Genomic DNA, 1,012,719 nt, shown 5'->3' with positions numbered 1-1,012,719 from the left:
CCTGGTTTTTAAAATTTCACATGTTGCTGTAACCAGGCGATTTCAAAACCCAGAAAACTGAAGTACATACCATACAGTCATAAGAAGTTTGGGGGCTTTTTTGGTTTTTATGTTTTTGGTGGTTTTTTGTGTGTGTGTGTTTTTTTTTTTTTTTTTGTAGTGTGGGGAGTGGGGAGGAGGAAAAGGGAGAAATCGTGCTTGTTTTGGTTTGGGGAAGTCTTTTTGGATAAATATTGAGAATATTTATAGTATTCTGTAATTATGTGACATTTGTTGTGTGAGGGGAGACCAGAGTAGCTGTTGCACATAAATTGACTCTCTTAATATTGAAGCATATTTAAACAGTTGTTTGAAGCACAGCTAGAAATTAATGGTGATACTTCTAACAGCATTTTGATGTTATAAATATTACTTTGTTTATCAAGAGAAAAATTCCAGTAGTAGCTTGCGTTATAAAATTAATTGATTTATTATGTTTCTGTATAATTTTATTGAAATTGCTTTTGTTTTGTGGTGAATATAATATAGTGGCAACAATTTTGAGGAATCTTTAAAGCTGTTTGGAAGAGATGGCCAACCTTTGGCTAGATTTTTACTAGAATTTTGAAAAAAGAAAGTGTATAAATATGTTTTCAGTTAAATTAGTCTTGAGGAAGAATAGTTATTATATGAGTTTTAAGGGTCTTGATAAATGTTGGGACCTATTCTAAAACTCATGAGGTTCCTCACTGATCAATACTCTTGCATTGTATTTTATTTCTCAAAATAATGAAATTTTTATGGAAAAGCTCAATTAGTGGAATCTTTTATTCAATATTCCCTTACTCTTCTTTCTTCCTTCCTTCTTTCTTTCCTTTCTTCCTTCCCTCCCTCCTTCCTTCCTAGTTGTTTCATTTTTTGAGGAAAGAAGCTTCCTTAATAATATAGTTTCTACAGAGCTTTCTTACTTATTTTTCTAATAATGGATATAACAGTGTGATAAAGTTTAAATGCTCCGTGAGCAAAACTCTTATCAAACAACTGAAGAAATACACTGCTGATTAACCTTTTCCTTGGTCTTGAATTGTCTCCAGCATATTTGCTAGTGACTCTAAACCATTAATGGATCTTATTAGTATAAACACATGCCTGTGTGGTTATCAACAGTGTTGTATTATTGTCACATTTATTTACATTTTTGGTCAAAAATATAAACATGCGTGTGTGAAGCAGTCTGTTTTATAGAGTGAGCATATATGTAATCATTTTCATGTAATTGAAAATGTGCTGTGTGTTGCATTTTATTCTCATGTCGACTTTTCTACTATGTATACACCGATTGTCTCGGTGCCTTTTTCCTTTTGTATAATTGTATTACGTACAGAAATTGCTGACCTCTGTGAAAACAGTGTAAAAAAAGTTAAAATTATTATTCCAATGAGATTTTAATGGCAGTTTAATTTTCCAGAGAATAAATTTTGTGTGGGTTAAAAGTTATTTTTCTTCACCTTTATGTAAAAATCTGTTTACGTTTTAGTACTCACATGGAATGGGTAAACATCTGACTTCATTGATGATGATACATAAACATCAGTCCTAATTCTTGTCATTGACAAATAAATGTTAATATGACTGCTACACAAAATAAAATAATGTCAATTACATAAGGAAATATCAAATGGATATATGTACATGTTATTTAGATCTTGGGTTTGAAAAGAATCTCATCTAAATGTGCTATAAAATATTACTCTCAAAAGGTTTGGGTCATATTATTTTCTTTAATTGTAAGTCAAATCTGGCTTCCAAAGAAAATAGACTTACAAATGCAAACATTTAAAAATATTCTCCTTTAAAGTTCATATAAATCACAAATTAAACTAAATAGCTTTAAAATGATCTCAGTATCTTCAGCTGGAATATGAACTGTTACCTAGTTTGTTCTTTAACTTAATGTGAATTTGTTGTCATTCATATCAGTATTGATATCCTGTTTAACAAAATAATTTTCTCTTTGCCAATAGTAGTTTGTTGATTTTTAATTCTTTTTCATTAGATAGTTGTATTGTTTCCCTAAGACCTGGAGTTTAGATATTTTTCATATTTCATTACCTTGTCCATTTTACTTCCAGCAACAAAGATTTATAACAACAGACTTAACAAGTACTATTTTGCATATGAAAAAGAATTTAAACGTTTGGTGCTCTAAAACTGAAAGAAATTAAAGTTGCTGCATCATCTAATCTCTGATTGTCTTTGAATCCTTAGTTCTATAAATTATCCAGAGCCTTTTTTAGTTAACATTTTTAAAGAGGGGAATGCCAGTGCCCAATTGGTCTGGTTGAGTTTTTTTTTTTTTTCTCCTTTTTGTAAAGTTGTCTCTACTGAAATATAATGAAAACATGAAACACTTCTGCTCAGAATAAATGGGTTCATAATGTAATCTCCAATCTACAATTTAAGGAATTTGTATCCTTTCCCAGTACTCACTGCTGAATTCTTCCCCCGCTCTCAAACATTTTGAGCTTCTATTATTAAGACATTTAGGCTGGGCACAGTGGCTCATGCCTGTAATCCCAGCACTTTGGGAGGCTGAGACGGGCAGATCACAAGGTCAGGAGTTCAAGATCAGCCTGGCCAACATGGTGAAGCCCCATCTCTACTAAGTAAACATGAAAAATTCATCGGGCGTGGTGGTGCATGCTTGTAGTCCCAGCTACTCTGGAGGCTGAGGCAGGAGAATTCCTTGAACCTGGCAGGCGGAGGTTGCAGTGAGCCAAGATCACGCCACTGCACTGCAGCCTGGGTGACAAAGCAAGACTCTGTCTCAAAAAAAAAAAAAAAAAAAAGACATTTAAGGTTAAAAAAGCCAAAAGTAACAGATTTGCTTGAGTGTTGACAAAATTTTTTTTCTGAATTGTAAGCAATGTCTTACTTAGGGACAATTTATTATTTAATACTTTGAAAAACTTTATTTTCATTTGGGTCTTTCAGAGAATTACAATTAATATAAAGTGAAATGCCAGCAAAAAATTGGCACATCTGCATTCTTGCTAATAAATCATGAAATTATCATTTTCTGTTGTTATAAATGGATTTAGTAGTTATTCATTATAACAGGTTACTATATTTAAGGTATGTTTTTGTTTGTTTTTCTCTTTTTTAAACCAAAACCTCACCAAACATTATATTTTAATTGCAAATTGATTGTAACTCCTTTGATCTCCAATATGCAAAATAATATTTAAGCCAACTTTTTCTTTCCATAGATTATCAAAATATTTCATGATATTTCCCATTTGAAAATAAAGTCATTCCCAATTTTAAAATAAATGGTCTCAGTAAAGATATAGGATATTTTATTAGTAATTTACAATGAATTATAAAAATACACTACATGTTTTTATGAAATTAAGTGCCAAATAAATGGGGCAAATTATGTGAGGATCTCATAAACTTATATTGATTAGTAAGAGAAAAAAATGAAAACATCTACTCAGCATAAAGAAAATATATCTAAAGGAAAACCTTCCAAAGAATACTTTTAATATGTGGTAGCAACTGCCAATTCTTCACCAGAACCCATGTATTTCTCTTTCTTGTTCATATGGCTAGCTTACTATTTCTAATGCCTTCCCTTGAGATTAGGCATGGCCATGTGACTGAGTTCTAGCCAACTGAATACAACCAGAGATGATGTGTACCAATTTCTAGGAGGTTTTTTTTTTTTTTGAGACAGAGTCTTGCTCTTTTGCCCAGGCTGGGGTGCAGTGGCACAATCACAGCTCACTACAGCTTTGATGTCCCAAACTCAAGCAATCGTCCCACCTCAACCTCCCCAGTAGCTGGGACTACAGGTGCATGCCACCACACTTGGCTAATATTTTTATTTTTTGTAGAGACAGGGTCTCACTATGGTGCCCAGGCTGGTCCTGACCTCAGGGGCTCAAACTATCCACCTGCGTTGGCCTCCCAAAGTGTTGGGATTGCAGGTGTGAGCCACCACGCCCAGCCCGGGAGGCTTTTTAAGAATCAAATATGGCCAGGCATGGTGGCATATACCTGTAGCCCCAGTTACGTGGGAGGCTGAGGCAGGAGGATCATCTGAACCCAGGATATGGAGGTTGCAATGAGCCAAGATTGTGCCATTGCACTCCAGCCTAGGCAACAAAGGGCGTTCCTGTCTCAAACAAAAAAAAAAAAAAAGGAATCAAATATGCCTTTTCCGTGCATTCTTTCACTTTCCACTGGCTGGACACAGAGAAAACTGAAAGCTTTCAGGAATGGCAAAGCCCCAAGTTGGAGAGATTCTGGGTCACTGAGTCACCTCACAGAAAACAGACAACCAGGTATGTATACCTTGGAATGACAGCATAAATAAGGGAAAAAAAAAAAACTTCTATTATTCTTGAGCCATTACTTATTTTGGAGTACATTTGTTACTATAAACAACCGAAACTAAAAAACTATTGATACCTTCCAGTGGAGTTCTGTGAGAATGAAAACCTGAAATATTTTACATTAACTTAGCAGGCAGGCAGCGAGTGGTGAGGAGATAGATACAGCAGCTTGGAAACCTGTAGCCGTATTTTTGCAGTGGCAAAGCATGGATAAACCAGTTGCCTGTATAATGAAGGTGGTCAGTGCAACTACCAAAAGTGTAGTTCAGGGGAAATGGATGGAAAGAGCCAGAGTAGCGGTGCGTTTGAGATTTTCCTTGCTAAAATGTATTATGAGAAAGCAGTAAACTCAGGCAGGAGTTCCGTGGCTCTCACGGAGAGATTGAAGGGAATGGAAAAGAGCCCTGAGATTAACTGCCTTGGGGTTGGAAAAGTCTGCTGCTTCTGGATTCCCAAGCATTAAGATAGAAAATTGAAAAAAGTGTTGAATAGAAAAAGCCCATTGAGACTGCTCAACCAAACACAGGGACTCAACCTCATGGCAAATATCAGAATTGTTTTAGTGTTCCCTCCTGTTTCAGAGGAACTCCAGGCCAACTTTCATCCTCATGAAGCAAGCTATGAAAGTTGTGTGGCCTCCAAGAAGGAAACAGTTCTCAATATCTGCTTCAAATGAAACCATAGCATGTAACAGTCTTCGGACTCCTCAGAAGTCAGAGCAGGGGATCACTGAGAATAATGAACAACAGAGTTCCTCTTAGAAAATAGATAGAGCCTAACAAAAAACTGCCCCTAGGCCAGGCGTGGCAGCTCACGCCTATAATCCCAACACTTTGGGAGGGTGGGGCAGAGGGATGCCAGGAGTTAGAGACTAGCCTGGCCAACAAAGGGAGACCCAATCTCTACCAATAAATAAATAAATAAGTCGGGCGTGGTGGCACACGCCTATAGTCCCAGCTACTCAGGAGGTTGAGGTGGGAGGATCATTTGAACCCAGGAGCTCGAAGCTGCAGTGAGCTATGCTCATATCACTGCACTCTTGCCCTCCGGCCTGGTTGACAGAGCAAGACCCTGTCTCTAAAAAAAACAGGAAACAGAAATAAACATTTAAAAACTGCCTCTGCTGAGAGAATTGGGGGCCGGGGTTTCACTGCTGTGAATCAATGACTGCTATGTTTCTCATTCTTCCCTTTTTCAAATGGGAATTTTTAATGGCAGTTATCTTCTTCCTGCTCTGCATTATGTGTTTAGTGGAAGTTGGAGGGGCAGATATCTTTAAATTCCCAGGTCATTGGACTTGATGGAAAGGAGAGTGTATCACCAGAGATAGAGGACTTGGAGAAGACTGCAATAACTGGATGGGACTTTAGGTGGTCTTCTTTAGGGAGAAAGTAAGCTATTTAACTAAACCTTTGTTCTCTTCCTGGACACATGCTAGACTACATTTCCCAGCCTCTCTTGCAAGTATCTGTGGTTATGGGACTGAGTCCTAGCCAACTGGAATGTGAGTGGAAGTGGTATGTACCATTTCTAGGCCCAGTGCCTCCATGGTCTCTCTCCCCATGCATTAGCTGGTTACAGAAGATGGCTAATATACTAAGGGATGGTGAAGCCACAGATGAAAGGAGCCTGGGTCCTTGATTCACTGCTTGGAGGTCATCACCCATCAACCAGTAATATCTTCAGAGTGTTACATGAGAAAGAAAAACTTCCACTGTGTATTTGAGCTGTTATTCATTTGGGGTCTATTTTATCCCTGCAGCACTAGCATACACTGATAAGTAAACTCACAGTAACTGAGGAAAATGCTAGATAGCACTGTAGCAGAAAAACAGAAGTTCCAAACAATATTTGGAAAGGCAAGGTCTAACACCTAATTGTTGGGGGCAAAAATCAAAGAGTAAGATAAGTCTCCAGAACACTGCCTGCCAGCAGTACTGGAAGGAGTTATTTTAGGAATGGATTGTAAGGCTTTTGGAGAGATTCAAAATGCCTAACTCTCCAACTTCATCAAACTACAAGAAATGAGTTTAACTGTGACCCAAGGGATGAAATGAAGTGATAGGTAGAAAGCCAGAGGAACAACTAAAACCTGAGCATCAAACCTACAGACATAACTGAAGCAATAAGAATGTTGGAGGAACACATTTGTAGGGTGAAGAGAGAAAGAACCCAAGCAGTGACCAGAGTTAAGGCAAGGACACCAGAAATGTCATGAGGGGCAAATGAAAACCATATTGTCAAATCCCTTGAATCCAGACTAGAGACTTGAATAGTTAACCCCATAAGGTTTAGAGTAGAAGAGTAATTTTAAGAAGGCCAGTTTAATAGGGGTAAGAATCAGAAAGAGATCCATTGGAAGCTTTTTTTTTTTTTTAAGATGAGGTCTCACTCTGTCGCCAGGCTGGAGTGCAGTGGCGCAATCTCAGTGCAACCTCTGCCTCGTGGGTTCAAGTGATTCTCCTGCCTCAGCCTCCCAAGTAGCTGGGGTGACAGGTGCCCGCCACCACGCCTGGCTAATTTTTGTATTTTTAGTAGAGACGGGGTTTCAGCACGTTGGCCAGGCTGGTCTCAAACTCCTGACCTCAGGTGATCCACCTGCCTCAGCTTCCCAAAGTGCTAAGATTATGGGTGTAAGCCACCGCACCTGGCCGGAAGCTATTTTTTTAAAATCAGATGTTTAAAATCATAGGTGATTAGATATAAGGTAATACTAGTAACCTAGATCATGTGAATAGAGAATTTTTTTTCTTTAATGAGATGAGTGAGAGAGACATTGAAAAGGAAGCATTCTGAGAATTGATGACCAATTCAGTGAGGAGTCATGCAAAGCACTGGAATGACCAAGTCACAGGAATCAAGAGCTGACATCCTCTCATTAGAATATACATTCCCCAATGGCAGAAACTTTTCACAACTGTGTGCCCCGTGCCTGAACAGTATCTAGGGCATAAAATGAATGAATATTAATGAATCTTTATTTCTGATGGAGTTTGGGACATTGGGAAGTTTGAGGGGGCTTGAGAGTTTTTTTTGGGGGGGTGTCTTTTTAGGCAGCTATTTGTTTTAATTGAATAGAATCAGCCAAGAATAGATTATATTTAATGTGCATTATTTGCCAAAGCAATAAAAATATACAAATACACTAGAGAAATATAGTCAATAATACCTGAAATGAAAAGAATACTTGTTCAACAAAAAGAAGTTGATTTATGAAACCCCATTTCCTCTGTGATTTCTGGCTCATTAATTGATTTTTAAAAAAACCTCTATTTCTGACATTGCTATAACTGTTAATAGGGAAACAATACTAAGCTGACACCAAGCTTTTTTTTTCAATAAACTTCATTTTAGAACAGTGGTAGATTTACAGAAAAATTCAGATGATACTACAGAGAGTTCCCATACACCATGCACCCAGATCCCCCTATTAATAACATCTTACACTGGTACATTTTTTACAACTAATATCCAATTTGCTTCATTATAATTAAATGAGATCCCTGGTTTAATCAGATTTTCTTAGTCCTCTCTCCTTGCTTATCTAATGCCCTATTGCTGTTCCAGGATCCTGTTTAGGATCTCACACTGCGTTTATTTATATGTCTCCTTAGGCTTCTCGTGACTATGACAGTTTCTCAAACACTCCTTGTTTTTGACGACCTTGACAGTTTTGAGGAGGACTGGACAGGTATTTTGTAGACTGTCCCTTAACTGGGATTTCTCTGATGTTTTTGGTTTACAAACCTATTTTCCCATCTGGAAATATTACTCTGCTCAGCATGGAGTTATGAGTTTTAAATGGGTTGACCGAGGCAAGTTATCCAACACTTAATAAGTGTTCATGTAATTTTATTTTCATCTTTTCATGATTAATGAAAGGACACTCATTATCTTTGGCATAAACAGTCACTTCATATGCTGGGGGGGCATTATTAAATCAACCATCTTTTTTCTAAATAATATTAATACCTTTAATACATTTTATTTTCCAGATTTCCTATTCTCTAGATCCTTTCTAACTAGCTTGACATCCCTTAATCCATGAAATCTGAGCCTCTATTCACTTATTTATCAAGGGTTCAAACACAATAAGGGCTTACAATATGGTTTTACATTTTATACCACTTATCTTACTTTTTATTTTTTAGTCACGAAACAAGTATAAAGATTCTATTTTAATTATTTATAAACTGTCAAACAAAACTTATTCACCCTGTATTACTTTGATAATTATTTCTAACCACTGGGTAATATTTTGCTACAGTAGCTCTTAAACTGTACAATACAGATGATTTTTGTTCACCCAAGATAGTTTCAGTCTTTATAGGATGTTACTATATGTTGCGTACCATACATGCACATAGATATCCAGAGATTTTGAAAGCAAGAAAAAATATGTTAAACTTCAGTGAAGATATTTTTTAAATGAGTCATAAACAGTATCCTATAATCTTTATTATGAATGTCAATTTTTTTCAAGCTTACAGGTAATTGGATTTCAAATTAAATTGTGTTTGTGTGTGAGTAAAATCTTTCTAGAAATCTTCATACTTTTCAGAGGATTTTAAACATTTATACTATCAGTTTTGTGATTTTTAAAAATTTGCCTCTTCTGTAAGAGTAAAATATTAAACAAAACCACTGTTGCTCGGGCTTGAATTTACTTAGCAAATAGTTTTCAATGCCTACTATGTGTTAGAGACTGTATTTGGCTTAGGGCTATAAATACAAATGAGATATAGTTTTTTCCCAAATGAAGCATGTGATCTGGTAGAGGAAGACAGACCTGAAAACAAAACAAGGCCAAAAAAATTGTAAATATTCAATGATATAAGTTCGCAAATGGTCCAAGGGCTCACAAATGTCATGGGGTTGGTTCTTCTTGGGGTAGGGGGTTGCATCAAAAAGGATTCAACAAGAATTTAATACCTGAATACAGTGTAGAAAAACGAGTACTGTACATATTTTCTAGGGAACTGGGATGAGGGAAATAGCACATGAACACAGGAATGGAGATACAAGGCCAAGTGCTTCTTGATGAGTACTGCAAGTCATTAGTCATGGCTGGAGCATAGTATGTGAGGACAGTAGGGTGAAAGATAATGCTGTAGACACAGGCAGAGAACAGAGCAGAGGGGACTTTGTTTGCCTTGCAAAAAATCTCACATTTATCAGTAGACAAGAGAGAACCCCTGAAGAGTTTTAAGCCAGACAGTAACATGATGAGATTTTAATTTTATTAAGACCATTCTTGCAGCAATTTCGAAGATAGATTGGAGCAAAAGGAAAAAGTGGAAGCAGTTGGCCTATAAAGAGGCCATTGCAGTCATCTAGGTGAGAAATGTTTGAGGGCTCAAACTAAGGTAGTCGCAGAGGGAATGTAGAAAAGGAGAAAGAAAAAATACTCAAGGAGGCCGGGCGCAGTGGCTTATGCCTGTAATCCCAGCACTTAGGGAAGGCCAAGGCAGGCAGATCACTTGAGGTCAGGAGTTCGAGACCAGCTTGGCCAACATAGTGAAACCCTGTCTCTACTAAAAATACAAAGATTAGCCAGGCGTGGTGGCTTACGCCTGTAGTCCCAGCTACTCAGGAGGCCAGGGCAGGAGAATTGCTTGAACCCAGGAGGCAGAGGCTGTAGTGAGCTGAGATCGAGCCATTGCACTCCAGCCTGTGCCACAGAACAAGATTCTATCTCAGAAAAAAAAAAAAAAATACTCAAGAAGACTAAACAGGCCTTGATGACTGACTAGTTGTGGAGGATTAGAGAAAGGGAGATGTCTAGGAAGATGCTGTTTCTGGCTTGGCCAGTGGCATAGAGGATGTTGCTGTCTACTAAGAGAGGAAGAATAGGGTGAGTTTCTCTGAAGGAAGAGATACTGATTCAGTTTCCCTGTGGTGATATCCCAAAGATTTCTAATAGGTCGTTGCATATGCAGGTCCAAAGCTCAGAAGAAAAACCTGAATGAAAGGTATGGATTTAGAATTTATCAAATTTCAAATCGGTTGGAGTCTAGATAAATGGGATTTGTTATATGCTGATGGCATATAGTTTAACCAATATATGTTACATAGATGAACATTTAAAAAATCATTTCAGGTCATACTAAACCCAATGAGAAGATGGCATAGCAGACTCCAGCACTCCTACCACTCATTAACAAGGACTATTATAAAATAATTAGAAGAGATTTCAAATAAATAAATAAATAGAATGTAAAGAGCCACCATAATGAATGTTATACTTACTCTAGTTGCTGTTTAATCATTATGAAACAGCAATTTAATCATTATTGGGAACTAGTTCTTTTTCTTTCTTTGTTTTTTGTTTGTTTTTGTTTTTGTAACTAGTTTCTACCACTGATGTTTCACGAATGTTAGATGGACAGTAACTACTAAATAAATAATGAAAATTTGGTCCGGCGCAGTGGCTCACGCCTGTAATCCCAACACTTTGGGAGGCCAAGGCAGGTGGATCACAAGGTCAGGAGATTAAGACCATCCTGGCTAACACGGTGAAACCCCAGCTCTACTAAAAATACAAAACATTAGCCGGGCATGGTGGCGGGTGCCTGTAGTCCCAGCTACTCGGGAGGCTGAGGCAGGAGAATGGCGGGAACCCGGGAGGCGGAGCTTGCAGTGAGCCGAGATCACGCCGCTGCACTGCAGCCTGGGTGACAGAGTGAGACTCCGTCTCAAAAAAAAAAAAAAAGAAAGAAAAAAATTTATGCGCTACTTAAAGTAAAAGCTTGAACCATATCAAACAATAAAACTGATTTTAGAAACAAATATTTATACATTGCATTGAGTGTTGTACTTTGGTGGTCTTAAAACATGGTATGCTATTCATCTATTTAAACAATACTGCCTAATTCAAAACATTTTGGAAACATATTATTTTGGTATTATTTTCAGAGCCCATCTAGCAGTCATGTAAGAAAAACATCCCAATGATTTATAGTCAAAACTCATTTTTGACAAAAATCAGTACTTTTTTCTCTTTAAACTTTTTATTATGGGAAATTTAAAACATCTACAAGATAAACAGAATAGAATAATGAACTTTCATGTACTACTCACCGAACTTGAGTAGTTAACTAACATTTTGTCATTCTTGTATGATCTATAGCTTCATGTACTCTCCATCCCCACTTAATTTTTATTACTTTTAAAAAGTTTTAAGGTAAACTTTTTTAATATACTCTTATATACCTTATGTTGAAATGCACAAATGTTACCTGCACAATATTGACAAACAGATGCACCTTTGTGAGCCACACCTCTATTATAGACCATTTTCGTCTACCAAGAACGTTTCCTTACATTATTTCTTAGTCATTTGCACCCAAGGCAATCATGGGTCCATGTATTCATTTAGATTAACTTTGCTTATTCTAGAACTTCAAATAAATGGAAACATACCATGTGTACTCTTTGTTCCCAGCTTCTTTTGCTAAGCTTAGGATCTTTAGATTCATCCATGTTGTTGCATTTACCAATACTTCATTCCTTTATATGACTGAGTTTCATTGTATGTATATATCACAATTTGTTTTCCATTCTCCTTGTCCCAGTTTTCTATTGCTGCACCACAAAGCATCCCAAACGAACTGGCTTTGAAAAAGTGACAATCACATATCTCGCTCATGAATCAGCACTTTGTGTATGGCATAGCAGGGGCAGCTTTTCTCTGTTCTGCATGGCATCCCCAGGGTGGCACAAAGGCTGAAGGTGACTTGATGGTCAGAGGCAGGAATCATCCAAAGACTCACTCATGTACCTGGTGGTTGATGCTGGCTGTCAGCTGGAACCTTAGCTGGAGCCTATGCACATGGCTGCTTGGATACCTCACAGTCTGAAGCTGGGCCCCAAGAATAAGATCTCAAGAGAGCAAGGCAATTGTAGGTGGCATTTTTATGACCTATCTTCAGAAGTCACAAAGCATTACTTTCTTCATAATCTGTTGGCCAACACAGTCACAGAGTTCTATCCAGGTTCAGAGGAATAGAGCAGAGACTCCATGACTCCGTGAGAGGGGTGTCAATGTCACATTCTAAGAACACACGGGATAACACATGGTGGCTGTCTTTGGATAATGCTGTCTGCCATAGTCTCCCTTCTGGCCACAAGAGTTCACATCTCTCCCACATACAAAATACACTCAACTCTCTCTTCCAAGAGCCCTAAGTCTCTTACCATTATGGTAATAACACACAGTCCAGGATCTCCTCATGTCATTTAGGTCTGAGTATGGATGAGACTCCGTGGGAGCAGCTCCTGCATTCAGTTCCTTCAGTAGCATTCTGAAGAGTTGTGAACCAGAGAGAAGTTACATGCTTGACACACACCCAACAGACAACAAGAGAACAGGCAGAGGATAACCACTGTAAACCCTACTGCTCAAAAAGATGTCCACTCCTTGGGATTTCTTCCTTTTGATAAAACGTAGCTCATGTTTGCAACTAATGCATTTTATCAGACTACTCTCTGCTGCAGAAGTTTGGGGATCCAATGAATTCTTTTATTTTTGTACTGTCTTCGTTCCTTTCAGTCCAGGCAATCTACTTTTTCTTTTCTTTAAACCTTGTGAGCTTTGTGTGTATTAATTTCCAATCCACCCTATTAGAGAAAAGCCATACCCACAAATCTCTTTAAGAGAAGTCCTACTCTACCTAGAGATATCTATGAGACTGCTATGGGACAACTCTTTCAAGATCTTTAGACGCACCATTTTTTAGCAGGGAAGACCTGTGAGGCATTTCCTTAAGATCCTTAGAAGAACTTCTGTCTATCTGAAAAGGCATATAAAATACCACCTTATGGCTAGGTACAGTGGCGCATGCCTGTAATCCCAGTACTTTGGGAGGCCAAGACAGGAGGATGGCTTGAGCCCAGGAGTTCAAGACCAGCCTTGGCAACAGTGAGACCCCATCTCTACCAAAAAAAAAAAAAAAATTAATTAGCTGGTCCTGGTGACATGTGCCTATAGTCTCAGCTACTTCCTTGAGCCTGGGAGGCCGAGGCTACAGTGAACCATGGTTGTACCACTGCACTCCAGCCTGGGCAACAGAGTGAGACCCTATCTCAAAAAAAAACATTTTTTTTAACACCACTTGAAGTCTTTCTGAGTTCTTAACAAAAGGATTTCCAGTCATGCCCTTGGCTTTATATGTAGACATATTTCTGCAACACTATTGATTGGCTGTAAGCCATTTCTTAATTCAAGCATCATTTACCATCTGGAGAGGCGGGAAATGAGAAAACATGTAATTTTCGTACCCAGCAAGTCCTGGCTCCTTATATTTAACTGTTCTTTCTCTTATCTCTTTTCTAATGCATTGCCAGTGAGAAGTCAGGTGACATTTTCAATATTCTACCTACAAATCTTCTTAACTAGATTATTGTCTGCATTCGGGACATTTCCTATTTTCCATATTACTGCAGGTGACTTTAGGGACAATTCTCCACCACTATAAAATGAAGGTCTTTTTCCCTGCAGCTTCCAATAACATTTTCCTTACTTTCTCTTCGGTCCTCACTGACAGCCTCCTCAAGGTCCTTTAAGCCCCTGCTAACACTTTATCTCCTCAAGGCCCTTCCAGCTTTGCCTACTATCCAGTCCCAAAGCCAATGCCACATGTTTTAGGTTTTTTTTTTTGGCAGCATCCCATCTCCAGGTACCAAAATCTGTTCCAATTGTCTATTTCTGAGTGGCAAATCTTCCCACACTTAGTGGCTTAAAAAACCAACAGTCATTTATTTTACTCACAAATCTGCAATTAGGCAGAGCTTGACAGAGACACTTCATCTCTGCTCAATGCAGCATCAACTGAAATAATTCACAGGCTGGAAATGACTCCACAGATAGGCTTTGACGTCATCTGAAGGCTCACTTACCTGTCTGGGGGTCAACAAAGGTTGTCATCTGGGACACCGAGGCATGAACTCTCCTGGTTAGTTTCCTTGCAGCACAGTGGCTAGATTTCAGGAACAAGCATCCCAAGAGAATAAGACAGAAGTGTGTGGCATCTGTACGACCCAGCCTCGTTAAGTCTCAAAGTGACGCTTCCTCCATTCTTGGTCGATTGACACAGTCACAAAGATCTGCCTAAGCACAAGTAGAGGGAATATAGATGTGATATAAGGTGGTGGCCATCTTAGAGAAATGAAATCTGCCATAGTCGTGTTGCTATTACTTAGTTTTAACCTGTATCTTATTTATAAGTCTAGGATATTTTTATATTTCTGATGATCAAACCCATTTTTAAGGTGCCAGGATTGAGATATTGAGAATGCATGGAAGCTTTCAATTCCAAAAGAGTTTTTAAAATATTTTCAACAAAACCATCATCATTGCAAGTACTGTTTGAATCTATATGCAATTCTAATTATCAGCCCTTTATCACAGATTATTTATACATGTAGTTGAATGCATTGTCTACTCTGAATGTAAACTACAATGATTAGATTATCACTATCAAGGAGAATTAAATTTGGCTGGCAAGAGATAGACTAATTTCCCAAGCTCTTCAACACCTGACAACAATCTTATAAAACATTATGAGACCTTTGGTATCGTTAATTATTAGCATGCCTGATTCTTATTTTCCCACTAGCACATTTCTGTGAAGAAAATTAACTCCTATATATTTTTTGTGAATATAACCCAAGAGCATATAACAGTCTAATTGTATGCCTAATTATTTCAAGTTGTCTTTTAAAAGTTGGTCCTAAGGATCTCTTTTGCTAAACCCTGTATCCAAAGGAGACCAGAATTGACACAGACTTTTAAGAAAACCCCTAGGCCACGTGCGGTAGCTCATACCTGTAATCCCAGCACTTTGGGAGGCCGAGGCAGGCAGATCACTTGAACTCAGGAGTTCAAGACCAACCTGGGAAACATGGGAAAACCCCATCTCTACCAAAAATACAAAAATTAGCCGGGCATGATGGTGCGTGCCTGTAGTCCCAGCTACTCAGGAGGCTGAGATGGGAGGATCACTGGAGCCCAGGAAGTTGAGCCTGCAGTGATCCTGGATCACACCACTATACTCCAGCCTGGGTGACATAGTGAGATCCTGTCTCAAAAAAACAAACAAACAACGAAACCTCCTGAGAAATATTTAATATATAATCTTCCCTGCTATATTTGAGACACCCAATTGTATCAGGAATATTCCATAGATATGGAAAGATGTTTCTTTTGAAACGTTCTAACTATAAATAAACTATCAATTACTGAGTATATACATTCTTGTCACAGCACTAACTGCCCCCCCCACCCCCCGCCATTTATGGGGGAAAGGCAAAAAAAAAATTATATACATATAAAGTCAGTCATAATCATTTAATGTCATGGGTTGGGATCAACTGGAAGAGAATAATCTCATTTGCTAAGAGTGCATGGCACACTGGCTATAGAAGAAAAATGAGCATAGAGAGGTAAATGCCAAGGCAGCTTACAGATATTCTGGAGCACTGTACTCAGCCTGAATTGGGCTTTTGATTTCAATGTAAGAGAAGGAGAGTGAGTCACTAAAAAACTTCCCACTCAAAGGTGATTTGTAAGTAATGAGTTATGTATTAGTGATAAATTAGCAGGTTTTACTTAGATGTCTCTTTACATGCTTACTGTACAGGTATAACATTTTAAATCATGTCAGTAACACAGGTTCAACTTTTAAAATAGATATTGAAAGAAAAAATTGCACAATTGCATGTCAAATAAACGTGCCTAGAATGAGCCTTCAGCTGGGACCATGTGGCTATTATCAGGGCTTCACCGCCATCCAGTGTCAGTCTACCCCAATTACAGAAGGAAGGAAACAATATTTTGAATACTGCATTTGCAAATATAATCATAGAAAGGTTCATAGATACTTTTTTTTAGAAAATAGTTTATGATTTTAAAGAAAAAAATGACAGAAGAATTTTTTCTTATTTATATCACGTGAGGCATCCTCAGCCTCCCCTCCTAGCTTTATCTTGGGTTTTGTTTGTTTGTTTTTCGTTTTTGAAATAGAGTCTCATTCTTTCGCCAAGGCTGGAGTGCAGTGCCACAATCTCGGCTCACTGCTACCTCTGCCTCCTGGGTTCAAGCGATTCTTTTGCCTCAGCCTCCCAAGTAGCTGGGATTACAGGCGTGGGCCACCACGCCTGGCTAATTTTTGTATTTTTAGTGGAGACAGGGTTTTGCCATGTTGCCCAGGCTGGTCTCGAACTCCTGACCTCAGGTGATCCACCCACCTCAGCCTCCCAAAGTGCTGGGATTACAGGCGTGATCCACCACTCCTGGCCTTCCCTCCTAGCTTTAAACATTAACCTATTCTTCAAAGTCAAATGATCTTCTCTTGTCATTGAACTTTCCTTGACTCTATTTTGTTACTGGGATCATTTTCTAGTTAAGAAACTTTCTTTCACAGTGTATAAATTATCAGTAGTCCATAGGAAATCTTAAAAGGTGAAAATGGACTTGATTATTCATGTTATTCAAAGATTTTAGTCTTTTTTCTTGGAATCCATGAATGGATGGCCATCTGGCCTTCTAGTTCCCACTACAAACACAATCACTTTTTTCCCAGTAAAGTCATTGCTGATTCCCTCTTGATTTTGATTTTGTTCTAAATGGGTCTTTCTTTGACAACCACAGAGTGAAATGTCTTGAAGGGGAAATTGCTCCATATGGTAGTATTGAAATAAAATTCCTGCCAAATTGGATTGATTGGAGGAGCTCTGGATGCAGCAATATTAATATTAAGTGAAAAATGCATATTTCATAAAAACCTTTGGGTGAAATAATACACGAATCACAGAGATATATTTCAAGATGTCAAATGGGAGTTCATGGTATGAAAATAAAATACTAACTAAAGTAATGCCAGGTGCAATAGAAATGAGAGAAATGTACCTAGATCTTGAGGTACAGAAAAGACAAAACTATCATTTGGATAAAACAGGGTTTTTAGTCTTTTTCTTGAAACCCATTAGTGGATAGTCATTGCCTTCTCATTGCCACTATACACATGCTTTGTTCCCAATAAAGCTATTTCTGATTCTGTCTTTGAATTTGATTTTGTTGTTGACAGAAACAGAGTGAAATGTCTCAAATAGCATTTGGGAGGTTAGGGGGTGAATGGAGAGAAAGGAAAAGGACTCATGCTTCCCTGTTCTCATATTGGTGGTTCTCAAACTTTGAAATGTTTAGGAATTATCTGGGGAGGGAAGCATAGTACAAATACGAATTTTTCAGGCCTTATCCTCACAGATGCATTCTAAGGCACCCCAAATACCAATTAGATTTACCCCTATGGCCCACTGAGTAACTCAAGACTGGATATATGTATCAGTTTTTCTCAACATTGCAGAAATACCCTTCCTGGTTCCTCCCTCTGAAAATGCCACTCTACATGTTTCTTCTGAAATAGCCTACGCTTGTGGCCAAATACTGATGTCATGTAGAAACTTAAGGTGCAGAATCTAACTCTCAAACATCTTCAGGCTTTGAATGAATGTGTGGCCCTGGAGGTCTAAAAACTGTTATGTTGGCTGAGCGCAGTGGCTCATGCCTGTAATCCCAGCACTTTGGGAGGAGAATTCCTCTTGATCTGAAGACCATGAAATGAAGACGCAAGTTATCTTCCTTGTCTATAAACCCAATATCCAGTAGTGACACAGGGATAGGGTAACTGCAATCAACACAGCCATTCAAAAAAGGGGAGGACAGAATCAAAGGTTCATAGCAGCCACTAGTCTGTAATATTTATGAAACCCAACCAGACCTATATCAATAGTTCCTTTGCTCTGAAGCCATTTCCTACTTTGATAATATTTTTCGAAAGAGATGGGGCTGGTGACTTTTATTTTCAAATGAATAAGTTCTTCCTTCTTAATATATCCTATAAATTCTCAAAAAGTGAACAGTTCCATCTTTAATTTTTTCTCACTTCTCATATTTTACTGTATAAATAATAAAATTATTAGAAAAAGCCAAGTAGCACTTTCAGCATTCTGCCTGAAAATCTATTTAGCAAGATCCTCAAGATCTTTCTTTACCTCATTACTCCAAGCAACAGTTTGGCTAACTGTTCTGCTGGGACATATCTCACATGGCTGTCAGGCCTCTGAGCCCAAGCTAAGCCATCATATCCCCTGTGACCTGCACATGTACATCCAGATGGCCTGAAGCAATGGAAGATCCACAAAAGATGTGAAAATAGCCTTAACTGATGACATTCTACCATTGTGATTTGTTCGTGTCCCACCCTAACTGATACATATATTCTCCCCCGCCCTTAAGAAGGTAATTTGTAATATTCTCCCCCCACTTAAGAAGGTACTTTGTAATATTCTCCCCCCCCCTCCACCCTTAAGAAGGTACTTTGTAATATTCTTCCCTGCTCTTAAGAATGTACTTATCCCAAACCTATAAGAACTAATGATAATCCCACCACCCTTTGCTGACTCTCTTTTCGGACTCAGCCTGCCTGCACCCAGGTGAAATAAATAGCCTTATTGCTCACACAAAGCCTGTTTGGTGGTCTCTTCACACGGACACGCGTGACATTTGGTGCTGAAGACCTGGGTCAGAGGGACTCCTTCGGGAGACATGTCCCCGGTCCTCACCCTCACTCTGTGAAGACATCCACCTATGACCTCGGGTCCTCAGACCAACCAGCCCAAGGAACATCTCACCAATTTCTAATCGGGTAAGCGGTCTTTTCACTCTCTTCTCCAGCCTCTCTCACTACCCTTCAATCTCCCTGTCCTTCCAATTCCAGTTATTTCCTCTGTAGTAGAGACAAAGGAGACACATTTTATCCGTGGACCTAAAACTCTGGCACTGGTCACAGACTCGGGAAGACAGTCTTCCCTTGGTGTTTAATCACTGTGGGGATGCCTGCCTGATTATTCACCCACATTCCATTGGTGTCTGATCACCGCAGGGACGCCTGCCTTGGTCATTCACCCACATTCCCCTGGTGGCAAGTCAATTGTTGGGATGCCTTCTTTGGCTGCTCACCCACATTGCAGCCCAGGGCTGCTCCCCACCCCCCTTCTCCGTGTCTCTACCCTTCTCTTTAAGCTTGCCTCCTTCACTATGGGCAACCTTCCACCCTCCATTCCTCCTTCAAAACCTCTTCAACTCACACCTGACCTAAAACCTAAATGTGTTATTTTCTTCTGCAATACTGCTTGGCCCCAGTACAAACTCGACAGTAGTTCCGAGTGGCCACAGAATGGCACTTTCGATTTGTCTATTCTACAAGACCTAGATAATTTTTGTCAAAAAAATGGGCAAACGGTCTGAGGTGCCTGACGTCCAGGCATTGTTTTACACATCGGTCCCTTCCTAATCTTTGCTCCCAATGCGACTCATCCCAAATCTTTCTTCTTTCTTTCCTGTCTGTTCCTTCAGTCTCCACCCCAAGCTCTGAGTCCTTTGAATCCTCCTTTTCTATGAACCCATCTGACCTCTCCCCTCCTCCCCAGGCTGCTCCTCGCCAGGCCAAGCCAGGTCCCAATTTTTCCTCAGCCTCTGCTCCCCCACCCTATAATCCTTCTATCACCTCCCCTCCTCACACCCAGTCTGGGGTACTGTTTTGTTCCATGACTAGCCCTCCCCCACCTGCCCAACAATTTCCTCTTAAAGAGGTGGCTGGAGCTAAAGGCATAGTCAAGGTTAATGCTCCTTTTTCTTTAGCTGACCTCTTCCAAATCAGTTAGCATTTAGGCTCTTTTTCATTAAATATAAAAACCCAGCCCATTTCATGGCCCGTTTAGCAACAACCCTTAGATGCTTTACCGCCCTAGGCCCAGAGGGGCCAGAAGGTTGTCTTATTCTCAATATGCATTTTATTACCCAACCTGCTCCCGACATTAAAAAAAAAGCTCCAAAAATTAGATTCCACCCTCAAACCCCACAACAGGACTTAATTAACCTCGCCTCAAGGTGTACAATAATAGAGTAGAGGCAGCCAAGTAGCAATGTATTTCTGAGTTGCAATTCCTTGCCTCCACTGTGACACAAACCCCAGCCACATCTCCAGCACACAAGAACTTCAAAATGCCTAAGCTGCAGCAGTCAAGCATTCTTTCAGAACCTCCTCCATCAGAATCTTGCTTCAAGTGCCAGAAATCTGGCCACTGGGCCAAAGAATGCCCACAGCACAGGATTCCTCCTAAGCTGTGCCCTGTCTGTGTGGGCCTCCACTGGAGGTTGGACTGTCTGACTCACATCGCCACTGCTCCTAAAGCCCCTGGAGCCCCAATCCAGTGCTCATTGGCCGACTCCTTCCCAGATCTCCTCGGCTTAACAGCTGAAGACTGGCGCTGCCCAATCGCCTCAGAAGTCCCCTGGACCATCACGGACACCGAGCTTCGGGTAACTCTTACAGTGGAGGGTAAGTCCATACCCTGTTTAATCAATACGGGGGCTACCCACTCCACATTACCTTCTTTTCAAGGGCCTGTTTCCCTTGCCCCCATAACTGCTGTGAGTATTGACAGCCAAGCTTCAAAACCCCTTAAAACTCCCCGACTCTGGTGCCAACTTGGACAACATTCTTTTATGCACTCTTTTTTAGTTATCCCCACCTGCCCAGTTCCCTTATTAGGCCGAGACATTTTAACCAAATTATCTGCTTCCCTGATTATTCCTGGACTACAGCCACATCTCATTGCCACCCTTCTTCCCAACCCAAAGTCTTCTTTGCATCTTCCTCTCGTATCCCCTGACCTTAACCCACAAGTATGGGACACCTCCACTCCCTCTCTGGCAACTGATCACACACCCATTACTATCCCATTAATACCTAATCACCCTTATCCTGGTCAACACCAGTATCCCATCCCACAAAAAGCCTGTTATCACTCACCTGCTACAGCATGGGCTTCTAAAACCTATAAACTCTCCTTACAGTTCTCCCATTTTACCTGTTCAAAAACCAGACAAGTCATACATGCTAGTTCAGGATCTGTGCCTTATCAACCAAATTGTTTTTCCTATCCACCCTGTGGTGCCCAACCTGTATACTCTTTTCTACTCAATACCTTCCTCCACAACTCACTATTCCATTCTTGGTCTTAAAGATGCTTTTTTCACTATTCCCCCACACCCCTTGTCCCAACCTCTCTTTGCTTTTACCTGGACTGACCCTGACACCCATCAGTCCCAGCAGCTTGCCTGGGCTGTACTGCTGCAAGGCTTCATGGACAGCCCCCATTACTTCAGTCAAGCCCAAATTTCTTCCTCATCCATTACCTATATCAGCATAATTCTTCATGAAAACAAATGTGCTCTCCCTGCTGTTCATGACCGACTGATCTCTGAAACCCCAACCCCTTCTACAAAACAACAACTCCTTCTCTTCCTGGGCATGGTTGGGTACTTTCTCCTTTGGATACCTGGTTTTGCCATCCTAACAAAACTGTATATAAACTTACAAAAGGAAACCTAGCTGACCCCATAGATCCTAAATCCTTTCCCCACTCCTCTTTCCATTCCTTAAAAACAGCCCTAGAAGCTGCTCCCACACTAACTGTCCCTAACTCATCCCAACCCTTTTCATTACACACAGCCAAAGTACAGGGCTGTGTGGTCAAAATTCTTACTCAAGAGCCAGGACTGCACCCTGTAGCCTTTCTGTCCAAACAACTTGACCTTACTGTTTTAGGTTGGCCATCATGTCTCTGTGGGGTGGCCACCGCCACCCTAATACTTTTAGAGGCCCTTAAAATCAAAAACTAAGCTCAACTCACACTCTACAGTTCTCATAACTTCCAAAATCTATTTTCTTCCTCACACCTGACACATATACTTTCTGCTCCCTGGCTCTTTCAGCTGACTCACCCTTTGTTGAGTTTCCCACAGTTACCATTGTTCCTGACCCGGAATTCAATCCAGCCTCCCACATTATTCCTGATACCACACCTGACCCCCATGATTTTATCTCTCTGATACACCTGGCATTCACTCCATTTCCCCATATTTCCTTCTTTCCTGTTCCTCACCCTGATCACACCTGGTTTATTGATGGTAGTTCCACCAGGCCTAATTGCCACACACCAGCAAAGGCAGGCTGTGCTATAGTATCTTCCACATCTATCATTGAGGCTACCACTCTGCCCGACTCCGCTACCTCTCAGAAAGCTGAACTCATTGCCTTAACTCGAACCCTCACTCTTGCAAAGGAATTACGCATCAATATTTATACTGACTCTAAATATGCCTTCCATATCCTGCACCACCATGCTGTTATATGGGCTGAAAGAGGTTTCCTCACTATGCAAGGGTCCTCCATCATTAATGCCTCTTTAATAAAAACTCTTCTCAGGGCCGCTTTACTTCCAAAGGAAGGTGGAGTCATTCACTGCAAGGGCCACCAAAAGGCATCAGATCCCATTGCTCAGGGCAACGCTTATGCTGATAAGGTAGCTAAAGAAGCAGCTAGCATTCCAGCTTCTGTCCCTCATGGCCAGTTTTTCTCCTTCTCATTGGTCACTCCCACCTACTCTCCCATTGAAACTTCCACCTATCAATCTCTTCCCACACAAGGCAAATGGTTCTTGGACCAAGGAAAATATCTCCTTCCAGCCTCACAGGCCCATTCCATTCTATCATCATTTCATAACCTCTTCCATGTAGGTTACAAGCTGCTAGCCTGCCTCTTAGAACCTCTCATTTCCTTTCCATCATGGAAATCTATCCTCAAGGAAATCACTTCTCAGTGTTCCATCTGCTATTCTACTACTCCTCAGGGATTGTTCAGGCCCCCTCCCTTCCCTACACATCAAGCTTGGGGATTTTCACCTGCCCAGGACTGGCAAATTGGCTTTACTCACATGCCCTGGGTCAGGAAACTAAAATACCTCTTGGTCCAGGTAGACACTGTCACTGGATGGGTAGAGGCCTTTCCCATGGGGTCTGAGAAGGCCACCACGGTCATTTCTTCCCTTCTGTCAGACATAATTCCTCAGTTTGGCCTGCCCACCTCTACACAGTCTGATAACGGACCAGCTTTTATTAGTCAAATCACCCAAGCAGTTTCTCAGGCTCTTGGTATTCAGTGGAAACTTCATACTCCTTACCGTCCTCAATCTTCAGGAAAGGTAGAATGGACTTATGGTCTTTTAAAGACACACCTCACCAAGCTCAGCCTCCAACTTAAAAAGGGCTGGACAGTACTTTTACCTCTTGCCCTTCTCAGAATTAGAGCCTGTCCTCGAGGTCCTACAGGATACAGTCCATTTGAACTTCTATATGGACGCACTTTCTTGCTCAGCCCCAACCTCATCCCAGACACTAGCCCTCTAGGTGACTATCTTCCAGTCCTCCAGCAGGCTAGACAGGAAATTTTCCGGGCTGCTAAACTTCTCTTGCCTACTCCAGATTCCCAGCCATATGAAGACACCCTAGCTAGACGATCAGTTCTTGTTAAGAATCTGACCCCTCAAACTCTACAACCTCAATGGACCAGACCCTACTTAGTCATCTATAGTACCCCAACTGCTGTCCCCCTGCAGGACCCTCCCCATTGGGTTCACCATTCCAGAATAAAGCTGTGTCTGTTGGACAGCCAGCCTGATATCTCCTCTTCCTCCTGGAAGTCACAAGTACTTTCCTCTACTTCCCTTAAACTCACTCGCATTTCTGAAGAACAATAATAACCCTTATGAGCCTAATATATCCCTTCATTCCATTAGGTCTATCCATCCTTACCCTACTCTTTGGAACAGGGCTTTACGCAGTCACCCCCACTTGGACTGTGCCCCAAAAACTTGTCATCCCTACTATATTCTGTCTAATCATACTCCTATTCACCATTCTCAACTACACATAAATGACCTGCTCTTGTTTACACTGCCAGTTTACATTGTTTCTCCAAGCCATCACAGCTGATATCTCCTGGTGCTATCCCCAAACTGCCACTCTTGACTCCCTCTTGGAGTGGATAGATTATCTTTGCTGACAGGGCACTCTCCAATACTTCCACCCTGATGAGGTTCTATTCTTTACTTTTATACTCACTCTTATTCTCACTCCCATTCTTATGCCCCTCTCTACTTCTCCCTAATTACCTCCAGCATACTATCAATCTTACCCACTCTCTCCTCACTGCCCCCAATCCCTCTCTAGCAAAGAGTTGTTGGCTATGCATTTCCCTTTCTTCCTGCTCTTACACAGCCATCCCCGCTCTACAGGCCAGCTGGGCTACCTCTCCCATCTCCCTGCACCTCAGAACCTCCTTTAATAGCCCTCATCTTTACCAGCCTGAGGAATTTCTTTAGTTTCTAGACAAATTTGGTGAGAAGTCCCCAGACATTTCACACCAAAAAGCTGCCACACTTCTCTGCATCTACTTACGGCACTGTTCTCCTTATGTCAATTCCACCCCCCCATATTTGTACCCCTAACCACAGAAACAACTATCCCTGTTGCCTCCCCTTTATGCATCTCCCGACAACAGCCTACTGAAATCCCTTTAGGCAACCTTCCACTATCCAAATGTTCCTTTACTCTTTATCACCAGAAGCCAGCCACACACATTACCAAACGGATGGGAGCATTCCAGCTTCCCATTACTGATAAGCCCTCTATCATTACTGACAAACTAAAAAACATTGGCAGTCACTATTGTTTAGGAAGACACCTACCCTGCATCTCACTCCATCCTTGGCTACCCTCCCCCTGCTCATCTGAATCTCCTAGCCCCACCTCTTGCTTGCTTATACCCAGCCCCATGAATAACAGTGAAAGTTTACTTGTAGATGCTATGCGCTTTCTCATACACCAAGGAAAGAGAACCTCTCCCTCTACGCAGTTGCACCATCAATCCCCATTACAACCTCTAACGGCTGCTGCCCTTGCTGGATCTCTAGGATTTTGGGTGCAGGATTCCTCTTTCAGTACACCCTCTCACTTTTTCACTTTACATTTCCAGTTCTGCCTGACACAAGGTCTCTTCTTTTTATGTGGCTCTTCCACCTACATGTGCCTACCTGCCAACTGGACGGGCACAGGTACTGTAGTCTTCCTTGCCCTGAAAATCCAGTTTGCAGGTGGGAATGAACAACTGCCTGTCCCCCTCATGGCACCAACATGACAAAAAAGAGTCATCCCACTAATCCCTTTACTTGTGGGCCTAGGACTTTCTGCCTCCACTATTGCACTTGGAACTGGAATAGCAGGCATCTCAACCTCCGTCACAACATTCCACAGCCTCTCTAATGACTTCTCTGCTAGCATTACAGACATATCATAACAAACTTTATCTGTTCTCCAAGCCCAGGTTGACTCTTTAGCTGCAGTTGTCCTCCAGAACTGCTGAGTCCTCGATTTACTCACTGCTGAAAAAGGAGGATTCTGTATATTTTTAAATGAAGAGTGTTGTTTTTACCTAAATCAATCTGGCCTGGTATATGACAACATAAAAAAACTCATGGATAGAGCCCCAAAACTCACCAACCAAGCAAACAATAATGTTGAACCCCCTTGGACACTCTCTAATTGGACATCCTGGGTACTCCCAATTCTTAGTCCTTTAATACCTATTTTTCTCCTTCTCTTATTCAGACCTTGTGTCTTTCATTTAGTTTCTCAATTCACGCAAAACCACATTCAGGCCATCACCAATAATTCTATATGTCAAATGCCCCTTCTAACAACCCCACAATATCACCCCTTACCCAAAATCTTCCTTCAGCTTAATCTCTCCCACTCTAGGTTCCCACACCACACCTAATCCCACTCGAAGCAGCCCTGCAAAACATCGCCCATTATCTCTCCATACCACCCCACCCAAAATTTTCCCTGCCCCAACACTTCAACACTATTTTATGTTATTTTTCTTATTAATATAAGAAGACAGGAATGTCAGTCCTCTGAGCCCAAGCTAAGCCATCATATCTCCTGTGACCTGCACACATAAATCTAGATGGCCTGAAGCAATTGAAGATCCACAAAAGAAGTGAAAATAGCCTTAACTGATGACATTCCACCATTGTGATTTGTTCTTGTCCCACCCTAACTGATACATATATTCTCCCCCACCCTTAAGAAGGTACTTTGTAATATTCTTCCCCGCCCTTAAGAATGTACTTATCCCAAACCTATAAGAACTAATGACAATCCCACCACCCTTTGCTGACTCTCTTTTCGGACTCAGCCTGCCTGCACCCAGGTGAAATAAACAGCCCTGTTGCTCACACAAAGCCTGTTTGGTGGTCTCTTCACACAGACGCACATGACAATGCCCTTTCTTCCAGCCTCTGATTTCCTTACTGTCCTCTAAGGCGTCACTCATAAGGCCATTACAGATTTCACAAATAGTCTTCTTAAGGCCTAGTTTCCACCTGCTACCTAGTCCCCAAACCAATATCGTATGTTTTAAATTTTCTTAAGATTGCACCCCACTCTTGGCACCAAATTCTGTTCCAGTTATCTGCCCTGTGTAAATAACTACTCAAAACAACATTTTTTTTTCCCTCATAAATCCGTGGATCTGGAATTCAGGCATTGCACAATGGAGATGGTTCACCTCTGCCCCGCAATGTCTGGGGCCTCAACTGTTATGACTTGAATGGCTGGGTGCTAGAACAGGAAATGAGCTATATTGAGGTTTCCAATAGTATGGTCCTTATTGGGGGAACCCACCCCCAATATTTCAACATAGGTTCTTTCTATTTTCCATAAGTGTCAGCTGGCTGAGAAATAAAGATAAAGAGTACAAAGAGAGGAATTTTACAGCTGGGCTGCCAGGGGTGACATCACATATCAGTAGGACTGTGATGCCTGCCTGAGTCTCAGACCAGTGCAGTTTTATTAAGGGCTTCAAAAGGGGAGGGGGTGTAAAACAGGGAGTAGGTACAAAGATCACATGCTTCAAAGGCAAAAAGCAGAACAAAGATCACATGCTTCTGAGGGAAAAGGACAAAAGGCAAAACAGAACTACTGATAAGGGTCTATGTTCAGCTGCGCATGTATTGTCATGATAAACAACAGAAAACAGGGTTTGAGAGCAGACAACCGGTCTGACCACAAATGTACCAGGGTGGAGTTTTTCCCTACCCTAATAAGCCTGAGGGTACTGCAGGAGACCAGGGTGTATCTCAGTCCTTATCTCAACCGCGTTAGACAGACAATCCCAGAGCAGCCGTTTATAGACCTACCCCCAGGAATGCATTCCTTTCCCAGGGTATTAATATTAATATTCCTTGCTAGGAAAAGAATTTAGCAATATCTCTCTTACTTGCATGTCCATTTATAGGCTCTCTGCAAGAAGAAAAATATGGCTCTTTTTGCCCGACCCTGCAGGCCGTCAGACCTTATGGTTGTCTTCCCTTGTTCCCTAAAAATCGCTGTTACAGTCTGTTCTTTTTCAAGGTGCACTGATTTCATATTGTTCAAACACACATTTTACAATCAATTTGTACAATTAACACAATTACCACAGTGGTCCTGAGGTGACATACATTCTCAGCTTACAAAGATAACAGGATTAAGAGATTAAAGTAAAGACAGGCATAAGAAATTATATAAGTATTATTTGTGAACTGATAAATGTCCATGACATTTTCATAATTCATGTTCCCCTGCTACTGCTCCAGCTGGTCCCTCCATTCAGGGTCCCTGACTTCCTGCAACAGGTCTTCAAGGTAGTCAGACTTTAAATTGGTAGCTCAGGGCTCCAAGAATGAGTGTAACCAGGGGCCTGGGCAGAAGCTGCAAAACTTCTTATGATTTAGCTTCAGAAGTCCTAGACTGTCACTTCTGCCACATTCTGTTTGTCAGACAAGTTACCATAGCCAGCCCAGATTCAAACGGAGTAAAATTAGACTTCATCTCTTAATGAGAGAAGTAGCAAAGAATTTGCAACCATCTTTAATTGATCATAAAGGATATTGTAGATAGCAAGAATTGGTTTGCTCCACATCAATTTCAACTTAATTTTATTACTGCAGAGGTGAGAAAGTTTCTTTTAACCTAAAGCTTCTTTAACCTAAAGCTAAAAGCTGTATTTCCTCCACTGTCTTGCAGTTGGGTTTAGAGGTGTGAACCAAGTTTAGTAAGTGGAGAGACAAGGCGTGGGGCATCTCCTTTTCTGGTATACAACATTGCAGAGAGAGACAGAGGTTCTACAGTTTGCATCTGAAATAGCAGTATGCTATTTAGTGCTATGCAGTGGTGGGCAGAATTCTAAGATGACCTCTAAGATCTCATTTCCCTGGTGTACACACCGTATCCCAGTTATTGAATAAGACACTAATCTAGGTGCTGCTGTGAAGCGTGTTGCAGAAGTAATTGAAGTCCTTCTTCAGTTGCCTTTAAGTTATGGATATTATCCTGTGTAAGCCTGACATGATAATCAGGTGAGTCCCTAAGAGAAGTCAGAGAGACACTCTCCTGCTGACCTTGAAGGAACAAACTGCCTTGTTGTGGCAGGGAATGGCAGGAAGCCTCTAGAGCTGAGAACAGCTCAGGTTGACAGCCAGCAATCAAGCAGGAGCCTCAACCCTACAACTGCAAGGAGCTGAACTCTGCCAACAGCCAGGGAGCTTGGAAGAGGACCTCGAGCCACAGATGAGATTATTGTCCCAGATGACTCCTTGATTTCAGCCTGGTGAGACCCTGACCAGAGAACCCAGTTGAGCTGTGCCTTGACTTGACAAATGGGTGTTGTTTTAAGCCACAAAGTTTGTGATACTTTGTTACATAGCGTTTTAGTCTGCTAAAGCTGCAATAACAAAATATCTTAGCCTGGGTAACTTATAGACAACAGAAATTTATTTCTCACAGTTCTGGAGTCTGGTAAATCCAAATCAAGGTACTGAGAACATTTGGTGAGGGCCTGAATCCTAAAGGATGGCACCTTCTCACTGCATCCTTACATGGTAGAAGGAGCCAACTAGCTCTCTGGGGTCTCTTTTATAAGGGCACTAGTCCCATTCATGCAGGGAGAGCCTTCATGAGTTAATCACCTCCCAGGAGGCTTCTCATACCATCACATTGAGGATAAAGTTTCAATATATAAATTTTGAAGAGATTAAAAACATTCAAACCATAGTAAATAGCAACAGAAAACTAATACAGGCAGCATTGCAGTTTGGCTGGTAGCTTCTTGATTGTCACAATGCAGAGTGATTCTAGAGTCAAAAAACGTAGCACAAAAGATTCCTGATTCTACAATTTCTAGACCATGGCAGAGGCTGGAGGTCCAATGGCAGCAAGTTTGTGGTGCATTTTGTAGTCATTCCTAAACTAGCCTAGAGTTTTTTTCAAGCACTCAAAAGCAACAACAGGTTCTGTTTTCTGCATTTGACTAGTAGAGTTTTGTTTGAACCCACAAGGCAGACTCAGCACCAAGACCTAAAGTTTAACGGAAGGGCTATTGTTTCCTACAGCTGGCAAAGAAATTCATCCCGGGCCAATTTTCCTTGATGCTTGATCCCATCTCGGGGCAAATGTATCTATGTAATTATGAACTGAAAGATCTGTACCATTAAAGACTTATTCTTCAGAGCACAAGCTACTTCGCTGTAGGAAACTGTCTCAGAATAGCAAAACAGAGAGTATTCTAGCTTTCATCACATCAGCTATTGATGACCACGTGATCAATGGATTCAGTGACACAAAGACACTGACAGGGTTCTACTGAATTCAGCCAACAACCGATGATATTGGAAGAGGGCATCAGGTGGGTAATAGGTATAAAGTGAAACTTCCAGAAGGACCTGGTCATTCTCCCTCTACATACAGATAAGTACTAGTTGCAGATATATATATATATACTCTTAAGAATTTTCAAGAATATTTAGAGAATAGAGTCCTCATCAAAGATTTAGATGGTGTCAAAGACCTCAAACAGAGATGAGTCAGACCTCTTTGATCCTTCTGGGCTGGCTCAAAATGTGGCAGAAAGGTACATACAGGTTCTGGTACCTGATGGAGGATTGATGAGTGGAACCTGCACATGAAGGTTCTATGTGTTATTAATCTTGTTTACTATGGATAAAGTGTGTAAAATACATGGATGAGCATCTGGCGTATGGTAAGTTTTAAGTAAATATTAGGTTTTTAAAAAATCCTTTTTACTAAAGTAACTATGTACATGTAAAACTTTGCTAAATTTTGTAAATAATTACAATTAAAAGATGTGGTTTCTACTTTCAATGAGTTTCTAAACCAACAGATAAACATTTAAAATGGTTATTTCCTAAATAGTTAATGAATTAGAGACAGAAAACGCAAAAAAAAAAAAGTAACACCTTTTGTTTTAAAGAGATCTTCTTACTAAGACAATGGGATATTGATTTTAAAAAGAAAGATCTACTGCTATAATATGATTACATTACTTGGAACATAATTTTTTTTTTTTTTTGAGATGGAGTCTCAATCTGTCTCCCAGGTTGGAGTGCAGTGGCGCGATCTCGGCTCACTGCAACCTCTGCCTCCTGGGTTCAAGTGATTCTCCTGCCTCAGCTGCCCGAGTGGCTGGGATTACAGGTGCCCACCACAATGTTCAGCTAATTTTGTATTTTTAGTAGAGACGGGCTTTCACCATGTTGGCCAGGCTTGTCTCGAACGCCTGACCTCAGGTGATCCACCTGCCTCGACCTCCCAAAGTGCTAGGATTACAGGCGTGAGCCACTGCGCCCGACCGAACATAATTTTTTTTATATTGCAACACCAAACAATAGCACATAGTATGGTAGCAAATGGAAAGTGAAATGGGTGATCGAGCATAATCAAGAAAATAATTTAAACCATAGGAATGGTGAAGTAGATAGAGCTACACATTCAGTTTTATATTTGAATTCTTTCAACTTTGCAAAATTTCTCTCAAATATATTCAGACACAAGGTGTCAGCACAACCTTGAGCTCAGTTAATTCTCATCAGAATATCCAGATAATCAGGTAAGGAAGATTTGATCTAAAGATGGCAATGTAGCTTTGTTTCTCTCTTGTACTAGGCGTTCTGCTTGGTTATTTAGTACTGATGATTTTTAAATGCTCTAATATAAACTCCAAGGGGTGCTCAAACAATATTAAGGCAAAGCACAAAACCACAGGAAAGCAATAAAATGTATCTAATGGGATTATGTAATAAATCATATAGATTTTACATAAACAATTTATATGGCAATAAACCCCTAATATGATTATGAAAAATGTGTAAAGTTTACTATTGTTTGTTTCATGCCTAATTAGAGGTCATGCATCTCAGACTATTAACAATAGAAAGCCATTTCTACAATTACATGTAATCATTAACAGGCACCTGCTCAGGCTCAAGCAGAATCCAATAAACTGTTTCCACTGTTAATGAATATATTTTCTAGATTTCCACTTCTTATCACAGGTGTTTCATTTATTTGTGTTCCTCCACTAACTGACTTTCAGAATATTACTCTGTCCACAGTGCTTGGGAATAAATCAGGACATTACATAATGATAAAAAGGTCAATTCACCCAAAAGACATAATAGTCCTAAATGTGTATGCACTCAAAGCTGAATCTTTCTTCCTCGGTTTTTTCATAAATTTGCTAGATCCGAGTATGTACATCTTTAAGCCTTCTGATAAATCATGCTATAATGCCCTCCAGAAAGGTTACACTAATTTGTACCCCAGCCGGGATATGTGAAAAAAGCCTCCTCTCTTCATTTTCATCAAAACCAGATGACCATTCCATCTAAAATAGTTTTTAGATGTGGTTTTGCTTCTTTCCTATTTCTCCTACTAATGGCAACTATAAAAGCATAGGGATTTAAAAAATATAAATTTTCATACCTGCTTTCAATAACAAATGAGTTATGATGCTATTTATATGTAAACCTAGTGCTTCAAAATGCTTAAGAATGGTTCAAAGGCTTTATTTGAAATTTGATATGGAATGGTCATTTTACACAAACCTGTGTGTATGTGTACGTGTGTGTGAGACAGTGCCAAGATAAGTAAATTCTCCTCTAGTAACATTTGTGTACATCTTTATCACTAAATTGTCACATTATCATTATTTTTTTGATACAAGTCTTGCTCTGCTGCTTAGCCCGGAGGGCAGTGGTGCACTCACCTCTCGCTGCAGCCTCGACCTCCCAGGCTCAAGGGATCCTCTCACCTCAGCCTGTCAAATAGCTAAGACTACAGGCATGCGCCACCATGCCTGGCTAATTATTTTTGTTTATTTTTTGTAGATATGGGTCTCCCTATGTTGCCCAGGCTGGTCACAAACTCCTGGCCTCAAGAGATCCTTTGGCCTCTCAAAGTGCTGAGATTACGGGTGTGAGCCACTAAGCCTGGCCCATTTTTAATCAAGTTTTGCCTCATAGATTGTGACCCTCCTTAATGGCAGGGATTTTGTTTGGATTTTTGTTTGGCATGTTTTTTACTATCAGGGGATTACAGAGTCTCGTATAATAACCACTCAATAAATGTTTGGGGGAAGGAAGGCTGAGAGGAAGGAAGACATGAAGGAAGGAAATATAAACTTGATCCTTATCCAAATAGCACAAATTCCAATTCACGTAATCATGTTAAAGATGGTTAACTGTATTCACTGTTTTTAAAAATTAATTTGTTGGCTTCTAAATCAATTGACTATATTAAAAGTCTGAAGGCTGGGCATGGTAGCTCACTACTGTAATCCCAGCACTTTGGGAGGCCAAAGAGTTTGAGACCAGCCTGGGCAACAAGGGAAAACTCCATCTCTACAAAAAAAAATACAAAAATCAGCAGGGCGTAGTTGTGCACCCCTGTAGTCCCAGCTACTCAGGAGTCTAAGGCAGAAGAATTGCTTGAACCCAGGAGGCGGAGGTTGCGGTGAGCTGAGATTGCACCTCTGTACTCAAATATCCTCTTTTGTCGAAATTTTTTGTAAACTCCAGTGGATAGTCTGCATTTCATATTAGTGAAAGAGTTTGGGCTGGTCGACAATGCCAGAATGCTCTGTGTGAACAACCTCAACCCATGTATAAGCGAGTTACATCTCTTTCTTTCCTGCTTAATTACAGAATTGGGTTTTATTTTGTTAAAATGAAGGTAAATTTTTCATTACAATTAGAATTTTATATTTGTGGAAAACACTTGTAAAAGCGAATCTAATGAGGATTCCATTAGCCTGAAACTTCTATTTAACCAGAACTTTGCTAGGCTGCTCACAGTAATGACTTTATAAAGTATGCAGTGTTTTGAAATGCATTCTGAATTATCAAGGATTTAATTATATGTAATATAGGTTTAGACATTGTTTTCAAGTAATTTAAAAATTGATGGTGCATTAAGAATCAGCAATGGTTTTAGAGCTATTGTTGATTTTAGAGATTATCAAATTCAAATGCATCGTTGTGCACATGAGAAAACTGAGGCCCCAGGCAGGTGGACTTATCCAGAGTCACACTAGTTAATGTCACAGTGGAGCTGGAACCCAGGTCTACTGAATCCCAGCCAAACACTATATCCATTGATTGCACAGATTGACTAACAAACCCCTTCTTTTTTTTCTTTCAATTGACCTTAATTCCTCACTTAGAGAATAGAGTTTTTCTGTAATAATATAAAAAACAAAAATAGGTCAAATGGCCAATTGCATAAAAGACATAGAGATCTGTCTCTATGATGAGGAAAAACTGAGTTAATTGCCTAAAGTCTGAATATTTTGAAATCAAATCTTTCAGAATAAACTCTTCAGTCTAGGATCTGCCTTACCCTTTTATAGCTGTAGGTTTGGCACAGTGCTGGCATCTGCTACCTACTTGTTAGCTAACAATGAAGAATGATGAGAATTAACAAGAAGCAACTTGGTCCTCATTCTTCCCACCCTTCATGATCAAGTTGAGCATCTTTATCTCATTAATATCTGACTGTGAAATCCCTTGACACCTGAAAAGACTGGCAATTTATTTATAAGGATATGGTACCTGATTGTGAAGCTTTCTGCCGGCAGAGATTTTTCAAAGATTTATCTTTCTCCTGGAGTAAATATCATATTTTTAATTATTCATAGTGTTTCTCCTGTTTTACCACAAGCTACCTCAGAGGACAGAAGTGCATTAAGACTCTTCTGTTACTATAAGAGTATGAAGTGTGAATAGAATATATATTTTTTAGCATTTCATCATTATTCTGGGCAAATAAAATTAAACATGATTTGCAAGTGCTGCCATCAGTAACAACAAAAGGTGTAAAGTGATGTAACAGAATTTATACTGTATGCACACCAGAAAACGTAAATGAAAAATGCTCATAGTTGATGTGGAAACCGAAAAGATATATTCTTAACAGCTATATTAGCGAGGTAAAAATGTGAGCATGCCTATAAATATGACCAGAAAAGCTTTATTTAGATTTGTGCTAAAGGAATACTCCACAATTTTGAGAGTCTTCTATACAAGCTAAATTTGGTGAGCTGCCTTTTCTCATACTGAATCCTTAATAATTAGCCAAAGGAAGAGAAACTTTCCCCATATTTTTAGGTTAGCTTAGGTTATTATCTTATAAGTGCTAATGTCAAAAGTGGCCCTATTGGCTTTTCTTTCAGGCTCATTGAGATATAATTTGCACATAGTAGAATTCATCACTTTTTAGTGTAAAATCCTATGAGCTTCAACGCGTACAGTCATAACCATCACTACAATCAGGATATGGAACAGCTTTCTCTACCCAAAAGTCTCATGCACCTTGGTTTTCAACTTCTTGCCCTGCTTTTAATCCCCAGTAGCCATCAATCTTTTTTCTTTGGTTTTGCGTTTTTGAGAATGTCATATAAATGGAATAAAACAATATATAACTTTTTGGCTCTGGGTTCTTTCACTTTGCATAATGTGTTTGTGATTCATCTATTTATGTTTATTAGTAAATCTTTTTTTTTTTTTTCAGACAGAATGTCACTCTGTCGCCAGTCTGTAGCGCAGTGGCACGATCTCGGCTTACTGCAACCTCTGCCTCCCAGGTTCAAGAGATTCTGTTGCCTCAGTCTCCCGAATAGCTGGGACTACAGTCGCACACCACCATGCCCAGCTAATTTTTGTATTTTTAGTGGAGATGGGGTTTCACCATGTTGGCTAGGATGATCTCGATCTCTTGACCTCGTGATCCGCCCACCTCGGCCTCCCAAAGTGCTGGGACTACAGGCATGAGCCACAGCGCCCAGCCAATCTGTTCCTTTTTATTGCTGAGTAGCATCCCCAGTTTATATACCCACTCAGCAACTGACAGGCATTGGTTTTGTTTCCAGTTTTTGGTGATTATAAATAAAACAACTAGAAACATTGATGTACAGTTTTCTGTGTTAACATAAGTTTTTATTTCTCTTGGATAAACCATCTAAGAGTGAGATTTTTGAGTTATATGGTAACTTATGTTTAACTTTATTAGAAAATTCCAACCTGTTTTCCAAAGGGGCTATAACATTTTGCATTCCCACCAAACACATAAAACGTTAAGTTGCTTTGCATTTTCATCAGCACTTGATATGGAAAGTTGTTTTTGTTATTTTTTTTAAAGTAAGCCATTCTAATAGATGCAGTGGTAACACATTATGATTTTAATTTGCATTTCCCTAATGTCCAATAATGCTTAGCATCTTTTAATGTGCTTATTTGCCATCTGTATATGATCTTTGGTGTAGTGTATGTTCAAATTTTTGCCATTTTCTTATTGGGTTATTTGGTTCTTTCTTTTTTTTGACAGAGTCTCACTCTATTGCTCAGGCTGGAGTGCAGTGGCACGATCTTAGCTCACTGCAACCTCCACCTCCCAGGTTCAAATGATTCTCCTGCCTCAGCCTCCCCAGTAGCTGGGATTACAGGCACTCACCACCATGCCCAGCTAATTTTTTTTTAAATATATTTTAGTAGAGATGGGCTTTCACAATGATGGCCAGCCTGGTCTTGAACTCCTGACCTCAAGTAATCCACCTGCCTTGGCTTCCCAAAGTACTGGGATTACAGGCCTGAGCTGCCACACCCAGCCTATTTGTTTCTTTATTATTGAGGGTTTTTTAAAAGAATTATTTCGATATGTAATGTGGTTACCAGTTCTTTAGGAGATATGTGTTTTGCAAATATTTAATTGCAGACTATGGCTTTCTTTTCCCTTCCTCAACAGTGTTTATGAAGAGCAGTGTTTTTAGTTTCTGTAAAGTTTTTTGCATATGAGTGTCCAATAGTTCTCACACCATTTTGTGAAAAGGCTGTTATTTCTCCATTAAATTGCCTTTGCACTGTCATCAAAATACAAATGACCACATAAGAATGGATCTGTTTCTGGTCTCTCTGTTCATTTCCATTGATCTACATGTTCACCAAATACCACACTGTCTTTTTTTTTTTTTTTTTTTTTTTTGAGACAGAGTCTCGCTCTGTCGCCCAGGCTGGAGTGCAGTGGCGCGATCTCGGCTCACTGCAAGCTCCACCTCCCAGGTTCACGCCATTCTCCTGCCTCAGCCTCCCGAGTAGCTGAGACTGCAGGTGCCTGCCACAATGCCCGCCTAATTTTTTTGTATTTTTAGTAGAGACAGGGTTTCACCGTGTTAGCCAGGATGGTCTCGATCTCCTGACCTCATGATCCGCCTGCCATGGCCTCCCAAAGTGCCAGGATTACAGGCGTCAGCCACCGCGCCCGGCCAATACCACACTGTCTTAATTGCTATGACTTGACAGTAAGTTTTGAAGTCAGATAGTATGAATCCTCTAACTTTGTTATGTTAGTCAATACCAAGTGGTGGAAATGTGGGTAAAATGGAGAATGCATGACCAACCTATAAACATTCAAATTTAATCTTTAAAACTTTGTGGGTTGGGTGTGACGGCTCACCCCTGTAATCCCAGCACTTTGGGAGGCTGAGGCGGGTGGATAACCTGAGGTCAGGAGTTCAAGACCAGCCTGACCAACATGGTGAAACCCTGTGTCTACTAAAAAAGAAAAAAAAAGCGGAGCACGGTGGCGCATGCCTGTAGTCCTAGCTACTCAGGCGGCTGAGCCAGGAGAATCACTTGAACCCAAGATGCAGAGGTTGCAGTGAGACGAGATCGTGCCACTGTACTTCAGCCTGGGCGACAGAGTGAGACTCTGTCTCAAAAAAAAAAAAAAAAATAGAGAAGGAAAAAAGAAATGTAATCCCCTTGTCTATGTCAGAGGAGGGGCCTGGGGGTAGGTGATTGGATCATGGAGACAGGCTTCCCCCTTGCTGTTCTCATGTCAGTGAGTGAGTTCTCATGACATCTGATGGTTTAAAAGTGTGGCACTTCCCTCTTCTCTCTCTCTCCTGCTGTCGTGTAAGACATGCTTGGCTCCCCTTTGCCTTCCACCATGATTGTAGGTTTCTTGAGGCCTCCCCAGCCATGTGCAACTGTGAGTCAATTAAACCTCTTTCTTTATAAATTACCCAGTCTCAGGTAATTCTTTATAGCAGTGTGAAAACAGACTAATACACAGAGGCACTTTACAAATGCCCTTTAAGAAAGAAATCATAGTTCCCCTAAAATTCTCTCCAACTTTATGAACCTCTCCATTGCTTACTGATGCTTGCTTAGTTGAGGAAAAAGACTTTAAATTCACATTCAGATATGAGGTTTAAATGCAATGAGGCTGTTTCTGAAAAAGTTAAACATAAACTTACCATATGACCCAGCATCCACTCCTGGATATTTATTCAAGAAAAATGAAAATATGTGCCCACACAAAGACTCACACACCAATGCTCATAGCAGCATTATTTGTAATAGTCAAAAAGTGGAAGCAACCCAAATGTCCATCAACTATCATTTGTTTATCATTTGGACAGATGAAATGTGGTATATCCACAATAGAATACTATTCAGCAATTAAAGGAATGAGCAGAAACTGCTACAACATCTCAGGAATAATTGTGCTAAGTGAAAGGAGCCAGATACAAAATGTTACATACTGTATGATTTCATTTATCCTACAAAGACAAATCTAGGCCGGAAATGGTGGCTCACACCTGTAATCCCAGCACTTTTGGAGGCCCAGGCAGGTGGATTGCCCAGGAGTTTGAAAGTAGCCTGGGCAACGTGGTAAAACTTGTCTCCACAAAAAAATAGAAAAATTAGCCAGGCGTGGTGGTATGCATCTGTAGTGTCCCAACTACTCAGGAGGCTGAGGTGGGAGGATCACCTGAACCCAGGGAGGTCAAGGCTGTAGTGAGCTGTGATCCCGTCTCTGTACTCCAGCTTGGGTGACAGAATGAGACCCTGAAGCAAGCAAGCAAGAGAGAGAGAGAGGGAGGGAGAGAAGGAGGGAGGGAGGGAGGAAGGAAGGAAAAGAAGGAAGGAAGGAAGGAGAGAGAAAGAAGAAAGAAAGAAAAGAAAAGAAAGAAAAAAAAGAAAAAGAAAGACAAAGAAAGAAAGAGAAAGAAAGAAAAAGAAAGAAAAAAGAAAGCAAAGAAGAAAGAAAGAAAGAAAGAAAGAGAAAGAAAGATCTATAGAGACAAAAAGTTAGTAGTTGTCCGGGGCTGAAGGTGGGAACATGAATATACTGTAAATCAGCATGAGGAAATTTATTGGGTTGAGGAAAATATTCTAAAACTGGATTATGGGGATGGTTGTATAACTCAATAAACATGAAAAGTCATTGAACTGTATTCTTTAAATGGGTGAATTTTATGATATGTAAATTATACCTCAATAAAATTTTAAAAATTCAAGTGCCTGGTTGAGGTAACAGTGCAGTGTGAATGAATTTCAAGTACACTACAATTATTCTCTCTCTAAACTAATATAAATGGTTAGTTATAGAGTTTACCCTCTAGGGCTCGGGGAGAAGACAAGGATAGCAGAAGGGACTGGAGTGAGTGTGGGAGGAAAATGGAGGGACAGAGGGGCAAGGCAGCCTTGCAGAGATATTAAGAACTTGGATAGCCAGATCTTGGTTCCTATGCTGGCTCTACCACTTACTAACAGGTCAAGTGAGCAGATATTAATCTTCTTTTAATGTCTATTACCTCTCTGTGAAATGGTGTCTCTCATAGCACACTGTGAAAAAAACAGAGATAATTTATGTAAAGTACTTAGCATAGTGCCAGGGCCATAAAAATAATTTTAAGTGACCTATTATTATTTAAAATAGCAGTTTTTTAAATAAAAGACAAAACTGCAAGGTGCCACTAATTTGCATGGGTATTCCTTATTTACCCTCAACTGGGAAGAAAGAGATTGATCTTTATCCTTCACAACCCAAAGTGCAAGCCTAGATATTATCCAGAGTTTCCTTCCACCCATCCGGAGTTCCTCTGGGGCTATGATCTCACAAGTACACCACTACTGTATAGCAGCGCATCCTTGAAATAACTCCCTTAGAAAAACACTCCATTTTACATTTCATCGGGCACTTTGCCAACAAGAATAAGACGTTTTGCTTAATAAACAAATAACAAAGACTATATCCAACCAGATAAGAACGTAAACAAACATACTCTTCCACTATCAGTCGTCACCAGGGGACTCTATGGTCATAAAAACTTACTGTCACTCATGATGTATTGGGAGGCCGAGGCGGGCGGATCACGAGGTCAGATGATCGAGACCATCCTGGCTAACACGGTGAAACCCCGTCTCTACTAAAAATACAAAAAATTAGCTGGGCGTGGTGGTGGGCGCCTGTAGTCCCACCTACTCGGGAGGCTGAGGCGGGAGAATGGCGTGAACCCGGGAGGCGGAGCTTGCAGTGCGCTGAGATCGCGCCACTGCACTCCAGCCTGGGCGACAGAGGGAGCTCCGTCTCAGAAAAAAAAAAAAAAAAAAGATTGGTATCTACTGCGCCAAAGGCTGAAGGCTGTGCCACATCAAAGACCCTTCCTTACAAGACCGACAGACCTCCCTGGCCCAGCCCAGGAGATTCTTTTTGTTTTGTTAAAGCAAACTAAATATGGCCTGAGAAGACTCCGTATCTCTATATTTGAGTCCTTGCGGATGAACTGTAACCTAGCTTAATAGACAAAATTGAAAACCTAACTTAGGAGTATGTGCCTGTTAACAAGAGCTAAGTCTTGGCCAATCCCAGCGGCCATACTTCAACCATTCATTCACCGCTGAGTGTTCACACTGTGTTCAAATAAGGCAAACGTCAAGCTGTAACCAATCTAGCCATTCTGTACCTCACTTCCAATTTCTGTATGTCATTTCCCTTTTTTTGTCTATTAATCTTCTTCCACCACGTGGCCATGCTGGATTCTCTGTGAATCTGCTGTGATTCTGGGGGCTGACTGATTCCTGAATTGTTCATTGCTCAATTAAACTCCTTTAAATTTAATTCGGCTGAAATTTTTCTTTTATCAGCCTTAATCACTCTCCCTAGACTGGTACGTTAACCCTTTTTCCTATCTTTTCTCTTGATATTAGGAGTTACTTTGTTTGTAAAAGGTTACATCTATAACATTTCTTTTTTTGGTAGAGACAGGGTTTCACCATGTTGCCCAGGGTGGTCTCAAATTCCTGAGGTCAAGCAATCCACCCGCCTCAGCCTCCCAAAGTGCTGGGATTACAGACGTGGGCCACGGTGCCCAGCCAAACCTATAACATTTCTATATTGATTCAGTGTACTACTATGTATGGTTTACAATACTGACTGGCTTGCAGAGTGTCTTGAGCCTGTGTGCCCGCAGCTCTGACTACTAGATGAATGAGAAGTACTTAAAAAAATTGCCTTCTTAGAAACTGGTGACTTTTGTACTTAAAATAACATCAATGAAAATCTAACATTATAAAAAGACAATGAAGGTGGGTAGACCTGGTTTCCCCTAATAAGGTAATGAGGCCTACCATTAACCAAGTAGAGAAGGCCTGCTGGGGCCTTTCTCAAGGATCTAGGGGTGTCTTCACCCTAGCCTTGCACCTCCAGAATCTTCCTCCTTCTCCTCCTCCATACGTCAGCTAAGTGCCATCCACTTCTCTCCAGGAACAGGGACATTAATCTATCACACTCCAAGAACCCCAAAATAAAAGCCTCAGAAGGAGGTTTTCCTTTGATCTTCTCTTGTCCTCTTGCCTTTCGGTTCCATTCTCCCCTGAACCTAGCCGTAAAGCTGGAATCCCTCTTCCCCAAGGTAGGTCGTAGAAACCAGAACCCCTCTTCCCCAAAGCTAGCCATAAAACCTAAATATATTACTCAGTTTTCCCTCCATCTTTCTATGTAAAGACTGACCAGAAAGAAATTATCTGACCTACCTTGTTTGACTATAGGTCATAAGACCCCATTCTAGAGAGGATCTGCCCCACACGCAGGAGGAGGAATGCCTGCTCAGGGAGATCCAGAAGAATCTAGACAGACAGGCCTTGTTGGGTTTCCCCAATCAGTCTATTAGCATTAGATCAGACCCTTTTTGTCCAGTCATATTTCTACATGGCGGTTCATACTTTGTGAAATCTAAGCATACCCATGGACAATTTCCTCTGTATCTTTGGGTCTTTAATCTGAAGACCCCCATGTATTCATGTTAAATAAATGTGTACACCTTTTCTCCTATTAATCAGTCTGCCTCATATCAGTAATTTTCAGTGCACCCCCCCCCCACCCCCCAACCAGGGGACCAAGGCCTTGGCGCCTACATCGCCAAGCCTTGGTTTTGATAAGTGAAGAGAAGGTTTGACATTTTCTCCCTCAACAAAGCCTGGCTTTCCAGACTGTTCTCTCATTCAGGATGCCAAAATAAAATAAAAATTGACAGTCAGAACTGAGCAATGACTGTTGTTCTAGCTGGTATCTACCATCTCTATAAAGCAATGAAATATTGATTCAGTGAGTGAAGGCAATGGAGCTTTAAGAAAAATCTTAAACTGCATTGGCTTAAATTTTTAAAAATTATTATATTTGTTACAAATGTACAAAAATTAATTTTAAATAAGAATTAAGGAATTTTAAATTATTTCCCACTACTGGTAAGAGAGAAGAGAAAGACATTTTCATACATTGTGTTCACACACTGCTTGTGTTTGCATAAATTTACTAAGTATACTCAAAGGTCCAAGTAGATGTGTGCTTTAACTTGTAACCTGCTCCTCTCTGCTCACCTCTACCTAACCCCTTCCTCTCTTTTCCTGAAAATTAAAAGAAGTGACAATAGAAAGCAATTTCCTCAACATGGAGAATTTTTGAGAAAGAAGAAATCAATGAGCTGTTTTCTCCTCTCTAAATAAGTTAGATTATAAACAGATTTGGACATATCAAGGGCATAACTTTCTCTTTCCAACTATTATGTTTTGAGATTTAGGATAGCTTATCTATTGCATTTATATCAATCAATATGTTGTTATGAAATTTAGAGATTCCTTTTAAAGTTGGCAATCTTGGTAGTTTTTTTTAACCTATTAATTCAGTGAATTTCTAACTTACTGTAAATGTTGATGCTTAAGGTCTTAAAGGTCTACATTTATATAGAATATCTTGATTCCAATTTTCTGTTGTTCTAGCAGAAGCTTTGCATTTGGAAAATGTTGCATTTCCATCTAGATCTACCCTACAGGCCTAGTGGAAGAAATTTTTTCCTGTCATACCTCTTACAATGAAATTTTAAGAAGCAAAAAAGGGGAGGCTTCTGATTAAATATGACAGATTGAATACACACGTTTGCCTCCATTTCCTTCCACAACCTCACTAACATGAAAGTAAAAAGATTACCTAAAAGATGTAAACCCATAAAGGCAATGACAAAGAAAGAAGAGATGACAGTACAACATGATAGAATGTATAGATGCATACATGAGTGGGAAGTTACTAGATAAGAGAAAGCTGAAACTTTAAGCTGACCGTAAGGCAAAGGGAGGTGGTCTAGAAACAAGACAATTGATTTTACGGAATCCAGAAAAGCTCAAAAATCATAGGCATCACATATCTCAACGTGCTGATCAGGTGGGGCTAAAAACAGAAGGGCAGGGCCAGGCACAGTGGCTCACGCCTGTAATCCTAGCACTTTGGGAAGCCAAGGCAGGCGGATCACCTCAGGTCAGGGGTTTGAGACCAGCCTGGCCAACATGGTGAAACCCCATCTCTACGAAAAATACAAAAATTAGCTGGGCAAGGCCCGGCGCGGTTGTTCATGCCTGTAATCCTAGCACTTTGGGAGGCCAAGGTGGGCAGATTGCCTGAGCTCAGGAGATCGAGACCAGCCTGGGCAGCATGGCAAAACCCCACCTCTACTAAAACTACAAAAAATTAGCCAGGCATAGTGGTGTGCACCTGTAGTCCCAGCTACTCAGGAGGCTGAGGCAGGAGAATGGCTTGAACCTGGGAGGCAGAGGTTGCAGTGAGCCAAGATCATGCCACAGTACTCCAGCCTGGGAGACAGAGCAAGACTCTGTCTCAAAATAAATAAACAAATAAATACAAACAGGATAGGGTAAATCTATATAGGAAATAGAATCCCCAGATCCCCTCTTTCACTCCAAATAATGACTACCCTTTTCCCACCCCAGTATAAGACTGGATTGCTCTCTGAAGAAGCTGCACCATAATGGCTCAGGTCATAGGACATCAGGAAGTGGAAGAAAGGGATATCATACTAAAAATGAAAATCTACATATGAAAGGTGAGAATCTCGTTGCCCTTTTTGACATAGCTCTCAAGAATGCTGGCATGCAGGCTGATACTAATATAGGAGTTAAAAATAAATTATTTAGGCAGATAGTGAGTGTACAGGAGTCCTCGGTAAGTCTTTTCTCTTAATAAAAAGCAGCCCCCAAACCATTTCTTTTCTAACAGAAACCTGCCTGAAAAGCCAAGTTGCAAGCATAAATAAGCAAGCTGGAAGCTTGCATAGACGAATGCCAGCAGCTATACTAAAAGCCAGGTACACCCAATATGGCAATTCCCCCTCCCTTCTCTTGGTCACCATGCATGTGGGTGTCGTGGAGCTGGCCACGTAAAAAAACCCATTTACATAATAAAAGATTAAGGTGGGATGGCCAGTTTCTTCTTGGGCTATGTAAATGGCACATCTGGTCAAACCAATCCCCTGGGCCCTATATAAATCAGATATCACCTCCTCAAGCCTCCCTATATAACCTACTGCTTCCTGCCAAGGGTGGGGTTTTCCATTCAGAGCCCTTCCTCTGCATAGGGGAGCTGTTGTCTTCTTTCCTGCCTGTTAAACTTTCTGCTCGTTAACCCACTCTATGTGCGTGTGTCCGTGTCATTAATCCTCTCGACACGAGATGATGAACCTCGGGTATTTCCCCAGACAACAAAGCTGCTTTGATACCTCCAAGTGGTTTGGAAGATGTCTGTCTGGGTCAGTTGACCAACCCAAGAGGAAAGATTCACAGACACTCACGTCGGAGGGCACTATGACGCTGTCCAGCCCAGCCACCCTGTGATGGTGGTCATCACTCCAAAAGGCCCCACCACTCACACAAATGTTCCATCCAACTTTTTAGTGCCTCACTTTGAAATTAAATATGCAATAATGGAGAAAGATTGTGAAATAAAATTAAGTTAATCTCCTGGGGGGGAAAAAAGACAGAGATGGAAAATGGGAGATAAAATTTAGAAAATTAGAGAACCATTGTAGACTATCCATATAATAGGAATTCCAGAAAGAATGAGTAGGGAAAATGAAGGGATGGTGTTTTTAAAGAAATAATTCAAGGGAATGTCCTAAATCCAGTGACATAAGTTTTCAGATTATGCCCAGCACGACACCAAGACACATATGAAAACCATGCCAAGACACATCATGAAATTTTAGAACCCCTAAAATAAAGAGAAGACCCTAAAAGCCTTGAATTTTTTTGTAAAAATATCATGTACAATGGATTAGAACTCCGATTAGCATCAAATTACTCAATACCTAACAATGGAAACTAGAAAAAAATTAACAGTATTCAAGATTCTGAGGGAAATTATTTTCAACCCAGAATTGTCTACCTGGCCAAGCATTCAATTAAACAAAGGGATAGAATAAAGACATTTTCAGATGTGCAAAATATATCAGTGAGACTCCAGTTAGTATTCTGATACAGGGAAAATTTAATATGAAGAATTATTACTTAGGAAAAAAATGATTTTTTGAGAGAGGGTCTCACTCTGTTTCCCAAGCTGCAATGCAGTGGTGGGATCACAGGTCACTGCAGCCTCGACCTCCCAGGCTCAAGTGATCCTCCCACCTCAGCCTCCCAAGTAGCTGGGACTACAGTCATGAGCCACTGCACCTGGCTAATTTTTTTATTTTTTGTCGAGATGGGGTCTCACTATGTTGGGCAGGCTGGCCTCAAACTTCTGAGCTCAAGTGATCCTCTCACCTTGGCCTCCCAAAGGAGGCTGGAACTACAGGCATGAATCACCATGCTCAGCTAGTAAAAGATGATTAATTACTAAAAGATGTAAAATAAAGCCCTAAAGAAGACAGGAATACCAACTGTAGGGAATGACTACTTCCTTTAAGGCTGAGGCAAAGTACCCATAATCAAGGAAGAAATAAGCTCAGGGGCCTGTAAAGGCTGAGATTCAGACCTCATTGTAGAGGGTGTGGCTGAGGCCCATGTAATAGTGGAGAAGTTCACTGGGGTACCCTGGACCAAAGCTAGTCCATAGGAAGCTGTCCACTGGGGTGTGCCAACAACAGCCAGTGTGCAGGAGGCCACCCGCTAAAGGAAGCTAGGGCTGGCTCATGAGAAGTAGCCTGCTGGAGAGCTGGAGGAACTTACTGGAAGTTGAGTGGAGAAACTTGTTTGAAGGCAAGTGCCACTGAGCCCCCTGCACATCTGTTGCAACTGCACATGAGAACTTGGAAGAGAAGCCCTTTTATCTGCCATGCCTTGCAGTGTTTTTCCAGGGCCCTCTGTTGACAAAGCCTAACATTGCTCCAGCTGGCAAAGGAGAAATGTTTATAGGGTCCAGTATCATAAAGAAGCACAATAGAGCTGAGATGCAATAAATTAATAACTGGTACACAAAGTCTCAGAAAATCTACTTCCTTTGTGCCTTTCCCTGGAAAGTGACTCAAAAATGATCCACCAAAAGGAAGTAAACTAGGAAAGAATAATATATGAGATCCAAGAAACAAGAGATAGAGGATCCCAAGAACGAGGAAAAGTGAATCCCAGGATGATGACAATGGAAGATCCAGGATGACAGTGGACGCAGCAGGACTAGTGAGCAACCAGTATCTCTGACTGGAGCAAGAAAAGAGATGACTCCAGGAGGGATGACTCAAAAGAGACTGTGTGTGTGTGTATGTGTGTGTGTGTGTGTGTGTGTGTGTGTGTGTGTGTGCGTGTCTGTGCAGAAGGAAGAAATGGAGTAGGGAGGAGGAGGAGGGAAAAGAAGAAAGAGCAGGAGAAATAAAAAAGGAAGAAAAGAAAAAAGAATATGTTTGAACACATTGAAAGGAGTTTTATGCTCTATCAGTGAATTAATGATAGATATACAGAAAATTAAGTGAACAAGAAACGGACAATTATTAATCCCAGATGAAAAAAAGGTTTTACAAAAAAAATGTATAATTGTAGTTCACTACATGTCTCGTTGTGAAAAATATTTACACAGTCTTAAAAATTCAATGAATATTCAACTGATCAAAAATCATGATACAACTATATTAGGAAGATGAAGTGAGAATAGGAGAAGAATCGGGAGGTATAAGAGAACGGAAGCCTCATCTTACCTAGCAGGAAGACAATAATAGATGATAACCAACATGTAAAAATATAAGAAAGTAACATTACAAAAATGTTATTTAAAAACATGAAGGTGACTACCAAAAGAAAGACCAAAATGTGTCCTACATGGTAGTTTCTGGATAGCAGTAATTGAGGGTAAGGTGAAGTGGGATGGAAATTGTTGGTTTAAGTTATAAGAATTATAGAATTTAAACATTTTTAACTATGCATATGGATATCTTCAATAAAAATTGAGGAAAAAATAAGAAGAGAATTTATTTCTTAAGTTTGAATTGGAACTTAGGTCTGCGTTAAACACATTTCTTTAATTTATTTCAATGAAAGATTGGTCCAAGGGCATACTTCCCTGCTTTGGACATATTCTCAGAAGCATAAAGTCTTTGGCAGTAAGGATGCTCCCCCCAAATTATGTGAGGAGCAAAACCACAGTGCGCCAGGGGGAGTGAGAAACTACAGTGTAAGCATGGCCTGTCTCTAGAGGAGTCAATTTTATCCAAGGCTAATCGTGGAAAGCTTCTTTTCTTGTCTTAGAAAACATATCAGGCCAGGTGCTGTGGTGCATGCCTGTAATCCCAGCATTTTGGGAGTTTGAGGTGGATGGATCGCTTGAGCCCAAGAGTTCAAGACCAGCCTGGCCAACCTGGTGAAACCCTGTCTCTACCAAAACAAACTAACAAACAAACAAACAAAAGAAAACCAAAAATTAGCTGGGAGTGGTGGTGCATGCCTGTAGTCCCAGCTACTCCAGAGGCTAAGGTGGGAGGATTGCTTGAGCCTGGGGAGGTCGAGGCTGCAGTGAGCCATGATCATGCCACAGCACTCCAGCCTGGGCAACAGAGTGAGACTCTGTCAAAAAAAAAAAAAAGAAGGAAGGAAGGAAGGAAGGAAGGAAAGAAAGAAAGAAAGAAAGAAAGAAAGAAAGAAAGAAAGAAAGAAAGAAAGAGAAAGGAAAGACAAGGAAGAAAGAAAGAAAGAAACAAAGAAAGAAAGAAAGAAGGAAAGAAAGAAAGAAAGAAAGAAAGAAAGAAAGAAAGAAAGCAAGCAAGCGAGAAAGAAAGAAAGAAAGAAAGAAAGAGAAAGGAAAGACAAGGAAGAAAGAAAGAAAGAAACAAAGAAAGAAAGAAGGAAAGAAAGAAAGAAAGAAAGAAAGAAAGAAAAAGAAAAGAAAAAAGAAAAAGATAAAAAAGGAAAAAGAAAACAAAACATATCTAGGCTATGGAAGACAGTGGGGCTTTAAAGAAGGAAAGAAATTTGGATTAATTTTGCTGCTAAGTTAATGGTTACACTGACATCAGAACTTTTCAGATGTTGCTTCCTCTCAAGAAGTGCAAGCCCCTCTAGCTTTTCACAGGTATATTACCTTCCAATTCGGTTCCTCAAGTATGTATGGAACACTTAATGTATGTGTTATGGGTTGAATTGTGCTCCCCCAATATTTATATGTTAAAGTCCCAACCCCCAGTGTCTCAGAATGTGACCTTCTTTAGAAATAAGTTCACGGCAGATATAATTAGTTAAGATGAAGTCTTCAGGACGGACCCTAATTCAAAAATACTGGTGTCTTTACAAAAAGGGAAAATTTGGACACACACACACAGACAATGCCATGGGAAGCTGAAGGCAAAGATGAAGGCAGAGATGGAGATGATGCTTCTACAAGCCAAGGAACACCAGGGATCGCCTGCAAACCACTGGAAACTAAGGGAATGGTGGGGAACAGCCTCTTTCTCACAGTCCTCGGAAGAAACCAACCCTGCCAACACCTTGATCTCAGGCTTCTAACTTCCAGAACTATGAAACAATACATTTCTGTTATTTAAGCCACCTAGTTTGTAGTACTTCATTATAGCAACCCCAGAAAACTAATACGGTGTTTAATGTGCTTTTTCTATTAAGTGGTGGTCTAGTCCCCAGATTTTCTTTTTGTTGTAAATATTATCCAGAGAGTCAATGTAGTTATAAATATCTTCTCAACATATTTATATCATCAATTGAATTAAATTCTTCTTTTAAGCTACATTTGTATAGTTATGAATGAAAAGTTTTTGGGGGAGATAGCAGAGAAAGAAAATGTGATTACTGATTTCTTTAGACTGAATAAATAAATTTACTTTTCTGTCAGAGGGTGGAAGGGATAAGACTAAGACTTTCCAGTTGCATTCCTTATTTGATTTTCTAACTAATTCAAGTCCTTTCAGTTTAGATTTCGTTTGTGTGTTTTCTTAAAAGATGAGTCAATGTACATAGTTGTGTATACATTCCTTAGGATCTATATACTGTAAGGCAAGAACGTTTCCATTTAAAATGTTCCTTGCAGTAAGGCCCAGTGGCTCACGCCTGTAATCACAGCACTTTGGGAGGCTGAGGTGGGCAGATTACTTGAGGCCAGGAGTTCGAGACCAACCTGGCCAACATGGTGAAACCTCACTTCTACTAAAAATAGAGAAATTAGCCAGGTGTAGTGGTGCTCATCTGTGATCCCAGCTACTTGGGAGGCTAAGGTATGAGAATCACTTGAACCTGGGAGGCAGAGATTGCAGTGAGTTGAGATCATGCCACTGTACTCCAACCTGGGCAATAGAGTGAGACTGTCTCAAAAAATGACAAGAAAAAGACAAAAAAGTAAATTGTTCCCTGCTGGCAAACTGAGGGTCTGAACTAGACGACACTGTCCTAAAACCTATGTATTACACAGAAGTTCAATTGATTTAGGGATCTGTAAAAACAAATAGCATTGACAATTTTTACCTAACACAGATGTTTTAATCAATGGTGTGTATGTGTCTTGATGCACAATTAACCACAAATGTCTCCAGAAGATACATGCTATTTCAATGTGCACATTGGGAGTATCTCTAGAATAAGGACCTGAAAAAGTCCTATTGTTCTTCATCTTGTTAAGAACTTCAATTCTGGCACTTTATGCATTCATAGTAGAATTGAGAATCGTGATATAGCTATGCTGACAATTCAAGTTAAAAACACATTTTCTTTGATTATCTAGATGTTGCAGGCAAATGTAAGAACTTATTAGCATGAATTATTATCCAGAGAATTGGCTCAATTTTCCATTTCACTTTGCTCATGTAAGCATGGTCTAAATCATTGAGTGAGAAATATTCTTAGCAATGAACTGCATTTAAAACTCTGGTAAAAAGTCATTTTTATCTAATGGCCAAATGTAACAAATATAATAACAGTGATTTCTTATACTTATAGGGTTGACACTGGTGAGATGTCACCATCAAGGGATTTGATGGAGATTACAAAATTTAGAACTCATGGGTCCTAGTTCAGTGTTCTTTCCACTACTGCAAGGTTCTTTTTTTTTTTTTTTTTTTTTGAGACAGGGAGTGCAGAGGTGCCATCAAAATTCATTGCAGCCTCGGCCTTCTGGGCTCAAGCGATCCTCCTACCTCAGCCTCCCAAGTAGCTGGGACTACAGGCACACAACACCACTCCTGGCTAATTTTTTTAAATTAATTTTTTGTAGACACGGGGTCTCACTTTGTTGCCCAGGCTGTACTTCAGGGGTTCTTAGCCTTTTATGTGCCATGAGCCTCCTTAGGAATTGGCAGAAGCATTTGGACACCTTCTTAGAAAAATGTTTTCAAATGTATTTCTAAAACATCATGGGATTATAAAGAAAACCGATTATATTCAAATGTAATTATCAAAATATTTTAAAATTTGTGACACTGTAGTACCTGTGCCTCTTTATTAACATATTAAATATCAAGATACAGTAGCAAATCTAATAAATGTCATAATTTCAAAGTAGTGACAAGTATAAACAATAATTCAAGGTGTTTATGACAATTGTGACGTGCAAATAACTGTGATTTCTGTTGGTAACAAAGTCACTGATATTGCTACATATAAGACATTGGGAGTTACCAGTAACCAGTAATCCAAACAGGATGTGGCATTAGAGTTTTGAATTCAGATAATTATTTAATTAATTAACTAATTTTTTTGAGACAGAGTCTCACTCTGTTGCCCAGGCTGGAGTGCAGTGGCATGATGTTGGGTCACTGCAGCCTCAGCCTCCCAGGTTCAAGTGCTTCTCCTGCCTCAGCCTCCAGAGTAGCTCGGATTACAGGCATGTGCCACCATGCCCAGCTAATTTTTGTATTCTTACTAGAGACAGGGTTTTACCTGGTCTCGAACTCCTGGCCTCAGGTGATCCCCCTGCCTTGGCCTCCCAAAGTGCTGGGATTACAGGTGTGAGCCACTGCCCCTGGCCGAGATAATTATTTAATCAGTTGTTGGGTTCTTATGAATGAGACTAAGACCTTGGAGTAGCTCGACATTAAACCAGGTGCAGGGGCAGAGGGGTGCTGTCATCGAAAGGTCTAAAACCCAATCTGAGTTATATGCATCCCAGAGCCAGGAAAGCTCTATAAGTTATATTGCAATGACATTCATTCATTCAACAATTACCTTCTGGGAACCACGAACTGAGTGGACACTTCCTCAGCAACTTGGTCCTGTCTTCTGATATTCGAAAGCCAGTCATCAAAAATCCAGAGATCAATGGGAAACAAAATTGTATTAATTTGAGAAAAAGCTATTCATCTTGATTGGATTGGGTTTCAAGACAGGAACATATATCTTACATCTTGCCATTCCCCTGGTTCTCTCAGTAATCTTGGCCCATTCCCTTTTGTGTGTGTGTGCCAAAATATTTTTATAGACTTTATGTTTTTAGAACAGTTTTAAGTTGACAGAAAAATTGAGAAGATAATACAGAGGGTTCTCTTACCCCCTACACTCAATTTTCCTTATTATTATTATCTTACATTAGTATGGCACATTTGTTACACTTAATGAACTAATATTTATACATTATGATTAAAGTCCTTACTTTATCCAGATTTTTTAGTTTTAGCCGAGTGTCTTTTTTTCTGTCCCAGGGATGCTACATTACTGTCGTCCTGCCTCCTTAGACTCTTAGACTTGTTTTGACTGTGACAATTTCTCAGATTTTCCTTGTTTTTTTTTGACCTTGACTGTTCGAAGGAGGACTGGTCAGGTATTTTGTAGAATGTCTCTCAATTGGGATTTGTGTGACGTTTTTGTCATGATTAGACTGAAGTTATGGGTTTTGGGGAGGACTATCGCAGAAGTAAGTTTCTATTTTCAAGACCTCATATCAAGCATACAAGCTATCAACTTGAGTGTGGATGATGACCTTAAGTTATCACTGTTGATGATCAAGTGACTGAGGTAGTGTTTGTCTGGACCCCCTGCAAATTCACTTTTTACATTTATGTAATTAACTATTAAAGAGAAAATAATTCTCACTACACATGATAACCTCATCCTTTACAGAATCATAGGTCTAGAAGAGATTTTGACAGATTAGTTGGTCCAGTCTCTTGTCCCTGTATTCAAGCCACCCTGCACAGGTGAGTTTGTGGTAGGCCTATTTTTAAAGATAGAAAGTGGCTGGGCATGGTAGCTCATGCCTGTAATCTTAACACTTTGGGAGGCTGAGGCAGGCAGATCACTCGAGCCCAGGAGTTTGAGACCAGTGTGGGCAACATAGTGAAACCCCGTCTCTACAAAAAATACAAAAATTGGCCGGGTGAGGTGGAGTGTAACTGTGGTCCTAGATACTCAGGAGACTGAAGTGGGAGGATGACCTCAGCCCAGGAGGTCAAGTCTGCGATGAGCTGTGATTGAGCCACTGCACTCCAGCCTGGGTGACAGTGAGACTCTGTCTCAAAATAATAATAATAAATATAGAAAGGGAAAGGGACTCCACAGTGAAAGAATTCTGAACTCTTGACAAATGAGGTTCTCTGGCTCAATCAATCAATAAATACGCAATGTAGAGTGTTGGAACCATATGCAAGCTGCTTAGATATATGTGTAACTCCAAGGCACTTATACCATCTTAAATCATTTCTGAAACAAGGTGGTGTATGAGTGAAGATACAAATAATTGAAAAAAAGGCAGTGTAACACAGTGGGAATCGGTATGAAAAAAAGTGCGGTTATAAACACAGTTTTTGGATTCATAAGGTCTAAATTTACATTCCAGGTCCACTGAATGAAGGCATGCCACTTTAGATAAGTCACTAAGGCCTTTCTAAGCCTCAGTCTCCTTAGCTATAAAATGGGGATAATCGTACCCATTATTAAAAGTTGTGCAAGTCAAATAACATATCGAAAGCATCTGGCACATAGTAGGTCCTCAATACATTGTAGCTATTGTTATTAAACAGGGAATAATTATATGACCCTGTAATCATTATATTACATGGTATCATAATAGTTACATGGCACTGTAAATTAAATGGAGTGTGTTTTAGGAGGGCTTTCTGCTGAAGGAGTACACACTGTGGATCTTTCTCCTTAGTTTTCTTCCTGCTTCCCAGCTTCCTCCACTCCCTACTTTCTTCCTTGTTTGGTCTCGGATTTCATTACCTCCTCCCTGTTCTCTTAGTGGCTGATGCCTTCAAACCATTCCCCACTGCCAAGCCCTTTTGTTACACTGGCATTTGTCAAGCAGCTGAGTTTCTTAGTGACTGATAAGAACCACTTCTCCCCCAGGTAGTCAGGGAGAGGCAGCGAGCTGGCAAGAGTGGAGAAAATGTTTCTGTGTGCAGGACTTGGATTCCTGCGTTTGTGTGTTTTGTTTTAAGTGGTTGCTTTGCTGATCCTATTACTGTAAAGGGTAATGATATTTGGGAATGAAAGTCTATGAATAAGTAATGATAATAGAAGTAAGACCCAGAACTGTGGGATAGAAACCTGTGTTAAAAATAGTCTGTCATTTTCCACTCTGCCTACTAAGCCTTTTCCTAGACTGAAAGACACAGATCATGCTTCCACGAGCTGAGCCAACACAGCATGGCAGGAGTAAATCCACAACCCAAAGAAACCGTACTCCTGAGCAAAGCAACTTTCTGTTGTGGTCAAAGCTCATCCACTGGGTTTCTCTGATGGAGGCAATGAAACTTTTCCCCTCAAAGCCTGGTAACCTGAGTTAAAAATGTAAAATGTATTGATTTGAGAGTGGAAACTACAAAATGAGAACACATTAGGCTTTGCTCTGAGAACTTTATGGTTCTTGAGACAGTTATTCTTAGTTATTTGATTCAATTAAAACGCAGATATAAGCAAGGTGAACTATAAGGAAATATGATAAGAGACTTTAGCTCAGGATGAAAGTGTAAACCATAGCATCAGAGGCATCATGCATACCATTATCTAGAAGGCTGGTCAAACTGAGGTCCTGCAGCAGCCTCAGCACAAATGGCTGCCGAACCTCAATTCTAGTGAACTAAGAGAAAACAGACAGTGAGGCAAGCAAGGACTTTGTACTCAGAATATTCTGCAGTTCAGGAAGTCCAGATCCTAGGAGTGCAAGCCAAGACATTACAACTGATGTGAGGAATTGCTCTGGTGCCAATCGTGGCTCAGATTTATTGCTTTAATGGCTAAGGTCACAGGCTAAGGCATTCTCCAGATTCTGCTGTTGAATACAGACACTACCGCCCCTCCTGTCTCCCCACCATCAAACACCAGGAGTCTGGTAGGGCAGAACTGCACAAATGGGAAACACCCATCAAATGCAGCAGGAATATTAACTTCACTAGGAAGCCTTTGTATGCCATTACTTTAGAAAGGATTCCTTGTTAGTCCTACCATTAAACAATTAAATTGTCAGAGATGAATTCTGTGCATGTGTGTGCAGAGCTTGCCTGTGTGTGCAGGATGTGTAATTTCCCACTCAGGTGATGTCTGCTGCAGGTTGTCTTTCTCTCTCTTTCTCTCTCTCTCTCTCTCTCTGTCCCTCTCCCACCCCAATTGTGTGCTTTTCCCTTTACATTGTTGAAAATAAATACATCTTCCTGATGGTATAAGCAGTTTTTGTTATGAACTTTGATATGCCTACACATTCTATACTACACAGAAAGTAGTAATATAAAATGAAATGTTCAAAAATTAATTTGTCTCCAGGTATTTCTCTGCCAGAACATGATTCCTTAGTTCCCCTCTCCTGACACTAGTTATTGATACAGTCAGTTTACTCTACATGCATTCTAAACATGGATGTTATATCAAAAAACTCTAAACCAAGTCAAGGCTAATGCCTACAAATAGGAAGAATGATGAGCAAATGCTGTGTCCCTTATATTTTCATCCTAATTAGGAATTTATGCCTTCATAATACTGGCTTACTTATCCTAGTTCCCTATTGTAAAATGTCTGACCTAGGAAAATCAATGCTTGTGACAAGTACACACATTTCACTTAAACCCAGTAATAATTATTTTAGTCAAGAAAAAGCACACTACCTAAAATAAATTTAATTATATTTAATTCATATAATTAGGGCCACACTTAAATCTCTATACTTTCTTATATAGCTCACATTTTTACTTAATTGGAATATATTCTTGACCTTGTCAATTACCAAAACTTTTCTTTGAGGTTCCATAATCTTTTAAAAATGCTAAAAACAAAATAGACTAGCTATACACTAAGATGAAAAGACTTTTAGAAATTCCATATGTATAAAGTGACAGGGCCAGGTGCAGTGGCTCACATCTGTAATCCCAATTCTTCGGGAGTCCAAGGGGGTAGGATTACTCGAGGCCAGGAGTTTAAGGTTACAATGAGCTGTGATCCCACAGTTACATTCCAGCCCAGGTGACAGAGTGAGACCCTGTCTCTAAAAAAATTAAAATAATTAATAATTAATAATTAAAAAAAATAAGGTGAAGAGTAAGCTTAAGAAAATACTCCAATATCTGCAAATCCTCCAGCTCCTAAGAAAACCATGTTGGATTAATTCTCTATGTGCTGGTGCAATTATTAGTCACTTAATAAATGCTCCTTGATTGTGATGACATCGCAGCATCACGAATATATCCCGTGAACGAATATTAAGCCTCATAAAATGTTTAGCCTATCTTTTTTATAACGATGTACAGAAGGGGCAAATAGAGAAGGAAATGAGTCTTGAAATCAGATTATGAGTAGCTTCAGTTTCTCTCCAGACTGCCCGTTTTTTGGATCTCGTTTTCTTTGGCTTATGATATGGTTTGAATATGCCCCCACTCTGAATCTTATGATGAAATGCGACTCTCAATGTTGGGAGTGGGGCAGATTCCTCATGAATGACTTGGTGCCATCCTCATGGTAAAGAGTGAGTTCTCAGTCTGTGAATTCATGTGAGAGTTAGTTATTTAAAAGAGCCTGGCACCCCTCCCCTCTCTCTTGTTTCCTTTCTCTCTATGTGATACAGTTTCCTCCTTTGCCTTCTACCATGATTGTAAGCTCCCTGGGGCCCTCACCAGAAGCAGATGCTGGCACCATGCTTCCTGTATAGCCTGCAGAACTGTGCGCCAAATAAACCTCTCTTCTTCATAAGTTTACCCAGCCACAGGTATCCTTTCATAGCAACACAAACAGACGAACACAGCTTATATCTGTTAGATGTTAGAATGACATCTCTTTACAAATTATTGGTATGGGCCAGGTGTGGTGGCTAGTACCTGTAATCCCAGCACTTTGGACCAGCACTTTGGGAGCGGGAGGATCACTGGAAGCCAGGAGTTTGAGACCAGCCTGGGAAACAAAGCAAGACCTTCATCTTTACAAAAAATAAAAATGTAGCCAGGAGTTGTGGTGTGTGTGTGTGTGTAGTCCCAGCTACTCAGGAGCCTGAGGTGGGAGGATTGCTTGAGCCAAGGAGTTCAAAGCTGCAGTGAGTTTTGCTCACTCTATTGCACTCCAACCTGGGCAATAGAGTGACACCCTATTTCTAATTTTTTTCAATTAAAAAAGGATTGATATGTTTACTGAAACCACTCCTATCTATTTACTAATATAGGTTTTCCAAAATATTACCTTGAGCAAGGGACTCTCTCTCTATACATATACATACATATATAAATATAGAGTGATTTCCATTCAGAAATAATACTCATTAGCTTCTATTACATCTGAAATCATGTCATTAGTTATTAATTGCTTTGATTAAAGTTTTTGTAGCATTATGAGACACCTATTAAAATACAAATGTCCCTGAGAGAGATAACACTCCAAGCTCACTGTCAATGATTTACAACTTTTCAAGAATTATTGCAGGATTATTTATGAAATATCAAATCTCTTTCCATCTGTGATGACAAATAAGTAAATTCAGCCACATGAGGAAGTCCAGCACATAACTACTTCTGTGTCATGGTATCAGGGCAGTTAGAAGGGACTGCCTGCTACCCAAACTCCACCATCCCTTCTCAAATTTTTTATTTTAAATTTTAGCCAAAAGGGTCTTTGTATACTATTAAATACAGATATTTCTGAAAGAAGTAAGTCACACATTAAGCCCAAAATGTTATTTTTTTCATCTCTGAACAAATGTATTTATCAGATTCTTCAAGATGCTGACCGAAACCCTTTACTGTTTAATTCTCTGAAATGTCTTCAATAATTTTATGAAGTCCTAAAACTTCAACCTTTATGTTTATTGAAATAATCACAATTTTTTGTAATTTGCTCTCATATTATGTCCACACCTAGACTGGAATATTCAGCTAACTAGTGGACATCCCTGTTTACACTTCATACTCAAAATACCCAGAACCAACACATGCTATTCTCTTCATACCTGCTTCTCATTTGTTACAGGTTTCCTTAGCCACACAGTAGTAGTAACGTCACTCAAGTAGTAATGTCGGAGTCATCTTTCCTTCTTCTCTTCCCCACAGTCACTGATTACATCCTGAGGATTCCAACTCAGTGATACCTTGCACTTGAAGGGGCTCTCATTCAGAGGCCCCCTATCTCATGCAGACCTTCACTTTTCCTCCCTAGACTGCCAATAGAGCTTCTTACTCACAATTCCCAGCACCGCTCCCCACTGCACGTTACTCTTCCTAAAGCTTAGCTTCAATCATATCACCCTCCAGTTTGAAAACTTTAATGTTTCCCATTGCTTATTAAATTCAGATCAAACTCATCTTGCTTTTCAGTGTATATTATGATACACTGAATTATGTATATTCATAATACAATATTAATAGCATAATATATTATGATACACTGTATTATGTAATATCATACACAATATTATGATACACTATATTATGATACACTTTTACTTTCATGTACCCACTAGTAAAACCGGAACACTCACTCCTCTCAAAGATTCCCTTTGCTTTCCAGCCTACGTGCCTTTCCTCAAATTGTTTCCTCCACATTTCACCCATTTCCTATTTCCAGCCATTGAGAGCTACCTATCTTCAAGGTCAACTTCAGGTTTTACTTTCTTCACTACGTCTTTCTGGCTCTCCCAGCTGGATGTGATCATCTCATCGTGGAACTCCCATGGCCACTGCTGTGCCCCGACTTACTAAATAGTGCCATCATGCCTATGCTTGCCTTATGCTACTCACTGTATTGACAACCCATAAGTCTAGGAATAGTGTCTTATTAATCTCTACTTTACCTGCAGTGCCTAGATCTATTCTTGCATGTAAAATGCACATAATTATTGAAGTATTTTTGAATGAGTTTTGAAGGAGGATAAGAAAGAAAGTGGAGGAACTCTGAAAGGGTAGCTATGCCAAGAAATGATATCCTAGGCTCCTGGAGAGCAATTTTACACACTTTGTCATCTTGATAAGACTGTAGCTTAGCACAAGCATCTTGGCAATGAAGAAAATCTGTGTTGGGGGCAAGACAGGCTGGTCCAGAGCACCAGCATCCACATGGATAAAATCTAGTACTGGGACTCTCAGGCAGGGAGGGCAGCATGAAACCACTGGGTCCCGGGAATCTTGGTAGTATCTTCAGGTCCTGGAAAGCTGCGGGGCAGATGGCAGCTCTAGGCCAGAGGATTCTGGGAGGCAAATGAGGTAGTAAAACTAACTGCCTGTTTAACCATTCTACATACACTAGATTAGACTAGCACTATTTTAGCCTTGTTTGGGTTCTGTATATACGTGAAACTGTCAGTCAGTTGTTCAATCAATCATTATATATTTATTGAGTGCTTTCAGTATGCCAAGTACTTGCACTGTGCTAGGTGCTGAAGATGCGGGGGCTAACAAAAAAGACAAAAATCTCTCCCCTTATGGACATTACTTTCTAGTGGAAGAAGAGAAGTGATACACTGAACACATGCATAACAGATTAGAAGGTGATCTTTATTTTATCCTCTGGATGAAAATCAAGCAGGCTATAAAGGTGAAGTGTTAGAATTTCAAGCATAGTGGTCAGGGCTTATTAAAAAGATGATACTTGAGCTGGGATGTGGAAGAGGTGAACATGTATCTGTGCAGCTATCTGAGGAAAGAGCACAAAAGGAAGAGGGAATAGCCAGTGCAAATGTCCTGAGGAGAGCAAGGCTGGCTGTTAGAGGAACAGAAAGGAGGCCAGAGTGGCTGGAGTTGTTGGAGGCAGAGTGAGATCAGAGAAATAAAGAGAGACTTCTAGTCTTTGCAAGCTATTACAAGAACATGGCTTTTATTTTGAATGGGGAGCTCTAGGAAGAGCCTTGGCAAAAATTGACACCATTGCTGTTGACCTGAGATTGAACTAGAAAGAGGGCCAAAGATGTAAGCAGGAAGACCAGTTAGGAGGCCATTGTCATATCCTAGGCAGAAGATCATGATGAAAGCGTGGACCAGAATGGTGGTGGTAGAGATAATGAGAAGTGATTGGAGTCAAGAAATTTTTTTTTTTTTTTTTGAGATGGAGTCTCGCTCTGTCACCCATGCTGGAGTGCAGTGGCGCGATCTTGGCTCACTGCGACCTCCGCCTCCCAGGTTCAAGGGATTCTCCTGACTCAGCCTCCCAAGTAGCTGGGACAACGGGCGCATGCCACCACGCCTGACTACTTTTTTTTTGTACTTTTAGTAGAGAGGGGGTTTCATCATGTTAGCCAGGATGGTCTCAATCTCCTGACCTCGTGATTCACCCCCCTCAGTCTCCCAAAGTGCTGGGATTACAGGCATGAGCAACCGCGCCTGGCCGAGTCAAGAAAAAATTTAAAGGTAGCCTCTCAAGGACTTTCTGATATATTAGATAAAGGAGATGAAGTAAAAAAAATCAATGATGACTCTAAGGATTTTTGTCAGAGCAAGTAGAAAAATACTGTTGTTTATTGATAGAGACTATTAAAGGTGGCATAGGTTGGGGAAGCAGAGATAATAGGGGTTGAGTTTTGGGTCTGTAAAGCTTGTGATACCCATTAGGCATCTACACGGAGTCTGGAAGTCAGGAGAGAGTCTGGGCTACAGATATGAATTTGGGAGTCATCAGAATATAGAGAGTTTTGAAGGGAAGAGACTAGATGAGATCCACAAGAGAGTGGCTGTAGAGAAGAGACAAGGTGCAAGGACTGAGCTTGAGGCAACCCAACATCCAGAGGTCCTAGATAAGAGGGGGAACCAGCAAAGGAGACTGAGAGGAACAACCAGTGAGGCAGGAGGCAAATCAGGTGGATGTGTTGTCCCAGGAGCCAAGATAAAGGCGTTTAAAGGAGGAGGGAGTGGGCAACTGGGTCAAATGCTGCTTAAGGGTCAAGTTAGATGCAAAATGGTCTTTGGATTTAACAACGTGGAGGTCATTGGTGACATTGACCAGAACAGTTTCATTGGTGTGATCGGATAAGAAAGCCTCAGTGGAAAAGGTTTGAGAATAGAAGAGGAATTGGGTGCAGATGCTTCTTTTTGCCATTAAAAAAAATGGTTTTTTTTTTTATTGTTGTTGTTTGTTTTTTTGACGGATTCTTGCCCTGTTGCACCCAGGCTGGAGTGCAGTGGTGCGATCTCGGCTCACTGCAACCTCTGCCTCCTGGGTTCAAGCTATTCTCCTGCCTCAGCCTCCTGAGTAGCTGGGATTACAGGCGCCTGCCACCATGCTAGGCTAATTTTTTTGTATTTTTAGTAGAGGCGGGGTTTCGCTGTGTTGGTCAGGCTGGTCTCAAACTCCTGACCTCAGGTGATCCACCCGCCTTGGCCTCCCAAAGTGCTGGGATTATAGGCGTGAGCCACCGTACCCAGCCAAAAATGGTCTATTTTTTTTAAGCCAGTAATTTTAACTTTCAATTAATCCAAATGGGTATTGTGTCCACAACAATCTGAATAAGTCAAATTTTACTTGTGAAATCTCCCTATCAGACAAATGACAAAAAGGTTTTGTGAAATGGGTTTCAGCAATTTTAAGTCTGAAAGTCTCTTTGTTAAACAAAGGAAAACAACCACTGCCTTCAGTAAATTTGCAGCTCAAAGTATTGTAAGTTTTATAATCAAACTTCTATTTGGAGCTTCTCACACACACACACACACATACACACACACACCCCCCAAAATGATGACATCATAGTTCTCAATTAAATATTGTACCTCATTATAAATAACATTTACTCATTCCAAATTTTTCATTATTGATTTATAGTTGGTTCTTTTTTCATGCCATAGCTACCACATACTCACCTTAAATTTGTAATGAGGTTTCTCATTCCAAAGACATTTGTCTGCCTCTTGTACTTGTAGACACAGGTTCACGCTGTCAACAGTTGGGTATTGAATCTCAAAAAACATTAAGCTTAGGATTAAAGGTAGGGCAGGGAAAGCTGTCAGTAAACCATGCTAACCTAATGTATCTGAGGAGGACAGGGTCTAGTTCATACTCAGAACTGCAAGGATGCTGTGAAGTACAATGATTTGATACTTGTGATACCATTTTGTTGTAACATTAAAGCCAAGAGTCTTCTCCACCCAAGGGCAATGCCAGTTTCCCAGAAGGCTCATTTCTCCGAGCCAAAGCTCCAAAGATACCAGTGCACCCATGCTGATAACTTAGTCTCATGTTATTTCTCAATTTTATGCTTAATTTGCTCCTTTTGATTTTATGTATTTTCACACAGCCAAGTGTACATGGGGATTTCCCCATAGTCCTTTAAATGCTATAAAACTTTAATATAGGGAGATAAAAACCATAATAAGCCATGCCTCCAAACCCTCACATTTAGTTCTTTGAGTTTGACAATAACCAGTTTTAGATTATTTGGAAATTTGGACTTCTACGTACTTGCACTGCTTTAAATGCCCTTGTGCCTTTCCTAACCCTCCTCTCCCACCCAGATGAAAATTATACTCTACTCTTAACCTGGACATGCAACTTCCATTGACTGCACAAAATGGCATCTTTACAATTCTTAAATTATCATCATAATGGCCTACATCATGCATGAGCCAATGCAATTTAATATGGTTCAGAATAAAGCCAAGATGGATGCCCAATTCCCAATTTTCGGCATGCAACCCTGGAATGCCTTTTGGAAAAAATGAAATAATGCTCTTGGTAGGCTGTTGGGTTCATCTGTTTTAAGCATAATTGCCATCTCTCAGCTTCCTAATACCCTTAAAACCTCTGAGAGTCTTTAATGTACAAAGTTCAACAAAAACACCTTCAAAACAGATTAGTTCTAATTATGTTTAATATTGGTTTGCTGCTTTATTGAATAATCTACATTTGCTTTTAAAAAAAGGAAATTCACTTAACTGCATGTCAGTCACCCAAGTTTTAAGTGTACAAATGAAATGGAAAACATTTATTACACAAATTTAATTACAATTCTAAGAAATAAACATGCAAATTAGATAGAGTTCAATTTGCAGATGCTAATCCTCATCCTTGATCTTGTTCCTTCCTCCCTTGATTTTCAGTCTGTGCGTCTTCTTGATTCCTAGGGAGCCAGGCAGCCAGAGATTTGGTTTTTCACAGTCGGAGGATCACTGTTTTAAAGAAGTGTTATATTTAGCACATCTGGTATAGTGGCAGTAAACAAACATTATAGTCTTTGTAACACTTTTGTGCAGGTGCCTTCTCCCGATTTTATTAGGTCTATGCCTTCCAAGCCTCTGCCTTCATTACACTTGAAATGACCCATCTCGACTACGGAGGGGTCCCTAGACAGAAGTTATGAATTAATGATTTTAAAAAATAAACTCTGAGGCCACTATAGGAGAAAATTACTATTTGCAAAATATTCTGATTCCAAGGCTTAAATTACAATCTCTTGAGCAAGGACAATCTCTTGTATTACTTTTTATTTCCTGGAGGTTTTCCCTGGAGGCTCCCCACCCAGAAAGAGTTGCCAATTCAAGTTGCAGCAGGACCAAGGTTGCTTTTTTTTTTTTTTTTTTTTTTTAAATACGTACGCAGCTCAGGAGGGAAACGGGCGGGGGCGGGCGGCTAGGGAGAATAACTGTTTGGTCCTGCAAAGACATCTGTTTCTCATCTCCGTTTGCTGTGGCAAAGGAGAAGAAAGTCTTTTGCAAAGGGTGGGAAAGGCACAGATTTTTTTTTTAATCACACGTACACACAACAACAACAAAACTAAACCAAATTTAAAAAGACAAGATATCTCGGAAGGTTGCAGAGTGAATACATTATTCGGCTGGAGCCGAGCCCCCAGGGCTAGGGCGGGAGCCCGAGAGCGCGTGGGGTCTGGGCTGCGGGCTGGAGCTGGGCCCGCGTGTCCCCGGGCACCGGGAGGGGAGGGGAGGAGAAGGAGGAGGGAGGGCGGGAAGGAGGGAAGGAGGCAGGGGGCGGGCTGGGGTGGGGGTGCGGGAAAGGCGCCCCGTGTGCAGCCTGAGGAGCGGCGGCGGCGGCGGGAGCAGAGGGAGGGAGGGAGAGCGGGCGCGCTTGTCATGTTCCCTCTCTCACCCTGGGGGCATCCTGCAGAACCTCTCCTCGGAAATCCACGGGGAAATGGCAAACAGGATTGACGGGTTTCACACGCTCCTCGCTAGACAGAGCCGCTCATTACCATAACCGTCTGCAGCGACGGCGGCGCAGCGCCCCAGTCGCGGCGGCGGGACCTGCCGGGACCCTTGCCCGCCGCGCACCCGCAGTCACCGCCGAGCGGGCGGCCGGGCCGGGACCCGCGAGTGTGCACCGGCGGCTGGGCTGGCGCCGAGCCCAGAGCGGACCAGCAGCAGCTCAAGCGCTGCGGCCGCCGCCTCCCCGCTGACCCCGCGGTAAGAGCCGGGCTGGGCGCGGGCCGCGGGGGCGGGAGGGCCGGGCCGGGTGGAGGGCGAGGGCCCCCCGGGGCTCCTGCCCTCGCAGACGGGCACCCACGCGGCCTCCCGCGCGCCCTCTTGGCACCAGAGCTGTGCCGAGGTCACCGAGTGGACTCGCAGCGGCCGGAGCGGAGTCGGGGCGGCGTGGGGGCCAAGGCACAGCTGGGCGCGGAGGCGGCGCGGGCTTTTCCCTGGGCTTGCGTGCGCCGCGGCGCCTTCACCAGGGCGGGAACCGCCGCCTCCTCTAGGGCTGCTTGGGCTGCCACCCGCGCGCACCGAGACAACTCCAGGGGCGGGTGGGGTCAGAAGCTCTGGTGAGACCTCATGGTCCTCCGTGGCCGCTTAGTCCCTCATCGTAGGGGAAGGGGTTAAGTAGGAGGGGTGCCCCCAGGTCCGGATGCCGCGGCGCTTGGCAGGTGGGGAGAGAGGGATTGTGGATGTCAGGAGCGCGCGTTTGCAAGAAAAAGGAATTGATGCAGTAGCTGACACCTTCTGTCCCCCGCCACCTCCGCCCCCGCACCCTCCTCCCAGGCAGCAGAGCCGCGCTGCGGGCGGCGGCGGCTCCTCTGTCCTCAGCTCACCTCCCCGGCGGGCTGAGGCTGCTGCCCGCCTGGTCCACGCCTCCGCCTCTCTCTTCCCTTCCTCCCCTCCCGCCTCTTCGGCCCTAGCAACTTTCCGAGTGCCCAGCTGTGGTCGCAGAAGCAGGGAATAGGCGTCCTCGCCGCCAGGTCCCACGGGCGCAGGGCGCTCCCGCAACCGCGGGCTTCCAGCGGGTTTGGCCGGCAAGGGAGGGAGGGAAGGCCGGGCCGACATCTGCTGCGGGCTGGAGCGCGGGGGCCCGGGCCAGCCCCGCCAGAGCCCTGCCAGCCGCTGTGAGTCATTTCCTTGGAATCCTACCTTTGGTGTTTATTTCCCTTAGAAGGAAACTTGGTTTAAAAAAAAAAAAAAAGGATAAGACATAAAGAATAATAATAGCTCTTATTCTTCAGAAGAGGCACACGGCTGCGGCACCGTAGAAAGACAACTTGCCTTTGTTCCCGGACACTTGGGGTGTTGTTTACTTTCTCCTGCGGCCAGCGGCCGACCGGGCGCTGCTGGCTACCCGGGGAGGGGCTGAGGGCTGCGGCACCGACACCCCGGGGGTGTGTCTGTGCGGGAGCCAGGATGTGGTTGGTGGCTGCCGCCCGCCTTAAAGAGGTCGGCCCTCCAAACCTCGGACGCCACCCCCGCAACCGCCACACACACACACACCTTGGGCACCAGGGCTCGGGCATCGGAGCACCCCTTCGTGCTCTTTAGGCCCAGCACCTGCAGCCCCAACCACAGGACCCAGCTTCAAGCTCTTGGCCTCGCGGGGCTGCAGCTGAGAAATGTACTTCCCAGGGCAGACAGGTGTACTGCAGGAACGGCAGAAAAGCGACGTCTGTTTGTTTAGAAGGGTTGAAGGATTTTGTTCCGCCCATCCAGTCCCTTCCACTACCACCACCAGGAGCCGGACAAGCTATTGAGATCATTTGGGGACAATGTGGAGGTCAGGGGCTTGATGCCATTTAAGACTGGCAGCATCGATCGGGGGTGGAAATAGCCCTTTACTTCCCTGCTTTCCAGTGCTGGAATCAGACTGCTAACTGCTATAATGATCTTAATCAAATGCTCTCCAATTTTCAATGACAGATGGAAGAAGAGGTGAGCAAAGAACGACCTGGAGCCCCTTGTTAGATTCAAGGTGCCGCTGAATTCATAGCTACCCTGTTTTGTGTGCCAGCCACTCCTATTAGCATCATAATTGCTTCCAGGAAAGAACAAGCCCAACTCATCTGGAAAAAAACAAATTGTATAGAAATGCCTGGTAACTTTACTACGAACATTTGCTGGAAAAGCTTGGCATTCTAGCCTTCAGTCTTCTGGGGATGCTGGAAGTGTCATTCCACTACATCCACCTGGGTGTCAAAACGGACATTCAGGAGCCTGAGGATGAAGGGTTAGGGCTTTTTTTTTTCTTATCTTTTAAACCCATGCATAGACAAAACACACTCTAACACCCTCCTGTTGAATCCATCACCTCTGATCTTGGAAAATAAATTTTGCCATAATGTATATCCTTTTCTTTATTTAATATTAATAGAACATGAATTTGTGGACTTGAACTGCTGACGTCAGTAGCAGAATTATAAATCTTATCAGAGAATTATGACAGTTTAGATCTCTATATATAATACGAAGAAAGATTCACGTTAAGCATTTGTGCTTAACGCTGCCCTGTCCAATTTTTCGTGAACATTCAACTTGCCTTCTTAATTTGTTAACATCCAGTGTAAGTTTTAAATAGACTAGGAAGACTCAATTGCAAAATCTCCTCCCCGCTCCCAAATAATCCCAACTCATTCATGTTTTATTCAGATTTACATAAATCACTTGCAGAACTCAGCCTCTCTAGTTTAGGGTTTTGTGTGTAACAGTTCTCAATTTAAAAAAGAAAAACTTAGTAAAATTAGATATTGTGAACAAAATAATAGCCAAGATAAATACTGTTATGCCATGTTTCAAGTTCACGTGCATAATAGGATCTCATATGCCGGAAATAATACTAACAAATAGAAACACTGAAATTCCTCACAACCAAAAAAGCTACTACCAAAAAGGTATTAAAATATAAACAAACTCTGACAAACATAAAACAGCACAGGGCCCATATAATGTCCTATTAAACAAAAGTAATTGCTGCCAGGAGCCTGCAAATGTTTTTCTTTCTTAAGGGGCATGAGTTTGACAACCTGCTTTTGTTTACATGAAATAAAAGTCTGCATAGGCAAAAGGCTTGCATCTTATTCCCATGATCTAACACAAAAGTGAGTGTAAACTTCAAACTAGAAAATGTTGATTCTCTCAATAAGAAAGGGCTGCTGACTGTTGAAAAGCTGTAATTCATGTGCTCTTGGCAATAGTATTTCCTGATATGATTGTCTCTTAGAATAGGTGAAGAAACTGGACCATTTCATGAGAGTCTTCCAGGGAATAAATCATCATGAAGTTTGATACCCTACTTGGATGAGGAGTTTGAGAAATGTTAGACAGAAGGACTTAATTTGTTAAATCAATGTAGGCTAAATTTCTTTGTTGATGACTCAAAGAGAAAAATAAATGACATGTCCCATCATTTCTTTATAAAGATTTAATCGAACCTTTCTTTTGCCCACTTGTTTTAAGGTTTACTAATAAGTCCTTACTGATGTCTCTTTGGAGGGCATCTTAAAAGAGAACAGGGAGGTGTTGTAGCAGCCCAAACCAGCTGAGTCCTAATTCTCTCCACTGACCTGTACACCTTCCTTGTCTGTCAAAAGATCTTGCTTCATTATTCAGTGTGGTTGGGACAGAATTTGAGACCTCAGAGCGAAGACTGGGTGAAAGGTAGAGTCATTGCTGCCAAGAGCTGCTCTTTTAGCCAGAAGGACATTGTCACTTTAATTATGCTATTTCACCTTACCCTGGTGTTTTTCCTCTTTTTCCTTGGAAGTGGACCCTTGTTATAGCATGTAGGTAATAATAGTCTCCCACGAGACAATGGTAGATTCACTCTTTCCCAGAAACATTACAAGCTGTATAATTTGGAAAAGAAAGCAAGAACTGGGCCCTTAGTTTATATTTGAAAGACAATCAATCTTCAGAAAGCCTGACATCACTTGTGTGACAGTTCTTGAAACCACAGAATGAGATAGTGGGGGCTTGGGTCTCCTAAAGGGATTGGCAGTTAAGGAGGCACTGAGGTTGCGCTACTGTCACCACTGGTCTATGGCTGCTAGGTCTTTTTACCTTCATATCAGACTCTCCTCTCCCTTGAAATTACTCTTGACCCTGCCTTGAGACCTGCAAAGGGCCAAGTGAAGACACAGAGCCCCCTTGAAAGCGGCCTCACTGCCTGAGCTATCGAGGGGCCCAGGAAGCCTCACAGAGCAGAGAGGCTCCCACCTCCCTGCAGGCCCAAGGGAGAAGGGCGTGAACTGGAGAGAAGGGCAGTGATGTGTTGCCTCTTGGAAAGTTCCTGCTCTGTGTCTGGGCTTTGCAGTGTAAAGAGTTGTTGGCTGCCTCTGGCCCCTGAGCCTGGCTCCTGTTTAATATTCTGCCTGCTCCGTTGATGTTGTGCTTGGCTCCTGTGGGACTGCAACTCACGGCTTGAAACTGGAGCCAATTTTCTGTCTTCATCTCGCAGTGTTTTGACTGGAGGCAGATCCAGTTCAGGCCGATCAGGGCTGGTGGAAACAACTACCAAGTGTCTCTCTGTCTGCTTTGCTTTGGGAGAAGAAAGTGAAGGGAGCCCCAGCATGTTGTAGAGGAACTGGCCTGCGGAAACAAGAGGAGGAGGGTGCAGGGGGCAGCGGAACAGACTGAACCTCAGAGCATCAGTTGGAATTACGGTGGATATTTCTGCTTCCCCTGCCCTTTTCTTTTGATTGATTAGTGGATTTCATCAAAGGAGACTCCCGGGGGATTGACTAGAAAATTGATTTTGCCTTATTAATAGAAAGGAAGCGCAAGGGTTTTGGCTTCTTAGCAGTACATTTTCTTTGGAAGGTCAGGAGGAAAATGTGTTTAGGAGGCAAAGCAGCTGTCTAGAAGAGGGCTGAAGGGAATCTGAGAACAATAAGAAATGGGGTTTTAAAGATCCGCCCATGAAATGCAGATTGCTGAACACAGAGGCTGAGCTAATAGCAGCTAGAGAGTTTGCTGAGGTTTTCTTTGAAAAAATAATAAAATGTTTCAGGGTAAAGGGGAGGGCCGAGAAGTAAAAGTTTCCCAAAGCAAAGAAATGAAGATGCCAAGGCCGTCCCTTGGCTTGCTCTTGATTAGGGCTGTTTTCTTCATTCTTGTTTTTTTTTTTTTTTTCTTTTCAGATCTGAGGCTGTCAGAGATGACTCTGGTTCTGTCCATGAATAGATTCTGCGAGCCCATTGTCTCGGAAGGAGCTGCTGAAATTGCAGGGTACCAAACACTATGGGAGGCTGACAGCTACGGAGGCCCAAGCCCCCCAGGGCCAGCACAAGCTCCTTTGCAGGGAGACCGGGGAGCTGGTCCCCCACTGGCAGGTATTGCCCTTGACCTGCGCCCATCCCCCCCACCCCTCGCTGCCCTTTGCAGCCAGCCTGGTGGACAGGAGGTGGTGTCTGGGGTGCCCCTCTGAGCCAGGAGAGCTAAAGCTCCAGGGACTTCCCGGGCTGCCTGTGCGCCTCTCATAAGTGAGTCCAGAGCTCCAGAGAGAGGACCAGAGGTGATATTTAAATTGCATTCAAACCTGTGTCTACCCATGCTGCTTTTTGAATATAAGTCATGTGTCTGTATTTTTAAGAGGGCCAAACCAGATATTGAAACTCTCAGTTTGGGTTTTGGTTTTCTACCCTGTGGAACTGTATGGTTCTCTCACAACTATGAAAGCTCTGGTGGGCTCAACAATGACACCTTTATCCCATGAGATATAAAGGAATCTGCACTTTGGGCCAGCAGCTATGAGCTTCTTTTCTTTGTTAACCCATTTATGCCCAGTGTTCCATTATTGGAACGGTAAGCTTGTGGAACTTATTTATATCCTACTGCTCAAGGTCATCGCCAAGGTCTGACTTTTCAAACACAAAAAAATTTGCAACCTATGGCATAAATGGGTAAAGCACACAATTGGTTTTAGGATTGTAGGAAAAAAATTTAAAGCCAAGAATATAGAAGTATGTTCTTCCTGATTCTTTCTTCTTATAGTTTAAGTTCCTTTGGATTTTTGTGCAGTATTAGCTATTTTTAAAAGAAACTAAAATATAAAACAAGTACTCAATGAAGTCTGTTTTGCTAAAAAAGATGAAAAACTGTGGTCTTCATGGTTGGCATACTACATTTTGGAGAGTGAAAAGGACATTAGTTACCCAAAATTTTAATTCAAATTTTAAAAATTTGAATTTTGTATTTTGAAAAAAAGGAATGCTATAATCCCAATGTACAGATAACCATTTGTTCACTAACCTAAAGCCAATAAGATTTCAAAGTTGTTTGGTTATCAGTGGTTACAGTTAAAGATGTATACATCTTTAACAGTGGTGCTCTGTTGTCATGAATTTAATTAAACAATTTAAATAAATACTAATATATTTTAGAGAAATTACACTCCTCCCCTTTATGAATGTTGCAGTTTCCTTTTGCATAGAATTAAGATTCTGCATATTTATTAAATGCTAAAATATGTGATTTTCCTCTATAATTGCCTAGAAATCTTTTCCTAGCCTGGGTCACAGGATTCCATATGATAGCAACTATTAAGACAAATGTTTATTTTTAATCACCACATGTACAGACAACTATGTAGCCAAGTTATCCTCTAGAAGGAAAGGAAACGAAAGTATTTTGTTTGGAGAACCTCTGGCAAACCGCATGTCATTTGTCATATCTGATTTATTACCACAGGATCACATTACAGGGGAATTTCAAATCCTATAACAACATCCAAGATCACATACTTTAAGAGGAAGTATGTGGAAGAAGAGGATTTTCACCCACCACTCAGCAGCTGTAGCCATAAAGTATGTTTTTTTAATAGTCATTATTTTTATTAAGAGTTTAAGATACTTAGTAACAGTTGCTTGATCCACTTCCAGGAATTAAATTGTTTCACCCAAGCAATGAAAATGAGCCACTTCTCAGTGGAGCCTCATTAATCGTTGTCGCTTTTTTGGGTCCTGTGTTATTTTTCACAAATACTTGAAGAAAAAGCTGGCAAGAGCTATTCTACCCAGAAATGTCAAAATTATGTAATCCAAGGATTTTTTTTTAACGTATGACTTAATATTTCTCAGACTGTGTTTCGGGTTATGGTTCTTCCGCACTTTTGTGTGTGGGGAATGCACTTGTTCTTTCCTGTCGTGTTCTCCCCAGTCTGAGTTCTGGCTCCTGCAGCCAATGCTACTTCCGTGTGTGTCCACATGGGGGTGGTTACACAGGGCTTTTCCTGACCTCTTATGGGTAGACTCATCATCCTTGAATGTGTGTATACAAGTAGAAATATGCACTTCACTGGACATGGGTTACATATAAGTTTGCTGAAACATGGACTTCATTTCCAGGAAAAGACCAAAGCTAACTTTTTTGTAGGTATAGTTAAAAAAAAAAAACAAGATGGGGAAATTGCATACAATTATGAATCTGGGCATCTAAGCTTTTGAAATATCAGTTCATTTTCCTTTAGAGTTACCTTCCTTCAATAACTATCTGCTGATTTAATCAAAGCAGGTATAAGCGCAGACCATAGTTGTCTGAAATGCAGAGAGGATTTTCAATTCATCTCCCTCTCTGTCTCCTTTTGCCTTCCCCCTCTGCCACCTCATCGTTTAGATGTTGCTTTTACCTTGCTCATGAAAAGACAGCAGAATGCATTGGTAGGTACTGGGCTTTTCCCTGCATGTGTAGTCCCTGCCTTTGGTCAGTGTGGGCTGGTTTAGTTCACAGCTCCTCAGGTTATGGTGCCAGTTTGCTTTTTTGATGGCCTGGAATAACTGGTCCCCAGGACACAAGCAGTTTATTTCCTTTTTAGTTTCTGTGTTGTGGTTGTAGCAGTTTCCCAGTTGCTACTGGATTTGCACCAACCATCACATAGTGGTAGTGTCACACAGCTCAGGAGTGAGCCCTCTCATTTCCTCTCGGCATCTCGTCTCCCACTCAGCTCCACAAGGAAGCCTACTTTGGTCCTTCAACTGACACATTCTGTCAGGGTCTGAGCCTCATTCATTAGTGTGTCCTCTTATCAAGCAAGGATAATTGCAAGTATGAAACCCAAAGGATTGAAAGAGGGACAGCATTAAAAGCCAAATCTCATGCTCCTTGTTGGCTAGACCAGGGTTTGAAGTATATTCATTATGACTTGCATTTTGGCATCATTTTAAAAACATGTATTGATGTACAATATATGAGTTATGTGTCTGTGTGTGTGTATTTGTATAGACACACATAAAAAAGTACAGGTATCACAGTACAGCTTGATGAATTTCATGAGGTCATGGTTAGTTACATACCCATGTAACTAACATCCAGGTGGAGAACCAAAACATAACTAGCAACCAGAATCTTCCTTCTGCCGGCTTCTAACACTACCCCTCGCCCCGCTCACCCCAACTCTGAAAGTACCTCCTCTCCTGACTTCTAATAGCTTAGATTAGTTTTGTGTTTCAGCATCTTCCTTACTGGGCCATAATAGATCAAACCACCTGAACTGTCCCTCCTGGGGTCTGCACTGTGGCTCGATTCCCTAGTGCTTGACCACACCAGTGAGTCAGGAAGTGGGTGGGTGCTCCAGCCAAGTGAGGAAAGGGAATATCAGCAGAATGGGGGACAGCCTCTCTAAATTAACCCTGCGGAACAAGACCACAACATGCCCAGACCCAGACAGTGCCAAGAAAGAAGTATGCTATGATGATGTTTTCATATAGTCCATTTTCTAAGCTTTCTCTCTTCCTTTTTCTGTTTTTTTTTTTTTTTTTTGGTTTGTAGACCATCTCAATTTTTGAGGAACGAGCCCACATCCTTTATATGTCCTTAGAAAAGCTAAAGTTTATCGATGATCCTGAAGTGTACCTCCGAAGATCTGTCCTTATAAACAATTTGATGAAAAGGATCCATGGAGAAATTATCATGCAGAATAACTGGTGCTTCCCTGCCTGCTCTTTCAATGGCACCTCTGCCCAAGAGTGGTTTATGGCTCAAGACTGCCCTTACCGAAAACGACCCCGGATGGCCAAAGAGGAATGTGAAAAGTTTCATGCCTGCTGCTTTTACCAAGAATGTGGTGGCCACTACCTAAATTTACCCCTTTCTGTCAATGCTAATGTTGGAAGTGCCTCCACTGCTGCCTCCTCTCCCTCCGCCTCTTCTTCCTCCTCATCTTCCTCCTCATCTTCCTCTTCCTCTCCCCCTTTGCCTTTACCGAGTTGTTCCCACCAGGTGGATTTTGATGTAGGTAGTGCATCTATTTACAAGAGTGATGGCCAGATACCTGCCAATGAAATCTTTGTCACTAATGTCAGATCACTTGGTGTTCAGGAAAAGGCCAAATTAAATGATGAGAAAGCAAATAATGACACCAACAGAGATGGCGGCCCCCTCAGCCATGAACCTGTGGGAAATGACCTTGCTTTTGAGTGCAAAGGCCAATTTTATGATTATTTTGAGACCGGATATAATGAAAGAAACAATGTAAATGAATCTTGGAAAAAGTCCTTACGGAAAAAGGAGGCTTCACCACCAAGTAACAAACTGTGCTGCAGCAAAGGAAGTAAAATATGAGCCATCTTCTCACTGAACTTTGAAGCATGCACAGCATGATCAGTTAGCTCTCATAAATTTTATTTTGAATGGATTTTGTAGTTTTGTACAACAGATAAAATTATGCCATGAACATGCCGTGTCGTTTTAATGCCTGGAGAGCAGATTGCGTAAAACATCTGTATAGCAGGCATCAGCGAGCTTCTTATAAATGTGGTGATTTTTACCAAGGAAACGATTGACTTAATGCTTAAAAGTATATCATAGTTTTCTTACGGAAAAGATCAGTAGATTAGATTGGGGGACAATGTGCCCTTGCAATATTTCCATTGCCCCCCAAGGAGCCTGTCCCTAGCTAAGAAATTTCTACATGTTTGCCAGTTAATTAGGGAGTTATTTGGTAAGCAAATCAATATAACCAGCAAAGATACCTGCTTCTTCTATATGATACAATATTTTTTTTAAATAAAAGACTGAAGACAGGGAGCTAGATGAAATGGCTTAATGGTGCTGTTAAGTATTTGTACCTAACAGTCTTGTGTGACAGATGAAAATAGGATGTAACATAATGAAACACACCTGTCTAGGGGCGGCAATCAACAGTCTTACACAGAGAGGGTATTCCCTGCAAGTTTCTGGCTTGCCTGTGATGGGTGATGAGGCTTTTAGAGAGGTGTTATACAGGGCGATTTTTGGTGCCTTACTTTATCTTAATTTTTGCCAATGTGAAAATTAAGGATAAATCAGAGTTACAGCAGGGATTTAACAAACAGGACAAAAAAAAAAAAAACAGGGTGGATCAATATGGTTTGGAAACTGTTAACTTTGAACTATTGTGTTCAGCTTTTGATTCGACATCTCTGTTCTTTATTTTTGATGCCCAATTGCTTTTGGATTCGGCGTTTTTTCAATAGGGATGGAGGAAATGAGAGAGAGAGCTGTTAGAAAGCAGCACGGGCTGCTCGAGCTTTTCTATGGCAACTGTGTGTTGCTGGGGTTGGGGTTTTCTGGGTTTTGGGTTGTTTTGTTTTGTTTTCTTGTCCAATGAAGTTCACGAACCAGTGGCATGCATTATACTTTTCTCTGTTTTGCATCATTTCACTTGTTGAGATTATAAAAGCATGTGGGTTTTTATATATGAACTTTGCTGTGGATTAAGAAGCACAATGTTAATAAATGATGTGGTGATCAATAAGGTTTCTCTTAAAGAATGTAAAGACTTTAGTTTTTTGAAAGTTATTTTGGAGAACTGGGACTTAATCTATAATAGTTACTATGTATTTGGTCTACATTTTCCAAATAATATCTTTAACTTGTACATTTGAAAAGTGTTCAGAGTGGCCCTCCTACCATCCTTCCTTCCACTCCAGCCAACTCTTCCTGCTAAACTGTATTCCAGTTTCCAAGTTTACTAATTGACTTGGGCCTGTTCAAATAATACTTCACAGAAACCAAATGCCAAACGGAGGAAATAAGTAAGCCCTCCCAGTTTCTCCAAGATAAAGCTTTTTTTATTATTGCTATTAATATTAAATATAGGTCTCATTCATACAGTGTATGAGTAGGATCCTTTGGACAATTGTCCACAAAGACCAATTTTTAAAACATTTTCTTGTGTTATAGTTAAATAGTCTAGTAATGTTTTGTCCTTTATTTTCAATATTTGATAAACATTTGATGTTCAAAACTTAGCTAATAGATGCTTGTATATGAATGTGTTGTAATAAAGTGAGGTTTTCTTGATATATATTTATTAAGATGATAAAAATTCATTAAGATTTTTTTAAATTTTAATGGCTATTGGCTATGTTTCTCTTTTCCATTATTCTCTCTCCTTTAAAAAACTCAAAACATCTAGAAACTGTAGTGGATAGTGGCCACACAGGAGTTTTCTAAATTAAAGAGTATTTTAAAATGCCAATCTGACAGGTGTTTTAGAATGATCCTAGTTGGTAAGTTTAAGTTTCTATTGATTAAGAAGCACAATGTTAATAGATGATGTGGTGATCAATAAGGTTATGTCTGAAAGAATGTAAAGATTTTCCTTTCTGGAGTGTCTCTGAAAATAATTGTATAACACGAAGCCATAAATACTGAATCTTAGCTGATTGCATTATGAAATGTCAAACTGTGAAGATGACCCATATGTAAAACAGTTATAACAGCTACAGATTATTGCTAGTAGCATTCCATACAATTCTGTATTAATGTTCTTAGGAGCTAATATTTGATAAAGGGGAAAGCTAGTTAAAAACTAATTAATTTGTCAAATGTAGCATTCTTTTGAGTGTAATATCTCATGGAGATTTAAATGTGAACGAAAGGACTTATCCTTCTGCTTTTTAAAAGCCCCAGCATTACTAGATAGTGTTTTTCTTGATGGCCAAAGCTGTAAAATGACAAAGTTAGTGATTTTCAGCAGCACTCACCTGAGCTGTGAGCACCTGCACCTGTTCGGTAGAACCCACTAGAATCACTTCTCTGCAAGATAAGTGATGCCTTTGAATCCAGCAGCATAAAAATCTGTTCTTTTTAGTCATCAAGTTTTTGTTTCCAGGATATTTCTAGCATTGCAAAAAAAAATTTCTTCACCAAATACTAATTCCTAAACACCCATCCAAACTACAAAAATTCTCTTGTTAGTAGGCGAGAGTGCTAGGACTTCCTGTGTTCACCTCCCATGCACCCAGCATTGTCTTTTGTGCATGAGATATTCCAATAGATTTTCCTAGAGTGGCCAGGACACCCTTCATAGTAAGTTACATCTCTTAACTGGATTCTATAGTTTTATCTCGAGCAACTTGGAAAAGCTAAGACATCCTCCACCCACACTGCTATCTACGCGCCTGGAAGCCGCACCTTCTCTCATTGCTGTGCTCTGCTTTAAGGAAAACCTGATATGACAGAATCAAGACTATTAAAAGATATATGAGGGGAAATCTTCATTTAAGAAAGTTGCCTTGCTCCCCAAGAGTGCCTTTAATTGCTATTCCCCTAGGCATCTGGGTGCATATCATTAATGAAATCATTAACCTTTGTCTCTGGTCCTTCCTTTCTAAAAACGGCAGATTATAGAAGGTGGTCTGGCAAAGGGATTTTCAAAGGGCAAAAGTCTCATCATCATCTTTCCACTCAAAATCCTATTATTCTACACTTCACTTTGCAGGGGTCCTAGGGACAGGATTGCAGGGACAGGGGACATGGGAGGAAGACAGAAAAATTCAAAACCAGCAGATGCCACTACCTGGCAATGAATTGAAAATTAGGGGAAAGCATCTTTGGCATGACCTTTTATTAAGACAACAGAAATTTAGAACATTTTACATGCTTCTTTGTTAAATGGTGAAGCAAGTGAATGAAGTATTTATTTTTAGAGCTCATAGTTAACTCCATCAAGACATGGCTACCCACCCCTCCAGTTATGAACTTGTATTACAGCTCCACTTGGTGACTTCCTTTCTGTGTATCAGGAGCAGAGCAGAGGACAACTTGTAGAAGACATGACCATTAAGAGACATCAACTTCGCAACAAATATAAGACAAGGATACAAGGATTCCTATGTGATGCAGCTAGGTTTTTATATCCTTCTAACAAATGGTGAGCAGGAGACTTTTTTGGAAATAATTAGTTGTGAAATTCCATTTTTCTGACAGCCCCTTAAATTTGAAGTTATTTCATTTGCAGTTAAGGTTATCACATCCCTGCCAATTTTACTAGATTTTTTCAGAGACAAGCATTCAGCATGGCATTAGTAATGATGGTTTAAACTAGGTGCAGAACTGTCCCATGAAGAGAAGAATGATATCAGTATTTAAATAATAAAAGAAGAGACAATGTATGGTTTGTAGCAATTCATTTTAAGATTGCTGTATTTTGATTTTGTGGTTTAAAATAAATGCATTAAGGATCTTTTAAGTTACTACAAGATGCCTCTCCGTTGCTTTCTTAGCTATAGTGCCTAAGCAAGGTATATTCTCTTGACATGGCTAAAATGTCTCAATTCTATGTGATACAGCTACACGACCTGGGGTGAAAGAGTTACTAGTTTGGAGATTATTTCCCAGCCTTGGGTACCTGCCATATTTGAGCTGGGAGAACTCACTTAGGAAAAGCACTTGCAAAGATGTAAGTTATGAACACTTGAATCTCGCATCCTGCCATAAAGTGCATCAGCAAGTGAGTTTAATAAAACATGCTGTTTAAAATAGTCTGTAATTTCCTGTTTCTGCATTTCCCTTCAGTATCTGTGACAGGCTGAAGAACGATGACTAAACGAAGGGAATTTACACAAGCTAGTCTGGTGGTGTTTGCAAACCATCGCCATGAGCTTCATCTTCTTTGGTAAACAATCCGCTGGTGGGCTGTCTATGGTTGGTTTCTTTTCTTTGTTGTTGATCCAATTTGTTAACTTTGAAAATGCAAACTACTTATTCACAGTGTGGAAACACCTGCTTTTGACCACAATGAAACTGATAGAATGTATAGGGATGTATTAGTTGTTTCTCATGAAATTTCTTATATTTCTCAACCCCATTTCTATGACTCTTCTCTTGATTTAAAAATATGAAAATCTAATAAAATCTTGTGGGGAGGACCTACATATAAAAGAACTTGCAGAGATGTAAGTTATGATCTTGCTTTCTGCCAAGATCTCCAAGACAATAGGCAAATATCAGAACTTTGGGGGAAAGGGATCTAACGTACCCTAGTCTTGTGCTGTGCAGACCAGCCTGGCCTTCGGCAGGCATTACCTCTATCCAGATCTTTCCATGGAAGCAGCTGAGTCCAGGCATCAGGCATGTGATTCTCCACTGCCTCCTCTGGTCAGCACACACATGAACCCATCTTTGATACTTCTAGACACAGTGCTTTTTCTTCAGATACCCTCTAAAGTGACTGCAATGAACTAAGCTCAGATGTGGTAAGACCCTGGTATCCTCTCAGTCAAGAGATGAGTAGATGTCTCTGAAATACACTTGGCACAGCACTCAGATATCTATACCATCTTCAAAACTCATAACATCCCTGTGTGCACAATAAGCAAAAGATAGAGAATGACAGGCTATGCAAGGGATTTGGGCAAAAGGTTGGGGAGTTGATCTCTGGTCCAGTATACTGAAGGAAATCTGAGAAATACAGTGCTCCCTGTACACTGCAGAGTGAATCCACTCTCTTTAAGGAAAAGTCTAAAGACTGCAAGAGAAAGAAGACAGAACTTTTTGTTTCTTTGTCAAACCTCTTTAGGAAAACAGAAAAAAACATTTCAGGGACTAAAGGATTGTTTTAAATGTTTTTGCAGGAAGAGAGAAATGGCTTGTCTGCCCTTTCTGGAGCTGGGAGGGGTTCTCCTTGTTCTCCATGTCCTTAGATGCTGTGCTTTTCAATAAACCCACCAAACTGTATTTGTGAACAGTTATGGTCATTAGCCCAAGGAATCTCTCCTGTTCAGTTTAGGCATAGAGGTTGTGGGTTTCTCACAAGACTGGAGTATAGAAGAGGGTTAAGAGTAGGGGGTTTGGAGTTAGGCTGCCTGGATGAAAATCTCAGCTCTGCCAGGGTAGCTGTGCAAGCTTGGCCTTGGCCAACAAGCCACTTTACCTCCTAGTGCCTCAGTTTACTCATCTGTAAAATGGAGCAGCACACATTATCCACCTCACCAGGTTGTCAGGATTAAAGGTTTTAATATCAGGGAAGTGACTCAACATTGCCTGGGTGTACATTATGGGTTTGCAGTGAATAAGCCTCCATGACTTCTCCATTACTGTCCTTGAATGCCCTGCAAGTGGAACCCAACCGTGCCAGGTCCTCCTTTTGGTGGAAAGTATTCAGCCTCTTTGGTTCTGTACAGCAAGCTTGAAGTTAAACAGGGGGATGGTATGAAACCTGGGGTCCCAGGGCCCTTAGCTATGAAAATCGTCATTGGTGACTTTGAGATATGTTTAGTATTTAAAATACCAAATCATAAAATCTTCTGAAAGTGGTTGCACAGGCTAACCCCACATCAGATTTCCTTACCTTTGGCTGGAATTAAATCAGCTCCAGGCTGTCACAAACTGAGAAGAAACTCTGACTGGGAAAACGAAGGCATTATCCTTAATAAATACAATTTGTTTGTCAGACAGAATCTTTCAGAACATTGGCTATGTGAAGGGAATAAGAGGTGTCCCTTACAAATGGAAAGATTAAAAACCACTAACCTCTGACTCATCTCTAGGATTTGCCAAAGTTCAAGTTTATTTAGTTGTTGTATCAAATAATTTTCTTAAACCTAGCTTTTACTCAGAAAAAGTATAGTATTAAGTTAGGAAAAAAAGGGGGGGCAGGCACGGCAGCTCATGCCTGCTGGTAATCCTAGCACTTTGGGAGGCCAAGGCGGATGGATCACTTGAGGTTAAGAGTTCAAGACCGGCCTGGTCAACATGGTGAAACCCCGTGTCTACTAAAAATACAAAAGTTAGCCGGGCCTGTGTGGTGGGGGGTGCCTTTAATCCCAGCTACTCGGGAGGCCAAGGTAGGAGAATTGCTTGAACCTCAGAGGCAGAGGTTGCAGTGAGCCTAGATTGATCCACTGCATCCAGCCTGGATGAGGAAGTGAGACTCTGTCTCCAAAAAAAAAAAAAAAAAAGGCAGGAGGGGGGCAGGGGAGATAATTTAGACCAAACGCTATTCCTTGTGCTCCTGTACCTGATAATTTTGGAGGCCAAAGCAGAATTGTCTGGATAACCATAACCAAGGACACAGCCTATTATAAAATAACTGGGATACAGTTTCCATGTATAAGGTCAACTAGAGGTTGGTTATCCCTGTTTCAAATTCTTATCCCTTCTGTTTTGCCAGTAAACTCAGAAACCAACTGATAATTTCAAAATAGAATTCCATTTACAAAATTACATTCTGTCTCTCTATTTTTGAAGAGTATATATTTTTCCCTAAGGTGAGGTTCATTTGTAGTAGGCTTGCTGATGGGTAGGTCCTGAAATGAGAACAAAACTGAACCATATGGCTTGAGAATGAGAAATGGGCAACAGAGTATAATGAGAGCAAATGCAATGTTGTACCATGGGGTTCCCAGGACTTCTCTGCAAGAGGCTCCCCTCCTATCTGACTGGGCTATGATCTCATGATTGGCAACATTAGTTGCCATTTGAGCCAGCTGAGAGAGGCAGTGGGAAGCCAGGACACCTCAGCCTGCCCAGGGAGGTCTAGGCTGGCCATCTCTAAACCTTTGCCCTCTCGGAGTTTGGAAAACCGGCAGCTGGAGTAGATATTTTTATTTTCCAATCAGTAGAATTTTAACCAGTTAAGATGATCAATTAGAATTCTCAACCAGCCCAATCTTGACCTAGCTGGTTTTAGGCAAGATGACTTAATGCACAAGGGACATCTCTATCTAGAGATGGTATTGGTCCCTGCACAGAAAGAACTCTTAAAGAAATTCTGGAGCCATTTATCTGGGTGTTTTAAGTGATGAATAAAGAAATACATACTAGGAAGAATCCTGGCATGGAATTTGTACGAATTAATTGATTTCTAACACTTGTTCTTATTATAGATCCAACAAAGCTTACCTCAATCTTTTAAAAATGTCCTGTTAGGCCAGGCGCGATGGTGCACACCTTAATCCCAGCACTTTGGGAGGCCAAGGCAGGAGGATCGCTTGAAACCGGGAGGTGAGGGTTGCAGTGAGCCTGCAGTCCCAGCCGCTCTGGAGGCTGAGGCATGAGAATCGCTTGAACCCCAGAAGCAGAGGTTGCAGTGAGCTGAGATTGTGCCACTGCACTATAGCCTGGGTGACAGAGCAAAGAGCAAGAATCTGTCCAAAAAATAAATAAATAAATAAATAAATAAATAAATAAATAAATAAATAGAAGAAGAAAGCAAAAAGAAAGAAAGAAGAAGAAAAAGAAAAAGAAATCATAACTCTTCATTTATTTGCTTAGAGTCAATCTATTGTATTGATTTCTGGTCAAATGACTGCTGTTTCTTAACCATAAGATTATAACCAACTTAGTAGTGAGGACTAGATTAGGAGTTAGGAAACAGATTCTTGCCCAGGTTTGCCACTCACTAGCTGTCTAACCATGAACAAGCCCCTTCACTTCTCTGGATCTTGATTTTCCATCTGTCAAATGATGAGGCTGGATTCAAAGGGCCTCTAAAAGATTGTTCCCTTCTAACCCTCTTTTCTGATTCTAACAATTCCTGATTCTAACAATCAGGGATCTTTCTGAAGATGTTCACTTGAGTTTTCTGCATGTCACCCTTTCCTTTCCTTCCCCAGAATGCCTTTTTTCCCTCCCAGTGAAACTGAGAAACTGCTTCTGGATCTTTCTTTAAGAATACATCTCTGAGTTTTCCTGTCCCAAATGATTGTTTTCTGCATATGGCGGCTAATCTATTGTCTTCTGTAATATACATTCCTCCAGATAGGCCATGCTTCCCCGTTCTCACTGCAGTTCCTCTGCCCCTCCCCCTGGAGTGCTCCTGCCCCCGCCTCCTTTAGCCGATTAGCTCCACACACCCGGAGCCAGCCAGGCACAACGCGGCTCCCCCTGGCACAAGGCTGTCCTCGCCTTCAAGCAACCAGCCTGCCTGCACCATGCAGGCAGGAGATCCGTGAACCCTCTTCTCTCTCATTCTTATGCGTAATAAAATAGCGGACTTTCCCCCTTCTTTTTATGAAGACAGTTCTTGCAGTTGTGACTATAACTGTTTTTTTTTTTAAATACCAGCCAAGATTATGGTCCCATAACCCAATTAGTGTCATTTGGTTGTGGTCCAAGGGCTTCCCCTGCACGAGTTTTAATTTGGGGATCCCCGGAGGCTGCACTCCGCATCTGTAGCCGGCCTGTTCTTCCTCTCCCCTTATTTGCTCGAGGTTTATGGGAGGATTAGCTGTGTGGTCTGGGAGGCGGCTGCTTCTCTTTCATCCTCATGGCTCTCGAGCCGCGGAGGAGCCTTTTACTTTTCATCAAGCCCTGGCACCTGGAGGGCGGGCAGCCCGAGCGACTGGAATGAATCAGAGGATGCCCTGCAGGCCCCGGGGGGCGCGGCCCTGCAGGCCCCGGGGGGCGCGGCCCTGCAAGCATGGGGGAGGGGAGGACGAGGGAAAGGCTGCTTGCTTATTGGGCTGCTCAGCACCCGGCCAGACTGTGCTGTGCTGGGACGGCGAGGGGGTGGTGAGGAGGGCAGCCGCAGTGTGAGGTGGCCCCCCCCGCCCCGCCCCCACTCCCTGGCTGGCGAGGGCTGGCAAGGGCTCCGGGCGCTCATTGTGCAGGCAGCTGGCACCAGCTGGGAAGGGGAATTAGCATAACAAAGAGCCGGAGCGAGCGCGGCGCGGCCCGGCGGGGGCTCTGCCGAGCGCCCCGGGCTCGGAGAAGGCGCGCTGTCAGCGGCTGTGGCGCGCTCGGGCCTCCTGGCCTGAGACCCTCGGAGCGGCGGGGCCCGGCCCCCAGCGGGCGCGCTCTGTCTGGGTTCCGGCCGCAGGACTCGCCCGGAGAATGCAGTGGGTGTGGGTGTGTCCGGGACAGCGTGAGTGGGCGTGGGTGTGTGTGTTCGGGTGAGTGTGGGTGCCCGTGTGTCCAAGCGTGCGTGTAACCGTGTCCCTGGGCGTGGGAATGCGGGTGTGAAGGGGTCACCTGCACACGGGTGGGGACCCGCCAGCCCTCTTCCCTTCCGCCCCAGGTAGGCCTCTTTGTTTATTTCTTTCCGGAGACCGCGGTGGTTCTTCAATCACCAGTTCTCAATCCTGATTGCACCTCGGAGCCCCCTTCGGGAGGTTTTACAAAACCCTCAGGCCTGAGCCCTACCCCAGAGGCTCGCGATGTATAGGACTCTGCTGAGGCCCCCAGCGGATGTTTCTTCAAACGTCCGCGTGGATTCCGACATGCGGCGTGGTTGGGAACCGCCGGGTACCCACTCCCACTGTCCCCAGCCCTGCTGCCGACCCTGGACGCCAGCGAGCGCCAAGGAGACCGGGGCCGGCTTGGCCTCGGGTTTAGGGCCTGGAAGCTTATCCTTCGCCTTCACTGGTTGAGGTCAAGTGCACATTCCCCCGACACTAGCGCTGGGTCTTAGGCTACCGACTGGGCAACCTCACCTCCATTATTGCATCTAAGCCTTACAGCAGCCCCGTGGGAAAAAAGCTGTCGTGAAACGAAGCTCAGTTGAGTGTCACAAAGGGTCACAAAGCTAGGTATTCGACCCACCGAATTGGAGTCCAGGGCTATGGGACTCCAAAGTCCACGTTCTTTCCACTGTAATATTTAAAAATAAAAATTAAACAACTAAATCAAAAACCACCGCTGCTTTTCAAGTGCTGCCAAGACCTCAAGCTGACCAGGTCCCTGGAAAAACCCTGGGAGGACTCTGGAGGAGGCGGGGTTAGGGTGTAGCAAGACTCCTGACCCCAGAAGGTAGATACGGCCTAGACGACGTCACTAGAAAATGCCCGGGGCGTCTTCTCTCCAGCAACCTTCTGCACCGCCTTCCACCTGGGTAGTCTCCCTCCCCGTCCCGGCCCTTCCAGGCTCCAGCTCCCCACCCCCTCCCTACAGGAAGGAAATGTGACAGCACAAGCCGTTCGCCGTCACCCAGGAGCTGTCAGCAGCTGCGCAGCCCGGGGCGGGAGAGAGCACCGCGGTCAGAGACCCGGGGACCCAGGGACCCGGGGACCGGGGAGCTGCACCACCGCGTTCCGGGCCCCGCGCCTGGGCTTCGCCTCGCTGCACCGCGCCTGCTTGCTCCTAGCGGGAGCCTAGAGTCTCCGAGTCTCCTCAGCAGCTTCGCGACAGGAGTCTCTTGCCTCAGCTGCCTGAGCAGTCCTCCTGGAGAGGGAGGAGAGGAGGATGAAATGAGCTCTGGGCTCTGCTAGCCCCAGACTCCCCCATTACCCAGAGGTGTGGGTTTCCACGAGTGCAGGCTCCATCCAGCGCCTTAGCATCACAAAGCTCCAGAGGGCCCTGGGCTTCTGAGGCCACCCAGGCCCACCAACCCTTCTCACAGCAGGGGAGATAAAGGTCCAGGGAGGTGAGGTGACTGGAGGTTTCATGGTCTCCTGACTGCCTGCCCAGCTTTACTCTGGCTGCACCAGACCCTTTAACAGGCAAACCTGTCAGTTCTTACTTACCGGGGACATTTTCTACAGAGAGAACCTCAGTGCTGGGGAAAGGAGCAACTATAGGCTTGCAGGCAGCATCTGCCCACAAGGTGCCCTGGAGAGAGGGAGAAGTTGGAAACCCTGGGCCCCCAGCCTGAGCACTACCCAGTTTGAGTTTCTGGGGCCCGATGGGGCTGGTGGTGGCTGCTGTTGTTATTATTAAGAGCTCAGAATTCTCGTAGGTTCTAACAACTGTGTTCATTCTCAATAAATGGTTTCTTAATAATCGTTTTAATTAGCAAAAAGGCTGTCTTATTAAAGGTAATTAAAGGCAATTTGGGAACCTTATTTTCATACAATCATAAAATTAGAGAAACAAGAGGCAGCAGAAATGGGAAAAGTCTCAGCTTTTCTGCAGAGGGGGCAGGGAGGAGCTGGGGAGACCCTACCTCCAAGCCAGGCATGCAGAATGCCAGTGCCCAAGGGGGTGGACTGGAGCTCCTAGATTTGGGTGTGGCCTCAGGCAGTGCTGGGGACCAACTGCTGAGAGGGATACTCTGTTCACATCCTCCAACTGGAGTCTCAGAGTCACCTGAACTACTCCCTCTGCTCTCACACAATTAGTCAATTCTCTCCCTCTGGCTATCTTTACATTGAAAAAGAAGGTGCTACTATTGCACCTCTGCCATTGCACCTGGCAGCCATAACCTAGGTGGTTTAGCATCCATCAGGTGCCTTAGCATCACCAAGCTCCACAGGGGCCCAGGCTTCTGAGCACCCAGGGTTATCTACCCTTCTCACAGCAGGGGAGATTAAGGTCCACCAAGGTGAAGTCCACAGCCTCAGCCCTGCCCAGGGTGCCCCCTAAGTCCCCGAGCATTTCCACTCCATCCATTCTGTAGCTGATCATCCTAAATCACCAGGCAAACAGGAATACTTTACCTCCCAGGTTTGACTTTCAATGCCCTCCAGACCTCAGCCCAGGCTACATGCCCAGCCCCACCTTCTGCTCCCTGGGGTGAACCTTCTGCTCCAGCCACTTCTGTCCTCTCAATGTCCTCTCCTGCTGACCTGCAACTTTTCACCTCCCAGCCTTCACTCCTGCTTTTCCCTTAGCCTGGGATAACCTCTCCATGCCCCCACTTATACAAAGAGTAACTTGCCCTCAAGGCCACTTCAAGGTCCACATTTTGTGTGAAGCCTTTCCAGGGCTACTATAGGTCTGTTCTGTGACACATAAAATGTAATATCCCCCCTCTCTAGAATTACTTTTCAACTAGAATCATAGTTTTGGGGGAGATTTTTTTTTTGGAAGGCATTATAAAGTAGAAATTAAACATGGGCTTTGGAATCAGAGAGCTTAGTTACAATCCTGGCTTCCTATAACTTTATGACCTTGAGTAAATGTCTTGACTTCTGTAAGCGCAGGTTTCTTCATGAGTAAAATGTGGCTAACTATACCCATAACTAAGTTATTGGGATGGTGTATGTAAGTCACTTTACATAATGCCAAGCACACAATATGAATAGCTCTGGGACCCTTGTCCTTGTTGATGTGGGGGAATAGCTTAGAGTGACAATTTGTTGTTGTATGAGCAAGTCCTCCAGAAAAAGAGAGCACCCAGTCAAAGGATAGATTCCGTGGCTATCTGAATTTCCACTGCACTCATCCCTAGGGGTTCTAGTGCCTCAGTACGCACCCCCATTCCTTCTCTCCAGGGTCCCTTCCAAATCCTAGGAAGGGGCTTTACCCTCGGGTCCATGGGATAGTGGTTTATGGGCACATACTTACTGTAAGTGTCTAGTGTCAGAACTCTACACAAGAAAGACACTAAACATGGGGTTAGCTCCTTGCCTTCTTGTTTTAAGTTTCCCAGTCTCCATCCTCAGTAGACCTCCCTGTAAACAACCCATTCTGGCAGGAATCTAACAGTCTAAAGGGCTCTCCAGTAAATTCTACCATAACACCAGGAATTCTTGCCTGTCCTTAAAAATGCAGCTTTGTGCATACATAGATTTTTTTGTACAGCAGGCTTTGTCCCTCTCCTTATCTGTTGCTTAGGCCATGGGACAGTGGGTGGCCACGAATCTGCAGGGGGCTCCCCTTCTGTCCTTCCCTGAACATCCTCTGGATGAAACAACCATAGCAAAACTGACCTGAGAGGAAGAGCAATGAGCCCATGCATGAAATACTAGTGTTTAGCTGCCTAGTCTCAAAGCAATTGTTTAAGTAGGGGCCTCAGCCATGCTAATAGCTATTATCATAGGACCTTATGTCTATTAATGTCTCCTCAGCCGAAGGAAATGCAAACTTATGACATTCTGATTGTGATAAGCAGCACACTTTCACCTACGAGGGGCTGTAATCGAAGCAGAAGTGCCTCACAAATTAACTAGCAGTCCCCCACACATCAAGCACAGAATATACTTTCTCTATCATAGGTAAGAAAGGGACTTATTTCTCGTCCTGGAGCATCAGTGGCTGTGTCAGCCCCACCACAGCTTCTGATGGGACTGGAGCTACACTGACATGTATGATTAAAGCTCCATGTTATACCGCAGTGGCTGAGTTTTCAAGGAGATGGAGGAAACCTCACAGGACCCCTGGGGCAGAACACAACACTGCTCCTCAGAACATTCCTTTTAAAAAAGTTGTCATGAAATCCAATTAACCAGCTGGAAGGCCATCGTGGGCAGGCCTCCTCAGGGTTAATAAATAATAGAATATGCCCTACATTGGAAGGGGCATCTCTCTTTTCTAAGCTTGCAGGCTGTGACAAGGGCTCCTGGCAGGAAGAAACATGTACTACCACCACGTCCTGGTCCCTAAAACTTCGGTGAGTCCAGCAGTGAAGGTCCCCTAGACAGATGCCCAGAGTCCTGGGGGTACCTTCCCCCTCCCCTACACCGTAAGCCACAAATTCATCAACCCAGCCCCAGGTATGAGGGAATGAGGGGCCCTGTCTTGAGAGAACAGAGCATTAGAATGGGGTCAGGAGCTTTAGTTCTAGCTCCCGGTCAGTCTCATTGTCAGGCAAGCTGTTCACAGGCTCCTGTTCCCAGCTGAACAAGACTGATGGTAGAGAAGACTTCAAAGTGGGCACAGCAGGCTCTCTCTCACTGGTCCCCTCTCCGTGGCTGATCCCCCTGTGGGGAACACTTTACTTCTGTTAGACCAGCACTGCTCAATAAAAATACAATGCGAATCATGAATGTCATTTTCAATTTTCTAGTAGTCACATTAAAAAAAAAAGTTCGTTAAAAAAACAGTGACATTAATTTTAATAATAAAGGCTGGGCGTGGTGGCTCACACCTGTAATCGTGGCACTTTGGGAGGCTGAGGCTGGAGAATCACTTGAGCCCAGGAGTTCGAGACCAAACTGGGCAACACAGGGAGATCTTGTCTCTACTAAAAATTAAAAATTAGCCAGGTGTGGCGTTGCACATCTGTAGTTCCAGCTACTCAAGGAGGCTAAGCAGGGAGGATCTTTTGAGCCCAGGAGGTCGAGGCTGCAGTGAGTTATGATTATACCACTGCACTTTTTAAAAAAAAATTTTTTTTAATAGAGACAAGGTCTCACTATGTTCCCCAAGCTGGTCTTGAACTCCTGGACTCAAGCAATCCTCTCGCCTCAGCCTCCCAAAGTGCTGGAATTATAGGCATGAGCCACCACACCCAGTCCCTTAATTTTTAAAAAATAAAAAAAAGTTTTAAATTATAAAACATTTAAATAATATATTTTATTTAACCCAAATATACACAAATTATTGTCATTTTAACATGTAATCAATATAAACATTTTGACTGAGATATTTTACATTCTTTTTTGTCTTGTACTAAGTCTGAAATCTGGTGTCTAGTTTACAATGACAACACATATCAATTCGGACAAGACACATTTCAATGCTCAATAGGCCACATACTGCTAGTGGCTACCATATTGGGCAAGTCAAGGCCTGGATCTCCGTGATCCCTTGTACAGGGAATCATGCAGCTCCCATCTGGCTCACAACCACATCCCCTCTCCTCTGGGCCCTCTGGGCACCATGTTCTTGCTTCTTGGGGACCCTTAGCCCATCCCCCTAGTTCACTCCCAGGGACTGCTCAGTGAAAACTCCCCGGCACCAGAGGGTCAACATTTTGGGGCTGGCCGGCTCTGGTCTACACCCTCCAGCATCATCCCCAAGGCCCAGAGAGGGTTGTGTGGGGCTATCCTAGAGTGGCAGAGTCAAGGACAGGGGAGGCAGGTTGGGGGAGAGGAGGAGTTGCAGACAGTAGCTCCAGTAGTTTCTGGAGTGGTGAGGGCTTTAGTTAGAAGCAGACTGAGGAGCCTTTAATCCTCTCTGTTACCAGAGAGGAAAATGTGGGTGGCAAGTAAAGTCTTGTCAGGGAAAATACTGGCAGGAAGGTGAGCCACATGCCCGAGTAATCGCCGACTCCACCGCTCTCCTTTGATGTAGCACCTCGGTGCCATGCAGGCCAGGCCAGGCCTATGACAGACAGGCCCTTCCTGGGCGATTGCAACTGTGTGTGTATGTGTGTGAGTGTGTATCCTGGCTCCTTCTCAAGCTGCAGATGCCTGTCTCTGCATGCCCTCAATCTGACAGCATCCCAAGGGGAGTGAGTCCTAGGTTCATGCTTTCTGAACCTCACATTTAGACACGTGGCCTAAGAAATTAGGAGTGTCACGGAGTGGACCACAGGCTGGGACAGATGATACTGTACTCACCATGCCCGTCCTACTTCCTTGACTGCTGTCTGCTACCTTGTGGGATAGCAGTGGATGAATGAGCACGTGACTGTTCCAGACAGTGGGCAGGCTCGGTCAGCATGCTGAGTAGAAGAGGGCGCTGCAGACAGCAAAGAGCTCCAGTGGAAGTGCTGTTTATGGGCCTGGAACAGTGGAACAGGATGAAGCCTCAATAAGGTCCCATGGGAGGGTGACAGTCACCCATTTGTAAGAGACAACATTACCGGGGTCCAGTTCTCAGGCCCTTGTGTGGTACCAGGAACTCTGCCAGCTCTAGCCTGATGTTGCCACAATCCCTCAGGCTTTAGAAAGAGGAAGGGAGCTGGCTGATTGATCACTCTTATACAACACTTTACAGTTTACAAAAAACTTTCACCTCTATTACAGTGTAATTCTCCCAACAATTCTATAGTGTTGGCAGGACAGGTATTGTTACCCTTATTTTATAGGTGAGAAAACTGTGGCTCAATGAAGGGAAACACTCTTTCCAGGGGCAGAGCCAAGATCAGCAGGCAGGCTTTTTCACAGAGCTCTCCAGAATCATTGCTCAAGCTGACCTTAGTGCAGGGCTCTTATAACTCGGGGGTCATAGATCCCTTTGGGAGTCTGATTAAAAAAAAAAAAGCTTTGAATCCTCTTACTGAATAATGGATTTTAAACAGTCCATGACCCCCTTGAAATTTTATAGAAAATATTGTCTGTACAGTTTTTAGAGGGAGGGACTGGGGATGAAGGAAAAAGATCAGATTTTTTTTTTCAAGAGTCTTGCTCTGTTGCCCAGGCTGGAGTGCAGTGGCATGATCTCAGCTCACCACAGCCTCTGCTTCCTGGATTCAAGTGATTCTTCTGCCTCAGCCTCCCGAGTAGCTGGGATCACAGGCTGCGCCGTCACGCCCAGCTAATTTTTATATTCTTAGTAGAGATGGGGTTTTGCCATGTTGGCTAGGCTGGTCTCAAACTCCTGACCTCAAGCAGTCCACCTGCCTCGGCCTTCCAAAGTGCTGGGATTACAGGTGTGTGCCACTGCACCTGGCCAAAGATTAGATTTTTTTTTTCTAGTCAGAGTCTCACTTTGTCACCTGGACTGGAGTACAGTGGAGTGATCTCAGCTCACTGCAACCTCTGCCTCCTGGGTTCCAGCAATTCTCTTGCTTCAGCCTCCCAAGCAGCTGGGACTACAGGTGCACACTGCCAGTCCCAGCTAATTTTATTTATTTATTTTTTTGTATTTTAGTAGAGACAGGGTTTCACCATGTTGCCCAGTCTGGTCTCGAACTCCTGAGCTCAGGCAATCTGCCTGCCTCCGCCTCCCAAAGTGCTAGGATTACAGGCGTGAGCCCCCCAACGTGGCCCAAAGATCAGATTTTTAAGGAAGTCTATGACACCCAAAAGGTTAAGAATTTGTGATCTAGACCAACCTCTTCATTTGACAGATGAGGTAAATGAAGCCGAAAGACGGCCAGTGATTTGCCCAGGACTAGCCTCAGAGCAGAAGTGGGACTTGAAATCTGAGTCAGTCTGCCCTTTCACTATACACCAATTATAATGAGGTTTACAGATGCCTGAGCTGCTCCTGGCTCCAGGGAGCCCTAGCTTGGGAAACACCAAGCCCCTACACAATGAGATCCAGATTAAGAATGGATGTGTCATCCCAGCTCCACCGCTAGCCAGCTGCATAACTATCCCGCACTCTCTGCACATCATTTTACCTTCCAGAGTAGCATTTTATCTTCCAGAGAGAAGCATTCCCTGACCTCCCTACTTCTGAGGAACAGTATGAGGAAGCAAGGACATGAAATGTGATGGAGCTCCAGAGATGGGGCAGGGGAGGGGAGGAAGAGGGAAGAACAGAAGACAGCAAGTGGTTGTTCAAAGAGGCTGGGGCTGGGCACTGGATAGATGGGATGGTTTTGTTTTATGCAGCCGTTTCATCCTCTGGGGCTAAATTTCCCCATCCCTCACACTGTAGGTAACGAGTCTCCTCAAACTTTGCCCTTGCATCCTCTGAATTGATCAGGGTCCTTCTTTATAAAACAAAGCAAATATAAAAACCTGGAATCCTCCCCATCTGGTTTAAGCATGAGGGGATTTAGTAAGGATATTAAGAGGGCTGAAAAACAGACTAGAGTCTGAGCTTCCAGGATGACTCCCAGAGCCACACTGCAGATCTGGCTGCCAGGGGAGCAGCTGCCTCCGTTAGGAGCAGGAAGTTGCCAGTTCTAACCCATTCTGTGCCTGCTGTGATCTGGTGCCAGCAAAAAGGGAGGACCCCTTCCTGCCATGTCCCTGTCCCTAGGTAACTCTGTTCAGAGACAAAGGTTAGCTCAGATTGGTGCGACTAGCACCCCTAGCAGCAAAGGAAATGAAAAAATAAGGGCAGTTTTATTTTGTTTTAGTTTTCTTTGGAAAGGTAGGATGCATCCTTGAAAGACTATCAAAATATCAAGAGGGTGTTGAAAACATTTGGGCAGCCATGAATACGTCTATGATAGTGCCCCTTGAGATGCTGGGGACATAGTCCCAGGAGACTTGCTATAACAACTGTATTTTGAGGTCTCTCATTTTAACTTAATTTTTTTTGAGACAGTGTCTCACTCTGTTACCCAGGCTGGAGTGCAGTGGTGTGATCATGGCTCACTGCAGCCTGGACCTTCTAGGCTCAAGCAATCCTCCCACCTCAGCCTCCCAAGTAGCTGGGACTGCAGGCATATGCCACGACACCCGGCTAATTTTAAAAAATTTTTTGTAGAGATGGGGTTTCACAATGTTACCCAGGCTGGTTTCAAACTCCCAGTCTTAAGGGATCCTCCTGCCTCAGCCCCCTAAAGTGCTGGGATTACAGGCCCCACACCTGGCCTAATTTCAACAAATTTTTAAAAAATTCATTGACTTCTGTATTATATGTGTATATATCTCTTATCTATCTAGAAATATATATATACATACACACATATACTATTTATAAGCACACATTGTATACATACATGTTTTATTTACCATAATAATCACATTTCTCTAAAAATCAAGTAGAATTGGGGTGTTGAGGAGAATATTTGAAGCTAATCCTTCAGTTTCTCATAACCCTCAGCTACACACACACACACAGGCCCTTAAAGATCTTAGAAGGAAGGGAGGCTAAATGTCCTGGTTTATCTGGAACAGGCCTGGTTTATGCCTATGGGCCCAGCATAATGATTAATAACACACCTACCGTCTCCAAAGTCCTCATTTAAATGATAAATTATATAGTCATCTTAATCTTGGGGGACACCTGACAGTCCCTGGCTTCTGGGATGTGCTGACAGAAACGAAATTGCAACCTGACCCAGCCAGCCCTTGGGGAAAACTAGGTGGTCAGCTGATTTATCTTTATTTTCCTATTTTGAGAGGTCAGACCTCCAGGCCCTACCTCACCACCCCCAGCCAGTTGAACTGAGACCTCTGGGGACATGGGCTCCTAAGTCCTGTCCCCTAAGAATCAAGAATGCACAATCACAGATGCTCACACACAGGCTACGGTCCTAGCCAAGCCACAGCCATCTTATTGCTCAAAACTTTCCTCCTCTAGGAACCATCCCTAACACTGATCCACTGTAAATATAAGTCCTTTAGTATATGATGTCCCCACATTGCATAAAACTCACTGAACCTGCTTACATGCCAATTCTGTATGAGTTTGATTATTTCGTTTACTACAGTCCTGCCTTTCCCACCAGACTAGGGATCCCAGGGTTAGGGGCTATCTACTAGGTATCCCCAAGTGCAGGATTGAGTTCTTCCCCCATCAAACTAGGGGTCTCTAATGGCAGGAACCAGTCTCCCCTATCAGATGAAGCTCCCAAGGACAGGAGTCCTGTAACCTGGAAGACAATCGTGTCATCTTCTCTTTACTTCTGCCTTTGCCTTCAGTGCCCAACTTAGGTCCAAGGGAAAGTGTAGGTATGGATCTTGTTCTCCTAACTACCCCGCACCTGGGCTGGGTGAAGGGGTGAGATTTGTTCCTGTGACTCCCTTTCAAAGCAGTTCTGATTTTTCCAGTCTGCCTGGGCCTCCAGGCTGCAGAGCGGACTGACTCGTGCTTAATGAAGCGCATTCTCCATCTGTGGTCTGCCCCTCCTGGCAGCTCCAGCTGCCTGGGGCCTGGCTTTAGGGGAAGCAGTAAAGAAGTTCCCTCATCTCAGGCTGCCCCCCACTACAGACACACCAAGGGATCCACTCCCCCAGGCCAGCCCCACCCCACCCATGTTAGGCTAATGAGATCCAGACCCCACACCAGAGCTGTCCTGATTGGGTTGACCTATTTAATTAAAACAGCAGCTTCCAAAAACGGAGGTTCTGCTCCAAGGCTCTGCCCCTGGCCTCAAAGACAGACTCTGGCTGTCTCTGGCCAGCTTGGACTTTGGCACTTCTTCTCAGACCCTGACTTTCTTCTCTCCCTCCCTCCTTCCTTCTCCTCATTTTTCCAACATCTGTGTCCAGAAAGGAAGAAAAACCGTGTTTGGACTGGCCTCCTTCCATCCGTCATTTTTTTCCACTTTCAAACGTCTTGTCTAAAGCAGAGTCAGTTACATAAACATTCCACCTCTTTCCATAAATTGGCCGCAGTTACCGAACAATAGCGTTACTGTGCAGGGGAAGAGGGAGCTCAAGGCCACACCCCACAAGTGCTGGTCCCCCAGCCAAATAGAACCAGAGACTCATTCTTTGAAAGAACCAAAGAGGAAATCCAGAATCTTCAGGCAAGACCTTTTCTGTTGTGCTTGGAGTGGTTCCTTTACCAAAGCCCCTCTCTGCTCTGCCCTCCCGGCAGCCATCTTCCATCTCTTAACTTCAAGCTGTTTGAACGGATGCCCAATTTCTGCTTTTTCCTTAACTGCCTGACAGTGTGTGTCACTGTGTGTCCCTGTCCTGAGGGCAGAGTGTGTGGATGATGGAGTTGGTGGTGGTGGTGATGTGTGCCTGTGTGTGTGTGCGTGTGTGTGTATGTGTGTCTTTTGGCAAGATTTGTGGAGGCACGCCCTCAAGATTTTGTTGCCTTTTCTTAAATAGAAACAGTTAGACCTCACTAATTCAGACCAGTTGGAGAAAAGTCCACAGGGGAAAAAAGTCTGACTTAACAGAACACAGTTCTTCTTAGGCCGTCTCCCTTCTCCCAAGTGCATCCAGTTACTGGAACTGGACTAACCACATTGGCAGATACAGTTTTGCCAGACTTGCTCCATGAATAGGTAAAGACCACTTTTTCCATTATCTTGAGTACCTAATTAAATGTGTGGGCCACTCAAGGTGTGAAAATGCGTTTTTTTTTCTTTTCATAGTAGGTCACATATCTTCAACACTTACATAGTACTTGTCATTGGCTTAGTGAACTGTCTTCTTAGCCAGACTGTATGCTCTTTAAGGACAAGTTCTATATCTGAATCCATTCACTAGCCAGTGCCTATTGTAGCTCCAAGCACATAGTAAGTGTGCAAAATAAATGTTGAATAATGGATGGATGGATGGATAAATGGATGGATAGATGAAATTAGTGAAGTGGGAATAGAGGGGTGGAGAAAGAGCCTTGGCAGGGGAAGTTTGAAGGAAGCTTCTATTGACCTCCTTCTGATGAGGAGCAGAAGTAGCAGAGAGCGATGTTAGAGCAAGAGCAAGTAACTGACAGCATTGCCATCAGCTCTCACAGCAAGTGGCAGGAGATGGGGGAGGCAGAGATGGTTGGAGCTGGGGCTGGGGAAGTGAGTGGTAAAGCAGGAGTAGGAAGGCTATGATTGAATGGGGTTGGTGGGAAGATGTAATTGTGTGAATGGGTCTATGAGCAGCTCTGGTGCTAGAGGCAGATGTGGGTGTGGTAAAAAGAGATTGCTATGGGTAAACTAAGTTGAAAAGGTGCTGTATCAGTTAAGCTGCTTTTGGCTGCAAGTAATAGAAAATTTAGTTCAGTTGGCTTATACTAGTCATTCTCAACTGGGGGCAATTTTACTCCTCAGGGGACATTTCACAAGGTCTGAAGACATTTGTGGTTGTCAAAACTGGGATGTGGGTGACGGTCATACTGGTATCTAGTGGGTAGTGGCCAGTGATGCTTCTCAACATACCGCAATGCACAGGACCACACATAATGCACAGCTGCCCACAACAAAGTATTATGTGGCCCAAAGTGTCAGTGGTGATGTTGAGAAACCCTGGCTTAAACCAATAAGAAACAATTTATTGTTCCATACAATAAGCAGTTTCAAGGGTGGTCATTTCATGTGTTCATTGAGGAGGTGGGTTCTCCCCACCAGGAGCCTTTGCCTCTGCCATGTATTCGGCCTTTGTTCCCTCAGGGCCACAAGAGACTACAGTGGCTCCAAGTATCACATCCTCACCCAAGAACATCTTCCTGTCCCTTTATAAAACTCAAATTCCTTTCATGTCTCACTAGCCTTGTGTTCCATGCCTATTCCTCAATCAATCCTGGGCGAGGGGATTGCCATGATTAATTTAATTGACATCCCTCACCCCTATCCTCACACTGACACTGGGGTGTGGAATGTGAAACATGAAGAAAATTTATATTCTGTTAAAAAGAAAATGTATCTTCTGGAGAAAGAAGAGGGTGCTGTGTGGTTTAAAAAGAAAATGTATCTTCTGGAGAAAGAAGAGGGTGCTGTGTGGTTCACAACAGGCTCTCCCCAGTGTATTGGGTTCATGAAACTGAGAAATGCGGCCCTGGGCCTCAAGGCTGGAACTTGCTGCTCTGTTACTCACTTTGGATTCACACCTTCGTTCATTCATTCCATAAGCAATAGATATTTACGGAATGCCTGTGCGTGGTGTAAGGGACATAACAGACATGTGGTTCCTGCCGACCTGGAGCTTTCAGTCTTGTAAGGGAGACACTAATCAAATAGTCTCATGGATGATGTGCAATTAAAGACAGAGACAGGCTGGGATTTAAAAGCACAGGGAGCAGTGACAGTATATTACAGAAGACATTACAAAGAAGGTGAGGGAGAGTCAGGAAGGGTTTCCTTGGTTGAGCTAAGATCTGAAGAATGCATGAAAATTAGCTTGGTAAGAGACAGGGGACAGAAGAGATTTCCCGAGAATAGTAACCATGTCTGCACATCCCTCTGTGGGGAGAAGCTCAGTGCAATCCAGGAACTGTCGCAGTGGAGTGCAGAGCAGAGATCCAGGGGAGGACAGCAGGGATTTTGAGAGGTTAGGCAAGGGCCGAATCTCGTAGGGTTTGCTCATGTTAAGGATTTTTGTCTTGGTCCTACGAGCAAGGAAAATTCATTCAGGTGTGCCAAACAAGGATCTTTTTTTTTTTAAGTGTTTAAAGTTTATAATTCCTAGTAGGAAAACATTATCTGAACGAATACCCTAATGGCAAACCACTGTACATGCTTCAGCTGCATTGGGGGAGAGGGGTAGGGATTATCTTCAAAGCACCCCAGCTCTCTTGATGAGAAGGTCAGAGATACGCTGGTTTGTATCATTGCGACATCCATAAGGTGATGTAGGTTGCTTTCCCTTCAGCAAGGGCTTTATTTATCAGAAGGGCATTATGCTTGACCTCCAAATTTGGCTGACAATTTACTGATAAGATTCATAAACTTTGGGTTGTTCTGGTATTGTGACATATTTGCTAGGTGCTGAGCCACATCCTGGAAGGCTGCCATAACTTCTGGATCCTGCATGGCTGCAAGAACCTCTGGATGACCAAGAATTTCATTGATTCCAGGCATTCTGGCCATTCATTCCAGGCATGCCCCCTCCCATTCCAGGCATTCCTCCGGGAAAATTACCAGGCATTCCCCCAGGAAAGCCACCTGGAAAAGAGCCATACTGAGCTCCTGACTGTTGTCTGGCTTCTTCCTCCCTCTGGGCTCTCTCATGCTCTTCTCGAGCCTTCTTAACTCTTTCTATTCTTTCTTTGATCTCTCACTCTTCACGTTTTCGCTCATACTTTCTCCAGTGTTCTGCAATTGTCTGTGCCCTAGGTTGAACTTCTTTTAGCATTGCACTAACATCTTCATCATAATCCAATTTACAGGCAAGAGCTAGATCATGGGCTGCTTCTTCTCAGTGGCCTAGAAGTCTGTGTGCTTTCCCGCCGGGCGCGGTGGCTCACGCCTGTAATCCCAGCACTTAGGGAGGCCGAGATGGGCGGATCACGAGGTCAGGAGATCGAGACCATCCTGGCTAACATGGTGAAACCCCGTCTCTACTTAAAATACAAAAAAATTAGCCGGGCTTGGTGGCCGGCGCCTGTAGTCCCAGCTACTTGGGAGGCTGAGGCAGGAGAATGGCATGAACCCGAGAGGCCGAGGTTGCAGTGAGCAGAGATTGCGCCACTGCACTCCAGCCTGGGCGACAGAGCGAGACTCTGTCTCAAAAAACAAAACAAAACAAAACAAAAAACAAAGAAATTAGCCCGGGGTGATGGCGGCCGCCTGTAGTCTCAGCTATTCCGGAGGCTCAGGCAGGAGAATGGCGTGAACCCGGGAGGTGGAGCTTGCAGTGAGTCGAGATTTCGCCACTGCACTCCAGCCTGGGCTACAGAGCAAGACTCCGTCTCAAAAAAAAAAAAGAAGAAGAAGAAGTTTGTGTGCTTTCCCTCGCCACTGTAAGGCTGAGCTGAATCGGGATTTATTTCAATGGCTCTGTCACAGTCTCAGATGGCAGCATTTGGCTTCTGTAATTTGACGAAGACACTGGCCCTCTTGGCATACAAAATGGCCAAGCAAGGATTCAGCTTGATGGCATCTGTGAATAAGTCAATGGCTTTCTGCAGTTTACCATCATTTAGGGCTCAATAGCAGCCACTTTCTTATCATTTGCCTGATCCATCATCTCCTCTGTTATCTCTGCATTTTCATCTCCCATTTCTTGAGGGGCAGCAGTGTCTGGTTCAATCGCACCTTCATTATCAATTTCTAGATCACTTTCCTCACTTGATGGTTCGTCTGCCTTTAAATCTTCCTCCACCTTCTTACTATCAGGTTTTTCTTCCTTAGTATTTTCTTCTGATTTAGCTTTCTAGTAGCAGGTGGTACTTTACCCGCCATGCTCTCCACCCACTCTCTCAGGAAGCGCATTTCCTTGGTGTATGGAACACTCGGATCCTGTTTACACATTTTCACAAAGGCCCGAAGTTCATTCACTTTGTGGGGGTCCGTGGTCCGGAGGCGGTCGGCGAAGCTGAGGGGCTGCAGCCCGGTTCCAGGCTCTGGCTCCGCGTGACCCCGCAGAAAGGGGCTTTTTTTTTTCTTTTTTTTGAAACAGAGTCTGCTCTATCACTCAGGCTGGAGTGCAATGGTGCGATCTCGGCTCACTGCAGCCTCCGCCTCCTGGGTTCAAGAGTTTCTCCTGCGTCAGCCTCCCGAGTAGCTGGGATTACAGGCACAGGCCACCACGCCCAGCTAATTTCCAAATAAGGATCATTTTGATTGCAGTGTGAAGAACAAAGTGGAGAGAAGCAGGCTAGATTTGGGAAGACAAGAAACTACTGCGGGGTGCAAGCAGGTGAGGTGTGATGGTGGGTTGGATCAGGGCGAAGGTGGGAATGTAGAGAGGTTGTGAGATTTAAGATACATTTGGCCAGACACCGTGGCTCAGGCCTGGAGTCCCAGTACTTCGGGAGGCCAAGGCAGGTAGACTGCTTGAGGCCAGGAGTTCGAGACCAGCCTGGCCAACATGGCAAAACCCTGTCTCTACTAAAAATACAAAAATTAGCCAGGTGTGGTGGCACGTGCTGTAATCCCAGCTCCTCAGGAGGCTGAGGCAGGAGAATTGCTTGAACCTGGGAGGTGAAGATTGCAGTGAGCTGAGATCATGCCACTGCACTCCAGCCTGGGAGACAGAGCAAGACTCTGTCTCAAAAAAAAAAAAAAAAGAGAGAGACATTTAAAAGGTAAAATTGACCAAATTTATTGATGGATTTCTTGTGGACCAGTGGGGAAAAGAAAGGGTTAAGGACGGATTCCTAAATTTCTGGATTCAGAAAATGGTTGGAAGGTAGAGCCATTTATTAAGAAAGAAAACAGTGGAAAAGGATCAGACCTCTGGGAAAATTAGAGTTCAGTTTTCGTCGTGGTGAGATCACAGCTCCCTTGAGACATCCAAGTGGAGATGCTGAGCAGGCAATTCGATATATGGATCCAGAGATCAAAGGAGAAGACTGCGTTGGAAATATACATTTAGAGAATATCGGCATACAGATGGTATAGTGGGTGTCTATCACCAAGTAACAAATTACCTCAACACTTGGTGACTTCAAACAACAGCCATTTATTATCTCTTACTGTTTTGTTGTATTGAGACTTTGGACAGTGCATGGAGGGGATGACTTTGTTCTACAGTGTCTGAGGTCTCAGCTGGGAGACTCAATGGCTGGGACCTGAAACTATATATATATTTTTCTTTCTTTTATTTTATTTATTTATTTATTTATTTATTTATTTATTTATTTATTTATTTTTTTGAGACAGAGTCTCGCTCTGTCGCCCAGGCTGGAGTGCAGTGGTGCGATCTTGGCTCACTGCAAGCTCCACCTCCTGGGTTCAAGTGATTGGTTCTTCAGCCTCAGCCTCCCAAGTAGCTGGGACTACAGGTGCCCGCCAGCATACCCAGCTAATTTTTTGTGTTTTTAGTAGAGACGGGGTTTCACCATATTGGCCAGGCTGGTCTTGAACTCCTGACCTCGTGATCTGCCCACCTTGGCCTCCTGAAGTGCTGGCATTACAGGCATGAGCCACCACGCCTGGCCTATATGATATTAATGTTGGCTGCTGGCTGAGAGCTTAGCTAGAGTCGTTGGCTGCCAACACCCACATATGGCCTCTCTACGTGGCCTGGGCTTCCTCAGCACAGGATGGATTGCTTCTAAAATCAAGAAACCCAAGAGAGAGATCCAAGTGGAAACTGAATTCTTCATATGACCTAACCTCCAAATTCATACAGCGTTACTTCCATTTGACCAAAGAAGTCATAAGCTGCCAGGAAGATTCAAGGGGAGGAAACTTAGACCCTACTTCTTGGTGGAAGAGTGTCAGTTATGTTTTAAGAAGAGTATGTGGGATGGGATAAATATATAGGTGTGACCATTCTTGGACAATACTATGAGCCACAGATGGTGGTAACAAATAAGGTGTCCCAAACAAAAACAATATGGATGAGAAGAGGAGAGTGCCTAGGATGGAGATTTGGAGTTATCTTACATGATAAAGAAGAAGAGTCTAAAAAAAAAAAGGCAGAGAAGAAGCAGACAGGGAGTAGAAGGAAAACCAGAGAGCATGGCGTCGCAGAAGCCACGGAAAGAAAGTTCACTCATTTATTCACTGAGTATTTATCAGGCACCTACTGTATTTATCAGGCACTTATACCAGACTGTTCTAGGTTCTGGGACTGTACTAATGAATGCAAAATTCCTTGACTTCATGATTATTACATTCTAGAAGGGAACTATCCAGTTAGTTGAAGACTGAAAAAAAAATGTGCCTTGGACATAGTCACTTGAAGGTCAATGGTGATCTTCATGAAAATGGCTTTTATAAGAAATGGGGACCAAGCATGATGGCTCATGCCTATAATCCCAGCACTTTGGGAGGCTGAGGCAGGAGGATTGCTTGAGCCCAGGAGTTTGAGATCAGTCTGGGCAACATAGCAAGACCACATCTCTATAAAAAGTAACAAAAAATTAGCCAGGCATGGTGACGTGTGCCTGTGGTCCCAGCTAGTTGGGAGGCTGAAGCAGGAGGATAGCTTGAGTCTTGGAGGTCGAGGCCATAGTGAGCAGAGATCATGCCACTGCACTCCAGCCTGGATGACAAAGTGAGACCCTGTCTCAAAAAAAGAAAAGAAAATAAATGGAACAGAAGCCAGATTGGGTGGGTTAAGGAATCAATTGGAGATGGGGAGTATAAAAAATGGATTGGGGAGGTAAAGGCAGCTATGGGGCTCTGAGGATAAAGATAAAACCCCTGACAGGGCATTTCCGCTTCTCTGTAGCATGTCCTATTATCAGGCTGCATTGGAAGGGGCTGAAGCCCCACTGTGACTGGCAAGGGACCCACATCATTTTTTTCTGCACTCCGCTCGGCATTGTTCAGGAGTAACCAAGAATGTGCTGCCTTGTGCAGTTCCAGCCTCCAACCCTTAGTCACAGCTCTGTCATCTCCCGCACCTTCATGGATTGTTTCCTGGATTGTTTCTTTGTTGCTGCTAAACTCCGTCCTGAGCTTGCAGCCCAGATTCTAGCCACATTGATCTCCTCACAAGCTATGCCTGAACTCCCCTCCTTCCTTCTATCTATCCCTTTCACTATTTGAGTTCACTTCAAAACTCCTTCTCCGTGAAGAAGGACCCACGCCAGCCCTCATGGATGCTCTTACCCACTGAAGGCTGCACTGAGCTCAGCTCTGCACCATGCACGGTTCTGGCTGGCCTGTGATGTTTGCGTCTTAATCTCCCACACCACAGGTAACTTATTTGAAAGCAGACCAGGGTGGAGATGTTTCCTATGTCTTTACAGTGTCCCCGAGGCAAGCTCGATATTGGACTAAGTAAATAGCAGGGGCCCAATATCTGTTGCATCTGTTGAATGACTTGATGCAGAGCCTACCTGAGCCCTCCCACACTTGCCCCAGACGACCTGCTCTGTGAGCCTGTAGCAGTAGCTGAATACAGGATAGGAATGGCGGCTGCTTTTCTCAAGACTCTGCTTGCAGAGCTCCTGGGGAATAAACAGCAGGAGAGGCCCTCTCTCTACTCAAGAATCTGAGTTCAATCTGGGGATAGAGGAAGAGGATTATAGTTCCCCATCCCCATAAGCACCCCCAGATAAATCAAAGAGAACACACCAGCCCACAGCAGTAGCTGAACAAGCCCATTTAGGTATGGCAAATAGATACAGAATAAAAGACTGACTGAGGCAGGATGATCTTCTCTGGTAGAGTTTTATCCAAGTGAAAGGTCTTAAGCTTGATGTGGGAGACATACAAATGCCACTTGTTAGCCGTACCACCTTGTACAAATCACATAAACCCCTCTGAGCCTCCGTTTTCCAACCTTTTTTTTTAGAAACTGAGTCTTGCTGTGTTACCTTGGCTGGACTACAGTGGTGGACTCACTGCAGCCTCAAAATCCTAGGCTAAAGGGATCCTCCTGCTCAGCCTCCTGAGTCACTGGATTACAGACATGAGCCACCATGTCCAGCTCCCAAGTTTTCTAATCTTTAAAATTGGAATAATAATACCCACCACAGGCTGGACATGGCGGCTCACACCTGTAATCCCAGCACTTTGGGAGGCTGAGGAGAGAGGATTGCTTGAGCCCAGGAGTTTGAGATCAGCCTAGGGAACAAAGCGAGACTCTGTCTCTACAAATAATAATAATAATAATAATAATAATAATAATACCTACCACATAGAATTGCTAGGAGAAGTAAATGAGATAATGTACAGTTGGTCCTGTTAGTTGTGACCTCTGTATTTGCAAATTTGCCTACTCACAAGAATGTATTTGTAACCCTCAAATCAATATTTACAGTGTTTTTGGGGTCATTTGCAGACATGCACAGAGCAGCAGAAATTCAAATCACGTTCCCAGCTGAGGCTGGATAAGGCATGCTCTTCCTTCTTCTTTCAGCCCTCATGCTGTAAACAAATGCCCTTTTTGCAGTCTATTTAGTGCCATGGTTTTGGCATTTTTTGTGCTTTTTCTTGGTGATTTCACTGTCTAAAATGGTCCCCAAGCATAGTGCTGAAGTGGTGTCTCCTGCTCCTAAGCACAAGAAGACTGTGATGAGATTTACTGAGAAAAGAAGTCTGTTAGATAAGCTTTGTTCAGGCCGAAATGATAGTGTTGTGGGCTATGAGTTCAATGTTAATGAATCAATGATACATACTTCATATAAGCTCATAAAACAAGGCTATGTATTGATTGGTTAATGAAAATGTTCTGACCAGAGGTTCGAGGTCTGCAGTGATTTTGTAGGGCGTAAGTACCCTAAGTAATGAGAATGGACAGTATGTAGAAGTGCATGGTGTAGACGAGAAGTATATAGTGCATGGTGTAGACGAGAAGTATATAGTGCATGGTGTAGACGAGACGCATTCAGAAGTGCTGACTCCTGAACTTGGTGAGAAGATGGCAGAAAGCACTCCAAGCAGTTTCTTGCCATGGTTGTTTGTGCTTTGCCAGGAATTTGGATCCTGTAAGAGTCAAACAATTTTTGCTCGTAAGTTTCTGTCCCTTTGCATCCATTGAGGTACAGAGTTAAAAAAAAAAAGTTTCTGTCTTATTTCTCTTGTATCCTGTGGGCGACTCATGTTTCTGCCCCAGACAGGGAGCTTAGGCAGGGGCTCAGGCTCCAAAAGGACTATGTCTCTTGCCTTCTTTGTGTTTTCTACCCTCCTTCTTGTTTGACACCCAGAGGCCCCAACTATCTTGTGTTTCAGTGGTTACTTTCACTGTGGTTCGTCCTGGGGTGGGTGGAGGAGCAAAAGCCCTGTGTGGATCCCCGTTCCCCTGCAGGGTGACAGAGAAGTCTCTAAGCCCCGGCCGTGGGGGAAAATATGGGGGCGGGGGAAGGGGGACCCTGACCACCAGCTTTCCCCCCATAGGAAAGGCCCTCCCCTATTGGGCTACTGTCTTTTCCCAGGTGGGGACGAAAGCAGCAAGAACTAAGAAGAAGGACTAGAGGTTTTCTCCACACATGGGTCTGATTAGACTCTCATTCCTGAGGCTCTCTGGGCTTGAACACTTTCTCTCCAGGAAGCCAGACAGCCAGTTAGAGAAAATCTGCAAACCTGCACTGAGGCCAGGCTTCAGGAGGCAGCCCCGGGTGGGATGGAAGGGATGGGAGGGCTGTGGGCACTTGATCTTTATCACAGCCCTCAGCCTCCCGGCCTCCTGCCAGCTCCCATAGCCCCTGGCCAGGATCCTCCAAGAATTCAGAGCCTGAGGATTGTGTTACCTTCTGAATTCCATTAGCACAGGCCAGCTGGGGGCGGGGATGGGGGCTGGCTAGGGCTTACCTGAGGAGTCGTTTGGTGCCAAGCAGGCGCCTTGGGTCACTTGTTTCTGCCTTTCCAGCTTTGATTCCCCCTTTGCCTTCATTCTCTCACGTTCTCTGCAGGGAAGGACATGAATTGTGTATATGTTAATATAAACAAAAAAAGATAGGGGTTTTTCAGATGTTCATAGGGAAGAGAAGTTAACGATGATACTAATAATAGCAAAACTGTGTGCCAGACACTGTTCTAATTGCTTATATGTATACAGTCCTGCATTGCTTAACAAAGGGAATATGTTCTGAGAAATGTGTCATTAGGCGATTTCATTGTTAGGCGATTTCACCATTGTGTAAACGTCATAGAGTGTACTTGCACAAACCTAGACAGTAGAGCCTACTACACACCTAGGGTGCATGGTATAGCCTATCTCTCTTAGCCTACAAACCTGTACAGAATGTTACTGTACTGAATACCATAGGCAATTGTAACATAGGCAATGGTAAGCTCTAGAATGCCACAGGCAATTGTAAGTGTTTTTTGTATGTAAACTTATCTAAACATAGAAAAGGCATAGTAAAACTACAGTATAAAAGATAAATGATGGTAGACTTGTATAGGGTACTCACTGTGAAAGGAGCTTGCAGGACTGGAAGTTGCTCTGGGTGAGTCAGTGAACGAGTGGTGAGTGAATGTGAGGGCCTAAGACTGTGCACTACTGTAGACTTTATAAGCACTGTACACCTAGGTTGCAATAAATTTATAAACAATATTTTTCTTTCATCAATAACAAATTAACCTTAGCTTACTGTAACTTTTTTACCTAATAAACTTTGAAAAATTTTAAAACCTTTTTGACTCCTTTGTATTAACACTTAGCTTAAAACACACATTGTACGGCTATACAAAAATTTTTCTTTGTATATTTCTTTCCTTATGTCGTTATTCTATATGCTTTTTTCTATTTTTATATAACTTTTTTGTTAAAAACTAAAACACAAACATACACATTAGCCTAGGTCTACACAGGGTCAAGAACCACCTCCATATCTTGTCCAACTGGAAAGTTTTTTGTTTTTGTTTTTTTTGTTTGTTTGTTTTTTGAGACAGAGTTTTGCCCTGTTGCCCAGGCTGGAGTGCAGTGGTGTGACCTCAGCTCACTGCAACCTCTGCCTCCCAGGCTCAGGCAATCCTCCCACATCAACCTCCCAAGTAGCTGGGACTACAGGCCTGTGCCACCACACTGGCCTAATTTTTGTGTAATTTGTAGAGATAGGTGTCTCACCATGTTGCTCAGGCTGGTCTCGAATTCCTGGGCTCAAACAATCCACCCACCTTGGCCTCCCAAAGTGCTAGGATTATAGGCATGAGCCACCACGCCCGGCCCCATTGGAAGGTGTTTGGGGGCAATAGTTGTCTCCTGTGATAACAATGCCTTCTTCTGTAATATCTCCTGAAGGACCTCCCTAAGGCTGTTTTACAGTTAGCTATTTTAAAATAAGTATAAGGTGCATACTCTAAAATAATGATAAATAGTATCGTAAATACATAAACCAGTAACATAGTTGTTTATTATCATTATCAGTTATTATGTATTGTACATAGTTGTGTGCTTTTATACTAGTAGGTTTGTTTACACCAGCACATGAGTAATGCATTGCGCTACAATGTTACATCGGCTACCATGTCACTAAGTGATAGGAATTTTTCATCTCCATTATAATCTTATGGGACTACCCTCATATATGTGGGTGGGTCATATGTCCTTGACCAAAACATCATTCTTTATGTGGTGCATGACTCTATTAGCACATTTAAAAATCAAAATATCTCTATTTTACAGATGAGGAGATTGAGGCAGAACTGTGTTGGACTACAGTTTCTTCATAACCTTAAAGAAGTTAGACAAAATGAATCTAAAGTAACTTCTGGCAGAGCGCGGCCGAATGATCTCCGCTCACTGCAATGCTAGGCTCATGCCTGTAATCCTAGCACTTTGGGAGGCTTAGGCAGGCGGATCACTTGAGCCCAGGAGTTCAAGAGAGCCCAGGAGTTTGAGACCAGCCTGGGCAACATGGCGAAACCCCATCTCTACCAAAAACACAAAGATTAGCCAGCCATGATGGCGAATGCCTGTAGTCCCAACTACTTGGGAGGCTGAGGTGAAAGGATTGCTTGAGTCTGGGAGGCGGGTATTGCAGTGAGCTGAGATGGCACCACTGCACTCCAGACTGGACAACAGAGCCAGATCCTGTCTCAAAAAAAAAAAAAAAAAGAGTAACTTTCATGTTCATTTTTCATTTGTTTTTCTTTTTCTTGGTCTCTTTCCGTAACAAGAAGGAGGAAAAGGAAACAGAAAGAAGAATTTATTTAATCTTTACTACACTGGGCTCTATAACAAGGGCAGCAAACTGTGTTTTCAAGAGCCAGAAAGTAAATATTTTAGGCTTTGTGATCCATACAATGTCTGTCATAACTATTCAGCTCTGTCATTGTAGCACCAAAGCAGCCAGATACAATATGTGGACCAGCCTGTGTAGCTGTACTTCAATAAAGCTTCACTTAACTAAACAGGCAGAGGGCTGGATTTGGCCCTCTGACCTATTGCTTTATAAGATTACCCAGGCAGGGGTCCTGCCCTCAGAAAGCTCACCTTCTGCTCCAGGCTTCACTGTGAGATATATGAAGGTGACTGACATATTCCATTTGTTCGTGCAAAACTACATATACATGTGGACACACACACATGCTCATACACACATGCACATAGTGTTCCCCAGCTTTACATGTATTTACACACACCACAGGCCTCTTTTACGCATTGCCTGGTGGTTTACATCTCCAAAAGGAATAGTACTGCTGGGCATTCACGATGTTCTAAGCCCTATGATCAGTGATTTTCATGTTTTCTCAGGTCACCCTTCCCACAGTTTCGTCCATAGGAATTATGGTCCCTGTATTAGCTTTTGAGGGCTACCATAACAGAGTACCACAAACTGGGTGGATTAAACAACAGAAATGTATTTTCTCACAATTCTGGAGGCTAGAAGCTTGAGAACAAGTTGTCAGTAGGAGCCAGGCGTGGTGGCTCATACCTGTAATTCCAGCACTTTGGGAGGCGAAGGCGGGGAAATCATTTGAGCCCAGGAATTCGAGACCAGCCTGGGCAGCAAAGTGAGACCCTGCCTCTACAAAAACATTTTAAAAATTGTCTGGGTGTGGTGGTCTGCACCTGTAGTCCCAGCTACTTGGGAGGCTGAGGTGGGAGGATCACTTGAGCCCAGGAGTTTGAGGCCACAGTGAGCTACGATCACACCACTGTATTCCAGCCTGGGCAACAGAGTGAAACTCCATCTTAAAATAACTAACTAAACAAGGCTGGGTGCGTGGCTCATGCCTGTAATTCCAGCACTTTGAAAGGCTGAGGTGGGTGAATTCACTTGAGCCCAGGAGTTCAAGACCAGCCTGGCAAACATGGTGAAAACCCATCTCTCCTAAAAATACAAAAATTAGGCCAGTGTGGTTGCACACGCCTGTAGTTCCAGCTACTTGGGAGGCTGAGGCAGGAGGATCACTTGATCCTGGGAGGCAGAGGTTGCAGTGATCTGATGGAGTGAGACCCTGTCTCAATAAATATAAATAAATTAATTAATTAATTAATGGTGTCAGCAGGGTTGGATTCTCCTGAGGTCTCTCTTCTTGGCTTGTGGATGGCCTTCTCCTCTTTGTGTCTTCATATGGTTTTCTCTCTCTGTGTCTGCTACGGTCTGAATGTTTGTGTTCCCCCAAAATTCATGTTCCTATCCTAATCCCCAGTGTGATGGTATTAGGATGTAGGGCTTTTAGGAGGTGATTAAGTCATGAGGGCAGAGCCCTCGTGAATGGAATTAGTTCCCTTATACAAGAAACCCCATCCCTTCCACCATATGAGGACACAGCAAGAAGGTGCCATCTATGGTGAAAGGGACCTCACCGGACACTGAATTTTCTGGAGACTTGATCATGGACTTCCTACCCTCCAGAACTGTGAGAAATAAATATTTGGTCTCGATAAGCCACCTAGCTTGTGGTATTTTGTTATAGCAGCCCAAACGGACTGAGACAGTGTCTGTGTCCTAATCTCCTTTTCTTCTAAGGACACCTGTCATGTTGCATTAGGGCCTACCCATATGATCTCATCTTAAATGACCCTTTTAAAGACGCTGTCTCCAAATGGTGCCATTCTAAGGTACTGGGGGACAGGGCCATAACACATAAATTTCTGGGGGATACAAGTCAACCCACAACAATCCCATTTACAGAAAAGATAACAGAAAAGACACTGAGAGGCCAAGTAATTGGCCCATGGTCACACAGCAATTTGATTGCCTGACTTCAAAGCCCATGTTGCTGCATGTATTAGTAGTTCATTCCTGTTTATTGTTGAGTAGTATTCTATTGGATGCATACATTATGTTTTCTTCTTATGCATTAATTTTTTTAATTTTTTTTATTTTTTGGAGATGGAGTTTCATTCTTGTCATCCAGGCTGGAGTGCAATGGTCTGATCTCAGCTCACTGCAACCTCTGCCTCCCAGGTTCAAGCAATTCTCCTGCCTCAGCCTCCCAAGTACCTGGGATTACAGGTATGCACCACCACATCCGGATAATTTTTGTATCATTAGTAGAGATGGGGTTTCACCATGTAGGCCAGGCTGGTCTTGAACTCCTGACCTCAGGTGATCCACCCGCCTCAGCCTCCCAAAGTGCTGGGATTACTTGTGTGCACCACCTCACGCCCAGCCATGCATTTTTAAATTGATGAACATTTGTGTTATTTCCAGACTATTAGGAATAAAGTCACTGTGAGCATTATTATACCAGTCTTTTTGTGGCTATAACTCTAATTTCTCTTGCCTAAATACCTAGGAGTCTAATTGCTGAGTGATAGAATAGGTGAAACATTTAACTTTGTGAGAAACTGCCAAACAGTTTTCCAAAGTGCTTATTCTATTTTCACTTTTATCAGCAATGTATGAGATATCTGGTTGTTCCTTGTCATCATCAACATGGAGTTGTTTTTCCCTTTGCTATTGAGTTGTAGGAGTTCGTGTGTGTGTGTGTGTGTGTGTGTGTGTGTGTGTGTTTGTGTGTGTGTGTGATCCTTTGTTGAAGAGATTGATTTCCGGTATGATGATTTGGGAAGCTCCAGTGAAAATGATGAAAATCACTTTTTTAAAACCCCAAACACTTAAAGGCTCTGGAAACATGCCTAAGGGCATACAGCAAATGAAGAAATATCTATTAAAGAAAATCTACAAATATCTGGTAAGAAAAATGATAATCTATTGTATATGAACAACTGTTTCTTTGTAGAAATTGACAAGCGAATTCTCAAATTCATAAGGATTTGCAGAGGACCCAGAATAGCTATAACAATCTTGAGAAAGAATCTTGGCTGGGTGTGGTGGCTCACACCTGTAATCCCAGCACTTTGAGAGACTGAGGTGGGCGGGTCAAAAAAAAAAATACAGGTCACAAAGACTTTGCTGCTAAAACAGGCTGTGGTAAAGAAGCCAGGCAAAACCCACCAAAACCAAGAGGGCAATAAAAGTGACCTCTGGTTGTCCTCATTGCTCATTATACGCTAATTATAATGCATTTTAATGCTAAAAGACACTCCTCCCAGCACCATAACAGTTTACAAATGCCATGGCAACATCAGGAAGTTACCCTATATGGTCTAAAAAGGGTAGAAACCTTCAGTTTTGGGACTTGCCTACCCCTTTCCCTGAAAACTCATGAATAATCCACCCCTTGTTTAGCATATAATCAAGAAATAACCATAAAAATAGCCAACCAGCAGCTCTCAGGGCTTCTCTGCCTATGGAGTAGCCATTCTTTATTCCTTTACTTTCCTAATCAACTTGCTTTCACTTTACTCTATGGATTTGCCTCAAATTGTTTCTTGCACAAGATCCAAGAATGCTCTCTTGGGGTCTAGATTGGGACCCCTTTCCTGTAACACAGGAAGAGTGCTCTCCCCTCTCTCTGTGGGACGAGGGCCCGCTGAGTACTGTTCCTAGAGGGAGGTAAGGAAACAAAGGATTTTCCTTAGGGAAATGGCCCAAACATCTTGTGGGCCATAACCAAATGTTGCTAAGTACACTCTGATGGTACTTACAGAACCTGATACAGGGTTTCACTAGCTAAGGAATTATTTTGGTTCCACCCATAGTGGAAACAATAGAAGTAACCCTGTTGTGATTGGCAGTCCCAAGGGGGCCTTGTGTCTTTGGATGGAATATATAGATGGCTCTTTGCTGACCAGAGTTCATCATAATGGGTAGGGGAAGGGCTGAGTGCATAAGACTGGCGTTGGTTGAGTCTTTGAACCAGTAAAATGGCTCCCTTTAGATGTGGGAGCCTGACAACCAAAATTAGTGACTGAAGCATAAGTTTCAAATCATCAAGGTTTATTAAGCCAGCTTGAGGGTGCGCCCAGGAAAAATGAGAGTCACAGACACATCTGCAGCTCTTTTTTTCCAAAGAGGTTCTCAGGAGGTTTGATATTTATACATTTTCCTTAAAAAAGGAATGGGAGCAGTGAGAGGAATGACTACATATTTGTCAGACTTTAGTTAGTGCCCAGGAAATCTACATTTTACATAATAAAAGGTGAACATTTGAAGAGAAGAGGAATAGGGGAAGCAGATGTCTCAGAGAAGGGTGTCTTTGTTCTATACCTGGGAAGATAAGTTAGTCATTGACATTATCAGTGTGGAGTCTTTTGAAAGAGCTGGTTTCTGTGTAGCCCTTAGGGAAGAAAGCCTAATGGCAGTTATCAAGGGAGCAGATGTAATGAGGTATGTCCAACCTTCTATAGCATCATGGCCAGGACTTAGCTTCCAAGGTTTCTCTGGGGTCCCCTTGGCCAAGAGGGGATCACTTCAGTCAGCTAGGGCCTTGGAATTTTATTTTTTATTTCTCAGGTCTCAGTAAGGCAACCTGGGGAAGAGTCATTCCCCACCTGGGGATTCCTGAAGACACATGTTAGATATAAATGAGGCTTGGTGAGAAGGGGGGATGACAGGAGTCTTGGGGACCTGCCTGGTATCATCTTTCCTACTCTGAACTTGTCTGTGTGAGGAAGCACCCAAGGACCAACACGGAGATGATATCTGCCTTTAGGTCCCTCAGCCCAGATCCACGGTGGAGGCAGAATTAATTAAGGTGTGAGTTGGTGACTCCCTCCCCGCATTTCCCCATCATCCTGTCTCTCCTTTGCCCAAGACAAAGCCCTCTTTTAAAGGCTAGGAGCTTCTGCTACTATGAGAATGTGAGAGGAGAAAGGAAGAAACCAGTCAGGCAGGCAGTTAGGGTGGGTCCTCAGTTAAATTCTTTCAAACAAAAGAACAGCCTGAAAAATCAAGCTGCAGGCACAGATAAGGAAATTTGCACAGGGGGTCATGCCTAAGACATTCCCACAGCTGCACAGATAAGAGCAACTGCACAGGTGACTTGCCCAGATGTGCTTGCAATGGAAAATTCCGTCCTTTAACACATATGCATAAGGGGAACAAAACAATATGGAGTAACTCAAGCTAAGAGCTCCCATGCGCATTAGGAGAATGAGGTGGAGCTACCAGAAATTTGTGCCTTATGTACATGAGAGGCCTAGCCCTTATCGGTTTCTTATAAAAGGCTTTGTATTCAACTATAAAAATGGCAACCCATTCGGGACCCCTCTCTGCTGTGGAGAGCTTTCTTCTTTCGCTTATTAAACTTTCACTCCAACTTCATCCTTTGTGTTCATGCTCCTTAATTCTCTTGGTTGTGAGACAAAGAACTTGGGGTGATACCTCACAATGAGAGACTGCTACATTGTGGTATATTGCTGAGACTGTAACAAAAGCAGCCTTTGCTTACTACATATTTCATCAAGAGGAACTTACGTATTTATTATAAGGTTTTTACTTTTAAGGACTGAATCCCAGTATCATGTCTCTGCTCAGTGCTACAGGAAAGCAAGTGGCATCCAGGCAGAGCCTGTGGAGATCTATCACTGTGGGGCCAATTTAACCTGCAGTAAAGAGGCTTGTGCATTTGAGCTTTATAGTAACAGCCTTCAAATGCTAGTTCCACGTCCATGGAACACAAATGACCATGTGTCTGAGAAAGAGTTTGGGCATGCAATGTAGCAGCTTCATGTGAGGAATTGTATTTGTCAAACTAAGGCAGCCTAAACTGTTGGAACTTATGCTTGATTTAAGGGAGTTGATGATGTAGGCAGGGGAGACAACCCAGAGAGTTCATCTGCAGTCCACAGACCTCCTAAAGAATCCATAAGTGGAGCTCTGTCTCAATATAATTGGTTTCCTAGGTAATCCTATACATTTTATCTTATGTATTTAAAGACACTATTCAGAGAAGGGGTCCATAGGCTTTACTAGTTTGTCAAAGTCATCTATGGCACCAAAAAGACTCAAAGAATAAGAACCTAGTACCTCTCTCTCCTTTCTCCTCTCTTTTCTCTTTTCTTTTCTCCATCTCCTTTCTCAGTTTTTATAGCAGGGCAATTATAAGACAAAAAAGCCCGCTGTTACTAACACTGATCCCTCTTCACAGCATACTTTTGATATGTTTGTTTAAAAATCTACATTCCTATCAGGAGAGGAGTGGGGAAAGACAAAGGAGATGACCTAATTTTTAGTTTCTAGTGAGGAAGGGATCCATTGTGTGGTTTATTTATACCCAGTTCCCTCCAGAAAAGCGTTGGGACAAATATAAACATTTCAACATATGTAAACCTATGTTTTAGGCATTAAACAGCAGGAGAGAGAGCAGGGAGTGATCCTGGGGTGCTTGCACAGACCTTGCTCAGCTGTGGAAATCAGCATTAGCATTTGGCTCTATTCCAAAAAGCTCCTTCATCACCTTCAGAGCATATCTCAGAATCTAATAATAATTTAAGTGAGTATTTTTGTCAAACTTTAAAAGCTTGGCACTTTCTGTCCTTTAATATCTTCCCTCAGAAAAGGTAAGCTGCTTAATAAGTCTCAATGACAATGGATGGAATCATTAATCAAGAGGAAGAAAGTTTTTTTTAATAGTCATTTGACTTAATTCATCTTAATTTGTCTCCAAAATATTTTCCTAGAGAGGAATTGGACAATTCAAGTCTTTTTTGGTCATCAGCATTGATAAAAGGCTTTGGTCCTCAGGTAGTAGTGGGGTCATTGCAGGAAAGTTCCAGCTTCCAATTCTTTATGTAGTTTGGTTTTTTTGAATGTTGGTCAAAAACAAGATGGTGCAACTTTATCAGACGTTTTCAGAAATCATTAGGAATAAAAATTCCATTACGATCCCAAAATATGTATTAGTCCTATAGCAGACACAATTCATTGCCCACTCCCCATAGTCATTTTTCCTTCCCTTTCCCTCCATTCCTTTCCCTGGGCACATGACTACCCAGCTAAAGACCACATTTCCAGCCTCTTTTGCAGCACGAGATGGACACATAACTAAGTCTTGGCCACCGAGATGTGAGCAGAAGTGGTACGTGTACTTTCTAGGTATTCCTTTAGCAAAAGAATGTGTCCACTCTCACCTTTCCTCCCTTCCCATGAGCTGGAAGGTAGGAGTTATGGCAGGAGCTGGAGTAGACTGGGAGGTGAAGCCACATGCTGAGAATGGCATGGCAACAAGGTAGAAGAAAGCTGTCTGTCCTACAAGATAGAAGAAGCCTAGATCTCCAACACTACAGAACCACCATACCAACCCTGAACCATCTACTCATTCTTTTATGTAAGAGAAATATGCTTTGTTAGAGACACCATTATTTTGGCCTTTGGTATAGTAGCTAAATCTGTACCCTAACCCATGTTGGTCTCAGTCACACTTCTTACTCCTAGTTACTCTTATTCTCTTCTGGGCTCCATTTCATTTTGCTGGCCAACCTCTGACATTTTGCTATCATGATCCATTGCCAAAGCTGTTGCAGGTGAGCGGGGAGTACCTGGGCCAGCGGTGCAGGGGTAAAATAATTTACCAAGACAGTTGTAGACAAAAACAAAAGGCAGATTTATTAGAGAAAGTAGGAAAATACATTGCAAGGAGTCAATGGGCAGCCAGCAGAAGAGAAGCTAACCGCCAGGAAACAGGCTTGCTGGAGATTCTATAGAAGAGTGTTTATGCTGTCTGTTGAAGAGGGCTTTGTGCAGTTCTGATAACACCAAGGTTGCAGTGAGCTATAATAGCTTGCAGGTGTCTGGTGATAGTTGGATGCAGGAAGATTGTGAGTTATTTGTGCAGGAGGGCTATGTGTCCTGGACCATGAAGAAAGGAAGACTTGTAGTTTATCTGCTTTCTTTTTTTTTTTTTTCTTTGAGATGGAGCCTTGCTCTGTTGCCCAGGCTGGAGTGTAGTGGCATGATCTCAGCTCACTGCAACCTCTGCCTCCCAGGTTCAAGCAATTCTCCTGTCTCAGCCTCCTGAGTAGCTGGGATTACAGGCACACACCATGACGCCTGGCTGATTTTTGTATTTTTAGTAGAGACGGGGTTCACCATATTGGCCAGACTGGTCTCGAACTCCTGACCTCAGGTGATCCATCCGCCTCGGCCTCCCGAAGTGCTGGAATTACAGGTGTGAGCCACCACACCCGGCCGTTTATCTGCTTTCTCTCTTTGCTTTCCCTTGGTCCTGCCAGCCTAACTCTGTTTCTCTAATTAGGTCTCCACAAAAGCTTCCTCAGTCACTCGCCCTTCCTGCAGCTAATATGACTTCCTCATCCAATCACCACTCCACATCTCATTCTCAATGCTGCACCATGGCCTACCTCTAGATAATCCGTGATCTCTAACTTCTGCAAAGGATTCATAGAGATAAAGCAACAAAAGTTGCCAATATTTATTTTAACACTTAACACATGCCAGTTTCTATTCTAAACTAATTATGTATTAATGTAATGTCTAAACTAATTACATCTCATTTTAACCTTTCACCAGCCCTTCAAGGTAAGTAGTTTTATTCCCTCCATTTTGAAGATGAGGAATCTGAGGCACAGACAGGTGAGGGGATGCCCTTCCCACTCATCCTGACAGCAGTTCTGACTCCAGAAACCCTAAACAGAGACAAGCAAGATCAGAAAAGTCCGTGAACGAGGCAGGTGAATTGCTAGAGGCCAGGAGTTTGAGAGCAGCCTGTGCAACATAATAACACCATGTTTCCACAATAAAGTTAAAAACTAGCCTGGCATGGTGGGCACGCCTGTAGTCCCAGCTACTCAGGAGGCTGAGGTTGGGAGGATCCCCTGAGCCCAGCAGTTTGGAGCTATCGTGAGCTGTAATCACACCGCTGCACTCCAGCCTGAGTGACCCTGTCTCAGAAACAACAAAAGAAGAAAAGAGAGAAGGAAGGAAGGAAGGAATAAAGGAAGGAATAAAGGAAGGAAGGAAGGACAGACGGGAGGGAGGGAGGGAGGGAAGAGAGGAAGAAAGAAAAGTCCTTGGGGTCACTGAAGAGTATGACGGCCAGGCTATCTATGACCAGTGGCAGCTGCTGGGTGGTGGAGACAGGCTGAGCAGTTTTGGGGGACTCCTGCATCTCTGGTTCTCAAGAAACGGCACAACTTTTGTTGGGGTTCTGCTCTCTCTCCCTTGCTCCCAAACACACAGAATTCTATGGTTGTTTTAAATGGTGTTCTCCCCAGTGATTCCCTCAGAATCCTCCAATTCCTATCCTTGGGCTCTCTCTTATTTTTTATTTTTTCCTTTGTCAAGCTTTCTGCTTACTTAGAACCACATAATAGCAGAAAGCAACTTACCAAGCCAGACCCCAGAGAGCCCTACAAGTTGGAACTGGGTCTCTCCTCTCAGCCTGGGGACAACTGTGTCTCTCTTCCCCATTAGGCACACTGACCGACTGAAAGATATTCAGTATGGTCACAGAGAAGGCAATCTGGAGTAAAAGATGCTTATTTAAAATGGAAAATTCTTCCTCTCTCATCCTTCCTTTTTTCTACTGAAAATGTCTCTCTGTCCCTTGCTCCCTCTGGCAGCTTCAGCAAGGATGATGTGTGATCACATGTTAATTGAGTTGTAATTCCTCCTCCTGTTAAAGTGGGTAGTTAATTGTTCATGGGAAAATTTAATGCTGTTGTACTAGGGATGTCACAGAGAGTTCTTCCTTCTTCACACCAGTACGTAGTCCATGCTACATGTCAGCTGTATTGTCATTATCCTGCCAAATAGATGAAAGGATTGCAGTGGTTACGGTCAATTGGCACTCAGCATCTAGTCCGCCTTCCCAGGTAGCATTTCCTGTTTGATTTACAGAGGCTGGTAAACTAAACTCTTCATTTCTCAGACTACCTTGCAGCTAGGTTTCTAGAAGAGAATTAGATTCTCCCAATTAGATGTGCCTGACCCAAGTGAGACAAAGGCTCTCTTCCTGCAGCTTTGACTATTAAGTATCTACTGGAGAACCAAGCAGCTAAGCTTGTCCTACCTCAGGGTCTTGCTCAGAGCCATCTCTGGAACCAGCAGCAAGCATGGCTGTACAGACATTATGTTTCTCAATAGCAGATTTCCAGTGCTCTGTCACCAGCCTTGTAGGTATCAGGGGCAATGATGTGGTGGTAGCAGATGCCTGAATCCAGCTATGGCTATGGCCACATGGATTTTTAATTCATCAGCTTCAGATTTACCCACCTTGGTAGCAGCTCCCCTATTGGGCCAGTTCTGGTGTGCTGTTCTGAAAGTTGTTCTAGGAGGCACAGTCTGGGGTCGGCTGCTTCAGCCCTGGCAATAATCTTTCAGGCGTCTAATTCCTGATACTACATAATCTTTTTCTTTAAAATTGGTATAATGGGTTCTGTTTCCTATACCTGAACGCTTTTAAAACGGGGGGGTTTTGGAAGTACAAACAGCTGAGAGCCATGAGAAAAATTCTAGCATTTGGCTATGGAAAGGGGACAGTCATAGTACTGTTCTTTTTATGCCTATTTGTATTACAAGTTGGTCAGAGGGCTTAGATTTAAAGCTTGTCCTAGGAAAGTTTCATTCATTTAGTCATTCAACAAACCTTTATTTTCTACCAGGAACGATACTAGGCACTGTGGCCAAATAAAGAATAAACCAAAACCGTGCTCTCCAGGTGCTTAGAGCAAACATCCAAAGTAAAATTAAAGGCAGCTTGGAAGAAGCATCTTAATCAAAGTTTGGGAATAAGACCAAATTTAGATTAAATTGTGATTGATGACAGTTAAAATTACCCAATTCTGTAGAGCTGTTCCCCTTAAATTCTTTTTGGAGCTGACATAAGTCAGTAGATAAATATCCCTGCCTATGTGTTTCATTGAAATGCTTTTTCCCTGAGCATCTTCCCCAAGTGGAGTGTTTGTTTCATATGCATTAGCAAAAAATTATATTTTTCATTTAAAAAATATCTAGAAATGTTATTCTAAACTAGAACTGAGGTACAACACACATACTGTGGTTTGGAATGTGATATTAAGGAATCTATCACCAGCTCGGCACAGAGCATTCCAACTCTGGGAAAAATACAGCATCCTAAATGACGAATTTGCCAGTGGCACCCTTATTGACCAATTATTAGGTTGGTACAAATGTAATTGCGGTTTTTGTCATTAAAAGTAATGGCAGGCTGGGCGCAGCGGATCATGCCTGTAATCCTATGACTTTGGGAGGCTGAGGTGGCCAGATCACCTGAGGTCAGGAGTTCAAGACCAGCCTGGCCAACATGGTGAAACCCCGTCTCTACTAAAAAATACAAAAATCAGCCGGTGGTGGTGTGGTTGTTGATGCCTGTAATCCCAGCTACTCGGGAGGCTGAGGCAGGAAGAATTGCTTGAACCCGGGAGGCAGAGGTTGCAGTGAACCAAGGTCACACCACTGCACTCCAGCCTGGGTGACAATGAGACTCTGTCTCAAAAAAAAAAAAAAAAAAAAAAAAAAAAGGGAAAAACTGCAATTACTTTTGCACCAACCTAATATATTGAGTGTTTATTTTAACCTCTTTAAAACAAAAACATAACTCTTCATTTTCTTCCCCAAACATTTGTTTCCATGAGGGCAAGGACCTTTTCTATTTTGTTCACTGCTGTATCTCCAGCAACTAAAATAGACTCTTGCACATAGCTGGGCTCGATCAATATTATTTGAACGTTGAATATATCTTTTTAAAAGATTTTCTGGGCTGGGCACGGTGGCTCACGCCTGTAATCTCAGCACTTTGGGAAGCCAAGGCAGGTGGATCATGAGATCAGGATATCTACAGCAGCCTGGCCAACATGGTGAAACCCTGTTTCTACTAAAAATACAAAAATTAGCTGGGCATGGTGGCAGGTGTCTGTAATCCCAGCTACTTGGGAGGCTGAGGCAGGAGAATCGCTTGAACCCGGGAGGCAAAGGTTGCAGTGAGCCACGATTGTGCCCTTGCACTTCAGCCTGGGAGACAAGAGTGAGACTTCATCTCAAAAAAAAAAAAAAAAAAAGATATTTTCTGGGCCAAGCACAGCGGCTCATGTCTGTAATCCCAGCATTTTGGGAGGCTGGGGCAGGAGGATTCCTTGAGGCCAGGCGTTTGAGACCAGCCTGAGCAACATAGTAAGACCCCCATCTCTACAAATTTTTTTTTTTAAATTAACCAGGCATGTTGGCCTGTGCCTGTAGCCCTAGCTACTCAAGAGGCTGAGGCAGGAGGATAGCTTGAGCACAGTGGTTCAAGGTTATAGTGAGCTATGATTGCACCACTGCCCTCCATCCAGCCTGAGTGACACAGCAAGACTCTGTCTCTAAAAAATAAAAAAAGATCCTTCTGGCTAATGTGTGAAGGATAGGCTATGGGGTGCAAGATGGCAAGCAAGGTGGCTACAGTAATCCAGGTGGGCAGGTGAGAGATGGTGGTGGCTTGGATTAAGGGTCTTTGGTGGAAGTGATAAGAAGTAGTCTGATTTGGGATCTCCTTAGAATGGAAACCAGTCAAGACCTGCCAATGGATAGGCTATGGAGTGTGAGAAAAAAAAAGGAATCAAGAATGACTCCTAAATCTACTGCTAGAGCAATTGGAGGAATCACGGTCCATTTACCGGAACTCTCGGCATAGGGACAGCCCAGGCAGCAGCCTAGGCAGGTGTGTACATGGCCTGTTCAAGGAAGAGCAAGGAGGCCAGTGAGCAGTGAGCCAGAACAGGCAGGAGCTGAGGTCAGAGAGGTGTTTGGCACAGATCATGAGGATCTTGTCAAGGAAGGTGAAGACAGTTGATGTTGTTCTGAGTGATGGGAAGCTCTTGGAGGTACAAACTGCAAGTGTTCTAACACATGATCACATTTGCATTTTTAAAGGTGACTCGGGCTACTTGTGTAGAAAATCGACCACAGAAATGAAGAAATAAAAATGGAGAGACTGGTTAGAGCTATAGCAGGGGAGCAGGTAAGAGACAGTGGTGGCTTGGACCAGGTTGGTGGCTGGGGTGGGGATGAGACCAGTGAGATCATGTCTGCTTCTGAAACATGCCAAGCCCATTCCCTCCTCCTGGACCCTTCCCTGGTTGTTCCTACTAACTGGGCTGCGCTTCACTCACTATTCCACCTCATGCAGGTCTCTCTCCAATTATCACCTCCTCAGAGGTCTTCCCTGAGGAAGATCCCCTTTAACATCGTGCCTGGTGCCTCCTCTCTCACTCCCCTTTCTTTGCTTTATTTTACTCATACTCTGTGTCATCCACTGTTTTTATATTTTACCGATGTATTTTTATCATCAACTTCCCCCATAAAAAGGTCAACTCCATCAGGACAGAGGCTTTGTTGTACCCACTGCTGCATCACCAGCCTCTAGGTCCGTGTCTGCAAACAGGTATTTCTTGAATATAAACGAAGCACTTAGGTAGGTGCTGGGAAGATTTTCTTTATATGACAAAGGGTTTCATATGCAAATATTCAGTGTAAATGTGACTAAAGGACAGGGAATATTCAAACTATGTTAAGGAACATGCTATGTTAGGGAACTTTCTACACAGGAAAACTTTTTTTTTTTGGAGACAGGGTCTCACTCTGTCACCCAGGCTAGAGTGCAGTGGTGCGATCATGGCTCGCTGCAGCCTCCACCTCCAGGGCTCAAGTGATCCTCCTGCCTCAGCCTCCTGAGTACTGGGATTACAGGCATGCACCACCATGCCCAGCTAATTTTGTTCATTTTTTATAGAGACAATGTCTCACTATGTTGCCTAGGCTGGTCTCAAACTCCTGGCCTCAAGCGATTCTCCCACTTTGGCATCCCAAAGTGCTGGAATTACAGGCATGAGCCACTGGGCCCAGCATACACAGGGGAACTTCTCATTGACATACAGTCAACAGGTGAGGGGCATAGCAGCAGGTCGATTCTTATGTATGTGAGTACTCTCTTGCACCAAGATAGAGGTCTAAATGAAAAAAATTTAGTTATTTTTAATAAAAATGCCTGGTTCATATTTAAAAAAATAGAACTTCTGGGGGGTGTAATTCCTGTTAAAAAAAAAAAAAGTAGCACGTATTCACAATACAGATCTTTACACAAACACATGCATTGAGCAAATACATGTTATCTTATTATTTTTGAATGCAGTCTTTTCTCCCCATTTCCTTTTCTATGGTCAGCCCTCGCCCCATTTTCTTCCCACCATAACACCTTGAATATGGAGTATACATTTTTTTTTATGTAATTCTGTATAGAATATATACCTATACACATACCCAGGGGAATGCTGTTTATTGTTTTACAATGTGGGATCATTTATACATCTTTTCTCTCCTCATCTCAACACCACCTCATAGAAACTCCTCCAAGCTATCTGGCATACTCTGATTTTCCATGTTCATTGGTTACATACTATGCCATGGTGTGGACGTGTAATAATGTGTTCAGCTTTTCCCTCTTGGAAGGCAACCCTCTGTTTCCTGGCTTTTGCTCCAATGAACTATGCCATAACACCCATCTTTGAAATGTACAGTTTCAGAGCAGGAGGTGAAGTTGGATGCTCTTTCATTCAATCCCACAGTTAAGATAAATAAGGATCAGAAAAGTAAAAGAACATGCCCAAGGTCACACACCTATTTGCTTGGTGCTTTGTAAAAATTTGAATAGCTATTATTTCACATGCTCTTCACAAGCAGGGCAAGTATTATCAGGTCAACTTTAAAAGTGGAGAAACTGAAGTCAAAGAGACCAATTGCTTTGATTTTATTGCCAGTGAGGGCTAAAGCTAGGGCTTAAAGCCAGGACTTCTGATTCCTGATCCCCAGTAGCTTCTTCCACTCCTACGTTGATGGAAACCATTAACTCAAAACTTCTACAGGGCAGCCTTCTGTTAATATATTCTAGACATCAACTGTACACCAAGCCTGAAAAAAAAAAGTTTCGTTAAGAGAATGACACAGTGTGGATTTACCCATAATTCACAGCATACTTTCCTTACCTATTAGAATAAATGATAGTTGAGGTTGTTAAAACAGTCTTTAAAATTAAATAGATTAAATTGTGAGTGCTGGCTCTGCCAGTAACTCTGCAACCTTCAGCAGATTACCCAGCATCCCTAAAACCCAGTTTCCTCATCTATAACCAAGGATATAATTGTACTGCACCTACCTTCTCAGGTATTGTTAAGATTAGATGCCACAGGTGTAAGAGCAGATAGGATAGTAGGATCTTGATAAAGATTAGCTATTATTTTGGATGCTGTAATTCTTAGGTCTCACCCAACTGAACCGGTAGATATCTTTGATATCTTTCCTTCTTCACTCTTGTCTAGGACAGGGAAAGCCTTTCTTATCTGCGGGTCCAGGGCAGTTCGATATCCTTGCTGGTTACTTTGTTATTTCTTCATAAGTGTAGGGTTACAGCGGGAAAGACCTTGAGAGTTGTCTCTTTTAGCATTGTACATTGGCTAAAGTGGAGGGGAATCTGTCCCCAAAAATGGCAGAGTGGGAATATTCTGACCCTTCTGAGCATGGCTGACAGTGTGAGCCATGGAGAATGATGACATTTTTCAGCAACAGAACTGTCAATGGATGTGTTACAGCTATTTTAGTGCCTTCTCCCCTCCTGGAGAAAAGCCATTTTCAAGCCCGTTGCTTGCAATGCATTAAGTGATGAAATACAGATAACAAATTGTGCATTTGTTTGGCTTCATGCTTATTACACCCCCGGTTCTGGAAAGCATTGCACTTAGCCCCTTAATAATCCCTCTCCTGAGATCAATTACTAGGATTTATCTGGTTCCTCGAGCATAAAAGTGTTTTATTGTTTTTACTTTTGCTCCAAGTGAAGTGTGAGTGGGTAGGCCAGGTTAAAAGGGACTGTCCCAGGCGAGAATATGAAGCTGGGATCATTGGCCCTGCTTTTACTGTCTACCAGGTCCTCATGACCAGGAAAGGGGGGAATATTTGGAAGCCACTTCCCTGGGGAGGCACCAGGTCCAGATGTCCTCATCTCTGGCTATTTGCACGTACATAGAACACAGGTCTGCAGGTGCCTAGGAAGGTGGGTGCTGCTCCAGGGGAGAAGCTGGAAAGCAGAACCAAGTTACCATCTCAGACCAAATCGTTTTTCCTCTAGAGTTTCACTGTAATCCAAACCAGTTGAACATTTGAGAAGAACTGGGTACCATGAAAAGGGGTAATGGAATTAGCTTTCATGTTTTTCCAGGACTCTAAACCATATTTCCTGTCACAACTGTACATTATTAATACAAGGCATCTGTTAGCGCAGAACTGCCTGAAAATGTGCACCCAAAAACCTTACATCTGGTTTCAATAATTTATTTCTGACATTTGTAGTTGGTGGTGGTGGGGAGTTGGGGGAGGATGGGAAAAAGGGGGGAATTAAAGCAAGATGTTGCCTTTAACCCATCAGAAGCTCCTGTTGGAGCCGAAAGCTGGAGTTCTTAACGTGGTTTCTGCATTAGGTAATATAATTATATTAATTTAGCAGCAAATAGCAAGACTCCAGGCCTGGTGGGTGTGGGTGCCCGCTCGCTTTTATCCTGCCTTCTCTGGCTGCAGCAATTAGCTTCCTCTTGCGAAGGGGATTAGGAGGACCACCCCCCAGCGGCGGGGGTTGGGGGGCTCTCGCAGAGCTGTCAGGTGTCATTCGGCTTACCCAGCCCCCCCACCACTCCCCGCCCCTGCAATTAACTCCCTCTCCCGCTTTGCCAGCCCCTCACCCGCACAGAGACAAAGAGGCCTGTTCCCGAGGTGTCCGACCTCCTGCCCCCTTGGCGGGCCCCGCCCGGGTTCCTCCAGCAGGAATCGCCCCAGGCGCTGGGAGCCAGAGCTGGCCGGGTCTGACACCCGCCCCAGACTTTCCACGATCAGGTTTCAGCTCGACTAACGAGGGGGAAAGAAAGAACGAGCGACTTCCGCGGGCCGGAGCCGCGCGGGGGCCCGGGGGAAACGCCGGCCTGGTCTGGGTGGGAGGGGACGCGAAGAGGCTCCGGGCTCGGCCAGTGTCTGCCCCGGGACTGGGCCCTGGGACTACGCGGGGCACAGGTGTCCCAGGAGGGGGCGCCCTGACTTGACGCGAACGGGCCACCTGTCCCTCCCACGCCTGCGCTGCCACCCGCCCTGCTCCGCCATCGCCTCCTCCAAAGCTCCCCGGATCCTCCGAGGCGTCGTCGTCCGAGTTGTTCTGCGGGAGGAACGTCTGCTAAAGCCGGTCCTCGAGCCCCCCCGCCTCAGGAGGGGCAGCGCCCGGATTGTCTTAAGTACAACACTTGCCAAAAGGGGCTCTTTGGGATTTGGGACTTTTTTGCCTAAGCAACAGACGTACCTTTCCAGACTCACCAACTTAGAAACACAGGTTTTCTGTTTGTTTCATTATTAGACTTTCAAAGATCATCATGTCCCACAGCCTCCTCCTTTTCCAGATGAGGGGACTGAAAATCAGAAAGATTTTGCCTTTTGCTCAAGGTCACACAGCTCAAGTTCACTGGGCGGCTGGGACTAGAGGGTCCGAATATTCTGCAGCTATGATATGAAAAAAATAAGTTTGGCTGGAGGGTGGAGGGCATCCAGGTCTGTCCTGGCCAGCCGGCGGGGAGGCTCAGCCCAGAGTTCAGATTTTCCTGGAGCCAGTCCACCAGCGGTCAGGCCACATGTGAGTAATAAAGAATTGAGTGTTGTGTACTTTAGGCTGGTCTCCCTCTTCCTGGCCCCCTTCCCCGGCCTTAACTTCCTTTTGGAGTCCCTACTGACTTCTGGGTGTCCACCATGGGCCCTGTTGGAAAAATTTCAGCTCCATCCCAGAATAAAAGGAATGAAAACCTGGGGAAAGGAGCCAAGAAGGAAAAGCCACAAATACGCATCTGGCCGAGGCAGAGGGAGCAGCTCCAAGAGCCTGCAGAAATGCACTGTGACTGCTGTTTGCAGAGGTTCAGCTGCCAGAGGCTCGGATGCCCTCCTGGGTCCTGCTCCTGAGAAATCAGAGCAGGCAAGAGAGAAGACACATGTTCCCCACCAAATTTTTCCTGCCGCCAAGTCCTTCAGGTTTCTGCAGACCATGGGGAAGAGCAAGAACTATGGAGTCAGACAAGAGGTAGCTGGAATTCCAACTCCCCAACCCATTAGATGGGGCCTTGAGTAAGTGACTCAACCTCTCTAAGCCTCAGTTTCTTTGCCTGTTACATGAGGGGAACAACAGGACCATTATGAGGACTTATATAACGTGTACTATATAAAGCACTTAACACAGTTCTTGTACCTAGGGCTACATTGTAACTTTTGTGGGTTTTAGGCATTTTGGCCTTTGTGGCCATGAGCCCTTCATCAAAAACAAAAATTAAAAAATACAAAAATATTTTATGGCTGCATTTGTATAAAGATGAACATAATAATATTATGTAGTAAAGCATTTTTTTTTTGAAATGGAGTCTTGCTCTGTGGCCCAGGCTGGAGTGCAGTGGCACGATCTTGGCTCACTGAAACCTCTGCCCACTGGGTTCAAGCGATTCTTCTGCCTCAGCCTCCTGAGTAGCTGGGATTACAGGCACCTGCCACCATGCCTGGCTAATTTTTGTATTTTTTGTAGAGACGGGGTTTCACCATGTTGGCCAGGCTGCTCTCGAACTCCTGGCCTCAAGTGATCTACCCGCCTTGGCTTCCCAAAGTGCTGGGATTACAGGCCTGAGCCACCGTGCCCGGCCAGTACTAAAGCATTTCTTGATCTAAAAATATTATATATTGTTTTGTTTCTAGAAAGAAATTAAAACATTTCCATGGGCCCCCAAAAGCACTGTGGGCCCTCGGCACTGTGCCTAATGAATGTCAGCCCTGCTTGTCTCCCAGCTCAGGATCTGCTTTTAGGGTAGCCCAAACAAAGACACAGGGGCATGTCTATGACGTGTGAGGAGCCACAGCAAAGAGACAACTGAGAGAAGAGTGTAATGAGTGAGGGTGGGGGGAAGGAGGAGAGAAATAGCTTTCATAAACTCAGCCTCCTCCCAATCCTCTCGCCATCACATGGGGTTGCTGTTGTAGCCCTCCCTGCAGGATCTGTCAGGACTGTGCTTCCCATACGTCAGGTCTGCCCTCTGCACCATCAGCCCTCTATCTCCACTCCCTCTGCTCATACCCAGGTAGGTAGGTAGTGTAACGCCCACCTTCCTCTATAGGCCCCTCTCAGTAGTTCCTCTTCACAGAAGGGCATTTATCCTGCCAGGATTCTAGTCCCTCTTGCCAAGGGGAGATCCCAGGCTTTGGGGCAACACTGCCCTAGCCTCCTGAGCCCCACATGTGGAATATCTGGCCATGCCTTCCCACCCACTTTTCTCCTCAGGGCAGGCCCACCTCCGGGGTACTTTTCAACTGCAGAGAGCCTCAGAAAGAGAGTGGGCATGAGAGAAAAAGGCGCTCTCCTGCATGATATTAGCTTTTCTTCCATCTGAAGTCACAAGGCTGGGTCATACTCAGTCCCTGGGGGCACATAGCTCTTAGGATTCGCTCCTAGCTACCAGGCAACTGGCAGAGACTAAACAGCTTATGTTTCTAAGAGGGAGTGGCTGGTGTTTATCAAAGACTGATGTGTGGGCTCCAGCAGCCTCTCCAGACAGTGGCTGAGGCCTGTCCTGAGCTCTGGGAAAGCAGGAAGTCCCCGGCTGGGCTGGGGCTTGCTGGCTTTGCAGGAGCACTGGCAGGATCTGAGGAAAGCATTCCTCACAAATGTCTCCTTCAGAGGCTGGTGGATTCCTTAACAGCTAATTAGTGAGAAGTCGCTACCATGATGGGGGCTGACCTAGGCCTTCCTCCACCTCCTCCTTGGGGTCGAGACCCCAGGAGAGACCAGCAATGCTTTACTATGGCCGTATTTCCTCCCTGACGTCAATGCTTTCTTTAGGAATCATCTCTTCAGTTTAAGCCTTTTCTCAGAAACCAGCTTTTCTCTGACAAGTTTGCAGCTCAAAAGGAACTGGCTCCTCTTACTGTTGAAATCAGGCACATCTGGAAGCAGTAAACTTTTCAGCAGGCTGAAGGGGAAGAAAAGATGTCTTGTAGGGGACAGATTCACCTCTGGGACTAATTATTCTTTATATTTCACCTGTCACATTTACTATCTTCGTCAGAGCAAAGAGACAATAAGTGATCTCATTAAATCCCAGAAAGATGCTTCTCCCCTTCAAGGAGAACCTCTCAACACCCTGTCCTCTGACAAGGGCCATGTCACTGAGGTTGGCACAGGGGCCTGGGAATCAGGGATGGGTGGGGCAGAGGCACTTCCAAATGCTTTTCTTCATTTGAATATAGTGTCTGTGTTTTCTATTGCTGGAAATATCCTTGTGGGTCTGAAATCAAAGTCTTCTCTGGCCACATTCTCCCCAGACGTAGGCTCCCTTTGGAAAGACAGAAATGAGAGGGGATCGGTCGTGGGTTTAAAAAAAATCATTTTGGGGGAATTCTAAACCAGCTCTTCTTCTCCCTTCTTCCTATCAAAAACTCATCCTGTGGCTGGGCTGCGTTGGCTCACACCTGTAATCCCAGCACTTTCGGAGGCTGACGCAAGAGGATTGCTTGAGCTCAGGAGTTCAAGACTAGCCTGGGCAACATGGTGAAACCCTGTCTCTCCAAAAAATACAAAAATTAGCCAGTAGTCTGAACTACTTGGGAGGCTGAAGTGGGAGGATGGCTTGAGCCTAGGAGGTTGAGGCTGCAGTGAGCCGAGATTGTACCACTGCACTCCAGACTGGGTGACAGAGTGAGACCCTGTCTCAAAAACAAACAAATGAAACATCCTGGTAAAAAGACCAGAGAAGACACTGAGTCAGATTCTTCCAGGGCTGGGTGACAGTTGTATGAAACCCCTATTAACCCCAGTGAGTAAGGCACCAAGTTCAAGAGGCTGAAGATGAGACCCAGAGCCAGCAAATGAGACATGGGGTTTTATTAGAGGCTTCCATACAGGGGAACATCGGGCTGGACAACATAATCGAGTGGCCTAGTGGCAGTGGGCGGGGCAGGAAAACTGCAATGGCCTCCAAATCTCATGCAGTTTGTATCGCATTTTCACTTAACACCCTCCCCCTAACAGCTTTCACCCAGCAGACTTCATTTAGCCCCAAAACTCAGGGCCTCAATCCCCTGTACCACCATGTCCCATAGGATGGGCCAGGGACTCAGATGTTCTGCATAGACAAGGAATGAATCTCCTGGTTGGCTACTCCCAGATTCCCTAGCTCAGAACACACATTCTGGTGCATCTGCCATACAGGGTCATTCTGAGGATATGCTAAACTTAATGCTGACAGGTGCGTTTACCCAACAATGACCCTCCACAAAGCCATCGCTGTGATACCAGGGTTCAGGAGTTGCTGTCACTTCCTTTCCCAACCACATAAATGAGCAGCTCAGACAGGGCCCCAGCATCTGATTGATTGTCTTCCCAATCCACACCTTTTAACCCTTCAAACAGATACACTCAAGTCAAGGGGATGAGTGTAGGGTGAGAAATTCTCTCCCTCTTGTCAGATGTTGGCCTGAGGTGGCCCAGAAGGGTCTGAACCGCATCTTCTGAAGGGTGCCTGGTGTCTTTCAGGTCTTCCTTACTTAAAATGTGCTTGACAAAATTAGCATCACTTGAAATCTCCTTCAAAAGTACACAGTCTCCTAATCCTTTCCTGCCCCACATCCCAGGCATTTTAACAAGACCTCCAGGTGACTTGTATGAATGCTGTAGAATGAGAAGTTGTGTTCTAGATCAGTAGTTCTCAGTAATTGGCTTGGCTCAGAATCACTGGCAAGGCTTGTTAACATGTTGACTGCAGGACCCTGCCCCAGAGTTTCTGATTCCAAAGGTCCAGCATGGCTGAGAATGTACATTTTTAATAAGTTCCCATGTGGTGCAGGTGGTGCTGATCCAGGGATAACACCAACATGGTTCCCAAGCCTAATTGCATAACAAGGAATTATGTTTAAAAATACAGATTCCTGGGCTCCACTTAAGAAATTCAAAGGTCTTATAATCTAATAACAGGGTTTTCACAACAAAGTACATTTATATAGCACTTTACAGTTTACAAAATGCTTTTGTCAGAGGCTTTTGAACCAGAGCAACTCCATCTTGAATAGGAGTTGGGTAAAATGAGGCTGAGATCTACTCGGCTGCATTCCCAGAGAGTTAAGGCATTCTAAGTCACAGGATGAGATAGGAGGTCAGCACAAGATATAGGTCATACAGACTTTGTTGATAAAACAGGCTGCAGTAAAGAAGCCAGTTAAAACCCACCAAAACCAAGATGGTGACAAGAGTGACCTCTGGTTGTCCTCACTGCTACACTCCCACCCATGCCATGACAGTTTACAAATGCCATGGCAACATCAGGAGGTTACCCTATATGGTCTAAAGGGAGGCATGAATAATCCACCCCTTGTTTAGCATATCATCAAGAAATAACCATAAAAATGGTTAACCAGCAGCCCTCAGGGCTGCTCTGCCTGTGGAGTAGCCATTCTTTTATTCCTTTACTTTCCTGATAAACTTGCTTTCACTTTTTTCTGTGGACTTACCTCAAATTCTTTCTTGCATGAGATCCAAGAACCCTCTCTTGGGGTCTGGATCAGGACTCCTTTCCAGTAATGAAATGAGAGAGTTCCCTGACCCCTTTGCAGGATGTGAAATAGGGGTGTGGCTCATTTATTCGGCCCCCCCAAATACTCAAATCCCTTAAGGTAGCGGGAGCATGCAGGTGAGCAGGTGCAGGAGCTGGGGTGAGCGCTTTTGGGCTCCAGCCCCACAGCAGCGTCAGGGGTGTTAAAATGCTGTTTTAGCCCTGCCATATGGGGATGACTTAATTGTTAAACAGCTGAGTGAAGGGTCAGTATGACAGCCTTTTTGGCTTCCTGCATCCAGTGCATCCCGAATTCTTGTCCAGTGTCCAGGAAGAATCAGGTCACACAGACTTGAAGGATGGTGAATGCGGGGATTTTATTGAGTGATAGAGGTGGCACTCAGTGGGATGAGCTGGGGAGGGGATGGAATGGGAAGATGATCTTCCCCTGGAGTTTAGGCATCCTGCCGCCAGTCTCCTCTCCAACTGCTCCCAGCTGAGCTCTCGACATTCAAACGCTTTGTCTGTTCTCCCCTTCTCTGCTGTGCTGCTCTGCTGCTCTTCTGCTTGTGGAGCCTGGCATTTGAGGTTTTTAAGGGTACAGAATGGGGGATGTAGTGGGCCATGGTGGTTTTGGAAAACACTTGGGCAGGAGGTCAGGGATAACTGTTCTCATTTAGGGCCATGGTTTCCAGGCTTGAGGGTGGGGCCTTTGCCGGGTAACCACCCTCTTCTACCCAGTATTTCCCTGCCTCCTGTCTGTATCAGTAACACTTTTATAAGCAATATTCCATTTACTCTTTGGAATGAAGAATCTTCTTACAAATAAGGAGGAAGCTCAGGTTCTGAGAGGTTAAGCAATTTATCTAATATTTCTTAGTGAGTAAGCCAAGATTTGAACCCAAGAATTCCAAAGCCACAACCTAAACTTTTCCATCTCATCACAGCCTGTTACAAAATCATTGTAAAGACTGAGTCTATTTTAAGTATTTTTAGTTTCATGATCACATTTGAGATAACTGTTCATAGGATTTTTCAGAGGCAGTTTTATGGTTTTGTGGAAACTGGTTAATGAACAGATAAGACTGTTTTGTACAAAGCAACATCTATTCCCATGCTGGTAATATCCTTGGGTACTTAGAAGCATGCCAAATAGATTGAACGTGCCTTCTCTGGTCTTAACTACCCTTTCAATTACCTTTTTTTTTTTTAAAACAGGTTAAAAAAAAAAGTAAAAAGACCCAACCCTTTCTTCAAAGGTCAAACTGATCAAGTTTTGATTTAGCTGAGCCTGAATCAATGAGTTTACTGTGTGTGCAGACTCCCAGTCCACATCACTGCCATACTGCCCAACTAAGCTTTTTCAGTCAAAGAAAAGGCATCTGCTTGCATTGTAAGTACTAGTTGTTGATGACAAAAAAAAAAAAACATTGTATGCCTCAGGCCATATCTATGAAAAAAAAAAAAGAAAAACTCTTCCCTGAATCTGTCCTCAGATCCTTTTTAAATGCAAGTTGAGACGAGAGGTTTCCAAGCTGGCTGGGACGAAGAACAATGCCCTGTAGCTGTGGGTGTGGGAGTGGGTGCGGCTTGTCATCCGGCAGCTTTTGAAGAGGTGTCAAAAAAAGGCCATTTTGAAATAAGTGCTCCAGTTACCTAAAAGAGGGCAGCGCCTAGGTCAGAAATGTCCAGAGGTCTCCTTGAAAAAAGAAAAGGGGAGAAAACAGCCTTCCTAGCTGGGAAGCAGAGCTGATATTCTCCCATGCATGAACCCCTTTCCCAGAGGTGTTTCTGGGAGCACCGAAATCAAATTACAAAACCATTTTCTGCCTCACAATTACTCAGTTTTTTTTTCTTTCTTTCTTTTTTGAAATAGGGTCTAACTCTGTCACCCAGGCTGGAGTGCAGTGGCGTGATCTTGGCTCACCGCAGCCTGCACCTCCAGGGCTCAAGCGATCCTCCCACCTCAGCCTCCCAAGTAGCTGGGACCACAGGCACATGCCATTACGCCTGGCTACTTTTTGTATTTTTGGTAGAGATGGGGTTTTACCATGTTGGCCAGGCTAGTCTTGAACTCCGGGGCTTAAGTGATCCCCTTGCCTTGGCCCCCCAGAGTGCTGGGAGTATGGGCGTGAGCCACCATGCCTGGCCTTAGTTGGGGTTTTAACTGGCAAAACTTTCTTCTTTCAAAGTCCAGTGCTCGACTGATTTTCTCCTTTCCTCCCTGTCTGGCAGGGATGGCAGTGGGGAAGTTGAGGTGCTGCAGAAGAGTGAGCCGAGGGTGCCTGTGTCTTAGATCACATGCCATAACCAGGAAATATTTTTAGAAATCCAGAAAAAAAAAATCTCCTGGGCGAATGGTGTCGATTTTGTGCTGTTTGGGGAAAGTGGCTCATCAGAGTAAATGCCTCTCTCTCTGATGCCTTAAGTATCCTCCCTGCCTCAGATGAGCAGGTTATTAAGGTAATGTTACCCTTTATTGCTGAAAAGCAGTGTAAATAGACACCCAGACTACAGAGATTACCTGCTTTCAAACTGCAGAAATGAGACACTTTCTCCTACAATTTCCGTTTTCACCAAATAGCATACCCTATTTACTTGGGGGAAATAGTCGCCTTCTTATAATGACCACACCCATTTGCTCAGATGGAAGAAGCTGGCAAAGTAAGTGCTGTTATTATCTGGGCAAATCTTTGAGAGTTTTCTTCCTCATCCTGTGTTGTTCTGCTGTGAGCTTACTGCCTTCCCTTCATTCAGTCACATGCAGAAGGTACTGCCCCTTCTGCTCCCCACAAGGGTCAAGGAACTCCCAGTCCTAGGATAGAGGGTGTCTCTTGACTGATGGGGATAGGGGTAGGGGTGAGAATCATTTCAGGACCATCTGATACTGACAGAGGAGACCCAGCCTGCTGCCCTTGGAGAGCTCTCAGCTGATGAAGGCACAGCCCTGACATGAGGAAATTTACACACACACATGCACGCATAGACACATACATATATACATTTACACATGTACGTATGTGCACATATATACACATACATTTCCACCAAATATATATTAATATATTTTTTCTCGGAACACATAGGGAAAAGTAGCATTTGGTGAATAACACTGAGACTGAGAGACAGCATAATTAGTATTCATTGACCCAAACTATGGAGTTAGTGCTGGGGAAAAGAGATCTTAAAAGGAGGGGGTGTCCCTCCATGTAGAGTGAGTCAGTGTGACCTAGGTATACTCCGAGTGCTTAATATTAGCCTAGGAAAGAATAGCAGAGACTCCGCCTGCTGCTTCCCGACAGGGATTTCTTTATAACCAAAGCACAATAGCTTTACCCAGCCCACTGTAACAGGATAAACAAGTTTGATGTAACTTCCAAATCTATTTTCTATTGTAAGTTCGTTTATTGAATAAAATAGCAATTCAACATGTTTGCAAATCATGGTGCTGTTAGATGCCAACGCTGGCAGAGATTCATGTGTTTACTGTACAGCTCGCCCAGTTAGGCTCTGCTACTCAGCAGAGCAGCAATGTGGAATTCCAAACAGCTGCAAGTAGTAAGTGGAAAGCGATTTTTGCTAATCATCCAGGAGGTTATGTGGCATGGTGGAAACTGGTTCCAGACAACAACTTGCGTGTAGAGTCAGGACTTGGAAGCAGCTTCTGGATATTTGCTTTTTGGACTGATACAAAGTAAGAGCGAAGCGGTGACGTGATCTTGCACACTTGCATTTAGTATTCTCTAAATGTGAACCTGAATTTGTTTTACATTAGAAAACCCCTTTTCAACAGTTTTTGGGCCTGGTTCCCAGCATCTGAAGAAAATGCACAAAAGCAAAGATGTGGTCCACTTATGGGGGAAAATGGGAAAGCTACCTCCTCATGCTTCTCCAAAGGATTTAAACATTCTTCTGAGGATGTGTGTGGTTTTTTAAAATCTATGTTGAATGTAGAATTAACTTATATCCATTCAGCCAGAGAAAAGTTGATCTTGGTTTCTCAGTAAAAGCACATTTTCAAGATATCGATGTGGAATCAGGGGCTTTGGTGGTGGTCTACCAAGAAGTGAGTATCCCTGCCCAAGTTGGCCACTCTAAAACTCAAGATTTCCTAGGTCTACCATCACCTTTTGCCGTGCAATGATCCCCAGCCCTGTTCCTCCCTGTCCTGGCTAGAGTTTAGAATGGGCTTTGGAAGCCCAAGCTAGAGGTTGCATTTCTCTCCCATCAAGAATGGGAAATGAAGACCCTCTGCTGCTGCTTTTTATCTGCAGCTAGAGCACTAAGAACATGGCCTCAAAGCTGGCTGCCAGGTACACAAGTAGCCAGGATCTCTGCTAGGTCCCTTCTGTCCTGGTCTTTGGCATCCAAGGTAGACCTAGCCTGTGTTCCAGCCGCCTAGCTGGTTGCCGCCAGCTCAATTTCCCAGGACTTGGGCCTAATCCTGGTCTCACGCCTCACATGGAGCTGGCTGGTTCCTGTTAGCATTTCAGTCTACCCCTAATGGCGAGCATCGTTGCTGCCAAGAACTCATGAAACTGGATTCCCATTTGGCCCCTTCTGATCAGACTCTTCTGGACCACTTTGCCTGCTTGGAAACAGGCGGCAGTTATGCCACGTCCCTTGGACTTGTCTATGGCTGCTCAGGGAAGGGCTGTGTCTGGTCCGTATGTTCTGATTCATGATATCCCCTCCCCCGAGCCTGTAGTGCAACTGGCTTCAATCTGCAATTCTAGGTAATGCTAACCCCTCTTTTGGAATAGCTCCTTATAGCTATGATCTGTGCTGAATGAAATAATCTTATCAAGTGCAGAGGCTTTCAGAGAATGTTATCTACCTTTCAAAGTAAAGTTCTCAAGAACATTCTAGAAGATCACATGTTTTGTTTTTTCTCCACAGCCTAGCTCAAGGAATAGGAGATTTGATAGATTTATGACAAGGCCTTTTTCAAATGCATTGATCTGGCTAGCTTTGGTCCTCAAAAGAATGTTCTGCCCTGGAGCAGGCCGGTCTTATCAGACACAGCTACACAAATGGGTTGGTTCTTGCAAACGGTCCAACTGACCATAGAGAAAAATAATTAGCCAAGTCTTTAGTTATGCCTCAGAGTGTACTTTTTTTTTTTTTTTTTTTTTTAAGATAGGTTCTCACTCCTGTCGCCCAGGCTGGAGTGCAGTGGCACAATCTGGGCCCACTGCAGCCTCGACCTCCCGGGCTCAGGTGATTCTCCCACCTCAGCCTTCACAGGTGCAGGCCACCATGCTCGGCTAATTTTTTGTAATCTTTTTAGTAGAGATGGGGTTTTGCTATGTTCCCCAGGCTAGTCTCGAACTCCTGGACTCAGGCGACCCACACGCCTCCACCCGCTAAAGTGCTGGAATTACAGGCATGAGCCACCGTGTCCGGCCTCAGAGTGTACTTTTACTGAAGCTATTTTCAGTGGGCACTGTTGGGGTCACACTGGTGTTAGGTGAGAGTGAGCCATGTGCCAGCCTCTGTCCCTGGCCCACAGAGTCACCTTGATAGCTGTGCGCTGCCACAGGGACTGCTGCAGCCTCAGGATGGTCTATGCTGTGGGGAGGGCCTGCAGGACCGGGGTCTTTCTGACCTGGAATGAATGTAGAGCATAGGTGGACCTATTTCCTGCTGCCAGATTTAAGAAGTTTGCCACAGAAAATGAGGCCTGGGACTTTGTCAGGAAATCTGCAAGCCCAGAAGTTTCAGAAGGGCAGAAAAATAAACATGTACAAGAATCACAAATGAAAGCCAGCAAGGGACTCTGTGAGCCACTGAATGGAGATGGAGATGAAAGTGCAGAGTCTTGTGCAAAGCCTGTGAAGCAAATCACAAAGCCGGCGCCTCGAGTGAGCAGAGACATTTTCTTACATCGGAGGCTTTGTCGTCGTCTACACTGATGGCTGCTGCTCCAGTAATGGGTGGAGGAGAGCACTAGTGGGAACTGACATTTACTGGGGGCCAGGCCATCCTTTAAATGTAGGCATTAGACTTCCTGGGTGACAGACAAACCAAAGAGCAGAAAATCATGCAGCCTGCAACACCATTGAACAAGCAAAGGCTGAAAACATCAATAAATTGGTTCTGTACACAGATAGTATGTTTGCTATAAATGGTATAACTAACTGGGTTCAAGGTAGGAAGAAGAACAGGTGGAAGACAAGTACAGGGAAAGAGGTGACGAACAAAGAGGACTTTGTAGCACTGGAGAAGCTCAGTCAAGGCATGGACATTCAGTGGATACTTGTTCCTGGTCATCCAGGGTTTATTGGCAATGAAGAAGCTGATAGATTAGCAAGAGGAGCTAAACATTCTGAAGACTAAGCAAAGTGACTTTATTACTTGGGAAAAGTTGAGCCAGTGGCAGTTTTGCTACTTTTGCTTACTGGTACGGAAAAGAGACTGCAGGCTGGACCATTGCAGTGGATGGGCAGATGTGGCTTTCACACTGAATCATGGTGGCACGGTGGCATTCTGTGATACATTTTGATAAAAAGTGGTTAAATATATAATAAATTGAACATCTCTGAGATTTAAGAATTATATGAGATTTCAGCATTATGCTTACTAGGTTTGACACTTTTCTTGCTTATTTTATTGCAATCTGGTTTAAAATGCTACAGGTTTGATTTTTTTTTTTTTTTTTTTGAGATGGAGTCTTGCTCTGTTGTCCAGGCTGGAATGCAGTGGCACAATCTCAGCTCACTGCAACCTCCGCCTACCTCGGCCTCTCAAGTAGCTGGGACTACAGCCATGCGCCACCACGCCTGACTAATTTTTGTATTTTTAGTAGAGATGGGGTTTTACCATGTTGGCCAGACTGGTCTCAAACTCCTGACCTCAAGTGATCCACCCACCTCAGCCTCCCAAAGTGCTGGGGTTATAGGTGTGAGCCACCGCGCCTGGCCCACAGCTTTGATTTTGATATGAAATCAAAAAAACATTGGTTAAAAGATGCAGGTCAGAAGTCTTGAAATATTCTGAAAGCATACATTTGTCTTCCAGTTCACAGACTTGAGTCTCCTGCTTTTACAGGTCACTTGTGCCTGTGGGCACATTAGAGACAGATGCAGCCCAGGGCCTGGGCGGGCTGCTCAGCAGAGAGGATGTGAGCTGGTCTCAGCCTCACGTGCCTGCCTGCTGGGCACTGACATAATAGGTGAAGCCTGCACACAGGCGACCCTGGCTGCTAGGCCACTCTCTAGGAACAGTTACAACTTGTAAAGACCAAGATGAATACATAAATCTTTCCAAAATTTCTTTGGCTCTTTTTTAGAAAACTGTGCACACTTAAAAAAAAGTTTGACATGATCATATATTTAGTTTTAAACCTTTTTATCATAAAATAAAAACACACAGGAAGACAGACACACAGACACAGACACAGACACAGACACAGACACACACACACACACACATGCTATTTTCGTTGGGACTTCTGCCTAGAAGAAAATCCTTATTGATCTGTATGTTATGAAGGCTAGTGGCATTCAAAACTGTTAGCCGCATTCAGACAATTTTTATTTATTAATGGAACCTTAATTTTTAAAAACATCCCTTATTATTATTTTTTTCTTTTTCTTTTTCTTTTTTTTTTTTTTTTGAGATGGAGTCTTGCTCTGTTGCCCAGGCTGGAGTGCAGTGGCATAATTTTGGCTCACTGAAACCTCTGCCTCCCAGGTTCAAGCGATTCTCCTGCCTCAGCCTCCAGAGTAGCTGGGATTATAGATGTGCGCCACCATGTCCAGCTAATTTTTGTACTTTTAGTAGTGGGATTTCACCATGTTGGCCAGGCAAACTCCTGGCCTCATGTGATCCATCCGCCTCAGCCTCCCATAGTGCTGGGATTACAGGCGTGAGCCACCGCGCCTGGCCAAAACCTCCCTTTTTAAAAAACCAGTAATAATCTGTTAATCTAAATGCATACAGAAACACAACTTATAAGTTGGCCATTTTTTTCTTGCTATGGAAAATTAGATAACAACTACTGAACAAGCTCACAGATAGTAACTTGGAAATATACTTAAAACAGAGGTACATATGATCGTTTACTACTATTTTTCTTATTTCCAATAGATAGAATCACTATAAATGTCCCACATTAAGATTTGTGTTCGTTCATTTCTGGTGTGTCCAAAAGGAATAAAACAGTATTCCCAAACATTTAATATTTTAATTGTTTTGTTATTTTCAATGGGTTTTAGAAATAAATCACTTACTCTGGCCTCATCCATTAGTAAAAACTTATTACTGCTTCAAATCATCTTTTGGCTAGATTGTATATACAAATAAATATGTAATTCACTGAAAATCTACTCAGTACATGTTGCCAGGCTTAGTCAAGGGAGCCCTAAAGCAGAGGTGTTTGAGACCTCTCCATTAAGCTATGAAGACCTTTTTGTTAGTTACAAAACTCCTCTTACTGTAGGTAAAATAGGTGAAATAGTGGCTGAGGTTGAGTCGGTGGTAGAAGGCCCAGACCTGCTGTGAGCCACTCCTCCAGTCTCAAGGGTCTCCTCAGTATACCTAGACTACTATGAAGCACAGTTTGAAAACATGGCCTATTAGATGAGGTGTAATTCCAACCTTAGTGTTTCTTGGGTACCGAAGTGGGTCACCTTAGTAGTAGTAACCCATGCCAGGCACCGTGGTGGACACCTGTAATCCCAGCACTTTGGGAGGCTGAAATGGGTGAATCTCTTGAGTCTAGGAGTTTGAGACCAGCCTGGGTAACATGGCAAAACCTCATCTCTACAAAAAATACAAAATTAAAAAAAATAGTAATAACCCAAGTTTTATTGACTCTTCTTACCACATGCTGAACTAGGACCTTCTATTTGTTTCAACAAAGTTCTATCCAGACTTCACAGAGGATGTCTCACATGTCCTTATGAATGGTGACCATGTTATTATAGTCAACACACAGATTCCTCTAGGCTCATCCCTCTTCTCTGGCCTCAGCCCCATCCAAGTTTGCTGTCCACAAAACCTCTTGAGATGACTCTCCATTGCCCTAGCTTCTGGCCACCACAATCAGAATTTCAACATCCAAGCCAACTAAATCCAGAGGCCAAAGTTTCTAATCCACGAGGGCCAGAACAGCACTATGTCCTGGCCCATCTGTCCGGCAACCTGTGTCATGCGGGTCCCTCAGGAAAGTAAGAATGATACTCTTGCCTCAGGCCTCACTGAGTCCCTCACAAAGACCAATAGTATAGCTTTAGCTCACAGCCCCTTTTCTACCAGGCTCAGACACCAAACTGAGGTGCCAGGTATGGAACAAATCCCACTTTGGCCTTTCATTTTTACCTCCAACCCGATGGCCACTAAACCTCCTCCCTTCTGTTTCTACTCCATATAGCAAACCTACAAACTGACTATTCTTGTCCACCCACCAGTTTAGGTCCATTCTCTGACATGTTTAAATCTTAATTTGGGCTTAAAGTGGAATTAATTCATCAGATGACATTATTCTAAACAAGTTTGATATCAGCTGCCTTGTTTTCCTTAGGTTGACACCATTGACTTCTTTATGCCGTGGCTCTGAGCCCAGCCCTGGGGTGCCATGAGCTTAGATGGAGAGATTTGCTCAGGACATGAGACAGCTTCAGCACATGCACCAATATCTTTGGCCCTTGGAATGAATGTGTTATCCAAAGGGCAGCTACTGTCTTTAATAGATTTCCTGGAAAATTACGAAGAAAAACAAACAAACAAACAAACCACAAAAGCTATTTCCTGATTTTTCCAGCAACTCTGACTAGTTTTGAGTAGGTTGTTTTTATTATTTCTTCCTTTGGGGAACAAATTAAAGTTGTGTGTTTATTTCTGCAACATTGAGAAACACAAAAGAAAGTCTCCCAAAAGGATGATCCTCTTTCCCATTGCAGATATTTGCCAACAACCACATGAAAAGGAAAAATATGCTTGAAGACAATGCATTATGCAACAGATTTGCCTTATAATATTACTTATAATTCCAATTCTATTTTAAATTCATTTAAGGTGTGACTCCCCCCTCCCCTGCACCATCCAAAGTCATTTAAAGACCTAGGTGGGCTGGGCATGGTGGCTAATGCCTGTAATCCCAGCACTTTGGGAGGCCAAGGTGGGTGGATTGCTTGAACCCCGGAGTTTGAGACTAGCCTGGGCAACCTGGGGACAAACCCTGTCTCTATAAAGATGATAAAATTAGCCAGGTATGGCATGCACCTGTAGTATCAGCTACTCAGGAGGCTAAGGTGGGTGAATTACTTGAGCCCAAGAGGTCAAGGCTTCTGCTAGCCGAGATTGCGCCACTATAATCCAGCCTGGGCAACAGAATGAGACCTTGTCTCAAAAAACAAACAAACAAACAAAAAACCCAAAAAAAACCTAGATGATAAATAAATAATCATACTGATAACAGCCTCTCATATTACCAGAGAGAACACGATTCTAATAAAAGCCAGTCATGACCACACTCAACATCTAGGATGCGGAAAAACTGTTGTGTTCTTTTCCCATTGGCTCTCCTTTTGGTCATACGAAGACAGCTTTAGGGCATTTGGAAGGCCCATCTTGAGAACTTCTCAAGGCTGGTTTTAGTTAGTGGCACTTAGAGTACAACATTTTTAGATTTTTCCAAGAGGACCATCTCTAAGCAATCTTTCGCCTGCCAATAGCAACAGCATCTCATAACCACGATGTGCTACTGTGCTCAAAGAATGCTTCCCTCTTCAAGGTAACAAAAGAATAGAACAAAGGCAGTTGAAGGAACTGAGACATATAAATGTATTGGTTTCCTACAGCTGCAGTAACAAAGTACCAAAAACTTGGTAGCTTAAAACAACAGAAATTTATTCTCTCACAGTTCTGGAGTCACACGTCCAAAATCAAGGTGCTAGCAGAGTTTGTTCTTTCTGGAGGCACTGAGGGGAAAGCTGTTCCATGCCTCTCTCCTGGCTTCTAGTGGCTGCAGGCAATCCTTGGGGTTCCTTGGTTTGTAGATATATCACCCCAATCCCTGTCTTCACATTGTCTTCTTCTCCATGTGTCTTCTTCCTCCCGTCTTCTCCCTTCCCTTTCCCTCCCCTCTCCTCTTCTCCCCTCCCTTCCTCTCCTTTCCTTTCCTCTCCTCTTCACTCCTCTTCTTCTCAAGACACTTGCCATTGGATATAGGCTGATCCTAATAAAACATAATTTCATCTCAATATCCTTAATTAATTACCTCTGCAGAGATCCTTTTTAAAAATAAGGGGATTCGAGACCAGCCTGGGCAACATGGTGAAACCCCATCTCTACAAAAAACACAAAAAATTAGCCAGGTGTGGTGGCATGCACCTATAGTCCCAGCTACCCAGGAGGCTGTGGTGGGAGAATCACCTGAGCCTAGGAGGTTGAGGCTGCAGTGAGCCATGATTGTGCCACTGCACTCCAGCCTGGGTGACAGAGTGAGACCCTGTCTCAGACAAATAAATAAATAAATAACATTTAAAAATAAATGTAAAAGTAAGGGCATATTCACAGATTCTGTATCTTTTTTAGGAAAGGGATGGTGGCACCATTCAACCACCATAACATGTAAAGGTAGGTCAAGTAAATCCAAGTGAAAAAGGCAACAAACATGTCTATAATCCTTTAAGAAGAGATAAAATGACTGGAATTCTGAACTGGAGATCAAGATATTGAGTTACACAGTCTTAGTTCTGTCAATGGTGACTCTGGGGTACTGGGCAAGACCTTCTCCTTTGCAGGCCTGGTTTCTGCATTTATAAAATGAGAGGATGGATTAAATTAGTTTGAAAGTATGTTCCAGCTCTGGTGTTCCATGATTCCATATGAACACCCATTCTCCTAGTTCTCACATGTGCTTATGTGCACACATGGGTGCAAGTCATACCCCACCCTCTTGCAGATCAAGCCAGCCACCTCCCAAACCCAAATGTGATTTCCACACTGAATCTATAATCTATGCTTTCTCATGTGGGGCATCTGGGAGCTGGCTTCCATTGTGTCATGTTTGACTTGGCTGGAGAAATAAATTTGGCAGTGCTTAGAAATGCCACACCTTTATATTATGAGTTTTTCCACAATCTTCTTGGTGTCCAGGACTTGTGATCACTTTTCTTTCTTATTTTCCAATTGCGTATTTCAGCCTGTGGTCTTCAGCCTGCCCACCGCTTTTTCTGCCGCAGGAGCGGCCCCCGTCTCAGATGATTGTCCTGGCACTGGCAGATGACCTAAGTAGGTAATAAACAGATAAAGAAGAGAGACTTGGAAATTCCATGGCATCACTTCTTATGGAACTTTTGATGGTAAAATGACCACATGCCGGAAATCACACTGCAACTCTACTCCAGAAAATCTGTGTGGCATCTAATTTTGGTGGATTAACTGAGTCTTACTATCCCATGCTTCATGTGAGGGCTGTACAAAGGAAGGGTATAGTCATGGAATCGTAGAATGACAGAGCTGGAGAAACTGTACACTTTTTTTTCTATGTATAGTGTATATGCATTTTTCTACTTAGGTTCCATGAGGGTACAGAGTGTTGTTCACAGCTCTCTCCTCAGCACCTAGCCCAGGGTGTGGCAGGTAGTAGGAACTCGTCAAATTTCTGATTATGAATGAAAATGAATGCAAATCAGATTCTTAGAAGAATTCAGATCTCATGCAACCTTCTCCTTTCTGATTCATTTTCAGTAGCCAGAAACATTAGTAGGCTAACACTTCAGTTTCTCTGCTAAATAACTGATGAACTAAAAAGGACTAAAAATATCAAGAGAATTCTCCTATAAGGAGGAGCTCTGCACTCCTTCCACTGTGGGCATTAAGGATAGCCCTTCAACTTACCTGCTTTGTAAATTGAGGCATTTTTAACATTGGGTTTTCTTAAACTTCTGTCTCTGCCTCCCCATTCTCCCCACTGGGCACCTCCCCACCCCTGCCCCCCCACCCCTGCCACGTGCGCGCGCGCAAACACACACACACACACACACACACACACACACACACACACACACACACAGTGGCGGGAGGGGGTGTCTCATCTCTCTTTGCCACCAGCCTGGCACCTATGGAAACAAACAAGGTCTTGTGCAGCCACCTAGTGGTGTCTCTTCACCCCTGCAGTTCCCCATGGCTTCTAAAGGAAATAACAGAGGGCACTGGGAGGCACTGAGATACTTTGAAGACAGCCCACTTCTCAAGGCATCTGGGACCGCACCCAGAGGTGAGCCAGAGGGAAAAAAGGAGAGCGAGCTCAGGGCGTGCCCGGCTCCGGCCGCTGCCTCACTTCCTCGAGGGTCAGCGGCCAAAGGCGGTGGGCGTGAGGCCAGACGACCCTGCACCACCCGAAGGAAGTGATGTCATGGTCTCCTTCTCCGACAAGCCTTTGACACGGAGGGCGGGGGCGGGGGGATAGGAATGAGTGCCAGGGTGGGACAGACAGCCCTTGTTCCATGGGAAACGTCAGGCTTTGAGAGACTTTTTTCATAAACATGCCTTGCCTCAGTTTTGAACCCTCCATTGGAGTTCCTTTACAGAATTGTCCCTTGAGAACAATAAACTGTTGTGATTGCGGAGGACACAGAAAAGGGTCAGCCAAGCAGTGATCAGAGAACAGGGCAGGCAGAACTCAACAGCCACTGGGCAATGGGGTTTAAATGAAGAGCCATAACATTGAACGAGGCTCCTAGGAGCTCCTAAGGACTCTGGAACCTTTCCACGGGGTCTTCAACCTTCACAGGTCCGGGGGTGCTGAGCCCAAGAAAGAGATGGAAGTCAAAGACCAGCACGATCAGACACACACCTTTCTTCTCATTCCATACACCACCCTGCAGTACCACCGTGACTGCTACCATCCCGCGAGCACCTTGCCTTTGAGGATTTGACCAGTTTTCATCCAAGTAGTAATGTATCCGATGTCCACTGGCTCCTTCCTTTACCCACGGACAGTTCTGTGTAAGCCTTTCTCATCTGCCTACAACGTCTGCCTATAAATTATTAGGTTTCTCCATTTAAAATAAACGGAACTTTCCCTCAAGCCTGCGATCCATACTCACCCACACCCACACTCCTCACGGGTGTCTCCAAAGAGCAGTTTATTCTGACCACTCTGTTCTGACCCCATTCCCATCTGGCTTCTGTCCTAACCATGACGGAAATTGCCCTTTTGGAGGTTGCTCATGACTTTCTAGTTGCCAAATCCAAAGGCTTCATTAATAATAACATGTCAGTTTTGATATTTTATACAGTCACAGCTCCTGGTGTTCGAAGATGTAACTTAATTTTCCTAGAACTGACCTCAAATCATTAACTCAACCTCCAATGTCTGTGGTCTTCCTAATTCAAGATAAATCCAGCCCTTTCTGTTTTTTATCTTTTGTTTTACAGAGATGGAATTTTGCTCTGTCACCCAGGCGGGAGTGCAGTGGCACGATCATAGCTCACTGTAGCCTCCTGGGCACAAAGGATCCTCCTGCCTCAGCCTCCCGAGTAGTTGGGATTACAGATGTATGCCACCACACTTGGATAATTTTAAAATTTTTTTTGTAGAGACAGGAGTCTCGCTTTGTTGCCCAGACTGCTCTCAAACTCCTCGGCTCAAGCAATCCTCCCACCTCAGCCTCCCAAGTGCTGGGGACTACAGGTGTGAGCCACCGCACCCGGCGCCCATTCTGTTTTTATTTTGATTTTAAATTTTTATTTTCATCTAACTTGTTTTTGAAATGTACCATCAGACCCATTCTGATTTTTTTTCTTTTTTTTGAGGCGGGCTCTTGCTCTGTCACCCATGCTAGAGTACAGTGGCTTGATCTCAGCTCACTGTAACCTCTGCCTCCTGGGCTCAAACAATTATCCCTCCTAAGCCTCCCGAGTAGCTGAGACTACAGGCACACACCACAAAACCTGGCTAATTTTTTGTATTTTTAGTAGAGACAGGGTTTCGGCATGTTGCCCAGGCTGGTCTTGAAGTCCTGGACTCTAGCAATCCACTCACCTCAGCCTCCCAAAGTGCTGGGGTTAAAGGTGTGAGCCACCACACCCAGCCCCATTCTGTTTTAAAACAGAATTAAAACATAGCCTTTGAGTAGCGAATCAGAAGTTCCCTCCCCTTATTCCCCGACATTTTTTCAGTCTCTGTAGCTGCAGGGGGCATGTGTCCGTGGGGCAGGGTTCATGCATCATGTTGGTGTGAGGAGAAAAGCAGCGTCTGGCCCATCATGACATTCTGTCTACAACAGTTTCCACTGATTGGTAACTCTTGCAACTTGGTCTCATTGTCCTGAGCCAGCACTAGTTTCTGATGGCCAAGTTTCCACTGTCACCTCCCTTTGCCTACATCCTTATAGTCCAGACTGCAGCTCCTTTGGATCCTTTTGGCTTGTCCAGGGCCTCTTCTGCGTCCCTTTTGGTGGCCATAGAAACTTTTCAGATTTTTCCCCAGCCTCGCCAAGATGCAAGGGGTTTCTGTGTGGCCACCCTAGATCATGGCTGCTCTGTTCTTCTGATGCCATTCTGGTTGTGGAAATTCTCCCAGGAACTATGATTCTCCCTGGTACATTCTGAGAGGAGAGACACATGTGTCCTCTGCTATGGAGAGTCTCTGGTGATGTACGAATTTCTTTGACTATGACTATAACAGAAAATGCATTTTACATCACGGCTGAGCACACGTACACATCACACATGAAACAACAACTTCACCAAACAACATTGCCATTACCTGGCAACAAACTCTGGGATTTCCTAGTCCATTGTATTCTCTTTCTTTTAATGCTGGTTTTATCCCGATAAACCAATTTTATGATGCAAGAGGTCTCAGCCCACAGTTTAAAAAATATTGCCTTGATAGTGGGTTTACTTGGTTCAGAGGGTGGGCTCTGGGCTCCATACCAAAACTTAGGAAGCAGCTACACACTTGTTTTGTTCTTTCTCAAAATGCACAGCTTTCAGAATCAAAGAAAGTCCTGCCTCTCAAGCTGTTGTCTCTACTATGGGTTTAAAATAAATCCATTCAGACATTCAACAGATTTTTTTCTTCTCAGCTTTATCTACTTTCTGTCTGAGAACAATGTGTATGGAATATGACAGAATGATAAAGAAAAGAGTAATGGTTATAAAGAAGCACAAGGGAAAAAAACCTCAGTTAACATTCCCAAATACACCTGTAATCCCAGCACTTTGGGAGGCCGAGGTAGGTGGATCATTTGAAGTCAGGAGTTGGAGATCAACCTGGCCAGCATAGTGAAACCCCATTTCTACTAAAAATACAAAAATTAGCCGGGCATGGTGGGAGATACCTGTAATCCTGGCTACTTGGGAGGCTGAGGCATGAGAATCACTTGAACCCGGGAGGTGGAGGTTGCAGTGAGCTGAGATTGCACCAGTGCACTCCAGCCTGGGCAACAGAGCAAGACTTAGTCTCAAAAAAAAATAAATAAATAAATAAATAAAAAATAAAAAACCAAGCATTACATATCCTGTTAGTAATAGTAACTAATTATGATTCAGTATGTATTATGGGCCAGGCATGATGCTTAGCATTTAATGTTTATTATTTCAGTTAATCCTTATACCATCCCTATGATATGGTACAAATAGTATCCCCATTTTATAAAAAGGAAGTTAAGGCTAACCTAAATTTGACTGTTTCTCTGCCCTTTACATTCAGAGACCATTTCTCATGTCTGTTAGTTTCTTTGTTCTAGCCCTACCTCTATAAAATTAGGGATGAAAACTAGACCGTCTCTCTCAGCTCAGAAAGAGTCCAGCAACCTTTCAAAGGCAAGGCTGCTTTCCACTAAGTTGGAAAAGTGATGGTCTTGCTGCACAGGCCTGCAGCTTGACCTGCACCCATCCCTCCTGCTGCTCTTAGCCATTCTCCATCTAGGGCTTTCTACGGCCTAAAACTCAAGATCATCTTCTTCCAACCAGAAGGGATTAGGAGTCCTTCCTTCTTATTAGCAACCTGCAGATCCTCATAGGAAATGACCACGATAACTTCCCTTTATCTTTTCTAAAACCCACATCTATAAAAGGTAGAAAGATGTCTCAAGAATGCAAACAAAACATAACTATAAACTTGAATTTTCTTCTTTGATTTGGTGAGTTCCTTCTTTATCCAGCAAATATTAATATTTATTGAAGATGTACTAGGCACAGTTCTAGGTGCTACTGGAGATCTGGTGATGAACAAGACAGATCAAATTCTTCCCCTTCTGAAATTTACACTCTATAGGGGCTGGTTTCTGGGGAGTGCAGACACTGACTGGAGGTTTTCAGCTTTCTTTTAAGTCACACTTCCTAGTAAGAAATGTGTCTTGCACAGCAGTGTAGTATATTCCTTCTCCCTTCTGCCCCCACACAATAGAATCAAAGTTTTGTAGAACACTTGCTCTTATTAAATATAAAAACTAAAAACATAAAGTTAATATTGCCTTATTAATACTTGAATGCAGCCAGGTGTGGCGACTCACATCTGTAATCCCACTACTGTGGGAGGCTAAGTCAGGCGGATTGCTTGAGCCAAGGAGTTTGACACCAGCCTGGGCAGCATAATGAGATCCTGTCTCTAAAAAAAATTGAAAAAGGTTAGCCAGGCTTGGTGGCATGTGTCTGTGGTCCCAGCTACTCAGGTGGTTGAGGTAGGAGGAGTGCTTGAATCTGGGAGGTTAAGGCTGTGGTGAGGTATGATGGTGCTACTGCACTCCAGCCTGGGCGACAGAGTGAGACCTCATCTCAAAACCAAAAAACAAAAAACTTGAATGCAACATAAGAAAAATTTCCCAAATAAGAAATACAGAAACAAGAGTCAGGCAAGACTGTATTTAATGCACTAGGAGTACTTGTCTGCTTCTAAGTTTATTCCAGTCCAGAACATACAAGGATAATTCTCACTGTGCATACATTCACGCACCTGTTTCTCTCCTTTGTTTTAATTGATTTTAAAAGTTGGAAATCCTTGTTCATACAAATAGGTAATTGTGAATGGTGATAATAAAGATGCATTCTTTTTGCCTAGGAATGGAGATTCTTCTTTAATCTTACCCTACAATTATGATTCATTTAACGTCTTGTGATTACTCTTTCGTGCAAACGTAGAACTGAGCTGCAGTAATTCATTCACCTCTTTTGGGCACCAAGTTTAGGTCAATTATTGATTCAGGGTTCTGAAAAGAAAATGAGTCTTTCATTTGAAAACTTTTATCTTGTGTTTATAATTTATCATCTGGAAAATCATGATTGCATCTGGAAAATCACTCCAAGTTTGAAACTGAGGAGTGAAATATAACGATCTCCCTAATTTTATTTCCATCATACTGACTTTACTAATAATACCATTTTCAATATGTTGTAACAATATGAGGAAAAAATAGGTGCTAGGGTGATTGCTTTTAAGTCTTGCTTGCCATAACAAAATGTCTTTGGAATCCTGGATGTGTTGGACTTGCTGAATTATATTGTTGTTTTCTCCCTGAAATTATACATTTAAGTTCATTTTAAAAAATCAATAACCTCCGTTAAATATACCAGTTAAAAATGGCAAATATTGTCTTTGAAAATGAGATTGCTTGCCAAATGAGATTGCTTTCCAACTAGAAAAATGTGACTGTCATTTCTGAGTTTATTCATCCTGCTTAATACTTTCCCTTACGTGGTTATCCGTAGGATAACCAATGAATTTCAGTGAGCTTCAGTGTGAGAGTATGGTTCATTCAAATCTCACCAAAACACATCAAAATTTTGGCTATTGATGAGCTCTCTTTAATACATTTAACAACCTTCATGATGTTTTCCAATACTTCTATGAGATTTAGCAGAATTACTTCAAGAGATGGCACATTTCTATTGATTCTGATTTCTAAACACAACGGTCATGAATAGTTTTTACAAATATTTTAATGGCTTTGCTGCTTTCTAGCCATATCAGCTGGCCCTGTCACTCATAATTCCATTATTACATTTTATTTTATTTTTAAATATAAATTAAAATAATTGAATTTATTATTTTCTTTTAGAGATGGAGACTCCCTATGTTGTCCAAGCTGGAGTGCGGTGCTATTCTCAGACATGATCATAGCATATGCTATGTCCTTGAACTCCTGGACTCAAATGATCCTCTCTCCTCAGTTACCCAAGTAGCTGGGACTAAAGGTGCTGCCATCATGCCTGGCTCTATTTTTCCATTTTAGTAGATATTGATGAACAAAGTATTTTTCCACTTTTGTAAATATATACAATCCATTGTGTGTGAGGTTAAATTTAAACAACACAAACACCCCCACACACTCACACGCATCTTGTTGTTTTGCATACACGAGAGGAGTTTAACAACTTGCAGTATCTGTGCTGTTTCGGGGATGGATCTCAAGCTCTATACTGGATTTTAACCACATGAGAAGCATGGCTCTAGAAGGTTCTGCAGTAGTACAGATTTGACTAGAAATACTACTATCCCAAAGAATTGTACATTTCAATGTATTAGCTGATTTGGTATTAAAATCATATTCATCATAGCTATTTGTATTAGAGAATAATTTCTATTTTTTTATTTTGAAAGACTGATTTTTTAAAAGTTGTTTCATTTTGAATTAGCATAGGTACATAATAGTTGTATATATTTATGGGGTACATGTGATACTTTGATACAGGTATGCAATGTGTAATAATCACATTAGGGCAATTGGAGTATCCATCCTCTCAAGCACTTATCATTTCTTTATGTTAGGAACATTCCAATTCTACTCTTTTAGTTATTTTAAAGTAGACAATAAATTATGTTAACTATAGTCACCCTATTGTGCTGCCATATACTAGATCTTATTCATTTTATCTAACTGTATTTTTGTACCCATTAACCATTTCCACTTTATCACCCTATCCTTGCTATCCTTCCCAGTCTCCGGTAGCCATAATTGTACCCACTAATCTCCCTGAGTTCAATTTTTTTTTTTTTTGCTCACATTTATGAGTGAGAACATGAGATATTTGTCTTTCTGCCCCTGGCATACTGCACTTAACATAATGTCCCTCAGTTCTATCTGTGTTGGTACAAATGGCAGGATTTCATTCTTTTTAATGGTTGAATAATATTCCATTGTCTGTATGTGCCACTTTTTTTTATCCATTCATTCGTTGATGGACTCTTAGGTTGATTCCATATCTTGGCTATTGTGAATAGAACTTCATTAAACATGGGAGTGCAGATATCTCTTTGATATACTGATTTCCTTTCTATTGGATATATACCCAGCAGTAGGACTGTGGGATCATATGATAGTTTCATTTTTCATATTTTGAGGAACCTCCATAGTGTTTTCTATAGTGGTTTTACCAATTTACATTTCCACCAAGAGCGCACAAGGATTTCCCTTTCTCCACATCCTTACTAGCTTTCATTATTGCCCGTCTTTTGGTTAAATGCCAATTTAATTGGGGTGAGATAATATTTCATTGTAGTTTTCATTTGCATTTCTCCAATGATTTGATATTGAGCATTTTTCCTGTACCTGTTTGCCATTTGTATGTCTTCTTTTGAGAAATGTCTATTCAGATCTTTTACCCATTTTTAAATTGGATTATTTGTTTGTTTGTTTTTTCCTATTGAGTTGTTGGAGCTCCTTATATATTGTGGTTACCCTTTGTCAGATGGGTAGTTTGCAAATATTTCCTCCCATTCTGTGGCTCGTCACTTCACTTTGTTGATTTTTTCCTTTGATGTGCAGAAGCTTTTTAGCCTGATGTGATCCCAGTTGTCCATTTTTGCTTCGGTTGTTTGTGCTTCTGAGGTCTTACTCAAGAAATCTTTGCCCAGACCAATGCTCTGGATAGTTAGAAGAATAATTTTTCAACAACTGTGTGAGAGCCATTTTCTCTTTTGTCCAACCATATGTAACTAAGTCTCGTTAACAGTTTATAGAACAGGCCAGGCGCGGTGGCTCATACCTGTAATCATCACACTTTGGGAGGCCGAGACGGGTGAATCACTTGAGGTCAGGAGTCCAAACCAGCCTCGTCAACATGGTGAAACCCCCTCTGTACTAAAAACACACAAAAAAATTAGCCGGGCATGGTGGTGGGCACCTGTAATCCCAGCTACTTGGGAGGCTGAGGCAGGAGAATCTCTTGAACCTGGGAGGTGGAGGTTGCAGTGAGCCAAGATTGTGCCACTGCACTCCAGCCTGGGACACAGATTGAGTCTCCACCTCAAAAAAACAAAACAAAACAAAACAAACAAACAAAAAATAGTTAATAGAACAACAGAGAAATTGTGCCAGTAATTGTTTGTCCTTTGTTTTCTTTTAAAAATGTTTGAAGGGCTTGTTAATAAGTCCAGCATGCTGTGCTTCCAAGTGTCCTTCTAGTTTTGAAGGTGTCATTACAAATAATATATTGGGGTTTGTCACTTTTGTTGGATTTTATGCACTGAAAATTTTTTTTAAATAATCCATCTTATAAAGCTGTGAATTCTTTTTCTTTTTAAAAGACATCTCAAATGAAGTTGAAGCTAACTAATTAGAATCAATAATTTTCTCAACCTTGTCATTATTTACAGTTCTAGGTTGAACTTGGGCATTTCTCTAATTTTTCCTTCATCATTCTTTTCTAACAAGGAGAAATCCTGTTAAAGGGAAATTCATGCTAATTTAACAAAATATACATTTGATGCAAACCTGAGAGATATCTCACTTGACAATGTTCTTTCAGAAAAATGCTTTACAATGAATTCTGACTAATGTTAACATAAAATATAAACAGCTAATTATCTTATAAAGATGATGGGCATATTCATATCGTATATCAGAAAATCAAATGAGATGTTTGTTTTTAGAAGGTAGAATGACTTGTACTAGCCAACTGATATTCATCGTAGTCTTTTTTTTTTTTTCTTTTTTTTGAGACAGGGTCTCACTCCATCACCCAGGCTGGAGTGCAGTGGTGCGATATTGGCTCACTGCAATTTTCAACTCCCAGATTCAAGTGATTCTCCTGCCTTAACCTCCCAAGTAGCTGGGATTACAGGTGTGTACCACCATGTCTGGCTAATATATATATTTTTTTGGTAGAGATGGGGTTTCACCATGTTGGTCAGGTTGGTCTTGAACTCCTGGCCTCAAGTGATCCACCTGCCTTGGCCTCTGTAAATTTTGGGATTACAGGCGTGAGCCATTGTGCTTGGCCCATCATAGTATTTTATTAGCTTTCTTAATCTTGCTCATAGCAATTGGATGCAGTATTTCTTACAGTGTTCACAATTCCTAATAAAAGTCCAGTGATGTGTTCTCATGTTTTCTATTTTATTCTAATTGTTTATTATACTCTATTTCATTTTGTTAAAAAATAAGTAAAAAAAAAATTAAATGTAGCTGTCACCCATTAAGTTTATTTTATAACCTACTAGGGTATTATGTCTTCCAAATAGTCTGAATAATGCTGACATAAATAATAAATATATAAACAAATGAGAGAAGTTCAGAGAGTGGTAAGTGCTATAGGAAAATGGAAAAAGAATAATGTGATAGAAGAGAGAGTGACTGGGCAGAGATTAATTTTGCCAGGGATTGAATTTACCCTAGATAGGAAGGGTTCTTGGAGGAGATGATAATGAGTTGCACTCTGCATAGTTTAGGGTACTGATATGAGTCTGTTCTTCAGCATTTATGAGTAGTTTGAACTATATCATTTTAATTGTACTTCTGATTTGCCTGTTGTTTTGTGTATATCTGGTGAATCCCCAGCTAGACTGCAACTTCCTGCAGGAGAAGTCTTTTTTCCCTTTTTATAAAATCTTCCCCAGTACTCAGTTTTGTGCTGTGTGTAAAGTTGTGCTAGACAAATGCTAGTTCAATGTTGATTATTGAAAATCACAATAAACCAGGGTGGACATTCTTATAGGTGGAGCAGACAAAAGCCTATGCCAGGTGGTCAGGGTTGGGTAGATCCTTGAATCCTTCAAAATAGCTCGTGATTGCTCCTTGAGTGTGAATCTTCGTAATTAGAAATTCACTCCTTTGTCTTAAAGCCTTTATCAATGAAGTCTTAGCAACCATTTATGCCTCTGTTGAATGAGTATAATTGTATGGCTGAGTCACGGCTGAACTTAAAAGGAGGATTGGCCTGGTTAATCCCTCCTAAGCACCAGTTTTGCTGTCTGGAGAGTTGCTACCAGGTACTCAGGTCTGCCTGTCTGGATGGGAGGCCCCAGTGGAATACTTAGATTCCACTAACTGAGAGAGTCAGAGAGAAAACACACCCAGTGCAGGTGCCTGATTAATGACTTATGATTAAAATAATAGTATAGAGAGGAACTGACCATTAATTACTCACATTTACATACTAATTTTGGTATTTTTGCTTTCAAGGAAATACAATACCAAGGCACAAATTGGTTCCCTCCTTTAAACCTCAATTATCATAATTTTGCTCTATTTACTCTATTTCTGGTTTGCTTCTCAACTCCAGGGAGGACTCTCCTTGGCTTTGCTTGTAGTCAGAACTGAAGCGTTTCAAGCCAAGGCATGTCCAGTCACGTCTCGCCTCAGGGCTGGCTGCTCCGGCTCCAAGTCGGGAAGATCCAGAGGCCTTACTTCTCCAAGACAAGCAGAGATCCTCAACGTTCAGACACCTCTGCCCGTGTGTGAAGCATTAACGGTGGGGGAGAATCTCCCTCTTCTCCCTCTCCTCCCATCTACACTCTCCCCAACCCAACTTTTCTCCTGGTGTTTAGACTTTGACTTTGGTTTCCTCCATTGATCTTATTTCTCATTTCCAAAAGGAACTTAGTTTCCTACTATCCATTCCTTTTACTCCAATCTCTGGCATTTAAAAGATGTTTATGCTTTTTAACAAGTGGTATTGGGAAAGTTGGATCACCATACGCAAAAGATTGCAGCTGGACCCTTACCTAACACCAAATACAAAAATTAACTTGAAATAGATGAAACCCCTAATCATAAGAATTAAAATTATAAAATTTTCAGAGGAAAATATAGGAAAAAACTTCATGACATTGGTTTCTTGGATATGACATTAAAAATACCAGCAACTGGCCAGGCATGATGGCTCATGCCTGTAATCTCAGCACTTTGAGAGGCCAAGGTGGGAGGATCACTTGAGCTCAGTAGTTCGAGACCAGCCTGGGCACCATAGTGAGGCCTTCTCTCTACTAAAGATAAAAACGGCCGGGCATGGTTGCTCATGCCCATAATCCCAGCACTTTGGGAGCCCGAGGTGGGCGGATCACAAGGTCAGGAGTTCGAGACCAGCCTAACCAACATGGTGAAACCCCATCTCTACTAAAAATACAAAAATTAGCCAGGCGTGGTGATGTGTGCCTGTAATCTCAGCTACTTGGGAGGCTGAGGCAGGAGCATTGCTTGAACCCAGGAGGCGGAGGTTGTGGTGAGCTGAGATCGTGCCATTGCACTCCAGCCTGGGCAATAAGAGCAAAACTCTGTCTCAAAAAAAAAAAAAAAAAAAAGATAAAAACAATTAGCTGGGCATGGTGGCACATTCTGATAGTCCCAGCTACTTGGGAGGCTAAGGCACGAGGATCACTTGAGCCCTGGAGACGGAGGCTGCAGTGAGCTATGAATGTGCCATTGCATTACAGCCTTGGTGACAGAGTGAGGCCCTGTTTCAAAAAACAAAATAAAAACATAAACAAAAAACCAGCAACAAAAGAAAAAATAGTTAAATTAGACTTCACCAAAACTAAAATGTCTGTGCATCAAGGGACACAATCAGCAGAGTGAAAAGACAAGCCACAGGATGAGAGAACGTATTTGCAAATCATATATTTGATGAGGGATTAATATCCAGAATGTACAAAGAACTCCTACAACTTAACAAGAAAACAAACAATACGATTTTAAAAATGGGCATAGGACTTGACTAGACAGTTCTCCAGAGAAGGTATGTAAATGACCAATAAGCATATGAAAAGATGATCAACATCACTAATCATTAGGGAAATGTAAATTAAAACTACAAGGAGATACTATCTCATACTGATTAGAATGGCTAGTATAAAAACACATCAAAAAATAACAAGTGTTGGTGAGGATATGGAGAAATTGCACTGCTGATGGGAATGTAAAATGGCACAGCCTCTGTGGAAAATAGTATGGCAATTCTTCGTAAAATTAAAAACAGAATTACCATATGATTCAGCAATTTCACTTCTGGGTATATACTCAAAAGAATCGAATGCAGGGTCTTAAAGAGATGTTTGTATATCCGTGTTCATGGCAGCATTATTCACAACAGCCAAAAGAAGAAAGCAACTCAAGAGTCCATAGATAGATAAATGGAAAAAATGTGTGACATACATACAATGGAATATTATCAGTTTTAAAAAGGAAGGAAATTCTGACGTGTTGGCTTAAAAAATCACACATTTTTTATACATTTAGAAAGGAGACTTTATTTCTTATAAAGGGTTACATCCTGCAGGGTGGCCATCTGACAGGCTGAGAAGTGTAGCCTCTGGTTTTTTAAAGCCATTCAGCCACTCTTATGTCTTTTGATTGGAGAATTTAGTTCATTTACATTCGGTGTTATAATTGATAAGTAAGGACTTACTCCTGCCATTTTGTTATTTGTTTCTGGTTGTTTTGTGGTCTTCTCTTCCTTCTTTCCTTCCTGTCTTCCTTTTAGTGAAGGTGATTTTCTCTGGTGGTTATGTTTTAATTTCTTACTTTTTATTTTGTATGTATCTTTTGTATGTTTTTGATTCGAGGTTACCATGAGGCTTGAAAATTATATCTTATAACCCATTATTTTAAACTGATTACAACTTAACACTGAGTGCGTAAACAAGCAAGCAAAGAGAAAACTAATGAAAACTCTACATTTTAACTTGCTTACCCCACTTTTTAACTTTTTTGTTGTTTCTATCTTATTGTATTGTTTATGTCTTGAAAAGTTGTGGTAACTATTATTTTTAATTGCTTCCTCTTTTAGTCTTTTTACTCAAGATATGAGTAGTTTACACACCACAATTACTGTTAAAATATTCTGTGTTTTTCTGTGTATGTACTATTACCAGTGAGTTCTGCACCTTCAGATGATTTCTTATTGCTCATTAACGTCCTTTTCTTTCAGATTGAAGAACTCCCTTTGGCATTTCTTGTACAGAGCTGGTGTTGATGAAATCCTTCAGCTTTTGTTTGTCTGGAAAAGTCTTTATTTCTTTTATGTTTGAAGGATGTGGCTCACTGAATAGACTATTCTAAGATAATTTTTTTTTCCTTCAGCACTTTAAACATGACATGCCACTCTCTCTTGGCCTGTAAGGTTTCCCCTGAAAAGACTGCTGCCAGACGTATTGGTGCTCCATTGTATGGCATTTTTTTTTTTTTTTGAGACATAGTCTCATTCTGTTGCCCAGGCTGGAGTGATGCAATCTCAGCTCACTGCAACCTCTGCCAACCAGGTTTAAGTGATTCTCTTGCCTCAGCCTCCCGAGTAGCTGGGATTACAGGCACCCACTACCACACCTGGCTAATTTTGTATTTTTAGTAGAGACAGGGTTTCACCATGTTGGTCAGGCTAGTCTCAAACTCCTGACCTCAGGTGATCCACCTACCTCAGCCTCCCAAAGTGTTGGGATTACAGGCATGAGCCACTGTGCCCGGCCAGGAACCTTTCTTTATCCTTGAGCCTTGGGAGTTTGATTATTTAATGTCTTGAGGTAGTCTTATTTACGTTAAATCTGCTTGGTGTTTTATAACCTTCTTCTACTTGGATATTGATATATTTCTCTAGGTTTGGGAAGTTCTCTGTTATTATCCCTTTGAATAAACTTTCTACCCCTATCTCTTTCTCAACCTCCTCTTTAAGGCCAATAACTCTCAGATTTGCCTTTTGAGGCTATTTTCTAGATCTTGTAGGTGTACTTCATTTTTTAAAATTATTTTTTCTTTTTTCTCCTCCCACTGTGTATTTTCAAATAGCCTGCCTTCAAGCTCACTAATTCTTTCTTCTACTTGATCAATTCTGCTATTAAAGGATTCAGATGCATTCTTCAGCATATCAATTGTATTTTTCAGCTCCAGAATTTAGGGCTTAATTCTTTTCAATTATTTCAATTGCTTCATTAAATTTACCTGATAGGATTCTGAATTCCATCTCATGTTTTCTTGAATTTCATTGAGTTTCTTCAAAAGAGCTATTTTGAATTCTCTGTCTGAAAGGTCACTCTGGGATTGATGCCTTATTTAGTTTGTTTGGTGATGTCATGTTTTCCTGGATGGTCTTGATGCTTGTGAATGTGTGTCAGTGTCTGGGCATTGAAGAGTTAGGTACTTATTGTAGTCTTCACAGGGTGGGCTTGTTTGTATTCATCCTTCTTGGGAAGGCTTTCCAGGTATTCAAAGGGACTTGGGTGTTGTGATTTTAGTTTTGGGTCACTGCCATCATATCTGCATTAGAGGGCACCCCAAGCCCAGGAATGCTACGGCTCTTGCAGACTCAGAGGTACCACCTTAGTGGTCTTGCATAAGATCTGAAAGAATCTTTCCCCAGCTGCTGCTGTAGGATGAGGGAGGGGTAGCGTCTGCAGTTCAAGACTGTCTTCTCTATGCTTTTCAGTGCCTCTTTCAGTGATATGAAGTTAAAACTTGGTACTGCAATGGCCCACTTGATCTTTGGTTCTTATTAAGGTGTTTTTTGTTGATAGCTGTTCATTTTGTTGTTCTTGAAGGGAGGACAATTGGTGGAGGCTTCTATTTGGCCATCTTGCCCCACCTCCCTTAGATTTTGATAAATTTTAAGAGTTTTCATACTGCCAAATTGCTTACCCAACTAAACATTGTGTGTGAGTGCTATCACATAGCACCCATGCGAGGCTGTAATGTTATTTATTAATTTTTTGCCAACTTAATATGTGAAAATTGTGTTTTTTTTTTTTTTTTTTGAGACGGGGTCTTGCTCAGTCACCCAGGCTGGAGTGCAGTGGCACGATCTCGGCTCACTGCAACCTCTGCCTCCCGGGTTCACGCCATTCTCCTGCCTCAGCCTCCCGAGTAGCTGGAACTACAGACACCCGCCACGATGCCCGGCTAATTTTGTTTTTGTATTTTTAGTAGAGACGGGGTTTCACCACATTAGCCAGGATGGTCTTGATCTCCTGACTTTGTGATCCACCCGCCTTGGCCTCCCAAAGTGCTGGGATTACAGGCGTGAGCCACCATGCCTGGCCATGTTCTTGTTTTACTATGCATTTCATTGAGCTTTTTGCAATATATTTTTGTTTCCTAATTTTATTTCCCTCCTCCTTTTTCTAGTGGGTTGTCTATAAATGTGTCTTGCTCATCTATAATTGATTTCTAATGTTTTCTTATTGATTGTATTAACTCTATATATAATTTTAAAATTAACACTTTGCAAATTTCTTGCAAATATCCCAGTCTATTGCTTATCTTTAAATTTTGGCTATTATGGCCAAGCGTGGTGGCTCACACCTGTAATCCCAGCACTTTGGGAGGCTGAGGCAGGTGCATCACTTGAGGCCAGGAGTTCGAGACCAGCCTGGCCAACAAGGCAAAACCCTGTCTCTACTAAATAGCCAGGTGTGGTGGCTGGTGCTTGCCTGTAATCCCAGACACTCAGGTGGCTAAGGCACGAGAATTGCTTGAATCTGCAGTGAGCTGAGATCATGCCACTGTGCTCAGCCTGGGTGACAGAGTGAGACTGTCTCTAATATATATATATATACATATATATACACATATATATATACATATATATACATATATATACACATATATATACATATATATACATATATACATATATATACATATATACATATATATACATATATACATATATATACATATATACATATATATACATATATACACATATATACATATATACATATATATACATATATACACATATATACATATATACATATATATACATATATACACATATATACATATATACATACATATATATACATATATACATACATATATACATATATACACATATATATACATATATACACATATATATACATATATACACACACATATATATATATATACACACACACACACACACATACATTTTGGCTATTTTTATTTGATGTTTCTGATTGCCTGTGTTTAAATCTGCCTTTATCTCCTTTGTGTTCGCTGGTGAATTTAAAGTGCATATATAGATAGGGGTTAAGTGTAAATCACACTGAACCTATATTAACAACAGCATCTTTTAGAAATAATATAGGAGCTGTTATCACATCCCTGTCCCTGAGTTTGACACTACCTGAGTTGAGTTCTTATTCTGTCACTCCCTCTGCCAAACCCTTGGATCTAGAGTTGACAGATAAAATACCCAGTTAAGTTTGATTTTCAGATACCCAGGATGTAAATTTGAATTTCAGATATACAACTTTTTTTTTTTTTTTTTTGGTAGAGATGGAGTTTCATCATGTTGGCCAGGCTGGTCTTGAACTCCTGGATTCAAGTTATCTGCTCACCTTGACCTCCCAAAGTGCTGGGATTACAAGCTTCCTGTAAGTACTTAAAAAAAATAAGTATATCCCAAATATTGCATGGGTCATAGTGATACTAAAAAGTTACATATTGTTCACCTGAAATTATTTACTTATTTTTTTGAGACAGAGTCCGGCTCAGTCACCCAGGTTGGAGTGCAGTGGTGCGATCTGAGCTCACTGCAACCTCTGCCGCCCGGGTTCAAGCGATTCTCGTGCCTCAGCCTCCCAAGTGGCTGGGATTACAGGTGCAGGCCACCACACCCGGCTAATTTTTGTATTTTTAGTAGAGACGGGGTTTCACCATGTTGGCCAGGCTGGTCTCAAACTCCTGGCCTCAAGTGATCCTCCTGCTACGGCTCCTAAAGTGCTGAGATTACAGGCGTGGGCCACCGCGCCCAGCCTGAAATTCAATTTTAATTGAGTATGCTGTATTTTTATTTGCTAAATCTGGCACTCCTATTTGGGGCTAGTTTACTAACACCTGCTTACTGAACACCATCCAGTACCAGGTTTTGGGGTGAGTGGGTTGGGGGGAAGCAGAAAGAAAAGATAGCTCCAGCTCTTGGAGAGTTCATACTCTGGTTTCCTGGAGAATTCTACAATCATTAAAATAATCCTCTCGACCATTACAATGACTGCTAGATGAAATTTCTGAGAACACAGCTTCCGAGTTTCCCTGCTGCCTAGGGCAGAGTTATCCACCTTCACCTTATCATAGAACCACCTGAGATGCCCCTGCCATGGACAGTCTGATGCATTTGGTTTGGGGAGGGATCCAGAAGCCCGAGGTTTTAATGAGAGCCAGGTGATTCTGCTGAGATAAGTCCGGAGAACTCTGGCAAGCCTGTCTCTTGGCTCAGGCTTGGAGGCCTCCGAGCAGCAACATCGTCCCAATTATACCCCGTTGGCGCATCTTCAGATCTTCCACTCTTTTCACAACGCAATCAAAATCTTCGTACCCATTTTGCAGTAGTGAGCTCTGTAAGTTGCTTTACAATTCATAAAGTTTATTCTATTTGATCTTCACTCTAATTTACTAAGAAAAGCAGGGAAGTCTATTTCTGTTTTACAGAGGTGTACAGGGAGGCTCACAGGGGCTAAGTTCACACAGGAAGCCCTCGAAGCTGCCAGGGCTGCAAAGCCCACCCTCTTTCCACCGCACCGAACGACCTCCTTTCGCCTACAAAACGTAGGTGGGGACCACTGGTGTTGGAATGACGGCCCACCTCGAGTTTCAGGTGACTTCCACTCTGCAATTAACTTGCAGGCAGCCCCAGACCTGCAATGAACACACGGGTGGGGGAGAGATATGCACGCCACGGTCAGTGGGAACCAACAGCCGAGGGGTGAGCGGGGCTAGGGGCCCCGGGCCGCCGGCGGGGCAAACGCGGTTCAGAAACGCAGGCCGCGCTCTGGCCCGCCCCCTGCAGCAGCACGGCCTGCTCGCCATCGCCCCGGGAACGCCGCGGGTTCCCGAGTCCGGGCGCGGAGGGCGCGCGGGCACGGCGGCAGGGGCGTGCTCGGAGGACGCGCGCTGCGCTGCTCCTCCAAAGGGCAGCTCCGGGGGAAAGAGGGTGGCGTCCCGGGGAAGCCTGCAGCCGCCGCCGATGTCGCTGGGACTCGGAAGTGCCGAAAGAGGGGTGTTGGGAACTCGCGGCGCGCGTGAACGTTGCCGTCGCCGCCGCCCGGGACAGCCCGGAGGTTGGTAACTGGTGACCATAGGGGGTCCTGGGGAGGTTAGATGCTGAATTTTCTGCGTCAGTTTACTCTGTTAAAAAAAAAAAAAAAATGCACAAAACGCTTTCCGTTTCCTACCCAAGTTCCCGTGTGCGCGCCCGAGGGCGGGACAGAGGAAGTTCCCGGTCGGGCGAAGAAGACAAAAGCGGCGGGGGCCGCGCGCGCAGTGCGCCCGGGCAAAGGCTGGGATCTAGGCGCCGGGACAAGTCCGCGCACGGCCCTGCCCGCGTCCTCTCTCCTTGGCTTCGTCCCCAGCTTCCGGCACTGCTGCGGGGAGTTGCGAACTCTGGTCCTCTTGGCAGTATCGGCGGTGCGCCTGCCTGCCTGCTGTGACTCCAGGGACTCTAAAGTTAGAGACTGCCTTTGCGTTCTATCTTCAGGACTCAGTTTCCTTCCTCTGTTCTGAGTCTAACCTTCAGGTGGCAGGTCTTTATGCGGAAAAACCCTCCCGCTAATCCTCACCAGAGGTACTTTACGGGTAGCATTGGTGTTAAGAAATGTGCTGCTACCTGTGTACGTTGCTCTTGGATCAGGGTTGTAGGGCTAGGGCATTTGGCATCCTCAGAGGTTTGCATTACGTGAGAGTGAGACATTGCTTCTCTCTTTCTGTTTTTGTTGTTGTTTGTGTTTTTGAGGCGGAGTTTCGCTCTGGTCGCCCAGGCTGGAGTGCAATGGCACAATCTCAGCTCACTGCAACCTCAGCATCCCGGTTTCAAGCGATTCTCCAGCCTTGCCTCCTGCGTAGTTGGGATTACAGGCATGCGCCACCACGCCCACCTAATTTTGTATTTTTAGTAGAGACGAGGGTCTCACCATGTTGGCCAGGCTGGTCTCGAATTCCTGACCTCAGGTGATCTGCCCGCCTCGGCCTCCCAAAGTGCTGGGATTACAGGCGTGAGCCACCGTGCCTGGCATCTCATTCATTCTCAGAGCTAAGGACCTATTTCAATGTGATTAAGTGCTATGGGAATGCAAGGAGAGGAGAGGGAAGGCTTCATTGAAGAGGCGGTAGTTCATTGAAGGAGACTTTGAGGAATGATTTTTTTCCCTTTTCATTCCTCATGTTCCATTTTCCCTGTGATTTTTCTCCCTCCTTTCTCGTTGCCAGTCAGTCCCTAATTGTGATTAAGTGTTTGATAAGGACAGCTCTGACCTGAGAGATTCAATTAATGTTAATTTAAGGAGACTGTGTGCTTATTAGGTGCTTTAGATACATTATTTCTAAACCTTACAGTAACTGGGAAAGATAAGTGTTGTTATCTCTTTTCACAGTAGGATAGAGAAAGCCTTGGAGGGGAGCCAAAGCCACAAACTAGTACATGTCAGAGCCGGGTTTTGGACTCCTCTTTTGGATCAACGCCTGTGCTTTATCTACTGTTTACTTTGCCCCCTCCTTGGAAGTAGGTTAGATGGATGAACTTAGGGTGAAAGTCAATTCTTTGGAGGGAGCAGCCATTTTTGTGGGTGGCCAGATGTTGGTGGGAGCTCTGTAGGTAGCATCAGGAACTTGCGAGCATGGGCCTTACCTGCACCCCCTGCTTCCAGCTCAGGACCTGGCCCAGGGGGAATGTTCCCTAAAGCAGTGGTCCCCAACCTTTTTGGCACCAAGGACCGGTTTCATGGAAAATAATTTTTTCATGGACTGGGGGAGGGGGGATGGTGTTGGGATAATTCAAGCACGTTACATTTATTTTATTTATTTGTTTTGAGACAGAGTCTCGCTGGGTCACCCAGGCTGGAGTGCAGTGGCACGATACTGGCTCACTGCAACCTCCACCTCTGGGGATCAAGCAATTCTCGTGCCTCAGCCTCCAGAGTAGCTTACAGGCATGCGACACCACATCTGGCTAATTTTTGTATTTTTAGTAGAGACAGGATTTCACCATGTCAACCAGGCTGGTCTCAAATTCCTGAGCTGGAACTCCTGAGCTCAAGCCATCCTCTCCCTGGCCTCCCAAAGTGCTGGGATTACAGGTGTGAATCACCGTGCCCCACCTGCATTACATTTATTGTGGACTTTATTTCTATTATTATTACATTGTAATATGAATACAACTCACCATAGAGTAGAATCAGTGGGACCCCTGAGCTTGTTTTCCTGCAACTAGGCAGTCCCATTTGGGGGGCTGTTGGTAGACATTGACACCCAAAGTGTGTTTGCTTATGTCCAGCCTACTTCATAGTCTCATTTTGGTTGCTGTCACTGCAGAAGACCCTGCTTCACAAAGATAGGATGTTGGAAATGGAAGCAGGCTTTTCGGTGCTTTTGTGGCAATTTCAGGATATCTTGCCTTGACTTTAATCCAGAATGTATGGATATTTGAAGTTGTCTTAAACATACTTCTAGGGCCCGGTCATTTGCTATCTCAAACAGTTGGTCCTCTTCTAGCATGGACAAAGTCGATTCACCTGGCTTATTCACAAATGGGTCTAGGATCCTTCCCAGTTGGGGTGTCTTTTGTAGTTGGGAAGTAATGCTCAAACTCTTTTGAAAGCTGAGATAGGTGATCATGCACCAGCTGGGAGAGAGAAGGCCCTGGCTTAGTCTCTTTCAAAATCTCTGCTAATGTTTGAAACGTGTCAGAAATCCCAGTGTTCACTTGTCGCCGCAATAATTCCAGTTTGGTTTTGAGTGCAGCCACTTATCTGCTGACTTGAACACAGTTCTCCCCTGGAGGGACAGATGGAGTTCATTGAGGAGATAAGCAAGTAAGCAAGTTTTGCAACCCCTTCTATGAAATGTGCTGCCAGTGGTGACTACTTTTCTAGAAGAAATCTCTGGAGTGGCCCTCATAACTCAAACTCCGGCCAGTGATCTATCTTTAGAAAGCCATCCCACTTCTGTGTATAAAAGATGTGTGTGCTCTCTATCCATCTCACAGAGCTGTGTGAACAGATGTGAGTTAAGAGCATGTACTTTAATGTGGTTGATAATTTTAATCACATCCTGCAAAATGTTGTTAAGTTCAGGTGACATTTTTTGGCTAGCCAACACTTCTCTATGGATGTCACAGTGCATAGACTCACATTCAGAAGTGACCTCTTTGACCCGAGTAGTGAAACCAGTCGTAGCAGTTGCTCTGCCCAAGCACATACTGCCCAAAATGACCAATTCGGTTTTTCTGATAGGTAATCATTCAAAGACTTGAATAGTTGTGCAGCTGTGGTGTTGGTTAGCAACAGAAGTGCAAGTGACATATCCTCGTGCACCTAACATCCTCATGTATATCCTCCTGAAAACTGTATCACACAAAAACAAGCATTGTTGCCTTGTCAACACTGGTAGACTAGTCAACCCGGATTGCGTACCGCAGTGACTCATTAATCCTCTCTAACAATTGTGCCTCAATATCCGCTGCTATTTCAATTCGTCTAGTTTACTCTTCACCAATAGTAAAGGGCTTCTTAGCTTTAGCAATACGGTTAGCCACTAAGAATGATACTCTCATTGCAGACACATTTGATGAAATGGTAGCCTTCAATAATTGCTTCTGTTCTTTGTGCTTATGTTTTTTCTTTTGAAAAACTCCAAAGCCTTGTCTTTCAATGCAGGGTGCTTGGTCTCCATGTGGTGAAGCAGTTTTGAAGGTTTCATGGCTTCGTTGGATAGCCAGTAGCCACATGTTACACAAAGTGGGCTTGGAGAATGTGAGTCACCTGTTGCAATGAACCTGTAATTTGAGTATGATTTCTGGTATTTTCTTTTAAATGCAGCTTTCTTTTTGTTGGCAGTCTTACAGTCTTCTGTCTCATCATTGGGTCTTCCCCCTTTTCAAAGAAGCTTACCAGTGATGTTTGTTTTTTACTCATTTCGGCTAGGGTTAGCTTGTGGGCTTACCAAAACTGTGACTGAGACAAATGTGCAGTGCAGGAAACAGGCACACCTGGAAGTGGTAAATAATGGGCGGGCCATGAGTGGACTAAAATAAGTGTCGGATTCTGACTGAAAGCCTGCCCACAGATGCAGCTGTACAATGGAAGTACATCAACTCACTTGCCACTATAAAGCCTGCCACCAGGCAGCATTAAGCTACTTGTTACTTGACACTCACTGATAGGATTTTGATATGAGTCTGCAAGCAATTGATTTATTATGGTCTCTGTGTAGTCATACCTCCCTCTTAATGCTAATTTGTATTTGCAGCCACTCCCCAGTGCTAGCATCACTTGTAGTCCCAACTACTTGGGAGGCTGGGGAGGAAGGATCGCTTGAGCCCAGGTGGTCAAGGCTGCAGTGAGCTATGATCAGGCCACTGCACACTAGCCTGCATGACAGAGTGAGACCCTGTCTCTTAAAAAATAATAATAAAATGAAAAAACTAAAAAAGCTCCAAATGTATGAGTATATGTACTTCTTTATCAATGCAGTAAGTAACAAAATTCAGTGCAGTAGCAAGTAACTCCTGTAATTTCAAAGTAGTGATGCCCATGTAAATGGTATTTTGTAGTATTTTCAAAGGCTACACAGTAGTATGAAAGTATCTGACTTTTATTGGTGACATTCATCAGAGCTGCTTTTACTACTAAGATTTTTTTTTTTTTTTCTGAGACAGCGTCTCACTATGTCACACAGGATGGAGTGCAGTGGCATGATCTCGGCTCACTGCAACCTTCGCCTTCCGAGTTCAAGCAATTCTCATGCCTCACCCACCCCAGTAGCTGGGATTACAGATGTTCACCACCGTGCCTGACTAATTTTGTAGTTTTAGTAGAGACAGGGTTTCGCCATGTTGGCCAGGCTGGTCTTGAACTCCTGGCTTGAAGTGATCTGCCCACCTTGGCCTCCCAAAGTGCTGGAATTACAGGTGTGAGCCATTACATCTGGCTGGAACTGCTCTTACTACTGTGAGTCGTTGTCCACATCTATAATCCAATGAAATGCTAATTTTCAGCCAGAAATTCATGAAAATAAAGATATTTGAGCTCATGTCCCCCTGAATTCTCTCTATGGACACCTTGGGAGTGGAGGGCTGGGGATCCTGGGTTACATACAACCCTACTTAGTGGTTGTTTTTCATCTAAGTACTTGCTGGCCACTTTAGCGTATCACTTTTTTTTTTTTTTTTTTTTTTTTTTTTTTTTTGAGAAAGGGTCTTGCTGTGTTTCTCAGGCTGGATCACAGCTCACTGCAGCCTCAACTTCCCAGGCTCCCACCTCAGCCTGCTGAGCAGCTGGGGCTACTGGCATGCAACACCATTCCTGGCTAATTTTTGTATTTTTAGCAGAGAAGGGATTTCGCCATGTTGCCCAGGCTGGTCTCAGACTCCTGGGCTCAAGTCATCTGCCCACCTCAGCCTCCCAAAATGGTGGGATTACAGGCATGAGCCACCACACCTGGCCTGTTAGTGCATTACTGATAGCAGTTTCCTTCTCCTTCAGTTAGTTTTCCCCTTAGCCCGGGTTCACAGTTGTTTCTGTTTGATGAAAGCTTTTGAGAGGGGATTGCTGGATTGTGTATATAATCTACGTGCCCTGCTCCTTCTGTGGGTAATATGGTTGGAGAATATTCCTGAAATAGTGGATGTATGTCATGTAGTGTATACACCCTACCTTTTTATTTTTTTTATTTTTTATTTTTTTTTGCGAATAGAAATGAACCTTAGTGGTAGATGATGTTATTAGTGTCAGGGAAGAAAAATGAGCTACTATCACATATCCCACAGACAGAAGCTCTTAAGATGTTATGAACAATTTCATGGTAATACATTTGAAAATTCAGATGAAATTGACAAGTTTTTCCAATAAAATATATTACCAAAGACACAAAAACTAGAAAAAATGAGTAGTCCTATATCTACCAAAAACATTGAATTTGTAGTTAAAAACCTTTCCATAGCAAAATTTTCAGGCCCAGATGGCTTTACTAGTGAAACTTCCAAACATTTAAGAAAATTAAAGAGGAACCACTTTCCAGTTGCATTTATGAGGCCAGCACAATCTTGTTACTAAAAATTGATAAGGATATTACAAGAAAATTATAGGCCAAATGCTCATAAAGACAGACACATAAGTCTTAAATATGGTAAGTCAAATCTAGCAATCTATAAAAAGGATAATAAATCATGACCAAGTTGGATTTATTTCAGGAATGTAAACTTTGGCTAACACTACGAAAGTCAACAAATGCAATTTAACTCCATACATGAAATAAAGGAGAAAAAGTATTTGATACGACTCAGCACCCATTCATCATGAAAAAAAAAAAACCCTCTTTTCAAGCTGGAGCATTGAGAGAAATTAGATTTAAAATAACAGAGGGTAAGGTATTCCTCTGCAAATCTATAGATTCGGTCCAATCCCAATCAAAATCCCGGCAAATTTTTTCTTCAAAAATAGGTGATAAGCTGATTGTAAATTTATTTGGAAATTCTAGACAGTCTTAAGAGCAAAACTGGAGGACCTAAGCTACTAGATCCATATGTAGTCATGTCAGTGTGGTATTGCATAAAGCTACACAGATTATGGAACTGAGTAAAGAATCCATAAACAGGCTTATACATCTGTGGTCTTTTGATTTATGACAGAGGCAACACTGCAGGGCAGTGGAGAGAAGATGCTCTTCTCAGTAGATGACACTGGGTCGATTGACTGTCCACATGGACAAAATGAATCTAGATCATGTACCTCATCTCATATACAAAAATTAATCAAGATAGCAACATACACCTAAATGTGAACGCTAAAACAAAGCACCTGGAAGAAAGCAAAGTAAAATATCTTTATGACCTAGGGACAAGGTTTCTTGAATAGGCCACAAAAAGCACTAATTGGTACAGTGATAAGAATGAACAAATTATTGCCTCACATAACAACATGGATGAATCTTGTGACACAAAGCTGAGCAAAACCAAGATAGATGTAAACGAGTAAATGCAATGTGATTCCATTGATGTAAAGTTCAAAACCAGACAACTAAATAAACCATGGTGGTAGAGGTTAGGCTAGTGGTCATCTTTGATGGAGTTAGTGACTAGGAAAGGGCAGAAGGGGCTTCTGAGGCATTCTTTTGTTTTTTGGAGACAGGATCTCGCTCTGTCACCCAGGCGGGAGTGCAGTGGTGTGATCTCAGCTCACTGCAACCTCCCTGACCTGGGCTCAAGCGATCCTGTCACTGCAGCCCACCTGAGTAGCTGGGACTACAGGCATGCACCACCATGCCTGGCTAATTTTTTTTTTTTTTTTTTTTTAAGAGACAGGGTCTTACCATGTTGCCCAGGCTAGTCTTGAACCCCTAGGCTCAAGCAGTCTACCCATCTCCTCCTCTCAAAGTGCTAGAATTACAGATGTGAGCCACTGCCTCTGGCCTGGCATGCAGTTTTTATCTCAGTGACAATTACTTGGTAATTACATAAGGCTTTCCACTTCTTGAAAGCCCTAAGGGCTGGGCATGATGGCTCATTCCTGTAATCCCAGCACTTTGGGAGGCTGAGGAGGGAGGATCACTTGAGGCCAGGAGTTTGAGATCAGCCTGGCCAACATAGCAAGATCCTGTCTCTAAACAAGACTAAAAAATTAGCAGGGTGTGGTGATGTGAGCCTGCAATCCCAGCTACTCCTGAAGCTAAGGCAGGAGGATCTCTTGAGCCCAGGAATTTGAGGCTGCAATGAGCTATGATCATGCCATGCACTGTAGTCTGGGTGACAGAGTGAGACCCTGTTTAAGAAAAAAATAAAAAATAAGAAAAAGGAAGCCTTAAGGTTTTTTCTTCATTTAAGTATATTTTAATAAAGTTTACTTAAAATCTTGTAAAAAGTTAGGTTCATTCTGATGCTCCCAGGCTGGGGAGTGTAAGATGTGGTGGGCACGAGCCTTGCTGATTAAAAAGGCTTAAAATAGGTTGAGAATTTTCAGGGGAAAGAATGCAATATCACATCAGTAGCTTTTTTTTGAATTAGGGACTTATGTAATTGACTCCCTTTTGCCAATCTTTAATGGCAGAGATCTGGCTTGAGGGAATTTCATATAAAAAGACTTAGAGTTATGTTTGATTATAAGATTGATATCAGTGTGAGGGGGACATTAGAAAAGCTAAGGGAGTATTAAGTAGAAATTTTTGTTTTCAGATTTAATTTTCTTCCAATTTAAGTTTTGAAAGTTTATGACCACTGGATTAAAAAACAATCTGTTTTCTATAAATCCTTTCAGTTAGGTACTTTCCTCCCATAAGGCCATGAACTAACTGAGGGCAGGGATGGCATATGAGTTTCCTATTAAACCTGTACTAAATTAACACAAATTCAGTGGCTTCAAAAAACACACATTTATTACCTTATGGTTCTGGATGTCAGAAGTCCAAAATGGGTCAGCAGGGTTCATTTGCTCTGAAGGTTCTAGGGAAGAATCTTTTTGTTGTCGTTGCCTTTTCCAGCCTCTAGATGCCTCTTAGATTCCTTCATCCAGGAGCCCCTCCTCCATCTTCCAAGCACACCACTCTAACCTCTGCCTCCATCATCACCTCACGTTTCTTCTGTCTCTGACCCTTCCGCTTCCCTCCTGTAAGGAACCTTGTGATTACTTTGGGCCCACCCAGATAATCCAGGCTAATCTCTCAATCAAAAGATCCTTAATCACATTGGCAAAATCCCTTTTGCTGTGTAAGGCAACATATTCACGGTTCCAGGGATGAGGACATGGACACTTCTAGGGGACCCATCTTTGGTGGACCCCACAGAGGGGATCTTTCTGTTTTGTCTTCACAAAGAGCACAGTTCCTGGTTGTCAGTAGACGTTCATTCGTATTTGTTGAATGAAGACATGGGTCTAAGATTTCATTATTTGAGTGCAGTTTCTGAAAGAAAAGTGATGGTCTTGTCCTCCTCTCACTGACACAACTGGAGCTTTGGATTCAGTTTTAGGTAAATGTACTATACAGAGTCAACTGACAGAAAGGCAGAGGATCTGGGTACAGGCATGGTGGCTCATGTTTGTAATCCCAGCACTTTGGGAGGTGCAGGTGGGAAGATCACTTGAGCCCAGGAGTTCAAGACCAGCCTGGGCAACATAGTGAGACCCCCCCCCCCCCCATTTAAAAAAAATGGGTGTAGTGGCTCTTTTCTATAGTCCCAGCTACTCGGGAGGCTGAGATGGAAGGATTGCTTGAGCCTGGGAAGTTGAGGCTGCAGTAAGCCAAGATTGTGCCACTGCATTCCAGCCTGAACAACAGAGAGTGAGACCTTGTTTCAGAAAGGAACCTGGAACCAAGTCATTGAAGTAATGGTTGAAGGAATCATAGATGTCGGTCTGGAAGAGGGTTTGGATGGAGTAGATGGCATTAATTATCTTTAAACATTTGAACGAGTATTATTGGAAAGAATAAAAAAGCCTTTTTAAGCATACTCAATAATAGTAATAGCATTAAAAACAACAAAAATAAGCATTTCAGAGTTTACTATGCCTAAGGCACTGTTTTATCATTTTATAAATTCACTTAATCCTCATATCAATCTTCTGAGGTTCGCTATTACTGTGTTTTACAGATAAGGAAATTGAGGCTCAGAGAGGTTGTGCACCTTGTCCTGGGTCACACAACCATGAAGCAGCAAAGCTGGAATTCGATCTTTGGCATTCTGACTCCAGAGCCACCCCTGAAACCATATCACACTATGCTGTCTCCATGCCTTTAGTTCCAGAAGGTAGAAGAGGACTGGTGGCAGAAGAAATCCACCCCTGTATTTTTTTAGAAATCTGTATTTTTTAGAAATACGGGGTAGATTTCAAGGAAAAACACAACAATCAGAACTGCTAGCCAGGCACAGTGGTGTGCACCTGGGAGGCTGAGGCAGGAGGATCACTTGAGCCCAGGAGTTAGAGCTGTTTGGAGCTGCAGTGAGCTATGATCACGCCACTGCATTCCAGCCTGGGTGACAGAGTGGGACCCTGTCTCAAAACAAAAACAACAACAAAAGCAAGAACTGCTTAGGAACAGAGTTTCTCTGCCTTGTAATGTTACTGGAAATGGTCAAGTAGGCTGTCATAAAAGGAATTCCCAAACTGGCTGGAGATGAGACCAAATGGCAATAGAGACCCCACTGATTTTGAAATTCTGATTTGGGAACATATTTTTTTTCCATTACATATATAAGAAGGTAGGGAAGGACCTTTGTGACATTTTATGTAATAAAGATCCATTGTGAAAGGTAGCTTTTCAACTAATTTCCCAGATTTTATTGATTAGTAACTATTTATAATATACCTGGTGTGCTAGATGTGTGCCCACCCCTTTCTAAGGTACCCTTGCTGCTCCTCCCATAAAGAAGTATGGTCTGTTTTCTCCTCCTCCTTGAATCTGGGCTGGTCTTTGGACTTGCTTTGACCAATAAGGTATTCTGTGAACTCTGGAGCCTGGTCCTTAAGGGATGTTGCACCTCTTGCCTCTGTTCTTTTGGAACCCTGAAACCCCACTGCTGTGAAAAAGCGAAGTCTAGCCTACCAGAGGAGGAGCCCTGGCCTGGGGGAGAAGGGAGGTGACTTGTGTGAGCTGGCGCCAAATGCCAGACATGTGCATGAGGTCATCATGGCCCCCTCCAGCCCCAGTGGAGTTGTGTGATGACAGAAGTCACATGAGTGACCTCAGGAGGGACATGAACAGAACTGTCCAGAATGCCATCCCACAAAATCCTTAAAAATAATAAATGTTCATTATTCTAAGGCATCACATGTTGTGATGGTTTCTTATGCAGCAATACATAACTGATACATAATATGTTGGTGTGGGTGTGGAAGTAGTGGGTATATATTTTAAACTATTCTGTAATTAGACTTTTTTCCCCACTCCAGTGCACCTCTTCCAGTCTATCTAGTCATTCTTCTGTGTTGGTGAAACCTTTCTGCGTTTGGAGAAGTGTTTCCTCTTAGTATTATGTGGGTTGAAGAATAAGTCTTTGTAAGACTCTTAAATGGGGACAGGGCACAGTGGTCCACGCCTGTAATTCCAGCAGTTTGGGAGGCTGCGGCGGGAGGATCACTCGAGGCCAGGAGCTCAAGACCAGCCTGGGCAACATGGCAAAACCCAGTCTCTACTAAAAACACAAAAATTAGTGGGGCAACACACTCCGACCTGGGGGATAGAGCAAGACTCTGTCTCAGAGAAAAAAAAAAAAAAAAAAAAAAAAAGACTCAAGTGGGGTTTAGAGAGAATTGTGATATGGGAATCTGGACTTGGTGGTTTTCTTGGAGAAAATCATGTAATTTAGAGTCTACAAAATGGGGTTCAGTTTCATGAAAATTGGACCCTGGAAAAGGCAAAAGTCTCATACCACTTTTTCCGAATATGCTAGAATATCGCACTACTATTTCATTTTCTTTAAAGCCGTTGTCATTTCAGTGGGCATGTGCTTCTTTCACTTTTATTACTTGTGGTTTCCAGAGTGCTCATTTGTTCCTGAATTTAGAGCTATTTCAATTTTACTCTTATCTCTGCGTAACTGCTGACTTTCCCCTCTTATTTCCAAGGTAAATCGGTTAGGTTTAGTTTGCCTTTTTCAGTAAATCTTTTAAGGAAGGTATGTGAGTTAGATGTTTCCTGTGTATTTTGATTACATTTTATTGATTTAAATTTTTTTATCAGAGAGTGTCTAACGTTGTGCATAATGTTTAAAAATTCTATTACATTTAGACCACTTGTATTATCTTCTAGCTTTCCTAATGGGTTGATTTCATTATAGATTTTGGAAAAAATGAATCCAGTACACTCTGTAAGAATAGTGAGGTGGCTGAGGGAAGGCTCTGGAGTTAGACTTAGTGGGTATGAATCTAAGCTTTGCCGCTTATCAGCTGTGTGATTTGGGGCGGGTTTACTTATCCTTTCTGGGCCTTGGTTTCCTCTTGTGTTAAGTGAGGTTATCAGAAGCACCAACCTCAAAGGTTTGTTATGAAGATTAAGTGAGATAATACTTGTAAAGTGCCTTTTCAGCATAGGAAATCTGTAAATAGTACTTGTTATAGTACAGCTATTACTAAAGCATAAGAAAACTCAGTAGAGGGAAATCTTCATTTAGGACATTAAGCAGTGAGTCAGTAGAAGTGACGATGGTGATGCTGGTGTGGAGGGATTGTTAGCTTAATGATGAGAGCTGTCTTGTTAAAGTCCTCTGGTGCATGTGAGTATTGGGTTATAGCCCATTTAGTGCTTGATATCAAGATTTAAAAGCAGAAAAAATTTAAAATGGAAATGTTGGAATCCATTAGTTGCCTGCATCAGAAGTAAAGCTGAAGTACTTCTGAAATGATATTGGAAGTTGCTGGGGGAAAAGCATCTTGCAGCCGTTATGTTTATGTATGTTTCAGGCTTTGGCAAGGTGTGCTGTACTTTTCTTCCAAGATCAAGGAACAGGATTTCTGCCTGTATGACAGTGGGGGTTGGGAATTTTGGTTCTAATTTTTGCTCCATTGCTGGCTTCTCTGTCCATGGGTAGATCACTGCTTCTTCCTGAGCAGGATTCTGATTCCTGAAAGGGACCTAAAAACTTAGCCCTCCTGAGAGGATCCGAGTAGATGGCATCTTTGAAAGCAGGTGGAGTGTTAAATTCCAAAGTAAATGCAAATGCAAGTGGCTCCAGTAAAGAAAAAGTTCTGTGAGCTGAGGGATTCTTGCCATTTTACAGCTAAGATTTTATTCTGTGGCCCTCTTGAGTTCTATAATTCCCAGATAAATATATTTTTTGAAATATTCAACCTTGGGGTGTTTGTACCCAATTTGGAGGTGGAGAAAGCTCCCTATTACTCCAGTCTGAATTCCTTCCCTCTGATTCCAGGGAAAACTTTGCTATGATTTCCTTTAACATCTAGTATTAAATGCACGTTCTACCGCTTTGTCCTCACTTGCCTCAAAATTCACACTCTTTTCAACAACATTTAGCTTCAAGATCCTGTTGTCTTACAGCTTTGGAGTTGCTGTTTTATCTTCTTCAGCTTCCTCTTTTTTCTCCCTACCAGCTTCTGGACTATTTTGATGCCAAGGACAACTCAATTTTTCCCCATCTGTGTGGCTTGGTTCCAGCACTCTCTCCACTTTCACTAAGGGCCTAAATCATCAACCTACCTACCTCTTGGGTCTACCACAGCATCAAGGGGCTGCTTTGTAGAGCTTCATTCGAATAATTTTATGTACTGGCTTGCAAGCCTGAGGTTTCTGCAGGAAATAAAATTTAAACATGAAATCGTATGTTTTAAGACTCCTTACCACTTGGCTCCTGTTCTCCCTTCCCTGAACCATCCACACTTTCTCTTCTTTACAGTTCCGACCAGTATTCCCACACCGGGGAAGTGTTCTTAGACACATCTCACCATCACACATCCCTACAACCCTCCTTCACTATCACATATCAATAGTGCAATCTCATTTGTGTAGATTAATCAGGTAGACTGCTACTTAAACACAGGCTGTGTCCCTATAGATTGGCTGTTTTCTATAGAAATGATGCTGTAAGTGGTGATGACTTTTCTAGGCTATCTCACAGCTACCCACTTAGCTGATAATGTTGGTGCAGGACTGACTGCATGAAAACAGAAAAGAAACATCACTTACACATTTGAGTAAGAACCTCCTTGATTTCAGCCTGATTGCTCTGCCTAAAGAGGGACATGCGTGTTTAGAGTATGAGAAATGGAAACTTGGTAATTTTCTGAGAGAGTTTTTGGGAACCTCTAAGGGCCTGGACATTTTAAAAAGGTTCCAGTTATATTCCCAAATATACAGTTTTCCTTTTCCTTTACATTGTGTCATAAATCCCTTAAGACATATCTACTCTGATTTACTTTCTGGCTGCACAGCTGAAATAAACAGGGAAAACGAAGTAGGGAAATAATTTTCCTAAGATAAGTGGGCGAGTGTTGAAGGCCGAAAGAATGAGGGTCGTGATCAACTCAGTATACCACTGGAGACTATATGAGTAAACAGCAAACTGTTTCTCATGAAAGCAGGTTGTTGGCAAACTGACAAACTGTGTCTGCCTCCCAGAAAGAATGCTGGGGGGCAGTCACCACCCAGGCACAGTGTTTCTTGTGATTAGGCAAATCTGAAGCCTGTTAGCAATAACGTGAACCTGTGATCAATCAAGCAGCTGACCAGTCGTTACCTCCTCCTCCCTGCTCTTTCTACCTAATAAAAACAAAGGGCTGTAGAAGCTCTAGGTTGCTGCCTTTGCTCCCTAGAAGCAGGGAGCTCTCTTCTTCACCTGGCCCCTTCCTTTAAAATAGTTACTTTTGTTTTAAGTTTTCATTTCTGCCTTCGTCCTCCTTCCTTCAGTCTCCTATTGACTGTCTCAAGTAGTAACAGTAGTGACTGTCGTAGTGACAGTCTCAAATAGTAACCATTGCAGTCAGCTACAGGCGAGAGTTGAAAAGAGAGTGTGTGAGGAAGAAAGCTCTGTTAAGGAGGATGGGTGAGTGTCTGTGTGGTGGTGGTGTTTCGAGGTGGCATTCGTGTAATGGAGAGGTGAAAATGAAAGTGGAAACTACTTCCTGTCATTCCCATGGGAGTAGCAGAGGAGGTAGGTGGTGAGGAAGAGGCACCGGGCTGAAAGCCTGCAGGTGGCCCCCGGGATAGTTTGCTTGCTGTCCAGGGTGGCTTTGGATTGGGTGTCAGAAGAGGAATGAGACATTAACGAAATCCCTGGGGATGCCAACTTCCTGAAAGAGGTCCAGATGCACGTAGGATGGGCATACCCCAGGAAGGTCAGCCAGATTTCTTTGATTCAGGGAGAAAATCAGGGTCAGGGCTTAGGTAGGCTCCTGATGAATGAAATTCACTAACTAGTAACTACTAATGTTTGTTGAGTGCTTATTCACTGCCAGGCCCTGGGCTAAGCATTTTACATTTAACCCCTTCAACAACCCTATAAGAAAACATCTGGGAGGCCGTTATCTACCCGTTTCCTTAACCAATAAATGACACAGCCTGGGACTCTCCCCGCACCAGCCCACCCCTCCTCGCCGAACCCCACAGGTGGGTTTGGTGCCAGAATGTATCACTGTGCTGTCAGGTGGAGACTATTTGGTTCAATTCCTAAATTTTGGGGGTGAGGGGACAGCTAGTTTCCCTGCTTAGTTACCTGGTGTTTTGCCGCTAGCTACTATGTATCTCTGTGTATATGTCTACAAAACATAGAGCATTGTTGAAACTATGTTATTGTTTCATTGAAACTATGTTATTGTTTCATTGAAACTATGTTATTGTTTCATTGAAACTATGTTATTGTTTCCTTATACCACTGAGTAGAAGAAAATGGAGTTTCTGCTGGGGCCACTGTCTGTGGAGTTTGCACATTCTCGCTATGTCTGCAGGGGTTTTCTCTGGGTACTCGGTTTCCTCCCACATCCCACAGCTGTGCCCATTAGGTGACTTGGTGTGTCTAAATGGTCCCAGTGTGTGAATGTAACTGAGTGCCCTATTAAGTTTTTCTGTGATGGCATCAAATGCCTGTTGATGCTCATCAGTCCAAGGCAGGGGGCTCTGAATCTAGTCCCTTTTAAAGGCCTCATAAAGTGGCTTAGCCATCAACCCCAAATTTGGAATTCAAATTCAGCAAAAGCCAGACATTCCTAGGAATCCCTGCAATTGCCTCCCATTTTGGGGAGCCTTTGGGGCTACTGTTATCTGCTTTCAGTAGGGTCTTTAGGCTCCTTCAGCCTGAAGTCGAGGTTCCAGAGACTAGACCTTGAAATAGTACAGGCACCTGTGAAAATCTCCCCTACCAGGAGATGGCTTCGAGGGTACAGTTAATTTACAACCCAGCTGAGCCCCGGATGTTGCCAGCCCGTTCACAAGATGGAGCAACAATTCAAGACGAGTCATCAGAACAAGTCATGCCGGCCTGCACTGCCTCACCCCATGCCGCAACTTGCTTCCCCTTCTTAAACCTTTGCACTTTGCTTGGAAATTTGAAGTGGTTCCATTAAGGCAAGAGTCTAGACCGTCTTCCCCATTGCTAGCTTTGGTCTGTAATAAAGTCACTTTCTTTCTACCATACCTCTATCTTGCTAATTTGTTTTGCAAGTGGTGAGCAGCTGAACCTGTGTTTGGTAACGAGTGTGGGGGTGTGAGTATGAGTGGGTTCTGCACTGGGATGGCATCCTGTCCAGGGCTGGTTCCTGCCTTGCATCCTGAGCTGCTGGAATGGGCTCAGCTACCAGAGACCCTAAATTGGAACAAGTGGCGTGGAAAATGAATGAATGAATACAAATTAATAAAAATTTGTAAAGTCTATGATAATCATACAAATGCATGACAAAAAAAATGTAGTATGAAAGCGCTCAGTGAGCCCACCCTAATTGTAAATGTTTTGAACTGCATGGTGGCAGGACGTGCTCCTTATAATTTTTGCTTTGCAAACATTTTATTCCTTGGTTTAACCCACCACCACTACAACTGCCATCACTTGCTGATTCATCAAACTTGGGTAAATGATGATCTTACCTGTGCTTATTAATCTTGAAGTGTATGTGTATAGCTCTTGTTTATTTCAGTGTTTACTATTAGAAGTGTTTTGGTCTTTATTTAGATGTTTGATGTTTTTGTGACCAGAAATATGCAGTAGGAACTTACTTTTTGCTTATATCAATTAGCCTATTGTAAAATTAGTAGCATTATACATTGTTTTGTTTAAAGTTACAATTTCCAAGACCCTACCGGTGATGTTCAGTAAGGACTCACTGTACAATCTAGCTAAGAGCAGCACTAAGCTGGGTGCAGTGGCTCACGCCTGTAATCCTAGCACTTTGGGAGGCCACGGTGGGCGGATCTCCTGAGCTTAGGAGTTTGAGACCAACCTGGGCAACAACAACAATAAAAAACTAGCCTGGCATTGTGGTGCGTGCCTGTAATCCCAGCTACTCAGGAGGCTGAGGCAGGAGAATTGTTTGAGCCTGGGAAGTTGAGGCTGCAGCAAGCTGAGATCATGCCACTGCACTCCTGCTTGGGCAACAGAGCAAGACCCTGTCTCCAGGAAGAAAAAAAAAAAAAAAAGTAGCACCAAAATGAAAAATTATTAAACTGAATTTTCTAGTTCCCTGAGGATTAAATCCTTAATGCAGGAGGATTGTCTCAGATAGAATGTCCCTGAAAAGCAACTAATGGCAGGCCTTCTAAAACTTTCATTCAGTTTACAAGATCATTTGTGTTCAAATTTCAGTCGCCCATTTAGGAGATCAGCTTTTTGCTAATCAGATTCTTCATGAAGCAAAGAGGTCATCCGATGTAATACCAACATCTTTTGACAGGCGAGACATTAAATTATAAGCCAAGAAGTTAAAATTACCTTCCACTAAAGGGAAGACTACCAAATTCCTGAAAAGTTCCAGAAAGGAGTCTTGTTATTCTAAAGATGAAAGTATTTAAAAGTAAATTGTGAATAGAAATGGATAAAGCTAGAAGCAGTTCTGAAAAATAGTAAGGAACTTGAGAAAGTGTTGTTGAAATACTAGGGCTTAGGCTTGTGTTTTAAAGCATGAATGATTGCTTCTGGATCTCTTAGGTTGCAGGAAAAGTCCAGACCAAACTTTCTGGGTGACTTTTAGGTAACGAAATGGGGCACTCTGGGTGCAAGACTGCTTATTTCTGAAATCGTGGTTTATCAAGGCTGAAGTTTATTTCCCTTCCTGCTCTGTCTCCCAGTGGTCTGAAGAAAGGAGTTTGTGTGTGCGGCAGATTCTAAGCCAGGCTCTAAGTCTGAGTAACTGTACACTGGCATTAATGGGATTGGCCATGGCAGAGTGGAGGGGCAGGGGCCTGGGTCCAAAGACTTGGCTTTGAGCCTTGGCTCAGTTATTCACTTATTTGTTTACTCATTTATTTAGACAAAAATTGTACATATTTATGGTGTACAATGTGATGTCTAGCTATACATTGTGAGATGATTAAATCAAGGTAATTAACATACCCATCACCTTACCTGCTTATCATTTTATGGTGAGAACATTTAAGATCTACTCTTAGCACTTTTCAAGAATATAATACATTATTGTTAACTATAATCACCATGCTGTATAATAGATCCTCAGAATTTATTCATCCTGTCCAACATCTTTTAACCAACATCTTCCCCACTTCCCCCCCAGCCCCTGGCAACCACTTCTGTGAGTTTGACTTTTTTAGGTTTCACATATAAGTGAGATCATGCAGTATTTGCTTTTTTGCTCTGGCTCAGTTATTTCTGGCTCTGTGACCTCATCACATTTGTCATCTATAAAATGCCTACCTCCCCGTTCCACTTCCACCTACTTCACCAGGCTGTTGTGAAAACAAAATGAGATAATGTGTGAATTCTGGGGTTTGGCATGACTGTCACATGTTAGAAGTACTTGGTGGGGTTGGTGGGGGGGTGCTGCTTAAAATTTTGCTCTTATTTTGGCATCCACAATGAGACATACTTGAGAGGTTTAAATAAAGGCCATAAATGGGTTTAAATTTAGTGAACTCTTTGTTACTTGGAACATTTGGAATCATTTAATTTGCCGAATTTTAGGACCTAACTTTCCTATACCTTCCCTATTACTTAGAATATAGTCATGGCTGCCATGATGGAGAGATCTAGAATAGGAGAGGCTTAAACAACCTAGAAATGCATTTCTCTTTCCTGTAACAGTCTAGATCTAAGTAGTCTGGGGCACTTTGGGGCTTGGGGGTGGTACATGGATTTGGGGACTGAGAGGCCTCTGTCTTGTCCGTGTGGCTTTCACCTCTTCATCCACGAAGGCTGTTCCAATTCTGTTCAACAGGAAAGGGAGGGAAAGAAAGAGATGGCCACAGCCATGTCCCTTCACTCACACCCTTTTGAATGGAGCTATTCAGGTGTCCACACTTAGCTACAGTGTAGTGTTGGTGTCCAGAGGAAATTTTAATTGATGTGTAAGAAGAGAGACTGAATTCTGAAAAGGGGTAGTGAGGGGCGGTGGGTAACAAGCAGTGTCTGTCACAGATGCCTGTGATTATGTCACTAACTGCCCTTTAAGAAATGTACAGATGAGGCCTGGCACAGTGGCTTGTGCCTATAAACCCAGCTACTCAGGAGGCTGAGGTGGGAGGATCACTTGAGGCCAGGAAATCAAGATCAACCTGGGCAACATAGACCCTGTCTCCAAAAATACATAAATAAAGTGCATAGATGCATGGCAGACAGACAGGTTTATAGTATTCCATTATGATAATCAACTACAGGATGGCACTTGATTTCTTATATATATTTTTTGAGGCAAGGTCTCACTCTGTCACCCAGGCTGGAGTGCAGCGCAACCTCAGCCTCTTGGATTCAAGCAATTCTCCTGCCTCAGCCTCCTGAGTAGCTGGGATTACAGGCGAGCGCCACCACACCTGGCTAATTCTTTTATTTTTAGTAGAGATGGGTTTTGCCGTGTTGGCCAGGCTGGTCTTGAACTCCTGGCCCCAAGTGATCCACCTGCCTTGGCCTCCCGAAGTGATGGGGTAACAGATGTGTGCCACCATGCCCAGCTGATTTTAAGTTTTTATTTTAGTATTACTTTTAGAGAGGGGATCTGGCTATGTTGCCCAGGCTGGTCTCGAACTCCTGGCCTCAAGTGATCCTCCCATCTTGGCCTCCCAAAGTGTTAGGATTACAGGCATGAGCCACCATGCCTGGCCTATAGTATGATACTTGAAAGGGACAACAAGAATGGTGAACCTGTTGATTTAGAGGTTTATATACTGTTTGTGCTTTTCAGACTTTTTGAAGCCATTTATTATTCACAGAGCACCTGGTAGTCCCTTCTTGCTACATCCCAGGCACTGTGCTAGGGGCTGGTGAGTCAGAGATCATAGTCCCTGCTATCTGAGGGTCCACTCCACAGAAGAGACAGGCATATTATGCAATGGGTAGAGAACTGTCTGATGTATACTCTGATGGGAGACTGTGGGAACTCCTAGGAAAAGACCTGACCCCTTTGACAGGCAGGATGCATGTGTGTGGTGTATGTGTGCGTGTGTGTGTGTGTGTGTGTTGGATGCAGGATGGAGTAAGGTCACAGGGAGGAGGAAGCTTGATTGGGGTTATGTCTGTATCACCTTGAATAGTGATGGGTCTCCGGGAGTGTGAACTAACTGAATTGATGTTTAGATGCTGTTCTCTAGTGTCATGTTCATGGCTTAATGTTTTGTCTCTGTTTCTCAGAAACTCTCAGCGTAGGCATCGGGAACCTTCGTGCCAAGGAGCCATGCTGCCCCGATGGGAACTGGCACTTTACCTACTTGCCTCACTAGGCTTCCACTTCTATTCCTTCTATGAAGTTTACAAAGTCTCCAGAGGTAAGGCCCCAAGCTTTTCAGACCTCCTATCAAACAAGGAAACTCCTGTCAAAAAAAGGAGCAGAGGTGGAAGATTCAAGAAGATGATCCAATAGTGTCAAGATGATGTGGGCCTTGATTTGCTTCCCCCTGTCTTGGATAGTTTGAATCAGTGACCTGAGTCCATTGAGTTTTCTACCCTAATCCTAGGTCTTTTTAGGTGATGCTGTGGCTTGTCTTCTATAATTGTTGGGTTTGATTCAAAGGCTATTGAAGGCCGTGGAGGGGATTTGCATTCAGAATTCAAAGTAAGCTCTTAAATTTCTCTTTCATCATTACTCCTCTGAGACATATTAGACCTGGGCTCGTTTTGTCTCCGTGTTCTGTCATTTTTAGTGTTGCCTTTGTCTGAGTGTTGGAGATAAATCATCATCAGGTCACATTCCAGCCCAAAGGAAGGTGAATGGGGGCCCTCCTTTATTTTAGCGGCAGTTTGGCAAGGAGCACTAGTCACTCCTGCTCACACCCAGTTGGCCAGCACTGAGTCCCACGGGCACAGCTGGGAGGCTGGGAAATAGTCTTTAGCTTGGTGGCTATGTGCTACCTAAAACTACTTTTTTTCTTTTTTTTTTTTTTTTTTTTTTTTTTGAGACCTAGTTTTGCTCTTGTCGTCCAGGCTAGAGTGCAATGGCACCATCTCGGCTCACTGCAACCTCTGCCTTCTGGATTCAACAATTGTCCTACCTCAGCCTCCTGAGTAGCTGAGATTTCAGACGCCCACCACCACGCCTGGCTAATTTTTGTATTTTTAGTAGAGACGTGGTTTCACCATGTTGGCCAGGCTGATCTCAAACTCCTGACCTCAGGTGATCCTCCTGCCTCAGCCTCCCAAAGTGCTGGGATTACAGGCGTGAGCCACTGCACCCTGTAGCTGGGACTACAGGAGTGTACCACCATGCCTGGCTTTAAAACTACTTTTAAAAAATAAAGTATATTGAAAATAGGAGGTGTCTATTCTTACACCAATACCATAATGTCTTGATTACCGTAGCTTTACACTAAGTCTTGAAGTTGGATAGAAGTCTTCTAACTGTTATTTGTGTTGTCTATTCTGGGTCTTTTGCCTGTCTGTATAAACTTTAGAGTCAATTTGTTGATATCTACAAAATAACTTTAGCCATAAAATAAAGATGTTTATAGCAGCTTTATTCATAATTGCTAAAAATTGGAAGCAATCAAGATGTCCTTAAGCAGGCAAATGGATTAATAAACTGTGGTACATTCGGACAATGGAATTTGCCAGGATTTTCACTGTGGTTGCATTGAATCTATAGATTCAGTTGGGAAGAACTGACCTCTTGACAATATTGAGTCTTCCTATCCGTGAATATGGACTATTTCTCCATTTATTTAGTTCTTTGATTTCTTTCATGAGAGTTTTATTGTTTTCCTGATATAGATCTTATACATATTTTGTTAGAGTTATAGCTCAGTATTTCATTTTTTGGGTGACAATGTAAATGATATTGTTTTAAATTTCAAATTCTACTTATTTCATTGCTGATATATAGGAAAGCAATTGATTTTGGTATAGAATCTTGTTATTATAGCTTATTAATTCCAGGAGTTTTTCTGTCAGTTCTTTCAGATTTTCTACATAGGTAATCATGGCATCTGCAAAGATGATTTTATTTCTTCCTTCTCAATCTTATATACCTTTTCTTTTTTGTTGTTGTTGTATTGCATTAATTAGGGTTTCCAGTACAATGTTGAAAAAGAGATGAGAGGGCATATCCTTGCCTTATTCCTAATTTAACTGGGGAAACTTCTAGTTTCTCACCATTAAGTATGACATTAGCTGTGGGTTTTTTGTGGATGCTTTTTATCTAGTTAAGGAAGTTCCCCTCTATTCCTGGTTTTCTGAGAGCTTTTGTTATGAATGACTGTATTAGTTAGGGTTCTCCAGGGAAATAGAATCAATAGGCTACATATAGATATAAAGGGAGATTTATTACAAGGAATTGGCCCACACAATTATAGAGGCTGAGAATTTCCATGATCTTCTGTCTGCACCTGTGAAAGCCAGTGGTGCAATTCAGTTCAAGTCCAAAGGCCTGAGAACTGGAGTAGCCTATGATGTAAATCCCAATCTGAGGGCAGGAGAGGATGAGCCGAGATGGTCTAGCTCAAGCAGTAGCCAGAAATAAGAGTGAATTCTTCCTTCCTCCTCCTTTTGTTCTATTTAGACCCCCAATGGATTGGATGGTGCCCACCTGCATTAAAGAGGGCAATCTACTGTATCTGATTCAAATGCCTATCTTGTCAAGAAACACCCTCACAGACACCTAGAAATAGTGTTTAATCTGGGCACTCTTTGGCCTGGTCAAGTTGACACATAGCACTAACCAACACAATGGATGTTGGATTTTGTCAAGTGTTCTTTCTGCATCTCTTGATCAGTTTATTCTTCTTTAGCCTGGTGATGTGTTGGATTACATGATTTTTGTGCTCTGTGAGATTTTGACTTTAATATACCTGGACTGGACTCAGCTGGCATTTCTCCTGTTTCATGTATTGTCAGCTAGGGCTGCAGTCATCTGGTGGCTCGATTGGGCTCACTCATCCAGGGTGGCTCTCTCACGTGGCTGGCAGTTGGTGCTGGCTTTCAGCTGAGAGCTCAGCTGGGGACTGTCAAGTGGAGTACTATGGTCCTCTCTAAATGGTTTCATGTGGCTTACATTTCTTACATTTATAACAGGGCAGCTGGGTTCCAGCTGTTGCACGTGCAACCTGGGAAGTTATACAGGTCACTTCTGCCTCATTTATTGGTCAAAGCAAATCACAGGGCCAGTCCAGATTGAAGGGAAGGAAAGACTGCACCTTTTTACAGGTGGAGCAGCATGTAGAGGAAGAGTCTGATGGAGCCACCTCTGGAGTTTCTCTCTTCTATAATGGGTGTTATACTTCTTTACTCACATGAGGACACTGAGGCTCAAAAGTATTACTTGTCCAAGGTCATATATTTAATAATAGAAATAATAGAGCTGAAGCTTAAACCTAAGACTTTACAACTCTACTTCTTGTGTTGTGATAGCTTCTGGGAACGGGGCGAGGGGTTCCTTTGTGGATAGTACAAAACTTTTCTGCACCTTAACCTGTCCAGATGCTGTCATGCTGTGCGTCATGCTGACCACCTCCTAGCCTGAACTTCTTTAATCCTTAATGCCTTTCCTTTTATTGTCAGTGCTGAAGTGTTTCTCAGGCCATTCCCAAGAAATATCTTCCTCAAATGCTTTTTCCAGTTTAGCTCACAGAGCCAGATCCCCATGCCATGCCTAAGTATGTTCAACTGATGCAATGTTGAGCCTTCTTGGTTCCTCATCTCACTTTCTAATTCAGGAAAAAGTGCTACTTACCCACATTGTAGAAGTAGGTCACTGGAAAAATCGTCTTTACTCTGAACTTTTTTAGGGCATTCGTGTCTGGAGCAAACGTGCTGCCTAGGATAGACTAGAGGCTCCAAGTGTATTTGTTCAGTGAAATGTCTCTGGTGGGCATCTGCATGGCTACTCTCCTTGGGCACAGAGCAGGCATCTCATTCACTGCTGTCTCTATCAGCAGTAGTGGGGTTGTCACGTGGTTGGGGACAGAAGACTGATTTTAACAGCCTTAGTCAAATGGAATCTCTCAGCAAATCCACAGCAGGGACTCAACAGAATACCCCTTCTTCCCCCGGACTCTACCGAATTAGAATATCTTGAAGTCATATGGAAATATTGGGGTGGTGATAGTGATCCGCTATGCTGGCTGACCTCGCCCCTGGTGCTCTGCAGTACTGTGGCTAATCCACACTTGTTGCATTAGGTTGGTGCCTTATGGTTTAGTAGACATAAAACTTTTTGTCTCTGTTTACTTTTTTTTTTTTTTAATAAGAGATGGAGTCTTGCTCTGTCACCCAGGCTGGGGTGCAGTGGCGCAATCTCGGCTCACTGCAACCTCTGCCTCCCAGGTTCAAGCAATTCTTCTGTCTTAGCCTCCTGAGTAGCTGGGACTACAGGTGCATGCCACCATGCCTGGCTAATTTTTGTATTTTTAGTACAGACAGGGTTTTACCATGTTAGCCAAGCTGGTCTCGAATTCCTGACCTGGGGTAATCCACTCCCTTCAGCCTCTCAAAGTGCTGGGATTATAGGCATGAGCCACAACCCCCGGCCCCTCTCTGTTTACATTTAATGTGAAAATGCAATGTACCCTGCATCAGAAGGCTTGTGTGATAGGCCTTGAACGAATTGATGCCTCTGCCTGAAAGGATGCTGTATATTTTTCTGGCCATGTCAATTTAATGCAATATTCAGAATAAAAACTATTGAATTCCCATCATTGAAAATCCTGGTGATAGAAGGAAGTCACCTGTTTTTTTTTTTTTTTTTTTTTTAAAAAAAGCACCTGGGAGGGGAAGTCTTTGACTACTTCAGTTTACCACCTATTCGTTCTTAATTAAATGTTTTATTTCTTCTTGTACCCATTTTGACATTTTATAGCTTTCTAGGAAATCTATATACTTCATGTAGGTTTTCAGTTTGATTAGTATATTGTGGTTCTTAACTCTTACTTAAAAATTTTTTGGTGTTTCATTATTTTATATTTTATCTGCTTCATCTTCACTCCCTTCATTTCCTCTTTCCACTTCTCCCTCCCTTCTATTTTTTCTTTCTTTGATCAACGGCGCCAGAGATCTTATTAATCTTTTCAGCATTTGGCTTTATTTTCTCAGTTGTTTCTTTTTGTTTTCTAACTCATTGATTTTTGCCCTTATCTCATTATTTCCTTCCTTATTGTTTCTTTAGGTTTGGTCTGTTCCTTTTTATTTCAGTGTCATGAGTTGAATGCTTAGCTCATTTACTTTGTAAAGAATGTGTTTGGATTGTTGATTGTTTTTCTCAGAAAGATTTCTAGAAGAGGAGTTATAGAGTAAAACCACACAACCATTTTTCAGGTGCTTAATAGATGTACCCAGGCTGCTCTCAGGAAGGCTGTGCCAATTAACGCTTCCAAAGGAGGAGATCCATTTTTCTGTACTACTCTCAGCAAGTTGAGTGCTCTTCAATCCATCTCAAGTGTATTTTAGTATATGATGTGATATTTTTTCACAAATAGATAACTACACATTATGTCTTTTTTTTTTTTTTTGAGACAGAATCTTGCTTTGTTACCCAGGCTGGAGTGCAGTGGCACGATCTCTGCTCACTGTAACCTCTGCCTCCTGGATTCAAGCAATTCTCATGCCTCTGCTTCCCGAGTAGCTGGGATTACAGGTGTGTACCACCACACCCTGCTAATTTTTGTATTTTTAGTAAAGACAGGGTTTCGCCATGTTAGTCAGGCTGGTCTCAAACTCCTTGGCCACCCAAAGTGCTGGGATTACTGGTGATTATGATAATTATGATGCAATCTTGATCATGTACTGAATTCTTTTGTTAAAATTTAAAATTTATTTTTATTTTTTATTTTATAAAAAGACGAGATCTCTCTATGTTGCTCAGACTGGTCTCAAACTCCTGGACTCAAGCGAGCTTCCTGCCTCGGCCTCCCAAAGTGCTGAGATTACATACATGAACAAGGGTGCCTAGCCTCACATATTAAATTCTTATATTCTGTTTAATTGATTTCTCAATCAATTCTTACATCAATACTGTGCCGTTTTAATTATTTTTGATTTACAAAATGCCTAAGTATCTGGAGTAAGTTATTAGTTATTGGTTCTTCGTTTTCAGATCTTTCTTAGGCTATTCTTACTGGCTTATTCTTCTAGATATATATTTGAAATTGGCTACTTTCAAAAAATCATTAGGGTTTTAATTAGAATTGTAATAAACGTATACATTAATTTATAAATAATTGATATTTTTATAATGTGTCTTTCTATCCAATAATATATTTTTTCTTTGCTTATTCAAAATCTTTCATCACTTCCCTTAATGTTTGTGGTTGTCTTCATAATAGATTCTGCTAAAACTTAAGATTATTTCTGAGTCTTTTCCTTTCTCCTTTTGTGATTGGGATATTTTACAAATTTTCTAGCTGATTATTTCTGATCTACACTAAAGGTATTTATTTTGGTTTATGTATTTTATATTTCAGCAATTTATTGAATTCTCTTATGTTCCATTGGCTTGCTTTTCCTTGTTCTTCTATTTAGATAATACCATCCACAGATAATAATAGTAGTTTTGCTTCATTTGTTTTTGCTTTGCTAGGACATCTAGAACAATACAATAGTTGAATGTTAACCTGTTTTAATTCTGACTTTAATGGAAATCTCTGTATAGTGAAAGGTTGAACAAGCTTTACTTACTTGTTTTTAAAAACTCATGTTAAGGAATCCTAGCCCCTTTAAATTGGCAATAAGTGTTGAATTTTATTTGTTTTTAAAGTACCTATTCCTTTTTTGACCTATTGATACTATATTTTAAAGTCATCAGTTTTCCAAAGGCAAACCATACGGATTCATTCCTATTACAAACCTACCATGGCCATGGTATTTTTAAACATACTGCTTTTTTTCCCTAGGGTTAAAAAATATATGGATTTCTAAGTGAGAGTTGTTGGCCTGTAATTTTGTTTTGTCTCATCCCCAAATTTCAATCTTGATATTCTGTTAGCTTTATAAAACAACTGGAGAGGATTCCATTTTAAAAAATATTATGGAACTGTTAAAGTAGTATATGAAATGTCTGCATCAGTGTCTGATGTTATTCACTTCTAAGTTTGTCTAGGCATGAAGTCTCTTTGGGAGTAGATTCATTGAAAACTTTTCAGTACCTTTCAGGGTTATTGGTATGTTTTCATTCTTAAGTCAGTTTGAGCAATTCATATTTTTCTATTTCATTATTATTATTTTTGAGACAGTGTCTCATTCTGTTGCTCAGGCTGGAGTGTAGTGGCTCAGTCCTAGCTCGCTGCAAACTCAAGTGCTTGGGCTCAAGTGATCCTCCAACCTCAGCCTCCTAAGTAGCTAGGACTACAGGCACACAGTACCACACTTGCACACTTGCTTGGCTATTTTTTTTTTTTTTTGGAGACAGGGTCTTGCTATGTTGCCCAGGCTGGTCTTAAACCCCTGGCCTCAAGCCAAATCCCAAAGTCCTGGGATTATGGCATGAGCCACTATGCCTGGCCTGTGAAAATTATTTTCTAATGAAAAGCAGCTACCCTAGAACCTTCTGATTTTGCAGAGCCCAGGCACATCTTCTTTTATGAAGCAGCTATGTTCCTGAAAAGTTGCATATTAATGATGTTTTTATAAATGAAATTGTGCTTCCCGTTGATTTGCGTTTTCATGTCACAGGCTTTTTTTTTCATTTTTTTAATATTCAGTGATATATCTGTAGTTAATGTTTCTTTAAATAAACTCTAGCACCGGGAAGCCCTCATATTTAAAAAGCTTTTGCTTTTTATGGTGCGAAGTATTTATTTGAATCACTACTCCCTATTTCTTTGTTTTTATATAGTTGTTCTTAAAGTGGGATACAGCTAGTATAGCGGAACACATTCACCTTCTACCTTTTGTTTATTTCTTTATAAACCTGTGGCCTTCATTATTACTAAGCTCAATTTGTGAAGAAAGGATACAGAAGCTCATTTATAGATTAGTTCTTTCTTTTACATTCTTCATGCAACATGCTAACCTCTTATGGGTCATGGGCTTTGTTAGGAAGTAATTTTTCCCACTGACTTCTGTGATTAGAGGAACGTGGTTGCAAGATGATCAGTAACTCTGGAGAACCCAGTCCAGGGTGGGAAAACAAAGGCCACTGGTCCTGTCCTTGAACAGGTGTCCTTGCTCTTGGAACCAGGTGAGCTGACTGAGTATGTCTGGGGCCACCAGGGGCCCTTCAGTTTACAAGGCTTTGTGAAAAGACCCAATTGAACTTCTCCTGTAGGAGCTGGGAACTGAACAGCCTGTCTTGAAGCATTAACAGTGAGTGTTGTAGAACAGCCAAGGCTCCAAACATTCTGTTTGGTGATGCTTCACATTATATTTGGCTGTGGTTTCCATTGTTATCTATGGCCAGGGTCTTAGGAAACAGTTGAATCACTGTCTTCCAATTGGAATGGATCCCAAGTCTTGTAGCCTATCCCTTCCTCCTTGCACTGGCATTTTCCTCCGGGGTTAACACTGGTCCTTCAGGTAGGTGTTGGGGGTTCAGGAGCACTACCTCAAAACATGGCACCTTGGCATTTGAGAAAACAGCAGAAGCAGGAAAGTTACTCCCAACCTTTCTCCCCTGAAGCAGGTCATAAAACTCTCATGTGAGAGGTGCCTTCTCTATACACAAAAGAAGGGAACATCCTTATCTCAGAAGATGAAGGATCACACAGAAGAAATAGGTCTTGCTAAGTTCCCGTCAGTTTATTACCATTAGAACATACTCACTTTATCCAAATCTATTTCTCCACGACTGTCCAATCTTCATCAAACCTAGCATTAAAATATACAAATTTGGCTGGGTACGGTGGCTCACGCCTATAATCCCAGCGCTTTGGGAGGCCGAGGCGGGTGGATAATGAGGTCAGGAGATTAAGACCATCCTGGCTAACACGATGAAACCCCGTCTCTACTAAAAATACAAAAATTAGCCGGGTGTGGTGGTGGGCGCCTGTAGTCCCAGCTACTTGGGAGGCTGAGGCAGGAGAATGGCGTGAACCTGGGAGGTGGAGCTTGCAGTGAGCCGAGTTCGCACCACTGCACTCCAGCCTGGGCGACAGAGTGAGACTCCATCTCAAAAAATAAAATAAAATAAAATTTAGCCATTTCTTAGTCGTCATTTCCTTACTAAGGCTCCTGTATCATGTGAAACTTACATTAAATACATTTGTATGCTCTTCTCTTGTTAATGTGCCTTTTGTTATAGGGGCCTCAGTCATGAACCTAAGAAAGTTGGAGGAAAAATATTTTTTTATCCTTACATAGGAGAGTGTTGGCTTCCAGGTAATCTGCTTTCTTAAGACTTCTAATAAGCCTCCCACAATGACATGGGGCAGAGCCTAGGCTAGAGGGCATTTGTGGGCAAGCCCTAGTGTTAGACTCCACAGCTCCTCATTCCTTATGTTTCTCAGCTGGTACTCCATGTCAGACCCCTGAACATGCACAGAGCTTATGGCTTACTCTTGGCTTGAGAGTTTCCATTTCAGTCCAGGCTGCTTCTACTTCTCCCAGAAGCTCTAAAGTTTTCCATGCAAATTACGCACCTGGTGGTCTGCCCCTGCAGACTCAGAATTTCTCAGGTGAGTGGCAGATGAGCAGCCCCATTTGGGAGTTTTGAAGCACATTTACGCAGTGTCTCCTTTTACATCCTTTGACATATCTGATTTGCTTTTCCTTGGGTTATTTCTAAATCACTTTTTTATTCCTCAAGTGGAAATTGGAAGAGGAAAGAAGGAGCCCCTAGGCCTCCAGAGTGTCATGAAAAGCCACCCCATTTCTGTAGGATAATCTGCAGAAGAATATTTGAGAGTTGCTTAGCGCTAAATTCTCCTATCATTAGAAGCCCGTCTTTTCTGTGCCCCCTTCCCATTCTCAATGACTACCACAGTCTATTGTACTCATGGCTTCCTGGAGAAATAATCAGTAGGAGCTGATTGGAGTTTTGCCAATGCATAGAAACAGCGGGGCACGTGCCCCATGACTGGGTGTGCTGCTCCCTGGCAGTGGCTTGTGTCAGACTAGGGTGTGTGTGTGTATGTGTTTTCTTCTGATTATTGCCCTCTTACTGCACACAGCCCAGAATTAATTTCCCATCAAAATGCTGAGAGTGAAAAGGGGTAGGTTAGTTAGAGGTTTTAAGTAAATGGTTTACCACCACAGCTCATTGGCAGCGATTAAAATGCAAATCCTCTCACTCGGTAGGTAGGATGGAGCTTTGATGTATCCTTTTGTGGAAGGGAAGAATCAACAGCTGACATGGTAATCAGGACTCATCAGCAGAAATTGCTTCATTTCTATGCTCTCAGGCAGTTTTGTGGAGCACTGAATTTGGGGAAATAGAACCAGGGCACTGGAAGAAAGAGCAGGTTCTGCCAGACAGTCCTGTGTGATGGGGAGAGAATTCCCAGGCACAGAAGGCTTCTTTTCTGTTTGTTGCAGCCTCTTGCTTGACTGTATTTGACTTAGGATAAAAACTCCAGTTCTGCTCAAAGAATGAAGGTCTGAGGTCCCTCCCTAAGAATAAAACTGCCTGTGCCAAAATTATAAATATAACTGCCTTTGTAGGGCTAACAAATTAGTCATAAAATTAGAAATTATGGCTTAGGAGTTATGTAGCTAGAGGCCACAAGATTCTAAACCATCCCAATTGCTCCTAGGGATAACATCACTGTTGTAAAACCTAAGATTGGTGCTTGAGATATTTTGCAGACTTTGTACTGGAGAGATCAGCTGGTGCCACCCAGATCGATGAACTGGCTCATTTGATCTTGCGGCTCCCACTCAGGAACCAACTCAGCACAGCAGGACAGCTTTGACTCCCTGTGATTTCATCTCCGACCTGACCAATCAGCCCTGGCCCTCTACCTGCCAAATTATCCTTAAAAAACCCCAGTCTCACAAGGTCAGGAGTTCGAGACCAGCCTGACCAACATGGGGTTTTAGTAGAAACCCCGTCTCTACTAAAAATACAAAAATTAGCTGGGCATAGTGGTGCACACCTGTAATCCCAGCCACTTGAGAGTCTGAGGCAGAAGAATCACTTGCACCCAGGAGGTGGAGGTTGTAGTGAGCCAAGATCGCACCACTGTACTCCAACCTAGGCGACAGAGCGAGACTTCTGGGAAAAAACAAAAAAAAACCCAGTCTCCGAATTTTCGGGAGACTGATTTTGGTAATAATAAAACTCCCATCTGACATTTAGGCAGCTCTGTGTGAATTAAATTTCTCTATTGCAATTCCTCTGTCTTGGTAAATCTGCTGTATCTGGGCAGTGGGCCGAATGAACCCAAAGGGCAGTTACCAGAAGATATAATCAGAAATTCTGAGGGTTACTACAGCTTGTGGAAAGATGTCCTGCCACAGGTTCTCCTGTATCAACTACATTCTGCAGCTGGGATTTTCAGCTAACTTAAGACAATTTGAAAACAGTGAGTTCCGAACAGGTCATGAATGGATTTAAGTTACAATTTAAAATTTATGTCAGGGAGCATTTGTGTCAAGAAATGAGACAAAGGTGATTTATATGAATTCTCCAAAACATGAGGAAAGGTTGTTTTTGTGGGTTTTTTTGTTTTGTTTTGTTTTGTTTTGATATGAAGTTTCGCTCTTGTTGCCCAGGCTGGAGTGCAATGGTATGATCTAGGCTCACCACAACTTCTGCCTCCTGGGTTCAAGCGATTCTCCTGCCTCAGCCTCCCGAGTAGCTGGGATTACAGGCGCCTGCCATCACGCCCAGCTAATTTTGTATTTTTAGTAGAGAATGGAGTTTTTCCATGTTGGCCACGCTGGTCTTGAACTCCTGACCTCAGGTGATCTGCCCGCCTTGGCCTCCCAAAGTGCTGGGATTACAGGAGTGAGCTACCGCGCCTGGCCGAGGACAGATTTTTGGTCTAGAGCTATGCTGTCCAATATTGTACTCGTGGGCCACATCTGGATAGGGAGCATTTGAAATGTGGCCAGGCCAAATTGAGGTGTGCTATAGAGATGACATGTAAATAGGATTATAAAGAATTAGAAAAAGGGAATGTAAAATAACTCATATAACTGTTTAATATTGATTTTATATTGAAATACAATTTTGGATATATTGGAATAAATAATTAACTTCACTTTTTTTTTTTTTTTTTTAACTTTGTGGCTATTAGAAACTTTAAAATTTTAAGTGTGGTTCGTGTTCTATTTCTGTTGGACAGCACTAGGCAAGATTTCATTATAATTCTCTTGTCTGCTATGGGGTTCCTTTCTCCCACTAGAGGGAGATATGTTCCAGCCTCAGGAAATCTGAGGCTAGCGTGTAAATGCCACTGCTTTTGAATGAACTCTTAAAGAAGCACCAAAAAAAAGAGCTTAAGTTTTTGCTTTGTTTTAATCCCGTGTAACTCTGATGTTTCTAAAGGTTGCAGTTTGTGTGAAAGTGAAGCCAAAACAGAAGCGGGAAGAGGCAGAAAGTTTTTCTACCCTCTTTGCCTTAATGAATTCAGAGGTTTCTGTTACTTCTTTGTTGGATCACAGTAACTTGTCATTTGTTTGCCAATTGTTCCTTTGGACTTGAGTCTGTGTGTCTGTGTACAGTGCAACACGCAAATAGGTGCGTGCACGCACACACAATGGTCTTGCGTGCAGCTGTCACAGAGAGGACCAGTGCCCTACTGCAATCACACACCTCCATGGCACACCCAGATCACTTGGATTGCACTGTGGCTGGGGCTCCTGGAGGTGTGCGGTGTGTACCCTGGGCCGGTGTGCAAGCCCCTCTCTTTTCTGTTGTTCCTAAATGTTGCCTGTGGTCTGATGCTTGGCTTGCTGTTTGCATCTAGTGTGTGTGAATCTGCCCCTTGATCCTACTCTGAAACCAGCATTATTTCATGATTATATTTTAGTGACAGCACTCTCTCCTGGGTTTCCTTCTGGAGAGCTCCTTTTTGGTTTCTTGAGGTTTTTATACTTTTGTTGATCTGATATGCATTAATATTTCCCCGTTCTTGTCTATGTACTCTTTGTCCTTTTTTGGGGGGGAATCTCAGCCATTCTGGTGGTTTTGTCCCACCCTTATACTGAGAACTTGTAAGTCTTTATCTCCAGCTTAGAGCATTCCTTTGAGCTCCACCCGCATCCATGCAGTTGCCTACAGGACATCGCACAGACCTCAGCATCGGCTCCCACAGCATTCCTTCCTGCATCATGGCACTGATCAGCACTATCATAGTTTCTTATTCTGTGTTTGTCTATCTTCCCCAGTATACAGTAAGCCCCAGGAAGACAAAAGCCACGCCAGTCTGGTTCCATTTCATTGCTAGTATCTTGTACTGTGTCTGGTTACTGTACATCCTCAAGAAGTGTTTGCAGATTTTATTTTATCTTTTGTTTCAAATCAACTGTATTGTTTACTTACAAACATGCTCATTACCATTATATGACTATTTTATTATATTTTGTTAGCATTATATCATACCGGATCCAATCACCATAGTTTTGTGGCATAGTCTGTGTCAAAATTTTTTTTTTTTTCTTTTCTTTTTTGAGATGGAGTCTTGCTCTTGTTGCCCAAGCTGGAGTGCAATGGCATAATCTTGGCTCACTGCAACCTCTGCCTTCCAGTTGCAGCAATTCTCCTGCCTCATTCTCCTGACCATGCCACCACACCTGGCTAATTTTTGTATTTTTAGTAGAGATGGGGTTTCACCACATTGATCAGGCTGGTCTCAAACTCCTGAACTTGTAATCTGCCCGTCTTGGCCTCCCAAAGTGTTGGGATTACAGGCGTGAGCCACCATGCCCGGCCCAAAATTTCTAACAGCGTGTGCACATGGGCCATTTGCAGTAACCCTTCCCATGTTTTCCTGTGTTGGAAACTCTTCTCCCTTGCTCTCTCCTTTTGTGACCCTTATTTCAAGCCAAGTTTCCATCAGTGGCTCTACATATTTCCAGGAACGTAGGTCACAGAACACTGGAAAGCAAGGTCAAGGAGTGTGGTATGTTTCCGTGCCTGCAGCTTAGTCCACTGGCTGCTTTTCCAGGACATAGTCCAATTCTTTCAGTGCTTCAGCTCTTCAGCCAGCCCAGTTTTGTTTAGATTTGTGACTAACGAAGACTTTTTTTTTTTTTTTGGTCAGAACACGAAGAGGAGCTGGACCAGGAATTTGAGCTGGAGACTGACACTTTATTTGGAGGATTAAAGAAGGTACAAAGTGGATGAATAATAAATCTCAGTTTTCAAACCTGATTTCAATATTTCACATCACATTTGTATTTGGAGTCGATCCAGGTATCGGATTCAGCAGCAATCTGGAATGAAGCACCCTTTCTGCCGTAAAGGTGTGAGTGTGCTGTGTTGGGGAAGGCGTTCCCAGGGTCTCTATGTTCTTGTCCCCTGTTCTCTTCTGAAGATACCAGAAATGTGACTAACCTTATCAGTTAGGACAGTTTTCACTTTTGTAAAGCTCAGAAACTTCCTACTTGACCTCGCCAGATCCATCAGAATCACATGCGGCCCCTGGACGCTCCTATACCAACTGCCGGCAGCTGCAGGAACATCTTCCTTCCGGCCTCTGAGTGTCCCTGGCTGTCCATGCTGCTGCAGAGCATGCTGGGAATTCACATCCCTCGTCCCTCTGGTAGGGCGGTGCCAGGCGGCTGGCTCGCTTGTCTTCAGCAGCAGCTCATTTTGTCTACTTTGGTAGCAGGCAGAGTGGCCACTGTTCTTTCACATACCCATGTCTTTCTAGATGTGACCAGTAGCACTTCTGTGCTAGAGTATATATTCTGGGTAGGTACCAGACCCTTCTCTTCCAGTTGAGAGATGCCTGACTACTTTTTTTCTCCCACCAGAACCCCTGTCCCTTTTAGGCTGGGGTTCTTCTCATTCTTCTCCATTCAGTTTCTCAGGACCCCATTTCAGCTACGACTTGGACTGTAGGGGGTCCAGGGCCCAGGTCATGGAGGGGGCTTCAGGTCAAGGCTAATTATGGGCTGTATATTTGTTTTCTAAGTATTTTTATATGTTTTTAAAATGTTATCAGAGCGTTCTGTTTTGTTTTGTTTTCTATTTTTACTTTATGTAATATACCAAATAGATTACAGATTCAATCAGCCTTTTGTGGGCTGGCTTGGGACATAAAAGACACCTTGCATTCCAGGTTCTGAACACTCTGCTTGCAAATGAACTTTTGCAAGACAGTTCATTTCCAAGTTGGGTACTGCCTGTACTAATATTTTTCTATTGAAAGTTGCAGATCTTGCTTGAATTGTAACAAATGTAGCTCAATTTCCATTTTGATTTGCTAGGGTAGCCTGTTCCTTTCTCCCAGCTCTGTGCAGAGCCATATGTAAGATACAAGGCCATGTTTGTCTGGAACTGAGAAGAGCATCCTGCCCTGCATGGGGTGCCATTCTTGGCTTTTGTCGCTCTACCCACCAGATGCTTCCATGAAAACTTAGATGTAAATTGAATTTTCATCCATGGCATCCATTTCTAGATGTTTCTTATTTAAATAAGCCCTTTTTAGGATTGTTAATAAGAATGTAATGTGGGTAGTATTGTGCCCACTTCAGAGATGAGGAAATCTGGGAAGCTTTGTCACAAAGTGGAATTTAAGATGAAATAGGAGGTAGCCTTTCTGAGTGTCTCGGATCTACTCTTTATGAATGTAACACTAGCGGATGTCTTACAGCAGAAAAAAAGATGATTTTTTTTTCCTTTTAGAGTTAAAATTCAAGCATTTTAGATAATATTGGAAATATAGAATTATTTGCCAGGGCAAAAATAAGCAGACACATTTGAAAGACTTTTAGCTGCAGAGGAACAATGGTGAGGCAGCGTGAGAAAGTGAACACAGGGTCAGGCCCCAACAAGTTTTGGAGCTGCCACAGATTTCATTATCAAGGGCAGGCTCAGCCCAGCCATGCGTTGCTACTTCTAGACAAAGCGGCTTTGTCTTCACTGACTTCCCGGCTCCTGTCACTTCACTGGGTCAAGCCCAGCTGCTTGACTCCCTGCAGAGGCTCCAGAGTCCTGCAGAGATGACCCCTTCTCAGTGCTCTTCATAACAGGTCTGGGGTCGGGAGTGTTGTTGCTCAGGCCAATTCTGCCTTCACAGAAGAGTCCACGTGGCACAGACACACACACTCTGGGAGCTCCAAGGATTCCGTCTTTTGCCATCCTGACAAATCTGTCCATCCCTCTGTCTGACTATCCATTCATCTACCAGTGTTCTGAGCACCTCTCATCTTCTCATCTCTCTACTTCTCATCACCTTGCATGTGGGGTGGGTGGTTTGGAGCCCTATAATTTATGGAGGAAATGGGTCCTGGTGAATATCCGGCAGAGGAAGGACATTGATATGGGTCCCTAGGATCAAGATACTCCTTGCTGAATATTTCTTTTCTCAGAGGCTATAGGAAGTGGCAAGCACATGCTATTTTGGTCCAAATTCTAATCAAAAGAAGATATTAGGTGTGACTAGAAATCATGACCTTTAGAAGAAAGCTTATGTTTTCTGACCAGCCTATCCCTTGAATGTTAGTCTGCAGCTGGGTTGGTAAACCTCAGTACTGCGGACAGTTTTTTTTTTTTTTTTTTTTTTTGGAGACAGAGTCTCCCTCCGTTGCCCAGGCTGGAGTGCAGTGGCGTGATCTTGGCTCACTGCAACCTCTGCCTCCTGGGTTCAAGTGATCCTCCCGCCTCAGCTTCCTGAGTAGCTAGGATTACAGGCACCTGCAACCACATCCAGCTAATTTTTTTTATTTTTAGTAGAGATGGGGTTTTGCCATATTAGCCATGCTGGTCTCCAACTCCCGACCTCAGGTGATCCACCTGCATTGGCCTCCCAAAATACTGGGATTACAGGTGTGGGCCACCATGCCTGGCTGACATTTTATTTTGTTGAGATAGGGTCTCGCTCTGTAACCCAGGCTGGAGTGCAGTGGCACAATCTTGGCTCACTGCAACCTCCATCTCTCAGGTTCAAACAATTCTCTTGCCTCAGTCTCTTGAGTAGCTGGGATTATAGGCACACACCACCATGCCTGGCCAATTTTTGTATTTTTAATAGAGATGGGGTTTCACCACGTTGGCTAGGCTGGTCTCAAACTCCTGACCTCAAGTGATCCACCTGCCTCAGCCTCTCAAAGTGCTGGCATTAGAATCATGAGCCACCATGCCTGGCCACATTTTATTAAAAAAAAATTTTTTTTGAAGAGATGTGATCCTGCTCTGTCACCCAGGCTGGAGTACAGTGGTTGTAATAATAGCTCACTGGAGACTTGAACTCCTGGGCTCAAACAATCCTTCTGCCTCAGCCTCTTGAGTAGCTGGGACTACAGACATGCACCACCATACCTGGCTGATTTTTAATATTTTGTAGAGATGGGGTCTCACTATATTACCCAGGCTGGTCTTGAACTCCTAGCCTCAGCCTTCCAAAGCACTGGGGTTACAGGTGTGAGCTATGCTGCCTGGCCACTACTGACATTCTAGATTAGATGGCTGTTGTGGTGAGCTGCTCTGGACGTTGTACAATGCTTAGCAGAGTCCCTGGACTGTACCTAGTAGATGCTAGCAGCATTTCCTGCCCTAAGCCTTAACAATTTTAAAAAGTGGGCTGGGTGTGGTGGCTCACTCCTGTAATCCCAGCACTTTGGAAGGCTAAGACCAGCGATCATTGAGGTCAGGAGTAGCCTGGCCAACATGATGAAACCCCATGTCTGCTAAAAATACAAAAATTACAGCCAGGTGTGTGCCTGTAATCCCAGCTACTCCAGGGACTGAGACACGAGAATTGCTTGAACCCGGGAGGTGGAGGTTGTAGTGAGCAGGGATCGTGCCACTGCACTCTGCGCTCCAGCCTGGGTGTCAGAGTGAGACCTTGTCTCTAAAAATAAAATCAAAAACAAGAAACAATTTAGAAAGTCTCCATGCATTGCCAAATGCCCCCAGGAGGCAAAAATCACCCCCTTTTAAGAGCAGCTGGTCTATAGCAATATTTAAGGGCTCTTAAATGACCACTCCCTTGGTCATGCCAATTTGCCATTCTTACCTTTACTCATCCTGTTCCTCTTCTGGACTGGGGCTCACGCCTTCCCTGTCCGGCCCTCACTCAGACTTCAGATCTTAGCTGGCTCCCTGTCACGGAAGCATTGCCTGAAGCTCAAGCTGGGCTTGGTGCTCATAGTTCCTGACACTTCCCTGCCTCTCTCTTTACTTCCTTCCACAAATATAGCTTTCAATGAGAGTGTCTGTGCTCAAGTCCATATGGAGTGCTGGGGACAGTGGTGAGCCAGACAGAAAACGTTCCTATGCTAGTTTCTCCTAATAGGGACAGGCTGACCGCAAACAAATGAACAATGGCCACAGATTGAGCTAAATGACATGAAGGCAGTAAACAGGGTGATAGGATAGCACTCTTTTGGATGAAATTGTGTACCCTATTATGACAAATTTATTTGTAGAATTTTATTTGATGTTGTCCTTTCTCACTTAGATTGTGGGTCCCACAAAAGCAGGGCTGGGATTTAATCATTTCTGTATCTTCAATGCCTGGAGCAGAGTCAGTGAGTATTTTATTGAATTTAACTGCAGGCAAGAGTGAAGTGCCAGGTTGCAGCATGGAGGTGTGAAATACATTGGTCCTACGTGCCTCTAGATAGCCATGTAGGTAAGTGGGCTAAGTGGGACAGTGTGTAGAGTCAGAGTAGGGAGACACCATTCTGGGCACAAAAAATCACAGACTGCTTCTGGGAGAAGGGGGCTGACCTTCACCTGAGCTCCAGAGAATGGGTAGGATTTGGCAAGATCATCAGTAGAGGAGATGCTGTTCCAGTGGTGTTGCTATGGGTAGAAAAGGGAAGAATGTATTAGGGAAATGGTGAGTCAAAGTGAAGCTTCACCTAGGGCAGTGAAAGGGAGCTGGACCTGACTGTAGTCCTCCAATTTTTGATGATGTTCAGGTTTGGAGGATTACAGCCCCAATCAAGAATGCTTTTGAGCTTTGTCATTTCTTTGAGGGTAACGCTGATTGCACTTGCCAAGACAACAGAAGTGGTGTGGGTGCTTGCGTAGGTGCGGCTGTCAAGGGCTGTTCAGACTCCATATGCTTTGGTTTTTGCATCCTTTTTTGTAATGTTTGCTCTTCCAGGCTGTCAGGGTAAAAGCCCCTCCCCCACCCCCACCCCCTGCAGGCTCCAGTGTGCTGTGCTAGAATGGGGTGAACCCAGCCTTGCTGGGTTCTGGGGTGATCTGTCGTTGTATTTGCCAGTCCCTTTTTCTTTCTTCTTGCTGGTCTTCTCTCTAGTGATGCCAGGGAGATAGGGGAAATATTTCAGCGCCCACGTTGCTTGCTCGATGAAGTAAACATGTTTCTAGACAGTAGCATCTGAACCAAACTGATACAAATGAAGTTCTATGTCAGGTATATTGTCATTCATTTTTTTCCTTTAATTTAGGATTCAAGATCATAAATACTTGGCATAATGGAAAGAGCACAGGTTTGGAGTTGGATGGGCTTAAGTTCAAATTTGGCTTTGCTACATCTGAGAAAATAATTTACCTCCTTTTTAAAAAAATGTATGCATTTTTTTGAGACAGGCTGAAGTACAGTGGCATGATCTTGGCTCACTGTAACCTCTGCCTCCCAGGTTCAAGTGATTCTCTTGCCTCAGCCTCCTGAGTAGCTGGGGTTACAGGCGTGTGCCACCACACTCAGCTAGGTTTTGTATTTTTAGTAGAGATGTGTTTCGCCATGTCTGGTCTTCAACTCCTGGCCTTAAGTGATCCACCTATCTCAGCCTTCCAAAGTGCTGGGATTACAGGCATGAGCCACTGTGCCTGGCCTCATTTACCTCCTTTTAGCCTCAGTTTTATTACCTGCAACATGGGAATACAAGGTTATGGAGAAAGAGGTGATGGACAGAAAACACCCAGCATGCTTGTACTTAGTACAGAATAGATGCACAATACCTGTTATTGTGGTTATTGTTACTTTTTTCTTCCATGGATGAATAATTCCTTCCTTTAGCATTAAGAATTACTGATTCTTGGTCAGGCACATTGGCTCACGCCTGTAATCCCAGCACTTTGGGAGGCCGAGGTGGGCGGATCACCTGAGGTCAGGAGTCCACGACCAGTCTGGCCAACATGGTGAAACTCCGTCTCTACTAAAAATACAAAAATTAGCTGGGTGTGGTGGCGGGTGCCTATAATCCCAACTACTTGGGAGGCTGAGGCAGGAGAATCGCTTGAACCCGGGAGGCAGAGGTTGCAGTGAGCTGAGCCTGCACCATTGCACTCCAGCCTGGGCAACAAGAGTGAAATTCTGTCTCCAAAAAAAAAAAAAAAATTGCTGATTCTCCCTCTGTAGCAAGGAGGTAATGTTCTACAGAGAGACATTTACATGTAGAGGGGGACTGCTGTTGAAAGGAGCTCTCAAAATCCTAATGCATTATGAAGAGTGTTACAAGTAATCAATTCTGTTCTTTCCTGAGGACACATTTTCCCATGACAGGTTTCTGAAATTGGGGCAGACCTCTAAATAAGCTGTTCTTTCAGAAGTAAAATCAGAGAGGACTTTCCATTGCCTGTGAGGAGGCTTAGGAAGAAGAGACAGAGGCAGACAGGGGAGCTTGAATACGAATGACTATGAACATAGAGAAAGAGGTACTTCTATAAAGACACAGTTCTTAGCTACTCATGCTTTGCCCATGAAGATTTTTAAGATTTGGCTTATTTATAAATGCCTCTGCATTTTAATACTTCAGGAAAACAACATTCCATTTTGACTCATTTAACACATGAGTTAAATGTGCACCTGCTGTGTAAGCAGCTTCCAGGCCACGTGCCAGGGATGCTGTGACATTCCAGGCTCAGTCTCTGTCGTAAGTGGGCTCTGAAGTTTGGGGGAAGGTGATGATGTGACAGTGAGCTGGTGGTGCAACAGCCACTGGGGCTTGTAGAGACAGAGGGTGCAGAGAACCCCAGCGGCAGGGACTGAAGGGAGGTGATGGCTGGGAGACGGGAAAGGTAGGTGAAGGGAATAGCATGCCTGACGACCTGGATTTGAGTGAAATAAATTTGGCTTGGCTAGAAGGTTGAGTTGTGAGGAGGGCAAATGACTCAAGACAGGCAGGGGATAGATCGTAAAGGCCATGAAGTGCCATATGCGGAGTCTGGACTTTATCCAGAGGGCAGTGGTCAGTCATTGAAGGGTTTCAGGTGTCATGTCTTCTGTGGACTCTTTCTGGAGCCCTCTGACTGATTTTCCTGCCTTGCCCTGTCTCTCTCTCCTTTCTCTTCTCTCTCTGCAAACACATATACACACACACACTCTTGATCTGTTAGTTTTGCAGAGCTAAACCCTTGATTCTACCTTCACCTTATTTTCTCCTAGCTTCTTCAATGACTTTTTTTTTTTTTCCCTGCATGCAGAGTCTCACTGCATTGAAGTGCAGTGCATGATCAATGACGCCATTGGAGAAGAGTGCAGTTGCATGATCTTGGCTCACTGCAACCTCTGCCTCCTGGGTTCAAGCGATTCTCCTGCCTCAGCCTCCCAAGTACCTGGGATTACAGGTGCCCATCACCATGCCTGGCTAATTTTTGTATTTTTAGTAGAGATGGAGTTTCACTATATTGGCCAGGCTGGTCTTGAACTCCTGACCTCATGATCCACCCATCTTGGCCTCTCAAAGTGCTGGGATTACAGGTGTGAGCCACTGCATCTGGCCTTCAAGGACCTTTTTAATGAAACAAATAATATTTCCCATGAACTACTAGATAGAAGAGAGAGAGAACAGAGCAGGGTACCTGGTGGCTAAAAATTAATAAGCAAATTTGATGTTTATCCATTCACATTGCAGATGCTATTTTTTTTTTTTTTTGGAGACGGAGTCTCACTCTGTCACCCAGGCTGGAGTGCAGTGACGTGATCTCGGCTCACTGCAACCTCCGCCTCCCGGGTTCAAGCGATTCTCTTGCCTCAGCCTCCCGAGTAGCTGGGACTACAGGCATGTGCCACCACGCCCAGCTAAGTTTTTGTATTTGTAGTAGAGACGGGGTTTCACCGCATTAGCTAGGATGGTCTTGATCTCCTGACCTCGTGATCCACCAGCCTTGGCCTCCCAAAGTGCTGGGATTACAGGCATGAGCCACCACACCTGGCTGCAGATCCTATTTTTACGTAAGGCAGAGAGCTACAATTCCTATTCCTGTTCTCACCAGGAAATCACTAACATCTCACATTTTTCCTACCTGTCCGCAAATTTACATGTCAGGAAGAAAATCTAGCATGGATGAGACTAGACAAAAGGTCATGTACTGATGGGTAAAGAGCCGGCATTCTTTGTGTTCACAAGAAGGAAGCAAACCTGACCTTCCATCACCAATCATGGGTTTCTTTTTTTTCTTATTTATTTTTTTGAGACAGAGTCTCACTCTATTGCCTGTGTTAGAGTGCAGTGGCACAGCCATGGTTCACTGTAACCTCTGCCTCCCAAGTTCAAGCAATTCTCGTGCCTCAGCCTCCCAAGTAGCAGGGCCTACAGGCATGTGCCACCATACTTGGCTAACTTTTTGTATTTTTAGTAGAGACAGGTTTTCAACATGCTGGCTAGGCTGGCCTCAAACTCCTGGCCTCAAATGATCCACCTGCCTTGGCCTCCCGAAGTGCTGGGATTACAGGTGTGAGCCACCCCGCCTGGCCTAATCCATGGGTTTCTTGCCCCTGACATTTTGGAGACTCTTCAACCCACATTCTTTGTCTGGAGGGGCTGGCATGGAACACAGGAATCTGTCTCTGCTAAGCAAGCCTCTCTGGGAAGGGGAAAAACTGTATAAAATCCAGTTTTCTGTTAAGACGGGCTGAACATTCACTCACACAGCCAAATCACTTATTAATCTGCTCCCATCAGATGGAGGGAAGCAGAGAGATGACAGACATGCTGGAATAATCTTTGAGGGGCTGCGGCTTAATGAAAATGAGTTAAGGCCTAACCTCTGTAAACTCACCAGAGTTTACACACATGAAACAAAGCAAACGTTTCCAAGAGATCAATGTTCCTTTATAAGAAGTCCCCAACCCCAGTGGGCATATTCACCTCAATTCAGCAAACATTATCAAGAGTCTACTAATGTTTGAGGGAGTTCGATGCAAAGATGAAGACATACCCACTGTTGAGAATGGTGAGAAATTTCTCAGTCACAAACCAGTCAGCTTACAAGTCAGTGCTTACTGCCTGCTTTCTGATCTGGGTTGTGATAATGCTGTGGGTTAAGGAATTAAGAGGCATTATTTCTCTACTCAACAAGTTTATACTCTATTTGAGAATTCCAGGAGGACACCCCTAGCTTTAATATGGCTGATGTGTGAAGTATTTAACAAGGGCCAGAGCTGTACACAGCCAGGACAATTGGCCCTGCTCGTGGGTCCTGCTTGAAAGCTGGCCCTGGCATGCCATTTAACAAAGTGTTTCCATATGTATGATTGTCCCTGGTCAGTGTAGCCAAAAATTGCTGGGAGGATTTCTAGCCTTGGAATGATCAGAGAAGACTCTCTGGAATAGGTGGATTGGAGCTGAGTCTTGAATAGAAGTACTATGTTTTGAACTGACCCAAGCCTATTTTGTTGTTTAACAAAAATAAAGTTCTTTGGTTTTACTCTTGGTAACTTCTGTCACTTGGAGGTGGACAGGAGTTAAATGTCTTCTCTCCCACAACCTTGCCACCAAGTGGTATGTTAAACAGTGAAGGTGTCTAACTGAATTCTCCTACAAGTACAAACATTCATTAGGTAGGGAAGTTCAAAACCATCATTGAACTTGTTCCTGAAAGCTTGTGAAGCCTCTATTGTCTGTCTTTAGGTACTCCCAACAAGCATCTTGCATGAAAGTTCCTTCTGAGGCTGGTGCAGTTCTATTCTGCTGGCTGAAGCAGTTACCCTTCTAGTCTGATTAGAGGATAGAGCCTTATTAAAGCAAAGGACACCGACCAAGAGAGTGTTAGACTTTCAGTGCTTTGGGTGCTGGGCTCAAGGGAGGTGTTTTTTTTTGTTTTTTTGTTTTTTTTTTTTGTTGTTGTTGTTTTTGTTTTTTTTTTTTTGTTTTTTTTAGATAGGGTCTCTTTCTTGGCCAGGCTGGAGTGTAGTGGTGCCAGCTCCCATAGCCCCCAGAATAGCTGGGACTGTGAGCATGTGCCACCATATCCAGCTAAGTTTTAAAATTTTTATACAGACAGGGTCTTGCTTTGTTGCCCAGGCTTGTCTCAAACTCCCGGCCTTAAGCAGTCCTCCTGTCTTGGCCCCCCAAACTTTTAGGATTACAGGTGTGAGCCACCACACCCAGACTGATTGATTTATTTTTTAAAGAACAGGGTCTTGCTCTGTCATCCAGGCTGGAGTGCAGTGGCATGATCATAGCTCACAGTAACCTCTAACTCCTGGGCTCAAGTGATCCTTCTGGCTCAGCCTCCCAAAGTGTTGGGATTACAGGCGTGAGCCACTGTACCTGGCCTCAAGGGATTCTTACATACATGCTTCATTATTACAAGGGTATCAGAGCCTGAGAAAAATTTTAATCCATCACATATTGAGCACCACGCTTTTTCATTACTGAAATATTTATTTCTAACATTCCTTATGCTAGTAAACTTTCAGGTGCAGCTTTAGGTACCATGTTGGAATTATTTGAATTGTAGTCATGTCTGGGAGTAGATTTCTGATTAGAATCCTTCAAATGCTAACTCACTCTTTCTGGACTCCTCATTTGGAAACTTTCAATGTTAAGAACTGTCCTTAGAGGTGGATTAAAGTTAATTTACACACAAACATGGAAGTGCTGTAACAGGATTCAGACGTATATAAGTGCCATAACAAGACTCAGAGAGAAAGGGGGACGGGATTATTCCAGCCTAGGGCAGGTTGAATAGTGGCGGGATCTGAAATTTGGGGGGAGGTATGGGGAAGTGGGAAGGAGGGAAAACATTTCCTTCTCTCAGTACATTTCCTAAAAGTGGTGCCTGTCAGCATTCTTAAAAAGGTTATTACCTTTTAAAATCATGACATGACAGTTGATAAGCCTTTGTTAAAAAGAAATTAAGCAGCAGCAGCAAGGTAAGAGCGAGATCACAGGGGCACGTGGGAGAAGATGTAAAGTGGGGTGTCTTTGTGTGGGGAACTGACTGATGCCACTTTCAGGGATGACAATAGCTGCCGAAAAGTTAGAGATGGATGAAGGTTTGTTATTCCATCATGATTTTGCTCCCAGGTTTAATGAAAGCAAAGCTCAGGTCAAATTCTATCTGGCATGTGTACGTTTATTAAACACTTACTAGGCAAGCAGTGGAAACCAGTTTACACCAAGCTGATCAGTGGAATTGATGGAGTCCTTTAAGGAGCTTGCATCACCACCTTGCATTGAATTTCTTACTAGGTAGATAGATAATAGAATATTATCTAGAGAAGGATGGATTTGGGGCTTTTTTGCAGATAGGCAACCAGAAATTCTCCCAACTATGTGGCTGAATTTAGGATCTTAAAGGCCATCACTTAAGGGGGAGTCTCCAAATTGTCTAAGCCAGTCTGTGTCTCCAATGTTAATGTTGCTAATTAGCAAGTCAGATGTCACCAGGGGAAGTTACACAGACTCCTATTATGCAAGTATTCAGACCTTTGACATGGAAAACAAGAGTTAACTGTCCTTGAAAGTTCTGTTGCACAATGTTTAAACAAACAGCAACAATAAATCACTTACGCCTAAAACTGCACCACGATGTTTTTCTCTTGAAGTCTTTCTTTATAAAACATGATCTGCCTCGCCAGGGCGAGGCTTGCAAAAAATTAGCTTACAACTGATTTGTTTCTCTCCACGGAAATCTTTAGTAAAAGGCGAAAGATTTATTCGATTTGAAGAGAAAGCAGTGAATGCTGGAAGTTAGTTCAACTCATTGTTGTAGTAACCACAACTCCTAGTACGCCGATGGTGCCTACAGTTCGCACAAAAAGAATTACTGCCTACAGTTTGCACAAAAAGAATTCTTTAATCTTCCCATAGTTAGAAATGCTGAGTCAAAAGAAATATTCTTTTAAGCTTTAAATAATTTACTATGTGCAGGGTACTATGGGTATGCAAATGAGATGTTGAGTCATCACCTTGAGATTCCACACCTTGTTATTCACCGGGTGCCTTTGGTGCTACCACTAGGGGGCGAAGTAGAGGACATGCTAGCTGAGTTCTAAATCCCATCCTGGGTTAACCGTGGAAACTCGTTTTAGCCCTTTTTCTATAATGGGACTTGGAGTACGATTTGTTATCTTTAGCATCATCTTATTTTGAAACAATTACACATTTACAGGAAGTTGCAGCAATAGTACAGAGAGGCCTTGTGTACCTCTACCCAGCTTCCCCAGTGGGGAATTTTTTTTTTTTTTAATCCCTTACTTTTAATTTTAGATTCCAGGGGTACATGTGCAAGTTTATTACCTGGGTATATTGTGTGACGCTGAGGTTGAGGGTATGAATGATCTTGTCACCCAGGTACTGAGCACAGTACCCAGTAGTTGGTTTTTCAGCCCTTGCCAGTCCTCCCTCCCACCCCCCAGCAGTTCCTGGTGTCTGTTGTTGCTAACAGGAGGACCTGATGGTTAGCTCCCCAGTGGGGAATCTTCCATAGTGAACTCAAACCCAGGAACTTGACATTAGTACAACCCACAGACTTTAATCAGATTTCACCTGTTTTGCAAGCACTTACTTGTGTATATGTATATAGTTATATGCGGTTTTATCACATGTGTAGATTCATGTAAACACCGACGTGACAAAGATACAGAACCTTGAAGAGCTACTCTGTGCTGCCTCTTTGATGGCCATACTCACCCTCCTCCTCTTCATCTCTAATCCCTGAAAAACCACAATGCTTTTAAATATATATGTATATGTGTATGTGTATATACACATACACATTTAGGATTCTTATATCTTATTGGTGAGAAGATATTTTTATCATTCTGCAATGACCCTTTTTGACCCTGGTGATTTTCTTTCTCTGAAGTCTACTTTATCTGCCATTGGTAGAGCCACTCCCACTTTCTTTTGATTCATGTATGTATGCCATATCCTTTTTCATCTTTTAACTTTCCACCTCCCCATTTCATTATATTTAAAGTGAATTCCTGTGGACAGTCCAGAGTTGGGTCTTTTTTCTAGCAATCCATTCTGCCAAGCTCTGTCTTTCAATTGCTGTGTATAATTTGATTGGGGTTTATTCAGCTTCTTGAATTTGTAGGTTTATGCTTTTTGCCAAATTTGGGGATTTTTTTTTGCCATTATTTCTTTGAACATATTTTTAACCTCATATTTTTTCTTCTTCTGGAAAATTTAATGACACCAATGTCAGATCTTCTGTTCTTATATCAAGGGTCTCTGAGGCTGTATTTTTTCAGTCAGTTTTCTCTCTCTTGTTCAGATTGGGTGATTTTTATTGACCTATCCTTAGGTTCAATAATTAAAAAAAAAAAAATCTCACTCTGTCATCCAGGCTGGAGTGCAGTGGTGCAATCTTGGCTCACTGCAATCTCTGCCTCCCGGGTTCAAATGATTCTTCTCAGCCTCCCAAGAAGCTGGGATTACAGGCATGTGCCACCATGCCCAGCTAATTTTTTTTTTTTTTTTTTTTTGTATTTTTACTAGATAGGGGGTTTTGCCATATCGGCCAGGCTGGTCTGGAACTCCTGGCCTCAAGTGATCCACCTGCCTCGGCCTCCCAAAGTTCTGGGATTACAGGCATGAGCCACCACGCCCGGCTCAATAATTCTTTCTTATGTAATCTACTTTTGCTATTAAGCCCATCTAGTAAGTTATATTAAGTATAATATTGCATTAATGTAAATGTTAATATTTATATCAACATTTACTTAATACTTAATTTAGTTTTGCTTATTGTCATTCCTTAGGCCCTGAGCTCTCTAGCCAGTCTGCTCTTTTCACCATTCACAATCTCCTTACATTTGTTTCATATGTTACATCCAAGGGTTTTAGCTGTTGTTAGTGGAGGGATAGGGATAAATGTGTGTACTATATCTTGTCTGAAAGCAGACGTCTCTGTGTTGTAGCTTGTGTTTTAAAGTAAGTCTTAGGCATCATAAATAAGATGAGTTATTTTAGTAATACACAAATACATTTCTGAAGAAAGATGGTGGAAGCAATGGACTGTGGGGGAAGGATGGGGCAGTGTGCCATGAGGATGTGGTGAGCCTTGGTCTCGTTCTTCTCTGTCTCTATTCCCAGTCTCCCAGGCCCCTGGGCTGCCTGTGATGGCTGGTGGGTTCAGGGGTGCTCTGGGTGGGGAGGTGTCTTTTGGACAGCTTGGGCAGCTAATGGGCAAAGGGGACAGATGTGAAGATGTATGGGAGAACTCCAACATAGCTCTGCTCACCTGTTTCCCTGGTCTTTCAGGCAGTGTGTAAAGTAGAAAGGTGGTAGCTGGGATTATGGAGGGTTCCCTTCTTCTTCCCCTATTTAGATGGCAAAAATGTTAGTTCTCCCTTTTTCTCTCTGAGATCACACTTTCTTTAATTGGCCTTCTGCCCTGGGGGCCTCCAACATTTTGGGACTCCATGTGGAGTTCCAGTTTGCTATGTCTGCCCACTGCAGAGATGTTCTGTACAAATCAGTTTTCTTGCATATGTGAAGACTTCCTAAGTATAAAGTAAGTTCTTTGAGTGTGAGGATCATTTTAGGGGCTGTGGCCCCCAACAGGCTGGGGATCTTTTTTCCTTCCACATTATTGTGACTCACTTTGTCTTTTTGATATTCTGGGAAAGTGACACTAATGGTATGTGTGATTTATTAGCATAGTTTGAAGCTGAGGAATCATGATTCTGTGTAATTTGTTCTCTAGTCATCTCATTCTATTACATTTTTTTCATGATCTCCAATTTGTTTATCACCTTTTTTCATTGTTTATAGCTCTTTTTTCCATATACTGTATAGAAAATAGTGTTTTTCCAATTTGAGAGATGTGGGGAAAATAATACAGTTTTGTGCCTTCAACTTCACCCTGAAACTTAATGTTTCTTTTTAAGCATTTGATTCCTCTTTTGCTGGCTTTAGGAGGAAAGGAAAGGTGGGAATATGGCATAGACAGAGCAGGGAGACAGAATCTATTCAAGTTAAACCGAATAGACTCTGCAGTCTTGCTCTCCTGCATAATCCAAAGTGACTTCTGAGAAACAGGTCGGTAGGTAGAGTTGTGACCAGAGGATGTTACTGAGTTTAGGTTGGCAGTTGGGCTGAAGATACGCAAAATAACTTACCCATGTTAATTAGGTCCTCTTGATGTAATTAAACCCTCTTAAGAGGCTTTCTCTTTTCTTCTCCCACAAAACACCTCCCCTTTACCATTTTACACTGGACCAATTTGCCTGGCTTCTGTGGTGAGGGGCAATGAAGAGGCTGGGAATGGTACACAGTAGAACAGGGCAGCCTGTGCCTGTCCTGTTGGCAGCATCCCTGCCCTTGCAAGCATCTTCACCTATGCAGGAGGGTGAAGATGTTTCAGTAGGGACTTTGTTATTTACAGAAAAAAAGGTTTTATTAGTGGAAGCATTTTATCTTTAAGAAAGTATTGATTGAGAGAGAGTGTTGTTGTCTCTGGAAATTGTAAGCAGTAAAATGATTTAGTTCAAATTCTTTTAGAAATAGAAAAGCAGCTGTTGAAGGAAAAAGAAAACTCTTCCAATAATTGCTCAATGAATCATTAGCCTGAGTTCATTCGGAGAGCAGTGCCTCTTTTGTGCAGAATTCTTACAAAATTAGTCTCCTTTTGTGTTTCTTGTCTGGAGATTTACGGGCCATTAAGGTCAGTTTGCTGCCTTTGAATGTGCAGGGAAACATTTATGATTTCAAGAACCTTGTAAAGGTTTTCCCTGATCTCAGATAAGTCTTACTCAGTGTAATTAGATATTATATATGGTCTCAAAGTAAACAATAAGCAAATAATGCTATTTAGGAAATAGGTACACAAACATGTATAGTATTTCTGTAGTATTTTATTTTTACAACTTGCTAGATATGAGGATAAGGAAAATAGTAAATATATTCAGCTCTATACTGTTTTCTCTGAAGGAAAAAGAGGTATAATAATGAAAAATATAAACTGGTTGGTAAGGTAGGTCATTTCCTTGTTTTTCTTTAAAAGTTAATATACAATAGTATAAATTTTTGGAGTACATGTGATAGTTTGATACCTCTATACAATGTGTAATGATTAAATAAAAGTAATTGGGATATCCATCACCTGAAACATTTATCTTTTTTTTTTTTGCATAGAGAACATTACATATCTTTTGGTTTTGAAATACATAAATGCATTTGTGACTGTATTCTAACAAACAGTCACTGCCATCATTACCTAGTTCTTGAGCATTCATTGGGTTGACCTAGCTGGTGTTTTCTTCCATTTCATTTTCCTCCATTGAATAGACTTATTTGAGACTAGTGTTCTTCAAAGTGAACTGTTTTCATAATGCTTTTGTTATAAAGCTGGAGCTGGATTCCAATCAGAGGAGACATTTCTTCCATAGTATGTTAGTCATGGTTCCATTGCGGACAACAGAATCTATTGCAGTTATTTTAAAAAGAGAATTATTGCAGGGATTTAAAGACATTTGAGAATGATAGAAAGACCTGTAGGGGCAGGCACTAAGTGAGCTACCAGAAACAGTTCCAAGAGCCACTGTACACAACATCTGCTGCCACATAGCTCCTTGCTTGAGAACCTAGGGCTCTGGTGCCACATCTGACAGCTTCAGCATCTCTGAACTGACTGGACCCCAGAATCTCCAGCATGGCTGCTGCAGAACAGCCAAAGGGTCTCTGCCACCATTTTCTTCAGAAGTCTCACTGACCATACATTGTTTCTTTACTCTGAGAGTCATAGTGTTTGTATTTGTTCATGAGAAGCTCAGCCATTTTTAGACCTGCCAGCTACAGGGAATTCTGGGATATGTAGTTTTCAACCTTCTAACCTGTAATGTGTAGGAAGTCATGCTAGAGAGGAGTAAATAGTCATGGTTGAGTTAATCGGCAGTACCTGCTGTACAAGCAGATGTTTTCTTCTTAGGAAAAGGTTAAGATGGTTGCTTTCCTGAATGCTGAAGTTCCTTTTTGTTAACCATGGGCTCACTTCTTTTCAGTCCACAGTCTCTAGAACTTTCTTCTTTCCTTCTTTTGGACTGGGTTTGGGATCTTGAACAGCTGAACTCTTATATTTTAACTATGAGTGCTTCTAACTGTTTCAGGATATGCAGCTAGAAAACTCCTGGAGTTGTGTTTCTGGGCCTATCAAAGTAAAATCGAGTTTGTTGTTTGTTCGTTTATTTACATATTTACTGAACAAACAAGGACATAGTACTTCATACATTCCTGGCTGTATTCCAAGTGTTCTCCATACTTTAGTTTATGTGTTTCTTATAAATATGAAATGGGTCCTCTATTGTAATGCTACTGTACTTTGGCCATGGCTTGAGAGTCAGTAATTGATTTTTCGGAGAGTGGGCCTTGAGTTGGTCAGGATAATTTGCAGAGAAGATCATCCACTGGAACTATTCTGTGAGCTTATATTTTCTCCCTACCTGGGGTTATAAAGGCATTCTAGGGCAGATACCAGATTCTCCACTTTTGATATCTCTTCTCCCCCTTTCCCAGTAGACTGTGCTGATACCAGGTTCCTAAAAATAGTTTGACTCATTGTATAATCATTCAAATTTTTCAAATTTTTATTGAGTATCTAATATATTCTGTTTATTGAAGAATACAATGCTTAATATATATGTAGACCCTGTCAGAAAGGAGCTCACAGTCTAGTGGAGAGACAGCTCAGTAACCTGTAATTAAAGCACAATGGGGACTGGGTCTGGTGGCTCATGCCTATAATCCCAGCACTTTGGGAGGCTGAGGAGGGTGGATCACTTGCAGTCAGGAGTTCAAGATTAGCCTGGCCAATGTGGTGAAACCCTGTCTCTACTAAAAATACAAAAATTAGTTGGGCATGGCAGTGTGCACCTGTAATTCCAACTTCTTGGGAGCTGAAGCAGGAGAATCACTTGAACTCAGGAGGCGGAGGTTGCAGTGAGCCGAGATCATGCCACTGCACTCCAGCCTGGGCGACAGAACAAGACTCTGTCTCAAAAAAGAAATAAAATAAAATAAAATAAAATTTTAAAAAGCACAATGGGATAAGTTGCTTTGATACAGGTAACCATAGTGGCATATTGTGGGAGCATAGGCAAGGGACACCGAGTCCAGGCTGAATGGATGGACTAGTAAAGGCTTCCTGGGAGAAGGCTTGCCTGAGCTGAGACCTGAAAGGTATGTCCTCATTCACATGGTTTTTCCAAATAGAGGGAGCAAAGTGTGGGAGGCCCAGCTGCATGAATGTGGTGCTGTGGGGTCAGAGGGGTCAATGCAGTTGTAATGTGGGATGGTGGGGGCAGTGAAGGTTAGGTACGACGATGGAAGGGTGGACAGGGGGACAGGGCCATTTTATGAAGAACTGCATGAGTCTCACTGAGAAGTTTCTCTGGAATGCTAAGGGGAGCACATGAAGAATATTAAGTGGGGGAAATAACATGATCAAATATGCTCTTAAAAATATTACTTTGGTGCTGTGTAGGGAGCATGGAATGGAAGGAATAAGGCTAAATGGGTAGAAGTGAGTAGAGAACAGTTTGCGGAATTGAAGTAGGTCTAGCATATAGTACCGGGAGGAAAACGATTTTGCAGTAACTCCAAGACTTTCCTGGATAACAAAGCCTAGTTGATATGCTGTGATTGAGTATATGAAGCAGCATATACTAGATGCTTAATAAAATTTATTGAAAGATTTGAATGATTATGCAGTGGGTCATTTAAAAAAAATTTTTACTTTTATTTTTTTGAGACAGAGTCTTGCTCTGTTACCTAGGTTGGAGTGCAGTGACATGATCTCAGTTCACTGCAACCTCCACCTCCCAGGTTCAAGTGATTTTCATGTCTCAGCCTCCCGAGTAGCTGAGATTGTAAGTATGCGCCAGCACTCCCAGCTAATATTTGTATTTTTAGTAGAGACGGGGTTTCACCATGTTGGCCAGGCTGGTCTCGAGCTCCTGGCCTCAAGCTATCCACCCACCTTAGCTTTCCAAAGTGCTGGGATTACGGGCATGAGCTACTGCACCCGGCCTCAAATCATTTTTAAGGCTTACCCATGGCCTTTCTTAGACTCTGCTTCATTTGTAGATGTAAACTTCTGAGCTGATAGCAAACTATCTGCAAATACCATCCATAGACATAATAAAACAGTGCTCCTGACCCATCTCACTAGGAGATAAACAGTGGAACTGTTCAGCAGGTCATGGACTGATTACAAAAAAAATCCAAAAAGACTCCAAAAACAGTGGGACCAGGGATCTGGTTTGAAGAACTAGTGGACTGAGCTAACTGATGTGGCTACAGGGTGAATTTCTCTCATTCACTTAGGGCGTCTCGGTGAGTGCCTTGGCACTTGGCTTGGTACTTTACATTTTAGTCTATTGACCAGGCCTTATTAGCTATGCGTTTGTGTTGTTTTCAGCTGGAGAATAGTCCTCAGTTTTCTGGGGAATGCAAGAGAAAGCACAGAACCAAAATTTTAGCCATCTCTTGTGATAACAACACAGTACTCCAGCTAAGAGGCTGAGAGTGAGTTGTGATCTGGCAAGGTTTAAGGGCAATGAGAATTCAAGGCTAGGAGGAGGAAAGATTTACTCAGTGGTGAGTTGCTAGGGCAAGTCCTCACTTGCCAGGAATTTTTTCTTGTAACTTTCTTCCCTAGTGACATAGGGGTGTGAGAAGAGGGGACGACCCCTTCTCCACGGGTGGGTGACAAGCACTTTCTTAGTATTTCTTTCCTTTAGCCTAGAAAATAATTGTCTTTCCCATTTTCTGAAAGGAATCTTAGACATTGTGCTAGTGGAGCCCTTCATTTTACACACAAGGAAATTCAATCCCAGATAGTTAAGTGTCTTTTCCAAGTTTAAACAGAGGGAGAAATGTGACAAGTACTAGACAGGCTGATTTTTTGGCTCCGTTCCTGCTCCTCGCCATTTTAAAGGCTTACTGAATGTTGGGCATCTAGGAGACAGATTTAAGTCAAGGTTCTTGCTCTCAGAGAGATCCATTTTTCCCTCCAGAGAGAAAATACATGAATAAAAGTGATATAATAAATATGCCATAATAGAAGTTCTAGAATTGAGATGTGGATGATGGAGTAGGGAGTGCAATGAGGTCCACCTGGGAGGTAGGGATGGGAAAGCTTCACTCTGGAGCTGACATTTGAATTGCACCATTTAGTGAGTATTTTGTGCATGTCACTGGGCTGGCTTTGTGGTTACGGGGCATAAATGAGGTGCACTCTAGGTTGGAGATTGCCTAGTCAGATAGTGTTGTGGGGCAAAGGGGTGGGAAGGGCAGAAAGTCCAGGTACAGGGACAAGCATGAGTAGAAACATCTCAGAAAAGGGTTTCCTCCTTGGCTTCAGACAGGCCTAGGTTTGAAACCCGGCTCTGCCCCTTACTAGGTTTGGACAAATAATCTGCTTTCTCTGACCTCCAGTTAACTCATTTGTAACACGGAGTTAAAAATCAGAACTACTCAAAAAAGAAAAAAGAAAAAGTGAGCTTCAGGCCGGGCATGGTGGCTTATGCCTGTAATCCCAGCACTTTGGGAGGCTGAGGCTGGTGGATCTCTTGAGGTCAGGAGTTCGAGACCAGCCTGGCCAATGTGGTGAAACCCCGTATCTACTAAAACTACAAAAATTAGCCAGGTGTGGTGGTATGTACCTGTAGTCCCAGCTACTTGGGAGGCTGAGGCACGAGAATCACTTGAGCCTGGGAGGCAGAGATTGCAGTGAGCCGAGGTTGTGCCATTGCACTCCGGCCTGGGCAGCAGAGCGAGACTGTCTCAAAAAGAGCTTCAAATCACTGACGAAATAAAAAGAAAAAACCCCAGAACTTATTTATTTCAACTACGTGACATTCTGGAAAAAGTAAAATATGGAGACAGTAAAAAGATCATTGTTTGCCAGGGATTGAGGGGAGCAGGGTCAGGGTGGGAGGGATGAAGAGGTAGAGTACAGAGGATTTTTAGGGCAGTGAAACTGTTTCATATGATATGATAATGGTGGATATGTGTTTTTATACATTTGTCCAAACCCATAGAATATGCAACATCAAGAGTGAACCCAAATGTAAACTATGGACTTTGGGGTATCAATGTAGGTTCACCAGTTGGAACAAATATATTACTGTGGTGGGAGATGCTGATGGAGAGGGGTTAAGGGGTCTATGGGAACTCTCTGTACATTGTGCTTAATTCTTCTGTGAACTGAAAACTCTCTAAAAGATAAGGTCTATTAAACAAATTGAGCTACTTTAAAGATTGTTATGAGGTTGTAATTAGAAAACACATACTCGAATGTTCATCAGTGACTGGGAAGAAAAGACAGGTCTGTCAGTTTCACTGACATATGAAGTTGAGTTGCAGCACTGTTACCCCTCTCGTTCTGCAGTGGGTTTTTGGTGTGTCTTCATTGTGGGGTGTGGTGGTCTTGGTGCTGGGGGTCTTCCTATTTAGACTTTGAGCTCCTCATGGTGCCTAGAGCAGAACTCCGCTGTGGGTAGGAAAAGAGGCAGTTACAAACACTAGGCCCAGACCCTTTCCTTTGTTAAGAAGGGAAAAAGTGTTTTGCTAGGAAGTTAGAGTTACTATTTAAGAAACCCAGAACAATCGTGTCTCTCAGAGTCCTTAGTATTGCCTGGTAGCAGAATGCAAGCCTCAGAATAAACAACCACATTTGTTAACTTGTTCAGTGAATTCCGAAGTCTGGGTGCCCAGAGCTTTGAACGGTGAACAGGAGGATGACTGCTCTGTTGGTGAGTGTGAGGTAGCAGCTTCGGAGTATGTGCCCTCCCTGCCTGGGAATGGTACGGGGCGGGCTGAGCTGTTAAGGATTCTGTGAGTTTATGAACATTCAGCTGTAGGAAGGCATAATCAGTCATGTAGATTGGTCCCCAGGCTGGTAGTATCACATCACCTGGAAGCTTGTTAGAAATATAGGATCCCAGGCCCCACCCTTGATTGACTGCATCAGAATCTGCATTTTAGCAAGATGCATAGGTGGCTTGTGTCCACCTTGAGGTTGGATGTGCGTGACTTCTCCTTGGAGTACAGCCTCCCTGCTTCCATGGAGAAGCCTGCCTAGTTCTGCCTGGCTGAGATTTAGCTCCAGTTTATATCTGACCCCCTTAGAGTGCCAAAGAAGAGGTTCCTAATTGACTAATAACCATGGAGTCAAGAAAGAAAATGGGGGAAGGGACAGAACATGATGTTGTTCCTGATTTCAGGCTTTCATGTTTGCCTTGAAATGTGTGACTGAGCTCAGAGTCTATAAAGTTTTTGCTTCAAGAAGCAGTGAGTCAATATTTTTCTTACCCAAATCATTAAACATCATCTTGACCTATTCATTGGCCCAGCTTTTCTGTTTGGTCATTTCCCTTAGGTAACTTTTTTAAATAGGGAAGAATAGACATGAGAGAGACATTTTTATTTCCTTTAAATGAATGTTTTCTGTAATAATTAGCGGTGAAAGGCCATGTGTAATTTTTGTTGATGGGATTTTACCAGCAGAGTTTTCAGGAGTCCTGGACTTGCTGGTGGAACAGAAAGTCTTATATGTTTTGTTGTATTATATCCTTTTTTCCCCCCTAAAAAATTAAACTTGGAGAAGTTTCGAGGCATAGGTAAGTTTGGGGTCATGAATTCTAAATGTAATTCTAAGTGTTCAAGAATGTTGTATTTAAAAAGCTCAAATTTTTTTTTTTTTTTTCTTTTTGAGTTTGTATTAAAAAAGTGTCTTGGCTTTTGGTGTCTTTTAGCTGTATCCCTGTTATAAAAGTGGTATTTTACCAGCATGGCCTCATCACATGACCTTTGAACTTATTTACATTTGTTTAGTTAATTGACTCTTGGCTAATTTGGAAATCTCTAGATGGGGAAATAAGCTGTGGATCAGGGATCAGGAGCCAGGTTAAAGCTTTGAGTTCTCTGCTGTGCTGCCTGGCTATGTGTTTGTGGGCATGTCCCAGACTCTGGTGTAGTCATCTCTAAATGGAAGCAATTCAACTACATACATGATTTCCAGCAAGGGACAGGGGCTTTATGAGCAGGTCATGTATCAGGATCTGGGGTGTGGGGAGCGTGTGTAATTTGAGAATGCGCAGTATTGTATTTCCTTATTTGAAGAAATGGGAAAACTTTTTTAAAATGAGTGGCACAAAGTAAAGCATGATACAGTCTTGGCTGGTGGTTTACAAGGGATGGGAAGGAAGCACATGGGTCTAGCAGTTAGTAGTGGGTACTGCTGTTTAATGAGTACTGTGTGCTGTTACACACTTTTAATGTACATATGCTCTTATTTAAGCCTCAAAAATCCCTGTAAGGTAAGCACTATTGTCATATGAAGAAACAGAACAGAAAGGTTAAGAATCATGTTCAAGGTCATCACAGCAAGTGTGTGAGTAGATCTGGGCTCTGGACCCAAACCAAGCCTCCAGTCTTAGCTACCTTGCGCTCATAGTCTGTTATGAATCAAGATCAATTTTATGTGTATCCTACCTTTTGCAAAAAAGAGTTTTATTTGTGTGCAACTTGTATGACATTACCCCACAATCTTAGGTACACCAAAAAAATCACACTTTTCTTCAAATCCAATTAAGAGAGGCTTCAAGTTCCACTTGCAGAGATTGGTGAGGAGTTCAATATCAGTGGTCATTGCAGGAGTCCTTTTCCAGGCACACATTTTGCTTAGAAAATTCTGAGACCTCAAATCCCCCTCCATCCTGGTAGTGCTGAGCTGTTCACTGGCCAAGCCTGCATTGCCTGTTTCAGGGTGACCGATGACAGTGTGCATCTCTCCACGCTCCTCTTGGCCTCCGTGGTCCTTTCTGGGGCTCCTGAGGCCATGACTTTGAGGTGCTGGTTCCTAAGCATCCACATGTCCACTCTTGTCAGAGGTTCCTACCTTCTCCTCCTGGGGAGCTTCATAGATGTGGAACCTGGTACTGATGCAGACACAGAATGCCACATGGACACAGAGCTTCTTGGGAAGGGAAGTGTACCTTTCATTCCTTCATTATAAATTTATATGAAATTAGTTAATTTCTCTGACAAATTATTCTGTCTGTAAATGGCAACAAGACTCAGAATGACTGACTTTAAGCCATTTTATTAGTGTCCAGTTTACATTTCTCTGAAAATATCTAGTTGTCTAAACTGGGATAGCCTCAATTCATTACTTGTACTATCCCTGTGAACTTGGGTAAATGAATTGAGTTCCTTAAGTCTCTGTTTCATGTTTTGCAAAATGGAAATAATAGTAGTATCTATAGTATAGAGGGCCCTGGGAGATCAGCTGTAACAAAGACACTAGGTTGTAGAAAGTCCGAGGTGCATTTGGGGAATGGCAATGGCAATCATTCTGTTAGGTTGGTGCAAAAGTAATTGCAGTTTTTGCCATTACTAATAGCAAGCTGGAGGGGAGTGTACAGGTGGATGGGGAAAGGCTAGAAGTGTGTAACTCCTGTTTTACAGAGTTTGGACTCACACTGGCCTTCTTTCCAGTTTTATTAACTGGAGTTTGTGTTCTGACTCAGACGTGTACTGAAATCCCTCTGATAAACTATTTTGTCCTATTTAGGATGCGACTGACTTTGAGTGGAGCTTCTGGATGGAATGGGGGAAGCAGTGGCTGGTGTGGCTTCTCGTTGGCCACATGGTAGTGTCTCAAATGGCCACACTGCTGGCAAGAAAGGTATGATTATATGTGTTGTTACCTTTTAAGTGTGTTTTTCCTTTGCTTCTTGTGAAGAAAGAGTCCAAGCTAGGAATCGGAAGACATGGATATTAGCACTGGGAGCCTGGAAAAAATGATAAAGTTGTTAACAATCAATATAACATTTAAGATAAAAGTTCGTAGTTCATATCCTGCACTTGCTTTCTCCAGCTTATTTTCAGGCATTGAATATAAAGGTTGTAGTGTAAAACTAACCATGGAGGGTGGTGGTGGTCTTTAAGATCACTTCTAATCAAATGATCAGAAAGTTGCCTGTGATTGAGAATCTAGATGAGTTCACTTGCAAATTCAGAAGAAAGTTGATGATTTACTTAAGAAGTGGGAATAATTTTAAAGTCAGGTAGTTTATGCTGCTGTCACTGTTTTAGATGGGAAGTCCGGTAGCATTTTGCTCTTGCCTTGGGCTGGCTTAGAGAATGAGAGATTCTTCAAAGTGGTTATTTGAAAACTACTTTTATATGAGGCAGGATCGAGACCCTCTTCACAGGTCTAGCTACCAAGGGACCTGATATACTGCCAGGAGGATCTTTCTGTCACCTGGGGGCCAGGGTATTGCCCAGAGGCCTCTGATAAATACTTCTTGCTTGCTATAGATTCCTGATGGAGGAAAAAGTCTGTGCTTGGAAATTTACCGAATAAAAGCAAGACACAACCAAAACCTGATTTGGAAGTCAACCTAGGAAAAATGTTTTGATTCTCAGAGGTTCCCGCAGGTGATAAAACTGAAGTAGAAGAGAAACAGAAACCTCTGGAGATTGAGACCAGAAAGTGAGATGCAGAAACTGGATGTCCTGTGGTTAGAGATGCGCACCTAACTTGGGCCAGTTTCTGACTCTTTCTTGAAAATTGGTGTTTCCTGGGCTTGCTCCTCACCCTGGAAGATAGGAAATCCCAACAGCATATTAACTTCTTCTTGAATATGATACTGATTTTTTTTTTGTACTCAAGTGGCTGCTGAACTGGCAAAATCCAAAATATTAGATGTTGTCAGATCTGAGTATATTTTAAAATTTCATTTAACTTTGTGAGCAGACCTAATAATAATTTTTTTTGCTCCTAAGCTAGTAATAAATATATCTACCTCAGCCCTCATTAATGGTTTTCTTTTCTCCCACAAATTTCTGTTTAGTTTTTTTCTTCCCAAGAATTCAAAATTTCTGGAAATTTAACATTTTAATTCATAACAAAGTTTTCCCACCCATGTGTAAATGACTTATTACCATAAGTCTCAGTTTTCCCGTATGTAAAATAAATAGCTTCATACCTGTTTTTCTTTACCTCTGTGAGGGGAAGATTATGTACTTTGAGGATTGTACTAAGTTAATTGCGTAGTGGAAGAGTGCTAGACATTGTATTACTCATGTTTGGTCCTTGGTTCGATTAGCTTTCTAACCTGAGCAAAGGTTTTCACTGCATCTTCATTTATGGTCTTAGTGCATTTTTGTTGCTTATAACAGAATACATAAAACTGAGTAATTTTATAAAGAAAATGAACTTATTTAGTAATTTATGAAGAAAAGGAATTTATACAGTTATGGAGGCTGGGAAGTCATAAAACTGAGTAATTTTATAAAGAAAATGAACTTATTTAGTAATTTATGAAGAAAAGGAATTTATACAGTTATGGAGGCTGGGAAGTCCAAATCACCACATCTGGTGAGGGCCTTCTTGCTGACATTGCGGCAATCCTGAGGCAGTGCAGGAGATCACGTGGTGAGCATGATAGCTCAGGTCTCTTTTCCTCTTCTTATAAAGCCACCAGTCCCACTCCCGTGATAACTCATTAATTCATGATATGGTTTGGCTCTGTGTCCCTACCCAAATCTCATGTCGAATTGTAATCCCCATGTCTTGCAGGAGGAGCCTGGTGGGAGGTGACTGAATCACGGGGGCAGACTTCCCCCTTATTGTTCTCCTGATAGAGTTCTTATGAGATCTCGTTGTTTGAAAGTCTAGCACTCCCCACTTTGCTCATTCTCTTTTCTGCTCTGCCATGGTAAGATATGTTTGCTTCCCCTTTGCCTTCTGGCATGATTGTAAGTTTCCTGAGGCCTTCCAGTCATGCTTCCTGTTAAGTCTGTGGAAGTGTGAGTTAATTAAACCTCTTCTTCATAACTTACCTAGTCTCAGGTAGTTCTTTATAGCAGTGTGTAAACAGAGTAATACAACTGATGAATGAATTAATCCATTAATGAGGGCAGAGCTCTCATGATCCAATTGCCTCTTAAAGGCTGCACCTCACAATATTGCCACATTGGGGATTAAATTTCAGCACCAGTTTTGGAGGGGACAAACATTCAAACCATAGCAGTTGTCCTCTGTAAAATAGGATCAATAAGATAGTATTAGTTTTTTTTCTCCCTTTAAAATATGATGAGCTTCATTGGTTAGACATTTCATCCTTAAAAGTAAAGATGAAACATGGAAAAGTGGGACAAAGAGAAAGCATAAAAGAAATGGTTGAAGTAAGTTTAAATATGTCAATCATTACAATCAACATAAGTGGATTCTCAAAAAAGATGAAGATTGTCAGACTAGATGAAAAAAAGAAAGAGAAATAGAGGAAAACAAAAACCAAAACAGAGCTCAGAGAGGCTCTTCTTAGCTAGATATCCTTAAAACAGAAGGACACATAATTTGAAAGTAAAAGGTATGAAAAGATATTCCAGGCAAATATTAAACCCCCTCTCCCTCTGACAAACTACTGGTGCAGTTTTATTAATAGCAGCAAAGAGCATTACTAGTGACAAAGAGGGCTGCTGTTTAATAATAAAGAATTCGTTTCTTATTAGGAAGATATTAAAACTCTAAGTTTATTTGCTTCAAAATATATAAAGCAAAAAGTGATCATAAACATAAAGATAGATAGGTCTATTATTGTAGGGAGAGATTTTTTTTCTTTCAGTAGTTTTCGGGGTACAGGTGGTTTTTGGTTACATGGATAAATTCTTCAGTGGTGATTTATGAAATTTTAGTGTACCTGTCACCCAAGCAATGTATACTGTAGCCAGTATGTAGTCTTTTATTCCTCACCCCCACAACCTTTCCCTCCAAAGCCTCAAAGTCCATTATACCTTCTTATGCCTTTGTGTCTTCATAGCTTACCTCCTACTCATAAGTGAGAACATAGGATATTTGGTTTTCCATTCCTGAGTTACTTCACTTAGAACAATGGCCTCCAGCTCCAACCAAGTTGCTGCAAAAGACATTATTTCATTCCTCTTTATGACTGAGTAGTATTCCATGGTGTATATATACCACATTATCTTTATCCACTCATTGGTTGATGGGCACTTAGATTGGTTCCATATCTTTGCAATTGCAAATTATGCTGCTATAAACATGCAAGTGCATGTGCCTTTTTCATATAATGACTTCTTTTCCTTTGGGTAGATACCCAGTAGTGGGATTGCTGGATCAAATGGTAGTTCTACTTTTAGTTCCTTAAGGAATTCCTATACTGTTTTCTATAGTGGTTGTACTAATTTACACTTCTACCAGTAGTGTGAAAGTGTTCCCTTTTTACCACATTTACACCAACATCTATTGTTTTTTGACTTTTAATTATGGATTAATAATTATGGAAATTAAGTTGAAAAGCAATAAAAACAAGATCTACTTTTGTCAAACTAGAAAGTATACATATACTTATCTCACAATAATTTTCAAGATGAATTAAGGAGTTAAAATGAAAATCAAAAGTATTAAACTTTTAGAAAATATGACATAGAATATTGATGTTGGCACAGACAGAGATTTTTTTATACAAGACACAAAAAGTGCAAATTATAGAGGAAAACACTGATAAATTTAACTACGCTAAAATTAAAAACTTTTTATCTAATGACACAATAGAAAAGTGGAAAGGCAAGTCACTAGTGGAGAAGTAATTTGCAAACTGACAAAGGATTGGCATATGGAATAAAGAAATTTCATAAAAAAGACAAAATCACTCAATAGAAAAATGGTACAAGATATGAAGAGGAATTTGTAGAAGAGGAAACATAAATGATGAATAAACATATGAAAAAATGTTAAATTCATTAGTAATCAAAGAAATGCATCTTAAAACTACAATAAGATAACATTCTATGCTTTCTAGTTTGGCAAAAACAAAACAAAAATCCCCTGATGATATCAGTGTTAGCTGCCTGAACTCATACAGAAAGGGTGTTGAATATATATTTGTATAACTACTTAGTAACACATTATATAGGAAAGCCAAAGAGGGGCCTACCCTACAGCCACCAGTGCAATGTGATTTTTTTTTCCCCCTTTACAGACAGGATCTCATTGTGTTGCCCAGGCTGGAGTGCAGTGGTGTAATCATGGCTCACTGTAACCTCCAACTCCTGGGTTCAAGCAATCCTCCTGCCTCAGCTCCTGAGTAGTTTGGGCTACAGGCTGTGACACCACACCTGGCTAATTTTAAAAACTTTTTGTAGAGACGAGATCTTGCTGTATTGCCCAGACTGGTGTTAAACTCTTGGCCTCAAGTGATCCTCCCATTTCAGCATCCCAAAGTGCTGGGATTACAGGCATGAGCTACTGCACCTGGCCAGATATTTCATATATTTTTAACTGAACACATGGAAGAATGAAATGATGGGCAGAAGGAAAGGTGGGAGTTGCCCTGGGGACACTGTGTTTTTCATCTGTCCTCCCCACGTCTCTGGGCCATACACATCAGGACCCACATGGCCTCCTTTGATGGGTCTCCTTTGCCTCTCACCCTTGTTCTTGTTCCTCCTTGTTTGCTTCCTGTAGATCAGTGTTTCTTAAATTTTTTTCAGTATTGTCCCCAAGGTACCTTTCTAGATAATTTTTTTCCCTGATCATCTCTCCTCCTCTGTGAAATTTTAATACTACAGATATCCTGTTTATATCTCTTCACGTACTGTGCGTATGTCTGTGCTTTATGCATAAGGAGTAAGGTTTTCTTGCCCCCGATAACTGACAAGTAACCTAAAACTTAGATAAAATATAGTACTAATCTTCTACAAATGTTAAATTATTAAAAAAATAATATAGATAGAGTCTTGCTGGTCTCAAACTCCTAGCTTCAAGCGATCCTCCCACCTCTGCTTTACAAAGTGCTGGGATAACAGGTGTGAGCCACCATGCCCAGTCATTACTAATTTTAATTTCCATTCTATCCTTAGGTCTAGCCTACAAAATCTGCCCCACCCCACCTGGTTTAGAGGAGATACAACCCTTGCTGAGAATGCATGATTGAGATTAATAACCTGTTCCTGATTAGATGCCCCTCCCTCTTTCCAAACTTCCTCCACATTCAGCTCCTGTTTTGCACCTGACATTGGCAGAAATCTAGCTATATTAGGATATAGATGTCCCTTCATTTTATTTGCTTGTACCTTTGAGTTCTTGCTTCTCCTCTCGTGGGAGGCAGTATTTGGTGTGGTTGAGAGCACTAGGGTCAATCCCTGCATTGGCCACTCTTAAGCTGTGTAACCTTAAACAAGTTCCTGAATATCTCTAAGGCCGCTTCCACAGTTGTGCAAGCAGGATGGCACTGCTGGCTTCGTGGAGTTGTGGAGAGGGTCTGATAATTAAATGTTTTTCAGAGTTATGCTTGCACATGAGGACAGCCCAATAGATGGTGTCTGCTGCTGTCATCTGCTGGCATTTGCTCCTGGGAGCAGTTTATGGTGTTCAAGAATGGAGGTGACCGTCTTGAGATTCCAAAATCCTCAAGGGCATAGGCCATGTCTAGCATCCGTACCAATGTTCCCATACTGATGGTCTTTTCAAGCTTGTCTTGGGTCCTGGGGGAAAGGATTGAGAAACACAGCCCCTTCCCTTGGGGAGTCACAGTTGAGTGGGAAGTTAGGAAAGCAAATACTGCTCACTCTTCTGTACCTGATGTTGTTGGCTGGGCACGTTACTATGGGAGAAGGTGTAGGTCTCACCTGCCGTTCTGGTCTCAGAGCAGGCCTCCGAGAAGGTGGCTTTTGAGCTGTGGCTTGAAGGAAATGGAGTTTACTTATTTCAGCTTTCTGCATCTTGTTACCAGGCAGGGGTGGACAGGTGGACTAGGCTTCTTCTCTGCAGAGCACATCTTATCCAATATCAGTAGGAGGTATTCCTTTGCATTTTTCTTGGAATGAGGCAGAGTGAGCACTGAATCATCTCCCTCTGTATGTGCCTCTCTCATCCTCTGGGTGACCACGGGTTTGATTTGTGAGACAGCTGGTGGGCCGGGTTCTGCCTGTGGCTGGGGCACAGTGCTTTCTTTGTCTGAGTTTGCTTGGCCCTTACATAAGTATGAACCACAGCGTTGGCCTCATTAGCTCTCTGCTTTCACCACCTGGACTAAGTGTTCCAGATGGCCTTAATTCGGATAGTTGTTTTTGGTACTTACTCAGAGTGGAAGATTTAGGCTGCAGTTGTCCTTTTTTTTTCTCCCCATTCTCTGAGGCATCCTAAACTATAGGCAACACTATGCAGGGACAGGCTTTAGCAATTCTTGCTGTTGTAGCCTTAAGCCCTGAAGGATTCTAGCCTCCTCCTTTATCTACTATCTAATCGCATCTCTTCCTTGGCTCATTCCACCTCCTCCCATGGAGAGGTGACAGGTTATTTTTATTTTCAAAAGCATGATCTATCTTTTTTTTTTTTTTTTTGCCATGGTAAGAAATAAAACTTTCCACTGAGTTCCTTGGCTCAGTTAAACACCCTTTCCCTGGATAAGGCTCTCTCTTTGGGTTTTGGTGAGACTTCATCAGGAGCCAGTGCCCCTGGAGGGAAGGCTGAATCATGGCTTTCAGCTTTGGCTGTGCATTTGTTATGATTGGATTGGATGTCGCGGGTCAGACAGTTGCCTCCTTTCATGAACGCCAACTGTGGCCTCACCACCACCTGAGACATTGTGTTCTCTGCCCTCAGAACCAAAAAATACCCCCCTGTGAACTTTTTGAGAAGACTGGCCTGGTGTAGGGTTGAGGGTGGGTGCTGTTGCTAACCACAGAGCCGGGTTCTCACTGTGCCTCTGACGGGAGAACCCACATCATTAGCAATTGACTGACAGGCTGAGCTCATCAGGCGCAGGATATGGAAAGGGCTGAGAAGCCTGACCCATGGTGCTGAGTGAGATGAGTTAACCAACCTCTGGAAGGCTGCAGGGAGCAGGGTTCTTTTCCAGGACAGTCCCAGATCTATCCACTGAATAGAAATCTCATGTGCTAATGGTTTTCCTGGAATCAGCCCCTTCTACCTCCATCAGTGCATGTCTAAGGAGGGATGAAATTCCTTTTACATGGGCCTGCTGGCCTTTGCTCCCAGGAAATGGGATGCAGTTGTTCAGACTCTGGGATGGGGATGGGTGGGTTGTATTTTTCTGTTTGGGGAGATTATATATACATATGTATGTATATATATAATATATATATATTTCAGTAGCAGCTGCTATTGATTATGTAGTATGTAATAAATTATGTCATACATAAGATTGATTGATTCCCTTTATTACTTTCTGAATAATGCTCCCATTGAGTGGTTTCTTGGCAGATGTGCAAAAAGAATTAATAGGCAGGGATGTCTGATAATGTTGCCAACAGGAATTCTGACCAAGGCTCTACACTTTCACTCCTCCCTACAGAGGTAAACTCTAACGAGGGAACCCACCAGGCACACCCTATTATCACTTGGCACCCTTGGCACAGAATGAGCTGAAGTAGAAACAGATGGTGTGAGAAGGGGCATTGTCTGGCAGTTTTTCCTGACTCCTTATGAAGAAGGTTAAGAGTATGGATTTCAAAAGAAAGGAGGGCAAATCTGTAGTCTTTTCTTAAGGGCACTGATTCCATCCTTGGAGCTCTGCCAGCTCAACTGGTTATTCTCCCGGGAGACTCTGCTGGGGTGATGGATAGAAGCCTCTATAACAGGTATCCACTTTCCTGGATTGGTACCTGTGCCCCATCAGTTGTTAACTATTGGAGATTTCCCCCAACAGAAGTGGAGTTAAGAGATGCTGTGAGTGGCAAACAGGTAATAGGCAGTGAGATGTGAAATGTCTCTCTTCCATTCTACCTACATTAGCAAAACAGCCATTGTTTATAAGGGGTTAAGTAGGACAAGTAGAGACTTTGGAAGACAGTAGGTTTTCATATTATTGGGTTCCAAAGTCCACATTTTAGTGGTATTTTCTTGTTTTTTCTTAGTCATGATCTCAAGGTTAAATCCCAAGACTTGGGAAAGCATATCCATCTACCCAGCTATCCATCCATGCAACTATTCTCTCCATCCTTCCATCCAATAGTTATGAAACACTTGATATATGCTAGGCACTGTGCTAGATTCTGGGCTTACATTACTGTAATCTAAACAAGGCAGGAGTTTAGCCTATTAAGGAGACTATCAAGTAGAGTCAGACCCCATTTTGAGAGTGGTTCAGTGTAGACTCAGGGAGCAGAGGGGAAGGATGCCTGCTTAAGTCAGCCAGGGTTAGTAAGATCTATGTCTCATCAAAAAGGCCATAGCGTTCAGTCTGGCTTTGTCTCCACTGCTGTAAAAATAGAGTATACTTTCTTATTTTTCATCAGCCTTTTAAACACTTCCCCTCTTCCCTGGCTTTCTGTTTCATCTCCTATTAGAAATGGAAGAACCTGGAATAAAGACCATTAAGGGAGGGTTAGAGTAGTTCCGGTGGGGCTGTCATCCTGTGCTCCAGCAAGCTCATCTCAAGCTTCAGGTCACTCATGCTTTGATACCTTTTCAAAGAGCATGATAAATTCAAATTAAAACCACAATGAGATGTCATTACACACTTACCAGAATGGCTTAGATAGAACATAGTAACAGCACCAAATGCTGGCAAGGATGTGAATAAACTGGATCACACATGCATTGCTGGCAGGAAAGTATAATGCTACAGCCATGCTGGAAAACTGTTTTATAGTTTATTACAGAACTAAATATGCAACTACCTTGCACCCCAGCAAGTGTGATCTTGGGCATTTATCCCAGAGAAATGAAAACTTATTTTTACACAAAAATCTATGCATGTATGTTTGCATAAGTTTTATTTGTAATAGCCCCAAATTGCAAACAGCCTAGATAGCCTCCAGTAGGTAAATGGCTAACAAGCTGTGGTATGTCCACATCATGGAACACTACTCAGCAATGAAAAGGAGCAAACCATTGATACAGCAACTTGGATGAATCTGCAGGAAATTACGCTGAGTGAAAAAAGCCAATCTTTGAAATGGAGAAGAGGTTACTGGTTGTCAGGATTAGGGATAGGGGTGATCAGAGGAGTGGGAAGGAGGTAAATGAGGTATAAAATGGCAACACAAGGAATCCTTGTGGTGATGGAGCTGTTCTGCATTTTTACCATGGTAGATACCAAACCTATACGTGTGATAAAATTGTATAGAACTAAACACACACATAAATTAATACAAGTGAAACTAGAGAAATCTGAATAAGTTTGGTGCATTGCAGCAACATCAATATCCTGGTTATGATATTTGTAGTTTTAAAAAATGTGCCATAGGAAGAAACTGGGTAAAGTATACAAGGGATGTCTCTTGTATGTATATGTGAATACAGCTATCTCAAAAATCTGAGAAAGAACATTACATAAAAGTTGTATGCAATTGGAATCTGTAAATCAGAAACATCACAATCCAACATTGAGGCCATGTTTTACTTACACACTTTATGTGATCAGTGTGATTCTTTGTGTCTTCTTTCAAGTAACAAGTAATTTCCCAATCATCTTCATAATTTGAACCTTGTAATTTAAATGAATTGGGCTATTTTGGTGTTTAGGTGGGTTTTTAAACTTGAGTTTGACGTACAGTACGTGTGTGACCAAATCTTGTATGTCTGCTCTTATTACCCTGAGAACTTGGAGAAAAAAATCTGAAAGCCTTTCTAGTGATGAGTCAGAAGTGTTGTTTTGGAACAAAATGCAACACATTTTTTTTTTTAATTTTTGAAAAGTTAAAAAAATTCTGGCCTGGTTGATGTCAGAAGCTTAATACTGATAGTTAAGCATTTTTACTTAAGAGAGAAAAAAGGTTGATAAATACATAAGCACATTTGGAGTAGAGATGGATGGGACAGGGCTATCCTTAGGCCTTTGCTTATGAAACTGGCCTTTGAAATGCTTAGAAAAAGCTCTTCTGCTGCCCAAAGAAGCAGGCCGTCCATGCTGCTGCTCACCCTGCTGGGCCATGTCACCCTTTTATCCTAGAACCCTCTTCATAGTGCTTGAGATCTAGGTATGTGCATGGGAGGGATCGTGGTTGGGCAGCTGTGCCCTAAGGGCTGCCTCTATAATGGGGACTGCCCTGCCATGATGCCAGTTGGATTGCAAGACATGGGAGGCTGATTCTGCTCTAGCAGGATTTTATTTACTTGTTGGTTTGTTACTTATTTTGAGATGGAGTTTTACTCTTGTCTCTCAGGCTGGAGCGCAATGGTGCGATCTTGGCTCACTGTAACCTCTGCCTCCCAGGTTCAAGCGATTCTCCTCTTGCAGGATTTTAATGGTGTTTGGGGGATAGGATTCATTCCAATAGCATTTTTATAGACAAAGTATGAAAATCAACATTTTAGTGGGATTCTAATCTATACAACAGTTTCGCATAGGTGATTCTTTTTGCGTTATTCACGTCTTTTCATTGCCTGTGCATCATGAATGTATATAGTAGAGTTGCTTCTACTTGGGGAGAATCAATGGGTAATATTAAGATGGGTAGAGAACATGAGGCTCATGTGAGAGCGTGTCCTGTGATGTCTTAGAACAGTATTAAGTGTCGTCTGCCTGTACTGTTTGGCAGTAGGGAAAGAGTGGGGGATGAATATGGGACAAATTTGTCTGCCCCAAGGTGGCTTTGGAGACCACTGTTAAATTCATCATAGTCTCTCAAGTAAATGGGGTTTACACAGCACTATCAAGTATTTCCTGAAGCTTCTTTCAGCATTTTCCAAGTTGAAGCAGCTTCAGTCTGTGGTAAGTTCCCAAACGAATCCCAGCAAACAGGCTTTTTCCAAAGGGATCAAATAGCACTTAATAAAAACATAACTGTGTCTATGTATGTAGCCACACATGCACAAAAAAGAATTCCATTGGTAAATGCTGTAGGTCATGTTGGAAAAGAACCCCCTTTTTTTCATTTGTTAAAACTACCTCTTAAAATAGTCTTTGGCGATGTATTCCTTATAATTGGACTCTGCCCAGAGGTGAGGGTTTGAAGCAAATTTATGTGGCTGTTTTCTGTGGGTAGTAGGATGGAAAAATAGTAAAAATGAACTTCACATTTCTCTGGTTTTCTTGGAACTTAAAAATGGCTGATCTAGTCTCATATTTAAAATGTTCTCTTGAGCTAGAGTATAGGTTTGGGAAAGAATGGTAGGTAGGCAATATTTTGAAAGAGTTAGCATCAAAGCAAAGCACGGGATTTGCAATTTACACTCCACACCTGTCTTGCCCTGAAAAAAGTCTTTGTTTCCACGAGACGACCTAAGTTCAGGCACTTCTCACTTTTCAATTCGATGGTTCCTGGGATCCACATTTTAAAATGCATGCCCGTGAGACATCACATTTCCCTATGGGAATAACAACTGTATTTGTAGAGTCCTTCCTGTGTATCCACCCCATGAAGGAGATACTGTTATTATTCCAGTTTTGTTTTGTTTTTGAGATGGAGTCTTGCTCTGTTGCCCAGGCTGGAGTGCAATGGTGTGATCTCGGCTCACAGCAACCTCTGCCTCCCGAGTTCCAGGGATTCTCCTGCCTCAGCCTCCCGGGTAGTTGGGATTACAGTCACCTACCATACTTGGCTGATTTTTGTATTTTTAGTAGAGATGGGGTTTTGCCATGTTGGTCAGGCTGGTCTTGAACTCCTGACCTCAGGTGATGCACCTGCCTCGGCCTCCCAAAGTGCTGGGATATCCCAGTTTTATATATGAAGAAATGAATCCACAGAGATGGAGTCATTTGCCTCAGGTCACACAGGTAGTTATGAGACACAGGCATTTGAATTTAGGCAGTTAGACTTCAAAGCTTGAATCATTAAACCACAATGATACCTTGCGTCTCAAAGTTAAAACATTGTGGTTTTTAAGGATTTCCCCATCAGGTCTGACCAAGGTTATATCATAAAGCAAAGACATGTTAATTCATCTATTCATTCAATGTGATAACTATAAATTAGTTGATGATTAGATAAAAATCTGTGATTCTCCTAAAATGGGAATAAATGTATCAAACAGGTAGACTATGCAAAGTCTTCAATAGCTCATAAAGCAGGTAAGATTCAATTTTTCTATGACATAAATTTGACTAATCAATATGCAAAAAATCAAAAATGTAAAAAAAACCTACATATTTAAAATCTCTGGCTTAGACTTTGAAAAGTCTTTTGTGGTTTGGATGGCCCAGTTTTCTTAATAGGTCTTCCTAGAAATGTGTACTAATACTTTCTCTCACCTTCACTTCTGAAGGATGGTGTATGTAGGATGTGGTCCAGTTGGCATTTTTCCAGCTGTCTTCTGGCTTCCATGTGTCTGTTGAAAAGTCAATCCAGTATCTTATTGTTGTGTGACCCAGGGGTCTGGGTGGCTTTAGTTGAAGGCAGGAGAGTGGTTGCTTCTGGGTGGAGCTGATGGGACTCTGGGGGTTAATGTGGAAAGTCCCTCTGAATCTTGTTTGTCTGTGTTGTACCAAAATTCCCAGGGCGGTGATAAGAGTTTCTTTATTGGGTAATTAAACGTGATCCTCTTACATGTAGAACCTTCAATATCACTTCCATGAGCTCACTTCTCTTTATTTTCCTCCCTCCCCTCTTCCTCCCTGTCTCTCTCTGGATGGGCCCCACCATTTGCAGCACAGACCCTGGATTCTCATGCTCTATGGGATGTGGGCCTGCTGGTGTGTGCTGGGGACCCGTGGTGTGGCCATGGTTTTGCTCCATACCACCATCTCTTTCTGCGTGGCCCAGTTCCGGTCTCAGCTCCTGACGTGGCTCTGTTCTCTCCTCCTCCTCTCCACACTGAGGCTGCAGGGTGTGGAGGAAGTTAAGGTAAGTGTTTTCCTGTTACCATTGGGAATCCAGAGAAGGCCCCTTTGGCTTTGCCTTGATCCCAGTAGACACCTTGGTTTTCAGACAAGAGATGATTGTAGAACCGTGATGGGGCTCCCCATAGTGGCCGTACAGGGTTGCTACAAGTGAACCCTACTGGTGCATTCTGCAATCCTATCATTCCTGGCTGTGTTTTAGCCCTGTGAGATTGCCCAGGGCTGGCCCTGTACCATCTCTCCCAGTTTAGGTGGGCATGTGCGGTGCCAGATGTCACAGGGCCAGAGGGTCAGGAACAAAGAGAGAAGACACAAACAGATGATTTACTAAAAAACATCTGGAGAGTGCCCTACAATTTATAGGGAACGCACACATCACTCAACTCATCTGATGGCCACAATGGCCCTGTGGTGGTAAGTCAGGTCTTTTTCTTCTTCCTAGTTGATGGAACAGATTTATTTATTCATTTATAGAGACGGAGTCTTGCTCTGTCACCCAGGGCTGAAGTGCAGTGGTGCGATCTTGGTTCACTGCAACCTCCGCCTCCTGGGTTCAAGCGATTCTCGTGCCTCAGTCAACCGAGTAGGTGGGATTATAGGTACCTGCCACCATACCCAGTTAATTTTTGTATTTTTAGTAGAGATGGGGTTTCACCATGTTGGCCGGGCTGGCCTCAAACTCCTGGCTTCCTGTGATCTGCCCACCTTGGCCTCCCCAAAGTGCTGGGATAACAGGTATAAGCCATTGTGCCCGGCCAGGAACAGATTTATTATCTACTCATGTGACCCAGTGGAAGCTCTTTCAATTTAGGTAGTGAAAACAAAGTGTTTAGCCCCGAAGGGCACAGACCAAGCTTTCATTTCTGTAAACCCAGAGGCATTTTGACAGACTCAACCACCTATCCGTTGTTGGTGCTAATAGAGGAGGACACTGGGCTCAAATCACACTTCTTTAGGGCTTTTGTTTGCATTAGTAAAATCTTATTTTATAGGCACTTACCTTTTAGCTTTATTTTTTTTCTCAGTCACGATAACAGTGCATTTTTACTTTATGAGTGCACATCAGACTTGACCCAGAGAATTGGTGGATGACAGAGAGACTGCCTTCTGAGTTGAGTTTGCTGTGCCTTGCTGAGGCGATTGCACCTATCAGCAAATTCTTCTTGTACTGCATTTTCTGATTTCTGTTGTGTGTTCTCTGATCATCTCCTGGGCAGTGGCTAGCATCCCCTGGACAGCTCTGGACTATCTGTTTCTGTCTTTGGTAACTGGAGTGACCTAGCCCTGCTTATGCAATTGAAGCTTAGGTCCCTCAGGCTATCTCAGGCCCCCTCAGGCTGTGTGAGGTTCCTTCTCTCACTTGTCTGTTGAATACACCCTTTACATGTTCAAGTTGGAGCTGCCAAGGTCTGTGGCTGCAGGGGAGTAAAGGCAGAGTCTGTGTGGAACTCTCAACCATCCAGAAGTGGGAGCTTTCTTTTAAGGAGAAATGCAGGGCAAGAAGAACACAAGTCCAAGACCCCAGCTCCAGGGTCTGATTCTGGGCACTCAGCTTCAGAGCCCTTCACTTTTGGGATCAGTTGACTCTGAGAACAGCCAGCCTGAGAGATGCGCAGCTTGGAAAACATCGGGGGTCATATGCCCAGGGCAGGACCATTGATGTTTCCCACCTTCATCGACCTTCTCCTTCCTAGCCCGGTTCCCAAACACTGCCCAACTGGCAGGAGCTGTTTTTTTGAGTCAGGCCAATCTGCTTACCTTTCCCTTTACACATTTACATATGTTTATGCTGTCTCTTGGAACCAACCTTCTCATCCTCCCTGTCCACCGGATTCTCTTTCAAAGTACGGCTTAGACCTCAGTCTCTAAAGGTAAGAAATGAAAGAGGGCCACAGAAAAACAGATCAGTTAGTGTCCCATACTGCTCTGAGAGCTGCTGGCTCTTACAAACTGGGAAACAATAAAACAGTAGCATGTAAGTGACCAGGTGTCACCTAGAGCTTTGGGGACACTGCACACACCTATCCCTTCCTCTAACCCCCTAGGATCTCCATAGGCACATTCAAAATCTTGGGCAGTGTTGGGTATTCTTTCTTCAATCACTGTGGGACTGGAACTCCTGTGGTATCTTTTTTTATTCATTCATTCAGTCACTCATTCATTGATCCAGGTGACAGCACTTAGCATTCATGTGCCCTGCATCAACACAGTGATGAGAAGGAACATGATGGGAAATGTGAGATGGATGACCTGGTTCCTAGTCTCTTCTATTCCCCGTCTCTTCCTGCTCTGAAGCTGGAGCAGTCATTTAACCTCTGAGCCTCAATCTCATCATTTGGAAAACAGAAGTAATAAATCCTCTTCCTTCCTCATGGGATTGTTCTGAGAGTCAAACAGGATAATCTATGTTAAGTGATTTTGTGAAAATTGTAGCATTTTGAAAGTTCAAGTATTTTTTGCTGTTTTTAGTCTACCTTAATTTTTCTCACTCTCATTAATGATGTGGGGCTAGTATTTTAAGCACGTATGTCAAAATCTGGACTTATGAGAGTATATCAGATAATCACTCCATTTTAATGAAGATACTTCCCAGAATGATTAGGCAACCATTTAAGCAAGTGTGCTTAAAAACAGATTTACAGTAAAAATAAAAACAAGCTCATACCTAACCTTTTGGGGACCTGGCAAGTGTACAAACAGAATCTAATTCCATTTATCATTTATTTGGGGACAATTAGCATCAGTTATGGATGTTGGAGGTGAATAAATATTCGTTCTGCAAATTTTACAGTGATTTGAAAAACACTGAGGAAGGAGATCATGTGATTAGAAACTAGCTGGGTTTCCATGCTTTTGCACATGTGGTTCTCCTGATACGATTATCCTCTTTCCCCTTGGTGGCTGCTAAAGTCTTGTACAAGAAGTAGGAACTCTGTTCAGTCGTTGGTTTTTCTGTGTACAGCTTTAAGAGACCCTGATGGATCAAATTAATTACTTTCTCCTTTGACCCAAGTTCTATTTCTCGTATGTATTTCCATAAATAGTTTTTCTCACTAAAGGTATTTTTGGAAAACATGGAAAATGTAGAAAAATATAGAAATTAGAAAATACTTCATAATTTTACTCCCTGATATTAACATTTTATTGTATTTCCTTCTCATTTTTTGTTCCATGCATATTTTTGCACAGGTTATTTCTTGTTTCATGCTCTATTGGAATTGCATTTTTACACATCTACATCCTGTATGAGAATTTAACATATTGAGGGGAGGGACTTTTTTTTTTTTTTTTAAATATTTGTCTGTAAAGCTTATTTGACAAATGCTACTCAACTAAATGTAGAGCCAAACTGATAACAAAAGAGCAAAATGAAAAATACATTGAAGACAGAAATCCCATGGGACATTTTAAGCCCCTCTTTGTTATCTGAATTGTTGAAGAAGCTGTCAAAGTATCCACTGGATGTAGCTAATCTGCACCTTATGCCCTGGATGTATCTGATACATGCCTAACTGGGAAAACCTTCGTTATGTTGTGTCAGACCTAATGCTAAGTTAACATTAGAGATGTCCTTTTTCCTACTGCTCATTAACTGCTTGCTTTGATTACCAATGAGATTTACCTGGTGTTCATTGGTTCTCGACTGCCTTTTATGGCACAGCTGCTCTGCCTGAACAAGAAATCGTCTTCCCAGAGCCCCCTGGGATTCTCAGATGGTGGTGGCCCTGCTGGCCAGTACCTGCAGTGGGACTGGACGATGTCCCTGCTGGCCGCTCAAAGGTTGTTCTCTCCTTTTGATTTTGTAGAGAAGGTGGTACAAGACAGAAAACGAGTACTACCTGCTGCAGTTCACGCTGACGGTTCGCTGCCTCTACTACACCAGCTTCAGCCTGGAGCTCTGCTGGCAGCAGCTGCCTGCTGCATCAACCTCCTACTCCTTTCCCTGGATGCTGGCCTATGTCTTTTATTATCCAGTCTTACACAATGGTCCCATCCTCAGCTTCTCGGAGTTCATCAAACAGGTAGAGCCCGCTGGGGATGGGATTGGGATTCTATAGCTTAAGCCTTTGTCGCTGTTGCTCTGGTCTTCTCTGACTCTTGAGTCATTTTGTTCAGAGGTGCCCACAGATTTACTATTAGTAATACATACTATTAGTTCTCATGAGGTTTTTTGTAATAGATGAAATACATATGAGAAATGAGCCTTTAAAATAAAGTTTGACCCATCAGATATGTCAGCTCTAGGGGGTCCCACCTTGATTTTCAGTGAACTCTGGCAACCAGGATTAATGAGTGAGGCATCACAAGGAGTTTGGGAGTTGGTATCCACTGTGGCAAAGTCCCAAGGAAAGAAAAAAATTTGATTATGATGCTATTACTTGAAGGAATAGAAAAGGAAACTGTCTGAGCTGTTGCTTGGCAAATAGTATGTTTCCTTTTATATTCACAAGCTGCTTAAGAAATAGTCCTGCCATAGCCTGGGAGCTGTTCAGGGTGACCTAGATGTGAAAACAGCGTGGAGTTGAAGTAAGTTCGAAGGCAGTGGTGTGTGTTCACGTCTGGATCCCCCTTTGTGCCCAGGCCCCCGCCTGCCTTCCTCGGACGGCATCCTTGTCTGAAATGCCATGGTAAGCTACCTTTGTTGTTCCCCCCTACATCACTTTTCCCCCTTGTTTAGAACTTTCTTTTTTTTCTGCCTCCTCAACTTACCTCTAGTTTCATGGAACATAATTGCTATGTTAATTCACCTAAGGAATTAGTAATTGACAATGCCCAAAACTGTGTTCTCAAGGGATATTCTATCCCTCACCAACAAAACAATCCTCATAGAGGAGAGAATAACATGTACATGCATACACAGACATGCACGCACACGCAGAACACATACCCACGCATACGCACACACCTGGAAGGGCAGGGCAAGCAGCAGTGTTGCACATTTCTGGGCAGCAACATGAAAGTTGCTCCCTGAAAAAGGAGGGTTCTTAGAAATCTTATTTTGTCCTCAAAGTTCCACTGAATTATGCATTGTATTCAAGAATATATTTTTGCATTATAACAATAACATAATGTTCTAAAATTTCCAGTGAAAGTATGTAACTTTTTATATCTCTAGAAATCTGTAAGTGAAATTGATATTCTAGACAGATATGTTTAGTCTATGGTTTCTCATACCTTGGTTTGAGATCGTTCTTTTGTCATGAAGGAATTTAAAATCTGCATTTGAAATTGTGTTTAAAATTATTGTGTAAAAGAGATGGTTTAATGATGGCAGCTGATCTAACTCAATGATTTGCAAAGTGTGGTTCCTGGACCAGCAGCGTCAGTATCGCCAGATAGCTTGTTAGAAATACAAATTCTCAGGTCCTCTCCAACCTCCTGAATCAGAACCTCTAGGGATAAAGCCCAGGAAGGTGGTTTAACAGGCCCTCCAGGAGGAGGGTGGGAGTAAAGGTAGGGTGGGCACAGCATAGGGTGGGTTCCTCTCTTTTACAATCTCCTTACCTTTGTGAACTTTTGAATTATTCTCAGTTTGCCAGCCAATAACTTTTGGACCAAACATCCACACACAGACACCCCTCTCCTGAGGATGGCTGGTAATTTTCAGAGAAACATAAACTAAATCCATTAGAAGGAAACAGATTATTTTCCTAACTTCCTCCTGTATATAAGCTTTGCCCTGTATGCTCTGTACTTTGTTATTATGCAAAATAATTGTTTCTGTTATTTCTCATCTCCTTTTTCTTCTTTTTTTTTTTGAGACAGAGTCTTACTCTGTCACCCAGGCTGGAGTGCAGTGGTGTAATCTCAGCTTACTGCAACCTCCACCTCCTGGGTTCAAGTGATTCCCGTGTCTGAGCCTCCTGAGTAGCTGGATTACAGGCATGCACCAGCAAGTCCAGCTAATTTTTTGTATTTTTAGTAGAGACCGGGTTTTGCTATGTTTCCCAGGCTTGTCTCTAACTCCTGAGGTCAGGCAATCTGCCCTCAGCCTCCCAAAGTGCTAGGATTACAGGCTTGAGCCTGGCCTCCCTTTTCAAATTGTGCCTTTTAGGGTCTAGTAAGAATATTAGAGGCCTCTAGCAGGGTCCTGTGTCACACAGAGGCAAGCTTTAAGATTATCTTCCACCTAAATCCTTAGCCAAGGGTTCTCATTCTCTTGAGTCTCATTCTGGGGAAGTGCAGGGGCAGGTTGCTTCCTATAGGGGCCAGGTATAGACACTCTGGGTTTTATCCATGTCTTTTCCTTCCCTCTCTCTCTCTTCTTTTTTAACCCCTTCTAAAACAATAGCAATTGCTGACAGCAGGGAACTCGAAAGGGCAAATTAAAACCTCTGTGTTTGGGGGAGTATTCATAGAATAGTCATTCTAGAAAAGGATAAATGTTCAGTAAGATATAGGGCAAATTTAAAAAGCCAGGAGGTTTCTGCACTTGCTGAAGGTGGCTGTGGGAAACTTCCCTTCTGTGGGGAAGGGGGCTTTAAAGGGGGAGGGGGTTAAACCAAAAAGCTTATCTTGCGGTGAAAGGGTTCTTTCAGAGAAGCCAAAAAGGAAAAGGCTGGGAGGTGGGGAAAGAAAGCTAGTTGGAAGAACTAGTAAGTAAGATTTGCTCTGAATGAATGCTTGAATGAATGCATGCATGAAATGCCTTCAGCTATAAGGATTGGAAGTATTGAAATGCATGGTTCTTAGACTGGCAGGTCAATGCATAAAAATAACGTAGAGCAGGAGAATGACGCTGCACCACCAGGGGGCAGCAGTGCCCCATTGTGGAAAGCAACCCCAGCGGGAAATCTTCACCCAGTATCTGCAAACTCCAAAAGATCAAATGACAATGTTAGTTTTAGGCATACCCCTGGAGAATGTGTCTTCCACCCAATTTACATACACAAAATGAGGGAGGTATAGAAGAGTTGTCTTCTGCAATGTAAAGCATGTGAAATTTGCATAATTAGTCACGAACAGGTAAAAATTTGCCTCTGTGCCTTAACTTGAAGGCTATTTCTGGTGGCATTTAGAGTTTTAGGAACATGGGCCTGATTTGTTTTTCTCTCACGTTTCTGTGGAACTCGGATACCAAGTCAGCGGTGAGACAGGGATCCTGGGGGACTTAGGGAAGGGAAGGACATGGTGTTTACTTGCTTAGCCTGGAGCCTGGGGCCACTACGTCTTGAAGAGGTTGACTGGTGTGGTGTGGGCACTGGGGAGAAGAGCAGCCTTAGGGTGGTGGGCCAGGGACTCTTCCTTGCTGGGCACTGTGCTCTCCCACCTTAGAGAAGCCAGTGGTCAAATAGGGAATTTGGCATGGAGGTTGAGAGCAAAGGTCCTGGAGCCCACCCTCCAGGGTTTGAATCCCTGCTGTGCTTCGGCTTGAGTGTGCTTGTTGAGTTACTTACCTTTACTTATGCCTCAGTCTTCTTATCAGTGAAATGGGAAGAATAATAGTGCCTCCCTCAGGATTGCTGTGAGGATTAAATGATTGTGTATAGGTAATGTGGTTTGACAGGTTAATACTATAAAGTGTTAATTCTTACTCTTATTATTACTATTATTTGAGACAGAGTCTGGCTCAGTTGCCCAAGCTGGAGTGCAGTGGCACAACTTTAGCTCATCGCAACCTCCATCTCCTGGTATCAAGTGATTCTTGTGCCTCAGCCTCCCAAGTAGCTGGAATTATAGGCGTGCACCACCACACCCGGCTAATTTTTGTATTTTTAGTAGAGACGGGGTTTCACCATGTTGGCCAGGCTGGTCTTGAACTCCCGACCTCAGGTGATCCACCCGCCTCGGCCTCCTAAAGTGCTGGGGTTACAGGTGTGAGCCACCATGCTCGGCCTCTTACTTTTATTATTGTGATGATTGGCCAGAAAGCAAGTGTAATTCTAGGGTAGTTTAGGTCAGAAGTGAGACCCTGGGTATCCAGTCTGGTGGGCAGGCACAGCAGCAGGGGACTCTGGGCCATGGCCATGCTTGGGCTCAGAAGAGGCCAGTGTGCTGGTTCCATCTATTTGAAGAGAGACCCAGGCAGTTGCTGCAGGAAAGGGATGGGGGCAGTCCAAGAGTTGCTGGGACTGGCAAGAGCTGTGCAAGGCAGTCAATGTCCCAGAAGCTTTGTTTAGTACTTGGCATGGGCTCTGGTTCTAGAGAGCACCTGGAATCATGCTAATTGTAATAAAATATACTAGGTGATCATTTAGTCTGAGCCAGGCTTTATACGTTCTAACTTAAAATGTTTGAGATGGTCTCACTCTGACACCCAGGTTGGAGTGCAATGGTGCAATCATAGCTCACTGTAGCTTTGGCCTCCCGAGTTCAAGTGATCCTCCCACCTCAGCCTCCTGAGTAGCTAGGACTATAGGTATGCATCACCACACCTGGCTAATTTTTTAAAAATACTTTTCTAGAGATGAGGTCTTGCTATGTTGCCCAGGCTGGTCTCAAACTCCTGGCCTCAAGTGATCCTCTTGCTTCGGCCTCCCAAAGTGCTGGGATTACAGGCACATACCGTTGTGCCTGGCCATTCTAGCTTGTTTAATCCTCACAACCTATGAGAGAGATACTGTCATGACCACTTTACAGACAGGGAAACAGAGGCAAAGAGAGGCTATTACAATGTAGATAGAGTGAAGGGAATCAAGACATGAGCCTTGTTGCGCTGACTTGGTGTGTGAGAGGAGTTAGCGGGGAATGGAGTGTGGCCTAGTGGACATGAAGGTCTGGAGACTCAAGCAGGCTGAACCAAGTACCAGCCTTGGTGGCAGCAACACCTGCAGGCCCCACTTGCTGTTCTGGGAGAGCTCACTGGATGTCGCTGGCCTTGGTCTGGATGGCTAGGGGGTGGGAGTAATGTGGGTCTGATTAGGGAATGATTTGTTAGGAGTAGGGGTATGGTCTGTGACCAGTATAAAGGAATACAACAACTGCCACAAGGCTTCCTAGACCCAAGCAGAGAGAAGCTAATAAGTTAGTGGCCCAGGTGGCCCAGTTGAATATCTGCCTCTGGGGAGGGCTTTTGTTTGGTGCTCACAAACATATGTATTATTCGTGTGTGAAGAAAAAGAACCTTTCATCTTTGAGAACTGTCATCTTTAATCATCAGAATATATTTGGAAGAAAGAGAAAGGCATAGCTATTGCTTTTTATGCAATTTGCATGAAATTAGGTTTTAAAGTATAATGCATTTTGAAATGCACTTTGCAGATGAGTTAATGTGTATTTTTTAGTGATGCCTGAACTTCACAATTTCCATGGTGGCAGTTTCCAGTGGTCTAAAGGTTTGGCAGTCCCCTAGGTTTGAAATGTCTTAAATGAAATACTTTGCATGCAGGCAAGAGAGCCGCCCTGCACATTAGATGAGCTATATATGGTCTGTCTGTTCTTCCTGCTGGGTCGACAAGGGACAAATCAGAATTTGGATTTTTTTTTTTGAGACAGAGTCTCGCTCTGTCACCCAGGATGGAGTGCAGTGCTGCGATCTCGGCTCACTGCAACCTCCGCCTCCTGGGTTCACGTCATTCTCCTGCCTCAGCCTCCCGAATAGCTGGGACTACAGGTGCCCACCACCACACCCAGCTAATTTTTTTGTATTTTTTAGTAGAGACGAGGTTTCACCGTGTTAGCCAGAATGGTCTCGATCTCCGGACCTTGTGATCCACCCGCCTTGGCCTCCCAAAGTGCTGGGATTGCAGGCGTGAGCCACCATGCCCGGCCGGATTTTTTAAACAAAAGACAGTCAACTAGATTGCAGATGTAAATGGACTGTAATAATGATATGACTCTAAAGAAAGATGAAAAACCTTTTGTTTTTTTTTTTTTAAATAAAAGCAAATAGAATGAAAGTTGGATTGTTTTTCTTTTGCCGTGTTGTTTATTTGTAAATTTTTTTTTTTTTTTAAGATGGAGTCTCACTCTTCACCCAGGCTAGAGTGCAGTGGCTCGATCTTGGCTCACTGCAACCTCCACCTCCCAGGTTCAAGCGATTCTCCTGCCTCAGCCTCCCGAGTAGCTGGGATTACAGGCACCTGCCACCACGCCCAGCTAATTTTGTATTTTTAGTAGAGACAGGGTTTGACCCTGTTGGCCAGGCTGGTCTTGAACTCCTGACCTCAAGTGATCCGCCCGCCTTGGCCTCCCTAAGTGCTGGGATTACAGGCATGAGCCACCATGCCTGGCTTATTTGTGCAATTAATAAACATTTCTGTTGCTTGGAGCAGGGAGGCAGTTAGCACCAGAAAAGGATTGTTGCAGAGAAAAGTCTAGCCCTTTTGGTCCTGTAGTGACATGTAGTTATGCCTTATTAAATCTGGTAGGGAAGTTTTAGCTTGTGAAAAGTAGGTAAGTCATTATTAAGAAGCCAATGCATGACAAAATGTACCTCATGATTTTTCTTAATTACAGATATTTGTGTCATTTTAGAATGCACATGTTTGAGGAGGGAAAGGAGGCCTTTGAATTCACCTGGAAACATGATTGCCTGGAGCTGAGAGGTGATTGGGTGTCAGTGATATTTTCTTGATTATCTTGGGGGCTGTTGGTTCTGGCCTCCTCCTGGCTCCCTTCCAGTCCAGCTGCTACCTCTCCACTCCCTGGGATGGGGCTCCATACCAAATGCTGCTTGGAGGCCCGAGGTACAGTCCTGACCTTCAGGGAACCTGAACTTCCGGTAGGTTATGCTGAAGAGCCTGTAGACCATATGCACAGTTGGCTTATTTAGAAACTGTAGACATTTGTCTGTGTGAAGATTATCTGCTGTCAACACTGCTTTTGAAGCCATTATCACATTCAGCTAGAAGACTTGCTTCTCTCCAAGAGTTTGAGCAGGTTGGGCACAGTGATTTACACCTGTAATCCCAGTGCTTTGGGAGGCTGAGGTAGGAGGATCACTTGAGGCCAGGAGTTCGAGACCAGCCTGGGCAACATGGTGAAACTCAGCTCTACAAAAAATAAAAAAAATCAGCCAGGCGTGGTGGTACATGCCTGTAGTCCCAGCTACGGGGGAGGCTGAGGCAGGAGGGATCGCTTGAGCCAAGGCTACCATGAGGTAGGGTCACATCATTGCATTCTAGCCTGGGCAATAGAGTGACACCCTGTGTCATAAAGAAAAGAGTCTGGGTGCCAGGAAAGACCTGTCCATTGGTCTAGAGTGATTTTGCTGCCTCTACATGTCTTACATGCCTCTACATGCCTCTACATGTCTTAACCTTGGTGTGAACTCCTCTAGCCTCTACAGACTAATGGATAGTATGTATCTTAGTCCATTCAGACTGCTATAACAAAATACCATAAACTGGATGGCTTCTGAGCATCAGAAATTTATTTCTCACAGTCTAGAGGCTGGGAAGTCCAAGATCAAGACACTGCCAGATTTGATGTCTTGTAAGGGCCTGCTTCCTGGTTCACAGGATGGTACCTGTCACTGTGTGCTTTTGTGGTGGAAGGGGTCTAACTCTTTGGTGTCTCTTTTATAAGGGTGCTATTCCCAACCATGAAGAATGCCCTCATGACCTAATTACTTCCTAAAGGCACCATCTCCTAGTACCATTACCTTGGGGGTTAGGATTTCAACATAGGAATTTTTGGAGGGATGTAAACATTCAATTAATAATATTTTGCCCCTGCACCCTGAAAATTAATGGCCTCCTTACATGCAAAATACACTCATTCCATCCTAATAGCCCCAATAGTATTAACTTGTTCCAGCACCAACTCAAGTGTCTGAAATCCAAAGTCTCATTTAAATATCATCTAAGTCAGATGTGTGTGATACTCAAGGTATGATTCATCCTTATGCAAATTCCCCTTCAGCTGTGAGCCTGTGAAATCAAGCTCTGTACACCCAAATCCAATGGTGAGATGGGCATAGGATGGACACTCCAATTCCAAAAGGTAGAAATTGGAAAGAAGAAAGGAGTAAAAGCTCCTGAGGAAGTCCAAAACTTTAAGGCTCAGGAATCATCATTTTTGGCTCATTACTCTGCCCTCCAGGCCCACTAGGGTGGAGGTTTCACCTCTCAGACACACTGGGGTGCCTCTGGACACATGGTGGTGGGGAGCGGGTTGCGCCTCCTGCGGATCACCCAGGTCAGAATCTTGAGCTGGTGGCTCTACTGGTCTGGGGTCATGAGAGCAGTGCCACCCTCATGGCTCTGCTGGGCCCTGCCTCTGTGCAGTTCTTTGTATGGGCCCCATGGCTCTCTAGGCATTGTTAGAAATCTAGGTGGAGGCAGCCACACCCCCTCACAGCTTTTCTGGTTGCAGTGCCAACTACACTGCACTGGGGCCCACAGGAGCCACCCTTGGGGCAGCCAAGGAGTGTGGTGATGGGGAGTGGGGAGCAGAGCCCACAATGTGAGGCAGGACTGGGCAGTGACAGCCCCTCCTTTGCATCTGCAATTGCTTTGTCCCCCAGGCCTTTGCACTCTGGCCTGTGATGATGGTGGCAGCAGAGAGGGTCAAAATATTCACAATATTATAATGTTACATTACTTTTTCTCTGACTGAAAATAACCAATTTTAATTGTAAAACATAACTAAAATCTCACCATCCAAAGATTACCACTGTTGACATTTGGTGTATATCTTTCCAGCCTTTCATTATTTTATGCACATTGAACAAAAATAGTTTTCATGACTGAATTCTCTTTGTGATCACTCTTCCATTGTCTTGGACAGGAGGTCCTGGCTTCTGTTTAAACAGCTGACTAACCTTATCAGGTGGTTGTCTGGCCACATTCTTGATGTTCTCTCCTGAACAGGCTTTCTCATTCTTGATAGTATGGAAAGGCTGAGAGTTTTCCAAATCTTTAAGTTCTGCTTCCCTTTTGATTAACAATTTTGTCTTTAAATCACTTTTCTCCTCTGCTGTTTTACTATAAACAGTCAAGAGGAGCCAAGTTGCACCTTCAACACTTTGCTTAGAAATGGCTTTAGCTAAATACCCAATTTCATTACTCACAAATTCTGCCTTCCACAAAACACTAGGATACGAACACAATTCAGCCAAGTTCTTTGCTAGTTCATAACAGGATTGCTTTTCATTCAGTTTTCAATATCATGTTTCTCTTGTCTAAGAAATCATCAGATTGGCCTTTACCATGCATATTTCCACCAACATTCTGTTCACTACTGCTCAGCTATTCTTTAAGAATATTGAGGCTTTCTCTGCAGCTCTTCTCCTTTCCTTCTGAGCCCTCGCCAAAATTTCCCTTAAAGATCCACTTACAGCAATGTATACTTCTTAAAGCATGCACCTCCAAACTCTTCCAGCTTCTATCCATTACCCCTTCCACACTACTTGCATATTTTTGGGTATTTTGTTACAGCAGCACTCCCACTCTTGGTACTGATTTTCTGCCGTAGTCCATTTGAGCTGCTGTAACAAAATACTATAAACTGGTTGGCTTATAAGCCACATAAATGTATTGCTCACAGTTCTGGAGTCTGGGAATTCCATGATCAGTGAGTTGGCAGATTCAGTGTCTGGTGAGGGCCCACTTCCTTGTTCATAGATTGGCACCTTCTCACTGTCTTCACATGGTAGAAGGAACTAGCTAACTCTCTGAGGTTTCCTTGATGACAGCACTAATCCTAATCATGAAGGGTCTGCTCTCATGACCTAATCACTTCTCAAAGGCCCCACCTCCTAGTACCGTCTCCTTGGGGGTTAGGATTTCAACATATGAATTTTAGTGGGCACAAACATGCAGACCATAGCAGTGTGTTTGTAATCATGTCTTCTTTTGCTAGTGGTTATTAGGTCAAAATGAACTTGCTTTGGAGAGCTGGAAAAGGGTTGAAAATGAACCGAGAAGAACTCAGTACATAGCTACAAAAAAAATCTAAGAGTGAAGGGGGAAGGAAAGGAGAAATAAAAATTAGTCTAGCATAAAACATGGAGAAGAATACTCACTCATAGAGGATGCTGGGCTTCCTGGCAGAAGTTCTGATGCCAGGCATTTGGAGAAGCAGGATGAAGAAACAGAGGGGTCTTGAGTACATTTGCCTCTCTAACAGAGAGGGCCCAAATATTCACAACATTGTAAGGTCACATTACTTTTTCTCTGATTTAAAAAAGAACCAATTTGGCTGGGTGTGATGGCTCACACCTGTAATCCTAGCGCTTTGGGAGGCCGAGGTGGGCGGATCACTGGAGGTCAGGAGTTTGAGACCAGCCTGGCCAATGTGGAGAAACCCCGTCTCTACTACGAATACAAAAAATAGCCAGGTGTGGTGGTACATGCCTGTAATTCCAGCTACTTGGGAGGCTAAGGCACAGAAATCGCTTGAACCCAGGGAGGCAGAGGTTGGGGTGAGCTGAGATTGTGCCACTGCACTCCAGCCTGGGTGACAGAGTGAAACTCTGTCTTAAAAAAAAATTTTTTTTAATTGTCAAAAATAACTAAACTCTCACCATCCAAAGATGACCACTTTTGACATTTGGTGTATATCTTTCCAGCTTTGGATTATTTTATGCACATTGAATAAAAGTAGTTTTCATGACTATATAATGTTGAGGTACACACATGCATTTAACCAATACCCTAGTGCTGGACATTTGGGTTATTTCCTTTTAACTTCTCGTTTATTAAAACAAACGTGAATGATCTGGCATGTAGGTGTTTCTGCACTGAGGATTTAGTGATTGACTGGCTTGTAACAGATCTGCTGCCATAGACTTCGTAGGGTCTCTCAGAGCATGCATGCTTGAGGTAAGGATTCAAATGAAAACCATCCTCAGTTTATGCCCAGAAAGGGGTCTGCCTGGGGTCACTAGTGCATCTGTAATTGCAGTTAGGTCTGATCAATACAAGTCTGCAAATACCCAAGGATACCCAATCTTGCTTCTTGGAGAACTCAAATTCTGCTTCCTGTGAACACTAACCAGATGAATTCTCCAAAGCAATTACTGTTGTTTCTTAACAGTGCAGATTGGTATGGCTGCATAAAATATCTTCCTGAAGTGAACTGAGGGAAACAAAAGGCAAAAGGGAAATTCCTGTTGTACCAATTTTTTCCTTTTTTTTTTGAGACAGAGTCTCTCTCTGTCACCCAGGGTGGAGCGCAGTGGTATAGTCTCAGCTCATTGCAATTTCTGCCTCCCGGGTTAAAATGATTCTCCTGCCTCAGCCTCCTGGGTAGCTGGGATTACAGGTGTCTGCCACCACATTCAGCTAATTTTTGTATTTTTAATAGAGACAGGGTTTCACCATGTCGGCCAGGCTGGTCTCGAACTGCTGACCTCAGGTAATCCACCTGCCTCCACCTCCCAAGGTACTGGGATTATAGATGTGAGCCACCGTCCCCGGCCTAATTTACATTTTAAAAGTTAAACCAACAAGCTTTTCTGGGCATAGTTAACCAAGCAGATGGCAAAAGGGAGAAAGCTGTTTGTGCAGATGATTGTAATGCCAATGAGCCGACCAAAATTTCTTAGCCTGGCTTCTTGTTGCGGGAGGACAGTTTGAGAGGCTGGAAGAATGTATGTTAGAAAATGGAATAAAAATAAATCCCCTGCCGTGTAGCTCTCTCTTCCCCGCTGGGGGCAGTGCCTGCCACTCTCCTGGCTGCAGAGGGTCCCACAGCACCCTGATGATGGAGGAGAGAGAAGCTAAGGAGGTACCTCACGGAATGGGCCTTTATGTCATGAGCCCTGATAGTCAAATGCTAAATCAAGCTCATTTCCTCTACCGGCTAATGTGTGCAGATGCAGCTTGACATTTAGCATTAGTCTGTCCTCTGCATTTCAAGGGAGCTTTCAGTCTCATAAAATCTTGTCATTGTGAGATCCAGAAAACTTACTGTTCTCTCTAGTTTTTCTGTATTTATATTTGTTTAGTGGTATAAGGCTGAATGAAATTGAATTCACTTCAAATTTTCCAGCATGTTTATGAATTCTAGAATCTACGTGTTTTAAGTTACTGTGCATCTCTAAACAACAGGCAGTGAGGTGAGACCACAGAACTGGGCTTTAAAAAGTTTCATCTGTGTTGTCCACTGTATTGAGTATGCCCTCAGTAGCGTCTATCTGTATCTATGAATAATCAAAACATCCCTCTCTTGCCTTTGGTGTTTGGCTCTGAGCTGTCTCCTAATGCTGCCCTGTAGCTGGTTGTCAGCGATGCCACATGGGAAGGATGGGAAGACACACATGGAGGCGGTTAATGATAGACATTAACTACCAAGTATCCAGTGCTTCTTGTATGCCAGTTACTGTACTTAGTACTTCACATACTTCATCATATTTAATCACCACAACAATGTTTTTTACTTTAGGAGGAAACCCAGACTCGGAAAGGTTAAGTAACTTGCTCAGGATCACACAGCTGTGTAGTTTGTGGTAGAATTTGATCTTGATCCTCTGACTCTAAAGTCCATTTTTTAAAGAAGAAAATTCCTTTTACAATAATATCAAAAAGAACAAAATATTTAGGACTAACTTTAATCAAAGAAGTACAAGACTTGTACAGTGAGCACTACACACATTGCTGAAAGAAATTTAAAGAAGACCTGATAAATGGAAAAACAGCCCGAGTTTATGGAGTGAAACTCAATATTGTTTTGATGGCAAAACTACCCAAAGTGACTTATTTTACTTTTGTTTTGTTTTGTTTTGTTTTGCTTTGTTTTTTAGACAGAGTCTTGCTCTGTCTCCCAGGCTAGAGTACAGTGGTGTGATCTTGGCTCACTGCAGCCTCCGCCTCCCAGGTTCAAGCAATTCTCCTGCCTCAGCCTCTTGAGTAGCTGGGATTACAGGCATGTGCCACCCCATGCCCAGCTAGTTTTTGTAGTTTTAGTAGAGATGGGGTTTCACCATATTGGATAGGCTGGTCTTGAACTCCTGACCTCAGGTGATCTGCCCACCTGGGCCTCCCAAAGTCCTGGGATTCTAGGTGTGAGCCACCATGCCCCACCTTATTTTACATTTTCTAAAGTCTGTATTCTTAACTGTTATGCTCTGCTGCCTACTAAGCAAGAGACTTGTTCCACATACTGTCTACCATGTTTTAAAAAACAACTTAGGGTGAAATGACATGCCCACACATCATTTTCCCTTGCTCTCAGCCCATCTTTTTTTCTTTCTCTTCTACCAGTCCTGTGTCTCTTGTTGACTGGGACCTGCTTTTGCCAGCCTCAGACATGAGTAGGTGATGGAGGAATTCAGGCAGGGTGGCACCTGTAGCCCAAAACTCCAAATTCCCAGTGGGGAAAATACACTGAGTGCTGCCCTCCCCGCTTGGGTTTTTCCAGGGCTGATGCTGGAGTGGAGGGATCAGTGTAGAACGTGTCTTTGGTTCTTGGCACTAGGCTAGCTTGTTGACCCCCAACCCCCATTCTTATTTTGAGACAAGTGTTCAAGCTGAAATATGATTCTTCCAACCAAGAACATTGAGTGTTCCTAAGACAAACCAAACCAACCCTCTGTCAGCTGGCATAGCAATAATATTTTTGGGAAGTTTATGAAAAATCTTATCTAAGGGACTGTTTTAGAAATCAAGGCACCATCTAATGACCTCTTTTGTTTCCACTTTAGATGCAGCAGCAGGAGCATGACTCCCTGAAGGCCAGCCTGTGTGTCCTGGCCCTGGGGCTGGGCCGCCTTCTTTGCTGGTGGTGGCTGGCGGAGCTGATGGCTCACCTGATGTACATGCATGCCATCTACAGCAGCATCCCCCTCCTGGAGACTGTCTCTTGTTGGACCTTAGGTAATTGTGGGAATCACCAACCGTGGGATGAGCCCCAATAGTCCAACAGTTAGCATCAGAGTGGAGCTGGAGTGGGGGTGAGCAGGGGTGCAGGTGCCCAGAGCAAACCCTCTTTATTATTATTTTTTAACCGACTCCTCTTGTGGCCAAGATTGTGCATGTGAGAAGTGGTTGACGTAGCTGACGGAACTGAGGGCTGTGCTTGTAGTCTGGGGACCAAGAATGGTGGCATTCTTCTCTGTAATGGGATCCTACTGACCTTAGCTGGGTCCACATCTTCACAGCATGGCCAATATTGTGTTTAGCAGTAGAAGGCAGGAGTTGCTGGGGGCAGCTTTGAGTTCATTCTAAGAGAGAATGCTCCAAGATTGAGTTGTTCCACAGTCTTCCTTGTTCTTTGTGCATAAGGTATTAAAGAATATGAGGCTGGGTGTGGTGGCTTATGTCTGTAATCCAAGCACTTTGGGCGGCTGAAGCAGGCAGATCACTTGAGGTCAGGAGTTTGAGACCAGCCTGGCCAAGATGGTGAAATCATGTCTCTACTAAAAATACAAAAATTAGCTGGGTGTGGTGAGAGACACCTGTAATCCCAGCTACTCGAGAGGCTGAGGCAGGAGAATCACTTGAATCTGGGAGGCAGAGGTTGCAGTAAGCCAAGATCATGCCACCACACTTCAGCCTGGGTGACAAAGCATGACTCTGTCTCAAAAAAAGAATGAGTTTCAGGATCACACAGCCATAGGTTTGAGTTTCAGCTTCACCAATGACTGGTGGGTAACCTTGGCAGTTTACTTAACCTCTCGGTTCCAGTACCCTCATCTGTAAAATAGGGAGACTTAGCTTTGTGGAATAATAGGAGGATATTAGGCAGCGCTGCACATTGAGGGTGTACCTCGTACACTGTCTGGGGGATAGAATAAATGGCATGTGTGTATTTCCCTCTGTAGATCCCCTTTCCTTATCTACCCTTTCCTGTGTGTCTGCCAGGGAGGTGGCATGGAAGTCTTACTTCCTCAGCAGGGCTAGTCTCCAGTATAGGATTTGTCTGTGGAGAAACCACTGTTATTTTATTCCTCTGGCCAAAACAGCAGAGCCCATGCCCTTTTCTGAATAAAATCTCTTCACTTCCTTGTTCTCTCTCCTTTTGAGGACTACCGCAGTGGCTGTCTTCTGCCTGTGCTCTGACCTCCAGCCTGTAGCTCCAATAACTGTGTGATCCTCCAGGCAGATCAAGCTGTTCCCTGCTGAGGGCAAGAGTACAAGCCCAACTCCTTCTTTATATGTTTAACATTTCATAGATCTTCTTAAACAAATCTTGATTGTTCTTGGTATCACACGTACTTAATCAGAATGTTTCCAAGGAAGAAACCTTTAAGATTGAAAAAATGCTAAGCTAGTTTAATGATAGTCTCTTTCTTCCAAACAAAATTTTTTATAGTTTGGAGTTGCTAATATTGTAAAGTTTTAATGATACAATTAGACAAACAGAATATGATTAAATGATAGCTTATACTAAGTCAGATCCCAGTTGTACGGGATACAAACTAAGGGACTGTTTCAGCTTGAGGGTTTTTAAACTAAAAGTAATGGAAGACACAACTCAAAATGGGGCTTAAACAATAAGGAAGTTATTCCATATAACAATGGTACTTAAGATCAGCACTAGGGGTAGTAAATTATGTGACTCTGATGTCACCAACACACCTTTTGTGTGTCCACCATTCAGCTTAAGAACTAACCAGAATCGTAGAAGCCCTTAGTTTGTACTCCTAATCCCATCAGCCTCTATTACCCTCTCTGAAAAGATAACCTGAATATTGTATTTATCCTTTTCTTCTTTTTCTTTGTACTTTTACCACAGTTAAATCCTTAAAATTGCATATGTTAATACCTCTTCGTATGAATAGATTCATGCTTGTTATGTATGTTCTGTGACTTGGTTTTCTTGTTTAACATTATGTTTTTGAGAAGCATTCATGTTAAGACATGTAACTAGGTAGCACTTATTTTCGCCGCTGTATAGCATTCCAGTGTATTCATATACAAGAAGTTATTTGTCCATTCTACATATACGAGGACACTTGAGTTTTTTACAGGGTTTTGCTATTCCATATAATGCCATTTCTGTGTCTCTTGGAGCTCATGTGTAAGGGTTTCCCTGTAGGGCCATAACTTTCAAACTCTTTGGCACATTACCCACAGTAAGAAATACATTTTGCCCTAATGCTAAATGACGAGTTGATGGGTTCAGCCCACCAGCATGGCACATGTATACATATGTAACTAACCTGCACATTGTGCACATGTACCCTAAAACTTAAAATATAATAATAATAAAATTAAAAAAAAAACAAAAAAAACCAAAGAAATACATTTTGCATTACAGGTGTGTGCATGAGTGTATGCATGTCTGTGTGTGTGTGTAAACTCTCACAAAGCCATGCTTTACCTTGAACCACCTGCAATGAATACTGACTGATATTTTCGGTTCCATATTATTCTATTTTAAAATATTGGAATATTTTAAAATATTCGAATCTCTGAATTGGGTGAGTCACTATCCAGAGTTTGTCAAACATTGCTCAAATATATATGTATTCTGAAATAACTATTGTGGGTAGTATATTTGTTCAGATTTATAAGAAAAATTATTTTTTAATTTGGCGAAACCAATTTATGCTCTTCTCGGCAGTGTGTTTCCATTGTTTGAAATTCTCACCGACACTTGATACTACTCAAAGCAATTTATAGATTTAATACAATCCCTATCAAAGTACCAGTGACATTCTTCACAGAAATAGAATAAAAAACCCCTAAAATTTGTGTGGAACCACAAAAGATCCTGAATAGCCAAAGCAATCTGAGCAAAAAGAAGAAAGCTGGAGTCAGAACACTGCCAGACCTCAAAATATACTACAAAACTGTAGTAACCAAAACATCATGGTACTGGCATAAAAACAGGCACATAGATCAATATAAAAAAATAGAGAACCCAGAAATTCACATATCTTTTAATTTTGAAAATCTGGTGGGTGTGAATTTTATCTCATAGTTTTAATTTGCCTTTCCTTGGTTACTAATAAGTTTGAGCATCTTTTCATCGGCTTAAAGGACTTTGGTATATCATTTCATAATTATTTTTGAGACAGTCCCACTCTGTCACCCAGGCTGAAGTACAGTGGGGCGATCTCAACTCACTGCAACCTCCACCTCCTGAGTTGAAGCAATTCTATGCCTCAGCCTCCCAAGTAGCTGGGATTACAGGCATGCACCACCATGCCCAGCTAATTTTTGTATTTTTAGTAGAGACGGGGTTTCACCATGTTGGCCAGGCTGGTCTTGAACTCCTGACCTCAAGTGATCCACCCACCTCGGCCTCCCAAATTGCTGGGATTACAGCTATGAGCCACTGTGCCTGGCCTGGTATATAATTTCTAATGAAATAACTGTTAACTTTTGCCTATTTTTCTAATGGGATTTCTGTCTTTTTCTTGTGGATTCATAAAATTTATATTATTTAAAAAAAGTCGTATGTGTAGTTGCAAATATTGACATCTTTTGGTTTGTGGTTTGACTTCTAATGTTTTTATGTTGTTTTTTGACAGCATAAAAGGCTTTATTTTAATGTAGTTGCATTTAGTCATTTTTATTTATCATTTTTACTTTTTTGGGTCTTTCAAAAATAATTATCTCCTACTCCAAGATGATAAAAATATTCTCCATTTTCTTCTAAAGCTTTTAAAGTTAAAAAAAATCTTTAGTTATTGTGTACATTTGCATCATAGACTGATAAAATATAAACCATCCAAAATAATTTTTTAAATTGACAAATAATAATTGTACATACTCATGGGGTACGTAGTGATGTTTTGATACATACAATGTATGGTGATCAGATCAGGGTAATTAGCATATCCATCATCACAAATAGTTATCATTTCTTTGTGTTGGGAACATTCAGTATTTTCCTTCTAGCTATTTGAAACTATGTAATATATTATTAACTCTAGTCATCCTACAGTACTATAGAACACTAGAACTTATTCTACCTATTGTAATTTTGTATCTTTTAACAAATCTCTCCCTATCCCTCCCTTTCCAGCTTCTAGTAGTTTCTCTTCTGTTTTTTCACTTCTGTATGAACATTTATTAGCTTCCACCTATGAGTGAGAACATGTGGTGTTAACTTTCTGTTTCTAGCTTATTTCACTTAACAGAATGTCCCCCAGTTCCATCTTTGTTGCCTCAAACAACAAAATTTCATTCTTTTTTATGGTGGCATGGTATTCCATAGTGTAAAAATACCACATTTTCTTTTTTATCTTTTTTTTTGAGACGGAGTCTTGCTCCATCGCCCAGGCTGGAGTGCAGTGGCATGACCTTGGCTTACTGCAACCTCTGCCTCTTGGTTTCAAGTGTTCTCTTACCTCAGCCTCCTGAGTAGCTGGGATTACAGGTGCCCGCCACCACACCTGGTTAATTTTTATATTTTTAGTAGAGACGGGGTTTCACCACGTTGGCCAGGCTGGTCTCGAACTCCTGACCTAAAGTGATCTGCCCACCTCAGCCTCCCAAAGTGCTGGGATTATAGGCAGGAGCCACCACACCCAGCTTTAAATACCACATTTTCTTTATCCATTTATCTGTTGTTGGACACCTAGGTTGATTACATATCTTGGCTGTTGTGAATAGTGCTACAGTAAACATGGGGTGTAGATGTCTCTTGAATATAATGATCTCCTTTTCGTTGGATAAATTCACAGTAGTGGGATTGCTGGATCATATGATAGTTCTATTTGTAGTTTTTTGAAGGACTTCCATACTGTTCCCCATAGTGGCTATACTAGTTTGCATTCCCACCAACAATGTGTAAGAATTCGCTTTTCTCTTCATCCTCATTACCATTTGTTATTTTTTTGGCCACTTTCATAATAGTCATCCTAACTCTGGGGTGAGATGATATCCCATTGTGGTTCTGATTTGCATTTCCCTCATGATTAGTGATATTGAGCTTTTCACATATTTATTGAACATTTCTTTTGAGGAAATATCTGTTCAGATCATTAGCCCATTTTTAAATCAGATTGTTTTGTTTGCTGTTGAGATGTCTGAGTTCCTTGTATATTCTGGATATTAATCACCTGTTGGATAAGTAGTTTGCAAATATTTTCTCCTATTCTGTAAGTTGTCTTTTCACTCTGTTGTTTCCTTTTCTTTGCAGAAGCTTTTTAGTTTGATATATCCCATTTGTTAATTTTTGCTTTTGTTGCCTGTGCTTTAGAAGTCTTATTTATAAAATCTTTCCCTGACCAATGTCCTGACGGATTCTCCTAATGCTTTCTTCTAGTATTTTTATTGCTTCAGGTATACACATAGGTCTTTGATCCATTCTGAGGGTGAGAGGTGGGGGTCTGGTTCCATTCTTCTGCATACGGGTATCCAGTTTTCTCAGTACCATTTGTTGAACAGATTGTCCTTTCCTTAATGAGTGTTTTTGGCATCTTTGTCAAAAATCAGTTGGCTGTAGATATGTGGATTAATATCTGGGTTCTCTATTCTTTTATATTGATCTACATGCCTGTTTCTATGCATGTACCATGCTGTTTTGGTTACTACAGTTTTGTAGTATATTTTGAGGTCTGGCAGTGTTCTGACTCCAGCTTTGTTCTTTTTGCTCAGAATTGCTTTGGCTAGTCAGGATCTTTTGTGGTTCCACACAATTTTTAGGTTTTTTTCTTCTATTTCTGTGAAGAATGTTACTGGTATTTTGATAGGAATTGTATTAAATCTATCAATTGCTTTGAGTAGTATTGTCATTTTAACAATATTCTTTCAATCCACGAGCATGGGATGTTTTTCCATTTCTTTGTATCCTCTTCAGTGTTCGTATTTCTTTTGTCAACTTTTTGCAGTTTTCCTTGTGAAGGTCTTCACCTCCTTAGTTAAATTTACTGCTAGTTATTTTACATTTTTTTAGCTATTAGAAATGGGATTGCCTTCTTGATTTCTTTAGTTCACTTTTGGTGTATAGAAATGATACTGATTTTTGTATAATTGTACCCTGCAACTTTACTGAATTTGTTTATCAATTCAAATAGTTTTTTTGGTAGAGTCTTTAGGTTTTTCTTTTTTTTTTTTTAACTCTCTATGTTCAGGGGTACATGTGCAGGTTTATTACATAGGTAAATTTGTGCCATGGGTTTTTTTTTGTACAGATTATTTCATCACCCAGCTATTAAGCTGAGTACTCATTAGTTATTTTTCCTGGTCTTTTCCCTCCTCCCACCCTCCACCCCATGATAGGCCCCAGTGCATGTTGTTCCCTTCTATGCCTCCAGCTCCAACCATGTCCCTGCAAAGGACATGATATTGTTCTTTTTTATGGCTGCATAGTATTCCATGGTGTATATGTACCACATTTTCTTTATCCAGGCTATCACTGATGGGCATTTAGGTTGATTCCATGTTTTTGCTATTGTGAATTGTGTTGTAATGAACATACGCGAGTGTGTCTTTGTAACAGCACTATTTATATTCCTCTCAGTATATACCCAGTAATGGGATTGCTGGGTCAAATGGTATTTCTGTCTTTAGGTCTTTCAGGAATTGCCACACTGTCTTCTATAATGGTTGAACTAATTTACACTCTTACCAACAGTGTATAAGTGTTCCTTTTTCTCCACAACCTGGCCAGCATCTGTTATTTTTGGACTTTTTAATAACAGCCATTCTGACTGGTATGAGATGGGATCTCATTGTGGTTTTGATTTGCATTTCTCTAATGAGCAGTGATGCTGAGCTTTTTTTTTCCCACATGATTGTTGGCCACATGTATGTCTTCTTTTGGAAAGTCTGTTTATGTCCTTTGCCCATTACTTAATGAGATTGTTTATTTTTTTCTTGTACATTTAAGTTCTTTGAGATGCTAGACATTAGACCTTTGTCAGATGCATAGTTTGCAAAAATTTTCTCCCATTTTGTAGGTTGTCTGTTTACTCTGTTGATAGTTTTGCTGTGCAGAAGCTCTTTAATTAGATCCCATTTGTCAATTTTGCTTTTGTTGCAATTGCTTTTGTCCTCTTCGTCATGAAGTCTTTGTCCATGCCTGTGTCCCAAGTGGTATTGCCTAGATTGTCTTCCAGGATTTTTATAGTTTTGGGTTTTACATTTTACATTTATGTCTTTAATCGATCTTGGGTTAATTTTTGTATGTGCTATAAAGAAGGGGTCCAGTTTTAGTCTTCTGCATGTGGCTAGCCGGTTACCCAGCACCATTTATTGAGTAGGGAATTATTTCCCTATTGCTTGTTTTTGCCAGGTGTGTTGAAGTTCATATAGTTGTACATGTGTGGCCTTATTTCTGGGTTCTCTATTCTGTTTTGTCAGTCTATGTGTCGGTTTCTGTATCAGTATCATGCTGTTTTGGTTACTATAGCCCTTTAGTGTTGTTTGAAGTTGGGTAGCGTGATGCCTCCAGCTTTGTTCTTTTTGCTTAGGATTGCCTTGGATATATGGGCTCTTTGGTTCCATATGAATTTTAAAATAATTTTTTTCTAGTTCTGTGAAGAATGTCAATGGTAGTTTAATAGGAACAGCATTGAACCTATAAATTGCTTTGAGCAGTATGGCCATTTTCACAATATTGATTCTTCCCATCCATGAGCATGGAATGTTCTTCCATTCGTTTTGTATCATCTCTGGTTTCTTTGAGCAGTGGGTTGTAGTTATACTTGTAGCTATCTTTCACTTCCCTAGTTAGCTGCATTGCTAGGTATTTTATTCTTTTTGTGGCAATTGTGAATGGTAGTTTGTTGCTGATTTGGCTCTCAGCTTGACTGTTGTTGGTATATAGGTATGCTAGCGATTTTTGCACATTGATTTTGTATCCTGAGACTTTGCTGAAGTTGTTTATCAGCTTATGAAGCTTTTGGGCTGAGACGATGGCATTTTCTCAACATGGATCATGTCACCTATAAACAGGGGTAGTTTTACTTCTTCTCTTCCAATTTGGATACACTTTATTTCTTTCTCTTGCCTGATTGCCCCAGCCAGAACTTCCAATACTGTGTTGAATAGGAGTGGTAAGAGAGGGCATCCTTATCTTGTACCAGTTTTCAAGGGGAATGCTTCCAGCATTCGCCTATTCAGTATGATGTTGGCTGTGGGTTTGTCATAGATGGCTTTTATTATTTTGAGGTATGTTCCTTTAATACCTAGTTTATTGAGAGTGTTTAACCATGAATGGATGTTGTATTTTATTGAAAGCTTTTTCTGCATCTATTGAGATAATCATGTGGTTTTTGTCTTTAGTTCTGTTTTTGTAATGAATTACATTTATTGATTTGCATATGTTGAATCAACCTTGCATCCCAGGGATAAAGCCTACTTGATTGTGGTGGATAAGCTTTTTAGTGTGGTGGTGGATTCAGTTTGCCAGTATTTTGTTGAGTATTTTTGCATTGATGTGCACAAGGATATTGGCCTGAAGTTTTCTTTTGTTGTGTCTCTGCCAGGTTTTGGTATCAGGATGATGCTGGCCTCATAGAATGAATTAGGTAGGAATCTCTCCTTCTCAATTTTTTGGAATAGTTTCAGTAGGAATGGTGCCAGCTCTTTTTTGTACATCTGGTAGAATTCAGCTGTGAATCCATCTGGTCCTGGGCTTTTTTTGGTTGGTAAGTTATTTATTACTGCCTCAATTTCAGAGCTTCTTATTGGTCTGTTCAGGAATTCAGTTCTTTTCCTGGTTCAGTCTTCGGAGGGTGTATGTGTCCTGGAAATGTTAACTTTCTTCTAGATTTTCTAGTTTGACATATTAATAATATTCTCTGATGGTTGTTTGTAATTCTGTGGGGTCAGTGTTAATATCCCCCTTGTTTCTTATTGTGTTCATTTGAATCTTCTCTCTTTATTAGTCTAGTTAGTGGTCTATTTTATTAATTTTTTTTAAAACCAATTCCTGGATTCACTGACGTTTCAAGTCTCTAATCCTTTCAGTTCAGCTCTGATTTTGTTTATTTCTTGTCTTCTGCTAGCTTTGGGATTGGTTTGTTCTTGGTTCTCTAGTTCTTTTAGTTTTGATGTTAGGTTATTAACTTGAGATCTTTCTAACTTTTTGTTGTAGGTGTTTAGTGCTATAACTTTCCCTCTTAACATTGCCTTAGCCGTGTCCCAGAGACTCTGGTATGTTGTATTTTTATTCTGGTTAGTTTGAAAGAACTTGCTAATTTTTGCCTTAATTTCATCATTTACCCAAAAGTCATTCAGGAGCAGGTCATTCAATTTCCATGTAATTATATGGTTTTGAGTGAATTTCTTAGCCTTGATTAGTAATTTGATAGTGCTGTGGTCCAAGAGACTATGTTATGATTTCAGTTCTTTTGCATTTGCTGAGGAGTGTTTTCTGATTATGTGATCGATTTTAGAGTATGTGCCATGTGATGATGAGAAGAATGTATATTCTGTTGTTTTTGGGCGGAAAGTTCTGCAGATATCTATCAGGTCCATTTGATCTAGTGCTGAGTTCAGGTCCTAAATGTCTTTAATTTTCTGTCTAGATGATCTGTCTAATATTGTCAGTGGTGTGTTAAAGTCTCCCATTATTGTGGGGGAGTCTAAGTCTCTCTGAAAGTCTCTAAGAACTTGTTTTATGAATCTGGGTGCTCCTGTGTTGGGTGCGTATATATTTAGGGCAGTTAGATTTTCTTGCTGAGTTGAATCCTTTACCATAATGTAATGCCTTTCATTGTCTTTTTTGAACTTCGTTGGTTTAAAGTCTGTTTTGTCAGAAATTAGGATTACAATTCCTGCTTTTTTCTGTTTTTCATTTCCGTCCATCCACAGTTTTGCAGTGGAAGCATTGTATTGTCTATCCAGAGATCAGTACTGATAAACTCTCAATACTTGTCCTTCCACATCATTTTTTTCCTATAGTTCTTTATACACACATTTATGTTTTCCCCCAAATGAGCTTATACTCTCTCTCTCTATATATATATAATTTTGTAGTCTAAGATTCATTTTACTTAAATGATCTCTATCCTTTCACATTACTAAATTTTCATTCTTGTTTGATACCCAGACAGTAATCAAATTTTACTAAGGTCCTTTATATCTGCTTTGGCCAAGCTGGTATCCAATCTAGGACTACACATTGGATAGGAACATCCATCTAGTTGTTTTGTTCCTTAAGACTGTCTTATTTAGCACCATCCCTTTTTATGATACCAGCTTGTTGAAGGGACCAGGCCAGTTATCTTACAGAATGGTCTATCACCTGGCTTCTTATAATGTCATTTAGCATATTCCTTTATCCCTTCTGTTTCCTATAAACTAAAAGTTAAATCAAAAACCTTCATGGGCCAGGTGTGGTGGCTCATGCCTATAATCCCAGCACTTTGGGAGGCTAAGGCGAGTGGATGGCTTGAGTCCAGGAGTTTGAGACCAGCCTGGGCAAGATGGCAAAACCCCATCTCTACAGAAAATACAAAAATTAGCCGGGGTGGTAGTGCGTGCCAGTAGTGCCAGCTACTCAGGAGGCTGAGATGGGTGAATCACTTGAGCCCAGGAGGTCAAGGCTGTGGTGAGCTATGATCACACCACTGCACTCTAGCAGCCTGGGCAACAGAGTGAGACTCTGTCCCTCGCTTCCCCTCTGCACCCCTCACGCTCCGGCAAAAGACAAAGCTTCATAGATTAAAGAGGTTAATTATTTTTAGCTACAATACCTATCATATCACCTATGAAGTCATAAGATGATACTTAAACTTTTCCCCAATTCTTATGAGAAATTTTAAATATCTAGAATGTTTGAAGGAATTATAAAAAAACACAATGGATCTACCATGTAGATCCAACAGTTGTTAATTTTTGCCCCCGAGTAACATTCTCCTACCTAACTACAATTACATATCACACTTGATAATAGTACTTTTCTAATATCTAATATCTAGTCTATCTTCACATTTTCCTAGTTGTCTCCAAATATATTTTAAAGCTCTTTTGTTAACCCAGAATCAGCCAAATGCATCATTTGGTTTCATGTCTATTAGTCTACTTCGATCTAGAATAGTTCAACCATGTTTTAAAATGATATGACTTTTTGAGGAGTCCAGACCTATTGTCTTATAGAATGTCCCACACACTGGATTTGACTTTTTAAAATTGCGTTATTCTTAAATTTGTTCTTCTATCCCGTCTGTTTCTGTAAACTGAAAGTTAGATCTAGATCCTCTAGAGTCCTGATTTAATAAAACAATTTTTTTTGCAAAAATAACTTCATATAGAATGCCGTATGCTGCATATTGTATCTGTGGGATGCGTATAATGTCAGGTGGTCCCCTCTGTTTGCATTGCTAAGTCAAATCACTTGCGTATGGTGGTGGTGCCAGATCTCTCCCTTGTAAAGGTACATTTATCCCTTTGCAGTTAGCAAGCAACATGTGAGGTGTTAATCCAGTGCTATCTGAATATCTTCTTCCCCAATAACCTGGAAAATAGTGAATAGTTTTAGCATTTTTTGGTGAAACTTGCTTGAATCAGTTTTTTGAGTGGGAGTTTGAAATGCTTATTTTCCAAATCTATCATTATGCTTGCATTTGATAGCTGGCATTCTTCTGTAAAGAAGACTTTTCCATCATAAACTGGAGCTGAATACAGTTTCTCATAAAAAGCCGGGGCAAATGTGTAATCATTCCTCTTTAAACATCATTTTATAGAATAAGGAGTTCAGTGAAATATTCTCCTTCAATAGTAGTGTCAAATAATTTTATATTTTACAATTAATTCAATGTAGTAATTTTTCTTTTGGATGCTAAACTTGTTCCAAATTTGGTCAAGCTAGCTTCTGTGTTCTCTTGATGAGCCTTTATTTGCCTCTGTTTCCTTAGTTTCTGGAACTGAAAGATATCCCAGTGCTCACCTTATATTTTCCTTAGCCCTGTATTGGAATCAGCCAAATCTTCAAAGGAGGCTTGATTCCTTTTAGTGGGGGGATTATATTTAGGAGCCAAGATCCGAGTCTGTCCATTACTACAGGGGTGTTATTGTTCGGAGGCCTGAACATTTCCAGTGAGTAGACCTGGGGAATATGGTTTTATAAAAACATGAGTTTTATAAAATGTGAGTTCATACTGAGATTTTAAATTCAGATTTAACATTACTATGTTTTTTCTTAGCAACTTTGATTTTATACTTGTACCTTTTCTCTATATTAATGAAGATCATAGTTTCTAACTACATGAGCGTGTTATTTGTGGTGACACTATGAGTAGTTTCAAAATTATAATGCTCAACATTTTGACAAAAAATCACTGAATGACATTTAAGAATCATTTCAGTTCTTTTTTCTCTTAGGGTGGAGGTATACTGAGTGCTCTGTATTCAAAAGCCATTTGAAATAATGCTTTTTAATGTGTGTTCATATTACTGATTTGATATTTGGTTAAATTCTTCTAATTTTGAATTTGCTTTTTGTCTTTTTGATTTATCAGTCCATTTTTTATATTTACAAGTTCTCTTTGATGCTTTTTTTGTATCTGTGAGGTCTTATAGTTTCTTTTCCTTGCATATTCTTTCAAGTTTACTTATGTTTTCAAACATGATAAACATATTTATCTTACATTCTATAGCTGGCAGTTCTACATCTGCAATCTTTGTTAGTCTGATTATCCATTTTACTTCTGTCAGTTCTCACCCGTATTTTGGGATGTTTGATTGTGAGCCCATGTTAATTGCTGCTCTGTCCTTGGGAATTCTTTGGTCTCTGTGTTTGGAATACATTCATTCAGAGAATATTTAGGTTTATTTCTGCCAGGTGCTTGGAGTTATTACCAACGTGGTGCTGCTTAAATTTCTGGCTTGGGGTTTTGAGGGGACACACAGGCAGTGGGAATTTTGGGCTTTGGAAATCTGGATTTATGTGGGCTGTCATTCTAACCTCCTATGTGTATGGGCTCCCAGGACTGCCACCTGTCCCCACATGTGGCTTGTGAAAAGCAAAGCCTAGGTCTTTGCAGCCTGGCAGGTTCTACCAGGGTAAAGACATGCACGACCGCTTGCCCATTTTTCTGCTCTTGCTTTATATATATATTTTTGGTCTCCAAGGACTTTTCCAAACAGCTCAAGTATATATTTGAAAAAGATGCTTTCACATATTTCATTTAGCATTTCTTAGGTGTTCTCCATTGGCATGATTTTCAAGATGGGACAGTCTGTTATATTGCCAGAAATGGAAATTCCACTATACCTGTTTTTAAGAAGGAAGAAATCTCACAAGAAGCATCTCCAGCAGCTTCCCCCTTTATGTACCTTGTGGCCATAACTGCATCATCTGGGTCATATGGCCACATTATAATCATCCCATGATTAGTTGTAACCAGGAATTTCTTCCGGGTTACTATGGGGAAGAGGTTGGACACGGGAATGAAATTCCCTTTCCAATGGCAAGGACTGGGGGAAGAGAGTTGTTTGGGAAGCAGCCAGTACTTTGTATTAGAGCAACTACTTCTGAATACAAAGTAGCAGTGTAGTGTTTCAAATTGGAAAATTTGAAAAGTAATATAATAGGCAGCCAAGAAAATAGAAGATTTAAATGTTATAATTGTTCTATTCCACTCTTAAAACAATTAATTTGAGGCTTATGATTTGTAGAGTGACCAGATATCCCATTTTGCAGTCCTATTCTATATCTGTTTTCCTGATATCATTATTAATAGTTCCTTTCATTCTCAAAAGTGTCCCTGAAAAGTGAGCATCCATGGATTTTGGTATCTAGGGGTTCTGGGAACCAATTTCCCAGGGATGCGACTGGAGCTCAGGAGTGAGATTGGCGATGGAGACAGGTACGTGGGAACTGTTGCACACATGTGATAACTGAGGCCACAAGAGTAAAAGGACGTCCTTGAAAAATGTGTAGAATGAGAATAAAGGAGGGACAAGTATAGAACTTTAGAGAATGTTAAAATTTAAGAGGTGAGCCGGAAAAGAGGAGTCAGTAACGAATGAGAAGGAATATTAATAAACAAAGGAGGAAGCCAATGGTTTTGTGAAGGTTGCAAGAAGAAAGCTCAGTTTATCGGAGGTTAAAAAGAGGCTGCGTAAGAGGGGATTTAAGAGAGTCTTTCATTTTGGCAAATGGGAGGTCATAATTGACTTTGGTCATGGTTGATGTTGTTCATTTTGGGGTACTAAAGACCAGGGCTACAGAATAAATCAAAGGTGAAAAAATAGAGGCAGAAGCTAATATGCTGCTTTAGTTGTGTTAAATGATGACTTAACTGCCACGTAGTCTCAGATGGCCTTGCTGTCACATAGCCCAGTGGGTCCTGACTGCATCTTTTTACCTTCTGGTGGACCTGCCATTTCCAGTCTGCTCCTCAGGGTCTCCGTCTCTCCAGGCTGCCATGATGTGGAGTATAGCATGGCAAACATCCCCTTTCTTTCCAGCACATGGGCACCTTCAGCTTCAAGGTTTTGGTGCTAATCCTTCTTGAGATGTTTCAGAAAGATAAAATAAGCATAAGGGGGTTATAAGGTTTGCAGAAGGCATGTGAGCTTTGGGCCCTGGTGGCAGCCTCTGATTTCCTTCTGAACTAATACAGAGATACTGTAATTTTTTTATTCTGTCACTTTTAACCTCTCGATGGCAGGGCTCTCCTTCCACGATGGCCCTTTTTTCCATCCAAAAGTTGCAGTTAAGTGTGAGACAGCAGCACAGACAGTAAAAGATGGCTCTTTGTCTTACATGGAAGAAGATATACAACAGATCCTTCATCTCTAAATCTCAGGACTGGGTAACATTCTACCCTGTCCAGGAATGACCCCCTCTGAACACCCCAAGCTGAGTGAGAGCTGCTTTAGAGATGCGCCTATACCACTGCCTCTGGGGTCTTTCTCCTGCAGCACTCACAGCACAGGTGCTTAATGAGTACTTCAAGTGCAGGTTCAGGTGAAGTAAAATTTCACAGGGACTCTGCCTGGCAGTTGACATCAGATTGGTGTTAGTGTGAGCAGCCAGATATCCAGATGAGTGATTGATGCAAGATTTTGCATAAGGCAGCAAAGGGAAATCATGCATTGTACATTATTGTTCCAAAAAGGGATCGCTGCAAAGTTAACAGAAATAGAGAATATAAATAGAGGTTGTTTCTCGTGGGATTGATTTGATGTGGTTAATCAAAGGAGAGAGATATTCACATACTCCATGGAAGGTGTTCAATCCTCTCCTGGTGGGGGTGGAAAAAAACAGTGGTGGCTGCTTGTCTGTCAGGGCTCCGTTGCTACTCCCTGGGATTGAGAGGACATTGGGAGCTCCATGGCAACAGGGTGACATTTGTTTTTCTTTCATTTCCCTTAATCCTCTCCTGGAGATATCAAAGTAAAATTTTCTTCCCATTTATTTTTCTCTCTTTTCAGGGTGATGTTGATGATGATTATTAATTTTAACCTTCTTCTTCAATTTCTAGTGAGGGTTAGAGCTGCTGTAATCAGGCTCTCAGGTGGAGGCCAGGTTCCAGGAAGATCTTCTTCCTGAGCACTGCCTGGGCAGGGCATTGGGCTGTGGATGTTGTCCACACCAGCGTTGTACCAGTCTACATGGGGTTACCTCTGCCCCCACTGTCTCTGGCCCAGCATCTGCATTAGACATATCTTACTGGAAGGATAGAACTTTAGAGAACACTAATATTTGACAGGTAGATAGAAAAAGAGGGCCATCAATGAATCAGAAGGAATATTAATTAATGAGGAAGTAAACAAGTGTCTTGTGAAGGTTTAAAACAGAAGAAGGTGCACAATTTATCAGAAGTTGAAGAGAGGCCAAGTAAGAGGGGACTGAAGAAAGTCTGTTTCAGTTTTGGCAAATGAGTCATGATTGACTGTGGTCATGGTTGCCACTGTTCATTCTGGGGAATATAGACCAGGGTTGAAGAATAATCAGACGTGAGAAAATAGACGTAGTTTGGGGGAAATTTTAAATGTTTCTGCTTTCAGTAACTAAAAGCAATCAGAAACTAGTGGGAAATGTGATAGTGATTATAGCTTTCTGAAGGCCAGTGGGAGGCTGAATTCTCTTAATATGCAGGAATGTTCAGGAAGAGGGTACTGAGCAGCTCCTTTCCATGTCTGCCGAGTTCAAACAAGGTTTAAGTTTAAGCAAGGAAATGTTATTAGATATAGTCCTCAAGTGGTATACCACAGACTGAACACCTTCAGGAAGACACACACTATCTCTTATACAGCTGAAAATACACACATCTCTTTCCCCAAGTAACTATTCAAGTCCAGGCTCTCAGTGGGCTCAAGGGAGTGTCCACATCTCCTGGAATTTGGCCATAATGTTAATATCCTACAACTGTGGGCTCAGTTGTAGAGTTAGCTACCATTGACACACTTTATATTAAATAGAAGGGGAAAGAGATGGGAATGAAGAGAAATATTAGTTAAAATTTACATGTAAATGCATTACACAGCAAATAAGAAAATACAGGTAATTGTTTAGAGCTAATTTTTATGTTTTTCATTAAGAAAACTTTTTAACTTTTAAAACATATATGATGTACATATTTTGGGGGTATATGTGATAATTTGATACATTCATATAATCAGAGTAATTGAGATCTCCATTACCTTATTTACCTTTTTAAATACTAGGAACATTTGAATTATTTTCTTGCTGTTTTGAAACATACAATCAATTAATGTTAACTATAGTTACCCTGTTGATCTATTGAACAGTAAGTCTTCTGTCTTCTAAGTGTGTATGTGTACCCATTAATCAATCTCTTTTCATCCTCCCCTCCTGCTTACCCTTCCCAGCCTCTGGTAAATCACCAATCTACTCTATCTTGATGAGATTTACTTTTATATCTCTGACATGTGAGTGAGAACATGCAATGTTTACCTTTTTGTGCTTGGCTTATTTCACTTAACATAATGACCTCCAGTTCCATTCATGTTTCTATAAATGACAGAATTTCATTCTTTTATGGCTGAATAATATTCCACTGTGTATATATTTCAATTTTTTAACTCCATTCATTCATTAATGGACATTTAGGTTGATTTCATATTTTGGTTATTGTGAATAATGCTGCAGTAAACATGGGGAGTACAGATATTGCTTTGACATGTTGATTTCATATTTTGGTTATTGTGAATAATGCTGCAGTAAACATGGGGAGTACAGATATTGCTTTGACATGTTGATTTCCTTTCTATGGGTTGTATATCCAGTAGTGGAATTGCTGGATCATATGGTGGTTCTATTTTTGTTTTTTGGGAGGAGTTTTTATACTGTTTTTCATAGTGGCTGTAGTAGTTTACATTCCCACCAACAGTGTATGAGGTTTCCCCTTTCTTTACATCTTCACCAGCATCTGTTATTTTTTTTGATAAAAGCCATCCTAACTGGGGTGAGACGATATCTCATTGTGGCTTTGATTTGCATTTCTGTAATGATTAGTTATGTTGAACACTTTTTCATATATTTTTTGGCCATTTGTATGTCATTTTTTGAGAAATGTCTTTTAGATCTTTTGTCCATTTTTAAATTGGATTCTTTCTTTTTTTTGCTGTCGAGTTGTTTGAGCTCCTTGTATATTCTGGTTATTAATCTTTTGTTAGATAGTCTGTAAATATTTTCTCCCATTCTGTGGGATGTCTCTTCACTTTGTTGATTGTTTCTTTTGCTGTGCAGAAACTTTTTAGCTTGATATAATCCATTTATCTATTTTTCCTTTTGTTGCCTGTGGTTTTGAGGCCTTGCCTAGAATCTTTGCCCAGACCAGTGTCCTGGAGTGTTTTCCTCTAGCAGTTTCATAGTTGCAGGTCTTGGATGTAAGTCTTTAGTGTGGTTTGAATTAATTTTTGTATATGGTGAGAGATAGAGGTCTAATTTGGTTCTTCTGCATGTGGTTATCCAGTTTTCCCAGCACCATTTATTGAAGAGAGTGCCCTTTGCCTATTGTATGTTCTTGGCACCCTTGCTGAAAATGAGTTCACTGTGTATGCATGGATTTGTATCTGGGTTCTCTATCCTATTGCATTGATCTGTATGTCTTTTTTTTAATGCCAGTATCATGATTGATTTGGTTTCTATAGCTTTGCAGTATATTTTGAAGTCAGATAGTGTGATGCCTTCAACTTCGTTCTTTTTGCTCAGGGTTGCTTTGGCTATTTGGGGTCTTCTGTAGTTCCATATGAGTTTTGGGATTGTTTTTTCTATTTCTGTGAAGACTGTCATTGGTATTTTGATGGGGATATAGCAATTTCTGTGCCTGATCAGGAGGTTTGTGACTTTCCCCTTCATTCTGTGTTCTTTTTGTCTTCGGTTAGTACTTCTGCTGTTGGGGTTCTTAACTCTGGTGTGATCCAAAATTTGATTCTTCACAGGTCTAAGCTATTGCAAGTCCTGCTGTTGTCTTCCATTAACCAGTAGACATGGCAACACTAGGTGATACCCCACAAAATCCCCTAAGTTTCATTTATATCCTCCTGCCTCCATTGTGTAGGAGTAACTCAATTTCCTTTTGGCAGTAAGGGTTAGGCCTCCCAGCTTGTACTGTAACTCCTCTTTCACTTGTTCTCCTAGTTCCATGAGGAACCCCAAATGGCTGGGTGATAGGTTTTGATTTGATAGAATCATTGTTTTGTCCCCTGGTGGAAGCACTTCTTTGCTGTGTGGTAAGACCTCTAACCAAGCACATCACAGAGTTTCAGGGATGGGAAGAGGATATCTTAGGAGTAGGTTAAGAGGTGTAATAGTGAGGTGCCACTCCCTCTTCCACTCTTTGAATACTGACTCTACATATTTAGGTTATGGGTAAGAGCACCATATGGAGTTTGCTGGCTCAGAGCACATTCTGTATCCCGTGGGATAGAATCTCAACATCACATGATGATGTATATGGGAACCTTTGATAGACTATTCTGTAAGGCTAACTGCTTTCGAACAATGGGATAAGACTAGTGAATCCCATAGCCCATCATCTGACTTCATTTGCTACAAAGTGAGGTCATTAGACAAAAGTGATGTTATATCTGATAACATGACAGTGACTAAGATGGTCAATATGTCCATGGATGGTGAAACTGGCAGACACGTTGGTGAATTTGGAAAGCAGATTCACATCGAGAATAAGGAACGACTCTCTAGCCCCTCCAAAACAGAAGAGGTCTAGTGTAATCAGCCTGATACCAGAATATGGAAGGTCATAGAAAACCGGCAAATTAGGGACTCAGCTCTGCTAGTAGCCAGGTTAATCTTGGTGAGAGGCTGTCCACATTGTTGATCCTGTGCAAAGCTTTCATTGCTGCCATTGCAGCTACTTTGGTGATGAGCCGATTAGGATGGCTGTGGAAAAAGGTTGGCTGATGTGCACAGGCCATGCCACCTTGTTATTTAGACTGCTGGGCCCTTTTGCTGAGTATTTACATGGGTCACAAATATCTCCACTGGGCTCATTTTGAGGTGTTCATTTATATGCCTCTTTACTGATTTTAAACATCTCCTTATTAACATTTATCCAATAGAATTCCTTCTACAATCCTAACTATCCCAGGAAACTATTGGACACTCCCATGAATCAGTTTTAGATTCTTACAGACAAATTGGCCAATGGCATGTACTACTTGAAATTCCACCCACTGTGAGGCTTTTTCCTTGTTTGCTGTCCTTTGGGGCCATCTCACATGTAAGGTTGCAGCTGTTCATTTCCAGCAGATTCCATCATATCTTGGGCAGTCATCAGCGAACAGAGCTGTTTCCCCTCCTCTACCAAGTCCTCTTGGGGCCTTAGGTGTGGGATGAGAGAAGGGTAGCCATATAGCAGGAGTCAGCATATTGGGAGGAAGAGTTCTCTTTTCCTGCAACTTAATTGTGACCTCAGGATTCTCCGTGTTTGTGTGTGTGTGTGTGTATACACATGTGTATGTATCCATTGATAATGGAATGCTTCCTGATATTTTGGCTAGGTGGATCAGATAACTCTAGTTGATAATGGACCACTCAGGTAACATGGTTCTTTGGTGTCCTGTGGTCAGGGATAGCTCACCTGGTGAATGAATTAGAGTGGCATGCACAGTTACGTATATATCACCTCCAAATTCCGAAGAGGTCTACCAAAGCTGTGCCTCTTTCTTATGGATGAGTGGCATAAGGTAGACCAACTTGTCCTTTACTTGTATCTTGAACTCCCAGAAACTGCTCTGAAGTGATATACCCATGTATATATATGTATGTTTATTTCTGATATGCTCATACTTATTAAGGCATCTGGTATACCTGCCACTCCTAATTTTGTAGGTCCTATTGGCATGCTCTGTTCATGATTTTTCTTATGGTTATTTGGCTCTCTATTTTAGGGTCTTTAGATCTGTGAACTGACTCAGGTCTGGAAATTGGGTAAATGATCATGGTGGCTTAAGTTAAGCCTTGTTCACTAAAACTAGATTATTTGCCAGTTATATAATGACAATAAAAATAACAATAGTGGAAATGATAGCTAGCATATATTGAGCACTTAATCTGTGCCAAACACTGCTTTAAGAGCTTTATATTGGCCTATGTAATTCTCACAGCAGCCCTATGAGCAGATAGAATCGCATCGCTATTTTACAGTGAGGAAATGGAGACACAGAGAGGTTCAACTTGAGTATCTGTCTGTCTAAGGTCTATGGTCCTCATGATCAGTTGCCCTTTTCCAAAAATCCCAGTGAATCAGAGCATCTGACCGCCAGGAAGGCCATGTGGCTTACTGTGGTCATCATGCACACGTCACCTTGGGGTTAAGTGGCATTATTTAGTCTATTACTTAAGGGGTTTGGTGTCCGCATTGAAATAAAGAATTTCGTTGTCTCTTAACAGCATCCTCAGCCCGCAGAGAATGGCCTTGGCAACACATTTCTGAGATGCTTGTGCTCCCCTCACTAATGTATTTATTTCTCAAATTCTCAGTGAAAGGAGTGTCTTCTGAGCTCTCTTGGGGGCATAATTAGGGAGTGGGCTAGCAGGTCACACATGATAAATCCACTCGGACATTCTTATCTCCTGAAATCATTCTATTACTTCCTCTCTTGACTTCCCAAAGAATTTCTGGCATCTCAGCCCCATACATATAGGCAGCTGTGGTGTCTGGGTTTCCAAACTCATACAGTCAGCTCCACTCCCAGCTGCTGCAGCTGGCATGTGGAATCCTGACTTGCTGGTAAGTGTGCTCATATTGATCATTCCACCCCATCTATTTAGTCTTCTTCCCTCCATCTAGATTCCTCAGAATCCATTCCCACGTAAATAGGTCAGAGTTTTGCTAATGTAAAGTAGAAAAACCTTGTGGTTCTTTTGGAGTGAAAGCCTTGTAATAGGCCCCTTGGGGCATGCTGGGGCTCATTTCTAGACAGTGAGGCGTGATGAGCAGGAGAGATGAAGAAAATCTGCTTCTCTTGGAAAGTAATTCCTTCATGAGGCTTCAATAAAAGGGTCTTCAGGTAAGGCCAGATCAGCCTCATCTGAAAGCCTTACACAGGGAAAAAGGGGCTGTCGCTGCTGGCAAGTGATGTTCCCTGAGGTTTGGGGACTTGGGCTTTTCTTAATCACCTTAAATCTCTGTTTTAGTTTTTAGGAGTTTCACTCTTTGTAGATTGGTAGCCCAGTCTATAGATACCTTGCAAGGGTGAGAATTCAGCTGACATTGTAATTTAATAAAGCTAAGGATAAAACTTCTGGGGTTTTTTGTTTATTGAGCCCGCTGACTAGAAGAGATAAGAGACGGTTTTTAGCAGAGGCCGAGAAGGTCCCTGGGTTTCAGTCCATACCCTAAGCTGAGAATTTAGGAATTGGAGCCTGTCATTCTCCTCTTACTCTCATTCTTTACGCTCTGCTTGGCAGCCTACACCATATTTCTTGGAATTAAAGACATCATGCCCTTAGTAGTTGTAAGTTGGGTTACCCAGGGAGGCTAGTTTGTAGGTGTTTATTAGGGTGTTCTCTTGAGATTAATTCCTGTGGGAGGAAAGGGGTGGAAGGAGGGCCTGACAGAGGGAGGAGCCAACTGTGACGCAGTCTTCATGGAAGCTCCAGTCAATTCTGTAGGGAGTTCTGCAGGTTGGGTAATTCTTTGGAGTGGCCCCAAGCAGAGTGAGGAGGCTAAGCCTTTCTACCCCCATGGCAATCAGTCCTTGGATGTAGCCCGCCCCAGAAAGGCTTGGGCGAGGTAGCTTTCCTGAGTGGACGCAATCCCCAGTGGAGGTAATCCCCAGCTGAGAGTTTCTGCTGGTCACTTCCCATCAGCTGGGACATTGAGTCCTTCATTGCTTAAGGAAATCTGGGCAGTGCATCCTAGTATTCCCCATAATAGTGTTTTGTGGAATTGTCTACTCGGTCACCCAGTCTTGGCTTCAATGGTTGCTTCTTTCCAGGTGACTCTAGACAGTAATTTGTTGAACAATTTCAACACTGTGTACCTGGAGCTTCCAGACTCTCACTGTTGATTAGTAGCTGGATTTTCACTGCCTTCAGCTCCAAAGCATCAAGACAGCCAAATCTCGGTTCCCTAGTTTTTCCTGAGTGTCTGATGCTGACAGGTACTGAGTATCAGTTTCTTGAACCTATCAGTTTCTTCCTTGGAAGTAGGAGAAACCAACTTTGGATGATTTATGCAGAAAATAAGATTCATTAAAAGGAAAATGAGTAGCTCATAGAATCACAGGGCTCTGAACTCAGAGGACTGAATCCAGGCTATGCAGCCAGGACTCAAACCCCACAATATACCACAGTCTGTGAGGATGCCACCCCCTCCTAGTGTAACTTGAACTAGCCACTGCGCGCTGCCACTAATGTCACTGCCACTAGAGTGTGCTTGTCTAGTGGACAGGGCCTATTCAAAGTGCAGAGGAACCTGCGGGGACTGTGTGATGTGGATGGAGGGTAAGGAATGAGGAACAGGAGAGGGACTGTGGTCAAGTTTCACAAATGCCCATGTTGATTTTAGACAGCAGCAGCTTGTTGAATGGCTTGAGAATCTGAGTTGCAAATGAGGCCTCATGGGAGTTACATAGGAAATCTGAAGCCTGCTGGGCCCAGAGGGCCAGAAAACTCAGTAATTGTTTTTATAGAGGTGCTGGTTGAATGTCAAGTGTCTTTGCCAAAAGAGACCTTGCTCGCTTTTCCAATCAATCTTTCTCTGCACCCTCTGGCTGTCAAGTAGTTACCTAAGTGAGTTTTTTGGTGGTTATTCTACAAAAATGATACTTTTTCAAATTATTTGCATTTTAATGTCAGTGAAAGTCAAGCTTGTCTTTAGATTTTGACAAGGATAGCCCCATGGCTCACCGAAGATATTAGTTCAAATTGTTCTTTTTAATAGTATAGTGATAATAGTAATATATTTTCATCACCATGAAAGTGGAAATGATTGGTAGTTGGAAGAAGTATTTGTTCATTGACATCTTCTCAAATTTGTAATTAAGAGCAACAAATAATCTGCTAAACATTTTAACACGCAATAAATATATATATATAAACAGATATACACATGTAAACATGTGTATATGTATATATATGTACATACACACACACACACACACACACATTTTTTCATAGAGACTGGGTGTCACTATTTTGCCCAGGCTGGCCTCAAACTCCTGGATTTGAGCAATCCTTCCACCTCAGCCTCCCAAAGTGCTGAGATTACAGACGTGAACCACCATGCCCAGCCGATATATAACACACAAACGAGGTTTTTTTGTTTTTCTTTCTCCTGAGACAGAGTCTCACTCTGTTGCCCAGGCTGGAGTGCAATGGCACGATCTCGGCTCACTGCAACCTCCGTCTCCTGGGTTCAAGCGATTCTCCTGCCTTAGCCTCCTGAGTAGATGGGATTACAGGTATGCACCATCACACCCAGCTAATTTTTGTATTTTTAGTAGAGACGGGGTTTCACCATGTTGGTCAGGCTGGTCTTGAACTCCTGACTGTGTGATCTGCCTGCCTTGGCCTCCCAAAGTGCTGGGATTACAGGCATGAGCTACTGTGCCCAACCAACACACAAACGAGTTTTAAACAGTGGTCACTTGTTGACTAGTGAAAATAGTGCAGAGAATATAAAATAGAATTGTGCTAGTATCTCTCCCTAGCCCCCTCTGCCTTTACTATTTGCCTTCTGCATTTTGTCCAGATAATCTACAAGGATTTGCAAGCCCTGTGTTCTTTACAGACTACTTTCTTTTTTTCCTTTTAAAAGGTCACCTTGGCTTCAGAGCTTTCAACCTACTTTGAAAGCTTACTATATTATGAACTTTTCCTCATGTGGTGAAATGATCTTTTAAATTTCATTCTTTTAGAGTATATTTTTTACTAGTTTTAAGGTATTCCTTTCTATGGCTTTACTATAATTTAGTTAACCAATTCTCTGTTGTTGATTATTTAAAATTTTGCCTCATTATAAATAAGGCTTTAGTGAACATATTTACATAACCCTTTTAAAATTCACCTGGGATGATTTCCTCAGGGTAATTTCCTAGGTCAAAGGCTTTTGCAAATCATTGCCAAACCAGACTTTAGGGAGGGTAGTGTCATTTTTCTTTCTTGACATCAGCAGTGTTTGAGAGAGGTGGTTGGTGGTGGACTGATTTTTTGTTAATGCAATTGGTTTCTATTTAGAAGGCTAGACATCTCCTGCCACCCGCCCCACCCTTCTCTATTTTGTGGATTCTCCTTCCCTGCTATCCTCTTAGGGTGCTCGTGAACATTCCTTTGCTCTTGGACAGTTACAGGCTCTGTCTTTTTTTTTTTAATTCGTGTAAGTTTTAGGGTACATGTGCACAACGTGCAGGTTAGTTACATACGTATGCATGTGCCATGTTGGTGTGCTGCATCCATTAACTCATCATTTAACATTAGGTATATCTCCTAATGCTATCCCTCCCCCAGGCTCTATCTTTGAGTATGGAGCAAGCTGCAGTCAGGGGCCATCTAAGCAGCCAACTGTGGGAAGAGCGCAAAGGGCGGAGCCTGTGGGAGATTCTCTTGTCGGGTGGGCGAGGTGTGGAACTCTGGCCTCGTCCCCAGCCTTTTGGAACTGAGCTTTCCCAAAAGACAACTGGGGCCTCACGGGAGCCTTACAGGGCTTCTTGGAGGTCGGATTGCCTGAATATTGAGGTTATGAACCTACCGCTTATATATATGAGTTTTTAGATAGCACAAACTTTTCTTCTTGCAAGATTATTGTTTGAAGTCTTTCAAATATGTTCTTCCTGCTTATGGAAAAAATACCATATTAACCAAGATACCAATCACTGGATGCTAGGAATAATGGGACGATCAGGACTTCGGGATTGTGGGGTGTAAAACTTGCTCTACAATGGTGTGACCTTGTTAAAAAGCAGAATGTTTCTGCAGTTGTGTGCTGGCTTTTCATTGAGCTTAGAATAAAGCCAGTCTGATCCTCCTTAACAAAACACCATGTGGTCCGGCACCTGCCACCGTGACCCATCTCCTCCCACCCTTGCCCCGGCCTCTGTGCTCCCGCACTGTGGGCTTCCTGCTCATCTTCAGAAAGAGCAAGCATGGTGCCACCGCAGGGTGCTTTTATGAGCTGTTCCTTCATGTTAGAATGCTCTTGCCTTTCGTCATCATATGACTTCCTGTCATTCCCATCTCTGCTTAAATGTCATTGCCCCAAAGAAGCTGTCCTTGGTGACTCAAAGAGAAACAGACAACCAGCGTTCTACATCACCAGATTTTTTTCTGTGCGTAGGACTCATTGCCATCTGAAATTTTCCTCGTTTGTCTGCCTTCCATCCCAGAGTCTATGTTCCATGGACGTAGGAACCTTAGTGAACTTGTTTGTCATGGTGTCCCCACTGCCTAAAACAATAGATAGCTAATAATTGACACTCCATAAATATTTGTTGAATATATGAGTAGTGCAGTTGGTCAGGCTAAACCCCTTTATAGGTTGTTAAAAGCAAGTATCCTCAATAGACTCATTTGGGGTCTGAAGATCTGAGCTTTAATCTTAACCCCATATCCACTAATTCTGTGACATTGTAAAAACCACTTATCATCTCTGAATCTCAGTGTCCTTACCTGTAAAATAAGAATCATAGTACTTACACAGAGAACCTCATATGGTGGTTGAGAGGAATAGCTGTGACAGTAGATGTGCAAGCTATCTGTAAGCTTTTCAACAAATGGACATTATCTCTACCGGTTTATTAGAAGTAATTACAGGAGACTACCATAGGGTGCTTCCAAAGCTTGGAAAAAGAGAAAATACAGCCCACTACAGAGAGAAGACTTTTATATCAGTGCACGATGGATTAGAAACATGTATTTTGGTGCGCACTTGATTGAGGATAATTTAATTGGAGGCTTTAATCATACCCTTGGGAAGATTCTGCTGATCAGAAAGGGAGTTGGTTTAGTCAGAATTAGACAAGGAAACATCCAAAAGGCAAATCCTGACAATTCCCAGTCAAGCATTGGCTGAGGAAAGATGTCCTGGTTCAGCAATTTGCTTTGTCATGTCAAGTGGCAGAATATCCCTGTGGAGCAGACAGGTGCCTCCAGCTTTCAGAGCTTGAAGTCACTGAAGATCCAGGTTCTTGAACCAGGGCCAGTGACCTGGCCCTGATTTCTTTCTCACCAAGCTCTCTGAGTGCATAATTTGACTTCTCATGTGGCTGACTTAGAGAAGATACGAGGCCCCACATTCTGGTAATATAGATCTGTCTCTATGAGCCGGGTTAATGTGTGTCTACCCCTAGACACAGATCTGTCTCAGGGTGCTGACAGATGAGGCTCCTGACCCACAAAGCGGAGGACCCAGACCCTGGCTGAGGTGACTGTCAGTGTACAGCCACCTTGAAGGGGATGTGGCTGGGTGACCAGCTGCCTCGATCAGGGACTCCCACTCGGTAGCATAACTTTCCATCTGCAATGTGGTGATACTTTAATTTGACAGTTTATTTGGTTAGTTTTTTTTTTTTTTTTGAGATGAAGTCTTGCTCTGTCACTCAGCCTGTAATGCAGTAGCTCGATCTCAGTGCTCACTGCAGCCTCTGCCTTCCTGGTTCAAGTGATTCTCCTGGCTCAGCTGCCTGAGTAGCTGGGACTGCAGGCGCCTGCCACCATGCCCGGCTAATTTTTGTATTTTTAGTAGAGACGGGGTTTCACCATGTTGGCCAGGCTGGTCTTGAACTCCTGACCTCAGGTGATCTGCCCACCTCAGTCTCCCAAAGTGTTGGGATTACAGACGTGAGCCACTGCACCCAGCAATTAAGAGATTCTTGAATGTAATTGGTATTTTGTGTGTGCATATGAGGGTTTATCAGTCTTAGTGAATAGTTTAGAGTAGACATACTAGAAGGGGCCAGGAGGTGGCAGTAAAAGATAGCTAGTCATTTAAGCAATTCAGATTAGACCAAATTAGCCTAATATTCAGCCTCTCCAGGGCAATTTACAAAGTATTGAGATTGGAGGAGGCAGGATGGGTGTTGCTTCTAGACCAGAGAGAGAGAGTCTACCAAAGTAGCCGTTCTCATCCCAGCTTTCATGATTTCCCTGAATCTTACTTTAAACTGTTTTTCATTAAATTTTCCTGTGAAATTAAAAATATTCTCAACTTACTCTAGTTTTCAGATTTTATGTAGAACATATTTTTATATATAGGCTGTAGGTTGGATTGTCAGTGGATTTCAGCAGTGAGGGTCTCCCAGCCCCTTAATTTCTAGATAAGGTGGACCTGACTCTCTATTCCCTAGATGGAGCGGGGCTCAGTGCTGTCCTGAGACATTTACTCCTGCGCCGCTTCTGTCCCTCACCTCGTGCGTACATGGAATTGGTTCTGTTTGGGGATCATATCACTGTCCCCACTGAACATCACCCTGGCTGTCATGTGGCATTTGGCTATTTTTCTTAATTTGTACACACACACCATGCATGACACACACAACCACCAACAAAAATCTATTTAGATGCAGCATGTGTTAGAGGACTTTAATAAAGGTTTGGGAGACAATTCCACAAGCAGCTTAAAATTGGTGGTTGGACCCCCCGGGTCCCTCTGCCATGTCTGAAACTCAGACTCTGGCCTCTGCCCATGCTGTTCTGTCTTCTCTGTCTAGCTCCTTTTTCTGCCTTTTACCCCCTTAGGAACAAAGCTCATCCTTTACTTTTTTTTTTTTTTTTTTCTAAACAGACCAATCTTTCCAAAACACAAAATAAATCATATAATTTTCTTATTTGATTTCCCAGGTCTTCCTCTATAAAGTTGTGCTTCGTAGCTGATGAGTGTGACCCTTTCTGATCATGCCTTTCCCGTCGCTGAAGTTGTGTCACCATTCCTGTCTACACTTTTTCCTCCCCAGCTGCGCTGGATGGTTCATTTCTTCATGCTTTGTCTATGCCATTGCTTCAGGTTTTCTTTACCTAGTTAATTCCTCTAAAACATCTCACTTCTGAGCTGCTTCCCCTGAGTCCTCAGGTTTAGAGGGAGCCTCCCTCTGCTCCTTCATGACTGTAATGAATTACTTTTCATTGGGAGAGAGAAGCTGAGTGTTCCAGTCCTAAACTGTCACTAATTTTGTGACACAGGGCATATTAAGGGAGGCTAGACGGGCTAGATGATTGTGAGTTATTTAAGTACTGACCTTCCTCAAATGTAACTGTGATCATTGAAAAAGTGATGGTCATTTAATTCACATCAGTTCATCAAAGTTTCATTAGGTCTCCATAAAGAAATTTCTACTCGCTAATTCGCTCTCTAAATGTTGGGTGCCAGGTGCTGTGTGGGGCCACAGGGACAGAGAGGAAGTGGAGATTTCCAGAGGGAGGATGCATCCACAGTTCTGGAATTCGGGGGAAATATCAAAGTTAGCGATACGTATTTGGGATTCAACAGTGAGAATATGGGCTTGGCGTGGTGGCTCACCCCTGTTATCCCTGTACTTTGGGAGGCCGAGGTGGGTGGATCACAAGGTCAGGAGTTCAAAGCCAGCCTGGCCAACATGGTGAACCCCATCTCTACTAAAACTACAAAAATTAGCAGGGCATGATGGTGGACGCCTGTAATTCCAGCTACTTGGGAGGCTGAGGGAGGAGAATTGCTTCAACCTGGGAGGCAGAGGTTGCAGTGAGCCAAGATCGTGCCACTGCACTCCAGCCTGGGTGACAGAGCAAGACTGTGTCTCAGGTGGGGGGTGGGAAACAGTGAGAATATGGCCATTAAAGCTATTGGGAAGGGTGCCAACTGGGGAAAATGTATGGAAGATCTGCATAGATCACTGGAGCCTTGGATACATCCTGCTTTTCAAACATTTCTTCTGTGAAAGGGAAGATGTTCTGAGTGCAACTTTCCTATTCTGAAGGATTAAAAAATTATTTTGTATCTTATTTCTTTTTTTTAATTTTTTTTGAGATGGAGTCTTGCTCTGTTGCCCAGGCTGTAGTGCAGTGGCATGAGCTACCGCACCTGGCCATATCTTTTATAATTGGTACATTGTAAATCATTTTTTTTTTTACATACCCCAAGGACTGTGACAATAGCAGAGGGCACATTTTATAATGAATCTACATATTAAATAAATATATAGATAAAATGTACAAACAGCTTTCCCCTGGAATGCTAGCAAATTTGAAAATTAGCTGAGGATTTATCTTTTGAGGGAGCTTTGATAACGGGCAGTAACGTTTTTTCTCTTCTACTTCCTACACTATGGGATAGGGTGGTGTTAAGTTTTGTTAAAAGTGCGGGCAGATCACGAGGTCAGGAGATCGAGACCATCCTGGCTAACACGGTGAAACCCCGTCTCTACTAAAAATACAAAAACAAAAATTAGCCGGGCGTGGTGGTGGGCGCCTGTAGTCCCAGCTACTTGGGAGGCTGAGGCAGGAGAATGGTGTGAACCCGGGAGGTGGAGCTTGCAGTGAGCCGAGATCATGTCACTGTGCTCCAGCCTGGGCAACAGAGCGAGACTCCATCTCCAAAAAAAAAAAAAAAAAAAAAGTTGTTTGTAGCACTATTTGTGGAAGTATTTTTAGCAGAACTCCGCAGAGAAGCTTGGAGCTTGGTTTCTCTGGTAGGGAGTATTAGATTGGGTCTGGGTGACCGCTGATCTTTGCTCTCAGACTAGCAGAGCATTGTTTCTTCACAGTTAAGTTGTGCTTATCAAAATGATAGCAGTCTTTAGCTAATAAAATGAAAGGTCACTTCTGTGGCACAAGATTTCTCTTTGAAATTCCCTGCATGTTCTCTTTTTGGATAACTCAGTGATGAATGTCAGAATGAATTTGGAACATTACCTTTGAAATTCTGCCACAGAACAAACTGAGCGAGAAAGGTGACTTTTTTCTTTTCTATACCTGAAAATCAGAAAATATTAATGAAATTAGTATTTGGAAAATTAAAACAACAGAAAGGTAATTTCTATTTTTCCAAGAAAACTGCTATTTACACTTTGAAATATCTTTTTATATTTATATTTATTTATTTAGAGACAGGGTTTCACCCTGTTACCTAGGCTGAGGTGCAGTGGTACGATCATAGCTAACTACACCCTTGAACTCTTGGGATCAGGTGATCCTCCCACCTCAGCCTCTCAAGTAGCTATGACTGTGGGCATGCATTACCGTGCCTGGCTAATTTTTAAATTTTTTATAGAGACATGGTTTTGCTATGTTGCCCAGGCTGGTCTCCAACTCTTGGTCTCCAGTGATCTTCCTGGCTCAGCCTCCCAAAACATGATATATCTTTTAAAAAATGGGAAAACAAAGTAGGGTATGGAACTTGTAACCTAGATCTCTAAAACTTGACTGGGCATACTTTTCTAGTACTTGTTTTATATAGAGATTTCAGATCTCTGGCTCAGATACTAAACAGAATCTTTCAAGGAGAGGCTAGGATTCTCTGTGATTATTATCCCAGAAGGTGTTTAGGACCAGATAAATTTCAGAAGTGCTGTTGTAATTGCTAAAGATCACCATGGGGCATCTTGTTATAGAAAGATATTCTTCTTCATAGGCTGCCAATTCCCAGCGATCTAAGGACTGATAAGCTAATTCATTATTCTGATCCTTGGCATTCTCCCCCTTCTCCCTCCCATAATTCGCCTCTCCATTTTTCTATTTTTCATGCTTTCTATGCACAAAGGCTGAGCAAGGAGGTGGGATTGTGCTGAGATAAGCCCATTTTGCTCATTGCCCCCTGCACATGCATTCAATTGGTGGTGAGGAGGAAGTTGAATATTCAGGGTTCAGGTGGGGGCTCTCAATGCCTCCCCTTTTAGAATATTGCATTCTGGAAAATTAAAAGCATAAATGTAGAATTAACCCTAATGTATTCATCACCCAGGTTCAACAATTATCAACTCCTGGCCAGTTTTCTTTCATCTGTACTCTCTCCCATATCGTTTTGAAGCAAATCCCAGATATCTTATTATCTATGAATATTTCAGTAGTATCTCTAAAAGATAAGAACTGTTATATTCTTTTGAACTTCAGAATCTTCTAAGAAAACAGAACATGACAGAGTGGAGCTATACCCTAACTAGGCAGAGCCTAGGATTAAGGGGAGCAAAGACAGTGACTTGAGTTTTTTCTTTAAAAGAGCTCAAAAAAGTAACGTTTCTTCAATTCATTATTGAATGGTGCTTCTCTATGGTAAATCCATGGTAAATCCAGGTATATGAGTTTATGGGAGAAAAGAGAGCTTTAGCAAGGGATTTGAGAGTGAGCGAGGAGATAGAAAAGTGAAAATAATTGAAAGTTGGTTGTTCTTGCATGGCAAAGTTTATAATATAGCTTTGTGGAATGTACATTAGAGTCCTTTTTGAAAGACTTAATTGTTCACTGATTGGAGATTAAAAACCTGTCTAAGTGTAAGTAATCAGAGTTTTTTAGCTCAGTGTTTAAGTACCAACTGTTGTTGAAATAACGCCTGTGCACCTATCTAAATGGTAATGAAATGCCAGCAAAGTTATCCATTTGCTTTTTCTCATTCTACAACATAACAGTGAGAGGAAAGGGATAAGACATTTGACATCTGATCTTTGTTTTGAAAGCTGGGGAGACAAACATATATCAGTTAGCATAAGATTCCTTTCTTTTTCCACTCTTTTGAGGCATTAAACATTCTAAGGTTTGTTAAGATACAGTAGAAAAAATTTTCATAAATTTTCTCCTTGGATTAGAATCCTAAGGTTATTTAAAATTAATGCAGTGTGAACCTAAAGCTACTCTGGGATTTACTACTCTGGAACTTGACTGTTCAATTACAGATATTCTATGTAGTGTGAAGATAATTTCATGCTGCATGCTTGCAGAATGGAAGAGATGCCTGCTTGATGTGCTGTTATAAATATATACTGAAATGTAGCAAGTTGCAGCACAGTTATTTAAAATACCCCCTATTCCGTGCCTTCCCTTTCCCCCTTTCTCTCCTTCCCCCATAGTCCCTTCAGAATACCATGATCTTTGTTCATTCTTTACTAACTCATTATTGTGCTGAGGTAACTTGGTGTACGGACAACTTCTTAGATGCCGAAAATACTTGTATGTTTCTTTTAAGCCAAGTTGACATATGGAAATCTGAATTTGTTGGATACTTTGAGGGGGTAATCATTTACTTTCTAAAGGGATTCTTTACTTTTTTGAAGGATTTGCAATAGAATCCTTTAATTAGTAGTTAATTTCCAATTCAGTCTACACATAGATTTTACAGAGCACTTCTTTTAGGCAAAGTGAGTGATGGACTGTATTAGTTTGTTTTCACGCAGCTGATAAAGACATACCCGAAACTGGCAATAAAAAGAGGTTTAATTGGACTTACAGTTTCACATGGCTGGGGAGGCCTCAGAATCACAGAGGGAGGTGAAAGGTACTTCTTACATGGCGGTGACGAGAGAAATGAGGAAGAAGCAAAAGCAGAAACCCCTGTTAAACCCATCAGATCTTGTGAGACTTACTATCATTAAACCCATCAGATCTTGTGAGACTTACTATCATGAGAATAGCATGGGAAAGACTGGCCCCCATGATTCATTTACCTCCCCCCGGGTTCCTCCTGCAACACATGGGAATTCTGGGAGATACAATTTAAGTTGAGATTTGGGTGGGGACACAGCCAAACCATATCATGGACTCTGCCTGAAAATGTGCTTTTTAGAATTTTCAGGACATTTTGCCCTGTGTAAAGCTCCCTTCGGCCGGGCACGGTGACTCACGCCTGTAATCCCAGCACTTCGGGAGGCCGAGGTGGGCAGATCACAAGGTCAGGAGATTGAGACCATCCTGGTGAACATGGTGAAACCCTGTCTCTACTAAAAATACAAAAAAATTAGCCAGGCGTGGTGGTGGGTGCCTGTAGTCCCAGTTACTTGAGAAGCTGAGGCAGGAGAAGGGCATGAACCTGGGAGGTGGAGCTTGCAGTGAGCCGAGATCATGCCACTGCACTCCAGTCTGGGCGACAGAATGAGACTCTGTCTCAAAAAAAAAAAAAAAAAAAAAAAGCTCCCTTCTTGTCCCACATTATTTCATTAAGTCTTGCCTGGCTATGTGTGTAGAGTATTACTTTGCTTCTGCTGTGTGGGATCTTCTTCCCTGCATTTCTTGAATCAAGTACAAGATGTCAGCAGGTGATATCCTGAGGAACAAGATGGGCAAATAGGATTTAATATTCTACCTAGGTAAATTGTCTCCTCCAGCAACACGTCTTTCCTTTAAAGAGGGACATTTTGGTGGTTTGAGCCCGTTAAGAAGCAATTTTCCAAAACCAAATTTTTCCATGTCTAACATGTTCAAAGAATAGTCACTCTGGGAAGTCAACTCTCTCTTGGGTTTCCAAGTTAATAACCACTCATTGTGACCTTGAAAGGATCAGTTTGGTGTTAAAGAAAAAGAAGAAACAGTTACCTGGGAGAGTGTTAGTTCATGGTTGCCCAGTGTAGAGCCCTTTCTACAGATCACTGGCTCCTCTCATTTAAGGACAAAGCAAGGGAGGCTGATGGGAGGCCAGGAGGCAATTTGCGTGCAGCTGTTGAAGCTCTTTTTGGGGCTGACTCTTGACCTTGACCGAGACCACCTCTGGGAGCAGCTGAAAGGCTTCCCGAGATTGATGGTCCTTGGCACACTAAGTGCCTGTCTTCTTGTCCCTGTCTTTCACGTCACCTGCCCTTTATAGCAGAAAAAGGTATCTCTCATTCTGTCTGTGCTTCTTTGACCTGGTATTAGTTAGCTTGAAACAACTCAAAGAGCAAATCTGTTCATCTGGAGTTGCTCACCACAACACACCACCCCCTCATTTGATCTCAAATACCTTTGCATACACTGTGCTCCTTGAGGCTGGATTTTCTGAGGACCTTTAGAGCTCGTTCCCTGTGTTTTTTTGGTTTGTTGCTTTGTTTCCTGCTTGAAATAATCTCTGTCAGCTCCCTTTAACAACTCCCTGGTCAGCTTCACACAGGCTCTGTTCCACGTCTGGCCTCAGTTGTGTGTGAATCTAGTAAACGTGGTGACTTGGAGACAGCTGACCCCATTCAAGTTCTGACCCTGCCACTTGTGTGTGATCTTAGGCAAATTTTGTAACCTTTCTGTGCCCAGTAATAGTAGTTCTCACCACAGAGAGAACGGAGCAAACACTGGTTTCTCCATCCTTAGTTTAATAAATAAAATATTACGACATAGTTGAAACCTGATTGGGTTCCCTCCTGATTGTGTTTCCCACCCTGCCCCTAAATGGCAGCCACTATCCTGAATTTGATATTTTTATTCTTCTGTATCTGTTTATGCTTTTACTGTTTGTGTGATTATTGTTTTACATGGATATTGGTAAATAATAAGGCCCATGAGAGACGAGATGGAACTGTCTGAGAAGCCACGCGTGAAGGGTGTGTAGATCCCACTTTAGCAATTGTAGGTAGAGGAGAGTGCAAAGCTCTGCCATAGCTCTCATCAGGAGAGCACCAGGTTTTGGCTTTGTCCCCTTCTGTTTGGCTGCTGTCGCTCCAGGCCTGTTGATGGACCCAAGGAGCACAGCCTGGCCTCTTTGTATTGTTTTGTGCCTTCACGCAGAAAGGAATTATGCAGCCAGAAGTTTATAGCCCCAAATCACTCTCTAATCCACTCGAGTCTGTTCTTGCTTCATTTTACCAACATCTGCTTTGTTCGTTTCTAGTTTTAGGGATGTGATTAATGTTCCTCCAGCTTCTGACTCGTTGCCTTTTTCCCCCTTTCTGTCTCCCCTCTCTCCCTGGTTTGGTCTTACTTACTCTGAATACTCAGTGTTTGCATTTCCTGGAAGCAGCCCTAAAGCCTCTTCTGTGAACTGCTCACCAGCCAGATGCAGCGGGTTCCTGGGACCACCCCCTTTTTGAGCACCAGAGGGTCAACTACCGGGTGTGCATGGCCTTGCCATCAACATGCACAACCAATTGTTTAGAGCATATTATTGCTGTACTCTGAGTAGGGGATTTTGTGATATAGACCGTGCACAGGCAGGTAGATTACATGTGTCTGTCCCTCTTGGTCAGAGATTCAGCTTAGGATCTCCTAGTGGATGAGTCTGAGCTACTGGTTTCTGACCATTTGTCCTTCAGCAGGCCAGTGACACTGTTGAGCTCAGAAGTGGGGATACTAGCTTCTCCCTGGTGGGGCTGCTTCTAGCTCTAGAGGTTTAGGTTGAATTGAAATGACACCAGTTGCTGTAGTCATTCATTACCAGAATTCAATGCTAGAGATGACTGAATTCCTTTTGCTTCTTTGGCCCCTCTGGCCGGTCAAGCTTCACATGAGGTGTCCCTGGTACCTCTCCCCCACATGCTGCTCTTCCTTCTGGGCTGTAGCACTTGCTGCTCTGGAGTATGTGGCAGCTGTTCCTCAGTTCTGCCCATGACCTCACTCCCTTCCCCCACCAGTCACATTTACTGACTTCGGTTTTCTGGGTGCTGATCCATCTCCTCCTGACCAAGCACATTACAGAACTCCTGTGGGGCAATAGCTACCTTTTGTTCAGTGTGTCTGCAGAGCCATCATGATGACTCTGAGCACTGGTGGGTTGACCACCTCAGGACATTAGTTTCTCTTCCTCCTTCACCCCCGGCTGGGAGAGAAAATCTCCAAGTCTCTGTTGTAGCACTTCCACCTTATGTTGAGGTTCCTGGTCTGTATTATTCTTGATTCGTCTTTATATTTCCAGTACTTACCCCACATCTTATATATGAGAGGTTCTTATAAATAACCTCATATGAGAAAAAACTTATTAAAAAAAAGTCTAAGCTTCTTGAAGCTACAAAGCTTTAATCACAAAAAAAAGTTAAGCAAAATCTAGAGTAGGTTTGATGTGGACAAAGTAAAAGTTATTAGAGGGACTTGGAACAGAAAATGTCCAGATGAGAGGTCAGGCCACGGACTGACACAGGGGCACAAGCTGTGGTACACGCAGATAGAGCATGCTTCCTGAAGCTGAGGGAATTGGGAGCCAGTGCCTGACACACACGATGAGATTCGGAAGGCAGGGGTCAAACATGCAAAGATGGCAGCTCTGCAGCCAGCCCACAGAGCTAAGGGGCACCTCTCTCCAATCCTAGCAAACGCTGGCACAAGACACAACTGGATTCTTTCTGTTGCTCATGAATTTTCATGAGGCAGTTGGTGAGTTGTTCTCCAGGTCTGTGGGGGAATTAACAATTCAAAAGGTGATCTCATACTACTCAGACCCTTGTGTTTACCCCCGGGAAGATCTTCTGATCATTAACAAGGTTCACTGGACATGCTACTCTGTGTTGTGTGCCTGTTGCTTGGAGGTCCTGATGTTCAGCCATGTGGGGATGGGCTTTGGGCATCCTGTAATCTGGTAGACAATATCAGCAAGTACAAAAAGACCTGTAAGGTAATGAGTGGTAGAAATGTTAGTTGCACTTCCTCATGTGTGATACAGATAATAGAATACTAGAATTGAAATCATATGATTCAATCAATCATATGATTCAATCAATCATATGATTCAATCATATGATTCAATCAGTCATATGATTTCAAGTAAAACATTTTTTAAAAATCTAAAAATTTATATATAGAGAAGGTACTTTTGGAAGCATGGCTTTTGGAGAAGATGCCATTGATTTTGGAGACAAGAGACCTGGGTTAAAGTCCCAAGTGTGGATTGACTCTGAGGCTTGTGAAGTTCACTTAATCCTAATCAATCTTTGCTTTCTAATATGATATATGGGGGCAATACTTGTGGGATAGGGTGGTAAAAATTAACAGTGGGATAATATACATGAAAGTGCATTCATTCTTTCATTCCATTCATTTGTTCAGCAAATACTCATTGCTCATTTTGTGTTATGTGCCAGGCACTGGTTGGTGCTAAGGAGATGAAATTAAAGAAGAAAGCTGTGATCTTTGCCCTTCAGATCTTATAGATAACTAGACTATACAGAAAGCTGAACCACATTATGTACTTGGAAAGTACCATGTGACTATTTTAGCTGGGGCAGTTAGAAAAACTTTAAGAAATATGGCACTTAGATGGGTAATGGCACTTTAAGGGTAGCTCTACCCTTAAGGGTAGAGTTTTGACAGACAAAATGGAGGAAGGGGACCTCTAGGTAGAGAAATTGAGTGTGAGCAAAGAGGAAGTGAAGGGAATAATTGGATAAAATGAGTGGTTCAATGAGGACAGGAATGTCAGGGCAGGAAAAATAGATTGGGCCTGGCCTTGGCTTCTCCTTCCCATTCCCTCCACCTTTCAGCATGAGATTTTTAGCCACTCATTTGTGGAATAGAGCCGAGAGGAGGGTGATCAGCCACATGGGATCCAATCACTAACTTCTTCATTTTTAGTTAAAATTATGACAAGGCAAGATTAAACACAAAGAAGGGCTGGGTAGGTATGTATGTCAATCTGGGAAGGACTAAATTCTAGGGGAGCTAGTTGGGATCTTTTCTCTAGCCCTCTTAGAAGTCTTGTAGAATTTGACATTCATCTCCTTTTGTCTTGAAAATCTGTGCCATTTATAGTTTTCAGGGGGAGAAGGTAAATTCTGTTTTTGATGAGCTGAGTTTCAAGATGGCCCGATTGGAAGTGGCCCGTTGTTAGGCAGAATTAACTACACATTTTGTAACTTCAAGGCAGTAGCTAACCTAGTGCTAGGAATTCTTTCTCTCCTTTTTACCAATGTTCTTGATACTGGGAATACAAGGTCCCAAACCTACAGAAGACTCGTTGATTTGGTGGCAGGTCTGAACTTCAGTAGAGATTTAAAAATCCTCAGAGCTGACTGTATACACGTCCCAGAAGTACTGTGATACAGTTCGTCTTCCTACTGCGGTAAAAAGTGAATTATTCATTCAGTTACTTCTTAAGGAAATGCTTATCAAACATCAACCATATGGCAGATATTAAGTGCTGGGAATGCAAGAGGTATAAGACACCACTCCTGATCTTAAGGAACCTACGGTCTTAAGCTATACACACATGTGTACAACTGTGGTCTGATAGGATAAGGACAGACAGATCATAAGAAGGAAGTATGATGAGAGAGGACAGATCATAAGGGAGTATGATGAGAGCCCAAGAGGAAGCAGGGTGGCTGCATAGCTGACCTCTTCACCCCCTTCAAGTTTTTGCTCAAATGTCCTCATTTTGATGAAGACCACCCCAACTCTCCTTTTAAAAAGGGCAGCATCTGCCACCTCAGCACTTCTGAGCTCCCTCACCCTGTTCTACAGTTTTGCTTTTTCCATTGCGTTTATTGTCCTCTGTCCCAGTTGGCTGTTGCTGAATAACAAACCATCTACAAACTTACTAGCTTAAAACAATGATTGCCTCTGTCTCCCTGTTCTGTTGGTTGACTGTACTTGGCTGGTTAGTTCTTGCTTGGGATCTCTCCTATAGTTGCAGTCAGACATCAGCCAGGGTTGCCATCTTTCAAAGGTGTAACTGGGCAGGATGTCCAAGAGGTTTTCTCGCATGGCTGGCCATTGAGGCTGCTGTCAGCTGGGAGCTCAGCTGATGCTGTTCACCAGAACATCTTCATGTGGCCACTCTGTGTGGCTTGGGCTTCTTTATATGACAACTGGGTTCTAAGAGATAGTGTTCAAAGATTGAGCATTCCAAGGGGTAGGAAGTGGAAGGTGCCAGGCCAATGGCAGACCACCCTTGGAATTAGGACAGCATCACTTCTTCTATATCTATTGGTCCTAGGACCTGCCCAGATTTACTCTTGCTGGGGGAGTGGCAAGGTCACATTGCAGAAGACCATATGGGATGAAAGATACAGTTGCCGCCATTGTTGGGAAGTCATTCTGTCATACTTCCTAAGTTAATATAAAGTTTATTTTTATGCCTATTTTTTGTTGACTCTTGCTAGGGTATAAGCCCCATGAAAGCAGGTGTACCCACTGATGCATTCCAAGCACCTAGAACCATGCTTGGCACGTATGTACACAATGAATGTTTGTTAAATGTTCAATGAATGGTGTCTGTTCCTCTGTGTTTAGGTTGTTGCCTGTCCTCGGTGTGTGGGTATTAATCTCATTCCTAATTTACATTCTTTTCTCTTTTAACAGACTGTAACACTCTATAAGGGCTGTTAGCATGCCTTTTTATTCACCACCATATTGCTCAGTGCCTGGCAAGGAGCTGATGTTCAATAACTGTATGTTAAGTGAATGAGATGAGACCATATTTGAGCTGGGATCTGAAGGATACATAGTATTTTGCCAAGAAAAGAAGGAGAGGTAGAGCACAAAGGCAGAAGAAAATACTGTGTGGCAAAAGAGAAGGATAAATGAGACTGCAGTGAAACTATGAGTCCCCTGAAGCTAGGTCCCACCCGATTTGACCTCTAGTCTATTTCTCATGGGACATAACTGGTGATTCCATTTGTCATACCCTCTGCACATGCTTGTTGAATGAATGAATGTCAAAGGAGTGTGTAATACATGAACTCATATATGGCTTTTTTTGTGGGGGAAGCAGTTGGGTTAGATAAAATCAATCATAACTCTTGCTAATTGAGAAAATCTTATACATACAAACCCAGAAATATTTGTTAAAGTATTGAAAAATAGTAAAATGTAATATTTTTGAGCATAACAAAAGCTAGTTCAATTTGTCACATAACTTGCAATCAGAGTAGAGTCATTTATAGTCTTATGTTGCCTTCCTGCCCATTGTATGCCCAAGAGAATGCAGCAAAATATTTAGGGTCAACCGTGAAACTTAGACCAAATCTTAAAATGGAAAGAGACTGATTTTTAGGTCAAGGGGAAAGAAGAATGAGCCATGCATTTTTCTTTTTTCTTTTTTGAGACAGAGTCTCACCCTGTCACCAGGCTGGAGTGCAGTGGCACGATCTTGGCTCGCTGCAATCTCTGCCTCCCAGGTTCAAGCGATTCCCCTGCCTCAGCCTCCTGAGTAGCTGGGACTATAAGCATGCACCACCATGCCCGACAAATTTTTTGTGTTTACTTAGTAGAGATGGGGCTTCACCATGTTGGCCAGGATGGTCTTGATCTCCTGGCCTCGTGATCTGCCTGCCTCAGCCTCCCAAAGTGCTGGGACTACAGGCGTGAGCTACCGTGCCTGGCTGAGCCATGCATTTTTCAAAGGGGATAATGAAAATCAACAGCAAGACAGCAGAGTAGTGAAATCCACGGTACAAACACAATTTTTAAAGAAAATTAACACAAATTATTATTTGTAATTTAATCTTTAAATTTAATAATGCTTTAAAAATCTTGTGTCTTTTCTATAAGCTTATAAACCAGATATTAAAATTTCAAGGAAAAAAATCTATTTAAGCCTTTCATATCTTAAGCCGTAAGAAATATTCAGTGACAGGAAAATAGAGCACTTGTATGACTTCTTGTGCTTTCCATTCACGTAGCGGTTTAAAAAAAACCCAAAATCAAGCCCAATTACCTTATCTTTAATTATATTTAGCAGTAGAGTTTATTAAACGTCTATGCAAAATCAATCTTTTCCTTCGCCCAGTTCTGTATGAAAGTACTAACAAATAGTGAATATTTTGTGCAAATAGTGACTCATAAAAATGTAGACTCAGCCATAGATTTTAATTTATATGCCTTGGATCTGACAACTGTACAAAAATAATGTGAAAAATAAAGCAATACTTGAGACATGAAGCAACCCATTTTTCCTGATCTGGCATCCTGTTGGCAGGGAGAAGTCTGTGGTGCTTCATATACACAACAGCTTGGCACGGCCTTAACCATGCATAGTCTTCCATAGGTCCATTGATGACTTCAGTTCTTCAGGTGGATCATTTTCAGCTCTGGAAGCATTGTGCCCTTTAATCAGTCATTCTTACTTTTATGTCCTGCCATCTCTAGTTGTGGAATTTTTCTGGCTAGAGCCTAGTGGTTCATTTTGCATGAGTTGCGAGCCTCCCTCATTGCCATCTCAGCCAGTGAAACTGATTTATCACCCAGAGTGATCACATGCCCTTCAAGTATTTTATGATAGTATTGCTACGACATATGTCTGACTTCTTGCTGAATGTGTGGTGTATACCTATATTCACATGTGTGTATATTCACACACACACACATATCAGATTTTTTCCTGACTCTTTATCAGGCACGTCCAAGAATGCTGAAAGTTTATTCCTAGCCCTTCCAGCAGGTATGACTGTAGTCTGATTTCCAAAAGTCTGAAGAACCTGTTTGATAACTTCTGAATGGGAACAAGACGCAGCGGTTCCTGGGGGTTTCTCCTTGTAGGATGTATGGCTTTCACATTTGAACCACCATCTGCCATCACCCAAACTGTATATTCAGAAAGTGGCTTATGTTTTTCCTCTGGCACCAGGGTTACCATTTATAGCCACACACTCGATAATGGTGACATTCTTTCAAAGATCCTAGTGTAGCATCAAGGAGGTCAGACAGTGGTATTTTCTGCTAGTACCTCTCTGAAGCTTGGTTATTTCCTTCAGAATATCCCAGAAGATAACCTGGTCTGCCACATCGACATGTCCTGCAGTAATTTTCTGCACAGTGGGGCGGGCAATCTTGAGGTGAGAGAGCATGTGGCCATTTATCGTCTTCCCTGGAGGTTCCTTCTAGGCTTGGCCTGTGGCCTTCTTGTGGGCACTGCTGTGGCAGACCCACTGCCTCCTTACCCCACTAGACCTCAGGCCTTCATGTGAGTTTTCCTTTTTTTTTTTTTTTTTTTAAAGAGCTTTATTGGAAGATAGCTCACATACCATAAAATCCACCCATTTAAAGTGTACAGTTCAGTGACTTTTAGTATATCCACAGATATGATTCACCTATCACCACCACCAGTTTTAGAATAGTTTCATTGCCTTCAAAAGAAACCCCACCTTTTATTCATTGCTGCCCTCTCTCCCCAAGAAACCACTAATCTACTTTGTCTCTATAGATTTCCCTATTCTGGGCTTTCATATGAATGGAATAATACAATATGTGGTATTTTGTGACTGGCTTGTTTCACTTAGCTTCATGTTTTCAGGGTTCATCCACATTTGGCATTTATCAGTATTTCATTCCTTTTTATGGTCTATTGTATGGACAGACCACATTGTGTCCATCCATGCATCTGTTGACAGATGTTTAGGTGGTCTCCTCTTTTGGCTATTGTGAATAATGCTGCTGTGTACATTGGGGTACAAGTTTTTGTGTGAACATATGTTTTGTGTGAACATTTCATTTCTCTTGGTTATATAACAAGGAGTGGAATTGCTGGATCATATGTAACTCTGCTTAATCATTTGGGGAACCACCAGACTGTTTTCCAAAGCAGCTGCCTCGCTCTACACTCCCAGCAGCTGTGCCTGGTGGTTCCAGTTTCTCCAGATCTTCATCAACACTTGCTGATCTGACTTTTCGATTCTAGTTATCCTAATGGGTGCAGACTCATGTAGATTTTCTTTTTTAACTGTTAAATTTTGTGGGTGCATGGTAGATGTGTATATGTATGAGGTGTGTGAGATACAGCAAACAGGCATACGATGCATAATAATTGATACAGGCATTCAGTGTGTAATAATCACATCAGGGTAAATAGGGTATCCGTTACCTCAAGCATTTATCTTTTGTGTTACGAATAACCCAATTGTATTCTTCTAGTTATTTTAAAATGTGTATTTAATTATTGACTAAAGTTACCCTGTTATTCGGTCAAATACTAGAACTTATTCTTTTTTTTTGTACCCATTATCATGTAGGTTTTAAAAGATTTTGGGAAGGATTTTCCCCTTCGTAATAGTTTTTTAATGCAATGTACACATTTTGGGCATTCTCTTTCCTAGCATCTGTAAAAGCATGACTCCTAAGAGGTCCTCTTGCTTGTCACAATAATGAAATTTCATTGTTTGTTAACCAAAAAATTTCATTGAATGAAACCAATGTGGGATACTTTAGTGAAATGTGTGAGTTGAAGGGAGGAAGGAGTGTGGGGAGAAGCGGGGCAGTTGGCATAGCTGCTGGGGTGTTGGTCTCCTCCAGGAAACTGCTGTGATTCTCTTCCACGTGTCTGACTGGTCTGTTTGCCTTTCAGGAGGACTGGCGTTAGCCCAGGTGCTCTTTTTCTACGTGAAGTACTTGGTGCTCTTTGGCGTGCCCGCTCTGCTCATGCGCCTGGATGGACTCACTCCACCCGCCCTCCCTCGCTGCGTGAGCACCATGTTCAGTTTCACCGGGATGTGGAGGTCAGGCGCTGGAATTGCTAAAGTTGGTCAGGCATGTCCAGTGGGAGGAGCATGGCTGGGCCGGCCTCAAAGGGTTCGGGCTACTATCCTCTCCCTGTGTCTCACTCAAGCTGCATTTGGCATCCATTTCTTCATCCTACTAACAGGATGACTAATCCATGCTTTCTGGGTCTCTCACAATTATGATTAGTCTGTGTAGATAGGTGAGATAAGAAAGTTTCTTTCTGAGTCTGTGTACCGATGCACAAAGGGTTATGTTTGAAGTGGTTTCTTACTAACCTGGGAAAGGCTACTGTATCTTGATTTTTTAAATTGCTTTCTCTTTTTCTTGAAAATGACATCAGTGTATGTGAGACTGTTAAGAAAAATAGACTCAGGATAGGAGGTTAGGCCAGAGTTGCAGTATACTATTTACTAAATCTAAGTTTCATTTTTCTTATCTCTTAAACAGTAGTAAAGATAATCTCTGTCTCCAGGAGTTGTTTTGAAGATTAAATAACCTAATGCATGTAGAGCAGGTGGTATATAATAGATGTTTACAAATGTTAGTTTTAACACTTGTGTTATTCCTATGCTCTGTGGACATGATAGATACTTTTTTCTGAAATTTTCTTTCTTTTCTAGATTTTGACCCATAGTCTTATGGTTGGTGTGGAGTCTCTTTTCCTTAGTGCCCCTGCCATTTCAGATTGTTGTTTTCTACGTGATGGACTTGTTGCTGTGTTCCTCTTATCGCTTCCAGAGTGTAACAAGTGACAGGATTGAGTTTGCAATTGAAAACCTAATGGAAGAACCTCAGGGTCAGCACTGGCACAACCATGGGAGTCAGTGCATTATTCATGTGGCTCATTCCTTTTTATTTTTTAATTTTTGAGACAAGTTCTCACTATGTTTCCCAGGCTAGTCTCAAACTCTGGGCTGGATCCTTCCGCCTCAGCCCCCCAGTAGTTGGGATCACAGGCTTATTCATTCTTAAATTTCATCTCTATAGGCAAAAAAAACCAAGACACAGGTAGGGGAAGAGCTCAATAAATACTGCCATATCTAATGTTGCCATTCAAAAGGAGGTAGGTAGCACTCAACATCCTGATTTTTCATAGTAACTTATTACAGATGCTGAATTTATCAAAGCCTCTCTAAATACATTTAATTTTGGTCTAGTTTGCTTCTTGGAGTAAGAAATTTCATGTGGTTATTGCAAGGAATTGCAAGGAATGAATTGCAAGGAATTGCAAGGAATGAATTGCAAGGAATCGCAAGGAATTGAAAGGAATTGCAATTGCAAGGAATTCAAGGAAGGAATTGCAAGGTTTCTTTTTGAAAGAAACCCTTCAAAAGGTGGGGTTTCTTTTGAAGGCAATGGCATTGCAAGGAATGTTGAGTAGTTACTCTGATTTGTCCTTACTTCATCAAATATCACACGTTGCCCTGTTTTCATGGCAAGATTGCGGAATGTTGGCAAAGAGGTGCTCTCTAATTAGAAGGCCAGGGAGTGTTTTTTGTTGAAAATGTGACCCTGGTTGGAAGGCTCTGTTAACTTTTGATTTACTCATCAAAGTCACTTACTGAGTCAATGGGTTGGGACCCAGCATGATTTGGGAACATGTCACAAGTGTCTGGTGTGAATCTTGCACAGTCCCTCTGCCTACTCAGTGTGAATGCTTGTACTCTTGCATTTCTTGGGAAGCACATACCCCTAAAAGGCTTCTCCCATATTGGCTGGCATGATAAAACCATAACTCCCTGGCACACATGCTGGTTTCTGGGTCCATGTCCATAAATACCAACCCACTGTGTCACCAGAGGCAGTTTCGGCAGTTGACTATATTTCATATTCAAAATGATTGTCTTGTCCTTTATTTTAATAATTTTTTTTTTGTCCAAGGAAGACCTTCAGTTCTATATCAACCACAGAGGTGGAGAGAACATGTCTGTCAAGACCTTTGTCACTGTCTTGATTAGAACTAGACTCATATAGTTGAGACCCCAGGCTGCTGAAAGTCTCTCCTCTCCCTCATTTAAGATAAATGTGGACAAAAGAGTAGTAATGAAAAGGTAATCTGAGGAGGAAGCTCTGGGGTGACCCCTTGGAATGATGTCATTCTAAAAAGAGGTGTTTCTGAGGGCATGTGACAAAGTAACAAAGAGGGCCTTTCCTGGGAGTGACCTAGACTTTTATCCTAGCTTCTTTAGCATGCATAGGTGTAGGTTTTCCACTCCACATTTTTAGGTTTCTTGAAGGATTTTCCAGGCTACTAATTATACTTAGAAACACACAGGTCTTTGTACAGAATGGCCATTCCATACTAAGTAGTTACATTTAGGTATGGAGATGAACTTTTTCTGAGGCAGTGTACAATGTAAGACTCAGAAGTAGTTTTTTAATTGAAAAAAATAGAATAACAATTAGAGTGTCTCTTTTGTGTGATTTGCAGATGCTCCTTTACTAGTAGGAGGAGGTTGACCATGTTTCATGTTCAGTATCTGGTGGCATAACCCTGACACTGGTCCTGGTCTCATTCTCTAACTTTTCTCTTTAAGAATGCTTGTTAAAGGAAACTAGGTTTTGAATTTGTAATTTCTATTAACAGCTAACCTTACTTTTTCTGGGCCATCTGCTGAAGTATTGCTGCAGACAGGGAATGGCTCTCTTCCTAGGTTTAGGTTTGAGACAAATTTAATCATGAGCAGATGTGAATGCTGGTGATGCAAATTATTCTGCTGGGTCATGTCAGCTACTCACATGGTGACATAAAGGGCACGGTGGATGGGAAGTGGAGGGAAGAAATGTAAAAACAATCTCCAGAGATGACTTAATGCTTACCTGAACTTCTCAAAGATCTACGCTGAATGAGGTTTAGAACTGCTGATAGAGGAATATTTAGCCCCCCCCTCCATTTTAATGGAGCCATACCCTCCTGAACACCGTGTTGACTGATTGCATCATCTTTCAGCCTACTTAGCATTGAGAGACTTGAAGTCAGCAGCCTGCCGTATCAGAGGAATATGAGCTCTACATCGTAGAACAGATAAAATTGGCCATTACCAGAGAGAAAATCTTCCTTGCCATGCTAGTTCAAATTGACTGTGAAAAATTGCAATTCACCAAGAAGGCCCAAACCTGAAAGTTAGAACCTGATGGGTTTGTTTTTCTTTCCTCTTAAATCTTCTTTTTCATATAATTTCTGCTCAGATTATTTACAGATATAACAAGACTCCAAGGAGTACGTGTATTCCCGCTTGCATGATTTTTCTGGGGTCTTATGGACCTGAGAAATTGATAATTTTCTGCTTAATTTTTGGATTTCACGTTTTAATTTAGATGGGCTGAGATCTGTAATGAGCGTTTTTTGCCAGGAGTCATTAAAGATGACGTTGCATGTCTAAGACTCCAAATTAGAGATCTGATCCTATTTTCGTGATTTGATTTCTAGCTATGGAAGCAAAGCGATAGAATTTCCCATGGTGGCTGGTGAGTTGTGGGTCAGTTTCAATTATTTCAGGAATCCTGCACAGCTTGCCCTCTGCATTTCTTGAATTATGATGCTTTCAGGTGTTCAGAGGCAAACTCATGCATCATTGCTTATCCCAGGGGGATCTGCGTGCTGTTGGTGGCTGCTAGACCTTAATATACAGGAGTATCTTTAGGCTGAGAATGAGGAGGAATCTGAGCACCTTCTTTTAGTGAGGCATTGGTTGCATGGGCTTTTAGGTCAACAGAATAATTTAGGTCCCTAGGTAGAGAGTTGGTCCAGCATGTTAGATGATAAATCAGCTCTACAAACTGCTGGCTTTGCATTAGTACTGCCTTTGAATCATGCTTAACCACCAGTTGCAGGGCAGGATGGTGGTCCTGGAGTTGGTGAAGTATATTATCATGTCTACTGGGATTGTTGGGTAGAAGGCTGGAATAGGGTGAGCATAAAGAAGAAAAGGTCAAATAGGTGCTGTTAATAAAATACTGCTTTTTTTTGGCAGCAGTCTAGTGACTAAGCACTGGCTACCTACTAGTTATGTGACTTTGGACAAATAATTTAAATTCTCTGGGCCAATCTTTTAATCTCTGAGGAGAATACTACTACTTTGCCTCATAGGGGTCCTATGAGGATTGAGCGAGCCTGGCGTATAGTAGGTCCTCAGGAAGTGGTAGTTTCTTAGTACTTTTTTTTTGCTTGAAAATCAAACAAAGCCAGAGGTGACTGAGAGGTCCTCCTGCTAATGGGCCGGGTAGGGAGGAAGTGAGCAGTGATGGGACTGGCTGATGAAAGGCTCAATTTCAGCTCTGCACCAGAGATGTGATGATTCAGAGATAGAGACTATGGTAGAAGCAGTATGGGCTGGACCTTCAGAGGAGGGGCCTTGGTCTTGTCATTTTTGTCTGTTTCCTTATGTGAGAGGAGGACTGAGGTGTTAGATGAAAACTAGGAACAGCATCTTGTCACTAGATGATGCCTGTGTTCCCCTCTACTTGTCTGTTAGCCCCAGCCACATTGAAGGGAGATGACCACCAGGATCCCTGTGCTAAAGTACATCCACCCCCACAAATCTCCTTATTCCTCAGTTTCTTGAGGCATTAAAATGGGGCTGATCATAGTACTCATCTCACTGGATTGTTGTAAGGGTTAGGTAAGATCATGTACTAAAGCACTGGATACACTGCAGGCATGCTGCAGAGATACCAAAATATAAATGATTAACTGATCATTACATAATTATATAAATAATGATTAATAATCATTACAAATAGAGTAAAATTTATGCCATTTGTTCGTTTGTGGTTTTATTTATGAGACAGTGTCTCGCTGTGTCACCCAGGCTGGAATGCAGTTTTGTGATTATAGCTCATAGCGGCCTCTACCTCCTGGGCTCAGGTGATCCTCCTGCCTCAGCTTCCCAAGTAGCTGTGACCACAGGCACACACCACCATACACAGCCAATTTTTTTTTTTTTAAAGTTCTGGGATACATATGCTGAATGTGCAGGTTTGTTATATAGGTATACATGTACCATGGTGGTTTGCTGCAACTATCAACCCGACATCTAGGTTTTAAGCTTCGCATGCATTAGGTATTTGTCCTAATGCACTCCCTCCCCTTTCCCCCCCACACCTGGCTAATTTTTAAATTTTTTGTAGAGGAAGGGTCTCTACTGTTTTGGCCAGACTGGTCTTGAACTCCTGGCCTCAAGCAATCCTCTCACCTTGGCCTCCCAAAGTGCTGGGATTACAGGCATGAGACACTGTGCCCAGACCCACCATTTGTTTGTTTTTTAATTTCTCATAAAAGAAAGACCTGATAGGGTGCTAAGTGTTGAAGTAGATGGAAGGTAGAAGAGGTAAGTGACAAAAGGTGAAAGACGGATTTCAAATTAGACACATGGGAGTCCCCTGAATCTGCCCCAGTATGACCTCTCCCTCACCGCTCACAGAGCTCTTATTCATTCATATAGCTTTGCAAACAGTTTCCAGCCACTAGACATTGATGTTACCTCACATTTTAGGTACCTACCTTAGTCAACCCCCCTCTCTCATAGTCCCATCTCAAACTCAAAAGATATTTTCTTTCTTGTAACATTCATATTTTAAAATCCCCTTACCTTTTCCTTCAAACATAGACTTCCATAGATCAAAGTGGAAAGGAACTATCAAGTTAAAGCAAATTTTACGAACCATCATTATGTTTCGCTTCCTGGATTTATTTTTGCTTCACAGATAGTGTGTCCTGTTCTCCATTTTCTCCCTGTGTGGAAGATTTTTTTTGGGTGCCTTTACTATTGACAAGCTCTTGGATGACTTTTAGAGTAAGAAGCAATCTGATGTAAGAAGCACCAGACATTTTCAGATGGAAGATGTTGATCACCAGTCACCAGAACATAGTGTTTGAGGCCACAGATCTAGAGCCTGAACTGCCTGGGTTTGAATCCTGGCTCCACTGCTTATTAGCTGATGACCTCTCTGTGCCTTCGTTTCCTTCTCTGTAAGATGGAGATACTATAAAGGGTATCCAATTCCTAATGGAGCTGGAACCCTGTACCTTTCATGGTAATAGTCACACTCTACTTGGTTGCAACCCATCAGCATAAAGCCCTTTGAAGGCAGTGATCATGTCTTATTCTTGTTTAATGCTGTAACCCTAGCACCCTCCTCAGTGCCCAGCATTCAGTGGAAAGCTCTGCTGAATGGACAGGTGGTCACTCTTCTGAAATTTTGATCACCAGGTCTTAAGAGCAAGATTTCCAAGTATTTAGGTCTGGCAGCTGGGCGGCTTCTCTCTGCAGCATGTGGTGACATGTGGCTGTAGGTGTACTGTACCATGACTGCTGTTGATACTTCACTGTCATCTCCCTGTTTTTCTCATTAAGTATTAATACATGACATGCCAACATATCACATCTGCCGCAATTTCTTTGAGAATGGCTTTGCCTTGTAAGGAATCTAGAAAGAAGAGTGTTTGCCTTTCTTACTTCATGACTGTCATTATTTTATCAGATATTGTGCCACATCCTAGATAAGAGATGAGGGAGAAAGTTACAAATGTAAAGGAAGAAAAAGGGATTCCGTTCAGACTTGGCTAGGAGAGAGGAGTTTGGCAACTGTTTATCTTTGGGGATAGGATTTTTCTGAGGGGGCTGCTGAAAGGAGATATCCTAATGCCTTACAGAGGAAGATGAGGAACTGGATGCAAGGCTGGGAGAGAAGCCCTTCTAAAACACATCCTCAGAATAGCCCAAACTCTAATAATAATAATCGTAATAATAACAGCAATAGCAGCAGCAGCAGCGCAAAGAACACATAATGCTTACGTTCTGCCAGGACAGTTATTTTTAAACAATGTTTTAAATTCATTTAAAATAACATTAAGCCCATTAGATGTTAATATAACATTTTTTTCTGAAAAAGTAACTGTTTTCCAATATCACATAATTTAGTGAGAAGTTTTTTTGTGGGTTTAAACAAAATTCTCCTAGCAATTTTCAGTGCATTGTTGTTTACTTTAGTCACCATATTATATGACAGATCTCTTGAATTTACTCCTTCTAAGTGAAATTTTGTATCCTATGAAGTAGTTACTATAATTACAGATAATCTGGGGAAATGGACAAATATTAAGAACAAGTCTAATTCATCTAAAATATTCACCACCTTTGGAAAGTAAAATTATCTGATCCTGTAATAAGATCAGATAACATCTCAAAATCAATTAGAAGGTACTTGAGCTATTACAGCTTTGAAAAATGTCTGTCCCTGTGTTTGTGCATGCACACACACTCAAGTATAATTTATTCAGAAAAAAAATCCTCCCACACGGCTTGTTCCCACTTCTGCAAGGACAGTTCTAATTTCTTATATATATTCAATGTATTTAATCTTTACAAAACCCCTGTGAAGTAGATACTATTATTTTTGCCACTCTACAGATGATGAAACTGAGGCATAGAGAAGTTGAGTAACTCTCCTCAGATCACACAGCAAGTGAGTGGTGGAGCTGCGATTTGAATCCAAGCACATGGCTCTTGAGTCTGTGCTCTTGATCACTCCCTTTTACTGTCTCTATAGTGAAATGGAACTGAAGCAGATTTCTCCTTCATGGTCTGGAGTGTGGGGCTTGTGGGACAGGATCTGGAATATCGGGGTACCTGAGAAGGACTATGGCTTACATACTGACCCCTAGAAAGGGAAATGGTTCAGGGAGTGATGGGAGGGGTTCAGTCTGTGTCACAGTTGATGAAAATAAACTCTGTAAAATATTTAAAGAGGTTTATTCTGAGCCAAATATGAATGACCAACACCCAAGACACAGTCTCAAGAGGTCCTGAGAACCTGTGTTCATTAGGTTATAGCTTGGTTTTATACCTCAAGGAGATATAACACATCAATGAATGCACATGAGTTATACATTGGTTTGGTCTGGAAAGGCAGGACAACTTGAAGTGGGGGCTTACAGGTCACAGGTGGATTTCAAGATTTTCTGATTAACAATTGGGAAAAGAGTTATTATCTAAAGACCTAGAATTGATAGAAAGGAATGTCTGGGTTAAGAGAAGGGGTTATAGAGACCAAGGTTCTTATTATGTAGATGAAGTGGCTGCTCTTAGAGGCAATAGATGGCAAATATTTCCTCTTCAGACCTTTAAGAGGTGCTCAACTCTCATCCAATCTCTTCAAGATCAGAAAAGGACCTGGAAAGGGAAGGGGATTTTCTACAGAATGTAAATTTCCCCTGCAAGAGACAGCTTTGCAGGGTCATTTCAAAATATGTCAAAGAGATATTTTAGGATAAAATACTTTAATTTCTTTCAGGGCCTGCTATCTGTCATGTAATGCTTACTAGAGTCAGGTTGGAATTTGGTATCTTGTTGCCACAAAGCGTCTGTTTTGTCTTAAGAACTCTGTTTTAAGGTTAATGCTGGTCAGTTGTGCCTGAATTTTGAAGGGAAGAGAGTATAATGAGGCATGTTCAACCCCTTCTTCCCATGATGGCCTGAACTAGTTTTTCAGGTCTACTTTTGAATCCCCTTAGCCAAGAGGAGGGGTCCATTCAGTTGGTTGGGGGGCTCAGAGTTTTTTTTCGGTTTACAGCACCGAGGGGGAAGGGATGGGGAGAAAGGAAGTCACCAGTTTAACCTGAGTCACTGACTGGGTGAATGGTGTGGGGCCACTGGGGGCTTCTGTTCTTACCTTACATCCTTGTGTTACAAAGAGCAATCCAGAAACAGCTGCCCTGATGGAGGAAGGAAGTGGAGGCTTTACCTACTGCCCACAAAGACTTAACTTGACTTAATTTCTCCTGCCGGTGTCTCCTCCTGCATCTCCTTTCCCACGGCCACCTTGATGACTGTCCTCTTCTTCTCTTCCTTTATCTCAGTTCATGCTGGGTCAGGTCCTCCTTGCTAATGAAAAAAGAGAATTGTCTGTCCTACATCTGCTGGTCTTCAAGCTTCTGGGTCTGCTAGCTCTACCTTATTTCTAATTCAGACATCCCTTCAGCAAAGTCATGTTGGTTTTTGCCCCACCTCAGTTCTGAGGACTGAGTGCAACCTTCTGTTTCTCTTAAATATTTACAGAATATTTGGATATGTCAATTTCACATTTATATGCAATTAAGTCTCATTCTTTTCCTGTATAATTTCTGCCTTTAGTCATCAGCTGAGAATGTCTTTCTACACTCCATCTAAAATTTATTTTTACATAGGGCAGAAATTCCTAATTTGGGGATCCACAAGCCACTGAATCAGTTTTTCTTTAGCTTTTAGAAAGACTACCCCCAATAGAATCCCTGCCTCCTAGCATGGGGGCTGACACATAGTAGGCACTTAACAAACCGATATTTTCTAAGTGAAAGAATGCATGATCCTTCAGTATTCCCACTCCTTTGAGGAAGAGATAAATAATAATTATTTTCTGAGACAGGCTCTCGCTCTGTTGCCCAGGCTAGAGTGCAGTGGTGCCATCACGGCTCACTGCAACCGCCACCTTCTGGGCTCAGGTGGTCTGCCTGCCTCAGCCGCCTGAGTAGCTGGGACTATAGATGTGCACCACCATGCTTGGCAAATTGAATTTTTGAAATATAGGTTTAACTTAATTTTGTATTTCCAGTGGTTAACCTACCAGCCTAAGTGCCTTTATGGTGATCATAAAATACTGTCTTTTGCCATAGTCTGTATTTCCTATGTTGACCTGAGACTTTCTGGGCCCATCCTCCAGCAGCATGCATTCCAGGTTCTGTGTTTCTTTAAAATGTAAATGTTGCCATTTTTGTGTGTATTGAAAGACTCAGCATTAGAATCCAAGAAGGAGGTTGTGTTTCTTTATTGAGTCTAGTGGATAAGAGTGAGTCTGAAGAGGAGGGAAAGGTGGTGAACTTGCCTGGTTGGAGTCCAGACTTCTTTTCTTCCTAACTTGGCCTCACCTCAGGTGTTTTTTTTTGTCTGTTTTTTTGTTTGTTTGTTTGTTTGTTTGTTTTTGAGACAGGGTCTTGCTCTGTCACTAAGGTTGGAGTGCAGTGGCTCAATCAGGGATTACTGCAGCCTCAACTTCCCAGGCTTAAGTGATCATCCTGCCTCAGTCCCCCAAGTAGTTGGGACTACAGGTGTGGGCCACCACACCTAGCTATTTTTTTTTGTTTTTTTAAATTTTAGTAGAGATGAGGTCTCGCTATGTTGCCCACACTGGTCTCGAACTCCTGAGTGCAAGCGATCCACCTGCCTTAGCCTCCCAAAGTGTTGGGATTACAGGTGTGAGCCACTGTGCCGAGCTTACCCCAGTTCTTATTAACTAGGCAGACCCTTTTGAGTCCTGGCCAGGCCCTGGTAAGGCTGTGTACTTTGTGGTAGGCTTACCTTGCCATCCATCATGCTGTACCTTATCCTGGTTTTCTGGCCTTCGTCCCTCTACCTTTAATGCAGGAACTTCTGGATCTCTTCTTGCACAGGGGTTGCTGAGGAAGACTTAGCAGTGCCAGCCAAGCCCCCTCCTTCACTCTGCCTAACTACATTTATTGTGATATGATCACCCTGTGTTTTTGTGGGATGCATCTTGCAAGAGTGGTTTATCAGAGTCCTAACCAGGAAGTAAAGCCAGAGACTCTCTGATTGGGTTTTTACCTCCACCTACATGACAGACTTCCCTTTCAGGATGCCATGGGGTGACCTGAGGGCAGGGGAAGCTAGAACATGGGACTGAATAATTTCATCCACTTCTTTCTCTTTCTTTTTCTTCCCATGGTTCACTGTGTCACAAGGGATTGGTTTTTTGTTTCCTCTTCCTATTATCTCTTGATGACATATTCTTCTTTAGGGAAGGAAGCCTTGTGGCCCAGCCCTTGTAGGGCGAATGGCGTATTCTTTTTGTAATATGGAGGAAAATAAGTTTTGACTCATTAGATTTGATTCTGAATTTGTGAGCAGCCAGACAACCACTAGGAATGAGGGATTGCTGAGAACAAAATTCATTGTTTTAGTTTAAAAAAAAAATCCCTGTTAGGATTAACTTATTTATTCTTGTGTAATTATATTGTTAAGTAAGGATTTAGATATTATCATCAATGAGAATCAGAGACACTGATATGTCCCAGATCACAGAGCTGGTATGTGCTAACTGCATTTAAATCCTAATCCTCTTAATAAGGTTTTGAACCATAAGTGTGTTTGCTCATAGAGGAGCATGTGAAAATTTGCATATTCTGTAGCACTGTGGGTGAATAGGTTTTTTCTTCCTGTTATACCAAGAAGAAAGGCAGAAGTTTTCTTATCCTTTTTGTGAGTCCTGAGATTGCAGACGATTACAGCTACAGACAACATTTGTTTTGTGTTGCTATGCAGACCTACTGTCATCTTTATTCTAATCCACCTGTCTGTACAGACATTCAAAGACTTTCTCTTGGTATACTAACAAATTCTCTCATACTGTCCAACTGCTTACCTAATGAATAAGATGAATACTTTGTCTTCTGCTAAGAACCATAAACTGTAATTACCTGCAGGGTAAAAGTTAAGACAAATTCTCTGGTTGTCATGCTTGCAAACAATGCTTTATTCTTTAGCATGGTGTATAAGCCTGGCTCCAACCTTCTATTAGAAATTCCTCTCACTCACCTTACTGGCAGTAGTGCAGAACAAGTCTTCATTCCTCAGTCCAGCCTGTGCAGCTCTCTTACAAACCTCCATGACTTGGGTGCTGGCTTTTTAGTACCATAGGGCACACTCTCTGGACCCTTCTTATATCAGGCAAAATACCACTGAACTTCCAGAGGCCAGGGACTGCTATACCTTACTGTTTTGTATTTGATATTTTGCTTTAACACAGCCAGTGTTTTGGTATTTAGCAAGAGCCTTGCATTAGATTCTTGGTGTCCTAAGTAAGATCTGAGGAACAGCCACATTAGTTTCTCCTGGGAGCTTGTCAGAAATTCAGGATCTTGGCTGCCAACTAAAACCCATGGAATCAGAATCTGCTTTTCAGCAAGATCTCCTATGAACAGTGTATGCATATTAACATTTGAGAGTCACTGGGCCAGATGACTTCTCAGGACTTCTCCTCCCTGACATGCCACGGCTCCATAGACTGCCTGGATGATGGCCATGAGTAACTGTAAATATGTTTGAATATTCAATATCTTACATTCACATGGATCACAGGGACCAGGACCCTGAAGAACTTAAATGGGAGTTTTTACTGACTTTACCAGGGGATGGGACCACAAAAGGACTGAAGAGACAGGTGACAACAAACTTGTTGACCAGCTCTAAGGCAGGGAGGGTGCTGGAGGGCAGCTCTTTGGAGGAGGTAAGGAATCAGGGAAGCTCGACTTACAGGTGCTCAAACTATATAAAGGCAACTGATCTACAGCCACAAAAACTTGGGAAAAATGAGTTGCCCCATTTGTTGTCACAGGATGCATTTGACCTCCAATTCGTTTTCCTATATATGACTTCTCCCCTTCTCTGCCTTCTTCCCACTGTTTCCCTAGAGTTGCTTTTTGTATGTAAGAAGCCCACAGGGGAGGGACTCTGCCATTCAGGAAGAAATGCCCGGTTCCTGGTTTCTGGCCGAGTCCTGTAGGCATCCTTCTGTGGATTTTGGAGGATTGCCCACCTGATGTCCACTGCAGGAAGGGATCTAGTTTCCTGTGAGACTATTTACATAGGAGAGCTGACCTACCAGACTTCTGGAAAGCATCATCAGGGGCATGGCCTTACTGTTGAAATAGAGATGACAAGTTCAAGTAGGCATTCCATTTCTGGGAAATTTGCTAGCTGCAGGCTACAGAGGATTTGCTAAGAAGTTAATTAAAATATACATCATGGGTATCCTACAGGTGGCGCCTGGGTTGTGATTAGTGAGTGATTGGGGAGGCAGTCAGGCAAGGTTGCTTCCTGCATTATTTTAATCGAGGTTCTTCAGCTGGGAGTGGGGAACAGGGTTGTCATTAGGAGACTAAGGGAAATGGACTTGCAGAGGCTTGGTAATGGGGGCAGTAGCTCAGATCTTATGACACATTGTCATCATAATGTAAATCTGCAAATAATACTTGTCTAGTTGGTGGCTGACTTAATTGGTAGCAGTAATTGTCATAGCAATATATTTCCAAGATTCCTTGTATTTATGTCGCAGTTGGGATTAGGTACCCTTCTTGCAGTCTGGTTTTAATGAGAAAACTGAGAGCTAAGATCTTAGGTTCCCCAGGATTTCTCAACTGAGCTCCTACTACAGAGTGGGATGTGGTATATTTGAGACAGATGTATTTCCTCCTGAGTTGTGTGGTCACTCACTCCAATAGGATTGATCCAGAGGGAAATTCAAGGGACTGGTTTTATATGTTATGTTTTTTGTGTGTTTCATTTTCTATTAGATAGCAGATTTAATTTTCCAAAAGTTTTTAGCGAGATCATTTGCCAATATTTGCCTTTGGCTCAATCATGATCATCTAAAATGCGGCCTAGGTGCCTTCCTTCCTCAAGGTTGTTGGTTGTGAGAGTCCTATCAGTAGAACCAAGAAACTGGACCAGCCCCTTTCCTGGTTTGAGTAAAGACTTCAATTAGAGTTATATGTGGAATTTGGCTGTAGTCATTGGCTATTGGGATGGTGAAATAGGAAGGTGAGGGGCTGAATCTCTGGAATCTAAGAAAATCTTTAGCAGCCTAAGGGTTCTAGGTCTCTTGCCTGTGCTTCAGAGGAGAGGGAAGGATGTTAGGTGAGGTGGAGAGTGATTCTCTCCCACTCTGTGAAAGCATCTTCCTAGTGGAGACTTGACCACAAGGGACTCTTCGGCCCTTTTCCAGCATAATGTAGGCAGAAAGGAATTTTCCTTATGACAAGTAGGGACAGGACCTGCCCTCAAGAAATCTATGCAGGCTGTTCTTGTGTTAGTTTGTCATATATGCACCTCAAAAGTGCCATTTATCCAGTCTTAGATGGATACTCTGGAACTGTTGGGCCCGAGGAATGTGTCATGAAATGTTTTTCTGGTGCTGGGAAGCATTTTTCTGGACCCCTTTCCTCCATGATGAGAGAGAAGCATCTGGGAGAGGGTTTGCAGAGTGGTGGCATCTGTGTCATGCCATCTGACCCGTGTGGGCTTAAAGTGTGATCTCTTGGCTGTGTACTCTGACCACTGAGTGGCTGGTGGAGGTGCCAGCAGCAGGAGTAGCAAACAGTTTGTCAGCTGTTCCCAGGCAAGTTTTATCAGCATCACACTGAACAGAGTGTCCCCTATCGTATGACCTTTCCCCAGATTATTCTGTAACTTCATATTTGATTCTTGGATGGTCTAGATTATTCTCATCAATACTTCGCTTACAGACTATTTAGACTTGTTGTAGAGCCTCTCAGAATGAATTGTACCTGAAAGTCCAAATTCTCTTTGGTCAAGGAGTATTTATTGAGCACCTACTATGGGCCAACCATTGACAAATGTATATGATACAGAGCTGAATAGAGGAGTCCCTGCCCTCAGGGAGTTAATACTGACAAGTAATGTGTCACAAGACAGGCGTGACCATCACTGAGTCTCCATAGCCCCTGAATGTTTAAAAACATTTCCACATCTATTGTCTCATTTGTTGGTTCAATAGATTAGTCGGAGAAGGCCTTGTTTTTGTCATCTCCATTTTATTGATGAGAAAAATAAAAGCTTAGGTTAAATGATTTGCCCAGAGAGGAGAGTGGCAGACCTGAGACAACACCATGTCATCTCCCAATAGCATGTCCTAGTTTACTTGATGTTGGTTTCTGTAACAGTTTACCAGTGATTAGCTTTAAACTGTCATGTCTTTAAAATGTAAATATTGTGGTCAGTGGATACCTTGAAAACTAAATGAAATTACACTAATTCCCTGAAAATAAGTGAAATAAATTGTTTTGTTTGAATAATTGTACGTCACTTTGACGTAAAGTTGTTGGAAAAGCAGAGCAATATTTTAATTCATTTAAAAAGCATTTAAGGGAGTTATGTAATGATGTAGTCTAGAGAATAGAGCATGAGCTTTGGAGTCCAGCAGACTCGGAGTCACATCCTGTCCTTACTAGTTCTGTCACCTCGGTCAAGGTACTTAACTTATCTAAGCCTTAGTTTCTCTACCTGTTAATGGGCTAATGATGCCTACCTGCTGGGGTGAAGGTGAGAATTTAATCTTTCTGTATAAATTAAGGTTCATGTTCTGTTTGTTACTGGACATTCAGGCATTAAAGGTGTGTGTGTGTATGTGTGTCTTTTGACTAAACTGACACAATATGAATTACATAGCTATTGGAAGTTCATTTGGGGTAGAACAAGGTGTAGTCACCCTCCAGGGATACTGACACCAAGGTCCAAAGTGTGCTGGAGGTGAATCAGGATTGAGAGAGACCTCACCTCTGTACTGAAATCCCACAGACAGACTGCAAGCTGAGGAGTCAAAGTTGAGCCAGCGATTAACCCATTTATGCCTGAGGTTGCAATTTTTTGAATATTTGCAATCAGACCTCGGCGATGACATTGAGCAGTAGGATATAAGTAACTCCCACATCCTTCGTGTTCCAGTAATGGAACACTAGGCATAAATAGTTGCCAGGGAAGACATGGAGCTGCAGCTGTTGATATGTAATGAAGCTGCTGCTTACATGGGCAACTCTATGGAGCTTATTCCAGGAGGCACAACGCCAGGGATTTTAGTTACTAAGGATTAATGCAAATATGATGGTGCTTGGCACCCCCCATTTCTGTTTGGAGCCCGTTACATCCTGCACCCCTTGCTGTCTTGCACTTTCCATCTACAGTCTGCCTCTAGAAACCTGGCAGCTGTCTACCTGGGTTCAGCTTCAGAGCCTGCAGGTAAACTTTGTTCCCCATCCAGCCTCTGCTTGCCTTTAGGCTCAGCTGACCTCTCCCTGATAGCTCCCCTCCAGGAGAGAGTTCCCACCTTATTCCTTTATTTTCCTGGATACACTCATGTGGGACTTTTCCTCTAGGAAGCCACTTGTCAGATCTCTGCTTCAGGGGAGGCTGTGACTCCATCCATCTATCCATTCACTGATCGAACAAATATTTGTTGAGTGCCTATTATGTGTCAGCAACTGTGCTTTGTGCTGGGGATATAGTAGTGAACAAAACAGGCAAAAGCACATACGCTCACATAGCTTACTCTCCAGCTGGTAAGACAGATAATTAACAAACCTAATAAATAAGCGAATGATATGGTGTGTTAGGATGTGATAAATGCTATGGCAAAAATAGAGCAGGATGAGGAGGGGGACTTGGAGTTCTGGGGGAAGGGTTGCAGTATACAGTTAATATCACTTTACAAACACTGAATTAGTGACCACTGGGCCGTTGCTTCTAGGGGAAATACAGGGTTAGGTTCCTGCTAGCCTCTGGTTACAACCTTCTCATCAACTGATAATACGTAACTTTGTTTTTTTTTAGTGTTTCTGCTTAAAGATGCCTTCTTTACCATATGTAGTCAATTTATTCACATTGAACTCATGGCCAACAGCACCATAACTTGTGCTTGAATAAAACTTTTCTAACACTTGTGTTTTCTCCATAAGGCTCATCACAGCCTTCCAGTACTTAGCAATGCTAGACAGCACTTCATTACTGTGCTTGGGGGTCACTTTTAGCAATGAAATCGCCAAAAACACAAAAATGTGAAAAACATGGCACTAAATAGGTGGCAGAAAGGATACTCCTAGTATGAGAGCTAAAGCATGGAGGCGGCATGGGCCTTGTCGGATCTCACCCAGCTGAGGTCCTCAGCAGCACTTCACACCTCATTGGGTGATGTACATATTTTGCTGCACAGAACTTGTCTGTGAATGGCCACAAAAGTGCCTCAAGTATTGATTTTAAGGTTACAAATAAATTTTAGTGAGGTGAATTTGCAAATACACAATTTGTGAATAACGAGGATTGAGTGTCAATGAATGATCAGCATAGGCCTCATTGAGAAGGTGATATCTGATGAAGACTTGGAGGAGATTATGGGAGTCTTGTGGGTATTTGGAGAAGTGTTCCAGGAAGAAGGTGCAGCCAGTGCCAGAAGTGTGCCCAAAGTGCTCAAGGAATAGCAAGAAGGCCAGTGTGGCTGTCATGGAATATGGAGTGAGCAGGAGAGTGGCAGGAGACGAGGGTGGGGGAGTGGACTTTGTAAGCGATAGTGCATCCTGTGGTTTGTATCTGAGTTAGATGGGGAGATGTGGAAGGGTTTTGAGCTAAGAAGTTTTACAGCACTGTACTGTGTTGAGGCAGAAGCGGTAAACCAGTTAAGAGAGTGCTGGCAGTAATCTATAGCCAAGCCTAGATGTCATCATCTGCTCACCACTAAAAAGAACTCTTCTGTACCTCCTGGTCCCCAAATCATTCCCAGATCACACATAGAGCACAGTTCTTAGAACTCAGCCACCTTTTTGGAGCATCTCAAGGAGAGTTAAACTGTGGGATTACAGTACCTGCTGCTGCTGGTGCCTATCTGAAAATGTGCTGCCACTTGAAACTGAACTAATTGAAGCTTTAGTTTCTCTAACGCAATTTTGCACTTTGCATTATTAGCCTTACACGTTCAAATTATTTTAAACACAGGGTGCCAGTAATTAGATAGAAGAATACTCCCTTCATTGTTTGTCTGGATAAAAGATACGTATGCTTCCTTGCTAAGTTTCAGCTTTCTTTTTTACAACCATGATCCCAGCCCTTGAAAGCCACATCTCATTCACCTTTACTGGGAAGGGGAATGTGGCTAAATAGATTGCCTGCATGAAGATATTTGTATCGAAGTAGAGAGTGGAAATAATTCATGTCACGTTGCTGTACTGCTATAATGAATACAGAATATACTTTAGGTAATGCATTATTAAAGGCATGCACAGCAGAGCTTCCGTGTATACAGTTTGAATGTGAGCTTATTAGCATTTCAGGTTGATACCTCTTTAAGATTTAATTAGATTCCAGGCTTCAATCAGTTTATTAAATGAATTTCTCGCTGCTTAAAAGGTGTAATGTGTTCATGACAGTAGCTTTTCATCACTCTCTTCTCATTTCCTCATGCACTCAAGCAAATCTCAGCTTCTGTCTTGGATTCAAAGCCAGAGATTATTTTCCAAAGATACTATGCTGTATAAACGTAGCCTCTTTTGTGCTTGGGGATATTGGGGCTTTGGGGAGAGTTATTTTTTATCCACACTGTCTGACATGAATGCACTTCTTGTAGATTTACCACCAGTAAATGTAACTAATGCATAATAATAGCACTATCTTCTGTTTCAATGGCCCTTTGTCACTGTGACTCTTTCTACTATTCTTTTGGCACAAAATTCACAAACTTTTATTTCTGTTGCCATGGGGAGAGTGTTGGGACTATTCAAATAGTGGGAAATTAAATGAAATACATCAAATCATAGTAGTGATTTGCAAGACAAGCTAGGGAGCTAGACCATAAAGTGCGTAATTTCATGATGTTCTGCATTTGTTTAGAAGAGTAGAGAGAACACTTCTCTGAGCCCAGCAAGCGTCCTAACCTTGCCTCTGTCATTGCCTGCATGCAAACCCTTAAGTCAGTCCCTGGCTATGATTGCCTTATCTCTGAAGTGGGGCCCCTGGTATCTTGTCATTGGAAGGCAGGGGAGAGGTCTGATCTAGTTCCAGCAGTTTCTTCCAGCTTTAGGTTCTGTGTATTTGTGGGGTAAGGGAGGGTGATGTGAAAATAGATTAGTTTCTATTTATGTCTAATAGCTATCATCTAAATAAATAAAGCCTAAAATGCAAAGTGGAAGAAGTGATATAATTTATTTGATGTATTTTTAATTTGTGAATGAACTAGGGCCTCAGATTAACGTCAGTTGTGTCCAGCTCAGCTAAGGAAGTTATTTTTATTATATGGACTGTTTATCTCCTCATGGGTTACATTTTTGAAAGTTCAGTTGGAAAGGAGATTAAAGACCCATCAACCAAGGTAGAATAATGTAAGTATAAATCCATTTCTATACTATAAATCTTTCTATAAGGATAAATCGATATTTGCCACAGAGCAAAAGCTGTGGTCAAAATGCTGTGAATTCACAATTCAGGGAAAAAAATACTAGTTAAGAAGCAGAGCCCAGAGGCAAAATGGGATTGTGACTGATTGACCGGCTCAACTTCAAGGACAATGCTGGTTTTATTTTTGCAAGCCTCAACATGGGCTAGGTTATGTAAGAGGCCTGTGAAATCTTAAAAACTGATTTTCCACCTGCAGATTATTCATGTAAGGAATGCTAAACCCTATTATTAACCCCAAGACTGATTTCTCACAGAGAATAGAGTGGAAAAATGCCTGACTGACATGTAGTTGGAGTTCTAGGATCTTCTTTAATCTGGAAAATGTCCGCAGCCTTTTTTTGTCTTTTATGACATTACAGAGTATAGTTCTCCCTTATTTAATAGAACACTCATAATTTTGAAGTATCCTAATGATGAGATTGATATTATGCATTCTGGGCAGGAATACTACATAAGAAGTGTTATATCCTTGTCAGGGTATGTCATCTGGAGGGACACCATGTCCAACTCTGCCCATTAGAGATGTTAATTTTCATCATCCTGAAGAATGAATTTTGTCCGATTTATCCGCTGTTACCATAGCTACTTTTTTTTTTTTTTTTTGGCCTTGCAGCTAATAAGCAATATATGGAAGACACTTGAAGACCATGCAAATACTCTGCTCTTTGTCAAAATGTCCCCCTAGACTTAGTGTTATGGGTTATTTTTGCATGAGCCAGTTTCACCCTGATGGTTGCAGAATGATTTTCTGACTTTGGCACTTACCAGTGGCACTAGGCATTCTTTTGAAAACATGAGCTCCTTCCCCCAATTTGTTTCTATATTTATTTTCTATATGGATGCACCACTTCCTGTGTTTCAGCAGTTTACAATTCATTACTTAGTTATGTATTTATTTTTTGGTGCTCACATTGTCTCAGTCTTAGCCAATGGGAGCCCCATCAACCTGCTTCTCTGTCCTTGGACATGCCCAAAGGGGATTTGAGAAGGATACCTTATATTAATAAACTCTGCCATGCCAATCACCTTTTTTCCCTCTGTGGTCCCTAAAGTATCCATACATAAATTTGGGGTCATTGCTGGCTATGTGCAGAGTAAGATGAGGTATGGGCTAGAGGTTCATGGGGTCTCTTTGCTCCTCACTGAGCCCAAACTTGAACCTCAGTGTCTTGCCTCATGTTGAGTGGCTACCAGAAGAACAAGAGAGAGAAGACAGTACATGAGAATATGAATGAGGAAAGAGAAAGAACAGAGCTCAGGCCTCCCCTTCCCCCATGCAGGAGTGGGCTCAAGACCTAGATGGGAGTGAGAATAAGAACACATCTATATACCTGACTTTTTAACATGCCAACTCCTCCTCCTAGGGTATGCAGCACACAGTGCTACAGTCTGATCACTCTGAGGCAAGTCCTCCTCTCTGTAGACTCAGGGTCAGCCGCAATAGACTTCTTCACTAGTCAGCCCTGGTCAGAGCTATAGCCTTCTTTCTTGTTCTTCATATTTGCTTAAGAACAGGACCCATTTCATCTCTTCCTTGGGTGCTTCCAGCAGAACTGACACACGGACCTCTCTCCCACCAGCAACTCCTCAGGTCCTGGGGCTGATTGGATCATGAGGTCTCTATATCAGTCAATTTTCACACCTGAAACTGGGTAAATTATAAAGAAAAAGAGGTTTAAGGATGTACAGTTCCACATGGCTGGGGAGGCCCCACAATCATGGTGGAAGGTAAAGAGGAGGAAGTCACATCTTAAATGGATGGCAGCAGACAAAGAGAGAATGAGAACCAAGCAAAACAGCCTCCCCTTATCAAACCGTCAGATCTCGTGAGACTCAGTCACCACCGTAAGAACAGTATGGGGGAAACTGCCCTCATGATTCAATTTTCTCCCACCGGGTCCCTCCCACAATACATGGGAATTATGGGAGTACTGAGATTTGGGTGGAGACACAGCTAAACCATTTCAGTCTCAGACTGTATGCCCTGTGTTGTCTTGTGTTTCCAAAGGGCATCTGATAGATTGTAATATTGGGCCTCAATTTCCTTTAAGCTAAGAGAAGGAATAAGATTAGGATCTTTAAGATCGTCTTCAACTTCAAAACTCTCTAATTCTGAAAATTGAGGCAGGAATTATACGTGCTTGAATTAGTATTCTCACATATTTGCCCTTACTCATCATCCTAAAGTTCTGCTATTGTGTCTAGCAAAATGGGCACTTTTCATGGGTTTTCTTCTTTAATAACTTCTTACTACTCCCCTAAATGATCCCTTTTGATAGAAGTGTAATCAGGATGTTAATTAATATATTTGCTAGCTATAATATAAGGACGTAAAAACAAAGTATTCTCACAAAAAGGAAATGAATTTGTGTAACAGCGTAGTAAAGGGCATATTTTTGAATTCCTCCTAAGACTACATTAAGCGAATGCTTACCCATAATGAAGCCACTCCAATCAGCTTCTCATTTCTTCTTCATTCATTCTGAAGGATTGTTCTTGAGCTGCTGAAAGTGCTATTCACATTATTAATAATTAGAGCTTTTGTCTAGATGCTGGGTCCCCTTTTCAAGTATTCTGACCATCTGCAGCTCTGTGTACTTACCTGCTAGCCACAGGTAGAACTGATCAAGCATGTGTTCTTTTGAGTGGACAGAGTCCACACCCAGACCTTCAGTGTGGGGGAAGCACGTGTTTCCTATACATCAGGCTAACTTCTAAGGTGGTTTATTAATAAGGGACTTGCCCCCAGTATTGACAGTTCATGTCCAATAGTACCTTTTCTATAGTTTGTATACTTACAAAGTCAGGGGCTTCTAAAAACTCAAGAATCAAGAGCATTCATCTCAGGAATCACTGTCATCTAAAATCAAGCCTCTTGATTATCTTCTTATTGGCTTGGGCAATGGGCAGGTAAGTGTCCTCTCCCCTCTGTCATTAAATCCTGCACAGGCTGCCAGCCTAAAGGAAAGCTTGATTTGCTGATTATACTGTGGCTTTGAAAGCTGCTTCTGCTCTCTGAAGAATGTGAAAAGGAGGGATAATGAAGTCCCCAGTCACTCTCAACTTAGAGCCATATAATTATTTTAAATTGTTTTCATTGTCTGTTCTTCATATCTGTGCTGTGGTTTTTCAGATTTCACTCCTAAGATGTCCAGATCTTGATGCAGAGGCGTAGGCAGTAGGAGAGGACGGGCAGGAATGAGTGTTGCCAGGCCATGCATCTGTGTGGCTGTGCAAAGAGCTTGGGATTAGCTCAGACAGCAGAGCAGTAGATATGTGGACAGAGTGAGGAGCTCAGGAGCAAAGGTGAGGACAAAGGGGTTGCAGAACCATGAGGATGTGGTTTAAGGGAGGCCATTCTCAGAATAAGTCAATACTCAAAAATAATGAAAAGTAAGAGGTTTTTTTTTTTTTTTAGCTATGGAAGAGCATAAACATGGTCTCCTGCAGAGCCCCACAATACCTACTTGAGCTCCTCCATGGACTTCACAGAGAATGGTCTTCAGAGGTATCCAGTTGAAAGACTAGGGTTATTAGTATTCTGAAGGGAAGTTCACAGTGGTTGCTACAGAGTCCCATTCTCTTCCAAATTTGTTTTGACAGCCAGGAAGCATGTGCATGTTTTAATATGTGTTTCTGGTATGACACTGAGAGGTATGGATAATGAATGGCTTGGAAGAATGATCCAGAGATGCTGGTGAAGGGGTTCAGAAGATGTTGCTCCAAAATATGCCACTTTGGCATATTATTTTGAGCTAAAAGAAACTGAGAACCAGCCAACATAGGAAATGTTCTTTTACCTTTCCCTCAGCTGCCTAAAATAAAGTATAAATTTTCCCTTTTATAAAGGAAATTTACATTTATGAAGGAAATGCTCATTAATGTTCATTAGTAAAGGCATCTGTAGCAGGAAGAAAGCTACCAAGAGACAGCTTTTATCACCTAAGGGACTTTAATCTGCATACCAAGGCAACCTTTATTCACCATCCATTTCCTCTTCTCACCTACCCATAATTTGCCTTCACCACCCCTCAGAAGCCCCAAACCCCTATTCTTTTCTGTAGCTCAGATGATACATTAGTTTCAATCATCTGGCTGCTTCCTCGTGGGATTCCCATGCATCTGTATGTAATTAAAATTATTTTTCCTCTGTTAATCTGTCTTATGTCAATTTGTAGACCAAAGATCCGGAAGGGTGGAAGGAAGCAATTTTTTTTTTCCCTCTACACTGGAGAATTTGATGCACAGCACAGCAATTTATAACACAGAAGGAAAATCTATAAAGGTCACCTGGCTCTTCTTTCCCCTGCATATCTGCATCACAGATTCCCTCATCTCCTTCAAGTCTTGACTCACATATCACCTTCAAAGTGAGGCTTACCTGGCCCATTCTGTTTAAAACTTCAACTGACATCCCCACTCACCCCCTCACTCTCCACTTTTTCTTTTTACTTTTTGCTGTAGCACTTGGCCATCCCCTAACACATGATATGCTCTAGTTATTTATTATACACATAATGGGGGTGAATTGTTGATTGTCTGCCTTTCCCTGTTGGAACAGAAGTTCCATGAGAATGAAGATGTTTTCCCGTTTTATTCACTGATGTACACCAACAGCCCAAACAATGCCTAGCACCCAGTAGCTGTTCAATGATTATTCATTCGATGAATGAATGAATGAAATAAGAGGTAAAACATGGCCAGGCATGGTGGCCAATGCCTATAATCCTAGCACTTTGGGAGGCCGAGGTGGGAAGATTGCTTGAGCCCGGAAGTTTGAGACCAGCCTGGGCAATATAGTGAGACCTTGTCTCTACAGAAAATTTAAAAATGAGTAGAGCTTGGTGGTACACACCTGTAGTCCTAGCTACTCAGGAGGCTGAGGTGGGAGGATCATTTGAGCCCCTGAGGCAGAGATCGCAGTGAGCCAACTGTGGCACTGCACTCCAGCCTGGACAACAGAGTGAGACCTTGTTTCACAAAAAGAAAAATAAGGTAAAACATTCACAGACATAGCAAAGAAGCCAAAATGGGGACCTGGAGGGAACTCATTCTCCGGTTTGGCTTAAGTGAGAAAGGAACTTTCCATACTAAAAAGTGGACAACAGAAGCAGTGCTTTGCTGAATGGTTCATGACAAATTCTGTTAATTGAAAAGTCTTAAGTAACGTTCTTTCTACCTGTATGTGTTCATTCAAGATTCCAGCTCATTGACACAAAGTCATTATTTTGATATCATTCATTTAGGGTACAACTTTATTTAAATGCAGTGCAAGTTATTTCTTTAAAATGTGCTGATTTGTAAAATATTGTGTTGTTAGTAAATAGTTCTCTGCTGTCCCTAAAGAGATAGTAGCGGGCAGGGATCAGGGAGTGGGGAGATTAAACTGGAGGGAAGAGAGCTGAAGAAAGTAACTGGAGACAGGGCTAAGCTGGGATTCTTCAGGAGGAGTGACGGAAAAGTCATTCTGAGGCTGTCAGCTTAATGCCATAATTGCCTGACATAATTTAATACATAAATGCTGAATAAACACCAATTAAAGCCTTCATGAGAGAGAAGCAGGCTAATCCAAGGATCTTACTTTGGGCACCTTGACTTGTGCTCATAATTGTCCCCACGTTGTTATTATTTTTGCAGCCTCCTCCAAGTAGCTTGTCAGTTCCCCTTGACCAGGGCCTCTTTTGGTCATGTTCTCTTTCTATTCTATAACAACTGGCATTTGGTGTTGTCCTGGTAACCATCAACTTCTATGTTTGCATTTCTTATTTGGAGCTTGAAAAGCTGAGGTTGTAGGTTAGGCTTCCTACATGCTGACCATCTGTGAATCTGGGAAAACTGCCCATGACCTTCTTAAGCAGAGCACATACCTTTGGATACATGCCTTTAGTGAAAGAGGAGCTCAGGAGAATCTGCAGATGCTCACCCTATATCACTTCCAGGTATGCATCCCCCACAGCCCACAGTCCCAGTCCTTTTGTGAAGGCCATAACAACATTTATGATTATTTCAGATCAGTTGAGTGGGCTTGTCTGTAGGAGGCATAGTCCTCAATGTCTCTTTTACATCTTAACATAGAGCAGCTATTAACTGCTGAGATATAGAAGGAAGCAAAGAATTTAGTGAGCCCATTTGAGTTAAAAAAAAAAAAAAAGTAACTGTAAAATTCCTCAATTGTTTTTAGATCTGTTAACCAGTACCATGGCCTCTGGATTAGCCCAAGTTTGGCATCTGAGCTTTGCTCCCTGATGTCTGATGAAGTGGTCTGGACTCCAGGCTCATAGGCTGCCAAGGCCTTCAAGTCATGGAGTGGGACCAAGTAATGGTGTAGAAGAGGGGAGAGAAAGAGGCTTGTTAAATCAGGGAATAACTCTGGCCTTTAACACATTCTAAAGAGAGGAAAGATATCTCTGAGCATCTCATACATTTCTGCCACCAGCATATCTTCTCTACCGGAAATAATGACCACACGTGGATATGAATGGAGTGATGTCTCTACTGATTTCCTTGGTTCTCCCCATTTGAAGTTGAAATGACCTACTTAGACTTGGTTCCTGGGAGAATTCTCTAGGGGAGAGGGACAGGAAAGCTGAAGCTCAAAAATCAAACCTCAACATTTTCATGTTCACCCAAGAGGTGATATTGATATTCTGGCCAAATCAAACACCTTAGCAAACTTCCCAGGTTTGAAATCCCCATGTGTCCTCAGGCAAATGAGATTACTGAGATTATTAATCAAAACTAATGTTTTCACAAAGTCAACGAAAGACATACCTGCTGACCTGATGGTGGCATCACACCAGAACTTGAAATTGAAGCCTGTGGCATTTAACCTGGGTGTCATGTCTTACTTTTTGTCAAATGTAAACTCACTAATAGGAAAAGAGACTTTCACTCAAGTGAAAGTTTTCTGCTAAGAAAAACATTCCAAAGTAGAGATTTTTACTTTTCAAGTAGAAAAATGTTTCAACTGTGAAATTGCAAAAACATTCTTTTACACCAGAAGACAAAAATAACACATTGTAAGGAGCATAGGAAAAAAATCCATATGGAAAAAGTTGAAACAGCCAATATGTGTTTAAGAGTCTCCATTATGCAGCCATCTCACATAAACTGTCTGAAGACACCATTTTTGTGAGACACACACACACACACAGAGAGAGAGAGAGAGAGAGAGTGTGTGTGTGTGTGTGTGTGTGTGTCTGCTGGATTGAAATTGGGAAGAAATGGTGGAGGGGCAGTGATTTATGTGCTGCTAAGTCCTCTGAGACCCTAGTCGGTGTGGTTCAAGCCTGATTCAGGCTTCTCAAGCTGAGCTTTGCAGGCCCATCACCATCTCTTGGAACTGGCCTCCCACCTCACTCTTGAGCCCTCTCCCTCTGTGCTGTCACAAATGCTGAGTGAAATTTTTCTAGAAGATAAATAAGTCTCTATCCAGTCATTGCTCTGCCTAACACCGGTGGCTCCCTAGTGCCTTAGGATAAACTGCAAACTCCTATGAGGAGCAAGTTCAGAGAGCTGGTGGGAAGGCAGTGGTTACGACTATGAGCCGTGAAACTGTGCTTCCTGGGTTAGGACCTTGTTAATCTACTTACCAGCGGAGAACCCTTGGGCAAGTTATTATTTCTTTGGTTTTCAGCTTCTTCATCTGTAAAAGTGGGATAATAGTACTTGACAGTGTTGTTGAGAGGATGAAATGAGTTCTAACACATACTAAACACCTAATAAAGATTCACTTTTATTGTGATTACTTATATTCTGCTCCCAGTTTGCTTCTGCCCCTATTCTTCAGTCACACCCAGCTACTTGCAGAGCTCTTCCCTACCGGCATTCACCTAACGGACCATATTTCTTTCTGTCTGTATTTAGCTTTTTTGTTTGTTTGTTTGTTTGTTTGAGATGGAGTCTCACTCTGTCATCCAGGGTGGAGTGCAGTGGCCCGATCTCAGCTCACTGCAACCTCCACCTCCTGGGTTCAAGCAATTCTCCTGTCTCAGCCTCCCAAGTAGCTGGGACTACAGACGCACACCACCATGCTTGGCTAATTTTTGTATTTTAAGTAGAGACAGGATTTTACCATGTTGGCCAGACTGATCTTGAACTCCTGACCTCAGGCAATCTGCCTGCCTCGGCCTCCCAAAGTGCTGGGATTACGGGTGTGAGCCACTGCACCTGGCCCTGTATTTAGTTCCTATAAGCTACTTTCTCTGCCTAGAAAGTCATCACACACACGTACCCACCTGCATCCTCTACATCCATCTTATACATCCTCCTACTAACTCTTCCTTAACCTTCAAAGTTCAGCTTAGGTCAAGACTCTTTTACTCTGAACAGCCTACCAGATATCACTCTATCTTAGAGGCTCCTGTAGCTCCAGTTCATCTTTCTCTCCTACCATTTATGACACAGCACAATAATGGTCTGTTTACTTGTAGTTCTTCTCCCAGTAAACATTCCCTCACTCCCCTAGCCCCATGAAAGAGGGATTGTATCTTGATCATTTCTATATATCTCCTACCTGTATATTGTGTGCTCATAAATGCTGCATGCATGAGTGGATGGTTAGATGGGGGGAGGCATGGATGAGTGAAGGCAATTTGAGAGATACTACCAAAGTAGAATGTGTCTAACGTGGTTGTAATGGTTAGGGGTTTGGAAACCTATTTGATTAAGAAATAGGTCAAATATTTCAGAAATACCCATGCTCTGTGAAAGAAGGCATGGGTAGGAGAGGGTTTAAAGAGCTGTCTTTGGATATATAAATGGCTACAGTTTACATTTACTTACTCTGTATTGTTTAACATGGCAGAACCATGACCAAGACTGAGATGAAAGATACAGGCCAGTCTCAGCTCAAAATAAGGAATATAATTTTAATAAAGGGATTTCATTTTAGTAGCAACTGGCTAGGTTATAGCAAAACTCTGCACCAAAAGAAAGCTAGACTAAATGGTCTCTGAATTCTACTCTGTGCATTAGTTTTTGTCTTCTTCCTGTCAGTGGATGGGTTCAGATGCCAAATGTCTTATCAGCCTTTTGGGATCTCATTTCTTAGAGGGCTACTGGACTCCAATCCTTAAATAGTTCCCTTTTCCCTTTTCAGCCTGTGCACCCTCATTTTTCTACAAATGCCTTCAAAGTTTACAAAATATCAGCAGTTGAAAGGATCAAGTACTTTGATTCTAGTTCAGCCAACCATCTGGATATTTGGTTTCCTTTATGACACCCTACACAGTGCTAAGTTGGCAACTTTTAGTCATCCAAGCAGAGACAGTAAAAAAGCAGGGAGATCTATGGGTCTTATGGTAGTCAAGATTTTCCAGAGAAACAGAATCAATAGGTTGCACTCACATGTATGTATGTGCATGTATATATACATACATATTTATATATATTCATTTTAAATAATTGGCAAATTCAAACTCTGCAGGGCAGGCTGGCAGACTGAAGAGCCAGGGAAGAGTTGATGTTCTACTTTTGAATCAAAGGTAGTCTGCGGACAGAATTACTTCCTCCTTGGGGTCCTCGGTCTTTTCTCTTAAGGCCTTCAACTGATTGAATAAGGCCCACCCACATTATGGAGGGTAATCTGCTTTATTCCAGGTCTACTGATTTAAATGTTCATCATATTTTGAAAATACCTTACCTGCAACATTTATACTGGTGTTTGACCAAACAACTGGTACCATAGCCTAGACTAGTTGACACATAAAATTAATCATCCCAGGTCTGGAGTATGAGAGAGAGGTCAAAGCTAGAAATACAAATTTGGGAGTCTTGAGCATATAGGTAGCAGTTAAAATGTTGAGACTGGGTGCGGAGGTTGCCAAAATGATCTAGTGAAGGGAAACGTCTCAAGGCGGCCCATTTGGTTACAGTCATAATTGAGCTGAAATCCACCCGAAAACCCTGTTTTCTGGTTCATTACTTACCCATATTAAACTTACCGGTTCCTTGCGTCACCACCTCAAATGGTATTCTTTCACATCCCCGCCTCAGCCTGGTTGTTATCATCAGACATGTCTTTCTTTGTCAATCTGTCTTTAAAGTAGGCACTTGAAATTGAGGCTGACCTTCCAGATGTGGTCTGATGAACACAAGACATGCTCAATTCTTTTGTTCTTCTATTGAAGCAGGTAAATATTGGAATTTGGTTGGAGGGAGGTGGGTTAGAATACTGTTGATTCATTGAGCTCACTCTTGGCTTAAAGGCTAAATCCCAATCTGCTTCTGCAACATCACCTTGCCTCTATCCTACATGTGCAGTGCTTTGTAGTCCATAGTAAAGACTTGGGCTGCTCCTCTGAGTGAAGTGGGGAACAATTGTAGCATTAAGTAGAGGAGTGATGTGTCTTGGGTCTTTAAAGGATCATTCTGGCTGCTTTGTTGAGAATGGCTTTTTGGGAGCAAGGGGAACCTTTTAGGAGGCTATTGAAGTGGAAGTGGTGAGAAGTCATCAGATTCTGGATATATCTCAAAGTAGAGCTAACAGGCTCTGCTGATGGGATTGGATGTCAGGGTTACAGAGTCAAATATGACTGCAGGGTTTTTAGCCTCAGCCGCTGGCAGGATGGAGTTGCCATCAACTGAGATAGGGAAGGCTACCGGAGGAGGAGATGCAAGTGGGGAGATCAGGAGTTCAGTTTGAAATAGCTTTTTTTTTTTTTTTTTTTTTTTTTAAGACAGAGTTTGCTCTTTTTTCCCAGGCTGGAGTGCAGTCTTGGCTCACTGCAACCTCTGCCTCCCAGGTTCAAGTGATTCTCCTGCCTCAGCCTTCCGAGTAGATGGGATTACAGGTGTGTGCACCAACATGCCTGGCTAATTTTTTGTTTTTGGTAGAGACAGGGTTTCACCATGTTGGCCAGGCTGGTCTCAAACTCCTGACCTCAGGCGATCTGCCTGCCTCTGCTCCCAAAGTGCTGGGATTCCAGGCATGAGCCACTGTGCCCGGCGTGAAATTGCTTTTTGACATCCGAGTAGAGTTATTTAAAAAGTAAGGAGATGTATGGCTCTGGACTGCAGGAGAGAGCCCTGAGCTGGAACTCCCAATTTGGGAGTCTTTAGCACAGGTAGCACTTAAAACCCAGAGACTGGGTGGTACGACTGCCAAGGGCATGAGTACACAGAGGAGAGAAGAGGACCAAGGACCAATGAGCCCTGTCTCTCCAGCAGTGAGAGGCTGGAATCAGCAAAGGCACCTGAGAAGGAGCAGCCAGTGAGTTACCAGGAAAACCAAGAGAATGTGGGGTCCTAGGGACTCAGTGAAAATCAAGGAGGATATCTATGTAATAGATTACAAAGTTTATATATAGTATAGAATATTTTATACATCTATAATATATAATACATGCTTAATATATATTTTTCATAAAGATTTTATATAAATTATAATATATTACAAAATTTGTATAATAGAAGACTTCTGGGGAAATACAGCAAAGGTGGCTTAGTGGAAAGGGCACCAGGAATCAGAAGGCCTGAGGGCTGGGCTCAGTTCTGTTGGTCTTAGTTCTTTAACTTTAGGCGTGTTAAATAGCCTTTTTCAAGCAACATTTTTGACTCATCGGGAAAGTAGAGATTTTAATCCTTTCTTTACTCTCAGTTATTGCAAGAATCAATTGAAGTAATAGATATGGATATGGTTTGTTAGCAGTAAAGATCCTGTCCTCCCTCCTTCTCCCTCTTTCTCTATGTATGTATAAATGTATGTATAGAAGGAATTCCAGATGTTTGTTATAACTAATGCCTATTGGACCATTCAGATTATGACCTATTGTAGGTCATAATCATTTTAGTGGGTTTCAGGCAACGTTTGAAAATGGAATAAGACCAAACGTGGTGGCTCACGCCTGTAATCCCAGTGCTTTGGGTGGCCGAGGCGGGCAGATCGCCTGAGGTCAGGAGTTCAAGACCAGCCTGGCCAACATGGTGAAACTCCATCGCTGCTAAAAATACAAAAGCCAGATGGGTATGGTGGTGCATGCCTGTAATCCCAGCTACTTGGGAGTCTGAAGCAGGAGGAGAATCACTTGAACCTAGGAGGCAGAGGTTGCAGTGGGCAACAGAGTCAAACTCTGTCTCAAAAAAAAAAAAAAAAAAAAAAAAAAAAGAAAATGGAGTAGAAAATATCAGTATTCATGGGTTAGAAAGAGTAAAGTTTTTTTTTTTAATCTTTTTAGTTATATATACTTGCGTTAGTTATCAAATTACCCCCACACTTAGTAGTTTAAAACAATAAGCATTTGTTATTTAGAGGGGTGAGGTATCTGTGAGCTGCTTAGCTGGGTGGTTTGATTCAGGTGGAAGACAAGCTGTCAGCCAGGGCTGCAGTCATCTGAAGGCCTCGCTGGGCTGATCCTCTTCCAGGCCTATGCCTGTGGCTGTTGGCAGGAGGCCTCAGCGTCTCACCACATAGGCCTTTCCTTCGGGCTACTCATGACATCTTTGCTGGTTTCTACCAGAACGCATGACCTAAGACAGAACAAGAGAGTGCCCCCAAGACAGAAGATGCAGTATCAGATCAAAAGTAAGAATATCAGATCAAAAGTAATCAACTCTGATTCTCTTCTCTTCTGTTAGTCACATCTAGCGATCCTGTTACTGCGTGAGAGGGACTTTACAAGAGTGTAAAGGTTGGGAGGTGGGGATTGTCCAGGGCCGTCATGGAGACTGGCCATCACAACTTCTATAACTGGGTTGAGTTATAAGATACATCTTTAAATGTGGGTCATGTGAGAAAGTGTTTAAGAAACACTGCTGTACAGTGTCTAATACTGTGCACCATTAGGCAGAGGTGTACATTAGCTAGCAGAAGCCCATTTAGGAAGCTCTGCTGTTGATGCTCTCTACACCCATGGTTAATTACCTGTGACTTTAAGATCGTGAATATGAACACCAGTGATTTTTACAGTGAAGCAAGATAATGGAAGTCTTACTGGGCTATGGGGGACTGTTTGTCCTTAACTAAATTGAGCCTGTACTAATGTCCTTTCAGGATCCTTCTGTCTGATTTCTGTAGTTCTATACCTTTTACCTATCTGGTCATCTGCCAAGTATATCTGCTGGTGGTGGGATCTCACTTCAAATCTGTGGCCATATTTTATGTACAACTGTGTGGCTTGTTTCTTACAGAATATGTTACAGGGGTTTGTGATAGCAGTTATACTTTTAGCTGATCTTTCTGCCTGTTTATGCTTCTTATGAGTGTGGTCTGAGTAATGAGCTTATGGGAAATTCTACCTGGAGATAAATGGGGTATAATTAAACTTTTATATTTTGAGAATAGGGATTATTAGAAACATAAAGGTATGCCCTACTTAAAGGAATCTTGTAGAATAATTACAGACATGATTTGTGTAATATAATTTGATATATTCCCTGGTGTGAAAACAAATCTGTTTTAGCTCTCCTAGCCAATATTTTTTGTGTTGACTAGTGTAAATGACTGAAAAATAACAAATTATTTTTGAAGTGCTAATAGATCCTAAGCAGGCTAGAAGTCTCTAGTTAAACAGTTAAAAGACCAGTAGAAAACACAACACAAAGTAAAAACATATGGCCTCGGGTTCTTAACTTGAAACTGTGGCAGTTTCAAACTGGAGTCATTTCTTGATATAAAGCGAGCCCTACTATTTAATTGGAAAGGAACTATTCTACAAGAAAGTTTCTTGGTTTGATGTTGACTGTTTGCTCTTCAACACACTCCTACTACTTGTCAGCCCTGCAGCCACAGGTCTTCTCTGGCTTAAGATTTTACACCTGAGGGCTTCTCTCCATCTTCCAGTCACAGTGGAGGTTTGGAGGATGTGCTGTTTTCAGTGGGCTCGCAGGTCTGTAGAGGCCCATTTGTTCTCGAAGAGTTGCTGCTGCTAGAATGCTGGGCTGACTCTAATTTTTTTTTTTTTTTTGAGACAGAGTCTGGCTCTGTTGCCCAGGCTGGAGTGCAGTGGTGCAATCTCGACTCACTGCAACCTCCACCTCCCTGGTTCAAGCAATTCTCCTGCCTCAGCCTCCAGAGTAGCTGGGACTACAGGCACGCACCATCACGCCCAGCTAATTTTTATATTTTTAGTAGAGGCTAATGTTGGCCAGGACGGTCTCGATCTCTTGACCTTGTGATCCGCCCGCCTTGGCCTCCCAAAATGCTGGGATTACAGGCGTGAGCCTCCGAGCCCGGCCATAATTTTTTATTTATGTATCAGTTGACCCCCTAAGCTATCAGCTTCTGTGGTCAGGGACTGTCCATCCCTGTACCTGACAGCATTTGGCTCATGGGAGAAGCTCAGTAAATGTAAAGAAATTACATTTTTTATTCTCTTGCATGGATTTATGTTCAGAAGAACAAGGTTTGGGGTACAATATGCAAATGATACTACTTTTCTTAGTGTTTCTATTAAATGTAGTAAATTTTAATTTTCCTCGAAGTACGTGAAACTTAAAAATTTAAATGTTGAGACAACAATATGATTCTTATTTCTTGAATTAAGATTGATTTTTAAAAATCTATTAAAAATCCCTGTAGCATTTTTGGTAACATTCAGTGGGAGAGGAATTTAGTTTTTATAACACAGATAGGGACCACTGGTAGCTTGAGTGAGCAGGTTGAGAACCACTCAGCTAGAGAACACTGAAGGCCCCTTTATGTTCTCACCTGTGCATATCCCTGAAGACCTGGCAACATTATCAGTCAGCTTTATGAAGTGACATCTTCTCTGTCCGGAATGCTGTCTGAGCAATGGGTGGCGACTGAAGGTGTTGTAGGCCTGGCCCACTCACCCGGCTTTAGTATTAATTATAACTAGGAAAAACAAAAGCAACTGTTGGCATAGTGGATTATGAAAGGCCAGGCACTCTTTTATATGTATTGCTTCCTTGCCTTGCAGTCTGTTTTTTTTTTTTTTTTTTTTTTTTTTTTTGAGACGGAGTCTCGCTCTGTGGCCACGCTAGAGTCAGTGGCGCGATCTCAGCTCACTGCAACCTCCATCTCCTGGGTTCAAGTGATTCTCCTGCCTCAGCCTCCTGAGTATCTGGGATTATAGGTGCCCACAACCATGCCTGGCTAATTTTTGTATTTTTGGTAGAGACCAGGTTTCACCATGTTGGCCAGGATGGTCTCAATCTCTTGACCTCATGATCTGCCCGCCTCAGCCTTTCAGAGTGCTGGGATTACAGGCATGAACCACCACACCCAGCCCTTGCAGTTTATTTTTATTTTTCCTTGCAGCCTCTGCTGTGCAAATCAGCCTATGCCCTGCTTAGTCCTGAGAAGACCATCTGTATCACACTGCCTTGAACCTCAAGCCTCAAGCTGTGACAGAGCCCTGCAGAACTCCATCCTCATCCGTGTCCCTCTGGTCTCTGCTTCCCATTCCCCACACCTGCCTATGCTGCATTGTGACGTTGACAGTTCACAAATTGTGGCTCCTTAATTTTTTTCTTCTGGACTTCAATAAAAATAATTTGATGGAAAGCTATGGAAGTGGCCGGGTGTCATGGCTCACGCCTGTAATCCCAACACTTTGGGAGGCCAAGGTGGGCAGATCACTTGAGGCCAGGAATTCAAGACCAGCCTGGCCAACATGGTGAAACCCCATCTCTACTAAAAATACAAAAAAATTAGCTGGGCATGGTGGTGCATGCCTTTAGTCCCAGCTACTCGGGAGGCTGAAGCATGAGAATCCTTGGAACCCAGGAGTTGGGGGTTGCAGTGGGCTGGGATTGTGCCACTGCACTCCAACCTGGGTGACAAAGAGAGACTCTCTCTCTCAAAAAAAAAAAAAAATTATGGAAGGGAAAATAGCCATATTCACTTAGATTAGTTCGGCCACTTAAGTGAAAGAGATGCCCAAGGAGACACTTAGACATTTTGCTGGTAATTAGTAAGCCTAGGAGAGGCGGCTGCAAAGAGTGGGAGAGCTTGTTGTTTTAAAACCCTGAAACTCTACTAATATCTTAGTCAAGTAGGGAATAAATAATCAAATGGGAATTCTTAAAGCTCCAGTATATCATGAGCATGAGAATAAAACTGAGAAAGGAAAGGACACAAATTAGAATGAGAATGATAATAAAGTCAAATATATTTTCAAAATTTGTAAGTATCATTTTTAGATATAATGACTGTTGTCTTTTGAGTCCTGGTTATGGCAAAAAGTCTTTTGTTTCAATATAAAAGGAGGGAAAGCCTGTGTACCTCGTTCCAGTTAAGCAACTTTTCAAAGCAGTTGGCTTTGGGTTACGAACAGGGGCAAGGCCAAATGTTCAACTATTCTGAGAGGTGAAACTAGATCCTTGAAGGGATCATGTGATGTCTACTTTTCAAACCATAATGAACAGATTCATCAAACACATGTCATGAATAATCAGTTGTTGTGATGATGTATTCACAAACTGTGAAGGGTAGAATGAGGTTTTAATAAGATGACCGATTATAAAAATATACATGCAGGAAGATGCTCAGCTTTTAAGATTGTATTAATAATAGCCTTATATTAGTTTTGTGTTGAATTCTTGTGACCTGCTGGCACCTTTTTGGTAAGTATTGACTTGTTTAATTACCCAGCTCCCAGAAGTCAACCCTTAGAAGCCTAACCTAATTTCTTTTGTTTCCTGAAGCTCTGGGTATCTTGGGTGCAGTTTACTCTATAAGCAGATGCTGAATCCGGTGTCTGTACGTAATTTTTGGGGCATCATGGAGAGGAGGTTATATAAGTCATATATCCTTGTTCTCTGTTTGGGGATACTCAGTAGTGTGGTTGTCAAGGGCAACCTGGGCAGAAAGATCAGCAGGGCTCTGTGGTTCCATTAGGGATGTAGACTTCTCTCCTCTTAATCTTGCTGCTTTTGGTTGCCTTCTGGGCATCATTACTGAAGTGCTACTTGGAAGAAAGAAGAGAACATTTGTCACCATCTCCTGTGGCCCTGGAGCCAGCTCCCCTTATCAGTCACCAACTCAAGTGATGTTCTGTGGGGACTGTTGCCAGTTGGCTTCCACAGTGAGGATCCTAAACACTATGGAATTGACATATTACCTGGGAAGTACCTCCCACACCAGGCTGTCCAACTTCTTGTTCTTCAAAGCCCAGCTAGAGCATCAGCTCCTCTGGGAAGCCCTTCCTGCACGCCTCTCCTGCCCTCCCCCATGCTGGTAAAATGTAAACACCAGCTCAAGAGCTCTCACAGCACCTCATGCTTATCTCTTCTTTGGCATTTGTCCCTTTGTTCTGGATTCATTGCATCACTTATATTTCCTCCACCAGACTGAATGCTGGAGGACCACACTCTGCTTTGTTCAGTTTTATTTTTCTAGCCTCTAATGCCATGCCTGGCACATAGCAGGCACTTTAAATATTCATTAAATGGATTTCTTTGCCATTCTTATTTTGGCCCATAGACTCTGTTGCCCCAACCTCTGCCCTTTGCAGATGCTTGAAATCTCCTGGCACATCTGTTTCTGTCCTGTCTCCTCCCCGTTCTCCCTTTTGCCCCAGCAGCTTTGCCCTGTTTCATCGGTTGCATTGGAGTTTGGGCAGGAAAATAGAAACCACTCAAGATATTTTGGGTGGCAAGGATTAACTACAGGGAAGTGGAGGCACACAAAATTCGTAGAGGGGTGGTGGAGTGGAGGGTTGGAAGGCTGTTGGAAGCTGCTGCTGCTGATCTTGGCTGCCTGCAGCACCAAAGTGGGGTCTCAAGAGTCCCTCACTGCAGAAGCAGCTAACGAAACCCATGTCTGCAATCTGCTGACGTCCACAGTCCTGTCCCCAGCTGCTCCTGGGGAAAAATGGCTTTTCTTGCTTTTTTCCCTTCAGTTCTTATGAGAGTGCCTCTCATTGGGAGAACTGAATCAGAAGTCAGCTGAAAAGGGAATCTGGAAAGTGCTAGTTTATAGGCATTTCACCTCTGAGGTACAGGCCAGTGCTTAGAAGGAAGGAATATCCACACACAAAAACTGCCACATCAAGAACACTGCCTTGCTTCATCCGAGACCTTCTCCCTGAGCTGCCCACCCCCACCCTTTTTTTAAAACAAAGCTCTGCCCATCTTATTGGATGCTTTAATTTTGTTAATATGTGGGAACCCTCATCCTTAGTCCTATTCCAGCAATTAGCAACCCCTCTGCCTATATTTTAGGTCTCCTCTATTCTTCTTAAGAGTTAAATCTTTCCGGCCAGGCACGGTGGCTCACGCCTGTAATCCCAGCAGTTTGGGAGGCCGAGGCAGGTGGATCACGAGGTCAGGAGATAGAGACCATCCTGGCTAACACAGTAAAACCCCATTTCTACTAAAAATACAAAAAATTAGCCGGGAGTGGTGGTGGGCGCCTGTAGTCCCAGCTACTTGGGAGGCTGAGGCAGGAGAATGGCGTGAACCCGGGAGGCAGAGCTTGCAGTGAGGCGAGATTGCGTCACTGCCCTCCAGCCTGGGCAAAAGAGCAAGACTCTGTCTCAAAAAAAAAAAAAAAAAAAAGAAATCTTTCCTAGTCCAGAAATTATAAGCATAATCTTTTGAAAAGTATATCTCATTTAATTTATAGTACATATGTCATTTGAAAATCGCTGAATTTTTAGTGAGGCAATCTGAGTTTAAGTTAAAATCAGGTCCCTTATTGGCCGCGTAATTGTAGGAAAATCATTGAATCATGCATTCATGCATTTACATATTTATCAGGCTTGTACTAAGTGCTAAGAGCCAGGCTCTGTGAGGTACCATTGGCTGTTAAATGCCTGTAATATACAGGCCCTATTTTCCTTATAGTTTGTTAAGAAATGTTTGTGATGATGCTTTGTAAATTTAAAGTTCTACTGAAGTACTAATTATTATTTTCTTAATAGACAACAACTTATAAATTCATGTTTGGAATTACTTTAACAGAATTTATTGTAGTTATAATAGGTCAGCAAAGTGGTATCATGGTCATATTAAGGCACAACACCTGGAGTGAATCAGCCTCAATTTTTTTTTCTTTCTTGCTGTCTATATACTCAAGATTTAATTTGGCTTATACTGTATACTCAATATACTGTCTATATACTGAAGATTTTTTTTTTTTGAGACGGTCTCCCTCTGTCACCCAGGCTGGAGTGCAGTGGCACAATCCTGGCCCACTGCAACCTCCTGGGTTCAGGTGATTCTCATGCCTCAGCCTCCCGAGTAGCTAGGACTACAGGCATGTGCCATGACACCCAGCTAATTTTTGTATTTTTGGTAGAGACAGGGTTTTGCCATGTTGGCCAGGCTGGTCTCAAACTCCTGGCCTAAAGTGATTTGTCCACTTTGGCCTCCCAAAGTGCTGGGATTACAGGCATGAGCCACTATGTATTCAATATTTAATTTTACTTAGCCTGACTGCCTTGCACATGCTCCTAGCAAGGCAGGGATGAGGTTTAATTGTCCTACTAGAACAGGACACAGTAGGTGAGAGGTAAGTCCCCAAAGGAAGCCAGGCTTTCCCTCAGAACCAACAAGCAAACAAGCAAAACCAACAAATGCCCACATGTAACTCCTATCTACTTTTCTCTCATCTGATGACTTTGCTTTATACTCTTGAAAATTTTCTCTCCACCAAATCACTGCCATTTGCATTCATCTTCTTCTAAATCTTCTGTACCTATCACCTGGTACAATGGAAGACTTTCCCCCAGACGAACAAACACCAACCTTGTTTGTTTCATCTTTGTTTGGTGACTATGGTTCCTCTTCTCCTTCAGGACATAACTCTTCCTCATTAGAGTTATCCACACCGGGTAGTGTCCTCCTCTCCTTTTCATCCTCTCTTCACTTGGCTCTAGTCTGGCTTCCATTTCCACCACTCAATGAAGCTACTCCTCAAAGTTGCCAGTGACCTTTCATTTGGCAAATGTGTCCAATAGACATTTTTACATGAAGAGATAAAAAGCAAGATGAATTTAGACCCTTATGCTCACCCCACGCACAAAAATTAACTCAAAGTAGATCATGAACTTTAAGTGCTAAACTATGAAACTTTTAGAAGAAAACATAGAAAATTTTCAAGATCTTGGGTTAAGCAAAGATGTCTTAGATATAACACCAAAAGCATGATCCACAATAAGAAAAACATCAATCAATTGGATTTTTGAAATTCAAAACTTTTGTGCTTCAAAGACATTTTCAGAAAATGAAAAGATAAGCTATAGGTTGAGAGAAGATATTTGCAAATTACACATCCAATAAAGGACTTGTTTCCAGAATACTCACAAGGGTAGGAACTTTTCTTGTTCACTGCTGTATCCTAAGCATCTCTTGTAGCTCTATTGAGCATCTAGAAGGTACTCGATAAATATTTCCTGGATAATTATAGCATTAATATAGTTTGGAGAATACTCTGTTAGGATTCTTAGTGACATCTAAGGAGGAGAGAAAACAATCTTGATAATTTGTAGAATGTTTTTGAAGCATTTGTACCTACTACATTTATTCCCTTTTCTGCTCTTGGTATCATTGTATCCATGCCACAGTTAAGAAAACAGAACCATGGAGGGATTAACTTTTTGCCTGTGGTCAAATGCTGTTACGTGGTAGAGCCAGAATCCAGATCTCGAATTTCTAATTCTACATTCAGTGCATCATGATTTCCACTGCTGTTGGGGAGATGTCTTCACTCCTGAGCTGATGATGCCTGGAACTGGTGCCTTCTCACCTTTCCTTCAGCAGTGTGAAATGCCCAGATCTCAAGCTTGTGGGCTATTTTCACAGACCCTCCTTCCTGATGATCTGATGGCAGACACACTTGTCTGATCCATAAGAGCATGTCATGTGGTAACTCAGGACTGTTTTCACCGTGTTTGTTCTGAGGAGTTTGTTCTCCCAGGGCTTGTTTTCTACTTTTCCATCAGACCTTGGTATTTCACAAAACGTGTTTGACTGCCAACTGGGATCATGCTAGTCTAAGTGTCTAAGTTTATTTTCACTTCACTTCTCACTATGTTCCCGGCGTAGCTTTTTATTCTTTTTTTTTTTTTTTTTTTTTTGAGATGGAGTCTTCCTCTGTTGCCTAGGCTGGAGTGCAGTGGTGCGATCTCGACTCCAACAACCACCTCCTGGGTTCAAGCGATTGTCCTGCCTCAGTCTCCCAAGTAGCTGGGATTACTGGTGCCCACCACTACACCCGGCTAATTTTTGTATTTTTAGTAGAGACGGGGTTTCACCATGTTGGCCAGGCTGTTCTTGAACTCCTGACCTCAGGTGATTCACCCGCCTCGGCCTCCCAAAGTGCTGGGATTACAGGCACGAACCACCACGCCTGGCCCAGCTTTTTATTCTTGACTGTGAGCAGGTTGAGACGTAGGTTAACAGATGGAGCTGAAGATGGTATGATATGGTGCCAGTTACTATGTGATGTCATCAGGAAGCCTATTCTAAGAATTGTGCCTCAGGCATCCTTAGAAAATAAAGATGTTGCTTGAGACTGAGAGGAGGGCAGCATTGGGACACTTTGAACAAAAAGCTGGGGTCTAGGGGGCCTGGTCGATCAGCCTCAGCTCTGCTGTTTGTTGTATTTCAATTATTTCATATTCCTTATTCTCTGCTTCCGAATTAGTCAAGTGAGGAGGAGGTTAGGGCAGATACGCTTTCAGGTCTTGTCTGCTCTCCAAAATTGGGTTAGGTAGGCCAGCTGGAACTAATCAGGGCTTCTTGAGTCTAGGTGTAAACTTTATCACCCTAGCGATGTGCTTTGGTTTTTGCCCCCAGCTGTGCAAATTAGTTCTCAAACTTCCCAGACAGGAATGTAAAGGTTGAACTCAGGCAGCCTATTAATAGGATAAACAAGTGTAGTGATAAAAGACTGAAGATTGCAAATGGAAGAGGTGGAGGCAAGGATTGACAGCTAAATTTTGGTACATTGTCTACATGCTGCCCTGCCTGTGTCATGCTAAGTGGCCATGACAACAGTGGTTCTAAAACATACCTCAGTTGTATGGTATTTGCCACTCCTGGCCATAGTCTGTTGCTGTTTTTATCCCTAGCTCCCACACAGCCGAGATTAGTCTGGGAGGAAGGACAGTACCCCAAAGGGCAGGCAGCCTGTTAGAGCAGAACAAGTCCTGGAACTGGCCATGGCTTCTGGTCTGAGTTCTGCCATGGACATGGTGTGTGGGCCCCACCCCTCCTCCGTCAAAGGAGCAGTTCTAAGCTAGGTGATATATAAACCTCTGTGCTCTGTGAGTAAGCATATGGGCAGCACCACTTTGTCAGGCCCAACAAGCCTAATTTTGATGCACTGTGAGGCTCTAATGAGTACAGCAGTCATAATCATCATAAATAAACCACCAGGGCTGCCACGGATGTGTTAGCCCAGGCACAGTCTACTAATTTGCTGATGGTAATCAGACAGGAGCTGCTGCTGTGGGAGGGAGCATTCATACTTAGAGATGCTGCCTGAAAGTGCCTGAAACACGAACTTGGAAGCTTGAGGCTTAAAGGAATCTTAAAGGTCATCCATTCCAGTTTTTTTTATCTCAAGCTGAAATCTGCCTCCCCATGGCTGCTATCAGTTGATGTGCAGACAGCAAAACTTGCATATGATACACACAAGATTTTCTGTTTTTAATTTCTGGAAGGAGCTAAGAATAATATGTACAGGATCCATGTTCCTTATGTCTCCTCATGAGGAAATCCTGGTTTTCTGTGGGCTGGTTAGTTGTGAGACTATTTCCTTAAAAGGTGATGAGAATGATTGTGCTACAGTTTGATCACTATCTTATTTCAGAAAAGAACCCCTATTTTTATCTGTGGGTATTTATTTTATGCACTTACATAAAATAATCAGTGTATTAAATAACTACTTTTGAACCTCTTCTATCTGCAGTGTATGATGCTAAGTGCCAGAGCAGACGGAAGCATTGGTACCTTATTACAGGCCTATCATTCACACATTGCTTCACTCAACGACATTTATTGCTTTCCGGCAGGCTCTGGTTCTTGCCCTTATGAAGTTTTTGGTCTGTTGTGGGAGAGAATGATTGATTAGTTATCAATCACACTGCATTGAAATTATTGTTGACTTTGCCATCCCTTTAGGCTCTATTCTCCCTGAAGCAGAGGTTATGTGCTGTGCATTACTGAATTTCCAGTATCTAGCACAGAATGGGCACATAGTAAATATTTGTTAAATGAGTCTGTGGTTGAATATATGAAGGAAAAAGCACAGACATTGGTGTCTGCTCTGAGCTAGATCCTGATTCAGCATTTACTAGCCATGAGACTGGGAATAAAGACACAAGCCTTCATAAAATAGGACCTATTTCACAGGGTTGTGGTGAAGATTAAAAATTTAGAATATACAGAGTGCTTAGCCCAGTGTTTGGCATATACTTCTAAGAAAACAATGTGTATTCTTTTCCTACTGTAGCTCCTTAAGGTGCTTTTTCCAACTGTATACAACAACTAAAGAAAACATATGTTTTTTTTCTTTTTCTTTTTCTTTTGTTTTTTTTTTCTGTTTTTGAGACGGAGTCTCACTTTGTCGCCCAGGCTGGAGTGCAGTGGTGCAATCTCAGCTCAGTGTAACCTCCACCTCCCAGGTTCAAGTGATTCTCCTGCCTCAGCCTGCCTAGCAGCGGAGATTAGAGGCGCCTACCACCACACCTGGCTAATTTTTGTATTTTTAGTAGAAACAGGGTTTCACCATTTTAGCCGGGCTGGTGTTAAACTCTTGACCTTATGATCTACCTGCCTTGGCCTCCCAAAGTGCTGGGATTACAGGCCTGAGCCACTGCACCTGGCCATGAGAATATATTTCCAGAGTTCTTTGGATTGCTAGTGTTTTGAAATTAAAGATGGCCCACAGGGGAGGCCCCACCCCTGAATTCTGTGGAAGGAGCATGAGTTAGGTTTACCATGGTAAAGAGGAAATCCATACTGTACATTTTAAAATCACTGATGGAGTAAATTTCAAATATTCTCATGACAAAAAATTTGAGGTGATGGATATGTTAATTAGCTTGATTTAATCATTCCACATTATGTTCAAAAATCATAGCATGGCCGGGCATGGTGGCTCACACCTGTAATCCCAGCACTTTGGGAGGCCGAGGCGAGTTGATCACGAGGTCAGGAGATCAAGACCATTCTGGCTCACACGGTGAAACCCCATCTCTACTAAAAATACAAAAAATTAGCCGGGTATGGTGGCGTGCACCTGTAATCCCAGCTTCTTGGGAGGCTGAGGCAGGAGAATTGCCTGAACCTGGGAGATGGAGGTTGCAGCGAGCTGAGATCATGCCACTGCACTCCAGCCTGGGTGTCAGAGTGAGACTCCTTCTCAAAAAAAAAAAAAAAAAAATCCTAGCATCACTTTGTACCCCATAAATATATACAACTATAATTTGTCAATATGTAATGATAATAAAAGAATGAACTCATGATTCTAAAGAAGCTGCAAAAGCCCACAAATTCTGGTAACATGGGGCTAGACCTCTGGTTGGGTAGACCACAGTTTTCTTTTGGATAGAGTCACTTTCTCATATGAGACTTAAAATTATTAAGGTAATGATGAAATAACTAATTTTTAAAATATCACATAAATTTAAATAACACTTTATAGTTTTAAATATGTTTGGTTTATTTTTTTCTAATGGGAACAGGATGAAAGGCATATACATTCTTTAAGCCAAACCTTTAGCGTCGTATCAAATATGTTGCCTGACTTATTGGTGGTGGAGTTGGTAAGATTAAGATAATGGCTCTTATGAAGAGCAGCTTTATGAACCACTTCATTCTTCCAGACAGTAAGATAGCTATCATTGGTTTTATCATGTGGTCTTGATTTTCATTTTATATGTGTTCACTCATTTACAGCTCAAAAACAAAATATATGAGGAAAAACTAATCCGAGTTATAGAAATTAGATTCTGATTTTAGGGTGCACTGTTACTTTCTCTCTATACACAAAAAACATGAACTTGTTTGTTTTTCTTTTGCAAAGAGTGTGCTTTTTATCTTTCATTTTTAAAATGTTGAAATAATCTTAAACTCACAAACATTAGAAGCACAGTACATGTAACATTTTCCCCCTGAATTATTTGAGATTAGGTTGTGGACATGAAGCATCATCACCCTGAGTACTTCAGCATATGCTTCTAAGGACACTTTCCTATGTACTAGGTTGGTGCAAAAGTAATTGCGGGTTTTGTCATTACTTTCAATGGCAAAGACCACATGCAATTACTTTTGCACCAACTGAATAACTGCAATATGCAGATTGAATATCACTTACTTGAAATGCTGGGTACCAGAAATCAGTGTTTTGGATTTCGAGCTTTACAGATTTTGGAATATTTGCAGTTATACTAGTTGAGCATCTCAAATTTAAAAATCCAAAATCTGAAGGTGCTCTCATGAGCATTTTTATGAGTGTCTCATTGGTGCTCAAAAAGTTTTAGATTTTGGAGCATTTCAGATTTCAGATTTTTGGATTTGGGATACTCAGCCCTCTAATAACAAAACTCAGGAAGTTAAGGTTGGTGCATTCCTACCATTTATTCCTCAAAACCAAGGTACTGTTCCCTAGGGGGGGTCTTCTGGCTAATGGAGACTCTCTGGGCTCAGGTGTTAGTTTTACCCCTAACTAACAATCACTTAACCTCTCTATGCTTCTGTTTCTTCCTCTGTGGTGCAGATGATAATACTATCTATCTACCTCATAGGGTTATTGCAAAAATGATTGTATGTGTGTAGAATGGACGAGTGCCTGGCACATGCTAAGCACTGTGTGTGTGTGTTGGCTTTTACTATTAACATCCCCCCTTCTCCACTCTGTGTGCGCTGCACTGTGCCTGCATGGTGAGAAACTATAACCCTTTACTCTCCACTAGCCTCGCCTGCCTTTCTCACATGATCCAAGGAAGGTGAGAGGCAGCATTAAATTAAAGCTTGTGTATGTTCTACCCATATCTTGTAGTCATTGCAAAGGCTCTTATATTTACAGGTGATTTTTAAAAAACCTGCTCTTTGTCCCACCTCTGGAGCTAGAATTAGTTCTCAGATACATTCATCCTTTCATGCATTGGGTGTCTATACAGAATTGTCATTGGGAAGTATTTTCAAAGCCCTAAGATGTGCTTTGCAATGGAAATCTTTCAGGGCTGTAAGAATGGATAATTTCCTGGCTATTAGTTGAATAAGAAAGACATATTTTGCCTTTCAGAGATTGTTATATTTTATAATGCAAAAATGGTTTTGAATATATTTAGTTTTTAAATATTCAGTAGGTGGTGTGCTAAAGCTTAGTGTCCTTAGCTAGGTCTCATGTTACAAGTAGAGGAGGAGATGGGAGAGGGAATTGGTTTGGCTGGCCACCGTTTCTATGAGGAAGGGCACCTGGAAATGGAAAGAAATGAATTGACTACCACATCACCCCCGGAGGCCATGGCTAGGTTGAATGAGAATGATGGTGTTGGCAAGAGTTGGGTGAACCTTATTTTTTTAAAACTGATAGCCATCCAGACACAAAAGCACAAATACTGTATGACTCTGCTTATGTGAACTTCCATCACTTTCCAGAGCTTGGCTAGCTGAGACGGAGGAGGTGGGTGGCACCTGGGGAGAAGAAGCAGGTGGGCTTCCCTGGAGCAGGGCAGCCATGCTGGGAGAAGCAGAAATGAGGTGGAAGTGGGAAGACGTCAGCTTTGAACATGAACCATCATTTTCAATTAGTAATAATGAAAGGCAGTGAGAACCCTGCTTTTAGCAGGGTGCTTGGGAAGAGCAAGTAATTCGTGCATTTAGGGTTCATTTTGATTTCCAGCTTTTTTTCTACTGGCTGTCAGCTCTGGGCATACCAGTACCTGCCTCACCAGCATGTATATGTGAGCACAAAACATAGTACTTGCCACATTCTAAACAATAAATATAATTTCTCATTATTAGGTTTTTCATTACTGTTTCAGTGCCTTCCTCCGACCCCACTATATACTGCGGATCTCTGTGATTTCTTCCATGTCTGCTTTGTCCTGTGATTCCCGGAATAGAGTCTGTTGGTCTCTGTCGCTAATGTAATTGAAAAGGCTCTACAAGCTTTGGATGAGTGAAGGAAGCTGAAATCTTTGTTTTAATCTACACATACTTCTACCTCCCATATTATAGATCTGGCAACCTTAAAATTGCTGTCTGTGGTGTGGATATTTATTTATGGGGCTGAACAAAGTAGCCTTGGTTTTGGTTGAGAGAAGGGATCATTTCTATTTTTAAAAAATTTGTGTTAAATATAATTTTAGGAAGAACTTAGCATCTTATCCAGGTCAGTGTAAAATCAAATGAAACACATCAGCTCTCCCTACAGGTAGAGCTCTCCTTAGAGAAGAGCTCTGTGCAGAAGACTTATGAATAAATGGAATTTACATATCTCGAATCCCGTTTTTCCTGAATTATGTAATTATTTTAGGTCAGTGATGTAGTAAATGAGGTCTGTCATGTTTTGGCTTTGAGTTTCTTTATTCTCACCTATGCTGTGTCCATTGTCTGTAAACAGATACTTAAGCACATAAAATAATCTTGTCATTTAAAGGTGTCCCACAGGGAATCTTAGTGTCAGTAATCACCTGTCATATGTCAGGTGGCGAGGTACCAGGCATGATGGGATGTTCCAGGGATGAGTCAAGGGTGTCGCCGGAAGCTAGGGACAGGCAGGGTCTGGACAGTCAGACCCCCCTTGAGGGTGAATTCCTGTGTCCATTACCTCTTGTCTGAAAGGGACAGAATTAACTCAGGCCCTACTCAGTCAGATGGCCAACCCAAGAGGCAAGACTGGTTGGGTGGGATGCAACCACCACCCTTTAGGTGTTGGGCGCAGTGATTCTGCCTGGGGGACTATATCATCGTGATTCTGGCTGCCTGGTCTTTTTTTTTTTTTTTTTTTTTGAGATGGAATCTCACTCTGTCACCCAGGCTGGAGTGCAGTGGCGCTATCTCGGCTCACTGCAAGCTCCACCTCCTGGGTTCACGCCATTCTCCTGCCTCAGCCTCCCGAGTAAGTGGGACTTCACTGGCCACCTGGTCTTCTTACTCACAGTCCGACCCAAAGGGAGAGAAGGGCACTGGCTACATGATCAGAGGTTCAGGAGGAACAAGCATGCTAGTTAGAGAAACCAAGGCAGTGTCGTTTATATGGACTGTACCAGTTTGATGGTGTCAGGAAAAGGCCGTGACTTAAAGGGTCTGCCATACCCCAGCGCTATGCCTGGTGTGAGGCTCAAGCACAAAGTCAGGCTCCCCGGCTAGTGCATGGAGTTGCACCTCTTCCAATCCCCTGCTCAGGGCAGACCCAGAGATGGGACAGGGTTGTTCTCTCAGGTGGAAAGCTCCAGGACTACAACTAGGTGGGGCTTGGAAGGCCAAGGTTGACCCTCCACTCACTGCCACACCAGCCTCTCCCTGCCCCACCCCCCCTCACCTTCTTCCCTTTGGCTAGTGTGGTGTTGGGCTTTTGAAACATATTTTGGGCTGAGTGCAGTGGCTCACACCTGTAATCCCAGCACTTTGGAAGGCTGAGGTGGGAGGATTGCTTGAGCCCATGAGTTTGAGACCACCCTGGGCAATATAGACCATGTCTCTACTAAAAAAAATTAAATATTAGCCAGGCGTGGTGATGCACACCTGTAGTCACAGCTACTCTGGGGGCTGAGGTGGAAGGATTGGTTTAACCCAGGGGGTTGAGGCTACAGTAAATGTGATTGCACCGCTGCACTTCAGCCTGGGTGACAAAGCAAGACCTTGTCTCAAGAAAAAAAAAAAAAACCCGTATATATATATGTGTGTGTGTGTATATACATATATATTTTAAGTGAACATCTGAGACACGAATGTTACAAACACACTCATATATTGGAAAAGTGGAAGGTACGTGGGAGATCTACTCTCATGGCCTGTATTTCTAGAGAGAGCTTACACTTGCTGAGACACTTACGCTACTAGAGAGCAGTGTTTCTGCACCAGAATCTCCTGGAGATCTTGTTAAGTTTAATTGCTGGGCTCCTTCCCCAGAATTTTGGAATTGGTATGTCTGAGGTGGGGCCTGAGAAGCTGCGATTCCAACAAGTTCCCAGGAATGCTGCTGCTCCAGCAGCCACATCTTGAGAACTACTGTGGTAGAGCAATCCATTTAGTCATACTATGAATTTAAATTATAAATATAGTTGTCTACTCTACCATTAATTTAAATATCTTTTATTGATATGCTTGTCTATGTCTCTTTTGAACAGGTATTTTGATGTTGGACTGCATAATTTCTTAATCAGGTAAGCCAATAATTTTTATTTTAGATAACATTGAATAGCATGTCTATTATGAAAGACTGAAATGGAAAATCCTTGTTAAGTATCTTGATAAATAATGGCACTTATATATATACTTGTCAAGAAAACATTGCCAACACTATGGTTTTTTCTGTTTCCCAGAATCACACGATTAAACAATTAAAGAAATCAATGTTTAAAGAGGCTTATTTCTCAAGTGATAGTTACCTAAGATCTTGACAAGTATAATTCCAACTACTAGGCTGCTGGGAAAACTAATTGAAAAATTAGGAGTGCCAGCTTGTATTCAGACGTTAAACAACCCCCTTAACCAATTTTCCCTCCACTGAATTTAATCTTTTTAAGTGGAATCTTCCAGTTGCTTTATAGTTGTGAAGATACAACCTTGTTCATAATTGAAAGAGATTACAGATGGCAGTTTATATCCTAGTTTATTAATGATTTTTACCAGAGTTGGCTTATGGGACATATTAATTTCAAATAGCTGTTAAATCTAACAGAGGTTAAATGGAAATAGACCAGCATATTAATCGTAGTTTTAAGAATATGCATATTTTGTCTGCTATCAACTTTGCTGTGTTTTCTAAATGTATTAATATTGAGCATGTATTACTCTAATACTGGTAAATAATGATCATTAAAATGCTTGTCAGAAATATTGAGGGAAGCAGAAATGGTTGCCGAAAGACTGCAGGCTAAAGATGACAAGGAAACCAGAAATTATGTAGAGCGATTTGCTTTCTTCAGGTATGCATCTCTAAATGCTAGTTAATTCTGACTAATAGCCTGATAATGAACAGTCTGTAGACTCCATGTGATTTTTGGGTAAGTGTTATGGTGGTTCTGTTCTGTACAATGCATGGCCATCTCCCTATTGGTAAGATGCTCTTTGAGAGGAAGTGTACATAATTGACATCACCTTTATCCCCACCAAAAACCACATTTCCTCCACACTGGATATGGTGATGTTCTGAGTGAGGCCATGCATACCTTGTCCTCTTTGACCTCTTTTCCAAGGCTCATCCAAGTCTGCACAATGAAATCTCCTTGGCCTCCCCCATACTCAAGGAATAAGGATGGTCCTGGCTTTCTCCAGGATCCAGACACAGATAGTAATGTGTGAACTGCTATCTTCGACACAGCAAGGATAAATACATTTTAGCAGGAGGGACAAAGAACCAGCAGTCATGGGAAAGCAGGCATGAACATTCCATATTTGAACTGATCAGAAGAATCTGTCTGGATGTATTAATACTTCAGGGAGTAGTTCGAGTTTTTTATTTAATGTCTTTGGTGCTTTGTACAACTCCCATTGTACTGTTCCCTTAATGCCTTGTAGTGGATGCAAGTTTGTACTCTTCTTATTTTTTCTAGTAAATTTCTTGAGGTCAGCGATCATGTCTTAGTCACCTATCAATGATTAGATTCAGAAACTTGTATAGGATCAACCTTCAACAAACATTAGGGCTAGGAGGGAATGAATGAGATGAGACAGAAAGGACAAGGGGGGTGAGGCAGGTTGAGAAAAAGCTGTACAGTCATTTATTCAGCAAATAACTTAAGCCTACCATGTCCACTTACTTGGATATGTCTGGGAATGCTGTCACTTGCAAAAACAGACATTTGATTTGAAGCTTTCCATGTGTTTATCCCTTGCCAGGCCTGTAGTTAGAGAGAGCAGGGATCTGCCTTTGCGATCCCTCTTCTCTTTCCTTCTTCTGGGCTCCAACCATTCCTCCTATGTTGGGTCTGGAGGAATGAGAGGCAGTGGTCAAGTGTCTCTAATGTGACTGAGACTGGGATCCCCTTGCTCTGGCAGGAGGCCCTTCTGGGCAGATGCTGGAAGATGCTCTAACTGGTCACCTTAACCAGTGTTCTGTGAAGCAGGCAGAACTGGGAGGGTAAGGCTTCTCTCTACCTTGCCGTGCTGTATTCTGTGTTTCCTTTCCCTCATTCCGGTAGGGGGCAGAGTAAATCAGCAGGTTTATTGCTTATCCAACTAGGGAATGAGAAGTCAGTTTTGCAGGCATCCCTAGCCTCTGGGAGTAGATCTCTTCCTCTTCCATCACATGACAGTGCGCCCCAATAAGCAAACAACTTAATGACTCCAAGGAGTCCCTTCATCTTTCCTCTTCCCAGCTTGGGAGTAAGGAGTAGGGGTGTTGAAGACGGTGGCTGGGAGCAGAGTCAGTTCTCCATCTCACAGTAATCCCAGAATGGGGTGGATCTTACCTCTTTATTTGTAGCTTTCTTCAGAAAGTGAGTATTTTCAGGCCAGGCATGGTGGCTCACGCCTGTAATCCCAGCACTTTGGGAGGCTGAGGCAGGTGGATCATGAGGTCAGGAGATCGAGACCATCCTGGCTAACATGGTGAAACCCTGTCTCTACTAAAAATACAAAAAATTAGCCGGGCATGGTGGCGGGCTCCTGTAGTCCCAGCTACTCGGGAGGCTGAGGCAGGAGAATGGCATGAACCCGGGAGGCAGAGCTTGCAGTGAGCTGAGATAGCGCCACTGCACTCCAGCCTGGGCGATACAGCGAGACTCCGTCTCAAAAAAAAAAAAAAAAAAAAAAAAGTATTTTCAGCCAGGTGCAGTGGCTCATGCCTGTAATCCCAGCACTTTGGGAGGCCAAGGCAGGCAGATCACTTGAAGCCAGGAGTTCAAGGCCAGCCTGGGCAATATGAAAAAAAAATACTGCCTCTACTAAAAATACAAAAATTAGCCAGGCGTGGTGACACACACCTGTAATCACAGCTACTTGGGTGGCTTAGGCATGAGGATCACTTGAACCCAGAAGGCCAAAGCTGCAGTGAGCCGAGATGGGACCACTATACTCCAGCCTGGGTGACAGAGTAACACTCTGTCTCAAAAGAAAAAGAAAAAGAAAAAAAAAAGGTATTTTCTGCACCCAGCTTGGGAGGGAAGTCAAACCTGATGGGGCCCAGCACCATTTATGACTGGACACCTTAGTAAGAACTGTTTCACTGGGACAGTGACCCTGAGGCTAGGTTGAAGAGGGTGGGGTTAGCAGTGAGGGAATGGCAGCAGCAGCTCCTTTAAGAAGATAAGCTGTGAAGGGGAGGAAAGAAAGACAGGGCAGCTGGTGGAGAGGGCGGGTAGAGTGGGTATTTTTTTCTTTTTAATGGGATGAACTCTTGTATTTAGCCACCAGAAGGTCTTAAGTGCCCTTTAGACTTAGAGAAAGCAGTTTCATTTAGGTGGAGAGAAGTAGAGCCTGATTCCTCGGGGGAGTGAGCAGTCCCTTAGTAACCTCAGACAGCAATGGCATTTTCTTGTAAATATGTCATTAGAGAAAACCTTAGAGGGTTGGAAGAGTGAGAGGGATGGTACTTAAGGAATCCTTCTCGCTCTATAATGGACAAGAGAAGAAAACATACTTCCCTTTGTAAAAGAGCAAATATGGGAGAAATTGTCATACGTTCCCCACACCCCCTCAAGATTAAGTACATTTATTAGCTCCAACAAGCTCTTAATGTGCAGTTTGGTTTGTCAGGCTGTATTGAATGCTTAGTGTTTGGCATAAAAAAAAAAAAGCTGCAGCATGCCTGAAATTAATCAGCTGCATCTTTTAAATTGATGGAAGTCATGTCGACTTCTCTGGAATGACGTAAATTTCCACAAAGCCAAGAGCCCTATCTTTGATCTCAGACTAGGCATTTGCAAGGAGGGACATGCTTCCTTTTAAGCCTTGGAGTGCTCCACTGAGCCATGGGGGCAGGAAAGAGCTGTCACATTTAATGAAATGTGGGCACTTTTGATATTAGCGTTTTGTGATGACTGTGGGAAAATTCAGTGAGCCCAGTCCTGCATCTTATAGAAATCATAGACAGAAGCAGCAATCACAACTCACCTAGGGATGGCCTCAGAAGAAGCCTACTGGCTGGAGTTCTTAATGTGACACCGCACACGAAATGGTGACCAACCTGCAGAAAGAGATTACAGAATAAAAATCTCTGTTTCATTATAGATAACAGGGTGGCTTGTTTAAATTTAGCTTAGTTTAGCTTTGGCAAGAAAGTAAGTGATTTTGGTTTGATTCTTGCTGACTGAGGCATTTTTCTTTTCTTTTTCTTTCTTCTTTTATCTTTGAATAGATATGGGGTTTTGCCATGTTTCCCAGACTGGTCTTGAACTCATGAGCTCAAGCGATCCTCCTGCAGTGCTGGGATTACAGGTGTGAGCTACTGCACCTGGCCAGCACTTTTCATCTTACTCTGAATTGTAGCCAGCACTGTCTCTTTTAAGACAAAGGTGTACATGTGGTCTCACTTATATGTGGAATCTAAAAAAATTGAACTCATGGAAACAGTAGAATGGTAGCTACCAAGGTCTGGGAGTAGGGACTGAAGAAATGTCAAGGAATACACAATTTCAGTTAGAGAGGAGAAGGAAGTTCAAGAGCTCTATTGTATCATAGGGTGACAATAGCTAATAATGATGTATTCTTGAAAATTGCTAAGACAGGAGATTTTAGGCTTTCTCACCACAAAAAGATAAGTATATGAAGAAATGCATGTGTTAATTAGCTTGATTTAACCATTTCACAATGTAAAAGTATTTCAAAACATGTTGTATACCATAAATATATACAATTTTTGTCAGTTAAAAAATAATATTTTAAAAACGATGAATGATACTTGTTTTGTTGCCTCCCCCACCTCTGACTGCTCCTATCTGACCTCCTCAGGTGGGGCAGTAGTTTTCAGCAGGATAACATCATGAGCAGGATAACATCGTGACTTTAAAAAAAATTGACACACTGTATTTATATTTATGGGGTACAATTTGATGTTTTGATGTTTATATGTTGTATAATGATCAAATCAGGTTAGTTAGCATATGGGTCATCTCATACATTTATTATTTGTGGTGAGAACATCCAAAAGCCTCTCTTCTAACTATTTGGTAATATACAATACCTTACTGTTAACCATTGTCACTCTACTGTGTAATTGGACACCAGAACTTTACTCTTCCTATCTAATTGAAACTTTGTACCCCTTTACCAGCCTCTCCCTATCCTCCCTTCTCTACCCCATCTATGGTAACCACTGTTTTATTCTCTGTTACTGTGTTATGAATTTTTTTAAGCTTCCACATATCAGTGAGATCATGTGGTATTTGTCTTAGTTTGTCTGGATCTTCTCAGTTAACATGACGTCCTCCAGATCAATCCATGTTGTCACAAATAACAGGATTTCATTCTTTTTTATGGCTGCATAGTATTCCATTGAGTTGCCAAAATCAAATAAAATATAGAGATGAATCTCTAAATTTAAAACATTTTATTTGGCCCCAGGCATGGTGGCTCGCACCTGTAATCCCAGCACTTTGGGAGGCCGAATCGGGTAGATCACTTGAGGCCAGGAGTTTGAGACCAGCCTGGCCAACATGGCAAAATCCCATCTCTACTGAAAATACAAATATTAGCCGGGTATGGTAGTGCACGCCTATAATCCTAGCTACTTGGGAGGCTGAGGCATGAGAATCTTTTGAACCTGGGAGGCGGAGGTTGCAGTGAGCTGAGATCATACTACTGCACTCCAGCCCTGGGTGACAGAGCAAGACACCGTCTCAAAAACAAACATTTGGGAAGCAAGAAGTTTCAATTCAGGGCATACATACAGACCAGGTGGTCTTCGGTATGTCCAGAGAACAAATAGAAAGTTGGGAGTTTTATTAGAAAGAGAAATGTTATGTATTGTTTTGAAAGAAAGCTCATTGGCACTAGAGAGGCTTTTGAGAGATGGTAAGCTCTGATTGGTGACTGATGATGGTAAATAAAACCAGTGTTAGCGTCTTGGGAGGTCATTTCAGCAGCTACTAGGTAAAACTGGTCTTAGGGCTACAGCAGGCTGTTTTAGCACCTGAGCTTGTGGAACATTTAACTCTTGGAGCAGGTGCTATGTGTCCCTAGTGCTTTTCTTCCTTGGCCCCTCAACTCTGATTTAGTCGGGTATGACAAGAGTGACCCAATTTGTATAATTAACTTTCACAGTGTGTATATGCCACATTTTCTCTATCTGTGCATCTGTTGTTGGACACTTGAGTTGATTCCATCTCTTGGCTGTTGTCAATAGTGCTGCAGTAAACATGGGATTGCAGATATTTCTTCAATATACTGATGTTCTTTCCTCTGGACATATACCCAATAGTGGTATTGCAGGATCATACAGTAGTTTGGTTCTTAATTTTTTGAGGAACCTCCAAACTGTTTTCCAAAGTGGCTGTACTAATTTACATTGTCACCAACAGTGTGCAATGTTAAGGGTTCCTTTATCTGCACATCCTTGCCAACAATTTTCTTTGCATTTTTTTTTTGAGGCAGGGTCTCCCTCTGTCACCCAGGCTGGAGTGCAGTGGCATGATCATGGCTCACTGCAGCCTCAACCTCCTGGACTCAAGCAATCCGCCTACCTTAGCCTCCAGGTAGCTGGGGCTACAGGCATATACCACCATGCCCAGCAATTTTTTTGTTTTTTGGTAGAGGCAGGGTCCTACTGTGTTGTCCAGGCTGCTTTTGAACTCCTGAGCTCAAGCGATTCTCCTGCCTTGGCCTCCCAAAGTGATGGGGTTAAAGGTGTGAGCCACCACACTTGGCTTTTTTTTTTTTTTTGTCTTTTTGGTAATAGCTATTCCAACTGGGGTGGGGTGGTATCTCATTGTGGTTTTGATTTGCATTTCCATGATGATGGGTGATGTTGAGTATCTTTTCATATACCTCTTGGCCATTTGTATATCTTCTTTTGGTAAATGTCTATTAAAGTCTTCAGCTCATTTTAAAACCCTTTGTTTTTTTGTTTTTGGTTTTTTTGAGACAGAGTCTCACTCTATCGCCCAGACTGGGGTGCAATGGCGTGATCTCAGCTCACTGTAACCTCCGCCTCCTGGGTTCAAGTGATTCTCCTGCCTCAGCCTCCTGAGTAGCTGGGATTACAGGCACCCACCACCACGCCCTGCTAATTTTTTGTATTTTTAGTAGAGACAGGGTTTCACTGTGTTGGCCAGGCTGGTCTCGAACTCCTGACCTCGTGATCCACCCACCTCAGCCTCCCAAAGTGCTGGGATTATAGGCACGAGCCACTGCGCCTGACCCATTCTGTCTTTTAATTGGGGAATTTAATCCATTTACATTCAGGATTACTATTGATAAGTAAGGACTTACTCCTGCCATTTTGTTAATTGTTTTTCAGTGGTTTTGTAGATTTTTTTTCCTTTTTTCCTCTCATTTTTTTTCGCTCTGGTTTGGTGGTTTTCTGTGTTGCCAAGCTTTGTTTGTTTTTTATCTTTCTTATTTGTGTATCTGCTGTAATTTCTTTGTGGTTACTATGGGACTAACAAAAAGAGTGCTGTAGTTATAATAGAATTTTTAAAGCTGATAACAACTTAACTTTGGACATATGACTTTTAAAGGAGTACCTGATACCATCCTCCTCCCAGTGTCTCTGAAACATTAAATTTGTGAATTTATAATTTTTATTGCTCTTTAAGTTACAGATTTAAAATCAGAAAAGTATTCACCTGAATTTTGTTTTCTATATTATTTATATGTATCTCTTTAATTAATTTCAAATACATATTTTGAATAAGAATCTAGCTTTTAAAAAAATAGCAAGATAAATTTTCTTTATCATCACTTTTCGTATTTACTCCAGAGACCATGTGTGAGTTCATCAGAGCCACTACTTTTGTCCTAAGGAGAATGTCTTGATATCCTCTCAGGACTAGTGGACATGCAAAGTACGGAAATCATTCCACTGATACTTCTTAGGCAAATAGAACAAGGCAGTGAACCTCTGGCATGGCCCTGAAGCTATTTGAGAAGATCTCTGGAGATCTTAATGTAGTCCTTAATATAGTCCTTAGAAGATAATTTTTTCCACAAATAGATTTTGCATATTAGAATGGTGTTCAATATAGCACATATTCAGTTCATACAAATGCCAACATTTATATGAAATAGTGTGTGCCCTTTTGAAGCATGATTTTGTTCTGATGAGAGAGAAGGTAGAACATGACAGCTGTTCACTGCTTGTAGTGTCTTTTACTCTTCTGGAGGTTGGTGCAGGTTTTCCATGAAGTCTCAAATATCTTTGAATGGCCAGAAGGGCAGCAAATTTCTGCAGTATGGGAGTTGGTGGCTCACTGAATTCTGAAGTGATTATAAATGATATTACCTGCTTTTGGGTTTTCCTTGTTGATACCCTATACCTGACCCTTTCATAAAATTAGCCCTACAGCAGAACAGAATTATTATTTGGGCTAAAAATCATTGGCATTTTGAGTTTTGTGAATGACAGGGTAATTTTTAGCTTTCTTTATATTGGATACCACAAGTCTATCACCACATTTGCTGTAGTTAATTGTAGCATTCCTGGTATTGATGAAGAAGTCTGCTCACCATCATCTGAAGTGTTTCTTGGATGGTGTGGTGTCTGAAATGTTAAAAAAATATGCCTTGTCTCTTTAAGAAGCAAGGTGGTCAAATGAAGGATTAATTGAGGCTTACCCACTCCCTCTGAGAAGGAAGAGAGCTGGAGATGAGCCACTCTTTTTTTGGTGTCCCCTTAGGACCGTTTAGACCTTTTTGGGCTCTGAACTGCACTGGAAACAGAAGTTAAGGAGAGAGGTGCACATTTGATCCTGGAAGTAAGACCCAGATGGTAATGGGAAGTTAATTAGCATCTGTATTCAGTCTTGCAGTTTAGAACCAGCTAAAACACATGCATGTTCTCTGTCCACCAGGAAAGAAAGATGAAGCCGTTATGTATGTATTTTTAAACACAGAGGCGATAACTCAGAGGCAAAAATACTTGCTTTGTTATGTAGGATTTTAAACTTTGTATTTTGTAAATGTAACATAAAGGTTGATTTCTGTTTAAACAGTTTTTAATAGTGATATAAAAAGTGAATGACCTTATTAAAACACTGCTTCCACCTGAGGTGAGTCTAAAGTGTGTGTCTTTGCTGCCCTAATTAGGCATTGTCGATCATCTTTTAGTGGCATCCAGAGGTGAGAAATGACACCTGGGAGGAGTCCCTAGGTCTCTTTTATCCCTGCCTGATGAAAACTCATCTCCTTTGAAGTGACTGCAGTATCAGTTTCTTTTAAACTTTTCTTTGATTCCACCAGAAAGAAGCTAAGGATCTGTGTGGTGTTCTTGTACTAAAGTGTTTTAAATAAAAAGTGAAGAACATGTAAGTGAAGAGACCCGGGTAACCAAAATAGGCCCCAAAGAGGCAATTAATGAAAATGCAGGCAGAGTGCTGGAGAGAAGTTCACTGGCTCCCATGGGGCTGGGTCCCCCCTTCCATCGTTGCTCCTGCACCCAGTCATTTTCCAAATTGCACTGGCTTTGTCGTCTTAACATCTCTCACATCCACCCCTTCCTTTCTGTTTCTGGAGGAAAAGAATAAGACGCACCGTTGTCTGTGAACTGGGCTTCTTATCTCACAGAGCTGTGATGAGGTTTAATAGTATATGCTAATCACTCAGCCCTGTGCCTGGAAATGATGGAAACTCAAGGCTAGTTTTATCTCCTTGCCCCCCACCCCCTAATCCCACTATACCTCTGGAATCAGAGTAACAGGATTCGAATCCTGGCACGCTCTCTTTCTACCCATAACTTTAGATAACTCACGAAACCTTTCTAAGACCTTGACTACTTATCTGTAAATTGGAAATCACAATTTCTGGCTCAAGAAATTGCTTGCCAGGCTTGAATGGGATGAAGTGTGTCAAAAGTGTTTTAGGGGCCATAACACTCCATGCAGATGTTAGTTATTACTCTGGTCATCATTTTCTTTCCGACCAGATTGTCCGAGCCTCTTCCCAGTCCCCTCACCTTTCATGGCTTTTCTTTGACTTTGCTTATGGCCATCCATCAGTCTCACAGAAACCCAGCCCTGATGCTTCCCCTCCCTCCTCAGAACCAGACTTTATACAACCCCGTGTCCTGGGCCCACCACAGTGGGTCTTCAGGCTACCTTTCCATCTCATCTCACCATTATTCCCCTTGTGCCACTGCCACTTGGGACCAAATGCTGTTTTTTGCCCCTACCTCACCATCTCCTAGCATCTTTGTTCCCTATATCAGAAGTGCCTGAGCTTCTCCCATTAGTGCATATCCAAATCCCACCCATCTCAGTCCATCTCAGATGCTGCCTGCTCTGTGCAGCCTTCCTCTCTCTACCTCGATAACACTGCCTCCCAAGCCTCCTGGATCCTGGGAATCTTCCTGGATGCTTTAGATCCCCAAGCTCTACTTCTGGGGATTGGGCTAAGTGGATTTGGGTAGAGTCCAGGAATCAGTATAATTGTGAATCACTCCCAGTGACTCTGATGCTCAGGGGACTTTGGGACCCCTGCTTTAAATATAGCTTGTGTGTGTGTGTGTGTGTGTGCGCGCGCACACACGCGCGCATGTGTGTTGCAGCCCCCTCCCAGGTAGTGAGCAGGGTCTGACTCATCTGGATCTTCTGCGTAGTACCCCACAATGTCTAATGTCTAGAGGGCTCCTAAACATGTTTAGAAAAACTTTATTTTCAAAAATGTAAAAGGACTTAGTAACCGTCTAATTTTCTTTTCATTTAACCCGTTTATTTTTATACCAAATTAAGTGCCCTAAGTACTATTCGAGGTGCCAGGATCAAAGCAGTAACAAGATAGACAATGTCCCTGCCCTCTCTTAGCTCACATCCCAGTGAGTAAATGAGAAAACAAGTAAGCAGTGTGTGATGACATGGGTGAGCATGGAGGACATTAGCTAAATGAAATCAAATGCTCACAGAAGAACGAGAACTGCATGAATCCACTTTTATGAGGTATCTAAAATAAACTCATGGAAGCAAAAACAAAAATGGAATGATGGTTGCCGGGGGTGGGGGAAGGGAGAGTTGCTAATGGGGTATAAAGTTTCAGGTAGGCAAGATGCATAAGCTCTGGAGATCCACTGTACAGCGTGTGCCTGTAGTTATCAGTACTGTATGGTGTACTTAAAAACCTGTTAACAGGTTAGATCTCACATTAAGTGTTTCTACAATAAAATTTTTTTAAATGGAAGAACAAAAAGAACCCAAGTAAGCAAGCACTGTCATTCCCTTGATGTGATGGAGGGTGCAGGTGTGAGTGCCGTGTTTGAAGGGCTGGGCAGGAAGGCCGTTTTTAAGGCCGCGGGCAACACAGAGATGAGTGAGGAGGAAGGGGTCACCAGGGAAAGGGCGAGGGCTGGACTGTTCAAGCCAGAGGGAAGTGCAAGCCCCCCGCCCCTGAGTTGCAAAGGAACTTGCTTGAGGAACAGAAGGGGAGCCTGGGGCTGGCCAGTAGAGGAGCAAGGAGTCCCTCCCTGAGGCTGGAGGAAGAGGGAACAGCCAGACTGTGATGAAGATTGGGCTCCATTTTGAATGTGATAGGAGCCCTTGAAGGGTTTTAAGTAGGGGAGTGACAGGATCTGATTTACATTTTCAAAAGTCACTCTGACAGACTTAGGTGGGAATCTAGAGAAATTGGGATTTTTGAACCTCAACCATGACTGCGCTTCTGCACCATGAACTGGAGCCTGCAGGTCCAGGTCTGTCCTGCTACTCGGGGGTTTCTCAAACAGACAGCTGTTGTAAAAGCTTCTCTGTGTTGAGCAACAATAGACCTAAAATACCTCTTAATTTCTTTCTGCATGCCTGGTGTGTTCTAAAATATGTAATTATGCACGTGAACATTAACTTGGAGGCAGTTAAGTGAGGGTGGGTTGTGGCAGTAGGCTTTCTCCAGAAGCATGGGCAGCTGAGTGGAGTTGGGGTCAGGGCTAGGAAATGTACTTGGGATAGAGGTTTGCAGTTTTCCCAGGGTGACAAGTACCCATCTTGTCTTCTGGCCACTCAGCAAACCAGGGCTTTGGCTCCTTCACTGGTTCATCTCTCTTGCTTGGCCATTAGTTAGTGAGGTCTCTGAAGGCCTAGTTCTTAGCCCTCAGCACCCTTGTGTTGATGCCCATTCCCCTTGGATGTCAGCCCCTCTTAGGACACAGAGACCCTCTAAATCCACAAGGCTGGCTCATTCTCTGGGGCTGCCAGTGAAATCTGTCACATAATGTGTTGGTGAGTCCTCCCATTTCTTGTCAAAAATTAAATCCCCTTCCAGGCTTTACCCATCACAGTCAAGTCAATGTCCAAGACAACATTCCTCATCCTCCAGATGCAAACACTTGGGGTGCTTTGGAGTCCTTTGCTTTTATGTTCACAGAATGTTAGAATGGAAGGGCCTTGACGATTATGTTCCACATTTCACTAATATTTCATTTTTAGAAGATTTCTCAGATTCACTCCTAACCCTGATCTTGCTGTTACCACTTTTGAGGAAAAACTTGTTAGAATTGTTTGTCTTCCTAGCTGTGCTATATTTGAATTTATTAATGAGAAAATCCAGATTTAAAAAGAAAAAACTAAGAGAAACTCTCAATGCTTGAGAATTGAGATGCATAATTTAGTTCCCACCATATATAGCTTTATCAATACAGATGTTCCTGTGAATAAATGTATCTCTTACAAAAAATTAAAAAGAGCCCCTGGTGACTTACTCGGGATATTTGCAATGTAGAGACATAGTTTTAAATGTAAAAAGCTCTGAGTCAGCGATGTTGCTTAGAAAGATGGGCTGTGAGATCCATGGTCTTAGGCCACTGCAGATGGGTTATTTACTCGACCGGCCATTTGTTAAGTGTTGTCGCTGCCTTCTTTTGAATTCTTTTCCTAATGCGTGGGCGATCTTTCTGCCTTATGCGGTTGCTGCATCTGGTAGAAGCCATAAATGTTTTTTTCTTCCTTGCAGGAAGAGTCTCAGATCCCTTGTGCCTGAGATTAGATTCCAAAGAAAATGGGAGGTGGGAAGAGGTGGGACCTGGAATGCATTCTGGTGAGTGTGGTAGTGGTGACACCCAGCTTGGAGGGGCAGAGGTTCTGGGGTGGAGTCCTACGCGCAGCACTGGAGACGGGGAGCCCCTTTCCCTGAGTCCAGTGGCAGACATGGTTGAGTCCCCACTGGAGCAGTGGTGGTGTAATTTGTCAACAGTTCCTGACTGTATCACCTCTGAGCCTGGCTCTCAGGCCATGTCAGAGATTGTGCAAACTGCCTAACCTTCCTTAATAAACGAACCAGAGTGGGTTCTGTTTTTTTGTTTTTTTGTTTTTTTTTTGCCACTGAGATAACTAATATACTTACCTGATGGACATTGGAGATGCCTAGCTCAACAGGGGGAGTGCATGATCTTTAGTTAGCTTTGCCTATGAGCTGCGTCAGTTCCACATACCAGAATTAAACAAAATTAGAGCTATTTTTGCATCAGTAACAGAAGCAGCCTGTGGAATGGAAAAGGCATTGGATCAGATGCAGAAGACCAACACTCTAGACTGCTGTACCTCTCTTGCTGCAATGGTTTTGTGTGAGTCGCTTCTGTTTGGGCCTTAGTTTTCTTATTTGTGAGATGAGAGAATTATACCAGATAAACTCTAAGGTCTCTTCCAATCTCAACAGCCTCTGCTAAGCAGCCTTGCTGTTTCTAATATTAGAGAGCAGCTTCTGTTGTCTAGATATGTGCCAGCCAATACAGTAGCTATTAATCACTCATGGCTATTTAAATTTAAACTACTGAAATTCCATAAAACTACTGTGATGTTGTGATATAATATGAAATATATATTTGGTCTCTGCCTCCCAGTTTCCAGCACAGAGCTCCTAAAACACTTAGATGGGGACACTAGGATAATATTTTGTTCTGATACTTGATCTTTGACCCCAGTTCCTGATGCAGAGTTCTTAAATCCCTCGGAATTTCCTGAGTGATGAGAGCATCTTTTGTTCTAATGAGACAACTCTTGGTGGGCTTTTGGATAGCATCAGGATGGGGGCTGGGTGCCAGGGTAACCAACCATTTGATAAGACGATTGGAACTTTTAGCCCCACCCTTATCACCACCTTCCAAGAATGAAGAGGCTCCTTCATTCTCTTCTTTCCTTTAGTGCATGTGTCTAGGCTGGCTCAGCACCCAGCTCAGACTCCCCTGGGAGCGTCAGGTGCTCCCTTGCAGCATGCTGTGTGGTCTCTCGTGGTTTTGCAGCTCAGGCTCCCATGGCTGATTGCCTGGGTTTGTGTGCTGGATGCATTACTCTTGACCATGTGACCAGCTTAACAGCTCCATGCTTCACTTTCCTTATCTGTAAAATGAAGATTAATAGTAATACCTATTTCACAGGAGGTTTTCGAGGACCAAATAACATAGTACACTTACAGTGCTTAGAATAGTGCTCAGCAGTAATACAATGGCTGTTAGCCATCACCATTATCAGCATCATAAATTTCCTGGCTATCTTGTCATTCTTTGGGATCTTAGCAGACTGAGTGGCAACACCTTTAAAAAAATAAATAAGGGAAATGAGTGATTCTGCTTTTGCTTAAGGTTTGGCGATTCACAAGCTCCCTGAGGGCCAGAATCGTGGGGCTTGCTTTCTACTGCAATTTCCTTTGAGCACGTGGCAGAGGATGGTGCGCCAACAGGGTGGCCCTAATGAGTGGAGTTGCCATAGGCCAAACCCAGGCCATCTCTAGTATGTACTAGCCATGTGACTTTATTAGCAAATATTTAATAGCACTGCTTCAGTTTCCCCATCTGTGAAATGGAGACATTGTCACCTTTGAGAGAAAAGTCAGATACTTTGAAACTCTGAGTTATGTCAAGCAAATAAATAAACAAATGGGTGAAGTCAATCACTCTAAACGCATGAACCCATTCATTTGTACATCAGATGATTTTTAGCATCTACCATGGGCAAGAAACCCTACTTGTTCTTGGAACACAGCAGTGAGCAAAAAGACATGCAATTCCTACCCTCTGGGAGCTTATTATGCTTTAGGAGCAGAGAGGTGTTCATCAGGTGATCATATGCATATCTGCATAAGTATAACAACCAGTAATGCCGAGAGAGAGAGACACATGCTCCTACAAGTGTGTGTCACAATGCACCAGACCCAGGGGTGGTGCAGGGGCTGGTCATGGGGAAGGTTCTCCCAAGATCTTTGGGGTGGAAGGTGGAGGGAAAAGCATATCAAACCCCTGAGGTAGAAGGAGCAGGGTGCATCATAGAGGAAAAAGAGAAAGAAAGTTCTTGTGTTCCGGGCACTAAGAGTGATGGGCACAGTGAGGCTGGTAGATTGTCCATGGCTAGGCCATGTAAGGCCTTGAATGCCATTTTAAAGATCAAAGTCAGTTTTAGGTGCTAAGCAATAGCCTGGAAATGAATGACTAAGGAGTTTCCTGGGGAAATGTAACTGTAGCTAAAAATTATGTATACAAATGTATCCTAGCATGTCTAAAGTTCTCATTCAGATGATGTAATTAACATATTGAAGGGAGAAACTTTCACTAGAAAATGCATAGTATAGCCTATTAATTAATATGCTAAAGTGGAAGGATCTGTTGTGAGGAATATTATCACTAATCTGTTACCAGTCATAATACCAATGTTTGCAATGATGTACATTTTTATATTAATTAGGGTAGATTCGTTTGCATTCAGATACCCTTTCCTGAAAGAGAAAAATGTGATAGTACCATCAGGGATCTGGAAATCGGGCATACCCTGCTGTCTGTAGAGATCTGTGATGCACCTATGTCCTGGTTTATCAGCAAGTCAAAATCCCCACGTGCTCATACGAATTGTTACCCCCTGGGATACCATCCATTGATAAGTGCAGCCTTGGAACCTTGGGGATAGTTTCAGATGTTGATCAACATATAAGCTCAAATTTTGTTAGAAAATGGGTGCCGGGTGTGGTGGCTAAGGCTGGGCGTGGTGGCTCACGCTGGTAATCCCAGCACTTCGGGAGGCCAAGGCAGGCAGATCACCTGAGGTCAGGAGTTCGAGACCAGCCTAGCCAAGATAGTGAAACCCCATTTCTACTGAAAAAACAAAAATTAGCCAGGTGTGGTGGCACACGCCTGTAATCCCAGCTGCTTGGGAGGTTGAGGCACGAGAATTGCTTGAATCCAGGAGGTAGAGGTTGCAGTGAGCAGAGATGGTGCCACTGCACTCCAGCCTGGGCAACAGAATGAGACTTCATCTCAAAAAAACAAAGGAAAAAAAAAAAAAGAAAACGGGGATATTTGTTGTTAAGCTGATGTACATCAGACAGAACACTGAATTAAGCAAGCTATGAGGAGCAGGGATATCAACGTGGTACTGAGAGATCAGTATTTATTGTGACTTGTGTAAAATTTAATCCCTACTCTAGCTATGTGGTACCTTTTGAACATTCTTCTGGCTTTTAGGGAATTTCTAGCCTTATGTACTCTGCCTCCTCAAAGTACAAGTCAAAAAGTCACTCTCTGGGCCTCCCTTGCAGCTAGTACCCCAGTGTATCCCAGGCCCAGCTTCTCAGGGACATCAAAGGGGTAACTGGGATTCAGAAGAGCATCGTGGGAATGACAGGGCCTCCCACAGAACTGTTTCTAGCAAGGATGGCAGAGAGACATGCAGCTTTCCCTGCAGCATAAACAGGGTTCTGCACCACAGGCGTCTGCTGTACATGCCACAGTGCTGCCGGCGGTGTCACCAGAAGCGGAGTGAACTGGAGGGGCCTCAGGGAGCAATGGTCTCCCAGCCTGATTTGCTGGCCCACCCAGGTATTCTGTGAGTACATGTCCTTTAATAAATTCCTTTTCTGCTTAGTTAGAGTCTGTTGTTTGCAACTAAAAACTGAGTTATATATCAGACTATATAAATAAGCATGGTAAAGGCAGTAATTCATTCTGTTCTCACAGCGACTCAGTGTTGAAGAGGGACCATGTGAGTCTTGAGGTAACTGGATAAAGTTTAATCCTTTGGTTGTGCTGCCAGTTCAAATGTTTCTGCTATGATGCAGGGTATACAAACTTGGAAAAGCTCAGGTTATGTAAAATTGCACACAAAAATCATAGGATTTATGGGAAAAATAGAGTTGAGTAAATCACTCAAAACCTATGCAACTTTGTCCAGAGCACCAAGAAAAACAGTAACCGTCCTAATAAGGATCTTAGTACATTTGAAATGTCATGTTGAATTCCTAGGAAATACATATTCTAGTAAGTACATATCAGCCTTTACCTGAAAAGGTGAGGGTAATATGACTAAAGGGGTATAAACAAGGGTTGGGGCTGTCAGGGCTAATTTGCTATGAATCATAATATTAATACCAATGTTTGCAATAATGTGCATATTTGCATTAATTAGAGGAGATTCATTTGCATTCAAATACGCTTTCCTGAATGAGAAAAATGTGTGACAGTACCAGCAGGGACTTGGAAATCAGGCATAACCTGCAGCCTGTGGGAATGAGGAGTACTGAATAAGGAGTTATTAACGGAGCAACTTGTTCTGGAGACAAAGGCAGGGAGAGATGGAGAAGCATTTGCAGACTTTGCACGGACTTGAGTGATGTCTGAGATAGATGGCTCTGGATCCTTGTTCTGGGTTGTTCTTTTACACAAGAGCCTAGGAGAACTGGATGGGCCCTATGTGCTTCTAAGACAGCGTGTTGACCGAACTAAGCCAATAGGAAAAAGAGGCAGGATTAATGGGTATCTGGTACAATAATCTAGTCAGTTCTGTTAGTGAATTCTATGTTCAGATGCTCAAAGTATTGACAGGCTAAGAAAAAAAAATGCATATAAATAGTCACAATTTCTATTTTATAAGGATATTATTTTCCTGTTTACCAATTAGTCATATCAATTAATGACAAGGATACATTCTGAGAAATGCATTGTTAGGCAATTTCATCATTGTGCAACATCGTAAAGTGTACTTCCACATACCTATATGGTATAGCCTACTGCACACATAGGCTATATGGTGGAGCCTCTTGCTCCTAGGCTACAAACCTGTGCACTGTGTTACTGTACTGAATACTACAGGCAGTTGTAATATGACGTAGGTACTCACGTATCTAAACATAGAAGAGGTACAGTAAAAATACAGTATTATAATCTTATGAGACCACTATCATATATGCAGTCTGTTGTTGACTGAATCATTATGTAATGCATGACTGTACATGTGAACTATGGTAATTAAAGTGTGAGTGTGTGTTATAGAACAGTCTGTATTTGAAAGTGCTGTGTAAACCTGAAAAGCTGGTGGACCTCTGGCCTGTAAATAAAGGGACTGTGGGTTTCAGATAGTCTCTAACATTGTTGGAGAGGACGAGGAAGAAGATGAACCCAGGCAGAGGACTAGAATCTCTTGTCAATACAGGCTGCAGAGAGGTGGAATAGCTTAACAGTTAGAAGTGTAAGTTGTGGAATTAAACCACCTGGGTTTGAATCCCTACTCTACTGCATACTAAATCTGAGCCTCGGTTTTTTCATTTGTAAGTTGGAAATGATAAATTTGCTAATGTATGTGAAATACTTAGGACAGTTCCCTAAGTTGTTATCTCTTATCTGTCCATCAGTCCACAATACCATCTGTTTCAAGGCTAAGGAGAGAAAACCCATATGAAAATGCCTCTCACAGGGTCTAAAACTTAGTAGGCACTCAGTACATATTTGTGGAATTTGAATCTGATAAGAAATATCGACATAACTGTAACTAACACTGTTTCTTTTCCTGTCACCAAGTCTATGTGAAAAGCTTGCTTAGTGGCAAGGGTGGGATAATCTTTATTGACAGGACAGATACAAGAGCATATTCTACACCAACAGGCGATGATTCCTGGGTACTTGCAAGCAACATGTGATCCCAGGGGGAAGGTCCGACCTTCAAAATGTATGTGGACTAGAAAGAAAGAGCAGCCTGGTTTCAGCTGTGAAAAGGCCATTTAAAATAAAAACACTTTAGAATCTGAAAGCCCATAGCATCTGTTTCTAATTGAAAGGTTATTTGCAGACAATGTGTTTTTCATAGAGTGACATTTATATGTGTTTATTAATATACTGAGTCTATTACAGTGAAATCCATTTTGGAAATGGAAATAGATTTTTGAACATTTTAATCAATTTTTAAGCAAAATAATGAACTGGAAAACATTTAGCTGAGAAAGTGCATCTGATTACACAGGCCAATTTTTCAGTTGTAATAAAATGCAGATATGTATTGTTTCTCCCTGTGCTACTGAGAGGAGGTTCCTTATTTTATCTCTGGACTCTATAACATTTTTCACTTTCATCTGATGCTTCAGAGGCCCAAGATTCCAGTCCTGGCTTTTCCATTTATTTCATGGCCTTAGGAAAGTCACTTCCCATTTCTGGACATCAGCTACTCATTGGTAAAAACACCTTATGATTTAAAAGGTCTCTTCTAGCCCTAAACTTATATAACTGTAGAATTCTGTGACTCGACTAAAGCAGATTCCTATAAGCAACTGAGCAATCCAAGAACCATGACATTCTCCAGACCCCATATTGGAGTTTTAGATACTGGATTTTATGTTTCCGTCAGCACCATGTACAGAGCTCCTACCATATGCAGGATACTCTTAAGGCCAGTGATGAGACAGAAAGGTAAGCAACTACCTGAGTTTTCTGTGGTCTTGTTGGAGAGGGAAAACAAACATTTATGACATAATTAGAATGATTAAACCAGTTAGAAATGCCAGAGCACACACTTTTGATAATTGTAGAATACAAAAGGAAGAAAGAGTCCTAGGGGGCAATGTGGAGAAAGGGACACATTCTTAAGGACAATATTTATAATTGAAAAAGGAGACTTGGGTTCATATTCTATTTACTGAGCCAAATCTGCACTACCTATTTTCTTTCCATGTAGGTTTTCTGGAATATACCTTAGTTGAGTCTTGCTCTCTCACTAGATTTGTGAGCATCTTGGAAACCTCTCCTTGTTTTTTGGTGTGAAATCCCTGTGGCATCTAGCATGGCACTTTGTTCAATATAAATGTCTTGAATGGTGGAACACCCCTGATCCTCACCTTCCAGCCCTATCATTGCTCACTGGCACCTGAATTTGGATATCGCCAGGAGTGATAATTGGGTGAGATGGAGGTGAATGGCACAGAAAAACTGGCTCTTTTGTTGGTAGCTCTGCTGTTTTAGAAGTACAGATGGCAGCTGGCTGCTTCAGAAGACAGCATCTTTGGGGACTGTCAACTCCAAGGGAAATGGGTATGCCTGAGAAAACTGCATCCCCAGATGCTGCTCTTGGGCTTATGTCTGGAGATGGTCTTTTCATGACTAAATATGTTTGTAATCACCTCTGAGACTCACAGACAACCTGCAGCTTTCTGTCTGTAAGAGCTTCTCCATCCTATCCTTGATGCATCTTGCTGGAGCAGGCAGGAGAGTGGCAGCATTTGTATATAGTGCACCCACAGGTGTATTTTCAGAGGGAGAAAATCAAGCTATGTCATCATTTCTTTAAATTGGGAATCTTTAAACGGGTTCTGTAGTCCTGCCAAGGAAGCTACTGGTTAAACTGAGATTTAGGGATTTCCAGTGATTTTGATCTTCCTGGCTTTCTCTCTAATAAAGAAATCAAAGATTGATAATTTAGTCTTACAAACTTTTAAAAATTTCTGAGAAATGAATCCTGACTCCAAGAACAAAAAAGGCCCGGCTTGAATGAGTTTGTGCAGGCACCTGGCGGCTTGGTGATGCAGAATACTCACGGGTCCCCAAACTCACTGTGGAAGACGGCGTTAGGCAGGAGGCTGGAAGAGAACGTGGATGGGGAGCCAGTGGGGGAAATGAGGAGTCTCAGGCTACTGTATAGAGTGGAAGGACATGTTTCCATACTGGCTAGCTGCCATGCACTGGGGTAATTGTACCTTCCCCCCGCCCCGCCCCCAAGTGTTCTCCTAGGTGCTGTTCTGGGCACTGCTGAGCAGGCACCTATGGTCTGTGAGGGGCATCCATTCTTTTCCTGGCTCTGATGGCTCACGTGGAGCCTGTTGAGTTTTCTTTTCAAACTTGATACTGTGTCACTGCACTGCTACCATGGTGGATTTGTACACTCCTGTTATATTTAACTTTGGCTACCTGAGGATGTGGGAGATGATTATTCACACTACACGGTGTAAAGATTTATACATATTTTTTTCCATAGGGTTTTGTTACATTTTGTTTATTTCATTAATGCTTTTTTTATATAACAATCCCCCCCCACCCACGTCCTGTACATGTACAGAAATACAGGTGGAGTACCCCTTATCTGAAATGCTTGGGACTAGAAGTGTTGAATTTTAAATTTTTTCAGAATTTGGAATATTTGCATATACATAATGAGATGTCTAGGGGATGGTACTGAAGTCTAAACATGAAATTCATTTATGTTTAATGTATACCTTATATACATAGCCTGAAGGTAATTTTATACCATATTTTAAATAATTTTGTGCATGAAACAAAGTGTTGACTGCATTTGGACAGTGGCCTGACACATGAGACCACGTGTGGCATTTTCTACTTGTGGCATCATAACAGAGCTCAAATGTTTCAAATTTTAGAGTTTTGAATTGTGGATTTTCTGTAATAGAATTCCCAGAGAAAGGTCAAATATATAGGGTCTAGATTTACCCATCACATTAGTGCTAAGATACCTATAGAATTGTACCTCCTGTGTCTAACTTTCTGGCCTTCAACAAGGACCTTCTGGATTGGGTTGATCTCTCTTTGCCTTCAATGGGAGTACTGCTAGCAGGATGCACTGCTGAAGTCATTCCTTGTTAGAGGGTTGGCTTTGCATCCACATTTTCTTAACCAGGCTTCCTGACCAGCCTCTGGCTTTTTGTAGGATTGTTTTGCTATGTTGAGCACCAGGGAGGAGCACAGAGGCCTCTCTGGGGCAAAGACAATGAATCCCAGCCCTGAGGAAGGCCACTGTTATGCATGGAGCTCTGGGTTATAGGACCTCCATTGCCAGCACTACTTCTACCTGGCCATGTGAACATGCCCATATCAGGCTCCAGTTCCTCGTCTGCCAAATAGAAGACAGTGACTATGTAACAGGGTTTTGTGAAGATTGGGTTAGATGATTTATGTGGAAGAACTTGGTGGTACTGTACAGTATTGTAAGGTTGATTACTAGCCTGTTGCTCTAACCTAATGAGTTGTAATACTGTGGGGGAAGGGGACTGGGAAACATTGTATGTTTGTGTGTGTGTGTGTGTGTGGTAAAATAATATAAATAATCTGTCTTTCATAGTTGATGATTCTCTGGACATTAGCTAGAATCCCTTTGGATGGGGGAGAAAGATCAGTAGGAGGGGGTAGACCAGTCCGCTTGGTGTGCAAATAGCTCTGTTCACACATCAGATGTCAGATTGGCTTGGCCTTTTATGACAGAAGCTACTTTGAGCGACACTCTTGCTGGTGTGTGTTTGTGTGTGTGTGCATGCGTGCATGCATGCGTGCATCCCTTGTTGTGCTGTATCTGCATAGAAAATATAGCAAAGGTTTTGATTGAAAATTTGGGGGTGGGGAAGACTCCTTGTGAATAGCACATCAACAAATAAACACACCCACGAAATAAACAGTGTTCCAAACCAAACCCACTACAACACAAACATGCAAATATGCTAAAAGCTGTGTAACCAATAGCATGGCCCCCTTAGCTCTGAATTACAGAACCTGGAAGAGCAGCTTGCGGATGCTCAAGATTCTAGTAATTATTCAACTAGCAGCCAGCTCCATAACTCTCAGCCGCTCCTGGGGAGATTAGGGCATATGCATATCAAGTCCAGCTCCGAGCTGTCGCTGGCCATCAGAGTGCTAATGACCAACTGATTTGGCTGCCTCAATGTGGTGGAATTCCTTTTGAAAGTATTTTCTTTTTAATTGGGGAAAATACGTTTAGAGCTTTAGTAAGCACCTCATCGCTGAAGCCGCTGCCGTAAAATATATAAATAGCCTATGTGAAAGTTCTGGGACATTTGTATGAATTTAGCCCATTCTAGCACACAGAGCTTTACCATCCTTCATCCACCTAACCTAGAGTCTCTGATGCCTGTTGTTCCCTGAGGTCTCATAGCTACTGCTGGTATTTTGAGAATGAGTTTCAGAGCATCTTTTCAGTACTGAACTTTCTTTGTCTGAACAGAATGCAGCCAGTTCCCTCCAGTTTCCTGCTGGGGAACCCAGCTGTCTGCTGTTTTCATGTGTGTCCAGCCCAGGCATGCTGGGCTCAGCACCACATTACTGCTTGTGGACTGAAGACTTTACAGCCTCTGCCTGTTAGTGATTGTATCTCTCCTCTGCTGTATCATTTACAGTGGAGGTGGAAGAACAATATGGGAGAATCTGTCTTTTCTTGAGTTGGAGAAGGATTTGTGTCTCCTAATCAGCAGAAAGTTAATGTAACTGGGGCATTCAGATAATGAATAGGGTGCTAATACAGGTGATCGGGGGAGTAGCAAAGACACCCCTCAGATAATTCCCCCATGGGGCTTCTCTTTGAGTTGGACCTTTGCCATACAGCAGGATTTGGCGATGTTGGCACTGTTGACATTTTGGACTCGTTAATTCTTTGTTGTGGGAGCTCTCCTGTGTACTTAGATGTTTAACGGCGTCTCGGGCCTCTGTCTGCTAAGTGTCAGTAGCATCCCCCAGAAATGACAATAAAAAATATCACCAGATAGTGCCAACTAGCCCTGGGGTGTGGAGAGAGAGGGGAATTGCACTTGGTTGAAACCACTGTTAAAGATAAAATGTCATGTCGGGTTTTGAACTGTACCTAAAAGAAGGTGTAAAAAAAAAAAGGTGGCTATAGGGCTTCAAGTTTGAAATAATGTCTATTGCCTCTGATACATCCTCACCCAACTGCCACTGTAATGTAATGTCTAGAAAACACTGAGAAAAGATGAACAAAATAAACACTGAAAAGTAGGGCTGGACTTCAGTCTGTTGTCAGAATCAATGAGAAATTTCTCTTACTTTGGCACAGAAAGCTCACTTGTCTGAAAATGCTGTCAGTGGCTTGTGCATGCTGTGCTACGAAGTCCCTCACCCTTCTTCTGCTGTCTGCCTGTCCCACCAGTTCAGAAACATAGACTGTTCCAAGCAGAAAGGTGGGCTGCCCTTCCTTGTACAAATACAGTGTCATTGTTGCATTCCGTCCCAGCGCAATTATTGTATCCCTCTTCTCACTTCATATACACCCCCCTTTCCACACCAATGTGGAGACTCCAATAATAATAAAATGAGTAGACAGGAAGTGGGGAACACCGGATTGGGCCATCAGGGTTCATTTCTGTGTTCCGTCTTCCGTCTTCTGCAGGTCAGCTGCAGTAGGTGAAAATGGAGACAGGAAGGGCCCTGCTGACACATTGGGAAGGGCCATTTTAATGTGTCATGTTGGTTAATTGATCAGACAAGCAACGAACGGGCTAGAGGAAAATGTACCCTGAAGGAAGAAGCGGGATATCAGAGAATACCTGTTGGAAACTTGAAATTGGACTAGGGACTGGCACCTCGTTTTGTTCTTTGAGTGTGTTGCTTGAGGAGATTTGACTGTTGTTTAAGGAGAAACAGAACAAAGTGAAAAGCAATAAACTGTTTCCTTTACCCTTTTCAATTGAAAGAAGAACAGTTTGAGAAACTCGAGTCATTTGAAGTTCTCCTTTATTAATTTTATAGAGAATTTTATGATTCTGGGTTTTATTGTTGTTATTGGTAATTGGATGATATAAAAATTTTTCAGTGATTTTGTCTTCTTGCTAATTAGAAATAGTGATGAAAGTATCTTTTTGTATTACAAGGCTTTTTTTCCCTTTAAACAATTGTACACATTTTGTATTTTTTTTTTGCTTTTCTCCATACAGACTTTTATGAGAATGGATTCATTGTATCCCATAATTTGCTATTATAGTATGTAATGAAAATGAGATATTCATCATTGAAAATCACAGCAAAAGGCAATGTATTCCTCATTGATAGATAGCAGTTGTTGATAAATGCTAAATATGAATACATTTTACTTCATCTAAGGATTTATGTAGAGAAAATAAATAATATTTAGCCACTGAAAAAAGTTTCCACTTTAATGTAAGGGACTCATCACTCCAAGTCTCAGAGGAAAAGCAGGCCTGTGAGATGATTTATTATAAATATAAAAAACAGGAAAAATATTTTAAAACTTTAGTCTCATGTGGCATATATGAAATAAGAGTAATAATCCTTAAATAGAGGATAAGAAGGGAAGAAAAATGGAGTTAAGGGAAATAAGAAAGCATTTCTGGAAAAACAAGGATGCAATCACATAATTAAAGTTCTCTTTGGAGAATATGAAGATCAAAACTGATACTTGAAAATACTCCTATGAGGAAGACAGTCTTGAGATCGTCTTCCACATTGTAGAAAAGGAGATACAAATATTGAGAGAAAATAGTAAATACTAGAGATAACTGTAAAACCTGAACAATGAGAGCAGAAGCATTAAAAAGGACAACATAAAGAAGAAGCTGTCCTGGATTTAAAAGGACTAACCATATTACAAGCAAAATACATAGTAGAAGGGGCTGGGCACAGTGGCTAATGCCTGTAATCCCAGCACTTTGGGAGGCCGAGGCAGGTGAATCACCTGAGGTCAGGAGTTTGAGACCAGCCTGGCCAACATGGTGAAACCCCGTCTCTACCAAAAATACAAAAATTAGCCGAGTGGGGTGGTGGACTCCTGTAATCCCAGCTATTCAGGAGGCTGAGGCAGGAGAATTGCTTGAACCTGGGAGGCAGAGGCTATAGTGAGCCAAGATTGCACCACTGCACTCCAGCCTGGGTGACAGAGGAGGACCCTGTCTGGAAAAAAAAAAATCACAGAAAGAGAGCCATGTGGAGGCACATTCTGCTGTAATTTTTGAATTATGGAACAAAAGAAAAAGGTACACAAGGATCCACACAAGAGACAAGGGTTACTTAGGAAGAGAAAAAAGGTGTAGGACATCTGCCTGGCAACACCTCAGGCCAAAAAACAGTGGAACAAGGCCTATTGAGTACTGAGAGGGAAAGACTATGATTCAAGAATTTTATATCCAGTTAAATTGTTTTAGTGTTTGAAGCCAACTGAACGACTTCTCTAAAAATGCTTTAGGGTGCCTGCCCTGGACAAGCCCTCTTCTCACAGAATAGTCTTGACCTGGAAGGACCTATGGAGTAGGAAGGCCTTTAAGCCCAGGTGGCCTTGCCATCTCCTGCTAAAGTGGTAGGAGTAGGAGTGGCCATCCCTCAGAAGTAACCTGCGATTTAAGATCTGGTAAACAGGGATGCGGTGGGCCAGCTAGATTCTTCTTCGAGGATTTTGGGATAGAGAAAATGTTGCAGTTGGTTTTGAGGACTCGAGGTAGAGAGTCACAGAGATGGGAGTGTTGTCAGCAGCTCCCCAGTCTGGCAATGTGTAAACTGGTATTGCAGAGGGCCAGAAGCTACGAGGAGGCGGGGATGCTGAGTGGGGTCAGAGAGGAGCAGAGAAGCCACACACAGAGACAGGGCAGCTGTTTCAGTGCCTTTTTTGTGCTCACGAAGCCCTGTCATCCTTTGAATTTTGTCCTGTGTCCTTCCAGTAAATCCTCCTGGATATGAGAGTGTGTATCTGTTCCTTCCACTCAAGAAAAGTTCTTCCTACAAGGGCATTCTCAGATCATCAAGGGCTTATGAAGCATGCCACCTGGCAACCTTTAATTGAAAACATTGCTTGAAGTACACTAAAAATTATAAATCAAATAATAAAGAAGTGCGAAGGGATTGGATTGCTCTGTGGGACTCTCAGTAGGCTTAATACCTAATTTCTGCCTAAAGTCCTGAGGAGACTGGTCACCCAATAGCCACCCTGATGACTTGGTTACTCTAGTGACATAGAAGATGGCCGAGGGCTTGGTATTTCTTTTCACAATATCATCTGGATGAAACTAAAAAGTAAAGAATGTTGTTAGGGATTGTGATTCTCAATTTAGGCAAGAATCCTGTAATCTGACATAAAAGATGTTCCACAACAGCCTTTCTCCCAGGTAGCATTTATCATCAGAATTATAATTGCAGTTTAATATAATGACAACAATGTAGCAAATATGAACATTCATACAATGTTGCCTTGAGAGAAAACTGGGGAAAAAAATACCAAAATATTATGTGGTTTTTTTTGGTGGTAGTAAATAGGAGATTTTTTCCCTCTTACACACACACACACACACGCACACACATGCACACACACTCACACATGCTCTCTCTCTCTAACTCACCCTCATAGACATACACATAGTGTGTATAAAAATATATATATATATAAAACACACACTATGTGTATGTTTGCTTCAATGAGTAGTTACTGATTTCTTTTTTTTTTAAGACGTGAGGTCTTGCTACATTGTCCAAGTTGGAGTGCAGTGGCTATTCACAGGTGCAATAATAGCACACTACAGCTTAGAACTCCTGGGCTCAAGTTATCCTCCCCTGCTTAGGTTCCCAAGTAGCTGGAACTACAGGTGTGCCTCACCACACCCAGCTTAATTTTATATTTAAATAAAGTATTGCTTTATTTAATTTTTTTTTTTTGAGACACAGTGTATCGCTCTGTTGCCCAGGCTGGAGTGCGGTGGTGCGATCTTGGCTCACTGCAACCTCCGCCTCCTGGGTCCAAGAAATTATCCTGCCTCAGCCTCCTGAGTAGCTGCGACTACAGGCACATGCCGCCATGCCTGGCTAATTTTTTGTATTTTAGTAGAGACGAGGTTTCACCCTGTTGCCCAGGCTGGTTTTGAACTCCTGAGCTCAGGCAATACGCCTGCCTCGGCCTCTCAAAGTGCAAGGATTACAGGCATGAGCCACTGCGTCTAGCCAAGTATTGCTTTTTAAATGAAAAAATATAAGCTTTATATTAAAAAAAAATAGAGACAATACTGAGCAATGTTTCTGAATGAAACCACAATAATGACTTACTAAGAACATCCTGTGCGTGGAGTATCATGTTTAGCCACTTGACCAGCATTGCGTCCCCAAATCTTCCTGTGAATCCAATAGAGTGTGGGGTTTTGCCATTTTCTAAATGAGGAGAAACAAGCTCTTTGAGGGTAAAGGCTTAACAAAGTCTCACAGGCAGACATAAAGCTTGACTGCTCTAGAAAAGAATACCAGCCAGCTGCAGTGGCTCACGCCTGTAATCCTAGCACTTTGGGAGGCTGAGGCAGCAGATCACTTGAGGTCAGGAGTTTGAGACTAGCCTGGCCAACATGATGAAACCCCGTCTCTACTAAAAATACAAAAATTAGCTGGGTGTGGTGGCGCGTGCCTGTAACCCAGCTCCTTAGGAGGGTAAGGCAGGAGAATCACTTGAACCCGGGAGGCGGAGTCTGCAGTGAGCTGAGATTGTGCCACTGCACTACAGCCTGGGTGACAGAGTGAGACTCCATCTCAAAAAACAAACAAAAAACAAAACAACAGAAAGAAAAGAATACCTACATTCACAGGGAACTTTAGAGGTTTAGGTGGAATGTCAGCATCCCCCCGGTCTCCTGGTCTGAATGACTCAGCTGAGGGCCTGGGAAGGATTTGCTGTCCGCCCAGTGCCCTAGGCCAACAGTGTGAGTGTGGCCTCTCCCTTGGAGAATGTTTCTGCACTGGCCAGGGAGTTCATCAGCATCAGCGCTTATTCCAGGGAGTGTCTGTGACAAGTGTCTGAATGGGAGATAACTGGCCAGTTGGTGGATTCATCTCCTCCTTCCTTCTGCTTTCTCTTTTCCTCTCCCTTGATGTCCCTTTGGCTGTTTTCCCCATCTCCAACCCTGCTTTTTGAATGGCAAAGGAAAGTGAAATTCAAACTGTTTCAAGATGAGAGACAGGAAGTTGTCACTATTGACAGACGACAACCTACGTATCCTTATAGGTCTTGATTACTCTTTCTCTATCTGCCTGCCTCTCCCACCTCTGGGCAGGGAATAAATAGGTAGGGGTGGGAGGTTGGCCTCCAACTGCCCAAATTTCTTGCTGTCACCTAAACTGTTACCCCTGGCTTAACAGGGACATGGTCATCCCTCTGGTGTATTTCAAAACACATTTTGATTTCTTTACAATTCAGCAAATGCCTTAGTTTCTTTTCCTGTTTCTGTCATATCAGTGTTAGGTTTAGGAAATAAGTAAAATTTGGACAGTTTTTGCCGCATCAGTGTTTTAGTAAAAAAAAAATATATATATATTGGTTGGATGCAGTGGCTTGCCCCTGTAATCCCAGCACTTTGGGAGGCTGAGTTGGGAGGACTGCTTGAGGCCAGGAGTTGAAGACTGGCCTGGGCAATATAGTGAGACTCCATCTCTATAAAATAAAATAAAATATTAGCCAATCATGGTGGTGTGCACCTGTAGTTCCAGCCACTCAGGAGGCTGAGGTGGGAGGATCACTTGAGCCCAGGAGCTCAAGGCTGTAGTGAGCTAGGATCAACCACTGCACTCCAGTCTGGTTGACAGAGTGAGACCCTGTCTCTGAAAAAACAAAAATAAAATAATATTGTCTTAAATCATATTAAGTATACATGTTGTATATATATTATACATATATGGATATATTTATGTGTACGTATATATTTTGATTGTTTGATTGTTTTACATTTGCAAAAGGTTTAGGGGCTGATCTCAGAGCTGTTTGCCAACAGAGGTAGATTAATATGGCACCGTTGTTCGCAGACAGGCATCATGGGGAGAACTGCATTTGCTTCATTGTAATGACCACAGTTAAGCAAAGCTTTTGATTTTCTTTTTCTAAAGCCTTTATGGAATGTTAGTCCTGCCAAGAAAGAGAAAGCACATTTAGTGAGTTTGTAATCAGGAGCTGATGGAATAGCCTTTAAAAAAGCAGACATTTTTAAAAAAAGAAATTCAGCTAATTTCATAAATGTGGGTTAACAGGGGCAGGGAAGTTAGGGGAGGATATAGGAAGGGTAAATTTCATCAGTAGGATGGTTTGGCATGCTTTCTCTGAATTTTTTTTCCTCTAATTTTTCTCTGAAAAATTAATAATGCTCCAAGGTGTTTTTCTTTTTTTTCTTCTTTTTCTGTGAAAAATTAAGGGAATTGTTCAAATAATCTCTCTTCACTCTTTAAAAACTCATGTCTGGCTGAGCTTGGTGACTTGCACCTGTAATCCCAGCATTCTGAGAGGCTGAGCCAAGAGAATTGCTTGAAGCCAGTAGTTTGAGACCAGGAGTTCAAGCCTGCAGTGAGCTGTGATTGTGCCACTGCACTCCAGTCTGGGCCAAAGAGTGAGACCCTGCCTCAACCCTCCCCACCCCTTCAAAAGACTTCATGTGTTTTGAATTTTAATTTTTCCAAATTTTTCTTTGAATTCATTTTTGGGGCTCTCATTGTTTCTTCATAGGACCCTTCCAAAGGCCTTCCTGCTATGCTCTGTATTATTGCCTACATTCTTTTGCCTCTAAGTCCATCCTTTCCATGAACTCCTTACCTTAACAGAGCATGGATGAGAGTCTAGCAACATCCTCAGAAACCTTGGTAGCTCCTCTCTGCCCATAGGGATAAATTCATCGAGGCCTCATATCCAATCCCAGCTCACCTTTCCAGCCGTATTTTTCTACACTCACTGTCTCCACCTTCCACATAATCTAGACAGCTGAAGCAGTTCTTGGTCCCAGAACACACTGTTGACTTTTCTCTTCTCTGCTCTTGGGTTGCAGGTGGCCTGTGAGCTGTCTGTAAGATCCAAGATCTGTCTATTTCGGGGTCTTTGGCCCTCTCAAACACTAGACCCTAAGAAAAGACTCTTTATTTTCTGCAACTGATGGAGAAGGAAATGGTATGCACTGCCCGTGCCCTCTATTCACCCACTGCTGGTCCTGAGGTGTGGGAATCTCTCAAGCTCTAGGCATCGCCACTGGGAGGGGATGTAGCTGGTGATATGTACAGTTTTAGTGACTTTTGACTATATGGATTCCTGTCAAGGGACCTTGTCAAGTATCTTTACCTAGAGAAAGTTAGAAGGGTTTAATAAGGCTCCAGGGTGTTTTGTTTTTTTTCTTTTCTTTCTTTCTTTCGTTTTTTTTTTTTTTTTTTTTTTTTTTGACACAGTTTTGCTCTTGTTGCCCAAGCGGGAATGCAAGGGCATGATCTCAGCTCACTGCAACCTCTGCCTCCCGGGTTCAAGGAATTCTCCTGCCTCAGCCTCCCGAGTAGCTGGGATTACAGGCATGCGCCACCATGCCTAGCTAATTTTTGTATTTTTAGTAGAAACAAGGTTTCATCATGTTGGCCTGGCTGGTCTCGAACTCCTGACTTCAGGTGATCCGCCCTCCTCAGCCTCCCAAAATGCTGGGATTATAGGCATGAGCCACCATGCCCAGCCCAGGGTGTTTTTCAGAGAAGATCTACCGGGTATTCCTAATCTAGTTCATACATGGGTTTGGTTCTCTTATCGGTGTCCTTCTGCTCCCAATTCATTCAAAACATTCATGATCTTTTCTCAATATCTTATCTCTTCAGTAGTTGTTATGTCAGTAAATGGTGCCTTCACTTCTTCCATTACATGCACCAGATGGCAGGAGTTATCTCTGATACCTCCTTCGTCCTCACCCCTAAATTCCCAAGTCTGTCGATTCTACATACCTATGTCTCCCAAATGTTCCCACTGTCTCTAAATATCCATGGCTACTGTCACCTCATACCTGGGCGACTGAAGTAGTTTCCCATCTAGTCAACATCCACATGTTCTCTTCCTCCTACCCGTTCTCCATATTGTAATGAGAATGGCTTTAAAAAAAAAAAAACCACACAATTCTGATCAAGGTACCCTTTGCTTAAAATACTCCAGTGATTCCCAATGCTTTGAAGATTTTAAGGCAAAATTCTTAAACTGAACTATAAAACTCTCCTTGTTCAGGCCTCTTCTCTTACCTCTCGTACCTCTGCAACCTCATCATGCATTAGGCATCCCTCCCTCTTAGCATTCAGCCTCATGAGTTTTCTTTTGGTCCCTTGGATGCCCATTTTCTCTTGCTGCCACAAGGCATTTGCACAAGCTATTCCATCTGCTTGGAATAGTATCCTTCTCTCACTTGCTTAATAAGCTTTCCCTTCACAACTCAATTTAGTCATGACTTCTTTTTTTTCCTTTTTTTTTTTTTTGAGATCAGAGTCACACTCTGTTGCCCAGACTGGAGTGCAGTGGCACAGTCTTGGCTCACTGCAACCTCCACCTCCTGGGCTCAAGTGATTCTCCTGCCTCAGCCTCCTAAGTAGCTAGGATTACAGGTATGTGCCACTATGCTTAGCTAATTTTTGTATTTTTTGTAGAGATGGGGTTTCACCACATTGTCCAGGCTGGCCTCAAACTCCTGGGAACAAGAGATCCACCCACCTTGGCCTCCAAAAGTGTTGGGATTACAGGCGTGAGCCACTGCACCAGGCCTTAGTCATCACTTCTTCCGGAGACCTTCTCTCATCTCTAAGTAAAATTGTGTTGTTTCTCCCTGAATAGTATGTTTTATCTCTCCAGAGCTTCGTGACAGCTTTTCATTTATTTCTGAAATGATTTGGCTGCTTTTCTTCCCTGTTGGACTGTAAGCTCCATTAAAGCAGGGACCATGTATAATTTTGCTTATGTCACCAACACTTAGCACAACACCTGGCACTTAATAGGTTCCTTTAACTATTTGTTGAAGGTCATGAGGAAGGGCATTTACTTTGTTCATGCTATTTTCATACTACAGCTTTTTTCCTCCTTCTACTTAACAGTTAGTCTAAGCATCCCTTTAGGTGACACTATGCTGTTTCTCACCAGCCAGAATTAATTACTCTGTGCTTCAGCTGGTCAATTCAGCTAACATTCTCTCAGTGTCTACTACATGCCAGGCAACACACTAGGCCTTGGAGACATAAAACTGGGAAAGACATTGTCCCTGATACAAAGTGGCCCATAGTTTACCTGAATGTGATGTATTTGAATGCCATACTAGGAATCTGAATAAAGTGATGGGAAAATACAGAAGCAGGACCATCCACTTGGCCTGAGGAAGCCACGAAACATTTCAGGGAACGTGATCCAGGGGCTGGACTTGAAGGTTGGCATGTGATTCCACCAGGCGTGGCAGATGGAGGAGAAGGGAACTGCTGAGGAGGAAGCAGCTGGCACAGAGGTGCAGAGGTGGAAGATGAGTGCATGCTTGGAAAGATGGTGGTCCAGTGTGGCTGGGATGGTTAGGTCCACCGGGAGGTAAGAGGAGACACTGGGTTGTGGAGAGGCCAGGAAGGTGGGACCTTATCCTGTCTGGCATGAGGAACCTCCACATGGCTTTAAGCATGGGCTTAACAGCATCAGATTTCATTTTTAAAATGATAACTCAGCATTTGTGTGGAGAGGGTGTGGCAGCTGGTGGTGGTGAGGATGGAGGCACAGAGAAAAGCAAGGCAGTGGTTGCAGCGACCTGGGCTATGAAGGAGCAGGGCCTGAAGCTTCACCGTGAAAGTGGGAATGGGGAGGGTGGGATGATTTGAGAGAAGGCTTCAAAGTCCAAGCGACAGACTTGATAATGAAGCCTGGGTGGGGAAGAATGTGGGGAGAGTGGAGACAGAACAGCTTGGGGTTTTTGGTCGGGTGAAGTGACAGATTGTGATGAACTGGGGCCATCACCAGGGCCTCTCTGGACCCTTTCAAATGGTCTCAGATGGCGTTAGTGGGTAGGAGATGGGCTGAAATAGAATAGAGAGAATTAACAGGTTAGGCCAGGCATGGTGGCTCATGCCTGTAATCCCAGCACTTTGGGAGGGCGAGGTGGGTGGATCTCCTGAGGTTAGGAGTTCGAGACCAGTCTGACCAACATGGTGGAACCCCGTTGCTACTAAAAATACAAAATTATCTGGGTGTGGTGGCGAGCGCCTGTAATCCCAGCTACTCAGGAGGCTGAGGCAGGAGAATTGCTTGAACCCGGGAGGCAGAGGTTGTGGTGAGCTGAGATCGTGCCATTGCACTCCAGCCTGGGCAACAAGAGCAAAACTCCATCTCAAAAAATTTAATGGGTTACAAGACAAAAACTTTTTGATTCATAATTTGGATAGAACTCGAGCAGAAATTTAAGTTGGTTCTCCATGAAGAAGGAAATCACTGGACTTGTTAATGGTATTAATAGAAAATTACAGAAGCATATGGAATCCTGTTAAGAAAGTAGATCCTGGTCCCTCAGTAGTAGTCATCCTGGTTGTGATGAGGGCATATTTATTTTATCTGCATATTAAGGCAGGTCCCAAAGGGCCTCTATTTTGCAGTTTTCCAATAATCTAGTTACTGTTTAGTCTCTAAAACATATTGGACACCATTTTGTGCATAACACTGAGTTGGGAGCTGTGAGGAAGATGATTAAATGAATCATGAAAATCTCATTTCTTCCAAAGGCTCTGGGAATTCAGACTTCCAAGTTTCCCTCCAAATAGCTTTAATTTATGCATTTGACCAAGTCCTCCTGTGACTCCAGAACCTCACCCAAGGACCTATTTCTGTCTGCCTGTACTGAATCTGGAGTATCTGAGCAGATGTGTTACCCCAGCCAGGTGGACATCTTAAGCGTGTGTGTACACAGCAGAGCAGATTAACTTTGGAACAATGAATGGCATTAAAAAGTCAAAACAGAACAATTTTCATGTAGGGTGGGTATAAACAACTGTATAATAAGGTGGTGTTTATAGGAAACAGTCCAAGGAGGTCTTGGGGAAAACTCTGAGATAATTGCATGATTTCCTCTCTTATTTCATACTCTACTATACTCACTGACCCAGCAGTGATGGACTGTCCTCAGAGTCGCCATTGTCTTATGGAACATTTCTGTTCTGCTGTCAGTGCTCACTGTGGGCACCAAGGCAGAGGAAAATTGGGGAAAGCACCGAAGAACACCTAGGAAAAGGGCCAGACCCAATTACCAAGGCTGAGCCAACAACTGTCTGGTCTGACCTTGGCCTATGTTAATGTCCTGGACAAGGCCCAGTGCTTTAAGGGTGCTTTGTTGGAGGTGATACAAGGACTAACTAAAACAGTAGCTGCTTTAAAATGTTGTATCCCCAGAGCCTACAAGACCTGGAAAATAGTAGGTGTTTAATAAGTGTTTGTAAGTTGTTCAAATGAATTAATGAAGAACAAATTGTTGAATGGATGAATCAGGTTCCAAGCCACAGATCTGGAGTAGGAACCAGGGGACTTAGGGGAGCTCATGAGGCAGGTGGTAAAGAAGGTGGGGACAGGCACCCAGATGTGGCTTGATGCTCCTGCTGTGCCAGGGCTCTGGCCCTCCTTGGTGCATGGAGAATTAGGTAACAGGCTAGTTACCTAATTATTTGATTCATAATTTGATTAGAACTTGCGCAGAAATTTAAGTTGGATCTCCGTGAAGAAGGAAATCACTGGACTTGTTAATGGTATTAATAGAAAACTACAGAAGCATATGGAATTCCTGTTAAGAAAGTAGATCCCGGCCCCTCAGCAGTAGTCACGCTGGTTGTGATGAGGGCATATTTATTTTATCTGCCTATTAAGGCAGGTCCCAAAGTGCCTGTATTTGGCATTATTCCAATTGCTGTTACCTAATGCCTAATAGACCCTGCTCACTGGGGGAAAAGTATTCTGAAGTTTACTGCCAGGCTCATGGGTTCAGCCAGGGCAGGGCTTCTCAGATGGCAGTGCACTGCAGCAGTTCTTAAGAACATGGATTCTGGAGCCTGGCTCCCAGCTTCCATTCTTGGCTCTGCCACTTACTACTTTGGGCAAGTTGCCTAATCTCTCTGTGCCTCAGTTTGCTCACCTGTAAAATTGGGATAATAACGGCATTTACCTTGTAGGGTTGTTGTGAGGATCAAATGGCATAACACATGTAAAGCTCTAAGGTAGGCATGATTGTTGTTTTTGTTATTTGTAATTGTTGTTATTACTGTGGGTGAGGAAAGAATGATCAGATGTTGTCTGTTTTTCAGTTTAGGTTTCTACAATGAAGGGTTGGTATTGAGCCATTGGCAATAAAGCCTTTTAGGAAATGCATTTTGTCAGTTACCTATGAAGGATGGATTGGCAGAGTGTGGTATTGTGGGGAGGTTTATATTCAGAGTCCATGGTTCTCTGAAGTCCAGGGTAAGCTGGCAGGACTTCCTGAATTCCTGAAATTGTAAGAAGAAGAGTGTGCAAAGGGGTGAGAATCCATAGTTCTAGTCAATCAGTGCTCAAAGGCCATTTGATGGGAAGACATCCATATGCCTGCAGGGTCTGGTAATAAGGAGACCTGAGTTTTAGGTTCACCATTTACTTGGAAGAGTTGTGGGCAATTTAGACTTCATTTTTTCCTCTTCGTAAAGTGAGCAGAATAATACATCTCTGTTTACCATATGGCATTATGATAGGATAAAAATAAAGAAGCTGGGTACAGTGGTGTACGCCTGTAGTCCCAGCTACTTGGGAAGCTGTGGTAGGAGGATGGCTTGAGCCTGGGAGTTTAAGGCCAGCCCTGGGCAACATAGCAAGAACCCATCTCAAAGCAGTTTGAGAAGATTAAGATATCCATAAATAGAATAAATTCTGTTGTTCAGTTGAATCATACTACTCACTTGCATTCTGCCTTTCTAAAAAAACAGAGTTGTCATCTATCCTGGGACACATGTGCCAAGGGCTCATCAGAGCCACAGAAGAGAATGGTTACTGTCTCTACTCGCCCCCTTATCCACTATCCTCCCCAGGCACCATGCTGATTTTCAACTGCAAGCCTTTGTGCTGTTTCCTGAAGTATTTGTTCTTTCTACTTCTGATCATCTAAACTCCACTCCTCCTTTCATGCCTAGCTTATGTCTCACCTCTTCCCTAAAGCTGTTTGATTATTCCAGCCACACAGACTTCTCTCTTTTCTGAAATCTGCAGATCAGCACTGACTTATTCTTCAGCTGGCTGAGATTTCTAACTCCTTTGTAAATGCCTTGGGTATAAGAGTCATGGTTAGTTAATATATGTACATCCAAAAGCACATGAAAGAGAAGAAATCTGTCTGTACAGTAGAAAAAGCAGAATGGAGAATGGCTCCTTCTCTCTGCCTTTTACCCTGTGTGTGTCCTTGGGTAAGTTATTTAAACTCTTTTGAACTTCAGTTTCCTCCACTGTAAAATGGTGATAATACCTACTTCAGGACTGCTGTGCAGCTTAAATGATATGAAGCTGTGAGCATGGTAACGAGCACATAGTAGGTATTCAGTTAATGTTGTTTTGACCCCCTTCTCTCCTGCAGGGGAAGCCTAGGGATGAGGGAGAGAGGTGGAAAGGAGATACTGTTAACCCCACCAAAACTCAACATTGAATTATCAGTGGCTTGCCTAATCTACAGAAGTGATGCCTTTTTTGTTTTTGAGACAGAGTCTCACTCTGTTGCCCAGGCTGGAGTGCAGTGGCATGATCTCAGCCCACTGCACCCTCTGCCTCCTGGGTTCAAGTGATTCTCCTGCCTCAGCCTCCCAAGTAGCTGGGACTATAGGCATACGCTACCACCTCCAGATAATTTGTATTTTTAGTAGAGACAGGGTTTCACCATGTTGGCCAGGCTGGTCTTGAACTCTTGACCTTAAGTGATCCACCCACCTTGGCCTCCCAAAGCTCTTAGGATTATAGGCATGAGCGACCACTCCTGGCCCACAAGTGATGACTTTTTAAACAGGAGTGAGAACTTCTCCTAAAGACTGACACAGAGCTAAAGGACAAAGGGGATATAAGAATCCTGACATTAGCTAGAGTCTGAGTTTCAATAGTAAGTTAGCCCAGATCTGTGGGTTTTTATAAAAGAACTCCATGTGGCTGGAATAATCAAATGTCTTGGCTCTTCTCTGAAGCCCAGGGTTCCTTGTAGGATGTGATATGTACTCCAGCGACCGAATTAAAGTGCCTTCAGAGGTTCTTAGTGCAGCCCGCTGCAAAGCCCAGGGAGAGAGGGGATGTCCCAGCGGCGAGCAAAAGCAGAATCCTTAGCACCCCCGACACATGGGGAACTGGAAGGTGGGGACCAGTGTGACTCATCACAGTTCTGAAGATTCTGCACCATTTAGAGACAGTGCAGATTTAGCAATTATTCTGAAAACTCTACCCTGCTAGAAGATTGGTAGGTTTATTTTTGTTTTTTAAATTGTGTTTCTGAGTAACCCCCTAGGACAGCCTGCTGGGCTGTTGGCTCCAGAGACCAGGCAACAATGACTTTAAAGTGATTAATGCTCTCCCCCTTCATTATTCAAGATAAAACTTTATCATCACAAGGAACTACTTAATCAAAATGACAGGAATCTTCTCAGTTATATGAAATTTATTGGAACGGTTCTTTTTTAATCTCAAGTCATAAAACCATTTTAAGCTGTAAATGTCTTAGCAACATTAATGAACGATTTATTGAAGGGAAAACAAATTGGATTATCAGCTCCCAGCCTGCTTTGGTAACCCAGGTACTTTACAGAAGCTTTTGCCTTTGTAAATAGACGTGCAAGCCTTGCAGAGAGGCAGAGCTCCTGAAAAGTTCTGTGATGTTGAAGTCTTGGAAAGTGAACCCAAGATTTTTATTCACCTTCAAGGCCATCTCATTTGTGCCTCAGTGATGATTTTCTGCCAAGTGGCTAAAATAGAATCAGATTGGAACATGAGCTTTCCTTACTGACCATCAGCTACAATACAATGCTAGGAGTTGAGTTTCCTTTCTTTGTGCTTCATAATCTATGACCCGCAGAGTGCTGCAGTTGCTTCGTCTCCAGCATTATTGATTGGCTTGAGGGTGGCTTTCTCCCCATTTGTATTCCTGGTGACAGCTCTAACATTTTGTGTCTATGGATAAACAGACTTGTGGAGAGCGAGGATTATACGCAGGGAAGCAGATGGCAGGAATACATTTTGAGAAAGCTGCTCGGGGCAATGGAATTTTCCAGGTAGATTCTTCAGGGACTCACACAACTTTCAGAGGGCTCTGGGAGAAAGCTTGCATCTTTGACAAATAATCAGTGCTTTGCTTGTTTAAAATGTAGGTAACTTACATGTCCGATTTGTGTCCTTCTGAGATGCTGTTCTTGAAAACCTCTGGCCTGTGCCTTGTGCCTGGCTGAGATGGTGGAAATACGGGAAATGGACTTGGAGATGGAAATTTGTGAACAGGTAGTTCACTGGCAAGTGCTCGTGGGATGGACAACTTTGAAGGAATTAGGCAAACAAGATTAAGCAAGGGGAAACTTGGACTGCTGGGCAGTTGTGGCAGAGGCATCACCTAGTTGGCCCCATGTTGCTCTTGAATTGAGACACCCTTCACAGTTGTCCTGCCTTGAGTCAAGGGAACTGGATGTTTATAACCTTCTCCCTCTTGACCAGTTATTGATGTGGGCTGCCTCCAGGAAGGGGCCATGTCAGTGGGTGAGGCAGCTCTCTTGGACTAAAAGCAATTCCTGGAGAGGGCTCAGCTGCCAGGAGAGCAAATGGGGCTACCCTTGGTTTGCCTGGTGATTATGTATTAATGGACCTCTTCATTCTCTTTGAGAAACCTTCCTTGGCTTTCTACCCTCACAGAATGATCCCTGCCCTCCTTTGAGTCTGACCTCTGTGTTCTTGTAGCTGTCTCTCTCTTTGCTGGTCTGTGAGGGCAGGGAGCAGGTCTCCTTCATCTCACATCCCCAGCCTTTAGTGCAGTGCCTGTGTTGAAGAGTTAAATGTCTTTATTCCCCCATTCAGGTGACTCTACCCCATCTTTGCCTGTTCCACTCCATCTCTCTGTCCTAAGATGTCAGCATCTTCTTGATGTCATTCCAACCCAAGGGCCTTTAAGGGGAGAGGAAGTTGGGAGATGGAACCTATGTCTTGGATCCAGTGGCTCCACTGCTGCCCAGAAAGAGGGGACCAAGGCTGGCTTCCTGGCCCACAGCAAGAACAGCCAAGTCCTGTGATAGTGGACCCCAAGCTGAATTTTCAGAGTGTGTCCATTTGCTCTTCTTCAGCTGTCAACTTGGCTCCCCACTTCATACCCTGCCTTTAGAGGCTTTGAAAGGGTTGGGGTCAGAGAGGCTACAGAGCTTCCCTAGACTCAGGAGCCTTCCAGATGGAGGGGAGGACATTCTTCTGCTGAGGCCTTTCTAGGATCATGGGGAAGATAGACATACACATTGGAAGGCAGAAGAGAAACTTCAGAAACATGAGTGAAGTGCAGAGTAATAAGACCTAAATTTACCCATATGGGTATCGGAGTTACAGTTCACCTAGCAATGGGGTTTCATAGCCTCCTGAAGGTTTCAATCCTAGCCCTGCTCAGTGCCCGCAGGGCATCAGACAGTACTCTCCTCTGAGGCCAGAGTGAAACATCTTGGTGTTCAGGGCTGGCTTAGACCCCTGCAGTGTGAGCTTCCCAAATCATTTATCCGTGGACCTCAGCCTCTTTCCCTAGAAATGGGGATATAGGCTCAGAGCTGCTCAGACCAGCCAGGGCTCTGCCTCCTCCTCTCCCTCTCTCCCTCTTCCCACCTCTTCCTCTCCGTGTATGGTTTGCTGGGCTGTGGCTCCACCCTGAGCGTATCCACTTCATTACTCTCCAGCTGCCTTCCACTTCTGCCTGGGGCTGACATATTACTAGAAATGGCCCTGAAATTGTTCTCTTCCCTGATAAAATATTCATCACTGGGATCTGTATTTTTATTGCGAACTTAAAGTGGACAGGCTACATTTCTGTTGTCATACATCATGGGCATGCAAAGCCTGCAGTGAGCAAGTGGAACCGGGGCTGCTGGGTTATGAACACTGCATGTGGAGGGGCAGGGAGGGGATGCATTTTAAGAAAGAGAGTAATAATACTGGTGATGATGATAAACCAGATAGGTTAATGATTTTAGCATGAAGGCGCACATTATTATAATTGTATAATGAAAGTTTTGTTCACTGCTGCATCCTCAGTGCCCCTTGTAATGTCTGTCATCGTGCTAGGGGTTCAAAAATATTTGTTGAGCTAATTACTTTCAGGAAAACTCTGACTCTCTCTTAATTCAGCTAGGGTTGTAACCTCAGTTTGCTGCTTTGTCCTGGCTTTTGAAGATGAACTTTGGTGGGATGCAGTACTCTGAGGACTAAGGGAGTTTTGCCCTTTGGTGCCGGTCAGAGCTCAGTGCGGGGTTTGTGCCTTGAAGGTTGAGATTTGGGTTTGGAGACAAAGGCACCTTTCTCTACCCAGAGACCAGGCCACCCTCCCTGTGTGTGATTTGTGGGTGTGAGTCCGTGGAGGTGCTGTGAAAATGTGCATGAGTGTGCAATGTGTGGGAATATACTAGCGAGGAGGCGGGGAGGTTTCAGCTTAAGCCCGTAAAAGTGCTAAGATCCTTTGAATGAGAAGGTGCCATCTCTAAACCAGGAAAGTGGGGTTTCCTTGACTTCCTCTCTTTTGTGATGGATTTATGTGGCACCATCTAGTCTTTCTCAAGGTGTGCCTTATGATTCACTGGAGATCTGAGGGTCAGGAGAGAGATGGAGGCACTGAAAGAGAGGGTGCCATCTAGCAATCTGCCCTCAAACCATTTGGCAAGGCTGGAATACACAAGGTTTGTGTTTGTTGAGTGGGTCCCCTGGAAGATGATTGGGCGTGAGCCATCCTGCTGGTGTTTTCTCTTCTTCCTACCTCTGTCTCCTGAAAGAAGGCTGCCCACCAGATAAAGGGGGTCCCAGAAGCAAGAGGCTGTATATTGGGCCTCCCGTGATAGAGGCCAGAGGAAGGAAAGAATATGTTGAATTTAAGTGGGATATTTCACACCCAGGGACTTGAAGGGGGATCCCCTCAAGGAACCAACAAAAGTTTTCCACAAAATCCTGGCATTTAGAAACATTTGCCACAAAGAGAAACTAACAACCAACCAATTTGAAGAAGCAGAAACAGCCTACAGAAAGAGGCTACCTCCTTGCCATAAGCACTCACTTCAGAAGACCCCTCTGCTGCCCGTAGTTCTACTCACCCTGACCCCTCGCTGTGACACCAGGGTGAAGCCCAGATCAGCAGGAAGAGAAAGCGTCAGCCTCCAGAACCGCTTCTCTGCAAGCTGAGAGAACAAGCAACAGATCTCGCCAGTGCTGGGGACAGGAAGAATTTTAAGTCGTGCATAAGACTGGAATTGTGAGGTGAACAAGACTGGGAAGTCCTGGAATTGGGCCCTAGTCCTGTTAAGGGAGTTGCTGCCCATCAGTGGGAGTCTGTGGAGAGTGGGCATGACATAGAATAGTTGGGGGCAATTAGGAAATTGTGAGAAGAAGAGATTCTCTGGACTTATATTTTCAGAGAGGAGTTTGTGCTATTTCAAAGCAGCCAGCCTTTGACACACTGTCCCTCATAACTATTAGATAACAGGCTGGAACCTATTGGGTATTACCAACAAACCATTGAATTAATGGCTGAAGCCCATATATATTGGTTGACAGACATCCGGGACAGAAATGGTGCCCATCAAACCCTCTTAGAAGCCTAGTGGTAAATTCTGCACTGGTGGCCTCATTAGTATGCATGTGTTGGACTCCAGTCAGATCAGGGCTGGGAAGTGTTATTAAGCCCTGTGAGGAGAAGTGGGCCAGCTGAGCCTGATTAGTATTGATTGGAATTTCTTCCTACCAATACATTTGCTTATTAATGTCGATGTTTGGAGGCCCTGTTTTTGAAAGCATAGCCATGTTTGTTCTTTTCTCTTTCACATGTCCTTCCCCAATTTTTTTAAGACAATTTTCATTTGAAAAAGTATTTTGTGAGGAGCCAGAACATTAATGTACAGGGAGTTTAGTCTATATTGTCATTTCTTTTCTTTTTCTCCCCTTCTTGTGGTCTTTTTCTCGTTTAGTCTCCAGCAGCAAGGGACATGGAGGGCGTGTAAATTGCAGCCCTACCAGCCTCCTCCCATATTGTCTTATGTTGCCTGACCTCTGGAGAGAGTTTTCCCTCAAGTGGTATCTTTCCCCTGATTTTCTTAAAGATTCAAACAAACAGAACCTTCCATCATTTGAGTCCATTCTTGTGAAAAGGTCAGTTCTCCCAGGGCAAGGGCTATGTCTCTTCTGTTTATCACTACGTCCTCTAGCTGTGGTCAGTCCTCAGATATTTGTTAGGTGCATGAATATATGATATAAATGCACACATGTCCACCCTGGTTCCCACTGCTCCCTGCTGCTCACCTGAACCCCAGAGGGCTGCCCTCCCTGCTGATCTGCCAACCCGTACTGCCTCCTTTCCTCTCATCGCCTTTGGGCCTCCAAACATCCTTCCTCCTGCTGATACACAAATATACCATCCTTTGGGCCCAGAGTGGCCTCCAAGAGGGGAGCTGATATGACAGCTTCACTCTCTTGCCATGTTTGATTGATTGCAGTTTGGCAGATGTTGTTGATTAGCTCTTTGAGTTGGAGACTGGTACTGATGAGATCAAGATGATAGAATTTAACTTCATATAATTTGCCCAAGAATAACAACTCATGGACCACAGATTTCACCCCTAACCTAGCCAGCCACTCATGAATGGGTGTGATTTGTTCTGGTAAAGTAAGGATATAAGAGTCAGCATAATCCAATACCACTGGAAAAACAGCTCAAAGCCACTGACCCCCTGAAGGGCTAGATAGCAGTTTCCTCTTTTAAATGAAGGACAGTGTAGGATTGTGGCTATAGAAATAGGGGATGGGACCCAGATGTGAGGCTTCCTGCAGACAGTGCTGATTGTCACCCACACTCACAGCAGGGCTGAAGATCAGCCCTTCCCCCTGAATGAGCTGGAGGAGCATGGGGAGGACCCAGTGGCGCCAAAGGCTCACAGGTGAGAAAGTGACCCTAGGAGGGAGACAGAATGTGGCTGGGACCAACTTTGAGCAATGAATGAAATGCATTAAGGTATGAAATGCATATGTTATTAACCAACACTTGCTGAACTGCTGGATATGTGATAGAGAAAGAATGTCTTCATTGTGAGTGGAGGACCCATAATAAATGCCCCCATGAACCTCAAAGTGTCCTTGGAAGGCAGATGAGTCCAAGATAAGCCAATCCCCTCCACTGCTTTCCAACTCCTGAAACCCCTGGTTTAGAGAGTTGAAATTTTGGAAACTTCCCCAGCCTGACGATCAGAACTTAAGTTGCACTTGTACACGAATGTCTCCTGTTTGGGTGGTGAATCAGGCCAGTTACTTGTTGGCTACTGTATTAGTCTGTTTTCACACTGCTGATAAAACATGCCTGAGACTGGGAATAAAAAGAGGTGTAATCGGACTTACAGTTCCACATGGCTGGGGAGGCCTCAGAATCATGGCGGGTGGTGAAAGGCACTTCTTACATGGCGGCAGCAAGCAAAAATGAGGAAGAAGCAAAAGCGGAAACCCCTGATAAACTATCAGATCTCATGAGACTTATTCACTATCACGAGAACAGCAAAGGAAAGACCAGGCCCTGTGATTCAATTATTTCCCACTGGATCCCTCCCACAACATGTGGGAATTCTGGGAGATACAATTCAAGTTGAAATTTGGGTGGGAACACAGCCAAACCATATCACCTGTCAAGGAAGAAGTGGGCAAGGCACTTGGCTGGTTATGTGGGTGGCCAGGAGTATGTGGGTGGAGCAGGCCAGAAGACACTGTCCACATGGGTATTTGGGCTCATTTCCTAGAGGGTCAGAAGAGCATTCTTCCTACTTGGCCTTCAGTGGTATCCTGGAAAAGTGGCTACACTTTAAAAAGAACAGGATCCCTAGGGATTTTTCCTTCCACTTGAGCAGTGAGAATGATTCAACCTTGTATTTGAGGATAATGCTGAATTGTGAGTTCCTTGGTGGCAGAGAGTTTTTCGTTACTCAGGTTTGAATTTCCCATAACACCTAACACAGAGCCTTCTGCCAGAAGATACCCAGCAAATGGTGGGTGGATAAAAAGCCAAGTGAATAGAAAACGTGTTTCACAAAACCTAGTGGTCTCAGTGTCCCTCATAGTTCCAGAAGGAATCAGGATAGTGGGAGCTTTAAAATGAAGGCTGGTAACTCTTTTGCAAAGAAGTGCTGCAGTAGAGTTCTCCTACCTGGCTAAGGTAAGAGGGGCACCCTGTGCTTCTTTCTCTTGTTACTTTATTTAGAAAGAAAGGATGCAGTTGTCCCTAAGAACAGATGCTGGCCGCCTGCCAGGACTTGCCTTTGGGTCTTATCTGTTTGTGTTGGCTTGAGCAGTTTGTAATGATTGTAGAGGGAGCATAAGGGGGAAGGGATAGGGAAGAATAAATATGCTTTCCAGGGGCAGGAAATTGATGAGGTAACTTTTTTCTTGCTGCTTTCTGGTCCATTTTGAGGGGCTCCTGGTAGACAGAGCTTACAGGCTTTGGTGAAGTGAGGAAGAGAAACATTTTATTTCCAAATGGGTAAACAGTCTCTGCCATTTTCTTTGAACCTCCAAAATAGCTCTATAGGAAAAAGGCTGTTGAGCCATTCAGAATTTTGCCAGTTATTCTTGAGGCCAGGCATGCATGGGTTGGGGTCATGTGGCTGGGATGATGGGGCATCCTTGGGAAATGTGCAAAGAGAAATTAAAAAGGAAGGTGTGGGGCTGTCTTGGGTCACCTTAGTGCTAATGATGAGGTCCTGTCTGGAGTAGTGAGGAGACTGTGCTTCTGAAGTTTCTGTTTATTTCATAGTGATATCAATTAGTGACTCATGGAATTAGATGGTATCTAACTTGGTAGAATCCCCTTCAGTCAGTTCATTGTCAGTTGATAGAAATTTGCTGAGCGTTTGTTATGTGCTTGGCATTCCCATAGATATCACAGAGCATGAAGACTTATAAGGCAGAATCCGTATGCCTAGGAAGTTTCAGCCTAGTTCAGATTATAGTCAGGCTGTAGCCTCTTATTGTGCTTTATTGTATTTTTAAAATAGTAGTCTAAAAGTATTTACCTATTCATTTGCTTTTCTGTTTAAGTCTTCCCCTACTAGAATATTTCATGAGGGCAGGGACCTTCTCTGTACTCGTCATGATTTTAAATAAACAGTTTAATGGCCCACAGTAGGTACTCAGTAAATATCTGTTGAATAAATGGAGTGGATAAGTGCTACAGGAGAGGTTAGTTGGTAAAGGTTGATGTGAAGCAGGATATAGTAGCAAATCTAGTTTTAAATTCCATTCAGCATTTATTATTCAGCACCCCTTATAGATAGATCATAGCTCACTTTGCAGATTAGCGCTGATGATTGGAAGTGGTGGAGCTAGGATTTGCACACAGGATTGTCTGACTCCTAAACCTTCATCTTTCCACCATACAATGCTGCCATTCACAAAAATGGCCAGGTTTTCCCACCAAATGTCCTGGAGACCATAGGTCAGAGACAGAAATCCAGATCTGGTCTCTGTGTGCTCAGAACAGGATTTTATTGTGACAATATGCTGGCTGCTCTATGGATGAGTGACTTACACACAGATGTGGTGGTTCCTTCTTTTGACCATCCAGTCATTGATGTCACCCAGGAAAGTGTAGGTATTTTTTTGTGTGTGACATTATTGAAACAAAGTGTATCAGACTCTATTATCTGAGAAATTATGGCAATTCCTTCCCAAAGACATTTCTAATGAGGTTGAAAGCCTGCTCAGTCAGGTAATTTGGGAGCAGCTCTCTCTGGTAGTGCCAGGGGATTGGAGGCTTTCATCCACTGTAATCGTAGAAGGCCCTTTAAGCCCTGGGATCCTGTGTCTTTCTCCTGAGTTGGCTGCCTCTTAGCTCTGTCACTTGGTAAAGTTTTCCTGTGTGCTCCTTTCCCACGAACTCTTAGGATCACATGAAAACCCTCAGTACTGAGGCATTCAGTCCTCCAGTTTCTCTCTTGTACCCTTCTAAGGACTAGGCCTGACCTTTGAATTGGTATTTAGTTCCTAAAGATGGTCCTTTATTTCTTTGCTTATTATTTCTTAGAATTGTGAACAAAAACAAGGAAAAGAACACGGTGAGAATATGTGTGACTTCCTCAGAGTCAAAGGTTTTTTTTCCCCCACTTAAAAACAATGGGAATGTCCATACCTCACCTCTCTCATGCTTTGTTGGTTTTCCCCAAGTTGTTCTGAGACTTGCTTATAGTGGGAAGTTATTCCCTGAGGAGACCTCTGGCTTCTTGGGGGCTCACCCTGCCCAGGGCACTTACCTGTAAGTTAAAAAGAACCTTGTAAAGGGATGACAGCTATGACATCATTCAAGATAAACAGAAGAGGCTGGCCAAGGTGGCTCATACCTGTGGTCCCAGCACTTTGGGAGGCTGAGGCAGGAGAATTGCTTGAATCCAGCAGCTCAAGACCAGCCTGGGCAACATAGACCCCATCTCTACCAAAAAAAAAAAAAAAAAAAGCCAGGTGTGATGGCAGCACCTGTAGTCCCAGTTACTCAGAATGCTGAGGCAAGAGGATGGATCACTTGAGATCAGGAGTTTGAGGCTACAGTGAGCTATGATCATGCCACTGCACTGCAGCCTGGGTGACAAAGTGAGACCCTGTGTCTTAAAAAAAAAAAAAAAAACAGAGTAGAATGTGGTGGATCGTTTTTTTCCTCTTTCTTTTTGACTTTAAAGACATTTCAGATTAAGAAATGTCAAGTCCTGAGCTGCACTGACCATGGAGAGTGAAGGAAGCTAATGATCACTGAGGCCAGTATCTATGAGGTTCTTTGATACATCTTTTCTCAAAGAAAGAAGGGGAAGATGTGGTGAAAATGGTCATCTCCTTTCCAGGTTTAAAACAGAATCCTTTGCCCCGTTCCAGTTTCTAGCTGAGGTGTGGGGTAAGTCCCATGGAACTAGGTGATTTATTCACTGGCCTGTACCCTTGACTTTCATCATGGCCTTGAGGTGATCTTGGGCCACTTGTTTGGACAGAGGGAAGGCCCTTTGGTTTCATCATAAAGAGTCTGTAGGATTAAAAGTCTGAGAACTTTTGAAAATAAATCTATTCATAGTGTTTAAATATGAGCAGGGTACTTAACCATTCTGCACCTCATTTTGCATAAATGTTGTATAAATAAGTCTAAATGAAGAGGTTGGGCAAAGAGAGTTAGCACGGCATGGTGACAGGATGCCAGTTTCAGAGATAGATGTGAGTCTAAATCTGTTTCCTCATCTAGAAAATGGGGGTTTTCTACCTCATATCATAGGTTTACATGTGGCAAGTGCCCAGCCATCTGCCTGGTGCCTAGAAGGTGCTCAGTAAGTGTTCATTCTTACCCTTGTTTTACTGCTACTCTGTATGCTACTCACATTACCTTAAACTGCTGTCATTTTCTCTTTTTTCTGCATTTATTTTATTTCTAATTGACAAATAATAATTGTATATATTTATGGGGTACAATGTGATGTTTTGATATATGTACACATTGTGAAGTAATTGTCAAAGTAATTAACATATTTGTTGCCTCACGTACTTATCATTTTTTTGTGGTGAGAACATTTAAAATCAGTTCTTCTGGCTGTCACTCTCAATGTTTGTTTTGTCTGTCAGGCAGAGGATACACTCCCTGAAGGTGGGGACTGTGTCTCTGGCATCTTCATTTTCCTCAATGTGTCCAGCACAGTGCCTGACACTTGATAGTCACTTACTAACTCCTTGCAGTGCATAGTGGCTGCTCATAGTAGATGTTGAGTTAAATGAATGAATGAATATGATGGAGACTAACCAAATACAATGTAAACTTACACCCTGTTGTATCAACCACTACAGAGCACTGGTGTCATGGGCACTGATGAAACCTTAATTATGAGATTACAACTTATAGATATCATTCAATAAACCAGCTCAGTTTTAAGTAGCTGTTGAACACTTAGGAGATAGAGAGTTGACTGCTGTTTCAAGAGCACCCTTTAGTGTAAACAATATTAGCAGCACAAATCATACAAGCACTAATTAGAGAAGGTAATTGGAAAGGATATATATTTTTCTAATCTGCATCGTTGACGTTGGGGGCTTCCACTTAAACAACACATTAAGGAATATCACACTCATGAAAAAAAGAGTATTTACCAGAAAGTCTTTTCAATCCAATCACCAAGGGCCAAGGGGTGGGGGGTGGGTAAAGAATTTTGAATCTGCTGCAGATGTCCTGAGGCCGTTCATGATTTGGAGAGAGGAGCGGGGCTCCTTGCTTGCTCTATCCTTTTGCTTCTTTGAGATGTTTCTTTCTGCTGAGGTGCGTCTTTGTCATAGCTAACATCCAACATCTATTGAGTGCTTGCTGTATGCCAGGCATGTTTCGAGCTCTTTGTGTTCAGTGTCTTGGTTAAGCTTTATGATATTCCTGTGGTGGGTTTTTTTTCTTTTTTTTTTTTTTTTATTATACTTTAAGTTTTAGGGTACATGTGCACAACGTGCAGGTTAGTTACATATGTATACACGTGCCATGTTGGTGTGCTGCATCCAGTAACTCGTCATTTAGCATTAGGTATATCTCCAAATGCTATCCCTCCCCCCTCCCCCCACCCCACAACAGGCCCCAGTGTGTGATGTTCCCCTTCCTGTGTCCATGTGTTCTCATTGTTCAATTCCCACCTATGAGTGAGAACATGCGGTGTTTGGTTTTTTTGTCCTTGCGATAGTTTGCTGAAAATGATGGTTTCCAGCTTCATCCATGTCCCTACAAAGGTGGGTTTTAGTGCCTCCACTAAGGATCAGGAGCCTGAGGCTCAGAATGGATAAACTTGGCTCAGAGCCTCGCAACTAGTAAGTGAAGGTAGGATTAGAATCCAAGGGTGAATCCATGCCTTAACCACTATACTTTGAGGCCTCTCCTTGGTTTTAATGCTTCTGGGTCAAGTGATTCCGCCTGTGGCAAGTACCTAGAGGGAATACAGAAGGGTACTGGGCATGTGGGATATAGATTCTGGAACAGATGAGGTCTCAGCCCTGTGGGGTCCAAATATAGCTAAGAAAATGAATCAGCTGAGCAACTGTATAATTATCCAAAGTGTAAGAATTTAGAAATAGCAGAAAAGATCATGTTAGGGGCTGGGGATCATAATTTGGGTTTGGAAGATGGATGATGTTAATCTGAGATGGCTTCCAGAAGGAGCCTAAAGGTGAAATCAGAGTAGAGCGGGGTGGAAGGCAGTTTGTGGGATAGTGGGCGGAAAGCACGATGGGGAGGGTTCTTCAACACTGCGGTGGAGTGAAGTCCAGGGAGAGCCTCTTCAGATCCCCTTCACAAGGGCACTCTTGCACAGTGATTCCTGGAGGCTGATCATGGGAGAGCAGGGAGTTGGGAACCACTTCTTATCTATTCAGTGGTGCTCTCAGCAACTGTATGACAGATCCAACCCTCAGCATAGGTGTGAAGGAGAGAATTTGGTTTTGATACTTCTCTGATATTTTCCCCTCAGCCCATTGTTATTCTTTTCCATAACCTCATATTGGGTCTTCACCATGCCAAGTTACTTGGGCTGGCCTCCTCCAGGGTGTACCCCTCACTTCAGCTCTTTTCTCTTCCTCCTTGCCTTCCAATTCATTTGGAAGATATTTCTTGAGCATGTACTGTATGTTAGCATCAGTGTATTATTAGCCTCAGTGAGTGGTTGACTAGCTGGTTAATGTGATAGATGAACTCATACTACATTGTTTTTGTTTGTTTGTTTGTTTGTTTTGAGATGGAGTCTCATTCTGTCATCCAGGCTGGAGTGCAGTGGTGCAATCTCAGCTCACAGCAACCTCTGCCTCCTGGGTTCAAGTGATTCTCCTGCCTCAGCCTCCTGAGTAGCTGGGGTTACAGGAACGTACCACCACGCCCAGCTATTTTTTTTTTTTTGTGTGTATTTTTAGTAGAGATGGGGTTTCACCATGCTGGCCAGGCTGATTTGGAACTCCTGACCTCAGGTGATCCGCCCACCTCAGCCTCCCAAAGTGCTGGGATTACAGGCATGAGCCACCGCGCCTGGCTTCACTATATTGTTAATGTGCTGATGTGGTCTCTCAGTGTGAGCACGTAGAAGTTAAGAGACAGAACCATGAGTGGTTGCTGATACTTTTAGAACTAGGCAGAGAATAAGTAGCCTGAGAGGGAGCATGAGGAGCAGTGGCTCTAAAGATGAAAACAGAGAGCTCCATTGGAGCCACAGAAGCAAAAATGTGAACAAGGAAAGTCACGTGAAAGGATGCTCGTGATTAGATGAACAGAACAGTTTCCTAAAGTGGAATGTATGCCATCCTATTCTTATAAGAAGTATGTGTCTATGTGTATTTATAGAAAAATGTCATAGAGGACATACACAAAAAGGTCATTGGTAGTTCTGGATTTTAAAAAATACTTCTAAAGGTAAGGAGTACAGTAGTGGTAAGACATAAAGCAGAAATTATCTAAAGAGGAAAGTGGAGGGCACTGTCAATGCACAATGTAATAGATAGGACAAATAAGAGAGAGACACAGATGTAGCCATTGGCTGTGACAATATGGAGGTCTTTGATGACCTTGACAAAAGCTGATGGAATGGGGAGGGGAGGGGAGGGGCAGAAGTCAGACTGCAACAGGTTCAGGAAGAAATGGGATGGGGGGGCACTTAGAGAGTGTGTGTAGACTGCTCTTTCAAGGACCTTAAATACCTGCTTTAAAAAAAAGCCATTAGGATTGAGGCTGGAAGAAGTTGTGGATGAAAGAAAGACATTTATGAAATGGGAAAGACTGGAGTGCATCTTTAGGTTAAGGAAAGAACCAGTCAGATAAGTTGGATAGAGATACTGGGGATGGAGGTGGGAAGGGGAAGCATGGTTCCTCAGGAGGCAGAAGGAGATGGAGCTAACAAGCAGAGTTAGCCTTAGTCGTGGAAAGGACATCTCTTTTACTATGGGAGAAGGGACAAATCGTGAATGGACATGTGCTGATGGCCATAAAGACGATGTATATGGTTAAGGAAGAAGGAGAGGGTGCTCATATGATGGTCTTGACTTTCTCAGAAAAAAGTGGTAGACGCAAGCTCTGCTGTGAGTTAAGTCTGCCCTGAAACAAATGTCACCACAGGCATCCTCAGTATTAGGTTGGAGGTAAGCTCTTAGTCTGATCTGGCATGTTCCTGTACATCTCTGATGTGTAGCACAGTATCAGCATGTAGTAGATGCTTAGAAAATATTTGGTGATGATGCAAATAAATGGTTAGGAAAAGACTGTGGCATTCCTAGTCTGTTCTTCATTATTCCTGTCGCTCCATGAATTCTCCTTCTATTTCTGGCTCCATAATACCAGAGGAACACAAACAAGGAAATATCTAAAAAAACAGAAACGATGACAGTGAGAGAATTTGGAATCACAAAGAATGGACAAAGAAGCTGAGAATCTGTAGCAGGCAAAAGCAAGCTTTTGGAGAGAGCCGAAAGCCCTTGTCAGCTATTTTGCAGGCTGCCAGTTGGTGGGTTGGTACTTGCTCTGTGTTTCTTTGAAGAGGAGAGTCAGGACCAAGCAGTGAAAAGCACCAGGAAGCATGTTTTCTTCAACCTAAGTTGTCTAAAAGTAGAAAGACTGTTTGACAAGCTGAGATCTCCTGGCCGCTAAGAGTGTGGAGGTATAGGCTGGATGGCTCTTGGTGTGGGTGTAGCTCAGGGGTCTCTGGGCAAGATGGCCTCTTGGATCCCTTCTAGCTCTAGTGTCCTCTGTGCCAACTATAGGGGGTCATTCTTGGCCTCTGGACTTCGTGCTGTGCTGTCATCAGGAGTTTCTACCAGATTTGAGTAGAAATGCACTGAATTTTTTTTATCACCTCATAGTTAGTTGGATACTTTATCTAGATCTGCCATGCTTTGCTGCTACAATGATGATTTAGGTTCACAGACATGACCCTGAACACTTAAAGTTGCCAAAAATTATCAAACGAAATAGGGTGGAAAGCCCAGAACATGATGATTGACATTTACTAGGGGCTCAGTAGATATTAAAAAGCTAGAAAATATTAAACATTGTCTTTTTAGTGTTAAGCATATAGGTTATCTATATTCAATATTTGTAGTAATCACGGGGAAACAACTTCGTCTAGTGATGATATGGACAGGAGACAGGGAAATACTGGGCAGAAGAGGGTGGTTCCCCAGCAAAGGCCCCATCCTCAAGCCTGGATACCCATGACCCTAAATGAGAACAGGCATTCTTGTTTTTGTACCCAAAAGTTGCCTTTGCAACCATTGCACCCCTATCCTGTACCCATATAAACCCCAAACCCCAGGCTCCATAAGCAGATGAGGAGACAAGGAGATGAGACAGAGATGAGCTGATGAATGGCAGAACAGCATGGCAGAGAAGGGGAGAAGAGAAGGAATGTCTGAATGCTGAGAGGAGTTCAGCTGGTGATGATCAGAGGGGAGATCGGCCGCTAGATGGCCAGACTCCAGGGGAAGACCATCTTTCCACTCCATTCCCCTTCCAGCTCCCTATCCATCCCACTGAGAGCCACCTCCACCACTCAGTAAAACCCCTGCATTCATCCTTCAAGTCTGTGTGTGACCCAGTTCTTCAGGGATGCTGGACAAGAGCTCGGGATACAGAAAGCTGTCATACTGGCCCCCTGCCCTTGCAAAAAGGAAGAGGGTCCACTGAGCTGGTTAACACTTAAGCCATTCACAGATGGCAAGGCTAAAAGAGTGCACTGTAACACATGCCCATTTGGGCTTTGTGAGTCGCAGCCTCCCACCTCTTGATGCTTCTTTGGGGCTGGAGCCCAGGGATGCTTGCTCCAGCTCCTGCACATCTCTGTCTCTGTGCTCCGCCTCCAATAAGGGGTTAGAGCAATGGTGGCAACCAAACAGAGGATGCACATCCCTGTTGCACATCCTGCGAGGGGTGTCAGGGAACTCTACCATTTCATCAAGAAGAGTGCACATTTTGAAATCAGACAAACCCAAGTCTCAGTTTCTCCTCCACCATTAGCTGTGTAGCTTTCTTACTCTTAGACATTTCAGATCAAAGAGAACATGCATCACTGTAATTTTCACTGGTGGATGAAAAGTTCTGCTCTTTGATGCAACATGGGACAAACTGACCAGTTCCTCAGGTAGGGAAGTAAGTAACCTCTCTGAGCTTTATTTTCCTCATCTGGAAATTAAGGGAGGTGGAAATTTCCCAGAGTAGTTTCATAAATTGAGTAATACCTGTAAAATGTTCAGCGCAGTACCTGGTTCACAGTGAGAAGTCTTTATTTATCTCTTTTCTTTATTTATCAAAATATTTAACTCAATGGAAATCCTTTTCTGATTATCAGTATTGTCCCTAATACACTATTGTTTATATACTGTCAGTATAGTGATCATTTGTTTTACATTATTTCTCCATTCCTTTCCATCCCCTTTGCCTTTTTAGATCATCATGTACAATCCTATGAGGTGAGCTGGGCATAGATTACAAATTTATGTCCTAGATGGAGATGCTGTGGCCCAGCATAGGTCACAGCTGTTAGGGTTATAGAGATGGAGAGAGAGCCTTGCTTATACCCCGGGACCTGCTTGCTGAGCTAGCCTCATTCTTGGGGGACAACTAACATCCAGATTTTATAGCTGGGTGCCCTTGGTTCTCAGGTAACTTGTTAAGTGTGAAATTATGAAATATATATTTGATCTTCCTCCCAGTTTCCTGACATACAACTCCTAAAATCCTTAGAATCTCTAAAGTTATGTGTCTTTTTGAATGTTAAGGAGTTGACTGGTGGCTGGCAGCCCCTTAGTAGCTTCAGGATGAGGCTCATCACTAGAAAGACCAATGCCTGATGAGACAGATGGGACTTTCAGCCCCATCCCTCAACCTCAGGGAATGGGAGAGTGGCTGAAGGTTAAGCTGATCACCAATTATTTAATCAATCATTCCTACATAATGAAGTCTCCATAGAAGTCCAAAAGGACAGAGTAATGATGAACTTCCAGATAGCTAAACATGTGAAGGCTCTTGGAGGGTGGTACACCCGGGGAGGGCATGTAAGTTCTGAGCCCCTTCCACCATATTTCGCTTTATGCATCTCTTCATCTCTATCTTTTGTGATAATCTTTGTAATAACAATTTAGGGTAGATGTAAGTAAGTTTCCCTGAGTCCTATGAGCTGCTCTAGCAAATTAATCAAACCCAAGGAGGGAGGGTCGTGGGAGCCTCAATTTATGGCTGGTTATGTTACCGATGGAGGGTGTCCAGGTTGTTGGCATTTTGAACAAAGAATTGGGCAAAATGCACAAAGCAAGGAAAGAATGAAGCAACAAAAGCTGAGATTTATTGAAAATGAAAGTATCCTCTACGGGGTAGGAACAGACCCAAGCATAGGGGCTCAAGAGCCCCATTAAGAGAATTTTCTGGGGTTTAAATACCCTCTAGAGGTTTCCATTGGTTACTTGGCTTATGCTCTATGTAAATGAACAGGATCAAGTAAAGTTACAAAGTCATTTACTCAGTGTAGGCCCTGTGCAAATGGAGAGGCTATTTCCTGTCATAGCTGAAGTGTTTCCATTTGATTTAGTTCTAGGAAGTCAGCATGAATCAGCCTTATTTTCCTGACCTCCAGACCCTATGCTCCTGCCCCAGTTGGTCAAAAGCACAGGTAAAACAACTTGGGGCCTGTGATTGGCATCAGAAGTGGGACTCAGTTTTGTGGGGGACAAGTCCCCAACCTGTGTGATCTGACCCTATCTCCAGGTAGATAGTATCAGAATTAAAGTGAGTTAGAGGACACCTAGCTCATGTCACTCCAGAATTGCTTGCTTGCTTGGTATGTGGGAGAAAACCCCCATACATGAGGTGTCAGAAGTATAGCAGCAGAGGCCGGGCACGATGGCTCATGCCTGTAATCCCATCACTTTGGGAGGCCGAGGCGGGCAGATCACCTGAGGTCAGGAGTTTGAGACCAGCCTGGCCAACATGGCAAAACCCCATCTCTACTAAAAATACAAAAATTAGCCGGGTGCAGTGGCGGGCACCTGTAACCCCAGCGACTCAGGAGGCTGAGGCAAGAGAATCGCTTGAACCCAGGAGGCGGAGGTTGCAGTAAGCCGAGATTGTGCCACTGCACTCTAGCTCGGGTGACAGAGCCAGAGTCTGTCTCGAAAAAAAAAAAAAAAAAGCATATAGCAGCAGAATCTGAGTTTGTGTTTTCCACTCATTGAGAAAGGCTCATTTCATTTCTTTATAATGTACCTACAAGTCTTTTTGTAGTCTACCTTTTGGATTTTCCATTGTAATGTACAATTACATTTTTTAAATTTGTCAACTTTTAGGATTTTTTTCCTTGATTCAGGAAGGCAAGGATAATCATTTACCTCTGACACTGACTTTGCAAGAGCTTGTCAGTGATATTAGCGATACATTGGGATTGATGTCAGGTAGCCAGTAGAGACAAAATTCAAACCATCTCCTGCTTTGTATATCCACTTCTTTATCTCAGATGTGGCTTTCTCTATGAACCTGTCCCTGGGAGCCACCCCTCAGAATCAACCCCTTCATCCCCCAGCACATGCAAGTTGCCTGTAGCTCCAGGCTGCATTTATTTCATTCTGCTTCAATTTGTTTTTTTTTAACTGTACCTTTAGATGTTTAACATACCTCTAGACTGTCTGCCCCAGGCAAGCACAGATGTTTCAATCCCTCTTTATATTATTCCTATGCCTAGCCTGTAGTTGGTACTCAGCCTATTTTTTATAGGCACATTCCTTTCACAAACACAAATACACACAAAAATGATTGGGGAGCCAAGAGAGGCTTGGTTTGATTCCAGTGGACAGTCACTATACAGTTTATGTGATACCAGGTTATATAGGTGGAACCCTGAGCCACCATTAGAGTTTATGTGCTTTGTTCCTAGAAACTTGCACCCTGAAAGGGAGACATTTTACCTTAGCACTGTGAGAAGGGAGTAATGATCTCTAGCCCACATTCTGCTCTGGAATTACACCCCTAGGAAGTATTTGAGCTCATCCAGAGCCATGGGAGGGGGCTCGGTCCTTTGCCAAGTCCCATGCCCTGCCCAGACCATGATCCTGGGAGATGTCTTACTCCCAAGGGGACTTTGGATGAGGGTCCTCTAGAGAGCTGTGCAGCCCTGTGAGGCTCAGCAGAGACCCTGGTGCAAGCTTTAAGAGTGGTGTTGCGCATGACAATGTACAGTGTAGCCCCTGGGAACTAGGGACTCCTGGAGGGTGTGAGAGATGCTGGAAGGAACACGGAGGACTCTGCAGCTGTGCCAGAGGCAGCCATGTGCCCAGGGGCTGGTGCTGCTGAGGAAGACAGCGAGCCACAGACCCACCACCCAGGAGTGCGTGTGGAGTGGAGCAGAAGGATAGGCATCAGGCTAAAAAGACCTTTGCGCTGATGAAAGTTGGGGGTCACCCTTGGCATACATTCTAACATAGAGACTTTTCATTCTCCAAGCAGGCTCCTCACTGAGGAGCTATAATAGTGTGATTTGAAGTGACTGAGCTGCAGGAGAAGTCACTTAAGGCAGTGCTGTCAAGTCATAAGGTGACGCAGCAGGAAAGTGGTGCTAACTAGATGGGCTAGGAATGTTGGCCCCACAGGTGAACTCTGAAGAGTAGCTTGGTTGCCCTGATCAGTCCAGCCCATTCTTACCCCATAAGAGGGGTAAGTGTTAAAGCCCACAGCTTTACCTTAACCCCCGTGCTTTGCAGCATGGACAGTCAGCCTTCTCTCCTGGCCTTCTCATTTAGGTAAATAGGGAATGTTCTTGAAGGAGGCTCTCCCAATCTCCTGGCCTCGGCCATCGAATTGAAAAAGGGTCTGCTTCTTAACCTCTGAAAATAAACTGTCTGATCTGTGCTACCTAAGGCAAAGATGGCGAGCTCTGGATCAGCTACTTCTGCCCTTCACCTTGTCTTTGGGCATGAACCAGATACATAGCATCTCCTCCATGCCTTTCCCTTTCTTGTCAGGAAAGCTAATGATGTTGGAGACCCAGACCTGCTGATTTGGTTACTGGCCGTTAGATTCAAGTCAACACATGCAGCCTGGGTAAATGAGGCTCTACAGGCATGCGGGCGCTTGGAGGGCATCTCTTTGTTCTTTGGCTCCATGAAATGGCTTTGCTTGGCAGCTGCCCCTTGCCTGCAATTTCTCCTGTCATGGTCTTGGAAGGCAGGATCATGGTGTGGGTGGGAAGAGCTTGGAACAGCACATCTTTCATTTGGACCCAGCTGCTTCTCTGTATCCCCACACTCAGGACCTGGCTTCTCTCTGCAGCAACATTAGCTGCCTATACTGGGGAGTGACTAATAACTCATCTTCTCTGCCTGCCTTTCTCAGGGGTAAGGTAAAGTCAAGCTCAGTACTCTCCGAGCCATGAAACTTCTTTTCTCATCTTGACTCCACTTGAGAGGGAGCCTTCCAAGCAAGTGAAATGCCATCAGTACGGTGCACTTCTTTCCCCAACCCTTGGGAAGTGGCTGTTTCCTAGCCTGGATCACTATGTTAATATCCAGATCTACAGCTGACATCTTTGGATTTCTTATGACTTTATTGCATGAACAGAAGCATTTTTAATCTACAGAAGACTCTGCCTTGTGTGACACACATTTAATGTCATCCTTAGACTGCCTCTATCTGTAAAATGCCAGCTCTTAAAATATTAATCTCTAATGTGCACTCAAGAGTTTACTCAATTACCATGGGATTTTTCAAATAAGCATCATCATTCCCGCAGCCCTGACTGCATTAAGAGAAAAATGCTTACCGGCCCATTGTTTCCTGAGCATGGGATGATGGTCTTGCTTTGTTTCCGTAAATGTTACACTGGCACGGCTGTGTTGGCTACTGCAGATTTATTGTCATTCATGCCCAAGCTCAAGCATTATCAGTTTTCCCTTCCAGTGCCAAACTTTAAAAGGTGCCGTCTCTGATAGGGATCGTGAATCATAATTATGGTAAATGAGAGGCAGTTGAAACTGTTCTGTCAAAGCTGATTTGTCAGAGTGCGGATTTCAGTCCGGAGAGGGAGCAGCCTCCTCATTACCACCAGCAGTCATTCCACTTTGATTATTTTTTGAAAATCACATCAGTTTCAAAGACCTTTATTTTCCTTCCCCCTGAAGACAATCTTGAGTGTCAGTGTTTTGTGAGGGGTACCCATATAATACGTGCTGGCATTTTCTCCCACTTTTATCCCTTTCTGGGTATTGAAACCCACCTGTGGCCACCTTAGATGACCATTTTCATTTCCAGTGTGTATTTAAGAAAGCCCAGGATACAATAGAAATGTGCTACTAGGAAATAGTTTGTTACCTTGAGTCAAGATTCATCTCAGGCTTCCTACAAGTAACCTCCTTGGGCTGGGTTTTGTGGCTCATGCCTGTAATCCCAGTGACTTGGGAGGCCAAGGTGGGAGGATTGCTTGAGGCCAGGAGTTTGAAACCAGCCTGGGCAACATAGTGAGACCTGGTTTCTAAAATATAAAAAAAGAAATGTAGCCGGGCATGGTGGTGTGTACTCGCAGTCCCAGCTACTCAGAAGGCTGGGGTGGGAGGATCCCTTGAGCCCAAGAGTTTGAGGCTGTAGTGAGCCATGATTGCACCAGTACATTCCAGCTTGGGCAACAGAGTGAGACCCCCCCACTCAAACTCTCCCCTGTGCATTTTGCAGTTGCCTGTGCGTTTTAATTTTGGTTAAAAGACCAGAGTTAACTTCATGGCAGCAGAGGGGTAGGGAAAATGGGGAACTCAAAAGCATAAGCTAATATTTCAGGAGCTCTGTGTTCTGAAATCCAATTAGGGAAGACAGATCCCCTCTGCTTTGATAGAAACCAGTAGCAAACAGTACACTACTGTGATATTTTGTAACTCTTCAAGAGCATTTATGCTTATGTCCCAAATGTTCTGAGACCTTTATAGACCTTTCGAGAGGCCTCATTCCCTGGTTCTTTCCTAGCCCTTGAGCTGTTCCCAGTTGTAAATCAAAAACCAGGAAAGTGACTGCCACTGAAATCTGTGACCCTGACTCACTCATCCCTACATCTGCTCTGCCCTGCTTTGTGCTCTAAGGTGCTTTTCAAGGGTCCTGACCCCACGTTACTCTTTTTGTGACCCTTGAACACACTGGAATTGAAGTGATGTGCCTGGCTAAGGAAGAGGTATTGTCGGGAAGGTTAACCCAAGTAATCCAGCAAAGGCCAACTCTCGTTGGCCTCCTGGACCCCATCCCCTCGCAGATATCAGATACTGACAGGCCCAGCCATGGTTTTATTTGAGGCTTTTAAAGGTAAGGTCACATATGTTAAATATCACAACTTGAGTACTTTAATTTTAAAAACATGTAACCCTGGAGTTTTGCTTTGTGGTTAAATCTCCCTTTTCTTTCGGTAGTTCCAGCAGCTTTCTTGGAGAGGTTGGCATTGGCATGTGTCCCCCCATCAGTCCCCGCCAGCTGTCCCTTTTGCTCAGGGTATCTCCTGTTGGTATCTGTGATTTAGTCTGACTTTGTAAATATTCCCTCCAAACCCCACAGCACTTTAGAGGAGAACACAGTGGCAGCAGACATAAACAATGACACTTACTTATGAAGCCACAGTTTCTAGCTGGAGAATCGTCTTTTGTTTACAGGGAGTGACAGTCAAAAGAAGAGGCAAAAGAGATGAATCAGGGAAATGAGAGGGATGAAGGAAAGAGCAGGAGACAAAGGAAATTCGCCAGGATTTATTGAGCATCCTCGTGAATTTGGAGTCTAAATTAGACTCTGGTGGAGTAAGAAGGGAAATGTTATAATTCTGTGTTGCAGATATTGATGTAAGGTGAGGAATCCTGCATGCTGTCAGGCCTGGTGAGGTAGCTCGGAAGTACTAAAGAGCAGCTTATCAGCAAGTTGAAAGAGATCATCTAGATTGAGATGAATGCATGAATCTTAAAGAGGTAAAGAATCAAAGGGTGAGATTGGCTGGGGAAATTTTCCTGGAAGTGAATGTTAAACCCATTTTGAAAGATCAAATGTTGGAAAAGACTGGCCAGGAGCCTTCTGTGGTTGGGGGATGGGATGGCATGATTACAAGGCCCAGGTTTGGGCAGGAATGAAGTTAATGACTGGGGTGGAGAATCTATTTTGGAGACTGATAAGACGAAATTAGTGGCATAAGAGGCAGCTGGAGAATGACGTCGAAGAAGCCAAACTGATGGGTTTAATTTAGGCCATAACACAATGGGAATCCACTGCAAGTGGGACCCCCTGAAGGTAGGGACTTGCCCACCCTTATTAGACTAAATACTTCCTGACAACAAAGAACTTGCCTTTTCTTTTCCTTTATATTACCCTCGTCAGCTGTTGATTTTTGTTTTTGCTGACTGACCAACCGACCAGACTTTGTGTGTGCAGTACTGGGTTGCTTTGAAAACCTAGAATATACACCTATCAGGGCCAAGGGCCATGGGCCTGGCCTCTGAGGCCCTCTCCATGCTTTTGCTGCCACAAAAGCATTACACCACAAACCCAGATGAGGGATGAAATGCTTCGGGAACCAGCTAGGCATTTCTTTATTGCACTTGTCCTCAGAGCACTTTCTTCTAGAGACTCCAAGGCGTTGTACCAGCACAGTAACCTTTAAGTTGTACAAGTTTATTTTATAGTGAACATTTTCCTAACAGCCATGATAAATGAGTTTGAAGATTAGGACCGGCAGGAGTGGCACTGAATAGGATGTGAGTGAGAGGCAGGGATGGAAAGGAAACATCCAGGAGAAACCCATAGTTCACATGCTGATTAGAGGAGGTGTATGTCCAGGATGGTGGTAATTTTGATCCCTGGATTTGGGATCTGCTGATGGAGCAAAGGTTGGGAAATGCCTTAGGGGCAAGCGACAGTGGGCTCTTTCCCCTACCTCTTCTCCTCCTAACTCTGTGGTGGGAGAAATCATGCATCCCTTCATCATATGGACATCCTTATTTGCCCCTTTACTTCTGGCTTTTAGTACCCCCTACCCTGCCCCCACCTTTTCCTCTGGCCTAGGGAAGCTTATAAATGCTTTTAGCATCGTCTTGGGAGAAAGGTGGGAAGACAGGCAGGCAGCCAGAAAATCTTGGTTATTAAACTGAGGCTTCAAGGACCTTTTTATTAGCAATTAGACTCAGCTCTGCAGCACTAAAGAGTGTAAATTCCCACTCTGTCTCCTTTGCTCAAACCTCCAAAGAATCTGTTTTATGTGGTGTTTATTTATAACCCAGAATAGACCTGGGCCTGGGAGCCCTGGGGATGCTGAGGCTTCAATGTGCTCTCAAGCAGAAGAAGAGGGTTAGAAACCCCAGGGAGGGAAACAGTACATACCCCTTTCTGGTGTACACCTCCCCTGGGCCTTGGCGTGTCCCTGTTTGTGACTGAGAGCTAGTTTTGATGCATGACGTCTTAAAAAGTGCTTTTGGTGCTTTGCTTTGCTTGTTTGTTTGCAGTCTCTGGTGTGAAGATTGTAATACCACAAAGACACATGTGTCATCAGGACTTCGATCTTCCAGGACATCATTAGATCACTTAAACTGATAAAATGTGTAAACCTGTATAAGGACTTTCTTTAGACAGTTAGTTACTGCAGTAACTCATTATAAGAAAAGGATTTGGTCAGGTGACTTTTCTACTTGGCAGATAAAGGGGGAACCTGAGGGGAAGGGTGACAGTTATTTGATGGCAAAATGTTGGAGATAGACAGAAGTGTAGTAGGTACTGCCTTACCCTGACACACCCACATGCCCTCTGTAGGCTTCTCTGCAGCCAGTGTTAGGTGTGTGGAGAACAGCTGGCTGTCATCTGAATTAAGCATAATCAACAGGTATATGTGGGTGTTGAATCCATAGCTTTGACCCCTTAGCACTAAGTGACCTGGATCTGATGGTGACATTTTTAGGACTAATGGTTTTAAGTAAAGAACATCCCTGAGAAAGCAGTTCAGTGTTCTTGGTGTCTTCAAATGCTGATGAAAGATATAGGAATGCTACTCATTATGATAATGGCTTTTTAAAACCCCAGCTTTATTGGAGTGTAACTGATACACAAAAACTGCACATATTAATGTGTACAATTTGATGAGTTTGGACATTTGCGTGCACCCATGAAACCATCAACATAAAGTAATAAGCATATCCATCACCTCCAAAAGTTTCCCTGTACCCCTTTGGGGTGTGTGTGTGCGCGTGTTAAGAACACTTAACATAATGAGAACACATGGACACAGGAAGGGGAACATCACACACCGGGGACTGTTGTGGGGTGGGGGGAGGGGGGAGGGATAGCATTAGGAGATATACCTAATGCTAAATGACGAGTTAATGGGTGCAGCACACCAACATGGCATATGTTTACATATGTAACAAGCCTGCACGTTGTGCACATGTACCCTAAAACTTAAAGTATAATAATAATAACATTTAAAAAAAAAAGAAAAAAAGAACACTTAACGTGATTTTCCTTGAATGAAGTATGCTGCTGCTGGCCCATTATTAGTAAGTATAAACCTTTCATGTGTATGCAGTGTTAAAATCTCCAAAGCACTATCCATGGGCACAGCATATCTTTCCTTTTTTGTGTGTTTACTTTCTTTCATCAATGTTTTATGGTTTTCAATGTACAAATCTTTGGCCTTCTTGGCTAAATTTATTCCTAAGTATTTTATTCTTTGTCATTCTATTTTATTCTTTTTTTTGTTCTTTTAAAAAATGATATTTTTTCTTAATTTTCTTTTTGGATCATTTATTGTTTACAGGAAAGCAACTGATTTTTATGTTACTTTTGTATCCTCCAATTTTACTGAATTTGTTTAACGGGTTTTTTTTTGCAGTCTTTAGGGTTTTTTACTTATAAGACCATGTCGTCTGTAAACAGACATAATGTTATTTCTTCCTTTCCAATTCATATGCCTTTTATTTATTTTTCTTGTCTGATTACTCTGGCTAGTATTTCCAATACTATGTTGAAAAGATGTGGTGAGAGTGGGCATTCTTGCTTGTTTCTGATCTTAGCAAAAAGACTTTCAGTTTTTCAATGTCAAACATGTTAGCTGTGGCTTGTCATATATGGACTTTATTGTATTGAAATAAATTTATTCCGTACCTAGTGTGTTGGGAGTTTTTATCATAAAAGTTTAATTTTGCCAAATGCTTTTTCTCCATGTGTTAAGATGATAACCAAGGCTTTTGTCCTTCATTCTGTTAATGTGATGTATCATGCTAATTGATTTGTGTAAGTTGAGACATCCTTGCACCTTAGGGGTAGATCCCAGTTAAACATGATGAACGATTCTTTCAACGTACTGTTGAATTTGGTTTGCTAGTATTTTGTTGAGTATTCTTGCATCTATGTGCATCAGGGATATTGGCCTGTAGGATTTTTTTTTTTTTTTTTTTTGAGATGGAGTCTCACTCTGTCACCCAGGCTGGAGTACAGTAGTGCAATCTCAGCTCACTGCAACCTTGCCTCCTGAGTTCAAGCAATTCTCCTGTCTCAGTCTTACAAACAGTGGGATTACAGGCATGCACCACCACGCTGGGCTAATTTTTGTATTTTTAGTCGAGACAGGGTTTCACCATGTTGGCCAGGCTGGTCTTGAACTCCTGACCCCATGTGATCTGCCTGCCTCAGCCTCTCAAAGTTCTGGGATTACAGATGTGAGCCACTGTGCCCAGTTGGCCTGTAATTTTTTAATGATGTCTTTGTCTGGCTTTGGTATAGGGTAATCATGGCCTCATAAAATGAGTTTGGAAGTGTTCTTTTTCTTCAGTTCTTTTGACGAGTTGGAGAAGGATTGGTGTTACTTTTTCTTTAAATTTTTGGTAGAATCCACCAGTGAAGACATCAGGTCCTGGACTTTTCTTTGTTGTGAGGTTTTTAATTACTGATTCATTCTCTTTGTTATTAGTCTGTTTAGATTTTCCTGATTCATTCTTGGTAGGTTGTATGTTTCAAGATATATGTGAAAAGATGCTCAATATCACCAGTCATCATGGAAATGAAAATCAAAATCACAATGAGATATCACTTCATATGTGTTAGGATGGCTATTATTTTCTAGAAAAAAAAGATAACAGATGTTGGTGAGGATGTGGAAAAATAGAACTCTTGTACATTGTTGGTACAGCCACTATGGAAAACAGTATGGAGATTCCTTAAAAAAATAAAAAAGAGCTACTACTATGTGATTCAGTGATCACACTTCTGAGTATACAAAATAATTGAAATCAGTATCTAGAAGAGATATCTATACTTCCATATTCATTTCAGCATTATTCACAACAGCCAAGATACAGAAATAACCTAAATATCTATTGATATATGAATTGATAAAGAAAATGTGGTATATACATACAATGTAATATTATTCAGCCTCAAAAAAGAAGAAATTCCTGCCAGTTGCAACATCGTGAATGAACATGGAGAATATTCTATTCAGTGAGATAAGCCTGTAACAGAAGGACAAATACTGTATGATTCCAGTTATATACATAAGGCTATGAAGGCGAAATAAGCCCATAACAGAAAGAGAAATACTGTATGATTTCACTTATATGAGGGATCTAAAAATAGTCAAACTCCACATGTATGTAGATGTTTACTGTAGCACTATTCACAATAGCAAAGACATGGAATCAACCTAAAAGCCCATCAATGGCAGATTGGATAAAGAAAATGTGGTACATATCCACCATGGAATACTGCGCAGCCATGGAAAACAATGAGATCATGTCCTTTGCAAGAACATGGATGGAGCTGGAGGCCATTATCTTTAGCAGAAACAGAAAACCACACACTGCATGTTCTCACTTATAAGTGGGAGCTAAAAGATAAGGACACATGGACACACAGAGGGGAATGACAGACACCGGAGATGGAGGGTGGGAGGAGGGAGAGAATCAGGAAAAATAACTAATGGATACTAGGCTTAATACATAGGTGATGAAATTATCTGTATAACAAACCCCTGTGACATGAGTTTACCTATATAACAACCAGCACATGTACCCCTAAACTTAAAGGTTAAAAAATAGTCAAACTCATAGAAGCGAATAATAGAATGGTGGTTGCCAGGTGCTGGGGGTGAGAGGAAGGGGGTCTTGCTAATCAATGGGTATAAAATATTAGTTATGCAAGATGAAGAATTTCTAGAGATCCACTGGCTAGCATTGTGCCTATAGTTAACGATACTGTATTATATACTTAAACAATTGTTAGCAGTGTAGATTTCATACTGTGTTCTTGCCATGATTTAAAAAAAATCTCCAGAGTCTATATATTGTCTCATCTGATCTTCACAGCAACTCATACTCAAAGAAGGTTTTAGTGCTGCTAGTGCATACTAAGTATGTATACTTAAGCTGAGCAGGTTTACTTGACAAGTTCGAGGTTACAGAAGTTGGTGAGTGGCAGAGCAGGGCCAAGGTCACATCTTCTAGCTCTCAAGTACTGCGCTCTTTCTTGTCCCACACTTCGCCACTGTTGCTGCTTGGGCTGTTTTCTAGCGGCAAATGTGCTTGGACTGAGCCATTCAGACTCTCTCAGCCTCTCTTTCTGTGAGAAAGAGAGCTTTTGTGAAGCCAGAGTTTGGGTTTTGAACTATGAAGGTGTGGTTGAATCTTTCTCTAAGATGGAAGCTACAAGCTTCGGTTCATCAGCACAGTACTTCAACTCACTGAACTACCTACCAGCTTTATGGAGCGAAAAGAAAGATTATTTTTTTAAATGTTGGCATCTAATTACATTTACCTAGAAGTTGAAGTGTAGGCTAAATATAGCTTGAATTTAATTTCTATTTTATAAACCCTACAATGTTCTGTTGCCAAAGAGGGCATAGAATGTTTAATAGATAATTTTCAGAATTGCATATGAAGCTTATGTACAGCATCTTTTAGTAAAGGAGCTGAGAATTAGCCCAGCTCAAAATATTTTCCCTGCTTTGAAAATAGACTCCTCTTAGCCTTATGGAGGATGACAAAGCCTGCGGTTGCCCATTAACCAACTGCTGGTTATTACTTATTAAAATGCTGTTATTATCTCTACTGGACAGAAAGATATTAAAAGCAAATTATATTCCTTTTTGTGTACATCTTCCTTTGAAAACTTTTTTTTCTTTCTTTAAAAAAAAAGGGGGATACGTGTACAGAACGTGCAGGTTTGTTACATAGGTATACGTGTGCCATGGTGGTTTGCTGCACCTATTGACCTGTCCTCTAAGTTCCCTCCCCCCACCCCCCACCCCCCAGCAGACCCTGGTATGTGTTGTGCCCCTCTCTGTGTCCACGTGTCTCATTGTTCAATTCCCACTTATGAGTGAGAACATGCGGTGTTTGGTTTTCTGTTCCTGTGTTAGTTTGCTGAGGATGATGGTTTCCAGCTTCATCCATGTCCCTGCAAAGGGCATGATCTCATTCCTTTATATGTCTGCATAGTATTCCACACATTTTCTTCATCCAGTCTATCATTGATGGGCATTTGGGTTGGTTCCAAGTCTTTGCTATTGTGAATAGTGCTGCAAAAAACATATGTGTGCATGTGTCTTTATAGTAGAATGATTTATATTCCTTTGGTTACATACCCAGTAATGGAATTGCTGGGTCAAATGGTATTTCTGGTTCTAGATCCTCGAAGAATTGCCATACTGTCTTCCACAATGGTTGAACTAATTTACATTCCCACCAATAGTGTGAAAGCATTCCTCTTTCTCCACAGCCTCATCAGCATCTATTGTTTCCTGACTTTTTAATAATCACCATTCTGACTGGTGTGAGATGGTATCTCACTGTGGTTTTGATTTGCATTTCTCTGATGCTGAGTGATGTTGAGCTTTCTTTCATATGTTTATTGGTCACATAAATGTCTTCTTTTGAGAAGTGTCTGTTCATATCCTTTTCCCACTTTTTGATGGGATTATTTGTTTTTTTCTTATAAATACATTTAAGTTCCTTGTAAATTCTGGATATTAGACCTTTGTCAGATGGGTAGATTGTGAAAACTTTTTATAAGTAGATATGTAGCTTCCCTTCTGAGAACTACCTAGAAGATGGAGATTTGGCTGGAGGGTCATCACTGGCTATGAGAAAGAACACTAAAATGTGGGCCAAGGCCAAAGCTAGAGCCAGGGTTCGGTCAGGGGAGCTACTGCCCATGAGAGTTGGGCTCAAGACAGCACAGCCAGCTCTGTAGAGAAACCTGAGCAGGGGCTGGTCTCAGGGCCCAGATGGAGCCAAGGTGAGGTCACCTCACCACCAGTGTAACATGGACAAAAGTCTTGCCTTTCCTAGCCACTAAAGGCTCTGTTCTTTAAAGGACTAGTACTTTTACTTTGGGTGGTAAATCTCTTAGGGTTGGAGTAGTTCCAGAGGTATGGTGACACATACTTTTGACTTTAGTAGGGTAATTAGGATTACAAAGTGTGGAGAAACTTCAGCATCTTTCAATGGTCTGTATTCTTTAGGAATAGGTGTCTCCCAAAGTCTCCCAGTACCTGGTACATGACCTTATAATCAATCATCCTTTCATTTCTGTTGCTTATAATGGGTCCATGACAATGGTGACAATTTTTAACAAGTTTAAAAGCTATTCGAGGCTATCAGCAGTAAATGGAAATTATGTTACGTATATAAGTACTGTTGACTAGTAGCTGCGTAACATACACACGCATACACATACACACATCACATATCTAGTGCTGTCTGAATGAATCTTACAATTGAGTTAAAATGACACCCATAATAGACACATTTTGGTAAAAAGCTGTTCAATCAGTGGAATAGACAGTACACACAGTAGGTTCCTGGGTTAAATTGCAAGTTGGAAAATGCAAAAGAGACTTCCTGGAGTTGGAAAATCAACTGGATTTTGTAGACTGAGTAGGTGTTGGAAAATCAGGGAGGATGGAGCAGTGTCTTCTAGATGTGAAAATGGTATGACCAAAGGCACGGAGCTGTCAAATCCTCTTTTATTCAGGATTTTAGGATTTGTCACCAGAGCCAAGTGGGGAGAAGGGAAATAAGGGTGGAAAGTTAAGGTGGAGCTAGAGTAGGATGTCAGCAACTGCCTGCCCCAGGCCGGCCGAGGAATGGGTAAGTGATTACAGGAAACCAGCAAGCCCACCTCGGCTCAGTGCAGGAAACAGTAGTAAAAGCCACATCTGTCAGTGTCTAGTGCTTCATCTTCATACCTTGTTGGGGTCTGGGATTAGTCTGTCATAGAGTTAAGTGATAATGTAGCAAGCCAAGGAGCTATTGTATAGGTCCTTGGAAAAAAGAAGTGTTGCGATTTTAAGATTAATGCGTTTACCACATGGATTGTTACCACCCCTGTCTCCCACTGTAGGGCATATATTTGTGTTGTTTTTCATAGTAGGTATGAGGGAGCTAGATGTTTTCTTCTCCCTTTGTGTACCTCTACTCAGCATCACCCTAGCCACCAACTTTTTATGCCCCACTTCTGACACAGGCAGACGTCTGCAGGATGTCAGGGAGTTGAGATAGCAGGTGTTATCTCTGCTTGTGGGACAGAGGGCAACTACTTAGTCTGTTCAAAAGCGGAAGTTATACCTCCTGTCTTCTGACACTGAACAGTGGCTAACAGAGCTCACTGGCTCAAATCCCTTTGTAAATTGTAATCATTATTCTCTTGAGCAAGAATTCTTTCCTAGAAAGGACATTTTTCAGTTAATAAAACATCAGTGGATGTTTCTGTGGAGACTGCTTTGAAGATTTGGTTAAACAAGAAATATATCAGCGAAAGCACCCAGCCCTGGGGGTTCTGGAACCACAACATTCTAGGAGCAGATTTTGCCTCTCCTGTATAAAATAGGCCTAGTTATTTCCTTGGAGGGTTGTTTTAATGATTAGAAATAGTATGCATAAAGCACCTGGTGCATGGGCACTCGGTAAAGGGTAGAAGTCATCAATACTGTCTACTATTTATATAGATTCCTCCTCCCGAGTTGGGGGTTTGCTATGGTGCATTGATTCAGTGAGATGCTTTTAAATTAAGAAGGTGGCTGCAGCATTTTCTGTAAGCAGTGACCACATGAAGCCGGCCAGGCAGAGGCAGGCTTCGTGAAGACTCAACCTGACATAGTCACTGACGAGAAGCTATCTTTTTAGTTTTGCTTTGCTGAGAAGGTGGTGCTGATTTCTTTCTTCCATTGGGAAATCAATTTACTGTGCAGCAAATCTTAGTAAGCAGTTTCATACTATTGCTTTTCTAAAAAAAGAGACATGTTTCTGTTTTTATTAATCGTAGAACTGACAGAAGATGGTAGAATTTGTAAAAGAAAATAACCTGTTTGCTCTCCTTTTTACCACACGTACTGTCTTCTATAAATTAGGAATAAAGAAGGGATTTTTATCTTCCAGTCTTGAAGCTATACCCTCTTCTGGTTTGAAACAAACAGCCTCATGTCCTTGGAGACCTGCCATATATGAATTTCTGGAATAAAAAGAATTTTCAGAGATTTTTGTCGGCTGTCATTTTGAAGGCAAAGTAACAGCCATGGTTCCAGGAGATGCCCAAAATAGCTGGGCATGTAATTTTGGGGCTAGATGCTTCCTGATCACAAGCTTGAAACATGTCCTCCTTGGAGTTGAATCTAAGATCAAGTACCATTGGTGTGGAGAATGAGAGGTTTGTGTGCTATGGTTTTCTGACATATACAGTGCAGCTAATTTTTTTTTTTTTTTTTTTTTTGTGATGGAGTCTCACTCTGTTGCCCAGGCTGGAGGGCAGTGGTGCTTACTGCAACCTCCGCCTCCCAGGTTCAAGCAATTCTCCAGGCTAAGCCTCCCGAGTAGCTGAGACTATAGGTGTGCACCACCACGCCTGGCTAATTTTTGTATTTTTAGTAGAGACAGGGTTCACCATGTTGGCCAGGCTGGTCTCGAACTCCTGACCTCAAGTGACCCCCCAGCCTCGGCCTCCCAAAGTGCTGGGATTACAGGCGTGAGCCACTGTCCCCAGCTGCAGCTCACTTTTATATAGTGAGATACAATTTAAAAAAAAAATCTCTTCTCTTGGGTGAAGAGAGCATTTGATAATCTGTTTTATAAAACAGCCATCTGTACAGTTTTCTTAAAGAGAAGTCGTTCTTCATCCTTTTGCAATAGGTTTGATTACCCTATTTTATTTTTACATACAACACTGGTTATGTAAAGTTAGGGGCAGCCTCGTGATGGGCCAGCGGTTACCTCTATGCAGGTAGGAGGCAGCGAATTGTGGCCCATTTTTTGCCTCTGCTGAGTATTCTACACCAATGACCAAGCAGCCTCTGGGGGGCAGCAGAACACCGGATAAGATTACTGTACCCTGGGCTGTCAGGCTTTTCTGACTTGTCATCCAACCCCTCGTTTGTGTCCTTGGCTTAGTGCCCAACCTTCTCTTTGCCTAGCAAAACTCATCCTCTTGGCCTTGACAGAATGAGAGCCTTCGCCCTTCAGCCTCCTTTGCCCCACTGTCTTCACTCACACCCTTCTCCCCTGCACTCTGGAACCTTTCTGGTCTACTTTGTACCATGTCACATAGCTTAATGATGGGAATTGTTTGCTATTGTTTCACAAGCAGGTTTGCCCATCCTTATAGCAAGAACAAAGTCATGTCTGTTTCCCATAATGCCAGGAATTCCCTGAAGGCCTAAAGACATGCTCAACAGCAGGTGGAATATCCGTTAATCTGTAGTGAGTGCTTGATGCCTATTTGCTAATTTGATTGTCAAGATGGTCCTGTTTTTGCACAAAGGAAAGTATTGGCTTTGCTTTACTTATTTCTGAAACTGCTACATTCTCACATGCCTTCCAGTTTAATTGTTCCTGATTGGGGTGAAATATAGAGGACTTTAAAAATTAGCCCAGGGTTGTAATGGAAGCAGTAAGTTGGCTGTACAGATGCAGATTTGCATCTTCGTCTTTCTCCTTCCCAGCTGTGTACCTTGGGCAAATTAATTTCTCAACCTCAGTTTCCTCACCCATTAAATGGGATTATCTAAGGTGATCAAATAATTTATTATCTAAACTGGAAACTGGAGCACATTTGAGAGTGGAGGATGTTAAAGAAAAACCAGAGATAGGTAGTAGTTGAAGCAGTAAAAAAAAATTATTTGGGAACTGTTGTAATAGGGGAAAAGAGACCTCAGTATGGAACTGGACTCTTTTTTTTTTTTTTTTTTTTTTTTTTTTTTTTGAGACGGAGTCTTGCTCTGTCACCCAGGCTGGAGTGCAGTGGCATGTTTTCAGCTCACTGCAACCTCCACCTCCTCCTCCCGGGTTCAAATGATTCTTCTGCCTCAGCCTTCCAAGTAGCTGGGACTACAGGCCCACACCACCATGACTGGCTGATTTTTGTATTTTTGGTCGAGACAGGGTTGTGCCATGTTAGCCAGGCTAGTCTCGAACTCCTGACCTCAGGTGATCCACCCGCCTCAGCCTCTCAAAATGCTGGGATTACAGGCAAGAGCCACTGCACCCAGCCAGAACTGGGCTTAATTCTGAATACAGCTTGGATAAGGGGGATATAGCCAAGGAGCAAGGTGGGGGTCATTGAGTGGAATATTAAGAGGAAACATTGGGAAATAGGGGGATTCTGGCTAAACAGACCTAACAGGATTCCTCCTGAAGGCAGCCAGGGTGATCAGACACCAAGAGTAGGTGATGAAGAATTTGGCCAGATGATGGAGCATGATCAGATACTGCAGGTGGGGGGTTTGTTCTAAACTGACTTAGCAGGATTCTTGCTACAATAAAGATGGACACCAAGGTTGAGGCCTAGAGAGCTTAGAGGAGCTTGACTAAAGTTTAGTCAAGGAGAGTCTTTGTCCAGTGGCACAGTTTTATCATATAGTCTTTTAAAAGATTTATTGCCTGATAAGTTGTTTTTATTTTTAGCCTGCCTACCTATACAGTTGTTCTATTAAGCAGGTATAGTGACTCATACCTGTAATCCTTGCACTTTGGGAGGCTGAGGCAGGAGGATCACTTGAGGCTAGGAGTTCGAGACCAGCCTAGGCAACTTTTATATCACCTCTACAAAAAAAGTTTTAAATTAGCTGGGTGTGGTGGTGCATGCCTATAGTCCCAGTTACCTGGGGGGGCTAAAGTGGGAGGATTATCTGAGTTCAGGAGTTTGAGGTTGTGGTAAGCTATGACTGCACCACTCTACTCCTGCCTGGGTAACATCTAGAGATGCTATCTCTAAAAATAAAATAGTCCTGTTGAAAACATTTTGAATAGAACAATTTCCTCTCAGAAAATTTTATTTCCTCCTCAAAAACGAGTTTGATCTCCTCCCCCAAATTAATATATAAACAGGACAAATGCTAAATTGTTTAAAATGCTGGGGCAGTAGGTATAAACTATACATATGGTGCTTTAAAGAATCAAACAAAGTGGTACATGTAAGTGTCTAGTACTTGGAACATACTGTGTATTCAGAAAAGGATTTTTTCATTTTCCCTCCTGGAGGAAGGTTGGACAAAGAAGCACTGATCAGCAATAAAGGCCTATGGGCTTTTTAAAAAGGCTATTGCAAGAAGGGTATGCTCCTAGCTTTCCAGGTCCTAACAGCTCAAGGTGTGAGTTTTGTCCAACTCAAGCAGGAAAATACTGATTGAAGAACATAGTACTGTCTCTACGTACTCAGGCAGCTGTCTCGGCAACGGAGAACATACCCAGGGGACAGCTATGCATTTTGTCTGGTACTTTGGCTGCCCTGTGAGCACAGAGCCCTTTTCTTTATTGTGAATTCACGACTGCTTCTGGGCAACCTGCCTAGAAAGCTGGGGAACCGTCTCTGGCACCCATCTGCTGCACCCAGCTCCTGCCTGTTTAGGAACGTGATCTTACCAATTGCATTTAAATAATGAGTTTACCATAAACTTGATAGTTTGAGCTATAAAATCCACACTTGCTGTATTAGTCCATTTTCATACTGCTATGAAGAAATACCCAAGATTGGGTAATTTATAAAGAAAAAACAGTTTAATGGATTCACAGTTCCACATGGCTGGGGAGGCCTCACAATCATGGCAGAAGGTGAAGGAGAAGCAAAGGCACATCTTACATGGCGCCAGGCCAGAGAGCATGTGCAGTGGAACTGCCCTTTATACAACCATCAGATCTTGTGTGAGACTTATTCGCTATCACAAGAACAGCATAGGAAAAACCCACCCCCATGATTCAATTACCTCACACTGGGTCCCTCCCATGACACGTGGGGATTATGGGAGCTACAATTCAAGATGAGATTTGGGTGGGGTCACAGCCAAACCATATCACCTGCCTTGAAGGTTGCTGGCCTCATGTAGCCAGAAGCTTAACTGCCATTCTGTGATTGGATTTCCAGGGTTGGGCCCATCCCTTTCAGAAACTCTAAATTCATGACTTCTTGCCCTGCCTCTTGTAAGTGCTATTTTGCTCTAGTAATGAGAGCTCTTGAGCCTGTGTGTTCATTTAACCTAACACCCTGCAGAGCTGAGGCTTGGGTTTTCGCCAACTCCTTGTGGGATGGAGAATCCAAGGAATCTGGCCTCCTGGAAGTGAGGAAGGATCTGCATATGTGAACAGCAGTATGTGACAGGAGAGTCAAGCTGGGGAGCAGATAGAGTTGCAGGGCAGCCGTCTGTATGACTCCTAACAGCCTCTTCTTTCTCTAGGTATGTGTACATTCCAGTGGGCGGGTCCCAGCATGGCCTGCTGGGGACACTGTTTTCCACGGCGATGACATTTGCATTTGTGAGCTACTGGCATGGCGGCTACGACTACCTCTGGTGCTGGGCAGCGCTCAACTGGCTGGGAGTCACTGTGGAGAATGGAGTCTGGAGGCTGGTGGAGACTCCCTGCATCCAGGACAGTCTGGTGAGCAGGATCCTTGCTCCTGTGTTAGGGGACAGTGGAACTAGGCAGATCAGGTTTATTAGGGATGGGGCCATCAGATTCCGTGCCCCCACTATGGGCCCTTTCTACTAGGTTGGTTCAAAGTCCATATGCCTAGAGGCAAGACAGCTGGAAAAGAAGCTTCTGTAGTGCATATATGTGTGTTTGTGCATGGGTGTGTGTGTGTATATATAACTATAAAAAATGTATTATGTAAAAATTAGAACATTTAAACAAGAAAATAACCTCTCAACAGAAACCATGTTAAGATCCATTCTTCTAAATTTTTTCCATGTGTATATACAAACAGACATATGTATATAACATTAAAACAAATGCTATTACAGAGAGATGATTGTATCGGGACCACCTTTTTAAGTCACTGAGTCCATACCTAACCACCCTTTTTAATGGCTACATAGAATTCCCTTATGTGGATATGCCATAATTTATTTTAGTCTCCTATTATTAGTAATCATATTATTCTAAAGATTTTTTGCAACTATCAACTGTATTAAGATTAATATCATAACCAGGATGAATTCTCATAAGTGAAATTTCCAGGTTCAAGGTTTTTCTCATCTTTAATGTTCATTATGTATATTGCTTATTAACTCTTAACTGCCCTGTAGACAAAAGTACACTAATTTGTATTTCTACCAATGGTGCATAAGAATGACCTTGCTAATACTGAGTATAACTGGAATTTTAAATCCTTGATAGGTGTTGTATATAGTAGTATAAAAAACAGCTAAGGTTTTTAAGAAGCAGTTCAACTTTACAGGAAAATGATTTGGAAAATCAATTAAGCATTTCTCTTTACACATATATTTTAAGTGATTTTAAACTATAGGCATAGCTTTTATCTTGCGAATGTGGTATATGATATATTACAATCTTGTAGGAAATCATCAGTTCTGAAGATGTAGCAATATTCCTCTAACCCCGAAAAAAGTAGCTAAAAAGAAATGTGCTGGCATCAGTGTTCATGGCAGGCAATCACACACAGAAAATTTGAAAAATGATTAATGTGGCTAAATTCCACCCAGTATGAATAACTAAAGCAAATGCACTTTAAAAAGCCCTGTCAAAACAGATACATTTACATATGTTTTTATAAAGATAGCCATAGTACAAGTGGACAGTTATTTCAATAAAAACTGAAATAAACCGAGTAGTCAAACAACACATTGGAGGGGATTTAAATATGCTCATGTATGTATAAAGATAAATATTTTTCCAGCCATCAGCAGGAAAGAAATGCCAGTGGATTCTAACAGAAAATGGTATTTCAGTGAAAGCCATGGCTATGTAACACACAGGAAAACCAAAAAGGATGGTATCATAAAGATTTTAATCTTCATCCTCAAATCTGAGCATTCTGCTCCAAAGCCTGAAAACACAGTTACCACCTTTGAAAGTCAGAAGGTTCTTTTCAGCCCAGTCTGTAGCCCTGCAACACATTTCTGTGCTCTTTCATGAAGCAACTAACATTAACCTTGAACTTAATGTTAAGCAGTGCTCTGTGGCCTTTGAGCCATAGCTTATGCTAGTAATAATTTTAGAAATCTAAAACATTAGAGTAACCCAACTCTGCCATGTAGCCTGTGACCTGTTCATTTTGGTTCAAAATAAATCAAGGCATCAAGCACACTTACTCACAGGATGAAGCTCTTGCCTGTCTACCTTGCTCCATCACACCTTGCTCCAGGACTCACTCATTCACCTCACTTGACCTTCCATCTACAATTCAGGTACCTTGGTACACAGTAATTTTTGATATGCATTTTTTTGGCAAAATATTTGTCTTATATGTTGCAAATATGATGTTTGGCTTGCATAGTTATTGAGCAAGAATATATGAAACCTATTTTTATCACCTACAAGCCTGGTAGGCAGTTACAGCTATTTAGACGATGCACTCCTTGAGTACATGGCCAGGTTCCCATTACTCTGTTTATCCCCATTGTCTGAGTGAGCCTCAGTGTTAAATCAGTGCACAATTAGTGCTTTCATATCAGGTCGATTCTTTAGTTCTTCCTCCACTTGCCCAGACACAGAGTCTTCCTCCAGTACCCTGTTTCTTATGTAGTTCCACACAACATCCAAATGCACACAATTTTTTGAGTAAACTATTTCCCCACTTAGGTTACCCTTCTTCCCTCTCTTTCCATGAATCAATTTCCTGTTCTTCTGTCAAAATCCAAATGAAGATTTACTGGCTTTGTGAGTTAATTCTGCATGCCCCTCACATCCTCAGTATTATTCAGAGTTCTCCAGAGAAACAGATCAATAGGATGTGTGTGTGTTTTGGTAGGGGGATAGGGATGATGGTAAAGAAATTTAGTATACAGAATTAGACCATGTGATTTTGTAGCCTGAGAAATTCAGACCCAGGAGAGCTGATGGTGTAAGTTCCAGTCCAAAAAAAAAAAAAAAAAAAAAAAAAAGGCAAGAGAAGACCGGTGTCCTAGCTCAAAGACAGTCAGGCTTGAAGACAGAAAAAAATATTGTGTTAGCTTTCTATTCTATTCAGAACTTCAGCAGATTGGATGAGGCCCACTCACATTGGGGAGGGAAATCTGCTTTATTCAGTCTACTGATTCAAATGTTAATCTCATCCAGAAACACCTTCACCAGAACACCCATGAATAATAAATACTTAAGTGAATATTTGGGCCCAGTCAGGTTTACAAATAAAATTAACCATCACACCCTTTCTTCATGGTGTATATCCTTCATCTGTTTTATTAAGATAGATTAGCAGATCTCTAAATAACAAAAATTATTTTTTCTTTGTCATATCTTCTTTACAAAAAATGTTTGTGGGTACATAGTAGGTGTTTGTATTTATGGGGTACATGAGATATTTTGATACAGGCATGCAATGTTTAATTATCACATGGGGGTAAATGGGGTATCCATCATCTCAAGCATCTATCCTTTCTTTGCGTTACAACCAATCCAATTATACTCTTCCAGTCAGTTTTAAATATATAATAATTGTTGACTGCAGTCACCTTGTTGTGCTACCAAATACTACATCTTATTCTATATAACTATATTTTTGTGCTCATTAACCATCCTTCCCCCCAGCTACCCTTCCAAGCCTCTGGTCATCATCCTTTTACTCTCTGTCTCCACAAGTTCAGTTGTTTTAATTTTTAACTCCCACAAACAAGTGAGAACAGGTGAAGTTTGTCTTTCTGTGTCTGGCTTATTTCCCTTAATTACTCCCAGTTCCATCCATGTTGTTGCAAAAGATAGGCCCTCATCCCTTTTTGAGGCTGAATAATACTCCATTGTGTATATGTACCACATTGTCTTTATTTGTCTTTTGATGGACACTCAGGTTGCTTCCAAATCTTGGCTATTGTGAATAGTACTACAGTAAACATGGGAGTGCAAATATCTCTTTAATTTACCGATTTCCTTTCTTTTGAGTATATCCCAAGCCATAGGACTGCTGAATCATATGATAATTCTGTTTTTAGTTTTTTGAGGAACCTGTGAACTGTTTTCCATACCGTGGTCTTGTACTAATTTACATTCCCACCAACAGTGTACAATGATGCCCTTTTCTCCACATCCTTACCAGCTTTTTAGATAAAAGCCATTTTAACTGGGGACAGATAATATCTTATTGTAGTTTTGATTTGAATTTTTCTGACTTTAGTGTTGAACACTTTTTCATATACCCGTTTGCCATTCATATATCATCTTTTTAGAAATGTCTATTCAGATCTTTGCCCATTTCTTAATCAGATTATTAGGTTTTTTTCCCTGTAGAGTTGTTTGAGCTCCTTATATATCCCGGTTATTAATCCCTTGTCAGATGGACAGTTGACAGATATTTTCTCCCATTCTGTGGGTTGTCTCTTCACTTTGTTGATTGTTTCCTTTACTGTGCAAAAAACTTTTAACTTGATGTGATCCCATTTGTCTATTTTTGCTTGGTTGCCTGTGCCTATGGGGTATTACTAAAGAATTATTTGCTAACTCCAGTGTCCTGGCAAGTTTCTCCTGTGTTTTCTTTTAGTAGTTTCATATTGTGAGACCTTAATTTAAGTCTGTAGTTCATTTTGATTTGATTTTTTTTAATATGGTGAGAGATAGGGGTCTAGTTTCATTCTTCTTTATATGGATATCCAGTTTTCCCAGCACCATTTTTTGAAGAGATTGTCCTTCCCCCAGCGTACGTTCTTGGCACTTTTGTTGAAAATGAGTTGACTGTTGATGTGTGGATTTGTTCCTGGGTTCTCTATTCTGTTCCACTGATCTATGTGTCTGTTTTTGCCCAATACTTCACTATTTTGGTTACTAGAGCTTTGTCGTATATTTTGAAGTTAAGTAATGTGATTCCTCCAGTTTTGTAATTTTTCCTCAGAATAGCTTTGGCTATTCTGTGTCTTTTGTGGTTCCATATAAGTTTTAGGATTTTTTTTTAAATTTCTGTGAAGAATGTCCTTAGTATTTTGATAGAGATTGCATTGAATCTGTAGATTACTTTAGGTAATATGGATGTTTTAACAATATTGATTATTTCAATCCATGAACATGGAATATCTTTCCATTTTTTGTGTCCTCTTTGATTTCTTTCGTCAGTGTTTTATAGTTTTCGTTGTGGAGATATTTCACTTCTTTGGTTAACTCCTAGGTATTTAATTTTATTCATAGCTATTATAATTGGGATTACTTTCTTGATTTCTTTCTCTTAGTCTGGCTAAAGGCTTGTCAATTATATGCATCTTTTCAAAAAACCAACTTTTCTTTTTTTTTTAATTATACTTTAAGTTCTAGGGTGCATATGCACAAGGTGCAGGTTTGTTACATATGTATACATGTGCCATGTTGGTGTGCTGCACCCATTAACTCGTCATTTACATTAGGTATATCTCCTAATGCTATCCCTCCCCCCTTCCCCCACCCCACGACAGACATGGGTGTGTGATGTTTCCCTTCCTGTATCCAAGTGTTCTCATTGTTCATTTCCCACCTATGAGTGAGAACATGCGGTGTTTGGAAAAAACCAACTTTTCATTTCATTGATTTTTGTATTTTCATTGTTTCAGTTTTATGTATTTCTTCTCTGATCTTTGTTTCCTTTGTTCTAATTTTGGGTTTGTTTTGCTCTTTTCTAATTCTTTAAGGTGCATCATTAGGTTATTTTTAGTTTTTCTACCTTTCTGATGTAGGTGCCTGTAGCTATAACTTTCCTCTTAGTACTTCTTTTGCTATATCCCATCAGTTTTGGCATGTTGTGTATCCATTATCATTTGTTTCAAGGAGTTTTTCAATTTTGTAAGTTCTTCATTGACCCTCTGTCATTCAGGAGCATATTGGTTAATTTCCCTGTGTTTGTATAGTTTCCAAAATTCCTCTTGTTATTGAATTCTGCTTTTATTCCATTGTTCAGAGAAGATAGTGGATATCATTTCATTTTTAAAAATGTTTTAAGACTTATTTTGTGGCCTAACATATGGTCTATCCTTGATAATGATCCATACGTGGAGGAGAAGAATGTGTATTCTGCAGCCATTGGATGAAATGTTCTGTAAATGTCGATTAGGTCCATTTGACCTGTGCTGCAGGTTAAAGCTGATGTTTCTTTGTTGATTTTCTGTTTGGATGATCTAATTCTGAAAGTGGGGTGTGTAATTTCTTCAGCTGTTATTGGGGTATCTCTCTTTAGCTCTAATAATATTTGCTTTATACATCTGGGTGCTCCAATATTGGTTGCATATGTTATTTACAACTGTTATATCTTCTTGCTGAATTGATCCCTTTATCATTATATAATGATGATATGTATCTTTGTCTCTTTTTATAGTTTTTGTCTTGAAATCTATTTTGTCTGATTTAAGTATAGCTGCTGATGTTCTTTTTTGGTTTCCATTGGCATGGAATATCTTTTTCCATTTCTTTACTTTCAGTCTATGTGTCTTTATAGGTTAAGTGTGTTTCTTGTAGCCAACGGATCATGGGGTCCTGTTTTTTAATCTATTCAGCCACTCTGTCTTTTGATTGGAGAGTTTAGTCTATTTACATTCAATGTTATTATTTATACATAAGGACTCCCTCTTGCCAGTTTACTATTTGTTTTCTGTTTTATAGTCTTCTCCTTCTTTCCTTCCTTTCTGTCTTTTAGTGAAAGTGATTTTCTCTGGTGGTGTGTTTTAATTTGTTGCTTTTTGTGTATCTGCAGTGTGTTTTTTGATTTGAAATTACCACAAGGCTTGCAAATAATCTTATCACCCATTATTTTAAACTGACATCTTAACACTAATTGCATAAACAAATTAATAAGCAAAGAGAAAACTAATAAAAACTCTACACTTTAACTTTGTTTGCACTGCTTTTAACTTTTTGTTGTTTTTGTTTATGTCTCATTGTACTATCTATGTCTTTAAAAGTTGTTGTTGTTATTTGTTTGTGTTTTAGTCTTTCTACTCAATATATGAGTAGTTTGTAGGCCACAATTACATTGTTATAGTATTCTGTATTTTCCTGTGTACTTGATATTGCCAATGAGTTCTGCACCTTCAGATGATTTCTTACTCCTTATTAACATCCTTTTCTTTCAGATTGAAGAACTGCCCTTGGCATTTCTTGTTCTGGTGTTGATGAAATTCCTCAGCTTGTTTGTCTGGGCAAGTCTTTATTTCTCCTTCATGTTTGAAGGACATTTTTGCTGAATATACTATTTTAGGATAAAAGTTTTTTTCCTTCAGCACTTTATGTCTTGCTACCCTCCCCTGAACTGTAAGGTTTCCATTGAAAAATCTTCTGCCAGATGTGTTGGAGCTCCAGTGTATGTTATTTGTTTCTTTGCTCTCGTTGCTTTTCAGATTCTTTTTTTTAAATTAATTTATTTAAGTTGGTACATGTGCACAACGTGCAGGTTTTTTACATATGTATACATGTGCCATGTTGGTGTGCTGCATGCATTAACTCATCACTTAGCATTAGGTATATCTCCTAATGCTATTCCTCCCCACTCCCCCGACCCCACAACAGGCCCCAGTGTGTGATGTTCCCCTTCCTGTGTCCAAGTGTTCTCATTGTTCAATTCCCACCTATGAGTGAGAACATGCGGTGTTTGGTTTTTTGTCGTTGTGATGGTTTGCTGAGAATGATGGTTTCCAGCTTCATCCATGTCCCTACAAAGGACATGAACTCTTCATTTTTTATGGCTGCATAGTATTCCATGGTGTATATGTGCCACATTTTCCTAATCCAGTCTATCATTGTTGGACATTTGGGTTGGTTCCAAGTTTTTGCTATTGTGAATAGTGCCGCAATAAACATACATGTGCATGTGTCTTTATAGCAGCATGACTTATAATCCTTTGGGTATATACCCAGTAATGGGATGGCTGGGTCAAATGGTTTTTCTAGTTCCGGATCCCTGAGGAATCGCCACACTGACTTCCACAATGGTTGAACTAGTTTACAGTCCCACCATCAGTGTAAAAGTGTTCCTATTTCTCCACATCCTGTCCAGCACCTGTTGTTTCCTGACTTTTTAATGATTGCCATTCTAACTGGTGTGAGATGGTATCTCATTGTGGTTTTGATTTGCATTTCTCTGATGGCCAGTGATGATGAGCATTTTTTCATGTGTCTTTTGGCTGCATAAATGTCTTCTTTTGAGAAGTGTCTGTTCATATCCTTCGCCCACTTTTTGATGGGGTTGTTTGTTTTTGTCTTGTAAATTTGTTTGAGTTCATTGTAGATTCTGGATACTAGCCCTTTGTCAGATGAGTAGATTGCAAAAATTTTCTCCCATTCTGTAGGTTGCCTGTTCACTCTGATGGTAGTTTCTTTTGCTGTGCAGAAGCTCTTTAGTTTAATTAGATCCCATTTGTCAATTTTGGCTTTCGTTGCCATTGCTTTTGGTGTTTTAGACATGAAGTCCTTGCCCATGCCTATGTCCTGAATGGTATTGCCTAGGTTTTTCTTCTAGGGTTTTTATGGTTTTAGGTCTAACATTTAAGTCTTTAATCCATCTTGAATTAATGTTTGTATAAGGTGTAAGGAAGGGATCCAGTTTCAGCTTTCTACATATGGCTAGCCAGTTTTCCCAGCACCATTTATTAAATAGGGAATCGTTTCCCCATTTCTTGTTCAGATTCTTTATTAATACTTGACTTTGGGAGTTTGGTTATCTTGAGGTAGTCTTATTTGGGTTAAATCTATTTGATGTTCAGTAACCTTCCTGTACTTGAATACTGATATCATTCTCTAGTTTGGGGAAGTTCTCTGATATCATCTCTTTGGAAAAATGTTCTACCCCTGTCTTTTCCTTTCTTTACCTCCCTTTTAAGGCCAGTAACTCTTAGATTTGCCTTTTCGAGGCTATTTTCTAGATCTTATAGGCATGCTTCATTCTCTTATATTCTATCTCCTCTGACTGTATTTTCATATAGCTCATCTTCAAGTGTGCTAATTCTTTCTTCTGCTTGATCAATTCTGCTAAGAGACTCTGAGGCATTCTTCAGTATGTCAGTTGCATTTTTCATCTTCAGAATTCCTGCTTGATTCTTTTTAATTATTTCAGTGTCTGTTAAATTTATCTGATAGGAGTTTGAATTCCTTCTCTGTTTTGTCTTGAACTTCATTTAGTTTCCTCAAAGTAGCTATTTTGAATTCTCTGCCTGAAAGGTCGCATATCTTTGTGTCTCAGTGATTTACTCCTCGTGCCTTCTTTAGTTCGTTCAGTGAGGTCATATTTTCATGGATGGTTGTCATGCTTGTGGATGGTGCATTGGTATTTGGCCACTGAAGAGTTAGGTATTTATTGTAGTCTTCACAGTTTGGGCTTCTTTGTGCCTATCCTTCTTGGGAAGGCTTTCCAGGTATTTGAAGGGACTTGGGCATTGTGATCTAAGTTTTTGGTTGCTCTAACTGTATTTGCATTACGGGGCACCCCATGTCCAGTAATACTGTGGGTCTTGCAGAGTCATAGAAGTACTACCTTGGTTATCTTAGAGAAGATCCAGAAGAATTATCTGGATTGTCAGGTAAAGACTCTTGTTCTCTTCCCTTACTTTCTCCCAGACAAATGGAGTCTGTGTGCTAAACTGCCTAGAGCTGGAGGTGGAGTGACACAAAAACTCCTGTGGGCCACCACTACTGGGACTGCACTGGGTCAGACCTGAAGCCAGCACAGTACTGGGTCTTGCCCATGACCTACAATAACTACTGCCTGGCTACCATCTATGTTTGCTCAAGGCCCTAGCGTTCTATAATCAGCAGGTGGCAAAGGCAGCCAGACTTGTATCCTTCCCTTCAGGGTTATGGGTTCCTCCTGGTCCTGGGTGGGTCCTAAGATGCCATCCAGGAGCCAGGTCCTGGAGTTGGAAACCTTAGGAATCTACATGATACATTATTCTACTACAGCTGAGCTGGCACCCAGGCTGCAGTACAAAGTCCCTGCCACTCTTCCTTCTCCTTTCCACAAGCAGAGGAGTCTTTTCCCTTGGCTACCACCACCCCAGGCTTGTGGCAAGTACTACTTGGCTATTGCCAGTGTTCATTCAGGGTCCAAGGGCTCTTCATTCAGCTTGTGATGAATGCTGCCAAGCCTGGGTCCTTCCTTTCGGGACAGTAGGCTCCCTTCTGGTCCACGACAGGTACAGAAATGTCTGAGCCAAAACCTGGAACTGGGGACCCCAAGAGCCTACTCGGTGCTCTACTCCACTGTGGGTGAGCTGATACCTTGGCTGCAAAACAAAGTCCTCTTTCCTCTTCCCTCTTCTTTTTTCAAGCAGAAGGAGTTCCCCATAGCTACCACAACAGGGAATGTGCTATGTCATGCCTGAAGCCAGCAAGTCTCTGAGTCATACCAAAAGCCCACAGCAAGCACTGCCTGGCTACCACTGTTGATTATTCAGGGCCTAAGGGCTCTTTTGTCAACAGGTGATTTATTTTGTCAGGACTGCATCCTTCCCTTCAAAGCAGTGGGTTCCCTTTTGGCCCAGGGTGTGTCTAGAAATGTTGTCTGGGAGGTAGGGGTTGGGATGGGGGCCTCAAAACTCTGCCTGGCCCCCTATCTTACTGTGGCTGAGCACGTATCCAAATTGCAAGACAAAGTTGTCTTTACTCTTCTGTCTCCTCTTCTCAAGCAGAAGTTTGGAAGGAATCTGTCTTGGAGCTGTGAGCTATGCTGCCTGGGGTTGGGGGAGGGGTGATGCAAGCACTCCCTTGGATGCTCTGGCTGGTGACTCACTAGGTCACGTGTCCCCGAAATCAACTGGCTTGAAGTTGAGCGAAGTATGGGGACTTGCTCAGGAATCAGTCCTTGTTGCCTAGACTGCCTTTCAAGTTTATTTATGACCTTAGAGCCCCTTAGCCCTTGGGGACAAGTGTTGCTGGAATCTAAGTTCTGACCACTGGGATGGATGCTTCCCCTCTGACTAGGGCTGTTCTAAGTGTCCCCTCCACGAGCACTGGGCTGAGTTCTGCCCAGCTTTCTGCTGTGACAGGGCAGCCCTGAGTTCCAGTGCCAAGTCCCACAGTCACTGTGATCTTTCTCCCCCAAGTGTACAAGTTGTCACTCCATGTGGCTGCTGTTGGAGGATGGAGGAGAGGTGGCATTGCAATTTAAGACTGTCTTTCCTACCCTCTGCAGAGCCACTTTCAGTGATACAAAGTTAAAACCAGGTACTGTGATTGCTCATCCAATTTTTGGTTCTTATAAAGGTGGGTTTTTATGTGTAGCTAGTTATTTAATTGGGTGTTTCTGCAGGGAGAATGATTGGTGAAGGCTTCTATTTGGCCATCTTGCTTCACCTCCCACTTCTTTCATATCTCCATCTTCAACCCCAAGGCCTTATTTGGGGATCAAAATATAGAAGAATTCTATTTCTTGGTGTTGGTAGACTGAGAGCTGAACATTCACGCAAATACTTGTCAGAGCTGAGTGCTGTAAATAGGAAGCCCTCTGATCGTCTACAACAGGGTTGTCTGATAGAACTCCTGTGGTGACAGAAATGTTAATTGCACTGTCCAGTACAGTAGCTACTAGCCCCACTGAGCACTTGAATGTGGCTAGTGCCTATTTACATTCTGTATTCTAAATATATTTAATTTTAACTAGTTTAGATCCCAATATCTCCCATATGGCTAATGGCTAACATTTTAAACAGTGCAGCTCTAGAACATACCCCCACTTCTAGAAAACATTAAAGGTTAAAGGCATATAGTGTGTCTGACCCTGCTGTTATTTGGAATGATCTTCATTAATGCTCTTGGCACCTCATATATACAACTGGCTGCTGAACCTCTTGACTTGGAAATCTACCAGGTTTCTCAGACTTTGCACGTGTAATATGGAGCTCGCGACCCCCTGCCTCCCAGTAATTCCAGCATACTCTCTTTCCCCAAATGACACCACCATCTATCTAGCTACTCAAGGCTAAAGCCATTATGTTATCCTTTGTACCTCTCTCCCCCTCAGATTGATCTGCATATACTGTACATTCTACCTCCTAAGTAGATCTCGAATTTTTTTGTTTGTTTCTATTTCTACTGAAATCCTAATCCAAGCTGCTCTCATTTCTTTCCTGGTCTACCAAATAGCTTCTAAGTAATCCCCTGCTTCCACTTCCTCCCCCTTCCATTTATTATCCTCATAGTCCTGAGTGATATTTCTCCATAAAAACCTAACCATGTTGCTGTCTTTTAAATCCTATAGTGACTCCCATTGTCTTAGAACCAGGTCCACAACATTTAAGATGACCTATGACACCCTATCTGATCTTTCACTTACTGCCTCTTCCCACTCCTCCCCCCTCACCTCTCTGTTCTTCTTTCTGTTCATTACATACCTGATCCCTCTAGCCTCAGCTCCCCAACACAGGTACTTCCATCCCCTAGGATGCTCTCTTTCCTTCCCCTCCACCCCTATTCATCCTTCAGATTTCGGCTCAAATGATATCTAGTTTGGAAACCCTTCACTGGCCCTCCTAACTCAATTAGATCCCATTTGATAATTTATTTTGGGTACCTTGTATATGTTCTCTTCTGCTATATTTATCACAGTTGAAATGAAATTTTTGACATAATTTATTCCCTCACTGAACTGTAAGCCTCATAAGGTCAGAAATACTGTATTCTTGACCCTTATCCCGATTCCTGGCGCAGTGCCTTTTTGAATAAAAGAAAGAATGAATGATATTTTCTGACTTCACTCACTGAGGGAGTTTAAGATGAAATAGGCTTAGGCAGCAACATGAAGAATATAGATTGAATACTGAAAAAAAACTAAAACTGAGAGTTATTGAGTATTGGGGGACTATCTTACTAAGCAGCAGCATAGATACAAATAGGTCTAGCGATGGCAAAATGCTGTTATAATGCTCAGTGCACAAAATATATATACAGGAAAGAATGGGGTAAGGAGGAATTAGTCTTCCTGGTAGCCTGCTGCTTTATGAGAGGAGGGATTGTTGGTTGTGACTCACTGAGGCACAGAGCTGTAGGAAGCTAACAAAAGGCATTTTCACAAAGCACCCAAGCTGGGTGGACATAGAGGAGTTACTGCTGGAGCACTATGCTTTTTCTCTGTACAAGTACTCTCCAGGGAGTGAGGATTTCTGTTTAGCATTGAAATATTTTAATCAGAGGAAACATTTTGAAGTGACACCACTTCATGCCAATTCTCAGTTTGATCTCTCCTTTGAAGGAAGCCTCCTTCAGGCTGCTTGTCGATTATTCCTACCCAAAGAAGAGTCTATATCTCAAATAGTTCACCTACTCCCACCCCTGATTTCCATTTCATTGAATAATTTAAATACGTTCTTCTCTCCCAGCCTTGCCTCTGCCTCTTTGCCCCAAGAGTGTCCTGCTGAGCTGATTTATATCCTTTCTGAAGCAGTAAAATTTCTATTTATACACTTAATTGAGGAAACATGCCTCCAGTGAAAACCACCGAGAATCAGTCTGATGGTCATGGCAGGGATTTGATGTTCTGGGGCATCAGAGAGAACCCAAAGACTCTGTGGTGGTGGTAATTCAATGTATTGGCCATGTTGATTAGTTTGATTTTGAAGATAGAGAATTCCGAATTGGGTTTAAGAAATCAACCAATTTAAAAGTATTGTTGATTGTAAATTGATCAATGTGATCCAAACTATGGTTATTTGATTCTGTGGAATCCTAACTCACCGCTTGGCAAGACATACATATCTAGTTGGCCTGATTAGAAAACCTTTTCGCTAGGGGTCAGTAGTCCAAGCCCCAACTAAGCCTCTGAGGGAGTATAAAGCAAATTTGAGAAGAGCTGTGGCATTTGATAATGGCTCATGGCCTTCTATTCCTCCTCCATTTGGATTTCTTTCAACAAATTGAAATCAAGCACTTACTGGACATAAGCCATTTTCTCCAGAAAATGGTACCCTTTCTCGACAGAGCCCACTTAGGCATAGTCAACGTGGCTATTCATTTCTTAACTTACTCATTTAGGAAAAAAATTCTCTGCACCTTATGTAGAAGACACTTTGCACATTACTGAAGGACTCTAAACTGAATAAGACATGATCCCTGCCATGAATGAAGGTGTCTTGCCTGGCCTCCTATCACAGTACTCACATTATGATGACTGCTTTGGATTAAAGACATAATAAAACCATGAAATGGGAGCTTCTCTCTATGAAGAGCTAAGAGATCTATAAGACAAATGAACTTGCCTTTATAAACATAATAAAATACTGATTGACCTAGTCTTCCCAGGCATTGCTTAGAAGAAAGGCCCAGGCTAGAGATAGAAATTTGGGAGCATATAGATGATATTTTGGAGCCATGAGAATATTGGAGACTCAGAGAGAGAGAGAGAGTATGTGTATGAGAGTGTGTGTGTGTGTGTGTGTGCACGCACACGCATGCAAAGAGAAGAAAAGGCAGCCAAGGAACACCAATATTGAGAAGTTGGATCGAGGGGGAGCTGAGGAGGAGGAAAATCTAGAGGGTGATTTCACAGAAACCAAGAAGAGGGGAGATTTCATGGAGAGGAAGTGGTCCACGGTGGTGATGCTACTCAGGGGTCGAGTAAAATGAGAGTGCTGGCAGTGAGAAAAGAAAGCTGTGAGAGTTCATCCCTGCCCACCAGGGGCTTATGATCCAGATGGAGAGGTGAGATGTGCACAGACCAGTTGAGGACCACTGTAAAGCATTACGTGCGAGTGGCCAGAATGAGGCACAGAGGCAGCTGATGTTCATGGTGGTCAGTGTGAGCTAAGCTTTTGGGAAAGGTTCATTAAAGAGCCAAGGCTTGAATAGCACACTGGAGAATCAACAGTAGGATTTGGCTAGGGTCAGGAGGGAGAAGAAGACTAGCATTGCAGGCTGGGAGAACAGTGCATGTGCTACCTGAAGTCAGGCATGGGCATTCTGTATCCAGGTCACGAGGCTGCCAAGACAAATGGAAGAAGGGCAGTTAGAGAGGCCACATGGTTCCCATATAAAGGGATTTGAATGCCATGCTTAGAAATTTAGGAACAGAAACCACTTAACCAAACAGGAGAGCATTAAATTAACATATTAATCCCACACATCAAATTAGCCTGTTGTGCCAGCTTATTAGTGCTCACCCAGGCCTCTGGGTCTGGAAAAAGCAATGCGTGTTGTTATGAACGGTGTGTTCCTTGGTGGATTACGACCCATTGGCACCCCCACAGCATTGTCTCCCACTCCTAAGGATCATTAGCAATGCAGGAAACACACTATGCAATTCACTGGTTATACATTTTCTTCTCTGTGGGAATTGGAAGCCTGAATCTTAACCTCTCTGGTCTAAGAGGTAGAATTCTGAAAATAATTCCATGTTAGTTCAAATATGTTTAGTATGGCGAAAGCATTTTCAAGGGTTCTTTTTAACTTTCCATGACTGAGTCAGCTATCTGACAGATAGAAGGCTTTGAAATAGAACCCATTTTCAGTTATTCCTGGACTGATGAGCGCCAGGACTGGCCAGTGCTTGGCCTTCTGCTGCCTTTGCTCGGCTGCTCAGTTTCTTCTGGAGTAAGACAGGTGTCCTGCTCCAATCATCGGCTGCTATCATGGCATTCTTATACCTTCTCCCTGCTTAATGCATACTCTCACCTGAGAAACCATAATCTCAGGAACGAGTACTGAGCCAAAGATGAGATCCACAGTGTGAATGTAAATCGTTAAAACTGGCTTTTCTCAGTGGTTTGTGGAGTTTGATTCTTCATCTGTGAGTCTCTGGTCTCTGTTTCTGCAGCACAGATGAATGGTGGTTGCTCTAATCGCAGTCTAGTGCCTAGCAGCTTTCCATAGATGAACTTGGGAAAAATAAATAATCTTAGTATGTATATGTTGAAGATTTGGCTGTGTCTTTCCAATTCTGGGTATCTTTTTCTCCCTTAAATCCAAATTACCCACTGGAGGTGACAAAGCTTGAATTTCCAGTGTTCCTGTTACTGATGGAAAGAAAAATAGCCCCCTTGTTTCTTCCTAAAATAATATGCACATACTCACTGCAATATATTTTTACAATGTATATTTATATATGTACATATGCTGTGACTATATGTGTGCAACGTGTGTGTGTGCATGCACATGGACTGATTTTTAAAGATCTAAGGCAGAGATGTGCAGGACTTCCAAAATAAAATTCTTCTAAAGTATCTCACATTCCTTCGAAGACCTAGAAATAAACTCTGCTTTAAAAAGCCTTTCGAGCAGCTGCTGGCCTTGTTAGAGATAAGCTGGGTTGGTATCAATATACTTGTGATTACAGACATGTATTGAAACACAATTTAAGTTGGATCTTGCTTTTTCTTCTGGTGTCAAACTTGTAGTTTACCTAATAGGCTGGAGTAATTGCTGGAACAGACACTGACTGTCTGCGGAAGGGTGGGAAGCAAGGGTATAATATAAAAGGTGAAGTTCATCCATCAAACTGACTGCAGCTATTAACAGTGATGTTAAGATAGTTTTTTTGTTTTGTTTTGTTTTGTTTTGAGACAGAGTCTCACTAGCCTGGAGTGCAGTGGTGCAATCTAGGCTCACTGCAACCTCCACCTGCCAGGTTCAAGTGAAGCTTCTGCTTCAGCCTCTCGAGTAGTTGGGACTACAGGTGCATGCCACCAAGCCCAGCTATTTTTTTTTTTTTTTTTTTTTGTATTTTTAGTAGAGACAGGGTTTCACCATGTTAGCCAGGATGGTCTCGATCTCCTGACCTCATGATCTGCCCACCTCGGCCTCCCAAAGTGCTGGGATTACAGGCCTGAGTCACTGCGCCCAGCCTAAAATAGTTTTATTAAGAGGGAATATGTTCTTGACATATTAGTTTTAAATGATCACCAAAGAATGATAGATTTAATAAAACCTTATTTTTATTTAAAAATACACATAAACAGAAAAGTATGTGAAAGGTTATATACTAAAATAATTGTGGTGGTTAACTCTTACTGGTGGTATTATTTGTGATACATAGTTTCTTATTTTTGCTTATTTATATTTTCAACTTTTGCTACAGTAAATGCATACTGTTGTCTAACTAAAAATTATTGAGAGAGAGGTGAGCAGGACAGATTCACCCTAGGGAGGTTTTGATTAGCTGATCCTGGATGCTTGATTTATGTTAAAAATTGAAAGTTAGATGTAGTGGCTCATACCTATAATCCCAACAGTTTGAGGGGCCAAGGTGGGAGAATCCTTTGAGGCCAGGAGTTCGACACCAGCCTGGGAGACACAGTGAGACCTCCTTGCTACAAAAACAAATAAAAATCAGCCTGTTGTGATAGCATGTGCCTGTTGTCCCAGCTACTCAGGAGACTGAGGCAGAAGATCGCTTGAGGCCAGGAGTTCTGTGCTATAGCACGCTGTGATTGTACTTGGCAAATAGCTACTGTGCTCCAGCCTGGGCAAGACTCAACAACAACAACAACAACAAAGAAATTGAAAGTTAGAGTTGTCATTCTCCAGAACAAACTAGGGCTGTTGTAGTTGCCACCCTTTGCCAAAGAGGAAATGGTACCAGATACTGTACAAGAATCTTTCACATTTGTTATTTGATGTAACCACTGTAGCAAACCTCCAGGGTAGGTGTTACTACCTCCAGTGTTACAGATGTTACAGATAGGGAAACTGGAGACTGGGGAAGGTAAATAATTTATCTCAGAACACAGTTAGTTAAATGAAGGAGGGAGTCAAACCCAGTTATACATGATCTAAGCTTCCTGGATTTCAGACTAGAAGAATCTTCTTTTTGATAAACCCCTCCTACTTAGATCATCCCATTCACTTCATGTCTCTTTGCTGCTTATGCATACTGGGCATTGGACTGATTAATATTCCAGCCCTCAGTACTTGGACAACATGGGTTTCGATTGTGTCTCCTCTCAACCTGTTTATTAAATAACTACTCTGAAAAATTGGTCCAACTAAAAAGGGAATGTTCACAGAAGGAATTTTACCACATTATCTCATGTGATGTTAACAGTAGCCTTATAGGCGTGTATTATCATTATTCCCATTTTACCAGGAGAAAAACTGAAACCTGAAAGTTTAAGTAAGATACGTCCATGGCTCACACATCAAGTATGAATGCAATAAGTAAATAAATAAGCAAACAAGCAGCCTCCATTCATCCCATTCTTGGGTCCCTTTCCCCAGCAACAGCAACGTTCAGTTCTGTTAGTTGTTTGTGATTTTTACTTCTTTCCAAAGTGTACACTAATTTTATTAATTTCTTCATTTATGCTTTTTTTTTCCTCCTTTTTTGAGGCAGAGTTTTGCTCTTGTTGCCCAGGCTGGAGTGCAGTGGCTTGATCTTAGCTCACTGCAACCTCCACCTCCTGGGTTCAAGCGATTCTCCTGCCTCAGCCTCCTGAGTAGCTGGGACTACAGGTATGTGCCACCACACCTGGCTAATTTTTTTTTATTTTCAGTAGAGATGGAATTTCACTATGTTGGCCAGGCTGGTCTCGAACTCCTGACCTCAGGTCAGGTCCACCTGCCTTGGCCTCCCAAAGTGCTGGTATTACAGGCATGAGCCACCGCACCCAGCCTATTTCTTCATTTATGAATTGTAACTATTAACTGCTTTCTTCATGAAATGTTAGCATCTTAAACCTACTCCCTATTTTTCCTCCTAATATAATAACTCCATTTTTTTTGTTGTTAATTCAGCACTCAGCACACCATGGTAAGTGTGGCTCACTGCCAAACTGTTTAATATAAGTACATTTCCTTTCTTACACAACTGTTTCCTCCACTTAAGTGAAGAATTGCCTTGCCATTTTTTTCTTTCATTAGTTTACTGTCCCTCCTTCTTCCCAGATTCTCCAATAGAACTAGAAAATCCCTCAGATAGAATTTTCCACATGGTCAGAGGTATCTGCTCATCTGTCTATTCTCTTCCTTTCCTGGAGAATCTCTCTTGAAGCCCTTCCATCCTCTTTTCCTACCTGACTCACTGCTCTTTAGTTGCTCTGTTTAGCTGTTGCACTGATGCTTCCCTTCTCCTCTCTCCTTTAACAAATCCCTGTTTCTTTGTGCTGGGTCTTGTTTTTTCTTTTTCTCCCTTGATTTGGTGGAGCACATCCTTTAGTAGCTTTTTAAGAAAAAGGCCATAGGAGATAGTTTTTTGAGACCTTGTATTTTCAAAAATGTCTTATTTTTACTCTCACACTTGATTGATTAGGCACTGGATCTCAGGTTGAAAAGTAATTTGTCCTAAGAATTTTGAAGATATTATCTGTCTTTTAGCTTTTAGCTTTTCTGTTGAGAAATGCCATCTTCATTATTGTATGTATTCTGTTTTTTGCTCTGGAAGCATTACTGCGAACATCTTTGGTATATATCTAAAATTTTACTGTGCCCGTTGTCTCTGCCTTTAAATTCTCTTTGATACAATTTATCTGTGAAAGAACTTTTATCCTGGGGGTGAAGGAGGAAGAGGGAAACCTCGTGCTCTATATGTTTATTACCCAGATTTTTAACTAATCTTCCTGTTTTTTTCTTCTTCATGGGTTACTCTTGCCATCTGTGGTACCTGGTGCCTCTATGCCTGGACCTTATGGGTGTTTGGTGTATAAATGGCTTTCATCTCTTTAGCTTCTAGTATTCGGGTATCTCAAATCTGCTAAATCTTTAATCTGCTCTAATTAAAATGGGTTGACTTTGCTCACCCTGCTCTTCATTTTTTATCTGTGGATGTATATCCTTTTCAAATGTTTACTTGCATTTTAATGAGGCTTGTGAAGGCATCAGAGATGTTTATGTTGTTTAATTGGATATCGCTAGAGGAGTTTTGTGTCCTATCACTTGGTGAATCATTCTTAGATTTTAAAATATTAAGGTTACTTAAAAAGGAGGCCTTGCTTTAAGCTGTTGTTTTTGTGGTTTAACAGAGTATAGCTGAGGCCACAGCTGTCACATCCTAGGCTTATTCAGTAGTCCCAAGGGACCTAAGTGTAGCCTGGAGAGGGAGGCCCCCAGTACCATGAGCAGCTATCACTTGGGTGTGATGGTCGACAGACTTTCATCTTCCCACCCATGTGCCTTGACTCTTTATGCTCAAGGGAGATGGCCAGGGTCTAAGGTCATTTAGTGGAAAGATTCCTAGGTTTTCTTTTCTTTTTTTTCCCCCCGTTACTTCTTTTTAACTTAATGAAGTCATTCACGACCATATGCTTTAAAAAATATATATAGAGAGAGATGAGGCTGAAAGTCCTCGGGGATACCCACCCCCCAACAACCACACCCTGCTCATTTTCCTCCCCAAGAGGTAACCATTATTATCAGTTCAAATGTAGTCTCCCATACCTTTGCTGCTTTGTGTTTGTGTGGTTTGAGAAATATTCTAAAATTTGCACTTCTTTTCATCCTCACTGATATGTTGTGAAGATGACTCTATGATAGTATATGCAGATCTGTGTAATCAGGAATGATATGGATGGTATGGATATATAATTTAGCCATTCTCCTGTTGAAAATTCAGGTTTCTTCTATTTTTTTCTCTTGCAAATAATGCATCTGCAGTGAAGACTCCATTTTGAGCTTCCTTGTACATGTGTGTACGTGGTTCTTTAGGGCAGTTACCAAGAACAAAACAGGATAGAGGAGTTGGCAAACTAAGGTCCATGAGCCAGATTTGGTCAACTGATTGTTTTTGTATGGCTTGCAGTTATGAATCATTTTTACATTTTAAAATTGTATTATTGAATACTCTATGTTTTCCTCAGTTATTTAAAAGATCACCTTTAATATATAGTAAGTATCAAAATAGACTTGGATTCATTTTTTGGCTATCTATTCTATTGCATTGATCTAGTTGATTATTCCAGTTTTAAATACTAGAGTTTTAAATTGTGTCCTGATTTCTGCTAGGGAAGGCCCCTACCTTTTCTGGCATTTTTTCAGAATTGCATTGGCTGGTTTTGCCTGTTGACTCTTCTGTCTGAATCTTAGAACTGGTGAAGTTCCCCAAAACTCTGTTTGGTATTATTATTGGAATTTGTGAGATATGCATTTAATTGTAGTATGATTTGAGTAGAGTTAACATTGTCTTAGTCCATTTGTGCTGCTGTAATGAAATACCTGAGACAGGGTAATTTATGAAGAACAGAAATTTATTTCCTAGAGTCCTGGAGGCTGGGAGTCAGAGATCAAGACACTGGCCATTTAAGTGTCTGGTGAGGGCCCAGTCTCTCCCTCCAAGATGGCATCTTGTTGCTGCATCCTCCAGAGGGGACAAAACTGAATTGACTCACAGTTCAACATGGCTGGGGAGGCCTCAGGAAACTTACAATCATGGCGGAAGGTGAAGGGGATGCAAGGCACCTTCTTCACAAGGCTAAAAGAGGAAGTGCCAAGCGAAGGGGGAAGAGCCCCTTATAAAACCATCAGAGCTCATGAAAACCCACTATCATGTGAACAGCATGGGGGAAACTAACCCCATGACTCAATGACCTCCACCTGGTCTCTTCTTTGACACGTGGTGTTTATGGGGATTACAATTCAAGATGAGATTTGTGTGGGGACACAAAGCCTAACAATATCACTATGGTTGTGCTTTTTCAAACTTTCTGCTCCTTTTATTCAAAATTTAGGTAATTTATATTTGCTAGATAATTTACCTTTTTAAGCTATGTCTGCAAATATATTGTTATATAATCTCCAAAGATTTAAAAATTTTCTATATATCTTCTTATTTATTTTGCCTAATTTTCTTAATTGATAAAAATTGCTAAAGTTTACTCATTTTGTTTTTCCTTAAATAAAAACTTTTGGTTTGAATGAGTGAAATTTTTAAAAACGTAATGGTGTGTTAATTCTTGCAAATTGTTGATATTCATTATTTTATTGCAATGTTATCAGTGAGCATAGTTTTTATGGTAACTTTCTTTCTTTATGTTTTCAACTTTTAAGTTTAGGGGTACATGTGCAGGATGTGCAGATTTATTATATAGGTAGATGTGTGCCATGGTGGTATGCTGCACAGATCATCTCATCACCTAGGTATTAAGCCTAGCATCCATTAGCTGTTCTTCCTGATGCTTTCCCTCTCCCTAGCCCCTCAACAGGCCCCATTGTGTGTTGTTCCCCACCATGGGTCCATGTGTTCTCATCATTCAGCTCCCACTTATAAGTGAGAACATGAGGTGCTTGGTTTTCTCTTCCTGCATTAGTTTGCTGAGGATAATGGCTTTCAACTCCATCCATGTCCCTTCAAAGGATGTGATCTTATTTCTTTTTTTGGCTACATAGTATTTCATGGTGTATATATACCACATTTTTCTTTGTCCAATCTATCATTGATGGGCGTTTAGATTGACTCCATGTCTTTGCTATTGTGAGTAGTGCTGCAGTGAACATACGTGTGCAAGTATCTTTATAATAGAATGATTTATATTCCCTTGGGTATATACCCAGTAATGGGATTCCTGGGCCAAATGGTATTTCTGCTTCTAGGTCTTTGAGGAATTGCCACAGTGTCTTTCACATTGGTTGAGTTAACTTACACTCCCACCAACAGTGTAAAAGTGTTTTGTTTTGTTTTGTTTTCTCTGCCACCTTGCCAGCATTTGCTCTTTTGACTTTTTTATAATTGCCATTCTGACTGGCATGAGATGCTATCTCGTTGTGGTTTTGATTTGCATTTCTCTAATGATCAGTGATGTTGAGCTTTTTAAAAATATGTTGGCCACATGTGTGTCTTCTTTTGAGAATTGTCTTTCATGTCCTTTCCCTACTTTTTAATGGGGTTGCTTGTTTTTCTCTTGTAGATTTATTTAAGTTCCTCATAGATGCTGGATAGTAGACCTTTGTCATATGGATAGATTGCAAATATTTACTCACATTCTGTAAGTTGTCTGTTCACTCTGATAGTTTATTTTGCTGTGCAGAAGCTCTTTAGTTTAATTAGATGCCATTTGTCAATTTTTGCTTTTGTTGCAATTGCTTTTGGGGATTTTGTCATGAAATCTTTGCCTGTACCTATGTCCTGAATAGTATTGCCTAGATTTTCTTCTAGGGTTTTTATAGTTTTGGATTTTATATTTAAGTCTTTAATCCATCTTGAATTAATTTTTTATATGGTATAAGGAAGAGGTCCAGTTTCAATTTTCTGCATGTGGCTAGCCAGTTCTCCCAGCACCATTTTTTAAATAGGGAATTGTTTCCCCATTGCTTGTTTTTGTCAGGTTTGTTGGAGATCAGATGGTTATAGGTATGCGGTCTCATTTCTGGGTTCTTTATTCTGTTCTATCAGTCTCTGTGTCTGTTCTTGTACCAGACGCATAGTTTTGGTTATTGTAGCCTTGTACTATAGTTTGAAGTCAGGTAGCCTGATGCCTCCAGACTTGTTCTTTTTGCTTAGGATTTGCCTTGGCTATTTGGGCTCTTTTTTGGTTCCATATGAATTTTAAAATAGTTTTTTCTAATTCTGTGAATGATGTCAATGATAGTTTAATGGGAATAACACTGAATCTATGAATTACTTTGGGCAGTATGGCCATTTTCACGATATTGATTATACCTATCCATGAGCATGGAATGTTCTTCCACTTGTGTCCTCACTGATTTATTTGAGCAGTAGTTTGTAGTTCTCCTTGAAGAGGTCCTTCACTTCCCTTGTTAGCTGTATTCCTAGGTATTTTTTTCTTTTTGTAGCAATCGTTAGTGGGAGTTAATTCATGATTTAGCCCTCTGCTTGCCTGTTGTTGGTGTATAGGAATGCTAGGGATTTTTGCACATTATTTTTATATGCTGAGACTTTGCTGAAGTTGCTTATCAGCTTAAGTAGCTTTTGGGCTGAGATGATGGGGTTTTCTAAAGATAGGATCATGTCATTTCCAAAGATAATTTGACTTCCTCTCTTCCTATTTGAATGCGCTTTATTTATTTCTCTTGCCTGATTGCCCTGGCCAGAGCTACCAATACTATGTTGAATAGGAATGGTGAGAGAGAGCATCCTTGTCTAGTGCTGGTTTTCAAGAGGAGCAGTTTCTGCTTTTGCCCATTTAGTATGATGTTGGCTATGGGTTTGTCATATATCACTCTTATATTTTGAGGTATGTTTCTTCAATACCTAGTTTATTGAGAGTTTTTAACGAGGAGGGATGTTGAATTTTCTCGAAGGCCTTTTCTGCATCTATTGTGATAATCATGTGGTTTTTTGTCTTTAGTTCTGTTTATGTGATGAATCACCTTTATTGATTTGCGTATGTGGAACCAACTTTGCATCCCAGGGATGAAGCCAACTTGATTGTGGTGCATAAGCTTTTTGACGTGCTGCTGGATTTGGTTTGCTGGTATTTTATTGAGGATTTTTACATCAATGTTCATCAAGGATATTGACCTGAAGTGTTCTTTTTTTGTTGTATCTCTGCCATGTTTTGACATCAGGATGACGCTGGCCTTCATGATAGCTTCTTAGAATGTATTTAGGCTCCTTTCCTGGTTTAATACATGTTGAGTTTGATTATGGCCCACCTGCGTTTGAAAACTGCATGTATTCACTCTTCCATATATCTATTGGCAAAGGCCTGTTAATGTTTTTATTGTGATGAAGTATACTTAACATATAATTTGCCATTTTAACCACATTTGGGTATACAATTAAGGGGTATTAAAAACATTCGTATTGTTTTACAACCATCACCACCCTCAATCTCCAGAACTTTTTCATCATCCTAATCTGAAACCTCTCATCCTTTCCTCTTTCAGTCCCTAGTAGCCACTATTCTACTTTCTGTCTCTATATATTTGACTGTTTTAGGTATCTTATATAAATGCAACCATACAATGTTTGTCTGTTTGTGTCTGGCTTATTTCACTTAGCATAATGTCTTCAAAGTTCATTCATGTTGTGGCATACATCAAAACTTCTTTCCTTTTTAAGGCTAAAATGCCATTTTATGTATATATTACTCTGTTTACTCACTCATCCATTGATAGACATTTGGGTTGTTTCCACCTTTTGCCTGTTGTGAATAATACTGCTGTGTACACTGGTGTACAAATATCTGTTTGAGTCCCTTTCAACTCTTTTTTGTATATACCTAGAAATGAAATTGCTGGATCATATGGCAATTTTGTGTTTAATTTTTTGAGAAACCTATGTACTGTTTTCCACAGTGGCTCTACCATTTTACATTCTCACCAGCAATACATAGGGCTTAAGATTTCTTCATGTTCTCATCAACACGTGTTATTTTGTTTTTGATATAGCCACCTTAGAAGGTGTGAAGTGATATCTCATGGTTTTGATTTGCATTTCCTTTATGGTGTTTTTGTGCTTACTGGCCATTTGTATATCTTCTTTGGATAAATGTATATTCAAATTCTTTGTCCATTTTTAAAATTGGATTTTTTTGGTTGTTGTGTTGTAGGAGTTCTTGATATATTCTGGATATTAAGCTCTTATCAATATGTGATTGCAGATCTTTTCTCCCATTCCTGGGTTGTCTTTTTACTCTGTTAATAGTATCATTTGATGCATAAAAGTTAATTTGGTAAGGTCAAGTTTATCTCTTTTTACTTTTGTTGACGGTGCTTTTTGTGTCATAGCCAAGAAATCATTGCTAAATCCAATGTCATGAAGGTCTCCCCCTGTTTTCTTTTAAGAGTTTTATAGTTTTAGTTCTTCTTTTTAGATATTTGAACCCTTTTGAGTTAATTTTTGTATATGGTATAAGGGTCCAGTTTCATTCTTTTGCATGTGTATATCCAGTTTTTCCAGAACCATTTGTTGGAAAAACTGTTCTTTCCTCATTAAATGCTCTTTCTGCCCTTGTTGAGAATCATTTGGCCTTGTTGAAAACTATTTAACCGTATATAAGGGTTTATTTCTGGTCTCTCTATTCTATTCCATTGGTCTATATGTTTATCTTTATGTCAGTACCACACAGTTTTGATTATTGTAGCTTTAAGTGTTAAAATCAGGAAGTTTGTGTCCTGCAACTTTGTTCTGCTTTTTCAAGGTTGTTTTGGCCAGTTGGGGCCATTTGAGATCTCAGGTGAATTTTAGGATGGGGTTTTCTATTTTTCCAAAGAATGTCATTGGGATTTTGATAGGGATTATATTGGACCTGTGGATCACTTTGGGTAGTATTGTTATTTTAACAATATTCTTCCCAACTGGGTGCAGTGGCTCATGCCTATAATTCCAGCACTTTGTGAGGCTGAGGTGGGAGGACCACTTGAGCCCAGGAGTTTGAGACCTGCCTGGGCAGCATAGTGAGACTTTGACTCTACAAAAAAGCAAACAATTAGCCAATTGCAATTAGCCACACCTGTGGTCCCAGCTTCTTAGGAGGCTGAGGTGGGAGGATTGCTTGAGCCCAGGAAGTCTAAGCTGCAGTGAGTCATGATTGTGCCACTGCACTCCAGCCTGGAGACAGAGTGAGACCCTGCCTCAAAAAAAAAAAAAAAAAATTCCTCTCATCTATGAACGTGGGATATCTTTGTATTTATGTCTTCTTTCAGCGTTGTTTTGTAGTTTCATTATACAAATTTTTTGCCTCCCTAGTTTAGTTTATTCCTAAGTATTTTATTCTTTTTGATTCCATTATAAATAGAATTGCTTTCTTAATTTCCTTTTCAGGTTGCTCATTGTTAGTACATAGAGATACACAACTGTTTTTTTGCACATTGATTTTTGTATCCTGCAACTTTGCTGAATTTGTTTAAATTTTTGGTAGAATTTTTAGGGTTTTGTACATGTAATCTGTGAACAGAAATCATTTTACTTCTTTCTTTCTCATTTGGATGCTCGGTCTATTGTTTTCCTTTAAAAAAATTTTTTAATATATATTTATTATACTTTACATTCTAGGATACATGTGCACAATGTGCAGGTTTGTTACATATGTATACATGTGCCATGTTGGTGTGCTGCACCCATTAACTCATCATTTACATTAGGTATATCTCCTAATGCTATCCCTCCCCCCTCCCCCCACCCCACAACAGGCCCTAGTGTGTGATGTTCCCTTTCCTGTGTCCAAGTGTTCTCATTGTTCAATTCCCACCTATGAGTGAGAACATGCGGTGTTTGGTTTTTTGTCCTTGTGATAGTTTGCTGAGAATGATGGTTTCCAGCTTCATCCATGTCCCTAAAAAGGACATGAACTCATCCTTTTTTATGGCTGCATAGTATTCCATGGTGTATATGTGCCACATTTTCTTAATCCAGTCTATCGTTGTTGGACATTTGGGTTGGTTCCAAGTCTTTGCTATTGTGAATAGTGCCGCAATAAACATATGTGTGCATGTGTCTTTATAGCAGCATGATTTATATTCCTTTGGGTATATGCCTAGTAATGGGATGGCTGGGTCAAATGGTATTTCCAGTTCTAGATCCCTGAGGAATCACCACACTGTCTTCCACAATGGTTGAACTAGTTTAGGTCCCACCAACAGTGTAATAGTGTTCCTATTTCTCCACATCCTGTCCAGCACCTGTTGTTTCCTGACTTTTTAATGATTGCCATTCTAACTGGTGTGAGATGATATCTCATTGTGGTTTTCATTTGCATTTCTCTGATGGCCAGTGATGGTGAGCATTTTTTCATGTGTCTTTTGGCTGCATTAAATGTCTTCTTTTGAGAAGTGTCTGTTCATATCCTTTGCCCACTTTTTGATGGGGTTGTTTTTTTATTGTAAATTTGTTTGAGTTCTTGTAAATTTAAGGATTTCTCTGCATTGGTTATTCTAGTTAGCCATTCGTCTAATCTTTTTTCAATGTTTTTAACTTCTTTGCGATGGGTTCGAACTTCCTCCTTTAGCTCGGAGAAGTTTGATCGTCTGAAGCCTTCTTCTCTCAACTCGTCAAATTCATTCTCCGTCCAGCTTTGTTCCATTGCTGGTGAGGAGCTGCATTCCTTTGAAGGAGGAGAGGCACTCTGATTTTTAGAATTTTCAGTTTTTTTGTTCTGTTTTTTCCCCATCTTTGTGGTTTTATCTACCTTTGGTCTTTGATGTTGGTGACGTACAGATGGGGTTTTGGTGTGGATGTCCTTTCTGTTTGTTAGTTTTCCTTCTAACAGTCAGGACCCTCAGCTGCAGGTCTGTTGGAGTTTGCTGGAGGTCCACTCCAGACTCTGTTTGCCTAGGTGTTAGCAGCGGAGGCTGCAGAACAGCGAATATTGCTGAACAGCAAATGTTGCTGCCTGATCGTTTCTCTGGAGGTTTCATCTCAGAGGGGTACCTGGCCGTGTGAGGTGTCAGTCTGCCCCTACTGGGGGGTGCCTCCCAGTTAGGCTACTCGGGGGTCAGGGACCCACTTGAGGAGGCAGTCTGTCTGTTCTCAGATCTCAAGCTGCGTGCTGGGAGAACCACTACTCTCTTCAAAGCTCAGTTGGAAATGCAGAAATCACCTGTCTTCTGCTATACTCACGCTGGGAGCTGTAGACTGGAGCTGTTCCTATTCGGCCATCTTGGAACGGCCCCCCACTTTAAAAATTTTTAAATGACACACAAAGATGTATTGTGCAAAACATATTTTGAAATGTGTATACCTGTGGAATGGCTTAATTAAGCAAATTAACATGCACTACCTCACTTATTTTCTGTGGTGACAACACTTAAAATCTACTCTCTTAGTGATTTTCAAGAATATGATATATTGTTATTAACTATATAGTCACTGTGTTGTACAATAGATTACTTCAACTTATTCCTCCTATCTAATTGAAATTTTGAATCCTTTGACCAGCCAACATCTCTCCAACCCCCCCTTTTCCCCCAGGGCCTATTAATTTTTATGCAGATATTTTATATTTTTTATTTTGCTCTGTTCGATGTCATTTTCTGGGGAGATTTGCTAAATCTCCTACTACACTTGTGGATCCCAGTTACTTTTAAAAATGCCAGTGTCATTGTAAGCCATATGTTCTTGAAGACATATGGCATTTGAAATCGACAGTTGGTATCTGCCAACCATTGTTAGTGGGATACATGCACGACATATTTGTTGAACAAACATTTCTTGAAAATCCACTTTGTGTATGGCACTCAAGAGGCAAAGATCTTGAAGGTTGCAGTTGAGAGAAGGGAATCCGCACTGCCACACAGATATGAAGTTGTGTAATGTAGTAGGAGCATGAAGATGTTCAATTAGAGAAACGTATGTGAATTCTTGCACTGCACTTACCGGTATATAATTCAGGTAAGTTACTTAATCTCTCTGCTCTTCTAGTTCTTCATTTGTAAAATATGAATAGTTTTTACCTACTTTACAGTATAAGTAAAGCTGCTCACACAGTGAATTTTTTGCATCACAAGCTGTATTTATCTAAAACATAGATTGATATTGTCTAGCCCATGGGTTATAGAAACACAGAAATTGGGTGACTGACTTTGCTAGGATTGGGATGATCTACATTTATCAAATGTCAATTGTGAATTAGGTAAATGAAGAGCCTCAGCATGTCCTGGGCAACACAGGTAGAAGGTGGAAATATAGAACCTAAACCTAAGTTGGGCTGGTCCAAAGCTGTTGCTCTCCTGAGCTGACATTAAGCTGGGGCTTGAAGAATAAGGAAGATGCATTCAAACTAGAGAGAACAGCTTTTGCTAAGTCACAGAAATATGGAAGCCCATGTTATGTTTGTGGAACACTGAAGACAGCCATGTCATTGATAAAAAGTGGTGAGAGTTAAGATTAGGAAATAAAATGGGATCCAGTTTAAAATGCCTTCCCATTTTGGATTTCAGTCTCTAAGCAGTGAAGAAATATCAAAGCATTTTGCAGAGTAGAGACACATAATGTGCTTGATGAAGTAGAGAGAGGAAGTCTAGAGTATGACCTGTCAGTTGAAATTGAGGCTTCTGGAAAACTTGAAGCAGAGATATGCAGACTGGAGGTGGAGCCATGGCAGTGGAAAAGTAAGAACTCAGGGTAAGGCAGTACTATTGCTCAATCTGGAACTTTTAGCAGGAACCCAGGCACCCCAAACATGGCTTAAGTTCTCTAACTAGACAGAGCCAGTTGTTTCCTTAGTTATTTGAAAGTGCTCTGAAATTCTTGCATGTACTGCATGGATTTAAATGCTAAACTTTGGCCTCTGCAGTTTTTAAACTAAGCTGGACATCTAAACTATGAGGAAGGTAACTTGTCCAATTAAACAAATCTGGCTTTGCCTTCATTGCTGCAGGTATTTGATTCTCTCTCAGGAGTATGCACACAGAGTTCGGAAAATATAACTGCATTGACCTGATGTTGTTTGAAGTCTGTACACTTGAAGGAAGGAGGAGGTATTGCTTTCAAAGGCTCTTCATGTATTCATTCAGCTTGGATATAGGGTGGGATAGAACATTAAGGAACTCAGGAGATTCTGTAACTTATTTAGGGCAAAGAGCGAGATGGGTGATAGCTAATCATTGAGCACACGTAGGATATGCGTGGTTCTTGGATGCTGCATAGTTGAGAAACGGTCCTGCCCTATCCTTGAGGAACCTACTATGCTGGTAGGAACATGAAAGAGGGGAAACTGGTGAAACACAGACTTCTAGCTGAAAATGACTGAATATTTTGAGAAGGGGAAACATGTCCTACAGGTTGGCACAGAGATGGGACATGGGCCTTGGAATGACTTTGGAATCTGAGTCCTCCTGACTTTCAGTGTGTCACTGTGGCCGTTCTTCTCTTTCTTGAGAGTTATAATTGTGTCTCTTGTTGTCTCTGGCCTCATCTTTACAGTCTCTGGGGTGTTCACCCCTCATTTGCTCTCTCACCGACCCCTCCCTTGCCATTGCCTTTTTCATCCTCTCTTACCTTGTGGTTAGCATTTTTATTAGAAAATGGAAAACTTCAGTGATTATATGGAAGAACTGTGTCCAGCTGCTCAAACCCACCCAGTTTCTGTTTTTAGCTTCTCCACCACTTAAAAATAAGCAGCATCAGGTCCCACTTGCCAAGCCTTTGTCACAGTCTCCAGCAGCCATTCCTCCGGCCATCTGCTCCTCCAGATGCTCAGCCTGTCCCCACCTCCTGTCTCAGCCCCACATATAGCCCCTCTGTGGATGAGTGAGGGGCTGGCAAGCCCACAGCCTCCAGCCCGACTGTGTCATCTGCCTCCCTTCCCCATGTATGTTCCTAGTTTTGCTTTTGACCCACATTCCTACAGCCCCCCATCCCCGGCTTGTTTGCCCCCACCAATCCTGTGATTTCCAGGGAAAGGATGCTGCCTGGAAAAGAGGGATGAGTTGCCATGGAGATTTGAATATACACAGGAAGCCACGGACACCTCACACCTGGAAGTACAAACGAGTTTGACATAAGTTTAGTTTAGCCCTAAGGTTTGGTTGGTTTGGGTTGCAGTCCTTCCCTTTGGAAGTCAGTGTCTTAGACGGAAGTTTAAAGCCAAGTGTTGCCATAGCTGAGTGTTGTCGTGACATTCCTCAATCTCATCTCAGTCTCTTGGATCACAGGCAAACTACTCAGAGGAATTGGAGGTCTGCCCTAGGCCAGTGTTCTGAGGGGCTTGCTGTAACCAGGCCAAAAGTCTAGCACCTGCCCTTGCACCTGAAGAGTGGGTATATTCACATTCACAGGGAGAGAAACTGCCCCGACCCACCCCTCTGTCATGTACCGTAGAGACCATGTGGAGAACTGGTCACCCCTGCCTGAGAACAAAGTGATTCTAATGTGCCCCACCTCCCATTCTTCCTCTTTCTTCTGGATTTCAGGAGTGTCAGGGGAGGAAGCTTGGAATTGGTGGCTACACCTTGCCTGTCTGTGGCCGGGGGCACAGGAGGCTCCTCCTCACTCTCCATGTGATGCCACATGGTGGGCAGGATAGGAGGGGCCTAGTGGTTGAATACTGTGAAGGAACATTCCCTGGCCTGGGATGCATTTCTCTGGGTCCCAGAGGAAAGGGGGTGCATTTTTGGCATTACTCCTAATGCCCCCATAGACCAAGCAAGAACCCTGCTCTGTGACGAATGTAGGGGAGAACAATTTGTCCTTTCTCAACAGGGCTCTGCTGACCTTTTGGGCAGGATGGCTCCGTCCTGCACATTGCAGTGTGCTTATTATCCCTGGCCCCTGCCCACCAAATGCCACATTGCCTTGTAGTCATTGAGACAACCAAACATGCCCAGCAACTTTTCAAACATCTCCTGGGGTATAGTGCCACTCTCATTTTTTTGCTGCCAGGAAATCAGATTGCTACAGACTAATCTACACTCTGAGAAGAGACCAGGACCAGACCAGAACTCTCTTTTATCCTGATAAATTCCTATTAATGAAAATCAAATTCTATTTGTCCATTATTGCCTTAGCTGATGAACTTGGCAACTCTCTTTGTCATACCTGATGGCTTTTCACTGTCTTCTGATATTCCCCCATTTCGTTTATAATTCTTCAACATGAATTCTCTTGTCAAGGGAGTTTTCAAGTATCTAAGCCATGAGGATGGTGACTTAACACATGAGGCATGCCTCCCACTCAGTGAGGCTTGCATCCCGGTGATGAAGGACCACAGGGGTAATCGCTGTAGGACTATGGAAAGGAGAGTGTAAGAGAAAAAGCCTTTAAAATGGAGGCTTTGGCCCTGTGGCCCTAGAGATTCCGAAAGTTAGATTTATTGATGTAGCTGGCTGGTCAAAGGGAATATACCCTCTAATTTTGTCCATATGACCTGTTTCCTCCTGGGAACTTACCCCTAGAGCTCCTATAAACCAGTAGCTGAGCCAGGAGGTTCCCAAGGTGGAGAGAGAGATCCCTGATGTCAAAGCCATCACCTTCCAAAATGTCCAGAGAATGCAAAGAGGAGAGATGGATTGCAGCTGAGATTCCTGTCCCCTTTGCTGTTAGTTATTACCCTCTTGTGGATGAACCTGACAGATCCCACCCCCTTTTCCTTTCCTGTAGCCCATCATTCTTTTTCCCCACTGTTTCACTGTGAAAAGGAACAATGCTCTGTTCATTTAGCTGCTTAGTGGCATGGCTAGTTTTGTCAGAGGATGAGGCTGTTGGATAAAATTAGGTTTTTGGATTCCTTGATCATCGTCTATTTTGTCTCCTACCCACTCACCCTGGGGGATAATCAAGAATTGCCTATGGGCATCTTGATTTCTCCTTTAAATCCTTTTAGTTTGATTCTAACAGGCTGTGCTTTAACATTCTTGCTTATTTAATTTTTTTTTAATTTCTAAATTTTTAAAAAACATTTATAAAAATTGAATTGTAGTCATTCATTTCAGATTTTAGCTGCCCCCCCCCCTCCTTCCTATCTCTGAGATCAGCAGCTCCTTCACAGTTGGTATGATTTTGACTTTTTTTTTTTTTTTCTAAGTAGATAAGGAATTTATGGAACCATGTAGCTTAGAATATGGGGGTAATCACAGAATCAAAGGAAGCACGGTGGGAGCTGGGGCCTCAGGGCTGGACAGAGGAGTCCTATGCCTCCAATACACGCTGTCTGTTCTTACCTCCCTTGGCCCTCAGCTCCTCCTCCTGCTGTGTCCAGTCCTTACCCTGCCCCAAGTATCAGCTCCACAGTCCTGCTTAGCAGCCCCATGCAAAGAGAGTCTTCCTCTCTCAGTACCTCTGTTGATTATTTAATAATTGTAATCACTTCCCACAAAAGAAGAGCCACTTAGCTTAACAAGTTATGTGCACTCTCGGTAGTTGATGTTAACAAAGGAAAAATCACACAGGGCCTTTGTGTTCCCTTCTCAGGTTGTGAGGCTGGGGGAGACTGATGGGGTTAGAACAGAAGTGGTGGAGTGTCAGACTCAGTGGATCCCTTAGGAATCAAATGTCTTGTTAGTAACTGCAGTATCTGGAGAGAATTACTTGGACGCATTTATGTCAATTAAGACAATTCATATTTTCTTAATCCATTTTGGATCTTCCTCTGTCTCCCAACTTCCTCTCACCCTGCCTCCCTAGTTACTGCTAATTGAGTCAGTAATACCCAGAAAATATCTTCCTCTGCTTTAGAATGCAGAAAGTGGTAGATTAATGTCCCATTATTCTCAGAGGTGAAGAGTGGTGAATAATAAGCCTGCTCCTTCCCCATTTCTCTCTCATTAACAGTTTTCACACCATGTAGTTATCTCTTACCAGGTCTTGTCTGACAAGTGTCCTCTTGTACGTGCCTGTGGCCTCCTAGAGCAGGGGCAAGACTAGAGGTAATCTTGCCTGGTGGCCTCTAAGTAGAGACACCCTACATCACTGGAGAGCATTCCAGAACAACCATGATCGGGCAGACATCTCACTGTCCACTGCACAGCTTCTCTGTGAGCAGGCTACACTTGCATCTGGCAGCAGTAAAAGCACGTTCCACAGTGATGTTGGAGCAGAGAGCCGTGGGTGGGGAGATGGGGTGACAGAGGGTAGCAGCCAGATCTGAGAGTTAAGAACAGACCCTGGGGCTGGCAGGAGAGAACAGGAGGAGTCAGAAATTCATTTCTCTAGATGGAGAGGACACTGACCATGATTCCAAAGCAGTCACAGGAGATTCACAGCAGGGCCGCATAATAAGTAAGCCTCTTGCTGAAGACTCGCCCTCCAATTTAGTCCTTTTTGCCTGTCATGAATTGCATCGGCTGCTGTCATTGAGTCATTCCGAGTTCTGTTTGTAATTGGAATGCAGCTGAAATTAGGGTGCACATGACCCTAGAGATGTGTGGGTTTCTGGAGGATATTCAGGAAATATCTCCAGACCCTTTGCTCCCTCTTTCTCTGTGTCTGTGGATTAGGCGGAGGTGCTTATCAGATACCCTGGGCCCCTGCATGTCCAGCTGCTGTGCTGTACCTGGTTCTCATTCTGAACACACGGTTCCTTGGGGTGGTCCCCGTGCATGTGCTGATAGGGCTCGCACACTCCAGCACGGCGACCTCACTCGGAGGGGCTCCCAGAACAGTCAGGATAAAGGCCTTGTTTGCTTTATGAAATCCCTGGGAAAATCTTAAAAGGAGAAGTGCAATAAAGAGCTAGGAAGGACAAGTGGAATTCTTTATTGTGATGCTGTAAAACATCCCTCCAGCCTTGAGTATTTCAGGCACGCCGATACACTTCATCCTCAGTGCCGACGTGTGCCACGGGTGAAGTGTGGGCCTGAGCTCTGATTCCAGCAGTAGGCTCGGCTCACACTGATTGTCCTACACTCTTATTATGAGATTGCTCTTAATAGCATGTCAGGTTTAGGGGGTGGTTGGATGGCTTCCCAGAGTCAGTGTAACTGGCCCAGAGGATCATGCTGATCTTGACCTAATTCCATGGAGCTATGTATACTAGTTATCACAGACAGCAGTTTGAAGTTCTTGCACCTGTAGGTTTACATGCAGAAAGCAAGTGGAGGTGGGAGGGCTGCTAAATCCTAACTGGCGTCAGTGCTTGTATTCCACATGTCAGAGGGAAGCCCTCGCATTTTGTTCCACCTCAAAGAAACAACTTGGGGTATGTCACTTCTTTCCTTAGGGTGGAATGAACATGGTGCAAGAGTACAGTTTTGTTTTGTTTCGAGACACGATCTTGTTCTGTCACCCAGACTTGGAGTCCTGTGGTGTGATCATGGCTCACTGCAGCCTCGAACTCCTGGGCTGAAGCAATCCTCCCACCTTAGCCTCCCGAGTAGCTGGGACTACAGGCATATGCCACCATGCCCAGCTAATTTTTAAATTGTTTTTGTAGAGATGGTATATCACTATGTTGCCTAGGCTGGTCTTGAACTCCTGGGCCCAAGTGATCCTCCCACCTTGGCCTCCCAAACTGTGAGATTATAGGCATGAGCCGCCACGCCCAGACAGGAATTGAAGTTTTGAGAGCTGTTTAAATAATGACCTGGTTTGGGCTCTGTGGGGAGGCATCCTGGGCTGGTGACAGAGAAAGCTGGATGGTGTCTTAGCCCCATTTTTTCCACCCTTGTCATGAGATGCTTTCTTGCCATTTTTCCCGTAGGCCCGATACTTCTCCCCACAAGCTCGCCGTCGATTCCACGCTGCCCTTGCTTCTTGTTCCACCTCGATGCTGATCCTGTCCAACCTGGTATTTCTTGGGGGCAATGAGGTTGGGAAAACCTACTGGAATAGGATCTTCATACAAGGTAAGTTGCTTGACAGTGCTGTTTTCAGTCAGTTTCTTGTTTTCCATGTATGCGGATGGGATCATACATGGGATGGATGGGATTTGGGGGAAGTCATTCATTGTTATGTTCATGGTATGTGACCTCTAAAGTACCAGCCAGGAATAATTTCCCAAGTTTGGCTATGACTTTAAGTGTCCCCTGTTTTTGAGGTACCCCATATCTCCTGTATGTGATACTTGTTTAACACCAAAAGGTATTATTCCAACTCTCCCAAAGTGTATATTCCCTTCCATTACACTATGTTTCCAATTATTTGATATTTCTTAATCTTTCCTACTGCTGTGGTTGAATATTCCCTTCAAAACTCATGTTGAAACTTAATCCCCAATTGGCATTATTAAGAGATGAGGCCTTTAAGAGGTGATTGGATCATGAGGGGTCTGCCCTCATGAATGGATTAACCCATTCATGGATTAATGGGTTATTATGGAAGTGGGACTGGTGACTTTACAAGAAGAGGAAGAAAGACCTGAGATAGGATGCTCAGCCTCCTCATCACGTGATGCCCTGTGCTACCTGGGGACTCTACAGAGAGTTCCCACCAGCAAGGTCTTCACCGGATGCAGCCCCTTGAGCTTGGACTTCTCAGCTTCCGTAGCTGTAAGAAATAAATTCCATTTCTTTATAAATTATACAGTTTTAGATATTCTGTTATAATCAACAGACAACAAAGACACCTACTGTCTGTGGGTCCTAGCCTGCAATATACTGCAAAATCTAACCTTGTTTTGTTTATTGCTCTGAACGTCCTACTAGGAATCTGCCCTAGAAGCTTCCTTGTGCTCTCCTGAAGCTGTGGGCATGGCATCTGTGTTTGCCACAGCTCTTGGTTGTGGGTATTTTTGTGTGAATACTAGGGGCCAACCTTATGTTTAATATGCATTAAATAGATAATCTGAATATCCAAAGCAAAACCATACTTGCAGCATGTAAACTGCTACTATGTGGGAGTTGTCAAAATATTCTATTAATAATTGATCGTTGTTTATTTATGGTCACCATTTCCCTTGGGCTGGGACTGAGTTACATCATATCTATAAGAGAATTGGGAGATTTGGAACTACTCATGGTACATACTACTATAGCCAACTTGCTGCATCTTAAAAGAGAAGATCCCTGCTCTGCTCCCTGCCCAGTGACACAGTCTTGTGCTTTTGCTTTGGGAAGCTTTGCCAAGTGGTGATGACATAACTCTGCACAGCTGGCCCATTATCTCCACATCTGGGTCCCTGAGGAGGCAGCAGTGCTTTTGCGGCAGCTCTTTTCACACCAGAAATAACAGCAACACAGCTGCAGTATTCCAGAATGGCAGACCATGGGCCTAAACTCTGGCAGCCTTCGGTGAGCCAGGCTCAAAGGGCCAAGAGAGAGTCCTATTCTACTTTAATCTTGTCACTAAAAGACCCTTCTTTGATCTTGTTTTCTGTGCGATGTTTTAGCTGATAGTTCCTGAAAAGACCACGTACTTTCTAAGCGAAAGCTGTCCTTTAATAAAGATGAGAGATAATAGGGTATTATGGATCTAAAGATAAAGGTGGGTTACAGCATCCTTTACTTTTCTTGGCTCCTCTCACAGAACCTAGCACAATGATAAGAACATTGTGACTTGAGGGGGGGCGGAAAGTGCTGACTTGCTTTGTTTGTCACATAATGAGGAGGCTCTGATTTTCGCTTCCCTAAATCAAATGCATTGGATGTTTGCTACTTGCGAGGCACTGAGAACACAGAGATGAAAAAGGAAGCTCACACGAATGTGAGTGCCAAACACACAAAAATGTGCAGTAGATTCAGGGAATTGCTCTGCTGGATGTATGAGTGAGTTACTGGAGGTCACAGGATAGAGTAGCTGACTTTCCACAGAAGATAGGCTTTTCAGAAGAGGTGGCATTTGAATTGAAGTAATAATTTAGTAGGAGTTTGCTAGGTAGAAAAGGCAGGCATATCAGGGAAATTAACACTGGCTGCTTTGTGTGAAACTCCAAAATCTTAGTAATTTCTCACCATAGAAGTTTGTTTCTCTGACAGTTCAATACAAATCCAGTGGCTTTTTCTAAGCAGTGACTCCAGGACCTAGAATCTTTGTTTTGATTCTCCACTGTCTTGTCCTGGCATCATGGAGGGGAAGAGAACATGAGACTGGTGCACCAGGTGCTCAAACATATGACATTTCTGCTTACATGTCATTGGCCAGAGCCAGTCATATGACCAACCCAAGTACAGGGCAGGGGTGTGTAGGGAAGCATGCAGATATCAGTGTGCACCAGCTATCTATGGCACAGCAGGAGAGGCACATGGGCCTGGTCAGAAATGCCCAAGAGGCAGTTGGAAATATGAGTTGGAGAAGATGGTGGGACCAGTGATTGAGATGTGTGGGGGTCAAGGGCGTAAAGATTGTGTGTGAGGCCAGGGGAGTAGACACAATTAACCACAGAGCTGTGTAGAATGAGAAGAGAACAGGTGGGAGAAACCCCAGGAAATGCTGGTATTGAAGGGGGCAGAGAGAAAGGCAGGAAGATCAAAGTGTGACTTGCCTGACATCCTATGGAGTTAACCTCAGTCACATGGGATTGGGCTCTGAAAACCTGGTCTGCTGCTGCCTCATGGGACCAGCTATGGTCTATGACTGAACGCACTATTTGTGTCCTCCTTGGACTCAGGTGCCACAGCCCTGGGAACTCTGATTCTATAAAAGTGGAGGGCTCTGTGGAATCATCTCTCTTCTGGGTTCTGAGGCCAGAGAAGCTCAGCTTACAAGGCTTTTTCTATGTCAGTGATTGTCCAAATGAGCCTGTTTGCATCTCTGCTGGTCCATCCCATGGGCCTCCTGAGTCAGGGAATGTCTGCTGGGGTTTTGGCAGTTGCCGCTTCGTCTATTCCTTGCTGTGGGTTTTTGTCCCTGTAGGATTGGGTTTAGATATCTCTTGGAGGAAAGTGAACCAGATGGTGCCCAATCTCCCATCCTGGAGAACTCTGGATTTCATTTCATAACTAATTTGACTTGATAGAAGATTAATATGAATATTCATGTTTTGGTGAAAAAAAATAATGAGTCTATACGATGCTCCCTCAGTCTCTGCTGGGGGTGTTCATATATGAGCTTTCTAAAATTAAAAAAATCTGAATTCTGAAACTCATCTGACCCCAGAAAGTTTAGTTAAGGGATTGTCAAACTGTATATGGAGTTGTTGACAAATGTGCACCTTTGACAGCCTTGTAGTCTTGGCATCTTCCCTGGGACACATGATCAGTTCCTGTTGCTCCAGAGCCCATCTTTACACACTGAGGAAATAGAGTGAAGCAAGTGAGAATGCTGACTTTAGGGATGGAGAGCATTTAAGCTCAGTGTCTAGATTTCCAGGTTTAAGGGAAAGGTGGCCCTTCCCTCTGCACCTTGATGGGTTGGGACCTGCTGCAGCAAGAGGGAGGAACCACTGACACCACATTCCTCTAACAGGTCTCACCTCAGAGTCCTGGAAGAGCAGGAAGGGGCAGACGGGTGTCTAGGAGATAGGGATTATTGAGGAGATTTGCAGACACCTCACAGCTAATAGGGTGTGGATACACATGTGTCTTAAAAGATACACCTCGTTGTTTCCCAGGGAGCCCTCTCCTGGCATCACTGATGTGCCTAGAAGTATCTCATGATTCGCCTGGAAAAGTTGTCTTAAAATTGGTATCTTCCTGTCACCAGTTCACTTGAATTTAGCCATAGATTTGTTTGCTCTAAACTACAAAGTTTATTTTAGTGATTTCCATGAAAATGTTTGTCCTGGTCTCTGTGGGTCATATGGGTGACATGAGGCTGTAAAACCAGACCCTTCCCTTTCTGTTGTGCACCTGCCCTGCTGTCTAAAGAGTGGAAGACAGAGTCTGAAGGCAAGGGATAGAAATGCTCAGTGGCAGACCTAGGGCTCTGGTAATGTGTCATCCACAAAACAGTTTTGGTCAGGAAGTGTTACCTCTGCTGCTGAGGTTGAAGAAGTAGTGTTCAGTTTATTCAGCAGAAAATAAGGAATCTATGTTTTTGCTTTAAAAAAACTCCAAATTTTTACTATTGAAGTTTACTTCAAGCTGCTTGAGGAATATGCATATCTAGGGCTCACAAACTTTATTTAAAAGACTTAGCTGGTCCATGGATCTGAGAAGGATATGGCTGGAGATTTGGTCCAAATGCTGTTCTAGGAGGAACTCTGCTGTGTCATGCTTTGCAGAGACCAATGCAGGTTGCTTTTTACAAGCCCTTTGGCTCTCAGAAGCACTTGTTAATAGAAGGAGCTTTCTCATGCCTACCATAAATCTTTGACATTGAAGCATAATATCTTCAACAAGCAGCTGAATAGAGCTCTGTAATTCAAAGGTATCAATGAGTTGTAACTCCAGATCAGCAAGGCCAGTCCCCATAAACCAGCTGTGACCTAAGCATCTTGGCAGTGATCTCTCCACCGTCCTGGGGTAATGAGGAGAAAAAGTATTCAAGGGGGGTGTTTATACACTGGGAATATATCTGGCCTTGAGAGGGCGGAGAGCCTTATAATGTTTGTATGGGTGCAGAATGGTGCTTCTTCTGAAAAGTCTGCCTGCTTTTGTCCAGGGAAGCCATGGACTTTGTTTAAAAAAAAGAAAAAAAAGGAAAACCAAAACATTTCCCAAGTGGTGGGGCCTGGATCAGTGGGGTGATCCAGTGATAATGTTGCAGTGACAAGAGCTTGGTAGAGATGTGGCATCCACCAAACATTGCCCTGTCTGATGCCTCATTACACACACACACCTGTACACACATGCACACGTACACACATGGATGTTTGTTTTTCCTTCTATTATCTGATCTATTTTGGCAAGCTCTGCCTTAACACTTAGCTCCTGGAGTGACCCCATGCCAAGGCAAGGAGAATTTGGTTCTTTTTCCCTCTAGATTGCAGTGAGAGAGGAGCTGGTAATTTTCTTATGCAGGTCCCCATATTTTCTTGCTATTTCTAGCTGAGAGAAGAGAAAGTATATTTTCTCCCTGATTACTAGCTTGTCTGAGCAGTTTATTTGTCTCCTAACTCAAATGGTTCTGGACAGGCATTTTATTTAAAGCTGAACTGGAGTATTGCACTAGAGATTCTGGAGGGTTGTGATTAAATAGAAACTCATTCCCATCATATCTTCTTAAATTCTTGGGATTAAAAATTTCATTTCTGATGAAAGAGGACAGAGGGCAGGTGTCGGTGTCTCAGAGGCCATCCTTTCTGATGACTTTGTTTCACGGTCTTTCCTAGCCCTTCCCTCTAAGTGGAGTTTTCACTGCTATCATTGATTGTGTCTCTGCCTCACTGGATCCTCTGAGAGTTCTAGAAGAGTTTGAGAAGCAGGTGCTTCCTGTGCATCATACCTAAGGGTGATGAGGTTGACATGTAGATGTAGGTTAGACAGTCTATCCGTGTTTACATCATTGGTCCATTTATGACCATTCTTGGAATCTGAATGTCAAGACTTGCAGAAGCCTTGGTTTCTTTACTGTATGCCACATGGCCAGCCAGAGGCCTTGGGCATTAGTTTTCCTACAAGTAATTCCAGCCAAGTCAACCAGGCATAGAATGTGAGGAATAGTGAGTGAAAGTCCTTATTCAGAAGTGCACCTGGGGTTATGTTAAAGCTGAAACAAATTCTAAAACACCCAGGAAGGGCTTTCAACCAGAGAACACTTAAATCTTTTGTGCTAGGTTATGGAAACTTTTTCCTGCTAATCAGAGTTTCCAGGGCACTGAACCCTGACCACTTGCTGTGTTGCCACATTGGTTCCCTATGGCTACTGTAACAAGTTATTACAAACTTGTTGGCTTAAAACAACACAAGTTTATTTTTCTTACAGTTGCGAAGACCAGAAGTTTGAAATCAGTCTCACTGGGCTAAAGTCAAGGTGTTGGCAAGGCTGGTTCCTTCTGGAGGCTATAGGGGAGAAGCTGTTTCCTTACCTTTTCCAATTTATAGAGATGGGTTTCTTTTGGCTCATGCCTTCCTTCCTTCCTTCCTCTATCTTCAAAGCCAGCAGTGTAGCATCTTCAAACCATGTTTCTTCATCTCTCTGCTCCTGTCACACATATCTGCCTCTTGTCTTGCTGTCTCCTCCTGTTTCGGTTTTTTTTTTTTGAGACGGAGTCTCTGTCACCCAGGTTGGAGTGCAGTGGCATGATCTCGGCTCACTGCAACCTCCGCCTCCGGAGTTCAAGGTATTCTCCTGCTTCAGCCTCCCGAGTAGCTGGGATTACAGGTGCGTACAACCACACCCGGCTAATTTTTGTATATTTAGTAGAGACGGGGTTTCACCATGTTCGTCAGGCTGGTCTTGAACTCCTGACCTCATGATCTGCCCACCTCAGCCTCCCGAAGTGCTAGGATTACAGGAGTGAGCCACCGCGCCTGGCCTCCTCCTCTGTCTTTCTTATAATGACCTTTATCATTCCATTGGGCCTGCCCGGATAGTCCAGAGTAATCTCCCATCTCAAAATCTCTCATTTTGATCACCTTAGCAAGGTCCCTATTGCTGTGTGAGGTGACTTTGACAGGTCTGGGGGCTTAGAGGGTGGGCATCTCTAGAGGAGCCGTTACTCAGCCTACCGCAGCATGCTGACATGGGCAATTGCTATGGTGCAGAACACCCCTTGGTGACACCACTACCATAGCTTCTTTCTGAAGAGATTTGGTTATAATAGCAATTTGGATGTGCCACTAGCCTCCTTAAAATGTGAATCTCCCTGTCAAAAGAAATAATACTTAAATTTCACAGAAGGACACAAGTGAGATTTGTTATCTTCAGGGAATTTCAAGGGTGGTGTTGAGGACTGCTGCAGTTTTGCCTGCTCAGTGTTTGTTTCCCATTCTTTGGTAACAGCCCCCTGCTTTTCCTTTGGGAACAGATCTCTCCCACCCGCTCTCAATCTGTGTGATTCAGGTGGGGCACACCCCATATCTAAGATCTGCAAGCAACATGCGACCCAGGACTTGCCAGGCAGTAGGGTCCATCTCCCTGTGTGATACAATTCCAGAGCTTTTGCTGGAACTATTGGGAAGCAGAAGCAATCTCTCCTTTGGAGTGTGGAGTTGTCAGGATGCAGAGCTGGAGCTGCTGAGCCCTCTCGTCTTCCTAGTGGACAGCCATGGAGGCAGGGGGCCAGCTCAGAGGAAGGCAGAGCTGCAGGATGGAAACTGAAGCCATATAATTTTGAGCCCCTAGATCGAGGAATGCCTGAAGCCAACATATCTTTGTATTTTTCTGTTACAGGAGGTTTATTTTTATTTTTTTTACTCAATCCATGTTGGGAGACAGCATTCCAGGGCTTTCCTATGTTTCTGCATTTCTTACAAACAGAGGTACTGGCTACCTTTGTTCCCAACTATTTTTCCTGGAATGTTTGTATAGAAAACACCTCCGAATTGTCCAGCTACTAAGCAGCAATATCAGGCGAGATTATAAGCCCTTTGACTCCAAATCCTACTCTTCTCTCTCTGCTCTGTGAGGCCTAAATCATGACAGGCAACCACTGTTTACACCATGAACCATCCCTGGGTGTCACTATCAGAGACAGTCTAAAGTGCCTGGTTAATTGTTCTGATTCTTAGTACTTCTCCGCTGAGCATGCTGGGAGGGTGACAAGAGTCAGACCTTCCAGCCTCTGGGGCTGATAGACCAGCCTGAGGCCTGCTAGCTGGATTGGCACTGACCAGTCTACACACCTACAACTCTTTATCCCAAGCCTGCTCAGTTGGTCAAGGACTCTGGCTTCCCTCTTTAGATTTACTCTGACATTGCATTAGATTGCTCCCAAGCCCTGTTTCCAGTGTAATTACTCTTTTCCAGACCAAGAAAGCAGTGGAAAGAGGAAATCATTTTGTTTTGGCACACAATTTCAAAGACCAGGGAAACAGAATTATCTCAGGGTGGCTGTCATAAGAGCTGAGGGCCTGTGACTGTCACATGTATGGGCGGCGCTGGAAATGCAACAAAGGACAACAGCATGGCTGGCTGTGGTTCTTGTCTTTGCAGTGAAGATCAGAAAGTGGAATCCAGGGGACCTTTTCCTTGCCTCAGGAATTCTTTCTGGCATGATGGTCATTTATCTTGAGTGTAATTAAGGCACTCAAATCTTTCAGTTAATATTCAACAAATGAGAGTGAAGACTATACAAAAAAACTTTTCATTATCTTGAAACAAAGACAGAAAAAAGCAAATCCTGTTTTGTCAGCACCTGTTTGGTATCATGTAAGATTGTTGAAGGGTCAGAGCTTCCAGCTGACACCTGTCAATTGGGCCTAGTTGGGCCATTTTTCTCTGTACTAACCTAACTCTCCCAGCTGCCGGTGGCTGCCCTGATCACATTAGCTGCTGCTGTGGAGTATTCTCTCTAAGGGGAAGCTACTGAAAGGGGAAAGCATGGAAAAGAGTGTGTTACAGATGAATTGTGCCCAGCTGATGAAGTCCTAACCACCAGTACCTCAAAATGTGACCTTATTTGGAAATAGGGTCTTTATAGAAGTGATAATGAAGCAGCATCATTGTCTGGGGTAAATACCCGAGGTTTGTCATCTCATAGCAAGGAAATCGAGTATGCGGACACACAAGAAGTGGGTTTAGGAGTGGAGGTTTAATAGGCAAAAGAAAGAGAAAAGGGAACAGCTCTCTGTCTTGAGGAGGTGATGTCTGATTTACATAGGACCCAAAGATTGGTTGGACCAGGTGTGACGTTTACATGGCATGAGGAAGCTAGCCTGGCTGGTGCCATGTCACCTGCTCATTACTGTACGCATGGTTGGCAAAGAAAAGGGAAGATGGAGCCGCCATTTTGGACATGCCTACTCCCCCCATAGCCTCTTTCCTATTGGCACAACTGCTGGCATTCAAACTGCCATGCCAGCTTCCAGCTTGCTTGTCTATGTCTGCAGTTAGATTTTACAAGCTGCTCTTTGTTAGAAAATGGTTTGGGGGCTGCTTTTCATTAAAAGGAAAACCTTACCGAGGACTTCCTCACTATCTGCCTAAATAATTTCTTCTTACTTCCTATATCAGTAAGTTAAAAATGAGATTATTAGGGTAGACTCTGGTGTCCTTATAAAAAGGGGAACTTTGGATACAGAGATAGACATGCACAGAGGAAGATAATGTAAAACCACAGGGACCCAGGCGGCCATGGGGAGATGGAGGCAGGGATTGGAGTGATGCTGCCACAAACAAAGGAACACCTGGAGCCACCAAAAGCTGGGAAGAACAAGGAAGGCTCCTCCCCTCCAGGTGTTGAGGGGAGCCTGTCCCTGCTGGCTCCTTGATTTCAGATTTCTAGCCTCCGTAACTAACAGACACTAAATTTCTGTGGTTCTAAGCCACCTGGTTGGTAGTATTTGGTTCTGGCTGCCCTAGGGAATGAATATAGGGAGGATTCTGTTGTGTGGAGTATGAAGTTGGGGTAGGGAGAGGTACTGAGATGGGCTGCCAGTGACTCTTCCTCACTGTAGGAAACAGTTCATGAGTCCAGCAGCTGGAGGGCCAGAAACACCCACTTCAAATGTTCAGGTCCACATGATGGTTAGACTTTGCTGTCTGGGCATGGGCCGTAGGACAGACATTCCAACAGTGTGAAGTGAGGATGGGAGTAGTCAAATGCCCGGTCACAGCAATGTCACATGGTTATCCAGAGGCACAGTGAAGGCCCTGGGAGGTGAGAAGCAAGGAAAGCCAGCCTTCTGGTTCCTGGAGAGCCATTGTCTTTCACAGGTGATCCAGGTCAGGCAAGAGCAGGGATGTGGTAGGTGAAGGCAGGTGAGCAGAAACACGGCCCCACAGTGAGTGTCCCGGATGCACCAATAAGCCACTTTTAAAACAAAGCCAAACTTCCATCCCCCACCTGACTTCATATTTATCTTCTCCTCTTCTGCCCTTCTCTAACCCCTGACATTGATTATACAGGAAGCAGCAGATAGGAATAACTAGCCTGGCAGTGTATGTCACCCTGTGTCAGGCTGGCAGATTGAGGCTTCCGGGCAGGGCAGGCAGAGCTGATACTCCACTTGAGAGCCGCCCTGCATCCCACCAACCCAGGGCCAAAGCCTTTGTCCCCTGGGCGCTTGCTGGCGCATGTGCCCGCAGAGCCTCTCTGCGCCCTTTTGTTCTCCTCTGGCTATTGTAGCGTGCCAGCTGCTGACCACTCTTGCCCAGAGAAGGAGGCAGCTGCTAATTTTAGCCCTACTTAGGTCTCCAGACAGCACATCTCAGGACTTAAAAAAAAATATTTTTTGGTTACATTTTTACATGACCTTGGGAAACAAAAAATTGGGAAGACTTCACCTGATATCAGTAAAATGAAAAGGGAAATTTAACCTTTTGTTTTAAAAAAGTTATTGTATTTCTTTGCTGTTAGAAATCTCCTGGGGCCGGGGGCAATGTCTAAGAGAGTTAACTTGTAACCTGTGGCTTTTAGTGGGGTAAGAAGACAGACAACTGAGCGCTAAGCCACGGGATAGAACATTCTGCCCAGAGAGCACTAGGAAGATGTTTCTGGCCTGCTTGGGGGAGGCCAAGCCACCCTGTTGATGACAAGGGAATGTGGATTTTTGCTTGGTAAACCTGATTTCCGTTTTTCCCCGTTGTTTACATGTTGGGTAGATGGGACCACTCTCATTTGTCTTGGTTCCAAGCTGGGTCGCCTCAGTGAGAAGGCCTTTGAAACACATCTGTTGAGTCATGCACAGCAGGGAGCCATTTGTGTTCTGAGGGTTGTCAATCATAGAAAATCTGAAAAATACCAGACAACATAATGGCACAGCAGCCAAACCATGCCTGGACATTTTCTGGTCACACAGGTCTGTCTGTGGAGCTGTGCTTTTTCTCAGACAGTCATTGGGTTTCTTTTTAATAAGCTAGAAGAAACCAGCTAAGTTTTAACTTAACAAAATTGTTCCTGATCTTGTTGTTTTTCTATTTGTGTTCACAGTTATCCATAACTTACTTTAGTCATATTTGAAGCTAACCTCTTGATTACTTTTCTCGCTTTATGACCGCGCTTTAAGATTGCTGGAGGGTTGGCTCATGACTTTTGGATTGCAATACAAAATTTCTATCAGCCAGGGCTTTACTAAGAAAAGCAAAAGTACATGGCAAGGAAATAAGCAATGTGGGAAGCATCTCAGCTTATCTGAGGCAGGAGAAAGAGGGACAGTGGTCAGCTGAGTCTGGGTGCAAGGCTAAGTTATTTTTACAGAGAATACTGCTAGAAGGAGAGGGTTTTGGGGACATAGTGCTTTGATATATGCATTGGGCACAAAAAGGTGAATGGCTCAGGGATGCACCAATAAGCTGATTTTAAAACAAAGCCAAACTTCTAGCTATCACTTGCCTTAATATCTGTCTTAATTTTGTCTTCTGGGTGAGAAAGTCACCATAGAGGAGGTGACATCAGAGGTGGGCTTAATGGATGAGTAAGTACCGGACTCGGGGGATGGGGCACAGCCTGTACAAAGGTATGGAGGTATAAATCATATATTCAGGAACTGCAAGCATCTTGGGATCATAGCCAGAGAGGATGCAAGGTGTGATATTGATGAGTAAGCTGTTTGCACCAACAAACACCAGGAAGGTAACCTGAGGATCAGAGAAGCCCATACATGCCATGCTGAGATGTGTGCACTTCATCCTTAGTAGGCTGAGAGAGGCAGGAACTACAAGGATTTTTGCAAGAGAGTGACATGATTTTCATTTTTGAAAGATCTATCTAGAGGTCATGTGAAGGGGAGCAGTACTAGGCTCAGGGTGATCAGGAGGAGGTGGTGGGAAAGATGATGAGGCTGTCAGCTATGGCTGTGGTGCATCAAAGGACAGAAAAGATGGAAGAAGAAATCTTCAGAGTTCTCCCAGGGAGAATTTTAGGGAATCAGTTAAGTCTTCATAATTTGTACAATAATGGTTTTGGTACCTCTGAGATGGGCAAAAATACTTGAGGTTTATCCTTTTTATTTGGTAGCTCATTATAGATTAATTTCTGAAGTTTGGAGAAAGAATGGTCACTCCAGATTTCCCCTCTGTTTCTTTGGTTTTGCCCCTAGAATTTGAAAGGATACGCAAGTGCCAAGGAGAATGTCAAAACAAAGAGGGGACGCTTTGCGGAGATGAGCCACTTATTCCACGTACTACCTGAATGAATACTTTTTCCAAGGCTAAGTTCGTTCTGGAAGGGGGGTGCCTTTTATAGAAAGTGTTTGTTCTCTGCAGATATTTTACAGATATTTCAGGTTCGTCTTTTGTTTCCTTAAACATCAATAAGCATAGCTGCTTTGTAAACTATGTTTGATACTTTAAATATTTTAAATCTGTATGAATCTGTGTCTGCTGTGTTCTTGTACTGCTGGGTTTTACCCCTAACTTCTCTTTCCTTGGATACTTGGTTATCTTTGTCTATGTGCTGCCCATTGTCTTGCTTAATTACATGTGAGGTATTCCTGAGGCCTAGTGTGAAGGTATCTTCCTCCAGACAAAATTTGCGCTTGTATCTGCCAGACCAATAGGGCTGACCCAATAGTTACATTTCCTTAGGGAGGGATTCACTTCCCTCCCCTTCTCCTTTGGAGGTGGGAACTAGGTTTACTTCTGGTTCACCCTTAACCTGAGGATGATTATGATTATTTTCTGGGCCCCAGCTTAATGTGTTTTTGAGGTCCACCTGTTAGACTTATTGCTTTTGTCAGGCTCTGGGATTTTTCTTCTGCTATCTTATCCCAAAGGCTGCAGCACAGTCTGGACAGACAGATGTCTTCAGGAAAAAAACAACTTTAAGAACTTTCTTTGCCTCCTTTGGTTCTCATTTTCTCTTAAATTTTGGCCTGGTTATTCCTTACTGTCTTTCCGGAATGTTGCTAGCTGTTTGGGGAAAAAATTAAAATATTTATCTGACAATTTTAGAATTCTATTTTCTCCCAGTGGTAGTATTGGTACAAATAATATACCTACCATTGCCGGAAACAGAAGTCTTAGATTCTACAGAAATCCTGCTTTTCTTCTGAGTCAACCATCCCAATTGAAACATCTAAGGAATGACAATATGCTTCAAATATAAATAGGAAGTGTTAGGTAAATGCCTTATTAGTGAATTCATATTGAATTGCTAAGAGAAGTTAGGTGTGTCTGAGATATCCCCTGATTTCTGAGGGCTGTTACAGAGACAGCGTAGGATGGTAGTGGAGGACTCTGGAGTCAGACACAATTGAGCCACTTTACTAGTATGGGAACCTGGACAAGGGACCTAACCTCTCTACTACTCAAATTCCCACCTGTAAATTGAGAAAAACACCTACCTCATAGGGGGTTGTAGAGATTAAATAAGATAATAAATATAACCTTTCACAGTTCCTGGCATGTGATGACCCCCTACTAATGGTAGTTTGTTATTGGTACTGGTATTATATTAACATTATTCTGCCACATGGCCCCATTTTTCTTCTATCAAAATAATTTGGTGGATATGTACATGCAAAAGAATGAAGTTGGATCCATACCTCACATCATATACAAAAGTTAACTCAAAATGGATCAAAGACCAAAATGTAAGAGCCAAAACTATAAAACTCTTAAAAGAAGATAAATCTTCATGACTTTGGATTAAATAATAATTTCTCAGATATGACACCAAAGATACAAGTAACAGAAGAAAAAATAGATCAATTGGGTGTCATCAAAACTAAAAACTTTGGTGCTTCAAAGGACAACATCAAGAAAACGAAAATACATCCAGAATATGAGAAATTTTTGCAAATCATATAATGATGAGAAACTTGTATCTAGAATATATAACTCAATGATAAAAAAGACAAATCACCCAATTAAAAATGGGCAGCTGGGCGTGGTGGCTCACACCTGTAATCCCAGAACTTTGGGAGGCCGAGGCAGGAGGATAATGAGGTCAAGAGATCGAGACGATCCTGGCCAACATGGTGAAACCCCGTCTCCCCTAAAAATACAAAAATTAGCTGGGCGTGGGGGCACACGCCTGTAGTCCCAGCTACTCGGGAGGCTGAGGCAGGAGAATCACTTGAACCCAGGAGGCAGAGGTTGCAGTGAGCCGAGATTGTGCCTCTGCACTCCAGTCTGGCAACAGAGTGAGAGTCCGTCTCAAAAAAAAAAAAAGGGCGGGGGGCAAAGGACCTGAATAGATATGTATGCAAAGAAGATCTACAAATGATTAATAAGCACATGAAAAGACATTCAGCATCGTTAGACTTCAGGAAAATGCACATTAAAACCGCAATAAGATACTACTTCACAGCTACTCAGATGGCTATAATAACAAAAAATGGAAAATAACAACTGTTGGTGAGGATGTGGAGAAATTGGAACCTTTACTGCTGATGGGAGTGTAAAATGGAAAACAGTTTGGGCTGAAGTCTGGTTGTTTCTTAAAAAGTTAAACATAGAGTTACTATATGACATAGCAATTCTACTCCTGTATATGTGCCCAAGAAAGATGAAAACTTATGTTCACACAACACTTGTGTGTGAATTTTCATACCAGCATTCTGTGTAATAGCCAAAAAGTAGAAACAATCCAAATATCTGTCAAATGATATGTGGCATATCCATACAATGGAGTATTATTCAGCAATAAAGAGAAATGAAGTACCGATTTATGCTACAACATGGATGAACCTTGGAAACACGGTAAATGAAAGAAGCCAATCACAAAGGACCACATGTTGTTGATTCTATTTATAAAATGTCCAGAATAGGCAAATCTATAGAGACACAAATAGAATAGTAGTTGTCTGGAACTGGGAGGGATAGGGATTTGTAGGGTGATAGCTAATGGGCATGGGTTTCTTTTTAGGGGATAATGAAATATTCTAAAATTGAATATGGGGCTTGGTATGGTTGCCTATGCCCATAATCTTAGCACTTTGGCAGGTTGAGACAGGAAGATCACTTCCCTTGAGTCCAGGATTTCGAGACCAGCTTAAGCAACATAGACCCTGTATTTACAAAAAAAAAAAAAAAAAATTCTTTTAAATAGCCAGGTGTGGTGGCATGTGCCTGTAGTCCCAGCTTCTCTGGAGGCTGAGGTGGGAGGATTGCTTGAGCCCGGGAGGCCAAGGTTGCAGTGAGCTATGATCACACCACTGCACCCCAGCCTGGGTGAGAGAGTGAGACCCTCCCTCAAAAATAAAATACTTAAAAATTAAAAACAAAAATGATTGTGGTGATGGTTCAACAACTCTGTTAATATACTATGAGCCACTGAATTGTGTTCTTTAAATTGGTGATTTATGTGATATGCAAATCATATCTCAATAAGCTGTTAAAAACAGTTTAAGGTTAAAAGATAATTGATCCAATATGGCCCTATCTGCTCCGTCCATCTGTCTATTTGTCTTCCCATCCATTTTATCCATTCATCCATGCACCCAACAGCCTGTCCACTCTTCCTTCCTTCAACCCATTCATTTGTCCATTTACCTTTCCTTCTGTCCTCCCATCTCATCCCATGCCATTTTGCCTTCCTCCCTCACTCTGTGAATCCAAAACAAACAAACAAACAAAAAAAAAAAAACAAAAAAAAAACTTGATTTGCTGCTCATCTGCTAAAGTTTAGTCTGTACTAGTCATCATGTAAGTCTCTGCTTTTCATCATGCTAGTTTGGCATTTCCAGTGTCCTTGTGACTTGCCACTTAGCATAAGATGAGTTTTCCAAGCTCTCCAGAGGAAATGCTCTTTATCAATCCATCCAGTAAACAGATGGATGCGTAGATGTGGGGAGTTTGATACATAGCCAGCGGCTTGCTGAAATGGCAGGAACATCCAGGTCGTATCTCACCTGAGAGAAGTCCTCAAAATGGTGTGCAGAAAATTTGGGGTTTGTTGTTTGCTATGACATCTCAGTGTTAAATGTGCGTGACACTCACTCTTTCCTCCTTTCAGTGGCGCAGTGCAGGTTTGATGCCTGGTAGCTGCATTCCCCATTATTAACACAATGTTGAGTGATTTCAAGGTTGACCTGGTTCAAAACAACTTTCTTAATGAGACCGTTCCCCTTTGTGTCATCGTTAGTATGATGTCAGTTCTTCCCTTGCCCAACCTCCAGTACAGTTGTTTCCTAACTTTATTGCCCATCAGACTCCCTGGAAAGATTATTTAAAATGCGGAGTCCTGAGCTCCTGTCTCTAAGAGATTCTGATTCAGTGGGTCTAGGGTAGCATCCAGGAACCAGTGTTTTAAGGAGCACCCCTAGTGACTCTTGATTGGAATGCTCCTTGTACTACCCTGAGATACTCTACCATAATTGATCTGTTAATGCCAGCATTAGTTAACAGTATGGGAGACTTCTAATTTCCCTTCTAATGCCTGGCTAGTGCTCATGTCTTCAAGCCTGGAAGTGTTAATCCATGGCTAAGAAGAAGCCATTACTATTCTGTGTGTCTCCGACTGAGTTAGTGGGTAGATTATAGTGCTTTGAGAGTTTTGAAGGTGGCAAGAACTCAGCAGCCCTAGGCAACTCTCATATATCCAGTGATGTAGATACTACAAACGAACTTATCCAAATAATCAGAGCCTGGGGTTAGAAACATACTGTTTGATATTAGATTTTTGCCCTTCTTCATTTTTCTTGGCTTAATAAGAAAACTTGGCTTTTTGGAGACAAGAGGGAGTGGCCTTATGAAGAGAATTGTTTGGGGCTAAGGGGTGAAATGAGATGTTAGCTGTAATGAAAACTCTTCTCTGACCACAGAATACTGAGTTCTGACTCCAGTAAGCTGAGTATTGGGCTTTAAAATGCCTCTAGATCTGCACATAACTCAAGATGCTATGTGGACACTTTTTTTTTTTCTGATGAAGGTATAAACCCATCAGAACACTAAATTCCTCACCATCAAAATGTCTTTGCCAAAGCCCTAACATGGAACTGTATTCAAAACATGCATGTGTGTAACCCCCCCACTCCCCCCCCAACTGCCCCCCACACACGCACCCCTTTAGGCTAATGTTAGCCAGCTTTGTTATTTGGGATTTTGAAGTACAAACAAGGAAATGGGAGGCTTAAACTAAATTTCAGCTGGACCTGAGGGAGAAAATACTGCAATAGCATCTTGCCTTACGTGGACACGATTATGGTTTGCAAAGCACATTTATTTGCATTATAGTCCTATGATATAGATTGAACTAGAATTCAAGTTAAATGACCTGCCAAACCCACCTAGGTAGTAAATGGCAGAGCTGATTTTTGAGCCCATGTCATCTAGCTGCTGCTTCAGTGCTATTTTCACTACATCACACTACTAAGAAAATGCTGGGGTTTTACGAGTTATCTGGCTGGATTTAATAACTGAAAGGAACCTTACCTTGTTCTTTAGGGTACGAATGATGAGCTACTGAATACTGTATGAAAAGAACTGTGTAAGTGTTTGTGACATGGTGTCAGTGATTAGTGTATGTGTTTTCGGGAAGAATTGAATGTCCATATAGTGGGGCAGGAAAATCTCAGCACTTGTCTTCCTATTAGTATCTCTTTTAGGAAGACTCCCAGGAACACATAACACACATATAGTAAAAAGCACAAGTGTTAAATGTGCCGAATGATCAGTTTTTAAAATTGAAGACACATGTTTAGTCAGTACCCAGCATCCTGGAAGTTACTCCTTGTGATCCCTTTTAGTTATAATCCCCTTTAGAGTAACCAATATCCTGTTGTCTATTAGGTTGGTACACAAGTAATTGCAGCTTTTGCCATTAATTTTAATAGCAAAAACAGCAATTACTTGTGCACCAACCTAATAACAATATAGATTAAATTTTGCCTACGTTTGAACTTTATTTAAATAGAATAATAAGGTACTAGCGGTTCTGCTATAATGCTTGTTTCGAAAATGCAGATTTCCATTATGATTGATGCATTAGAGAACAATTCAAGCATAACGCAATTTAGCGTTTGCTTATATGCAATTTTGTCCTCAAGAAATCCTAAGTGAATGCAGAAAACTTCACTCAGCGAAACTGAGCCCAGTAGGGACACACAGCATGCACATACGCGTACCTCATATATCTACCAGCCACCTGGGTTGATTGTGTTATGAGACACACCCATCCATATCTAGTGTTACACATTCCATCCAATCGTAGGCAATGCTGCTTCTGCCATGTCACAATAACTTGCAAGCTGCAACCCTTCTTACACCCTCTTTCACAAGCAAACTTCAGGTCTTTTTCAACATAAAATGCTATTTATTCTAGTATGTATGCAGTTCTTAACAATTTTACATGTGTAAAACTGTGCTTCCATTTTTGTTAGATTTCTGTATTTTTTTAAATTTGTCACTGCCAAAGTTTTGAATGTTTTGTTCCTAACGCTGTCTTTCTCATAAGCCCTATGATTTTAGTTGCATGCGTTTGCATATTGCGTTATTTTGAGGAACACATCCATCACATTAAAGCAGAAGGGACTGTATTTCTCTTTTGTGTCTGGCTCCTTTTGAGATTATGTTTGAAAGATTTATCGTTGTTATGTGTAGCAATAGTTCATTCATTTTCATTGCTGTACAGTATTTCGTTGTGTGAACATACCACAATTCATGTATCTATTCAACTGATGATGGACTTGTAGATTTTAGATTGAGACTGTTAAAAACCTTGTACATATTTCTGTTGAGTATATACTCAGGAAATTGCTGGGTCTTATAATATGTGTATGTTCAGCTTCAGTAGAAGTGACCAGTTTTCCAATGGGGTTGCACCAATTTATTGTCTCACAAGAGTGCATGAGGAACCTAGTGGCCTCGAATCTTTTCCAAAACTTGTAACTGTCTTTTTAATTTTAGCTATTCTGATAGGTGTGTTTGGCATCTCATCATGATTTTAATTTGCATTTCCTTGATGACTAAAGTTTAAGTATCTTTGCAATGTTTATTAGCCATTTGTATACTCTTTTCTGTGAAATGTCTTTAGAAGTCTTTTGGCCATTTAAAAATAATTGAGTTGATTGGCTTTTTCTTCTCGATTTATAGGCATATATTCTGGGTAAGAATTTTTTGTTGGTTTTATATGTTGTAAATATGTTCTCCCACTCTGTGGCTTCCATTTTTTACTCTTTTAATGATGTTTTCTGAGGGACAAGGTTTTTACTTTTCAAGTCCTATTTATCAGTGAGTTCCTTCATTGTTAGTACTTTCTATGTTCTGGTTAGGAAATACTTGCTTACCCCAAGCTCATGAAGATATTGCTCTATGTTATCTTCTATTAGTAGAAGCTTTACTTTTTTACTTTCCCTATTTACATCTACAATATGTTTAGTATTAATTTTGTGTATAATGTGAGATAGGGATCAATTTTTTTGGGTCTGTTTGGATATTTAATTGACCCAGCAACATTCATTGAAAAAACCATTGTATCCCCCACAGATGTGTACTACAGCCTTTGTCATAAATCAAATGTCCATGGTCTGTTTGCCTCTTGCTGGGCCAATACTGCAGTATCTTAAATCTTGTTGCTGTGAATGTAATTCCTTAATCTTCATTCTTCAAAATTGTCTTGGATACACTTAAATTTTTTACTTCGGAAACATCTTGTCAGTTTCTACAAAAAAATTTAACTTGGTTGGCTTTAGATTGGAATTACATTGAATGTGTATATAAATTTGTTAAGAATTGACATCTCTACAATATTGGTACATTCCTTGATTTATTTAGGCAACAAATATAAAACTCATAGTCAGTGTTAGTCTTTGGTTAATCACAAATGAAATGATTATTTATATAGGTGGGGAAGTAGCTTATGTATTCCAAAATGTTCTGGAACATACCATGCGTCCAGAGGGTGAATCACTCCTTCCTCTTTTGTAAGGCATCATGGTAATCATGTCATTTGAAGTTGGAGATAGAGAGATGGAGGAGATCATGATTTAGCACTGGTCAATGAATCTTTTGCAGATTTTGTGTGAACAACCTGGCTGCAGAGAGTGGCATTTGCGTTGTCTTTCAGTAGCTTCATTTTTTTATTTTTTTAACCACCAGACAACTTTGTTGGAAGAGAAAAAGGAACATCTTATTCAATTTAATGAACAGAATTTAAATACAAAAGAGCTAATTGCAGAAGCATCTGGAAACATTACACAGATGAGCCAGTGGTGTTTAGAGGTGGTGGAAAATGATATATTCATATGCCAAGAATTAAGATGTGATATTTTTGAAATTTTTATTTTATGGAGAAATTTCTTTTTTTTTCTGTTTTAAGACCTGTAGCTTAAAAGATGGATATTCTGAAGAATTATTTAGAAATTTGGAGGTCCTCTGGCCCACCTCTCTCCCAAAGCAGCACACTGATTCCAGTATACTTTGCAGAAGCCATAGAATTGTAGACAGTTAGATCCAAAAAGATGTTGGAGGAGAGACTCTGGCCTAACCCTCCCATTTTGGAAAAGACACTGAGGTCTAGAGAGGTAACATTACTTGTATACAACCAGGACTAGAGGCCAAGTCTCCTGACTCTCAGACCAATGCTCATTTCAAGAGTTCAGCATTTCTCAAAGTATTCTCAAAGTATAATCCAAAGAAATAGTAATCATTTTGGGAGAGTGAAGTGCTTCATCTAAGAAGAAGTAGCCTTGGGCTGGATGCTTTGACTCATGCCTGTTAATCCCAGCACTTTGGGAGGCCAACGCGGGCGGATCACCTGAGGTCAGGAGTTCGAGACCAGCCTGGCCAACATGGCGAAATCCCGTCTCTACTAAAAATACAAAAATTAGCTAGGTGTGGTGGTGGGTGCCCGTAATCCCAGCTACTTGGGAGTCTGAGGCAGGATAATTGCTTGAACGTGGGAGGCAGAGGTTGTGGGAAGCTGAGATCATGCCACTGCACTCCAGCCTGAGTGACAAAGCAAGACTCCGTCTCAAAAAAAAAAAAAAAAAAGTAATAGTAGTCTTGGGAGAGTGGAGTGATCAATCTAAAAGGGGATCCTTGGCAAAATTAGTTTGGGAACTTTTGCATATCATGTCTTCTTTTGGAAATTTATGGTATACATTGGCACTTTTGCCATATAGTAAGAAGAGTTATTTAATTTTAATTCGGTCTTTTCTAAACATTTAACCATGGACCACTTTTTGCACAGAACAACTTGTTATAAGACCTGGGGCACTCTGGGAAACCTGCAGTAGGTGATGTGGGTCTGCCTGACAGCCTTTGCCGCTGGTAAGGGCTCTCCTTGTAACTTCCACTTACTGTGCATGGCTGTGTCCTTTGGAGTGGTCATTTGGAGGTAGGGTTTCTCTCACATTTACTAATTGCACTTGCCTGGGCCTTTAATATATTTAAAGTTAATATATTTAGTTAATATATTTAGTCCTCACAAAATTTTCTAGAAAGGTGGTTAGTATAATCTCTGCTTTGTAGATGAGGAAACAAAGAATCCAAGAGGTTACACAACTTGTTCAAGGCCACCCAGCCTAGCGGACAGGACACGTCACACCTAGCTGCCTCACTACCAGATACTACCTTCCTTATTATGGAGACACCACCATTTGTCGCTGTACTTTTTAAGAAATCCACTTTATTTAGGTATATATATTTTTTTGAGACGGAGTCTCGCTCTGTCGCCCAGGCTGAAGTTCGGTGGCACGATCTCAGCTCACTGCAAGCTCTGCCTCCCGGGTTCACGCCATTCTCCTGCCTCAGCCTCCTGAGTAGCTGGGACTACAGGCGCCCGCCACCACACCTTGCTAATTTTTTGTATTTTTTAGTAGAGATGGCGTTTCACCATGTTAGCCAGGAAGGTATAATTTTTATACAGTAAAATGCAGTCCCTTTATCGCAAGTACTGGATAGTATTCAACACATTTTGACAAGTTGATATACCTGTGCAGTTGCTGCCACCATCAAGCTATGAAACAATTAACATGGTTGGGTTCGCACTGCGAGGTGTATGCTTTCTTTCTCAGTTCTGTCCTCAAAGCTTTTGCTGTATTGCTGTGGGTCTGCTTTGTGCCACTCAAGGTTTAGTCTGGGACTCGATCATGCTTGAAATGTTAGTTCAGTTGCCCAGGCCTTCCTGATATCAGTTTGGGTCCCTCCTGTGCTGCTGAAGCCTGCATCTGAGACTTGTGGGGGTTCATGCACTGGAAACCCCTTACCCAGCTCACTCTCTTTCAGGGTTCCCTATACACTCTCCAGCCCACAGGGCCCCCTTTTTTGGATCACTTTGGCCAGAAAGATCAGATTTCCATCAGGAGTTTAGCCTCCCTGTTGCTGCTTCACCCTGCAGTTCTGCAACTGGGACCTGCCCTCCCAGCTCAGCTGAGAGATAAAAGAGGAAAAAGATAATGGGAAACTCACCCCCGTGCTTCAGCAAGTTTTGAGTCCTCCAAAATCTGCTGACTGCATTTGCTTTTTTGAGTACTCTGGTGGTTGCTTTGTATACTTTGCACGGAGTTTTTCATGTAAGTAATGGGAGATCATAGTGGAACCAGAAGTCTCTATTTACTTTTAAATATGTTTGATTTTTGTTACAAGAGACTTCTAAGCAGCTGGACTTTAAGGCCTATTTTTAAAAACTCCTGAGAATAAAAGGGACTATGCATATTATTATACTAAAGCAGAAAAAAATATTTACAAACTCCTAGCCTGAACCTCTTGCGCTGGCAGGATAAGTTCCTGTTTTCTAATCTCCAAAGGAATGAATGAATGTTCTCACCACTGTGTGCTCTATTCTAATCCTTTTAGGCCTAATGAAGAGGCTGTGAACATATCCCTGAGCCCTAGGATTAAAAGTCAAGACAAAAGCCCATAAGACAAGAAGACACTGAATCCTATTTCTTGCTTTTATGAAAATTACAATATCTCTTGGAAAGAAAAACTGTGTTTCTTTTGCCAATATTTTTTATCACACTAAGGAAAATTTGAAAATAACAGAAATGGAAGAAAATAACCTATAATCCCATAACCCAGAAATAATCACTGCTAACATTTTCTCTTTGCTTACAGATCTTGCAGAAATACATCTTTATATTCTGTTTACAATTTTATTACAGTATTAACCATGGAGTATAAAAATGATTATGAACTGAAACTCTAGATATTTTATATACAAATCTTCTCATTGTATATTTAAAATAATTCTGAGAAATTAATGGCTAGTTGGCAATAAATGAAGATCTGTAATTTGTTCATTATTTTAAAATAAAAAACATTAGCATCCCCAGCTATTCCAATTTTGAGTAAAATTATTCACTCAAATCTTTAAAGAAAAAAGAGATGCAAGTAATAGATGATTTCTTCCCACTGTATTAGCCTCCTTGAACTGCTGTGGCAAAGACCACAAACTAGAGAGTTTAGGTAACAGAAATTTATTCTCTCCCAGTTCTGGAGGCTTGAAGTCCATAATCCAAGCGTCAGAAGCGCATTCTCTCTTCGAGACTTGGTAGAATCCTGCCTTGACTCTCCCTTGCGCTTTTCATGTTCCTTGGATTGTAGCTACATCACTCCTATCTGTCTCCTGTCTGTCTTTTCTTCTGATGAGGACACCAGTCTTAATTAGTTTTAGGGCCTATCTTCATTGAATGTGACCTCATTTAACTTCATTACATCTGCAAAGATCCCACTTCCAAATCATTACATTCTGAGGTACTAAGAGTGATGACTTCTACATACCTTTCGGGGGACACAATTCAACCCATAAGACCTATTATTTGGTCCTTTTCCCCATTCCACTGGGGCCATTTTTCCTCCAGCCAGGATGCCTATCTCTCCACTGTAACCAGCAGAGCTGCCTCAGACAGAAATGTCATATGGCACGTTAGGGGGAGTTGCCTTATGCGGTACCCTGGCCGCCATCCTCCCTGCTTCCCACCGCCCCCAGCCGTGTAAACCTGTCCACTCCTTTTCTACCCCCACCCCTTATCCTGATATCTCTGGCAAGGAGTTAGAACCTTGCCAGAGCAAGGGCAAGGAGAGCTGAGGGCATCTTTCTGGTTTTCACAAGAACAAAAAGCCGAGGGTAAATGTGAAACTATGTGGAGGAAACAGATTTCTTTTCTTAAATTTCCAGATTCAGAAACAATTATTGAACATCTGTTATGTCTGGGCACTGGGCCAGTTTCCTTTAATCTGCATAAAATCATTTACTTAAAATGCTATACAACTTTTATTGCTGAGGAGACAGTTTTAGCTAGGTCAAGTCACATAGTAGGTACATTTCAGAGTGGGGCTTTAAATCTGCAATGGCAGCCTGAAAGTAGAAAAATTGTAGTAAAGAGTCTGGCTCCGTTTTTGGTGCTTAACTACTGACAGCTTTCAAGCCCCACCCCTCCGTTTTCTTGTGTCCCACCTCTGGGTAAGCCTGTAAGAAAACAGACCTGGCCCTTTCCTGGGTGCTGGCAGGAAGTTCAAACCAAGCAAACCCAACCACTGGTCTGACCCTCACCACAGTTACAACCAAAGCCACTTGCCTTTGCCTTTGTTTAAGCTGGTTTGGAATGGCTTGGATCTCTGCTATCTCCAGAAAGCCACATTATATGAGTAATAACCTTTTCAGACCCTCCTGGTGCAGTATGATGTAATCAGTCTCAATGTCTGAGCCAATTTTGCATGGAGAATCTGTGTAACATCCACAGATAAAAGTAAGGAAATTGAGTGCTGCCTCACTGATCCTCAGAGGCCTAGTATGAACATATAGTCAGCATACGTTCAGCTGATGGAGACTTGAAGCCATGCATTTATTGTTGAGGTCCTTTCTCCCCAGCAGTGTACTTGGTGAGGACAGTGATGGAGACAAGGTTCTTTCCATCTTTGCAGTATTTGTTTCTTCTCTTCTGCTGTTGCACAGCTCTGAGTTCTTTACTCATTGGTGGAGGTCTTAAATTTTTTCCTCCGTATCCAATCTGCTTATTCAGTGCTATTTGCTTATTATCCCAAGACCCTAAATTTATATACACTTACTGTTAAAGCCCCACAAGCTGATTGATTATGCACAACACGCATTCTCCAGAACATGCATTTTCCAGCAGTTACTGTTTTCCCCCAGGTGAAGATTTATTTGTCCTATAGAGAAATGAGTGGCTGTATGTATGCAAGTGTGTTACTACGTAATGCAGGATTAATTTGAAAATTGCATGGAGGTCTGAATGTGCATTATGCAAAATGCAAAAGCTGGTTGTATTATGAGCATTTGAGTTAACATGCCTGCATACAGAAATGTTCAGGGAATTTGTGGTTCAGTTCAAGTGACACCAGGATTGAGCCTTTTAAAAACAGACCATTCCCAGAATAATGATTCTATAATTTATTCAGAGTCAGACATCTAGTACTGCTGAATTTTGTGTTAAATAACCCAATTGGTATATATGAAAATAGCTTCCAGTAATTCAAATCCTTGGAATCAGCCCAACTGTATAATCTTGGCCTCGGCAAATACTTAAAGAGGGTAGAGGGGATGTTTAGCATACATTTGGCTATATATTCAACTCTGATAAGTAATAGAGGGGAATTATTCTCAGATACCTGGCTGTCTTCAGATGGTGTTTGGAATCTCATTCTGGCTCCCCTCTGACCACTCAGCACACCCAGGATCCCCTTTTACTTTCTTTGTCTAAGTGAGCTAGGAATAGAGACTCATTTTCATGATTTTTCTAAGCATGGCATAATTGCTACGGGAAATTGGCATGGCTTCACAAAATAAGCCGTGGCTTCACATTGGCTCCTAAAGAGTAAGCTGGAGAGGCCTGAGTGGGTCAGACCAAGGTAACCCTGGCACAGTGCTGGTCACACAGAATACAGCAGTGATTGGTAGTGTTGGGACCTAACATCACCATGACTGACACAGACCTATATGACCCTCAGATAGCAGAGTAATGCAGTATTGCTCCCAGTGTGAGGATGGGCTGCCTGCAGCCATGACACTGTTCACACTGTGTCTCCCTAAAGGTTTTATGTCATCTCTGGCAGGAGCCACATGGAGATCAGAGTCAAGAATGACCTTGACCTGTGCTATGTGTTGTCAACTCTCATGTCCCACTTATGGATAATGGGAAAGCAGAATGTTGGAGTGTTGGGTTTGGGGATCCTGGTCAGCCTGACAGAAATCATGCTACCAACAGAGCCAACAATGCTGAAGGGGTCATAGGTTTATAGGGCAGCAGCTTCTTTGGAAGTTAAAAACAATAAAACCACAAGGCACTTATGCAAGGAGAGTATCTTCAGGGTTTGTGTCTCCATACCTGCATAGGCTACTTATATCATTTAGCATCAGAAATGTGCTCGTTCAGTGACAAGTGTTAGGCTTCAGGAAAGCTTTTTGGATTTATAGTTGTGAGATGTCAAAGAACATTCTGTCAGAGTTTTTCCCCTGCCTCCCCAGTAGAAAGGGAAAGAAACCTGTTCATCTTGCCTATATGGCATGATGCTGAGGACGGGGATATTGAACATGACTCGGAAACAGCTCAAGTTTGCTGCTTGAGATTTGGGTTTTTCATTATTTCCCATTCTTGAATCCTGTTGAATAAATAGAGAATCAGATGGCTCCTATTCTCATAATGGTTTTGTGAGTAGGGATTGATAATCCTGGTTTTAAAGATGAGAAAACAAGAGGCTCAGAGAAGTTGGTGTACAGAGCTAACAAGTGATGGAGCTCAGGACTCCTGAGTCCAAGAGCAGGGCTCTTTTCTGTGGCTGGGAGTTCTGGCTCCTAAAACTGGCCCCAACTATGGAGGATAGGACATCTTACTCCTTCTTCTTTGTGTTTCTGAATCCTAGAGAGTGTGCTGAAATAGAATTTTCAAAAATTCATTTGTAAAGGTCACCCTTAAAAAGGGTTGAACTATAGGTGCATTCTCGGGAGCATAGTCTGATTATTTTTTCTTTTCATTAAAAGAGCAAACATAATACAAGGGCCTTTTGTTTGCAGCTTTGGAATTTAGCCAATTATAAATACATTTAAGGGGATTCGGATCCAACTCAAGCTCTTAATCAGAGCATTTGGAAGCTCTTGGATAGAAGGTATATTTAATCTCTTTCTAGGTCAGCTGGATATCCCTGCATAGCTATTAGTTTAGACAAGACAAGCTTTGGAGCCCTTCTTTGCTTATAATGTGTTGTGGGGGTGATGTTTGGGAGTGAGCTAGAGGCACATGGGCCTGAGGCAGGCCTATAATTTATGAATTTATTTGCTTCATGGCGTACTCCTTCCTTAGTTTGTCCATGAGGGGCAAATATAATTTTTAACATATTCTCATATTATAAATTTAGTAAGGGAAAGAGAAGACTCATCAGCTATATGAAATTTCACTTTTTAAATATATTGGAAAGCTGTAGATAATTGCCAGGAGCCACACAATCTCATCCCTAGGGGGAGAGAGGAACCAGCTCAGAATGGAGCCTGGAGTAATTGTGACTCTGATCACAGGAGAAAGAGAACACTTGGTAAGAATTCCTCTAGTTGAATCTCCATAAAGGCTGAAACCCCCAAAGTTCTGGGTCTGTCTTCTGTGCATGGCAAATGCCCCTACTCATCTCTCCAGACTCAGCAGAATTATTGCCTCTCCACAGGGGCAGTGATCAGCCTCTGGTCTACAGTTGGGAGTTAGATGATATATCTATCAAGATCCAGTCTGGAAAACAGAGACTATACTAGGTATTTAAGCAGCAGGGATTTAATATGGGGAATTACACAAGTATTAGAAAGCTGAAAGAGCAAAAAGGGACACTGAGGCATCCCAGATATAAGTAACTGTAGAAAGCAGTTACTGTCACTAGGGTTGGGAAACACAAGGGAAGAAGTGCATCACTAGAATCTAAGATCTCAGAGAAGAGGCCCCTGGCAGCTGTGCTTAGGCCTCTGAAGGGTACCCTGCGGCTTATGATGGAACCTCAGAGCAGGGGGACTGCGCAGCCAGCTCTCAGACCCCAAGGGAGGTGAGTGCTGCTGAGGTTGAGAGTGTCAGTAGAAGCTGGAGGCTGGACCCACTGCTGCCTTCTAGGGCTGGAGGGACATTGACAAGAACTGGAAACAGGAAGGAAGTTCAGTTGTCCTCTTCTCCTGCTACACTGCAATAGGAATTGCTCAGAATTGAGATGCAAAACACACATAGTCATAGGGCCTAGACCATCCCAGAGAGGATCATGGAAAACCTGGGCATCCCAGTAAGTAAAGCAGCCCTGGTGGCCTCTAGGCCAGGGCTTGGTTGTCAGTAAGGACAACCCAGGAAAGGGGCTAATGGAGCTGGAGATGGGGGCCCACAGGAGCCCTGAGTCCTGACCTTGAGAGGCCCAGAAATGGTGTGGCTGAGGCTAATTCATCATCCGTCCTGACTGACTCTGAACTGAAGGAAAGCCTAGCTGTCAAGAGCTGGAGGAAGTAATTGGAATAGATGCTGGATACACATCAGCCACTCTATCATGACATTTCCAAGAGAGAAGTCTCAATGAGAAAAGCCTTGCCCACCCCAAGTAGTATTAAATGGGTGGGTGGATGGGATGGATAGATGGAATAGAGGGGATTGGAAGAGAGAGAACAGGGAGTAGAGACAGGAATAAAGGAAGGAAAGAAAGAAAGAATGGAGGAATCAAAACAAATTCTTATCTCTAGCTCTCTAGCCGAAGGGTCTTAAGAGTGAAAATAGAAGTAGCATACAGCCTTTCCTGTAGGTGGTGGCTCACTATGAACCCCTTGCAGAGATTATGATGCCAGTAGTAAGGAAGTTGGTTTTGATTTCCTCGCTTAATAAAGATTCAGAAACAGTGAAATTTGTGCTGCTACAGAGGGCAGAACCCGGGGCCCACTGTGTTCTTTGAGCACAGAGCCCAGCGTGTGAGCACCTGGAGATATCAGGGTGCCTGGCCATTGTAAACTGCTCCCAGCCAAGCAGGCAGTCCCAGGCCTGGCCCTGCCTATGGAGGGACCCGCAACTCAGTGCCCTTGCCTGTGCCCTCCAAGGGGGCTGCAGAACACCCTTCAGGCTGGTGCAGTATTAACTGCCTCACTCCTGTAGATCTATAAGAAAAAGGCAGCATCCTGTAAGAAGAATGGGGAAAGGGTGCAGAGAGTTCTCAGAAAAAGGAAATGCAAATGTCTCTGAAGCAAATGAGAAGACACTCAACCTCACTCTGCAAAAGAGAAATGCAAATTGAAAGTAGGACAAGGTACTACACCAGGTTGGCATAGATCAAAAGGTTTTACCTCATAGATTCCTGTAGAAGGATAAAGTGCCAGCTCCTCTAGAGAGAGCAGTTTGGCAGTATCTCTCAAAAGTGACCCGGCAGTTCCACTTCTAGGACTTTGACATCCAGACATAATTTCACACATGTGAAATGAAATATACAAGGATATCCATTGTAATAGCAAAAGATTGGAATGGACATAAATGTCCACTGGAGGCCACCAGGTGAATCACTTATGGTATATCCATTCTGCAGAATTCTTCTAAGCCATTAGAAAGATCAAAACAGCTTTATACATACATACATGGGACAATTCCCAAGATATAGAACCTTAAAAAATAGGAAGGAACAGTGTGTGTAGTATTTAAGTTCAAAAACAATACATATTTTAGAATGAAAAGTCAACTACCAGCTGGGTGCAGTGGCTCACACCTGTAATCCCAGCACTTTGGGAGGCTGAGGCCGGCAGATAGCTTGAGCCCAGGAGTTTGAGACCAGCCTTGGGAACATGATGAAACCCTTTCTCTAAAAAAATATACAAAAATTATCTGGGTGTGATGGTGCATCCCTGTGCTCCCAGCTACTTGGGAGAGAGGGGTGCTGAGGTGGGAGAATTGCTTGAGCCTAAGAAGTTGAGGCTGTAGTGAGCTGAGATCGCACCACTGCACTCCAGCCTGGGTGACAGAGCGAGACCCTGTCTCAAAAAAAAAAAAAAAGTTAAATACCATTTAATGTGTATGTTTCTGTGTACATACAATATTTCTGGGAGGATAAACAAGGAAATGGGAACAGGAGATGCCTATAGGGGGAGGAACTGAGGGATTAGACAGAGGAGTGAGGGGAGATTTCCTTTTCCCTGCCTACCCTTTGGTACCTTTTGTATTTTATATTGTGCATTATCTGGTCAAAAAGAAAGAGATTAAATTTTTTGAAAAAAGTCTTAGTCATGCTGGAGGCCAGAGCAGCTGAGGTGCTGGGGCAGGAGCTGGAGGGCAGGCCTTCTGCTTGTTGAGGGAGGGTCTTCATGGAGGATGGAAACCACCAGAAGGTGTGCCTGTGACAGTGGAATAGTGTGACGGGAATAGTGTGACAGTGGAATAGTGTGACAGTGGAATAGTGTGACGGGAATAGTGTGACAGTGGAATAGTTTGACAGTGGAATAGTGTGATGGGAATAGTGTGACAGTGGAATAGTGTGACGGGAATACTGTGACGGGAATAGTGTGACAGTGGAATAGTTTGACAGTGGAATAGTGTGACGGGAATAGTGTGACAGTGGAATAGTGTGACGGGAATAGTGTGACAGTGGAATAGTGTGAAAGTGGAATACTGTGACAGTGGAATAGTGTGACAGTGGAATAGTGTGACAGTGGAATAGTGTGATGGGAATAGTGTGACAGTGGAATAGTGTGACAGGGGAATAGTCTGACAGTGGAATAGTGTGACAGTGGAATAGTTTGACGGGAATAATGTGACAGTAGAATAGCGTGAAAGTGGAATAGTGTGACAGTGGAATAGTGTGACAGGGATAGTGTGATGGGAATAGTGTGACAGTGGAATAGTGTGAAAGTGGAATAGTGTGACAGTGGAATAGTGTGATAGTGGAATAGTGTGACGGGAACAGTGTGACAGGGGAATAGTGTGACAGTGGAATAGTGTGATGGGAATAGAGTGACAGTGGAGTAGTGTGAAAGTGGAATAGTGTGACGGGAACAGTGTGACAGTGGAATAGTGTGAAAGTGGAATAGTGTGACAGTGGAATAGAGTGACAGTGGAACAGTGTGACCGGAACAGTGTGACAGGGGAATAGTGTGATGGGAATAGTGTGACAGTGGGATAGTGTGACAGTGGAATAGTGTGACGGGAAAGGTGTGACAGGGGAATAGTGTGACAGTGGAATAGTGTGATGGGAATAGTGTGACAGTGAAATAGTGTGAAAGTGGAATAGTGTGACGGGAACAGTGTGATGGGAACAGTGTGACGGGAATAGTGTGACAGTGGAATAGTGTGAAAGTGGAATAGTGTGGCAGTGGAACAGTGTAACAGTGGAACAGTGTGATGGGAACAGTGTGATGGGAATAGTGTGATGGGAATAGTGTGACAGTGGAATAGTGTGACGGGAATAGTGTGACAGTGGAATAGTGTGACGGGAACAGTGTGACGGGAATAGTGTGACAGTGGAATAGTGTGAAAGTGGAATAGTGTGACAGTGGAACAGTGACGGGAACAGTGTGATGGGAATAGTGTGATGGGAATAGTGTGACAGTGGAATAGTGTGATGGGAATAGTGTGACAGTGGAATAGTGTGATGGGAACAGTGTGACGGGAATAGTGTGATGGGAATAGTGTGACGGGAATAGTGTGACAGTGGAATAGTGTGACGGGAACAATGTGTCGGGAATAGTGTGACAGCGGAATAGTGTGACAGGGGAATAGTGTGATGGGAATAGTGTGACAGTGGAATAGTGTGACGGGAACAATGTGTCGGGAATAGTGTGACAGCGGAATAGTGTGACAGCGGAATAGTGTGACGGGAATAGTGTGATGGTGGAATAGTGTGATGGTGGAATAGTGTGACGGTGGAATAGTGTGACGGGAATAGTGTTACAGGGGAATAGTGTGACAGCAGAATAGGGTGATGGGAATAGTGTGACGGTGGAATAGTGTGACAGCAGAATAGTGTGATGACGGAATAGTGTGATGGGAGTATTGTTACAGTGGAATAATAGTGAGCCATGGTTGGCCTTTCCCTTCATGCACTGGCGACCAATAGAATCAAGGCAGTCCCCATTTCCACATGTCCTTAGCCCTGTCTGTTCCTGTGTCCTCTCCACCGGCTCTCAGTGTTCTAGAACCCACACCATGAATGCCTGGGTCCCTCCCTCCTCTAAACTGTAGCTCTCCAAGGGCAGAAGCCAGTTCTGTCATCCCACGTGCCCTGGCTCTTGGCATAGTGCCCAGCACACAGAAAAGGCATAATAAATGTTGAATGAATCATTCATTAACATCAGGAAACACCCTGGGGTTCTGATTTATTGTTTTACATCAGATTCTTTTCTCCCTACCCCAACTGAAAGGCAGCCTTTTAATCGCTGGTATCCCAGCACTTAGCCTACTGCTCTGTATATAGTAGGAGCTCAATAAGTGTTGAATGATGAGAGTCGCATGATGGTTAGTTTATCTTCAGATCAGATTGTTCCCAGCCAAATGGCAAGAACAGAGCCATATCTTCCCCATGGAATGAGTACAGTGCAGCCCCTAGGAAGGAGGTGGGAGGCTCTGCAATGGGAAGGGTTCCAACAGCCTAGGTCAGTACTCCTCCCAAGGGTGATGTCAGAGATGTACCAGGGGCACAGGGAGGGTATTGTCACAGTTCCTTCTTTGGACATCACCTCAAGCTCCAGTTTTTGGGACACAGATGGGAAGAAATTCAGATCCAAGCCATAGGGCTGACCCTTGTAGGCACTACCCCATCACTTTAGAGGAATCAGAGAAAGCCCATTGAAGGAGGCTGGTTCCACGTCCCGAACTGACCCAAAACCAAAGAAGCATCTGGAAACTCTGCAAGGACTCCATCATGTAAATATTGTGCTCTGAGGTCACAAACATAACCAGCCAGAAGCTGCGGCAGCTGAGGGCCCTTCCCCGGAGGCCAACAATTAACCCCATGTAAAGATTACCAGGAAGAGAATAAATAGCTGGGAAAAGTTTCCCAAAGGATCCCAGCCTCCCTGCCACTCCAGCTGCCTGAACAGAAAGCATGGAGGAGGCAGGGAGGGTGCTAATGCCTCATTAGTGATTGTCGCAATCACTGAGATCCTGGCTGTCTTGACTGGCTTCTCCTCTGATCCACGTCAATGGCGCCCTGTTCTGTCTCCTCTGACCCTGTAGACAATTGGTTACTGGTGTTTGATTCTGAGCAGATCAGCCAGTGAAGAGGAAATGCTTCCCTGTGAGCTCCTGCAAAGTGTAGGAAATTTAGGCAGCCCAGTGAGCAGGGCTGCTGCGAGAGGGACTCTTGCTGGGGGTGCAGGGGATACCCATCCCAGCCTGGGCTCGGAGCACCCACCAGGACTTGCCTGTTGTCCCGGGCAGACCTGCCGTTGATTGTGGCAACAGAGGTTCCCTCAGAGCAGGGTCTGTAAGGCACAAAAACGTCTTTCTCTGTAACCGAAGTGGAAAAAATGTATCTGAGTCACTTTATACGTTAGGTAAATATCCTCATGAGCACGTCATTTAAAAATTTGCCATTTCCCCTGATGTTTCCACAGTTTGCTAGAACACTGCCTTCTGCTCCAGTTACAGACAAATGCCCCTCCTCTCCCTGCTTCTGCAGTGGTCTTTTAGCTTATTCCTTGGACTGACTTTCTGGGGGGAGGGAAGGATGATTTGAAGACCTATATTTTATAGGACTGTAACCTCTTAGAATTACAAGGGACCTTTGTAGGGGTCATCTGGTCCCGCCTTCTCTCAGAGGCAGATATCTGCAATGGATGCCTTCCTAACAGCTTCCCAAACTTCCCAGATGCTGAGTGATTCCAAACAAAGATGCCCACTTTCTGTTCGGAGGCTCTAAATGTTATATGTTCCTTTTGACAGTAGCCAAAATCCATCTCCTGTCACTTCCATCCATTGGTCCTGGTTCTGCCTTCTGGAGTGACACAGACTGAGTCCATTTCCCTTTCCAGGTGACCTCATGGTCTTTTTCTAGGCTACACTTTTATTTATCTTCATGTCCCCATGTGGAGCCCTTCTAGATCTCCCACAGAAGAGCCCTTCTAGACCTACATAGAGGAAGTGGCTTCTGTGTGACAGTGTCACTTGTATGGCATGGCACCTGGAGCCAGTCAGCCTAGCTGGAGTACACAGTCACGCATGTGCTTTCTCTTACCCTCAGGCTGAGCACACATACCCCCCCATCCCCCTGCCCTTTGAGCCTCTTGTTTCCCATGTGGCCTGAGATGACAGCAGCAGTGACCATGGCTCCTCTCCAGGGCCAGGCAGCCGTGCTCATCCCCTGCTCCCCAATGGCTCCATAGCCTTATGCTCCTGCAGGGGAAGTGGGTCACGCCAGGAAGAGCAGCTATAGCGTGAGACAGCCCAGTGCCTCTCCGCTCACCGTCAGCAGAGAACCCTTGGTTGCCAGGGTTTCCACGTGGGTTTCATGGAGGAAGGGTAGAGATGTGGGGTCTTCTGTATTCCTTTTCTCTGCCCTGAACAGTGATATAAGAGCCCTTGCCCCATCCCCAGGCAGCTCTCCTGCTTCTTTAGCAGAGAGGGCCCCAGACTCCCTGACATCCCAGTGGGCCTCTCCCTGTGCTGCCTCTTCCTGGTGCCCAGGACCCCCTAAATGCCCTATGCTTCCAAGGCATGGCAAACTGCTTCCCCTCCAGGGGCTGGCTGCAGGGGGAGATGTGGACAGCGCCACCACTGTAGCATCTCTGAGCTTGGATGCCTCTACCTGTGTTCCCCACACCCCTTCTTGTACAGGACCTAGGAGATGAGATGCCTTTTCCAAATATCATTTGTAAGTGTTGGAGCCACATTTTTTTCCAAACTAATATCACACTGTTCTGTGCTCCAGTCAAGTTCTTTTTGAAGAAGGTAGCTCAGGTGGTTAAAATGAGCACTAGTGAGACCAAATCTATGGCCTCAGGATCCTTCACGAGAAATGGCTCCACAGCCACCTACTGCACCACAGGCACAGCCTGGCCTGCTCTTAGGCAGGAGGAGCAGGGGAGACAGTGGGGATGCCTCTGGACAACCTAGTCCACTCCTGGATGAAGAGCAGCAGCTGCTGCTGGAAGATTATGCACAGAAAAACTCTTGCTCCACAATACCTCCAGCTTTCAACCATTCCCAATCTTCAGTGTGTTGATGAGCAAAATAGACTGCAGACACAGTAGGAGCATGGAGGTGAGAACAAAGGCATCTTTGACAGGCAGGAACATTTCCTTCCCCTTCCAGAGCAGTGGCTGGCAATCCTAGCTCATCATTGCTTCTGAGAGCTCTGGGAAGAGCTGCTGTGGCCATGGCTGCTGCCCCTGGGAACTTGGCTTTATCATTCTGTTCTTTGCTCAGAAATTCAAGTCAAGTAATTTAGAATTCTTTATCCAACAACTGCTCTAGGAAAAGAACATGTCAGAAGCATTTGCTGACATCACCTTTGAGATGTTCATGTAGTTTAGGCATCACTCTCTTTCCTTTCCCTTTCAGCTCTTTATGGCATTTTCATTTGGTGGTGGTAGAAGAGTGGGTGTGTGGAGTGCATTCCTGCCCTTCCCTCCCTTGGTAAGTCCAGGTGTTTAGGGCCAGTGTGTGCCAGATGCCTCTTCTCCCAGGCACTTCCACAAGTGTAGAGGATGCCTAGACTGTGGGCACTTCCGTCAATTGACTGTGTTGCACAGGCTTGGAAAACGAGGGCCAAATGTACACAGAGGTTGTGGTCTTGATGAGAGGTTTTGCCACAACTATTATTTTTAATGGCCTGAAGCTTGGATCTGGCAGTCTTATGAATGGGTACTCTGAAGTCAACAACCCTGTGTTCCTTCAGTCTCGTCTTTGTTTATTCATTGACCATTTTACCATGCATGCCCTGGTTCTAGGGACGTAGGAAGAAAGAAGGCAAGTTCATAGGCTCTCAGACCAGGTTCTACCTCCCATCAAAGGAGGAATCTCCTCCCTTATGTTGCGGCCCACATGCTGTCCTGCTCCTGCCCAAGGAAGCTCAGTCTCTTGAGCTTTCATTGGGTGTCCAATGGCCCAAGTGTCCCTTTTCCTCCCGGCGTCTCCTCTTTCCTCCCAGCCCTGCCCCTGAGGGTGCTCAGACCTCTTGACATCACTCTTCTAAAGTAGACTTTTATATATTTGCAGCAACTATCTTCTCTTCTGCAGAGTCTTATCATTCCCAGGTAGATATAAGTTCTTCCATCAACTGCTACTTCCATATCATGTTCCCTCACTTCTGCCACTCCATATTTGTATAGTTGGATTAAAAAACAAAATCTGAGTTCAAGTCCTGGATATCCTTGTTAACCTTCTGTCTCGTTGATCTGTCTAATATTGACATTGGGGTGTTCTGCACCAAGCAGACCTAATAGACATCTACAGAACTCTCTACCCCAAATCAACAGAATATACATTCTTCTCAGCACCACACTGCAATTATTCCAAAACTGACCACATAGTTGGAAGTGAAGCACTCCTCAGCAAATGTAAAAGAACAGAAATCACAACAAACTGTCTCTCAGACCACAGTGCAATCAAATCAGAACTCAGGATTAAGAAACTCACTCAAAACTGCACAACTACATGGAAACTGAACAATCTGCTCCCGATTGACTACTGGGTAAATAACGAAATGAAGGCAGAAACAAAGATGTTCTTTGAAACCAGCGAGAACAAAGACACAACGTACCAGAATCTCTGGGACACATGTAAAGCAGTGTATAGAGGGAAATTTATAGCACTAAATGCCCACAAGAGAAAGCAGGAAAGATCTAAAATCGACATCCTAACATCACAATTAAAAGAACTAGAGAAGCAAGAGCAAACACATTCAAAAGCTAGCAGAAGGCAAGAAATAACTAAGATCAGAGCAGAACTGAAGGAGATAGAGACACAAAAAACCCTTCAAAAAATCAATGAATCCAGGAGATGGTTTTTTGAAAAGATCAACAAAATTGATAGGCCACTAGCAAGACTAACAAAGAAGAAAACAGAAGAATCAAATAGATGCAATAACAAATGATGAAGGGGATATCACCACTGATTCCACAGAAATATAAACTACCATCAGAGAATACTATAAGCACCTCTATGCAAATAAACTAGAAAATCTAGAAGAAATAGATAAATTCCTGACACATACACTCTCCCAAGACTAAACCAGGAAGAAGTTGAATCTCTGAATAGACCAATAACTGGCTCTGAAATTGAGGCAATAATTAATAGCCTCCCAACCAAAAATGTCCAGGACCAGACAGATTCACCAGAGGTACAAAGAGGAGCTGGTACCATACCTTCTGAAACTTTTCCAATCAATAGAAAACGAGGGAATCCTCCCTAACTCATTTTATGAGGCCAGCATCATCCTGATATCAAAGCCTGGCAGAGACACAACAAAAAAAGAGAATTTTAGACCAATATCCCTGATGAACATTGATTTGAAAATCCCCAAGAAAATACTGGCAAACCAAATCCAGCAGCACATCAAAAAGCTTCTCCACCACGATCAAGTCGGCTTCATCCCTGGGATGCAAGGCTGGTTCAGCATATGCAAATCAATAAATGTAATCCATCTCATAAACAGAACCAAAGACAAAAACCACATGATTATCTCAATAGATGCAGAAAAGGCCTTTGACAAAATTCAACAGCCCTTCATGCCAAAAACTCTCAATAAACTAGGTATTTGATGGAATGTATTTCAAAATAATAAGAGCTATTTATGACAAACCCACCACCAATATCATACTGAATGGGCAAAAACTGGAAGCATTTCCTTTGAAAACTGGCACAAGACAGGGATGCTCTCTGTCACCACTCCTATTCAACATAGTGTTGGAAGTTCTGGCCAGGGCAATCAGGAGAAAGAAATAAAGGGTATTCAATTAGGAAAAGAGGAAGTCAAATTGTCCCTGTTTGCAGCTGACATGATTGTATATTTAGAAAACCCCATTGTCTCAGCCGAAAATCTCCTTAAGCTGATAAGCAACTTCAGCAAAGTCTTGGGATACAAAATCAACGTGCAAAAATCACAGCATTCCTATACACCAATAACAGACAAACAGAGAGCCAAATCATGAGTGAACTCCCATTCACAATTGCTTCAAAGAGAATAAAATACCCAGGAATCCAACTTACAAGGGATGTGAAGGACCCCTTCAAGGAGAACTACAAACCACTGCTCAATGAAATAAAAGGGGACATAAACAAATGGAAGAACATTCCATGCTCATGGATAGGAAGAATCAATATTGTGAAAATGGCCATACTGCCCAAGGTAATTTATAGATTCAATGCCATCCCCATCAAGGTACCAATGACTTTCTTCACAGAATTGGAAAAAACTACTTTAAAGTTCATATGGAACCAAAAAAGAACCCTCATTGCTAAGACAGTCCTAAGCCAAAAGAACAAAGCTGGAGTCATCACACTACCTGACTTCAAACTATAAGACAAGACTACAGTAGCCAAAACAGCATGGTACTGGTATCAAAACAGAGATATAGACCAATGGAACAGAACAGACACCTCAGAAATAACACCACACATCTATAACCATCTGATGTTTGACAAACCTGACAAAAACAAGATAGAGGGAAAGGATTCCCTATTTAATAAATGGTGCTGGGAAAACTGGCTAGCCATATGTAGAAAGCTGAAACTGGATCCCTTCCTTACACCTTATACAAACATTAATTCAAGATGGATTAATGACTTAACTGTTAGACCCAAAACCATTAAAAAACCCTAGAAGAAAACCTAGGCAATACCATTCAGGACGTAGGCATGGGCAAGGACTTCATGACTAAAACACCAAAAGCAATGGCAACAAAAGCCAAAACTGACAAATGGGATCTAATCAAAGTAAAGAGCTTCTGCACAGCCAAAGAAACTACCATCAGAGTGAACAGGCAACCTACAGAATGGGAGAAAATTTTTGCAATCTACCCATCTGACAAAGGGCTAATACCCAGAATCTACAAATAACTCAAACAAATTTACAAGAAAGAAAAAAAGAACCCCATCAAAAAGTGGACAAAGGATACGAACAGACACTTCTCAAACGAAGACATTCATGCAGCCAACAGACACATGAAAAAATGCTCATCATCACAATGCAAATCAAAACCACAATGAGATACCATCTCACACCAGTTAGAATGACAATCACTAAAAAGTCAGGAAACAACAGATGCTGGAGAGGATGTGGAGAAACAGGAACACTTTTACACTGTTGGTGGGAGTGTAAACTAGTTCAACCAGTGTGGAAGACAGTGTGGTGATTCCTCAAGGATCTAGAACTAGAAATACCATTTGACCCAGCCATCCCATTACTGGGTATATACCCAAAGGATTACAAATCATGCTGCTATAAAGACACATGCACACGTATGTTTATTGCGGCACTATTCACAATAGCAAAAACTTGGAACCAACCCAAATGTCCATCAATGGTAGACTGGATTAAGAAAAGGTGGCATATGTATACCATGGAATACTATGCAGCCATAAAAAAGGATGAGTTCATGTCCTTTGTAGGGACATGGATGCAGCTGGAAACCATCATTCTGAGCAAACTATCACCATAAACACCACATGTTCTCACACACAGGGGCCTGTTGGCAGGTGGGTGGCAGGGGGAGGGTAGCATTAGGAGAAATACCTAATGTAAATGACGAGTTAATGGGTGCAGCAAACCAACATGGCACATGTATACATATGTAACAAACCTGCATGTTGGGCACAGGTACCATAGAACTTAAAGTATAATTTAAAAAAAGAATTTAAAAAATTAAATAAAATCTGCTAAGTTTAGCTGTTTTTATCTTATTCAATTTTAACTTATTAGTGTTAGCTCATCCTCCCAGCCTACCTAGTTTTTGGAAATCCTATCTCTGTTATCTTTGTCGTCACTGAGGCTTTTGTCATCTGCACAGTTGGATCCCAGAGCTGTGGAGCTGAGCATAAGGTGTAGGGGAGGAGCGTGGTGGCCCCAGAGTTTGCCCTCAGCCTTCGGTGGCACCTTCACATAAGGCCTCAAACGAAGACGCAGACAGTGCCTATGGCAAGAATCCAGGCTGCCTGTCTGAATGCTGAGCACACAGTAGGTGCTTCATAAATATGGATTTGGGTGAGCGGTTGTCAGGGGTGTCTGACAAGAAGCCTGATTCGTGGTGTGCCATCCCTGTTTCAGGAAAGTGACTTCCATGAGCTCATTTGCTAGGCAGCGTCCACTGTGTTTTATAGTGTGGTCATGAATTAATAATGCACAACACTCCTAATTAGGCTGGAATAAAAACACAGGTTAAAGAAGAGAAACAGCTGGGGAAGTGTGTTCTGACTGTGCAGCCTCTGGCTCCAGGGGCCTGATTTGGGGGTATAGCAACCACTGCAGTGGACAGTTTTCTGGAAAGCAGGTCCCCTACCTGGTTGTCCCTGGAGAGAGAAAATATTTGTTTTTTTTCAGTACCCCTTCTGCTTGTGCTGTCAGAATAAGAAAAAGTGGCTCTGGCTGGTTCTCCTACCCACTCCCTGCATTTCAGGTGGAATGATTTTACTTCATGGAAGTGAGTGCTTTAGTAAGTGCTTGCCTGCAGAGCTTGCATCGGGAGTTAGGGAAGGATGAAAAATGCAGTAGAAGTTGGCCTCATCAGGATGTGAAATTGACTGTGAACAGTGTGATTTATTAAAGACAACTGTTTGTGCTGGTTAAAATGTGCACTCAGCTCCTAGCAAGGATCTCTTGCTCAGAATGGAGGAAGCTCCCTGAGGGTGGTCCCAGCTGCCCCTTCCTCTGTCTCTCCTTGCCAAATCCCCTTGCAGGCTCAGCCCTTAGCAGGGGCCATATAATTGTGGCTTTAACAGTTTTAATAAAGGGTCATGCAGGCACTGGGAATATGCTCTTCAATGCTCACAGTCTAAATTAGGCACTAACCAAGACAAAGGATATAAGCATGCTCATCTATGCTTTCTCTGTCTCCCACCACAGCGACAAGAAAGGGCGGCCCCAGGAGATGGGGGGACCGAGTGAGTGAGTGCTAGCTGAGGTCTGAAAACACCATCCTGAAGCTTCTCCCTCCCTGTTACCTTGAGCACCTGGAGTAGGGGGATGAAATGATATTTGAAGGCCAAGGATTTAAAGGAAAAGAATCCTGGCCAGCAACGTTCACCATGTGACCTGAAGCAAGCTGCTGCTGTCTGAGCTTCAATGGCCAAGTGTACTGTGGAGTCACACAGCCTTGAGTTCTAATGTCCAATGAGCGTTTAGACCTTGGGAAAGCTACTTCTCTGAGCCTTAGTTTCCGTATCTACTAAATGGGGCTGGTGACACCTGTGTGATAAGGTGGTTGTGAGAATGAGGGATGTACCCAGCCAAGCCACATGTAATGCTCAGTAAATGTCTGTCTCCTCTGCTCCATGCGTGAGCACCCAGTTTGGTAGAATGCCCTTCCCCCTGCAGATTCCCCTACAACAGTAGTTCCCAAAGTGTGGTTCTCAGACCAGCAGCATCCACATCACCTGGGAACTTGCTAGAGATGCAGATTCTCAGGCCTACCCCAGATCTACTGGATCAGAAACTGTGGGGTGGGGCCCTGCAGTCTGCGTTTCAGTCTGTCCTCCAGGTGATTCTGATGCAGACTTGCTGTTCTGGGATTTTCTGCTTCAATTTCGAATAGATGACAACCATCTAGTCCTTTCTCCTGAGAGGACGTGAAAGTGACAGCTGACCATTTTTTGAAAAAACTGTGAGGCCTGAACACCGGGGTTTGAGTTCCAGGTATGTAAACTCTGTGAGGGTAAGGAATTATTATTAGAGCCTTAAGGTAGCAAAAGCCTGTTCTTCAAAGCTTCTGTCCATCTCCCCCGTGTTTGGAGTTAGATCCAGTGGTTTATAGGCTCAGAAGCCTGAGGCAGCTTTGCTGTTGCTGTGTATCTTTTGATAAGATAACCAGCCCTCTGATGGGAGAAGGCTCCTGCCTCATAGGCTTATTAAGATTAAAACTCTAAATTTAGCTCTGGAGGAAGGTCTGCAGGCTTAGGGCCATTTGATGAATGACTCCATGATATCTACAGACTGCAACTGCTAGAGTAAATAAGATTTAAATACAGCTGCCAAGCCACCTTATCATTTCCCGCATCAGATCTGAACATGGTTAAACTAAGTGCTGTCAGTGCCAGCTCATTGAATGAAGGCAGCAGTGCATAAAGTCATTCTGAATAATTAATGAGATAATGGTTGTGAAGCTGGTGGGATGGTGCAGAGAGTGCCAGGGCAGGGCCAGTGTGTTTCCAGATCCGGTGTCAGCACCCTAGGTCTAGGGTCTGGTGCATGAGGCAGTTCTTTAAGGAAAGAAGCACTCATCCTCCAGTGGCCTCAAAATAGAAAATGCCACCAAAGCAGAGATATGTACATACAGTTAGGGGCTGATATTCAGGATATCTAACAAATGGCAGGGCACAGGCATGGACCAGTGGATCCAAAGAGATGGTGGCCAAGTGCAGGAGCAGGCCCTTGGGGCCTCTGCAGAACCACATGTGACCCCTCTTTTTGTAGCAGAAGACAAGTCATGAGGGAGAGGCCAGGACCATGGCTTTTACTCACTCTAGGGTAGCGTATCATTCTTTTAATGTCAGGTATAGTCTCTCTGATGCACACCAGCTGAGTGTCAGCCTTAAGGGCACATGCTGAGGCTATGCTCAGGGTCAGTGAGAGAGGCCCCCAAATTCATCAGTCACCAAGTCTTATAAATCCCTCTTTGGCAGCATCTCCTGGAGTCGCGTCTTTCCCTTCATTCTACTTCCCCATTGGATATATCCCTCTCTGAGCCAGCCCATTAGTAAACCCTCTGGAGGTTGAAATTTATCAGTTTCACATTGGTCTTAACCAGGTTGGCTGTGTGGGCTGTTACATGTGCATAGTGCACCCCATGGACATGGATGGATATGTTGTTGACATTTAAGAATCATATTAGGTTGGTGCAAAAGTAATTGAGGTTTTGCCATTGAAAGTAATGACAAAAACTACAATTACTTTTGTTCCAACCTAATATATCCTTCACATTTGCAGACTTAGGCTTTGACCAAGAACAGTTTGTCTTAGGAGGTGAATCTTGTTTTCTTTACAACCTGGTGGTTCTTAGGAGTAATGGGAATCTCCTCTCTTTCCTTTCTTAGAATGGTTTTGAGTCACTGGGGGGACATTGCTCTATGGGACCAGAAAGTAAGAATCTATCATTTTAGCTGTAAGGACCCAAGAGCCAAGCTGGGAAGGTCATAGCACTGTTCAGCCCTCAGAACTGGGAACCAGAAAGGTGATGACTGCACAGTGGATGAGCCAGAGGGACAGCAGGCAGTGGGGTGCTGGAGCCTCTAGCTAGAAAACTTGCCTTGGTGGAAGGAGGGAGGAAGTTAAGGCAGTATTAATGCTAGATAAATAGTGGATAATGGTAGATTTAAAAAACTAAGGGACAGACATCATTCAGACTGTTTTCCACATAGGACTCAACCTGCCACCCTGGGCTTGGGATGTGGACTCTGGGCCTTTGTGAGGTGATGTGGCTTCAAGCAAGAATATCACTATTGGATTGAAATCAAAACCAAAGTTTGAGAATCTGCTAGCTGGGTGCTCTATGACAAGTTATTTACCTTTCTGAGCCTCAGTTTCTGCCTCTTAAAATGAGAATAGTAATTTCTACCTCAGAGTGTTGTAAGAATTAACTAAGATTGTGTATTCTTTGTAAATGGTGTAGTAGATTGCATATTCTTTGTAGACCATTTGCATGTAGACAGAGACTATGGTGCTGGGTGGCTAGGAAGAAAGCTTCCCTGAAGTTTGTTCATGTGCTGGCCATCAGCCATTGTCTTCTAAAAATGGGTACCAGTAGGATGTGGTCTTTGAAACAGCCCTATTAGAGACAAGATGGTTGTCACAGACTCGGGAGTGCTGCCCAGCCTGACAGCCAAGTGAGCCTCTGATGGGGTAATTGATAGCTCAGACACAATTCAGCAACTCAATTAACTCATCTCCCATTAGGATGGATTGATTTCTTCCTTGGGATAGGAATTTGTGCTGGTTCAGCAACAGCAGCCTTCCCACTGCTGAATGCATCTGTGTGGTTAAGAAAGCTTTTCCAGTCCTCCTGCCCCACAGAGGCCTCAGGGGAAGAAGGCGTGATTAGGGGAGCCCAGTGTTCAGTCCTACACATGATAAGTCCCCCTGCCCCTAGGAAGATGAAGGACCGAAGGTCCATCATTATTTTATTTTTATTTTTATTACATATTTTTTTTAGACAGAGGCTCACTCTGTTGCCCAGGCTGGAGGTGCAGTGGCACAATTTCGGCTTGCTGTAACCTTTGCCTCCCGGGTTCAAGTGATTCTCGTGCCTCAGCCTCCCGAGTAGCTATGATCACAGGTGCACGCCACCATGCCCTGCTAATTTTTGTATTTTTAGTAGAGACCAAGTTTTGCCATATTGGCCAAGCTGGTTTTGAACTCCTGGCCTCGAGTGATTTGACCGCCTCAGCCTCCCAAAGTGCTGGGATTATAGGCATGAGCCACCATGCCTGGCCTACCATCATTTTAAAAATGAATTCTGGGGCCAAGTGCCGTGGCTCATGCCTGTAATCCCAGCACTTTGGGAGGCTGAGGCAGGCAGATCACTAGGTCAGGAGATCGAGACCATGGTGAAACTCCATCTCTACTAAAAATACAAAAAATTAGCTGGGCGCAGTGGCGGGTGCCTGTAGTTCCAGCTACTCAGGAGGCTGAAGCAGGAGAACGGCGTGAACCCGGAAGGCGGAGCTTGCAGTGAGCCGAGATTGCACCACTGCACTCCAGCCTGGGCGACAGAGCGAGACAACGTCTCAAAAAAAAAAAAAAAATGAATTCTGGTCTGGGCACTGTGGCTCATGCCTGTAATCCCACCACTTTGAGAGGCCAAGGAAGGTGGATCACCTTGGGTCAGGAGTTCAAGACCAGCCTGACCAACAAGGAGAAACTCTGTCTCTACTAAAAATACACAATTAGCTGGGCATGGTGGTGCATGCCTGTAAATGCAGCTACTCAGGAGGCTGAGGCAGGAGAATCACTCGAACCTGGGAGGCAGAGGTTGCAGTGAGCCAAGATCGTGCCATTGCACTCCAGCCTGGGCAACAAGAGTGAAACTCCGTCAATAAATAAATAAATAAATAAATAATTATGTTTTCCCACATCTTTTGTCTGAACACCCTGAGGCATAAAAAGCCCAAGACATTGCAATGCTTAATCTATGATTAATGCTGCAAATCTATGATTTGCTAACATCCCAATGTTATCTTTAAAATTTTCAAATGTCAACTTCATTGAGACATAGTAAATGCATCATTCAAGGTATACAATTGGCTGAATTTTGCCAGTTTTATACACCCTTGAAATCATTCTCACAATCAAGATATAAAACATCAACATCCCAAAAGATTCCTAGGGCCCCTGCACAACCTGTCCCCGCCCAGCCCCAGGCAACCCCCGATATGCTTTTTGTAACTATAAGTATACATTTTATATAAATAATATATACTGTATTATTTTGCCAAGGGCTTCTTCACTCAACATAGTTTTGTTGTCATGGTAAATTACACAAAACATAAAATTTACCATTTTAACCATTTTTAGGTGGCATTAAGTACATTCATATTGTTATGCAGTCATCACCATCCGTCTCGAGTATTTTTCGTCTTGCAAAACTGAAACTTTATACCCATTAAACACTACCTTCTCATTTCCCCTCTCCCTTGAGCCCCTGGCGGCCATCATTCTACTTTGTGTGTCTGTGAATTTGATTACTCTACGTATTTCATAGAAATTGAACCATATAGTATTCTTTTGTGTCCGGCTTATTTTACTTAATATGATGTCTTTAGGGTTCATCCATGTTGTAGCATGTGTCAGAATTCCTTCCTTTTAAAGGCTAAATAATCTCTTGTATTTTTACACCATGTTCTGCTTATCCATTCATTTGTTGATGGATACTTGGGTTGCTTCCACCTTTTGGCCGTTGTGAATTATTCTATGAACATGGCATACAAATACCTCTTCTAGTTCCTGCTTCATTTCCTTTGGATATTGGTGTGGTTTGGCTGTGTCCCCACCCAAATCTCATTTTGAATTATAGCTCCTCAGTCCCCATGGTCCTGGGAAGGACCCGGTGGGAGGTAGTTGAATCATGGGGCTGGGTTTTCCTGTGCTGTTCTCAGGAGTAGTGAGTAAGTCTCATGAGAACTGATGGTTTTATAAAGGGCAGTTCCCCTGCACATGCTCTCTTGTCTGCCACCATGTAAGATATGCCTTTGCTCCTCCTTCGCCTTCTACCATGATTGTGAGGCCTCCCCAGCCATGTGGAACTGTGAGTCCATTAAACCTCTTTTTCTTTATAAATTACCCAGTCTTGCATATGTCTTTATTAGCAGTGTGAGAATGGACTAATACAGATATGTATGTGGTAATTCCAGGTTTAATTTTTGGAGGTGCCTCCATACTGTTTTCCACAGTGGCTGTACCATTTCATATTACCTTTTATTTATTTATTTTTTTATTTTTCTGAGACGGAGTCTCACACTGTCACCCGGGCTGGAGTGCAGTGGTGCAATCTCGGCTCACTGCAACCTCCTCCTCCCAGGTTCAAGTGATTCTCCTGTCTCAGCGTCCCCAGTAGCTGGGATTACAGGCACCTGCCACCACACCCCGCTAATTTTTTGTACTTTTAGTAGAGATGGGGTTTCACTATGTTGACCAGGCTGGTTTCAAATGCCTGACCTCGTGATCCACCCGCCTCGGCTTCCCAAAGTGCTGGGATTACAGGTGTGAGCCACCGCGCCTGGCCACACATTACCTTTTAAAGAAGGTTTTTCACTGGACCTGCTTCTTGTTCTGATTATCCTTTCTCTTTTCAGAAAACATACCCTTTGACTTCACATGGCCCTGTGTGCTGATGCTCTTTTCCGTCAGTATCAAACCGCAGGCTTTCCATTCCTTTCAGACTGATATAATTGCTCAGATAATTGGTCAGCCATAATAACGCCAAGTAAAGTTATTACTTGGTTATTACAAGTTACTGCTGGCCTTCTCTTCGCTTCAGCCATTTCCTTCTGTGTCCTACCTGTTTCTCATTAGCTGTAGTTATTATACAGCTCACTGATATCCTATTAACAATGTCATGATACAACCACCTACATCCTATTAACTCCACCTATTATGCCACCTACATTGGTCCTCTTAATTGAATCTATTGTGCCATACATCCTAGTTATCTGCACTTAGCTATATCTGTCAAATAATCTGTCCTATTAATTATATTATCCAATCTCTTGCAACTGTTGTCTGACTTTCTGGAAACCTGTTCATATATCTTTGACGCTACCTGGCTGTGATCTGTTAAAAACTGATCACCTGTTTAGATCTTGTTAGATCCAGATATCAAAAGCCCCACAGGAAATTACACATATTGATTCTGGGGACCCAGCCTTGAATGTGCAAAGTGTGTAGGGGGCTTCAGCCCTAAAGTACACTCTTAAGAAGGATCTTTTCCTTTGACCAATAGCATACTGCCCACCAGGCAGTATGAGCCACATTAATGGGGAGAGAGACAGAGACAGAGAATGTGAGAGTGTGTATGTTGGGAGGATGCCTTGTGGGAAGAATGGAGTTGGCATAAAAGGAATGGGGGTTGGGAGTCTCACTCCTGGTGGAGAAGGGAAAGCCTGGAAGGAGAATACCCAGTGGGGAGGGGTGCATGGGTGGGGGACAGTGGACTGCAGAGGGAGGAAGTCAGAGTTTGTCAGGGCAGAACCCTTTTTGACGCCAACTTTTTTTGTTAGTGACCAACAAGCCTGCATGACTGTGTACCATAGCAGCCCTTGGAATGTTGCCAGAATGACAGCTTCTCCCCTTTGCTTTCCAGCCTTACCATTCCACTGTTATTTGAGCTGCTGATGAAGATGAGGCTCTGCCCCAAGCCTGCCCCTGCCCCCTTGGGCCACATCAGTGCTTGCTTAGCAGGCCCACAGTCAGAGACCTTGTGTCTACAGGCCACCAACAAGAGAGAGAGGTCAATGCCTAGGACAGGGCCAGGCATATAGCAAGGGCTTGTGAAGTAGTTGGCTGAGTAGTGCTGAAGGGTGACATGCAGAATCTGTCTCTTCCCGAGGAGGTGTGGTGTTGACCGGTCCCCTTGCCTGTGTGTCTGAGCCACAGTGATGGGAGCTCTGAAGGCCTCCAGGGAGGATGGGTCCATCTGGAAGCTCAGGGACAGTACCTAACTGCATTGGGATAAATAGTATTCCTCCCGGAATTCATGTGGACCTGGTACCTCAGCATGTGACTTCATTTGGAATCACCATTCATGATGATTCTATCATCACAAATCTTACTCTTGAGGTCAGGAAAGGATAAGGAGCCCTTGACAGCCGTCTGGTACATGCCAGGTCTACTGTCTGTAGGAACGTGTGTGCTTTAAAAAGTCCAGTGAGCTGTGGGTATGTAACAGAATTATCAGGTGGCCCTATATTAATCTTTTGTATTTCTAAAACACTTTTTGAAAGCACTACCAAATCTGTGATCTTATTTTATTTGCATGCTTTTAAAAAATTACTCTGAGCTGTCATTGTGTAGATGGGGAAACTGAGGCCCTAATAGGGTCTCATAGCACAGTCAGGATTATAAGTCTCCTAAGTGCTATCTAGCCACCTCTCTGGATGGCATATACAGTAAGAATGGGGAGAATTTTCAGAACCTAGCTATGGCCCGTGCCAAACATGTCTATGCCTCACCTCTGGGCAGTCTTGGGGACAGTCTTCCTTACAGCCCTGTGTGTTACACGGAAGCTTTCACAGGGTGTCACTTGATAGCCACGGGTGCCAAGCAGAGCTGTGCAATGCCCCAGGCCTAGCATTGTGTAAATGAAACATCCCCATTGGCCCATCTTCACAGCTGGCCTCTGGGCTCCATGTTTACCAAACACTGCTGATGCCTCACTCCAAACACAGCTGGAGTCCAGGAGTGCTTTCTGTGTCCAAAGCCCACTCCCCTCATCCTGCTCCCTGAACCCACTGAGGAGCAGGTGTTGGCCGGTCCCCTGGCATCTGTGCCTGAGCCACAGTAATGAGAACTCTGAGGGCTTCCAGCAGGATGGGTCCATCTGGAAGTTCTGGGAAAGTACCCGGCTGTATTGAGCTAGTGTTCCCCTGCAAATTCATGTGTACCTGGCACCTCAGAATGTGACTTCATTTGGGAATAGGTTCTTTATGGATATAACTTGTCAGGCATCTTGAGAGGAAATCCTCCTGGATTTGGAGTAGCCTTGAAATCCTCCTGGATTTGGAGTAGCCTTTAAATCCAATGATTGGTGCCCTTAAGAGGAGAGGACAGAGGGAAGAAGGCTCTGTGAAAATGGAGGCAGTGATGCTGCCATAAGCCAAGGGATCCTAGGAGCCACCAGAAGCTGGAAGAGGTAAGGAAGAGTTCCTGCCAACACCTTGATTTCAGACTTCTGGCCTCCAGAACAAAGAATACATGTCTATTGTTTTAATCTACTAAGTTTGGTAAGTTGTTATGGTAGCCACAGGACACATACTGGCTGCCTAGCAGGAGGTGGAGCTGTGGGGCTGGTCCTGGAGCCAGGCTGCCAGGGGTCGTCTGCTGCCCTCACCTCTCTTGCCTGCAGGGCCTGGGAGAACACTGTGGAAAGCCAGGCTAAGGCGCAAGGAAGACCAGGGCTTGACTTCCCTGTTGTCACTCTAATCTTGGTAGAGAAAGACTTCTGTGCCCTCCCACCATTATTATTACTACCTTTTTTTAGTTCCCATGCTATGCCAGGCACCGTGCAAGTCTTTACATCATTTCACTCCATCCTTGTAAGGACACTATTCAGTAAGTTGCTGTATCCCTAGTTTTTCATTTGATATTCATTACCTTGCTCAAGATTCCACAGCTGGCAAGTGGCAGAGCCAGAATTTGAACTCATCCCACTTAAGAGCCTGCACATATACCACTATGCTACAGTGACTTCCCCATGCCATATTAATAATCATGACAGCTAATGGTTGACATAACAAGAAGAGAACCTGTAATCACCCCCAGGGGCTTCCCTCAGCCTCCTTCCTATACCTACCACTGTCTGCCTGCCTCCTCCCTATGCAGCAGCCACGTCACATGATCCCTGTTCCTTGGATGGCCTGTAAGGTTACACATCAGGTGGTCTTCCTCTAGTAGCTGGTCCCTGTCCCTTCCCATCTGACAAACTCTTGCTCAGCCCACGTGGCCCAGTTTAAATGTGCTCTGTACATTCCATCATCCAGTGCTTACCACATGATCATAAATCCCACTGGTGTATGTGTGTGTCTTTCCCAAGTTGGAGTGGGAGTGCCTTTGACATGGGACTGGGTCTTTCCATTTCGGCATCTTGTATCTTCCCCAGCATCTCTGGCTCTCCAAAGCCCCCAATAAATGTTTGAGTAAGTGAAACATGCAGAAGACATGAAGATTGTTAAGTAACAAATAGTCAGCAGAAAGGGCTGTTAATTTTAAAAAAAGAAGAAAAAAGAACATCAGATATTCTAAGACAAGTATTTGTAGAGGGAATCACTAAAAGCTTTCAGTTTTGTAAGCAAATATTTAATTTAGGCTCCCCCTTCTGTGTGCTTACAAATGGCACTAAATTCAGTATAATGCTCAATCTACATTTTGAGATTTACTATGGGACTCATGGACTTTAAGAAAAAAATGCAGTTCATTGTAAATGCCTACATTTCACAGTCATTCTTTTCTTTTAACACACACAATTGGATTGACAAAGGTAATGACTTCCTAGCTAGCCATATTCAAAAGAAATGTCAAAAATTTAAATTTATAAAGCTCTCTGTGAAATGTTGTGATGCCCCAATCAAATGACCCTCCTGATCTTGCCCGGCACCCTTTCCCTCTTGGCTGCTGGCACCTTCCTGTCTCATTGCCAAGGACAAGCCACGTCTGCATGTCTCTATCCCACCCCTCACCACTTAGAATTCTTGAAACCTCTGGGGAGGCTGACCAAGAAGGACAGAGGACCCTATATTTGGGCTTCTGGAACCTAAATGCCCCAGGGCTCAGAGCTCCTATTAGTGTTATTTCACATTTACTACAAGTTTAAAAAAAAAAAAAACACACAACGGTGATGATGATGGTGATTTTTGTGTCTTGTCCATGAATCACACAATATTATTCTAGGGGGAAACGTACCCTGATTTCAGACAACTCATCTAAAAGTACAGATTTTGGAACATGACCTACATGTTTACAGTGCCACATGAGACTACACTTTTTCTCACTCAGACTCATGGACTTTTTTCCTTTTTCAATTACTAACTGCTTTAGTCCTCTAAACGTGGATTCTTCTTTTTTTTTTTTTTTTTTTTTTTTTAAAAAAAACCAATACTGGGTCTAACTCTGTGGCCCAAGCTGGAGTGCAGTGGCACACTCATAGCTCACTGTAACCTCTAACTCCTGATCTCAAGTGATCCTTCCTCCTTGGCCTCTCAAGTAGCTAGGACTACAGAAACATGCCACCATGCTTGGCTTATTTATTTATTTATTTATTTATTTATGGTAGAGATGAGGTTTCACTATGTTTCCCAAGCTGGTCTCCAACTCTTGGACTCAAGTGATCCTCCCACCTCAGCCTTCCAAAGTGCCGGGATTACAGGTGCCTGGCCCTAAACATGGATTCGTTAAAAGCTTGCCCTATTTCTAAACATGGTTTGTGTTTGCAATAGTGCACTCCTCATTTTATGCTGACTCTGACGGGAATGTAGGACTCAATTGCTGAAGTTGTCATTACAGCAGACTTTCCAGGAGGCCTTTGTTGTTTGTCAGGTTGCCTTCTCCAAAAGGGGACAGTTTGCCCATGTGGGATGTCCTGCCCCAAGCATTTCTAACTGCTCTTCCATCTCTGTCCTCCCTCTGCAGGCTGGCCATGGGTGACCCTCTCTGTCCTGGGATTCCTGTACTGCTACTCCCACGTGGGCATTGCCTGGGCCCAGACCTACGCCACGGACTAATGCTGTTGGGCCCAGGCCAGTCCTTGCTGCTGGCCTCCAAGGCAAATAGTGCTTCACCCTGACCTCTCACTCCAGGACAGCCTCTAAGGGGTTTGATATGCTCATCTTCAGCTGAATGCCCTCACTCCAAGACTGGATGCTGGATCTCATAGAAAATTCACAGCCAGACAATCTTCTAATCTGGAGTCTTTGAGATCTTCTGCCCCAACTCATCATTTTCCTATTGAGGAAACTGGGGTCCAGGGCAGTCGTGTGTCTTACCCAGCTACACAGGGTGACATTTTGGTCTAGAACCTAGTCTCATGAGCCCTTTGCATTCTTTCCCCTTAAGCAAGAATAGAATGTAGTGGACATTTATTGATTGAGACACAGAAATCCTGATTAGTGATAGGCCTGTCTTCTGGGCAATATTTCTAAAATATTTGAGTGACATTGATGTTTAAGTGACCTCCTTCATCACATCCTGCAGTATCTCCAGAAGCAGCACTAGGGTTTGAGTTTCACGCTTCAGCCCCTCTGTAGGAATGAGACCAAGCCACAGCTGTCTTTTGAATTACCTAGTCCAAGAAGACGGTAGCAGCCCTGTAGCATTCTAAGGCATCTATACCCAAGGAGTCCTGTGATTTGAGCTTCAGCTGGGTGATCTACATTTGGGTGCTTGTTTCTGAGATTTGCAGAGAAGTATAACATGGTAGTTCCTCTACCTTACAGTTAATCGTTTCTTAATAAAGAAGCAGAATTTAGAAATCACAGGATAGTGTACCCACAGATGGGTGTTATCAAGGCCAGTCATGAGGATGGTGTCCTGGAGTCTTGTCCACCCTCTCCATACAAGTCTCAAAAGTCATCCTCCTACTCAGTGATTCACGTTTTGTGGTTTATATTATTACGGTTTGATTCAAACAGAGCCTTTTCTGTCCTGTAGGTAATCTACGTGTTTGTAGAATTATTTTGAATATGTTTGAGGAAAATGTTTAAAATCTAAATATACTCACATAACTTGATTATTCACTCCTCTGAAAAGATGCTGGATAGGCTACCAAAGTTCCCAAGTGGTAGATAATTCAGAAGACTTGTTTGAATTTGGATTTTTTTTTTTTTTTTTGGAGTGGGGAAGGGTAAAGGAGCCTTAAAATTTGAATCCATAATATATCTAATTACAGGAGAATTTACAGCATCTCAAGTATGTAAATTAAGTTATCATTGAGTGAAAGGTTCACTTGGACCTAGTGCTGCCTCCTGTTTATTACATAGCATGGCCCTTATGTCTTGAGTTGAGGTTATCAACTCAATGAGGCTTAAACTCCTAGAGTACAGGACCATTTTGTTGATTGTCTTTCTTCATAGCTTCTCTGCTTGGCAAAGAGATGGGAGGGGGCCAGATACTGACTACCTGGGGTAGGCACATTATGTGTTAAAGCAAAAGAGAGGCCAGAGAGGGGCAGGTAGACCTGCATAGCAGCAGCCTCAGCAGCTGTCTTGGTAAAGGAGAGAGAGAGACATGGGGCCAGTAATTCCGGGGTGCTCAGAAGTTTTAGGAGGGAATGAGCCTCAGGGAGGAGTGAGCACCTAAATGAACGCAGTAAACCTTCATGGACTAACAGTGATTCAGGATTTGTGGCCAGCCAGAGGGAGTTTGACTGAAGTTTACTTGGAAAGAAAGGGCTTGCTAAGAAAAAAAGGAGTAAAAATGATGATAGGGAAGTGTCTAATGTATGTGCACATATAAGTAATACAAAAGTTTTGAGCTCTTCCAAATATACCATTTATATAAAAACAAATAGGTTTATTCATTCATTAAACTATTTTGGAAGAGTCAGTGGATATATTTGAAAGTGGTAATCCTGAATCTCTTTTAAACTATTATATGATTCATAATGGTTCTCAGGAATTAATAAATGATTACTGTGTTTAGCTCTGTATTTGAGGCTGATTAATTAATATGTGGATTATCCAGGACCATTGTTTTGCTTAACCTCTTCCTACTCCCCAGTTGTAATATGAAAATGATAATGCTTCTCTCCTCATGCATATTCACTAAAATCTTGTAGTTTCTCTGAATGGTGGTGCCTGGGCACACAGAGGAGTTCAGCCAATGACACTGGACATGTCATCAGCCCTGGGCAACTTCAGGCGCAGTGTTGGGAAAAGACTAGACAAGGTCCCAAGGTCAATTCCAGCCCCTGGATCCTCTGATCCCAGCCTCGCTCTGCGGGCAAGCCCAAGAGCTCCAAGCACAATCGCCAAGATGCTACCCAAGGAGGGAAGCAAGATACCTGAAGGCTGAAGGACACCCAAACCTCAGTCATTCTAATTCTTGGGACCACACAAGAAGACTGAAAGGTATTATTTTTTCAAATTAATTTGAAGTGTCAGCAGAAAACATTTTGTTTCATTAAAGACAGCAAGCCTCAAGAAATAATAAATCAATGAACAAATAATTGTATTATAATCTATATACTGGGAGAATAGCAATTTAGGTGGGGGAGGGGGTGGCTTCCCCTGACAGAGATTGAGACTGCTCACTTGCTTATTTAGAATAATAATATAACCATTGACTAAACATAGTAAATTAACCATAATATAATGAGTTTGGTTTTTAGCAGATGTATCAGAATATATCCATACAATAGGGTTCCCTTCAGTGTGGACAACATGAGAAGCCAAAGTATGATACTACTGGCCTCAGCGCATTTTGAGAAAGCCTCTCTGAGGCCTTTCTCGGGGAAATGGTTTTATTTTAAAACAAAAAACCCTCTTTTTAAAATCATTGAACTCCATTTGGCACCCAAAACATGGCATTCATTACTTAGCTCTATATTACTGGTCCTTTTGACTAATTACAAGAATCATATTCACAGAGATGTTTTGCAACATTGAAGAGATCTAGACAGAATGCTTTAGGCTGGGTGTGGTGGCTCACACCTGTAATCCCAGCACTTTTGGGAGGCTGAGGCGGGTGGATCACTTGAGGTCAGGAGTTTGAGACCAGCCTGGGCAACAGAGTGAGACCGTGTCTCAAGAAAAAAAAAAAAGAGTACTTTAATACGTTATTAGTGATAATTTTGAAACATCAATAATTTGGAATTTTAAACAATATCACATCTAAGTGGGGTGGGGGGGTGTCAGCTTTGGGTATCTCAGATCCGTGTGTCATACAGTTTTCTGTGATCCCAGGCATTGAAGTCAACATCTGTGCCCTTGTACAGCAGCTGCAGCTGTACTTTAAGATTGTACAGCCACATACCTTCATGATGTCCATTCTCTCACTGTTTGGTACTTTGACACACAATCTTGGTGAATCTTGGACTTTAAGTTCTCAAAAAACTATAAGTGCTGTCCAAATAAGAGCTTCCCAAACTCTTGAAGAGACAATACCATCCTTGTTCTGTCATCTTAGGTCAGAACAGCCAATTCAGTGACCTAAAAGTAATGTAAGGAAAGGCAAAAGCAAGCATCATGTATAAAATAGTTTATTACCATAATAAATAAAACTTTTTTTTTTTTTACAAATATCATTTGTGCTTGTTTAAAAATGTTGAGAAGGGAATATCATCAATGGAGGGGCCTGCACGTTCCTCTTAACATTCTCAAGCCACAGATATACAGTGGTGTTCTTGGCAGCATCCTCAGCTGACCACAAAAATAGTATCAGCTCATTTACACTTTTGTTTATTCATGCTCATTTGGACAAAGTGACAGATGCAAAGGAAAAAGAAAACCCAATAAAGGATTTGGCAGGACTCAATGGAAAGAGTATTAATATAAGGAGAAGCCCCAGAATGATGAACTGCTCATAAGTAGAAGTGTCCTTGAGGTGTCGGCAAAACGTCGGATGTGGACAGTCTCCAACTGATGCACAAATACAGCATCGGAATATTAAGAGAATACATTCATTAGGGGAGGGTGCATCCTTCAACATAAGATCAGTTTCTATCCTGATACAAGATCTGTGAACTTCTCATTGAACAACTAATGGATCCGTCGGATGACTCAGAAGTCACAGATAAAGGGACAGTGGCTGTAAGAAAAGTTTAATGGCAGGCAGGGAGGGCACCCACCAGTCTGGCACCTGCAGGGAATTCAAGTCCAGTTCTAGAGGTTCCAGAATAAGTCTGATATGCTCGCATGAGAATGAAGTTTCACTTGAATTTAAGCTGCAGATAAATTCACATTGATTCTTTTGAGCTGTAGGGGGTAGAAATTAAAACTTCTCAACATGAACACCTTTGGTGAGAAAATGTTTTTTTCTCTGATGTTTGCAGTCAGTGCTGAGAGGATCATGAAGTCTCCTCCGGGTGGAGGGCACAGGAGCTGGTGAAGGTAATTTTTAATTGAAGCGAGTGAGAAGGCAGTATATAGAGCAATAACAATGATTTAGCAACAGAGGGAGGCTGTCTGGGGCATCAAGTGTGCCCTCAATGGCCTCCTCTTTAAGCAACACTAGGTGATAAGGGAGGAGAGAGGAAGGGGCATTGGCAGCTCTATCACAGCTGGAGTTCCATTCAAGGGTCTTAAGGCTAAACGTCTTTATTGCAAGACACAGTAAAACCTATTAATCAAATGCACATCAGCAACGTGTATCTCCACCAGGGCTCCTAAAATTTCCCAGAGTATGCATGGGAGACATAGTGGTCAGTGCAACAAGGGGAAATGAGAGTCTTCCTATACCTAGTATTCCTAAAGAGTTCATTTAGTCCCCACAAGGGCCTGGACAAAGAGCTTGACAGTTGGCATAATACTTCTACCTTCCATTTAAGGATTTGGAGAGTAAGCTTGCTGAATGGGATGGGGTGGTATAGTACTTTTTTACCCCTGCCCAGCCCTCCCCACTTTTGGAAGAGGAGGATTCCAGGAAAGGGGCTGATGTCTGGCCAACAGCAGCACACTGGATCGAAGAGGTTGTGGGTAAAACAGTCCCCAGGGATTGGATAACAAGAAGAAATCAAGTAAGAAATGCATTTCCAAAAGTTTGCTGGAAGGCTGCTAAATGGGCTCAGCTTTTTAAATACTTGGGCTATCCTGTAGCATTAATGTTGTAACCTTATTAGCATAATGTAGCATTGCATTAATGCAATGAGTTGCATTAATGAATGCAATGAGTTGCATTAATTGTACACTAGACAATTTGGTTTCTCAACCAAATGGTCGTCTCTGTTTCTGTCCTTTGGCTATCTTGTCACGTCCAGTGGAGGAGCCCTTTGTAAGTATATGGGATGGCAGCGCCCATTGCTGGAGTCAATGCCCCCCCCCCCCCCACCAAGAACAAACACCACCTCATTGACCATCTTAGTTCTTAGAGTTAACCTTAAACCCACCCCTCCAACAGCCGCGAGGAGCACGTTCAACCAGCAGCCAAGTGACAGGGACAGGACTTATCCTCTTCAAAGCAGCCTGTCAGGATATTCTCTGGGAAATGGAGCTTCAATATGAATGACATTCAAAATAAAGAATTTAGTAGAAATCAAATAACCAGCACTTACTAGATAATGGTGCCACATATCATGCCCCGACTCCTCAAAGAGGAAAAACATACATCCTGGGCAAATCTGTTCTCTCTTGGCATACTTTTTCTGAAGTCTAAATGTTCTGTCCCATACCTAGTAACTTTTTGTTTCCCTAATCTCTCTCCAGCCACCAGATAATGGTTTATACTGGAAGGCTCAGGTCACTGGTATCTGAGGCACATGGTCCTGGCTCGGGAACCCAGAGTGGCATCCTGGCATGGGAAGGCAGTCAGCACAAAGCAGCCTGCGGTCAAGTTCATGGTGCGAAAAGGAAGGGAGAAAGGTTTGGCTCATTTACACAATGTTTTTTCAAAGAAAACAATTACAGCAAAAAATCCCTCAAATCCTAGGGAGGATTACAGGAGAATAAAGCCCATGCACCCACACGTGCACCTGTGACCCCAAGATGAACAGATTCCTGCCGCAGGAGCTGGCTTCCAGTCATGAGCCCAGTTTGCACTGATTCACGAGTGCATTCCTAAAGCTACATTCCCCCCCAGAACATGTCTGGACTTCAAAGCCTTACACTATCTTTGCCCCTCATACCCAGAGGTCTGAGAAATTTCATGGACATCCATCTCCCTCAGGCAGAGCTGGAGGGAAATGGCAGGGCCTCTTGACATTGACTGTGGGGTGCCGGACAAGAAGCCTGTCATCAAGTCCCTGGAGAGCTGAGAGGCAAAAAAGTGTCTCCAGTGGCAGGTTCTTCTGAGGCTGGGTTTTGGGGGTGATTAGAGGCCTGCCCTGCCTTAAAAGTGGTGGGTCCTAAACTTCAGAAGCAGGTTGAGGAGCATGTTTAAGAAATGGCAGACTAGAATGTTAGGGGGCAGCCAACAGATGGGATTCCAGATATTTTACGGCCTCTTACCCAAGGACTGGTTGGCAGCTTCTCAAGTGAAAGAGGCTGAAGGCCTCACAGCTTTATCCAAAGTCACAGATAGCTGTGACTCGGCCTTAGGAAATTAGACTTCCTCTTGTATGCTGCCATCTGAGGCTAAATCTAATTATGTTGCAACCTGGAGAAGCCAGGGGCAGCCCCTGTAAGCCTGATGTGAGAAGCTACATATGAGGTTAGGGCTCATGGAGCAGGACTCTCCTTTGAGCTCACAGGCCTTGTCTTCCCGGGGCCATCTGTGCCAACCCTGCGAACCAGGAGAGGTCAGCCCTGCCTTGCACAGACAACCGAGGGCCCAGCCCTGGGACTCGCCGTGAGCACTGGGCAGGACTAAGGAGGTCGGGTGGGGTGGTGGGCAGGCTCAGACCGGAGGCTCTCAGAAACACTGAGTATCTTTGGTAGGGCAGAGGTACCAGGGATGGGGTCACCATCTAGCACAGGCAAAGGTAAGCTCCCTGGATAAGTCCATGCTGTCACCTGTACTCCTGATTCCATTCCCTTCAAGTTGACTTTTCAGAGCTGAACTTCTAACCTTGCATGTCAGTGTTTGGGGTCCTGACACCTCTCTCTAGGGCATATGCCCCGGCCAGCTCCACTGTGCCTGGAAGAAACTTCACTCCTTTCCTTTCTCAGATGCCATTGAGAGAAGCCCAAGCACATGAATAACCTGACTTAGGTGACCATGAGGCAGTGAAGTGTCCCCGAGCATCGTGGCATAGGGGCTCGGATGGCCCATACGCAGCTCTGTGACCATCACTGGGAGCCACAGCTCCAAGGCCACTTCTCTCCATCATCTTACAGAGAGCTGGAAACTCACTGCTTCATTCTCTTTCCAGCTCCTGAAGAGAGTACAATCATGATCCTGCAATCTTTTTCCATTTTCTCTTGAAATCCTACTGACTTTAGTAGGAAATAGAGAGACTGGCTTTAAAATAAGGCCTAGCATGGCTCCCAAGTGCCTATAATGACCCCGTGCGGTGAACAAAATACAAAGGTCTGCAGGGCAATCCCAATGAGAATCAAAGTATAAACATAGCACTTGCTACAGTTCTGAGGTTGTGTGTGTCTGTGTGTCTGCTTTGTTAATAAAGCAACTCTGGGCTCATGACCCTTCCTGCCGATGCTCCATACCCTGAGGAATGCCACGGGGACACTTGGGAAGAGGCCAAGAAGGAACAGAAGCAAGGGAGCCTGTGTGTGTGAGGCCAGCGGCATGGAGCAGGGCCAGAGGCTCAGCTGGGCACTCCAGAGCCCTCCCTGTCAACTGTCCCAGAGGAGCAGGCTATGGGCTGCACCGCAGAGAACCCCTGGATCTTAAGGGCCCCTCTCCAGCTCTTACCTCACCTCCTTTGGGGAAGGAGACCTGAGGATTCCCAGCTCCAAGTGTCTATGGGAGGCATGCACCACACCTGCAGCTGCTTTTCTGGCCTTAACCATGAGACAGAAAGTTTCTGAGCTCTACCCTCCTGTCCCTCAAGCTCTGCTTGTCCCGAGCTAGTTACAAATGACAACTACAGGAAAACATGGTGACGTCAGACACGGGCTGTACAAGGACGGGGATGCCGGGAAGTCCTTGGCCCACCGCAGTCCATGGGGGGTCTTGGCAAAGGAGCCCAGCATAGTATATACATGAGAGGTTCTCGGCACTTTCCCACCAGTCCCCAGATGGCTGCTGCTCTGTTCTGGTAGTTTTAATCTTTTACAAATATCATGGTAGTAAAAAATTAAAAATGAAGGAGAATACCCTTTAGACAGCATGTCCCTTCTTCCAAAATTGTGCAAAGACGGTTCAGATGCAGCTGCCAACTTGCAGGGTAGGGGCACGCTACCCTTCCCATATCTTTTTCCAGATAGAGAAAGAGCACGTCTAAGCCACTGGCCCCACTTTTTCTGTTAGGAAAAGCCTACTTGAAAATTGTTGGTCATGTGGACGTATGTGGTAGGGGTGGTGGTGACGGCAGGGTTGTAGGTGTCTGTCTCCGACTTTTTTTTTAAATAGATCTCTCAGCTGGCTCCAAAAATGTCTCTCTCTGATTCTGGGGACTGTGGCCTCGATATTTCAAACAGCTCCTGAGGAGACTGAGAGGATCTTCTGGAAGTTAATATCCTGAGTATCTCAGAGAGCTGTTTCTCAATATTGGTCATTTTGGCGTTTAAGGCCTTGATGTCCTCCTTCAGCTCGTGCCTCACCTCCAGGACTGTGGCCTGCAGCGTCTGCTCAGGGATGGGGTAGAACGAATGCTTGACCTCTGCCAGGATGGGACTCCGATCCTGGGGACTCCTGGCCTCACCCACGTTGTCCAGGCGCAAGTCGCTCTTGGTGATGCCACTGTCACACGAGTCTGTCTTCTTCAGTGTGGCCTCGCCTGATGCTTTTGTCCTCTCGGGAAGTGTCTCCATCGACTCAGCCTTGGACACCTTGTTCCAGTCCTCACTCTTCCCGCAAGCATCTTTGAAGCGGGCCCAGCTTTTGCGCTTGGCACAATCGCCCCCGCCCCCCTTGGGGCCCAGGCACTCGGACCCTGGCGCCTGTAGCTTTGCGTGGTCTGGCACCCCGGAGGTGGAGGCTGCCTGGAAGGATACGGGCGTGGCGGGACTCTCACGCACGGTGACCACGCTGGCCTTCACGAGGCTGTGGTTGGCGGAGGCGTGCTCTGTGAGGACATTGCCCTTCTCCACATCTAGGTCATCCAGGTCCCGGCCCCCTCTCTCAGCCGCCAGCCTGGCCTCTTTCTGCTGTCGGAATCTCTGGAAGAGGCGCCGGACAGGGTGGTCCGGGGGCAAGATGAGGGGGGCCTCATTCTTTCGTTTCATGCGCTCTTCCTCTTCACGTTTCACGTCGCTGATCTTCCGGAACACAATCTGGAGAGAGAGAGAGAGAGAATGACATGGCGTGTTAGCCACATGCTGGCTGCAGCAGCCCAGCTCAGCCCTTCTGCCTATCTTGGCCCTCTGCTTCCAGTCCACCTGCCACCAAGAGGCTGGGGCTCACAGCCTACAAGGCCTCATGAGGCTTTTCTCTATGACTGACATCACCCTCCTTTTCTTGACACTGGCTCCCAGCTTTCCAACAGCAGGGAATTGACTCCCTTTGTCATTCCCTTCAAGAGGAACATATCCCATTTTTTCCCCTCTCCACATGCCAGGAGGCTGAAGAATCCAAAGAGCATCTTCCCAGGAGACTGTCCTAGTCTCTGAGCCTGGCCTCCCTTAAATCCATCCTTGTCTGCAATTCAGCATCATCTGATGAGCCTTTCAAATATCACTTTTCTGGCCCCACTTCAGACCTACTCCATTAGTATCTCTGCACAAAAGTTTGAGCATCTCTGGTCTAAACCACACTTCAGGGCAAGAAAGTCCCCAGGCAAGGCTACAGCTAAGGTTTCCAATGCCACCCACAGATCTGGACCCTAAGTGAATGTGGTTGGCTGTGAAAAGTAAAAGTCATTCTCACACGGAAGTCCTTGTCCTTGGGGAGCTTACAGTAGACTAACATCTGTAAAGTTGAACATAAACTTGTCCTAACAATAACACCCATCATTTGGACAGTGCTTTGCAGGTCACAAGGCACTTTAATGCTACTTCATGTATTCCTTTTGACAGCACTGTAAGGTCACTGGAACAACTGTTATTATCCCCATTTCAGAGATAAGGAAACCAAAGCTCAGGGTGGCTAAATATCACATAACAGGTAAGTTGCCTAGAAGGGACTTGTACCCAAGGTATCAAACCCCAGATCCATTAGGTGGCCAGCAGGTAATGACTAATGGTGACAATACTTTCATGCAGAGGATGGACCATCAGCAAAACAGACTCATGAATTTGGCCCTGAGTGCAGCATAAGCCACAGCTTACAGGGCCTTCCCCTGGGTCAGCATCTGACTATGGGAAAGCCCCAAAATTTCTAGCTTACGTTGCATGTGGCAGTTAGACTCTGGGACGTGTTTTGACCCATATCATGTTTGAATTTGTGAGAGGCAACCTGCAGTAGGTTGTCTTTTTAGTGTAAATTTCTGATTTGAGGACTAGAGGTATTGAGATTGTGTAGAAGTAGAGGAGGGGCCTGCGGTAAGGGAGAACAGCAGCTTTCTCATCATCCCAATCTGGAAAACTTTGTGCCCTGGGCAGGCCACTTAGACCCACCCAAAACCTGTCCCAGGGACTTGCCACAGGACTGCCGGTCTTGGGGAGGCACACGTGGTGGCATGCCAGGAGCAGGGGTTTGGGGTCAGAAAGAACTAAGTTTAAGTCCCAGCCCCATTACTTGACCGTGGAACCTCACAGAGGTATCTTAACACTTCTGAGTCTCAGCTTCCTCCTTAAAAAGTGAGGAAAATCTCTACTTTTCAGACTTGGTATAAAGCTGATACAAGATGACTTATATGAAATCACTGGCCCACTGGAGATGCTTAAATGGCTCCTGTTGTCCTTGACCTTTCACAGCCCCCAGATGAAGATGACAAGCAACTCACCCTACCTCCTCCAAGAGGCCCTGCCCCATGCTATCACCAGTAGGTTCTCAGGTATGACCAACAAGATGATTGTTTTATAGTGCCAAACACAGAGAAGCCAAATAAGCGGTTAATTGCTTGATGCTAGGAATCCATCAGCAAATCGCTGGCAGACTAGAGGCCCACGTCTATGCTCTAACTTCTTGGTTAAAGTTTCTGTCACTGGCTGACTTTACACTGAGGTCACTACACAGGTGGATGGGTGGTTAAATCTTCCAGCTATTACCTGGGTTCCAGTATGTGGCTTTCTGACCTCCACTGGGCAGCATTTCTCCCATCCCTGCCTCCTCTGGTTCCCTCCTTAGCCATACCCCAACTGCCCCTATAGTCTGGCTTGCAGATCCAAGAAATGGGACTCGGGAGAATCCTGTCCACCCTGAAGAGGGCCAGAGAAACCCAACTAAAGGCCTCATGGGGGATGGGGAAGTGATAAGTAGAGTGATTGGGACCCTTTTCACTCTGTGCTCTGAGTTGGATGCCTCTGTACACACTGTGCTCTGTTCTGGGAATGGCCTCTGCTCTCCATTGAGCATCCAAATCCTCTTCACACCAAGACCCAGCGCAAATGCACCTCTTCCAGAAAGTCTTCCCTGATTCCAGTGTGCTCTAAGTTATCCTCCTACCTCCCAACTCCAATGGCCCTTTCTATGGTCAGACTGTTCTTCTGTCCTAATTACTCTCTATCTTGTATCTATTTGTAGTAGGGAGGCCAACTCTCTTCTGCCTACTCACATGCCTTCTTAGAGAGGAGAGGAGAGAATAAGGGAATAGGAAGGAAGGTGGAATGGAGGGAAGGAATGCAGAAAAGGGGAAGGAGAGAAATGGGTGAGAATGTGAATGTACCCAAGAGAGATGATGGCTTTTAGAGCTCATTGCTCTTTTCCTGCCCTTTATATCTGCAGGATATCTGATTCCTAACACTATCCCCCTTTTTCACTTGAGCAAGTTTGGGCGAGTCTGTTCCTTGTAAGCAACAATTCCTGAACACAAACATATCTTATCCCCCTAAAAGGTCCCTGAGGGTTTAGAACAGTACTTTGGAGGTCACACTGTATTTTTTACTTTTTAAATTTTTGCTTATTATTTGCCCTAAAAGAGCAATGATTTTCCATTTTGTTCCCAATTTCCAGCTGTTTGAAGTGCCTGGTACCTAGCAGGCCCTCAATAAATATTTGTGGAATGTAGAACACATAAATATTGGCTAATGAATCCGTGGGAGAATATCTTCTTCCTGGAAAGATGAAATCACAGAGGTCATAGTCAATGTTATAAAAAGCAGGGTTTGGCCTGGACACACATCTCTCTCAACATCAAAGGTCAGGGGCAGCCTCTGAGACTTGAGATGTTCTAAGACTTATGAAAAGGAAGTTCTTCAGATATTGAGGAGTCAACGCAAAATGGATCCCAAGAGGCTGTACAGCAAAGGCTTAACATAATTCATGGTGGACATTTGGGAGGGGGAAGTGGGAGTTCCTCTTTGAGGGTGTGGCTATATTGTGCTTGTCACCCAGAGGCCCCATGGGTCAGAATCCTGGACTGAACCAGCCAGCGTATTCAGGTGTTCTGAGTGGTCGACGTGGGCAGTTCAGACACTCAATGACAGGGCCTGTTGGTGGAACCATGGGTCTCTGGATCTGTGCAGGCTTTTTTTCCAAAGTGTCATCTTAGGCTGCCCTCCATCATCCTGTGTGCTAGGCAGCCCCCTGAACATCACTGTCTCAACCAATAGACAGGTGAGCCAGGGAAGAGCTTCCTACCCTGCAGAAATGCCTGGTTCTTCCTTTGAGAATCAGAGGGGTAAAACCAGCAACCCCCAGGGGACAAGGCAAAAGGAGTTTTTACAGAGCTGATGTGGTCTGACAGCTTTGCTGACCTGGAGTCAAGGGCTCCGCTTACTAACTTCGACTGCTTTTCTGGAGAAGTTAGTCATGGAGTCTGTCTCAGAGGCAGCCATGACCATGCATTTTGCCAAGTATTTTAGATCTAAGTGGGCAGGAGAGGTTGTATGACTCATGACAATGAGGTCTGTGCCACCAGCACCAGCCACAGCAGCTCTCCGTCTGCTTGGAGATGCCCCACAGCTCCCCACGGCAAGAGTGTATCCTGGGAATGATGGGCATGACTCCCAACTCCCTAACTCAGGATGCTCCCTGTACTGGACAGGTGATGGATGGAGGTCTGGGGAACAAGTGTCTCCAAAGTATTCCATGATGCTCTAATAGGTACTATGAGGGGGCAAAGTTCCAAGGTTAGGTAAGTTTGAGTCACATTGCAATGTTAAATGGGTTGCTTTACTGCAGGACTTCTCAGAGCCTTAACATGCTAATGTGCCTTATGAATGTCTAAGGGGAAGACATTATATGCAGCATTTCTTAAGCCAGTTCCCCCAGATCCACTCTTTTGAATGAAAGAACCCCCTCTGGAAAACACTAAAATTATATCAATGTGTAGGGTATAGGATGCTCTCTGTATTTGTGTATAGCCCTAACAGATGGTCAGTTGTTTCCTGTTCCAACTGAAGGGGACCTCTTGTCTCTGACTCACTCACTGAACCCCTGGAATTTGAGATTTGAGGACTCCATTGCAGATGCATTACCCCCTGGTGGACAGGCCAGGATCAATCCAAACTTTGTGGCTATAGCCATCCCCCTGTTTGTGAAGCCAAAAGAAGTGATGCATATTGCCCTCCCTCCAAAAATCTGCTTCTAATGTTTGTGGTTTAATGGGGAGAGAGAAAAAGAGATCACAGGTAACTTCTCTATGCACCACACATAGGCTCCTGAAGGATGGTGTGAAAATAAAACCCTAAAGGACTTCCATTTTTCACTCATCCTCATTGCAGGCTGACCTCATACTGATTTCATCATCTCTTCCTGGCTGATTTTATTTTTTGAACTCTTTCTTACATGAGCTCAGAGCGCTGACATTTAAAAGTACCCCTGAGATGAACATTTTTGCAATGAGGACAACTGCTCATTGGCTCTTGCCTTCTTTCTTCACATCACAGATCCTTAGTCAGGGACCACACCAACAGAGAGGTGCTGGGGTCTGTCTGGAGAGGTTGTTCCACTGGAAAAGGCCCAGCCCTGGTGATAGAAAACTACTCTGTTCCTGGCATGGGTTCAAGGCACTGGTAATGGGATAAGTCCAGATCCTTCCTGGATCCAGCTAGAGTCCTGCCAGCCCACAGGGGCATATATTTTTCTAGCCTGACATGTTGCTCAGAATGCTGAGAAGCTCATGACTTATTGCAACCTAGAGACAGAGGACACCTGGAGGGCAGGGATGCTGCTGTGCCTTGCTCATCCAACTTGGCATCCCTCTGAGGTCGCACCAAGCCAACAGCCCTGAGCCTGGGAAGACTTAAATGGTTGTTGAGCTGAATGGAATTGACACTCAGATCCTTAAGCTACAGGGATTTCTGAGTAATTATTTTCAACTTGGTTTGAGAAACCAATACCCCTGGAATCTGACGTGAGTCAGGATAGTCGACCACCTCTTCTGGGTTACATTAAAAGAAGGCCCAGCTCCTCTCGAGCCTAACCTGTTCTCCCCTTGGCCTGGTCCTGGCTAGAGTTTGAGGAGTCGTCCCCTCGGGGTCTCAGCAGCACGCATGGGGGAAAGGCAGGCCTAGGAGGGGAATGGACTTGCTGGAGTCCTGACAGCAAGATGATGTGGGGAGGGCACCCAAGTGGGAGCACATTTACTTAAAAGAACTCAGATTGTGGAATAAAAATACATATGTAATATCAATCCTCAGTGGTTTGCATAAATGAGCAGGGGCTGAGGTATGAGTCATTGAAATCTATGGATGTATCAAAAAGGATTTAGATGATTTTCTCTTGGGTTCAGACACACGTCCCCAGTCTGAAATGCTCAGCAAAAGAGCACTGGCTTGGAGTGGTCCTAGCTCTGCCACTGACTAGTCACTGTGTGACCCTGGGAAAGTTATATCCTTCCTTGGTTGTATCAGATCAGTGGTTCTGAAATCTGGCTACACGTCAGAACCCACTGAAGAGGTTCTCTAGTGAGTGAGAATTTCCCGTGGCAGGGCTAGAAACTGGCATTTGCAGCAAACTCCCAGGTGATTCTGACATGGGCAGCCTGACCCAGGTCTGCTGACCAGGCTCTCAGAACCCCTGGATGGATGGATGGTGAGGTCACTGCTACTCTGCTGTCCCCTGTGCATGGACTTGTGCTCACACATGAGCACGGCCACACACACCAGCCTCCTGTGCACCTCTCTGCCTGTACTCACACTTCCAGCCAGACTCAGCCCTCCTAGGTGCTGCCTGGGATTGGAGTGGGGGATGACCCTGGTGAGTCTCTCCCTCAGCCTCTGGTCCCTGAAGGATGACTAAGAGGAAACACGCAGGCCCTGCAACCACCTTTAACTCTTTCTTTCTTAGATCTGACAAAAAGCTGTCTAGAGTTGGGGTACACAAAGCCAAGCAAACATTTAGTGAGCAACCACTGTCTGAGAGCACTCAGCAGGGTGCACACACTGTATAGCTCCTTGCTAGTAGGAGCCAGGCCTCTTCTCCCAGAGCTGGGGTCCATGCTGGTGCTGACTCAGGCACCTTGAGTGGCCGAGCGTCAGAAGGGCCATAATATCCCCACAGGCTCACTTGACGTAGCTTTCCTCGTGGTTTCCTCACCCACCAGCCTCCTCCACCAGTCACCCTGCCTGGTTTTATGGCAGAGCATAAAACATGAAGATTAACAAACTGGGCCATTTAAGAAACTTAAAACACAGAAAAACAAACTGCAGATGGGCAGATAGGATGAGGCAGTTGGTTGGGTTTTACTTTTGGAAAAGGCCACTTCTCAACCCTCTCAGAAAGATCACTTCTGTTACTATGGAATCAAATGCTACATTTTCTCCTCAGTATCATGATGAATACATGACAGCCCAGAACATGGGAGGCCCTGAGCCTCGAGGAGGGGAGGGGGCCCCAGAGGGACCTAGGCCTGTTTGGCTAAGGCTGTGTGGCACCCTGGCCTGAAGCTGGAGGGAGCAAAGCACAGCACTGTCCTCCAGGAGATGCCAGGCTCGGGAGATACAGCAGTAAACTCACAGTGTAAGCACAAAGTGCTAAAGTGGGCCTGGGGTGGGAGGGTGAGGGCAGGAGCCTGTGCAGTCAGCATGGGGTGATGGCATGTGCACACGCTTTGGAAGTCAGGCGGACTTGGATCGTGTTCCCCAAACCTCAGTTTCAGCACAGAATACAACTGCTTTCACAGAACTGTCATGAGGATTAAGTTGGATAATGTAAGTAAGCCCTTAAGGAGAGTGCTTGACTTTAATAGTTGCTCAGTAAATGTATTATGTATTACTCTTTGTGGGGGCTTGAGATGATTCTAGAAGGATGAGCTAGAATTAGGTACACAAGGTGAAGGATTTGGGCGAGGGTGTTCCAAACAGGGAACAGCCCACGCCAAGACACAAAGGCAGAAATGCCAGCCAGGGAAGAACAGTGTCTTTGTGGTGGCAGTCCTGGTGAGAGGAGCTGACGCTGATGGAGAGCTCTAATGTGCCAGGCGCTGTGTTAAATGTTGGACCTGTGCCATCCTTAATGAAACCCCAGCAGGTGGGTACATTATTCTCCTCATTTTTCAAATAACGAAACCGAGTGTAGAAAGAGTAAGTGACTACCCAAGAGGACAAAGCTGTGGAGCTGTGAGCCAAACCCAGGCAACCTGAGTCCCTGCCCACACCATGTCTGAAGCCATTCTTCTAGGGAAAATGCCTTGGGTTTTAGGACAAAGGACAGTTTCTCTCAGTATATGTTGATGACATCCACTAGTGTCTTTGTCCATTGGCAACTTCTCTAAAGAATTCAGGGGCAGCACTAGGAAGTAGAATATCTGGCTAAGGGAAGGCAAGAGGCCAAGAAACCGAGATTCCCAGAGGATTTAAAGAGGGAATGCCTCTCTAGATGCATTCGGCTGTGTGGTCTTTTAACTTGTCAGGATGGACCAGTGACTTAGGGTGAAACCCAGACTTTGATTGATTAAGGTAAAAAAGAGGGCTAGCAACACATGAGCCCAACTGTTTGGCTTATTGGAAAATCCTGCCTCCCTGGAGGATGCTGAGGTTACCAGTTACCCTGTTGGCCACTTGTGGCCTCTGGGTCCAGCACTAGTTAGGAGGAGTAGGAATGCACAGATGTCCCAGTGGCCTTCATCCAGGAAAACCCTAGAGGCTACAGCTGTTCTGTTCTCAGGGGACCTGGTCCACTGGCTCTCAGCACACTGCTAACAGGCAGGCCCCTCCCACCACCATGCAGCATCTGCACTTTCTTCTGGCATTAATCAAGAATGACTTGTCTGACCCATCAGTGACATCCCATCATCTTATTAACTGGCATCTTATTCACTCTTATGAGGCCCCCCCTAGACTGGTGGGCATGGGCAGTAGGTGGATTGGACATATCTACTTTTGACAGACCAACCTGGGGCCTGAAAGACTCCCAGAGATGCTCCTGTTCCTCTGTCTTCAGGAAGGTCCAAATCCAAAACAGATGAGTATCCTTCCTTCTCAATGCCATCCAGAGAATGAGATGTGCCCCTGGGTTGCTACTCAGGGAAGAGATGGCGCTGCTGTGCAAGAGTTGCTATCCTCCGGCATTTCACTAGGGGCCACATTTGTCACCTTCTCCTTGTTTTGTGCTCCCTCAGTGTAGTGGACTGAATTATGACCCTCAAAAGACACGTCCACCCAGAACTTCAGAAGGTGGCCTTATTTGGAATAAGGTTCTTTGCAGATGTAAGCAAGGTAAGGATCTCAAAATGAGATCATCGTGCATTAGAGTGGGCTCTAGACCACTGATGAATGTCGTTACAAGAGACAGGGAAAAATGCAGAACACAGAGAAAGGCCATGGGGAAGACGGAGGAGATACTGGAGTTATGTAGCTACAAGCCAAGGAATGCCAAGGATTGCTGACAGCAACCAGAAGCTAAGACAGGCCTGGAATGGATCCTCCTCCAAACCTCTAGAAGGAACCAAGGCAGTAGACAACTTTATTTCAGACTTCTGGCCTGCAGAACTGTGAAAGAGAAGCAATTTGTTTTAAGCCACCAAGTCTGTGGTCGTTTGTATGGTAGCCCTCAAACTAGAACACAAGGTCTGCTTCACCACTTCCTCCTGTCTCCCTCCCCTAACGGAGGCCCTGTCCACAGCCCTGCCCTTTGCGCTCAGGCCTCCACCAGCTGTTCTCCCTTCTGCTTCAGTATTCACCCTCATGCAGCTGAAGCCGGCATAGAAGCCAACAAGACAATGGATGCAAGTGCCCACACCCGCCGTGTGCTGGTTTCAGACCCTGAGGAAATTACTTGATCTTTCGAAGCCTTAGTTGTCTTCTGTACAAAGTTCCTATTTCCTCTTCCTGTGGAGTTGCAATGAAATAACGTTTGAGAGAAGCCCCCCTCCCTTCACATTTATAAACCAATGCTGCTTTTCTTTCTAGTCCCAGCCTGAATATTCCCACACTAAGCATGGGTACATCAGTGTTTCAGAGACCCCTCAAACTCTCCTGTCCTAGCCAGAGCAGTCTCCCTTCCCACCTAGTTCTTCAGTGCAGGTGAAGTAGATAATCAGGCCAGTAGGAATCAGAACCCCACTTGGGTGTGTGGGAGGAGCAACCGAAGAGAGGCCAGGTAGAAGACTATGACTAAAGCTAATCACAGATATGGAGGGGATGGCCCAGGGAAGCAGAGGAGTGGACAGATAAAACACAACATGGCCCGCTTCTAGACATACACACCAGTTCATGATGTAAGGAGAAACAAATATGAGCTGCAAACTCTGCACCTCATTAATCTGAACCTGAATCAAGAATGACTTGTCTGACTCATCAGTGCCATCCCATGAAGACTGGCATCATCTTACATCATCTTATTCACTCTTATGAGGGTCCCCACCTATACTGGTGGCCATCTTCTTTTGACAGACCAACTTCAACCTGTGGCTTCACCTGCACTAGGTCCCTGAGGGGCATTTGCAGTCTTGTGGGTATCCCTGGGAGACGCATGCTACTAACTAACTCCTACAGGGCTTTGGCCCCTAATGTTGTCCCCCATCCTAGGAACCAGATGGAAGCATGTGCAAACCACAAGCCTTCCCTTAGCCCTTCCGGAGGCAGTTTTAGGAGCCTGCTTGCCCGCTTATGTCTCCACTCCCAGGAGATTCTACTCTGATCCCTCAAAGGAGGACAAGTCTTACAGACCGGAGCTTTGAACCTCTCCCTACTTCCATTAAAAGCTCCTTGAAGCATGTAGCCCCACTGGGCAGCCCTCAGGACTCCTGTCTTTGCCCCTTCACTCTGGCAGTGCATAATGGGGAAGACTAGAACCCCTAGAATGAAGATCATGCCGGTAAAGACAGGGGAAATAGGGTAAGACTGCCATATAGGACATATTTCATTCTCATGTTTTGAGGACACACACACACGCTCAGCAAACAAGATGTCCCTTCTCGGTGCCAGTGTACCAGCTGCACACTTATCTCCTCTTACCAGCTACTCCCGGCCCTCACTCCCCCTGCTTTTTTTTCCCCTTAGTGACTGACAGGTATCTTATCCTGGGTAGAGGCCCGAGGCACTGGATCTGAAGCCAAAAACAGCTGAAGGGTGGTGGGAGTAGGCAGTATTCCTATCCATGCTGCCTGAGCCCTCTGTCTGCAGGGCATATGCCCAGTGGGGAGCAGAGCCACAGCCTGTCCCCCAGGTGGGGAAGAAACTCTCAGCCAGTGAGGGGTCTGCAGTCCAAAATTCCCAGGGAATCCCCCTGGAGCTGGGCGGGCCCTAGTCCCAGGCCCCTTGGGGAGAGCCTCTATTTTGTGATGGATTTCACAGGACTTCACAGCTTTGTACGTCCATTCTTTGACCAAACCTAAATTTTTCACTGGGGTTTTAAGCCTCAGGTCCTTTCTTTATGGAGAGGTGACATTCTCTCCAAAACTTCATTACACAAGGAAACAGCTCTGATCAGCCATTCAGACACTCTTTATGCAGTGCCTACTGAATACAGAGCAATGTATGAGATAGTTGGTCCACATTTAAAGAAAGCTAAGACGCTTCCTCTTAGAAGCTGATGATCCAACAGCTTTCCCAGCCTGAGCTGATCTGGGAAAACAGCTGCATTTTACAGAAGGACCAACTGAGAATGAGAAAGGGAAGGGGGATGGGGGACAGCGCCCATATAGTGTTTGCTTCTCCTTGGAGTCTGGATGGTGGTTCAGAGGCTGTTCTAGAGCAATCCAACCTCTCTTTAGAATGCTGACACTGATTTATGGAGTTGGCACTGCTCTATTCTTAGCCATGGATGGGGCCACCAGGCCATGACGCCACTCTCCTAATGAGAGGGGGCAATGGAGAGTTCCTAAGCAGCTGCCACCAACAACTCAAGTCCTTTACTTTATCCAGCTTAGTCATGACAGCAGCTCTGGGAGATGCTCTGTTGAATGTGCTTTCATGAGGAATTTTTCCACTTGTGAGAGTATTATTCCCAGTTTACAGATGTGATGGTGACTCAGAATGGTAACTGGTCATTCACTTGAGTTCTTGGTACACAGTGCTGACATCAGTCCCTTAGGACCTGGACCATTTCTAACCTACCGCTCATTAACACCTAGTATATTTACACTGTGTTCAATTTTAGCACCTGAGACTATCAATATATTCACCTATCTTTTTGTGTGTTTGAATTATCTCCCTACTCCCATTGTCCCTCCCTCCCTCAATGATAAGTCTCCTTGCTAGAATAAACCCTGCCTTGTTCATTTTTGTGACCCCAAAACTAGAAGGGTGCTTGTCACACAGCAAACATTCAGTGACTATCTGGGGACTGACAGATTGCATGACTTGGGCAAGTCAATTAACTTCTTTGTCTTTGTCTATTATAACTTGGAAATAATATGCTTTACAAGAGAAATATCATGAGGATGAAGTGAGACAGTGAGCCCCAGGATGTGTGCATCAGCTCTTTATGTATTGCCAATTAGCACCAAGTCCACCCTCCGCTGGCTGGGCACTGGCCAGTCAGTTACCCAGACTCCCTTGCCGGCTAGTTTCCTGTTAGGGTCCGCCAGTGGCAGCTCTGGCAGACTGATAGGCGGGAGGAGGAGAGAAGGGGCTTCCTCCCTGCTTTCAGCTCCTGTAGTATGGCTCCAGCAGCAGTGGTCAGCTTTAGCCCCACTCTCCAGCAGTTTCTCTGGTCACTCCCTGCACAAGCTTCTTCAGCTCTCAGCTGTGTACCTGGGCAATCAGGGTGCAGCTCCACAGCTCTCCCCATTCTCCGGGACACAGGTCAAGCCAAGCTCTCTTCCCAGAAGTCTGGGGAGTAGCTACACGTGCCTCTTCCTCAGAGGTCCTGGCACAAGATATGCAACACCCCCTTCTCAGAGGGCTGCATGGAGCACCCACTCACCAAAGCTAGGGCCCCTCCTCCAGCCTCCTAGGTTTTGGTAATACTGCCCTTTTGTGCTCCCAGCACTGGTAGAGAATGCTGTTTATTTCCATTATTTCCATTATTAATGCCTGGGTGTCCTCAGCATCCCTTTTTGCTCTTTTAGCCTTTCAACTCCAACTCCATGATTTAAATCCTCTCTTAAAAAATTAGTATAGTTTCAGTTTCTGTTTGTTTTCCTGACTGGGTCCTGAGTGATTGTGTGCGGGAGGGAGCTCGGGTTCAAGCCTAGCAAGGGGGTAGATGCTCCCACTGAAACCTATAGTGGGAGCTGATACCTTTCTCTCAAAGAAACTAGCAGCATGAGAAGGAAAGACACTTGAACTCCCACCTGGTAACTCAGTCCTCATTTTATGGGGGGCACTGGCTAATGTCACCCTTGCCACTGTCAGTAATCAAGGCTTTGAATTTCTCTTGGTTTCCTTGGTTACCAGGACTTGGGGAGAGGGCATGTTTCTTCCTTGCTACTCAGTCTATTTTTCTCATTCAGAGGATCTGCTGTTCCTAAAGCTTTCAGAGAACAGCCTGCATAGAGGCCTGTGCAAGGAAGGAGGCAGAGTTTTATCCAAGTCTATCTTAGAAGTACTGTCTTTTGATGAATCATCACCTGCCCAACTGTGGTCTTGGGTGAAACTGTAATGCACAGCCATCTCCTGAGCAGGCTGATGCTAACCATTTTACATACCTTATCTTCCAACTCTCAACCACAAGCCTGTGAAGTCGAAACTATTATTAGTCCTCTTTCAAAGTTGAAGAATTTCAGATTTAGAGAGGTCCTTTGCTGATGGTTTACTCAGTCAGTCAGTGGGTGACCAGAACCCAAGTCTGCTGATATCCAAACTTTGCCACCAGGGCTGGGAACCCACAGGTTCCAGAGCTTAAGGGGCCCTGGGAAGGGAAAAAATTCGTGCTTCTTTGCTTGGGAAGGTCATCAGAGCCCTGGAGAGAGCTGAGCACCTGAGGGCTAAGAGAGTCTTCCTGCTGGGCCCAAGAAACATGGACAGGATACCTGCTTATACCAGGCTCTGAGCTTGTGCTAGGACATGAATTGAACTCCCCTGAGGATTATGCTAAACTGTGACTGCTGATAACCCAGGCCCCGTGCTGCCTCCTGCAGGGGGACTGGGCTCCAGGCCTGGGGGTTGAGAGTTCAACTTTTCCCTCAGGAGTCTTCGTCTATCTTTCTTGCAGGCCTGCAAGATGCTCTTGCCAAATGGAGATGTGAGATGCATTGATTTCAATCCCAGATCATGCACTGAGATCCTCCTCTTTTCAAGGCAGCAAGGCAAGTAATTTGTCTCTCAAACTGCACGTTCACACAACATCCTTAGTCTGACCCTGGCAGACTGTACACTCATGTTATTGCCACTCATTGCCATGGCGGGTGGGGGAGGTTGTATCCTTCTGGCCCATGGCCCGGGCTCAGGGACTAGTGGCTCCTCCCTCCTGGAGCCCAGTCCCTATGTGGAGCATGGCCATGCAGTTTGCCAAGGGCAATATTTCCAAGGCCCCTCCTCTGCTTCCATCAGCCACACATGCCCAGCAATCCTTGTTCCTGGTATGGTAATCCACATCAATGCATCTGGGAAAGTGGCATTTTAATTTTCAGGAAGCAGATAATGCAAAATTAGGGGACTTGTGGTGCATATCAAGCAATTGTATCATTTCTACATATTTTTTTCACATGCTATCATTGTAGGTATATGGATAGACAGTTTGTGGATTGCTTTTCTCTCCTTCTGTCAATATACACAAATGGCAAAAGTTAGTCCTGAATCCAATATAGAATAGGAAGGCTGGTATGTTCACTCCAGGAGTAACCTTAAGTATTTCAGTTGACCTAAAGGTTGAAAGCAGTTAAGGATCTGGACCGTTTAGCTTTCCCATTCCACACCTATAAGCTACCCAGCCCACAGACTTGAAGCAGATATGCCCAATCTTGGCTTTCTTGGTTGGGGAGGAGGCAGAAGGAGCATAAACACTGCAGACTGGCCCCACCAAGATCTGTTCTGACCACCATGGGCTGGTACCTCCCACAGCTTACCCCGTGGGAAATCCCCAAGAGCCAAGGGGTCTGGAGAAAGCCAAAGTGGGTTCCTAGTCCAGGAGAACAGGGCATTTGAGATGGACAGAGGCCCTAAGAGAAGAATAGATACACCATAACCAGAAGAAGAGAAGGTAAAAGAGAAAGAAGGATCTCTAGCTAAAGGATTTCACTAGGAAGGTAACATGAAATAAGAAACAGCAAGAGAAAGGGCAGAGAAGAGGGCACAGAGACATCAAAATGGCAAAGAAATGAGCCTGTATGTACCAGAATCACGGAGGGGAGGGAGCCCCACGTCACCTGATAATGATAGTGGCTGCCAGATGCTGGGCTCTCCTGTGTACTGGGTTCTGTTCTAAACACTTCACATACATTATTTCCATGACCTTGCACAACAACCCTATGGGTAGCCACTATTACAAATCCCATTATGGAGAGGAGGAAGCTGGGAACGAGACTGTACACAGTGAGTAAGAGGCTGAACCCAGGCTGGTCTGCCACCAGAGCCTGAGGGCTGCAGCGCCTGCCTGCCATCCAGCCTGCATCCTCCTGCAGAGGCCACGGGCAGCTGCCCCGTCCTCTTTGATACTAGGAGTAGAGAACAGGGACTTCCTACCTTTATTTGAAAATGAGACTCTCTTTCCTTTTCACCATTGTCATCTCCCAGCCTACTGTGCAACAGACCCAAGTAAAGTGTATTTCTCCAGCTGGGTCTCTACCTCACACTCTCTGTCCCCGTATTTTGGACCTTCTGCTCCCCAAGTGAGTCTCTCTTTGCTCCATTCTGGTACCCACTGTAAAGAGAACAATAGGCTCTGTGGAGTAGGCATGTGGGTTAAATGAGACATAATGTACATAAAGCACATGGCATCCCCAGTGCTCAATAAATACTGTGCCTGCCTCTTCCCACCCTGGATTGAAGGTTTTGCCTTCCTTTTACTGAGAATGTGGCCCTCATGTGTCACTGATTCAACAGGAGGGACAGTCCTATGCCTGGCCAAAAGAGCTGTATTTGGTCAAACCTGGGCACAGCATGGACACAGACCTGTTCAGAGAAAGACTGGCAGAGGAATACCTTTGTAGCATGAGTACAGGAATGGCCAAGAGAGCCCCACTCTGCCGAGGAGGAGCTTTGGGAAGCCGTCTTTGGAGCAGGAGTGGAATCTCTCAGGCCTAGGTAGGTGGATCCCCAGGCAGCAAGCGCAGCCACTTGGCATGAGCTAAGAACAGAGGGAACCAGAGAAGCTGGACAGAAGGTGGCTGAAGAGCTTCACTGCCCACCACTGGCAGGCCCTACCTGTTCCTGTGTGCCTTCCTGTGCTCCACACCCCCAACCCTGCCCCATCTCCAATTTTCAATGACATTTCAAAAATGTTTCACCAATGGAGCCCATTCTACACATGACCTTTTTCCTGGAGTAAAGAATAATAAAAAGTTAACCTAACCAGATGAGTATAGCTGGCAGTTGGGTTACTATTATTTATTTTATGAATGTGGATGCTGAGGCACCAAGGTGTTTGAGGCTACTAAGTGGTAGGGCCGGCTGGAATTTGAACCTGGGTATGAGCCCACACACCCAAGGTTGTTTTGCCTTCCTCCTGACCAGCTGCCAAGGACTCAGCCACTCAGCAGTGGCAACTCCCAGGTATTAAATTAAATTGGCTGGTACAGCAACAGCTGGAGCCGATGGTCTCAGATCCCCCTCCTATCTCAGGAAGAATCCTCTGTCCTGCTACTGCCCCTTGAAAATCAGGCAAGTGAGGAAGGGACAAACCACCATGCAAGTCAGGAAGTGATGAGCCACCCAAGATGGTGTTCAAAAGACATCTCTTTATATGTAATGGTTGCAACAATTATTATACTGCTCCAAGGCCACCAGGAATGACAAACACACTAAGAGGCTTATGGAAGCACTGAGCAGGGAATGAAACACTGCTATCTTTGGTATAGGGAGCAGATAATTACTGCCTACTGACACAACTCACAAGCTTCCACCACATTCCCTGCTGCAGGTATGGAGTGTCCAAGCCAGCTTCATGCTCTCATCTGGGCCCCTCTAGCCAGGAGTGTGAGGCCAAGGCTGGGCTATAGAGCACACCTGGGTCCAAGTACCTTCTGACTCCTTCAAAGTTGCTCTGCCTGGGTTTCAACAGCACCACAATCTGCTGCCTTTCTTTCCACCTTAACCCTGTATTCTCTTTGTCTTTTTCTTATTGATTTGTCATCTCTCTGTATGTATTTTAGGTCTTAATTTGTTGCTATTTACATCTGTGGAAAAAAATCTTTTCCTAATCCAGCAGTTGGCAAGCTGCTTCTGTAAAGGGCCAGATAGTAAATATTTTTGGCTTTGCAGGCTACTCAATTCTGCCACGATAGCACAAAAACAGACAAAATGTAAACAAATGGTCATGGATGTGGTCCAATAGAACTTCATTTACAAAAGTAGGTGGTGGGCCAGGGTTGGCTCAGGTTATAGTTTGCTAACCACTTTCTTGGTCCGTGGCTTGTCTTTTAATCATTTTTTATGGTCTTTTAGTTGTCTCAAAGTTTTTCACTTTAATGATCAAATTTTTCTCTTTTCATTTATTGTTTGTACTTTTTAGTTTCTTTTTATTTATTTATTTATTTATTTTTTGAGATGGAGTTTCGCTCTGTCACCCAGGCTGGAGTGCAGTGGCGCGATCTTGGCTCACTGCAAGCTCCACCTCCCGGGTTAACGCCATTCTCCTGCCTCAGCCTCCCAAGTAGCTGGGACTACAGGCGCCCGCCACCACGCCTGGCTAATTTTTTGTGTTTTTAGTAGAGACGTGGTTTCACTGTGTTAGCCAGGATGGTCTCGATCTCCTGACCTTGTGATCTGCCTGCCTCGGCCTCCCAAAGTGCTGGGATTACAGGCGTGAGCCACCACACCCGGCCCTTTTTATTTTTTTGGTAGGAGACAGGGGTCTCTTTATTTTGCCCAGGTTGGTCTTGAACTCCTAACCTTGAGCAATCCTCTCACCTCAGCCTCCCAAAGCACTGGGATTGCAGGTCTGAGCCACCATGCCTGGCTCGGTTTGTACTTTTTGTGTAGACCAATCACTATATAGGTGAGAATACTGAGGCCCAGAGAGGGAGAGTGGCTTACTAAGGTCGCAAAGAAGTTTCTCTGAAGCAGAGCTTTCTTCTAAGATTCTAAGGTACCAACTTGGGATCAGACAGCCTTGGCTTTGAATTTTGGCTGTTATTTATTAGCAATGCTTGGACAAGCCTTCTTTTTTTTTTTTTTTTTTTAATATAACCCTTTCTTTTCCCTGAAGTTAATCTTCCTTCCTTCCATCTTTTTTTTTATCTGCCTGGCTGTCCAATAAACCCATCATGAATTTATTTCACATATTTGAATACCTCTATCATGTGCCCCCAAAAATATTTTCCATGTTTCTAAAAACAGTAGTTCCATTTTTTTCCCCCAGAGACATCATTTCTGGGGCCGTCTGTCCCCTTGCTCAAATATCATCTGGCTGTTTTCCAGGCCTGGGATCTCCCTCCACTGCTGACTTATGGCTATTTTCTTTTTCTTAGTTTTCTCCGCATTTTGCTGGAGCACATCCTCTAGTCGTTCTTCAGGAAAAAACATGCCCCAAAAGCCACTGGAATTCCTGCATTCTTAAAAAATATTTTTTATCTTCACCCTTGAATAATAATTTGGGGCATGGAACTCTTGGCTGAAATTCATTTTTCTATCAGAATTTTCAATGTATTTGTTTATTAGCTTCTATAAGTCAGCACTGTCATTAAGATAGTCATTCTGATTACTAATCCTTTGAGTGTAACTTACTGTATCACTTTGGAAGATTTAAAGATTTTTTTTAACCTCTTAAAGTTTCAGAATTTTACAACACTGTGCTTCAATGTGGGTCAAAGAGCTGGACCGTTGGTGGCCCTGCAATCTGAGGATTCTTGTTCTTCAGCTCTGAAAAGTGTTCTTATATTATTTTCTTTGATAGTTTTTCTCCCCTCCATTTTCTGTTTTTCTTTGAACTCCTATCAGTTGAAATGTAGAGTTGATGTTTTAATTTTATTACCTTCCTCCTCCCCTTTTTCCTTATTCTTTGTCTTTTTATCTTCTATACGATTTCTTTGACTGCATTTTCCAGACTTTCATTATGTTTTAAATTTTCTGCTATCTTATTTTTTAAAACTCAAAAGCTCTTTGCTTCTTTTGAATTTTTAAATAGCATCCTGTTTTGTTTCATGGATATATGGACTTTATGTCTTTAATGTAAGCATTTTTCTTTTGATCCCTGCATTATCTCTACAGTCACTGGGTTGCATGAGGTAGAGCTGTGGAGCTGGAAATCTTACTATCCCATATAAGGACTTTAAGCCAACCCCCTGAATTTTAGGCTGCAGTTTACCTCCTTCTCACCCCATGGTGATTTGTGCTTCTAAGGCCAGAGCTTTCTTGGGCTTTGCAAGAGAAAAGAAAAATGTCTCCTTTTCCATTTTAGCCCCTTCTGCATCTGTGCTGCAGCTTCTTCCACTTTACTAAATCAGTTACCTTTCCTCCATCTGCCTTCCATCTTTCAAAATTACTTATCTGCTACTTTTTCTTCTCCCAAGTTTTAACAAATTAGTCCTTCTAGGTTTCTATATTTTAAAAAATTGTTTTTATATCATTTCATTGGGTTTTCTGGAAAGTGAAGAACTAGATGTTTGTGGCTAATCTCCCAAATTTAACACAATTTTATTATTTTAATTAATTTTTAAAATATATACCAGAAGCCCTTTCTAACTAAGGATCCAGAAGTCATAAAATAAAAATAAATTTGGGTCCATAAAAATCCCTTCTGCATGGCACAACATGTGCAAGTTAAAAGACAAATGGCAAAATGGGAAAATACTTGTAATTTATGACAAAAACTGCTCCTAAAAATAATAAAAGACACCAATATTCCTATTTTTAAAATAGATAAGAGAGATCACAGAAAAGGAAATTTAAATAACTGGTAAGCATATGAAAAAATACCACTCTTGAAATGTATCAGATTGCTCAAAATCCAGAAGTCTCACCCCACACTTTGATAATAGGATGTGGGGAAACAAGCCTTCTCATACATCACTGGCAAGTTTAACCCTTTTGGATATCAGATTTCTCATCTATAAAATAGAACTAGTAACAGTGCCTACCTGCTTTATACAGTAATTGCAAGGACTAAAAGAAATAATGCATTTAAAGTGCCTAACAAACACACAACTAGTACACATTTAATAAATGCTACTTATTAACATATATTTGCTTGTGTCATTATGTTTTTCTTCAATGATAATGCTACAAAAGACAAGATTAAATGCTGCCTTCCTAACTCTCCCATAAGATCTCTGAGGACAGAGACTATGTCTGTATTTTTGTGTCCCTTCCAGGGCCCTGCATAGAGCAGGACACAAAGAAGTGTGTGGTCATGAAACACCTGATCTTTGAGGGACAGTATCCATTTGTATGTAAAATCTGTAATCTCGGGCTTGTGCTTAGTTTCTAATTATACTGTGAATTGGTCCAGCCCCAAAGCAGGAGGGCATAGAAGGAACAGCTAGAATTCAGGCACCAGCAAGGGGAATGTCAGTATTCAAAGACGGTGCTCCGTGATAAAGTGCAGCGTGCACCCCCATAGGCCAAGTGCTCTATGAGAGACAAGACACACCTCTCCAGGACTGTCACCAGTGCCCAGCTGTTAGTGTAAGAAAACAATGCCAGGGCAAGGAGAGGTGCCCTGGGCCACAGCAGACATCACAATTCAATCTCCCTGGGTCAAGGGTGGGGAAAGCTTCTGGTGCCACCTGAGAACATGTGTCAAAGGCAGCAGTTCTTCCTGCCCCTGCTGTGAAGTCTGAAGGAAGGGAGGGGGCTGAGGAGCAGTACAATGCTCTGCTGTCTCAATAGCAGGAGGGTCCTTGACTTCCTGGCCATTTCAGCGTTTAGGTTATCAACCTCATTTCTAATAACAATCGCCACGCCTAGAAGATTAGTAGGCCTATCACAGCCTTTCCTTCAATTCACTCCTATGTCTCCTCCTTTGTTTCCTCTGATAACAAAGGCAGAGGAGTCCAAGGGTGATGCTAAAACTGGAAGGGACCTGGTCTAGTGCTCTGTCTTCAGGCCAGTGACTTTCTAAACTATTCCATGAAGACAGCCATTACTTCTGCCATTATTAGCAATACGAAAATTGACATTTGTTCCTACTTTGTGGTTGACAGAAAGCCAGCACACACATTATCTCATTTGGGATCACATATATGGGGCAAGTGTCCTTATTTTGTATAAATGAGATGACAGAGGCTGAGAGAGACAAGATCCATGGCCCTTCCAAACCTAAATGCTGTTCTCCTTTTGAAGGTTTAGAGTTAAAAGTCCATATATACCTCAGTAGCCAAACCTGTATCTAATCATCTAACAGTAAATTTATAAACCTACACATAATTTGGTCTTTTATTTAAACCCAGTTCCACTGGCTCACTCTTCCACACACATGAAGAGCAACTGGTCAATACCATTCCTCCCTACACACGCTTTGCAGAGCCAGGGACAGCAAATGATTCATCTAGAAACCTCATTGCCAGACTGCAAGCCCAAGCTCTCCTTCCCTTCTCTGGGGTTTGTGGGGTTGAAGGTTGGGAGGGTTGGGTGGAGGTAGGGGGTCCTTGGTCTGAATTTTCCAGGGCAGGAAATGGGGAGAGGAAGGTAGGGAGGTGGGGCGGCCCCTGCGCAGGAGACAAGAATTGATCTCACTTGCATTACCAACTTTGAAGAAAGAAAGACACATTTCATTCTCCCTCCCCTCTACCACTCCCTGCCAGGCTGAGGGTGGGGAAAAGAGCCGAGGGCACCCGCTGAGAAGTACCTGAAATAGGCAAGACCTGCCAGCTTCTCCAGAGGAGAAGGCCAGTTTACAGGCCTGCAGATTCTCATTCGTCCACTTGCTCAAGCCCCTGAGTTGCTGACAAAGCTGGCAGAGAAGAATTGCAGGCCTCACAAATCTCTCCTCCCTGGGGGTTTAACATTCACCTAGTGTAACACATGGAGGTCAGACAGAGAAAACTAACTTCCAGAGAGGTGTAATTTTAGGCTAACCAAACAGCATCCATCCAAGCAACAGTGATAGAGTCTTGGGGCTGGCTGTCCCAGGAGCTGGGGAGCAGAATTCTGGTCCCATTGAAGCCAGAGGGTCGACCCTGGCCCAGAGGTAGAACCCATTTGGCTTTAGTTTCCATAGCCAAAAAAGAAAAGAGGCTAAAACCACTCTAAACCTGACACCATTGCTTTGAAGATATGATAAAAGGAAAGTGCCCAGATGATGGATCTCAGGGCTTTCAACTCTGAGGCCTCCTGATCTCTCCTTGGTCTTCCCTCCTCCTATGGGATCAGCATTTCCCCCATGCTCTGTAGCTCTAAGTCAGGGGTCTCCTCTTGTGATCAGCCATCTCTCCTTCCTTACCTCCCTCACTGCCTAGTTATGCTGTGTGTCTCCCCAGTATCTGGGCATCTCGATCCTAATCCCACTCTGCTTCTACACCAGGCCAGCCCTCAACAGTGTTCCTCCGACTGTAATCATAATCAGCAGCAGCACTGAATGCTAAGAGCCAGGTGATATTTGCATATTGTATTTTACTTTACCCTTGCAATGAGCCTAACGTAGGTGTTATCACTGGCCCCATTTGACAGATGAAGGGATTGAGACTTGGAGTGGTTAAGTGGAAGCAACAAGACTCGAACCCAGAGAGTTAGGTTCCAGATCCTGTCCTTTTGCCAATTAGTTCTAAACCTCGTCACTAGTTTAATTCATTCTGAAATTTCCCCTCTTCCACAAAGCCTTCTGTAGTAAACAGGAAGAGGAAGTTCCCCTTCCAGATTCACTCAGCCCTTGCTGCCATCAGCTCCATGGAATTTAGACACCAGCTCTTGCAGGGGTGGACCGTGCCTGGGTGGGGAGCATTCTACAGAGGGCTTGCTGTGCCCCTTCTGAGCCCCCAGTCATTGATATGTGCAGGGGATGCAAACAACCTTTAATATTTGCAGGAGCAAAATGCAGCGTGGAAAGTAAAATCTAACACAAAATAAGCAAAGCATTTGAAAGGCAAATAAAACTGACCTTTGCTTTAGCCACTATTTGGGATTATGTGAGCCACGGCTGGTGACTCAGAACCTGTTTGATGGATACCTAATGATTTAATTAGAACCACAAACTGTCAGGGCTGGAAAGGACTGCACAAATCACTTTGTTTAACTCCTCTGTGTTACCGATGAGGAAACTGAGGGCCAGAGAAGGGTAATGATATCTTTGAGGCCTCTTGGCCAGGAAATACTGGGAGCCAATTCTTCTGAGTCTCAGACCATGCATTACTAAGTAAATAGAAGGCAATAAAAACACTTACTAGCAATTCGTGCTAAGAATAGTGGCTAATTCTCATCACATCACCCCCGGTGGATGCTGTTATTTTCATTTTGCAGATGAGAAAACTAAGGCTCAAGGATATATCAGCAAGTAAGTGAAAGAACTCCAGTGTTGGGAAGGGCCCTGATGGGCATTTCCTGCTTTCTCTCTGTCATCTCACATTTGCCAGACATGTACTGAACCCGAGTTCTATCAGGCATCACACCGAAGGCTGGGTGCAGAAGAGAAGAGAAAGCATAGTCCCTACTGTGTGGGAATTCACAGTCCAGGAAGTAAGCAGATATTTGTATGTGAGGGGTATGTGTGTGTGTGTGTGTGTGCGCACACGTGTATGTGTGTAGGGATTGGCATAAGAATGCACTGAGGTCAGGTTTTCATATATATTGTTCCTTGACCAATATCTGAGAGGAGTCTGGTAGGCGTGAGCAAGTGCATCCATGTCCAGGATGGGTGGGAGCAGGTGCCAGGTAATTGGTGGATGCGCGGGACCCCCCACCCTGGGAATGCACCCTACCCAACCCCAGCTCTGCAATGAGGTCCCTGTCCCCATCTCCCCCAGCACTGAGAAGCACCAGGCCTTTTCCCCTGTCAAGCACACAGACAGTCTGCCTGTAATAAGGCAGGCGGGCATTTACCCTGGCTTGACCCAGAGTCTCCTCCCAGATAGAGCTATTTACATCAAGAACTGTTCAAGGACAGGGACAGCACAAGCAATTACTGGTAGTAAAAACCCAAGCCATGCTCTGCCGTACTCCCCCCACGCTGTTTTTTATATTGTCAATAAAGTGGCTGCCTGATTCGTGCTCTTGGCAGGCTGAGCTTAGGTGTAAGTGTTCAGCCAGGAAGCCGGCTGGCCACACAGAGGGAAAACGGAACATCTTCACCACGTTGCTGGTTTAATGCTCCAGCCCAGTGGCAGGCTGTGGGCTCCAGATGTGGCCTGTCTGCAGGAGCATTTTCTAAAACGTCCCTCAGCACTAACAAAGATGAAACTCCTACAGCCAGGCCATTCCCTCCTCTTAGGAACCTATAAAAGGGCCATCAATGTGTCTTGTTCTGGGGACAGAACACATAAAAGGAGGCCTCCCTGCCCTCCCTCCCTCCCAGTTCATCTGAGATTGAATCTATTCAGGCAGACGTAATTTTCACAGAACGGCAAATGAGGTCTTCTTTTTTGTCTACCACTCACTCTTAAGTGTGCTTTAGCTATGATACTGTTGTATTCAGGCACATGGCAAGGCTGGACACAATAATGCAAACACAGGTATAATAGCATGTCATGCAGATACTAAACACAGCTCATCACATGGAGCATCTTGTGTGTTTGCAACAGCCCTTCACTGTCTCATTCTCCAAGCAAAGAAGGAATCCACTGTCTTATTCTCCAGGCAAAGAAGGAGTGTCCCCCATTCACCCTTTCTGGAGCCCATTTATGCTGCTTTTACTCTGGATTGCTCTTCCCTTCCCCCACTCCCATTGTTGGTTCAAATACTTTCTCTATTGCAAAGGACTGAGGAATTCCACTTCTTCCATTGAAATGGAATCAATCTTCAATGATTCCACTTCCTTGATTCCATCAAGCCTTCCTTGATCCTCCCAGCCAGAAGTGTACAACCGTTTTCTGAACACAGCATGATCTCTATTCCCCTCTAATAATTAAGAACAGGCTTCTGCTTGAAATTCATCTTTGATGTAAATATACTTTTTAATGAAATAGTAAACATTAGATCTTATATTTACATAGAGTCCGTAAACAGATTTTATAGTCATAGTCTCCATAAATTGACCCTATATAAACTTGCTGATCACTCGAATTATATTCAGTTCCTTTACTCTTGCAGGGTTATTGGACTGACCCACCAAAGGGTAAGGATTACCTTAATCATTCTTATATCCACTCACCCATTCAGGCACAAGTACTGAGCCTGCAGTCGGAAATAACTAGTAATTTTAACTGGATTGGGTTAGTTTCTGGGAGGATTTCCTGCTAGGACAGTAACTGTCCAATGGGTCTTGTTGTAACACTCAGATTCCCAATTCCAAAATGGAAAGTCTCTGTTGGGTTACTTTAACAGACCCTAACTCCTCCAACCAGCACAATTCCATTTCCCTGGAAAGGGAATAGGGCAGGGAGGACAAGGGTGGAGGAGGCATTTAGATTTGAGGCTCAAGACCAGGGAATCCTTAATCCAAAATGACAGATGTCCATATAAAAAGGGAAAAATTTGGGCTGGGTGTGGTGGCTCATCCCAGCACTTTGGGAGGCTGAGGTGGGTGGATCACTTGAGGCCAGTAGCTCGAGACCAGCCTGAGCAACATGGTGAAACCCCACCTCTACTAAAAATACAAAAATTAGCCAGGCAAGGTGGCATGCCTGTGGTCCCAGCTACTCGGGAGGCTGAAGCAAAATAATTATTTAAACCCAGGAGGCAGAGGTTGTAGTGAGCTGAGATTGCACCACTGCACTCCAGCCTGGGCAATAGTGCCAGACCCTGTCTCAAAGGTGGGGGAGATTTTGACATGGAGACACAGATATGCATACACGGATGTGTTGATGAAGGCAGAGATTGGGGTGATGCGGCAGAAGCCAAGGAGCACTGGATTGCCAGCAAACCAGCAGGAGGTGGGAGAGAGGCGTGGAACAGATTCTTCCTCACAAGCTTCAGAGGGAACCAACCCTACAGACACCTTGGTCTTGGACTTCTAGCCTCCAGAACTGTGAGACAATACATTTCTGTTATTTAAGCTGCTCAATTGGTGGTACTTTTTTACAGCAACCCTAGCAAACTAACACAGACTTAAGACAGACAATGGTGACATCATGAAGCTAAGTTAAGAGTCAGACCCATAATTCTATTAGTTTAAAAACCATATGTAGATACATACAGGGAAGTAGAAATGGGTGGGTGGATTGACAGATAGACGGAAAGAAAGAGAGATATACAAAGAGAGAAAGAGAAAGACGAAGAAAGAAAGAAAGAGAAAGAGAGAGAGAGAGAGAGAGAGAAATGATAGCTCTGACTGCTGTGTAGGCACTGTGCCTGGGTCTTCCCAAGCCCAGGAGCTCTCCCATACAATGCTGGGGAGATACTATTCGTCTGTACCATTGAGTCTTGGGAAAAACATCCCACAAGCAGACAATGTGATGTACACTGCACAATCACTATGCTAATTAGTCCTCGTGAGCAACCTGTGATATAGATACAGTCATGTGTCGCTTAACAACAGGAATACATTCTGATAAATGTGTCACAAGGCAATTTTGTCATTGTGTGAACATCTTAGAGTATACTTAAACCAAGGTGGGATGGCCTACTATACTTCTAGGTTATATGGTATACCCTGTTGCTCCTAGGCTACAAACCTGTACAGCATGTTACTGTATTGAATACTATAGGTAATTGTATTTGTCTATCTAAACATATTCAAACATAGAAAAGGTACAGTAAAAACACAATATAAAAGATAAAAAAAATACCACACCTGTATAGGGCACTTAGCAAGAATGGAACTTGCAGGACTGGAAGTTGCTCTGGGTAAGTCAGTGGTAAGTGAATGTGAAGGCCTAGGACATTACTGTACACTACTATAGACTATAAACAGTATATGTAGATACATACAGGGAAGTAGAAATGGGTGGGTGGATTGACAGACGGAAAGAAAGAGAGAAAGAGAGAGATATACGAAGAGATGTGCATTTAGGCTACACTAAAGTTTTACATATGTATATATAAATATAAATAAAATTAAGTGTGCTACAATGTTACAATGGCTATGATATCACTGAGTGACAGAAATTTTTCAGCTCCATTATAATCTTATGGAACCACTACCATTGATGGCATTAGGCAGTGCCTGACTATCTTCTTATCCCTATTTTACAGAATGAAGAGGTGAAGCTCAGAGAAGCCTAATGCCACATGGCTGGTAAGTGGTGTGGCAGGCATGGGAGTCATACTTGGGTCTGCTTGCCCTCAAACGCTGGCTTCTTTTACCACACCCGCTGCTCTGCACACCACTGCCTGCACAGACTCTGTGCTCAAATAGTGAATTCAACAGTCGCAACCTTGTGCCCCACACCAATTTTGAAGGTGACATGTTATGTCTTCACTCCATCTAATCCAGGCCAGCCCACTGCACTCTACAGCAAACAGAGGACAATTAAGGGTCATCACAAGGCCCATGCCCTTTGCCCCATAATCCCCACCAGCTTCCCTTCAAAATGCTGACTCTCAGAGCCAGCCTCATGCTGTTCACCTGGCCGCTTCTGGATTCTGCTCTTCCACAGAGGTCTGGTTCAGTCCACCTCTCTGGCTCCCAAATCTCCCTTTATTTTGGCTGCTACAGATCTTGGCCCATGAAATTCACCCTTAGTCTATTGCTAGCCAAGCCAGCCTCTCCCTAGACAGCCCCAGACCATGGGGGAAGGAGAGGAAGCCAGATACTATTGCTAATATAAATGCCATCATACCTGGCCTGCCAGAAATCTTGTGGGAAATCACACTGGGGACCACCACCTGGGCCTCTGCTAAGATGTGTGTAAATCTTAAAGTCCTGGGGAGTTCAGGGGGCTGTTACTCTCTTCAGGGGCCCAAGCCAGGTTCTCCTTCATCTCTCTAAATTGTACTCCCATTCCCAGGCATTGGGACATCAGGGGAAGGTTAGCCTTAGCCTGGGGCCTATGGAATCTGGCTCATTTCTCACTAGGACCTTCTCATGCTCCTCAGAGATGCCAGCCTCTCTAGAGCCTCTGAGGTGTCTTACATGCTGTTCCTTTGACCTGAGTTGCCTTTCCTCCTCCTCTTTGCCTAGCCAGCTCTTACTTCCTTCAGGTCCTCACTCAAATGTCACCTCTCTGGGACTTACCCTTCACCTTGGTTTGGGTGTCCCTCTCTTCTACCCCTTTATCATACAATGATACAAGAGTATCCCTGATAACACCCCTCAAGTGCTATGGTCATCAACTTTCTGAAGCCCTTGGCAGCTTAACAGTCCACTGTGGGCAGGGACTTTGCCTGCCTTGCTCACACTCTATCCCTGGGGCCTGCACACAGTAGGGGCAGGATAAACAACTGGTGAAGGAGTATATGATGAAGGCCACAGTGGGGAACCTGTGGCTCTCAGAGGCTGGTTAGTTTCTCTGGAGGAAGCCCCTGGACCCCAGGCTTAGACAGTTTCCCTCACCTAGGTGGCCACAGTCCCACATATGTTATTGTCCACAACGGCAGAAGGACAGCTGCTCAGGGCCACATTGGCCACCAAGTGGAATCACAACCCACAGGGCCCATTCCTGACAGCGAGCCAGGAGTGTACTCTCTGAGTACAACGCTCAGCCATTAACACCATGAAGTCTAGCAAAGAACATAGATGAGATGAAGTGGCCAGAAAAAAATCCCTATATTCAAAATAGTAATCGTACATCTCCAGAATCCATAAAAGGAACATGGTAATGCTGCACCAACCGTGAGTGATATTTGCCTTTCCTTAAAACAACTCAAATAAAAATAATACTTCTATGAACTAAACATAAAACAAGGCAAGGGTCATTGAGCCCATGTGTGAAGTTTTCACATCAAATCAACACCTCCTTGGGGGCTGTTTTCTGACACTTCCTGGTACTTGAAATAAAAACTCTGCCTGCTTCAGGGCTGGCAGAGAGAGTGGGAATAGAGCCCAGGACACTGCCTAGAGGCTCACAGCAGAACGAAGAGGCTGGGAGAAAGAAAAATGCCTTCAGGCTGTTTCCTAAGTCCTTCTGGCCCAGAATCCGTTCTTTCCAGCATGAAAAGCAAAACTTCTGATGCTAGAGTGACTTTCCTTTAATTTTTCCTTCTGCTGGTATGATTGTCCATTCCTCCAAAAACAATGCTGTAGAAAGCAGAAAGTGACGGCAGAACTTGCTGCTGGTGTCACAGGTGGTTTGGCTCATACCTATTCAAGAGTTTCACCTTTGCTTGCCTGAAACATTCACTCCTAATGCCTGTGGCCCTTGCATTCCTGTTATAAGTTCATTAAAAGGGTTCTGAGAGCTGCATACCCACATTAACAGGAATCTGTACCTGCCTACAAGTCTTGGAATTTTAGTCTATCAGCTCCAGGTCCAGTGCCAAGGCCTTGAAGAAGTTACGAACAGTTGCCTTTCCCCACCCCTAGTCCCCCAACCCCAGCAGCACAGCCACTTGCCTTCCCTTGGCCTGGCTCCCCTGACACAATGCAGATGATTCGTGCACATCCTCCTCACTCTACCTTCTCCATCAGGAGGGGTGCTATTGTGCAGGCAATATTCCTTTAACTGGGGTTTGCTCCTGTGTTTGTCAATTTATTTTATTCACCTTTAAAAAGTTTTTCTTCTCTACCTTGGTTTCAAAAACAACAACATATTCAAAGATGCTCGCTTAGATGCATAAACACAAGATAAATAATAACATAATAAGGACAGAAGGAAAATAAAGGTAAGAAATGAGATATAGCCAAGTACCGACCATGAGATTGACAGATGCCACCAATTTAGCTCTGAGTCTGGTAAAGGCCAAAGGAAAGATGGCAATATCAGCAGACACAGATTGGGAGTACCTAGCCCTTAATTCCCAAAGAGACCAAGTGTCCAAATCATGCTTTCAGCACTGAAGATGCAGTTCTGCTCTGACTTTGGGGAATGTGGTCTGTTCTCTCCTTTCTTCCATCAATATTAAATGAGCATCTTCTAATTGCCAGGACTGTGGTAGGCTCTGGGGATAAAATAGACATCAAGATGTGATCTCTTTCCTTGCTCTTCATAAAGAAATAGATCGTCTTCCTAATTGTTCTTGGCTTTGGGTGGTGAGTTTTTGTATAGAGGTGTCAGGGGTTAGGGAAGGGATGGGGGGAAGAACGTCCCATCCGTCTTCGATTTTTTCTTCCCTCAACCTGCAATTCATGATCCTTCATTTTCAGCCCCAATAAGTCCTTATACTTCACAGCCCAATTCAAATGCCACCTCCTCCTGGAAGCCGTTCCATATATTTGCAGGCTGAATTATGTCTGCTCATGTTGTATTAAAGACAACATATTTTCATGGAGTGGGAAATTCAGAGGTCAAATACACAAAAGTTAATTTCATTGCAGACTGAGGCATCTCTGAGTGGAGCTAACAGGAATTCGCCACCAATAAATCAGACCTGTGTCCTGGGAGCCTAGGGTTCACGTATTCTCCTGTCACTCCGGTGGGAGGCTTCTCATGATTGTCCTAAACCAAAGGGTATGAATATCGACATTTTTTTCTAACCTACGGGGCTAATATGCTGCCTGCCCTGCTCCCACTGTGAGACACATGTGAAGAAGAGGTCTTCTCCTATCTAGAGAGTATGGAGAGAGGCAACTGGGGTCACAGAAAGAGCTCTGGGCTGTAGACTTGCACGTGGACTCCAATCAACTTCTCTGTTTAATAGCTAATGGCTGTGTGTGCCTAGAGCAGATTACCAAACCCCTCCAAACTTTGGTTTCTACAGATGTCAGTAAGGGGAGTAAAGTATAGTTCACAGAATTTTACAAAACATCAATGTTTCGAGGTAGACAAAAGGGTTTATAATGATACTTGGTTTGGGATAGGTGCTCATGAAACATTTTCTTTCTTCTTGTTCTGTTTTTTGCCTTTACCTGGGGTTGGGGCCTCTGCTGCTTATTCATCATGCAACTTTAGGCAAGTTGTTAACCTAAAATTCAGTGCCCCTGTCAATGGATGGGTTGTGGAGGACTGAACACAACAGTATGTGCAATAAGCTTGTGACATCCACACGAGGGGTCAGAATATACATGTGCAGCATAATCATAAATTACAGTCTGAATTCATCCATTCACTCATTCTTCCAAACAGGTAACCCATGGCTTTTGTGTGCCAGGCATTGTGCTATTGCTGGAGACATAAAGAGGATCATGATACCATCCCTGCCTTCAAAGGAAGGCAGTCTATATCATTTTTGCCTTTATCTTTTGTGCACTCCACACTCTGCATGTACTTTGTCTCTCTAGGGGCATCTTCTCTGGAGGACACAACCAAGAAAGAAAGAAATGAATCTTGTTGACTTGATTTATGCAGTGCCTCTGTGTGGCTGATGTATAACCTCATTTTCCCCCAGCCATTGCTCTGATGGTGCTCTGGATGTTTAGAGATGTACACTATCTCCTCCCAAAGGGACCAATCCATGGTGATGTCTGACCGGCACAGACTACCCATCAGAGACCTGTGTTGGTCCTAGTAGGTGCAGAGGGCATGCAGCCAGGCCTGCAGAGAAAGCTTCAGATCGAGTCCACAGGAAGACTCTGCCTCAATAGGGGGCCTGACAGCAGCAAAGACTCATGACAGCTCAAAGTTCTGGGAATAGAAACCCCCAGCTATCTTCCATCAGGGGCAGGGATAGGCTTCCACCCACTCTGACAGGCTGCAGGGCTAGTTCTGGAAGAACCAATGTGCTGCCTACACCAGATGACTCACACTCAGGCACTTGAGTGAGCCTCCTGTCACTCCCTGCAAGAGGGTAGGGAGGGACAAGGAGCCCAGTTCTCTTTGCCTTGAGCCTTAGGCTCAATAGTCAGACTTAAATAACACACAATATAAATCTTAACAGGGCCGAGCACAGTGACTCACACATGTAATCCCAGCACTTTGGGAGGCCAAGGCAGGAGGGTTGCATGAGGCCAGGAGTTCAAGACCAGCCTGCACAATATAGCAAGACCCTGTTTCTATTTTAAAAATTAAACAAAAAAAACGTAATGGGATTAGTTTGGCTTGGTTCAACTTTGCATTACTAATCTCTTTCATAAAAACATCCCCAGAAGTTTGCATCATAATCATTAGGTCATAATTTTCCCATCAAGAGCTAATTGTTATAAATAATCATGAGTTGCTATGATTTTTCAGGGCTAAGAAAGTGGGGCTAGGGGTTCTAGCCCAATTTTAGCAACAATAATCATCAAAACAAACCCACGTGTGACCTTCTGTGGGGCCTGGAAGGGAAACGCTCTCTGAGTTATGTAGCTCAACCAACAACCTCTGGGAGTAACTGGGATAGGAGGCAACCTCGGTGGAAGGTTTCCTGCCTCAGTAAGGGCTCTGAGATCAGGGCAACAGGGCCATTCTCAGACAAAAGAACGAAGACTTCAGGAGAAGCTCCAGGGGACATGCCACCCTGGGCTTAGGGATACAAAGGAAAGTAGATCCTGGGACAATGGAAACAGTCCCTCAGAGAAGGCAGCTAGGAAATTTATGTATCACATTCCCTTCTAAACACTGCCCTGCTCTTGCCCCCTCCCCCGGCCATTTCTACTCAGTTATATTCCATTTGCAATTCTTGGGTGGGTCTTGCTTTAAGAAAGCATGTTGCACAGGCTGGGCTTGGTGGCTCATTCCTGTAATCCCAGCACTTTGGGAGGCTGAGGCGGGTGGATCACGAGGTCAGAAGATCGAGACCATCCTGGCCAACACGGTGAAACCCCATCTCTACTAAAAATACAAAAATTAGCTGAGCATGGTGGTGGGCATCTGTAATCCCAGCTACTTGGGAGGCTGAGGCAGGAGAATCACTTGAACCCGGAAGGCGGAGGTTGCAGTGAGCAGAGATTGTGCCACTGCACTATAGCCTGGGCGACAGAGCAAGATTCCATCTCAAAAAAAAAAAAAGCATGTTACACAACAATCTAGACTTTTCTGAAACACATCAACAACTGTATGCTATTACTAAAGGGTTTACTTTGAGGAATGATTTACTACAGGGTTCTTCAAATAGTGAAGTCTTCCTTAGGCATTTAAAACGGAATTGGGTTATGTCCTTTAACTTGCATAGAACTTTAACTTCCTCCAGACATCTCTACTGCATTCACTGAGGCCTCCTGTGCTCATCTTCAGTTGTTTGCAGGCTCTGTTGGTTGTGATGACCAAATTGTCTCGATTACATGCCCTGTCTCTCCAACCAGGCTTCTCGAGGAGGCTTGCTCTCTCTGTTCCAACTATGCAGATCATTAGGGCTCTGCAAAGAGTAGGTGCTGGGCATACACTTATAGATAATCACGAGTTGCTATGATTTTTTGGGGCTAAGAAAGTGGGGCTAGAGGTTCTAGCCCAATGTTAGCAACAATAATCATCAAAACAAACCCATGTGTGACCCTCTGTGGGCCCTGGAAGAGGGCATACAGCACTAAGTTGACTAATCAGTTTATATCATGAATGATATGATGAGTTTATATCTTCCATTTGAGTTATATCTTCTATTTCACCACATACTGATTAATTTCTAAAATCACTTAGCTTTACAAGTAGCCCTTCTTTGCCTCCCAGGAAGCCTCTAGGGTCAGGTGAGATACCATGAGAAGAAAAAGCTGCCCTTATTTGCCCAACTTGTGTTTCCCTGAGGGATTTTGAAGAGCTAGGCCCTCAGCTAGAGCCTGGGGCAACAGAGAGGAGATCCCATTTCTGGCCTAGGGCTGAATGCATATAACTGACTGGCAGTTATCCCTGTGCTCAACATGTAGGGGCTATAAGCGGCATCAGCCAAACCTGGATGGATCAGGATATGAATGCACTTTAGTCTGCAGACTGCACCTCAGCATGGCCTCTGCTGCTCCCCAACTCTCAGGGATTCAGCTTTTGACCAATGAGACAAGTCCTGCTCTAAGGCAGAGGCTGACCAGTGCTCTCCCTCCCTTTTTCCCCGGGCCTCATCTCACTCCTGAGCAGACTGTCTGTCTGTAAGAAGCCCTGGCTCCAGGTTCATAGATCCAAATGGCTAGGAACACTCCTTGCACAGTTCATCAGAAAACCCAGTTGCTGGTGTGGTGAAGTAACATTTTGAATTATCCCCTTCTGGTATTTCTTGTTACCCCTTGACACTTTCTTGATTCTACAGACCAGATCTGAGGCAGTGGATGTACTCAGGAACAGCAGATTCCCATGAGGAGTGCTGTCCAAGAGAAATATAACACAAGCACAAATGTGAGCCACATATGTGAATTTTCTAGTACCTACATTTAAAAAGTCAAAAAAAATAGGTAAAATTGGCTGAGCGCAGTGGCTCATGCCTGTAATCCCAGCACTTTGGGAGGTCGAGGTGGGAGGATCACTTGAGATCAAGAGCTTGAGACCAGGCCTGGCCAACATAGTGAAACCCCATCTCTACTAAAAATATAAAAATTAGCCAGGCGCGGTGGTGTGCACCTTTAATCCCAGCTACTGGGGAGGCTGAGGCCCGGGAATTGCTTGAACCCAGGAGGCGGCGGTTGCAGTGAGCTGAGATTGCACTACTGCACTCCAGCCTGGGCGACAGAGCGAGACTCCATCTCAGAAAACAAAAACAAAAAACAAAGACCATCGAGACTAGGAGGAAACTGCATCAACTAATGAGCAAAATCACCAGCTAACATCATAATGACAGGATCAAATTCACACATAACAATATTAACTTTAAATGTAAATGGACTAAATTCTCCAATTAGAAGACACAGACTGGCAAGTTGGATAAAGAGTCATGACCCATCAGTGTGCTGTATTCAGGAAACCCATCTCACGTGCAGAGACACACATAGGCTCAAAATAAAAGGATGGAGGAAGATCTACCAAGCAAATGGAAAACAAAAAAAGGCAGGGGTTGCAATCCTAGTCTCTGATAAAACAGACTTTAAACCAACAAAGATCAAAAGAGACAAGGCCATTACATAATGGTAAAGGGATCAATTCAACAAGAGGAGCTAACTATCCTAAATATATATGCACCCAATACAGGAGCACCCAGATTCATAAAGCAAGTCCTTAGTGACCTACAAAGAGACTTAGACTCCCACACATTAATAATGGGAGACTTTAACACCCCACTGTCAACATTAGACAGATCAATGAAACAGAAAGTCAACAAGGATACCCAGGAATTGAACTCAGCTCTGCACCAAGCGGACCTAATAGACATCTACAGAACTCTCCACCCCAAATCAACAGAATATACATTTTTTTCAGCACCACACCACACCTATTCCAAAATTGACCACATAGTTGGAAGTAAAGCTCTCTTCAGCAAATGTAAAAGAACAGAAATTATAACAAACTATCTCTCAGACCACAGTGCAATCAAACTAGAACTCAGGATTAAAAATCTCACTCAAAGCCGCTCAACTACATGGAAACTGAACAACCTGTTCCTGAATGACTACTGGGTACATAATGAAATGAAGGCAGAAATAAAGATGTTCTTTGAAACCAACGAGAACAAAGACACAACATACCAGAATCTCTGGGACACATTCAAAGCAGTGTGTAGAGGGAAATTTATAGCACTACATGTCCACAAGAGAAAGCAGGAAAGATCCAAAACTGACACCCTAACATCACAATTAAAAGAACTAGAAAAGCAAGAGCAAACACATTCAAAAGCTAGCAGAAGACAAGAAATAACTAAAATCAGAGCAGAACTGAAGGAAATAGAGACAGAAAAAACCCTTCAAAAAATTAATGAATCCAGGAGCTGGTTTTTTGAAAGGATCAACAAAATTGATAGACTGCTAGCAAGACTAATAAAGAAAAAAAGAGAGAAGAATCAAATAGACACAATAAAAAATGATAAAGGGGATATCACCACCGATCCCACAGAAATACAAACTACCATCAGAGAATACTACAAACACCTCTACGCAAATAAACTAGAAAATCTAGAAGAAATGGATACATTCCTCGACACATACACTCTCCCAAGACTAAACCAGGAATAAGTTGAATCTCTGAATAGACCAATAACAGGAGCTGAAATTGTGGCAATAATTAATAGTTTACCAACCAAAAAGAGTCCAGGACCAGATGGATTCACAGCCGAATTCTACCAGAGGTACAAGGAGGAATTGGTACCATTCCTTCTGAAACTATTCCAATCAATAGAAAAAGAGGGAATCCTCCCTAACTCATTTTATGAGGCCAGCATCATTCTGATACCAAAGCTGGGCAGAGACACAACCAAAAAAGAGAATTTTAGACCAATATCCTTGATGAACATTGATGCAAAAATCCTCAATAAAATACTGGCAAAACGAATCCAGCAGCACATCAAAAAGCTTATCCACAATGATCAAGTGGGCTTCATCCCTGGGATGCAAGGCTGGTTCAATATACGCAAATCAATAAATGTAATCCAGCATATAAACAGAGCCAAAGACAAAAACCACGTGATTATCTCAATAGATGCAGAAAAGGCCTTTGACAAAATTCAACAACCCTTCATGCTAAAAACTCTCAATAAATTAGGTATTGATGGGACGTATTTCAAAATAATAAGAGCTATCTATGACAAACCCACAGCCAATATCATACTGAATGGGCAAAAACTGGAAGCATTCCCTTTCAAAACTGGCACAACACAGGGATGCCCTCTCTCACCGCTCCTGTTCAACATAGTGTTGGAAGTTCTGGCCAGGGCAATTAGGCAGGAGAAGGAAATAAAGGGTATTCAATTAGGAAAAGAGGAAGTCAAATTGTCCCTGTTTGCAGATGACATGATTGTATATCTAGAAAACCCCATTGTCTCAGCCCAAAATCTCCTTAAGCTGATAAGCAACTTCAGCAAAGTCTCAGGATACAAAATCAATGTACAAAAATCACAAGCATTCTTATACACCAACAACAGACAAACAGAGAGCCAAATCATGAGTGAACTCCCATTCACAATTGCTTCAAAGAGAATAAAATACCTAGGAATCCAACTTACAAGGGATGTGAAGGACCTCTTCAAGGAGAACTACAAACCACTGCTCAAGGAAATAAAAGAGGATACAAACAAATGGAAGAACATTCCATGCTCATGGGTAGGAAGAATCAATATCGTGAAAATGGCCATACTGCCCAAGGTAATTTACAGATTCAATGCCATCCCCATAAAGCTACCAATGACTTTCTTCACAGAATTGGAAAAAACTACTTTAAAGTTCATATGGAACCAAAAAAGAGCCCGCATCGCCAAGTCAATCCTAAGCCAAAAGAACAAAGCTGGAGGCATCACACTACCTGACTTCAAACTATACTACAAGGCTACAGTAACCAAAACAGCATGGTACTGGTACCAAAACAGAGATATAGATCAATGGAACAGAACAGAGCCCTCAGAAATAACACCGCATACCTACAACTATCTGATCTTTGACAAACCTGAGAAAAACAAGCAATGGGGAAAGGATTCCCTATTTAATAAATGGTGCTGGGAAAACTGGCTAGCCATATGTAGAAGGCTGAAACTGGATCCCGTCCTTACACCTTATACAAAAATCAATTCAAGATGGATTAAAGATTTAAACGTTAGACCTAAAACCATAAAAACCCTAGAAGAAAACCTAGGCATTACCATTCAGGACATAGGCGTGGGCAAGGACTTCATGTCCAAAACACCAAAAGCAATGGCAACAAAAGCCAAAATTGACAAATGGGATCTAATTAAACTAAAGAGCTTCTGCACAGCAAAAGAAACTACCATCAGAGTGAACAGGCAACCTACAACATGGGAGAAAATTTTCGCAACCTACTCATCTGACAAAGGGCTAATATCCAGAATCTACAATGAACTCAAACAAATTTACAAGAAAAAAACAAACAACCCCATCAAAAAGTGGGTGAAGGACATGAACAGACACTTCTCAAAAGAAGACATTTATGCAGCCAAAAAACACATGAAAAAATGCTCATCATCACTGGCCATCAGAGAAATGCAAATCAAAACCACTATGAGATATCATCTCACACCAGTTAGAATGGCAATCATTAAAAAGTCAGGAAACAACAGGTGCTGGAGAGGATGTGGAGAAATAGGAACACTTTTACACTGTTGGTGGGAGTGTAAATTAGTTCAACCATTGTGGAAGTCAGTGTGGCGATTCCTCAGGGATCTAGAACTAGAAATACCATTTGACCCAGCCATCCCATTACTGGGTATATACCCAAAGGACTATAAATCATGCTGCTATAAAGACACATGCACACGTATGTTTATTGCGGCATTATTCACAATAGCAAAGACTTGGAACCAACCCAAATGTCCAACAATGATAGACTGGATTAAGAAAATGTGGCACATATACACCATGGAATACTATGCAGCCATAAAAAATGATGAGTTCATGTCCTTTGTAGGGACGTGGATGAAATTGGAAACCATCATTCTCAGTAAACTATCGCAAGAACAAAAAACCAAACACCGCATATTCTCACTCATAGGTGGGAATTGAACAATGAGATCACATGGACACAGGAAGGGGAACATCACACTCTGGGGACTGTGGTGGGGTGGGGGGAGGGGGGAGGGATAGCATTGGGAGATATACCTAATGCTAGATGACGAGTTAGTGGGTGCAGCGCACCAGCATGGCACATGTATACATATGTAACTAACCTGCACAATGTGCACATGTACCCTAAAACTTAAAGTATAATAAAAAAAAGAAAAACAAAAAACTCTGCACCCAAGTAAAACTATGCAAAAGGTAAATATGCAAAAAGGAAATAATGCAAAATGAAAAGGGTTGTTATGGTGATAAAATTATGGCCATGTTTTTATTCTTTATTTTATAAACTCTGTAATACGTTATTATTTTCGTAATTAAAAATTATACTTTTAAGAAAAAAAAATAGGTAAAATTAATTTTAATGTTTTATTTAACATAATATGTCCAAAATGTAATACTTAAATATGTAATCAGCATAAAAAATTATATATATAAAAAGTACTAAGTCTTCTATAAATATGTGTATATAAAAATATGTGTATATAAATATATGTATATGTGTATATAAATATATGTGTATATAAATATATGTGTATATATGTATATATAAAATATATACACATATTTATATACACATATATACACATATATTTATATATATAAAATACCAAGTCTTATATAAATAAAATTATATGTATGTGTGTGTGTATGTATATGTGTGTGTGTGTATATATATATACACACACACACACACACACTAAGTCTTCAAAATCCCATGTCTATTTTATGCTGGCAGCACATCTCAGTTCTGACTAGCTACATTTCAAGTACTCAATCGGCACATGTGGCCAGTGGCTACCACATTAGACAATGTAGCCCCAGAGCCAATGAAGTGTGAAGAGGTGGCTAAGAGGGAGCCACCCCTCAAGAGCCATGGGGTCAGGAACTGGAGAAGACTCAAGAGTCTGGGGGGATCAATGATATCTCAATGGAAACAAAAACCATTTTCAGATTTCTAGTGTGGTAGATGACAACTCCCAAGATTAGCCCCCAACCAAGGCACCAAATGCCTTCGCACCATGTAAAATTGCCCACAACTACATTGTCCAGTATGGTAGCCATTGCTACGTGTGGGCATTTAAATTAAAATTAATTTAAAATTAAATAAAATTAAAAAGGCATTAGCTCAGTTGCGTTAGCCACATTTCAAGTGTTCATTAGCCATATATGGCTGGGGGCTACTGCATGGAGCAGTGCAAATATATTTCCATCACCACAGAAAGTTGTATCGGACAGCACCAGCTAGCACTCGGAATCAACCCCTGAGAAATGTGGGGAGTGGCCCCAAATTTCCTGAGATAAAGATTCTGCTATTTGTAGGCATGGGGACTTATAAGGAAACCTAAACTGAATCATAGAAAAATAAGGTCATTTTAGTATACACCCAGACATGGATGAAACTGGAAACCATCATTCTCAGCAAACTAACACAGGAACAGAAAACCAAACACCACATGTTCTCACTCATAAGTGGGAGTTGAACAACGAGAACGTATGGACACAGGGAGGGGAGCATCACACACCAGGGCCTGTTGGGGAGTGGACAGCAAGGGGAGGGAGAGCATTAGGACAAATACCTAATGCATGCAGGGCTTAAAACCTAGACGACAGGTTGATAGGTGCAGCAAACCACCATGGCACATGTATACCTGTGTAACAAACTGCACATTCTGCACATGTATCTCAGAACTTAAAGTAAAATTAAAAAAAGAAAAATAAGATCATTTTTCTTGCATAACTCAATATGTGGAATAAGATGAATAATTTAACTTTTAATAGACATTCCTTTTAACTCTTGGTGAACATTGATTGCTTCATTTGTAAATTTGGAAAACAATCCATATCACTGTACAAGGTGGTGTGAGGATCAAGTGAGACAAAGAGGGTCAAACATCTGACTCAAGGCCTGGCCCACTGGGCTTCCTTCCCTCCCTTTTCTAGCGCTATGTGTGTAAATGTCTGTGTGTCCCTCCCATCTTTCCTATATTCCTCTTAAATGCAGCGGCATGCAGATTTTCACCCTCTGAAAACAAGGGCCACATCATTGCAGTACACTGGGAACATCTCTAAAGCAGATGGGACATTCTATGGCCAAACAGGACTAGTGAGACAGCAGAATGCGAACTGCTGAATGGAGAGAACAGGAGAAATTGGCTTTGTGGAAGGTACAAACAGCATCAAGATTTTTCAGGAGAAATCGAATTAATATGGTCATCCAGAACTTACAGAGACAAAGAGAAAACGGGTGTGTAGAAAGTGAGGGATGGGAACGGGAATTGAGGACTTCATTGCATTATTTTGATCAGAAATATGAGCTAAGCCAAGGCAGGAGGTATAACCCAAATAGAATTTCAGTAAAGATTTACATTGCATTGGCTTGTCAACAAAACTTTCTTATTTTATCTCCTTCTTATGGCAATGATATGAGTAAGAATAACCATATGCGATTAAGCAGTAAAAAAGGTAAAGTCACTCAAGACCAAGTTCGCTTGGGGACAGTCTCAGGAAGAATGTGGAAGGAATCTGTGCTGAAGACAGAGGGTAAAATCATAAGTGACAGAATTTTAATTATATATAATGGGTTAACTTGACCTTGCTTGCCCCCAAAGAACTGGGACTAATATAGATCTACTGTTTGTTTCTACAAACTCTGGCCAAAAATGATGTGTGCCAGTTGCATCACCACATTGCCTCACCTGTTCTCCTTGGCCAAATCCCTTTCTCAAGGGACTCTGGCCTAGGAAAAGGGGGTAGATCTCTTTCATAACCAGGGATAGGAGCAATTACAGAAGCTGAGATTGTTTTCCCTGCTCCTTTATGTTGTCCAGGAAAGCTGAGCCTCCTCACAGGGTAGTGGGAGTAGAAGAGTCAACAAAAACTATGCCATGCATGATATGACAGTCACTCTGACATTGATGTTGTCTCTCCCCCTCTATCTCTTTCTTTTATAACTTTAGCAACCAGTATTACTTCCTCTGGGGCTTTGGAGCTAGAAGAACCCTACAATACCCAAGTACAACTCCTCATTTGATAGCTAGGACTCAGTGATCCAGAGAGTAGAGGAAAGTCCCATGTATAACAGCCCTGAACACCTGGGAATTGAGGCTAGGAACCCAGGCCCAGACCTCCTGCTTCAGCTCAGGGTTCTCTCCACTGTATCTAGGGGCCCTTCCACCTGGTGCTGGGTTTGCACACACAATAGGTACTTGATGCCCCTGGAGAATAAAGGTTCCTACAGTTAACCTGCATAACCCAGGCCCTACTGCTGTAGCTCTTGGCCACCTGCGAGGAGCTAGCCTGATAATCAGAGTGGTTTTTAATGCCAATGAAAATTCTTCAACGCAAGAGTTCTGCTCACAAAGGCTTCCACTAGCTGTCAAAGCACTTGGTGGTTTGGGTTAATAAAATTTTTAGATCTTATAAAATGTATTTTCTCTTGAGGTATTTTTGCATTGTTTTTAGAGTAATGAGATCCCAGATATAAACCTGAGACTTAACAGAAGACTGCGTAGAAGTTGATGGCCAAAATAAAATGTAGATTCTCCCTCAATGGAGAAACATAATTTTTCCCAGGCACAAGGCATGAAGGAGACTCTGTCCCAGCCCCTTGCTGCTTTTTTGAGACATATCAGAAGCCATAGAAGGAGGGGGGAGGGATAGCATTAGGAGATATACCTAATGTTAAATGATGAGTTAATGGGTGCAGCACACCAACATGGCACATGTATACATATGTAACCTGCACGTTGTGCACATGTACCCTAAAACTTAAAGTATAATAAAAATAAATAAATAAATAAAAGAAAAAGAAAGAGGCTGTCAGAAGCCAATGGCTAGGTCCCAGCTGTCCTCTTTCCTGTGGTTCCAGGAAGAGACTACAGACTAGGCCCAGTTATTTGACCTTCTGTTTCTAAATGGACTCAGGGTCTGCTGAAGACGACCCTCTCCCCCACTCACCCTGCCACTTCCCTCCACTGCCAATCAATCCACCAGTGGGCATGTAGCAGTTTCCCCAGTGGGTTCCAGCCCCATACTGAAAGCAGGCCAACGACTACAGCTGGATCCTCACAAGCGATCAGGAGCTTCACAAAGACATAAAAAAGAAAGCCTGCTCTAACGTTAAAAGATTACACATTAAGCCTAGAAAGTCCCCCCATTCTATGAATAGGGATAAGAAGGATCTGTTCTGTGTTACTTTGTAGGGCTGGAGTGAAGCTCAAAGGTGAGAAGGGAAAGGTATTTCGTAAAAGGGCTGTTTTGGCTTCAGTGTTTCTTGTTATGTGTGCTTATATAGTGCTTATATTTTACTCTTATTTTCTGGGCAGTGAAAACCTCCCCCCATTATTTGGCCACCACAGAGAGACTATGGCTTTTAAATTACATGGGTATATAGCAGGAGCCCACTGCATAGCCAGGGAATGAAGGAAAGCCAGAACTCATGAGAAGGGATCAGAAGTTCTGTGCCCCTGGGAGCAGGGGATGGAGAAGGGCCTGGTAGTGTTGATGGCACAGATGAGTCCTGCCCTCTACTGCTCCTGCCTCTGTATGGCTCTGCCACATGTTCATTGCTGTTATCCCTCATCATAATTAGAGATAATTTACACATGTGTTTTCTCTCCTAGCCACCTAGGCTTCTGGGGATTTGATTTAACCTCTATCCCCTAGCTTGGCACAGTGTATGGTCTCAATAAAAGTGGATGGAAGGGATGACTGTCCTCTATGAGTTTCTGAAATACCTTGGAATCAAGTCTAGTAAAATACAGCAATCTAAAGTCTAACAGATGGAAGAAGAGAAATTCAATTTATATAATGGGTAGAGAACAGCCTCCCAGAAATTTCCTTGTTTGTTTTAACTCCATTTGTGTAGGAACCTGAGGCATCTGGGGAAAATCTCACACTTGTCTTGCTGGGGTTAATGTGCTTCCCATTCCTGACAGACCTCAGGGAAGACAACTTAACCTGATAAAAAATCAACACCAATTTATGGAAATATAAACAGACTTCTGAAGGGCACACAGCCATAAGGGGAAAATTAATCAGTAAAGAGGTATGAGCAAAGTACTTAAATCAACAAGGCAATCAGACAGAAAACCCCAATGGGAAACCTGCCTGCCTGGCCTCACCCATAGCTAGTGTCTCTCATGGTCTCTCAAATTCCTTTCCTTCCTGAAAAGAAAAAAAATGATACCTTACATTTTTTAACTTAAGATTTAAAAATAAGTTATATAGAGTAAAATTGGGCTTCTCTCATCCTTTAGCCATGAGAAAAAAATGTTCTTTTGTTAGGAGGACCATGGTCACCATGAAGGTCAGTCATAGTCATCCATGGAGTCAATTGTGGCAGCCATGTCCCCCCAGCAGCAGATCCCTACTACTTAGATCCAGCCACTCCTCAGAGGTGGAGAAGGGGAAGTGAGAAAAGGTCCATCCTGGCCCCTAGGAAACTCTCCCCAAAGAAAAACCAAGAAGAAACACTTTCCAAATGTTTCTTTCCTTTAAAATAAAGTTAGTTAGCAACCCTGATGCCTTCATCAAAACAAAGAAAGACCTTCTGATGACAGAGTCTGAGGATGATCATCCAAAGTGCTGAACAAAGTGAAAAATGAAATCAAGATTTTTTCCATTCTCTTGTTTCTGCTGGCTTCAGGGTCCTGATTTCATTAAGCTGAAAGGGGAAAACATACCAAAAAACCCCAACAATTCTCAAACAAAAAATAAGCAAGTTAACCATGGAGTAGAAAGGTCCAGCACTCGAAAGGTTAACAAAGGGACACGTGTGAGTTGAAGCATGGTTGGGCAGCATTGATGCTTTGATGGCAAACATGCTGTCCTCACGTGGACAGAAGGTCAAAGATCTGTTCTAGGAGTGAGATGAGCACTCCTTATCATGGATCTGGCATGGCCTTCACTGAGGTATCTATAGTTTCTCACATTTCCCACTGTGGCCGGGGAAAGAGTATGGCCTGTGTCATTCAAGGTTACCAGCTTACATGGGCTATCTGTGGTCCTGTATTTAGAAATGTGACAATAATAGTAGTCATCATTTACTGAACAGACTTTATCTGATTTTATCCTCACAATATGTGAGGATTATATTAATTCCCAATTTTCAGGCAAGAAAAAATAAGACCCAGAGAAGTCCAGTAACTTTTCCAAAGTGATTCTCCTAGTAGAGTAGTTCTTAGCCTTTGCTGTACTTAGAATCCCAAACTACAGTGCCCAAGCTGTATATTAAGCCAATTAAATCAGAATTTCTGGTGTGGTGTATTTTTTTTTAAAGCTCCTGGCTGATTTCAATGTGCAGCCAAGGCTGGATAACCACTGATCCAGTAAGCAGTAGAGTTAGGATCTGCTTACTGATCCAGTAAGCAGTAGAGTTAGATTCCAGGCCTCTGCTCATTTTTCTCTGCAATATTGTCAGTCAAGAAGGAACAATCCAGAGATTTAAATAAATATTCATCAAATAGTGCTCCTACTGAAGATAGGAGACAGATTCAGAAAAAGAAATCCATTTGGCATAATGTTTACTTTTCTTATAAATAGAAACAGGCTGAGGGTTAAATGTCTTTTCCCTACAGCAGAAGGCATGGGCTTTGCAAACAGGATTTTCAGACATTCAGAATCTTTGTACTTTATCAAGTTCTAGCTATGTGCTTGAGGGTTCAGTTGTAGTTTGACTTCAGGGTCTCATAATAGCTTCTGGGACCCACAGTGAGAATACTGACTCACAAAGGGCACTCGTGGCCAATGTCACCCTCATACCTCATCTGTTCAGACAGATGCGTCCTGCTGCCAATTCCAATGAATGCTTCAGTTAATAGTCCTCATTTTCTAGGGCAACATCATCAGGATTGAAACATCTTCCGCTGGCTGCTATGTGGAACAGAACATCCCATCTCCCTGACTTCTCCTGTCATGAGGAAATTATTGAAAATAATTTTCCCTATTAAAATGCCTGTTTTCCTGAGGGTAGGAGCCACCATGGATACTTTAGCTGAGACATCTTAGTTGAGACATAAAAGCTTGGCTAATCAGAACCATCAGCTTGTCACTGCCATTCAGTTAACCCTTTCTTCTATGTCAGACTGTGGCTTCTAACTGCATTAAGACCTTCCTGGCTAGCATTCCCTCTTGTGAAACTGCTGTTGCTAATGGCATCCCAATGCCCATAGCCCATAGCTGCACTACACAGACACATTTCACCGTCAGAATTACCTATGAAAGTATTTCTGAACCCCTAGATGTGACACATTAGGCTCCATCTTACAAGGAGCTTTAAGGTATTCATTCAGTTTTTTATAAATTAATTCAAGATACATTTACTGAGCACCCTCCCTATTCTAGATACTGCCCTATACACCAGACAAAAAACACCAAGTAATGTCCAGACCCAGATCTAAGAAAGCTTCCAGTCTTGTGTGAAAGCTTGAAACATGGAAGGCAATTATAACCCAATGGGTGGCTAAATGATGGACCTGCCTATGGCTCCCTCAACCCAGTCTGGGGGTAGGTGGTGATCAGGGAAGCCCTCTTGGACAAGAAGAAGCTTGAATGGAGGAAATCTGCACAGAGGTTTGAACGATGAACAGGCTTTTAATGCTGTAGAAGCTCATTTCTGCAGGGCAGCTAAGACTATACCTGTCTCATTCAAAGGTTTCAAATGGCTCTCAAGGCTCTTCAGAAAATGGCTTTCTAGCCCCTTCTCCTTCCCAGTCCCCCATGCTGAGCCACTACTCTGTTTCCCAACCAGCCCTTACATATCCATATATTTCCCTTCTTGTTAGGGCTGTGTTCTTTGTCAGGAATGTCCATTATCCTCTGTCTGTTGGGCTTCTCCTCATCCTTCAAGACCCAGTACAAATGTCACTTTCTCTGCAAAGACTTCCCTACCTCTGACAATCACAGGACTTGTGACATTATATTTTAGTTATCTGTATGCCTATCTGAGCCACAAGCTTCTGGAGGACAAGACTGCATCTTAATCATATTTACATTCCCAGAGTTTGGCAGATAGAAAGTGTATTATATGCCTTCTTTTTGACAAAGGAATGGAAGAACAAAGTAACACATCAAAAATTTATAAGAACATTTTCATCCATTTCAATGCAAAAGGAGGTAGAGTCTCCCCGGAAGAGGCTACAAATTGGGGTAAATGAACAGGATCCTGGTATCAGCTCCTGACAAGCCAAGGAGCAGCACTTGCCCAACTTCTGAAAAGGAAGTTATTTGGTGACTCGCTGATGTGCAATAACACCATAAGCAAGCAGAAACAAATGGGGAGACTTGGGAGCAAATTGATTATTCATGAATCCAATTACAACTAATAGCTCAAGAAAGACCCCTCTCAGATGCCTATAGTAATTCATGCAGAGGACAGAAGGAACCCTGCCAGGTTGGCATCTGGGTCCTGAAGTGTCAGGGAGCTTGGACAGATATGTAGCAAATCATCTCAGGGAGGCAAGCTCAACTTCTTAGACTCAATGCTGACAGGACCAGGGTCATGCTCAGGTCCCCTTGGGCTAGTGGGCTCACAGCCCAGAGACAAATTTTCTGTGGACACAGCCTGTGTTCCCTTACCTAAGCCACTCACCCGCAACATTTATCTTATTTTAAAGTCAGCAACCTCAGATGCAGGATCAGGTAATTAAGCAGAGGGATTTAATAAAAGGTTCTCCTGCTCACATACTGTAGTGAACCCCAAACAGGGTGAGTCAAAAACATGCCTAAGTGGTTCAGAACCATGGACAGTTCCCGGGGGGGGGTGTTGGACTACTCTCCTCTATTCATTTAAAAGTGCAGGTTCCAGCTTAGAAGTGCCTGCTTACTCAACCCTCAATAGAGAGGGGTGGGTATGGAAACCCTTCCCATGTCTTTTATTATGAATGTAGTGAGAAACCAGAATGAGCTCAGGGAGGTGGAGGCCATCCCTTTGTCACCACTCTCAGTCTGGCTGACCCTACATGGGCATGGGTTAAAAAGTCAACAATTGCTAATGATGATGAATGATTACTTATGTCTTGATGGTGTGTGGGATCAGGAAGAGCACAAATGTCTTTTCTTACTCTATCATGAGTTCCTCATACTGTAGGAGAAACTATTCTGGCCACAGACAGAGATGTGTATTTCAATGGGAGAAAAAGAGAAGTATGTAGAAGTATATACTTTGGTATTAAAGCCCTATATTTGATCAGCAAGGCAAAGGCATATTCCCACTGAGTCTCCTTCATGGTAAGTATTTGACAGTTCTAATGTGCTCATAGAGGCTTATCTTACTCAATAAGCCCACAGGAGAAAGGCCTCTGCTTAAAATATATATATATTTTGATAGTAATATGGTCTCCCTATGTTGCCTAGTCTGGTCTTGAACTCCTGGCCTCAAGAAATCCTCCACCTTGGCCTCCTAAAGAGCTGAGATTACAGGTGTGAGCCACCATAGCCTGGTCCTCTGGTTAACTTTTCATTGTCCACGAGGAAATAGTGGGTAAGGTGTGTTTAACTATAGGCATAGGAGCAGGATGAGGTATTCATAATCTAAAAAAAATGCATCTAGATGTTCTGCCATTAGATACACAAAAGATTACCCTTCTCTCAAACAAAACGAGCTCCTTTTAATCAAGTAATCAGGGAGTTTGGTCCTTTGGAAATAATTTAATAAGCTTTCTCTGGAATCCAGTTTCAGCTAACATGCAAGAACTAGGCACATTTTCATCCCCTTTCCAATATTCAAAACAGTCCACAAGGCACTCATGGAATAGGAAGCAGTAAAGCTTTAAAAGAAAAAACCCTGAAGCACATCTCCTGTCTCTGCATTGTCTGCACAGCTAATCTCAAGGGATCTCAGTAATCCTCCAAACAAAAGAGACTGATCTAAACTACAAAGCAACTGTGAATGAACCACTGAATCAGGACAAATAAGACCAGGAGGTTCTAACCCTGTGTTCTCTATGGTCAGTAGACAACCTGCACCAGAATCAATTGATACTTGTTAAAATGCAGACTCCTAGGGAACATCAAATATCTACTGAATCTTAATCTCTCGGGTTGTTATCAGAACCTACATTTTAAAATAGGCTCTTCCTGAAGGAAGGTTGGTAAACAACTGCTCTAAGCCATAATGAATGTAGGCTTAGGAGTCTGAAGACTCTTGGCCCCCTTGTCTGAGTTCTGATGAGTTGTGTGTTTTCAGAATGTCATTGTGCCCTCTTTAGTGACAATCTTGGAGCCTGAGACCACATGAAAGAGACTGTGAGTTACTTTCATTTCCAGTGCCTGGCACATAAGGAATTCTTAATGAATGGTGAACAGTGAAATGAATAAATAGATGATAATGAGAGACTACACAGTAGGACAGGTGATAAAAAGGATGGAGTAATGAACAAATGAAGACCAATGGTGAAATAATAGATTTCAGTATAACAATTACCAAACATGACTTAGAATTAACGTTTTGCCTTGATGACATGGAAATCTTAAATAAATTTCTCTCTGGTCATTCTATGTCATTTACTTAAAATGGGAAAAGACATGGGGACTGCTGGTTTGAGGTATGTGTGCAGAAGTCCCATGTGCACCCAGCACACACACATGTGCTTACACACAGCCATCCAGGGATGCAGCTGCCACACTAAATATTGATTAGCAACAGGAGGAGCCAGTTTTAGGTGCATTTACAAAGGAAAAGCAGGCTTGAATAGACAGCCCCTTAGGTAGAAAGTACAGCTCTATATTTTGATGGCTTTGCCACTTCACCTGGCATAGATAGGGCCAGCAAATGTCTTGCTGGGAACCAGCTGTGCTGGGCATGCTGCTCTTCTCTGACCCCAAATGTGCATCCCAACCTGCTAAAGGGCCCTCATTAGTAGGGCCCGAATTGCCTGGAACATTCAGATGTCTTTGCTGCCAAAATACTCATAAGCCAAAGCAAATACTGTCAGGTAAGAACCAAAGGCTACCAAACGAAAAAGCAAGCTCACAGTGGACTATAATGTGGCTGAGGTTAGATTATACATGAAACTGTGAAGCTGGGCTTCTATTTGGGCAGAAAAGGGTTAGAAGAAGTAATCATTTCCCTTCAAGCCATTCTGCATTTTTAAATTCCTCAGCATGCAAGGGGAAAAAGGAAAGAAAATTTAGAGCACAGGGTACATTTATAAGCCAAGAGACCAAATCAGATATAATAAGTGGCTTCTTCTTTAGGTTTTCTTTTATGTCCTTATCCCTCCTCCTGCTGACCCAAACTTTGGTTAAGAAATTATCAAGAAAAAAAATGCAGCTGTCCTTTCCCTGTGCTTCAAAACCAAAGGGAAGCTTCTGGTAGAAATACTCCAAGTCTAACTTTCAGTACTTATGGCAATAATGTCCACCCTGACATGCAGCAGAGGAAGTTCAAGTATACCATGCATTGCCAGGTGGCCCTCCCAGCTTGTGAGCTGTGACACCACATTTCTCTTCACTCAAGAAAGCATATTGAAACTCACGTGAGTAAGAATGGCATTATTATAGGTAGAGTTTTGAATATGGTATAATTTTTAAAGTAAATCATATAAAAACATTTGCAATTGACTGTCATTAGTAATAAATTACTTGCAACACACCTCACAACTTATTATGAAAAGTAAATCAATCTACCTTGTTCAATAACAGATTCCTTGTTCCTCAGGCTGTCAGAGAAAAATCCTAGGAAACTGATAAAACCTTTCATCCTGGATGAAGATGATGACCCCTCTCAAAAATATGTTATCAGTACTTTAAAAATAGCTCTCAAAATTTTAAGTGCAGGGTTTAAGTCAACACCAGAGCCATGTAATGCTGTAGCTTTTGCCATATCAGCTTGCTTTGAGACTTACTGTATCAATATCCATTGTCTTTTTCTGCCCACCCCACACTCTTTCATGGATAGAAACCACCCAGGGCTGATGAGGTCGGTCAAGAGAGTCCCCCAACTTCTGGCTGGGCCCTCTCTATTCATTCCTGCCGGCAGCTCTCAGTAAAGCCAATGTCTTACTCTAAAATAAAGGTCAGTGGTCTTGTTTTCCAGAGCAACTGTGATGACACAGGAGGAAGATTAAAATAGTTTCCTCAGCAAAGTGCTAAGGACAGTGCCTGGCCCACAGTAAATGCTATATAAGTGTTTGCTATTATGATGATGATAACATCTCAAAGCTGCCGGCAGGAACTATTGCTGCCTAAGGCTAGGCAGGAAAATTACACTCCACATCCAAATTCCCTTCTTTCTAAAAGGCAGGTGCTACCAGTTTCCAAAGGGACAAGGTCAGGCCTTAGTTCCTGGGTGTCAAAACATGGCTTATCTATGTCAGAAAGAGCTCTTGACAGGGGAGGTTAAACAAAAAAGGAGTGAAATGGCCCACACCATTCGCCAGATGACCTTTTTAAGGGTAGCAAATTGGTTTTGAACTGAGAGACAGTTGGATAATAATCCAGTCTCCTTCCCTACCTCTGACCCCCTACAATTTTGAGTGTGCCTAATAATTACTGATAAAACTTGCCAATTACCATTGCTTTTCCAGCTTTTCCCCATGTAACCCTTCTGGAGTCTTACTATTTTGAGGGAAAGACGGGGTGGGTGGGGGTGGGAGTCTGAGCGCACGGGAGGTCAGATGTGGCAGCAAGCAAAAGTGAATGTAAGCTGTCTGGATTCCCTACCTGGCCCTACAGAAAAGCTCTGCCCAGGCTACAGCCAAGCACCTCCCCTCAGTGTTTTTGCTTTGTTCTTTTCAAATTACACTTATACAATTTGGAATGCCCATGTTGCCTACTCATGCCCAACCATAATCAAACCAAGTGGATTTTCTGCTTTCAACTGGGATCTGTAATACACTCAATGGCCATTATAACCCTCTCCTCTGGACACCAACCAGGCAGGTATCTGGGCATTAACTTTACTTGTCCTGTCTTTTTAACTCTCCTTTTCCTCATTAAAGATGAGGTATCTGTGGTTCACAAGACAGCTGAATCTATGACATGAAAGGGGCCAAGTGATCAGAGAATAGGAAGAAAAGGTTTGAGAGTTATCTCCCCACTCTGTTATTTCCTTAGATTTTATCTGTCCAATTAGGTGGAAGCCTTTAAAGCAGAAATGATGCTGAAATATTTCTGGCTCTCCCATCACCTTCCCTAACTTCCTAGGAAATGTTATTTGTTGTTACAGTGAGCATGTATCCATGTCGCTTTACATCTTATAAAAGCCCATATACTTGGAGTTAAAAAATGCTAGGTCTTAACTTCACAGAGAAGTTAAAAAATTGGCCCCACATTACCAAACAGGAAGTGGCAGAGGCTGCATGGCCTCAGAGCTTGCACCCTTAACCACTACTATACAGTCCCTCACACTGGTTCATCCACTTCTCTTTTTACTCTTTCACAGGCCTTATCTCTCCACAGAAAAATTATTTACAGAGGCTTAAATAAGTGAGTTTAAGGAAGTAGACAGGGGAGTGTAATGGAAGCCAGGAAGGAGAGGAACTCAAGGGCTTATTTCCAGTTACTGGGGAAATTTTATGAAAAAGATGAGATCTCAAGAAATGCCACAAGCCCTTTGAAAAATAATCAATGATATAAATCCAGATTAAATTAACTCTTTAAAAACACATATATTGCTGTTCAAATATACAACTGTCTTGGGGAGTCTCTGATAGAGTTCCCAGGTAAAGCAGCAGAGCTCTAGGTACATTTATTAAGCCCACAAACCATTACCTGAGTAAACACTGAGCAAGTGAGAGAATCAATATATGAAGTTTGCCCTGCCTAATTACTTCTCCCAGCTTGGCAGGGTGCTCTACCACCCACACTGAGAAGGAGAGCTCATGCCTCTTACCTCAACCATTTCTGATTTTCTGTGCAAAGCTGACATGTCAGGTTGGAGCAAATGAAACAAATGAGTATTCTCGGGAAGCCTGAGGCCCAGTGTGCCACAGAGGCATGCAGGCCCCTGAGCATCTCAGAAAGTCATTTAGGAATTCATCAGATGGGAGGGAGCCCAGGCCAGCTGTGGCCATGAGAACATCCCAGATAACATTAGCTGCAACCCCCACCATCAGGTCACAGCACTGAGAGAAGTGGGGTGGCTAAGGATAAATTTGTTTTACAGGAACTGCTCCCCAAATCTCACCCCCACAAGCAGAACCAGGCAGCCCAGTGTGGCTCCTCTGGGGGTACACCACCAGCTCGGGCATCAACTCAGCATCATCACATTCAGAAAGTAAGTGGCCCACGGTGAGACCATGAGCAAAAGGCTGGTAGAGGTACCTGGGAGATAGTGGGTCAGACAAGAAAGGAATACAGTTCATGTACAAGTTCCAGGTTCTTCTAACCACTGGAGTCCACACTGACTTCTCCCATTGCAGGCTCCTCTAGCAGACATCCTTGCTTTGCCCAATTTCACAAGCCAGCCGTCTCATCTATTGTGTGTTCATGACTCAAGGGCAGAGGCTGTGTCGTCTATCTGCCTTCTAGGACAGAACCTCATTTGATCTTCATCACAGAGGAGGCCTATCTTAGTCCATTGGGGTGCTACAACAAGATAGCTTAGACTGGGTAATTTATAAATAACAGCAATATATTGCTCACACTTCTGGAGGCTGGGAAGTCCAAAAACCAAGGTGCTGGCAGATTCAGTGTCTGGCAAGGGCTCTGTCTGCTTCACAGACAGCACGTTCCTCACAATGTAGCAGAGGAAGGAAGTTCTCTGGGGCCTCTTTTATAAGGGCATTAATCCCATTTATGAGGGCAGAGCCCTCATGATCTAATCGCCTCTCAAAGGCCCTACCTACTAATACCATCACCTTGGTGGTTAGTTTTCAACATATGAATTTGGGGGAAACACGAACATTCAGACCACAGCAAGGCCCTGAACACTTTCTGGATTAGGTGATGGGTCGTTGAGAGCCCCGGGCACAGCAGCTCTCCGAGATGAGTCTCTCAGATACCCTCTGGCAAGTCTCTGAGAGTTAAAGAAACAGACCCCTTTCTCCTTGCTTTTGGTGACAGAAGAACCAGATGATCAAATTATCAATTAAGCAAAGCAAGCTAAATGGGAAACAAAGTATCCTTTCATATGGCCTATTTTTTTTTCTTTCTTACTTCAAGTTCTTAGAATATACTTCTCAGAAAGCTGTGCATATTGGGTAGATATTTTCTGAATGGAACTCAATCAAATGAGCTTAGGTTTGGAAAATGCTCTGACTTGAGAAAGGAGAATCAAAGCGCATGGAAATTTGGGTAATGGTTGGAGTTTACCTGAGGGTTAATCCAGACTATGGTAGCTACAAAGTAGCACAATGCTTGTCTGGGCATGTGCAGATGAAGTAGGAATTCTAAGCCCCCAGGAACCCCCTTCATCTTCAACTACCGTCCAAACCAGCCTGTTACAATGCCTAAAATTACACCATAAACAATTAATTGATCTGGGTTAAGGCTCTGCATTAACATTTATGTTTTCATCTGAGCAGATTCCAGATATCACCATGGTCATTAAAGGCATTGCCCTCTAAGAAGGATAAGCTGCACCAGCTGTGGGCATTTACCAGGACACTCATGAGATTTTTACTTTGTTGGCTAAGAGGAAGACCTCATGTGACTGACAGGGAGGCTGACTTTGGTGGGGAAGGGAGAACAGGTGCTTCTGAGGAGAGCTAGTCTGGGCAGGGCTGTGAAAAGAGAGGTGTGGGTAGAGAATATAAGCTCATCTGGGGTGCACAACAAAGAGGGGAAGGACACAGAAGGACAAGGAGAAGGGTAGGTCTTAGCCACTTCATTGTTCTTTCTTATTCAAGGTCTGGTCACAAGTTCTCTTTCACCTTTAATCTCCAATAAGTTAATGCCTGGAGCATCTTCAATTAGTGTGTCTGTCTGTCTCTCTCTCTCACACACACACACAGCCCTCAGAAGTCACACTCAGCTCCCCTAGAATTGATTTTAAAAGCCAGTCCTAATTCTGATGGCTCTGTCCATGGTTCTAGCAGGCAAGGTTCTGAAATCTTGCAATACAGAATCATAGACTTCAAAACTCAAAATTGACATATCTATCATTATTTACTCTACATTGAATTACAAATGATTAAAGATGATTAACTCATAAAAGAGATAAGCTAGGGGAGTGATGGCAATTGATTTCATGAAAGGATTTCCTACTGAACCCTGTTGAACAGGACTCCCCATTTCCCTCAACAAGTCCCACCTATTCCCATCCAGCCCCCAGCTGCAGGGACCTCATCAGAAGCTGTCTCTTCTTTGGGAGTCACAACATTGGTTGACTGTACTTCTTAAGCCTTCTCACCAAAATGCCCCAGAAGGTACAGGGAGCAAGAGAGAAAACAGAGGCCCAGCTCAGGGCCCATAAAAAAAAAAAAGCAACATTTCTTTCTTCAAGTCCTACATTTTATCTTACAATTAGGTAAAGTTTGCATTCCACTACATAAAGCATGTTTTTATTCAATATAATCCCCCACCACCCCCCACCAAAACCTTTGGGGAAAACAGATGCTCCAGGAAGCAGCATTTGGAAAGCAGAGGCATGGCCTTCCTGGGGTGGCTCAGCCTTCTCTTCTGCTCCTCTGCACTGTGTATGGAAGATGCCACCCCCCTTGGCAGCAGGAGAAGAGTGAGCTGTAGGCCCCTGACTCTGATGGCTGACCTGCTCATGGGGCTTCCTAGGGCCTGGAGAGGGTACCCGTTTGAACAAAAAACCTAAATAGCACCTACCCCATAAGGTTGTTTGAAGGACTAAAGGAAATAATCTAGTTGCAGACACTGAAGAAGTGTAAGCTATTAATATTAGGATTTATTTTCCTTTTATCTAGTTAAGAAAGTGATCAAATTTTCTCCCTAGTTAAAGCCCTTTGGTAGCTCCTACAAGGACCTCTGCAACTGGCCACTACCTGACTCTCTAGCCTCATTCTCTTCTTCTCCCTGCAGTCAGTCACGCCTTGGGCCCCACTGTTTAGTCTTGGATGATTTAGAATGCGCCACACTTCCCATGCTCTTTTGCACCTCAGGGCTTTGTGTGTGCTGACTGCTCTGGCTGGAATGCATGCCCCCCACAGCCTCCCCTCTAGTGGTGAAGCCCCTTCATCTGATTAGATGCAGAAGGAGACAGAACCTTTTCTGTGAAGACTTCTGAGCCCTCCTGCCTCCATAGACCTAGCGTACACCCCAGGCATCACCTTTCTTCTTCTACTTCCAGTATTTGTTGTCTGCCTGAATCACTTTTCAGATGTCCAGCTCCTTGGGAATAGGAATTCATCTCTGTATGTCTTTTTACATTTAAAAGACATTCAACAAATGTTTGATGTGTGAGTGAATGAGTGAGTGTGTGTGATGCTGGGATGGGGCGGGGGAAGTGTTGATAGGTGACACGGGAGATGAAAGATATATTTGCCTAGCACATAGCCTGTAAAAATGGACTGTCATGCATCAGAGGGCAGAGATTCCATCTACAAAAGTCTGCTGATCAGTCCCTAACCTAGTGCTGCAAGACTCAAGGAGGCTGCCAAAAAAGTTTCTATATGTTGATCACAATGGATGCAGGGTTTTTACTTGCCTGTGAATCAATCTATACCATTCTTTCCCCACAGTTGAGTGCACAGGTCCAGGATACTATACCCTGTCCCTATACACACATGCACATGCATGCATGCATGCATGCATACACACACACACACACACACACAGAGAGAGAGAGAGAGAGAGAGAGAGAGAGAGAGAGCGCACAAGAGAGAGTACACTTCAGCTATTTCCTGCCATTTCAGTTTTGCCAGAACTGTTTATTTGCCCGTAAGTGGGTGTTTTGTTCAAGACTTTATATTTTTTCATTATAGTGATTTTCATTATCTTATCCATTTTGCTTTCTGCTGGCTGCATTTTAGCTTACTGTTCTTTTGCATTGTTTTATTTTTAGTTTTAACTTTTTTTTTAGAGATAGGGTCTCATTAAGTTGCCCACGTTGGAATGCAGTAGTCATCCACAGGCACAATCACAGTGCAGTACAGCGTCAAACTCCTGGGCTCAAGCCATCCTTCTGCCTCAGCCTCCTGAGTAGCTGAGACTACAGGAGTGTGCCCCCATGCCCAGCTTTGCACTATTTTATCTCCTTTTTAAAAACTTTAGATTTTTTTAAATGGGATGTTCCTGGGTAAAGAGTAGGCATTTATTAAGATTGCCCATGACTTGGGAGGCCGAGACAGGTGGGTCACCTGAGGTCGGGAGTTCGAGACCAGCCTGACCAACAAGGAGAAACCCCATCTCTACTAAAAATACAAAAGTAGACAGATGTGGTGGTGCATGTCTGTAATCCCAGCTAGTCAGAGGCTGAGGCAGGATAATCGCTTGAACCCTGGAGGCAGAGACTGCAGTGAGCAGAGATCGCGCCATTGCACTCCTGGGCAACAAGAGCGAAACTCCATCCCCCCCCCCCCCAAAAAAAATTACCCATGACTAGAATACAGAGGTTCCATATCATCTGCTCTTGAAAACATCTAGATTAATGATAAGGATGGGAAACAGATACAGAGAAAAAAAACACAAACTCTTAAAATGTATACATAAATGCACCCCAAATAATCCTGAGCATCTAAATAACCAGGTTCCAGGAAGACAAGTGAAGGAAGAGGTTAGAGCAGCTGTGGGGAGCCAGAGGAATGGTTCTGGAGCCGTTCTGATTACCCTCCCAGATCATCAAGGCTCTAATTCTCACAGTACTTACACCTCTTTTTTGGGTTTTCTGCACAGCATGAGCAACTGCTAGGCATAATTACTTAGGCTGGGTGCCTGGGCTGCTTGCTTACCAAAGAGTGTTGACTACCCTCTCTTCCCCCTCCTCCCAAGCAACATCACCATTTATGCAGAATTACATGATTCAGCTCTTGCTAAAGGAGGTTGTAGCTGCTTTCTGGTAAAGGAACAAAGCAAAGAAGGAAAGGCAGTCAAGAAGTAGCCAAAGCCACGTGGTGATCAGATCTTTTATAAATGGAAGCCCAAGAAGTGAAGTAGGAGACTGTATGAAAAGAGTCCAGACGTTAGAGCTTGATTTGCCAATCCTGTTCTCAATAATGCTCACTCCCCATCCTGACTAGAACTAGAACAGTAGGGTCAGTTATCTTGCTCATTGTCTTAGGACTGAACCTTCATTCTGCATCATAGCTTCTGGAGTTAGGGAGCCCCCCAAGCAACAGCTAGAGGCCCCCACTAGACTGCATGGTTTGCTTTCCTGCCTTTGAGAGGCCATATCTGGCCATGGAAAGTCCTCAGAGATGAAGCTAACTTGGTAGGACCCAAGGCCACCCTGAACATGCACTGCTGGGCTGGTGCTGCACTATTTTACCAGGCTTGTTATCATTGAAAAGAGACTAGCAGAGGTCAGGGATAAATAAGAGCTGATAAGTCTTAGTAGTCTGGCATGAACGCTCACTGATAGCCTTTTTCAACTCCAACTTAAAAGTGCTTGTAGTTGTATTTGGAAATTGGCTATAGGGTCTTAGCTAAACTGAATTTTCAGGCTATGATATCTGCAAGTTTAGAAGTCACCTTAACTGCATGACACACAGTTGATCAGCACCCAGGACAGCATCTCTTGTGAGCTTGAGGAGGATGGACCTCGCAGCACAACACAAACCCAGTTGAATTCAGGACTCTAGGGCCTATATTCTGCAGATAGAAAAGCTCAGCTGTTGCATTATAGTCTCAGTCCTAAAGGTCAATCCAAGATACCAGGGGGGGAAAAAAACACAGAAGCACAAATAACAAAAGCTTAATCTGGCAGGGACTCTATAGAGTTAAATGTAGAGTGGCTAGAGGGACAGGAGCTAAGTAAAGATAGTAAACCTTCCTGGAAAAAGTGAAACCTACTCAGGGATTTGAAGAAAGGAAGAAAATGGATATGCTAGATAGAAGGGTACACAAGGCAGGAGGGCATAGACAGATAAAGATGAACAAGACAATCCAACCCTACACATTTATTTCCATCAATACATTCAAAATGTTCCCCAGAACATCAGGAAATACCATCTCTGAAAAGAATGTCCACCCCATTTTTCTTCAAATACAGTTACAAAATCAACTCTCCGATAAAGCTCTTTTCATTCCCTCCTATCTTTTTTTTCAGAAACGGACTTTTACCTTCTAACAATGGTGACTATATTTAGACCCGAAGAAAAGTTATCCACGATATGAGGCTTCTATATTCGGTTCTGCTTCTTCCTCTCATGATTACCTAACTCTATTGTTTCTGGGTTTGTTTTTCCTTCTTTTATTCCTAGATTCTCAGTCTTATACTCTGCCAGAAGCTAGCCTCTTCTGGCATGCTTTTTAGAATTTTACTTACAGGCTGCCATGATCTTATTTCCCTCACTCTCTGTTATTTACCTGTTGGGATTTAAAATAGTCATCTCCTATGTTAACTCTCTTCTCTTTCCCCCAACTTTGAGAAAAAGTCTCTGATTAAATTTTATGATTAAATTTTTTTTTTTTTTTTTTACTAAAAGAAACTTTGGAAGAATCAAACTCAGGCTTGTGACAGCTAAAACACACTTAGCACGTCTTTTAAATGTAGAATCAGAGAGTGAGAAGGAAGAAGAGGGAGGAAAGGACAGAGAACATTTCTTCACAATCACCGTGATGGAGGAATCACACATCATCAGGTAAAGCCAGCTCCAGAGGCTAAAATATGGCAAAGGTGACTTGTCTCAAAACCAAAAATTGAAACCTATCCTTTCAATCATTCCCCATCATACTGATAAAGGTACCTGCTTTCCCCTCATTTAAAGAAAATTCAAGTCTCTAAAAGGACTAAATATCTTCCACCTAGGGAGACACAAGCTCATTTAAATTGGTCCACTGCAGGCTGTGATAAAGTGGTCACTAGGATCCTTCAAATGACTGGGGTACGTATCGTCGAGTATAAGAAGAAGTGCTTTCTGAATGATGCCGTCACATGATCCATGATAGTGAAGTCATAAAAAATAACAGAATATTGCAAACTTCTTTATTTTGGCCTTTGTAATCACAGATTTACCTACAACAGGATAAATGAATTCATATTATGCAACTGAAACACACTGGTAAATATAACATGCTCCATATAAATGGTGCAAGAGAATCCCCAAAGGCAAGAGGAGTGCAGGAGGACCCAGGCCAAACCATTCCTCCTTGGCAGTCTTGTTCCTCAGCCCTTCTGCTTATATGGGTGGGGAGGCGAAAGGAGAAAGGAATGAGGACAGGAAAAAAGCAACAGCTGTGAAAGATGGGGCCAAACAGACGTGAAAACTGAAGCTGTACTCAGGCCATTTTCCTTCTGGGGAATCTTAACACCAAGCTGCACCTAACAATTGTTCTACCCAAGCAACACTGCAAGAAAGCAGACATGAGGAGGATAGAGGCACAGGTGGTTAATGGAAGGCCCTCACAGAAAGCCCTGGCCCACAGAATGTGCCTCCCTAACTGTGGGAGGTCTGCCAGCGTTCTGTGTACAAGGGACCAGCCCTGTCTCGGGTACCAAGCGGAAATAGTCAATAGCCCATCAACCGACAGGGGCAGCCTGGGGAACCTGCTGATTCTTGCAGTGATGATCTGTGTTACTTAACTTGACATCAGCGTGGGGATATTCTAAAGGACTACAGAAAGGAAGTGTGCTGGGGGATGGGCAGAAGAGCCCCGCTAGATTAAAGAGCATGGATGGGATTCCTGGCAGGCAAAATCTTGCTTAATTTTCCTGAAGTTAATTGATTAGAGATAGTGCTCTCATAACTATTGGAAGGAAAACAACTGGGTGAGCTGCCAGGCTGAGTCAGGAAGTCACCTGCTGGAGCTGAGGCCAAGAGGAGACAGTGCTGCCTAACCAAAGGCCTTCTCAGAACTAGCAAGTTGAGTCACAGAAAGGCAGAGAACACAAAAAACAATAAATAAAAGGACAACAGGTCAAATCTAGTCACCATGAATTCTGAAGGAATTATTTTATTTCTGGGAATTTGGCCTGAACAAATCTCACTTTATTTCTGGGAATTTGGCTAGAATAAATCTTAGCAAAAGGGGACCATTCATTCAAGGTGATTTGTCCTCAAAGGATTCCCTTCATTCCTTCATTCAGCTGGAAGTCCTGGTGCACTGGAGCTCATGGTTTTTATCTTTAAGTCCCCAGGGGAACAATGCTGGGGTAACCATCCAGATGGGAAATAGAATTCCTGGCTTGATAGTTTCATATCCCCTGCTTTCCTATGGGCTCAAGGAGGCAGGCCGCAGACCACTGCATCTCTGAGATTTCTCCTGGTACAATGCTGGGCACTCAGTGGTTCTTATTGGATGGTGCTGAATTTGAATGACAGCAGACAGTTTGGGTCTTAGACTACTGCCTCATGAACTTTCCCAGAAAAGAATGATAAATTCAAAAGGCCCTGCTATGTCCCTAGTGCCGCACCTTCCCAGCTCTCATCTCTAGACAAGGGCTCAGGGGCTCAAGGAGAAGCTGTCTGGAAGGCAATCATATCTGGGAATTAACTTGGAACTAACTGTCTAATGCAGAGCAAGAGGAAGAATAATGTGCCTGAGACATGCAAGTTACGAACGAGGAGGCTCAGTTCATGGTGTGTGTCTGTGTGTGTGTGCGTGCGTGCGTGCACGTGCATGTGTTTTCAAGTACAGGAGATACTACAAAAAGACTTCAAAGCATTATCAGTTGCATTATTTATTGGTCCAAAAAATGTATTCCAGCAGGACGAGAGAAAAGAAAGAGGATAAAGATTAAAGCACCAGGAATAAATCAAGAATCAAGGAAGGGGGCCATTTGTAAATGTTTCATGTAGTAAATTAAACAGGCTACTTCACAAAAGATGGAGGAGATAAGGTGAGTTCCTGGCCAAAGCAAGAGTCATGGGGAGTAGAAGAAAGAGGGAAGAAAGAGATGAGATCCTGGAGCTAGACGGAGCTGTCCTTTCCTGTAGGTGTCAGGGGAGGCACTGTGTAACTGGTTTCCCTTCAGTTGCTCAGAGGCTACTAAGTGCACAATCATAGCCAATCTGAGTGTCCTGAAAGAGGCCCTAGGGTGGGGGTGGTACAATGAAGGTGAGAGCAGCTTTCCCAGCAAGGCGAGGCAGCTTCACAGAAAGCCTTTGGAATCAGATCTCTAGTAGGCTCTTCCATTCCGGTAGAAAGAGGTATTCCCGATCACCACCTTAGCCTTGGCAGCCAGAAAGACTGGGATTCTCCATTGGCCTAGGAAGATCTGACAATCTAGGGGTCCTGGTTACAGCCTGAGCAGTGGGCTGAGGAACCCTCCATCCCTCGCAAGAAGCCAGGGTGACCGCATGGAAGTGAGGAATCTGGAAGTCTAGGACAAGAACGCCTATTTTTAGACTTGGGGACAGGACTGGGACTGACACAGCCTCTGGCCTGCCTATCAAGAGACATCTTTACTGTTTAAATATTTCAACAGCCACAAGTCTGCAGGTGATCCATCTAAACTGTGAAGCAGAATCAGCATCAGAGTTGGAAGTGACTCTACTCATTGACCCCCAAAATATCAAGTGCCTACTCTGTGTCAGGTCTGTTAGCAGAGCTGTCCCATAATAACTCTGGGAGCCCGCTCTGCAACATCTGGGCACTGAGCTAGCTGGGACTGGGAGCTTCCCCTTCTCCCTGTGGGAGGGACTACACTCAAGCTCCACTTCCCAGGGGCTGGGGGCTTCTACTGTCCATTGAGGTGGGTGGTTTACAGCTTCTCATGGGCCTTAGGGCTCTCCAGTGCCAGGCAGAAGGCTTTCCCAGACTACTCCTGTAAGCAGCTGGCATCCCAGATCCAGCCTGCCTGTGCCTTTCTATGGCCCTTCATTACTGTTTGCTCTCTCATTTTTTCCTGTAGAGGGAGGATAAGCAAGGGGGATGTGGTCCCTCCACCGGAATGCAGGCTCAGAGTATGCCCAAGCCCCAGCAACCCTGATGAGATAATGAGGACCCCATGTCTATCTTATCTTACTGACCATCGGCCCATGTAAGTCTATTCCTTAACCTGTGCAGCATTGTAGAATTTGTCCCAAATCCTAATACAGTGGTCCTCAAGATTCAAAGTGCACCAGAAGCACATGCAGGGCTTGATAAAATACAGGTTGAGCCGGACATGGTGGCTCACGCCTGTAATCCCAGCACTTTGGGAGACCTAAGCAGGTGGATCACGAGGTCAGGAGTTCAAGACTAGCCTGACCAACATAGTGAAACCCCATCTCTACTAAAAATACAAAAATTAGCCAGGCATGGTGGTGTGTGCCTGTAGTCCCAGCTACTCAGGAGGCTGAGGCAGGAGAATCATTTGAACCCAGGAGGTGGAGGTTGCAGTGAGCCAAGATTGTGCCACTGCACTCCAGCTTGGGCAACAGAGTGAGACTTTGTCTCAAAAACAAAAACAAAAACAAAAACAAAAAAACCCACAGGTTGTTGGGCCTTACCCCATAGATTCTAATTCAGTTGATCTAGGGTGGGGTCATGAATTTACCTTTTTAATGAGGAACCACACATTGAAAAATATGCCTAGTGTCTGGGAGCCAAAGATCCATGGGACCCACCCTACAAGACACAAGCGCCGTTAGTTACTGGGGATAAAGCAGGGGGCAAAGCTACTCTGAGATGTAAATGTTAAACAAAGATTACATATGTAAAATTATAAATTGTTGGCCGGGCATGGTGGCTCACTCCTGTACTCCCAGCACTTTGGGAGGCCAAGGCGGGTGGGTTACCTGAGGTCAGGAATTCGAGACCAGCCTGGCCAACATGGCAAAACCCCATCTCTACTAAAAATACAAAAATTAGCCGGGCGTGGTGGTGCGTGCCTGTAGTCCCAGCTGTTCTGGAGGCTGGAAACACGAGAATCGCTTGAACGTGGGAGGCAGAAGTTGCAGTGAGTGGAGATCATGCCACTGCACTCCAGCCTGGGTAACAGACTGAGATTCTGTCTCAATAATAATAATAATAAATTGTTTAAGTGCTATGAAGAAAAAAAAATGCCATGAGTAAAAGCCAATGTGGGGACTAACCTGGATTGGGAGCATGAGAGCAAGGGAAGGTCTCTGAGGAAATGGTTTATGGGTGCCTTCCATCCCCTGGATTTTTCTAGGGTAGCGAGGATTCAACTATTCTGCTCCATTTTTTAACCTAGAAATTCTGGTATTTTCGCATCCAAAACTGTATTTTTCAGATGGCTGCCTGCTTCTGAAAGTAGCCAAAAAGACCTCTGTTTGACTGCATATGCCAATTAAGAAACGATGGTCACTAGACTTAAAAGCCATTTATCTGGTATAAAATGATATGAAGCAGGAGTCACATGATAGCAGGGGTCTCCTGGCATCTCCATACTGTTCTGGAAAGTACCACCACTTTACATGTTTCAAATCACACTGGGAAACTAGCTTTTTCTACTATCCCAAAGTTGGTCAGATAAACCCGCTCCCACCTGCCCCCAAGCAGTGCTGGGCTGGCCCAGCCTCAGTGCCCAGTTGCTTTCTCTTCTCCAGCTGTCAGTTCTAGAAGGCTTTTCAGGGGAGGCCTTAGGGGAAAGAGGTGGGGAGTCAGGAGGGCATCCACAGTGGCTGTATAGCCAAGCAGTCCTCTTCTGGGAGAGGGACCCAGGCCTGTGGTGGGTGGTAGCAGAGTAACAGGGAGAAAGGTCACCCTGGCACTAGAGGGGGGTGGTGCTTTTACTCACAGAATACTAGGCAGGCCAACATTTTAAGGGGAATGCCAGAAGAGGCCCATTCTTCGAGAGCTGGGGCAGCCACACACACAGAGAGAGGCTGTGGTATGCCAATTTCTTTTTGGCCAGCATCCTGGGATCTAGTTGATCCTGTTATTGATAAATATGGGGCACTGACCCTCTAAAGAGGTCGATCTTCAGGAACTGTCATGGTGGCCAGCTCCAGGGGCATCCTTCTTTTTTCCCTTCTTACTCTGTGAGTCATGCAGCCTGCCAGACTCTGAAGCAAGGCCCCAGATGCACTTTATACTTGTGCAGAGTTTTATTGTGTAAAAACTACCTCTCATGCTCTTAGGTGAAACTCATAACAATTGTATGAGTAAAGCAGAGATGCCTCCCCTTTCATTTTACAGATGAGGAAATAGAGGCTCTGGAGGTGATGAAATATGCTCAAGGTCATACAATTACTTTACTAAATACCATCACTAAATGGTACCTGTAGAATGTGAGCCTTGGCTTCAAGTCCAGCCCTCTTTTAATCCATCCCAGTGCCTCTCAAAGCCTCTCTTCTACTCCCCATAGCACCAGGACAGCACGGGGGCTGCAATACACAGACTACGATGTCACACAATCTTTTCTTTCTTTCTTTCTTTCTTTTTTTTTTTTAAATAGAGTCTTGCTCTGTCATAGTGGCATGATCTCAGCTCACTGCAACCTCCACCTCATGGGTTCAAGCGATTATCCTGCTTCAGCCTCCTGCATAGCTGGATTACAGGTGCCTGCCACCATGCCTGGCTAATTTTTGTATTTTCAGTAGAGACAGGGTTTCACCATGTTGGCCAGACTGGTCTTGAACTCCTGACCTCAAGTGATCCACCTGCCTCGGCCTTCCAAAGTCCTGGGATTACAGGCAAGAGCCACCATGCCCGGCTATTACAACCTTTTCTTAACAGTCCCTTATGCCCTGGGTAGAGGGCACACCAAGGTTTTCTGCAGAATGGCACAGAGGAAGGGGGAAATTGTTGACTTCAGCACAGCCCTCTCTGGCTTTGGGAATCTTCTGTCCAGTAATATAGTCAGAGTAGACCGTTCATTACCATTCATTAGGGAAACTCCAGAAACTTATAAGATTTCACACTGCAATAGGGGAAGAGAAGGCCAGAGAAACCACCACCTTGTGGGTTGGAGGAAGGGACTAGGTTTTAAGTAGAAAATAATGGATTTATTAAGCAGAGAGGAATTACCAAACTGATTTCTATAAAATGAGTCCACATCTATAGTTGCCCGATTCCTGTGTGCCTATCTCCCCTGATGTTACTGAGCTCAGGGCAGTCTTAGAGAGCCACAGGGAGGTATGACCACAGCACTGGCTTATGTCCCCCTGCCAACCTGGGTTGTGCAGCTGCTTGGCAACCGAGATAGAAATCAGGGTCTAAGGAGGTAGGAATTCAGTGAGGGTCACACATTTCAGTCCTCCTCTGGGAGCTTTCATTTCATTCCCCAGTTTCTGAGTGTAAAGTGAGGAAGGGAAAGGGAAGGGTGCATAATATTAAAGTGTTTTAAATTCAGGTCCCATGAATTCATATTTATGTTGGAGAGGATGGGGCTGACATACACCACTATATTTACTGGAAGATTTAATGAGCAGATTAATAAACAACAAAGATTTGGGAAGATATTAAGGTCCTAGGGGCAAACTGTGTATTCCTTTATCTTTCACATGCAAAAAAAAAAAAATGCTGTACTAAGGAACAAAGTATTTCACCTTTTTCTCAAAGTAGGCATGCTTGAATGGCTTGAATGTAATAGTATTCTACTGAGTTCTTTACTATGATTTCACAGTTTAGGATTTCATTAGTTCTAATTTGGCTAGTCCACCAACTAGTTTATATTGGCGAAACTGGACATATTCATCATTATAAAAAACAACATTTTCCCCCTAGCTGCACCATGTAATAAATACATAAAAAAATCACACAAATATAATTTAAGTCCTGAGATGAGATCCTTTGACAGGGAACAAATGAGTAGAGCAGGTTCAGGAATGAGTGAGAAAAAGACAGCCAGTACATGCTAATGCACGTGTGTGTGCTCAGGCACAGTGGCACTGCCAGCCACGTGCCTTGGCTCTGCTCAGGGGCAGAGCTCTGGTTTCACTCTGTAGGCGGCACAGCTGCATGGGTGTGAAGGCCAGGTCCCAGGGTGATGCATCATGTGTCAGGTGCAGGAGGTCAGCAGGAGCTAGCAGGTCCACGTGCTCCTGTGTCCAGGTGGCCTTCAGACCTCCCTAGGGTGTGACGCAGGAGTGGGATAGTGGGTATCTGGGCTCTCTTATCCCATGCTCACCCCTTGATGCCCAACCCTGACCATCAGAAACAAAACACACACATCTCACACTCAATCTGCCTCACAGACAGTCACTTTTAGAAACAGAAGGAGAAAGAAACCCTTAGTTAACGAAGCATTTACTGAGCAACTATTATGACAGAACTCCCAAACCATAATCCCTCTCCTCAAAATCCTTAAGATTTATTTTAGAGATAATACGGTGCCTAACACAGGGGTGCATGTCAGAGTGAAACTTATGGCTGGGAAATGATAATAAAAAGAACCAATATTCAAACGTTATGGTACTATGGAAGCTACATAATCATAATAATAACTCTATCAGAATACGTTGCTCCCCTAGGAGGTGGCAGGCCAAGATAAATGAGCACAGCCCCTTTCCAAAGAGATCTGACCCCTTACACCAAAGACTCTCCTGGCCCATGCCAGGCAGGCATCAGTTCTGAGGTGCTTTTCTAACTGGAAGGCTGGACTTGGCTTTGTGGTGACTTGCCCATCCTCCCTGGCTGGACTGTCTCACCCCACAGCCTCCTGTCACCCTTGAGTCCTCCCTGTATTAGCCCTCTTGAACCAGGCCTCCCACTCCCCAGATTTATTCAGAACCTCAGGCCTGAAACCCCCACTTGGCCCTTCACACCCCACCTGTCCTACCTGCTCCCACTGCCCCAGGCTTTGGCCTTCTGGCTGTTTCCTGTTCACAGACTCTCCTTGCCCTGTCCACTTGGCTCTGCTCCGGCTTCCTCCTCTTGCCTTCCTGTACTGCCCCAGTTTGAATTCTCCCCAGGCTCTCCTGCTTTCGGTAGCCAGGTTTGGCCTCATTTTAGAGGCCTGGCTCTTGATACCCTGCAGTCCCTTGTCTTGCTCAAATGCCACCAGGGTCCCACTATGTCCACCCAGCCCCTCAAAAAGAATCCTAATAAGAAAGTTCTTCAGTTCCCTTGGCTGGATGGGAAAGCTACCTCAGGCCACCTCAGAGCCCAGGCAGGCTCACTGCCTGCAAACAGAGAGGCAGAAACATATAGAACTCCCAAGAGAGGCTTCTGGGAGAGATTTTACCTGAGCTTTTAAGTAAAAGGAGATAATGGATGGCCAGATTTTCACTAGAGAGAGAAAACCTTGTATGGGGGAAACCTAACAGCAAAGAACAGACAGCATGAGCAATACCCACAGGGCCCTAGTGGTAATGAACAGTTCTATATCATGCCCAAGTCCTCAGTGTCAGGGTGTTCAATCAGCAACACAGCATCACCTGGGCGCTTATTAGAAATGCAGAATTTTGACCCCTCTCCTGACCTACTGAATTGGAACCTACTTGGAACCTGATTTTTAACAAGATCCCAGATGATTTGTGTGCAGATTACAGGTTAAGAGACACCAGTTTATAGAAATAACTTGGGACATAGGCAACTTCCCTTGGCCATCTCTGTCAGTGGAATGTTGTGAGGACCCCTGCGTGAGAGGAGCCAAGGCTGCTCACTTTTTTTTTTGAGATGGAGCCTCGCTCTGTCATCCAGCCTAGAGTACAATGGCGTGATCTCATCTCATTGCGGCCTCCTCCTCCCAGGTTCAAGTGATTCTCATGCCTCAGCCTCCCGAGTAGCTGGGACTACAGGCACACACCACCATGCCTGGCTAATTTTTGTATTTTTAGTAGAGATGGGGTTTCACCATGCTGGCCAGGCTGGTCTCAAACTCCTGATCTCAGGTGATCCGCCCACCTCCGTCTCCCAAAGTGCTGGGATTACAGGCATGAGCCGCCGTGTCCAGCTGGCTGCTCGCAATCTTACTGCAGGCACGTGGGCTGAAATGTGGGCAGCAGAAAGAGCATGGGATTTGGAATTGAGGATGTGACTTCAAGCTCTGATTTGATCACACACTCCCACATACCACAGTTTGCTCCTTTGAGCCTCAGATTCCCCAAATGGAAAAATAGGGATAATAACAATAATACCAGCCTCACAAAGTTGTAGCAAGGATCCGATAAGATAAAATATGTGAAAGTGCCTTGTCCAAAGTAAAGCAGAGTACAGATGCTAACTGTGCTGTTTGTGTTCTGTACACACACGAGGACTTGCACACATTTTAGAGTTCTAAGCCAGGAAGGTCACCCAGCCTGTTACTTCAATAGACTCAGCTGCATTGAAAACATTTAAGGGCAGCAACAAGTAGGTCCTGATGAGTTTATCTGGGGCACAAAGGGAAAAATCAGACATAATTTTGGGTCTGGTAGAAACTAAGCCCAGGACAAGGTTTAAGAATCTAACTGCTCATCCCAAATCTTCAGTTTCATAAGCCAAGTCACAGGAAGGAATCTTGGTCTTCTAATTATACTGTCAAATCTCTTAAGCTGTAGGTGGTAGCTTTTTTGGCTGGGCCAGGATGGGATTACAGGGGAATCAAAAGATAAAGATAGGAATTACAAGTCAAGCAGGGACAGGTGGCAGGGAATGAGCCAATGTAAGATGGGATTTCAGAAGCCTCTTTCCAATGCCATCTTGTTTAAGACATTTGTATCTTACACTCTCCAGAGCAAACTGGATGGGCAGATACTATTAGAATCCAAGTTTGGGATGACTCTTAAAAATATGAGAGCTCATCTAATGTTCTCATTTTACAATGAACACAATTGAGGTTAAGAACTTGCCCTGGTGGCAAATTTGGAGTAGAATCCAAGTTCCGGCACCTAGTCCAGGGCAACAGGTACTTCTCTTAAGAGATACTGATCAATTCAGTCACTTAAGAGCCTCCAGAGGAAGAATAATGGACTGGTGCTAAGCTGGTAGGAGTTTCCTAGGCAGAGCTTTCTGGAGGAGGCATCTTTGAGTTGTGGTTCTATAGAGAGGAGAGTTATGTCTGGGGTTCCAGTACTCCCAGGCCCTCTTTGATGTGGTGTAGGAAACTGGGAGGGTCATCTACATAGACTGAGTTACAGTTTGGGCTGAGGTGGAGCAGAAGAGAGAGAAGGTCAGGAGGCTGATGAGCTGGACGAAAGCTCAGAAATCACATTGATGAGGCTGCATTTGACAGAACAGCTGGGAGGGCTGTGCAGGGACAGAGCCAGGACCAGATGCCCATCTTCACACGAAGAAAGCAGTTTTAATGGCTGTATGACAAATGACTAGAAGAAGATAGAGCCTGAACATAAAATTCAATTTTAAGAATTTTAGCAAGAGTCAGAAGAGGCTAAGTGTAGAGTAGGGCGACCAATGATCCCAGTTTGCCTGGGACTAAGGGGTTTCCCAGGATGCAAGGCTTTAAGTGCTAACGTTAGGACAGTTCCAGGCAAAGTGAGACAGCTAGTCACCCTGGTGTAGTGGGTAGGGGCCACTGGGGTAGCGGCCTGGCTGGACCTGAGGGTGCCTGCTGCTGAGAGGTAGGAGAAGAGGGTGGCTGAAAATGTGAGGGTGGAATCCTCACTAACTTTTGACTTGAAGTGCAAAGGCTGAGTGGAAATTTAGTTGTGGTTCCAGTAGCTTAAATTATTGTTTACAAAATTGAGGCACTGTATGAAGAAATGCAAGAAATAAAAATATGAATAAAGCTCCCAAATCCAGGGGAAACATTAGACATGTGCTGAACCATATAAGAAACCATAGGTGATACCTGCTCTAAAGGACAAGCAGAACACCATGGAAACACAAATTAGAGAAGAGAGAGATTCTAGCTGGATGTAGACTGAGGAAGGCTGCAAGCAGAAAATAGAATCTGAGCTGGATTTTGAAGGCCAGATTGGGTTTTGATGGGAGGAGGTAAGGTAGTGTGAAGGACATTTCAAGAGAAGATATATGCCGAAGTGAGTACACTGCATATTCTGTAACTGTTGTAGCCCAGTGGGGCAAAGGTATCAGGCAAAAGAATGAAGATACAATCTGAACTGCAACTGGAAATACAAGTTTATAGAAGATCCCTGGGTCTGGATTTTACTCCAAGGCTGTAAGGAATCATCGAAGATTTTAGAACAAGAAAAGGACAGAGATCAGAGCTTGAAAGTCAACAAAGGTTGTTCTTAACCAGCTATAATGAAGGAGAGTCCATAACTCCTTGGGTATCACTTACCACCAGCTCATAACTCCTGGCAGCCGGAAGCTCTAATGTCTAACACAAATCTCTTTCCTGAGATCCTGATGTCCTCTGCGCTTTGTGAATCTCTCCGCCAAGCAGAGAGTTCCACTGGGTTCTACGTAGCTGCGCTTCATGAGAAGGCAAAGGAAACTGATATTTTACTCTGAGAGTCAAAGGAACTGTCAATTAACCAAATACTTGGACCTTCTTCCAAGAACTTCTGGGGAGAAGAAACACAGTTTACATAAGAATATTTTCTGCATAAAAAGAAGATTCCTGTGCTGGCTTCAAGGTACTCAAGGAAGAGGAGGTGGAAAATGAGAAATAGGGAACAGAGGATGAGAAGGGAAAAGAGGAGGAGGAGAAGGGAAGAAATTAGAAAGAGGAGGAGGAAAGGGGTGTGTAGTTGGTTAAATTATGCCTCTTCACCAAGCCCCTCCAAAGATATGTACCAGGGTCCTAAACCCTGGTACCTATGAATGTGACCTCATTTGGAGATAAGATCTTTGAAAATGTAGTTAATTTAAGGAGCTCAAGATGAAATCATCTTGCATTTAGAGTGGGCCCTGAGTCCTGTGACTATGTTCTTATAAGAGAAAGGTGTGGGAGATTTGAACCCTAGAGACACAGGGGTGAAGGCCATATGAACACAGAGGCAGAGATTGGAATGATGTGGTCACAAGCCAAGGATCACCAGGAGCCACCAGAAGCTGAAAGAGGCAAGGAAGTGTTCTCCCCTATAGCCTTCAAAGGAAATGTGGCCCTACCAACACCTTGATTTCTCACCTCTGACCCCTGGAAGTGTGAGAGAATAAATTTATGTTGTTTTAAGCCACCAAATTTATGATAATCTGCTACACCAGTCATAGGAAACTAATAATTAGGGGATCCCCCAAGTGTGTGGGGGACATGGGAGGGAGATATCACAGTATGCACCATTCTCAAGTAGCCACCAATATGATTGTTTTCTTTTCCTCAGGAAGCTCGAGAATGATGAGTAAAATCTGAGACTTCTGGACAATACAGGACACACACAAATAATGGAAAAGACACTCAAATAAAGTGGAAACTAAGTAAACAATTGAAACGTGGAGTCAGATGGCACTGACAGCCTAAGAAAGCCAAGTAGCCCAGCTTCCCCATGGGGTTGTCCTCGGCTTTGGTGAGGGGAAGAAGCAGGGTCTGTCCTGGACACTTGTTCCTGGGCTCAGGGCCCAAGTGTTTGGATGCACAGCTTCCCACTCTTTCAATGGAGGTGCACCTATTGTCTCCTCAGCCAAAGACTCAGGATCATGAATAACTCATAGTGAACTCACTGGGGGGTTGTAGGCATGGATTTTTTGTAAACACCATAAAAGGTCCTTGATCCAAAAGGCTCTGCACTCAAAGTGCATTACATGTACTTTCTATTCTCCCCAGGTCCTACCCCATGCCTACATCAGCCCATTATAATTCTTAAAGATTTTGTGCTCAAGCCAGGGGCCCGAGTGGGGTCATTTACCCTCCATATAGTGCAAACATACACAAAGAACAATTGACCACCATATAACATAACACTTTGTAGGGTTTTCAAGCTTACAAATATCAGACTAATCTTTTTTTTTTTTTTTTTTTTTTTTTTTTTTTGAGATGGAGTCTCGCTCCTTCACCCAGGCTGGACTGCAGCGGCGCTATCTTGGCTCACTGCAAGCTCCGCCTCCTGGGTTCATGCCGTTCTCCTGCCTCAGCCTCCCAAGTAGCTGGGACTACAGGTGCCCACCACCGCGCCTGGCTAATTTTTTTTTTATATTTTTAGTAGAGACGGGGTTTCACCGTGTTAGCCAGGATGGTCTCGATCTCCTGACCTCATGATCCACCCACCTCGGCCTCCCAAAGTGCTGGAATTACAGGCATGAGCCGCCGCATCCAGCCCAGACTAATGTTTATCTCTGACCCAAAGGGAAAAAAATACTTCCCAAGCCAAGTAGACCTGACCTGAAAACACCACCATCTGGCCAAGAAACAGAACTTTTGGGATGATTGGATTCAAGAAATGGTTGTGTGGATTATCCAGCCTTCTTCTCCCTGGCTGCCACTCTTAGGACTAATCACTGATAGGAGGAAATGCTGCTAACACATTGATATAGTTTGGATATTTTTTTCCCCACCCAAATTTCATGTTGAAATGTAATTCCCAATGTTGGAGGTGGGGGCCGATAGGAGGTGTGTGGGTCACGGGGGTGGATCCCTCATGGATTGGTGCTGTTCTTATGATAGTGAGTTCTTGTGAGATCTGCTTGATTAAAAGTGTGTGGTACCTCCCCCAACTCTCTCTATTGCTCCTGCTTTTACCGTGTGACGTGCCTGCTCCACACTTCACCTTCTGCCCAAGCAAAAGCTTCCTGAGGCCTCCCCAGAAGCCAAGCAGATGCCGGCACCATGCTTGTATGGCCTGCAGAACCATGAGCCAATTAAAACTCTTTTCTTTATAAATTATCCAGTCTCAGGTATTTCTTTATAGCAACATAAGGATGGCCTGATACACAAGTACACACAGGCATACACATACACAGACACGTACAAAGAAAGACACACACACAGAGCAGCAGCAACATTGCTGGCAGACACAACAGTCCATGGGGAAAGCAAGCAAACTTCCAGCCGTGGGTGTGGGAGCATGCATGCACATGTACAAGTGCAAACAGGGCCTGCTTCTGCAGAAGGAGACATTAGTAGTCGAAGCTCATGCAGTGACAAAGGGGCAGCTGCTTATGCTTTATAGTCCCCTCTGTGACCCCTGTGCATGCAAAGCAGTCACCGACAGTGGCAGAGAGGGAAGTAGGAAGCACAGAGTGGTCGGGGTGGGGGTGGGCTGCCCCTGCTCATGGGCACAGAATGCAGCTTTGCTAACAGATTAGGTGGGGCTGGTGGAAATGGAAAAGCTGCTTAAAATGATTACTTATAGAGAGAATCCAAGGAGTTTTGTTGCTCGTGACCACAGATAATCAGGAGCTGCCTCCAGCACCAGTCCAACAAGCTTAGAGATGAAAGGACCCCTGTTCAGGTTCTAACCTGAGAGAAATGTCAGAGAAGAATTAGGAAGTGCTTTAACACAAAGCCCAGGATGAAAAACCTGGCAGCTCTCCAACTGTCTCAACATGCAGCGTAATAGCTAAACAAAGCCACTCCGCGGCTACATTCATCCAGCCATGAGGCAGAAGGACTGGGAAAACTGGATTTGGCATGCAAGCCCTTCCCTGGGTTTTCTTCTAGCCCAGCTCACAGTTTGAGGTTTGCAAAGGCATCTGCCTCCCTGGGCAAGAAGTTTGGCTATATAGAGCAGATACCGGGTTCCTCTTTTCCATAAATATTTCTGCAAAATCCATTCATCTTCCTGAAATCTCCAATTATGAGTACACTTTGACTTTATTTCTCAGTGTACCTTTCTTTCCCTTAGCCCAATTCTTTCCCCCAGATCCCCACTTTCCTAGGGCAAAAGAAAGCGGCTTCCACTCACAGCAAATTTTCTGAGTCCTCCCCACAGTGAAGTGAAAACCAAAGAGAGAACATTATCAGAGAAAAGCAGCACTATTCATACATCCTTAACTTTACATAATAATTTCATAATTGCTTTTTATGAAATCAAGTTTAATCACATTTCTGCTGCAAAAATGCTTGAAATCGTGACTTTACGAAAGGAGAGGTTGCCAGCGTACTGCATGGCACGCTGCTAGCTATGGAACACCTCATGGTGTACTTTTGTTTGTTAAGATTTCCAATATTTTAAACTCCATTTCCTAACTCTACAGGTGCTCTCTTCTTTTTCATATATGATCCTTCCACCTACTGCCATCTGCCATAGGATTTGTCCCATAGCCTGGAGAAACCCTCCCCCTGCTTACAGTCTTTGGAACCCAGCCTCATATCTTGGTTCATCCAGATGGTTACAGAGATCTTCTGATAGAGTTAGGATGCAGTATCACTTTACCAATAGGGGGTGTCCAGTGTATAATGTGCTCCATCCTGAGGAATGCAGGGTTTTAGATGCTATAACACAAACAAATGTCCTCCTTTAAAAATTCATACTTTGTCAACCAGAAGTTATTTTCATATCTGGTTTAAGCATTTGCAAGAAGTGGGCCAGGAAATACAGCAGAATACAGAAGCTGTCTGCAAATAGATCTCCAAGTGATAAGGCACAATCTTCAGTATGCTGCCTGTTGCAAGAGGTTTTTTAAAAATTAAATCTATCATGGAAAATACACTGGCCTTTGCTACTATAGGCAGCTCAGGGACAGTCAGATGGATATAAAAGCCTGGGAAGTGAAAAGTTTGAGGAGCCACTGGGACTCTATAACATTGCCTGGTACTGGGAATTAGGATGGAAGGGATAGTGAATTCACTGGTGGCCCCCTGGGAATATTGCTTCCCAGTCCATGCTGATCCACTTGTTCTTGGGGTCCCTAGACACTTCTAGAAAAGGCTAATCCTGAAGGTTGGCCTACCCTGAAAGTCTGAGACGATTCCCTTCTGGTGTCTTCAAGCAGCCTTCTCTTAGGTAAAACAAGGTCAGGAAGGAGCTAGAAACAAATTTGGGGGATAGGGAAGCTGGATAGTGATTTCTCTCAGAAGGCTCTCTTCCTAGGTTCTTACTGATTAGCAATTCAGATTCACTGTTCTCATATCAGCCCATCCTGGCAAAGGCACCTTCCTGATTGAGTATCAGCCATTTAATCAATCATCTTGCTTTTGTGCTGTACCTCTTCCAATTGGTGACTCTATTTCTCTGATCCTAGGAGTGCAGTCCTGGCCAATGGGCCCTTTGTACCCCTGGGGGAGGCTGTCATCCCAGTGATGAATCTGGGGGCTTCAGCATGCCCTGTCTATCTCATGTGTAATTCCATTAAAGCAGCAGGCCATTGGCTACCACCTATGGGCATCTGGGCCCTATGGAGCCACCATAGGACTTGACGAATGATGGCATTTGAATCAACCATCTCTGTGCCCTGTCCATAATAAGGGACATAGGAGTACACAGAAGGGACTGGGTTTCTCTTCTAGTCAGGTAAATTCCTACCCCTCTATCAAGATCCGGCTCAAGAGTTACTTCCTCAGAGTTTCCTAACTATTCCTATGGCCAGAAAAGGCCTTAGATTCATGGTTATCATATACCTACTCTTCCTTTAAGGCTTCTTCCCAGCCCAGCTTTGGCCATATTCTAAGCCACTCCCTGACTCTTCAGGTTGTGCCCAGGTGCAAATCTCCAGTCAAGCTGGCCACTCAACTGAGAGCTGAAGGTCATTCTTCTGGCCTCTCATGATGAACAGAAGCAAACTACAGCTCTGAATATTCCTGTCACAAACCATCACCAGACTTTTGTTCTACCTTAGTGGTACCATAGCAGAGCCACATGCCAAATAGCCACTTGTCAGGAGGATCATTCTGCTCCATTGTTTAATTATGCAAGCTCATTTGCATCTCCTTCCTCTGTCTCTGAACAAACAGCAATCATGCAAATACCATCAGCTATCAAGCCCTGTGGGGGCTCCATAGAGCCTGGATACCCTTAGGCAGTGGCCAGAGGCCTGCTGCTCTAATGGAATTACTGAAGAGCTACACAGGGCATGCTGCAGTCTCCAAAACCAATACTGGGCTGACAGCCTCCTCCAGCGGGTACTGAGGACCCATCAGCTAGGGAAGCTCTACTAGGACAGAGAAATGAGGTCACTATTTGGAAGAGGTGCAGGACAAAAGCAAGAGCATGGTCTTGAGACTCAAGAAGACCACACTCCCCACAGCTTCTTGCCCATGCTCCTCACCTGAGAGGGGCCCTACCTGCTCTAGTCACAAGTCCACAGATGGCACCTTTTTGAGAGTTTAGAGACGTTGTTTGGTGACCTGGAAGTGGAGGTCAAAGCAGGCATTTTAGTTTCAGCCCAGAGATTGGAGTGCTTGCTCTGGACAGGACAAAGGCCCCCAAAGGCAGAATTGAGTGGCGAGTGTGGAGAGTGCACCAGCAGTAGGTGCTGAAATTAGACTCTCTCTCATCGCAGGACAGGAAAGGAGAGTAGCTGAGGCCAAGGTTTCTCCCAGGCAGCAAGACTTGCAGCCAGAGACAGCTTTGTGACCTGGAACCAGTCTGTGTATGCCGCTACTGGATGCCCCAGCCTGCTCCCTTGGTCAGTTGGGGGACAGTGGCCTACCAGCTGAGGAGCAAGAGGGAGGTGGAACCCCCTCCCCTGGAGATCTAACCTCAAGCACAGTCTACCCTTAAAGAAGGGAGAATCACAGCCCATCAAAGTCCCCACTGAGTCAAAGAAAATGTGAGTGTGGTGCCAGCTGCTAAAGGGAGCACCACCAAAGCCTGGAAATGGACCTGGAGAGGGGATAATATATCATCCTCCACCAACCTCCTCAGTGCACTATTGTGGACTCATCAGTGGCTCTTTCTGTTGGGGCTCATGGAGCATGGGCTGAAAGAAACCACTTCTCAGGCTTCTCCAGTGAACCCATCCCCAGTGAAGGCAAACGCACACTGGGAGGTGGTGCTTTTCATGCTTCTCCCTTGCCTCTGTCCCTGCCCCTAACTGCCGGCTCTTACTCTTAAGCCACTTACTGGACTGCAGCCTGAATTACATCACCAAACAAAAATTATTTTGCTACAATAAGCAATGTGTGAGAAGCCATAGCACAAAACTGTGTGCAACCATGGAACTCATACAGAGCCTTGGTGCCCTGAAAGCTCCCAGAAATGAAGCAGTTGCTTATGCACAATATATACCACAGTCATACCCCAAGGGGAAAAAAGAATTAAAAAATCAAGAAGCCCTATCCAAACCTATCCAAATGATAGAGACACACACACACACACACACACACACACACACACACACACACACACACACATTATATATATATATAAAGAAGTGCTGGCTCTCTCAGGTGAGAGGGAACCAGTGCAAGAAGCACTGCAATAAAAAATCCAGAGTGTTATGTTACCTCCAAGAGACCCCACTAGCTCCCAAGCAATGGATCTGAGCCAGAATGAAATGTCTGAAATGACAAACATAGAATTCAGAATATGGATGGCAAAGACCAATACCCAAAAACATCACAAGCAAGTTGAATTCCAATACAAAGAAGCCAGAAAAACAATCCAAGATTTGAAAAACAATATGGCTATATTAAGAAAAAGTGAAAGCAAGACTCTGGAATTGAAAAATTCACGGCAGGAATTTCAAAATATAGTAGGAAGCCTTAACAACAGACTAGACCAAGCAGAAGAAAGTATTTCAGAACTCTCAGATAGGTCCTTTGAATCAACCCAAATTTGTTTGTTTGAATCAACAAAAATAAAGAAAAAAGAATTTTAAAAAATGAACTAAGCCTTCAAGAAATACGGGATGACATAATGTGACCAAATACATGACTTATTAGCATTCTCAAGAGAGAAGAGATAGTAAGCAACTTGGAAAATATATTTGAGGATATAATTCAGGAAAATTTCCCCAATCTTGCTAGAGAGGTCAACAGGCAGATATAAGAAATCTAGAGAATTCCTGTGAGATACTATACAACAGGGGCTTCCAACCCCTGGAGCCATGACTGGTACCAGTCCATGGCCTGTTAAAAACGGGTCCATACAGCAGGAGATGAGCGGCAGGTGAGCAAGCACTGCCACCTGAGCTCCGCCTCCTGTCAGATCAGCAGTGGCATTGGATTCTCATAGGAGTCTGAACCCTATTGTGAGCTGTGCATGCGAGGAATCTAGGTTGCACACTCCTTACGAGATGAAACATTTTCATCCTGAAACCATCCCTGCCACCCCAGTTCATGGAAAAATTGTCTTCCATAAAACTGGTCCCTGGTACCAAAAAGGTTGACGACTGCTGCTATACAAGACAACCATCTCCAAGGCACATAGTCATCAGACTATCCAAGGTCAATGTGAAAGAAAAAAAATCTTAAAGGCAGCTAGATAAAAAGGATCATATTACCTATAAAGGGTAATACTATAATATGACCCTTTCATAGTATTACTGTGAAAACCATCAGACTAAGAACAGACTTCTCAGCAGAAACCTTGCCAGCCAGAAGAGATTGGGGACCATTTTTGGCATTCTTGAAAAGATATGCCAGCCAAGAATTTCATTTCCTTCCAAAGAAAGCTTCATAAACTAAGGAGAAATAAAGCGTTTCCCAGACAAGCAATTGCTAAGGGAATTCATCACTACCAGACCAGTCCTACAAAAAATGCTTAAAGGAGTTCTAAACACGGAAACAAACGAAAGTGTATTTGTCTGTTTTCATGCTTCTGATAAAGACATAACTGAGACTGGGCAATTTACAAAAGAAAAATGTTTAATGGACTTACAGTTCCATATGGGGAGGCCTCATGATCACGGCAAAAGCCAAGGAGACACAAGTCGCATCTTACGTGGATGGTAGCAGGCAAAGAGAGAGGGCTTGTGCAGGGAGATTCCTCTTTATAAAACCATCAGATCTCATGAGACTTATTCACTATCATGAGAACAGCAAGGGAAAGACCTGCCCCTATGATTCAATTATTGAATATGATTCAATTACCTCCCTCCAGGTCCCTCCCAAAACACATGGGAATTCACGATGAGATTTGGGTGAGAACACAGTCAAATCATATCAGAATGATACTTGCTACCACAAAAGTACATGTAAGCACATAGCCCATGGACCCTATAAAGCAATGACAGAATTGAGACTAGTCAACTAGTTGTTGGCAACTAGCCAACAACACTACAACAGGAACAAAATCTCACAAAGCAACATTAACCTTGAGTGTAAATGGTCTAAATGCTCCAATTAAAATACAGAGAGTGGCAAATTGGATTAAAAAAACAAGACTCATCCTTTTGCTATCTTCAAGAGACCCATCTCACATGTAATGACACCCACAGACTCAATGTAAAGAGATGGCAAAAGATCTACTGCACAAATGGAAAACATAAGACAGCAGGAGGTCGCTAGTCTTATATCACATAAAATAGGCTTCAAACCAACAAAAGTAAAAAAGGACAAAGAATAACATTACATAATGATAAAGGTGTTCAAATCAACAAGAACACTTAACTATCCCAAATATATATACAATTAAAATTGGAACATTCAGATTTATAAGACTATTATTTCTAGACCTGAGAACTGACTTTGATAGTCACGAAATAATAGTGGGGGACTTCAATATCCCACTGACAGCAATAGGCAGGTAGTCAATGCAGAAAAATAACAAAGAAATTCTGGACTTAAATTTGGTACTCGACCAATCGGACTTAATAGACATCTACAGAATACTCTACCCAACAACCACACAGTACACATTCTTCTCATCTGCCCATGGAACATACTCTAAGACTGACCATGTGCTTGGTCATACAGCAAGTCTCAATAAATTCAAAAAAATCAAAATCATACAGTGGAATAAAAATAGAAATCAATTCCAAATGAACTCTTAAAACTACCCAAATACATGGAAACTAAACAACTTGCTCCTGAATGACTTTTAGGTAAAAAACAAAATTAAGGCAGAAATTAAAAAAAAATTCTTCAAAACAAATGAAAATAGAGACATGACATACTAAAATCTCTGGGATGCATCAAAAACAGTGTTAAGAGGAAAGTTTTTAGTTCTAAATGCCTATATCAAGAAGATAGAAAGATCTGAAATTAACAACCTAAGATCAGAGCTAAAGGAACTAGAAAACAAGAACAAGCTAAACCCAAAGCTAGCAGAAGAAAAGAAATAGCAAAAATCAGGGCAGAACTAAATGAAACTGAGACCAAAAACCATAGGGAGGATCAACAACACAGAAGGTTGGCTCTTCGAAAAGGATAAACAAGTTCGATAGACCACTAGCTAGATGAACAAAGGAGAGAGAAGCTCCAAATAAGCATAACCAGAAATGACAAAGACAATATCACAACCAATCCCACAGAAATATAAAAGATCCTCAGAGACTATTATGAACATCTCTATGTAGACAAACTAGAAAATCTAGAAGAAATTGATAAATCTCTGAAAACACATAACCTCTCAGGATTGAATCAGGAAGAAAAAGAAATCCTGCAAAAACCAATAGTGAGTAATGGAATTGAACCAGTAATAAAAAACCTGCCAACCAACAAAAGCCCTGGACCAGATGGATTCACAGCCAAATTCTACCAGATATACAAAGAAAAGCTGGTTCCAATCCTACTGAAACTATTTTTAAAAATCGAGGAGGAGGGACTCCTCCTTAACTCATTCTACTAAATCAGCATCATCATGATACCAAAATCTGTCAAAGACACAACAAAAAAAGAAAACTACAGATCAATATCTCTGATGAACATAGATGCAAAAATCTTCAGCAAAATACTAGGAAACTAAATCCAGCAGCATATCAAAAAGTTAATTCACTGTGATCAAGTGGGCTTTATTCCTGGGATGCAAGGATGGTTCAACATGTGCAAATCAAAAAATGTAATTCACCATATAAACAGAATGAAAAACAAAAACCATGTAATCATCTCAATAGATGCAGAAAAAGTAGTCAATACAATCCAACATCTCTTTATAATGAAAACCCTCAACAAACTGGGAATTGAAGGAACACATCTCAAAATAATAAAAGCCATCTATGACAGATCCACAGCCAACATCATACTGAATGGACAAAAGGCAGAAACATTCCCCCTAAGAACTAGAACAAAACAAAGATGTTCACTCTCATCACTCCTATTCAACATAGTAATAAAAGTTCTAATCAGAGTAATCAGACAAGAGAAAGAAATAAAGGGCATCCAAACAGGAAAGGAAGAAGTCAAACCACCTCTTTGCTGATGATATTATTCTATATCTAAAAAACCCTAAAGACCAAAAGTCTCCTAAATTTGATGGCTTCAGGAAAGTCTCAGGATACAAAATCAACATACAAAAATCAGTAGCATTTGTATACACCAATAATATGCAAACTGAGAGCCAAATCAAGAATGCAATTTCATTTGCAGTAGCCACACACACAAAAATAAAATACCTAGGAATACATCTAACCAAGCAAGTAAAAGACCTCTCCTGGAAGAACTATTAAATACTATTTAAATAAATCATAGACAACAAAAACAAACAGAAAAGCATTCCATACTTACGAATTGGAAGAATCAGCATCATTAAAATGTGCATACTTCCCAAAGCAATGTACAGATTCAACACTATTCCTATCAAGTTACCAATGTCATTTTTTTCACAGAATTAGAAAAAAACTGTTCTAAAATTCATATGGAACCAAAAAACAGCCCAAATAACCAAGGCAATCCTACACAAAAAGAGTAAAGCTGGAGGCAATCACATTATCCAACTTCAAAGTACATTACGAGGTTACAGTAACAAAAACAGCACGGTACTGGTACAAAAACAGATGAATACACCAATGGAACAGAATAGAAAGTTTGAAATGAAGCCACACACCTAAAACTAACTGGTCTTTGACAAAGCCAACAAAAATAAACAATAGGGAAAGAATACCCTATTCAATAAATGATACGAGAAAATTGGCTAACTATATGCAGAAGAATGAAACTGGACCCCTACCTCTCACCATATACAGAAATTAACTCAAGATGAATTAAAGACTTAAATATAATACCTCAAACTATAAAAATCCTAGAAGAAAACCTAGAAAACACCCTCCTAGATATTGACCTAGGCAAATAATTTATGCTAAGTCCTCAAAAGCAAATGCAACAAAAATTAAAATTGACAATTGGGGTCTAATTAAATGAAGAGCTTCTGCACAGCAAAAGAAACTATGAACAGAGTAAACAGACAACCTACTGGATGGGAGAAAATATTTACAAACCATGCATCTGATAAAGAACTAATATCCAGAATCTATGAGGAACTTAAATCAACAAGCAAAAACCAAATAACTTCATTAAAAAGTGGGCAAATGACATGAACAGATGCTTCTCAAAGGAAGACATCCTAATGGCCAAGAAACATGAAAAAATGTTCAACATCACTATCATCAAAGAAATGCAAACCAAAACCACAAAGAAATACCATCTCACACCAGTCAGTATGGTTATTGTTAAAAAGTCACAAAATAACAGATGGTAAGGTTGGGAAGAAAAGGGAATGCTTACACACTGTTGGTGGGAATGCCAATTAGTTTAGCCCCTGTGGAAAACAGCTTGGAGATTCTCAAATAGCTAAAAATAGAATTACCATTCGACCTAGAAATCCCATTACTGGTTATAAACCCAAAGGAAAATAAATTGTTCTACCAAAAAAGACACCTGCACTCATATGTTTATCACAGCACTATTCACAATAGCAAAGACATGGAATCAACCCAGGTGCCCATCAACAGTAGACTGGATAAACTATGGTACATATACACTATGGAATACTACAGAGCCATTAAAAAGAACAAAATCATGTCCTTTGCAGCAACATGAATGCAGCTGACGGCCATTATCCTAAGTGAACTAATGCACAAACAGAAAACTATGTACCACATGTTCTCACTTACAAGTAGTAGCTCAACATTGAGTACATATGGACACAAAGATGGGAACAATAAATACCTGGGATTCCAAAACTGGGGGTGGGGGTACAGAAGGGTCCAAAACTGGGCAGGGGGTAATGGTGGTGGGTGGAAGGGTTGAAAAACTATCTACTACTGGGTAGTATGTTCACTACTTGGGTAGTGGGATCACTAGAAACCCAAACCTCAGCATCATGTAATATACCCATGTAACAAACCTGCACACATACCCCCAGAATCTAAAATTTAATAAAACAAACAACCACAAAAAGAGTATGGGCTTGGTGATTGCCAGGCTTGAGCTACAATTCTAACTCCAATTAGCTTAATGGATCAGGAGCAAATTATTTAACCTATCTTGGCCTCAGCACCTAAGTGAGATACATGTAAATGCGTTAACTCATACTTGGCAGATGAGACAATAAATTGGGATGGTTATTATATTTTATGCTGGCACCAGGGGTATCTGCAGAGGCTGAGAGACCTCTACAATCAGGGCCTGGGGGAGAGAAAAAAAAGGGAAAAGGGGCTATGAAATATACAGGAAAAGCTTCAGAGGGACAAAGAAGGAAAGATGTCTCTGCCGATACCATCTTTTAGCCAAGGCTTTAAGAATATACACCAATAGGCCAGGCGCGGTGGCTCATGCCTGTAATCCCAGGACTTTGGGAGGCCGAAGCAGGCAGATCACTTGAGGTCAGGAGTTTGAGACCAGCCTGGCCGAGATGGTGAAACCCTGTCTCCAATAAAAATACAAAAAATTAGCCGGGCGTGGTGGCAGGCACCTGTAATCCCAGCTACTCGGGAGGCTGAGGCAGGAGAATTGCTTGAACCCAGGAGGTGGAGGTTGCAGTGAGCCGAGATCGCACCACTGCACCCCAGCCTGGGCAACAGAGGGAGACTCTGTCTCAAAAAAGAAGAAGAAAAAAAGAATGTATAGCAGTAATAAGATGGAGGGACATGCCCAATATTGGTTGGTAGATTTGTATATTTTTGTTGGTTGGTTGGTTGTTTCACTGATTGACTCATTCAATTATTGAACATTTACTTTGTACCAAGCTCTAAAAAAGCTGATCAAGTCAGAGAAGTGTGGCCAGGTAGGGTAGTTCCCGCCTGTAATCCCAGCACTTTGGGAGGCTGAGGCAGGCGGATCACCCGAGGTCAGGAGTTTGAGACCGGCCTGGCCAACGTGGAGAAACCCCGTCTCTACTAAAAATACAAAATTAGCTGGGCATAGTGGCACATGCCTGTAATTCCAGCTACTCAGAAGGCTGAGGTGGGAGAATAACTTGAAACCAGGAGGCAGAGGTTGCGGTAAGCCAAGATCATACCATTGCACTCCAGCCTGGGCAACAAGAGTGAGGGGGGGTGGGGAGTTACCTGGAAGTATAATGAGAGCTACAAAGAGGTGATTGTTGCTAATTGGATTAAAAGACAAGGGGCTTCATCTAGACTAGAGAAATTAAAGAGAAGATATATGGACTCAGGGTCCCATTATGAATTCAAAATTTCAATCTAGAAATCTAAGTTAAGCACAGGCAGGGTAAAGACCATTAAGTGACATTAGTAAAAAGTAAATTGCCAACAACAAATTTTGCAGAGAGATAAACCAAAACAGCATGGACCTCTGACATACATTATACCAGATATGGTCTGCATGGACATTTGGTCTGGAATAGATTCTTTATGTGAGCTCATATGCAGGCATTCAAAGTTCCCTTGGAAATGGGGGAGAAGTAACATTTCTTTTTATTAATCTAACATCTTATAAAGTAGTTATTGTTATCAGAGGAGAGGCAGCCTGGATTCAAATCCTGACTCTGCTTACCAAAAGCAAAGGCTAGAATAAAAACCTCCATGACTTACTGTCAAAATTTGTAAGGACATGCTCAAAACCACAGAGCACATTTTTAAGAGTAGAAGGAACAATAAATAGGAAAAAGGAAGTCCAAAAAACTTGGCAGATGGGTTTGAAATATGAAATTTGGCTAGGCCAAAGAAAGAATGAGAAAGTAACTTGCAAGGAGGGACTTTGAAGCTAGTTAGAAAACATCCTTTGACAGCCTTCTAGTATTAGCACATGTGAAATGCACTTTGAAAACATGACTGGCTGCTCACCAGAAAATGAGTGGGCCACTGGGCATTTGTAAGAGGTGGGAGGGGAGCTGAGTTGAGGAAGATGTTTAGAAATTAGCGAGACCCTGCCAGTAATCTCTGTTTGGGACTTTACTGAGGACCAGGTGATAGAGATTCCCTGTGCTAGAGTATATTTTGGCTTCTTGATGTTTCAGAGGCAAGACCTGTTCGCTCCACAAGTCAGTGATCATTTGAGCTGGAAGAGACACTAAAGAGCAATCTAGACCCTGCTTCCTAAATGTGCTCTGTAAAACACTAGCTCTAGTGGATTTTAACAGGTATTTCATAATAGATAATACTTACAGATATCATTCAAAATTTTAGGGAGCACATGAATGAGAAATCTTGGGTTAAACATCTAAGACATCAAGAAGCCAACTTGCTTGCTTGAGGATGAACTTCTGATCTAGGATCCATTAGCACTACCCTTATTATGCCTCAACTACATACACCTAAGAAAATATTATTAAGGATGCTACTCTCCTCCAAAAGACTGCACTAGCCTTATACTCTTCTAAGCTAGGCCAGATCTTTTCTAATTTGTGGTAAACACTGTATGTAACAGTACATCAAGTAACTTGATGAGTATTAAAAGATAAGTTACAACTTTCCTCCTCCTTCCTCTCTTCCACATCTGACTCTACCATTCCCTCCATTCATTCTGTTATAGGAGGAATCAGATCCATTTTGAATCCAACAGAGCCATTCTTCACCAAACCTCACTGATGAACCACCTGGATCTCTAGGGCTACTTGAGGGGCCCAGGCTCAAATTTTAGAATTTTCTGTTCAGGAGATTTCTAGATGTTAAAATTCAGTCCATCACTTCTTTTTAAAAACTTTTAGCACCTGATGGGATCTAAGTCCCAGAAAAGCTAACTAATACATTTGACTGATTTTATTGTCATCATTCTTATCATTATCATCATCTTATCATAATTATAGCCATACAAACATTGAAAATTTGCCATGTCAAAGCATGCTTCTAAGGCCTCTATTTCATACCTGAATAAAGTAGGGCCTAGAGAGGTTAGGTAACTGGCCTGAAGTCACTAAGTAGGGCCAGGATTTGAACTCAAATACTCTGACTGCAGGATCCACATTTTAAACCACCAGTCTAGTACCTCCATATGATTATTCTACCAGCCAAACTATTATGGCTCCTATTCTTCTTTGCTCTGCTGCCCCCATTGCTATGAATAATGGAAGAGAAATAACACAGCTACATGCTTACCACATGTGAGGCAACATGCCTGGCACTTTCTCACTCTTTCCCATCACTACCATTTGGGGTAGGCGATGTAGATCCACAGAAGACCACAAGGTATACTTGTTCAATGCCCACCCATCCTGACCCCCTGCCCCAGCTAGCAAATGGCAGAGCCTGGATGTGAAGATCTAGCTTTAAAGCCCGTGTTCATTCCAGAACTTTAGTACTTCCTTAAAAATAGCCAGACATAGCCTGACTACAGTTTAAGCTAATTCATACATAATGAAGCATGGAGCACTTTTATTATCTTCCACCTCCAGCATCATCATGGGGTTCTGCTAAATGTTCTCGGGGTACTGGGGAACACCTGAGGACCCATGAAAGACTGCACAGGTCCCTAACATCACTCACTGATCCTCTTGAGGAAAACGGAACTTGATTTTGATTTATAGTTTGTTGTTCTAAAAGAATTATGGTCATGTCACTCACATCATCTCTCCCCCTCCCCCGACTCCTAATTCCAACACCATGATTTTATTATCTTTTTGGCTTGACAGACTAATAGATGATTTTAATTTCACAGAAGCCCACATAGGAGGGATGACAAGGAAAATATGGGCTATGCAGATATCATTTTTAAAACTTAGGCTATGATGATTCAGGGGGGAAGTGGATGACATTTTTAAGTACCTAGCTTTATGGTCTATCTTTCCATCTTATCAACCTTCCACAAGAATTTGTTCAGGGAGAAAATTTAAAAGCTTTCCAATGCCACTTATGAGCAGAGCTTTCTCCAAGCATTCAATGCTTTCATCTTCTCTTCTCCAGAATAAAATGCTCTTTGGTTAAAGTGGGCTAGAAATGTACATATGGTATTCAAGACAGTTCACTATGGCAACCTCAGTTTTAGAAAACAGGCATTAGGAGGGCTCAGCTTTGAGAACATCAGTAACTATAGTCCCAGCTCCCTCCCAAACTCACTAAGTTGGGGCTTTAATCAAACTAAAAAAAATTCATCCTGGAACAAATTAATATAAACAAACACTGCACAAAACAAACTCAATACACAACAATATTGGCTTTAAAAATAAAGCCCTACACACAGAATGAGAACCGCCCTCCCAATTACCTACGTGCCAATTATCCCATGCACTGACTGCTGTTAATTACCTAATTGCTTGTCTGCAGTACATCATTTAATTGTGGTACATTGCTTCTACTGTCCTAATGATCAGCAGGAGAACGTAATTCCCTAGGACCTGGGGAGTGAAACCTTATCTCAGGTTGAAAGGAAAGTAGGGCCCAAGTGAAACATCGACTAAAGAAATGTCTGGTTATTAACCAAGGGCAACAAAGTGTGAATTCAGAACCTCTAAGACTGGAGGTGGAAGTAGGGTATGGGCAGTGGGGAGGAGAAAGGGAAAAATATGTATTGAGTGATTCCTGCAGGTAATGTGTCACTTTTTCTTTTTGTTTGTTTTACTGTATGTAAACTTCTCAATAAACCCAATTAGGGCAGCCATAAAAAAGAATGAGCTCATGTCCTTTGCAGAGACATGGATGAAGCTGGAAACCATCACCCTCAGCAAACTAACACAGGAACAGAAAACCAAACACCACATGTTCTCACTCATAAATGGGAATTGAACAATGAGAACACATGGACACAGGGAGGGGAACATCACGCACTGGGGCCTGTTTGGGGTGTGGGGGGGCAAGGGGAGAGAGAGCATTTGGACAAAAACCTAATGCACGTGGGACTTAAAACCTAGATGATGGGTTGATAGGTGCAGCAAACCACCATGGCACATGTATACCTATGTAACAAACCTGTACGTTCTGCACATGTATCCCAGAACTTAAAATAAATAAACAAAATGCAAAAAACCTAATTAGGAAGGACTTGTATCGGCCCCTTTTCACAAACAAGGAAACTGAGGCTCTGAATGGTTAAGTAATTTGCCCAAAGGCACACAGCTGGTCAGCAGTCAAATCAGTATTCAAACATAGTCCTTAGACTCAAAGCATTGCCCTTTCTAGTGAGTTACTAATAGCATGGCCGGGTTAACCTGCTGCCTAACAAAAGCGAAATGTGTCATGCCTCCCACACCCATCACACCCAGCTACTTGCTGTGTGCCTGTCACTACGAGGGGGAAATTTGTCACATCTCCCAACCTGGGGTATTACTGTGGTTTTACCGTACATGTTTCTGAGTGTATTGGCGGTCGCAAAGGCCACTGGAGAAAGATACTTAGGAGACAACTCAAGCCACTCCTGAAAAGTTAACAGACTAGAAGAATGCAGAAGCCAAAGAATGCCAATATGGGAACAGCTGAGAGCCACACTTCACTGAGGCTACCATAGAATGTGACACTGCTTAGCCAGAAGAGCACATGCCAGGTTTGGAATCTGCCACTTATTAACCGGGCAACCTTGGAAAAGGGGTTTTCTTCCTCACAGGGTCCTAGTTTATTCCACTGAGAAATGGGAATGATACAGTAATGTCATGAGGCTGTTCCGAAGATGTAATAAGCTGACATACACATACTGATACTGTGACGTAGCTTGTACAATATCTGGAGTTGGTAATAATTTACTATTTATAGTCTGCAAAGCTCTGATTACAGACACAAGATGATTCTAGGCTTTGAGGAAAAAGCGCATAGACCTTGCACCCTAGAGAGCCAAGGGTTTGATGAGGAAGGCTCTACTTCCCCTTCTTTTCATGAATAGCCACAAGCCACCTCCCTCAGAAGAAACAATAGCGCTGTGCTTTTCTTTTGTGCCTCCCTCTAGACTTCCTGTTAACTGACCTAAGAGCTCAAAATAGCCTGATTTTTCCCTCCAAGAATGGAACTGGCCAAAACGGTGGGCAAATGCTGACCTCTTCACTGTCAGGAGCTGAAGAGGCAGCAAGGCCAGCAATGGATTCCACTTCCCAGAGTGACTGATCCCTCCTTTGCTGCAAGAGGTGCAGAGAACCTGCAGATAACACCTACCCCACAAAACATTGCGCAGGGCAATAACCCTGCATGAACAAAGGCAGAGGAACTGCCTTCTTTTTACTTTACAAAAGGCACAGGATAATAAAGAATAGGGTATCAATCAAGTGGATGGAACAAAATAACAATAACATACAAATGAATTGAGCACTCGCTATGTAGTAGTAGGCTTCATGTGAGCTTTGCAAATATTATCTTATTTAATGCTTGCAACTATCCTACAAGTTAGAAATTTTCATCATCCCCATTTTACAGAAAAGGAAGCTTTTATAGCTCATCCAGAATTATAGAAGCAATAAGTGGCAGAAGCAGGACCCAGACCAAAGTCTCACCTGGCTCAGACCTCACAAGCAAGAAAAACTAAAGGCCAAAATGCTGGATTTGCCTCCAGGTTCCGCCTCTTTCATCCTTGTCTGTGCCCTCATGTGGCTTTGGAGGAAATGGAGAAAGGCAACAGTTTCTTCCTGAGTTGGGTTCCAATAGCAGAGCTGAGAGCTAGGTGATGTTCATACCCTTGGATTTAGGGAAAAAGGGATGTGGCTTAGAATACAGAGGCTAGAGTAGAACAGGAAACTGTGATCAGGAAGACTTTGGCCAAGGTGTCACTTCTGGCTCCAATTCTTTCATCCCAACCCAGCTCTGTGACCTTTCTATAAAATGTGAAATGAGGGTGTTAGGGAAGTAGAGAAGAGATTGAACGGTTACCAAGTCATCTTCTAGCTCAGAGTCTTTGCTGCACATTGGAGAAGATCAACAAGATCAAGAAACTCCCTAGACAGATGTCAAAGGCACTGTGTTGTCAAGAATCTTAGCAAATAAAACACTTAATTTTGCCAAGATAGAAACAGCTACAACAATACACTTTACCAGGAAAAAGAAATAGCTAGGAGAATAATTCATGCATGTAATGTTCTTGTCTTCCATGCCCTACGTAACTACGAATTAATTCTCAGAAGGACACAATGAGAGACTACAATGGCAATAATAAAATGACAAGCCTCTTTTTTTTTTTTTTTTCCAAAAAAGAATGGCTACCTCTTTACACAAAGGCTTTCACTAAACTTCCTCTGGATCCATACCAGACTCATACATTGTCACTTAGAGTTAGAAGAAAATTTGAAGGTCAGCTAGTTTGACTCTCCAACAGTCGCCTAAGTCCCTTCCACAATGTTTCTGAATATGGGTACCTAGGAGATGCCTAAGTACCCTCATAATAACAAATTTGATACACTCAAAGCAGCCTATTTCATTCTTTGGGGAGCTCTGATTTTTTTCAAAAGACTTTTTATACTGTGCCAAAATCTGTCTATAATTTTGGTTCTTCCTCTGTACCCTGTGGCTATAAAAAATCCTCCACAACAGCCCTTCAAAAATGTAGCCCCTGCGTCTTCTCTTCTGCAGAGCTATCACTCTGTACTTACAGAAAAAATCTGACCACTGAGGTGTCATTGTTTTTGTTGTCATTCTTGTTTTTTTTTTAAAGACAGATTTACTTGAGCCACAATTATTCCAAGAAGATTACTCCTCCAAATAACCCAAACTGCATATTTTTTCAACCTATATTATCAGCAACACTGAAAGCTGATTATAATCAACTTGCTTTCATAGAAAGAAGGAATACATCAAAAAATAGCTTATAAGAGAATCCACTTGGCTAAATGTATCACCAGCAAGCATCCCATGTTCCCAACCAACAGATCAACCAGGAAGAACATTGGATGCACATTTCTCCACCACTGCCCACCCTCCACTAGAATTTAAATGGCCAGGTTTCAAACCACAGAACTATAAAAACCATCTTGCCACAGTCTTGCATTTTATTATGTGGAAGTTGAGGCCCAGAGTTGAGGCCCATCTCTTTCTCCTTGCCATCCTCAAATATTTATTAATTCTAGGCACCCCACACTTGTTTATGCACTGAGGATACTAAGGCACCAAGCCCTTGCCTTCACAGGTCTCTGTGCAGGGACCCACAAGATAGTCCAAGGGATTTAAAACAGGTGGAGGAACATTGCTGGGGTAGCCCCGTGACAGGCATTGGAACCTTGTACAAAGGACTTAGAAGACAAAGGGTCGTTTCCTTTCTCCAGGCTTTGCTCAAACTGCCCCTCCCAGTAGATCATTGGCCCCTTCTGTTAGGCAAACTCATTCTTTGGATTCAGCTCAGGTATCACCCCTGACAATTAATCCTTGACTCCCTTTAGCTGTCCCCCTCCTTTATGCTCCCATAATACCTTGTTCAAATCACAATCACTGTACTTAGCACTTCTACGCATTTATCTTTCTTGCGTTAATCTTTTCCATTAGACTTTAGGTTCCCAGAGATAGGGAACTGAGTATCATTGGGTTTTATATGTCTAGTCTAGTTCAGTTGGCACAATACTGGGTTTGATGAATGAAAAAGTAAACATTTCAGCAGTTTTTAGGGCTAACAGGGGTTTGTCACACACAGAAAAGAATTCCAGGTTGAGAAAGCAGCAGGCAGAGACACGGCACTCTGAAGAGATGTGGTGTGCTTGGAGTACTGTGTGGAATTCTCATGGTGGCAGTTCAGGGTGGGAAAGGTGGGCATGGGGATAAGTGGTTGAGGTCGGGGCTCAGGGGTTAAGTTTGGGCCAGATGTGGACAATCACATACACCATGCTGAAATGTACAGATATTATCCTTTAGTCAGGTGGGAGACTGACAGATCAGATTTTTAAGGTTAGTCAAGCAGCCATAAGAAGGAAGCACTCCACTGAGGGCAGACATGAGGCAGGAAGGTGAGTTTGGAGCCCACTGCATGATCCAGCTAGGGCATGAGGAAGGTTTTTAATGAAGAGCTTTGTGTCCTGAGAATTCTGTGGGGGCCTTGAGGATGAAGGCAAAGTACTGACTTAGAGTTGAGCGCTTAGGCAGAACCAACAGGATCTGTTGAGTAACACAAGGCCTCAGAGAGGGGGAAGCAGCGTCAACGTTGATGCCAGGGTTTCTAACTTGGAACCCCAGGACAAATCAGACAATGTAAATAGGAACCATGAGACAGCGGGCAGGTTGGGAGAAAGATTATGAGGTCATTTTAGGAAAGATTCCTATGACAACCTTTCCATATGATTTCTCCAGGTGCAGAGCTATCTTGTTATTGTTTTAACCAAAAGAGTTAGAGAGATGAAGTGCAAGAAAATCCGTCATGAAAACCTCAAGAGTACAAGACCAATACTTTAATCCTCACAGAGATAGATGGAGGAGTTCTGATGATTTGAGAGTGAAAGAAACAACTTCAGGTCAAAGATCTTCTGGTTCTTAAACCACCAATCATTTCTCAACCAGTTTAATTGGGAGTTGAATGCAAAATATTCTCTAGACAAACAAATTCCATGTCTCTCTTATTCTCTGGACCCAACTAAATCATTTTCATATCTGTTAAAAAATTATCATTACTAGCTGGCAGGCTAATGGCTTCATACTACTCAGCAAATCCCAGTCACCACAGATAATTCAGTTTACATTAATTAAATGGCCCCACAGAGCCATGTTGCTGACTAGCAACCTCATATTTTACTCATCTTTTCAAAATGCTAGCAGGTCTAGATATTGATGGGGGAAAAAAAGCCACCTCCCTGCCCCCTCCACGCACATAAATCCCTTCTGCATCAAAATGGATCCATCTTCTAATCTAGCAACATCCCCTCTCTCCTCCATCTTATAGCAAAAGCCCCACAGAGCAAACAACAAACAGATCCTCTTTAGAACCAATTACTCTACTTAAATAAACAGCAAAGGGACTTTTCTGGTCACAGTGATTATCCAAAGTGCACAGAGACTGTTCTTTGTAGAAAATAACTGAAACTTTTAGCTCACCCTCTTCCTCAAGTTGTACGTCAGAATCAGGTTCCGGGAGAAGGAATGGGAGAAGGCCGTGTAGAATTCCAGCACTTTCTGCAGGGCATCCCGCTTGATCACATGCAGATCACAGTAGGTCAAGGCCCTAACGTTGGCACAGGACTGGGCAAGGGTGGCTTCCTTCCAGAACACATCTCCAAACACGTCTCCTTTTCCTAAGGAGAGAAGGTTGTCATGAGGAAAGTGTTGGCCAGGAGAGGTCTGCCCGTCCAGCTGGCTTCCCTCTATTCCCCAGAATTGCTGTCCTTTCAGCATTCTGCAGATTGGGCTCAGAGAAGGCAAACGCTATTTTAACGTGAACCTTAATAACATCCTTAACAACATGCAGTTTAAGGAATGTTAAAGTAGTAGTTAACACATGCCAAAGTTTAATCACTTTGAGATCATTTATGTCACCTCCTCAAAGGGTTATCTTGATCATCCTATCCAAAATAGGACACACACACCCATTATTCTTTATCACACCCCCTTTTCCCCCTGTAACACTGATAATAATCTTTCATTATATTACTTATTTACTGGTTTATTGCATGTATCTCAACTTGATAGCTCATGTGTCTTATTCATCCACATAACACAGTGCCTGCACATGGTAGGAGCTCAACCAATATTTATAGGCAGAAGGAAAGAATGGAGGTAGACTGTGGTGGGTCTATATTAGTGTGACTGAGAGGTGAATATTTAAGGGAGCATGTGGACTCTTCATAAGAAATCTAACGAGCAAGAGAGGTTTCCTCTCTCTGGGATGATGCACATGGAAGAAGTTAGACAAGTGTAGAGTTCTCTCCTTACCATAGCATGTCCACCACCCTAAGGTTTATGTCTGTATGGTGCCTCTTTCTCATCCTCTCTCCCATACCTCCTTCCAGGGTATGTTCCTTACCCTTGCTAAATGTCCTCCTGGTGGTATAAAAATATAGGCTCTATATAAATGGCATCTCCAGGATCCTCTCTATCCCTAGCATTCCACAAGAATACATTTAATAAGTCAATAGAATAATGCTATGGACTGAATGTTTGTGCCCCTCCCCCTTAATTCATATATTAAAATCCTAACCCTTAGTGCAATGATGTCAGGAAGTGAAGCCTTTGGAAGGTAATTAAGTCATGGGGGTGGAGCCTCTCATAAATGGGATTAATGTCCTTATAAAAGGGACTCCTAAGAGCTCTCCTGTGCTCTTTCTATCATGTGAGGATACAATGAGAAGTAGGCAGTCTGCAAACCAGAAGGGGGCCCTCACCAGAACCTGACAATGCTGGCCCCTGGTCTCAGACTTCCAGCTTCCAGAACTGAGAGAAATAAATTTCTGTTGTTTATAAGTTACCCAGACTATGGTATTTTGTTATAGAAGCCCAAATTAAGAAAAGTACTAATCCCATATAGCCATATTCTGGGTCAAAGCTTTATCAAATCGTCTCTAACCATCTGCTTTTCACACCTAGGGATATTCTTCCTACCTTTGCCAGCAAGCAACATTTTAACATATGTCAAATGCAAAGCCTAATTCATTTCTGGCATAGCCTCTGGTTATAAATAGCTTAAAATGTTGTTTATCTTGCCTCTAAATTTTCAGCACGATAAACACAAATTTGAATCCCCAGGGAGCCAACGAGGAGTACGCAAGAGGAAGGAAAAAATGCTACAAAGGGTGAAAAGTAATGTATTCAAGGGAATTGTCCTCCTGTCCATCCAGATAGGCCAAGCTCCACAGCTGAAATCAAAGGACCTGTAGCTCGGTGTGTTTAATAGGCCAGCTGTTTTCCTGATTAAAGCTAAGGAGGTAATTATACTTCCAAGTACATGGATAGAACTTGACTTTACCTCAAACATCAAAAAGTATCCATTCTAAGTATGTAAGATATCTGCGGGCACAGCCTTCCCTAAGCACCTCCAGAATGTGAGCTGAAAAACATTTATACTAGACACATTACTTCACAATTCTCTATGTGTTTGTGGTTCTAATTTACAAAGATGGTTTTACTGAGTCAATGTGAATAGGATACATGCTTGGGGTAGCTTCCAGGCAAATATGTCTTTAAAACTGTGCTACTTAGATTCCCTTACCAAGTTCTTTTCTCAGTCATCTGTAACATGGGTGGCTAATTTAGGGCTGGGGTCAGTAGAGGGAAATGTTTCTCTCTGTAGGATGCTAACTGGCTTCCATGGAAATAGGCTCATTTATTGTGTACTCCCTAGTACTCAGTTGTAACCAACAAGGCTGGCCAATTCATTTGTAAATATTATATGTATTAAGCATTCTATAACCTCCCTATACTGCCCACAATGGCTCATGCACCCTTCATATTTGTGTCATCTTGTTCCTCTAGAGAATATCCTTCCTCCAGAACATTATGGTAGGTAGTTAAAAAATAGGCCCCACCCATTCTTTTCCATACGGTACACACATGCTGCAACTCACATCAAGAGGTGAAGTCTAATTCCCTCCCCTTGAATCTGGGCTGGCCTTAGTCACTGACTGGCCTCAACCAATAGAAAGTGGAAGAAGCGATGTTCTGGGATTTTGAGTGAAGGTCATAAGAAGCCTTGCAGGCTCTGCCTGGATCTCTTAGAACACTCATTCTTGGGACTCTCCCTCTTGGAACCCAATCAACAAGTGAGAAGCACAAGCCACACAAGGGGTCACATGTATGTGCTGTGGCCCACAGCCCAGCTGAACTCTCAGCTGACAGTCTCGACTGCCAGTCACGTCAAGAAGCCATCTTAGTTGTCCTGCTCAGTCCAGCCTTCAGATGACTACAGCCCCAGTAAATGCCTGACTGCAACCACATGTGGGAAGTGCAAGTGAGAACCAACCAGCTGAGCTAAACAGCCCACAGAATGGAAGAAACAATAATAAGTTTCTTAAGCCACTAAATTTAGGGGCGGTTTGCTACACAGCAATAGATAGCCAGAATACACAGAATCATGGAGCTTGAGACCAGCCTGGGCAACAAAGCGAGACCTTGCCTCTGCAAAAAATAAAAAATAGCTGGGCATGGTGGCATGCACTGTAGTTCCAACTACTCAGAAGGCTGAGATGGGAGGATTGCTTGAACCCAGGAATCCAGGAGTTTGAGACTGCAGTGAGCTATAATTGGGCCACCGCACTCCAGCCTGGGCTACAGAGCAAGACTCTGTCTCAAAAAAAAAAAAAATTACCTGCTAGGTTACGTAATATTCCAGCAGAACATCACAAATCATCCCAACTCTGAGCTGGCATCCCCCACTTCCTTCCCTGAAAGAATGATACAAGAGAGACCAAGGGGTGGCTCTAAGAGGGGCAGATTTTCCTCTGGAAGTGTCTTGAGTATCTGTGAGAAAATGTAGAATGTATAAAACCTGCAGTCTCCTATTGGGATGAAATGTGGTATAAGCCAGAACTATTGAGAGTAGAAGCTAGTTGATAATCTTGCCTGATTCGTATTAAGATTACTTCATCTAAACAAGACCCAATATATGAGTGTTATACTTTTCAAATGAATTTGGGAGTCATTTTTCTAATTATAAAAGAAACTATTAGGTAAAATAGTAGCACTGCATGTGCATGTAATTAACCATATATCTATAAAAATTCAGTTTATAAGCAACTCTTCAGGGGCATAGCTATTGCATAAAACAAGGGGCAACCATATTGTGGTTGGAATACACCATGAAATAAATAAGCGCATCTGTAGAAATGACAACATTCCCATTATGAAACATTTTCCAATCACAGGTTTTGACAGAAAAAATAAACGGAGGGTAGATCCTACTACAAAAAGTATTTCACAGTAAGATAATCATGATTAATCTGTAGGGTCTAAGAGTCTCAGTATTGTCATAACTTGAGTTGATTTTCAACCCAAATTGAAAATCATATAACTTTACTTCCTGTCAAGGCAGTAGTTTTGGTATAAATTATCTGTTAGTGAGATTTAAGAATGTAATATCAGAGGACCTGTCAGATCCAAAACAAACTCAGGACTATTCTGGCAAATGCGAAATGTTTTTATGACACACATAACTTGGGAGAACTGTCAAGGGGAAGGAGATAGAACATTTGGCAAGCTGCTTGTAAGTTACACACAATGCTGGAAATAATGACTTCCCAGGTCAGGGTTGCAAATCAGAAGCCCGGACAAGCACTACACCCACATTCGTTTCTTGTTTGCCAGTGTGTAAAATAATCATTCACTCAAGAACAAAAGGTACCCCAATGCACTCAGCAATCAAACTACTGGAGGCAATCAGCCTATTGATTTATTTATTACACTGAGGCTCTGGGTGCAGAATGTTAAAACTTAATGTTCCAAGTCTCTAAAATACTAACATTCTAAATGGACATTCTGAGCTGGGAAAAAAAAAAGAAGGAAGTAAGGAAAGGCAGCCTAATTAAAACTCCAGGCAAACATCTCAGTAATAGTTAATCCTCCTCCTCTTCCCCCCAATTATATGCAGCTGTCTTTACTGAACCTCCACTTCTGCAGTGGACATAAACATCCCTATGGGGTACCAATGTAGGACTGAAGAACATCCACAAAACATAGGTAGGAAGTGGGACACAGGGCTGAGGTGGCACAGGGCCAGGGAGGGGCACAGCACAGAAGAAAACTAAGCCCCTGCAGGCAATTTGGTTTAATGAAGGGCAAAGGCTAGAACAGCCAGCCACTTGAGAAAGCTGAAGGTGGGTGGGTAGGGTGAAATGGGATTACCAGGGTGAATTCAAGAGATGCTGGAACTCTGGGACCCTGGAAGGATCAATAGCCTTCCTGAGGTTGAAGAGTGGCAGGGAAGCAATTCTGATCTGAACCCTACAACTAAGTCTGGAACCCTCCAGAGAAGGTGCTGTTTATTCAAAGACAGGCTCTGAGTGAGCTTGGCAGGTCTGGGAGATCAGAAAAAAAGGAAATTTCTGGCTGCTTCCCTTCACTATTTCCTATTATATGCTCTTTTAAGGACTATCTCACAGTGTTATAATGTACTCCACAAAATATAATTCTAATGTTAAACTTACTACCTGCTGTTGAGATCATTATTTCTAGACCCAAACCAATTTAAAAAAAATTCATTCAGTCATTCATGCAACTTTTGCCAGGCACTGTTCTAGGGGCTGAGGTGTAACAGTGGAACAGCAGATGCAGTGGTGGAAGGAGATGCAGGTGACTATAATGTGTTAGGGGCTATAACAAGGGAGAGTCCAGGAGGGGTATCCAGCTCAAGTTCAAGGGATAAGGGAAGTCTTCCAAGATTAATGTCTGAGCTGCAACCTGAAGGATGAGTTCAAGTTAAGCAGCATAAAGCTGAAGCATGGAGATGATTCCAGGCAGAGGGATCAGCATGAGCAAAGGCCTTGAGACACAAAGATCTGCCTCTTTAGCAAAACTGAAAAGCCATGGCCGGGCGCGGTGGCTCACGCCTGTAATCCCAGCACTTTGGGAGGCCAAGGCGGGCAGATCACGAGGTCAGGAGGTAGAGACCATCCTGGCTAACACGGTGAAACCCCGTCTCTACTAAAAATACAAAAAATTAGCCGGGCGTGGTGGCAGGTGCCTGTAGTCCCAGCTACTTTGGAGGCTGAGGCAGGAGAATGGCGTGAACCTGGGAGATGGAGCTTGCAGTGAGCCGAGATCGCACCACTGCACTCCAGCCTGGATGACAGAGCGAGACTCCGTTTCAAACAAACAAACAAACAAAACTGAAAAGCCATGTAAGCCTCTGAACCACCCCTTATTTTGAATTATCTGTTCCTTCATTCACCTGTAGAAATGAGAGTTATATTTTGTAATCCTTGGAGGAAAGTGCCTGGTTTCCTCATTTGGCAGCAAACTCACCTCAGCACCTTCCACACTCTGTACACTGAGAGTGAGAAACATCAGCTTGTTGAGTGAGTAGCTGTTTAAAGGTTTAGATCCACTACTCTGTTGGCGGCTTCTCTGGGAGGCTGAGAGAGGTGCCAGAAACACCAAGTACAGTAAGGGTTGCCCTCCTCCCCCTACCCCACTGCCTTTATTCCTCTTCCCTAGGGTATCAGGAAGTCCTTTGTCCTCATGCCATTTCAGGACAAGAGGGGTTTCTTCATTCACTTCATCAGGATGATGAAATGCAGCTGCAGAGTCCTGCCATAGCTGAGGGAGGCTCCGAGGAAGGGGCATCCTCTCTCCTGGCTCTAGAAAAAAACTCCTTATAAGACAGATAAAGGGAACTGGATTAATCTTTCCAGGCAAGCCCTAAGCAGAATGTGTGCATACTTACTGAACTAGATCGTTCAGGGGGACAATGACAAGGGCTCAGTTCTCAGACCACCTGGATTATACCACCTATGTGAAATCCAGGCCCTCTCTTCAGTTCGTAAAGCCATGACTAAGACAAAAAGAGAATATGCCCAAATCTCCTCCTCCCCAGTACTGCCCTCAACACGTTTTCCAAGAACTTGATCATCTATTCTTTCAGTATGAGTTTTGGGGCTAGACAAGCTGGCTGCAAGCCCAGGTTCAACCCATCGAGGGCTTGTGGTGGCCACTGCTGGACTTCTCCTCCTACTCCCTGCCCTCCAGTCACACTGGGAGTCTTGGAGTCCCTTTAAGCTTGGCTCCTGTCTCACATCAGGGCTTTCCAGGCACTGCCCCAGACACTTCACCCTACTCCTTGGCCTGGATGACTCCTGCTCATCCTTCAAAATATGCCCAAACCTCCTCTCTGATCCCTTGAGCAGAGTAGCTCCCTATTATTTATGTCCTCTTCATTCTGTTTCCCCCTGGAAACACCCATCGTAATTGGAGCTGCTGCATACCCAGCACTGTCTCCGGTACGTGGCAGGCACTCAATGGTTGTTGAATGTATATATATAAATGAACACCACTGCACATCTTACTAAATCTCTCCCAGCCTCAGTTTACTCAACTATAAAATGTGGCTAATCATACCAACCTGCTATGGTCTGAATATTTGTGTCCCCACCCCCTCAAATTTATATGCTAAAACCCTAACTCCCAGTACAGTGGTATTTGGAGGTGAGATCTCTAGATGATAACTGGGTCATGAAGATGGAACCTTTATAATTAAGATTAGTGCCCTGGCCGGGCACAGTGGCTCACACCTGTAATCCCAGCACTTTGGGAGGCCGAGGTGGGCAGAGCACTTGAGGTCAGGAGTTTGAGACCAGCCTGGCCAATGTGGTGAAATCCCACCTCTACTAAAAATGCAAAAATTAGCCGGGTGTGGTGGCGAGCACTTGTAATCGCAGCTACTCAGGAGGCTGAGGCAGGAGAATTGCTTAGACCCAGGAGGCAAAGGTTGCAGTAAGCTGAGATTGTGCCATTGCATTCTGTTCTGGGCAACAACAGTGAAACTCAGTCTCAAAAAAAAAAAAAAAAAAAAAAAAAAAGAAAGAAAGAAAGAAAGAAAAAAAGATTAGTGCCCTTATAAAAGAAAGCCAAGAGAGTTTCCTCCCCATGTGAGGACACAGTAAGAAGGCACCATCTTTGAATCAGAAAGTGAACCCTCACAGGACACCAAATCTGCTGGCACCTTGATCTTGGACTTCCCAGCATCCAGAACTGTGAGGAATAAATTTCTGTTGTTTATAAGCTACGCAGTCTATGGTATTTTGTTATGGCAGCTGGAATAGACTAAGACACCATCTCATTGGGCTGCTGTGAAGTTTACATGAATGAATGTCAACAGATAACTTAGCACCACGCTTAGAACATAGTAGGGGTTCAATAAATAGTAGCCACCATAAAAGAAGAATCTTCCCAACAGCACTGTGAAGCAAATTCCACAGGGATTCTCAGCCTCATTTTAAAGAGAGAAAAGTGAGTTCTGAAGAGGTTAAATGATTGCCTGTGACTGCCTCGTGGTCTCCATGCTGGCAAAGGAAACGCAAGATTCCCAGGGTGTCATCCTCTGCATTCCCTCCCTCAAGCAGCCCTCCTCTTCAATCAACATTCAATGACACCTGCCTTGGGTGGGCATAATGCTAGGTAATGGAAAGAAGGATAAACTGGAGACAAGATTTTGACCTTACCGAGTGATGGCTTAGGTAGGTTTCCAGCTGTTTCCCCCAAATCAATTCTTTCCTCTTATGGTAATGAACTCATGACTTTTAGCTAGGCATAATGACAACCAGAATAAAGACTAAATTGCAGGTAAGTGTGGCCATCTTTTCAAGTTCTGACTAAGGGGAGGTGTGTAGAAGGGATGTGTGCAATTTCAGATCATTTCCTTGAAGAGAAAGACCATGTTTGCCTTTCCCTATACCTTCTCCCCTTCCTCCTGGCAGGAATAAGGATGTAAGCTAACTTGGACCAGGAGGCCAAGGGCAACAACCTATTTAGGGTGAGGTATCACACTAGGAGGAGGCTGGGTGCCTAAGACCACAAGGTTGCCACACCAGCCCTCTTACACCTGGACTGCTATGTAAGAGGAGAATAAGCTTCCATCTTGTCTAAGCTTCCTTTCTTTTGGGTTTTTGTTGGAGCAGCTGAACCTGCAACCTAGCCAATTCAGGAGTCCATGGTCCAATGGGTCAGTACAATATGTTGACCTCTGTGATAGAGGTATATACAAAGGTGCTTTTTTCACCTGCTCTAAGAAAAAGCATGAGCTTCCATGTGTCTAATGGACTGAAGAGTAAAATGATGATGAAGACTCTGGCAGCACATTCAGAGCAAAAGCTCCAGCAACTTCAACTGAAACCTTTGTAATATCACTCACTTTCCAGCCCAGCCCTGACTGTGGACCAGAAAGCAAGGATTAGTGAGGATAGTGAGGATAGTGTGCCAGGTTCAGGTGCCCAGCACCCATTCTGTGCCTCACCCCAATGGTGCTGAAGTCCAGCCTTTCAAGTTGATTTTGAACACTTAATAACTCTCCCACATGGGAGAAGAGTAGGTAAACAAAGTTTTGACATCTTATAAATGTTGCCATCTCTTATCTGTAGTAAAGGTACAAAGCTCTGCTTTTTATCCTTACTGCAAAAAATAAATGCTGCTGGCAGTATGTGACCTTGTTTTATCTGCTACAGTTTACAGATGTTAGAACATACATCAAAGACAGACAGACACAGTGGAAATCTCATCAACTTGTTTTCGCATGTAAGTAGTGAAAATACACTAGCAGGAATAAAGCCTTAGCTCTAAGGTCTTATCTGATTGTGTTGGGGTGTCAAGTGCTTAACCGACATGTTTTTTTTTTGGATTTCTTACGCCAACAAAGAAAGGAAGCAATGGAGGTGCTGAGGGGGCCTTGGCTGCAGGGACAGGTCTGTATTTCACTCTACTTCTCTAAAGGGCATCTATGCCTAGAAAAGTTTTGTCTCATTCTAGGTTTTGTGGGAGATCTCAGAGACATTCAAGAAACATTTGTTTCTGTTTTTGTTTTTTGATGTTGGTACAAAGGAGTGCAATGGTTATGCTCTTCTGCATACCATCTCTATATTAGAGATGGGACACTGGAGTATGTCAGCCACAAATCTGGTCAATGAAACACACCCAAGAACCTGTAAGATTATACGCCAGGTTCCATGGGAAGTGCACTTGACTTTCTCTCCCAAGCAGTGAGTAGACTGAAAGTTTCCAAAGGTGGGGTTTTGTGTTACCATCTCTCTCCACGCAATTCAGCCCAGTTCAACAACCTGGCCTTACCTATTATGGATCAGGCAGAATTCCAGTGATTCAGGGGGATAAAACAGAAGGCTATGAGATCATCTCTATCTTCAAAGAGATGATACAGAGATGATGCTTACAATATAAGGAGACAAAACTTCCATATGTGTATAACAGTGAAGTATAAAACAACAGTAACAAATACCAAGATATGGGAGAGGCAAGGCTAGGCAGGACTATTGAGATTTCATAGAGAAGATGAGAATGGAGCTGGCCTTTATATGGTGAGGTGAGATAATTAAGATATACATGAAATAGACAATTTTTCCAAAAGGCAGGAAAAAAAGTTGGATGGTTGGGAAAGAAGACACCTGGTTGAGCTGGGTTCACTTTCCTTTATCAACTAAACTTCTTGGTAGTCTTATTTACATTATCTCTGCTCTCTTACTCTTTTTTTTTTTTTTTTTTTTTTGAGATAGAGTCTAGCTCTGTCACCCAGGCTGGAGTGCAGTGGTGCAATCTTGGCTCACCGCAACCTCCGCCTCCTGGGTTCAAGCGGTTCTCCTACCCAGTAGCTGGGATAACAGGCACCTGCCACCACACCTGGGTAATTTTCGTATATTTAGTAGAGACAGGGTGTTTCACTGTGTTGACCAAGCTGGTCTCAAACTCCTGATCTTGTGATCTGCCCGCCTCAGCTTGCATTCCTACTCTTAAGGAGAACTACTTTGTCCCCATTCCTGATATGTCTCTCCATGGTAAGGTGGTTCCAGCTGCATCATGTTCTGAATCTTCACCTGACTGCTAGGTTTGCAGGGAGAACAAACTCATGTGATGACCAGCCCTTTGCTCTCTCCTCGGGAATGAACTGCCTGTAGGAAGGATGTTCTTTCTGTCCTCCTCTGCCATAAGAGTTATGGAGCAGACTCACATAGGAAGAGGGTTGTGCTGGTCATCATCACAAGGTGGGTCTAATTGTGGGTCTCAATATTAGGAAGCCTTCTTGGATGCAAATATAAAGCACATTCTCTAACATTAGGTTTATCTGGAAAATAAAAGGTGATGCCTTGACCTGTACCCGTCATACTTATTTTCTCTCTTGGTTCAGAACTCTTGGGGGAATCTATGCAATTTATTAAGCAACCCTGAACCCAATACCCATCCCTCTTCATTTCTCAGGCTACTTTAATCTTGCTCCTCACCCCCATACTCCACTAATGCTACTCTCGCCATAGTCAATAACTCCTTTGCTGATAAATCTAAAAGACACTTTGTAGTTCTCAATGAATCACACCTCTTTGATTCTAGCACACACTTACGGTGTTTAGCATTTTTATCTCTGAAATCAGAATGTGCCAGTTTACCTGGGAGCACGGATTCTTAATGGGCCATAAAATATTAGTGTGTTTTACAATCCATGACATTGTCTATTTCGTGAACTATAGTTCTGTAACACTTGAAAATGACCATTTGTCATATTCCCTCACGACCCCTCCCCCACCACACACCTTGACTTCTGTTATATCCCTCTCTCCTGGTCTCTCCTCCTTTTCTGGAAATCCATCTCGGGCTCCTATAAATTGGTATTCCTTAGGGCTGTGTTCTAGACTTTGTTGCTTCTTTCTCTCCCTCGTCTCCCTGGGTGTTCTCAGCCTCTCCCCTGGCTTCAATTGCCACCTAGACCATGATGTTCCCTAGATTTTCACCTCAAGCCTTGATCTTTCTTCTGAGTCCAGAATCTCCCACTGGCTACTTTCACTCAGCTCAAACCCACAGATCTACAAATGGAACTGGTCCTCCTTCCTGGGAAACCTGCCCATCCTCCAGTGTTGCCCATCCCAGTGAAGTCATCCAAGTCATTCCAGGCTTTTTTCTCTTGCTCATCTTCATATCCAAAATAGATGGCCAAGCTCTGATAATTTCATACATAAAATACCTCTTGGATCTATTTTTCTTCATTTCCACAGCCATTTAAGTCAGGTTAGGCTACTGTCATCTCTCAGCATGCTCCCTGCCTTTTATCTCGGCTTTTTCTACTCCATTCTCCACACAGCTGCCAGGATGATTTTTCTAAACACAAATGAGATTCTGTCATTCTTCTGCTTTAAAATCCTCACTGGCTCTCCATTACCCTCAGTCGAAATTGCCTAACAAGTCTCAAGGCCTTGCTCACCTGTTCTACCCTCTTGAGAATGCTATGCTCCAGGTATTTGGAACTACTTTTTTTTTTTTTCCCCAGATGTGTCTCCAAAACCTTTGCAGATGCTTCTCCCTATTCCTGGAACACTTACTCTCTAATCTCCCTTTGCAACCCCCCACAGCCACTGCTGTCCCTGGTGGAATTCAGCTCAGACATCAGCTCTCTCAGGAAGCCATCCTTGACTTCTCATAGCCGCTGGATTAGATACCTGTCATATAAGTTCCCACAGCATCCTGTTCTTAGTCCTATTACAGCTCTTGGCTCTATGTTATAAAATGCATATTTACTTGGCTGTTTCCTGGCTGAGAAGGTTAGCTTTATGAGAGGTGTATCTGTTTGGCCCACTGTTTGTATTTCCAACCTCTAGCACTGTACCTGATGCATTTCACATCAATGAAAGCATGCGTTTGAGCAGAACAATGTAAGTTAGTCCAGGATATGAAAGACTTAGAATGTCTTAGGCTGGATGACTTTGAGGAGAAGATAGGTCCCCAGTCCAAGTGCAAGAACCTGGGTATCCTTAGGCAGCTACAATGTCGACCTCACTCAAGAAGAAGGAATTTGCTGACCTGCTCAGAAACACTCCTGTAATTCACTATAATTCAGTTTAATGATAAGCTGAAAATTTACAGACTAATTTAAAAAGAATTAAAGATAATGCATGTTAGAAATTACTCTGTGACATAAATCTGTCCCTAAAAGTATTAAAACTTCACCCAAATATGGGTCATCAGCCTTCCTTGTGGGGACTATGCTGATCATGAGAAAACAAGGCTGGCATCTCTGTCTGAATGGGGACTCAGCCATAAATGGTTAAGTTAAAGCAATGGTTTGGAAACTTCATGACAATTCTCCTTCTGTTCTTCATTACTGCAATTAGATAAAATTAAATTAGCCAAATCTCTCCACCAAGCAAACAGAACACAAATCTTCCACTGAAAGCAGGTGATAATTTTCCAAGATTGCTATGGATGAGAACATTGTTTTTTCCTCCTTCTGATTATTTATAAAAGAATATAAGTGCGTTACAGAAAATAACTGAAATATGTTGAAAAATAGACAATAAAAATTACAAATAAGTCTACTGTCCAGAAAACTTCAGTTAATATTTTGGTATACTTTCCATCTTTCTTTTACTCATATATGCATTTTGATCTAGTTAAGGTTACTCTATATATAGCTATATATTCTGCTTTTATCCCACTTAAAGTTATATTTGAAACATTTTGCATGCCAGTAAAACTTCTTCATATCATTATCATAACAACTGCCTTAATTTACCATAATTTATGATTCAACCAATCCCTCTGTCTAGACACTATAAAGTTATGAAAATTTCCTTTAGAAAGATCAATAAACTTTCCTAGCTGCCAGTGTCTTCGGGGACTGTAAACCAATTTTTAAAATTACTTAAGCAAACACAGAATTAGGAAAGAGAACTGGTCTCCGCCTCCACCCTCTCTCAATCAGGTAATGTGTGCATTACCTGATACAAGTGGTTTTGCATTTCTGAAACTCTAGATTATTCATATTATAGCTTCTTTCTAAAAGTGCGGACTTAGTTTAATTGCTTCAGATGGAACAGCTGTATGAGTATTAATGCTTGGTTGGAGTGTTTAGGGTGACACTTACACATAGCCTCCTCCCTCTGTGCTAAGCATGAGCAAACAACATTCTTATATGGCAAGTGGCAGCAATATTTACCTAGCAACTTCAAGTCCCTGGAGCAATGTGGAGCAATGCACCACAGTGATGGCAGTGCAGTGGGGTACCCCCTCCTCTCCATACTCAGCTTACAAGAATCTTGGGAAGCATCTCTGTGAAGCATTTAGCTTCTCCAAACCTCTAAAATAATGAGGGTTTATATAAAGTTATTGTTGTTTTTGTTGTTGCTTTAGATCTTTGTCAGATAAGCCATTCTGTCTTCATTGCCTGGCCATCCTCCTTTCCAAGAATGCTTAGAGGGAGGGGTTGGGTACTAGATGCAAAAGTAAATGCCACTTTTTTTCTGATCGAATTGGTAAATAACAAAAATAATGCTGTCAAGACATCTATATGAAAAATAATATCATTCTTCTAAATTATATCCTAATAACCAACAAATGTGAAATTTGAAATAATGTTGACTCAATACCCCTTTGAAAATTAAAACAACATTTTTTCGACATTTAGAAAGTAGCATATACTCTTAAAGACAACTTGAAAGACAAATATTTAAAAAAATTAAAATATCCTAAAGCCTCAAAAACAAGACATGCACTATAACATGTTGGTGAAAACACTTATGGGCTTTTATCTATGAATGAATGTTTCTCCCTCACATAACTGAGATCATATTGCATTTTAAAAATTGTATTTTACTTACTTTGCTTATCATAAGAATTTCTAGTATCGTTTAAAATTTCTTGTGAGTATTGTGAATGGCTATACTCCCATTTCTTTCTCTTTTTAGAGACAGGGTCTTCCTATGTTGCCTAGGCTGGAGTGCAGTAGCTATTCACAGGTGTGATCACGGTGCACTACAGCCTCAAAGTCCTAGGCTCAAGTGATCCTCAGCCTTCTGAGGCCTCAGCCTCCTGAGTAGCTGGGGCCATGGGCAGAAGCCACCACACCTGGCTTTCCCAATTCTTTTCAAATGCTCTGAAATACTTGGTCATTTAGAAAACTATTCCTATGTTCTATCTGTGTCTTTTTAAATATACATTTCATATTTCTTCCTCTAAATCCTAAATTCCTGTCTTGAGCCCTGGTTTCTTTTCCTGATTCCAGACCCACAGGGTCCAAGTCCCTGCTGGACTCTCCACTTGGATACCCTATTGGCCATTAAATGCAACAAAGTAACAAGTCAAAATGAAGCTCACCGTTATCTTTCTCACCACCAGTTCCTCCTGACTTGATCTTCTACCACTGATGCCTCCATTTCCCCACTCATTAGAATCCCTCTCTTGCTTCCCTGTCTTTGCTCCCCACATCCTGCTTACAACCTTACAGACTCTGCTTCATGATGTTTTATCCACCTTTCCCTCCCAACTACAGTTGGCAGATTTAGCAAATAAAAATACAAGATACCCAGTTAAAATAGAATTTCAGATAAATGAATAATTTCACTCATGAGCATATCCCATGAAACATTTGAGTAAAATTTATACTAGAAACTATGTATTGTTTATGTGACATTCAAATTAAACTGGGCATGTGGTATTGTATTTGGCATCCCTACTCCTTTCTCCATTTTTACTGCCTGCATCTTAACACTCCTTACTCCTACTATAAGCCATAGTTACCTACCAGCCTCCTGGTCTCTCCGTTCAATCCATTAATCTTTACAAATCACAGCTGTAATAGTGCCATGCTTTACTCACCACCTTCAGTGGTTTCCACTGCTGAGTTCCTCATGCTGACCTTTAAACTCATCCATAGACTAGCCTTGATATGCCTCCCAAGCCCCATATCCCACTGCTGTCCCGCAGGGCTCTCAGCTACAGCTCAAGTAGCTGTCTTGTGGTTATGAAACACCCCCGACACTTTCCTTCCCTGCGCCTCAGCTCACATCATCTTTTCCATTTAGAATGCCCTACCTCAACTATCCAAACCTTGACTCCATCCTCACAGAGCTACTACTGTAGGCCTCTTATACAGATCACTGGGAAGTTGATCCTACCATGTGGTGTGTCAAAAAAGTGAAGAACTGATCATTTCTTGCGGTTTAGGTTAATGTAATAAAAGGTCTCCTACTCAGTGCATCCCTGCCTTAGTTGCTTCCTCATGTTCATCATCTCACCCCATTCCACAAAAAACATCAAGCGGTGACTGCCTAAAGCAATGTTTCTCAAAGTGCAGTCCTCCAACCATATGCGTGGAATCACCTCTGGGGCTAGGGCTATAGATTCAGAACCTGTCGGGAACAACTGGGGCTTGGCATGATGCACAAGTTTCCCAGCTGAGTTTTGTGTCCACTATAGTTGAGAACCACTGGCCTCATGGAAAGGTTGCTCAGTCTACTTTACTCACGCTGGTCCCTGAACATGCCACATGCATTTCCATGTATTCTCTAATACCTCTGGAGGCCCGTGCTATACTTTCCACTTTCAGACTCAGACTATGAAACTCCTACTTGTCCTTCCAAGCCCAGTTCAACTTCTACCTCCTCCATGAACATTTCCCTGCTCACTCCAAGAAGTCTATAGAAAAAGGTACCCATGTTACTTATTGTCACTAGCCATGCATTTGTCTCACCACATGTAACAGAACATTCCTCCAAGACAAGGATTTTCTTTATACCCCCAAAGAGATTAAGACCGTGTTATGCTCTGGTGATTGCTAAATAAATAGATGCTGCAGTAATATCCAAATAAGGTCAATGAACCCAAGGAAGCTAACTAAGCAAAAATGAGAGTACCTTCCAAATTAGGAACTGTGACAAGGAGGTGTCCTTCTAAAAAAAAAATAAATAAATAAAATAAAGAATATTTCATCCATGAACAAGCATTTATGCCTTTATGTACGTATAAGTCCTAACTCAGTAGTGACAGGACTGCAAGTAAGATCCGTGCCATGTGAACTGGGGCCTGCTCATCAATCTTCCCCATGGCTCTTCCCATTTCTTGGCATGTTTGGCCCATCCACAAATCAAGAAGAGAGTTTCCTGTAGTGGAAAGCCATGCCTGGACCTGTTCCAAAAAGACACTGCAAACTGAACAAAATAGACCCATCTTCTTTCCTCCTCCACTTCCTCCTCCTCTGGCCCTGTTGACTTCTCCAGTCATTTCAGAAACTATTCCCTCTCCTCACCTCCTACATCCCAGAGGTTCTCCCTCCCCTGATATCTCTGGACTCTGGCTTTCCTTCTACTTCCTTATTCAGGGGCTCACCATTTTTCCTGAGCCTCTCTGCTAGTCTCCATGCCTCTGTATTTGTGGAACCCAAATCTTCCTGTCAACCCCCTTTCTAAAACTCTCTCTGGGTCCTTATCCCCACAAGATAGTCTTACTCCGGACTGTGAGGCTCTTCAAAGCCTAACCTCTGCCTTCCTTTCAATTGCATTCCATTCAGAAAATAGCCTCTGGTGCTTTCCATGTGCTAGGTGCCGGAGATAAGAAATCAAAGAGTCTGGGGCTCACAGGAGAGTGGGAAGTAAACACGCAATTGATGCAGTGTGATAGGCTTAATAGAAACAGAGGAGGCCTTTGAAGACTCTTAACCAGCTAGTGGCAACTCCAGTAAGGAGTCAGAGTAGAACCAGGACTAGAGTTAAATCTCTAGCTTCAGGACTCTTCACTGCTTGATGCAGCCTGGCCAAAATACTTCTGTTTGCCCCAAGAAAATTAAAAAAAAAAAAAATCCACAAAACAGGAAAACACAAGATGATCCACAAAGAAAATATAAATTGAGTATTAAAATGCAAAACCCATAAACATTACTAAGGGGACACTAAATCACAGTGAAAGGAGATCATATAAATACCGTACTTATAAGATAGAAATGCAGGGAGATACTTAACACAATTATGCACAGCCCTGATGCTAGTCCATGACTCATCTATGTTGGTGAGTCACACAGTAACACAGAATACCAAGATAACTACTTATATGCAGATGCTACTAGTACTACTTGGATAGGGGAAAAATGGTATCTCTACCTTTTAATACTGATATCTATAAAAAATTAAAAGAAATTTACTTTTTAAAATCTAATGAATAAAATGCACATGTGAAAATCTCAAATTTATTTCAAGGAGCCAAGAAACTATATTTGAGAAGCCATTAAGTGATTTCTAAGAGAATTCCAAAAGGATATAAGAAGGATTTCATGCAAAATTAAGGCAGAGAGAACAGTAAAGGGAAAGATCGTAAGAGATTTCTGATATGTTCTCTGTCCTCAGAGAATATCATCTAGGTTTCTGGGACCACGTTTCAAACTGCAGACTGTGATCAGGTCAGGAAAACAATTTAGTGGGTCATGATGGTCATTTTTTTAATGAAAGAGAACATTATCTAATAGAAAATACCAGGTTGCAACTCACATAGCAAGAGAAGTATCAAAGTCTGTGTATAACTGTGTGTGCACTTGTATATGTATTCATTTGCAATGTAATATACATTTCATATGGCAGGTTCCAGTCACAAAAGTTTGAAAAACACTGTTCTTTAAAATACTTTCCTTAGAAGGACTTTATTTTTAACACAAACTAAACACACTCAGTTATGAGTACTGACCCTTTTCTTCGTTCTTGGCATCTGTGCTAAAATTAAACAGAGAATGTGAGTGGAATATTAGAACTGGAAGAAAGAGGCCAATTAGCAGAATGTAAATGAGTGAACTGATAATAAGAGAACAAAGAGCAAGACAATGAGATGGATGAGCTCTGGCGTTTTTTTCTAAAGGCTGTTGCTTGTGATAACTAAGGATTACTTGCATATTTTCTGTCCTCTTTAAAGCAATGGATATACAGTAGCTGCTCAATAATTGTTCATCCAATGATCCTCTAGAATACCTGCATTCTTTCTATGGCAATGAGAATCATGCAGAGTGATGGCTGTCTTTCCACTGTCAGCCCCCTCCACTTACAGGAGGCTGGACTAATGTTTGGTCCACCGCTATATCCCCACCCCTATGACAGTGCCTGGCAGATAGCAGGTGTTCAACGCATTTTGGTTGGATTGTACTGAAGGGCATCAACAGACAATATAGTTATAATACCCATTTGATGCTTGAACCCCCTTTCAAGAACAAACTGATTTCAGTCCATTGACCAAAAGATATGCTAATTATAGAAAAACAACAAGAACAAAACTCTGAATTTAAGTTTCCAGGGAGCAAACAGCTTAGAATCACTTATGCCTCTTTATCCAGAGCTCAGGTTGATTCAAAGGACTTGTCTCAACCTTTTAGAGAATAAAAGCCCCTTGAAATCTGATAAGTTATTTAGAATATTGAGCTTGGACCTACTTTACAGACTCAATCTGGCTCCTAGAGACAAAGTGGAGAAGCTTTTTCTAGTGTAGACAGCTTGAAGGCAACAACCACTTTGAATCCAAAGCTGCTGAGCTATTTCAGAGATCCTGTCCACATTGCTAACTAGAGCAGGCAGAATGCCCGGGAGGGCCCAAAGTAGAGGCCCTCTAGATTTAGAGACGCAGTCAACAAGGTCAAGTAATTCAACAATAAATCAAGCCCTGGTTTCTTCCTCACAAGAAGCCCAGGATGAAAGGAAATGAGAAGGGGCTAGGAAGCTGTTTGTCTTCCCCATCCCTCTGCAGCTCCATCATGCCTCTATGCCTAAGTCTAGGTGTTCAAACCAACTCCTAGTAATGCAGGTGTGTGTGGTGAGTCATGAAGGGATGCCCTGAGCATGGAAAGGCATATGGTAAGTTATCATTGAGAAGATGAGTGAAAAATGCCCTTATCAAAGGGTTAAGTCAAATTCAAATTTAAAGGATTGTTCACTAGTTAACAGGTGCTCATCTCAGCCAGGCAAACATAAAAACATGGCTATGACCACCAGTAGAAATTCCTCTTTATCAAGGAAACTGATGAGTATTAAAGGTAGTGAAAAATGCTCTTTCATATCAGATATACTAAAGCAATGGTTTTTACCTTCATGAGTCCTATTTATACACAGTTGAATCTCACTTCTCTGTGATAAGGGGGCAAGGAACAGAGTAACTCTGGTCTGCAGGGTTCAGTGGATACCTTGGAATCTAGAACACTTATTTTGGCAAACAGTTTCAGCCTCCATTCCCCACCCAATTTCTTTTTGCTTGTTGTTGTTGTTGTTTGTTTGTTTTTTGAGACAGGGTCTCCTTCTGTCACTCAGGCCTCAGGCTAGAGTGCAGTGATGTGATCAAGTCTCACTGCAACCTCCGCTTCTGATCCTCCCACCTAAGGCCTCCTGAGTAGCTGGGACCACAAGCATATACCACCATGCCCATCTAACTTTTGTATTTTTTGTGGACACAGGGTTTTGCCATGTTGCCCAGGTTGGTCTCAAATTCGTGGACCCAAGAGATCCACCCGTCTCAGCCTCCTGAAGTGCTGGGATTACAGGTATGAGCCACTGCACCCGACCACCCCACCCAATTTCTATCCCACTCTCCCTTTGACCATCTGCCAGTGTATGCTGAAGGAATATAAATCATCCTTGGGTTAACCTAAGCCAAATGTAATCAAGAGAGCCAGTTGGCTTAGGACCAAAAAACAAGAAGGAAGCTACATATTGTGTGCTCCAAAGTCAAGCAGGAACAAAGTTGGGGCTTTTCTTTTTCTTTCTTTCTTTCTATTTTAAAATAATACTATCTATGTCTCTATGTAGTTTGAATCTCAATTCTAACTTCAGAGTAACTTAATCTCCTCCAGCCTCAGTTTTCTAATAAATCATTTGTAAAAGATAAAACACATGTCTACAATCTCTACCAGTACCTGGCAACTTAATGGGCTAGCGTACTACATTAATTATCATCAGAGGCTGGGTGCGGTGGCTCATGCCTGTAATCCCAGCACTTTGAGAGGCCAAGGTGGGCAGATCACGAGGTCAGGAGATTGAGACCATCCTGGCTAACACGGTGAAACCCCATCTCTACTAAACACACACACACACACACACACACACACACACACACACACACACACACACACACACAAATTAGCTGGGCATGGTGGTGGGTGCCTGTAGTCCCAGCTACTCAGGAGGCTGAGGCAGGAGAATGGCGTGAACCTGGGAGGCAGAGCTTGCAGTGAGCCGACAGCATGCCACTGCACTTCAGCCTGGGCAACAGAGCAAGATTCCGTCTCAACAAAAAAAAAATTATCATCAGAACTGCAGTATTACAAAATGGATTGAAGCAGAGGTTTTGGAGTCAGAGGGACTCTGGAATGCTGGTTCCATGGACCTCAACAGCCATGAGGAAATTTCCTTAACCTCTTTGAACTTTAATTGTCTCATCTACAAAATGGGGATAATAAAACCATTTCATAGGGTTACTGTAAGGTTAAAATGAGTATCTGTGTGTCAAATGCTGTTGTGTCAAATGGCACAGAGTAGATGACCATAAATGATAGCTATTATTATGACGATGGCTTGCCCCTTTAAAGATATACCACCAATAAAGAGCTGTTGTCTAGCTAGCTGAGAAAACTAGACACATTTCCTAAAAGCTACTGATGCTCAATGTCCCAGTTACCAAAACGTTCCCCTGCATCCCTGCTCCTCCTCCCACATTCTGTATTACTGTGGATGGTGTACCAGCTTCCCTGTTATCCATGTGAGAAAACCTATAGTCCTCGTTGACTCCTCCTTCCCCGCCACAGAAAATCTGTCACTGGGTTGCAGTGATTCTACTTCTTGAATATCTCAACTCCATCTGCTTCTCTCCATCTGCTTGCCACAGTATTAGTTCAGGCCACCATCAACTTGCCTCTAGATAACATGCCTTCCACCTGATCTCCTTACCCCAGCCTTCCCCACTCAATCCACTCCCCAGGCTGCAACTACTGTCATCTTTCTAAAGTACAAATCTCATCATGCCTCTCCCCTGCTTTCAGCTCTTCATTGGATCCCCCAAATAAAATCCCAGTCACCTAATGTGGCTTCCAGAGCCTGCCATGATCTGCCTAGTGCTTCACTCCCTCCCTAGTCTGATATCCTACCATATCCCCTCTTGTATTCCAGCCACACTAAATAATTTGTAGTTCCCCAAATGAGTCATGAATTTCTCCCTCTAAAAGGATTTGACACATGCTATCCCCTCTTTTTAGGATACTTCATCCCTTCTCTTCTCCATGCTAACTCATTCTCAATTTTTAAGTTTTAGCATAGGTACAGGAAGCCTTCCTACTTGAATACTGGGTTAGATGTGCCTCCCACTGTACTGCAAATGTCTGATTATTTGTTCATCTCCTACACTAGACTGGGAGCCCCTTGAGGATAAAACCCATTTTTCTTATTGAAATACTCCAGATATCAAACAGTGACTGGCTTTGTGCCAAACAGGCTCTCGCTGTTTGTTTGTTGGATAGATAAGTGAATATTAGCAATTGGCCATGCCCTATGAAGCAATCTCTAACTGAAGGTGGCAGTGGCATTGAGCTGCCCAGTAGCTAAGCCAACCCCAGATACCTTTGCCCATCCAGCAAAGCCAACACCTACCTAGGATGGCCACCACCTCATCATCTTGGATCACCTCCAGGGAGCCAGAAACCACAAAGCAGAGGCTGTCAACACTCTCTCCTGCATGGTAGATGAGGTCCCCTGGGGCACAGTGCACCGTCTGGAACTCCATGGCCAGTGCCCGGAGGCAGCCATCACTGGCCAGCCGGAAGGCCGGGTGCTCCTTGAACACCTTGCGGTTCAGGTGCACGCAGATGTCGGCTCTCATGTCCTTGGGGCAGATCTGCAGGACCTAGCCAGGTACAGAAAAAAACAGTGTGAGGGTCCTCACTGTGGCCTTCAGCCCACATCCTTCAGCACTCTAGGGGGAGGAGCAACATCCACTACGCCAGACTGCACTCTTCTAACCAAAGTCCCTGCGCTTATGGAGCTTATATTCTTATAGATGAGACAGATAGCTTCTAAAAAAAAAATCTGTGCTGAATGTTCAGGACAGGGGTCTGAGAGTCAGCACTGGAAGTAAGTGGGACCCCTGTAGATCAGTGGTCAGAGAAGGCTTCTCTGGGAAGGTGACTTTTTTTTTTTTTTTTTTTTTTTTAAGACAGAGTCTTGCTCTGTCTCCCAGGCTGGAGTGCAGTGGCATGATCTCGGCTCACTGCAAGCTCTGCCTCCCAGGTTCACGCCATTCTCCTGCCTCAGCCTCCCGAGTAGCTGGGACTACAGGCGCCCGCCACCACACCCGGCTAATTTTTTGTATTTTTAGTAGAGATGGGGTTTCATCGTGTTAGCCAGGATGGTCTCGATCTCCTGACCTCGTGATCCGCCTGCCTCGGCCTCCCAAAGTGCTGGGATTACAGGCGTGAGCCACCGCAACCGGCCGGGAAGGTGACTTTTAAGCTGACTCCTGCATAAGTGCGAGAGTGAGCCATGTGAAAGAAGAACATTCCAGCAAGATAGTAAACACAAAGGCCCTAAGAGAACTTCAGCAATAGCCAAAAGGAGTGAGGGCAAAGGGGCAGGAGATGAGGATCAGAGACAACACCAAGTATGAGAGACTTTTAGGTGTAATAAGCCTTGGGTTTTATTCCAAGTATGATAGAGAAATACTGGAGGATTTTTGAGCAGGAGAATGTCATGACCTGACTTACATCTGAAGAAGATCACTGAAGCTACAGAGCGATGTTAGAGAGTGCTGACTATAGGGTGTCAAGAGTCTAGTCAAGGAATCTAGTTAGGTCCCTCCTACAGCTGTCCAGGTGAGAGGTGAGGGAAACTTTGACTGGGATGCTGGCAGGAGAGCCAGGGGGAAGCAGTTAAATTTAGAAAATATTTTTAATGTAGAACTGACATGATCTACTGATGGACTGAATATAGGGTGTTATTTAAAGACAGATATAAAGTAACATTTACTAAGCACTTGCTGAGTGGCAGGCATTGCTAAGCACTTTAGAATCATTCATTCATTTAATACTTATCAAACACATTATGGTACGTCAGGCATCATCCTAGGCTCTGAGGATGAAGCAGCAAAAAATAAAAATAAAAAAAGACAAAAATCCCTGTCCTCATATGAGTTACCATCTAATGGGGGGAGACAAATAGTAAGCAAAATAAATAAAATTTAGTGGTAAGTGCTTAAAGAAAACAATAAAAAAAAGGAAAGAAGGACAGGCAAAGTTGAACAGGTTGTGATTTTACATTTTAAACTGTTACGTGCATTTGCTAATTTAATCCTCCCACAAACTGTATGATATAAGTGCTATTATTATATCATTTTACAGATGAGAAAACTGAGACACAAAGAAGATAAATAACTCGCCAAAAATTGCCAGGATATGGCACAGCTGGGGTTTCAAACTAGGTAGCTTGACATTAGAGCCTGGTTTAGATCCCAACCAATTCCTATACTAGGCAGCTGTCCCCCCAAAAAGGCTTGTAATTTTATTATCAACATCTCAGCAGCATCTTGGAATTCAAGCAAAAGGAAAACTGTAGGAGGCTATGCAGATCTCATCTTCTGAAAAGATTAAAAATTTACAGGTTTTCCTAGAGGGAGAAATATTTCTCTGGACTAAATGTTTGCAATAAAACATTGCATGGCCCCTTACATAGCAAGCATTAAGTATGGACACCTTCAAGCAAACTTTTCCAGAGAAATCAGAAGTGTTTCCAAAATAATCCATTCTGCCATCCTAGCTTATGAGCAAAGCTAGGGGCATAAAATCAAACATGTTCAGTGATGACGTTTTCCTTGAAGTTCTGGGTACTTTCCCACCTCTGCTTCTCTGCCTTAGCACAAGCCATTTGCCACTATATCTGCTGCTTATCCCCAGATTTGGAAGACTTTCAGCCTCCTTCAAAGTCCAGCTCAAATCTCACCTCACCACTGATGGCTTCACTTATATCCCCACCCCCTCAGGTGCCCCTGTGCTCTCCTTGGAGGTACAGCAGTAGAAAGGGGTCAAAGAGATGAAATCCCAGCTCCTTCCCCTCCAGGTGACACTTTTCATTTCTCCTATTAAATGCAGACTGTTAACATTGACTTGTGAGAATTAAATGAAATTATATCTACCAGTACACAGCCTGGGACAAAGCCTGGCCCCAGTAGGGGATTCAGTAAGTACAGATGCCCTTGCTCTGTGTGCCTCTGCATTCTTGATCTGGGGTTGCAGGATGCCCATCAAGCGAGCATGCCCTGTGGGAGTACAGACACAGGACAGACCAAGGCAGAGAGGAAAATTCAGAACGCCAATGCTTGGGCAGAACGCTTGCTAAGGACTTACTTCCACAAGGCTCATTAAAAACAAGACTCCTGCAGAAATGCAGATTTAATTTAGGTCCTCTGCTCTCCAAGCAGATCACTAGGTAATGAGGAGCACTCACACGCCATGTCAAAACTGTGCCCAGTAGTCTGGAACCAAGATTTATTCTCCAGGTGAGTTCACCTTTAAATATGTCATTTGCCCTGAGCTAGACTTTACTCTTCCCCTGGAAGAGGCTGCTAGTGAATGAGGCCTTGGCATGGAGACAATGTTTTATTCATAGGCACTGTTCCCAGAGCCAGTGGAGAGTACAGTGTGAGCAGGTGAGGAAACCTAGAGAGGAGAAATTGCAGACTGTCACAGCCATTAGTCATTTCCATCGTTCTTTCCATCTATTGGCTCCACACTGAGGTGGGTGGGGTGTCTGGAACTCCTCTCTCTGAGTGCAGTGGGGAGGTCTCAACTCTGAGATCCCACAGCCGGCTCCCCACCCCACCCCGGCCACCTTTCCTACTGCTAGATTTTGAGAAGAGACCATCCTTGCTCTTCCTTGAAGCTCTCAAAGGCCAAAGGGAGATGTCAACGTGGAATCTCCTCCAAGCTAGGCAGGACAAGAGTCCTGAGTAAGAGAAGAGGCGTTAGGATCAGGTAGAACTGGATTCAAGTCCCAGTGTCAGCACTCACTAGATGCGTGAATGTGCAGCAATACTTAGCTCCTCTCCCCATGTCTTCATTTTTTTGAAATTGCATATAGAATTCTTCTGAGGATTCCATGAGCTGTTGTGTGGAATGTCCTGGCATAATGCCTGACACATACAAGTGTTCAATGCCTGTGAGCTCTCATTTTTGATATTGTCATCACAGCAGCAGTAGCAATTTCAGGGAGGCTTTGAAGTCCAGAAGGTCATAGCCAAAAGGGCTTTAGAGGTCACCTAGTCTTAAAGTTCATGTTTCCATGTGCTACAGACATAAAAACAGGCTTGGAGAGAGAAAAGTGATGTGCTTGTCAAAGTCACCAGCTAATAGCTGGTAAAACTGGGGTATCCCAGCACTACCACCCACATGCCCTGGCTCCCTGGTTATCGCTGACCATTCTGACCTAGATTGGAGGGGAGGGGCAGATGGGGAGAGGTATAGGATGACAGGACTGGTTCTCTCCCCAGCAGTAGCCTGCCACAAGCTCCTGCCCAGAGGAGCAGCCAGCCCACTCTGGGCTCCAGAGTGAGTAGCCACAGTTGGGTCCATGGCTATTGCCTCTTCCATCTGGACCAGCACCTGGTGCAAATCCCAAAGCCCTCCAGGAAAGTGAGGGCAGATCTGCAGGACAGATCTACAGGGAGAGGAAGAGAGGGCAAATGCTGACGGTGCTGTCTCCCATGGGCAGCCGCCCAGCCAGCCCTACAGTGAGGGTGGGGAAGGGCTTCTTTCCAGACAACCAGACTTACAAAGGCATCCTGGTGCCTGGGAAAAGGAGCCCTAGGGCAGAGAGATCAAAGTTCCTTTCTGCTCCATCAGCTGCCAGGAACCCACAGAACCTACAGGCATTGTTGAGAGAACACAGCAGAAACAACAGGCGTAGCTGGGGCAGGTGGTTGGCAAAAGCAGCGACTAAGTTCAGCTCCAGCCGATACCCTGCCCATCCAAGAAATTAGAATGACTCTGTTTGGACTCATACTCCTTCTCTCTAGTACATGTTTTAAAATTTTTTAAGTAATAGTAGGAAAAGCACAGGCTTTGAAGTCAGACAAAATGGTGTTCAAATCCTGGCTTTGCCATTCTTTACACTGTGACCAGGGGCAGTTAGTAAAATGAATTGGGCCTCTTGTGCTTACCCCCTTCAAGAAGGATAACAGGGTTGCTGTGGAGGCTAAATGAGACACTAGTGCAAGACCAGGCATGTAGAAGAAGCACAACAAATATCTGTTCTTAATGCATGTTCAAGAAATGGTAGCTGAGGTTGTAGTAGTGGTGTTATGGTTATCACGGCAAATAGCAAAACCAAAGTAATGTTCAAGTTGAGGATTAAATTCAGTTCAATTTTTCCTTTTAAACTGTCAACTCTCAACTGACAATTCTAATGAAGGAAGACTAGGAACATAAGTAGCTGATCCCAAAGCCAGTTGAATTTGGTTTGCAATGTGTCATTATGTATTTTTGCAATCATGTTATCTTTCTGTTTTCCTCATTCTAACAGTCAAAAGAATCAGTATGCCTTGAGTACTTACGGACTGGAGAGAAAAAAGACTTGATAAAGACTGAGAAGCAGAGAGTGAATCTCACTGAGAATGGATTTAATCTCAATGGATCTGAGATTAAATCTTTTTTATAGAAAATATGCAAAGAAAATTCATAAGTAAATAATAGGAAGTCCACTGTATGTTTTCTCTATTATTTCCAGTACCACCAAATTTTCATTAGTCTATTGAAATGCATCTAGAATAATACAACTCTTAGAGAATAATAGGAATTTATCACCCTCTCCATTTTACAGGTAGGAAAACAAATAACTAGAGAGATACCTAATTGATGTTCTGGTCAAGTCAACTGATGATTAAGGCACAAACTCTTGATCACTGTTTCCTGGACTTGTCTGATAAATAGGGTTGCCTGGGCACTTGCTAAAAATGCATGGCACGTGTATACCTGTGTAACAAACCTGCATGTTCTGCACATGTACCCCAGAACTTAAATTAAAACAAAAAAAAAGAGTAACTCCTTAAAAAAACAATGCTCCCTCACTTCCCCTAAATTCTCATTCCATAGATCTGGTGAAGGCCGGGATAGTTTTTAAGGGCACTTATTAAAAATGCTCCCTCACCTCCCCCAAGTTCTCATTTCACAGATCTGGGATGGAGGCTGGGATTGTTTTTTAGTAATGACATCATGGGATTCTTTCTTTGAGACAGTCTCACTCTGTCGCCCAGGCTAGAGTGCAGTGGCGTTATCTTGGCTTACTGTAGCCTCTGCCTCCTGGATTCAAGCGATTCCCTTGCCTCAGCCTCCTGAGTAGTTGGAACTACAGGCTCATGCCACCATACCCAGCTAATTTTTTGTATTTTTAGTAGAGATGGGGTTTCCCCATGTTGCCAGGCTGGTCTCAAACTCCTGACCTCAAGTGATCCACCCGCCTCGGCCTCCCAAAGTGCTGGGATTACAGGCATGAGCCGCTGCATCTGGCCTGACATCATGGGATTCTTATTAGGGTCAAGATGAGGGTGAGCTGAGTGAGGCAACCAGCCTTGGGCACACAAATTAAGGGAATGCTAAAAAAGTCAGTAATCGAGATAAATCATGGTTTAATGCTAAGGTTAATGCAAAAAAATCCATGATGAACAAAATATCAAAAGTTTGAATAAAGACAAGATCAGTAACAGTGCTGTGCTATCTTCAAGTCTGGGTAAAAAGAAAATTTACAATACTGATCTCCCTTCTCTAGTCATGGCTCTGATTCTTATCATCATCCAAGTTTGGGAAATTCTACCCTGGACAGTTAGACTTCCAGCTCCTCTCTTCTCCAGGAAATACACCCTGCCTTTCTAATTTCTTAATGATTTTTTAATGTTGGTCTTTGAGTAAGGCTAATCTAGAAGCAAACAAGACCTCTGGAGGTAGGACCTGGAATCCCAAAGTACTCAAGTGAATTCTGAGCACAGCCAGGTTTGAGATCCACTGTCCTAGGCAAGCCTCAACCCTTCTAGGGAAACCAAAAGACAAATGGTTTCCCTGAGCTCCTCATCCTCCTTACCTTCTCTGTGTCAATGCCTCTGGACATGGACCAAGTGGACACAATATAATCCATTACTCGCTCACTCAATCCTTTTGGCACCTGGTAGAGCTTCAGGAAGTCCCGAACACTGTTGAGCATCTCATGGTATCTGTTGGTATTGGCATACATCTGTTGGAAAATAGTCGTCACATTCCCGAAGATGGTGGCATAGAGAAGTGCTAGAGGTTAGGAGGAGGAGCAAAAGAAGAAATAACAAGTTAGTGGTCCCTGAGCCAGGGTTCCAGAATGCTCAGCTTGCTCAGAGTAGGCCAATGGCCAGAGCTGTCCCTCCCCAGTGCAGACTGCCCTGACTATTCTCAGGAGACCCTCACACCTGGAGCTTCTGGGGCATGCATGCCAAGAAAGAGCCTCTTACCACCAAGCTACTAGGAGAAACGTGTGGGAGACAGGGCTAGGGTGCATGTGAGCTGGCATGGCTGGGGCCAGAACTAAGACACAGCAGTGGGGGCTAGGCAGTGGGTTGCGGGGGCGGGGTAAGTTGTACTGCTTAATTTTATACTTTCTGTCATAAAAAGTTTGAGCCATGCCTGAGGTCACTAGTCAAATGTGTGCCTATGTGTTCCACACCAGTCAAAATCCAAACCCATCAGTGAATGAGCTTTATCAAGCTCTGCTACGTGCCAAGCACTGTGCTAGCTGCCAAGGACAGGATGGTGAATAAACAGTCAGACCTGGTCCTCACAGAGCAAAAAACGGAGCAGGAATGACAGACCTTGAATAAATAATCACAAATAAATAAATAAATAATAGCAAGTCTGCAGAGGGCAGTGAAGGATGTTATATCGTTGTTTTGCACTTATTGTTAGTGCAACAATCTGCTTCACTGTGATGTGGCTCCTGGGGAAAAACATAGCTTTAATATGGTAAGAATAAAATCAAGTCCCCTTTGAGACATAGCAAGTGTGTACTACATGCTACTACAGCTCCCCCTACATTTGCATTAGGAAGAAGGACCATTATGTTATTACAAAACCCAACCTTCTACCTCTAACTTCCATTGCTCAATGCTGAGCTCAAGAGCCACTGCTTCCAGGAAGTCTTCCTATACACCTTTTGCCCTCCATCTGTCACCACGAGTGTGACCATGATTTACCAGACATATGTCTATAGAACTCATATTACACCATTTTGCAATCACATGCTTCTTTCTTTGCCTGTTCCCTGACAGTGTGAGTTGCTTGAAGGCTGAATCCATCTTTTCCTTGCCATTGTATCCCTAGGATCTAACACTATACCAGTACTTAATAAAAATTTGTCAAATTTCACACATTTTTGCTCTGGCTTTTTAAAAGATGAGTTATTATTGATATATAATAAACTGCACAGGCTTAAAGTATATAATTTGCTATGTTTTGACATATATACACCAATAAAATCATCACCACTGTCAAAATAGTGAACATATCCATCACCACCAAAAGTTGTGTCATGTCTCTTTGTAATCTCTCCCTCCCATCCCCACCTGCTTTCCACCTGCCATCTCCAAAAAACCACTGATCTCTCTTCTGGCAACACAGATTAACCTTCATTTTCTAGAATTTTATATACATGGAATCATACAGTATGTACTCTTTTTAACATCTTTTATTAAGATATAATTCATACACCATAAAATGTATCCATTTAAAGTACAAAATTCAATGGTCTTCAGTATATTTACAGAGTTGTGCAACCATCACCGCAATCTAAGTTTAGAATATATTCCTCCCAAAATAAACCCCATACCCATTAACAATCATTCTCCATTTCCTCCCAAGCCCCTTGCCCTAGGCAACTGCTAACCTACTTTCTATCTCTATTGATTTCCATATAAGTTAAAATCACATAATATGCGGTCTTCCATGACTAGCTTTTCACTTAACATAATGTTTTCCAGCTTCATCCCATGTTGTAGCATGTATCAGTACTTCATTCCTTTTTAATTTGAACACTACTGTATTGTGTAGATATTCCACATTTCATTTATCCATTCATCAGTTCATGGGCATTTGGGTTGTTTCTGCTTTTTGGCTATTACAAACATTAATGTGCAAGTTTTTATGTGAACATATTTTCAATTCTTTTGTGTGTATACCTAGGAGTGAAATTGCTGGGTCATATGGTTACTATGTTTAACATGTTGGAGAAATTGCAGAATTGATTTCCAAAGTAACTGCACTAGTTTACATTCCTGCCAGCAGTCTATAAGAGTTCCAGTGTCTCAATATCCTCATTAACATTTGTTATTGTGTCTTTTTCAATTATCACCTTTCTGGTGAGTATGACTTGCCATCTCATTGTGGTTTTGATTTGAATTTCCATACAGCTAATGATGTTAAGCTTCTTTTCATGTGCTTATTGGTCACTTATATATCTTCTTTGGAGAAATCAAATCTTTGCCCATTTTTCAATTTTTTTTTTATTGTTGAGTTCTAAGAACCCTTTTATATAATCTGGATACAAGTCCCTTCTCAGATAAATGATTTGAAAATACTTTCTCATATCCCATGGGTTGTGGTATCATTTTTGGTGGTATCATTTACAGCACAAAAGGTTTTAGCTTTGATGTAGCTCATTGTACTTATTTTTTTTCTTTTGTACTCTTCTTTGGTTTACTTGATTCAGCGTATTTTGGGATTCATCCATGTTACTGCATGTATTGTTTAATAATAGTTCATGTCTCTTTTTAAATAAGAAAAGCAAACACTTTACTTGAAATAATTAGAAATTTACAAGAAGCTTTGGGAGACCGAGGCAGGCGGATCACCTGAGGTCAGGAGTTCGAGAGCAGCCTGGCCAATATGGTGAAACCCCATCTCTACTAAAAAAAAAATATATATATATATAAATTTGCCAGGCATGGTGGTGCACACCAGTAGTCCCAGCTATTTGGGAGGCTGAGGCAGGAGAATCGCTTGAACCCAGGAGGCAGAGGTTGCAGTGAGCCAAGATCACACCACTGCACTCCAGCCTGGGTGGGAGCAAGACTCCATCTCAAAAAAAAAAAAAAAATTCACAAGGAGTTGCCAAGATGGTACAGAAAAATTCTGTGTACCCTTCACCCAGTTTCCCCCATTAATTACATCTTACAGCACAACATCAAGAACAGACTGATACTGCTATAAAGTATATGTATAGTTCTGTGTCATTTTATCACATGTGTAGATTCATCTAACCAACACTACATTCGAAATACAGAATTCTTCTATCACCACAGAGATTTCCTTGTGCTTCCCCTTTATGGTCACACTTCCCTCAGCAATCATAACTTTTTTCTCCTTTATTATAATTATGTCATTTTAAGAATGTTATAAAAGCCAGGCACAGTGGCTCATGCCTGTAATCCCAGCACTTTGGGAGGCCAAGGCAGGCAGATCACTTGAGGCCAGTAGTTTAAGACCAGCCTGGTCAACATGGCAAAGCCCTGTCTCTACTAAAAAACAAAAAAAAAATTTAGCCAGGCATGGTGGCACATGCCTGTAGTCCCAGCAACTTGGGAGGCTAAGGCACAAGAATCACTTGAACCTGGGAGGTGCATGTTGCGTGAGCCAAGATTGTGCCACTGCACTCCAGCCTGGGTGGGTGACAAAGTGAGACTCTGTCTCAAAAAGATAAATAAATAAATAATAATAATAATAATGTTATAGAAATGGAATCACACAGTATGTGACCCTTTGAGATTTTCTTTTTTCACTCATCAAAATCTTCCAAGTTGTTGCATGTTTCAATAGTTCCTTCCTTTTAGTTGATGAATACTATCCCATTGTATGGATGTACCACAACCATTTCTTCCAAGTAATCTTATTCAGTGTTAGCTGACATACTATGGGAGGCAAAAAAATAAGAGAGAAATGCATGGATCTAGAGATAAGGGAAGGACTGAGGACACAAACCCACCAAAAGAGAATTATAAACAAGGATCAAAGAGTTCTCTGGAAAAGTACCAGGGAGTGGTGTCAATCTGAACAAAAGGAGCCGGACAAAAAGCAGATACCTGCTCTTCTAAGCTCATAGATAGCCTCATAACAATGCAGTTGAAGGTCCTGCCTCCTCCATGCCAATAGTGACATGAAGTGTGGTCAGAACTAACCATCCTCCCAGGAGATGGGCTAGTTGTCTTTTTCCAGTGAGTCTGACTCTAACTCAACAAGCCTATGTGGGCAGTCCTGCTTCAGCTCTGTTTTCTGATTCACAATGAACCAGGGGTCACAGGAAAAGAGTAGATGTGCCTCTTTTTAGGATGGCTCCCAGAAAATTAATTTAATCTTGAGCCTAAACAATAGTTACACCAAATCAATATAGTAAGAATAGCTCCCCTGTCCATGATCTGAGAGAACCAGGCAGCAGGTCAGACATCAAGCAGGGATGGACAACCATCATTTACAGCTCAGGGCTGCTCTTGTTCTAGGTTGCTTCTGAGGCATTCTGGAAGGTTAAGGGTCCTCAGGAGGCCCTTGCTCAATTACAATTACTATTATGAAATATTATTACATTAAAGGTGGATAATTCTTCTCTCAATGCCCCTTCCTTAATTTTTTTTCCTTTTTCTTTTTTTAATAAAATAGCGACATGTTCTCACAATGTTGCCCAGGCTGGTCTCGAACTCCTGGCCTCAAGCAGTCCTCCCACCTCAGCCTCCCAAAGTGCTGGAATTACAGATGTGAGCTACCATGGCCAGCCCCTAATTTTATATGAAGGGGGATTACATGTTTTTCATGCACGTAACATTTAATTTATATTGGTATCTTATATATAAAGCATTACACCTTAAATACTAAAAACCTAACTGGGAGAGAAGACATGTAAGTCCAGTTGTCACCTGAATAGATATATCAGTGTGATGTAGAGAGGAAGGGAGGGAGATTGTAACACCACTGTCAGGAAACTAAAAAAGCAAGAATGAACCTCCCAGTGCACAATGTGTTATGGATGCCTCCAAATGTGGATTCTTTGGGTCCTTCTATTTTCAGAAAGGAAGGAGGCCTCCCCCAACCTCAAGGCAAAATGCTGATTTGGAGAAGAAGGGGTTTCTTTCATATTTCAGTGGTTTAGAGTTTATACTATATCACAGCGATTCCTACCCAGAAAGAAAGAAAAAAAAAAAAAGATAGTATTCTCCAGCCCTTAATTAGAAATAACTATATGGAATTTGGCTGGGGAGGGGGGACGGAGGGAGGGTGTAGCAAAAACACATATCTTTATCAATTTCATTTTCTTAAATTTTTCCTGGAAGCTTCTGAACTGTGCCATTGCCATTTGTGTGACTCTTTCCTGTGAACTGAAAATGACAAGGTTCATAAATTTGGAAAGGAGAGCTTTATTTCTCATAAAGGATTGCAGCTTGCAGGGGGCTGTTCTGACAGGCTGGGAAGCATAGCCTCCAGCCAGAAACCAGAAGCAGACACTTCAAGAGGGAGAAGAATAAGACAAAGATGTATGGTGAATGGGGTGGCCAAATATATATATTAAATAAGCTATAGGAGGGACCATGAATATTCATAAAAAGAGAAACATGCATGTGAACAACTGAGTTTCATGCTTCCCCATGGGACCCATGTTCAAAAAATGGCAGCATTAGCATGAACGAAGGATGGAGTTTTTAAAGCAGAGTACATGAAAACCCTCACTGTGCATCCTCCATAGACTAGCCAGAACCACTCTGTAGTGAGTGGTCTCTTATCAGGAAGGAATCCAGTTCAGCTGTTTTGCGAAAATCACAAAAGGGAGGAGCAGCATCAGTGATTATCAGTGGTGGAGTCTTTCAAACGGGCTGCTTTCTGTTTAGTCTTAGGGAAGAAAGACTAACGGCGTTTAGTGAGATAGGGGTTATAACAAGGCATGTTTAACCTCTCATCCTATTATGGCCAGGAACTCAGCTTCCAAGGCTTCTCTGAAGTCCCCTTGGCCAAGAGAAGGTCTGTTCAGTCAGTGAAGGGACTTAGAATTTTATTTCTAGTTCTCACTCTTCATCAGCAACCTAGGAAGTTTCTTCACTTATTTAGGTTAGAGCCCCTTATTCCTGCATCTCCTGTCTTCCTCTTTCTTGGTTTATCCCTTTCTCTCTTTTTTATGAGACATCTTCTAATAGCTTTCTGAAAAAAAGGATATATGGGAACAAAGTTTTTTGAGACCTAACATATCTACTCTTATATTCAATTAATAGCTTAGCTTGGTGTAGAATTCTAAAGTGGAAATCATTTCTCTCTGGATTTTGGAAGCATTTCTCCAGCCTTATCTTGCTATTGAAAAGTCAGAACCAGTAGGATCCCTTGTCCTTCATATTATAACCTGTTTTTTTTCTCTCTAGAAACGCTTTCTACAAGGTTCTGAAAATTCGTAATAATGCACCTTTTTGCTATGGTTCCATTTTCATCCATTGTGCTAAACGCTTTCAATCTGGAAATGTACGCACTTCATCTCAAGAAAATTTTCCTGGATTATTTCTTTGAAAATTTCTTCCCCTCCATTTCTATATTTTCTTTTCCCTGGCCTCCTGTGATGCAGATGTTGGACTCCTAGATTGATCTCATTTTCTTATTTTTCTCTCTTCCTATTTCTATCATTTTATGAGAAATTTCTTCAGCTTTTGCTCTTTTATTGAATTTTCATTTGATATTATACTTTAATTTCCATGAGATTTTTTTCATCGTCTGAATGTTCCTTTTTAATTGCATTCTGTTTTTTCTTAGATGTAATATCTTCTCCTATTTTCTCAAAGGATATCAATGATAAGCCTATTTTTAAGTTTACTTCTCTTTGCTTAGTCTTTGTTTCCTCATTATTTATGTGCATGTTTGTCTGTCTTTCTTCTTAGAAATATATGGTAATCCTTAGATATCCACTCGTATTTAAGAGTGGGGCCCTAGAAAACTGATTAAAAGCTTTAAGTGAATGAGTAGACATTGTCAACTGTGAGAATTCACTGTAGACTGACCTGGCTAGAGTTTGTGTTGAAGAATCCATGATGCTACCAACTTTAGGACTGTCCTTTTGGACTGCTCAGAGAAGGCTCAATTTGCTGTCAAGAATGCTGGCAATATTCAGCAATTAAGTGAGGGAGAGAAAGGTTGAAGGTTTCAATATTCAGTGTACAAAGTTCCCCTTAATTCTTATTTTCATATACTACCTCTGTTTCACTGTGCCTGTTGTCCCCCAGTCCAGAGACTACCTCTAAAGAATAAACCAGGTTTCATGAATGTCAGGAGGCGCAATGACCCAACTGCACGGAATGAGAAAGACATCTGTGGGCCTAAATACTTGCTAAGCAAATTTTTAACCGGCCCCCTTTTCCTTAGCTCCACCTTCACCTCCACTTGTAGAGGTACTTATTGTCACTAATAGTTGAGTGGGGGTTCTGGTGAAAATTTTTTGGGAGCTCTGTTGCAAATCAAATTATTTTTCAGATTTCCCTTCTGTCACATTAGGGTTTAGCTTTATGGGGTCTACCAAGTCATTCATTGCTTTCCAGCTTTCAAATTTGTGTTACTGTTATCTCTCCTCTCATTCTTTTTGTCTTTATGGATTTATGCTCGTAAAAAAGACTCCTCTTTGCTGTTGCTTTTGTGGGGTTTCAGGGGTAATCAGATATAAGCATGTGCATTCAGCCAGCCATTACAGTAAAAACATTATCAATGGCTTGCAAAGGCTTCAGGAATTACTGGCTTTGGCCCGATGTGCCCCATACGAAAGTGAAAAATGGCTTCCAAACCCGCAAAGTCAAGTGCTCAGAGCAAAATAGTAATGATAAATAACACCACCACCTCAAGGTAGATATTGTCACTATTTAGCAGGTAAGGAAACTGAGGTCCAAGATCAAAGAAATACTGCAATATGTAGCAAGGCCAGAACCCAGGATCTGTCTGACTCCAGCCACACACTGTAACCACTAAATCATCCATTCTCAAACTTCAGTGTGTATCAGAATCATGTGGAGAGCCTTTAAACCCATTCTGGGACCTCACCTCCAAAGTAGATTTGGTAGGTCATGAGTGGGCCCTAGAGAACATATATTTCTAACAAGATCCCAGGTGATACTTTTACTGCTAAGAACTTTGAGAAGAGTGGTACGATGATTCTCTAACTTCTATTGCAACTCCTTCTTGTATTTCAGAATATGTTGTCAAGCTGTATGAACATAAATGTTGGTTTTGACTTGCTCTTCACAGCCAAGGCTGATTGGATTATTCATTGATCACCTTTTCTGGAATAAGGACAGGCAAATTGAAAAGAAAAAGTGACTTACCTATTGAGAGCCACTATATATTTTCTAAATATAGACTTTAACATCCTCCTTTGCTCTCTGTTTCTTTTTCTATCTCCCCTCACTTCAACTCTACTAGTCTTACTATCCTGCCACCCTGAGGTTTCATAGATGCCAACAGGCAAAACTGAGAAAGCAGAAGCCCTTTCCAATCTCTGCTTTTAAGCCAGATAGTGCCTGAAATTCAATATCCATTAAGATTACACCTTACTGCTGCTTATTTTAAGGAGACTTAATATGTTCCCTTTTTGCTAAAAAAGAAAAAAACTCTTATATGAATTTTCCTTAAAACAAAATCTCCAGTCTTATCATTCTTAATTCCCCATTAGTCATTTGATTAGGATGAACTGCTCATTAAGTCAGGTAGCTGTGCTGTTGGCTATGCAGGGTGCAGGAGGTAGTGTCACTAACACATACATCATCGGCACTGAGCACTCAAAGTGGTCCAGAGACACTCTCTCACTTCCAAGTCAATAATGAGATAGAGCAAATAGAGTCTAAAAAGGCAGAGAAGGAGCTCACAAGTTAAATTTTCTGCTTTCTATGTTAAGGGAAGCCAAGCAAATCCCTATAGGTGACTTCTGCACTCACAACATTTCTCTTGATAAGGAAGGAAAGATGGGGTCTTCAGAGTTATACTCTTCTGGGTTCAAATTCCAGCTCAGCTGCTTAGAACTGTGTGGTCAGAGGCAAATAACTTTACTTCTTTTCCCTCTGTTCCTGTCAATCTAATAAAAAGAGAAATGTCTGCTTGCTTCCCCCTGGGTTGTTGGCAGAATTAAATGAGATACTGTGTGAAATATCCAGAATACTGCACTGGTACATAGAGACTCCTGATGTTATTTACTCTTTCAGTTAATCATCCTAGTCAACTGTCATGACAGTTGACACACACTGGACAGCATGTCATGAAGACAGTAACCTAGAACACTAACCTGAATTGAATTAAAAGACTGCTGCCTTTTAATTGCACAGACTCAAAATTTATCATTGCCAAACAATATTGGGGTCCGGAAGAGAGATGTTTTAAACTAAGCTCATCATGCACAGAGGCCTTCAAAGGAATCTCTAAAATCCATAAACACTAAGAACTTTGACGTATTAGCTGAAATACTGACTACATATTTAGTGATTTTGAATGAAGCTATTCATGGATGAGGAGGGGCTGAAGAGTAAGTGTAGACAAGGGGAGAGTGTGAGGGGGTAGGGAATAAGATCTGAGAACCAGACTTAGTCCTTATTCAATTTCATCCAGCCCATGTAAGAGCAACATATCTAATTTTGTTAATGTAGTTTTTGGTCTTTACTGTTGTTGTTGCTTTTGTTTCTTCTAATGTGATATTGATGGAGTAAGTGTGAGGATAGTGTTTATATTGGCATGGCAACTGGCAACTAACTTTGAAATTATTTCCTGTAACTTAAAAGCCATAGCCAAGAAACTCACTGCCTGGGCAGAAATGGGTAGTGATACGGTTTGGCTGTGTCCTCACCCAAATCTCATCTTGAATTGTAGCTACCATAATTCCCACGTGTTGTGGGAGGGACCTGGGGAAGGGTAACTGAATCATGGGGGTGGGTCTTTCCCACGTTGTTCTTGTGATAGTGAGTAAGTCTCATTAGATCCGATGGTTTTATAAATGGGAGTTTCCCCACACAAGTTTTCTCTCTTGTCTGCCACCATGTAAGATGTGCCTTTTGCCTTCCACCATGATTGTGAGGCCTCCCCAGCCACATGAAACTGTGAGTGCATTAAACCACTTTTTTTCATAAATTACCCAGTCTCAGGTATGTCTTTATTGGCAGCATGAAAATGGACCAATACAAGTAGTAACGATGGGAAGAAAAAGAAGAATCTACTCATTGCCATGCTAGCAGATCAATCCAGCATAGGAGGAAGACGCACAGGAGAATGCTGAGTCTATGCTTTGGAGACAAGAGATGCAATTTGGAATACTGGCTCCACTACCCACTTCAGGATAATCATTTACTCTCTTTAAATTTCTTTGTATATAATAAATAATTACCTTATATTTTTTAATAAGTGGGATAATATATAAAATGCTTATCATAGTACCTTGCACATAATACATGCTCAATAAGTAATAATAATAAACAGCAGGATAATTAAAGACTAAACAATTTTCTCTAAAGTTAATTATTTCCTGGAAATGTTACCTCACTAAGTTTATCATCAGATGTCTTAATTCAACAAACATTAAATACTCAGATATGTCATGTCATGTGCTGTTCTGGGAAGCAGCATGGTATAGTAAAAATAACTCAGGTTCTGATGAGAAAGCAGCACTGGAATGGAATTCATGGCCCTGCCACTAAGTCAAGTCATGAGAGCCTCAGTTTTCTCATTTATGAAAGAGGAAAGATAAGCCTCACTTCTTAGGGTGGCTGGGAATAGTCAATTAATTAACATGACAAATGTCAAACACAATGCTGGATGGAACAGATTCACAGTAAATCTTAGTTTTCTTTCCTGAACCACCCAGTGTTCATATTTTTCCATCAATCATCTCTGGATTCTGGTTTCTTCAGCTCTTGGCTTTGAATGATTATACTCCTACTGTGATAAGTTGGCCTGTGCTTTTCCTGAAATAGAAGAGTTTCTGGAGTGTGGAAATTTTGGTGGAGTCACTTCAGAGGCATCTTCCTCTGCATTCAGTGGGTGCATTCAATTTGTTAATGCTGTTGACAAGCTACTGAAGAGACTGTCTCAAAGAGGTGAGTTTGCTCTGGTTCAATGATCCAAGGGCTTCTCAGAGTGTGATGCTGGAACAGCAGCATCACAACATCTGGGCATTTGGTAGAAATGCAAATTCTCAGGCCTACCCCAGACCTACTGGATCAGAATCTCTGGGGGTGAGACTGAGAAATTTGTTCTTTTCAAATTCTGCAGGTGGTTCTGAGGCATGTTAAAGTTTGAGAAACACTGGTTTATGCTATACCAATAAATACTCAGTACTTCCCTAATAAGGTTTCAGTATAATGCCCTCCCTCAAGGAGGGAGGATGGCCAGATGAACAAAAAAAGATACTGGGCCATATTGAGAATGCATAAGGAGACTCTGAAGGTAGTTAACCTTACTCTACTGGACAGGACAATGGCCATGAAGCCAGGTGAGAATGAGAGAACCATCCCACAGATTAGCAACATCTTGATGGAAATAACTACACTCAGCTCTGAATTTCCTGCCAGCGGAACCGAGTAGCCCCATTTTTCTAAGAGATGGTTTAATTATTTTTTTCTGTTTCCCCACTTCTTAGCCCTTTACAAATGCAAAAATACCCTTTTATCACCACCGCCCCACTCCACCAGATACTCTCTACAGGGCTAGTTCACCTAACTCCTGAAGAGTTAACAGTCAATTTACAGACTGAACCATGACCACTACAGAACTTTCACCCACCAGGCCACCAGGAGGTTGCCTTGAGATAGCAGCTGATTTCTATGAACTCCCCCTACCAGGAGATTGACTCAAGGTATGAAACTCCATCCCACCTGGGACGCTTTTGGCCTAGTCCTGCCCACGAAGGTGCCAGCAGTCACCAGCTAAACCACCCAATAGATAAGGCACTGGAGGTAACACACAGATCCCACACCCTTGCTCACTTCCTCCCCTGCCTTTTTAAAGTGTCTGATTTCTGTTCCAAAAGCAAAGTGGTATATTTAAAGGCGGGACATCTGTGCTTCTTCCTCTAAGCCAGCTTTGGAAATAAGTCACTTTCTTTTTACCAGATCTCACTCTTGTTAATCAGACTCTGCAAGCGGTGAGCAATTAACCTGCATTTCGGTTACACTAGCACTATCCCCTCCTTTCTCTTCAACTCATCAGCCATTGCCATAGGCATAGAAAGAAGCTCCCTGAAACAGAGAATATAAAACAGATACATTCCCTATTTTATAACAAGAGAAGCCTAAAAACTCTCATTTAATAACCTGCTAAGAATAGCATGAATTCCTACACCACATTCAAACTCGGCCGTGTTGGTGAATGTCACTTAACAAGCACAGTTCTTACAGGGGAGACAGAAGGTTATTTTCAGCTACTTCTCATCTGTCGAATAAAACAACAGCTCCTGCTCCACGGTAACCCATTAACAATGCAGTCTGTGCCACCTCATTTCAACCAGTGTTTTAATAGCACCACAGATAAAAGCACAGCAATTTCCATAGGCAATTACTTCTGCAAATGAATCAAGAAGGTCAGAAACAGGTTGAAAAGGTCTTCAGATAATTTGCTACTTTTACTTATTTTGAGCTCACTGAGTTCTTGATTGCAAAGAGACAACCATTTAGTTACAACGCACATGGCTAAAGGTAGACTGGCTTGCAGGTTTGCAAACCCAGGTCTTGCTTTACTTCCTAATGAGAGCTCCAAGTTTATTTTTCTCCAATATGAGTCATCAAGAGGAATCTAATTAACAAAGCCATTTAAAATAACACATAATTTTAAAAGTCATTTAAACAAGCATGTTAATCTTAACTAGGCCCATTTTCCAATAGTAGTTACATCTACTTTTAAGTTAGAAACTCTCACAAAACTCGACGTTTATTTTTCTTCTAAATCTCAAAACAAAAATAAAAGTGAAAAACTTTTCAGAAGCCACTACTATCACCATGGCGAACTACATTGAAACATCATAATAATTGGACAGACAGTGGCTTTTAAAGAAATACTTCTTTCAATAATAGAAATAAATTAAAATCACCTTGCTGATTTTTGCCAACTCTAACTCAGTACCTCTAGCATTTGTTGATTTTCCATACTGAATAACCATGAGTCTCTTGGTTTATCAAAGGCAGAATTGGAATCCTTTAGTTGCTAAGTGACACTGTAAGTTATAGTGCCTCTTCTCCACATTGCCTCCAAAATAATAATTACCCAAAATAATAGATCCCCCAGTCTTCTACCACACAGGATGCCAAGAAGTAGAGTTGTGAGCCTATCATATTTGACAAAATTATTCATCTTGTATAAGTCAGTGGTCCTAATCCTGACTCTGTTGCTGAGGACAAGTGACAAGTGACTTTCACTCTTTGGGCATAGAAGGCCCAAATATTTCTTTAATCAATGAATAAATGAATAATAATAACAACTGATGCTTATATAGCTCTTATGTATGAGTCATTGTTCTGACTACTTTGCATACATAATTTATCTTAATGGTAGATTCATGATATCCATTTCACTGATAAAGAATCTAGTCAAAAATGTTTAAGTGACTTCCCCAAAGTCACCCAGCCAGTAACCAATGAAAGAAAACACCCAGGCAGGTTGGCTTTGAAACGAGTCAACCATTGCATCAAATGCCTCTCTAAACAATAAACACACATGTCAACTGTGTGCTAGATACTGTCCTAATGCTTACATATACTGACTCATTTAAATCTCTTAGCAGGCCTATGAGATAGGGACTATCATTAGTCTCATTTGCACATGGGACACAGAGAGTTTAAGTAACTTGGCCAAAGTCACATAGTTAGTAAGCATACATAGAGCTAGATTCAAACCTAGGAAGTTTGGATACAAAATCTGTGCCCTGAACCTTTGCACCAATGCTTCTCAGCCTCAGCAGCATTGACATTTGTGGCCAATTACTTGGTGTGGGACACTGTCTTGTGCATTGCAGCATGTTTAGGGACATCCCTGGCCTCTATCTACTAGATGCTAGCAGCACATCCCAGTTGTGAAATGAAGGTGTCTCCAGACATTGATGGCCATGCATTTCTTAGAAGGCAAATTTGTCCTGATTTGAGAACTACTGCTCTATGCTCTGCTGCTTCTCCTTGAGTAAACAAACTTGTCAAATGAGGAAGTCAGACAAGAAGCAGGACTCCTTGGGGCTCAAAGGGGGCCTAAACTCCCTTTGAGCTCTAATATATGATTATGTATTTAGAAAACTTGAAATGGATGATATTATACAGGGTTTATTCATGATGATAAAAACTTGGCTTTTCTCATCTTCTTGGTGCTAGAAAGACAATTTCCAGCCTAATAGTGATATCCATAACTGACTTTAAAGATGTCTTATAAGCCTACATACTTCTCATTCACAAAGATTTTAATCAGGTAGGAAATAATTCTCTTGCCATTACCCACATCATGAATCTCTGCTGTTTCCCTTCTACCAAATCTACTGCATCATAGTAATCAGAGCTTTGCAGTCACACTGACTATCCTGACTCTGCTACTTACTTGCTGTGTGTGACTTGGAGCAAAACACTTAGTGTGAGTTCAGTTTTCCTCATCTGTAAAAAGGAGATAATACCATCTGCCTTTTAGTAAGATTTTGGTGAGGATTAAATTTGATGATATATATAAAGTGCCCCATGTAGTATGTGTTCAACACATGTCAGTTTTTTTGCTATGTTATTACTATTCTAGATATAGCTCAAAACATAATTCTTCCAAAAGCTTCCCAGAACCAACACGTAAGACTTCCCCACTCTATCCCTAAATGTAGCTCATATGTGGTAACCAACAACACCCAGACGGGCCCTACCTACCTGGAACGACAATGACTATTGTTATCAACTAGGGGAATATTAGAATCACCAGAAAAGCTTTCTAAAAATTATGTTTTCTCAGGTTTACCTATAGCCAGCAGTGTGGTGAGAAGTGGGTGAGCAAGTAGATTTTTTTAAACTTCTCATAACTCTTACAGGCACCATTACCTCATCCATGTCTGTGAGCCTCTAATTTAGTTTGCAAGTAAACACTGGATGCCTTATTTTTTAAAAGTCTCGTTAAGTTAAAGTATTTTAATATGTTTAAGGAAAAGAGTGTAATGTCTTTATAAAACAGATTATAAAACAATAGGCTTAGCCAAAGATGTGCTTAATGCTAACTGGGTACTAATGATTTAAAAAAAAATAGGAGGAAGAGTTAATTGAAGAAATTAGTAACTAAGTTGATACAGCAACTTTTTCCTAGCTGAGAGGAAGTAATCATAGGCTAGAGACAGATTTTGCGGAGTCTAGGAAAATATGACAGTCTTTATTTTTCCCTTTTTCTTACTAGAAAGAGGAAGGATAAAGGAAAAATGTGTAGAGAAAAAGGTGATTTTAAGCCTTGAACTCAGAAAGGTCATTATTCTTCAGGAAGACAGATGGCTTAGGAAGACTGGCCAACTGTCAGGAGGAGGGAAGCGAGCCTTCACATGGGCTCTGAACAGCCAAGATTTGAGTGTCTGCCGTGACACCTCAGACCAGCTTCCTGCCCTGAATTACTGCGGCTCCAAGGCAATCATGGCTATCCTGAGAGTAGAGAGAAACCTGAAAATTAAGCTAAGCAGTGACTAGTAGTTAGAAAAAAAGTTTAGGAAAAAAAAAACAGCATTCAATTTGTATTTAGCTGTTTGATGGGGTATTTATACACTATGATAAACTTGTCAAAAAAAAATAACCATTAGAAATCATTGGCTTCTACTCTTCTGTTAATAGTGTTGCTGTTGATGAAATTCTCTGGGTTTTCCATTCACCACAGCACCACCACAGAACAGTTGACTTGGTGTAGCTACCAAGACTGTAATAGTGCTTAGGAAAAAATAATCATCCTAGTCTAGTTCACAAAAAGGGATTTTGGCTTCTGAATCGTTCTTCTGGATTGCTTGCTCTGGACGAAGCCAGTGGTCACGCCATGAAGACACTCAACCAGCCCCAAGGAGATGCACATCATGTGAGGGAGCCATCTTGGAAGTGGCTCCTCCAGCCAAATCATGCCTTCAGATAACAGAAGCAATAGCCAATATCTGACTGCAACCGGGCTGCTCCCAAATTCTTCATCCATGGAAGCCAGAAAGATAAATTATTGTTGTTGTTTAAGCCTCTACATTTTGGGGTAGTTTTCACAGAGCAATAGATAACTCATACAGAAATGTTATGTCTGTTTCAACTTAAACATCAGCATTTTATTAACTTGAGAACTAGTTTGAGAAAACATTTTATAATTACCTTAAGGAGCATGTAGTAGACAGAAAACAATAGCTACCCAAAGATGTCCACATCCTTTTAATAATCCTAATTCCTAGAACCTATGACTATGTTACCTTACAGGGTAGAAGGAACTTTGTGGCCAGGTGCGGTGGGTCATGCCTGTAATCCCAGCACTTTGGGAGGCTGAGGCGGGTGGATCATGAGGTCAGGAGTTCAAGACCAGCCTGGCCAACATGGTGAAACCCTGTCTCTACTAAAAATACAAAAATTAGCCAGGCATTGTGGCACACACCTGTAGTCTCAGCTACTCGGGAGCATGAAGCAGGAGAATTGCTTGAACCCAGGAGGCAGAGGTTGCAGTGAGCCGAGATCATGTCACTACACTCCAGCCTGGATGACAGAGAGAGACTCTGTCTCAAAAAACAAAACAAAACAAAACAAAACAGAAAGGAACTTTGCGGATTGATTAAGGATCTTGGGATGAGAAGATTACTGTGGATTATCCAGATGGATCAAAAGTAATCACAAAGGTCTTTACAATGGGGAGGGGAAAAAGGTCAAAGGCAGAAGTAGGAGATATGATGACTGAAGCAAGAGGCTGGAATGATGTGAGGACGGTGACACAAGACAAGGAATATAGGTGGCCTCTAGATGCTGAGAAAGACCAGGGGACAGATTCTTCCCCTGAAGCCTCCAGTAGGAGCACAGCCCTGCTGACACTTTGATTTTAGACTTTTGACCTCCAGAACTATAAGGGAATAAATTTGTGTTGTTTTAAGCCACCAAGTTCATGTTAATCTATTATAGCGCAATAAGAAACCAATGCAGAGCACTTAAATCATACCATCTTAAGTTTTTCAAATCATACTAATGGGTAATGAAAAATGATCTGGGAGCTGTGAAATTTCAGGTGAATCACTAGAGTGCTTTGAACCTCACCTTGTTTTACCTATAAACTGATGTTTGATTACAATCATCTTGGTGGCCTACCAAAGGCCCCACCTTACGATACCATCACACTGGGGATTAGGGCTTTGACATATGAACTGGGGGAGGGAGATACATAATGGAACTGATATCACCATTCAGTCCATAGCAAATAGTAATAATAAAAATTAGACCAACTTTCAGTTGGTATATTAATATTTTTAAATTCTCTGTAGAGAATCCACTCATGTAGACCATTCCCACCCCATCCCTCACTTGGGATGCCCCTGATCCTCCCTGGTTAGAACAACAGGTCAGCATATGGTGTCAGAATAATAAAGTTTTTTCATTTCTAGACCTCACCATGTATCACCTATAAACTGCAGGTTGGCCACGATCATCTTGGTGGTCCATGCGGCAACATCTGTAGTGGGTGAGCACATATTTGCCACACAGGAGAGCCAGGAGGAGTGAAACTTAGGGGGAAACTGGAAGGAATGTGGAGAAGTGGGGTGGATTTCACAACTGGCTATTTAATCAGCAGCAGTACACTCCAGCTAAAAAATTGCAGATCATATGCCCTCTTTGGAAATTGAAGCTGTACGACTATTTAATTTGAAATGGAGTAGGCTTTTGGACAACCACTTGGTCCAACAGATTAACTCCAGCTATTTATTTATTTATTTATTTAAAGAGATGGGGTCTTACTCTGTCACCCAGGCTGGAGTGTAGTGGCATGATCATAGCTCATTGCAGCCTCGAACTCCGTGGCTCACAGCCTCCTGAGTTGCTGGGGCTACAAGTATGAGCCACTGTGCCCAGCTCTATCTCTTCATTTATTTCACAAACATATGCAAGCCTCTCCCTTGGGTGGGGAATGGCACTAGCTCTCAGATGCAATGTCCAATAGGACCTCATCCCAGATGAATAGACAAAGAGATGTGGTATGGTCAGGGTGCTGTGAAGGGGTGCCCAGTCTAGACTGGGGTGATGGGGATGGGCAGGGCATGCATTGGGCCCAGAGAAAAATTTTGAAAGGTCAATGGGAATTAGAAGTATGGCAGGGAAGTGGAGAAGGCAGACTCTCAAGCAAAAGCAACTGATTCAGAGCCCTGGGACATGGGATATGGATGGAGAGTAGTGAGAGATGAGGATGGAGAGGCAGGCAGGGGCCAGGTGGGAAGCCTTATACCAGGCTAAGACACTTAGATTTGCCCATGAAACCATTTTCAGAGCTTCATTAAATATAATGAGAGTACAGGGACTGGCTTTTGCTAAAGAATTTATACCGACTCAATTATTTCCACCATTTAACTCTTATTGCCTGGGTTAAATCCTGGCAGAGTAATGAAATCACTGTGGATAGTCAGCCAATTGGTCAGTCAAAGAACACACAGATTGAATGCCCAACTCCCTCACTTACCAACTCTCCTTCAACATTTTTTATCAGTCCTGTCACTCAGGCTAAACATTGTGACACCATTTCTGCCTATCCCTTTCCTCACTCTTCTCAGTTCAATTAACTTAAAACTTCTTCTGATGTCTCTGGATTCCATTTTTCTCTATTCCATTCCTGCTGCTCCTTTTGAATTCAGAATCATTCTCTCTCAATGATCCACAGTTCAATAGCTTCCCAAGCCCTTGCCCTCTCTTCAGTTCCTCCCAAACCACCTTTAATCCTGCTTCTATTTCCGTAGCCATCTTCCCAAAACACTGTTTTGGTCATTTCTAGCTCCAAACTTCAGAAGTTCCCTCACTAAACTTAGCATGAAGTCTATCCTCCTAAGCATGGTGCCCAAACATATAGTTCCAACCTGCATTTGCAAACTTGTCTGCAACTACTTGCTTTCACACAAGCTATGCTTCAGATAACCCTGAGGTCTCCCCTTTCCTGCATTCAGAATTGGCTTCATGGGCATGTGACCTGGGCAGTCACATGGGCCCCTACCCTTAGAAGGTCCTATGCTTGGTTGAATGCTCCACTGTTGCTGTCTTAAAATTCCTAACAATTTTCAAGCAAGAGGACCCACATTTTTATTTTGCACTGGGTTTCACAAAATTATGCTGCTGATTCTGCATGCTTTTCACACCCCATCTGTACCCAAAGTTCATATGTTGTTCCCTCCACATAAAAACTCTCATCTGCCCATTTCTCTGTGCTAGAACCTGAGCCCTCTTTCAAGACCCAGCTCAAATGCCATCAAGCCCTTGTCAGTCTCTCCAAGGTTCTCCTTTGGGCTCCCAAAGTACTTTGCTTTCACTTCTGTCTCAACACGTCACACACTACCTGAAATGTAGTTATGTGCAAACATGCCTTATTCCCCCTACCAGAAGGGAAAACAAGCCACTCTAGGATCGGGGTGGGAGGGTAGCTTTTCACTTCTGCTGTTCCTCAATGCCTGACACAGAGTAAACTCTCAATACATTATTGATGAACTGAATTTTACTCCCTGTATTACACAATGATTTCTTGGCCACCGGTGATTCCTCTCTGTGTGAGCTGCTCCTGGATCAGCTCCAGTCCTGCTGACTATGTCCATGGTAACTTTGGGCCACCTCAGAAACTATGCTAACGTAAAAATGGGTACCAGGCAGCCAATTACTTCAGGAGAGTGAAATGGCTTTGTAAGTGGTCATACATGTGAAGAGTTATCCAAGTGAAAAAAAATCAACCCAAATTTGAAAGTCAATAAGTCAGTGAAATGTTCCACAAAAGAGAACTGATTCCCAGTTGTGCAGAAAATTGCTCTCAAAGTAAGTGGTACACTGTAAGAAGGCCCAAGAGCCTTCCCGAGGTTGAAGACTCACAGAAGTAGCCAGTGGAACTCAGCTGTAACTGTCTTTCCCTGAGGCCCATATTGCACTTAGGAAAGTCCCAAGTACAATGTGCTCTCTCCCTGTGTTTTTCTTACAGCACATGTTAATCCATTTGGACTTCTTTCTTGCTTAAAACCCTCCAAATTCTCTCTTACTAGAGAACAGAGTCCAAATGTCTTAATACAAAATAGCAAATATATATTGAGTGCCTTCTTTATGCCAAGCCCTATGCCAAGTATTTTAAGAGAGATTATGTCATTAAATCCTCACAACAATCCTATATAGAAGGTGCTATTATTATCATCTCTATTTTAAATATTTGGAAACTGAAATAGAGAGAGGTCAAGTAAATTCCCCCAAATCACACAGCAACCAAGTGGTAGAGCCAAGATTTGAACCCAGGCAGTCTGAGGCCTGAGCGCTTTATTACTGTACTGGCCCTTGCCTACCTAGACTGCCTCATTTTTCACACCTCTCCCCTGTCTCCTGCCATTCACTGAAGCCCATCTGAACTGTGCACCATGCTCCAAATGTGCCCATTTTTCTTGCTCAGGCTTTTTTACTTTTTGTTGTTGTTGTTGTTGTTGTTGTAGAGACAAGGTCTCACTATATTGCCCAGTCTGGTCTTGAACTCCTGGCCTCAAGCAATCCTCCCACCTTGGCCTCCCAAAGTGTTGAGACTATACGCATGAGCCACCATACCCCGACCTCTTGCTCAGGTTTCTAAACCTTTGTTCCCAGGATGTCCATTATCCTAGTAAATGTGACCCCCTTAAATCTGGGTTCCAAATTTATTGGTCTTAGGACTCCTTTCCACTTTTAAGAGATTGAGACCCTCAGGTTTAATTTCTAATGTTATAAATATCAATAGATATAATCTTATGTAGATTATATATAGATGTAGACATCTGTGTAGATATAATCTACATAAGATTATGTCTACAGATATATATCTATTGATATTTGTAATACTAGAAATTAAACCTGAGAAATTTTTAGAATATGTGTTTATTCACTTAAAAATCCCCTCACTGCATGTTAACATAGAGAACATAGTTTATGGAAATAATGATACTGTCCAAAATAGAAAATAATTTGTAAAAGAAATGTTGTTGCTTTACATTGCCAAATCTTTTTAATGTCTGACTTAATAGATGACAACTAGATTCTTATACCTGCTTCTACACTCAATCTAATGTGACATGTTGTTTGGGTTGAAGTATATGAAGAAAATCCAGCCTTACACAGACATGTAGTTGGAAAAGGGAGGAGCATTTTAATGGCCTTTTCACGTAACTAGGGATAGTCTTCTTTGGTACTATCCTAGAATTTAACAAGTGATAATACCTTACAGTTTAGTTGTAGTGTGAAATCTGAAACCGTATCAATGAACTTTTCATACTCTTATTTCATACTCATTGGTCTTAGATTTTGAATGGCTCTTTTACCCAGCATTATGTTGTAATATCATGCGTTGGTCATTTGGAAAATATAGATTTGTTGACTTTTACAGATCTTTTGAAGAGTCAATACATTTTATTAAGCATTTTAAAAATCACATTTGTTAAAATCACCAATCTTATAAAAAGTCTTTTTATTGGAAACTATTGAACTCACAGTGGCAGATAACAGTTTTTCATCACTCTAATTTTTGCTTGAAAGCCTTAATTTTATCATTGGCAACAAATACTTTCCATTGTTTTCCTTGAAGTGATGGGTTCACCTCATTCATTTTCAAGAAAATGTTCTGCCAAATACCCAAATCTGAATAACCATAGTTTGAGAGCCATTCTTTCGAGTAAAAATGGTGTTCCATGAAGACAACAGCTACGTCAGCTTGGAATACAATTGCACAAATGCTTTTCCTTAAAACAACCTTGTATTTCAATATGCGGAAGTGCTGGTCTATAGTTCTCATTTTGTCCCACAGAATATTAAGCTATATTCAGGGATTGGGATTCATAAATTAATAATTTATATTATGTTATTAAGTGAAACTGGCTTTAAAAAATATATGAGTACATGGCAGTGAAGAATACAGTGACTACTAATACAGTTTGAAACTGCCTTAATTCACGCTCAGGTGTCCACCATTTCACACACCTTTGCTTTTGTACTATCAGTGTAAATATCAATGCAGTGAAACAGGCAAATATCCTAGTATTATAAAAATAGTTTTGACCTCATGAAGTCTCTGAAAAGGCCTGAGACCACCATAGATCCACAAATCACACTTTGAGAACAGTTGCCCTGCATTCCTCTTTAAAGACAATTCAAATGTCACTTTCTCTTCTTCTGTGCCACCAATGTACCTTGTGTAAATTTCTGGTATTAGTAAATACAATATTTTATTACAGACAATTGATTATATTCTCTTTCTTACAGCTATCAGTAACTTCAGGGCAGAAACTCACATGGTGTTCATGCAAAGTGTGCATATAGGCATTTATTATGAGGAACTGGTATTTCACTTGTATCATTGTTTAATTATGATTTTGGAAAACAAAAGTACAAGTATAGTAGGAGTATTCTGTGTCAATCACTTGGGTGTACAATTCAAATAAATGTGCACGGTGTTTGTATTCTTTACTTTTTTCTGTTTGTTCTAAATCTGTTTACTGAAATATAAATTTATGTCTGCTGGATCTAATAAAAAAGGGAGTTCTATTTTATTCTTTTTAAATTTAATTTTTCTAATTTTAATTTGTTACATTTTCACAAAAGTATTAGTGTGAGATGGATTGAATTTTTTTTCAAAATTAAAAACTAGTTCTTCCCCAAAGATAGCCTGAGAAGTACTGAACTAGAGGACTAAGAAAAGGCCATATGCTACTATTGTCATTTTTTTATTTAAGGACGATTCTCCAGACCCATCATCAGTAGGCGAGCTCTGAGCTTCTTTCTACTTGCAACAATGGGTTTATGAGGAGCTATCTACACCCGTTCTCCTGGTTCTCTCCCATACCCATACCCATGACTTTACAAGGTGATTCCCTATGGAATTAGTAATGCTGCCCAAAAAGAATAAGGTGAAAATAAGAAATATGGAACCTCAAATCAACTCAATGCATTTCAGATGATAAAACCAACTGTGTGAAGACTCAATAAAAAAGACCAAACAATGTAGGAAGCATGACATCTTACCCTTCATGTAAAGGAGAACTTTACAATTATTTTTACTTTTCCTTTCCTTCTTTTGAAAGAGAGCACAGCCATCAGAAAAAAGCTAGCAACCCCCAGTTCAGCCTTCAGGATTTCATTTGAGAACATCTAAGAAGTATTTTTCTTCTCTCCATGAAATTATCTGCTAAAGCAGTTCTGCAATTATTCTGAATACATAGAAACTAAAATGACTTACACTCTGAAAGTTACATTTCCAACTAACTATGTGTGAAAAGCAGCTTTGGAAAATGTGTCTTTGTGTGCAGAACCCAGTGAGCAATTACCTATCCCCTCCTATCCAGGCTGTGCAAGCACAGAGCCTGGGCAGCACCTGTACCAATGCTGCCAGTGCCTGCGGAGTTGGCACATAGACACCTGGAGTCTGATGGGAAACACATTCACCGTCAAAGCCCTAGTTTCTTAAACCTGGACTGAATATAAATTTACCTTTTACAATTTCATAACTATAATTCCAACCTCTTAGAAATATCAGCTTGTGGCCAAGCGCAGTGGCTCATGCCTGTAATCCCAGTATTTTGGGAGGCCGAGGTGGGTGAATCACCAGGTCAGGAGTTCGAGAACATCCTGACCGACACAGTGAAACCCCATCTCTATTAAAAACACAAAAATTAGCCAGGCGTGGTGGCGGGCGCCTGTAATCCCAGCTACTCAGGAGGCTGAGGCAGGAGAATTGCTTGAACCTGGGAGACGGAGGTTGCAGTGAGCCGAGATTGCGCCATTGCACTCTAGCCTGGGCAACAGGGCGAGACTCCATCTCAAAAAACAGAAAAAGAAAAAGAAAAAAAAGAAATATCAGCTTGTAAAATCCCTTTATGACTATGTATTCTCTCCTTCTAATTTTATCACACAGCAAACATTACCATGTACTACTACTTTTCAAGAACCTAGGCTGAGAATTGGTAAGATCAAAGATGACTAAGACAATTTCTATGCTAAATGAGCTTTTACTATATGCTGAATAATTATTTTAATACTTTATATTCATTGATTACACTTTACATTCAAACAACACAACTGCCTTCATGCCACTGAAATAGGCAGAGGAAGGATCATTCCCATTTGCTTGAGGAGGAACTGAAGACTAGGACATATTACATCATCTCCTTATGTTAATACCACAAGGGGGCCAATCCAGAACATAATGGTAGTTAGGAGCATAGCTTTGGGGTCAGAGGGTTCTGATTCACAAACCAGCTCCAATAGTCATTGCCTTGGCTTCTTATTTTAGGCAAAATTGCCCTTCTGTGCCTCAGTTCTCTCTTGTTTTCTGTTTGTTTGTTTTTTGGAGACAAAGTCACTCTCACCCAGGCTAGAGTGCACTGGCGTGATCTCGGCCGATGGCAACCTTCACCTCCCAGTAAGGTTGGTGGAGTGATTCTCATGTCTCAGCCTCCTGAGTAGCTGTGATTACAGGTGTGCACCACCTGGCTAATTTTTGTATTTTTATTAGAGACGCGGTTTCACCACGTTGGCCAGGCTGGTCTCGAACTCCTGACCTCAGGTGATCCACTCTTCTCAGCCTCCCAAAGTGCTAGTATTACAGGCATGAGCCACCGCGCCCGGCCTCAGTTTTCTTATATATAAAATGGAGATAAGTAACACCTGTCTCAATGGGTTATTGGAAGATTAATTGAGAAAATGTTCATGATGATGGGAGGAACTCAATAAATGATAGTAGCTACATTACTTTATCAAGGGTCCTTTTACTAAGCTCCCACTAACAAGTACCACAATATTTAAAAAATAACAGACATAGGAACTCACAATGTAATAAAAGGATAAATAAGCAAAGAATGTAACATAATAAAACAAAAATGACAAATTGGGCATTAATAAGGACTGACTCCTGAACGTTCCCATAGTAACATCTAGACCTCAGAACACTTATTAGACACGCTATCATTGTCAGGGTCTCTAACCATCCGCCCATTCCACCCCATCCCCACCCCAGCAGATTACAAGCTCCAGGTAATTTTTCCTCTTTTGCTAAATCCTTATTTACTGTACAAGCCCTGACAGACCACACAGCCCAGGAATGAGTGAGCCAAGGACAAAAAGCCATAATTCTTGCTCTTGGTACCTGCCATGTAGTAGGCACTCAACAAAGTTGAGTTAAAGTAAGTTGTTGATGACTAGGTTGTCCTTTCTAAAAATGTGTTTTGGGGTGCTACTCCTGTATGTAAAAGATCCCTGGGGCTCCACTCTTAGGTAGAGTCCACATCTTTTAGGACGGCAGCAGCTAATGCTCTGAGCCATCCCCAGCTAAACATCACTGTTCAAAAGCAGGTCTTTTCAGAAATAATTTGCAATGACTTCCTGAATAACAATGAACAAAAATCATTATTACTGAAGTATAGCATAAGACCGCTTCCAGGCTAACAGATTAGAAGATTCTCCCACAAGTTGAGAAGGCAGGAAAGGAAGGCCATCATGGAGGTGCATAGCTTATGTTTTCAAGTATGTTGTGTAGAGTATTCAGTGTTATTCAGGATCTGGCCTCTGCATCTCTCCTGAGGGCAGTGGGACTGACACACGGGGCACTCCAAGTGATCTGATTCAACAAGAACTCTGGTCTAAGAAGGAAACTGGAGTTCTGACTCAGCAAAACAAAATGCCTATCCCTTTTGCTGACTAGCTTATCCTTCTAAGAAGGCATTCAATAGATATATTTGTTAACCAACTAAACATCCCTGGGCTCTTTCCCTCCCTGTGTACAGTGCTTTCCCTATGGTAAGTTCTAGTACCAACAATGTCTTGTTTATTACATTCCCAGTGCTATTTTTAGGGTCCTTTACAGATTGGTACTCTGTATTGCGGCCAGGCTGGCTGCCTTTTCATGTGCCCCCCTACAGAGTCTATTATCAACAGAGCAGCCAGTGACTCCTTAAAACCTAAGTCAAATCATGTCCCCTCGACTCCCCATGTCACTCAGAATGAAAGCCAAAGTCATGATCCAGAATTCCCTCTGACCTGTCCCCTGCTATCGCTCTAAGACCATCCTTCCACCCTGGCATCCTTGCTGTTACCTAAAGACATCATCCTGCTTTTAGGGCCTTTGCACTGGCTGCTACCTGTACAGGAAGACTCTTCCCCCAAATAACTGTATTGCTAACTACATCTCTTTTAAGTCTTGGCCCAACTGAATTTTTTTAAAAGGCTTCTCAAAGAGGTGTAACATTATATTTCACTTTCAACGCCCCCTCTGGCACTTGCAATTTCCTTTGCCAAGCTCTATGATCCCCAACTCCCCATAGCATTTATTACCTTCTAACGAACCATAAAATTGTTCAGTTTATTAATCAGTCACATAGCCCTTAGAATGTGGGAAGAATTGTTCTAAGCGCTTTAGAAATAACTAATACAACTTTTATTATGTGTCTTATCTTCTGATTCCCTCCACTTGAGTATATGTTCCACAAGGGAAAGTATCTTTGTTATATTCACTAATGTAAATCTGGTGCTTAGACTACTGCCTAGCACCTCGAGAGTGCTTAATAAATATTTATTAATAAATAAATGATTCCCCTACTAATTCCTTTCACAGAACTATCCTTAAGTTTCCCTTAACCATCTCAAGCTTTGTTGTCTCTCTGTCTTTGCATGGGCTACTCCCTCTCCCTGAAATGCCTTCCCCATCATCTGCCTACAAACTCCTACTCATCCGTTAACTTCGTTCAAGCATCACCTCCCATGAGAAGCTTCCCTTCACCATATGCAGGCATAGTCAAGAGCTCCTTCCTCAGTGAAGCCACATCAAACCAAGGATGCCTTCCTAAAGAAGCCCAGCTCTGGCAAATAAAAGCGTCTGTGTTTGCCTTGCAGGCCATTTCCCCTGAGGGTCAGGGTAGAGCTGACACCTGACCAGCAAGCACAGGGTGGGGGTTGGAAGACCTCAATAAGACACTTCCCTGGAGCATAATTTGCTCCATCAATCACACAGAATAAACCAGATTCTGTGTCAAATAAGGAGAAAGGAGAGGAAGAAGAAAAGAAACCAGCTGCTCCATCCAAAGGAGCAATTAAAAGATATTTGAAAATAAACAGCAAAGGCAAAAGAAAAATTTTAAGTAGACAATGACTTCCTATGGAGGGTATGAAAAATGATGAGGTCAATCCAACAAAACTGAGTCATTCGGACAATAATCTATCTCCAGTGACTCCAAAGAACTACAAATTTTTCTCTGTCTTCACCTCTTGGAGGGACACAATCCTAACGCATTTAATTTATGTCATTTTTCTCCTCTGGTACTCCCAGGAGGTTTGAGAGTGCCATTTAAAAACTCTAAAAGACCAATAAAACTGCCCCAGCTTGGCCAGAGTTGAGGTTCTTATACAGGGCAACACCATTATGCTTCAATTAAGGAATGTATTTAGGTAACCAGCACTGGTTTTAGATTTCCAGAGATAATTATTTGAGTTTTCAGGCACACTGTCATTAAAAACTGCTACAGAGCTTTAAAAATACCTACTGATTATGGTCCTTCAATTCCAAGTCTGACCAAGCATTTGAGAAAGCGTGATTTTGTCATAAAGACACCTGCAAACACAGACTTCTCCAAACATATAGGCCAATTACTTGCTTTGTGGCTTATCCAAGGAAAATACTGTTGCCAACTTCTAACTGATGCTTTATTCTGTTTAAGTTCAAGTTATCTTGGCTTACTCAAAGCCTAAATAGGGGTTAAAATACAAAGCCTTTTAATTATCCTCATCAATCATCCATCCAAGTTTATATTCAGAAAATATATTCCCATTTTTAGGTTTCCAGAAATAAATTCTTTTACTAGGCATAATTTCATTGAAAGCTTTTAATGAGTTTTGTAAATTACCATCCTTCCCAAGGAGGGTTCAAATCAGATTAAGATAGACTGAGAAAGGGAGCTGAGATTAGCCTCTGCCAGGTCACCAGCTACTTCCTATCACCAAACAATGGAGGAAGTTGCAAATAGCTATGAATAGATGCCTCAGTAGGCCATCTGGGCCATGGCATAGCACTTGACATGGGGCAAGCTCATGAGGTCTAATAGCTGCAGAAATCATCTCCTCATACTTCCTCCTACAGCATTCCTAATAGGGTAACCAAGAGTAAATATTTCCCCTCTTAGACAGCCTTCTAACTCTGCTTCCTCTGTTACTGACCAGCTCAGGTGTTGGAAACATTTCCCCTCTAGGTCTTCTCCACTGAACATAACTGCACCTTCTGGAGATACACAGGATGAGTCTGTTTTTTCTCTTCATGAAATTCCTCAAGTACTTAGAGTAATGCTGCTTAATAGAACTTTCTGTGATGATTGAAATGTACTGTATCTATGTGCTGTCCAGTATGGTAGCCACTAGCAACACATGGGTCTTGAGTCCTTGAAATGTGCTGGTACAACTGAGGAACAGTTTTTTTTATTTTATTTAACTTTAATTAATTTCAATTTAAATAGTTACGTGTGGTTAGTGGCTATTATATTGAATGGTTCAGATTTAGGGACATTTCTCATGACCTGTTTGCCAAAAATCTTCCCTTTTTCAGATAAACAGCCCTTGCTTTTAAATAGTTTCTCAAAAAAAAAGAAAGTCTTCTAGAATCTTCTCCATGCAATCAGTTCCTCTCTGAATATGTCCCAATTTGCCAAATTCCTATAATGTACTAAAACAGAGAACTCCTGGTAAGGTCTGACCTAAAAGGCTATACTCTCTTATCTGAGCCTGCTTAGATGTTTGAGAGTCCTCTCCTTAGACCTAACCTAGCCAGTAAGTGGCATATACTGGGCACTCAAGGAATATTTGCAGCTTACGTTAATATTGCAGATATTCTGGTATAACTTGATAAGCCTATTTTCCCAATTCTCCAGAGTCTTTTCAGATCTACTTTTTAAAACTGCTCTGTTCTGATTTGTTTTGTTGGCTTTGAGGATTTATGCCTCTCCAGAATATCAGTTATTCCTACATTAAAGCTGTATATAAATTCATTTTTAAAACTAAACACAAATATTTTAAAAGATAACCAGGATTATTTGGTCTCCATCAGGGAACAGATAACAAAAGGTAACTTCAAAAAAAAGTCAATGTTCTCTGCAGGAGAATAAAACTTCTAGGTAAACACCTTCTTTCAGAGATCACAAATGACATCAATCAAAGTCAGAGAAAGTTAAATTCTTTATACTTGACAGAGCAGGACCCGTTTTTTTCACTCACTAGAAGTGTACTAGAAGCCACTTCAGAGAGGACCGCAGATAGTCTATGCACTGAAATGTATTACATATTATACAATTAATCATATATCAGCAAATTACAATGGCTGTACTCATCTAGAAAAGTCATTAAACAGGTGTTGCATTTCTCAAATACATATATATATATATATATATATAAATTGAATTTGAGGAAGTTAAATAACGTTAGAGATGCTTTATCACTATTGCTGATTGTTCTTCAAAGAGCCAGCAGATCCCTAAACATTTAGCTTTAAGTTTTTCTTCTCCTCACACCAGATCATTAATAATCTGTAAACAGTACCTGGGAAAACTAAGAGAAGGCTATTTTCAGGAATTTGAGTAAATGCACTTACCTGTAAAGAGTTTTGCAAAGTGAATAATCACCACTAACAGATCTGAGAATTACTAAATATGATATATTTATAAATCAGGTTTCTTAAAGTAGGGCACACAACCTGAGAATTATTCTAATGCTAAGAATTCATTACAAAGCCACTGCTATAGACTAAAAGTCTGTGTCCCTTGAAAATTCATACAGCATGGTACTGGTATCAAAACAGAGATATAGATCAATGGAACAGAACAGAGCCCTTAGAAATAATGCTGCATACCTACAACTGTCTGATCTTTGACAAACCTGAGAAAAACAAGCAATGGGGAAAGGATTCCCTATTTAATAAATGGTGCTGGGAAAACTGGCTAGCCATATGTAGAAAGCTGAAACTGGATCCCTTCCTTACACCTTATACAAAAATCAATTCAAGATGGATTAAAGACTTAAACATTAGACCTAAAACCATAAAAACCCTAGAAGAAAACCTAGGCATTACCATTCAGGACATAGGCATGGGCAAGGACTTCATGTCTAAAACACCAAAAGCAATGGCAACAAAAGCCAAAATTGACAAATGGGATCTAATTAAACTCAAGAGCTTCTGCACAGCAAAAGAAACTACCATCAGAGTGAACAGGCAACCTACAGAATGGGAGAAAATTTTCACAACCTACGCATCTGACAAAGGGCTAATATCCAGAATCTACAATGAACTCACACAAATTTACAAGAAAAAAACAAACAACCCCATCAAAAAGTGGGCGAAGGACATGAACAGACACTTCTCAAAAGAAGACATTTATGCAGCCAAAAACCACATGAAAAAATGCTCACCATCACTGGCCATCAGAGAAATGCAAATCAAAACCACAATGAGATAGCATCTCACACCAGTTAGAATGGCAATCATTAAAAAGTCAGGAAACAACAGCTGCTGGACAGGATGTGGAGAAATAGGAACAATTTTACACTGTTGGTGGGACTGTAAACTAGTTCAACCATTGTGGAAGTCAGTGTGGCGATTCCTCAGGGATCTGGAACTAGAAATACCATTTGACCCAGCCATCCCATTACTGGGTATATACCCAAAGGACTATAAATCATGCTGCTATAAAGACACATGCACACGTATGTTTATTGCGGCACTATTCACAATAGCAAAGACTTGGAACCAATCCAAATGTCCAACAATGATAGACTGGATTAAGAAAATGTGGCACATATACACCATGGAATACTATGCAGCCATAAAAAAGGATGAGTTCATGTCCTTTGTAGGGACATGGATGAAATTGGAAATCATCATTCTCAGTAAACTATCATAAGAACAAAAAACCGAACACTGCATATTCTCACTCATAGGTGGGAATTGAACAACGAGAACACATGGACACAGGTAGGGGAACATCACACTCTGGGGACTGTTGTGGGGTGGGGGGAGGGGGGACGGATAGCATTGGGAGATATACCTAATGCTAGATGACGAGTTAGTGGGTGCAGCGCACCAGCATGTCACATGTATACATATGTAACTAACCTGCACATTGTGCACATGTATCCTAAAACTTAAAGTATAATTAAAAAAAAAAAAAAAGAACTCCTAATCCCCACTGTGATGGTATTAAGAGGTAGGGCCTTTGGTAAGTGATTAGGCCATGAGTGCAGAGCCCTTACAAATGGAAGTAGTATGTGAGGACACAGAAAAAAGATGGTGTCTATGAGCCAGGAAGTAGGCCTTCACCAAATGCAGATTCTGATGGTGCCTAGATCTTGTACTCCCCAGCTTCCAGAGCTGTGAGAAATAAATTTCTATTGTTTGCTATAGTAAACTATAGCTAAGACAGCTACCTTGTATGGCTGACAGAGACACCCTCCCTGCCCCCACTTTGTTGAGCTTCTGTATGCGAGTCATAAAGCCTTCTGAAGATAGGAGAGAACTGGACTGATGATCTTCAGTTGAGTGCCTAAAAACTCATAGAATGCCTTTTGTTCCTTCTAATAAGTAATTCTTTCCCAAACTTAATGTATGCAAATCCTTTCTGTGTATGTTCAATAAAAATAAATGGCTACATGCTCACATGTAGGCGCAAACAAGGTAAGGTCTCTTTGATCTCACTAAGCCTCTTAGTCATTTTGGAAAATCTTTAGCCACAGAGTTCAGTCTCTTATTTTGTGAGACCAAGTATTAATTTTAACACAAAAAGTATAAAGGCCATTAAATATATTCATGTGTGCCAGAACTCCATGAGTTCTAATTAAATTTTAACCAGAACACTAACCTATATGGATTCAAGGGAGACATTACCTTCTTAACACTTATCCTTTCAAGGAAATATTTTATCTAAATTATGATTATTTCTGATTTAGAATCTTTGCGAGCCTCTACCACTAGGTGCAAGAATGTCTTCCAGGCAGTCCTAGAGAATGTTATACCAGAATGTGGGAGAGAGGGAGGGAGGCAGAAGAGGAAGCCCAGAGTGGTGGAGTAATTTAGACCATACCAACAGAACCACAAAGTGCCTGTGAAAACCTACATGTAATATAGTTAGACACTTCAGAGAAATTGGATCAAAGTGAAGAGTAAGGGGGAAATACTGATGATCTTAATTGGTTCATTATTCCTAATTTATTTAGAGGTAGGGATAGGACGGAGAAGAGGACAATTGAACAGGGCTTCAGTTCCCAACTGGTTTCTGGCCTCAGTGAGAACAACTCCTTATAAAACTTGATTTCTAGGCCTGGCATGGTGGCTCAAGCTTGTAATCCCAGGACTTTGGGAGACCAAGGTAGGCAGATCACCTGAGATCAGGTGTTTGAGACCAGCATGGCCAACATAGTGAAACCCCATCTCTACTAAAAATACAAAAATTAGGTGGGTGTAGTGGTGCACCCCTGTAGTCCCAGCTACTAGGGAGGCTGAACCTGGGAGGCGGAGGTTGCAGTGAGCCAAGATTGCACCACTGCACTCCAGCCTAGGCAGCAGAGCGAGTCTCCGTCTCAAAAAAAGAAAAAAAAAAAAAAAAAGATTTCTATATTGGGCTTCATGTAACCTTTTGTTTAATAAGATAAATACATTTTGAAAGCCTCTGAGCTAAATGGCCATCCCCCACAGAATTTATGAGGAAGACAGCAGGGTTTCAATGACAGTGAAGAGGGTAGCTTTGTACTTAGGCATATAGGTAATAGAACTGCAAAGTGCTATTCCTACCTCTAATTATTTGTGCTGAAATCTAATTTAAGAGATTGCACAGAAGTTGTATAACATTATTGAAAGTAATCATTAAGCCTGCCAGGAAATTACCTTAAGTCTCAGAAGAATGCTGATGCACTTTGGCAGAGTCCAAGTGGAGTCATACAAACTTCTCATCTGTTAATGCCCCTCAATTTACTATAGAGCAAAATGATTCTGCTCCCTCATCTTCCCTGTCCACTTTCTAGCACTTTACAAAAAAAGAGGTCTAGACTACAGCCATGCTAAACAGAGACTATCCCCATCAGGAACATGAAAACCATGTATAAGTCACAGCACTTCTGCAGTGAATACCAAGATAAAAAATATATGGCGTCTCTCCTCATGGAGCTGGGGTCTCATAGGAGAGAGAGGTACATGAATTGTATAGAAAGACAAAGAAAAGCAAATACTATAAAGATGAGGGAGCAAATGTTCAGCGGTGGCATGGATGGTAGGCAGAGGTACTGGCCGCTGAACCAATAAATAAATCAATTATGCATATCCTGGAGAAGCAGGAAAAGCTGGAACCACTACTTCAGATCAGGACCCTCATTTCTTTTCTAGACAATTCTAACACCCTCTAAATGTGTCTCCCTGCTTACTTCATCATCTATTCTAGCCCATTCTGTACAACATCTGCTTAAAATCCTTCAATGGCTCCCAACCAAACGCAGAAGTCAGCACTGCTTACCATGACTTACGATGTTCTTCATGATCTGAATCTTGCCCACCACTCTGGCTTCATTTCTAAAGAATATGGGGCCTTCCTCAAAGGCTCCATGCTCTCAAGTATATCTGGGCCTTTGCACAAGGTGTTTCTTTTGTCCAGAACATCTTCCCATTCTCAGTCTGCAGTCTGGCTAACTCCCTTCATTCCTGGAGACTCAGCTCCTCTAAAAAGCTTTTCTCGACAGCATCTGGGCTGGGCTAGCCACCCTTCCCCTGTGTTCCCAGAGCTCCCTGTGCTTAGCTCTATTGTAGTATTTGGCACTTTGCTTGCATCTGTCATGATATTTTTATCTGTATTAACTCCCCAAACTCAGATTGTGAATTCCTTAAGGGCAGAACGTTCATTATCTTTGTTATCACCAACGATTAGTGCAGTACCTGGCACATAATAGGGACTCAGCAAAAGAGTTCAATAAAATAGCGACCTGAAGATCCATGACAAAGAGAGAAAATCAATAAACGTAAAGGGGAAAAATGTTAAAACTTTTTCTGTCATTTCTGGCTTGGAAACTAGAATCAAGTCACTTCATTACTCTGAAACTCAGGATTCTTACATGACAACAATGATTAACAGACCACACAAAGTAGTAGGAAGTACAAGAACCTTGGAATCAGCCATCCCTAGAACTCAATCCTGCATCTAGGCAATTATAGGCTATACGATTTAGGGAAAGTCACTTAGCACCCGGATGCCTCAGTGTCCACATGAAAATGGGGATAATAACAGCACCTATCTGATAGAGTTATTTAGAAGGTTAAATGAACTATCACCTTGAAAGCATTCAGAAAAGTGTCTGCACACTGCAACTAATAAATGCTAGGTATCGTTGTTATTTTATGAAAATGCTTTGTACAATTTATAGTTTCAATGCTATTCCTGTTCAACTACCAATGAAATTCTTCACAAAATTAGAAACAACTATTTAAAAATTCACATGGAATCAAAAAAGAGCCCAAATAGCCAAGAAAATCCTAAGCAAAAAGGACAAAGCTGGAAATATCACAGTACCTAACTTCAAACTATACTACAGGGCTACAGTAACGAAAACAGCTTGGTAGAGGTACAAGAACAGACACATAGACCGGTAGAATAGAATAGAGAACCCAGAAATAGGACCACACAGCTACAAGCATCTGATCTTGGACAAACCTGACAAAAAACAAGCAATGGGGAAAGTATTCCCTATTTAATAAATGGTGCTGGGAGAACTGGCTAGGCATATGCAGAAAATTAAAACTGGACCCCTTCCTTATACCTTACATAAAAATCAACTAAAGATGGATTAAAAACTTAAATATAAAACCCAAATATAAAACCCCTTCCTCACACCTTACATAAAAATCAACTGAAGATGGATTAAAAACTTAAATATAAAACCCAAAACTATAAAAAGTCTAGAAGAAAACCTAGGCAATACCATTCAGGACATAGGCATGGGCAAAGATTTCATGATGAAGATACCAAAAGCAACTGCAACAAAAGCAAAAGTTGACAAATGGGGTCTAATTAAACTAAAGAGCTTCTGCACAGCAAAAGAAACTATCAACAGAGTAAACACAACCTATAGAATGGGAGAACATTTTTGCAATATATCCATCTGACAAAGGTCTAATATCCAGCATGTATAAGAAACTTAAACAGATTTACAAGAGAAAAACAACCCCATTAAAAAGTGGGCAAAGGACATGAACAGACACTTCTCAAAAGAAGACATTCATGTGGCCAAAAAACATATGAAAAAAGCTCAACATCACTAATCATTAGAGAAATGCAAACCAAAACCACAATGAGATACCATCTCACACCAGTCAGAATGGCCACTAAAAAGTCAAACAACAACAGATGCTGGCAGGGTTGCAGAGAAAAAGGAACGCTTTTACATTGCTGGTGGGAGTGTAAATTAGTTCAACCATTGTGGAAGACAGTGTGGAGATTCCTCAAAGACCTAGAGGCAGAAATACCATTTGATCCAGTAATTCCATTACCAAGTATATACCCAAAGGAATATAAGTCATTTTATTATAAAGTCACATGCATGCATATGTTCATTGCAGCAGCATTCACAACAGCAAAGACATGGAATCAACCTGAATGTCCATCAGTGACAGACTGGATAAAGAAAATGTGGTACATATACACCACGGAATACTATGCAGCCATTAAAAGGAATGAGATAGTGTCCTTTGCAGGGACATGGATGGAGCTGGAAGTCATTATCTTCAGCAAACTAACACAGGAACAGAAAACCAAACACTACATGTTCTCACTTATAAGTGGGAGCAAAATGATGAGAACACAGGGACACACGCTGGGGAACAACAAATACTGGGGCCTGTTGTAGGGTGAGGGGTGGGAAGAGGGAGAGAATCAGGAAGACTAGCTAATGGATGCTGGGCCTAATACCTGGGTGATGGGATGATCTGTGCAGTAAACCACCATGGCACACGTGTGCCTGTGTAACAAACCCACACATCCTACACGTGTACCCCTGAACTTAAAATAAAAGTTGGAAATTATTTCAAAAAATGCTTTGTAAATTGCCATATAAATGTCTATTTTCTTAAAAATAAAATAGCCTTTTTGAGATTATACTAGGGAAAGTTCCCTGAGGGCTATAGGACAGAAGAACTTTATATCAAATGTGACTCTAGTTTTTAAAGTGATACTCTACTCGATTTCATTTACAAGTATTCTGTGTATCTTTTAAAACTCAAAAGATAGACTTTTAAAGAAAAAACAATTTGTATTCATAGTGGGAAAAGTTGCCTTAGCATTCTTAAGTTGGATTCTATCTTCTCTAGGACAAATGAAGAATCACCTGACGATCTGTCTAAAGCGAGATCTATCTGGAACAAAGGAATGGCCCAGGACCAATAAGCAAGTTACCCAATGCTGAGTGAGAGTGAGAGAGTGAGAGACAGAGACAGACAGAGACAGACAGAGAGAGACAGTCCTGATGTTTTCTGAAATGTTTCTCCAGGAAATACCTGATCATGTATTTAATTTTCTCAGTCTATGACAACAGAGGTCAAAGACAAAATGTCTCTCAACCACAGCATTAACTGCATTAGGGCATTTTTCTTTTGGTAAAGGCAATGTACACACCTCAGATAATAACTCTGGAGCTGTTTTGTTTGTTGCTGTTGTTGTTGCCTTTTGGGTGTTTTTGTTTTTTTTAACACGCTAGATCTAAAACAAAACAAAACAAAAAAACAAAACAAAAAAAACAAAACCAGCAGTTGTTCTCCTGAATGCTTTCAGTCTTTGAGGTGGTTAAATGAAGGGCCAAGAAAAGAAAATATATCATGAGGCAAAAGAAAGAAAAAAGCCAAGGAAAGAAACCATGAGGAACAACTGACTGGGGCTGCTTCGCAACTGTTATTTGCATACATGCCTGCGGCAGGCAGGAGGGGGGAATTTGGTGAAGGGAACCTGTGTGAACAGTGTCAAGCCTCTCCTCTGGATCCCATCAGGAGAGGGCAAAATGGAAATAATAACATCCCACCAGGTGGACCTGGAATTAAATACTTGGAAGAACACACTTCGAGCATTTTGCAAAGCGGGGTTGCAAAAGCAAGCTTGGAGTCTTCTCTAGAGATGTTGAAGGGAAGCTAAATTTGTTTTCAAGGGATAGCCTGCATTAGTAGTTTTCAGCTTTCTGTGGAAGTTATCATTTCAGACTCAAAAAGGCCCCTCAAGTCACCCAACCTACCATTGCTTCCCTGCTACTGTTAAAATAACAAAACTCAAACAAATCACAAGCTCACCAAAACTATCAGGAGGAATGATGGTGTAATTTACACTGTTGGTGATCAGACTTCACTAACAAGGTCAAACTTGTGGATTTGAATCTTGTATGGACCTGTTGCTTTTCTCCTCACAGACAGACACCAGGCCAGCTGTCCCACAAATGTGGGCCAGTAGACAGGACAGAGACGGGGCAAAACAGAGCAGTAGCCTCTGCAAAAACCTGTTCCTCCTACTTAAAGAAACTCAAAACCTGGACCCCAAAAATGGTCAGTCAGTAATGGACAACAAATGAAGCTGCTTCCTGTCAAATACCCTTTAACTATTTAAGGGAATCACTAGTTTATGCCTCTTCCTCTTCCAAAGTGGATACTCTCATCGCAGTTCCATGTTTTGTCGTTTATACCTGTCTTCTTCTAAAAGGAAGCCATGGTGGTTCAACATCCTATTAATACCATAAAAGGCCAGCCTTCAAGGCCCCCTGTAAGATCCAGTGGACTGTAAGCTATCAACTAGTTCCTTCTAGCCTTGAGTTTCTGGGATCCTCTACATTTTCAAGAAAACCATCAGAGAATGGGAAGTTTATTTTACTCCCTGCATAGCAAATGCTGAATTTTAGAATACGATTCAGGCTGGGAAAAATAATTAATTGTGAAATAATAACTTCTACTCCTATATAGCTAGATTAAATGTAGATATTCTTAAAACTACTTAAGAAATTGACATGTTTCTCTCAGCCACCCATGGTGATAACTTTATAGGACTTGGGACATGGGAAAAAGTAACAGGCCCATGCAGATCCAAAATCTTGAATCTGTATGGGAATAATCACTGCTATTATTATACGCCAAGTCTTCTATAATCTCTTATTTTAACATGGGGAAAACTGTTCACTAGTAGGTTTTTCCCCTGTGTGTATATATAGGATCTGTCTTCTTTTCTAAGGACCAATGAACCCTAATAAAGTATGATCCTAATGAACTGTTAATACTACTGGACTAAAGCAGTAGGGGACCAGGGACAGAGACTTGGTGTTGTCTTTCAATCCCATGCACACTCTGGAGGGGATAAAGAAATATATGTGGGATGACAAAGTGTGAGAGAATCCTGAAAACTTCTGACAAGCAGGTTTTTAAGTGGCTATAACATGAGCTCCTTCTTCAACAAAATTTCCCCAAATGAATACCCATTGAGTGCTCTCATTCCACTTACTGTAGGTGATAAACACTGACCCAACACGCACCTACTCAGTGAATCTGATGTACTTGCAAATTTGGCTTTGTCCCCACCAGCTCTGGATTTTCCATTTGCTCTGCTAGCCAAAAATAGCACCAGGGCACAAGAATATGTTGCTTACCTCCCCTACCATGGTCGTGGAAGCTCACCGACAATCACATAAGGTCTTAGTTATTTTAATAAGACATGAAATTATTCCTTTGAAATAAGAATACTCTGCAGCATAGAGTAATAAAACCCAAAATATAACAAGTGTTATCTTAAAAAATCAAACTCTATATTTAGAGACACGAAGAGGGTTTTTCTAGGTTGGCAGATAGACAGGGAACACAGATGGTGAGAGACTGTGCTAACAAATGGACTAGATAAAAAAATAACCATTATATGCTAGTCAAAGGTACAATGATTTAGTAAGCCGGGCATGTTAGGGGAATTTAAACTCAACTGACATCTACTGACTGGTTACTAAGTGTGGGGCACAGGGTTAGATCCTTTAACCATGGCATAACATTTATTACTCATACCCCTGTGTGGTGTTACTATTTTCAGATTTCAGGTGATAAAACAGCTGAGTTTTAAGGAAAGCAGGCTGAAAATCCCCTCAGTGATGATGAGGTTGGCAACCCTGATAGACCCACATTCCAGACCATTAGTGCAAGAGTGGTCTCTAGCATCTTACCCACATGCAGTCCTTTTTACCACTGCCATTACTGGCCTTCTACAACAAACCCGATAGCTAAAGTTGTTTTTTTCAGTGATGGAAGTTAATTTGCACTGAGCAACCAGTACCATCTTCTCTGTCCCATCTTGTGAATAACAGCATACATCTGTGAGACAGTTTGCTACAAGAACTCTAAGGAGGCTTTGTTTCCCATCTGGGAGATGGATGCCCCACCACCCACATTTCCTCATTCATTACATATATTAACAAGCCAATAAGCCAAAGTTACAGAGAAAGTAGTCTTTCCTCTAAAATGTCCTCGGTGAAAGAAATAAGGAATGTGCCTGCAAATCATTCAAAGTCATCTAATACGGAACCATTACAAGACCTGCAGAAGGTAGAGAAAGCTCTCTTAGTGGAAGCAAGAAAAAGGAATGATATTGCATTGGATCAACTAGTGCATAGCTCTGCTGCTTAGGTTGAGTTAATGTGCTTCCAAGAAATATGGGAGTGGCGCTTCTAGACCACTGGACCATTCTGATAAACCATTAATGATACTAACAGTGATTGGTGCTCTATATGCTGAGCAATCACCCAGAAAATAGCCCCCCTGGAATATCCTATTGTATAATTTATAAAGAAACTAACCACTAATATGCTTAGCTCTTCAGAAGGTGGAAGAAGCAGGCTATTTGACAAATGTTTGCACTCTCCCATTCTGGCTGAATGCTGATCTTTCTACACTGTAACTCTACTCTGGTATCGGTTATCACTAGAGTTTTGGGTTGGAATTCTTCTCTCTTTGAAATCAAATCTCTCAACACCTGACATAATAGGGCTAAACTTCCCTAAGTGGACATTGAGGCAGGGAGGTCAAGGCTAATTAAAAACAACCAAATGGCACACAGCATTTACCAGAGGTCACAGGATCATGTCCATTTAATGCATGTTTGTGTAGAAAGGAGCACAGCATTAATATTCATTTACTGTCAGAGGTTGAAGGCAACTGTTTGTTATTTGTAATAACATTTTGTTTTAGAAACACAGCTATCAGCGTCATCTAGTTCATCTACTCTTAGAGCACAGATAGACTAAGAAGATGAGTTGTCTTTATCTGTACCTCACATACAACTCTGCTTCAGAAACAGTCAGCTGCCTCATCCAGGTGAATAGCAATTGACTCTGAGTTAAGAAGGGCTTAGGAGTTGGTATGGCTTACTGTCAATATATCAACTAATAATTTTTTCCCAAAGATGCTGATTTACTGATGAGACCACAAAGAAGGACTTCTGTCATGGCCCATGTTTATCAATACCCTCCAGCAGCAACTGGTGCCCTTAGGGATTTCCAGCAAGCCAAGTTACAATTCCTTTTTTGGTTTAGCCGAATTTTTGGTAAAAACAACCTGCTGGGGCAAGGGAAAAAACACCTTGGTGATAAATAAGATACTGTATATAAAAGTTTCTAACACTCTGCCTGGCATAAAACTGGCATTCAAATAGGTTTCTTCCAGCTAGGTGCAGTGGCTCATGCCTGTAATCCCAGCATTTTGGGAGGCCAGGGCAGGTGGATCACAAAGTCAAGAGATGGAGACCATCCTGGCCAACATGGGGAAATGCTGTCTCTACTAAAAACACAAAAAAATTAGCTGGGCACCACAGTGCAATCAAACTAGAACTCAGGATTAAGAAACTCACTCGAAACCGCTCAACTACATGGAAACTGAACAACCTGCTCCTGAATGACTACTGGGTATATAAGGAAATGAAGACAGAAATAAGGATGTTCTTTGAAACCAATGAGAATAAAGACACAACAAACCAGAATCTCTGGGACACATTCAAAGCAGTGTGTAGAGGGAAATTTATAGCACTAAATGCCCACACGAGAAAGCAGGAAAGATCTAAAATTGACACCCTAACATCACAATTAAAAGAACTAGAAAAGCAAGAGCAAACACATTCAAAAGCTAGCAGAAGGCAAGAAATAACTAAGATCAGAGCAGAACTGAAGGAAATAGAGACACAAAAAACCCTTCAAAAAATCAGTGAATCCAGGAGCTGGTTTTTTGAAAAGATCAACAAAATTGATAGACCGCTAGCAAGACTAACAACGAAGAAAAGAAAGAATCAAATATACACAATAAAAAATGATAAAGGGGATATCACCACTGATCCCACAGAAATACAAACTACCATCAGAGAATACTATAAACACCTCTACACAAATAAACTAGAAAATCTAGAAGAAATCGATAAATTCCTCGACACATACATCCTCCCAAGACTAACCCAGGAAGAAGTTGAATCTCTGAATAGACCAATAACCGGCTCTGAAATTGAGGCAATAATCAATAGCTTACCAACCAAAAAAAGTCCAGGACCAGATGGATTCACAACCGAATTCTACCTGAGGTACAAGGAGGAGCTGGTATCATTCCTTCTGAAACTATTCCAATCAATAGAAAAAGAGGGAATCTTCCCCAACTCATTTTATGAGGCCAGCATTATCCTGATACCAAAGCCTGGCAGAGACACAACAAAAAAAGAGAATTTTAGACCAATATCCTTGATGAACATTGATGCAAAAATCCTCAATAAAATACTGGCAAACCGAATCCAGCTGCACATCAAAAAGCTTCTCCACCATGATCAAGTGGGCTTCATCCCTGGGATGCTAGGCTGGTTAAACATACACAAATCAATAAATGTAATCCAGCATATAAACAGAACCAAAGACAAAAAACACATGATTATCTGAATAGATGCAGAAAAGGCCTTTGACAAAATTCAACAACGCTTCATGCTAAAAACTCTCAATAAATTAGGCATTGATGGGACATATCTCAAAATAATAAGAGCTATCTATGACAAACCCACAGCCAATATCACACTGAATGGGCAAAAACTGGAAGCATTCCCTTTCAAAACTGGCACAAGACAGGGATGCCTTCTCTCACCACTCCTATTCAACATAGTGTTGGAAGTTCTGGCCAGGGCAATCAGGCAGAAGAAGGAAAGAAAGGGTATTCAATTAGGAAAAGAGGAAGTCAAATTGTCCCTGTTTGCAGATGACATGATTGTATATCTAGAAAACCCCATAGTCTCAGCCCAAAATCTCCTCAAGCTGATAAGCAACTTCAGCAAAGTCTCAGGATACAAAATCAATGTGCAAAAATCACAAGCATTCTTATACACCAATAACAGACAAACAGAGAGCCAAATCATGAGTGAACTCCCATTCACAATTGCTTCAAAGAGAATAAAATACCTGGGAATCCAACTTACAAGAGATGTGAAAGACCTCTTCAAGGAGAACTACAAACCACTGCTCAATGAAATAAAAGAGGACACAAACAAATGGAAGAACATTCCATGCTCATGGGTAGGAAGAATCAATATCGTGAAAATGGCCATACTGCCCAAGGTAATTTATAGATTCAATGCCATCCCCATCAAGCTACCAATGACTTTCTTCACAGAATTGGAAAAAACTACTTTAAAGTTCATACGGAACCAAAAAAGAGCCCGCATCACCAAGTGAATCCTAAGCCAAAAGAACAAACCTGGAGGCATCATGCTACCTGACTTCAAACTATACTACAAGGCTACAGTAATCAAAACAGCATGGTACTGGTACCAAAACAGAGATATAGACCAATGGAATAGAACAGAGCTCTCAGAAATAATGCCACATGTCTACAACCATCTGATCTTTGACAAACCTGAGAAAAACAAGCAATGGGGAAAGGATTCCCTATTTAATAAATGGTGCTGGGAAATCTGGCTAGCCATATGTAGAAAGCTGAAACGGGATCCCTTCCTTACACCTTATACAAAAATTAATTCAAGATGGATTAAAGACTTACATGTTAGACCTAAAACCATAAAAACCCTAGAAGAAAACCTAGGCAATACCATTCAGGACATAGGCATGGGCAAGGACTTCATGTCTAAAACACTAAAAGCAATGGCAACAAAAGCCAAAATTGACAAATGGGATCTAATTAAACTCAAGAGCTTCTGCACAGCAAAAGAAACTACCATCAGAGTGAACAGGCAACCTACAGAATGGGAGAAAATTTTTGCAATCTACTCATCTGACAAAGGGCTAATATCCAGAATCTACAATGAACTCAAATAAATTTACAAGAAAAATCAAACAACCCCATCAAAAAGTGGGCGAAGGACGTGAACAGACACTTCTCAAAAGAAGACATTTATGCAGCCAAAAAACACATGAAAAAATGCTCACCATCAGGGGCCGTCAGAGAAATGCAAATCAAAACCACAATGAGATACCATCTCACACCAGTTAGAATGGCAATCATTAAAAAGTCAGGAAACAACAGCTGCTGGACAGGATGTGGAGAAATAGGAACACTTTTACACTGTTGGTGGGACTGTAAACTAGTTCAACCATTGTGGAAGTCAGTGTGGCGATTCCTCAGGGATCTGGAACTAGAAATACCATTTGACCCAGTCATCCCATTACTGGGTATATACCCAAAGGATTATAAATCATGCTGCTATAAAGACACATGCACACGTATGTTTATTGTGGCACTATTCACAATAGCAAAGACTTGGAACCAACCCAAATGTCCAACAACGATAGATTGGATTAAGAAAATGTGGCACATATACACCATGGAATACTATGCAGCCATAAAAAACGATGAGTTCATGTCCTTTGTAGGGACATGGATGAAACTGGAAACCATCATTCTCAGCAAACTATCACAAGGACAAAAAACCAAACACCATATGTTCTCACTCATAGGTGGGAATTGAACAATGAGAACACTTGGACACAGGAAGGAGAACATCACACAACGGGGCCTGTTGTGGGGTGGGGGGAGGGGGGAGAGATAGCATTAGGAGATATACCTAATGGTAAATGACGAGTTAATGGGTGCAGCACACCAACATGGCACATGTATACATATGTAACAAAGCTGCACGTTGTGCACATGTACCCTAAAACTTAAAGTATAATAATAATAAAATTTAAAAAAATAAATAAATAAAAATAAAGATATAATTGACATGTTAAATCTACAGAATAAAAAAGAATAAAATTTCGGAAAAAAAAAGAAATTTTTTAGCATCTCCTTCGTGACCAAAATTACCATGAGCAAAACTAGATAGAATGTAACCATTCCCCTAGCTCTCAGTGTGCAGGTCAGAGATGAAGAGTGGAAGACTGAAAGGGTGGGCCAGATCCTGGAAGGCAACTGTCCTTTAAGATGAAAAACAGTGATAACTGCTGAGAAATCTCAGCCTTAAGTGTGTTGAAAGTTGATAATGTCCATCTATGTGGTGAACAATTTGTGAAACAAGACTGTCAAAGAGAGTTATAGGTTCTTGGAAGTAAGAGGCTACATCTTATGAATCTTAATACCTTCTAGATAGTTAAAGATAGTGTCTTATAGATAGTAATACCTTATAGGTAGTAGACATTCAATAAATGTTGTCTGAATTATGTTATTCAACATACCATATCTCTTTCCTATCATTTTACAATTTAGAAAATGATTTGACACCAAGAATTGGGTACGTGAACCATACAAATCTGCCAGTGCTCACATTTCTCTTACTGACTGGTTGGTCACATGGCTACTTTCCTTGACCCTTGTCTTTATAAATTGTATTCAATTTAATTTGCATTTGAGTTGAGTTCTGTCAAGACTCAATAGTCCATGTTAACAACCCACGTTCTAGATCATTAGTGCAAGAGTGGACTCTAGCGTCTCACCCACATGCAGTCCTTTATATCACTGACATTACTGGCCTTCTCTAATAAGCCCTATAACTAAAGTTGTTTTTTTCAGTGATGGAAGTTAATTTGCACTGAGCCATAAGTACCATCTTCTCTGTCCCATCTTTTGAATAACAGCGTAAATCTGTGAGATAGTTGGTCAAGATACAATCTTGGTCATGTGACATTTTTCTGTATGAAAAATAAATTAGGTTCTTATGAGGCCCAAGCATGAAATTTTGGCTTCATAATAATATACTATATATTTGACTTCATAATAACATCTTACCAACTGGGCCCCCATTTCAATTTTTTTTCTACTTTATGATTCTTCTCAAATAAACTACAGATTCCTTAATCGCATGTGTGGCAGAGCACATTATTAGGTGTTATAGAGGTTACAAAGGTAAAGAGTTAAGTGTCTTAGACCTTAAAAAGCTTAGAGTATAGCAGAGAAAGAAATGTACACAACTAATTACAATTCAAGGCAAAGTAAAATAACTTTAAGAGAAAAAAAGATTAAGTAGTACACTAAAAGGCAATGCAAGATTACTTCTAGATAGAAGGATATCAACTGCTTCTTTAAAGATGTGAGCATTGGAACCTGGCCTTACACATATACATACGTGTGTATGTGTATTATGTGTACATATTAAAATATACATATACTTGTACAGAATCCTATAAACATTCTACTATATGGATACAATTCAGACAAAATTAAAAACAACAGAATTCCCTCTAAGAATTTCTGTAAGGATTCATTTGGATTACCATTGCCTCCTTGGAGGATTTGAATTAGAATAGAGTTTGTCAAAGCATGGTTTTAAGCCATGAGCCTTTTTTTGCATGTGTGTGCTTTTTTTTTTTTTTTTTTTTTTGAGATGGAGTTTTGCTCTTGTTTGCCCAGACTGGAGTTCAATGGCATGATCTCAGCTCACTGCAACCTCCACCTCCCGGGTTCCAGCGATTCTCATGCCTCAGCCTCCTGGGTAGCTGGGATTACAAGCATGCACCACCACACCCGGCTAGTTTTGTATTTTTACCAGAGACGGGGTTTCTCCATGTTGGTTAGGCTGGTCTCGAACTCCCGACCTCAGGTGATCCGCCCACCTCGGCCTCCCAAAGTGCTGGGATTACAGGCATGAGCCACTGCGCCCGGCTGTCATGAGCCTTTTAATCAAGCAACAATTCAAATAGAAGTTCAATATGTAAAACAAAGAATAGCTACTTAGGTGGGAGAGGAAGGAGCTCCATCTACCCCACCCCTTTCCCAAACTTGCCCACAGCCCAGGGTGGAAACTCCTTGAAAAGATGACCAATAAATCCCTTCCTGCTGTGACTGTCTGTGATTTAAGTATAAGTCCATGGAGCACATGGTAAACCACAGCACTGTGTGTCTTAGAAGGAACAAAGTATTGTATGAGCCTTGGGATCTTCCCTGGGGAGCATTCCCTGTATTTAGGGGAGGAAGCTGAACATATATGAGAAGAAGTAAAGCAAAGCACTTGTTTAAGTGCCTGTCCTAGGAAGAAAGCTTTCAAAAAAGGAAAAAAAGTCAAGGAAGACATCACAGAAGAAGAAAAGAGAACATGAGCTGTGAAAGACTCTGATTAGCAGGAAGAGATGAAGCAAATAATTAATTTTTATCTAAAAACATCTGGGGCTAGGTGCGGTGGCTCAGGCCTGTAATCCCATCCTTTTGGGAGGCTGAGGCAGGTGGATCACTTGAGGTCAGGATTTAAGACCAGCCTAGCCAACATGGTGAAACCCAGTCTCTACTAAAGAAAAAAAAAAATACCAAAAAATAGCAGCTGGGCGTGGTGGCGCACACCTGTAGCTCCAGCTACTCAGGAGGCTGAGGCATGAGAATCGCTTGAACCCGGGAAGCGGAGGTGGCAGTGAGTCGAGATCCTGTCACCGCACTCCAGCCTGGATGACAGAGTGAGACTCTGTCTCAAAAAGAAAAAATGTTTTTAAAAAAAGCATTTGGATCTGTGTTAAATGCAGAACCCAGAAATTAACTGCTGAATCCAAAGGGGGCTTTGGAGATGTGCAGGCCTATCACTCCTCCCACAGTTCTACTAGCTTGGCCTTGGCAAAGCAAGAACTCTGGAGGGACTTTGGGGCACCAGCTCAGGCCTGACACAGCAGTCTCAACAGCAAGCCAAGAGGCAGAACAATGCCACTCTAACATCATGATTCACAGTGAGTGAAAGCCACAATAAAGCTTTTCATCAGAGGAAAGGGAAAATAGGCTTTGTTTATCAGCATCCTGGGGGAGATCAAAAGCCTACTTTCTAGAGCTTGTTCCAGATGTCTCTTCTACCTCTTTAGAACCTACTGGCCTCCAACAGCCATGCTCAGAATCTCTCATTTCATGCACAAAAAGGTCATTTCAGGCACAGCAAGAGAGCAGGCAGCTCTCTGCATTCTCATGCTGCCAAATCAACCTTCTCACTCACCTAAAGGGCTGTTCAATATTTGTCTTCATGGCCCACATATCCTCAGAAGACAAAGCCATGTGCTGTCTGCTCTGGGACACAGAAAAAGGAGTTAATCCAGCTTTCTCTCTGAGTTGACTAAATAATGCTAAATGATTCTCTCTGGTTACAGCACTGCCAGCCTTTGGAAAGTGATGACTCCTGAGCCCAAGAAGCTCCCAACTAATAGAGAACATGTTGTTGTCTCCCCCAAAGTGTTCTTGGTCTAGTGTGTCTGGGTACCTTGTTCTTTCACTTTCTCATTTCTTGAGCTAAGACATAACTATTAAAGCCAAAATAACCTACTTCTATCATCCCAACAGTGTGGTAGGAAAGCTATGTTCTTAAAATAAATGTCACACGACACCGTAAAGTGAAGCAACACTGGATTTGAGAGTCAGGAACTAGATTAGTGTCATACCTCTGCCATTCACTAGGTGGGTAACTTTGAGAAGTCACATTACCTCTCTGACCTTTAGTTTCATCAATTGGAGATATACCTATTCAAAAATCAATAAATACCGTCATGTGTCACTTAACAATAAGATACAGTTTGAGAAATACATTTTTAGGTGATCCCATCCTTGTGTGAGCATCATAGAGTATACTCATATGAACCTAGATGGGATACCTACTATAATCCCAGGCTATGTGGTATAGCCTGTTGCTCCTAGGCTACAAACCTGTATGCCTTGTTACTGTACTAAATGCTGTAAGCTATAATAACACGATGGGTAAGTATCTGGGTATCTACAAATACCTAAACATAGAAAAGACACAGTAAAAATATGGTATTATAACATATGGGAACCACCATCCTTTACGTGGTTTGTTGTTGAGTGAAATGTTATGTGGCCCATGACTGTATTTACTGAGTCCCTGCCTACTACATGCCAGGAATCATGCTAAATGCTAAGGATATTCTGGTGAGCAAATCAGACTTGGCCTTTGCCCCCCACACAGTTTAAAGACTAACAGAAGAGAAAGAGAGTAAATAAGGAAACAAATATATATTTACAAATTAGAAGTGTTTGGAAGAATAAAAAAACAATGTGCTTAGAAAGAAAGCATGATGGAGAATGAGGTTTTTTCCCTCTGGAGGTACAGAAAGCATCTCTAAGGGGAGTATGTGTGAGGGAGGAGGAAAAGCCATCAGAGAAAACAGTGGAGAAGGGGGATTCCAGGCTGAAGGAACATCATAGGCAAAGGCCCAGAGGGAAGGAGGGGCTTGGCATGTTCAAAAGCTCAAAGAAACTCAAGTGTTTGGAGCTGGGAGCTTGGGAAGCAAGAGGAGGTGGTGCGAGAGAAGGCTGCAGAGGGAGCAGCCAAGCAAAGTAACCAAGTCCTGCAAAGCTGCAGTGCTGTGCCTAGCACATAGTAGGCCCTCAGTCAACATGGGCTGCATGCAAAGGTTTTCTTTGACCAGGAGAGTAAATTTTAAATTTTAATTAACCTAAGTGACTTCTAGGAAGCCTTCTATTTTCATGATTCTAGTCCCCAGATTGCTGAGGAAAAAATTTTTAAAGAGCCCCTTGTCCTTTGTGAACCACAAAATAAACAAAACGCCTGTGGAATGAGAATTTCACCCTTAGAGCCCCTACCTCAACCACCAAAGACAAGGATGCACTGTTTAAATAATATTTAGGCAAATGCGCTTGGCCCAAGGGAAACAATATGTGCTTCTAAAGCCACAAACATTATGTAGGTTACAGGTTAAAATCATTCCATGGTTCCCTTACTTTCATGAACAAACACTAGCTTTACTAATCAAGAAAAGATGTTAGAATTTCTTAGATATCCCATTAAGAAGACCCATACAGCCAAAGGCAACGTGGAAATTCTAGGCACAACTGTGCCATCTGTTTATGCTCAAAAGATGAGTTTCGCATCACATCTTATCTGAGTGGTATGTCCTCTTTTGGGGCCCCTGTGTTCTATTCTTTCCCTAGTTCCAACATTTCCATCATGTGCTAGCTTTTCCAGTGGAAATCAAGCATGAATATAAGGCCACTCGAAAGCTCTACAGAAAAACCACTAAAATGTTCATTTTTCCAAGATAATGTTTGGCGGCTATGGTAAAAAAGTGCAAGAGATCTGGAGTGAGACAGAGCTGGATTCAACCCCTAGCTCTGCCACTTACTGGCCATGTAAACTTTTGTTCCTTTTTGAGTCTCAGTTTCTTTTTCTGTCAAGCAGAGATAACACCTACCTGGTAGGGCCTCTGTGGCTTAAAAGAGATCACATCTAAAGCCCCTTGCCCATGGTATAGAGCATAGTAAGCACAAAATAACAGAAAGCCAGGTTTGGAAGGTGGCCCAAGTTTGAGATGCAGCAAAGTCCTTGTAGCCAGGACTGCTCCCCAGAGGCTTGGCCACTGAGGCAGATGATAAACAGAGAGAGCTGGAGCTTGTCATGAGAGGCCAACCCTGCTGACTCAACAGTGCCAGAAACTTTCCAATGGATCTCAAATCCCCCAGAGAACTCTGTCCTACAGGAGGACCCAGGGCTCCTGGTGGGCAAGGGCATTCCTCAAGGGCACTCTACAGAGCCCAGGTCCAGCCTGATTGGGTGCAACTAACCAGAGAAGCATTTACCTTTAAGAGCTTCAAAAGCCACAGTTGGACCTAGCCCAGGGTCAGAGAAACACAATCCTTGGAAGATTTATCAGGTCTTGCCAGGACCCTGGTTTGCATCTTTCTTGCCAAATGGATCCATTGTTAGTCCTGTCTTTCTGATCAATACCTTTGTCTAAATTCTGCTGACAGACCCAAACCGTCCTGGTTCAAGTCAGCCCAGTTCTCTTCTGCCTCTTGTGAATTGTTTGTTGAGCATTTTCAATTCTTCTAGGAGACTGATGACTCCAAATCAGGTGACATTTTAATATGCCTAGCAGTAAAAGCATTTATCTAAGCCAAAAAAAAAAAGAAACCAAAGTCTTATCTACTGGCATAATATGTTTATCTCGATGAGTTTTGTCACATAAATGAAATAAAAGAGGGCCAAAAATCATGTTATTCCAGAAACATTCTTCCCCTAATATTTATAATGCTATGTTAAGTAGGAAAAATTCAGCAAATGATCAATTTAGAGAAAAGGAGCCTTTTTATTTGGAATCTACCCATTAACTTAAAAACCACAAATCTTGTTTTATACAATAATGTATTCCTCCTCCCAATCTCAATATATTATCAAGTCATAATGAATAAGTTTATATCTCATTTCACAGAATAACAAAAATAGAAGGGGTATCCCCTCAATGTATAAATGAGGAAACTGGGACTCAGAGAACAAATTGCTTCAGATTAATTCAGCTAGTCCAAGAAAAGGGATGAATAATCAAAGCCTAATTCCAATGTGGTCAAAAATAAGAAAATAGAGAAAGGTACCTGGAAAATCTACAACCAAAGGCATGGCCTCCCAAAACCTGGATCTACAGAGCCAACTTTTACCCATGGCAGCTTTGGGAGCATCTCTGAAGAGCAGATTAAGAAATGTGGTAGAGCTTATGTCTGAAAGGTCTAGAGACCAGGATGGCAAGTGGTAGCTGTCCACAAGTTACAACCAGTAACAAGCAGGGCATCATCCACCTAGGGCTGGCCCATCAAAGGTGTGGGCATTGTGGCCATGGTTACAGGGACCACCTGAGGAGAAGGGAGAAGTCCAGACTCCAGGTGTCTGTCGATTTTTAGGATATGGTCTTGACCATATTCTCCTCCTATAGGCTGAGAACTAAACATAAAAGAGAGCAGGTAAGTGTATCAAGAACACACATTTAGCCAGAGAACACAAATGTTCTGCTAGCACCATGGAGATCTCATATATGTATAGATACTGAAAACCAGACAATTGACCTTAGCCCTGGTTTGAGCATCATGACAGCCCCTGGGCTGGGAAGTAATAATTCAGACAATAGAGGTTTAGCTGGTGAAAAGTGTCTGGGGCTCACTTCTTAGCCTACCCTTTGCAATTTCTTTTTATACGTTTTAACCTAATATCACCTGCATACAAATGTTTAGTGATGAAGGAGGGTAATGGTACGAGTGTGAGAAAGTTCTGGAAGTCTCCTCCCAAGAGCATCAGCTAAAGTTTTATCCACTTCAGAACAAGTCCACACCCAGGCCTGAGACATCACCAGTTACAGGCAAAAACACTCATTGACAGCCAGAAGAAGAAACCACAATCAGAGAGAGGGATACTGCAGAAGGGGGATTAAGACACTCACTCTCTCACACAATTTTCTAAGCAAATAATTTAAAAGACAAAAGACATGAACCCAGCCTTTCTTAAATCCCTTATTATTGACTGTAAGCTTCTAAGCAAAATTGATTTCCCCTGTTCGCAAATAATACTCCACTCACTCCAGTGGCCAATAGCTCCATCAAAGGTGTAGGCATTGTGGCCATGGCTACAGGGACCACCTGAGGAGAAGAGAGAAGTCCAGGCTGCAGATGTCTGTTGATTTTTAGGATGTGGCCTTGACCATATTCTCCTTCTTTAGGCTGGCAACTAAACATAAAACATAGAACAGCTAAGTGTATTGAGAATATAGACTGAGTCAGAGAGCGTAAAGCTGCTCTAATAGCACCATGGACAGCGAAGCCCAGTCCCAGTAGGCTCATGTGCTATTTGGGGTCACCTGCCCTCCCCACTCACCTGCTGCCTTTCTATAGCAGAGTGTCACGACTCAGCTGGGAGTGCTGGTGATGGCTTCACACATAGTCAAGGGGGATGGACACTGCTATTAATATAGCCCACTCTTCCCCTTAGTACTTTCTCCCTGCAGTGATTCATTTCACCTGCAAGTACTTGAGCTGTACCTGGGTGGCTCATTCATTTGCAAAAAATAATTTCACAAGCATTTAAAAAAAGTAGGCAATTAGCTTACTCTTAATCTTAATATGCCACCTGGCTAGCAGGTGGTCTCCTGCCCCGAGCAATGATGCAGGCATTCTGGAGTCATCTCTGCCTCTTGCTGTATATGTTACTTTGTCTCTATCACCAAGACGCTTTCAAATGTTCCTCCTTAGAAAATCTCAAGTTCTCAACTGAGCTTGTTATAGAAAAAGAGTTCTAAACCCTTTGGGCAGCTGCCATCTAAAAACTCTGTTTTCCATATTTAGCTAGAGTCCACAGTTTTCACTGAACCCATTCGTAAAGTAAGTATCAACCACTCTTTAGAGAAATTTGCTGGGAGGGATGTTTCATGTAGCACTCCCAAACCAGAGCCCGCCTGGAATAATCACACTCACATGATGCCAAAAGAACCAGAAACAGCCCCTGGAAAAAACTTAAACATCAGTTGCTCCTTGCTCTTCAAATGAGCATTAAGTGTAGATTTCTGCTGCTCCTCCCTAACCCCTACCCCAAAACTGTTTCTCCCACTGACTTCTAGGACAGCTTACCTGAAGGGTGAGGTGATGAGAAAGTTGAGCAAGATGAAACATTAAAGCTAAAGAACACAAATGAAGGCAAGGACATTTGTCCAGCCTCTTCTTCCTCATTCTCCAGCTCTGTCTCTGCCATGTGCACAAAATTACCCATTTGGGCACATTTTTACCCCAGAATTCTAACTCCTCTCTGTTCAAGCCTTTACAATGACCACCAGAGAGTACCCCCTCATCCCTACCCTCATGCTAGAACTTCCCATCAAGATAAACTAATCTTGGTAATGGTTCTTACCCAGAGGAGCACATTGGAATCACTGGTAGAGGAGGTGTTTGTTATATATATATGTAATATATATATATAATATATAATATATATATTATATATAAAAATATATATATAACCCCCTATATATATAAAATATATATATATATAAAATATATATATATTTTTATATATATATTTTTTATATATATATATTTTTTATATATATATATATAAAAAATACTCATGCCTGGTGTTTACTCTGGAGGTGCTCATTTAGTAGCCTATAATGGAGGTCTTGAATCTAAACTTTTTAATAGCATCATGGATAAGTTGGATGCACTCTCAGTTGAGACACTCTAGCTTAGAGCCTTTCTGGGGGCTTGTAAGAAATACAAAGCCATGAGCCTACCCTATGCCTAGTGTGTTAGAATCTGCATGTTAACAAGACCCTCAGGTGATCTGTATGCACATTAAAATCTGAGAAGCACTGGCTTAGAGCACATACAGGTCAACAGGTTACTGTTCACACCAGCAACTACACGTTTAGTGCTTTATATAATGAAGACTTTACCCTTGTTAAGGGAATTTCACATATCTGGGAGCTTGATCCTACAGAAGCAGAGAATAAATATGGGAGCCTGAGGCCTTACAGGCACTTTAAAAATCATATCATGAGTCATGGGGACAGATTCCTATTTTGTTTATGCGTAAGGCCGGACCTTTGAATTTTCTTTTCTTTTTGAGACAGGTCTTATTCTGTTTCCCAGGCAACAACAGAAGTTTTCGCATGGGAGTGGGGGTGAGGGGGAACTGTCTGGTGGTCACTGTAAAGGCTTGAACAGAAAGAAGTCAGGGTGAAAAATATGCCCAAATGGGTGATTTGTCCACATGGCTGAGACAAAGTGCAGTGTTGCAATCTTTTTTTTTCTTAATTATGCATTTTAAATATCAATATGTGCATTTGTTTTTATAGTTATAGATTTTCTCATCTGTTTTAGACAACAGCTTGTAATAGTTTTGAATCCATTAAGATGTTGCTTTCAATTTGAAATATTTTGTGTACACATGTATATAAAAAATAACCCAATGATGACTCATCTGACAGATGTTTAAGATCAATAAAGGCTTATTTTTCAACTTGCAGTTAGGAAGAAAGGGAAGCAAGCCAATCTCTCTACACTGTCTTTTTGCTGGCTTGTTTTTGCAGTGGTATCAATAGTGGTTTCTGGAGGGAACCACATGCCTTTAGCCTATCTAGTTAAGATCAGATACCACAATCAACAAGAGGGGTAGAAGAGATGAGGAAGGGGGAGTGGGTAAGTGTTAAATTTCAATTTTTTAAGTGTGCATTTTGTACTCTTTCTAGGTATAGAATTAAAAACAGGCCAATGAGGAAAAATTGTTACAATTGTTATAAATTGTTTATATTGTTACAACACTGAAATCAAATCAAGACATAATAGCTGAATTAAGTTCTTTTAATAGATTGCATATATGGGTGTTTAGCCATACTCTTAGATCAACTCTTTCACAGTAGAACTTCATATCCAATTAACATGCTCTAGATACCACCTTTCTTATTTTTTATAGTAAGGTCTGGTATTTAAATACTCACTTCTACACTGACAGCTTTAAGAAAAACAGGACACAGAGGGAGTTGTCATTTTTAGCAGCAATGAAATACCACTAACCCATTTTTACATACTGAATTCAAGTCCCTGTCAGAAGTGAGTGGACCACGAAGTCACCAGGTACAAAATTGCTAGTTCATTTTTAAATTAATAACTTGAAATTATCCTTGCCCCCCACTCCATTACATCTTTTTATAAATAGCAAACATTTTGCTATTTTATGCATAGGCTAGCAGGCTTGTTTCAATATGAAAGTGCTAACTCATTTAAAGAGTTTTATAATCAGTTATGTAGTGCTACAATAAATGTCCAATAATCTACATAGGAACAATGAAGAATAAAAATGATGAAGATTGAATAAGGCTATCAGATTACCTTATCTTATTCACATATAAAGAATAGATACCCAATGGTGAGGAAGAGACAGAAATTGGACAAATTCTCACAGGTTTAAAAATTACATCTACCTTTGAGCTTTATACTGTAAATGAGACATTTTAAATAGTCCTGTAGCCCATGCCTATTTTTTCATCAGAAAAAGAAAAGCTGCCTTCATGACATCCCCTTTTGTTTTCAGATTTCCACAGTGTCACTTTGAAGCTTCAGAGTCAGGATCTTACTTTCTTCAAAAAATAAAGAAAATACACCCCCTAAGGTACCTCCAATCCCCCCCACCCCCAAAATCCCACTGGTTTCTTTTCCAGTGCCAGGTTGCATGATCAGGTCCCATCTCCTGGGGTTGTTGTTTTGACTTTTTTTCTGTCCATCTACTGATCATTAGTTTAGAAGAGATAACATGAACCAGTTCTAGAACCACTACTAGGAGGAACACAAGCTCTTCACTACAATCACACAGTAGGAAAGAAAGTGATAACTCAATTCATCCCTGGTGCTGGGCCTCCAAAATTGAAAGAACTTGGCACAACTGGAGCACTGAATTTGTATCCTCCATGCTTCTCAATCATTTTGGATTCATGAGCTGCTCTTCTTTGATCGGCCAGAGTTACTGTGTCTGTAACTGTTTTCTTTGTTCTTCGTTAAAACCATGAGTCAGAGCCTGATACCACACAGGATTATGATTTCGAATGGTTTGAAAGATAGCTTTAAATACCTGATACTCATCAACAGGGTTATCTTCATCATCAATGATTGTGGAATAGCCTTCCAGAGCAGTCTCTTCAGCATCACCTTCTTCCCAATCTTCATCATCTCCATCTTCACCTGCCTGCTTAGCCAGAATCTCCAAATATTCTATCCCATCTTCATCAATATCATCTTCATCACTCCCCAGTTCCTCGGTTTCATCATCATATTCAGCTTCATCATCATCACTGTCATTCTTGTGTTCTGCATGGCAGGCATATGCTCTTTTTAATCCATTAAATAAAAGGATAAAAGCTGGCAAAATCTGTCCAGAAACCTGATTTAAACCTTGGGGTATCTGTTCCATATCAATAAGAGCACAGAGACTGAGAACACACATCTTTCTGTCATGAAGCCCCAAGAAACAGTCAACATCATTAAGCCACTAATAAAATGATTTGTAACCGGTTCAACATTATTAGGGAAGTAAAGATTTTCTAAGGTATTTAGTAATCGGTATGCATTATAATGTAAAGCTGCAATTGCAACTTGCAGACCCATAGTTCAAAGTTCACTTGCCTTAACCTCTCTTGTCAGTCTTTCTAAGGCTGCTTCCACGAATAAGGGAATGCACTGGTCAACGTCACGCCCTTTGCACTGCAGAACGATGACCTCTAACAATTTTGCCGCATGACACTCTGTATCTTCTCCTGCAACTCCTGTAAGAACCTTTTTGCACATACTGAATATCATTTCAAGATACTTGGTATCAGACAGAAGTGTCTTGGTATCAACTGTTACATAATTATCAAGGAGGGGCATCATATCTGTAAAGTAATCAAAGCCATCTTGCTGAAAGACTTCAGATACAAGGGGTAGTAGCTGCCACATCTGTGGAGACACTTGTTGACATGTCAGGCTATGCGCTAAAGAGAAGATCTCCCCATAGAATTCTGAGACATGCTGTTGCAAAAAAGTACCAATGACCTGTAAGCAGATTCCCTCAAGCTGTTGGGTTATCTCTTTATGATCTTCAACTACACTAAGAAGTGTGTCAATTGTATTCAGAATTCCCATAGCAGTAACTGCTTTGTCATCACTACCTTCTTCATCTGGCCCCGTCTGGATTACTTGGCTAAATGTCATTGCCAACTGTTGTGTCATTTCTACTGCAATAGGAGTAACTTCTTCACTATTTTCACAGATCATTTTCTGAATTACATTGGTAAGGTCATCATTTTCTGTTTCTGTTATAATATGAAGAAGAGCCTGCATTACAGGCCTGATGAATGCTGTGATACATTCTTTAGATTTTTCTTGATTGCTGATAAATACTTGAAGGACAATGGCAGCTTCCACTTTCACAGGCATGTCTCTATCATCAATCAGACATCTTCTTGTTAGCTCTAAAGCTGTTTGAAGGTTCTGATCACTTTTGAACTTTACTTCACAAAAATAGTGAAGTACCCAGCAAGCCCTTGCTCTCATGTAGCCTAGTTCACTGCTGAGAGAGAGAACACATGATTCTGCAACATGTATTCCATCTGATCATTACAGATCTTTTTCTTCAGAAGTGTTTCAGCTAAAGAGCCAATCATGCAGGGCTCCATCTTTTTTTCAAAGGTCAGCATTTGGTTCTGTAAGAATCTGGTAACAAAATCCCATAGTCTTTTGAAGTACCTCCTTCCTCTTACTATGGGCTGTAAACAAAAGCTTCTGGGCAGCAGTGGCAAAGGAAATGAAATCTTCAGACACATCAAACTTCATGCGTATATATTCATAAGGGTCTTCTTCCCAAAGTTCCTCATCAGCATCTGTATAATACATCAACGGAAAAATAACATCTTGGATAATGCCTTGTATATGGGGCTTCAGATTCTTCCAGGTAAGAGCATGAGAAACTCCTTGATTAATAGAATTTAATGTCTGTTGTAAAACTTGAGGAGCCATATATTGCTTCTCCTTGTACTGTTACAACACTTTCAATAAAACTTGCTGGACACCAACAACAAATTCCTTCAGAAATACTTCAGCAAATTCATTATACTCCTAGGAAACATTGCCAGAGCTTCCATATCTTTCAAAAAGTCTTGCTAAAATATGTAAGGCCCACTTCTTGCATTTCCATTATGATAACTCAGGTCGGTCATCTTCTTCAATTCGAAGTGTTTCAGTCTTTAAAATTTCTACCCATTCTGTCAGGTTCTGTTGGTTTATCAGTTCCAGTGGTATAGAGTATAGAGTATATACTGAACAAGAGCATAGAGTATATACTGAACAAGAGCATAGAAGATCTTGAATATTTGTTTCTGGATGACGACAGACTGATCAGACTGGTCAGAAAGAAGCTGGATAAAATGATCCTTCAGAACTGGCAGAAAATGCTGCATTGCTGCTACCAATGGACTCTACTCCTCTAGTTTTTTATACTCATAAGTTTTCACAAGCTGATAAAGGCAAAGAATTCCTATCCAACAAGCACTGTTATCACACTGAAGATAAAAGCCAGTTTTGTCCACAATGGCAGTCCAGCAGCTTGGATAATCATGTTTGATGATGTGATGAATGCATGTAGTAAGCTGTACCCTGATGAGCTCAGGAGGATGGATAATGGCTTCTACAATATTTTCTCAAATACAATGGCAATCTTCTTCTGGAATAGTATAAGGGGATATATACTCTTGTGCTGTTTCTTGACCAGGCCAATACTGTGTTATATTTTTCAAATAGATAACACCTGCCTGTCTCACAGGTAAATCCAGCTGTTCTGACATAGTAATCTGGAGCAGCATTGAGACAAAATTCAGAGATTTGTGTGCTTCATTGAGCTGGTGCTCCATGGCCTCTTGAAGGGCTGGGTCCATGGTGCCCCGCAGGGCCTCGATAATGGTGTTGGGGTCCATTGCAGCATGAACAAGGTCAAACCCAGGGCTTGGGTGCTACTGGGCCAGGAATAGTGCTACTCACTGCACACATGGACCTGCTGCAGTGGCAACTGGTGCAAAAGGGCAATGGTGCAATCTTAACTCACTGTAACCTTGAACTCCTGGGCTCAAGTGATCCTCCCACCTCAGCCTCCCAAGTAGCTGGGACTGCAGGCTCACGCTACCATGCCAAGCTGATTTTGTGTTGTTGTAGAGATAGAGTCTCACTATGTTGTCCAGGCTGGTCTTGAACTCCTGGTCTTAAGCAATCATCCTGCATCAGCCTCCCAAAGTGCTGGATTTACAAGCCTGAGTCACCATGCCTGGCCAATATTTTCAATAGTTAGAGGCAGGATTGAAAAACAATTCCTTTTTGCTTTGCTCAAATAAGTATTTATGAGCATCCACTTACGAGTTACTGTGCTAGATGCTGGACATACAAATAGAAATAAGACCCAGTTACTGCTGTTGTGGAAAGGGCAACATTAGAGAAATGTTCAGGAAATGGAGGAAAGGCCCTTATCTCAGCTTAAGGAAGCCTTAACTCACTATTGTTTGGCTGAATCTCAAAAACGTACAAACCAATAGGAGTGTCCCCTTCTTCCCCACAGATTCCCTGAAGCCAGTGGGCTGTCTGGCAGGAAAACCAAATACTAACTGTGATTTGCCAGGTAAGAGAAGGGATTCAGGGCATGCGTGTCAAGTTAGGCTTTGATGACTTGTGTTAGTAGGTTCAGAAAGAAAGCCGCATCACTTATCCCCTATGGAAAAAAAGGAATGTCCAAGAGAACTTCCTTGAATCCATGAAGAGCTTCCAAAAAGAGAAATTTTAAGTTTAGGGATGATAAGGAGCAGAAAGGCTTGGTCTGCTTTACCTGGTGAGCCTATCAATGCACCCACCAAGCACATGCTTGTTACCCAGCAGAGTGTTGGGCACTAGGGGGTGGAGAAGGATAGAATCTAAGATTAATTTTAGCTCTGAAAATCTCAAGACCATCTAAGTTAGGCTCTTCATTTTACAAAAGACAAAGTGCAGACCCAGAAAAGGCCTTATCCAAAATCACATTACTAGCTCTTGAGTACAAGATTACTAGCAGGCTGCAATCTGGGAAGATGGCTGAAGTGGACTCGACATCATATTAAACTCCAGCATCAGTACTTTGGGCAACGTGTAGTCACCAGAGGTCTCTGAGCTGGTGACCAGCTTAGTCAAAACCACTTTCCCCCTTGATAATAGTAAATGCCATTTCCAGTTAAGTTACAGATGACAGATTTTATGGAATGTTTCCACGTTAATATGCGAGATCTGAATGGTACCTCCATCACTGGCATTACATTTTGTTTCTCAACCCTCCTCTTCACAGCTCTTATTAGGAAATCGGGGAAAGTCAGGTGCTGAGGCCCACAGGAGCTGTGCCTTGCCGGTGTTCCCTCATGAAAGGCTGCAGCCAGAACTGTGTCCTTCCTTCTCAATGCAGGTCTCTATGCTAAACTTGTTCACTCTCTGTTCCAGAGCATTAGGTGCTCCATGTGAAGTACTCTTGAACTCTGTCAACCCTGACCTCTCCCCTGTCATGTAGAAAGGCCTCAAGTGGTAGTTTTTGGAGCTCCCGATCATACAAGCACATGCACCCTTCTCAGGAGAGGGCAATTAGAAAACCTGCTAACTAGAGGTGCCATGGCAGGTGCCAACTGGATCAGTGCAGGATGGAACAGCACATTCCAGACAGCCTCACGAGTTCATTGCTAAGGGTAGAGCTGCTAATTTACAGGAAACATGCAGAGGGTTTGACTGGATCCCCTCTGATACCAGCTGAGCCCAGCTCTCACATGCCTATGGCATGGAGTGGATGGTGCTGGGGCAGGCTTCTCTCAGCCTGACAGCAGAGTAGCTGTCTCCACTATTGAGCCAGGTGTGACCCCAGAATGCCATCTTTACCCCCTCAGCATGGTAGCAATGCCACGGCAGTGAGGATGTAGGGAATGAGGAGCAGCTTAGGAGAGACTAAGGCATTGCAGGACTGAGGTCCACTATGAAGCTCCAGGTCCCCCTACTATGCTCCTTCAAGAACAGTGTTGGTAGTAAGAGATTATCACCAAGTTCCTCTCAACTCAGCAAAACAAGTGGGGAAGTGAGAAAAGAAAGGAGGAGGAAGATAGCTTCCTGTGCTGTGAGGACTAATTGCAAGCAAAACATGTGTCAGCTGCCACTGCACACAGTAAACACTCAACGGATGGTAACCTTAAGGGTTTGGGCTGCAGCTTTAGTGCCCAAATCCTGCCTCTATGGAGGGAGTGAGACACTTGGACAACAACAATCAAGGCAGGTGGAGAAAATTCTGGTTTTGCTTGTCCCAAAACAAATCACCTCACCCATAGCAGTGTAAGACAACTAGCATTTTACTATGTTCACAGATTCTGAGCACGAGAAATTTAGAAAAGGCCCAGCAGGATGGCCTGTCTCTCTTTCTTATATCTGGGGCCTCAGCCGGAAAGATTCAAAGACTGGGTTGACTTAGTTGGAATCATCTATGAGCCAGTTCATTCACATAACTGGTGGTTGACCCACGCTGTCAGCTAGAACCTGAAGCTGTTAGCTGGAACACCTATACATGGCCCTTCCATGTGGCTCTTTGAATTTCTTTACAGAATGGTAGCTGGGTTCTAAGAGCAGGTGTCCCAAATAAATCACACAGAATCTGTATGACCTTTGATGACTTAGCCTATCACTATAATGTGACTTCTGCCATAGCCACAAGGCTTTCCAGGTTCAAGGGTAGAGAACAAGTATCAAAGGCAAATTTTTAGAAGAACATGTGGAATGGAAGGTAATCTTAAAGCTATCTCTGGAATATACAATCTGCTTCATTTGTCAAGCTAAATATATGCCCCCATAGTCTCCCAATGCAGAGATATTATGCACAATGTCTGGAACAAATATTTTCATATGACAGCTCATTAATTCAGTCCTTACAATAATACTGCAAGGTAGTTTATTATTACTCCACGTTTTACCTGAAACTGAGCTCAAAAAGTTTAGATAACTTGACCAAGGTCATATAGTTTTTAAGCACCAAAGCAGTATCAAATCCAGATCTAAATCTGTTAACTACTTGTTAAAACTCAAAGCTCATAGTCTTTAGAGAACATTTTGGGTCAAACTAAATGATCTTGGTTCTAGGGCAGTAGGAATAAGGTAGCAAAGAAGAAAAAAAGGCAGCTGTTCATTTGATGCCTAAATGTTCACAGTGTACACACAATGCTGAAGCTACGCTTTGTAACTCTTAAGTGCTATTTCTTTTGCTAATAAATGCATTTTATGTAAGGAAAGACTTTGAAAAACAGTATCTCCAGATAGAATGGAAGCTGGGCCACCTTGCTAGGCTCTCCTACACCCCAATCACATTTTCCAAAGTAGGGAGAAAGGTACAGTTCAGAACCTCTGTTTTTCAAACTGGAATAAGGCCTCTCACTTACTTTTCCCCCAACTCTTTAAGACAGACAGTTTTTATTTTGAAACTTAGCCTAGATTGTGGGGCAAAGCACAACCAAATGAAATGGGTGAATTCCCATCTTGATCCTTATTGTCATTCTCCATCTCAGGTAGCTGACAGATCCAGGCTAAATGTGGGTCAAAAAGTATGTTATAGATCAGCTTTAGTTGAAAAAAATGTGTATATACCAATACAACTCAATGGGGGAATAAAAACTTTTTCAACAAATAGCGTTAAGACAACTGGATATCTGCATGCAAGTGAATGAAGTTGGACCCCTACCTCACACCATACACAAAATTTAACTCAAAATGGATCATAGTCTTAATTGTAAGAACTAATGCTCTAAAACTCTTAGATGAAAATATAGGGGCAAATCTTTATAACCCTGAGTTAGGCAAAGGCTTCTTAATTGTGACACCAAAAGTACAGTCTACAGAAGAAAACTAGATAAATTGGACTATATGAAAACCTAAACTTTTGTACTGCAAAAGATACCATCAAGCTAGTAAAAAATGCAACCCACAGACTCGCAGAAAATATTTGCAAATAAAATACCTTATAAGAGATTTGTATCCAGAATATATTACAAAAAACTCATAACTCAATAGTGAAAAAATAACCCAATTAAAAATAGGCAAAGAATCTAAATAGACATTTCTCCAAAGAAGATATAGAAATGGCCAATAAGCACATGAAAAGATGTTCAACATCCCTAGTCATACGGGAAATGCAAATCAAAACCACAATGAGACATCACTTTACACCCATTAAAATGGCCATAATCAAAACGACAAGTGTTGGTGATGATGTAGAGACATTAGAACACTGAAATTGTTGGAAGAATGTAAAGTGGTGCAGATGCTTTGGAAAACAGTTTAGCAGTTCCTCAAGATGTTAAATGTGGAGTTACCAGATGACTCAGCAATTCCACTCCTAAGTCTATACCCAAAAAAGGCAAAAACAAATGTCCATATGAAAACTTGTACATGAATGTTCATAATGTTCATAGGAGCATTGTTCATAATGGCCAAAAACGTGAAAACAGCCCATATACCCATCAACTGATGAGCAGATGAATTAGATGTGGTATAGCCATACAATAAATTATTATTCAGTAATAAAAAGGAATGAAATACTGATAAATGCTACAAAATATTAGAACCTTGAAAATGTTATTCCAAGTGAAATAAGCCAGTCACAAAAGACCACATATTGTAGAATTCAATTTATATGAAGTGTCCAGAACAGGTAAATCTACATTTAGAGAAAGTAGATTAGTGGCTGCCTAGGGCTAGGAAATGTGAGGAGAAATGGAAAGTGACTGAAAATGGGTATGGGGTTTCTTTTGGGAGTTATGAAAATGTTCTGAAATTGATAGTGGTGATGGTTGCACAACTCAATAATATACTTAAAACTATTGAATTGTACATTTTAATTATGCAAATTGTATGATAGGTGAGTTTTATTTCAATATTTATATCCACACACACCTACACATAGAATTATATGTATATGTTTACACACACACACACACACACACACACACACATATATATATATGTCCAAAGCAAATTCATACTGAAGTGGGGGCAATGTCAAGAATAGAAAACCACCCACAGATACTCCTCTGCTTTAGCCTAACATGTGGCTGTGTGACCAAAGGTACTGTGAAAAGCAATTAAATGGTGCTTTCTGAAAAAAAATTTTATTGAGGTATAATTTACATGTGACAAAGTACTCCCATTTCAGTTCATAGTTTGATGTGCTTTCACAAATGTGACCACCATATAACCAACACATTCAAGATACAGAATATTTTTATTACCCCAAAAAAGTCCCTTGTGCCCCTCTGTCTCAAAATGCCCAACCCTAGGCAACAATTGATCTACTTTATGTCATTTTAAGTAAGTTTTGCCCTTTTCTATAATTCCAGATAAATGAAATCCTACAGCATGTACTATTTGGGATCTGGACTTTTTTATAACTCAGGATAATATATTTGAGATTCAACCATGTGTCATGCATATCTCTAATGCATTGCTTTTTTATTGCTGAGAGTATTCCCTTATATAAATAGACTAAAGTTTGTTTTGCACTCATCTGCTTAAGGACATTTGATATTTTTCCCTCATTTTAGTTATTATGAACACTGATATACAAGTTTTTGTGTGAACAAATGTTTTCACTGCTCTTTGGTAAATGAACAGAAGTGGAAACACCAGGTCTTATAAGTGTATGCCTAACTTTATAAGAAACTGCCAACCTGATTTCCAAAATGTTAATACTATTCTACATACCCACAAGCAATATATGTAAGTCTTTTTAATTTTATTCATATAGTGGGTATCTCATGTAGTTTTCAATTGCCTTTCCTTGATGACTAATTAAATGGAGCATCTTTTCATGTGCCTTTGGCCATTCATGTATGTGTGTAAAGTGTCTGTCCAAATCTTTTGCCTATTTAAAAAATTTATTTTTAATTGAGTTGTATAAGTTTTTTTAATACATTCTGGATTCAAACCTTTACCAGCTTAGTCTGTGGCTAAAAATTTCATTTTCTTAATGGTGTCTTTCTTAATAGTGCCTTTGATAAAGTCTAATGTATCATTTTTTTCTTTTATGTTTCAAATGTTTTGTGTCCTAAGAAATCTTTGCATATGCCAATGTTGAAAAACTTCTAGTTTTACAGTTTTAATTTTTATGTTTCAGTATACTACCTATTTCAAGTTAATTTTTGAGTCTACAGTAAAGGGTTGAAGTTCATTTTTTGTATATGAATATCCAATTTTGTAGAACCATTTGTTGGAAGCCTATTTCCCCACTAAAATATCTTCTTAACAACATTTCATCACAAGATTCTTCATTTCCCTTTTATAGTCACACCCACTTCCTTCCAACTTTCCTTTAATCCTCTTCTCATTAACTCCTACCAACCACTAATCTGTTTTCCCTTTCTATAATTTGGTCATTTCAAGAATATTGACTATATGGAATCATAAAGTATATAACCTTTTGGGATTTGCTGTTTATTCTTTGTTTATCCATGTATGATGCTTTTCCTTCATTTGTATAGATCTAAATTTCATTGATAGTATTTGCCTTGCATCTGAAGAACTTGCATTTTAAGTCAGCTGGTGAATAATTCTGTCAGCTTTTGTTTGCCTGAAAAAGTTTTTATTTCATATTTATTTTTGAATGGTATTTTTATTGGATGTAGAATTCTAGGTTGACAGTTTGCTGTTTTTGTTACAGCTCTTTAAAGACGTCATTTCATTTTCTTCTGATTTAAAAGTTTCTGACAAGACATATGTGAGTATTGTTATCTTTGTTCCTCTATATAATTTTTTTGTCAGCTCTTAAAATTTTCTCTTTATCAATTTTGTTCAGTAATTTGATCATGAACTCCTTTGGTGTGATTTTATTTTGTGTTTATCCTTCTTGGAGTTGTTGACCTGCTTGGATCTATGAGTTTATAATTTTCATAAAATATGAAAAGTTTTTAGCCACTACTTGTGATATTTTTTCTGCCCTTCATCCTTTCTGGGACTCCAGTGATATGCATATTTACAATAGCTGCTTAAAAGACCTTGTTTGTTAATTCTATTTTCTCTGTCATTTTAGGTCTATTTCTGTTAACTGATTTTTTTCCTAGTTATAAGTCGTGTGTGTGTGTGTGTGCTTTTAGGCATGCCTGGTAATTTTGGATTGGATGCTGGACATTGTGCCTTCATATTGTTGAATGCTGGATATTGTCCTCTTTAATGGATGTTGAACTGTGTTCTTACTGGCAGTTAACTTAATTACATGTCAGCTTGATCCTTTTTTAGGCTTTATTAAAACTTTATTAAGTAGACTCTACTCTAGGGCTTATTTAGTCCTATAACTAAGCTGTGACTTATTTTGGAATGCCCTCAATATTAAGCAAGGACCCTAAACCCTGGCTGGTCATAACTCAAACTTCTACCAGCCCTGTATTGCCTCTGGAAATATTCAACTTACAGATACCTAGTAGTTCCTTGCCTGGCTTGTGCAATTTCAGCCTACATATAGCAGTGAGCTGTAGTTACAAGAGGAACGCTATAAAGATCCTCAGCATTTTCTCTACTGAGCACATTCCAGCCACTCAGCCTCTTCAAATTCAAATTTTTGTCTTCTCAACTCTGTGATATCATGCTCTTCTTGAATGTGTATTGTGGTCCAGAAAGTATCTCTAGGCAGAAAGTTGGTATTATCATAGGTCTTATCTCATTTGTTTCCTTTCTCTGAGGAGTCACAGAACTGTACTAATTACCAAAAGGAGTTTTTTTCATAGATTTTTTTCTGGTTTTCTGGTTGTTTACAGTAAGAGAATAAGCCCAACTCCATTCACTCTCTTGTGTCTGGAAGTAGAAATCACTGATATTATCTATGTTAATACAGTGAAAAAAAATCCAGTGTTGTCCCTCTTTCCATCCTCACCCCCACACCTCCACCACTAATACTGTCTCAGTGATGTGCAATATCCAAGGCTTGATTTAGGTCTAATGAATATCTCTCAACACAGAACACTTTGGGTTTCCCAGCACAAGAATTGAAAAAAGCACATGGTACTCTCCCAGCTGAGATTCTTAGCCTCTTTTTTCCCCTACTGTGAGCAGTGTCACCCAGGTGCCCTCACTCATCTATTTTAAATACACTCACCATCTCTGCTAACAGCTTCAGCCTCTGTTAATCAGGTAGCTTTTCATTAATGTTCTTATCCTTGTCCCAGCATCTTATTTGTCATGCTTTATTAGTAGACATGATAAGTCATAAATCTTAGTTCCTCTTAGTTTCTTAGTATCTGTTGTCAAGTTGAAGATCCCAGACAGAGGGAGATGAGAACTGGTTCATTACAGAGTGACTCTTTCTAATATCTCCTTGGTTCTTTATGATACTAATACATTCTTCCCACTGTAGTTGCCTTTTTCTCTATTTAGCTCCAATACAATTCATAGAAATGAGATCATTCGGCTTAAGGGTACATTATCTTCACTTCAACCCATCCTTCTTTAAGATGAACAATGCTGCCTTTAGATTCTGATACTGGCTCTGCCACTTATTAGCTGGATAGCCCCAGACAATTTACTGACTCTGAGTTTGTTTCCATACTTATGGAATAGGAAAAATATATTCTGCATATCTCATGGAGTGGAAACAAAAGCCAAAATTGACAAATGGGATCTAATTAAACTAAAGAGCTTCTGCACAGCAAAAGATACTACCATCAGAGTGAACAGGCAACCTACAAAATGGGAGAAAATTTTCGCAACCTACTCATCTGACAAAGGGCTAATATCCAGAATCTACAATGAACTCAAACAAATTTACAAGAAAAAAACAAACAACCCCATCAAAAAGTGGGCGAAGGACATGAACAGACACCTCCCAAAAGAAGACATTTATGCAGCCAAAAACCACATGAAAAAATGCTCACCATCACTGGCCATCAGAGAAATGCAAATCAAAACCACAATGAGATACCATCTCACACCAGTTAGAATGGCGATCATTAAAAAGTCAGGAAACAACAGCTGCTGGACAGGATGTGGAGAAATAGGAACACTTTTACACTGTTGGTGGGACTGTAAACTACTTCAACCATTGTGGAAGTCAGTGTGGCGATTCCTCAGGGATCTAGAACTAGAAATACCATTTGACCCAGCCATCCCATTACTGGGTATATACCCAAAGGATTATAAATCATGCTGCTATAAAGACACATGCACACGTATGTTTATTGAGGCACTATTCACAATAGCAAAGACTTGGAACCAACCCAAATGTCCAACAATGATAGACTGGATTAAGAAAATGTGGCACATATACACCATGGAATACTATGCAGCCATAAAAAAGGATGAGTTCATGTCCTTTGTAGGGACATGGATGAAATTGGAAATCATCATTCTCAGTAAACTATCGCAAGAACAAAAAACCAAACACCACATATTCTCACTCATAGGTGGGAATTGAACAATGAGAACACATGGACACAGGAAGGGGAACATCACACTCTGGGGACTGTTGTGGGGTGGGGGGAGGGGGGAGGGATAGCATTGGGAGATATACCTAATGCTAGAGGATGAGTTAGTGGGTGCAGCGCACCAGCATGTCACATGTATACATATGTAACTAACCTGCACATTGTGCAGATGTACCCCAAAACTTAAAGTATAATAATAATAAATAAAAAAAACAAAATATATACATAATATGATCTCAGCTATGGAAAAGAAAAACATTCAGTGGAAAAAAGCTTAAAGGGAAGAGCACCAAAAAAAAAAAAAAGATCAAGCAAGATAATTAATGTTAAGTACTTTATATAGTGCCTGTACCATGGTAAATGCTTAATAAATGTTAGCTATGATGACAATGATGATACTTAAAATGGTCTTTCCATACACTCTGCATACCATCCCTCTGACTGACCTGATGATTATAATTATTCCCAAACGACTAGCAAAGAAGCTTCAATCTCCCTTCACTTCTGCTTTTAAACAGTTTTCTCCTATTTTACAAAAAAGAGTGTGTTCTTTTCTTCCCTTTTCCAGCTCTTCATAAACACAGTGTATTAGTCCATTCCTTCGTTGCTATAAAGAAATACCTGAGACTGGGTAATTTATAAAGAAAAGAGGTTTAATTGTCTCATGGTTCTGCAGGCTGTACAGAAAGCACGATGCTGACATCTGCTCAGCTTCTGGGGAGTCCTCAGGAAACTTACAATCATGGCAAAAGGTAAAGGGGGAGCAAGGTGTCTTACATGGCAGAGTAGGAACAAGAGAGAGAGTGGGGAGGTGCTACACACTTATAAACGACCAGATCTCATGATAACTCACTCACTCACTATCATGAGAACAGCACTGAGCAGATGATGCTACACCATTCATAAGAATTCTGCCCCCATGATCCAATCACCTCCCACCAGGTCCCACCACCAATAGTGGGGATTATCATTAAACATGGGATTTGGGTGGGGACACAGATCCAAACCATATCACGTGGTTTTTCATTTCTGACTCTTCTACCCAATTTATTCTTAATTCCTTTCAATCAAGCTTTTATCCTCAATACTTTAATTTTCTGTAAAAGTTACCAATCACCTCTGAGCCACATGAAATATTATTTTCAAAGTCCTACTATTCCTTTCAAGTCCAACTGGGCTTTCTGTAGCTTTTGACAGAATTGTCCATTTTCTCATTTTTCGCTACCATGACCACTGAACTATCATTTTTCATTTTCTACTGGTGGTAGATTAAATTACAGGTATTACTTCTTGCTTCCCCTAAGCAACATTATTCATTCCCATGCAATGGTCTTGTATGTAACAGAATCCCCTGCTTCTTGTCTTTCAACGTGACCATATGACTTTGAAAAATGGGATATTGGAGGGTGTATCATGAACAAAGATTTGAAATGTGCTTGAATAGTTGGAGTTTCCCTCTTTTAAAAAATTTTTATATTTCTAAATCTTTATTTATTTATTTTTTAGAGACATCTCACTCTGTTGTGCAGGCTGGCATTCAGTAGGGCGATTATAGCTTACTGCAGCATTCAACTCCTGGGCTCAAGTGATTCTCTCTCCTCAGCCTACCATGTAGCTGGGACTACAGGTGCAAGCCACTGTGCCCAGCTTATTTTTTTTTTACTTTTTGTAGAGATGGAGAGGGTCTCACTGTGTTTGCCAGGCTGGTCTTGAACTCCTGACCTCAGCCATCCTCCTAATTCAGCCATCCTCCTAACTCAGTCCCCCAAAGTTCTGGGATTACAGGCATGAGCCACCAGGCCCAGCCCTAGGGTTCCCATCTTATGCCCCTGATTCAAAGACATAGAAAGAAAAGAAAATACAAAAATAATATGTGAATCAAGAGAAATTACTCCAGATACAGTCAATAGTAAATAATCATAGGGAGATTTATGAAAATAAAAGACTTAAAGAATTTCAAAAAGTCAAACAGACCAATAATTACAATAGACAATGAGATAGTAGTGAAAAAATAGATAAATATAATTCAGTTAAGTGGAATTGAGAGGCTCTAATTCAGTTCTTAAAGCTTCTAGATGATTCTAATATGCAGTCAAGTTTGAGTCACTGGTCTAACTTAGTTTTGATAGTTTTAGTCCAAGTCTGGGGATTAATTTAGCCCGGAGCACGTGACATAATTCTGGCCAATGAAGCACAAAGAAAAGTCTACTGAGGTTGGAGAATAGAAGCTTCTTGGAAAAGTTTCTTCACTTTTAAAAGGAGTCAAAGAAAAAAAAAGTCTTCTACATCTGCTGGGCACTGTAGCAGCTTCATGTAGCCCTGGAAGTCTGGCAAAGGGAAATGCCCATGTGGAGGTGAAGGACAGGAAAGACAGAAGAAACCTGATGCTGTCTTTGAGTCACTAAATTAAACAGTGCTGAAGAAGCTGTACATTAAGACATCTCACAATGTAAGAGAATAAATTTTCCTGCTGTTTAAGACAATTGAAGTTAGATATTTCTATTACTTATAGCTGAAAGCATCCTGATACTATGACTAAGCAGGACTTACCCTAGAAATATAAGAAGTGGCCAATATTAGAAAATCTGGCAAACATGCCATACTTTCTTCTGTATATACTCCAGAATAACTCTCTCAAAGGTCTCATGGAAACATGAACAGGGATATTCATCACAGCACTATTCACAAATAGTGAATACCAAGGCAAGAGAGGAAACCTAAGTCCACCACAGGGAATTCGATAAGTAAAATGTAGTAGTTTTACATAGCACTGAATATTGTGCAGAACCATGTCAGGCACAATACAATAGATTTTTATATTTTTTCATCAATATATACACACATATATTCATATACATATAGCAGCATACATACATATATATATCAGCATAGCTATAATGCCAAAGATCATAGTGTTTAATGAAAAAAAGGAAATATATTAATAGCACAATACCTTTTAAGTAAATTAAACTCATATACCCCTACATATACACATAACCCAGTGCATATTTCTCAGGGTTACGTATATCTCCAAATACACAGACTGAAGGCAGAATGGTGGATTAAAGGGGTAAGAACAATAACAAAGAAACAAACCAAGGTTGATAGTGTTCCACACACTCAGGAGTATGATTAATTCAATTTCCTATACTTGAAGGGAAGGAAGGAAGGAGGAAATGAAAAAGGAAGGCGAAAGAAGAGAAATGGATACCTATCAAAGTAATTCACCACATTAAGAATTGAAATGAAACATATGATTCTTCTCAAGAAATACAGAAGCATTTGATAAAACTTTCATGAATTATTCTTAATAAACCAAGATTTAAAAAGCAATGCTTTAATCCGGAAAGAATATCTATCAGAAACCTAGAGTCAAAATTACCTTTAATGGTAAAATTTCAAAAGCTTTCCCATTAAAGTCAGGAACAAGCAAGAAAGCCTATATGACCACTGCTGTTGAATATTCCACTGAAGGTCCAAAAAATACAGTAGGAATGAAGAGTCATAATGATTAGAAAATGAGTTAAAATTCTAAGTGTAGGTTATATATCTGTCTATATAGGAGATGCAACTGAATCATGAGTAAAACTTATTAGAACTATTAGGAGGGTTTAGGAAACTTGCTGGTTATAAATCTACGCACAAAAATCAATAGCAATATTTTGGCTGGGTGCAGTGGCTCATGCCTGTAATCCCAGCACTTTGGGAGGCCAAGGCGGGCGGATCACTTGGGATCAGGAGTTTGAGACCAGCCTGACCAACATGGTGAACCCCATCTCTACTAAAAACACAAAAAATTAGCTGGGTGTGGTGGCGGGTGCCTGTAATCCCAGCTACTCGGGAAGCTGAGGTGGGAGGATCGCTTGAATCCGGGAGGTGGAGGCTACAGTGAGCTGAGATCACGCTACTGCACTCCAGCCTGGGCTACAGAGCAAGACACTTTCTAAAAAAAAAAAAAAAAAAAAAAAAAAAATCAATAGCATTACTCTGAGAAGCAATAATCAATTAGAACATCTAATAAGAAAAAACAGACCATTCATGATAGCAACAAACAATGTAAAACATCCAGGAATAAACAAAAATGTGCAGAGCATTTATGGAGAAAGTTATCAGGACTACATCACAGGAAATGTTTAAAAATTCCTGAATAAATGGAGAAATAAATCATTAACTATAAAACCCAATATTATTAAAATATTAATTCTTCCGAAATTGTGTTAAAAATTTGGGAAGGTTGCAAGCAAACGTCCAAGAGTTTTCGGAGCACTTAAACTTATTTGAAAATTCCAGCATAAGGACAGTAATATATGAATAATTAAGACAATTTTTAAAAGAACAGCAAAGAGAACTGACCCACCAGTTAAAATATATTAAATGTCTATATTAATTAAAACAGTAGATGTGGATTCAGTGATATACAAAGATTGGTAGATCAAAGAACCCTGGAAACATCTCAGTTTGGCATCTCAAATTTTACAATACCAAACCTGAATCCTTCCATCTACCTTCCTCCCATCCTACGTCTACTTGTCTCTCTGCTTTCTCCATTTCAGTTGACAGCCACTCATTGGAATTTGCTTGTTTAACAGTAGGAAAATTTCTTCTTCCCATTTCCCTAGGATTCAATTCCTCACTCTGCCATAATGGGACAGGTTATGACATATTCCCTGAAATTATACTAGAGCCAGGGCTAACTAGGTCTATGGGAAAAATTGAAATATTTTAAATGCTCTTCTCCCTACATCTACAGAGGTCCCCTGAGGTTCTTCTATCTCTGTGGGGTCTCTGCTTTTATAAGCTTCTCTTGAGAGGCATTGAAAATGGGACAGCATTTAACATAAACAAGCTGAAGAGGAAACCAGTGCAATCCCTGTTCCTTCAAGGAGCCATAAAGCGATGAGTAGCACAAAGCGCTCAGCCCTGTATGGGGCAGTGAAGGACATCTAGTTTTCTCATGGAAACCCTTAGCACCCTTAGCATCACTAAATGCCATTATATCCCTCTAAGTGCATGGTCAAATGCAGGCATAATTTGTTCTGCCTCCAGAGGATTACAGTAAAAATTAACTCAAAATGGATTAAGTATACCAGATTGCCTTCTCCACCCTGCCTACCCAAGCATTTAACCTTACCACTCAGCCTCAGAGATAATGAGCTCACAGGTACTTCTCTCTTGAGGGAGATCTAAGTCAATTTAGGATGACTTTAATCCTCTGAATTAAAAAAAAAAAAAGTCACAAAGCCTGAATCCCATAGTTCACCAATCAGGACAAACAATTTGTTTGCAAAAAATGCTACTTGCTTTTGCAGGTGGAAAACTACTTTCTAGAAATTTACTAATTATAGCTGTAGTTGATGTGGTCATTCATATGAGCAAGAAGAGAGAGAGAGGAATAGAGCAGGGACGTAAGTGGAAGGTGGAAGACTGGGCTGCAGGAGTCTGAAGCAGGACACTGACTGCAGTCTCACAGAAAGTCTCATAGGTGTATAAAACAGCAAGGAAAGTGGCTCTGAGTCTCAGCTGCCCTGAGGGAGGATGGATGATGCTGAAATCTCAGGAACTCGGCAGGTCATCAAAGCAGGTAGGGCAAAGAATCCATTTCCTTCACATTGAAGTCACACGATGCTCCATTTTCTACACTTGCATCAGGACCCATCTGCTTCATGAGCAACATTACTGACAATGATGGGACCCTCATCACTATCCAAAAGTTCCTCTCAAAATCTGCTCCCATTTTCACTGCACTATTCCACACAATTTATTCAATCCATTTATTTTGCAAATAACTGAACATGTCCTATATATATATGTCACGGTACAACCTTCTGAAGAAAATATAAAGATATCTATAGCCTGTGTACTCAGAGCTCCCCTAACACTGGAAATAAAAATTATTTCATTTTTTGTTTTCTACACTAGGTCATTAGCTCCAGATGGCAGGGACCTTGCCTATCTTGCTCATCATTGCATTTCCAGCATGATATCACCTGATACATAGGTGATAATGAATAAATGAATGATCTCTTTCCTTCTGTCATTAACAGTGTAAGTCAAACATAGATGCAAGAAATTGATTAAATGCATAAATAACAAAGTCGCCTAACTCTCTTCCTGAATTATAAATCTGGTATATGAATTCAATATTATACTCATTTGTGTGGGTTGGCCATATTTGAACTTATAAGTCTCCAGCTAAAAGAAATCATTTAGATATTGTTTTTTAAAAGGTGCCAAATTGCATAATAAAGGGATCAATTCTCCAAGAAGACACAATAATCCTTAATAAGTATGCACCCAAAAACTGATAGGATTGCAAGGAGAAAAAGATGAATCTACTATTACTGTTAGAGATTTCAATACCCTTCTACAATAAATAGACAGACCCAGGAGGCAGAGAATCAGTAAGGATACCATTGAACTCAAAAGCATCATTAGTCAACTAGATAAAATGGACATGTAGAGACTAATTTGCCCAAGAACAGCAGAATACACATTCTTCTCAAGCTCACATGGAACATTCACCAAGATAGAACACATTCTGGGCCACAAAAAACATCTTAACAAGTTTAAAAGAATACAGATGATGTAATGTCTGCTCTCAGATCACACAATAGAATTAAACTAGAAATCAACAGAAACATAGCTGGAAAATCTTGAAATACTTGGAGAATAAACATAACTCTAACACATGACTCAAAGAAGGAATGTCCAGAGAATTTCAAAAATACTTCAAACTAAATTAAAAAAAAAACACACATCAAAATTTGTGGGATGCAGCAAATACAGTGCATAAGGAGAATTTATAGCATTGAGTACCTATATTAGAAAAGAAGAAAGATCTAAAATCAATCACCTAAGCTTCCACCTTAGGAAAGTAGAAAAAGAAGAGCAAATTAAATGCAAAGTAACCAGAAAAGAAAAGAAATTATAAAAAGTAGAGCAGAAATCAATAAAATTTAAAAATCAATAGAGAAAATCAACAAAGCCAAAAGCTGTTTTTTTGAAAATATCAATAAAATACATAAGCTTCTAGCCAGGCTAATTCTAAAAAGGAGAGAGAGGACATAAATTCCTAATATCAGAAATGAAGGTGAGTACATCACTACAGACCTCATGAACATTAAAAGGATAATAAAGGAATACTTTGAACAACTCTGTGCTCATAAATTTGGTAACCCAGATGAAATGACCAGTTCCTTGAAAGAAACAATACGCAAAGAAGAAATAAACAATCTGAAGTGGTCTGTATCTATTCAAAAATTGGATCAATAATTAATAACTTCCTAAAACAGAAAGCACCAGACCCAGATAGGTCCACCAGTGAACTTTATCAAACATTTAAGAAATAAAATGTAACAATTATCTATGATCGCTTTCAAAATATAGAAACAGAATACTTCCTAACTCATTCTAGGAGGCCAGGATTACACTAATGCCAAAACCTAACAAAGACATTACAGAAAAGTACACTTCTATATCTCTCATGAACAGAGACGCAAAAATTCTCAACATAATATTAGCAAATTAAATCCAACAATGAATAAAAATAATTATACAGCAAAAATAAGTGGAATTCCAGATATGCAAAGCCAGTTCAACATTCAAAAATTAATTAATTAATGCAATCTATTGCATCAACAAGCTAAAAATGAAAAATCACATGATTATATCAATAGATGCAGAAAAAAGCATATGACAAAATCCAATACTTATTTCTGATAAAAACTCTCAGTAAACTAGGAATACAGGGGAACCTCCTCAACTTGATAAAGAATATCTACAAAAAACCTAAAGCTAACAACATAGTTAATGGTGAGAAACTCAAAAATTTCCCACTAACATTAGGAACAAGGTAAGTATGTCTCTTCTCACTACTGTTTTTCAATATACTGAAGGTCCTAGCTAATGCAATAAGATAACGAAATACAAGGTATAAAGACTGGTAAGAAAGAAATAAATTTTTTTGCAGATTACATAATTGTATATGCAGAAAATCTGAAAGAACTGACAAAAAAATCTTTTGGAATTAATAGATTATTATTGCAGAGTTGTAAGATATAAGGTTAATACATAAAAATTACTTCTCAATATGTCAGCAATGAACAGGTGGAATTTGAAATCAGAAGCGCAGTATCACTTACATTAGCACCCCTAAAAATGAAATACTTAGTTATAACTCAAAAGAATGTGTTTAAGATCTATGTGAAGAAAACTACAAAACTCTTATGAAGGAAATCAAAGAAGAAAATAAATAGAGAGGCAGTCCATGTTCATGGTTAGGAAGGCTCAATATTGTCAAGATGTCAGTTCCTCCCAAATTGATCTGTAGATTTAATACAATTCCAATAAAAATTTCAAGCAAGTTATTCTGTGGACATCAACAAGCTGATTCTAAAGTTTATATGGAGAGGCAAAGGACCCAGAATAGCCAATATAACATTGAAGGAGAAGAACAAAACTAGAGGAGTGACACCATCCAACTTCAAGACTTACTATTAAAAGCTACAGTAATCAACAATACAGTGTTGGTAAAAGAATAAACAAATAAATCCATGCAACAGAATAGAAAGCCCAGAAATAGACATACAAATATAGTTAATTGATATTTAATAAAGGAGTAAAAGCAACAATGGAGAAAAGATAGTCTTTTCAACAAATGTTGCTCTGACGACTGGATATCCACATGCAAAAACATGAATCTAGACACAGACCATACACCTCTGACAAAAATTAACTCAAAATAGATTAAAGACTTACACATAAAATACAACCATACAACTTTCAGAAGAAAACAGGAGAAAATCTAGATCATCTTGGGTTTGGTGATGACTGTTTAGTTGCCGCGCCAAAGGCACAAGAAAAGAAATAATGGATAAGGTGGACCTCAGTAAAATTAAAATTTTCTCCTCTGTCAAAGACACTGTCAAGAGAATGAGAAGGCAAGCCACAAAATGGGGGAAAAAATTTCAAAAGACATGTTAGATAAAAGATTGTTTTCCACAATAAATAAAGAACTCTAAAACTCAAAAATAAAAATAAAATCTGATTTTAAAATGGGCCATACTTAATAGAGACCTTATGAAGGACAATAAACAGATGGTAAGTAAGCATATAAAAAGATATTCCACATCATATACCATCAGGGAAATTCAAGTTAAAACAGTAATATGTTTTTGTTTTTTTTTTTGTTTTTTCTGGAAACAGAGTCTCACTCTGTCACCCAGGCTGGAGTGCAGTGGCGCAATCTCAGCTCACTGCAACCTCTGCCTCCCAGGTTCAAGCGATTCTCGTGCCTCAGCTTCCCAAGTGGCTGGGATTACAGGCATGCTCCATCATACCTGGCTAATTTTTGTATATTTTGTTGAGATGGGCTTTCACTATATTGCCCAGGCTGGTCTTGAGCCCCTGAGCTCAAGTAATCTGCCCACCTTGGCTTCCCAAAGTGCTGGGATTACAGGTGTGAGCCACCATGCCCAGCCAAAACAATAAGAAGACATCTTCACACACATATTAGAATGGCCCAAATCCAGAATACTAACTACATCAAATGTGGTAAGATTCTGGAACTATGGGAACTCTCATTCATTGCTGGTGGGAATGCAAAATGGTATAGCCACTTTGGAAGACAGTCTGGTGATTTGTTACAAAATTAAACATACTCTTACTATGCAATCCAGCAATCCTACTACTTGTTATGATTGGTATCATACTACTTACTCAAATGAATTGAAAACTTATGCCCACACAAAAACCTGCACATAGATATTTACAGTAGCTTTATTCATAATTGCCAAAACTTGGAAGCAACCAGGATGTCCTTCAGTAGATGAATGGATAAACTATCATACATCCAGACAATGGAATATTATTCAGCACTAAAAAGAAATGAGCTATGAAGCCATGAAAAGACATAGAGGAAACTTAAATCTATATTGCTATGTGAAAGAAGCCAATATGAAAAGGCTACTTACTGTATGATTCTAACCATATGACATTCTAGAAAAGGCTAAACTACGGAGACAGAAAAAAGATCAAATGTTTCCTGGAGTTAGAAGGCTGAGAGGGCTGAATAGGCAGAGCACAGATTTTTAGGACAGTAAACGATTTTGTATGATCCTATAATAGTGAATATGTGTCGTTATACTTTTGACCAAACCCATAGAAGGTAGAACACCAAGAGTGAACCCTAATGTAAACTATGGACTTTGAGTGACAATGATGTGTCAATGTAGTTTCATCAATTGTAACAAATACATCACTCAGGTGGGGGATATTGATAATGGTGGAGGCTGTGCATGGGCAGGGGTAAGAGATACATGAGAAATCTCTGCACCTTCCACTCAATTTTGCCGTGAACCTAAAATCACTCTAAACAATAAAATTCTATTATAAAATTTTTAAAAAATTTAAGGAGGTGCCCAAAGTAAGTGGTTTTCACAGACACGTGTAGTCATGGGTACAGACACCAAGCAGGTAAGCAATATTCCTCAAATGGAGATTGAGCAAGGGTCATCCTCATCTGGGTGTGGGAGAAAAAAGTTAAATTCCCATCAAGGGAGGAGAGAATATCAGGATAGCTTCAGAGAAAGTCAGCTCTAGATAGAATCACCTTATCCCACCGCCATTGTATAACATCTAAACTCATTCCCCAGATTTCAGGATCAAAAATAGCCCTCGGAAATCAACAGTGCTCAGATAGACGGAGGCTTGCAGATGCCAGAACAGGCTCACATGACAAACCCACCTCCGCCCCCTTTACTTTAAAGTATGGAACTTTTAAGACTAGAAGAGGAACTTTCTGGTTCCTTTGCTATGAGTCAGAGATGCTTTTGGTGTACTTGTGAGCAGCCAGGAGGAGGAAGAAAGCACAAACATAAGGAGGATGAGGAGTAGGAGGGGAAAATCATTTTCTTTTCAGGCTGAATGTGCTCGCTGGAGGATTGCTGAGGTGTTTCTCTTTGTTTGGAAAGAAGAAATCGATGCTTGCATCTAAACTACATCCTAATTAGAAGCCACATCAGGCAAAATCTCTAAACCTTTTCAGCCCTGAGAAGCAAAAGCGTCATCACATTATCACTCTGCAAAATTGAATCATTAATACATAGTAAAAACATAAAAACTGTGAAAAAAACTGTGAAGTATGCAGCCACAGGAATGCATTACGGAAGAATGAGTAATAAGTTCCAGTAGCTGTGGTGGTGGTTATAATGAATAAATCCTACCCTAACAAATGAAGTCACCTGATTCTCTTCCTAAATTACAAATCCAATAGACCAGAGACAAATGCTAGGTATGACGGTGGGGGAGGGAGCATTTAGAAAAACTTCCAATCCAGAGGTCCAGGCTTTTGCGGAGAAATGAATGTAAATGAAGTCATAGGTGGAAAGCTCAGCGCCTTAGAGCAGCAAATGTGTGCTAATGAAGGCAAAGGATGCCAACAGAGCTTTGCTTCTGATAGAGAAAAGCTCTTCTTTCCTGGCTAACATGTGTGAGGCTAACCTAGTCTCCCTGTCTTAGGCATGTTGGCCCTTGATCACCAGAGGGACCAGAATGGATCTGGGGGTGGGGGAGTTTCTCTATGAACACATTCTTGGCACTAGAACAATAACACAAAGCATGTATCCTAACAATCGTTGGCCTTCTTCATAGACAAGGCACAATTTGCTTCATGTCCTGTTATGGGATGGCATGGGGATTCTAGAACCAGAGACTATGTTTAAATATCGACTCCACCATTTACTAGCTATGTGACCTTGAGCAGGTTGCTTAATCTCTTTGCATCCCAGCCAGCCTGGCTTAAAGTGCATATAAATTATATTTTATACTTCATAGTGTTATTGAGAGGATTAAGAAGAGTCATGCAAAAGGCTTTGTAATGTGTAAAGAAAGAGCTATACAAATTCACAGGATTGTGGTATTGTCTTGGACAGCCCATTTTCATTAATGCCAAGCAAGCTTGGTGGAGGTTGAACTGTCCAGGAAAAGAAACAGACAGAATATCTAATAGACTCAGAAATACAAGATGTTCAACAGAAATTTATTACACTGATAAATGACTGAACAAGATTCATCAAATGATTAAACTTGGATGGTGAAACCAACGGCCTAGATTACATCTGGTCTGAGGCAAACCTCTTCCTCCCAGCCCATGCTCTGGACAATGATTCATCAGCCTCTCAGTTCTACAGACACTAACAGCTCTAATCCATGTCCATGTACTTGGATGCCTATGTCAGATCTAGTGAGAGGCATGCACAGAAAAAGAACTAGGGAGCAAAGAAAACATGGCAGAGAAATTGTCGCATCCATAGGCACGTGCATGCATAGAGCCTTTGAAAGGGACAGAGTTGTCAACATTCCTCACTCTAATGCCAAGAACAAACTAAGCCCCACCACAGGCATCTTTGGCTTCAATAGCATCAAGTTCAACAATGTGGTATCTACATCAAAGCAACCTCCTTCTCAAAAGAGCTTTGTTACTTGAGTGGATCCTCTCTTTCCTACACAACTAGCACCTGCAGCCTGTCTGGAGGTTTACAGAGCATTCCTGTAACTATTATCTTAGTGAGCCTGTAAGAATCCCATGAGGTAGGCAGATAAGTTCTTTTCAGCTCTATTTTATAGAGGAAGATCCCAAAGTTCAGAGAGCTTAAATGTCTTTGCCCAAAGGCACATAATTTATAAGTCATGGAGCTAGGCCCTCAAACTCAGACCTGACTTCAGATCCTAGAATGATCTTTCCTCAACCTCAGGATTACTCCCCATGTACTTTTGGTGAGAGAAGAGTAGCAGCACCCAAGAAATTTGTCTGCCATCCTCCTTGCCTGTTCACTCTCCCCAGGCCTGGCCTGGAACCGTACTTGCTTCAGAGAGGCAGTCACTCCCCTACCAAAGCTGTGCTGGAAGAGCTGCTAGATATCTCTCCACAAATTGCCCTGCTCTCTGCCAGACATTCATGCCAGTTTGTACCACGATTCCTGAACTGATGGCTTAATGGCATATTCAGAAGACTGTCTTCCATCCCTTCTGGAGGAGACACCAGGCAGAGAGAAAGAAGGCAGTCATTGGCCTACTGTGAGTCAACTTTACCTTTCCAGGACCAACTCAGGGCTGAAGCTCACTTACAGAGCCTTAGGCAGTTACTCAAACTTCTGAAGGGTGATTTCTCAATTTAACTAAGTATCTGAAGCCACACTTTTCCTATTTGCCTTCAGGAGGCACTACCAGTTTACACAGATAAGGACTGAGGCCAAGAATAGAATCTGACCATAAACCTGTTATATCAGGATCTTCTTAAGATGGCTGAATAGGAACAACCCCGGTCTGCAGCAAGATCAATGCAGAAGGCGGGTGATTTCTGCTTTCCAACTGAGGTACCCGGCTCATCTCACTGTGACTGGTTAGACAGTGAGTGCAGCCCACGGAGGGCGAGCAGAAGCAGGGTGGGGCATCACCTCACCCAGGAAGCACAAGGGATAGGGAACTCCCTCCTGTAGCCAAGGGAAGCCCTGAGGGACTGTGCTGTGAGGAATAGTGCACTCTGGCCCAAATACTATGCTTTTCCCACAGTCTTCACAACCTGCAGACCAAGAGATTCCCTCAGCTGCCTATACCACCAGGGCCCTGGGTTTCAAGCACAAAACCGGGCTGCCATTTGGGCAGACACTGAGCTAGCTGCAGGAGTTTTTTTTTTCATACCCCAGTGGCACCTGGAACACCAGCGAGACAGAACCATTCACTCCCCTGGGAAGGGGGCTAAAGCCAGGGAGCCAAGTGGTCTAGCTCAGTGGATCCCACCTCAATGGACCCCAGCAAGCTAAGATCCACTGGCTTGAAATTCTTGCTGCCAGCACAGCAGTCTCAAGTCCACCTGGGACACTTGAGCTTGGTAGGGGGAGAGGCGTCCACCATTACTGAGGCTTGAGTAGGCTACTTTCCCCTCACAGTATAAAAAAAGCTGCAGGGAAGTTCGAACTGGGCGAAGCACACCAAAGTGCCAGAAAGCCAATGTAGCCAGACTGCCTCTCTAGAATCCTCCTCTCTGGGGAGACCATGTCTGAAAGAGAGGCAGCAGCCCCAGTCAGGGTCTTATAGATAAAACTCCCATATCCCTGGGACAGAGCACCTGAGGGAAATGGTGGCTGTGGGCACAGGTTCAGTAGACTTAAACACTCCTGCCTGCTGGCTCAGAAGAGAGCAGCAGATCCCCCAGCACAGCACTTGAGCTCTGCCAAGGGACAGACTGCCTACTCACGTGGGTCCCTGACCCCCATGCCTCCTGATGCGGAGACACCTCCCAGCAGGGGTCCACAGACACCTCATATAGGAGAATTCCAGCTGGCATCTGGTAGGTGACCCTCTGGACAAAGCTTTCAGAGGAAGGAACAGGCAGCAATCTTTGCTGTTCTGCAGCCTCTGCTGGTGATACCCAGGCAAACAGGGTCTGGAGTGGACCTCCAGCAAACTCCAGCAGACCCGCAGCAGAGCAGCCTGATTGATAGAAGGAAAACTAACAAACAGAAAGGAATGGCAACAACACCAACAAAAAGGAGTTACACACCAAAATCCCATTCGAAGGTCACCAACATCAAAGACCAAAGATAGAAAAACCCACGAAGATGAGGAAAAACTAGTGCAAAAAGCCTGAAAATTCCAAAAACCAGAATGCTTGTTCTCCTCCAAAGGATCACAGCTCCTCACCAGCAAGGGAACAAAACTGGATGGAGAATGAATTTGACAAATTGACAGAAGTAGGCTTCAGAAGGTGTGTAATAACAAACTTCTCCGAGCTAAAGGAGCATGTTCTAACCCAATGCAAGGAAGCTAAGAACCTTGAAAAAAAGTTAGATGAATTGCTAACTAGAATAACAAGTTTAGAGAAGAACATAAATGACCTGATGGAACTGAAAAACACACCACGAGAACTTCGTGAATATACACAAGTATCAATAACCGAATCGATCAAGCGGAAGAAAGGATATCAGAGATTGAAGATCAACTTAATGAAATAAAGTGTGAAGCCAAAATTTGAGAAAAAGGAATGAAAATGAATGAACAAAGCCTATAAGAAAAATTGGACTATGTGAAAAGACCAAACCTATGTTTGATTGATGTACCTGAAATTGACGGAGAGAATGGAACCAAGTTGGAAAACACTCTTCAGGATATCATACAAGAGAACTTCCCCAACATAGCAAGACAGGCCAACATTCAAAATCAGGAAATACAGAGAACACCAAAAAGATACTCCTCAAGAAGAGCAATCCCAAGACACATAATCTTCAGATTCACTAAGGTTGAAATGAAAAAATAATGTTAAGGGAAGCCAGAGAGAAAGGTCAGGTTACCCACAAAGCGAAGCCCATCAGACTAACAGCAGATCTCTCAGCAGAAACCATACAAGCCAGAAGAGAGTGGGGTACAATATTCAGCATTCTTAAAGGAAATGATTTTCAACCCAGAATTTCTTATCTAGCCAAACTGAGCTTCATAAGCAAAGGAGAAATAAAATCCTTTACAGACAAGCAAATGCTGAGAGATTTTGTTACCACCAGGCCTGCCTTACAAGAGCTCCTGAAGGAAGCATTAAATATGGAAAGGAACAACCGGGACCAGCCACTGCAAAACATACTAAATTGTAAAGACCATAGATACTATGAAAAAACTGCATCAACTAACAGGCAAAATAACCAGCTAGCATTATAATGATAGGATCAAATTCACACATAACCATATTAACCTTAAATGTAAACAGGCTAAATGCCCCAATTATAAGACACAGACTGGCAAATTGGATAAAGAGTCAAGACCCATCGGTGTGCTGTATTCAGGATACCCATCTCACATGCAAAGATGCACATAGGCTCAAAATAAAGGGATGGAGGAATATTTACCTAGAAAATAGAAAGCCAAAAAAAAAAAAAAAAAAAAGCAGGGGTGGCAATGCTAGTCTCTGATAAAACAGACTTTAAACCAACAAAGATCAAAAAAGACAAAGAAGGCCATTACATAATGGTAAAGGGATCAACACAACAAGGAGAGCTAACTATCTTAAATATATATATGCACTCAACACAGGAGCACCAAGATTCATAAAGCAAGTTCTAAGAGACCTACAAAGAGACTCAGACTTCCACACAATAATAGTGGGAGACTTTAACACCCCATTGTCAATATTAGATCAATGAGACAGACGATTAACAAGGATATTCAGGACGTGAACTCAGCTCTGGACCAAGCAGACCTAATAGACATCTACAGAACTCTCCAACCCAAATCAACAGAATATACATTCTTCTCAGCACCACATCACACTTATTCTAAAATTAACCACATAATTGGAAGTAAAACACACCTTAGCAAATGCAAAAGAACAGATATCATAACAAACAGTTTGTCAGACCACAGTGCAATCAAATTAGAACTCAGGATTAAGAAACTCACTCAAAACCACAAAACAATATGGAAACTGAACAACCTGCCCCTGAATGACTACTGGGTAAACAACAAAATTAAGGCAGAAATAAATAAGTTCCTTGAAACCAATGAGAACAAAGACACAAGGTACCAGAATCTCTGAGACACAGCTAAAGCAGTGTTTACAGGGATATTTATAGCACTAAACACCCACAGGAGAAAGCAGGAAAGATCCAAAATTGACACCCTAACATCACAATTAAAAGAACTAGAGAAGCAAGAGCAAACAAATTCAAAAGCTAGCAGAAGACAAGAAATAACTAAGATGCGAGCAGAACTGAAGGAGATGGAGACATAAAAAACCCTTCAAAAAAATCAATGAATCCAGGAGCTGGTTTTTTGAAAAGATTAACAAAATAGACCACTAGCCAGACTAATAAAGAAGAAAAGAGAGAAAAATCAAATAGACACAATAAAAAATGATAAAGGGGATATCACCACTGATCCCACAGAAATACAAACTACCATCAGAGAATACTATAAACACCTCTATGCAAATGAACTAGAAAATCTGGAAGTGGATAAATTCCTGGACACATACACCCCCTCCAAGACTAAACCAGGAAGAAGTCGAATACCTGAACAGACCAATAACAAGTTCTGAAATTGAAGCAGTAATTAACAGCCTAACAACCAAAACAAAACCCAGGACCAGACAGATTCAAAGCTGAATTCTACCAGAAGTACAATGAGGAGCTGTTACCATTCCTTCTGATACTATTCCAATTAATAGAAAAACAGGGACTCCTCCCTAACTCATTTTATGAGGCCAGCATCATCCTGATACCAAAACCTGGCAGAGACACAACAAAAAAAGAAAATTTCAGGCCAATATCCCTGATGAACATCGATGCAAAAATCCTCAGTAAAATACTGGCAAACTGAATCCAGCAGCACATCAAAAAGCTTCTCCACCACGATCAAGTCAGCTTCATCCCTGGGATGCAAGGCTGATTCAACATACACAAATAAATAAGCATAATCCCTCTCATAAACAGAACCAATGACAAAAACCACATGATTATTTCCATAGATGCAAAAAAGGCCTTCGATAAGATTCAACAGACCTTCATGCTAAAAACTCTCAATAAACTAGGTATTGACGGAACGTATCTCAAAATAATGAGAGCTATTTATGACCACCCCACAGCCAATGTCCTACTGAATGGGCAGAAGCCAGAAGCATTCTCTTTGAAAACCAGCACAGGACAGGGATGCCCTCTCTCACCACTCCTATTCAACATAGTGTTGGAAGTTTTTGCCAGGGCAATCAGGCAAGAGAAAGAAATAAAGCGTATTCAAATAGGAAGAGAGGAAGTCAAATTGTCTCTGTTTGCAGATGACATGATTGTATATTTAGAAAACCCCATCGTCTCAGCCCAAAATCTCCTTAAGCTGATAAGCAACTTCAGTAAAGTCTCAGGATACAAAATCAATGTGCAAAAATCACAAGCATTATTATACACCAATAATAGCCAAATCATGAGTGAACACCCATTCACAATTACTACAAAAAGAATAAAATACCTAGGAATACAACTTACAAGGGATGTGAAGGACCTCTTCAAGGAGAACTACAAATCACTGCTCAACGAAATAAGAGAGGACACAAATAAATGGAAGAACATTCCATGCTCATGGATAGGAAGAATCAGTATCATGAAAATGGCCATACTGCCCAAAGTAATTCATAAATTCAATGCTATCCCCATCAAGCCACCATTGACTTTCTTCACAGAATTAGAAAAAACTACTTTAAATTTCATATGGAATGAAAAAAGAGCCCATATGCCCAAGACAATCCTCAGCAAAAAGAACAAAGCTGGAGGCATCAGGCTACCTGATGTCAAACTATACTACAAGGCTACAGTAACCAAATCAGCTCGGTACTGGTACCAAAACAGATATATAGACCAATGGAACAGAACAGAGGCCTCAGAAATAACACCACACATCTACAACCATCTGATCATTGACACATCTGACAAAAACAAGAAATGGGGAAAGGATTCCCTATTTAATAAATGGTGCTGGGAAAACCGGCTAGCCATATGCAGAAAACTGAAACTGGACCCCTTCCTTACATTTTATACAAAAATTAATTCCAGAAGGATTAAAGACTTAAATGTAAGACCTAAAACCATAAAAACCCTAGAAGAAAACCTAGGCAATACTATTCAGGACATAGGCATGGGCAAACACTTCATGACTGAAACACCAAAAGCAATGGCAACAAAAGCCAAAATTGACAAATGGGATGTAATTAAACTAAAGAGCTTTTGCGCAGCAAAAGAAACTATCATCAGAGTGAACTGGCACCCTACAGAATGGGAGAAAATGTCTGCAATCTATCCATCTGACAAAGGGATAATACCCAGGATCTACAAGGAACTTAAACAAATTGACAAGAAAAAAAAAAAAACCCCATCAAAAAGTGGGTATAGCATATGACAGACACTTATAAAAGGAAGACATTTATGCAGGCAACAAACATATGAAAGAAAAGTTCATCATCAGTGGTCATTAGAGAAATGCAAATCAAAACCGCAATGAGATACCATCCCACAGCAGTTAGAATGACGATCATTAAAAAGTCAGGAAACAACAGGTGCTGGAGAGGATGTGGAGAATAGGACTGCTTTTACACTGTTGGTGGGAGTGTAAATTAGTTCAACCATTGTGGAAGACACTGTGGCAATTCCTCAAGGATCTAGAACTAGAAATACCATTTGACCCAGCCATCCCATTACTGGGTATATACCCAAAAGATTATAAATCATGCTGCTATAAAGTCACACGCACACGTATGTTTATTGCGGCACTATTCATAATAGCAAAGACTTGGAACCAACCCAAGTGTCCATCAATGATAGACTGGATTAAGAAAATGTGGCACATATACACCATGGAATACTATGCAGCCATAAAAAAGGATGAGTTCATGTCCTTTGTAGGGACATGTATGAAGCTGGAAACCATCATTCTGAGCAAACTATTGCAAGGACAGAAAACCAAATACCACATGTTCTCACTCATAGGTGGGAACTGAACAATGAGAACACTTGGACACAGGGTGAGGAACATCACACACCAGGGCCTGTCATGGGGTGAGGAGAAGGGGGAGGGATAGCATTAGGAGAAATACCTTATGTAAATGATGAGTTAATGGGTGCAGCACACGAACATGGTACATGTATACATATGTAACAAAACTGCACATTGTGCACACATACCCTAGAACTTAAAGTATAATTAAAAAAAAAAGTCAGGAAACAACAGATGCTGAAGAGGATGTGGAGAATAGGAATGCTTTTATACTGTTGGTGAGAGTGTAAATTAGTTCAACTATTGTGGAAAGCAATGTGGCGATTCTTCAAGGATCTAGAACCAAAAATACCATTTGACCCAGCAATCCTATTACTGGGTATATACCCAAAGGATTATAAATCATTCTACTATAAAGACTCATGCACATGTATGTTTATTGCAGCACTATTCACAATAGCAAGACTTGGAACCAACCCAAATGCCTATCAGTGATAGACTGGATAAAGAAAATGTAGCACATATTCACTGTGGATACTATGCAGACATAAAAAAGGATCAGTTAATGTCCTTTGCAGGGACAGGGATGAAGCTGGAAACCATCATTCTCAGCAAACTAACACAAGAACAGAAAACCAAACACCACATGTTCTCACTCATAAGTGGGAGTTAAACAATGGGAACACATGGACACAGGGAGAGGAACATCACACACTGGGGCCTGTCAGGCGGTCAGGGGGCTAAGGGAGGGATAGCATTAGAATAAATACCTAATGTAGATCGCAGGTTGATGGGTACATCAAACCACAATGGCACGTCTATACCTAGGTAACAAACCTGCACATTCTGCACATGTATCCCAGAACTTAAAGTATATATATATGAAAAAAAAAAAAAACCCTTATATCCTGTCCCACAGTCACACCATTCCCTGGATGCCTGAAACTCATTTCTAAAACAGCCTCATTGCTTTTGCCTATCAGTACCTTCTTCCAGGTTTAGTCTTTCCCCCTTTTCTGCCTGAAGAAATGCCAGTTTCTCCTTTTAGAGCTATTAAAATTGCACCTCATTCCTTCTTTCAGTCACTCATTTATGCAAGCAACAGCAAAGCCTTCCTTGTCTCTCAGAGGCAGACAGTCACCACCCTCACTGACAGCTCCCCCACACATGCCTCCATCCCAACATGGGTCACACCATATTTTTTAAAAAAACACATTTATCTATGTAAAAATGTATGAGTTCATTTAAGAAGTAATACTGAGTTAAAAAGTAATACAGGTTGAACTTTGGTAAAAATGGACCCAAAAAAAATGGACCCAAAAATGGCAAAAATGGACCCCAAAAAACTAAAGTTTGGACAATAATACAGTGGAATCTACTATCCCCAAACACCTTTGACAAGTCTTAATTGGTCTTGCCTCAAGAAGTGTTCCCAGACAAAGCCCTTTCTGTCTTATTGCCACTGCCATGTCTTAATTCAGAATACTCATCCACTCAATAAGCATTTGTTGATCATTGACTATGTGCCAGTTATCAGTATATATAGTCCCTGCCCTAAAGCTCATAAATTCCTAGAAGAGTTAAACAAGTGGACAATTATATTATCATGATAAATGCAACGTAGGAGGTAATCACAGAGAGCCTTGGGAGGGATACTGATTCCATTCTAAGGGGTCGGAGGAAAAGTGGTAGTCATCTGAACTGAGTCATTAAGGACTGGCAGGAGTTAGCAAAAGAAGAGAAGAAAGTTCAGGCAGAAAGGCTAGTGTTCTTCATTCCTTTATAGAGATTCATATTTTCATTCAGTATCATTTTTGGTTTGTCTGAAAGACATCTGTTTACATTTTTTATAATGCTGGTGTATTAATGACAAACTTTTTTCAGATTTTACATGTCTAAGATATCTTCATTTAAATTTTGGTTTTGAAAGATTTTTGCTGGGTATAGAATTCCAGGTTGATAGTTTTCTTTTAGTACTTTAAAGATGGTGCTCTATTGTTTTCTACTTGCATTCTTTCTAGCATTCTTTCTAACAAGAAATCTGATGCCTTTGTTCCTTGTTACATAGCATATATTTTTTCCTATGTTTGCTTTTAAGATTTTCTTTTTATCACTGATTTTGAAATTTTTATGATGTACCTTGCCATAGGTTTTTTGTGTGTTTTCATGTTTCTTGTGCTTGGGGTTTGCTAGGCTCTTGGATTTGTGAATTCATGTTTTTCATCAAGTTTGAAGATTTTTCGGCCATTATTTCTTCAAATATTGCTTCTACTTTCTCTCTGTCTCTCTCATCCTTTGCTTTTTATTTTTTAAATTATAAAAGCAGCCTCACAAGCCAGAGTAGGCTCAGAAAGATTTCCCTCTCTCATCCTTTGCAGACTCCAATTATATGTATATTTGCCCTGTAAAGTTGTGTCATAGCTCATCGAAGCCTCTTTCATTTTTCTTAAATTCTTTTCTCTCTAGGTATTTTATTTGGATAGTGCATATTGCTGTGTCTTCAAGTGTATTAATCTTCCCTTCTGTGATGTCTAGTGTCAATTCTGCCATTAATCCTACCTAATGCATTTTTTATCTTGGACAATGCTTTTTCATCTCTAGAAGCTTGATTTGAACAAAAAATTTACCATGTCTCTACTTAAATATTGAAACATATGGAATATAGTTATAATAACTAATGTCTTTGCCTACTACTTCTAAAAACCTGTAACAGTTGAGTCAGTTTTGGCTGACTGATTTTTCTCCTCATCATGTACTGTATTTTCTTCTTTCTTTGCTTAATTGGTCATTTTTATTGAATGTCAGACATTGTGAATAGGACTTTTGGGGTACTGGATATTTTTGTATTCCTACATGTATTTTTGAGCTTTATTCTGGAACACAGTTAAATTATTTGGAAACAACTTGATCCTTTGAGTCTTACCTTTAAGATTTGTTAAGTGGACCCAAAGCATTATTTAGTCTAGGGACAATTATTTCCCACTGCCAAGGAAAGACCCTTCTGACTACTCAATCCAATGTCCCGTCAATACAGCTGGCCTGGTGGGAACTGAACTTCTTCCCAACCTTGTGCAAGCACCAGTCACTGTTTTTTAATAATCCTTTTGGGTCACTCTTCTCCTAGCTTTGGGCAGTTTCTTCATTCACGAGGGTTGATTAGTTATCTATTGAAGGCTTGAGGAAGATTCTCTGCAGTATCTTCCTAGTTTTCTCTTTGTGCAGCCCTCTCCTATTTGATACTTGCTATGGTCTGAATATGTCCCTCAAAAGTGCATGTGTTGAAAACGTAATCCCTCTGCCCTCACGAATGGATTGATGTCAGTATCTTGAAAATGAGTTCGTTATTATTGGAGTATCTTTATTATAAAAATGAGCTGTCTCTGGCTCTCTTGCCCACTCACCATGTAATGCCCTCTGCCATATTATGATGCATCATGAAGGCCCTAATAAGATGCCAGCACCATGCTCTTGGGCTTCCCAGCTTTCTGGAGGAACCATGAGCTAAATAAACTCTTTTCTTTTTAAATTATCCAGTCTGTGTGGTATTCTGTTTTAGTAGCAGAAAACAGGCCAAGACAATACTCTCCTCTGTCATATCTAGCTGCCTTCATCAGATCCACACTCTCAGTTCCATTTCCTCAGATTCTGACTGAATTCTCCAACCAGGTTGCAGAAATTCTCTCAAGGCAGTAAACTGGGGTAATCATAGGGCTAACTTCATTTATTTCCTGCATCTTAGGGATCATTGTACTTTGTTACTTGATGTCCAGTATCTTGAAAGTATTGTTTTATATATTTTGTTAAGCTTTCTGTTTACTTTTGTTTCCTTTTTTTTTTTCAGGCAAGAGGGTAAATCTGGTCTTTGTTATATAACCTTGGACAAATTAATCACAGTGTCTTTTAACACTGGATTTATGCATCTCTCTTTCTACTAGACTCTGAGCTCCTTAACAGTAAGGTCTGTGCTTTATTCATTTTCACATCTTCACACATGTATGGCACACAATGTAGATGGAATAATAATTAACAAAGATTAATTCTATATCATAGATGTAGGCTACCTTTCTCCATTGCCTCAATTACAATGGGGATGGCAAGAGTGGTCCATTGGATATTTACAGAATCTCAGGATCTTGGCCCTCTCCTCTGGTTTATCCCTTTATAAAACATGGAATCCTCTAATACATTCCTAACAAGGCAGCAAAAGTTAAAATGGTGTTTAGGTGGAGGAGGAGGATGAGAGATGAAGTACCATGTCTCCCCTTGGCAATAGAAGGCCTCTCTGACCCATAATTATCTTCCCACACATACCCATTACCAACAGGGGTCTACAGACAGACATCAGGAAACATAGGAAAGGGATAAAAGTTGAGAGCAGAAGACAGAATATAGTTTCAGACAAGAGATATTTCTCAAACTAAAAAAAAAAAATACTCTTGGACGTGGCTACCAAAAAGATGGACCTAGATTGGCAGGACTGTCTCTTTGCTTTTGCTTTTCCAACAACGCCATATCACATTCAGGCACATGCATTTACATAGACACATACTAAAGCATACTGCAGCTGAGATTAACATAGACAGATCATCAGATAAGCAATCCTATGGTAATATTGCAGACAACCCCGAGAGATTCTGAGTAATTTAGGATGTCAACAATTGTTACAGGTATTGCTTATCAGAGTAGGGTATGTGAGAAGAAACTTAATAACAGCTAAACATGTAGGAGGTTTTATACCAACAATCTCAGTTTTTATGCAAACAATTTCAATCCTCCCCATTCTTGGATGTTAGCTGATATAGGACCATGCTCCCTCATTTTATGTAAGGGAACTAAAATCCACAATGATTAGATGTCAAGTATGAGTTGGTTTTCCTAGTCCTTAATTCTAAGACCTTGACCTGAACCATTCTAAACCATAGGTAAGTGATGAAGCTGGTGTCATCAATGTATGGGATCTTTAAAAAAAAAATGTTACTGACAAACCCCTACCATCAAAAATATAAACCCTAGAAAAAACCTGAGAAGTGACCAGGCTGTAGACAGTAGCCCTAAAACCATCTAAGCAGTTCAGGGCAAAGTTTTGATAAACGTAACATCAAAGAATGCCTTTAAAAAGGAGACTGAAGGGTTTTCTTCCTTTGTTTTTTCTGTATCTACATTAGATAGACTGGCTGAGGAGAACAATATGAACAGTAAGCAGACAGAATAAGTACAGAGTCCTGGCTGGACCCTAGACCCTCAGCTAAATCCCTGAAGAAGTGAGTATATTTTACATATACACCAATAATATCAGACTAAAAGTGGAGGCTCTTTCCAGAACATTCTGGGTTTCTGGTGTCTAGCAACTCAGCGGAAAGTTTAGCTTTTCTTTAGAATTCATGTCAATCTGATACACAAAGAAAGAAGAAAAGGTTGAAGAAAGAAAAGAGAGGGAGGAGGAAAGAACAAGGAACAAGTGAAGAAAATAAAAGTAAGAAAAAAAACCAGACTTTTGCTTCCTATTACCCCATGGAGGAGGTTGTGTATGGCTGTACAGTTACGAAACGCCATCTTTTTCTGTCTTCCAGCGAACAGCTTTAGAATAGGAACCTCCTGATAGCACATCCCTACAGCATTTCTAAACAAGTGTATTTTGGTCTTGGTAGACATATCCGTGCCTGTGACTGGCTTCATACCTCTAAATGGGATGGTCTTCTGGAAGGAGCACTCCATGGCCCAGGGGGCTTTGCTCCACTCACAATGGGATCAGTAGTAAGCTCTCACTAAGCCCATGCTATGTGCACTAACTCCTCGATAACTCAAAGGGCAACATAAACACAGTGATCTGGATGTAATGGATGGTAAGAAGCTGGTCTTCAAGTTAGTGAAGGACCATTATGAAAAGAAGGTTGGCCACTTGTGCTTCCTTCACCAGAAAAGAGAAGTAGAAATCCTCTTATCTAAGAGCAGAAGATGGAGCTGAATGGACTGAACATAAAACTAAGTAGACGAGGGAGATAATGGAGTGTCTGGCTTAAAAATCTTTAAAACCAAGAAAAATAAGTACCTACTCTGACTGGGTTGGTTACAAACCAACAGGAGCTTACATAGGACCGGGTTGGTTACAAACCAACAGGAGCTTACATAGGATCTACTTTAGAGACTGCCTTCACCTCAAACATCTACATGGGTAGGGAAAGAAATTAACTGTGTTCTCCTAGACACAGTGATGAGGACACCCCCGCCCTCTGTTCCACAGCAGCTCCAACAGGCTCCCCTGGATATGAAATCAGACAAGAGCCCTACTGTGATTTTTAAATAAGACAGGATAATTTACTGAGATCTTAATTTGGATTTGTATTGCTCTTGCTATGGTTTTCTCTCCCCTGCTCCAAGAAGGTACCAGGCCTTGCATGCTCACCTGCCTTTGGGGAATGTAGGGAGAGGGATAGTAGCACTAGAAGAGTGAAAAGCAAAACCAACCTTCGGACAGCTTCTTTTGCATTGTCTCCTGCCATCTGGGGCACTTTTAAAGGGTATGGTACAGAGGAAGCTGAGAGGCAGAAGCAGGAAGAGAGCGAGCTGATGCTCCAAGATGGGAAGGAGACACACGTCTATGGGCTCTAAGAGTGGGCTAGGAAGACTGTTGAGATGGCAAGACCCCTGGAGGGGTAAGTGGCAGTGATTGTGTAGTGGCTGGCTAGGACCACCTTTCAGCTGCCTCCTCCAGGAACATCTGGCTTAGTCTAATGCCTTTCTAAACAATTCTAAGGCACTACATTCTTTTCTCTTTCCCTGTGGATTGCATTATATTGAAAAATACTCAAAATATGTCTACCATTAACAAAGACTTGGAAATCTTCCTTGTTAAACAGTAGTGTTTGTGGCAGGTATCTCTGTCATTTGTGGAGCTGACCTGCCTGCTGATTGTCACTTGTTTATAATAATACTTTTTAAGTATGACTATATTGCCTTATACAAACGGAATACATCATCCCACCACACTGGGGATCTGTCAAGGGCAAAAAATATGCCATTTAATTATTCTACTCAAAACAATAAATATTTATAAACCTCAGCCCCACAGAAGGTACAGAAACATTAACAGGCATGGTTTTGCCCTCTGGTGGCTTACAGTCTTGAGAAACAAGGCACAGAAGATAAGAAACATACAACCTGCAAGTGAGTGGTAAATGTGTATAATATTGGCTTTAGACACCTCAGGGATTCAGAAGTATGGGGCTTACTGACAGTCCAGAGAGAACTGGCTGGGACTGCCTAGGAAAGGAGCAGAACTCACTGCTGAGCACCCACTGTGAGCCAGGCCTGTGTCAGGCATGTGGCATCATAATCTCACTTAGAACTGCAAGACCCCTTGGAGGGGGCGGGCGGGGGGTCCTGTCAACCACCTTTTACAGATACACTTCACAGTAAATGATTCCAGAATTTGTAGCCACGTCTAAGCGACTCCAAAATGCTCTTTCTCCTGTATCAAATTGCCACACCCAAGAGAAGCCTGGCTTGACATTCAGGTGTGGGGTAATGAGGGCATGGACTCAGGTGAAGACAGAACAAATAGAGAAGCTAAGCTGAAGAGAGCTGTCTACCTGATTGGGTGTTGGGGAAGAAGCACAGAGTGAATTAAGGAAGCTCAGACTCAGATTCTAACAGTGCCTTCCAGGGCTGGGCTCACAATAGTTTTTAATCAGTCTCATTAGTCACTTGTTCAGGTTAACCCTAAATATCCGACTATGACCCTATTTTATAGAACCCAGTATCTAGAAAGCAGTTCCCAAAGTGTGACCAGGAACTCTAGAGATTCCCTGAGACCCTTTCAGGGGTCCTTACATTCAAAATTATTTCCCTAATAAAACTAAGACATTACTGTCCTTTTTGACTCTCATTCTCTCACAAATGTACAGTGAGTAGAGTTTCCAGAAACCACATAGTATGTAATATCGCAATGGGCTGAATACAGAGGTAGATATGAGATTCCAGCTTCACTCATTAAGGTAGGGTCAAAAAGATTTTCAAAGTCTAAAAGAACAGCACTCTTGACACAAAATTATTTCTAAAAATATGCCGATAGTCAACATGCAATAACTTTATTACTCTTATTCTTAAATGAATAGATTTTTAAATTTCAGTTTTAATTTCTAAAACAATATGATTGAGATATATATCTCACTTACGAGATATATATATATATTTTAATCATTATCTCATACAAACAAAAGCTCTTTGGGATTTGGGGATTTCTGATAATGTTTTAAGATTATAAGGGAGTCTGGAGACCAAAAAAATGAGAACCACTGATATAGAAGAACAATGGTAAAGACAAGCTCTCAAAATGTATTTGTGTTTAACTTCCACTAACTGGTGGGCCAGGCATTCTACTAGGTGGTTTATATTTGTGACTTCATGTGATCTTCTTAACACTTTAAGGTAAAAACATATTCCATTTTGCAGATGAGGAGAATGAGCCTCAGAGAGTTGAACATCTTGCCCAAGGTCTCACAGCCATTAGCTAAGCAGAACAGAATTCAAGCCTATGTCTGTCAAATGCTAAGGCCCAGGCTGTTCATCATTATCTAGTTCTCCAAAAGTCAATACCACAAAGGTACATATTAAAGTCAGATTTTTAAAAAACTAAATCCATGATAATAGATAATAGAAAAGACCCATCGTGAGGGAAGAAATTTTAGGATAAAGGGGTAGTAAATGAGTATAATTCGTTAGTCCTAAATGCTTCTTGCCTCCTAGGCACTATACTGTGCCCTAAGAACAAGTGGTGAACAAGGTAAACTCAGTTCTTCCACTTAAGGAGCTTAACAAGAGAGAGATAGTGAAAAGGCAGAGACAGATTTAAACAAATACACAAATACAAAGCAGTTCAAAAACACAGCAATGCCTGGAAGGAAAGTAATCTTGCTCAGAGCCATCCCCATTCACATACCAAGGGAGCTGGGAAGGGCAACAGAGTATCTGGCACAAATCATCCCCGGTGCTCCTATCAGAACTTGAGCTGGGGCTGTTCAGACAGTTCATCTGAGCAGAAAGGCATTTACAAGTTCTTTTTGTTGGTTTCTTTATTTTTCAGCTACATACATCTTTGAACTTTTGAATCTAGATAAGCCAAGATTACTGTTTCATTTGAAAGGACAAATATGTTTTGTGAGGCATGGTGGGCTAGGGAAGGCTGTGGGAGGTGTGAAGCACTTGGTTATGTTTAGCTTGTTTAGAGACTTTCTGGAACAGAACTCTGGGCAGAGGCAGGGATAATAACTAGACCAGTGGTAGTGCTGATGGAGATTCAGTGCAATTAGCCACCTTACTAATTCTGGGGCATAAACAGTGGGCCAAGGTCACGACGGAACAATAAGAGCCTCTGCACTGCTCACACAGCCCATCTCTTCTGCAGAGTGGCAGAAGAGCCACAATAATCTTTGTACACAATGGTTACAGGAATAATAGGGTTCTCCTCACTGAAAGGCTTTTTTCTTTAAATCCAGATAGTGCTTTGTTCTCCATTCTTCCCATCCTCCTTCTCCTCAACCTAGCCAGACAAAAAGAAGCCCAACTTTAGTACCGTGTTATAGTCACACACAGCTCACATTACCCTAGCAAAAATAAAACACAGACACCCCTCCCTCCAAGACCTTTGGTAGAGAAGCTGCATCTAATAGTACATATTCAATTAACATCTGGACCTAACAGATGCTACATGCCAACGGCTTCCAGATCTATATCTCTGACCAATCCTCTCTCTTTAGCCCCAGCCCCATAAGCCAACTCTCTACTTACATCTCTTGGATAGCTCAAACTCAACATATTTAAACTCGAACTCATGATCTACTCCTAAATGGCACCCCTACCCCCACTTCCACACCTAGTACACCTCCATGAACCCAGGTCTATGTAAGATACTAGTCTCGCAAATGCTCTGCCCCCAACCCTACCACAGCCAATTCATCACCTGGTCCTGTTGGTCCAACCTCCAAAATCCATCCTGGATTTTCCTCTTTCCGTCTGCACTGCCACCACCATCATCAGAGCTCACCTCAGTTCTCACCTGGGCAACTACAACACCCTCCTCACAGGACTCTGCCTCCAAGTGACTCTCCACATGGCAGTGGGTGGTCAGGTTGGATGGGGATGTGTGGGATGGGGTGGGCAGAGAGGAACACATGAAGTGGAGAGTCAAAATCAGGAGGCTCTGCACTGTTACCATGAGGAGTGATGCAGACCAAGATTGGGGGTGTAATAATGGGAACCTGAAGAAGTGAAAGACACCAAGGGTCTTGTGGATGCTGACTTTTCAGGCAGAAAATGATGCAGAAAAAAAGGGAAAAGGTCCAGGGGCTGGAGATGGGGCATGGTAGCTGGGAAGTCAGTGCCACTACTAAGAAAGTTAAGAAAGTTAGGAGGAAGAGCTGCTTTAGCAGTTCAGGGCAAGCCTGTTGATCTTGAGAAAGAGAAGAATAGTTTCACACAGTGTCTTATATTCCATTTATCTGTTTTATGTAACAGGATCTAATAATCACTTGGATGCTGAGCTTCTTGGGGTAGGGACAGTATCTCCTATAGCTTGGAATCCTTGACCTCTGAAAACCACACCTCACTTTCAAAATACCTTTTCCTGGCTCTTCTGCACAGCTTCATTCCTTGTATCATTCCAGCCCAGCTTTTCTGGACCCACTCATCCTGCATACTGGCATTCCTTCCTTGCTATCCATACTTGCTAGTTGTTTTGTTTAAATGTGTGTTTTAAGCCCACTAAATGATCAACAATCCCACACAGGTTTGACCCCTGACTCCCCTTCTGGCTACTTAAGCAGGGTATCTCCAATGGCCAGATGGACAGATAAATGCTCATCCCCATATCCAAATTATATAGAGGCTTCTTTAAGATGCACATCAAATGCTACATGACCCACAAATCAATCCCTGCTTTACCAGTAATGCTAATAATAAGCCTTTGAGGAGCATGTTACCATTAACATAGTATTTTCAGAGGTCTGCTTATAATTAACTATAGAAGACATGTCTTCCTGAAAGTCATTTCTCATTCTCCAAACTCCTATAGCCCTTTATCCAGAGACTTTTTTTGCAGCATTTATCACACCCACTTTGATTTAGAGTAATTTGTTAGACCATCAGATTATAAACTCCTTGAGGGCAGGCTCTGAGAACAATTCATCTCTGGAGCCCCACAGCCTGGCACAGTGCCAAGAACTCAGGACACCAAATAAATATATGATCAATGAATAAATAAAGCACAGTCAACATAGATAGCTCCCTGTGTAAATTTTAAAACCTGAGTAATGCTTAGAGGCTCAGAAGGAAAGCTGCCAGGTAAAGACAAAAGGGTACTATAATACTAATAAAAATAGTTAAAAGGAGCATGCCATAGGGTTACTACTCAATAGGTTTTATATTGCCCTTTGCTAAGGGTACCAGTGAGGCTGGCAAAGTCCTCAAAGGGCCTGGGTGCTCTCCCTCCACTCCTAACTCACGGAGAGAAGTGCCACTAATTTGACTTACTATACACTAGGGTAGAACCAACTCCAAAAAAAAAAAAAAAAAAAAAAAAAGCACCACAAGGACTTGGAAAAAAGAAATGAAGAGAAAAATGAAAGAGCAGAATGTTTGTGGCTGGAGGAACCAGGGAACCAAACCAGGCCTTCAGGAGCTGCTGTATCCACCATCTGTTAGAGTTCACAGTTAGGCCAGAGACTTCTGCTCCTGACTGGCTCACAGCAGCTGGGCGTCAGCAGCCTGCAGAATAGGGGCTGATGCCAGAATGAATAAATCGAATTAATCCCTCCCTCTGTGGGTTCCTCAGCCCTGAAATGCTGGAAGGGCGTTTATCTCACCATGGTTGTTGAGTTTAGCAGGGGCAGGTAGACAGATATGCCCCACTCCATTGACTCTTCTCCCCTTAGTCCTAGGCTCCAAGAGATAGTCGCAAAATAGACCTAACCATTTCTATTTCTAGTGAATTCAAGGAAGCTCCCAGTTCGGTGTAATGAGGTTGGAAGTAGGATGGGGCAGGAATGAGGTAAATGAAGAGTTTTAGAAAAATTGTACCCACTGTGTCCTTTCTTCTGTGTCAACAGCAGCCCCTGAACTGGATACAGCAGATCCAGAAGGGGATACGGCAGATCCAGAAGGGAGGGGCTCCTCTCCCCTGAGCAGTTTCCTCTACAACTAACAGGGTTAAGGGGCTCCAGTGACAGCCTGGTTTCAGAGTCAAAGATTTTAACACTGCTCTCCTTTCCCAAGTGAGAGGCTTCGAGGCCCAGCAGCAGTCTCTGAGCGCACAGCCAGCCACCCTGGAACCTGCCTTTACCTCTGAGGCCCAAAATCTGGCTGAGGGAAGTGGGAAAATCTCTCCTTCAAAACCCCTTGAGCTTCTGGAAAATAATTCTGCAGCTCAGAATCAAAGTCCTGGACTTGTACAGGAAGAGGAAAGTGAGAGACAGAGTGGGGAAAGGGAGATGAAAAGGCAGAAAGTGAGATGGCCATGCTTGGGGATCAGAGCAGGTTAAGTGTGGTGATTCCTAGGTAGGAAAAAAAGAGGCCACATGAGTAGGAGGAGGAGGGAGAGAAGGTGGTGAGGAATAATACACAGGTGGGTTTGCCCTGGATCAAGCAGCCTGTGGCCCTGCAGCAAAGTCCTATAGCCCCAAGTAAGAAAAACAAATGCATAGTGATTTCAGGAGAATGAATATCTAAGCACTTGGGCCTCCAAACCTCAGGCATGCAGAGGACACAGGGGAGCCTTCCCTTTTCCAAATACCACATCTCACAGGCAGTGCTAAAAGCTGGCCTCACTAAGGATGCTGGGCTACATGTGGGCAGCTCAGAAGAGTGGAGGGGCCCCAGGAAGACCAGGATGAACAGACTCCAAGGAAACATCAAATGCCAGTAAGTCAACCAGTGAGGGGAGGGAAGAGGAGAGGGCACCCGCCCCTACCCGCAACCCTCTCGCCAGGAGCAGGTGGTTCCCAACTCTGCAGAGCAGACAAAACCAACATGTGCCAATAGCTGAGGAGTGATTCTCAGGATCTGACCAATTGTTCCTTTAGTAAAATAATTCCATCAAGACACAGCATTTTTTCAGTTTTAGCCCAGAGGGTCTCAAGCAAAGGACACTGCAGGAAAAAGAGAACAAATTAAGATGCTGCTCTGCTGCTGACCATGGTCTCTATCTGCATGAGCAGATGTGGCCAAAAACACCATCTGGTGACCCCTGGGCCCTCACAACTCTGTGCACATGGTGGTGGGAGGAAGGTGGCTCTGTTTTGAGGCTAAAAGGGAAGTCTTGGCTTCGGGAGATGTGCCCATTCATCATTGCTGCCGGGCAGCCCGTCTGTTTCCCACAGTTGCTGCCCAGCCACCCACAGACCCGCCATATGGCTGAAAGTGGTGGTTTCAGGCACTGCTAAAATGCCATTATCTACCTGCCCTGCTGAGAAGGAAGCCCGTGGTGAAGTGGGCCCTCCATAGTAAAGCGGCACACTCTGTCCCCAGTCAGTGACACTGCCAAGAGCTATCCATCTACTTTCTTAAGATTTCTGGAATCCCTCCAGTTCTCTCCATTCCCACTACCACTGCCTTTGCTCAGACAATCATCGTTTCTCCACTAAAATAATACAAAAACTTCCTGTCATGTCTGCGTTTCATCTTGCTCCTCTTCAATCCAATCTCTAAAATAATATTCCTTGCTTAAAGTCCTGGATACCTCCTCCTGCCTTCAGGAGAAAGTATAAGCTTTTTAGCACATAGATCCCTTCAAAAGTAGCCCCTACTTTCTGCTTTTGCTTTGATTGTAGCTAGTTGCTCTCTTCCCCTACATTTCAGCTATGTGAATGCATTTCATTCTCCTCAAATGCACTGGGTTCTCTGGTCTGCCTCCATGCCCTGCCATCTCTCTTTTTTTTTTAATCTGGCTAACTTAGGTCACAGTAAATGTCCATTGTTCCTTGACTCCAAAGACTAGTTTAGGCCACTTCTACCCACTTCTTCCTTTGGAAGTCCATACTTAACTACAATCACAGAATTTCTCATGCCATATCAAATTATATATGTACTTGTCTGTCCCCTCTTAGACTGCTGCCTCTGGAAGTTTTGTTTTATTTATCTCAGCATCTATCAGCCCTAAATTTTTTTAAATGGATGGATAAAATATACTTGTCAAAGACAGGCAGTAAATTAGCAACCTCTCTGGCAGGACTTGGGAAGGGCTCATGGCCTCTTGATGTCATTAAGAGTATTCCTACCACTCACTCTAAGCATGTATGGTGAATATAGTATGTATTTCATTATATCAACAAATAGCAAAATTTTTTTCATGGATATATAGGCTCAGGGTAAAAAATTGTCTATTTGCTGCCAAGAAATACCTATGATATACCTGGTATAAAGCAGGCATTCATAATAAACAGAAAAAATGAAATATCATCATCAAAAGATTAAGATCCTGTTCACTTTCCCATTGGAATAAGGATTGACACCTCAAGTCACCTCTCAATGTTTTCTCCACTAAAGTCCTCTCTGGAAAGTCCTGGACCAATACTGCAGAGCAGATCTCAAATTTACTACCAACTCTCTGCCTCTCAGGAAGGGAGAGATGAAGGTTACTTTACCTATAATCAGGTGGTAAAACAGAGGCATAGAGAAGCAAAATTGCTCCTTGGGGACACAAACAGAATTGGCCCCACTCCAGATGCTCATTCTCTGCTTTCCCATTCTCGCCCCTAAGAGAGAGCATAGCCAAGCCAAGGACACCTAATCTTGGAGAACAGTGAGCTGCAGTGGGCATAGAAAGGGCTATTGTATCTTAGTAGTTCTCCTGTTCTGCAATCTCTTCATGTACCTGACCAGAAAACATACTTATAAGCCTCTAAGGAATGGTGGAATGTCAGCAGGCAGTGCAATATAATGCCAAGTACTTTTCTTACTAATAAGCATAATTAAGGTCATTAAGTTATGAGTGTGAGAACATTCAACTGGAGGATATTTAAATGATGACATAACTGCTTTGCAAAAAGCCTGATTAAAAGAAGAAAGCAGCAGCTGAGTGAATCTGCAAAGTGGTGAGCATATCAGAAGCCTCCACACCATGTAGAAGAACTTCCTTCTTGGGCTCTGTCCCCACTGACCCCAAGAGCCTTCCCCCATGCTTCCCCACCCCCACCACTCCAGGGCCTCATCTCTGGTGGACTAGCAGTTGGAGAGGAGAGTTAATATACTCAGTGGAAGGTGCAAAGAAATTATTTTTGAGGTAGTATTATTTAATTTATTCCAAAGGCCAGTGGTACAAATAAATGAATAAAGCCTGTCATTTCATAATGAAAGGGGCAGGCTCTGGAGCCCAGGCTGCATGGAGACTGGCCACCTTCTTGCACTTCATGGCTCTCTGAACCAATTTTGGAAGCGGGACTGGGGTTAGACAACTTCTAGACAATGTTCACTAGGCAACACCCACATCTCTGTCTAGGGTAGGAATAGAAAGGAAGAGGAAGAGGAATGGAGTAATAATAAAAGCAATAACTCCAACAGTTATTTATTCAGCACTTGCTATCTGCCAGGCACCATGCCAGGAATTCCACAGACATTAATTATATCTAAGCCTGTCAATCACTCTGCCAATGAAATAGAGCCATTACCTCCTCCATTTTACAGATGAGGAAACTGAAGTTCAGAAAAGAACACCTAGCTTTGGGAACTTTTCAAAGTCACATAGAGAGTGAGTAACTAAGGGGATGTGAGGGGGAGAACAAGAGACCACCTCCACCACCTATGTTCATCAGAAGGTTTACCGTCTTGACCTCCCTCATGACTCCCCACACCATCAGCTCCTTAAGGAGGCAGAAGCAGAGGCAAAGTAGCAGCACGAGAGGAAGAAGAGCCATCCCTGAAAGGTGACTGTAGGGATCTGGACATAGGACACACAAAGTTGGTATCTGCAGTTACGATTTATGAATCTCCCAGTTCCTCCACTTCCTAGCTGATTTTAGGCAAATGACTTATCACCTTTCTGTGCCTGTTTTCTTACCTGTAAAATGCAAATAATAGTCCCATCTCACAGGGTTATCAGGATTAAATTAGTCAATATGAGTTAAGAGTAGCCCATAGTAAGTGTCTAATAAATTTTAGCTCTTACTATCATCAACATTGTCATTATCCTGACTGCTCCAAATATAAGATCAAGGCATCCTGGTACTGTCAAGTACCAGGGACTTGGGGTTAAATCTCCTCCCTTAGTCTGATCAGGATCCAAATGGTCAATATAGACACCTTCCCAAGTCAAGCATTGGTTCCAGAGAGTGAGTTTGTCACCCTTCAGTTCCTGACATGTAGCCCTGAGTCCAGTGAACTGAGACTACTGCCAACAATAAATCGCTCACATTGACAGCTTAGAACAAAAGAGTTCTTTGTGAGCATCATGTCTTTCATCTCAGGGGAAAAAAAAATCGTAAAACTGGCCTACATTCTCGGTGTTCCCAGTGGGGTTCACAAAAGGGCAGCTGTAGGGTGCTGAGGGAGCACTTCAGAAGATTGAAATGTAAGCTCTGTTTCTTCCTGTCGGTAACTGTGTCATGTCTGGAAAATTGATCCACTTTTCTGTGCCTCACTTCTTCAACTGTGTTACTATGATGATTAAGTGGCATAATGTATGTAAAACACTGTTTGCTCAAAGCAGTATAACAATATAGAGAACTAGAATTATTATTTTCATTCTTCCTAAATCAAATCCACTTAGTCCAGCATAAAGCCCTTACTCCTCTCAAACCAAACCTCACCTACATACTCCTACTTCCTCTTCCAGCTTGGTTTCAGGATCTCAAGGGAGCAGCTGATGGAGGGGACAAGGGGCATGACACATGCCATCAGGTCTGAACTCCCAGAAGTAAAAGTCATGGGCTCTATTTTCAGCAGGGCTGGCTGTAGAAAGGTCAGCATGTGACCTCATGCGAGTCTTCTCCCTGCCTCAAGCCTCGTGCTCAGCTTATAAGCCTGGGGATAAGAAACAGCCAGGTCTCTAGGGCCCAGATGACTGTGAAAAGCGGGTCAGTAATTTCATATGGAGCAAGCAGCAGCTATGTCTGGCTGCCAGGGAATGGTGGCAGACACAGTGCCGGGGAGGGGATGGCAAGATGCTGCCGGGGCAGATATCACAGTTCAACACCACATGACTCCTCCCAGACTCAGCTAATATCCTCTAACTCTCAGGATCAAGTACTGGAGAGAAGTGTTTATTGTCATTCCACACAGTGACCGTCTTGGTTCCAGCTTTCAGCAGTATCCCAGAAAAATTGATTTCCATAACTATTTCTTATGCCTTCTTGACCACACAGGAATGAGACATCCAGTGGGTGAAATTTTAAAAACAGTGTGTCCAAATGGCCTGTCCATAATAAAGTCGGGGGTTTATGAGCTACATGTGTCACTGATAATTCAGTGCTTTCTCTCACATTCACTCGGATTCTCTCACTGATAGATTTGAGAAGCTCCCCCTGCAAGTTTCTGAAGTGAGTGGGAGAAGAAGAGTGGCTCTAGAGCAGGTACTGCTTTCACATGATACAATGTGAAGAAGTAATTATATGGGCCAGAACACTCTCACACTGATGCCATGCTGATCAAATTCATGGATAGCTGGAGGCTAGGGAGGTAATAACCAAGTGGATAGATTAAATACCAAGATCCTTTAAAATGGCACCAAAAGCACAAGCAACAAAAGAGAAAAAATAGAAAAATCAGAATTCATCAAAATGTTAAACTTCTGGCATCAAAGGACACCATCAAGAAAGTGAAAAGGCACTTTCACTTTCTTGCAAATTATGTATCTGACAGATAATCAACCATAAATTTAAAATTGTAACTTGGTTAAAGCTATATCCAATCACATGGATGCAAAAAGGCTGAAACTTATTTATATGAGAGGTCCCAGGAACCACTCAGATAAGGGTGGTAAATGGGAACTCAGGACCACTTCCAGGGTTATATCTCCAAGTAGTCAGGGTACAATGGCTCTTCTTAAGTGCCAAGAAATTGTACCCAGTGGGGAAGGACTCACTCTACTGGGAAGCATGAAGTTTGGTCCAAAAAGCCAATTGCCAAAGCGAAAGATGGTAGAAACGTGATTTCTCCATATGTAGATGCTTGCCAAGAATAAGCTTTGTCTAGGAACATTGGTATAGGGTGAGATTCTGCATGAGGAGAAGGAAAGGGAGAATGCAGCCCCACCCAGTGTCTTCTGGCCCAAGCTCAAATCAGGATCTATGAAAAAGGACTAGGAAGAAAAAAAAAAAGCAAGCTGAATGGAAAAAGCATTCTATTATTGGCAGTATGATGTGATCCTGTTCTGTCCTAGTGCCAGGGCTGAGCACAGGTGGAGGAGGGCATTTCCCCCACATTGGAGCAAACTACAGAGCTTCTGCATGTGTCTATGGGTGACACAGAAGAAGTAACATTAGCACTTTGATGGAAAAAAAGATCCATCCCAGTGGGGGTGGAGGTTCACACAGCAATTGAGAAAGGATGTGGTATGTGTCAGTAGTGGCCAGGGAAGGAGAGCAGATGCTACCAGGTGGAAGAACAAGCAGCTATGGTCACCCAGAGTTGCCAAGAGACATTACTTTTACCCCTTAAGCCATAAGTTGGGTTCTAATGATCTTTCTGGTCAGCAACAGAAAAAGAAACTGTTTTGTTCCTGCTACTGTGACTCTTTTCCATGTCTGTTTCCACATTGGTGTAGCCAAGGAAAATGGGGAGACGCATTTGGATAAATGTCGAGTCATAGAATTTGGTGCAATAAAAAGCCCACCGCAAAGGCAGAGGATGGTAGAGACATGGTTCTTAGCACAACGGAGGAAATGAGTGCAAGGTTCTTCTTAATCTCAATCTCTGTGAGTGTCATCACTGGAGTGCTGGTTAATTACCTCAGAAAATGAATGGCTAATTATCCATCTGTTCTCACATCATTTCTAAGTGGCTGACACATAGTAGGGTTTTGATAAATATTTGTGGAGGGGAGACAGAAAGAGAAGCAAAGATGGAAGGCTTAAATCATACATTCAACAAAGCGTTCAGAAAGGCTTTTGCTCAGAAATCCTGCTTCCCTTCCACTTGTTAAGGTGCTGGATTCCATCCAAGGCTGCCAGTGCCTGCATGTGAGCACAGCTCAATATAATTAAACACTTGAGCTTCCCAGGAGGGATGGTATCAAAATGACAGCCAGGGGAGAACCTGTGGCTTCTGCCTGTGCCTCGCCTCTCTGCTTGCAAGACGGGGCCGGATGGGTAGTCCCCAACAGCCTCGATCACTTTGTGTTTTCACTGCAGGGCTGCTGTCAGTATGTTCTCTGTTAATTTGAACATTTGGGCCAGGCTTCATGGGGACTTCTTAGAGTTTACTGTCGTTTCCCCAATGGGTGCATTCTAACTTCCTCACACCAAACCGAGTGATCTTTAAGAAGGGGGCACAGCCCTCATTTATGTGATCAGGAAGAGGGACACTCTACGCCCACCCCTGCTCTGGCTCAGCCACCCCCATTCCTGCCCAGACCAGTTCTGTTTCCCATCTCTTCTGCAAAGGAGGAACAAAGGATCATCCTCTGACCAGGTTTGGCTCTGCAAGCAGGGCACGTGTAGCTCTGCAGAACTCACTGGTGATTTTTCACATATTAGATTTTGTTTTAAAGCCTTCTGCTCTTTTTGTTCTTCCTACCAAGACTTCTCTCCTTGCCAAGCTTTCTTGCAGTGATGGTGGGTTTTTATCACCACGTAGCTATGATTCAGAGCCAGACCTCTAGCTGATGAGAGCTGAAATTATCCTCTCCCATGCATGCAAAGAGGGTCACAATGGGGAAAAGCAAAAATGGAAACATTTTGTTAGTCTGCAAAATCACTGTCAGGTGAGAATTTACAGAGTTGGCCCTAACAGCTTCTCATTCTGCAGTATCCTCATTGGAAGATTTTCTTCTTGATATTTAGTTCTACAAACAAACCCTTATCAAGCTCTTCTTATACAAAGCACTGGGCTGTCCCTATTCTCTGTTACCAGCTTTGCATATAACACCTTCTCCCTCCTTTACACACTCATCCAACACCTACCAAAGTCCCTGGTGGAATTGTGGAACCATTCATCCACATTAATGAACAAACAACACACACAAGGGGTAGTTAAAGAATGGTATTAACATCAACTAGCAGGCCATCTGTGGCCCTGGAGTGAACACTAGGCAGAAACAAAGGTTCTGAAAGGGAAGCATCTTTACCTTCATTTATGCCATTTAATTTGCATCGTTTCCATTTTCAGAAGAAGAAACGGGCCCAGGACTTAAGTACCTTGCTGACTATTAAGTAGCGCAGCCAAGATCCATACCCATGCTTGTCTCCTTTTGATCCCAGGGACTGTCTATGCTATACAATTTCAAAAATGGAAGTTTTTCTCCTGACCTAATGGCAGCTGCACATGCAGCTTGACTGGTTTCACTGGCAGTGGAGATGACTTTCATAAATCATCCTTGCTGTCTAGGTAGTCTCCTTTCTGAGTAGTATCAATTCAAAGAGGGGCTGTCCAGGAGAAGGGGGCAGTTTTTGATGCCAACAAGCTGACCACTATCATGGGCTGTAGCATCTTCTGTCTAAACAAACTGAGTCATATAATCCAGAAATCCCTGGTGGAGTCCTCCAAGTAAAAAATCAAGTCTGCATCTCAGTGACTTTTCTAAATTGAAGACTACAGGATTGAGATCTGGATGTTAAAAAATTTTCATCAAATTGGCCTTACTGCAAAATGTTGCAATCCCTGTCTTTTGACACATGGTAAACAGTCAGAGGTGGTCATCAAGCACTAGCCTACGGCAAAAAGGAGTCTGAGGGGCTGACAAGCCAGAAGACACAGAACAGGTGCTCAGCCCCTTTCTAATCAGCACATCTTTCTTTCTGCCCACTATCTGGCAACAAGGGGTTGTGGCTGCTCTTTCTGCAGCATTCAGCTCCCAGGTCCCTGCACCAGTGCCCTGTTCATTGCTGTCAGTGACTAGGGTGGCAGCACAGACTGGTGGAAAGACAATGAGATTGGGGGTCAGAGATCTGGGTTTGCATTCTGCCTTCACCATTCACAAGAAGGTTGACCGAGGGCAAGAGAATTGACCTCCCTGAGCCTTAGTTTCCTCACCTATAAACTAAGATAATAACACCTGTGACATAAAAGTGTTGGGAGAGGTGAATAAAGAATGTGTATAATGTGCTCTGCACACAGTATATGTTCAATCATTCATCATTATTAATACTGTTATTACTTACCTATCATTGTAAGTGATGCAAATCCTAACCATTATTCACTGGTCAAGTAAACTCTCTCCTCTTTTATGCCACATTCATGGCCATATTACACAAAAGATCACCATCTTCCTAGAAATCTGAAAGCTTATTCCATGAACACTTAGTGCTTTCCAGCTGCACATGGTTTTCCTACTTGCATTTGTGTAGATAGTAAGTTAACTGTGGAGAAAATATCATATTTTCTCTCTCTTCCTCCATTCATTCTACATTTATTGAGCCCACTGTGGACCATGGATTGGCTCACACAGCCCCTGATCTAAGCTGCTTGAAGTCTGGTTGTGAAGACATCAGTACACAGATGCACTATGATAAATCTCAGAAAAACCTTAGGTGCCTGACCCACGGCTCTTCCCAAATAAATGGGGTATATACTGCCTGACCCCTCCTTGACCTCCTCACTGGGGAGACACCCTGCACATGTGCCCATAACAAGCTGTCCTTTCCTTAGTGGAGACTCATCTGGCTCCCCTACCAGACTCCAAGCAACGGGAGGGCAGAGCTTGTCGGACACATTAACTGCTTCATCCTCAGTATGCACACAGGGCTTGGCACACGGCAGGCACTCAGCTGAGCCCAGAGGTACTCAGCTACGCTGTTGATTAATTGAGGTTCTGGAGAACTGCAGGTAAATATAACATTTGTTTTCTCAAGGACCATACTTATTGATGTATTTTTAGAAACTATTTCCTGGTGGGCTTTCCTCCTCCCACCAATTTTAAAGAAGGAAAGGAAAATTCTTTTCTCCTCTGTGTGATTTCTCTCTAGCTGCCTGTAGTTGTCAGTCTAGCAGTTGAGAGCCACAATAAATGCTTGCCAAAAAGCAGCTGAAGTGCAAAATATGATTAATCAAGTTCCCTTGCTTAAAGTAGAACAGAGACTTTCACTACTCTTTGCCCACCTTCACCCCTTCTGCTCAAGCTTCAAGGACACCCTACAAAGGAACCAGCTTCTGCAATCTACAGACATAACTGTGGCCTGTGGCTACCAGCACCAACTGCTGTCATGGAGATCTGAAAGAGCAAGCATAGCACTGGCTGGGAGTGATGAGCCCGGCTCTGTGTCTCACTAGCTGGGTGACCTTTGGCAAATTACTCCACAGATTCTTTATCCATAACATGAGGAGAACACTACTTGCCCCATGGAATACTGTGAGTTTCAATGGAGACAACAGACATAGAAGCAAAATATTACTAGAAACAAAAGATTGGATGTTAGCAACATCTCCACATTATAATTGACATTTGAATTAAAATTATATTTTTAAAAAAGAAGGAAAGGAATTTTTCAAATATTGTGGGTACCTATAAGATCAGAGACAATGACCCTTATCGGTTGGCCTTCCATCCTTAAAGCTTCTGAACATCTAAAACTTGTTGTAAATTCCTCTGCCCAGTGCAGTAATCCAGCTATGAACAAGGATGATGTCCTCCCACAATACACACAAGATATTTTGTCACCACAATTATAGTTCAAAATAATAGGGATATCTTCCACCCCTCTCCTGCAATCTCTCCACTGCCCTCTTTCCCTCCCTAATTCTTTACTCTGCATCCCCCGACCAAACACACATCACAAAGAACATTTTCTCCTGCCAAATCCCAAAATAATCAACAAGGAAAGCAACAAGACAAAGGGAATGACTTTGTCAGATGAAACTGAAGTCAAAACCCAGTCCAGCCACCTCTCAAACTGTGACCTTAAATAGGTTATTTCATGTCTCTGAACTCAGTTTTCTTATCTGCAAAACAGGGATAAGAAAGCCTATTTACAAGAGTTATTGGGTTGTGAAAACTTCCCAGTATGACCTGGCATGTCTTGGGCACTCAGGGCATGACTATTTGTAGTCTTTTCTCCCTTTCACCAAGGGGATCACTCCTGCTGCTCCTGGTACCATGTCCTGTCCCATGAAGATCCTGCCAGTCAAGCCTGAACAGTGAAGCCTGGGAGGACTTCCCAACCACACAAAATGACTTCCTACTTAAGGGCTTCCCTTAACTTGCTCTGCAGTCAGGCCAACTTTTTTTTTCTAAAAAGCTTTGTATCTAAGGAATGTCATATCCAGATATACTTATATTTAATGACCTATAAACACTGTAATGTACCTGATATTTTATGCAAGTTCAATTCTCTTAAAGTAGAGCATACTCAAAGGACTAACAAATAGTTGAGAAACATCATTGTTTGTTGAGTCCTATTAATGTGCTGTAAGAGAGGAAACAGAGGGGCAGGGAGAGAGTTATCATTGTTTAAACACTCTGCATGGAAGCACTAGGCTAGGTACTTTTGTACTTCACATCACTTTGTTTTTGCATCCCCAAATGGTACCTCCATTTTCAGTTAAGGAACCTCCCAAAGGTAAAAGCATTAATCATGGGCAGAGGTGGGCCTGAAAGCCAGAACTGACTGGTTCCAAAATGTAGGCTCTTTCCCACATTACAGCAGCCTAGGAACAAAAGAGAAGAGAAAGAGCAAGACGACCCACAGGTCCCACCCTCAGGAAGCTTAGAGCTTTACCAGAGCTAGACCAAATAGCAGGCAAAAAAGATAGCCATGACGTCACAAGAATGTTCACAGAGCAGTATAAAGTGAATCCAAGTGAATAAACCCAAAATAGGGTCCATCAGCCTAAGGGCATAAAGTGACAGAGGGTTATGAACAGGATGGGAGTAACCAGAGTTTTCTGGAGGAGGGGAGAAAGTGATGTGGAAGACAGAAAGTAGTCTAAGGTTGTGTCCAAAATGGGGGCACCCAACTGAAATGCATAGTAGTAGGCGGAACTTTTTTTAAAAAACCAGGTTATAGAGAAAAAATCAAGCTGATTGCTGGCTAGAAAAGAACTCTAACGATAAATTGGAAATGAAAGGCTATTTCTCCTATAAAATTCTGAACACTGCCCCATTCCCAAAATAAATATAAACCAAAAATGAAAATAAACAGCATTCTCATGCTCCCAAGGAGGGAGTAGCAATTATTATTTTCTTTTTTTTTTTCTAATTACAGAAAAGAAAAAGTTAACTGGGAAGAGCAAGAAAAAAACACTGTTATTAACAACAATAAAATCATGACATCTGAAAGTTAAATTTTCAAATTTTTCCAAAAAGTTGTTATACATCATTATCTCATTTAGTTTTCACTTCGGCCAAGTGAGATTGTCAGGAGAGCCTCTTACCTCTAATCCACAAAAATAGAGGATACAGCCCAAAGCACAGAGCAGATCTAAGATTTGAATCAAAGTCTCTCAACTAGAAATATAAGGACACAGCTCCAACAAGCTCTTCCTGCTGTGGAGGACTAATGTTTCCTAGTATCAACTGACGGAATAAGACTATGGGGAGAAGAAAGAAAGTTGAGGCTGACACTACTGGTCATCCCCCCATATCGGTTTTCCTTGCATATATTACCGTATTTCTACTCAGGCACATGACCTCTCAGAATAAATACTATATTTCTAATTTCCAAGCTTCCCTTTCCAGTGTGGCTAGGTTACCAAGTTCCAGCCAATGTGATGTGAACAAAAGTGATAGACAACTTCCTAGTCTTATTCTCAAAAGTAAGGAGTATGACCAGCTTTCCCCTTCCTTTTCTTTCTACTTTCTGGAATAAGAACACATGGCTGGAAAAAAAAGCCATATGGGATCCCAATATGAAAGTCATGTGTTGAATATAGCAGAGAAACCTGGGTCTCTGACAACTGCAGAGTAGCCAGGCCAACCCTAAACTTTTAGAAAATTTTGTTGATGCCACTTTTGGTCTCTGTCCAACAGCAGAACCCATATCCTACTTTTTAAAAAGTGTGGCCAATAACACTGAAGCACCAAAGATGCCTTCCAAAATGTCAGGGTCTTCTCAATTGCTCTAATTCAGACTAAGAAGTCAGTAAACATTTACTAAGAGCCCACTATGTGTTGGAAGTCTCCTAAGAATATCTTTACAGCCTCCTGGCAATTGTGACCCACATCATTTTAGAAAAATCAGTATGTTGGTACAGAATGCAAAAAGGGATACTCAGCAAAGGTGAAACGCAAAGAAACAAGAAATCTTTAAATAAGGTCATGAAGGAGGCAGGGGAAAAGCCCATATTTGAATGCAAGTGACAATACAAGCTGAAGTGAGGCCACAAAAGATACTGCTGGGCTGCAAGTGGGTAAGGTAATGGGGTCAAGTGTTCAGCAGTGAACGTAAGTACTGTCTCTTCCTCCCAGGCAAGAAGGCAATAGAAGGAAACACTAGTGTGGGCCCAGTTGCTATGTGGGAGTTTCCAGGCCTGAGGAAGAGGTTACCTAAAGCATTAATCAGGATGGTATCTGGCCCAGCAGAAGAACTAGAAGGAGAGAGGAGAACTGGACCAAGGAAATGCTCACAAGAGTCCCTTTAGCTGACACTCAGCTAGAGTTTTAAGGACCTAAAGTGGGAGGAGGACTGGGAAGAAAGAAATGAATTCAAAGAGACAGGTGCTATGAAGTGCTGAGGTAGGAGACCAAATATTAGGCTTGGGGGTGGAGAGTGTCTGGAGTAGGAGTACATTGTCTAGACCCCCTACCATTAGCAGAGAGAAAGGAAATAGATGTGGCTGACTTATAATGACAGGATGACAGCAATGACATTATGAGAAGAGAATCAGAAAAGTGCAAAGCCCATATTTAGAAAATGGAAACTGTCTCTTTGCCATCAAATTATCCCCAGAGAGCTCCCCCAAACAGGGTCAGGTCCCTAACCGGAGACCTCCCAGATAAAAGGACTCTTCCCCTGACAATTCTTCTTCCTTTGAGGGATTCCTCAAAAGCCAGGGAAAGGCTCAGCCACAGTGAAGAGTCCATCTCTAGGCCTTTGTTGCTGGTTGCTAGGCTGACAGGGTCTGTCTCTGTCCTTCCTATCCACCTCCATCACCCAGACTGTCAACTCCGTAAGAGCACCAACTACGGTGTTAGTCACCAAATCCTCAGCACTTAGCCTGGCATCTGTTGGGGCATGGGGGGACACTCAGTATGTGCCTGTTGAATGGGGGACATCCTCTCCTAGATGTCACACAGAGGGCTGGCATGGCCTTGTGTTTCTCTTGGCATTACCAATGCATAGGAGAGATTACATGGGAGAAAACGAGTCCACACACCATACCTTATAGTCAGCCCCTGCCAGAGACTACCACAGATCTACACAGGGAAGGCAGGGAAACCAGGGCAGAAGCTGGCTTGCCCCTGATCCAGGCCAAGACCCCAGAATGGAAATTAGACATAAAACCAGGCACTTGGAGACATTGTAGATCACCTAAATCCGCAGCTAATCACAAAAACTCATTTTAGTCAACTGTTTTCACCCCTTTTTAAAGCAATTTCTTATCAGAACTGAAAACAGGTATGCTAGCTTGAAAATATTTAGTTTTCCTGCTGCACATCATCCTCTGGGGATTTAGCCAAGTTGTAATGAGATGTTCAGAGCAGACAGGGGAGGTCATAGAAAGCTCGGATAATCTATATTATGGCTAATACACTGCAACAGGATAGCCAAGAAACACTATTACTAAGGCATATAAAATTCAATGCAAAGAGGAAAAAATCATAACATACCCAGCACTCCAAAAACCCACTGGCTTTTTGTCTCTTTTTACCCCTTAAGGAGTGCTAGGTCTGACTACCAAAGTGACCTGGTAGTCAGGGAGGGAGACAACACCGAGCCTTTGGTGTAAGTGCAGGCCGTGGTCAATGCTCCCCATTACTATTGATCCCAAATCTGATGTCAGTCTAATCCCATGAGCTGTACAGGAAGGAGGTCAGTGTATACATGTGTATACACAGGCAAAAAAAGGTAAAAGAGAACTCGGTAAATCTAGTAAGACATCAGCAGTTGTCCTGAACAAACATTGTTTGGAGTATAAGTTTACAAGGATAATTACCAACGCATTACGCCAAGTGCAGTAACTTTCTTGTTAGCACAATTTGGCAGATGTGTGTCACACGGAAAGTGGAACAGCTGAAACTGTGACAGGTTGCTGAAAAATGACTGGTTTCCTAAGCACCTAGTCCCCTGAGTCTGTACCATAATCTTGTTCTTAAAATGACTACAACAACAAACAAGCAAAGAAAAAGTTTCCACTGCAGAAACTGCTGGCTTGCTGAAGTTTATGAAGTGAATTTTCAGTGCCTAACTGTGGAGAGACTGTTGGGGTCTGTGTTGTTAGACCACGCTACCACAGGAGAGAGATCTGGATCTGAATCCTATCTCTCCTGTCTACCAGTCCCAGGTTCTTGGGAAAGTGAGTTAACTTCTGTGAGCCTCCATTTCCTTATGAAATGGAGATAATAATCTCTAACATATACCATTGTCATGAGCAGAAAAAATTGTGTGTAGAGTATTTGGCACAGTGTCTGGCAAATAATAAGTGCTCAAGGAAATGGTATTAAGTGGACTTGCTTAACTAAACATTGTCCTTGGCTACATAAGGCAGAAGTGACTACCCATGTATTTTACATTTTTAAAAAAAGAAATGGGCTGGGCGCAGTGGTTCACGCATGTAATCCTAGCACTTTGGGAGGCCGAGGCAGGTGGATCACCTGAGGTCAGGAGTTCAAGACCAGCCTGGCCAACATGGTGAAACCCCATCTCCACTAAAAATACAAAAATTAGCCAGGTGTCATGGTGCGTGCCTATAAGCCCAGCTACTTGGGAGGCTAAGGCAGGAGAATCGCTTGAACCCAAGAGGCAGAGGTTGCAGTGAGCCTGTCATACCACTGCACTGCAGCCTGGGCAAGAGAGTGAGACTCTGTCTCAAAAAGAGAGAGAGAAAGAGAAGAGAGAAGAGAGAAATAAAGACACAGAAAAAGAAAGGGACAGAGAGAAAGAAAGAATGAAAGAAAGAAAGAAAGAAAGAAAGAAAGAAAGAAAGAAAGAAAGAAAGAAAAAGAGAGAGAGAGAGAGAGAGAAAGAAAGAAAGGCAGAGACAGAGACACAGAGAGAGAGAGAGAGAGAGAGATCACCTGACTCTCAGAAGGTGGGAAGAGAGAAGAGGCGGTAAATAATTGAGGTTTTCCCTGGAGACTATATCCAAGAAATTGTGCTTTCCATAGACGACTCATTTTGGGGAAAACAAAAAAACGAACAAAAAAAACCCCAACTACTTACCCTTATTATATGCCACCAGAACTATTTTCTTTTCTTCTAGGTAAGAAGTTGCAGGGAAATCTCATATTTGAAAGCCTTTTGCGAGTCCATAAAATGGGACCCATTTTCTAAATGATCACTCTTAGCAAATTTTCTGTAATGGATACAATGAGGTATTTTGATTGACAAAGTGGCTCATCTCCCCCTCCCTCTAAGAGAAGGAAATCAAATCATGTCCTGAGCACAGTGCATCTGGTTGTTTATCGGGTGCCCCAAGGCTCACAAAAATGCTGTAAGTAAGCACTGCCTAGGAAATACGTGCAGTTAAGGCTGAAACAGCTCTAGAAGAGAAAAGATCTTAAATCCTTTTCTGTGACATGAGAAAGCACCTCAAATTCTAATTAAGATGAAGCAATTAGCCACCCACAGATCCTTAACACTGCTTCCCATGGCCAGGCAATTATCTCTATTAAAACACATTTTAAAGTAAGGAACAAACCCAAAGCTCCATAGGCACACACTTCCCACAAATCAATTACCCCCTTAGACACATTCCTTAAATACTCTCAGGAAAACGCTGCCTGCAGAGAGGGCTTTTATGAAAGGACTCCATCAGACATGATGAGACTGTTGCAAAAAAGGAGGTACCAAGCAGCAAATGTGACAATTTGAGGTAACAAAATCCACTCACAAAGCGGGTCGCTGAATCTCTGGTCAGTTGGACAAAGCAAGGCAAGCTGAAGCCTCAGGTTTCCCTGGTCAGTATAACAATTTGTCAACTCCACCCTACATCAAGCGTAACAGTTTCTACCTACTGAAACAAGAACCCAAGAGTCTTCATGTGTGCTCAGACCTGTCTAAACTGAAATTTCACCAGAGGACCGTCTTCTCACATCTGAATTTGTCATTGAAGTGCCCACAGCATGCACTTGGCAGTTTCACAACGAGTCCAATCCACTCAAACTTGTTTGCTTTTTCCATTCCAGTTAGGTCCCTTCCTACATAAGACTCCCTTTAATGAAGGGAATTCATTATTGTCTACAGCCAAAACACGTTGCTTCTACACTCAGCAATAGAACAGCTATACAACAGTCAGTGGGTAAATCAATCAAATCTAAGTATCTTCCTCAAGAACTAAGGTTGTTTTTCAGTCCAATAAAGTTACTCCAATAACCTATTACTTCTCAACTGAACAAGGGCCTTTCTTCCCTCTGTGTCTGTGGATTTGTTTCTGAGTTGGAAAATTTCCCATCAAGCAAGACATCAAAAATGTTTATCTAGACCAGCACCGTCCAAATGATTAAATTTAAATTTTTCCTAGGAGCTACTTTTAAAAGGAAAATGAAACAGATTAAATTAATTCTAAGAGAATATTTTACTTAACCTATACATCAGAAATATTACCATTTCAATATATAATCAATATAAAATACAATTAATGAGATGTTTTGCATTCATTTTTCATACATTCTTTTTCTCATACTATATTAGACTATGCCAAGCTACAGCTATGTTCAAATTGACATGTAGCATGATGGCTATAGTTAATAATACTGTAATGCCTACAGGAAATTTGCTGAGAGAGCAGATTTCAAGTGCTTTCACCAAAAAAAAGGTAATGATGTAAAGGAATGGATATGTTAATTTGCTTTGCCGTCATAATCATTTCACTATATCAAAACATCTCATTTCATACTTTAAATATATACAATTTTTATTAAAAAGAAAAAAATTGACATGAAAAGACTTCCACAATTCACTGTTCTATGAGTAGTTTACTAAAGTGCGTATGCAGCAAGATCTCATTTTAAGTTTATAAAAATCTATATGTATTCAGATATGCAAAGAAAATAGTCTGTAAGAGAAGACACCAACAGTATTAGTAGTTATCTCTGAGAAGCAGAATTACGGATAGTCTTTACTTTCTACTTTGCACTCTTTTGTATTTTCTAAATTTTTTTGCAGTAAGCATATACTGCTTTAATTATCAGGGTAACTGTAAGCCTAGTCTTAAAAAAAACTCTTCCTTGTTTTAAGTTATTATTCTCCTGATCCTGCTGGCACCGTAGCCATTTCCCTATTTCCAGCTAACAGAAGAGATGGCCACCCCCACCCCAGCACTGTCATACTTACACCCAATCATCATGATGGCCACTGCAAAGATCTTCTCAATGTCTGTGGATGGGGCGATGTTCCCAAAGCCCACACTGGTGAGGCTGGTCATTGTGAAATACAACGAGGAGATGTAGACAGAATTCTTGCTGGGACCACCTTCCCACTTCCCTGAGCCAGACCCATTAAACTGGTAAGGGGTGCCAATGTCCATCGCTAGTTGGTACAGCCAGCTGTTGTTGCGGATTGTCTTGGTGTCCTCGTCAAAGATCTCATAGTCCCCAATGCTGTACCAGATGCAGGCCATCCAGTGTGCAGCCAGCCCAAACACACACACCAGCAGGACCAGCACAGCAGCTCCATATTCAATGTAGTGGTCCAGCTTACGGGCCACTCGCCCAAGACGGAGCAGCCGGACAACTTTTAGAGAGCTGAACAGGCTGCTGATGCCCTGGGAGAAGAGGAACACAGCGTCAGGGCCAAAGAACCAAAGATACTACTCTCTTCCCCTCCGCCCCACTTGGGCCATTATTTTAAGCACAGTGTATTTCCATGAGATGCAATTTTATGCAACCCTTAAAAAAAGTAAAATTAGAATTTTATTCCAAGATGTATGGAATGGAAATTCCCATTAGCATTTTCTACTTCCATTAAAAAGCAAATAAGCAAGCACACAAAACAAATACAATTAGAATTATATTGTACATAAGCAAACAAATACCTGTGGGCATCTTTCCATATCATTACTTACTTTAAAAAATTTTAAGGGTTGCATAATATTTCATCTCATGGAAATGAGATATTGCATAATATGAAAAATTTTAAGGGTTGCATAACATTTATTTCATATTGCATAACATTTCATCCAAATTATATTGTGCATAAGTATGCAAACACATATGTGCTGAAAATGGTTGGGAAATACACCAAAATATTAATAGAGGTTATTGCTGCATTAGCAAGTTATGAAATTACAGGCAATTTTATATTTTGTATATATTTTTGTTATATTTACTTAATTTCTATATTACTTTTATAATTAAAAAAATAAGTTTATAAATTTAAAAGCAAATACAGTTTTTAAAAAGCTAAAAATAAATTAAGAAATAGCTGAGAAGAATAAAGAAATGAGATTCTGGTTCCTCAGAAACATTACAAATTCTTAGAAGGCCATATCACTTCTGTCAGGCCAGGGATTATACAATCAGACACCACCTACTTAAATACAATCAGTCAAGGAACCTAAAAGCTAGAGGGAAGCTTCTGATTTCATCTGGTCAAGCCTCTTCCCTTCTGGCTGGCATCCACTGATCACACCAGGCCAGGTCTATTCTCCAAATAGTAGTTATCTAGGGAAAAGCATTGTGGTAGTGAAAAAAACACTCGAGTACAAACCTGGAAAATGGGGTCTGAGACAAACATAAACCACTAACTTGCTGTGAATTTGGATAATTCAGTTACCCCTTGGTTCCCTTCTCTAGACAATGAGAGGTGGATTGCGGATCTCTAAGTCTTCTCCATACACTAACATACTCTTATCACCAAAGACAGCTGAAACATATTGCAGAAGCCACATCATTTAAAACCCCAAACCTAAGGTGTTCTAAGGTGATTCCAAGATGTATGCAAGGGAAGTTTCCGTTAGCTTTTTTCTACTTCCATTACAAAGCAAATAAACAAGCAAACAAAACAGACATTTCTTTGAATCAAGACTTTGTCCTCCCTTATATAGCAAAAATCCAAGAAAGGATGATGTCCTTCACCAAGTAGATTGAATTACTTTTCGTTATTTTAAACACTAACAGTTTCAATGTCACCGCTATTCTCTCTTGTCCACTGTCCCTTTAATAGCTACACTCCAAGGGTCAAGTTATGTCACAGACAGAAGGAAAATGTACACAAGCTTTTTGATGAACCTATGCCAGAGATCCACCAAGGCTTTTCCTCTTTCTGGATACACAGTTAAACTATATTTTGCAGCTTCTTCCATCGGGGTGGTTCCTGGGGTCTAGTTCTTGCCAACGGAATGTGAGGTGAAATATGTCACTTCCAGGCCACGGCAGTTAATAATAAGTGTGCTTTCTCTACATGCTTCTCCTCCCCAGCACATCTTCCAGGTGAGTCTAGCATGACTGTGAGGCCACGCATTGAAGGTGGACCCATAGCATGAAAAGAGCCTGGGTCCTGGAAGGACTATGTGGAACACCCCTTTCCCCAAAATCAATTTGAATTGTATTGTGATGTGAATGAGAAAGAAACCTCTGAAATAAGCCACTGCAACTTTGGGGAACATTTGTTACAGTAGCTAGTATTTGCCTTCCCTGACAAACACGGAGCCCCTCTGTCATGTGAACACGTATAAACCATACGTAGCATAGCCTTGTCAATATAGACCATACATCAGGTTGCCACACAAATTACTTTTGTTGAGGTGAGGATGGAAGAGGTGAGATTTATTGCCCTTTAAAAAAAAAAAAAACTGACGGGGCCAGGCACGGTGCCTCACGCCTGTAATCCCAGCACTTTGGGAGGCTGAGGCGGGCAGATCACAAGGTCAGGAGATTGAGACCATCCTGGCTAACACGGTGAAACCCTGTCTCCACTAAAAATACAAAAAACTTAGCCAGGCGTGGTGGCAGGCGCCTGTGGTCCCAGCTACTTGGGAGGCTGAAGCAGGAGAATGGCGTGAACCTGGGAGGCAGAGCTTGCACGGCGAGCTGAGATCGTGCCACTGCACCCCACCCTGGGCAACAGAGCGAGACTCCGTCTCAAAAAAAAAAAAAAAAAAAAACTGACAAGTTTGCAGCCATAAAACGTTCAACAGAAATGATAATTTCTTGTCCAATATATACCAGCAAATGGCAAGATGCAAGAATAAGAATAGATTTTTGTAGGCCAAGGGCCTACATCTCCAGGGTCAGTCTCATCCAAACCATTTTTAACAAACCTTACTCTTGGCATGCCCAGTATTCCTCCCCTGAGTCTCTTTTTCCCTACCTGTGTTTTTCTCAAAAACCCACTATGTAAAAAGGGCTGAGAAAATCCCTTGTACTAAGGTACAAAAGACTAATGAGGGTAAATGGATATCCTCTCTTCATAGGCATTTACATTCTAACAGAGGAGAAAACCTTGGGAAACCAACTTCCAACAGTGGAATTAAAAGTACCCATAGCCTGCATGGAGGAGATATTTTGGGAGGCAAAGGAGTGTTTTTGATGACTCAGAAATCAAACACCACATAAGCAGCCACCTACTCTCCACCTCCTCATAAGGAGGTCCCTGAAATCATCTTTCAAACAGTTCTACTCTGAAGCAGAACTTATTGCCCAGGGCAAAACTGCCTTGCCATTTTTTCCTTACTTGTATTCAGTTCAAAGCAACATTTATGTAGAACCTAGTATGTACTCTTTGTGCTAATGCTATAGAGAAGAGATTAAAATGACAGTGTCTTTTTCTTCTTGTTCACTATTGTATCTCCAACACCTGGAATATGGAATAGGGAGAAAAAGGAGGAAGAATCAAAAGCATAATAATAGTGAGAGATACAAGACATGATAACTGAAAATATACTTCTACCTAATAATTGCAGAATCGGAGAGCTAAGAGGGAGCATAGAATTCACCTAGGCCAATTCCTCTGAGTTCAGCAATGTCTTCTAGACCACCTTTAAGAAATGGTCATCCAGCCTCTCCTAGACCACTCCCACTCCTACTACCTCTGAAGAGCAGACTTCTGTGGCAGTCATTCATAGAGATAAACTGCCATTGGGGGTCCCATCATCTTTCTTATCTCCCTCTTACTTCATCCTTTCTCCATCCTTCCTCAGTGGCCACCACAATCCATGCAATTACTACCCAAAAGCTATGCTAGCCTCTAGCCATACACTCAAAGTGTTGCAAGCATCCCACATGGTGGAGGCACAACTGCACGACTGTGCCTGCTCAGACTGGTCCTTCAGTCCAGAATGCTCAGCATTCCTGTTTTGCATACTAGTGATTCTTCAGGCTTGTCACCAACTCCAACCAAGCACCAACTCCTCCATGTGTCCATAAGTATTCTATATCCATTATCACTTGAACACATTGCCTTGCATTAATTTCCTGTACCTATTTCCCCAACTACATCAGGAACTATACCTTTCTGAAGGCAGAAGCCACTTGTTATTCATTTTAGAAGCCCCATATATTCAACATGTATTGTGTTGAACAATGTCCCCACAAAAATCCATGTCCTTCCTAGAACCTCAGAATGTGACCTCATTTGGAAATAGAATAATTGCAGGTATAGTTAGTTAAGATGAGGTCATACTGGAATAGGGTAGATCTTTAATCCAGTATTACTGGTGTCCTTATAAGAAGAGAAGAGATGGATATAGATGGAAAATAGTATGTAACAGATGCAGATACAGGGACTGCAGTGATACAAATACAGATTAGAGGGATGTATCTTCAAGTTAAGGAATGCCAAAAATTGCCAGCACCACTAGAGGCTAAGAGAAAGGCATGCAATAGATTCTCTCCATGGCCCTGCCAACACCTTGATTTTAGACTTCTAGCCTCCAGAACTGTGAGAGAATAAATTTCTGTCGTATTAAGCCACCTAGTTTGTAGTAACATGCTACATCAGCCCTAGGGAATGAATACACCCACACAAGGTCTAGAGCACAGTGCCTTTGCAGAAAGGGTCTTGAATATTTTCTAAACTAAATTGAAGTTTGAATTATTATAAAATTCTTTGTTATAAAGAGCCTCTGAAACAATAAAAAATAAGCATTTTTTCATTGTGTTATTTATCTATGTGTACACTGATACTCTATTACATGGTTGTTGTGTAAGTTCTCTTTTAATGCATTAGCAGCTGGAATTCTAGTTGTTTAATGCATTTTAAGCTATTAATTTGAGATTTTTTTCCTTACTTGCCTGAGTTCAGTAGATGAGATAAATAAAAAAGAATATTCCAAACATTTTTATTTTATTTTAGTACACTAAAAACATGAGACTTCTTGCATCAGAAAACATACCTCATTCCTTGGCTGTCAGAGCTTCTGCACACTGTGGAACCAGGGACTGGCCTACCAGGCACATATCACCACCAGCAATGCTGTCTCCATGACCAGTGGAACCACTGTACGTGATGTGCAATTCCAGGGTTGAGAACCAGCCTGTCAGGCAGCCCCAACCCCTAGAAAAGCCACATCACTGCTTCCACTAACGACTGTAGTCTAGGCCACTGAGGCACTCACAGATACCATTGACATTGACTATAGCAAAAAAAAAAACAAACAAACAAAAAAAAAAAAACATTTGGAGACTACACTCCTGCACTCACCCAGATTAAAGCCAAAATACCCTACCCAACTGATGCTATAGGACATACTTACAGAAAAGAGTCCTTCCCTACAAAAGCCACTCCATAAAATTGGAAGAGGTAACAATTCTACCAGATGCACAGATATCAATGTAGGGACAAAGGAAACATGAAAAAGCAAGAATGCATGACACCTCTAAAGGAACACAATAATTCTCCAGTAACAGACCCAAAAGTAAAGGAAATCTATAAAATGTCTAAAAAGGAATTCAAAACAACGCTCTTAAAGAAACTCAGTGAGGACTGACTGGGATTAAGATGGCAGATAGGAGGCAGGACTAGCTTGCAGCTCCCACTTGGATGGACAGAGCAGCATGTGGAGACTCATGCTGTGAACTTTTGCTCCAAGAACTACTGCAGCAATATATCAGGAAAACCAAGAGAATCCACAGACCCTTTGAAGGAACTTGATCACTGCTACAGGCTCCTTGATATGCCAAAAACCTGTGAGTCGGCTTGCTTTCTCGGTAGGGAGGCTCATGGCCTCAGGCAGGTTCTTAGCCCTGGTCACCTACTGCCTGGAAATAGACTCGGTGCTGTTGCAGAGGACATGGTGAGAGTGAGACCAGACTTTAGGACAGAGGGCTGCGTGGGAGCAGGGTGAAGCCTGTGACTGCCAGCTTTCCCCTACTTCCCTGGTGACCTGTATGACTCAGCACAGGCAGCCATCATCCCCCCTGGGAATATAACTCCACTGGACTGGGAACCACACTCCCAACTCCCACAGCAACTGCAGCAAGCCCCACACAAGGAAAGACTGAACTCAGACATGCCTATCCCTGTCCCAAGCTGGTGGTCTTTCTCTACCAGCCCTGGTAACCAAAGGTCATAATCTCTTGGGAGCCTATTGCACTGCCCACCACCTGAGAAACCTGAATACTTAACCAGGTGTCCCTAGTGCAAGTTTCTATCCTCCCTAAAGGACCACAGCTGATGCACTCTTGAAAGTGCCATCTCCTGGCTGGAGGCCAACCAACACAAAAACAGCACACTCAATGAAAACACCACCTCACACCTGTAATCCCAACACTTTGGGAGGCCGAGGTGGGCGGATCACCTGAGGTCAGGAGTTCAAGACCAGCCTGGCCAACATGGTGAAACCCCATCTCTACTAAAAATACAAAATATTAGCCAGTCATGGTGGCAGGTGCCTGTAATGCTGGCCACTCAGGAGGCTGAGGCAGGAGAATCGCTTGAATCCAGGAGGTGGAGGTTGCAGTGAGCCAAGATGGCACCATTGCCCTCCAGCCTGGACAAGAGCAAAACTCCATCTAAACACACACACACACACATACACACACAAAATCAAGGACCCTCCGAGTCCACTTCACTCCCCTGCTACCTCCACTGGAGCAGGCACTGGTATCCATGGCTGCAAGACCTGAAGATGGATCACATCACAGGACTCTTTGCCGACACTCCCCAGCATGATCCGGAGCCCTGTAGCTCCACTGGGTGGCCAGACCCAGAACAGCAAAAACAATCCCTGCAGTTTGGCTCTCAGGAAGCTCCATTCCTAGGGGAAGGGGGAGAACACTATATCAAGGGAGTACCCTGTGGGACAAAAGAATCTGAACAATAGCCCTTGAATCCCAGAACTTCCCTCTGACACAGTAAACCCAAATGAGAAGGAACCAGAAAAACAATTCTGGTAATATGACAAAACAAGCTTCTTTAACCCCTGCAAAAGATCATACCAGCTCACCAGCAATGGATCCAAACCGAGACGAAACCTCTGAATTGCCAGAAAAAGAATTCGGGAGGTTGATGATTAAGCTAATCAAGAAGGCACCAGAGAAAGGTGAAGTCCAACTTAAAGAAATCAAAAACGTCATACAAGATATGAAGGGAGAATTCTTCAGTGAAATAGATAGCATAAATTAAAAAACAATCACAACTTCTGGAAATGAAAGACACACTTAGAGAAATGCAAAATGCACTGGAAAGTCTCAGGACAGAATTGAACAAGCAGGAGAAAGAACTTCAGAGCTTGAAGACAAGGCTTTCAAATTAACCCAATCCAACAAAAACAAAGAAAAAAGAATTTTAAAAAATGAACAAAGCCTCCAAGAAATTTGGGTTTATGTTAAACATCCAAACCTAAGAATAATTGGTATTCCTGGGGAAGAAGATAAATCTGGAAGTTTGGAAAATATATTTGAGGGAATAATCGAGAAAAACTTCCCCAGCCTTGCTAGAGATCTAGACATCCAAATAAAAGAAGCTCAAAAAACACCAAGAGGAGTCATTGGAAAAAGGTCATCGCCTAGGCACACAGTCATCTAAAGCCAAGACAAAGGAAAGAATCTTAAGACCTGTGAGGCAAAAGCATCAGGTAACCTATAAAGGAAAATCTATCAGATTAACAGCAGATTTCTCAGCAGAAACCCTACAAGCTAGAATGAACTAGGGTCCTATTTTTAGCCTCCTTAAACAAAACAATTATCAGCCCAAAATTTTGTATCCAGCAAAACCAAATTTCATAAATGAAGGAAAGATGCAATCTTTTCCATACAAACAAATGCCGAGAGAATTCACCACAACCAAGCCATCACTACAAGAACTGCTAAAAGGACCTCTAAATCTTGAAACAAATCCTTGAAATACACCAAAATGGAACCTCCTTAAAGCATAAACCTCACAGGACATATATAACAGTAACACAATGAAAAAAAAGATATTCAGGCAACAAATACATGATGAATAGAATAATACCTCAAATATCAATACTAACATTGAATGTAAATGGCCTAAAGACTCCACTTAAAAGATATGGAATGGCAGAATGGATAAGAATTCACCAACCAAGTTTCTGATGTCTTCAGGAGACTCACCTAACACACAGGGACTCACATAAACTTAAGGTAAAGGGGTGGAAAAAGATATTCTGTGCAAATGGACAACAAAAATGAGCAGGAGTGGCTATTCTTATATCTGACAAAACAAACTTTAAAGAAACAGCAGCTAAAAAAAGACAAAGGGGGCACCATATAATGATAAAAGGCCTTGTCCAACAGGAAAATATGACAATTCTAAATATATATGCACCTAAAACTGGATCTCCCACATTTATAAAACGATTACTACTAGACCTAAGAAATGAGATAGACGGCAACACAATAATAGTGGGGGACTTTAATACTCCACTGACAACATTAGATAGGTCATCAAGACAGAAAGTCAACAAAGAAACAAACTTAAACTATATGCTACCACAAATAAACTTAACAGATATTTACAGAATATTCTACTCAACAACTGCAGGATACACATTCAGCACACGCAACATCAGCACATGGAACATTCTCCAAGATAGACCATATGATAGGCCACAAAACAGGCCTCAGTAAAATTAAGAAAATCTAAATTACATAAAGTACTCTCTTAAACCACAGTGGAATAAAACTGGAAATGGACTCCAAAAGGAACCCTCAAAACAATCCAAATACATGGAAATTAAATAACCTACTCCAGAATGATCATTGGGTCAACAATGAAATCCAGAAGGAAATTTAAAAATTCTTTGAACCAAACAACAATAGTGAAACAACCTATCAAAACCTCTGGAATACAGCAAAAGCAGTGTTAAGAGGAAAGTTCATAGCCTTAAATGTCTACATCAAAAAGTCTGAAAGAGCACAAATAGACACCTTACAGAACTGCACAAACAAGAACAATCCAAACCCAAACCCAGCAGAAGAAAAGAAATAACAAAGATAGAGCAGAACTAAATGAAACAAAAGAAAAAAGATGAAAAGAAAAGATGGTTCTTTGAAAAGATAGATAAAATTGATAGACCATTAACAAGATTAACCAAAAAAGAAAAGATCCAAATAAACTCAATTACAAACGAAACGAGAGATACTACAACTAATACCACAGAAATACAAAAGATTATTCAAGGCTACAATGAAAACCTTTATCTGCATAAACTAGAACACCTAGAGGAGATGAATAAATTCCTGGAAATATGCAACCCTCCTAGATTTAACCAGGAAGATACAGAATCTCTGAAGAGACCAATAACAAGTAGAGAGATTGAAATAATTTAAAAATTTCTGACAAGAAAAAGTCAAGGGCCAGATGGATCCACAGTTGAATTCTATCAGACATTCAGAGAAGAATCGGTATCAATCTACTGACACCATTCTGAAAGATAGAGAAAGAGGGAATCCTCCGTAAATCATTCTGTGAAGCCAGTATAACCCTACTACCAAAATCAGGGAAGGACATGACCAAAAAAGAAAACTACAGGCCAATATCCCTGATGAACATAGATTTAAAAATCCTTAACAAAATACTAGGGAACTGAATCCAACAGCATATTAAAAAGATAAACCACCATGATCAAGTGGGTTTCATACCAGGGATGCAGGGATGGTTTAACATACACAAGTCAATAAATGTGATATACCACATAAATAAAATTAAAAACAAAAATCACATGATTATCTCAATAGACACAGAAAAAGCATCTGACAAAATTCAGCATCGCTTTATGATTAAAACTCTCAGCAAAATCTGCAGAGAAGGAACACACCTTAAGGTAATAAAAGCCATCTACGACAAACCCACAGCCAACATCACACAGAACAGGGGAAAGTTGAAAGCATTCCCTCATGAGAACTGGAACAAGACAAGGTTGCCCACTTTCGCCACTTCTATTCAACACAGTACTGGAAGTCCTAGCCACAGCAATCAGACAAGAGAGAAATCAAGGGCATCCAAATCAATACAGAGGGACTCAAACTGTCACTGTTTGCTGATGATATAATTGTTTACCTAGAAGACCCTAAAGACTCATCCAAAAAGCTCCTAGAACTGATAAAAGAATTCAGCAAAGTTTCCAGATACAAAATTAATGTACACAAATCAGTAGCTCTTTTATTCACCAACAGCAACCAAGCTGAGAATTAAATCAAGAACTGAATCCCTTTCACAATAGCTGCAAAAAAATAAAGTAAAATACATAGGAATATACCTAACCAAGGAGGGAAAGACCTCTACAAGGAAAACTACAAAACACTGCTGAAAGAAATCATAGACCACACAAACAAATGGAAACACAGCCCATGCTCATGGATGGGTAGAACCAATATCATGAAAATGACCATGCTGTCAAAAACAATCTATAAAGTCAATGCAATTCCCATCAAAATACCACCAACAGTCTTTACAGAACTAGAAAAAACAATCCTAAAATTCTTATGGAATCAAGAGAGAGCCCACATAGCCAAAGCAAGACTAAGCAAAAAGAACAAATCTGGAGGCATCAGATTAATTACCTAACTGCAAACTATATTATAAGGCCATCGTCACCAAAACAGCATAGTACTGGTATAAAAATAAGCACATAGACCAACAGAATAGAATAAGGAACCCAGAAATAAACCCAAATACTTACAGCCAACTGATTTTTGACATAGCAAACAAAAAATAAAGTGGGGAAAAGACACCGATTCAACAAATGGTGCTGGGATAACTGGCAAGCCACATGTAGAAGAATAAAACTGAATCCTCATCTCTCACCTTATACAAATATCAACTCAAGATGGATTAAAGACTTAAATCTAAGACCCAAAACCATAAAGAGTCTGAAGATAACATTGGAAAAAACCCTTCTAGACACTGACTTAGGCAAAGACTTCATGACCAAGAACCCAAAAGCAAATGCAATAAAAACAAAGATAAATAGGTGGGACTTAATTAAACTAAAAAGCTTCTGCACAGCAAAAGAAATAAGCAGCAGAGTTAACAGACAACCCACAGAGTGGGAGAAAATCTTCACAATCTATACATCTGACAGAGGACTAATATCCAGAATCAACAAAGAACTCAAATCAGCAAGAAAAAACAAACAATCCCATCAAAAAGTGGGCTAAGGACATGAATAGACAATTCTCAAAAGAAAATACACAAATGGCCAACAAGCATATGGAAAAATGCTAAACATTACTAATTATCAGGGAAACCACAATGTGTACTTCACTCCTACAAGAATGGCCATAATCAAAAAGTCAAAAATAATAGATATTGGCAGGGATACAGTGAAAAGGGAACACTTTTACACTGTTGGTGAGACTGTAAACTAGTACAACCAGTATGGAAAACAGTGTGGAGACTTCTTAAAGAACTAAAAGTAGATCTACCATTTGATCCAGCAATCCCACTACTAGGTATCTACCCAGAGGAAAAGAAGTCATTATACGAAAAAGATACTTGCACACACATGTTTATTGCAGCACAATTTGCAATTGCAAAAATATGGAACCAGCCCAAATGTGTGTCAATCAACAGGTGGATAAAGAAAATGTGGTGAATATATATACCATGGAATACTACTCAGCTATAAAAAAGAATAAAATACTGGCATTCACAGCAACCTGGATGGAATTGGAGACTATTATTCTAAATGAAGTTACTCAAGAATGGACAAACAAACATTGTATGTTCTCACTCACATGTGGGAGCTAAACTATGAGGACGCAAAGGCATAAGAATGATACATTGGACTTTGGGGACTCGGGGGAAAGGGTGAGGGTGGTAAGGGATAAAAGACTATACACTGGGTACAGTGTCCACTGCTCTGGTGATGGGTGCACCAAAATCTCAGAAATCACCACTAAAGAACTTCATGTAACCAAACAACAACTGTTCCCCAGAAACCTAATAAAATTGAATTAAATTTAATTTAAAAATAAAAATAAACTCAGTGAGATATAAAAGAATACAGATATACAATTCAGCAAAAATCAGAAAAACAACTCATGACCTAAATGAGAAATTCAACAAAGAGATAGGTATCATAAAAGAGAACAAAACAGAAATCTTAGAGGTGAAGTCAGTGAACGAAATAAAAAAAAAAAATTCAGGGTGTCAACAACAGACTAGTTCAAGGAGAAGAAACAATTTCTGAACTTGAGACAAGCCTCTTGAAGTAACCCAGAAGACAAAGTAATAAAAAATAATGAAGAAAGTCTATGGGACACCATTAAGTTAATAAATTTTTACATTATGTAAATTCAAGAAGGTGAAAAGACAGTAAAAGGAACAGAAAACCCACTTAATGAAATAATAGCTGGAAACTTCCCATATCTTGGGAGAGATATGGACATCCACCCAGATCCAGGAAGTTTGAAGGTCCCCAAATAGATTCAACCCAATAAGGGTTATCTATGAGGCACATTATAGTCAAACTGTTAGAAGTCAAAGATAGAATCCTAAAAACAGCAAGAGAAAAAGCTTCAAGTCACATATGAGGGAACTGCTCTTTCTTATGAGAAATGCTTAACAGAGTCCAATATCTAGAAATGAAAGGATGATAACTACTACCACAAAAACATATGAAAGTATAAACCTCACTGGCTGGGCAGATATACAAATGAGAATGAAAAAGAAATTAAACCTTGTCACTACAGAAAACCACCAAACCAAAAAGATAAACACTAAAAGAGGAAACAAAGAATATCCAAATCACCAGAAAACAACAAACAAAATGACAGGAGTAAGTACTGACCTATCAATAATAACCTTTAATGTAAATGTATTATATTCCCCAATTAAAAGATATACATTGGATGAATAAATAAAAAACCAAGACCCAACTACATGCTACCTAAAAGAAACTCACTTCACCTGTAAAAACGCACAGACTGAAAAAGAAGGAATGGAAAAAAAAATTCCATGCAAACAGAAACCAAAACCAAGCAGGAGTAGCAGACTTATGTCAGATAAAATAAACTTTAAGCCAAAAACTGTAAAAAGAGACCAAGAAGTTCATTATATAATGAGCAAAGAATCAATTTAGCAAGACAATATAATAACTGTAAATATATATGAACCCAACACTGGAGCTCTCAGATATATAAAGCAAATATTATTAGATCTAAAGGAAAAGATAGACCCCAATAAAATACTAGTTGGTGACTTCAACATCCCACTCTCAGCATTATATTTAATTTTAGATCACTTAGACAGAAAATCAACAAAGAAACATCAGATTTAAACTGTACTACAGACGTCATAGACATTTACCCACATTTCGTCCAACAGCTGCAGAATACATATTTCTCTTATCAGCAAAAGGATCATTGTCCAGGATAGATGGTATGTTAGGCCACAAAATAAGTCATGGGAGGTTTTTTAAAAATTAAATCATATAAAGTATCTTTTCATACCACAACTGAATAAAACTAGAAATCAATAAAAAGAGCAACTTTGGAAACTATACAAATACATAGAAATTAAACAACGTGCCCCTAAATGACCAATGGATCAATAAAGAAATTAAGAAGGAAATTTAAAATTTTCTTAAAACAAATGAAAATAGAAACACAACATACCAAAAACAATGGGATACAGCAAAGGCTATACTAAGCAGGAAGGTTATAGCAATAAACAGCTACATCGAAAAAGCAGAAATACATCAAATAAGCAGCCTCATGATGCACATCAAGGAACTGGAAAAGCAAGAACAAACCAAACAAAATTAGTACAAGGAAAGAAGCAACAAGAATCAGAACAATGATTTTGTATCCTGAGACTTTGCTGAAGTTGCTTAGCAGCTTAAGGAGATTTTGGGCTGAGACAATGCAGTTTTCTAGATATACAATCATGTCATCTGCAAACAGGGACAATTTGACTTCCTCTTTTCCTAATTGAATACCCTTTATTTCCTTCTCCTGCCTAATTGCCCTGGCCAGAACTTCCAACACTATGTTGAATGGGAGTGGTGAGAGAGGGCATCCCTGTCTTGTGCCAGTTTTGAAAGGGAATGCTTCCAGTTTTTGCCCATTCAGTGTGATATTGGCTGTGGGTTTGTCATAGATAGCTCTTATTATTTTGAAATACGTCCCATCAATACCTAATTTATTGAGAGTTTTCAGCATGAAGTGTTGTTGAATTTTGTCAAAGGCCTTTTCTGCATCTATTGAGATAATCATGTGGTCTTTGTCTTTGGTTCTGTTTATATGCTGGATTACATTTATTGATTTACATATATTGAACCAGCCTTGCATCCCAGGGATGAAGCCCACTTGATCATGGTGGATAAGCTTTTTGATGTGCTGCTGGATTCGGTTTGCCAGTATTTTATTGAGGATTTTTGCATCAATGTTCATCAAGGATATTGATCTAAAATTCTCTTTTTTGGTTGTGTCTCTGCCCAGCTTTGGTATGAGGATGATCCTGGCCTCATAAAATGAGTTAGGGAGGATTCCCTCTTTTTCTATTGATTGGAATAGTTTCAGAAGGAATGGTACCAGTTCCTCCTTGTACCTCTGGTAGAATTCGGCTGTGAATCCATCTGGTTCTGGGCTGTTTTTGGTTGGCAAGCTATTGATTATTCCCACAATTTCAGAGCCTGTTATTGGTCTATTCAGAGAGTCAACTTCTAAAGTCTCAGGATACAAAATCAATGTACAAAAATCACAAGCATTCTTATACACCAATAACAGACAGAGAGCCAAATCATGAGTGAACTCCCATTCACAATTGCTTCAAAGAGAATAAAATACCAGGAATCCAATTTACAAGGGATGTGAAGGACCTCTTCAAGGAGAACTACAAACCACTGCTCAATGAAATAAAAGAGGATACAAACAAATGGAAGAACATTCCATGCTCATGGGTAGGAAGAATCCATATCATGAAAATGGCCGTACCGCCCAAGGTAATTTATAGATTCAATGCCATCCCCATAAAGCTACCAATGACTTTCTTCACAGAATTGGAAAAAAGTACTTTGAAGTTCATATGGAACCAAAAAAGAGCCTGCATCGCCAAGTCAATCCTAAGCCAAAAGAACAAAGCTGGAGGCATCACGCTACCTGACTTCAAACTATACTACAAGGCTACAGTAACCAAAACAGCATGGTACTGGTACCAAAACAGAGATATAGATCAATGGAACAGAACAGAGCCTTCAGAAATAATGCCGCATATCTACAACTATCTGATCTTTGACAAACCTGAGAAAAACAAGCAATGGGGAAAGGATTCCCTGTTTAATAAATGGTGCGGGGAAAACTGGCTAGCCATATGTAGAAAGCTGAAACTGGATCCCTTCCTTACACCTTATACAAAAATCAATTCAAGATGGATTAAAGACTTAAACGTTAGACCTAAAACCATAAAAACCCTAGAAGAAAACCTAGGCATTACCATTCAGGACATAGGCATGGGCAAGGACTTCATGTCTAAAACACCAAAAGCAATGGCAACAAAAGCCAAAATTGACAAATGGGATCTAATTAAACTAAAGAGCTTCTGCACAGCAAAAGAAACTACCATCGGAGTGAAGAGGCAACCTACAAAATGGGAGAAAACTTTCGCAACCTACTCATCTGACAAAGGTCTAATATCCAGAATCTACAATGAACTCAAGCAAATTTACAAGAAAAAAACAAACAACCCCATCAAAAAGTGGGTGAAGGACATGAACAGACACTTCTCAAAAGAAAACATTTATGCAGCCAAAAAACACATGAAAAAATGCTCATCATCACTGGCCATCAGAGAAATGCAAATCAAAACCACAATGAGATACCATCTCACACCAGTTAGAATGGCAATCATTAAAAAGTCAGGAAACAACAGCTGCTGGACAGGATGTGGAGAGATAGGAACACTTTTACACTGTTGGTGGGACTGTAAACTAGTTCAACCATTGTGGAAGTCAGTGTGGCGATTCCTCAGGGATCTAGAACTAGAAATACCATTTGACCCAGCCATCCCATTACTGGGTATATACCCAGAGGACTATAAATCATGCTGCTATAAAGACACATGCACACGTATGTTTATTGCGGCATTATTCACAATAGCAAAGACTTGGAACCAACCCAAATGTCCAACAACGATAGACTGGATTAAGAAAATGTGGCACATATACACCATGGAATACTATGCAGCCATAAAAAAGGATGAGTTCATGTCCTTTGTAGGGACATGGATGAAATTGGAAATCATCATTCTCAGTAAACTATCGCAAGAACAAAAAACCAAACACCGCATGTTCTCACTCATAGGTGGGAATTGAACAATGAGAACACTTGGACACAGGAAGGGGAACATCACACTCTGGGGACTGTTGTGGGGTGGCGGGAGATGGGAGGGATAGCTTTCGGAGATATATCTAATGCTAAATGACGAGTTAATGGGTGCAGCACACCAGCATGGCACATGTATACATATGTAACTAACCTGCACATTGTGCACATGTACCCTAAAACTTAAAGTATAATAATAATAAAATTTAAAAAAAATCAGAACAAAAATAAATGAAATAGAGACTAAAAACATACAAAAAAAGAATGAAATGAAAAGTTGGTTTTTTCAAAAGATAAACAAAATCAACAAAACCATTAGCTAAACCAACTAGGAAAAAGAGATAAGACCCAAGTAAATAAAATCAGAAATGAAAAAGGAGACGTTACAATGGATAACACAGAAATAGAAAGGATCATTAGAGACTATTATAAACAGGAACCATCACACTATCTGACTTCAAAATTTACTACAAAGCTATAGTAACCAAAACAGCATAGTACTGGCATTAAAACAGACACATAGACCAATGGATAGAATAAAGAACCCACAAATAAACCCATGTATTTACACCCAATTTATTTTCAAAAAAGGTCCCAAGGACATACATTGGGGAAAGGACAGTATCTTCAATAAATGATGTTGGGGAAACTGGATATCCATATACAGAAGGATGAAACTAGACTCCTATCTCTCACTATATGCAAAAATCAACTCGAAATGGATTAAAGACTTACATCTAAGACTAGAAATTATGAAATTACTGCAAGAAAACATAGGGAAAATGCTTCAGGACATTAGTCTGGGAAAAGATTTTATGGGTAACTCCTCAAAAGTACAGGTAGCAAAAGCCAGAATAGACAAATGGGATTATATAAAACTGCAAAGCTTCTGTAAAGCAAAGGAAACAATCCATAGAGTGAAGAGACAACCTAAAGAATGGATTTGTAAACTCTCCATCCAACAAGGATGAATATCCTTAAGTAATATCTAGAATATACAAGGAACTCAACAGCAAAACATTTAAAATAATCTGATTAAGAACTGGCAGATGGGCTGGGCGTGGTGGCTCACGCCTGTAATCCCAGCACTTTGGAAGGCCAAGGCGGGCAGATCATGAGGTCAGGAGCTCCAGACCAGCCTGGCCAATATGATACCAAAAATACAAAAATTAGCTGGGCATGGTGGCTTGCGCTTGTAGTCCCAGCTACTTGGGAGGCTGAGGCAGAAGAATCGCTTGAACCCAGAAAGCAGAGGTTGCAGTGAGCCGAATGCCTGCCACTGCACTCCAGCCTGGGTGACAGAGCAAGACTCCACCTCAAAAAAAAAAAATTGGCAGATGATCTGAAAGGTATATGAAAAAATGTTCAACATCATTAATCATTAGGGAAATGCAAGTCAAAAGCACAATGAGATACCATCTCGTTGCAGTTAGAATGGCTACTATCAAAAAGATAAAAAATAACAATTACTAGTGAGGATGAGACGAAAAAGGAACTGTTGTACACTATTGGTGTACAAGATAATATAAATTGGTTATAAATAATATATATTGCTTGTATATATACAAGCAATATAAATTGGTTCAGTCACTATAGACAACAGTAAGGAAGTTCTTCAGAAAACTAAAAATACAACCATCATATGATCCAGCAATCCCAATGCTGGGTTATGCCCAAAAGAAAGGGAATCAGTATGTCAAAGAGATAGCTGCACTCATGTTTACTATAGCACTGTTCACAATAGCTAAGATATGGAATTTACCTTAGTGTCATCAACAGATAAATGGGCAAAGAAAATGTCACACACACACACACACACGAATAGTATTCAGCCATAAAAAAATAAAATAAAATCCTGACATTTGCAGGATGACAAATGGATGAGCCTGGAACACATCATGTTAAATGAAATGAACCAGGCATGAAAAGATAAATATTACATGTTCACACTCATATATGGAAGGTAAAAAGGTTTCTCATACAGGTAGAGAGCAAAAATAATGGTTGCTAGAGACTGAGAAGGGGAGAGGGAATAGGGAGAGTTCAGTTATTGGATACAAAATTACAACTTGAGAGGAGCAATAAATTCTAGTACCCTATAGCACTGCAGGGTGACTACAATTAATAAGTTGTTATATGTTTTTAAATAGCTAAAAGAGTTCCTAGCACAAAGAAGTGATAAACGTTTGAGGTGACAGATATGCTAAATACACTGACTTGACCAGTACACATTATATTACATGTATTGAAAATCACACTGTACCCCATAAAAATGAACTGTTATGTGCCAATTAAAAATAATGTTAAAAGAAAACCTACCTCACATTTCAAATAATTCCATAGAGTTCTTTAACACAAACTTGCAATTATGAACAATCAAGAATTTCAAGTTGGATCAATATGGATGAAGAGACAGTGAGAACCTATTTTAGTGAGCTTTATCCCTGAAGGCCAACATCTACAACCGGAGAGAATGCGTTGGTAAATCTCAGTAACCTCTGTTGTAGTTATACTGATGCAATTCAATTGAAATGGACATTCAGCAATTAATAGATTCATCTGTGTGCAAGCTATCAAATTTTAGCCATTTACTTGGCCTAAATAAAGCATTCCTTTAAATTGGGCTTTACATTGTCTTCTCATCTAGCCAGGTTAACCAATTCTCTGCTCGATTTTATTTTTTCTGCCATAGACAGGGAAATAACAGTCACAGACTGATGACAATGTGTTGCTGAAAAGAACCACTCAGTCTCTCAGGTTGATAGATAGTTCTGACAGGCTTCCAGGTCTGTATGGAGACACAATCGCATCCATAGCAAATTCTGCAGGTAACCTCTTTTTAAAGTTTCCTGATTGCTTTCAACCCCATATTACTCATCACTACTCTTTCCCTGCATCCTTCTCCAGCTAAAGACCTCCTTTTCAATGCTACCCTCTGAGACCTCTGGAACCCATCTTCATGTGTAGAGAAATTCCCAGCCTCAACATCTTCATAGGTTGTTCTCACCACCTTCTTGATTTAGTTGAAACCTGGCTTTCGGCCAGCACCCTGCTTTTTCCCTCTTCTCCCTTACATCCTGGAGTTAATAGTAGAGACTTTTCAAGCTCCACACTTGCATCTTCCAAAGAAGTGCTATTTGGCACTCAAAAACCAAAATTCTCCTCTCCCTTAACATTCATGCCATTGAGCAATACCACACCCTCATTACTGCTATCTAATTATGAATGGGTAACATCTGCTTAATGCTTACAAATATGCCAGAAATTAGACTTAGTATTTTCATTAATTATCTCGCATACCAATTTCTTGGCCCCTCCCTTAGAGCCCCTGAATCTTTTATCCTGGCTTCCCAGCCAATCTCCTGCTGTCAGCATGGGAAACTTTAATGTCCATGAGGAAAAATCATTCAACACTCTATTCTTTGACCTCCTCATTGCTAATGATCTTTACCTTTACTCCACATCATCACTGGAAACCACTCCAACTCTGAAATCTTACACACTAGCATTCTACATGATGAGTGCAACTTTCCATTCCTCCCACTCTTTTTCCCTTATCCCCATCTTACCTAATTTTTGGCTTCTCTTTGATATCTCTATTCCTCATCTCTTTTTACATTTCCAGCTATCAACTCTGCAGATTCCACTTCCTTTTGTATCATACTAGACTCTGTTAATTACATCACTTAGAGTACTCTCTTCCCACCACTCTAACAACCTTGCTCCTTGCCCTCCTGCCACATTTGCCCTGCCAAACTTCCTAACATTCCTTCCTAAAACTATAATCAACACACAACGGCTCAATTTCTCATTTCCCACTCATTTTTCCATCCATCGCAGTCAGAAGTTCACTCCCACTGCTTCTCAGAATCTACCTTCCCAAGGGTTACCAATGACTTTCTAATTGTTGTACCTTCAGCACTTGACACTTGTAATGAACATTTGACATTCTGCATGGCCACATAGTGTCTCAACTGTCTTCCTGTGTTTGAGGAATCACCACCTTACAAGGTGCAGCCTGTCTCCTACCACACAAGCTGAGCATGCCAGAATACCTGCTTTTCCATGCAACTACAGTATGAGCACATGATCTAGAATTGGCCCATCAGAGGCACCCACTCCAGTAACTGAATAGTACCTAATGGAGGAACTATGCAAGACCCTTTTGGCTAGAGCATGGCAGTACTGCTAGTTCCCAGAGGCAGTGGGTCATGGTTCTGGAAGTGGTATTCAATGTCACCTGATGGTTTTATCAGCTGTGTATGTTACAGGTCCATGTCCAGTAGCAGCAGCAGTGGTATGCTCCTGTTACTCATTCTACAACATGATTTGGGGCATTGTTCCCGGCCACGTAGCCTCCAAATGTTTTCCTGATCTTTCCAAAAGCTATGTGAGTTCCTAACATTCTTTTAATAACCTTTTTTCCTCCTTATATTAACCAGATTTAAACGCTGACTACTACAACAATTTAGAAAAGACTATACTCCCCTGGTTCCCAAAGCACCTCTCTCTATGTCTAATTAAACCTAAGTCTTTTTCTAGACCTTCTTCTCTTCTCAATATAGACCCTTTCCCTGGGAAGCTGCATCCATTTATGTGGCTTTAACCACCATCTATTCACTAATGACCTGCAAATCTACCTTTTCAATCCAGGCATTCCTCCTGACCTCAAGACCTCTATGGGAATGTCCCTGGAATGACCCTTGGGCATGTCATTGGAATGTCCATGGGTTTGGCATGTCTAACCTTCAGTCTATCTCCTATCCCCTAACTTGGAGAATGTGCTCTGGGTCTATAATCTCTCAAGTACAAAACCAGGTATCATCATCTTAGTTGGTCATGCAAGCATTTCTTCACTGAATGTCCTTCTAAGAAGGGCAATGTTAAGCATATTGGTATTCCAATAGGTAATTTTGCTGCCATTTGGATAAAAATAGGAAATAAATTATTTTCTTATCTATACATATAATATCTCTAGAAACACATGTTAAATACTAGAAATATCGATTGTCCCCAAGAAGGAAGACTCTTTTGCTGTATATGCTCTTTTGAATATTGTGCCATGTGAATTTACTTATTCAGTTTTTTAAATTAAGTTATAAAAATAATTAAATAAAAGTTTAGAAATACAACACAACCCCACTTAAACTAGGCAATATCTCCCTCTGTCTTCTAGATAAAATTCCTTTAGTTTAGCAAATGAGACTCTTCGTAATTTGATCCTTGGCAGCCTCATCTCTCACTTCTTCTCTCCCAGGAATCTCTCTTTAGTCATACCAGATTATTTGTGGTTCCACAATCACACTGTGCCTTCACTCATGCTATTTCTTCTATCTCAAACACTGTCACACTGGTTGTCTGCCTGGAAAACTCCTACCCATCCTCAAATACATTTCTCAATATCCCAGTGGGAAGATGAGTCACAACATCTTTATTATTAAAAAAATTATCACTGTATAAAGTATGCAAGTAGTTTATCTTTTAAAATAAATATTAGTGTGGATTTGACCTTATCTCCAGAATAGTGTCACTCTCTGACTTGAATTCTAATTGGCTTTCTTGACTGTAGAGAAAGGAGTACGAATATGGCAGTATCTTAGAAACTGTGAATCAGATTTCAATCATAGGAATATAACTCTCCATGTGTGTCTTTATGGATGAAAAATTGAGAACTGCTGTTCTAAGACTCAACACAAACAAATGCCTCTCTGTGAAGCCCCCTGATCCCCATAGGCGGAGCTGGACATGCCCTCCTCTAGGCTCCCATGAATGGTCCTTCACTCATTCTTTCAACAAATACTTCCTGCACACCTAATACAAGCCACACATAATTTCAAGCAGTAATAAACCGGTGACAAACAAGACCAAAATCCTTGAACTTTTGGAACTTTCATTTGACTGCGGGGGGAGACAGAGAATAAACAGCATAAATAAGAAAAGTAATGCTTTGTTATATGGCAATAAGATGAAAAATTTGGCAAGAAATGAAAATATAGGGTGCCAAAAAGAGGGATGATGGCCATTGTTAAATAGGGTTGTGAAGGAAAACTCTTCACTGAGATGTTAGCATTTCAGGCCCAACAGAGGGGAGAGTGGAAGCCACAAAAGAATCCAAGTGAAGCATGTTCCAGACAGAAGGATCAGCAAGTGCAAGATGTCCTGAGGCAGGATTGGCATTTGTCACACTGTCTTTATATTAGGCTGACAGGCTTTTGAGGTCAGGAAGCACATCTTTGGTGAGAATAATCAATATTTATTGAGTGGTTTCTGACTGCCCGGCACAGAAGGCATTTTACATGCATTAACTCACTTAATCATCATGACCTTTTGAGGTAAGGATATTAATATACCCAACTTACGGTTGAAGAAACAGATACACAGTATCATTTGTCCAATACAGCATAGGTAGAAAGTAGCACAGCTACAATTTGAACCCAGATCAAATGACTCCCAAGTATATGTTCTTAACCATTTGCCCTATAGAGTCTACCTTTAAATTCTCATCTTCAGAATTCTACCTCACTGTGGATGTGCAATAAATGTTTGTTGAATGGAAACTCAAACTGTGACTTACAAGAAGTTTTGACAATGGAAAATCTAGGGGTCTGTTATAAGGATTTACTATGTTATTAACAGAGATAGTCTTGTTTGTTGTCTTTATAAAACTGAGATGACTTCAAGAATAAATATTCCATGATGATCCCACTACTCTGAGAACTACAGAGCCATTGCAACTGTATAATGGAATAAATTGGCTTACCAGATTTTATTGGAAGTTATTCAATGAAGCTGAAATATAATTTTCTTCCCTTCCATTGCTTCAACATTTTACTTTAGGCTGGTTTAATTCAATTCGGCAATCATTTCCTGAAAACCCAGGACAGGAAGACACAGCCAAGAGCTACCAGTGATACAAGAACTAGGAAGACACATGCCCTTATGTTGCCTACAATCAGCCACGGAGAAAACACAGCCTGTAAGCTGCAATGCAGCAGCAAGCACAAGTTAGCTGCCAGCATAAAGACTGAATTAGCACAAGACCTGTGGATGTGCATCAAGAAGATTTTCTTCTAGTTTATTTAACAGGTCTGTTGACTACATTCAGGGGAAGGATGTGGTTACTGAGTGTAAAGAGAGCTTTGAACTAAAAATGGGATAGCTTGCAACCTTCCATTTGTTTAATCCAATAATGTACCCAAAAGGCACATCTGCAATCTCCATAGAAAACAATCATTGAAGGAAGTTTACAAATGTTGCTTAAAACCATCCACTTCCTTTCTGTTTATAATTCAAACCATGAAATAAACTGCATATTCAGTTGTGATAATTTATGGCTTTTTCCTTCTAGAGGCCTGAAAACTGAAATCTTTTTCATTGGCCAAATAAAATCCAAAGGACACAGAAAAGAGAATCTGGTTTTATCAAACCATATCTCCATCTCCTCAGAATACAAATTTCAGGTTTTCTTCTCCCAAGGAAATGAAATTAATCCAAGTAGCCTAGAATCCATTTCTCTCGTATTGAAGGAAGCAATACAATCCTGTTGTACCCTGACACTGATACAGTTAGCCATGCCCTTAATTTGCTTTAGGCTAATTCGATTTAAATTCTCCAAGATGACAGTATGTCAGGGTCTGGTGGGGGTGAAAACCCCAATGACTTTCATGGGGGTTGCATCTATAGGCATCTTTGGCACTGGGCCTGAGTATAGTACTGGTCCACTTATCAGTCCCCTGGGCAGAGCTCTGGATACAGAACAGCACCAACATTAGGAAAGCATTGCCTTGACTAGGAAGATTTGAGGAAGTAAGGAAGCGGCTGGGTCTCCTAACCACATGCACTAACACTATCTACTTAATGCAAAGGGAAAACACAGGTAATTCCCTATGCAATCTAATTTGGCCTTTAAAAAGCACACATTCCCTCCACAAACATAATCCACTTCAGTGGCATCCTTGCCCAACACCAAGCTTCAAGTAAGAAGGTAGAAGCCTCCAAATGTGTAGCCTCCTGACAAACACCAAGAATTTGTGGTATGATTGCCCTAGGCCTCCACTAGCAGGTTGGGGGCAAGGAGGCAAGGTTTTAAAAAGCTGGTTTAGATGTGCAAAAGGTTCCCTGGAGTTTGGGGAGCCTGGTATGCTAAAGTACAGGTCAGTAGCCCAAACACCTGGGTTGTATCTGTGAGAACTGGGCAGGGTGCTAAGGATTCCCAATACTCAGGGACTACCTCACATGTTGGGCAAACCAAAGCTCTGCGAGGCAGAGCACCCTCAGAAAAAGAGCTTGGCAAGTCACTGGGCATACTTCTGAGGAGCCAAAGGAAGTCAAAGCTGGTTCCCAAAAGAGGTGCCATGAGGGTGGACTTGGCCCCATGATGTCTCTCAGTGTGACTGAAAAAGGGACAGGGAGAAACAGAGGACTCATAGGGAAACAGTGCAATCCTAACTCAGGGATGTTCTAGGTTTAAGGTAATAAGGGCCCCCTTCCAGCTAGAAGGAGGATCAGTATTTTGCCTTTATACTGTTTATGGTTTTGACTCTGTCCTATCTTCACAAATAGATTTAAAGCCCTGGAGAGCCATTTGTCTTTGCAGCTCAACAGAGAATGGTGATGAGACTACTAATCATTCTAGACTCTTCCATTCCATGAAGCAACTGAGAGACACGGAGCTCCACTCTACTGCCATTAGGCCTTCTGAGGATAAATCTCCATAGACATTTGTAAAGAAAATTATGGCTTCTTTAAAAGGCTTCCAGTAAATATATAGATCCAAAGTTTCTGGAAGCAGGCAGAAGTAAGTAAACATACTTAATCATTCTGTGTAGATTAAAATAATCAATAACCAAAACTTTTGAGAATAAGAGAAGCCATAGACAAAATAAACTGCTTTCTTGTTAGGAAAACAACAACAAAAGGCCACCAAGAGGAGTCTCATGGATGGACCATATCACATGTAGGATTCAATCCAAGTTCAGGGCACAGGCTAAGACCAGGCCCCCTGTGACCCCAGTAGGTCACCCAACCTCTCCGAGCTTCACATCTTCACCTATAAAGTAGGAGAAATGCATGTAATACAGGGCTAATGCCCATAAAAGTATTAGTGGTTGTTTTACAAGGGTGCCACCTTGCTGTCTTCCAGCTGTAAAAAATCAAGCTAAAAAAGAAAAGAAAGTCACAAAGCAGAGAAACTATTTCTCCACAGTAAAGGGAAAGAATCTGAATTATCAAAAGAAGTTACCACTAGATGAGAGTTAATAAATAAGGAGAATAATGCCCCTTCTCTGAAAATTTGCAAACAAGCAGTCATATATACTGGACCAAAACAGCTGTGTAACTTCAGGAAAATGGGCAGGGATCCTAGACTTGTGCTTCAGGACACTCAGAGACCCATAGGGGAGCAAAGGTCAGTTTCACCTGATAAGGTTATAAAAAAAAAAAGGATATCTGAAATAATGAAAACTCATAGGATACAATTTATACCTAGGTATTGGTCTTTCTAAACTTGCTTTAAAAGATCTAGCACTTCTTTGACTATAATTATCAGAAATTACCAAGATAACAAACATGCCATTCAGAAGTTTATTTTTGTGGAAAAGTTGTATATAGACTTTGACCTGTCATCCCAATCCTGCTAAGTAATAGCAAATAACAATAATTTTAAAGAACTTGCCATGTGCCAAGCAGTCCTAACTCTTAGTCTTACAGTCATTCATTCAATTCTCACAACTATCCTATGGAAAAAAATGCTGCAATTTTCCCCATTTTATGTGAATGTAGTTTTTTATGAATTAACTGTTGGACAAGCCGCCATGAGGATGAGTTCTGTTGATTACAATCAGACTTTTTGAAAACAAGCAATGAAATCAAAGTGTCCATGGCTATTCCAAAGACACCAGCCAAACCAGCCTACTATTTTCCCCCACTCACTCAAAAAATTCTCCCCCAAACTCAACCCAACTATAATGGAACTGATGAGTCTCCCCTTCTTTTTTTTTTTTTTTTTTTTGAGACAGAGTCTCTCTCTGTTGCCCAGGCTGGAGTGCAGTGCCGCGATCTTGGCTCACTGCAAGCTCTGCCTCCCGGGTTCAGGCCATTCTCCTGCCTCAGTCTCCCCAGCAGCTGGGACTACCGGCGCACACCGCCACGCCCGGCTAATTTTTGTATTTTTTTTTTTTAGCAAAGACGGAGTTTCACCGTGTTAGCCAGGATGCTCTGGATCTCCTGACCTTCTGATCTGACCACCTCGGCCTCCCAAAGTGCTGGGATTACAGGTGTGAGCCATCATGCCTGGCCTCTCCCCTTCTTTTTAAGCAGTGAGCAGGTTGCATATAAGCACCAAGTGGCAGAATGAAAAATAAACAAAAGCAGTGGTAGAATAAAAAGATGCTCCTTGCATCCCCAAAAGACTAGTGTCAGAATAGATTAGATTTGGTCCCTGCTATATTCACAAAGACTGAGGACTCTGGGCTCTTACAAGGTAACCTGAAGACAGGCAGGATGGTGTCCTGGGACTACCCAGGGCAGTACCTGTGTACATTCCATGGGGACTCAGTAGATACCGGTTTCCCACATATACTGGGCCCAGGGACTGGAAGCTGGCTTCAGTCCTTTAAGTACTGTGTATTATCCAAATCACTTTGGCTCAGAAATAAAACAAAGTAGGCACTAAAAGACTCCCAGGACTCTAAGTCCAGCCCCAGAGGAGGCCACTAATGCCCAAAGAGGTAAAGAAACTGACTCCAAAGTCACTGGCCTAGCTAGGGTCACTCTGCAGTTCCCCCAACTCTTACCTGGATCATAGAACTATTATGAGTCTACAGCATATCAATTCATAAGGGTGTTTTTTAGAAACTTAAAATCAAACCATCTAAAAATGAGTACTGGTGGCAGTAGTGGCCATTAGTTAGAAATGGCTTTTAAAGTCATAATGCATTTATGAACAGTAATTTAAATCCCTTTCCTGGTGATACTAGGACACAATCCCATGTTTGTACAGAACACAGCCCTCCACTGCAAAGGCCCTCCAGGCAAGCAAACAGAGCCACAGCTCCCCAGGCCAGAAAGCAGATGGCCAAAGGAAGCTGCCAAGGGGTGGGACCACTTAACTGCCATATCTAAATGGAGAGCTCAAGACATAAGCCTTGCCTCAGGGGTTCTGGGATCACAGAACTTTGGATCAGGAGGGGACCCCAGGGGTCACTGAGCCACACCCCTTCTCTTACAGATAAGGAACCAGAAGTGCAGGGAAGGGTGCCTCATTTCAGGCACAGAGCAGCAAATGACAAAGCTGAGACACAAACCCTGGTTTCCTGACTCCTAACATAATATACATTATTCCTTGTGGTCACATCTAGAAACGAAACAGGCTACTGTATTTTTTTATTGCGGTAAAAAATATATAATATAAAATGTATCATTTCGACCCTTATTAAGTGTACAGTTCAGTGGCATTAAGTACATTCACAAGGTTGTACAACCATCACCACTGTTCATCTCCAGAAATTTTTCATGTTTCCAAACTGAAACTCTGCACCCATTAAACACTAATTTCACATCCTCCCTTTTGCCAGCTCCTGATAACCTCCAATCTACTTTCTGTCTCTATGATTTTACCTATTCTAGAAACCTATATAAGTGGAATCATGCAATGTTTGTCCTTTTGTGTCTGGCTTCTTTCATTTAGCACAGTGTTTTCAGGCTCATCCAGGTTATAGCATGTGTCAGAATTTCATTACTTTTTATGAATAAATAATATCCTATTGTGTGTTTAACACATTTTGCTTGCCCGTTCATCTATTAATGGGCACTTGGGTTGTGTCTACCTTTTGGCTACGATGAATAATGCTGCTATAAGCATTGGTGCACAAATATCTATTTGAGGTCTCAGGATGCAGTACTTAACTTTTTTTGCTGTTTTAAACTAACTCTTACACAATGTATACTATGTGCCAGGCACTGTATGTTATAAACATGACCTCATTTAATTCTCATGATTCCTGTAAGTTAGGAACTACACGTATCTCCATTTTACAAAGAAGGAAACTGAGGCACTGAAAGATTAAGTAACTTTCCCAAGATTATAAAGTGACTAAGTGGCAAAGCCAAATTCAAACCCAAGCCACCTGATTCAGGATGTGTAGGAGGCCAGAGCAGAGGAGGAACAGTTACAATAAATGGGCCTTCCAAGGGCTTCCCCTCAGGATGAAGGCCAAAGTCTTCACAGTGGTCCCCAAGGTCCATACATTCTGTAATGCTCTCTCTCCTGATTCAGGATGTCTCCAACTTTGTTTCTTACCACTGTCCCCTCAACTCAGTCACTCACTCCCACGTAGTCACAGAGAACTTCTGTTGTTCCTCAGACACATTGGGTACCCTTCCACCGCAGGGCCTTTGCGCTTGTTTATCCTCTGCCAGAACATTGGCACCCAATTGTCCTCACTCATCTCATTGGAGTTGTTGCTCAAATGTTACCTTCTCCAAAAAGGACTTCCCTCACACGCTTAAAATCGCAACTGCCAGACCCCCTTCCCTGTTTCATTTTTCTCCAGAGCATCTATCACCATTTAGTATACTAGAGGCTTTACATTTATTGTTGATGCCTCACACACTAGAATGTACACACTGTCTTGGCAGGAACTACTGTGTCCTCAGCACCCAGAACACTGCCCGTATAGCAGGCCGTCAATAAAAATTAGCTGGATGAATTAATACATAGCATCCATGTAGCACTTCACAGCTTACAAAACTTTCCCATGAATATTATCCCACTTGGTCTTCACAAAATAACTGCAAACATCTCAGAGGAATCACACCATGAAGGTCAGACTTTATAGCTCCTGCTCGTCTGGAGAATATTCCTAGGGGGCCTGAGGCATGGCTTGTACTTTCTGTGGGAACTTAGGGAGCACTGGGCCAGAAAACAGCCCCAGGATACCCAGTCAATGTCCTGGAAGCCTGGGAGCATATGTACCCATGCTGCCTTAGGGAGGCAAGATGCCCTGCCCCTCCTTGGTGAAAGCCTGGAGGCAAAAACCATGTTTCAGAATCAGAAATCCTTTCCCATTTGCTTTACTCTGCAACAAAAACTAGGGCGCTTATTTGTAAGGCAGTCACTGAGATACTCCTGGTTCTAGAAACTCCTGTATTACTCATCCCACTTTTGATGCAGAAATGTACTGCACAGCCTTCTCTGAGGCATCAACAACAGCCCTAGAGACACATCTAACAATAAACAAGGGAAAAACATGGCCCAAATTTGTGTTTTATTCTACACCTGCACTATTCTCAGCACCTCACTGCCACCCATAAGGCCCTTGTGGCCTGGCCCCTGCCTGCTCCTCCTGCCTTCTCTCCCGCCGTGTTCTCACACACCCACACTCCAGTCACGCTGAACAACTTGAATTCCTCAGATCTGCTGTGGTCTGTCTTACCACCTGTCCTTCATGTAGGCGGGTTTCCATGCCCAAAATGATGTCTCTTCTCACTGTCTTCCCCTTTCTGCTTTTCACCTAGCCAAGTCCCTACTTATCCTTCATTTTAGAACTCTTCCTTGACATCTCAGCCAGAGCGGCCCTACTCCCAAGCATCCAGCACACATTCCTGTTGTAAACTCACCACAGTGCAATATCACCGCCAACTTACCTGTCCCCTCACCATCTTATATGTAACTATTAGACTCCTGAGGGCAGTCACCCTGTTAATTTCAAGACCAAAGCCCTAGAACCTACTGTTCTTGTGCCTGGTGCTAACAGGCACCATACAAATAATTGCTGAACGACTTTGGAAATTAGATCGACCTCTAAAGAGACAGCTTTTGAACAAGGGTGAGACCACCTGCCCTAGAGTTATCTTCTTCCTTACAGATCAATCCCTATCCCATTCATACCACTGGGTCCTCGGCTGAAAAGCAAATGTTAAAGCTCAATTCTTGGCCAGGCGCGGTGGCTCACGCCTGTAATCCCACCTCTTTGGGAGGCCGAGGCAGGCGGATCATGAGGTCAGGAGATCGAGACCATCCTGGTGAACACGGTGAAACCCTGTCTCTACTAAAAATACGAGAAAAAAAAATTAGCCAGGCGTGGTGGCGGGCACCTGTAGTCCCAGCTACTCGGGAGGCTGAGGCAGGAGAATGGCATGAACCTGGGGGGCGGAGCTTGCAGTGAGCAGAGATCACACCACTGCACTCCAACCTGGGCAACACAGCAAGACTCCATCTCAAAAAAAAAAAAAGCTCAATTCTTCACCCTAAAATAAATAAATAACTTACATCAATCAGTCATATATATGATGTTTACTGAGATACACCACTGGTAAGCAAGAAGAACTGGGAACAGCCTACATAACCAACAACAGAAGAATTGTTAATTAAAAATAAATTAGCTTGGGCAAAAATTATAAGTTATCAGAAAAGTAAAATGAATAAGAGATTTGGGATCAGAAATCCTGGCTTTACTTGCTTGTTATCTGTGTGATCTTGAGCATATCACTTAATCACTATGAAAGTTCCATGGAATGAGAACACTCCATCTTATCACATGAGTTTTTGTCATAATAAATCGAGATAATTGCCCTCCATGGTGGCTGATGCCTGTAATCCCAGCACTTTGGGGTAGGGGTTGGGGGCAGATTGCTTGAGCTCAGGAGTTTGAGACCAGCCTGGGCCACATAGTGAGACCCCATCTCTATAAAAAAAAAAAAAAAAAGGAAAAAATTAGCCCGAATGTGGTGGTATATGCCTGTGGTCCCAGCTACTCAGGAGGCTGAGACGAGAGGATCACTGAAGCCCAGGAGTTCAAGGCTGCAGTGAGCTGTGATACTCTAGCAACAGAGTAAGACCCTGTCTCTTTAAAAAAAAAAAAAAAAAAAGATAATGGATACAAAGCATTTTTTACATTATAAAGCAGTACAGAAATACATGCTCATTAAAATTAGTTATGATGACTACTATAGAAGAATGTTTGACAAAGAAAAGCTGTAGATAAAAATGAATATGGCTATGTAAATGATGTGCACATCATTTTAGATAAAGACAGGAAGGAAATAAGCAGAAATGAAAAATCATTGAGTTAAGGCAGGGGTCAACGAACATTTTCTGTAGAGGGCCAGACATCAGGCTTTGCTGGCCATACAGTCTCTGTCACAACTACTCAATGCTGCCATTATAGCCCAAAAGCAGCCATAGAAAATATCTAGATGGAGGTGGGGCACAGTGGCTCACACCTGTAATCCCAGCACTTTGGGAGGCTGAGGCGGGCGGATCACGAGGTCAGGAGATCAAGACCATCCTGGCTAACACACTGAAACCCTGTCTCTACTAAAAATACAAAAAAAATTTAGCCAGGCGTGGTGGTGGGCGCCTGTAGTCCCAGCTACTCAGGAGGCTAAGGCAGGAAAATGGCGTGAACCCAGGAGGCGTGCAGTGAGCCGAGATCGCGCCACTGCCTTCCAGCTTGGGCAACAGAGCAAGACTCCATCTCAAAAAAAAGGAAAAAAAGAAAAAAGAAAAAAATATCCAGATGCCCGGGTTATAACAAAACTTTATTTATGGATGCTAAAATTTGAATTTCATATCATTTTCTCATGTCACAAAATATTATCCCTCTCTTTTGACTTTCATCAACTATTTAAAAAAGTAAAAACCATTCTTAGCTCATGGGGTGTCCAAAAACAAATGGTGGGTTAGATTTGCCCTGTAGTTTGCTGACTCCTGGGATAGAGTGATATGTAATGAACAATTTTTTTATTATAATTTTCTTTAATGCTGTTATAGCCTTTTATACTTAAAGGGAAAAAAGATACCATGAACTCCCCAAGGACTGCCAGAGTAATTCAAAACCGACCAACCTCAGATTCAAACATGAGTCAGCTAGCCCTTCTGTCCTCTGCAAACACATGTCCCATATACCAAGGTGTCACAACCCTTCTCTCCTTGAGGAGCCCAGTACACGTCTTGCTTATTCCTCAGCTTTGGCATTTCAAGTTCCTTTCCGATGTCTTTAACCCTGTCAGCCCAAATCTTACCACTTTCCTCAAGAACAAACCCTCAGCTCACCTACTCCAAGAAGTCTTCCTGCATCCAAAGAGATTACCCCTTTGCTTTATTAAGCAAAGTGAACATAGTAGTTGTTGTTTTAACACAGTCCTCAATTGTTACATCCCAGTCTGTTTTCTCTCCCAACATGACAGTAACATCAAGGGCAGCACCCATGCCCTCTGCTACTTTTCCACCTCCCGCAGGTCCTGGCTCCTCTTAGAGGGGAACATGCAAAACAGCACTTCATAAATGCAATGAATCGGTTGCACCAGCCAATGCCCAGGTTTCTGCTGTTGATTTTAGTGATATGATCAGTGTTCTCTGCTGATCTGCCACAATTAGCCATATCGCCCATTATAATTGTTCATCTGGTCATTATTTTGGCACATTCCAAGCTGCTGCAAAGTAATTATATTCTAAACACGGAGCCGCTCACTCCAATTCCAGGCCTTGGCAACAACATTATGAGGTAACATTATACAAAGATGTTATGAATCAATCAGCTAGGTATAAGGAGGATATTTAAAAGAAAGAATGGAAAAACGGCAAATCAACTATGTGAAACCTGCTTTAATCAAACAGAGTATACTTCTAAAACTAGAAGCCAGTGAGGAAAAGATTGCCAAGCCACACAGACACAAAGAGAACAAGAACAAAAACAGATGTATAAAAAAGTCAGTTTCTCTCCCACCTTCATTCTTCTCTGAACACCAGGTAACAGCCTGTTCCTGGTCTCCCTCCAGAGTGCCACCTAGTGCCCAGGCAGGGGAGGGCAAGTGGGAAGCTGACAGCTGCTGTCACTTCACTTCTCAGTTTAGATTTCTTTTTTTTTTTTTTTTTATACTTTAAGTTTTAGGGTACATGTGCACAATGTGCAGGTTAGTTACATATGTATACATGTGCCATGCTGGTGCGCTGCACCCACTAACTCGTCATCTAGCATTAGGTATATCTCCCAATGCTATCCCTCCCCCCTCCCCCCACCCCACAACAGTCCCCAGAGTGTGATATTCCCCTTCCTGTGTCCAGGTGATCTCATTGTTCAATTCCCACCTATGAGTGAGAATATGAGGTGTTTGGTTTTTTGTTCTTGTGATAGTTTACTGAGAATGATGTTTTCCAATTTCATCCATGTCCCTACAAAGGACATGAACTCATCATTTTTTATGGCTGCATAGTATTCCATGGTGTATATGTGCCACATTTTCTTAATCCAGTCTATCATTGTTGGACATTTGGGTTGGTTCCAAGTCTTTGCTATCAGTTTAGAATTTTTAAAGACAGGCCCTCAACAAGGGCTCCAGAATGTGTCCAATTACCACCGGCCACTTATTGGGACTATTAACTCATGTGACAGATATATCATCTCATTTTATCATCACAAGAACTCTATGACGTATGTACTTTAATTTTCGATTTAATATAGAAACAACTGACAAATACTGGCTTAAAAGTGCTACTTATTGAGTGGCCTCAAGTGCCAGGCCCAGCCCTGGAGATTCAACACTAAGCAAAGCAGGGGATCTCTGCCTTCATGGAACTTACCTTCTAGTGGGAGAAACAAAAATAAGCAAAAGAAAATAAAAGTTTAACAGATTATATCTGAATGTGTAAAGTGCTATAAAGGACATTAAAAGGTTAAATGGGTAAAGAGTCATTCTTAATTAAAAGGCGGAGAGAAGGGGAGTATTTCCAGACAGACTCAGCCTAAATGTGCAGTGAGAATCTCTGCAGACTCAAACAGCACAACTCAGGACATCCAAGAACCAGGGTGGACATGCTCTGTCCACAGGGCTATGACAGAAACTCCACTAGGGGCAGACCCCCTCTATACAGGTGTGCTGTGCAAAGAGTAGCTTGGGGGTGAGGGGGCATAGCCTGCGTGCATCCAGGAAAACTGAGAAAACATAAAGAGGAAACTACAGATAGGGTTTGTAAAGCATAAGATCCAGAGGGAAAATGAGATGGAAATACTTATGCTAATATATGTCAAAGAGAACGTTCTTGATGGTTTAGGAGCATTTGAACCTGCTGTGCATGTAATTTATGTAACAAGCCAGAGCTGCTGTGATCGCACTCCTCTGGCGTTTAGCTATTGGAAGCTATGCAATCTTCTGGCAGTTTGTTGGTTTGAGTTTACAACGCTGCCTAGCAGAAGCATTTCTTTCTAGATACTCTTCTTGTCATGGTTCCAGGGGTTAACGGGATCAGCTTTCCTCAGGCATAGAAAAACGTATTGGTAATGGGATAAAATCCAGTAGATTATGCTTTTTCTGTAATGGTGTAATTTTATTAAAATATCAAACCCTTATTATGATTATTATTTATTATATATAAAAAGAGATATGCTGTTCAGGGTAAGGACTAAAGCAACACAACCACATCAGTACAAATAGAATAACCCCCTGACTGAACTCAGGCCACCTCTCCTTCATCCTGTTAAATGAAAACAGCTATATGATGCACACTGTTGTCTTTTCTAGAACGTTCTCCTTACTCCCTCATGCAAAAGCCTTTCTTCTTTGAGCTTTAAGCCATGCATTTCAGCCCCCTCTGGCCCTCCTTGTTATCTCTCTACCTTGTGGCCACTCTCTGTCACTCCCTGAGGACACTTGCGCGGGGTACACAGTCCTCCAAGTGCCCACATCTTCCTGTGTGACATTTCTTCAGTCACCCAGACAAGCTGCCTAGCACCTGAGCACTTGGTCTTCCTCTCTGTCTCTTTACCTCCTCTCTCCCTCAGCACCTACCGCCCGGGCAATATCTAAGGAATTGTCACTTCACAGGGTTGTACTAATTCTAAAATATCAAACACTGATATACTCATCTCTGGCCATAAACCCCTTCCCTCCAGCTCACTCACACCCTTATTCCTACTTCACCAGCCCTTGAAACTCAAATATACACCATATCTTTCATTTCTCCCTGGTGCATAACTCCTTGATGATGTAACTTCCTTCCCCATAAAGCTTCATCTTTCTATCAGTCTATCCAGCAGAGATTTATGGAGTCCTTACTATGTGCAGGTGCTGATCTAAGCACAAACATCAAGACTGGTCACTTTATGGAGCTTACACCTTGTGGAAGCATCAGACAAACCAATAATACTTGCAGTACAGCAACAGGAGGAGAACATACAGAGCTCTGAGCTAGAATAAAGATTAAAGTGTGTCATTTCTGTTGCCCTCTAACAATCATGTTCAACATTCAGCCCTCTTGTCTTACTACTCCATGGCTCCCAAAAGTCCACTCTAACTTTGGATATTGTGGATCAACCAAAAGACACACTCTTAGAGAAAGAAAAAAAATCACATAAACCTGCCAAGTGTTCTTACTGCAAATTAATGGTTTCTAATTTCAGGCTAGCCTGTAGCTAAGGCTTCCATGTACAGTTGAGGTTGTAAACTTCACAACCCTTGGAATATCATTCAGGTAAACTATCATGAGAATATTATTGGTGTCTCTACTCTTGTGCATTACATAAGCTAGGCAACCATACGCAGTAGCTTCAACCACAGTAATATTTTTATGGAGGTTTTTATTTGGTTGGTTAATTGGTTGGTTTTTGATTAGCTCCTTTTATAATGTGCTATTATAGCTGTTCCAACTTTTCATACTCAATTTCAAAAGGTACCCCAGCTTTTATTTGACCCAGATAATCAAAGCTATCAAATATCAACTCCCTCACAATCTTTCTCCCACACCTATTATTATTCCTATACCTATAGCTACCTTTCTATTTTCTTAGAGCAAAGGGTGAGACTTTTCCATTTTAAGGCTAAGCCCTCCAGCTCTGCTCTGGATTCCCTATCTTAAGGAACTCTATCACGTGAATATAAAGTATATTGCTCCCTCCAGGCACAGACCATTTTCTGGAAATACAAATTCACACTTGGCCTCAACCTCCTCACCACTCAGGTTGAACCCAGGGCAAGCTGGCATCCACCCTCAGCACCCACGTGGGCTGTTCTCACCATAAGATTTCTATTAGATATACCGAAAGAAGCTTTTCAATCCTTGTGTATTTGCTGACAATTACCTTTCTCAAAATTCTGTCTTACCCTGGCTTCTGTGAAAACTCTCTCTTGGTTTTGCTCCAAATTTTCTGGCAATCTGGATCTCTCCCTTTCACTGCATTTCCATAGCCCTCGTCTTCTCTTGCACGGAATACTCCAAAGCATTTCAGTTGGTCTCCCTGGCTCAGGTGTAACCTCCTCCAATCTGTCTCCATAAATAGAAATTCAGGATTCTTTCTAAAATTTTAATCCAATCCCGTCTTTTCCTGGCAGGAAATCCTCCAGTGGCTTTCCAGTGCCTACAAGTAAAATTCACACCCCCTGGGATGGCATTCAAAACCCTCTCTTATCCAGAACCTTCGATCTCTTACTTCTACTCTGCCTCTCTCCCTACTGACCTCTTTCACTGCCAGCTCCGGATACATTGAACTACTTGCAGTTCTCCTTATTCTTTCCTTTGCCTTCATAACTTAGCATAAGAGGTTCTCTTTTTAATTATACTTTCAGTTCTAGGGTACATGTGTACAATGTGCAGGTTTGTTATATAGGTATACATGTGCCATGTTGGTTTTCTGCACCCATCAACTCATCATTTACATTAGGTATTTCTCCAAATGCTATCTCTCCCCCAGCCTCCCAGCCCCCCATCCCAAGACAGGCCCCAGTGTGTGATGTTCCCCACCTTGTGTCCAAGTGTTCTCATTGTTCAGTTCCCACCTATGGGTGAGAACATGCGGTGTTTGGTTTTCTGTCCTTGCAATAGTTTGCTCAGAATGATGGTTTCCAGCATCGTCCATGTCCCAGAAAAGGGCATGAATTCATCATTTTTATGGCTGCATTGTATTCCATGGTGTATATGTGCCACATTTTCTTAATCCAGTCTATCATTGATGGACATTTGGGTTGGTTCCAAGTCTTTGCTATCGTGAATAGTGCCGCAATAAACATATATGTGCATGTGTCTTTATAGTAGAATGATTTATAATGCTTTGGGTATATACCCAGTAATGGGATGGCTGGGTCAAATGGTATTTCTAGTTTCAGATCCATGAGGAATTGCCACACTGTCTTCCACAATGGTTGAACTAATTTACACTCCCACCAACAGTGTAAAAGCATTCCTATTTCTCCACATCCTCTCCAGCATCTGTTGTTTCCTGACTTTTTAATGATTGCCATTCTAACTGGCATGAGATGATATCTCACTGTGGCTTTGATTTGCATTTCTCTGATGACCAGTGATGATGACCATTTTTTCATGTGTCGGTTGGCTGCACAAATGTCTTCTTTTCAGAAGTGTCTGTTCATATCCTTTGCCCACTTTTCGATGGGGTTGTTTTTTTCTTGTAAATTTGTTTAAGTTCTTTGTAGATTCTGGATATTAGCCCTTTGTCAGATGAGTAGCTTGCAAAAATTTTCTCCCATTCTGTAGGTTGCCTGTCCACTCTGATGGTAGTTTCTTTTGCTGTGCAGAAGCTCTTTAGCTTAATTAGATCCCATTTGTCAATTTTGGCTTTTGTTGCCATTGCTTTTGGTGTTTTACTCATGAAGTCTTTGCCCATGCCTATGTCCTGAATGGTATTGCCTAGGTTTTCTTCTAGGGTTTTTATGGTTTTAGGTCTCACATTTAAGACTTTAATCCATCTTGACTTAATTTTTGTATAAGGTGTAAGGAAGGGATCCAGTTTCAGCTTTCTACATATGGCTAGCCAGTTTTCCCAGCACCATTTATTAAACAGGGAATCCTTTCCCCATTGCTTGTTTTTGTCAGGTATGTCAAAGATCAGATGGTTATAGATGTGTGGTGTTATTTCTGAGGCCTCTGTTCTGTTCCATTAGTCTGTATATCTGCTTTGGTACCAGAAGCATGCTGTTTTCACTACTGTAGCCTTGTAGTATAGTTTGAAGTCAGGTAGCGTGATGCCTCCAGCTTTGTTCTTTTGGCTTAGGATTGTCTTGGCTATGTGGACTCTTTTTTGGTTCCATATGAACTTTAAAGTAGTTTTTTCCAATTCTGTGAAGAAAGTCATTGGTAGCTTGATGGGGATGGCATTGAATCTGTAAATTATCTTGGGCAGTATGGCCATTTTCATGATATTGATTCTTCCTGTCCATGAGCATGGAATGTTCTTCCATTTGTTTGTGTCCTCTTTTATTTCAGTAACCAGTGGTTTGTAGTTCTCCTTGAAGGGGTCATTCACATCCCTTGTAAGATGGATTCCTAGGTATTTTATTCTCTTTGTAGCAATTGTGAATTGGAGTTCACTCATGATTTGGCTCTCTGTTTGTCTGTTGTTGGTGTATAGGAATCCTTGTGATTTTTGCACATTGATTTTGTACCATGAGACTTCACTGAAGTTGCTTATCGGCTTAAGGAGATTTTGGGCTGAGATGATGGGGTTTTCTAAATATATGATCATGTCATCTGTAAACAGGGACAATTTGACTTCCTCTTTTCCTAATTGAATACTCTTTATTTCCTTCTCCTGCCTGATTGCCCTGGCCAGAACTTCCAACACTATGTTGAATAGGAGTGGTGAGAGAGGGCATCCCTGTCTTGTACCAGTTTTCAAAGGGAGTGCTTCCAGTTTTTGCCCATTCAGTATGATATTGGCTGTGGGTTTGTCATAGATAGCTCTTATTATTTTGAGATACGTCCCATCAATACCTAGTTTATTGAGAGTTTTTGGCATGAAGGGCTGTTGAATATTGTTAAAGGCCTTTACTGCATCTATGGAGATAATCATGTGGTTTTTGTCGTTGGTTCTGTTTATGTGATGGATTACATTTACTGATTTGAGTATGTTGAATAAGACTTGCATCCCAGGGATGAAGCCAACTTGATCATGGTGGAAAAGATTTTGATGTGCTGTTGGATTCGGTTTGCCAGTATTTTATTGAGGATTTTCACATCGATGTTCATCAGGGATATTGGTCTAAAATTCTCTTTTTTTGTTGTGTCTCTGCCACGCTTTGGTATCAGGATGATGCTGGCCTCATAAAATGAGTTAGTGAAGATTCCCTCTTTTTCTATTGATTGGAATAGTATCAGAAGGAATGGTACCAGCTGCTCTTTGTACCTCTGGTAGAATTCAGCTGTGAATCTGTCTGGTCCTGGAGTTTTTTTTTTTTTTTTGGAGGGTAGGCTATTAATTACTGCCTCAATTTCAGAACCTGTTATTCGTCTATTCAGAGATTCCACTTCTTCCTGGTTTAGTCTTGGGACGGTATATGTGTCCAGGAATTTATCCATTTACTCTAGATTTTTTAGTTTATTTGCATAGAGGTGTTTATAGTATTCTCTGATGGTAGTTTGTATTTCTGTGGGATTGGTGGTGATATCCCCTATTCATTTTTTATTGTGTCTATTTGATTCTTCTCTCTTTTCTTCTTTATTAGTCTTGCCAGCTGTCTATCAATTTTGTTGATCTTTTCAAAAAATCAGCTCCTGGATTCATTGATTTTTTTGAAGGATTTTTCGTTTCTCTATCTCCTTCAATTCTGCTCAGATCTTAGTTATTTCTTGCCTTCTGCTAGCTTTTGAATTTGTTTGGTCTTGCTTCTGTAGTTCTTTTAATTGTGATGTTAGGGTGTCGAATTTAGATATTTTCTGCTTGCTCTTGTGGGCACTTAGTGCTATAAATTTCCCTCTACACACTGCTTTAGCTGTGTCCCGGAGAATCTGGTACATTGTGTCTTTGTTCTCATTGGTTTCAAAGAACTTGTTTCTTTCTGCCTTAATTTCGTTATTTACCTAGTAGTCATTCAGGAGCAGGTTGTTCAGTTTCCATGTAGTTGTGCAGTCTTGAGTGAGTTTCTTAATCCTAAGTTCTAATTTGATTGCACTGTGGTCTGAGAGACAGTTTGTTGTGATTTCTGTTCTTCTACATTTGCTGAGGAGTCCTTTATGTCCAATTATGTTGTCAATTGTAGAATAAGTGTGATGTGGTTCTGAGAAGAATGTATATTCTGTTGATTTGGGGTGGAGAGTTCTGCAGATGTCTATTAGGTCCACTTGGTACAGAGCTGAGTTCAAGTCCTGGATATCCTTCTTAACCTTCTATCTCATTGACTTGTCTAATATTGACAATGGGGTGTTACAATCTCCCATTATTATTGTGTGGGAGCCTAAGTCTCTTTGTAGGTCTCTAAGGACTTCCTTTATGAATCTGGGTGCTCCTGTATTCAATGCATATATATTTAGGTTAGTTAGCGCTTCTTGTTGAATTATTCTCTTTACCATTATGAAATGGCCTTCTTTATCTCTTTTGATCTTTTTTGGTTTAAAGTCTGTTTTATCAGAGACTAGGATTGCAACCCCTGCTTTTTTTGCTTTCCATTTGCTTGGCAGATCTTCCTCCATCCGTTTATTTTGGGCCTATGTGTGTCTCTGCACATGAGATGGGTCTCCTGAATACAGCACACTGATGGGTCTTGACTCTTTATCCAATTTGCCAGTCTGTGTCTTTTAATTGGGGCATTTAGCCCATTTACATTTAAGGTTAATATTGTTATGTGTGAATTTGATCCTGTCATTATGATGGTAGCTGGTTATTTTGCTCATTAATTGATGCAGTTTCTTCATAGCATCAATGATCTTTACAATTTGGCATGTTTTTGTAGTGGCTGGTACTGTTGTTCCTTTCCATGTTTAGTGCTTCCTTCAGGAGCTCTTGTAAGGCAGGCCTGGTGGTGACAAAATCTCTCAGCATTTGCTTGTCTGTAAAGGATTTTATTTCTCCTTCACTTATGAAACTTAGTTTGGCTGGATATGAAATTCTGGGTTGAAAATTCTTTTAAGAATGTTGAATATTGGGCCCCACTCTCTTCTGGCTTCTAGGGTTTCTGCTGAGAGATCTGCTGTTAGTCTGACAGGCGTCCCTTTGTGGGTAACTTGACCTTTCCCTCTGATTGCCCTTAACATTTTTTCCTTCATTTCAACGTTGGTGAATCTGACAATTATGTGACTTGGGGTTGCTCTTCTCAAAAAGTATCTTTGTGGGGTTCTCTGTATTTCCTGAATTTGAATGTTGGCCTGACTTGCCAGGTTGGGGAAGTTCTTCTGGATAATATCCTGCAGAGTGTTTTCCAACCTGGTTCCATTCTCCCCATCACTTTCAGGTACACCAATCAAACGTAGATTTGGTCTTTTCACATAGTCCCAAATTTCTTGGAGGCTTTGTTCGTTTCTTTTTACTCTTTTTTCTCTAATCTTGTCTTCTTGCTTTACTTCATTAATTTGATCTTCAATCACTGATATCCTTTCTTCCACTTGATCAAATTGGCTACTGAAGCTTGCGCATGCATCACAAAGTTCTCCTACCACGGTTTTCAACTCCATCAGGTCATTTAGGGTCTTCTCTACACTGTTTATTCTAGGTAGCCATTCATCTAACCTTTTTTCAAGGTTTTTAGCTTCCTTGCGATGGGTTAGAACATGCTCCTTTAGCTCAGATAACTTTGTTATTACCGGCCTTCTGAAGCCTACTTCTGTCAACTTGTCAAAGTTATTCTCCATCCAGCTTTGTTCCATTTCTGGCGAGGAGCCGCGATCCTTTGGAGGAGAAAAGGTGCTCTGGTTTTTAGAATTTTCAGCTTTTCTGCTCTGGTTTCTCCCCATCTTTGTAGTTTTTATCTACCTTTGGTCTCTGATGTTGGTGACCAATAAATGAGGTTTTGGTGTGGATGTCCTTTTTGTTGATATTGATGCTATTCCTTTCTGTTTGTTAGTTTTCCTTCTAACAGTCAGGTCTCTCAGCTGCAGGTCTGTTGGAGCTTGCTGGAGGTCCACTCCAGACCCTGTATGCCTGAGTATCACCAGCAGAGGCTGCAGAACAGCAAATATTGCTGCCTGATCCTTCCTCTGGAAGCTTTGTCCCAGAGGGGCACCCCGCCTGTATGAGGTGTCTGTCGGCCCCTACTGGGAGGTGTCTCCCAGTTAGGCCACATGGGGGCCAGGGACCCACTTGAGGAGGCAGTCTGTCCGTTCTCAGAGCTCAAACGCCATGCTGGGAGAACCACTGCTCTCTTCAGAGCTGACAGACAGAGATGTTTAAGTCTGCAGAAGTTGTCTACTGCCTTTTGTTCAGCTATACCCTGTCCACAGAGGTGGAGTCTAGAGGCAGTAGGCCTTGTTGAGCTACGGTTCGAGCTTCCAAGCCACTTTATTTACCTACTCAAGCCTTAGCAATGGCAGACGCCCCTACATGCCCCCACAGGCTGCAGCCTCACAGGTCAATCTCAGACTGCTGCACTAGCAGTGAGCAAGGCTCCATGGGCATGGGACCCACTGAGCCAGGCATAGGAGAGAATCTCCTGGTCTGCCAGTTGCTAAGACCGTGAGAAAAGCACAGTATTTAGGCGGGAATGTACCAATCTTCCAGGGACAGTCTGTCATGGCTTCCCTTGGCTAGGAAAGGGAAATCCCCCGACCCTTTGCACTTCCCAGGTGAGGCAATGCCCCGCCCTGCTTCAGCTCGCCCTCCATGGGCTGTACCGACTGTCCAACCAGTACCAATGAGATGAACCAGGTACCTCAGTTGGAAATGCAGAAATCACCCGTTTTCTACATCAATCATGCTGGGAACTGCAGACCAGAGCTGTTCCTATTTGGCCATCTTGGAATGGACAAGAGGCTCTCTGCCAGAAATGTTCTTTATCACCAGCAGCATTTTGTTAAATTTATTACTTAATGTTCACATGCATAAAATAATTATGAAATGTATATGTCACATAAAAACAATGAATCCACTATGCAGCCTGAGGACTAGAACATCACCAATTTTAATTGCATCTACCCATGTGCTCCTTCCCAGCCTCCTCCAAGAAGTAACTATTACCTATATCATAAATTTTAGGTTTCCATTTCTCTTGCTTTACACAAAAATTTACTGAGATACAGTAATTTTTGCACATCCATCAAACCATCACCACAATCAAGATAATGGCATTTCATGACCACAAAATGTTCCCCTCACCACTTTGTAATCTCCCATCCTTCAGCATGCTCTCTCCACCTCTTTCCCCTGGCAACCACAATGTGCTGCCACTATAGATCAGTTTGCATTTTCTAGAATTTTTATTTAAATTGAATCATACAGTGTACACTCTGACTTCTTTAACTCAGAAAAAGTATTTTAGAATTCATCTACATCGTTGCATATGTCAACAGTTCATTCCTTTGTATTGCTGAGTAGTAGCCTATTGTATAAATGCATCACAATATACTTACCCATTACCTATTGAGGATGTTTGGATTTTTCCCTTAAAAAATATATAAAGCTGCTATGAAGATCTGCGTACAAGTCTTTATATAGTCACATGCTATATTTCTCTTCAGTAAATAAAAGTCAAATAGCAGGGTCACATAATAGGTATATATTTGATTTTTAAAGAAACATCCAAACTGTTTTCTAAAATGATTATTCTATTTTATGTTCCTACCAGAAATGTAGGAGAGTTCCGGTTCCTCCATATCAACACTTGGTATGGTCAGTTTTTAATTTTAACCATTCTAATAGGTACATAGTGGTTTTCTTGTAGTTTTAGTGTCATTTCTTGATAACTAATTGATGCTGAGCTTTTTTCTTATCTCTTGAACATATACAATGCAGTTATAATAATTGTTTTAATGCCTTGTTTGCTAATTTTATCATCTGTATCATGTCTGGGTGAGTTTTCATGTGCTTATTTGCCATCTTTATATCTGCTTTGATGAAATGCCTGTTAAAATCTTTTGTCTATTTTTTATTGGGTGTTTGTCTTATTGAGTTTTAAGAGTTCTTTCCATATTTTGGCTAAAAGTTTTCATTAGATACATGACTTGCAAATTTTTTTTTTCCCCAGCATGAGGCTTGTCTTTTTATTCTTGTAACAGCATCCTTCAAAGGGCAGATTTTTTTCAGGCATTTTTTTCCTTTATTTCATTGGGACAGTTTATGCTTAAATGCCCTCAAGATTACTAATTTTTTCTTCTCTATTTTCTAATCCAGTATTAAACCCATTCGACATGTTTTTTCCTTTGTAATAGTTTCATCTCTAGAAGTCTGATGAGTCCTTTTTATATCTTTCATGATTCCACTTATTATGCTCAGTCTTTTCTCTTGTTTCCTGAATATACAGAATACAGTTATAGAGCCCGGGCACGGCGGCTCAAGCCTGCAATCCCAGCACTTTGGGAGGCCAAGGCGGGTGGATCACCTGAGGTCGGGAGTTCAAGACCAGCCTGACCAACATGGAGAAACCCCTTCTCTACTAAAAATAAAAAATTAGCCAGGCATGGTGGTGCATGCCTGTAATCCCAGCTACTTGGGAGGCTTAGGCAGGTGAATCACTTGAACCTGGGAGGCAGAGGTTACAGGGAGCCGAGATTGCACCACTGCACTCCAACCTGGGAAACAAGAGCAAAACTGTCTCAAAAAAAAAGAAAAAAAAGAATACAGTTATAATAATTGTTTTAATGCCTTGTCTGATAATTTTATCATCTGTAGTTTTTTGATGCTAGTTGATGGGAACTATTTACAGCTGTGTGTGTACTCCAAGTATTGCTCTCTCTAATCCTTTTGGGTGGCCCTTTCCTTGACTTCAAGTAGTTTTTACACAGGCCTGCTATGATCACTACTCAGCTGAAGACTAAAGGGGGACCCTTTGCAGCTCTCTGCAGCTTTCTCTCTGTGCAATTTTCTTCTCTCTGGTGCTACACTTTGGCCTACCTATACTCCTAGTTCCATCTCCTTACTCAGGAAGACTGCTGAGCTCTGCCTGGACTCCCCCTCCCTATGGCATGGCCTCTTCAGGCAGTAAGCCAGGGAATTATAAGGCTCAGATTGTTTTTCAGCCCTCAAGATCATTCTCCTTGATTGTCTGATACCTGATGGTTTGAAAACTGTCGTTTCATATATCTTTTCCATTTTTTTCATTGCTTCAGGAGGATGGGTCCCTATTACTTCATCTTGGCAGAAATGGAGTGTCTTCTCCTCCTGTCCCCTGCTATCTCTCCATTTTTAACAAATGTACAGATCCTTAAATAATGTTATTTAGTTTTTATTGTTCTTAAGCTTTATAAACACACTATATGTTATGCAATCCCCTGGGTTTTATTTAATTTTATTCAATGTCATGTTGTTAACCATCAATCATGTTGCTGCAGATAACTATAGTTTATTCATTTTTAGCACTGGATAACATTCCATTGGGTGAATATACCACCCAATGGAATTTTATTTCATATTGATGGAGATCTGGGTTGTTTCCAGGTTTTTAATCATAAAAACAATGCTGCTATGAGCATCCTTGAACATGCCCCGATGCAACTTTGCATGAGACTCTAGGGATGAGTCTCATACCTAGGAATAAGATTGCTAGATTTTATACTGTCTTGTCACATGCTTGTTATTTCAGGTTCTCAGACTTTTTACATTTTGTGATCTATTGAGCATCTAACAGTATCTAGTTGCAGTCTTATTCGTGTTTCTCTGGTTACATATGAGGTAAAGTATCGTTTCGTATGTTGGTAGTCATTTGTGCTTCCTCTTCAGTGTGATGGCTGCTCACCTGTTTTGCCTATTAATTTACTGGGTTCTTTGCCATTTTCTTATTGCTTTGTGGAACTTTTCCTTAAAAAAGTATTCCCAAATCGTAACTTATCTTTTCATTTTCTTCATGCTGTCTCTGCTGAATAGAAATTCTTAATTGTAATGTGGTCAAATGCATCAAATTTACATTAGCTTTTTTTGGTAACTGCCTTAAGAAACCCTCTACTGGGGCCTGACTCTTAGAAGGAAAACTAAAAAAAACAGAAAAGAAGAGCATCAACATCAACAAAAGGGACGTCCACGCAGAAACCCTGTCCGAAGGTCACCAACATTAAAGTCCAAAGGTAGATAAATCCACGAAGATGGGGAGAAATCAGTGCAAAAACACTGAAAATTCCAAAAAGCAGAATGCCTCTTCTCCTCCAAAGGATCACAACTCCTCACCAGCGAGGGAACAAAACTGGATGGAGAATGAGTTTGACAAATTGACAGAAATAGGCTTCAGAAGGTCGGTAATAACAAACTCTTCTGAGCTAAAGGAGCATATTCTAACCCAATGCAAGGAAGCTAAGAACCTTCAAAAATGGTTAGTAGAGGAATTGCTAACTAGAATAACCAGTTTATAGAAGAACATAAATGACCTGATGGAACTGAAAAACACAGCACAAGAACTTCATGAAGCATACACAAGTATCAATAGCCGAATTGATCAAGTGGAAGAAAGGACATCAGAGATTGAAGATCAACTTAATGAAATAAAGCATGAAGACAAGATTAGAGAAAAAAGAATGAAAAGGAACGAACAAATGCTAAAAGAAGTATGGGAATATGTGAAAAGACCAAACCTACATTTGATTGGTGTACCAGAAAGTGACTGGGAGAATGAAACCAAGTTGGAAAACACTCTTCAGGATATTATCCAGGAGAACTCCCCCAACAGAGCAAGACAGGCCAACATTCAAATTCAGGAAATGTAGAGAACACCACAAAGATAATCCTTGAGAAGAGCAACTCCAAGACACATAATTGTCAGATTCACCAACACTGAAATGAAGGAAAAAATGTTAAGAGCATCCAGAGAGAAAGGTTGGGTTACCCACAAAGGGAAGCCCATCAGACTAACAGCAGATCTCTCGGCAGAAATCCCACAAGCCAGAAGTGGGGACCAATATTCAACATTTATAAAGAAAAGAATTTTCAACCCAGAATTTTATATCCAGACAAACTAATCTTCATAAGGAAGGAGGAATAAAATCCTTTACAGACGAGCAAATGCTGAGAGATTTTGTCACCACCAGGCCTGCTTTACAAGAGCTCCTGAAGGAAGCACTAAACATGGAAAGGAACAACTAGTATCAGCCACTGCAAAATCATACCAAATTGTAAAGACCATTGACACTATGAAGAAACTGCATCAATTAACAGGCAGAAAAACCAGCTAACAACATAATGACAGGATCAAATCCACACATAACAATATTAACAAACTACCATCAGAGAATACTATAAACACCTCTATGCAAATAAACTAGAAAATCTAGAAGAAATTGACAAATTCCTGGACACATACCCTCTCCCAAGTCTAAACCAGGAAGAAGTCGAATGCCTGAATAGACCAATAACCAGATCTGAAATTGGGACAGTAATTAATAGCCTACAAATCAAAAAAAGGCCAGGATCTAACAGATTCACAGCCAAATTCTACCAGAGATACAAGAGGAGCTGGTACCATTCCTTCTGAAACCATTCCAATTAACAGAAAAACAGGGACTCATCCCTAACTCATTTTATGAGGCCAGCATCATCCTGATATCAAAACCTGGCAGAGACACAACAAAAAAAGAAAATTTCAGGCCAATATCCCTGACGAACATCAATGCGAAAATCCTCAATAAAATACTGGCAAACCGAATCCAGCAGCACATCAAAAAGCTTCTCCACCATGATCAAGTCAGCTTCATCCCTGAGATGCAAGGCTGGTTCAATATACACAATCAATAAACATAATCCATCACAAACAGAACCAATGACAAAAACCACATGATTATCTCAACAGATGCAGAAAAGGCTTTCGATAAAATTCAACACCACTTCATGCTAAAAAACTGTCAGTAAACTAGGTATTGATGGAACATATCTCAAAATAACAAGAACTATTTATGACAAACCCACACTGAATATCATACTGAATGGGCAAAAACTGGAAGCATTCCCTTTGAAAACCAGCACGAGACAAGGATGCCCTCTCTTACCACTCCTATTCAACATAGTGTTGGAAGTTCCAGCCAGAGCAATAAGGCAAGAGAAAGAAATAAAGGGTATTTAATTAGGAAAAGAGGAAGTCAAATTGTCCCTGTTTGCAGATGACATGATTGTATATTTAGAAAACCCCATCATCTCAGCCCAAAATCTCCTTAAGCTGGTAAGCAACTTCAGCAGTCTCACGGTAAAAAAAATCAATGTGCAAAAATCACAAGCATTCTTTCTTCACAGAATTAGAAGAAACTACTCTAAGTTTCATATGGCACCAAAAAAGAGCCCACATAGCCAAGACAATCCTAAGCAAAAAGAACAAAGCCGGAGGCATCATACTACCTGACTTCAAACTATACTACAAACTGTACACCAATAATTACACAGAGTCAAATCTTGAGAGAACTCCCATTCACAATTGCTACAAAGAGAGTGAAATACCTAGCAATACAACTTACAAGGGATGTGAAGGACCTCTTCAAGGAGAACTACAAACCACTGCTCAAGGAAATAAGAGAGGACATAAACAAATTGAAAAACATTCCATGCTCATGGATAGGAAGAATCAGTATCATGATAATGGCAATACTGCCCAAAGTAATTGATAGATTCAATGCTATCCCCATCAAGCTACCATTGACTTTCTTCACAGAATTAGAAAAAACTACTTTAAATTTCATATGGAACCAAAAAAGAGCCCACATAACCAAGACAATCCTAAGCCAAAAGAACAAAGCTGGAGGCATCACGCTACCTGACTTCAAACTATATTACAAAGCTACAGTAACCAAAACAGCATGGTACTGGTACCAAAACAGATATACAGACCAATGGAACAGAATAGGGGCCTCAGAAATAACACCACACATCTACAACCATCTGATCTTTGACAAACCTGACAAAAACAAGAAATGGGGAAAAGGTTCCCTATTTAATACATGGTGTTGGGAAAACTGGCTAGCCATATGCAGAAAAGTGAAACTGAACCCCTTCCTTACACCTTATACAAACATTAACTCGAGATGGATTAAAGACTTAAACATAAGACCTAAAACCACAAAAACCCTAGAAGAAAACATAGGCAATACCATTCAGGACATAGGCATGGGCAAAGACTTCATGACTAAAACACCAAAAGCAATGGCAACAAAAGCCAAAATTGACAAATGGGATCTAATTAGACTAAAGAGCTTCTGCACAGCAACAGAAACTACCATCAGAGTGAACAGGCAACCTACAGAATGGGAGAAAATTTTTGCAAGCTACTCATCTGACAAAGGGCTAATATGCAGAATCTACAAAGAACTTATTTACAAGAAAAAGCCATCAAAAAGTGGGCAAAGGATATGAACAGACACTTCTCAAAAGAAGACATTTATGCAGCCAACAGACACATGAAAAAATGCTCATCATCACTGGTCATCAGACAAATGCAAATCAAAACCACGAGATACCATCTCACGCCACTTAGAATGGCAATCATTAAAAAGACAGGAAACAACAGATGCTGGAGAGGAAGCAGAGAAATAGGAACACTTTTACACTGTTGGTGGGAGTGTAAATTAGTTCAACCATTGTGGAAGACAGTGTGGCAATTTCTCAGGGATCTCAAACTAGAAATACCATTTGACCCAGCAATTCCATTAATGGGTACATACCCAAAGGATTATAAATCATTCTACTATAAAGACACATGCACATGTATGTTTATTGTGGCACTGTTCACAATAGCAAAGACTTGGAACCAACGAAATGCCCATCAATGATAGACTGGATAAAGAAAATATGGCATATATACACCATGGAATATTATGCAGCCATAAAAAAGGATTGAGTTCATGTCAAACTAACACAAGAACAGGAAACCAAACACCACATGTTCTCACTCATAAGTGGGAGTTGAACAGTGAGAACACATGGACACAGGGAGGGGAACATCACACACCAGGGACTGTCAGGGGTTGGGGGGCTAGGGGAGGGATAGCATTAGGAGGAATACATAATGTAGATCATGGGCTGATGGGTGCAGCAAGCCACCATGGCATGTGTATACCTATGCAACAAACCTGCATGTTCTGCACATGTACCCCAGAACTTAAAGTAAAATAAAGTAAAATACAATCAAATTGTAAAAAAATAGTAAAAAGATACCCTCTGCTATGCAAAGGATATAAGGGGTTTTCCTAAAAGTTTGAAAGTTTTGCCTTTGACACTTAAGTCAAATGACTTAAGCTTTTATTTTATCTGAAGCTTCTTGTTTACATGTGATATGAGGGAGAAAAAAAATATCACTTTATCTCTACAAATAATCAAATATCCCAGAACCACTTATTGAGTGGTCCTTCCTTACCCTAGTGACCTGTGATGCTACCTTTATTCTTCATATTTCCTGATATATGGATCTGTTTCTCTTCAGTTCCACCTGTCAATTTGTCTATCCTGAATCAATACCATATTGTCCCAATTATTAGGTTATAAGAAGTCTTAATATCTGTCAGAGAACATCCTTTCACTTAATTTTTCTTCATTCATTTCTTCCTTCGCAATCCTTACAACTATTTCTTTTTTCTCTCTTACTGTATTGGTTAGGAATTTGAACAAAATATTGACTTGAAGCTTTGACAGTGAACATTGTCTTGTTCTCAATTTTAAATAAAATGTTCTTCAAATATTCCCCCATTACAATGATGTTTTCAGAAGATTTTTAGTAGATATTCCTTATCAAATTAAGGACATCCCTTTTTATTCCTAACTTGCTAAGAGCTTTTATCAGGAAATGTTTTTGACTTTTTGCCTTCTCTGCATCTTTAATTATACAGATTATTTCCTTTCATCTGTTAATGTAATAAATCAGATTTATAAATTTTCTAATATTAAACCACCTGTATATTCTTGGAATAAATTCAACTTTATTATGACACATTACCTTTTCTGTACATTATGAATTCTTATTTACTCTTTTTTGGTTATAAATTTTTCATCCATCCTCATGAGTGAGGTTAACCTATAATTTTACTTTTCTACACCATGCTTATGTGTTTTGGTTTTGTGATTTTACTGATCTCACAGAATGAATTGAGAATATTCCTTCTTTCTCTATTACCTGAAAAACTTTATATATAAAAACTTTTTATATAAAACTTTATATAAGACTAGAATAATATATATCTTGAAAATTTGGTAGCATTCATCTATAAAATCACCTGGTACTTACATTTTCTTCATTAGAAGTTATATACCACTTCAATTATTAACAATTATAGGGCAATAAGTTTTTCTATTATTTTAATTGAGTCGCTTATCTCCCCTAGGAATTTTATTATTTGGTCTAAGTTTTCAAACATACTGCTCTAAATGCTTAATTTTCTCTTACTGTCTTCTAAATCTCTATTATATTTGTAGAACTGCCTTGATTTATGCCTAACTTTGTTTGGTCTGAGCCTTCTCACCAAAGTTTTATTATTTTTGTGAGTCTTTTCAAACAATCAACTTTTGATATTGCTAATCTTGCCTGTGTATTTTTTAAAATCTTTAATTTCTACTTTCATCTTTATCTTCCTCCTACTTTAAAATAATTTGTTTTTTTAAACTATCATTGAATGCTTGTTATTTTTAAATCTTTCTTCTTTGATATCTTAAATTACCATCTAAGTAATGTCTTAGCCTCATCCCACAACTTTTTTTCATTTTGTTTTTGTTTTTGAGACAGGGTTGCACTCTGTAATCCATGCTGGAGTACAGTGGCATGATATCTGCCCATTGCAGCCTCAATATCCCAGGCTCAAGTGATCCTCCCACCTCAGCCTACTGAGTAGCTGGGACTATAGGCACATGCCACCACACCAAACTAATTTTGTTTTGTTTTGTTTTGGTTTTTTCTCCTGCTTTTATTTTTTTTATTTTCCTAAGTTCCAGGATACATGTGCAGAATGTGCAGTTTGTCACATAGGTATACCTGTGCCATGGTGGTTTGCTGCACCTATTAACCTGTCACCTAGGTTTTAAGCCTTGCACACATTAGCTATTTGTCCTGATATTCTCCCTCCCCTTGTCCCCCACCCCCAACAGGCCCCGGTGTATGATGGTCCCCTCCCTGTGTCCATGTGTTCTCATTGTTCAACTCCCACTTATGAGTGAGAACATGTGGTGTTTGTTTTCTGTTCCTGTTTAGTTTCCCATTCCTGTGTGGTTTCCTGTTCCTGTGTTAGTTTGCTGAGGATGATGGCTTCCAGCTTCATCCATGTCCCTGCAAAGGACATGATAAGACCACATATCTACAACCATCTGATCTTCAACATACCTGACAAAAATAAGCAATGGGGAAAGGATTTCCTATTTAATAAATTGTGCTGGGAAAACTGGCTAGCCATATGCAGAAAACAAAAACTGGACCTCTTCCTCACACCTTATACAAAAATTAACTCAAAATGGATTAAAGACTTAAATGTAAAACCCAAAACCATAAAAATACTGGAAGAAAACTTAGGCAATACCATTCAGGACATAAGGGTGGGCAAAGATTTTATGATGAAATCACCAAAAGCAACTGCAACAAACGCTAAAATTGACAAATGGGATCTAATTAAACTAAAGAGCTTCTGCACAGCAAAAGAAACTCATCAGAGAAAACAGGCAACCTACAGAACGGGAGAAAATTTTTGCAATCTATCCATCTGACAAAGGTCTAATATCCAAAATTTACAAGGAACTTAAATTTACAAAAAAAAAAAAACAAAAACAAAAACAAAAACCACCACATCAAAAAGCGGGCAGAGGACATGAACAGACACTTCTCAAAAGAAGACATTTATGCGGCCAATAAACATGAAAGAAAGCTCAACATCACTGATCATTAGAGAAATGCAAATCAAAACCACAATGAGATACCATCTCATGCCAGTCAGAATGATGATTTTTTTTGTTTAGCAGAGACGAGGTCTCATTATATTTTCCAGGCTGGTCTCAAACTCCTGAGCTCAAGCGATCCTCCCACTTCAGTCCCCCAAAGTGCTGAGATTATACGCATGAGCCACCACAGCCGACCCACGATGTTTTATATGTAGCATTTTCATCATCTTATAGGTCTAAATATTTTCTAATCCCTATTATTCTTCTGTGACCCATAAGTTATTTAGAGCATTGTGTAGTTGAGTCCATTCACACTAGCTCAAGAAAGTAATTGTTAAATTTTCAGAAATTTTGAAAGCTGGTTGTTAAACACAGTCATTATTGAAAATAAAATTATATGAACTTAAAATCAAATTAGTTACATCAAAATCCAAGGCAATAAATACTCAAAGCACATTACCTCCTATTTTACTGCATTTTACTATTATCGATGCTCTCAAGATTATTCTATCTATGTATCTGGATGGTGAAAATATTACACAATGTTGTGCTACCGTGCATCCCTTCCTAACAGATATTCAGTGCAGTCTTGTGGGTAACCTGAAACCAGCGATGGAAAAGGTATTTATGTTATAGAAATTAGCAAAATCTAAAAGTCAGGACATTTTTTCCTTCTGGAGAATGAGTTGTTCAATATTTGTACATTTTTATATTATCTGAACTTATTTTCTGGTATACATTGTATATATTATATATGTACTTTATGTATATATACTTCATACTTAAAGATATATATACTTCATACTTAAAGAAGCTTTTAAAATGTTACATGCTAAGAGAAATGGTGGATTTAGTGTGCATATAATCCATTATTATGTCTTTAACAAATACATGTGATGAGTAATATGCAGTAGTTACCCCCTTCAGGGGTCAAGGGAAGGTGCAGAAAAGACCCAACAGTCCTTAAAAATCCACTCAGATGCAAATGCCTGTGACCTTATGTGAGCACTCTAAGTTCTATTTATGCTACATTGGTGAATGCTTCCTACACAACTTTAAAACAGAGCGGTTTTTTTCCCTATTATTTTTCCCAAAACACCACCCACCAAGTTCTAATTATAATATCATATATTTGAATCATGCTTTATGAGTTACAAAGCATTTTTTAATATAGTATCTCTTGATGCTTACAAGGACCCCATGAGGTAGGTATTAGCACCTAAAAGGCTGCCTCCCATTCTGGTTTCTAAGACTTGCAGACTAGATTGTGCTTCCTCATAACTTTTGTCAATTTAGACTTTAATTCTGTCCCACTCCACTTTCATAATTCCAGACCAAGGAGTTTTAATCCTTTTGTTGGTCTTCATCCAGAAACCTCTCACTCTCTTTAATGATTTCAGTTGCCCTAAAGTTCCTTTTTTAAAAAAAAGCTTATTTATACATTGGGAAAGAAAAAAGATAAAACCCTGCTTTTAACAAAGAGGCAATCAAAATTGGCAAGCCAGTTCGTTTTCTGATGAAGACAATCATTGTAAAAGGCAGTAAAATGATAGATTTTAAAAATTCATTTCTCATTGCAACAGAAAATGTCATTAGGGCAACAGTCATTTCAGTGATAGAACACAATGAGATCATGCCTGCTTCATTGGGAAAAGTCTATATCTACTGGGCAAAGGTGTATTCAAGTCAGAGGAGGGCTAGAATGCATTCACAGCAGTAATGAATCTAGATGGTTCTTCAAGCAACAAGAAAATCTCAGCCTGAAGTCTTAAGAAAAACCTCTATAACAAATCCTTTCTACAATCTTGCTTGAGTTTGAGCACTGACTTGAGTATTGTCTCATCTTTCTCCTTCCATTCACTACCAAACGTCTCAAAAAAAAAAAAAAAAGTAAAACTGGCTGTTTGCCTCCCATCTACTCACTCTTCTACCCTTTGACATGAGGCATCCATCATTCTATTTCATCTGCTATCTCAAAATTCATGACTCCTAATCATGAACTTCAATGACTCTTCCTCATTCTCTAGCACCCAGATGCATATGATTCCCGTAGCTACCCTTTTAGCCCAACTTCTCTCCAAAGTTCCACATGTTAATATCATTCTGATGCTTTTGGACATTTCAACCTGAAAGTCACACTGGCACTTCAAATTCAACATATCCCAAAGTGAAATCACATTTCTCAAATACTTATATATTTGATGCTCAATAATGTAACAAAATATGAGATCGATCACCTTCTAAGCATATACAGCCCCTAGACCCATTATCTTTATATCTATACTATCTTTTGGTTAATGGAGTCAACATCTTCTAAGACAGAAATTCATGGTCAACAAAGACTCTTTCTCTCAATTCCATACCTAATCAACCATGAAATCATGTCAACTGAACATTTCAAACATGATTCCCATCCATATAGCTATCCTTTCTTTTCTAGTCAAACTTAAATGACTCCAATTCCATTTGTCACTTTTTTTCCTCTCAGAGTCATATTTATTTTGTGGCAAGAGTAATGAAATTGTTTAAAGGAAGGGAAAGTCAACTGTAATTTCATTGACCTTACCAGGTAATGTTTCCTTCCAGTGTAGGTATAGTATATATAATTTTATACAGTTTAATTATAGTAAACTTACAATTTTAAAGCCGGTTTTCTTTGATGAAAATAATATACATATTTACCACCAATATCATTAGTCATTGCAGCTATTTTTAAGTGGAAACATCATCAAAATGATGTCTTAACCATTTCACTATTATGAGAATAGATTGTTTACAGTGTTACATATTTAAAGATAATGCTGCAACAAATATTCCAGGCACATGGGATTTTTTTCCTTTGAATTATTTCAAATGAATATTTTTAAGATAGGTTCAACATTTTACATTAATTTATTAATGTATTTTTCTTGCCATCTATTACTGAGTTATTTTCCCAAAGGTTTGCAACAATTTTCAGAGTACGAGTTTGTCAGTTTCACCACAGCCTCCCCAGAAATATATGCAGTTCAATGATTGCTTTCTCTCTCTCTTCCCTTCCCTCCTCTCTCTCACCCTTCTTAATGATAAAGCATCCACTTTTTCACTGTCACGATGTTAGCTGTAGGTGTTTTGTTAAATGCTCTTTATCAGGTTGAGGAAGTTCCTTTCTATTTCTAGTGAGTTGAGCATTTTTATCACGAATGGGTGTTGGATTTTATTTAATGATTTTTCTGTATCTATTAATATGAACTTGTGGATTTTTTCTTTTATCATATTAATACAGTATATTACTGTAATTAATTTTTTGATATTAAAACAGCCATGTATTCCTCAGATAAATCTCTTTTGGTAATGGTGAATAATTCTTTTTACATGTTGCCAGATTTGGTTTGCTAATATTTCGTTTAGGAGCTTTGTGTCTTTGCTAATAAGAATATTGGCTTGTTGTTTTCTTATTATAACTTTGTCTGGCTTTATTATCAGAGTACTACTAGTCTCAAAGATAGAATTTTTATGTGTTTCTTCATCCTTTTTTTTTTTTTTTTTTGAGATGGAGTCTCACTCTGTCACTCAGGCTGCAGTGCAGTGGCACGATCTTGGCTCACTGCAAACTCCACCTCCCAGGTTCAAGTCATTCTCCTGCCTCAGCCTCCCAAGTAGTTGGGACTACAGGTGCGTGACACTATGCCCGGCTAATTTTTTGTACTTTAGTAAAGATGGGGTTTCACTGTGTTATCCAGGATGGTCTTGATCTCCTGACCTCATGGTCCACCCGCCTTGGCCTCCCAAAGTGCTAGGATTACAGGTGTGAGCCACCATGCCTGGCCCTTCCTCCTCTACTTTAAGAGTTTGTGCTATTATCATACATATCACATCTATAGATGTTTTGTACCCAATACATTACTATTATTATTATTGCTTTATACACACTTACATCCTTTAAAGAAGTTAGGAGAAAAAATGATAAAAAGATATATTTAGAAGTATTTTTTATTAACCTATGTACTTACCATTTCTGATGCCCTTTACTTCTTCCTTGGAATTTGAGTTAAAACTAATGTCATTTCCTTTCATTCTGAAAGACTTCACTTGGTATATTTTATAAGACATGTCTGCTAGCAACCAGTTTTACCAGTCTTTATTAGAAATGTCTTCATTTTGCTGTCATTTATGAAGAATAGTTTTGATATATTAGAATTCTTGCTAGCTGTCTATCAATTTTGTTGATCTTTTCAAAAAAACCAGCTCCTGGATTCAGATAATCCTAAGCCAAAAGAACAAAGCTGGAGGCATCATGCTACCTGACTTCAAACTATGCTACAAGGCTACAGTAACCAAAACAGCATGGTACTGGTACCAAAACAGAGATGTAGACCAATGGAACAGAACAGAGCCTTCAGGAATAATACCACACATCTACAACCATCTGATCTTTGACAAACCTGACAAAAACAAGAAATGGGGAAAGGATTCCCTATTTAATAAATGGTGCTGGGGAAACTGGCTAGCCATATGTAGAAAGCTGAAACTGGATCCCTTCCTTACACCTTATACAAAAATTAATTCAAGATGGATTAAAGACTTAAATGTTAGACCTAAAACCATAAAAACTCTAGAAGAAAACCTAGGCAACACCATTCAGGACATGGGCATAGGCAAGGACTTCACATCTAAAACACCAAAAGCAATGGCAACAAAAGCCAAAATTGACAAATCGGATCTAATTAAACTAAAGAGCTTCTGCACAGCAAAAGAAACTACCATCGGAGTGAACAGGCAACCTACAGAATGGGAGAAAATTTTTGCAGTCTACTCATCTGACAAAGGGCTAATATCCAGAATCTACAATGAACTCAAACAAATTTACAAGAAAAAAACAAACAACCCCATCAAAAAGTAGGCAAAGGATATGAACAGACACTTCTCAAAAGAAGACATTTAGGCAGCCAATAGACACATGAAAAAATGCTCATCATCACTGGCCATCAGAGAAACGCAAATCAAAACCACAATGAGATACCATCTCACACCAGTTAGAATGGCAATCATTAAAAAGTCAGGAAACAACAGCTGCTGGAGAGGATGTGGAGAAATAGGAACACTTTTACACTGTTGGTGGGACTGTAAACTAGTTCAACCATTGTGGAAGACAGTGTGGTGATTCCTCAGGCATCTAGAACTAGAAATACCATTTGACCCAGCCATCCCATTACTGGGTATATACCCAAAGGATTATAAAACATGCTCCTATAAAGACACATGCACACGTATGTTTATTGCAGCACTATTCACAATAGCAAAGACTTGGAACCAACCCACATGTCCAACAATGATAGACTGGATTAAGAGAATGTGGCACATATACACCATGGAATACTATGCAGCCATGAAAAAGGATGAGTTCATGTCCTTTGTAGGGATATGGATGAAGCCGGAAACCATCATTCTCAGCAAACTATCACAAGGACAAAAAACCAAACACCACATGTTCTCACTCATAGGTGGGAACTGAACAATGAGAACACTAGGACACAGGAAGGGGAACATCACACACTGGGGCCTGTTGTGGGGTTGGGGGAGTGGGGAGGGATAGCATTAGGAGATATACCTAATGTAAATGATGAGTTAATGGGTACAGCACACCAACATGGCACATGTATACATATGTAACAAACCTGCACGTTGTGCACATGTACCCTAGAACTTAAAGTATAATTTAAAAAAAAGACTGTACACCTTTTGTCCAACAGTACCCCCATCACTCCACCCTCAGCTCCTGGTAACCACCATTCTACTCTCTGCTTCTGTAATTTCTACTATTTTGAATTTCTTAATAAATGAGATCATGCAGTATTTGTCTTCCTGTGCCTTACATTTTTTGGCATGAAATTACATTTTTATTTGTATAGCTTTATATAGATTGTTGTTTGCTGGGTCAGTAGATTCAAAGGGAAAAAAAATTCTTTGACCCAATGTTTTACATAGTTAAGGTGACTGGGCTGAATCCTACCAACCTGAAAAAATGTATTTTTTGCTTTTATTAATATTTTTAATGGAAACATAACAATCATACATATTTACAGGGTACAGTGTGATATTTCAGTACATGTATACAATGTGTAATGATCAAATCAGGGTAAGTAGCATATCTATCACCTCAAACATTTATCATTTGTGTTCAGAACATTCAAAATCTGCTCTTCTACCTATTTGATGAATTTATTTCAGTTATTGTACTTTTCAACTTCAGAATTTGTTTTATAATTTCTAGCTCCTTACTTATTGAGTCATTGGTGCTATACTCTCCTTTCTTTTTTTTTTTTTTTTTTTTTTTGAGATGGAGTCTCGCTCTGTGCCTAGGCTGGAGTACAGTGGTGCGATCTCGGCTCACTGCAAGCTCCGCCTCCCTGGTTCACGCCATTCTCCTGTCTCAGCCTCCCAAGTAGCTGGGACTACAGGCACCCACCACCACGCCTGGCTAATTTTTTGTATTTTTAGTAGAGACGGGGTTTCACCATGTTAGCCAGGATGGTCTCTATTTCCTGACCTCGTGATCTGCCTGCCTTGGCCTCCTAAAGTGCTGGGATTACAGGCATGAGCCACCACACCCGGCCTCCTTTAATTCTTTAAATATAGTTGCATGTAGTTTCTTGAACATGTTTATAATAATTTCTTTGAAGAATTGGTCTGCTAAACCCAACATCTGAGGACACTGAGAGGCAGTTTCGATTGACTGCTTTTTTTTCCTCTGAGTGTGAGTCACACATTACTGTTTCTTTGTAAGCCTCATCATGTTTTGTTGAAACCTGAACATTATAGGTAACATATTGTAGTAACTCTAGATACCGATTTTTCCCCACTTGAAGGTTATTGTTGTTTAATAACTCGCCTCAGCTAAATCTGTGAAATCTGTCTCCCTCAGTGTGTGTGGTTATGATATCCCTGTTGAGTTCCTGTTAACTATTATTACGCTTGTTTTTCATTTTTAAGCCTAAACTCTTAAGAGTCACCTTTGTGTCTACATAGGTTGGCAGTCAGTCAATGATTAGACAGAGGATGTGATCTAACATCTCAAGCCCATAAGGCTTTCATCCTCTGCCAGTGAATCTGTGTGTGGGTACGCACATGCACTCAAAGTCCAAGCTGTTTTACGTCTGCCTAGACTTTCACATGCTGTTAGGCCCTTTAGTGTCTCCTCTGCATATTCAAACAGCCTCAAAGTTGGTCAACAGTATATGGACAGTTTGAGCTCTCTACAGTCTTTACTGCACCTCAGGCAGGAATATGCTCACTTTAATCACTCCTGCAACCTCGGGCTTCTAGAGATGTTGGCTTTTCCCATTCACCCTATTTCTGAGATTGTCAATTCCACTGATAATGCTGGTGGGTGTGGACATCACCAGCCACTTCAATCAAGTCAATTCAGCAACACAGCTGCTAGTCCTCATAGCCTGCCTTGCCCTGGCCAAACTTCCATGCTAACAAAGCTGTAGTAGGAGGAGGGAAAATGAGAGGAATCTCAAGAAAAAACATCGGAAACTCCCACTGTCCTTATAGCAAGTCATACTGTTATTTAAGTATAAATGGTTCTCAGATTGTTGTATAACTTTGGACAGTTTCTAGAACACTGAAACTGTTATTTGTGTCAATTCTGTTCAGCTTTATAGTTGCTTTTTTAGGAAGAGGATTTGCCAACCTCACTGAGCCATAGCTAATCCATATTTTCAAATTCTCATTATTGTTTCATTTAGCATTTTTAATTATTAGTAAGGTTGAACATTTTCTCGTTTATATTTCCCATTGAGTGAATTTTCCATTCTCCTGTTTCACTTCTTCATATCTGGATATGTTTCTCATCTCTGTGAATTTATTATAGATGTATGTTTGATATAATAAACTCAATTATTTTTCTCATGTCATTTTTATAATTTTTCCTCAGGAGCTTTTTATTTCAAGCATTAGAGTGTTTTCTGGTCTCTGAAGCCTGAGAAAGTTCCCAGTTACTCTTTACCCAAACCAGTTATAGTGGCTTATCAATCAATTCCCCAGTTTCTCATCTTCAGCACACCCTATGTAATGCTTTTCTTATACAGGCAAGATAACCATTAAGTGCTAATGAATTCAATTATTTCTGACAGGAAATTCATGCTAACAGGAGGCAATATTAATTAGGGAAATCTAAATTTTGAAATATATGCAGTTTTATTGTATTAATTGTAATATCTTTAGCTTCTGACAAGGTAACACCAAGAGGTTGTGGACAAATATTTACTAATTATGACATTTGCAACTTGGCAACATTATTAACATGTCACAAAATGCTAAATTATTTCAGGCATTTAGATTAAATATGCTTTTTCCTTCTATGTTCACTTCTTCCATTTCATTTACCCTTGAAATGGCTTCCTTCATGGTTGGCAAACTGTAGTCCAAGCTTCGTCTGAAACCATTGCTAAGTGAGTACAATATGAAATTGGAAACTAGACAAGGTATATGAGCTCAACTACAAACCTGATCCCCAGATGCAGGTTAAGACATGATGATGCAGCCATAATGAAGAGGAGCATGTAAGGCCCGTAATCAGAAAAGATCACCTGTGTAATGGGTGTTCACAAGAATCTACATGCTGATAACAGGATTTGCTGCCTTAAGTTACCTTCCCAGAACTAACTTGCCCTAACAGGAGATTTACAGGCAGCATGATATTGAGAGCCTGATGTGTCTACCCTCCAATGCACTAACAGGAAACAATCAATCTAGGAGGTTATGAGGGTAAAAGCCTTTAAACTAAGAAACTGCAATATTAACAAAAGTATGTTGATGAAAGATACTATAGAAATAGCATATGCAAATGAACTGGTGGGTCAGCAGAAAGCCCAGAGGAAAGAAAATAATCATTTGCACTGCATTATATGATCCGAGGCTGAAAGAGATTCTGTTTGTTGCACTTGAATTGTCATGAGAATAGTATGAGCAGTACTAGGGAGACAGAGTCCATCCAGTTCTCTGGTTCTCCAGAAAGGGGTGGCACTGTGGCACTGGATATATATTGAGAAGCAACAAATAAGAAGCTATGAGACGGGACATCACAATGTATTAGACAATGTGTGTGTGTGTGTGCATTTATATACATACATATGATAAAGCAGATATCTCTACCTACATTTTACATATAATGATACTGAGGCTTAGTTACAGACGTTACCTTGATCCCGTAGCTCCAAAGCCTATGCATTTTCCAATTTGACAGCTTTAAAAACTTTCATTAGGTATCTTGAATGTGTAGAGAAGGTTTCATAAACATCCCATAATAGGAACTCTTATATCCCTCCCTCTAAGCAATCCTTTGGCTTTCCGGAACAAAACCATTTCATGAAAGGGGATAACATGCACTAAAGTCACTCAGAGAAAGCCACTCACGATCTCACCTGGCCCAGGCAGACAGTGCTTTCAGTATATTTAGGTCAGAGGGAAAAAGACACGGAGTTTAACTCATGTCTTATTCTATGCATTGGCCATGTTGGACTGAACAGTCAGGGAACTGATTGTCAAAAGGAAAACTCAGCATTAGAGACATGATTGCTTCAGTAACTACATCTAGTCCCAGGGGCTCCTCAGTCCATGAATGAGTCATTAGAAGTAACAACGACAAAAAAAAAAAAAAAAAAAAGAATCATCCCTTATCACACCATGGCTATATGAAGAAAATTACTAACATGAAAAAAGAAGGGCCAGTGTCTGGCTTTCTTATGACTGAGTAGGAGTAACTATGTAGCTGTCCTAAATGAATTTGGTCATTAATATAGAGAAAATTTTTTCATGTAAAAATGTCTTCATTTGCTAGCTATAAATACTATCTCTATAAATACTATCTCAATAAGGAATGACATAATCTGAAACCAGGTTCTCCTTCTCTATAATTATATTCAAATTGCCCAAAGTCCATCTGTACTGTCAAATGAAACAAAAATGGGGCCAGAATTCCAGTGACTCAGGCAAAACTTCCTGGCAAACTTGCGGAGACTTTTTTTCTACACCAGAATTGTTCCCTTTGCTGCAACTGCCTTCATTTTCCTCTTAGTTCTAGAGGTGAAGGCTATTTAGAAACAGAATAAAGAGCTAAAATTTTCAAGCTTTCAAGGCAGGGTAAAGAGGGGACAGGGGAATGTGTATGTGTGGTCACATGTATGTGGGCACATGTGTGTTAAGTTTGATGCATAGGTTGGGGGAAGCGGGTATGGTTTGAAAGAGGTTACCAAAAGCAAAGTTAATCTTAATCCTCCCCCTCCCAAAAAAATGGCTCAGGAATCAATCAGGTAAGAACTAGAAAATTGGTCTGGGGGTCATGAAATCTAATCTTTAGTCCACCAGCAATAAGACTTTCAAAAAGTCAATTGCTCCTGACTCGTGTCTTCTCTTTTCATAAAATTTTCAACATCCACACAGGAATATTGGGAATAAAATTAAATAACAGCTACAAAAAGGATGCGAGAATACTTTATTATTATTATTATTATGCTTTAAGTTTTAGGATACATGTGCACAACGTGCAGGTTTGTTACATACGTATACATGTGCCATGTTGGTGTGCTGCACCCATTAACTCGTCATTTAGCATTAGGTATATCTCCTAATGCTATCCCTCCCCCTTCCCCCCACTCCATACCAGTCCCCGGTGTGTGATGTTCCCCTTCCTGTGTCCATGTTTTCTCATTATTCAATTCCTACCTATGAGTAAGAACATGTGGTATTTGGTTTTTTGTCCTTGTGATAGTTTGCTGAGAATGATGGTTTCCAGCTTCATCCATGTCCCTACAAAGGACATGAACTCATCATTGTTTATGGCTGCATAGTATTCCATGGTGTATATGTGCCACATTTTCTTAATCTAGTCTATCGTTGTTGGACATGTGGGTTGGTTCCAAGTCTTTCCTATTGTGAATAGTGCCCCTATAAACATACGTGTGCATGTGTCTTTATAGCAGCATGATTTATAATCCTTTGGGTATACACCCAGTAATGGGATGGCTGGGTCAAATGGTATTTCTAGTTCTAGATCCCTCAGGAATCACCACACTGACTTCCACAATAGTTGAACTAGTTTACGGTCCCACCAACAGTGTAAAAGTGTTCCTATTTCTCCACATCCTCTCCAGCACCTGTTGTTTCCTGACTTTTTAATGATCGCCATTCTAACTGGTGTGAGATAGTAACTCGTTGTGGTTTTGATTTCCGTTTCTCTGATGGCCAGTGATGAGCATTTTTTCCTGTGTTTTTTGGCTGCATAAATGTCTTCTTTTGAGAAGTGTCTGTTCACATCCTTCACTCATTTTTTGAGGGGGTTGTTTGTTTTTTTCTTGTAAATCTGTTTGAGTTCTTTATAGATTCTGGATATTAGCCCTTTGTCAGATGAGTAGACTGCAAAAATTTTCTCCCATTCTGTAGGTTGCCTGTTCACTCTGATGGTAGTTTCTTTTGCTGTGCAGAAGCTCTTTAATTTAATTAAATCCCATTTGTCAATTTTGGCTTTTGTTGCCATTGCTTTTGGTGTTTTAGACGTGAAGTCCTTGCCCATGCCTATGTCCTGAATGGTATTGCCTAGGTTTTCTTCTAGGGTTCTTATGGTTTTAGGTCTAACATATAAGTCTTTAATCCATCTTGAATTAATTTTTGTACATGGTGTAAGGAAGGGATCCAGTTTCAGCTTTATACATATGGCTAGCCAGTTTTCCCAGCACCATTTATTAAATAGGGAATCCTTTCCCCATTTCTTCTTTTTTGTCAGGTTTGTCAAAGATCAGATAGTTGCAGATATGCAGCATTATTTCTGAGGGCTCTGTTCCGTTCCATCGGTCTATATCTCTGTTTTGGTACCAGTACCATGCTGTTTTGGTTACTGTAGCCTTGTAGTATAGTTTGAAGTCAGGTAGCGTGATGTCTCCAGCTTTGTTCTTTTGGCTTAGGATTGACTTGGCGATGCGGGCTCTTTTTTGGTTCCATATGAACTTGAAAGTAGTTTTTTCCAATTCTGTGAAGAAAGTCATTGGTAGCTTGATGGGGATGGCATTGAATCTATAAATTACTTTGGGCAGTATGGCCATTTTCATGATATTGATTCTTCCTACCTATGAGCATGGAATGTTCTTCCATTTGTTTGTATCCTCTTTTATTTCATTGAGCAGTGGTTTGTAATTCTTGAAGAGGTCCTTCACATCCCTTGTAAGTTGGATTCCTAGGTATTTGTAGCAATTGTGAATCAGAGTTCACTCATGATTTGGCTCTCTGTCTTTTATTGGTGTATAAGAATGCTTGTGATTTTTGCACATTGATTTTGTATCCTGAGACTTTGCTGAAGTTCCCTATCAGCTTAAGGACATTTTCAGCTGGGAAGACAATGGGGTTTTCTAGATATACAATCATGTCATCTGCAAACAGGGACAATTTGACTTCCTCTTTTCCTAATTGAATACCCTTTATTTCCTTCTCCTGCCTGATTGCCCTGGCCAGAACTTCCAACACTATGTTGAATAGGAGTGGTGAGAGAGGGCATCCCTGTCTTGTGCCAGTTTTCAAAGGGAATGCTTCCAGTTTTTGCCCATTCAGTATGATATTGGCTGTGGGTTTGTCATAGATAGCTCTTATTATTTTGAGATACGGCCCATCAATACCTAATTTATTGAGAGTTTTTAGCATGAAGTGTTGTTGAATTTTGTCAAAGGTCTTTTCTGCATCTATTGAGATAATCATGTGGTTTTTGTCTTTGGTTCTGTTTATATGCTGGATTACGTTTTTTGATTTTCGTATGTTGAACCAGCCTTGCATCCCAGGGATGAAGCCAACTTGATCATGGTGGCTAAGCATGGATAAGCTTTTTGATGTGCTGCTGGATTTGGTTTGCCAGTATTTTATTGAGGATTTTTGCATCAATGTTCATCAAGGATATTGGTCTAAAATTCTCTTTTTTGGTTGTGTCTCTGCCAGGCTTTGGTATGAGGATGATTCTGGTCTCAAAAAATGAGTTAGGGAGGATTCCCTCTTTTTCTATTGATTGGAATAGTTTCAGAAGGAATGGTACCAGTTCCTCCTTGTACCTCTGGTAGAATTCACCTGTGAACCCATGTGGTCATGGACTTTTTTTGGTTGGTAAGCTATTGATTATTGCCTCAATTTCAGAACCTTTTATTCGTCTATTCAGAGATTCCATTTCTTCCTGGTTTAGTCTTGGGAGGGTGTATATGTCGAGGAATTTATCCATTTCTTCTTGATTTTCAAGTTTTTTTGCATAGAGATGTTTCTAGTATTCTCTGATGGTAGTTTGTATCTCTGTGGGATCGGTGGTGATATCCCCTTTATCATTTTTTATTGCATCTATTTGATTTTTCTACCTTTTCTTCTTTATTAGTCTTGCTAGCAGTCTATCAATTTTGTTGATCTTTTCAAAAAACCAGCTCCTGGATTCACTGATTTTTTGAAGGGTTTTTTGTGTCTCTATTTCCTTCAGTTCTGCTCTGATCTTAGTTATTTCTTGCCTTCTGCTAGCTTTTGAATGAGTTTGCTCTTGTTTTTCTAGTTCTTTTAATTGTGATGTTAGGGTGTCAATTTTGGATCTTTCCTGCTTTCTCTTGTGGGCATGTAGTGCTATAAATTTCCCTCTACACACTGCTTTGAATGTGTCCCAGAGATTCTGGTATGTTGTGTCTTTGTTCTCGCTGGTTTCAAAGAACATCTTTATTTCTGCCTTCATTTCGTTATGTACCCAGTAGTCATTCAGGAGCAGGTTGTTCAGTTTCTATGTAGTTGAGTGGTTTTGAGTGAGATTCTTAATCCTGAGTTCTAGTTTGATTGCACTGTGGTCTGAGAGAGAGTTTGTTATAATTTCTGTTCTTTTACATTTGCTGAGGAGTGCTTTACTTCCAACTATGTGGTCAATTTTGGTATAGGTGTGGTGTGGTGCTGAAAAGAATGTATATTCTGTTGTTTCAGGGTGGAGAGTTCTATAGATGTCTATTAGGTATGGTTGGTCCAGAGCTGAGTTCAATTCCTGGATATCCATGTTAACTTTCTGTCTCATTGATCCGTCTAATGTTTACAGTGGGGTGTTAAAGTCTCCCATTATTATTGTGTGGGAGTCTAAGTCTCTTTCTAGGTCACTAAGGACTTGCTTTATGAAGCTTGGTGCTCCTGTATTGGGTGCATATATATTTAGGATAGTTAGCTCTTCTTGTTGAATTGATCTCTTTACCATTATGTAATGGCCTTCTTTGTCTCTTTTGATCTTTGTTGGTTTATAGTCTGTTTTATCAGAGACTAGGATTGCAACCCCTGCCTTTTTTTGTTCTCCATTTGCTTAGTAGATCTTCCTCCATCCCTTTATTTTGAGCCTATGTGTGTCTCTGCACATGAGATGGGTCTCCTGAATACAGCACACTGTTGGGTCTTGCCTCTTTATCCAATTTGCCATTGTGTGTCTTTTAATTGGAGCATTTAGCCCATTTACATTTAAAGTTAATATTGTTATGTGTGAATTTGATCCTGTCATTATGATGTTAGGTAGTTATTTTGCTCATTAGTTGATGCAACTTCTTCCTAGCCTTGATGGTCTTTACAACTTGGCATGTTTTTGCAGTGGCTGGTACTGGTTGTTCCTTTCCATGTTTAGTGCTTCCTTCAGGAGCTCTTTTAGGGCAGGCCTGCTGGTGACAAAATCTCTCAGCATTTGCTTGTCTGTAAAGGATTTTATTTCTCCTTCACTTATGAAGCTTAGTTTGGCTGGATATGAAATTCTGGGTTGAAAATTCTTTTCTTTAAGAATGTTGAATATCAGCCCCCACTCTCTTCTGGCTTGTAGAGTTTCTGCCAAGAGATCCGCTGTTAGTCTGATGGGCTTCCCTTTGTGGGTAACCTGACCTTTCTCTCTGGCTGCCCTTAACATTTTTTCCTTCATTTCAACTTTGGTGAATCTGACAATTATGTGTCTTGGAGTTGCTCTTCTCGAGGAGTATCTTTGCGGCGTTCTCTGTATTTCCTGAATTTGAATGTTGGCCTGTCTTGCTAGATTGGGGAAGTTCTCCTGGATAATATCCTGCAGAGTGTTTTCCAACTTGGTTCCATTCTCCCCGTCACTTTCAGGTATACCAGTCAGATGTAGATTTGGTCTTTTCACATAGTCTCATGTTTCTTGGAGGCTTTGTTCATTTCTTTTTATTCTTTTTTCTCTAAACTTCCCTTCTTGCTTCATTTCATTCATTTCGTCTTCCATCACTGATACCCTTTCTTCCAGTTGAGTGAATCAGCTACTGAGGCTTGTGCATTCGTCACATAGTTCTTGTGCCTTGGTTTTCAGCTCCATCAGGTCCTTCAAGGACTTCTCTGCATTGGTTATTCTAGTTAGCCATTCGTCTAATTTTTTTTCAAGGTTTTTAACTTCTTTGCCATGGGTTTGAACTTCCTCCTTTAGCTCAGAGTAGTTTGATCGTCTGAAGCCTTCTTCTGTCAACTCATCAAAGTCATTCTTCATCCAGCTTTGTTCCATTGCTGGTGAGGAGCTGCATTTCTTTCGAGGAGGAGAGGTGCTTTGATTTTTAGAGTTTCCAGTTCTTCTGCTCTGTTTTCTTCCCATCTTTGTAGTTTTATCTACCTTTGGTCTTTGATGATGGTGATGTACAGATGGGTTTTTGGTGTGGATGTCCTCTCTGTTTGTTAGTTTTCCTTCTAACAGTCAGGACCCTCAGCTGCAGGTCTGTTGGAGTTTGCTGGAGGTCCACTCCAGACTCTGTTTGCCTGGGTATCAGCAGTGGTGGCTTCAGAACAGCGGATATTGGTGAACCGCAAATGCTGCTGCCTGATCGTTCCTCTGGAAGTTTTGTCTCAGGGGAGTACCCGGCCGTGTGAGGTGTCAGTCTGCCCCTACTGGGGGGTGCCTCCCAGTTAGGCTACTCGGGGGTCAAAGACCCACTTGAGGAGGCAGTCTGCCTGTTCTCAGATCTCAAGCTGCATGCGGGGAGAACCACTACTCTCTTCAAAGCTGTCAGACAGGGATATTTAAGTCTGCAGAGGTTACTGCTGTCTTTTGATTGTCTGTGCCCTGCCCTCAGAGGTGGAGCCTACAGAGGCAGGCAGGCCTCCTTGAGCTGTGGTGGGCTCCACCCAGTTCGAGGTTCCTGGCCACTTTGTTTACCTAATCAAGCCTGGGCAACAGCAGGTGCCCCTCCCCCAATCTTGCTGCCACCTTGCAGTTTGATCTCAGACTGCTGTGCTAGTAATGAGTGAGATTCCGTGAGTGTAGGACCCTCTGAGCCAGGTGCAGGATATAATCTCCTGGCGTGCCATTTGTTAAGCCCGTTGGAAAAGTGCAGTATTAAGGTGGGAGTGATCCGATTTTCCAGGTGCCATCTGTCACCCATTTCTCTGACTAGGAAAGGGAATTCCCTGACCCCTTGTGCTTCCTGGGTGAGGCAATGCCTCACCCTGCTTTGGATCACACACGGTGTGCTGCACCCACTGTCCTGTACCCACTGTCCGGCACTCCCCAGTGAGATGAACCCAGTACCTCAGTTGGAAATGCAGAAATCACGGGTTTTCTGCATCACTTACACTGGGAGCTGTAGACTGGAGCTGTTCCTATTCGGCCATCTTGGCTCCTCCCCCTATGCGAGAATACTTAAAGCTTTATTATTGGAAGATATGCTGAGAACTGTTTACAAATTCAGATAAACCTAAAATAAATGAACCACAATAATACATGCCATGTCTATTGCAATAAGCCATCACCAGGATTAATCTATATCCTGATAGCAGGATAAATACTTAGAAGCAACATATTTGAAAGTGTTGCCCCAAGACCTATTAAATGACCATGATGACTAACTTGGGGAACCAGAATTGGAATTGGATTATGTGAGAACAGAAGGCCTATAAACACTCTAAACAAATATTTCTGTTTAATATGTGAGGCCCAGCAGTGAAGCAGTGTTCATGTTGGAGTGGAGTGAAGACAAAGAAAACCAGATTCTCTCTAGAAGAAAAACAAAATGAAATGGAATTTATGTTTTATGATTTGCTGCCTGCTTGAGATTAGACCTGACAATGTTCAATAAAGCAAATAAATTTCATTCACTGAAATGCTGGTGCTGACCAACTAGCTTTGTGTGTCTCTATCATGGCTTGGAAACTGACATGTTTATAATAGGATGAAAATAATAGATGTTCAATGTAGCTCCTTAGATAACATTTTTTTCTTTTTGCAAAAGTGGTGCTACTGTCACACATTTTAGGTTGCTTTTCCACATATGAGTTGAATCAAACAGTGACATCTTCATACCCTCTGTAAGTACCTCCATGATCACGGGCTGGCCCACGAGTGGCAAAAGAAAGTGGGCCAAGTTTTGTGCTTTTTCAATGCATCTGCTCCACACAAGGATCACCCTCTCCTAAATTCAGGACTCAGAGATGTTAACTTGTGCTGTGGATACATTTTTTTAACAAACTTCCAATATGTTCATGAAGCAAAAACAAAGGCAAAAGACACAAAATACTACTTTTGTGAATAGAAATAGATATCAAAGCCAGTCTGTGAGTTTTCTTGTTATAGCCACGAGCTGAGATTTGCTCCTCAGCTGGGATATACACAAACCAGTGTTAGAATCTATCCATTTCTATACTCAGATATTGAGTTGCTTCTGACATCTATGTAGCCAGCCACAACAGTGCTGTCTTCAAGGGCATACCCTCTAAAATAGGGAGTCTAAAGAGCCATAAACCTGATATGCCCTAGTGTTTCTTAACATCAGGCTCTTAATAAAGGGTTTTTGTTGTTGTTGTCAAGGAACAGAAATGAGAAAAAGCTGCCAAGCAGCTATAATTTGGAGTATCTTGTGTGTAGCACTTCAAGAGATTTAAAACTTCAAGAGATTCAAATGCAGTGAAAACCATCGGGGCTCTCAGGATAATCTATAGGTATCGAGATACCTGTGCCTAGAGAGAGTTCCATTCTTTCTGAAAAATATTTCATTATTACCTGATGAGTCACTTATTTCATTTTCCACTCTCCTAAATTACTGTTTGATTTTTATTTTTATAAGTGGCACTTTGTAACTAGCCCAATTTATTTTAAAAGCTTCTAAGTGTTTTCTCTTCCCTAGTCCCTACTATTTCTTCTGTGTGATTGCAGAAAAGCTACTGTGTTATGAACATGCTGCACTGCTCTGTATATTCAGCTTCCTGGGCAAATACTCAGCTCATCTGATATTTAATGTGTCTTTCTTGCTGACCCTTCACGGTGCATATCTCCCCCACCACATCCAATAAGCATGATGGATTACATTCAATTTAGCTAATGCAGACCTGTAACTAATTACAGCAGCATCTCAAATGAGGCTGGAGTTACAGCCTTGCCAAAGTGCCCTTTATCAACAGCTTGTTTCCAGAGATTTATACAGCAAGGATGGTGAATTCAATTGTAAATATGAGAAGAGGGCATAATGGCTAAGCTGCCAACACCAAGGGCTGTGAGTCCTAACTATTGAAGGAGATAAATCCATGGATCCTTGGAGCAAATGAAGAAAAATGTATATTGCAGCATCCCGGAGGGGCCTGCTGGCCGTTACTCATGTTACTTACTCATGTTACCCAGTGTTATGCTAGGGGGATTTGGTGGCTAGCAGGGTGCCCAAAGGTCAAGAAAAGATTCATGATAATCTCGACAAGCTACTGTTTTGACATTCCAAGTGTGACCCCGGGCAAGGTACCCTCTCTTGATCTCAGGCTCCCCATCAGTAAGATGGAAAAGCAGCAGAGCCTGGTTTCTAAACCTAGCTGCATCCCTGAGGGGCTCTCTAAGTTGAGAGTAAGTTACTCAACCTTTCTAAACTTTAGTTTACTCAACAGCAAAACAGAAATAAGAATAACTACCTTGCACAATTGTGAGGATTTAATGTGATAATGTTTATAAAACATCAACAGAATGTCTAGCACATATTAGGACCTCAATAAATGACCAATATTGGTTCCAAGATTAGTATTTCATCCATTTTGATTATAAGAATCAAAATGAAATTGCATATGGAAAACAGCTATGAAAAAATATTAAGTGCTAAGGCATTATAATACAGAGTTTACCTAGAACCCCACAATAAAATGGACAATCCATGTTTTGCTTTACCAACATAGACTATGGGAAAACAGGCAAGAAGGAATCCTCTCTAAAGGCCCTTACTTTGCTCCTTACTGTATAAAATGATATAAAATGAATTGCAGAAAGAGTCCTCAAAAAAACTAAAAATAAAATTACCATATGTCCCAGAATCCCACTTCTGGGTATATATCTAAAGGAAATGAAATCAGTATGTCAAAAAGATATCTGCATGCTCATCTTCACTGCAGGCATTACTATTCACAATAGGCAAGATATGGAATCAAGCTAAGTGTCCATGGTTGGATGAATGGACAAAGAAAACGTAGTATATACACACACTGGAAAATTATACAGCGTTTTTTAAGAAGAAAATCTTGTCATTTGCAACACCATGGGTAAACCTGGAACACATTATGCTAAATGAAATAAGCCAGACACAGAAAGACAAATACTGCATGATCTCACTTACATTTGGAATCAAAAAAAGTCAAACCCATAGAAGTATTGAGTAGAATGGTGGTTAACAGAGGCTGAGGAGGCAGGGGGAGTGGAGGAGATGTTGGTCAAAGGGTACAAAGTTTCAGTTAGACAGGAGGAATAAGTTTAATGATCTATTGCTCAACATGGTGACCACAGTTAATGTATTATACATCTCAAAATTGCCAGAAGGTTTTCTGTTCTTGCCACACACACACACACACACACACACACACAAACACACACACAACACACACACACACACACCAGAAAAAAAAGGTAAGGTGTTACATATGTTAATTAGCTTGATTTAATCATCCCACAATGATCAAAATATCCCATTGTGCCCCATAAATACAGATAATTATTTGTCAATAAAAATAAAGTAAGATTTAAATTGTTTTTAAAGGATGAAAACCAGAAAGCAGAAAGCAGAATTAGCCCTTAGCACTGCCAGTCTGGTCTGCCCTTTAGAGCTGGCTTTAATGTAAAATCTCTCCTGAGATTGGGGCCTTCCCTTTTAGTCAAGGCTCCAGCATGCAGAGAGTGGATGATCATCAAGAGGCTGAAGCTCAAATCCTCAGGAAGAAATAGTAATACATAAAGAGGAGTTTCCCAAAAGCAATACTTCCCAGGATCAAGTACCTTTGTGAGGTTAGTAACTGTTCTTTTGGATCATTTCCTAGGCTGACAACAACACTAGTCACTAAATGCTAACAATGTGGGCACTGCAGTAATCTACATACATATCTAATTTAATCCCTACCACACCTTGCAAGTAGACACTGCCCTTATTAAACATGAGAACACCGCGATTCAGAGGATAACCAATATCTCTAATCTATAAGTACAAGCACGTATCTAATAAGAGACAGAGTCAAACAGGCGATTGTTATTTTGTCATGCCCTTCTACATAACAGTGAAAGATACTGTTGTTTGACCACCTGATGATTCTATCTGCCAATCTCTGGTTATATCTTTCTTGCAGACCTAGCTCAAAATCCTCAACCTGAAGAAATTATATTTCCTCTAAAATTCCCAAGGCGCTGAACAGAGCACTCATTTCTGGTGCTATTTAATCAATCACTGCTGAATAAATACAGGGGTAAGGCAGCATGTTTTTGTCATATCTTTCCCAAAGACACAAAACACATTCATATTTTTTATTTCATCAGTTCTAGTGGCTGCTTTTTTAACATATTTTTTTGGATTGAGACATAAATAAGGGGTTCTATAAAACATTTTAAGTGGCATTATTTGCAAGGTCTCCCTCTTTCCTCTAAGTGTTACCATGCTATTTGTTGCTTTTTCTGTTCAAATGGAATCTTTTCATTTTTATACATCCATTTCAAAAAAATCTGGTTATATAAAATGTAACTTAAAAAAGAAGTCTCCTATATTGCTTAGCATGTTTTATTTTCTATTTTTTCTTTATGCTTTCCCTTAATGAGACTTCTCCTACCTTTTCTAAATAGCCCCAAATGGATCGGCCAACTTGTTTACAACATGCTTAAACCTACACTCACCATTTGCACTACTTTCATGGGTCTGTCTTTGCACGAGTAGGGAGAGGACAAGCTGTCTCCAGCACCTCCACCCATGTCTCTGAGGCAGGTCATGCTCTCAGAAGTCTCCCTCTAGGCCCCCACCCACATCGCTGTGATCTGACAGTGGAGCACACACTCCTTTCTCACTCACTGAAGCTTGCCCAACCCTCCCTGCTTACGCCAGCCCCCCACTGCTACTCTCACAATTATAACGATTAGAAATATATACACTATTTTAAGTTACTTTGATTAATATGTAAACATATAACAAATAACATGTCATTAAATTTTAAGCAGCCTGGTGGGAGAGATGATGTTTCCAAGGGACTTTTCCTGACCATCTCATATCACCCACTAAGGAGTTTCTCATTCTACCGAAAAGGAATGATTCTTATGCACTTTAATTTCCAATATGTGTATAATAACATTCATGTAGTCAATTACTAAGCACTGATCTCCATCTTCACCTTCAAAAACTTTCAAAATATTAAAAAGGTAACAGTACACAAAGTTAAACTACTGTTTCCTACTCTAGTTCTTACAAAAGCCTCCATCGTTGATTGTCAATACTCTCTTCCCTCCTAACCAACACCCTGAGATACACTTCAGCTAATGTGCAAACCTTATGTCTTAACAGAAATTTCCTGTGCTTGGAGAAATACATTTAACACTCATTCCCATGAAAAGTTTTAATACTCAAAACCGTTTAGTATAGTTTCACATTCTTTGTGCTCCCTTTTCTATATACTGTGGCCATGACGTGTTGTTGGCTATGAGCTGAATAGTTCCAAAGAAACCAGAATTATCTAAGCTAAATTTGACCCCTAATTGTAGCAAACCTAAGGCTAAACAAGACATCATCCAAATATTAAGTAATTCTGGGATCTCAAGTGAGAACAAGATTTGTTCTCTCACTAGCTGTGTGCTTCCTGACAAAGTCACCAACCTCTATGTGTCTCTGACTTCATCAGTAGTCAGAAGGCAATATAAAAAAAAAAAGTGTGCTTATAGGGGTTTTATGAGGTTCAAAGAGAAGAAAAAATGTAAAAATAAACAGTATGATGCACTATATAAATATTCATTATCTTAGTGTTCATAAAGAAAATATCTAAAGTTTAAAATGTAATAAAAAAATTAAAGCATAATGTTAACTAACTCAAAACACAAAATTGCTGACATTCTGACATTCTCCTATAAACATACTAGACTTCCATTCATGAATAGTTGGTATTAATCATACTCAAATGATGATACCACTAATTGTTCAGCATTATAATTAAAATAAAAAGATATTTTATGTAGACTTGTTTTTTCTTACTATCTCCTGTGATCTTGATTCACCCATTCATTGTTTTCCTCATTCCATCAATATCTGAATGCCTATTGTGTGCCAGCAACTGTGCTAAGTGCCACAACTTGCAAAGGAATAAGACACAATCCCTTCTCACTAGTCAAATTGAGTTGAGTCATAATTAATCATGTAAGAAGATTATACAACATAAAAATATTTTGGTTTGTGTAAAGAATGTTGTAGGAATGCAAAAAAGAAAGTCACCAAGCCAGCCTAAGAGAGTCTTCAAGGAGATGGTAGTCTGTGCAGGGTCTTAAAGGATGGGCCCCCTTCTAAGTTCTTGCTAGAGAAAAGCACCAGGTTCAACAAAAAGGGGAAGAACTTCATAGCGTGAAGACAAAGGATCTGGTTAGCACAAAAACATAATTGTAATCGTTTAGAAAATAATTATGTAGGCCAGGGGTTAGTCTAAACTCAATTTTTGTAGTCAACGCCCTTCAAAATCTGGCTTCTACCTAACCTTTCAATGTTATACCCCAGTAGATGTGCAGCACACCAGTTGAAAGTATATGCTAGAATCAAACAAGCCTGTATTCAAATCCCACCCCAAGATGACTGTTAGTGTAGCCTTGGGCAGATGAAAACCTTTCTGAGCCTCTCTTTCCTCACATATAAAAATGGAATGATGATATGCCAGATTCATAAGATTCTTATGAGGAGTTCAAGAGTTGAGATGTATAAAGTATTTAGCACTTATTAAACACTTAAGTTCTCAAAAAACATTAGCCAAGACTTCTAATTGTCTACCCAATAGCCATTTCCCATTCCTTCTTGCTAAAGAATCTCTACTTTGGTGGGGCACCATCTACCAAGCTAAGAACTATATTCCTTCCATTCTCTTACACAGAGAGGTGACAATACCACACAATTCTGACCACTGAGATATTAAGTAGAAGTCACTGGACAGGCTTCCAAAAAATCTTTAAAAGAGGAACAGATTCAAGAGGCTTATGTTCTTCTGCCTTTTGCCATTCTTCCTTTTTTCCCCTTGGAACATAAACTTGACGACTAGAACTGGAGCAGCCATTCTATGACTGCATGAAAGAGTGAGAGAATCACAGAAATCTCAGCCCAGATAAACTTAAGCCACTAAATTAACACAGCAATTGTCTGCCAATGGATTCTAATGCTGTGAGAAAAAATAAACCCCTATCTCCAGGCCTGGAAAGCATGAGGATTAAGATGTGCTTCCTAAACTTACAGTACACACACAACTCTTAATATTTAAGCAGACCCAAAACACCTTACCCAAATGCCTTAGGCCCAGAAAGGCTGCAGAATTCAGATAGCTAATAGGGTCCATTTATCATATACGACCAAATACCCCTAAACACAATTGGGCAGCACCCTGTCCTCAAGCATAGGAATATTTTTGCAGGGAAATGTATGAATATTCAGACTAAGTGAGATACGTCAAGACCCTAAGTAGTAAACATCAACTCAGGTCAGGTATCCTCAAGTACATTCAGGCCAACAGAGATCTTGCCACTAAATAGGTTATATTCATTTTTCTCAGCTTCTGGGATTTGGGGATTGTGTATAATGGACCATGGATCTGTAGTAAAAGACAGAATGTATCTATAATCCAAGTGTAAGTAATATGCTGTGGGGGCTGAATAGAAAAATATATTATACCTGGCTCAGAGGAATCAGAAAAAGTATCTCGAGTAAAGGAACCCCTGAGCTTAAACCATAATTGATGATTAAGATTTTTGAGGGTGGCAGCCAAGATGGCCGAATAGGAACAGCTCTGGTCTACAGCTCCCAGTGTGAGCGATGCAGAAGATGGGTGATTTCTGCATTTCCATCTGAGGTACCGGGTTCATCTAACTAGGGAGTGCCAGACAGTGGGTGCAGGACAGTGGGTGCAGTGCACTGTGCGCAAGCCAAAGCAGGGTGAGGCACTGCCTCACTCAGGTAGCACAAGAGGTCAGGGAGTTCCCTTTCCTAGTCAAAGAAAGGGGTGACAGACGGCACCTGGAAAATCGGGTGACTCCCACCCTAATACTGCACTTTTCCAACGGGCTTAAAAAACGGCACACCAGGAGATTATATCCCGCACGTGGCTCGGAGGCTCCTATGCCCACAGACTCTCACTCGTTGCTAGCACAGCAGTCTCAGATCAAACTGCAAGGTGGCAGCAAGGCTAGGGGAGGGAAGCCTGCCATTGTCCAGGCTTGATAAGGTAAACAAAGCGGCCAGGAACCTCGAACTGGGTGGAGCCCACCACAGCTCAAGGAGGCCTGCCTGCCTCTGTAGGCTCCACCTCTAAGGGCAGGGCACAGACAAACAAAATGACAGCAGTAACCTCTTCAGACTTAAATGTCCCCATCTGACAGCTTTGAAGAGAGTAGTGGTTCTCCCAGCACGCAGCTGGAGATCTGAGAACTGGCAGACTGCCTCCTCAAGTGGGTCTTTGACCCCTGAGCAGCCTAACTGGGAGGCACCCCCCAGTAGGGGCAGACTGACACCTCACACAGCCGGGTACTCCTCTGAGACAAAACTCCCAGAGGAACAATCAGGCAGCAGCATTTGCGGTTCACCAAGATCCGCTGTTCTATAGCCACCACTGTTCTACAGCCACCACTGTTCTACAGCCACCACTGTTCTGCAGCCACCGCTGCTGATACCCAGGCAAACAGGGTCTGGAGTGGACCTCTAGCAAACTCCAACAGAACTGCAGCTGAGGGTCCTGTCTGTTAGAAGGAAAACTAACAAACAGAAAAGACATCCACACCAAAAACCCTTCTGTACGTCACCATCATCAAAGACCAAAAGTAGATAAAATCACAAAGATGGGGAAAAAACAGAGCAGAAAAACTGGAAACTCTAAAAAGCAGAGTGCTTCTCCTCCTCCAAAGGAACGCAGCTCCTCACCAGCAACGGAACAAAGCTGGACGGAGAATGACTTTGACGAGTGGAGAGAAGAAGGCTTCAGACGATCAAACTACTCTGAGCTAAAGGAGGAAATTCAAACCAATGGCAAAGAAGGTAAAAACTTTGAAAAAAAATTAGACGAATGGATAACTAGAATAACCAACACAGAGAAGTCCTTAAAGGAGTGGATGGAGCTGAAAGCCAAGGCTCAAGAACTACGTGAAGAATGCAGAAGCCTCAGGAGCCGATGCGATCAACTGGAAGAAAGGGTATCAGTGATGGAAGACGAAATGAATGAAATGAAGTGAGAAGGGAAGTTTAGAGAAAAAAGAATAAAAAGAAATGAACAAAGCCTCCAAGAAATATGGGACTATGTGAAAAGACCAAATCTACATCTGATTGGTGTACCTGAAAGTGACGGGGAGAATGGAACCAAGTTGGAAAACACTCTGCAGGATATTATCCAGGAGAACTTCCCCAATCTAGCAAGGCAGGCCAACATTCAGATTCAGGAAATACAGAGAATGCCACAAAGATACTCCTCGAGGAGAGCAACTCCAAGACACATAATTGTCAGATTCACCAAAGTTGAAATGAAAGAAAAAATGTTAAGGGCAGCCAGAGAGAAAGGTCAGGTTACCCACAAAGGGAAGCCCATCAGAGTAACAGCTGATCTCTCAGCAGAAACTCTACAAGCCAGAAGAAAGTGGGGGCCAATATTCAACATTCTTAAAGAAAAGAATTTTCAACCCAGAATTTCATATCCAGCCAAACTAAGCTTCATAAGTGAAGGAGAAATAAAACACTTTACAGACAAGCAAATGCTGAGAGATTTTGTCACCAGCAGGCCTGCCCTAAAAGAGCTCCTGAAGGAAGCACTAAACACGGAAAGGAACAACCAGTACCAGCTGCTGCAAAAACATGCCAAAATGTAAAGACCATCAAGGCTAGGAAGGAACTGCATCAACTAACTAGCAAAATAACCAGCTAACGTCATAATGACAGGACCAAATACACACATAACAAAATTAACTTTAAATGTAAATGGGCTAAATATGCCAATTAAAACACACAGACTGGCAAATTGGATAAAGAGTCAAGACCTATCAGTGTACTGTATTCAGGAGACCCATCTCACGTGCAGAGACACACATAGGCTCAAAATAAAGGGATGGAGGAAGATGTACCAAGCAAATGGAAAACAAAAAAAGGCAGGGGTTGCAATCCTAGTCTCAGATAAAAAAGACTTTAAACCAACAAAGATCAAAAGAGACAAAGAAGGCCATTGCATAATGGTAAAGGGATCAATTCAACAAGAAGAGCTAACTATCCTAAATATATATGCACCCAATACAGGAGCACCAAGATTCATAAAGCAAGTCATTAGTGACCTAGAAAGAGACTTAGACTCCCACACAATAATAATGGGAGACTTTAACACCCCACTGTCAACATTAGACAGATCAATGAGACAGAAAGTTAACAAGGATACCCAGGAATTGAACTCAGCTCTGCACCAAGTGGACCTAATAGACATCCATAGAACTCTCCACCCCAAATCAACAGAATATACATTTTTTTCAGCATCACAACACACCTATTCCAAAACTGACCACATAGTTGGAAGTAAAGCACTCCTCAGCAAATGTAAAAGAAGAGAAATTATAACAAACTCTCTCTCAGACCACAGTGCAATCAAACTAGAACTCAGGATTAAGAAACTCACTCGAAACCGCTCAACTACATGGAAACTGAACAACCTGCTCCTGAATGACTACTGGGTACATAATGAAATGAAGGCAGAAATAAAGATGTTCTTTGAAACCAATGAGAACAAAGACACAACATACCAGAATCTCTGGGACACATTTAAAGCAGTGTATAGAGGGAAATTTATAGCACTAAATGCCCACACGAGAAAGCAGGAAAGATCCAAAATTGACATCCTAACGTCACAAATAAAAGAAATAGAAAAGCAAGAGCAAACACATTCAAAAGCTAGCAGAAGACAAGAAATAACTAAAATCAGAGCAGAACTAAAGGAGATAGAGACACAAAAAACCCTTCAAAAAATCAGTGAATCCAGGAGCTGGTTTTTTGAAAAGATCAACAAAATCGATAGACTGCTAGCAAGACTAATAAAGAAGAAAAGAGAGAAGAATCAGACAGATGCAATAAAAAATGATAAAGGGGATATCACCACCGATCCCACAGAAATACAAAGTACCATCAGAGAATACTACACCTCTACACAAATAAACTAGAAAATCTAGAAGAAATGGATAAATTCCTGGACACATACACCCTCCCAAGACTAAACCAGGAAGAAGTTGAATCTCTGAATAGACCAATAACAGGCTCTGAAATTGTGACAATAATCAATAGCTTAACAGCAAAAAAAAGTCCAGGACCAGATGGATTCACAGCCGAATTCTACCTGAGGTGCAAAGAGGAGCTGGTACCATTCCTTTTGAAACTATTCCAATCAATAGAAAAAGAGGGAATCCTCCCTAACTCATTTTATGAGGCCAGCATCATCCTCATACCAAAGCCTGGCAGAGACACAACCAAAAAAGAGAATTTTAGACCAATATCCTTGATGAACATTGATGCAAAAATCCTCAATAAAATACTAGCAAACCAAATCCAGCAGCACATCAAAAAGCTTATCCACCATGATCAAGTGGGCTTCATCCCTGGGATGCAAGGCTGGTTCAACATACACAAATCAATAAAGATAATCCAGCATATAAACAGAACCAAAGACAAAAACGACATGATTCTCTCAATAGATGCAGAAAAGGCCTTTGACAAAATTCAACAACGTTTCATGCTAAAAACTCTCAATAAATTAGGTATTGATGGGACATATCTCAAAATAATAAGAGCTATCTATAAAAAACCCACAGCCAATATCATACTGAATGGGCAAAAACTGGAAGCAGTCCCTTTGAAAACTGGCACAAAACAGGGATGCCCTCTTCTCACCACTCTTATTCAACATAGTGTTGGAAGTTCTGGCCAGGGCAATTAGGCAGGAGAAGGAAATAAAGGGTATTCAATTAGGAAAAGAGGAAATCAAATTGTCCCTGTTTGCAAATGACATGATTGTATATCTAGAAAACCCCATTGTCTCAGCCCAAAATCTCCTTAAGCTGATAAGTAACTTCAGCAAAGTCTCAGGATACAAAATCAATGTGCAAAAATCACAAGCATTTTTATACACCAATAACAGACAGACAGACAGCCAAATCATAAGTGAACTCCTATTCACAATTGCTTCAAAGAGAATAAAATACCAGGAATCCAACTTACAAGGGATGTGAAGGACCTCTTCAAGGAGAATTATAAATCACTGCTCAACAAAATAAAAGAGGACACAAACAAATGGAAGAACATTCCATGCTCATGGATAGGAAGAATCAGTATCATGAAAATGGCCATACTGCCCAAGGTAATTTATAGATTGAATGCCATCCCCATCAAGCTACCAATGACTTTCTTCACAGAATTGGAAAAAACTACTTTAAAGTTCATATGGAACAAAAAAAGAGCCCACATTGCCAAGTCAATCCTAAGGCAAAAGAACAAAGCTGGAGGCATCATGCTACCTGACTTCAAACTATACTACAGGGCTACAGTAACCAAAACAGCATGGTACTGGTACCAAAACAGAGATATAGATCAATGGAACAGAACAGAGCCCTCAGAAATAATACCACACATCTACAATCATCTGATCTTTGACAAACCTGACAAAAACAAGAAATGGGGAAAGGATCCCCTGTTTAATAAATGGTGCTGGGAAAACTGGCTAGCCACATGTAGAAAGCTGAAACGGGATCCCTTCCTTACACCTTATACAAAAATTAATTCAAGATGGATTAAAGACTTAAATGTTAGACCTAAAACCATAAAAACCCTAGAAGAAAACCCAGGCAATACCATTCAGGACATAGGCATGGGCAAGGACTTCATGTCTAAAACACCAAAAGCAATGGCAACAAAAGCCAAAATTGACAAATGGGATGTAATCAAACTAAAGAGCTTCTGCATAGCAAAAGAAACTACCATCAGAGTGAACAGGCAACCTACAGAATGGGAGAAAATTTTTGTAATCTACTCATCTGACAAAGGGCTGATATCCAGAATCTACAATGAACTCAAGCAAATTTACAAGAAAAAAACAACCCCATCACAAAGTGGGCGAAGGATATGAACAGACACTTCTCAAAAGAAGACATTTATGCAGCCAAAAGGCACATGAAAAAATGCTCATCATCACTGGCCATCAGAGAAATGCAAATCAAAACCACAATGAGATATCATCTCACACCAGTTAGAATGGCAATCATTAAAAAGTCAGGAAACAACAGGTGCTGGAGAGGATGTGGAGAGATAGGAACACTTTTACACTGTTGGTGGGACTGTAAACTCGTTCAACCATTGTGGAAGTCAGTGTGGCGATTCCTCAGGGATCTAGAACTAGAAATACCATTTGACCCAGCAATCCCATTACTAGGTATATATCCAAAGGATTATAAATCATGCTGCTATAAAGACTCATGCACACGTATGTTTATTGCAGCACTATTCACAATAGCAAAGACTTGGAACCAACCCAAATGTCCATTAATGATAGACTGGATTAAGAAAATGTGGCACATATACACCATGGAATACTATGCAGCCATAAAAAGGATGAGTTCATGTCCTTTGTAGGGACATGGATGAAGCTGGAACCATCATTCTCAGCAAACTATCACAAGGACAAAAAACCAAACACCACATGTTCTCACTCATAGGTGGGAATTGAACAATGAGAACACATGGACACAGGAAGGGGAACATCACACACCAGGGCCTGTCGTGCGGTGGGGGGAGTGGGGAGGGATAGCATTAGGAGATATACCTAATGTAAATGATGAGTTAATGGGTGTAGCACACCAACATGGCACATGTACACATATGTAACAAACCTGCACGTTGTGAACATGTACCCTAGAACTTAAAGTATAATAATAAAAAAAAAGAATTTTAGCATCAATGTTCAAAATATATATATGTATACATATATATATACACACATATATACACACATATATACACACACATATATATACACGTATATATATGTGTATATATATATGTGTGCGTATATATCTATAGATACACACACATATATATATATACACCATCCTAGGGCCCAAAACATTTTTTTTAAATTTCATGTATAATGTCCAGTACACAATCCAAAATAACTAGCACATGAAGAGATAAAGCAATCTGTGGGAAAACTAAGAGAAACAATAGAATACAATAGGATGAAACCCACGGAGACTTCAGATTATGGAGTTATTGAATGTAGACATTAAATAATCATCCTTAACATATTTTACGAGATAAAAGGAAAAATCAAGAATTTCAGCTGAAAACTTAAAACTATAAAATAAGCCATTTGACAATTCTAACTCTGAAAAATACAATAACCAAAATTAAGAATGCACTGGATGAGTTTAGAAGTAATTAGCCAGACTGAAGAGTATCAGGAAACTGGGAGATGAGTCAGAAAAAAATATCCAGAGGGAAGCATGGGAAGAGAAAAGTTTAAAAAATACAACAGACTGTAAGATAGACACAGGGGATAGAATGCAAAGAGTCAGCCGGGTGTCCTTGGAATTCCGGAGCAAAGAGAAAGTCAAGTTATAAGGAGATAAAGTTATAAAGAGATAGTAGCAGAGAATTCTGGCAAAAAATGAACCCTCCCACTACACCAGGGGTCAGCCAAATTTGGCCAGTGGCCTGTTTTGGTATGACTTGTGAGCTAAGACATTTTTTTTTTTTTTACATCATTAAAGGGTCATGAAAGAAGAAGGGGGGAGGAAAGGAGGAGAGACCACATGTGGCACACACAGCCTAAACAAATTATTTGCCCCTTTACAGAAAAGGTTTGCTGACACCTGAACCACCGATGTAAGGATTCCTATAAACCCCATATGCTCCTCTAAATCTACCCTTTGCTTGGTATCTCAGATCACCAATGAGGAGAACTAAAAGAAGTTTGGAAGGAGAAGAAAGGCAATGAGATTAGGGTATTTATTTTCCCAGGTGCCTCCAAAAAGTCACCATAGGATGCCTGCATCCCTTGACCAAAATATAAATTCCTATAAAGTAACTTTCTTCACACTGTCTCTCTGTTTCTAGCTATTAGTAAAAGCTCCCCTTCCCTTTCATGTTAGGGGTGATAAAGCCCCTAACTCTAATCCTGATCCAGGCTTCTGCTGTTACTAGCTCCCAAGTCCGCACTATCCTTTGCTGTTTCATTATATCTTGCCCAATGCATTAATTATCTATTATCTACAAGGTCTGACAGATGGTGGCCATATCTAGGTACAGCATAATAAAACTACTAGAAGAGATGAAAGAGAAGGAGGAAGAGGAGGAGAAAGGAAGAAAGAGAATAAATCTTAAAAGCACCAGAGAAAAAGAATTCCTACGATGGACAACAATTAAACCAAGAGCTAAATTATCAAAAGAAATAATAGAAGTCTGATGAATTATGGAAAAATATATCCAAATTACCTAAAGAAAATAATTAGCAATTGGCCGGGCGCGGTGGCTCACACCTGTAATCCCAGCACTTTGGGAGGCTGAGGCGGGCGGATCACGAAGTCAGGAGATCGAGACCATCCTGGCTAACACAGTGAAACCCCGTCTCTACTAAAAATACAAAAAATTAGCCAGGCGAGGTGGCGGGCGCCTGTAGTCCCAGCTACTCAGGAGGCTGAGGCAGGAGAATGGTGTGAACCCCGGGGGACAGAGCCTGCAGTGAGCCTAGATCGCGCCACTGCACTCCTGCCTGGGCGACAGCGACACTCCGTCTCAAAAAAAAAAAAAAAAAAAGAAAAAGAAAATAATAAGCAATCATGAATCCAATCACACCAGTGCAAATATCTTTCAAGAATTAAAATAAAATAAAGGTATTTTTCAGACAAACAAAATATGAGAATTGGTCACCAGCAGACTAAACAAATGCTGAAGGGTGTTCTTCAGGCAGAAAGAAAAATTTACCAGATGGAAGGTAGAAGATGATTGAAGGGATGAGGAACAATGAAAGAGGCAACAGATATACGTATCGATGCATAAGACAACAATGAAGATACATATAGTGTATATATACTTGAAAATAATAACATATAAGTAAAGAAGGTAAAAGAGTTTAAAGCATTCTAAAATCCTTGCAATATCTAGGAAGGGGTACAAGTACTAATTTACAATAGAATTGTATTTTTCAGAGTGCCCACCCAAAGTGTATTAAAATAATATAGAAAGTTAACAGAAAGGTGAATAATACAAAATAATCAATCCCAAAAAAAGATAAAAGAGGAGACGAGAAAAAGAGAAAAGGCGAAACAACTAAGAGCAAATAGCAAGACAGAAGATAGAAACTAAGATATCACATCAAATGTAATAAAGGTGATGAATTAAATCCTTCAAATTAAAGGCAAGTGTGTCAGAGTGGATTTAAAAAAATAGGCTTCTTAGAAGAGATATATCTAAAATACAAGAATATAGCAAGGTTTATGTTAAGGGATAGAAAAATATACCATGTAAACACTAAAAACAAATCAAAGCTGGTGTTGCTCTATTAATATCACACAAAGTAGACTTTAAAGAAAAATTATTACTAGATAGACACACTTCACAATGTTAAGGTTCAAATTAGCAGAAAGATTAAAAATTCCAAAATTCTAAAATCTAAAATAAAAGTTGTTTCTTTGGAAACATTTAATAATAAAGTTAGTAAACTGGCAATACTGATTGTAGACGGAGAAGAAAGAGCGAATAAGAGAGATAATGAAGATGAGCAAATATAATCAATATGAGGAAAGAAAAAAGAAAACAACATCACTACATATCTTACAGACATTAAAAGATAAAGAGACATTACTTATGAACAATTGTATATCAGTAACTCTGAAACTTTAAGTACAACAGAAATATTTCTAGAAAAATTCAGCTTACAGAAACTGACTCCAGAAGTAACAGAAAATTTGAATGGATCTTTGATTATTTAAATAATTAAACCCAAAATGGAAAATTCCAAGCCCAGATTGCCTCAGTTGGTGAATTCTTCCAAATATTTAAGGGAGAAATAAAAATTTAAAATTCATTACAAAACTACATTGATTAACACAATGTGATATTGGTGCGGTAATATACAAACAAATCAGTGAAAAAGAATTGAGTCCTCTCCCTCTCCCTCTCCCTCTCCCTCTCCCCACGGTCTCCCTCTCCCTCTCTTTCCACGGTCTCCCTCTGATGCCGAGCCAAAGCTGGACGGTACTGCTGCCATCTCAGCTCACTACAACCTCCCTGCCTGATTCTCCTGACTCAGCCTGCCGAGTGCCTGCGATTGCAGGCGCGCGCCGCCACGCCTGACTGGTTTTCGTATTTTTTTGGTGGAGACGGGGTTTCGCTGTGTTGGCCGGGCTGGTCTCCAGCTCCTAACCGCAAGTGATCGGCCAGCCTCGGCCTCCCGAGGTGCCGGGATTGCAGACGGAGTCTCTTTCACTCAGTGCTCAATGGTGCCCAGGCTGGAGTGCAGTGGCGTGATCTCGGCTCGCTACAACCACCTCCCAGCCGCCTGCCTTGGCCTCCCAAAATGCCGAGATCGCAGTCTCTGCCCGGCCGCCACCCCGTCTGGGAAGTGAGGAGCGTCTCTGCCTGGCCACCCATCGTCTGGGATGTGAGGAGCCCCTCTGCCTGGCTGCCCAGTCTGGAAAGTGAGGAGCGTCTCTGCCCGGCCGCCATCCCACCTGGGAAGTGAGGAGCGCCTCTTCCCGGCCGCCATCACATCCTGGAAGTGAGGAGCGTCTCTGCCCCGCCGCCCATCGTCTGAGATGTGGGGAGCACCTCTGCCCTGCCGCCCCGTCCGGGATGTGAGGAGCGTCTCTGCCCGGCCGCCCCGTCTGAGAAGTGAGGAGACCCTCTGCCTGGCAACCGCCCCGTCTGAGAAGTGAGGAGCCCCTCCGCCCAGCAGCCGCCCCATCTGGGAAGTGAGGAGTGTCTCCGCCCGGCAGCCGCCCCGTCCGGGAGGGAGGTGGGGGGGTCAGCCCCCCGCCCGGCCAGCCGCCCCGTCCGGGAGGGAGGTGGGGGGGTCAGCCCCCCGCCCGGCCAGCCGCCCCGTCCGGGAGGGAGGTGGGGGGATCAGCCCCCCGCCAGGCCAGCCGCCCTGTCCGGGAGGTGAGGGGTGCCTCTGCCCGGCCGCCCCTACAGGGAAGTGAGGAGCCCCTCTGCCCGGCCAGCCGCTCTGTCCAGGAGGGAGGTGGGGGGATCAGCCCCCCGCCTGGCCAGCCGCCCCATCCGGGAGGGAGGTGGGGGGGTTAGCCCCCCGCCTGGCCAGCCGCCCCGTCCGAGAGGTGAGGGGCGCCTCTGCCCGGCCACCCCTACTGGGAAGTGAGGAGCCCCTCTGCCCGGCCAGCCGCTCCGTCCGGGAGGGAGGTGGGGGGGTCAGCCCCCCGCCTGGCCAGCCGCCCCATCCGGGAGGGAGGTGGGGGGGGTTAGCCCCCCGCCTGGCCAGCCGCCCCGTCCGGGAGGTGAGGGGCGCCTCTGCCCGGCCGCCCCTACTGGGAAGTGAGGAGCCCCTCTGCCCGGCCAGCCGCCCCGTCCGGGAGGGAGGTGGGGGGATCAGCCCCCCGCCTGGCCAGCCGCCCCATCCGGGAGGGAGGTGGGGGGAGCAGCCCCCCGCCTGGCCAGCCGCCCCGTCCGGGAGGTGAGGGGCGCCTCTGCCCGGCCGCCCCTACTGGGAAGTGAGGAGCCCCTCTGCCCGGCCAGCCGCCCCGTCCCAGAGGGAGGTGGGGGGATCAGCCCCCCGCCCGGCCAGCTGCCCTGTCTGGGAGGTGAGGGGCACCTCTGCCAGGCCGCCCCTACTGGGAAGTGAGGAGCTCCTCTGCCCGGCCAGCCGCTCCGTCCGGGAGGGAGGTGGGGGGGTCAGCCCCCCGCCTGGCCAGCCGCCCCATCCGGGAGGGAGGTGGGGGGGTTAGCCCCCCGCCTGGCCAGCCGCCCTGTCCGGGAGGTGAGGGGCGCATCTGCCCGGCCGCCCCTACTGGGAAGTGAGGAGCCCCTCTGCCCAGCCAGCCGCCCCGTCCGGGAGGGAGGTGAGGGGGTCGGCCAGCCGCCCCGTCCGGGAGGGAGGTGGGGGGATCAGCCCCCCGTCCGGCCAGCCGCCCTGTCCGGGAGGTGAGGGGCGCCTCTGCCCGGCCGCCCCTACTGGGAAATGAGGAGCCCCCCCGCCCGGCCAGCCGCCCCGTCCGGGAGGGAGATGAGGGGTCAGCCCCCCACCCGGCCAGCCGCCCCGTCCGGGAGGGAGGTGGGGGGTCAGCCCCCCGCCCGGGCAGCCGCCCCGTCCGGGAGGGAGGTGGGGGGGTCAGCCCCCCGCCTGGCCAGCCGCCCCATCCGGGAGGTGAGGGGCGCCTCTGCCCGGCCGCCCCTACTGGGAAGTGAGGAGCCCCTCTGCCCGGCCAGCAGCCCCGTCCAGGAGGGAGGTGGGGGGGTCAGCCCCCTGCCCGGCCAGCGGCCCCGTCCGGGAGGTGAGGGGCGCCTCTGCCCGGCCGCCCCTACTGGGAAGTGAGGAGCCCCTCTGCCCGGCCACCACCCCGTCTGGGAGGTGTACCCAACAGCTCATTGAGAACGGGCCATGATGACAATGGCGGTTTTGTGGAATGGAAAGGGGGGAAAGGTGGGGAAAAGATTGAGAAATCGGATGGTTGCCGTGTCTGTGTAGAAAGAGGTAGACATGGGAGACTTTTCATTTTGTTCTGTACTAAGAAAAATTCTTCTGCCTTGGGATCCTGTTGATCTGTGACCTTACCCCAACCCTGTGCTCTCTGAAACATGTGCTGTATCCACTCAGGGTTGAATGGATTAAGGGCGGTGCAAGATGTGCTTTGTTAAACAGATGCTTGAAGGCAGCATGCTCGTTAAGAGTCATCACCACTCCCTAATCTCAAGTACCCAGGGACACAAACACTGCGGAAGGCCGCAGGGCCCTCTGCCTAGGAAAACCAGAGACCTTTGTTCACTTGTTTATCTGCTGACCTTCCCTCCACTATTGTCCTATGACCCTGCCAAATCCCCCTCTGTGAGAAACACCCAAGAATGATCAATAAAAAAAAAATAAATAAATAAAAAAAAAAAAAGAATTGAGTCCTGAGAAAGATTCAGGCCTATAAAGACACTAATTAAGTGAAAGACTGGACTGAAGACAAGTGAAGAAAGGATGGCATTTTCAAATAAATGATACTAGGTCAACTGGATACCCATCTGAGGAAAAAATAAAACTTGATCTCTATTTCATAGCATACACGATAATCAGTCTAAGTGGATTTCAGATCTAAATGTGAATGGAAAACAATAAAACTAGCGGAAGATGATATGGGAAAATATCTTTAACTTGAGAGTACAAAATTTAAACAAGACACAAAAGCACATAAATGAAAAATTGATATATTTCTCTAAATTAAGAACTTTTGCTCATCAAAATGCATCCTAAAAAGAGAAAATAGGAAAAACACACAGTAGGGAAAAAAATATTTACAGCACATATAACCCATAAAGGGTTCGTATCCAGACTATATAAAGAACTTCTACAAATCAATTTTTTAATAAAAAATGTATTATGTGTAGAAAAGGAGACCGCACAAGCACTTCATAAAAGAGAGTAACCAAAGATGCTCACTCCCAGCAAAAATTTATGAAACGATGCTAAATCTCTTTAGTCATTCAAAAAATATATATCAAAACTAGAATGAGGAACAACTAAAAACTCATTGGATTAGGTAGAATTAAGCAAACTGGAAACATCAGTGTTGGCAAGGAAGTAAAGCAGTGGAAAGTCTCATGTATTGCAACCACTTTGTGCAAAGCACTCAATGCAACCACTTTGGACAGCTGTTTGGCAGTATTTACTAAACAATATACATACACGTATAGCCCAGCAATTCTACTCTTTCTAACAGAAATCAGGGTATTAAGAGTATGAATAATATTCATTTAAAAAACAACCTAAATGAACATCAACAGTAGATTGGATTAACAAATTGAAGTATATTCACACAAGAGATTACAAACAATAACAATGAACTAACTACTGATGGACTCAAAAGCCTTCCTGAATCTCTCAAAAGCAGTACTGAACAAAATGAGATAACATAAAAGAATGCATCATTGTCCTATTTAATTTATGTGAAGATCAGAAATAGGCAAAATAAAAACACTAGTGTTAGAAATCAAGTTGCTCTGGGAGAGGAGCAAGGGAGAAGTGACTAGGAGCGATGAGGGATGTCTGGGGAGTTGGTTACATTCTATTTCTTGACCTGGATGATGGCTACATAGATGCTTGCTTTGTTAGAATCCATTAAAAAGCATATTTCTGTTTTAAACACTTTAAAGGAAATAATCAGAACTGTGACACAAATTTATTTACAAAGACATACTGTTTCATTATTATCATAAAAAAGTTAAAAAAAGGAAAAACCTAAATGCCAAATTTTGATATGTCCATACAATGAACTACTGTATAATCATTTAAGTTTCTGCTATAAAAGAATTTTTAATGTCATAAAAAGGGAAAATCTATTGTTGAGATAACAAAATGGACAACTCACTACATACAGTGTAATACCATTTTAATAAAATATATAAACATATATATATGCTTTATATATGAAGAAAAAAAAGACAGACAATATATGCCAAAATGTTAAGATAAAATCATGGGCAATCCTTATTTCTTTGTTTCTACATCTATAATTTCTAAATTTTTTTAAAGGTAACATGAAAAACTGAAATGAAAAATTGGAATTAAACAATTCTTTTTGTAAAGATTATCCAGAGGCTAACACTAAGTCTGTCTTCACTTGGAAGCACATCCCTGAGGCACGATATTTCACCAATAAGTCTAAAGCACTCTTCCTTGTAAGTTAACATTTATAGACTCCAGAGCTAAATATTGAATGATAACATAAGAAATCATAAGATGTCTGCATGGCTCTGACACAGACTCCCAATCATTGTTCTCTTCTATCAGAGCCAGATCACAGAGCTCCTATTGCCCTTTCAATAGTTTAACTGGGTTAAGAGCTTCACGAACAACAAGCAAATGGCCAAGCTATTTTTCACTAACATTTGTCTTCCTTCACAAATAAAGATTAAACCAAAGAAAATCCCCTTCTCCCCTAGCCCCACATACAATGCCTGGGCCTAGCCTTTCCTGCCCTCATGTGGTCCTCCCGTTTCCCACTCAGCAAAGTTCCACCCCTCTTTCAACACCTTCCTCAACAGGTGTTTTTTGCTTTTTTCTGGAAGCCTCCTACAATTCTCCTAACCAAATTGTGCTCAGAAGTTTCCTCAGCACGTATGAGTCCTGCAGGGCCCTTCAGCAGATCATTCCTCCTTTGCTGCAACTTTCTCTTCCAGTGGCTTCTATAACTTCCAGTGTCATTTTCCTGCCTCTGAGTATGTGCCATTGCCAACATTTAGATGCAAGAGGAAGACGAAAAACTAATAAAATGATCTCGAAGTTCTCAGAATCTATTGTTTATAAAGAAACCAAATTACACATATTAGATGGCTACTCTCATCCATTAAGATGGCTATATACAGAAAATAACAAGTGTTAGCAAGGATGTGGAAAAAAGGGAACCCTTGAGCACTGTTGGTGGGAATGTAAAATGGTGCAGCTGCTATGCAAAACAGTATAGTAGTTCCCTAAAAAACTAAAAATAGAATTATCATATGACTCAGCAATTCTACTTCTATATATATATATACCCAAAAGAATTAAAAGCAGAGACTTGAACAGAGATATTTGTACTCCAGTGTTCATAGCAACATTATTCATAATCGCCAAAAGTAGAAGCAACTCATATCCACTGATGGGTGAATGGATAAACAAAATGTGGTATATACGCACAATGAAATATCATTCATCCTTAAAAAGGAAGCAAATTCTGACACAACATGAATAAACCTTGGTGACGTTATGCTAAGTGAAATAAGCCAGTTACAAAGGACAAATATGGTAGAATTCCAATTATGAGGTACCTATGTTTGTCAAGAGAAGAACTGCCCAGCTGAGCCAAGCCCAAATTTCAACAGAATAATTATGCAACAAAATGTTTATTTTATTAAACCACTAAGTTTTAGGGTGGTTTCTTATGCAGCATTATACAACTGAAACAATTAATACTACACGCCAGTAAAAGTGAGCAAGCTGCTGACACACACAATATGGTTGAGGCTTACAGCCATTGTGCTGAGAGAAGCCAGGTACAAAAAGATTACACACTGAATCATTCCACTTATCTGTACTTCAAGAATAGGTAAAACTAATCTACGGCGATAGAAGTCAGAATAATGGTTATTTCAGTGGAGGGTAGTCTAGGATAAAACAGAGGAGAACCTTCTAGGGTGCTGGAGAAATCTGATGTTTTGATCTAAGTAGTGGTTATGTGCAAGTATACATTTGTAAAAATTCACTAAGCTGTATACTTTAATGTATTTTTATCACACTTGACTGTATATATTTTGTACCTCAGTTTTTTAAAGTTTCAAAAAATTCTACTGAAAGGAGATTAGCTTTAACAAGCCTATATCAGATTATGATTAGTGCTAGGAAAACAGTAGAAGGATAGAAATTTGTAGTAGGGTTCTCAGGGAAAGCCACTCTAATCATGTAACGTTGAGCAAACACCTCAATGAAGTGAGAGGAAAGGCCATTTAGGGGAATCATATTCCAGGCAGAGGGAACAGCAAGTACCCCAAGGCCAGCAAGAGGCCATGGCACCTGAAACAGAATAAGGCAGCCAAGGAACAGACTATGGAGTGTGCCTGATAGGCCACCATTGTGGATTTTATTGTGTGAGATGAGAGGCTGCTAGGTCTAACGCTGCCAACATGGAGAATGAGATGAGAACTGAGGTCTGACCATTAGATTTGGCTACATGGACATCACTGGCACCTTTGACAACAACAGTTACAGTTTCAATAGAGTGACAAGGTTGAAAACCTGATCAGAATAAGTGCAAGAAAGAGAAGAGAAAAAGCAGAAACAACAAGTACAGAGAACTCTTTCTAGGAGTCTTTCAGTAAAAGAAGCAGGAAAATGGGGCAGCAGCTGGGGTATGTGGAGAGAGCTTTATAAAGAAGGGAAATATTCCTTGATCATATGAGAAAGAAAACAAGTGAGGAGTGGGCAAGAGGAAATGAATTCAGCACAGAACCTGACCCACGAGAAGGAGGGAAGCAGAGTACGTGGGGTGGGTGCAGGCCACAAAGTGGATTTAGTTATGGGAATACATGTAAGTTCTTTTCTTTTCTTTTTTTTTTTTTTTTTTTTTTTTTTGAGATGGAGTCACGCTCTGTCACCCAGGCTGGAGTGCAGTGGTGCGATTTCGGCTCTCTGCAACCTCCACCTCCCGGGTTCAAGCAATTCTCCTGCCTCAGCCTCCTGAGTGGCTGGGACTAGAGGTGCCTGCCACCATGCCTGGTTAATTTTTGTATTTTTAGTAGAGACCGAGTTTCACTATGTTAGCCAGGCTGGTCTGGAACTCCTGACCTCAGGTGACCTGCTCGCCTCAGCCTCCCAAAGTGCTGGGATTACAGGCATGAGCCACTGCGCCTAGCCAAGTTCTCTTTTTATCACTCCTCTTTTGTCAATGAATAAGAAGCAAGAGAATCAGGGGAGAGAACGAGCTGGGTGTTGTCAGTCTGAGGAGAGAGGAGAAGCTATGAAGGTTTGCCTTGTTGGAGAACACAGCCTGGGAAAATTCAGGGGGAATTCCATGTGAGCTGAAGTCAATCTGCACAATGATGGAGTTCTCCACTCACATTCTCCAGTCACATTCAGGGACTAGGGCACAGCCTAGCGGAGGCAGAAAATAGAGTCCAAGTGGAGTGGGGTTTGGCCAGGTATTAGGACTGAGGGGCAGAGGAACAGGAGTTGGGGGAATGGGGTTCAGTGCACTAGTGGAGGTGACAGCCCAATCACAGTAGGTTCAAGGAATGGGAGGAGGGAAAGCAGGGACACGTTATTTCCCTAACTCATTCTCACCACTGCTTCCTAGGTACACCTTCAAAAACAAAAATCAGATGAGATCCCACCCTAATGGAAGTCCATGATGGCTTCTTTGTGCCCACATGATAAACTGTAAACTCCTTGGCAAGACTCTAGGATTCTTTATCACTGGACTCGGCCTTCTTCCCTCCCCCAGTGCTAACTCTGATTTGAACACAATGAATGTCTTGCTCATCCCTTATAGCACAGCCCTTTGCACATGTTCTTTCCTCTCCCAGAAATGCTCTACTTCCTCCTCACCAGACTAAACCTAGTCATCTCTGCCAGGAAGCCTCCCCGGATTCTCCCACAAGGCTAAGTGCTCCCTGTTGTAGGCTGTAACACCTTGAACTGACCCCTAGAATGCCCCTCACATTCTCTGCCGAGGTCTATTATCTGTGGCCCCTACAAGACCAGGGCTCCTTGGGAAGTTGTATGCCTATCCCCTGCCATCTAAGTCAATTACATTTCTTTGAAGAAGGACCAACCTGAAAGAGGAACCAAGAAAAGTTGGTGGGGAACTAAAAGAGAAGTAGAACTTGGATTGGCCAGAGAGGATCCTGGGAGAGAAGGATGGTGAGTCAACAGAGGGGAGTCAGACACAGCAGCTGAGTGAGTGTATTCTGCTCCCCAGTGCTAAACTCTTTTTTTTTAATCGTACTTTAAGCTCTGGGATACACATGCAGAACATGCAGGTTTGTTACATAGGTATACACGTGCCATAGTGGTTTGCTGTACCCATCAACCCATCATCTACATTAGGTATTTCTCCTAATGCTATCCCTCCCCTACCCCCACAACCCCCAACAGGCCCTGGTGTGTGATGTTCCCCTCTGTGTCTATGTGTTTTCATTGTTCAACTCCACTTATGAGTGAGAACATGCAGTGTTTGGTTTTCCGTTCCTGTGTTAGTTTGCTGAGAATGATGGTTTCCAGCTTCATCCATGTCCCTGCAAAAGACATGAACTCATCCTTTTTTATGGCTGCATAGTATTCCATGGTGTATATGTGCCACATTTTCTTTATCCAGTCTATCATTGATGGGCATTTGGGTTGGTTCCAAGTCTTTACTATTGTGAACAGTGCTGCAATAAACATATGTGTGCCTGTGTCTTTATAGTAGAATGACGTATAATCCTTTGGGTATACATCATCCTACATACCTCCTTTGGGTATACATACCTCCTTTGGGAGGGGAGGGTGGTCTCTGTACATCCCACTGCATTTTTCTATAAACTAAAACAGCTCTAAATATACCCAGTAATGGGATTGCTGGGTCAAATGGTATTTCTGGTTCTAGATCCTTGAGGAATTGCCATGAGGAATCTTCTACAATGGTTGAACTCTTGCATTGCCTCACAGCGATTTGTTTTTAGGTTTTACATTTTTTTTAACTCTAGAATCACAGTTTCACGGTTAATCACTGCTTCCTGGAAGCCAGGCAGGATCGACTTCCTGCTGTTAGAAATGCTCCCCTAGCCACTCCCCAGCTCCCACACGTACACACCCCAGGTAGGATCATGACTCGGGTGCCTGTGCAGGGCACAGCACCTACAGTCCAGTCTTCCATGTGAAGCCTCTGCTTTAACAAGAGGCATGTCTCCTCCACAATCCTTCACTCACTGTGAGCACAAGTCAGGAGGAAGACTGATAAAATAAATCAAAGGAAAAGTTCTAGACAATGTTTCTAGCATGGAGGCAGCGGCAGCATCACAAACATCACTGAAAACAGACTCAGCCCCTGGCCACTACTGGCAAGTCACACTCATCAAAAGAGAAATGCACTCATCCGCAGCACTTCCTGCTGCTAACAAGACACAGGAGTGAAAACTACTGTGTGTCTGATTTTGTCCTCTTTTTTCCAAAATAATTGGATAGAAGAAATACTCAGCACAAACATGAAAGATAGAAATGCCAAGGAAAAAAGAATGAAATATGAGGACACTATGGTACGACTTAGTTTTTCTGTCCATTTTACTATCAGACATAATGACTTGTGAGAAATGTTGCTTTTACCCAGGTGCTACCACAGGCTGGTAAGACTGGCCAGCTTGCATCCTGGGGTCTCACCTCCTCTCCACCCTCCAATCAAACCCACAGCAGAAGGAAATCCCAGAACAAGACCTGTGCTGATCAGAATTGAAATCACCAGTGCTATAGAGTGATGATTTTTAATTGCTATTGCTAAATAAATCATGGTACATCCATACAATAGGATATTATTCTGCAATTTTAAAAAAGTTATCATGAAAAGAATGGAAGAACCCTATATGCATGTTGCTAAGTGAAAGAAACCAATCTGAGAGACTACAGGCTGTGTGATTCCTATGTTACGACATTCTGAAAATGCAAAACTATAAAGAGATCAGTGGTTGCTAGGAATTGGGGTAGGGGGATGAATACGTGGAGCACAGGGGATGTTTAAGGCACTGAAACTTCTCTATATGATACTGTAATGGTTGATATGCATCATTACACACTTGTCCAAACCCATAGAATATATAATCCAAAGAATGAACCCTCGTGTAAACTATAGGCTATATGCTATATGAACTTTGGCTAACAATAATGTATTAATATTGGCTCATCAATGATGACAAGTATACCACAGTAATGCAAAATGTTAATAGAGAGGAAACCGTGTGCGAGGAGGGGAGAGGAAGGTGGTCTCTGTACATCCCACTGCATTTTTCTATAAACTAAAACAGCTCTAAAAAATAAAGTCTACTAATTTTAAAAAACCAAATTGCTATTATGAGCTACAAGGACTGCCTATACAGTATTGTTAGAACTCAAAGGGGAAGAAAAGCCCTGGTCATCTCATGACTTTCACCTGACAGCTTCCCACCTGCTTCCAGCTGGACAGCAAGAGGAGTCACCTGTGTGAAAACTGAAATGCTAGCCATCTACCTAAAAAGAACCACAGGTAAGGACTGACAGCCATAAGTTAACAGGATAAGTAATGAACGTTGGTCCAACTTGCTTTCAGCATCAGTGATAAGGAAAGCCTGGAAGAGCAGGGAATAGTGAGCCTAGAAGAACCTAGAGGTGAGGCCATTCACCCAGGAGAGATAAGCAGGGTAGGCAATGACAACTTGGAGTCAGTGCTGACCTCCACCCTCACCATCCATCCCCACACACCTGCACCAGTGACCTCAGGTTAGGGCCACACAGGCTGACCACTCAAACCTCTCACCCCTCAGCTGTGAGAAAGGTCCACGAAAATGAAGGGAACAGCAGGAGCCATGCCAGGGAATGATTCGGAGAAAGGGCCCCAGGGACTGAAATGCATAGCTTGGTTCCCTCAGCTTCCAGATTCTCTGAAGAGACAGCATGACCTGCAGGAGAAAGCACAAGCCCAGGAGTCAGGAGACTAGAGTCCAGTTTCACTACCTCAAAATAGCTGCCATCAGGCAAAAGGACAAACTGTCCCTTTCATCTGCAAAACCGGGATAATACCTGCTATCAAGCCACAGAAGGTTAGAGCTGGGATGGGCTCATCACACAGGTGAGGCAAACCAAGTTGAGGGCGATGAAGTTACTTTCACAAGGTTGCAAAGCTGGGTGACAAAGTCCCTCTTGGGTAACAAATTGCCGTCCTCCCAGTTCAGTGCAGCTTCTTCACTGCCGCACAGAATTAGGATAAAGGTGATCTGTGTGAGTGTTTTGGAAAGTTAAAATCACAAGATAAAGGAAAACTTGTCATGCGGTCATCTTTTCATTGGCACATTTTGCTCCTGTTCTGCTAGAAGGTAAGTATCTCCCATGAGTGTGAGCTCTTGGCAAGTGTCAGCTGCATCACTGGCACTAGCTGGTTGTGCTGCTGTCTGAGGTTACAGAACCAGGGATAGAAAAAAGCTCTTGGCCACCTTCAGGCTCCAGGGCACCAGCATTGTCACCTGGGAGATAACAGCCCCCTTTTCCCCTTTGCATTTCCACACTTCAATAGCAGTAAGCAATAAGTTTCCTCGGGAGAGTGAATCTGTTTTGTCAGTAATAATTCAATCTTTAACACACGAAGCACACCAGCCCAACAATCCACTCAGCACTTGAAAGAGACTTATTTGGCTTCTGCTTTGACATACCCATTCTAAGCTTTAGTTCGCTCTGTTTCCAGACCTTTTGTCCTCCAAACATTTTAACTAATGTGCAAACATATTCTCAAACGGCCTCCGAAACAGATTATTACCAACAGACCGGAGAATGACGCAAATGTAGCCCATCTACATAAGTGAAACAAGTTTAGCCAAAGGGATCACTTGTGCGGCTTAAATATGGAGATGGGCTATATCCACAGGGCTGAATTCATAATTGCAGGCTTTAACAATTTACCCCAGTTCTTTTTTGACCCAGGCTTTGGGTGGCTCCAATCTTTTCACTTCAAGAACTCCCCACCCCCACTGCACACATACACACAGATGGCAAAGCCAACACAGCTCACATCCTTCTTTGGTGGTCTCCACTGGCACACAAGTCCACTGGCATAATTTTGAGAACACCAAAGATGATTCAGCTAGCTCCACATGTATTTTTTATGAGAAATGAGTCAATAATTTGTTTCTCTGCACACTCCCCCAGAGAAAGAACCTAGAGCACAGGGAGCTGTAATCTTAGATTCGTAACTCCACAACAGATCACACGTGAGAAGACAGCATATGGTGAATAGGAAGCCACTAAGCCATTAATCAGAATTCTCCAACCCAGGGGGTTTTCCCTCAGCCTGATCTGGGTTCAAAAGATGGGGTGCCCTTCATGGGCTCTCCAACATCCTGTAACAAACATCAACCATTCATTCCCACTAATTTAATGGTGTCGTTTCACTAAAGGACTATGCCTGGGAAACTGCTGGGTCTGTCCCTTGGCAAGCATCTTTAACTGCCCATGTCATCCCCAACACAGATGCCTTGGGGCAAATGTAGCTGCCCACCTCCATCTACCTCCACCAGACCCCGTGTCCAACTTCTCCACCACATTCAGCCAAGCCAAGGAGTGAGCCACACACATCAGAAACTTCCTGGTCAGTTTTGACTCAACTGTCCTTCATTAAGTGTTTTGCTCCTATTTTATAAAAATCTGTTGCTATTAGGAATAGAGAAGAGTCAGAAGGGAACCCATTATTACTGTGATTATATGATATGTTATTCCATCTTGAGTGAGTCATTTACCCTGTCTTTTTTCTTACTTGTGTATTAAGAAGGTTGAACTGTAAGACCTCCATGGTCCTGTCAGGCTGTGACCTCAAGTGGGTCTACGTATTACCTGCTAAGTGTTCCCACCCCCCACCTTGTTTTCCTCCCACCCCAATTACAAGAAACAGGTCACGGTGCTAGGACTCTTGTTCTTACAGTAAGCTTCTGGAGGTGAGACCAATGCAGATGAGATTTAGCATTCACCAGACTTTAGCTCTTGGAGCTGGCAGGAAACTCAAATAATCCACCACCCAAATGCTATGCCTTCAGGCAGGTATAGTAGTATTATCCCCAAGATGTAGATAGGAAAACCATGATCCAGAAAGGCTAAATGATATGCACAAGGATCCCAGCTGTTTTAACAGGTGATACCAAGAGAACTAAAAGCCAAATCTTCCCATTCCTCACACTGATCTCCCTCCAACCACCAGAGTTGTTATGAAAGGGCATTATTTGAGGTGTTAGCCAAAGCTTTAAAAGAAATTACCAAATATAAAATTATGTCTTACAGAAGGAAACAATAGCTGTAGCCCTTAATATTTGTACTATTATTTATGACCAACAGGTGATAGTAAGAGCTTTGATTCTAAGCCCTTTACCAATGAGAAAGCTACAGATAACTAACATTTTTCCTATTAACCAATCTATTTCATGAATCTATAAATCAGAAACCACCATCAGGAGTATTTATAAATAATGGCAAAGGAGTTCCAACCCAACATATACAGTTGGTTTGGAAGGAGTTCCAACCCAACATATACAGTTTGTTTGGAAGGAGTTCCAACCCAACACATACAGTTGGTTTGGAAGGAGTTCCAACCCAACATATACAGTTGGTTTGGAACTCTTTCCTAGGGGAGAAGAACTCTGCTCTGTTAACCTACCAGGTAACTGACACATTTTACATATGTGTTTATAGTTTTGCCAATTTTTAATAAGAATCTGTGGAAGCTGGAGAACTGTTCTATTTATCTGCAAAATTTCAGTCCATTACTCTAAATAGAAAATGGTTTATTTTAAAAACCAGTGTGTTTCTTAAGCTAAATTTCACTTTCCATATGTGTTTAAGAAGCTCTTTTAGATTCAGATAATTTATTTGAATTACCTAAGCCAAAATGATATTTTCCTAAGAAAAAATTTTCTAAAAATGTGCTCACAGAGAAAAGTATGATTCCCAACATGTACTAAAATTCTCATTTGTGGGCCAGGAGTGGTGGCTCACACCTGTAATCCCAGCTCTTTAGGAGGCCGAGGCGGGCAGATCACTTGAGGTCAGGAGTTCAAGACCAGACTGGCCAACATGGTGAAACCCCGTCTCTACTAAAAATACAAAAATTAGCCGGGCACAGTGGCACGTGCCTATAATCCCAGCTACTTGGGAGGCTGAGGCAGGAGAATTGCCTGAACCTGGGAGGCAGAGGTTGTGGTGAGCTGAGATCACACCACGACATTCCAGCCTGGGTGACAGAGCAAGACTCTGTCTCAAAAAAAAAAAAAAAAAATTTAAAAATTTTTTTAAAAAATTCTCATTTAAGAACCCCAACGTTCATGTTAGGTATGATTCTGCTCTTGTAAATGATCAGTCTTGACTCATTTCATCCCCCTACAAAATTCATACAAGCTACCCCAGAGAATTAGTCTTTGGGATTTTAAAGTATTTTAAAACCCACCACACAGATACAAGCATGGGTTGTTCTGAATTTAGAGCATCTGAACATCCAAATTCTCTCCTTCCAGCTCTACATTGGCAGCATTTTGTAGGAAGAGCTACCCTTCACTGGAAAGAGAAGTGGTAGTAGTTCTGTTTTCCCAGAGAAAAGGCTGCTGTCCCACCAACCGCTGGTACTGATCTGAAGGCAGAAAGGCATCATTATGCCACCAGTAAAACATGGAGTCACTGGCCAGGTCTTGATATCCCGGCAGGGAGCAAGCTGTTCCTTTCAATGTTCTCAAGCCTGAGTCCTATGAGCCGTTTAGTTCTGAAATGTGTCTTGAGCCTCAACTTGGCTTCCTAGATTACCCACACAACCCAGCTAGACTGAGACCTTGGGAGCCTCTGTAATCTGAAGCAATGAGGGCCCAGCTGAACAAGGCTGGAGACTTGCCAAATGAACTGCCTTATCTTAATCCATCTGGAATGTCAACTAGGAGTAAGAAAACGGAAGGACAATTCCCATAGAACACAAACTAGATAAGAATCTGACATTTTTCTTTGCAATGATTTGACATCCTCACTGTTTCAAAGAAAATCACCTTGATCAGTCCCGTGGCCCTTCCTGCTACCACATGTCCAAGGCACTCATTCAGAAAATGACTTAGAGCATTTCCTAATTCCAACACATCTACAGAGAATTTAGCTTCCTTTAATTTCATCCATTGCCTGCAGGACTAACAATTGAAAACAGTTGCTATAGTTTGAATGTTTGTCTCCTCCAAACCTCATGTTGAAATTTGAGTCCCAGTGTTGGAAATAGGGCCTAATGGGAGGTGTTTGGGTCATGGGGGGTGGATCCCTCTTAAATATATTAATGTCCTCTCTGGGGGAAGTGGGGTGGTGAGTGGATTCTCACTCCATTAGTTCCCACGAAAGCAAGTTGTTACAAAAAACCTGGCACCTCCTCTTCCTGTCTCTCCCTTCCTCTCTCACCATCTGATCTCTGGACAAGCTGGCTCCCCCCTTCACCTTCCACCATGAGTGACCTGGTCCTAAATCTTCCAGCCAACAGAATTTTGACTTTTCTTTGTAAGTTACCCTGCCTCAGGTATTTCTCTATAGCAACACAAAATGGACTAAAACAGCAGTATAATCCAAAAACCACAAGCTGGTGCCTGACTACCTCAGTAAATGGTTGCCTCCAAACTCATTTTAGCAAAGAAATAACTCATCTCAAAATTTAACAGAAAAAAGGAAAAGCAAACTTTCAGGAAAATGGTATTCCTGTTACCAGGAGTTAATTGGCTATGAAATAGCCAAAAGTCAGCAGCAGATAAAAGAAAAGTCTGCATAACTAGAATAATCAATAGGTAGATATTCAGCAACTACATACTCAATAGAAGACTTGCCAGTGCAGTGGCCATGCATGCCTGCTGCTGCAGGCCCACCATTCCTGAACCAGTGGCTTACATTCCACGTGGAGTAGGAGTAAGCCTTTGGTCTCTTCCACACCCATTCACTGTCATGCAGGGCCTCCAAACCGCCAAAGGATGGGAACAGCAGGCAAGGGTATCTATCAAGCATGCTCCCTCTGTTCTGGACATCAGTCATGCTATTTCCCACCCATTTAATTATTCTTCTGTTGACCACCCACATTTAACTCAGTTTTAAAGACATGACAACAAGGTCTGAGATTTGAGGGATGTACCTGACTCTCTCTCCCCTCCAGTGGTGGTGGAATCTGATCAGCAAAACCAATCTTCCCTGGATCACCCATAAAGGCACTAACCTCATCCACGTTCTCAAAAGCGTTGATGACATCATATGGCAAACAGGACAGAAGGTCAATCACAAACCACGTCTTCAGGTAGTTCATGCGGATAAGTTTGGGGTCAGAAATCACCTCCCCTGCTGGTCCAACAAAGGTGGTATGAAAATTGAGCACAATGTCCACCAAAAAGATAACATCCACGATGCTATCAACAACCAGCCAGGCCACATTATTCTGCCTGGTTTTGAAGGAGACATTATAAGGGACCAAGATGGCTGTATAGAAGGTCAAGATCAAGATGATCCAATCCCACGTGGTCTTAAAAACACAATAATGTAAGATGATGTGAGGGGGAGTCTTTGGTGCCTCTTGCTTGTACTGGGGAAGGATGTCTGAGCCCAGCTGTAGGACCTGTACAGAAAAACATGACCAAGAGAGAACTAAGTTAGGATTTAATTGCAAGTATCTAACCAGTCAGCATCAGTGATTGACAAATGGTCACAATACTCTGGATAAATCATCAGGTACAATAACAGGTATGAAACGAGTATGGGAGAATGAAAGTGAACATTATAATAGAAATAGTCATAAAGAAACAATTACAAACTACTATTTGGCTGTGAGCCAAGTGTTGTACTAAGCACTTTACACACATATATTCTATTACACCTTTGTGTAATTCTAAATACACCTTTGTTCTATTAACCAATTATTATTGGCTCAATTCTAAATACACCTTTGTTCTATTAGCCAATTATTATTCCATAAGTTAGAAACTGGGGCTCAAAAAGATTAAGCAACTTTTTATTCAATAAATATTAATTGCTCTGATTTCATCCAACAGCTGCAGAATACACATTCTTCTCATCAGCACATGGAACATTCTCCAGGATAGACTATATGTGAGATGACAAAACAAGTGTTAACAAATTTTTAAAAATCAAATTCATATCAAGAATCTTTCCTGACCACAGTGGAAGTACACTAGAAATCAAAACATGTGGAACTTGGGAAACTTTATGAATACTTGGAAATTAAATGTGCTCGTGAATGACCAGTGGGTCAATAGAGAAATTAAGAAGGAAATTTTAAAATGTCTTGAAACAAATGAAAATGAAAACATAACATAACAAAAACCTATGGGATACAGCACAAGAAATACTAAGAGGGAAAATTACAGCAATAAATGCCTACATCAAAGAAGTAAAAAGATTTTAAATAAACAACCTAACAATGCACCTCAACGAACTAGAAAAGCAAGAACAAACCAAATCCAAAATTAGAAGAAGGAAAGAAATAATAAAATAAGAGTCAAAATAAATAAAATTGAGACAAAAAATACAAAAGAGCAATGAAATGACAAGCTGGGTTTTTAAAAACATAATTTAAAAAAAACCCCAAACCTTTAACTAAGAAAAAGAAACTCCCAATAAAATTCAAGATGAAAAAGGAAATATTACAAGAAATACCACACAAATACAAAGGATCATTAGAAGCTATTATGAATAATCATATGCCAACAAACTGGAAAACCTAGAGGAAATGGATAAATTCCTGGACACATACAACCTACCAAGATTGAAACAGGAAGAAATAGAAAACTCTAACAGACCAATAACAAGAAATAAGATTAATTGAATCAGTAATAAAAAAAAAATCTCCCAACAAAGAAAAGCCCAGGACCAGATGGCTTCAAAGCTGAATTTTACCAAAGTTTTAAAGAAGAACTAGTACCAGTTATTCTCAAACTATTTTTAAAAATTGAAGGGGAGGGCATTCTTCCAAACTCAATCTATGAGTCCAGCATTACCCTGATACCAAAACTAGACAAAGGCAAAACAAAAAAAGAAAACTACAGGCCAACATTCCTGATGAGCCTACATACAAAATCCTCAACAAAACACTAGCAAACTGAATCCAACAGAACATCAAAAAAAAGGTATACTCTATAATCAACTGGAATTTATCCAGAGATGCAAGAATGACTCAACACTTGCAAATTAACAAACATGATGCATCACATCAGCAGTAGGGAAAAAAAATGATTATCTCAATAGATGCAGAAAAAGCATTTGATAAAATTCGATATCCTTTCTTGACAAAAAAAAACTCAACAAATTAGGTATAGAAGAAAGGTACTCAAATGCCTTACATTTGCAGCAACCTGCATGAGACTGGAGACTATGATTCTAAGTGAAGTAACTCAGAAATGGAAAACCAAACATTGTATGTCCTCACTCATGAGTGGGGGCTAAGCTATGGGGATGCAAAGGCATAAGAATGACACAACAGACTTTGGGGACTCAGGAGGAAAGGGTGGGAAGGGGGTGAGGGATAAAAGACTACAAAATTGGGTTCAGTGTATACTGCTTGGGTGATGAGTGCACCAAAAACTCACAAATCACCACTAAAGAACTTATTCATATAACCAAACACCCACCTGTTCCTCAATAACCTATGGAAATAAAAAATATTAAAAATAAAAAAGACCTTACATGATAAGCCCACAGCTAACATCATACTGAAAAGGAAAAAGTTGACAGCCTTGCCTTTAAGATCTGGAACGAGACAAGAATGCCCATTTTCACCACTGTTATTCAACATAGCACTGAAAGTCCCAGACAGAACAATTAGGCAAGAGAAAGAAATAAAGGGCATCCAAATTGAAAAGGAGGAAGTCAAACTGTCCCTGTTTGCAGATATAATCATATATTTAGAGAAACATAGACTACACACACACACACACACACAGCCTGTTAGAACTGATAAATTCACTAAAGTTGCAGGATACAAAAATCAACATACAAAAGTCAGTAGCATTTCCATACACCAATAGCAAACAATCTGAAAATGAAATCAAAGGAGCAATTCCATTATCAATAGCTACAAAAAAAATTAAATGTCTAGGAATAAATCTAACCAAAGAGAAGAAAAATCTCTACAAATAAAGCTATAAAACACTGAGACAAGAAATTGAAGAGGACACAAAAAATGGAAAAGTATTCATGGATTAGGAGAATTAATATTATTACAATGTCCAATTACCCAAAGCAATCTACAGATTCAATGCAATCCCTATTAAAATACCAATGACAATCTTCACAGAAATAGAAAAAATTAATCCTAAAATTTATATGGAATCACAGAAGACCCAGAATAGCAAAAGCTATCCTGAGCAAAAAGAACAAAACTAGAGGAATCACATTACCTGACTTCAAATTATACTACAGAGTTATAGTAACCAAAACAACAGGGTAGTTGCATAAAAACAGACACATAGACCAATGAAACAGAACAGAGAACCCAGAAATAAATCCATGTATCTACAATGAACTCATTTTCAACAAAGGCACCAAGAATATACATTGAGAATAGAACAGTCTCTTCAACAAATGGTGCTGGGAAAACTGGATATCCATATGCAGAAGAATGAAATTAGACCCCTATCTCTTCTCATATTCAAAAATCAAATTGAATGGATTAAAAATTTAAATCCAAGACTTCAAACTATAGAATCGCTACAATGAAACTTCGGGGAAACTCTCCAGATGTTGGACTGGGCAAAGATTTTTAAGGTAAACCTCAAAAGTACAGGCAACCAAGGCAAAAATAGCCAAATAGGATTATATCAAGCTGAAAAGCTTCTGCACAGCAAAGTAAACAATCAACAGAATGAAGAGACAACCTACAGAATGGGAGAAAATATCTGCAAACTATTCATCTGACAAGGGATTAATATCTAGAATATACAAGGAATTCAACTCAACAGCAAAAATTGAATAATGTGATTTAAAAATGAGGAAGTAATCTGAATAGCTATTTATCAAATGAACACATACAAACAAATGGCTAACAGGGATATGAAAAAATGCTCATCATTACTAATCATCAGGAAAATGCAAATCAAAATGCAATGAAATGTAATCTCATCCCAGTTAAATGGCTATTATCAAAAAGACAAAAAAAAAAATGCTGATGGCCAGGCATGGTGGCTCACACCTGTAATACCAGTACTTTGGGAGGCCAAGGAGGGTGGATCACCTGAGGTCAAGAGTTTGAGACCAGCCTGGCCAACATGGTAAAACCCCATCTCTACTAAAAATACAAAATTAGCCAGGCATGGTGGTGGATACCTGTAATCCCAGCTACTCAGGAGGCTGAGGCAGGAGAAACACTTGAACCCGGGAGGCAGAGGTTGTAGTGAGCCAAGATCATGCCACTGCACTCCAGCCTGGGCGACAGAGCTAGACTCTGTCTCAGAAAAAATAAATAAATAAATAAATAAATAAATAAATAATGCTGGTGAGGATCCAGATGAAGGGGAATTATTACATACTTTTGTTGGGGATGTAAATTAATATAGCAGTTATGCAAAACATATTGAGGTTCCTTGAATAAAAATAGAACTACGATATGATTCAGCAATCCCATTGGTGGGTATATATCCAAAGGAAAAGAAAGAGCTATTGGCACTCCCATGTTTATTGCAGCATTATTCACAGTAGCCAAGATATAGAATCAACCTAAGTGTCCATTGACAGATGAATGGAAAAACAAAATATTAATGGATATATGTACCCAATAGAATATTATTTGGCCATAAAAAAAGAATGAAATCCTGTCATTTGCAGCTCTGTGGATAACCCTGGAGGATATTATGTTAAATGAAATAAGCCAGGCACAGAAGGACAAATACCACATGTTCGGTTCATATATGAGAGCTAAAAAAGCTGACCTCCTAGAAGTAGAGAGTAGAATAGTGGTTACCAGAGGCTGAGAATGGTACAGGAAGAGAATGTGATAGGGAAGGGTTGGTTAATTGATACAAAATTTCAGCTAGAGTAAAAAAACAGGTAAGTATTTAAGGTGATGGATATCCCAACTACCCTGATTTGATTATATAAATTTATCATCCTATCACATGTACACCCAAAACATGTACATCTAATGTGCATCACAATTTGAAATGATTTTGATTTGTCTGCTAGACTGAGCTCCATGAGAGCAGGCATTATGCTGTTTCCTTCAATGCTGCATGTCCAGTGCCTAGAACAGTTCCGGGCACAGAGCAATAAATATATTTAAACGTTTTTAATTGATACATAATTATCAATTTTAAAAAATCGTTTTTTAAAATTAGTATTTGATAGGAGGAATAAGTGTTCTATAGCACAGTAGAGTGAATAATAATTTACTATATATTTCAAAATAACTAGAAGAGAGGATCTTAAATGTTTCTAGCACAAAGAAATGAAAAATGTTTGAGGTGATGGAGACCTCAATTACCCCAATTTCATCATTACATACTGCATACACATATCAAAATATCATGTGTACTCCATAAACATATATAATTATGTATCAATTTTAAAACGTTTAAATATATTTATTGCTCTGTGCCCGGAACTGTTCTAGGCACTGGACATGCAGCATTGAAGGAAACAGCATAATGCCTGCTCTCATGGAGCTCAGTCTAGCAGACAAATCAAAATCATTTCAAATTGTGATAACCAATAAATAACACTGGGGCAGGCAGAACACTGTGATTTGATAAAATATGACTTGAGTAAGAGAGGGAAAGTGTTTGAATTGAAACCTGAGTGACAACAAAGAACCAGCCATTTAAGTTTGTATGGAAAAATTATCCTAGGCAGAGGGCGTAACTGGCATAATAAGCCTAGGGTGAAATAAGCTTGATATTATCAGGAAAAGAAAGAAGTCCAATGTGGCTGAAGCACAATGAGTGGGAGGAGGCGAGGGAGAAGATGCTAGATGAGCTCTGAAAGGAAAGCGGAAACTAGACCACACAGGACCCAGTGGAATATTGGGAGGTGTTAGATTTTATTCTATGTACGGCTGGGTGTAACCAGAGGATTTTAGGTAAAAGAATAATAATCTGATGCATGTTTCTAAAAGATCACCCTGGCTGCTTTGTAGATAATGAGTTGGGACAAAGGATTGAGGGAAGAACAGAATCAGGGTACTTGTTATAAACAGAGGAAAAGATGAGATGATAGAGAAAAGCAGTCCAATTTTGTACATATTAATATTTCTGCAGTATAGCCAGCCGGACTTGCTGATGGCGAGAAAGAAAAGAAAAAAAAAAACAGCAAGGAAGAGTACCAACTACTACATTCCATGAGCCCAGCATGCTGGCTGGTCCAAAGTAGGCACTACAGGACTGTTTTTAAGTGAATGAGTGAACTCTAAGGTTCTACCTAGCAAGAGATGGTGACAGGATCACAAAACAGATCTAACTAGATTCAAAACGCGTGCTGTTCCACATCACGGTTACATTTCCCTGAGTAACTCAGGCTTTTAAGGAAGCAGACTTAGTGCAGGAAGAAGTCCAGAGAAGGTTGGCTCCAGGAGAGAATCACCAATGGGTTTCATCCTCATTAGTCAAAGGCAACAAGCTGTGCCTTCTCATACCAAGCCAAGCTGGAAGGGACTCCCAGCTGCTCCTCTGTGCCACTTGCAGGTTCTTATAAATCTCTAGGTAAAACTCCCTCTTGTGTCATAGGAACTTCTTGTTACCCCTAGAGGTTGAAGACCCTTTAGTAGAGGTAAGATTAGTTGAATACCCCTGTTTCCCCTATGGTTGACACCAGCCCTTAAAAGGGGGCAAAGGAAAGCTAGAAATCCAGAGCGTCAGTGTGCATCTTTGGGTAGAGGAACACTTTCCACCCCTCTTACCAATGCACTCCTACCTACTATGCTTGAGATTTTAATTTCTCTCTCCATGAAAAGGAAATTACATGAGTGTGATTAAGGAAGCTTGGATTCTGAGACCTCAGCAACAAAGAAGTTTGGCCTTTAAGAATTGTTGGGAAAAGCTGAGTGTTGAGAGAAGCTGAGGCAGAGCTTGCATAATGTGAAAGAGTCTTGGAACATGTCCAGGGTCCAGGGTCTAAAACCCCTCATGGCCTTTGGAACACCAAGCTCTGTGTTAAAGGGTGGAAGGCTACCCTGACGCACCATAATCTAAGCCCGGGGCATAAAACCCCTCCTGGCTTCAACAGAATCCATCGCTCAGGGCATAAAATCTCTCCTGACCTCTGGCATGTGTCTAGACTTGCTAGCTCCTTGCTTCTAGCCCTCCCAGCCTCCTAGATCAATTGTGTCTTAGAATTGGCCATATAAATGCTAAACCATCACAGCTGTAAATCATGTGCTTAATGCAATGCCCCCTTTCAACCCTACATTCTTGCCACCTGTATCTTTGTTTGATCACCAATAAATAGTCTGGGCTTCTAGAGTTCAGGGCCTTTGCAGCCTCCATAACTAGCATTGGCCCCCTGGACTCACTTTCTCTCTCAAACTGTCTTTTCTCATTCCTTTGACTCTGCTGGACTTCGTTACTCCCACGACCTGGTATTGGGTCTGATCACCCCAACAAGAATACAGCAAATAAATGAACCTAATCAGATTTCCATTTCTGGAAAGACAGAGAAGACATATTTTTCCCTATTCCTCCCTCTAAGTGCAACTAAAAGCCTTGGTCATTATATCTAAAACAAATATAAGATGACTCTGAAAGGTGGAGAAAAGAAAGTAAACCGGCTAGGAATGACACAGTGGTGAGCTCTCTGGGTTTTCTTTTTGCCTCATGTGTTCCTGACTTGGAGCTGAAGAAGCCAGCAACCTGGAAACTCCAAGGAGTATAGACAAAAAAAAAAAAAAAAAAAAAAAAAAACAACGACAACAACAAAAGCCTATTCTTTCCAGCCAAAAGGAGTGGAAAATGGGCAGCCTCAAAAGACAGAAAGCTGTTAGATAATAACCACTCTACTATAACCACATAGCACAGAAAAATTGTGTGCCCCCACCCCGCCTCAGCTAAGCCAGCAGGGCCTACTAGGAAGCCTAGATTTCCCCTTTCTTGAAGCTGTAATGAAGCACCCAATCTCCCATCTCCTCTCCTACTGAGATATTCCAGCCAGAAAAGGCCCAGTAAGGAGCATGGACTTCCACACAATGCCACCTCCACCAACAGTAATGAGGTGCCCCTTTCCCTCCTCAATGGGATGGTCAGAGGAAGCCTAGTGGAGAGTTGGGATTTCCACCACTGCCCAGCAGTCATGAGGTCACCTCCATCCCCCACAACCCAGAGAGGTATCCATGTAAGCTTAGCGAGGAGCTGGAATTCCTATCTCTACCTGGCAGTAAAAAGGAGAAGCACCCCACTCAGGTGTCAATGGAGGCTGAGTGCGAAATCTGTATGTTTGTGGTGGGCTCCACCCAGTTTGAGCTTCCTGGCTGCTTTGTTTACCTAAGCAAGCCTGGGCAATGGCGGGCGCCCCTCCCCCAGCCTCGCTGCCGCCTTGCAGTTTGATCTCAGACTGCTGTGCTAGCAATCAGCGAGACCCCGTGGGCGTACGACCCTCCGAGCCAGGTGCGGGATATACTCTCATGGTGCGCCGTTTTTTAAGCCAGTCCGAAAAGCGCAATATTTGGGTGGGAGTGACCCGATTTTCCAGGTGCGTCCGTCACCCCTTTCTTTGACTCGGAAAGGGAACTCCTTGACCCCTTGTGCTTCCCAAGTGAGGCAATGCCTCACCCTGCTTTGGCTCGCGCACGGTGTGCGCACCCACTGACCTGCGCCCACTGTCTGGCACTCCCTAGTGAGATGAACCCGGTACCTCAGATGGAAATGCAGAAATCACCCGTCTTCTGCGTCGCTCACACTGGGGGCTGTAGACCGGAGCTGTTCCTATTCGGCCATCTTGGCTCCTCCCCAAGAACCCTCTCTTGGAGTCTGGATCGGGACTCCTTTCCTGCAACAAAACCATGTGCAGCCCACCACAGCTCAAGGAGGCCTGCCTGCCTCTGTAGTCTCCACCTCTGGGGGCAGGGCACAGACAAACAAAAAGACAGCAGTAACCTCTGCAGACTTAAATGTCCCTCTCTGACAGCTTTGAAGAGAGCAGTGGTTCTCCCAGCACGCAGCTGGAGATCTGAGAACGGGCAGACTGCCTCCTCCAGTGGGTCCCTGACCCCTGACCCCCGAGCAGCCTAACTGGGAGGCACCCCTCAGCAGGGGCACACTGACACCTCACACGGCAGGGTATTCCAACAGACCTGCAGCTGAGGGTCCTGTCTGTTAGAAGGAAAACTAACAAACAGAAAGGACATCCACACCAAAAACCCATCTGTACATCACCATCATCAAAGACCAAAAGTAGATAAAACCACAAAGATGGGGGAAAAACAGAACAGAAAAACTGGAAACTCTAAAACGCAGAGCGCCTCTCCTCCTCCAAAGGAACCCAGTTCCTCACCAGTAACGGAACAAAGCTGGATGGAGAATGACTTCGACGAGCTGACAGAAGAAGGCATCAGACGATCAAATTACTCTGAGCTACGGGAGGACATTCAAACCAAAGGCAAAGAAGTTGAAAACTTTGAAAAAAATTTAGAAGAATGTATAACTAGAATAACCAATACAGAGAAGTGCTTAAAGGAGCTGATGGAGCTGAAAACCAAGGCTCAAGAACTACGTGAAGAATGCAGAAGCCTCAGGAGCCAATGCGATCAACTGGAAGAAAGGTTATCAGTGATGGAAGATGAAATGAATGAAATGAAGCGAGAAGGGAAGTTTAGAGAAAAAAGAATAAAAAGAAATGAGCAAAGCCTCCAAGAAATATGGGACTATGTGAAAAGACCAAATCTACGTCTGATTGGTGTACCTGAAAGTGATGGGGAGAATGGAACCAAGTTGGAAAACACTCTGCAGGATATTATCCAGGAGAACTTCCCCAATCTAGCAAGGCAGGCCAACGTTCAGATTCAGGAAATACAGAGAACGCCACAAAGATACTCCTCAAGAAGAGCAACTCCAAGACACATAATTGTCAGATTCACCAAAGTTGAAATGAAGGAAAAAATGTTAAGGGCAGCCAGAGAGAAAGGTCGGGTTACCCTCAAAGGGAAGCCCATCAGACTAACAGTGTATCTCTCGGCAGAAACCCTACAAGCCAGAAGAGAGTGGGGGCCAATATTCAACATTCTTAAAGAAAAGAATTTTCAACCCAGAATTTCATATCCAGACAAACTAAGCTTCATAAGTGAAGGAGAAATAAAATACTTTACAGACAAGCAAATGCTGAGAGATTTTGTCACCAGCAGGCCTGCCCTAAAAGAGCTCCTGAAGGAAGCGCTAAACATGGAAAGGAACAACCGGTACCAGCCGCTGCAAAATCATGCCAAAATGTAAAGACCATCGAGACTAGGAAGAAACTGCATCAACTAATGAGCAAAATCACCAGCTAACATCATAATGACAGGATCAAATTCACACATAACAATATTAACTTTAAATGTAAATGGACTAAATGCTCCAATTAAAAGACACAGACTGGCAAATTGGATAAAGAGTCAAGACCCATCAGTGTGCTGTATTCAGGAAACCCATCTCATGTGCAGAGACACACAGGCTCAAAATAAAAGGATGGAGGAAGATCTACCAAGCAAATGCAAAACATAAAAAGGCAGGGGTTGCAATCCTAGTCTCTGATAAAACAGACTTTAAACCAACAAAGATCAAAAGAGACAAAGAAGGCCATTACATAATGGTAAAGGGATCAATTCAACAAGAAGAGCTAACTATCCGAAATATATATGCACCCAATACAGGAGCACCAAGATTCATAAAGCAAGACCTGAGAGACCTACAAAGAGACTTAGACTCCCACACATTAATAACGGGAGACTTTAACACCCCACTGTCAACATTAGACAGATCAATGAGACAGAAAGTCAACAAGGATACCCAGGAATTGAACTCAGCTCTGCACCAAGCGGACCTAATAGACATCTACAGAACTCTCCACCCCAAATCAACAGAATATTCATTTTTTTCAGCATCACAACACACCTATACCAAAATTGACCACATAGTTGGAAGTAAAGCTCTCCTCAGCAAATGTAAAAGAACAGAAATTATAACAAACTATCTCTCAGACCACAGTGCAATCAAACTAGAACTCAGGATTACGAATCTCACTCAAAACTGCTCAACTACATGGAAACTGAACAACCTGCTCCTGAATGACTACTGGATACATAACGAAATGAAGGCAGAAATAAAGATGTTCTTTGAAACCAATGAGAACAAAGACACAACATACCAGAATCTCTGGGACGCATTCAAAGCAGTGTGTAGAGGGAAATTTATAGCACTAAATGCCCACAAGAGAAAGCAGGAAAGATCCAAAATTGACACCCTAACATCACAATTAAAAGAACTAGAAAAGCAAGAGCAAACACATTCAAAAGCTAGCAGAAGGCAAGAAATAACTAAAATCAGAGCAGACCTGAAGGAAATAGAGACACAAAAAACCCTTCAAAAAATTAATGAATCCAGGAGCTGGTTTTTTGAAAGGATCAACAAAATTGATAGACTGCTAGCAAGACTAATAAAGAAAAAAAGAGAGAAGAATCAAACAGATGCAATAAAAAATGATAAAGGGGATATCACCACCGATCTCACAGAAATACAAACTACCATCAGAGAATACTACAAACACCTCTACACAAATAAACTAGAAAATCTAGAAGAAATGGATAAATTCCTCGACACATACACTCTCCCAAGACTAAACCAGGAAGAAGTTGAATCTCTGAATAGACCAATAACAGGAGCTGAAATTGTGGCAATAATCAATAGTTTACCAACCAAAAAGAGTCCAGGACCAGATGGATTCACAGCCAAATTCTATCAGAGGTACAAGGAGGAACTGGTACCATTCCTTCTGAAACTATTCCAATCAATAGAAAAAGAGGGAATCCTCCCTAACTCATTTTATGAGGCCAGCATCATTCTGATACCAAAGCCTGGCAGAGACACAACCAAAAAAGAGAATTTTAGACCAATATCCTTGATGAACATTGATGCAAAAATCCTCAATAAAATACTGGCAAAACGAATCCAGCAGCACATCAAAAACTCATCCACCATGATCAAGTTGGCTTCCTCCCTGGGATGCAAGGCTGGTTCAATATACGCAAATCAATAAATGTAATCCAGCATATAAACAGAGCCAAAGACAAAAACCACGTGATTATCTCAATAGATGCAGAAAAAGCCTTTGACAAAATTCAGCAACCCTTCATGCTAAAAACTCTCAATAAATTAGGTATTGATGGGACGTATTTCAAAATAATAAGAGCTATCTATGACAAACCCACAGCCAATATCATACTGAATGGGCAAAAACTGGAAGCATTCCCTTTGAAAACTGGCACAAGACAGGGATGCCCTCTCTCACCACTCCTATTCAACATAGTGTTGGAAGTTCTGGCCAGGGCAATTAGGCAGGAGAAGGAAATAAAGGGTATTCAATTAGGAAAAGAGGAAGTCAAATTGTCCCTGTTTGCAGACGACATGATTGTAGACCTAGAAAACCCCACTGTCTCAGCCCAAAACCTCCTTAAGCTGATAAGCAACTTCAGCAAAGTCTCAGGATACAAAATCAATATGCAAAAATCACAAGCATTCTTATACACCAATCACAGACAAACAGAGAGCCAAATCATGAGTGAACTCCCATTCACAATTGCTTCAAAGAGAATAAAATACCTAGGAATCCAACTTACAAGGGATGTAAAGGACCTCTTCAAGGAGAACTACAAACCACTGCTCAAGGAAATAAAAGAGGACACAAACAAATGGAAGAACATTCCATGCTCATGGGTAGGAAGAATCAATATCGTGAAAATGGCCATACTGCCCAAGGTAATTTACAGATTCAATGCCATCCCCATAAAGCTACCAATGACTTTCTTCACAGAATTGGAAAAAACTACTTTAAAGTTCATATGGAACCAAAAAAGAGCCCACATCGCCAAGTCAATCCTAAGCCAAAAGAACAAAGCTGGAGGCATCACACTACCTGACCTCAAACTATACTACAAGGCTACAGTAACCAAAACTGCATGGTACTGGTACCAAAACAGAGATATAGATCAATGGAACAGAACAGAGCCCGCAGAAATAACACCGCATATCTACAACTATCTGATCTTTGACAAACCTGAGAAAAACAAGCAATGGGGAAAGGATTCCCTGTTTAATAAATGGTGCTGGGAAAACTGGCTAGCCATATGTAGAAAGCTGAAACTGGATCCCTTCCTTACACCTTATACAAAAATCAATTCAAGATAGATGAAAGACTTAAATGTTAGACCTAAAACCATAAAAACCCTAGAAGAAAACCTAGGCATCACCATTCAGGACATAGGCATGGGCAAGGACTTCATGACTAAAACACCAAAAGAAATGTCAACAAAAGCCAAAATTGACAAATGGGATCTAATTAAACTAAAGAGCTTCTGCACAGCAAAAGAAACTACCATCAGAGTGAACAGGCAACCTACAAAATGGGAGAAAATTTTTGCAACCTACTCATCTGACAAAGGGATAATATCCAGAATCTACAATGAACTCAAACAAATTTACAAGAAAAAAACAAACAACCCCATCAAAAAGTGGGCGAAGACACTTCTCAAAAGAAGACATTTATGCAGCCAAAAAACACAGGAAAAAATGCTCATCATCACTGGCCATCAGAGAAATGCAAATCAAAACCACAATGAGATACCATCTCACACCAGTTAGAATGGCGATCATTAAAAAGTCAGGAAACAACAGCTGCTGGACAGGATGTGGAGAAATAGGAACACTTTTACACTGTTGGTGGGACTGTAAACTAGTTCAACCATTGTGGAAGTCAGTGTGGCGATTCCTCAGGGATCTAGAACTAGAAATACCATTTGACCCAGCCATCCCATTACCGGGTATATACCCAAAGGACTATAAATCTTGCTGCTATAAAGACACATGCACACGTATGTTTATTGCGGCATTATTCACAATAGCAAAGACTTGGAACCAACCCAAATGTCCATCAATGATAGACTGGATTAAGAAAATGTGGCACATATACACCATGGAATACTATGCAGCCATAAAAAAGGATGAGTTCATGTCCTTTGTAGGGACATGGATGAAATTGGAAATCATCATTCTCAGTAAACTATCGCAAGAACAAAAAACCAAACACCGCATATTCTCACTCATAGGTGGGAATTGAACAATGAGATCACATGGACACAGGAAGGGGAATATCACACTCTGGGGCCTGTGGTGGGGTGGGGGTAGGGGGGAGGGATAGCACTGGGAGATATACCTCATGCTAGATGATGAGTTAGTGGGTGCAGCGCACCAGCATGGCACATGTATACATATGTAACTAACCTGCACAATGTGCACATGTACCCTAAAACTTAAAGTATAATAAAAAAAAAATTAAAAAAAAGAAAAGAAATCTGTATGTTTACCCCAACCTGGCAAAAGTGAGAGGATGCCTACCTCTTCTTCTGCCATATAAATATTAAACCTAAAATTCCAAATTTAAATAAGATCCAGAGACTACCCAAATGCCAAACTTTCAATAAAAAATTCATTCATTATACCAAGAACCAGGAAGACATCAAATGGAATGAAAAACAGGTAATCAATAGATGCCAACACCAAAATTATATATCAGAAATATAAGACAAAGATTTTTGAACAGCCATCATAAAAGTGCTTTAACAGGTAATTAGGGACAAGCTTGAAACAAATAGAAAGTCTCAGCAAAGGAGATATAAGGAACCAAATGGAAGTTTTAGAACCAGAAAATATAATAATGAATAAAAAAAAATCCAATGGATAGGCTCAAAAGCAAAATGAGGCCAGGCTCAGTGGCTCATGTCTCTAATCCTAACATTTTGGAGGCCAGTGTATGAGGATCTCTTGAACTCAGGAGTTCAAGGCCAGCCTGAGCAGCATAGTGAGACCCCATCTCTAGAAAACATTTAAAAGTTGCTGTGCCTAGTGGTACATGCCTGTAGTTTCAGCTACTCAGTAGGCTAAGGTGGGAGGAATGTTTGAGCCCAGGCGGTTGAGGCAGGAGTGAGCCATGATCACTCTAATGTAGGCAACAAAGTGGGCAACCCTGTCTCAGGGAAAGAAAAAAAAAAAAGCAAAATGAAGAAGATGAAGAAAAAAATTAGTGAACTTGAACTTGAAGATAAAACAATAGAAATTGTCCTATAATTGTTGTTCTGTAATAGAAAGTACCTGAACAATAGAGACAGAAAGGCAAATTACATAATGATAAAAGCATCACTCCACCAAGAAGACAGAACAATCCTGATGTATATGTACCAAACAAGAACTGCAAAATATGTAAAGTAAAAATCTGATAAAATCAAAAGGAGAAACAGACCCACAGTACGCCTCTCTCAACAACTGATAGAGCAACTAGGTAGAAAACTAGCAAAGATATAGAAGAACTCAACAATACCATCAAACAATAAGATATAGAAGAACTCAACAATAGCATCAAACAATAGGATTTAATCAATATTTATAGAATACTCTCCCCAACAGGAGCAAAATACAGTTTTTACAAGTGTACACGAAATAGTACTCAGGATAGATCATATGCTAGTCCATAAAATAAACCTTAATAAATACAACAATTAAAATCACCAGAGTGTATTCTCAGCTACAATGGAATCACACTAGAAACCAATAAAGATAATGGGAAAATATCCAAACACTTGAAAACTATAAATATCACACTTCTAAATAATCCATGGGCCAAAGATAAAGTGGCAAGGGAAACTTTTATTGAACTCAATGAAAATGAAAATAGAAATGGGATACTGTTAAAGTACTACAAAAAGGGAAATGTTTATCACTAAATGTTTACCTAAGACAAAAAGTCTTAAATCAATATTCTAAGCTCCCACCTCAAGAATCTATCAAAAAAGAACAAAAATAAAACTAAAGCAAGCAGAAGGAAGGAAATAATAATGAACTGAAATCGATGAAATTAAAAACAGGAAAACAAGAGGAAATCAGTGGTCTTTGAAAAGATCAGTAACATAAAATAACATCAACAAACCTGTAGCAAGACTGAAAATAAAAAGAGAAGACAGAAATTACCAGTATTAGGACTGGAAAAGAGAATATCACTATAAACCCTGGAGACATAAAAAAAAAATAAAAATAAAGGAATGTTACAAACAACTCTACACACATAAATTTGACTAATTAGGGGAAATGGACCTCAAGAACAACAAACTACCACACCAATAGCCACAAAATTATTGAGGGAATCAAATGCATAATTTTAAAACTCTCAGAAAAAAATCCCCAGGCCCAGATGGTTTTAATAAATAACGGTGTCAAAATTTAAAGAATTAACAGCAATTCTACACAATCTCTAAAAGAAAATAGAAGCAGAGGGAACACTTCTCAATTCATTTTGTGAAACTAATGTTACCCTGATTCCCAAAACCAAAGACAGTACAAAAAAGAAAACTACAGACTAATAGCTCTCATAAATATAGATGCAAATATCCTTAACAAATAGTAGCAAACAGAATTCAGCAATATATAAAAATGAGGCCAGGCATGGTGGCTCAGGCCGGTGTTCCCAGTGCTTTGAGAGGCTGAGGTAAGATGATGTTTGAGGCCAGAAGTTCAAGACCAGCCATGGCAACATAGAGAGATCCCATCTCTACAAAAAAAAAAAAAAAAAAAAAGGTCAGGGGTGGTGGTGCATGCCTATAGTCCTAGCTGCTTGGGAGGCTGAGGCAGGAGGATCACTTGAGCCCAGGAGTTTGAGGCTGCAGTGAGCTAGCATCACAGCATCACACTCCAGCCTGGGTAACCAAGCAAAATCCAGTCACTTTAAAAAAAAAAAAAAAAAAAAGGTTGGGGTACATTTCAAGAGTGCAAGGCTGGCTCAATATTGAAAAAAAAAGCCATGTAATGTATGATATTAACAGGCTAATGAAAAAAATCACTCTTATCAATTGATATACAAAAACATTCAATAAAATTCAACACCCAACACCCATTCATAAAACTCTCAGAGAAAAAAAATAGAAATAGAGAACTTCCTAAACTTAATAAAGAGCATCTACCAAAAAACCTACAGCTAACATTACTCTTAATGGTGAAAGAATGAAAATTTTCCCCCTACGACAAGGGACAAGGCAAAATATCAGCTCTCACAATTCTTAATCAACACAGTACTGCCGTTGCAATAATGCAAAAAAAGGAAATAAATGGCATCCAGATCAGAGAGGATGAAATAAAAATATACCTATTTGCAAATGACATAATGCTACACAGAACATCCCAAAGAATTCACATTAAAACTTCTAGAACTAATAAGTGAGTTCAGCAAGGTCATGTGATACAAGATAAACATATAAAAATTATTGTATTTCTACACAATAGAAATGAACACCAAAATTACATAATACCATTTATAATCATTCCAAAAATACTTAGATGTAAATATAACAAAACGTGCAGGATTTGAATGCTGAAAACAACAAAATGCTGATGAAAGAGATTAAAGAAATGGAGAGACATACCATGTTCCTAAATTAGAAGACAAAACATACTAAAGATATCCATTCGCTCCAAATCGTTATACAAGTTTAGAACAATTTCTATCAAAATGCTGGCAAGAGTTTTTGTAGATGTGCACAAGATTACTTTAAAATTTATATGAAAGTCAAAGGAGCAAAAATAGCTAAAACAATCTTGAATAAGAAAAATAAAGTGGTTCAAACTCATCAAATTATATACATTAAACATAACTGGGTTTTTAGTTTTGGTTTTGGGTTAATATATCAATTATACTTCGATAAAGCTGTTTTTAAAAAGAAAGTAGGAGGAATCAGTCTAACCAATCACAAGACTTGATATATAGCACAGTAATGAAGACTATGTGGTATTGGAAAAAGAATAGATATATAGATTCATAGAACAGAATAGAGATTCCAGAAATAGACCCATACAAATATACTCAACTAATTTTTGACAATGGTGCAAAAGCAATTTGTGCAGGAAAGACAGCCTTTTTAACAAATGGCATGGGAACAAGTGGACATCAATAAGCCAGAAAAGGAACCAGGACCTAAGTCTCGCATCTTATTTAAAAATTAACTCAAAATGGATTGTGGACTTAAATATAAAACATAAAACTGAAAAACATTTTTTTTAGAAAAAAAAAGAAAATCTTCAGAATCTAGGGCTAGGCAAACTGTTCTTAGATTTGACACCAAAAGCATAATCCATAAATGGGAAAACTGACAAGTTGGACTTCATCAAAATTTAAAACAAAAGACTGTGTTGAGGATGAAATGAAAATCTATGACTGAAAGGAATATCTGCAAAGCAAACGTCGAATAAAGAAATAGTATCTAGAATATATAATCTATAATATATAACCTCAAAACTCAACTATAAAAAATGTAAAAGCTGAGTAAAAGGTATAAACAGACATTTACCCAAAAGGAGATACAGATAACCAATATGCACATGAAAAAAATGTTCAACTCATTAGCCATTCAGGAAATGCAAATTAAAGCTACACTGCGATATTACTACACACCTATTAAAATGGCTAAAATTTTTTTAAAAAGGGACAACACCTTTCAGAGAATATTATAAACACCTCTACACAAATAAACTAGAAAATCTAGAAGAAATGGATAAATTCCTCGACACATACACCTTCCCAAGACTAAACCAGGAAGAAGTTGAATCTCTGAATAGACCAGTAACAGGCTCTGAAATTGAGGCAATAATTAATAGCTTATCAACCAAAAAAAGTCCAGGACCAGATGGATTCACAGCCAAATTCTACCAGAGGTACAAGGAGGAGCTGGTACCATTCCTTCTGAAACTATTCCAATCAATAGAAAAAGAGGGAATCCTCCCTAACTCATTTTATGAGGCCAGGATCATCCTGATACCGAAGCCAGACAGAGACACAACAAAAAAAGAGAATTTTAGACCAATATCCCTGATTAACATTGATGCAAAAATCCTCAATAAAATACTGGCAAACTGAATCCAGCAGCACATCAAAAAGCTTATCCATGATCATGATCATGAAACCACGATCAAGTGGGCTTCATCCCTGGAATGCAAGGCTGGTTCAACATACGCAAATCAATAAAGATAATCCAGCATATAAACAGAACCAAAGACAAAAAACACATGATTCTCTCAATAGATGCAGAAAAGGCCTTTAACAAAATTCAACAACCCTTCATGCTAAAAACTCTCAATCAATTAGGCATTGATGGGATGTATCTCAAAATCATAAGAGCTATCTATGACAAACGCATAGCCAACATCATACTGAATGGACAAAAACTGAAAGCATTCCCTTTGAAAACTGGCACAAGACAGGGATGCCCTCTCTCACCACTCCTATTCAACATAGTGTTGGAAGTTCTGGCCAGGGCAATCAGGCAGGAGAAGGAAATAAAGGGTATTCAATTAGGAAAAGAGGAAGTCAAATTGTCCCTGTTTGCAGATGACATGATTGTATATCTAGAAAACCTCATCATCTCAGCCCAAAATCTCCGTAAGCTGATAAGCAACTGCAGCAAAGTCTCAGGATACAAAATCAATGTGCAAAAATCACAAGCATTCTTATACACCAATCACAGACAAACAGAGAGCCAAATCATGAGTGAACTCCCATTCAAAGTAGCTTCAAAGAGAATAAAATACCTAGGAATACAACTTACAAGGAATGTGAAGGACCTCTTCAAGGAGAACTACAAACCACTGCTCAGTGAAATAAAAGAGGATACAAACAAATGGAAGAACATTCCATGCTCATGGGAAGGAAGAATCAATATCGTGAAAATGGACACACTGCCCAAGGTAATTTATAGATTCAATGCCATCCCCATCAAGCTACCAATGACTTTCTTCACAGAATTGGAAAAAACTACTTTAAAGATCATATGGAACCAAAAAAGAGCCCGCATCGCCAAGTCAATCCTAAGGCAAAAGAACAAAGCTGGAGGCATCACGCTACCTGACTTCAAACTATACTACAAGGCTACAGTAATCAAAACAGCATGGTACTGGTACCAAAACAGAGATATAGACCAATGCAACAGAACAGAGCCCTCAGAAATAATGCCACATATCTACAACTGTCTGATCTTTGACAAACCTGACAAAAACAAGCAATGGGGAAAGGATTCCCTGTTTAATAAATGATGCTGGGAAAACTGGCTAGCCATATGTAGAAAGCTGAAACTGGATCTCTTCCTTACACCTTATACAAACATTAATTCAAGATGGATTAAAGACTTACATGTTAGACCTAAAACCATAAAAACCCTGGAAGAAAACCTAGGCAATACCATTCAGGACATAGGCATGGGCAAGGACTCCATGTCTAAAACACCAAAAGCAATGGCAACAAAAGCCAAAATTGACAAATGGGATCTAATTAAACTCAAGAGCTTCTGCACAGCAAAAGAAACTACCATCAGAGTGAACAGGCAACCTACAAAATGGGAGAAAATTTTTGCAATCTACTCATCTGACAAAGGGCTAATATCCAGAATCTACAATGAACTCAAACAAATTTACAAGAAAAAAAACAAACAACCCCATCACAAAGTGGGCGAAGGATATGAACAGACACTTCTCAAAAGAAGACATTTATGCAGCCAAAAGACACATGAAAAAATGCTCATCATCACTGGCCATCAGAGAAATGCAAATCAAAACCACAATGAGATACCATCTCACACCAGTTAGAATGGCGATCATTAAAAAGTCAGGAAACAGCAGGTGCTGGAGAGGATGTGGAGAAATAGGAACACTTTTTTACACTGTTGGTGGGACTGTAAACTGGTTCAACCATCGTGGAAGTCAGTGTGGCAATTCCTCAGGGATCTAGAACTAGAAATACCATTTGACCCAGCCATCCCATTACTGGGTGTATACCCAGTAATAAAGACACTATAAAGACACATATATATCTGCATTCTCACCAGCAGTTGGTGTTGTCACTTTGTTTTTTTGATTATACTTTTAAGTTTTAGGGTACATATGCACAACGTGCATATGTCCTTCTCCTGCCTGATTGCCCTGGCCAGAACTTCCAACACTATGTTGAATAGGAGTGGTGAGAGAGGGCATCCCTGTCTTGTGCCAGTTTTCAAAGGGAATGCTTTCAGTTTTTGTCCATTCAGTATGATATTGGCTATGCGTTTGTCATAGATAGCTCTTATGATTTTGAGATACATCCCATCAATACCTAATTGATTGAGAGTTTTTAGCATGAAGGGTTGTTGAATTTTGTTAAAGGCCTTTTCTGCATCTATTGAGAGAATCATGTGTTTTTTGTCATTGGTTCTGTTTATATGCTGCTATAAAGACACATGCACACATATGTTTATTGTGGCACTATTCACAATAGCAAAGACTTGAAACCAACCCAAATGTCCATCAATGATAGACTGGATTAAGAAAATGTGGCACATATACACCACGGAATACTATGCAGCCATAAAAAATGATGAGTTCATGTCCTTTGTAGGGAAATGGATGAAGCTGGACACCATCATTCTCAACAAACTATGGCAAGGACAAAAAACCAAACACCGCATGTTCTCACTCATAGGTGGGAATTGATCAATGAGAACACATGGACACAGGAAGGGGAATATCACACACCGGGGCCTGTTGTGGGGTGGGGGGAGTGGGGAGGGATAGCATTAGGAGATATACCTAATGTTAAATGAGTTAATGGGTGCAGCACACCAACATGGCACATGTATACATATGTAACAAACCTGCAGGTTGTGCATATGTACCCTAAAACTTAAAAGTATAATCAAAAAAACAAAGTGACAACACCAACTGCTGGTGAGAATGCAGATAAACTAGATCATTCATGTATTCTTAGTAGGAATGTAAAATGGTGCGGGCACTCCAGAAGAGTTTGGCAGTTTATTAACAACTAAATATGCAACTACCATATGACCTAGCAATTACACTCCTGGGCATTTATCCCAGAAGAATGAAAACTTATGTTCACATAAAAACTTGTACATGAATGTTTATAGCAGCTTTACTCATAATCGGCCAAAACCGGAAACAATCCAAATATCCTTCAACAGATAAATGGTTAAACTGTGTTGCTTCTATATACATCATAGAGCTCTACTCAGCAATAAAAACATAAAAACTATTGATACATGCAGCAATCTGGATGAATCTCCAGAGACTGAAAAAAAACCTCAAAGATTACACTTATGACTCCATATATATAATATTCTTGAAATGACAAAATTATAGAAAGAGACTTAGTAATTTACCAGGGCTTAAGGAAGGAGTAAGGGCAGGAAGGAAGGGGGTGGGGGGGTGCCCATAAGAAGGCAACATGAGGTATTCTTATGGTGATGAAAATATTCTGTACCTTGACTATATCAATGCCAATATCCAGGTTGTGATATTGTACTATAGTTTTGCAGGCAATTACCATCAGAAGAAGCTGGGTAAAAGGCCCATGGGGTCACTTACATTGTTTCTTACAACTCTATATGAATCTAGTTATCTCAAAATAAAAAATTTAGTTTTTAAAATCAACTGAATGTAGATGAATTACAAATATTTTTAAGGGATCCTGAGTATTCAGCTAAGGGAAAGGCAAGGTGAAAAGGGAGGCAAGTTATACAGGGGCTTATTGCGTGTTCTCAAGAAAAAGTCTGGGTGATAAGACTATTCAGCAAGAACTCAAAAGAATCCACAGTAAACAGACACCTGCTGTTTGCAAACCAGTCATCTAGAGCTCCATAGTTCTTGGTAACAAATCCTCAGGAGGAAATGCCCTTTCAAAGAAAAATGGCTCTTCTGTGACAGTTTGATATAATCTATAATTATTTCTAGGTGGATTTCCCATTCTGATTCTTTCTAGGATGCTATTAGGCCCTGCCTCAGTGAGGCCATAGTTCAATAGTGTCTTCATACCTCCCCAAAATGCCAGGTTGACCACAGACTCTCCCCTGATGATATTCCTACAACATGTATTCAAAGAGGAATTGATGGCAGCACTAGGCTAGAGAGGGAGGGTTGATGGGGACTTGTATTCAGTGCCTCTCTTCCCATCTCTAGGATGCAGCCTTTTACATTTAAACCATAGGGTACTGGCATTCTAAAATATTTTTATTGCTAGGACATTTTATCAGGATAAATGTGAGACATTCTCTTTCCAAGTCTTTATATAAAAGGCTATGAGTGATTCCAGTAAGATCAAGTTTTTACCATCTGACCTAGGATCTTACATATTTCACCCTGATATAAACTCTTTAGCAATTATCAGGACATTACTGAAAACAGAAGATGGAAATTCCATGGAGTGAGTTCTTTATTACAGAAAACCAATATGCTTGAGAGAAATTCCCTGACCAAAAGAGTATTTCACAGCTAGTTAACTATCTGGCTCCAATAGTCCTTTCAGAATACAGTACAAATGACTATTCATATTCCTCAGAAAGATTTCCCTGAGACTGACCACCTTCCTCCTCAGAAGTGTGTGTAGAAATGGATTCAGACTAGAAAGACAGGTGACAGCATTGCTCTGATTGTTACCAATGCACCAGGCGCTTGGTCTAGGTTCCGCTGCTTGCCGCACATAAAGCCAATCACTGAGATGACAAGTACTGCCAGGAAAGAAGGCTTTAATCGGGTATTGCAGCTGAAGAGATAGGAGAGCAGTCTCAAATCCATCTCCCTGACCAACTAAAATTGGGGGTTTATGTAGCGGGGAAGGAATGTAGCTACATGTGGGTAAACAGGAATTAGGGAGGGGTAGGGAAGAAGAGTTGGCCATCAAAAAGCAGGTGGTTGGTTAGGCAATCATGATGGGTGAGAGGTCTGGCAACTCATTGTCCAGATGCAGTGTTCTGGTGAGTTTCAGCTCCTTGATACTGTCTGGGAGGCCTGATGGTTGGTTTCCTGAGAAAAGGACTCAGATAGGACAAATGTAACTTTCTTAAGTTTTAAGACTGGGACGGTCAATTTCTATGTTTCTTGAAAAGAAACCAAAAACATAAGTTCTACAGGACAATTGGGCAAGTTTCACCATGAGCCTGCGATCTCCACCCTCAGCACAAAAAGCTTTCTCAGGATCATTCGGGATATGACTATCTGGAAAGGGGTTAGTGTCCTCCAAAGGGAAGGAATCTCTGGGCACTGAGTCACAATGCATAGGATACAGACCTTGTCCAGTCATAGAAGCATGCCCTATGTTAGATGCTCAATGAGATTTCAGAAGCTTTGCGGAGAAATTAGGCTTAATAACCTGGTCTTGGTGATCCTGGTGACTACAGTACAGTCAATAATCTCCCTCACCTCTTTTCTGCCCTTGTCAGTATGAGCATGTGCTTCTATTGTCTTCCTTTGATTAGTCTTGTACAATGGAAGCTTCCTAGGAGAGGCTTGTGTCTGTCCTATTCCCCCAGTCAGACTGGGAGTTCCCCAAAGGCAGATGCTACTTCTCCTAGGATAATGTCACTAGTCCACACTCTCCCTAATCCTCTCCTGCTACAACATCCAATGCCAGGCTTTGTCCAGAGGAAGTGCTCATTACAGGCCATTATTTACGGGGTCAAACAATGCTCATCTTGAAGATTGATTCTGGAAGGAAAAAAGGGTTTTTCTCTTGATGAAAAATAGGGAAATCAGACTGACTAACCTATCACATTTCTCTAGCATTTTTACTTCCAAAAGTCCTCTATTGTATTTTTAAATCCTTATAACCACCCTGTGAGGGAGTTCTACAGATGGGAAAATGGAGGCTTTGTATAATGGAAGTGACATGACTCACCCTGAGTCTTGCAAGGGGTGAGTAAGCAGAGAAGCTGGGAGTAGAAGCAAGGCCACCACCTCCAAGCCTCTGAGTCTTTTCACTAATCCATCTGCACAGTGTGAAATATTTTTCATAGCACACTGACATACATCATCACATCTCATGCAATGGGAAGGCTGTTATTTTGCTTATTTTACAAATTGGGAAAATAGACCCAGAAGGTAAACTATTTGTTCACAATCACATTGCAGATGACAAAACAGGACCGTACACTCAAGTCCAGTTTCCTAATTCAGTGCTTTTTTTTTTTTTTTTTTTTTTACTGTACACAGACTCTTGATAACTTACTGTTTTTCTACAGAACCCCTGAATGATAGCAACATGCCTTCCTGTCATCTTATGCAACCAGCTCCTGGTCAAAGGCACCATCTCCCACTGTGGACCTTCTCCAGAACTTCCCAATTAAATCCAAAACCAGGCACATCGGCCAGAGCCTGTCTCTCTTAAGAGTACCTACCCTAATCCCCAAACTACACCTAACTAGAGTAGGAGAGCAAGACCATACCTTGTGATATGGTTTGGCTGTGTCCCCATCCAAATCTCAACTTGAATTGTATCTCCCAGAATTCCTACATGTTGTGGGGAGACCCAAAGGAAGGTAAGTGAATCATGGGGCCAGTCTTTCCCCTGCTATTCTCATTATAGTGAATAAGTCTCACGAGATTTGATTGATTTATCAGGGGTTTCCACTTTTGCTTCTCCCTCTTTTTTTTTTTTTTTTTGAGATGGAGTCTCACACTGTTGCCCAGGCTGGAGTGCAGGGGCGTGATCTCGGCTCACTGCAAGCTCCACCTCCCAGGTTCACGCCATTCTCCTGCCTCAGCCTCCTGAGTAGCTGGGGCTACCGGCACCCGCCACCACGCCTGGCTAAATTTTTTGTATTTTTTAGTAGAGACGGGGTTTCACCGTGTTAGCCAGGATGATCTCGATCTCCTGACCTCATGATCTGCCCGCCTCAGCCTCCCAAAGTGCTGGGATTACAGGCATGAGCCACCACACCCAGCCACTTCTCCCTCATTTTCTCTTGCTGCATTTGCCTGCCACCACGATTCTGAGGCCTCCCCAGCTATGTGGAACTGTAAGTTTAATTAATCCTCTTTTTCATCCCAGTCTCAGGTATGTCTTTATCAGCAGCATGAAAACGGACTAATACAGTAAATCGGTACCAGTAGAGTGGGGTGTTGCTGAAAAGATACCAGAAAATGTGGAAGCAACTTTAGAACTGGGTAACAGGCAGAGGTTGGAACAGTTTGGAGGGCTCAGAAGAAGACAGGAAAATGTGGGAAAGTTTGGAACTTCCTAGAGACTTGATGAATGGCTTTGCCCAAAATGCTGATAGTGATATGGACAATAAGATCCAGACTGAGGTGGTCTCAGGTGGAGATGAGGAACTTGTTGGGGACTGGAGCAAAGGTGACTCTTGTTATGTTTTAGTAAAGGGACTGCTGGTATATTGCCCCTGCCCTAGTGATTTGTGGAACTTTGAACTTGAGAGAGATGATTTAGGGTATCTGGGGGAAGAAATTTCTAAGCAGTAAAGCATTCAAGACGTGACTTGGATACTGTTAAAGGCATTCAGTTTTAAAAGGGGAACAGCATAAAAGTTCAGAAAATTTGCAGCCTATGTGATAGAAAAGAAAACCCCATTTTCTGGGGATAAATTCAAGCTGGCTGCAGAAATTTGCATAAGTAGCAAGGAACCTAATATGAATCCCCAAGACCATGGGGAAAATGTCTCCAGAGAATGTCAGAGGTCTTCATGGCAGCCCCTCCCATCATAGGCCCAGAGGCCCAGGAGGAAAAAGTGGTTTCATGGGCTGGGCCCAGGGTCCCTGTGCTGTGTGCAGCCTAGGAACTTGGTGTCCTGTGTCCCAGCTGCTCCAGCTGTGGCTGAAAGGGGCCAACATACAGCTCAGACTGTGGCTTCAGAGGATGGACACCCCAAGCCTTAGCAGCTTCCACATGGTGTTGAGCCTGCAGGTACACAGAAATCAAGAATTGAAGTTTGGGAACTTCCACCTAGATTTCAGAAGATACATGGAAATGCCTGGATGCCTAGGCAAAGGTTTGCTACAGGGGCAGGGCCCTCATGGAGAACTCCTTCTAGGGCAATGTGGAAGGGAAATGTGGGGTCAGACCCCACAGAGAGTCCCTACTGGGGCACTGCCTAGTGGAGCTGTAAGAAGAGGGCCACCATCCTCTAGACCCCAGAATGGTAGATCCAACAGCTTCCACTGTGCACCCGGAAAAGCCACAGCACTCAACGCCAGCTCATTAAAGCAAATGGGAGGGAGGCTGTACCCTGCAAAGTCACAGGGGCGGAGCTGCCTAAGACCATGGGAACGTACCTCTTGCATCAGCGTGACCTGGATGTGAGACCTGGAATCAAAGGAGATCATTTTGAAGCTTTAAAATTTGACTGCCCCGCTGGATTTCAAACTTGTGTGGGCCCTGTAACCCCTTTGATTTGGCCAATTTCTCCCATTTGGAACAGCTGCATTTACCCAGTACCTGTACCCCCACTGTGTCTAGGAAGTAACTAGCTTGCTTTTGATTTTACAGGCTCATAGGTGGAAGGGACTTGCCTTGTCTCAGATGAGACTTTGGACTGTGGACTTTTGGGTTAATGCTGAAATAAGTTAAGACTTCGGGGCTGGGTGTGGTGGCTCACGCCTGTAATCCCAGCACTTTGGGAGGCTGAGGCAGGTGGATCACGAGGTCAGGAGATCGAGACCATCCTGGCTAACACGGTGAAACCCCGTCTCTACTAAAAAAATACAAAAAATTAGCCGGGCATGGTGGCGGGCGCCTGTAATCCCAGCTACTTGGGAGGCTGAGGCAGGAGAATGGCGCGAACCTGGGAGGCAGAGCTTGCAGTGAGCCAAGATCGTGCCACTGCACTCTAGTCTGGGCAACAGAGCAAGACTCCGTCTCAAAAAAAAAAAAAAAAAAGACTTCGGGGGACTGTTGGGAAGGCATGATTGGTTTCGAAATGTGAGGACGTGAGACTTGGAGTGGCCAGGAGCAGAATGATATGGTTTGGCTGTGTCCCCATCCAAATCTCAACTTAAATTGTATCTCCCAGAATTCCCATGTGTGGGAGGGGGTGCTAATTGAATTGTGGGGGCCAGTCTTTCCTGAGCTATTCTCGTGATAGTGAATAAGTTTCATGAGATCTGATGATGGGTTTATTAGGGGTTTCCACTTTTGCTTCTTCCTCATTTTCTCTTGCTGCCACCATAGTAAGAAGTGCCTCTCACTTCCTGCCATGATTCTGAGGCCTCCCTAGCCATGTGGTACTGTAAGTCTAATTAAATCTCTTTTTCTTCCCAGTCTCGGTTATGTCTTTATCAGCAGCATGAAAACAGACTAACACACCTTGAAAATTTTTCGTGTCCAGTAAATATCATCATGCAAAGTGATTTTTGCAGAGAATGGTCAGAGATCATAATATCTTATCCTAAGCTCTTAAGTCTTATTCCCTGCTACACCTCACTCTTAACTCATATTTTTGCCTTAGGAATCACTGAAAAAACGGAACCAGAGAGAGACTCCTGCATCCTCCAATGGTCACATATCTACAAATCAGCCTCCATCCTCACCTACCTACTTCATCTTGTTTCAACAGAGGAAGTGCCCTCTTCTGTGAAAGGCCAATTCCTCCCAAGTGCTCTGAGCTTCATCTTTCCACCTCCTCAAATGCTTTACCCAAGCCCTCAACCTGTGATTCTCTCCTTTTTCTTCCCATCAACCTCTCTTTGAATACAAAATCAATTCATCAACATCTTTAGACATAAATCAACCCAACTTTCTTGCTACAGCTCTTTTGCTATTTCCCTTTATAGCCAGATTTTTTGAAAGAGAAGTCTAAACACAATGTCTCCACTTTCTCACCTCAAATCACCTTCCAACACATCCCAATCTGACTACTGCCTCCACTTGCTAAGGAAATAGCTGTTGTTAAGGTTAGTGTTACTAAATCCAGTGTACTCTTCCATCCTGATCTACTTCATCCTCTCAGCAGCATGCACAGTTCTTCCTTCTCAAACACTCTCCTTGCTTGGCTTTCCTAATGCCACTCTCTCTTGCTCTGGTACCACAAAGGTGTGCAGCTTAGCTCCCCCTTCAAGCAAACCTCCAGAACTAATCTATCAGGGAGTTCTGTTGCTTCTACCACCAAATAAATATAACTCAGGAGCCATTCACTACCTCTCACTCACTTCTACAACTATATTCAATGTACCATCCTGTCTCACAACAGCATGGCAGCAGCTTCAGCTCTCTCTACTTTCATTCTTGCCCTCCTCAAATTCATATATCATACATCAACTTGTATTCCATCAGGTCACTTCCCTGATCAAAACCTTCCAGCTCTTTATATCAGACTCCATCAGACTTCAAATAAGATCTACATTCTTGCTGTGACCTACAATCCCCTGCCTATCTTTCCTACCTAATCTGAACCCTTCTGACTTCACCAAGCATACTCCACCTGCTGGCTTTTTTTTGTTGTTTTTTTGAGATGGAGTTTCACTCTGTGGCCCAGGCTGGAGTGCAGTGGCAGGATCTTGGCTCACTGCAACCTCTGCCTCCCGGGTTCAAGCGATTCTCGTGCCTGAGCTTCCTGAGTAGCTGAGATTACAGGTGCATGCCAACATGACCAGATAATTTTTGTATTTTTAGTAGGGATGGGGTTTCATCATGTTGGCCGGGCTGGTTTGGAACTCCTGACCTCAAGTGATCCACCCACCTCAGCCTCCCAAAGTGCTGGGATTAAAGGCATGAGTCAGTGCACTTGGCCCACCCACTGGCTTTCTGCAAAGACACCAACTCTTGCTATGTGGGAGCTCAGAATGCTCCTCTCCTACTTTCCATGTGGATGGATTCTTCTCAAATTTTAGGTCTCAAATTAAGCGTCATCTCCTTATAGAAGCCTTCCCTGACACCCTCTCTCAAATAGATTCTTCACCCACTTCCTTCTTCTGTTACTTTCTATTTATCAACAGGATTTTTATTATACTCATCAGGAATTGTAATACATGTATCTATTTTTTTACTTGTTTGTAGATCTCTCTCTTACTAGATCATAAGCCCCATGAAAACAAAGTGCTGGTCTCTCTACTTACCATCACAAAATTGGTCCTTAACACAAGGCCTGGCATATAGTGTTGAACAAAAATCACTTGAATGAAGAATTTGCTCAACAATTTATAAAACAATTAGTACTAGACCTAAGAAATGAGATATACAGCAACACAATAATAGTGGGGGACTTCAATACTCCACTGACAGCACTAGACAGGTCATCAAGACAGAAAGTCAACAAAGAAACAATGTATTTAAACTATACCCTGGAACAAATGGACTTAACAGATATTTACAAAACATTCTACCCAACAACCACAGAATTTACATTCTATTCATCAGCACACGGAACTTTCTCCAAGATAGACCATATGATAGGCCACAAAAACAAGCCTCAATAAATTTAAGAAAATTGAAATTATATCAAGCACTCTCTCAGACCACAGTGGAATAAAACTGGAAATCAACTCCAAAAGGAACCTTCAAAGCCATGCAAATACATGGAAATTAAACAACCTGCTCCTGAATGATCATTGGGTCAAAAATTAAATTAAGATAGAAATTTAAAACTTCAAGAGAACAACAATAGTGACACAATCTATCAAAACCTGTGGGATACAGCAAAGGTGGTGCTAAGATGGAAGTTCATAGCCCAAAATGCCTACATCAAAAAGTATGAAAGAGCATAAGACAAGCTAAGGTCACACCTCAAGGAACTAGAGAAACAAGAACAAGCCAAACCCAAACCCAGCAGAAGAAAGGAAATAACCATGATCAGAGCAGAACTAAACGAAATTGAAACAAACAAAAAGATAAATGAAACAAAAAGCTGTTTCTTTGAAAAGATAAATAAAATGGATAGACCATTAGCAAGATTAACCAAGAAGAGAGAAAATCCAAATAACCTCACTAAGAAACGAAACAGGAGATATTACAACTGACGCTACTGAAATACAAAAGATCATTCAAGGCTACTATGAACACCTTTACACACATAAACTAGAAAACATAGAGGAGATGGATGAATTCCTGGAAAGATACAACCATCCTAGCCCAAATCAGGAAGAATTAGATACCCTAAACAGACGGATAACAAGCAGTGAGATTGAAATGGTAACAAAAAAATTACCAACAAAAAAAAATTCAGGACCAGACAAATTCACAGCTGAATTCTACCAGACATTCAAAGTCGTCTTGACACTATTCCACAAGATAGAGAAAGAGGGAATCCTCCCTAAATCATTCTATGAAGCCAGTATCACCCTAATACCAAAACCAGGAAAGGACATAACCATAAAAGAATACTACAGGCCAATATCCCTGATGAACATATATGCAAAAATCCTTAACAAAATACTGGCTAACTAAATCCAACAACATATCAAGAAGATAATCCACCATTATCAGGTGGGTTTCATACCAGGGATGCAGGGAAGGTTTAACATACACAAGTCAATAAATGCAATACACCACATAAACATAATTAAAAACAAAAAACATATGACCATCTCAACAGACACAGAAAAAGCATTCGACAAAATCCAGCATGCCTTTATGATTAAAACTCTCAGCAAAATCAGCATAGAAGGGACATACCTTAATGTAATAAAAGCCCATCTATGACAAACCCACAGCCAACATAATACTGAACGGGGAAAAGTTGAAAGAATTCCCTCTGAAAACTGGAACAAGACAAGGATGCCCACTCTTACCACTTCTCTTGAACATAGTACTGGAATCCTAGCCAGAGCGATTAGACAAGAGAAAGAAACAAACGGCATCCAAATTGGTAAAGAGGAACTCAAACTGTCACTGTTTGCTGATGATATGATTGTATACCTAGAAAACCCTAAAGACACCTCCAAAGAGCTCCTAGAACTGATAAAAGAATTCAGCAAAGTGTCCAGATACAAAATTAATGTACACAAATCAGTAGCTCTTCTGTACACCAACAGCGACCAAGTGGAGAACCAAATCAAGAACTCAACCCCTTTAACCCCTGGCTTAGGCAAGGATTTCATGACCAAGAACCAAAAAGCAAACGCAATAAAAACAAAGATAAATAGCTGGGACTTAATTAAACTAAAGAGCCTTTGCACAGCAAAAGGAGCAGTCAGCAGAGTAAACAGACAACCCACAGAGTGGGAGAAAATCTTCACAATCTATACATCTGACAAAGGACTAATATCCAAAATCTACAACATCTCAAACAAATTAGCAAGAAAAAAAAATTAATCCCATCAAAAAGTGGGCTATGGACATGAATAGACAATTCTCAAAAGAAGATATTCAAATGGCCAACAAACATATGAAAAAACGCTCAACATCACTAACGATCAGGGAAATGCAAATCAAAACCACAATGTGATACCACCTTACTCCTGCAAGAATGGCCATAATCAAAAAATAGTAGATGTCGGCATGGATGTGGTGAAAAGGAAACACTTCTACACTGCTGGTGGGAATGTAAACTAGCACAACCACCATGGAAAACAGTGTGGAGATTCCTTAAAGAACTAAAAGTAGAACTACCATTTGATCCAGCAATCCCACTGCTGGTTATCTACCCAGAGGAAAAGAAGTCATTATATAAAAAGGATGCTTGCACACACACATATTTATAGCAGCACAGTTCGCAATTGCAAAAATGTGGAACCAACCCAATGCCCAACAATCAATGTGTGGATAAACTGTGGAGGATATATATATATATATATATATATATATATATATATATATATATATATATATGAATAATGGAATAGTGGTCTCAGCAATAAAAAGGGAATGAATTAATGGCATTCACAGCAACCTGGATGAGATCGGAGACTGTTATTCTAAGTAGAGTAACTCAGGAATGGAAAGCCAAACATTGTATGCTCTCACTCATAAGTAGGAGCTAAGCTATGAGGATACAAAGGCACAAGAATGACACAATGAACTTCGGAGACTCCGGGGAAAGGATGAAAAGGGAGTGAGGAATAAAATACTACAAATTGGGTCCAGTGTATACTGCTCAGGTGATGGGTGCACCAAAATCTCACAAATCACCACTAAAGAACTGACTCATGAAACCAAACACCACCTGTTCCCCAATAACCTATGGAAATAAAAAAATTAAAAAGAAAAAAAAGAATTAGCTGAAGAACAAATTAAGCCAAAGAAGAAGCTAAATAAAAAGATCCAAATAATTATATAATTATTTTTAAACCACTTTACTGAGGTATGATTGTAATGGAAAAAGCTGTGCCTATTTAATGTATACAACTTGAGGAATTTGGAGATAAGTATACTCTTGGGAAACCATCACCACATCTATGCCATAAACCTTTCCATTACTCCAGAAAAAGTTTCCTCCTGTCCTCTTTATTATTGTCTGATAAACACACTTAACATAAGTTCTACCCTCTTAGCAAATTTTTAAGTATACAATATTATTAACTATAGTCACTATGCTATACTATATATCTCTAGGACTTATGTATCTTGTATAAGTGAAACTTTGTGCCCTTTGACTAATATCTCCCTGTTTTGCCCTCCCCGCAGTCCCTGGAAATCACTATTCTAGTCTCTGCTTCTCTAAGTTTGACTATTTTGGGTTAATAATACAAGAGCTACCATGCAGCATTTGTCCTTCTGTGTCTGGCTTATTTCACTTGGCATAATGTCCTCCAGGTTCATCCATATTATCACAAATGGCAGGATTTGACTCTTTTGTAAGACTGAATAATATTCCATAGTGTTATACACCCTATTTCTTTATTCACGTAATATAACAAATATACAAAATAATGCATTTTCTTTATTCAGCTATCAATAGATATTTAGGTTTCTTCCATGTCTTGGCTATGGTGAATAATACTGCAATGAGCATGGGAGTGCAGCTATCTCTTCAAGAGCCTGATTTTAATTCCTCTGTATAATTCTTGACAAAAATATAATATCAAGAACATTCTTAAAATACTATTATAATCATGATATAGACAAGAACAGATATGTTATGTCCTAGGTTCATATTCTAATTATGTGTACCTTCCTTGAAGAAATAAAAATAAAAACAAGAGTCCATGTAGACCATGTAATAGCATGAAAGTTTCCAGCAGATGCCCTTCCCCAGGAGCGAGGGTGTTATGGCATTGGTTATCATTTACTGAGTACTTACTACATGCCATACCCTGACCTCATAAGCCCTTTATGTTTAGTTCATTTCATTTTCACAACTCTATGAGGTACCTGCTATTATCATTCCTATTTTATAAGAAGAAACTAAGGCTTAGAAAAGTAACTTGTCCAAGGCCACAAAGGTTTTAAGGGTGCAGCCAAGTGTTAAAACCTTTGCCAAGTTTAACTCCAGGGTCCATGCTTTAAACCCCTCTGCTCTCATGCCAGGTTCCAGGCTGAGTACCTCACATACAAAATACAATTTCATCCTTATAACAACCATGCAAGGTAAATATTGGTCTCTATTTTATAGACAAGGAAAAGTTATTCAAGAGAGGTTAAGTTGCACAAAGCTAATTAAGTGGTGAAGATGAAATTCAAACCCACATCTAATTCAAAAACCCATAGTCTAAATTAATACTAACCAATGGAAATAAAATGCAAGCCACAAATGTGAGTCTTATATGATTTAGCAGCCACAAAAAAAAGTAAAACAAGTAAAATTTAATATTTTAATCCAATAATTTAATGTAATATATCTAAAATATCATTTCAACAGATAATACGTAAAATCACTTGTGAGATGTTTTACATTCTTTATTTCATACTGAGTTTGAAATCTGATATGCATTTCACACCTAGTATACCTCTCAATTCAGACAAGCCACATCTCAATTGCTTAATAGCTACATATTGCCAGTGGTTACCACACTGAACAGCACAGGTCTAAACCATGAAGTTATACTACACCACACGAATATCCTGAACTAACTTAAACAAATATAGGCATTGGTCTCAGACATAGATTTGTAATGGATCAACTATATACATATTAGACAACAAAATAATGAAGTAAAAAATGTGAACGCAGGCATGTGTGTACATGCAAAACCGTGAGACAGGGAGGTGGGGGATGGGCAGGCCATATCAGAAAATGAAGGGATGGTGGGGACACTCTTACAGAGAGGGCTAAAAACACAGTAAGTTCATCAAGGTGTGGCTTTTGAACGCTGAACCTGGCAAAGTCTCAGCCTGGAAACTCCAATCTTGGCTTCAGAGCTGATCAACCTTGAGCAAGTCAAGATCTCCATGCCTCAGTTTCCTCACCTGAAAAATGAAGCTAATACCACATAGACCAGAGAGATACTATGAAGATCAAATCAGAATATAGATACAAGTGAGTGTGCATGTGTGTGTACATTCTTGTGAATGGTTAAGCAGTATTCAAAAACTAATACTTATGTCAGCAAAAGAAATAATTAGCAGGGTAAAAACAGAAAACCCACAGAGTGGGAGAAAATATTCTCAAAATATGTATCTGTCAAATGACTAATATCCAGAATCTACAAGGAACTCAAATCAGCAAGGAAAAAAAAATCCTATCAAAAAGTGGGCTAAGGACATGAATAGACAACACTCAGAAGAGAATACACAAATGGCCAACAAACATATGAAAAAATATACAATGGCCAAAAAACGTGAAAAAAATGAAAACATATGAAAAAATAATCCAATCAAAAAGTGGGCTAAGAAAATGAATAGACAGCTCTCAAAAGAATATGCAAATGGCCAACAGACATATTAAAAAATGCTCAACATCACAAATTATCAGGGAAATGCAAATCAAAACCACAATGCGATACTACCTTACTCCTGCAAGAATGCCCGTAATTTAAAAATTAAAAAATAATAGATGTTGGCATGGGTGTGGTGAAAAGGGAACACTTTTACACTGCTGGTGTGAATGTTAACTAGTACAATCACTATGGAAAACAGTGTGGAGATTCCTTAAAGAACTAAAAGTAGATCTACCATTTGATCCAGCAGTCCCACTCCTGAGTATCTACCCAGAGGAAAGTAAGTCATTATATGAAAAAGACACTTGCACATGCATGTTTACAGCAGCGTAATTCGCAACTGCAAAATATGGAACCAGCCCAAATGCCCATCAGTCAACAAATGGATAAAGAAAATGTGGTGTATATACATATATATATATACCACGGAATACTACTCAGCCATAAAAAGGAACCAAATAACAGCATTTGCAGCAACCTGGATGGAGTTGGAGACCATTATTCTAAGTGAAGTGACTCAGGAATGGAAAACCAAACATCGTATCTTCTCACTTATAAGTGCGAGCTAAGCTATGAGGATCCAAAGGCATGAGAATGATACATTGGACTTTGGGGACAAGTGGGGAATAATGGGGGAGTGAGGAATAAAAGACTGCACATTGGGCACAGTGTACACTGCTCGTACCAAACCTCAGAAATCACCACTAAAGAACTTGTCCATGTAACCAAACACCACCTGTTCCCCAAAAACTATTGAAATTTAAAAAACTAATAGTTTTGTGCAAATAAAGAAAAATATTACTTCAGGAGATTCCGGATGAGAATCAGGAAGTTTCAAGCCTAAAATTGGGGTAGTCCAAAAAGTACTTAGCTTCCTCAAGGATCAGAGACCAAGAAAAGCAGAACTGAAATAGACTAAGAAGAAAGGGAGACTGATAAAGTTCATTTATTTGAAGAAAAAAAAAATCAAGTAGCCTCACAAACTCCATCAGTTCTATAAAACCTGGAGCCTAATAAAAACAGCCATTAACTGAATATCTGATGGAAAGCTGGACATGAAAATGGACCTACAAGGAACCCACAGTTTAGAACAGAAGAGAGATGTGTAAACAAATTATTAAAATATAATGCAACAAGTGGTAGGAAATGCATATGTAAAAGTACTTTAACAGCAAGGGAAAAGAGAAAACAAATTGACTTAGGTGGTCAGAAAAGGCTTAGATTTTAAAGCGATTGTCAAGATCTCCATTAAAGGATGAGCCACAAGGCAGACAACACTCATATATGTCTGGCATTTTAGGCAAACCAACTGTGTGTGCAAAAGCTCAGATGTGTAAAGGAAGGTAGTACAAGAGCTTACTTGACAGGAATGTGGTGTGGCTGAAACATAGGGGGTTTTTTGGTTTGTTGTTGTTGTCATTGTGTTTTGGGGGACTAGAGAGGGCAATACTGGGTGATAAAGCTGAATTAAGGGAGAGCAGGACTTGATGTGCCCTTGATGCACAGGTAAGAACTTTTAAGTAAGATAGTTTCATAGTCAAAGTGCTCTTGATGAAGGTAACTGGGCAGCAGTGTGGAGGAGGGCCTGGAAGGGGCCAGTATGGAGGCAGGGAGGCCTGCTACAAGACCACTGCAGGATTCCAGAAAGAAAAGACACAGGCTTGAACTGGGGAGTAACATCAGACAAAGCTGTGAACAAACTCCAAGTTTTCCTGAGAGCTTGAAGATCTGGCCAATCCACTATGGCCAGAATGGGCCCTAACAAGGGTCGCCAGTACCAGCAGCCTCAAGATCCCCATCTCTCAGGAGCATCACCTGTCATCTCCCTGGATGTTGGCAGCAGAAGAAACCAGAGTCAAACACAGAGAACTTTCTCTTTGACACTGGTCCCAGGGTGCTCACCACTTGCCACCAAATTGGCTTCACTGGTCATTTAAGGACACAAGTAGAGCACCCTCCATAAATACCACCATCACCATCATCTACAACTCCCTGAACATCTCCCTCTGAGGGTGATAAGAAACCTTGGTCCTCTAAACCATTACTCTAGGTACACCCATGCCAGCACCTATATGTGTGTTTCTTTCCATTCCATAGAGTTCCAAAAAGCTTCCCTGTTTAGAAATGACATGGGTTTTTATGACTACAAAGTGAGGACAAACTCAGCCCACACATTCTAAAAAAAAAAAAAAAAAAAAAAAAAAAAGGACAGCTTGATGCTAACAAGGCTGGGGTGGCGCTCTAGTCACAAAATAAAGCCTGATTTGGGATTTCAGACATCCCTAGCTAAACAACAGCTTAATTCCCGTCATAAACACCCTTCTCCATAAACCAGGCAGGTGCTATTTTTAGGACTTTTTCCATGATGCACTTGTTCTTTAATGGAAGAGGTAAGGGCAGTGGGAAGCAATTAAAAGTATTAACCGTATGCTTTACACTACAGTCCAGGACCAACCCACATGACACCGTCACAAATACAATCCCACGCTGAAATGCAACTGGGTAACAATCTCGGTTTCTTCCTATTTTGTTGAGAAATACTTCAGTTGTATTCTTTTAATCTTGAAATCTTCAGTTGTATTTTTTTATTTCAATATGATGAAGAATTAGTGGTGAGGCTGAGTCACAGAAATGTTGCTATCATAATCAAGTCAGTCATGAATAGTTTTCCACTATCCATGATCAAGGTAGAAAGGTGACATGAGCAGAGGAAGGAGTTAATGTGAAAAGGAAATGACATTTACTGAGGTCCCTACCAAGGGTCTGCACTGAACCAAGTGCTTGCTTCTTTTTCTCATTCATTCATTCAATGAACATTTATCAAGTACCTACTATGTGTCAGAATTGTGTTCGATGGGAGAGAGAACAGTAAACAACCGAGATATTAATTTTTTTGTTTTGTTGTTGTTGTTGTTGTTTTGAGAGAAGAGTCTTGCTCCATCACCCCAGCTGGAGTGCAGTGGCACAATCTCGGCTCACTGCAACCCCCGCCTCCCGGGTTCGAGTGATTCTCATGCCTCAGTCTCCCAAGCTGCTAGGACTACAGGTGTGCACCACCACACCTGGCTAATGTTTATATTTTTAGTAGCGATGGGATTTCACCATGTTGGCCACGCTGATCTCAAGCTCTCGATCTCAGGTGATCTGCCCACCTCAGCCTCCCAAAGTTCTGTGATTACAGGCGTGAGCCACCATGCCTGGCTGAGAGACACTAATTCTGCCTGTGTGGGCCTTTCATCTAATGGAGGCGGCAAACCTGAAACCAAAGCTTTCCCAGTGTCATGAACACTCAAAGTAGAAAGTGCACATGGCAAGGACAGCTTCTAAGAGGAAGCCTACCTGGAGTGGGGTAGGAGCAGCTGGAAAGGCCTCAAAGAGGACATGTGAGATCTACACTGAGACTTGAAGAGTAGGAAGTAGCCCAGCCAACAGATGGAGCAAGAGCTTCCAGGCAAATGGAGGGCATGTTCCAAGGCCCAGGGTCAAGAGAGAGTGTTTGACAGACATAAGTGCCCCCTGGCTGATGCTGAGGTCAAAGGGGAGTGCAGCTAGTTGAGGCTAGAGACGTGAGTTTGGTCTTGTAAGTCACCATGTAAAATTTAAATTTATCCAAAGAGGCAACAAAAAGACATTAAAGGATTTTTAAGGAGTAATAAAATCAGAGTTGTCTTTAAAAGCATCACAAATCCTCACAACAATCTTTTAGGATAAGTAGTATTATACTTATTTCATGAGAATGAGGAAAGATTAGGGAGGCTAAGTAACTTTTACAAAGTCACACAGCTGGAATGTAGTGGAGCTTTGGAGGAGGATTCAGGTCAGTCTGACTCCAAATCTCTTTCTCTTTGCACTATGTCATCCTGTCTCTAAAGAAAGAAAAAGAAAAAAAAATGCAGAAAATCCCTAAACCTGATTTCAGCTAATCATTTATTACTTTTTCACCAAAATCAAGTGCAGAATTGATCCCTGGCATCATTGAACAGTTGAGTTATCCCCTGCCTGACTTAAGTAAACAAAGTTTATTAAAACATAATAAATACATGCACAAAACAGCCCTCCTAGGGAAAAAGCAGAGAATACCCTTCCACTAAATCCCAGCCTCAGAAAAGAGAGAGCTGATCAGACGGAATTCCGTGGCCCCCATGTGCACAGGCCAGCCTTTAGGGCTGGAAGGCAACAGGAAGGCCATGCACTGGTTCAGCCACTACCCAAGCTCATTTTCAACATACCATGAAGCGGTCGTCCAAAACACCTCCAGTAACAGCACACTTACAACCTACAGTCACAGCCATATTGCCCACCTTGAGATCATTGTGAGTATTTTAAAAGACTCTTTATGAGAGGCAACATTGCTCAAAACCCAGGTACTTACAGTAGAAGCTCCTGTTGCCAAAGTGACTTTCTTCTCCAAAGCCACAGATCCACATAGTGAGGAGTCATTTCAGCGTTATCACTTTTCCCCTAGTCTGAGGAGCCAAATGAAGCCAACACCCAAAAAAGTTAAAAAGAAGAATAGGAAATCTCAATTTTAGAGATTGACAAACAAGGGAGCTTCTTTCTAGAAAAACGGGTAACATTTTTCCTCATGGAAATCCTAGCAGCTTCCACCAGTGCTACTGGATTTAGGACCAGGAAACTAAGGATTTGGGTATGGCCTCAGCTCTACTACAGCAGCACGCAGGTCACTCGTCACCAGAAAATGTGTATAGCAAGCCTGACTGTGAATGTGTTCAATAAGTAAAGTTCATCACAACTTTAATTCTCTGTGTATCTGTCCAGCTGCCTGTAGAGGTGACTGGCTCATGGCCATCTCTCGCTCCTCATGCACATCCTACAGATGGATGGCTGAAAGCTGTACTCTCAGGCACATAAGGAAAGCATCCTCTAGATTTACCAGACCAAATCTTTGTGTAGTTCATAAAAAAATAGATAATTTTCCTTTAAATTTTTATTTATATGTTAAAATTTAAGATTGAGTAAAACAATTAATAGTATTGCTAATGGTGAGGGAAGAAAGAAAATGGCTCTTGTGATTAGATAGGCAGTGTAAACTGGCCCAACCTTGTTTTTTCAACTTCAGCACTTTCTACCCAGTTTTAAATGTTCACATCCTGCCTCCTTACTTTCACTTCTAGTAATCTATCCTATTCATAAGAGCATGAGTGTTTAAAGAGTTATCAGGCAGTAGAGTAGACTAAGTAAATGCAAGTAAACTGTCCATTTCTACCAAACACATTGAAACATAACAGGAATACAAACCAGTGCAGCCAATGAGAGCTGAAACCAAACAGACCAAGAGTTTTTCAGAAGCAGGGGTTATCGGAACCAGTTATGCACTATAGGAGACATGAGGGGAGGCCACAAGCTCTTGCTGGAGTGACAAGGAGCTGCCCTGATGGAGAAACACGAAACAGAAAATCTCTACTCCATATCTCAAAGATATAAAAAGGAAACTCATCATCTATCTAGAACTTTGGGTAGAAAAAAGGGTTATCTGTAAAAAATCAGAACCCCAAGTCTGTGCCATGCCTGGGTAGAGTCAGAATTTACACTGCTTTCATAGTTAGCAGCTCCAAGGCTAAAACTCTTACAGAAAAGTTGGCCTGAACCAGGCGAAACCATAGTTTGTGACATTGATAAACTCAACTTAACCACCACAATCAGATGCCTTATCAACTGGGGACCCAATGGACTCCCACCAAAAAACTCCAGTTGCAGATAAGCTTACCACAAGAGGAAATTAAACACCAAGAGAGAGGATTTAAGGTGTGCCTAAATTCTGAAGCAATAAAAAAGGAGCAATGTTAGCAGACATGAATAAGACATTATTTTTGAAGAACAGGAAGATTTGAAAAATAACTACACAGAATTTCCAGAAATAAAAAGATAGACATTTGGCTGGGCATGGTGGCTCACACCTGTAATCCCAGCACTTTGGGAGGCCAAGGCAGGCAGATCACCTGAGGTCAGGAGTTCAAGACCAGCCTGGCCAACATGGTGAAACCCCACCTCTACTAAAAATAATACAAAAAAAAAAATTAGCTGGGCGTAGTGGTGCATACCTGTAATCCCAGCTACTCAGGAGTCTGAGGCAAGAGAATCTCTTGAACCTGGGAACCAGAGGTTACAGTGAGCCAAGATGGCGTCCCTGCACTCTAGCCTGAGTGGCAAAATGAGACTCCATCTCAAAAAAGAAAAAAAAAAAATTAAAATTAAACAAAAATCTCAATGAACATATGATTCTAAAATATTCAGTTAAGCTATGATTTCAGAGAGAGGGAATAAATAATGACATATGTAGAAATGAAAAGACTAAAAGAATTTATTATTCTCAGACTCTATGAAAGAGCTACTCAAGGATATACTTCAGCAAGAAGGAAACTAAAAGTTGTGAAATACAAAATCTATGATGACCAAACAAAATGGTAAAATATATATTGATAAATCAAATTAGGTATTAACTATGGAATAGAAAAATAATGGTCAATAAGGAAGTTAAAAATAAGAAAAAACTAAAACGCTAGATAACAGTATGTATGACAGTACTTTAGAGTTAAAATACTCTAAATACTGAGGTCCTTGTTTTGTGCTAGAAGCAGTTAAAGTTATTAGCTTCAAAATGAGTATATGCTGTTAAAAATATACAAATGTAATCTATAAAAGAACAAAAATAGAGTGTATACCTTTGAAACCAATAGAAAAAAATAAAAATAACATTGAGTGGAAATTAAGGAAAGAGGGAGGGAGATAAAAAGGGAAAGAGGGAAGAGAGAGAAAGGAAGGGATGGTGGAAATGGAGGGGGAGAAAGCAGATAAACAAAACACAAAATTAGATACCAGAATAATAGCAGACATATTCCAAATACATCAGTAAGAACAAGAACCATAAAAAGATTAGATTGGAAGGCACATCAAAACAGTAGAATAGAAGCCTCCAGCAATAACCCCCTCCACAAGAACACCAAATTGAACAACTATCCACACAAAAAAAGCACCTACGTAAGAGCCAAAAAAATCAAGTGAGCAATCACAGTACCTGGTTTTAACGTCATATAAAAAGGCACTGAAAAGGGTAGAAAAGACAGCTGTAAATTGCCTATACCACCCCTCCCCTATCCCCAGCAATGGCCACTTGGCATGGAGAGAGAATCCAGGGACTTAGGGGAGGAAGAACACAGTGATTGCGGGACTTTGCATTGGAACACAGTGCTGCCCTGTCAGTGGAAAGTAACATGGGGCAGAGCTCAGCTGGTACCCATGGAGGGAGAATTCAGACCAGCCCTAACCAGAGGCTGATCATTCATCCCAGTAGTCAGAACCTAAGTTCCAACAAGCCATGCCACTGCAAGCCAAAGTCCTCTGTGATGCTAAGTAAGCTTAAAAGGCAGTCTAGACCACAAGGACTATAATTCCTGGGCAAGTCCTGGTGCTGTGCTGGACTCAAAGATAGTGAGTGTGGGGTGAATGTGACCCAGTAAGATACCAGCTGGGATGGCCAAGGAAGTGCTTGAGTCACTCCTCCCTCAACCCCAGACAGCGCAGCTCACAGCTCCAGGAAAGACTCCTTCCCTCAGCTTGAGGAGAGGGAAAAGTAAAAAGGACTTTGTCTTGCAACTAGGATACCAGCTCAGCCACAGTAGGATAGGGCACGACACAAAGTTCTGGGGCCCCCCGATTCTGGGCTCTAGCTCATGGACAACACTTCTAGACACACCATGGGCCAGAAGGGAACCTGATGCCTTGAACAAAAAGACCAAGTCCTGGTAGGCTTCACTATGTGCTGACTACAGAAGGCTTGGGCCCTGAATAATCAGGAATGGTAACCAGGCAGTGTTCACCCCAGGCCTTGGGTAAGAGTCAGAGCCATGCTGGCTTCAGGTGTGACCCAGAACATATCCAGCTGTGGTGGCTATGGGGAGAGTCTCCTTTTGCTTGAGGAAGGGAGAGGGAAGAGGAAAGGAGACTTCATCTTACAGTTTGGGTACCAGCTCAGTCACAGTAGGGTAGAGTGCCAAGAAGGCTCCTGGGATCCCCGATTCATGACTTTGGCCCCTGGACCTGCCCTAAGACAGAGGGGAGCCCACTGCCCTAAAGGAGAAACTCAGGATGGACAGTATTCACCATAAGTTGACTAAAGAGCCCTTGGGACTTGAGTGAACATTGGCAGTAGCCAGGCAGTACTTGCCAAGGGGCCTAGGGTGGTGGTGGCTACAAGCCTTGAGAAAAGGGGAGAGTGGGAAGGACTTTGTCTCATGGCTTTGGTGCCAGGTCAGCTACAATAGAATAGAGAACCAGGTAGATACCTAAGGTTCATGACTCCGGGCCCTGGCTCCTGGACAGTATCTCTGGACCCATCCAAGCATGGGGGAAACTCACTGCCCTGAAGAGAAGGAAACAAGCCTGCCTGGATTTGCCACTTGCTGATTGTAGAGCCCTTGGGCCTTGAGTGAACATAAGCAATAGCCAGGCAGGGGGTCACTGTAGGCCTTGGGTGGGACCCAGTGTTGTGCTGGCTTGGGGTCTAACCTAGTACAGTATCAGTGGTGGTGGCCACAGGGATGCTTGTGTCACCCATCTGAAAGGGGCAGGTAGCTCGGCACAGAAAGAGACACTCCATTGGTTTGGGAGAAAATAAAGGAAGAGAATAAGTATCTCTTCCTAGTAATTCAGAGAATTCTTCTGAAGTTCACTCAAGACCACCAACGTGGTACCTCTATGAGTCTGCAAGAGCCACAGCTTGGGGTGTGCCCTTATGCAGACACAGCTGCGGTAACCAAAAACTTAGTCAAAACACCCAAATCCCTTTGAATACATGGAAAGCCCTCCCAAGAAAGATGGGTTCAAACTGCAATACCAAACTCTTCAATCCCCAGACACTGATGAACATCCACCAGTATCGAGACCATCCAGTAAAATGCGACCTCACCCAAACAAACTAAGTAAGGCACCCAGTGACCAATCCCAGAGAGATAGAGATATGTGACCTTTCAAAGAAAGAATTCAAAATACCTACTGAGGAAACTCAACAAAATTCAAGATAACATAGAGAAAGAATTTAGAATTCTATCAGATAAACTTAATAGATTAAATAATTTAAAAGAATCAAGTAGAATTTCTGGAGCTGAAAAATGCAACTGACATAACTGAAGAATGCATCAGAGTCTCTTAATAGTAGAACTGATCAAGCAAAAGAAAGAAACAGTGAGCTTGAAGACAGGCTATTTGAAAATACACAAAGGAGACAAAAAGAAAAAGGAATTAAAAGCCAGGCACAGTGGCTCATACCTGTGGTCCTAGTACTTTGGGAGGCCAAGGCAGGCAGATCGCTTGAGCCCAGGAGTTCGAGACCAGCCTGGGCAACATGCAAAACCCCATCTCTACAAAAAAAATTTTTTTTTAATTAACTGGGTATTATGGCGTTTGCTTGTAGTCCCAGTTACTTGGGAGGCTGAGGTGGGAGGATCGCTCGAGCCCAGGAGGTTAAGGTTTTGATATGTTATGTTTCCATTTTCATTTGTTTCAAGAAATTTTTCAATTGAAAACTTTAAATAAATAACCTTATGATGCATCTTAAAGAAATAAAAAAGCAAGAGCAAACCAAGCCTAAAATCAGTAGAAGAAATAATAAAGATCAGAATAGAAATAAATGAAATTGAAACAGGAAAAACAATATAAAAGAGAAATGAAATAAAAGCTGGTTTTTTGAAAAGAAAAAAATCAACAAAACTTTAGACTAAAAAAAAAGAAAGAAGACTCAAAATCAGATGTAAAAGGAGACATTACAATGGATATTGCTGAAATAGAAAGGATCATTAGAAGCTACTATGAGCAATTATACGCCAATAAATTGGAAAACCTAGAAGAAATGGGTAAATTCCTAGACATATACAACACCAAGATTGAGCCATAAAGTAATCCAAAACCTGAACAGACCAGTTACAAGTAATGAGATCAAAGCCATAATAAAAAAGTCTCCCATCAAAGAAAAGCCTGGGATTCCATGGCTTCACGCTGAATTTTACCAAACATAAACAAGAACTAATACCAATGCTACTCAAACTATCCCAAAAAATAGAGGAGAAGGAAATACTTCCAAACTCATTCTACAAGGACAGTATTACCCTGATACCAAAATCAGACAAAGATACATCAAAAAAAGACAACTACAGGCCAATATCCCTGATGAACATTGATGCAAAAATCCTCAACAAAATACTAGCAAACTGAATTCAATAACGCATTAAAAAGGTCATTCATCATGACCAAGAGAGATTTATGCCAGGGATGCAAGGGGTTCAACAAATTATGCAAATTAATCAGTGTGCTGCATCATATCAACAGAATGAAGGACAAAAAACATACAATCATTTCAACTGACACCTTAAAAACATTTGAGAAAATTCAATATGCCTCATGATTAAGAATAAACACCTCAAGAAACTAGATAGAGAAGGAACATACATCAACACAATAAAAGCCATATAAAACAGACCCACAGCTAGTATAATACCAAATGGGGAAAAACTGAAAGCCTTTTTTCTAAAATCTGGAATGAGACAAGCATATTCATTTTCACCACTGTTATTCAACATAGTACTGGAAGTCCTAACTAGAGCAATCAGATTCAATCCTCGCCAGAGCAAAAGAAATAAAGGATATCCAAATTGAAAAGGAAGAAGTCATTGTTTGCAGATGACATAATCTTAAATTTGGAAAAAACTAAAGACTCCATTAAAAAAACTATTAGAACTGATAAACAAATTCAGTAAAGTTGCAGGATAGAAAATCAACATACAAAAAACCAGTAGCATTTTATATACCAAGAGCAAACAATCTGAAAAAGAAATCAAGAAAGCGATTCCATTTGCGATAGCTACAAATAAAATACCTGGGAATTAATTTATCCAAACAAGTGAAATTTCTCTACAATGAAAGCTACAAAACATTGAGGCAAGAAATAGAAGAGGACACACAAAAAAATGGAAAAGTATTCCATGCTCATGAGTTAGAAGAATCAATATTATTACAATATCCAACTACCCAAAGCAATCTACAAATTCAATGCAATCCCTCTTAAAATACTAATGGCATGCTTCACAGAAATACAAAAATTAATCCTAAAATTTATATGGAGCAACAGAAGACCCAGAATAGCCAAAGCTATTCTGAGCAAAAAGAACAGAACTGGAAGAATCACATTATCTGACTTCAAATCATACTACAAAGCTGTAATAACCAAAATAGCATGGTACTCATAAAAACAGACACATAGACCAATAGAATAGAATGGAGAGCCCAGAAATAAATCCATACTTCTAGAGTGAACTCATTTTTGACAAAGGTGTGAAAAACATACATTGGGGAAAGAAGTCTCTTCAACAAATGGTGCTGGGAAAACTGGATTATCCATATGCAGAAGGATGAAATTAGACCCCTATCTTGCACCCAACACAAAAATCAAATCAAAATGGATTAAAAACTTAAATCTAATACCTAACTATGAAACCACTAAAAGAAACATTGGGGAAACTCTCCAATACATTGGACTGGGCAAAGATTTATTGAGTAATACCACACAAGTACAGGCAACCAAAGCAAAGATGGACAAATAGCATCATATCAAGTTAAAAATCTTCTGCATGGCAAAGTAAACAATCAACAAAGAAACAATCTACAGAATAGGAGAAAATATTTGCAAACTATCCATCTGACAAGGGATTAATAACCATAGTAATATATGGAACTCAAACAACTCTATAAGTTAAAAGCTAATAATCTCATTTAAAATGGACAAAAGATCTAAATAGACATTTCTCAAAAGACGACATACAAATGGCAAAGAGGTACGTGAAAGACGCTAAACATCACTGATCAGAGAAATGCAAATCAAAATTACAATGAGATATCATGTAACCCCAGTTAAAATGGCTTTGATCCAAAGGACAAGCAATAACAAATGCTGGTGAGGATGTGGAGGAGAGGGAATCCTCATAAACTCTTGTTAGAAATGGAAATTAGTACAACCTCTGTGGAGAACGATTTGGAGATTCCTCAAAAAACTAAAAATCGAGCTACCATACGATCCAGCAATCCCACCTGCTAGGTATATTCCCAAAAGAAATAAATCAGTACATCAAAGAGATATCTGCACTTCCCATATTTATTACAGCTCTATTCACAATAGCCAGCATATGGAATCAACGTAACTGTGCATCGATGGATGAATGGGTAAACCAAATGTGGTACACATACACAATGGAATATTATTCAACCATAAAAAAGAATGAAATCCTGTCCTTTGCAACAACATGGATGGAAATGGAGGCTATTCAGTGAAATAAGTCAAGCGCAGAAAGATAAAGGTCTCACGTTATTAATCATGTGGGGGCCCAAAAAAATAATTAAACTCATGAAGATAGGGTAGAATTACCGTTACCAGAGTCTAGGAATGATAGCGGTGGTGGCAGGCTGGGTGGAATAAAGAGGAGATGGTTAACGGATAAAGAGGATTTGGTAGTAGAGGTGGGGGTATATAATGGCTAAAGAGGAGATGGTAGTGGAGGGAGAGATAAAGAGGAAGGGGGCGATAAAGAAGAGATGGTTCGGCCCGGTGCAGTGGCTCACACCTGTAATCCTAGCACTTTGAGAGGCCAAGGTGAGCAGATCACTTGAAGTCAGGAGTTCGAGACCACCCTGGCCAACATAATGAAAACCCTTATCTACTAAAAATACAAAAATTAGCCTGGTGTAGCAGCACATGCCTGTAGTTCTGGCTACTCAGGAGGCTGAGGCAGGAGAATCCCTTGAACCTGGGAGGCAGAGGTTGCACTGAGCCAAGATCACGCCACTGTGCTCCAGCCTGGGTGACAGACCAAGACTCCATCTCAGGAGAAAAAAAAAAGAGAGATGGTTAATGGGTAAAAAAATTGCAGTTAGATAGGAAGAATAGATCCACTATATATTTCAAAATAACTGAAAAATAGAATTTTTTAACACAAAGAAATGATAAACGCTTGAGGTGATGGATACCCCAATTACACTTATCTGATCATTACACATTGTATACTTGTATCAAAATATCACACGTATCCCATAAATATGTAAATCTTTTATGTACCCATGATAATTAAACATAAAACAGTTTTAAGTGGATATTTGTTAAATTACTCTATACTACTCTGAAGGAAAAGTTTCTGAATTAAAACTAAAAATATGCATACAAGGAAGTTCACTGAAGCATTATCTGTAATTACCAAAGATTGGTAACAATCCAAATATCTATCAACAGGGGATAGCTGAATAGGTTTGGATATAGTAATGCAATGGAATATAATGCAACCATTAAAAAGAATGAAGGAGACAAATGCTCTTAGGAAAATATACCTATTATATTGATGAGTGGGTTAAAAAAAATCAAGTGAATTGGCCAGGCGTGGTGGCTCACACCTGCAATCCCAACACTTTGGGAGGCCAAGGCGGGTGGATCACGAGGTCAGGAGATCGAGACCATCCAGCTAATACGGTGAAACCCCGTCTCTACTAAAAAATACAAAAAAATTGCCCGGCGTGGTGGTGGGCACCTGTAGTCCCAGCTACTTGGGAGGCTGAGGCAGGAGAATGGCGTGAACCCGGGAGGCGGAGCGTGCAGTGAGCCAAGATTGTGCCACTGCACTCCAGCCTGGGCAACAAAGCAAGACTCCATCTCAAAAAAAAACAGAAAAATCAAGCGAATTTTAAAATAATATAATATGACCACTTTTTTTAAAAATGTATAAGTATATACAATTATATCAAGCTAAAAGCCTTCTGCATAGTCAAGGAAACAATCAGCAAAGTGAAGCGACAACCTACAGAATGGAAGATCATATTTGCAAATCATAAATCTGATAAGGAGTTAATATCCAAAATAAATAAGGCACTCAAAACTGAATAGTAAGACAACAAAAAACCTAATTTTTAAAAAGGCAAAGGATCTGAATAAACATTTCTCAAAAGAAGACATACAAATGGACAACAGGTACATGAAAAAATGCTCAAAATCACCAATCATCAGAGAAATGCAAATTTAAATCACGATGAGATACCACCTCACATCTGTTAAAATGACTATTATCAAAAAGATTAAAGATAAGCATTGGAGAAGACGTGGAGAAAATGAAGCCCTTGCACACTGTTGGTGGGAGTGTAAATTACTACAGCCCTTATGAAAAAATAGTACAGAGGTTCCTCAAAATATTTAAAATAGAATGACCATATGATTCACCAATCTCGCTACAGGGTATATCGTCAAAGGAAATGAAATCAATATGTCAAAGAAATATCTATACTCCTATGTCTATTGCAACATTATTCACAATAACCAAGATATGGAATCAACCTAGGTGTCCAACAACAGATGAACAGATAAACAAAATGTGGCACATATACTACAATGGAATATTCAGCCATAAAAAAGAATGAAATCCTGTCATTTGCAACAACATAAATGGAACTGGAGGACATTGTGTTAAGTGAAATAAGTCAAGCCCAGAAAGACAAATATTGCATGATCTCGCCTGTATGTGGAACCTAAAAAAGTTGAATAGAAGTAGAGAGTAGAATGGTGGTTACCAGGGCCTGGGAGAAAGAGGGACGGTTGGGGAAGATGTTGGCCAAAGGATACAAAATTTCATTTAGATAGGAAGAATAAGTGCAAGAGATCTATTGTATAACATGATGACTGTAGTTAATAACAAAGTATTGTATCCTTAAAAATTGCTGAGAGTAGATTTTAAATGTCCTCACCACACACAAAAATATAAGTATGTGAGGTGACACATATGTTAGTTTGATTTAGCCATTCTACAATGTATATATATTTCAAGACAACATGTTATACATAATAAATATATATAATTTTTATCAATTAAAAAAGTTTTTAAGGCCAGGTACAGTGGCTCACACCTGTATTCCCAGAACTTTAGGAGGCTGAGGTAGGAAGACTGCTTGAACCCAGGAGTTTGAGACCAGCCTGGACAACACAGTGAGACCCCCATCTCTACAAAAAAATGGAAAAATTAGGCATGGTGGCTTGTACCTGTAGTCCCCACCTACTTGGGAGGCTGAGGTGAGAGGATCTCTTGAGCCTGGGAGGTCGAGGCTCCAGTGAGTCATGACCACACCACTGAGCTCTAGCCTGGGCAGCAGAGTGAGCTCTTGTCTTAAAAAAAAAATTTTTTTAATGTGGAAAAAGTACACAAATGCTTATAATAAAACACATAAACTTTAAAAAATGGTTACTTGCAAGAAACGATGGGTATTTCATGTTTTACTTTATATACGTCTTTAGTTTTAAAATCTGATTTTTAAAACCTGACTTCTGAAAATTGAGAAATTTTCTAGAAAGTGATATAAAGAGCCAAATGTCAAAATCTAATATTAAACTAATATTTGTTGAAGATTTATTGCAAATTGAGTATCCTTTTTCCAAAATGCTCAGGACCAAAAATTCTGGATGTTTTTGGATTTTGGAATATTTGCATGTAATATCTTGGGAATGGAACCCAAGTCTAAACACAAAATTCATTTTTGTTTCATGTATACTTTATATACATAGCCTAAAGGTAATATCATACAATATTTTTAATAATATTGTGCATGAAACAGAGTTTGTGTACACTGAACCATCAGAAAGCAAAAGTGTCACTAATTCATTCCAGTGTTCAAAAAGTTTTGAATTTTCACATTAGGGATGCTCAACCTGTATATGCCATAGGGTTCATATTAAGAATCTCTGTCACTCTTCACAAATCTATGAGTACATATTATCCTCATTTCAAATTACTATTGCTATTTCAAGAGAAGAAAGAGGAGGAAATAGAAGCTTTTAGGAAATGACTTGCCTGACATCACACAGGTAAAATAAGTTGCCAAATAGACTGTAACCTTTAATGCTGTTTCAGCACACTATCCCTGTAACTGAGGGGAAAACTTCAGAACATACATATGGCATTTACCAGATGTACCATCTAATTCTACTTATAATGAGATGGTATCATGAGCTTTGAGCTGGAATACCCACCCCCCAGGACATGCCTACATGGTCGTGCCTACGCTCCAGCTATCACAATTGCATATCTCAGATTACATCTTGACCTGGCTTCCTCATGGGGAAGGTTTCAGAGATGATGTGATGGGGAAAGATGGTGTCCCTTCCACATCTTCCCCGCAGTAATCCCCATGGAGAGAGAGGCCAGGCTGGCAGCATGGAGTGATCCCAGGCAGACCAAACCCAGCAGTCACTCCCGCATGGAAGCCACACAGCAAATCCTGCTGAGCGAGACTGCTGCTCTCTCCTACAAACTGAGACTTTCCTCCTTATAAGGGCACCAGGAGTTACAGCAGCAAAAATCTCAGAAGTGCATCCCTCAGATCCCCTTTTAAGAAGGATTCTCTGCCCAGCTTCAGGGACTGCAATTAGCTGACAGCCTCCAGCTGCTGGTTCCTAAGGGACAGAAAGCTGAGTTTCCAGTGAGCACCCACCCACGACAAAGCAAGAAGGTGGCTAAGGGCCTGGTCATTTTTGCCCTATATGGGACTTCTCTAGCTGGCAATCTTTGCTGGTGGTCTTCCTGTCAGGCTGGTAGAGCCTCTGTGGATCTGCACTGTGGCCTGATACTATCCCTGCCCAGTGCTGCTTCCTACCTGTTTTCACAGGTGTTAGCTCCGTGTCTGCATCTCAGAGAATCCAACCTGTGTCAAAGGTCCTCCAGCCTAACTTATGCAGTGACATAAGTTATTTTTAAGACCAGAGATTAACTGGGTTTCCTTTGCTGAGAAGGGGGAGATTTCAGCATCCCCTGCCCGGTCTAAAGCCAGAAAGCCTGGTCGCCCTCATATAAGCAGTAGCAGGGGGCTAGGAAGAAGAAACAACGTCCAGAAGGAACTGCCCCAAATGAGAAACAGGCTAGGTTGAGAGTCAGGTAAACCTGGTTCTCATTCCAGAGTCCACCACTTACCACCAGGTGACCTCGAACAAGTCAGTGAACTACCCTATGCCTCTGTTTCCTCCTCTGTAAAACCGCTCCAGGTTTAGAGGATCATAGGAGACAAGAAGCACAGAATGTGGTACACAGTACTTGCTTCCTTCTTTTCTTGAATCAGTCTAGAAAGGAGATACGAGTTCTACAGTAAGAACTAAGGCCAGATTGCCTTAGCTCAGGAAAGAGGAACAGCCTAACAAGGAGATAAACTGGCTTTGAAAACAACATGTGCAATCTATTTAAATGCAAAATTGCTATTCTCAGTCCACCTGTGCTTTGTGTCAATTTTTTCCTAGCAGTGGGAGAGGTTTCACTGAAGTCTCCATACTCTTATTCAGTCTCCATTTGATCAATGAGAAAACAGGACAAAATATCAGCTATGAGCTATGGATGGAGAACACATTTTTCTGTTTAGAACTTCCTACCAACTTCCAATTTCCAATATGTCATGTAAATGCCTTAGAAGCCATCACTCTCTTCTAATAACAAAGTAAAAAGCTGAACAATCTGAAAAATCAACTTTTTTTTTTTTTTGAGACGGAGTCTCGCTCTGTCGCCCAGGCTGGAGTGCAGTGGCACAATCTTGGCTCACTGCAACCTCCGCCTCCCAGGTTCTAGTGATTCTTCTGCCTCAGCCTGCTGAGCAGCTAGGACTACAGGCACATGCCACCATGCCTGGCTAATTTTTGTATTTTTAGTAGAGACGGGGTTTCACCATACTGGCCAGGCTGGTCTTGAACCCCTGACCTTGTGATCCACCTGCCTCGGCATCCCAAAGTGCTGGGATTACAGGTGTGAGCCACTGCGCCTGGCAACAACTCTTCTTAGATACATCAGAGAAGTGAGTGCACAGGGCAAAATGATACCTCCAAAGCTAGAAAGACGGACTGGTGAATACAGAGAATCACAACTGGCCCGAGCAGACAGGCATGAACAGAAACCTCCACAGGAACCAGTGCGGGGTAGGAAAATCTAAACTGTAACTGAAAAATTGCTGTGGGCTGTGTGGACAAGTCTGAGCACTAAAAACTCCAGGGAGGAACCATTCATAGGAAGTCGCTTACACTTTGTGAATTTTACCTCCGGCAACTATCCAGGTTCTCACAGTGAAGACGGAAGAAAAATCCCCTTGTGCTTCTGGCAGCAGGAGGAGAAAGGGAACCATTTTTATATACACCAGAGCATTCTGTTCTTAACAAGGCCTGACCTCAGGAGAAACTATTTAACCAGAGCCTAACTAACTGATTGGAGGAAAGGAAATACCCATCTCCACCCAGCTCTAGCCACCCTGTCCCTGCCAAGGGGTGAGGGGAGGAATGAAAAGAACTTGTGAAATTCATAGCCCGGGGCACAGACTCACTAAAAACTGAGACCTAATCACAGAACTATAGAACATTCCTCCCCTACCCCCCACCCTACCATCACATTACTAAATGCCCTATTTACCTAGCACATGACAGCTGACTTTCAACAAAAAGTCACAAGTTACATTGAAAGGCAAAAACACAGTTTGAAGAGACAGAGTAAGCATCAGAACCAGACCCAGGTATGGCAGGGATGTTGGAATTATCAGACTGGGAATTTAAAACAACTACGATTAATTTTTTAAGGGCTCTAATAGATAAAAGTGGACAATATGCAAGAACAGATAGGCAATGTAAGCAGAGGGATGAGAACTCTAAGAACCAAAACAAAATGCTGGAGATAAGAAACACTGTAACTGAAATAAAGAATGTCTTTGGTGGATTCATTAGTAAACTGAACACAGCTGAGGAAAGAATCTCTGTGCTTGAGGACATGTCAATAGAGACCTCCAAAACTGAAAAGCAAAGAGAACAAAAGACCAGAAAAAAAATTTGTGGCTACAAAATTATTACAGTACTACAGTATATACAATAGTTAATGTTATGCAGTTATGATTTAATATTGCATCTTTACATCTGTAAGTGTTCTGTGCTTATGTGTATAAGTTTTGATGAATTTTAACTTTTTATAATGGATTTGTTTATATTTTATGGTAGTAAGTGATAAAATAGGCTATTTTAGAGAATATGATAAAATGTTCCCTAAAACATTTTAGAAAACAGAATATTCAAGAATTGTGGGACAACTACAAAAGGTATAACATACACATAATGAGAATACCAGAAGGAAAAGTAAGACAGGAACAAAAGAAATATTCAAAGCAATAATCACTGAGAATTTTCCCAAATTAATGTCACCCACCAAACCTCAGATCACAGAAGTGCAGAAAACACCAACTCAGATAAATACCACAAAAACGGCCGGGCGTGGTGGCTCACATCTGTAATCCCAGCACTTTGGGAGGCCGAGGCTGGCAGATCACGAGGTCAGGAGATCGAGACCATCCTGGCTAACACAGTGAAACCCTGTCTCTACTAAAAATACAAAAAATAAGCCGGGCATAGTGGTGAGCGCCTGTGCCTGTAGTCCCAGCTACTCGGGAGGCTGAGGCAGGAGAATGGCATGAGCCCGGGAGGTGGAGCTTGCAGTGAGCCAAGATCGCACCACCGCACTCCAGCCTGGGCGACAGAGCGAGACTCCACCTTTTAAAACACACACACACACACACACACACAAACAAATCCAGTCATATCATATTCAAACTGCAGAATATCTAAGATAACCAAAAAATTCCTTTAAAAACTCAGAGGGGAGGCCAGGTGTGGTGGCTCACATCTGTAATCCCAGCACTTTGGGAGGCCAAGGCAGGCAGATCACTTCAGGTCAGGAGTTGGAGACCAGCCCGGCCAACATGGCGAAACCCCATCTCTACTAAAAATACAAAAAGTAGCCAGGCATGGTGACGGGTGCCTGTAATCCCAGCTACAGGAGGCTGAGACAGGAGAATCGCTTGAACCCAGGAGGTGGAGGTTGCAGTGAGCCAAGATCACGCAATTGTTCTCCAGCCTGGGGGACAGAGCGAGACTCCATCTCAAAAAAAAAAAAAAAAAAAAAAAAATTAGGAAAAAAAAAATCACCTAGCCTAAAAAGAAGGAAAGATAAGAATTACAGTTGGCCCTTGAACAATGCAGGAGTTAGGGACACCGATGCCCCCACACAGTCAAATCTACATATAACTTTTGACTCTAAAAATTTACTAATAGCCTACTACTGACCAGAAGCCTTACCAATAATATAAAGTCAACACATCTTTTGTATGTTATTTTGTATTACATACTGTATTCTTACAACAAAGCTACAGAAAATAAAATGTTACTAACAAAATCATAAGGAAGGAAAATACATTCACAGTAATGTACTGTATTTATCAATACCGTAAATTTATATCATCTGTTTCCAATATGAATAGTCTGTCTGAAATGGCAGGCAACCGCAGCTGCAGACCCCAATCTATGATACATATGAAGCAATCTAACTTTTTCTTGTAACTAGTGCCACCTAATATGGGTCCCCTAGTGTTATCAAGGTTTATGATATTCTACTAAACACGATAAAAAAAAAAAACATGCTAGAGATTCGTGATGAGAACCTTGAGAGATCACTTTTTACTGCTATATAAAATTTACTAGAGAGAAGAACTGTTCAGGATGAGAGGATTAGCGTCGCAACATTTAAGTGGATACTCATAATACTTGAGTTCACAGCAAGAACAACAGGAAGTTTCTACAAAACTATTACAGTAGTAAAGTGTATACTTTAGTTAATGTTATGCAGTTATGATTTAATACTGCATCTTTACATCTGTAAATGTTCTGTTTGTGTGGAAACATTTTTATAAATTTTAACTTTTTATAATAGATTTGTTTATATTTTATGGTAATAATAAAATAGACTAGTATCTACATATATTTTATGCATTCATGACATACCTAATTTTTTCAATATTTCTAGGCTATGCAGTTGGTCTGCATGTTTTTCAAGTCATTGTCAATCTCCAAAAAATTTTCAGTATACTTATTGAAAAACAATCCACATATTAGTGGACTCACATAGTTCAAACCCGTGTTATTTAAGGGTCAACTGTACATCCAACTTCTCAGAAACCATGCAAGCAAGAAGATAAGTGGAGTGAGGTATTTAAAGAGTTGGGAGGAAAAAAAAACCCACCAATCTAGAATTTTGGGCCCTGTGAAATTATCCTTCAAAAGTGAAGGAAAAGGCCAGGCAGAGTGGCTCACGCCTGTAATCCCAGCACTTTGGGAGGCCGAGGTGGGAGGATCACCTGAGGTCAGGAGTTCAAGACCAGCCTGGCCAGCATGGTGAAACCCCATCTCTACTAAAATTACAAAAATTAGCCGTGCGTGGTGGCACACACCTGTAATCTCAGCTACTCAGGAGGCCAAGGCAGGAGAATCACTTGAACCTGGGAGGTGGAGATTGCAGTGAGCCAAGATCATGCTACTGCACTCCAGCCTGGGCGGCAGAGGGAGAATCCATCTCCAAATAACAAAAGGAAAAATAGACTTTCTCGGACAAAAATGGAGTGAATTTGTTGCCAGTAGACCTGCCTTGCAAGAAATGTCAAAAGAAGTCCTTCAGAGGGAATGAGAATGATATAGGTCAGACACTCAGAGGTACATCAAGAAACAAACAGCATCAGAGAAGGAATAAGTGAAGGTAAAATGAAATTTTTATTTTACTTATTTTTAACTAATCTAACAGATGACAGTTCAATGAAAAATAACAACATGTATTCAATTATGCTTGTATATGTGTGTTTGTGTTTATGTATACGTGAAATGAGTTAAAGCAATGATACAAGGAATGAGAGGAATTAGGAATATCTTCCTATTATAAGGTACTCAGTATAGTATTATTTGAAAGAGGTTTGGATTAGTTGTAAATGTATTTTGCAAACTTTAGGGCAACCACTGAAAAAATTTTTTTTTTGCATTTTGATTGCTGCTAAGGAAGGAGAAAAAGTTGAATCACATAAAATGCTCAATTAAAACCAAAAAAGGCAGAAAAAGAATGGAAGACAAAATAAGAAGAAAAAGGGCAATGAATAGAAAAAAGCAACAAATACCAGAGATATTAATGCAACTATATCAATAATCACTTTAAACTTCAGTGGTCTAAATATACAAAAGACACAGACTGTCAGACCGGATGAAAAAACAAGACCCAACTATATGTCATCTACAGAAAGTCACTTTAAATATGAAGACACATATTGATTAAAAAGTAAAGAGATGGAGAAAGATATATAATGCTAAAAGTAATCAAAGGAAAGCAGGAGTAGCTGTATTAATTTCAGACAGAGCAGACTTCAAAGCAAGAAAAGTTATCAGAGACAGAGAGGGGCATTATAATGACAAAAGAGTCAATTCTCAAAAAAGACATAATCTTTAACATCTGCACATCTAACAATAGAGCATCAAAAAATGTCAGGAAAAAATTGATACAACTGCAAGGAAAAATAGATGAATTCATTATTATAGTTGAAGACTTCAATGCCTCTCTATCAGATATGGACAGATTTAGCAGGCAGAAAATCAGTAAGGATATAGTTGAACTCAATAATACCATCAATCAACTGGGTATAATGAACATGTATAGACTACTTTGTCCAACAATAGCAGAAATCACATTCTCTCAAGGTCACATGGAACATTCACTAAGATAGGCCACATTCTGGGCCATGTAACACACCTTAACAAACAAATAGAAATCATACAATGTCTGCTCTCAGGCCACAGTGGAATTAAACTAGAAATCAGTTAGAGAAAACAGCTAGAGAATCCAAAAATACTTGGAGACTAAACAACACACTTCTAAATAATACATAGGCCAAAGAATATATCTCAAGAGAAAATAAAATATATTTTAACTAAATGAAAAAGAGAATACAAATTAAAATTCGTGGCATGCAGCAAAAGCAGTGTTTAGAGGGAAATTTTTAGCATTAAATGCATATACTAGAAAAGAAAAAAAATCAAAAATCAATAAGCTTCTGCTTTAGGAAACTAAAAAATTAAAGCAAATTAAATCCAAAGTAAGCAGAAGAAAAGAACAAAAATTGGAGCAGAAAGCAATGAAATTGAAAACAAAAAGTCAATAGAAAAAAATCAACAAAACCAAAAGCTCATTCTTTGAAAAAAATCAGTAAAAATCAATAAGCCTCTAGCCAGGCTAACTAAAACATACTAGCCCCTGAGATGAGACCCAGATGTTTGCCTTATATTGGCAATCAATGAGCAACCACTTATGCCAGACCAGTAGACTAAAACTCATTGTTTCCTTTCTTTCATTCATTCCACCAATAAAAAAAAAAAAAACACCTCAATACTGAGTAACTACTATGTGCCAAACACCATTCTAAGTGCTTGAGATTTATCACTGAATAAACACAATAAGTAAGTAAACTGTATGTTACATTAGAAGGTATCAAGTGGAAGAAAACATAGATCAGATTAAAAAGAGGACTAGGAGTTGTAATTTTTCCCTAATTTGGTATAAATTTATATATATATAATACTATTAGTTTCATCCCTTTCTTATCCTCTTATATAACATAAATATATTAATAATAGTTAATTTTATATCATAGTTATTTGAATTACAGGATAGGAAGAAGAAAAATGAACATCACCAATGACTTTGCATCCTCTTTTGGGGAAAAGGCTGGCATATTTTCCATTGTACGTAGAGTAATTGTATCACGTTACATGGAAGTATGATTTTCTTATTGACTTATTTGGAGATTAAATATGGATTATAAAAATGTATATGGGTATCAAGTTGACAAGAGGTGAACTGTAATAATTCTATGTATCAACTTGGCTATGCTGTGGCACTCAGGTATTTAAGCCAACACTAAAATAAATGTTGCTGTAAAAGTATTATGTAGATGTGATTAATATCTATAATCAGTCAATTTTCAGGAAAAGATATAATCCTCTGTAATCTGAATGGGCCTCATCCAGTCAGTTGAAAGGTGTTAAAAGCAGAACTGAGTTTTCCTAAGGAAGAAAGAATTTGCTTGTGAACTTCAGCATCAGCTCTTCCCAAGGGTTTCCATCTGTCAACCTGCCCTGTGAATTTCGGACACAAGCAGCCAATCACCACAATCACATAAGCCAATTCTTTGCAATAAATCTCTTAATATTAAGTATCCTACCGGCTCTGTTTCTCTGGTAGAACTCTGACTGATACAGTTAGCTACATAGAGAAAATGACATTTGGGCAAAGACTTGCAGTTAAGCATGGTGTGTACAAGGAACACCAAGAAGGCCAGTGTAGCCGAATAAGAGTGAGCAAGGGGAGAGATGTAGGAGAGGAGGTTATTCTATTAACCATAAGAAGCAGCAGAGAAAGTACAGGCTGTGAGTTGAAAGGTCTCCTTTAGTATCCTTTCTATCATAAGCCAAGCCCACATCATGACAAAAAATGATGCTACCACCATCCAAATATCTGTCCTTGTCCAAAATGGTACAAATGAATGCTCCCCATCTCCACTGTTGACAAAAGCTTCTGGTTACTACAAGGAGATCTTCTGTAGCTAACTCATTTGATATTACTGCATATATTCAGAACATTCTTTGTGAGCTGCATCATGTTGGTAGTGTCTCCACTAGGGGTATGGAACTCTGGAGCCAGGTTAGAAAGGGTCCCACCATCCAAACGTGGATCAAGGACTGACCAGCCATCTACAGGCAATGGGACAGTTTACCTGTTATCCTTGGGTAAGAAGGAGATTTGGAGTCAAGAAGGTATAATGCTTCTAACTGGTCCCACCCAGGTGTAGTTGAAAAAATAAAGAACAGGATTCCGGATCCAAGATGGCCGAATAGGAACAGCTCTGGTCTGCAGCTCCCAGCGTGATCAATGCAGAAGATGGGTGATTTCTGCATTTCCAACTCAGATACCTGGTTCATTTCACTGGGACTAGTTGGACAGTGGGTGCAGCCCACAGAGGGCAAGCCGAAGCAGGGTGGGGCATTGCCTCACCCAGGAAGTGCAAGGGATCAGGGGATTTCCCTTTCCTAGCCAAGGGAAGCTGTGACAGACAGCATCTGGAAAAACGGGATACTCCCACCCAAATACTGTGCTTTTCCAATGGTATTAGCAAATAGCACACCAGGAGATTATATCCCGCACCCGGCTCAGTGGATCCCAAGCCCATGGAGCCTTGCTTACTGCTAGCACAGCAGTCTGAGATTGACCTGCGAGGCAGCAGCCTGGCAGGGGGAGGGGCATCCACCATTACTGAGGCTTGAGTAGATAAGCAAAGCAGCTGGGGAAGCTTGAACTGGGCGGAGCCCATCACAGTTCAGCAAGGCCTACTGCCTCTGTAGTCTCCACCTCTGCGGGCAGGGCATAGCTGAACAAAAGACAGCAGACAACTTCTGCAGACTTAAACGTCCCTGTCTAACAGCTCTGAAGAGAGCAGTGGTTCTCCCAGCACAGTGTTTGACCTCTGAGAATGGACAGACTGCCTCCTCAAGTGGGTCCTTGATCTCCATGTAGCCTAACTTGGAGACACCTCCCAGTAGGGTCCGACTGACACCTCACACAGGCGGGTGCCCCTTGGAGATGAAGCCTCCAAAGGAAGGATCAGGCAGCAATATTTGCTGTTCTGCAATATTTGCTGTTCTGCAGCCTCCATTGGTGACATCCAGGCAAACAAGATCTGGAATGGACCTCCAGCAAACTCCAACAGACCTGCAGCTGAGGGACCTGACTGTTAGAAGGAAAACTAACAAACAGAAAGGAATAGCATCAACATCAACAAAAAGGATACCCACACCAAAACCCCATCTGTAGACCACCAACATCAAAGACCAAAGGTAGATAAAACCACAAAGATGAGGAGAAACCAGAGCAGGAAAGCTGAAAATTCCAAAAACCTGAGAGCCTCTTCTCCTCCAAAGGATCGCAGCTCCTCGCCAGCAATGGAACAAAGCTGGATGGAGAATGACTTTGATGAGCTGACAGAAGTAGGCTTCAGAAGGTCGGTAATAACAAACTTCTCTGAGCTAAAGAAGGATGTTCGAACCCATCGCAAGGAAGCTAAAACCTTGAAAAAAGATTAGATGAATGGCTACCTAGAATAAACAGTGTAAGTAGACCTTAAATGACCTGATGGAGCTGAAAACCATGGCACAAGAACTATGCAACACATGCACAAGCTTCAATAGCCAATTCGATCAACTGGAAGAAAGGGTATCAGTGATAGAAAATCAAATTAATAAAATAAAGTGAGAGGAGAAGTTTAGAGAAAAAAGCGTAAAAACAAATGAACAAAGCCTCCAAGAAATATGGCACTATGTGAAAAGACCAAATCTACATTTGATTGGTGTACCTGAAACTGATGGGGAGAATGGAACCAAGTTGGAAAACACTCTGCAGGATATTATCCAGGAGAACTTCCCCAACCTAGCGAGGCAGGCCAACATTCAAATTCAGGAAATACAGAGAACTCCACAAAGACACTCCTCAGAAGAGCGACCCCAAGATACATGATTGTCAGATTCACCAAGGTTGAAATGAAGGAAAAAATGTTAAGGGCAGCCAGAGAGAAAGGTCGGGTTACCCACAAAGGGAAGCCCATCAGACTAACAGCGGATCTCTCAGCAGAAACTCTTACAAGCCAGAAGAGAGTGGGGGCCAATATTCAACATTCTTAAAGAAAATAATTTTCAACCCAGAAGTTCATATCCAGCCAAACTAAGCTTCATAAGCAAAGGATAAATAAAATACTTTACAGACAAGCAAACCCTGAGAGATTTTGTCACCACCAGGCCTGCCCTAAAAGAGCTCCTGAAGGAAGCACTAAACATGAAAAGGAACAACCACTACCAGCCACTGCAAAAACATACCAAATTGTAAAGACTATCAATGCTAGGAAGAAACTGCATCAACTAACGGACAAAATAACCAGCTAACATCATAATGACAGGATCAAATTCACACATAACAATATTAACCTTAAATGTAAATGGGCAAAATGCCCCAATTAAAAGACACAAACTGGCAAATTGGATAAAGAGTCAAGACCCATCAGTGTGCTATATTCAGGAGACCCATCTCACATGCAGAGACACATATAGGCTCAAAATAAAGGGATGGAAGAAGATCTACTAAGCAAATGGAAAGCAAAAAAAAAAAAAAAAAAAAAAGCAGGGTTGCAATCCTAGTCTCTGATAAAAACAGACTTTAAACCAACAAACATCAAAAGAGACAAAGAAGGCCATTACATAATGGTAAAGGGATCAATTCAATAAGAAGAGCTAACTATTCTAAATATATATTCACCCAATACAGGAGCACCCAAATTCACAAAGCAAGTCCTTAGAGACCTTAAAAGAGACTCAGACTCCAACCCAGTAATCATGGGAGAGGTTAATAACCCACTGTCAATATTAGACAGATCAATGAGACAGAAGGTTAACAAGGATATTCAGGACTTGAACTCAGCTCTGCACCAAGCAGACCTAATAGACATCTACAGAACTCTCCACCCCAAATCAACAGAATATACATTCTTCTCAGCACCACATCACACTTATTCCAAAATTGACCACACAGTTGGAAATAAAGCACTCCTCAGCAAATGTGAAGAACAGAAATCACAACAATCTGTCCCTTAGATCACAGTGCAATCAAACTAGAACTCAGGATTAAGAAACTCACTCAAAACCGCTCAACTACATGGAAACTGAACAACCTGCTCCTGAATGACTACTGGGTGCATAACGAAATGAAGGTAGAAATAAAGATGTTCTTTGAAACCAATGAGAACAAAGACACAACGTACCAGAATCTCTGGGACACATTTAAAGCAGTATGTACAGGGAAATTTATAGCACTAAATGCCCACAAGAGGAAGCAGGAAAGATCTAAAATTGACACCCTAACATCACAATTAAAAGAACTGAAGAAGCAAGATGAAACAAATTCAAAATTCAAAAGCTAGCAGAAGGCAAGAAATAACTAAGATCATAGACAGGCATGGTGGTGGGCGCCTATAGTCCCAGCTGCTCAGGAGGCTGAGGCAGTAGAATGGCGTGAACCCGGGAGGTGGAGCTCACAGTGAGCCGAGATCACACCACTGCACTCCAGCCTGGGCGACAGAGCGAGACTCCATCTCAAAAAAAAAAAAAAGAAAGAAAGAAAGAAATAACTAAGATGAGAGCAGAACTGAAGGAGATAGAGACACAAAAAAAACCTTCAAAAAATCAATGAATCCAGGAGCTGGTTTTTTGAAAAGATCAACAAAATTGATAGACCACTAGCAAGACTAATAAAGAAGGAAAGAGAGAAGAATCAAATAGACACAATAAAAAAATGATAAAGGGGTTATCACCACCAATCCCACAGAAATACAAACTACCATCAGAGAAAACTATAAACACCTCTATGCAAATAAACTAGAAAATCTAGAAGAAATGGATAAATTCCTGGACACATACGCCCTCCCAAGACTAAACCAGGAAGAAGTGGAATCTCTGAATAGACCAATAACAGGCTCTGAAATTGAGGCAATAATTAATAGCCTACCAACCAAAAAAACTCCATGACCAGATGGATTCACAGCGAAATTCTACCAGAGCTACAAAGAGGAGCTGGTACCATTCCTTCTGAAACTATTCCAATCAATAGAAAAAGAGGGAATCCTCCCTAACTCATTTTACGAGGCCAGCATCATCCTGATACCAAAGCCTGGCAGAGACACAACAAAAAAAGAGAATTTTAGACCAATATCCCTGATGAACATTGATGTGAAAATCCTCAGTAAAATACTGGCAAGCCAAATCCAGCAGCACATCAAAAAGTTTATCCAGCATGATCAAGTTGGCTTAATCCCTGGGATGCAAGGCTGGTTCAACATATGCAAATCAATAAACATAATCCATCATATAAACAGAACCAACGACAAAAACTACATGATTATCTCCATAGATGCAGAAAAGGCCTTCAACAAAATTCAACAGCCCTTCATGCTAAAAACTCTCAGTAAACTAGGTACTGATGGAATGTATCTCAAAATAATAAGAGCTATTTATGACAAACCCACAGCCAATATCATACTGAATGGGCAAAAACTGGAAGTATTCCCTTTGAAAACTGGCACAAGACAGAGATGCCCTCTCTCACCACTCCTATTCAACATAGTGTTGGAAGTTCTGGCCAGAGCAATCAGGCAAGAGAAAGAAATAAAAGGTATTTAATTAGGAAAAGAGGAAGTCAAATTGTCCCTGTTTGCAGATGACATGACTGTATATTTAGAAAACCCCATCATCTCAGCCCAAAATCTCCTTAAGCTGATAAGCAACTTCAGCAAAGTCTCAGGATTCAAAATCAATGTGCAAAAATCACAAGCATTCGTACACACCAATAACAGACAAACAGAGAGCCAAATCATGAGTGAACTCCCATTCACAATTGCTTCAAAGAGAATAAAATACCTAGGAATACAACTTACAAGGGATGTGAAGGACCCCTTCAAGGAGAACTACAAACCACTGCTCGACGAAATAAAAGAGGACACAAACAAATGGAAGAACATTCCATGCTCATGGATAGGAAGAATCAATATCACGAAAATGGCCATACTGCCCAAAGTAATTTATAGATTCAATGCCATCCCCATCAAGCTACCAATGACTTTCTTCACAGAATTGGAAAAAACTACTTTAAAGTTCATGTGGAACCAAAAAGAGCCCATATTGCCAAGACAATCCTAAGCAAAAAGAACAAAGCTGGAGGCATCATGCTACCTGACTTCCAACGATACTACAAGGCTACAGTAACCAAAACAGCGTGGTACTGGTACCAAAACAGATATATAGACTAATGGAACAGAACAGAGGCCTTAGAAGTAACACCACACATCTACAACCATCTGATCTTTGACAAACCTGACAAAAACAAGAAATGGGGAAAGGATTCTCTATTTAATAAATGGTGCTGGGAAAACTGGCTAGCCATATTGGAAAGCTGAAAGTGAACCCCTTCCTTACACCTTATACAAAAATTAACTCAAGATGGATTAAGGACTTAAATGTTAGACCTAAAACCATAAAAACCCTAGAAGAAAACCTAAGCAATACCATTCAGGACATAGGCATGGGCAAGGATCTCATGAGTAAAACACCAAAAGCAATGGCAACAAAAGCCAAAATAGACAAATGAGATTTAATTAAACTAAAGAGTTTCTGCACAGCAAAAGAAACTACCATCAGAGTGAACAGGCAACCTACAGAATGGGAGAAAATTTTTGCAATCTACCCATCTGACAAACGGCTAATATCCAGAATCTACAAATAACTCAAACAAATTTACAAGAAAAAAACAAACAACCCCATCAAAAAGTGGGCAAAGGATATGAACAGACACTTCTCAAACGAAGACATTTATGCAGCCAACAGACACATGAAAAAATGCTCATCATCACTGGTCATTAGAGAAATGCAAATCAAAACCACGATGAGATACCATCTCACACCAGTTAGAATGGCGATCATTAAAAAGTCAGGAAACAACAGGTGCTGGAGAGGATGTGGAGAAATGGGAACACTTCTACACTGTTGGTGGGACTGTAAACTAGCTCAACCGTTGTGGAAGACAGTGTGGTGATTCCTCAAGGATCTAGAACTAGAAATACCACTTGACCCAGCAATCCCATTACTGGGTATATACCCAAAGGATTATAAATCATGCTACTATAAAGACACATGCACACGTACATTTATTACGGCACTATTCACAATAGCAAAGACTTGGAACTGACCCAAATGTCCATCAATGATAGGCTGGATTAAGAAAATGTGGCACATATACACCATGGAATACTATGCAGCCATTAAAAAGGATGAGTTCATGTCCTTTGCAGGGACATGGATGCAGCTGGAAACCATCATTCTGAGCAAACTATCACAAGGCAGAAAACCAAACACCACATGTTCTCACTCATAGTTGGGAATTGAACAATGAGAACACTTGGACACAGGGCAGGTAACATCACACCCCGGGGCCTGTCATGGGATGGGGGACAGGGGGAGGGATAGCATTAGGAGAAATACCTAACATAAATGATGAGTTAATGGATGCAGCAAACCAACATGGCACATGTATACCTATGTAATAAGCCTGCACTTTGTGCACATGTACCCTAGAACTTAAAGTATAATAAAGAGAAGTTAAAAAATTAAAAAATAAAAAAATAAAATAAAAATAAAGACCAGGCACCATCAAAGGCAGATAATGACAATTTGGGTGCATAAAGCCTAATAAGATACCTTGTCAGGGCTTCCTAGCCTCTTCCTTGCCCCAGCAAAAAGAAGAATGTCAAATTTTCCTAACTACAAAGATTATCAAAATAATAACAATTTTAAGTATATTTATTAAGATGTAAAAATGTTCATGATTATATAAAGTGAAGAAAAGACAACATAATTACATTTAATGTATACACTATTCCTAGATATGTCTCAATTTCATAAACATTAACATTTGAAAAATGAATTTCTTAGCATTTAGGAAATAGGATATCTACAAAGAAACAAGTTAAATGCACACACCAAAAAAATGTAAAATGCCATGTGGTTGTTGTGATTACAGGTACTTTTTATTTTCTTCTTTTCACTTCCTGTATCTTCTTTGCCTATAACAGTATGAATTGCTCTAATAACAAAATTGTTTAAAAACTCCTTCATGTACATGAAGCACTTCTAGCTCCTCAAAAAAGTGATTTGACACTTTTAATCTCAAGCAAGCTGAAACAGAGCTTTTCCAGCCTGCTTTTGCACATGGGAAAGTATAAAGCTCAAAGGAGTTAGGTCACTTACCCAGTATCATACACTGTGGTGTGTAAGCCCAGCCAAGATAGGCGTCTGGGGGTCCTGAAGGTCCTCTCCATGATTAGCACGCTAGTTTTGTGCCATTGCCTCAGCCCATGCACCCCCTAAAAGTGAGGCTCAAGATGAGCTAACCCTTTGCCCTTACCTCTGCCAGGCGGGAGTGCTTGTGGACATTCTCGCCTTTTTGCACGCTTGGAGCCAGCTGCTGCAGGACACCCCTGCTGCTTGTCAGTGCTCTTGTCAGCCGAGCAAACTTCCCCCAGCCTGAAGCAAGTGGAAGAGTGAAAAGACACGGTCAACCACATCCCAAAGGTGCACAGACATTCACATTACAAGTTATACTGTCAGAAACAGACACCTCCAATGCCCTCCTAAGCTCCCATGAGTCACTGTGCATCCCTGCAAGCAAGACCCACTGTCCCGTAAAGCACCTTGTGTGTCGCAACTTGCTTTTCCCCTGCACTTTCACTTCATCCTAATCATAGTTTGTGAAGTTGGTACAGCAGGTTTTAGGACCATTTTACAAATAGGGAGACTAAGACACAGAGTGCCTGGACAATGAGAAAGAGTCTAGAACATCTCTCCACTCTGGCCCAAGCCTTCTTCAGAAGATAATATCGGGTAATTGAGATGTTTCTGTGACTTGGTAACTTGGCTCAGGCTGTTCCCAGTCCCCAGGCTATCTGATCTTGCAGAAACAGTTGGTTCTGCATTTTAAATGGACAAGCTAGTCAAATGGCCATTCTATGCATTACCTTCTCCAAGGCCAGAGGAATAAGAAATGATTTCAACCCCTGGGTAGGTGGGGGAAAAGCAGTGGTAGATTTTAGTCTGCTTTAGGATGGGAGAAAGATGGTTGGTGACAGGTCCTTACTGAGAATCGAAGATGTCTGAGTGATCTTGACATCTTTTAAAGGCCCCCAAAGACAATAGTCCATTTCAACACTCAACAACCCATCTGTATCAAGGTTATGACCATGGCAGTTGCCCCATCAGACCCTTGAAGTCCTGTCAGTATTCTCTAGACCAGGCTTGGGTTTTAGGAGCTCCAAAAACCCAGATGTGGGGTATACAGCAAATGAACAGAGCATGCAACTATTTTTACATTACAGCTAAAAGCCGGACTAGATGATTTTATTTTTTTATATCCTTCAGAGTTTAGAAGCATTCAGCAACTTCCAGTAGAAATCTCATCTGCCAAATTTTACCCTGGAGCAACTTTCCAAGATAGACTTATAGAATCCAGAGGACAGTGGAGTTAAACAGAAAAATGTCCATATTTTATTTTTCTACACAACCTATGAGAATCATAAACTGGATAAATTTTTGTCAATATAATAAGAATAGCAAATCAGCTCTTTTTTATCTCATTCAAGAAGTGCCAGGCTTTAATAAAAAGCCAGTATTGCTTTCATCCACCCTGATGCCACAAAGCAGAAACGTGGAACTGCTGGGGTTGGCTTGAAAAGATACACATAGTGGTTTCACTGTGGGGGGGTCCCATTAATGTTAACAGGAGGGCACAGCATGGACTCTGTAGGGGTCTTTGACATCTCCCCCAGTGTCAATGAATGTGCTATGGGAACTATGAACTAAGATTTTTTAAAAGTCACTTTCAGAGGCAGGCTCTACTTCAGCTTAAAATAAAGCTGAAACTGGATTCTAAAAAGTTTTTCGAGAAGAGCAGAGGTTTATTTTTCAGTCAGTTGTGTATGTAAACATCAGCAAGGGCTCTGCACCCACCCTACTACCACCACCAGCGTGATCTATATACTGTGAGAACAGTGATGAGAGGGAGCTGGCAGGGCAGGTGCCCCAAACCCCTTGGTTCATCACCTGATATAACATAAAAGAATAAAAAGAAATATCCCTGGACCTCTGGGCATTTCCCTAGACTCAGGATAGCCCCTCACTCTCTGGCCTAGCCCTGATTCTCTTTGCAAGAGTGGGCTCTTAAAAGAGTGGGTTCTCAGCTGGCTGAGCAAGGGCATGGGAAGGTGAGTGGGTGTTGAAAAGGAAATGGATGAACAGTGTGAAATCTGCATTACACTTCTACCCAGCATGGGCAGGAAAGAAGGAAATAAGTTTTCTCCCAAGTTCCCAAACCCATATTTTCCTTCCTGCTCTATAGATACTTTATAATGGCAATCATGCCTCGCCAGATGAAAAAATAGATTCATTCATTCATGTGTTAATTCTATAAACATAACTACTATGTACCAGGCATGGTACTAGATACAGAGATACTAACATGAATAAGACACAGATTCTGGCCTCAGAGAGCACACACTCTAGCAGGGAAGACTGAAAATTAAGAAATCATGACATAGTGAGCTAAGTTCTATGACAGGGATGAGTACAGAATGCTGTGGCCAAGACTGTCAAAAGGATGCATATCTAATCCAGGCTGGGGAGTCAAAGCAGGTTTCCTGGAGGAGACGGCACTAGAGCAAAGTTTTGAACAATGAGTAAGAATTAGGTAGACTTAAGGAAAGAAAGATATCCCACACAGAAGGAACAGCACCTACAAAGGCAGAAAATTATAAAACAGGGTAATATGCCCATGAAGAACAAGACATTCTGAATGGCTGGATAAAGGGCCATGGCTTATAAGTGGGAGGGGGATGCCAGGTGTGTCCTGAGATGATGCTAAAGAGGTTGGTAGGGGCCAAATCAAGAAGAACCTGGACAGTAAAAACCTAGAAGGTAAGTTAAGAAATTTGAACTTCATCCTGAAACCCACTGAGAGCCACTGAAGGACTTTAAATTTGGTGAGGAGGGAGATACACATGCCAATTTGCATTTTAAATGAACAGAACAACAAAGTGGATAGTGGGCTAGAAAAAAAAAAAAAAAGACTGACAGATAGAAGATATGTCAGCACAACAGGCAAGAGACCATGTGGGCCTGGACCAATGCTGTGGCCTGGGCCAGGGGTCAAGGGGAGATCTTGAGGGCAGCTACAGAGTCAGGACTCTGAAAAAAATAGCTACACAGGAAAAGAAGAAGCAACCTAGGAGGCTCCTGAGTTTCTGGTTTGGATGACGACTGGGGTGACAGCTAATCAATGAGATTAAAAACATAGGAAGAGCAAACCAGTTTGGTGAAAGATAATATGTACAATTTGGACCAACAGTGTCCCTTATAGCAGACCCATCAGAAGAATCACTTCTGGAGAAAGTGAAACTCCTATTGTCCAAAAGGCCAAATGGGAGGGGACAACCCAAACTGAACTTAGCTCAAAATGGTCTTGTTCAGGGGAAATCGGACAGTCATTTTCTGCATGATTCATCGTCGTCCTTCAAGGAAGGATACTGACCTACCCCAGCAGACTTACCTGCTCCTTGTATTGAACCCCCACTTGCTTTAGGCAGGCATATATTAGATCACTGACTGTGCTTCACTGTTTTATTTGCTTACCTGTCTATCCCTTCTCCCAAATAGACTCAGAGGCTCTATCGCAGGTGTTTCCTTGTGTCTAGCACCTAGCACGAGGCCAGGCACCCAACAGGTGAATACAATAGGTATATTGGACAAATAAAGAACAAATATTTTTTTTTCTCTCATCACCCTACTTCTGTCTGGGTTTCCAACAGATATAAAGTCCCAAAGGATAGGCGGCCCATTTCACAAACTCTCTTCAGTTTCAGGGGATATTTCTGTGCCTCTCTTTTGCCAGGCATTTTTCTGCACCCACTCCTCCAATTATATCCCACTTGGAAGTTCAACACTGAATTGAGCTCAAATGAAGAAACCCCTGGCCCAGGATTCTTCCAGTTCTATCACAAATGTCACCAGCAAGTTAGGCATAACAGGGCTGTGGATGCCATGAGAAAATTGAAACTATACCATGATCAGGAAAATGAGAGGGGAAGTGGGCAGGAGCAGAAGAGGAAGAGTATAGAGAGAAAAAAGATAAAGGAGGGGAACATAGTACACAATCTAGCAATCAGTTAAAAGCTATTTACTGGGTCTTTTCTCCATTCTCAGGAATGGAGAAATGGCTTTTCCTCTGTCTTGACCCCACAATGGCTGGTGGGTGTCAACTTAGCTGAGCCACCAATGAGCCTGAATCTTTCTTTTTTAGGCCAGAAGAGATGGTGTTGGGATGAGTTAGAATTCCAACTCCTCTGAGAATAAGTCCAGGGGTACCAAAAAAGACAGAGGCCAGCCTTGTCCTGAGATACAGGGTCAGAAATTCAGAGGAGCTGATAGCATAATCCAAACATCCAGCAAAGAACAGTGGACACAGGGTACAGCATGGAGAGTCAGTGTGGACCACTGCCTAAGCGTCCTCAAGTCTCCTCCCACAATCTTTTCCTTACCAATGTATAAAGAACCAAAAATCTAGAATGGCTTCCTCAAGTAGCAGTCACTAAATCATCACTTTCCCACCAACCTAAGGGCAGAGACATAAAATATTAACATTGAAGGGGGGGTGGGGCCTGCGACTTGTGTCTATTACTATTTCTCCCATGTCCAACATGAAGATACATGGAGAAGGGTCAACAGTTACAACAGTTTGCCAGAGCCTTCATCCTTCAATATTCTACATCTCTGGCTCTTAGAAACCTACTCCGAAGTTTTGCATTCCTTTTGTTGTCTGTATTTGGCTCAAGTTTAACTCTGAATTTAGAAGTAAATATGTGAAACTTTGAAAATGAATTTGCTCCTTTAATATGAGATTAGTTAGTGGGATAATAGAGAAAACAAGAGGACTGACTCATCCTTTGGTGAGCAATGTAAAGAGAGAAAATTCTGAGCTTTACACTCTAATTCTATACTCATTTGCCCAAACCTGCTGGCTCAGAAGACAGAACGCAACAGAAACATATCCCACAGCCTACTCCCAATTATCTATAACAAAAGAAAAAGCAAGAGAAGGAACAAATGAAATCACTGGAGCATCACAGATTCTCATTTTAGGCAGGAATTTCTACCTACTCTCTCATTCAGCCTTTAAGCACACACACACACACACACACACACACACACACACACACACACACACACACCCCAGAGCTGTTAGCAAACAGCAAACCTAACTTGACTTTCATTCCCTTCTCCATGCCATCCGTGGGCACTATTTGTCAGAGAGTAAGAGAATTACTGTCAAAAGACAGAGAGCAAAGTGAAGATGAGGAAGTCAGAGGCCTACCTAGCTCATAAAAAGGATGGTGAGAACTGGTACACCAAATGACAGAGGGGGCTCTGGAAGCATTTGCAGGACCCATCCCCTGTGCCTGAGGCTCCGGGTAGAAGAGAAGTTACTTTGTGTCAGATCCTGAAATAGGCTACTGTCAATTATCCCATGTGTTGGACCCTTTGTGGGTGATTTGTGGGAAAACTGGGGGCACAAACTGGCTTCTTGCACACTATCAGGATGCACCCACCCCAGCCCCAAGTCCCCAAATTAGGTACTACATGATCTGAGAAAACAAAGTAATTTTAAAGACAATTTGAACACAACTGATTTAAAAGGCTAATATGGTGGTGGGAAAACATCCCATGGGACAATGCCAAAGAGCAATTATCTGGGAATTTTCTGAGATTTTAGATTATCCACATTTCCATTCCATCTCCAAAGTGAATTCTAAACAAGCCTAAGTCAGCAAGACTCTTAAGACTCTTAATGGTGACTGAGGTGCTGTACTGAAAACCCAGCTGGTCTCCTGGAAACAAGCTGCTGAGAGTACATCCAAGAAGAAATGTCAAGCCGGGAGAACAATCCAACCACATGGCAGCATACTTTCTAGGATCTAGATTTGATCCCTGTAGCCAAAACTGCAGTTTATAGACTTAAAATAACAAGGCCTAGAGAATTATCATGTGCTTCCATCATAAACACACTAATATAAAGTTTGACTTGTCCTAAGCAGACCACCAAACCACAGTGGGCATGATGACATGGCAAGTGGGAAGGTTTGAACATATCTGCCATGGCATTTGAAATGGATAGACTTATAAAGCCATGTCTTTCAGGAGACATTAAGCGTGGTCTGCTAGCAGGATTCCTACATCGAGGACTAACGTGTGTGTGTGTATGTGTCAAATTTTTATGAATCAAGCCACAAGTTACTCCTATTTATTTCACTGACAAAAACAATTAATATCTGGTCCCCTCAGCTAAGAAGAAACAGAGTAAATGTGTGTGTATCTCCTCATGAGTGTCTGTAAGTATGTATGTGTGTGTACCAAAACTCTTATCAGCAAAGAAATGCATCATTGAGGCAGGTTAAATGAAGTGGAGCATTTTATTCCTGGAAAATAAACCTAAGTCTCACTACATCACTCTGATTTATCCCTCTTCAGGTTTCATGAGCATCGAATGCAGGCACCTACATGCCAGGTACGGAGCATTCTGTTAGGTATGCTTTTCCTACTAAATAATACCAGCACATCACCTACAAATGTTCCAGTAGTAATAAAAACAAAACATTTTGATTCAACCAAATCACATAACTTAAGTTTTTAAGAGAAAAATTGCAAAAATAGGTGTCAAAATATTCAATTGCCTTCAAAATATTACTTATGAGTTTATTAGGTTAAAAAAGCAACTGGCCTTTCTATATGGTAACAAGATGGTACTTAATCACGAGTGAACCTACTGCCATGAAATAGCTACTGCACTGAGAAATCTTCAAATTAGAAACTAGAAATCTGGCAATCATGAATCTGTAAGAAAAGGGAGAGTTCAGGTGGCTGAAACACTGGTTGAGAGACTTTGCATCTGCTGCAGTCTTAAAACCAAAAGGCAGGCTGAAATTGATTTATTGAGCTATCAGACAGTTTTAAAAAATAGGAGGTGCTGGTATTAACAGTACTGTGCTCTGAACTCCATAAATGTGAGTGTCTAAATGTGCCAGGATTTTAAATACCCTCAGAGGACACAGCCCTTGAGAGAGCAGCCACATAATGCTTTTTATTTCCTCCTATAATGCTCATTTAACAACAAAAATTTTGTCACATCAAAAATAATATGTCTCAGTTTAACTCTCCCCTGGACTCCACTCTCATCTCTTTGCTACATCTCAGAAAACCACAAGGAGCAGAGGTCTCCAGCAGAGCTGAAAAATCAACCACAGAGCCAGGTAGCACTGCATCATGAAAAAGCTTGTGGCCTCTTGGTTATCTTGAGTGTGAGCTATGAACGAGGGATGTGAAAGAAGTGCTATGTCACCCCCTTATCCCAAACCTCTGGGACTAACATGCCATCTTTTTTATATCCTGATGAGCTGGACCTCTTCAGCGGTACAGTTGTTCCAGAAATCCTGAGCCATCTCCTTTCCTGGGTCCCCCATGTTATGCAAACAATACATGCATATGATATGGCTGAGGCGAGTGCTAAAATCTGTGATCACACAACTGTTTAAATGACCCATATAGAAATGTTACTTAGGACCCTGGCTTCATTAATGTTATGTTCCAAATGAATTAACCGGTCACAGACTTAATCAACCACAGATGCAAAGATGTGCTAAAGTCTGCTTTAACAATCTTGAAGTGCCAGAATTCAGTCAAATCTAAGAAAGTTTATATATAAAGCAGATGAATGTAGCCATAGACCACCTCATTGGTATGACTGACATTTGTTATGTGAAAACTTGAAAAGATTCTGATGATACTAGTTGCCAAACTATCTTCTTCTGCCTAACTAATATCAGAAAGGGTTAATTATTAAAGGTATGAAATTGATTCAAATGCTTTCCTAAACAAAGTGTTTTTTCTCTCCTTCTCCTACCCTGATACACTCCAGAATAACGCAGTGCTTTGCTCTATACAAATTAAAGTTAGAATCTTGAGGTTTGTAAAGTGATTGCCTTGACAACCTTAAATGCTCTGTAAAAAGAGCCACAATAAAGACAAAAAAGGCATAAATGTATTTGTACAAGTCAGAATTACAAACCTTTACATGAATCATCCTCAATTGGCTGTTTGAAAGCTGTTATGTCACTGAAAGTGCAAAGAAATAAAACCACTTTATCCTGTTCGTTTCGAATTGGAGCAATTTTCACAAAGAACCACACAGGTGTCCCTGAAAGGAATATCAAAAGGTTGGTCAGTAATTTGCATTCTCATTTGAGGGGCTATGGAAGCAAAGACTTGGGAATGAATAGGTACAAATATTAATTCATTTTTTAAATGGTCTTATTCCTTCAAATGCTGGGTTATCACACCATAAGTTTTTTTTCTTGCTGGAATAAAAACTTTCACAGTGACTATTCAGTGAGAGGTTTCTCCTGTTCAACTAATTTTCTAAGTGCTGATCTCTTAACTTGTAAAATGGTTAGGAAATAGGTTGAAAACCCCACCTGATCTTATGGAAGAAACTTAGGTACAAAGACCTAAAGACTTACCTTAGACCACATAATGGACAGTAAAGAGTAGGGGCCAAGATAGGCCCTGCCAACCATGGCCAGCAGACCATGCCAACTCAAATTTCAAACCTCATCCATTGCTAAAGGATCCCAGGGTCAAAATCCAGTTTAGGAATCCACCAATTTGACTCACATGACCAATCACACATGGGCCAGAAACTATATTTCTTTTTCTTTTGTAGACTCCCAGGCTGGAGTACAATGGTGCAATCTCAGCTCACTGCAACCTCTGCCTCCTGGGTTCAAGTGATTCTCTCGCCTCAGCCTCCTGAGGTAGCTGGAATTACAGGCACCCACCACCACGCCCGGGTAATTTTTGTATTGTTAGTAGAGGCGGCCAGGGTGCTCTTGAACTCTCAACCTCCAGTGATCCGCCCACCTTGGCCTCCCACAGTGCTGGGATTACAGGCATGAGCCACTGCATCTGGCCCAGAAACTATATTTCTATATCCCTCTCCTTAAAATAAAAATCTAAAAGATCCAATACAGTGGTAAATGACAAGGCATTGAAGAAGGAAAGGAACACCACAATAATTCACCCATACAAAGCTCTCCAGAAAAGGAGGATTCCAAGCAGGTTTGGGCTTCGATCACATTAGTGCCATAGGAAGCTCAATGAACGTGTTTCAATATCAATCCTTGTTCCTGAGCTAGAGTGGAGGATAAACGAGTTCTTCCTAAGCACTGTCTTCATCCACGGAAGGAGGTAGGCAGGGCTATTCTGACTGGCTTCTCAGAGAGGGTACCCACTCAGGTATCAACAGTCAAATATCTGCACAGTCACTCACTGGCTTCCCAAAAATAATTAAGGAAAATAAATAAACATCTTCTAGCCATAGAAGACATCACAGCAAGAAGCACCAATTTATTCTATGATACAAAATTAAATGAGACACAAAGCAATCCGATGTTCTTTTCTTCCTAGTTCTTATATTCCGGTTCCTACAACAGCATCTAGCAGAACTGAATAACTATTTGTTGAATTTTGCATAACTGGAATAATACTTAGCATACTATTTTATAACCATTTGCAAATCAAAATAAAGTAGCTATTTCCCCACGCTAAGTAATAGTTTCCTATGTAGCCAGCACTGTGCTCAGCATTTTACATATATTATTTTGTGAGATAGAGAGCAGAAAACTCACTGAATCTTGGAGATGAAAATAGATCCTCAAGAGGTCACCTGGCTTTCTCTGTCCACAATCACATCAAACTCTGTACTATACACCAGGGACAGACAGACAACTCCGATTAACATTAGGCTTAGTTAGCCAATCTAGCTTGACAACAGCTACTTTACAGATTTGGCTACACCACCTATTCACATGTCAGTAGTAATAACCCTGAAATGTACAAACAGGCAGCAAGTAGACCCAACGGAAATGTGTTCTCCTTAAATCTTGATTATCTATGTATTCCTCTATAGTTAATTTTAACCTTCTTTCCATTCTCTTCGCATAATTTTTAGCTGCCAGTTTCTACATGTTCTGCAAATACCAACAGATTATAATGTCACCTTAAGAAGTGTTTTGAAAGAAAATTCTACCATATAACAATCACAAATAGCATTTCAAAGTCAAGAATATGACCTTTGAATTGTTCACTGTTTTTGGAAGTATGTATTACTATTCCTCCTAGTCTTTTCCTCAGAATCTGCAGGATTTTAAACCATTTTCAATTAAGCAACAGAAAACTCAAAGTAAAGTGTCACAGCAATTAAGCTTATATCCTCACAGCTCTCAGTTGTACCCTATCTGTTAAGGCAAAAACACACAAATCAAAAAAACCTTTCTTTTTGCTCTAAAAAAATTTAAGCATTTTTTCAGATGATAAACCAGAAAATACTGCTAATTACTCCCCACTTAACAGGTGAATTTATTTAAACTGTGTCTCTGTTGCCCAGGCTGGAGTACATCGTGAGTGGGTTCTTGTCATCTGATTTATTACTAATTTGACAGATGTATTACTAATTTGATCAATTAGTAATAAATCAGATGACAGGAACCCACTCATGATGTCTACTCCTAGAATCTCCAGAACCCTCCCCTCCCAGCTGCAGCCCTGCGGCCCATCACTGCACTGCACTGGCTGGGCCCGATGCCTGGGAACTTGCTCATTCTTCATGTTTCATTTATGACTACAGGGGTGGATGACACTAAGCCACATCTCCAAGATCATGAAAACCATTTTATTAGTCATACTGGGAGGCCTTTTTCATTTGTCCACAGTTCAAACTTATCATGAATGAACTCTCCCCTCTTAACAGGTCCATTTGTTTAAAGTGTGTCTCTCTGTCACCCAGGCTTCACGATCTCGGCTCACTGCAACCTCCACATCCTGGATTCAAGCGATTCCCCTGCCTCAGCCTCCTGGGTAGCTGGGACTAGAGGTGCATGCCACCACACCTGGCTAATTTTTGTATTTTTGGTAGAGATGGTGTTTCACTATGTTGGCCAGGCTGGTCTCAAACCCCTGACCTCAGGTGATTCTCCTGCCTCAGCCTCCCAAAGTGCTGGGATTACAGGCATGAGCCACTGCACCTGGCCATGTTCCCTGATTAAACACATACTACTCTGACCATTCCTTTGAAGTATCTAAATATATATCTTGTAACAAAAATTCATACAATCAGGACATACTGCCTTAGAGTTCATCTTGAGCTAAATATGTGGGCTTTTTGAGGGAAAGGACCTCCTTTTTCGTGATCTGGTGCTTCTCTGTGGAAGAACATCTTTCAGTGTAACACTCTGGACCTTTTTCCTAGGTTGGTTGGTAATCTGGGAGACAAGAGCTGGATATGTGTAGCTTGGCCCCTTCTCTGCTTTGCTCCCCTACTCTATAAAGGGGGGAAGGCAAAAGGCAGGAAGGATGGCTGGTAGGAGGAGAAGCCTGCAGTTCTCCAGTACTACCTGTGACTTGCAGGTAACTCTGTCTGATTCTAGGGTTCACTTTTAGAAAGTCACTTGCCTACAGGTATAAACTACATCCCCCAGGATCAGCTTTATTAGTCATAAAAGTAATATCTTATCCTCTATTGCAGTAGTCCCCAACCTTTTTGGCACCAGGGACAGGTTTCATGGAAGACAATTTTTCCATGGACTTGGGGGGGGGATGATTTCAGGATTAAACTGCTCCACCTCAGATCATCAGGCATTAGATTCTCATAAGGAGCAGGCAACCTCACATATACAGTTCACAATAGGGTTCATGCTTCTATGAGAATCTAATGCCACCGCTGATCTGACAGGAGGTGGAGCTCAGGTAGTAATGCTCACTCAGCTGCCGCTCACCTCCTGCTATGTGGCCCAGTTCCTAACAGGCCATGGACTGGTAGCAGTCTGTGGCCTGGGAGCTGGGGACCCCTGCTATATTGGCCTGATTCCTTTATCTCTCTCGATTGGTTCTGATCATGGACAGGGAAGTTAAGTGTTATGTACTGGCTGCCTCAAAGCTTAACAGCTAACGACTGTTTCTTTAAGTAGATCATAATACACTCCAAGGGCAAGAGACCTGATCTACTTTCTCTGTCTTACCACCGGGCACCCCTACTTCCTGGCATTCAATGTAGTATTATGCACAGGGTCATGTGAAGCCATTGCATCGCTCCACTCCAGGGAGTGCTGCACAGCAGCCTTGGTGGGTTAGATGCTCTAGGAATGCTAAATTTAAAAAAATAAATCCTACATCCAGTGTTTTCAGTCCCAAACTATCACTACCCAAACAGTCTAAGAAAGTGAGTAGAATGGGCTTAAATTTTCATTTCTGGAATTCTTTCAGAAGAGAACATAAGTCCCTCCTAGGTGGTACAGACCAGTATTTCAACCTTTTCCACTTAAGAGCAAAGGATTTTTATTTAATGAAATATAACTTAAAGATTCAATATATGAAACAGTTGCTTCAGGTGAACGTGAACCATCTGGAACCTGAAGCTCCACCCAAGCCAGTTTCCCTTCTACCCTCCAAGGATATTCAGGTATCCTTTGGCTCCATTCAGACACTGACTTTCCTGCAGACAGAGCTTGGGGCAAGTAGCCTACAAGGGTCTCTCCTAGAACCCAAATTCTGCAGCAGGATCCATTCCATCAAGATGCTAGAGAGGCAATAAATGCAAATATTCATATACATACACAGAAAATCAGGAAGAAGTTAAATTTCTGCCTCCTTACCCAAGTGCCTACTATGGAAAAACTGAGAAAAGTAAGCATTTGATGTCCTACTGCAAAAAGGACAAAGGGTCAATGTTAAATCCTTTATTGAAGAAAGATCTATGTACACACCCAGGAACAACATAGCACTTGATGACCCTACTGATGGCAGAGGCTGCTGCTGCTGGGAGGGAGGCTCTTTCCAGGATGAGGATGTCCAATGGGAGGGCAGTTCCAGGTCAGCCTTTTTAGATCACTCTGATTTTCATCCCTTATGTAGCTCCCTTAGGTCATGTAGTAATGAACCTGACAACCTAACCTGGCTTTGAGGTTCCTCAGCCTTGGCAGCCAGATAACAAAACAGCAAGGCTCAGATGTATGAGAGAATTTTTGGCCTCCATCAATCTTTTTTCTACCCTGGGCTTCCTCCCAAGTACTCTCTGTAATCAGGCATCTGGGCATCCAGACCATATTCGACAGCAATGGAACAGACCAAGCCACTGTGATTGGCTTTTGGGAAGGGTTGACCTCTAATAGGTCCAGAAACTAGACTTGAGGATGGTAGCCTACCCCAGGAAATAGAACAATTGGTCTGGGGTCAACTTTATGGAGATGAATGACAAGTACAGAGAGGATGAGACAGCACCAGAGGGATGTAATGGCCACTGGCCATTAGAACATCTGACACTTAGTCCCAAGCCCTGAGTTTGAGCCCTTTATCTTCAGTTATTCGGAGCCTTGGCCGCATCAGTTTAACTTCTCTCACCATCAGCCTCTTCATTTGTAAAATGGGGATAACAGAGTTACTTAAAATAAAGTAAAAATACCCATATGTCTGATACATAGGTGTTTAAAAGTATCACTTTATTTATTTATTTTTTTTTTTTTTTGAGATGGAGTCTCACTCTATTGCCTAGGCTGGGGTGCAGTGGCGCAATCTCAGCTCACTGCAACTTCCGCCTCCCAGGCTCAAGCGATTCTCCTGCCTCAGCCTCCTGAGTAGCTGGGATTATAGGTGCCCACCACCGCACCCGGCTAATTTTTGTATTTTTAGTAGAGATGGGGTTTTGCCATGTTGGCCAAACTAGTCTTGAACTCCTGACCTCAGGTGATCTGCCCGCCTCGGCCTCCCAAAGTGCTGTGATTACAGGTGTGAGCCACCGTGCCTGGCCCCAAAACTATCACTTTCCTTTCTTCCTTCCTTTTAAATTTCTCACCTGTAAGATGGAAATGCCCAACCTCATTTCACATGGCTGTTTGAATGACTTAAAAACAGGAAGTATTCAAAGTGTTTAACAAAACTCTGAAACTGCCTCTGCCTGTTTTTAGGGAAGAGGGCCAGTCTCAAATATAACAAGGGCAAAACTAGAAAAATCAACACTTAACCCTCAACATAATTAAAATTGCATTGATGAGTATAAAACAAGACCTAAATAAATGGAGAGAGTTGAATTGTTTGTAGGTAAGATTCCATTTTATAAGACGTCAAACCGCTCCCTCTAATATATATATCTAATGTAATTTCAATCAGTCTCAGCTGTTTTTGTATTTGTTTTTCCTGTAACTCTGATGAATTAAAATTCAATTCAAACAGAAAAATTAAGGTGTAAGCATGGCCAATAAATCTTTGAAATTATTAGAAAGGAATATAATAACAGGGACTACCTACTATAGTAATTAAGAGTCACTGGCACAGGCCTCAAAAGAAAAACAATAAAAATAATATCACTCATTGAGTACTTACAAAGGGGTCAGACCCTGAAACATTGTGGTTTACTTCTCACAATGACTCTATAATGTAGAATAGCTACTATTATTCCCATTTCAAATGTGTGGAACCCAAGTAGGCAAGTATCCTAATCGAACTCACATAGCTAATAAATTACTAGACGGTTCCTAGAGAAGAAGACAGAAACAAACCCACATATGTGTGAGACCTTAGCATATAAAGAAAAGGGCATTTCAAATCAGAAAGGAAAAACTGGATTATTTAATAAATAGTAATGGGACAGCTGAATAAGCAATGTGGAAAATAAGTTAGATTATTGCTTCACATAATATATAAAAATAAATTCCAAATGGTTTAATATTCTAAATATTTTAGCACAACTATAAAGTTACCAAAAGGAAAAAAAGGAAGCGTATTTTTATTATTTAGGTAAGGAGAAGAACTTCCTAAGCATTATATAAAACTCAGAACCATAAAGGAAAACGCTGACATAAAACTTGTTCACTTCTAAATGGTTTTTTAAAAAAAAGTTTAAAAAGTTAAAAGAAAAAATGTTTAAATAGAGAAAAATGTTTTTCAATATGTCTATGATTTACAATCAATATTCATTACATATAAGCAGCTCCTATCACTGAATAAATAAAAGATAACCCATTCAGCAAATAAGCAAAATATGATTGCTTTGCCTGTTAGATTTGGCTCTACAACTAGACTGTAACCTCCTCAAAGGCAGAGTCAGTTTCTTACATCTATATCTCTGTGACCCACCGGGTCTGGCATAGTGCTGAGCCTACAGTAGGTAATCAATATGTACCTGGCCAGCAGCTTCTCCTTGCTAGCTCAGCAGAAATGCTGTCAGATGCCTTTCCCTGGGCTTCTCTGACTGGGAAACTAACCCAGAGCTCCAAGATTCCAGGCCGCCAGCCACACCACAAATTGTGGAGTCACATGCTGGGGAATGTTGTCTAGAGGATGTACTGACTGCTTTTATTCAGGGTTAATACTTCTTGATTTTCTTGTTTGAAAAATTGAAAAATTAATTGAGTAGCACAGGAGTGAACACAGGAATATTTACTGAATGACTTCATTAATGACAACTGTCGTTGATATAAGAAAATCAGGCCAGGCATGGTGGCTCATGCCTGTAATCTCCACCTGGGAGGTAGAGATGGGTGGATGGCTTGAGCTAAGGAGGTGAAGACCAGCCTGGCCAACATGGTGAAACCCCGACTCTACAAAAATACAAAAAAAAATTAGCTGAGCATGACGGTGTGTGCCTATAGTCCCAGGTACTTGGGTGGCTGAGATGGGAGGATGGCTGGAGCCTGGGATGCAGAGGTTGCAGTGAGCTGAGATCGCGCCACTGCACTCCAGCTTGGGTGACATAGCCAGACCCTGTCTCGAAAAAAAAAAAAAGAAAGGAAAGAAAATCATACAGCATACTAAACATTAGGCAAGTAACAATATGAAATATACAGCACTCCAGAAATGTCAGGTTTTCCGAATGGCCAATAGATAGAAATCTTTCAAATAATCCGTCCTTCAACATATGTAATGGTATCCCAAACACTCATTCCAAACCATACCATGAAGCCTTCTGCTAATTACTCTCAACTCCCCAAAAGATAGGACAAATATTAATGCTTATCAATAGAAGATCCTTTCTACAAAGTTGTCCTTACAAACCCTACAGAATGAGACTGGGAAAAAAAAGAACTAAAACAATGTATTAAAAGCTTATAAAAATGAGTGGGAAAATGCCTATAATTAAATAGGATATATAGGCAAAGAATCTGAACAATTAACATTTAAAAGGGTAATTTTAAATGGATAATAAATAGGAAAAAAACACTTCAATCTCACTAGCATTAAAAAGCTCATTAAACAAAAACAATTGTGGGCAATTTGACAATTTAAAAGTTATACTATTCAATGCTGGTGAGGCATAATGAGTCAGACACTCACATTCTGTATGAGGACTTGGAAATGGGTTCAGTTCTTCTGGAAAGCTATTTGGCAAAATGTCTCAGAAACCTTAGTTCACATTCCTTGACACAGCAATTCTCAACTTCTAGGAAATATTTCATAATGTCAACAAAATATATTTGTATAACAATTTTTACCTCAGCATTCTTTTTAATAATGAAAATTGAGCCTCATAAATATCTAATAATAGAGGAAACATTAATAAAATTCTTTCTAAATTATATTTATGACGAATTTTAATAATGGGGATATTTTTGTGACAAAGACTAAATAAACATATGATTTTTAAATTGTATACAAGTCGAAATCTCCATTATGTAAAATGTACACAGACAAAAACAAAAAGGAAACACATCAAAGAGTTAATAGTATAATAGTACTTCTCTGAGTCTGTTGGGTGTTTTTTTTTTTTATATTTTTTGCATGCATTCATCATGGTAAAAAAGCATTAATTTAAAAATCAGATAAAAAATATACTTCAAGATAGTGATATTTCACTTTTTAAAATCTCAACAAGAACTTTTCCCTCATAGAACTCTATATTGCTTTAAAATGCTGAATGTTTTACTCTATTGAACAGCGAAGTTTGAAAGTAGAAGCAAACTCTACCTCCACAGATGTGAAAAGAAACATGAACCCTCCTTCCTCCCCTCCGCCCCATTTCCGTTCCCAGTGGACTCCTCTCCCCCTGCTCACTCCCTGGCTCTGACGCCCTCACTTTGCATCACATGTTGTTTCTCTCCTGTTTCTTGGTAAATATCAGGTTCCTTTCAAAATCACTCAGCAAACATTCACCTCCTCACTCCTCAATGTCAGCTCCTAGCCAGACACTAGCAAGTTTTACTTCAGGTTAAATGATGAGTTCCTGACTGGAACGCAGGGCTTCCTACTTCCTGGGCTCTGCCTGGGGCTCCCAAACTAAGGGAGGAGCCCATTACTGGACACCACTGACAAAGGCCCTGCGCTCCATCTCCTCCATAGCCCCCTGGACACCTGTCAGTTTGAATGCCTCTTCCCCTGACCAGGCCACTATCATTTTGTTGTCAGAGGGATTCCTAACAGCCCCTCTACCTCCTGCTCACTAAGCTCTATTCCATCTCCACGCTCTAGCTGGAGCCATATTTCTTTTCATTTCTTTTTTAGAAGGATTTTGCTATGTTTCTCAGGTCAGATTCAAACTCCTGGGCTCAAACGATCCTCCTCCTTCAGCCTCCAAGTAGCTGGGATTACAGGCGTGGGCCACTACCTCTGGGCTTAGAGCCCTCTTTCTAAAATGAAATCTGATGACATACTTACCCTGCTTAAAATCCCTCAACACCCCTCACCTCCACCGCCTTCTCCACCACTACCGCTTTTAAGACAGATTCTAAACTATTTAACTTGGCCATGTGACTGGCCCTTCCTAGTCTCCCCAACCTCATATTACTTCTCATGTATTTATACACACACACACATTTTGGGAGACAGAGTGAGTCTCTCTCTGTCACCCAGGCTGAAGAGCAGTGGCACAATCTCAGCTCGTTGCAACCTCTGCCTCTGGAGTTCGACAATTCTCCTGCCTCACCCTCCCGAGTAGCTGGGATTACAGGCACCCGCCACCACACCCAGCTAATTTTTGTATTTTTAGTAGATGGGGGTTTCACCATGTTGGCCAGGCTGGTCTCAAACTCCTGACGTCAAATGATCCACCCACCTCGGCCTCCCAAAGTGCCGGGATTACAGGCATGAGCCACTGCACCCGGCCCCTCATGTATTTATATATTTATTTACTCCATGAGTTTGGGTGGAGCACTTTCTATGTGTCAGGCACTGGGCTGGGTGCAAGGGGTAGAGCTCTGAAAGAGACGCACCCTGTTGGCATGGAAGTCAGTCTTCACTACAGCTGCTTTCTGTCCTTGCTACTCAGAGTGTGATCTGTGGACTAGCAGCATCAGCATCACCTGGAAGCAGAACCTCAGATCCTTTGCTAGACCCTCTGCATAGAAATACACATTTCCATTCACTGGTGAGTTCTTATGCATGTCAAAGTTTAAGAAGCATTGGTTTGTGTCTCTTGAACTCTCAATGCTCTCTCTCTGCTGCAGCCCTTTTCACATGCATTCAGCCTGGGATACTCTTGGCCCTGATCTTTGTCTAACTCCCCTCTATCCTTCCAGTTTCTGCATGGCACTTATGCCTGTTAGGAAGATTTCCTTCCCTGACCCCCTAGGTTGGAGTCATGAGCCACCTATGTGGTGTCACCATCAAAGCACTTATGGCTCTGTTCCGTGGATGCTGCCCGTTCCCCTGCAGATGCTGTAAGAGCAGACACTGTGTCTATCTCTTCATACTTGCATCCCTAGCAGCAAGCCTACTGTTTGCCATAGGGTAGTGGGTCAATAAAAAGCTATTGGAAAAACAAAAAAACCATACACACACACACACAGAATCCAGCGCAACTGTATAATTTCCAGGCTTAACAAATAAGTTCAAGTTTCTTAATTCCTCAAGAGAGGGTGGGATTTGGAGGTAGTAAGCCGGTCCTAGGAAGAAAACAACATTATCTGCATCATTTCCTTAGTTTCATGGCTCATGTTGTATGTACAAATTTAGCCTTGTCCAGAGCCCCCACTGGCCCACTAGTCATCTTTGTGTAAATTAGAAAGAGAAACTCCTTCCTCAGCACAGATGCAATTCCAGACCATGGTCCATGGAGGACTCAGCAAGCAAATCACAAGCTGGTTTCCACTTCCCCCTAAGCAGGGTATAGCCTGCACGACTTCATGTGGTAGCCCTGCCTTGTACTCACAATAAAACTGAGAATGGCTGTGGAGCAAACACTGGAAACTAATCCTGATGCTACATGACCTCAGATGAGGAATTAACTTTCAGCTGTGCCTATTTCACAGAGATTAGAGATCCACATTTTAAAATACAGTCATGCCTTACACAAAGCTTATTTTCTAAAGGTAAAAGCTAGAGTAAAAATTGTATATGACCATAATTACTCTTGAAAATGCTTTAGTATCACCCATAAAGTAGAACCTGATGCCCAGGTTGATATGCCACTTTGGAGACTCTCAATAAGCCTACCACAGCCTTCAGGGAGGGAAGAAATGCTGATTCTTTGGTAGCCCATCATTTGATCTAGTTGGTTTACCTGGGTAGTTCATGTCTACCTAAAGTACAGATCTTCAAATATCAGAATCAATCACTTTCAGCATAGTAAGATACTCATAATACAGGATCTTCAGCCCCAGAGACAGCTAGGAAAAGGCAGATTGCCCTCTCGCATCTCAAACTCACTCTGGGGCATATGTTCACTGAAACCAATGGCAAGTGAATTATTAGTGCTGCCAACGTGGAAAACTTTTAACTTATTCCGTTAGCTTATGACACATGTGCAGACCATGTCTTTCCCATGAGAAAGCCACGGTTGGTATGCTTCTGGTACGAGCTGTTGCTTTGAGTTGAGTTGTGTTTCCCTATAGTGGAAAGACTGGCATACAGCCCTTCACAGTCTTTCCCTTCGTTCCTCTCCTAGCTAATAGCGGGGTGGGAACTAAATCTGCTGGCAGAGGGAGTGAACTGGAGCAAGGCAACAACTCCAGTGTGAAAGCTTTGGTAACAACCCTCTTGGGCTTGTGGATGGCCAGTGCTAATCTCTCAGACCAGTATCGGCACAGACCACCAAGTGAACAGTAATCTCAGTCACCTACTCCAATACTGCAGACCTGAAAAAAAATCCCAGCCCCTCCCAGATAAAAACAACGCATGCCCTTTACTTTCCAGGGCAAAACATATCACTCAAACCTGAATGCCACCAAATTAAACAGTTATCCTCATGTGCCATAAGGACCACCCCGGAGTTGTTCAATTGAGTCAATTTCCTACCAGTCAGTCCTACATATAAAAAACAGAACTTCTTACAAAACTAGTGTTTTTAAAAAACAGAAACAAACCACTATTAACACCCATGCAGCCTTGCTAGGCCCATATGCCCTACTTTCCATACTTCTAATACAGCTAATCTCCAACAGGAAACCTCCTAAGGGAAGAGCAAGTTTTATACTTCTGTATGGCTACTGACCTAAAACCTCATTAACATACTTTGTGGAAGTAATTGTAGCCAAAAACAAATACAAATTAACAATGCATTGTTGTTAATACTGGGGACAAACTTTTATTTAGAAACGCTTAATTAGGCACCCACTGTGTTACTTGTGCTAAGTGCTGTGGAAGATACATACAAAGATGAACTGGACAGAATTTCTGTCCCATCTTCTCCCTCCCTTGTTAAAAAGTGTACAAGAGCCTTAAGCTAGCAACTCACCATATGTAAACCAATAGGAAAAAACACTAACTCTCAGCAACAACAATATAGATGAAGAAGTCTTAATTAGTTAGTGACAAGAACGTCATCAAATGTTCCTGTGAGAAACAGTGTAACTGATCAATCTATATCATTCATCCCAACATACACAATGGCTTCAAGTAACAGCATTTAGCTGGTGGGAGAGAAGAAAAACCAAGACAGCAACAGAAGAAGAGGAGATATTTTACTATTTCAAACACATAAAGGTGTGGTTCAGAATGGTCTCAATACTCACTGTTCTTCTTGTACATCAGAATTTCAAAGGAATTCATCTCATAGTTCTCAAATGTTTGCCGCACTTTTTCAATCGTGTCTTTATCAGTCAGCTCCCCATACATAAAACTGCAAACAACCAAAGAACTCAAGTTAGATTAAGAAGTATTCATTATTCTACAAGCATATGTTAAATATCTGTTCTATATTCAGCACTGTGCTATGTACTGTGGAACACACACACACACACAATGAAAACATTTGTTGACTCAAAAAAATTTACTGATTCAACTGTGAATAAGACTTTTTCATTGTCTCCAAAAAACTAACAGTCTAATGAGAGATACACACCATAAAACAGATGAGAAAACAGTGGATTAGAGAACAGTTTGATCACTGCCACAATGGCAGCACACATAATGAATTACAGAACACACAGAATAGGCACAGTGCACTCCCTGGTCAATCAGAGAATGCTTTCCAAAAGTAAGGACAGATTAGGTCTAAGGGGCAGGAAGGAGGGGAAATGGCTGAGAGAAAGAAGGAGAAAAACGTTCCAAACAAAAGACAAGCAACTGCAAAGGCACAGAGGTGACAGTCAGATTAATTCCAGACCCTGATTATAGTTCATTTCAGTATGATTGAAATATAGACAATGAGAGGGAAATTTGCAACAGATAATATAGAGAAGTAAACAGAGGCAAGATCATGGAGGATACCATGGCATTATAAGCCATGGGAAGTAATTGAATCTTCATCTTGAAAGCAATGGGAGCACAATGGGAGGGTTTTAAGCAAAGGAGAAACATAATCAGATTTCATTTTAGAAATATAACTCTGGGAGACTTCCTGGTAAAGATGACTGAGTAAGTTTAGACCATAGATTTTTTTCCTTTTCTAGTTCTCAGCAAAAAAATTCATTTATTTAAATGTACATGTAATTTATTAGAGAAAACCTCAGGATACTAGAAGGTCTACCTACTAACACTAGTTCTCACCAGAAGCAAGAAAAATGCCAGGACTGTTTATTTTCCTGGGCCCCACACTGAATCTGGTCTAAAAATCATGGTTTGTCCCTCTGAGAACAGGATATACTTCCAATTAAGTAGAATGAATAATGGCACAGGAGACTAACAAAATGCCAGAGGAGGGGGAAAAAAACATCTTTCAATGGGGCTGGAATGTCCAGTTCTCTGACAAAGGCTGCCCACGGGCCCAGCCAGCATTTCCCCTGCCCACTCCAGGCCTTCAGACTGCAATAACAAGAAAGAGCAGCAATGATCACTCCTCAAGTCTTAGGTAATGCACAAACTGCCATGGGTTCCTAAATGTCACTGTAAAGTAAATATAATCTAACCTTTTTTTATGACTTGAATCACAAAAACATAGAATTTCAGAGCTGCAAAGAACCTCAGAGGTTATCAAGTGCGATTTCTCATCTAAAACTGAACCACCAAGTCAAGCACCGTGCTTAGCTTGATACCAGAACAGCCTTGGGCTTACTACAGGCTTCCAAATTCTGGTACCCAATAAGAAGAGAGTCCTAGCTGTTGACTTTGTGAATTCTGTATCACAGTTGTTATCTTATGTCCCTTCCCAGCCCTCTGAGGAATGTGATTATCTGTGGTTGTCCTTATGCACTCATGTAGTTCTCTGCTTTGGGGCTGTACTCTTTGTCTATAAGCCAGGAAATGGAAAACTGAGCTTGTTAAATTATCTCTAGAAAGAAGAATAGATCAAGACTAATTTAGCCCTGCCTGAGAATAAGAGGATTTTTCCTCTTTCTCCTTGTGAGTTAATTTTCTAGATAACTGACCTCCATTTAAATGAAGCGATACGCTAGCAATTTCCTTAACAAGGTAAAAGAAATCCCTGTAAAGTTGAATCTTCAAATAAATGAAGTACTATAATTACACCTAGTTTTCATTCATCTTATGTGCTTTTTCAGGCTGTAGATTACCAGTAGTTCTAAATTTCCTTTACCTGGATCTCAGATTGCAAATGCTTACAATGCACAAAATAAATAAAAGAGACTCCTGAGCTATCAGGAACATAGCTAGCACAAAGGTATGTTCATTTATAGAGAAGGGATACCTTTGGGTAATTCAATAAGTTGCTAAAAACTGTGCATAAAAGAAAAGTTGGTTAAATTAGCAAGTTATTTTATCTGATTTCCTTAAAGTGTTTGATTATAGCCAATAAGAAAGGTAAGGAAAGGCCGTTCAAGTCACACTGAAAAGTGAAGCTACATCTCTCAAATTGTTCTGATTATATATGTGCAGGACAGATAGAGATGTAGATGCAGATAAAAAGATCTACAAATACTTAAGAGGATAACAGCACACAAAGAATGTAAGATAATTCTATTACATTAAGAATTATAATGTCTAAACCTTTGAACATTTGAGGGAAGAATCTTCAATTTTCTATTTCTCAGTCCCCAAAATCTAAGATTTAAGAAAGCGGAAATATTTTCAAAACATTTGATACTTCCTTCTTATGAGCTCAAACATTTATTTTATTTTAGAAGAGTATTTTATTTTAAAATAATGTAAAGTGACATGGCTGACTTAGTAAGTAAAAATGCAACTTCTGAAAACAGAAGACTATGCTTGGTCAGACAGGCTTCTCCACTCTTCATAGATGAGTTTGCTTCCTGATTTGGCATGAATGATTCCACTTCATGCAAACACCACTGAAGACAGAAGACTGAAGAAGGCAGAGACTGAGAGGAGCCAAAAGGCTATGGTGGGCCAAGACCTTGCCAGGGCACAGCAGGGGAATGTCTGGCAGGATCCAGGCTATATGTCTGGCTCAACACCTGGAAGATGCTTTAAAAGAGCTTTTCTAACACCACGGCCCAAGGACACTGCTTGGTTAGAAACCCTGTAAAAATATACCAGCTTCACTGTTAGTACAATTTGCTAAGAGTTCAGAGAGAGAGAGAGAGGTAACAGCATGAATTAGAAGGCAACAAAATATTGGTTCTCTCATCTGTTTCTGAAGTAAAAAACTTTGGCTGAGGCCAGGCATGGTGGCTCACGCCTATAATCCAGCACTTTGGGAGGCCAAGGCGGGCAGACCACCTAAGGTCAGGAGTTCGAGACCAGCCTGGCCAACATGGTAAAACCCCCATCTCTACTAAAAATACAAAAAAAAAAAAAAAAAAAAAAATTAGCCAGGTGTGGTGGCACGTGCCTGTAATCCCAGCTACTCAGGAGGCTGAATCGGGAGAACTGCTTGAACCCAGGAGACAGAGGCTGCAGTGAGCCAAGATCATGTCACTGTACTCCAGTCTGGGTGACAAAGCAAGATGCTATCTCAAAACAAAAAAGAATTTTGACTGAGGAAAAGCTCTATGAACAAGGCCCTTGTCTCCAACACTGTAGTTACTCTTCTAAAATGCTCATAAATTTTCAAAAATTGTTTTAATCATCTAAAATTTCATTTCACTGTATTTGAGCCTCTAACTTTCACATTTAATTTAATCTAAAATGCCGTAACTTTTGAGTTCACATTTTATAGACAGAATGGTTTTCCTGAGTTCTTCTGGGTTTTCTCCCATCTTAGTGACTGCAAGTTTGTCAGTTGTGGGAACTATGTTTTACATCTGCTTTGATTTTCCCTGTACGGTACATGAACTAGAGATGATATGGCAATAAATTTTCCTGTGAATACACACTAAATGAGGTAAAGGCAATTCCCGAATGCAGTAAACCATTTTCTTTTTCCAAAAGATACCATAATAGATTGTTCACCAGAACAACTCCAAACATAAATACCTGCAGGTGCTGCTTTTTTGCATCACTTCTGCCCTGTGATAGCCAGACAGCTTGCAAAATCCATCATTGCTGTACACAATAGGCCAGTCCACTATCTGAGCATTCCCCAACACAAAATTAGTATCTGTTAAAAAAAAAAAAAGGGAAAAAAGGGCACATGAGGCAACACATTAGTTGAGATTCAATGAGGACATAAATAATGTCAAGCAATCCAGATATTTCTGATTCCCTCCAAAACATAGACTCTTGAACAGGAATGTCGCCCTGTAAGGAATATAAAACAACATTGTTTTAGAAGTGAGTATCTTGAATGCAAGTGCTAACTTAGGTCACTGTACTCCAAAAAGAAGTTAGGAAAGAAAGCATACTTAACCAACCAACCAACAAATCCTGCAGAAATTCAGTGGATTCCCATGAGACATATTTAAGTCCTAATTTTTCATCCCAGTGAAGGTATACCAATAATACAGAGCAAGAGAGAGCCCAAAAGTAATTTATTCTGAGCTCTGTCCAGCATCTTAGCCTTTTCAGTCTTTTGGCCGGAAGCTAAAAATTTGCCTTCTTGACCCTAACTAGGATTTGCCCAACCTAGGAGGGCATCTCAGGAAGGCACAGAAAGGAGGCTAAACACTTCCTCATGGACACACACAGCACCATGGAACCCTCCCCTTGGTGAGGAATAGTAACTAGAGCTTAATACTAGAGCTTTGTAGAGGCTGATCAAGATGCTTACACAACAGGACCTTCTTGCTAATTTTGAAATTCTTGCTGATTTTGAAACGCAGCCACAGAGCTGCATTTTGGGGCTCTGTCACAGAGCAGCAGCCTACCACACACTCATAATGCAGGGTTTAGGTAGGCTAGTTGTGTTTGGCCAGCTTAGTGTATTCTCACTACTTCCCACATTTTTGAAAATCAGTCGCCAATACTTTTTATGCTCAGGATATCAACTGTCCTTCCTTTCTTTTCAAGCATTTCAATTAAGCAAATAACATCCAGAACTTAAATGTAATCATTATTTTAGTTTGGCCCTTCCTTTCCACAGAAGACCCACTCACTTCCCCCACCCTCCAAAAAAAGAAACAATACAAACAGCCATCTTTAGTTGTAAACTGGAGAGGGTATTGTGTGTGTCTGTGTGTGTGTGTGTGTGTATACACATACTACATAGAGTGAAATAATAGTGATATATTATATCATCATTTAATTGAAAGCATTTACAGTTTTTTTACAATATGGGTAACCATCCCTTCAGATAGGCTTCTCCACCCTTCTTAGATGAGTTTATTCTTGATTTGGCAGGCTTGGGAAAATGATTCCACTTCATGCAGACACCACTGAAGACAAAAGACTTGGAAGAAGACAGGGCCTGAGAGGAGATAAGGGTTGTGGTGAGCCAAGACCTTACAGAGGAGGGCAAGGGAGGAGGAATTACTAAATACGGCAATCTATTCTTGAGAATGCTTTGATCTATTTAAAAGGAACAGAAAATACAACATTTATGATGTGAATCTATAAAGCTACTATTTTTATAAATATGCTTTTAATGAAAATCTACAACCAGTCCTTCCCTCCATCTCTCCCATATGTACATAAATTGTTCTTGAGTGCCAACAGGTGCCAAGCACAATGCAAGACCCTGGGGGTCTCCAGATTGATAAGAAATGGTCCCTGCACTCAAGGAACTTAGCAAGACAAATAGATATGTCCACAACTAACTAAAGAAACAGGTAAGAAAACAATGAACTCTGAGAGAGGTAAAGGGCTGCGTCTCAGAGGGGATCATATTTGAACTTGCTCTAGTCTAAAAGGATGAGTAAGATTTATTTAAACTTTTTGAATGCCTAAAAGGTAACTGGCACAGATAATACAAAAACAATAGATATAGAAATTAAAATATGATCACTGTCTTCATGAACTCAAGAGGGTGTGAGAGGAAGGGAACATTCCAGGCAGAGGATCCAGCATGGGCAAAGGCATGGCAGCATGGAACACAGTGCAGGCTAGGGTAGACAAAGGGCAGCCAGGAAGAGTGGCGGGATGAGTAACTGAAGACTAGACTGGGAAGGATCTGGAATGAATAAAGTCAGAGAGCTTTGATTTTATCGTAGGGGCAGAATAATCCTTCATATTGGTCTTCTCTCCCTAAATAAACTCACATTTCCTGAACTGAATAGCTTAGACTTAAAAGTAGTACAGTATTTATTAAATTACTCCCAAGTGTATATGAAGCCTAGTTGGTTTGACCATCTCTCTTGTTAAATCCTGAAATAGTAGTTAATTTCCCTCAAAACACCTAGAGCAGGAGGAAAAACTGAGTGTGCTTTATCATGGCTAATGCTCCACTGAGATTATCTATGCAGAAAGAGGGAAGAATAGCCAGTTATAGATAATGAGTTGACCACATATGTTTATTTTCTTTTGTATACCAGACCCCAGTAAAATAAAAGTAAACAAATTAAAAATGTAAAAATCCACAAAAATGAAAATTAGGTTAAAAAGAATGAACCAAAAAAAACTGGGGAAGAAGCAGCAATATTATAGGAAACAGAGAAGAACTTTTAAAAAAAAAATCTAATTGGTATCCTTAGAGAGATTCAAGAAGTATTACACCCACAAAACAAAAACAGAATGCTATGAGAAAAAAAAATAAGGGAACAAGAACTCTTATAAATTAAAATGAATAGCAATTAAATATTCAACATGAATTTTAGAAGATAAAGTCTTACAGAAAGTAGTACAGAAAGAGAAAGAGACAAGAAACAGAGAAGAAAAAAAAAAAGACATGAGAATCAGTCCAACAGGAAAAACATGCACCCTAAGAGGAACAGCAAAAAGAACAACATGAGAAAAGGCCAGAGGACATTCTCTTTAAAATTAAAACAATAAAATGTGAGTGTATAATGAAGATATTTTCATATATGCGAAGATTAGGGGAAATTATTTACCACGTATTCTTTCTTTGGCAGTTACTTGAGGATGTGTATCAGCAAAATTAGGGAATAAAGCAAAAAGGAGGACAACATGGAAACCAGGAAAAAATAGCTCCAAATGTAGAAAGCAAGGAAGAGAGCTAGTAGACAGTATTCAATACTAAACAATTCAGAGACTAGAAGTTCCAAAGAGAATTATCTGGGGGTAAAGGAGGTTAGGATTTGATTATATTCTTGATCATTTAGAACAACATTATCAATAAAGGTATGGCAGGAAAGGGAATTAGAAACATCAAAGGAAAACAAAAACCAAAATCTCATGGTCACATCATTGTAGGAATAAGGTAAGCACCTTATTAATTTTGAATTTTAAAACCAATACATAATAAAGGATGGAATATTTAATTATCACGAGTATCTGAATGTAATCTCATTGATTCTGATGCTAAAAATACAGGTGATAAAAGTTTAGGGAGAGAAAAGAGAACAATGATGAAGCAAATAAGAGATGGTGTGTACAGCTGATTAAAAAAATGCTATAAATATTTTACTTAAAGTTGCAAAGATAAACAATAAGAGAGTAATATAATTATATTAGGAGGAGGGGTAGGGAGTAAGATTAAGTGAGCTAAAACCTCAACTAATTAACAGAAGTCAACAGATAATATCCAAAATGGATAAATCTATAAATAGCTCTAATGCATGTTATTTAGAGACATGGCAGAAACTATAAGAAGAAAGCTAAAATTAGAAGACACGGCCTCTGGTGAGTAGGATGGGAGGAGGGACAAGGCATAGAATGGTTATTTACATTACATTACAAGCTCTTCTGCTTGATTTTTGTAAACGTGAACTTACTGACTTTGAAAAAAATAACTATGTACTTAATTTTAATTAATTTAATCATAAAAGATTAATTTATTGATTAAATTTTTTACTTACTGAAAAATGAGAGCAAGATAGATTTCAAGCTCCAGATATCACTGCAAGTGCTCACAGAAATGTTCTGATAACCTTTTAAAGTGGTTTATCCTTTCGTAAGCATACCCTCAGTCCCTGGTGTGCATATTACAGCCCCATCTAAGAAAAACCAAACCCACCGCCTCTGTCCAGCGGTCCCACCGTCTAGGAAGTCAGGAGCACCTCTGCCCGGCCCCCCCACCGTCTGGGAAGTGAGGAGCGCCTCTGCCCGGCCACCGCATGGTCTGGGAAGTCAGGAGCGCTTCTGCCCGGCCCCCACCCTTTGCCACCGTCTGGGAAGTGAGGAGCCCCTCTGCCCGGCCGCCCACCGTCTGGAAAGTGAGAACGGCCTCTCCCTGGCCGCCGAACCGCTGGTAAGTGAGGAGCACCTCTGCCCGGCCCCCGCCCCGTCTGGGAAGTGAGGAGCACCTCTGCCCAGCCACCTCACCATCTGGGAAGTTGGAGCGCCTCTGCCCGGCCCCCGCCCCGTCTGGGAAGTAAGGAGCGCCTCTGCCCGGCCACTGCACCGTCTGGGAAGTGAGGAGCCCCTAACCTGGCCGCTGCACTGTCTGGGAAGTGAGGAGCACCTCTGCTTGGCCGCCCACCGTCTGGGAAGTGAGGAGCGCCTCTGCCTGGCTACTGCACCGTCTAGGAAGTGAGGTGCCCCTCTGCCTGGCCGCTGCACTGTCTGGGAAGTGAGGAGCACCTCTGCCCAGCCACCTCACCATCTGGGAAGTTGGAGCGCCTCTGCCCCGCCACTGCACCGTCTGGGAAGTGAGGAGCATCTCTGGCCTGCCTCCGCCCCGTCTGGGAAGTGAGGAGCCCCTAACCTGGCCGCTGCACTGTCTGGGAAGTGAGGAGCTCCTCTGCCCCAACCCCACCACCCACCCCCCTCCACCCCTCCACCCCTCCCCCAGGGCCCGGGTCTGGGAAGCGAGGAGTGCCTCTGCTTGGCCGCCCCACCGTCTGGGAAGCAAGGAGCTCCTCTGCCCCGCCGCTGTGCAACTCTCCAAGTATGAAGTGACAGCCTTGTGTGTGATCTTTCTGCCCTCCCCAAGTTTGCATTTTCGACATTAAAGTTTACTTTTTATTAAATTTAAAAAAAAAAAAACAAGCCCACTAGCATATTCTCTGACTTTAGTAAGGGAAACAGAAAAATAGGAAGTGCAGTAGGAATAGAATCATCAGCCTATCACCCACTCAGAAGATTCTCACCACAGAATTTAAAGTTCCAAAATAGTTCCCTCTCACTGCTAACCCAAGCAAGCAATTATAGCTCTAGGGAGCAAGATTCCTTTGTCACTCCATGATAGAAGGTCTAGGAATTCCCTCTTTACCCAAGGAGTTAGAGAGAATGGAAGAAAGATTTCTAGTCCCAGCCACAAAGTCGTTTGCCTCCAACAGTATAGAAATTCTTCCCCCATCCCTTCCCCATTCCTAGCACGCACATTCTCTTCTATTTTAAACCACAAATAATCGACCTGTAAATTACCTTCCAGAACACAATCTGTTTATAAGTTAGGGGCTACCCATATAAATACCATAACACCACATATATCATCAGGAATTAAGGGATTCCACATAAGTGAGATTTTAGATATTAATAATAATGGGTACCATTTATTGATAATTACTCTTTACCAGGTACTGTTTTAAGTACTTTACCATATATCATGGTTTTTCTCAACCTTTACATGAATCTTTGTGAAGTGATATTACTTTACTGAAGGAAGTCTCAGGGATTTCATCATTTTACTCATGAGGAACCTGAGTCTCTGAGGATGCACAATAACTGTTTATACGAGGGTAAAGTTGGGATTTGAACCTAGGTCTATGTGACTTCAAAATTTATGCTTTTAATCATTATATTACATGGTCTGCTTATGCCATTGGGTGCTAAAATCAGACCATTTCTATGAATACCGTTATTGTAGTCATACATTGTTATTCTGCCTTCTGATATACAATGATGCCCTCTGGAAATTTTGATGTGAGTAGAAGTCATTGTCCCACTTCTAAATGCTTGGGTTCTCCTGTCTATGTTTTCAGTGTTTGGTCTCTTCCTTGAAGACTACCATCTTTTACTTCTTAAAACTTAGTGTGCTGGCCAATTTCTATAACAGTCCTGCTCCCATACAATAGAAGAGGAGAAGGAACAGGGGAGAAGAGGGTAAACTTTGTGCCTGGCTCCCCATTTGACACTCAGGGGTGAGGAAGAACACCACACTGGGTGACCCAAAGCAGCTGCACAGGAAACTTGGCCATGTTAGCACTCCTGAGCCTCCCTCAGTTCCCATGGAGTCTGGAAAGAATCCAGAAGTCCCCAACTGCCCGTGGCTGCTGAAGTTGAATAAGCAGATGGTTATCACAGTGGAGTGAGCTGACCTTATAGCCAAGGGTTATATGTCAACCTACCCAATCCTAGGATCAACTGGGGTGGGTGGGGGTGTTTAGGGGAGGACAGTGAGTCAGGCAAATATCAGACATGAGCTGGAGGCCAGTAATAGCCTACATTAGATCAAGTCTCTCTCTCTCTCTCTCTCTCTCTCTCTCTCACACACACACACACACACACACACACACAGAGAGAGAGAGAGAGAGAGAGAGAGAGAGAGAGTATGTGTGTTGGATTGGGGCAGAGGTACCAAGTTTCATTCAATCCAAGAGAATGGAACATAAGTTCGCCAGCTGTGGACTGGAGCCCCACATATCAGCTGAGCACCCAGTGACCAGCAGAGCAGGGACCATTGCCAGAGACCCAAGGAACAAGAGGGGGAAAATAGGGCTCTCCATCCAGGGCTCTGAGGCTCCAGACACTATGCAAGGGCCACTTGTTTCCACCCCACACACCATCTTAGAAGCAATGAGGTGGGTAGAAGTGCAATCTGAACCCACCCAGAAGAGACTGAGTTACCCAAAAGACTATTTAAACTGGAAGAGCTTGAGATACCACTTTATAGTCCCCTCAACCACATTCCCTTTGCTATTCAGTAAGATGGGAGGAAATGGCAAAGGGGAAGATTAGATCTGTTAAATAAAATAAAGAAATAAGCCTATGTATGTCTGAGTAAATTTGCCAGCGTGCCTCTAGAAGTACGTCTGCCATAAGAATAAACAGGCTGAGAAAATGGGAATCTCCTGAATAAAGTACATAAATTCCAGTACGAGGACACTATGACAGCAACTTTGCTTAGCCAAGGCTTCTTAATTCCCCCAGGTGGTTGGCCATATTCCCCATGGTTGAGAATGCCAAATAAGAGAGCTAAAGTGAAGCGACACAGAGTTTCTAGCCAAATGCACACAGATGGGCGTTCTACATCCAAACATAAATGACTCTGGGATTATTTACTATTTTTTGCACTCAGTAAACAGAAACCTAATTTTAAGCTAAGCAAAACGTAATTAGCAAAGTAACCCACTGCTTGGACAAAATATCAAATAATATATAATCTCCTACATAAATAAACGGAAATATATCCCATGTTCATGTACTGGAAGAATTAATAATTCTTTTTTGGGGGGGTGTGGGAGTTGGTTTTTTGTTTGTTTGTTTGTTTGTTTGTTTGCTTGTTTGTTTTTGAGACAGGGTCTTGCTCTGTTGCCCAGGCTGGAGTGCAGTGGTGCAATCTCGGCTCACTGCAACCTCTGCATCCCGGTTTCAACCTCCACCTCCCGGATTCAAGCAATTCTCCTGCCTCAGCCTCCTGAGTAGCTAGGACTATAGACACACACCACCATGACCAGCTAATTTTTGTATTTTTAGTAGAGACGGGGATTCACCATGTTGGTGAGGCAGTTCTCGAACTCCTAACATCAAGTGATCCACCGGCCTTGGCCTCCCAAAGTGCTGGGATTACAGGCATGAGTCACCACACCTAGCAAGAATTAATATTGTTAACATGTTCAGACTACCTGTGATGGTTAATACTGAGTGTCAAATTGATTGGATTTAAGGATGCAAAGTATTAATCCTTGGTGTGTCTGTGAGGGTGTTGCCAAAGGAGATTAACATTTGAGTCAGTGGGCTGGGGAAGGCAGACCCACCCTTAATCTGGTGGGCACCATCTAATCAGCTTCCAGCAAATATAAAGCAGGCAGAAATACGTAAAAAGGCAAGACTGCTCTAGCCTTCCAGACTACATCTTTCTCCTGTGCTGGATGCTTCCTGCCCTCAAACATCGGTCTCCAAGTTCTTCAGTTTTGGGACTCGGCCTGGCTCTCCTTGCTCCTCAGCCTGCAGACAGCCTATTGTGGGTCCTTGTGATTGTGTAAGTTAATACTTAATAAACTCCCCTATATATATATATGTATATATATACACACACACACACACACCCACATACACATCCTATTAGTCCTGTCCTTCTAGAGAACCCTGACTAATACACTACCCAAAGTGATCTACAGATTAAATGCAATCCTTATCAGAATTCCAAGGACATTTCAGCAAGGCATGGTGGCTCACATGTGTAATCCCAACACTTTAAGAGGCCAAGGTGGGAGAATTGCTTGAGCTCAGGAGTTTGAGACCAGCCTGGGCACCAAAGTTAGCTTGTCTCCAATAAAAACTTTTTAAAAATTAGCCAGGCACAATGGCATGTGCCCATAGTCCCAGATACTCGGGAGGCTGAGGTGGGAGGATCACTTGAGCAAAAGAGGTCAAGGCTGCAGCGAGCTATGAGCATGCCACTGCAATCCAGCCTGGGCAACAGAGCAAGACCCTGTCTCTATAAAAACAAACGAATCCATGACATTTTTCACATAAATAGAAAAAATATCCTAAAATTTATATGGAATGCTAAACTCATTCAAAAACACCCTCTCAGAAACACTGAGAATAATATTAGACTAAATATCTGGGCACCCCATGGACCACTGATAAAATTAACTACCACAAACACCAAAGCCAAGGCTCTTAACAATATAACTTCTGCAGTAGTCTTTAATGGAATCAGCAGAGCCACAACTTGCAAATTTTCAATGCCCTCACAGTCCTAGTAGTACTCTGAGTTTGGTAGGATTGAGCACCATTTCAAAGCTCTATTTTGATAAAGAGTTTTTATGCAGGCAATACTTACCTTTCCACACCTGGGGTTTCCAGTGAGAGAAAGGAGTGTCCACCCACTCCTAGATAGAAGAAGTATTGGGGTGAATTCTTTTGTCCCCCTTTTCATCCCCGTCACTTTTACCTTCATAATCAGACTGACCAAACTGTTGGTAGCTACTTCAAGAGCAAGAGGAATCACTCTGTTTGTCTTGGTCTGTCATACTTGCCTATGCCCCAGCCTGGTGGGAAAAGAGAGGGTTTGAGCAACTTGTCTCTTTGTGGTACTCAGAACCTATAATACTTGTGACAGGCCCTGCCAGACCTGTGCTCAACTTCAGCTTCTTAGCCTAGGAGTAGGTCAGTAACTCATGGTCTAGAAGCCAGGGTATAAGCTTGAGAAGGGAAACAAATGGCACCACTATCTTCTCCAATCCAATATAATAGTAATGGAGCTGATTCCGTATTTTGACCCTCATTTGGCTCCTTCAGTCTTCCACTGAGTAAAAATCTGAAGGGAATGAGAGTAAAATGGGCTCCAGCACATTAATAAGAATCAAACCTCCAAGATTCCAAGGGTATTGAGAGGTCACCCACTTTCTTGATTCCTAGCACTGCTGAATCACACTGGTGAGACCCTTTATGAATACCTTCGGAGGAAGAGGCAATATGGCCACTTTTAGAACACTGCTGATGCTGTGTAAGCTCTTTTCACTGTCTTTCTTTTGTGTGTATGTGGAAAAGACCAGACGCTTACACATCTCAGGTCTCCTACTCTATGTTAGGTAATACAGTCAAAGCCTCATTATAACCAGTTAAGATTATATTGGTAGCCCCCAATAAGCCCTGCCTCCTTGCATTCACGCCTTGTGTAGCTCTCTCCCCCTTGCATTGTTCAGTAACACCATTGCAGGTGTAAGCCTTAAGATCTGGTGACTTCTGCTCCTGCGCTCTTGGGAGCCCTGAGCTTCCATGTGAGAAGTCCGGCCATGCTACAGGAGAGGCCATAAGGAGACTGTGCAACCAGAGCCAGCCTAGAGAGAAAGAGGTCCTGAGATTACATGGAGAAGAACTGAGGAATCTAGTCAACAATGAAAACCAATAGAAGAATGAGGGGTAAAAGATACTCTATTAATCTACTCTTCCCCTTCCCCAGCAATCCCTAGGCTTCCCAGAGCACCATTTGTGAGAAGAAAGGGGATGATAACAAGTTGAATTCTAGTCACAGTGTTGTCCCTAATGAGCTGTAGGTAAGTCACTTCAGCTCTGTGGATCTGGTGGGGGACAGGGTCAACTAAATCTCCATGCTTCTGGCAGCAATAAAATATGACTGTCTAAGTAATCAGATGTATAACAAAGAACAAATCAGATGATGCCCCACAACCTGCAAGCCATGCATCCATATGGAGTAATCAAACCGGTCATGACCATGAAATATCACTTCTCTAAATGCTGGACTCTGTGCAGCCTGGGTCATTTCAAAAACAGCAGAAACACCCTCTAAATGTAATACCCTAATTCCAGGTGAACCATGTTGTATCAGGCTTTTGCTCAATGGAATTGTTTGGATTTGGGATATGATGTGATGTGCAGTATTAATATTAAAATGTGCCATGTTGTCAAATGAGTCAACAATAGAAATAAATTACATATTGGTGGGTCCATTTATATATGGGGAAAATGCCTAAATGTGTCTTTGAAAACAAATGTGCTATTGATGCACACACACACACACACACGTATGTGTATATATGTATCTTTTACAAGTAGAATATGTAACTTCCAGTCAGCCAATAACCCATTCTGAAGCATCAAACCTGCCTCCAAATTTGTATTTTCTGAACTTATCAAGTCCTTCCTACATTGTTCAGTAAAATGTGTAGGTTCAACCTGGCTGCCCTTGCCATGATTTATTCACTGGCTCTCATCTGAAAGTTCCCCTGCGTCCCAAGTCTTTGATGCAAATTAGCCAGATTCTACTGCCGCCTTCTGATGCTTTTTTACCCCCTAAGGGTCTATAGCTGCAAGAGTGTGTGCAATTAAGTGTAAGGTTTCCTAAATTCAGCCTTCCTCAGCCCACATAGTTTTCCTCTGGTTCATAGCATAAAACAAACACTCTCTAAAAATTTAAAAGACTCCCTTCCTCCCCCTACTGTGTAAAGTTTCTCCAACTGATGAGGCATGAGCCAAACTACACTGCAGTAGTCAGAAGTGTCAAAATCATTCCAAGTCTGCCATTTGCCCATAAAGCATAACACAGAGATATTCTCAAGAGAAATTATTAAAAATTGCTTTTCATCAAAATTACGACAAATAACAAAGGAAAAACTAACTGAAGCAATGACTTAGAAAAGTGACTCAGTTTGGCAATTACGCAGATAAAAGCTACATTCAGCTCGCAGTTCACACAAGTGTACTGTTACCTGCCAACACTGGTTATTTGGAGGGCTACAGTAAGTATTTCACAATACACGTCTAATAACTTGAGATATTTTACTTAGAAGAGCACATGTCTTCCTGACATTTTGGAATTAGAATTATAGATTTCTAAGGATATCAGTACTCTTACAAAAAGCAAGTTTGAGGCCGGGCGCGGTGGCTCATGCCTGTAATCCCAGCACTTTGGGAGGCCGAGGCAGGCAGATCACGAGGTCAGGTGATCCAGACCATTCTGGCTAACATGGTGAAACCCCATCTCTACTAAAAATACAAAAAATTAGCCGGGCATGGTGGCGGGCATCTGTAGTCCCAGCTACTCAGGAGGCTGAGGCAGGAGAATGGTGTGAACCCAGGAGGCAGAGCTTGCAGTGAGCCGAGATCGCGCCACCACACTCCAGCCTGGGTGACAGAGGGACACTCCATCTCAAAAAAGTTTTAAAAAAAGCAAGTTTGAGTAAAAGTATACTTTCCTTCTTTTAGAATAATTAAAGAATTGAAAGATAACGATTGAGATGAGAATAAGTGCTATGTATTTTCACTAGACAAAGACCAGAAAACAATAGTTTGATTTACCTGAACCTAAATAAAATCCATACCAGAAATTACTTCAAAAAAAAAAAGACAGGTCAAGGTTATTTAGGAGAATGGAGAGGATGGAATGAGAAACAAGAAATTAAATCAGTATGATATACCCAAATAAAACATCTAAAATCTTAACATCAGCAAAAGTCATCTTGTGGATCTATTGTGATTTTCAACAATAAAGTCTCATGAAAATGACTCTTCTAAATTGCCAAAGGCCTAATCTTTGCAGAAAACAAACTGAACTCTCAAGAGATTCAATAGTTATTTGCTTTGTCTGATTTTAATATCCTACAGAAATACATTTTTTATTAAGTCAGTAAATTACAATGGAGAGAGAGATTTCAATTTCAAAAGCAATCTCAAATACTTCATTTACTGGGTAGTTACCCCTAAGTACAAGATTTCAAAAGCATGACCTCCATCTTCATTCAGCATCAAATTAATTTTAAAACAATAAAAACAGATGAACCAGTTTCACAAGAAGTATGGAAGAGAATGAAAATATGTTGAAATATAGAGACTTCTATTACTGAATGATATTTTACTTAAGAAATAAGAGATCAGTGATATCTTGAATTACTGCTAAGAAATATTTGTGTAATCAATTGTTTAAAAGTGTTTCAATAATCAATCCATTGAATTGATTGATTATATATATATACATATATATATATATTTTTTTTTTTTTTTGAGACAGGGTTTTGCTCTTGTCCCCCAGCATGGAGTGCAATGGTGCAATCTCGGCTCACTGCAACCTCTGTCTCCTGGGTTCAAGCAATTCTCCTGCTTCAGCCTCCTGACTAGCTGGAATTACAGGTGTATGCCACCATGCCCAACTAATTTTTGTATTTTTAGTAGAGACGGGATTTCACCATGTTGGCCAGGCTGGTCTCAAACTCCTGACCTCAGCTGATCCACCTGCCTCAGCCTCCCAAAATGCTGGGATTACAGGTGTTAGCCACCATGCCTGGCCTGATTCAATAGATTTTATTCTCATTTTTACAGTCTTAATAATTTCTTAATGCACATCTATATATATTATAGACAATTTGAACAAAAAGTCTTAGACCATAATTGAATAACACAAAAAAAATCATTCTCAGAACTCAAAAAAAGTGACTCAAAATAAGCAATATAAAAATATTAATGAGTACTAGAAAAAGAGGGGTTTTTCGGTAAGTTAGCTTTACATTTGTCTACTGTGTTATTTTAAGGAAGTCAAGTTGTCTCTGTTTGCAGACGACATGATTTTATGTTTAGAAAACACCATCATCTCAGCCCAAAAACTTCTTGAATTGATTAGCAACTTAAGCAAAGTCTCAGGATACAAAATCAATGTGCAAAAATCACAAGCATTCCTTTACACCAACAATAGGCAAGCAGAAAGCCAAATCATGAACAAACTCCCATTCACAATCACTGCAAACTGAATAAAATACCTAGGAATACAGCTAACAAGGGATGTGAAGGACCTCTTCAAGGAGAACAAACCACTGCTCAGGGAAATAAGAGAGGACACAAACAAATGGAAAAAAATTCCATCCTCATGGATAACAAGAATCAATATCATGAAAATGGCCATACTGCCCAAAGTAATTTATAGATTCAATGCTATTCTCATCAAACTACCATTGACATTATTCACAGAATTAGAAAACACTATTTTAAATTTCATGTAGAATCAAAGAAGACCCTATATAGCCAAGACAATCCTAAGCAAAAAGAACAAAACTGGAGGCATCATGCTACCTGACTTCAAACTACACTACGAGGCTATAATAACCAAAACAGCATGGTACTGGTACCAAAACAGACATATAGACCAATGGAGCAGAACAGAGACCTCAGAAATAAAACCACACATCTACAACCATCTGCTCTTCAACAAACCTAAAAAAACAAGCAATGAGGAAAGGATCTCCTATTCAGTAAATGGTGCTGGGAAAACTGGCTAGCCATATGCAGAAAACTGAAACCAGACCCCTTCCTTACACCTTATACAAAAATTAACTCAAGATGTAACTCAAGACTTAAACGTAAAACCCAAAACCATAAAAACCCTAGAAGAAAACCTAGGCAATACCATTCAGGACATGGGCATGGGCAAAGACTTCATGACAAAAACGCCAAAAGCAATTGCAACAAAAGCCAAAATTGACAAATGGGATCTGATTAAACTAAAGAGCTTCTGCACAGCAAAAGAAACTATCATCAGAGTGAATAGATAGCCTACAGAATGGGAGAAAATTTTTGCAATCTAGTCATTTGACAAAGGTCTAATATCCAGAATTTACAAGGAAATTAAACATATTTACAAGAGAAAAACAAACAACCCCGGCCAGGCATGGTGGCTCACGCCTGTAATCCCAGCACTTTGGGAGACCCAGGCAGGCGGATCATGAGGTCAGGAGATCGAGACCATCCTGGCTAACACGGTGAAACTCCGTCTCTACTAAAAAAATACAAAAAAATTAGCTGGACACGGTGGCGGGCACTTGTAGTCCCAGCTACTCGGGAGGCAGAGGCAGGAGAATGGCGTGAACCTGGGAGGCGGGGCTTGCAGTGAGCCAAGATCATGCCACTGCACTCCAGCCTGGGTGACAGAGTGAGACTCCGTCTCAAAAAAAAAAAACCATCGAAAAGTGGACAAAGGATATGAACAGACACTTCTCAAAATAAGACATTTATGCAGCCAACAAACATATGAAAAAACTCAACATCACCGATCATCAGAGAAATGCAAATCAAAACCACAATGAGATACCATCTCACACCAGTCAGAATGGTGGTTACTAAATAGTCAAGAAAAAATAGATGCTGGCCAGGCTGTGGAGAAATAGGAACGCTTTTACGCTGTTGTTGGGAATGTAAACTAGTTCAACCATTGTGGAAGACAGTGTGGCGATTCCTCAAGGATCAAGAACCAGAAATATTATTTGACCCAGCAATTCCATTACTGGGTATATGCCCAAAGGAATATAAGTCATTCTACTATAAAGACACATGCACATGCATGTTTATTGCAGCACTATTTACAATAGCAAAGATGTGGAACCAACCCAAATGCCCATCAATGATAGACTGGATAAAGAAAATGTGGTACATATACACCATGGAATACTATCCAGCCATAAAAAGGAATGAGATCATGTCCTTTGCAGGGACATGGATGAAGCTGGAAGCCATCATCCTCAGCAAACTAACCTGGGGACAGAAGACCAAACACTGCATATTCTCACTCATAAGTGGGAGTTGAACAATGAGAACACATGGACACAGAGAGGGGAACAACACACACCAGGTCCTGTTGGAGGTGGGGGTAGAGGGGAGAGAGCTTACAGAATGGGTCGATAGGTGCAGCAAACCACCATGACACATGTATATGTATGTAACAAAGCTGCACGTTCTGCATATGTATCCTTTTTTTTTTTAGAAGAAATAAAGAAAAAAAAAGAAACATTAAAAAAAAAAAAGACTTGGACAGGGTATAGCACCAGAGTGAATGGGAGGAATCTCAGAACAGCTTTGTCTAATACAACAAATATTTGAGTATCTACTCTGTCCCAGGCATGGCAGGAGTGTAGGGGACACACTTGTCCATTTTTAAGCTATGCCCAGTTTCCCTATATGGCTTTATCTGCCCCACTCTACATATCACAAAACTCCATGTCCTACCCCCTCCACCCAGGCCCCAGTCACAGAAAACTAGGCCTGGAGTGGACCGCTGGCCAAACAACCAATAGTCAGGGCTGGGCCAATAAGATTCTCTCCCCAGAACAAAACTCAGACACTAAAGCTGAGAGATCTGTAGAGTTGAGCAGGTATCTTTGACCACCTTGTTTCTAAGGTGAGTAAATGGAGAAAACTGGTCTTGAGAGAGAAACAGGGAGCTCAGATACACAGGGGAGCATCTATGAGGCCATTTGAAGGGAGAACTGGACAGACAGAAAGACAGGCAGATGGGCAGATATGGATAGGTGGAGGCAGAGACAGCAGAGACAGACAGCAAAGAGACATGGACAGTGGCAGAGACAGCAAAAACAGAGAGAGTGATGAAGACAGATGGAAGACGGTGACAGACGGTGACACAGACTAAAGGTAGACAGTGACAGAGACAGGCAGGAAGACAGACAGATGGAGAAAGGAGAGGAGAGAGCGAGGGAATGAAGGGACATAGGGCATGGGGCAAAGGCCAGGCCCACAGAGTACAAAAGCATGAGCCGAGAGCAAGAGACCAATAATAGCAAGACCGAGAGAGTGAGCCGCGGGAGTGAAAGACCAGGAGAGGAGAGGACATGAGAGACTGAGGGGAGAGAATGAGACCAAAGGCCAGAGGGAGATACAAAAAGAGAAGAAGAAAACCAGGAAACCCGGAAATATGGTGTTACTAGGGACACGTGAGAGGTAGGGATTGGGAAGCTGGAGGGGAGGAGACATTTTAAATGAAGAGAAGATGAGGAAAGTGGCCACTCAATGAAGTCAGGCTGGAGCACTGTCCCGGAGTGTTCCAGCCAGGTAGGAAAGCATAAAGGAGAATTTCATCTGACAGGAGAGTGACTAGAATTTAGGAGCTCTTTTTCATTTAAAAAGTATCAGCTATCATTTCAAAATAGCAAATGCAGTATACACACTTATTTCCTCATTCTTGAATGATGAAAAAAGATGGAAATGGAACATGAAAGTATTTTATCGAGCTTGTAGGTAACCAACTCACTGAACTGAAAAGCAAGGGCAGGCACATACTGCCCGCTTCAGACAGAACACAGGTGTTTTTGTGTGTTGAAAGGAGTACCTAAGTGCACATCCCCTCACCAAATTCACCCCCATGACTGAATGGTCTGCACAAAATGTTAAGAAACCACTTTTGGCTCATGCCTATAATCCCAGCACTTTGGGAGGCCGAGGCGGGCAGATCACAAGATGAGGAGATTGAGACCATCCTGGCCAACACAGTGAAACCCCGTCTCTACTAAAATATGAAAAATTAGCTGGGCGTGGTGGCAGGTGCCTGTAGTCCCAGCTGCTCAGGAGGCTAAGCCAGGGAAATCGCAAGCCGAGATCGCGCCACTGCACTCCAGCCTGGTGACAGAGCAAGACTGGGTCAAAAGAAAGAAAGAAAGAAAGAGAGAGAGAGACCACTTTATCCAAAGAACAAGTAATTGGCTCTCTCAGCCAGGGTCTTGGCAGCAAAATATGACATACTCAATGGGTAATTTGAGGAATGTTTAATAAAGGAACTATTTACAAAGGTGTGGGAGAGGTATAGGCAGTAGTGTGTTAGCAAGCTAACTCTGGGAAGAAAAGAGTCCCGATTTATAACACTGGCCAATTTCTAAGGTGTAAATACCTTGCACCTTGGTATAAGCAGTTTTCAAGCTTCCAAAGTGAAGTTCCTGAACCAAGAATAAGGAACAGATGCACATAATCAGATCTTAAGAGGTAGAACCAGCCAATTGCAGCCTGCTCCAGCACACCACTTAGGAAAACCCCAAGACATCGTGCAGTACCCCAGGGTTAGTAACAGCTGGAAGCTTTAAGTCTCCAACCCTACCCAAACCCAAAGAGAGCAAGCTAGAGACATAACCTTTAATCAGGGGAAAACAGCTAGGCTAAGATGACCTCGCAGGAGAGAACAACGAGAATAAGGACACAACCTCTCTCTTGCTTCCCATTTCGTGTGGTGTACCCCACAAGCTGAAGGCAGCCAACAGCCAGAAAGCAAGGGAGCCTACAGGTGTATTCTATACAGGTCAGCCTCCCAGCCTCCAACAAGAGACAGGCTGGTAAGGAAGAGTGTGGTTCTAGGGAGGCAAACAGAAACTATTCAGTACCTTGGCCCACACAGAGGCTTAAAGCACAGCCTTAATGATGATGGCATAGAAGTCTAATATATGCAGTCCCCATAATGCTGAGAGGAAAAGAAAGCAAATAAAATAAAAACTTAAATATCAATTTAATGGAAATAAATATAGTCTTATCACTCAAATTAACTCCATTTTCTTTACATGGCCCTGAAGTTCTAGTCTAAAACACATTTTCCAACTTCACTCTTAATACAAATCAAAGTTAAGCCATAGATAAATATCAGTAAAATTTGCCTATACGGTATCAACTTTCAAATGCTGACTCCAGCACTCTGAGAATGCCAGTGGAGGATGTCTACATCGTTGCTTTAAGGGAAGAAAAAGGAGACGGAAGGCCATTTCTCTTCTTTATAGAAGCACCTGATGTGATTGCAGAACATTTAAAAGGCTATGGGAAATGATGGTTTTTAGTCACTCTCAATTAATAATTACATTAATAATTATAGGATTGACTCAGTTAATTTCAGAACATCAGTTTCATGCGACATAGGACTGATCAAAAGAGTCGTCATTTTACTTTACATAATGAACAATCAGTATGAGTAAGCAAATTGACTATTGGCATAGCTCTGTAATACCTAATCAGGAGAATTTTAAGTAGTTTTGTCATTAACAGGAGTGTTTCACTGTTAGAGCAGAAACTGTGAGAATCAAGGGAGATGCTGAAGTTGGCCAGACTGTGATCTGTTCAGCAAGACCACACTTGCAGCAGGGCGCAGTGGCTCACGCCTGTAATCCCAGCACTTTGGGAAGCTGAGGCAGGTGGATCACTTGAGCCCAGGAGTTCAAGACCCCCCTGGACAACATGGCAAAACCCCATCACTACAAAAAATACAAAAATTAGCTGTGTATGGGGCCGGTGGTAGCTCACGCCTGTAATCCCAGCACTTTGGGAGGCCTGAGGCGGGCGGATCACAAGATCAGGAGATCAAGACCATCCTGGCTAACACAGTGAAGCCCCATCTCTACTAAAAATACAAAAAATTAGCCGGGCATGGTGGCGGGCTCCTGTAGTCCAGCTACTCGGGAGGCTGAGGCAGGAGAATGGCCTGAACCCGGGAGGCAAAGCTTGCAGTGAGCCGAGATTGCGCCACTGCATTCCAGCCTGGGCGACAGAGCGAGATTCTGTCTCAAAAAAAAAAAAAAAAAAAAAATTAGCTGGGTGTGGTGGCACATGCCTGTAGTCCCAGCTACTCGGGAGGCTGAGGTGGGAGGATGGAAGGATTACTTGAGCCTGGGAGGCAGAAGCTGCAGTGAGCTGACATCGCACCACTCCAATCCAGCCTGGGTGACACAGTGAGATCCTATAATATCTCAAAAAAAAAAAAAAAAAAAAAAAAAAGACTGCACTTGCCTAGAGAACAGCCAGAGCATCAAGCAAATTCCAGTATCTAGGATGTGCTAAAAACTCACACCAATGGATGAGCAACCCAAGACAGCATGCCAAAGAAGACAGAGCAATGGGATATCCCAGAGGAATGCGGTTTGTTTAAAGAAACGTCAACTGCATCAGAACAAAATGTCACACATTCTGCAATCTTCTTTTAATTCACTTACGGGATCTGGTTATCCCACACCCAACCTCACAAAAAAAAATAGCTATAAAATCTAAGAATAATTTTGGGTGAGGTGTTTATAAAGGAAAAATATGTAGTAAGTGTTGAATCAGTATAACATCCCTTAAATCTTTGGAGAGGTTTACAAAGCATGTTGGCCTCCATCATAGATTCCTCTGTTAGACCCAGCATCGCAAAAGCTGTACTCATTTTGGTATTCCTACTTGTTAGCACAGTATTGGGCACATAGGAAGTCCATCGTGCTTATAAAACTGAACCATAAGCTAGCCTTTGCTTTTTGTTTTAATTTTCCATTGAGTTTTGATTCCTCCACTAAATCTGTGCCTTTCCTTCAGTCATTTTGTTTTCATTTCAGTGAAACAAATATAAATCATTCACTTCCTAGTTCCTTCTCCCTTCCAGCTCTAATTCTTGCATAATCTCTGTCCCCAGGGTTTACTGCTTCTCAAATTAAGAAAATGAATATCCTAAACACACACACACCAAAAAAAAAAAAATCCCACCACACTTGCATGTACCCTTCGCACACAATTCAAACTGTAAGAGTCTTTCGCATCATTTACAATCGTGTGTGAGGGAGCTCCTCAGAGAGGATACTTCAACCCACAGTGGATACTGATGCCTCCCAAAGGGCAAGAGCAAGTTTTGTTTTCATTTCATTTTGGTCATGTGCTCCTATTAACATAACTCTCAATGACCCTGTTTTATTAGGTACTAGATTGTTTGGGCAACATCACTACTAAAGACAAAAGAAGAAAATACCAAATGCTGGCAAGGATGTGCTGCAGTGATAGAAACGCTCATACACGGCTGGTGGGAGTGTATATTAATATAAACCCTTTGGAAAACTGTTTGACAGCATCTACCGCAGTTAAACATGTGCATCCTAGGTATACACCCAAGAGAAATGTGTGCCCACATGCCCCAAAAGACATACTAAAAATGTTTGTAGCAGCATTAATAGCACAAAACTGGAAACAATCTTTCAGTGGCAGATCGGACACAATGTGTGGTACAGTCATACTATAAAGCACGATGCAGCAGTGAAAATGCATCAACAGGCCAGGCGTGGTGGCTCGTGCCTGTAATCCCAACACTTTGGAAGGCCAAGGCGGGTGGATCACAAGGTCAGGAGTTCAAGACCAGCCTGACCAACATGGTGAAACCCTGTATCTACTAAAAATACAAAAATTAGCCAGGCGTGGTGGTGCACACCTGTAATCCCAGCTACTCAGGAGGCTCAGGCAGGAGAATTGCTTGAACCCTGGAGGCGGAGGTTGCAGTGAGCCGAGATCGCGCCTCTGCACTCCAGCGACAAAGTGAGATTCTGTCTCAAACAAAAAAAAAAGAAAGAAGTCAAGAAAATGAAGCAGTACATGCAACAACATAGAGGAATTGCCACCCGACAAAAGAATATATGCTATATGATCTCATGCATATAAAGCTCCAAAACAGATAAAAATAAACAGTAGTGTTTATTAACTATAGTGGGTTTTTTAGGAATGCAAAACAAACTGGTAAAATTATGAGGAAAAGCAAGAAAGTGATCACCATAAAATCAGGAGATGTCACCCTTTAGGAGGAGAGTGAGGGACTTAGGATCAGGAAGGCTTTGGGGGCTTCTAGAGGTCTGGCAAGACCCTATTTCTTGACACAGGTAGCGATGGCATACAGTATCACTTTATAGAAATATGTTAAGCTGTACAAAATTGTTTTGTGTGCTTTTCTATTTGTGGTACTGAACAATTCAAAAGGTTAAAAGGGGAGAAGAATACAATGCAAAACTTATCAAAAGTTTTTTAAAGGTTTGCAGCTGGAAAAAACAATGGGCTAAGTCAGTTTTGTTCCACCGAGCAGACTGCAAATAAGTGGTAGCTATAAGAAGACAGATTTTGGTAAGACCAAATGACAGCAACAAAGGGGGGAGAAAGAGGCAGAGAGAAGAGAAGAAGAGAAAAATAAGGAAAGGCGGCGAAAAGAAATACAATTATACTTGCTTACAAATAGAATATTCCTCATGAGAAAGTGAGGGTCCCATCACTGAAGCTAGTCAAACACAGGCTGGAGAACCATCAGGAGGGAGGTTCTGGAGAGGATTCAGTGGAACAGTGGAAAATGAATTGTATAGCATGTCCCCCCAGAACTAAGATTCTGTGATTCTATTTCTCTTTCTCAACAGTTACAGGTGTGGCCACTTAGAGAAACAGAAAAAATAAGAAACAAGAAAAGTATGGTCCAAATATCCTAAATGTATAAAGCAGATACTCTAGTAGATTTTAAAATGTTTGTTTACAAGCCATTAACTAATCAAAAATAAAGGGAAGGGAAGAATTGAAGAGCTTCAAGGTAATGCTCAAGGAACCACTCCCAAATGAGGTCCAACCATATATGCAGAGCTGGCATCGGAAACAATGAAGCCAAGGATTCAGTTGACCCACAGTGTTCCTCAAACGCATCTATTCTTTTAAGATAGATTACTAAAATAAATGGGTTGCATAAAAGTCATGGAATTTGGAAGCTTTATTTCCTTAACGTTAAATGACAAGGCTTCAGACTCTCAATCTCCCATCTAACATCAGCCAACAGATTCAACTTTTTGACACTTTCAGAGAAAGATAGCTGAGCCTTGGCTGAAGATTGTCTTAGAATATTTTACAAGAAAAAACAAGCTCTGCTGAGCTGGTAATAATCCAGATTATCATCCATTCCCCCTTGTAGAGGCACAATGGATTTTAACCAGTTTTCTGTTTTATAAATATTACCATGGCTCAAAACACCCATGAGGAGACACAACATTACTCGTGGTTCTCATCCTGTTTGCTAACTAATTATATCAACAACCTGAACCAACTTAACACTATACAAAAACACAGCTGATTTAGCAATCTATAAATTATACATGTACATAAATCTGTACCAAAATGTGCTGTGTTTCACTCCTGCTAATGTGCATGGATTCTTACTGGCACCTACAATTGTTTGATATAGGTTCCCGAACACTAAAACATATGTTCTGCCCAGAATGGGACCATTTAGAGTAATATTTTTGTAGTTTCCTGGCACCAAGGTCTGCCAGCCTTTCTAAGACAGATCTCCTATTTGCTTCAGCGAACATTCTGACAACAAGTGCCTGCAGATTTAAGCAACTATCAAAAAATATTCTGTAACAACAGTTTCCAACCATGAATATAAAGAGAAACAGGCTGGTTTTGCCTATGTGGCAACAAAGCCAGTAGGATTTAAAATGATCACTGACATGACCATAAGCAAAATCAAATAAAATATGGAGTATCAATTATTTCTGCTGCCTACTTACGGCAATTTAAAGAACAGATAATTATCAAATCTTTCCTTCAAATGGGATTCAAAATGTACCAAAGAAAGTTAAAAGTCGGTTTTAGTACCAGCAAGACCAGTAAACACCTTAGAAATGTTTTTTAAATACAGTGGCAGGCCTAAACAGTCGCAGCCGGTCAACACTGTAAAATAGGGGCAAGAACCTTGGACCAAGATTCACTAGAATGTAATTTACTAATCACAAGGAGCGTTTCTTGTTTACCACTGTATCCTCAGTGTTCCATAAATACATTCAATAAATCTTTGTTGAATGAATAAACCAAAAACAACTGCTGGCTAGTCCCTGATCTGTCTCTAATTGCCTTTTCCTAATTCTGCCTCTTACGAACTGTAGGTAAATCACTTAACCTGAGGATTCTTAGGTGAGTTTTAGTTTAAGGATTTTAGTTCCTTAAACTCTAAAATGGAGACACTGCACCTCCTCTACTAGCTTATGAGGATCAAAGGTGATATTCTGTGAAAAGTGACTTGGTACTTTATAATGGGGCACACAGATGTTAAGTGCCCACTATCCCCGCCTTTGCCTTCAGCTAAACCACTGACAAAGGTGAACAGACTGCATTTCCTTGAAATATAATTAGCCTTTCCTTTGCCCTGTTATTCTGTTGAGACGTGGTAGTGTGGCTGTTAGCCAAGATGGTTGTTGTTCTTGTTGTTATAACATTTTATTTAATCTCCACTGGGAAATTATGCTTCTTGAGAGAATATAATGGTAACATGAGGAAAGGGTTTTTGCATGGTGTACCATAAAGAATTTGACATTGGACTCAAATGGTTTGGGGCCTCATTAGTTCTGCCCTTAAATATTTGAGGAAACCCTCTTGCATCAATTTCCTTATTTATACAATGATGGGGAAGGAGAGGCAGACTAGATAATATTTAAGGTCTGTCTCTTCCCACAGCTCTATGATATTCCGGGCATCAGATATTCAAATAACCCAAAATGAAGTCAGTACTATTATTCATTATCATATGAGAAGTTTTTAAAGGATGATAAAAATAGTTCCACAGACTAAGTCATAAAAGCTGGAGAAATTATAATGCTGAGAGAAGGATATATGATAGATGTCCTCTAAGGAATACCAGCCTCAGGCATTGTTTGCTCTGCCACTTTGAATAAGCCACTTAATATTCCTAGGACTCAGTTTTCTGATCTGTAAAAGAGGAACATTAATACTGCACAGGACCACTGGGAGAAAATATCTAATAAAACAATCATAAAATATTGCTATTCAAAGGTAAAATGCTATTTTAATACTGTAATGTCCAAAAAAGGGCTCATGGATTTTAGAACGAGACAATCAATATCTTTAAATAGACTTTTTCCACCACAGTAAAATAATATAATGCATGCAGATATTGTGATATTTCTAGAAGTTCACATTTTTTCTTCCATTTGTGTTCAGGAAATATTATAAAAGGGATCACCTTTTAAACATTAAGTCCCATATTTCAAGATGAGAACCATTTATTCTGAAATAATAATTTTAAAAATTCATCCAACTCTCCCAAGATGCTTCATTTTTTTTGATGCTATTCATTTGATTGGTTAATTGAAATCAACCTGCTGAAACTGATGTTGAAATGACAATGCCCATCCTAAAAATATTCCCAGTGACTTATTCTATTCACATTCTATGATTACAGAGGGAAAGTGGCTCTAATAAGATCAACTAAAATAGACAGTATTCTGCCTTCACAGCTCCAAGATTCTTAAGGTTCTCTTAAAACCCAAGGCATCTTGTGACTTTTACATGTAAGTTTCTCTTCCTGCTCCCTCCACTCAAAAACATACACAGTATACATTAGGTACTGGGTTTCACCTCTAACTTACAGGGCACTACCTCTTTACTGAAAAATAGAATTGTCATTGATATTTATGAGAAAGTTGGTGTCACTGACAATGGGATAACAAAATTTGCAAGATTGTCTCCATACCCCTTAATAGTCCAATAAAAATAGCAATAATAGCACAGTAACTCTTATTTTATTTAAAAATAAATGAACAACTCCAGCTTTTTTATGGCAAAACAGTTCATTGTGGCTGTTCACATAGCAATTATCATCCCCTTGCATCCTCAGGTAATGACTGTGACCTTGACCTAAAAGCCACCTTAGTTTGAATAAGGAAGACCTTGAAAGGAAAGGTGACGGACCAGAAACACTCTTAAGAGGCACACAATAAAGAAATGATCATTTCTAAGAAAGTACTTAAATAATACATGATTATTTGCTATGCTAGTTGATGTGTTTCATTATAAGATAAACTTAAATCACTGTTTAATTAAAGAGTGTTTATTAGTAGCATAAGTCACTTTTCATGCCCTTCCCCTGAATCCCTAACTAAATCCAAACAGAAGCTCATCATTTTACACAGAAGCTCCTTAGACTCTGAAATCGTGATATTTACACATTATTGAAACCCATTTCCTAAGTTAGCTCCTCATGTCTCCCTGGTAGAAGAATGTCATCTGTTTCTGGAAGGGGTGGGGCGAGGGGTCTAGGAGTCTGCAAAGAGCATCTTATGCTTGGCTGTCTTTCCATATAGCCATTTGATGAACTCGTGCGCTGCGCCTTCCAACTGCCAGGACTCCTAGTCGCTCTGCAAGTGCTTAGCTGGGGTCTCTCCTCTGTTAGGTCCGAAAGGCGTTTGGAATTCTTCCTTTCCATCCCTGCTCCTAGGACTCTCGCCTCTCAAGGCTTCATGCTACCGTCGATCTTAATGCCACAAGGAAACAGATGAGTGCTGATTATCAGTTTATTGGGTAATGGATCTATTTATAGGTTTGGTGAGATTGGGAATTTATAGGTGAGCAACACTTAAGGGTGGCATAAAACCGTTGTGGGTTTGGAAGAGGGGAAATATAACAGGTTTGTACCTGTGACCATTTAGTTCGCTCTGCACCTGTGCCCTCCACTTCCCACCTGACGCCAGGAAAACCATCTGCCCCTCACTTCGAAGGTGAGCCTTAACTTCACCTGGAAAGTGGTGGGTGGGTGAAGGGGTGGAATCAGGCCGCCGAGAGCACGTCCCGACACCTCGGACTTTTCAGTTGCAGGGATGGAAGGTGGAGGCAGCCGGATCCTCCCATTCTGAGGCAGCGGGGACCTGGAGTTGCCCGTCTCTACTGCTGGCTCTCCCTGGGGAGAGGCGGCGCCTCCGGGAGCAGCCCGGGAGCAGCCCGGGAGCCCCAGAGCCTTCGCGGAAGGGTGGGCAGTGCCGATGGGGCGCGCGCTGCCGCTCCGGCTGCAGCCAGCTTTCCATCACTTTTCCCAGTACTTTGCTCAGCAGCTGTCACGCATCCTTAGAGATAAGACCGAGAGGGCGCTAGAAAGGCCCAAAAGGCGTCCCCAGAAGAGCTCTCCTGTTAGGATGGGGACCCATCAGACCCCGCCCCGCCCTGCCCACCTTTCTCTGCCTCGGGGAGGCTGCCCTGGGTGCCCGCGCCGCGGCTCCTTAGCAGAGCTCGCGGGTTCTGCTGCATCTGCTGGTTCCGAGCGGCGAGAGGTTCTGCAATAAAGGCACGGATAAAACGCCCGGGTAATCGAAATCCGAATGCACCTCTTACCATTGGACCGCCGAACAATATTCTCCAGAAACGTGTTTTGAGGGGCCACCAGTCCCCTCCTGCCCCCAGCCATGGTCATCCTCCCAGCAGCTCGAGGTCCGGGGGGCGTCCTGGCGCGGCTTCTTACGACAGCAGGAAACTGGCCTCGGGGCCCGCACGCAGTCCCGGCTCGAAGCGCCCCATGCGCCCGGCGGGGATCCGCAGGCAGGGCTGGCGGCTCCCTCTGGCTGCTACCCTCGCGCCCTCTTCGCGCCTCCCTCCCTGCGGCCCGCCTCGCAGTGCACTCGCGCCGGCCTCGGCTCGCTGCAGCCGCCTCCGGGTGGGCGGAGGGAGCAGCGGCGCCTGGGCCGGCGGCGCCCCCTACCGGGCTCGTGCCCCCCCGCCGGCCTGCGGGAGACCAAGCCGGGGGGCTCCCGCAGAGGCCGGGAAGTGGCGGGCGGCCGTGGACCAAGGCTGGGACGGCAGCGCCACCCTCTGGGTTCAGCCGGGAAATGTGTTCAGGATGTGCCATGGGCTGGGTGGAGAGGAGGGCATTGTGAGCAGCTTTCAGGGCGGATTCACCCCCAACAAGTCTTAGAGGAGCGTGCTGATGTAACTCTCTTCCTTTGCTCTGTTTCAGGCCGGGGCCCCCGGGACCTGTGAGGCTCTGGGAACACCTTCTTGCCTTCCTGTAAGGTTAGCCTGACTAGTGAAAGTTGCCCCACCTTGATTCTAGGCCAGTGTTTGAGCAGTAATTAATGAAGTCGTATTGCAATAGTGCAGATTTAGAGTGACTGGCAGATTCAGCTTCAGAAGAGTTGTCTTGGGTTGTTTTTACCGTAGACACAAATGCAGGCTCCTGATGTTTGGTATGATCAGTATCAAACTGCCTGACAAACGTCAAAGGGGTGGACTTGTCTCTAAGGACGAATGCTCAGGAGAGGGGCAGCATTAATTAAGCAACCGTGGCTTTGGCTTGAAGGGTAGTCTGTAGTGCAGAGGATACAGTTAGTTTTTACAGCTGACCCCTGGTATACGGAAGAACCACATACACCCAAGGTTTCTGGACAGGGGCTAAGACAACGGTCGTTTGTTCACTTATTTTGGGGGATTTCGACCCACACATAGTCTGTACCTGCCTTTTTACTATATATCCCCAGTCGGTGCGGTGGGAGACTAAGCCTATGTCCCACAGGAGAAATGAATGGAGAGTTTACTAGTTTCAGACTGAGTCAACAGTCAACACAAAAATGTAAGAGAAAAAAAAACTAACCCTGGAAATTAATTGTCTGGGTTAGCCATCCTGACATATCCTAACGCATTGCAAAGACATCCTGTCTCAGTTAATTTCAAAAACAGAAGAACTAATTCTTGCCCAGAAATCTCTCAGAGTTGCTGTGAAGATCAAGCAAGAATTATGTATGGGGACAGCACCTTAAATTGTAAAGTGCTGTGCCAAGGTCAGACGTCATTATTGGAGTGACTAAATAAATTGGGCGAATTGGGCGAATAAATTGGGTTACGAATATCACCCTTTATCTCGTCTTCTGTAGAGACAAAGTAAACAGATTGGTGTTAGCAGAGAGTTAGATAAGACTGTCATAGGATTTGAAATGCAAGTAATGATACACTTTTTCCTTAAGATAGCCTTCTACCCATCGCCTGTTACCTAGTCTAGAACAGTGATTTCTTAAACCCTAGCTCCGTCTAGTGGTTCTTTGTTCTATTACAAATGAGATAACACAGTGGTTGAAGAGAACTTGACTCTCGAATGTATTTGGTGCTGAGCTGAGCCAGTTTGGTGCCTATCCACTTCATTTGAATAAGTTCATTTAAATAAGGTTTTTAAAGTTGTGTTATTGCACAAACATGCCAAAGGAAGATTTTTCATGACAATATTAAAAACCCATCAAGAAACCTCATAATCCTGCTTGTGAAACGAAGATAAAGAAAATAATGTGGAGGGGAAAACTATCATAGAGAGTTAATAAAATTTCTAAGGTTTTAATGAGTTCTCATGTTCTGTGGCTTAGATAAAAAAGGAAACAGATGATATTAGTTTGAGATCAGAGATGTTAAAGCCTTGGTGGGCTACCTGATAAGGAAAAGAAATAAGATGTCTTCCATTTTAAATGTACTACTGAAATGGATCTCAACATGGACTGTGTCTGTGTGTGTATTGGCACCTTTTTGAATACTACAATTTTTGGTGGCACATTGAAGAAATTAAAAGACCTAAAACAAAATAGTGCTACTACAAAGTGGTTCTTTTTTTTAAAGTTTTAAACCTCCAGATTGTGTGCCATAACACGATCACATTATTTTACGTCTTTTTGCTTAAATAAGACTGGATGCTTATAAAAGCACTGTTATACTGTGTTATGGCACTTTAAGTACTTGCTTAGAAATGATCGTTTCTTCATTGTGTGCTTCTTAAGAGTGTTTCTGGTCAGTCACCTTTCCTTTCAAGGTCTTCCTTATTCAAACTAACTAAGGTGGCTTTTAGGTCAAGATCACAGTCATTACCTGGGGATGCAAGAGGAAGATAATTACTACGTGAACAGCTACAATGAACTGTTTTGCCATAAAAAAAAAGCTGGAGGTGTTCATGGATTTTTAAATAAAATAAATATTTAAGAATTAAATTGTTAAAAAGTCAGCAGTCTGTTATCACAATGTGAATGTCTCATGGTGTCTGTGGAGGTACATCCAGTTTTTCCCCCATTCCCTTGGTTCACTCACAACACATCTGACTGCAGGAATAAAATCATGTTCTGCCCTGTCCACAGCCACATTCTCAATATTCCAGTAAACACTCCCTCTTTCTTGGTGCTAGTTGACGGGATACTGTGCTTCTTACCTTTTACTTGCCACCTTTTGTTCCCTCCTTGACATTCAGTTCCAGCACCTGCTCAACTTAAAGTTCTGTCTGAGATCTACCTCTGTAATATAGGAATCTCAGTTAGAGTAAACTTTAATCTTACAGATTTCTCAAAACTTGGTAACAGATTTCTAAAGGATTCACAATATACCAATGTACCATGGCAAACCAGTTGAGAACGCTTATATTTTTGCATAACAGACAAAGCCACTCCTTCATTTAAAGGGACAAATTTAAATAACCGTGACCAGAGTTCCAATTCAACTGCCTCTATCCTTCCATGCAGAAAATGTAGCCCATTTTCTGCAGGGATACAGAGTTCAGATACAGAGTCTGAAATAAATTCTAAAATGTGAGTCTACTATTTCTAGGCTTCTTTACTCCTGTATCCCTCAGCATTTTGTTTACCCCTTAGCTATAAGATGTGTTTACGTCTGTATCACACCGTAGATTGTGAGCTCCTTGAAACAAAGACACACTATAACAATTTTTGTTCTTATAAATGCTATTAAGCTACACTGTAATTAGTGAGTTCACAAAAGTAATAGATAGTGATGAAGGCATAATGCTATAGGGAGAATATGGAGATGGTGATCTGCAGATTGGCTGGGAAAAGAGTCCAGAAGATGACAGAAAAATCTCTCCCAACAACAACAACAAGTCTATCAAATGAAGAGGATGACAATGCCACACATCAGAAGGGGCAAATGTTATCATATAAAGACAGGAACTTCATTTTTCCTTCCATTAAGACCACATGGTGTGGGTGACAGATTTTAGAAAGCCAGGAACCTCTCTAACATAGGAAAGTTGCCTGTGAGTCCTAGAAGGTCTGCGAGCTGGAAGGGGCAGGCCATGGATGCATCGTCATTAGCAACTTAAGCGGAGGAGAAATTGAACATAGAGGCGACTTCACTACTCAGCCACCAGGAGTGAAATATCTAAATATCTAAAAGTGGAGGAATTTGCAGCATGAGAAATTTCAGCTTCTATAGCCCAATGACTGACTGACTTATTATATGTAATTTCTGTTAACAAAACTATTTGAATAAACTTGTAGGAAGAATGTTGGGCAGACTATATCCACTGAAAAAAAAAAAAGATTCCCTGCTATAGATGTATTTCCCTAGTGTTGGGAGAATGGACAGAATCTGCTTCAAAGGAAATACTAGTCCCTGAATCTAATTGACTGGGGAAAAGAATGCACTGATGTGGGTCTACACTCACCTATGGTTAACCCAATAGATAGTGTGAAATGTTTGTAGAATTGAATTATATCCTTCCAAGTGCCCTAAGCTATTCTTCTTTCTCATTTCCTCTAAACAAAAGAGAAAAGGATCTTTCATCACACCCTTCCCTCAGTGGGAAATAATTAAAAGTCATTTACAACAGTCTCATTTTATTATGACAAACATTTGCATCGTGTCTAGTATATAGCAGACAGGGATAGGTTCTAAGGATTAAAAGATGGTTATGATTGGCACCTGCCCTCAAGAAATTCAACAAATATTTAATGAATGTGTATGTTCTTCGTCATTTCTTTCAACTGCTTTCCTGTCTCCAATGTGCCCTCTAAATCTTCCTTTCTTTTTAAATAATCTATAGTTCAACTGGACCTCTTCGCTTAAGATTTTTTTTTTTTTTTTTTTTTGAGACAGGGTCTTGATCTGTTGCCTAGGCTGGAGTGCAGTAGCAAAATCATGGCTCACTGCAGCCTCAACTTCCTGATCTCAAGTGATCCTCCCACCTCAGCCTCCTAAGTAGCTATAGGGGCAGGCCACCATACCTAGCTAATTTTTTATTTTTTTTCTTGTAGAGACAGGGTCTCCCTATGTTTCCCAGGCTGGTCTCGAACTCCTGGGCCTGAGCCCAAGTAATCCTCCCACCTCAGCCTCCCAAAGTTCTGGGATTAAATGCATGAGCCACCACACCCAGCTAAGACTTTCTTTCCTCCTCTTAACTGAGATCTGGCTTTCCCCTAAAGTCTCAGAGTCCCGTCGATCCCACTTTTTTGGAATATATTTATTCTGTCACAGTCCATGTACCTAGAAGCCAGAAGTTGAGGTGAGAAATTGTCTAGTTCCTCATTGCCATATTTAAACCACTACTCTTCTCCATTCATGTAAAATTTCTCCTACTTTGAAGTTCATGAACAATGTCAATATCACTATACTTCAATTCTTTAAACAAACTTGGGGAAAATTGTATTCAGTTATGAAAAGGCTGAGTTGCCTGCAGGACATTTCAGAGAAATATCAAGTAGGTAGTTGGATATTCACATCTAGAACCCAAGAGAAACATCTGGGTGGTGCTCAAAATTGGAAATCATCAGTTTATAGCTTTCAAAGGAGTCTGAGAAGGAGCAGTTTAGAAGTGGAGGGAACTGAGAGAAGTGGTTTTATAGAAGCCCAGAGGGGAAAGGTCTTTAAATGAAAAGAAAGAAGAAAAGCATCATTTGTTGTACACTGTAGAGATAAACACTGGAAAGTGTCCATTAGCTCTAATGATTAGTTGGCCATTTGATACTTTAGTGGAAACATTTTCAATGGAATAGTAGAGAGGGAGCCAAAGTGCAAGGGATTTAAAGATTAAATAGAAACATGCAATTAAGCCGGGGGCAGTGGTTCACACCTATAATCCCAACATTTTGGGAGGCTGAGGCAGGCAGATCAGCTGAGATCAGGAGTTTGAGACCAGCCTGTCCAACACGGTGAAACCCCATCTCTACTAAAAATACAAAAATTAGCTGGGCGTGGTAGCAGGCACCTGTAATCCCAGCTACTTGGGAGGCTGAGGCTAGATAATAGCTTGAACCCAGGAGGCAGAGATTGCAGTGAGCGGAGATCATGCCATTGCACTCCAGCCTGGGCAACAAGAGGGAAACTCCATCTCAAAAACAAAAACAAAAACAAAAACAAAAAAAAAGAAACATACAATTAAGATGTCAGATGGGGCTAAGGTGCAGTGGGTACCACCTTCCTCTCCTAAGCATACAGAAATGCCAGGTAAGGCTGGGCATGGTGGCTCACGCCTGTAATCACACTTTGGGAGGCCTAGGCGGGTGGATCACTTGAAGTCAGGAGTTCGAGACCAGCCTAGCCAACACGGTGAAACCCTGTCTCTACTAAAAATAAAAAAATTAGCCTGGCATGGTGGCACACGCCTGTAATACCGGCTACTCGGGAGGCTGAAAATTTTATTGAAAACTTTATCCATGTCTATTGAGATGATCACATGGTTTTTGTTTTTAATTCAATTTATGTGGTAAATCACATTTATTGATGTGTGTATGTTGAACCAATCTTGCATCCCAGGAATGAAGCTTACTTGATCATGGTGAATTAACACTTTGATATGCTATTGAATTCGGTTTGCTAGTATTTAATTGAGGATTTTTGCATCTACGTTCATCAGGATGTTAGCCTGTAGTTTTCTTTATTTGTTGTGTCTTTTGCCAGGTTTTGGTATCAGGGTGATGCTGGCTTCACAGAATGAGTTAGAGAGGAGTCCCTTCTCCTTGATTTTTTGCAATAGTTTCAGTGGAATTAGTACCAGTTCTTCTTTGTACATGTAGTAGAGTTTGACTGTGAATAGATCTGGTTCAGGGCTTTTATTGGTTGGTAGGTGTTTTTTTGTTTGTTTGTTTTTTTATTTACGGATTCAATTTCAGAACTCAATGTTGGTCTGTTCGGTGTTTCAATTTCATCCTGTTTCAATCATGGGAGATTGTGTGTTTCCAGGAATTTATTTATTTTCTCTAGATTTTCTGGTTTGTGCACATATGGGTGTTCATAATAATTTCAAAGGATATTTTCTGTTCTGTGGGATTGGTTGTAATGTCACCTTTGTCATTTATGATTGTGCTTATTTGGATATCTCTTTTTTGTTATTCTCGCTAGCAGTCTATTGATCTCATTTATCCTTTCGAAGAACCAATTTTTGGTTTCACTGATTTTTTTGTATGGATTTTTGGGTCTCAATTTCATTCAGTTCTGCTCTGATCTTAGTTGTTTCTTTTATTCTATTAACTTTAAGGTTAGTTTGTTCTTGTTTTTCTAGTTCCTCTAGGCATGATGTTATTAATAGATTATTAATTTGAGAGCTTCCTTTTTGAAGTGGGTGTTTAGCACTAAACTTCATGCTACTTTTGCCACATCCCAAAGATTTGGCTATGTTGTGTCTCTATTTTCATTAATTTCAAGGAATTTTTTAATTTTCTGCCTTAATTTCATTGTTTACCCAAAAGTCATTCAGGAGCAAGTTGTTTAATTTCCATGTAATAGTGTGGTTTTTGTTTTGTTTTGTTTGAGATGGAGTCTTGTTCTGTCACCCATCCTGGAGTGCAATGGCACAATCTCAGTTCACTGCAATCTCTGCCTCCTGGGTTCAAGCAATTCTCCTGCTTCAGCCTCCCAAGTAGCTGGGATTACAGGCACACACCACCACACCTGGCTAATTTTTGCACTTTTAGTAGAGATGGGGTTTCACCATGTTGACCAGGCTGGTCTCGAACTCCTGACCTCAAGTGATCCACCCACCTCAGCCTCCCAAAGCGCTGGGATTACAGGCATGAGCCACTGTGCCCAGCCAAAAGTGTGGTTTTGAGAGATCTTTTTGGTATTGATTTCTATTTTTATTCCACTATGGTTCAAGAGTACGGTTGGTATGATTTTGATTTTTTTAAATTCAGACTTGCTTTATGGCTGAGGATGTTGTTGATCCTGGAGGATGTTCCATGTGCAGATAAGAATGTATATTCTGTGGCTGATGGATGGAGTATTCTGTAGATGTCTATTAGGTCCAATTGATCCAGTGTTGAATGTAAGTCCAGAATTTCTTTGTTGACTTTCTGCCTCAATGATCTGTCTAATACCGTCAGTGGGGTGTTGAATTTCCCTAATATTCTATGGCTGTCTAAGTCTTTTTGTAGGTCTATAAGTACTTGTTTTATTAATTTGAGTGCGCCAACATTGAGTGCATATTTAGAATAGTTAAGTCTGGTTTAATTGAATACTTTATCGTTGTACAATCCCTTTCTTTGTCCATTTTAAACCTTTTGGTTAGTTTAAGGTCTGTTTTATCTGATATAAGAATAGTAATTCCTACTCTTTTTTGTTTTCCATTTGTGTGGTAGATCTTTCCCCAGCCCCTTACTTTGAGCTGATGAGTGTCATTAAATGTGAGATGGGTCTCTTGCAGACAGTAAATGAATGGGTCTTTTTTTTAATCCAACTTGCCACTCTGTGCCTTTTAAGTGGAGCATTTCGACCATTTACATTCAACGTTAATATTGATATGTGAGGTTTTGGTCCTAGTGTGAAGTTGTTAGCTGTTTGCTTTGTAGTCTCTATTGTGTGATTGCTTTATATGGTCTGTGAGCTATGTACTTAAGTGTGGTTTTATGGTAGGAGGTATCATTCTTTCATTTCCATGTTTAGAACTGCCTTAAGGATCTCTTGCAAGGCTGGTCTAATGGTAATGAATTCCCTTTGTGCTTGTTTGTCTGGAAAAGATTTTATTTCTCCTTCACTTATGAAGTTTTGTTTGCCTGGATATAGAAATTCTTGGTTGAAGTTTCTTTTCTTTAAGAATGCTGAAAATAGCCCCCAGTCTCTCCTGGCTTTTAAGGTTCCTGCTGAGAAGTCTGCTGTTAACCTAACAAGGTTCCATCTGCACATAATGTGACCATTTTCTCTAGCTGCCTGTAAGATTTTTTTCCTTAACGTTGACCTTGGACAGTTGGTGACTATATGCATTGGTAACTATATGCGTTGGTAACATTCATTTTATACAGTGTCTCATAGGTGTTCTCTGGATGTCTTCTATATAGATGTCTATTTTTCTAGCAAGATTAAGGAAATTTCTTGGATTATTTCTGTGAGAATGGTCATAAAGAAAATACAATCAAACCAAAATATTCCATGAAAAGAAAAAAAAAAGATGTAAAACATGAATATGGTAAATGGTAAATACATTGAAAGTGACAGAAATAAATTCAAATATATCAGTAATCACAGTTAATGTAAATGGATTAAATTTGCTTTTTCAAAGAAACTTTTAGATCAGAAAAAAAAACACCACCTTTTGGTGGTTTAAAAGAACCTCATGTGGAGCACTGTGATATAAAAATGTTTAAAATGTAAAGAAATAGGCCAGATGTAGTGTCCCATGCCTGTAATCCAGGGTGTTGGGAGGCCGAAGCAGGAGGAACACTTGAACCCAGGAGTTCGAGAATAGCCTGGGCAACATAGTGAGACCCATCTCTACAAAAAAAATTTTTTTAATTAGCCAGGTGTGGTGGCTCACGCTGTTCAGCCTAGCTACTTGGGAGGCTGAAGCAGGAGGATCACTTACACCCAGGAATTTGAGGCTCCAGTGCTATGATCATGCCACTGCACTCTGCTCTTGGCAACAGAAGCAGACCCTATCTCTAAAAAAATATAATAAAAACAGGCTGAACGTGGTACCAAATGCCTGTAAACCCAGCATTTTGGGAGGCTGAGGTAGAAGAAATGCTTGAGTCCAGGAGTTTGAAACCAGCGTGGGCCACAAAGCGATACCTTGTCTTCTCACACACACAAAAAAAATTTTAATAAAAAAATTAGCTGGCATGGTGGCACGCACCTATAGTCCCAGCTACTCAGGAGGCTAAGCAGGAGGATCACTTGAGCCCAGGAGGTTGAGGCTTCAGTGAGCTATGATTGAGCTACTGCATTTCCAACCTGGGTGACAGAGTGAGACCCTGTCTCTAAAAATTAAATAAAAATTCAAAAATAAAATAGAAAAAAAGAAAAGAGGCCACGCATGGTGGCTCACACCTGTAATCCCAGCACTTTGGGAGGCCGAGGCAGGCAGATCACTTGAGGTCAGGAGTTCAAGACCAGCCTGGTCAGTATGGTGAAACCCCACCTCTATAAAAATACAAAAAGTAGCTGCGCATGGTGGTGGGCACCTGTAATCCTAGCTACTCGGGAGGCTGAGGCTGGAAAATCACTTGAAATTCTGGACTTACATTCAACACTGGATCATTTGGACCTAATAGACATCTACAGAATACTCTATCCGAATAAACTATCAGAATTATTTTACAGCATGGGACTTTGGAGATAAGTGCCATTATGTTAAGGTAAGGGGTACCTCAGTTGTTGCTCAGACTTTCAAAAGATCCTTTGACATTTTCTTTTCTAGTTGACTTCCTCAGCTCATTCATGAGATTGGAACCTTTAAAATGTTACTGCAATCCAATTCTAACATGACTGTTGTTAGAAAAAAAAAATCTTATTTTATCTTTTAACGACACATTGGAGTAACTAACTAGTCCTTTGATAACCCCACAATATTAGTTACCTATTGCTGAAAAAAATTACTGCATAATTTAACAGCTTAAAACAACAAATATTTATTATCTCACAGTTTACTTGGGTCAGGAATCCAAGTGTAGCTTAGGTGGGTGCCTTTGGTACAAGGTGTCTCATAAGGCTGCAATCAGGCTGCTAGCTGGGATTGCAGTCTCATCTGAAGGCTCAGCTGGGCAAAGGATCATCTAACCTCCCTCACATGGATTTTAGCAAACTTTAATTCCTCACAGGCTGTTAGACGAAAGCCTCCTTCAGTTCCTTGCCATCTGGACCTCTCCACTGGGCAGCTCACAACATAGCATTTGGCTTCCCACAGAGTGAGCAAGTGACAGAGCAGAAGAGTGACTGTCTAATATAAAAGCCACAGCCACACAGTCTTTTTTTTTTTTTTCTGAGAAGGAGTCTCTCTCTGTTGCCCAGGCTGGAATGCAATAGCAAAATTTCAACTCACTGCTGCCTCTGCCTCCCGGGCTCAAGTGTTCTCCTGCCTCAGCCTCCCAAGTAGCTGGGATTACAGGCATGCCCCACCACACCCGGCTAATTTTTGTATTTTTAGTAGAGACAGGGTTTCACCATGTTGGCCAGGCTGGTCTCAAACTCCTGACCTCAAGTGATCTACCCACCTCAGCCTCCCAAAGTGTTGCGATTACAGGCATGAGCCACCACGCCCGGCCCAACACACTCTTTTTGTGACCTAATCTCAGAAGTAACCTTCCATCCCCATCACTTCTACTATATTCTGTTTATTAAAAACCAAGCTCACACTCAAGGGGAAGGGATGACACAAGGGCATGAATACCAGGAGGCCGGGACCACTTTCTTAGAGGCTGCTTACCACATCTACTTTTGACCCTAAACATCTGTCAACCATTGTCTACCACATTCTTCCGTATCTTTGGGATATTCAGGTTACTTAATTCATTAACCACTACCGCACCACCACAACCTTTACTTCCCAAGTTATTCAGCTTAGATGGCATGATCTGTCATTTTAGTAACTTTCTCACTAGTATCTTACCTGGCCTCTGTATCTTTTCATAATACCTTATTCGAGATAAACACACTATCTACTTTCTCTTGGCAGGCATCCAGGCAGCTAAGCCATGCTGGATGAAGTTGCAAAACAGGCCAGGTTGGCATCACTATCCCTTAATGATTTCCTGTTCCACTGGAGCCTTCAACACTGTCTGGCAGTCATGTTATACTGCTCTAAATAAGCTTGCTTTCTACTCTTCGCCCTTTTAAACCTTTTTCCTTCCTTCTCAATCCCAATTTCAGTTTTGCACCCCACTTCCCAAAACTAAAAGCCAATGGTATGAGTTCCCTTGTGCTTCTACCACAAACACCTGCTTATAATTGCTAGCTACCATCCCCTCATCTTTTCCACCTTTCGAAATAGTAGTGTGCTCTGAATGCCATCCCCTGTCACTTTCTCTCTACTGAATCCTTCATATTAGTATTAAAAAGTAAAATCCCCTGACAGCATTTCTGACTACCAGCTGCTCTCCTATATTTCTCCTCCTCTTCTTCACTGTCAATCTTTAAAGAATTGCCTGGACTATTTCCATTCCCTTACATCCTATTCTTTCTTCAACTCAATACATCTGCTTTCCCTCCCATCACTCTAATGAAATGGTTCTCACTAAGGTTATTAATGGCCTCCATATCACTAAAGCCAGGAGACATTTTTCAGCCTTCATATTACCAGAACTCTTGGTGGCATTTATAGCATACTTTTCCGTTGGCTTCTGTGATTCCATATTTTTTATTTTTTTCTTCTGTGTCTTTGTAGTGGCATTATTGATATTTATGGTTTTCCAACATCTTTTAGGTGCTTTTCTATATTGTGTTCATTTCCTTGATTATGAGTCCCACCCCTTACCTGCCCAAGTCAAAGACCAGGACCTATATTGCCAGCCCCTCTCACAATCAAGTTTAACCACGTGATCTAGGGTCCTCTACTCAATTGCATCCACATGAGACTTGGACTTAGAAAAAAATGATGCAAAGAAGGAAACAAGTCAAATTCATTTAGCTTGCATAGGGTATTATGAGGGTTAAATTTTATAATATGCATAGAGTAATTAGAACAGTGCCTGGGACAACACAAGCACTGTATCTGCATTACCTGTTATTATTCATACAGGAACAGTGATAGTGCTGACGGCTTTTGGGGATAGCAAGAAACATCCTCAGTAATCACAAAAACCAAGGTTAAGTTTCATTACCCTGACATATAAGTTTCAAATAATCAAAAAAAAAATTTAAAGGAGCCCTATTACCACCCTATGTAAGCCAAAGATTGTCATCAAACATAAGGCACTCAAAGACATCTAAGGACCTGCTACCATGGCTGTATGCCAGGTAAGATGATGGATAGATCAACAAATAAGGAAATAGATCAAGGTGTGTTAAACATAATCTATAGGAGGTTGGAAGATTCAGTGTGATTTCAATAGTGGTGTCAAATGCTTAATCTACATTTCCAGGTGTGGGCAGCTGCAGAAGGACATGGTCAACCTTCATATATGGAATTTATTTTTTCAGAAATTAAAAGAGGATCAGGGGAAAAAATGTCTTGGTCTAGAGGGCAAAAGTTGACTCAATTAACCTGAAACAGGGACTGCCTTTCCCTAATTCTCATCAATGTTTGGGATTAGCTATGACTGTAAATTGTATAAAATGAGAAAATTTTTTTTAATGGATTACTGCTTTGCAAGACTGCATACCTGAATAATATGGGATAATATGTGTAATTTCATATAATCAACACATCTAAATAATGAGAACAATATATTATCTACTTCACTTGGTTGTAACAAGGAGTGATTAAATAAATTAATAAATATAAAGAAATAAGAGCAATGTCTGGCATACCATTGTTTGCTTGATTTTGTTCATACACTTCATGCTGTGCCATTCCCTTTTACTGTTCTAAAAACAGTATACACAGCTAAACTGCGTGCAATTCAGGGGCTCTTTGAGGGGAAGGTCACTCACTGCATGAGAGGAGAAGGAAGAAAACCCATGAATTGTAAGAGTTTATCTTGGAAGCTAAAGTCCTCCCATTCCACCTTAATCTTTCCAGGATGTTGTAGCAGAGGTCTCCTAAGAGAAGAGATGGGCAGAGGCCTTAAGGGTTTCTATTGCATGACAATGCTTAAGGTTATACCTGCCTGCCCCAGACTGGCTTTCCCCCCACTACAGTGCCTACCTCAGGCAATGCCTTTCTCTCCTTCCCCAGGCCAGCAATGCCGACTCCCCCAGAGCCTTGTAAGCAGCAGTTTTTATAACCTGAACCACACAAATCATTGTCCAACTATAACCAGAGAGTCCAGGAGAGCAACGTAAAAGGATTGCGCTTTCTGCATAACACTGGGCAAGATTCAGAATTTAAAATTCTGAATCCCGCTGAATAACTACTCCTCTTTGTGCTTTTAAGTCACTGGGGAATCGTTGGTGTGTTTGGATAGCTTTGGTTTATTTACACTACACATGTTCTTGTTATCACAGATTTTCTCTTCACCAGCATGGGGTCTACTTGCCTCTGCTCTTCAAATGCCACTTTGTTTACTCGCTGTGGTCATCCTTTTCTGTAAATACTGTGTCAGCATTAACAGCCTCCTCTATGGCTACCTAGCAGGTCACTTAGTAAACTATCTTTTAGTAACAACTACATAGAATGAATACTCAGGAGCCTTCATTCAATTTACCTGCATAAAGAAACTATTCACTATTACAACACAGTTCTAAAAGTACGCGGTGGCTCACGCCTGTAATCCCAGCACTTTGGGAGGCCAAGGCGAGCGGATCACGAGGCCAGGAGATGGAGACCATCCTGCCTAACACGGTGAAACCCCGTCTCTACTAAAAATACAAAAAAAACTAGCCGGGCGTGGTGGCAGGCACCTGTAGTCTCAGCTACTCCGGAGGCTGAGGCAGGAGAATCGCTTGAACCTAGGAGGCAGAGGTTGCAGTGAGCCAAGATCGCACCACTGCACTCCAGCCTGGCAACACAGTCAGACCCCGTCTCAAAAAAAAAAAAAAAAAAGATAAATGACAAATAGCTGTATCAACCTGGGGAACAAATGCCAGAGACTAATTCCTTTAATATTCTGAGAACCTGTGGAAAATGCTACAGGTAACCAAAAGCTTATTCTTAGAACAAGAAAATGAATATGTAAAGCAGAGGACCACCGTTTGGAGTATATGCATGCATATAAATGTAACAGACTACAGAAAATATGGAATTCCTCAATATCCTTTTTGCTCTTACTTACTTTATTAAAGAGAATAATATTTGAACTGTAGTCAACTTTTTACCATCATAAAGAAGAAATTGAAGTCTAAAATATGGAAAAAATATCTTAGGAAACTGTAGCTAAAGTTAGTTCAAGTTTCCAAGCCCCACTGAATTAAAAACTAGAGGAACTAAAAGCCTAAACTCAAGAAAACGTTTTCTTGATTTTGTTCAAGAGGGATAAGAAGTGAATTATTTTGAAAAACCACACTTTAACTAAATACTTATTCTGGACAAATTGCTGATAGGTTATTAAACAGATGAGTTGGGAGTATGTATTAATCCTTTCTTGCATTGCTATAAAGAAATACCTGAGACTGGGTAATTTATAAAGAAAGGGGGTTTAATTGGCTAATGGTTCTGCGGGCTTTACTGGAAGCATGGTGTTGGCATCAGCTGGGCTTCTAGTGAAGCCTCAGGGAGCTTTCAAACATGGCAGAAGGTGAAGGGGGGGACAGCGTCTCACATAGCGAGAATGGGAGCAAGTGAGAGAGAGTAGGGGGAAGGTACCACACACTTTTAAGACCAGATTTCATGAGAACTCACTCACTATCACATAGACAGCACCAAGTGGATGGGGCTAAACTATTCATAAGAAATCCACCCCCTTGATTTAAATACCTCCCACGATGCCCACTTCCAACACTGGAAATTATATAAGATTTAGAGGGAACATCCAAACTATATCAGAGTACCTACAAGAAAAGAAGGTTAATTGCTGAGAAGCAGAATAGGTAAATCAAACGGGGAAAGAGAGAGGAGCATAAGGTGGTAGAAGGAGGGAGAGTACAAAAAGTTCTTTGTAATATGGACCAAAAAGATAACTCAAGGAAGTCTTCAATGAAAAGCAGGCAGTACAGGCAGTGGTTACCACAAGCCTTGAGTGAGACTCAGTGCTGTCCCAGTGGTGGTGGTCACAGGGGTGCTTGTGTCACCCCACCTCAGCTCCAGGCAACTGGAGAGAGAACAGAGAGAGAGAGACTCCATTTATTTGGAAGAAAATAAGGGCGAGAACAAGAGTCTTCCTGGTAGTCCAGAGAATTCTTCTGGATCTTATCCAAGACCACCAGGGAGGTACCACAAAATGTCTGCAAGAGACACAGAAATACTGAGCTTGGGGTGCCCCCTAATGCAGATACAGCTACAGTGGCCAAAAAACTTAGATCACAACATCCGAGTCCCTTCAAATACCTGGAGAGCCCTCCTAAGAAGGATGGGTACAAAGAAGCCCAAACTATGAAGATTTCAATAAATACTTAACTATTCAATGCCCATACACTGACAAACATTGAGAAGCATCAAGAACATTCAGGAAAACATGACCTCACCAAACAAACTAAATAAGGTACTAGTGACTTGGCCTGGCGTGGTGGCTCACACCTGTAATCCCAGCACTTTGGGAGGCAGAGGTGGGTGGATCACGAGGTCAGGAGTTCAAGACCAGCCTGGCCAAGATGGTGAAACCATGTCTCTACTAAAAATACAAAAAATTACCTGGGACAGGTGGCAGGCACCCGTAATCCCAGCTACTCGGAAGGCTGAAGAAGGAGAATGGCTTGAACTCAGAAGGCGGAGGTTGCAGTGATCCGAGATCACGCCACTGCATTCCAGCCCAGGTGACAGAGTGAGACTCCATCTCAAATAAATAAATAAATAAATAAATAAATAAATAAATAAAAATAAGGTACTAGTGACCAATCACAGAGACACAGAGATATGTGACCTTACAGAGAGAGAATTCAAAATAGCCGTTTTGAGGAAACCCAATGAAATTCAAGGTAACACAAAGAAGGAATTCAGAATCCTAACAGATAGGATTTAACAAAGAGATTAAAATAATTTAAAAGAATCCAGAAGAAATTCTGGAGTTGAAAATGCAATTGAGGCCAGATGCAGTGGCTCACACCTGTAATCCTAACACTTTGGGAGGCTTAGGCAGGTGAATCACCTGAAGTTAGGAGTTCAAGACCAGCCTGGCCAACATGATGAAACCACATCTCTACCAAAAATACAAAAATTAGTAGAGTGTGATGGCACATGCCTGTATTCCCAGCTACTCAGGAGGCTGAGGCAGGAGAATTGCTTGAACCCGGGACGTGGAGGTTCCAGTGAGCCAAGATCACATGACTGCACTCTAGCCTGGGTAAGAGAGACCCTGTCTCAAAAAAAAAAAAAAAAGTGATTGATATATTGAAGAAAGTATCAGAGTCTCATAACAGCAGAATTGATCAAACAAAAGAAAGACATAGTGAGCTCGAAGATAGACTATTAGAAAATATACAGAGGATACAAAATAAATAAATAAAAAAGAAAAAGAATGAAGCACACCTATAAGATCAAAAACATAGCCTCAAAAGGGCAAATCTAAGAGTTATTGGCCTTTAAAAGGAGATTGAGACAGATAGGAGTAGAAAGTTTATTCAAAGGCATAATATCAGAGAAAGACATCAACATTCAAGTACAAGAAGGTTACTGAACACTAAGCAGATTTAACCCGAAGAAGACTACCTCAAAGCATTTAATAAACTACCAAAGGTCAAGGATAAAGAAAGGATCCTAAAAGCCGCAAGAGAAAAGAAACAAATAACCACACAATGGAGTACCAACATGTCCGGCAGAAGACTTTTCAGTGGAAACGTTACAGGCCAGAAGAAGGCGGCATGACATATTTAAAGTGATGAAGGACTATAATCTCAGCATTTTGGGAGGCTGAGGCAGGTGTATCGCCTGATGTCAGGAGTTCAAGACCAGCCTGGCCAACTTGGTGAAACCCCATCTCTACTAAAAATATAAAAAAATCAGCCAGGAGTGGTAGCACATGCCTGTAGTCCCAGCTACTTGGGAGGCTGAGGCAGGAGAATCTCTTGAACCAGGGAGGCAGAGGTTGCAGTGAGCTGAGATTGTGCCACTGCACTTCAGCCTGGGAAACAGAGTGAGATTCTGTCTCAAAAAAATTTTTTTAATAAAATAAATAAATAAAGTGATGAAGGAAAAACTTTTATCCTAGAATAGTATATCTAGAGAAAATACCCTTCCCACATGAAAAAGAAATAAAGACTTTCCCAGACAAACAAAAGCTGAGGGATCTCATAAACACCAGACCTGTCCTACAAGAAATACTAACAGAGTTCTTTAATCTGAAAGAAAGGAATGTTAATGAGCAAGAAGACATCACCTGAAGGTACAAAACTCACTGGTAATACTAAATACACAGAATATTATAACACTGTAATTGTGGTGTGTAAAGTACTCAGATCTCGAGTAGAAAGACTAAAAGATGAACTGATCAAAAATAATAATTATATCAAATTTTCAAGACAGTACAATAAGATATAAATGGAAACAAAAAGTTAAAAAGCAGGGGGATGAATTTATTTATTTATTTATTTATTTATTTATTTATTTATGTTGAGATGGAGTCTTGCTTTGTCGCTGAGGCTGGAGATCAGTGGCACGATCTCGGCTCACTGCAACCTCCGCCTCCTGGGTTCAAAGGCTCCTCCCACCTCCATCTTCCAAGTAGCTGGGATTACAAGCATTTGCATAACACCCAGCTAATATTTGTATTTTTTTAGTAGAGGCGGGGTTTCACCATGTTGGCTGGGCTGGTCTCAAACTACTGACCTTAAGTGATCCACCCACCTCAGCCTCCCAAAGTGCTGGGATTACAGGCATGAGCCACCATGTCCAGCCAAAGCAGGGGGATGAATTTAAACTGCAGAGTATTTATTAGCTGTCTCTTTGCTCATTAGTTTGTTTATGCAATCATCGTTAAGTTGTCATCAGCTTAAAAATGGGTTTTTAAATATCATTTGTAATACTTGGGGTAACCTCAAATCAAAAAACATACAACAGATACACAAAAAATAAAAAGCAAGAAATTAAAATGTACCACCTGAGAAAATCACCATCAGCAAATGGAAGACAGGAAAAAAGGAAAGGAGGAGAAGACTACAAAACAACAAGAAAATAAATAACTAAAATGGCAGAAGTAAGTACTTACTTATCAATAATAATACTGAATGTAAATGGATTGAACTCTCCAGTTAAAAAACATAGACTGGCTGCATGGATTAGAAAATAAGACCTAATGATCTGTTACTTACAAGAAACACACTTCACCTATAAAGACACATATAAACTGAAAATAAAGGAATTGAAAAAGATATTCCAAGCAAATGGAAACCAAAAAAGAACAGGAGTAGCTACGTTTGTATCAAACAAAATAAATTTTAAGACAAGTACTATAAAAACAAAGAATGTCATTATATAATAATAAAGGAGTCATTTCAACAAGAAGATGTAAGAATGGTAAATCTGCATACACCCAACACTGGAGCACTCTGATATATAAAGCAAATATTATTATAGCTTACAGAGAGCGTTAGACCCCAGTACAGTAATAGCTGGAGACTTTAACACCCCACTTTCAGCACTGGACAGATCTTCCAGACAGAAAATCAGCAAAGACATTGGACTTAATCTGCACTATAGACTAAATGCACCTAACAGATGTTTACAGAACATTTCATCCAATGGCTCTAGAATACACATTCTTCTCAGCACATGGATCATTCTCAAAGATAGACCATATGATAGGCCACAAAACAAGTCTTAAAACATTCAAAAACTTGAAATAATATCAAATATCTTCTCTGACCACAGTGGAATAAAACCAGAAGTCAGTAACAAGAGAAATTTTGGAAACTATACAAACACATGGAAATCAAACAATACACTCCTTAATGACCAATATAACAATGAAGAGACTAAGATGAAAATTGATAAATTTATTGAAACAAATAATGGAAACACAACATACCAAAACCTATGGGATACAGTGAAAGCAGTACTAAAAGAAAATATTTATAGCTATAAGTGTCTACATCAAAAAAGTAGAAACACTTCAAATAAACAACCAAATGATGTATCTTTTTAAATTTACTTTTTTTTTTTTTTGAGACAGAGGCTCACTCTATCACCCAGACTGGATTGCAGTGGTGCGAACTCGACTCACTGCAACCTCTGCCTCCCAGGTTTAAGTGATTCTTGTGCCTCACCCTCCCAAGTAACTGGGATTACAGGCATGCATCACCACACCCAGCTAATTTCTGTATTTTTAGGAGAAATGGGGTTTCACCATGTTGGCCAGACTGGTGTTGAAATCCTGACCTCAGGTGATCTACTCACCTTGGCCTCCCAAAGTGCTAGGATTACAGGCATGAGCCGCCTCACCCAGCCTATTCTAATTTTTTTTATATTTTTAACTTTTATTTTAGGTTCAGGGGTACATGTGAAGTTTTGTTACATAGGTAAATTTGTGTCATGGAGGATTGTTGAACAGATTATTTCATCACGCAGGTATTAAGCCCAGTACCCAACAGTTATCTTTTCTGGTCCTCTCCCTCCTCCCGCTCTCTACCCTCAGTTATACCCCAGTGTCTGTTGTTTCCTTCTTTACATTCATAAGTTCTCATCATTTAGCTCCCACTTATAAGTGAAAACATGTGGTATTTGGTTTTCTGTTCCTGCATTCATTTGCTACAGATAATGGCTTCCAGATGTATAGTTTGCAAATATTTTCTCCCATTCTGTAGGTTGTCTATTCAACCTGTTGATGGTTTATTTTGCTGTGCAGAATTTCTTATGCTTTTAGATCCCACTTGTCAATTTTTGCTTTTGTTGCTATTGTTTTTGGTGTCTTTGTCATGAAATCTTTGCCTGTTCCTATGTCTAGAATGGTATTGCTTAGGTTGTGTTCCAGGGTTTTTATAGTTTTGGACTTTACGTTTAAGTCTTTAAACCATCTTGAGTTGATTTGGTATATGGTATAAAGGAGGGGTCCAGGCCAGGTGCGGTGACTCATGCCTGTAATCCCAGCACTTTGGGAGGCTGAGGCGGGTGGATCACAAGGTCAGGAGTTCAAGACCAGCCTGACCAAGATGGTGAAACTCCGTCTCTACCAAAAATACAAAAATCAGCTGGGCATCGTGGCAGGCATCTGTAATCCCAGCTACTTGGGAGGCTGAGGCAGAGAACTGCTTGAACCCAGGAAGCAGAGGTTGCAGTGAGCCAAGATGATGCCACTGCACTCCAGCCTGGGCAACAGAGCAAGACTCTGTCTCAAAAAAAAAAAAAAAAAGAAGGGGTCCAGATTCAATCTTCTGCATATGGCTAGCCAGTTATCCCAGCACTGTTTATTGAATAGGGAGTCTTTTCCCCATTACTTGTTTTTGTCACCTTTGTCAAAGATCAGATAGTCGCAGGTGTGCAGCCTTGTTTCTGAGTTCTTTATTCTGTTCCATTGGCCTAGCTGTCTGTTTTTGTACCAGTACTATGCTGTTTTGGTTACTGCAGCTCTGTAACATAGTTTGAAGTTTGCTAATGTGATGCCTCCAATTTTGTTCTTTTTACTTAGGATTGCCTTGGCTATTCAGGCTCTTTTTTGGTTCCATATGAAATTTAAAATAGTTTTTTCTAGTTCTGTGAATAATGTCCTTGGTAGTTTGATAGGAGTCACATTGAATCTGTACATTGCTTTGGGCAGTGTGACCATTTTAATGATATTGATTCTTCCTATCCATGAGTATGGAACATTTTTCCATTTGTTTGTGTTTTCTCTGATTTCTTTGAGCAGTGTTTTGTAATTCTCATTGTACAGACCTTTCACTTCCCTAGTTAACTGTATTCCTAGCTATTTTATTCTTTTTGTGGCAGTTGTGAATTAGATTGCCATTCTGATTTGGCTCTCAGTTTGGCTGTTATTGGTGTATAGGAATGCTAGTGATTTTTGTACATTGATTTTGTATCCTGAAACTTTGATGAAGTTGTTTATCAGCTGAAGAAGCTTTTGGGCTGAGACTATGGGGTTTTCTAGATATAGAATTATGTCATCTGCAAACAAAGATAGTTTTACTTTCTCTCTTCCTATTTGGATGCTCTTTATTTCTTTCTCTGGAATGATTGCTCTGTCTAGGATTTCCAATACTGGGAAATGTTGAATAGGAGTGGTGAGAGAGAGCATCCTTGTCTTGTGTTGATTTTCAAGGGGAATGCTTCCAGCTTTTGCTCATTTGGTATGATGTTGGCTGTGGGTTTTTCATAGACGGCTCTTATTATTTTGAAGTATGTTCCTTCAATACCTAGTTTATTAAGAGTTTATAATATGAAGAGTGTTTAATTTTATCAGAAGTCTTTTCTGCATCTATTGAGATAATCATGTGGTTTTTGTCTTCAGTTCTGTTTACGTGATGAATCACATTTATTAATTTTCATATAATGAACCAACCTTGCATCCTTAGGATGAAGCCTACCTGATCATGATGTATTAGTTTTTGATGTGCTGCTGAATTTGGTTTTCCAGTATTTTGTTGAAGATTTTTGCATTGATGTTCATCACGGATATTGGCCTGAAGTTTTCTTTTATTGTTGTGTCTCTGCCAGGTTTTTGTTTCAAAGTGATGCTGACCTCATAAAATGAGTTAGGGGATGGGCACAGTGGCTCACATCTGCAATCCCATCATTTTAAGGGGCTGAGGCAGGTGAACTGCTTGAGGTTAGGAGTTCAAGACCAGCCTGGCCAACATGGCAAAACCCCATCTCTACTAAAAATACAAAAATTAGCTGGGTGTGGTGGTGTGCACCTGTAATCCCAGCTACTCGGGAAGCTGAGGCATGAGAATTGCTTGAACTTGGGAGGCAGAGGTTGCAGTGAGCTGAGATCACACCACTGCACTCCAGCCTGGGTGACAGAGCAAGACTCTGTCTGAAAAAAAAAAAAAAGAGCTAGGGAGGATTCCCTCCTTCTCAAATTTTGGAATAGTTTCTGTAGAAATGTACCAGCTCTTCTTTGTACATATGGTAGAATTCAGCTGTGAATCCATTAGGTCCTGGGCTTTTTATGGTTGGTAGGCTATTTATTACTGAATCAATTTCAGAGCTCATTATTGGTCTGTTCAGGGACTAAATTTCTTCCTGGTTCAGTCTTGGATGAATGTATTTGTCCAGGAATTTTTGCATCTCTTCTAGGTTTTCTAGTTTGTGTGCATAGAGGTGTTTGTAGTAGTTTCCAATGGTTATTTTTATTTCTGTGGCATCAGTTGTAACACTCCCTTTGTCATTTTTAATTGTGTTTATTTGGATCTTCTCTCTTTTCTTCTTGATGAGTCTAGCTGGCAGCCTATCTATCTTAATAATTTTTTCAAAAAACCAACTTCTGGATTCGTTGATCTTTTGAATGGTTTTTTGTCATAATTTCCTTCAGTTTAGCTCTGATTTTTATAATTTCTTGTTGTCTTCTAGCTTTGGGGTTGATTTGTTCTTGCTTCTCTAATTATCTCAGTTGTTAGGTTTTTAAATTGAGATCTTTCTAACTGTTTGATCTAGGCATTTTAGTGCTACGAATTTCCCTCTTAACACTGCCTTAGCTGTGTCCCAGAGATTTTGGTATGTTGTATCTTTGTTGTCATTATTTTCAAAGAACTTCTTGATTTCTGCCTTAATTTCATCATTTACCCAAAAGTCATTCAGGAGCATGTTGTTTAATTTCCATGTAATTGTATGGTTTTGAGCGATTTTCTTGGCCTTGACTTTTATTATTATTGCATTGTGGTCCAAAAGTGTGTTTGGTATGATTTTGGTCCTTTTGCATTTGCTAAGAATTATTTCATGTCCAATTATGTGATTGATTTTAGAGTATGTGTCATGTGGCAGGCAATGAGAAGAATGTGTATTCTGTTGTTTTGGGGTGGAGAGTTTTGTAAGGATCTATCACATCCATTTCATCCAATGTTGAGTTCAGGTCCTGAATACCTTTGTTAATCTTCTGCCTGGATGATCTGTCTAATAACATCACTGGAGTGTTGAAGCCACTCATCATTATTCTTTGGGAGTCTATGTCTCTTTGTAGGTCTCTTAAGAACTTGCTTTATGAATCTGGGTTCTCCTGTGTTGGGTGCATGTATATTTAGAATAGTTAGGTCTTCTTGTTGAATTGAACCCTTTACCATTATGTAGTATCCTTCTTTGTCTTTTTTATCTTTATTGGTTTGAAGTTTGTTTTGTCAGAAACTAAGATTGCAACTTCTGCTTTCTCTGTTTTCCATTTTCTTGCTAGATTTTTCTCCATCTCTTTATTTTGAGCCCATGTGTGTGTCATTACATGTGAGATGGGTGTCTTGAAGACAGCATACCATTGGGTATTGCTTTGTTTGTTTGTCTTTTATTCTTTTTTCATCTACTTTGGCATCACCACACCTGGATGGAGCTTGCTTTTTTATCCAGGTTGCCACTCTGTGCCTTTTAAATGGGGCATTTATCTTGATTGCATTCGAGATTAATATTGATATGTGTGGATTTGATCCTGTCATTGTGTTGTTTGCTGGTTATTATGTTGGCTTGTTTGTGTGTTTGCTTTATAGTGACACTGACCTGTGTGTTTAAGTGTGTTTTTGTGTTGTCTGGTAGTGGTTTTTCCTTTCTATATCTAGTGCTCCTTTCAAGATCTCTTGTAGGGTAGGTATAGTGATAACAAACTCCCTCAACATTTGCTTATATGAAAAGGATCTTATTTCTTCTTCACTTAGGAAGTTTAGGTTTGGCTGGGTATGAAATTCTTGGCTGAAGATTTTTTATTTAAGAATATTGAATATAGGCCCCCAATCTCTTCTGACTTGTAGGGTTTCAGCTGAGAGGTCTTCTGTTAGTCTGATGGGATCCCTTTGTAGGTAATCTGCCCCTTATCTCTAGCTGCCTTTAACATTCTTTCTTTCATTTTGACCTTGGAAAATCTGATGATTATGTGTCTTGTGGGTGATCTTCTTCTTCTTTTTTTTTTTTTCAGATAGAGTTTTGCTCTAGTTGCCCAGGCTAGAGTGCAATTGTGTGATCTCGGCTCACTGCAACTTCACCTCCTGGGTTCAAGCAATTCTCCCGCCTCAGCCTCCCAAGTAGCTAGGACTACAGGTGTGTGCCATCATGCCTGGCTGGGGTTTTTTTTGTTTTGTTTTTTGTTTTTCTGTATTTTTAGTAGATATGGGGTTTCACCATGTTGGTCAGGCTGGTCTCGAACTCCTGACTTCAGGTGATCCACCCACCTCAGCCTCCCAAAGAGCTGGGATTACAGATGTGAGCTACCACGCCCAGCCTGTGGGTGATCTTCTTGTGTTGAACTTTGTAGAAGTTCTCTGTATTTCCTGAATTTTGCATCCACCTCTCTAGCAAAGTCAGGGAAGTTTTCATGCATGATATCCTAAAATATGTTTTTGTAGTTGTTTGCTTTCTCCTCTTCTCTTTCAAAAATGCCAGTGCTGGTAGATTTGACCTCTTTACATAATTCCATACTTCTTAGAGGTTTTGTTTGTTCTTTTTTTTTTTTTTTTTTTTGAGACGGAGTTTTGCTCTTGTCACCCAAGCTGGAGTGTAATGGCACAATCTTGGTCACTGCAACCTCTGCCTCCCAGGTTCAAGCGATTCTCCTGCCTCAGCCTCCTGAGTAGCTGGGAGTACAGGTGCCCACCACCATGCCCAGCTAATATTTGTATTTTTAGTAGAGATGGGTTTCACTGTGTTACCCAGGCTGGTCTCAAACTCCTGACCTCAGGTGATCCACCTGCCTCAGCATCCCAAAATGCTGGGATTACAGGCATGAGCCACCACACATGGCCTGTTTGTTCCTTTTTACCCTTTTTTTTTTTCTACTTTTGTCTGACCGCATTATTTCAGAGAACCAGTCTTTAAGTTCCGCAATTCTTTCCTCAGCTTGGTTTATTCTGCTGTTAGTATTTGTAATTGTATTGTGAAATTTTTGTATTGTGTTATTCAGTTTTGTCAGACCTGTTAGGTTATTTTTTATACTGGCTATTTTGTCCTTTAGCTCCTGTTTTGCTTCAATTGGGATTCTTAGTTTCTTTGGATTAGGTTTTGCTGTCCTCCTGAATCTCAATGATTATTTTCCTAACCATATTCTGAATTATATTTCTCTCATTTCAGCCAGGCATGAGACATCACACCTGGCCTACAAGGTATTTTTGGAGTTGAAGCTTTGGGGTGTGATCCAGTAGGTAGCATTTAGGCTTATTGATCAATTGGTAGACTCTTGCTCGGTTCTGTGGCTCCCATTTCCTAACAATTGCAGCCATGTTCCCTCTCAATGCTTTGAAAGTGTGGTTTCCTCTCCCCCTTGAGTGTTGGTTGTTGATCACTGCTTGGCACTCCTGGGCTGCCCACTGTATCTCTGGGGCGATATCAGTGTTTGTTTCTTCCCCAGCTTGGAGGCAGCAGAGGAATAGGCCTTAGCAGTGGTTGTGGCCAAGGGTCTTTTGCTTGTTCCCTGGGGGCTCCACCCAGAGAGGTGCAGGTCGGCAATTACTCAGTGCAATCAGCCCAGGATGGAGGGTCTGTGCTGTGGGCCCAAGCCAGGGGTTCCCTGTCTGGTGATAAGCAGTGGAAGGTGTGTGAGACCAGTGGAAGACAGACTGGCATCCTCTCCTTGAGTCAACTGCAGCTTGTAGGAAGTGTGGATAAGGTATTTAGGCCTTTGCTCCTTGTTTGTCTGAAGGTAACAAGGGCAGTTTTACTATAGAGGCAGTGGCAGAGAGGCTTTCAGTTGCCCCTGGAGACTCTGCTCAGGGAGTTGCCGAGTTGCTACTGGCTCAATAGCTCTGATGCAGGGCTGGCTGGAGGCCAGGTGTGGAGGACCTGCCTGGTGAGGAGATACGGAAGTGGGCACCCATGTAACAGTCTGGCCACTTTTCTTTAGGGCTTCTTCAGTATGCTGGAGGCCTGCTCCAGTCCCTAGTCACCTCAGATTTTCTAGTACCAGGAGGTATCACCAGCAAAGGATGCAAAGCAGCAAAGATGGCAGCCTGCCCTCTCCTCTGGGAGCTCTGTCCGAGGGAGGTACAGACCTGTTGCCAACCGGAATGCATCTGAAGGAGGTGGCTGGAGACCCTGGTTGGAAGGTCCTGCCCATTGAGAAGGCATGGGATCAGGGAGTTGCTTAAAAATGCAGTCTGGCCATGTTTTCATAACGCAGCGGTGCTGTGCTGGGGATCCACCTCAGCTCTCCATTGCCATGGACACCCCAAAACCTGAAGGCTGGAATGGCTAAGTCACCCAAACAGCAAAGATGGTGGCCTGCTCCTCCCCTCGGGAGCTCCAACACAGGGAGGTTTGAAACCTCTGTCAGGCAGAAAACACTGGTGAGGGTAGCTGGAGACCCCGGTTGGGAGGCCCCACCTGGTGATGAGGAATGGGATCAAGGACCCACTTTAAAAAGCAGTCTGGCAATGCTTTTGCAGAGCAGCTGTGCTGTGCTGGGGTACCACTTCCACCCCTGATCGGCTTGGGCTTTCCAAAGCTGGAAGGCTGGAACCACTAAGTTGCCCAAACAGCAAAGGTGGCAGCCCACCCCTTCCTCTGGGATGTCCATCCCAGGGAAGTTTCAAGTATCTGTTGGCCAGAGAATACTGTCGAGGGTGGCTGGAGACACCGGTTGGGAGGTCCTGCCCAATGAGGAGGAATGGAAAAGGCCACGCCTTAAAAAGCAGCCTGGTCACATTTTCATAGAGCAGCTGTGTTGTGCTGGAGGATCCCTTCCACCCTGGTCAGTGCAGACTCTCCAAAGCCTGAAGGCTGGAATGGCTAAGTCGCTCAAACAGCAGAGATGATGGCTCACCCTTCCTTCTGGGAGCTTTGCCCCAGGGAGGTTTCAAAACTCTGTCTGCCACAGAACACTGGAGGGGGTAGCTGGAGGCCCCACTTAGGGATCACAGCCAAACAGGAGGAACAGGATCAGAGACCTGCTTTAAAAAAGCAGTCTGGCCATGCTTTCATAAAGCAGCTGTGCTGTGTTGGGGTATTGCCTCCACCTCCAGTTGGCTGAGACTCTCCAAAGCCCAAAGGCTGAAATGGCTAAGTCACCCAAACAGCAAAGATGGCAGCCTTCCCCTCCCGCTGCGAGCTCTGTCTCAGGGAGGTGCAGTGCTGCTGGCGGCTGGCTGGAATTCCAAGCCAGTGGGTCTTATCCTGTGAGATGCCATGAAAGTGGGGCCTGTAAACTGTCACTGCTCAGCCCCCTGGATTCAGCTTCTTTCCTACGGGTATGTATATTTGTCTCATTTCCTGCTTTGCCAGAGTTGCAGCTACTTTTGCTGGGAGGCCAGGAAAGCCCAAGTATCTAAAGCTCCTGGGTCTCAACACATCCCTGAGCAGCTGCTCTGCTGAGACTCCACATAGCTCTATCTGTCAGACTGAAGGCCCTAATGGAGTGGGTTCATGAGGGGATCTCCTGACCTGAGGGTTGCAAAGATCCATGGGAGAAGCATGGGTTCCCATGATTGCACATTCCCTGGGTTGGGGAGGCTCCCCTGGCTCCCTGTCGCTCCTGGGTGTGCCATCATCCTGCCTTGCTTTTCTTCATTCTCCATGGGTCAAGTTGTTTCCTTGGTTAGTCCCACTGAGAGTACCTGGATGTTTCAGTTGAAGGTGCTGAATTTACTCGCCCCTTCCATTCCTCTCCATGAGAGCCGTGCACACTAGCTGCCTCTAGTCAGCCATTTTGTCCACCCTCCTCCTAATGATCCATCTTGAAGAACTAGGAAAGCAAGAACACACCAAACCAAAGGAGAAAAAAAGAAATAATAACAATCAGAGCAGAAATAAATGAAATTGACATGAAAAAATACAAGAGATTAATGAAACAAAAAGTTGGTTTGTTGAAAAGATAAATAAACTTTACAAACCTTTAGCCAGACTAAGAACAAAAGAGAGAAGATCCAAATAAATAAAATCAGATATGAAAAAGAGACATTAAAACTGATTCTCCAGAAATTCAGAGAATCATTAGAGGCTACTTTATTGGCATATCAGCAACTATATGCCAATAAAATGGAAAATCTAAAAGAAATAGATAAATTCCTAGACACATACAACCTACCAAGATTGAACCAGGAAGAAATCCAAAACCTGAGTAGACTAATAAGAAGATTGAAGCTATAATAAAGTCTCCCATCAAAGAAAAGTCTGCAACCTATCGGCTTCACTGCTGAATTTTACCAAACCGTTAAAGAAGAACTAATATCTATATCCAGAATGGTATTGCCTTGGTTGTCTTCCAGGGTTTTTATAGTTTTATAGTTTTTGGTTTTACTTTAAATCTTTAATCCAAATTAAGTTAATTTTGTACATGGTGTCAGGAAGGGGGTTTCAATCTTCTGCTTTTGGCTAGCCAGTTATCCCAGCACTGTATATTGAATAGGGAATCTTTTCCCAATTGCTAGTTTTTATAAGGTTTTTCAAAGATCAGATAGTTGTAGATGTGCAGCCTTATTTCTAGGTTCTCTATTCTGTTCCACTGGTCTGTATGTCTGTTTTTGTACCAGTACTATGCTGTTTTGGTTACTGTAGCCCCATAGTATAGTTTGAAGTCAGGTAGTGTGATGCCTCCAGCTTTGTTCTTTTGTGTAGATTGCCTTGGCTATTCAGGCTCTTTCTTTTTTTGGCTCCATGAGTTTTAAAATAGTTTTTTCTAGTTATTTGAAGAATGTCAATGGTAGTTTAGTGGGAATAGCATTGAATCTACAAATCGCTTTGGGCAGCATGGCCATTTTAACAATATTGATTCTTCCTATCCATGAGCATAGAATGTTTTTCCATTTGCTTGTGTCATCTCTGATTTCTTTGAGCAGTGTTTTGTAGTTCTCCTTGTAGAGATCTTTCAACTCCCTGGTTAGCTGTATGCCTAGGTATTTTATTCTTTGTGTGGGAATTGTGAATGGGATTGCATTCCTGATTTGGCTCTCAGCTTGACTATTGTTGTTGATGCATAGGAATGTTAGTGATTTTTGCACATTGATTTTGTATCATAATACTTTGCTAAAGTTGTTCATCAGCTTAAGGAGCTTTTGGACCGAGACTATGGGGTTTTCTATATAGAGAATCATGTCATCCGATACACCAAAAATAATCACAACAAAAAAAATGACAAATGGGATCTAATTAAACTAAAGAGCTGCACAGCAAAGGAAACTATCAACAGAGTAAACAAAAAACCTACAGAATGGGAGAAAATTTTTGCAAACTATGCATCTGACTAAAGTCTAATATCCAGCATCTATAAGGAACACAAACAAATTTACAAGAAAAAAGAAACAAACAACCCCATTAAAAAGTAGACAAAGGACATGAACAGACACTTTTCAAAAGAAGGCATACAAGTGGCCAACAATCATGAAAAAAAGCTCAACATCACTCACCATTAGAGAATTGATGCACAGGCAACCTTTCAAAGCAAAAAATGGTCAAAAAAAATATGCACAGTAAAGGAAATAATCAATAAATTGAAGAGATAACCCACAGAATGGGAGAAAATATTTGCAAACTATCAACATGACAAGAGATTAATAACCATAATATATAAGGAACTCAAACAACTCTACAGGGAAAAATCTAATAATCTGATTTTAAAATGGATGAAAAATCTGAATAGACATTTCTAAAAAGAAGACACACAAATGGCAAACGGATATTTGAAAAAGGTGCTCAACATCACTGATCATCAGAGAAGTACAAATCAAAATTACAATTAGCTATCACCTTACCCCAGTTAAAATGGCTTTTATCTAAAAGACAGGCAACAGCAAATGCTGGCAAAGATGTGGAGAAAAGGGAACCCTTGTACATTATTGGTGGGAATGTAAATTAGTACATCCACTATGAAGAACAGTTTGGAGATTCCTCAAAAAACTAGAAATAGAGCTACCATATGATCCAGCAATGCCACTACTGGTATATATCAAAAAAAAAAGGAAATCAGTATATCAAAGAGATATCTGCACTTTCATGTTTATTGCAGCAGTATTACCTAAGTGTCCGTAACAGACAAATGGATAAACAAAACGTGGTATATATACACAATGTACTATTCAGCCATAAAAAATAATGAGATCCTGTAATTTGCAACAACGGGGACAGAATTGAAGGTTATTATGTTAAGTGAACTATGTTAGGCACAGAAAAACAAACTTCACATGTTCTCAGTTATTTGTGGGAGCTGAACATTGAAACAATTGAATTCATGAAGATAGTAGAATGATGGTTATCAGAGCATGAAAAGGGTAGCTGGGGTGGGGGTGGTCAATATAATTAGATAGATATATAAATATATTATTAGAATGAATAAGATCTAGTATTTGATAGCACAAGAGAGTGACTACAGTCAATAATAATTTATTGTACATTTTTAAGTACCTAAAAGTACAATTGGATCGTTTGTAACACAAAGAAAGGATAAATGCTTGAGGTGATGGATACCCCATTTACCCTGATATGATTATTACACACTGTATGCCTGTGTGTAAAATATCTCATGTACCCTATAAACATATATATCTATTATGTGCCCACAATGCTTTTTTAAAAAAAAAAAGAAAGGAAAATAGGCAGTGGCTAGCACATATTTCCAAGATATCTGATTCTATGGGGTCTTTGTGCCTTTCATGGCCTTTGAACTATTTACAACTCTGTAACTTATAGATGACTGATAGCGATGCAAATTATTCTTATCCATAGACTGCAAATGAATTATTTTTGACGGTGTTCCAGTTGATTTTCCTCCCCTGGTGTTGAAGAAGCCAGTTTTACATTTTTGAAGCAAATTCATTTATGTATTCCTGACACCTCATGTGGCCAAATACGTGTCTGTACTTGATTCTCCTGTGAATCCGTTTTGGTTTTTGTAGCATCTTACTAGTTCCCTCATTAATAAATGAGTTAAATAAAGTATTTGACCTGTGTTTGTATTTGTATAAGATACAACATTTTTCCTTTAAAAATATATATTTTTCTATTGGAGGATGGGAGAGGCTTCCAGGCATAGGAAATAATGGTATGTTTTTAAGATATGATAATGAGAAAGAACATGGTATGCTGGTAGCAGGAGAGGCACAGGAGTAGTAGAGAGGTGAGGCTAGAAGGATAAGCAAAATTTAGGTCACAAGGGCCTTGTGATGTAATGGAAACTTTAAAATGTATTATCTTAACAGCTAATATCAGAATTCCTCTTAGGTAGGTTACTATAATTTTTGAGGCAACACTTGGAATGCTGCGTGGTGATAGAACATGAGGCATCAAAGTCAGCAGGGATCAAGGTAAACATTTTAGGAGGTGGCTAAAGTGATCTTCCTAAAACAAAGAAAGACATTTGTTTTAGCTCCTGAAAAGGGAGGCGAAGAACAGAATCAAAAATCTGATGTGCAATTTAGACCATGTAAGATGAAGAGCCAGTAAAAATGTTTGTTGTTGAAGCAGCCAAAAAGCGTTTCAAAAAAAGGGATGCCTAAAGCTCAACCTGACATCTTTTGCATTGTCACAACATAAACCCTTTCAAAATTAGCTCTGTGTTGGTGGATTTTACAGGCATGTTCTAGGGGATGCTGTGATGTTTGTAGAACTTAAAAAGGAACAGAATTACATATCTCAGTTTCTGCAGAGTCACAACCCACTAAAACCTGAGCCCAGAAGTGGGGGTGCTAATGCAAAAGGTGCTCCCTACAGAGACACAGAAATCTCAGATAGAAACCGAGATTCCCCTGTGTGTGGAATGAACTTATTTAGCTCTCAATGGGTAATAGATGACATGTGAGTTACATAAACCAAGCATAATGAACTTCAGCTTAGTCTTGAAAATGATAGAGAGCGACTGAGGTGGCTGGAGTGTTGAGATAGCTGTGCCTGGAGGTTAAGAAATGACATGAGAACAAGGGCAATGAAGTGCTGACTTGGAGTTGGGAGAGCAACAAGAGAAGAGTTGCACATTACAGAACATCTTATTTTGTAATGGGCAAAAAAAAAAAATCACTTTACATGGGGACCTTAAAAATAAACTTATAAAACTTAGGACACAGAGCAAAGGAATGACTGGCAAAGTAATGAGGAGAGGGCCAGACAGTGGTTTGGATCACCAACTCATTGTTTCACACTTCTAGTTTCTAGCAGAGGGAAAGTCTAAAATTAGCTTCTCAAATATTGTCAGCATTTAAGAAATAATATCAGCACTAGTGCAGGGGAAAATGGGAAATGACATGTGAACAGCTTCCTAGGGAGTGTTGACATTTTTAAAGAAATGGTTCAGGGAAGGACCATCTTTCTTATCAACCACAAACTCTTTTTAAGGATCAATTTATATTGAAACACTTTGACAGATACAGTTGTTTAAGAGCTCACTCAGTACTGCAGAGCAAAGGAGAAAAAATAATTCTATTAGTTCATTCTTACACTGCTATAAAGAAACCTGAGACGGGGTAACTTATAAAGAAAGAAGGTTTAATTGGCTCATGGTTCTGCAGGCTGTACAGGAAGCATAGTGGCTTCTGCTTCTTTGGAGACCTCAGGAAGCTTCCAATCATGTCAGAAGGCAAAGTGGAAACAAACACATAACATGGCCAGAGCAGAAAGAAGAGAGAGCAAGGGGGGAAGGTGCTGCACACTTTTAAACCAGATCTCATGGGAACTCCTTCACTATCACAAGAACAACACCAAGTGGATGGTGCTAAACCACTCATGAGAAATCCACCTCCAAGGTCCCACCTCCAACAGTGGGGACTAGAATTTGACATGAGATTTGATGGGGACACAGATCCGAACCATATTATTCCACTCCTGGCCCCCTAAATCTCATGTTCTTCTCACATTGCAAAATACAATCATCCCTCCTCAACAGTCCCTCAGAGTCTTAACTCTTTTCTGCATTAACTCAAAAGTCCAAAGTCTCATCTGAGACAAGGCTACTCTCTTCCACATATGAGCCTACAAAATCAAAAACAAGTTAGTTACTTTAAACATACAATGGGGGTATAGGCATTGGGTAGGTACTCTCATTCCAAAAGGGAGAAATCAACCAAAAGAAAGGGGCTACAAGTCCCATGCAAGTCCAAAACCCAGCAGGGCAGTCATTAAATCTTAAAGCTCCAAAATAATTTCCTTTCACTCCATGTCCCATATCTAGGGCATACTTATGCAAGGGATGAGCTCCCAAGGCCTTGGGCAGCTCTGCCCCTGTGGATCTTTAGGGTGTAGCCCCTGCAGCTGCTTTCATGGGATGGCACTGAATGCCTGCAGCTTTTCCAGGTGCATGGTGCAAGCTGTCAGTGGATCCACCATTCTGGGGTCTGGAGGACGATGGCACTCTTCTCACAGCTCCAGTAGGCAGTGTCCCAGTGGGGACTCTGTTGGGGGGTGCTCCAACCCCACATTTACCCTCCACACTATCCTAGTAGAGGTTCTCCATGAGGGCTCCACTCTTGCAACAGGCTTCTGCCTGGACATTCAGGCTTTTCCATACATCCTCTGAAATCTAGGCAGAGGTGCCCAAGCCTCAACTCTTGCACGTTTTGCCCCCACACGTTTAACATCATGTGGAAGTTCCCAAGTCTTACAGTTTGTACCCCTTGAAGCAGCAGCCCAAACTGTACCTGGGCCCTTTGAGCTAAGGCTGAAGCTGGAGTGGCTACGATGCAGGGACCAGTGTCCTGAGGCTGTGCAGGGTAACCAGGGTCATGGGCCTGGCCCACAAAACCATCCTCCCCTCCTAGGCCTCTGGGTCTGTGATAGGAGGGGCTGCTGTAAAGGTCTCTGAAATGCCTTCCAGACCTTTTCCCCATTGTCTTGGCAATTAGCAATTGGCTCTTTTTTACTTACACAAATTTCTAAAGCCTGCTTGAATTCTTCCCCTGAAAATGGGCTTTTCATTTCTTACCACATTACCAGGCTACAAATTTTCCAAACTTTTGCTCTATTTCCCCTTTAAACATAAGTTCCAACTTACGTTGATTTTTTGCTCACACATATAAGTGTAGGCTGTTAGAAGCAGACATGCCACATCTTGAACACTTTGCTGCTTAGAAATTTCTTCCACCAGATACCATAAATCATCACTCTCAAGTTCAAAGTTCCACAGATCCCTAGGGCAGGGGCACAAAGCAGCCAAATTATTTGCTAAGGCATAACAAAAGTGACCTTTACTTCAATTCTCAATAAGTTCCTCATTTCCACCTGAGACCTTATCAGCCTGAACTTCACTGTCCTTATCGCTACCAGCATTTTGGTCATAACCATTCAACCAGTCTCTAGGAAGTTCCAAACATTCCTTCATCTTCCTGTCTTCTTCTAAGCCCTCCACACTTTTCCAACTTCTGCCCATTACCCAGTTCCAAAGTCACTTCCACATTTTCAGGTATCTTTATAGCAAAGCCCCACTCCTCAGTACCTATTTTCTTCATTAGTCAGTTCTCGCATTGGTGTAAAAAAAACCTGAGACAGGTAATTTATAAAGAAAAGAGGTTTAGCCAGGTGCGGTGGCTCATGCCTGTAATCCTAGCACTTTGGGAGGCCAAGGCGGGTGGATCACAAGGCCAGGAGATTGAGACCACCCTGGCTAACATGGAGAAACCCCGTCTCTACTAAAAATACAAAAAATTAGATGGGTATGGTGGCAGGCTCCTGTAGTCCCGCCTACTCGGGAGGCTGAGGCAGGAGAATGGCATGAACCCAGGAGCCGGAGCTTGCAGTGAGCCGAGATTGCACCACTGCACTCCAGCCTGGGTGACAGAGCAAGACTCCATCTCAAAAAAAAAAAAAAAGGAAAAGAAAAGAGGTTTAATTGGCTCACAGTTCCACAGGCTGTACAGAAAGCATAATGCTGGCATCTGCTCAGCTTATGGGGAGACCTCCAGAAACTTACAATCATGGTGGAGGGGAAAGGGGGAGTGAGACATCTCACATGGCAGGAACAGGAGCAAGAGACATATGGGGGTGGTACTACAGACTTTTAAACAACCAGATCTCATGATAATTCACTCACTCACTCTCATGAGAACAGCACCAAGAGGATGGTGCTAAACCATTCATGAAGGACCACCCCCATGATCCAATCACCTCCCACCAGGCCATACCTCCAACATTAGGGATACAATTCAACATGAGATTTGGGTGGGGACACAAATCCAAACCATATCAATAATGTTTTATTGGACTCAGGTCAAAATGTGGTTGAGAATATGACCTTGGGGGTCAAACAGAATCCAACTTAAGACTGAGCTCTACAACTTACTGGTGATGTGATTTGGGCAAGTTACTTAACCTCTCTGTGCCTGTTCTCATCTATAAATAAGAGTTAAGGCCAGGCATGGTGGCTCACGCCTGTAATCCCAATACACCCGAGGCAGGTGGATCACTTGAGGTCAGGAGTTTGAAACCAGCCTGGCCAACATAGTGAAACCTGGTCTCTACTAAAATACAAAAATTAGCTGGGCATGGTGGTGCACACCTGTAATCCCAGCTACTCAGAAGGCTGAGGCAGGAGAATCACTTAAACCGGGGAGGCAGAGGTTGCAGTGAGCCGAGATCATGCCACTGCACTCCAGCCTGGGCAACAGAGCAAGACTCCGTCTCAAAAATAAAAAAAATTTAAAAAACAAAAAAAAAACAAAAAAAAAAAAGGCTAGGCAAGGTGGCTCATGCCTGTAATCCCAGCGCTTTGGGAGGCCAAGGCAGGTGGATCACCTGAGGTGAGGAGTTCGAGACCAGCCTGACCAACATGGAGATACCAGTCTCTACTAAAAATACAAAATTAGTTGGGTGTGGTGGTGCATGCCTGTAATCCCAGCTACTCGAGAGTCTGAGGCAGGAGAATCACTTCAACCCAGGAGGCAGAGGTTGCAGTGAGCCAAGATCATGCCATTGCACTCCAGCCTGGGCAACAAGAGCAAAACTCCACCTCAAAAAAAAAAAAAGAGTTAATACAATAATTTTCTTAAATGAGTAATAAGGATTAAACAACAGTAACGATCATGGCTAAGTACTTAGGCAATGATAGCTTATTATAGCACTTAATATTTTCCACACTGTATAGCATTTTATATGTACTTTTTAATCCCCATAAGAATTCTGTAATGCAGATACTATTGTCATCCTGATTTTACAGAGGAGATAATGCATGTAAAGTGCTTACATGATGAATACCACATAGCACATGATCAATAAATATTCCATGTTATTACAGATGAGCTTGATGTCAGAAAGTACAATTTAGATAAGAAGGGCCAAAGATCACCTCATGACATTTTCTACATTGGACAAGTGCATAGTAATAATCTATCACCTTGGACACTCTACCTAGTAGCTTCCTAGTGGAAAAATTTTCTCAGCCTCTTCTATAATAATTTTACCGCTTTGTATCTATTTAGCATGCAATACGAGCAATTACAGACTTTTCTGTAGAGCAATGGCATGATCAAATCATGTTAAAGAAGATTAATTTGTCAAGGGTAGGTATGAGGAGAGGGAAGGCATAGAAACCAACTAGGAAATTAATATTACTGCTGGCAAGAAATCTGACAATAAAACAGGAATAGGAGTCTTGATGAGAGATTTTAGAAGTTTTGCTTATCTGTACATCAGGAATAATGGTCTGTAGTTCTCTTTCCTTGTAATGCTTTTGTATAGTTTTGGTATCAGAATAATGTTGGTCTCATTAAATGAGATGGGAAATATTCCTTCTTCTGTAAGGAACATTTTTCTGAAAGAGGTTATGTGGAATTGGTATTTCTTCTTCTGATTGTCACACATTTTACCTATACGCATGTTATAAACCCCTCAATACACTGTTGTTATTTTTGTTTAAAAAGTCAATTATCTTTATAAGAGATTTTAAAAATAATTAAAACTCTCATATATTTATTAACAAAGTTACCACTTACAGTGCTTTTTATTCCTTTGTGTAAATCTGTATTTCTACCTGGTGTCACTTCCTTCCAGTATAAAAATGTTAACATTTCTTGTAGTGAAGAAATGCTAGTAACAAATTATTTAAGTTTTTGTCTATCTGAAAAGGTTTTTATTTTGCCTTCATTTTTTAAAGATATTTTTGCTGGATATAAAATTCTAGGTGGCAGGTTTTTTTCTCCATTCTGCACTGGAAAAATTATCCCACCACTGTCTTCTTATTTTCATTGTTTCCAATGAAAAATCTGATGTCATCTTTATCTTTTTTATCTGGCTACTTTTAAGATTTTCTCTCTATGACTAGTTTTGAGAAATTTGATTATTATGTGCCTTAATGCCATTGTCTTCATGTTTCTTGAGCTTTGGATTCATTGAGCTTCTGGGACCTGTGGATTTATAGCTTTCATCAAATTTGGAAAATATTTGGCCATTTTTTTCTAAATATTTGCCTCTGTCCTACATCTCTATTTCAGGGAATTCAATTACATATATATTAGGCCACTGAAATTGTCTCACAGCTTACTGCCCTTTACATTTAAAATAAATTATTTCTGATTAATTTTGAATCTTTCTGTTGCTATATGTTCAAGTTCATTCATCTTTTCTTATGTAATTATAGTCTACTATTAATCCTATCCAGGGTCTTTTTCATCTCAGACATTGCAGTTTTCATCTCTAGAAGTTTGGGTTGGATCTTTTTTGTATCTTCACATATCTACTTATCTTTTTGAATGTATACAAA

At 41.8% G+C, this 1,012,719-nt stretch overlaps 3 protein-coding genes, 2 long non-coding RNA genes, 1 other non-coding gene and 3 pseudogenes across 11 annotated transcripts; 3 read left to right on the top strand and 6 right to left on the bottom strand.

Moving 5' to 3' along the window:
* The first annotated feature begins 63,596 nt into the window (after positions 1-63,596).
* SERTAD4 (SERTA domain containing 4) lies at positions 63,597-78,754 on the top strand. Of its 3 annotated transcripts, XM_055378890.2 has the most exons (5): positions 63,597-64,024; positions 68,956-69,147; positions 70,505-70,620; positions 76,822-76,949; positions 77,594-78,754. In XM_055378890.2, the coding sequence occupies exons 2-5, from the start codon at positions 68,973-68,975 to the stop codon at positions 77,622-77,624; spliced, it is 450 nt and encodes a 149-aa protein (XP_055234865.1). In that variant the 5' UTR covers positions 63,597-64,024; positions 68,956-68,972; the 3' UTR covers positions 77,625-78,754. The 3 variants fall into 3 exon arrangements, with proteins under 3 accessions (XP_055234865.1, XP_004028394.1, XP_004028395.1); XM_004028345.5 differs by lacking the exons at positions 76,822-76,949; positions 77,594-78,754 and adding an exon at positions 72,581-75,145 and having other exon boundaries at positions 63,602-64,024; XM_004028346.5 differs by lacking the exons at positions 63,597-64,024; positions 76,822-76,949; positions 77,594-78,754 and adding exons at positions 68,090-68,478; positions 72,581-75,145.
* Positions 78,755-79,118: 364 nt separating this feature from the next.
* LOC129531831 (uncharacterized) lies at positions 79,119-80,980 on the bottom strand. Its single transcript, XR_008677265.1, has 3 exons — positions 80,921-80,980; positions 79,368-79,422; positions 79,119-79,204 (listed from the first exon to the last, which is right to left on the bottom strand). It is a non-coding gene; the product is annotated as an uncharacterized lncRNA (long non-coding RNA).
* Positions 80,981-96,752: 15,772 nt separating this feature from the next.
* Positions 96,753-116,738, bottom strand: LOC101126466 (hsc70-interacting protein-like; annotated as a pseudogene).
* A 4,662-nt stretch (positions 116,739-121,400) lies between these two features.
* LOC129531832 (uncharacterized) lies at positions 121,401-124,368 on the bottom strand. Its single transcript, XR_008677266.2, has 2 exons — positions 124,011-124,368; positions 121,401-121,585 (listed from the first exon to the last, which is right to left on the bottom strand). It is a non-coding gene; the product is annotated as an uncharacterized lncRNA (long non-coding RNA).
* Positions 124,369-134,759: 10,391 nt separating this feature from the next.
* LOC101126818 (ribonuclease H1-like) lies at positions 134,760-135,615 on the top strand (annotated as a pseudogene).
* Positions 135,616-160,217: 24,602 nt separating this feature from the next.
* On the top strand, positions 160,218-506,294 carry HHAT (hedgehog acyltransferase). 3 transcript variants are annotated; one of them, XM_031004964.3, is made up of 11 exons: positions 160,218-160,489; positions 194,580-194,647; positions 219,215-219,328; positions 232,228-232,422; positions 236,225-236,440; positions 249,949-250,120; positions 293,662-293,812; positions 342,037-342,072; positions 416,640-416,841; positions 452,250-452,394; positions 504,281-506,294. In XM_031004964.3, the coding sequence occupies exons 1-11, from the start codon at positions 160,396-160,398 to the stop codon at positions 504,370-504,372; spliced, it is 1,485 nt and encodes a 494-aa protein (XP_030860824.2). In that variant the 5' UTR covers positions 160,218-160,395; the 3' UTR covers positions 504,373-506,294. The 3 variants fall into 3 exon arrangements, with proteins under 3 accessions (XP_030860824.2, XP_055234909.1, XP_063564889.1); XM_055378934.2 differs by lacking the exon at positions 160,218-160,489 and adding an exon at positions 180,646-180,779; XM_063708819.1 differs by lacking the exons at positions 160,218-160,489; positions 194,580-194,647 and adding an exon at positions 201,440-201,478.
* On the bottom strand, positions 206,257-206,371 carry LOC115932098 (U5 spliceosomal RNA). Its single transcript, XR_004068442.2, has one exon. It is a non-coding gene; the product is annotated as a U5 spliceosomal RNA (small nuclear RNA).
* A 1,535-nt stretch (positions 506,295-507,829) lies between the features above and the next one.
* On the bottom strand, positions 507,830-974,998 carry KCNH1 (potassium voltage-gated channel subfamily H member 1). 2 transcript variants are annotated; one of them, XM_019030269.4, is made up of 11 exons: positions 974,681-974,998; positions 948,353-948,476; positions 944,593-944,699; positions 931,671-931,799; positions 923,910-924,028; positions 856,302-856,775; positions 753,187-753,616; positions 634,762-634,961; positions 628,294-628,546; positions 606,323-606,519; positions 507,830-513,636 (listed from the first exon to the last, which is right to left on the bottom strand). In XM_019030269.4, the coding sequence occupies exons 1-11, from the start codon at positions 974,757-974,759 to the stop codon at positions 512,779-512,781; spliced, it is 2,970 nt and encodes a 989-aa protein (XP_018885814.1). In that variant the 5' UTR covers positions 974,760-974,998; the 3' UTR covers positions 507,830-512,778. The 2 variants fall into 2 exon arrangements, with proteins under 2 accessions (XP_018885814.1, XP_018885818.1); XM_019030273.4 differs by having other exon boundaries at positions 856,383-856,775.
* On the bottom strand, positions 689,036-693,659 carry LOC101128287 (importin-7-like; annotated as a pseudogene).
* Positions 974,999-1,012,719: the final 37,721 nt, after the last annotated feature.

The sequence above is a fragment of the Gorilla gorilla genome, chromosome 1 (genome assembly GCF_029281585.2).
Source record: "Gorilla gorilla gorilla isolate KB3781 chromosome 1, NHGRI_mGorGor1-v2.1_pri, whole genome shotgun sequence".
Lineage (NCBI taxonomy): Eukaryota > Metazoa > Chordata > Mammalia > Primates > Hominidae > Gorilla > Gorilla gorilla.
The sequence above is the reverse complement of the archived record's forward strand: the minus strand, read 5'-3'. Positions and strand labels throughout refer to the sequence as shown.

Excerpts from the sequence above, each read along its gene's own strand:
- SERTAD4 (XM_004028345.5), top strand. The coding sequence starts at position 68,973 with ATGACTCTGGTTCTGTCCATGAATAGATTCTGCGAGCCCATTGTCTCG. Across the intron at positions 69,148-70,504 it reads AGCTGGTCCCCCACTGGCAG|GATCACATTACAGGGGAATT; the intron begins GTATTGCCCTTG and ends TTATTACCACAG. Across the intron at positions 70,621-72,580 it reads TCAGCAGCTGTAGCCATAAA|ACCATCTCAATTTTTGAGGA; the intron begins GTATGTTTTTTT and ends TTTGGTTTGTAG.
- HHAT (XM_031004964.3), top strand. The coding sequence starts at position 160,396 with ATGTCGCTGGGACTCGGAAGTGCCGAAAGAGGGGTGTTGGGAACTCGC. Across the intron at positions 250,121-293,661 it reads TGTCTCTTGTTGGACCTTAG|GAGGACTGGCGTTAGCCCAG; the intron begins GTAATTGTGGGA and ends TTTGCCTTTCAG. Across the intron at positions 293,813-342,036 it reads AGTTTCACCGGGATGTGGAG|GTATTTTGATGTTGGACTGC; the intron begins GTCAGGCGCTGG and ends TCTTTTGAACAG.
- KCNH1 (XM_019030269.4), bottom strand. The coding sequence starts at position 974,759 with ATGACCATGGCTGGGGGCAGGAGGGGACTGGTGGCCCCTCAAAACACG. Across the intron at positions 753,617-856,301 it reads TGGAGGGGAGAGAGAGTCAG|GGCATCAGCAGCCTGTTCAG; the intron begins GTACATCCCTCA and ends CTCTTCTCCCAG. Across the intron at positions 513,637-606,322 it reads CGTACAACTTGAGGAAGAGG|ATTGTGTTCCGGAAGATCAG; the intron begins GTGAGCTAAAAG and ends CTCTCTCTCCAG.